At 49.7% G+C, this 1,024,439-nt stretch overlaps 331 protein-coding genes and 5 non-coding genes across 365 annotated transcripts in view; 160 read left to right on the top strand and 176 right to left on the bottom strand.

Annotated features, from left to right (window-relative positions):
• TrAFT101_000933 (uncharacterized protein) overlaps positions 1-2,560 on the bottom strand; it is a 6,122-nt gene extending 3,562 nt beyond the window's left edge. Inside the window, exons 1-4 of one of the 2 annotated variants that reach the window (XM_066126195.1) lie at positions 1,606-2,560; positions 1,067-1,443; positions 766-982; positions 1-673 (exon numbers count right to left, since the gene is read on the bottom strand). The exon at positions 1-673 is cut by the window's left edge and continues 73 nt beyond it. In XM_066126195.1, the coding sequence (XP_065982293.1) occupies positions 1-673; positions 766-982; positions 1,067-1,443; positions 1,606-1,654 (1,316 nt within the window). In that variant the 5' untranslated portion in view covers positions 1,655-2,560. Of the gene's footprint in view, positions 674-765; positions 983-1,066 lie in introns of both variants that reach the window. The other variant, XM_066126194.1, reaches the window with a different exon arrangement.
• Positions 2,561-3,251: 691 nt separating this feature from the next.
• On the bottom strand, positions 3,252-4,032 carry TrAFT101_000932 (uncharacterized protein). The gene is made up of 3 exons (XM_024904926.2): positions 3,841-4,032; positions 3,626-3,693; positions 3,252-3,544 (listed from the first exon to the last, which is right to left on the bottom strand). Exons 1-3 carry the CDS (start codon positions 3,935-3,937, stop codon positions 3,401-3,403), a joined length of 309 nt encoding a protein of 102 aa, XP_024765166.1. The 5' UTR covers positions 3,938-4,032; the 3' UTR covers positions 3,252-3,400.
• Positions 4,033-4,312: 280 nt separating this feature from the next.
• END3 (endocytosis defective- protein) lies at positions 4,313-6,117 on the bottom strand. The gene is made up of 3 exons (XM_024901708.2): positions 5,636-6,117; positions 5,315-5,549; positions 4,313-5,254 (listed from the first exon to the last, which is right to left on the bottom strand). Exons 1-3 carry the CDS (start codon positions 5,870-5,872, stop codon positions 4,533-4,535), a joined length of 1,194 nt encoding a protein of 397 aa, XP_024765165.1. The 5' UTR covers positions 5,873-6,117; the 3' UTR covers positions 4,313-4,532.
• Positions 6,118-6,591: 474 nt separating this feature from the next.
• Positions 6,592-8,088, top strand: IDI1 (isopentenyl-diphosphate delta-isomerase idi1). The gene is made up of 3 exons (XM_024907493.2): positions 6,592-7,070; positions 7,162-7,500; positions 7,567-8,088. The coding sequence occupies exons 1-3, from the start codon at positions 6,878-6,880 to the stop codon at positions 7,800-7,802; spliced, it is 768 nt and encodes a 255-aa protein (XP_024765164.1). The 5' UTR covers positions 6,592-6,877; the 3' UTR covers positions 7,803-8,088.
• Positions 8,089-11,261: 3,173 nt separating this feature from the next.
• TrAFT101_000929 (uncharacterized protein) lies at positions 11,262-12,222 on the top strand (the record flags this gene model as incomplete). The annotated part of the gene is made up of 3 exons (XM_024903316.1): positions 11,262-11,611; positions 11,670-11,916; positions 12,007-12,222. The coding sequence occupies 3 exons, from the start codon at positions 11,262-11,264 to the stop codon at positions 12,220-12,222; spliced, it is 813 nt and encodes a 270-aa protein (XP_024765162.1).
• TrAFT101_000928 (uncharacterized protein) lies at positions 12,206-13,839 on the bottom strand. Its single transcript, XM_066126193.1, has 3 exons — positions 13,533-13,839; positions 13,360-13,475; positions 12,206-13,278 (listed from the first exon to the last, which is right to left on the bottom strand). Exons 1-3 carry the CDS (start codon positions 13,534-13,536, stop codon positions 12,571-12,573), a joined length of 828 nt encoding a protein of 275 aa, XP_065982292.1. The 5' UTR covers positions 13,537-13,839; the 3' UTR covers positions 12,206-12,570.
• Positions 13,840-14,100: 261 nt separating this feature from the next.
• Positions 14,101-18,072, top strand: TrAFT101_000926 (uncharacterized protein). The gene is made up of 4 exons (XM_024907492.2): positions 14,101-15,040; positions 15,129-17,215; positions 17,364-17,533; positions 17,715-18,072. The coding sequence occupies exons 1-4, from the start codon at positions 14,572-14,574 to the stop codon at positions 17,800-17,802; spliced, it is 2,814 nt and encodes a 937-aa protein (XP_024765160.1). The 5' UTR covers positions 14,101-14,571; the 3' UTR covers positions 17,803-18,072.
• On the bottom strand, positions 14,132-14,619 carry TrAFT101_000927 (uncharacterized protein; the record flags this gene model as incomplete). The annotated part of the gene is made up of 1 exon (XM_066126192.1): positions 14,132-14,619. Exon 1 carries the CDS (start codon positions 14,564-14,566, stop codon positions 14,132-14,134), a length of 435 nt encoding a protein of 144 aa, XP_065982291.1. The 5' UTR covers positions 14,567-14,619.
• A 4,317-nt stretch (positions 18,073-22,389) lies between the features above and the next one.
• Positions 22,390-22,669, top strand: TrAFT101_000925 (uncharacterized protein; the record flags this gene model as incomplete). Its single annotated transcript, XM_066126191.1, has 2 exons — positions 22,390-22,555; positions 22,629-22,669. The coding sequence occupies 2 exons, from the start codon at positions 22,390-22,392 to the stop codon at positions 22,667-22,669; spliced, it is 207 nt and encodes a 68-aa protein (XP_065982290.1).
• Positions 22,670-28,664: 5,995 nt separating this feature from the next.
• On the top strand, positions 28,665-32,881 carry TrAFT101_000924 (uncharacterized protein). Its single transcript, XM_024903314.2, has 3 exons — positions 28,665-30,377; positions 30,460-30,467; positions 30,697-32,881. Exons 1-3 carry the CDS (start codon positions 29,764-29,766, stop codon positions 31,995-31,997), a joined length of 1,923 nt encoding a protein of 640 aa, XP_024765158.1. The 5' UTR covers positions 28,665-29,763; the 3' UTR covers positions 31,998-32,881.
• Positions 32,882-33,242: 361 nt separating this feature from the next.
• TrAFT101_000923 (uncharacterized protein) lies at positions 33,243-36,022 on the top strand. The gene is made up of 3 exons (XM_024899208.2): positions 33,243-33,558; positions 33,671-33,850; positions 33,921-36,022. Exons 1-3 carry the CDS (start codon positions 33,454-33,456, stop codon positions 35,865-35,867), a joined length of 2,232 nt encoding a protein of 743 aa, XP_024765157.2. The 5' UTR covers positions 33,243-33,453; the 3' UTR covers positions 35,868-36,022.
• TrAFT101_000922 (uncharacterized protein) lies at positions 35,827-38,257 on the bottom strand. The gene is made up of 2 exons (XM_024910887.2): positions 37,761-38,257; positions 35,827-37,698 (listed from the first exon to the last, which is right to left on the bottom strand). Exons 1-2 carry the CDS (start codon positions 38,148-38,150, stop codon positions 36,034-36,036), a joined length of 2,055 nt encoding a protein of 684 aa, XP_024765156.1. The 5' UTR covers positions 38,151-38,257; the 3' UTR covers positions 35,827-36,033.
• Positions 38,258-38,682: 425 nt separating this feature from the next.
• On the top strand, positions 38,683-41,511 carry TrAFT101_000921 (uncharacterized protein). Its single transcript, XM_024903313.2, has 5 exons — positions 38,683-39,656; positions 39,739-39,807; positions 39,874-40,059; positions 40,124-40,498; positions 40,552-41,511. Exons 1-5 carry the CDS (start codon positions 38,966-38,968, stop codon positions 41,316-41,318), a joined length of 2,088 nt encoding a protein of 695 aa, XP_024765155.1. The 5' UTR covers positions 38,683-38,965; the 3' UTR covers positions 41,319-41,511.
• TrAFT101_000920 (uncharacterized protein) lies at positions 40,827-42,583 on the bottom strand. The gene is made up of 5 exons (XM_024909406.2): positions 42,354-42,583; positions 42,134-42,243; positions 41,853-42,032; positions 41,713-41,774; positions 40,827-41,652 (listed from the first exon to the last, which is right to left on the bottom strand). Exons 1-5 carry the CDS (start codon positions 42,434-42,436, stop codon positions 41,575-41,577), a joined length of 513 nt encoding a protein of 170 aa, XP_024765154.1. The 5' UTR covers positions 42,437-42,583; the 3' UTR covers positions 40,827-41,574.
• A 185-nt stretch (positions 42,584-42,768) lies between these two features.
• TrAFT101_000919 (uncharacterized protein) lies at positions 42,769-45,129 on the bottom strand. The gene has a single exon (XM_024907491.2). It carries the CDS (start codon positions 44,911-44,913, stop codon positions 42,952-42,954), a length of 1,962 nt encoding a protein of 653 aa, XP_024765153.1. The 5' UTR covers positions 44,914-45,129; the 3' UTR covers positions 42,769-42,951.
• Positions 45,130-45,361: 232 nt separating this feature from the next.
• Positions 45,362-46,385, top strand: TrAFT101_000918 (uncharacterized protein). The gene is made up of 2 exons (XM_024909405.2): positions 45,362-45,580; positions 45,656-46,385. Exons 1-2 carry the CDS (start codon positions 45,578-45,580, stop codon positions 46,103-46,105), a joined length of 453 nt encoding a protein of 150 aa, XP_024765152.1. The 5' UTR covers positions 45,362-45,577; the 3' UTR covers positions 46,106-46,385.
• Positions 46,386-46,973: 588 nt separating this feature from the next.
• Positions 46,974-48,006, bottom strand: TrAFT101_000917 (uncharacterized protein; the record flags this gene model as incomplete). The annotated part of the gene is made up of 2 exons (XM_024909404.2): positions 46,974-47,131; positions 47,262-48,006. 2 exons carry the CDS (start codon positions 48,004-48,006, stop codon positions 46,974-46,976), a joined length of 903 nt encoding a protein of 300 aa, XP_024765151.2.
• Positions 48,007-51,585: 3,579 nt separating this feature from the next.
• TrAFT101_000916 (uncharacterized protein) lies at positions 51,586-55,493 on the bottom strand. 2 transcript variants are annotated; one of them, XM_066126190.1, is made up of 5 exons: positions 54,540-55,493; positions 53,929-54,113; positions 53,785-53,860; positions 53,354-53,718; positions 51,586-53,289 (listed from the first exon to the last, which is right to left on the bottom strand). In XM_066126190.1, exons 1-5 carry the CDS (start codon positions 54,582-54,584, stop codon positions 51,819-51,821), a joined length of 2,142 nt encoding a protein of 713 aa, XP_065982289.1. In that variant the 5' UTR covers positions 54,585-55,493; the 3' UTR covers positions 51,586-51,818. The 2 variants fall into 2 exon arrangements, with proteins under 2 accessions (XP_065982289.1, XP_024765150.2); XM_024903311.2 differs by lacking the exon at positions 54,540-55,493 and having other exon boundaries at positions 53,929-54,499.
• A 68-nt stretch (positions 55,494-55,561) lies between these two features.
• Positions 55,562-56,296, top strand: TrAFT101_000915 (uncharacterized protein; the record flags this gene model as incomplete). Its single annotated transcript, XM_024905947.1, has 3 exons — positions 55,562-55,693; positions 55,801-56,153; positions 56,224-56,296. 3 exons carry the CDS (start codon positions 55,562-55,564, stop codon positions 56,294-56,296), a joined length of 558 nt encoding a protein of 185 aa, XP_024765148.1.
• Positions 56,297-56,549: 253 nt separating this feature from the next.
• Positions 56,550-58,196, bottom strand: TrAFT101_000914 (uncharacterized protein; the record flags this gene model as incomplete). Its single annotated transcript, XM_024909403.2, has 1 exon — positions 56,550-58,196. The coding sequence occupies one exon, from the start codon at positions 58,194-58,196 to the stop codon at positions 56,550-56,552; it is 1,647 nt and encodes a 548-aa protein (XP_024765147.2).
• A 987-nt stretch (positions 58,197-59,183) lies between these two features.
• On the bottom strand, positions 59,184-59,518 carry TrAFT101_000913 (uncharacterized protein; the record flags this gene model as incomplete). The annotated part of the gene is made up of 2 exons (XM_066126189.1): positions 59,184-59,382; positions 59,433-59,518. The coding sequence occupies 2 exons, from the start codon at positions 59,516-59,518 to the stop codon at positions 59,184-59,186; spliced, it is 285 nt and encodes a 94-aa protein (XP_065982288.1).
• A 230-nt stretch (positions 59,519-59,748) lies between these two features.
• Positions 59,749-61,148, top strand: TrAFT101_000912 (uncharacterized protein). Of its 2 annotated transcripts, XM_024901707.2 has the most exons (3): positions 59,749-59,967; positions 60,028-60,701; positions 60,794-61,148. In XM_024901707.2, exons 1-3 carry the CDS (start codon positions 59,821-59,823, stop codon positions 61,032-61,034), a joined length of 1,062 nt encoding a protein of 353 aa, XP_024765146.1. In that variant the 5' UTR covers positions 59,749-59,820; the 3' UTR covers positions 61,035-61,148. The 2 variants fall into 2 exon arrangements, with proteins under 2 accessions (XP_024765146.1, XP_065982287.1); XM_066126188.1 differs by having other exon boundaries at positions 59,945-60,701.
• A 1,104-nt stretch (positions 61,149-62,252) lies between these two features.
• TrAFT101_000911 (uncharacterized protein) lies at positions 62,253-62,740 on the top strand (the record flags this gene model as incomplete). Its single annotated transcript, XM_066126187.1, has 2 exons — positions 62,253-62,282; positions 62,465-62,740. 2 exons carry the CDS (start codon positions 62,253-62,255, stop codon positions 62,738-62,740), a joined length of 306 nt encoding a protein of 101 aa, XP_065982286.1.
• A 224-nt stretch (positions 62,741-62,964) lies between these two features.
• On the top strand, positions 62,965-64,709 carry TrAFT101_000910 (uncharacterized protein; the record flags this gene model as incomplete). Its single annotated transcript, XM_024899276.2, has 3 exons — positions 62,965-63,174; positions 63,379-63,438; positions 63,639-64,709. The coding sequence occupies 3 exons, from the start codon at positions 62,965-62,967 to the stop codon at positions 64,707-64,709; spliced, it is 1,341 nt and encodes a 446-aa protein (XP_024765145.2).
• Positions 64,710-67,626: 2,917 nt separating this feature from the next.
• On the bottom strand, positions 67,627-70,045 carry TrAFT101_000909 (uncharacterized protein). Its single transcript, XM_024899240.2, has one exon. It carries the CDS (start codon positions 69,458-69,460, stop codon positions 67,943-67,945), a length of 1,518 nt encoding a protein of 505 aa, XP_024765144.2. The 5' UTR covers positions 69,461-70,045; the 3' UTR covers positions 67,627-67,942.
• A 971-nt stretch (positions 70,046-71,016) lies between these two features.
• TrAFT101_000908 (uncharacterized protein) lies at positions 71,017-73,371 on the bottom strand. The gene is made up of 2 exons (XM_066126186.1): positions 71,400-73,371; positions 71,017-71,333 (listed from the first exon to the last, which is right to left on the bottom strand). Exons 1-2 carry the CDS (start codon positions 73,261-73,263, stop codon positions 71,293-71,295), a joined length of 1,905 nt encoding a protein of 634 aa, XP_065982285.1. The 5' UTR covers positions 73,264-73,371; the 3' UTR covers positions 71,017-71,292.
• Positions 73,372-77,012: 3,641 nt separating this feature from the next.
• TrAFT101_000907 (uncharacterized protein) lies at positions 77,013-77,755 on the top strand (the record flags this gene model as incomplete). Its single annotated transcript, XM_024904605.2, has 5 exons — positions 77,013-77,032; positions 77,114-77,185; positions 77,331-77,389; positions 77,453-77,521; positions 77,583-77,755. The coding sequence occupies 5 exons, from the start codon at positions 77,013-77,015 to the stop codon at positions 77,753-77,755; spliced, it is 393 nt and encodes a 130-aa protein (XP_024765142.1).
• Positions 77,756-78,019: 264 nt separating this feature from the next.
• TrAFT101_000906 (uncharacterized protein) lies at positions 78,020-78,662 on the bottom strand. The gene has a single exon (XM_024899266.2). The coding sequence runs from the start codon at positions 78,494-78,496 to the stop codon at positions 78,209-78,211; it is 288 nt and encodes a 95-aa protein (XP_024765141.1). The 5' UTR covers positions 78,497-78,662; the 3' UTR covers positions 78,020-78,208.
• A 338-nt stretch (positions 78,663-79,000) lies between these two features.
• TrAFT101_000905 (uncharacterized protein) lies at positions 79,001-81,731 on the bottom strand. The gene is made up of 2 exons (XM_024899241.2): positions 79,924-81,731; positions 79,001-79,844 (listed from the first exon to the last, which is right to left on the bottom strand). Exons 1-2 carry the CDS (start codon positions 81,501-81,503, stop codon positions 79,718-79,720), a joined length of 1,707 nt encoding a protein of 568 aa, XP_024765140.1. The 5' UTR covers positions 81,504-81,731; the 3' UTR covers positions 79,001-79,717.
• Positions 81,732-81,937: 206 nt separating this feature from the next.
• On the bottom strand, positions 81,938-84,448 carry DBP7 (ATP-dependent RNA helicase dbp7). Its single transcript, XM_024907490.2, has one exon. It carries the CDS (start codon positions 84,399-84,401, stop codon positions 82,095-82,097), a length of 2,307 nt encoding a protein of 768 aa, XP_024765139.1. The 5' UTR covers positions 84,402-84,448; the 3' UTR covers positions 81,938-82,094.
• Positions 84,449-87,907: 3,459 nt separating this feature from the next.
• On the top strand, positions 87,908-92,596 carry TrAFT101_000903 (uncharacterized protein). The gene is made up of 2 exons (XM_024904602.2): positions 87,908-88,121; positions 88,363-92,596. Exon 2 carries the CDS (start codon positions 88,384-88,386, stop codon positions 91,906-91,908), a length of 3,525 nt encoding a protein of 1,174 aa, XP_024765136.2. The 5' UTR covers positions 87,908-88,121; positions 88,363-88,383; the 3' UTR covers positions 91,909-92,596.
• On the top strand, positions 92,583-95,354 carry TrAFT101_000902 (uncharacterized protein). Its single transcript, XM_024907488.2, has 2 exons — positions 92,583-93,394; positions 93,852-95,354. Exons 1-2 carry the CDS (start codon positions 93,126-93,128, stop codon positions 94,915-94,917), a joined length of 1,335 nt encoding a protein of 444 aa, XP_024765135.1. The 5' UTR covers positions 92,583-93,125; the 3' UTR covers positions 94,918-95,354.
• Positions 95,355-95,801: 447 nt separating this feature from the next.
• TrAFT101_000901 (uncharacterized protein) lies at positions 95,802-96,347 on the bottom strand (the record flags this gene model as incomplete). Its single annotated transcript, XM_024909401.1, has 3 exons — positions 95,802-95,967; positions 96,044-96,102; positions 96,165-96,347. The coding sequence occupies 3 exons, from the start codon at positions 96,345-96,347 to the stop codon at positions 95,802-95,804; spliced, it is 408 nt and encodes a 135-aa protein (XP_024765133.1).
• A 1,506-nt stretch (positions 96,348-97,853) lies between these two features.
• TrAFT101_000900 (uncharacterized protein) lies at positions 97,854-99,481 on the bottom strand (the record flags this gene model as incomplete). The annotated part of the gene is made up of 3 exons (XM_024909400.2): positions 97,854-97,967; positions 98,119-99,003; positions 99,077-99,481. The coding sequence occupies 3 exons, from the start codon at positions 99,479-99,481 to the stop codon at positions 97,854-97,856; spliced, it is 1,404 nt and encodes a 467-aa protein (XP_024765132.1).
• A 690-nt stretch (positions 99,482-100,171) lies between these two features.
• On the top strand, positions 100,172-101,193 carry ESF2 (RNA-binding ATPase activator esf2). The gene has a single exon (XM_024907487.2). It carries the CDS (start codon positions 100,226-100,228, stop codon positions 101,183-101,185), a length of 960 nt encoding a protein of 319 aa, XP_024765131.2. The 5' UTR covers positions 100,172-100,225; the 3' UTR covers positions 101,186-101,193.
• Positions 101,194-101,715: 522 nt separating this feature from the next.
• NMD3 (ribosome-binding protein) lies at positions 101,716-103,511 on the top strand. Its single transcript, XM_024907486.2, has 2 exons — positions 101,716-101,842; positions 101,960-103,511. The coding sequence occupies exons 1-2, from the start codon at positions 101,778-101,780 to the stop codon at positions 103,437-103,439; spliced, it is 1,545 nt and encodes a 514-aa protein (XP_024765130.1). The 5' UTR covers positions 101,716-101,777; the 3' UTR covers positions 103,440-103,511.
• TrAFT101_000897 (uncharacterized protein) lies at positions 103,244-104,827 on the bottom strand. Its single transcript, XM_024902293.2, has 4 exons — positions 104,645-104,827; positions 104,534-104,585; positions 103,462-104,420; positions 103,244-103,380 (listed from the first exon to the last, which is right to left on the bottom strand). The coding sequence occupies exons 1-3, from the start codon at positions 104,823-104,825 to the stop codon at positions 103,601-103,603; spliced, it is 1,053 nt and encodes a 350-aa protein (XP_024765129.2). The 5' UTR covers positions 104,826-104,827; the 3' UTR covers positions 103,244-103,380; positions 103,462-103,600.
• A 1,110-nt stretch (positions 104,828-105,937) lies between these two features.
• Positions 105,938-106,429, bottom strand: TrAFT101_000896 (uncharacterized protein; the record flags this gene model as incomplete). Its single annotated transcript, XM_024899078.2, has 1 exon — positions 105,938-106,429. One exon carries the CDS (start codon positions 106,427-106,429, stop codon positions 105,938-105,940), a length of 492 nt encoding a protein of 163 aa, XP_024765128.2.
• A 946-nt stretch (positions 106,430-107,375) lies between these two features.
• Positions 107,376-111,634, top strand: TrAFT101_000895 (uncharacterized protein). Its single transcript, XM_024903310.2, has 3 exons — positions 107,376-107,726; positions 107,782-107,842; positions 107,893-111,634. The coding sequence occupies exons 1-3, from the start codon at positions 107,535-107,537 to the stop codon at positions 110,121-110,123; spliced, it is 2,484 nt and encodes an 827-aa protein (XP_024765127.1). The 5' UTR covers positions 107,376-107,534; the 3' UTR covers positions 110,124-111,634.
• Positions 111,635-112,034: 400 nt separating this feature from the next.
• Positions 112,035-114,989, top strand: TrAFT101_000894 (uncharacterized protein). The gene is made up of 3 exons (XM_024904598.2): positions 112,035-112,810; positions 112,874-113,106; positions 113,163-114,989. The coding sequence occupies exons 1-3, from the start codon at positions 112,454-112,456 to the stop codon at positions 114,049-114,051; spliced, it is 1,479 nt and encodes a 492-aa protein (XP_024765125.2). The 5' UTR covers positions 112,035-112,453; the 3' UTR covers positions 114,052-114,989.
• A 97-nt stretch (positions 114,990-115,086) lies between these two features.
• TrAFT101_000893 (uncharacterized protein) lies at positions 115,087-117,161 on the bottom strand. The gene is made up of 3 exons (XM_024910500.2): positions 116,752-117,161; positions 116,341-116,644; positions 115,087-116,272 (listed from the first exon to the last, which is right to left on the bottom strand). Exons 1-3 carry the CDS (start codon positions 117,078-117,080, stop codon positions 115,505-115,507), a joined length of 1,401 nt encoding a protein of 466 aa, XP_024765124.2. The 5' UTR covers positions 117,081-117,161; the 3' UTR covers positions 115,087-115,504.
• Positions 117,162-117,409: 248 nt separating this feature from the next.
• Positions 117,410-119,141, bottom strand: TrAFT101_000892 (uncharacterized protein). Its single transcript, XM_024901706.2, has 2 exons — positions 118,788-119,141; positions 117,410-118,716 (listed from the first exon to the last, which is right to left on the bottom strand). Exons 1-2 carry the CDS (start codon positions 118,935-118,937, stop codon positions 117,574-117,576), a joined length of 1,293 nt encoding a protein of 430 aa, XP_024765123.2. The 5' UTR covers positions 118,938-119,141; the 3' UTR covers positions 117,410-117,573.
• An 856-nt stretch (positions 119,142-119,997) lies between these two features.
• Positions 119,998-120,709, top strand: UBC2 (Ubiquitin-conjugating enzyme E2 2; the record flags this gene model as incomplete). The annotated part of the gene is made up of 4 exons (XM_024909399.1): positions 119,998-120,039; positions 120,107-120,171; positions 120,260-120,484; positions 120,586-120,709. 4 exons carry the CDS (start codon positions 119,998-120,000, stop codon positions 120,707-120,709), a joined length of 456 nt encoding a protein of 151 aa, XP_024765122.1.
• Positions 120,710-121,673: 964 nt separating this feature from the next.
• KLP1 (Kinesin heavy chain) lies at positions 121,674-126,014 on the top strand. The gene is made up of 4 exons (XM_024904924.2): positions 121,674-121,745; positions 121,796-122,401; positions 122,494-124,907; positions 125,031-126,014. The coding sequence occupies exons 2-4, from the start codon at positions 122,285-122,287 to the stop codon at positions 125,251-125,253; spliced, it is 2,754 nt and encodes a 917-aa protein (XP_024765121.1). The 5' UTR covers positions 121,674-121,745; positions 121,796-122,284; the 3' UTR covers positions 125,254-126,014.
• On the bottom strand, positions 125,992-127,499 carry TrAFT101_000889 (uncharacterized protein). Its single transcript, XM_024905944.2, has 2 exons — positions 127,150-127,499; positions 125,992-127,075 (listed from the first exon to the last, which is right to left on the bottom strand). The coding sequence occupies exons 1-2, from the start codon at positions 127,261-127,263 to the stop codon at positions 126,149-126,151; spliced, it is 1,041 nt and encodes a 346-aa protein (XP_024765120.1). The 5' UTR covers positions 127,264-127,499; the 3' UTR covers positions 125,992-126,148.
• A 911-nt stretch (positions 127,500-128,410) lies between these two features.
• Positions 128,411-129,926, top strand: TrAFT101_000888 (uncharacterized protein). Its single transcript, XM_024899219.2, has 2 exons — positions 128,411-128,942; positions 129,040-129,926. Exons 1-2 carry the CDS (start codon positions 128,660-128,662, stop codon positions 129,864-129,866), a joined length of 1,110 nt encoding a protein of 369 aa, XP_024765119.1. The 5' UTR covers positions 128,411-128,659; the 3' UTR covers positions 129,867-129,926.
• Positions 129,927-130,183: 257 nt separating this feature from the next.
• On the top strand, positions 130,184-132,859 carry TrAFT101_000887 (uncharacterized protein). The gene is made up of 3 exons (XM_024907485.2): positions 130,184-130,744; positions 131,398-131,487; positions 131,560-132,859. The coding sequence occupies exons 1-3, from the start codon at positions 130,691-130,693 to the stop codon at positions 132,385-132,387; spliced, it is 972 nt and encodes a 323-aa protein (XP_024765118.1). The 5' UTR covers positions 130,184-130,690; the 3' UTR covers positions 132,388-132,859.
• On the bottom strand, positions 132,777-137,306 carry TrAFT101_000886 (uncharacterized protein). Its single transcript, XM_024899207.2, has 2 exons — positions 134,391-137,306; positions 132,777-134,328 (listed from the first exon to the last, which is right to left on the bottom strand). Exons 1-2 carry the CDS (start codon positions 136,849-136,851, stop codon positions 133,067-133,069), a joined length of 3,723 nt encoding a protein of 1,240 aa, XP_024765117.2. The 5' UTR covers positions 136,852-137,306; the 3' UTR covers positions 132,777-133,066.
• Positions 137,307-138,662: 1,356 nt separating this feature from the next.
• APS2 (AP-2 complex subunit sigma) lies at positions 138,663-139,733 on the top strand. The gene is made up of 2 exons (XM_024907484.2): positions 138,663-138,765; positions 138,856-139,733. Exons 1-2 carry the CDS (start codon positions 138,734-138,736, stop codon positions 139,253-139,255), a joined length of 432 nt encoding a protein of 143 aa, XP_024765116.1. The 5' UTR covers positions 138,663-138,733; the 3' UTR covers positions 139,256-139,733.
• A 396-nt stretch (positions 139,734-140,129) lies between these two features.
• TrAFT101_000884 (uncharacterized protein) lies at positions 140,130-140,501 on the bottom strand (the record flags this gene model as incomplete). The annotated part of the gene is made up of 1 exon (XM_066126185.1): positions 140,130-140,501. The coding sequence occupies one exon, from the start codon at positions 140,499-140,501 to the stop codon at positions 140,130-140,132; it is 372 nt and encodes a 123-aa protein (XP_065982284.1).
• A 260-nt stretch (positions 140,502-140,761) lies between these two features.
• Positions 140,762-142,441, bottom strand: TrAFT101_000883 (uncharacterized protein; the record flags this gene model as incomplete). The annotated part of the gene is made up of 2 exons (XM_066126184.1): positions 140,762-141,198; positions 141,322-142,441. 2 exons carry the CDS (start codon positions 142,439-142,441, stop codon positions 140,762-140,764), a joined length of 1,557 nt encoding a protein of 518 aa, XP_065982283.1.
• Positions 142,442-143,367: 926 nt separating this feature from the next.
• TrAFT101_000882 (uncharacterized protein) lies at positions 143,368-144,380 on the bottom strand (the record flags this gene model as incomplete). The annotated part of the gene is made up of 2 exons (XM_024905942.1): positions 143,368-144,270; positions 144,357-144,380. 2 exons carry the CDS (start codon positions 144,378-144,380, stop codon positions 143,368-143,370), a joined length of 927 nt encoding a protein of 308 aa, XP_024765114.1.
• A 1,317-nt stretch (positions 144,381-145,697) lies between these two features.
• On the bottom strand, positions 145,698-150,281 carry TrAFT101_000881 (uncharacterized protein). The gene is made up of 4 exons (XM_024909398.2): positions 149,374-150,281; positions 149,068-149,264; positions 146,696-148,993; positions 145,698-146,618 (listed from the first exon to the last, which is right to left on the bottom strand). Exons 1-4 carry the CDS (start codon positions 149,730-149,732, stop codon positions 146,410-146,412), a joined length of 3,063 nt encoding a protein of 1,020 aa, XP_024765113.1. The 5' UTR covers positions 149,733-150,281; the 3' UTR covers positions 145,698-146,409.
• A 1,632-nt stretch (positions 150,282-151,913) lies between these two features.
• TrAFT101_000880 (uncharacterized protein) lies at positions 151,914-152,584 on the bottom strand (the record flags this gene model as incomplete). The annotated part of the gene is made up of 4 exons (XM_024903306.1): positions 151,914-152,017; positions 152,092-152,190; positions 152,279-152,468; positions 152,531-152,584. 4 exons carry the CDS (start codon positions 152,582-152,584, stop codon positions 151,914-151,916), a joined length of 447 nt encoding a protein of 148 aa, XP_024765112.1.
• An 853-nt stretch (positions 152,585-153,437) lies between these two features.
• On the bottom strand, positions 153,438-156,422 carry TrAFT101_000879 (uncharacterized protein; the record flags this gene model as incomplete). The annotated part of the gene is made up of 4 exons (XM_066126183.1): positions 153,438-154,767; positions 155,104-155,152; positions 155,215-156,261; positions 156,335-156,422. 4 exons carry the CDS (start codon positions 156,420-156,422, stop codon positions 153,438-153,440), a joined length of 2,514 nt encoding a protein of 837 aa, XP_065982282.1.
• A 269-nt stretch (positions 156,423-156,691) lies between these two features.
• On the bottom strand, positions 156,692-157,507 carry TrAFT101_000878 (uncharacterized protein; the record flags this gene model as incomplete). Its single annotated transcript, XM_066126182.1, has 4 exons — positions 156,692-156,735; positions 156,847-156,884; positions 156,940-157,131; positions 157,413-157,507. 4 exons carry the CDS (start codon positions 157,505-157,507, stop codon positions 156,692-156,694), a joined length of 369 nt encoding a protein of 122 aa, XP_065982281.1.
• Positions 157,508-158,389: 882 nt separating this feature from the next.
• Positions 158,390-159,694, bottom strand: TrAFT101_000877 (uncharacterized protein). Its single transcript, XM_024907483.2, has 2 exons — positions 159,133-159,694; positions 158,390-159,059 (listed from the first exon to the last, which is right to left on the bottom strand). Exons 1-2 carry the CDS (start codon positions 159,403-159,405, stop codon positions 158,727-158,729), a joined length of 606 nt encoding a protein of 201 aa, XP_024765110.1. The 5' UTR covers positions 159,406-159,694; the 3' UTR covers positions 158,390-158,726.
• Positions 159,695-159,947: 253 nt separating this feature from the next.
• TrAFT101_000876 (uncharacterized protein) lies at positions 159,948-163,127 on the bottom strand. The gene is made up of 8 exons (XM_066126181.1): positions 162,985-163,127; positions 162,476-162,580; positions 162,229-162,373; positions 161,435-161,883; positions 161,021-161,360; positions 160,736-160,945; positions 160,538-160,679; positions 159,948-160,465 (listed from the first exon to the last, which is right to left on the bottom strand). The coding sequence occupies exons 1-8, from the start codon at positions 162,995-162,997 to the stop codon at positions 160,397-160,399; spliced, it is 1,473 nt and encodes a 490-aa protein (XP_065982280.1). The 5' UTR covers positions 162,998-163,127; the 3' UTR covers positions 159,948-160,396.
• A 205-nt stretch (positions 163,128-163,332) lies between these two features.
• TrAFT101_000875 (uncharacterized protein) lies at positions 163,333-165,003 on the bottom strand. Its single transcript, XM_066126180.1, has 6 exons — positions 164,748-165,003; positions 164,602-164,685; positions 164,520-164,531; positions 164,356-164,452; positions 163,798-164,296; positions 163,333-163,733 (listed from the first exon to the last, which is right to left on the bottom strand). The coding sequence occupies exons 1-6, from the start codon at positions 164,851-164,853 to the stop codon at positions 163,410-163,412; spliced, it is 1,122 nt and encodes a 373-aa protein (XP_065982279.1). The 5' UTR covers positions 164,854-165,003; the 3' UTR covers positions 163,333-163,409.
• Positions 165,004-165,222: 219 nt separating this feature from the next.
• TrAFT101_000874 (uncharacterized protein) lies at positions 165,223-167,945 on the top strand. The gene is made up of 2 exons (XM_024905940.2): positions 165,223-165,557; positions 165,642-167,945. Exons 1-2 carry the CDS (start codon positions 165,342-165,344, stop codon positions 166,989-166,991), a joined length of 1,566 nt encoding a protein of 521 aa, XP_024765108.1. The 5' UTR covers positions 165,223-165,341; the 3' UTR covers positions 166,992-167,945.
• On the bottom strand, positions 167,880-170,314 carry TrAFT101_000873 (uncharacterized protein; the record flags this gene model as incomplete). Its single annotated transcript, XM_024904588.2, has 5 exons — positions 167,880-168,093; positions 168,232-169,031; positions 169,094-169,845; positions 169,913-169,940; positions 170,000-170,314. 5 exons carry the CDS (start codon positions 170,312-170,314, stop codon positions 167,880-167,882), a joined length of 2,109 nt encoding a protein of 702 aa, XP_024765107.2.
• Positions 170,315-173,230: 2,916 nt separating this feature from the next.
• Positions 173,231-173,710, bottom strand: TrAFT101_000872 (uncharacterized protein; the record flags this gene model as incomplete). The annotated part of the gene is made up of 1 exon (XM_024904589.2): positions 173,231-173,710. One exon carries the CDS (start codon positions 173,708-173,710, stop codon positions 173,231-173,233), a length of 480 nt encoding a protein of 159 aa, XP_024765106.2.
• Positions 173,711-175,746: 2,036 nt separating this feature from the next.
• On the bottom strand, positions 175,747-176,234 carry TrAFT101_000871 (uncharacterized protein; the record flags this gene model as incomplete). The annotated part of the gene is made up of 2 exons (XM_066126179.1): positions 175,747-175,876; positions 176,203-176,234. 2 exons carry the CDS (start codon positions 176,232-176,234, stop codon positions 175,747-175,749), a joined length of 162 nt encoding a protein of 53 aa, XP_065982278.1.
• Positions 176,235-177,404: 1,170 nt separating this feature from the next.
• TrAFT101_000870 (uncharacterized protein) lies at positions 177,405-178,058 on the top strand (the record flags this gene model as incomplete). The annotated part of the gene is made up of 4 exons (XM_066126178.1): positions 177,405-177,441; positions 177,535-177,710; positions 177,913-177,957; positions 178,038-178,058. 4 exons carry the CDS (start codon positions 177,405-177,407, stop codon positions 178,056-178,058), a joined length of 279 nt encoding a protein of 92 aa, XP_065982277.1.
• Positions 178,059-179,005: 947 nt separating this feature from the next.
• Positions 179,006-180,837, top strand: TrAFT101_000869 (uncharacterized protein; the record flags this gene model as incomplete). Its single annotated transcript, XM_024907482.2, has 4 exons — positions 179,006-179,905; positions 179,983-180,094; positions 180,209-180,329; positions 180,606-180,837. The coding sequence occupies 4 exons, from the start codon at positions 179,006-179,008 to the stop codon at positions 180,835-180,837; spliced, it is 1,365 nt and encodes a 454-aa protein (XP_024765104.2).
• Positions 180,838-180,979: 142 nt separating this feature from the next.
• On the bottom strand, positions 180,980-185,128 carry TrAFT101_000868 (uncharacterized protein). Its single transcript, XM_066126177.1, has 5 exons — positions 185,041-185,128; positions 184,942-184,982; positions 184,771-184,891; positions 181,625-184,713; positions 180,980-181,553 (listed from the first exon to the last, which is right to left on the bottom strand). Exons 1-5 carry the CDS (start codon positions 185,065-185,067, stop codon positions 181,289-181,291), a joined length of 3,543 nt encoding a protein of 1,180 aa, XP_065982276.1. The 5' UTR covers positions 185,068-185,128; the 3' UTR covers positions 180,980-181,288.
• A 225-nt stretch (positions 185,129-185,353) lies between these two features.
• On the top strand, positions 185,354-189,818 carry TrAFT101_000867 (uncharacterized protein). The gene is made up of 4 exons (XM_024902292.2): positions 185,354-185,711; positions 185,778-185,868; positions 185,927-188,797; positions 188,858-189,818. Exons 1-4 carry the CDS (start codon positions 185,536-185,538, stop codon positions 189,479-189,481), a joined length of 3,762 nt encoding a protein of 1,253 aa, XP_024765103.2. The 5' UTR covers positions 185,354-185,535; the 3' UTR covers positions 189,482-189,818.
• Positions 189,819-190,143: 325 nt separating this feature from the next.
• Positions 190,144-192,668, top strand: TrAFT101_000866 (uncharacterized protein). Its single transcript, XM_024899237.2, has 2 exons — positions 190,144-190,649; positions 190,707-192,668. Exons 1-2 carry the CDS (start codon positions 190,291-190,293, stop codon positions 192,280-192,282), a joined length of 1,935 nt encoding a protein of 644 aa, XP_024765102.1. The 5' UTR covers positions 190,144-190,290; the 3' UTR covers positions 192,283-192,668.
• Positions 192,573-194,336, bottom strand: TrAFT101_000865 (uncharacterized protein). The gene is made up of 3 exons (XM_024899172.2): positions 193,920-194,336; positions 193,622-193,847; positions 192,573-193,547 (listed from the first exon to the last, which is right to left on the bottom strand). Exons 1-3 carry the CDS (start codon positions 194,090-194,092, stop codon positions 192,897-192,899), a joined length of 1,050 nt encoding a protein of 349 aa, XP_024765101.1. The 5' UTR covers positions 194,093-194,336; the 3' UTR covers positions 192,573-192,896.
• Positions 194,337-194,974: 638 nt separating this feature from the next.
• Positions 194,975-196,371, top strand: TrAFT101_000864 (uncharacterized protein). Its single transcript, XM_024904920.2, has 2 exons — positions 194,975-195,483; positions 195,548-196,371. The coding sequence occupies exons 1-2, from the start codon at positions 195,007-195,009 to the stop codon at positions 196,250-196,252; spliced, it is 1,182 nt and encodes a 393-aa protein (XP_024765100.2). The 5' UTR covers positions 194,975-195,006; the 3' UTR covers positions 196,253-196,371.
• Positions 196,372-196,772: 401 nt separating this feature from the next.
• Positions 196,773-197,582, top strand: TrAFT101_000863 (uncharacterized protein; the record flags this gene model as incomplete). Its single annotated transcript, XM_024902291.2, has 1 exon — positions 196,773-197,582. One exon carries the CDS (start codon positions 196,773-196,775, stop codon positions 197,580-197,582), a length of 810 nt encoding a protein of 269 aa, XP_024765099.1.
• An 849-nt stretch (positions 197,583-198,431) lies between these two features.
• On the top strand, positions 198,432-199,385 carry TrAFT101_000862 (uncharacterized protein; the record flags this gene model as incomplete). Its single annotated transcript, XM_024905939.2, has 1 exon — positions 198,432-199,385. One exon carries the CDS (start codon positions 198,432-198,434, stop codon positions 199,383-199,385), a length of 954 nt encoding a protein of 317 aa, XP_024765097.1.
• Positions 199,386-199,601: 216 nt separating this feature from the next.
• On the bottom strand, positions 199,602-200,477 carry TrAFT101_000861 (uncharacterized protein; the record flags this gene model as incomplete). The annotated part of the gene is made up of 1 exon (XM_024899152.2): positions 199,602-200,477. One exon carries the CDS (start codon positions 200,475-200,477, stop codon positions 199,602-199,604), a length of 876 nt encoding a protein of 291 aa, XP_024765096.2.
• Positions 200,478-202,146: 1,669 nt separating this feature from the next.
• On the bottom strand, positions 202,147-203,908 carry TrAFT101_000860 (uncharacterized protein). The gene is made up of 4 exons (XM_024907481.2): positions 203,699-203,908; positions 203,504-203,598; positions 202,610-203,382; positions 202,147-202,535 (listed from the first exon to the last, which is right to left on the bottom strand). Exons 1-4 carry the CDS (start codon positions 203,758-203,760, stop codon positions 202,455-202,457), a joined length of 1,011 nt encoding a protein of 336 aa, XP_024765094.1. The 5' UTR covers positions 203,761-203,908; the 3' UTR covers positions 202,147-202,454.
• Positions 203,909-204,011: 103 nt separating this feature from the next.
• TrAFT101_000859 (uncharacterized protein) lies at positions 204,012-205,725 on the bottom strand. 2 transcript variants are annotated; one of them, XM_024899232.2, is made up of 2 exons: positions 204,987-205,725; positions 204,012-204,813 (listed from the first exon to the last, which is right to left on the bottom strand). In XM_024899232.2, exons 1-2 carry the CDS (start codon positions 205,139-205,141, stop codon positions 204,306-204,308), a joined length of 663 nt encoding a protein of 220 aa, XP_024765093.1. In that variant the 5' UTR covers positions 205,142-205,725; the 3' UTR covers positions 204,012-204,305. The 2 variants fall into 2 exon arrangements, with proteins under 2 accessions (XP_024765093.1, XP_065982275.1); XM_066126176.1 differs by having other exon boundaries at positions 204,012-205,008.
• Positions 205,726-208,693: 2,968 nt separating this feature from the next.
• Positions 208,694-209,170, bottom strand: TrAFT101_000858 (uncharacterized protein; the record flags this gene model as incomplete). The annotated part of the gene is made up of 1 exon (XM_024904581.2): positions 208,694-209,170. One exon carries the CDS (start codon positions 209,168-209,170, stop codon positions 208,694-208,696), a length of 477 nt encoding a protein of 158 aa, XP_024765091.1.
• A 2,538-nt stretch (positions 209,171-211,708) lies between these two features.
• On the bottom strand, positions 211,709-212,137 carry TrAFT101_000857 (uncharacterized protein; the record flags this gene model as incomplete). Its single annotated transcript, XM_066126175.1, has 2 exons — positions 211,709-211,944; positions 211,996-212,137. 2 exons carry the CDS (start codon positions 212,135-212,137, stop codon positions 211,709-211,711), a joined length of 378 nt encoding a protein of 125 aa, XP_065982274.1.
• Positions 212,138-212,579: 442 nt separating this feature from the next.
• TrAFT101_000856 (uncharacterized protein) lies at positions 212,580-212,882 on the top strand (the record flags this gene model as incomplete). Its single annotated transcript, XM_066126174.1, has 1 exon — positions 212,580-212,882. The coding sequence occupies one exon, from the start codon at positions 212,580-212,582 to the stop codon at positions 212,880-212,882; it is 303 nt and encodes a 100-aa protein (XP_065982273.1).
• A 6,652-nt stretch (positions 212,883-219,534) lies between these two features.
• TrAFT101_000855 (uncharacterized protein) lies at positions 219,535-223,611 on the top strand. Its single transcript, XM_066126173.1, has 6 exons — positions 219,535-220,751; positions 220,818-221,127; positions 221,187-221,245; positions 221,312-221,351; positions 221,422-221,958; positions 222,024-223,611. Exons 1-6 carry the CDS (start codon positions 220,649-220,651, stop codon positions 222,646-222,648), a joined length of 1,674 nt encoding a protein of 557 aa, XP_065982272.1. The 5' UTR covers positions 219,535-220,648; the 3' UTR covers positions 222,649-223,611.
• A 3,733-nt stretch (positions 223,612-227,344) lies between these two features.
• Positions 227,345-232,192, top strand: TrAFT101_000854 (uncharacterized protein). Its single transcript, XM_024905938.2, has 4 exons — positions 227,345-228,107; positions 228,219-229,097; positions 229,246-231,088; positions 231,171-232,192. The coding sequence occupies exons 2-4, from the start codon at positions 228,553-228,555 to the stop codon at positions 232,092-232,094; spliced, it is 3,312 nt and encodes a 1,103-aa protein (XP_024765088.2). The 5' UTR covers positions 227,345-228,107; positions 228,219-228,552; the 3' UTR covers positions 232,095-232,192.
• A 554-nt stretch (positions 232,193-232,746) lies between these two features.
• Positions 232,747-233,502, bottom strand: TrAFT101_000853 (uncharacterized protein; the record flags this gene model as incomplete). The annotated part of the gene is made up of 1 exon (XM_024899100.1): positions 232,747-233,502. The coding sequence occupies one exon, from the start codon at positions 233,500-233,502 to the stop codon at positions 232,747-232,749; it is 756 nt and encodes a 251-aa protein (XP_024765086.1).
• Positions 233,503-236,068: 2,566 nt separating this feature from the next.
• TrAFT101_000852 (uncharacterized protein) lies at positions 236,069-238,804 on the top strand. The gene is made up of 4 exons (XM_024909397.2): positions 236,069-236,437; positions 236,489-237,237; positions 237,309-237,704; positions 237,767-238,804. The coding sequence occupies exons 1-4, from the start codon at positions 236,248-236,250 to the stop codon at positions 238,343-238,345; spliced, it is 1,914 nt and encodes a 637-aa protein (XP_024765085.2). The 5' UTR covers positions 236,069-236,247; the 3' UTR covers positions 238,346-238,804.
• On the bottom strand, positions 238,392-240,667 carry TrAFT101_000851 (uncharacterized protein). The gene is made up of 2 exons (XM_024907480.2): positions 240,618-240,667; positions 238,392-240,558 (listed from the first exon to the last, which is right to left on the bottom strand). The coding sequence occupies exon 2, from the start codon at positions 240,529-240,531 to the stop codon at positions 238,483-238,485; it is 2,049 nt and encodes a 682-aa protein (XP_024765084.1). The 5' UTR covers positions 240,532-240,558; positions 240,618-240,667; the 3' UTR covers positions 238,392-238,482.
• Positions 240,668-240,893: 226 nt separating this feature from the next.
• Positions 240,894-242,389, bottom strand: TrAFT101_000850 (uncharacterized protein). 2 transcript variants are annotated; one of them, XM_024907479.2, is made up of 4 exons: positions 241,970-242,389; positions 241,730-241,905; positions 241,329-241,653; positions 240,984-241,243 (listed from the first exon to the last, which is right to left on the bottom strand). In XM_024907479.2, the coding sequence occupies exons 1-4, from the start codon at positions 242,326-242,328 to the stop codon at positions 241,075-241,077; spliced, it is 1,029 nt and encodes a 342-aa protein (XP_024765083.2). In that variant the 5' UTR covers positions 242,329-242,389; the 3' UTR covers positions 240,984-241,074. The 2 variants fall into 2 exon arrangements, with proteins under 2 accessions (XP_065982271.1, XP_024765083.2); XM_066126172.1 differs by having other exon boundaries at positions 240,894-241,653.
• A 2,622-nt stretch (positions 242,390-245,011) lies between these two features.
• On the top strand, positions 245,012-245,355 carry TrAFT101_000849 (uncharacterized protein; the record flags this gene model as incomplete). Its single annotated transcript, XM_024903305.1, has 2 exons — positions 245,012-245,087; positions 245,138-245,355. 2 exons carry the CDS (start codon positions 245,012-245,014, stop codon positions 245,353-245,355), a joined length of 294 nt encoding a protein of 97 aa, XP_024765082.1.
• A 2,112-nt stretch (positions 245,356-247,467) lies between these two features.
• On the top strand, positions 247,468-248,662 carry TrAFT101_000848 (uncharacterized protein; the record flags this gene model as incomplete). The annotated part of the gene is made up of 2 exons (XM_024909396.2): positions 247,468-247,851; positions 247,906-248,662. The coding sequence occupies 2 exons, from the start codon at positions 247,468-247,470 to the stop codon at positions 248,593-248,595; spliced, it is 1,074 nt and encodes a 357-aa protein (XP_024765081.1). The 3' UTR covers positions 248,596-248,662.
• Positions 248,663-250,775: 2,113 nt separating this feature from the next.
• TrAFT101_000847 (uncharacterized protein) lies at positions 250,776-252,316 on the top strand. Of its 2 annotated transcripts, XM_024910498.2 has the most exons (5): positions 250,776-250,908; positions 250,965-251,006; positions 251,062-251,197; positions 251,249-251,807; positions 251,857-252,316. In XM_024910498.2, exons 1-5 carry the CDS (start codon positions 250,849-250,851, stop codon positions 252,053-252,055), a joined length of 996 nt encoding a protein of 331 aa, XP_024765080.1. In that variant the 5' UTR covers positions 250,776-250,848; the 3' UTR covers positions 252,056-252,316. The 2 variants fall into 2 exon arrangements, with proteins under 2 accessions (XP_024765080.1, XP_065982270.1); XM_066126171.1 differs by having other exon boundaries at positions 250,776-251,006.
• A 5,008-nt stretch (positions 252,317-257,324) lies between these two features.
• On the top strand, positions 257,325-257,424 carry TrAFT101_000846. The gene has a single exon. It is a non-coding gene; the product is annotated as a tRNA-Ile (tRNA).
• A 516-nt stretch (positions 257,425-257,940) lies between these two features.
• On the bottom strand, positions 257,941-261,800 carry TrAFT101_000845 (uncharacterized protein). The gene has a single exon (XM_024899076.2). The coding sequence runs from the start codon at positions 261,153-261,155 to the stop codon at positions 258,447-258,449; it is 2,709 nt and encodes a 902-aa protein (XP_024765078.2). The 5' UTR covers positions 261,156-261,800; the 3' UTR covers positions 257,941-258,446.
• A 5,289-nt stretch (positions 261,801-267,089) lies between these two features.
• TrAFT101_000844 (uncharacterized protein) lies at positions 267,090-268,319 on the top strand. Its single transcript, XM_066126170.1, has 2 exons — positions 267,090-267,677; positions 267,822-268,319. Exons 1-2 carry the CDS (start codon positions 267,619-267,621, stop codon positions 268,216-268,218), a joined length of 456 nt encoding a protein of 151 aa, XP_065982269.1. The 5' UTR covers positions 267,090-267,618; the 3' UTR covers positions 268,219-268,319.
• Positions 268,320-268,957: 638 nt separating this feature from the next.
• On the top strand, positions 268,958-271,060 carry TrAFT101_000843 (uncharacterized protein). 2 transcript variants are annotated; one of them, XM_024907477.2, is made up of 4 exons: positions 268,958-269,657; positions 269,804-270,057; positions 270,128-270,551; positions 270,655-271,060. In XM_024907477.2, the coding sequence occupies exons 1-4, from the start codon at positions 269,531-269,533 to the stop codon at positions 270,774-270,776; spliced, it is 927 nt and encodes a 308-aa protein (XP_024765074.1). In that variant the 5' UTR covers positions 268,958-269,530; the 3' UTR covers positions 270,777-271,060. The 2 variants fall into 2 exon arrangements, with proteins under 2 accessions (XP_024765074.1, XP_065982268.1); XM_066126169.1 differs by having other exon boundaries at positions 269,136-269,657; positions 269,817-270,057.
• A 392-nt stretch (positions 271,061-271,452) lies between these two features.
• Positions 271,453-273,361, top strand: TrAFT101_000842 (uncharacterized protein). The gene is made up of 2 exons (XM_024899069.2): positions 271,453-271,643; positions 271,769-273,361. Exons 1-2 carry the CDS (start codon positions 271,536-271,538, stop codon positions 272,963-272,965), a joined length of 1,305 nt encoding a protein of 434 aa, XP_024765073.2. The 5' UTR covers positions 271,453-271,535; the 3' UTR covers positions 272,966-273,361.
• On the bottom strand, positions 272,988-276,994 carry TrAFT101_000841 (uncharacterized protein). Its single transcript, XM_066126168.1, has 4 exons — positions 275,699-276,994; positions 275,568-275,636; positions 273,731-275,491; positions 272,988-273,619 (listed from the first exon to the last, which is right to left on the bottom strand). The coding sequence occupies exons 1-4, from the start codon at positions 275,755-275,757 to the stop codon at positions 273,535-273,537; spliced, it is 1,974 nt and encodes a 657-aa protein (XP_065982267.1). The 5' UTR covers positions 275,758-276,994; the 3' UTR covers positions 272,988-273,534.
• Positions 276,995-277,104: 110 nt separating this feature from the next.
• TrAFT101_000840 (uncharacterized protein) lies at positions 277,105-280,528 on the top strand. The gene is made up of 3 exons (XM_024905937.2): positions 277,105-277,794; positions 277,867-278,071; positions 278,181-280,528. The coding sequence occupies exons 1-3, from the start codon at positions 277,768-277,770 to the stop codon at positions 279,983-279,985; spliced, it is 2,037 nt and encodes a 678-aa protein (XP_024765070.1). The 5' UTR covers positions 277,105-277,767; the 3' UTR covers positions 279,986-280,528.
• Positions 280,529-280,531: 3 nt separating this feature from the next.
• On the bottom strand, positions 280,532-280,954 carry TrAFT101_000839 (uncharacterized protein; the record flags this gene model as incomplete). The annotated part of the gene is made up of 1 exon (XM_024909395.1): positions 280,532-280,954. One exon carries the CDS (start codon positions 280,952-280,954, stop codon positions 280,532-280,534), a length of 423 nt encoding a protein of 140 aa, XP_024765069.1.
• A 460-nt stretch (positions 280,955-281,414) lies between these two features.
• TrAFT101_000838 (uncharacterized protein) lies at positions 281,415-283,430 on the bottom strand (the record flags this gene model as incomplete). Its single annotated transcript, XM_024899151.1, has 3 exons — positions 281,415-281,925; positions 282,014-283,159; positions 283,240-283,430. 3 exons carry the CDS (start codon positions 283,428-283,430, stop codon positions 281,415-281,417), a joined length of 1,848 nt encoding a protein of 615 aa, XP_024765068.1.
• A 2,775-nt stretch (positions 283,431-286,205) lies between these two features.
• TrAFT101_000837 (uncharacterized protein) lies at positions 286,206-291,526 on the top strand. Its single transcript, XM_024905936.2, has 3 exons — positions 286,206-287,116; positions 287,322-287,912; positions 287,986-291,526. Exons 1-3 carry the CDS (start codon positions 287,104-287,106, stop codon positions 290,826-290,828), a joined length of 3,447 nt encoding a protein of 1,148 aa, XP_024765066.2. The 5' UTR covers positions 286,206-287,103; the 3' UTR covers positions 290,829-291,526.
• TrAFT101_000836 (uncharacterized protein) lies at positions 291,132-295,158 on the bottom strand. The gene is made up of 3 exons (XM_024905935.2): positions 294,452-295,158; positions 292,368-294,328; positions 291,132-292,305 (listed from the first exon to the last, which is right to left on the bottom strand). The coding sequence occupies exons 1-3, from the start codon at positions 294,882-294,884 to the stop codon at positions 291,892-291,894; spliced, it is 2,808 nt and encodes a 935-aa protein (XP_024765065.1). The 5' UTR covers positions 294,885-295,158; the 3' UTR covers positions 291,132-291,891.
• Positions 295,159-295,413: 255 nt separating this feature from the next.
• PUP2 (proteasome component pup2) lies at positions 295,414-296,676 on the top strand. Its single transcript, XM_024907475.2, has 3 exons — positions 295,414-295,599; positions 295,780-296,318; positions 296,384-296,676. Exons 1-3 carry the CDS (start codon positions 295,575-295,577, stop codon positions 296,555-296,557), a joined length of 738 nt encoding a protein of 245 aa, XP_024765063.1. The 5' UTR covers positions 295,414-295,574; the 3' UTR covers positions 296,558-296,676.
• Positions 296,665-301,854, bottom strand: TrAFT101_000834 (uncharacterized protein). Of its 2 annotated transcripts, XM_066126166.1 has the most exons (8): positions 301,427-301,854; positions 300,924-301,364; positions 300,241-300,695; positions 299,198-300,142; positions 298,501-299,137; positions 298,378-298,440; positions 297,638-298,286; positions 296,665-297,571 (listed from the first exon to the last, which is right to left on the bottom strand). In XM_066126166.1, the coding sequence occupies exons 3-8, from the start codon at positions 300,398-300,400 to the stop codon at positions 297,227-297,229; spliced, it is 2,799 nt and encodes a 932-aa protein (XP_065982266.1). In that variant the 5' UTR covers positions 300,401-300,695; positions 300,924-301,364; positions 301,427-301,854; the 3' UTR covers positions 296,665-297,226. The 2 variants fall into 2 exon arrangements, with proteins under 2 accessions (XP_065982266.1, XP_065982265.1); XM_066126167.1 differs by lacking the exon at positions 301,427-301,854 and having other exon boundaries at positions 296,665-297,264; positions 297,327-297,571; positions 300,241-301,216.
• A 1,671-nt stretch (positions 301,855-303,525) lies between these two features.
• TrAFT101_000833 (uncharacterized protein) lies at positions 303,526-303,930 on the top strand (the record flags this gene model as incomplete). The annotated part of the gene is made up of 1 exon (XM_024909394.1): positions 303,526-303,930. One exon carries the CDS (start codon positions 303,526-303,528, stop codon positions 303,928-303,930), a length of 405 nt encoding a protein of 134 aa, XP_024765061.1.
• A 2,685-nt stretch (positions 303,931-306,615) lies between these two features.
• Positions 306,616-307,459, bottom strand: TrAFT101_000832 (uncharacterized protein; the record flags this gene model as incomplete). The annotated part of the gene is made up of 3 exons (XM_024903303.2): positions 306,616-306,630; positions 306,721-306,828; positions 306,884-307,459. The coding sequence occupies 3 exons, from the start codon at positions 307,457-307,459 to the stop codon at positions 306,616-306,618; spliced, it is 699 nt and encodes a 232-aa protein (XP_024765060.2).
• A 2,838-nt stretch (positions 307,460-310,297) lies between these two features.
• Positions 310,298-312,122, top strand: TrAFT101_000831 (uncharacterized protein). The gene has a single exon (XM_024902290.2). It carries the CDS (start codon positions 310,400-310,402, stop codon positions 311,921-311,923), a length of 1,524 nt encoding a protein of 507 aa, XP_024765059.2. The 5' UTR covers positions 310,298-310,399; the 3' UTR covers positions 311,924-312,122.
• On the bottom strand, positions 312,045-315,060 carry DDI1 (DNA damage-inducible protein 1). Its single transcript, XM_066126165.1, has 3 exons — positions 313,845-315,060; positions 313,157-313,782; positions 312,045-313,085 (listed from the first exon to the last, which is right to left on the bottom strand). Coding segments are annotated over exons 1-3 (1,353 nt in total). The 5' UTR covers positions 313,847-315,060; the 3' UTR covers positions 312,045-312,360.
• Positions 315,061-316,940: 1,880 nt separating this feature from the next.
• Positions 316,941-317,358, top strand: TrAFT101_000829 (uncharacterized protein; the record flags this gene model as incomplete). The annotated part of the gene is made up of 2 exons (XM_024910497.2): positions 316,941-316,985; positions 317,050-317,358. 2 exons carry the CDS (start codon positions 316,941-316,943, stop codon positions 317,356-317,358), a joined length of 354 nt encoding a protein of 117 aa, XP_024765057.2.
• A 1,480-nt stretch (positions 317,359-318,838) lies between these two features.
• Positions 318,839-319,938, top strand: TrAFT101_000828 (uncharacterized protein; the record flags this gene model as incomplete). The annotated part of the gene is made up of 3 exons (XM_024899257.2): positions 318,839-319,198; positions 319,286-319,795; positions 319,867-319,938. 3 exons carry the CDS (start codon positions 318,839-318,841, stop codon positions 319,936-319,938), a joined length of 942 nt encoding a protein of 313 aa, XP_024765056.2.
• Positions 319,939-320,468: 530 nt separating this feature from the next.
• Positions 320,469-321,728, bottom strand: URA5 (orotate phosphoribosyltransferase). Its single transcript, XM_024901704.2, has 2 exons — positions 321,619-321,728; positions 320,469-321,559 (listed from the first exon to the last, which is right to left on the bottom strand). The coding sequence occupies exon 2, from the start codon at positions 321,430-321,432 to the stop codon at positions 320,728-320,730; it is 705 nt and encodes a 234-aa protein (XP_024765055.1). The 5' UTR covers positions 321,433-321,559; positions 321,619-321,728; the 3' UTR covers positions 320,469-320,727.
• Positions 321,729-322,372: 644 nt separating this feature from the next.
• NOG1 (Nucleolar GTP-binding protein 1) lies at positions 322,373-325,157 on the top strand. The gene is made up of 4 exons (XM_024899088.2): positions 322,373-322,591; positions 322,661-323,246; positions 323,314-324,532; positions 324,604-325,157. Exons 1-4 carry the CDS (start codon positions 322,462-322,464, stop codon positions 324,643-324,645), a joined length of 1,977 nt encoding a protein of 658 aa, XP_024765054.1. The 5' UTR covers positions 322,373-322,461; the 3' UTR covers positions 324,646-325,157.
• TrAFT101_000825 (uncharacterized protein) lies at positions 325,120-327,739 on the bottom strand. 2 transcript variants are annotated; one of them, XM_024904563.2, is made up of 8 exons: positions 327,494-327,739; positions 327,267-327,291; positions 327,129-327,188; positions 327,015-327,042; positions 326,561-326,906; positions 325,962-326,501; positions 325,736-325,890; positions 325,120-325,659 (listed from the first exon to the last, which is right to left on the bottom strand). In XM_024904563.2, the coding sequence occupies exons 1-8, from the start codon at positions 327,537-327,539 to the stop codon at positions 325,468-325,470; spliced, it is 1,392 nt and encodes a 463-aa protein (XP_024765053.1). In that variant the 5' UTR covers positions 327,540-327,739; the 3' UTR covers positions 325,120-325,467. The 2 variants fall into 2 exon arrangements, with proteins under 2 accessions (XP_024765053.1, XP_065982263.1); XM_066126164.1 differs by lacking the exon at positions 327,494-327,739 and having other exon boundaries at positions 327,129-327,289.
• Positions 327,740-328,786: 1,047 nt separating this feature from the next.
• TrAFT101_000824 (mitochondrial 54S ribosomal protein uL29m) lies at positions 328,787-330,313 on the bottom strand. The gene is made up of 2 exons (XM_024899125.2): positions 329,359-330,313; positions 328,787-329,267 (listed from the first exon to the last, which is right to left on the bottom strand). The coding sequence occupies exons 1-2, from the start codon at positions 329,890-329,892 to the stop codon at positions 329,034-329,036; spliced, it is 768 nt and encodes a 255-aa protein (XP_024765052.2). The 5' UTR covers positions 329,893-330,313; the 3' UTR covers positions 328,787-329,033.
• A 7,348-nt stretch (positions 330,314-337,661) lies between these two features.
• On the bottom strand, positions 337,662-338,688 carry TrAFT101_000823 (uncharacterized protein; the record flags this gene model as incomplete). Its single annotated transcript, XM_066126163.1, has 2 exons — positions 337,662-337,756; positions 338,550-338,688. The coding sequence occupies 2 exons, from the start codon at positions 338,686-338,688 to the stop codon at positions 337,662-337,664; spliced, it is 234 nt and encodes a 77-aa protein (XP_065982262.1).
• Positions 338,689-342,707: 4,019 nt separating this feature from the next.
• Positions 342,708-346,256, top strand: TrAFT101_000822 (uncharacterized protein). Of its 2 annotated transcripts, XM_066126162.1 has the most exons (4): positions 342,708-342,919; positions 343,569-344,643; positions 344,710-345,249; positions 345,309-346,256. In XM_066126162.1, exons 2-4 carry the CDS (start codon positions 343,935-343,937, stop codon positions 345,329-345,331), a joined length of 1,272 nt encoding a protein of 423 aa, XP_065982261.1. In that variant the 5' UTR covers positions 342,708-342,919; positions 343,569-343,934; the 3' UTR covers positions 345,332-346,256. The 2 variants fall into 2 exon arrangements, with proteins under 2 accessions (XP_065982261.1, XP_024765047.1); XM_024909393.2 differs by having other exon boundaries at positions 344,710-346,256.
• Positions 346,248-347,007, bottom strand: TrAFT101_000821 (uncharacterized protein). Its single transcript, XM_024907473.2, has 2 exons — positions 346,820-347,007; positions 346,248-346,738 (listed from the first exon to the last, which is right to left on the bottom strand). The coding sequence occupies exons 1-2, from the start codon at positions 346,825-346,827 to the stop codon at positions 346,546-346,548; spliced, it is 201 nt and encodes a 66-aa protein (XP_024765045.1). The 5' UTR covers positions 346,828-347,007; the 3' UTR covers positions 346,248-346,545.
• Positions 347,008-349,120: 2,113 nt separating this feature from the next.
• TrAFT101_000820 (uncharacterized protein) lies at positions 349,121-349,444 on the bottom strand (the record flags this gene model as incomplete). The annotated part of the gene is made up of 1 exon (XM_066126161.1): positions 349,121-349,444. One exon carries the CDS (start codon positions 349,442-349,444, stop codon positions 349,121-349,123), a length of 324 nt encoding a protein of 107 aa, XP_065982260.1.
• Positions 349,445-350,479: 1,035 nt separating this feature from the next.
• On the top strand, positions 350,480-354,233 carry TrAFT101_000819 (uncharacterized protein). The gene is made up of 2 exons (XM_024898594.2): positions 350,480-351,190; positions 351,304-354,233. The coding sequence occupies exons 1-2, from the start codon at positions 350,956-350,958 to the stop codon at positions 353,556-353,558; spliced, it is 2,490 nt and encodes an 829-aa protein (XP_024765044.2). The 5' UTR covers positions 350,480-350,955; the 3' UTR covers positions 353,559-354,233.
• Positions 354,234-354,945: 712 nt separating this feature from the next.
• TrAFT101_000818 (uncharacterized protein) lies at positions 354,946-358,042 on the top strand. Its single transcript, XM_024909392.2, has 3 exons — positions 354,946-355,443; positions 355,555-357,577; positions 357,666-358,042. Exons 1-3 carry the CDS (start codon positions 355,182-355,184, stop codon positions 357,709-357,711), a joined length of 2,331 nt encoding a protein of 776 aa, XP_024765042.1. The 5' UTR covers positions 354,946-355,181; the 3' UTR covers positions 357,712-358,042.
• Positions 357,896-361,164, bottom strand: TrAFT101_000817 (uncharacterized protein). Its single transcript, XM_024899092.2, has 4 exons — positions 359,855-361,164; positions 358,995-359,782; positions 358,608-358,936; positions 357,896-358,516 (listed from the first exon to the last, which is right to left on the bottom strand). Exons 1-4 carry the CDS (start codon positions 360,561-360,563, stop codon positions 358,429-358,431), a joined length of 1,914 nt encoding a protein of 637 aa, XP_024765041.2. The 5' UTR covers positions 360,564-361,164; the 3' UTR covers positions 357,896-358,428.
• Positions 361,165-363,428: 2,264 nt separating this feature from the next.
• On the bottom strand, positions 363,429-365,609 carry TrAFT101_000816 (uncharacterized protein). Its single transcript, XM_066126160.1, has 3 exons — positions 364,441-365,609; positions 364,079-364,388; positions 363,429-364,026 (listed from the first exon to the last, which is right to left on the bottom strand). The coding sequence occupies exons 1-3, from the start codon at positions 365,594-365,596 to the stop codon at positions 363,495-363,497; spliced, it is 1,998 nt and encodes a 665-aa protein (XP_065982259.1). The 5' UTR covers positions 365,597-365,609; the 3' UTR covers positions 363,429-363,494.
• A 1,137-nt stretch (positions 365,610-366,746) lies between these two features.
• Positions 366,747-368,969, bottom strand: TrAFT101_000815 (uncharacterized protein). Its single transcript, XM_066126159.1, has 3 exons — positions 368,452-368,969; positions 367,536-368,304; positions 366,747-367,378 (listed from the first exon to the last, which is right to left on the bottom strand). Exons 1-3 carry the CDS (start codon positions 368,923-368,925, stop codon positions 366,930-366,932), a joined length of 1,692 nt encoding a protein of 563 aa, XP_065982258.1. The 5' UTR covers positions 368,926-368,969; the 3' UTR covers positions 366,747-366,929.
• Positions 368,970-369,222: 253 nt separating this feature from the next.
• On the top strand, positions 369,223-372,233 carry TrAFT101_000814 (uncharacterized protein). Its single transcript, XM_024902289.2, has 3 exons — positions 369,223-369,733; positions 369,811-371,278; positions 371,374-372,233. Exons 1-3 carry the CDS (start codon positions 369,531-369,533, stop codon positions 371,716-371,718), a joined length of 2,016 nt encoding a protein of 671 aa, XP_024765040.1. The 5' UTR covers positions 369,223-369,530; the 3' UTR covers positions 371,719-372,233.
• On the bottom strand, positions 372,034-376,481 carry TrAFT101_000813 (uncharacterized protein). The gene is made up of 9 exons (XM_024910496.2): positions 375,191-376,481; positions 374,948-375,132; positions 374,581-374,842; positions 374,495-374,518; positions 374,323-374,442; positions 374,167-374,266; positions 373,758-374,111; positions 373,600-373,702; positions 372,034-373,542 (listed from the first exon to the last, which is right to left on the bottom strand). Exons 1-9 carry the CDS (start codon positions 375,399-375,401, stop codon positions 372,253-372,255), a joined length of 2,649 nt encoding a protein of 882 aa, XP_024765039.2. The 5' UTR covers positions 375,402-376,481; the 3' UTR covers positions 372,034-372,252.
• A 1,246-nt stretch (positions 376,482-377,727) lies between these two features.
• Positions 377,728-379,372, top strand: TrAFT101_000812 (uncharacterized protein). Its single transcript, XM_024899175.2, has 3 exons — positions 377,728-377,907; positions 378,082-378,721; positions 378,829-379,372. Exons 2-3 carry the CDS (start codon positions 378,305-378,307, stop codon positions 378,973-378,975), a joined length of 564 nt encoding a protein of 187 aa, XP_024765038.1. The 5' UTR covers positions 377,728-377,907; positions 378,082-378,304; the 3' UTR covers positions 378,976-379,372.
• Positions 379,373-379,461: 89 nt separating this feature from the next.
• On the top strand, positions 379,462-381,544 carry TrAFT101_000811 (uncharacterized protein). Its single transcript, XM_024909391.2, has 6 exons — positions 379,462-380,175; positions 380,242-380,324; positions 380,403-380,496; positions 380,556-380,595; positions 380,672-380,909; positions 380,972-381,544. The coding sequence occupies exons 1-6, from the start codon at positions 380,079-380,081 to the stop codon at positions 381,386-381,388; spliced, it is 969 nt and encodes a 322-aa protein (XP_024765037.2). The 5' UTR covers positions 379,462-380,078; the 3' UTR covers positions 381,389-381,544.
• TrAFT101_000810 (uncharacterized protein) lies at positions 381,470-383,183 on the bottom strand. Its single transcript, XM_024899082.2, has 3 exons — positions 382,555-383,183; positions 381,934-382,484; positions 381,470-381,872 (listed from the first exon to the last, which is right to left on the bottom strand). The coding sequence occupies exons 1-3, from the start codon at positions 383,015-383,017 to the stop codon at positions 381,684-381,686; spliced, it is 1,203 nt and encodes a 400-aa protein (XP_024765036.2). The 5' UTR covers positions 383,018-383,183; the 3' UTR covers positions 381,470-381,683.
• A 190-nt stretch (positions 383,184-383,373) lies between these two features.
• On the top strand, positions 383,374-384,101 carry TrAFT101_000809 (uncharacterized protein). The gene is made up of 3 exons (XM_024907472.2): positions 383,374-383,462; positions 383,529-383,640; positions 383,702-384,101. The coding sequence occupies exons 1-3, from the start codon at positions 383,421-383,423 to the stop codon at positions 383,959-383,961; spliced, it is 414 nt and encodes a 137-aa protein (XP_024765035.1). The 5' UTR covers positions 383,374-383,420; the 3' UTR covers positions 383,962-384,101.
• A 23-nt stretch (positions 384,102-384,124) lies between these two features.
• On the bottom strand, positions 384,125-385,388 carry TrAFT101_000808 (uncharacterized protein). Its single transcript, XM_024899265.2, has 4 exons — positions 385,109-385,388; positions 385,023-385,051; positions 384,501-384,962; positions 384,125-384,423 (listed from the first exon to the last, which is right to left on the bottom strand). Exons 1-4 carry the CDS (start codon positions 385,309-385,311, stop codon positions 384,248-384,250), a joined length of 870 nt encoding a protein of 289 aa, XP_024765034.2. The 5' UTR covers positions 385,312-385,388; the 3' UTR covers positions 384,125-384,247.
• Positions 385,389-386,508: 1,120 nt separating this feature from the next.
• On the top strand, positions 386,509-389,802 carry TrAFT101_000807 (uncharacterized protein). Its single transcript, XM_024907471.2, has one exon. The coding sequence runs from the start codon at positions 386,719-386,721 to the stop codon at positions 389,329-389,331; it is 2,613 nt and encodes an 870-aa protein (XP_024765033.1). The 5' UTR covers positions 386,509-386,718; the 3' UTR covers positions 389,332-389,802.
• Positions 389,803-391,381: 1,579 nt separating this feature from the next.
• Positions 391,382-392,433, bottom strand: TrAFT101_000806 (uncharacterized protein). Of its 2 annotated transcripts, none has more exons than XM_066126157.1 (2): positions 391,886-392,433; positions 391,382-391,760 (listed from the first exon to the last, which is right to left on the bottom strand). In XM_066126157.1, exons 1-2 carry the CDS (start codon positions 392,129-392,131, stop codon positions 391,635-391,637), a joined length of 372 nt encoding a protein of 123 aa, XP_065982256.1. In that variant the 5' UTR covers positions 392,132-392,433; the 3' UTR covers positions 391,382-391,634. The 2 variants fall into 2 exon arrangements, with proteins under 2 accessions (XP_065982256.1, XP_065982257.1); XM_066126158.1 differs by having other exon boundaries at positions 391,903-392,433.
• A 2,285-nt stretch (positions 392,434-394,718) lies between these two features.
• Positions 394,719-399,068, top strand: TrAFT101_000805 (uncharacterized protein). Its single transcript, XM_024909390.2, has 6 exons — positions 394,719-395,500; positions 395,575-395,844; positions 395,911-396,685; positions 396,762-397,004; positions 397,068-397,189; positions 397,250-399,068. The coding sequence occupies exons 1-6, from the start codon at positions 395,000-395,002 to the stop codon at positions 398,270-398,272; spliced, it is 2,934 nt and encodes a 977-aa protein (XP_024765030.1). The 5' UTR covers positions 394,719-394,999; the 3' UTR covers positions 398,273-399,068.
• TrAFT101_000804 (uncharacterized protein) lies at positions 399,069-401,526 on the bottom strand. The gene is made up of 2 exons (XM_024910495.2): positions 401,252-401,526; positions 399,069-401,182 (listed from the first exon to the last, which is right to left on the bottom strand). Exons 1-2 carry the CDS (start codon positions 401,477-401,479, stop codon positions 399,443-399,445), a joined length of 1,968 nt encoding a protein of 655 aa, XP_024765029.1. The 5' UTR covers positions 401,480-401,526; the 3' UTR covers positions 399,069-399,442.
• A 178-nt stretch (positions 401,527-401,704) lies between these two features.
• On the top strand, positions 401,705-403,833 carry TrAFT101_011984 (uncharacterized protein). The gene has a single exon (XM_024899196.2). The coding sequence runs from the start codon at positions 401,844-401,846 to the stop codon at positions 403,761-403,763; it is 1,920 nt and encodes a 639-aa protein (XP_024765028.2). The 5' UTR covers positions 401,705-401,843; the 3' UTR covers positions 403,764-403,833.
• Positions 403,818-405,106, bottom strand: TrAFT101_000803 (uncharacterized protein). Its single transcript, XM_024909389.2, has 2 exons — positions 404,702-405,106; positions 403,818-404,633 (listed from the first exon to the last, which is right to left on the bottom strand). Exons 1-2 carry the CDS (start codon positions 404,919-404,921, stop codon positions 403,960-403,962), a joined length of 894 nt encoding a protein of 297 aa, XP_024765027.1. The 5' UTR covers positions 404,922-405,106; the 3' UTR covers positions 403,818-403,959.
• Positions 405,107-405,255: 149 nt separating this feature from the next.
• Positions 405,256-408,541, top strand: TrAFT101_000802 (uncharacterized protein). Its single transcript, XM_024901703.2, has 2 exons — positions 405,256-405,521; positions 405,602-408,541. Exons 1-2 carry the CDS (start codon positions 405,401-405,403, stop codon positions 408,439-408,441), a joined length of 2,961 nt encoding a protein of 986 aa, XP_024765026.2. The 5' UTR covers positions 405,256-405,400; the 3' UTR covers positions 408,442-408,541.
• Positions 408,542-408,924: 383 nt separating this feature from the next.
• Positions 408,925-410,422, top strand: TrAFT101_000801 (uncharacterized protein; the record flags this gene model as incomplete). The annotated part of the gene is made up of 4 exons (XM_024899077.1): positions 408,925-409,012; positions 409,066-409,172; positions 409,247-410,213; positions 410,298-410,422. The coding sequence occupies 4 exons, from the start codon at positions 408,925-408,927 to the stop codon at positions 410,420-410,422; spliced, it is 1,287 nt and encodes a 428-aa protein (XP_024765025.1).
• Positions 410,423-411,064: 642 nt separating this feature from the next.
• On the top strand, positions 411,065-412,348 carry TrAFT101_000800 (uncharacterized protein; the record flags this gene model as incomplete). Its single annotated transcript, XM_024899111.2, has 2 exons — positions 411,065-411,649; positions 411,719-412,348. 2 exons carry the CDS (start codon positions 411,065-411,067, stop codon positions 412,346-412,348), a joined length of 1,215 nt encoding a protein of 404 aa, XP_024765024.2.
• Positions 412,349-414,607: 2,259 nt separating this feature from the next.
• TrAFT101_000799 (uncharacterized protein) lies at positions 414,608-415,828 on the bottom strand. The gene is made up of 2 exons (XM_024907470.2): positions 415,304-415,828; positions 414,608-415,242 (listed from the first exon to the last, which is right to left on the bottom strand). Exons 1-2 carry the CDS (start codon positions 415,513-415,515, stop codon positions 414,834-414,836), a joined length of 621 nt encoding a protein of 206 aa, XP_024765023.2. The 5' UTR covers positions 415,516-415,828; the 3' UTR covers positions 414,608-414,833.
• Positions 415,829-416,455: 627 nt separating this feature from the next.
• Positions 416,456-416,869, top strand: TrAFT101_000798 (uncharacterized protein). The gene has a single exon (XM_066126156.1). It carries the CDS (start codon positions 416,492-416,494, stop codon positions 416,834-416,836), a length of 345 nt encoding a protein of 114 aa, XP_065982255.1. The 5' UTR covers positions 416,456-416,491; the 3' UTR covers positions 416,837-416,869.
• Positions 416,870-418,157: 1,288 nt separating this feature from the next.
• TrAFT101_000797 (uncharacterized protein) lies at positions 418,158-420,436 on the top strand (the record flags this gene model as incomplete). Its single annotated transcript, XM_024907469.2, has 3 exons — positions 418,158-418,218; positions 418,300-418,370; positions 418,466-420,436. The coding sequence occupies 3 exons, from the start codon at positions 418,158-418,160 to the stop codon at positions 420,434-420,436; spliced, it is 2,103 nt and encodes a 700-aa protein (XP_024765022.2).
• Positions 420,437-420,522: 86 nt separating this feature from the next.
• Positions 420,523-421,776, top strand: BMS1 (Glycoside hydrolase 2 (Mannanase, beta-galactosidase); the record flags this gene model as incomplete). Its single annotated transcript, XM_066126155.1, has 1 exon — positions 420,523-421,776. The coding sequence occupies one exon, from the start codon at positions 420,523-420,525 to the stop codon at positions 421,774-421,776; it is 1,254 nt and encodes a 417-aa protein (XP_065982254.1).
• Positions 421,777-423,729: 1,953 nt separating this feature from the next.
• On the top strand, positions 423,730-426,056 carry TrAFT101_000795 (uncharacterized protein). Its single transcript, XM_024904545.2, has 4 exons — positions 423,730-424,060; positions 424,313-424,393; positions 424,564-424,865; positions 424,929-426,056. The coding sequence occupies exons 1-4, from the start codon at positions 424,024-424,026 to the stop codon at positions 425,316-425,318; spliced, it is 810 nt and encodes a 269-aa protein (XP_024765020.1). The 5' UTR covers positions 423,730-424,023; the 3' UTR covers positions 425,319-426,056.
• On the bottom strand, positions 425,903-431,160 carry TrAFT101_000794 (uncharacterized protein). Its single transcript, XM_066126154.1, has 3 exons — positions 429,544-431,160; positions 428,858-429,465; positions 425,903-428,684 (listed from the first exon to the last, which is right to left on the bottom strand). The coding sequence occupies exons 1-3, from the start codon at positions 429,988-429,990 to the stop codon at positions 426,677-426,679; spliced, it is 3,063 nt and encodes a 1,020-aa protein (XP_065982253.1). The 5' UTR covers positions 429,991-431,160; the 3' UTR covers positions 425,903-426,676.
• On the top strand, positions 430,394-430,982 carry TrAFT101_000793 (uncharacterized protein; the record flags this gene model as incomplete). The annotated part of the gene is made up of 2 exons (XM_066126153.1): positions 430,394-430,471; positions 430,881-430,982. 2 exons carry the CDS (start codon positions 430,394-430,396, stop codon positions 430,980-430,982), a joined length of 180 nt encoding a protein of 59 aa, XP_065982252.1.
• Positions 431,161-434,116: 2,956 nt separating the features above from the next.
• TrAFT101_000792 (uncharacterized protein) lies at positions 434,117-435,833 on the top strand. 4 transcript variants are annotated; one of them, XM_024899117.2, is made up of 3 exons: positions 434,117-434,625; positions 434,821-435,113; positions 435,208-435,833. In XM_024899117.2, the coding sequence occupies exons 1-3, from the start codon at positions 434,259-434,261 to the stop codon at positions 435,685-435,687; spliced, it is 1,140 nt and encodes a 379-aa protein (XP_024765016.1). In that variant the 5' UTR covers positions 434,117-434,258; the 3' UTR covers positions 435,688-435,833. The 4 variants fall into 4 exon arrangements, with proteins under 4 accessions (XP_024765016.1, XP_065982249.1, XP_065982251.1 ...); XM_066126151.1 differs by having other exon boundaries at positions 434,117-434,743; positions 435,202-435,833; XM_066126152.1 differs by having other exon boundaries at positions 434,821-435,833.
• Positions 435,834-437,712: 1,879 nt separating this feature from the next.
• On the top strand, positions 437,713-443,941 carry TrAFT101_000791 (uncharacterized protein). Its single transcript, XM_024903299.2, has 5 exons — positions 437,713-438,736; positions 438,838-440,134; positions 440,215-440,286; positions 440,340-440,408; positions 440,478-443,941. Exons 1-5 carry the CDS (start codon positions 438,232-438,234, stop codon positions 442,261-442,263), a joined length of 3,729 nt encoding a protein of 1,242 aa, XP_024765015.2. The 5' UTR covers positions 437,713-438,231; the 3' UTR covers positions 442,264-443,941.
• TrAFT101_000790 (uncharacterized protein) lies at positions 442,500-443,629 on the bottom strand. The gene has a single exon (XM_024899144.2). The coding sequence runs from the start codon at positions 443,589-443,591 to the stop codon at positions 442,797-442,799; it is 795 nt and encodes a 264-aa protein (XP_024765014.2). The 5' UTR covers positions 443,592-443,629; the 3' UTR covers positions 442,500-442,796.
• Positions 443,942-444,997: 1,056 nt separating the features above from the next.
• Positions 444,998-446,429, top strand: TIF11 (Translation initiation factor 1A). The gene is made up of 3 exons (XM_024899119.2): positions 444,998-445,085; positions 445,352-445,510; positions 445,579-446,429. Exons 1-3 carry the CDS (start codon positions 445,065-445,067, stop codon positions 445,864-445,866), a joined length of 468 nt encoding a protein of 155 aa, XP_024765013.2. The 5' UTR covers positions 444,998-445,064; the 3' UTR covers positions 445,867-446,429.
• On the bottom strand, positions 446,361-449,827 carry TrAFT101_000788 (uncharacterized protein). The gene is made up of 3 exons (XM_024906310.2): positions 449,135-449,827; positions 447,152-448,985; positions 446,361-447,056 (listed from the first exon to the last, which is right to left on the bottom strand). Exons 1-3 carry the CDS (start codon positions 449,342-449,344, stop codon positions 447,025-447,027), a joined length of 2,076 nt encoding a protein of 691 aa, XP_024765012.2. The 5' UTR covers positions 449,345-449,827; the 3' UTR covers positions 446,361-447,024.
• Positions 449,828-450,422: 595 nt separating this feature from the next.
• Positions 450,423-451,128, bottom strand: TrAFT101_000787 (uncharacterized protein). The gene is made up of 3 exons (XM_024903298.2): positions 451,055-451,128; positions 450,722-450,993; positions 450,423-450,655 (listed from the first exon to the last, which is right to left on the bottom strand). The coding sequence occupies exons 2-3, from the start codon at positions 450,857-450,859 to the stop codon at positions 450,491-450,493; spliced, it is 303 nt and encodes a 100-aa protein (XP_024765011.2). The 5' UTR covers positions 450,860-450,993; positions 451,055-451,128; the 3' UTR covers positions 450,423-450,490.
• A 445-nt stretch (positions 451,129-451,573) lies between these two features.
• TrAFT101_000786 (uncharacterized protein) lies at positions 451,574-454,799 on the top strand. The gene is made up of 2 exons (XM_066126149.1): positions 451,574-451,689; positions 451,743-454,799. The coding sequence occupies exons 1-2, from the start codon at positions 451,630-451,632 to the stop codon at positions 454,548-454,550; spliced, it is 2,868 nt and encodes a 955-aa protein (XP_065982248.1). The 5' UTR covers positions 451,574-451,629; the 3' UTR covers positions 454,551-454,799.
• Positions 454,651-455,835, bottom strand: TrAFT101_000785 (uncharacterized protein). Its single transcript, XM_024911128.2, has 2 exons — positions 455,339-455,835; positions 454,651-455,268 (listed from the first exon to the last, which is right to left on the bottom strand). Exons 1-2 carry the CDS (start codon positions 455,357-455,359, stop codon positions 455,068-455,070), a joined length of 222 nt encoding a protein of 73 aa, XP_024765009.2. The 5' UTR covers positions 455,360-455,835; the 3' UTR covers positions 454,651-455,067.
• A 1,265-nt stretch (positions 455,836-457,100) lies between these two features.
• Positions 457,101-457,469, bottom strand: TrAFT101_000784 (uncharacterized protein; the record flags this gene model as incomplete). Its single annotated transcript, XM_066126148.1, has 1 exon — positions 457,101-457,469. The coding sequence occupies one exon, from the start codon at positions 457,467-457,469 to the stop codon at positions 457,101-457,103; it is 369 nt and encodes a 122-aa protein (XP_065982247.1).
• A 270-nt stretch (positions 457,470-457,739) lies between these two features.
• MRS2 (magnesium ion transporter) lies at positions 457,740-459,527 on the bottom strand (the record flags this gene model as incomplete). Its single annotated transcript, XM_024909387.1, has 3 exons — positions 457,740-458,139; positions 458,234-458,862; positions 458,946-459,527. 3 exons carry the CDS (start codon positions 459,525-459,527, stop codon positions 457,740-457,742), a joined length of 1,611 nt encoding a protein of 536 aa, XP_024765006.1.
• A 590-nt stretch (positions 459,528-460,117) lies between these two features.
• Positions 460,118-460,432, top strand: TrAFT101_000782 (uncharacterized protein; the record flags this gene model as incomplete). Its single annotated transcript, XM_066126147.1, has 1 exon — positions 460,118-460,432. The coding sequence occupies one exon, from the start codon at positions 460,118-460,120 to the stop codon at positions 460,430-460,432; it is 315 nt and encodes a 104-aa protein (XP_065982246.1).
• Positions 460,433-460,552: 120 nt separating this feature from the next.
• Positions 460,553-461,737, top strand: TrAFT101_000781 (uncharacterized protein; the record flags this gene model as incomplete). The annotated part of the gene is made up of 2 exons (XM_024909386.1): positions 460,553-460,960; positions 461,078-461,737. The coding sequence occupies 2 exons, from the start codon at positions 460,553-460,555 to the stop codon at positions 461,735-461,737; spliced, it is 1,068 nt and encodes a 355-aa protein (XP_024765005.1).
• A 2,376-nt stretch (positions 461,738-464,113) lies between these two features.
• Positions 464,114-468,696, bottom strand: TrAFT101_000780 (uncharacterized protein). Its single transcript, XM_024903297.2, has 2 exons — positions 466,741-468,696; positions 464,114-466,672 (listed from the first exon to the last, which is right to left on the bottom strand). Exons 1-2 carry the CDS (start codon positions 467,144-467,146, stop codon positions 464,994-464,996), a joined length of 2,085 nt encoding a protein of 694 aa, XP_024765004.1. The 5' UTR covers positions 467,147-468,696; the 3' UTR covers positions 464,114-464,993.
• Positions 468,697-475,414: 6,718 nt separating this feature from the next.
• TrAFT101_000779 (uncharacterized protein) lies at positions 475,415-475,771 on the bottom strand (the record flags this gene model as incomplete). Its single annotated transcript, XM_066126146.1, has 1 exon — positions 475,415-475,771. The coding sequence occupies one exon, from the start codon at positions 475,769-475,771 to the stop codon at positions 475,415-475,417; it is 357 nt and encodes a 118-aa protein (XP_065982245.1).
• Positions 475,772-476,142: 371 nt separating this feature from the next.
• SUB2 (Suppressor of the cold-sensitive snRNP biogenesis mutant brr1-1) lies at positions 476,143-478,360 on the bottom strand (the record flags this gene model as incomplete). Its single annotated transcript, XM_024906309.2, has 5 exons — positions 476,143-476,191; positions 476,273-476,530; positions 476,604-476,964; positions 477,022-477,432; positions 478,129-478,360. 5 exons carry the CDS (start codon positions 478,358-478,360, stop codon positions 476,143-476,145), a joined length of 1,311 nt encoding a protein of 436 aa, XP_024765000.1.
• A 517-nt stretch (positions 478,361-478,877) lies between these two features.
• TrAFT101_000777 (uncharacterized protein) lies at positions 478,878-480,100 on the top strand. The gene has a single exon (XM_024899253.2). The coding sequence runs from the start codon at positions 478,976-478,978 to the stop codon at positions 479,537-479,539; it is 564 nt and encodes a 187-aa protein (XP_024764999.1). The 5' UTR covers positions 478,878-478,975; the 3' UTR covers positions 479,540-480,100.
• On the bottom strand, positions 480,061-480,884 carry TrAFT101_000776 (uncharacterized protein). Its single transcript, XM_024899204.2, has 3 exons — positions 480,675-480,884; positions 480,357-480,478; positions 480,061-480,293 (listed from the first exon to the last, which is right to left on the bottom strand). The coding sequence occupies exons 1-3, from the start codon at positions 480,762-480,764 to the stop codon at positions 480,236-480,238; spliced, it is 270 nt and encodes an 89-aa protein (XP_024764998.1). The 5' UTR covers positions 480,765-480,884; the 3' UTR covers positions 480,061-480,235.
• Positions 480,885-481,078: 194 nt separating this feature from the next.
• On the bottom strand, positions 481,079-486,494 carry TrAFT101_000775 (uncharacterized protein). 3 transcript variants are annotated; one of them, XM_066126145.1, is made up of 7 exons: positions 485,833-486,494; positions 485,017-485,500; positions 484,576-484,696; positions 484,471-484,511; positions 483,958-484,390; positions 482,399-483,884; positions 481,079-482,333 (listed from the first exon to the last, which is right to left on the bottom strand). In XM_066126145.1, exons 2-7 carry the CDS (start codon positions 485,051-485,053, stop codon positions 482,325-482,327), a joined length of 2,127 nt encoding a protein of 708 aa, XP_065982243.1. In that variant the 5' UTR covers positions 485,054-485,500; positions 485,833-486,494; the 3' UTR covers positions 481,079-482,324. The 3 variants fall into 3 exon arrangements, with proteins under 3 accessions (XP_065982243.1, XP_065982244.1, XP_024764996.1); XM_066126144.1 differs by lacking the exons at positions 485,017-485,500; positions 485,833-486,494 and having other exon boundaries at positions 481,079-482,339; positions 484,576-485,007; XM_024899221.2 differs by lacking the exons at positions 485,017-485,500; positions 485,833-486,494 and having other exon boundaries at positions 481,079-483,884; positions 484,576-485,007.
• Positions 485,486-488,098, bottom strand: TrAFT101_000774 (uncharacterized protein; the record flags this gene model as incomplete). Its single annotated transcript, XM_066126143.1, has 3 exons — positions 485,486-485,500; positions 486,816-487,036; positions 488,092-488,098. 3 exons carry the CDS (start codon positions 488,096-488,098, stop codon positions 485,486-485,488), a joined length of 243 nt encoding a protein of 80 aa, XP_065982242.1.
• Positions 488,099-494,718: 6,620 nt separating this feature from the next.
• TrAFT101_000773 (uncharacterized protein) lies at positions 494,719-496,509 on the top strand. Its single transcript, XM_024909385.2, has 3 exons — positions 494,719-495,117; positions 495,220-495,494; positions 495,560-496,509. The coding sequence occupies exons 1-3, from the start codon at positions 494,920-494,922 to the stop codon at positions 495,894-495,896; spliced, it is 810 nt and encodes a 269-aa protein (XP_024764994.2). The 5' UTR covers positions 494,719-494,919; the 3' UTR covers positions 495,897-496,509.
• A 2,136-nt stretch (positions 496,510-498,645) lies between these two features.
• Positions 498,646-502,167, top strand: TrAFT101_000772 (uncharacterized protein). Its single transcript, XM_024901702.2, has 4 exons — positions 498,646-499,171; positions 499,313-499,606; positions 499,689-500,586; positions 500,670-502,167. Exons 1-4 carry the CDS (start codon positions 498,920-498,922, stop codon positions 501,620-501,622), a joined length of 2,397 nt encoding a protein of 798 aa, XP_024764992.1. The 5' UTR covers positions 498,646-498,919; the 3' UTR covers positions 501,623-502,167.
• A 211-nt stretch (positions 502,168-502,378) lies between these two features.
• On the top strand, positions 502,379-503,983 carry RPL37 (60S ribosomal protein eL37). Its single transcript, XM_024909384.2, has 4 exons — positions 502,379-502,551; positions 502,763-502,825; positions 503,068-503,139; positions 503,247-503,983. Exons 1-4 carry the CDS (start codon positions 502,548-502,550, stop codon positions 503,396-503,398), a joined length of 291 nt encoding a protein of 96 aa, XP_024764991.1. The 5' UTR covers positions 502,379-502,547; the 3' UTR covers positions 503,399-503,983.
• TrAFT101_000770 (uncharacterized protein) lies at positions 503,899-505,317 on the bottom strand. Its single transcript, XM_024899143.2, has 3 exons — positions 504,913-505,317; positions 504,490-504,777; positions 503,899-504,409 (listed from the first exon to the last, which is right to left on the bottom strand). The coding sequence occupies exons 1-3, from the start codon at positions 505,156-505,158 to the stop codon at positions 504,137-504,139; spliced, it is 807 nt and encodes a 268-aa protein (XP_024764989.1). The 5' UTR covers positions 505,159-505,317; the 3' UTR covers positions 503,899-504,136.
• A 2,341-nt stretch (positions 505,318-507,658) lies between these two features.
• Positions 507,659-510,999, top strand: TrAFT101_000769 (uncharacterized protein). Its single transcript, XM_024909383.2, has 3 exons — positions 507,659-508,429; positions 508,501-509,257; positions 509,341-510,999. The coding sequence occupies exons 1-3, from the start codon at positions 508,285-508,287 to the stop codon at positions 510,689-510,691; spliced, it is 2,253 nt and encodes a 750-aa protein (XP_024764988.1). The 5' UTR covers positions 507,659-508,284; the 3' UTR covers positions 510,692-510,999.
• A 980-nt stretch (positions 511,000-511,979) lies between these two features.
• TrAFT101_000768 (uncharacterized protein) lies at positions 511,980-513,797 on the top strand (the record flags this gene model as incomplete). Its single annotated transcript, XM_024899252.2, has 1 exon — positions 511,980-513,797. The coding sequence occupies one exon, from the start codon at positions 511,980-511,982 to the stop codon at positions 513,795-513,797; it is 1,818 nt and encodes a 605-aa protein (XP_024764987.2).
• A 419-nt stretch (positions 513,798-514,216) lies between these two features.
• Positions 514,217-515,231, top strand: TrAFT101_000767 (uncharacterized protein). Of its 2 annotated transcripts, none has more exons than XM_024909382.2 (2): positions 514,217-514,358; positions 514,554-515,231. In XM_024909382.2, the coding sequence occupies exons 1-2, from the start codon at positions 514,252-514,254 to the stop codon at positions 514,975-514,977; spliced, it is 531 nt and encodes a 176-aa protein (XP_024764986.1). In that variant the 5' UTR covers positions 514,217-514,251; the 3' UTR covers positions 514,978-515,231. The 2 variants fall into 2 exon arrangements, with proteins under 2 accessions (XP_024764986.1, XP_065982241.1); XM_066126142.1 differs by having other exon boundaries at positions 514,217-514,483.
• Positions 515,232-515,626: 395 nt separating this feature from the next.
• TrAFT101_000766 lies at positions 515,627-515,721 on the bottom strand. Its single transcript has one exon. It is a non-coding gene; the product is annotated as a tRNA-Phe (tRNA).
• Positions 515,722-516,160: 439 nt separating this feature from the next.
• Positions 516,161-521,148, top strand: TrAFT101_000765 (uncharacterized protein). The gene is made up of 4 exons (XM_024899181.2): positions 516,161-516,562; positions 516,618-518,226; positions 518,337-520,583; positions 520,688-521,148. Exons 2-4 carry the CDS (start codon positions 517,833-517,835, stop codon positions 520,813-520,815), a joined length of 2,769 nt encoding a protein of 922 aa, XP_024764984.2. The 5' UTR covers positions 516,161-516,562; positions 516,618-517,832; the 3' UTR covers positions 520,816-521,148.
• A 693-nt stretch (positions 521,149-521,841) lies between these two features.
• On the top strand, positions 521,842-522,348 carry CBP4 (assembly factor cbp4; the record flags this gene model as incomplete). Its single annotated transcript, XM_024899079.2, has 3 exons — positions 521,842-521,894; positions 521,956-522,140; positions 522,221-522,348. 3 exons carry the CDS (start codon positions 521,842-521,844, stop codon positions 522,346-522,348), a joined length of 366 nt encoding a protein of 121 aa, XP_024764983.1.
• Positions 522,349-525,857: 3,509 nt separating this feature from the next.
• Positions 525,858-526,178, top strand: TrAFT101_000763 (uncharacterized protein; the record flags this gene model as incomplete). The annotated part of the gene is made up of 1 exon (XM_024904531.2): positions 525,858-526,178. One exon carries the CDS (start codon positions 525,858-525,860, stop codon positions 526,176-526,178), a length of 321 nt encoding a protein of 106 aa, XP_024764982.1.
• A 1,555-nt stretch (positions 526,179-527,733) lies between these two features.
• Positions 527,734-530,494, top strand: TrAFT101_000762 (uncharacterized protein; the record flags this gene model as incomplete). Its single annotated transcript, XM_024899236.2, has 5 exons — positions 527,734-527,997; positions 528,159-528,316; positions 528,386-529,915; positions 529,991-530,217; positions 530,286-530,494. 5 exons carry the CDS (start codon positions 527,734-527,736, stop codon positions 530,492-530,494), a joined length of 2,388 nt encoding a protein of 795 aa, XP_024764981.1.
• A 1,275-nt stretch (positions 530,495-531,769) lies between these two features.
• Positions 531,770-533,136, bottom strand: RPL24 (60S ribosomal protein eL24). The gene is made up of 3 exons (XM_024899112.2): positions 532,990-533,136; positions 532,555-532,698; positions 531,770-532,355 (listed from the first exon to the last, which is right to left on the bottom strand). The coding sequence occupies exons 1-3, from the start codon at positions 533,038-533,040 to the stop codon at positions 532,068-532,070; spliced, it is 483 nt and encodes a 160-aa protein (XP_024764980.1). The 5' UTR covers positions 533,041-533,136; the 3' UTR covers positions 531,770-532,067.
• A 267-nt stretch (positions 533,137-533,403) lies between these two features.
• TrAFT101_000760 (uncharacterized protein) lies at positions 533,404-535,255 on the top strand. The gene is made up of 3 exons (XM_024901701.2): positions 533,404-533,677; positions 533,734-533,990; positions 534,113-535,255. Exons 1-3 carry the CDS (start codon positions 533,514-533,516, stop codon positions 534,934-534,936), a joined length of 1,245 nt encoding a protein of 414 aa, XP_024764979.2. The 5' UTR covers positions 533,404-533,513; the 3' UTR covers positions 534,937-535,255.
• Positions 535,256-535,584: 329 nt separating this feature from the next.
• Positions 535,585-536,809, bottom strand: TrAFT101_000759 (uncharacterized protein; the record flags this gene model as incomplete). The annotated part of the gene is made up of 4 exons (XM_066126141.1): positions 535,585-535,817; positions 535,931-536,103; positions 536,340-536,458; positions 536,591-536,809. The coding sequence occupies 4 exons, from the start codon at positions 536,807-536,809 to the stop codon at positions 535,585-535,587; spliced, it is 744 nt and encodes a 247-aa protein (XP_065982240.1).
• A 550-nt stretch (positions 536,810-537,359) lies between these two features.
• On the bottom strand, positions 537,360-538,580 carry TrAFT101_000758 (uncharacterized protein). The gene is made up of 3 exons (XM_024899246.2): positions 538,228-538,580; positions 537,935-538,137; positions 537,360-537,749 (listed from the first exon to the last, which is right to left on the bottom strand). The coding sequence occupies exons 1-3, from the start codon at positions 538,349-538,351 to the stop codon at positions 537,576-537,578; spliced, it is 501 nt and encodes a 166-aa protein (XP_024764977.1). The 5' UTR covers positions 538,352-538,580; the 3' UTR covers positions 537,360-537,575.
• A 1,658-nt stretch (positions 538,581-540,238) lies between these two features.
• Positions 540,239-545,606, top strand: TrAFT101_000757 (uncharacterized protein). Its single transcript, XM_024907465.2, has 6 exons — positions 540,239-541,571; positions 541,637-542,039; positions 542,117-542,335; positions 542,399-542,797; positions 542,915-543,942; positions 544,341-545,606. The coding sequence occupies exons 1-5, from the start codon at positions 541,065-541,067 to the stop codon at positions 543,316-543,318; spliced, it is 1,932 nt and encodes a 643-aa protein (XP_024764976.2). The 5' UTR covers positions 540,239-541,064; the 3' UTR covers positions 543,319-543,942; positions 544,341-545,606.
• On the top strand, positions 544,222-548,344 carry TrAFT101_000756 (uncharacterized protein). The gene is made up of 2 exons (XM_024906308.2): positions 544,222-547,250; positions 547,319-548,344. Exons 1-2 carry the CDS (start codon positions 544,370-544,372, stop codon positions 548,242-548,244), a joined length of 3,807 nt encoding a protein of 1,268 aa, XP_024764975.2. The 5' UTR covers positions 544,222-544,369; the 3' UTR covers positions 548,245-548,344.
• On the bottom strand, positions 547,397-549,755 carry TrAFT101_000755 (uncharacterized protein). Its single transcript, XM_024909381.2, has 4 exons — positions 549,176-549,755; positions 549,028-549,104; positions 548,737-548,945; positions 547,397-548,668 (listed from the first exon to the last, which is right to left on the bottom strand). Exons 1-4 carry the CDS (start codon positions 549,535-549,537, stop codon positions 548,600-548,602), a joined length of 717 nt encoding a protein of 238 aa, XP_024764974.2. The 5' UTR covers positions 549,538-549,755; the 3' UTR covers positions 547,397-548,599.
• A 309-nt stretch (positions 549,756-550,064) lies between these two features.
• On the top strand, positions 550,065-550,616 carry TrAFT101_000754 (uncharacterized protein; the record flags this gene model as incomplete). The annotated part of the gene is made up of 1 exon (XM_024904907.1): positions 550,065-550,616. The coding sequence occupies one exon, from the start codon at positions 550,065-550,067 to the stop codon at positions 550,614-550,616; it is 552 nt and encodes a 183-aa protein (XP_024764973.1).
• A 414-nt stretch (positions 550,617-551,030) lies between these two features.
• On the bottom strand, positions 551,031-553,780 carry TrAFT101_000753 (uncharacterized protein). Its single transcript, XM_024899107.2, has 3 exons — positions 552,767-553,780; positions 552,347-552,629; positions 551,031-552,279 (listed from the first exon to the last, which is right to left on the bottom strand). The coding sequence occupies exons 1-3, from the start codon at positions 553,115-553,117 to the stop codon at positions 551,456-551,458; spliced, it is 1,458 nt and encodes a 485-aa protein (XP_024764972.2). The 5' UTR covers positions 553,118-553,780; the 3' UTR covers positions 551,031-551,455.
• Positions 553,781-555,986: 2,206 nt separating this feature from the next.
• Positions 555,987-558,329, top strand: TrAFT101_000752 (uncharacterized protein). The gene is made up of 3 exons (XM_024910493.2): positions 555,987-556,915; positions 556,968-557,307; positions 557,401-558,329. The coding sequence occupies exons 2-3, from the start codon at positions 557,194-557,196 to the stop codon at positions 558,319-558,321; spliced, it is 1,035 nt and encodes a 344-aa protein (XP_024764970.1). The 5' UTR covers positions 555,987-556,915; positions 556,968-557,193; the 3' UTR covers positions 558,322-558,329.
• Positions 558,330-558,626: 297 nt separating this feature from the next.
• TrAFT101_000751 (uncharacterized protein) lies at positions 558,627-560,094 on the bottom strand (the record flags this gene model as incomplete). The annotated part of the gene is made up of 3 exons (XM_024899212.2): positions 558,627-559,342; positions 559,409-559,856; positions 559,912-560,094. The coding sequence occupies 3 exons, from the start codon at positions 560,092-560,094 to the stop codon at positions 558,627-558,629; spliced, it is 1,347 nt and encodes a 448-aa protein (XP_024764969.1).
• Positions 560,095-564,812: 4,718 nt separating this feature from the next.
• On the bottom strand, positions 564,813-566,066 carry TrAFT101_000750 (uncharacterized protein; the record flags this gene model as incomplete). Its single annotated transcript, XM_024899166.1, has 3 exons — positions 564,813-565,272; positions 565,351-565,792; positions 565,859-566,066. 3 exons carry the CDS (start codon positions 566,064-566,066, stop codon positions 564,813-564,815), a joined length of 1,110 nt encoding a protein of 369 aa, XP_024764968.1.
• Positions 566,067-566,453: 387 nt separating this feature from the next.
• On the top strand, positions 566,454-569,570 carry TrAFT101_000749 (uncharacterized protein). Its single transcript, XM_024905930.2, has 3 exons — positions 566,454-566,757; positions 566,812-567,666; positions 567,763-569,570. The coding sequence occupies exons 2-3, from the start codon at positions 567,448-567,450 to the stop codon at positions 569,356-569,358; spliced, it is 1,815 nt and encodes a 604-aa protein (XP_024764967.2). The 5' UTR covers positions 566,454-566,757; positions 566,812-567,447; the 3' UTR covers positions 569,359-569,570.
• Positions 569,571-572,170: 2,600 nt separating this feature from the next.
• On the bottom strand, positions 572,171-573,429 carry TrAFT101_000748 (uncharacterized protein; the record flags this gene model as incomplete). The annotated part of the gene is made up of 5 exons (XM_066126140.1): positions 572,171-572,188; positions 572,238-572,300; positions 572,988-573,079; positions 573,124-573,259; positions 573,325-573,429. 5 exons carry the CDS (start codon positions 573,427-573,429, stop codon positions 572,171-572,173), a joined length of 414 nt encoding a protein of 137 aa, XP_065982239.1.
• Positions 573,430-574,668: 1,239 nt separating this feature from the next.
• On the bottom strand, positions 574,669-576,718 carry TrAFT101_000747 (uncharacterized protein). Its single transcript, XM_066126139.1, has 2 exons — positions 574,949-576,718; positions 574,669-574,900 (listed from the first exon to the last, which is right to left on the bottom strand). The coding sequence occupies exon 1, from the start codon at positions 576,507-576,509 to the stop codon at positions 574,995-574,997; it is 1,515 nt and encodes a 504-aa protein (XP_065982238.1). The 5' UTR covers positions 576,510-576,718; the 3' UTR covers positions 574,669-574,900; positions 574,949-574,994.
• Positions 576,719-578,851: 2,133 nt separating this feature from the next.
• On the bottom strand, positions 578,852-581,670 carry TrAFT101_000746 (uncharacterized protein). Its single transcript, XM_024905928.2, has 3 exons — positions 580,494-581,670; positions 579,956-580,302; positions 578,852-579,594 (listed from the first exon to the last, which is right to left on the bottom strand). The coding sequence occupies exons 1-3, from the start codon at positions 580,617-580,619 to the stop codon at positions 579,081-579,083; spliced, it is 987 nt and encodes a 328-aa protein (XP_024764964.2). The 5' UTR covers positions 580,620-581,670; the 3' UTR covers positions 578,852-579,080.
• A 1,239-nt stretch (positions 581,671-582,909) lies between these two features.
• TrAFT101_000745 lies at positions 582,910-582,992 on the top strand. Its single transcript has one exon. It is a non-coding gene; the product is annotated as a tRNA-Glu (tRNA).
• Positions 582,993-583,313: 321 nt separating this feature from the next.
• On the bottom strand, positions 583,314-585,758 carry TrAFT101_000744 (uncharacterized protein). The gene is made up of 3 exons (XM_024909380.2): positions 585,099-585,758; positions 584,848-584,990; positions 583,314-584,714 (listed from the first exon to the last, which is right to left on the bottom strand). The coding sequence occupies exons 1-3, from the start codon at positions 585,404-585,406 to the stop codon at positions 583,924-583,926; spliced, it is 1,242 nt and encodes a 413-aa protein (XP_024764962.1). The 5' UTR covers positions 585,407-585,758; the 3' UTR covers positions 583,314-583,923.
• Positions 585,759-586,400: 642 nt separating this feature from the next.
• On the bottom strand, positions 586,401-587,505 carry TrAFT101_000743 (uncharacterized protein). Its single transcript, XM_024899073.2, has 2 exons — positions 587,130-587,505; positions 586,401-586,974 (listed from the first exon to the last, which is right to left on the bottom strand). Exons 1-2 carry the CDS (start codon positions 587,236-587,238, stop codon positions 586,694-586,696), a joined length of 390 nt encoding a protein of 129 aa, XP_024764961.1. The 5' UTR covers positions 587,239-587,505; the 3' UTR covers positions 586,401-586,693.
• Positions 587,506-588,423: 918 nt separating this feature from the next.
• On the bottom strand, positions 588,424-591,048 carry TrAFT101_000742 (uncharacterized protein; the record flags this gene model as incomplete). The annotated part of the gene is made up of 2 exons (XM_024906306.2): positions 588,424-590,355; positions 590,971-591,048. 2 exons carry the CDS (start codon positions 591,046-591,048, stop codon positions 588,424-588,426), a joined length of 2,010 nt encoding a protein of 669 aa, XP_024764960.2.
• A 451-nt stretch (positions 591,049-591,499) lies between these two features.
• On the bottom strand, positions 591,500-595,373 carry TrAFT101_000741 (uncharacterized protein). The gene is made up of 3 exons (XM_024899163.2): positions 594,581-595,373; positions 593,010-594,474; positions 591,500-592,952 (listed from the first exon to the last, which is right to left on the bottom strand). Exons 1-3 carry the CDS (start codon positions 594,765-594,767, stop codon positions 592,433-592,435), a joined length of 2,172 nt encoding a protein of 723 aa, XP_024764958.2. The 5' UTR covers positions 594,768-595,373; the 3' UTR covers positions 591,500-592,432.
• Positions 595,374-596,657: 1,284 nt separating this feature from the next.
• On the bottom strand, positions 596,658-597,005 carry TrAFT101_000740 (uncharacterized protein; the record flags this gene model as incomplete). The annotated part of the gene is made up of 1 exon (XM_066126138.1): positions 596,658-597,005. One exon carries the CDS (start codon positions 597,003-597,005, stop codon positions 596,658-596,660), a length of 348 nt encoding a protein of 115 aa, XP_065982237.1.
• Positions 597,006-597,951: 946 nt separating this feature from the next.
• Positions 597,952-600,651, top strand: TrAFT101_000739 (uncharacterized protein). Its single transcript, XM_024907464.2, has 2 exons — positions 597,952-599,083; positions 599,160-600,651. Exons 1-2 carry the CDS (start codon positions 598,335-598,337, stop codon positions 600,364-600,366), a joined length of 1,956 nt encoding a protein of 651 aa, XP_024764957.2. The 5' UTR covers positions 597,952-598,334; the 3' UTR covers positions 600,367-600,651.
• Positions 600,652-602,172: 1,521 nt separating this feature from the next.
• On the top strand, positions 602,173-603,384 carry TrAFT101_000738 (uncharacterized protein; the record flags this gene model as incomplete). Its single annotated transcript, XM_024909379.2, has 2 exons — positions 602,173-602,414; positions 603,246-603,384. The coding sequence occupies 2 exons, from the start codon at positions 602,173-602,175 to the stop codon at positions 603,382-603,384; spliced, it is 381 nt and encodes a 126-aa protein (XP_024764956.2).
• A 353-nt stretch (positions 603,385-603,737) lies between these two features.
• On the top strand, positions 603,738-605,335 carry TrAFT101_000737 (uncharacterized protein; the record flags this gene model as incomplete). The annotated part of the gene is made up of 2 exons (XM_024909378.2): positions 603,738-604,204; positions 604,285-605,335. 2 exons carry the CDS (start codon positions 603,738-603,740, stop codon positions 605,333-605,335), a joined length of 1,518 nt encoding a protein of 505 aa, XP_024764955.1.
• Positions 605,336-606,051: 716 nt separating this feature from the next.
• TrAFT101_000736 (uncharacterized protein) lies at positions 606,052-610,511 on the bottom strand. The gene is made up of 3 exons (XM_024910883.2): positions 610,196-610,511; positions 607,802-610,110; positions 606,052-607,679 (listed from the first exon to the last, which is right to left on the bottom strand). Exons 2-3 carry the CDS (start codon positions 609,724-609,726, stop codon positions 606,875-606,877), a joined length of 2,730 nt encoding a protein of 909 aa, XP_024764954.2. The 5' UTR covers positions 609,727-610,110; positions 610,196-610,511; the 3' UTR covers positions 606,052-606,874.
• Positions 610,512-612,437: 1,926 nt separating this feature from the next.
• On the top strand, positions 612,438-614,981 carry TrAFT101_000735 (uncharacterized protein). Its single transcript, XM_024901700.2, has 2 exons — positions 612,438-613,024; positions 613,079-614,981. The coding sequence occupies exons 1-2, from the start codon at positions 612,695-612,697 to the stop codon at positions 614,573-614,575; spliced, it is 1,827 nt and encodes a 608-aa protein (XP_024764953.2). The 5' UTR covers positions 612,438-612,694; the 3' UTR covers positions 614,576-614,981.
• A 584-nt stretch (positions 614,982-615,565) lies between these two features.
• Positions 615,566-616,562, bottom strand: TrAFT101_000734 (uncharacterized protein; the record flags this gene model as incomplete). Its single annotated transcript, XM_024904520.2, has 3 exons — positions 615,566-615,670; positions 615,858-616,176; positions 616,501-616,562. The coding sequence occupies 3 exons, from the start codon at positions 616,560-616,562 to the stop codon at positions 615,566-615,568; spliced, it is 486 nt and encodes a 161-aa protein (XP_024764952.2).
• Positions 616,563-617,363: 801 nt separating this feature from the next.
• Positions 617,364-620,981, top strand: TrAFT101_000733 (uncharacterized protein). Its single transcript, XM_066126137.1, has one exon. It carries the CDS (start codon positions 618,561-618,563, stop codon positions 620,532-620,534), a length of 1,974 nt encoding a protein of 657 aa, XP_065982236.1. The 5' UTR covers positions 617,364-618,560; the 3' UTR covers positions 620,535-620,981.
• A 215-nt stretch (positions 620,982-621,196) lies between these two features.
• Positions 621,197-622,988, top strand: RPS4A (40S ribosomal protein eS4). Its single transcript, XM_024907463.2, has 3 exons — positions 621,197-621,346; positions 621,603-622,025; positions 622,379-622,988. The coding sequence occupies exons 1-3, from the start codon at positions 621,333-621,335 to the stop codon at positions 622,719-622,721; spliced, it is 780 nt and encodes a 259-aa protein (XP_024764948.1). The 5' UTR covers positions 621,197-621,332; the 3' UTR covers positions 622,722-622,988.
• A 230-nt stretch (positions 622,989-623,218) lies between these two features.
• Positions 623,219-625,811, bottom strand: TrAFT101_000731 (uncharacterized protein). The gene is made up of 2 exons (XM_024899179.2): positions 625,010-625,811; positions 623,219-624,940 (listed from the first exon to the last, which is right to left on the bottom strand). Exons 1-2 carry the CDS (start codon positions 625,286-625,288, stop codon positions 623,375-623,377), a joined length of 1,845 nt encoding a protein of 614 aa, XP_024764947.2. The 5' UTR covers positions 625,289-625,811; the 3' UTR covers positions 623,219-623,374.
• Positions 625,812-626,131: 320 nt separating this feature from the next.
• TrAFT101_000730 (uncharacterized protein) lies at positions 626,132-626,996 on the top strand (the record flags this gene model as incomplete). The annotated part of the gene is made up of 2 exons (XM_066126136.1): positions 626,132-626,187; positions 626,822-626,996. 2 exons carry the CDS (start codon positions 626,132-626,134, stop codon positions 626,994-626,996), a joined length of 231 nt encoding a protein of 76 aa, XP_065982235.1.
• Positions 626,997-629,499: 2,503 nt separating this feature from the next.
• Positions 629,500-629,855, top strand: TrAFT101_000729 (uncharacterized protein; the record flags this gene model as incomplete). The annotated part of the gene is made up of 2 exons (XM_066126135.1): positions 629,500-629,623; positions 629,734-629,855. 2 exons carry the CDS (start codon positions 629,500-629,502, stop codon positions 629,853-629,855), a joined length of 246 nt encoding a protein of 81 aa, XP_065982234.1.
• Positions 629,856-633,598: 3,743 nt separating this feature from the next.
• Positions 633,599-634,139, bottom strand: TrAFT101_000728 (uncharacterized protein; the record flags this gene model as incomplete). The annotated part of the gene is made up of 4 exons (XM_024899162.2): positions 633,599-633,725; positions 633,792-633,845; positions 633,907-634,001; positions 634,083-634,139. 4 exons carry the CDS (start codon positions 634,137-634,139, stop codon positions 633,599-633,601), a joined length of 333 nt encoding a protein of 110 aa, XP_024764944.2.
• A 3,395-nt stretch (positions 634,140-637,534) lies between these two features.
• Positions 637,535-642,420, top strand: TrAFT101_000727 (uncharacterized protein). The gene is made up of 3 exons (XM_024899216.2): positions 637,535-638,227; positions 638,295-640,247; positions 640,300-642,420. The coding sequence occupies exons 1-3, from the start codon at positions 637,637-637,639 to the stop codon at positions 642,313-642,315; spliced, it is 4,560 nt and encodes a 1,519-aa protein (XP_024764941.2). The 5' UTR covers positions 637,535-637,636; the 3' UTR covers positions 642,316-642,420.
• A 412-nt stretch (positions 642,421-642,832) lies between these two features.
• On the top strand, positions 642,833-642,928 carry TrAFT101_000726. Its single transcript has one exon. It is a non-coding gene; the product is annotated as a tRNA-Lys (tRNA).
• A 1,308-nt stretch (positions 642,929-644,236) lies between these two features.
• Positions 644,237-644,328, bottom strand: TrAFT101_000725. Its single transcript has one exon. It is a non-coding gene; the product is annotated as a tRNA-Lys (tRNA).
• A 374-nt stretch (positions 644,329-644,702) lies between these two features.
• TrAFT101_000724 (uncharacterized protein) lies at positions 644,703-644,953 on the bottom strand (the record flags this gene model as incomplete). The annotated part of the gene is made up of 2 exons (XM_066126134.1): positions 644,703-644,846; positions 644,909-644,953. 2 exons carry the CDS (start codon positions 644,951-644,953, stop codon positions 644,703-644,705), a joined length of 189 nt encoding a protein of 62 aa, XP_065982233.1.
• A 950-nt stretch (positions 644,954-645,903) lies between these two features.
• Positions 645,904-648,439, bottom strand: TrAFT101_000723 (uncharacterized protein). Its single transcript, XM_066126133.1, has 4 exons — positions 647,874-648,439; positions 647,319-647,798; positions 646,842-647,263; positions 645,904-646,773 (listed from the first exon to the last, which is right to left on the bottom strand). The coding sequence occupies exons 1-4, from the start codon at positions 647,955-647,957 to the stop codon at positions 646,194-646,196; spliced, it is 1,566 nt and encodes a 521-aa protein (XP_065982232.1). The 5' UTR covers positions 647,958-648,439; the 3' UTR covers positions 645,904-646,193.
• Positions 648,440-648,857: 418 nt separating this feature from the next.
• Positions 648,858-650,166, bottom strand: TrAFT101_000722 (uncharacterized protein). Its single transcript, XM_066126132.1, has 2 exons — positions 649,630-650,166; positions 648,858-649,581 (listed from the first exon to the last, which is right to left on the bottom strand). Exons 1-2 carry the CDS (start codon positions 650,101-650,103, stop codon positions 649,000-649,002), a joined length of 1,056 nt encoding a protein of 351 aa, XP_065982231.1. The 5' UTR covers positions 650,104-650,166; the 3' UTR covers positions 648,858-648,999.
• A 595-nt stretch (positions 650,167-650,761) lies between these two features.
• TrAFT101_000721 (uncharacterized protein) lies at positions 650,762-654,271 on the bottom strand. The gene is made up of 5 exons (XM_024903291.2): positions 654,116-654,271; positions 653,945-654,063; positions 652,764-653,879; positions 651,953-652,695; positions 650,762-651,879 (listed from the first exon to the last, which is right to left on the bottom strand). The coding sequence occupies exons 3-5, from the start codon at positions 653,871-653,873 to the stop codon at positions 651,306-651,308; spliced, it is 2,427 nt and encodes an 808-aa protein (XP_024764938.2). The 5' UTR covers positions 653,874-653,879; positions 653,945-654,063; positions 654,116-654,271; the 3' UTR covers positions 650,762-651,305.
• Positions 654,272-654,728: 457 nt separating this feature from the next.
• TrAFT101_000720 (uncharacterized protein) lies at positions 654,729-656,800 on the top strand. Its single transcript, XM_066126131.1, has 3 exons — positions 654,729-655,067; positions 655,140-655,347; positions 655,427-656,800. The coding sequence occupies exons 2-3, from the start codon at positions 655,325-655,327 to the stop codon at positions 655,611-655,613; spliced, it is 210 nt and encodes a 69-aa protein (XP_065982230.1). The 5' UTR covers positions 654,729-655,067; positions 655,140-655,324; the 3' UTR covers positions 655,614-656,800.
• Positions 656,801-662,549: 5,749 nt separating this feature from the next.
• On the top strand, positions 662,550-664,637 carry TrAFT101_000719 (uncharacterized protein; the record flags this gene model as incomplete). Its single annotated transcript, XM_066126130.1, has 1 exon — positions 662,550-664,637. The coding sequence occupies one exon, from the start codon at positions 662,550-662,552 to the stop codon at positions 664,635-664,637; it is 2,088 nt and encodes a 695-aa protein (XP_065982229.1).
• Positions 664,638-665,512: 875 nt separating this feature from the next.
• Positions 665,513-667,341, top strand: TrAFT101_000718 (uncharacterized protein; the record flags this gene model as incomplete). The annotated part of the gene is made up of 3 exons (XM_066126129.1): positions 665,513-666,118; positions 666,191-666,892; positions 666,985-667,341. One exon carries the CDS (start codon positions 665,513-665,515, stop codon positions 665,927-665,929), a length of 417 nt encoding a protein of 138 aa, XP_065982228.1. The 3' UTR covers positions 665,930-666,118; positions 666,191-666,892; positions 666,985-667,341.
• Positions 667,072-669,333, bottom strand: TrAFT101_000717 (uncharacterized protein). Its single transcript, XM_024903288.2, has 3 exons — positions 668,838-669,333; positions 668,396-668,759; positions 667,072-668,316 (listed from the first exon to the last, which is right to left on the bottom strand). Exons 1-3 carry the CDS (start codon positions 669,245-669,247, stop codon positions 667,696-667,698), a joined length of 1,395 nt encoding a protein of 464 aa, XP_024764936.2. The 5' UTR covers positions 669,248-669,333; the 3' UTR covers positions 667,072-667,695.
• A 1,286-nt stretch (positions 669,334-670,619) lies between these two features.
• Positions 670,620-672,555, bottom strand: ATG3 (E2-like enzyme). Its single transcript, XM_024902288.2, has 3 exons — positions 671,668-672,555; positions 671,097-671,568; positions 670,620-670,996 (listed from the first exon to the last, which is right to left on the bottom strand). Exons 1-3 carry the CDS (start codon positions 672,186-672,188, stop codon positions 670,943-670,945), a joined length of 1,047 nt encoding a protein of 348 aa, XP_024764935.1. The 5' UTR covers positions 672,189-672,555; the 3' UTR covers positions 670,620-670,942.
• Positions 672,556-672,824: 269 nt separating this feature from the next.
• On the bottom strand, positions 672,825-674,162 carry TrAFT101_000715 (uncharacterized protein). The gene has a single exon (XM_024899075.2). The coding sequence runs from the start codon at positions 674,022-674,024 to the stop codon at positions 673,011-673,013; it is 1,014 nt and encodes a 337-aa protein (XP_024764934.1). The 5' UTR covers positions 674,025-674,162; the 3' UTR covers positions 672,825-673,010.
• Positions 674,163-674,668: 506 nt separating this feature from the next.
• On the bottom strand, positions 674,669-675,338 carry TrAFT101_000714 (uncharacterized protein). The gene is made up of 3 exons (XM_024907461.2): positions 675,130-675,338; positions 674,992-675,080; positions 674,669-674,918 (listed from the first exon to the last, which is right to left on the bottom strand). The coding sequence occupies exons 1-3, from the start codon at positions 675,260-675,262 to the stop codon at positions 674,871-674,873; spliced, it is 270 nt and encodes an 89-aa protein (XP_024764933.2). The 5' UTR covers positions 675,263-675,338; the 3' UTR covers positions 674,669-674,870.
• A 3,932-nt stretch (positions 675,339-679,270) lies between these two features.
• Positions 679,271-688,057, top strand: TrAFT101_000713 (uncharacterized protein). The gene is made up of 3 exons (XM_024904512.2): positions 679,271-681,366; positions 681,604-686,680; positions 686,736-688,057. Exons 1-3 carry the CDS (start codon positions 680,902-680,904, stop codon positions 686,870-686,872), a joined length of 5,679 nt encoding a protein of 1,892 aa, XP_024764932.1. The 5' UTR covers positions 679,271-680,901; the 3' UTR covers positions 686,873-688,057.
• A 280-nt stretch (positions 688,058-688,337) lies between these two features.
• TrAFT101_000712 (uncharacterized protein) lies at positions 688,338-690,170 on the top strand (the record flags this gene model as incomplete). The annotated part of the gene is made up of 3 exons (XM_024909377.1): positions 688,338-688,426; positions 689,022-689,698; positions 689,794-690,170. 3 exons carry the CDS (start codon positions 688,338-688,340, stop codon positions 690,168-690,170), a joined length of 1,143 nt encoding a protein of 380 aa, XP_024764931.1.
• Positions 690,171-690,630: 460 nt separating this feature from the next.
• TrAFT101_000711 (uncharacterized protein) lies at positions 690,631-691,185 on the bottom strand (the record flags this gene model as incomplete). The annotated part of the gene is made up of 1 exon (XM_066126128.1): positions 690,631-691,185. The coding sequence occupies one exon, from the start codon at positions 691,183-691,185 to the stop codon at positions 690,631-690,633; it is 555 nt and encodes a 184-aa protein (XP_065982227.1).
• A 225-nt stretch (positions 691,186-691,410) lies between these two features.
• TrAFT101_000710 (uncharacterized protein) lies at positions 691,411-691,998 on the bottom strand (the record flags this gene model as incomplete). The annotated part of the gene is made up of 1 exon (XM_024909376.2): positions 691,411-691,998. One exon carries the CDS (start codon positions 691,996-691,998, stop codon positions 691,411-691,413), a length of 588 nt encoding a protein of 195 aa, XP_024764930.2.
• Positions 691,999-694,991: 2,993 nt separating this feature from the next.
• Positions 694,992-697,501, top strand: TrAFT101_000709 (uncharacterized protein). The gene is made up of 3 exons (XM_066126127.1): positions 694,992-695,206; positions 695,753-696,546; positions 696,693-697,501. The coding sequence occupies exons 1-3, from the start codon at positions 695,136-695,138 to the stop codon at positions 697,091-697,093; spliced, it is 1,266 nt and encodes a 421-aa protein (XP_065982226.1). The 5' UTR covers positions 694,992-695,135; the 3' UTR covers positions 697,094-697,501.
• Positions 697,483-698,220, top strand: TrAFT101_000708 (uncharacterized protein). Its single transcript, XM_024904510.2, has one exon. The coding sequence runs from the start codon at positions 697,741-697,743 to the stop codon at positions 698,182-698,184; it is 444 nt and encodes a 147-aa protein (XP_024764928.2). The 5' UTR covers positions 697,483-697,740; the 3' UTR covers positions 698,185-698,220.
• A 1,926-nt stretch (positions 698,221-700,146) lies between these two features.
• Positions 700,147-708,332, top strand: TrAFT101_000707 (uncharacterized protein). The gene is made up of 5 exons (XM_024903287.2): positions 700,147-700,572; positions 700,641-701,205; positions 701,271-701,607; positions 701,660-705,835; positions 705,907-708,332. Exons 1-4 carry the CDS (start codon positions 700,235-700,237, stop codon positions 704,776-704,778), a joined length of 4,359 nt encoding a protein of 1,452 aa, XP_024764927.1. The 5' UTR covers positions 700,147-700,234; the 3' UTR covers positions 704,779-705,835; positions 705,907-708,332.
• Positions 708,273-709,458, bottom strand: TrAFT101_000705 (uncharacterized protein; the record flags this gene model as incomplete). Its single annotated transcript, XM_024901697.2, has 2 exons — positions 708,273-708,286; positions 708,450-709,458. 2 exons carry the CDS (start codon positions 709,456-709,458, stop codon positions 708,273-708,275), a joined length of 1,023 nt encoding a protein of 340 aa, XP_024764926.2.
• A 667-nt stretch (positions 709,459-710,125) lies between these two features.
• Positions 710,126-711,998, top strand: TrAFT101_000704 (uncharacterized protein). Its single transcript, XM_024902287.2, has 2 exons — positions 710,126-711,421; positions 711,493-711,998. The coding sequence occupies exons 1-2, from the start codon at positions 710,557-710,559 to the stop codon at positions 711,900-711,902; spliced, it is 1,275 nt and encodes a 424-aa protein (XP_024764925.1). The 5' UTR covers positions 710,126-710,556; the 3' UTR covers positions 711,903-711,998.
• Positions 711,999-712,801: 803 nt separating this feature from the next.
• TrAFT101_000703 (uncharacterized protein) lies at positions 712,802-714,578 on the top strand (the record flags this gene model as incomplete). The annotated part of the gene is made up of 4 exons (XM_024909375.2): positions 712,802-712,861; positions 712,927-713,442; positions 713,519-713,662; positions 713,781-714,578. 4 exons carry the CDS (start codon positions 712,802-712,804, stop codon positions 714,576-714,578), a joined length of 1,518 nt encoding a protein of 505 aa, XP_024764924.2.
• Positions 714,579-715,176: 598 nt separating this feature from the next.
• Positions 715,177-717,081, top strand: TrAFT101_000702 (uncharacterized protein; the record flags this gene model as incomplete). Its single annotated transcript, XM_024904507.2, has 4 exons — positions 715,177-715,487; positions 715,562-715,850; positions 715,936-716,127; positions 716,203-717,081. The coding sequence occupies 4 exons, from the start codon at positions 715,177-715,179 to the stop codon at positions 717,079-717,081; spliced, it is 1,671 nt and encodes a 556-aa protein (XP_024764923.2).
• Positions 717,082-718,031: 950 nt separating this feature from the next.
• Positions 718,032-719,960, top strand: TrAFT101_000701 (uncharacterized protein). Its single transcript, XM_024899280.2, has 3 exons — positions 718,032-718,418; positions 718,506-718,639; positions 718,700-719,960. The coding sequence occupies exons 1-3, from the start codon at positions 718,318-718,320 to the stop codon at positions 719,683-719,685; spliced, it is 1,221 nt and encodes a 406-aa protein (XP_024764922.2). The 5' UTR covers positions 718,032-718,317; the 3' UTR covers positions 719,686-719,960.
• A 1,561-nt stretch (positions 719,961-721,521) lies between these two features.
• On the top strand, positions 721,522-722,132 carry TrAFT101_000700 (uncharacterized protein; the record flags this gene model as incomplete). Its single annotated transcript, XM_066126126.1, has 2 exons — positions 721,522-721,548; positions 721,635-722,132. The coding sequence occupies 2 exons, from the start codon at positions 721,522-721,524 to the stop codon at positions 722,130-722,132; spliced, it is 525 nt and encodes a 174-aa protein (XP_065982225.1).
• A 363-nt stretch (positions 722,133-722,495) lies between these two features.
• On the top strand, positions 722,496-723,135 carry TrAFT101_000699 (uncharacterized protein; the record flags this gene model as incomplete). The annotated part of the gene is made up of 1 exon (XM_024904904.2): positions 722,496-723,135. Exon 1 carries the CDS (start codon positions 722,698-722,700, stop codon positions 723,133-723,135), a length of 438 nt encoding a protein of 145 aa, XP_024764920.1. The 5' UTR covers positions 722,496-722,697.
• Positions 723,136-723,403: 268 nt separating this feature from the next.
• TrAFT101_000698 (uncharacterized protein) lies at positions 723,404-728,533 on the bottom strand (the record flags this gene model as incomplete). The annotated part of the gene is made up of 12 exons (XM_066126125.1): positions 723,404-724,440; positions 725,069-726,146; positions 726,212-726,282; positions 726,342-726,585; positions 726,671-726,858; positions 726,932-727,022; positions 727,093-727,222; positions 727,292-727,534; positions 727,602-727,661; positions 727,720-727,753; positions 727,815-727,947; positions 728,486-728,533. The coding sequence occupies 12 exons, from the start codon at positions 728,531-728,533 to the stop codon at positions 723,404-723,406; spliced, it is 3,357 nt and encodes a 1,118-aa protein (XP_065982224.1).
• On the bottom strand, positions 728,309-729,961 carry TrAFT101_000697 (uncharacterized protein). Its single transcript, XM_024907460.2, has 2 exons — positions 729,590-729,961; positions 728,309-729,436 (listed from the first exon to the last, which is right to left on the bottom strand). Exons 1-2 carry the CDS (start codon positions 729,858-729,860, stop codon positions 728,745-728,747), a joined length of 963 nt encoding a protein of 320 aa, XP_024764917.1. The 5' UTR covers positions 729,861-729,961; the 3' UTR covers positions 728,309-728,744.
• A 910-nt stretch (positions 729,962-730,871) lies between these two features.
• Positions 730,872-731,231, top strand: CIA30 (putative complex I intermediate associated protein; the record flags this gene model as incomplete). Its single annotated transcript, XM_024899164.2, has 1 exon — positions 730,872-731,231. One exon carries the CDS (start codon positions 730,872-730,874, stop codon positions 731,229-731,231), a length of 360 nt encoding a protein of 119 aa, XP_024764916.2.
• Positions 731,232-731,348: 117 nt separating this feature from the next.
• On the bottom strand, positions 731,349-732,323 carry TrAFT101_000695 (uncharacterized protein; the record flags this gene model as incomplete). The annotated part of the gene is made up of 2 exons (XM_024901696.2): positions 731,349-731,656; positions 731,708-732,323. 2 exons carry the CDS (start codon positions 732,321-732,323, stop codon positions 731,595-731,597), a joined length of 678 nt encoding a protein of 225 aa, XP_024764915.2. The 3' UTR covers positions 731,349-731,594.
• A 1,036-nt stretch (positions 732,324-733,359) lies between these two features.
• On the bottom strand, positions 733,360-734,880 carry TrAFT101_000694 (uncharacterized protein; the record flags this gene model as incomplete). Its single annotated transcript, XM_024909374.1, has 5 exons — positions 733,360-733,500; positions 733,564-733,617; positions 733,672-733,779; positions 733,835-734,676; positions 734,730-734,880. 5 exons carry the CDS (start codon positions 734,878-734,880, stop codon positions 733,360-733,362), a joined length of 1,296 nt encoding a protein of 431 aa, XP_024764914.1.
• Positions 734,881-735,187: 307 nt separating this feature from the next.
• On the top strand, positions 735,188-736,161 carry TrAFT101_000693 (uncharacterized protein; the record flags this gene model as incomplete). Its single annotated transcript, XM_066126124.1, has 5 exons — positions 735,188-735,339; positions 735,389-735,513; positions 735,577-735,735; positions 735,792-735,910; positions 736,156-736,161. The coding sequence occupies 5 exons, from the start codon at positions 735,188-735,190 to the stop codon at positions 736,159-736,161; spliced, it is 561 nt and encodes a 186-aa protein (XP_065982223.1).
• Positions 735,825-739,181, bottom strand: TrAFT101_000692 (uncharacterized protein). 2 transcript variants are annotated; one of them, XM_066126122.1, is made up of 5 exons: positions 738,860-739,181; positions 738,683-738,806; positions 738,484-738,616; positions 736,703-738,427; positions 735,825-736,439 (listed from the first exon to the last, which is right to left on the bottom strand). In XM_066126122.1, exons 2-5 carry the CDS (start codon positions 738,767-738,769, stop codon positions 736,321-736,323), a joined length of 2,064 nt encoding a protein of 687 aa, XP_065982221.1. In that variant the 5' UTR covers positions 738,770-738,806; positions 738,860-739,181; the 3' UTR covers positions 735,825-736,320. The 2 variants fall into 2 exon arrangements, with proteins under 2 accessions (XP_065982221.1, XP_065982222.1); XM_066126123.1 differs by having other exon boundaries at positions 736,098-738,427.
• Positions 739,182-739,395: 214 nt separating this feature from the next.
• On the top strand, positions 739,396-740,133 carry TrAFT101_000691 (uncharacterized protein; the record flags this gene model as incomplete). Its single annotated transcript, XM_024901695.2, has 5 exons — positions 739,396-739,543; positions 739,607-739,631; positions 739,758-739,917; positions 739,973-739,980; positions 740,088-740,133. 5 exons carry the CDS (start codon positions 739,396-739,398, stop codon positions 740,131-740,133), a joined length of 387 nt encoding a protein of 128 aa, XP_024764911.1.
• Positions 740,134-740,691: 558 nt separating this feature from the next.
• TrAFT101_000690 (uncharacterized protein) lies at positions 740,692-743,771 on the top strand. Its single transcript, XM_024910492.2, has 4 exons — positions 740,692-740,722; positions 740,775-741,828; positions 741,903-741,996; positions 742,057-743,771. Exons 2-4 carry the CDS (start codon positions 741,072-741,074, stop codon positions 743,645-743,647), a joined length of 2,442 nt encoding a protein of 813 aa, XP_024764910.2. The 5' UTR covers positions 740,692-740,722; positions 740,775-741,071; the 3' UTR covers positions 743,648-743,771.
• Positions 743,695-747,749, bottom strand: TrAFT101_000689 (uncharacterized protein). The gene is made up of 5 exons (XM_024907458.2): positions 747,488-747,749; positions 747,266-747,406; positions 746,712-747,193; positions 744,230-746,643; positions 743,695-744,162 (listed from the first exon to the last, which is right to left on the bottom strand). Exons 1-5 carry the CDS (start codon positions 747,517-747,519, stop codon positions 744,076-744,078), a joined length of 3,156 nt encoding a protein of 1,051 aa, XP_024764909.1. The 5' UTR covers positions 747,520-747,749; the 3' UTR covers positions 743,695-744,075.
• Positions 747,750-748,892: 1,143 nt separating this feature from the next.
• On the bottom strand, positions 748,893-749,559 carry TrAFT101_000688 (60S ribosomal protein eL21; the record flags this gene model as incomplete). The annotated part of the gene is made up of 4 exons (XM_024904903.2): positions 748,893-749,223; positions 749,286-749,333; positions 749,400-749,467; positions 749,524-749,559. The coding sequence occupies 4 exons, from the start codon at positions 749,557-749,559 to the stop codon at positions 748,893-748,895; spliced, it is 483 nt and encodes a 160-aa protein (XP_024764908.1).
• Positions 749,560-749,839: 280 nt separating this feature from the next.
• On the top strand, positions 749,840-751,294 carry RPS9. Of its 2 annotated transcripts, XM_066126121.1 has the most exons (4): positions 749,840-749,885; positions 749,943-750,008; positions 750,093-750,191; positions 750,260-751,294. In XM_066126121.1, exons 2-4 carry the CDS (start codon positions 749,944-749,946, stop codon positions 750,669-750,671), a joined length of 576 nt encoding a protein of 191 aa, XP_065982220.1. In that variant the 5' UTR covers positions 749,840-749,885; position 749,943; the 3' UTR covers positions 750,672-751,294. The 2 variants fall into 2 exon arrangements, with proteins under 2 accessions (XP_065982220.1, XP_024764907.1); XM_024907457.2 differs by having other exon boundaries at positions 749,878-750,008; positions 750,260-750,836.
• Positions 750,846-752,536, bottom strand: SLU7 (mRNA splicing protein). Its single transcript, XM_024907456.2, has one exon. The coding sequence runs from the start codon at positions 752,403-752,405 to the stop codon at positions 751,005-751,007; it is 1,401 nt and encodes a 466-aa protein (XP_024764906.1). The 5' UTR covers positions 752,406-752,536; the 3' UTR covers positions 750,846-751,004.
• A 169-nt stretch (positions 752,537-752,705) lies between these two features.
• TrAFT101_000685 (uncharacterized protein) lies at positions 752,706-758,073 on the top strand. Its single transcript, XM_024899182.2, has 3 exons — positions 752,706-753,002; positions 753,067-757,718; positions 757,797-758,073. Exons 1-2 carry the CDS (start codon positions 752,768-752,770, stop codon positions 757,617-757,619), a joined length of 4,788 nt encoding a protein of 1,595 aa, XP_024764905.1. The 5' UTR covers positions 752,706-752,767; the 3' UTR covers positions 757,620-757,718; positions 757,797-758,073.
• TrAFT101_000684 (uncharacterized protein) lies at positions 755,198-761,004 on the bottom strand. Its single transcript, XM_024903286.2, has 2 exons — positions 760,361-761,004; positions 755,198-760,305 (listed from the first exon to the last, which is right to left on the bottom strand). Exons 1-2 carry the CDS (start codon positions 760,840-760,842, stop codon positions 757,962-757,964), a joined length of 2,826 nt encoding a protein of 941 aa, XP_024764904.1. The 5' UTR covers positions 760,843-761,004; the 3' UTR covers positions 755,198-757,961.
• Positions 761,005-761,528: 524 nt separating this feature from the next.
• Positions 761,529-764,665, top strand: TrAFT101_000683 (uncharacterized protein). 2 transcript variants are annotated; one of them, XM_024907455.2, is made up of 5 exons: positions 761,529-761,799; positions 761,888-761,967; positions 762,071-762,103; positions 762,804-763,148; positions 763,231-764,549. In XM_024907455.2, exons 1-5 carry the CDS (start codon positions 761,738-761,740, stop codon positions 764,274-764,276), a joined length of 1,566 nt encoding a protein of 521 aa, XP_024764903.1. In that variant the 5' UTR covers positions 761,529-761,737; the 3' UTR covers positions 764,277-764,549. The 2 variants fall into 2 exon arrangements, with proteins under 2 accessions (XP_024764903.1, XP_065982219.1); XM_066126120.1 differs by having other exon boundaries at positions 762,071-763,148; positions 763,231-764,665.
• Positions 764,666-765,502: 837 nt separating this feature from the next.
• TrAFT101_000682 (uncharacterized protein) lies at positions 765,503-767,721 on the top strand. 2 transcript variants are annotated; one of them, XM_024907454.2, is made up of 4 exons: positions 765,503-766,383; positions 766,466-766,521; positions 766,625-766,772; positions 766,899-767,721. In XM_024907454.2, the coding sequence occupies exons 1-4, from the start codon at positions 765,697-765,699 to the stop codon at positions 767,142-767,144; spliced, it is 1,137 nt and encodes a 378-aa protein (XP_024764902.1). In that variant the 5' UTR covers positions 765,503-765,696; the 3' UTR covers positions 767,145-767,721. The 2 variants fall into 2 exon arrangements, with proteins under 2 accessions (XP_024764902.1, XP_065982218.1); XM_066126119.1 differs by having other exon boundaries at positions 766,466-766,772.
• Positions 767,722-768,393: 672 nt separating this feature from the next.
• Positions 768,394-769,154, bottom strand: TrAFT101_000681 (uncharacterized protein; the record flags this gene model as incomplete). The annotated part of the gene is made up of 4 exons (XM_024907453.2): positions 768,394-768,542; positions 768,608-768,700; positions 768,856-768,930; positions 769,127-769,154. 4 exons carry the CDS (start codon positions 769,152-769,154, stop codon positions 768,394-768,396), a joined length of 345 nt encoding a protein of 114 aa, XP_024764901.1.
• A 2,086-nt stretch (positions 769,155-771,240) lies between these two features.
• Positions 771,241-773,602, top strand: TrAFT101_000679 (uncharacterized protein). The gene is made up of 4 exons (XM_024910491.2): positions 771,241-771,355; positions 771,416-771,506; positions 771,707-772,917; positions 773,018-773,602. Exons 3-4 carry the CDS (start codon positions 772,307-772,309, stop codon positions 773,280-773,282), a joined length of 876 nt encoding a protein of 291 aa, XP_024764900.2. The 5' UTR covers positions 771,241-771,355; positions 771,416-771,506; positions 771,707-772,306; the 3' UTR covers positions 773,283-773,602.
• TrAFT101_000680 (uncharacterized protein) lies at positions 771,821-772,174 on the bottom strand (the record flags this gene model as incomplete). Its single annotated transcript, XM_066126118.1, has 2 exons — positions 771,821-772,102; positions 772,157-772,174. 2 exons carry the CDS (start codon positions 772,172-772,174, stop codon positions 771,821-771,823), a joined length of 300 nt encoding a protein of 99 aa, XP_065982217.1.
• Positions 773,562-777,621, bottom strand: TrAFT101_000678 (uncharacterized protein). 2 transcript variants are annotated; one of them, XM_066126117.1, is made up of 3 exons: positions 777,393-777,558; positions 777,213-777,243; positions 773,562-777,153 (listed from the first exon to the last, which is right to left on the bottom strand). In XM_066126117.1, the coding sequence occupies exon 3, from the start codon at positions 777,099-777,101 to the stop codon at positions 774,702-774,704; it is 2,400 nt and encodes a 799-aa protein (XP_065982216.1). In that variant the 5' UTR covers positions 777,102-777,153; positions 777,213-777,243; positions 777,393-777,558; the 3' UTR covers positions 773,562-774,701. The 2 variants fall into 2 exon arrangements, with proteins under 2 accessions (XP_065982216.1, XP_024764899.2); XM_024907452.2 differs by having other exon boundaries at positions 777,213-777,621.
• A 1,354-nt stretch (positions 777,622-778,975) lies between these two features.
• TrAFT101_000677 (uncharacterized protein) lies at positions 778,976-781,212 on the top strand. Of its 2 annotated transcripts, XM_024899211.2 has the most exons (3): positions 778,976-779,687; positions 780,108-780,589; positions 780,799-781,212. In XM_024899211.2, exons 1-3 carry the CDS (start codon positions 779,427-779,429, stop codon positions 781,067-781,069), a joined length of 1,014 nt encoding a protein of 337 aa, XP_024764898.1. In that variant the 5' UTR covers positions 778,976-779,426; the 3' UTR covers positions 781,070-781,212. The 2 variants fall into 2 exon arrangements, with proteins under 2 accessions (XP_024764898.1, XP_065982215.1); XM_066126116.1 differs by having other exon boundaries at positions 780,108-781,212.
• A 94-nt stretch (positions 781,213-781,306) lies between these two features.
• TrAFT101_000676 (uncharacterized protein) lies at positions 781,307-783,031 on the bottom strand (the record flags this gene model as incomplete). Its single annotated transcript, XM_066126115.1, has 1 exon — positions 781,307-783,031. The coding sequence occupies one exon, from the start codon at positions 783,029-783,031 to the stop codon at positions 781,307-781,309; it is 1,725 nt and encodes a 574-aa protein (XP_065982214.1).
• A 1,286-nt stretch (positions 783,032-784,317) lies between these two features.
• TrAFT101_000675 (uncharacterized protein) lies at positions 784,318-784,767 on the bottom strand (the record flags this gene model as incomplete). Its single annotated transcript, XM_066126114.1, has 1 exon — positions 784,318-784,767. One exon carries the CDS (start codon positions 784,765-784,767, stop codon positions 784,318-784,320), a length of 450 nt encoding a protein of 149 aa, XP_065982213.1.
• Positions 784,768-786,741: 1,974 nt separating this feature from the next.
• On the bottom strand, positions 786,742-787,540 carry TrAFT101_000674 (uncharacterized protein; the record flags this gene model as incomplete). Its single annotated transcript, XM_024909373.2, has 2 exons — positions 786,742-787,398; positions 787,472-787,540. 2 exons carry the CDS (start codon positions 787,538-787,540, stop codon positions 786,742-786,744), a joined length of 726 nt encoding a protein of 241 aa, XP_024764896.2.
• A 2,488-nt stretch (positions 787,541-790,028) lies between these two features.
• Positions 790,029-792,368, bottom strand: TrAFT101_000673 (uncharacterized protein; the record flags this gene model as incomplete). Its single annotated transcript, XM_024899222.2, has 2 exons — positions 790,029-790,059; positions 790,138-792,368. The coding sequence occupies 2 exons, from the start codon at positions 792,366-792,368 to the stop codon at positions 790,029-790,031; spliced, it is 2,262 nt and encodes a 753-aa protein (XP_024764895.2).
• A 1,025-nt stretch (positions 792,369-793,393) lies between these two features.
• TrAFT101_000672 (uncharacterized protein) lies at positions 793,394-793,678 on the bottom strand (the record flags this gene model as incomplete). Its single annotated transcript, XM_066126113.1, has 2 exons — positions 793,394-793,409; positions 793,470-793,678. 2 exons carry the CDS (start codon positions 793,676-793,678, stop codon positions 793,394-793,396), a joined length of 225 nt encoding a protein of 74 aa, XP_065982212.1.
• Positions 793,679-795,467: 1,789 nt separating this feature from the next.
• On the bottom strand, positions 795,468-795,965 carry TrAFT101_000671 (uncharacterized protein; the record flags this gene model as incomplete). The annotated part of the gene is made up of 2 exons (XM_024907451.2): positions 795,468-795,874; positions 795,950-795,965. 2 exons carry the CDS (start codon positions 795,963-795,965, stop codon positions 795,468-795,470), a joined length of 423 nt encoding a protein of 140 aa, XP_024764894.1.
• A 3,319-nt stretch (positions 795,966-799,284) lies between these two features.
• Positions 799,285-799,975, top strand: TrAFT101_000670 (uncharacterized protein; the record flags this gene model as incomplete). The annotated part of the gene is made up of 2 exons (XM_066126112.1): positions 799,285-799,489; positions 799,812-799,975. 2 exons carry the CDS (start codon positions 799,285-799,287, stop codon positions 799,973-799,975), a joined length of 369 nt encoding a protein of 122 aa, XP_065982211.1.
• Positions 799,976-803,615: 3,640 nt separating this feature from the next.
• Positions 803,616-804,203, bottom strand: TrAFT101_000669 (uncharacterized protein; the record flags this gene model as incomplete). The annotated part of the gene is made up of 1 exon (XM_024899200.1): positions 803,616-804,203. One exon carries the CDS (start codon positions 804,201-804,203, stop codon positions 803,616-803,618), a length of 588 nt encoding a protein of 195 aa, XP_024764891.1.
• A 416-nt stretch (positions 804,204-804,619) lies between these two features.
• TrAFT101_000668 (uncharacterized protein) lies at positions 804,620-807,563 on the bottom strand (the record flags this gene model as incomplete). Its single annotated transcript, XM_066126111.1, has 5 exons — positions 807,155-807,563; positions 806,839-807,073; positions 805,644-806,700; positions 804,886-805,566; positions 804,620-804,829 (listed from the first exon to the last, which is right to left on the bottom strand). Exons 3-5 carry the CDS (start codon positions 806,490-806,492, stop codon positions 804,620-804,622), a joined length of 1,740 nt encoding a protein of 579 aa, XP_065982210.1. The 5' UTR covers positions 806,493-806,700; positions 806,839-807,073; positions 807,155-807,563.
• Positions 807,564-809,152: 1,589 nt separating this feature from the next.
• TrAFT101_000667 (uncharacterized protein) lies at positions 809,153-811,108 on the bottom strand (the record flags this gene model as incomplete). The annotated part of the gene is made up of 4 exons (XM_024907450.2): positions 809,153-809,266; positions 809,339-810,312; positions 810,421-810,916; positions 811,064-811,108. The coding sequence occupies 4 exons, from the start codon at positions 811,106-811,108 to the stop codon at positions 809,153-809,155; spliced, it is 1,629 nt and encodes a 542-aa protein (XP_024764888.1).
• A 276-nt stretch (positions 811,109-811,384) lies between these two features.
• Positions 811,385-811,771, bottom strand: TrAFT101_000666 (uncharacterized protein; the record flags this gene model as incomplete). Its single annotated transcript, XM_024903284.1, has 1 exon — positions 811,385-811,771. The coding sequence occupies one exon, from the start codon at positions 811,769-811,771 to the stop codon at positions 811,385-811,387; it is 387 nt and encodes a 128-aa protein (XP_024764887.1).
• A 1,837-nt stretch (positions 811,772-813,608) lies between these two features.
• Positions 813,609-814,907, bottom strand: TrAFT101_000665 (uncharacterized protein; the record flags this gene model as incomplete). The annotated part of the gene is made up of 4 exons (XM_024909372.2): positions 813,609-813,742; positions 813,878-813,991; positions 814,071-814,260; positions 814,368-814,907. 4 exons carry the CDS (start codon positions 814,905-814,907, stop codon positions 813,609-813,611), a joined length of 978 nt encoding a protein of 325 aa, XP_024764886.2.
• Positions 814,908-815,574: 667 nt separating this feature from the next.
• TrAFT101_000664 (uncharacterized protein) lies at positions 815,575-820,208 on the bottom strand. The gene has a single exon (XM_024899205.2). The coding sequence runs from the start codon at positions 819,346-819,348 to the stop codon at positions 817,009-817,011; it is 2,340 nt and encodes a 779-aa protein (XP_024764885.1). The 5' UTR covers positions 819,349-820,208; the 3' UTR covers positions 815,575-817,008.
• A 2,351-nt stretch (positions 820,209-822,559) lies between these two features.
• MET3 (Sulfate adenylyltransferase) lies at positions 822,560-824,683 on the bottom strand (the record flags this gene model as incomplete). The annotated part of the gene is made up of 4 exons (XM_024904484.2): positions 822,560-823,755; positions 823,835-823,983; positions 824,080-824,290; positions 824,515-824,683. The coding sequence occupies 4 exons, from the start codon at positions 824,681-824,683 to the stop codon at positions 822,560-822,562; spliced, it is 1,725 nt and encodes a 574-aa protein (XP_024764884.1).
• A 557-nt stretch (positions 824,684-825,240) lies between these two features.
• Positions 825,241-825,696, bottom strand: TrAFT101_000662 (uncharacterized protein; the record flags this gene model as incomplete). Its single annotated transcript, XM_066126110.1, has 2 exons — positions 825,241-825,547; positions 825,674-825,696. 2 exons carry the CDS (start codon positions 825,694-825,696, stop codon positions 825,241-825,243), a joined length of 330 nt encoding a protein of 109 aa, XP_065982209.1.
• A 224-nt stretch (positions 825,697-825,920) lies between these two features.
• TrAFT101_000661 (uncharacterized protein) lies at positions 825,921-827,610 on the bottom strand (the record flags this gene model as incomplete). Its single annotated transcript, XM_024909371.2, has 3 exons — positions 825,921-826,139; positions 826,865-827,022; positions 827,097-827,610. The coding sequence occupies 3 exons, from the start codon at positions 827,608-827,610 to the stop codon at positions 825,921-825,923; spliced, it is 891 nt and encodes a 296-aa protein (XP_024764882.2).
• A 1,175-nt stretch (positions 827,611-828,785) lies between these two features.
• Positions 828,786-829,460, bottom strand: TrAFT101_000660 (uncharacterized protein; the record flags this gene model as incomplete). Its single annotated transcript, XM_024903283.2, has 1 exon — positions 828,786-829,460. One exon carries the CDS (start codon positions 829,458-829,460, stop codon positions 828,786-828,788), a length of 675 nt encoding a protein of 224 aa, XP_024764881.1.
• Positions 829,461-830,605: 1,145 nt separating this feature from the next.
• Positions 830,606-831,283, bottom strand: TrAFT101_000659 (uncharacterized protein; the record flags this gene model as incomplete). Its single annotated transcript, XM_024903282.1, has 1 exon — positions 830,606-831,283. The coding sequence occupies one exon, from the start codon at positions 831,281-831,283 to the stop codon at positions 830,606-830,608; it is 678 nt and encodes a 225-aa protein (XP_024764880.1).
• Positions 831,284-832,028: 745 nt separating this feature from the next.
• On the top strand, positions 832,029-833,582 carry TrAFT101_000658 (uncharacterized protein; the record flags this gene model as incomplete). Its single annotated transcript, XM_024902286.2, has 1 exon — positions 832,029-833,582. The coding sequence occupies one exon, from the start codon at positions 832,029-832,031 to the stop codon at positions 833,580-833,582; it is 1,554 nt and encodes a 517-aa protein (XP_024764879.2).
• A 531-nt stretch (positions 833,583-834,113) lies between these two features.
• TrAFT101_000657 (uncharacterized protein) lies at positions 834,114-835,140 on the bottom strand (the record flags this gene model as incomplete). Its single annotated transcript, XM_066126109.1, has 5 exons — positions 834,114-834,179; positions 834,236-834,254; positions 834,317-834,343; positions 834,973-835,067; positions 835,129-835,140. 5 exons carry the CDS (start codon positions 835,138-835,140, stop codon positions 834,114-834,116), a joined length of 219 nt encoding a protein of 72 aa, XP_065982208.1.
• A 1,291-nt stretch (positions 835,141-836,431) lies between these two features.
• TrAFT101_000656 (uncharacterized protein) lies at positions 836,432-839,502 on the bottom strand. The gene is made up of 3 exons (XM_024909370.2): positions 838,266-839,502; positions 837,232-838,117; positions 836,432-837,134 (listed from the first exon to the last, which is right to left on the bottom strand). Exons 1-3 carry the CDS (start codon positions 838,902-838,904, stop codon positions 837,064-837,066), a joined length of 1,596 nt encoding a protein of 531 aa, XP_024764878.1. The 5' UTR covers positions 838,905-839,502; the 3' UTR covers positions 836,432-837,063.
• Positions 839,503-840,892: 1,390 nt separating this feature from the next.
• On the bottom strand, positions 840,893-842,775 carry TrAFT101_000655 (uncharacterized protein). Of its 2 annotated transcripts, XM_024903281.2 has the most exons (3): positions 842,412-842,775; positions 842,256-842,353; positions 840,893-842,185 (listed from the first exon to the last, which is right to left on the bottom strand). In XM_024903281.2, the coding sequence occupies exons 1-3, from the start codon at positions 842,605-842,607 to the stop codon at positions 841,103-841,105; spliced, it is 1,377 nt and encodes a 458-aa protein (XP_024764876.1). In that variant the 5' UTR covers positions 842,608-842,775; the 3' UTR covers positions 840,893-841,102. The 2 variants fall into 2 exon arrangements, with proteins under 2 accessions (XP_024764876.1, XP_065982207.1); XM_066126108.1 differs by having other exon boundaries at positions 842,256-842,433.
• A 525-nt stretch (positions 842,776-843,300) lies between these two features.
• Positions 843,301-845,857, bottom strand: TrAFT101_000654 (uncharacterized protein; the record flags this gene model as incomplete). Its single annotated transcript, XM_024910490.2, has 6 exons — positions 843,301-843,567; positions 843,677-843,842; positions 843,940-844,227; positions 844,323-844,614; positions 844,791-844,869; positions 845,710-845,857. The coding sequence occupies 6 exons, from the start codon at positions 845,855-845,857 to the stop codon at positions 843,554-843,556; spliced, it is 987 nt and encodes a 328-aa protein (XP_024764875.2). The 3' UTR covers positions 843,301-843,553.
• A 1,037-nt stretch (positions 845,858-846,894) lies between these two features.
• On the top strand, positions 846,895-848,870 carry COQ4 (Ubiquinone biosynthesis protein). The gene is made up of 3 exons (XM_024907449.2): positions 846,895-847,131; positions 847,193-847,621; positions 848,044-848,870. The coding sequence occupies exons 2-3, from the start codon at positions 847,348-847,350 to the stop codon at positions 848,688-848,690; spliced, it is 921 nt and encodes a 306-aa protein (XP_024764874.1). The 5' UTR covers positions 846,895-847,131; positions 847,193-847,347; the 3' UTR covers positions 848,691-848,870.
• TrAFT101_000652 (uncharacterized protein) lies at positions 848,688-849,677 on the bottom strand. Its single transcript, XM_024904902.2, has 3 exons — positions 849,601-849,677; positions 849,422-849,528; positions 848,688-849,316 (listed from the first exon to the last, which is right to left on the bottom strand). Exons 1-3 carry the CDS (start codon positions 849,622-849,624, stop codon positions 849,037-849,039), a joined length of 411 nt encoding a protein of 136 aa, XP_024764873.1. The 5' UTR covers positions 849,625-849,677; the 3' UTR covers positions 848,688-849,036.
• Positions 849,678-850,444: 767 nt separating this feature from the next.
• On the bottom strand, positions 850,445-852,632 carry TrAFT101_000651 (uncharacterized protein). Of its 2 annotated transcripts, XM_066126107.1 has the most exons (3): positions 851,012-852,632; positions 850,847-850,938; positions 850,445-850,789 (listed from the first exon to the last, which is right to left on the bottom strand). In XM_066126107.1, the coding sequence occupies exons 1-2, from the start codon at positions 852,496-852,498 to the stop codon at positions 850,935-850,937; spliced, it is 1,491 nt and encodes a 496-aa protein (XP_065982206.1). In that variant the 5' UTR covers positions 852,499-852,632; the 3' UTR covers positions 850,445-850,789; positions 850,847-850,934. The 2 variants fall into 2 exon arrangements, with proteins under 2 accessions (XP_065982206.1, XP_024764872.1); XM_024904901.2 differs by having other exon boundaries at positions 850,847-852,632.
• A 2,557-nt stretch (positions 852,633-855,189) lies between these two features.
• TrAFT101_000650 (uncharacterized protein) lies at positions 855,190-857,376 on the bottom strand. Its single transcript, XM_024907448.2, has 4 exons — positions 857,122-857,376; positions 856,560-856,945; positions 856,316-856,427; positions 855,190-856,223 (listed from the first exon to the last, which is right to left on the bottom strand). The coding sequence occupies exons 1-4, from the start codon at positions 857,142-857,144 to the stop codon at positions 855,686-855,688; spliced, it is 1,059 nt and encodes a 352-aa protein (XP_024764871.1). The 5' UTR covers positions 857,145-857,376; the 3' UTR covers positions 855,190-855,685.
• Positions 857,377-859,024: 1,648 nt separating this feature from the next.
• TrAFT101_000649 (uncharacterized protein) lies at positions 859,025-859,289 on the bottom strand (the record flags this gene model as incomplete). Its single annotated transcript, XM_066126106.1, has 2 exons — positions 859,025-859,043; positions 859,153-859,289. The coding sequence occupies 2 exons, from the start codon at positions 859,287-859,289 to the stop codon at positions 859,025-859,027; spliced, it is 156 nt and encodes a 51-aa protein (XP_065982205.1).
• A 919-nt stretch (positions 859,290-860,208) lies between these two features.
• On the top strand, positions 860,209-863,187 carry TrAFT101_000648 (uncharacterized protein; the record flags this gene model as incomplete). Its single annotated transcript, XM_024904480.2, has 3 exons — positions 860,209-861,868; positions 861,942-862,751; positions 862,878-863,187. Exons 1-3 carry the CDS (start codon positions 860,889-860,891, stop codon positions 863,185-863,187), a joined length of 2,100 nt encoding a protein of 699 aa, XP_024764869.2. The 5' UTR covers positions 860,209-860,888.
• A 27-nt stretch (positions 863,188-863,214) lies between these two features.
• TrAFT101_000647 (uncharacterized protein) lies at positions 863,215-864,921 on the bottom strand. Its single transcript, XM_024909369.2, has 4 exons — positions 864,612-864,921; positions 863,963-864,472; positions 863,562-863,667; positions 863,215-863,395 (listed from the first exon to the last, which is right to left on the bottom strand). The coding sequence occupies exons 1-4, from the start codon at positions 864,883-864,885 to the stop codon at positions 863,296-863,298; spliced, it is 990 nt and encodes a 329-aa protein (XP_024764868.2). The 5' UTR covers positions 864,886-864,921; the 3' UTR covers positions 863,215-863,295.
• Positions 864,922-865,212: 291 nt separating this feature from the next.
• On the top strand, positions 865,213-868,393 carry TrAFT101_000646 (uncharacterized protein). The gene is made up of 4 exons (XM_066126105.1): positions 865,213-866,358; positions 866,420-866,472; positions 866,601-867,896; positions 868,001-868,393. Exons 1-4 carry the CDS (start codon positions 866,280-866,282, stop codon positions 868,037-868,039), a joined length of 1,467 nt encoding a protein of 488 aa, XP_065982204.1. The 5' UTR covers positions 865,213-866,279; the 3' UTR covers positions 868,040-868,393.
• Positions 868,127-869,289, bottom strand: TrAFT101_000645 (uncharacterized protein). Its single transcript, XM_024905920.2, has 2 exons — positions 868,950-869,289; positions 868,127-868,784 (listed from the first exon to the last, which is right to left on the bottom strand). The coding sequence occupies exons 1-2, from the start codon at positions 869,138-869,140 to the stop codon at positions 868,541-868,543; spliced, it is 435 nt and encodes a 144-aa protein (XP_024764866.1). The 5' UTR covers positions 869,141-869,289; the 3' UTR covers positions 868,127-868,540.
• TrAFT101_000644 (uncharacterized protein) lies at positions 869,290-870,632 on the bottom strand. Its single transcript, XM_024899170.2, has 3 exons — positions 870,352-870,632; positions 870,123-870,289; positions 869,290-870,055 (listed from the first exon to the last, which is right to left on the bottom strand). Exons 1-3 carry the CDS (start codon positions 870,530-870,532, stop codon positions 869,858-869,860), a joined length of 546 nt encoding a protein of 181 aa, XP_024764865.1. The 5' UTR covers positions 870,533-870,632; the 3' UTR covers positions 869,290-869,857.
• Positions 870,633-870,836: 204 nt separating this feature from the next.
• Positions 870,837-872,950, top strand: TrAFT101_000643 (uncharacterized protein). Its single transcript, XM_024899269.2, has one exon. The coding sequence runs from the start codon at positions 871,545-871,547 to the stop codon at positions 872,598-872,600; it is 1,056 nt and encodes a 351-aa protein (XP_024764864.2). The 5' UTR covers positions 870,837-871,544; the 3' UTR covers positions 872,601-872,950.
• Positions 872,951-873,563: 613 nt separating this feature from the next.
• TrAFT101_000642 (uncharacterized protein) lies at positions 873,564-875,773 on the top strand. The gene is made up of 3 exons (XM_024904477.2): positions 873,564-873,822; positions 873,906-875,464; positions 875,566-875,773. Exon 2 carries the CDS (start codon positions 873,977-873,979, stop codon positions 874,850-874,852), a length of 876 nt encoding a protein of 291 aa, XP_024764863.1. The 5' UTR covers positions 873,564-873,822; positions 873,906-873,976; the 3' UTR covers positions 874,853-875,464; positions 875,566-875,773.
• Positions 875,774-876,000: 227 nt separating this feature from the next.
• TrAFT101_000641 (uncharacterized protein) lies at positions 876,001-879,152 on the top strand. 2 transcript variants are annotated; one of them, XM_066126104.1, is made up of 6 exons: positions 876,001-876,488; positions 876,564-876,599; positions 876,673-876,804; positions 876,905-877,176; positions 877,408-878,536; positions 878,660-879,152. In XM_066126104.1, exons 1-6 carry the CDS (start codon positions 876,299-876,301, stop codon positions 878,821-878,823), a joined length of 1,923 nt encoding a protein of 640 aa, XP_065982203.1. In that variant the 5' UTR covers positions 876,001-876,298; the 3' UTR covers positions 878,824-879,152. The 2 variants fall into 2 exon arrangements, with proteins under 2 accessions (XP_065982203.1, XP_024764861.1); XM_024904479.2 differs by having other exon boundaries at positions 876,564-877,176.
• A 497-nt stretch (positions 879,153-879,649) lies between these two features.
• TrAFT101_000640 (uncharacterized protein) lies at positions 879,650-883,658 on the top strand. The gene is made up of 5 exons (XM_024903280.2): positions 879,650-879,890; positions 880,209-880,754; positions 880,946-881,442; positions 881,552-882,111; positions 883,039-883,658. The coding sequence occupies exons 3-5, from the start codon at positions 881,024-881,026 to the stop codon at positions 883,170-883,172; spliced, it is 1,113 nt and encodes a 370-aa protein (XP_024764860.2). The 5' UTR covers positions 879,650-879,890; positions 880,209-880,754; positions 880,946-881,023; the 3' UTR covers positions 883,173-883,658.
• Positions 883,659-883,779: 121 nt separating this feature from the next.
• Positions 883,780-885,065, bottom strand: TrAFT101_000639 (uncharacterized protein; the record flags this gene model as incomplete). The annotated part of the gene is made up of 2 exons (XM_024904474.2): positions 884,912-885,065; positions 883,780-884,784 (listed from the first exon to the last, which is right to left on the bottom strand). The coding sequence occupies exons 1-2, from the start codon at positions 885,032-885,034 to the stop codon at positions 883,780-883,782; spliced, it is 1,128 nt and encodes a 375-aa protein (XP_024764858.1). The 5' UTR covers positions 885,035-885,065.
• A 2,780-nt stretch (positions 885,066-887,845) lies between these two features.
• TrAFT101_000638 (uncharacterized protein) lies at positions 887,846-890,546 on the top strand. Its single transcript, XM_024901694.2, has 4 exons — positions 887,846-888,398; positions 888,473-888,503; positions 888,596-889,020; positions 889,090-890,546. Exons 1-4 carry the CDS (start codon positions 888,177-888,179, stop codon positions 890,305-890,307), a joined length of 1,896 nt encoding a protein of 631 aa, XP_024764857.1. The 5' UTR covers positions 887,846-888,176; the 3' UTR covers positions 890,308-890,546.
• A 1,425-nt stretch (positions 890,547-891,971) lies between these two features.
• TrAFT101_000637 (uncharacterized protein) lies at positions 891,972-892,154 on the bottom strand (the record flags this gene model as incomplete). Its single annotated transcript, XM_066126103.1, has 1 exon — positions 891,972-892,154. The coding sequence occupies one exon, from the start codon at positions 892,152-892,154 to the stop codon at positions 891,972-891,974; it is 183 nt and encodes a 60-aa protein (XP_065982202.1).
• Positions 892,155-892,197: 43 nt separating this feature from the next.
• On the top strand, positions 892,198-893,350 carry TrAFT101_000636 (uncharacterized protein; the record flags this gene model as incomplete). Its single annotated transcript, XM_066126102.1, has 3 exons — positions 892,198-892,230; positions 892,289-893,235; positions 893,290-893,350. The coding sequence occupies 3 exons, from the start codon at positions 892,198-892,200 to the stop codon at positions 893,348-893,350; spliced, it is 1,041 nt and encodes a 346-aa protein (XP_065982201.1).
• Positions 893,351-896,479: 3,129 nt separating this feature from the next.
• On the top strand, positions 896,480-897,359 carry TrAFT101_000635 (uncharacterized protein; the record flags this gene model as incomplete). The annotated part of the gene is made up of 3 exons (XM_066126101.1): positions 896,480-896,628; positions 897,014-897,140; positions 897,354-897,359. The coding sequence occupies 3 exons, from the start codon at positions 896,480-896,482 to the stop codon at positions 897,357-897,359; spliced, it is 282 nt and encodes a 93-aa protein (XP_065982200.1).
• Positions 897,360-897,672: 313 nt separating this feature from the next.
• Positions 897,673-898,748, top strand: RAC1C (Rho- protein rac1C; the record flags this gene model as incomplete). Its single annotated transcript, XM_024899096.1, has 6 exons — positions 897,673-897,702; positions 897,773-897,805; positions 897,873-897,931; positions 898,006-898,186; positions 898,279-898,526; positions 898,685-898,748. 6 exons carry the CDS (start codon positions 897,673-897,675, stop codon positions 898,746-898,748), a joined length of 615 nt encoding a protein of 204 aa, XP_024764854.1.
• A 575-nt stretch (positions 898,749-899,323) lies between these two features.
• On the bottom strand, positions 899,324-901,080 carry TrAFT101_000633 (uncharacterized protein). Its single transcript, XM_024901693.2, has 2 exons — positions 900,161-901,080; positions 899,324-900,055 (listed from the first exon to the last, which is right to left on the bottom strand). Exons 1-2 carry the CDS (start codon positions 900,943-900,945, stop codon positions 899,863-899,865), a joined length of 978 nt encoding a protein of 325 aa, XP_024764853.1. The 5' UTR covers positions 900,946-901,080; the 3' UTR covers positions 899,324-899,862.
• Positions 901,081-902,538: 1,458 nt separating this feature from the next.
• On the top strand, positions 902,539-905,840 carry TrAFT101_000632 (uncharacterized protein). Its single transcript, XM_024903279.2, has 7 exons — positions 902,539-903,727; positions 903,793-903,850; positions 903,934-904,220; positions 904,321-904,743; positions 904,893-905,104; positions 905,166-905,337; positions 905,393-905,840. The coding sequence occupies exons 1-7, from the start codon at positions 903,575-903,577 to the stop codon at positions 905,627-905,629; spliced, it is 1,542 nt and encodes a 513-aa protein (XP_024764852.1). The 5' UTR covers positions 902,539-903,574; the 3' UTR covers positions 905,630-905,840.
• A 50-nt stretch (positions 905,841-905,890) lies between these two features.
• Positions 905,891-908,239, bottom strand: TrAFT101_000631 (uncharacterized protein; the record flags this gene model as incomplete). Its single annotated transcript, XM_066126100.1, has 3 exons — positions 905,891-907,921; positions 907,996-908,084; positions 908,161-908,239. 3 exons carry the CDS (start codon positions 908,237-908,239, stop codon positions 905,891-905,893), a joined length of 2,199 nt encoding a protein of 732 aa, XP_065982199.1.
• A 410-nt stretch (positions 908,240-908,649) lies between these two features.
• Positions 908,650-909,991, bottom strand: TrAFT101_000630 (uncharacterized protein). The gene is made up of 5 exons (XM_024903278.2): positions 909,709-909,991; positions 909,429-909,606; positions 909,293-909,338; positions 909,105-909,210; positions 908,650-908,998 (listed from the first exon to the last, which is right to left on the bottom strand). Exons 1-5 carry the CDS (start codon positions 909,956-909,958, stop codon positions 908,817-908,819), a joined length of 762 nt encoding a protein of 253 aa, XP_024764850.2. The 5' UTR covers positions 909,959-909,991; the 3' UTR covers positions 908,650-908,816.
• Positions 909,992-910,341: 350 nt separating this feature from the next.
• TrAFT101_000629 (uncharacterized protein) lies at positions 910,342-911,719 on the bottom strand. The gene is made up of 2 exons (XM_024904900.2): positions 911,427-911,719; positions 910,342-911,343 (listed from the first exon to the last, which is right to left on the bottom strand). Exons 1-2 carry the CDS (start codon positions 911,478-911,480, stop codon positions 910,621-910,623), a joined length of 777 nt encoding a protein of 258 aa, XP_024764849.1. The 5' UTR covers positions 911,481-911,719; the 3' UTR covers positions 910,342-910,620.
• Positions 911,720-912,420: 701 nt separating this feature from the next.
• PDH1 (ATP-binding cassette transporter CGR1) lies at positions 912,421-914,673 on the bottom strand. Of its 2 annotated transcripts, XM_024909367.2 has the most exons (3): positions 914,238-914,673; positions 913,266-914,043; positions 912,421-913,196 (listed from the first exon to the last, which is right to left on the bottom strand). In XM_024909367.2, the coding sequence occupies exons 1-3, from the start codon at positions 914,511-914,513 to the stop codon at positions 912,580-912,582; spliced, it is 1,671 nt and encodes a 556-aa protein (XP_024764848.1). In that variant the 5' UTR covers positions 914,514-914,673; the 3' UTR covers positions 912,421-912,579. The 2 variants fall into 2 exon arrangements, with proteins under 2 accessions (XP_024764848.1, XP_065982198.1); XM_066126099.1 differs by lacking the exon at positions 914,238-914,673 and having other exon boundaries at positions 912,469-913,196; positions 913,266-914,166.
• Positions 914,674-922,651: 7,978 nt separating this feature from the next.
• On the top strand, positions 922,652-925,316 carry TrAFT101_000627 (uncharacterized protein; the record flags this gene model as incomplete). Its single annotated transcript, XM_024905916.2, has 2 exons — positions 922,652-923,160; positions 923,237-925,316. 2 exons carry the CDS (start codon positions 922,652-922,654, stop codon positions 925,314-925,316), a joined length of 2,589 nt encoding a protein of 862 aa, XP_024764845.2.
• A 281-nt stretch (positions 925,317-925,597) lies between these two features.
• Positions 925,598-925,951, top strand: TrAFT101_000626 (uncharacterized protein; the record flags this gene model as incomplete). Its single annotated transcript, XM_024904465.2, has 1 exon — positions 925,598-925,951. The coding sequence occupies one exon, from the start codon at positions 925,598-925,600 to the stop codon at positions 925,949-925,951; it is 354 nt and encodes a 117-aa protein (XP_024764844.1).
• A 184-nt stretch (positions 925,952-926,135) lies between these two features.
• Positions 926,136-926,540, top strand: TrAFT101_000625 (uncharacterized protein; the record flags this gene model as incomplete). Its single annotated transcript, XM_024903277.2, has 1 exon — positions 926,136-926,540. The coding sequence occupies one exon, from the start codon at positions 926,136-926,138 to the stop codon at positions 926,538-926,540; it is 405 nt and encodes a 134-aa protein (XP_024764843.2).
• A 1,817-nt stretch (positions 926,541-928,357) lies between these two features.
• On the top strand, positions 928,358-932,322 carry TrAFT101_000624 (uncharacterized protein). The gene is made up of 2 exons (XM_066126098.1): positions 928,358-928,545; positions 928,647-932,322. Exon 2 carries the CDS (start codon positions 929,050-929,052, stop codon positions 931,561-931,563), a length of 2,514 nt encoding a protein of 837 aa, XP_065982197.1. The 5' UTR covers positions 928,358-928,545; positions 928,647-929,049; the 3' UTR covers positions 931,564-932,322.
• Positions 931,917-934,750, bottom strand: TrAFT101_000623 (uncharacterized protein). The gene is made up of 4 exons (XM_024909366.2): positions 933,481-934,750; positions 932,881-933,387; positions 932,647-932,788; positions 931,917-932,571 (listed from the first exon to the last, which is right to left on the bottom strand). The coding sequence occupies exons 1-4, from the start codon at positions 933,882-933,884 to the stop codon at positions 932,179-932,181; spliced, it is 1,446 nt and encodes a 481-aa protein (XP_024764841.1). The 5' UTR covers positions 933,885-934,750; the 3' UTR covers positions 931,917-932,178.
• A 163-nt stretch (positions 934,751-934,913) lies between these two features.
• Positions 934,914-938,260, bottom strand: TrAFT101_000621 (uncharacterized protein). The gene is made up of 5 exons (XM_024903276.2): positions 937,601-938,260; positions 936,579-937,532; positions 936,428-936,518; positions 936,197-936,360; positions 934,914-936,140 (listed from the first exon to the last, which is right to left on the bottom strand). The coding sequence occupies exons 1-5, from the start codon at positions 938,081-938,083 to the stop codon at positions 935,733-935,735; spliced, it is 2,100 nt and encodes a 699-aa protein (XP_024764839.2). The 5' UTR covers positions 938,084-938,260; the 3' UTR covers positions 934,914-935,732.
• On the top strand, positions 934,938-935,708 carry TrAFT101_000622 (uncharacterized protein). Its single transcript, XM_024910881.2, has 2 exons — positions 934,938-935,223; positions 935,285-935,708. The coding sequence occupies exons 1-2, from the start codon at positions 935,046-935,048 to the stop codon at positions 935,452-935,454; spliced, it is 348 nt and encodes a 115-aa protein (XP_024764840.1). The 5' UTR covers positions 934,938-935,045; the 3' UTR covers positions 935,455-935,708.
• A 2,640-nt stretch (positions 938,261-940,900) lies between the features above and the next one.
• Positions 940,901-942,555, bottom strand: TrAFT101_000620 (uncharacterized protein; the record flags this gene model as incomplete). Its single annotated transcript, XM_024903275.2, has 2 exons — positions 940,901-941,677; positions 941,785-942,555. 2 exons carry the CDS (start codon positions 942,553-942,555, stop codon positions 940,901-940,903), a joined length of 1,548 nt encoding a protein of 515 aa, XP_024764837.2.
• A 963-nt stretch (positions 942,556-943,518) lies between these two features.
• TrAFT101_000619 (uncharacterized protein) lies at positions 943,519-943,704 on the bottom strand (the record flags this gene model as incomplete). Its single annotated transcript, XM_066126097.1, has 1 exon — positions 943,519-943,704. One exon carries the CDS (start codon positions 943,702-943,704, stop codon positions 943,519-943,521), a length of 186 nt encoding a protein of 61 aa, XP_065982196.1.
• A 4,225-nt stretch (positions 943,705-947,929) lies between these two features.
• On the bottom strand, positions 947,930-950,849 carry TrAFT101_000618 (uncharacterized protein). Its single transcript, XM_024902285.2, has 2 exons — positions 950,161-950,849; positions 947,930-950,021 (listed from the first exon to the last, which is right to left on the bottom strand). The coding sequence occupies exons 1-2, from the start codon at positions 950,204-950,206 to the stop codon at positions 948,142-948,144; spliced, it is 1,926 nt and encodes a 641-aa protein (XP_024764836.2). The 5' UTR covers positions 950,207-950,849; the 3' UTR covers positions 947,930-948,141.
• Positions 950,850-951,848: 999 nt separating this feature from the next.
• TrAFT101_000617 (uncharacterized protein) lies at positions 951,849-954,258 on the top strand. Of its 2 annotated transcripts, XM_024903274.2 has the most exons (4): positions 951,849-952,235; positions 952,382-952,415; positions 952,474-952,764; positions 952,840-954,258. In XM_024903274.2, exons 1-4 carry the CDS (start codon positions 952,059-952,061, stop codon positions 953,898-953,900), a joined length of 1,563 nt encoding a protein of 520 aa, XP_024764835.2. In that variant the 5' UTR covers positions 951,849-952,058; the 3' UTR covers positions 953,901-954,258. The 2 variants fall into 2 exon arrangements, with proteins under 2 accessions (XP_024764835.2, XP_065982195.1); XM_066126096.1 differs by lacking the exon at positions 951,849-952,235 and having other exon boundaries at positions 952,263-952,415.
• A 1,632-nt stretch (positions 954,259-955,890) lies between these two features.
• On the top strand, positions 955,891-957,825 carry TrAFT101_000616 (uncharacterized protein; the record flags this gene model as incomplete). The annotated part of the gene is made up of 4 exons (XM_024899231.2): positions 955,891-956,053; positions 956,143-957,165; positions 957,238-957,551; positions 957,622-957,825. 4 exons carry the CDS (start codon positions 955,891-955,893, stop codon positions 957,823-957,825), a joined length of 1,704 nt encoding a protein of 567 aa, XP_024764834.2.
• A 107-nt stretch (positions 957,826-957,932) lies between these two features.
• TrAFT101_000615 (uncharacterized protein) lies at positions 957,933-963,198 on the top strand (the record flags this gene model as incomplete). Its single annotated transcript, XM_066126095.1, has 7 exons — positions 957,933-958,026; positions 958,432-959,035; positions 959,381-959,661; positions 959,764-961,053; positions 961,115-961,603; positions 961,785-962,014; positions 962,135-963,198. The coding sequence occupies exons 3-7, from the start codon at positions 959,423-959,425 to the stop codon at positions 963,196-963,198; spliced, it is 3,312 nt and encodes a 1,103-aa protein (XP_065982194.1). The 5' UTR covers positions 957,933-958,026; positions 958,432-959,035; positions 959,381-959,422.
• Positions 963,199-963,609: 411 nt separating this feature from the next.
• TrAFT101_000614 (uncharacterized protein) lies at positions 963,610-964,862 on the bottom strand (the record flags this gene model as incomplete). The annotated part of the gene is made up of 2 exons (XM_024898668.2): positions 963,610-964,415; positions 964,556-964,862. The coding sequence occupies 2 exons, from the start codon at positions 964,860-964,862 to the stop codon at positions 963,610-963,612; spliced, it is 1,113 nt and encodes a 370-aa protein (XP_024764832.2).
• A 1,115-nt stretch (positions 964,863-965,977) lies between these two features.
• On the top strand, positions 965,978-966,499 carry TrAFT101_011983 (uncharacterized protein). Its single transcript, XM_066129434.1, has one exon. It carries the CDS (start codon positions 966,023-966,025, stop codon positions 966,320-966,322), a length of 300 nt encoding a protein of 99 aa, XP_065982193.1. The 5' UTR covers positions 965,978-966,022; the 3' UTR covers positions 966,323-966,499.
• A 263-nt stretch (positions 966,500-966,762) lies between these two features.
• On the bottom strand, positions 966,763-967,419 carry TrAFT101_000613 (uncharacterized protein; the record flags this gene model as incomplete). The annotated part of the gene is made up of 3 exons (XM_024905915.2): positions 966,763-967,154; positions 967,295-967,364; positions 967,417-967,419. 3 exons carry the CDS (start codon positions 967,417-967,419, stop codon positions 966,763-966,765), a joined length of 465 nt encoding a protein of 154 aa, XP_024764831.2.
• Positions 967,420-967,864: 445 nt separating this feature from the next.
• Positions 967,865-970,763, top strand: TrAFT101_000612 (uncharacterized protein). The gene is made up of 3 exons (XM_024899137.2): positions 967,865-969,102; positions 969,194-969,427; positions 969,540-970,763. The coding sequence occupies exons 1-3, from the start codon at positions 968,221-968,223 to the stop codon at positions 969,654-969,656; spliced, it is 1,233 nt and encodes a 410-aa protein (XP_024764830.2). The 5' UTR covers positions 967,865-968,220; the 3' UTR covers positions 969,657-970,763.
• A 953-nt stretch (positions 970,764-971,716) lies between these two features.
• Positions 971,717-974,498, top strand: TrAFT101_000611 (uncharacterized protein). The gene is made up of 3 exons (XM_066126094.1): positions 971,717-972,581; positions 972,801-973,918; positions 974,018-974,498. The coding sequence occupies exons 1-3, from the start codon at positions 972,374-972,376 to the stop codon at positions 974,291-974,293; spliced, it is 1,602 nt and encodes a 533-aa protein (XP_065982192.1). The 5' UTR covers positions 971,717-972,373; the 3' UTR covers positions 974,294-974,498.
• Positions 974,499-975,838: 1,340 nt separating this feature from the next.
• TrAFT101_000610 (uncharacterized protein) lies at positions 975,839-977,944 on the top strand (the record flags this gene model as incomplete). The annotated part of the gene is made up of 5 exons (XM_024899064.1): positions 975,839-975,878; positions 975,970-976,208; positions 976,307-976,672; positions 976,790-977,545; positions 977,609-977,944. The coding sequence occupies 5 exons, from the start codon at positions 975,839-975,841 to the stop codon at positions 977,942-977,944; spliced, it is 1,737 nt and encodes a 578-aa protein (XP_024764828.1).
• A 156-nt stretch (positions 977,945-978,100) lies between these two features.
• On the top strand, positions 978,101-978,439 carry TrAFT101_000609 (uncharacterized protein; the record flags this gene model as incomplete). The annotated part of the gene is made up of 1 exon (XM_066126093.1): positions 978,101-978,439. The coding sequence occupies one exon, from the start codon at positions 978,101-978,103 to the stop codon at positions 978,437-978,439; it is 339 nt and encodes a 112-aa protein (XP_065982191.1).
• A 417-nt stretch (positions 978,440-978,856) lies between these two features.
• TrAFT101_000608 (uncharacterized protein) lies at positions 978,857-982,012 on the bottom strand. The gene is made up of 2 exons (XM_024905914.2): positions 981,723-982,012; positions 978,857-981,631 (listed from the first exon to the last, which is right to left on the bottom strand). Exons 1-2 carry the CDS (start codon positions 981,780-981,782, stop codon positions 979,562-979,564), a joined length of 2,130 nt encoding a protein of 709 aa, XP_024764827.1. The 5' UTR covers positions 981,783-982,012; the 3' UTR covers positions 978,857-979,561.
• Positions 982,013-983,474: 1,462 nt separating this feature from the next.
• Positions 983,475-984,361, top strand: TrAFT101_000607 (uncharacterized protein; the record flags this gene model as incomplete). Its single annotated transcript, XM_066126092.1, has 2 exons — positions 983,475-983,481; positions 984,114-984,361. The coding sequence occupies 2 exons, from the start codon at positions 983,475-983,477 to the stop codon at positions 984,359-984,361; spliced, it is 255 nt and encodes an 84-aa protein (XP_065982190.1).
• A 5,437-nt stretch (positions 984,362-989,798) lies between these two features.
• TrAFT101_000606 (uncharacterized protein) lies at positions 989,799-991,165 on the bottom strand. The gene is made up of 2 exons (XM_024899145.2): positions 990,164-991,165; positions 989,799-990,086 (listed from the first exon to the last, which is right to left on the bottom strand). Exons 1-2 carry the CDS (start codon positions 990,873-990,875, stop codon positions 989,920-989,922), a joined length of 879 nt encoding a protein of 292 aa, XP_024764825.1. The 5' UTR covers positions 990,876-991,165; the 3' UTR covers positions 989,799-989,919.
• Positions 991,166-991,906: 741 nt separating this feature from the next.
• TrAFT101_000605 (uncharacterized protein) lies at positions 991,907-995,285 on the top strand. 2 transcript variants are annotated; one of them, XM_066126090.1, is made up of 3 exons: positions 991,907-992,233; positions 992,311-993,895; positions 993,956-995,285. In XM_066126090.1, the coding sequence occupies exons 1-3, from the start codon at positions 991,952-991,954 to the stop codon at positions 994,720-994,722; spliced, it is 2,634 nt and encodes an 877-aa protein (XP_065982188.1). In that variant the 5' UTR covers positions 991,907-991,951; the 3' UTR covers positions 994,723-995,285. The 2 variants fall into 2 exon arrangements, with proteins under 2 accessions (XP_065982188.1, XP_065982189.1); XM_066126091.1 differs by having other exon boundaries at positions 991,907-993,895.
• A 399-nt stretch (positions 995,286-995,684) lies between these two features.
• TrAFT101_000604 (uncharacterized protein) lies at positions 995,685-997,132 on the top strand (the record flags this gene model as incomplete). The annotated part of the gene is made up of 3 exons (XM_024909365.2): positions 995,685-996,734; positions 996,801-996,884; positions 996,959-997,132. 3 exons carry the CDS (start codon positions 995,685-995,687, stop codon positions 997,130-997,132), a joined length of 1,308 nt encoding a protein of 435 aa, XP_024764823.2.
• Positions 997,133-999,855: 2,723 nt separating this feature from the next.
• Positions 999,856-1,002,373, bottom strand: TrAFT101_000603 (uncharacterized protein; the record flags this gene model as incomplete). Its single annotated transcript, XM_066126089.1, has 5 exons — positions 999,856-1,000,423; positions 1,000,558-1,000,902; positions 1,000,985-1,001,298; positions 1,001,367-1,002,080; positions 1,002,170-1,002,373. 5 exons carry the CDS (start codon positions 1,002,371-1,002,373, stop codon positions 999,856-999,858), a joined length of 2,145 nt encoding a protein of 714 aa, XP_065982187.1.
• A 916-nt stretch (positions 1,002,374-1,003,289) lies between these two features.
• On the bottom strand, positions 1,003,290-1,004,854 carry TrAFT101_000602 (uncharacterized protein; the record flags this gene model as incomplete). The annotated part of the gene is made up of 5 exons (XM_066126088.1): positions 1,003,290-1,003,764; positions 1,003,857-1,003,881; positions 1,003,959-1,004,090; positions 1,004,148-1,004,691; positions 1,004,747-1,004,854. 5 exons carry the CDS (start codon positions 1,004,852-1,004,854, stop codon positions 1,003,290-1,003,292), a joined length of 1,284 nt encoding a protein of 427 aa, XP_065982186.1.
• Positions 1,004,855-1,008,168: 3,314 nt separating this feature from the next.
• Positions 1,008,169-1,011,714, top strand: TrAFT101_000601 (uncharacterized protein; the record flags this gene model as incomplete). Its single annotated transcript, XM_024907445.2, has 5 exons — positions 1,008,169-1,008,460; positions 1,008,554-1,008,864; positions 1,008,942-1,010,259; positions 1,010,366-1,011,184; positions 1,011,252-1,011,714. 5 exons carry the CDS (start codon positions 1,008,169-1,008,171, stop codon positions 1,011,482-1,011,484), a joined length of 2,973 nt encoding a protein of 990 aa, XP_024764819.2. The 3' UTR covers positions 1,011,485-1,011,714.
• Positions 1,011,715-1,014,029: 2,315 nt separating this feature from the next.
• TrAFT101_000600 (uncharacterized protein) lies at positions 1,014,030-1,017,173 on the top strand (the record flags this gene model as incomplete). The annotated part of the gene is made up of 1 exon (XM_024899121.2): positions 1,014,030-1,017,173. The coding sequence occupies one exon, from the start codon at positions 1,014,030-1,014,032 to the stop codon at positions 1,017,171-1,017,173; it is 3,144 nt and encodes a 1,047-aa protein (XP_024764818.2).
• Positions 1,017,174-1,018,860: 1,687 nt separating this feature from the next.
• TrAFT101_000599 (uncharacterized protein) lies at positions 1,018,861-1,021,002 on the top strand (the record flags this gene model as incomplete). The annotated part of the gene is made up of 4 exons (XM_066126087.1): positions 1,018,861-1,019,010; positions 1,019,061-1,019,350; positions 1,019,510-1,020,023; positions 1,020,086-1,021,002. The coding sequence occupies exon 4, from the start codon at positions 1,020,301-1,020,303 to the stop codon at positions 1,021,000-1,021,002; it is 702 nt and encodes a 233-aa protein (XP_065982185.1). The 5' UTR covers positions 1,018,861-1,019,010; positions 1,019,061-1,019,350; positions 1,019,510-1,020,023; positions 1,020,086-1,020,300.
• Positions 1,021,003-1,024,439: the final 3,437 nt, after the last annotated feature.

The following is a 1,024,439-nucleotide window of genomic DNA, read 5'->3' as shown; positions in this document are numbered from 1 at the left end:
ACTTCTCCCAGGATTCCTTTGAGTAATGTTGTCTTGCCAGATGCAACAGGGCCGATTAAAAGAGCAAGTTGACTGCGACTGAGGGAGAAGGAAACGTTGCTCAGAACAGGTCGATCTGGCGACCAGTTAAATGTAGCATTCTCAACGTCAATAACAGTCGCAAAGTTGCTCGGAGTACTTGACAAAGACATATGAGGAGTGAGAGGCCTTAGAGTCTGAAGCTCCATCAGGCCAGATTCCTCGCCAACCACTGCAGTTGAATCAGTAGTATTGGCCACTTCCATCATCCGATATTCATCTCGAGTAGACTTGATCAGGAACTTTTGGATACGATCAAATGCACCAAAGGCAGCACTCAGATCAAGTATCACCTCAAAAATCCAAAACAGAGGCTGTGCCAGTAGCGTAATAAGTGACAACGCAGCAAACATTCTTGTCGCGTCGAGCACCTGACCTGTCGCTGCTGTAATGCCCTGGAACATGGCGAACGCAAGGACTGGGGATAAGAGCAGTGGCACTTGCGCAACTGAAGATGTCACCGCTCCAACGACTCTGAAGGGCTTGGACGCGGTGATTTCTTGTACACGAAGAGCGGCAATGGTGTCGGATAGATGCTGAGAGAGACCAGACATCTTGATGCTCTTGATGTGGCCAATCATGGCAGAAGTGATTCCTGTAGGACATTAGAGATTCTATATACAAATAGGAAGTGCAGAAAGAAGGAATGACTATTAAAAAAAGCTTGATATTGCCTATGGAACTTACCAACTCGCTTTTGAGTCTTCTCAAGCCAACCAACTCGGTACTTCTTGGCAAGCGGCGAAACGAGCATAGTCGCTACCAACGAAATAACAGATACCACTATGGGGCCTGCGGCTGCATATCCAATCTGTTGACTCAGAAGCCAGGTTGCGACGGCAATTTGGATGATATTGGCCCAAAATTCGTGAATCTCTCTCATAGCACGACCAATGACATCGACCTTGTACATCATTAAAAAAAACTGTTATCAGCACGCCTCTCGAGAGGAAAAGGAAAGGCGAGTATTCACAAGCCGGAAACTTACATCAGAAGACATGAGAGTCAGCGCAGCAGAATCGTCAATCGCAACGACGCTCACTTCCGTAACCTTGGAGAACACCGCCGAGACGAGGATCCCGCGGAGCATCGTGACGCAGCGGCCATTCTGATGCCAGTACAGGGCCTGCGTGGCTGCAATGCCGATATACACCAGTCCATAGGCCCCAACGAGTCCGTAGCCAATGTTCACTGGCTGCGTCTCGTCATTGAGAAAACCGAGAAAGCGGGTCAAGACCAGGGGCTGGCAGATGGTGAATGCGAGAAGGGCAAGCCGTGGGACAATGACAGAGAAGAGAGCAGAGCGCAGCGTGACGATACAGCAAAGAATGAGGCGATGCTGGCTCGCCTGAGTGGAGGGAGATGCTGGATAAGGGGCGGATTTCCCTCGAGTTAGTAAAGGTAGGCTCGACAAAGCTTCAGCTCTATTGAGCTTCTACGGTTTTTAATTTAAATTGTTTATGATTTTGTATTGTATTGTTTTACGACTATCTAATGGAATTTGAGGGGGAAGGAGAAAGCACCAACCTTTTCGCCAGTGCCACCAAAATCTCTCACTCAAGCTCGAGATGCTCATCTCCTCGTCCAGCGGGAACAAGTCCGCCGGCCGCAGCAGACGCCGGAATCCAGTCCGGAGGAGTGGAGCCACCCACGCGAACACGGCCCGGCTATACAAACCAGAGGTCTCTTCCGGGGCGAGCGTCGGCCGGCCAACAACGTGGTTCGCCTTTTCTCTTGCCTCGAGCACCAGCAGCGTCGCCTTCAGAGCAAAAGACACTGTAAGAACGGCCTGGATGGATGTCGCGGAGAGGGAGAGCCACACGGTGCGCAGGACGGCAGCGTCAAGCAGCAGGGATACGAGCAAAAAGAGATTCAAGAGCGAGGACGGGTGGAGGGATCTGGCATGTTCATAATACGAGAGGGCACAGGACACGAGGCTGGAGATGAAACAGATGCTTGCCGCAGCAACAGACACGCTATTGAGACGCGCAGGTCCATGGTGAGTTGCCCAGAGTCCGATGAGGACCAGCTGGAGAGCAGCAAGGCAGCCCGTGACAGACTGGAGGGCAGAGAAGAGGGGGGACGAAATGAGTCTCTGTGGCTTCTTTCATGAGGGCGTCTCTGGCGGGAAAGCTACTTACCAGCTTCATCATACGCGATGCATGGTCGGCCACCTTGATTGGCAACTTACGCAGCTGACGGAGTCGCAGCGGCGCCACGAGAACGAGCATCGCAGCCGGGAGGAGCACAAGGATGGACTGCTCAAAGACGAGGGTGAAGTCGAAGCCATCGCGACAGGCGGCGTCGACGACAGGGCCGAACGCAGCGTCTGCGGTGGGAGCGCAGAGGGGAGTGGAGGATATATTCATGACAGGGCACAATCGATTTTTACTTGAATCCAGGAGAGTGAAGGCGAAGAAGAAGAAGAAATAACACGGTCGGCAGCAATCGAGGGGAAGGGGGGGCGAGCTGCATTTAAGCGCGTGTCGGGGATATGAAGGATTGCCGGTTAATATTGCATTATCAGCATCCACTGCTCTTTGGGCCAAGCAAATAGACCAAATTACTAGCGGTGCTACACCCAATTCAATTCGAAGTGGGAACAAAGATCTTTTGTCGAGACAAGGCCCGGCTTACCTGCCATTTCGGGCATTACCTAGATTCGACATCGTTCTGGAGATGGACGAGATGCTGCCAGTGCTGGGTATTCTGTTTATGCATACTTCTTAGTCTAGGTACGTGTAGGAAACAGTCAATACAGTACTACGATATATGGCACATGTAATTGGCGCCAAGGTTATATACTCTAAGAACATGGAACAAACACTCGGGAATTAGAATCAGCGAAACAAAGGCACGCGCTCTGGGGCAGAATATTATACAGCTAGTAGGGAATTTCTACTGATGTCTACATCTACATCGCTCCTTGCTCCTTGCAGCAGCCGAAATATTATGCAACTTGAGCACTGACCGTCTTAGTAGATCTACAAGCGCGTTTTCAGCTACATAGAACCAGCCTCACTCGTAGACTCTAGTCCGGCGCCAACCGTACCGAGGCAAACTGGCTCGTAGTAGCCACAATCAGAGGCTTGGAAACCAGATACGCAGCATCATCTGCAGCGAGTAGATGTCTACACCAAAACAAACAAGAGGAAAAGAGGACAATATTCATGCGTGTTTTTTAACAGATTTATTTCAAATTTCTTTATGCTCTAATGGCATTCTATCCCACAAGTGCTTTCTCTAGCAGCAACGTTGCGTCTTAATTCATGTAAAAACCCGCCATGATTCCTCTCTTTCGCAAGAGTTTGTAAAGAACAATTTACTCGGGAGTCTTGTTGGGGTCGAATTCGTACTTGACCTTGAGCTCCTCGACGAGCTCGACGTACTTCTTCTGGGCCTCGGCGGGGTCGGTGATGCCCTCCTCCTCGTAGGCGGCCTCCCAGGCCTTCCACTTGGCGCGGGCCTATGACAAGTAAAAGGGTTAGTATTTCATGGACGTTATCAAACTTGGGAGAGGAATTTCCCGCTCGTTCGCGCATCGTACCTCGAAGGAGAACCGAGAAGGCTCTTCAGACTTCTTGAACTCGAAGCCCTTGCCAATCTTGAAAAGAGCTATAAAAGAAAGAGATAAATTAGCACATCGTCCTCATTTGCGTATTCGTACATTTCCCCGTCTTCTCCTCGTAAACTAAAGCTCCCTCCTATTGCCTTTCCAACCAACACACTCCAGCTCTTCAGAGGGGGGGAATCATCGCATACCGTAGAGGCGCAAAAGGTCGTCGTTGTTAGGCTTCTTGGTCAACTGCTTGACCTCGATCAGGGCCTTGGAAAATTCGGGAGACTCAGGAGCCGACATGGTTAAAGACGTTTTCTTTCTTCGGTGTATGATAAAAGAAAGAAGAAAGGCATGGTACGATTCGCGAAAAAGAAAGCTCCCCTTGGTAGCTCAGCGGGGTAAGGCCAATGAAGCTAGCAGTCTAAAGGGGGGAACGCCAAAAGGAGGGGCAGATGACGAGCATGAACCTTTGTTGGGGCGATTGCCTTGTTGAGAACCAGAATCACATGCCGGGATGCATCAGCTGCAGCAGTCCTGTTCGACATTCATTGATGATGATGGCCCTTGCAACTCGCGTGGAATGCAGTATCTTGTAATGACAGAGCCGTGCAATGGTATGACCATGGCTAGAAAATACACAGCTGGACCAAGGGAAGCCGTAACTTGAGCAACGTCTAACGAACGAGTTTGAAACCAACTGCAACCAACAACTTGATTACCTACAACCCCGATCTATGCATGTACACTTCCAAACAGATATATACCTTACCTATCCTTACATCTGCAAACCATTATCAACCAATCTCGCTCACAAAGAAAAAAAAATAAACACCCAAAAATGATTTTCCTCCAGAATCTACCCGTATCTTATCTCCACATCACTTCCCCCCTTTCCTTAGCCTCTCTTCTCATCTTCAATCTCACTCTGCAGCTGCTCCAGGATTTGCTCTCGAGACCGCAAGTGGGCTTCCAGACCATCCACCTGCTCGCGCACCGTCTCTAGATCATCCGATATGCTCTTCAGGTTTCCACCCACGGCGCTCTTGCCCTTGCCCTCTTCCAGGTCTCTCAGCTCTCGTCGCTTATAGTCCAGAAGCTGGTCCAGCTCCCTCTTGACGAGCGCCGGCTTGGAATCGCGCTTCCCGCCCTTGCGTCTCTCTGCAATCTCTTCTACCTTTCGCATCTTCTCTTCCAAGTCTTGCAGCTGGCGCTTGAGTCTCACTTCCTCCCAGTCCTCCGTCTTCTCCGTCGAGAAGTCGGTGCCTGCTGTCTTGAAGCCGCTGCGTCCGAGTCTTGTCAGGTACTGGTCGCCGAACTTGGCCTTCCGACCCGTCGCTGTAGAATCATCTGCCTTTGTTGCCCACCGTGACGAGACTCCCGTCTTTTGGTTGTCAACCTGGTAGTCGATCTGGTTGCGCTCAAAGCTTGATCGTAGTGAGGCAGGTACTGTGCGAGGAATGCGGTATCCGTCGTGTCGATTGTTGAGAATGTGGAGGAACGCAAGACAAGCGTCCTTGTTGATGCTTGATGAAGCAGAGGGGTTGATCAGGTTCCAAGCAGATCGAATGTCTGTATCGGGGACGTCTAAAGACTCGTAAAGATCCTCAAGGGATGCGACTGCAATCGAGTTAATATCTGACGCGCTCATCTTGGCAAAAGTCAAGGGGATAATCTAACATGCTACTTCTCCTCGCATATCCCGACTCTCTTGGTAAATCTGCTCGTACTTGGCCTTGTCCTCTGGCTTCATGTACCACTCGAACCCATCCTTCAGGCCGGGAGTGTCATCCTCGTCTTCGACTTGCTCAAATTGTGGCTGCTTCCCCGTGATGGCTTTGGTTGCTTGCACCAGATGAGCTTTCGATTCCGGGATCATCCAGTCCGGGAGCGTCTTTGGTACGTCGGCATATTCCTGACAAACGCGGAAATGTCATTAGTTGTCTAGCCCTGACCATTGAGAACGCGTCTCAGGGTATGTCGGGGCCGTAGATAGCTTACTCCGTTTAGAATATCAAAGATGAGCCGCATAGCGACGCAAAACTCCTCAAAGTCCAGGTTACCATCGTTATCCACGTCCGCCAAATCCCACACTTTTTCTAGCTGGTCATCGCGAAGGCCACTGTTCTTGAGCACGGGCGCAGCCTGTTCGCCAGTAAGGAACTGTCCGCCGCCTGTCCTGTCTGAAAAGATATTCCAGTATGTCTCAATTTCCTTCTGCTCAATCTTGGGAGGCATCGTCTATGGAGCTCGGATCCGAGGAGTGCCGCTTTTGGGGGGGAGTTAGATTGGAATTGGCCCACGAAGCTTGGTCTGCAATCACCGGGCGCAACTAAAAGGCGCTGGGGAAAAGAGCACGACGCCAAACAGAGCACAAAGAAATCGCGAAAGCGCAAAGACAGCCGCAAGGGACGAGAGTGAGCGAACGGGTGCAAGAACAAGGAGTCGCAAGCAAGTGACGAAGCTACGGATGTTCCCTTTGGCGATGCCCAGTACGGAGAGACTACCTACCTAGTAGTACCTTATAGACCATGTACATGCGCTTTGTACCTGGACGCTACTTGGAATGGGACGGGGTACATGTGCCTGTGCCCGGATTGGCGGAGCCTAGGGCCTCACTTTACGGCTATGCGAATATGAATACAGGGGACCTGGGTGGCGCTACACTATTAACCTATGCTCATTCTGTGCTTCGCCAGTGCAGATAAGGCCAATCTGAGTAAGAAATTTTATATATTCCTAGCGCAGCAATCAGGTACCTACATATTCTGATCATCCAAAACGGCAAGTGAGGCTCATTCCTCACTATAGTCGGTAGACTTGGCTCTTGCGCCATGATACAATACATGTTTCATAAGCAAATAAACTGCCTAATTACATATTTCTACCAAAGACCGTCACGCCTCACAAGCCGATCATTTAAACCGGCCAATCACAGCTGCTTAATATTCTGTATGCCCCACGCGACAACCGAGAAGGGGGAAAAGGCCCAGGGTCCATCCAGTTAGAGGGGCGTCCATTTCTTTTCACATTGTCGGGGACATTGTCAGTCGGGGATTTGTTGGCTGGGGCATAATTTCATACAAGTATTTAAGCTTGATACCCATCGCCACGCAGGAGACCTGAGTGGCCATTCTTTTTTTCGGTTAAGAGGCGTCCTTTGATTTCTTTTCTTTTCTTTTCTTTTCTTTTCTTTTCTTTTCTTATAGACAAGATCGTTGCATCCCAAACAAACGAGCCGCAATGTCGACAACCATTACCACCACCACGGCGCAGCCGATTACGGCTGAGGCCATGCTTCGTCTTTTCCCAGACATCGATACCACCAGCGAGGCACTGACCGGCCACGATGAGGAGCAAATCCGACTGATGGACGAGGTCTGCATCGTCACTGACGAGAACGATATGCCCATTGGCACTGCGAGCAAGAAGATTTGTGCGAAACCTCTCCTTCCCCCTGGAATGTCCAATGTGGGCATAGCAATAGCAATTCTGTCGGCTAATACGATTTTCTTGAAAAATATTAGGCCACCTGATGACCAACATCGACAAGGGACTCTTGCACCGTGCCTTTTCCGTCTTCCTTTTCAACGACAAGAACGAGCTACTGCTTCAGCAGCGCGCCTCTGAGAAGATTACCTTCCCAGACATGTGGACCAACACCTGCTGCTCGCACCCGCTGAGCATTCCCACCGAGACTGGCGCAAACCTGGTCGACTCCATCGCTGGAGCGAAGCGTGCCGCTCAGCGCAAGCTGGAACACGAGCTCGGCATCAAGAAGGAGCAGGTCCCCTTTGAGGACTTCCGCTTCCTGACCCGAATCCACTACAAGGCTCCTAGCGATGGCAAATGGGGCGAGCACGAGAGTAAGAGATTGAACAGCTTCCCACCCCGAATCAGGACTCCAAGCTAACGGTGAAATCTTGCAACAGTTGACTACATCCTCTTCATCAAGGCCAACGTCGACCTCAACATCAACGAGAACGAGGTGCAGGCCGTTCAATACGTCACCCCCGAGAACCTCAAGAAGCAGTTTGAAGACCCCAGCCTCAAGTTCACCCCCTGGTTCAAGCTGATCTGCAACTCCATGCTCTTCCAGTGGTGGGAGAGCTTAGACTCTGGTCTGGACAAGTACACCAACGAGCAGGAGATCCGACGAATGCTGTAATGGGCTTTTACTTGGATACGAATACGATCTAGGGGGGGGGAGGGGGCGAGGAAACGTAATGTGGACGAGCGAGCGAATTTGGCACAATGTGTGTCTCTTCTTTTTCCTCTTCGAGGAAGATGACGATTCAAAGGAGGGTAAAAAGTACTGGGGTCAAATATGCGGTTAAATATGCTTGTGTTTGTGAGCTTGACAATCTCTATTAGATTATTCCTAGAGCAGAGTTAGATGCGGGACCGTAATAACCAAGATATCAATAAACGAATCAGTCTAGATGAAGTTAAAGCTGCCTTATACCGATAGTTTGCTGCAATTCCTCTGTTGAATATCCAAAGCCACCAACATCAGTCGGCGCTCGTACGGGATGGAGATAAGGCCACCGCCAAGGCTGCTCACTGTGTGAATTGAGGCGCCAGAACAGGTCACATGGCTCTCCTGCGTAGGATGAATCATATCACGTCAATGTAGCGACAGGGAATCTCTGGTTGTGAAACTTGAAGGGTTGAGAATCGCTACACAACAGCTGAGACGCTCTCGTATTCGTATCGGAATTCGTATAGGATAGGTGAGAATTGGTGCGAGTCGTGAGCTACCCTAAAGAGAGGTATGAAATTCGCATGCTTTGCCACAGAAAGCACAGTAATGCGTGAAATTCAATCAATTATAAATAAAGTTCAAGGCATACTATAACGGGAAGTCATGTAAAGCTACCTGGTCAAATCAGCTGCGATTTCTCCCATCAACTCAATGGTTTCGTCACATATGACAGTTTAACACTGAAACCAGCCAGGTATCACTCCCATGCTCCATGAGAAGAGCAATCCTTGAGCCTATAAACGCTTCTAATGGTATCCAATCCCATCAAGGTGCCAAATGTCATCCGTTTGCCTCCTTCACATGATTCCTATTCTATTTGCAGCAAGCAAGCACTAAATCCCAGGTCAGCATGCGTCAACACGACTTGACTGGTTGAGTTTCGTTTCACATGCGGAGATCCTGGCTCTACAGTACATGAGAAGCGCCATTCCCACAAACGCTATTATATAACAAGAACGCCAATGATTGCATGCCATTCTCGAGCTATCACGTACGATTCAAAACGTTAGCTCATAATTACCCCAGAGCCTCAATGAAGCCACCCTTTCTACTCTTCTTCCCCGCAAAATGAATGCCGAATCTGGTATCTCATCATCAGCAACACGCGCGGCACGAGACCCAGCACGCATGCCTGGCAAGTGCCTTATTCGTCCAATTGTGCATGTACTGCATGGTAATATTTATATATTTGGAGATAGGAGCAAAAAGAGAATCCAGATGCAACCAACCAGCTGTGGCTGCCTCGTATCGTCAGTGTCTTTTATCCCCCACGCTCTCAGCAGCGTACAAATACTTTACATAATGGTGGTATCTCGGGAGCGTATTGACTGATAGACGAAAGTTTAGGCTCACATCATATCTATTCTTTAGCCAATTATGTATCTTATCATGAGAATCTAGAACGAACAACAACAGCTACATGTGTTATTACTTCGGCCAATGTTTCATCCCTTAAACCTACACCCATATCGTCTGTCTTTCCATCTATCTACAGTGGGCTGGTGGATCGGTTTCCATTTCCCGGGGGAGGCTCCAGGCGGCCCCATCCCCTAGCTGCTAGCGCTGAGGCCCGCTGTAGGGCGCGCGGGGCCGCTGGTTTCCTCCACCAAATGCAGTATAAGTTCGCCGGCAGACTCCGCACCCCTTTGGTCGCCGGCCTAGCATCATTGATATGGGCGTCAACGGCGGAGAGTGCGAGATAGCAGCCTGTTGCGGTTAGGCGTGGAGGTAACAGCGAGAAGGGATCTAGATAACAGATCCGTCTTTGGGTGAAGGGAGCAGATACCGGCCGTCTCTACAGTATGTACGTCCCCGAGTTGGGTGATGTGATACCGATAATACAGGAATCAAGGCGTAGTTCCAGGTACATGTAGTCTCTCGTTGTGATGGGTAACGACACCCTCAATAAAAACAGTATCAGCAACAGCATCCAATTCCAACAACATTGAGCCCAAGGCTACACAGCCAAGCCCATTTCCCACGCAGCAGTCGTGATGCCACCCCGTCCGACCGAGGCGGCGCATCATCTGACCACAAGCCTGACCTCGGCGGTCCGCCAATCGTGGATCCCCTCAGTCAAGCTCGGCCAACCAAGCGTGGGGACCGGCCACACGCCATAGATCTCGCTGCCATTATTTGCTGCCCTTATCTCTTTTGCTTGGGCGACTTGCCGTGTCCCGGTGTCATCGGAGTTTCCCCCGTTTCATTGCACCGTAATGGCTTCGCTAGCGGCCGCAAGACGGATGACATGGTTGGTAGTGTTAGTCGTAGCATTCAGCTCTTCACGGTGGTTTGCGTGTGTGTTAGTCCGCCAGACGAGGATTCAGTAGGCGGGTGCAGATCCGTGTCGGACCCCTACAAAACCCCCCATCTTCGGTAGATAGGAACCCTTCTTCTTCTTCCTCTTCACCTCTGCTTCACCTGGGCATTTTTTCTCGATCTGATCTAAATCCGATCTGGTAAACAATCTGCCTGCACGACAGCGTCTCGCCAAGAATAGCAACGCTCTAACCCACCGCCGTATAGAAGGCTAACAAGGAAAACAAAAGAAAGGTTAAAGGAACGGGGAAGGGAAAAGAGAAAGACTCAAAACTGGGCCTAGGTCATCCATACTGAGGGCTTGGGAAAGAGGCTATCCTTTTTGTATTCCCCTCTTTGGATCTTGTGTTAGAAGTTGCCTGCTTCAACTACTGCTCTTGACACACTTTACTCTAACTATTGGTCATCGCCATCACTGCTATCACAATCTCTCGTCTCGTCCCATCTCATTGTGGTTTCCGTCTCCATTCTTCACCCTCTGCATAGACGATATCCTTCTGGGTCGTCGTCAGTGAAGTGATTGATTGTTTGACTGGTTATTCATAACAACCTCCGCCGTTGTCGCCCTCCATCTTTATTTAAAAAAAAAAACTTCAATACCTCCTTCATATCCTAGCCATACTTGTCCTGCATTACTTGCTCCTCAATTCATATCACTTCTCCCCCTTCTCGCTCCCATACTCCAAATCTCTTCAAAGTTTGACGGTCCTGGGGCCTTAAACACCACATTGATGTCGGTTGACCTACGCGACTGCCTCAACTGCCTGCAACACCCCTCCAGGTTTATGCCCATTTCGAGATCACAACTCTCAAGGGTCCATACCGGCGATAGTGCCCATAATATAATACGTGAGTCGAACTCGTTCAGAGTCTCCAGCCCAACCAATTCCATGATCATTACTAAACCAGGCGCCCTTTTTGTGCGGCTTCCACTTATACAGGAAGTATCGAGTGAATGGAAAGAGTGAAACCAATAACTCTAAAGAAAAGAACAAACAAACCAAATAAGAAAAATCAGTTACAAATCAACAACTTTTGCCCGCCATGGCGCACGTTATAAGCAAAACCGCCATTGATACCATCACGACCACCGCCTCCGCCGCTACCGCAACAGCCATTGTGGACCGCCGCCGCTCTCTTGTTCCTCAGTCCTGGGAGAAATCTGTTCGCAAGATTGGCCTGACTGAATGCGAACAGGCGGGAGTCTCTCTCGCCCACGCCTTTGCCGCCGATGCCTTGAGCATGTATCTCCTCGACGGCGACGAAACGGATCGGTACTCGGACGAGACCAAATGGAAGCTCCACGTCCGCATCATGACGTATCTGGTGTCTGCCCATTGCTACAGTGGCCTCGTCACAACCATTGGCCCAGATTATGACTGCGTAGCGTTGTGGTGAGTCCCATGTTATACTCTTCAATATAGAATGTGTGGTGTTGATCAAACCGTCTAGGATGCCTCCTGGGATGCACATGGACGACTGGTGGACCATCTTCCGAAGTGGCATGTGGCGCCTCTATTACCAACTTGGCTCAGAGGGCCGCAAGCGCTACTACGAAGATGTGCTGCCTCTCCTGCATGAGACAATGGACGAAGTCATGGGAGACCGCGAGTACTACTATCTTGCTTATATCGGTACCAAGCCCAGCGCTAGAGGCAAAGGCTATGCCAAGAAGCTCATCATGGACATGGCGGCAAAGGTAAGCCAACTCTTCTCCGCATAAAACGAAGAAGAAGCGAAAACAAAAGAGAGAAAGAAAGACGAGACTGACGAGTTAACCGCCATGTAGGCTGATGCTGAGAACCGTGCCATGTACCTTGAATCCAGCTCCAGCGACAACATCAGCTACTACGAGCGCTTCGGCTTCAAGTACCGCAAGGAAATCTCCTTCAAGAGAGGACCGGTGCCCGTGCCGCTCTACATCATGGTGCGCGAGCCAGTAGCCGCCAAAGCAGCCGAAGAAGCAGTGCCGACGCTGGACCAGATTGAGACTGTCAAAGTCTGATTTCTGCGACTGCAGTTGGCTGCTTCAGCCTCCTTTGGAGAATTTCAAGCTTGACAAGATTGTTGATAAGTTTGAACCCCTTCTACTTCGTTCTCTCCTTCCCATGACTCTTTGATCTTGAAAGTTGCGTGGCATATAAGTCGATTGGCCCAGCCTCTCATTAATCTTATCATAAACTTGACTTTGGACAAATTTTGTATTTTACCGTACGTTCGTTATCGTTTGTTGCTGTTTTGTTTTTCATCCTGTTCAGTGAGATACCTTTTTTCACTCACTTGACCAAATCCTGTCTCTACCGTACACTATTATATATCAAAAAAAGATTTTGCGTCAACGTCAAAACTGCCCTTAGTAATCTAAAATTGCCCATGTCTCGTCATCCACAGTTGTATATATCAGGCCCTGTCCCAAAAGCTCATCTGCCGCTGTAATCACTTCCCGCATGCCCAGCCCCGTTCCTCCCGTAATATTGCTCAGATGCATTCCGTCGTTGCCTCCGGGTGTGTTGTTCAAGTAGTTGTATACTTTCTTCGCAAAAGCGCTGCATCCAGAGAGCTTGCTGGGGAGCTGGGCGCCACCACCGCCGGCATTGAAGCCGTCGCCGCCGTCAACGAACATGCTATCCCCGTTTGCGTTTGCTGCCGCGCCGGCAGGGCCTCGGGTGTTGACTAGGTGCACGTAGGTTGCCTCCAGCAGGTGGTAGTTGACCTCGTTGAAATCTGTGACCGGCCGGATGACGTGGGCTCCAACGTGTCGCTTATTGGAAAATGATTTTAGGCGGCCCCATACGCGGATGTGTGAATCAATCTCGAAGCTGGGTTCTGCATCGCCTTGCTTGTCTGCGTCGATCCACTTCTTGACGTCAATCTGTCCTGTGCCATCGTCGACCCTGAATGTCAGGTTTGTCTGCTGTGGGTTTATGCTGCGGACTTGGCCGACGAATGTGATTTGTGTGATGGGAGTGCCGTCCACTTTGAACTCTGCACCGGAGTACGGTTCCTCTGCGTCGAGGATTTGCTTGATTGTCAAGGGCCGTAATGATTCATCTTGATATGACTGCGGGTTTTGGCATGCGTCAGCCAACAGCTATGGCATTCTGCATATATGCAGCATCAAACGTGAGATTGTTGAGCTTACCTTGCCGCCGCCACCACCTTGGCTGCCTTGCTGTGAACCCCCTCCAGCAAAGAAGCCTCCAGAATCATCGCCGCCTTGGGCGCCGTAGCCAGGTTTGGAGTATCCGTCGTATGCAGCTGTAAGCAGGAGATGAGCACAGAACAGTCCAAATTATGAACGGGGGGTTGCCTTACACATTATGGCGAGAGTGATGTGGTGAACGCTGGCTTTTCTCGAAAGTGGGAGACGCGTTTGAAGCGCGCCATGGGTTTAATGGATTTTGCCCCGCGACAAGCTAGGCCCAAGTACGAGTACGAGCAGTGGGCTGACTCAGCAGCTAGGCTCAGGTGTGCAGTACCTCAGTACGGAGTACCTGTAGTGCCTTTAGTCTACATGATATCACGATATTAGGCAGTTTCGAGTATTTGCTGTTCTTCACTTTTCACTTTACGATTGTTAAAAATTGGCCGTAAAATGCAGGTGGATTGCTGAAGAATACTCGTTTGTAGTCAGATACATGACTAAATCATGATGCGTAGAATAATCTCGAATTGGAAGTTGGAGACTTTTATCCTCGGTACGATGTATGTGTAGGGGCTCATAGCGCATGCATGGTGCTGTACATACATGTGGCTCACTGTAATAGGTACATGTAAGGCACTCACTGTGTCTTGTGCATCAACACCACATTCTATTCTACGATTCGATGGAATGCCGTATCCAATATCCATCTCACTACTCTCCTCATTCAACCAATTGAATTGAATTTTTCATTTTTTTTTTTCTTTTCAATTTAAATCTTGACATCTAAACATGACCTAGATAGAGACCCGACTTCAGTCGCCGCCGTCACGAGATTCCGCACGGCATCTCCATCACCAGCGCCGGCCAATAGGCGCTCCGCATATTCAGCCTCGGCAAGATTCCAGCCGGGGGTCGCATAATAGCCTGGAACTGGGTGGCCGGGACGCCAGTCAAACCACGGAGCATGATCGCATAAGCCGGGGTTGACATCAACAATAATTCGCCGCCTCTCTTGCTTCATACCCTTCCATCGCGTTCTACACAAGTCTTCCCACGGCGACCAGTCAATACCCGGGCCACTTTGCTTTTCTTTTCTTGTCCTCCTCTCATTCATGGCGATAGCGTTGCGTTGACTTGTTCCTGTGTTTCTGCGCTCATCAACTCCAACTCCAACATTAACACCAACATCATCACTAAATCGCATACGCCATGGGAAGATCCCAGACCGCGACCCTCCCGCTAATTCCTCTCCCTCGCGGGACCGTCCTGCTGCCCGGCCTTGCCTACCGCGTCACCGTCAACTCCAGCCGACCCGACTTGCCGGCTCTTCTCGCCTACGTCTACGAGCTCGCCGCATCAAAGGGCCCGGATGGCCGCATCGACTCTATCCCGATAGCATGCGTGCCGGTGTCTTCCCCGCTGGTCGGCCCGGACGGCCAGCTCCTCATCACCAATGGTGAGGACCCAGAGAGCGCCCGGGTCGACTCGATCAACCCGGGCACTGCAAAGAAGGACGATTTGTTTGGCTTTGGAGTCGCTGCCAAGATCGTCGGCATTGATGGACGCGGGTCTGGCGAGTTCGCGCTGCGGGTTGAGGGCACAAGCAGGATTAGATTGGACTCGATAATTCGCGAGCGTCCTTTTTTCGAGGCAAAAGCAACTTACTATGAAGACGAAGGTAGGTCATCTCACACCCATGTCTCCTCACTAGAATCCCTTTCTTTGATCTGAGCTTTTGGTTTCTAATCTCGGGTTGCCTTTACCAGTCGATGTCACCGATAAGCAGCTGCAAGACCTGTTCAGCCTGCTAAAAATGCGCTCAAGAGAGCTGGTCACGATTCTTCGCATCTCATCATTGCTTCCTCGCACAGGCGGCCCGGCCCTCTCCCCCGCAGTCACAAAACGATTAGAAATGCTCATAATCAGAAGGGAGCTGAAAGAGGCTGGCCTGCTGGCTGACTTCATGGCCAACCTTCTCGATGGCACTCATGAAGAAAAGCTCGGCATTCTAGCCGCCCTAGACACCAAGGTTAGGCTCACCAAGGTTATCGAGCTTCTGGAGCGCCAAGTTGGCGGCATCAAGAACAACTTCAAGATTACTACATTCACAACAGTTCCGGTCCAGATAATCGATCGGTTAAATGAGAACCCTACTAGAAGGCCAAATACAATGCCCCCAATGGCGGGGATGGGGCTTTTACCACCCCCAGGAGGGAATGATCAAAACGAAGACCAAGACGCCAACGAGCTTGATGAACTTAAGAAGAAGCTGTCGGCAGCAAAGCTACCACAGGAAGCCTCCAAGGCCGTGGATAGAGAGCTGCGCCGGCTGCAGAGAATGCCGCCTATGAATCAAGAATACCAGGTCACGAGAAACTGGCTGGAGACGATATCTGAAATCCCATGGACCGCGGCCACGAATGATCGACTAGGGGCCGATACGCTGACCAAAGCTCGACAGCAGCTTGACCTCGACCACTATGGCCTGGACAAGGTCAAGAGGAGGCTTATTGAGTACCTGGCTGTCTTAAGGTTGAAGCAGTCCATCAGTGATGATATGGAGGAGCAGATTCGCAAGGCAGAAGCTGATGCCGCCGTCGCTGAAAAGGCCATTACCGAGGGCAAGAGCAGTGACACCGCCAAAATTGCAGACGATGTTGCTCAAAACAACGCCAGTCGACAAGAGGCGTCCGAATCTGAACTCGCCAAGCTCCAGATGCTCAAGTCGAAGCGCACAGTCGACAAGTCACCGATCATGCTCCTGATCGGACCCCCTGGTGTAGGAAAGACCAGCTTGGCCAAGTCGGTTGCAACTGCTCTGGGCCGCAAGTTCCACCGCATCTCCTTAGGCGGTGTCAGAGACGAAGCTGAGATCCGTGGCCACAGGAGGACTTACGTGGCGGCCATGCCTGGGCTCATCGTGCAGGGCCTCAGAAAGGTCGGTGTGGCGAATCCAGTCTTTCTGCTCGACGAGATTGACAAGATTGGCACGGCGAGCGTACACGGCGATCCCTCAGCCGCCATGCTCGAGGTTCTAGACCCGGAGCAGAACCATAGCTTCCAGGATCACTACGTCGGCATGCCGGTCGATCTGTCCAAGGTCCTCTTCATCGCCACCGCCAACAGCCTGGACACCATCCCCGGTCCTCTGTTGGACCGCATGGAGATGATCTATCTTCCTGGCTACACCACGCTTGAGAAGCGCCACATTGCCATTCAGCATCTGATCCCCAAGCAGCTCCGGTCCAACGGATTGGCGGACGACCAGGTCGAGTTCAGCCAGGAGGTGGTGTCCAAAATCATCGAGTCGTACACCCGTGAGTCAGGGGTTCGCAATCTGGAACGTGAAATTGGCTCTGTATGTCGCGCCAAGGCTGTCGAGTACGCGGAGGCGAGAGACAATAGCGCCTTGGAGACGTACCGGCCGCAGCTCACGCTCGATGACATTGAACAGATTTTGGGTATTGAGAAGTTTGAAGAGGAAATCGCCGAGAAGACGAGTCGTCCGGGTATTGTAACGGGACTTGTAGCCTACAGCACCGGCGGCAACGGCAGCATTCTCTTTATTGAGGTTGCTGATATGCCCGGCAATGGACGAGTGCAGCTTACGGGCAAGCTAGGCGATGTTCTCAAGGAAAGTGTTGAAGTTGCTCTCACTTGGGTTAAAGCTCATGCCTATGAGCTGAGCCTAACCTCCGATCCACACGTCGATATCATGAAGGATCGCAGTATTCATGTCCACTGCCCCTCTGGAGCTATTCCCAAGGATGGGCCCAGCAGTGGTATCGGTCAGGCCATCGCCTTGATCTCCCTATTCTCTGGCAAGCCAGTGCCACCTACGATGGCTATGACGGTATGCTACCCTCCCCCTCTTTCCTTCAATAAAGTCCGACTCTACTTCCTGTTTAACAGCAGGCAAATTCAACACACCTCCTCTCCTCCTCCTATTTTCCTCAATACACCAACTTCGATTGACACAACTAACATGATATGTAACATAGGGCGAGATATCCCTCCGCGGCCGAGTCACCGCTGTCGGAGGTATCAAGGAAAAACTCATCGGGGCCCTCCGAGCGGGGGTTAAGACAGTGCTACTCCCAGCACAGAACCGTAAAGACGTCAAGGATCTTCCTCAGGAAGTCAAGGATGGTTTGGAGATCCTCCATGTAAAGTGAGTCATTGTTCTTTTCCTTCTCTGTGCTTCTCTCTCCCATTTCAGCCCTCACATCTTATTTCTCCCCATGATACTGGCATGCATCAAACGCCTTACGGTTATGCATGTTGCCTCCTCATACCATCAGAGAATCAAGAAACTATGAGAAGCAGTGTTACTAACTTCAATGCTAAAATAGCCACATTTGGGATGCGATCCGACTGGTCTGGCCTGATTCCCATTGGGCCGAGGACCACCAGTTCGCTGGCCTCGAGAGCCGTCTATAAGGGTTGTTCGTTTTGTCTGCTGGCGTCCCGGGAATTCGGTCCTTGTGTCTTGCATTTATAAGGTACCCTTGTTGTAACCCTAATCCAGCATCATGTACATAAAGGGAGATGGGAGCGTGGCATAAGCTGAAATGTATCAGATCTGAGACAAAATATCATCAGATTATACAGATGCTTAGTATTGTACGATGCTTCTCACTACTGCTGCTACCAGCAATAGCTGTTGATTTGATTTGCCTAAGACAATAATATACAATTACTTGTATCTCATCTGTGTCTACGCTGTTCTGGCAGTCCGCAATGTGGGATAAGAGTGTTCGAGTTTTCTTTTCCCTTTCCCATTTTCAAAAATGGTCAGTGTTCTTCACGTACACTTCCAAGCGGGTTTTTGTGCGATGCTGTCACCGCATACTCGCGCCACAGGAAGCGAGCTGCCTATGGAGCTCTGTTGTGAGGATATCCTTGTAAATCCGACCAGCTATACTAATAATTTTCTTCTGCATGGAAAAAACAAGATAATTGCACACCTAGGGGGGCGAGATTTCTACCGTGGCTGCAGCAGACTTGTATACATCTCCATGGACCATGTGCTGCGGCGCTAAAAACACATGGACGCAGTGGCGTCAGAGTAAGACATGCAGCACAAGGTAGCCTTCACTCCCACGTCTAGTGATTCATAGCGAGACAAGAGGGATAAAGGGCAAAGAGATGTAAGGAGGAAATAAAGACTAAGCTGAGGGATAGCAAGGGAATGGGATGAGTGCCTCTGGTTCATCCCTGAGACCCTCTTGAGAGCAAAGCAAGCGAGCGAAGCGCGTTCCTGGCTATATATTCATATCTTCAACCAACAAGAGCTGTAATGAGCTAACTGGTTCATACGCATGTCGAACTGTGCCAATGTTTTCCTTGCAGCTCAGCTCTTGAATGAGACACACACGCGAGACTGGCCCATGCCTGCAGCGTTAAACTTCCCTTGATGGCATAATGTGTGTACGTGCGCGATGTTTGTACACACCTGTGTCAGAAGTTCAGCTGGACATGGATGGAACATGATAAACAAATCAGCCATGCTGGCCTGACACGAGGGCTAAATTTGCTTTCTTGCAGAAAGATGGGCCGGCGGCGGAATATCCTTCGTATGCCTGCTCATCTTGAATTGGTTGCTTCTCTTTCGTCTCCAGCTTGCCTAGACTCCCCCCCCTTTTGTTTTAACGCATCTTTTTATACATGGCGATTTGTCGGCTCATATCTTGCCCACTAACTGCAATAGAGTACGCCGTATGCAGGCTGCGTCTTCGGGTGGCCAGCTAATGGCGGCGTATTCTAACCAGTCGTATGCTGGGCTCACCTCCTTGCATGCTTTTTGCTCCGATAGCTGAGTATCCGGTCCAATAATGTGAAAGTGAAGCTGAGATGGCCGCACAAACCACTCCTTTGCTAGTTTGCTTGTAGGGTGTCCTAGGAGCCAAAGGTCTCAAATTCATGCCTGTTGGCCTTTGTCTTGGCTGACGCCACACCACACACACACAGCTTGCTGCCTTTGTGTCATGAATCTTCGTGCTACTACTACAAACTTCAGGGAAGTACTGAATAAAATAGGTGAATACCCGACCTAGCAACTTGACACAACGTCGTCATCTTGCTTATTTAGCAAGAGACGACAGAGAATAGCAATATATTGGCTGCTCCGACAGGAGCCTTAGCCCGCAAACGTCAGAGGCGAGACATTGATCACAGTTTCTGCTGGCAGCAGGACTGGTCTAAAGCAACAGGGTTATCGTTCGTACATCGTAGCACTTATATAGCTACTGCTTAGAATCCCTGGTGTCTTGAAATGCCGCAGGGATATTGATTCACAGTATAGAGTAGCAGTATGGAATATAAGCAATGAGAAATGGAAAAGCTGTCGATCAGGGGCTATCCCAGCACGTGGTCTTGACGAGAGAGCGTCCTTCTATATCAGATATAGCCGTAGTGTAGTGTAATTCTCCAAACCAAGGGTGGCCATAAAGGGGGTTGTGCTCTCATAGTAAATACGATGCAGAGATTTCGAGTTCAACTCGCTTCGTTTAACTCGGGCTGACCTCTTGTAATGCATCTGCCTATCTTGTGGCGATATGATGCGCATAATGAATAAAGAATGGGACTATTCCTTAGCTTATGTGTAGTCGGATTTGTTTTTGAGGGACATATAATTCTGCCCAGACCTCTAGTGTTGGCGGCTGCCACACATCAGAGAAACTAACAGCTCAGTCCAGACCCTTCCAGTGTGGAATGCCCGTGTCAATTCCACCCCCCCCCCCGTCCCATCGGCGTGGCACATGCATGGTATGAAGTAGTACTTCATAGCTTCTCGGAGTACGAGCTGTGGTTTGGCACTACCAATATAGCTGGTGTGGGTGCCAAGGTAATTTAGGGAGAGAGGGTACTTTGATACCTCGATCCGATTGAGTGGCTAGGCTCCGAGAGCGACACACTCGTAAAAGCTTTTGATATACAATGAAATCATGATTGTCTGAACACGCTGGTGAGACGCTATCAACGGGACAGCACAGCAGAGCCAACCTAGTAGCTTGAGAAAAGAGTAGAGTACTTGAATATGAGCCAAAGCTGAGAAGAGGAGAAAAGCCCGTGACAAGACAATACACTTCGCCAAGCCTGCCTTTGGTACTTGGCGTAGGTTCGTTCGTTGCATGTATGTAAGATTGAGTAATGTAGGAGAATGTCACGGTGGGCTCGCCAGACGGGGCTACGCAGCCCCCTTCACTCAACCCCCACTCACATCGACGAGATGTGATGGAATAATAGACGCTTGTCAGAAAATTTCCGTCTGGTTTCCTTGCCGACTACGGATTAGTGGCAATGGCCGCTAGGGGCACTTCGCTTTGAGATTCCCGTTTCCGGCTGTTGCTTATCTCGGCCACTGTTTTGTTTTGGTGTGGTGAAAACAAGGAGCAGCTTCTTCAGCCATCGCGTTCATTGGCCACCGAACCTCCCCGGGATGATACTCGGAATAAGTGAAGATCGTACTATTTAGCCCCTCACAGATATACAAATATACCCACCAGATGGTAGGTGGTATTTCGTGCGGTAACTGCACCGTTCATCATTAACATATTGGGTATGAGCTGTTGGTGAGATGATTGCTTATTTTCTTCTGTGTGGCCTTGCTGTGTGGCCCTTGCTGTCGCATTGCGGATCCAAGAGATATTGCTAGGTGCTGAAGATGATATCCCACAGGCAAGATCAGTTTGTCGGTTGCCGGGGGCTTGATGAGAATATGCACATGCACTCTGTACTGAGTACCTACTACTACTTGCATGCAAGACCCATGGCCGGGAAACCAAATATCCCGCCCGGCACGGAGGAAATGAAACTGTACCATTTCGTACTTTGTAATTTGGTTCCATATGTATTCACAGCCTAAGGCTTGCTAGCCGAAATCTGCGCCTTCCTACCGGAACAAGTCTAGATGCATGAGACCCCTTGATGAGAACACAAGGCTTTGGCATCTCGTTGATAAATGGTTGGGACGTTTTTTTCTCTCCTGCTGCGTGGGGGGCCTGTATTTGCACCCCTTTGGTCGCCGTCCCTGTGGGAGATGCCACAGGTGTGAGCTCTTTTTCACTTCTGATATCGGCGAGAGAGTGCGTCTCTGGGAACCTTTGGTGCTATTCCCCCAGATTCACACGAGGACGCACCCCTGCCCCCTCCCCCCCGGAAATTTAGCTCCTCAATAGTCCTGCGGCCATCAGAATGAAATGGAGTCCCGGCGGGGGTGCGCCGTCAAGGCCATGGGAAAAACAGGTGGCCTGGGCCCTTCGAAGCACAGGTGCCCGTCTGAATCCCGGCAGCTTTCCGTTACTTTGGACGATGCATGATCAGTTCTGGATGACCGCTATCCTCAGATATTATACCGCGAAACAGCGAGCAGCAGGCTCTCTGAGAGCCCATGGTCTGACTAGCGGCCAAGTGCCCACCATGGCAGTGGGATGTCACCTACTAAATTTGGAGGAGGGCTCAAGCTGTTGGTTTGGCCTGTAATTTGTTCAGAAAACGACTGCTCCTCTTGAGAAATTCAGTGCTGCGTACGGGCACAGATGTAGACAAAGCCTCCCAGCTGGAGAGAGGACCGGTCCAGGATTCGGCGCTGATCTTTTTGCTTGCTCCTTGCGGAACGGCTGCCGAGCAAATGACAGGCATGCGACTGTGGTAAGTGTTGATTTCGGTTGCAAGTTTTTTATGCTCGTGCAGCGGGCGATATGGGGCGCTGCTCCATAATGCACGAAGCAGATGAGGGCATTACGGAGAATTTCGATTGGAACGTAGGAGGGGAAAGCCAAGCGCACGCCATCTGGTGGGTGGTAAATTAAGGTAGGCCGCAAAAGATGGCGACCTCTGCCGCGTGTCCGGAGTTGAGCACTGGTGCCAAATACCTTAGTACCTAGCAGTAGTGCTGCGCCGGTGGCAGTACCTTGTACCCACTTCGCACTTCGCACACTGCTTCCGAACGCCCAACGGCAGGAATGAAGGAAGCGATTGCCATCACCAGACCTTGCGCTCGGTTAAAATAATTTCCCGCGGCCAATGCTGCGTTTCCGGCGACATTCGACCTGCTTGGGCGACATAGGAGACTCATGCCATCAGCTTCGTCGCTGCCATTACGATCGCCATGCACAGCATGAGAGGAGAATGGGCTCTTGGCCGCTCAGGCCGCATTTTGCAATCTGTCTGGTAATCTGGCTCAGGGCATGTGAGTGAGGGCTAAGGCACTTATGCTTGCCACACTGAAGCCAAGGAAGCAATAACGTGCTGACAGAATGCAGCTAAAGGTCCACGGCGCCGCCACTTGTCATCACCAAAATAATATGTCCTAGCTGTCTGCGGCTAAGATTCGTGCCTTCAGATGGGCGAGACGCAAAGTACGAGTACCTAGACTACCTGCTCGGAGTAAAGAGCGCAGACAATCCGTACTCCGCCCCTGCACAAGGATTCTGTGTTAGCGAGGTGGTATTCCGTACAGGCACAGCCATTCCTTGAACCAGCGTGTGCTCGTACAGCACTTGGGTCGAGTGTGGTTCGTTATTAAGGGGGGTTCCTTGTTCGGGAATTTCTAGACCTTGCGCCATGTGCTCGTCCCAGGATTTGCATTACTGTCAGGTTTTGCGCTTCAAATGCTACATACTTTGAGATTCCTTGCACGGAGTACTCCGTACCTACTACATCAGGAACCACGACGTACAAATGCCAAAAATAGCCAAGCTTCTCTAATCTGCTACATACAAGGAAGCGCTCTGGTCTACGGAATACCATAGCCATACAGGTATGTAACTATGGAATACGGAGTACAGAGGGTAATACTACTCTCCTCACTGCACCGCGAGATTTTGCGTCAAAGTATCAACGACTACCTGGTATTATGGAGTTTACATGCAGGCGTCATCCTGCTAGCTTGGCAACTAAACAGCCTCTCGTTCTTGAACGTCGTAGGAGCTAGTCGTTATATGTCCTAGAGCTAATCTATCATGGCCCGGGTGAAAGAAGTGCTTATGCGATGCTATGGCGAGATTCTCGCGTCTTTATATTTATACCACACTACCGCGCAAGGGAGCACACGTTTGTTTGTACCAGCAAGAGTTCTGGTCGATAGTTTTGGGATATCAGTCACCAGGCATGCCATTTCTGGACTCGTTGGGAGGTGGTTTCGATCCCCACGACAGCTGTGTACCGGAAAAGAATCTTCGCTGCATGAAGTGAGGGATGAGGGGGAGACGTACATTATTGCAAATATGAGTTCACACTGAGAGAGTAAGGCAAAAGAAGAGGAGAACCCCAAGATATCTTCAACTATGCATCATGGCGCAGAGTATCCTCCTGAACTTGGGGCACAAACATCACTACCGATGGCTCAGAGATATCGTATCTCCGCGGCTTTCGACAGCCAAAGCAGAATGCTCGGTAGGATGATACTCTCGGTGGTATGCGTATTCCTATCACTCCAGCGTCGACTTTCTTTATCTCTGAAAGAAGCCATAGGGCTTTGTACTCTGTGACATTTTTACGCCGTTAGCGCATATATCAAAGCTGCTAGTCGTAGGCCGGGCTCTTAGGCCGCGCTGGCTAAATGGAAACCAGGGGCTAGGAAGCGAGAGCCGCGAACGGGGCGCCAGCTAATACTACTAGCAGTGCTACATAGTGCGTTGTAGCATGACTACTAGCAACTAACGCGTCGTCGGGTCGGGGGATTTAGCCATGCATAGATCATCGTTCCGTTTGGGTCGTCTTTCGCATAGATGACGCATCCGGAAAGGAAGCCGAGCAAGCAATGCGGAGCAATCAATGATGTCTTCATTATGTTACTGGTACAAGGTAAAAAGGGTTAAAACGAAGGAAAGGAAACCCAAGCATCTAAGCAAGAAGAAAAAAAAACTACAAGGAGCGAAGAAAAGAGACGGGTAACAGCGATACTGCAGGGCTGGCTATCAAAAGAGGGAAAAATGAAGAAAGCAAGAAAACAGCGTCAGTGCCAAGGGTGCTCCGATAGAATCGTCCTCACGTAACCCTAAGGTAGTACTGAGGACTGATTGGGAGATGTCGATTGAAAAGAGATAGAGCACAGATTTGGTACAGGGTACAAAAAGGCCGATACCAAAGCACTGGCTCGGAAGAATTCTACACGGCCTTTCTTCATTCTCCCGGTTCTTGTCTCAGATAAGAATAAAGCGGACGGCCTATCCTGGTGGGCGACTAGATCATATCGCGACTGGACGGAGCCGAGTCATTGGGTCAGATTGGGTCAATGACCGCGGTACTGGCAGGTTCCTGCAAGGGTTTATGCAGCTTGTGGTATTTTGGGAGGAATGGGCGCCTGACTGGCATTGAAGCATCAAAGACCGCGTCAAAGCGGGTCTCCTCCTCTGCAGTAAACTAACTAACTACTACTGTAGGTGGCTACCCTCAGAAACTGTCTCAAGGCCCCAGCTCTCTGATCTTTGCTGAAAAGGGAGATGATCCTCAAGATTCGAAGCTAGACAGAGGAAATATAGAGTGACTAAGCAGCATCCGGAAAAGATACTTGATATCTTCTGCTAACCTACGCACAGTGACGAGTAACCACAAGGGCCCTGGCATATATATTCAGGCGTGGATGCATCGACTTCAAGTAAGAGTACGGCGTGATACCTTTCCCCAACTGAGACACCACCAATAAGAGAAACTGAAATGATACTTGTACTTGTGTCCTCTTCGCTAATTGGAGGGGCGGGAACAAGGATCACTCCGTCGGGTGAATTATTAGTATCATGTGTCAATATCTGGTTTCGGGATAGCACGTCACACAGCTGCACGGGTACTATACGGGTAGTATACCTGCACGCTCCGGCTGCTTGTGCAGAGCACTCGTAGCCGTAATGCGATTTGCCAAGAGAAGGTCTTACCCTCTGTGCCAGGGGTTTCCCCCAATAGCGCTGAGATGTTTAGTCGGCGATGCTTGCAGAGCGCCAACCCGATATAGGAGAGAAGCCCGGCGCAAAGCTTGCGTCTTCGATAAATGATAGTTGATATGTGGCTGTTGGTCTAGGGCCTGTGCGCTTCTGCGACCCCAGAGTCGTTGTCTCTCGGGAATCTGGAGGATAGCGAGATGCCTCTTTGACTGGAGAAACCCGTACGATGGAAACGCCGCTTCACGTGTTCTTACTGCATGAAGTATTACCACATGTTTCTGACGAGGGCAGACCAGGGCTCTTGAGGCTCACCCTACGTACGGGGCAAGTGATGTCTTGCTGAGGCTCTGAAACCTGGTCGGGGCCAATTGTCTAGTGCTACCATCATCTCGACCCCCTTCAAGAGCTGCGTCAACCTGCAAATACGGGGATGTTTGTACAGTACATGTTTTGCACAGCAAGGTGCTGTATTGGTTTAGGGAAGCGAGCGACCTTGAATCAATCCCTGCTAATCCTAGGCTTGCTCACGAATCGGTTTTCCTTGCTTTTAGTAGGGAGCGATACGAAGTACCTGGCCGGAGCGACAGCAGCTTCTTACTTTTCGGTCTAGGAAGGCATCGGGAGACATTTTGGGTCTTTCACGCACGGCCGGTCGAATAATTGGTAAAGCAGAGCTGCAAGCTCAACAAAGACATTATAGTTGGATCTGTACTGGTACCCGCCGAGTACCAGTTGCGTTCCCAGGCACGAGCTCCTGTTTGACGTGATGGAGAAACTAATCTCGGAAATCTTGGGTCATACCAACCGGCAAGCTGCCACGCTTTGACAAGGGGAGGCGCCGCTCCAAACGCTAAATGGCACACACTCCCAAAATGCCCGCGGACCGCATGCTGGCCCGTTCATCTCCCATCTTATTCTGCAGCTTCGGAGCACTCAGTCGGATCTTAATACCACGGAGCTTTGAGAAAAAAAGCCGGGCTGAGCCTCGGGCTGGCTCTGATGAGGCCTGGTTTCATCTCCAGGATTCGACAAGAATATAAGGGCTGGACTGTCTTATATACCGGTGATCTCGTACGTTGCTGCAACTACGTCCTAGCTATTGCACAGTTACATTGCTACGCTGGAAGCCTAAAGGCACTATTGAGTGACACAGAAATGGATGAAAAAAGCGACCCACCTACCTAATGACAGGCCGCCACAAAACGTCATCCGAGTTGGAAGGCCTTCAGCTCACGTCTCAGCAAGGAGTGCAGCAATCTTTGTGCCTGAAGCTGCCTGGGGGCTAGCTTTTCTTTTCGTTCTTTTTTTCCCGTTGCGACAAGGTCTCCTCTCATGCTAGTCCAACTGCGGATCTTCAAGCATATTGGCACATCGGAACACAGTCGGTATATTCCTACTGCCGGCGGAGTGCATAGAATCCTCCAGCCGCACGGACGGACTCAGGGTGGGATCGGTGTCGCCGACCTTGTCTGGCCTCATGTGTCTGGTGCCTTGACAAAAGTGATGGGCTCACGCTTTGATTGTCTTGCTGTCAGACGACGACTAGCAAATCGTTGGCTAGTGTCAGGATAAGTAGGGGGATCTGTCTGTATGTTTTAGATCCCCCATGTTTCGAAACAACAAAGCTATGCTTTCTCTGCGCAATGCGACGGAGCTTGCTACTTTTATTGTTATTTTTCCTGCCCTGCCATATTGGGCACCTTGCAGTCGACGACCAGTCTATATTCACTTCCTCATGATACCCTTCTCCATGATGGTATTGTCAGGCGCCAGGTGTCTTGGGTGCAAAATATGGCTACTTCATTCTATCTTATCTCTACAAGTCCTTTTTTAGGTGGGAGCTTGCAAAGTCTTTAATTGACTACTAGCAAGCTATTTGTACAAGTACTTGTTCGACTTCCGGCCAGAATCCCGTCGTCGCGTGCCCCATGCCCATGCGCAAAGCACCTGGGTGATTGGATGAAGACCCTTTCGGAGGACCCATGCCGTATCCCAAAAATTGAGCCCAGCCTTGTCGACAAGTCGGGTCTAATCCACAGCTCTGGGGCACCAGCCAACTGGAAGATGGAGAGGGCGCTGGACTAAGTAGCCATGTTTGGCAAGCAGGGCCTAGGCGCAGGGTCCGGCACGGTCCCTAATTAAGCCTCCAGCTCGTGTCATCCCCACCACGGTCTCCTCCATGATGCCACTTTGATTGTTTAGCCGGATGGTGCTTCGTAGCAATCTAGCACTCAGCGCCGGCCCGCTTGAGTAGAGGCGCCCCATGGACACTCCTTCCGGTGACCAAGCCTCCCAAGGTTCGTGGACCTGATCCATGGCGGCCATTCTGTTGTCCATCTGTGATCCACGAAGCAAATCCTCCAACCCGCCATCGAGGCCTTGCTATTCAGCCAACTTCTACATCCTATTTGCAAAGCTTGCTAGGACTGCTAATCCCAGGACTGCTAGCTTCCCCTACTCCCATGCAAGCTCCTTGTCTCTCAAGGCAAACGCGAGTTACTCGTATGGATGTACGAGAACCAGTACGCCAACTTTGAAAGCTCTAGGGAGGACACAGCAGCATCTCCACTTCCACCATACACTCACTCGCAAGCCTTTACTTTTGCGTCTGACGCCAGTGCCAGGTACTCCATACCTGCGTGCATGGGCTGGCACCAAACATCGTCCAGGCCTTCTAGATATGCCGAGAGCACCAAAGCCTTTGTAGCCCTACCTTGTTCTGCCTATTGTCGCCGATTCGATCATCACCCTTGGCGGTTCGTCAACTTTTCAGGCATGGCAGAAGTCGCTCACCCCTGATCATTTTTGCTCCCAGTGGTATTTTACGAGCACCAAAGGTCGAACACTATGCGCACATACATGCTAGATGCATTTCTAGAACGCCAAGACTATCCCGGTATCTTAATTTTGGCTGGGGGATCAGAGTTAAATGACCAGCTTTGATACCACCCTCTACGCATCGTCCCCCCGGACCAACATGTACATGTGGTAGGGGAGAGATATCACCCAGCCAACTCCAGTTTGCCGTCTCCCGGCTGAGAGCTCCGGGTTTTAGTCTCGTTCAGCTGTATCACATCTTCTTACGCCCATGGTGCCTCTCCATCACCGTCTCTTTGCCATCTTTTCCTGTGGCTACCGTCTAAGCCTTCTTTGCCTACTTCGTGCCGTAGCAGCAATCCTTTGTTTTGCTGCCGAGCTCTCACCCCAGCCAGCACACCTCCACGAAACGGACAAGATACAATACACCCCCCCTCCCCACCCAACCTCCACAGCTTTCTTCTGGTTTCCCGCCTTTCCCATCCCAGTTTGCCCCAATCATAGCCGTCTCCAGTGTCTTATTGCGCTTGTGAAATCTCACACGCACGGCGGCCGCCTCTCCCCTCTCGAGACAAGCCAGCGGAGAATTGTCAGATAGGATTGACCGGGCAGGGATCGTCCTGGAACAAGCCATGTCCTGTCGCCTCTGATTTAACCCGCTGCAATAAGAACATTATTAGACCAGGAACTCGGTCCGTGGGCCCCCGATTTCTCAACACTACTTGACCACCTGCTTGGCTACCTACTTGCTCTGTACAAGTTGGTCTTTGTGCTTGCAGGCTTTTCGGCGAGTAACCCTATTTTCTCTGGCCCGACTGCCTTGCATCTGGCAACAGGGTCCCTTAGACTAGACCCAAGAGTCGCACAAAAACCGACTGTAAGCCGCCAATCAGCCATTTGAGGCTGATCCCCGTCGTGCTTTTGTTCTGACTCAGTCGTTTGAGCCAGCGACTTTGTCGGGTTCAGCAGCTTCAGCTTCGCCAGAATCCGTCGCTCAAGTCGTGAAACTTTGCGATTTTGCTGCGGGCTGCCGTTCCATCTCGATAACCACCGACGACACGGCCGCATGTTGTATCACAAAGCGTTCTAATACCTTTGGCTGCCAGGTATCACACTGTTCCAGCGGCGCCTGTTTCACATCGGTTGCTCTCCGCCTAGCTGGATCTTTGGCTCAATTTTGGTTTCGAGCTCGTTAGTTGGCCTCTCTGGCTCGTAACCATTCTCTGTGTTCGACCTTTTTTTTTATTTTTTATTTTTTTTATATTATTTATTTTTTGCTTTTTCATCCTTTGGAGGCCAGCCGCCACATTAAAAAATTTCCGCCCCATTTCTTCTTCGCTCAATAGAACGACGGGTACGCTCTCAGATCGACTTTTCCTGTATACACTCACTCGATTTCTTCCGGCTATCATTGAAAAGAGTACAAGAGTCTTTTTTTTCCCTCCAGTATCTAAGCTCAAACAGTGATTTACTGCGAATTTTTGCTTCCGATAACAAGCTACTCTTCATTCAACCGTCGAAAAACATATCCGAGATCAACTATTATTCATTTAAGAAGACGTGAATCATTAAATTATTTCAGGCCAGAGGGTTTACGGTTCGAATTAGACTCTTTGAACGATCAGAAGTTAAAATTCACATCCTTTGGAACTCGGTGCTGTTGGTGGCTACCAGGAAAAACTTCTCACGGAATATTCCATCCATGACATTTTTAACACATCCTTCTAATCCAACGCCGCCCCTCGTGCCTGGGCATCATCAAGCTTATCCTGACCCAACCCGCTGCGCCTTCGACGTCAATTGGGGCCGGAAAGAGGCCTACCCAAAGGAGTCGGCCGTGCGGAGTAGGGCATATCCCTCACCTCCTATGTCCGGCTCTCCACCCTTACCTCTGAGACCAGCTCAAGAGGCTGGTAGTCGAGGTAGTGAAGTTCCAGGCTATTTTACTGCCTCTAGAGTTCTGGATGGCCTTCGTGGAGGTCCGACACAACCGTCTCCCACAAATCTTCGCGAGCAGGCCGCATCAATGGCAAGGCCATATGCGCAAGAACCGGCAATAAGGTCTCCATATGCATACCCCAGACCCGAAGAATCAGGAAGGATTATCCCATATGTCTCTCAGCACCACCACGGAATGCCTCAAGCAGTTTCTCAAACAGTATATCCAAACTCGACGCCCTCGAACTCGGAGGGCTATCCTGTGCCCGATCGACCGCAAGCAACCGAGTCTCAGCCGTATACATCACCGAAATCTCAGAGAAAGGCGAAAGGCCATGTTGCTTCTGCTTGCGTACCTTGCAAAAAAGCTCATCTTCGGTAAGCATAGAGAATTTGAAATATGCGCCAATGAGCGTATTGTTTTGTGACTGTGTTGATCACTAACATTATTTTGTCTTAGATGCGATGGTACGTTGTCTTTTTTTTTTCTCCCTATACAAGAAAGAAGTTGTATAATTAGTATTAGAGCTACTTGGCGGCTTGCTTTGCAAACTATACAGGCCAATTGGAGTTCTCAATGGGCTCTCCTGGAAGAGATGTGCTTTGTTGCTCTACAACACATACTATTGAATCGGGAAAAGGCTCTGGATGGAAGGTGTAAAATGAAATGGAACTTCTGAACTAACTTTTTTTATAGCACAACGACCCTGCTCCAGGTGCCTTGGCAGCGGGAAAGAAGACGCTTGTGTCGATGTTCAGCATAAAAAGCGAGGACGGCCACGACTGCGAGACGAAAGGGATGGTAGATTCGATCCATCTAGATATTCGAATCCTCAAGATGCGACGTTGAGGAGGCCACTAAGTATATATCCCTCGACAACTCCTGGAACCTCCCCATACGAAGACTCCCTCCGACGAAATCAGTCCTACAGACCTCTCGATCCTCCATTGATCGAGAATGGCCCACGTGTAGTATACCAAGAGCGACCTCCTGCCCCAGATCCGAACCTTTACACCCCATCTTATGAAGGCGCACCACCGAATAATATGGAGCCTCTGGCATACTTGAGCATGGATTTTGACATCGTCAAGGCATCGCCAATGTTTATGGAAATGGTCCATGCATCGAACCCATTGGGAAATAAGCTGAGCGATATCGTTACGCCGCATCAGGCCGCTTTCCTCACCAACCTTCAAAATCAACTTTTTGAAGAGCAGCGAACGTTTGAGCCGAATTATCTGCCGCCTATTATGGGCAGATTGGATATTGCCATCAAGGACTATGGATTCATGACCGAAGATGTGTCAAGGTTTCGCCTCAATCATCTAGAGTATTTCGGCTTTGTTGGATATGACGGTTATACCAGGACATTCCCTCTCCGGTTTGGAATTGCAAAGGAAGGATCGTTCTATTTCATTGTATTTTTGTTGAGCCTCCGAGAGCTTCACCCACAGCTCCCGCCGCCAGGATCTTCGCAGCATTCACCGTATCCACAACACTCACATGCACAACATTCTCACCAATCGCAACACGCTCAGCACTCTCAACAGGTACAGCATACTCAACATACGCAACGCGCTCAGCGTCCGCAGCGTGCTCGAGAATCTGGCTTGTCATATCATCGGCCATCAGTATCGCATCAAGCGGCTTATGGTGATCAGTCAGCTTCTTCTTCGACCGAGCCTTACAGGCATCGCCATAGTGACGGTGCCATGCGATCGCCATATAATCCAGCTGTTTCGCATGCGAGTTCCAGCTCAGGGGCCCAATCTTATACTCCGCCACAATACTCTGCGTCAAGTTATCAGACATCCCAAAGCGAATACGTCCCTGCTAGCCAACCCCAAACCCAGCCGTCTTATCAGCTGCCTCCTATTCGGGCGGAGACAGATCACAGACCCTCTTCTCGAGAGGTTAATTGGCCAAATGCTGAACGACCAAGACGGGTTGATATTGGCGGCTTACTAGAGCAACCCGGCGATATAAACAGGCGTTAGCCCCATTTGACTTCTTCAACATATAAACCCAGCTTCTGGGAACAAGTCGGCTACCCTAATAGATTGGGGGAACTACATACACATCTAACAACGAGCGGCTTGCCCACTGAATATGGCTACCTTGGACATTTCTCTTGTCTGAGAAGTTGATTACTAGCGCCGGCGCTTCGAGCTAACTGTTTGTTTTCCATTTAAAAACATTCCGGAATGGAATTTTGGAAAGTCAATGAACTTAGCGATGCCATTGTCTTGATCTTCTCCTATATCACTAAATCATGGATGAAGCTAAATTTCTGCATCTTATAAACAAAATACGGGGCAGTTGCCTGCGAAAAGCTTAGTTCGACTGATTCTCCCTCTCCCCCTCTCTTTTTTTTTTTTTTGTCTTTCTTATTTCCTTTTTGCCGAAAATTTTTTCTCTATTTTCTTTATATCTCTTCTAGGCTCAATGACAAAAGGAGGGGATGGATAGGAAGCGGTCACTTTTGGGGAGGAACAACTGGACTGAATGATTAAGCGTAGCGCTATGTCTTTGATTTTTCTCGGGCTATGTGGAGTTCTGTTTACTCATGTAAGAGTTACTTGTTTCTTTTTTTGACATTGATTGCAATAGTATTTGGAAAGCTTTGCAAAAACCTTGGCTAGGGCAATAAAGAGAGGGATAGGCGGCATGAATAGTCATGGTCATGCCAGACGCGAGTATATTGGGCCTTCCGGGGCAGATTCGTTATTGTTATGCATTGAACAGGCATACTCTGTGGTAGGGAGGCTGATTTTGGTTTACAATTATAGCGTAGTGGTTAGATCTTAATACGACCAATGTATGGATTAGCGATTTTGCTGCTATACAAATTATGTGTCTCTTGTCGAAATTTCAAGATGTCTACTGGCGCCCATGAATTACAGAGCACGCTGCAGCACAGATACATGAGCTGCTTGGGCTAGTATCTGGGCTGGCCTGAGTCTGGTGTGTTGCAATGCAATGGAGAGATACAGATAAAACATCCACTAGGCTAGAAATGATCGGCATATAGCTTGATATACAAGATTTTCTCTATAATAGTCTAGGACACCGTATTTCCTATCAATTGTGGCTACTCATCGACCGCCTTAAAGCACAGACTAACGTTCGTTCGTGTACGGAGTACCAAATTCAGGTACCTCTCGCGAGTCACGTGCAAGCGTGGAAACTTCGCGTAGTAAGCCAAGTGGTCAACGTTCCTTCCACCGCCTTGCATTTTCCATTCAAGAAGAACTAATTCGAATGAGATGGGGCTCTCTCGACCTTCATCTCTCTTTTTTACTATTTATTGTTAAGAATCGTTTGCGTTGATATGGGCCGCTCTGCACAGGCTTCTCTCCTCTGATGCTGGCGTTATTTGCAATGGTTTATGCATGAAATGTTACGAAATTATTCGAATGTGATTTACTCATTTAATTGAAGGAAAGTTGTCAGATGAAAGCGGTTATGGATAAAATGGAAGTTGATAGTGCCCCGAGTGGGACCAAGAGAAAGGCGGAGGAAGAACATGAGGCTCAGAAGCCCGCACGAAGGATCAGGGTATAGTAGTCTCTTCGCCCTTCTTCGTCTTCTTTGACTAGATTTGAGAGTCAAGAGGATTCCATTGTTCCACAAGAATTTGTTGATTGACTGACATTTCTTTGCTGAGTAGGCTCTCGACCCTGATGTGGTCAACAAGATCGCTGCGGGAGAGATTATTGTGGCTCCGGTTCATGCGCTCAAAGAGTTGGTTGAAAATGCTGTGGACGCAGGCTCAACGTCCCTGGAGATTCTGGTCAAAGATGGGGGCTTGAAAATGCTTCAAATCACAGACAATGGTGGCGGAATTGAGGTACTTTAACCTTTGCCACCTACATGCTCGTTTTTACAGCGGCTGACTCCTTTTCCTTATTGCCCAACAGAAAGAAGACCTGGAAATTCTATGCGTACGGCATACAACGTCTAAAATTTCTACATTTGAAGACTTGTCATCTATCGCCACATATGGATTCCGCGGCGAAGCTTTGGCCAGTATTAGCCACATTGCCCATCTTACGGTAACGACGAAGACCAAAGAGTCATCTCTCGCTTGGCGTGCACATTACCTGGATGGGAAGCTAGTTCCTGCGAAGCCAGGGCAATCTGCTGAACCAAAGGGAGTTGCTGGGCGTCAGGGTACCCAAATCACGGTGGAAGACTTGTTCTTCAATGTGCCAACTCGTCGGAGAGCATTTCGATCCTATGCAGATGAATTCAACAAGATTATTGATATGGCCGGACGATATGCAATACATTGCAAGGGAGTCGGCTTTACTTGCAAAAAGGCAGGCGAGGCTTCTAACGCTCTTTCCGTACAAGCTCAAGCAACTGTGATAGACCGCATTCGTCAGATCCATGGCAGCAACGTCGCCAATGAGCTCATAGAACTATCTGTCTCCGACGACCGATGGGGTTTCTCTGCCAATGGCTATGTGACAAATGCCAATTATCACATCAAGAAGACGACATTGCTCTTATTTATCAACCACCGTTGCGTTGAATCAACCACCATGAAAAAGGCACTCGAACAGACATACTCTGTCTTCTTACCCAAGGGCGGCCATCCTTTCATCTATCTTAGCCTGGAAATTGATCCGGCTCGAGTAGATGTCAATGTTCATCCTACCAAGCGGGAGGTTCATTTTCTCAACGAAGAGGAGGTCATACAAGCTATTTGCAAGAAAATTGAATCGGAGCTCGCTACTGTAGACACGAGTCGAACGTTTATGACACAGACGTTACTGCCTGGAGCCAAACCTGTTGAGTCTTTGGATGAAGATGACAGCGATGCCACTCCAAAGTTTACTACACCCGCTCTTAGAAAGATACGGCGAAACTCGAACGATCTTGTCCGGACAGATAAATCTCAGGGTAAAATAACTGCTTTGTTTTCACCAGCGGGCACTATCGATAAAACAGGTTCTCCGGCTAGAGCTTTAGAAGATGAGGCATGGGCTGTTCCAGAGCCAGTGGAATACACAGCGACAGACCGTGAGCACGTCCAATGCCGCCTTAAGACCGTCAAGGAGCTACGCCAAGAAGTCCGAGATGAGATTCACCATGAGTTGACAGAGATCATCGCCTCACACACATTTGTCGGTGTAGTCGACGAAGGCCGGCGACTGGCCGCCATTCAGGGAGGCGTGAAGCTGTATTTAATAGACTATGGCCACACATGCTTTGAATACTTTTATCAGCTAGGACTCACCGATTTTGGCAACTTTGGTGTTATCAACTTCAGCCCACCTCTGGACCTCAGAGAAATTCTTAAAATCGGAGCCGAAGTCGAAAAGGAGGCTATGGGAGCCTCTGACAAGGAATTCAATGTCGACTTGATAGTCGCAAAGGTAGCAGATCGGCTCATTGAGCGAAGAGAGATGCTCCAAGAGTACTTCTCCCTCGAAATCACTCCTACGGGTGAGCTGGTTTCCATCCCTCTCCTCATTAAAGGCTATACGCCATCCCTTGGCAAGCTCCCCAGATTTCTTATCCGTCTCGGACCTCATGTCAACTGGGATGATGAGAAAGAGTGCTTTCAGACTTTTATCACAGAGTTGGCGACATTTTATGTCCCTGAGGCACTGCCCACGTCTGCAGAAGGGAAAGATGAAAGCGGAGACGTTAGTGAAGAGGGAAAATCAGAACAGGGAGACGAGGATGCGGCTCTTGAGGAAATGAGAACAAGAAGGCAGCACGTCAGGTGGGCTATCGAGCACATCTTCTTCCCGGCGTTTAGGTCACGGCTGGTAGCGACGAAGAAGCTCATGGACGGAGCTGTGTTGGAGGTGGCAAGTTTGAAGGGACTGTACAGGGTTTTTGAGCGGTGTTGATGAATGGGAACATTTAAAGGAAAGGCGCTAATTGAAGATTCAGATTGTTTCAGCTCTTCATGATATATTTATCTCATGGCGTATCTTTATACATTTTATTTTCCAATTTCCTTTGTTCACATCTATGCAAGATAAAATAAATATCTATTCCCCTACATTTCCCTCATTAGCTCCTTTCTCTTACTGTCATCTGCACAGGCTTGTGCTTCTTCTTATATGATAAGAATCTCGTCAAGTTCATGACGACTTCGTCTGCCCTGTCCCTCAGCTCTGGCTGTTGGCTCTTATTGACGCTCTTGGCCATGGCCTTTGCCTTTGATACCGTCCCATCAAGATGCTTCAAGAAATCGCTCTTCCAGAAAACCTCCGCATCGTAGACGTATTCCTCGTTTCCATAAATGTCGAAAATCTGATTAAACGCCTCGACAGCATCCGCAGCAGGAGTCTCAGGAAGGCCCGCAAGGAGAGTGACAAGGAAGGTTCCAATCTCGCGGTTAAGATCCGTAGGTGCCGGATTCAGCGCCAGCTGGCCAAGCACGCCGACGCACTTAACGCCGAGCGCCTGGAAGGGGTCTTCAGGGTCTTGCAGCGCGGGCGCACCCTTGGTGGCCTGGTAGAGGGAGACGAACTTGCGGTGCTCGTTGGGCTGGAGGGGCGTCTCGCCGTGGAGGGCACGGGCGACGGCCCAGGCGAGGCTGGTGACTTGCGTGGCGAGGTCGACGTCGGCGGTGTCGGAGGCTAGGATGGGGGAGACGACTTGTTGCCAGAGGGCGCGGGCGATGGGGGTCCAGGCGCCGAGCACGTCGTTGTTGGAGTCGTCAGAGAAGTCGATGAGGGAAACGGACCAGGCGATGTTGTTGAGGGCGGAGAGGGCGTGGCCTTGGACCTTGAGGGAGAGGTCGTCGGATGGCTGGAGGCTGGCGAGGCGGATGAGTTCGGGGATAGCAATCTGGATGAGAGATTTGAGGGTCGGGAGATCGTCAATGTTGTCGTCGCCGTGATCAACGCCAGTGACCATGTCCATGTCGGCTTCAATCTCATCTTCATTCATTTCATCGTCTTCATCGTCATCGTCATCTTCATCCTGGCCCTCAATGTCATCACCAGCGTCAGAGGCAGCCTCGTCCATATCTTCGTCATCATTCTCCTCATCGCCGCTTTCCTTCCCAGCCGCAGCCTCACCGCTTCCAAACTCTTTCTTTGTAAACAGCTGAGCAGAGCCTCCCATTTCAACGCCAAGGCTTGTGCCGATGGATGCAATTGTCTCCAGGGCCAGCTGCTGAAACTCTGAGGGGCTAGACCAGCCGCTGCTGTTGGCCTCGCCCTGGCCGGGGACAAAGCCAGCCATGGCCTTGGTGAGCGTCGGTATCAGATCTGAATCGTCAGCCACATCGATCTTTGGTGATAGATTCTTCACTTCGAGAAGAGAGGCGTAAATGTTGTGAAGGATGGTGCAAGCTAAGACACCATCTCCGCTAACATCGTCCTTTAGGGATATCAGCGTCTCATAGCAAGCGATGCTGCTGGGTGTGCTTGTGATGTATTTTGCTAGGTTCGTATTGTCCTCAGATAAGACCATTAGACAGGCCATGGAGTCTCCACGGATGGGTGATATAGGATCTTCATCGTCCTGAGAGGTATATGTGATGAGTGAGAAGAGGAGGCTAGTGATGATGGTGTTATTGGAAATTGACTCCAGAATCTCATCTTCTGCCTCGGCTAGAGCCATTAATAGCGAGACAAGGGACGCTGCAATGCTGGAAATAAATCCCTTCTCCGCTTTGGGTAGCTTTGCAAAGGGCGCCTCTTTTGAGAGGATCTTGTCTTGAATCTAACGGATAGCGCGTCAGGTTAAGGTAAGCTCTCACTTATATCATTGAGATTCCAACTCACCAACTTTGAAGCGAATTCAATCGCCGTCAATACATCTTGTCGGTAGAGGTGAACACAGAAATCGGCCTCCTCCTCCTGAGCCAGCACTTGCAAAATCCCCCATCCAGCAGCTCGGCTCTCAAGCGCGGCGTCTGTCAGAGTCTGAGTGAGAACGGTGTAGACGATCTGCTCTCGGAGCAACAGTTTGCGGCACTTGGTGTCCTGAATAATGCTTGAGATGACGGACGCAGCCGTGGAACGAGACTTGGGGTCGGCGCTTTTGAGATCGTTGATGATGGGCAGAATCTTGCTCTCTCTCAGAGCGGCCAGCTCAGGATCTGCAGGAGGCTTGACGGCTTTGGCAACGGGATCGCTGCGGTGGCCGGCCCTGGGCTTCTTTGATTTGCCCATGGTGTCTGTGCGGAAACGAATGAGATGATTGAGGAGCGAATATGCAAAGCCAATGAGTCGACAGACTGAGTAAATTGCTGCGGTGTATGAGGGTTGATATGAATTGTGATGATGAGGTTGGTGTTTACATGGATCAAGTCCCGTATCAAGTTTTTTTTTTTTTTCCTCTTCCAGTTGGCTACTCGTACCCCACCACGAGCAACGCTGCCCCTCCAGCTTGCAGATTGCAGATCTCTCAGGCAGGCCACAGCGCCTTCCAGCGGCCCATTCAGCAGTCTAGCGCCCCATAAGTTTAGGCAGTTCTAGAAGACGGCGCCCTGTATTCTGAGCGTCTTTGGTTTTCTCCAGCATTCCTGCGCACCATTGTCTGGCCGCATAAGGCATCGGCACCAGCGCCACGGCTAATATAACGGTTGGATGCTCCTTGGCTCCCTGCAGGTTCTCCACAGCGCGCAAAGTGTTATCTAATCAGCAGCGCTATCCAGACTCCGTATTAGACGACGAGAGCTCCCAAATTAGCCTTTTATGGAGCACCAAGCCATAAGCTGCCACAACACCCGTTTCGTTTCGTCTCGTCTCGTCTCGTCCATCCATCTCTGCCCAGCCCGGATCGCTGCAGAGCGCGCAATCCGGCAGCAAGAGCAGACGATCGGCGCCAGCATTGATACCGCCATGTAACCGCTGGTTCCGAATATCGCCCCCCTCTCACCCATTGTCTTGCCCCTAAACAGCCTTGTAAGCAAGCTGTTTGGCTTGCGCCGAGACATTCTGAACCAGCAATACTCGGTTAAGCTTGAGCTGCCAAAGGCAAGAATATGCCGCCTCCCGCAGCCCGCGGCGGCTGGTCCGTGTCGCAGCTCTGGCGCGACGACGAAGAAATGGCCAACAAAAAGGACGATGATCTCGGCCTGCCTCGACACACCAAGCACGCTGACCATTGGCAACCCGCCCCCAAGGCGTCCCTGGGCGTGGCCTCCGTGCTCCGGCTTGTTCTGTATGCCGTCGTTTTCTTCTTGACAGGTTATGGACTGTTCAGGGTCATCGGGCCAGCTGCTGGCGCCTCGTCTCTTGATCCGGCCAACTTGATGCCCATGTATGATAGGCCACGACCTCCTCCCAGATATGATACACCGCGGATGGAGGAGGACGCTCCTATAATCAAGACGCCCAAGACACCAAAGCCCCAGGCCAAACCCAATGATGGCGGAAGCAAAGCTGCAGCAGACCCGTCCAAGCCGTACAATGGACCACTAAAGCTCCCGCATTTGGGTCCTTCGTTGGAAGCCATCATGCTAGAAACACAGGGGAGGATGCAAAAGAATCGCAACGTCTTGTTCTCGGCAGCCAGTCTTAAAAGCGCTGCGCTTTTGCTCCCAATGGCATGCCAAATGGCCACAGAGCGTCAGAACTATGTACATTTTGCCCTAATGAGCAGGAGTGACATTTCCATCAAGGAGTTGCTGGCGATCAATGGCATTGATAAGTCGTGCCCCTTGGTTATGCATGGTACGGTGTCTTTGTTTTCATTCCTGGGCTTAACTCCAGACCATGTTGTGAAAAACGAAATACTGATAATCGATTTATGTAGATGCCCGTCCTGACCATTCTACAACGACAGCTGAGCCACGAATGACCTTTTCCGTAACTCGAGCTCTCTGTAAGTGCAAACCAGCGGACCTATTGTAATGTTTTTTACGTAGTAATGTTTCTAACGGAGATTCAGATTATATTAACCTCTATATGCACCCACAAGTGGTCATCATAGACTCTTCATCAACTGAAGAAAGTTATTTTCTCTCCGGCATCCGTGATAAGATCCGAGATACAGAAGCTACCTTAATTGAAGTCTCGGAGAAGACAGCTCAGCGATTCTCATGGTTGTCGAAGCTTGATTCTTCTGCTTTAGCAGGTAAGGCGACGCGCTAGGCATCTATCTTTAGATCAAGCATATTCTAATGCCTTCTTTGCTACAGCTTGGAATGAGGTCAACTTTGATATCATTATCCAGGCTCCTCGGCATGGCGCAGGTAATCTCAAACGGCTACTTCGGTCTCTGGCTCGAACGGATATGGCCGGGGTCTCTCCGCCCCATTTGACCATCGAACTTCCCTCAACGGTCGAAGAGGACCTAACTAGCTTCTTGAACGGGTATGAATGGCCGCCAAAGGCTCACGGCGTGGCTCCCAAGACAAAGCTGCTGTCGCTTCGTCGCCGCATTCCTCGACATAAAATGAGTGAAGAGGAGAGTTCTGTCAGATTCTTGGAATCATTTTGGCCAGCTAAACCATTTCACTCTCATGTCATAGTTTTGTCGCCTCATACTGAAGTTACATCTCAATTCTTTCACTGTAAGTTAGCTTGAACGGCTTCAATTAAATTTTCTCAAGCTAACTTTGGAAAGATGTCAAATATTCGATCCTGCAGCGACGATATTCAACCATTGCCAACCGGCAGCATTGGGAGAATAAGCTTTTCGGCATCAGTCTTTCGGCGCCCACGGCATATCTCGACGATACTACTCAGTTCACGCCACCAAAGCCCCTGGAAGAACAAGGGTCTAATATAGAGGGCACGCCTTTTCTTTGGCAGGTGCCCAGCAGCGATGCAATTCTCATTTTTGGCGACAAGTGGGTAGAGCTTCACGGCTACGTCTCTCAGCTTTTGGAGAAACAGCATGCCTCGTCCACAACGCCGGATCTTTTTGCAAAGAAGAAGATTAGTACAAAGCACCCTGCTTGGCTGGAATATATTCTGCAGCTGTCACGGCTTCGGGGATATTTCACCCTCTACCCTACCCGTCAGACCGCCAATACCATAGTCGGCATCCACACAGATCTCTATGATGTGCCGGAGGAATACGAACAAGGAAAAACTGCTGAGCAGGAACAGGACTTGATTAAGCTTGCCTCGGACGGATTTGACCCAGCATCGCATGTAGATGTGCTGGCAACGCTCCCACATGAGGGCGATTTGCCACTTCTTTACCACATGCCGTGGCTGACCTGGGATGGAAAAAACACGGATGACGGCGCCATCGAGAAGACTGCAGCCAAATATAAGCAAGCATTTCGTACACAAATTGGAGGATGTAAGGATGAGAGCGCGGGACCTGTTCCGGCAGTGGACCCGAATGCTAGAGATCTATTCTGTTTTACCAATGGTAGATGAACTTTCAGCTGGAGCATGGCGCATGGCGAATTATTTGTTGGGGAATGTTGGAGTTATTTTATGCTATCATGGCGGTATTGTTGTTTGTTGTTATATCAGGTGTACTATCATCCATCTTGTTTTGAATCAATGGACCAATATTTATGCATCTCTATTGAGAGCTTCGTAGTGAGCTCTGTGTTCTGAGAAAACCCCAAATTTAAAAAAGTGAAAAAATAAAAATAAAAAAATGAACCATCTCCAAATGCTGTCGATATCATTTTTGGCGTACTTTGTCTATGACAAGGAGTATAATGCACGTTCCGATAATAGAAAAGGCGATTCCACCCAAAACCTGCGGATATATGAGTCAACATAGTCCTGTGTATGTACATAAAGATGCACCGAAACTCACTACTTGTGTCTTCCAACCAGATTGCACAATGGCAGCTCTTTTGCCATACATATTGACAGTTCCTAAATAAATAAATAAATTAGGCTCCGACATCAAAAGAGGTTTCTTTGGGCGCTCTTAGGAGAGATCAGCTAGCTTACTTATATAGTTCCCCACGCCTAGAACCAACGTTATCACAGATAGTACCCAGAAGATGCCACCGAGCGGTTTCGCCACCCGGCGTTCAAGATCGCTAGGCGTGCCCTTGATGTGGAATGATACGGTGATGGCGACAGACACAATAGCCATGTATATAGACAGGCGAAGATACGAAAGGAAGGCTAGCCGTAATTAAAAAAAAAATTGCCAGTTAGTATTTAAGCTTGAAGCCGATCAAATGTTGGCAGAAGACAAGCAAAGTCAGTATCCAGGACGAGCTCACTTCTTTCGTTGGCACAGTGATCCCGCGCATCGCTAGACTCATTTACAAATAAGAGTGGGCTAGGAAACGGCCATTGGAAAAACGCGGAGGCGTCGGTGAAGCCGTCTGATCTATCAAGAAGCTGTCAGACCATAATTCGCCTCGAAAACTTTACGATACCCGTCCATCTATCAAGTACAGAGACGAATAGAGGGGGGGGGGGGGAGAAGAAGAAGGATACCTCAGTTCGCTGACTTCGATGGGTTCTGTAAGAGAGATGAATGGGAGGCAGTGGCTCGTCGTGAGCGTCTCTTCGTCGGACATGTTGTGTCTTGTTTCTTCTTTTGCTTCCCCCGATGTCACCAAATTAATAATAATATTATATCGGCATTCATAAAAAATGTATTGTCGTGTTTCTCTCAATGCAGGTGGATGCGACCGGCGAGTGCGAAATATGAAACTAGAATGTCGTTTGAATTTGGGGGGTGCGTGAGGTTTGGCTTGCTGGGATGACGTCGAGAAGGCGGCGCAGAGACTCACGTGCCGTTCTTGCCCGCAGGCGATCATATGGAGCCCAGCAATCAACATCACAAGACTCGTTTTACACCAGATTTTGTTCAAACAATCTTTATTTTCATAGAGATTGAAAGAAAAGCGGAATATTATTCTATTTTTCTGATTCATGTTGGAGAAGAGGGTGAAAAATGAAAGCTTCGGCGGCTTTGTAGTCTTGAGTGAAACATGCCGCCTCTTGCAGCCTTCACAACTTGTAATTCACATTAATGCATGGCTACATTTTATCCCTATCTCTACAGACATTCTTCCCTAACGCCAAGTTTTCAGAACCCCCAAATCTCATTCCATCTCTTCTCCTCCTCCCTCAACGCACCGTCCAGTCTCCCAAACCTCGCCGGCTGCTCCGTATTCGCCTCTGGCAGGCAAACCCACTCTCTCACGCAATCCGGCACCTCCTCTTTGATGTGTGCAATGCAGATAAGCGCCTGTTGGTCCGACAATCCCTCCACCTTGACGGTGCCATCCTTGGATTGCTGGCTCTGCACAATCTCCTCGCCCGCATAAGTCTTTGCTTCTCCGTCTGTGAGGAACAGCGTGCACTTGTCCCGGACGGCGTCGTCCATGCCGCTAAACGACTCGTCCAACACGACAATATCGGGTCCCTTAATCATAGACCGTATGAAGAGCGCCACGCGCTGAGCACTGAACGAAATCTCTCCAAACATGTAGTCGTCGGCCCATTCCAGGCCCTCGCTGCCAGTAGCGCTATTTGGCTTTAGCTCTGGCTCAAACCATCTGAGTGCTGCCTCAACTTTGGCCTTTGCCTCAGCGCCCAGCTTGGGCTTTGCGCCAAAGGTCTCTGCCCACGCGTTCTCAACCACTTGTCTGATGGTGTGGCTCCTCGGCATGTGTTGGTGGACTTCTGGGCTGGAATGGCCGATGCGAGATTGAATGTCCCAGAAAGTGAGTGGTCGCTGTCCAGAGCCTGGCTCAGGTAGACGGCTTCGCCCAAAGAGCTTTATAGGCAGTGAGTAGGTTTGTGGGTGGTCAGAGCCAAGAAGAGAGACAATGGTCGTCTTGCCCGAGCCATTGGGACCAAACACGCCCCAGCGTTCACCCCGTCGAACAGTCCAAATCAGGCCAGCCTTATCACCTTGAGGCGTCTTCTGTGACCAGTTTCCAAGAGCAATCTTGTCACCATAGCGGACCTGGCAGCCATCCATTTCAACCAGGGGCTCAGCATTTGGATTGACAGGTTGCTGTGAATGAAATGATGCTGAAGTCGAAGCAGACTCTGACTGGCTGTGGCTCTGAGCTGCAGAATCTTTAGATAACACCCTCCCTATATCAGCCAAAGTATGAATAGGCAACTTCTCGTCTTCTGCTAGCCCGCCCACTTTGACCCCTTGAATGTATTTTTTCAGGCCATCCAGCACAACCTCCTTCGGTCCCATTGACTCAACCTGGCAGTCCATTCTCAGATATACCAGGTGTGTAATCCATTCTGGGAGAGGGTCTTGCGGCCTAGCACTCAGCACCAGTCGCGGATTGGCCTTTTCGGCAAGAGACTCTAGTAGCGGACTCAGCCCCGTAACCGTCGGAGGATCCAATCCCATGAATGGCTCATCCAGGAGCAAAACTTCAGGTCTCGTCAGCAGCGCTCGAGCTATCCTTGCCCTCCTGCCCTGACCATTGCTCAGGAACGTCACAGGCAAATCAAGCAGGTAATCCAGCCGAAGGTCCTTGACGACGCGCTTCAGTAGCTCAGCCGATATCCCGCCCTCTTCTTGGCTCTCCTGATCCGGGGACTTGGCGGGGTTCAGCTCGGTATTGCCCAGCAGAAAGTCTCTGAGCGAGAAATCAGTAATCTCCCTGCGAGACTCATACCGTGCAGCAAGATACGCCGATGTCGTCGCTGCGCCGCCCAACCCTCCGGCCGCCTGCTCAGCATCAAATCCAACATACTGAATCGCCTTGTTGGGGGTTCTCAATCTCGAAGACACTGCATCTGATGACAGATATGGGTACGACCTCGCCGTGGGGGGCTCACAGAGCAACCTTCCTCTCAGAGCTTGCAAGAAGGTCGTCTTTCCGGACAAAGAAGGTCCCACGATGCACCAATTGTGCGGCTCTGGGGATGACGAAGGCAGCTCAAACTCGAGATTTTTGAACAGAGCGGGATTAGCGTGTGATGATGATTGCGAATTCGGGTGCTGCCTGTAGAAAGTGCCATTGGCGATGCGAACGATGGGCGATCGCGCCGATGGCGGGATATTCCTGATCATGGCTCTAATCTATAATGAGGACAAGATTGAATATTGAATCATGTAATTGAAGACGAGCTCAGATCAGACACGTCAAGCGAGAATAGGCAGGCAGGCAGGCAAGCAGGCACTTTACGAATCCAATTGAATGGCCATAAGACAGCCCAAATGGAGGTAAACAACACAAACAGATCACAAATCAGAAAAAAAAAAAGAAAAAGAGACAATCGTATTCCAACGACGCTGTCATGCAGTGAATTGATGTTGACACCGGCCGTCTCCGCGATCGGTCTAGGGTATTTGGCAGCGGATTGGATGGAGCATCTCGACTCCAGCAAGTGGGGCAGAGGCCGAAAAAGGTACGTACCCTCCTCCACAGCAAGCACCAGTACTGTATCAGCGCTTCAGTGGACGCGAGGCTGCTGGGAGCCTGTAGCTTGGGAGTTAGGTTAGGTAAGGCGCCTGGAGCCAAAGGCAGCTCTGCGTTCCGTCATCACCATCAACCTCAACGACAAGCTCTCCCTTTCAGTCTCTCTGCACCATCTCGTCGTCTTTTGGTGCAGATCAATCGCTGACGCAAGATTCGATCATCTCTTTCCTGTCCCGCACCAGCTACATCGAGCGCTCCCTCTCATCTCCAACCCCCACCCAGTGAGGCAGCCAATCCTCTGAGAACTCGCCCATCATGGTAGGAAACCAGCTTCCTCTCCAAGCTCCCTTCTTCATGTCTTCCAGCTAACCATTCTCCCCCCCTCGTTGTTAGTCTATGCGAATCGTCCCCGCCTCCCAGGCACCCACAACCTTCTCTCACGCCGCCTCCTCCTCGGCCCCCTCAGCGCCCGGAATCCACGACACTCTCCGCCACGGTGTCGGCATCTCGCCCTTTGACGCTGCCTCCAACAAGCCAGTCTCGGCACACCCATTGGAGGCTCGCCTCAAGAACTGGGAGGCCACCCAGGAGGCCGTCCGCATGGAGTCCCTCAAGCGCACCTTTGGCATCGCCGAGCCCATCCGCCGGGGCATGGAGCTTAAGATTGTCCGCGAAGGCGAGTGGCGGCCCATGGCTCTCGGAGGGGGCCTTCCCAGCGTCCACGAGGATATCTTGAGAGGGAGAGAGGACACGATTACCTGGGAGGACGTCTTTACTGGTGAAGAGTCGCGGGCGCTGCCAGGTATCCATGATGAGATGGAAAAGAAGCTGAAGATTAACTGAATGGGGAGGCGTGGCTAGCGATATAGGAGGGTAATAGAAAAGGAAATCAAGCTATTCAAGTCTTATGTGTATGCCCGGTCTGGAAAAGAGACAGGCATGACGGTTTGTGAGACTATATCAGGATTTTACATCCCGATTTGCATGGTATAAACGAGCAGTCCCCAGAAAGAACAAAGAAATACAGAATCAATAAAAAGATCAGCATCGCTACTATTCTTATAGCATCAATAATATCGATACCTGTGGTCGCATCTGCTTGGTGCCAAAATAGGAGTGTAATATGTGCTGCATTTCTATCCTGTAATGGCAACATCCCCATTCTGGGGACGGGGTCCTTCTGAAATTATGAAAGATATAAGGAGCGTAAAAAGAACCGAAACAGAGGCTACAATTGTACATGAATCAATAATGTAATGATACGCCGGTAATGATCCCCGATTTTCCCAAATTCTTCCGCGTCTTGAATTCCCATCGCGCTGCTTCCCAGAGTGGCTAAACGAAAACGAAAATGAAAGTAACAAAACACAAAACACATAGTAAAAGGGAAATACTCTCAAGACAGAATAATAATAATAAAAAAAAATCCTCTCCTCCAAAGCAGCTTGTAGAAACGGAATATTAATGTCAAAAAGACACACCGAGCTGTTCTTGCGCCCAGCTGTATCTGAACTAGTGAATGCTTTCGAGCAAGCCAGATTGCCATTCAGAAACCACTCAAGCATCGTAGTACGCCCATCTCAGCGGCGAAGGTCTATGCAAACACATCTTTGCAATTGTCCGATCATATGTATGGCCGTCGTAGGCTAATCAAGAAAATGGCACAGAGGGACGAGATGGCACGTGGGTTCGCACCACTGCTGGAATCGCTTTATAAAATGATGCAGCAACGTCCCTCCCTTGCGCCATCCCCATCTGTGGCGCCCGCAGGGAGGCTCTTGCTCCCGGACTTGGGTTCCTCCTCATCAAGATCCTGGGGCCGGATGCTCATGTGTACCACATTGGGGCTATCAGGGCTAAATTGATACTCTACATGCAGTGTGAGCGGCGGAACAGGAATAATCGACAAATCAAATAGAGAAGAGAGAAGAGCCTGTTGTGAAGAAGACAAACCGGAAAAAAGATAGGGAAAAAGGAATAGAATGGGGGCTATGCTTACTCTTTAGCTGCTCCTTATCATCTAATAATTTGCCAAAGTGAATCAGCCTTATGCTGCTGGGGCTGGCGGGCTTGGCCTCCCAGTCAGATCTCCATTCCCGCAAAATCAGTTCCTTCAAGGTGTAGATGCTGATGCTGAATGGATCAGGGTTGCCGCTCTCGTCCTTATCCGGCATGGCGACGTGTCTCCTGCTAAGATACTTGGCATCAATCTTGTACGGATGTCGGCCGCCAGACGCGAGCAACAGAGTAATGTTGCAAACAGGGCCATCGGCTCCGCCAGAACCAGCGGCCTTAATCTCTTCCTCTGCCGGACCAATAGCCATAGCTGACTCCTCGTGCTTGTCCTCCTTGGGTTTTTCTTCCTTGGGCTTCTCTTCTTTGGAGGACTCGTCCTTGGGAGCGTCTTGCTTAGGGGCGTCCTGCTTAGGAGTGTCTTCCTGAGTGACATCTTCCTTGGTCGTGGCTATCGGCTCAGGAGCGTCGGCTACTTCCTTGCCTTTTGACGATGAAGCCGCAGCAGGTGTTTCGCCATCGTCGGTAGATACAGGGTTGGTCGATGTCGTCGCGACAGCGGGAGCGTCCTTGGCCGCGTTGGTAGTCGCCACGTCGCTGGGTTTATCGCCTGCCTCAGGCGTCTGAGGGATATTCTTCATCTGCACAGCATCTGTAGGTTGTTCGAGGCCCGAGTCGTTGCCAGGAGCAGCGCTGCCACCGCTCATGGTAGAATCTGCAGCAGCCGACATGTTTCAGTTGGGGGAAAACGCTGTAGCAAAGCGATGTGAGGAATGCGGGATCGGTGCAGCAGCACCAAAGGGGTTGGCGAATCTCGACAAAGGAGCGTATCACACGGTTCAATTCATCCGCGGTAAGAAGAGCGCGTAAAAAAAGAGGCGGCGCTGGCTTGGTAACGAGCGTTTTCAATGCTGTAAAGTGGGTTCAACAGTCTCGGTTAGAGACTGGCTGCGTAGGGGAGATAATAGATAGATGGATGTCAAAGGGAAAAAGGATGGAAAAAAGGCACCGCTGGGACAAAACACCCAGTGAACCTTGGCAGATCAAATCAACGAACCGGCTCAGCGACCAGCCCAGATTTCAAGCTCCGGGGACACGGGGGTGTGGGGGGGAGGAAACGAAGAGCGGGACCTCCGACTAGAATGCAAAGCGAACGAGCGATGAATGCGCTAGCTAGACGAAATCAAAGCGCTGCTGAACATCAAGAGAAGTGCTGTTTTTGGGAAGCCTTGCCCGATGCAGACGAAAAAGCGCACGCCTCACGGGAGGATGGAGAGGCTGGTGTGGAAATGAAGCGCCCTGCTTCTTGTAAGCCTCATTCAATTTTTCTCTCCCTTTTTTCCCTTCAGCTGCGCCGGATGCCGAGACAAGGGTTAGGAAAAGAAGGGCAAAAAAAGTTCAAATAGAGCAAATGGGCACCAGCCGCGGTTACGAGAGCAAGCCAATGAGTACGGCACTTCGTGTTCCTAGGTAATCAGACCCCTGTTGGTGTAGCGCCAACAAGACACACCACTGGCCGCATGGAGACACACAGACGTATGCGGTGGCGCGGGGAACCAGGTAGTGGTCCGGTGCTCCGAGTGAGTAATGAATGATGGAGGCTGCTCTGAGGTGGTGATGCTGCTGTTGGAATGGAAGTCTGGAGAGCAATAAAAGATGAAGTGATTCTGCCGCCAAGTCGGTGAGAGGCTGAGGTTGATGAGACGACGAGGCAGGTACGGAGGAATATGCCTGAGATTTTCCCTTCCGAGGACCTGCAACATGCAGCGGATGGGCCCAATTAACAACAATGGCTACTTATCAAACAAGCAACAGAGTCCAACGGCTGAGGAACAGCCAGCGGGCGGCAGCAGATCCGAATCTGCAACTAACACGAGAACCGGTGGTCAGGGAGATATACCGAACCAGATCCGAGCTGCCAGGAATCCAGCACTTTTCGTTTGTTTGCCACCTATTCGCCTGCTCTCTGCTCTCTATTTTACCGGACACAAGTAGGATCGAGGCACAGACGGTACGATTAAGACCTGGAGCGGAGTTGAACCGGATTTCGGGATGCAGGTGGGTATCCTTATGTGCAAACTAGATGATGCTGGGACAATTTCTATTAGGTACCGAGTCCCACGGGAAATAGTAGTTGCACAACGTTCGAATCGCACCATACGGAGTATGCAAGCCCCTTAACAAATGTTGGCGGCGCACGAGACTCACACACCAAGTTGCTGCGATTGGGTAGTATTTCATACTTCATATACTAATACGTACCTGCTAGTACAGGCAAATGCCTGGCATACTTGTACAGACAGACAGATGATGATCAAACCTGCATCTGGACCGGCCGGCTCTCATCCGGCATTGCTAGTCTGGTGGATTTATGTACAACTATTGGCGGCTAGTGGCTCGTCTTGCAGCAACAACACTTCATACTGACGCACTCGCTTATACTGTAGTCGAGCTTTAGGCCCCAGACAAGCGCTCATATCCGCCTTGTCTTCCTGCATGAGCAGCTTCTTCCAGCGCCAGCCAACACAATTACTTTGACCTTGCTAAGCCGGGGAGGCCTTGCCGTCTCAGGCCAGCCTATCAAGCGATGCAAGGACGGCATTTGAACCTGGTCAATATAAATAAAGAATACGGATGCCTCTGGTTTAGAAATTAAGACTAAATACAACGAAACAGGGCGATATCACCTCAGCTCTTCTCATCGTTTGAGATGACGGGGGGTTTCATCTGTTTGATATCGACGAGATAAACCTAGCCTACATACGGAGTACGGAGTCACCGTAATACTCGACGCACTGCGTAGATGCCTGGCAGCAGCAATTCCGTAACGTGGGATGCACGGGGCAACGGGCACAATTCTGCTCTAGCCGAATAGCTACCAAGTCGGCTTTGCGACTGTTTACCAGCGCTTTCACCCAGGCAAATCGCCGACCAGGCGGCGATGGACATTGAAACACACCATGCCTAGTGCCTTGAAATCATCTTACCAGAGGCCGCGCTACGTTGGCGCCCTTGCTAGGCGCCAATTCTCCCGTTATCTACTCCGTACTCGGTCGATGCTACAGGCAGGTAATACAAGCTTCTTACCGATATGATCTCCAGCCGGCGCCACCTCAGCGCCAACGCCAACAAAGCATGCCCGTTCACACCATACCAGGAACATCTATTGCCAGGTCTAAGCTCATTCTAAGCCACCCTCAGCATCGCTTGTCTGACAGGCACATAAACTCTAAAAAGAAAATTCAGCTACGAGCACTCCGTGTGTCAAATCCTGATACTAATCGGCCCTCGGGATAGGGGCACCAAAAAAAGAGACGAAGAAAACGTCTATACTTGGTGCTTCGTACAACGTAGTATTGGTCAAACTGCCTGCAATCTCCGTTCAAAGAGCTTCAAAATGAGCCAGCTCCGCCCACTGCCGTCGCTCCCGAGTCACAATGTACCCACAAGGCTCAGGCCCCTGTGCCAAAAATACTACATTATACAGGCAAAGTCAGAATTGGGTGTTGATAAAAGGAAGGAAACCGGAACGTGAGAAGACGCCCCAGCTCGTCTGTGATGGTTAAGCGAGAAACTTTATGGATTTATTGAATCAAACTCGCGCAAGTCTGCCCATCTTCATTTCGAGCGAGGGAATATTAACAGCTGCTACTACGAGGGAAATTGCATTGTTGTTCTCGCTGAATCCTGCCACACTTTATTTCTCTGTGTAAGCTGACACGTACATTTGCCTATTAAATCTACCACGCAAAGTTGGCATCTTCCCCCTTTTGGGCCCCAGGGATTTTCTCCCAGCGAGTGATTCCCAAATTCAATCGTTCTAAAAAAAAATTAAGGTAAGTGACAGTCAAGAATGACAAGATACATCGTACAAAATACGAAGTACACGTAAATATGCACGCTCTAGCAGCCCTACAGCCCAAACCTCAACAAGCAGCATGGTATGCAGATGGATATGATACGAGTTTTGAGTCCCGCAAATGACCCATACAAATTGAATCGAATCGCCAAGCTTCTGCTACCTACTAGGCCTACTATTACATACTACTCAAGGGGCCCCTCTTCTTTCTCGCTCGCTTCCCCACACAGAACAGGAATGCTGTGCATCTTATTCCCTTTCTACTGCTCCACAAGGCGTGCAATAATAAACGCAGCCCGCTTGCCTGCGATATAAACGACCTTGATGGATGAGTGGATTTTCTAAGCCTGCTGATGGTACGATTTTCGGAGGATTTAGTCCACATCTCCCTGACCTGGTCGCACAGCAAATGTTATGGGTGTTGTGGTAATTCGTTCAGCATAAACCATTCGCAAGCATCAATATCATATTATATATATATTCATACTATTTGTGGTAAAAGATATTTAGAAAACGTAGGGATATTAAAAGTTACATCCTGGACCAAAATCATACAACGCTGCTCCTAACAAGCACGTACATGGTGATAAGTGACGAAACATCAAGCTTCATCTCATTCCCTCTCCAGTCTTCGTTCATTGCCTCATGTTCTTCCTGTCCGTCCACCTCGTCATGTTCTTCAGGTTACAAGGCCAGCAAGTCGCCGTTGCCATCGCCATGAGCCGGCTGCAGCACAGCCTGCGGCGCAAGGGCGTTCACCACATAGCCTGTTCCCCCGCCTCCTCCAAAGCCGTCGTCCCCGCCGTCTATTCTCATCGCCGCCATCTGCTGCGTTCCGATGCTAGAGAAGTATGCGTCCGCGTCGCTGACTGCCTGTGCCAAGTTGGGTGCTCCGTTTGTAGTAGGAGAAGCAACGGCGTTGCGCGTCCTGAGATCGATATTCGTGGGCTGGCTGCCGTTGCCGAACATGCTGATGCTCTTCTGGTTGTCAATGTTGTTGGCAAGATGCTGCTTCTGCAGTGCCGGGGAATCAATCAATTTTCGTGGCCTAGCAGAGCGGAACACGGACTGCACTGGCTTGAGATAGACTGTGGCCAGGGTGCCGACGTTGAGGCACATTTCTTCCAGCGTTGACGACTCCAGCCGTTCCGACTCGGCCGTAATTGGAGGCTTCTCTCCCATGACGATACTCTTTGCTACGTTCATGTCGGTTGATAGCAGTCGCCAGTACATGTAGGCTCGATCACGCAAATCGGGATTATCCGTTTCTTCTGTGGCCCACTTCAGGACCTTGGGTACCAGCTCCTGGCCCTTGGTTGGTCTCTGGATGAAAAGCTTGACTGTTGCGGTAAGAAGTGCCAGCTGAACCTCTACAGGCTCATCTTGGAATGAGTATAGGAAATCCTCCAGCAGGGCGTCGCTGTTTTCAATACGGTCCGCATACTGTCCAATGACCCAAATCATGGCAGCCTTGGCCTCTGGCTCATCAAGGGAATCCAGATGCTCGCAAAGCGTGCCGATAATTGATTCATACTGGTTTGGATATTTGCGGAAGATGTTTCGGATCACTACTGTAGCCTCCTGGACGATATATGTGACCTTGGTGGCAACTAGCTCCAAGAGCAGATCGATGCATCGTCGAGCGGCCGGCTCGATCTTGATGGCGAGCTTGCCGATTGCGCGAACAGCTTTCCGTACGAAATGCACGTCAATTTCCGTAGCATATTCTCTCAACTCAGTGAGAACCTCATCAATATTCTTCTCGTTGGCCAGCATGAAGATCAGTTCCAGCTTGGTGACCTTTACGTAAATGGGATCGTTGTATTTGCAGAAAAAGACTCGGATATCGTTTCGTAGCACCTCGGGCCGTTTTTGCAGAATGAGAAGAGCGTTTCTTAGGGCGAGGTATTGCACCTCGGAGCCCTTTGCTAACAGCGTAACGAGGGGCGGGGAAAGCTTCTTGCATAGTGCCGAAATCTGCTTCTGGTCGGCGATATAGTTCATCAAGTACAGAATCACACGAATGCAGGTCAGGACGACTGATGAGTTGGAGTGAGAAAGTCGTGGGGCGATTCGTTCGGCCAGCAGTGAGGCTTCGCCCGATTCTTGAGGAACATAGGACATGAGTGCCTCTAGGATATATGTCTGACCCCATCTGATGGACAGTTAGCAAAATCCATACAAGTATCAAGTGCTCTTCGCTAAAATAGTAGACTCACTCAGAACAGTCAGGCAGGATGGCAACCATTTTTGAGGCATTGGTGTAATCAATAGTCAGCTTAATAGCGTCACTCCTCTCCCAAATGTCCATCAAGCCTGCCAGTGCGCTGGCAACAACAGTGGGGTTGTCGTCCCTGAGGAGAGAGTTGAGACGATCGATGAGGTCTGATTGCTCGACCATGTGTCTGTCGTGATCATAGAGCTTCGCAACACAGAATGCGGCCGTCTTTCGAACGTATGGGTCGGAGTCTCTCAACATAAGTTTAACTAGAGGAACCGTGGCAGCGACGAACTCGCGCACGTGGATATATGATATCGTCCGTAGAGCGAGTGCTCGTACTAGCGGGTTGGGGTCTTCGATATCCTGAGTCCACCAGTTAGCTCACTGTTGTGATACATGATGAGCTTGAGATACTGTCGCTGAACTCACATGCTCCAATATAGGAATCGCATTAACTGCAATCTCTGGTCGAACTCGCGCATAGTTCACCAAGTATAGAAAGCACCTATCAAGGCAGGAGTGTTAATATCGACTTTCACGTTCCAACAGTATATGTTCTGACGTGGGCCATACATCTTCTTAATCTCCAAGCTCGAAATGTTCATACATCCGATAATGTCGGGAAACAGCGCAACCATATCGTTGTTGCTCATCGTCATGTTGGCGACAATGCGCTTGAGCGCAATCTTCTTGGTCGCATAGTTCTTGTCTTTCTTCCCACCGCTGTTCAGCTCGAGACGCAGCTCGGCGACTTTGCCCTGCCTTGATCTTAGCTTATCGAGAGTAATATTTGGCATGTAAATGAATCCGAGTGGGAGGGCCATCATGTTATGAATCGCGCAGCTGCGCAAAAGTAAATAGTCATTGCTGGGGCGAGCGAGGAAAGATTATCGTAGAGCGCAGCTATCGCAATCTCTTATGAAGAGCGAGATCGCGATAAAAGCATTCGTCACTGTCGTCGCTGCCGCTAGGTGGGTATTCTAGCAGCAGTAAAGCATAGAAATCATCCAAGACCCAAGTACAGGCGGCAAGTCACAGTAACGATGCGCATAGAGTCGCGCGCACGAGGGGGAGTGGGCTATATGGGCAAAATAAAAGAAAGCAAGGCGTAGATAGCAACAGTATCATGGAAAAGACGCAAGATGGAGACGGGAGAGAAAAGCAAAAGAGAGACGAGAGCTTACCCGAGCGAACAGCTTGGAGTCCCCTCCACCAACGTTGCCAGACATGGTGCCAGCAGCTACGAATCACGTCGTCCTCCTCCCCCGCAGAATCGATGCAGCGCGGCCTGGTCTAGTCTGCTTCAGACAATCTTGTAAGTAGTATCGCTGCTTCTGTAGCGGGAATGTCGTCACGCGCCGTTGGCACCCCTTGTTGAGATTTAGAGGGCCTCCCAGGTCCAGGCACAGGCAAGCAAAATGCGGGTTGGTGCTGCAGCCAAAGCGAGAAGCGCCCGAATTCCGTTTCGCTTTAGACAAAGCCTTGTCGATAAATGCGCTGGCCGAATCGCCTAAATTGCTCGTGAAACCAATGGCGCTCTGCAAGACGCTTCACACCCACCACCTGTTTCTTAAAACAACGCAAGGCTATGTATGTGTCCAGGGGAGAAACTCGCACGCCGTCACATGTATCTTCGTTTCCGTTTAAAAAAGAAGGCAAGGCTGACCAATCGATGCCGAAACGCGCCAGCTTCTTCGCTCCGGGATTTGCCTTGTGTGTCTGAGCGTCTCGCGGGTCGTGCGTCGAGGGGGGAACAGAATTGGAGGTCGGAGGCGTGAGGGAGAGGGTTTCCGGACCCGAAGACGGTCAAAAAGAAGAAAGAAAGACAAGGCCGAAACTCGCAGTCGCTATTCTTTTGCGGCTTCGAGAAGCTGCGGAAGATGCAATGTGGAAAAAGGGAAAAAAGGAGGACACGCGCCGCCGGCAGGGTCGGTATGCAGGAATAGGCCAGAGGCCCAGGCCTTGTATGGCGCACTCCGGGGCTATCGATAAGAGCTAATTAGGCGCTGTGGATGTTGGCGACCCACCAGCAATTCAGTGACAAAGTAGCAACACAACAGCTATTCCGGGACCTTGCCTTACGCAATATCAATTGCGGCGAATCCAGCCAACAACGAGAGTCGAACCGCGTTTCGCGCAGCCGAGGATCCTGCATTAAGTCGAGTACGGCCAGTTCATCAATCGATTTCATAGCAACACTGACGACATGGCTGCCGCTCAAGAGCCTCCCGTGCCTTACTGGGTCGCCCAGCTCGACTCCCCTCCCGCGGCAAAGTCCAAGGTCAACGGCATCATCGACCCTCCAGGCTTCTCTACGGCGCCCAGCAGCGCCCCCAAGGTTCGTTCATTTTGTTCACTGACACACACAAAACAACATGAAGCATATAAAACAAAGGAGCAAGGAAAAAGAAAAGAAGGAAAGAAAGCTGATGTCAGATCCCACAGAAAGGCAAAGACGTCAAAGCCCAGCCCCGAAAGCCTCCCTCCGCCGAGGAGAGAGACACGCTCAAAGTGAAGAAGGCCTGGGAGGTCGCCCTCGCCCCCGTCAAGGGCCTCCCCATGACCGCCATTATGATGTACATGTCCGGCAACTCGCTGCAGATCTTCAGCATCATGATGGTCTTCATGGCCTTCAAGAACCCCATCGTCGGCCTGATGAGCACGAACCAGGCCTTTGAGCGCTTCCAGACCGACAGCAACTCAGGCCAGATCCTGCAGACCAAGCTAGTGTATGTGGCGATGCAATTCTTGGCGTTGGCGGTGGGTGTGTGGAAGATTAACTCGATGGGTCTATTACCGTAAGTCGAAAAGGCTTTTTCTGCCACCCATGTTATTTTCTTTCTCTTTCTTCTTACTAACACGCAATAGCACGACACGGTCTGACTGGATGATGTGGGAGTCTCTGAGAGAGCCTGTAGAGCACGCAATTCTAGCTTTGTGAATTAATGGAATTATCTAAAATTAATAGTGTAGTACGATAATGACGACTTTGATGAGTATCATGTGCTATGGACGGATCTACTGTCCGGGAACAAACGCCGCTGCTATGCAATTGAAAAAGCGATATAACGCTATGCCTGTAAGCAGATGTATGTAGAGTGTGAAGGGGGAATTTAAAAAAAAAAAAAAAAAGAACAGAGCAAGAAAATATAAAAAGAGAAAACCATGTCATGTCATCGTAAAGGCCATTATTTTCATTTGGCCTCTGCCGGTCCCGACCTTCCCTGTCCGTTTTGAGTGCTGTTTTTCCTCTGCAACTTCTCTGCCCTCCAGCGAGGACCTTGCTTTTCAATGAATCTGAGCCAGGGCAAGCATGCGACCATGAGTAGTGCAAGAAACGTAAAGCACCAGCCTCGGCCCATGGCATCAATCATGTAATCTACGACGGCGGTGGCCGCAGCGCCAAATAAACAGCGGACAAGATTGTTTGCTGCTGCTGCCGTAGCTGTTGAACCGGGATATAGATCAACAATGAGTGTGTTGAGAATGCTGAAAGTGCTTGGGACTAGCATGCCAATCAAAAACACAAGGACGAGCGGAGCAGCTACGCTCGTTTCTGCCTGCAAGGCCCAGCCATAGCCAATGACAGCGGCGGCACCAAGCAACAATGAAGGGTAGATGGGCTGAATGCGTGCCGACTCGATGGGAAAGTCCCCAATCTCGTTCCGGCGCCCATGGCTTGGGTCTACCCCCAACTTCTTTGCGATGCGGCGGTAATTCCAATCCACTACATATCCTTGCAAAACAACTGTCAAACAGCACCCCAGACCGTATGGTAAGAAGCATAACCCAACTTCTAATTCTCCAAAGTTGTATATTGCAGCAAATTCAGTCGATAACGTGGCGGCAACCAGGATGAAATTGACGTAAATGACGGCCGCAATCAGCAGGACTTGGCTCATCTCTTTGTCAAACGCAATGGCCAGGGTACCTAGAGGATTGGGAAACCGCATTTTTTTCTTGGGCCCCGGTTCTGGCACATCTCCAGTCTTCCTTCTCCTCAGAAACTCCACCAAAGTAATGTTCCAAGACTGAGGAGTGATGGAGCCGTTTCCAACCACGTTTCGACACATTTCGGGCACGGTAGCAACCCATGGAACCAGCCACACCACGACAAAGATGGCACAGAACCAGAAGATGGACGGCCATCCCAAGTATTGACTTAAAAGACCTCCTATCACCGGGCCAATCGCGGGTCCAATATTGGCTCCAACGCTGACAAAGCCCATATACTTTCCCCTCTCAGCGGTCGGTGTGATGTCTGCAATCACGGCATACGAGAGCGCAAGCGTACCGCTGCTCCCTGCCGACTGAACACATCGCAGTACGAGCAGGGCAGCATAGTTGCGTTGCAAGGCGAGACCAATGTTGGCACAGAGATAGATGATGAAGGCAACGGTGAAAGCGGGTCGGCGGCCCGCCATGTCGCCGAAGTCACCAAATATCGTCGGTGAGAGCCCCTGGAATATCATGTAAGACGTCAGGGTGAAGTTGATGAGTGAAATGGAAACGTTGAGCTCCTCGGCCAAGGCGTCCAGTGCCGGAAAGTAGATGTGTGCTGTCATTGGCGAGACAACACTGGCCACAGTCGCCATGAAGGTGATCCATATCTTCATGCGGCGAGAAAAGATGCTGTATGGCTCGCCGGTCGCAGGTCCAGGGCCCTGTTCGACATCGTTCACGACAGGCTCGCCCCGAGATTGGGACGTCAGCAGCTCTATTGCAACGGTCTGGTCCGTGTTTTGGTCTCCTAGAGACTCAGAGTCCGACTCGCCCTTCACCGGCGATGAGATCTCGTCTGTCTCTTTGTCAACCCGGGTTGTCGTTTCATCCTGCTTCATGACGACGCATGCGCGTTGCCTACGAATTATAGCAAGGGAGCAGTCGTCGAGGCGAGTGGCGGATGTCGATGGTGAAGGGTCGAAAATCAAAAATCAAAAAACAAAAGGGAGCGAAGGAAGAGGAGCAGATGCTCCCAGCTTCGGATCGGGTAAGGTAGTAGCGGACGAACACGCCTGTGGACGATCGAACTGCGATTCCCCACAGATTCGGTCGATGCCCGTTATCTACCCCCCCAGAAATGCCGGCGTTGTCTCCCTGCTGTCGATTCTCTCTCGCCGCATGGAAGAGATTGAGCGAGGGATTGATCCTGGGTGTAATCTACTGTAGAGCCAGGAATAATGTATAAATGTTCCGTCAGGACTTTAAGACGCCCCTGCATTCATTCCAATATGGCAAAGAGACGGAAGAAAACCTCGGCTTTCGGGAGGGCCATGGCGTATTACCAGTGTCAGACTGCCAAGTGTCGATATGTACCGGCGTTCTGGACGCTTTATACCGAAGGCATTTAGTCTCTTTATTAATGGTAGCAGTACTGCCCGGCAAACAGTCAGCAAGGGAGGAAAAAACCATGCGGTTTAGTATCGATCCGGCACGCGCCCCTTCCTCCTCGGTCGATGTCCGAACAAAAAGGAAAAAAAAAAGAACGTATAAGATCTCGTTCCATCCGCGAATCACAGCTTTGTAGCCGTTAGTTCCCGCCCACACAACTCAAATGTTGCCTTGGCCTTAGCGTCGATATTCTCCGGTGGCGTGCACCACCGACACGGTTTTTCTCAGCTCAGCATCGCAAATCGCTGGTAACAGGCACGGGCATGGGCACAGGCACGGGCATAAGCTAACGAGGCAAAATCACGGTAATCGAACAAAGAATAGGAGGCTTCGGCTTATCCGTCTTGCCGCCCGTCTGCCTTAGTCTATCCGTCGGCTTTCCTGGAACATGAGGAAGCGCAAGCGAAGCGATATCCGGCAAATGCAAAATGCGGAGCTTAGGCGTTGTGCATATTGGCTGCATATGTCGGCTCAAGGCCGATCTGCAAGCGGCAGCCCAGGTTGCACAGGCGATCAGTGAAAACAGCCTTCTCATTGGGAGCCGTCAAGCCGTGTGTATGCGCTTGAGAGAAGCTGTGCTGCTGCTTGGTAGCCTTGGGCTTGCGTCTTGCCTGCAGTCGCATGAATGGCGCCAAGCTGGTGAGAATCCCTGTAACTGTAACTGCAACTGTAACTGCAACTCATACTCAACAATACCCTGAGCGGACGAGTTCGCGGCCCCAACGCCGCGCCTCGGTTGGCCAAACGGTTGGTCCCTGAGTCGTAAAATCATAGTCTATGAAGTCAAAAGTCGACGGAAATAGCCCGGGCCATGCAATGTTGTGGATACAGTTCTCGAGTAGATCAGAAACTAGCAGCGTTGGCAACTTGTGGCTTTGTGGAAGTATTTTGAGTCGGCAAGTGGATAGGAGGATGACTAAGCACCAGCGCAGCTGCCAGAAGCTAACACAATACGTAGCTCTAAAACCAGCGGACTGAGCTGGCCGGCCGAATGACGTGTGTGCAACAACTTATCTGGTCGCCATAAGATTTTACCAGCGGCGATTGAATATTGTCATATAAAAGACGGTAGAGATGGATAGGTCGAGCGTCCATGTATCGTCGGCGGTGAACATCACATCGCAGTTCAATGAACTTCTTGTGAAGCACAGCGCTCCACCAGTCGTGAACAAGGTCTCGCTGGATGATATTGATAGCTTCCTCAAGGAAGCATACCGCATCGTCCGTCTTCTTGGCCAATTACACATGCTTTTTGAGGAACCCATTCTAACTCTCTTGTAGAACTCGCACATTGTTAGCCTGCACCGACAGCTTCAAGATGTGCGGCAAGCATACCTATCCACGGCGCAGCCTCGCCGATCGCAGGCTCGATTCGCCCAGAACCAGCCGCGAGTATTGTCCGACCGAGAACGAGAGGAAATCGACGCCAACGCCAAGCAGATGATACGAGAGCTTAACGCCAGCATAAGGTCGCTGGATGAAGCCGAACAGCTTCGCCGAGATACGGAAGCGGCGATTATTCGCAAGAAATACACAAAAGGGCTTGGCGCACTCGGCTCATGGGCATCTGGCGGCATTGCCAGCAGCAAGTCTGCGGAGCATGCTGCGGCGGAAGATCAAGCCCAGCAGCTGGGCGGCTACCGAGACGGGGTGGTGTGGTTCCTACGCCAGCGGCTGGAGCTGTGCTGTCGGACGCAGCAAGACATGATGGAAACACGGTTGCGTCGAGAGCTGGAGAAGAGCCGCAGCATGCTGCCAATTGGAGACGTTGCAGAGTTTGTCCCGGCGGCTCACAAACCACATCGGCAGACTTCGGGTGGCGCCTTCGAGCCTGGAGCCGAAGAACCATCACCCGCTGCGTTTACGGAGGGCTTGACCGAGGAGCAAGTCCAAATGTTTGAGGAGGGCAACCAGAGCATGATGGAGCATTACGAGAGCACATTGGATAAAGTGAGGTAGGTTATGATTTTCCTTGCAAACACAGCAAAACGACCTGGATGGGGCAAGTTCAAAATTTCCAAATTGCTAACATAATGATGCATTATAGGACGGCGGAGAAGTCGCTATTGGAGATTTCAGAACTCCAGACACTGCTGGTTAACAACCTGTCGGCGCAATCCGAAAACATTGAGCTGCTCGTGTCTGATTCGGCGTCGATGGCGGATAATGTCGGCGGAGGAAACAGACAGCTGAAAAAGGCCACTCAACGGCCGAGCACGGCGCGGTATACGTTTTTTGCAGCAAGCGGTCTATGTGCGTTCTTGATTCTTTGGGACCTAATCATATGAAAACCGACCAAAATATCAAGATGGGACATTTATTTCATGATAGCGGAGCATCGAGTAATGAGTAGAATCACTGGTAGAGAGCATCGAGTAGAAATCATACAATGTAAACGCCACCTCTCGTACAATTCTGTCTGGCATGACAAAGAACCGTCTCGTGCCAGCACTACTGCACGCACAATGACCCATGGGGCTGAGTCTAGGGGAAGGACGGCGGCATGTGAAAAGACGGGGAAGAATCAGCGCGGGCCACTTTTCTGCGGGGATTCATGGGATTTTTTTCAGGCCACGAGGGTTAGGGGCCCGTTTGCAGCGACGGTACCTGACTCTCGGATTGACAGAGCCAAGAGCGCCAATGCTGTGGATAGCAGGCCACTTGGAATACCAGGTACTTATGTGTCATTGGATTCAAGGAGAAAGAAAAGGGAGAAATTTCGAATTCGAGCGTGTCCAATCGGGATCGAGCTGCGCCGTGCTAGACTTGGGGTTCGAAAAAGTATCGGCTTGGGATGCACATGAAAAGCGAGCTGATACTCCTTTGAGCGTCGACTTCCATGTGCCCTTGGTGTGATGTTGCGAGCATCGGCTTGTTTCGGGAGGAGGGGAGAAATCCTGCTCATAATCAAGATGCCTGATATTTCCCATAGCATCCATTGTTCCGAGAAATACTACTACTAGTAACTGTTTACCTTGCCTACATAGTATGTACCTATGGAAAGGGGGGCTCATGATGGACAGAGGGAGGTCCCATGACGAAGGCTTTTGGTCATACCTCTAGTATGAAATGTACTTGAGCTTCTGCGCAGGATATACTCGCATGCACCCCAGACGCACGTAGATCAGTCATGTCTCGATATCCAATTTAACGTGTACCGAGTGTGCTTGGACGCCGTAGCAGTCGGCTCTCAGCCCGCACAAGCCGAGGCCTCGGCCAAAAACCAGCCCCATAGCCTGGAACAAGCACATGGCATGGCGATAGATAAAAAGGCCATGAGGCAGTGAACAATTGTGTAAGCCGAGACCCATTTCAACCTTTCTTCCTCTTTATCAAGATACTGCTGTACCACTACCGTTGCCTACTACTACCTACCTAGTACCTACTGCTTATCCCAGCAGCAGTTATTGTTCTGATTGCGCTCTTTTCGCGGAGTTATTACGGGGTATTTACAGCATAGCACCCGACCTGTCTCCTTTGGATCCGGCCCGTCTTGGACGTATTACATGACCACTGCTGTCAAATTCGCAGACAAGGTGTGTATGATGCATGCATGCAAGTTGGCAGCGCTGCCTGTTGCTTCTCTTCCCATTGTCCGCTCCGCTTCCCCGAAGTCAATGGCTGTTCAGGGGGGGCTTTGACGGAACGAGCGCCGTTCTGCATTGCTATGAGTGAGCTAGGAGTTGGGACTGTTTGCTGACTGCATCGCGGCCCAAAGATTCCTTCAGCGCTGCTACAGTATTCGCCACAGGAAGAGACCATTAGAGTCAATATTGCCATTATTGCGAGCGGCGGCAAAGACACCTGCCAAGCCCCTGAAAACAGCTCTCCCCGGAATTCAGAGCTTCGAGCCCTTCCAGCTTTCTGCGCTGAGCCTCGCCCCCGGCCCCATCGGCTCCGTCTCGTCTCGCATTTTCGAGCTGCCCAAGGGATTTTTAGGTCTGGTGACGTGCATCGGCGGGTCACAGCAGGCGTTCGAATAGCAGGCAGCTAAAGCAGGCGTATAGCGGCCACAGCGGATCCTCCGGTTCCCTCCAGGCGCCTCTAGGCCCCAAGTCCCTCCCCCGCGACCCGTCACAGGCTCTCCGTAACGGAGCACGCTGCATTTAGCCGTCACCCCACCGGGACCGCATCAGGCCATTTGCGTGCTGCGTGTGGCATTTCGACAGCCTGAGAGCAGCGCATTTATCTACAATCGAACATCCCGCCGTCTGCGCCATGGCTCCTCCATCATCATCATCATCACCGCAACCCCCATCTTCTTCCGCCTCCCTCGCGCGCATCAACAACATTGCGAGCCACATCTCCCCCGCAATGGCCTTCACAACCAGCTTCCCGGCCGACACGGTGCCGCAGGCGCCAGAGGATCCTCTCTTTGGCCTTGCCCGCGCCTACAGGGCTGACAACAGCCCGCTCAAGGTTGACCTGGTATGTCTGCGACATTTCCCCCTCCCTCTGTGTTGCTTGGAGCGGTTTGCCATGCCCATTTGCCTCTGCCCGTCGCTGTGACTCGACGACTCTGCTCTGTTGTTGTAAGCACGGCTGCGACGTCGGAGGCCACCAGCCCACAAATCGCCCAATGCTTTACTAATAGATACGTACGAATGACTGACTGTTTGTTCTTGTTTGCAGGGAATTGGCGCCTACCGAGATGATAATGCCAAGCCTTGGGTTCTTCCCGTGGTCAAAAAGGTATGTTGTCTTTCTTTTCCCTGCCGTCGTCTCATGTACGGAGCTAGGCCCTGCGTTGCCAATGTTAGTTGGCTCGCTTGCGATGCTCCGAATAAGCTCAATTCCCGCAACCGCGATTGGTCCAGGCCAGCTTGCTGCATATCTGCACGAATCCTGTCAGCTACCAAGGCATTGACTGACCCCACTGCGTCATACAACAGGCTGATGAAATTCTCCGAAACAACCCCGAATTGAACCACGAATATGCCCCGATTGCTGGTATCGAGAGCTTCACCAGCAAGGCTGCGGAGCTGATGCTCGGCGCCGACTCCCCCGCGATCCAGGAGCGCCGCACCACGTCAGTGCAGACCATCTCGGGAACTGGTGCCGTCCACATGGGCGCGCTGTTCCTCTCCAAGTTCTACAAGGGTAGCCGGGTCGTATATGTGTCCAATCCCACATGGGCAAACCACCACCAGATCTTCAACAATGTCGGCATTCAAGTCGCCCAGTACCCCTACTGGAACAAGGAGACCCGAGGACTGGATTTTGATGGCATGAAGTCTACCATTGCCGCAGCCCCCGAGGGCTCCATCATCCTGCTCCACCCCTGCGCTCACAACCCAACCGGAGTCGACCCAACACTAGACCAGTGGAAGGAGTTGGCCGTTGTTATCCGAGAGAAGAAGCACTTCCCCTTCTTTGACTGCGCCTACCAAGGCTTTGCCTCTGGCGACCTTGCTCGAGACGCCGCCGCTGTGCGCTACTTTGTCCAGCAAGGATTCGAGCTCGTAGTTGCCCAGAGCTTCGCAAAGAACTTTGGCCTTTACGGAGAGCGAGCTGGCTGCTTCCACGTTGTGACCGCCCCTGCTGCCGACGCTACCACTACCATTACCCGCATTGCATCTCAGCTGGCCATTCTCCAGCGATCAGAAATCTCCAACCCTCCCTTGTATGGTGCCAGAATAGCCAGCACCGTTCTCAATGACGCCGCGCTCTTTGAGGAATGGGAAGGCAACTTGAAGACAATGTCAGGCCGCATCATCGATATGCGCAATGCTCTCCGATCCAAGCTTGAGGAGCTGGGAACCCCAGGAACCTGGAACCACATCACAGATCAGATTGGCATGTTCAGCTTCACCGGTTTATCAGAAGCCCAGGTTCTGAAGCTCCGCGAGGAGTACCACATCTACATGACCAAGAACGGCCGAATCAGCATGGCCGGCCTAAATACACACAACATTGACCACGTGGCCCAGGCCATCAGAAAAGTGGTTGGTGAGACACAATAAAGAAAGACTTGCATGATATTTGACATGGTAGATGGTGGTTCCAAGGACTTATGGCCTGTAATAATCGCGGCCGCTGGCTAGGAATTGGTTTTTGTTCGATTAGGGCTCTACTTTTTTTTCCCCCTCATTTTTTTTTTTTTTTTTTTTTTTTGGTTGGTCGCGTGGGTATAGATGCCGCTAGACAAATAGTATATATATGAGGCTTTCGAAGCCCTGGGCTTTGTCGTTTGTCAACGATCCAAAATTAACAAGACCGTCCTTGACTCGTGATAATTGAACGTCTACGCAAAGACCCGCTTCCCCGGATAGACATCTCCATAAATTCGATCTCAGTTGGGGCTATTCTTAGCTTGTACAATACCGAATCTCAACACTCTGTCCTACTAGAGAGTAATGTATTGTTAATTACTATTACTTAGTCTGAAGTATGAATTGTTTGATACATGATTGTAAGACACCGTAATGCCATTTAATATAGTTTCCCTTGGGTATTATACGCCTCAACGCAAAATTGTTTCATTACTTCATCGTGCTGCAATGGAGGAAGCGCTTGAGGGCTAGAGCAACTTGTTTGTAACCAAAGCCCATCCGCAGGCTTCATATTAGACAATTGTTATTGCCAAGCCTAGGCTTTATATGGCAATCAACTCTACCCTCGACTTCATGGAGTACTTTGGCGCCGATTTGGATTTGCGTTGACTAGTCCTAATTGCTCTCTTACATCAATTCTATCTACTTCTCCTGTGTATCCACGCCGTCTCTACTCTGTAACTACTGGCTGACCAAGCGGCTCGCTGATACATACAAAGTCAATCTTCTTATACTAACTACTATAATATCTTTCTTCTAGATGTATGTATTTCATCATACTGCTAAACTACCACAACTAAGAGGAGAGAAATGCAGTACAAAGATGTCAGTAACAGCCATCCTACCGCCAGTTCTTTAAGCCGCCTCCACAGCACAATAGTAGTGCAGATCCCACGTACCCCCGATTTTCACATGAAAATTAAGTGCTGTGCTCCAAGAAGTACAATATCCCCCCCCCCCCCCCCCCCCCATCAATGGCCAGCATTAACAACGCGTACCAGTGAATTATTTTTTCACACCCCGCTTCGGTGCCCAACAAGAGCCTTCAATGCTTCACAAAAGCAGCCAATACCAGCACAGAGATGTGCTTTTCACCCGGCTGCAGCCATAGACTCGGACACTATTTTGCGAACCTTCAACTTTGCCTGAAGCCTCCACTTTTTACACTGCATTGAACTGGACTGGACTGAGCCACGTTTGATCAAGGCAATCGCATCACACACTAATGCGTCGGCACTTTTTAAAAAAAACTAGCAAATACGACGGTAGTTGTGATTTGGTATTAGGCAGATGCACGAGGCAGATATGCTACTGGCTTGTCTGAGGTGTTTTAGTGACAGAGATGCAGGCTATTGCATGTGGTTGACGTGTTCCTGAAATCACGATTCTCTACGCAGCAACGACAATACTAATCGAACAAAACGAGGTAATCGGCAAAGACAAGGCAACACCCTATCCTTGCTTTATTACTCAGTCCATTTCTCCACGTAATATCAAAAGTCAGCCACATTTCAAGCAGTAGTCATATCAAGAGGGTACTGGCAGTAGTAATACAATACCCCCAGGGCAATATAATTACACAAACCACCGCCCACATGTCACAACCCCAGCATAAGAGAGGAAAAAAAAGAAAAGAGCATTGATTTCGTAAACCAAGACAAGCAATGTCACAGTGTAATCTCCACAAGTGTAATTCACTGTAGCACTACTGCTGCCAGCTCGGAACATGCATCCGCGCACAGCCTCGCTGTCTCCACAATCTCGGTGTGATGGAAAACCCTGGCTTGTGCATAAATCTAGATTCATCTCCAAAGACGCCCCCAGACATTGAATCAAGTCTAGAATAAAAAAGCAACGAGATCCTTGCTTAAGATAGCCCACGCACAAACTACTAGCCTAGCAGTATACCTAGCCGCAAGTAGGTACAAGCATGTATGCTGTCTGATGCTAATTCTCCCCAAATGCAACGCTCTTCCACACCATCCATGCTCAAAAATTTGTATCCTGATCAAGGATATATGCCACGACCCTCTAATCCAAACAAGGAATACATGGACGATAGGAAAGTCGCAAATATTAGGGGGGGAAGCTCTCCCCTGTAAGCTTCATACACGTATGTACCCCACGTGCGAAGCACTCTACAACACGGGAGTGGTTATTCGCCGAGATTACTTATTGTGCGGCTGAGAATCATTAGGGCCTAGACTAGAAAGCCATAAGCATAAGACTAGGCTTGCAATTACTGTTTCGCTTGGTGCTTAGAATAGCCCAGCCTGGTTTTCTCGAAACTATAGTACATGCATGCACCAACACACGGCCTACACCAACCAACCCCAACTCCTTATAAACGCCGCTCCGAATCCAAGGCAGCAACGCCACGTATCTCCAAGCGGTGAGAGTAAATCAAATTTATGCAAATAGTCTCATCCTGAATGAGAGAAAGAAGCACAAGAATTGGCTAAACGCTGCTCCCCTCCCCTCCATCGACGCCTGATGCTTCCGGTGGGAGAAAGGCTCGATCCCCGCGTGTATTTGGGGGCCATCGAAAGGCTTTGAGTATCGGCACGCCCAACAGGTGTATACGTATTGATGAGTTGGGATAGTTTCAAATCCCCAGATACAAAGATGCGAGAGGGAGTGTTCAGCTCGGAGAAGATGCCATTTCTGAGCCTCTATTGACCCTGAAGCCATTAGCTACTAGTATCTAGCCCGCGAAAGGTTGGGATTTTGGCATCAATTCTCTGAAGATTAAACAGAAATACCAATGTTATATATACTTAGCTGGGCGTACTAGACATCTGCAATAGACCATGAGTTACTTTAGAGATCTGAAAGTACTGCGCCACATCATCGAGGTCAGATACGATGCAACCACTACCATGTATTAGTTGCTACCCTATAATCCCACAATATAAATCCATTACCAAGTTGTCCTCCAATGCTAGTATGCCATATTACAAAATAAATACAAATGAAACTTTTAGATGCCACTGGAAAGCTAGATGCTGTAAAACAAAGAACAATAAGGCGCCATCTGTAGTCCCATATATCCAAACGCGAAAAAGCCATTATCGTAATAACCAATTTTCCCAGACCATCATATAACGTTCAAATTTCTAGTGCCAACCGCGTGATGCAAAGACTCAAACGAATTCGCGCTGGCCAATGTCCTTTCCGCAGGACCACCCTTCTGGTAGTTGATTGATGGCAGAGCAGATCCATTGAAACTGCGCCGGCATCCACACTTCATACATGTTTTTGGTGAAGCGGTACGCCGTCCATTTATCATACCTAGAATCGGTAAATATAAAGGAGGCGATAAGCTGTTGATAGTATTCTGTAGTCTCTCCTAGTATGACCGGATAATGGGCAACAATTTCCGCCTGGCGGTGGTCGTGTGAAATGGAAAAGGCCAGAATTTGGCGGTGTACCTCGGCTTCGCGCTTGACTCCGCGGAACAGGTCAACAACAGCACGCATACCGATTGTCATGTTGTGCACGTTCTGTCGTCGGGTGACCTCGAAGCACCCAATTTCGCACGAAAAGCACGGAAAGAACATATGAGATGTACCCATAATAGGTGACGTTTCGGAAGTGCATCTGTCTTCAAAGAACTCCGTGACCTTGGTGAACTGCAGCTCGGTAAACGCCAGAGCTTTGAAACCAACAGAATAAGAGGGCTGTGGCTGATACTGAAGCAATTGCTGAGAATATGTCCATATTTCGTTTGTAGACTCGCACAAAATGTCCAGCTGCTCATCACCGCGCAAGGCCATGAGTTCGGCCGATGGCGCAATCAAGGGAGTAATGTCGCGAAATATCATCGTCTCGTTTCTGCGCTGAACCCTTATACTAGTGTCGTGAATAACTTCGTCATCAAAGAGAGAGACTCTCGGGGGCAGCTGTTCCCTCTCAAGCAGCTCCTTGCAGAGACCTAAGCTTCCTTCAGCAAGACCCTCTGGGAATTCGCATATAAATGTTTTGTGCTTGTTATACACAAGGCTCCACGAGTGATCTCGGTATTGAACACTTTTGTGCTCCTTGGGCCACCTGTCTTTGGGCAACACAAAGAAGCTAATATCGGTCTCGGGGGCGGGAGACATGTGAGGTGCCCGATCAAATTCACTTGGTGGAGATGGCGAGGCTGAAGTGGATTGATAGGCGGATTCGCTATGAAGTATATCCTCGTCTGCTACATCTTCGTCGTCTGAGTCGAATACGGCATAGAAATTATCTAGAGGAGTTGCTATTTGTGTGGTTACCTCTTCAACGCTGGCTGCTCGAGGACCCGTTTCTTCGCGGTCTGCTTCCTCACGGCCCGCTTCTTCATGCACAGCTTCTACAAGGATAGCCTCTTCAGAGCTTCCTTCCACACGGTTAATCTCTTCGCCAGCAATCGGATCAGTATTGGCCTCGGTAACAGCGGTCTCGACAGTGTCGCGGGAGTCCGATATCTGCTGTCGTTTCCATCCACGATCATCCTCGGAGGTACCGTAAACGGTTGTTGGGCTCTCACGAACTCGCTTTCTGTTATGGGGAAGCTCGGCTGTGGACTCTTCGATGATTGGTGAAAGCGGACGCTTGGGGTAAGGGTGGTATTCTCGGAGAGTGTCGACACCCGTCTCACTGCTTGCCAGCAGTTCTTCTTGCAGAGATTCCATTGAGGCAGTGGGTTCAATATCAAAGCAACAGAAATATCGAAGGAATGGATAAACTTGAAAGCAGCGGTGCTTTGCTTTTAGCGGTAAAGACGATAACAAGAGCGAATAACCACGACATTTTAAGGAAAGGAAGGAACAACGGCCCAAGCAAGCGATTAAAAAGAGCGAAATGGATTCGGCAGCCGCATAGCTGCATGAGTAAGATGTCTCAGCCAAGCAGGAAGCGTAAGCCAACGGAAACTATTTGGTGACACAGACAGGCCGGTCTCTCATCTCTTCCCTTCACTCTTCTCGTCTGTCTTACCAGTCCTTCTTTTCTGTGCTCCGTGTCTCTCTCTTCCTCAAATTTCAGCCCCCTTGGTGAACACATACTAATTTACAGGCTCCGAGCTTGCTCCTTCCCAGTCATGCCGTCATCCATTGCCAGCAAGTACTGGCACCTGCCGCCCAGCAGCGAGCCAAAGCTGCGATACCAAGTACCGGGTACCAGGGAGGGACAAGCAGTAGGAAATACCGGAAATGTCGGTCTAGAGTATGTGCGGCTGGGCAAAAAAGCAAGAGCGGAAGGATTCTGAGCAGGGAAGGGAAAGCTGCTTTGGGCGCAAGAGCAAGCGTGGTTTCCGGTACTGATTGGTTGGGCGGGGCCGGATGCAAAGGCCACGGGCCGGGGGGATCCACTCCCGCACTTGCCGTGTTTTAGTCTGTCCTGCGAAGCACTGCACGGGACAGCGCGCCCCTCCCAACCACGAGTAGTATCTGGCAATGGCACATAAGTAGGTAGGTGTAGGTATATATCCCGTAATAATAGTAGCATCATGGCAAATGGAGCAGCAAGGACTTAGGCAGGCAGCACGGTGAGTGACACAACACCCTGTATCGACCTTGCTGGGGTGGGGGGGCAGAAGGAAGGCGCCGCAACTACATACTACCCAAGTCTAGTAGGGCAGCCACTTCTGAATCCGACTTGCCTCGCATCACGCTCGATCACACGACGAGAGCGCCGCAGGAAGCAATCACCCACCCAGCGGCAAATAGGCGACCTGCATTAGCCCGCCCCTCATGCGGAGTTTCCGGCGCTTTATCTGGGGTTCTGTGCAATATGTACGTACATCAGACCCTGGCTCGAGTTGAGCACCCAACCAACGTGCTTCCTTCCTTGGTCGTGCAGGATACAAGTACACGTTGGTACAGGTGCACTTGGATTCGCAGCGCTTTGACGAGCTCGCTACCTGAGCTGACGGCTGCGCCCCGCAATATCTCGCATGGGAGCCAATCTGATCGTGTTCCGTTGGCTTAGACGAAAGGATCCCAGGATATTTTTGCCTTTTCGCCTGCACTACCTACTAGTGCCCAAGTTCCCAGTCAAGGAGTCGTCTAGGCTTCGTCCTGAATCGATATTGTCTCTTTTCTCGTTCTGCTTAGATTAGCCAATCAGAGACCTGCTGTCTTTCCCTTTCTGGAAAGCCAGCAAGTTCTGTCAGGGTGTCAGTTCCGCTGCCTGCATTTCCGTCGGATACAAGGGTTCAGCACGCACGTCTGTTCACAACCACTTAAAAAGGCAAGCTTATCAGGTTAATGAAAGACACTAATCGTGGTTGGTAAGAATGACAAAACACACACTTTCAGGCAGCAGCAGACCACCTTTCCAAATTCAAATCCCAGCCCTGTTAGCCATCTGGGGAGCTCGCCGGCTCCCACCCATTTCCAATGCCAGAGTACGCAGTCGGCTGACTTTACTAACAATCTGAGCGCCATAGCCGGTATTCTTTCCATGTATAATTACACTCATGCATTTAGATACAAAAAAATAGTAGCACCATCAGCTCCTCTCTCTAAACTTCTCCAGCACCAACAACCGTCTCATCGTCCTCTTCTAGACGGTAATCATCGATCAGCCATGGTCAGTCGTAAACACATAGCGGGGAACAGAATTACTCACCACGATTCTCATTCCACTCTTTGACTCTCTCCATCAACAGCTCCGACAGGCGCATCATCCCTTTATTCCCGCGCTTTTTTGCCTTCTCAGCCTGTACGAAATGAGAATTTATATCGACCCAAGGGTGGGAGTAAATGTGCTTCCCAGACGCCTCCATCTCTGTAGCAGCCCATCGGAACATATCGCCAACGGCTCTTTGGCTCGCTGCGTGATCTGGCTCATAATTTGGGTCTACTGATTCTCTTCGGGGTGGTTGAATGACCGAATCTTCTTCAAAATCAGTCCAGGGTGTGGTCAATACACGAGGTTCATGGAGCAACGTAACATTGGTCCTTAGTACCCACGTGAATCCCTTGTACGTCCATTGATGTCTCGAGCATTCGAGATGCTTGCGTACCACGACTTCAAGCTCATTGCCATTGATGGAGCCAAAAGGGCGAAATGGAGTAGTTGGAAGATAACGAAAATGAGCGCCATCTTTCCAAGCATTGCAGCACTCGTGCCGAAGTCGCCACGCGTCAGCCCGTGAGATCTGGCTCCCTTGTAGGTAAGGCCCGGATCCAGTCAGATCCATGAATGACTGAGGTGAGTCGGTCCAAACCGCAACTTCGGGCATGAGCTTTGTAGGCACGCGAGTGTTGAGCGTCTTGAGGTAGGGAACAATAGCCAAGACGGTCTCTGTAGTGCCACAGGCAAGCAATCCGTACCATAGAGGGGCGACACCAGGCCTTCTAAGTGCTAGCATATGACCCACCATCTCAAGGTTCTCATCTTCAATCAAGGGCAGAAGGACATCGATTATTGGATCGAACCAGGGGGTGACCAAATTGCAGTCAACTTCGGGCTCCCAAAAGACGGACCAAAGAGCCGAAGCCACGAAAGTGGGATTGGAGCTGAGAGCCATATAGTAAGACAGGTTGCGAAACTCCTTATCAATGATGGATGTCAGAGAAACCGTACTTGGTTTGGCGAGATGTGGCTTTGGGATGTGTATAGTTGATGACATATTCTGATGAAGGGGCACAATCAGCGCCATCGCGAGGCCCAACACAGCCTGGCTTTCTAGATTGTACAAGGACGCAAATCGAGAAAGGAACTCAGCTGCTTCTTTGCTTGTCGGAGGCTTGATCTCTTCTATTTCCCCAGATGGTTTTGAAGCGCTGCGCTGGTATGTGATCTTGAATTTAACATTGCCAGTAAACGAAACAGCCCACACTGGATGCCCAAAGCGGGTAGCCTTCCATCCTTGGCCAGGAGAGAGAAGAGTAGACCACCAGCGGTATTCTTCATTGCTAGCGTCACCGAGGTCTACAATAAATTCATTGCTCGTGGGCGTTTCATCACCAGACGGGGCTGCTGCATCCTCATAGATAACAGGGATGCGCTGCTCTTCAAGCAAGAACACGCAGAGGATGTAAGACCAAGCCAAGAACATAAAAGCAAGACCATTAGACTCGCTGTCCGAAACTTGGAAGCTGCTGTGCCCGGATATCTCGCAGGAAGTGGGTTGCAGCTTCATCAGATTCCATCGTCGCTTGAGGCCGGTGCGAGGCCCGTGAGGCGAAACGCGAAGAGGATGGTTGAGCGACTGCGGCTCCTCAGTAATCTCCCAACTGGCGAATCCAGTAAGCTCAGTAGTCCCCTCCATATCATCCGGCATCTTGGGGCCATGTTTGATCAAGCTACCCAGATCGATGGTGTTGCGGCCAAACGATAAGGATCTCGCGGCCGCAGCGAGACCCTGCCACAGTTCCTTACTGAAACCGCGAACAAACTTACTTTGATCTGCGGTTGGGACTACTTTCTCGATCTGGGAGTTCATAGAGTCGATGCTGGTGAGGGGAGTGCTGTTGGAGGACGCCATCTTGCTTGTCGTAAGCTTGTAAGATTAAGTAAAGCTTGGTAATAATTTGTTTTATTATTATTCCAATCGTAGGCAAAGAAAAAAAAAAGACAGACTTGTTATAAAAAATGTCGAGAATGCGCAAAGTTAATGAACATGTAAAGTTGAAAAGATATCAAGGAGTGGAACCAGGTTCCGGTTCTTTAAATACTTTTGAGACTTCGCTGTATGTACTCCGTAAGTCGTATATTGTACACATGGACAGGGTTTCATTGCTCTCGTGCAGTTAAGCAATGTGTGCCACGAGTTTCATTGTACCAAGAGGACTGACGTGGCACAAATCACATGGCGCGATGCTCTATCTAAGAAGCCGGGCTGAAATGATCAGCATAGATAGCACGGTAACGAGAGTGGTCTAGGTCTTGCTTTCTGCATCCCAATCCTCCGCTCCGTCGTTGTCCAGGACTTGGCTCATAAGCAGCCCTGGTCCGGTCGCCTTCATTTTGCTCGTACTGTGTCTATCTCTATTACTTTCTTAGTAATGGTGAGATGACTCTGGAATCGTGGGGGAGGGGGGATTTGATCACGCATGTGATACATGCTTGATGACAGGGGGCTTGTCTAAACCGGGCTGTCAAAAAGCAACAGCCGTACTGCAAGCATCTGGCAATCCCTGTCCCGTCCAGCCCCATCCCGAAGCTTCACTCCCACGGAACTGAATTAATCAAACGGCGAATGTTTTCCTCTTTCCCCTCCCACTAGCTTACTAGTGTGCGTACTGTATCATATATTACTGTAGCAGGGATCAAGGGCCTGATTCCTACGCGAAGTGCAGCTTGCATGGATAGGGCACCGCACTATCGGCATAGAAAGCCTGCATTACTTGTACGTGTAATGGCACACTCTTAATACTTCTGTGTACGTAGTATTCATTGTTCCGTAGCCTGTACTCGTGCCTCATATTATGGCTCAGCTCTGATTCAACGTCGTACTGTGACCAGGATGGATACGAATCCGAGATGCTTTGTTTCGGTGTATACAAAACCCGAAATCAGCGAATCATAGGTATACTTGCGGCTGCTGAGGAGAAACGACATGGTATTGGCGCGTTGATAAGGTAGTGACAATCCCATCTCATAGGAGATTTATGCAGCCTTGGTGGAACGTGTATTAGCGTATATCCTCCCTTGGGTATATGCCCCTCCCAGGCTCCATGGCAGTGCCTGCCGAGTCATACTGCAGGTATTTGTTGCTACACAGACTTTGGCTGCATGCAGTTCCTCCCAATGACAATATAGTCGACTGTGCGCTTGCTTGGACTCGAATATGAACCTGTGAGAGCTGTATAGACAAGCCATAAGCGTTCCAATGTCTTAAAAGCTTCTCTTGCAGTGAATATTAACTTCACGACTAGCTCACCCCAGCATTTTCATAGAGTACCCACTGATCTGCCCACAAGGCGATCGGCCTAGTATTTCTTTCGAGATTTCCGGCATTAAGTGCCTCCACCACAAGGCTCGCTCATAACAACAACAAAAAAAAAAAACACCTAGTACCAAATGGGAACGACGAGCATAAAGCCATCAGGCGATGCCAAGCTAAGTTCACTGGAGCAAAGCGCAGGGAGGGCTTCCTCTCGCGAAAACTTGAAAATGCTGGGCACACCAGCGCCAAGCGTCCCGTAGCGATGCGACTGGGAACGTAGGCGACGGGGAGGGTGTGTGGTGAGGTAGCTAAACTCGTCTTCGGTTATCATCCCTGTCAGTCTTTCGGTAGCTTTCTTTGCCCTTTTTTCTCGTCTTGCGTATTGCGTCTTGCATCTTGCGCCTTCCTGAAGTACATGTACTTCGTATGATGCGTGGCTGAGAAATGTTGGGACGGCGTAAGCACTTTTGAGGGGTATTGGCAAATCACGACTCTAGAGCACCAAGGGCTCTCCAACTGGCTACGGAGGAATTCGTGGCCTCTCCGGGACACGTGTGATGCTGTCCATCGTCTGATTGAAGCAATGCGCATACCGCAAGCAGCTGCCAGTGAGCGTCGAATAGGTAGTTTCCCGCATGGCGACTGCCAGAGCTCCCGACTCACCGCTGTGCCGTTTGCAGCGGACTGAAATACCCATCCACGGCCGTTTCTCCGGGCTCATCTCCACTCCATGCATGCAGTTTCATGCAAGGCGTGTAGTAGGAGGATAAGTAGGCCATAAAGGTGGCTTCGTCAAACAGAATGGGACATGGACAAGGTGGTCGGCCATAAAGCAGGGAGAATCAAATACTATGCTCCAAAGAGCTATCGGGCACAGTGGCAGCTGGAAGACAACCATTGCTCGTATAGGTTCATGTACTTGATGCGTGAGTGAAACACCGATAGTATGCTTAGATGCTTTCCGTCGCCTCGCTCATGCGACTATTGCTGTTGCTAGACGTCGTAGCCCCTGTTCTCTGCCGTCCTACTTGCCTTTGCAGAGGACTAGTGCGCGTAGTGGCCATTTTCAGCCAGGCTTAGTCTTAATCAAATCCACCAGGCTGCGTCTTTCGCTCTGAAAGGTCCCGGCCCTATGGTTGTAAAATCATAACGAGGGGCATCTTGAATGTCTCCATGCGTAGGATAACTAACCCAACTTACTCATACCGCTTCCTTTCCCAGATGAAGAGATGGACCTATGTCGCAGGATGCGGCCAGACTCAGCATCAATCGGCTATCCGCGTCGCACCGCTTTCATCCATCTCAATTGTATTGTAAATTGGCATAATCATGGACTCGTTGTTTATACTCTTGGGAACAGCCATAGCTGTCCAGTAATAGATGTGCTTTGTTTGATGAATCATCTGCTTGTTCAAAGACTCTCGCATATTGTTGCCCCGGGACCTCGCGTTTAAGTGAGGGACTGGAGCGTCGACCTACTATATAGCTCTTGGCGACCTTTTTGGTCGCTGGCATATGGACAACAATGGCCTCCGGGATGGACTACTTAGTCTCTCGTGTCGCAGTAGACTCGTCCCCTCTCTTTGTGGGTTTACAATCTTTCCATGAGCGAGCAGCCTTGTTCTCTTTGGAGAGTAGCCTTGTTCTCTTAGCTCAACATCACCTTCTGCTCGTCAGTAACCTGGAGCGCCTTCTGTCGATCCCTAATTATCCAATCAGCTGTGCAACTCTTTATTAGAGACGAGGAAGTATTTCTTTACATGTCATATTATAATAAATTGATGCATTATTGACAGCGTGATTTTCACTTTTGCGGATGAGACACGCTTTGCAGCGTGGAGATGGAGTCTGCGCACCTTCTTGTATGCTCAGCTTACTGTAAGAGAAGCTGCGCCTTCCATGTAGAGGCGCCTGACCATTGTACCCGGTACCTCTCCTCCAGTTGTTCCGACATTTTGGCGATCTTTTGCCGCCGTGCCCGCCCCAGTAAATACGTCACCTCACAGCCACAGCCTTGTGCGCTTTCCAAGGGTAACAGCCAGCCACTCCGAGAGCTGCTTGAAAGCGATTGCGCAAGCCTCAAACATAGCCAGCTCATTCTCATCATCTGCTTCTCATGACACGCTCCTAACTGATTTTCCTTCGTCTTCCTACTTCTTTTGCTCCTCGTCTTCCTGCTCTTAGCCCCTGGATAGAGCTACTGCCTAGCTTCCACGTGCGACGATCCATCCCCCGCGACACTCAAAATCCACGCACTGCGACGCTTCCGTCTCCCTCGAAACCTCTTCCTGCTGTTCCGCCCTCTCGAGATCGAATTTTAACCTCGTTTCCATCTATTTGCAACCATGGAACTCTCCGATATCTTGTATGTCTTTGGACTATCCGCGTGATCCGCGCGGTGCAATTGAACCAGACTCGCTAACCTTTGCGCCTCGGTGCGCTGCAGCCGCATTGTTAACTTGGTTGTGGCGGGTGTCACGGTTCTTGGTGGTGTTTTCCACATCTTCCCTATTGGACTGTAGGTTCGCCCTCGAAAGAATACACGAATGTCATCTCTCCCGTGTTGAATGCGACTGGAATTACTGGTTACTGCAGCGCTTGCCGGAGCTTTGCCTTGCGGGGCTGGACATGAAATGGGCGGATGCTGACATTCGTCACTGTAGCCAGAACCTCATCATCGGCATTTACATGATTGTCTTTGGGCTTGCTATCGCTCTACTAGGTGTGTTCCACGATCTCTATCCTTTCGCACCAAGTCGCAAGGCCATACTGACCACAGCTGTAGAATTCCAAGTCCCTCCCCAAGTTTCGAGATACGCCAACTTCTTATTCTCCTTCATCGGTCGTGGTGTTTGTATGTTACAATATTTGGCTCTTATTCCTCCTACTGGACTGCCTGCTTACGAATTCAACAGTCTACATCCTCATCGGAGGCCTTCTCCTTGGCGACAAGCTCATTAGCAACATTGCTGGTGGCATCGTCGGTATTGCCGGAATTGGCTACATTGGCCTCGAGTTTGTCCCCCTGATTGAGCCCCCGAGCAGCATGCGAGAGGCCGATGCTGGCTGGGGCGCCGAGCAAGTCTAAATGGGCACAGTCTGCCACACACAACCAGCTAGGAATAGTTCAACGACACCTGGTGAATGGCGGATAAAACTCTCTCAGGTGCATGAGATATGACATGATATAAAGCGTCTGAGAGGGCTGTGTTGTTCTTTTCTGGGCGTTGAGGAAGATACGGAGTTGGGGGAAGAGATGTCACCATGTGATGCAATCTACGCGCGGAGAGGAAGACCAGGCGATATACAATATGTCATGGTGCGGCTCTAGAGGTTCGGTTTTAGCTAGGTCCAAGTATTTGCTATTACGGTGATTACCAGAATACACTACAATGCATATTATGAAAAGGCTTGGTTGAAACTCATTATGAATTCATTAGTTGACAAGAGTGCCGAGCTAAAGCCCCTTCCGCCCGTCTCCCATTCAGTCTCATTCGGTATCGTACAATATCATTAAACATCAAGCTTGCCAATTTTTTTTTTACTGCTTCTTCCACTGTCCAGCATCCTCCACCCCCTTAGAAACACTATTCAATCCTCCCTCCAGGCCCGTGCCAATATTGCCCACTGCATCCCCTACAGGCCGGCCAGCTTCGCCGGTAACGCTGGTGACGGTGCCACCCAAACCGCGAGTTGCTGCACCGGCGACTCCGCCGACAGTGCGGCCCAGACCGCCGACCGTGTTGCCAAGGAGACTGGTGGCGAATTGCGCGGTGCCGGTGACCTGGTCGGTCACGTTGCCAGTGTTGCCCTTTTCGTCTTTGTCCATTGTTGATTGTTGATGTTTTGTTTGATTTGTTATATGTGGTTGTATATTTATAAGGAGTATTTGAAAATTGTTCAAAGTTGTAGTTTGTAGTTGAGACGAAAAAGTCTCAGAAAGAAGAAGAGGGTAACACAGCTATTTATAGACGGGGAAATAGGTATACGTTGGGATATTATTTCTTGAAACCGCTTGGGACTTATATGAAGTCAGATTTGCTGATCGACATCGTGGCGCATGACGTCAAGGCCACGTTTGGAGGAGTGCTCCATTCCCGCCTCTGGTGTATGGCGTTTCTATATCTGCCATGACGTTTTAGCGTCCCCTAAGAACAAGATTTCTGGAGCTCTTTCATAACTGTATAATTGCTGGTTGGTTTGGTATGTCTGATGCTTAAAGCTAGGAAGCTATTTTGTTGGGGTGTTTGCCATTGGGGTTTTTGCCTAGGCTGATTGAGCTTGGAATGTCGTGGACTAGATTTATAACAGAATGAAAGGATTCTTGCTGTAAGAAGTCTTATATAAATATTGTATTTAGAATTCCTGCGATTCATAATTGTCCTGAAGATATGAAGACAGGTACTGGTATCACCTTCAACAGTTGACAAATCGTGCAAATAACTCTGCGCTTCAAGACAGCAGTTTATTCATTGATAAAATTCGAATTCAGTTATAACGGTAGCCGTAACAATTTTTGCATGGAATTACATACAATTCTTTCATGGAAGTGCCTGGCATGTGATTGTGGCGAATATCTCTGCATCTAGTATCATCAGCTAGACCAGCGCACTCTATGCAGCGTTAAGCTTTACCCCAACAGATCGATTTCAAGAGCTGTTCCCCGGGCCTCGTCTGTCACTTGACGAATCTTTTACTTTATATTGTCATTTTGTTTTCTTTTTTGGCATGTGATAGCTCAATTTTTGATGCTCACTCTCCGGTGTCCTGCATGTGAGCTTCATGCAACGCAACGATCGTCAAGGGGGGCCACCTGACGATCTTCTTCCATGAGGCAACAAATGCTAGGCTTGAAGAATCTCTCCATGTAACGTGGCTATCACCAGCATCAATACCTCTATACACCTTGGCTCTCATTCACATGCTATTTCTTTTGTTATTTTTTTTTATCCGCAAACAGAAGTATTCTGATAGCTGGCCCAAAAACGGCCTTTCTTTCATGTATTCTCGTAAAACAAACAAAACTTTCTAAAATCTTAATTTTATCTCTCTAAGGCTTGCAGCGGTGCATGTAACGAGGATACAAGCAGCAATCTCTAACAGTATGCTGCTTGCAAAGCCAAGCAAGGAAACGCTCCAGTCCCAGACCGTAGCCTCCGTGAGGAGAGCTGCCATACCTATTCAAGGGGGGAAAACGTAATCATTAGCAATTGAACTGGCAAATTTCTAGTAAATTGAAGAGATGATGCAACTTACTTTCTCTGGTCAGTGTACCAGTAATAGGCCTCGGGGTCAATGCCCTCGCGCTTGTAGGCGGCCATCAACTCCTCGTAGTCGTCCATTCTCATGGAACCACCAACAATCTCACCAACACCGGGCATCAAACAGTCAACACTCTCGGTAACGCGGGCATCTTCAGGAGCTTTTGACATGTAGAAAGACTTGATCTCAGCAGGGAAGTGGGTGAGGAAGATGGGCCTGTTGATGATGTCGGTCATACGGCGCTCCGCAGCCTCGGCGATGTCGTCGCCAAAGGCATGGGGCTTGCCCTCCTCGTTGGGGATATCGTGCTTGACAAGCCAATCGATGGCCTCGGAATACTTCATTCGCATAAATGGCCTCTCAGGCAGCTGGAACTCGGGGTTCATGGTCTTAATCTTTTCAGCAACGACGGGATCCGCCATAACCAGTTCGAGCACACGGCACATGATGTGCTCAATGTGTGATAGCAGGTCGTCAAACGTAATGAAGTCAAGCTCGGCCTCGACGTGTGTGAATTCTGACAAGTGTCGTCGAGTCAGAGACTTTTCGGCTCGGAAAGACTTCTCGATACAGTAGACATGGCCCATTGAGGGCAAGCAGGTCTCCAGGTAGAGCTGAGAAGACTGTGTGAGGAAGGCATCTTCGCCATAGTAATCAAACTTGAAAAGCGTCGCACCGCCTTCGACCTGAGTTTGGACGAGGGCTGGGGGGCTGACTTTGCGGAATCTGAGCTCCTTGTAGGCCTGGTTGAAGGCCCACTCGACAGCATCGCGTACAATCATGACGCCGGAAGCGACCTCGCCTCGAAGTGTAAGGTGTCGCTGGTCGAGAAGCATGGCCTGTTCGGCATCTGCTTGAACTCTGTTGGTAATGGCATCATCACCACCAGGGGCCTTCCAGTGCTTAGGAATCTTGAAGAAGTCGGCGTGCAGTTCGCGGTTGAGAGGAGCGCGAGCACCGGCGGGGACCTCCCGCATCTCTCCCAGAATCTCCATGGAAGTCTCACGAGTGAGGGTAACGGCGTCGTAAGTCTTTGCCAGTTGACCTGAAATAACCACCTGCATGAAGCCATAGCCGTCTCTCAGAGTGACAAACATGACATCCTTCTGCTTGCGCTCGCGATGCACGCGACCAAAGACGCGCACACGGGTTCCCTTGCTCTCAGAGTCGTCCAGCTTACGCAGTTTGATGTGGTCGCCAACCTCGTCTAGCCCAATTCGAACAGCAGCAGGAAGGCTAGGGTCCTCTGTGATAACGATGGCCCTGGCCGCTTCCAAAGCCTTGGCTCGCTCCTCCTCCTCCTTCTTTCGCCTGATCACCAGCTCCTGTTCCTTGGCCGCCTTCTTCTTCTGCACGTCAAAGTAGTTGACAGCCTTCTTCAAGGCCGCCTTTGCGACAGGCTTCCACTCTTTTGCTGCCTCATCTTCGGTGTTCTGGGACTTGCGAGTCAGATATTGGGCCTCTGCAGGGCGTTGCAGGTAGGCGAATTGCAGGGACTTGTAGGGCGATTCCTCAGTTCCGGTCTGGGAAACGTCGTCCTTGCCGATATCTTCGTCGATGTAAATGGTCGCCATCTTGAGCGAAGTGACCGTGAGTCTCTTTGGCAAAAGTTTCGTTTTGCAAGACTCAGGCGAGAGAGGATGCGGGGCAGCCTTTTGAAATCGCTGTTGAGTCACGAAGAAAATGGCCCTGGCGCCCTTATCTGCTTATCACCCCGCCGTCGGAAGTCGCCCTGTCGGCTGCTCTGTTATCTCGCCCGACGTTAACCCGGAGCACCTCTTGCCTGAAGAAGAAGGTTATTTAAGGGATATACTTTTCTCTATCTGGGAGGCGCTGTTGTTCCATAGGCTTAGTACTCTCTAGCTGCGAGGGTCCTTATTTATATTAGTAGCTGGTCCTACAAGTTTCAACAACGTTCAATTTGCAGGGCAGCGATCTCGGGCTCTTGTCCTGTCAGCCCCTACATACCGATGAATATAGGTTCCATGCTAGTACTAATGAAAGGTTTCAGTTCGCAGTCATATTAAAGCATTTATCTATTTTGGGTTTCAAAAGGTAGCAGTTGCAGCGCCGAGACTGCTCCGATAAAGCTTGTTCTCCGATTATGACTCTTACAGTAAAACAACGAAAATGAAAGAGAAAAAGATAAGCACATTATCCGCTGTCTATCCAATATTAAACTCGCTTGCTCCAGACATGAGCATCCTACTCTTACGCATGAGCGCGTCTCTCGCGGGCTTCTGATCAAGCTTAGCAGCGTCATCATCATCGCTGTCATCGTCCTTCTTGCCTCCCTTGACTGTTCTCCAATGTTCTTTCTTGCCCTTCTGCGCCTTTCTCTCTATACCAGCGCCAATGCCTCCCGGCGGGTCTCGTAATCCAAAAGCCTTTGCAACATGTCCCAAGTGCAGCTGAGTGATATCGAAATGAACGCGCTCCTCCTTGGTGTGTGTCGCATAGGCTCTGATATGAGACTTGAAACCATTTCTTGCTAATTCGAGTCGTTTACTGTCCAGGAGGAGGCGCTGCTCCAAGTGGAGTTGTAAAGTTTCGGCCTTATCATGATAAGTTTGTCCATCTTGAGGCTTAGCAGTCGTTTCAACCGGGAATTCTAGCTTGGTCATTAGGCCCTTCTGGAGCACAGACTCATAAGATAATGATGAAGGTGATCCAGAGGCTTTAAGCAGCTCGATGTAGCCTTCTTCCGCACCAGGAAGCAGGAATATAGTTGCGTCACCAGAGCGTCCGGCTCGTGCTGTTCGTCCAATTCGGTGGATGTGGTCATCAAAACTGAAAGCAGGATCATACTCGATGACCAAATCAACGGAAGGGATATCAAGACCGCGCGACGAGACATCAGTGGTGATGAGGAGGGAGGGCGATTTACAAGCTGAGAAGGATTTCAAGGTTGCTGTTCGAACTGGTTGTGATAGAGATCCGTGCATCCTGTGTAATACAACTTCAGGGCTTGCAGCAGACGTGATATAGGCTGCCTTGGCAACAGTCTTGGATACATTCTCAGAGTCTCTTGACTGTGCGTTTTTTGATGGAGTTTCTTTTGAGGGAGTCTCTTTTGATGGCGCTTCCTTTGATGCTGGTTGGGGTGCTTCGGCGTTTTCGGGAATCTTTAAGAGTTCGTAGTGAAAGTCGACAGTGTGGGCGCAAGACATGAAAATGATTGCTTTCATTGTGTGGCCACGGCGAGAAAACACAGACTTGAGATAGGCCATGAGCGTCACCAGTCTCAGCTTGGCGGGCACAATAATGTGTGATTGGTGGAGTTGCGCCGGGGCCTTGTGAACAGCCTGCTCTTCCTTCTTCTCATCCACCGTCTCAGCGCCCTTTTCCACGGCCAAGAAAGTAGCATCAGCAAGACTCATCTCGCCGAGCTTTTGTACATTCAGCTTCATTGTCGCAGAGCATAGAACGGTGACCCTTCGGTCCGGAAGCGGTTCGAGAGACACCCCAGAGGCGAGAGTATTCGACACCTTCACTTGCTTAAGTGCTTCTATAGCTTTCTTCAGATCTTCTTCGAATCCCAAATCCATTAGTCTATCACCCTCGTCAAGGATTAGCCACCTCACGGTGCCCAGGTTGAGAGCTTTTGTGTTATCGATATGATCCGCCAATCTTCCCGGGGTTGCAACTAAGAAGTTGATACCCTTTCGAAGTCGGGCCTTTTCTGCCTTTTTGGACTCTCCTCCGGTAATTGCAGTAGAGACGAGCCATGGGAATGGCCTGATGAGCTGTTCCAGCACAGTATGTGTTTGTTTTGCAAGTTCACGGGTCGGCGAGACGATGATGGCGAAAACACCCGAGTCTCTGTGAATCTTCTCGCCGCTCCCACTGAGCAGGAGAACCCGATGCAGTATGGGAAGCAGATATGAAAATGTCTTTCCTGAACCCGTCTCGGCCTGAACAAAGGCATCTGAGCTACTCGATAGCATGTGCGGAATTACTTTTTGCTGAATCGCCGTTGGACGCTCAAGATTCATCTTGGCAAGCGCCTCTACAAGCCGAGAAGAGATGGTCAACGATCCGAAATTCGCAACAGTCAGAAGCGGCGCATTTGTTGGTTCGGGTTCCTTCCATTCCTCCTCCTCATCGAAAGTTGTCTTCTGCTCTGGATTAAACGAAAATAGGCGGGAAACGACCTGCCGATTCCCTAGAGGGCCTGCATGTTTCTTCTGGCCCGGGGCGCCATGATCTGCCGTCTTCTTCCGCACAAGATCCGAGCGATGGGGCAATTCGCTTTCTGTTCGTCGTCCTGATCCAAACCCATCGATTTTCTGCCGTTTTGCTGATCGCTGCTCGTCGTCGGGGCCTCGTGCTGCACCTGCTGGGCGCGAGCCAAGCTTTGCGCTCTTCTCTGCTCGCTTCCTGTCCCTCCATGATCCACCCTTAAATTTGACCTGAGGCTTGAGCGGCCCGCCGCCCAGCTCAAAATTCATCAGCATTCCATCGTCAGCCATGATGAGAGCAATATCTCTGCTCTGGCAGTCGTCGGGTGAGGCCTTGACTTTGGGCCTGGAACGGTGATGTCCAAAAAAATGGGTTTTTCTCAACGAAAATTCTTATCGATAAGATAACGCCCTTAGACTATCAATAATTTTGCGGGTATCTGCGATCCGTTTTAACCTAGTGGAGCTAGCCGAGAGCGGTATCTATCATACCTATATGGTTGGCTGGCTCATAAGCCAAAACGTTGCATAGATGTAATCGACATGCAGACACCAAAGCTGGTGTTTTAACGAGTGTCCTGATCAAAGTGAAGCTGATTTAATTTTGGATCAGTCTTGGTTTACTACAGACTAAATAGTACGCATATGAAATTGATTCTAAATACGCTATCGGTTTGTATCATGAACACTACACTGAGTATCGCAGGTGGCCGATTGGTTCCTTCCTCATCAGCTATTATATGCACTACTCAAGGTTGCCATCGCCTAACCAAGAGGACTGTAACGCATTGCTCTTTATATCTAGGTTATTCTATTAAATCAGCCAAAAACCTCGTGGAAAATTATATTCGGTATTCTGTAGATTTAGAGCCCGAGGCTTTCTTTAGGAAGATATCGGCAACTCAAGCTGAATGCGACGTAGAGCCATACGGCGTATCAGCGGAATCGTCAATGTTCAAGGTGCGTGCAGCCACATCGTTTATGCGAATCTTGAGCTATATTACGCAGTTCAGTTTAGCCTTGACACTTTAGTACTTGTTAATATCATAGTCAACGCAACACCCTGAGTGTGTCCATTTGGATTCAACCTAGACGTTCTCCAATGCATAGCCAGAAAGCTTCATCTGCGTTTAGGCCGGTCGCGATGAGGATGACGATATTCCGCAGACCAGATTCGACTTTGACAAACGGCAACGGGCTCCGATAAGCCTCATCACTCTGATTAATCAGGCAGAAAAAAGAATTTAGATAAATCGTTCAGCTAATTGTCAATATCCTCACTTGGGCTATTATAGTGCTTAAGCAGCCAGGTATTGAAGTCCCAAGGCCAGCGTAGAGAAGAAACAGAGTGTAGCTGCTATCCCTGGCCTCGCATCCAGGCATCTTCACCCGCTCAACTGATAGGACTTTAGTTAAAGGCGCCATTAGATATATGTAGCCTTATGCTTCTGTAGGTTGTTGTTGGAGATGGCAGATGATTGGCTTGTTTAAGGTTAAACAAGCCACATTTGCATTTTCACGGTCGTTTGCACTGATGAGTATTGTTTTAGGATAGTTCGACGCCTACATTTGCATCATTACGTCTCTCTCGTAATATATAAATGCGAATATATCAAATTCAACTACAGTATCCTTTTCGTATATGTAACAAAATAGGACGCATACAGGTATATTCCTCGCCTGTACTCCGTACTTGTAGTTCAAGCTAGGCGCTCGTGGGGCCCGGGGCGCAAAAAAGCCCACCGAGCTGCTCGGAGATGTCAATCCTCGTCCGCTGCATCCGAGCTCCGGGTCGCTGATTAGTTCGGGGAATCCCCTAAAACTACTGCCCGTATACGGGAATTGACGGGACTCTCTCCCTCGAGTCCACCCTTGTGACGCACAATGTTATTAGCGCAGCTGAAGGATTGTCAGAAAGGCTTTCTGCTAGAGAAGCGGGTTCTTTTTTAGGGCCCTGTGGCACCGTCGAGGCGCAGACAAGCCACTGACATTGAACTTGATTGACGCCGAGCAGGCTGCTAGGACGGTTCTACGAGAGGACAGAGGTTTCTTCTAGAAACAGCTGGAGATGTCGAACGGACAGATTGTGCAAATAGCCTGCGGGTACACAAGCCGATGGCTACGACTGCGGTTCTAGACCAGATCAGAGCGAAATTGTAAAAGAAATTTGTGCGCAACCAAGGAGCATCCCGAAATATGGCTTACGAGAGAGGCCCATGGGCTGGTTTCGATGGCGCATCGCGGCAACTGCTAATACAGGTAGTAGGCCTAGGTAGTAGCAATATCTGTCCTCTCTGCATGTAAATTACCTGCAGCTTTGAGTTATGGCTGAGGCGGGAATAGACGCCTTTGTCGCTAATACCACCCACCCTCAGCGCTGGTGTCGGACTTGTCAACTGCCCGACAATGCGCTCGCTATGCGGGGCCTAATACTGATTGATATGTCGATGACCGTTCAAGGCGTCGCACCAGGTGGATAGTAATCACCGTTTTGCCTATCACGGACTTTGGGGATAATGCGACGCGCACGCATTCCAGGCAATGGTTGGAGACCGCGTAAGGCTGCTGGATGCGGACGCTGAGGGATTAAGTGCTGGCTGTCGGCTCCAAAGGCTTCTGCCGCCTGCAGATGATGCAGATGATGCAGATGATGCAGACGATGATGATATCAGATAATGGGCTGGCTACACAACTTACATGCGCAAAGCCCTGAACGGCAGCACCCTTCAGTTGCTGCAGCCTCTTTGGCTTATACTAGTGCCACTTTTCTTTTTTTCTCTTCTTTTTTTTTTTTTCCTGTCCCTTCCTGTTGCAGGGACCACCGATGGTTCCGGCTTCTCCCTCGATCTCCACGTCTCGCCAGGGAACGCTGGCGAATCGGCAGCCGGTTTGTTCTCGCCGTGGCCAATCAGGAGCAGTGCGAATCACGAAGGAGGATGAAAGGCTGCCAGACCGGGGGGCATGCCTGGTGGGACGCGCATGCCTTGCCGCCTTACTAGCGAGGAGAAATTTTAAATGTATGTGATGTATCGTCGTCTTTTTTTCCCCATGGCGCTCGGCACGAAGCAGTTTTGGGCAAGTGGCAGCTGAAGGTGTCGTGTGAGAGTTTTTTTAGAAGCCCCGGATTTGATGAAGCTGGGAGCATGTAACTTTTGGTCTATGACGCACACAATTACATGTACTTGTAGGTGGCGGCGACGTTAAGCGAAAGACGCGGCTAGCCGCCGCAGCATTCTGTTTGTGTACAGTACATGCATGCTTCGTGTTTTGTGCGAAATGTAAATCAAATGCTCGTTATGGTCAATGGGATTACGGAAATAGAATCGCCCGCAGATGTGCAGCACTAGTGGCATCATTGAAGACGGGCGGCTTGCATTATCAACAGGTTTGCATGGAGACAGAAGCCAAAAAATAATAATAATAATAAAGCTGAAGAGAAAAAAAAAATGGCACCTGGAGCCATAATTTCTGCAGCTTCTTCTTCAGTATCTGAGTCACCTCCACATGCTCGTGCCTCTTGCAGCTGTCCCGAGTCCACCCATTATTGGAGGGGCCCTTCTTCTGCTAGTGTCTGCCGTCTTCTACCGTCTTAGCACCTGTAGCCGTAGCGTCTTCCAGGCGGCTTTGGGGACTCCGTCCGCCCGTGCAATGCACTCCACACTCGCTCTCGCTCAGTTCTAGCGGCCTCCTTCAGCCACGGCACTTCAGGACAGGCCCTGGCCCGAGGAAATAAGGCCGGCACGGGCCCCCGCCATTTTTTCCAGGCCTTATTTCATCTCTTTTCTCGCATCTCAAGTCAGCGCACACACACGACACAATTAAAAAGAAGATAATCGAGGCCGGTCCCGTTCCTTTTCGTTCCGGCTCTTGATTTTGGTCGTCTTTTCTTTCTTTCTTCCCTTTACATCTCTCCCCCTCTTTACAATTTGGACCATTTACATAGCGCGTTTGTTTGACGGCTTCCGCGGCTGTCAAATGAACCTGCAATCGCCCACTATCATTTTCTCCCCCGTAAGTTTTCGGCCCCGATTTTTGCCTCCCAAGTTTGCCTGCTCGTGCGCGCAACCGGTGGCGTTGGTGACAAGACAGAAGAATGAACAAAAGATAACACTGCGCTGCATTGCAGTGGACTGTTCTTTGTCTTGCCCAGCGATCTCCAGCGTCATTAGACACCGAGCAGCATCGTGCCTTTGTTGGCAGCTCATTGTGTGAAACTTTGCGTCGCATGACTAACACATGTGCCATGATATAGTCTCCTCCTCCCGCTATCTAAATGCCCATCTACTCACAACTGTACTCGAATTTTATCCGTCAAGGATCTACATTCGCCAAATCCGTTACCGCCCACGGCTACGCACAATCCGTCGTAGCTGCCACTCACCCTCACGTCCTCAACTCTCAGAACCGCCCCGTCTTCAGACGACAGTCGAACCGGCCCAGTCGTGTCTCGAATTTCCCTCTCTATTCTGCCTTTCACAGCGAAAGACTATCGTCTGGATTACCAGCCGATCATCACCATGTCTCGAACCACGGAGGTCTAGATGCCTACTTTGAGGCTCTCCAGAAGAAGGAGGTCATTGGGGCGGAAGAGGACAAGGAATGGACGCAGTTTGATTTCCAGAAGCGCATTGAGTGGAAGCCCAATGCGTCATCAGTTCTTGCTGGTGAGAATGCCGCCGAGGCCGGCGTAGAGGCCGGGGCTGGTGAGCAGAGTGCTTCAGCTGAGGTCGCTCACGATGGTGCCGAACCGCAGCATCTAATGTCGGCGGAGGAGGAGGCGGCTCTTGCTCACATCGATGCGGCGCTCGAACAGGAAATCCAGGCTCGAAAACTTCAAGCAGCTGTCGAAAAAGCAGTTGCCGAAGGAGTCACCTCTGTGTCTGCACCTCAGTCTCGCGTGCGCACGCCTACACCTGTTGAAGCAATACAAGAAACTGGTACTTCTGCCCAGGGCCAATCTCAGTCCTATGCCGACCACCTTCTCAAGTTGTCGGAGGCTGCCCGGTATGCTGAGATCCCGGCTGTGTTCGAGGCCATGCTGGCCACGGGTGTGCAGCCCATTGCCAGTGCTTACAATGCTTTGCTGCTGGCCGCAATCCATATCCCTAGCCAGAGAACTGAGGTTGTCTCCAAGGCTCTGGATGTGTATGCTGATATGATGCGCCGCAGGGTGTCCCCTGACAGCGAAACATTCAACATTCTCGTCAGTCTGCTATCCACTCGCTCTTTGGAGGTTTCAGAAATGAAAGCTGTTCTTGAAGAGAAGCGCTTGCGATTTGGCGGAATGGATGAGCCCGGCAAGTTCATGTTCGCATCTCACGAGCTCGAGCATGCCATCCTTTGCGAGGATGAGCGCCTCGATCTGGCTGTTAAGCTGTTCGACATGTCCTTTGATGCTGGTAAGGCCTCTTACTCAGCCGAGACGTACCGACAGTTGATTTCAGCTTGCGCGCAAGTTGGTCGGGTGTCAGACATGCTGCGATTCTATGAGCATATGGAGCTCAGTGAGATCGTTCCCTCTGCCGATGTCTTCCCCACGATGATCACTGCTTATGCCAAGTCTGGTAACCTCATCAGCGCTGTTGAATGCTACAACGAGTACCGAAACCTAGCCATCTCTCATGATGCTGGGAGCTCAGCGCTCAACGACCGACTTGACGCTCAGGTGTACGCCTCTGTCCTCAATGCCTATGTCATTTCCGACAAGATTGAAGGCGCAATGAAGTTTTTCAAGAAGATTGTCAGCGAATACGGCACCTCTGTCGCAGATATGAAAGATGCCCTGGTCGATCTTGGATTCATTAAGGGGTTCATCACGCGAGGTGTCTTCCAAGAGGCCCTTCAGTGGGCTCAGTCTCTTGATGTTAGCGTTCGAGATCAGGCCATGATCCACATTGCCACCGTCGCTGCGGATGGCAACGATGCTACCACAGCAATCGAGGCATATGCCAACATCCACGTCGCTGATCTCCAGGACCTTGCTACGCCTTCAATTGCCCTTCTTGCCATGAGCGTGCGATTAGGCGACGTTGCTTCGGCCTCCAAGTATTGGTATGCCCTCTCCAACCCTGAGGTGCGTGCCACAGCTGCCTTTATCGAGCCGACTGCCATGTATGCGGTTTCTCTCATTGGCTCCGGCCAGGTCGCAGAGGGCTTGGCACAGTCCGAGATGATGTTCCAGAGAATCCGAGCTGCCGAGTCCGAGGCCCGTCCTCAACTGGCCGAAGAGATTGATGAGAGTGTTGACTTCATTGCCCGCTACATGGAATCTCGTGGCATCGTCGATCCCCGCGAGCTGGCCTCTCAGATGTCGACGATTCCCTCTCAGGTCCACAGCATTTCTCCGTTCCAATCTACGCCAACTGTTTCCAGCTATGAAGATAATTACGATCCCTATGCAAGCAACACCGACTTCAAGGGTTCCTCTTTGATCGCCGATGACTTGGAGGGCAACCATGGTCGCAAGGGTCCTCGTCTCCACGAAGCCCTCAACCGATTCAAGAACATTCGGCGTGCCGGAAGACACCCCCGATACATTACCTATGCTAAGCTGATTTCTGCCGCTGCTCGCGAGAACAAGATGGATCTTTGCCAGGAAATTCTTGCAATGGCACGTACTGATGTTCCCCCGGTAGCCCACAATGCCGTTGTTCGCTATGGCTGGTCTTCTATTCTGGATGCAATGGTTGGTGCTTGCCTCACCCTCGGTAACCGTGGACGAGCTGAGCAGTTCCACCAAGAGCTGCTTGAGATGGGCGCCACACCTTCTGCTAACACCTTTGGACTGTACATCACCACCTTGAAGGACTCCACCAAGACGTTCGACGAGGCCTCCGAGGCTGTCCGCATTTTCCTTCGCGCCAAGGCCGAGGGCGTCGAGCCGAGCTCTTTCCTGTACAACGCACTCATCGGTAAGCTGGGCAAGGCTCGTCGTATCGATGACTGCCTTTTCTACTTTGCTGAGATGAGGGCGCTTGGTATCAAGCCCACTTCGGTTACCTATGGCACCATTGTGAACGCTTTGTGCCGTGTTAGTGACGAGAAGTTTGCAGAGGAGCTCTTTGACGAGATGGAGGCCATGCCCAACTACAAGGCCAGACCGGCGCCGTACAACAGCATGATGCAATTCTTCCTAACGACGAAGCGTGACAAGTCCAAGGTTCTTGCTTACTACGACCGCATGACGACAAAGGGCATTGCCCCCACCTCTCACACCTATAAGCTACTTATCGACACTCATGCTACTCTGGAGACGGTCGATATGGAGGCTGCGGAACAGGTTCTGGAAACGATGCGCGCGGCTGGCCAGCGGCCCGAGTCGGTGCACTACGCTTCACTCATCCACGCCAGAGGTTGCGTCCTGCATGACATGGAAGGTGCGCGAAGAGTGTTTGACTCGGTCGTGGCGGATAACCTGGTCCCCATCAATGCCAGCATCTACCAAGCCTTGTTCGAGGCCATGGTTGCAAACCACCAGGTTGCCGAGACAGAGCCAATCCTAGCCGAGATGCGAAGCAGGCGGGTGGAGCTCACCCCCTACATTGCCAACACCTTGATTCACGGCTGGGCTGCAGAGAAGAAGATTGAGAAGGCCCAGGCGATTTACGACGCCGTGGTTCGTGAGAAGCGCGAGCCCAGCACGTATGAAGCCATGACCCGAGCTTTCCTTGCTGTTGAGCAGAGAGAGGAAGCAAAGGCAGTTGTGGGAGAGATGCTCACTCGCGGATACCCCAGTGCAGTTGTCAACAAGGTTCTAGAGCTGCTCGGCGGAGGCCAAGACACTGGCGCCGCAGAGTAATTCTTTTCATGCATATTGCATTCTATGCAAGACTTTTTCATGTTACCCGACTTTTGGTGGAGCGACGTCATTTGACTATCAATTTTCTCTTTTGGTTTTATCATTTTTAAGCCTCGACATGTTTTGATACCCCTTTGGCATGCAGGTTGGGACGGTGGTTCTATTGGGGTGTCGTCTTAATATCAGAGGCTATGCGTGGTGTTTTTCTTGTTTGAAGTTCTATACATTCGGTGTTTTCACACCCGACTTTCCTTTGTTTCTTTTTTTTTTTTACAAGATGGCCCGGCGTTATAAGGACGGATGGGAAATATGCTTGGCAAATGCAGAAAAAAAAAAGAGAAGACGTGCATTTTTGGATTTTTACATAATGGGTCTGGGGGGGCGATCTTCGAAAGAAAGGAATGGAAGGGTTTTGCGGACTCTGAGAGCCGCTGATAGACAAATCTCCACTCGGCATAGGCCTGCGGCCAAGGCCAAAAACAAACAAACGGTAGTAGCAGAACATTTCGGCGTTTTATTTCCATTTTTGGGAGTTTTGTTTGACGGTACATAAAGGATTGGAGGGAAACTTGGCCCTTTATTACTCTCTTACTGGACGGGATTTTCTGCTACCATGTATCATATTAAAGATGGTTTGAGCATATACAAATAAAGCGAAGAAGCGCTCAAGGCAGCGAGATAATGCCTATTCATATCTGTTCTTATTATTAATCTGTGACGCGATGTTGATGTCTTGATCAGAATGCTTGACTTGTATCTGATGTTGAGTCTAATACGGAGTAGGTGAATAGAGTACCCGATGAGGAGGAGGATTAGTTACAGTGTAAATACTGTGATTTTATGGAATTGCACACTGTAGTCTCTTTAGTCTCACCGCTCCACTTTTGACCTCCTACCAGGTAACCTCCCGGCTGGCCTCACTTGAGCATCAATGTTCATGATCTGATAGGTGAAGTCGTGGAGTACCTCCTGTTACCGCTATACTTAATAAAAGCGTCCTGATTTGGTCCCTTTTTCTCTCTCTTAATAATCTCATTTTTCATCCTTATACCATTCAATTGAGGCGCCTTTGATTAGACCTCAGCCAGATAGCTATCCACCACCCCTTTCTCTCCATTCACCTCAGCCCAGCTCCGCTCAACTCAACTCAACAAACTCAAGTATATAATAAAATCTCTATTCAAAATCATCCCACAGCTAACCTTCTACTCCCAGATATGCCCACAGCAAACGCCACCGTGGCCGTCTCCGCCCCCGGCAAGGTCCTGCTCGCCGGCGGCTTCCTGGTTCTGGAGCGCGCCTACACGGGCCTCGTCCTAGGCCTCAGCGCGCGCATCAACGTCATCGCCGGCGACATCACCAGCGAGCCCGGCGTCGAGCTGTATGAGATTGTCGTTACTAGCCCGCAGTTTCAGGACGCGCAGTGGCGTTACGGCTATCACCATGTGGAAGAGGGCGGAGGCGTCAAAGTTACGCAGCTGCAGGTGTGAGTAGTATTTTTTTTTTCTCAAGTTTTTCTCGAGCGTGTTGCTGCTATATTTATATTATCCGTTACGGGACGCCTTGTCTTGTTCTAGAAGACCCTTATTTTTGTTTATGCTTGTTTCTCGGGAAATGAAGAATCCATTTCGAAACGGCGCAAGGGAGGGAAAAAACAAAGAAAGACATGACGGGAGAGACACGATACCCTTATTCCTACGAGTAATAAGACAAAAAGTCTTTGAAATCAATTAAGAGGAATTTTTTTCTTTCTTTGCTTTCATCTCTTTACCACCAACAAAGAAAGAAGAAAAAGGAAAAAGAAGACCATCTCAGTGTCTCCAGGAATGCATTGTCTCCATCTTTTTCAATCCTCTAATTTTCCCATCATTCTATTTATCATTTCTTCTCAAAAGTCTTGTCATCAAACTAACATTCGACCCGTGTCTTTCTTTGTTCCGCAGCGGCTCCACCATCACGTCCAATCGCTTCGTCGAAACAACGCTCAGCTACGCCCTCACGTACATCGACGCCGTTGTCTCATCCACATCCTCATCAAAGCAACATAACAACATCACGTCCTCGCGCCTCGTCATCCTTGCTGACAACGACTACTATTCCCACTCCCACGAGGCCTCGTCGGGACGCTTCGCCAAATTCCCCGTCCCCATCAAGGGCGCTAACAAGACCGGCCTCGGGTCCTCCGCCGCGCTCGTCACCTCCCTGACGGCCTCCCTACTCACTCACTACTTGCCCAGCAGCGTCTTTGATCTGTCAACTAAGAAGGGCAAGCAGACGCTGCACAATCTCGCTCAGGCTGCGCACTGCGCCGCCCAGGGCAAGATTGGCTCTGGCTTTGATGTTGCCGCCGCCGTGTACGGATCCTGCACTTACAGGAGATTCTCCCCTGAGATTTTGAACGTGCTTCCTGAACCTGGCGCCCCTGGCTTCAGCGAGAAGCTCCTAGCCGTCGTCGATGGCCAGCAATGGGATGTTGACGTCCAGGAGGACAGCGTAAGCGTCCCCCCAGGTCTCGTCCTGCGCATGTGCGACGTCGACTGCGGCAGTGAGACCGTCGGACTAGTTCGAAGGATCCTCGCCTGGCGCAGCGAAAAGGCAGACGAGTCATCCACTCTCTGGAACGACCTCCAGTCCAAGAACGAAGGGCTCGCTGCCATCCTCAAGGCCGGCGATGTCGATCGGCTCCCCGAACAGCTCATCCAGGTGCGCGACCGCTTCCGCAAGATGGGCCACCTGGCCGACGTGCCCCTCGAGCCCGACACTCAGACCGTCCTGCTCGACGCCCTCACCGCCGTCGACGGCGTCTATGGCGGTGTCGTGCCCGGCGCCGGCGGCTTCGACGCCCTGGCCCTGCTGATGCGAGATGACGCTGAGACGCAGAGTCGCGTGCAAGATTTCCTAGCTGAATGGAGTCGCGAAAAAGGTGTAAAGGTAAAGCTCTTGGGGGTCAAGGGGGAAATGGAGGGCGTGCGCCAGGAAAGCTTGGACGTGTACGACAGGTGGCTATAGCTTTCACAGTGTAATGCATCAAAGCTCATCGTCTCTTTACCGAGATGAGGCATGCCTACCTATTTCGCCCCAGGGAGCTATAGCCCCCCTTCTTTGTATTTAATGCGGATACCTTCAGAAACGTGAAAATTTTGGAAAGAAAAAAAGAGAAGGAAAATTATATCACCTAATATAGACCTTTCATATTTACCCCGTATATAGCCAGGATGATTATTCGAGAACAGAATGGAGCAATAGAGCGATTGCCGGTTATGGTCTTTGTCATGCTGCAATGGCCACCGTTTCGTTACGCGAAGATTAGCACCCGCACGCGAGACAAAGCTGAGCGAAATGGCGCTAACATAGTAGAGAAACAATTGAACGCTGAGAACAAATGTCAAAAGTGAGCTCGGATTACTTATGTTGTGTAAAATTATTATGCCTTTCATCTTTCCTGCATTAAATCCGCGTGTCGCATTAACCGTGGCAGTTCGACATTTCCACGTTCGCCCCCTCCTTCCATCCATCATTACCAAATTATTTCCTGTATCCTGTTTTTGTCTTTGTTGCCCTGAGTAAACCGCTATTGTAATGTCTATTTTTCTTTTCAGCGTGCCCGCTGTCCTGCCCAATCTATCCTGAAATAACCCATGTCGAATGCCCATCCAGTCCCAAAACCCGAATCCACGCTTAGCCAATCTGTTTTATCCCAAAGTTTTGTGTCCATAGAAGAAAAAGAAACGACGTAGAAAGTAAAAGAGAAAGAAAAAAATAAAGAAAAAAAGCATCTCAGTCCCAAAAGTAATAATGATAGAGGTAGTGAGTGATAAAGGTACCCGTAATGTCCTCAATCATAGATACGATATTGATGTTCTGGTTCGTGAGTTTTGCATCCAGTCATTTAATCAGTTCGACTGCTGCTGAACAGAGACAATCGAATACGGCGAAGGGCTCCGATAAGGAGATCGGGAACGTATTGGCCGAGGTAGGCTTGACGACGGGTCCGGAAACATGGAGTCTTCTGCAACACCGATCTGACTAGCGGCAGCTTTTTCTCGAAGAATACAGAGTCTGCACCAAAATATGGATTAGTACAATCGACTGGGGAGTTGATCAATCTCGTGGCGCTTGTTTTGGGGTGCCTCACTCTTCTTGAGAAATGCCGGGGAGCAAAACGGGCTCCTTTTTAAGATCAAATGGCCCAGACTGGAGAACAAGGTTAGCCAAGAGCTCGATCAAATAATATAACATTTACCACATGTACATACAATTTCCAGCCCACGTTTCTGCTTCCGTCTGCCATGACGCAGAGCTGCTTGCATACGCTCATATAGAGTCCTGACGTTGCTCTTAAGACGCATTTCGGAAGCAGCGCTGGTTGTATTGGAACAGCCACCAACGCTCTCAGTCTCCAAGTTGACTGAAGAAGCTCCTCTCAACATATGAGCCATCGCTCAGGGCGAGGTAAATGATCGATTAATTAATGAATTAAAGAAGAAAAGGAAATAAGAAAGCCGAGAAGAGCTGAGGAGCAGGAAATAAAAAAGTAGCGAATGAGCTTGTAGTTCTAAGATGAGAAAAGAAATAAAAAAAGAGATGAGAATGATGGCGAAGCAGACAGCAGAAGTGCGGTCCACAATAGCGATGATAGCAATGATAACAAATGAATAAAAATAGGGCCCGCGTGGCTTCTAGATGCTTGTTGGGCGACGAGTGTTGGTGCGAAGTAAATTAGTGAAGATATCCGTACGAAGGGCTTGGACAAGGTGAGGATGAGCTTGGTTTTTTAAAAAGAAAGCGAAGAACACGATTAGAGATGAAAATGAATGAATGAAATGAACCCAAACGATGATGCACACTGCCGAAAACAAATTGCAAGACAAGACAATCAAGAAGAAAAAAAAAAGAATGAATGCCGACGGATAGTCTAGCAGGGGGGAAAGGAGTGTGTCAGCTGGCGCCGGTGAAGCTCCGCGTGTGCAGAATGAATGGTGGCGTCCGGCTTGAGATTCACAAGGCCAGCATGGTTCCGACGGATGCGTTGCTGCCGGGGCCTCGCATATATATACGAGTAGATGTGCGTGGAAATGGACGTACATAACTCACCAATATCGGCACCTATGCGTGTCTGAGCTTCTCATTATTCGGTAGCCCTTCGGTCGGTGCCGCATCTGGGCCTCTGACGACGGGGCCTCATCAGACAGTCCAACCGTACAGCGCAGAGTGCGACACTCGACACACTAGGAGAGGATGGCCGCCTGTGTCTGTGTCTCACATTACACCTAAATCCAAGCCCTATATATGTACTCCCGCACAAATGTGGAATGCGTGAAGAACCAAAATGGCATTCCTGTTGCTGCTGTTACCCTCATGTAAGACGCTGTACGCCGTTGCATTCGTCAGGGTAATGAGCTGCCGGTAGGCGATCAGGCCAACCGTTCACGGCCGGAGGGAGCAGCGGGCGGAGCATCGTGCGTGCACGGGCGCTGTTTGCTTCCTTTTTTCTTCTACATCAAGCGGGTTACAGAATGAATGGGGTCGACGACGGCTTGGCAGACTTGCCGTCTCCTTGCCTCGACGACGATTTCTTGTCTCATCTCATCACGGTTGCACTGGAGCCGGCTGCCTGCCTGCGCATTTAGGGTTGACTGAGGTGGATACGCCATTCATGCATAACGAAAATGTGAGATGCCGCGCGGTGATCCTTTAAACGCGAAAACAAACGATAATCGTGGAAACCCTTGTCCAATATAACTTCGCATCATTTGCCGCGTGGGCGAACCAATCACAAAGCCACATTGTTCGATGCTGAAAGGAAGCCAAAGGGAGATCTCTCGCTAATCTTTGGGGTTGGTGCGGAGGCACAGCTGGCACTAGGTCAATTGGGTGATAGTAATGATGCTCTTTTTTTCTTCTTTATTGTAATATGATATGTTCCACAAGCCGCGATCTGACGCTTATTTGGGATAGTCCTTGATGTGGAAGCTCTTGGACTTGACAAATGCTTCAAAGCCAAACTTTCCGAGCGTCTGGCCCTTACCTGAGTTCTTCCATCCAACCCATGCGAGATCCTATTATGTTGGTATTACGGTCAGCAATATGTTACGGGGCTGTGTTCATCAAAGCATTTCCTTGCTACCCTTATTGCCTTGGTCGGGTGCGATGCGACTGCGGCCGACAAGGGAGAGGGGCTCGGGCTTTAGGGTGCACGCGCAGACTTACCGGGCTAGGATAGTCACAGCGGTTGACAAAAACTGTGCCAGCGTCGACTTCCTCCAAGAGGGCGTAGCCCCGGTCAACATCCTTGGTCCAGATACTAGCCGAGAGGCCAAACTCGCTGTCGTTCATCAGCTTGACGGCCTCTGAGTCACCCTTTACCTTCATCACGGGAATCACAGGCCCAAATGTCTCTTCCGTCATGACTGTCATAGTGTGATCCACGTCCGTTAATAGGGTTGGTTTCACAAAGTTGCCCTTGGACGGGGGGTTTTGGAAACTTTCGTTTTCCGGCGTCACATCCTTGGCTCCCTTTTTCAAGGCATCTTGAATGTGTGACTCTATTGTTTCCTTGGAACGTTTGGAGATGACGGGTCCTACATGAGTGGACTTATCGAATGGATCTCCAAGCTTGTATCCCTTGAGCACCTTCTGAACGGCTGCGACGAAAGCATCGTGAATCTTTTCGTCCACGTAGATTCGCTCAACGGAGCAGCAGCTTTGACCAGAATTGAAGATGGCGCCATCTACAATCTCTTCAGCAACCCAATCAATGTCCACATCATCTCTGATGTATGCGGGATCTTTGCCGCCCAGTTCGAGGCCCACGTTGACAATCCGATCGGCGGCAGCCTTTTGCACGGCAAGACCGCCGGCAACGGATCCCGTGAAACAGATGAGCGCGATCTTGGGATCTCGAATGATGCTTTCCATGATACTAGGCGACCCGCAGTGGAAATACTGCAGAACGCCGTCGGGCAGACCAGCTGCCGCGAAAAGCTTGGCCACCTGTTCTACAACAGTAGGTGTTTGTGGGGATGGCTTTAGAATCACGCTGTTTCCAGCTAGGATTGCTGGAATCAGCACATTGACTAGAATCAAATATGGGTACTTGAGACACGGCATGTTAGCTAATAACGGCGCGTTGAACGGCGGCCAAGGAGTAGGCGTGTGGTTTGCTCACATTCCAAGGGAAGATGATGAGAACAGGCCCAACGGGTGCTCTCCGAATAAAACGCTTGAACCCTTTCTCAGGCTCACCCTCGACATCCCGTAAAACTTCGTCGCTAATTTTGAGGAGATACACGGCCCTCTTGATAGCCGTGGTGATTTCTTTCGCCGTATAAGCGATGGGCCGACCCATCTGGGTGGTCAGTTCCAGGGCGAGTTCATCCTGGTTTTTCTCCAGGCCGTCGAGGAATTTCCTGACAATGTCTTGCCTTTCCTTGAGAGTCGTCTTGCGAAAGCTCAGAAAAGAGTCTGTGGCGACCTGAGAGAGCAGCTCCAGATCGGCGGGATTCGGGCCATTGCGGGTGATGACAACCTCGTTGGTATTGGGGGAGATGGTATTGATCACCTCGACAGACATGGCTGCGTATTCCTCGCAAGGGTAGAATGAGATTGCAACTGACAACGATTTCACAGCGGAATATGCAAAAAGGTATATGAAGTCAAGTAATGGGAAATTTGAAATCGGCGATGGAAAGGATGGGGAGGGGAAATGATAATGCCAGACCGTCTGGAGAGCCGCGCCTGCCCGTCTGTCATTTGCCCCACGTCACCGATATCGTTGCCCCGCCATGACCATTTTCCACAGTAATATTGCCTCCAAAGTATGGAGTAGTAGCAAAACTAGCAATGCCTACAGTGGACAATTCTTCGAGTGCTAATTGTACCCTAGTACTACCTGGGCAAACAAAAGATGGGGGATTCAGGGCAGAGATTGGCAAACGAGTGTCTCTACGAGGGCTAAAATCACTAAAATCACGCGGCGCTCAGTATAATTTAGTTTTGGAAGTTGGAGTAGCCGCTTTTCGAAAGGAGGCTGCAAATCGCTACCTAAAATTTATTCTCCGGCTCTCTAACCTAATGCCTAAATTATACTGAGCGCGGTGCAGTAGTATTAGAGGATGCTTCAGGTACAGAGCACTTTAGTCAGGTAGCTGGGCACAGTGGCACCGTCTGATCTGATAATCCAATGCGCCCCGCTACTGTAATAAGCATATTTCTTATCGCGATAAGGAACTTTTTTTTGCCAGTGCAACTGCTAGGAGAGAACCGAGTTGCTTCTGTGATATTGGAGTGAAGCAGTACGCTTTGCAAAACACACAAAATGGCTGCTATAAAAGCCAATGATTTTTTGGGTGCCTCCGATAGCGAAGACGACCAGCTAAACGGATATGACTCCGAAGATGAAGTAACAAAGGGAGGACGCGGCCCAAAGCGACGAAAAATTAGCAGCGACGACGAGGACGACGACAATGACGATGGAGCAAGCGATCAGGACCAGGATGACGATGAGGAAGACAGGGAGGGCTTAGAGCCGACAAAAAAAGGCGATGAAAATAAAGGAGGCGAGGAAAAGACAAAAGCGAAAAAGCTAAAGTCGAAAGACCTACCGCGCGTTGCTCAACCAGCGACGAAGAAAAATCTTATTACGACAGACGAGGCCATTAAAAAATCCGGGGTCGTATACATTTCGCGCGTGCCGCCCTTTATGAAACCCAACAAATTACGCTCCCTTCTCACTCCATACGGCACCATCAACAGGATATTCCTCGCCCCCGAAGACCCAGTCGCAAGAGCGCGGCGCATCAAGGGAGGCGGCAACAAGAAGAAGACATTTACCGAGGGCTGGGTGGAGTTTGTCAAGAAGAAGGACGCAAAGGCTGCGTGCGAGCTCCTCAATGCACGGCCAATCGGCGGCAAGAAGGGGAGCTACTACCACGACGATATCTGGAACCTGCTGTACCTCAATGGTTTCAAATGGCACAATCTGACGGAGCAGATCGCCGCTGAGGACGCCGAGAGAACAAGTCGCATGAGGGCTGAGATTAGCAAGACAACGCGGGAGAACAAGCTGTTTGTTCGCAACGTGGAGAGGGCCAAGATGTTGGACGGCATGGAGGCCAAGGCCAAGGCGAAGAAGAGGAAAGCGAATGATGCTGCTGTGGCTGGCGAGGAGCCGAAGCAGAGCGTACGGACATTTAGGCAGATTGCCAAGATCAGCAAGGGTGATGATACCAACGAGCAGCCGGAGCGCGTCAACAGAGTATTGAGCAAAATCTTTTAATAGCTAACTTTGATATATATCTTAATTTTGGGTTTTTTTTCCTCTTTAGACTCAGCGCCGCTTTCTGGTCAGTGATACTATGTTCAAAGGGACGTAATATTAAGCATCCATTGCATTACAGGGTACCTACCTCAGTTTACTCGAGTACCTAGTACTATCTACCAAATTAACATGTAATAAAAACAGGCCACTGGTGTCCAAAGGACTTGAAAACAAACGCTTAATAATGTGTCCCTTTAAATACATTTCTTGCGAAGAGCCAAGCAGGGACAGCTGCAGGTGGAAACTGCCGTGATGTCTTGTGAAGTTGTTAACTCTTTTAGTGCATGTCCCCGCGGATGACTCGACCAATGACTCAATATTGCACATTCTTCCCTGGCACTGGCTCTTTGCCCCGGCCACTACTACTGGATAGGCAATAAATTTTCAGCGGCCAGATGCAGCGATAAGCCATAGAAAAACGCTTATCAAGCAGCGGGGCAAAATAATTTTTGAACTTTGGTGTATATTGTATTATCTACGGGCTCCAGCCGCGTAAAATCATCTACCACCATACACATCCCTTCGCAATACGTCGACCTCATCAAGCAAAATGTCCATGGACCTTGATGATGCCATCTCTATCGCGCCTGCTGCGCAGACGCATACGAGTGCAACGTAAGTAGCCATCCATCTCTCACGAGACCGGTATCCGATTCGGTCTTTCACTGCGGCTGCATCTCCGCAGTGTCCGTGAATGAAAAGGACCTTGGCTCACAATATTTTCCTCTTCAGAATCCTCTGTCACAACTGCGGTACTCCGATCGATGGAACGACGGCGACAGGCGCAACCTGCTACGACTGTATCAAGCTAACCAACGACATCACCAATGGAATCCAGCGAGAAGCTACCATCCAGCAGTGCAGAGACTGCGAGAGATGGATGTTGCCACCGGCCAGTTGGATCGTCGCCATGCCCGAATCTCGCGAGCTTTTAGCTCTCTGCCTCAAGAAGCTAAGAGGCCTGAACAAAGTGCGAATCGTCGATGCAAGCTTCATCTGGACTGAGCCTCACTCTCGAAGAGTCAAAGTCAAGCTGACAATCCAAGACTCTGTCCAACAAGGAGTGTTGCTGCAGCAGAGCTTTGAAGTTGTATATGTCGTGGCACATCAGCAGTGTCCCGACTGTCAAAAGAGTTTCACCCCAAACCACTGGAGGGCCTGCGTACAAGTCCGACAGAAAGTCTTGCACAAGAGAACATTCCACTTCTTGGAACAGCTGATCCTGAAACATGGTGCGCACAAAGAAACCCTCAACATCAAGGAAGCCAAAGACGGTATCGATTTTTTCTTTTCCGTTCGAAATCAGGCGGAGAAGTTTGTCGACTTCCTCAACTCAGTCGTTCCCGTCAAGGTCAAGGCCGCCCAAGAGTTGATCTCCATGGATACCCACACTTCTAAAAAATCATACAAATTCACTTTCTCTGCCGAAATTGTCCCCGTATGTAGAGATGACCTGGTTGCGCTGCCTATAAAGATGGCAAAACAGAGCGGCAACATCTCACCTCTCGTCCTCTGCCACAAGATTGGCACAGCAGTCTATCTCATGGATCCACAAACCCTTCAGACCGCAGAAGTGAGCGCATCTCTCTACTGGCGTGCTCCTTTCACAGCTCTCGCCGACGCTATGGAGTTGGTTGAGTTCATCATCATGGATATTGAGCCGACCCCCACTCGGAATGGCAGGTGGTTGCTCGCTGAGGCAACGGTCGCTCGTGCGTCCGATCTGGGCGTTAACGACAGGACGTACTTCACGCGAACACATCTGGGAGGCTTGCTGCAGCCAGGCGACTCAGCGATGGGTTACCTGCTGAATGGCACTAACTTCAACAACCCCGAGTACGATGCGATCGAGGAGTCCAACACATATTCATCAATAATCCCAGACGTTGTGCTAGTGAAGAAACACTACCCCAACCGCAGGAGGAATCGTCGCCGCAACTGGAAGCTCAAGCGTATGGCTAAGGACGAGGGCGAACTTCTACCAAAGAAGGCAGACCAAGAGCGTATGGATAAGGAGTACGAAATGTTCTTGCGAGACGTTGAGGAAGATGAGGAGCTTCGTGCTGCTTTGGCGGTATACAAGAACCCCAGAAAGGTAACTGATGAGGAGATGAGTATAGCAGAAACGGATATGGACGGTGATGACGGCGTGCCTACGGTGAACATGGACGAGCTGTTAGATGATTTTGATGAGCTCACCATGGAGGATTAGTATATGGTTTAATGAAACTTACTGCAATGAGATATTAACGAAGGTCATGTTTGATTCTCAATGGACCCCTGCCCATGTTCTTAAAAACATCCATATGAGTCTCCCGATGAAAGTTGTGACTTCCTTCGTAAATATTCCAGCCAGTGCCAAAAGAGCATATATTATAAGAAGGACGGTATGGAGCCCAAATCAATCGTCTTTGGTTCTTGTTTGGCTTCTTGTTTGACCTCTGGTCGTTTGAACTGTTCTCTTGACTTTTTTCTATTCATCATGCGCTTGTGCAGCCCAAAAAGATCATCATCCAACTCGTCAAGACCGTCAATAGATTGACGATCATCATTTTTACGATCTGAGTGAGGAATCTTTTTGTGAGCCGTTCCTGTAGAGGATGAGGATGTGGCCTGAGGGCTTGTATGGGGATTTGGTAAAACGGTTCTGCGCGACGTCGTACTTGGGCGTATATGAGAGGGCGGTTCAAACTTGATCCTTTTGGAGGATGATGGCATTGATGTTGGCGGTGATCTCGCACGGCTTCGATGATCCCGCTGTGGCGAGGATTTGCTCGAATAGCCCGCAGCCGCTCTCGTCCTACTCGATGACGATGAAGCACTTGCAGAAGGCATAATAATCCTGCCCTCCCGCCTCGGTGCCTCCATCAAGCCCCGCAGATTTGTTCTCGCCAGAGACGGCAGCACACTCTCATCGTCCCTTGCTTCTCCGTCACCCTCCAGTGTCTTACGCTGCTTCATGTCCCGCTGAGCCAAATCGCTTCTCTGCCTTGCTCTCATAGTTGGCACTGCGTCTACCACGACTGGCCACTCAATCTCGCGAATGGTAGCCGCATTTTGAGCCTTGGCTAGTGCTTTGAGGCGATCGTACTCTGCACGATGGAGATGCGCCGTGAAGCGCTGAGCGATGTGCAGAAACTCATCATCGACCATCCTGTACTTATCATCATTGAGTGGCCCTAGAATCATGAATCTAACAGGGGATAAGTCAGTAAGTCAACCTGATACGTGGAATGAAAGGGCGCGCATCCACAAAATGGGCGGTTTCACGCAGCATAAAATGAGATGGAGGTTTTGGACGCGTACTCTTCATGAGGCCGCTCTGGAGGAGGCGAAGTAGACGGACTTCGGATAGGATCTACAGACAATTCGCTGTATTAGCGCTTGGTTTAGAGAACATATGTTCTTTTTTCATACCTGAATCCAAAACGCGCTGGTATCTACGCGACACTGGCGTTCGCAAGATATCACGGCTGTCATCTTGCGCCGTCGATCTTAAGCCTGAAGGATGCTCCCTGGGGCTTTGAGCTGCTGTTCTTCCTGCCGTATTGCTTGTGGAGGACTCGGATGTCCTTTTCCATGGCAGTTTTCTTGCCATGACTGCGAGACGCTGCAATTCGTAGCATTGGAGACTCAGTTGAGCTGGCGCTTCGTTCGCAGTCGTAAGTTTTAGTGCATTTGTAGGTACGTACCACTTGCGCATAATGCAGTAGGTAAGCGGCGCTGGTTCAGTCACATTAATCAGAACAATTGAAAGAAATTACACAAAAAGAGTAAATAAATTTACATTGGTTCATGGTTGACGTTGGGACTTAGACAGTAATTATATCTCCGAGCTGGCATTTATCCCCATTTAGATATGGCAGATTATAGAGATATCTATCATCACGCCAGAATAAACGAGCAACTAATCAACATCCAACAACCTATTAGAAATAGGTTCTATGAATTCCTACAACTTCTTTCCATCATTCAATCGCAGAAGAACATGGACAGCCGTCACTTAAATAATCATTTGCTAGTTAAAAAAAAAAAAAACTTCCTCCCATGTACTTGTTAGAGCCAAGGGCCCAAATGTCCCATGACTTTAAAGCTCACGCTAATCGTATTTTCTTGTATTTTCACATTATTTTAGAAAACCGAGTCTCGCCGGCGGGTTGGGCCATAAGCCACCGGGCTACAAATAGCCCGTCCGGGGGCACAGTACCATCACTGCCAACCAGATTCAAAGGACGAGAGGCCCTGATATGAAGTATCGTATTCTCAAAATGAATATGGAGTATACGACAGCCTGTCTTATTAAAAGATATCATCAATAACTAAAAACAAAGGTTGATACGGTGTTAGTAAAGCTTCTTTGAGCGCTGGTAGAAGCACCTACGGGGAGAGTATAATGTTTCTGCCAAAACAGTTGTGCCAGACCCTCTCTCAATACCATAGCAGCAAATAGCACCTCACTCCTCAATAGGCGACTATCAGGAGGCGTGATCGTATCAGAAACAATCACTAATGCGTGAGATACTTCTGTATCTGCATGATAATCTGAACACCAGGAAGGCGGACGCACTAGCCAATCGTATAACGTGAATCGATGATAGTAGCTCTGGTGAATCTGCTCTTCATTGTATCTAGAGAAATTGGTCCTGAGTGGGGATCTAGGAAACTTTTAGCTGAGTCGCCCATCTAGTGTTCAAATGCCCTTGGATTGGCTCACAAAAATCTGATCCAAGGGCGATGCTCTGGTTGACTAGAGACTTCTATGTGGTCTCCATCTTCTCTTTCCCAATCCACCATCTTCAAACATCTGTCAATATTTTCAACGATATCGTCATATAGTGGTATGTTCGTCCGTATCGGGTAGTCTCTCCAATTTACAATGATATCTGGGTTATCCAGATCTAGTGGCGGCCACTTATTGACCTCATTCCACCTTTTCGCGCGTTGCGCCGCCACGTGAGGAGTGTCAGGACTGAAATATCGATGTTCGAAATCAATGGGATTTTCTTCGTCGATGATTAACTCTGGGCCGTGAACAACACCCAACTCCAAAAGACGCGTATCAGACAGCAGCGGCTTCTGCGTCAATCTCTCTAGCTGCCGCTTAAGAGTAGTGGCGGCATCATAGAGCCCAATGTGCCACTCAATATATGGATCCGGAAATGGCCGAGGTATCGATCTCACAAACTGATGAAACGTGGCCATTTTCTACCTCTTGCGCACTCGCGAGTTGTGCTCCGAAGCGTTTGTCCAGGCGTGAAGCTGAATATTGAGAGTGTACGGGCATCGCGTAAAGCCCAGGGTACGCCAGGGCATCTGAAAGGAAACCGTGGAAGAAACGACCAGCTCCAAGGAATGGATACCTTATAATCGACCAGAATATCGAGTGATTTACCAGATTACTGCTTCATAAGTAAGGATTCTTTCGAGAGATAGCCCTTGATGTCTCCTCCCCTGGTGAAGAAGAAAGAATAGCAGTGAGCACGTGTACATCATGTGATGGTCACTTCAATTACAGAAGCTGAAGGACGCATTTTTCAGCCAAGTACTTAATATGTTGGTAAATTTAGGTAGTACCAGGTACTAGGTAGATGTTGTACATCTTTTTTCGTCCAGTCATCCTTGCTTGTGCACTATTTATTAGTAGGAGCACTGGCAATCCCCCTCGTCTACACTCATAACCTAACCTAGAGCCGTAACTTTCGTGTGACTTTGCCTGTACTTTTCGATAGTAAAGATTCAATATGTAATAAGTAGCTGCAATACCTACCTAGTAATTATAAGTTTCCATGACGCTTATAAAACAAATTCAGATATATGTTAGTATACTTTGGTACTGGAGTATTGGACTATCCACGTATCACGCTCGATATTTCTCCATACATCTCCAGACAGATACAAGCAACCTGCTGTTTGATCAATAAAAAGATTCGGTAGGAACTAATAGACGTTCGAGAAGCATGCATGACTTAGTAGTGTATCAAATCGCTTCATATCCTCAACATGTATGCGAATTAAGCATAAGGTACCTACAGGTAGTACCTGTGTGTACTGCAAGCATGTCTGTAGTCGTCCGGGCAGGCGCCACCACCACCTACAGCCCCTCTACTCCGTAAGCCCCGCTAAACAAGATCTGCCACCTAGGATTTCAGGCCAAGCTTTGGAAGCTTAAAATTCCAATGCAAACAACTTCGGTGTTTTGTCCAGGACTCGCGCAATAGCCAATTGCGGAGAGTGCGGTCCTGATGCTGGTAGTGCAACCACCATCGCTGTCATTCCTTGCGATGCTAAACTCCAACATCAAATAATCATGATTGTCGTGGCGCTCTGTCGCCGAGCCTCAGTGAGGCAATGCGGCCTCTTCAGCACCTCAGTTTACAGGGCAGCGACTGAAGCACGTTCATCAAGGAGGCACTCTAGCAGGAATGTTGGCGGCACAAGAAATATAAGCTCGATGCTTGAAAATACCCGAAACATTGGTATTATTGCCCACGTTGACGCTGTAAGACTTGCAACCGCTCATCCCGTCTTGATTTTGCAGCTCATATACCGAGTAGGGCAAAACAACAACAACTGAGCGCATGCTCTACTATAGTGGCGTGACACAGAGAGTAGGAGGTGAGCGCAAGAATTTCCGATATTTAGATAAACCGAGCTGATAGCCTTAGATGTGGATTCGGGCAACACTGTGACCGACTTCCTTGAACTTGAACGGGAACGTGGAATCACTATCCAATCAGCCGCCATCACATTCAATTGGCCACTCCAGCGAGATTGCCTACCTGGAACAACTCCAAAGACTATCAATTTGATCGACACTCCCGGTCATCAAGACTTTAGATTTGAAGTTGATCGGTGCCTACCAATTCTTGACGGGGCTGTCTGCATTATTGATTCTGTCAAAGGCGTAGAAGCTCACACGGAGCGAGTATGGTCCTCTGCCCAAGAATTCAAGATTCCGCGGATTGTTTATTGCAACAAACTGGACCGAGAGGGCGCATCGTTTAGAAAATCCGTCTTGGAAATTGGCTCTCGACTCAAAGGATGGCCTTTAGTTTGCCAAATTCCATGGTGGGAGAAAGAGGACTTTGTTGGTGTAATAGATGTCGTCGACGGTGTGGGATATCGATGGAAGAGTGAAAGACAAAAAACTCGATATGGACCAACCGAGCTCAAAGAGATGCTTTCATCGTCAAACCAACCCTTATTGGCGGAAATTCAATTAGCACGGCAGCGTCTAATCGAGGGCCTGGCAGATTTTGACGAAGCTGTGATGGACGAGTTTTTAGCTGAGAACGAAAACATTCCTGCCTCTCTACTAAAGCAGGCTATACGAAAGAGTATTCAAAGTGGCGACGGTCGCGTCATACCTGTGTTTGCCGGTTCAAGCTTTCGTCACATTGGGGTTGAGCCTCTGATGGATGCCATTGCGGACTATCTTCCCAACCCGGCTGAGCGGCCGGACGCGGAGGTCCGTGTTGGGGGTACCAAGAGCGAGCTGCGCGAAGCACTTAAACAAAAAGGCAAGAATACTATTGACGCGAACGTCAGCTCAGTGGCTTCTGTCTTCAAAGTTTTTGATCACCCTAAAGAAGGTGTTATCAGTTTTGTGAGAGTTTATCACGGAACTTTGACCCGTAATGCGCCAAGCTTCAACACTCATATGCTTACCCAAGAACGACCCATGGGTATCTTACAGATATCAGCGTCCAAGACTCACGATATTCAAGAACTCTCTGTTGGCCAAATTGGAGCATTGAGAGGACTCAAGAAAGCACGCACTGGAGATACCCTGATCACCATGGCAGGTGGCAAAGCTGTTCCCGAGAATTTACGGCATATTCAAATCAGACCACCTGAAATCCCGCCACCTGTTGCTTTCCTACAAGTTGATCCATATGGAAATGTAGCGGCGCAGCAGCTAGAGATAGCACTGGAGAGTGCATCGCGAGAAGATCCAAGTCTGCGATGGAGTAAAAACTCAAAGACCGACCAGTTCACTATCCAAGGCATGGGTAAGCTTCATCTGGATGTATCTCTCTACAACATGAAGCAAAAATACAAGATAGACGCCGAGTTTGGTCCAATCGAGGTTGACTACAAAGAATGTGTCAACACCATGACTGATCCTCGAGAGGTTGTTTTTGACCGTCCAGTAGCCGGAAAATCAGGCAAAGTCACATGTTCCGTTGTTCTCAAGCCTATAGAGGCGGATGAACAGGACGTTCTGATGGAATCTGGCGTTGAAAAGGACGGTAATATTGTTCAAATCGAGATTCCTATGACGGGTGATGCCAGCGCCGTGCTAGTTGACACAGATGAAGCACGCCAACAACTCTTTAATGGGGCTATAGCTGGTTTAGCAAGAGGGCCTCGACGTGCGTCGCCGATGCACGGGTGTCACGTCCATGTTACACTTAATACAGCAAGCGATGCGCTGGAGACACCAACTGGTGGCCACTTCAGCAGTGCGGCCAAAACAGCGGTTCAAGCAGCTCTTCGGGATGCGTTCGACAAGAGCCAGATTGGCATTGTCGAACCCATCATGTTGACGCATATCACCTGCCCCGAGGCGGTTGCTGGAACAGTCCAACATGATATCACGGCTGGTGCAGGTGGTCATATCCTCGAAGTTAACGACCGTTCTGCAGAGTCAGCTAGTGAAGAGCTGATTGATATTTCCAAAATATATGCGCCACCGGATCCCTATGATTCAATCACTTCGTTGCGAGGGAAGAAGTCTATTGCTCGGATGGTTGAGATAATAGCGAAAGTTCCCTATAAGCAGATGCTTAATTACGATGAGCACTTACGAAGCAAAACGGCAGGTCGTCATTCAATGACCATGTCATTTGATTCTTTCGCAAAAGTGGTTGGCCATCGCGAAAAGGATATTTGAAAAGCTGATGAGGCGAACACGTAATTACACCCAACGCGGACGTAATTGCATTGCGTTACGCCAATGTAGTTTAAAAAAAAAACCAACTCGACTCTATGCTAGGATTGAGATGTAGCATTGTTGACCAAACACTAACCTGGACTCACACCCTATTGGAAGAGCATATGCGTTCTTTGGCAAAACACAGTCAACAGAGAGGACATTTCTAACAATATATGAGACAAGAGACGAAGTACAATGTACCGCTGGTAAAGCAAATTGAAAGCCTTGGTTTCTTGGCTCGCCGTATCGGGAACTCGATCCAAGAGATCTATACTGCTCTAATAGCTGCCGGAATATGTATCTCAACGCCAAGAAGCCAGGCAAATTGATCAAACCCAGGGGGCAGGAGGGGTAGACAAGCTTTCGCATGACGCCGCTTCTATTGGAGACTAGGGATAAAATGGAGTAGAAGAAATCACAATTCATTACTGTTCCTTATCCAGTCCAAATACCAGCAGCCACTGTGGGCGAAGCAGATGATATCACGATAACGAGCGAGATTTGAGAGATTTAACCGAGTATAACACAGAGCACGGGGCCTGGAGAATGAAAGTCTTGATAGCATGGCAGTCCCTTTACGGTATAACTCGACAGGCAGCTATTACTGCTTCTAGTGGTAGGTATTACACTACGGAGTACTCCGAGCCAATACTCACCGTCCTACTTCGCCCCAAAGACGACATAGGACCTCCTGGCTCTGCACAGGCATCTTTTCTGGGGTTGAGGCTGCTGAACTCTGGACTGGGTTTAGCTCTCTCTCGGTATGGAGAACTTGCCAACTTCGTCCAGCTTATAATGACAGTTTGTGGGCGTTCATGCTCGTGTTAAGTGGAGCACATCGTCTAAGCAAAATTTCTATCCCTGCAACCCCATGCCAAAAAAAAAGGAGAGGCCGTGTCTAAACGGAACTGGCTTGTTGATAACAGGGAGACTGAATTGACTTGGCTGCGGCAACAAGACACTGAAAATTCTGTTTCGTTTTAAGTCGTCTCAAACTGAAATTGGGACGAGTGCCACCAACATCTCCAAGCATGGGAGATGTTCGTCTCTGATAGGCAGTTAATAAGGACACCTCGTGGGGTAGCGCGGTCAGCCTTAATTGTCCTAATAACGGCGAAGCTGCTGGGGGATCAGCAAAGACGCAGCGACGATTCGGAGCGTTCCGCCAAATACTAGTATCGCCTTTCACGGCGCCGATCAACTACTTCTCCTTATCCGCCGCTGCTGATATCGCCGCGATGATGTGTTTGCATGCGCAGTATACCCGAGAAGAATGACTGTAACGGATACCCTTGTGGTGCGACAGTCGGCAGGCAGGTTGATACCGCGACGAAAAGTCCGGTCGTCAGGGGGCGGACGTTTGCTTTTGCTTTTGGCGCAGCGCGCCAATATACAGATCCCACTAAGGAAGACCGACGCTGCTATTGCTACCAAGTCGAGCACTGTTGCGTACTATTGACGATTAGCACGACAGCACTACATAATAGTCTTGGTAGCAATTTTGTTGGCTCATGGTTTCGCTGTCTGGCGGCGAGCCGCCTCGTCTACAGGTGTGCTGATGTTGCCCCCGACGCACACAGCAGCTCTCGCTAATCCTCTTAGACAATGGGGGAAAATGAAACCCCGTCTAGCTGGTGGATAATGGGACGTGCTCCCGTTGCAGTCAATGCAGCATTCGATACGTATCTCATACTAAGAGGGCCTTAATTTCCTTTGGCCCTGTCTTAGTGGCTGGTTTGGTGACCGGTTTCCCAGGGGAGAAGCAGGCCGCATGCTGATTGGCTCATGTGTTGTTTAATTTCGACGCGCTCATCCCACGGATCCACACAGCTGGACAGGCATCACAGCAAAAGCCCATCTTCAGCGAAGCGGCGGTCGAGGCATTATTAGCCACGAGCTTGTGGTAATACCACTAGGTATTATTCCGAACTAACCACAGTCAATCCCTTCCCTTTTGCCTGCCCACTGTTGCCCTGCTCACCAAGGGTCCCTCTGTCGCTCTTTTCATAGATCTTCTCGACCGTCACCGCTGTCTCTCTCTTTTTTCCGTTTTCCGCCGTGTCGTGTCGTGTCGTGTCGTGTTGTCGCTGTCGTATAGACGAGCTTTCTTTTGCCGTCGCTTCTGTCACTCTTTGGTTGATTGTTTGTATAACACAGCCTCTATTCGTTCTGTTTGTTCGAAATTTCGAATCCCGAGCGTCGTACTCGCCCCTGCCGAGCGACCTCTTGTCTCTCTTTCTCGCTAAACCCGCTATCACGACTTACACATTCGTTTTCCTCGCGACGCCATGAAGGTTACAGACGTTCAGGCCGCCTTCGCGTCGGCGGTTGTGCTTCTCTCGCTGCCCGCCAGTACAGTCGCCTCATCCCATCGCAGACTTCACCAACTTCCTAATAAGAAACACACCCATTTGCGCTCTCACACAGTAGAGGATGCCAACTCCATTGTCAAACGAGGACAATGCGCGTTCCCGACTGACGATCCTAACCTCGTTGCTGTCACACCCGATGCACAGAATGCTGGCTGGGCTATGAGTCCAGATCAGCCTTGTAAACCGGGTAGCTACTGTCCAATTGCTTGTAAGCCAGGCATGGTTATGGCACAATGGGATCCCGATTCTTCATACACCTATCCAGCTTCAATGGTAAGTTTTTACTACAACGCCGAGAGAGACAATCTTTTCATTCCTGACTGCTAACTGTATCAGAACGGAGGACTGTTTTGCGATAATAGTGGCACAATCCACAAGCCATTTCCTAACAAGCCTTACTGCGTTGAGGGTACCGGTGCTGTCGTAGCTGTCAATGATTGTGGTGAATCGATGTCTTGGTGCCAGACAGTTTTGCCTGGTAACGAGGCGATGCTTATCCCAACTGAGGTCTCATCTTCAGCAACCTTGGCTGTTCCCGATACTAGCTACTGGTGTTCAACCGCCGCTCAGTAAGACTGAAAAATCGTTTGCCGCATATACCACAAACTAACACGCAAATGTGTAGCTACTATATCAACCCTCCCGGAAGTACCGTTGCAGACTGTGTTTGGGGTACCTCAAGCAAGCCGGTTGGCAACTGGGCTCCCTACGTTGCCGGAGCTAACACCGATTCCAATGGCGAAACTTTTGTCAAGATTGGCTGGAACCCTATCTATACAGGTTCCTCTTTGATGAGCACCTTGCCCACCTTCGGCGTTAAGATTGAATGCCCTGACGGTGGCTGCAACGGGTTACCCTGTTCGATCTCACCCAATTCCTCCGGTAACGTCGACAGCAATGAGTCTGCTGTTGGCGCTGGTGGCGCTTCATTCTGTGTTGTCACTGTTCCAAAGGGCGGCACTGCTAACATCGTGACCTTCAACACGGATGGCAGCTCCGGCTCCGGCTCCGACTCTGGATCCTCCTCATCTGCCGAACCAAGCTCTACTGTTGCCGAGCTTAAGGCCGGTGGCTTTGCTGCCCAGGCAGAGAAGGCCACATCGACTACCGCTGCTGCATCATCTACTGAGGCATCCACCACCGCGCCAGCCTCAACAGAGGCATCAACAACCGCGGCAGCTTCTTCCACAGCTGCAGAGTCGACGACGGCACAGAGTTCCGCGGCCACTACCGGCGCTACCTCGGGTGCGAGCGAGACCGATGCTTCCACCACCACCAAGGCTTCGAAAACCGCGTCTTATGCTCACGCCCGTCCGTCTGTGAACCCCGGCATGTTCCACGAGAACGGCACATCATCACAGACCACAGCGGCGCCCTCTGGGCCTTCACAAACCCAGGGTGACTCTGCTCCGGTTACTACGACTACTAAGAAGGGTGAAGCTGGCCGCCAGCAAGGCAGCCCTGCTTTTGCAGGCCTGATTGTTGCCTTTGTTGCCGCTGCTTGTTTCTTTTAAAGAAGAGAAAGAAGAAAAAAAAAATAATTGATGGCAAAGTTGGCCTTGTTAATTGTATCTTTGGCAACCTTGTATTTTCACATCTAACTTCAGTGTCTATGTCACATTTTGTCAGCCGCAGCTTACATATTTTCTTTGTTCATATGCTGCTCTAGACTTTATATCACTTGACGCGATTTTTCTTCTTCACCTTTTCTCTTTCGCTTCGCATACTTGGGCTGTTTGATTCCCCCTTTCCTCCCTTGTCACACCAACATTGATATTTTTATGCTGTCATATCTGTATATGGCTCTATTTTCTTTTTATCTTACATACCGTTTATTATATGCTATACATATAAACTAACATGCCCTGTTGGGCGATAGTGTTTATTGTCTTTGCGAGATTGGGAGGGTTTTTGTGTCTGGTATAGGCCACACGCCTCGGGTCTAAATATTCTCCCTTTCCCCCACCTCTCTTCCTTTCTTATTATGATGCCAGAATATGGTGGGCATATATCTCTATACTTATTACGATTTTTTATTATTTTGTTTTTTTTTCTATTGCCTTCTTTGTCGTCGATACCCCTCTTCAGCAGTAAGAGAAAATAAAACCAGCTTTTACGAAAATTGGAGGACAAGGACACCAAAAAATAGGAGGGGGAAAGCGAGCGATTCTTTTTTTCTTCTTCTCTTACAATTCCTTTTTTTTTTTTTTTTTTTTTTGTCTCTTATCAACATTTCATGATCTATGTCTTAGGGGAGGGCTTGAAGTTGGTATTTTTATTTTTATTTTTATTTTGTTGTGGCTATTTTTTACTTTTCATCTTTATTTCTTTTTTTGTTTCACAAGACGAAAGTGAGCGATTGGGGGAATACTTAACAAACAAAGCTAGGAGGAAATAGAAGAAGAGAAAAGATAGAAATAGCGCAAATTAATGAAGTTTACGTTTTCTCGGATGTAGTCTGATCTCAATGGACCACGTGTAGATGAGTAATAGAAAGAACTAGGGGCACTTCTAAATGATGAGGCGAAGTGTACTTATATACCGTATGTCTCATTACTGTCGTAGTTAGCGACATTGACCGTTTAGGGGGGTATCATTTCGTTTTCTTCTATGGAGTAATTAGCTTTACAATAGACGATACTATGCTATGGAGTATTTAGCGCCGGGCGGTTAATAAACCAGCCTTATCCAGGACGCCCTTTTCTCTTCTTTCCCCCGATCTAGGAACTTTGTATTGCTCTAATTAGCCAGGCATCATGCGCACCCCTCCTCATAATGTCACCCAGCCGGGAACCTGATCCAGGTCGAAGTCATCGTCATATCTCCTCTCTTTTATCGTCTGCCACACATTTGGCCAACCGGCCAATACAGGGCTGCCCTTTGCCTTGGCGCCAATGATGGCGAACCGGCCCTGGCTGTGCGCGACGAAACCATGCATGAAGCCCTGCTGGACGAGCGTGGCGACTGTCATCTCCACGTCTTCGTAGGTGACCTGTGCGTTACCCCATATGAGCCCTCGTTAGGGCGCAGCTTTTGGGGGCCACTTGGGGGAGGCATTAGAGTGGTCTCGTGGGAAGATTGAATGTTGTTTTTGAGGGCTTTCATGAAGACGGGATTGGCCTGTGATGGGTGACCGCGTAGGGGCGGGTTGTAGGGCTGCCAGCCTTCGAGACGATGTTGGACGTAAGTTGCTACAGTAAGGAGATGAGAGAGCTCAAGAGTTGCTGCTTTGCGGGAGGAGGCGTCTGTTGGAGGGACGTATGTTAGGATAAACGTCTTGCGGGTGAGACTCCTCCAGAGGAGTGGGCGAAGGCGGTTAGAAAGTGGTAAGAGAAGGCCCTTTCCTAAGAGCCATGATTCGTGTGCCGCAAGATGAGATTGGAACTGCATGAAGTTGCCAGAGCGAACAGCCATACACAATGGAAGGAATATGGGTTTCAGTGATTGAGCCTCCGGTCGTGATGTTAGTGTATCTGAAGGGAATCGCCCGAGAAGAAGATTCGAAGGGATGAGATAAGTTAGAATGTTGGAACGATGAGAGACGAGTTGAGGAGGAGTCTGTAAGTAGGCCTCTTGGAGACATAGAGAAGCGCGGTGATAATGCTGATTGGAGAAGTTGAAGCGGCCAATGTAGTAGAGAAAAGTGACGCGCTGGGCGGCCGGATAGAGTGAGAGCGGAGGCGATATGCTCTCAATGTTGACAAATATCATCTTGGCTAATTGAGTTCTTCGACACTATTGGACATGGGAACTGAAATTAGAAGAGAGCATTCTTATATAGGAAAGGAAAAAACGAAGCATACCGCGAATAAAAGTTTGAGGACAAGATTGGCAAACATGTATATACCAACCCGCTTCCCTTCCGGCTTACTCGTGCGAGAGCCTGACCGGTCAGTCAGACAAGTCGTAAAGATCTTTTGAATGATCTCAGCAGAAGACTCGGCGACAGATTTGCGGTTGTCGTCGTCCACGACACGAAGTCGACGAGTTAGGTCAGGCCGGCGGTTGAGGTTCATGGTGAGACGAGCAAGAGTCTCAGACAAGGACATGCTAACTTGGAGCAGCATTGAGCCGTACGTAGGATGAGCGAACGCGGTGGAACAAGAGCTGTAGATAGAGTTTGTTAGTGGTAAGTGAGGATATTATCTTAGGAGTATTTTGGCAGCGCATTATGGTTGTCAATCTACAAGTAAACAATACAAACAGATACTTACTTGACCAACCCACTGAGAAGCTGATGCGCCCCTAGCAAATCTGAAAAATCGACATCTCGCCAGTACGTCAAATAGTCCTTCAAAAAAGCCAACAATCCCGGCCAAGACGTTGCCTGTCCCTCCGGCAGGTCGTCCTGCTGCGGAAGGCGGTCCTCGACGATCTTGTCAATAGCATCTTGACGACTAAAGTTGGAGCGCAGCTCAGCTGCCAGGTTGTGATACTGTTTTGGTGACTCGGGCTCTACTTGGAGCCATGATCGGAGGAGATCGCCTTGCTGGTTGCGGACTTGCTGCTGTATTTGGGAGAGGAACTGGGAGACTAAAGACATGATTTACTGTGAAAGAGAATGATAAACCACCATTTGGTGGTGAATTGGGATAACAGAGAAGAGTAAAAGTGAGAAATAGAGGGAAGAGGTAGATGGATCAGTACGTACTGAGTGGGTGAGAAGTCGCGTTTAGGCGAGGCTGGTGCTAGAGAACGGTCTGGTGTGGCGGTGGTGTAGTGTGGCGCATTACCCAGTACGTGTGCCTAGGTACTAAGCTAGCAAAGGCATGCCTTGAATTCATTCTTCTCCAACAACATGGCAAAATAGTTGAAGTCAGTGAGTGTTTCTATGTCTCGCAATAATATCTTGGCACTTTGGAAGTAATAAGTTTCAATGTCATAATAATATTTAAACATCATAATTCTAAAATTACATGGCCCTTGCTAACTGAATATCCCAGCACTTTCTTCCCTTTCCAATGCTATATACTATGTACTCTTTTTATCTTTTTTCCCTTTCTTTTTTTCTTTTACGTTAATGCTTTTGATTCTGTTTAGACAGAGTCGATTCTTTGCACAACCACGGCAGTGGCACCACCACCTCCGTTGCAGAGAGCGGCAACACCATACTCGCCAACCTTTAGCTGGTGGAGCAGGGTTGTGAGGATTCGGGATCCGGAGCTTCCCAAGGGGTGGCCAAAAGAGAGACCACCTCCCAGAGGGTTCACGCGAGCGTTTTCGAGGCCGAGGATCTTTTTGTTGGCCAGAACAACGGCGGCGAAAGCCTCGTTGAGCTCCCAGACGGCAACTTGATCCTTTGTGATTCCAGCGCGCTCCAGGGCAATGGGGATAGCCTTGGCAGGGGCGATGGGAAAATCAATGGGGTCCACCGCAGCATCGGCAGAAGAGACGAGCTTAGCCAAAACGCGGGAGCCAGATCCGTACTGCTGTGCGATGGCCTTGTTGCCCAGAACCAGAGCGCTAGCACCGTCGTTGAGAGTCGAGGAGTTGGCAGCGGTGACGGTGCCTGTTCCGTCACGGACAAAAGCTGGCTTCAGGAGGGGCACCTTCTCATACTTGATATCGAGGTAGCCCTCGTCCTCCTTGACAACGACCTCTCCCTTTCTGGTCTTGACAGTCACGGGGACGATCTCATCGGCAAAGGCATTCTCAGCCCAGGCCTTTTGCGCTCTCTTGTATGACTCGATGGCGAACGCATCCTGCTCCTCTCGTGTAATATTGTAAACCTTTGCTGTGTTCTCGGCGCAGTTGCCCATAGGAAATTTGTTGTAGACATCGGTCAGACCATCCTTGAGAAGACCGTCCTCGGCCACAGCATGGCCGTATACCGGCATGAGGCCGCCACGGGGAAGATTGAAAGGCACTCTGGACATGTTCTCCATACCACCGGCGATCTGAGCCTCGGCCAGGCCCAGCTGGATGTTTTGCGCGGCGAAAACTACGGACTTGAGACCAGAGGAGCACACCTTGTTGATGGTGATGGCCTCGACGTGTGTAGGGAAACCAGCGTGGATGGCAGCCTGGCGAGTGGGAGCTTGGCCCATGCCGGCCGCAAGCACGTTGCCCATGTAAATATCGGTAATCTTCTCCATAGGAACTTTGGATTTTTCGAAGGCGGCCTTGATGGCGGCACCGCCAAGCTCAGGAGCAGACACGGTCTGGAATGAGCCGTTGAACTGGACACAAAGAAGGTATGTTAGTATAAATTGGTATGCATGAAATACTTGAGAGCTTTTAATAAACGAACCTTGCCTGTCGGCGTTCTAGCAGCGCTGAGGATGTAGGCATCTTGGATTTCTTTCCTCATCGCAGAGCTGGTTGAGAACTGGCGAGCCGGGCTCACATGGCTGGCGATTTGGCCGAGGCGCCTGGCAGTTCTAAGCTGAGCGCTGGACATGGTTGGAAATTGGAAGTTCGGAGACGCAGGAGGAGGAGGAGTGCGCAATCAGCAACCAAAAAATCAAAATGAATTGGTTGAAGAAGAGGAAATGGAGAAGGTGGATTTAGAGTAAGATGCCGGCAAAATAAAAAAAAAAAAGCAGTTGAAAGTTGTTTTATACAGATTGTCGGCACAGGCGCATGAAGAGGAGCTTCTGGGCCGTTTCGGTATGTTTCGGCTTAGAGCGGGGGAAATCAGCCGAGCTCCGTTTAAGCCGGGGGGACGGCAGCAACTCAGAATTTGGCGGGAGCTGATCCGTGATTGCGGGGGATTAGAATTTGGGATGGGATTGACTGCAAGAGGCCGGGGAAGGGAATTTAGAATTATTCCGAGCTGTTTTGGTGTAAAAAGAGTATAAAGTACTTGTATCCTGGGATCCCGCCTATGACATGTGCTCTTATGGTCATATTCTGGGTCTCCGTTTTACAGACAGCCATCCATTGTGTGCTCTGTATCCGACTCGCACATACTGCCTAATACTGCATCCTCTCGGCACTTTCACGTCAGCAGCCCGAGGTTACAAACGGGAAGCTGTTTCCACGCACGGAATGGAATCACCACATAAACAGCCGCAAAAACCGCCACAGAGCCCAGCAAGTCGGAATTGCTGTGGCGTCGCTCCACCACGTTTGCCACAGCTCTTTCTCTCGTCGCCATCTCCAATCTATGTCTGTTCGCCTTTGTTCGCGATGCTGATGCGTTGTCACATGATCATGACTAATCTGCCCAATCGCTGACCTGCCATTGGCTCTGATTAGTCGCCTGTCAATTGCTGCCCATTATTAGTGCTGCAATCACGCTCTTGACTCGTGAGGCCTTCGCTCAACTTCTTCCAGCGCAAAAAGGACTTGCCAGCGTTTGGCCAAAAAACATTCGTATCTTTTCTTTACCTCCTTGAGGTCTTCAGTCATTTCGTTGATACTTGTCCGCTTGCAGAGGCCGAGGCATCCGAACCTCAAAGCTCGACACTGCTCAGCTCACTCAACTTCCGATTCCCAAATCAGATCCCTCCACAGCCATGTCAACGGCAGCCCGGCGTCGTTTGATGCGCGACTTCAAGGCATGTCCAGCACATCCTTGATATGCCCAACTTATGATTCTTTTACACTCTCTAACTATTATTTCAGCGCATGCAAACCGATCCTCCTGCTGGAGTTTCAGCCTCTCCCATTCCCGATAATGTGATGACCTGGTTGGTTTGCCCCTCATCTCTCCGCTGCCGGCAGAGAACTTGTCAAGACCCAGTTGCTAACCACCTTTCTTTTTTTTTTTCTCCCCAGGAACGCCGTAATCATCGGCCCGGCGGATACACCTTTTGAAGATGGCACATTCCGACTCGTCATGCAGTTCGAAGAGCAATACCCCAACAAGCCTCCCCAGGTCAAGTTCATCAGCCAGATGTTCCACCCCAACGTATACGCCACCGGCGAGCTATGCTTGGACATTCTGCAAAATCGATGGAGTCCGACATACGATGTTGCTGCTGTTTTGACCAGCATCCAGAGGTATGAGCATAGACTTATGTGATAGAGTGGATTATAAATTTTCCACTGTCTGCTCCTGCTATGATGCATATTTGGCTAACTTGGAACGAATTACTGTATAGTTTACTCAACGACCCCAACACCGGTTCACCGGCGAACGTCGAGGCTTCGAATCTCTACAAAGATAACCGAAAAGAGTATACTAAGCGTGTCCGAGCAACTGTCGAGAGCAGCTGGGAAGACTAGAAAGGACTGCATTAAGACGAAATGCTAAGGACATATTTGTGCCCGAGGCTTCTTACGGTGCCTGGGTCTACAATTCCTTCGCTTCCGGCATCTAAATTCGGACTGCGGACTTAGGTTGCCAGATCGTTTTGATATAATACGCTGTCCACGAGAGACTGGAGCTTGGTAGAAAGAAGGAGAAGATTCATTGCAGGCGTTTTGGTGCACGAGATTGAACTGGTTATACCAAGGGAAGGAGGATGAATGTTCGCTTTCTCACGATTTTTGGTTTCATTTTCTCCTACATTATTCGAGCGTTTGTTTTTGGCATCCTCACCATAATGGTGGAGATGACCCTAGCGAACGAGACATAGGTAGTTATTTAGCGGCGATGAAATTGCCAAAGCCTTTTTTTTTTTCTACTTCTTTTTCTCTTTCATAGTGCATGAAAATGAAGCGGCCTGTATTCTATAAGATGATGGCGGCACGTTCATTTGGCTGTTGCTTGCCTTGACAGCCATATCTACCTCCTTTTCCAACAGAGTCTACGGCTTGGATTGGATAGACCAACGTTTGCTATTGGCATGCCATCTAGCCATTTGTATCCATATGCATAGAATAGAATGGGCATCGAGGATGTCAGGCCTGCTTGTCACTACGATTCAGCCACTCACATGCGTCTGACGAAGTTGGGCCAGCGCCAATCCATAGCCTGTGTCAGCCACCGGCCACTAGCCACTCAGACAACGTTGGGAGAGCTTCTTCACGATGACACGCTAAGACAAAAGAGAACACGGTTGACTGCAATCCAGCCCCTGACAGACTCGATGGCGATTTTTTGGGTTCCCGCGGACGCTGCGAAGACGAAAAAGACATGGCATCGTGGTGCAAAGAGACATCAGACAGCACTGCTAAATGACAATTGCTATTATTAAACACAATCTCCATCTGTATCTTTCCGTGTTTATTTTATTTTTAGAATGCTCTTCTCAGTCGCTTTGGCATAAACACTCCTCTATTTACTACATGACTAAGGTCCAGGTCCGGTCAGGTACAAGTAAGTTGGCACTGCTACTACCATCACAGCGGCTGACCTCCAACAAACAGCCCCTCATCTTCAGGGCTTCTGACGGCACCTTCAACCACCACGCGGCGACCGTTTTTAGCGCGCTTGTCACCCTCTAAACAACCACATTGGCCCTGAACTTTTGGGCCCCTCCCCGCCAACCTTTCCCAGACCGCCGTTCCTATTGCATCCCTAGAACCTCTTTTTGTCTCTGTCTTGGGGGGTTTTTTTTTAACCTTTCTCTTTTTCCCTTATTCTTCTTGTTCTCTCCCCCTTTCCCCCTTTTGCACTGATCCTGCGGCGGGGTTTTTGTTTCTCGTCGTCGCTCGCAGCTTCGGTTAGCGATTGTTTTGTTTCTTCTTTTTGCGCCCCTCTCCTCTCTCCGTCTTTGGTGGAGCAGCTATCGGAGCCCGCCATTTGGGATCAAGAGGGAAGAGAGAGTCTCTCCTTGGAGATAGCGACTTCTCCTCTTCTCAAGATCGACGGCCTTGCTTGATTTCGATCCAACCGCCCACCGCCCACCGCCCATCATGTCAAACAACACCATCAAGGTCGTCGCCCGGTTCAGGCCCCAGAACCGGGTGGAAATCGAATCGGGCGGCAAGCCAATCGTCGCCTTCAGCTCGGAAGACACTTGCACACTTGACGTATGGCCCCTCTACCTGAAAGAACCAGGCTCGCTACAGAGCCGTGATGATGGGTGAAAGCTCTCCGCTAACCGTGGCCATGCTTCTTGTAGTCCAAAGAGGCGCAGGGTTCCTTCACCTTCGACCGAATCTTTGACATGTCAAGTAAACAACAAGACATATTCGACTACTCCATCCGCCCAACCGTCGACGATATTCTCAATGGCTACAACGGTACCGTCTTTGCCTACGGTCAGACTGGTGCTGGTAAATCATACACCATGATGGGCAACATGGATGATCCCGAGCAGAGGGGTGTTATTCCGCGCATTGTCGAGCAAATCTTTGCCAGCATCATGTCCAGCCCCAGCACTATCGAATACACCGTTCGCGTTAGCTACATGGAAATTTACATGGAAAAGATTCGTGATCTGCTGGCCCCTCAGAACGACAATCTCCCCATCCATGAAGAGAAGAACCGCGGTATCTACGTCAAGGGCCTACTAGAAATTTATGTCTCCAGCGTTCAAGAGGTATACGAGGTGATGAGGAGGGGAGGCAATGCCCGAGTGGTCTCTGCCACCAACATGAACGCAGAATCATCACGATCTCACTCCATCTTCGTCGTTACCATTACCCAGAAGAACGTTGAGACGGGTTCGGCCAAAAGCGGTCAGCTGTTCTTGGTTGATTTGGCCGGTAGTGAAAAGGTTGGCAAGACGGGTGCCAGTGGCCAGACGCTTGAAGAAGCCAAGAAGATCAACAAAAGTTTGAGTGCCTTGGGTATGGTCATCAACGCCTTGACCGATGGCAAATCTCACTTTGTGCCCTACCGAGACTCTAAATTGACCCGTATACTGCAAGAATCTCTGGGTGGTAACAGTCGAACTACTCTCATCATCAACTGCTCTCCTAGTAGTTACAACGACGCTGAAACTTTGGGAACGCTGAGATTCGGTACCAGAGCAAAGTCTATCAAGAACAAAGCCAAGGTCAACGCCGAGCTCAGCCCGGCAGAGCTCAAGGCTCTGCTCAAGAAGGCCCAAGGCCAAGTTACCAATTTCGAATCGTACATCTCTAATCTCGAGGGTGAAATTCAATTGTGGCGAGCTGGAGAGTCTGTGCCCAAAGAGAAGTGGGTTCAGCCCACCGCCGATGGTGTTACTGCAGCCAAGGCCGAAGCAAGAGCACCGCGGCCCTCAACTCCTTCACGGCTTACAGAAAGCCGTTCAGAGACCCCTATTGCCTCTGATCGCGCTGGCACCCCCAGTATAACGTTGGAGAAGGATGAACGGGAAGAGTTCCTGCGCCGCGAAAATGAGCTGCAAGATCAGCTTACAGAAAAAGAATCACTGGCTGCCACAGCCGAGAAGCAGCTTCGAGAAACTAAGGAGGAGCTCTCCTTCTTGAAGGAGCACGATAGCAAAATAGGCAAGGAAAATGAGAAGCTGATGACAGAGGTGAACGAATTCAAGATGCAGTTGGAGCGGCTAAATTTCGAGGGTAAAGAGGCTCAAATCACCATGGACGCCCTCAAAGAAGCCAATTCAGAACTCACCACTGAACTGGACGATATGAAGCAGCAGCTGTTGGACGCCAAGATGAGCGCTAAAGAGACAGGTGCTGCCCTCGATGAGAAGGAGAAGAAGAAGGCAGAGAAGATGGCCAAGATGATGGCTGGTTTCGAACTTGGAACCGATGTGTTCAGCGAGAATGAGCGATCCATTGCTGAAACTATTAAGCACATTGATTCTCTACTCGAACAGAGCACAATTGGCGATCACATTGCACCAGACGAGTTCAAGGCACTCCGAGCAAAGATGGTCGAGACTCAGGGCATTGTGAGACAAGCAGAGCTGTCTATGTATAGCGGATCATCCAATGATCTGGATGCCCGACGGAGGCAGGAGCTGGAGGCTAGGCTGGAGGCCTTGCAACAAGAATATGAGGATGTTTTGACACGCAATCTCAGCGAGTCCGATGTTGAAGAGGTTAAGGCACGACTGGAAGCCGTATACGCTAAACGCGAGAAGACTGAGACACAACTCGTCGAAGAACTCAAGGCTGACCTCGCCCAGAAGGCTTCTGAGAACGCAAGGATGAAGACTCTCATCGAGGAGCTTCAGCAGCGCGTCAAGGCTGGCGGCGCCGGTGCCATGGCCAACGGCAAGACTGTCCAGCAGCAGATTGCCGAGTTTGACGTGATGAAGAAGAGTCTCATGCGAGACTTGCAGAACCGCTGCGAGCGTGTCGTCGAGCTGGAGATTTCACTTGATGAGACCCGCGAGCAGTACAACAATGTGCTGCGGTCCTCCAACAACCGTGCTCAGCAGAAGAAGATGGCTTTCTTGGAAAGGAATTTGGAGCAGCTTACACAGGTTCAGCGCCAGCTGGTTGAACAAAACTCTTCCTTGAAGAAGGAGGTTGCCATTGCCGAGCGCAAGCTCATCGCGAGAAACGAGCGTATCCAGAGCCTGGAGAGTCTGCTGCAAGACAGCCAGGAGAAGATGGCGACTGCCAATCACAAGTATGTACCACCCGTTATCCCCCTTTTTTTTCCATTCTCTGTGACAGTAGTACATCAATGGACTGCTAGCAAAAGAAACATGATAAAACGCCTGGTGCTGACCTAGACTCCCCCCCTTTCTAGGTTCGAGGTCCAACTTGCTTCTGTCAAGGAGCGCCTCGAGGCTGCCAAAGCTGGCAGCACCCGCGGCCTTGGTGGTGCCGGCGGCTTCAGCTTCTCTGGCGCTGGTAGCCGCATCGCCAAGCCTCTGCGCGGCGGCGGCGGCGATGCCCCTTCGACCCCCACGATCCAAGGCGGCGATGGAACCAGCAGCAAGCGCGGTAGTTGGTTCTTCAACAAGTCGTAGATTTTTATTATAAACCTGCGTTCTTCCGGAGCGGCGTTATGAAATACACTAGATGCGAGGTTTTTTTTTAAACTACAAACGCTTAGAAACCACCATGCCAACAAAACTCTGAACCCCTTAACCCTCAACCCTCCTCGCTCTTTTCTTTGTCCACCCTTACCTTTTTTTTTTTTCTCTCACTCTTCATTCTCTACCATGCACATGCTCTGCTGACTTTGCTGGTTAAGGCTTTATCCGTTTTTGATTTCTTCTTTTGCCTTATATCTTTTGATATGTCTTGCTCTTACTTCTGCTCCCCCCTCTCTCTTATCTGCAATTTGAAAGTTTGGAACGAGAGATTGACGAAAGCGAGGGGTATGCGTATGCGTATGCGTGCCTCTTTCTCGAGATTTATATACATTGTTGTGTGGGTGAAGTCAGGGGAGTGATGATGAATGACGATTGTTGGATTCTGGGTCTTTTTTTCTTTACGAATTTTTTACCTGATGGTTACACGTTTGAATGAATTAAGACAGCTTGGTATGAATGAAATACAGCGAATGAGCAAAGAAAGACAGAGATGGAAATGAACCGAAGAGAGAAGAGAAAAACGGGCAGTGGGTGGGCTAGAGAGATTTCTACTGTTGGAGTTACGCGGTTGGGGGAGGGATATATTTATATATATGATAAAGACGTCACGCATGAAAGAATAAAGAATTAAAGAACACATGAGATATTAAAAGAGATTTTTTTTTGTAATTTATGACGAAGTATAAATATTGTGTGCATATATCATGAATGGTTTGCCAAGTTGGTTGTGCTGTGTGCGTGTGATGCGGCTCCAACCATGAGAGTCGCAGTACGAATAGTTAGTATAAGCATTGTTTGCCAGCAAGTGAGCAGGCAAGCAAGCGATTTAAGTGCTCTTTGCGCCGAACTTCATCAGGAGCAGGCCAGTAGGAATGAGAATGGCCCAAGAAAGGATCATTGTAGCCACAACGACGCCAAAAATCTTGGTGTAAAGGATGATCACGCGTCTCCAAGCAGCCTTGGAAAAGGTAGACCAGGCGTTGGCAACGGTGGCGTAGCCCAAGCCGCCCACCACTGCAGGCTCGACCTTGCCATCGAAAGAGCGGTCGAAGGGGATGATGGGATCTTCGTCTTCAGGGAGAAGCGAAGCCTGAACACGGACGAGAACGACGCGGGCGGGGATGATGACAACAACCCACAGCATTGTGCTCAGGAGAAAGTACACTCCTGCCTTGATCATATAAGAAATTTTGTGTTCGCTGAAGTCGTCAGGAAGGTTGCCAGAGCCCCAGCTGAAAGATGGCGCGTCAAAGCCGATCAGGCCGGACAGCAAGAGGGGAACCCATTGGTGCACTTGGGTGGCAACCCAGTAAATCACAACGGGCTTCCAAGTAGCAGTAAAGGCGCGCTTAAAGGTAGGCAGGCGGCGCCAAAATCTTCGAGGGGAAGGGTGCGAGATGACAATGTGAACCCAAGCAGTAGCGTATTGAACCATGACCAAGGATGCCAGCAGCTGGGCAAAAGGCCTAGCAGGGAACCAAGAGAAGAATGAGGCGACAACACTGCTGAGGATATTCTGGACTAGAAGACACATGAATCCACGGAAGTTGGCTCGGAAGCCGCCATACGAGGTGAGAAGGCGGTTGATGGAGCGAAGAGAAGAAGTCACAGTTCGAGGGGCGCCATCGGTAGGCTTGGGGGCGCCAGCGGTAGCCTCATCATCTCCGTTGCTAGGAAGGGGCTCATAGGCAGGGGGGTTCTCATCTTCAATGATGGTGAAGACGGGGTAGATGTAGAGTAGGGTATATTGAACCTATATGCTGGTGTTAGTGGAAACCAGCTTCACATGCACTCAAAAGGTGCAGGGAACGCAATGACGATACTCACCAGAAGCGAAATGGGGATAAGAATAATGGCGTCGGCAAGAATCAGAGGCCATCCCCAAGCGGGCATATGGAACTCGACAGGTTCTCCCGCTCCTCCTTGAACGGTCCAAGTCATGGTGGCGGAATGCTCGGGCAATGTACGAAATCAAAACTTCAGAGATGCTAATACCGATGCAGGTACAGTGACCCTAAAAGTGTCGCAATGAGCGCGCAATATGGATAAGTATTTCGTTCAGCTTTCCGGCTGCGAAACAAATACCGGAACCGATGGAAGAGAATGTGAAAAAGAGCAAGGCTAAAGAAGGAAAACAATTATTTGCGCTGATGGTTGGGAGAACCAGAGGCTTATAAGCCAGAGGAATCCCGGTGGGCTGTTTGGCAAAGGGACCACCCCAGTTCAAACGGCCTAGGCAGCACTGCCCTCCACCACGGCAAAAAGCTCGTGTATGAGCGCGTTAGTCTGTAGGCCCAGAAGACTAGCTGCCACAAAGCTCTCATTGCCCAGACTTATCGGCTATTTCTGCTTTGGGACGGCAACCTGATATATGAGGGGCGCCAACCCGGCCTTTGCCCAAAGCAGTGTTGTCGGGCTATTTTTTCTTCTCTTGGTGCAGCGAATTACATCAGCTGCGCAATGCATTGTTGACGCGTAGCTTGCATGAGCGCATCTATAAAGTTCGCAATGGTGTGTATCAGGCACATTCAACTACGCTGCTGTCTGCCTCACACCCTGGCTTTGCTGTCTTCTGCTCGATAGTTTGCTGCTGAATTGCCTTCACGGTGTATTGGCCTGTATATCCACAGAAATCTTGTCTTGACAACTGAACCATTGCGAGTCAGCTGTTATCGAAGTCCAGCAAGCGCTGCCGAAGTGGATAGAGCTCTAGAACCGGAAGAGAGAGGGTTCTAAAAAAAAATCAGTCGCAGCTTTCCGTCACGTAGTCAACCTGGTAAAAAGCCGAAAAGTCCGCATTATTAGAGAGGATGGGCGAAAAAAAGCTGAAAGGGCGTATATGAAGATGAAAAAGATAGAAGAGAAGAAGACGAAGACGAAAGGAAAGAAATGCAGACAAATGCAAGTGGCTTGTAAGTCCTGGCGACAAAAAAAACTGGCAAGATGCTCTCTGCGCGGTTCTTTCCACAGCGGCTGCTGGACGCGGCAGGCAGGCGAAAGCGCCCCGCAGCTTCCTTGAACACACAGCTGGAGTGGGGCAGCCTTTACTGTTCATTTGATGCAGAGACATTGACAGTTGACAGCGTACCCGTTTATTTCCAAGGTGTATTTTGTTCGGCACATTACCTTACTTATGGGTGTATATTCATCGTCTCACTGATTTAGGGGCCTTATCGTCGGATGAGGAAGCAAGAAGTACATTTTCCCTTTACTACGCGGGAGTCACATCACTTTGTATCGCATCGCATCGCATCGCGTCGCATCGTATCACTGATAGAGGCCAGTGATATCTCATTACAACATCCAAGGGCCCCGTGGTCCTTCAGCTGAGCCCAAAATGTCAGCTCCATCCATCCCCAACTTGCTCTCACTCCGGGGCAGAGGCGGGGGCCGGGGCCGAAGCCGTGGCCGGGGGCAAAGACTTGGAGGCTCTAGCGGCGGTGGTGGCTCCGAAGCTCGTGGCAAGGCTCATGATGCTACGATCCAAGGCACCGACACCGATGCGGCCGTATCGAGGCTGAGTGCTGTCGAAATGGGCTATCTGAGTGACCCATATGCGCGGTATTTCGTGTCCAGCTTGGGGGGGCCTCCGGCGAGACGGTTTCCCATTATCAATCGAGGTTAGTTATGACAACTATCCAACTTTTATCCCTTCTTTTTTTGGCCATTTCGTAATGTAAATATGTATACTACAACTCAACTCACACAATTCTATAGGAACATACACACGTACAGCAGCTATAGATCATCTAGTCCAGTCGTTCCTCTCCGGGTTTACTGAAAAGACAGGAGGACAAGCCCCGGCTACGACGCAAATTGTTTCTCTAGGTGCTGGCACCGATACAAGGCCATTTAGACTCTTTGGCCAGCAGCATCAGGGGCAGCCGAATCTTATCTACCACGAAATTGATTTCTCAGTCATTAGCGCTAAGAAGCTCAAGACAGTTGAAGCAGTGCCGTCATTGGCAAGCATCTTAACCAATCGGTCCACAGGCGACACGGGCAACTGGTCAAGCAAGCCATCAAATGGAGAGTATTACTGCCACGGGCTCGATATTCGGCAGTTATCACCCACCTCTACGGAGACGCTGCCAGGACTTCGCACTGATGTTCCCACTCTCATCTTATCAGAGTGTTGCCTCTGCTATCTTCCACGAGAACAATCCGATGGAGTGCTTGAATACCTTACTTCCCGAATACCCAATGCAGCAGTCGTCATCTACGAGCCAATCCATCTTGGGGATCCTTTTAGCGATACCATGGTGTCGAATTTGGCAGCAAGGAACATTCACATGCCCAGCCTTGAGCGGCGCAGGAACGAAGCAGACGAAGCAGCTCGGCTTAAGAGGATAGGATTTGAGACTACCCGTCAATTGACAATTGATCGCATATGGACTAAATGGGTGGGTGCTGAGGAGAAGGAGAGAGTTGACAGACTCGAAGGGCTCGATGAAGTTGAAGAGTGGCAGCTACTTGCGGGACATTACATGATTATTTGGAGTTTCAGGGGAGAAGGGTTTGAGGGATGGAGAGCCATTGAGTAGAAAAATAAATAAAAAGTTCAGCGCAGCATGCTGGTTTAATGCTCGCCATCACTACCGTAGCCTGCAATAGCCAAAGATTGCATCATAACCGCTACTGTTAGCAGTGATGATGTGCTTTTGTCCATATTATAAACCTCCAGTACTCTTATTCAGGGTGTCAGTCTCATGTACCGTCCGTCGCTGTTTGCTGGGCAGTGACAAGCCGATTCTCATCACGTGACTTGTCACGGCGTTTGGTGTGTGTTTAGCATTTCACCAGCACATTCAGAGGGGGTGCAACTAGCATACTTCGCTTCTAACGAATCAGACTCCGATTCTGTCGCGTTGGTGCCTCTTCATCTCAGCCTCGACTGTCTCCTACTCATCGTGGTTTTCTTCTCTTTGTCTAGCTTTGGGGATTCCATTATTGCTCGAACTCGGCTTACTAAAATCAGCTTCAATTCATCTGCCTCTCTCGCTCCTCTCTACGCTCTCTCTTCTCTTTTTTTGGATTCATAGAAGCGAATACTTCTTTGTAAGCGACTCGGACGGATTCCGACTTTGGAGGCCAAAACTGCGGCAGTCGCTGTTCACCAATTGCGGAAGCTCACCCCAACAATTCCCAGATCCTTCGCTTGGATACACAAAGACGCTAGTTTTCATACGACTTTTCGCTTGAAATACCGATTTTCGAGGGCGGCTGCTGGACTTTTACGGGGGAGGCGCACGACTGGCGCTGTTCTGAAGGGGGAAGCCACTGGACGCGCTTCGTCCTACTTACAGGCTTTGGGCCTGATTACTACAGAAAGAGAAGGAAATTCGTTACTTATTGGAAATCTGGAAGCATGGCGGAATCAACCGCTGTCAAGGCGTATAAATATCGCCAAGAAATCAGTCAGGTGAGATACTGCCTACTTTCACTTGTACCTGAGCATTTTCGAGCATCAATGGGGCTCAGAAGTCTGGGCATTCATCATGATGGTGGCGATAATGGTTGATATCGTCACGCTTATTATCAAGTTATTCAATCGCACATATCTCGTTTCACCACCTTTTTTCTAAGCTGGACCTTCTCTTATATGCTGAGCGCATTTAACGAGTGAGCCGTCGTGAGTAAAAAGAGTTGCGTTCTTCTCATCATTCACTCTGAGAGCAGCTCAGACGATCTCATTTGTCATGGCAGACTACTACTTAATAATAACTCTTGAGGAAAATGCATCAGCGACCTTCAAATTCTGATCCTACATGCAACGCATCCTTCAACACCAACGCCTGGCAATGCCGCGTTTACCAGCTGCATCTCAATTATAGCCAAGTGGCAAGCATCAACCAACTCCTATAAATTTTACACACGCTCAGTTTTACCCTAAACGAGCTTCATCTTCCTCTTCACCTTCTCTTTACTTGAAATTTGCTATAGGGCCCTCAGCCTTACTTTTACTCAATCATGAGTGATCGATACTTCTACGCCAATGGGCGGCGATATCGCATGCGACCTGGATTCTTGTTGCGCCTTTCCAGACGAGCTATAACAATTGACTCTTTCCAACAGATGATGTACGTTTCTGGCGAGACAACCGAACCGTCAATAGAAACAACCGGTATCATCGAAGACATCGTCCGGCAGCAAGTCATCGAACTAGTAGGCCACCAGCTTTTTCTTTTGTGTATCTCAAATCGTACAAATTTAACTAAATATCAAACAAATCTTTAGTTACGAAACTGCACTGAGCTCGCTGCCCGTCGTGGCTCAAAATCGATCAGCACTAACGACCTCATTTTTCAAATCCGTCACGACCAAGCCAAAGTATCTCGTCTGCGCACATTTCTCTCCTGGAAAGACGTCCGTAAAAACGTCAAGGACTCTGACGACAAAGGTGCAGACGCGGATATCGCTGCTGGCGACGATGCTGTCGGCGGTGTCGTCCCTGGAGGCCCCGTAGACGAGGCAGCCAAGAAGAACAAAAAGGCCAAAGTCGGTCTCCCCTGGGAACCTGCGTCTTTCTACTCTGTCGAGGTCCCAGAGCGCGACGACGAAGAAGATGAGGAGGAGGAAGAGATGAACTACATCACCCTCCAGCGTCTGCGCAAGGCCGACGAGCGCACCAAAGTCATGACCCGAGAAGAGTACGTGACGTGGTCCGAATATCGTCAGGCGTCCTTCACCTGGCGCAAGGGCAAGCGCTTCCGTGAATGGGCTGGTTTTGGTGTCGTCACTGACAGCAAACCTTCGGACGATATTGTCGATATCCTTGGTTTTCTCACCTTTGAAATGGTCCAGACCCTAACCGAAGTTGCCCTCAAGGTCAAGGAGCAAGAGGACATGGCCCGCGCTCAGACCGGCGCCCTGGTCGAGGGTGGCACGAGCAAGAAGCGCAAGCTCCAGCAGGGCCTCTTCGACCCCCCTAGTGAGGGTCGCACGCCCATCGAGCCAAGGCACGTTCAGGAGGCCTTCCGGCGGTTCCAGCAAAGGCACAAGAAAACGCGTGCTATGCTCAACATTACGAGACTGGCACAACACACGACTCTAAATATTATTTAGACTCTTTTTTGTGCCACGTTCTCTTTCTCTTTTCTCTGCTTCTTCCTTTTTTTTTTCTTCTCCTTTTTGCTCAAAGTATTCTTTTGGTTTGGGGGGTTCGCAATCACTTTTTTAGTCTTATCTGCTGCTCACTTGTTTGCTTTTCCCCCTTTTGCTTTTCCCCCCTCGTTTCGACTCGGAGTTTTGGGGCTACTCTGACCCGGTTCAATATGCGCTTGGAGAGGGTCTTGGGTCATCAGATACATGATCAAGAACAACGGATCTGAGAATCTGGTTATTTGACGATTGTATGATGGGTTAGTTGGTTTCTTTTGCAAAGTCAGTTGAAAGAGTTTAGCGCAATCGGTATTACTGTTGTCATGTCGTTTATCGGCGATGGGCGATGGGCAACGGTAAATAAAAGTGATTAAATGTATATAAACTCTATCAAGCGGTACATGTGAAATGTAAGCTCATGATTGCCATCGCGTAAAAATCAGTATACTTTCTTTCATACAGATCCAAACTCCTCATACTTCCTTTACAGGTGGGGTATATATCGTCTTTTTGCTTCATTAAAAATGACAAAAAAAAAATGATAAAATCTGGAACGCCAGATAATGAGTAGGAACACGCTCGCTTCGAAAACAGGAGAACAAAAAAAATCATGCTAGGAAAAGAATTATCCTTCCATTTTCCATTACCCTTTTCGAGGTCTAGCAGCTGAGTCAGGCCGCATACTAGTGATCGCGAATGACGCCCGTCTGACGGCTTCGTTTCCTTGCCAAAGCCGAGAGTTGACCCTCTGCAAGCTAGCAGGTATTTCTTCCAAATTCTCTCCGAAAAAGCTTCCTCTCCTATAAGAAGGCCGTCGCGCTCCAGCAACCCCTCGTCTTGGTCTCTGGTTGACATTATCTGTTTGAGCAGTAGCCAATGCAACCCGCCTCAAGACCGAATCTGGAAGTTCTCCTGGCTCCTCTGGAACGGCAATGCTACTGTGTTGAGTTGTTAATGAGCTGCTGGACTCGTTTGTGGAAGCCAGGGTTGCAGATTCCTGGCGAGAGTCTGCCATTTGTGCATAATGTTGATATTTTGGCTTTTCCAACAGTCCCGAGCGGAATGCATTTACTCCCACTAACATTTTGACCAGCTCGACTAATTCTTCCAAGTACTCAATAATTTCCATCTGACCGGCAGTACTGGCATTCCAGGAGAGAAAATTATGCTTGGTTATCAAACGTGCCATCCTTTCGCTTGTCTGATCATCGTACTCGCCCTCGGTTTTGCCATGGCTAGCATGACTTACCGTAGGTGTTACCGGAGCTGACGTTGATGTTTGTGACGTGATGATCTTACGGACTCTATGTATTAGCCGTAAATGCGCCAAGCGAGCTGATGGGATGAATTGTGGGAGCGGGAGCCAAGTTGTCAACGCCTCATTAACGGAGCACAGCATCAAGGTGCAACTTGCCACCATGCTCCGACGATACGTATAGACCTGCGGATTCAGGACTTCCAACACTGAGGAACCATACGCTGCTCGGAGCTGTACGACGTTGTCCATGCGGTCGATTACCTGGTGAAGCACGTATATGATTTCAGTATATATCGGCGCAAGCTTCTTAAAGCTGCCCTTCAGTCTTGGCTCAGTAGAACAGAACGGTAAAAAAGTCTCGGCCGCTGCAAGCGAAGCTTGGGCCCTTTCTCGCAATTGATCGAAATGGCGGTGCTGCTTTAGAGAGCGAGGATCAAAGAACTCAGGCTCATCGACGCCAACAGCTATGGCGCCCTGCATACCCTGGATATGACGCACACAGGCAGATAGGGATTCAACCAGGCGATCTCTGGCGCGCACAGGGGAGATAGACACCTCTACCAGAGTGGCGGTAACACCCCCTACCAAAAAAGCTATGAGGCGCTTGTAATAGACCTGTACCGCCAGTTCTGTACTATTCTCTGCCGCTAATAAAAATGGTCAGATATTGTCTTATGTCGGGCAGAAAGAAGAAAATCTAAAAGCTTACCTAGCGCAACCACATTGATTGATATAATGGCTGCTGCGCCAGCCTTGACATATTTCGTTGCAACATGGAAATAGGCCGCAGGTAGGATCGTAAAAGCGAGAACCACAACAGTAATAGCTCTACTCCCCCCTGCAATAACAAACGAGACGTATCCAGCTGTACAGCCAAGAACCAGCCCAATCATTCGGACAATAAAGGTGACCAAAGAAGTACCAATGGCCACTTCAAAGATAAATATCAGCTGAAGCGGAGCCCAAACGCCATGAACATCTCCGTACCACTGGTTCCAAGACGGTACAAAGGCCGGAAAGCTGACAAGAAAGACAGCAAAAGATAGCTTGAGTGCATACGCAAGATCGTCAGAGTCTTGAGCCCATTCTAAAGCATCTGCTGCTTTCCCTCGCAATTCTAAAATCCAGTTGTCAGGAGCATCTTTCTCTTCATGCCCATGTTTAGATCGCCGGTGATTATCGGCTGGCCCATTTTCTCTTCCTTTCTTCCCCCTTTTTTTGCTTCTTGTTTTTCTACTTTTCAAGACTTTCAGATATCTAGAAGTGGTTGTAGAGCCCGCTTCCTCATCGGTTATGCGCTCCCCCAGTTGTTGCTCATCACTCTCAAGAATGCCGCTAGATTCTTTCGATTGAGATTCAGATGGCCTTCCAGCCAAATCCCCGCGTCGTGCGGCCTGCCTCGCGCCTTCTGGAAGAACCATTGAATCACGTTCTCCAGCAGTACGAAGCCACTTTCGAAGACTTGAATAGTGAGGAATCCAGATGCGTGACTTATTATGGCGGCGCTGCCTCTGTTCCACCAAGTAGCGTGCATGGCGAAGCATATTCAAGACATGGGTTGAAGACTGGCGAAAGGCTAGAAGAAACGATGAAATGAGGAATGTCTCCATCCGGGGCATGAAATCAAGATATTGGCCTGTCTCTTGCATCGCAACCAGCTTAAGCTGTTGGATAGATTGCTGGTCAAACGCTGCTAGAGCATCGGCGAAAAGGTCGATGCGCAGATCAATCTCTTCTAAACGAATACCTCGAGGGGTAGGCGCGCCAGAGGGTAGGGTGGGAACATCATAGCAATATGCCAGACAGGATATAAGAAGAGCCACCGCTGCATTTGTAGAGGCTTGGAACTCTTGTACAGGAGCTTGAAGCCGCATAACAATTGATTCAAGAAGCTCGGCGCTGCTCAACTCAATTTGCCTATTCAGCGTGGCGTAGTCGGCTCTGCTATGGGGATCGATGGAGTTGCCTGCTTTCGATCTAGATCTTATATTAGAGTTGACTTTTAGGTAAGCTTCTGGGGCACCGGTCGACGGTGTGGTTGATTCAGGGCTGTGCGTGTTCTCTGTTGAGAGTTCTGGATCATCACTTGCCAAGCCGTTCTCTTCACGACCCTCATCATCAAGTACTATGAACTTGTTTTCGCAAGCACCAATTAGTGTAATAATGCTCTGGGACAGACTGCTCATGAGATCAACGCTAATGCGTTTCATATCACCAGGAGCAAGGGGTGAGATGGAAATCTCAAAATTAACTTCATTCTGTGCAGTCTTACACGCAGCAAGCTTAGATCGGATTGTAGGTTTCTTTTCCATTAGAGACGCAAGCGTGGTCGCATGTAGTGGTATTTTGGATACTGTAGCTATAGCCCTGGCAGATCGAAAGGGATTCGGGAAAGCGGAGAAGAATTTGCGCCAGTAACGGATGATGGATTGTTTCTTCTGGCTCATTTTCTGCTGCTGCTGCTGCTCAATATCCCTATCGTTGGTCACTGTGGTGCTGCGCACGCTATCCTGATCTCGAGTTTCAACACAGTCGCCCCCAGGGGTGGCGAACCAGTAGGTAGCTCGCTCCAATGTGTTGGCCATTTCGGAGAGGGCGTTGATGGTAGAAGTTCCCAGGTAACTACCAGAAAGCTCTGGGAATATGACAACGTTGGCGAAAAGCATAATGCCAACGCCAATAAGAATTGGTACGTAGATAGTTTCATATAAGAGTGGTGTAGCCTTGGTTGGTGCCGTGAGCGTGGTTATCGCGGGTAGCATGACGAACAAGACAAATAAAAAGAGTCGAGGACTAGAGGACCGTATATAGCCGTGAATCAAGATACACGCAAGGTAGAACAGAGCCCGAATAGTAAACGCAGCGGGCTTGTTGTCATCATAGACCAAGCTCGCGAGGTATAAACCCAGGATGCACCATGATAAGCCCAGGCCGGAGCCGAAAATGACCATGATGATGTTCTCAATGACAACGCCCAACCGCTGGCCTGGGTGTGCAAAGGCAACAGTCATTGGAATAAGAAATGTTGACCAGCTTCTGATCTGGGGGAGAATGGCAATCGTGGTTGCAATCACACAAGCTATGAAATCCTTGAGAATCCGCTGCCAGAGATCCTTGGTGCCGTGGTCGCCCCAGAGGGAGGCAACGATCCTGCGTAGGAGCTTTGCCATTGCCAAGTAGAGTAGGGATTCTTCTGTAACCACATCATCCCTTGAAATCAAAGATTCTAAGCTGTGATTTTTTAGAAGTGTTGAGTGTTTGTCGCAAAAAGCCGAGTCCGGGGGGCCGGAGAGGCGAGCGGGAGACTCTCGGGGAAAAGATAAGGAATGCGAGCTTGCGCTGGTTAATCTGACGATGGCTGCATGAAAGATGCCAGGATCAGACCCTTCGTCTGTGAGTTTTACTGCGTGGAGCGTTGAACTGGACTCCGAGGTCGTGAAAGGGAAGGGGAGGCGAAAGAGAAGAGAAGACTCAAGAAAGCGTAGAAATGGTGGAGGGAGGCGAAAGAATAGAAGAATGAATCAGGATTTGACAGACTGAACGATTCCAGAGCTGGTGAGATCGACGATCGGTGTGAGGTCACGTCTTTTTTTTTTTTTTTCCTTTTCCAGAGATGGAAGGAGTAGTCGGTCAAAAAAAAGGACAGCAACGAAGATCCATAGAGCTTATGGTGTGCTGGAGATGGGGAGCTCGAGGAGGGGCATGGAACAGGCCACTAAACCACTGGATGGGCCTGGGTTTTAGGCTAAGGGTCGCCCGGTGGCGCTCTCCAGGCCCACCCCGGTAGGCGTCTCAATCGCTAACAGTACTACTAATAAATCTGACATCTTCTGCAAAGGATTACATAGAGGACAGCCACAATGGCATCGGCACTACCAAGGTACGTAGCCCAGTTGAAGCAGTCTTCTATGATCGACCTTACAAATTGCACGCACTACGCATATGCCTAATAGATGGGAAAGCGCTATAGCATTGTTAGCTATAGGCCAGAGGCGCTATAATTGCGCTACAGCAGCACTCGAGCTTAAAGCGTAGCCTATAATTACATTACTATGGAGCAGTGATACACAAAGATAAACTCAACGGAGGTGATCAGCAGTCAAAAAGAACGGGTCAGGTAAAAACTGTTGCTTTCATTGTCGACGCTCGCCCACTGCTTAATAGGCAGACAGACCTATCTATTTGCAGCTACAGCGTAGGTGGGCGTTCCTCTCTAGCAAAGCGGATTGCAGACGACGAGTCAGCGGCAACGTTATCCGGACATGCATTGAAGCAGTGGGGAATTCCTTTGCCCGGTGGTATGATTTGATCTGATGTTTTCTTTTCGTTTTTGTCGTTCTCTCATATTCGGATTTTTTTCTCTGTTTTTTTGCTCTTCTCTCGGCATATGACGTACAACCACTCCATACTTGTGTGCTCAGTAGCGGCCATCGAGAGACACCAAATGACCACTCATCAGTGCGTCTTGGCCTCGTATCGTCTCTTGTATACGCCACCATTCCTATGATTCCTCATCAGTTGACACAAGGCAATGGTATCTCTCCCATTATTTGCTAATAGTCTCCGCTACACACATGATTCAATTTAGTTCTTCCCCAACACTCATCACAATCCTCTTGCTCTTTAAGCCGCATACATGTCAACCAACCCTTTTAACTACCTTAGCCTTTTATGATTTCCACTCATGCAATAACTTTTTTTTTTTTTTTTTTTTTTTTTTTCATTTTTTCCCCCAATTTCATCTCCTAAAAGAATCAAAAGTAATTGAACTATAATATTCTTCATCATCAGAATGAGCACATGTATCTGACTGTGATATATTGCTGTTATTGCTCTCTTCTTCTCAAGTCCCCACTGGCCCTTCTCTCGGCCCGGCCGCCAATGGCATCCGATCCGCATGCTCCGGCCCCACGGTTCCCTAGACGCGCGCTGTAATTGAGCAACGTCCAACTAAACCATCGACGTCTGTATTATTCATCCTCCATCCTGCTACTCTCCCTCAACTACACCAAAACTCGTCGCTCTCTCTTTCTCTCTCCTCCTCCAACAATCATGCTCTCCTTCATCCTCATCCAAAACAGACAGTAAGCCTGCCTCTTCTCCAACCCACGCGCGTCTTTTCCCCCCCAAAAAAAATAACCTTCGCAAAACTAACTCCTCCAATCAATCAATAGGGGCAAAACCCGCCTCGCCAAATGGTACGCCCCCTACAGCGACGACGAAAAGATCAAGCTCAAGGGCGAGGTCCACCGCCTCGTCGCCCCGCGCGACCAGAAATACCAGTCCAACTTTGTCGAGTTCCGCAACAACAAGATCGTCTACCGCCGCTACGCGGGCCTCTTCTTCTGCGCCTGCGTCGACACAAACGACAACGAGCTCGCCTTCCTCGAGGCCATCCACTTCTTCGTTGAGGTCCTCGACTCCTTCTTCGGCAACGTCTGCGAGCTCGACCTCGTCTTCAATTTTTACAAGGTCTACGCCATCCTCGATGAGGTCTTTCTGGCGGGCGAGATTGAGGAGACGAGCAAGCAGGTTGTGTTGACGCGGCTGGAACATCTGGATAAGCTGGAGTGATGTGTACAGGAATGGGGAAGACGCGTCTTTTTTCTTTCCTTCCTCTATTCCAAACTTCTCTTTTCTCCCTCTTTGCCTCCGAGGGAACTTTGAGAGAATAGGGGGCACAATTTATCGGTTTCTTTACATCTACGTATATATTCATTTCGCGACTCGGAGTTACCAGGAAGCCCAACAGGATTTTTTATTTTTTATGATTTTACACTTATCTTTTATTCGCCCTTTTCGCAATCTAGCAGAGGAGCGTGTTGATAATGCATTATTGGATGCAAAGGATATCATAGGCAAGGGTGTTTGGGCGTCTTGGGAAATAGCGGATTGCAAGATTGTGGTGGCCAGGATATGTAAGAAGCCTGCGGCGTGATTTTGTCGCTGTCTTCTTTATTCCTCAGCTCCAGGGGTAATTTGCTGCCATCAATGTATGTCTAGGTATTTAGTCAGATAATTAATTTATTAATTAAAACATGAGAAGGCATCGAATTATGATGAGAGAACCAATGTATCAAACGTTAGATATCAATGGCAATGGTAGCCTCAACTGATGGTACGGGCGATCCTCAGTCGCAAATTAGAAAAACACGGCTGTTCAAACAAGAAGATTGTCGCAAGAGACTTTTTTCTATCCTTACCGCAAATCAAGAGACTATATGTATACGGACTATATTGACGAACAAAGCAAATTCCTAATGTATTTCTCTCTTTCAATCTCAATCGTCCCTATAAAAACGCAAGCTTTGAACTAGATTCCATCGACTAAAGGAAAGAATGGAAAAGGAAGGAATATGATGAAGACATGAATAGCAGCCATTTGCCTTGCCGCAATATTCGTAAGTGAAGTCCCATTGCAGCACAATGAACTTTATCCCGTGGGCCCTTAGTATGGATCGTATTCAGATTCTGACGGCGATTGGTGGCATTCATCAAGATACATTGTATCCCACAAATCAAGTGCTGTTGGGCGGTTTGCCATCTGGATCCACGTATTGTCTTGGTTGTGGAATAACTCGTGAACGGCTGGGTCATACGGCGGACCTCTGCCAAGCGGCTTGTTGGTGACTCCAAGATAGATATCCGACTTGTCTTGCGGCTGCAATTGCGGCTGCGGTGTCTGAGTGCACGGCGCAAGCCCCGGTGCAAAGCATTCTCCCTCATCCATTCCCATGAGACTATCAAGAAGGAATGGTCCCTCATATTCTTCTTCCAGTTTCTGCTTTTTGCGTGCTTCTTCTTGACCTGGAATTATCATACTGCAGCCACCTTGTCTTTTCTCTTCTTCAACTGTTGTAAGGAAACGATCAGCTTCTGCCACGCAGCCATCACCACCATAATCATCATCGCTGTCAATACAGATCAAGTCATACGAAAAAACAAGGCTCTTCGTATCAACATATTCCTTCTCTTCTTTGCCGCCACGATCCTATATAGAGGAGAAGAATATTAGTTACAGTATTTTCCAACCGTTGTTTAGCGCAGCCAAATAGATAGGTCAAAGACACTTACAACTTCCTAAGGTGACAAACGGCCGTCAGTGTGTCGGACCCCTCTCAAAGTAGGGCCACTGCCAAATTCTTTGCCACCAACATCATTGAAACAAGTGAATTTGGCCTCTTCGATCTCAGAGCCGCTATTAAGCATGATTAAATCCGAAGACGATTTATCATCTGCTTCCAGCTGAGCAGATGGCACTTGCTTGGGCAGTAGCTCATCGGCATAATTGCTACCAGTCGCCATCCAGGCCGCGCGCTGGGGATCCATGTGCATTTTGTCATTCGATAAATCTGCCATCTCCTTAAAGCCTGGTTTATAGACGAAGTTGGCTGACTTGCTATTGACGGTGCAGAAATAATTATAGTGATCACCCTGTTGGCCACAATTTGGGCAAACATATTCAGGCCCAGGAACAAGTTGATTAAGGGCGGTTTTATTCTTTTTCTCTCGGGGGACTGCGGTAACCTCATTGAATAAGCCAAGAAGATCTACAGAATCTGATGCAGTAGGAGAAAGAGCAAGGAAAGTATCGGCAAGAGCAGCGCCGTCAGGGGGGGTCGCAACAAGGGGGAGCCAACCTGTGATACTGCACTGCTTACAAACACAGTCGTCACTTCGAGTCCTGCATTTTCCAGCCTGGTCAGGCGCGGAGCCCCAGGTGCTGGCTTGTCCGAGGTCATAGGGGGCACAGTCTTCGGGTTGATGTTCCTCATGCAGCGGAGCAGGCCCATCTTCGACCTTGACACTGTCGTGGTAATAGTGATGATTCTGGTGTCTGTGAAGTTTGCTGAAGCTTTCTTGCACATGCTTCTGATACTTTCCCTTTGGCATTGATTGGAGGTTGTGATTATAGGCAGGGTAAGTCTGGGGGAGAGGATCCTTAGCAGCAGCGAGAAGCGCAGCATGATCAGCAGCAGCTTGAGCATCTTCTACCCATCGGTGCCAGTGATCATAGATATAATCCACGATGGAGCGGAAGTCAGTCAGAGTTTCTCCAGAAACTCGCAGCGAAACTTGGCTGGCAAGGTGAGGGCGCAATCTGTGAAATGCTGTGTAGAAAATCTGGCAGCACATGTCTTGAGAGCAGCCTCTGCGTTGAAGGAAGACACATAGATCTTTAACGTTGGGCGAAGTACCAGCGAAGGAGTTGCGGCAGATCTTCTCCCGAAGCCAAATGGCACAGATGGAGACGATGTTGATAATCGAGAGCTGGTTGATGGCTCCGTCAATTCTCTTCTCAAGTGTATCTTGACGCATGAAGCCGACGTTGTAGAGGTCCCGAAGGCCATTGCATCCCATGGTGACTTGCACGTGAAAGAGCACCTGGTCATTGGAATCCATAGAGAACTTGGCATCCCCCATTGTGAAGGAGTGCTTGTGGTCGTGATTGTTGGAGGGCAACGGGGAAGAAGGTCCGTTCAGTTGTTGGTCAAGCTGGCTAAAATCCTTTTCATTGAGTTGTTGATGAAGAAAAAGATCTCGGCGTAGCTGGGCGTCATCCCCTTCGTCGGGGGTATCAAAGGGACTAAGCAAGATACGCACAATCTGCCGTTTGTATCTTTCAAGATGGGCCACAAAGAGTGAGGCGAGTGTGAAGATGGAGAGGCAGACAAGGCAGAAGAAAAGAGAAGCAGTCAGGGTGCCAAGCTTCTTCGGTTCTTCATGCCTCTCTGCTTGCACGAGCACGTGAGGCGACATGTTGGCAGCTGGCACCTGGGCAACCGCCAAAGCACGCAGCAGAAAAGCCAGCGACTGCGAACCAGCCAGTAAGACAAATTGAGAGCCAACCGTCAGTCTAGGGAATGAACAAGCCCTTATGGCAGTCGATGATGAGGCAAATACAGAGTCAATGTTGATGAAAGACAGATTGTCTCTCTATCTCTCGTATCAGTGAGAGCACATGAACGCGAACCTCTAAAGGAAAGAGACGAATGGAAAAGCCTCCGTCAGACTAACATGATAAAAAGTCCAGGGTCTGGGAGGGGAAGAGAGAAAGAAAGTAGGGTCTGAGAAAGAAGGAGGGGAGAGCAGCAACAGAAAATAAAATAAAATAAAAAAAGAGGAACGGAACCCGAGGCAGAGCTGCATGGCAACGCTGGCACCTTAAATAATGCCTGGCCAAATAGCTCATGCTGTGTAACAAGAGTCGGTGCTCGTGACTGGTCCAATTTGCGGCATGAAAAAGAGGCCAACCAGGCCAGGGGGATAAAAAAAAATATATGCAGTGCTTGGATGATGCGCGTGGGCGTATTTTCGTGGAGTCACGGCCACACGCATTTATTCATGGAACCCATGTGTACCTACACCCTACACAGGCATGGACAGGTACGTCAACGGGTGGTACTGCTACCGTAGCCACCCAAATATCGGCGATGGCACGGCAGTTGGAGGTAACGGCACAAGAAGTATAAGGTAGTAGGTATATACAAATACAGTACACCACCTAGGTGCGCCGCCCAGCTCGCGTAATAACAAGTGTCTGTATCTCGCCAGCATGTGCTTTGTACCGCTCTGATCCGCTCTGCCCTGCTTTCTCTGAAATGGTTTGCATCGCTCGCTCTCGCAGTAATATTCCATTTGTTCCATCCGGCCCATTATCACATCATAGCCATAGCATGTGCGCTTCACCTCTTCTTCAACGCCGCAAACCGTCTCTCTAAATCTCCGATATCCGGTACTGACCCTTCCGGCTCTGACTTCTTCCTCACCACCGGCACCTCGTCCTTCTTGCTCTTCAGTTCGATAGATCCCATCATCACCTTGGGATGCACGTTGTCCGTCGTCATCCGCGGCGGCGTCACCATTAGCGGGCTCTTGGGCTCGCCCAGCTTCGCGCTCGGCGGTGTTGCTCGATTCATCTGCTCTTCGCCCAGAGAGAGCTTCCTTTGCGCCTCAGTGAGGGGCTTGTCTAAATCGTTCCTCTGAGCCTGTCCGCCGCCTCCCGCTCCATCGCCATCCCCATCTCCCTTGCCTTCAAGGTCCTCATCCAGCAAATCCGGTGGAGGTGGCGAGGAAACCTCCCTTCTGGGCCAATCCACGCCGTATGCCTTGGCAATCTCTTCTAGATACCCCGTCACCAGCTCTCGTCGTGGCGCCTCTACGCTTAGCTTCTTGACCACCTTCTCGTTGACCTTGCCGTCTGTATTATCCATAGCCGCCAACACAAACTCCTTGCCGTACTTCTCCGCCAGCAGCGTCCGCACCGTCATCAACTCCTTGATCTCGGTCTTGGGTGCCGCGTACAGGATGCTCTTGACAGCCTCCTCCAATCCAGGGTCGCATACCGGGCCCTCTAGAAGCCCCGCGCGCGCAAGTAATAGCTCGCAGTAGAGCTCCAGCAGCTCATGTAGCTCGCTGGTGATGTCGGAGCGGATGATGTTCTCGACGCGGATCGTTGCTGAGTCGACTTTGCCAGCCTCGAGGAGCTGCGCCATTGCTCGGCGATGCGTCTTTCCAAGCTGCTCATCCCGCTGTTGCACCATGCGCAGGCGCGCAATGGCCAGCTTCAGCTGGACCTTGAGCTTGGTCTGTACAGCCACCGCGCATTAGTATCTTGCGAGATTCTATGGCTGGGTGCTGGCCAATTTCAAGGGAAGTCTTTGATTCAACTTACCTGCCAGGTAGCTGTGGGGGGCATCGCGGGGGAGGGGAATCAAGCAGCAGCAGTGCAATGAATATGAAGAGAAAGACGAAGAAGAAGAGACGAGATAATGCAGGCCCCAGGCTCTGGACTTTATGTAGGAATTGGCACACGAGGCAGCAAGATTCAACAAGGGCTACCTATGGCAGGCAGACATGAAAAGAAGCTTGACACCTGGTGAGCCGACAGAGAGAGCAACGTCACCGAGGTGCTCTGAGGTATCTTAGCGTTGAAGTAGACGGCACTTCCGGGCGCAGGCAGCGAGGTACACAGTAACCCCATATCTAGATAGCACGGTTATTGATACTGTGCACTATGAACTCTTGGTCCAAAAAGAAAGATAAACACAGTATCTTAGTAGTAGGTAGACAATGAGACAACTTGTATGGATCAAGGGGGGTGTTTGTATCTCGACAGAAATTCACTCTGAATAGAGCAAGCGGTGGACGGCAAAGAATACATGAGCTGGATCAGAAGAAAAGAGCAGGGTTTCAATAATCAGTGTTGCATTGGGAAGAGAAAAGCGGTTCCGCAGTTGATTTAATGTTCAAGGCAGCATCTGACGAAACAAAAGCGGTGTGAGAGAAACGAAAGGCAGAAAGAAGATGGAAGTCAACTTAGCCGTCGTTTTTACTACTCTTATATAAAGCGGTCGCGAATAGCTTCAACCCATCCAGCATCTACCACAAGGTACACAGTAACCCCCACCTCCAGATAGCACAGCCGAGTACCTTGTTCAATACCTACTAGTAGTTCTCGAACCAGAATGTGCCTTGTCTAACTTGTCCAACACTTATTAGTCTAGCTCGCCCACTAAGACATTCATCCGCCCACTGCGGGGCCGCTCAAGGCACCAGATTTGACCTCCCACCTCCCAGTTCTGAGACATCCCTACACCACCACACTTATACCGTAAACTACAACTCCAAGGTTCTCTCATGGCCGAGGTTCACTTTTGGCCGCAGAGAAGAGTACTCTAGAACGACTTCCGCCAGGCACAAGAATGCAAACCACAGAAACATTGAGATACCTTCCACCTTCGTAGTACCAGGTAGTACCTAACACGCCCCCTCCCTCATATTTCTTGTCCCACGCCAGCCACCAGGAACCAGCAGCAGCACCATTCTCCGTACAACGGGCCTCGATTCCGGTCAATGCATTCACTGGCTACAAGGAGCCCCCGGTAGGTGCAGTAACAACGTGGTAAGCCGTGATAGGAGGCAGTAAGTGCTATTTAGCTGCCGGCTCGTGCTGCATCTCGTGTACTTGCAGCAACTAGGTAGGCAGTGGCTGATCCGGTTGGTCAATGTAAAACGCATGTCTCATAAATCAGGCACCCAAGTTATACGGACAAGGAACAAACAGCATTTCTACATACAAATAGCATACTACAAAAATAAGAGCCACAAGTATCTGAAACAGTCTCTGTATCCATATTGTAAATCTCTCCGGTTGGTTGCCTTATCCACTCCCCAGTGAGCCCCAACCACTCCACTCTCCTACATATTCTACCAGTATGTAATCCAGTAATTAGTATAGTAGTAATGTGCCGACGCCGGCCTGCATTCCATTGAATCCTCGTCTATTGAATGTCTCCGTCGGGAGAATCCGGTGATGTATCAGTCCACCACACCCAACCACCTCTTCTATTCAAAATGCCACAGATAGATGCGGTGTTGTGTTTATAATATGAATAATATGAAGGGAGAGGAGGAAAACAAGTAAAGAAGGAGGGGAAAAAAAAAAAAGAAAAGAAAAAAACAGCTCAAGAAAACTCCAGTGTGAAATCCTTCATAGCCGTTTAACGCCCGTTGTTGTCCCATGTACCCATCCATGTGTGTTTGTTTTTTTGCAAATTCGTCGTCATGCATGTACACTGTCCTACTCTCGCCATCCTGTGGCCGTAAGCAAACGGATCGTCGTGTAGTAGTCCAGAAAGAGAAGTAAAAGAAAGAAGTAACAGTAACCATCACCGCCACCATTATAATCACCAACCGAGCTGCTGCAATGGACCGCGCCGTTATACCTATTCCATCTCAGAATTGCCGGCAACCGTTGGGATTCCGTCAATCGCCTCCCCCTGGAAGACCTGGCTGCCCTCGTACGTCACGCGTCGCCAGCCGCACGGCTCGTTGCTGTCCTTGATCCATTCCATAGTAGGGAAGTAATGGTCATTCTTCTTCATTGTGATCACCCACGGTACCGAGTCAAAAGTGACTGCTTTGATGCGGAAATCTAAGTTGCAAGTTACATTAGCTCTATTTTTGCATATAACGCGTGCAGCAAACGAGAGGGGAAAGGGGTGGTCTTACAAGAGTTGTCGGGGATTTTCCGGGTCGCCGCAATGAACGAGTCCAGATCCGGCGTTGACTCGCCATTGACATGGGTGATAAAATTGGTCGGGGCAAGCCCATACTGGTAGGCTGGGGAGCCTCGAATTCGGCTCGACACGTATACCTCGCTGTGAAGTTTGCTGATCTGCTGGCGAACGGCCAAGTGCGGGCGATGGAGGATGGCTCCGCAAAAGGACACGGCATGGTGTGTTTCCATGTCGTCGGCAAGTACCGTTGGAAGCTGGAGGTGCATCTCTTCACAGTTTCGCACAATAACAGCGTCCAGAACCTCGTTCGAGTACATCACGTCAAAGTCGGAGATGGTGGTGCAGATTTTGCCGTTGAGTGTCAGCACCACGTCGCCTTCGAGGAGCGATACCGGGTGATTAACCCGTTCAAATGTCCGCTTGCTGACCATGAACAGCTGGTGGTGAGACCGGTTTGCTTGTGTAACCTTCTTGATCCATTCGTCCGAGACTCCCATCACACGTGCCTGAGACATGTGGATGGATCGGAACTCAACCGAGAGCATATGGAGGCGCGGCGTTTCTCCCCGCTGAATGGCTGAAATAACGGGCAGCAGGGTCGGTGTGCCTAAGCCGAGATGGTACTCCTCATCTCTCTGATTGTTTGGGGAGCGCTCTCCGAGATACTGCAGCCACAGGGCCTGCACGGTTCCGTCCTCCGCTACGAGAACACCACTGCCGCACGACACTCCAAGGTTGCTGTCGATTGTGATGGCATCTACGTTGACGGCGCGGTATCGCGGTGCCCCCGAGTTTGCCGGGATAGCAACCGCTGTAATCTCCGTCACGGTGGTAGAGCCGTGCACGACTCTACTTATCCTGTTGTAGCCCAGGAAGTAGGTCTTTGCACCCTGGGTGAGGTGCTGATCGCTGAGCCGGGCGCTCACGACGGGAGCGTCCACTAAAGCGGGATCGTACTTGATGATGGCGTAGTTCTGCAGCGGATGTAGGAAAACAACCTTGCCCTCAACCATGATGGAATCAGCAATGGTGACGGTGATGTCGCACAGATCATACGGCACCACAGCTCGAGAAATGAGGACGAGACCTTTGTCGGCGTCGATGACAAGGCCCATTCCCCATCGTCGGTTTTTCGGGAAACCGTCTAGTTTGACGGGCATAGAGCAATTGACATGCACAAAGCTGCGGATCAAGGAGGCGATGCCAAGGTGCGGCATGTGATCCAACTCGATAAAGGAGGCAGATCGCCGAACAGGGGCGACCGGGGGTAGGGGCTCACCGAGGTCAGAAAAGTCCCATAGACCAGTTACATCGTTGCGAACGGCCAGTTTCATCTTAGCCGACCAGTGACGGTCGATATATACAATGGTCGTGTTGAGCGTGTGCAGATCGCGCAGGTGCTTATACTTGACCACCACCCGCGCCTTGTCAGGGATTTGCTTCAACACCTCGATAAACGTATCCAGATCGGGCACTGCCTTCTGGTCGACAGACTGCACGATGAAGCCGTTGTCCGTGTTGTCGAACCGGAAAGATCCTGCGGCCTCGCAGATGTACACTCCCTTGACAGCCACGCCATAAAGCCTGGCCTGCTGGTAGGAAATGTCGTGGAAGCTCGCCCCAGCGACGGTCACGAAGCGATCTGGCGTAATCTTGTGAAGATCGCCAACTTCGATATCGACCTCGATGTCCTCTCCTCCACGTTGCAAGTGAAACTTGATACTGTTGCCCACGTTTGAGTCTAGGATGTCGTCGAGGCGGATGAACTGGGTAAGCAGCTCGCCATTGACCTTGATGAGAACGTCACCCTCTTCAATCTTGCCATCGGAAGGCCCAGAGGGCAGGACAATTTCAGCAACCAGCATGTTGGTTTCCTCCGGGAAAGCCTTCCGCGTCGCCGACTCCCACTCAGGGGTAAGTCCTAGCCTGCGGCACTCGTCAAAAGGCTTCAGCAAAAATTGGCACTGAATATCACCACGCGTAACTGGTTTGCCCTGTTGGATGCACTGGAGTGCGCGTAGCGGTCGGTCAAGGGGCAGGAAATAGTCGGTAGAGGCGCCATCGGAGCGGCCACCGGCCTGGAGCGCAACGGCGTTGCCATCCTTATTCACGACGGGACTGCCAGAACTACCACCACTAGCAGCAGCGTTTGCCTGGTAGTAGCACGTATTAAAGTCGCTGTATCCATCGCCGTACTCGGGCGCGTTTCGATCCAGACGGCTGATGACACCGGAAAGGATACTCAGCTTTTCGCCTGCATCGTTACCGACGACGCGGATTTCGGTGCCAACTAAGATACGACACTCAAATTAGTCCTCTTATCCCCTCGCTCCCGCCGGTCAGCCTCGGTATTTATAAACGCACCTTTTGCCAGGTCTGGACTTAGCGTGAGTCCATCCACGTGCATGTACTTAATCGCCTTGGGGTCGTATCGAAGGATGCCAAAGTCGTGAATGGGGTCGCGGTACACAGGATAGCAGTCGACTTCTTCGTGATTGTCAAAGACGCAGTGCCCCCAGAACGGGCCAGAGCCGACAACATGGCGATTTGTCATGATGTAGCTAAAACAGTAACATGTTAGTATTGGCACATCAGATCTCCTACTGGCATCGATTGGCTGCCAATCCAAGTGGGCAGCTACAAAACTGGGCAAGGATGCGTCGCACGTACCCTCTCTCTGAATCAACGACAAAGCCGGTGGCCTCGCTTGTCAGTGCAGGATCCGTGTCGAAGGAGCATGTCTGGCAGAATCGAATGGCGACAACGTTGCGGACGACCTTCTGGATGGTGTCCTGCCACTCGCCGAAACTGCCGGGCGTGCCAACATACATGGCCACGGGGTGAATGTCGCTGGCAGCATCGGAGCGGTCGTCGTAGCTGACATCGTCGATGGTGATGTCGGGAGTCGTCATATCCGTGTCGATACTCGGCTTGTTGCTGCCGTTGACTGGCCTCTTTGCCGGAGGGCTGGTCTGAAGAGAGCCGTCGGCTTTCCTCTTACCACCCGTTGAAGCTGGTGTCCCGTTCATTGTTGCTCGTTTCCTGTTGATGCTCTTCTATCTCTCCTTTTATTCTTAATCGATTTATTTGCTGCTTTAACCCCTTAGCCTTAAACGGGGCTTGCCGAGTAGCTCGGGGGGCGGAAATAAGATTGATCTCGTTCCTTCTTTGATGGGTATTCTGTCGCCAGCTCTTCTTCTCTTATCTTAGAAGAGGACTGGCTATCCGTGGCGAGGCGCAGGAAGAGCGCGAAAAAAGCGATCCCGGTAAATCAAATCCTCCAAGTTGGCTCTCGTCTCCTCTTTATCTATACAGCCCAAGGTGGCAATCGGCGCATTCACGTTTGTACGCTCGGCCGCGGGGTGGAAAAGCGAGGGCGATTGGCGACTTGCGCGCAGTGTGTCGCGTAGGGTAGCAGCGCATCAAAGACGCGGCAAGATCCAGCGGAGCGCGTGATGCCCAAGGCTGAGGAAGGGAGAGGGAGAAAGGCGCAGAGAGAAAAGGATGGTGGTGGACGGACAATGGCAGTGAAGCAACGGCCCATGTGATGTCGGTCCTTTGGAAATCGGTTCTGGGTATGCACAAACTTGGAGTCGTGGAGAAAAAAAAGGTGGATCAGCAGGCAGGCTTCGCTGCGGGTACGTACTGCCGCTGCTTCTGCTGCTAGGTACTAAGGTACGGTACTGCTACCAGCGCCAGTGCTAGCACTTTGGTACCTGGTGCTACTTAGTATCGTACTGTGGATGGCGATAACCCATGCTCGCAAAAGGGTGCTAAACGTGCTAACAAAACGACTAAGACGCACAAGCAAACACGCCGAGGTGAGTGAATGTTTGTAGCCGTTGCTGAGCCTCAGGTCCATCCGGGTTCACCTACCGCTGCCAAGCCGGCTCTGTTATTGGTTTATAGAGGGACAGGGCGCGTTGATGCTCCGCAATAGTAGCTGCCCCCCCCTTGTCCTTCAGCTGCGCTTTATAGGCTATAGTAGGTAGTAGTAGTAGGTCATACGATGAAGATATCATAACAGAGGTGTTGCTATTCGCCGCTATACCATCGTACAGCAATTTTAGGCCTCGTAGCGCAGCAAAAACGCTGCCCTGGTGCCCGCATATGCAGCTCCAGGGTAAGCCCCCAACTCAACCCCAAGTGCCCCCTGGTCTGGCTTAGCAGTATTATGTCGTCGTTCAGCTTGGTATAATCATCCAACCAAGGCAGTTAGATTAATTAATCAATAAACCCAAGCCTGCAATTGCCCACACCCTCTTTTCTCTTCGCCTCCCCCCTTTCCGAACCACCCCATCCCCATCCCCGTCAAGTTCACGTCCACAGCCCATCTGCCGCTTCTAGGCTGCAGCATCATCAGCAGCACTCTCTCTGGCTGCTTGTCGTGGGGTAGTAGTACGAAGCAAGTGCCGGTATGTGATGGGCTTTTGCCAGTGTATGAAAGCCTCGTGTCTTACTACATACAGAGGAACCACTGAAGAGTGTTTGGTACGCCGGATCTCCGTCTTATTTCCCAGGCCTACACCCACACCCGCACAAAACGTATTCATATTCGCATCCTCATATCTCGCAACAAGTTAAGGCCTCTCTCTCTCTCTTTCGCACATAGGTACCTACCTACATACTGTAGTATATTGCGCTACCCACCTAGACGCTTCTCCGCCCTATCTGACCTCGGAGCCGGGTCACAACACCAAGCCTGCATATTGCCAGTCGAACCAGCCTGGGGATAGCGGCTCTATCATTCGCCCTCACCATCGCTTGCTGCGGGCACTGTAATGCGGAGACGTTGCTCCTAATGCCGCTGCGCGTAATCTCAGACCTATTGTCAACCTGGCCTGCTGATCTGCCTGAACCCGACGAAAGGGGGGCAAGAAAAGTGGAAGATCTTCACCTAGGTGCATCTGGACGCAGCACTAACACTAGCAGCGTTGTATTTACTAATAAACGAACGAAGACGTCGTGTCCATGTTAGCGGTGCTTGGCCCATGCTCAGCAAAAGACACTTTAGTAGTATCCCATTCCTCTCAAAGACAGTTGGCTCAACAGTTATGATAGCTCATTCAGATCTTCGTGTCCTCAGCCGACATTTCTCTCTGCGCCTTAGTCCATCACAACAATAATAAAGTCCCCACTACAGCCAGCTATGTGTATGACTTTGATACTATCAAAAGCCAAAAGCCTGACGACGTAAAAGACACCAGACATCAGTACTGTCTGTTATTTTCCTTCTTAACCCGAACGGTATCATTCGCTTCGGTCTTGACTTTGGCTCTCTTGAGAGCCGGGATGGGTTCTTCGTCATCTAGTTCTAGATAAAAGGGAACCATGTCGTGTCAGTAGACATATTGTACTCATCGCCTAAGATATCGACTAGATTCATACCTTCAGCACCACGCTTCTTGAAGAACTCCTGCTTGATATCGATATCGTCATCGACGGCACCGCCATCCATATCCACACCTTTGGAAGTCTTCTTCGTCGCTAACCCTCGTTAAAAAAAAAAAAAAACATTAGCCTCCTCATTGTAGTTCTTGGTCATTTCAAGCTATACAAGCGGCAAATCACTTACGCCGACCTCGCTTTCTTGGCGTTGGCTCGCCATTCTTATCTTGCGCCTCGAAATCTGCAATCTGCTTGTTGATTTTGGTCCACATGTTCTGCAGGGACTTGACAGTTCTTCCAGGGAGATTTATCTTGTCCCATTTGATGGAGCGACCATCTTCCTTGAGCTGCGCAACAATTCGCAAAAGGAATTGAAACTATGAAAATTGTATCTTCGTTAGCCTAGTCAGCCACATAGATGAAGGGTGGTGCTGCATACCTTGGCCTCATCTGTCCAGATGGCACTAGGCTTCTCAGGAGTTTCATGGTTCATGGTGCAATGGAAAGTAACTTTGCTTGATCAAATATCTTTAAAAAAGATCGCGAAGGTGAAGATTCTCTGTCACGAATCTATGAGCGTTGAAAACGGGATAGAATAATTCGTGTAGTAGGTAAAATATTAAACCTGCCAGGCGTATCCAAGCTGCCAAAATAAACTTGGAAAGAGGCTGAAGTGAATGGCTCCAAGCTCTCATTGGGCAAATCAAGACCAAGTGACTGCACAGTAACGAGCCAAGTAAAGCACTCTGCGAGGATGCCACCAACATGGCATGAAGTAAAACAAATCTGAAGAAGTAGCATCCTTTTGAGCCTACGATAAAGATAGGGTGGGGGGGCAAGGTGGGAGTGAATTCGAGTGCCCACTGTTGCATTAACCGAGAAATCTTCGTTGTATGGCCCTGACGCATTCCAATATACATCTCAGGCGTAAGCCTGTTTCTATTATACACATATTCCCACAGACAACTGAAGCGGGCCAATCCTAAATCTGCCCAGGAAACGAAAGCGACCATCTGATATCAAGTAACACCTCCCAAGTCTTTCCCAAAGAAACTTGAGAACGAAAATAAAGGCAGATAAAATAAGAAGGAAAAACAGTAGGAAGGAAAACAGAAGGGGGGAAAAAAACCTATGCTGAATTGCACACATACACGAGACATATATATAAGTGTGCGCATCAGCCGTGATATGGGTATCGAACTCTTTACCGGGAAAACCAAACTAAGCAAATGCCATGGACGTAATGGCTCTCAGCTATCGCATGTTACTCGTTGAAATCTATTGACCAAACGCCTACCCAGAAAAAAAGAAGAAGAAAGGTGGGAGAAAAATCCTCGTCGTCTCGTTTAAATCGGCATCTTCATCTTCTCTCTAAACGCCATGAATTCTCTGAATCGTGTCTCGTGCTCTTCGCAAGCTGCCAGCCATATTCGGCGGACTCCATTGTCCTGCTCAACCCAATTGTAATATTCTAAGACGTCAGTATCGCCTCGGACACCTAAGAATGAATAGCCTTTAGAAATCCTTGCGTTTGATATGTTGGCTTTTCGTGTGGCAAAATGATCAACCACTTGCGAATTAAAAATGTCCCAGCGACGTAGATAGCCTTCAAACTCCTCAAGATATTTGGTCCACACCGTAACGTTTGGCTTCACGCCATCAACCATCAATGGAAGCCCAGGAGCAGCTGGAGGGTCGGGTAGTTCAAGCTGTTGAGGCTGAGGAGGTACGTTGAGGTGTAGTTCTGCTGACGCCTGGCTCTCAAAAGGCAGATTGTCCTTGAGCTCAGTGAATGATTTAAGGCCAGGTTTGGGTGGCGCAAAAGGCGCAACATTCTTGAAGTCTTCAAAGGTTGCCCGGAATTCCTCGCTATCTTCAGAGCCCTTAAAATTGATCGGAATTTCTTTCCTTTCCTCAGGCTGCCTCTGTGCTTGGCCAAGACCAGTAACGTTTCCAGGTCGCCATTCCGGACGCGATGGCTCAACATGAATATTCCTTGCGACAGGGGAGTGATGCTGGTGGTGAGGATGCGATGGGATAATGGGGGGCGGAACGGGAGCTGGAGTAGAAGTCACAGAAGGAGTAGTTGGCACAAGAGGAGGTGGGGTAGAAATAGGAGTCGCGGAGGGAGAGGTAGCCGGCGGGGAGTCAATATCCATCGCTTGTGGACTGCTAACCGTTGCAGCTTTTGGTTGAGCGTTGCGGCCTCTCCAAGCATAGTGGCTATCGTCACTACTCGGAGTTCTTGGTGCCTTTTTAGCGTTCACTTGACTCGTCCGCGTGGGTGACCCTGACTTTTTGGGGGTGCTGGGTCGAGGGGGGGCAAACATCTGCGGCTCAAATTTGTATCGCTCTGGGTCAAAGACGGTTGAGTTCTGGGTAGCTTGAGTTCCAAAGTTGGGCGCCTTAGGCGTGGCGACTGGCCGACGTCTGACCGGGGAGTAACTATCCTTTTTGTTGGTTGACTGAGAACGGCTCTGGGTTTTGTTGGTTGACCGAGAACGGTTCTGAGGAAGAGAATCATTATCTCCACTTCCAGCACTAAAATACCAAGTAGCTGCGGTATTGTCCTTGACAAAGTTTGTGTTAATTCCATCAACGCTGCTACTTTTTCGAAATTGGGCGGTTCCTGGGGCATCCGGTACGAAAGTATCATCGTCTAGACTAAAATTGAAGCTGCTCGGTAAGCCATTGTTAGCATTCGATTCTTCTGCGGGAGATTCTTTAGGACTGAAAGTAGTGCGGTGATGTGGTTTATTGCTTCGAGCTGAAACAGCGCCATCTCGGTTTTGTATCAAGGATTTCAGAATGTCATATTGTTTCTGTTCGAAAGGGGAGAGATTGTGAGCTATATCGTGCATTCCACTAGGGACACGCATTTCAGTCTTTGACTTGGAGCCGACTTCGGCAATGTTGTGTTTTGGTGATGGAGTCATTTGGAGTTTATCAGTGAAGATAGTGCTGGCATGTAGTGAAGAGCCAGCTGGCTTGTCTTTTTGAGGTATTGCATACATTGATGGGTCTTTCACTCCGTTGACTGGAGTTGCAGGTTTATTGAAAGCTGGTGTAGAGGTGTCAGCAGACAGCTTATTCAAGTTAGTGACGGTGGATCAGATCACTCACGCATGTGATTAGAAGATGATTGGTTTGATTCGTTGGCAGTGAATGTATTAGATTGTTGATTGGCAGTGAATATATTGGTCGATTGATTGGCAGTGAATGCACTGCCATTTGGTGTTGCATCCGGCTCACTTGGAGCTCTGTACGAGGAAGTAGGCCGTGAATTGGGACGTGAACTAGGAGGAACAGGGACAACCCGAGGTCTCCCATCGGCCCCTGTCTCGTTTTGGCTCCTCTGGGCTCCGCCTCTCGACTCTCTCCGTGGTATACTAGAGCTGCGACGCTTGGGTGTTGGTGGACTCGCTGGTTCTGAGCGTTGCTCTTTGCGAGATGGATCCTTGGCACCCTTATCTTGGTTCAAGGGACTGCTGTCAGAAGGGCTGGCCTCTTCGCCCCCATCTTTAGTATATGGGGAGCTCTGTTGAGGGGCCATGAAACTTTCTTCGGTGCGAATTTTCTCCCTAAATTGGGCCAAGGGATCGGATACTGGTTCTGCTGCTCTCTCAGCGTTCATACGGGAGGAGGAGTAGTTGTTGTTGGTAACCGGTGGCTCATCGCCAGGGGTGTTTGACCGAGGATAGTATCCGGTCTTCTTGGCCCCGAAGGATGCCTCAGCTCGCTTTTTAGCCCCCTCAGTTCGAGGTGGTGGAGGAGGTGGAGGGACGGGGCGGTCTTGCTGCCCACTCTTGGCACCGCCTTTTCGCATGCTTTCGAAAGCTCGTGCAGCCGTTGCCGGTGTAGTTTGTTGTTTGGCGGTTGGGGGCACGCCGGCAGAGAACCTCTCATTCCATCTCTGCGCCCCTGAAGTGGCTGTTCGTGGCTGACCACGTCGAGGTGGAGTAGGGAACTGCTGGCTAACGTTTTGCCAAGGGTTTCCTCTCACGCCGGAAGAGGCAGGATATCTAGAGGCCGCAGATCGTGCAAAAGAGGCGTCGTATTTGGCCTTGGCCTCAGGATCGCTAAGTACTTCGTGGGCGGCTTGGATGATTTGAAACTGTGAGTTGACCTCTTGTTCTCGGCCGGGATTGCGATCAGGATGATATTTCAAAGCTATATCCGAAGAATTAGATAACAGCCCTTTTCAACGAAAGAATTTGTGTAATGGACTGGGGTCGTTGCACACCTAGCTTTCGGAACTGCTTTTTGATCTCTGTGACATCTGCCGTTGGAGGCAGTTCCAAGTCGGCGTAGTAGTTCCGTTGGGGCACCATCGTAGCACTGAATATCCTGCTTGATCAGGCTTCAGTTCCGAAACGGAGTATCTTTCTTTGTTGAGTGCTTGGGTCGCAATAATCATGTCAAACCGATCTCGGATTTCGCCAAACAAATATATCCAGTTGGAAATAGAGGCGAACGATAGTGGGCAGATGTAGTAGTATCAAGCAAAATATGCAATATACGGGCAAAATCGTAAGAGATTGGCAATGAGAAGAGCACAGGTCGGTAGACTGTGTTGGGGCTCGATTTCGTTGCACGCAGCCTAACGGAGGGCTGTTCCGTGATGTCTACCTTCGATGCTAATAGCTAGGCACCCTGGCAGTTAGCGAGAGAAATTGGAGCGGCAGACAAGGTTGTTGCTGCAAGACACCCCACACTCAAGATAATTAGAAAGAGGAAGAATGGAAAAGCGGCCACCTTTAGCAGAAATATTTATCTTGACGAGGGCCGCAGCACTGCCAGCTGTCAGCCTGATGCGCCCAGCAGATAAGGCAAAAAGCAGCCGCTCACTCGGGCAGTAAGCTCTCTCTCTGTGTGTGTCTATGCGTGCTGAAGCCCGCAATGAAACCGACAGGGGTCGTGCAGAAAAGGCAAAACGAGAAAAGCCAGTCCTTGATCGGGAGTTCGCAGCATGCAGAAGACGGCAATGAAAAACGGGACGACGCAAGGGAGAGCGGCAGCTTGCCTGAAATGACGCCTGTGCTGCGACTCACGAGGCAAAAAGCAAAGAGTGTGGACAAGAAGGGATGTTTTCCGCGATCCAAGGGCCAAACGACGCTCGAAACCCAAACAGGCGATGTCTGGCAGACAGCAAACGCGCTTCCCTACAAATATGCGTGCGTGCAGATTCTGGGAGGAAATAAATTCGAAATCAGAAGACAGGAAAATGCGTGGGTACAGAAAAGGCGGCAGAAGGAGAGAAATCTCGCAAGGAAAGGAAGAGCTCAAGTCCAAGCTTCGGCTTTCGTTTTGTTTGAATATACTTGGTCCCCGCGGTGACGCAGCGCTTTGTTGATGCTGGCGAGCGGCTGTGGCTGAGTAGCATCAGCTTTGCATGAGCCTCGAGCAGGTGGCGCATCGAGATGGATTCCTTTCCTTTCAGGGTCTGATCTCATGCCCCGCCAAAAAGAGCTGCTGCCCACCGCGCGCTAGTCCAGCTTACGGAGTACCTGTACCTGTAGTACCATCTCAGATACAGCAAACTTGTACTCGGGTTTTGAACTTCAGTCTTGATCCCGTCAGGGCCCGTAGTATCTAAGAATAAGGAATGATAAGAAGCATAGATATAAGTGGGAATATATATATATAGATATATACAGGTATACAGGTAGTGTATAATTGGAAGTAGGTAGGTAGATCCGGAACAGGCCCAAGTACCTACCTACCTAGGTACCTACTAGTAGTAGGTACCTGATTGAGAGAGACAAACAGGCACATGTCATTCATTCACGATGGGTAGAGACGGCCCGCCGACTTTTGACTGCGCTTATTTTCCATACGGCGGTGCTCTTCGTTAATCATACGTCAAAATTGCCAGCCCTCTTCATGCGAACGAAATCAGATCAGGCCAGTGAACCCAACCTGGACGTCAAGCTGCTGACCCTTGTTCGCACGTGAGAGCAGGCGCGGGGCTCTCTTTCACAGCAGAGACGTGACCGAGGCCTCCAGGCGCTTACTTGTGCCATCGAACACACTGTATTATCATGTTGATGCTGTTTGCGGCATTATTATTCCACCTCCCTTTATTTTGATCTACCTGTGTTTTTAAGTTTCATCATGCGACACCGCGTTCGTTTTATCTGTCATCTTGCTCTTCGCTGATTCTCCCACTAGCGGCTTATAGTAAAGTGAGACATACCACGAATGTATATACACTGATATGACGTTGTTTTAGACGAGCAGTCGTCTTCTGTAATCGTTGACTTTCTTTTGCACTTCCAAGACATGAAGATAATATCCCACATTTTTGAGACGTATATTGCAAACATGGCATCTATGATGGAAGCAAGACTTCTTCGCGTCCTGGTCACTGCTCACAATCTACAGAGCACATACAAAGCCAAGAAGCTTCATATTATCGCCATTATCATCACTCGACACTCCCACAGGGCATACTAAAGCATTCAAAAAGTCCTACACTACCTTCATCTACAATATTAAAACGCCAATGCTTGCAACCCCCACCACAAGTATGCACCCATATTAGACAGAGGGGAAGAAGAAAACTATATAAAAAAAAAGAGTGCCCCGAAATCAAATAATCATGCTGCTGTATGACCTTTGCCGTGCCATTCCCTTCAAGAAGATCCTTGGGCGGCCTTCTCCGCCGCAATCTTGGCCTCCATCTTCCGCCTCGCCGCCAGAATCATCTCTTCTCTTCTTCGTTGCAGAGCAGACTGTCGTTCTTCGCGATTGGAGCTCCATGCTTTGCCCTCCTTCTGTTCCTTCCTCTGCGCTCCCTCTTCCTCTCCTGCAACTGCAGTCGCTGCGTCGCCAATCTTGTCCTTGAGGTTGTAGCGTGTGATCAGATCCGGCTGACTCGGCTTCTCGGGCTGCTTCGCCGCTGGGCCGGAGCTTCCAGTCGGGGGAGATTGCGTTCGAAGCGGCGGAGGTTGGAATGTGACAGGAGGCTATCGTCAATTAATCCACATTAGCATGTTGCCGTCGAGAGTAGTTGTGAAACAAGGGGACAAGAAACTATACCGTTTCCAAGCGGCCTGCCAGAATCCGCTCTGTGGTGCTCTGGATATTCCCGCCGTTGCGCTGAAGGTCCCACAAGATGCTCCGTCTCTCAACTTGCGGAAACATCTGCTGTATCCTCTGTACTGCCACCTCTCTTGATCTGAGCATCTGCTCTGCCGTCCTTACCGGTGGTCGTTCTGGGTTCGGCCCCGAGAAGAAAAGATACCGCACTATCAGTCCCGACACAAGCAGGACAATGGCGAAGAATGGTAACGAGATTTGTTCGTCCGACATGGTGAGCTATCCGGGGCCGCGATTGCGGTGTCGCTTTGCTGGCAGTCGAGGGAGAATTCGCTGATGAAAGATGATGAAAGTCGACTCAGAGCTTGGGCTCTTGCTAGGACGAAGAGCAGTCGGTGACGGTCGAAGCTCGAATCGCGGCCAGGAATTTGGAGGACGTTTCAAAACAACGCGAAATCAGGTTTAACGGAGTTCAAGCATCAGATATGCGGGAGTCGCTAGTCGAATTCGATCCCTTATCGTGGGCCAGGCGATCTTAGCTCGTTGTTAGGTAGAGACAGTCATGCATGCGCTGCCAGGTTGCTTGTGCTCTGGAGCAAAAAGGTACCACGCCACTGGTCCCGCCATGGTGGAACCTCGGCTAATTCTATGTCAGTGCTTGTATGCACAAGATCGCCTCTTCCAAAAGAAGGAGCCTGCTCACGCGACAATTCTCATGTACTCGAAAGCTTGAAAAGCAACCATTGCGAAAAAGGCAAAAGCGAAAAGTATATAATTTTCTATATAGAGCTATTTCAATCATGAGTACTGAAAATGTTGTATTGCTATTATACTATCTAGCAGTATACGTACGATCTAGAAGGCGTCATCAATGTGTACAACTCAGTTCAAACAGACACACAAGACACACAAGACACAAAGCGCATGCAGACACAAGCTCACAGTTGAGGATATACCAGCCGGCAGTGCGTACTTTCCGGCCAGCCTTTTCTCATTGAATCATAATGCAACCCATGTTAACCATCGCAAGCTAATAATCTAGGCCTGCCTTTGAAAACCGACTCTGCATTCCAGGACCGTCATGTAACCGAACCCATTCCTATAAAAGCAACAATAATTCCTCGATCCTTGTCCTAATGGCTGAAACGCCAAAACGATTAAGCAGCTCGACCAAGCTTTCGCGTCCCTAATCAGCAAGCAAGCAAGCCTTCCTGGGGCTTAAAAAAAGAGGAGGCAGCCCCCCTGTTCATTTAATACTAGCTCTTTATGACAACACTGGTGGCGGTTGTCCTAAAGAGGTATCCAGATCTCCGTAGTGTAGCGTGAACTCTCTCTAAATCATGGAAGCGCAAACGGTCAGCTGCTGAATATATTATAGCGTTCGGCGTGTTTGCTGTTGACTTACCCGATCCTTTCGCCATGTGGCAGTATCCCATACAATGTAGTATCCTCGCTCGTGGTTGGGACTTAGGATCTGAGGAGTCATGTGCTCATCCTTGGTTAACCAAACCTGCAGCTTCTTATGCCACCTCCAGTTTCTGGAATGCCTTGTTCATGTTAGTTATACGTATTGATTAAAATAGGAGTTGTCCTTTTTACTTACAGCTCTACTGCTGCCATCTGCTGTTTGGCATCCAAGGGACAGCTATAAAAGATCCAAAACAGCGTTTCCTCGTTAAAACTCTGTATCTTGGTTTCTATCGGCTGCACATTCGTTACGCTGTAGCAGTCAGGTAATCGGAACTTGTTGGTGTTTACTGTCGGCTTTGGGGGAGTATCATCCAGTACTGAGTACATTTGGGTTGATATCAGACTGAAATGAAAATAAATCAGCTTTTTATGCCCCCACGCATTACAAACCTTGAGTTTTATCCTTCGGGTCACTCACTCTGGGGAAGATAAATCAAGACCGATCGTGCTGGGGTCCATCCCTATGATCATGGCGTGATAGTCGGGGTAGTTGTTCATTAGTGTTCGTAAACCTTTGATGCCCCATTTATCAACTGCCGCCATTCCTGCCAAGGGATCTACAACGTCTGCTGCTTGGCTATCCTTGCGTTCGGCCAATCTTCCGTTCGGGCCTTCGCTTCCAATTACACCAAGAGATCCTCGTCCTTCGGCAGTTGGCGAAGCCACCTCTGATGCCTTGCCCGAGCCATCTTCTCGGAACTTCTGTTTACCATCATGTTGTTGCTGCTGCTGCTGCTGCTGTTGCTGTCGACCAGGACCTGCATTTTGTTAGGCTGAGGCTCTAGCTAAATGTATACACAAGACAAAAGGAATAATTCAGACGTCTTCTTACCGTTTGGTGTGCCGATGGCGGGTGGTGATCGTACATCATTTGCCCGGCTTGTTGCTGTTAGAGCATTCAGCAAGCCATTTCCGCCACTGCTCTGCATTGGCCCTGAGGAGCCAGGGTTTTGCGGCCCGAATCCAATAGAAGACATGACGTTGCCACCACGCTCCGAGCCAATTTCTCCATTGGATGTCCGATTTAACGGAGGAAAGTCGTCGACGCTATTTGGCTGAACCTGGGACGGTTGGGCTCCAAACCGAAATGGCCCCTGATTTGGCTGCATCCGCGAGGATGGGGGCCCGAAGAGATCATCCTGTCCACCTTGCTGAGAGGATCCTTGTGGCGGCTGATTTCGCTGAATAGGTCCGCTGATATTTCTTGAGCCCGCCGTAGACCACATCGACCCTTGGGTTGTACTGGGGAGTTGAGAGTTATTCGAAAGCGATGGAAATTCCCTGTGCATGTCAGTTAGTGGAATTTGTGAAATGTTATGCCCCTGGGCACTCTGTGGAACAAATTCAGCGGGAAAAGGAGGTCGCAGAGTCGACTTGGAAGAACTCGAGTTTGCCTGTCCCTTAAGAACAGCAGAGTAGGCCAAGCCAGGGAAGGAATGCGATCCAGGTCCCATGTTCGAATGCGATTCTCCAATTTTAATTTTGACCAGTTTGTGTTTCTTCTCTGTCTGGCAACTCATGATGATGTTGACGTTGAAAATGAGAGAAAGCAGTCAAGGGATCGAGAGCGCAGTGAAGTGTTATAACGAAAAGGAATTTTGACAGAAGTGAATGGAGAAGACGTACGACAAGTCGAGTGGCGTTGCAGGTTGTGACCCGCTCAAGCTCTGCGCAAAGCTGACGTTTCCTCCCAGCTGGCGGGCCTGATTCTGAAAGGCACCACCTCCCATAGGAACAGCTGCATTGAATGCCCAACCTGAGGCGTTGTTCGCTATATCGTATCACGCCAGCTGTTAGCACTTGGCTTCTGAACCGAGCAATAGCTTCTCCTTTCACCCCAAATCCAATCCGCTTCAATACACAAGTAAAGTACCTAATTTACCATTTGGTAATCGAGTCGACACTGATCGGCCTTGTTGTGGTTGCTGTTGGCTTCCAAAGCCGCCGGGTATCCCCCGTAACGTCTGCGGCACCGCTCCTGTAGGAGAAAGAACACATGGCATTAGCATCTGTTTCCAAGTCCATCTGTGATATCGACATTTCAAGATTCTCGTCCGCTTCCCAAGATCCAAACAGAGCAAGTCCTTTGTTCAAAAGCCATATTCAAATCAGAGCTCGCCTGTGGCATCGTCGACGGTCCGTTGGAGGTGGGGCATTGACGACGACGGCTGCGTCTATTCGTTTCTGCAAGGACAGGCCGGACAGCAAGACGAGATATACGAAACGCCATGTCCCGACTCTTGCACGTATAGAAGATAGGCTTCGGACATAGCCCTATCGCCCATCCATCGAACCGATCGCACGTCGCTGGCTAATGGGGTGGGAACAAAGGCCCTTCTGGAGCCGAGGTGGTCGAGGGGGAGACATCTGGACATGTCCTACCTGGTCGATTCATGATTGCTCGTGGTTTCGCAGGCCACCGGGGTATGACACTGCCGATATGGTGTCGCGTATGTGTCTGGATCGTGTATCGAAGCCCAATTCGGCGATCCCTTATCGTACCGATTGTCTATCGTGATCTTGAATCTTTTTTATCTGGTGTCGTCCAGGAAGGCTGGGCTCTGGCGCGGAGCATGCTGGCCGGATTCAAGTGGGTCCGCGCCGAATTTTGCTCGGCAGCCAATCAGATCAGGCGGCAGACTACGAGGCTGGCTGATTACATGATGGATACGAGCACCAGTGGCTACAATTTTATTTTGACCTCGCCGGTTTCGTAAACATGGAGGAACTGTTTTGAGTAGATGACCAGGTCTCTATGATTGATATTGTACAATAAAACATGAAATAGTGTTGGGCATATCTTAATCTCAACTAATTGTTTGTCTAAAATTCGACTCAAAATCTATGTCCTGCACCCCTCTACCAATTAGGATGATCTTGCCTTCGGTTGAAGTAATTTCAGCGCCATTCGGAGCATCCATGATCTCGAATATTTCTCTAACGCCTTGTAGTAACTTCACATTGCCGTTCTTAACCACAAGACGGCCCTTTGACCGATGAATCTCGAATTCACTAGCGTTTTCTGCATCTGGAAGCTTATGGTCCCAGAGAACCGCGCGTAGCCATCGATCGACATCTTCCAGCTGCCCGGGGCGCAAAGCTGGCACTGGTATAGAAACTGTCGATATCGTCTAAGTTTTTAGTTAGCTCCTTTTCCCTCTAGCTTCTTTTTTTTCCCCTCCTCATGGCACTCACTGGATCGAGATGACTATGGCCCTTGTTCTTGGCTTCTTCCACATTAAACTGGTCATATGCATGGAGATCTAGCAAGAATCCCCCAAGCTCAGGCACTTCGCTTCTTTGCGTCACATGTATTCTCGCAGCTCCATTGATAGACTCAATCCGTTCCCTGACTCTTCTCAGCTCCTCTTCGCTGACTAAATCCGCCTTGTTAAGAACAATGACATCAGCATGCGAAATCTGCACATGAGCTGTTGTCATCAAAGGGCCGTGGTGGTCATGTTCGTTATGATCCTCGATTTTGCCTTTCGTGTCGTCAAGGCTGTATAAGATATTCTTTGCGTCCACCAGAGTCACCACTCCGTCAAGGTATATTGTGCTGCCAAGGCCATCATCAACCCAGAAAAGTGGTGCGATATTACCCGGATCTGCTAGCCCAGTTGTTTCCAGCAGAATATAATCGAAGGCTCCCTTCTTTTCCATTAGAGATTCGATTGCGTTTACACCGGTATCCCTTTATGATATTAGTACTTCTTGGAAGAAGAAGAGGATCTCGCAGCGGAGGTGACATACTTGACAGAGCAACATAGGCAGCCATTTCCAACTTCAAGCCACTCTTCTACTCTATTGTCGCCCTGGCTGACCGTGAGAGACTTTTCAATGTCCACAGCTATAGAGACAATCAACTGTTAAAAAGCTTGCCAGAGCGCGAACAGACTCCATAAGTAAATACATACAATCTCCAAATTCTAGTCATGATAATGCGTTAGTCGAAAATTCATGCATAGACGCAACATAAAAGCCAATACTGCTGCTTACCATTCATGATGACGGCAATCTTTTTACCATGTTGGGCCGTAAGTATGTAATTTAATAGCGTCGTCTTCCCAGCGCCGAGATATCCTAGCGATTCTGTTAGCCATGCGTATATATGTATATTTATATATATATATATGCAGTCTCACCTGTCACGATGGTTATAGGTACTTTTACGCTGACTTCCTCCCCAGAATCTTGGATCCCACCACTAACGTCAACCAACTCTGGAGGGGCATCGTCGTCAAAATTCATAATGCCTGACGTAAGTACTGAGAAGCAAACAGAGATATACAAACAAAAAAGGAAATAAAATCACAGGGGCTCTCAGTAATATCTAAAAGCGAAATGACAATCTCACGAGCTGAATATTACCATGGTGAGAGGTAATAATAGGTAGGCTCGGTTACATAAGGCTCAGCCAAAAGTGAGTGAAACTGCATGCACAATGATGTATTGGCCGCTAAAAGAGGATGCGCCCCGCTAAATAATGCTTTATCCGACTAAGACGAGTCCATATGCATGTATAAAGCTCACCAGATAATTATGCACCTAACCCATATGGCGTAGCTTCAAGCTCAAATCCACTCCCAATTGGACGCCAGCCAGGCTGGCAACAGACATCACGACACTGCTTGATATCGGAACCCCCCCCCCCCCCTTTTCTTCTCTTCTCTTCTCTTTCCCTCCTCTCGAGCCTCGACGCTCTCGATATCAGAGAGCTACGGCCGACCTCATCCATCATGTCTCTGGCGCCAAGCTCCCCTCGTCTACCCAGCCCGCCGCCGCCAGCAGAAATCCAGATAGGGCCAAATTCCCCGTCGGGAGGCCCCGCGGCGACGCTGGCGACGACCGAGATGGAGCAGTCGCATATAGACGCCAATTCATCCAGAAGGATACACCCGGGAACCAAATCTGCAGACATGGCCGTTGGCCCTCCATTGGTGCCACTGAGCGAGGTATGGCGCAATGCAAAGACGAGAAAAGCACCAGACACGCAAGACCCCCCAGAGGCTAATATGAAATCTTGATCGCGCGATCAGCTAGACTCGCCGTTCCAGCTACAGGAACACCTCGCTGCTCTGCACTACCACAGCACCGCGTCTGGCACTCAGCCTTTGACTCGCGCCTCGGCCCTCCAGCTCGCCCAGCCTCCGCAAGGCATCGATCGCACTCTCTGGCTCTATGAGCTCTGCCGCTTCCTTATCTCGCAGTGCAACTCCCTCATAGTCGGCTTCCTCTTCGATAGCCCGCCATGCAGCGCCAACACCTGTCCCGAGATGCGCGCCTCCGAATGGCAGTTTCTCTGTGCCGTACACGAGCAGCCTAAGAGCTGCTGTGCCATAGATTACTGCTGTCACACCCTAGACTGGGCTGCCAACGTCGTTTCAGACCAGAAGATCTTTCCAAGCCGCTTTGTCGTGGTCAACGACGTTCATAGCAAGAATGTCGGCGTCAAGAGCTTGGTCAATGTCTTCCGCAGACTGCATCGCATCTTCGCGCACGCCTGGTTCCAGCACCGCAGCGTTTTCTGGGCCGTCGAAGGACAAACCGGCCTCTATGTCTTCTTCAAGACTGTGTGTGACCTGTACGACCTGCTGCCAGCTGAGAATTACAAACTGCCACCAGAAGCCGAGGGCCTGGAAGCCCACCCAGAGTTTGACGTAAACGCTAGCAGAGCCCAGCCACCTCAAATCTTGAAGCCCTCAGCTTCGCAGACTGGGGGGAGCGAGGGCGATGATGATGGCCTGCACGGATCTGTTAATCGCACAAACACCCGCAGGCACATCAGGAGCAGCCCATCCACCGGAAGCTCTGTAACAACTGTCATGGAAGCTGAAGAAGAAGACGCTGACGGAGTGTCTCGAAGATTGAGAAGCATGCAACTAGCGGGTCCTGACCTTGTAGAAGAGGAGTCTGAGGCTGCTGAAGTTCCCGTCATTGTCGAGCAATCAGTAATCGCCGGCCCTCCACCTCCTCTCCTCTTCTCACTATCCTCAGAGCCTAGCCAAGATGAGACGGGCACTACCGTATTTGACATGTCTGACGCTGGCCAACAAACATCAGCGGTGTCAGAAAGCATTGTAGAGATCACAGAGGACGATGTCACCAGCGTCATTAATCCTTCTGATCACCATACCGCTGAAGAAACCAAGGAGGAAGAAAAGGCGGAAGAAACTGCTCCTGAGGCACCAAGTGATGGGCACACCGAGGGCGAAATCCCAATTTTAAGCGAAGAATCACATACGTCTGAGGCTCCCGCTGAAACCACCAAAGAAGAGGAAACATCAACAACTGAAGAAACTACCAAGAAGGAGGCCACACCCGAACCCGCAGCGGAAGGAGATGCGAATGCGGCAAAAGAAGAAAATGCTCAGCATGAGGAGAAATAGCGCTCCTCTGACTGGTTTTGGATGAATGAAAGGAGATATGATAAAACTCTCAGGGACTAATCGTCCTAATGAGCCCTACCTGATGGCTGAATTTCCACCCCCCAATCTTTATGACGAATAGTAAAAAGGCATTGAACACTTCTATAACTTCGAGTCATGAAGAACATGCATGTTTTATGGCAGCAGGCCTGACTAGCACAGCAATACGCCAACGAGCACTTAATATATGAATGAAGCACACAAAGAAAAAAAATGTATTATACTGTGCAGAGTGCACCAGACTCTATCTAAGTGTATCCAAGCGAATAGTGTCTCCGCCGATAATTAACCCTCACCACAAAAGACTCCTCCCAAAAACAGTCATTTTCTAAACAGCGCCGAATCCTTCAAACCTCCAAAAATCCATTATCGTGTACTGTGATCCAGAGGAGGCTTGCGTCTTGCTCATTTATTTTGTTTCCATATCGGGCAGGACAATAGTCTTCTCAAGCCGAGAAAAACTTTAAGTCCCTTGAAGCATTATCTTTCACACCTTGAGTGCCTCCTATTTCGCTGCTCATGGAAACTCGAAACCAAGCATCTAATTGTTCGTAACGATGTCCAACCATCTGCTTCCAAACTCCTTCATGGAAGTGAATTATCAATGCATCTCTCTAATATCAATAGGCCTCGACTATCAATGGGCGCCGAGGAGGTTTAAAATGTCAAAAAGAAGGGTGATGTGCTCGCCAAATATGATTTTCGTGCGCCCAAACAGTTCGTAATCTCGATTTATCCGCCATTTTCATTAATTCCATGATGAAGCCAATGTTTCCAAATCTATGGGTTCCTCTTTTCTTTTTTAAATCTTTTTTTCTTAAAAAAAATATCGCATTTGATTCTCGCTCGTCATCCAAGGATAAGTTTGTCGAAGAGGTGTTTCACTTCCCGGAGATTCACCTGCTGCGAATTCACCGCCCTAGCATTTCGTTCGTCTGCGAAGCTTCGTATACTTTGGAGGATCGGCGTAAAACCTTGATCGTTTGGTAGCCACCAATGGACACATGAAGGGTCTCCAAAGATCTCCGCCATCTTCGTACGGCGAGTGACAGGGTTGATGTGTCTAGGTCACTCAAAATTAGAATAACGTTGATTTTACAACAATAAGTACTAAAGAAGAAGGGAACAGGATAAGAGAATAAGAAAAGAGACGAAGAGATTATGGATGGTAAATCAGCGTTGCTAGGTCAGATATACATACCCCTGAGCTTCCAAAATCGCAAACTTCTGCCGCAGCCACATGTTGTGATTCGGTTGGTGCGGCAAAAAAAGGCCTGCAATTGCAAGACATGGCTGCATCGCTATTAATGTTCCCGCCGGCAGCTCCGGCCAATGCTCCATGCATTCGAAGAGCTCACACACTGTAAACGCATGCCCCCCCAATTCCGCGAACAGCTGTTCTGGAGACAAATCGGGCGATTGGCTTTTATGCATTATGACGATGCTGTGCCATTCCATCGTAATAATGGTGCTGTTGAATAATGGATGATCATAGAGTAGTCCTGGGCGGTAAGGATCGACGATATCGTTAGGGTCCAAGAGACGCCGCCAAGGAAAATCAGTAACGAGATGTTTTGGGTCACATAGAGCCGGATCCCAGCTTCCCTTCCATTCTTCAAGCTGTGCAGTCAAATAATTGTGCTCATATGCGTAATCCGTTGGCTCGATTTGTTGTCGACTTCCACGAGCATACAAGGTAGACATGTCGTAAGAGATGAGACGCAGACGAGCGGACCGATCTTCAATCTTCCAACGTAATTCGGTGGGATTTGATGTCATCTGGCTTTGATAAAACGCAACCATGGTGGTAAACCACTCCCGGGAAATCTCAGTAGGAAATCTGCCCATCAGGGCGATTATGTTATCAAATCGGGCGTACCAGCTGAGGCACATTCGGCCTATGGAGGATTGCATCGCTGTCTGCGGAGTATAAATGCGGGTGAGAATTTCAAAAGCGGCTTTCTGGTGCCCCATGAGGTTCACCCAGTCGCCCAGATACTCCTAAGGCATATGTTAACGGCATGAATCATAACATTTCCTCCCCTCCAATGTGCACCACCTACCTCAATTGTAGCGAGCTGCAGTATTGTTAACAGCACATGGACATTGTGCGTTTCTTTCCTTTTCAAGAGCCTTAGCAGTTGCGTCACGCTTCTATTATAATATTGGAGGAAATCTTGAAGTTTCCCATTTGGATTTCGCAGAGTAACATGATACGCGGCGAATCCAACCAACGCATTGAGCAACGGCTCAAACTGTATCGCAACATTGGGTAGCTCAGAGTTGAAAAAGTCGTCTTCATCAACCGCCAAGCCGTAATGATAGTTCGTCATATTCTTTTTAAAGAATTGGAGGTAATTCTGGAAATCTGGCGGCAAGTGTGTCTGGTCTGCAGTCCCGCTCGGCGGCAACGTCGCTTCCTGCCCCGTATGTCCAGCCAGCGTCAAGCTTCCCGTCGTGACGGTAGAATTTGAGTTTGAGGGCGAAACGCTCTTAGTACCGTCCTGTGACGGCGTTTCGGAATTCTGGCGGCCGCCCCCTGGGGCAGTATTAAGAGATACTGCACTTGCTCTTCGGACTTGTGGCAACACAGACATTGATTCTCTACGCAGTAATCCATCGGGTTCGTCGTCGTCAGGAATGGTCTCAAGCCTAGCGTCTTGCTCTGTATCGTCTTCTTCTCCCTCGTTAGAAGATGTGGGGCTTATACACTGAATAGATGAACCGTCTTTTGACTTGATAGCAGAGCGGCCAAAATTACCTTTTGATCCTGGTGGTTCAGGATAAGCACATTCTCGATTTCCTTTCCTGCAACCTGCCAACTATTAGTATACTGGGCTCAAGAAAATCAAGTCTTCCATCATTTGTGACTCATGGCTTACGATCACATATCGGCCGGGTCTCATCACACTGTGTGGTGTCAGTCACATTATTGAATTAGCTCTGCAGAGTTTTTCGATTTGTCCTACCTTTACTCGGCGGCTTCGACATGTATAACAGCCGGAACGCGTCCTCCGATGCTTCACTTGGTCCGGATTCCCTCCGCCTTGGTTTGCAGTCGATCGTCGCCGGCTTTTGCCCGCCTTGGGGGCATTAACAACAGCAGGTTCGGCATATGCAGCGAAATATTCAATAGTAGAGGGATACGGCGAAGGTATTGGTGGGGTCGACATAGGCAGCACAGCTCCAGGCATGAGGCCCGGGTTCAGTTCGTCGGGGCTCGTAGGCAAGTAGCCTTCCCCTCCTGTCATTGTAGAAAGGAATTGGCGGTAGTAGTCACCCATGGTGGCAATTATGTAGGAAACTCGAGGTATCCAATAGTGTCTAGCGGGTACGCCGTCAAGAGTTTGCTGAAGATGGTTGGCAAGTTTTCGACTATTCGCATGCTCAGCGGATAATTCAAATATAAAAGTCGGGCTTCTCGCATCGAAAGCCAAACAAAAGTGAAAGTTACAATGGGGTATATTGCCGAAATATGTTCGAAAAGATACCACAGTCGAATTCTTTCTTGGATAGAAGTAAAGTGACAAAGGAGAGGGGTTTCGAATTATTGAGGTAGCGTTGAGTGTCGCCGGTAGGAATGTATGGCGACTTGTTGATATTCTCCGGTTAAGAGAACAACTCTGGTGTTTATATAAAAGTCGTTGATATAAGCTCCAAAAAAGAGAGACTGAGGCCGACGGTAACGATGTACGATGAATAACATCGGCCCAAGAGATTGAAGAAAGCCGCGCAAGGGGGTAATTGGTCAATTTCACAGCTAGACAAGACGAATGATGAGAAAACACCACCGCGCAGCTCCGACTTCTAAACAAGTCTGCACGGCGCTTGCTGACAAGAGTTGAAGACCAGGCAAAATATAGCAGTGGTAATAAGCTGTAGTAGGCTCAGCCTTCGGATTCGGTTGGTAACGCTTCTTTTCTTGTTGTCCAGGAGAGATGCGGAGACAGATGCCGGAGTCGTTGACCCTTCGGGCAGTGAGTGGCAGATGTGGTGAGGAGTCCGCGGGCATACAGTAGCAGTCATGTAATATGCACAACTTGCCAGCCCCGAAATATCGGTTTGTCACTGCGTCTCGCTAGATCGGTCCCCGTTGGCTGCAGCAGTCAGGCGGCGTATGCAGCGGCAACGGCTGGAGAGCAGCAAAGGCAGCGCTGGCGCAGTAGATACGACCGTGGTATGTATAGCCCGCGCTGCGGGGAGCCGGTGGCGGTCCAATATGGACGCGCAGGTACTGCTTGGGAGTAGATGATGGATGGCTGCACGACGAGGACGTATCATGTGCTTTAACACGTAGACGGTAAGGACTGCGAAGGTAGCTGCAGCTCGGCAGCCCCCAGGCAGAGCCGGTCAGTGGGAAAAGAGAGAATTATGAATGGGGAGTCGCGTTTGGTGACAAGACTCCAGAAGTGGCTACCGTATCGAAACTCTCTTAGCCATGGAGGCAGTGGTAGTACCATTGACAAACTTATGGAGATGCTTGCCGCGGATCTCCTCGTGGTAAATACAGCGTCTGTAATGCAGATTACCCCCTTTTCTCCCTGGTCCCTCAAGGCAAGACGACCCGACGACGCTTAGGCTCGCAGTAGAATTGAAGCCGGAGAATATGAATTCAACAAGATTAGATCTTTGGGAGAGGATCAATCAAACTAATCACCTGCATCAATGCTCGGTCGATACTATTTGAGCTTCTGGCTTCCGAAAGGGAATCAAGTGTCTGGTCCACAGCGGAGTCGGCTGGTGGGAACTGGCCCAGCGCATTCCCACAGGGCACTCCGTCGTCGATGGAGTATCCCGCAAGGGTAGTGAAAATTGGGAACTGGGCAAGGAGAATGATGAAGCTCTAGCAACGGAGGGAAAGGCGCGGGGCAGAAGAGAAAGACGGTTAGAGGCCCCCCTGGGCGGCAATACACATGGGTCCTGCCAGGCGTATGGCTCCAGCTAGGATGCGAATCTATCAACAAGCACCCTCAGTCAGGGCGATCCAACCGTGAACAAGCCTGCTATGTACTTGCAGAGTAGAGGGAAAGCGGCTAGGGATTCAGCACATCAATGATCGAGGGTAGTAGTGGTGGTGCCGCTGGCAGTTGCTGGTAATTGTTGGTGGTTGCTGGTGGCAGGCTGGATCTAAGAGTGATAAGGTATTGGATGGGGTGACAAAGAAGCATAAGCTACTCGCACCGCCGCAGCAGTCTAGACCCAGGCCTGGAGAATCTTTTTTTTTTTTTCCCGAGCAGTTAGCTTAAGGGCATATAACAAAAAATATGCTGCTCGCAATGTATATTCAGGTCAACTGGGGAGTGAGCCTTTAGCAAGAGGCCGGGCGTTTGTTCCTTTTTGGGGACTGAGCATGTCACGGCGGTACTTTGGAGATAGAGCAAGCAAATACAACGCACCTGCTCTCCCATTCTTTGGTACAATGCTCCAAAACAAGCTGGTACGTCGTCAGGGCCAGGGAACGTATTCGATGATGCCAGTGGTGCCACTTCGTAGACAACAAATAACCTTTTGGGGGGGTGGCAGCAGGCATCAAGCAAGACCCGTGGGCAAAGCCAAGACCTCAAAGCTCCTCCCTACCCCTCGTAAACCGCACGTATGAATGCTCGTACAGCAGAACCAGAATCGAGCCTCTAAAAAAAGCATCCACAAGGCCTGAGCAGCCCGGGTCGCGGCCAGCCTAGCAAAATGACGGGGAGGAGAGCCAGGGTTAATGCACAGCGGGTTTGGAGCACCCCACGCCAACCTCCGGCCTCCTAGCTCTGCCAGGCCAGCACTACTACAAGTATGTACTAGATGGAGGCTCCCCCTCTGATCCCCAAGCTCGAGAAGGCGAGCGCGAATGTCCCAGCAGCGCCAGTGTGTACTGTGCGCCTGCAATGTCCATGGTGTTGGGTTGCGAGTGCAGTGTCCTTAGTAGAAGCCAAGAGGCCATGCATCAGAATCGAGACGGGCACAAGAGTCATGCTCGTAGTAGATAGATGGTACCGAAAATGCTCAGCAGCGCCGTCGCCCATATGGAACACGCTCATGTACGAGTACCTACTGTACGTCTGTAGTGGTCGGTACGTCGCGGGCCTGCACATACAAGTATCATATTTGGGGTGGTGGAGAGGCTCGTGGGCCCAGGATTGGCATGGCTGGGGGGTGAAAGCAGATACACACGGTGGTCTGCTCAACATGCTCAGCCATTTCACACGGTCCTATGTTGCCCATGGCTGAGGAAACGAATGCCCCGTTCTCATGTTCTCTGCCCTTTCAATGCTTTCCTCTCTGAGCCCCAGCTTGCCGGGACAAGCGCAGCTGGCACGTCGGATGCTCTCCGCTGCTGCTGTTGCTGATACTTCTCCAGTCGTCGCCCCCTTGCAAACCAGGTCGGCGATAGCATATTGTGCACCGTACCAACAGCACCGTAACGTACCGTGGGCGAAGCCATTGGGCGATCCGCGATCCATTCGGCCAGGTAGCTTCACAGCTAGCTGCAAAGCTTTGCACGGCGACCCGCGTCTTGTCGCCGTCCAGCCACTTTCGGAGTAGCTGTCGGGGCTTGGACCGGTCTGGTAGCGTGGGGTCGTAGCCTCCGGCCCGACCAAGTGTGCTCCGTACGGTGCGAAAGTCTCTTTGCGGCGCAGGCCAGAAATTGGCTTTGGGCGCCTTTGATATGATGGATGAATCGAAGCCATGATGGCGCTCAAAACGGCGAGCTGGCGATTGGCAGTTGGCCGCAAGGTCCGCACAGGCGCTGCCAGGGTGCAGCACCAGGTACAACCACGACGTGCTAACCTAGCAGCAGCAGCATGGAGTGCTAGCGGCTGGCCCTAACACTTGTAAGGCACAGGCGTTACTAGCTCAAGTATCGATGTGCAGGCGCGGATTGAGAGCTTGAAGATTCCGCGTTTCGTGGCTCGACATGGGCGCTCGGCACTAACTTCTGCAGCTACCTGCCCTTACCTGGCCGGCTGGGTGGTATTTCGTACCTTACCTACAGCCTTAGTCGCTCCCTCCCTACCTCAACCAGTCACTTGAGCTGCTCCTTCCTCCATGCTCTTCGTTGTCACGGCTTATGTAATACGTCCAGCTTACGGGGGCAACTCCTTTTTTATTCCTCTTCCTTCTTTCTCGACCAATACAAGTCTTCATGTGCACCCTCTTTGGCCAACGAACGCAAAACTACGGCCGTCACATTGCCATCCAATCCGTCCAGTCCATGCATCCCTCAGTCACAAGCCTAGCATCCCAAGATTGACATTTGCCTTCCACGGTGAGAAAGAGAACAGCATGTGGACCCTTGCTGGCAACAGGGTCCAGCGGCGCCACGCAATTTGCAGCACACCACAGAGCAGCAGTGCACAGACCATCAAAGTCCCAGAAGAAGCCGCGCACAGATGGGCTTGCAGCAAGAAGCATGAATCGCCAGGCCCGTGATGCAGCTAAGCTTGCGCTTTCAACCTATTGAGCTACGCGGTGCGAGTGGGCTGGATGCTGCGCGCTTGGTTGGGCCCTTTCCCCGGGCCACTTGCAAGGATGGGGAGTCGACCTGATCCGCAGTGACCCCCATCTCTCCAATCCTTTTTCGCCGACACAACAGGCATGCAGCACGAGCTACAGTTACGAGGTATTCGATGCTACCTATTCACCTGTACCTACAGCCGCACTCGTCGGGCACAGGCCAGCAAGGCCGCTGTGCTCCTGTCGACCAGCGGACGTTTGTAGGTGATGGCAGCACTTCCTCTTGAGCCGCGATGCGTCGGCAGCGCGGGAGCGGCACGGAAGAAGCATGGGTAGAGCGGTTTTGGCTTGGCGCGAGCCAAGAGCCAGGCCCTGGCATAATTCTCCATCCGGAAGACACTCTTATTTCAATACTAATACTCCGTATGCATCTGGTTATACACATGAAATACGCGTTTTGTCACCTCTTTTAGAGCGCATAAGTCGAGCCTGACAGAACTGCAAGCGCCGAGTAGCATCGATGCCATCCAGCAAGCTGCGCAGAGTCATTCAAATCATCTGGCGATCCAAGGTGCTGGGGCGGCTCTCGGCCCACGCACAAGCAATTCATGCGCCGATTGCCACGTCGGGGCCATCATCTGTCTTGGCCAATGCCCTGGCCTCTTGGCTATTCCGACTTTCTCGCAGAGCTAACCGCATATCTAGACAGCTCCGTGCAGGACTCGAACAAATTTACCAGCACTTTACGGTAGAGGAAACCAGTCCATGTCTCTTAATATACAAAGCCTGCAATTGGTAAATTTGCATGTACTGTTAAATAATGCCTCACAGACAAATTAGTATTGGCCAAAGCCCGCACCCTGCATTGAGCATTTACGGTACACCAATTCCTCATTTCGAATACTGCTCCGCCATACCAATCATACGCACCAGCGCGATCAATCCTGGGCACTTTTGGCATTCCCTCAGCTTGAAGAAGACAAGAGTATGTCAGTATGTATCTGAGAGTAGTCGTTTAAAACTCCAGATCCTCAAAATCTTCAACAGCTCCCAGAAGAACAAGAACAAGAAGAACACCTGTTACAGTAATTACAGCGGCTATACATATTTCTTGTGCTGCCGCGTGTTGCTGAACGAATACCTATCACGTCTGAGGCTGGCCGCAGTGTTAGCACTACCTAGCACGGAGGCTAGTGGTATTAGACTTTGCTTGTAAAACCTCCAGGCTTGTTGCCAGGGTTCTAGAAGGGATAAAGTGCATCCAGGGCGTTCAGGTCAACGCGAACTGTGATGGGCGGATGGGTCTCCAAGAGGAGCTTCGACGGGTATGTACTAGCTTGGCGCCACCTCTGCAGGCTTTGATTTCCGGGAAAGGATCCTCCAGTGCCTCTTCAGAGCAGCTAGAAGCCCACTTACGCAGTTTGGATCAGCCTGCAGCAATGGTAGGGAACAAGGGTGCCGCAGCTGGCTACTCAAATGCGACCAAAGGGACACCACGAGCTGTTTTGCCCCTAGTTGATGATTCGAAGGCTTTCAATCTCCAGCGAGGTTACATCAGCTAGAAAACCGCCAAGCGTGGCCCAAGCCTTGGAGCGAAAAGGAAAAGAAGATGAAGAAAGAAGAAAGGAAAAGGAAAAAAAAAAAAAAAGCACATTTACTTGACGTCCGCTGACGGTGGCGTCTCGGTTCAAGTCGCTGTGGAATAATAACTCTAAAATCCTCGTACCATTCAAAGTTCATCGCGGCAGGGCCGACCATTTGCGCTGTAAGGACCTCACTATACAAACATGATATACATGCTAATTGCTCCATCCTCCGGCCGGGCAGATAAGCGCGCACATGGGCATATTTTCCATGCTGAGGGATGGGATGGCTGGCCTTGCAGAAGGCCCTCCGTATGGATGGGGAAAAAGGGACCAACCACAATTCGTTGCATACAGCCAAAGTCCTACGACACACAACTCAAAGTACATCGTACAAAGTGTTGGCGCGGGACAAGTTTGTCACTAGAAAGTCGCATGGCAGCTGCAAATCTAATTCAACTGCCGGCACTTAAGGTTTCGATTGGAGCATCTGGTCTCGTGCCGTTCGCAGATATGCTTTTTTGCCAGGAGAATGATCAAACTACGTGTAACACTATATATTCGAAGCATCAGAAGAACGCTTCAGACGACTAACGACTATGTACTTCGATGTTGGCGCCATTTTTTATACAGAATTCCTCAGCGGAATAATGAGTGCGCGCAACCGCATCCAACCACGTCCAGCCAGGATTTAGTCATGCTGTTCTAGCCTAACGCTACGAAATTCCACATCATACTATTGCCAGGCTCCAACAATGAATACATTTATATGGAGTGTTATTGCGGAGAAACTCAGGCCGCTGAAAGTACGTTCGATTAGTGGACTTACTTGCACACTTGCTTCTACCATTCTACTGCACTCGAGTCGTGCGCAGACTAAGGAAAAGCCATCTTTGCCCCCCCTAATACTCGTGCGTACGGGAATAAGAACTCAGCAGCTCATTTTCCTCAGCCTCACTTTGTCTGTGGAAAGCATTATTTGCTTCATTACCGGCGACCAGCTAGTGCTCTTCTAGCAGAGATTAGAATCATGCGTGTCGCAAGCTCTATCGCTCTCGGCCATTTCCATACCTGACCGTCTTGTGCCTCGCTCTGGCCCGTGCCTCAGCTTGACGGCGTCTAATTTCTCCTCCTGTAAGCCAGGACTCTGGCGCATGCGAGTACAAAGGCACCGAGGCTCGCCCACTTTTAATCAACACTATCCGCTGGCCTACCTACTTGCACGTATAGGTGACGAATATCCGTTAGTGCCTGGTGCCAGCGCGGAATTTTTGAGAAGACGGCGGCTAGGCTGGTAGAGACGGAACCAATCCTGGCCAACAAGATCCCCGGGTCACATGTCACAATGCCGGAGGGGCGCACCGCATCATCGGGGGGTCAAGGTTCATGTTCAGTTACTGTATGATGGCAACAAATTGCCCGCTAGCTGCGTCTGCGGCACAGCTTCCAATGAATATTTCAGATTGGCCCTTCAGGACACGTTGATGCGAAGGCCAATGCCGGCCGCTGCAAGCTCACATCCCCGGTTCTCCATAAGGTCCATAAGGCGCTCGCGCTATTCTCCGAAGACGAAGAAAAGCTTCAACGGCGCCCTGCTAGCAACGGGCTAGTTTCCTCTATTAGCACCCCAGGCACGGAGCTAGTAGCGCTGGTATTGAGTTCTGATCCGTAGCACGTGCTTGCCGCTTTATTCCTATCGAACTGATGCTGCGCAGTAGTAATAGTAGCAATTCGCGATTTCTTATTGGATTCGATACGAAGCCCGAAGCGGTTTGGTGCTTCATCTCAACAGGGCTGCATATCTTGTACAGTAGGTGGAATCTACTGTATCCTTTCGCGCTCGTGCTATCTAGGTCCTAAGGCTTAAGGGGAGTCCTACTGCTAATACTGTATTACTTGTAAGCCCTCGATTCTAACTCATCTTTCAGTTAGGTTCGTTGTTCTAAATTGCTGACGTACACTTACTCTGAGGACACAGCCCAGACATGCAGAGTCTTGAAGAGAAAAATACAACTTGCTCGTTCCCATAATACCTACTACCAATCTATGCCCGGGCCACCTACTCGCACGAGCAACGCTCATTTCTCTGCCTCTGCAAAGATGGCTCTGACCCCTCAACACCCCTTTCCACCCCACTCTCGTGCCTCAGCTTCCGGTGCCACTCAAGTACGGCGGCTGGATGTTCGCCATAAACAGCCTTGAGGATCCACGAGTAATGCACCAAGCGTAAGAAATTTCTCCTGGCAGGGATTCTACTCCCGTCACATGCAAGGCTGCCGCTTCAGACTCCAGCCCTGGGCGCCGCAGCCAACCAAGTCGAATAATTTTACGTATGTCGGAAAGATTTCTGTTGAAAAACTAACGGCAGACCAGAACATCTGCGAGGATTCCCTGACGCGTTTCTGGCCCTTGCCCCCCCCCCCCCCCCCCCCCCCCAAGCTGTCATGTCTTCCAGCGTGTGATGAAACACAGACATGAAGCCTGGCTGATAAACCTTACCCTAGAGAGTGGGCGAGTTGAGGTGCTGTGAGAGTGTATGGTTGGCGACAGAGCCAGCCCCAGCTGCGATTACTCTGTTCAGGCAGTGCGAATAACACTAGGGGCTGGCGGGGTTTCGTTTTATCTGATCTCGACACATATTCCCAAACGCAGGTACCTTATGCTATTAGGTAGGTACGTACTACTGGTAGTAAGACGACCTGCTCACGTAATAAACAATCCACTAACGCTCCTTCGTGAGGACCTCATCACGGTCACAACTGCCAAACCTGCCGTGCTCTAGTCACCCAATCCGATCACCATATTTCGTGACGTTAAAGTAGGCACGGCTTTGCCGTCCAGAGCACTTGACACCATATCATTGGCGATTGCGCTGTTATTGCTGGCGAATTCATTCCATACCTTAGCTCTCAAGGCTGGTCCTTGAACAGGTTGTCGGTTGCCGCAATGCCGTCGACCTCCGAAGTCATTGCTTTGTTTGACTCTACCGCCATTGCCCTCTTTCTCACAACTGTGGTTGTTTTTGCCATTCCTGTATTTATACTATTCCCGCCGATACCAGTGGAGCACGGGGATGCTCTCCAACAAACGCACAGCAAAGTCGGCATACCAGCATCTGAGAGCAATCTCAGAAACCAGACATCGCCCGAGCATAACCACCAACCAGGCAAGGCAGGCAAGATACAGAGCTTATTGATTTACCCCGTCAAGTCATGTCGGGGCATAGAGGTTACGAACAGCAAAGTCCTTGCCAAGGGGTTTGAGTTTGATCGCCTTTTTACCTTTGCAAGGCAAAAGGCGAGTCGCACAACGCCTCTTGTGGCACCAGGAGAAGAAGCAGAACAGCCCAATCAGCCGAAGAAGCCGCAATGGGAAATCCTCACCTTGCGGCAGGTCCCGCTGCTGGCGAATGTCCAAGTCGATCTGTGGCTCCCAGATGCAAGCAAGGCTAGCCGCCAGCTCGGCAGAGTAGGCGGCCGATTCATTGTTGTTAGATTTCCTTGGAAGGATGCTGGCCTGAGGGGCATGATCCAGTGGGTATCTGCCAAACTGAGCCGCGGCTTCAGCGGCATCCCAGAAAAAGAGTTTATGCTATCAATTGATTTCCCACCCCCCAGCGAGATTAAAACCAGAGGCTACCAGTATGAAGATACGCGGTTCTTCGATAGCACTGTTCATGCCCTGAATTTGAGAAATGAGGTGCCCCTTGAGCTGGGTCACTATCTGGGAGTTAACGTGCCAATGACCATCTTCATGAGCGACCCAGCTCAACGGAGGGAAGTCTTCAGAAACGCACCTCGCAAAGAGGACCTTGGATACCAGCCCTTGGCCGACTTCCAGGATGTGGTACGTTTTGATTGGTTTACAATTCCCCTTTACCTTTTTCATGTGGGCTCTGAAGTAGAACTGATGACCTCCCGCAGTATCCACTGAATGTTCTTAGCCTGACGAGTGTCCGCGCTTTGGAGTCCAAAGTGCAGAAAGACGACGGGCTCAAGTTCCTGGACGCGCGCCGTTTTCGCCCGAATATTATTGGTATGTATACCGGTTGTATATTTGAGACTATGCGTTTCAAAAATATACCCCCGTATATCGAACTCTAGACCCCCACGCTTTAGATGTACATTTCAACTAACTTTATGTGACTAGTATCTGGTCTCAAAGAGTACGACGAGGACGACTGGAGACGGATTGAGTTCTCACAGCCTTCCCAAAGCGCCACGACTAAGGGTCTGAAGAGTCACTTTGACGTCTCAGGCCGCGCAGTTCGGTGAGTTTGTTGAATTAATTTTTCTCTATTTCTATTTTCGTTCCATTCTCAGGGGAGTTTAAGCTTTATTCTTACCCTTAACTTTTCCCTGTTTTTTTCGCCCTGACTTCACAAGCGCCCGCCGTCTTTTCCACCCAACAAGAAATCCCAATAATTCACAGCCATTGCCATCTATGGTGGAGAATTTTGCCATCAAAAGAGTTTCTCACATACACAAAGTATATACTACCCGTGTTACGTGGAGCTACGTGCTAAACAATTCATGACTCCATACAGGTGCAAATTGCCAAATGTCGATCCAGCCACCGGGATTCGACACAAAGTGGAGCCCGATAATTCGCTCAGGAAGTACCGCGAAATCGATGGAGGCGCTCCAGGGAAGGGTTGCTTCGGAATGCAGCTGTGTCCCATATTTTCAAGTACAGACAAGCCAGAGGACATGGAGTTGTCACTAGAGGTGGGTATGGAGATTAAGGTTCTGGAACGGGGCCAGCACTGGGCTTTGTAAGTTAGTAGTAAGAAGAGTTGTAGTAGCCTGAGTTGCGGTGGCAAAGATGGATCTCAACGAGAGGGGGGGACGGAATTGAGCTATTATAAACTTGAGTGACGAATGGAGTCGCTCGTAAAAAAAAAAAAATAGATAAATAAATAAAAGTCGTTCAACATGTACAGTATCAAGAAGTCTGTTATTTCCGTAGACAAAAGTGGAATAACAAAAGGTTAAAAAAGGCTCATTATAATCTCTCCTTTTTTACCCAATTCGTATTAGATCATATTCTGCCAGCTCATCAAAACCCATCCATGCGCCTCTCGTCATTTCATATCACATTGGTCCCAACATATGGAAAAAAAAAAAAAAAATATAGACGTATTTTTTTGGTCTTTCTTGCCTTTTTTTTTTTTTTTTTTTTTTTTTTTTTTTTTTTTTTTTCGTGTGTGTCATCTTTCCCTTGCTTCAGTTACTTCAAGTCCGCGGGCGTGAGTGCCTGAACCATACTCGTTCCTTCACTGAAGCGGGTACGGAAGATGCGGTTGGCGTTCTGGAACATGCCGTCCTTTAGACTCACAACAATGAATTGTGAGCCCTTGAAGCGCGTCTTGATGAGACGTCCAATGTTTTGTGTGTGAGAAAGATCGAGAGCGGCGTCAACCTCGTCAAGGATGTACATTGGCGCAGGCTTGAATTGTAATAGAGCCATGATGAGTGAAAGTGCGACAAGTGACCTGTGCCTCCGTGTAAGCTATGCGTGCTATACGAGATTGAAAAAAATAGAAATAAAAAGAAAGATGCTTACCTCTGGCCACCACTTAGTTCCGTCAGACTTTGCTTCCACACCTTGCCCAAGCAAACTTTCACTTCAAGACCATCACTGATCGTCTTACCCTCTGGAGGATCTAGCTTTGCGAAACTACCTCCAGGAAGAAGATCAGAGAAGATCTGGCCAAAATCGCCATTGACCTTCTCCCATGTCTCTTGTAGAGCCTTCTTTTTATACTCATCCAAACTGACAATGGTCTCCTCAATTTTCCTCTTGTCTCGAATGACAGTCTTTATCATTTGTTTGAGTGAGATTTCCTTCTTCTCAACACTGTCGATCATATTCATCACCTTGGGATTGATCTTCTTCTTCATTCCTTGGAATCTCTCTGTCAGATTCCGTAGTGTTGACTTGCACTCCGCTATATTATGCTGCTGGAAGTCGTAGGGCGTCCCGCCGCGGCCGAAATGGTCCTTCTCATCCTGAATCCATTCGTATTCGGCCTCGAGTCGAGCAACATTCTCTCCTGCAGATTGTTGCTCCTTGTGGAATTTCTCAATTTGGTGACCAAGCTTCTGCATCTCCAAGCCTTCTTCCGTAATACGAGCCTTCTTTGAGCGTGTGGCCTCCTCCAAGGCTCGAAGCTCATCGTCGAATTGATGTAGCTTGGCTCTTTCATCCTCAAGTTCGGCCTGCGCGGTGTCATGTGTCTCTGCTACTTTGGCCTGCTGTTTTGATAACTCTTCAATATCTTGCTGCTGAGCCTTGATGGCCACCTCTACCTCTTGAAGCTGCTCCCGTGCAGCAGATAAATCACCTCCCACTTGCTCCAAGTCCAGTTGAGCACCTTGTAGTTCTTTTTGCAAGGTCTTGACTGCGGCAGAATTCTTGTCGAGACTTCCCCTCAATTTATCCAGAGATTTTTGCAGTTCTACTAGTTTGGCATCCTTGTTATTGTCAAAATCTTTCATGTCTTTTTCAATGCGCTTGATATCCGCACTGGCCTCAGCCTGGCGGGTTCTGGCATCCGATATGCTCTCTTGCAGCTCAGCAATGGTGGCTTTCCAATTTTCAATTTCTTGAATGATTGACGAAGACGAGTTTCCGCCAATCTGATCCTCTGCCAGCTTGATCTCATGTTTCTTCAGGTCCAAACCTTGCTGGATCTGGCGGGCTTGATCTAGCTTGGATTTCTCCCTGGCAATCAAGATTTGGATGTCCTTTAATGATTTTTCAGCCTCATTCAGCTGTCGGGTAAGAGTGTTAAGCTTCTGTAAAGTCACCAAAACGCCACTGGAGTTTGGAGAGCTGCCGCCTGAAAGAGTTCCCGAAGGGTCATAGGAGTCTCCTTCGAGTGTAATACTTCGCATTCTCACATTAGGATGAAAGGTGACCCTTTTCGCTGTTTCGGCATCTGCGCAGATTAGCGTGTTGCCAAAAACGTATTCCATTGCAGAGGCCACCTCCTCATCGTAGCCAACCAGTGTGAGGGCGAGATCGACTTTTCCGGGCGCGAGATTCTGTGCAGTCGCGATGCTTTGAGCTGATGCTCTAAAAGCGGAGATTTTGTTAAGAGGAATAATTGTCACCCGCTTTCTCAGTCTGCCTTTTTGAAGCAGCTGCGTGCCTGTCACCTCCGAATCAACTACAACGTTGTATAGTCGTCCACCAGCACATATTTCTAAAGCTGTTCCAGCTCTTAGTTTATCTTGATCAATTGTGAACAATTGAGCAACGAGGCCTTTGACCTTTGATCTGTCAAAGTTGGGAACAGGGTCGGCATAGTTGAAATCAATGTTGGCAACTTTCCGTTTCAGGCTATCGCAGTCTTGCCGCAGACTTCGGACAGTTTGCTGCAGGCTAGACTCTTCCTTGTACATTGCCTCTTCCTGGCCAGGCTCAAGGCCGAGCTTATTCAGCTCTCTTTCCAGCTTCTGGCCCTGTAGCTTCAAACCATCTAGGTCGCGAAGGAGTTGTGCATTCTGCTCCTTGGCTTTTCGGGCTCGAGGTTCCTCCTCTCTGACTCGGCTTTGCAAGTGGGCAATCTTGATCTTTGCCTGCTCCTGAGTAGTTGCTGCAGTGGTAACGCGATTCTTTGCCTCTTGGAGTTGGCCCTGATATCCGTTTTCTTGCCCCTCCCTGGAAGCTACTCCTGTTTGTAGAGTTTGCAAAAGTTCTTCTTTAGACTCAACTTCCTTGACCTGCTTTGCCAAGCCATCCTTTGCTGCTTCGTATTTTGCTTTGACATTGTCGAACGTAGCTGTCTTATCTTGTAGAGAAGCCTCCAGTTCTGATACTGTTCTCATAACGGCTGCTTTTTTCTCTGTTTCCTCCCCCAAACTCGCCTTCTTTAGGTCCATGACCGTTGTAAGTCGAACTAACTCATTGGAGTATTTTTTGACCTTATCTTCGAGACCTTGTGCCTTACCACCCTTTTTGAGCTCCTTATCCCGCTGGGACCGTATTCTTTTGACATCTTCTTCTAGATGTGATATCTCATTACGGAGACGAACAGCAGAGTCTTCGAGGCTCTTATGTCGCAGCTTTTTAGCTTCAAGATCAGCCGCAGACTGCTTCAGCTTTTCTTGACATTTTGTGTAGTCGTATGCTACAACAACGCGAGAGAGCCGCTCTAGGTCATTCTGAGTTTGTTGGAAATCCAAGAACGCCCTCTTCTCTCCTCGAAGCTTCTCTAGCTTGGGCTCGATCTCGTCCCTTAGTAGCTCGCTTAGCTCTTGGAGCTTCGTTTCTTTCTTCGCCATTGTCTTCAAAGCTTTGTCTCGCCTGTCCTCAAACATTCTCGTACCCGCCGCCTCTTCAATCATGGCTAAAATTTCGACAGGCTTCATGTTGAGAACTTTGGTAATGCGGCCCTGCATGATAAGAAAATTTGGATTGTTGATATTCAGTTGGACAGATTGGAAGAGGTTCTGAACCGTCTGCTGCTGTGCACGGTGACCATTGATCAGATACTTGGACGTGCCGCCAAGTACGATCTGGCGAGTTACGCTGATCGTAGCATACTCTTCGAATCCTATGGGCGACTTCTTTTTATCTCTATTGTCGAAGACGATCGTAACGCTAGCTTTTGTGACACCCGCTTGACCTCTTTTATATATAAGATCCTTCGCAAGAGGTTAATATTGTATCGTTTATGCTGCAAATAATATGTAAAGGCGTACTTGGAGATTCTGCGCCCGCACCGTGGACATATTTGTGATTCCGAGAACGAAACATATTGAGTCGAGGATATTTGACTTCCCGCTACCGTTCAGGCCGGTAATAGAATTGAAGCTCTCGTCCCTGAACTCGTCAATATTGATGAAAGCTCCCACCGTGGGGTCGAATCTTACCATCCCGATATCACTGTTCGCACGGCATACGACTTGAAGCCCTATCAAAGAGGTTAGCAGAGACAGCTGCGAGAATTCAGGAGAGGATGCGACACTTACGTCGATAATCACTTCTATCACCCTCATTGTGGCAGATCCAGCGAACCCGCGACGCAGATATTGGATCGTAGAATCTTGTCCCTTTGCGCACGATCGTCTATCATAAAGGCCCACTCTGGCAAGGGACGCGACCCAAAGTAAACACAACCCCCCCGTGTTTGGTTTCTGATAAGCCCGTATCTCCACGTGATGGATGACGTTATCACGTGTGACTTCCTGGTTGTGCAGACGCGAGGAGACGCTGGAGAAGACGGCGGCGCTAGCCCAATTTGGAATCCATCAAAACATTGCGACCTTGGAATGGGTGAACAAATCCGGTTTATTTACTTTGTACTTTCACTGCTGTCATCAACAACGCCCTGCCGAACTTCACCAACACCGATTTTCACGTCGAACCCTGCAGTCACCGATGCTTTAACAACATTCAGGGACGACTTTCAGCAGCCGGCGCCACTGGAAACACAACACTGCAGCTGTTGTTCTCGGCGCGACACCATGACTGCAATGCGAGGCCCGCGTCTCCAGGTCGGGTCTGCGGCCTGGGTCGGCGAAGAACGAGCATCTGCGCTGCAGATTGTGCAATCTGAAGTAGAGGAATTCTCTTACTCTGCTCACAATGAAATTGAGTGGCTTAATGAGCACATGGCCGCAATTTTGAACGAGAACGAAGTGTATGCCGCACCGTTCCCTATTCATCATCCGCCATTGTGATGGCCCATGCTGATACCCTTGTCTAGTAATATCACAGAAGCATTTAAAACTCCAGGAAAGCTTAGGGGCAAACCCCCCCATACGGCTCGAAAAGTTAATGCAGTAGAATCCCGAATGGTGGGTTTGCTTGAACGTCCTTTTTTTTGTGAACGTTATTCTCATGCACAGCGACTAGCCTCTCTCCGACGTCTTTGCAGCAGCATCGCCAAGCATCTCGAAAAATCAAAACTCGGCTCAAACCAGCCGGTTCCATCCTACCCCCCAACTGCATCAAGTCGCGTCGAAGACGGTACCGATAGCCAAACCTGCCTCCCCACAACGACATGTATTCTCTCCTCAACGACCTCCCCCTACCCGAGGAATGCAGGACTCTGGTTATTATGGGAGCCAGGATTTTGCTGCCACGGATCCGAGTGACGACGCCGAACCCGAGGAACTCGAAGAAGCTGAAGACATTGCAAGTCCCTATAGCGATATTGTATTGCCGCCCGGTGGATCTTCAATAAGACGAAAACCAGCTCGAAACCCGGTTTCAATATCACATACAAAGTCCTTTCAAACGACAAGAGAAAATCTCCCAACGCGTGCTCTGCCAAACGTACCATCCGATGCTACTCAAGACGAGCCAGAGTCATCCAAAGAGTCAGATGTGGACGATCCGTATTCCGGGGCACCTATAACATCCCCAGCTCCGTCTCCCAGAAAGCTACCCATGCCCCCTAAGCAGCCTGATGAACCATCGGAAGATGATCATTCTGCATCTGAAGGATCAAGCCCAATCAGGCCTGTTGTTCGAAAGAGTAGCTTAAACTTTGCTTCTTTACCAGCTAGAGAGCCACTTAACTCGGGCAAGAGTTTGGGGGCGAGACAGTCCCGGAACAGTCATTTCGATACTGGCAATAGTAGCAGAACTAGCTACTACCAAAGACAAACTGGCGGCAAAAGCCTCGGAAATCTTGCCAAGCGCGACCTGGTTGAAGAAGAGAATCCTAGTGGTATGGAGGTAGACGGAAAAAACTTTCCACCTGTCCACGATGCTTCTGAAACAGAAAAACCAGGCATGAATCATACAAAGACATATACGCAAAGATTACAGGATCAAATCAGCATGTTAAGTAAACCTCAAGGCAGCTTTGGACAAACTAAGCAGACACCGAATGCGTCGGTAGCGCAGCAAACCACTACACAGGTACAACCCGTTGCGAGCCCAAAGCAGACTTCTGCTGAGAAAGAGCCGATCTCCACGACGCCACGAGCTTCTCCCGAAGACGACGATGACGATTGGATTGGGCCGCCGACCGCGGTCAAGGACAATACGGACATACGGCCACTGTTGACCAAAAGCCATACAGCTGACATTATGGAAGGCATTCAAGACAAGGCAGATGACTACTCACCCCAAGCTAATGATCAAATACCACATGGCTTTTTCCATCACTCAAAGACATCATCTGTCTCCAATGCACCTACTGCTTCCGCTGCCCTCATGAGAGAAACCGTCCCTCTTGCAAAGGCGATTTCAACTTCCAGTTTAGTAGCATCGCAAGATGATATGGCTGACACTCCCTCCAAATCACTCCCGCGAAACTTCCGCGATAGTCCTCTAAAGCAGGTCAAGAATAAGCTTTCGTCTATTTTGAAAGGCTCTCGCGGCCTTCTTGCTAGCAATGCGGAAGGAAAATCCTTAACGTCGCCTTCTCTTACCCGCTTAGCCTTCCATGCTGGGCAATCTTCTGAATCGGTTGTCATGAAGCACCAGGATATTGAATATCAATCAACTGAACCTGCGAGCCCAGCAAAACCGATTGCGCGTCGTACAAGGGCTTCTACAGAACGTGAAAAGGAACAAAAACGCCGCGAGAACGAAGTTAAACGCATGGAAGAGCAGATGGATAAGCTTGACAAGGCACGCGAAAAGGAGCGTGAAAAGGCTCGAGCATTTACCCAGGAGCAAGAGAAGGTTGCTACCATGGAAAAGGAAATTGCTTCCAGGAAACAAGACGAGCGACTGGCGATCAAGGCAACTCCTAACTCGATAAAGAGAAACCAACCCAGCCCTCGCAAGATGAGAATGGATGAAGAACCAGAATGGAGGCAGGCCGATCGAGATACTGACATGTCTGACGCTCAACCTCCCATGCCCCCGCCGTCCTCTACCAAGCCTACTCTTCCCGGCCAAGCAGCACGTGGCAAGGATAATAAGCGGCCAGTGAAACCTACTAAAGATTTGACCGCAAAAGCCAAAGGACCCCCTACTGTTATTAGGGTTAATACCGGCTCACAGCACTCACAATATGCCCCTGCTGGAAGCCGAGTATCTACCGCGTCTCACGATACCTTGAACTCTACTCATTCGACTGCGTCGTCGAAGACCAGCAAGTCATCTTACCAAGCCAAATCTGCGACACAAACCTTCAAAGCGCCTCCCTCTGCTAGCCGATCTAAAGCCGCGGAATTAGCCGCTAGAAAGAGAGAACAAGATGAGAAAGAATCTCAAAGACGACGCGATGCCAAGGCTGAAATGGAGAGAAAGAGAATTGCAGCACAAGAGGAACAACGAAAACAAGATCAACAGCGGCGCCTTGAAATGGAGCGACAAAGGCAACAGGAGGAAGAGAAAAAGTCTGTTCAACGTCAGGCTGCCATTGAAAAGGCCAAGCAGACAAGAGCGCCGCCTCCGGCGGTACGATCGCAGCCAAACGGTCCACCAGATGCAACTTTGGCTCAACAAAAACCGGTGTCCTCAAAAGCTGAGGGCCACCCTGCTCGGCCACCATCACGACTAGCCGGCATGCGTGATGAGTCTAGCAGGCCATTCAATTCCATCCTATCAAATGCCGCCAAGGCGGGCGCGAAACGGACTCTGGGGGCAGAGACGAGCGACAACAACTATTCAAGGCCCCCTCCCTCGCGAGGCGGACCGGCCTATCAGACTAAGGATTCTAAGAGACGCCGAACTAGCGAACACGATGATGATGAGCTGGGTGCGGAAAATCCCCCCAACATCAAAGGCCCGCCAGTGAGGCCGTCAACAGGATTTAAAAAGGTATGTATCCATTTCAACAAACTACTTCTACTATCCCCGGACCAAGGCTTACAATTATAGGATCTACCAACGAAGTCTGCCTTCCAAAATGGATACGGGGCTGCACCACATAGTGCCACTCGAGATCTATTCAAGGCCGCCGTCACAGCTCAACACAATAGTCACATGAAGGCCGCCCATCCTCTAGATATGGCGCAAATCTCAAAGGGACCGATCCCTTTTGCGCCTAGCTTGAACGCTGCTGGGTCTTCATTTAAAACTCCAGCTCGGCCTGGGCAGCTTGTGAATCCCAAGTCGAGCGTGAAGAGGTCTTCACCACGGCTTCAGACCGGCGATTCTATTGAGCTTCCAGAAATTCAGACGGATGACGAAGATGACGAAGACGAATCTCATGGAATGAATGTGGCTGCCTGGGCTGATTCTCCTGATTTGCGTCAGGCTCTCATGAGGCAAGAGACGATGGACCCATCTCAGATCTTTGGCCCGCCAGCACCCTTGATCATGGAAGAAGTTTTCAGCAAGAGCAAAGACAAGTGGCACAAATTCCGCCAAAGGACATCCAGTGCCAACTGGAGCGGTCTGGATCGTCTGACTGAGGACGATATTAGAAAGGACATGGTGGCTCGTAACAAGCTGCGGCGAGACGGAGGATGGTCTTATGAAATGAGCAAAGATATGCTATAGACCTGTTTTACGCTGTACATTATATTAATGAAGAGGAGATGGTTTCTTGCATGGTTTTGTGGGTTTTGCGGACTGTTAAGGACTTGGAACATGGAGTTGGGAATTAGTTATATAGCGAGGGGGGAACATTATATTGCATAATCCGAGCACGGATGACTATTCGGTAACGGCGGCTGGCGTCTAGGATGAGAATTATTTGTTGATAACAGAAGAAACTGTTAGACCGTCTATCTAGTATAAAAGTTGTTAAGAGAAAATCGTCGTGTTATATCAGTTGTCTTGAAATTGCCGGCGTGGTCTTTTTTAAATAGAGACGGTGAAAGGAAATCTAATCCACTAATTACTATTCAAATAGTTTGCCTCTAAACCTAGTAAGCAGCCTGAGCAGTGCCATGTCTACAACTCGCGAATTAGGCGGCCCTGTCTTGTACTCGAAGCTCTTATACTTGAAGCTCCACGTCCAATCTAATGACTGACATCATACTATGAAGTGAGAATAGAAGAAGGCTAGCACGATTGTAGACTAGTGGCTACAGTATGTCTCAAGTCTTATCGCTATCCTTTCCAAATTAGGAACAGCTGTTTTGGAGGGGTCGAACTTTTCTTGCCGCTAGTAGGTAGGATAAGAAAAAAAAATATCAGAGGAAATCTCATCGGCATTTGGAGGAAACACGCGACTTTCACGTATTCCTTTTTCATATTCATTTACCCAATAGGCACTTAATTGTGTCGTTGGTTTTTTTTTTTTTACACTTGGATTTGCCTACCATCAATCGTTTATTCTTTTTTGATTAAAGAAAGATTTAACCATGTTTCGGTACGGCATCCGACGATGCGGAAGCTTGGCCCGCACTGCGGCTTCAAGTACGATGCTGCTGAGTGCGCGAACAGCCTTTCCAGCGGCGCGATCGGCAGCATCAACATTGCCCCGACCAGTTGCATCTTTGAAGAGCTTTGCCAGCCTTAACAGATTGTATAGCAGCGAGTCTGCGGCGGCGGAGACTGTGGCTCCTGAAACCACAGCCGGAGAAGTCACATCATTTCAAGATTTGGAGGCCATTGGGGTGCATCGCAATCTGCTGGATGCCATCACCAAGGACATGCGATACGATTCAATGACTCCGGTCCAAGCCAAAGCGATTAACCCGGCTCTCAAGGGAACTGATATGTAAGCCTGGAAAGTGTTGTTGTGTAAAAAGTATCTACGAACTGACCCGCCTCAAAGTGTTGCTCAAGCTAAAACTGGTACCGGAAAGACCATTGCCTTCTTGCTACCTCTCCTCCAGCGCATGATCGAAGAAGACCCCACACTGGCCTCACGAAAAGCGTCTCGAAATGCTAGGTCTGACGATATCCGCGGCATCGTGCTGTCCCCAACCCGTGAGCTTGCCGAACAGATTGCCACGGAAGCGAAGCGGCTGTGCAGTCGCACTGGCCTGGTCGTCCAGTCGGCTGTCGGAGGCACTCAAAAGTCTGCCATGCTGCGTCAGACACGGCGGCAAGGATGCCACCTTCTGGTGGCTACTCCAGGTCGTCTGAACGATCTCCTCGAGGACCCCAACAGTGGTATCGATGCTCCTAATCTGGCGGCGCTTGTGCTAGACGAGGCGGATCGGATGCTTGATGTTGGTTTCGAGAAGGAACTCAACTCAATTCAGAGCTACCTACCTAGGGACAAAGTAAGACAGACAATTCTGGTCTCTGCAACCATTCCCGACAACGTTATTCAGCTTGCACGCAAGCTTGTTCGTCCCGACGACTTCGAGTTCGTCCAGACTATTCCTGAGCATGAGACTCTTACCCACGACAGAATTCCTCAGCACGTCGTCACTGTCTCCAGCTGGGCCAACGTATTCCCTTCCCTGTATGAATTAATCGACCGCGAGGTTGCGGCTGCAAAGGCGGATCATACCTTGCCCCCTTTCAAGGCAATCGTCTACTTTAACACAACTTCCATGGTTGAGCTCGCTGGTGAGATTGGCTTTCAGCGCAGAAAGAGCGGCCAGCTGAGAATTCCTACCTTTGCCATCCAATCACAGCTTTCTCAGTTCCAGCGAACAAAGGCCGCCGATATGTTTAGAAACTCCAAGTCTGGAATTCTCTTCTCGTCGGATGTTACCGCCCGTGGCATGGATTTCCCCAATGTTACTCACGTCATTCAGGTTGATGCTCCCCGAGAGCGTGAATCTTATATCCACAGATTAGGCCGTACCGGACGACAGAATAAGAGCGGCGAGGGCTGGTTGTTTGTACCTCCTATGTCTGCCAACACTGCCAGGAAACTGCTGCGAGGTCTTCCATTGAAGCCCAACAAATCTCTTGAAAGCTCCGAAGTCGACATCAACTCAGTGGAGGAATTGCCCGCATATCACGAAGAGGTGAAGAGCCTCATCCAGGAAATCCCCCGAAAGACCATGGCCTCTGCGTATACTTCACTATTTGGCGGCCAACTCTCGGACAGAGAAGACCTTGTTGATGATTTGAACGACTGGGCTATCAAAGGCTGGGGTTGGTCGGAGCCCCCCGCCGTTTCTTCCAGCTGGGCCAGAAACCAAGGCTTGATGAAATCCGGATTGAATATTCAGGACGGCCACAGCGATCGGATGCATCGGGACGACAGGCGGGGAGGTGACCGACGAGGAGGTGACCGACGAGACGACCGCCGTGGCGGAAGCCGGTTCGATCGCCGTGGACCCCCTGACCCATTTGCTGAGATGGGAAGAAATGCCCGACGTGATGGGCCGCCACCGATGCGTTCCAGGGGTGGCCGACGAAGTGGAGGTTTTGAGTCATCCTGGTAAAGCGACGAGCTTGTTCCATAATGACATTTGAGAGGGGGGACGACTAAAGGCAGCGGTCTCATGAAAACAGCGGAACTCATTATTCTATCGTATTGATGCTTGGCGTCTATCCAATGGGGGAGAGATGTTATGCTATATTGGTTAAGGGGTGGCAAGCTTTTACGGCTACGTGTTCATGCTTAGAACTTATTGATCTTATGGTGTTACTGGGATTTGCGATGTAAAAGATACAGGGCGGGACGGGAACCAAAAAAAGGAACAATCTCCAATTTCAAGACAAAAGCATCATGGCGCATGTAATGATATATATATTGTGTATAGTAAATAGTCATGAGTTGTATTTCAGAAACATTAAATATATATGAGCTATCAAGATTGAGAACGAGCTATGGCGGGTTCAACTAGGGAAATGTGTTGTATGAGACTCGGCCAAAAAACCGGCCTTGACAATGTTTCTGTGCAGAATCCTAAACCACATTGGCTCCGTAACAAGACAATCTAATCGCAAGAATATCACGTCCTTTCCTCCATTTAGATATGCCCTCTTGGTATCAAAAAGTTGTATGCCTTTCTTTCATCTTCTATTTGCGTGGAAACATCACCATTTTCTCTGCTCACCGCGGATGCATTAACAGGTTGGCATCCCACAGCAGGACTCTCTCGTCCCAGCCAGCAGAAGCCACCCAGCCGCCAGCGCCAAACAGGCACCAGTCAACGCCCGTTACGAACTCAGTGTGCCTGTTCATGACGCCCATCTGCGCACCCGGCCGGGCAGTGGGAACTGGGCCCTGCGGCTGGCTAGAGGCATCGTTCCACAACCGCACAGTCATGTCGTAACTGGCGCTGATCAAGACGTCGCTTGCGTGAGGGCTCCATGTCAGTCTCCGCACGGCGTACTCGTGCCCGTGCATGAGAGAGAGCGGTCCGCCACTCGGATTGCGTATGTCGAATGTTCGGATCATACGGTCGACGCCGCCAGTCGCGATGACGGTGTCTCGGTATTTGTTCCAGTCGTGAGTGAGGATTTCGGCGGGAGGGCCGCCGGCTGGAATGGGGCCGCCGGGATGACTGGGAGCCGCGTGGACGGGGACAGTGGCGACGAGGTGGTACTTGGCGGATGAGGGGGTTCGGAGATCGAATAATCGGAGGTGGGAGTCGGAAGAAGCTGCTGAGATTAGGGAAGGGTTGGAGGGACAGTAGGATGCGCTGTAGGTACAGCTTCCAATGGGCAGAGTCGTGATGGAGAATGGGCGAGTAGGCGACCACTGAGAGAAAGTATTAGACAAACGACGGAGAAAGAGACATTGGGGGAGTGTGTAAGTGTATATCAATCACGCACAATTTTGACCGTGCCATCCCATGAACTGGAAATGAAGTTGTCTTTAGTGACGGGATTCCAGGCGGTAGCAAAGGCCTCGCGTTTATGCTCGTGGAAGATCATGACTGGGAACTCCCTCAAGCCAATGTCGAAGAGCTTGAGCGATCCATCGCCGCAAGCAACCACGAGCTGGTTCTCGTTGATCTCCGACCAGGCCAAGTCGTATATCGCATCGTTTGTATCGAACCTGCATATTCGCCGCCATCAGTCTCGGCAAAGTTCCCTTTGCTGTTCTTCACAGGAGCTTGTATAAACGCACGTCTTCTCAACTTGGATGCCTTGCGCCGTCAGCGCAAGCGCGAAGAGCCGGCCGTTTCCAACGATGCCGAAGTTGGCGGCTGTACCGACGGCAATGCGAGAGTCGTGATATGGAGAGTATTTGACCGCGTAGGGATTGTACCCTTGGGTGCGGAACTCGAGCATCGCGGCCATTGTTTATAATTCGGTCTTGCCTGGCTGGAGAGGAAGGAGATGAGGAGAGAGGAGAGCGCCTAAAAGGCGCATTCGAGCTCGAAGGAAAGCGCAAACAAAGAATGCAATGCAAACAAAGTTATAAGACAGAAAAAGGAATAATAGAAGGATTGAATGTACGGCCTCAGCCCTTTGTCATGAGCTCTTGTTTGGCTTGGATTTGCATGCTGAGCTGGGCTGCAACCAAAGATCCGCTTAATCTGACATGTGCCTCGGTCCTGAGATCTGCCGCCGCAACCGTTTACCGTTACCCCATATTTTACACTATGAGCAGCCGTATTATGTAAGGTGGAGCTAAGTTGGATGTCTCAGTTTCTATAAATTACCTGCTAGAAACCAAACTGATGTCTAGCATTGCTGAGGAAAAGAAAAAAGAAGGGTCTATGAATCTCATCCAAAGAAAGTGTATGGATCAAAGATTTGAATAATCATATACCTTGCTAGATCGACGTGGGGTGATCTCGTAGACACCATCATGTCATAGGGCATTCAGGAATAATCAAGATAGTATGTATGAAGTAATCATTTTGCCATATTGGGAAATAAATGGTCACGTGATTCCGTGTTGCTCCGGATGTCACGCCTCGCGCCTACCGTGAATCAATCGTGGACTGATCATGCCTAGCGTTTGCCTTTTTTATTTCTTTCATTCATCTTCGTTGGAATTTCATTGGAATCTGCGTGGTCCTTTTGTTTGGAAGCGTCTTGGAGAATTATTTTGTAAATTTGTCTACGTGCCCAGCTCACGCTGTACAGCAGCTCTCATGGACTCTTTTCTTAGACGTCGAAAGCGAAAATCGATCCATGTTGATGCTACCGCAAAATCGGAACCAGCACTGGAAGACGTCGAGGAGTCGACAGAGATTAAACTTGCCATGCTATCCTCTCTACATCCCCTTGTTGAACAGGAAAGGCTTTTGGATGTCCTCTTAGCCCACGATGGCTCCGTTAGTCAGGCGTCGGCATCTCTCAAATCTTTTCGTCCCGGGATGAAGAAGAATGGTACTATAGGATTCCAGCAGTCTCTAAGACAGTACGCAAAACCTAGCCAAGATGCACCTCAGTCGTCACCTAAGAAGAAGACAAAAAAAGGTAGCACGCTACATCTGTACGATCCAAAGGATGTTGCAGAGAACACACCATGCACCATTATCCACAATTTCCTCCCAGCTGAATTAGCAGATGATCTCTTATACGAGTTATTGAACGAGGCGAAAACGTTTGCGCCAATCACATTCAAACTGTTTGAGAATGTCGTGACTAGCCCACACACATCGTGCCTATTTCTCGAATCCTATGAGAAAATCCAAGAGCAAAAACACGACTATTATTACAATGGGGGCATGCTTGATGTGAGCCATTTCTCCCCCTGTATCTCTTCATATCACAAAAGGCACTTGACTAATCTCCCAACAGGATGTGCGCCAGCTCACGCCAACACTTGCTAAAGTGAAGCCGATTGTCCAAGAGACTGTCAACGAACAAATTGAATCCCGCATAAAGACTTGTTACCCTGGAGGCAAAAAATTGAAACACCAACCATCCAAACCATGGGCGCCGAATGCTGCGTTCGTCAACTGCTACGACGGCGCACAGCAGAGCGTAGGGTGGCACAGTGACCATCTTACATACCTAGGTCCTCGTGCTGTCATCGGATCCATCTCCCTAGGTGTAGCACGGGAATTTCGTGTCCGTAAGATTTTACCTCGAGATGCAGAAACAAAGCGTCCAGACGATGCAGATGGCGAGGGTCAAATATCAATACACCTACCACATAACTCCCTCCTTGTGATGCACGCAGAGATGCAAGAAGACTGGAAGCATTCCATCTCACCTGCCCTGTCCATTGATCCACATCCAATGGCTGGGAACAAACGCATTAATATCACGTATCGAGATTATCGGGCAGAGATGCATCCGTCACTCACCCCGAGATGCCGCTGCAATGTCCCTTGCGTGCTCCGAGTGGTACAGCGAAAGAAAGACAACCACGGAAAATACTTTTGGATGTGCTATGCAAACGCTATTCCTGACAAAGAGGGGTGTACGTTCTTTGAATGGGCTGAATTTGATGACGAAGGAGTCCCTATTCGCAAAAAAGGAACGGCGAAGCCGCCTTAACACAGTCATTCCATCCCTTAAAAAATAATAATCGGCCAAATACTCGTACCACGTCCCAAGCCTTTTCGAAGTTATTGAATTTTCAGATGCAGTGCATTATTGTGTATTCAGAAATCCTCTCCAGGCAGACGGTGTCCCGACTGATGTTTCGGATGGTGATCATCAAGCATCTTCGCAATGAAAGACTCGGCTAGGGTCTTTTTTGATTCTACGAATCTATACGTACAAGAACAGAACATGGGGCGGCAAAGGTTGCCACTATCAGAATGATTATAACGTAGAGTCGAGCGTGAGAGTGTGGCCCCACTCCGCCCAACACATAATAACCAGCGCTGATATTTTGCATTGTTAGCTCAGCATTTGCAACCTGCCTCTATCATTCACTTCCCAAGCCACGAATCTACGCTCATAGCGTCTTGGAAAGCCTATTCTGTCACGATCCTCATATTTCATATCTAACTATATTGGGGGATTTAATTCAGCATCTTCCCCGATTTCAAGCTTTCTTGCACATCACATCATGTCTGAGGAACTCACCTTTCCCGCCGAGTCGGCAGCTCTTCTCGAGCCTCGTCTACCACCAAAGTCGGATGCCGAGGAGGCATTGAGATCGCGCCCCTTTGTTACCTTGACATTCGCAACTTCACTTGATTCCAGTCTCTCTCTATCGCCTGGAGTCCGCACCCGACTTTCTGGTCCAGGCTCAAAAGCTATGACCCATTATCTACGGACTCGACATTCAGCTATTTTGGTTGGTGTATCTACTGTGTTAGCAGATGATCCGGCTCTCAACTGCCGCATTGCAGGGACAGCTTCCCAACCCCGGCCGATCGTCATCGATGCCAATCTCCGCTGGACCCCGCGCCGTTCTGACAAGGTCTTTGAAGTGTGCCGAAATAGTGTTGGACTTGCACCCTTCATATTGACTGGTGTAGATGAATCAAGCTTGCCTCGAGAGAGTATTGAGTTGCTCCATGAGCACGGGGGTAAATATATCCGTATCCCCGCTACCCGCTCCGAATCAACTAGTCGGTTGCGATTCGACTGGAATGACATTCTCGCTGCCCTCCAAGCTGAAGGCTTGTCCAGCGTCATGGTTGAAGGCGGTGGCCAGATCATCAACTCGCTGCTTGACCCTGCCTACCAGGACCTGATTGACTCTGTCATTGTGACGATTGCACCGACATGGCTGGGACAAGGCGGCGTGGTGGTATCTCCAGACAGAGTTACTGACACGACAGGAGTCCCTCTGCCAGTCGCGAGGTTATCCCATGTATCGTGGCACCCATTTGGCGAAGATGTTGTCCTGTGCGGCACGCTCCGGGAGTAGGAATACAGACCGAATTCACCACATCATCATTTACACACTTTTTTTTTTTTTTTTTTTTTTTTTTGCGTCATTTCGTTGCTCGTCATATACCAAAAGAATTCTTTCCGCTTTGCATTTTACAGTTCTTTTTCTACTATTTATGATCTATGCCTTATGGCTACTTCATATCAATGCCCGGAATGAATGAGTACCATCGAAATGGCGACAACCAAACTTCACACCGCCAGCTAAAGTCGAATGCTCGGCTCTCTCCGGCCAGTCTCCTTCCCATACAGCTCCGCATTCGGATCCGGCCGTCGAAAAAAAAAAAAAATATTAGCTTGTGAGCGCCTAAGGTATACGATTTGGGCTTCTTAGGCTTACTTACAGTGGACACTCGAACTTGGACGCCAAGGAACCAGCTAGGTGAGAATAGGTTATCTAACCGCTCCCATAGAATTGGATAAGCCTTAGCAGATGAAAACCAGGGTGCCGCAGAGAGCTGCATGACTCGGCCGCTGCCGAAAACAGTTCTGGAAACTGGGGCCATCGAGGTGTGGAGGGGCAGCTTTTTGCAGGCGTCTTACCCCACCAACTGTCATCTGAAATACCAGCTATTTCGCAGTGCTTTCAAACAAAAGAGGGCCATATCGCGGGGATCCCTTCATCTCCCCCATTCGTGCGACATTCTATGTTCATACAACCATTGCAAGGCAGCTTCTCGTCGTTTTACGCTCAATGCTTTCTGGAGCTCATCAGGATTACTATTAACCGTTAAACTTTACTGGGATTGTCACATTGCCAACAGCGACATCCACGACGCCGACCGCAGAACCGCATCGCATTGCATCACATCACCCTCCAGCAGCCATGACTCGCCCTAGAATCACCGTTCTCGGTTCTCTGAACATTGACCTCGTCTCCTATGTCCCCCATCATCCTCTTCCCGGCGAGACCCTTACTGCCAACCATTTCAACACCTCTCCTGGTGGCAAAGGCGCCAACCAAGCCGTCGCCTGCGGCAAGCTTTCTCGCTCTTCAGATCTCTCTTCCTCTGCCGCCGATGTCTCCATGATTGGCGCTGTCGGCTCCGACACATATGGCCAGCAGCTCATCTCCAGCCTGACCTCCTACGGCGTCGACACCTCCGCCGTCGCTATCCGGGAAGATGGCAAGACCGGCATTGCCATCATTGTTGTCGACGAGCCCAGCGGCCAAAACCGCATCATCCTCTCCGCCGAGGCGAACCACACTCTCCTACCCGAACACTTCTCCACCCTGCCCGGCCCTCGCCCAGATCTGCTCATCATGCAGCTCGAGATCCCCTTCGACACCGTCTTGCAAGCCCTCCGCACCGCCAACGCCTCCAACATACCCGTCCTCCTCAACCCCGCACCCGCAAAGGCACTCCCCGACGAAGCCTACACCAACCTTGCCCACCTGGTCGTCAACGAGACGGAGGCGGCCATCCTTTCTGGCTGCCAAGAGTCCGACCTCGACGATGTCTCCGGTCTTGAGCGCGTCAGCGCAATCTTCATCCAGCGCGGCGTCAACAACGTCATCATCACACTCGGTGGCCGAGGAGTCTACTATGCCACCAAGGACGGCAAATCAGCACTGGTACCTGCCCTCAAGGCCAATGTCGTGGATACCACCGCTGCGGGCGATACCTTTGTCGGATCTTATGCCCTGGCCGTCGTGAGCGCCGGAACAGGCATCTTCGACATTGACACCGCTATCAGGGCTGCTAACCGGGCCGCGGCCATCACTGTATCTCGCAAGGGTGCCCAAATTTCCATCCCATGGAAAGATGAGTTAAATTAAGTGAACCATATAAGAAAAATCTACATCAAGGAAATATACCAAAAGGAACAAAGAAAAAAAAAATTAGAGAAATGAATGAATAATTTTACAACAAGTGAAGCTTCATGTTCTCTTCTCCTAACCTCGCCGAATTGTCGTTAAAATAAAGTCGCAATACTCTACACTTCACAGCCGTTGAACGTCTATCCCTGTGGAAAGAGAAGAGGAAAAATACAGCTAAAACCATGTTGCCCACGCCCAAATACCAGAATCTTTCTTTCCCTTAACATCTCCCGCAATTCCGTGTTTCTTATTTTTGCCCATATTGCTCTTATAATCTTCAACTTCATTGTGGTGACTGCGGCTGTTGTTCCTCAGGGCTGGCGTCAAAACTCTGAGAGTAGCATCAGGTGAAACGGACCATCTTCCACGTAAAGAAATGTCGTTTTCCTCTTTGCTGCATTTTCTAGCTTCAGAAACTTCTCTGCCGGATGCCCCTTTCATTCCAATTCCTGAGTCATACGAGACTCTGTTTTCCCGTACCGAATGCAGTGACGGACTCGATTTCAGTACCGTTGGCCGCTCCTCTTGTAAGCTCATGTACCTCAGAGGAATGGTTGGTAGATCAGAGTAATTCAGATGCTTTTCTGATAGTTTCTGCTCATGCCCCTTTGATCGTATTTTTTTAAGCTTTGGAGCTGGGATAGGATGTTGGGCTACGATCTGTTGCATTATTTCAGATGCTTTTTGGGGTCCCCAATGGCTCTCAATCACAGAGAATAGGCGATCTCTGGTCGGTATCGGGTGAGGAGACCACGGAGAAAGGACATTATGCAGCTTGATAGTTGCCTCTGCTTTTGTTACTAACCTGGTCTGCAATGTAAATACCTCAGTCGCCCCCGTCGCAGCACGTTGGAGAGGGAACGCGGAGTGTGAGTAGGACACATGAATGCTCACATACTCCATGATAGAGTCTCCTAGTTGCAGCTGGAGATCCTCCATCAATTCTTCTGAGGTTTGTCTGGAGTGTTTGTGCTGCCTTGGAGACGGCAATGCTGTCTTAGGCTGGAGTACGACTTGGACGAGGAGAAGAACGCTTGATCCGACAAACATGGTGCTATTCATCATCATGATTTTGGCTTATGTCAAACGAGAGTTCCATTTGCGGATGCATGCAAACTTACGCTGGGAAAGCTTGCCGACATCTCGTTTGAACAATTGATGATTGCGTTGTTGGTAACACGTCTATAGTGAGGTCATAGAGACAGCCGAATTTTAAAAATGTGTCTGTATTACTCATTAGAACTCCACATTTTCAGAGGTGTGTATATCCAAATTCTAGATTTGGAACAGCAAGATAAGAACGTAGACTACCAACCTTTGTTTGGACAAGGAACTCTATCATTCTCAGGCCTGGTATAGGCTGGGAATAGTCTGCCGCATACCTCGATCGCAGCCCAGAGATGCTGTTGACCTTCGTGCATGCTCATCGTCTCTGGTATCACATTAATATGCGGAGATAAAACAAGTACAGTCTCCTCTGCTAGCAGAGGTTTTGATAAAAAGGGTAACTCAGCCAGGCCTTGGGAGTTTCTCTGCTCATGATAGGTACATCTAGAGCTGGCTCGGGATACATCATCGAGCCATATATCACTGTGTTCTATGGGGAGCGTACATGTCGACGAGATGCGGTCTCCATCTTTATTTTCAAGGTTGTTTTTCAGACTAGAATTCTTGCGTCGGATTTTTCTCATCTTCAATGTTGGATATCGCAGAAAAGATGGGAGTTGAGGCGATTTGTCTTGCCCAGGAATGTCATCATTCTCACTTCTGCTCACGAAGCTGTGTTCAAAGGTCGATTCCTGTGAAGATTGTCTCTAACCAGTTGATTCCTCGCTCGCACGGCCGGCCCTCGTCTTAGACACAATTTTAGGCCGCCGTCTCGGAAGCTTCAAGACTCTTGGCGGCTCGCCATCTTCCCACGACCCATGAGGGCTATCATCTACACCCGTATCTGCACTGTTGTTTTTGAAAGTTCGTTGTCGGCTATAATGCCGACTTTTTTTGATGATTCGTAGCGGACTCGGTTTATCTTTCTCAAGGACCGACTCCCTCGACGTCGAGCGTTCAAAGCAAGGCGATAGCTTGTTCTCAAAGCACTCCATGCTGAATATAATAGCAACGATCAGCCCTGGACCGCCCAAAAAAGACAATTGTATAAATTTGCTGTGAAAAATAAAGTATCCTAGCGATCCTCAAGTTTCTGCTAGGGTAAGTTGGTCCCGAAGCTGTTGGTGCTGCGTAACACTAGAGCTTCGCGGTCGATCTCTCTTCTTCTGGCGAGTAGGATAGAATCTCAACGTCTTCAAGTCGAACAAGTATACTGGCAGACATGCATTGGAAACAAATGCTGCTGCAAGAATAACTATGGAGAAAATGATGGTAAGAAAAGCAATAGCAGATACAGGATGCTGCCAGACGACCCAGAGGCTGTCTTCGGCGGGGATAATTTCCGCTGCGGTAGAGCTGTTTTGCATTGTGCAAGAATGTGGGCGAGCTCCAGGCGTATTTATAAATTGAGAAGGCATAAGTGATGAAGAGAAAGCGGTATCAAGGTCTGTTTGAGAAGTTTATGGGAAAGGAAAGGGCAACAATGGAAACCTGGGATATGAGGAACCAAGAATGCCATAGAGAAGATATAAGGAAAGAGCAAGAGCTTGTTGCGGCTGCAGTTTGTAGGATAGCGCGACTCAGCATTTCTCGATTCGTAAGTAGTACTAATGCGCCATTTGAATTGACCATGCTAAAGAAGGAGATACGTGATGTAATAGATAAGATAGTAGATACTCATATGTCTAGAATAAGTGTAGATACATAATAAATTGTATGTCCTTGGCCTTTTACTTTTCTTCAAAAAGCGGACATAATCTCTTGATATCGACTACATAGGACCAGCCTGTTTCTAAATCCAGGTAAAGACGCTATAATGCGAGTAATTAAGGCTCATACTGAAAACTCAATGTTTGAAATTGCGTAAAGGGGCGTTGCTTTTTGGAAAACGAGGTGGAGGGGCTGGCAAAATCGAAGAGCTCATGCCGAGGCATCCAAGGTTCGACGCAGATTTCCCTTTACAGCCTCAATGGTTCCTTCTTCCAGTGCCAGGAAATGAATCTAAATGGATCTCTTGGTTAATACGAGGGTTCATTCAACAGCTAGACGCGGTGGAAGAGCGTTGCACAACATACCATATCGTCGGATATTCCCGATGCGCCATACAGGACCGACTCGGTCAAAGTAGAGGCTACTCCCTTCTTCACTCTATCCTCCCAAACACCATCCCAGTTCCATTCTCCAGGCTCGCGAACTGTCGTGGCCAGGGACGACGTTATACTCTTGGCATCAGATTCGGCCGCGTCTCCTCGATCACTGCCAGTCTCTCTGGTTGTGTCACCACTCAATATGCTGAGTCGACTCAATCTATATATCTTTTTGTCATCGACTTTCTCTTGTTTGCGCCGATGCGTGCGCCACGCATGCCAAGCTCCTGGATTTCCGGCAGCAGAAAGAGGTACCGCATCGAGAACCTCTGCTTTATCAAACGTGCTTCGAATGTACTTTAATAGGGAGTAAGTCGATATAGTCTTCCGGTCTGTTTGCATATACCGCGGCAAGTCCTTTTCGGGAGGCGGCGGTGGCTTGAGACTTTTGCGCTTCGACGATTTTGTTGACACTGCTGATGGCGATGTACTCCTTCGACCCTGGCCACTTCTAGCTTCTGATCGTTCGGGGCCGCCAAACCACTCTGGAAAGCCATGCTCCAGGCTAAAGCCGCCAGGGGGCAGCTTTGGTCTCTCTGTAGTGCTTTTATCGCTTTCAACGCTTGCAGCGTACATGTGCGTCGTCAAGGGAGTGATGAGCGGGTGGAAAATGTCCGTCGAGAACGTAACCAGAGGTGGAGCTCGAGGGTATGCATCGGGAAACATAATTTGGAATCGAAGAACAGCCGGAGCATACGGGCCTTGAACCAGAGCGGATTAACAAAGATAAGCAGGCAAAGGGACTGGTATAAGTCGACGAAGTGTGCCTCAACGGGCAAAGATCAACTTCAAGATGGAGAAAGCAAATGTCATTAATCTTACCATGGCGAACGAAAAGCACTGCTGACCAAAGTGACGGCTCTCCAGGAGTCAGGCTGACAAACACTCCTTCAGGGCAGGCTTGCTTCAATCCGGCGCTGCGATAAGGGGTAGCGGTTAGTTGACGTCAAAGTGGTTGTTTACTTCCAAACTGTCGGGGTCTTCCAATCAATTGCCTGTCATATACGCAACACTTACAATTCCGACAGCAAGTGCTGCCGCCACAGCGAGGGAAGATGCCCTAAAGAGAGAGAAGTCATGTTGGCCAGCAAGTATATCCTCAATTACTACCGCATGGATGCAATCAGGAGGTGTGTGTGCACGCTTCACTAGATGACATTCGCGACAGTTCTAGCGCAGGAGTTGGGACGACATCCCGGGTAGCCGGGTTGCGTAGGCGGTGAGAACAAGCGGTGAGGTATTCTGCCGGCAAAATGGTAAATATTTGGAAAACCCACCGCGGGGCTGAGAGACGTCACTGAGCGTTGAAGATTCGCATCGCGGGGCTGGGCGACAATGCAGCATTCTTGAGTCTCCAAGGACGATAAAGGGGCATAGTGTAGGAATAGGGCATAGGTACACACACAAGCGCAAAAAAAAAGAAAAGAAAAGAAAAATCATTCGTAGAGAGAAGATAAAATTGCCGTTTGTTTTCCAATTCCGGGCTGTCATACAAAAAATCCCGTCAACTGATCAACTTTTTGCCAAACCTATTCTATAATGGTATATCCAACGAGGGAAAAGTCGTTGATCTCTAGCTTTCCAACGGCAATCCAAGTAATAGCCGCAATATTTGCAATCATATCTAGTTTCCCAGTCTCTTCTCGATCTTGCTCGCTTCTTGGGCCTTGATTTGCTTGATATCGTCTCGAGAGGCGTTGTATGAGGCAGTGGCCTGGTTGAAAGGGTTTTCGGGGCTCTTGTCAAACTCCTTTCTGATTCTCTGCTTGCGTTGCTCCAATCTAAGACCTGTGCCGCTACCATCCGCCTTCATCTCGGCAAGCCTCCGCTCTTCGTATCGGTGGTAAGCGGCAGCGAATCGCCTTTCCGGGTGTTGATCAATCTTGGAATCGTCTCCACCGGTTGTCAAAGATAGGGCATCCAGGGCGTTGTCTATGCCGGAGGCGCTAAGGGCGCCGAGTTTGTTGTCGTCGTCCAGCTGAGATAGGTCCAGCCCCCGAGATTTCTTGACTGCTGTCTTGGACTTCTTAGGCTCTGCGCGAGCATTCAGACTAGCCTCCTCCTCCTTAGCCAATGCATCCTTTTCAGCTTTCTTCTTTGCGGCCTCGGCCTTCTTAGCGGCCTCTGCCTCCCTAGAGAGAACCGAAATGTTAGCCAAAGAGCACAAATTTCCCGCAGCGGTGCGCATAGTGGACCGTGTTGAACGCCCGAGGGAAAAGGGGGCGATAATCTTGACACGTAGCTATCTATGCGAGGCGACTTCGGACAGCAGAATACGCCATCGCGCCACCACTCACATACGTACTTTTTTGAGTTGTTCTTGGCTCCCTGCTGCCACTTGTCGTCCTCGACTTGCTCCCGCTGGGCCTCAACGGCAGCGTTCTTCTTGGCCGCGCTCTCCGCCTTACGCGCGTTGCCAGCGGCCTTCTTGCTGTTGTCCTGAGCCTTCTTGCCCGCCATTATGACGTCTGTTTTGGCCCCTTCCGGTCAGGGCTGAAGCGGGTCTCACGGCTCCTGGCCGGGCGGCGGTATCAAGGTGTTTTTTTTTTTTCGTCTGCATAATATCGTATGAGCCAGAGTCGGGGGCGGGATGGAAAACAGGGAAAGGAAATTAAAGGAAGAATCAATGGGAGAAAAGGAGGGGGCGTGTGCGTTCGTCACGGCCGATGGCGAGGGCTCTGTCGCCGTCTACTGGACCAGCGAAGCGTCTGTCCATCGAGCCTTGCAAGGTATCACTGACCGAATGGACCGGTGTGCGCCTGGCTGCAGTCTGTTTGCTGTGCAGCGCCTGGACGCAGTCTCCTGCAACGCCACTCGTCTGGCAGGGCTAGATCGGGGTCTGGCCGAGTTGCGATGGCGGCGCTGATCTGGTTCGCTGCGTCTCCGGTGCGCGCCCGGCTGCTGTTGCTAAGCTTATCCGGGGATGACTATCCGAGATGGCCTTCCAGGATGTCTGCGACAGTGTCTTTCTGTAGAAGCCTGTGCTGGGAGCTTGAGTCGATGAAGTTTGCTGCGAATTGCAGGTTGCAGGTCGAAGGTGGATGCGGCGCGGACGAGCCGACAAGTGCCTGCCGGCGGTCCCAGCCCCACTAGCGTGGCGTCCGTGCGATTCTAAGGCATCGGCGTAAGGCAAACAAACATCCCACGTCCTTGGCTTCGTTCAGCTTAGTTTGCATTCAATAGTATTACGAATCGAGTTGTGGCTTTTGAGATGGAGTTTTCATGAGCAACGTTTTAGTGCAGGATGGGCATATCATTGGCAGACGTATTGCCTGTATACCCGTTTTACACAGTTTATATGCATTCCAACAATTGCGTTGAAAGTTCAAGTACTAAAATTCATTCAATAAACGAAGTATAAATTAATCCATGAACTGTCATTCTGAAAGATATTGTCAAAAAAAAAAAAAAAAAAATCGCCTCTACAAGGAAAAAAAATTACATTATAGATTGGGTAATATCATGTACTGTATCAGCATTTATGTACCAAGTTCAACTCGATTAGGTAAGGTATAGTCTAGTTAGTTCCCGGGTAGGAAACAACTCCAGCCATTATACAGGTAGTAGCACGCTTGTTTCTCTTCTTTTCCCCTTTTCCATGTTTTACATCATTACATTTTGTCATGTCGTTGTGTAGCCCTCGCCAGCACAGAACTTGCCGGTCTCGACTGCTCATGGCCAGCTTCAGCTTCAGCTCCAGCTGCTAGCCCGTCGGAGATCCATGCCATTCCTTGGCAGCTACTTGTGCCTCTTAGTTTGGGCATGGCGCCGACCAGCTCCCTCTCGCATGGTCAGGCCTAGATCTCCCGCGCATCGAGCCAATCCAGCTACATGCTCGTATAGTAAACAAATGCGAGTGTAGGTAGGTGTTCGTGGTGGTAGCGAAACAGTAGCATCATGCTAGCAGAATTGACTACTGCTGCTTACCAACACTTCCAAGATGAACTGCCTACCACCAGTAGCATGATATCGCATACGGCTTGCTGCCCAGTTCGGCCCCCCATCCAGCGCATGAGATGAGACAAGATGTGGCCAAATCTGACCTGATCTGACCTAACCTGACAGCCCGATCCACAGAGGAGAGAAGTTTCAAAAGACAGAGGCCCAGGCTTAGCCTCGAGCCACCTCGCCCTCGCGTCCCAGGCTTTCCGGCTTTCAATCGCCCAGCGGCCACTTGCGCTCAGAGTCCCTCACGGCTTGATCGTCGAACTTGATCAGGGCGCCGTGGATCCCCCCGGCCGGGCCGCTAGTGGATCCCCCCCGGCAGCTCACCAAATCACGAATCATCAGCCCAGCCGCACAGCACCAGCCGCAGAGAAGCCCCTTGCCCGAAGTACGGTTCCTTTGGGCGTGCGGGAGCTATGAAACAATGAGATCTTGGTCGCCTGACGCCGCCTACGTCACGCCGGCGCCGCGGATATCCAGCCGCCCATCACTAAAAGGGCATCTTCAGATGGCCAGTAGGCGGACCCTAGCAGACCCCAAGTCTCGCATCCAAAATCTCACATGGCAGCACCGCCAAGTGGTCTGATTGGCTCCATGGCCACCAGCCGATATCATGGGGAAGCTGCTAGCAGTGCGTGGAGAAGCTGTGCAAGGCTGCCAGAAAGAAAGGCGCTTACAAGGTACCGCGCACCTGGACGGATGTGATGCTGGCTGGACCATGCCATTTGGTCGCGTTACACACCCGAGACTATTGAGAGCGAGTGCTACTCTGCCGTCGGAGCTTCTCTCCACGCGCAGCTCAAAGGGGGTCCCTGGACACGAGCTCTCCAGCTGATGGCCATCACTGCCGTTATCACACCAGGCCGGTGGCCGCTGTTAACAGGGGGGGTGTAGGCGTCCATGTACGGGGAGTACCTCCATGTAGTCGGTCTTGGAGTCAGCCCTGATTACTCGTGCCTCCAACCGTGGAACAGACACGCACGCGCGCACGACTCCCCGCCTCCCAACCGCCAGGCGCTCCGCACATCCGTTCCTCCACGAGCATCGTACTAGCTGTAAGAGTACTACCTCACAGCGGTTCCGTGGCTGTTCACTGATCCCATCTTTGATCCTGGCTCCAGCGCTATAATCCACGGCCCGATCCCACCAGTCGATGCCTACCACGCTGTCGGGTTCGGAGACGGTGCCAGACCAAAATTGAACCAAAAAAAAAGATAAAAAAAAAGGTATGAATAAAATAAAGGCGCAAAGAGAAGAAAGAGAAAAAGAAGGCCCCCCCCCCCCCCCCTGCGCTGCCGCGACTCATGTCTAATTCTACAAGTCGCCTATACCGTTCGTCACCCGGGCGTCGCCGTTTTACATTGGCCGAACTCAGTAAACGCTTGCACGCTGGCAATCAGGCTCGGGGAGACGGGTATCTTGACTCTTCCTCCTTGGAGAGAGAGGCTCCAAAATACCTCAAAGCACGGCTTGCTATAGCTTCCCAACAACATCACGTCGTGTGACGCAGGCAAGGCTAGCGTCTTACACCCGCAGCAAGCTCGCGTACATGATGTGTGAAAAGGAATGCTCTGCCACAGCCCACTCTCCAAATAAAGGAACAGGAGAGAGAAGGCAGAACGAGGAAGATAGAAAGTGGGCATCTTACCCAGGGTCCCCGTAGCAGTCCCTCATTGCAGCTCTTATCGATCCAAAAAAGGTCAAGGCCGCATCCATTCTTGTCGCAGCTTGTCTGTGGGTTAGGCAAGACGCCCGTCACGTCATGCAAGCAAGCCAACTTGGAACCTTTTCCGGTGTTTATGGAGCATCTCGTCTTCACATGAGCAGCTGACGGTTACCGCCAGCAAGGTACCAAGAGGGCTATATACAGCATCAGCCACAGGCTGGGCCTGCATCGTGCTCCTCTGACTCATCCCATCCATTGAGTTTTCCCAAGTACATGTACTTTGCTTGTATCAGTGCTTGGCTGCATGGGGAGCGGAGCTTGCTTGTACAAGATGCACATGTAGTCGACGGGTGAATCTTGGTACCCACCCCAACTACTGCTGCCAGCTGAACAGGGATATACTACTGCTGCTGCAAGACCCAATCAATCCCACGGCGAATCGCATCGTGCAGGGAGTTCTCTGTAGGGATCATGCGTTCCGGCATACCAAAACCAACAAGCGAAGCAGTGCGTTCGAGCTTTTGCTCCGTTTTGGGGCATCCTGCAGGGCTCAACACAGCCTGGCGACGCATGAGGTCGATCATCACCGTACTTATTGCAAAGAATCGCTGCAGCGCCCCCTCTTCTTCATGCAAGAGGGGCAAAGGGGAGATGGCCTTGCGAACAAGCATTATTTCTGGACACCCATTTGGCTCACTCACCAGTGAATAAGTGGTCAGCTTAGCGAGGCCCTCGAGCTGCGAACGGATGCAGAAGCTCCGCTGCATGCTTCCCATGTAGCCCATCATTGGGTGACTTGGACGGTTTCCAAGCCATTTGTGGTGTGTCGTCAAGCCCATAATTCCCATGTCCCTCTGTCTCACTGCTCTTTTGTGCATATACTGAGGGCTGAGTACATAGTGGTATGGCGGGCACGAGCCAGCAGATGCACGTCCAATCTGGTTGTGTTGCAGGGGACACGGAAACGGTGAGCCTGAAAGCCGCTGCGAACTGGTTCGGTGTACTCGATGCCTCGGAGACTACAAGAAATAGCCATAATTTTCTGTTCGGAAACAAGCAAAAATGCGCGTGGCCGGCCGTTCCGAGGCAATTATGTTTGATAATTGCGTTGACGAGTACATACACAGCAGGGCCAGAACCAGAACAATATACCTCTCGCTTTCGTATCGTATAGGCACCACCAGCCAGCTGACCATGAGTAATGCCCCTACGCAGAGCTGAACTCGCAGATGTTGCCAAGGCTAATAAGTATATTCCAAACTCAACTGGGCGTTCCTTGCCCCGTGTTCAAGCATACACCTCCTCTGTTCATGATTTGTATTGTTGCAGCCGTCACTTGTCGACTTTTTTGCGCAAAATGATAGATCATGCTCGCGAGGCTCGTCTCACTACTGGGTATTAGTAGTATGCCAATACTACCTAGAGCGTAACTTGAACCAAAATTAAGCACGGCTGACGGTCCATGCTGCAGTTGGCCGCCCGTCTCTGATGATTCGCTCGAATACGTGCTTACAAAACGCTTCGTTGATAATACTGAGCCGCCTCCGCGGAGAACACCGTAATACGGAGCATGCGTCTGTCTTCAATGCTTGTAGATGAACAGGACCCCCCAGAAACCACCATCCTCGTCACAGATCCAAGGGTTTTTTTGGGCGTGCTTTAGAACCAACAAGCACCGTACCGAGTGCTACTGCAGGTGTACATTGCCTACCTATAGTAGATGGGTTGTATGGTAGGCCCTAGTACTAGAACCCGCAGGCTGCTCTCCATGCGTTCATAGAGAACATACATGGGAACTAGGCTTGTGCAAGGTTGGCACATACTGGAGCAGTAACAGAGTACTTCCTGGTGCTATTGATACCGTGAATGCCTGCGCCGCGCCGTATGGTGTACAAAGCACATTCATCAAACTCGCGCCTGTACGAGCACCTATATCGTAGCCGTCGCCGTGCGGCTGGATCAATTCGGAGATCAATTGAGCTCTAGTTGGAGATCGCGGATACGGAACATTCGCCTCGTTCGCACATCAGCCCATTTTCGTCTTAACAGCAGATTCAAATATACTAATTTGGGATGTGATACCGATGGCAGTAACTCCACGCCTGTCTGAAAATCCTGCGAGCTCACAAGCAAACATCATTGTGCCTTGTCCTCAGCCGATGGCAGATCTCTCATAATGCGTATTTGAAGCAGGTTTCCGCGTCCAAGGCGGGGGGGAACAAAGAAAAAAAAGCCATATAGGGAGAACCGACAAGCCTTGTGACCGCTTGTGATCACGAGGCGAGGAGGTTTACAAGTAAGAGACTCCGTAATGGGACAAGGTGCAAGGGCCGGGATCACATCCCAGTTCGCTAACCTTTGTCTATTGCCTACCCCTGGCCCCCGTTGACAAGGGCTCTCTTCGTTTTTGCGCCCGCGACCAGTCATACAAGCAGAGTGCATTGGCGGTCGATCCCTCAACAACCGAGCGTTGCTGAAAGTGGTCTTTGCGAGCAGAGCTTGCAGGCGGCCAAGCACATTTACGAAGTACAGCCACAGAATTCTGTTCCTGTTTGTGCCCCATGTCCATGCAAAATCCTTCGCGGCTTTTTGGGAACAGGCATACTGATACAAGGGCCTCAGCAGCAGCACAATGAGCAAGTCGTTCGCTGTATAGCCTCCCATGATCAAGCTGGGCAGTTGTGGATCTCCAAACCTCGAGGATTAGAAACACGATTCTATCCCCGGATAAATAGTTCCTTCGATGTATACCGCTAGTAGCACACTATTGCTGATAGTATTCCGTGCGTGTTATCTGGTTGAGCACAGTTATAGCCCTTTTTTCTCTTTTACGCTGCAGCTGCGAAGTACCCGACTGCATCTCTTTTGCGCATTTGGGCAGCATTAGCAGTCTTCGCCTAGGTAAGGCAGTCTTGCGGCGTGAAGCCTAGACCTATGTACCGTCGCAACAACGCAGGTATGTGACACTATACCGATTATCAGCCCACCGCATGCATCGGCGTGTGTATTTCGAAATAGGACGTAATTTCAGACCGCCAGTATGATGCGCAGTAAACATAATTTCATATATTCACACCCTACAGCCATACCGGCCTACTTGGATATAGAGATCGGAGCGATTTGACCTGAGGTTCGCAGAACCCAGCAGCTCCTGTTGCTGCTGTTACTGCCACCGCTACCGTAACAAGTGTTGTAACCGAGGCCTTGCTCGACTATAAGGCTGATACATAGGTTATTAGAAATGCCGGATCGGATGCGGCTTGTCAAAACCTCTTGGAGTCAATCATGATCTTTGTCGCGACTTGTCGCCGAGCTTATCCCACCTATGCCGAGACTTTAATAGGAGTATGGATTTCTAATATATGTCGGCAGATATCAGACAAGCATCCTCTCCGGACTATTCTGGCAACGAAATGCTACTGTGCAACACAACGCATGCACATATGCCCAACAACCATGCCAGCGCACAGCTTCCCTTCCCGTAACGGAGGATTATAGTCTTGGCGGTTAGTGACCATGCATCTGGCCAACGAATGCCGCTTCATTACTGGCATGCCAATGCAACTTGCGTCTCCTGGTAGCACGAGGAAGGCCATGTGACGCACCCTCCTCTCTCGCATATCAAGTGTCAAGCACGGCATAAGCCAATGACCTTTCAAGATACCCATCAGATTTGACGATCAATTTCAAGCCACACACATACATATACACAGCCTGCTGCTATCGCAGCCGTATCGGCCGACGCCTAGCGCCAATAAAGGCAATCGCCTTGACAGCATCTCATTCGCCCGGAGCCCAACGGTATCGTTCCCCGGGGGTGGGTTCACACTGGAGCGCCTTCGCATCTTGCTAGCAGCTTTTTCAGCCCAAACGGAGCGCCGTATTTTGCGCCCTAGATCCAGTTCTAGTCAAGTGTGCCCACTCTTCGAAGGTTTCGAGAAGAAAAAGAAGAGAGAAGGACAGACCCACGGCTTCATTTGCTTCAATGGTGGCGAAGGGGTAGGTTTGAAGCTTAGCAGACTAAAAAGCTTGGAGTACCTACCCATCTCATGTGGCGGGGCTCTCTCGGTGTGGGCTAACGCAAATCGTACGTTTGAAGCCAGATCCATGCACTTGATACAAGTCGGAGATGGATTTCGCATTACGCAACCCAAGCAAAAAAAGACCACAAGCAGGTGAAGCGTCGCTCAGCCGCACCCGCAGATTGGTGCCTACCGTCTGGCACCCGGATATCCGCCCACGCAGCATAGCAATTTCTTGTCTCAGTGCGGAGTACCTCATGCGCGCATGGGCTGTCTTGCTCCCTACAGTCGGAAGAAGAGAGAGAGAGAAAGGCTCGTCTCCTTTACCGCCGCCCCCCTTTACCGGTTGGACGCTCGGCATTGCTCATTGTCCTTTAGACTGGAACTGGATGCCAGGATGTTGGTAATCAATCTGGGACTGGATAGCGCACAGCATGGGTATGAGCGCATGTACGAGAATGTACCTCGAAGAAAAATTTTCAACAACAAATTTGCCTTGGGCCAGTACCCCGGCGGTAGCGTGGCAACAAGGCCGCGCCGGTCATTAGAAGGGCTGGAGAAGCTCTGACAACAGGAGTAGCCCTAAGGGGGCGCCGCGACCCGGTCAACCGGTTTACTGGGCAAGCGATTCTGAAACGGCTGGAATTTGAGTGACATGCTAGGCAAAAGATTAAAAGAATCCGGTCGCCGGGTCGATGGATTCGTCTAGGTGTCCCCCTTTTCCTCCATCTCCCTCTCTTGCCAATCAGAGGCGTCAGCATCGAACCCACTGAGCTTTTGCCAACTTCCGCGGGAGGGGCACCCTGCCGCGCTACGGCTAAGTGATGGCATATATTTTTTTCTAAGTTTCTGCCGCCCCTTCTGAAGAAGCTCCTTTCCGATGGCGGTCGTCCGTTTACAACGCCGGCGGAGGCGGATTGGCTCAGCCGGACGTGTGGACAGTGTGCCGGCATGACGGGAAGGCTCCCCGAATTGCGATACCCTTGGCAACACTGATGTGCGTTGACTCATTGGGTAGCGGTCCCTGCACTAGCTGTTGGTCATGACGACACTGTGCTGAGCTGGACAGAAAGAAATCTGGCGGGAGGTTGCCTGGCCTAGGGTAGTCAGGGCCCAGTGATGGGATCTGCTAAATCAGTCGATGAGGGAGGATCACGAGGGGGAGTAAGTGTCAAAGGGCAAATCCATCTGGCGGTGAGCCCTAAGCGCTCGATCTTAGAAAGCAAAGACGTCAAGAGACGGGGGGGAGAGGGTGGTGCGAAGAGAGGGATCTTTGGCATGGCTCGTAGCTACCCAATGCCGACAGCAACACTATCAGCAGGAAGAGCTTTGATCCTGGGCAATGCAGTGCCTCTTGAGGTGACACAGAAGCGCAGTCGTGGCGATAGTCTCTTGATTGAGTGATTGCAGCAGTGCTGACACTCACCAAGCATGCTAGTACGGGTGTGTGTGAATTCGTAGTCCGCCGTCAGCTGTGGCAAGGATTCTGAGAGAGACAAGAGATTGATCCCGTGGCCCATGCGGCAAGCATTATTGTTGTGCGCGTATATTGCCGTAGAATCCATTTGCGCCATCTCTTGTTTCTCCTGCTTATTGTATTTTGTTTTTCTTTTCTTTTTCTTTTCTTTTTATTACGTTATGATTTCATGCCAGGCACGTTAATCTAGGCTTCCCAATGCTGCATGTCATACATGCGGCCACATGTGTAAAGTTGGTAGGGGAGACCCCCGTGGGTGGCTTACTCGGCCATGTCCTCCGTATAAGTGCACCAGTAATAGAGTACTTCGAAGTGGTTTTTCCCACCCAACAGTGCCCCGTATCTCAGGTCGCCAACAAGGCAATAAGGGGCGCATATCTGGACATCGGGTGCCCCCCTTAGATGTTAAAGGTCCAAGCTTGCGTGTAGCTCAGCAAAAAGACTTTCGCGGGAGGCCATGGCGACGCTGGGGAGGGTCGATAAACATGGTGATGCTGGTATTGTCGCCATCCAACGTAATGCCTGGAAAAAAGAACGAATCTCCACTGCTTCTTAGACGCTACATACTTCGTACCAGCGCCATATGTACAAGCACAACCCGTTTCTCGTATACTCCATAGACACCTTTGAATAGCTCCTTGTTTGCTTTGCTCGGTGAGGAAATAGAACTAAAACATACGTAGCCTTAGAGTAGCATTGGGCAAAGCAGAATACTCTTGACTGTAGCCAATCGTCATCAAGGATGGAGTTTACAGGGTATCACCAGTATGCACCCCGTGCAGCCGGTCAACCCTTTGGCGGATTTTTGATATTTAGATCAGCGCGCAATGCGCTTGAAACAAATTCCATGCTAAAACGGTCTCATCTCGTTCTCTTATCTCGCCGCGTTGGCGGAACCGTTGCCGCGCAAAGAACGGTGATACTATGTAGAACCGGCGGCTATAACGGCGGATGCTCGCCATGCCCCCGCCTACTAGCAATAGGTACAGGGAAGCCCAACCTTGTCTGTGTCTCCCACTGTCCCGGGCTGGCGCTCCGAAAGCCTAGCTGCGTTAGAAAAGAGGAAAGCTTGGGTGACTGTGTGTGCGTTCGGTGGAGGCTCGCCCAGGAGACTGGTAAAGTACACAGCAAGTACACAATTTAGAGCCTCTTCTTGTGGAGTCGGCAGCTACTGCTAGTATTACGGCACCTGTGCCGCTGGTGGCCTTTGGGTCCAGAGCATTGGACCAAAAGCTCTGTCGAAGCCAGGGGTGATTGATCCTGGAACGATGGTGGACGCTTCTTACCTACTAGCACCTGTGTTGGAAGAACACCCCCTCCTTCCTTGCTGTGGCGCTTATTGTCCATGGGTAGATATTCGGTTTGTTGCTATCTGTACTAGCATCCAACATTGCCTTTTGCGAAGCAGCAACTCGCCGATTGGGGGACCGATCAGCTTGCTATGACTTTGTTGTTTGATACTGCTTGATGCTTGTTGGTCATGCTATCGCTGCAGCCGTCTACGAGCTCTGATGAAATGTCACGGCCCGCAAAACACATCACCGCCGTTTCTTTTATTTTAGTTCCAATCACCCAAGCGGCCAAGAATACTAGCAGTGCTAGTAGTGTTCACCGGCATCAGGTCCCCGGACATGGGCCAAGCTGCCTAACAGCCCTGGTGGATTGAGCAACCTTGCCGCCCATCTGGCCAGTGCAATGCTGCGGTAGGTATTTGGTTGGCGTGCTTGAGCTTGTGCCAACAGCATGTATTAGCTGATTGGACGCAATTTCCAGATCCGCTGCCAGATTCTTCCTTCTTATCTCATCTCGACTACTCAAACCAATGTATTTCTTTGGGGTAGAATGGCCAAACAATCCAAGAGAAACTCCTTCGCCGCCTTCGTCCGCATTAAGTTCCTGGGTGCTCTCACCACATCCAGTGTAGCGCTAGAGCACCCCTCTGATGGAGCCATTAGATCCTCGTATAAATAATATAGGCTGTTCGAACTGGTAGTTTCAAGTGTAGCGGTATCACCATAGTTGAGAAAAGACTGAGACGGCAACGCAGGCAGTCTTGGCAATCACAATGGGGTGTGTGGAGAGAGAATGGGCCTCGTCTGAGACTTTGGGCGTAGTTGGGCAACGCAAAGCTGCTCCAAATAGTAGCATTTCTTTCCCCGGTCCTCTTTTGACACACAGGTTGGGGGGATTTTTTTTTTTTTAGATATCCCCACGCATTTCGGAACCTTCTCACCACGTGGCCTGCGCGTTTTTCGCAATGCCTAGCATATCGGAGTATTGGTCGTTGCTGATACCAAATTTTTTACCTGCGTCTCTTTGCCTCCTTCTTCATTCCTTCACCGTCTGTTGCTCACTGGGCTTCTACCAGGGACAAGAGGCGCTGCAAACCCTGAGCCTGAGTGCCCACAGAGCTGGCTCCAGGAGACCAAGTAACACAAGCCGCCCCTGGTAGGTGGGCTGGACACTATGGCACCACTCTTATGCGACAGTCTCAAACCTTCGCCTACATCATATTGCAGATTGAGACTGCTGTACTGTAAGTGTAGGACGGAAGTTGGGCACGGACACAGGCACGAAGCTGAAAATACAGGCGGACTTAAACGCAGCTTGTCGCAGTCTCGTCGGTTCAACAATGCTAGCTGCGCACGGCCATAGCAGCAACCCAGTAATTTCCACAATGACATCAGTTCCCTCCTTAGTCAAATTTGGAAAGCGGCGTGGCCGAACCACTCTCTCTCTCGCAATGATGCTGTGGAACCATTTCCCCTAGATAGGTTCCTGCGCGTACACTTGGGCCGCGCTGCGAGATGGCATACACCAGCCATGGCGCGCTTCCTTTCGCTGTGAACTGTTGTTGGTATTCTGCTGGCTGGATCAGCAGGCCTGTCAGCTGACCTCGGGCACTTTACTCTGGCAGGTCCAGGACGGTGCAACCTGGGAATGGATGCCACCCCCGATGTGATTAATAAATACGTGGGAGACAATGAGGGAATGTTGACCCCCTTCTGCCGTCGGATGCTTGCTTGGACGTTTCTCCGCCTGATTCCCCGATACCATGAAGCCGCAGCAGCGTTGTCAGAACATGAATTTGTTGTGTATCGAGGATACGGGCTGAAATGCCGTGTATACCAAACGAGGTCCACAACAAGACGGGTAGGGTAGCTTGGGGGGGAGGGGAGAAGAGAAGGCTGAAAAGAGTGCTTGACAGGCGTCTGTCTCTTTACTCTGCATATATGGTATGCACTGATACGCACCATGGCATCATGTGCTCTGTCTGCGGCCGGGCGTGTCAAGCTAAGCTGCGGTACATTGACCACTTAAAGTCGGTTTCCTTTCACAGATACGCGCGATATGCCTTGATGACCAGGAGGCGCCGTGCAGCATGAGAGACGGGACATGGCCGGTTGGTGAGATGCAATGGCCCCAGGCGCTCTTTGGCTGGCGCGGTAGCCCGCAAACAGCCGGCAGGCTGCATCTTGGTCGTCCTTTCTTTGAGATGACAGAATCCTTAATAGTGGCAGGGATCTGTCCTGTCTACAGCTCTCTCTCTCTCTTCTTTTTCCTTTTTCTTCCCCCCTTTCTTATTTTTCCCCTCTGTTCGCCTGTATATATCTGGCGAGACAGGATTGTGACGAGACATACAGCTTCACCGGCCCCACCCATGCCGTGGATGTTGGGCGAGTCTCGACCAGGCTGTGAAGCTCCTCCATACATCGTACTACAGCACCACCGGAGGCTGAAATGCTAATAAGAGAAACTATTAAGCGTGGGTAATTAGCATTGGCACCTTACCGCTGGTACGGAGCATATACTTGAGCTTGTACGTCACGCATCAGACATCCACCACCCACATTCCTAGGTCCTTGTACATATATGCAGCATGTCCACTTGCAACAACTCGACTTACATGCAGCGTGCCGCCACACCGGTCGCCATTAGTTAGTTAGTGGTCGATGGCACGAGCGGCTAGTATATAGTAGTGCTCGAGAATAAGATCGCTCTATACGGTGAGGTTGGGCAAATATTTGATGGTAATGCGTCCAACGGACCGAGCCAACGCATAGCGGCCTCGTCCCCTCGCGCATCTGCCAGTCATGTGGCTGAGCGACATAACCGTGACACCAACTATAAGGGCTAAGACATGTTAGCCGTATGATTCTGAGATATCACTGCGCTGATGGCACATTCTACGGCGTTAGGAACAAGAGGAGCTGCACCGCATTTTGCTGTCTCCCTGCAAGTATGCCATTCTACTTGTGTTTATGGAAGAAAAGAGTGCGACGGCGGTCCACTAACACTTAGCCGCCTGCTGGTAGACACGGCAAGAGAGGGACGCGGGTCTCTTCTAGGCGGCATCAGTCGTACTGCTAGGACTAGCTTGCAGCTCGAGGGTGCGCATACATAACTTTGCGCCTACTTTGTACTTACCTTGCATGAGACATGCGTGCTAGGCTGCAGGTAGGTAGCACATCAGATGCTGGCGCGCACCTGGATATACTGTACAGTAGATGCGGCAGGTCAAAGAGGCGCTTTCTGTAGCAGTCTACACAATAGTGGCACGGTGTAGAGATATTTCTGCATGTCTCTCGCCTCTGCCTGTTGATTAATACTGCAATATCGCGGCGTTAAAAACTGAAAAGGTTCAGTTGGTCCACTGGTAGACCATTGTAGAGCACAGACTATGTTCGAGTATACGTAGGGCCACTATAGGCATATGTTGTGCGAACTCCCGGACAAGAGATCTCAGGTGCTGTGGTGGTCCGCATCGGATCATGGGCGTATGGCGATGACGAGGGAGAGGCGTATCTTCTTGTGATTCCCCAGCTCAAATTGCACTCGGGACGATCAGGAATTCATTCCTAAACTATAGCACCAAATTTTGGCGCGCCTCTTAAGCTTGGCATAGTAACATGCTAATATACCTAGCAAGTAATGGCCACCAACAGCGGCCGGTACGACCTCTGCAGCCATCCGCTCAAGTTGTCACGAGAGAGTGATGGCCTGGTCGAACGACAACGACGCACATGAATCACTTGGCAGTGCGAAGTAAAAAAGTGCCTGCTCTACTTCGCACAATGAAGTTTCTGACCGCTGGCTCAGTCGAAAAAAGAAAAGGCCAAAGTTGCCTTGTCCAAGCACAGACGGCATCAGTAGAAAACGGTAGCGGTGACGGCAAGCCGCTACTGCCAGTCCAACGAACGAACGGTCAACCAGCTAGCCGCTGCTATTATTGTCGGGTCAGTGCTCGTACCTGATGAAAATTGTACTACACTCACTTTGTCTCCCTGCTGCTCCACCCCCTATTGCTAGGTAGTAGCCTTTTCACACCCCTCCGAACTTGGAGAGGGCTGTACTATTATCCAAGTAGGGCGCAGAAAAAAAAAAAAAAAAACAGCCAGCAACCGCGAGACCTGAGAAGTTCTCGCAACACTCGCTGCTGATAACGGGTTGCAGCAGAGTCGGGAAGTGCCGCTGGCGAGGAAATGGCCGTCACGATGGCATTTGAGTCTAAGAGTGAAGGTTGATTTTGATTTTGATTTATTTTGCGGTTTTGCCTTTGGGAAGTTACGTAGCTGTGGCCTGAAAAATACGGTGTGCAATTCGGCGAGCCGGCTGCAGCAGTTGCGTGCACCGCAGCTGCCTCAACGCTGAAAAAACAAAAAGAAAAGAAAAAAAAAAAAAAAAAAAAAATGAAGCGTCGTGTACTGTTGTCGCCAACGACGTCAGGCAAGAGATTTTTTTTTACCTCTCATTTCTTTTTTTCCCTTTCTCCCTTCTTCTCTCTGCCTCCCCTGGAGTGTTCCTTATCTCCTCTCTGTCTCAACATTGTGCGAATTCGTCGTTTTCCAGCAGAATCTCTCTTCTTCCTTCCTGTCCGAAGGATTTTTTTTCCTCCACCCCCTCTCACGGCACTCCTCGCATGCTGCTGATTTTTGTCGATTCCAGCATCATCATCGCCATCATCCTTCTCTCCACTATGCGGCCCCTGCCTGGTCTCTGCTTGGGTGTTAACCAGATCCTTGCCCTGGCTCTTTTCGCCTTGCTAGGCCATGCCTGTCACTTGAATGCCACACCCCGATCGCTCATCCATCTTTAGGCACACCCCTGCACCTCTTCCAAGGTACCAAGCTTGTACCTGTAGCCTTCGCGGCGCCGGCTGACTCGACTCGAGAGACAGCAGCCTCAAGCCGCACCCCGAGTCCACTCGAAAAATTGCACTTGTCGGGGCGATGGGTGCTTGTACAAGGCGGCGGTACCTAGCCTAGTTCTTCCAACTCTGTTTTAGGTCCTCGGCGCAGGTCACCGCTCAAGCTTGTTAGCGGGACACAATCATTTTGGAGCTTATAAGCCCCGGGATAGCCTCTGCATCTCCTGGTGGTGCTTGAAGCCTTCGTCTACTACTACATATATCTCCCACCTTCACCGGACATTCTCTCCTCCTTTCTCTCACAGGTTCTATTCACAAGTTTGCCTCTTGGATACCCATCTTGCCCTCTGATCTTTGATTTACTTTCGTCTGTTCTGCATTGTGGGGGGGCATTGCCATACATAGATATCCGCAACCTTCTTCCGTCGTCGTTGCCTACATACCTACTACCTACCTAGTCAACGTACTGGCTTGTAACAACAACACACAACCTTTCGTCTATCAACATTAATCAGCTTCACCCTGTACCTCGAAGCCGAAAACTCGTCATCGCCAACGCCACCAAGTCTCGTGTGCGTCTGTACACGCTAGATACGAGCCTCGTAAACTTTGTTGCTCGGCTGGTAGCTTTTAACAGCTTATTCCGTTTATCCCGGTCAAGCAATAATCTCACTTTCCAAAGACACCCGAGATAGAAAATCGGCCCAACATGCGGAGGTCAACTTCCGTGTCTCGCCCTCGGCGTCGTAGCTCTGCCGCTCGGCGCAAGGAGCAGTTGCCGCCTTTTCCTGTCCAGCAGATGTTTGTGCTTGGTAAGTATATTTCGCTTCGGGTCCTAATTTTTAGAGCATGTTGTGGTTAATTTGGTGATTATATAGCTTGCTGCAGATTATGTGAACCAATTGCGTTCATGTCCATCTTCCCTTACATTTACTACATGATTGAAGACTTTAAAATCACCGAAGATCCGAACAAAATCGCTGTCTACGCTGGCATGGTAACTTCCGCATTCACTCTGGCCGAATTCGCAACTGGTGTCATGTGGGGAAAGTTGAGCGACAAGATTGGACGAAAGCCTGTTCTTCTCAGTGGCCTTATTGGTACTGCTATTAGTGTACTCATCTTTGGATTCGCTCCCAGCCTGCCCGTCGCTCTCTTTGCGAGAGCAATGGGTGGCCTTCTCAACGGGTATGAGCTTCTGTTTCTCATGATATTTTATTTTGTCCGATTTCTGACCTTGCTCTTAGAAATATCGGCGTGTTGCAGACCACTGTGGCTGAGCTCGTGACTGTTAAAGAGCATCAACGTACGTGTATTCTAGTCTCCTTGATATGTTGCCGATGGAAGCCATGCTAACAAGAGTGCTCGATAGCTCGCGCTTATACTATCATGCCTATGGTTTGGTGTATTGGGTAAGTAGTTTCAAGTTAGAGAGTGCACTGAGACGTTCTATTCTTACTAACTCTCTTTTTCTCACTCCAGCTCTATCATAGGCCCCATGATTGGTGGTGCTCTGGCTCGACCCTGCATCAGCTATCCCGACTACTTTCCCCGCGGCTCAATCTGGGACCACTATCCATACCTCTTGCCTAACCTCTTCAGCGCGGCGACTGTTCTTTTTGGTGTTGTTGTGGGCATTCTATTTTTGGACGAGACTCATCTTGCCAAGAAGGGCGAGAAGGATCGCGGTCGTGAACTCGGTGATCGGATTGCTTCACTGTTTGGTATGTTCACTTACGGCCGAGCCGATAAGCATGAAAAGCAAAGCCTTCTAGGCAACAGCAAGATTGCTGGATACGATACCATTTCTGGCTCTGATGCGACCAAGATTTCTCGTGGCAGAGAACGACTACCAGATTACCGGAGCCGAGAGACGTCGCCCCGGGTTCCTTCTCAGGAGAATGTAGAGCGTCAGGCTCTCTCCACCACCGAATCACCCGAGATGCAGCCTGATCAGCCCACTAATGTTTTCACTAAGCCGGTCGTGATGAACATCATTTCATACGGCATTCTTGCATTGTAAGCCCATTCTGCACTACCTGACAAGGCTCACTCCACGCCAAGATGCTAATGTAGCTGGTTAGCCACACCATCACTTACGATCAGCTCTTCCCGGTTTTTCTGAGCACGGCTCCTCCTAAGGAGCCAATCCTCGAGCTCCCATTCAAGTTTGTAAACGGCTTCGGTCTTGACACCAAGGCCATTGGCGTTATCATCTCCGTCCAGGGCTTTTATTCACTTCTGTCTAATTATCTGATTGTGACGCCCATCACCCGTCGACTCGGACCTCTTCGCCTCTTCCGCCTCATTGCTTTCTCCTACTTTGCGCTCTACCTCGTCACTCCTTATGTGGTACTCCTCCCGGAGAGCCTGAGAATGCCCGCCATTTATTTCTTGGTCATCTGGAAATGCACATTTTCAACAATGGCGTACCCCAGCAACGCAATTCTCCTGGCCAACTCAGCCCCATCCAAGCAAGTTCTCGGCACGATCAATGGCGTCGCAGCGTCCACAGCAAGCTTGTGCAGAGCTCTTGGCCCTACTCTTTCCGGCTTTCTTTACGCCATGGGCCTGCAATCTGGTTATTCTGGCCTCGCTTGGTGGTTCAGCGGCCTGGTCACCATTGCTGGCGCCTATCTCAGCTCTCAAATCACCGAGAGCCCCCAAGCCCCTCTTATGCACGATTACGACGATGATGCAAGCGTTTAGAGTTTAACAGTTTTAGTTTTTGGGTTCCTCGACATTAGCCCCATTCTTTGAGATGGTCTCACAACTTCGAGAGGATATCCGTCATTTTGTTTTATTTTTCATAAACTGGGATAATCGATTTTTATGTTTTTTTCAGCAAGCAACTAAAACAAGCGCGTTTTGAGTTGACAAGCCATGGTTTTTATCGGATTTAGCGACGCCATGAGAGGCTCTACATCTCCCTCTCAACACATTCGCCTCCCTCGTTTGTCTTATATATATATATATACATATTTTTGAGATTTGATGTATGCATTACTTGGGCACACAATTTTGGACACATTAGAAGGATACCGGAGCTTTAGGATAAACAAGGAACGGAGCAACTTTTTTGGGACTTTCCCACATAGGGATTTCTTTTTCTATTTTCTTTTTCTTTTTTTCTTTCTCTCTCTCTCTCTCTTTTTTTTTTTTTTTTTTGGAACGATGTGGGACACAAGCTATGTGGCAGCCATTTTTCTGAGGATGGATGGATCGGGAGACTCGGATCAGGCTGGTGTGGAAATTGAAGACTAAGGACATGGATTAGGCTTATGGTTTTGTCGGGAATATGACACAAGGTATTAGGGTACTGGATATTGGACACTAGGCATTATGAACGGGGTATCGGACATGGAATATCAGGTTTTGGCAGCTGGAACCAGGCTCTTGAAAGCCGGCCCTACGGTTGGTTGGTTGGTTGGTTAGTCGGTTGGAGACGAATGGACCAGGACGAGGCACGACGTGGCAAGAATAGGATAGCATGGGACGGGATACGATAGGATAGGGGCAATGGAATGTTTTTGATTAGAGGTGTTTAATGATGGTAACTATGGGACCTTCGTTTGGAATATTGGGTACCGGCTAGGTAGCATGTATTTGCACACTAGGCGTACATTGGTTTTAGCCACAGACTTGAAAAATTCAAGAAAATTTCGTGGTGGCAATCTGACTAGTCTGTCCGTCTTTGCGGTGAAGGTGAGCTTTTCGGTATTTGGCAGCCCCATGGGTTCTGCAGTAGTTCCAGAGAAGGGCCTGATCCTGGTGCCTGACTAGGTGAGACGCGAGATGGACGATTTGAGGAGACTGCTAGTGGAGAAGAAAGAAGCCACACGGACGGGGAAATTGGGTTGAGTGAACATTGAGCCAATCGGGAGATGTAGACATGGCCAGAGCTACATACATGGAAGCTAGGTGACGACATAGGGTGGTAGGTTGGGCTGCTACCATGCACAGATGGGGGCGCCTTTTCCCCCAAGAATAGATGATGGTGTGAAAAAGAGGCGTGTGAGCGTGCGTTCTGTGTGCGCGCGCTAACGTGAGGCGTGGAACAGTACGGGACGGCATGGGATGGCACCACTTCATAGGTACTTTATGTGTGCGAGTGTACTGGCGTCTGGAAGGCACAGGCTGTGCTTGATAGGAGGCACTACCATATCATATTACCAGGTACTAAGGTATGGGGCTGGGTGCATAACACTCCTATTGCCACTAATATTCCGCGGAAGCTGGGTGATAATTTTAGTAACGGCAGTGCTGGTATCCTGTAAGCGGCACTTGAAGGGAAGTGCGTCAGTAGTTCTACGGATATTGGAGTGGTTTGTGGTATGATGTGAGAGAAGATGGATGGGGTCTGTTGGCTGAGGCGAGCGGAAGGAAGGGAAGGGAAGAGACCGGGGGGGGGGGGGGGGGGGTGAAGTTGGAGAAAAAAAAGGGGGGAGGGGACCAAGGAGAAGAGGAGTGAAGGCGACAAAGAGAGAGGAAGAGAGGAAGAGAGGAAGAGAGGAAAAGAGAGAGAGAGAGAGAGAGAGAGAGAGAGAGAGAGAGAGATGGGGATAGAATGTACGGGAGAAGGAGTACTACTGGGTAGTACCTGGTATGTGTATATGTTCGTGTGTCCATTTACCCCGGATTTGCTGAGTGGGTGGGTGGGTATTGGTTGCGGATTTGGTGGGAAAGATGTGAGGTAGAACAAACCTACTAGCCGTAGTATTCTCCGTGCTTTAGTGTCTGTATGAAGATGGGGCACTTCTTGGGTGCACAAGCAAAGCGATGGAGCCGTAGGTACATAGGAGGCGTGAGTGTGAGTGGCAGTACCTTGGCAAAGGTGCATGAGGAGTTGCAAGTAGATGCGAAATGAAACGGGCTTTAACGAGGAGAGAGACGAAGTGAGGTGGTGTGTGCATTGAGACCAAATAACAACTCACCTATATGTAGTACTTCTCCTTACATGTTTGCAGTGTCTTACCTAGTATGGGTACAAGTACCTACTCCGTACACTGGTACTAGGTACACTGGTACTACGTTATTACCAACTACTACCTACTATAGGTGTTTGAAATCCAAGCGAGAGAGAGAGAGAGAGAGAGAGAGAGAGAGAGAGAGAGAGAGAGAGAGAGAGAGAGAGAGAGAGAGAGAGAGAAAGGTAGGGCAGAGCTGGGCAAAGAGAACTACTAAACTACCTACAGAGGTATCTTACCACCTAGTGCTACTACTACTATAACAACCTGGCTTAACAACAAAGTCCGTGTGGTACTAAGTTAGCTTTGGAGTCTGCATAAACCTAAAGCGCGGAGACGATTCCGCACCTCTTGGTGTTACCTATTTTGGGGAAATCTGCAGCGGCTACTAAGCTGTTTTCCTTTTTTTCCTTCCTTCTTTAAATAGTCATAGTTACTGTGGCTTTGTCTGTGACGACTTTGGGTATTTGTGCGGGTGTGTGCGTGTAAGTACAGGTATCGACACAAAATTGCTTTATCTTCTCCTTTATTTTCTTTAAACCCTTTTTCTTTTTTCTTTTTTGGGGTAAATATCTCCGATTGGAAATTGTGGGGTTGTGGGTAGACAAGGGAAACGTCAGCTTTGTCGATGGGGATGGAGAAGTCGATTTGACAGGTGTTGATAAGGCATGGAGCGTACCGTACAAGTACACCTCGTACAGGCTGCACACTACATGTACCTACTACCTTATACTACCATACCTTGTATAATACGCAAGCTAGGCGTTTAGAGCACATTATACCTGCCTATGGTAGGCACCAGGGAGGCATGACATCTCGAGTGAAAAAAAAAAAAAAAAACGAAGATTATGCTGTGACATTCCACCCAGGCATGGGATGGATGAAAAGTTGGTCCGGCCAACTGCATTCACGTCGGTAGCAAAAAAGCAGACATGGGAGAAAAGTCAGAAAATAACCGTTGCCGCGGTTGCCTGTGCCTGGTGCCAGCTTCGGCCCCCAGCTCCAGGGGACTAACAGCAATGATGCTCAGCAAGGAGCGGCACGGTAGCACACAGGATGAGTACGCGACGTGCAGATGTCAGAAAAGGACAGGGTCTCCCCTAGTCCCTGGTCCGACTACCAGGCAGTAGCGCTGCCTGGATCAATTACTATACTCTATTTACAATGTATGGCATGTAGTGTAGGTACTCCGTACTCTGCACTTGATGGAAATGCCACTGTACGGGTAACGGGGGAGGAAGGCGGCATAACCGAGACACAGCAGACGGCGACGGCAGTGGGATTTGAGGGATTCGGAATCGCGAGATGTGCATTATGACATCAACTCAGTCCAAGTATAGCTGTAGGGGGCTGTACATACTCTGTGATCCACCGGGCCTTGTCTGGTATAGATAAGGATGAAGCTCAAGTCTCTCTTTGTAGGCGTATGTATAGCTATATTCGGAAATCCGGATACCTGGAGATGTAGTATAAAGAAAGAGAGAGAGAGAGTGAGAGAGAGAGAGAGAGACTTTCAAAAAGAGAGCACAACGGTGTATTGTATGCACGGTTCTTTGTAGGTTTAGTATTGAGCTCATCTATACAGCACTATGAATAGATACTACCTAACTGTGAAGACCCTCAACGTAGCAGCACTATCTACTCGGTAGCTGCTCAATAGCAATACCGTAGCAACACAAAGCACTAGAAACGCAGTGTTGACTAAGGCAGACATATGTGGAGACAACCTGGGTTATACACGCTCTGTGTCGTGCGTGAGCCGTTGGTTATCGAGTTATCTCTATCTACCCCGTAATATTACCAAGCGGGTATTTTTTTTTTTTTTTTTCTTTTTCTTTTTCACCGAGGCTCTCAGTAGAACTTACATCAGCATGCAGCAGCACTGCTCATCCCTCAGCCTATATAAAGAAGGGACTGCAATCACGAGCCTGGCAGCAAAATCCGGGGGCGAGGCTCTTGAGCGCTTGTGTTTCCAGAAACAAGGGATCCAGGCTATTGCTCGGCTAAATTAAAGAACCTAGAAATAGTCGGGGTGTGGCTGCGTGGCTGGCCGCTAAAGAGGACTTGAAGTAAGAGAAATAAGGAAATAGGGAAATAGAGAGGAGAGATGCAGTCTGAATGCGGGGACTTGGCTTGCGCCAGGCGGCTGGTTCAGCCCGAGGGAGGGGCCTCTCTATCGCTCTGCTCTGTGCTCTTATCAACTGCTAGGAACTCTGCTGCTAGCAGTACCATCTATTGCCTTATACTGGCACTGTTAGCACCGTTACCTGTGCTAGCAGCGCGCAGAAGGCGCTAAATAAGTAACAGAATCGACCAGTGTCAGTGCCACTTGAAGCCGCCGCTAAATGGTAGTGCTCAATTAGCAGGTACACGCGCGGTCGGCGTGGTCCCCCGCTATTCGTAAGTATACGATGCCGAGCTAGCTGGTGCCGTGGGGTTCGCTATCTGAAGGACGCTACTCGTGCTTTTATCGCCAACTCCAACTACCCACCATCTTTTTTCCCTCTCCCCCAAGCAACTACATGACATACCTGGTCTCTGGGCCCTTTCCTTCGATCCGACGGTGCTGAAGCTGCATCCCTACCCGACCTTGTTCTGACCCGGAAGGCCTGTCCTGTCCTATCGCTCGCGCAGACGACTGTGCCTTGATCTGCATTGCCGATTCCTGCGTCTATCAACTGCATATTTATCCCATCCGGGGAAGCTTCCCGAGCCATCTCTCCAGCCTCTGAGCTCGACGCGCCCGGGGCGTTTGTTCCGCGCCCTTTCGTCTTGCACGCTCAACGTCTTTCGGTTATGCGCCGCAACCAAAACGCCTCGATTCATGGATGGTTGATTTGATGCTTGTTGCCTACCGCTCAGCACTTTCTGCTCCGTCGACGTGCCGTCAAATCCGGCAGGACTAGGAATTTTGGCCTCGACAACCGCCTAGTTTTATACGTGGCCGATATTCGGCCTTTGTTTGAGTCTGGACGATGGGATAGCGGAGCCAGGGAAGCCGAGCATAGGATTGGCCAGCTGTTGAATATACATTAAAGAAGAAAACGAGGGAGGGAGAGAGAGCGCGAGAGAGAAGGCCGAGGACAGTAAGAAAAGAGAAGAGAGTGCAGAATACGGAGTAGAAGGCAAAGAGAAAGAGAAAGAAAACTTGTTTCATATAGACAGGAGCTTGTGCAACAGAAACTACAGAGAAGCCCAGAGGTGAGTCGAATCGAATCGAGTCTCTGTGTTCTGCATACGCGCTGTCCCACCTCCCCCGCTGGATAAGCTGCGATCTGACGTTGAGGTGTCCTGTCCGATTTGCCCATCTAGGCCGAGAACTGCTCCCCTTGTCATTATTACTGCCCGCCTGACTTGGTTGTCTGCGTGAGAGCACCAGAGAGACGGGAGGAAGAGGCAAGGGATAAGAGAAAAAAAAACGGAGACGGCATCTGTATCGGTTGTGTGTACTCGCATGCAAGCTGCTGCCGCCGCGACCCTCTCTTCTTCTCCTTTCCTAGACTCTGCACTGGGCTCTTCTTCTTTTCTCTTTCCCCCCCAGAGGATCTAACGCCGCACCCCCCGACCCCAAATCTCGCCAGCAGCTCGTCTCGTTGGGGGAACCGTCAGCCTAGCACAGCCAACCTTGCCTCATTGCTCCTAAACCATGCCCACGCATAGCCCGCCGTCTCCGATCCTCCAGCAAAGCGTCAAGCGTCAGCGGCAGGACTCGTACGACGGCACGTCATCGCGCAACGGATTCTCGAGCCCTGAGCAGCAAGCCGGCGATGCGAATCTAGGAGGGGCGGCGAGCAGCACCAGCAGCGGTCGCAGCGAGGCCAGTGCCTCGGCTGCTGTGCACCCCGGCCTCTCTGTCTCCTCTGCCTCTGTCTCTGCTGCGCCAGGCCCCGGTCCCGGTCCCGGTCCCGGTCTCGGTGCGGGCGCAACTGACGCTGCTGGTGCTGCGGCTGATGGTAGCACCGCCTCCACAACCACCACCGCGGCTGCTGTCGCTGCCGCTGCTGGCGACGGCCTTGCGCCGACTGGCAAGCCTGGGCAGAGCAGCAATTTTCGCAACGTGAGCGCGTGCAATCGCTGTCGACTTCGCAAAAATAGGTGCGATCAGAAGCTGCCTAGCTGCGCGAGCTGCAGCAAGGTCGGCGTCCCTTGCGTTGGCTATGACCCTATAACAAAGAAGGAGATTCCTAGAAGGTAAGTCGATGACCAGCAACAGAATTCACCAAATACACCATTTGTTGAAAATCGTTTCTTTATGTCTACGTCATGTCGTTGAATTTGTTTGCATCTTTGATATCAATGCCAATTGTTTGTATAACGTTGCTAATTGTGAAACCCGCAGCTATGTCTTCTATCTTGAAACCCGTGTCGAAGTGCTGGAGAAGCTCCTGGAATCTAAAAATATCCCGTTCCCGCCGGCGGAGGATCTCGACCTATGCTCCCGGCCCGGAGCAGACGGCAGCTTCCCGGCCGTACGCGATAACAGTTACTCTAGCCACTCGGAATACACAGATCACCGCACCCCGCGGCCTCATAGTCACCATAGCCAGAGACTGGATGGTGCGCTGCTTCCAGCAAAGAAGCAGGGCGATCAGAGCCCTGCTATGATGAATATTGTCAGCTCATCGAAGCCGCGATCGCTTGCCTCCACATCAGGCGTCTCGTTTGCCCGTGTTGTACTTGCAGCCGTCCAGTATTCGGTACCGGACCAAAATGGCGGCTCTGAGAAGCCTGTCTCTTCTCATCACCCGAACCCGACTGGGGCCGGCACTTCTATGCGCGACTCATTCTTCGGTTTACATACTCGACCCACCATCCAACCGGCCACCTTTCCGACCAGGGACGTGGCCATGCGTCTGGTGACGCTTTACTTTGAGCATGCAAATCCGCAGATTCCCATCCTGCACCGCGGGGAGTTTATGCGCACCTTTGAGCGGGCGTATGCTCCTGACGGCCCGGATCTTAGCGCGAGGGAATTATACATGCTCAACATGGTCTTTGCTATTGGTTGTGGTGTCATCGTCGGCGAGCCAATCAAAGCGGAGGCTTCTGGCGGTGGTGGACTGTCGTTTCAACGTAGCAGGAACCAATGCCAGCCGGAGGAATACCACGCAAGCGCAATCGTCCACCTTGAGGAGTGTCTCAGCAGCAGTGGAGGTGGGCTTGAGGTACTGCAGGCCGTCCTTTTGCTGGCCAACTTTGCACTTCTCCGACCTGTTCCGCCAGGCCTATGGTATATCACTGGCGTGGCAGTGCGCCTTGCAGTTGACCTTGGCCTCCATCACGAAGACGGAGGGGATATAGACAACGGTGGTGGGCAGAATTCCTCTGGCCATAATCCCTCTGATGGCTCTGTAAACGATCCGCGAGACCCTAGCGGTGGCGGCTCGGACCGAGCGAGACGTCTCTGGATCCGTGACATGAGGCGTCGACTGTGGTGGTGTACTTATTCGTTTGACCGGCTTGTAAGCACCTGCGTCGGTAGACCGTTTGGTATCAGCGACCATGTCATCACGACCGAGTTCCCTTCCATTCTTGACGATGATTTTATCACACCCAATAGCTTTGGTAGTCCACGCCCATCTAGCGAAGAGCCGAGCTATAAGCGCGTTGCTCACCATTATTTTAGGCTGCGCATACTGCAGTCGGAGATCCTTCAAGTCCTGCAATATAATCAGGCCCAAATCGCCAGGACTGGAGCCCACGCGAGGACACTCTATCCTGAGATGAACAGACAGTTGCCATCCCCGTATCTTGTCCAGTTTGACTCGTATAGATCATGGCGAATTGACATTGACCGGAGACTTCGTGAATGGAAGGACCAAGCGCCTTTAAAACATGAAACTGGGGTAGCCTTCTCGACGGAATTCCTAGACCTGAACTACTGGCAAGCCATTGTGCTGCTGTATAAGCAGAGCTTGAGTATCCCTACCATGTTTGAGGGAGAGTATAACCCTTCCAACGAGGTCAACAGCCCTACGGCCTTTACAGCCGAATTACGAGAAGACGAGGAGCGCATATACCTTAAAGTTGCCGAGGCAGGACAAAAGATTCTGCGTATATATAGACAGCTGCATCTGAGCAGCCTCGTAAGCTACACGTATCTGTCTACCCACCATTTGTTCATGGCAGGCATATCCTACCTTTACGCCATATGGCATTCTCCCACTGTGAGAAGCCGCCTGGTAAGTGCCCACGAATGTCATTTCTTTTATTCACAAAATTTAGAAAGGAGCTGGACGGTTGACTTTAAAAAATGTATAACAGACTATGGATGAAGTAGACTTTACAGTGCTGGCAGCAAAGTCAGTATTCACCGACATGATTGACAAATGCCCTCCGGCAGAGACTTGCCGCGACGCTTTTGACCGAACAGCCAAGGCCACCATCCAGATGGCCAACTCGAAAGGCGGTTTCGGTTCGCCCGTCATGCAATCACGGCGACCACCTACTCGAAGAGAGACTACCAACTGGGCTCCTACGCCTTCAGATATAACGCCTAAGAGGCCAGCAGCGCCTCGGCATCGACACCCACCCCAGCATCAGCATCAGCAGCCTGAGCAACATCAGCATCAGCAGCAGCAATTCCAGTTTGACTTGGCAATGGGCGACAGCCTTTCATCACCCAGCCTCTCAACCGGTGGAGATATGGCCACTCCACCAGTGGCAATGGCACACTCGCACAGCCATGGTCGGCCAAGCCCCTCACGGCGAACAGGCAGCTACGACGACGGAAGTTCTGTTGTGGATCAGTCAATGATTGCCTCGCCGTCTGTGCCTCGCCAGGCCACGCCCAGCAGCACCAGCGGCGGGAACCCGTTCCTGACTCCCCAACCGCAGCAGCAGCAACAGTTTGGGATGCAGGGGCATATGGAGTACCCCGATGCGCAAACAATGGATTTTTTGCAGACGCTGGGCACCGGGTCTAATGGCGGCGGCTTCGGAGGCGGCATGGACCAAGGCCAGATGGACTTTGGATTTGGCTTGAACTGGGAGGGCATACACAACGACTACGCTGAGGCGTCATCCTCGGCGATGAATCCCTTTGATTCCTTCTTCTTTGGCGGACCCCAAGGAGGGAACGCCGCCTTTGGTGGATCGAATGGCGCTGGCGGACACAATGACGGGAATGATATGGGGTCGACAGGAAGAGGAAGAGAAGGACCTGACGAGGGATCCATGACCCTGTAAGAAGGCGATGGATAATTTTTCAACATATACGTGCATACCCAATAATCTTTTTTCGTTTGGCTTCGTATTCTTTCCTTTGCTTTGTTTTTCCTTTTTCCTTTTTCCTTTTTTTTTTTTTTTTTTTTTTTTTTTTTTTTTTTGCACTGATGGTTTATCATATGCATGGGGGTCTTTTGTGTTGATCATATCTCGGGACTATCTTCACTTTTCTTAATTTTTTTTTTAATATTCTTACTCATGAATATGGATGGAAGAGCTATGAATGGTAGCATCTGGAAACGGATAATACCTGGTTTGAGTGTTTATATATACATATACGCACATATTTACGTAGGTATTTACCTATATATACGTATATACCTAGTGCATGAAAGTATAAATTGCATGGTGTATTTAGGTATGTAAATGGCTGAAAATTAAGATGCGCTTTCCATTATACTTGTTCGTCATCATCGTCAACATGCTAGCTATGCAGGTGAAAAGTATGTTTGTCTAAAGAAAGAAAAAACGCCAATAACTGCTCTTCCACCAAATTGATTTTAACAAGCGTCCAGCATAGCATCATCATTATACATTGCCTGCAACATAAGGAGAGGGAAAGAAGATTCTGAAAGGGGAATAATGAATAAGTTGCTAACTGCCAAGCGGCGGTTTAGCGGCGGTATCTCCTGTCATCGTCTTCACTGTAGCCAGACCTCCGGCTGCTTGATCGTCTCCCCTTGCCCGTGTCCCTGGAAGGACCAGCTTTACGGCTATGCCGTCTTGAAGACGGCGTAGTTTCCTCAATGACCACCACTTCGTTTTCCTCGTCGTAGTCGGAGGGCAGGTGGTCCCTCGGTGCTCGGCCGGGCGCGCCAGAGGATGAAGAAGTGATGGTGGTTAGTGGCGACGGCTCCCTCTTTCTTCTCATGGGCTCAACTATTTCGGGTGCTTTCCCTCTCCTCTCAGTCCTGCGCTTGGTCGTCCTTGTCGTGCGCTCTCGTCGGATCGACAGGATATCGGCGGCACGCATGGTGGGCACTTTCCTCCTGGGTTTCTTGGTCTTTGGGCGTGCCGAACTCAGCATACTGCGTGAGACGTATGATTTGGTCTCGACCACTTCCTTGGTGCGGAAGAGGCCGGAGAACGGGCCGAAGCCGAGAATGGTGTACAAGATCATCAGCAGCAGGATGAAGCCGGCGGCGGAGCCGATAACGACGCCGACGATGGCGCCGGTTGAGAGGGAGCTGTGAGTCGCATTGTACGTCTCGGGGATGACGACGAAGGTAGGCGTCTCTTGCTGGCGAGCGACGAGGGTGGCGGCGTCGCCATCGATGGCTCTTGTTGGAAGCGACGAAGAGGCGGCAAGGGCTGGGGTATTGGTAAGCTCACCAATCAGCCGCCGTGGAAAAGATGGCAGAGCAGGCATGTTTTTTTTCTCTCTCTTCTTTGTCTTGGCTTGTCTGTCTGTCTCTGTCCACCGAAACGCTGGTGGGTGCGCAAAGCACCGGTCTAGCTGACGGGATGTGTATATCACAGCTTAGCGCTGGAGACAACAAGACAGAGAGACACAAGCGGGGCGAGAGGAAGAGCCGAGAAGGAGATAGAAATGAGAGCTGAAGTGCTGTCGTAGGAGAGGGAAAAAAAGTCTCGAGAGCCCAAAGCGAGATCGGGTACGGTGAAGAAAGAAGATTGGCGAATCGGTACACGCTATGCAATGCAACGAGGGCCGTCTCAGTAGGATGACGATGACGATGACGATGGGCTGTATTTGTGCAGCAGCTGCATCATGTCGCTTTCAGGGGTCCGCTGCTTTCTTTTTGTATGTCTCGCTCAACGGGACATGATCTTGGGGCGTCGAGGATGGCCAGCCGAGTGAGTGAGCGGGTGGGTGCGTGCGTAAGCGAACAACAAAAGTTTGTCTTTGTTTCCCTGTCGTCGACTCGAGCTGGCGAATTTCTCTGCTTGCCGGGTCCGTCTGTTGGCTCGAACCTCGCGCAGAAGCCAAGCTCAGCCAAGGTCAGGCACAAGGTGGGATGGATGGGCGGCAACGAGCCGCGACTAGAGCAGAAAAAAGGCGCCCAGCCACCCGCCGCCCACCAAAAGGCGCCCCCAGCCACAGCATTTTCTCTGTTCGGCGGAGGTGGAGTTGAGGCCAAGCTGAGGTGGGACAAACGGAGCTGAATGCCGTGGCGCCTCTCAACCGAGACCGCGCGAATCAAGTCGAGTGTCGGCACATGCGGGACGGGACAGTACCTGGTTTTGGTTCCATCTTTGCAAACAAACAAAATGCGGCATGAGCGCGCTGTGCGTGCGATGATGGAGCTTTGAGGTTTGTTCAAGTTAAGCTACTACTAAGGTAGGTTTTATTCTAGGCTCAAGTGCGGGCTGGCCATAGATGCTCCCGGCGCCGGATTATAGTTTTGTCGGCTGGCACCTACCACGACTCGAAGAGCTCATGTTATCATTGGACGAGGCAGAATGCACTTTATTTAGGTATATAAAGCATGATGGGGAATTGCCATGTGCGTGCAGGTATAGAGTTGGCGAGATATGGTAAAGCTGTTGGGAGGCAATCTGCGAAGGCGCGTGCTCCAACAACATCTCACCTTGGAATATATCCGCCGATGATGATGGGCGGGTGTTTGATATAGAAAGCTATGTTTGGCTTGTTTGAACATTCATAGTGGAATGTATTTAAATACATTTGCGATAACGGACTTTGTGCGTAGAAATATCTGATTCGGATTGTTCGTGGTGCGCCCTCATTCTTGAATAGACGTGTACTTATAGGTCAGTAAGCGTAGTCAAGTCACTATGGAAATAAAAAGTTGCTACGCGAGGCCAGAGAAATTGGTCGTTTGGTTGTATAATCTGAGATATACTTTAAAAGATTAGAAAACCGAGGGTTACATGTACCCTATCTTATATTTTTACATTTGTATCCATCTTTGACATGACACTCAACCACGTAGCGCCCGAATTCAACCGTGTTCATCCGTATGAGAGGCTTTGAGCACACTTCCCTCCAATAGACTCAAACGACACTCCAACAGACTGGGTATCTTCGCAACGGTCAACATTGAGCACTACATGCCTTGTATCCGCGAGAAATGCATAGCCAGAAAGAAGCAGACGGCGCTTCGCATACGTGCAACCAAGGCTCAGCCGCGGCTATGAGTAATGGGTTGACACTGCAAAACTGGAAGAGACGGGCCAGCGGATCTGTACAAGGTAGATTCATATCCAAGACGAGGAGGAAAGAATTTGAGATGACCAGATGGACATGCAAGATGGTAGCCCACGCCGCAGCAATGCTTTAGGAGCGTGTCTACTACCTCATCTCTACCGTGAGATCAGTGACCGGGTTGCTAACATGTATTTCAGTACTCCGAGTTGGATCAAGCTAATGAGAGTTGGACAGCTTCCACGTCAACTTCCGCGACAAAAGCGGCGACACTACAGACGACAAGCATTCTCCTATATACGACGCAATTTCAGACAGCATTGCGCCGACTAGATCTACTCTGCTTTTGAATGATTTTTGAATAAACTCATAATTGTAAAAAAAAAAAAAAAAAAAGAAGAAGAAGAAGAAAAATCGGGTCGCCGTGTTAGTGAGGAGTTACCTAATTAGACGTAGTTGATACATACTTGAGAAGCAGCAAGGAGCCTCAAGCTTCCAGTTAAAATCACCAGTTATTATATGTAATTCTATGGAGTGGAGTGGATACAAGGCACGAGGCTGGTTCCACTTTCACCCGCGCAGTAGGTGGCAGTAGTGGTAGATGCTGCTGATCGATCTCTGGAAGTGGAACCAGCAAGTGCAGTATTAGTTAGTGCCTGTACACATTAGGCATTTGGAGACAGGTGCAGCAGCAGCGCGAAAGAAAACGCCACGGCCTGCCACTGCAAGTCTTTTATGACGATACGCAGCCTGATTTTTTTCTTCTTTTTGCTTCTTCTCTTTTTCAGCCCCCTTGCATCACAACAAGTCACCAAGGTCGTGTGGGGCGCAATGTAGATGTGCAATTCGCCAGCGAGGCTTTCAGCTCGTGCTGCCCAAGGGCGCCGCCGCACGAAATGACTTAAATACGCGCCTTTCCATCGTCTCGAGATACACGAGGTGTTGCTTCTTGGGTGCTGTATGTGACAAGCTCTGTATTGTTGTGTTATGTTATGCTATGTTATGTTATGCCCATTGCAGTGCGACGACAACCTGCGAACGAATATACGTGCCCTCGAAACCCTGCTTGATACCATGGAAGCCAAGAGTGATGAGAGACCACCACCGCACGTCTGCATCCATCCACAATGTGGCGCCTGTGGACAGCTATTTGTGCCTGGTGAGCGTACTGTCGCACGTAAGATGAGATGCTCTACATTCAGGAAGACGGTTAATCTGACGTTTGCAGTGCTCTTCACCGAGACTACGTCTACATGTCTGGTGTACAATGCGTACGAGTTTTCAGCTAGCGGTTATGCTCAGCAGTCGAAAACAGGCGACCATGTCTTCTACAAGATACCAGACCGTCCTCTCGACCTTGGCACGGAAGAAAGCATCACGATGCACACGGATTGCTTCCAGCTATGCCGCCAGGCCTTTAAAAGCTACAAGTATAGGCGCGACTCCCAATTCAACGGCGGCTACAGACGAGATTTCAGGCGCCTATGGCTCGCAGCAACGTGGAGATATCCTTGGAAAAGCATGGCGCCTCTCAAGCTGCCTAGCTACAGCGCTCTCGCAGATCCATCTCCCAGCGTTATAAGTAGACTCTGTGGCTTCAAGAAGGAGTTTCTTCCAGAAATCGCCACCCTCATCCAGACTTATTCGCAGTCTAGCATAATTTGGAGATTTGATGCCGCACTCCAACTTGTGGAGGAACTGAACTTTGCTACAGCGGATGAAGAAGAAGCCATTACCTGTGCGCTTTCTGAGGTGCTGTGCTGGTCTCGCAACGGTTCCCCCGATGGTTCTCTCAAGCTTGTGCAAGACGAGCTTGCCGACCCTTGTGTGTGTCTCATTATCGACTCTCGAGGCATCAAGTCGATAAACAGATTATCTGAACATTCAGCAACTTTAGCGGCCCAAATCTCCATTCACCCCAATGTATTGATAATAGAGCCGGTGGAGACTGTAAAATCAATGCATGTAGAATTCAGGGTATGTACTGCAACATGTCCACTTACGTTGCTATACATACCATTATTTATACTGACATTCATGTTCCCCAGCTCGGGAGGAGCCGCTTACACCTTCCCATGGCATCAAGTATCAACGTCTGGAGCGCACCAATACCTATGCCGAATTTTCTAGACATTAAAAATCATGGGAACGCTGCAGCTTCGTCTACGTCTATGTACTTGTCCTCCCATTTCGTCGCCACCAGTCTAGATCCCCGTCACTGCACGGGAATCTCCTTCTTCATCACAGGGATAACTGGCAGTAAGATAGTTGGTATATATGGACATGGCCATCGAGACTTGCGCCACTCAGAGACATTTGAATATATGAGTTCTTTCCACGGATGCCGTCTCATCTGGATATACATACCACTGGCCGCCAACGACAAGATTAACGCAATCGGTGTCAGGCGTAGCGCTCCACTGCGCGAGCCACACTCTATTACAGTAAGTACCTATAAAAGAATGGATTATAACGGGTCAAGGATTAAGCTAATATACCTATTCAGTTGCAGATGGCCTCTGGACAATACATGATTGGTATTCCGCCGACAAAAGCCCCAGTCTATGAAACATTATATACAGCAGCAGAACAGCAGCATGCTACACTCATCCACAGTAGTCCATGCAACAGCGGCGCCTCAGTCATCAAGGCTGACACGAATTATAAGATTATAGCTTGTGGCATCCAATCAGATGTACCGCCCCTGCCTGCTGCATGCTCGTCGTCAGCGTCACTGGAGAATGTATTAAGCATTTCTATCTTTACTGACAGGCTAACGAAATTATGCAAAGGCATAATGATTGAGTATAACAATGGCTTAAAGAGAGCCCTTGGACAGTGCCGTATAGGCATGGATTCTGTCCACAGGTATCAGAAGCCATCGAGCATATCGTATGCTAGCACCTATCAACCAACATGCGGAAAGCATAAATTATCATGCAAGGGTATACATGTTGTCTTTGACTTTCAAAATCAGCTACATGTTCAAGATAAGGAGTTGATATGGGAGCATTATGAAATGAAAGGCCAGCTGTACTTTTGGTTCACGACGCATGAGGTTTATTTAAAGGTTTCTCAAGATTAGGCACTTTTTTTAAGGCAATAGGCACATCTTTTGGGTTGATCTCCAGTCTACATGTACACTAAATATGCGTGGTTAGCGAGTAATTGGACCTTGCGACATATATTTGGGCTAGAACGACTCAGTACCATAAGTAAAGCCTAAATAAGATCAAAAGTTTGCACATTGTACCCTGCTTTTGTCAATGCCTTCATCTTTCCAAACTTTTCAAAACACTCCAAGGTCGGAAGACTCAAAATCTCTTTCTCCACCAGTCTAGCCAAGAAAGATTGCGTTCTTGGATCTTCCTCGCGCGCTATTTTCGTTTTTACGTCAATGTATCTCGCACTGCGATCAAACTTGAGCGCATTGAACTGACTGTGGACGTTATGGGGCAGATCTCCGAGGATGATCTCGCCGTCCATCATGCCATGGACGAAGCACTCGCCCACTACGCGGTACTGCGTATGCGATATTAAAGGGTCATGGCCAGATGATTGTGGATAGACGGCATTGGTAGCAGCAGAACGCACTACTATGGGCGCATTACATCCGAATAACATGACCACGTCATCGCCGACCGCAGTCGTTCCTGGCGCCAGACCGACGTATCCGTCTTGTGCTAGCAATAACGCGCGGGTTCTACAAGCGTCGCGGACGATATCGAGATATAGAGCGGCGACGGGATCAGAAAACGGCAGCGTGGGTATTTTGCCATGGCCAGGCCACTCGCCCACAATGGCAGCAGTCAGAGCAACGCAGTCCTCGAATGGCGGCCGGTGAGACGAAGCAGGGAACCATCGGTCGGCAAAATCGCCAAGCCAGAGAGCGCGAGCAAAGGCCGTCAGAAACCCCTCGTGGCTGCATTGAGCGGCAACGGCCTTGTACGCGTCGTGGAATACTCTCCGCATCTCCAGCATGACATCCGCAAGGCTGCTTCCTTTATCCGACAGCACCTCGCTGATTGGAATGACTCGGCTTACCGTTCCGCAGCGGATACCCCAAGCACGAATCAGGCGGCCATCGATTAGATCAAAGGCAGGCAAGTCGGATAGCAGCAGCGGTACAAAGGCGTGCATAATGGAAGACGACAACTCGGTCGACCAGTCGGGGACCCAGCTGGGCAGTTCAGGGAAACGTGGCCTTGCGCTGAGATCACACTGGCTGAAGAGCGTGAGCCCCCCCGTGTGCAGCATCTGCTTGCGCGCGGCGTCGGTATAGACCTCAGCAACTGTAAGCGTATAGTCGGGGACGATTCCGATGCCGCGCTCTACCTCGCGGAGGCTGCCCAGCACGCCGTATATCCGGTCTCGAGCGTCCGAACAGCGCGACCCTGCGATCTGTCTCCGAAGGTTCGCCAGCCGAAACCCGCGAACCGAATACAAGGCGACTGTATCGACCCTGCTGAGGCGGTCTCCGAAAGCTCGCCTCTGAGCTGCGTCCAAAACACCCATTAGTCCTTCATGGGTTAAAGGCTTGCGCCGGAGCGTGAAGACAGCGCGCGAAAAGTGCTGCCATGGGGTCTGTTTATTGCCGCACAGCAGCACTGCGCCACGGTAGCCCAGTCCAATTTCCTGTCGGATCCAGACTCGGTCAAACCATTCGCGATCAATCAGGTGGTAAATGGCGAGCATTGCGCGATGGCCGAATGGCGGAGGCTGCTGCATGTCCGCCCAGTGCAGCTCATCACCACCTGCAAGAGATGGACTCACATCGCCATTGGCAAAGTTGACTTGCACCATGGCGCCCACATGCTCCAGGGTGTCAAGGGCGTATGTGCTGTCGTCGCATTCGGGCCCAAGGAAAGCGATGACCCTGTTCGCACGGTGGTAGACATCCGCCATTAACAGGACCTGCCTGGACCGTTCGGCGTGGTCTTCCTGGTTAATGCAGATAGCATCTGCCCAGACAGTACGTGGCCGGTCTGGGTAACGTAGGTGTCTCAACGCCGTCGTTAGGTTCGGCGTGACCATCAACCTTGCGAGGTGAGCAACACCAGCAGCCGAATCCGCAAGCTGAACCTCGACCGCGACTCGATCGTCAGCAGAGCCCCATACGTACGACAGGGCTTCATAGTGAGGCGGGTTTTCTTGGCTTAGAATGCTGTGGTAGAGATGGACTCGTACTATATCGGACGTGTTTCCAGGAAAGATGTCAATGAGTCGAATCTCTCGCGCCTGTATAAGGGGCTGATATTTGAGTGTTGTCATAGCTGACACTTGCTTTTTGTTGAGTAACTACATTTGCGTGAGTAGATGGTACACGTAGCCATAGTTTATTAACTCCTATTACATACTTGAGAACGAGCTTTGTACTGTTATCAGCGTGCCTTAGAAGTAGGTCATGACCTGGCCGTCTTGATGTTCGCTGCATGTCAAGTGTCTGGCTGTTGTTGCCCAATTCCTCGTTTTGTGATTCTCACCGCCAAATCGCTAGCCAATCAGCACATCGGCGCATTCTGCGGGAGACCATCCAGCTCACAACCACCATTGTCAATATTATGATGATGAGTCAGATTATGCTATTGGACAGTCAGTGGTGTCTTGCACAAAAGTCGTCCACCTGCGAATATGCGGACATCAAGAAGCAAGAGGTTTCCCGGGAAGTTTGTAACATCATCACGTCACCTCTTGTTGGAAAATATTGTGCATGGAGTTGCGCGTGAAGACCCCCCCAGAGAATGAAGTGTGGCAGTTTGAAGAGGATTCATAACCCGAGTTGATATTTCTAGTCTATAATACAACCACCGCCTTTTATTTAGCTTCACCATTCGGCTTCTTATCAAGTGCGCCGATTAATTCTTTCGCGGTCTGGACCGAGGATTTTGTCAGGTTCGCAACGCTCCACACATCAAACATGACCATGATTCCTCGGTGGCCCGACTCTACCATCATGGGGATCATCTCAGGAGCCAGAGCGCCGCTATTTTTTTTTTTTTATCATGTTTTTAGCTCATGTAACAACAGCAACTTTATTGTTATCCTATACATTGGGGGGTTAAACTTACCCAAAGAGCGGAATATCATATTTCTTGCCGGCCTTTGACATGCTTTCCATGGCAGATGCCAAGACAGGATGGGGAGGGCCTCCAAGGGCCAGGGGCACTCTTGCATCTGCCATGAAGTCGCCAGGTCCGAACATGAGCGCTGAGACGCCGGGTATTGAAGCAATCTCGTCGACGTTTTCGATTCCCTTTACGCTTTCGATTTGGGGAATGATGGCGATGTGGTTGTTTGACGTCTTCATGTTGAAGGAATCCTCTGGGTATAGAGAGAGATCTGAGACGCCGGGAGTAAAGGTCCACGGGCTGAATGAACGGGCGCCCAGAGGGGCTGTTGTCCATGTGTAAGCTCGACTGGCTTCAAGTTTTTTCGTTTTGTTGTTTTACATTTGGCTGTTGATACTTACGGTAGTACATCTTTTTCATAAATTCCTCTACCTCTTCCTTACTTTCGCAGTGGGGGATGATGATGCCAGACGCACCAGCGTCCAAGGCCGTAGATAGTGCTATTTCATCTTCCTTTGGTACTCTCACAATGACTAGTGTCTCACCCTCGGAGTGATGCTGGGCGGCTTGAATGGCGCTGTTCCAAGCAGGTTAGCACTCTCACATCCCATCGAAATGTTCCTAGAGTCCTTGGTCATTACTCATTGAGGGTCAGGCGATCAAACATGCCATGCTCAACATCCATCCAGATAAAGTCTGGTCTGGCAGAAGCAAAGACCTTTGTCAAAAAGACACTGGGGATGCCCTGAGCGACGCCGAACAGGGTCTTTTTAGGATCCTTCTGGGCTTCTTTCAGAGCTTCTTTTAGGTTTCCAGGATAGGTCAAGAGCGCCGAACGCCATTTCGCGCGGGTGTGCAGGTTGGCTTGGTTGAGGTATCCTTCGCCAGACATGTTGAACAAGCAGTTGTGAAGATTTATCAAGTTTAGATATTTGATGAGATGGTTCAAACTTAAAGATGGAAGAAAAGGCTCGGGGGCACTTTGGTTTAATACTTTCATTCTCTCATTACAAAGAATTTGGTACTCTCCTACGTACTCCCTTATTGTCCGTGGAGATAGACTCCGCTGGGCATCTCCGATCTAACGCTTCCGCCTCATCAAGCGGCCGCTGAGAATATTATGTGAGATATGATACGTAGTTGGCTCAGGGCTAGTCGGATTTATAGGATTGGCGCTGTGCTATGTCCGGAGACATGGTATTAGACCGCTTCATGCATTGGGTTAGGCTTCCGGAACAGAGAGTGCCAAGAAAGAATAACTGACAGTGCAACACTACCTTATCAATCTCTGACCGAACATTGGAATAACGTAGATGCGTATCGTACGGGAGATACGCAATGGCAATGCATGGACTAACTACATTCTCTAGGCCACATCAAATGTTGCTATTTTGGAGTTGGATGCTGTCTAGTTGGTTCCACTTTTAGCAACTAACTTTGAAGCGTCGAGCTGATTACCCAAAGTGGAACGAACCGTGTGCACGAAACAAGTATAAGCTAACGAATGAACTATCAAATTAGTTCTCACATGCCAATGCTGAAGGAAGCTTGTTTGAAACGAGACTCTGCTGGTGCTTATTCAATATCCACCACATTCCAAATCTTAGCATTTTACCATGAATCCTCTGCTCCCCTATCAGCTACGTCCGCCGTATCGCGCGTATCTCTCAAGGATCCCTCTACCCAAAGTCCGAAATCTAGCGCTGAGTCACGGGGCTCCGTATTTCGCAAACCAATCAAAACTGCCAAGGTCGAGACATGTTGTTGTATTCGGTGTTGATACGACTCCGAGGCGGGACGGAGACTGCTTCGCTGTCCGGACTCGTACGAGATGCGTATATGCAGCTTGTTGCGTTAAGTAGTAGGCTTGAGTAGTATTTGAATTGTGATCAATGTGATGCATCATATGTTATGTAATCGAGATACAGCCTCAACTTTCGGTGGGTGCATGACGAGTTCAACAAATGATAGTTCGATCAAAAAGCCGCCATTGTGCGGAAATATATCCCTTTCGAGGCAATGTACGTCGCAGTAAACGGATACCGCCTTTTGGTAAAAAGAAAAGGGGCAACATGCTGCGGCCGCTGGATCTGGTGCCACCGTGGATGGCGCGTCAACTGTGTGTCGTAATGTATCCTCGATGCCGTGGTTAGGGGCACGTAGGATTGCAGATTGCCACGGTTGTAAAAATAGATTTTTTGTTCATTGTTTATCGTTTCCATTAAACTATACTTTGTTTTCGCTGACTGGATGAATATAATGAGTCTTCTTCAATCTGCTAACAAAACAGCATTCATCTTCCTCAACCTGCTAACGACTCTGTTAACTAAAGAATTGACTAGTGAAAGGAATTAGTAGAAGGAATTAGCTACTGTGCTGCGTCGATTCCTTAGTTACTGCTCCGTAATCATTTAGCTAGCAGGGCGTTTTTTTAGTTCTGAATTCAAACGCTCCAGATTGCACGCAGGATCTAGCTAAGAACCTTATTGTACCTATGTTGCGAAAGAGTGGGCCTTGGTGTTGACGAACGAGATTATCCTCATTGATCCAAATCTGATGTATCAGTATTCTAATATTGGCCATGAAGTCTTTAAAGTATATCTTCAGGTATACTTCTAGGTATTATACGACATGGCTTATCATCACAGAGACTTATAGAATCGCGTCACGGCTTCGTTTAGTCGAAATCGTATATGCAAATGGCATGGGATGTAAGGACTGTAACAGCAGTCTTGTGTGGCGATCGGCCCAGCTTCCGGAGAGCTCGAATAATTGTTTGCACTGTGGACTATATGACATGTATAACTGCAATGGCTCCAATAAGACTATCCTCTTTGGACGTATCCTTAATCTCCTTAGCTGAGATGTCGCACAGTTCTGGAACAATAGCACATTGATCGTTCTAAAGACTGTACTATTTATAGCCAGATGCACGATGTGTATTTGCCTACAAGTAAATACATTGAGAATCTTACTAATTATTATGGATTTATCAAGTGCCATTTATCATATATAGGATTATGTATTGGGTTATTTAGGGCCACTCTACCCATGCATTTTAGGTGAGCAATCTGGTATTTACACTGATGAAGTCATAGACCATCTGAAGTCACTATTGCAATATGCATTTCTGGAATTTGTGTGGAGATACAGTATGATGTTAAGCTTGTATGGTTGAGCTCCTATCGAAGTGGGAAATGCACCTTGAGAATATAATTGCGCGTATCGTCACTTGACAAGTCACTTAATATCGTTTTAATTTACAGCTGCTGATCACTATTAAGAAACTGGTCTCCAACTTGGCATAAATCATACGTGTCACGAGCGTCTTATATGCTTCAGTAGCTTCGTTAAGCCGCGTGGCCACTCTCCAAGAGCAAAGATACTAGTGAAACGGCCGGCTTACTTTTCCAACCTGCTGTCAACGAGCCCTTCTACTGTCCTAGAATCTCAATTGATTGACTAGGAATCTGTCTCGAGCAGTACTACTGTCTGCACGTTGGTCGCTCAACAACCCTGGCTATTTTCCATGTTTTGTGAGATGACCCTTTCTCTCAAAGAAGACCAATACCAACGGCAAGCCTGACTGTATAGACTCGTGCTTCAGCGTCCGAATTGATCGCGATCAGACACGACTCATCTTCCACAATAGCATCGGCGAGCCAAGCTAAGAAACTTCCAGCATGGAGTTCGACCTCTTTGATCAATATGGTCGGCTTAAACTTGCTTTCAAGAAGGCCTCGGCTCGATCCGGTTCCGGTATTTGGGCGATGAGCTGGACTGCGGTGACATTCTCCTGATCGACCAAGTGCGCATCGACAAGCGTTACAGGCGCCAAGGCATGGGCCGAGAGATGGTTCATGTCATCCTGCAGAAAGCTCTGGCCAAGTGCAATCCCCATGCATTCGTCGCCATCGCTCGTTCAGCGTCAGAGGTTAGAGACCGGTGTAAGGGCGAAAGCGAGGAAGAAGAAGATGCCATATATGACAGGAGAGGCGCACGCCGAAATGCTTCTCAATGTCTTTGAGGTTTTCGACGCATTGGCTACACTGAGTGGTTTACCTTCGCCGCGGGGAATGCGGAAACATGCGTGCCACTTCTGAAGCGCTGCCAACGAATAATTCGATCCACCTCAGCCAACATCAGGGCCACACGGCCAACGCCATCTTCAAAACGCTACTAGATGCATTTGATACCACCAAAAGCCAGATCGAGCACCCCGTCGATGACTGAGACTCCACCGGCTGACGATGATATTTGATGCCACAACCATCCTCAAGACTCCTGTGTAGGCAATTCCTGTCTCATATGTCCTTCATGCTCATGCCCCTGTCTTTCGATTGCTTGGTTATATGACTAAGTAGATTTTCTATCATATTAGGAAGTTGCCACTTCGTAATCCGAATGTAGAGTCGATGGTTGGCACACGGCCTCTTTCTTGGCTACCCAACGAGTAATTAGTAATGAGTAACGTTACGTATATGTACAAGATGGCGAGGGAAAAAATAAATAAAAAGAAAGAAAGGAAGTGATGATGTATTCAGTTTGAATGGTAGAACAGAGTGAATTTAAACATTACAATTCCAAAAGCCTTGATGTCGCACGAAGTCAGACTAAGCAATATACATGTAGTTTTTACCTCTCGCTATTGTTATAATACGTCCTCTATTGAGATGCTTTGAAAAACTTACTTAACGAAGTGATCTCACTTAGTCATCTTATAAGCATTATACGATATATACCAGAATGAAATTTAAGCAACTTGCTAGCTGTAGAACGTGAGGGAAGAGAAGTGTGGTTTTATCAGCAGCTGTCTGCGGTAGTCCTTGAGCTTGGCATATGTCTTGCGTGTTATACGTCAGTCGATAGATAAAGTAGACAGTAAAAATAATTAAATTCGCCAGCAAAACGTCTTGATACTGCGAAGAATGTGGCATTGAAGTCAGCGAAGGCAGTGATGCATTAGTTAAGAGCGCAAATAGCCAGTGAGGTCACATCACATGATCTCCTTCGAGTGCCCAAGTACTCCGTACACATATACAGACTTAGGTATTTAACTCAGAATAACTCTAACCTCAATCTTAGATGATTCATCGTCGGGCCTCATCCTACGTTACAATTCCTCCATGGTCGTGACACTACCAGACTATACCCCCGCTTGGTCCGCATAGTCCCCAGGAGCAGATGAAATCAACACTCAGCGATTCGGCATTAGCAACGATTCGGCATTAAACCATCAAGTTTCATTACGAAATAGGTTGACAGGGGAAGCCAAACGGGTCCCCTGTTAGCCATAGCCATCATGCCCAAGCGGGCTAGATTCCAAGGCAGCAGCGTTTTACCAAAGAGCCCCATATGTGTACCGTCATGCATCGGAAATATAATGGTTTCCTTGATACTACTGACTTGCTGCATCCGGCCATTGTTTCAATGGATCACAGCGACTTCAATTACCAGACAACCCAAAGGATATGAAGAAACACAAACCTACACCAGACCAGTCCAAAGACTACTTTGTCGCAGCATCAACAATCATTGAAATTTCCAAAATACCAACTCAAAGGATGAACTCAATTTAAAGATTCAACTTTGTCAACTTTGAAATTTTCAAGCAAATTAGATCAAGTTGTTGGAGTTGTTTCAATTCAGAATTCGTTCAGTTGGTGTATGGCGGGGTGTGTTCTCGCGTCTCGCGTCTCGCGGGTTTTCTCACACCGCACGACAACAAACATCCGTGACAGCTTTTAACAACTCTGCAACTCTACCTCGCTGTAACTATTAAGACCGAAGAGTAAACTAGCTCTGGCCCCTTAACATAGTGGCTTGGAGACCATTGGTCAAGTCTGGAATATGTCTCCCAAACAGGAAGTTCAAACATGGTCTGACCTCTCCTATTGGCGCGGAACATGCATCTTGATCCTTCTCATCGCCAAGTAGGCTAATGGCACCACTGCCGAGACTTGCCGCCATACAGATTGGGTACTGGTGCATCTTGACAACGTCATGCGGCTTTGTTCCCCCGATGGAAGGCCGAATGCGCTTTAAATAAATCATGGATATAAGGTCACCGTCTCCCTCGACGATGAGGCGTACAGCTGTACAAGCTATCGGCTTGAGATAGTCTGCTTGTATTTTCAAAATGAAGGGTTTCATCATCGCTTCGGCTCTTGGGATGGCTGCAGCTGCCCCCAATGCAGCTGTTCCTGTTCCCTATGCCAACACAGCTCCCTCTGCCAACATCACTCTCGAAAACATTCAAAAGATTGACATTAGCATGGCTGGGGCCAAACCTGGCAAGCGTACGCTTCACGGCCCTTTCATGGGCGACTTCCCCGATCCCTCGATTATCTGGGGCGATGGTTCTTGGAAGGCGTTTGCAACTTCGTCACAAGGGAAGAACATTCCTGTTGCTGTATCTAATGATGGCCTCACTGGCTGGACGTTGCAGTCACAAGACGCACTGCCCAACACCGGATGGGCTCGAGCTAGCGCCGGGATCTGGGCCCCGGATGTTCAAAAGAATGTAAGCAAGCATTTGGCTCCTAGAACTTACATGCAGATGCTAATGCTTTCACAGGACGCTGGCACCTATGTAATGTACTTTACCGGCACCAACAGCAACGGTGCTCATTGCATCGGTGTTGCGACATCAGGCGCTGCCGCCGGCCCCTATACTCCTACAGCAAGCCCTCTTATCTGCGACGATGCCAATGGCGGTGTCATTGACCCTTCGGGCTACGACGATGGAGTCAACCGCTGGATCTTGTGGAAGGTTGATGGCAACAGCCGTGGTGGTGCCACCACTTGTCAGGGCGGTAGACCTTCGGGATCTACTTATTTTCCAACGCCTATCAAGATCCAACGCATGGCTCGTGATGCTTTGACTCTGTTGGATAGCCCCAGCACTATCCTTGACAACTGGGGATCTTCCAACGACGGTGTTGTCGAGGCGCCTGCGCTCTACAAGATTGCCGACAACAACTATGTTCTCTTTTATAGCGCTCACTGCTACTCAAGCGATGACTATGACATTGAATATGCCTTTTCATCTACGATTAACGGAGCTTACACAAACCGCGGCATCTTGGCCAGGACAGTCTCCAACCTCGGCATCTACGGCCCCGGCGGTTTGGATCTCGACCCCAACGGCGTCAACGTTGTATTCCACGGCCGCACTGCTCCCAACACTCCTAACGCCGCAAGAAATTTGTACACCGCCAACCTTGCTATCAACCCTAACCATGCCATCACCGGTGCGAACTGGTAAGGCATTCAGGTTTGGGTGGATGGAACCACCTCGGTGGGGGGGACGATTTTGCTTCTTTCGCTCAAAGGGAGGCTTACGACCAACCAACGCACAATTCATGTGAATGATTCATTTCTGCTGTACATAAAACCACGTACTCAATTGTATATAGTAGTAATATGAGCTAGATGACGAGACTAGATGATGACAAATCTTGTATGCGAAAACGAAAGTTGAACACTGAATATATTCTTTTCATTATGTCAGAGCCACATTTTTAATCAGACCAATCTTGCTGTGGCTACACCAGGACTATGATGGCCATACAGTAATTCGATAGTCTGATCCATCCCGCCAAACCTCTGGGTAGTATAGAGAATACTACCGCCAATGTCTTTGTCTTCCGCTGTCTATAGCTTATTTCGCTGCTTGGTTATATTTATTATTGCTTCAATACACTTGGCTGTAGCTGTCTTGCATACACTGTAAAATACAAAAATACAGAAGCCCAAGTATATGATTTCGAGTAATTTGCTAGAAATTGCAATACAAGCAAACACATGTGGTAGCCTCAATAGCTGCTTGCCATGGATAAAACTTAAGAACCGCACATGTTTTGCATACTACATTGATATGACAGAGAAAAATAGACTGTAAAAGTAATTGAATTCTCTGGTCAAAGGCATCAAACTATTTGGGAGGGAGCGATACTGATGCATGGACTCATATCGATAAGTCGTCAATTAACTGGGCGCACACTTCTTAGGTTACTTCCAAATATAGCGTAATCAGATGGCTCACGTACGATCTTGTTTAATAAGCGAAGTCTGTTATATTTAGATGTCTAGGACAAAAAGATTAAAGGTATATGCTTTTATTTTTTTTTTAAAGATATAGCTTATAAAGCTAATCCTATAGCACCAACCTCTTTTTTTCTAGTTTATAATATTAAATAAAGCTAGTATTTTTTCTTAAATATATTTGTGTTAATCTTAGTTTTTTTTAATATATATTACTTAAGTGATATATTTGTACTTTAAATAATTTAATATTTTTGTTTATAGTTTTATATTTTATTTATAATTTTTAAATTATTAAAATTATTAAATTAATTAATTTTTTTTAATATTTTTAATACTTCGGCGCTAGCAAATAAACTACTGCACAGTGGCAGTAGGGTAAGGGGCGAAAGCCCATATACCTTTACACACCTTTAGATGTTAGATGGCAAGGCCTTCCTTTCAATAACCTTAACTTTATCGCATCAAAAGTAACAGGTTTCCATGACATCATCTACTCTTTCTAACTGTTAGCCTTGACATATTGAGTCCGCGAAAACAAGGCGACTTCATTGATTCACTAGCAATTAACTGTGTACCTCGCCACAGCGCACAAAGCTTGTGAATGGACAGTTCGTTGACCTTGAATGGGAACATGACACCCAGAGGCAATCAAGTACCGGGACTTGATGATCACATGAACCGTCACAGTCGAAGGCAAAGTAATAGATTTTCCCAACACAAGAGCCTTGAATCTATCCCCAGCCAGACATCCAGAGACACAAAACAAACCTTAGGAGGCGTGGCGCTGGCGGATAATAAATCCCGGCTTTAAGTACGACGAGTTGTTACTCAGAACGTCAGCCCCGGTTGCGAACTTACTCGGCCACTACAGAATGCACCCGACGCCTTACCATGTAGTCATTTATATCCCCTCGTATAGGACCCTTTATACTGCACAATAATAATACTGGCTCATTCATCTCTAGCAGCATCATCTGGCTTACTGAGAGGAAAATGGATATGTTACATTAAAATTTCCCAAGTTCACATATAAACCGCATGAAGTCCAAGATACCAGGCACGATGCACAAACGCGACGATTCAAATCAACCCCTTACCGTGTCTTTTGAAATTGTTATAAATAAGGCCTCATTTACTGTATGGTCAGAGTAGATGATCAGAACCTCCCCAATTTCTACACCCACTAATGTGCGGCAGCCTATTGGTCCGCGCTGGTTCGGAATGTGCCTACGTACTTGGGGCCATGTCAAGGAAGTACATGTAGGCCGTGACACAGACTGGTGACGTTGAGAATCGTCATCTTAGCATCACTGAATTCAAAGAGTTGAACGTAGGTTAGACTTGCTTTCATCATAACGCCATATCCCGGATAGTTCTTAACCGTGTCATCTGTGAGCTTGAGAGCTTACCTCTCTCTCTTCCCCCAACTCCTTGCTTCATCCTACTCCGTTAGTTGACTATATATCACAAAATGAGCATCTTCGAGGCGATCCATGCCATGGCAGACTATCTACTGTCGTGGGTAAAGCTAGTATGTCAGAGCTAGTTGATTGTTTTCGGTTGGCACAGCATAATGACTGATGTCAGGATCGGAACGCTGAAGTTGGCTGGCGTTCGTTCAACCGCAAGGTAAATAAGCGCGATAGGAACTATTACTAGTACTGAATAATCATGGCTTGGGCAGGAAGGCAAAATACAAAGAGAGCAGCAATCTTTATGGAAAAAACTAAAATTGCTTCTTCTATTCAATCCTCTTACGGAGTGGATTGACAACACACACCTCATGCGCCTGTACCTGCATGAAAAATCAGAACATGAAGGTTCGCTCTCACTTGCCTCCGTATGCGACAATCAAATTGACAATACCACAGGCAGAGAAGAGAGAGCACCAGCTTCTCGGAGACGGATCAAGTCGTTCGTTGACGCATATGGAATAGACATGCGTGAATTTGAGCCATCCGATACGGATAGTTATAATACATTTGAGGCCTTCTTTACTCGCAAACATAAATCGGGATCGCGCCCAATCTGCGACGTAAACGACCCGTCGCATGCCGTAGTAGTCGCAGACTCGAGAGTGGTGGTCTATGATTGTCTCGCTGATACGAAAACTCTATGGATTAAAGGCAAGAATTTTAGTATCGCTAACCTAGTTATGGATATCGGACTCGGCGAGAACTTTAACGATGCCGCTATTGCAAGCTTTCGTTTATCTCCCCAGGATTATCACCGGTACCACTCGCCGGTAGAAGGAGAGATAAAAAGCTTCCAAGGCTTACCAGGAGATTACTACCAAGTGGACCCAGTTGCATTACAAAGCGATGTGGATATATTGACACGTAATCGTCGAGATTACATTGTTATAAAAACAAAAGACTTTGGGGATGTTCTCTTCGTTGCAATAGGTGCCACAGACGTGGGAAGCGTGCAGTATGTGGCCCTATCTCCTGGGGATGAGTCTTATCGCTAACCGTTGCAGGATTCACAAAAGGTTCCACCAAGCTGGGGTGAAAATTGCAAAAGGCGAAGAATTGGGTGTTTTCCAGTTTGGCGGTTCGTCTATTATTGTGGCTTTCCAACATGGAAGCATCAAATTCGACGATGATTTGTCAAGATTGAGTCGAGAGAAGATTCAGACGTCGGTGGAGGTTGGTATGAGCCTAGGTTATGCGTCGTGAGAAGTATACAAACCTTCTCGAGAACGAGCGCAGATGAATGAAAATCTGTAGCAATGATTGAGGCTTGGAGGTCGTGAACATCTAGTAGTTTCCCTTAGGTTGTGGCATTGCCAATGGCAGTTAGGCCCGAGTTTTCTGGCTGAGACCTTCACAGAGCAGAGGCATGACACAGGTAGATGAAGGCACGATGGATTACAACAAAGGTCCTTCGTGTCAGTTTATGCTCAACGAACCTCCCTTGCAAAATTTGGCGATCGATCATTCATCATGTTTTCGAGTGACCAAGGAGCTCATGTTCCATGGAGTTGCATAGATAGCCTTGGCTAACTAGCCTCACCAAACTACTGAGTACAAAAGCTACTCTGTTGTACTTGGATGCTAAACTCTTGTCTTCCAATGATTGGAATATAGTTGGCTATGTGGATCAATCTCTACCTAAAGAAGCAGACTGGAAAGCATTGTTCTTGTTCATCATGAACGTCGTCCTTCTCTAGTGGGAGCTACACAGCCTCGAGGTGTTCCTCTAAGTGGAACCTAATTTATCCACCGCCTCAATTTTTCATACAGCAATCGGTTTGTATCACTTTTGACCTTTGGCAATTGAATATCTCCGTCGTCGTATATGAGGTTCATGATTTCGGCATCTTTGCTTGATAAGCATTTCGTCTGAATGGCCTCACCACTCGGAGCGGAATAGTCGGCCCGCGCTTGGGGCAACAAGTTACTTCTCACATGTTGCGCTACGGTGGGTTAGTTTTGCTGAGTTGGATCCCAGTAGCGATGATGGAGTTGCTTGCCAGAAGGAAGGAAACCCAATGCAAGTCTCGTCTTCTCGATTTCTCTTCCCGCAGTTTCGGCTTCAGATTATAGGTATGCTGTTACAGCTCCCTCTAGAATTCGGAATTGCCAGTCTTATTTTCTAGGACATAATCTGACCCGAGAAGTATCTTTACGAAATATTATATCAATTAATCTTCGCCGCAGATGTGGTTCGGTCGGGTTCTATGCTGAACTGTGCGATGGCTTGGGGATCAATTTAACTGCCACATAGCGCACTATATCTAAGACATTGAGTCGCACAGAAATTCCAAGGCGTCGTCGATTCGCCGTTTTCCAAATACCACGGCATCCAATGGAATAACTCCTATACGTCGCAGTTCGGGCCCCCGACGGTAAGTCGAGGAATGGCACGTGTCAGGCCAGGCACAACCAATAATGAGGGTGAGGAATGATGGCAACGATTTGACGATTTGAAATCCTATTCTTTTTAAGGCAGTAACTGGCTTTCATATGTTTCGATGCCGATGTAGGCACACAGTCCAAACGTTTTGTAAAGACATCGTTCGGGTCTTTTAGTTACTGCTGCATCTGGGCTGCTTGATATGTTTGGATGGACCTCCTGTGAGCTACTGAGTGCCGCACCCCCTTCTGATAAGTCCTTGGTAAATGCTCAAAATGGCCTGATTCCCCGTACCCATTGCCTCTTAGAGACCTGCGGAGAGCGTGGATTAGTTCACGTAATTGGCGAGCAGCAACCACAGCCAGACATCCTTGCTAGCAACTAAGTGAAGAAATTATGTGACGTTAGGGGGTTCGCCCCCCAGGCGTATTCGAGGCAGACAATATGGTTCTTCCGGTTGTCGCACTCTAACGTATAGGACCCGGGTCCCTCACAGAGCCGGAATAATTTTTGGGCATCTGTTGCAAGTATATAAAGAGGAAAAATTGAAAATGCAACTACGGCAATACCAGAATCCAAGTACTGTTTCTGGCGGCGGGCCTGTGGAGAGACCAAAACGACGCTCTTGTGGGGTGGGGGGACTAAGTGCACATAGCTTGAGAGGACATCTTGGTTGGCAGGGCATACGTCATAACTACATGAAATTCTCACGTCACCAAGGTGCCGCTCGACCATGTCACCAAGATTTTCCGTAGCCTGGGGGGCGACCCTCTGCAGGTGGGTTTTAGTTCCTTACTGGGATTTTGCTTGATATACGCGGACTGTGTCGTGTCCCTTGAAGCGACTCCATATAATGCCAAGTCGCCGCTTGGAAAGTTTAGCACAACTTATCAATCTACGCAGTAATCAAGTTGTGCGGGAGCGTTCTAAGTGCCTTTACCACGACTTAAATGGCTGACGCAGTCATGTTACAGTGAAATTTTCAGCTGTGATCCATGATTTACATATAGGACAGGTGTCGTGGCTAAAGAACCATTGACCAAAGCAACTGGAATGAAAGATATGGTCGCATTGTAAACGCAGAATTCGGTCCTCGTCCAAAAAGGATTCCAAACAAATTGCACTGGAGTGTGTTAGAAAATAATCTTGACTTATGTTCGACTCGTATGCCCACCAGATATCAAAACAGGATCCGATGCTCGTCAGTTCACTCGTTTCAACCCTCCACTGCTTGTATGTTCGTGTTGGGGCAACGCAGTCCAGACCCGGCTCTAAGTTACTATCGCTGTCGTCAGACGTATCGTCGTCAGATGTGGTCCCATAGCTCCCAATCACCGCATAAGAATTGGAATGCCCATGGAGCTGCATAAGCCAAGATCTCGATGTAGTTCAGCATATGTCTCCATACAACTGTATAGGATAAGGGGGATTAACATTACGTGAAATATTAGTGCCAGGAGGACGATAGCGAGGAGGATGAGGCCAAATGGCAAGTCCGTGTCTGGCGCAGGATGGTCGTGGGCTTTGTTTGATGTAGTTATAGGGGGAATGACTACCATGTTGATGATGGTTGACTCTAATTTACGTGTCGGAGTCGATATATATTATATAGGTAGGAAATCTAATAATGTAGATGCCCTACAGGCCTTTTATAACGTATCCGTACGTCTCATCCGCTAAGAGCTTCATTCACAAAGCAATGTCGACACAGAGCCAGAATCCCATTAGCGCGTATAGCAGGGCAAGGAGGTGCGCCACATGTCGATATTAGTGGTTTGTCTGAAGGTCTAAGAGCCACAAATAGGTCACAGCAAATTTCAACTTTGTATGTCCCCAAGTGTTCGCCATTGGTATTCCTGGTTGAGCATATGTTTGGCTAAATTCTAATCTCACTGATAGTATTGAGTGTATTGAGCACTCTCAGTATTGCCACAGTGTCTATAGCCCCAGGTGAAGTATTTGGAACTGCGCTCCAGTGTCCGTCAAGATATAGTGGTATGACAATTTAGAGGCAAAGACGGACACCACCATGTCCTGTGGTACAGCGAGTGCTAGTTACAAGTTCAACAAACGAAGCCAGACAGGTGCTTACACAAAGGCTCACCCCGCAACTAACTTAACCGCGAGCAATGTCTTGCGTGCAGACAGCATACTACCCCTGCAGCGAGTTTGCCAGTTGCAAAGATCAGTCTTGAAAAGCAGCTCGTCCTTTCCACTCGGAAGGTTATTCAAAATGTTGTAGGTATGTGGTCGCAATTATATCTTTACCTAGCAAACTAAAGTCATGATCCAGATATGTTCTGAACCTCGCCAGTTTCGGGAGAGGTCAACTTCTTGGCTTCACAGTCATCTGTTGAATGAAGGTAACTAGCCATACTAGAATTCAGCTCCAAGGGAGAAACAGAACCTGTGCATCCTGTGGTTGGAGTTTGGGGGCATGAGGCTGAGGCGTCTGTAATGGTCCTTCTGTAATCAAGGATGCCCTAAGCCACGCATCATTGGCAAACGACCCAATTTGCGGAATAGTGCATCGGTTGCACACCTGCACCGCGTGCTGAAGCCGGCTCTCGAGCACTCTGCACCCAACAGTATGTAATCCAAACTGAGTTGGCGGCCACAGAATATCGGTTTGGTCAGCATATTTGCGATCTCGTTTCCGGTGCCGCTGCTTAATACCACAGGATAGTACTTGCCACTTGGCAGCGAAATCTCGGAGTCTGGCCGAGGATATGACGTGATGGGCATGTTGAGACTTGCGGCGCTGAGAGAAGGGATCCCTTCAACAGATGGGTACTGCATAATACCCAAGGATTAGGCAGTCCGTGTAAGTTCGAGTGATGCACGGAACATATGAGTAATGCTCTGCAAGGACGTCGTGCGTTGGTTCATAGTCGAGGAAATTCATCTGACCAAGCAAAGGCGAAGGTTGGCACACTCGCAACTCTGCTTCGATCCGCCTCCGCTCGTAATGGCAAACGTGTGGCAGTCCCTTCTTACGCCCAGGGATGGCGCCAATTTCAACAAGTTCCAGTACCAGGTATACTTTCGCATGCTCGGCGTCGTCAATGACCTCTTGTAGAAAAATTACATTATCGTGGTGAATTGCTTTGAGAATGTCGATTTCCTCGAGTAACCCCGGCGTGGTGTACACATCCTAATGTTTCTCAAAACGGCGGGGGACGACCTTGATAGCGACTTTCTCACCTGTTTCGGCGTTACGAGCTAACTTCACTTTGCTGCGTCGTCCCCGGCCTAGCTCCTCCATTATTTCATATTGGTTGATGGTTTTGCGGCCAGGGAAAACATCACGCTTTATTTTTACCTTACTTGTACTAGTGGTGTCAGCAACCTTGTAAATTGCATCAGAATCTGCCACGGCGGAAAGACGGAGTGGAAGGTTCTTCTAGCTGGCAATAATGACTTACTTATGGATTGTACAGCAAGAAAGTTATAGTGGCGACCTATAAAAAAGATCACATATAATTTTACACAAATCCATCGCCCTTGTATATCTTAATCTAATTTATATATTATTCCATGACCATGGGTGGTTCATGGAGAATGTTCTTGTAATTAACAAATTTGTTTCAGGGAGAGAAGCAGCTTATGTCTCGTGCGTCATTACAGTGTGAATCCCCCAATCCGTGGGTGGCGACGCTGCTGCGGGCCACACGCACTTCAGCCCTTCGAACAGCTTGGTGGCAAGATCAGAACGATCCTCCTCATCGAAGCCAACAATGAAGCCACCACCATCAGTCAAGCCAAAGGGCAGTGTTGACTGCTCTGCGTGCTAATGGGAGTTGGGCTTTTTGCCAACAGATCACGCTTTGTGAATGAAGCGGAGCTAGGTTTGCGGAATTTAAGCGGAAAGAGCGAAAGGAAGCGATAAAAACATCAAAGCTTCAGCGACTGTAACATATTCACTATTAAAATTAAGTATATTAACAGCGAAATGGAAAACTATAGAGCGGACTATATTAGCAGCAAAGTGTAGGCCATTAACTACTGTTTAACTACCGTTCAAGACAGAGAGCGGGAATGAGATGGCTATAATGGCTAAATATCGGATGAGCCTCAACCCTAAGAGAAGCTCGCGTAGCTCAGTTGGTTAGAGCTTCGTACTAATACTTCAACCTCAGTTGAAATCTTGGTAATGCGGAGGCCGCAGGTTCAAGCCCTGCCGTGAGCATTCTATTTTTGCCTTTTTTTTATTGCTTGGTTGTTTTTCCTTTGCGTTTTCTTTCAGTTGGCTAGAACGATTTTCCTCAAACGAAATGTTAGAAAATGGGTAAGGGAAAAAAAAAAAAAAAAAGTGATACACGAGTGTTCGGAATATTGGTCGTGCAGTTCATCCGAGGGACCCAGCTTCTGGATGGCTTCGAGCCTTCTTGCACGAGTGCGATTTGGGGCTAGGTTATATTTATAGTTATTTGTGACAAACCATAAATGTGAATTTGTGAGGAAAGAGATTTCGCACTACGAAAGACGTCTTGATTCTTGTCATACATATCGATCTTGGATGAACAAGCATCGGTTCATTCGCCAAGATAAGTAATCTTGAAGCCAAAGTCCACGGCCCAGCAATGCAAACACGAAAGAGCATGTCTACATAGAGACTACGTGTAAGCGTGCAGCTTCATTCACATCGATATGTCGAGCAATATATAAATACAAAGATAAAATTAATATTTAGTTTTCAGATACATTCCGCGTATCGATGTACTACATAGCTTCAAACACAGGTCATATCCAAACACCTTTTTGTCTGTTCAAATCGCAAAAATCCAGACCTAACTATTTTTCCAAGGATTCATATTCATTAGAAACCTTGCTAGATCCATCAACAAATATCCATCCAAATGTATTTGCGTGCAAGTGACGTAATGCACCAAACAGGTATTTCCCAGCTCTTGACTTCTCCCGCACAAACGCTCCCAACTGCCTAAACAAAAAGAAGAAAAATACAAAAGGTATAAAAAAAAACATAAAGCAGAACAAGTAAAAACGACTTGTAAATACGCGTAAAGATATATCGGCTAGATACAACGCATATCTAGAATGCTCAACGCCAATCGCCAGTGCAAATGAAGTTGCCATGCACACAATGCGGATATGGTACACACCCGTATGAGGCTGACGGGGATAATGAAACAGACAAAGGGAACCAAAAAAGAAAAAAAAAAGTAGGAGCACAAGTTACTAGATCCCCCTTTACGCCTCAACCGCAGCCTTTGGTGGCAATGGCGGCAGGGCACATGTAGGTGGTGGTGCTGGCGGTGGCATAGCCATCCGCGGCAGGCTCTTTTTGCGCCCCATACTCTTGGAGTAATTGCTAGAAGAGGACGATGGCCTCGATGGAATTGCCGGAAGAGGTCCTGTTGGCGGCGGCGAAAGCTGGGGAAGCGACTCTGCAATACTTGCGATGGGATGCGCCTCCCCGGGAAACGACTTATCGGAAAAGGCAGACATGATGCTAGCTCGCTTAGCTGCCCAAGAAAAGCCCAGATTAAAGCCCCGCGAGAATTCATCTACATCGTCGACTGAGGATCGATTCTTCTTCGTCTTGTCAGTCCAAGAAGCCGAGAGGGGTGAAGGCAATGGCGAGTACGACCGGTCAGTGGCGGGCGATGCCAAGGGGCTAGCATCTCCAAGGGTCGATGATGAAGTTTTGGCCTCAAGCTGCTTTCGCAGTGCGTTGAGACTGGCGAGTCTCCGAGGGCTGTCATGTGCGTTCTCATCGAGGTAAAAGCCAGGTGGAGTGATGGGACTCGGACTGGGGCTCCGCGTTGTCAACTTGGGCACCAAGCTCAGGCGTCGTGAAGGCAGCGACAGCCGCCCCAGCACCTGCGGGACGTTTGGCATAGACACGAGTCTCTCTCGAGGCAGCTTGGGGACACTGGGGATATCCAAGGGCGGCCGAGTCTCCGCATTATGGCTCGTCACAGGTCTCTCTGGCATGACGTTCTCTTTGGGGGACGGCTGGTCTTCAACCGTGGATAAGGGCCGCCCTACACGGATATTCGATAGCTTACGTTGCGATCCCCGGGAGGTCGAAGCGACAGCATCTCTTGGTGACGGCGGAGAAAAGAAATTCTTTACATCTAAAGCAGAGGCCACCTTCATGTGAGAAGCCCGGCGGCCGGTGGATTGCGAGGTGGAGACTCCAAAAATGTGAGTGCCACGGGGCTCAGTAGGGGATGGGATCACATCATTTCCAGCGGCGTTGGCCCAGGGAAGTGGGCTGAGTTGATGATGCTCCAGCATACCATCTCCACCAAGACTGGCCTCCCCAATGAACGGTCCCATAGTCTGCAGTGAGACTCGCCGATTTGCAATGACGCTGGCGTTGGGTCTAGGCCGTGCCGTTTCCGGGATAATGGTAATGTCTGCTGATAGCGGGAACCTTTCGCGCACGGGCGAGCCCGCGGGCGAAGAAGTGGTCGATGTCAAGTTTGTCCGCTGGCCAGACGATAACTGCGATAATCGCTGCGAGCTGTCGCGAAGATTATCCAATTGGCGACCGTCATGGGATGCGATGCTGTTGGTTGCTGACTTATCGTCGTATGTCAAATCGTGGCTTATAGAATCAAAGTCAACCACAGGAATTGAGTAATCAGGAATCCTAGAACTTCGTTCTTGTTGGGGTGCCGTCGAGGGAGGAATGGAATTGGCTTGTGCAGAATGAGAGACATCTCTGACAGAAATGGATTTTAGGCTTGGCTTCTCACGAACACGCAAAGTAGGGGCATCTTCATTCAGCTTGGCCTCGGCTTCTCTGAGCAGGTCAGCCTCGGAGATGCTCCTTTTGCCTCCAAGCCGTTCAATCATGGACCGCAAGCAGGTCATCCAGCCGTCCATGTCCTCGGCGTTTTCAAAAACCATGATCATATTGGATGTGTTGCGCTTTTCTGGCGATCGGAAGGACAGCTTCGAGAGAAAGGATCGGGGGTCGGTTAATGGCGGTCTGTCGTTGTTCTCTGTGGTAGATGTAACCTGCAGCACAAAATGGCGACCCGGAATCATATCAGTGACAAATGCCGCCGAGGACGCACCCAAGCGCAGCACCTTTTCAGGCAGACGGTCAATAGCGCCTTCTCCAGCATACTGAAGCAAGTAGCCAGCGGTGACAAGAATGTAAATCTTGGTGGTCCACTGCAGATTACCGGCAGACAAGGAGTCTCCGCGGTTTCTTCTCCTGAACTTGTCACCGGTGCTAATGCCAGCGCTGCTCATCATGCTTGTGTCTGTTTCGGTGAGAGGTACGATCATGTCGGCCACACTAGACTTCTCACTGAGTTTCAGAACAGTCTCTGTCGGCATGGTAGTGGCAGACAGCGTTTGCTGTTTGTGCGCCTGTTGGTACGCCCGGATGAGAGGCGGTAACGTCCAGACGGTGAGAGTCGGACGAGGCTGCCTGGTTATTGACATGCCTGGCGCGCGCTTCCCAGAAGAAGCAGAAGAGCCGGTGGCAGGAGTATGTGGACGCGGATCATGGCTGTCGTCTGGTTGCTCGTGGGATGCATCCCACGGATAATCTGGCGTAGAAAGGGCAAGTTCAGACTTGGCTTGTTGCTGTCCATATGGCCAACCGCTGATATCCGCGAGAGACTGTCGAAAGCCGCCGCCAGACCGAGAAGGCGGCCGCCTGCCTAAGTTGCTGAGCATGTTGAGCGAGTTGAGCGAACTGGGTGATTTGAGAGAAATGGGTGATGGTAGGCTCTCTCCCGCCTTAGATAACTTGCGACCAAAGAGGTGTTTTAGGCCGAGCTTGGACCCTCGACGGCCTAGTTTGCTCTTTTTCAACGGAGCTGAAGCCGAGACATCAGAGTCAAGCGAGAATTCGGAAGCCGGTACATTTTTCCTTCGAGGAAATGTGTTGCTGCCCTGAATGGCCTCGAGTCCACTGCCAGGGGTGGCCATGGCGAAGCCAGTTAGATAGCCGATGACTCGCACTGGGGAAGACGCGGCACAACCAGGATAGGCCAAAAAAGATGAGAGTTGATTTGTGTAAGTGTGTACGTGAGTGGGAAGCTGGAGTTGTTTGTGACGACGCTCGGTGGACCCATGAAATGTCGGCGATTGTGAGAATGTCAGTTGTGGAGAAATGACTGTTTCAGAGACGGGCGAGGAAGAAAGAGAAAAGTGGAAATGAGTGTTGGAAGCAATGTTTTGTAACACTCGTCAATGGCTGGCGCTGTGTAGGTCTTTGATGGGAACTGCACAAAGGGGGACTCGCAGACGTTCTGAGCGATTGACGGAACAGAATTCGGTACAATGGACTGCAAGAATGTAAGACGTCGACGGGATATACGGCAATTATACAAACAACAGGCTGACGATGCTTGGCTATAGATGGGAAGAGAGCGTGGTGCGATTGCGATGAAGCAAAAGAGAGCACAGTGGCAAAGAAGAAAAAGGCAAAAAAAGGACTGCGTAAGGCAATTTGCGCTTCCTCTCAAGATTCCATTATCCCGAGGAAGATTGAGGTTCCCTGGAGATGCAGCAACCGTGAGAGGAAGAGAGGCGGACGAAGGTGGGACTTGGGGACTAGTAATACTTGGATGCGCCTGCCACCCAGACTGGCGTTTCCATTCATCCATTGCCTTAGTAGGGCTAGTGCTGGTACCGTAATCTAATATCTAAAGGAGGCTGCCTTGCTAACGGCAGTCGGTACATGCCGCCGAGGTATGAATCACGGACACTCACAGATCAAAGCTTTGTGGAGGGCCAAAAAAAAAAAAAAATGACCAGGACATGGGTCCTTTGAAGCCCTGTAGCGGATGTCAAAAAAAGTGCATGCGTCGGATCCACCCAGCAGGAAAAAGCTTTCATACTGGAAGTTTGTGCCAGGGGTCAGGGGTCCAGGGTCAAGGCGCCAACCAGAAGAGCCCCTGGTCAAGAGCCTGAGGCTTAGAAGAGTCAATTCAAAGAGGTGGGCCGGATGTGGTGCTGGACAGTGCGGTGACAGGCGGGGAGGGGCCCTGGAGCCCACTGAATCCATCGCTTGAAGTATATGCGTAACGAAGGCTTTGCCAGGGCTGCATCATGCCCGCAGAGGGCGGCATGTGTACAGCATGCAGCGCGAGATAGGCTGCCTCTACAGCTACAGAGGGCCAGGCTTTGGCTTCGGCCGGGCTGGGCTGAGCTGGGCTGCGTGTTACTGAAACTAAAAATAAGGACATGGAACCGAGAGCATGGATGGCGTGGCTTTGGATTCAACTTCAATAGTAATGCGGGTATTGTGGCGCCGCGAGTACCGTGACAAGTACCGTGGGCGCGACGAGCTAAACAGGCCCAGAGCCCACTAGAGAGGGCCAGCTGTGGATGGCCATGTCCGGCCATCCGTAGCAGGCTGAGGGGCAGGGCTGTTGCGCCTGACAGGCTATGGTGCGTACCGGTACTTGCACGACAAATGGGATGGCGTTCAGCTTCAGGTTCTACCCACGTAGTAGATATTAACTATAATTACTGCCACCGTGCTAGCTAGGGCCGAAGGCGCAAAAGGAAAGAAGAGAGAAGAAGAAAAAGAAGCAAAAAAAAATAATATGCATTAATAATAACGGACTAGCTGTGTAGCATTGGAAATTCGGTCTTTGGGCACCTTCTCCTCCTCGATGATATAATCTCTGACCATTTTTCCTTCCTAAAAGAAAACCTTGATGCAGCAAAATGCTGATAGCTTAATATAATTTACTTTTTCAGCAGAACGCAGCTAAAGACGTCTCGCCACCACCGTGTTTGCCGATAAACGTGGAAATCTCTCTCGCCAAGAGAAATAGCCGCATTGCATGTATGTGGTGAAAAGTGCGGGGGACCACCCAAACCTCCACGCAGGACAAAGAAATTGGTCACATTTGACTACCAAGACTAATAAGTATTGCCAGGATTTGATCATATTCTGATTTTTTTTTTCTCTGGTCCGCCTTGCTTTTTATTTTACTTTTTCTTAGCTCAAAAGCTGTGCCTCACGTTTATCTTGTTCTGTGCAGGTCGAAGGCAATAGCGGGTAAACCGGCGAGGGGGAAAAAAAAATCACAAAAGCATGATAAGGCTTAGCCGCCAATATTCGCAACAACAAACAGTGGCTTCCATCCTACTGGTCACTTTTGATGACCCAGCTCCCCTCGAGAATTCGCCAGACGGACAAATCAAGCTCTGAGCTTGTGCAAACGTGTTTTTTCTTCCTTACTGTACACCCGAGGTCTTTTGCTGCTTCGGCGAATTACAGAAGCTGTGTTGTGCCCTCTCCGCTGAGATAAGAGGGTAAAAAATACACATAAAGATAGGCACATCATATACCTATCTGAGCAGGGGTCTCTATAAGGAGATTTTAACAGAAAGTATTATTACCTATCGGTTTGCACCGACATGAGAGATGAGCCGAAATGAGATGAGAGTGAGAAGTGCAGTACATGCAGGCAATACTGCGGACAGAGTCATCGTCAATCTCGATGCCAGCAACACCAGCTCCCAGTTTCTCGGATCCCTTTCCCCCCCTTTAATTACCATCGTCACTGCTAGTAGTACTGCTTGTATTGCTGCCGCCTGGCTTATTACAGGATGTACTACTTTGCACAAGGGCAAATAGGGCATTGGCTCGACGTCTTTGTCTCCGGCGCTTTGGGATGGCCCTGCTAGTGGTCTTGGCCCGACTAGGGTTGCACAATCTTAAAAAGGCTGTTGACCCACGGTGCTCCGCAGTACGCCGACGGCGAAAGCGCGAAAACAAAACAAAGCAGAGCAAAGCAAAGCTCAGCTGGGATGGAAAACCTGCTTGGAAAGAGAAAACTATCGCGGTAGGGCCGAGGGGCCATCGCATGGCATCGCTTCGCGTCGCAGCATCTCGATTGTGCGCGGGGAAACAGACGGGATTGGCTGAAAAGACAAGATGAAGAAACCGGCCATACAAAACTCTCTCCCGCGGCAATGGCTGATCGATCCCGATTCGCCAGATGTTAGTCGAGAGAACTTGCGAGCGCCCTGCAGGGCCAGCGGTAGCGCAAACCTTTTCCCGTAGCATCGGCGCCTGTGGTGCGTGCAGGCAAGGCTCGCTTTAATGAAAGCACGAGCATAAACGCATGACATGCACGATAAGCATGTGCTATGTGCGTGTGTGTGTTGCTGCAGTAGTGCAGCCTGCCGTCAGTGCAGAGCAGGATAGTATCAGCAGCTTCAGGCAACATGGATGGAACATGAAGCTAGGCCGGGCAACCATCACGGCCACAGAGTTTCCGTCGGACCGTCCTCGAGCAGGGGTTCGCGCCCGAGCGACGATCGTGCAGCGCCCAGATTTCAGCTTCATTCTTCATCTTCATTCTACTCCATTCCATTGTTGCGTGGCCCTCATTAAATCAGACCCAGCGCTGCCAGGTTTTTGCACGAAATGCTGCCCCGTTGGGCCGTCATAATTACAGCCACCACCACTACTACTAGGTAGGCACCTATCTACTAGTAGTAGTAATAGGTACTAGACTGCTAATAATAACAAGTACTACCTACCTGAATGCTTCGAATGTGTATTAGCGTTGCTACTACGGAGTGCTCCGTAGTAGAGTATCCAACGATCTGCATTCTGCACAGTGCAGCAGCAAATAGTATAATCTGTCGTTAATTAACAGATACGAGTGTTACGAAATAGCAGTGCTTCGTGTCTGCGTCTGGCGGCTCCGGAGATGCAGCTTGTCGAGCCCGCAGGGGGATGGGCCGAGACGTGATTCGTCCGTAACTTCAGCTGGTCTTGAGGACTGCATGAGATGTGAGATCAACGGCCGCTAGGATCAAAGCAGCACTAGGAACCACCACGAGCATGAGCTGCGATGGATCAAACGCAGTTGACCCACTCTCGAGGCCACTCTCGAGGCCTACAGCATGCCTTTGTTACATAACTATCAGCCCATCTCGAGATGCTACAGCATGTAGACCATGACCCACGCAGCAACTGCAGCTCGACGGCCGCTTGGCCATGCACGTCTGACCCTCTCTAACCCAACTCTCATCATATCCCAAGTTGCTGCTAACAAGACTAACAAGACTAACACGGCAACCAACAACTCGTATATGGTTTATACAGAGTTTCGGCTTGTAATACCTGCTGCCGTTTCTCTCTCCTCCCCCAGATGCCACCTTTGTGTTTCCCCAGCAATGTTTACTCCCTGCACCAGCACAGAGCAGAGCTGTGCCCTGCCACGGTGGTTTTGCGAGGCAATACGAGCAACATATGGGGGAGGGGCAAATGTTCCTGCAGTAGCGCGTGATGCACAGTCTTTGCGCATGTCTGTGCAGCTGCAGGCCAGAATCTCGGCAGATGCTGTTTCACAGCCTGTTACGGGTAAGATTGAGTAAGCAGCAGGCATTGAAGCTTTCATGGACCCAGGCACTGCGATATTCCTTCCAGCTGCCAACTACCTACTACCTAGTACCTAATCCATACCTACATGTAGACATATTACCCGCCAGTCCCTTTTTTTTTCCAATTTTTTCTTCCCCAGATGAGACGAGGCCCGCATCGCGATAACAGCGAAATGCGACGATTGGCCAAAAAAACAAGTAATATCGGAACGGTCGCGGCATTCTTTCAAGTGCAAGCCGTCATGTGCCCATCAACAGTGGAGCATGAATGCAATCTTTTTTCTTTGTTTCCAGTACCAGAGCAATCAAGAGCCACGGCCGCGGATTTCCGAGCCACAGACATGTTTTTGCTGATTTGAAACTGTCGGTTTGGGCCGCGGGCGCCGTGCGGCTCTGGGGCCGATGAAGCCTGGGCCACTCTCTGGCACATACGGGTCAGTCCACGGTTCAATGTTCGCTCGCATTGACGAGACCAGAGAGATGCGGTGCCTCGTGACCCCAGATAATACCTATGCATGTAGGGTCCATGACAGAAAAACAACACAAATACTAGTACTGTACTGTAGTAGTACTGTAGTAAAAAGTTCAAGTAGCAGACATCAGTAATATGTCGTGTCCCTTGAAATCTATTTTTACCCGGCACAATATCGCGGACGGAGCATCCCGTGTCATGGGTAATTTACCCAAGGCAGGTAATTTCATTGCATATACGTATTGCCTCTTGCTGCCCCATGCTATGACGGCCACGGCGATTGATAAGTCAGGCATGTTAGTGACGATTTGACGTTGAGCATGGCATGGCCGATCACCAAACTTCACAGGCCGCACTTCTGAGCCGCCTTGATGGCTTTTCCCCATTTCATCTCATCTCATCAGCCGGATGCGGACCAAAGGCCCGGAGCGACGGTCATCAGAGCCATGCTCATTCACTGCAAGTCTCCCAGTCCAAGATTAGGTGAGGCTGGCACGGGCCGCAGAGGAAGCGGAAACCCTGATAGCCAGGATAGCCAGGCCCTGCTTGGCCATGTCGCTCCCATCCTGCTGGAATGCTCAGCGCCACTCTGTGATACAAGTGACAGGACGGTGTGAGATGCGGATAGAGTCCGATTTATTGCGGCTTACTCGGGCATGCCTCCCCAGCTCAGCCACGTTTTCTTATTCTTATTCTCTCGTCTTTGCCTTCTTTTTTTTTTCTTCGCCCGTTCTACCCTACAACTCGTCGATTTGGGACGAGTTCATACGAGGCCCGCCTCATTGCAGGCAAAATGCATATATACGTGTAATTTCGGCGAGTTTGACATGCGTTGAATATGCGTACGTAGACCTACTTGCGAGTTGGGATTAGTCATAAATGTTGAATACATGTATGCACGGCGACGAAGCCGGACTCTCAACGAGGAAAATCATAGAATGTTCTCTTCTTCTTTCCTTTCTTCGCGCGTCAGCAATAATTTTTTACGTCACCACACATGCATGTTATTTCTTCATTATACTGTACAGTACGACACAACTGGATTCTTGTAGATTATCTAAAAATGTTGAGCCAGAGACGGTGGCGGTTACGAATAGCCGGATAGCCTACCGACAATCAGCCAGTCCCAACACGGACACACTTGCACCACCACGGCCGAGGAATCTCATCCCCAAACGCCCCGAGAATGCATCTGGCTGGCATGTGCTAGGGTTTTCTATCCTAATCTGGAAAAAAGTGTTAGCATCTACGCCACCATCGGGGCTGGCGGAGGCTGAAAGGGCCTCGCAGGTAAGATTCACGTTGACCACAGCGGGTTGCCGTATGGGTTCCCGAAGAAGCAGATGAATGGCCAACAAAATCCGATGCTGCATCTCTAGTTGGGGAATTGGGTTTGGTAGATTTAAGGAATTCTAAACAAGTTAGATAGCCAGAAGTCAAGATATATAGCCTTGACGCCGGTGCCGTTTTCTTGACAGATGGATAGTATCATTGTTTAAACATCATTCACACACATCAGTTAATACACACCACCAATAAACACCATACCATCACATCATAACAATGTGCGACTCACACTCTGACAAATACCAAGTCGTCGACGACGTGCCATACCAGCTAGGGCAAGTTCTTATCCATCAACTTCCATCCCATCTCTCACTCTTCCCTTCCTTGCCCAGTTCTGTTCATTCCGTCACCTACCTATCCAGGCATGATTTTATAGGTACAAATAGCCAACCCACTAACATCACACGCATATAATGTAGCCGTCCTATGCCCGACGTCAACATCGTCTTCAACAACAAGCTGCCCAATTGCCCCGGAAAGTCAGCCGTCGGCCTCCTGGTTGACTTCCCGCCAAACTCATCAACACCGCCTCACACCCATGCCGGCGCCAGCGTCTCCGTCGTCGTCCTCAAGGGCACCGTGCTCAACAAGATGAACGACGGACCGACATATGTGATTCCCACGGGCGGCACTTTCTTCGAGGCTCCTGGATGCCATCACGTAACCAGCGACAACTTCAGCACCACGGAGCCGGCACAGATCCTCGCAACAATGGTTGTCGATACGAAAATTGTGGAAGAGGGCGGCGTGGCGGCGCTGGTGGTGATTGACCCCGAGTATGTCGAGGCCATGAAGGCCCAGGGATCCGGAAAATAGAAAATGAATTGGCAGAGGATCAATCATTTATGCTTTGGATTGCATGTGGCAACAAGTTATAGAGATGAATAAAAAAAACCCAACGAATGAATGGATTCCACAAATATAGCTGTCTAGAGCCCTGATTGCTCCTATCACAGCTCGAAATAGTGTGTTAATGTCAGTACTTGTAACTGTGCACTAATACCCCATATTAGTGGCGTCACGGTTACAAGCCTTGGGGCGCCAAGTAGGTATTTAGCAAAGACATGGCCGTAATCGGTATCAATGGATCGTGGAGCTTTGTGCATGCTCAATGTCAATAAATATACCTTGACTAGGGTCGCCAATTCTACAGAAATCCTTGGTCCGGTTGACGCATCAATTGGATGCACATACTAACCTATTGATGTTTACATGTACGTAGCAGGTACTTCCCGTGACCTTCCGAGAACATGAAATCGGTGCAGCTGAGCGCCAAAAGCGACAGCCACAGCGGGCTCTAGGCTTCCTCTACAGGGCTCGACTGCCTGCATGCAGTGCTTGATTGATCCTATGACTCCCAAAGTGACGGCGGTGGTTCGAGGTTCGAACCACCCGCCGTCAGCTTTTTCGCCTTCGCCCGCATATTCTCGAAGCGGCGATCAGCAGCACGTCACGCAGTTTTTTGGAGTTAGGCTTTTGTGCACCCAGTAATAAAACGCCAATGAGCCCCCATACTGTGCTGTTCGCCTGCATCTTGTTTGTATTTATTTCCAATTGCAGCACTTCATCCATTCACTACATTGGTCCCTCATCAATCAATCAACCAGCCAACAACCAATCGCAACGAAAAGACGAAGCTCTTCAAACATCACATGTGCTGTTACTCCATCCGCGAGTAAACGCATGCATCTACAGTTACCACTGCCTCTATAATCGCAAAAAAAAAAAAAAGGAAAAAAAAGAAAAAAAAAAGAAAGATATAAACAATAAAAAGCTTCGCCACCACGGGCGACGTTACTTTTACTTATACTTTCTATATACCTTGGCTTGTGTGGTGGCCGATCGATGCCTACATTGTGCCGCTGAGCCAAGCCTCGATACGGAATAACACAGCACAACCTTAAACTGACGGACAACGAACAAAGCAAGCAACGGACGAACCTTTTTCCTTGGATCAGCATCAATCAACCAAAATCAATTATCTACCTTACCCTTTTGATATAACTTTCCTCGCGTATCCAAGCCGCCTCGAATCTTCTTTCTTCCCCATCCCATTCCACCAGCAAACAACGAGCAAGTCGCAAACATTTTTTTCTGCAGCACAACATCACGCGCCGCTCAACAAATTATGGCGGCCAACGGTGACGTCTCCGTGCCCCGCTCCGAGTCCCCCACTGGGTCGCCTCGATCCGCTTCCATTTCCCTACAGGCGGCCGCGGCTATGAACGCCGGACTCCAACGAGAACCTTCACGCAGTACGTCGTATCCAGCGAGTCAGAGCGTGGCCTTGTGATATAGAGAGCTGCTGTTCCCGCACTTCTCTGTCTCTCTCTCTCTCTCTCTTCAATCTTCAATCTTCCATCCCTCATTACCTGTCTCTCTAATCATCCAAACATTTAAGGATCCTCCAACAGCTCCCTCCCACGCGGCTTCTCTTCTCCTTCCTCCGGACGGCGACGATCAACCATCCTCATGAACCTCCAGCTAAACGACCCGTCGGTGCCCGCGCCGGGCGAGATGTTTCAAGACCCCATACGAGCGAGCCCGCAGCCCATCGCCGGCGCTGCCCTGCCGCCAGACGCGAGCCGACACCACAGAACTCCAAGCTTGGGCGAGCTTCATCAGGAGCTTGAGGCAGAGCAGGAGGGCCACGTCGTAAGAAATCCTACTCGACTGATCGAAATTCCATTAGTGAACATGCAAGCTAATCTCCTGCGCTTCGCAGAACCGACTGCTAAACATGATCCGGCAACAACAACTGGAGCTTCAGCGCCTTCAAGCAAGCCACCCGCAAGCAGTAGCTGCAGACGAAGCTGCCGCAAGCTCCGAGAGAGCACCCCGATCGCTCCCCGTCCCCATCAACACCCAGTCTCCAACCGGCAACCACATCCCGTCAGCGTCCAGCTCCTCCTTTTCCCGATCGCCAATCTTCCCCCACCATCGAAACTCCATGGAGATGGCCCGCGCCGACATGCAGCGCCGGTCCAGGACGCCGAGCAGAAACGCCTCCCCTCGCTTGCGGGCGACTTCCATCAGCGCCGAGAGTGGGGATTGGTCTCTGTTCCGTGACGAGAGCGCCTTCTATCAGGCCGAGACGCAGATGTTGACCCGCGAGAACCAGATGCTCCGGCATCGGATTCGTGAATTGGGTAAGCTGTCTTTTTTTCCTCCTTGTTGCTGCCTAAATGAGAAAATGGCTGGGTATACGACTGTCATATGTACACATGCTAACTTGAGTTGCGTGTAATTTAGAAAAACAAGTCAACGACTTATCATCCAACTCTCCAGTACCAAACGAACCTTCGGTATCTTCTAATCTCACTCGATCATCAACCTCTGCTGAAGAGGTCGAGCCTGCACCCAGAGCAGCGTAGAAAAACGTTTGATCTTATGTATCTATTTTTCAGTTATGTGGCAATCACGGATTATGATTGATATGCGGGAACCTTTCTAGCTCTTTGAGATTGGCGGACTTCTTTTCCTTTTCTTTTCCTTTTCTTTTTCTTTTCCTTTCTTCCTTTTTGTCGACTTGAGAGCCACATATATTGTTACGCAGGTATTGTAGACACGATAGTCGCAATTTGCCATTTTAGCTGGCGTCTAGGACGAAGTAAATTGTTTTAAATACACAGGACTAGCACAAGAATAATCCCAAAAGAACAATGTGTTTCTAATCAAAATAACTTTCCTCTTCATGGTTGTCATTTTATGTAAAAGTTCCGTTGCCGGGGCCCGCAGGCCAGCCTAAATGCTGTAGATCCAAACTCCGAGAACGCAATGGGCCAACTCACCCATCGGAAACCTACGGGCGTTGGACAATCTCAACCTCGGCTTTGGTAAGAATCACATATAGAGATGAATTGATTAAAATACGAACATGTTCTATAAAACCACATTTTATTTTCTAGTTTTATTTATTGTCATCTGTGGTTTTTGGCAGCTTTATACTGCAACTACCGCAAGTACCGCAAGTAGTCCGGGGTTATATGTGGGGCCTCACATTACTTCCATCTTAAAGCTGCTCTCATGAAAGAAACTACCCTGAAACTAGCCCAGGCGACCTCAATTCATTCTGTTACTTGAGCATTTTCTATATAAAACAAAATTAATTTAACAAAAAAAAAATTAACAAGATGCTGGCAAGGAAAGCAGCGAGATTGGTCTGTTCATCTAGCCATAATCACATCCAAGCCTCACACTTTAGCTCAACAGCAGCTGTCAGAGCAGACTTTACTCACGCGGTAAGTTGAGCCTATGAGTTCACAACATCAAGTGAGAGCTTCATATACATACATCTCAAACGACTCAACGCTCCCCCCTAGCCACACTAGAAGAACAATAAAAAAGCTAATACATATATATACAGGTCATCGGCGGCGGCGTCGTCGGCCTCGCCATCGCCCGCCAACTCTCCCTCCGCAGCAACTCCTCCACCGTCCTCATCGAGCGCCACCCCGCCGTCGGCACCGAGACCTCGTCGCGCAACAGCGAGGTCATCCACGCGGGCATCTACTATGGCAGGTCCAGCCTCAAGACGAAGCTCTGCATCCGCGGGAAGAACCTCCTGTACGAGCTCTGCGAGGCGCACGGCATTGCGCATAGGAGGACGGGCAAGTGGCTCGTTGCGCAGAATGCGGTGCAGAGGGAGGGGTTGGAGAGCATCTATGCGCTGTGTCGGGATGAGATTGACGTGCCGGTGAGGTGGGTTGGGCGGAAGGAGGTAGAAGAGAGAGGAGAGGGCGTGAGGGCAGATGCTGGCGCGCTGGAGAGTCCTACGACGGGCATTGTTGATTCTCACGGCTTGATGCTTTGCCTTCAGGGCCTCTTTGAAGACGCCGGCGGTGTCGTCGCGCTCGGCTCCCCCGTCAAGGCTATACGCGCCTCATCTTCAGGATCATCATCATCATCATCATCATCATCATCACTCCCCGGCAGCTCAGGCTGGGAAATCGACGTCTCAGACGGCCCAGACGGCGACATCTCCACCATCACCGCCGAAACGCTCATCAACGCCGCCGGCCTCGGCGCCGTCTCCATCCACAACATGATTGTCCCGCCCTCGCAACACAAGCAGCTCTTCTACGCAAAGGGCAACTACTTCTCCTACTCGGCTTCGCAGCCCAAAATCTCCCGCCTTATATACCCCGCCCCTGAGCCCGGCGCAGGCGGACTCGGCACGCACCTCACCCTTGACCTGGCTGGGCGGATCCGTTTCGGCCCAGACGTCGAGTGGGTAGACGATCCGAGCGATTTGACGCCAAACGCCTCGCGGCTGGACCAAGCCATTGCTGAGATCAAAAAGTACCTCCCGCGAGTGGATGCCGGTGCTCTTGTGCCCGACTATGCCGGCATACGGCCTAAGCTTGCCCCCAAGGGCGCGGCGTTGGCTACGGATAAGAATTTTAATGACTTTATCGTTCGAAAAGAAGAAGGTTACCAAGGTTGGGTGAACCTCCTGGGCATTGAGAGTCCTGGATTGACAAGCAGCCTTGCCATTGCAGAAATGGTGGACCAGCTCTTATACGGTAGCCAAACAGGCACTGCGGACTCGGTACATGCATGATTACATCCGAAGAGATACACATACACAATCACAATATCATCTTATTTCATCAGCAAATAGTTGATAGACACAGAAAGAGAACAAATCTGCAATTTCCATAGAACCGGATATCATATACATTGAATAACCGAAACCCTGCAACAAGTCTGTATGCCAAAGAGGCTTAAAAAAATTGATATAAAAGAAGAGAAAAGCAAAGGGGGAAAAAAAAGGTGCAGAAAAGACACAATGATCAAAGTGTCCAACCGCCAGTGCGTTCCGTTTCATAGACCATCAATTTTAGAAACCATTAAAAAGAGTGATATGTAAGTAGAAGAAATGCAAAGAGAAGGGGAATGGTAAAGCAAAAAGAGCAGCCACGCGAGTGCAAAGAGAGTTCCTAAACTTTTTTTCCCAGTGTTGTCCAAATCGGCAGCTTGCTGCGCCTTAGACACAAAAATGAAGAATGCCAACGCCATCCAATTCCTGCTACATGTGCAAAAAAGAAGAAGAAAAAATGCATGTTCTGTGATGAGGTTATGATGCCCTTTCTGGCGGGTCTCAATGTGCCTCGACAAAACGACGTCGTATTAGCGCATTGAAATGCTGTTGTAGTACTGCCTGGCATAGAGGTCCACGCGTAACTGATAAATGCCATTTTGAGCACCAATGAAGCTATAAAGATGGCATTTGTTAGCGTTGGTAAGAGAACGTAGGTAAACATATTAGAATAGACAAGGATGGATGATGGCAAGAGTACCAAGAAAAAAAAAGAGTAAGACTCACAGTATGGTGCCGTCTGCGCTCCAGGACAAGCCTGAAGTATTATCTGGCGAGGGCGGAACCTCAAAGACACCATGATCGGGCGCTAGCGTTCCTCGCACGGCGCTTTCCTCCCAGCGACTTGCTAGTATTTGGCTGGGAATGCCCGGAATGGGACGGTCATCGACAGCACTTTCCGCCGAGGACCGCTCTCGAGCCTGAAGGATCTCAAGAACGGAGAGATACGACTGATCTTGCCTCTCTCGCTGCTCCCGCGAGGCGGCCATCATCTCGTTAATGCGTTCTATCCACCGCTGGTCGGCCCGCCCACTGCCACCTGAGCTGTTTTCCCGCATGAGCTGGCGAGCATTGCGCACACGCTCCTGAGCTCGTTCCCGATGGTCTCTGTAGACATTCATCAGATCGTTCGGACCAGAACTGGTGCCTTGGCGGGCCGCTCGAGTAGTGAACGATGATGTCGCGGGAAGCAGCCCGCTGCCTCGATCATCACTGAAAGGAGGGTTGCCTCTCTCTCGCCGTCGGCGTTCGCTCTGAATCGCCTCGAGGACCCTAGTTTCGGCAGGCGTCAGCGGCTGGTGCATCATCTGAGCCGTGAAGAAGCTCGTAGCCGTAAGAGGGGGGTTTAAAGGCTCTCCCCGTGTCATTCGAGTTTCCAACAGCCGCGGATCAATAGTCTGTGTGTCGAAAATGCTGATGTGCTCATATTCCTCTTCTTTATTGAGATCAATAATCTGCCGGACCATAAAATTGTGCCTCACATCGGCAATACCAATGCGGCCGCGATCTTCAGTCCATGCGAGCAGGTCATACGGGCCAGGGCAGAAAGCCATGTCCCGAACAGCTCCCGGCCCGCTATTGGGGCGGGAGGATTGGAATGTAGTGATGAGCGGTTCAACCGTCTCATCCTCCAATTGTGTTGCGTTGAATATCGAAATGGTGCCGTGCTGAGTTCCAACAGCAAGATAGGTGCCGGACGCAGAGAAGGACGCCGCAAAGCTTCCGCGGCTGTCCGTTTTGTCGTCTTTCTTCTGGCTTCTGAGCAGGATTCTCCGCCTAAGCTCCCATTGCGCTGGCTCAGCGGAAATCCCAACACGCCGGTGAATATATAGATATGGATCGTCCAGGATTGCGATTAGGAGGCGCCCATCAGGCGAAATGATGGCCCTATTAACAAAATCCGGGTACTGGACAATCTCCAGGGGCTCAATGTCCTCATGTTCCTCGAAATCATTCAGACTGACAATGGCTACAGTTCGATCATTGTTCGCCAGAACTGCCACGGGCTCATCGTAAGCATGTCTACTGAGGGGCAAACCTTGGCCCGGGGGAGGAGGAAACCACAGCGTGATGCAGTTAACTCGCTCTTTGGCGAGCTTCATGCTCTTTGCGGTGACTTTATGCGCCTGTTGAGCCGCGGTTGTGAGCATGTTGAGCGCAGCTTCCTCGGGCGAGGTTGTGGACTCATCGCTGGTCAGAGAGGGGCCGGCACCAGAAGCCGGGTCAAGAGTAGGGTTCTGGGAGGTGTCCGATGCTTGGCCGCCCTCTTCGTCGAGTCGTATAGCCACAAATTCGCCCGTCTCGCTGCCACAGCACAGCCATCCGTTCTCGCCCACAAGACACCGCGGTGCAAATGTAAGATGCTTGATCGTTTCGCAGCTGCGAGCCTGGGTATTAAGCCGCTGGATTTGGCGGCTCCCAACACCGCCGGGGTAAAAGAGGTTATAATTGTTCTCAGCACTTATGAGGGAGCGCAGCTGCCAATGCCTGAACGCGAGTGGAACCAATGGGTTAGTAAGTGAGATAAGCTGGAGCTGTGAGAAGAGCGAGCATATCGACGTACTGTGAGCGGACCGGAACCCGGAAGTGCGTGCGTTGTATTCTGGAGATGAGGCGGTCGGAGAAAACGAAACTATATAGCCGTTTAGAATTGATGTGCTTAATCAACTTGGCGAGGCGAGCGATAGGACTCACGATTCATCGTCTCTGCGAGCCATGCTTGCGTTGTCGGTGGATGATTCGTCGTATTGCATTAGATCCAGTCCAATGACCAAATGGGCTCAGCGGCGTGCGCTGCAGCACCCAAAGAAGGTGAAACCAGGCACAAGAAAGATGCACAGGCTATAACACCACTTTGGGTTCGGTGATGACGCTGTTATGGAAGTATGTTGCGTGCCTCCAAATAGAGGGTTTCGAGCCGGATGAAGGATGCCGCAGGACCAAGAAGCCAAGCCAATGCACCAGGCAAGGAACAAGGAGACAATCCTAGGATGGAAGCAAAGCACGGATGTGCTCGCGCGAGAGCATAGAGAAGTGTTGGAAAAGGGGGCGGAGGAGAGCAAGAGCAGGGAGATGGCGTGAGGAGAAGCGTCGTGATGCGATTGGGTTGGGTTGCAAAGCAAGCAGCAAAACACAGGCTTGGCGGGCTGAGATTGAGGTGGCGGGCTTATGCCAGAGCCTGGCCTTTAGTGAGGTCGCAGCGCTGCTGCAGTGCCGTACAGGGTACTTTCGCGCCTTATCGACGCCTTATCGCCCACTGGAGCGTCGCGCAAGTACCCTGAACCTTTTAGCTGGGGGGGAGACAGTCGTGCTAAGGCGCGCTACAGCGGCTCCCCGGATGGACGAACCGCGGATGGGTGAGAAGTGGATAAATGACGTCTGACAGTTTGAAGAGCGGCGAAAAGCTGCTTTACACCACCATCGGTGCTGTCACTGTTCGCTTTGCATGCTTCGCCTGGATCGAAGGGCTGGTGAGACGCGCCTTGCTGTAGTCGGTACAATGGGAATGCCTGCGTTGGTCGCTCAGAGCACATGCATTTGAATTTACAGCCTGCAGCTGAGTGATATGGGACACATGTATGCTGGCACGAGTAAGTTGGCATGCTTGCTGTGCGCAGTATGTGTGCAACGATGCATGGATGTCATCAAGCCCCAGTAAGGTCGCTTCGCTTAGGCGTCTGTCCACGAGCCTACTGCAATCAACGCCTTAGTACAGTCGCAGTGCCTTAGTCGTATGCTGCTACTGTAAGTAAACGATACCCCAGGAACTACAGGACAACTCCCCGGCAGTTGTAGCACAAGCTGTGGCAATGGTGCTAGCTTCAACTACGGAGCCATCTCGAAAGCAATAAAACATGCATTGACTTGGCCCCCAAGTGGTGCTTGGCTTGTTGACAGGGCATTGAGTACGGAGGTAGCTTCAAAAGCAAAGAGAATAACGACAGGGTTGTCGGGCACTGCAGTTGGTGGGGGCCATTGCTTGAGACATGGGGCAGCAGTGCATTGCATGTTTGCCTGCGTTTATGCGAAGCACTTCATACACGCAGTATGATTTGCGGTGGTTTGGGCTGGATTTTGATGCACAAAGGCTTCTCACCCATGCCGCACACCGGGCTGGGTAGACCAATAAGTTAGCAGCAATCGTCGATATTAGTACAGTGCTCTCTAGCAAATACTCATCATTGCTAGCATTCCCAGAGAGCAGACACAATCAACGGCGAAAGTCGACGCTTTTCGCACATTGAGCCGATCATAGCCTTGGCTAGAGCCATCATCGTGCCGATTCACCCCTGCCTAGCTCTCGCGCTCAGCTCTCTTTCTTCTCGCTTCTCCCGCGGCTCGCGTCTCGATAGATCCATCCATCCGTCCCCACCGGCGCTGCTATGCGTCAATCGAGGCATCAATCTCTTTCAACGGCTAGCCAAACGCCTGCTACGGAGTCCCTCGAGTGACCTCAATGCCGAGAACGCTGTCGGATCAATACTTGTTCCGCCCGCCTAGACCCGGGACTACGGGACGGGGCCCTTCGTTGCCTCTTTCTGTCGGCTTCTATGGCCGACCACTCACAGCACCAGTTGCGGCTTTTCCAAGGCTAGCGGAAAAAAAAAATTCGTCTCTCCACCATCTTCTTCTCAAGTATCCATTCAATTCTTCTCTCCATATCTTGACACCTCCATCTCCTCTTTCTCGGATCGCGTGTCCTTCCTTTTCCTCTTCTCTTTTTTTCTTCTCATCCATTGTATACCCCCCAATTCACATTCGTCATGTTGGCTGCGCGATTCTCCAGAGCTGTAAGTACCAAAACCACACGCCGAGTTAACAGCATCCCTCACTGAATGCCTGCTAACATGCCGTCTGAATAGCTTCCCCGAGCTTCTCCCCTCGCCGCTCGCTCGGCTGCCTTTGCCAGAGCTCCTTCAGTCGCCAAGTTTGCTCGCTATGAGTCAACAGCTGCTGAGGGCGACGGCAAGGTCCAGGGTGCCGTCATTGGTATCGATCTGGGAACCACCAACTCTGCCGTCGCCATCATGGAGGGCAAGACACCCCGCATCATTGAGAACGCAGAAGGTTAGTCACATTCGTGTTTTGCGCCGCTGATGATCGGCTCATTCGGTCATTGACTGCATCCCCATTCGCTTTTGCGCATTGCTAACAAGTAATCTCTCCCACACTCTAGGTGCCCGCACCACTCCCTCAGTAGTTGCCTTTGCTGAGGACGGTGAGCGTCTGGTCGGTGTTGCTGCCAAGCGACAGGCTGTTGTCAACCCTGAGAACACTCTCTTTGCCACCAAGCGATTGATCGGTCGCAAGTTCAAGGACGCTGAGGTCCAGCGAGACATCAAGGAGGTCCCCTATAAGATTGTCCAGCACTCCAACGGCGATGCCTGGGTCTCTGCCCGTGACCAGAAGTACTCTCCCTCTCAGATTGGTGGCTTCGTCCTCAACAAGATGAAGGAGACTGCCGAGGCCTACCTGTCTAAGCCCGTCAAGAACGCCGTTGTCACCGTCCCCGCTTACTTCAACGATGCTCAGCGCCAGAGCACCAAGGACGCCGGTCAGATCGCCGGTCTTAACGTTCTCCGTGTCGTCAACGAGCCTACTGCCGCTGCCCTGGCCTATGGTCTTGAGAAGGAGGCTGATCGCGTTGTCGCTGTCTACGATCTTGGTGGTGGTACCTTTGATATCTCCATCCTCGAGATCCAGAACGGTGTCTTCGAGGTCAAGTCCACCAACGGTGACACTCACCTTGGTGGTGAGGATTTCGATATCCACCTGGTTCGCCACATGGTTGGCGAGTTCAAGAAGACTTCTGGACTTGACCTCTCCGGTGACCGCATGGCTATCCAGCGTATCCGTGAGGCTGCTGAGAAGGCCAAGATTGAGCTGTCCTCTTCTCTTCAGACCGACATCAACCTGCCTTTCATCACTGCCGACGCTTCCGGCCCCAAGCACATCAACCTGAAGCTCACTCGTGCTCAGCTCGAGAAGATGGTCGACCCCCTCATTACCCGAACCATCGAGCCCGTTCGCAAGGCCCTGAAGGATGCCGGTCTCCAGGCCAAGGACATCCAGGAGGTCATCCTGGTTGGTGGTATGACCCGTATGCCCAAGGTTGCCGAGTCCGTCAAGTCCATCTTCGGCCGTGACCCAGCCAAGTCTGTCAACCCTGATGAGGCTGTCGCCATGGGTGCTGCTATCCAGGGTGCTGTCCTCTCTGGTGAGGTCAAGGACCTCCTTCTCCTCGACGTCACCCCTCTGTCTCTCGGTATTGAGACCCTGGGCGGTGTCTTCACCCGTCTGATCAACCGAAACACCACCATCCCCACCAAGAAGTCCCAGGTCTTCTCCACCGCCGCCGACTCTCAGACCGCTGTCGAGATCAAGGTCTTCCAGGGTGAGCGTGAGCTGGTCAAGGACAACAAGCTGCTCGGAAACTTCCAGCTTGTTGGCATCCCTCCTGCCCGCCGTGGTGTTCCCCAGATCGAGGTCACCTTCGACATTGACGCCGATTCCATCGTCCACGTCCACGCCAAGGACAAGTCCACCAACATGGACCAGTCCATCACCATTGCCTCTGGATCTGGTCTGTCCGACAACGAGATCCAGCAGATGGTTGAGGACTCCGAGAAGTACGCCGAGTCTGACAAGGAGCGCAAGTCTGCCATTGAGTCCAGCAACCGCGCCGACAGCGTCCTGAACGACACTGAGCGTGCTCTGGATGAGTATGCCGACAAGCTCGACAAGGCTGAGGCCGACGGTCTGCGCGAGAAGATTGCCTCTCTCCGCGAGTACATCACCAAGATCCAGTCTGGTGACAGCACTGCCACCGCCGCTGAGATCAAGGAGAAGACCGACGAGCTCCAGGTCGCCTCCCTGAACCTCTTCGACAAGATGCACAAGGCCCGCAACGAGGGTGCCTCTGAGCAGCAGTCAGGCGAGCAGTCCACCGAGGGCGAGAAGAAGGATGAGAACAAGCCTTAAATAGGTCTTGGGATCGAGAGCGAAGAAGAAAAAAAAACCCCAATTTAAAAAAGAAATTTCTCATGTATCAAAATCACATTTACTGTTCGGATATTCAAAAGAAGCACGGGGCGCGACATAGATCCCTCTTCTTGTTGTATTTATGATGTACTCATATCCCGCCTAAGCTGCTATGCAACTTGAACCTATTTCCTATTTTCTATCTCTTTTTTTTTTTACCAATGTCGTTAATACCTATTGGCTGGCGGAACAGGCGTTGGAGCATCAAAAAACCTGCGGGGGATTCTGTCTCCTGTTACTTTTATTTTTTATTTTCTTGTTAAGGCTGCTTATTGGAAGCATTGAATGAGTACGGTCACTAGGAAGTGGGTGGTATGGACAAAGGGACAAACTTGAGAAAAAAAGAGAGAGACCTTTGGGTGGATAGGTAGTTAGATGAATAATGATTTTCTCCCCTCTACTTTTTCTTGGAAGTGCTCCAATGGCTTTGTGATATGCTTGTGCATGTGTGATTCTTCTCATGTATGATGAATTGGTTTACAACCTTTATGCCATCCATGCCCATGGTGTGTTCAACGTATTTGTCCCATGCCAGTTGATTGAGTGCTTTCCATGCATATTTTCACCCTGTCCTGTAATAACCATATGAACTGAAGGGGGTTGCTCCAGCGGATTGTCGTATAATTCGCCCGAAAGCAGAGGCTGCGTATCACTCTCTTCGTCGCCAAGATAAACCCTTTCATCGCGGAGGAATATATCGCGAATATTGGTGATTCTCCTCTGAGGATTCTTGCGCGTGCCCAGGACGAGATGATCGTCGTCTATCACCGTCTCTGGGTCGCTGCTGGATACGCGCGGCGGCATGTCGTCATGCGCGGTGGCGCGGACCGTGAAGAAGACGAGGCAGAGGACTATGGACAAGCAGAGGAAAATGGGGAGAATTATGCAAATGGCGTTTGTGAAAGCCATGGCTGAAAGCATTAGGTACAGAACGACGAGAAGATGCACTTCATGAACGATGGAAAGAGAGGATGGTAGTGTCTTCTTTTTCCTTTCTTCCTTTTCCTTTATTTTTTTTTTATCAGGTGAATCTACTTCAAACACAACATTTCATGAGACAAAGTTTGGTTAGGAATTTTCATATTTTCCCTATTTGCTATAGGCGCAGAGTAGTATTAGCGTCATCCCCCCTTTTCATTCCAGACACGCGATTCCGTATCGTGACTCCCCATGAGACAGTCAAACATGGCAATCAACTAGTGAGACAAACTCCAACATACACTTGCACTGCAAGAAAGGCACAATGTTCATAAGGCATTTTGGGTCACCAGGTATATGATATTGGGATGTTAATATTGATATAGAAGGAATCGGAGAATATTTTGTCAAAAGTTTTGTAAGAGAGAAAACAGCTGCGTAGCTAAGCTTATCACCTCCCAAAGCCAAACCAGCCTCTCTTCTGAGCAGGTTTCTCAGCCTCAGCAGCAGGAGCAGCTTGATCGTCCACCTGAACCTCCTTTTGGGGATATTGAATGTAATTCCAGGCAACATCGAGGAAAATGGGCTTGACGGGCATTACCTCCAGCCTCGGAGGGAACTCGACAATGTTGTTGAGGTTGGCCCCACCGATGGGATATTCGTGCAGCTTCTCGACTAGAGGAGCGTGGCTTTGATACTCATCGCCTTGAGCCTGTTTCTTCCGCAGGTTGTCGACGTGGACGATAGCACGGTGGCGTTGCAGCTCGCCGTCAACCACTTGTTCTAAAAATTTGACGGAGGCGGGAGATATGTCAAGGCTCAAGGGGAGCTCGTCAGAAGGGGTCTCTGTGTTTGGAAGCTTGGCAACTGCCTTTAGGCTGAAGCTCAGAGCACGGTTGATAAGAGCCAAGGCGTTGGCAGAGTTGCCAATGATGGCGTGTGACCGGGCGACGGCGAGGTGTCTATGCGCCTTGGTTAGCAATTTGATTCAAAGTTATTTTTGTCTCCCTCATTGGTAATAAGGTGTTAGGGTAAAGAAACAGTACGTACTTTAACGCGATAAAGTATTGTTCGTAAGCTTCAATCCGCGCAGCAAGTTCTTCATCAGCAGCCACGCCAGGCAGCTCTCTAATGGACTCCAAGTTCTGAAGAATTCCATCGTAAAGAGCACCCTTCTCCTTGAGCTTGGCCAGCTTCTTGCCAGATGGCAATTCTCTCTCTTTCTTCGCATCCTCTGATGTTGCGTCCTTCTTCTTTCTCCTCCTCAGTGAGCCATATTCCTCTGTAGCTCCATCATGAGGACCCGTAAGAACGCGGTTACGACCGATTCTCCAGCTGATCATTTCATAGTTGACTGCCGTGCGTGTAATCTGTAACCGTTGCATTCTAGGGTCGCTTTGGCTGACGCCGTCTGCCTTGACATCATCAATTGCTTGTTTTGCGGCATCAACAGCATCTTGGGTTGCTATTAAGATTTCGTCATAAGCAGCAGCTACCTCGTGGAGACCCTTGTCCTGAGATTTGGCCACAGCCTGTGAAAGCCTCTCTTTGGCTTCACTAACAGTTGACCAAGCTGTGGCTATTTGGGCGTCCTCAATTTGGACTTGGTGACGGCGCCAATTGAGTGTCTGGGGAGCAGTTTCACTTCCTGCAATGTTATTTGTCGACTCTGGCTGCGCCTCGCCGAGAAGAGTGGCATCAATTCGGTTGATTTCCTGGACTAGAGTGTCGTCTGATCGCGGGAAGGCGTTCTTGGCAAGGGTTGCAACTGAGACTGTTCGAGGTGTCTTGAGCTGATACGCAGCAAACCGGATTGATGGCTCTACGGTCTCAGAGAGCAAATCCTTGTACAAGTCGCTTTTACTAGCGGTAGCCAGCGCATTGTAGATGACATATGTCGTAGCATAGCTCCTCAAACAAGCCTCCCAGCTGTTTTTTTCGAACTGCATGGCGCCCCGAATGAGGGACGCATATGCCTGAGCTTCGAGAACATCGGTGATGGTGGCACCACTGATGTCGATCTGCGAAAGGATGCGGACAACCTGCTCGGCACTTCGAGCTGCTTTCTCGAGCCGCGAGACGATGTGGGACCGAGCACGGCCAACAATTCCCCTCTGGTCAATCGAATGAGCGGCCTTGATGCTCATTGCCTGGGCCCAGGCACGTTCGCTGGTAAGGAGGAGCAGGTAGACATGCCTAGGAAGCGCAACGCGGCCAAGTCAGCTCCACTGCTGCCACAGACGGCGAATAAGTCACAGGGGTGAATGATATCATACTCATTGTTTGTCCTGACCTCCTCGGCGGTAGCTTGCTCGGCCTTGCGGAACTTGCCTCGATTCTTGGTGACGGTGCCCAGCTTCCTGCGCGAGTTGAGGAGGCGTTTGGACAGCTGGCCGTGGTAGGTGGAGTAATCGCCATAGAGCAGGGCCTTGTCGCGGCCCTGGATGATGAAGCTAGTGATGTCCATTGTCAGACGAGACTCTGGCCGCTTCCACGGCTGGGTGAATCAAGGAAAGCTGTCGGCGTGTGCTTGTTCGCAGCGGCCAGGCTGTTCTGCAACCAGCTAGCAGCAGGTTTCTTGGCCTGGGATTGGCGGGGATGGCGGGGCAGCCTCTTTTTTTTTTCCCAGAGAAGCACGAGACGAGGCTCGCAGATTCGTGGCACGGTGCTTACATAATGCTGCTTGGATGCTGATATAAAGTTTGCGGTTTAAGTTCACTAGCGGTACTTCCCCGTCGAGTGCATGTACCTTGGCCAGAGGCAGTTCGACAGCCTCAATGTCTGTACCGATACATCCATGCACGACTCGATATATCGTGTCGGCGCAAGCAGCATCGCTTATTGACAACGCAGCATTATTATGCGCGATTTGATTTAGAGTTTCTGGATGTCTTTTGTCGGCTTTAAGACGTGGCCTGGCACAGGCTCATCATTACCATTTGGAGCATTGCCTGCATCTGCGTGAAGTGCGTGAGTGAAACATAGAGCTCTTTGGGTCTGATAGAATCCTGCCTACTAGGTAGGTATACAGAATACTGCTAGTAGGGACTGATCCATGTTCCATAAATAGATTCAGGCCAACTATTGACACCGAAAAGGACCCCCACTGTAGATGAAGCAGGCGGCCGAGACAGCCTCTGAGACATCCATCCACTGCAATATTGGGCGATCTTGGGTCTTGGTGCGATGGACACCGATTTGTCCGACTTTGCCTTGATCGATTACGCTGCCGAGATAAATCTGGATCGGCTTCACTGTGGGTGCACAAAAGGTCTTACGATTATTGTCTTGAGCTCATACGACCCCCAGGACGAGCGTGGAACGATGCAGTTGTGGCAGCCGATGCTAGCAGTATGCATGTCTCGCCCGACAGACTCGGATCCATCTTGTAGAGTACTTGCATGTGCTCTGCAGCAGCAGCAGCAGCCATAGCAGGTGGGCGTAATACGCACATCGCCGACGTGTAGAATATTACCAATCCCGTCGTCGTCAGCACTCGTCCAAGGTGCGGTCTGATGCTGGGTGTGATCCGATGTGGTGGTCGGCTCTCTTCATGCAAGCACGGCTCAAATGCTCATTTTGCCGGGGTCTATGCGGCTCCATCGCCCTTCAGCTCGGATGATCCGAAGCTAGCAGCCTTGTGACGGTCCCTTCCCTCACCATGATGTTGAGCAATACCAATGCGCTACTGAGCAACCCGTGTCTTGCAGCCTTTTCTCAATAAGTCTTGGAGAAGAGTACTTGATATCGCCTCGCCTCACTGTCTTGCTTTCCCCGCTTCTCCCAGGCATCCGGTCCAAGAGATAGGGAGATGCGAATCGTCGATGGGAGCACATGCAAAATGCAAAAGCAGAGCGAGAACGCACATGTATCGCGTATGCAGCCCCGTCTGCATGTCTTATCCTTCAGCCCCCCATGAACGAATGGCATTTGGCAGCGGCAGCGATTGGTGTGGGTGGTGTATCCAATCCCTATTGTCCAGCGTCAAAGGTCGGTTACGACTCGTGTCAGCCATGCATATGTGCGGGCACGCTCTGGAAGACAAAACTTGCTGCGAGCAAACGAGACCAAGGAAGCCAGAAAACTGATATGATACAACCCAATATGCTTGGACGGAGGTCGGCAATCGTCGATAGTCGCTCGGGGGATTTTGGTGCGCATCGGTCAGGGATCACGACAGCAAGGGTGGTGACCTTGCAGGAGGAGATGCTGGACTTTTGCATCACGTGCCCCCATGCATCTTGCAGTGAGGCCATCTGCTGGGGCCACCCACAGGGCAGCTCTGCTGGCATCTAGGCGCTGGAGAAAGGTGGCTTCGGGCTTCTGGAGCACTGGAGCCTTCTGGGGACGCGCCACTGCAGTGGAGGGTGCACGGCCCACGGCGATCCCTGTCGCTGCAAACGGTGCTGTGCAGGTGACCTGCTTGGCTGCAGTAGCTGCTGGTTTTTATTTCTCTGGCTTGCTGCCACTCATATGGCGGGCTGGTGTGGCGGTAGCTGCGGCAGTGACAGGCAGGATTTGTCCTTGTTGACGTACAGTATGATGAAATCTGGGCCCGACATTTTTGTTTGGTTGTCGATGGAACAAGCAACCTAGAACGCAGGTTGCAAGGTAGGGTGGTATTATATAGTTGTATGCAGTCCGCAAGCCGGCAATGCTCCAACAACAGCGAGGACATGAATAATGTCAGCTGCCAAAGTTGAGAAAGAGGGTATGCCGTGGACTGTAGAGAGAGGACCCGTTTCTCCACTATGAAATCGTGATACTATCAAGTAGCCAAGCCTCTCTCCCTCTACGGCATCTCAAGGCTCTACTGCAAGCCAAGGGCTTTGCGGCAATGGTGCTAGTGGAATGGCTGCTGCATGTACTTTATCACAGACATTACAAAACCAAAAAGTTAAAACAAACAGCATGCATCACATCACCAGGCAATCGCACTTCCAGGCCAGTTTGCAGGCACGTTCGCCCCTTGTAGCAGCCTCAAGCAAGCCCCAAGCAAGCCCCAAGCAAGCACTACCAGCAAACACCAAGAGCCCACCTCCAGTTTTTTGCAGTCGATTTAGCGCCCCGCCTTCCAGACTATTTCCTCGCTGCTGCAGCCACTCAGCGTCCGCCGATACCAGCTGCACGCTCTGATCAGAGTCCCGCTACATGCCTGATGCTGGGCCCGCCGCCCACTAAATTCCCACTACCGCTGCGACCTGCCTGGCGACATGTTTCTGCATCCGCGAAGGGCTCTGCCGAATAGACTCACTCGCTCACGCCAATCCCATCGCCAGTAACGGGCTCTTTTCTTTTTCCTTTTCCTTTTCATTTTCTGTTTTCTCTCTTTCCCTGCTTCTCTCTGCTCCTCCGCTCCTCCTCCCTGATTTTCCACCGCCACTGGCTGTGTCTCTGCCGCTGTCTCAGCCGGCCTGAAGAGAAACGAAAAGGACGAGCGCGTTTGCGGCTGAGACAGAAATCATCGACAAACAACGTGCATTGCGGCCTCTCCACGGCCTCTGATGCCGCTGCGGCCACCAGCTGGAGCCTTGTGCTCTATCACCGTCAAGATCCCAGCCCCTTGTTGACGGCTGCCATTACTTCTTGTTTTTTGCCTCTTCTTCTCGAGCTGCTTCTCGGTGCCTCAGATTATTTATCTCGTGCTCTCCTCTTATTCTTATCCCGCATATTCGCCTCCCGCTATTTATCCCTCCCGCGCTCTATACCGAACATAAAATTTTCCCCAGCGCCTCCCTCTTCCTTCTTCTGTTCGTCTCAATTTCATCCTCGCAGAGCGTTTACTCCTTCGCATCGGTTCTTCATCAACTATCGTAGGGGAAGCTACGCTTTGATATCATCGTTTTGGCCGGCTACCACGGCGCATTCACGCTTTATTTGAACGATACCAAGCATTTATAATACGGCACTCCTCGCCTCACGCCACTGCGAGAAAAGGGAGAGAACGGTTCAGAGTGAATACATCTCCTTACTCTGATCACCCCCATCCAGCATTATTCTTGCATCAACTTCTGTGATGACGGATTAGGCCTCGTCACATATGCGGTAAAACGCCTTCTTCCCGACTCCTTGATTCTCACTTTTGCACTTGCAGGCGCTCTTTGTGTAGCCTTCAAGTGCCACATACTACTATACTGCAAATGGCCACAAACGGTAATACCTGCACCTTTTCTCAAATTCGTCTCCATGTCTCTTACTTTCTACCATGATCCTTGACCTGTTGTTCCACTGCTACCACTGGGACCCTTGCTCCAGCAGGACTGTGGGCGAATTCATATTTTCTTTTTCCTCTCTTCTATCATCACTGGCTTCTCCCAAGAAGAAATCATAGTCTTAGGTTATGCTGACTCTCACTTAGGAGGACCTTCGCAGCCCCCTGATCCCGGTCCAAATATTGCGCCGTCATGGAACCTTGATGCCTATCCTTTGTTGAATATTCCATTTCAAGACTTCAGCAGCTCGCAAATCACAGATAATGGGCCGGGTCAGCCCGTAATGCCGTGGCAACAGCTCCCCGTAGATGAACCAGGACCCGAATCTACTTCTTTCACGGCGCTGCTCAACAGCCCCTTTGATTCATTGACAACGAGCCCAGCCCCTACAGCGGATACACCAATGGCTGAGATGCCGGTCGCTCAAACTGCTGTACAGAATGGCGGCCACATCCCGGCTTCACAATACGGAATTGCCACTGGATATCATTCCCAAGCTGCTCATGGCGTCTTGATACGGCCGAAACCCGCACCCATTATCCCTCAGGCCGATTCAGATGATCGAGATGACGAGCCCATTCCCATTCCCAAGCGCAAGCGAGTGCAGCGTGAAGGACCACCTCGGCTTCCGCCTTTCTTGAGAGAAATGCAGGCTGATGCGAGGAAAAGACAAGCCGAGCTTTTGGCTGCACAGGCTCGGGCTGCTAACCCTCAGTCTACTGTTGACTTGACAAATGGTATGGATCGCCTCCTGCACTGCTTGCAGCCTCTTCTTCTTCTCTCTTTTGCTAACTTTGTGGAACTCGTCAGTTAACGACGATGCTTCTCCGCCCGCGCCAGTTGATCCCAAAGAAGAAGAAATTTGTTATGGCATGATCAAAACCCGCGCAAACTGCACCCGAGTTCCATCTCCAAAGCCTGGCGTACAGAGCATGTGGGGCGCTAATTATCAACCCAGCATCAAGGTTGTCCTCAAGAAGATCGTCAACGACCGGAGTTCGAAAATTCCTATTATTGATCACACAAGAGAAGTAATAGGCTTCGTCGATGCTTCTTCTGCCAATGCCCTAGGGCCTCTATTGGATTTGAACCTTCGTGTCAGGACCGACGCCCGTATTCCTCCACAACCTATTGCCCCTGGGCAAGAACCTGGCCAGCCCGTGTCACGTTCTTATATTCTCGACATCGTCTTGTATGGGCCTTTCAAATACGCCAGGAATGTTGGCGCTTTTATGACACGGTTCAATATTACTCTTCAGCAGCCCTATATCGTCCAGAGTGGCATCAAGTTGATAAACCCGCACCACCCAGAGCACTTGCAGTCCCTGAAGAGACCACCCAAGGCAAACACTAATCGTGATCTTGGTCGTTCTGGCACTGTCACTAATTTCACCCCAAGAACTGTCGAAGAAGTTCGCTCCGAGGTCATGGGAGTGTTCGATTCTCTTACTAGGAGTGACGAGTTACCCACCATGGACCCCCCGGCATCCATCTTAACCCCCTTGCTCACTCACCAAAGACAGGGTCTTTACTTCATGATGGCCAGAGAAAGGCCACGTGAACTACAGCTACAGGAGAAGGCCATGGTATCCTTTTGGCGGACAAAATCCAACATGAATGGGCATAAGGTGTTTCATAATGTCATCACTGGCGAAAACCAGGTTGCCGCCCCCTCGGATACTCGTGGTGGTATACTTGCTGATATGATGGGCCTTGGTAAAACGCTTAGCATCCTGTCGCTCATTTCAAGCACAGTCGAGGAAGCCCGGCAATTTCAGCATCTATCACCAGAGCAGCCGTCCGCCCCGGAAACTAAGCCGACAAAGGGCGATATGGATGCCTCACAGGCGCCGTTGGGCCTTACGCCGGTGGTCCGAAATACCAAGGCCACCTTAATTATATGCCCCCTCAGCACCATTACTAACTGGGATGAGCAAATCAAGCAGCACATAGCTCCCGGTGAGCTTTCTTATCATATTTACCATGGACCCAATCGTATCAAGGATATAGCGCGGCTCGCCTCATACGACATCGTTCTCACAACCTATGGATCTGTCTCAAACGAGCTCAGCGCTCGTCGCAAAGCAAAGAGTGGCACTTATCCGCTTGAGGAGCTTGGATGGTTTCGCATTGTTCTAGACGAGGCACACATGATTCGCGAGCAGTCTACCATGCAATTCAAGGCCATCGTTCGACTTCAAGCCCAGCGGCGATGGGCCGTAACCGGAACTCCCGTTCAAAACCGACTGGATGATTTTGCGGCTCTCTTGTCGTTTCTTCGCTTGGAGCCTTTTCATCACAGAGCGAAATTTGTACGCCACATTGTGGAGCCATTCAAAGCCTGCAATCCTGAAATTGTTCCCAAGCTCCGTATTCTCGTCGATACCATCACTCTTCGCCGACTAAAAGACAAGATCGATTTGCCCTCTCGAGAGGACCTCATTGTCAAACTTGATTTCAGCCCAGAAGAGCGAAGCGTATACGATCTCTTCTCACGGAATGCGCAGGACAGGGTCAAAGTCTTGGCCGGAAATCTCACTTCTGGGGCTCTTGGCGGGAATACCTATATTCATATTCTAAAAGCGATTCTTCGCCTCCGCCTGCTTTGTGCACACGGCAAGGATCTGCTTAATGAAGACGACCTGGCAACCCTGCGAGGTATGTCAGCGGAGATGGCAATCGACATTGACGAAGACGACGATAAGGTGGATGGTCTTTTACTTTCCCACCAGAAAGCACATGAAATGTTTACGTTGATGCAAGACACCAACAACGACACGTGCATCCAGTGCAACAAAAAGATCTCCTCTCAAGAGACACAGACGATAGACGCTGAGAATGAAAACGATACCCTGGGATACATGACGTCTTGCTTTCATGTTGTTTGTCGATCATGCATAAAAGCCTTTAAGCAGCGATCTAGGGCTGCTTATGCACCTGGCCAAACGTTCGCCCCTTGCATCGTTTGTAACGCTCAAGTCCCGTTTGGGTTCGTTGATATTTGCAGATCAGACGTGGAGGGTGAACATGAAGGTACTTTAAAACCTAAGAATAATAAAGCCAAGCAAAACGGAAAAGCACTCGATAGATATGACGGACCCCATACCAAAACAAAAGCTCTCCTCGAAGATCTTCTTAAATCCAGAGCTGCAAGCGAAGCTAACCCCCACGAACCACCCTTCAAGTCTGTTGTCTTTTCCGGTTGGACCTCACACTTGGATCTGATCGAGCTGGCGCTCAAAGAGGCCAATATCTCGTTTACAAGATTGGATGGTAGCATGACTCGGCAAGCACGCACAGCGGCCATGGACAGCTTCCGCGAAGACAACAGCATCCATGTCATACTTGTCTCCATCATGGCTGGTGGCCTGGGTCTGAATTTGACCGCTGCCAACAACGTGTACGTGATGGAGCCGCAATATAACCCGGCAGCCGAGGCACAGGCAGTCGATCGTGTACACCGCCTTGGCCAGAAACGACCTGTGCGCACCATCCGATACATTATGCGCAACAGCTTCGAAGAAAAGATGCTTGAGCTGCAGGAGAAGAAGGTGAAGCTAGCCAGCCTCAGCATGGATGGCCAGAATAAGGCGCTAGACAAAGCAGAGGCTGCGAGACAGAAGCTCATGGATCTTCGCAGTCTTTTTAAATGATGAGACTTTACTATTTATCATGAATATGATGACACACGACTCCCATAACGAAGTAATGAATATTAATATTGGTTGTTTTCTTCCTTTCTTCTTCGAGCTTCGATACATCGACACTTTTTTTCTAGCATTATAACCATTCATTTTTCTTCTTCCTATTTACAAGGCATACACACGCATATATGCTATAATCTATTTATTTCATTGATACGCTCACCATTCTATTCGACGACATATTCACGTTGGGAGAGCTTGGCGGATTTCTGGGAGGCTGAAGAGGAAATTTATCTCTACCTCCTTTTTTTTCTTCTATCTATATTATTATATCTCGTTATATCTCATCTCATCTCATCTCATCTCGGGTATGGCAAACACCCTGGATCCGTGGCATTTGTGGCATTTTATACATACCGAAGCTCTCACGAGCCATGCCAAATCTTAGCGGCGCCCGGGATCTGGTGACATTTGGCTTACATTTTCTTTTCCATTGATTCCCCCTTTTCTTTCCCTTTTCCCTTTCCCTTCTCTTTTTCTCTCTTTTATTTTGGGACGGATGAACGAGTGCATGAGTAACTCGTATACATATGGGAGGATTTAGTCCGCATCTATGATTGATATTTGCTTACCAAAATTACTATTTCTTTTTTTAATTCTCTTCGTGCACATTTATCATGTGAAATGCGGTCTAGCTTCAAAGGGGTATTACCTATGCCTTTTCTTTTCTTTTCTTTTTCTTTTTCTTTTCTTTTTTTTTTTTTTTTTACCCCTTCACATCAAAAAGTTTCCGTCGAATAGCGATTTGGCAGGAACTAATAAGTGATGTTCGACATGATAAGATCTTTGTTGCAAAAACATGTGACTACCTAGTAAATACTGGCGCTCATTGCCCGTCCCCTTGGACCCTTTTATGCGCTTGACATGTCTAACGCCATACACCAAAAGACCAACAGCTAACAGATTAACTTGTCTAATAAACGTTCAGTAAGCATTCGTTAAAAAAAGTAGATTGCACATTGACGTTTCCCCCCTTTCCTTATATTCAAAAGGGAAGAGGCAAGGAAGGACTCTATGCTTGATCATCCTCCTCAGCTCCAATAGCAGCCCACTCAGTGCCCTGATTCACAGAGCTCAATCTGGCACATAGACTCAGCAGCACCACAGTCTCCGTCGCAGCGTAGTGATTAAGCGAGTCTGAGAGAATCTTCATGTGACGGCCAAAATTGCTTTCCCACTTGCGGATAATGTCGGCAAGATTGTTGACCCGCGACTCAACGGTTTCTAGGGTCGAAGCATCATTCTGTGCGGACCCTGAGCGCGGGGCGCTGCTCCTGGAGGCCTGGAAACGCCGCCATTGGTCGTCGGTCATGGTGTCGGGCTTATTACCGCTAGACAAATCAGGATCAGACTTTTCAATTTCACGGGAGAGGAAGCTCGTATAGGCAGCGAAGATGCTGCAGGACTGCATAAGCTTTGAGTTGACCTAGAAGTAGTACGATGTTAGTAAGGCGTTGGCAAGGGGTGGAGAATGGGGGCTCATCATACTTTTAATAGCTTGCTATTGGTGAGCATACACTCTTTGAGGCATGTGTCTAAAAAGTCCACATGGTCTTGCATCAGCTCGTCTACCGTCCGGTTGACTCCAGATTTCCTGTCAAAAGTGTCGTCCTTGGCTTTCAGACGAGACATAAACTTTGTCCAGTTTGGTTCGATTACTTCGGCAGTGCAGAAATACAGGACTTGCTGTACATAGATGAGCATCCTTGCTCGCAGCGTCGAGGCTCGTCGCTTCCAGGTTTCGAGCTCTTGATTGACGCCTTTGTGGGCCCATGTCACGCCCTTCGTATGTGTCTGCCAGGTCGATGATAGTTGAGACTCTAGGGTGCGTAGAGAAAGCAGGAAGCGGAAGAGTGCTTGATAACGCCACACTGTCTTGCGGCTGATGACCAGAGAGACGGGGAAGGGAACAGAGTAGTCAAGCTGAAGGGATGTGAAGCCCGTCGCGTTCTTATCGGGCTCAATCGGTGGCTGGTTAGTAACAGGCTGCATCACTTGGCCCGACTCTATTCCTGTGATGTTTACAACCCGCTGGAGATTGTTGATGAGAGTGATCTCGTTCATCTCCACCTTGACATCCTCTTTGAAGGGGTCAAGCGAGGCCACAGTCCCAGGCTGGCGCAGAACTATATCCAGCAGAGACTGCAGCTTGCTTGTGTTAACAGACTTGACGGGCTTTCTCAATTCTGATGAGCCAAGCTCGAGGAAGTATGAAAATGAGTCTGATGGGTCGAGGAAGAAGTAATGTTTGAGCGAGCGTAGCCGTAGCGGGAGCTCATGTGTGGTAAGGAGCAGCTGCATGAGAGACTCGTTGGCATGAGCATAGGCGTTGTTGACGTTCTCAAGGAATCGTTTGTCGTCGAATGAGGTTGGTAGTTCTGTCACTATTTTACTTACGTCCACTCCGCCACATTCGCGAACGACGTTGAGGTATTTTCCAGCCAGCAGCACCTTTTCTTTGACACCTTCCAGTTGCGGAGGCACATCCTGGTCACGAATAGTATATCTCCTCTCCCAGTACTCATCGATGTAGTCTCGCTCGAGCCTCTCTCGTCCTATGCTCTTCTGTTCCCTAATCATAAACTCAGAGTGAGGATCATGGATACTGCCATGGTGCAACCATTCATTCAGCATCTTCATATATGGTCGACTCGCGTCCCGCAATAGTGACGTTAATAGTGATCGGGCAGCCGGGTCACCACCCATAGACTCCAACCTTGAGGCCAGCAAACCCAAAACCCCGCCGCCCTTGCAGACTTTCAGGGCTTTGGAACTTCCAGGAACGAGATCTCCGCCCTCAGCAAGCCTCTCAAGGACTTTCTCGTAGTCGTCTATTTCATCGTCATCTTCCTCATCGCTTTCATCATCCAGCAGCGCGTTCTTCTTTAGGAGCTCTTGTGCCATGGCGTAAAGGTGGGACAGCATCTGGCATGTAGGTAATGTATGTATGTGGAGGACATGGACGGTAAATGACTCGCTCGTCAGAAACTGTGTTTCGAGCTGGGCAATCATAACCAGGTAGTCCTGCAGGCACTTTCTCACGGAAGCACACAGCGCATGGTTGACTGCGCCGAACTCTTCGCGGCTCTGCACGTCGACAAAGGCTTCCAATGCTGAGTAGTAGGTGGCCATCTTCAGCATCGACTTGGTCAAGTCATGCAAGCTGGGGTCAAGGCCTGGCAAGATCCTAAATGGCGGCCCAGACAGTCGATCTCTCTCCTCGTGAGGAGTGTAGCCCCTAGCATATCGAATGTACTGCCCCTCATAGCCCATGAAAACATATAACAGATCTTCCACAATGGCTGCCTCCTGAGCCTCCAGCGTTAACTCGTTCAGAGGTTTCGGTTGTGGCGCAAACGGAATCGCGAACGCAATGGGAGGAATCGAGATTCGCGATGCCAGGGCGGCAGAAGTGTGCGGCAGAAGCGTCGCCTCGGGGTTCCAGGTAGCTGGTCGTTACAAGTGTTAGCTCTCCGTAGGAAAGAAGAGGAAATGGAAAAATGTAAAGTCCAGCATATAGATCATCTCGTCTCTCATTTCATTTCCATCAGAAAAAGAAAGGTAGACCGTACCTGGGGGCGTCTCTGCCCGCATCTCTCTCTGCCGCAGGTCGGTAGACGATTTTTGTCTGCGCATTTCCGGCGGCCTCTTCTCCGGAGGCTGCTGCTGCTGCAGCGTCGACCGTCTTTGTGGTTGCTGTTGCTGCTGCTGCTGCTTCGCAGGGCTATTTGTCCGCGAAATCACTCGCTCCACGTGAGCCTCAAAGGTCCTCTCCGTGACTTTGCGCTCCTCGTAGCGCCTCTCGTCCTTGGCCCTGCTCGCGGCCCTCGCATTGCCTGCTGGCGACGATCGCTTATGTGATTCGTTGTTGCCAAATGGGCCCGCCTCTGCATTCTTTGCATCCGCCGCGCTCCTTCGCAAATTTCCATTGGCTCCAGGAACCCGGGATCGCTCGTCAGCAAAGGCGCTGGCGCGGCTCGATGCCCTCGTTCTTACGCCAGACATCGCAGGTTTTAGCTACATCCGAAGCTTGTGTATAAACGGACGTGCCCGCCTGTGCTGTCACTTCGGGCAAGCCTCGATGGGGGAATGAAAAACGGAAAAATGAAACGCCCTTCACGCTCTCAGTATCATGGAGAATTGGTACTAAATTTTCTTCTTCTCTTTGTTTGTGGTGTTGTATCCGTCACAAGTTCTGGCCTATGCTGGGTATAAGTTGATTGTGGCTTGTATGTCACAAAGAGCAGGCAGCTTAAGCTTGCACCTGCCTTTCACTGCATTGCTCTCTCTATTGACCAGCCATAGTGGGGTGAAACACGGCCATCAGGCGCGTCGCGGTTGCCCGTCTATGCGCCGGATTAATATGAACCGCGCTTCCGGCTGCAGTTCTCCATCTGCTGTGGCGCCAGCTGTGGCGGTGCGCTCCAAGCCTCGTGCTTGCTGCCTCACCCCACCAGAAGGTACCTACTAATGTATTGCGTACCTGTGCTGGAGTTGCAGGGAAGCTGGATGCGTAGGCCCAGTGTTTGCCTGATAGCAGCAACACCAGTGCCAGCTTCGTCTTTCTCTCAGCCTTTCTCGCAGCCTCATCATCCCTCCTCTGCTCCCACTTTCTGCTCTTTTCTGCCATTCCTTCTTGCTGTTGATACATTCACTGGCACTTTAGGCCAACCCACATTCACACAATCCGCCAAGATGTTTATGGCAAGATCTGAATACGGCAAGCATCTCCCCGCGCCCTCATCTTCTCTCCCCTCCTCGTTCCTAGAGCTCTTGGTGAGAGCACACGAAGAGACAGGGGGGGTTTGTAACGAGAACAGACAAGCAGCCAGATAGATATACCAACAGACGGCCAAATAGTGCAAGAACCTCTGTGCTAACTGCATTCTGCCATCTCCAGATCGGGGTATCAATACCTTCTCCCCCGAAGGTCGTCTCTTCCAGGTCGAATACTCTCTCGAGGCAATCAAGCTCGGTTCCACCGCCATCGGTATCGCCACCTCCGAAGGCGTCGTTCTGGGTGTCGAAAAACGAGTCACCTCCTCCCTCCTTGAAACCTCCTCCGTCGAGAAGATCGTCGAGATCGACCGCCACATTGGCTGCGCCATGTCTGGCCTCCAGGCCGACGCCCGGTCCATGATCGAGCACGCCCGCGTCGAGTGCCAGAGCCACGCCTTCAACTACAACGAGTCACTGAGTGTCGAGAGCTGCACGCAGGCCATCTGTGACCTCGCTCTTCGCTTCGGCGAGGGTGCTGACGGAGAGGAGACCATCATGAGCCGGCCCTTTGGCGTTGCGCTTCTCATTGCGGGATTCGATGAGAACGGACCCCAGTTGTTCCACGCAGAGCCCAGTGGCACCTTTTATCGATTCGATGCCAAGGCCATAGGATCAGGCTCGGAGGGAGCCCAGGCAGAGCTGCAGAACGAATACCACAAGGTCAGTTTCCTCACTTATACGTCATACTATACCGAGACAACCCACTAACGAGGACATATTGGTAGTCTTTAACAATTACTGATGCAGAGACCCTGGTTCTCAAGACGCTGAAACAAGTAATGGAAGAGAAACTGGACTCAAAAAACGTGCAGCTAGCCAGTGTGACCAAAGACAAGGGCTTCAGAATATACACCGATGATGAGATGGCGGCCGTTGTCGATCGACTACCATCAAACTAATCAACTATCATATGCATAACGAGAATAGAAAATAATTGCATTGCAGACTCCTTCTGTTCCAGTCACTCGAATAACCAAATGAATAAGTGCGTGTATGCAATGCCACTCGAAAAGCCGCCAGGCATATGTATATCTATCTATATATATATATATATATCATTATTTCTACTTAGGTGGCCGTGACATCATGACATAGGATAACAGCATGAACTCTTAAAAGAAGAAGATGATGATGATTAGAATGCAGAACAAAAATATTGCAGTTTTGCTGATTTTCCTCATTATTAGATTCCCCATGCTAACAAAAACCCTCCTACTTTTTGCTTCTTTCATCGACTTATACCCTCCTTTTTCGCTCTGACGAACCCTCATTACTCCTTCATAAATACTGCAAAAATTCGTTTCAAAAATCCTTTTTAAAAAAAAAAAAAAAAAATGCTGCCTTATATCTCAACGTTGTGTGCTGAAAGCAGAGAGAAGTAAACAATAAAAATAACAGATAAAAAAAGGAAAGAATTCCCTGTGACTGTGAGCTTACATGTCTGCCAATCGATTACTTGAGCCTTTTTCCCCTTCCTTCTTTCTTTCCTTTCATGCTCTTCTTCTTCTCCCCTTCTCCCTGTATAATCTGCCTGTCTCTCTACAACATCACGCATTCTATACCGGTCGTTAGTTTAAATCGTCTCGTAATTCGAGTCTCGCGAGTTCTGTTTCGATTGCTAGTATCCCGATTGCGTAATGTGTTCTTTCAGCCTTGGCCAGTACTAACCGCCGTTCATCGTTTGACTCTAATTCGTCGATTTTCTTATCAATTCGGCGAGGGTTTTTCCATATGGAAGATGGGAAATCATTGATAATTGTTGGTCGCGAATATTCTGGCCCACCCATTGTGCTTGCTTTGATCCATGCAGATTCACATCCACAGGCAATTTGCATGGCGGACTGCCATCCTGTGAGGCGCGCGATGTCATGCATTCTCTGGATAACCCATTCTCTCTGCGCTGTTTCTTTATACTAAAAACTATGTCAGCATGCATTGAATGTAAACAGGATGGAAAGAGATTGGGAAACTGCACTCACTTGTATCCCTGCAACAAAGACACAAAAAGAGCTCTCAATAAGAGCAGCACCAAGATAGGTGTTTATCTCTGCATACTCAGAACAATCTGCTGCAAGTCCAAAGGCAATTTGTCCAATCTTGAGGGCAAATCCCGCCGTCTGCTTTGCCATTAGCCCTGCTGCCCTCATTGCCACTGGAGGCATCGAGGGGTGGCTTCGATACAGATGGATGAATCCCATGTAATAATTCATCCAGATGCCGGCGATGGAATATGTCTTGAAGTAAATGGCATTGCCAAAAGGCGTCCTTGTTCCTTTTTTATCACCGAATTCGTCATTGATAGGCTGAAATCCGGGGCCAAGATGACTCTTGAAAATCTCAAACGAGCGATAAATGCTATTCCACTCCTGGAGCGCAGCTTCGTAGCTTGCTTCGGGATCAATATCGTCTTGGGAATCGCTCTGTGGTGTGTCGTCTCGCGGAGGACTAAAGCCCATGGGCGCTTGTACTTTACCAAAGGTTGGAAACATGCCCGGAAACATAGTTGGGGATCCAGCTCCCGCTCCGCCACCTTGAGCCTCTATGGCTTTCTGCTTCCGAAATAAATCTTTCGAAACAAAGTCTGAAAGCCGCCCGAGCAACAAGATCAAATGATCATATGTTCCATACCTAACGATGTGTAAACTGTTAGCAGTCGTTTCATAGAAACCAACGAAAACGCGGGGGATTAGGGGTATAGTAGACTTTGTTTTTCACGTACGCCGCAGAATATGTTGAGAAGGGGGCTCTTGGAGGAATCTGTGTCCAGCATTCATATTCCATACTTTGTTTCAGTTAACATCACATTTTCTTTCGATCAAACAGTGGAATGGGAAGAGCTTACAATAACTTAGTGCCCCCTAGTATGCTTTGATATACGTCCATTTTACAGTACCACCAGAAGAGATCGCAAATAATGTCATATTTTTCAATCTCTTCATCGGTTGCTGGAGCATTCCTTTTGTCCGAAGGCTGTCTCTCTCCTTCGCCGTAATCTTCAGGAGTTACGGTGAGTCCTGTTATAGCATGTATAAAGTCGTAATCCAGAGAATTGAGTCCACCCTGTGGTGATACTGGCTGCTGATGAGAGCCATAAAATTGGGAGCTTATGTGGCCCAGTTGATATCCAGTGGCTTCTTGGCCTTGGCGCATACGCTTTACGGGGAAGCATAATCGAGTCATGTCCCCTAAGGACATCTCGCGGAACAAAATCCTAGCACCGAATAGATGATTGCACCACTTGGTATGATCAGACGACCAAACTTCAAAGTATCCCAGCAAGAGAGTGGCGGCAAGGGTTGCCGGCTGAGTTCTCTTAGACGGCGACTTTACACTCTTGGCTACACGGCGAATAGCGCAATGGTAATGCTTCAGTGCTGCTGTCGGAGGGCTGTCTCGAAGTTTGGCTAGCTGGAGACTTGCCAACGCGAGCATAGCATGAAAAAGCCCTAGATGCTGGAGTGCCAGGGTTGGAACGGCGTCTGTAGAGACAGTTAGCGACACACAACATTCTGGCCCTCAGGTCACAATGATCGACTCACAGCTCCACAAACTCTGTCCAGATCCTGCTGCTGTCCTGCTTTTACCTCTCTCTGACGCACAAGATATGTTTCCTTCAAAAATTGAGATTCCAGGCCCAGTGACATTGATAAAGTGCGTGAAGACCATGTTTAGGCCACTAGCCCAGTATTCAGCAGAATAGGGGGTTTCCATGTACGCCAATACATCATCATTCTGGGCAAGGGCTGAAAAGATGCTGGCGTCTTCAGCATTCAAAGTCCAGCGCTCTGATACCATGTTCTTTATGGGTGGCATATTTCTTCTAATATCCGGCATATCGTCATCAGAATCTGGTATAGAGGCTTCATCATCCAACATATCATGTTCCCACTGGTTATTCAGGGGCTGGGGAATAGCGGCGCCTGGGTAGGCACTGAGCCCATTATCACCATTTAAACTGCCGAAATTGGAAATCGCGTCATGAGTTGTAGCTCTATCTGGGACAGGGAAAAAAAGGGCCTCGGAAGGAGCAGTGGCAAAGTAGCCAGGTCCTCCATTGGCTTCCGTTGCAAGCAGTGGGTTAGGGAACTGTGCGCTATATGGAGCCTGAAAATATTGATTTGGACCCATATTGTAGCCTGGTGCGTTTTGTAACAATGTCCCTTGATGAAATGGATGCTGGTATGGTGCTACAGCCGATTGAAGAGGCACGACGTGTTGATGATGATCAAATGAAGGAGGTCTCGGCGCAATAGCCGGAAATAGCCCCCTTGATGGCTGCCTGCCGGGATGCGTGGACAGCGGATCACCTGCGATGCCCGATGGACCAGAGGAATAGATGCCTTGGCTGAAAGGGGACGAAAAAGAGCCAAGAGGTTCCTTAAATATGACTCTTTGACTATACCCTTCGCAATCGCGTCTGGACTTGATGCAGTTGTTGCAAACTGGCCTGCCTTCGTCGCATTTAATTCGCCTCCTACGACAAGCTAATGACGGCGTTCTATATTAGAGCGGGAAAATCAAAGTATAAGAGGAATGGAGAAGATCTGGTGTCAAGAAGGGGTAGATTCAAACAACGACTCACTGAGACAGCCGGTCTTGGTTCGCTTCCTGGTAGTGCCTGTCTTTTTGCGATTCGCCTCGTCCTTCTCTCCGTCATTTTGCAGCAAAGAGTTCCCTTGCTGCTCATGCGAGGGAGCCTTTGCTGATGCCATAGATTGTGCGATGGATTGCTTTTCCATCATGGTATAATTTGTTTTGAGGAGATGCTGGAGATTGAACTCTAGCCTCTCTTTCTCTTTGGTTTAAAGTTGACACCGATGCAAGAAAGTGTTTCGATAGTGCTGAAGGAGGATTCCAAGACAGCAACTTTATATATGGAAAAATATGGCTTTGAAGCAGGCAGAGAGATAATGTACCGTAGGCAACAAGGAGGGAAAATCACCATGTGAGGGGGCAAGACAGGAGTACGGCGGCCACGAAGCCCACAGCGGCACGGCAGAAGAAAAGAAAGACGACACCACTTGCTGCTGTGCTCAGCTGCTGGGAGAGAAGGACGGTATTAGCACGCCTTGCCGAAAGGATGAAAGCATCAAATAGCGGATGGACAGGAGGAGGATAGCAGCAAGTGGAACATGACTGGTGTAACACGAGAGCAGAGCAGATGCCAGGATGAAGCGTCGAGCGGTACGAAGATGAGGCCCGCTTGTGATCACGATCACGCAGCTGGGGACGATACCGGCGACGAGAAGATGGGGGACGACGCACAGAAAGGCTAAAATAAAGGAGACGTAGGATGATAGTGGAGAAGAGAGTAACAAAAGATCTGAAGGATGTGTGTAAAAGAGGAAAGTTATATCGTAGCAGAGAGTGTGTAGGAGAAGAGGAAAGAGAAGAGAAGCAGAGAAGAGAAGCAGAAAAGAGCAGAGCAGGCGCACATGCGAGTGACGAGAAGTCGTATCCCGGCAAATGCTTCTTTTCCTGTCGACAGCAAAGTACCGCTGAGTACAAGTACTAGAACATCTCGAGATTTTGCACGAGGTGTTGAAGAGGGCGTGGCGCTTTGAGAGGGGGGAGGGGTGGAGCAAAAAAGACGAGAAAATGCGATGTTGACGGCGGTTGCCCAAACCAGGGGAGGAACTCCCCACCAACTTACCTGTATTTCCGTTCCTGGAGCCAACTACTACCTTGTACTTGGCCGAGGGGTCGCTGTTGATGCCTGGAGTTAGTGACGGAAGTATCCTGCCAGCAGATTCGGTGGATGAAGATACTTTTGCAACGCCGTCGGATATGCCGTCAATAACAGTGGCAGCATAAACCGCGCGTACCTGAGAGCAAGGTGGTGATGGTGCAACTAGACTAGGTAGGCAAGTACCAGTGGCCAGAGGAAGATTCAGAGCACCCAAGTCTCGTACCTAGAACAGGACACAATCAGTCACCTTGGCTTGTGTAGATCCCACCTTTGTCGTTGGCGATGCCAGGGAGAATTCTCAAGCAAACGTTGAGCATCCGGTGCTGAGAGCAGTTGTTAGCTGGCACGGTACGGGTAGGGCAAACGGCAGACTGGAGATGCAGCCAGAAGGATTCAATGACGATGTACACAAGAAGACACATCGTCACGCCCGCAGCCAGTGGCACCAAGAGACGCAAACACCAACCTTGCCCTGTCTCAGGGCAGCTAGGACTAGAGAGCAGAGACAGAGGGCTTGATGCGCAGACACAGGAAATCAGGTTGTACCTACAGCGATAGTTGTACCCTGTTGCTTCAGACAGTCGACAGACACCCAAACTAGGTACGTTTTCCTTTCGATCGAGACCCAGCTAGAGGGGACCAATCAATGGTCCAGTTCGGCGCTGGTCCGGCAAACACAGGCGCAGTTCTTCAAATCTCTCTCGCTCGCCGCGGGAGTTCGCAGAAAGGTCGCGGCACAGATGGGGAGGGGCAGAGGCGTGGAGTGCAAGAGCATGAGGTGCTAGGATGCCGGGACGTCAAAGATGCCAGCTTGGCGGATGGAACCGTGCAGTTGGTAGACTCGGATATAAGGGAGAGGGGGGAGAAAAGGGGAACGAGTTGAAGGGAACCGAGACCAACTAATTGCTTACTCACTCATCTATTCACAGCGTGGCTGAATGAATTGACGGTTTTAAATCGACAGACACCGGCAAAGCAAGGTACCCAGAGGTAAGTAGAGGCAGAGACGCCGAAGTTCTTAGAGGACGGAGATGGTTGTTCTTTTGTTCCCCTCCTTTGCCTCCTCGCCTTATCTGCTCAGGTGGGTGGTATCACCGACGGAATTGGTCATCCAGATCTGCAAGAGGGGAACGAAGAAATATCTTTAACAATTCTTTTTCCCAGGCCCCTAGGCCCATGAGCGAGCGAGAAGAGCAACCTATATAATAAAGGAACACCATCCCTTGATTCGCATGGCAGACACCGAGGACGAATAGAACGACTCTCCTGCTGGACTGGCAACTCTAGCCGGCGATCAGCCCCGGCATTAGCCCACAAGGCTAGGTATGCATGTTAGATGTCCAAATTTTCTCTTTATTGTGCTATGCCAGCTTTACCCATGCACAGAGCTCAGTCCAGCGTCTCCTCCTTGGTGTTGATTCTGCGGCGGGCACAGGCCAGCTTGTGAACAGGAATGGGACGCTGCCTCAGGGCTGACAGCGCCGTCATGGATATGGGCCCATTGTCCGCTATCTATGTCCCTTGTTTTGAGGTGGGCTTTTTGGAGACATGCTTGCAGTCGTCAGTTGCTTTGGTGCCTGAACATATCCTATCTTTCTCCAAGAGAAAACACCTCGTAGGCCTGGAGAAAGGGCAACGACAAGAGAGGCCATAACGATGACTACCGCTGCCGCGGAAAATATTCCGATCCAAAAGAAGGGGGGGGGGAAACAGGCAATAGAAACAATTGGTCGAGAAAACGGCGAGGATGGGGGCGAGAAGAGAGAGCTGAGGCCAATTTCAAGTCTCCTTTGCTATCACACAGCTTGTCAGCAGCTACAGTAGGAAAAGCAGAACGAGGCTGGCCTGTTAGCAATCGACCGCTAGCCTGTACGCAATGAAAATATAGCTGCTGCATCGTTGCGTATCGTGTGGCGATAGATGGATAGTTGTCTAGCCAGGCTACTCGGCACTGTCAATCAACTGCTCGACTATTCATGCGAAAATCAAGGGCGTGGCCTTGATCTTGATGCCAGCCAAATACTATCCCAGCATCTTACTCAACCAAATAGGCTGCCAGCCTGTTCATACCGGCCTATGCTGGCCACGTCTCACGATACCACGCTTTCCATTCGCCAAACCTCAGTAGCTCCCCTCTCAGCTGCGCCATACCCCTAGCCAGCCTGGTATGATTCGAGGATGAGCTTCACACCAGTCCCAAAAACCCTTGTCCAGGCCTTCTTCTTCTTTCTTTTCGTTTTTCCGTTTGCAACACCAACGGTGAGGCGGCGGCGAAAGGCGCCAGAAAGGAAAACACTGTGTCGCACAACCAAAACGGGATGCTGTCCAAGGTTGCAAGTGTTTGTATATACGCCAGCCACCACCAACCAGACCAACACCAGAGGACAATTGCCGCCCAGACACTCGCCCGCGTCCTATGTGGACCTCTGCAATTATCTAATACAGCCGCTAGATACAGCCTTGCGGGCTTTGGTTGCGAATGTTTCGAAGCTGGGTGGAGACTCGGGATCTGAGATGGAGAGATGCCCGATGCTACCAGGCATTGATCACAATACCGTCCCTCAAAGTGCACCCAGTACTTGACTAGCAGATGCTGGTTATATTCTTAGTCGAAGAGTGTCTGCCCAGGTATCCTATTACCTGATGGAAAAGGGAAAGAGTGTAAGCTATACTAAGTACAGTGTCGGTTTTATATACAAGAGCATTCATCGCTGTTATTTCTATCATTCCCTGGCCTACCTCCTCTCTACATATTCTGCCTTTACCATCTTCTACCTATGAAGACTCCAATTACCCCTGATACATACATATACTCCCACTCACCGCCATCCATCCATCCATCCATCCATGATCCAGCTACAAACTCAACTTCTGGCTGTCTTGCGGAACATGGTTGCTCTAGATCATGCATCTCATCGCCCATCCGCCGCTTATGCCGGTCGAATTATGTTTCTGTGGTACACAAACCAGTCGCCACGTGCTACCTAAACTCTCTTGACTCCCATTTCCCATGGCATGATCCTTTACCGCTTTTGCTATTCAAGAGGCAAGCCGGCGGCGGCGGCAGCAGCAGCGTGCGAGTACAGCTGGGGTTGTGGTTGTGATTATATAGATGTCGTGGTGCATGGGCAGAGTTGTACCATGTCCTAGTTCACGGCTCCATGCCTCATCTCCAGAGTCACATACCGCCTACCTTGCATGGATGAGAAACTCAATAGGCGTGGAGTCTGCTGTGTAGGCTAGGGGATCAGCGCACACTGGCACAGACTTATCAGATCGTCAGCATTTTGGGGGGGGCCGGCGTTGGCTCGACTTCTATTTCGCATTAGCAGATCATGAAATATAATGGAAGAGCGCACATAACGATCTATGCCTTTCTCAGCTCCTGCGAGGGGCTATGGCCAGAGCGTTAGCAACCCCGGCTCGTCCTTCACTCCCCTCTTTTGTCCCCCATCATCGCCATATACACTGGCCTTGGACATGTCTGAGACTGCCGTTTCCGCAGGTTGCTGTTCCCTTGCCATCACCACAGGCTCCTCGCTCCATCTTTGTACGCGGCAGCACATGCAACGGCAAGGGACCGGGGCCCGACCAGATCTGCCGTCGTGGACCAAATCTCTGTAGTACCTTGCCGCTGTATCGGGAGCGGGTGAGAGATTATTCATGCCACCATGCGCCAAAATAGTGTGTTGTTGCCCCGTGGATCTGGCCAAAAGCGCGGTGCACGTTACGCTGCGCTCTCACTTCGCTTTTGGGGCCCGCAGCTCGCCATGCAAACACCCTCGCTGCCGTCTTGTCCCCTACCGCCTCGATCTATCTGTGTCTTGCCATCCTGGGTGTATCAATGTCTCTGACAAGCTTGGCCGGATGAACTCATTCATGAGGGAAAAGATCCGGTCTTGCCTTTGAGCCCCTCTTTTCATGTGTGCATCTATCATCTTGTCCTTTATTCGCACGCCCCCCTTTCTCTACGACACCACTAGCCACGGTTGATGTGAGAGCATTCATATGTAGCTTCTCTGAAATTGCAGTATTAACCCCCGCATATGAAGAATCAAGGTTCCGATGTTTTCGGGTACGTGCTTAACCCGAACCTACATTCGTTTCGCCCCTCCTTCAGTGGCTTGCTCTTGTCTACTGCCTCGTGTGTGGCTCTTTCGACGACGACAGTAGGCCCAAGCTTGCGAACGGCAGTGTAATCTTCAATTCAATCCAAATTCATCCCGCCAGCAGCTAACCATGGCTTAACCACTCATGCAAAAGCTCGCATCTCGCATCAATTTCCCGCAATAGTTCTGACTCAAGAGATGTATGCAAATGCCGCCTTGTATCCCAAGATGCTCTCTGGGATCCCTCCAACTCCGACTCTCCTCGCAGACTTCCATATGGACACATAGGAAGAAAACTGAGCACCCTCATCAGCATTGCAAATTTGTTGTCAGACATGGCTTTTAAGAGAGTGATCATGATGGTAGTGCTACAAGCATACTAACTTGTCCTAGACTCCATATTACCTTAAACTCTTCTTTGTCTTCTAGAAGCTTTTCGTGAATGTTGATTGAGCAACCTTGATGTTTTACTAGCTGAGCTATACTTCTTTCTATCTAGAATTCAATATACCCGTTTTCTAATCTAAAAGTGCCTTTTCTGCCCTTGTGAAGCCCTGGTATGTATGGAGTCTGATGTGGTCTACCACGATGTAATTAGAATCTCAAGTTCTCCTTGCTAACGGAGTTGTACAATGTTTTGGTCGTAATAATAGTATTTCCCCTAATTAGACAAGCCTCTCTATTATATCATATCCCCAACGCTCTCTATACCCATAGAGAAGGATGTTGGCGGTTATAAATCCTCCAATCAATGTTGCATACGTGGCTAAGCGTACACTGTAGTCCAGTGCCAACGACAGAGCGCAGGAAAGTCCGAAGAGGCTGTCTCTTTCTAAATATCTTACCCCGCTCTAGCATTTGTATTGAGCCACTTGATGGGAAGATATGTACCTTGAGTGACCAACTTGTATCTTATCTACTGCAACTTGGAATTGCAAGTATTTGCCGGACTGTCTCAATATACTATGGTGACAATCAAGACCACCTACCCTGTCCAGGGTATTCCTGTTAAAGTATAGTAATAGTTTAGTATAATCTTTATCTATCCAATCCAGTGAAAGTGACGCCCATTCCGCATTCTACAGTAACAGCAGCCTGAAAGTACATGTAGCATTATTATCAGTCTAAAGCCATCCCTATTAAATTGAAACATCCCAGCTTAACCATTTCTCCGCTATTTTTACTCAATTTCCAACTTTTTTTTTTTTTTTTTTTTAAAAAAAAAAAAAAAAGAAAAGAAAAAAACACATTCCTATCACTCTACCTTGCATAGCTTTGATGCCCCCCTATACTCTTGCAGCTCGAAGTCCATCGTTTCGCCGGAGCAAACTTCAATGTGGTCAACCTTTTCAGTAAAGCACCAGGTAACCAACTGCATATTTCTTAGTGTAAATTCACATCATTCCATTTACTAGGGGCACACTTACTGGCTGCTCCGAGCATGTATCGCAATCGAGTGTTTTTTCGGCTGGATGTGCGTTTTCTTGGATATCTTCGGGTTCCAGTTCTTCAGGCTCTGGTTGTTCTTGCACAAATTGCGGTGCTTGAACTACTTGCTGTCTTCGAGGACGGCTAGAATGTGCGACGATGTTAGACATGTAGTAAGAGGTCTCAGTGCCATTGTACAAATCCCTTTTGAAAGTCAGATGGAAGACTAGGCGATAAAGTTCCCCATCAATCTCAGAATCGTAAATAATCTCAGACGGTACGGTTAAAGAGCCATCCCAACGTCCAAGAGCCTCGATCGTCTCATCAGTATGATGGATCAATAATCCAGCAAAACGGAGGCCGAATTCGGGCTTTCCATCGACAACATGCGTTTTTTGAACGCTCAGCTGCTTTATTTGACTCAGCTTCGCTGTCGTTGCCCTTCCTTCATCACACCACCAGCTTTCAAACACTATCTGTGGCACCGCCGGTAGAGAGACTTGCCGCTCAGACAATGGCGTTATTTCCCCTGTTGTACCAGAGTTATCCCTGGGCTCGCAGTGAACTCCGAACATTGTAAAGCTTTCCTTTGCCATCAGCAGAGTATTCACTATCATGCCTGCAACGGTGCATCCCTGCTTCAAGCGATTAGGTGTCAAGGACAAGTATCTGGCACCTTCCTCTCGGAGCAGCAACGGAGGCCCGAAATATACAAGACGCTGTCGATTTGTTCTGAGCTAATTGGCCATTCATCAGTATAAACTGCTACGTATCTGGGGCTACGCGAAGTATTAAAAAAGAGGGAAATGCCTTACCAAAAGATACGGGCCATGCTGATCGAAAGTGTCGACAGCCATCAAACCTAGTGTTACAATCTCCTCGCCTTCTTGAAAATAAAAAGATGTCGGTAGCCCTTGTCGGCCAGATACTGAAATTGCCACGTCAGAGCTCCTCTTATGAACAATAATGCCGTTAGTGCCTTTGTCGCAAGCATACACTGTTATGCCCTTAACGCAACTGCCATTTTCTCGCAAAGGCAAGTAACTACACATCGCTTGCGGCGTAAAATCTTTTAGCACCTTGAAGTATGGTCCTTCGTACATGTCGCCGACAAATGATTCTCCCGAGCCAGGTAAGTCCCGGGCAACGTTCCAAAGGAGTGGTATTGGTAGCTCTTTTGAATCCCTCACGCGGCTGAAGTGACGATTATATATATCGGCTAGTTGCTTGAGAACACTCTTGTGGCCCTATAATACTCATGTGAGATTCAAGTAATTGGGGAAAGACACACTCTCTTCTCTTATATATGAGAAATCCTTTCACAATATTACTTACATTCTTTAAAAGACTGATGTCCTGGAGCGTGACATTGAGTGGTCCGCAGCGCCATCCCTGCGCTGTGCTTCCCAACCAAGAGGATTTGGATTCGTCAAGAAAATAGAATCTGACAGCCGATATGCCGATTAGGCCAAGGATGAATTCAATTTTGCAGATTTGGTTCGTGTTGGCTTCAATACAAGCACATCGACGGTTCAAAGCATCACAACCAACTGGCGCGTTGAGAATTTCGACATGGCACAAGTAGTCAACCCCGAATATATTGGTGAAAGAGGCACAGAGATGAGTAGCGTTTGTATTGGAATCGGGTACGAGGTCTGGGGCGCGGTCAGGATGCGGAATTACTGTGGAAGGTGAAAGACGACCAAGCGAACATGTCGTGACGCCTGTCAACAATGAAAATGCAGCTTTATCTACATTAGCGTAGTTTAAGATTTTCCCCTGTAGTTCGACGGGCAGCTGAGCACATTTCAAGAGCAATGATTTCCATTCTGAGTCGACAATATTGCTACCGCTTGCAAATGAGGCCAGGTGCCACGGATTTGGCGCCTTCAAGCAGTCCCTGGGCATGGTTTCACTTAGTTGCAGCCCAAGATTGTATAGGTCATCGCGTGAAGGCTTTTTCTCTACCATTTGGGCGAGTTTCCAGCACGCGGAATGTATGAAGAAAACAAGCCCAGCAGTGTTTGAAGATTTGAAAGGTTCGAAACCAATGGGTATATCCCGATCTGTTTGATAAACGGCATCTAGATAAACTATATCGATCTCGAAACAGAAGACATGAGGGAGGAGGTCCGGTTTCCGACTAATTCTAGCGTCCATGACTATGGTGAGATATAAAAGTGAGTAAAGAAAGAAAATTGAAGCGATTGGAAACATCACTCACAGCCTAAAGCCAGTACCGTCGTCTCCCATGGCAAGTATTTTGCAATGTCGTCTCTAATATCATATGCTCGGCACTCAACGTTACACATTGGGACCTTATTTCGGCAGAGGACACAATGTTGTTCCGCGACATAGGTTATCAGCTTCCTATCGCTCGACTCTACCTCTTGAGGATCCATATTTTTGAAGATGAGTTGTAGAATTCACAATTAAAGCTGAAGATGAGGGGAATAGAAAGTTTACCTGAGCTCTGGAAGCTGGACCTAGGGGATTCTTCTACAGCTTATAAGAACATTGCAGTAACGATAAATGTCGCCGAGTTTCGCGTCCCTGGACAAAGAGAACCTATTTAATCCTTGGACAGACACTATGGCAGCTCATAGAACGCTGAATTGGCACAATTGGAACTTCCAAAACATGCATTGAAAGAGGACAGTCAAACATTCAGGTGGCTTTTCCCCGAGGTTTCTTCCACGAATAACTGTGTTTTCCCATTTTGACGATTTAGGCATGTCTGTTCAAGTAGAAAAGACTCTTTCAGATTTGTACAGATATCTCCATGAATCTCAACTATCATTGTGGGATTCTTTGATGCTTTGATGCTTAATACAAGTTGCCTTTCAATCTCCTGGGCACACGCAGCATCTTGATCAACAAATATGTTATACAATTGTTAATATTAATATATGTATGCCTTTGCCTAATGCTAGCTCTCAATGACAAAAACAAAAAAAAAAGTCATGTTTTTATGACAACAAATAACAGTTACAAAGAATCTTCAAGCTAAGATAAACCACTTTACACACAAAGAGGAGAAAAACAAAGGTTCAGCCGTCTTTATTAATATAGCCGCCAAAGTCGGGTGCTCATACCATTGAGCTCTGCTACTTAATGACGTTCAACGTACATTAACACCCATATTATGCATTCCGTGTTCAATTCTCATAGCCCATCACGAGCTCTAAGAAAAGATTGAACAAGTCTGACAAGAGATGAATTATGGATTTACAGACATCGAAATTACCCAAAATGGTAATCCAGACTTACTTAGCATCGACCCACTGGCAGCATCGCCTCTCAAATCTCACGCTACAGTAGGCGGCGTCGCAGCGCATCCTTATCGATAAGACACCCGGCAAAAAAAGTTGGTGAGCAACCTCTCACCTAAAAGCCAAGCCAGACTTTTTAATCGCATCGCCAACCGCAGCTCCCAGCGTTCTCATCAGCACAGCGCAGTGTGCCTTAATCAAGAACAGAAAAAGAGACGAGAGGCTAAAAAAGAAGAAGAAGATATGTTCGCTGTTCCAGGGTGGTCGGTTTCGTCCGACGCTCTCAAGACTGAGAAGCCCACTGCCGCTGGAGGTGGTCCTGCAGGCGCCAAGACCAGGAAGCGAAAGAGGACGACCAAGGAGGAGCCTGTGACAGCCGCCAATGTCGCTGATCTGTATGAGTCTGTCGTCGAGGGGAAGAAGAAGCCCAGCGAAGAGAAGGCTTCCCAAGACTCAAAACGCCAAAAGAAGGGATCCAATGAGAAGAAGGATGGGGGATTGAAGCCACAGGGAAGCGATAAGAAGAGCAAAAAGGACAAGAAGAGGGAGAAGAAGGAGAAGAAGGATAAAGAAAATCCCAATCTACAGCCTCTATCAAATAAATCAGACAAGAAGAACAAGACGGAGAACCAGTCGAAATCTCAGGACGGTAGCGCTACAGTCGAATCCTCCGAGTCCAAATCAGACGCCGCCGCTGCCAAGCCTCAGCAAGCAGCAATTTTACCTCCTGCGCCGCCCAAATTGACACCCTTACAAGCCTCAATGAGGGAGAAGCTCATCTCTGCTCGATTCCGCCACCTAAACGAAACTCTCTACACAGCGCCCTCGGAGGAGTCCTTCAAGCTGTTCCAAGAATCCCCCGAGATGTTCGACGAGTACCACGAGGGCTTCCGGCGCCAAGTCAAGGTGTGGCCCGAAAACCCCGTCGACAGCTTCCTGAAAGACATTCGCACACGAGCCAAGATCCGACAGCCCCACGGCAAGGGAAGACCCAACGCGCCGCAGGTCAAGCTCATCGACAGCCCTCTGCCCAGGACCATGTCGACATGCACCATTGCCGACCTGGGCTGCGGTGACGCCCGCCTCGCAGAGTCTCTCCAGGCCGACAAGGACAAGCTCCGCCTCGACGTCAGGAGCTTCGACCTCCAGAGCCCCAGCCCGCTCGTCACAAAGGCCGACATCGCCAACGTCCCCATGGAGGACGGCTCCGTCAACGTGGCCATCTTCTGCCTCGCCCTCATGGGCACCAACTGGCTCGACTTCGTCGAGGAGGCCTACCGCCTGCTGCACTGGAAGGGCGAGCTCTGGGTCGCCGAAATCAAGAGCCGCTTCGGCCCCGTGCGCAACAAGCACGCCCCCGTCACCCACAGCGTCGGCAACCGCCGCAAGCTGCCCACCAAGAAGGAGGTCCAGGCCAAGGAGGCTCACGTCGCGGGCCTGCTCGAGAAGGACCTCGCTGTCGAGGTTGACGGGCAGGACGACCAGCGCCGCGAGACGGACGTGTCGGCCTTTGTCGAGGCGCTGAGGAAGAGGGGCTTTGTCCTGCAGGGCGATGGGCGCGAGGCTGTGGATCTGTCAAACAGGATGTTTGTCACGATGCGCTTCATCAAGGGCGCTGCTCCTACAAAGGGCAAAAACGTGAGGCCGGACGACGCCGCTCCCAAGAAGAAGAAGATGTTTGGCCGCATGCAGGACGAGGATGCAGACGACAAGAATGGAGAAAACGAAGGGGGTATTCTCAAGCCTTGTGTTTACAAGATTCGATGAGACTAACTAAGAGGGTTGTTCTCGCCTACTAAAAGCGGGAGAATCGATTTTATTCGTACTTTTTACTTCTTTTTATGTTTCACATTAATGGGCACACAAAAGTTTTAGAGGCTTGATAGAAGTCAGGAGTGTATATATGTATATGTCACCTAATGATCAGTCGAGGCAAAGTATAAGCATTTCAACATACATCATACGCAAAAGTCAACATGTTTCTTTTCTTTTTACTTTCTATTACATTCCACTACTAGCTTCCCCAAAACGCCTGTAGATGCTGCATGGATTCTTAGCCACAACTTTATGTAAAACGCTCCTCTTATTAGGTAACAAGCAGAGAAAGCAGACAAAACGCAAGAAAACAAAAACCAAAAGTTTCCCACGCTCTACCCTCGTTGCAGGGCAATGCTGATTATTCATAATCTCATTAGGTAAGTAATTTAGAAGAAGATTAAGCTAGCCGCCATATCAACGTTGTCCTCAGCAGCCTGAAGAGCCTGGATTGCCTGTTCCCTAGAAGCTCCCATAGACATGAGACTGTCGATGTGAGCTGGTGTTACGCCGGTTGCTGCGGTTGCCGCGGTTGCCGGAGCTGCCGGCTGAGCGGGTGCCGCCGCCGCCGGCTGTGGTGGCCGTGCTTGGGCTTGGGCTGCAGGCTGTGAAGAGGTTTGCGAGGGGGTATCTTGCACCGGCATGACAGCTCCAGATCGTTGGCCAATGGCAGTACCCGCCGGACCTGGTATGGTAGGCTCTTGAACGGCAGCTTCCTCCTCTTCCTTTGGAATCTCGGCTTCTCCAAGGAAGGAGATTTCTTGGCCTTGTATGATGAGCTTGTCCTTTGCCAGATCGATATGGGCTTGGTATCTCTTGAGCATATCCAGGCCAAGAAGCAGCTCAACCGACTTGCCCTCCATCACGGTAAAGCTGCAGGGCAGAAACAAGTTTCCAATCTTGATCTGGGCTGAGTGAACGCGACCAATGATAGTAGCCGTTCCAACACCCCGGGCTACACCAGCAAACCTCTTATCTACCAGGCGCATGATTCCGCAGGCCTCGGCGCACGAAGGTGACATGATAGTGGCCTGCGCACCCGAGTCGACCAGCGCCTTAACCTTGTGCCCGTTGACCTCCACATTGGCGTAAAGCAGGTGAACGCGGCCAAAGACTAGGTAGGAGTAAACGTGGCAGAGTCAGCCCCCGCACCTCACAGGGGTCATGGGACGTCATCGTACATACCTTCGGGGTTATGCTCCATGGCATTTTGCAGGTTCTCCATGACCCTTTCCTGACGGATCATCTCCTCGATCCTCCTCTGGTTTTCCACGTTGAAGGGGTCTTCGTTCAGCCTTTCAATCTCCCGCTGGCGCATCTCTCGCTCTCTGCGTTCTCGATCTTGGCTATCGAGGAATATTCTTCGAAACTGCGCGGGGTCTTCGACGGCGGCGGCGAGCTCCGGGTGCTGCCTGGACAGCTGCTGTCTGACGGCGGGGTCGCCCAGAATCTGAAGACGAAGCATCTCGGTATCATTTCCGGCTCCAGCTGCGGTAGAAGCAGCGCTTTGCTGTTGGCGAACCGCGGATTGAGCCTGCCCTGATGGCTCCGGGGGTCCGGTGCTGCCTCGCATATCTCGGACGTGGACGGCCAGCATGTCACCATCGCCGATCTGCAGCTGCTCCATGGTCTTGGTATCGTCCGAGATCAATCGGCCGTTGTGATAGATGTGCTGTGCCGCCGGAGGAATGCCCGCCTCGGCCTGGACAGACTCGCGCAGAGTAGAAACGGTCATGTCGGAGAAAACCTCGAGCGTCACCAGGCTGTCCTGGTCTCCTCCCTGAGGGTTGAAGACGTTGAGTGTGATGCGCCTAGTAAAACGCTCCACGTTAATTCCGCCCTCCAGTCAGCTTCGCGTTAAGGCAAGACTTACATTTTTGTGTAAGGACAGATCTTTCGTGACGCTCAAGTTTCGCAATGGGGAATACAGCAGAGACAAAAGGGAATGTGCGGGATGAGAGAAAAAAAAAAGACGCCTTGGTTTGAAAGTAAGATGGAAATGTACGGAAGCTCAACGAAGTGCGGTAGTATGGAGACAGCCCGGTGGCTTTAGTAAGAGGCTTCTGCTTCTGCTTCTGCTTCTGCTTCTGCTTCTGCTTCTGCTTCTGCTTCTGCTTCTGCTTCTGCTTCTGCTTCTGCTTCTGGTGCGCGTCTGCCGGAAGGAAAGGGGCTTCTCGAAGAGGAATTATAAATCAGGCGATGGCCAGCCTCAGCGTAGCATTCGTGGCAGGCAAGCAGGCAGGATTATACAGTAGCAGTGGCATGCGGTCGTTTGTGTGCGTGCAAACTGTAGCTTGATGGGATGCAGTAGATTCAAGATGCGGGAGCAGGACGGACCGGGGAGGGGCAGCGAGTTGGTGGAGGGGCAAAAAGCTTAACGGGCGCGGAAGCTCAGCTCATTTCAGGCTGTTCCGGGCCAGGACTAGGCACGCCACGGTGACGACAGCGGGTAATGGTAGCGCGTTCAGCGGTCGTGGGGAAGCCTTGGAGCCTGCGCCATAGCCCATGTTTGCAGGGACAGGGGAGCTTGGTAGCACTGAGCTCTTTTAGAGTGGCCAGGGATCAGGAAGCTTTTCAAGGCCTCAGCTACTACTTACCTACTGATTACCTGCAACTCCATGACATTTGTGTACAACCAAACCTACATGTAACCCAACTGAACACATCAATTGCAATCACTCCGTCTCTGAGGCATCTTTAGATGCCGAGATCGTCCTCAGAACAAAAAGAATACATGTACCTTGATACGAACCTAGTATCTACCTTATACGAGCGACTACCTTAGGCACGGGTCTCTAGAGCGTGTATTCCCCGAGTTACCCGCCAGGAGTGTGAATGTCGATCGTTAGATTCGTCAGGCCGAGCTTGGCATACACAATTCTGGCAGTAAAAGGTGGCCCAGGAACTATCAAGTTGCAAAATATTGGCTCTTCAGTCTACTTCGGATAGGATCTTGGTATCCCAGGATGCCTCGGCGAAGGGGTCAGAGCGATGAGGGTAAAGGTTAGATAGAAATGCGTTCCCAAAAGAGACTGCAGCCATATATATAAATCCAATCCCAACACGTGCGACCAATTGCTGTTTCAGGCACACTATCTTTCCAACGGGCTAATATCACCCACCCTGGCTGGAGGATCCTTCGCAGCGAGAGGTGGGAGATATATGAAGTAGCAGCCAGAAGCAAATATGGACAACACAGGATGGACAGCAGCGTGGACGGGGTTTGGGCAACAAAGGCGGGACCATTGGAGAGGGAATAAATGATAGAGAGAAAACCCGCAATTAAGTCTCCAGACCTGATGTTGCGTCTATTACTACTCGATCCTCGTATCCAAAGCCTGATGCGGCGACTGACCCTTGAAGAGATATTACACCATGCTTGTACATACCTGCCTAGTAGGTAGGTAGTAGATAGCCTTACCAGGTGTCTACAGGTACCTGCTGAAAGCGAGTAATGCGCGCTCACGCTAGTAGCAGAGCCTAAAGCTTACTTGTACCTACCTCGAACCTACTCTCTCCAATCTCATTTTTGTCGACATTGAACATCAATTGCTGCTACATAAGATACCTTACCTGCATACTCGTGGTAGTGCAGGCAGCACCGCATACAAGAGATTTGGCATCTAATCCATGTGACTGTGCGGGGAGGCAGCCCTAGAGTATCATCCGATGGCATCTAGGCTCTGAATCTTGTACGACGTGACGCTGGACGCATTCTGTTGAGGTATGTACCTATTCATGCATGCCAGCAGCATCCATCCATGCAATGCGCACATACATACGAATACGGAGCGAGCATCGTGCAGCGCCTTGCAATGGCTACTTTGCAGCATCCGGGTTCTGGCAATGTTGCGAGGCCATATCTCGCTTATACCCGTGGAAATCGTGGCTGCTCGACACGTTCGTACGCCTGTCGTCGAGGCTAGCTAGTGCAATGCAATGTGCAGGCGTGTTAGTGATGGGTAAGTACTAGAGACACGCATGTACGAGGTTCGATGTATCTACTAGATAGTATAGTAGGCGCCTACTAATCTTCCTTTCTTTTTCCCTTCGTGCGACATACCAGACCTAGTAGGTGCATGTGCAGTACTTTGTACTAACAGATAGGACTCGGGTGCAGCATGCAGCGCTACTCACTCATCATCGTCTCCCCGCCTTCGCTTTTTCATCTCTCTCTCTCCTAGCCGGCTCTCAGCTCTGCAGCCACCCACTTGCAAAGCCATCAGCCGGAGCTGCATCTGCCTTTGCCAATCAGAAGCAGCCGAGCTTCACCGGTGCGGATCCTGCTGCTGCGTGTCTCGCAGCGCTCGCAGCGCTAACAGGCAGATTGCTTTTTGCCGTGTCTCTGGCCAAGCACGTATTAGAGCCGTTTCGTTTCACTGGCCATGGAGACTCTTGTCGAAATCCAACGACGGCGCAGTGGCTCTGGCCTTCCGGGGAATGGGACCGAGTGCATACAGTAATGAATCATTGCTTCTGCTTTGCACTACTGTATCTGCTGTATGTGACGAGCTTGCATATGCATTGGTCCACCTACAAGACCAGATCATCTACCAGTTACCGGCTACCAGCGACCAACAATCAGCAGATGTTGGGTAGCATAGACTACGTGTTTGCAGCTCAGCCAGTACGGCATCATATGATATCTGTCAGAGGCCTATCGTTGGTCACTCTTGGCTTCTCGTTATCGACGCCGCATCCGTCATTACTTTGGGGGACACAGCAAGCAAGCAGTGCGAGATTCCGTGTCTTGGATGGAAGCCATACCTCCTCACCAAGGCTACTCCGTATAAGGAAGGGCTCGCGTTGTTCTCTCACCGAATTTGCAGTTGTCTACCCGAATTGGCATCAGAAACCCAGTTTCATTGGATGACTCGTATTGATTATTCTGTCTCTCTACCATTGATTTACAGCCAACTAAACTACTTCTACGCAGGTAACCGGGCATGGATCCTCTCTTGCAAACTTCATGCAGAGTCCGCCTCAACAAGCGTTGCTACTCTCTTTCCTTTTTGTAAGCGCTATCCTGACCCCTGGCCAGCTAGCCAGCACTAACCTCCAGGCATGCTGTTTGTCAGAGGAATATACATACTTGTGGTGCACGGGGAGGAGTCGCCGGCCATGCAGCACGAGAAGCAAAGCCGCTACATGTATTGGTGCCATCAGGTCTAGTCGGCGGCTCCAAACCACCACCCTGGATGTTGCAAGGCCAGCAGCGTACAGGACGGCATGCATATGATGCTGCAAGGAATATCGAATATGGTTCCATCGCCGGCCTCCTCAGCCTCATGCATTCACAACTGATGGGTGCAATATGGCAATATCGGCTTCACTGGCCTTTCTCTTTCTTGATTTGCGGTATAACAGTACCTGTCCTCAATAGCTGAGACACACACGCACACACACAGGGATGCTGCCTGGGATATAACTACTTAGTATGTATATGTATTCATCAGGATATCAGATGACAAGGCTACGTCATCAAGGCGCTACGCCCATAGTGCGTAGCGATATCGAAGGGCCTCTCCCTGCCTAGGAGCTGATGGTATGGGGGCTAGTCACCGCTTGTTTTATTACACAAAACACTTATATCAGTATGATCTTCTGAGCAAGCCATACTGGATGCACCGCCATGTGATTGGTAAACTGGTGCATTTCCCCGCCCGGCAGTGCTCCCCCTTACTCAGATTTTGATACAGATTGGCCGTCTTGAAAGCCTCCCTCGCTTTATAAGGTGGTATTGCTCTGGTGAGAAGGCGGATGCAAAGTTGAGCATCCTACTCATATCGCTAAACACGTGTGCTGCTTGATACCCACTACGCAGAACCGGCTTCTATCCCGCCTTTCGAGGAGGGGTGGATGCTGTTCTAGCTGGCTACTGATAGGGCTACGACGAGTACTGAGTACTCCGTACCATACCATACATTTCATCTTGGATAGGCTGAGCCTAGTAGGGCGTCTCTAAGGAATAGAAGTTTTATAACAATGCAAAGAACTGACTAGGTAACCACATTTGTGCTGGTCGAATCAGCCTTGGCTACCGCGGTCGGGACCAGGGGGGGCTGCCGTCGCCCATCTGAACGAATGAACGGTGTTGACGCTCAGTCGGAAGCGAAATGTTGTCGGAACCAATGCACCCATTCACTTGATGCTAACAGACAGGCATTATTAGATCGGCCGGGAAACAGGGATGGAAGAAACCGAGGTAGTAGTGGATTGGCGCCTCCTCTGTTTCTGTCTGTCGGTCTGTCTTTCTCTGTTCATCGCCGTGGAGGTGGAATCTAGAATATTCATGACGATTGCCAAGTGCTACGAGTGCCGTGGCAACCTCAATAACCGTCGTTCATTTCTCTATTGGTGAAACCAAAGGTCAGCTTATCATTGTGATGGATGTGCTAGAAAGTTTAGTGTGAGTGAGTGAGTCTATTTCATTTACAAATATTGTCTCTCTCAACAGGGATTCGTGGAGATTCAGCCCGAGCGGCTGTATCAAGCCGGCTGCAGCTGCAGCTTTCTCAGCGCAAATTATTGTTTTGCATTTGAGACTTGGTTTTTTTTTTTTTTTTTTTTTTTTTCTGGAGGCGTTCCTGCTACACGGCCCCATCCAGCATATCAATGTATGTCTTCAGCTCTGGCTATCCACCAATGATAAAAATATCACACCCTCGCATGACTAGCCGCCGTTAAGTTCGTCTGCCCGCACGAGTAATCAGGCCGTCTTTCTTATCCCTTATTTAGCTTTCTATCCCTTCATCAGTCACCATCTCAAACTACAAAGTAATCTGCCAAACACCTCTCTGCACCATCAACACAGAACAGTCAGAAGAAGCCGAGTTAGAGGAGGGGAGAGCCGAAATACTGAAGAAGATGCAGAGAACCATAAGATATCAGGCGTCAAAGACCATGGTTATCAGCACGCACAAGGAGCCTGCGATAACTGACTTCTCCAGCCCGGATATGTGTCTAGATTTCATCGCGGTTATGCCAATCAGCGCCAACGATGAGGTCGATCTGATCGATGACCAGGTGGAGCCTGACACTTCAGTCGACGACAGACTTTATCAATTTCAGTTCTTCAAGCCTTGTCTCTCGAGAGAGTTTCTCAAGGCTATGCCCTTTTGCTTCAATCCTAAGCTTGCCTTTCTTAAACCACAACACGTGGTCACCACAATCCATCTTGAGCAGTGCGCTTTTGAGCATTCACAACGAGGGTTCTCCAAACAACTGGTTAGTTTCTATGTCCGACGTCTTTCACCAACGCTTCTTCTGTGCTGCGGTCACGAGTTCTCTGCAAGTATTTCTAACCAAAGGTAGACCGAGTATCGCATCAGATTCTCCGGAACCCTCAGCTATGGTCTTTTCAACATTTGTGACGTAACTGAGCGAAAGGACTGGTTATTAATGATGAAGATGAGAGGCTGGAACATGCCCGACTGTCCTGAAGACGTGAGAAGATTCATGTTCGTCCACATGGTCGCTACAATGGGATGCGACCCCGTAGTAACGGATAAGGACATGGACTGCCCCAAGAACTGGAGAGAGGTCCTCCACGGACGACAAAGATATCCCAGCGAGCCTGTCGGCCATCGATCGCACGGGAGGACGGTCTGCCTTCACTCCATCGTCGTTTCCCCTTGGCTACAGGGCCTGGGCCTGGGCACCGCTGCCTTAAAGTCTTACGTTCAGCGCATCCACAGCCGTGGTCTCGCAGACCGCGTTGCTCTGCTCTGCCGCAAGCATGAGATCCGATTCTTTGCGAAGTGTGGATTTAAGAACATTGGCCGTAGCGATACTACCTCCCTCCCTGGGCAATACTATAACATGGTCCGTGATACAGTCTATTACTCATGTGTTTTCCATACCGGGCTAGTACTAACTCTAGGTCATGATTATAGGTTTTTGATCTCCCTGATCGTGAGACACATATCAACTGGAAAGCAATTCGTGAGAACGCCGAGAAATCGTAGATTGCTTGGCCTTTATACCATCCTTTCTGCATTTTGATTTAGCGTACATTTTTCCCTTTTTCTTATGTTCATCATGAAATACAAAACAAGCAACAGAAGAAGAAGAAAAACCTATATATTAAGGAAGTCGCAACCAGAAAAGAAAAGAAAAAGAAAAAAAAAACTGGAGGTTGAGGAAGGAAGGAAGAAATAAAGGAAGGAGGGAAAAGAGAGAGGAGGAAGAAAAATAAGAAGGTAAACCAGCCTAACATGCATTTGAAGTTGAGCTACGACACGACACATATGATTATACGACTTGCCCCATGGTTACTTTGCATTGGAGAGGAATATGTGCCACAACGGGCACGGCGTTGTAAGTACACTTTATTATAGTCCTGCTATGTTGCTAACTTCGATAAAGGGTAGAGGAAACGGTATAAAAGGCCCTGGTAGGGAAGATAAAATAATGGGAATAGATTAATGGCATATTAATGGGATAGGACAAGGAAAGAAGTGAAGCAAAAAAAGAAAAGAAAAAAAAAATTATGACATTCATGACGGATATCGGATCCATTCAGCTCTACGTAGATTAGACAGCTAGCAACTAACTATGATTTAGGGTATTATTTTTTCCAGGTATAGGAGGAATTTAATGAGACAATTTCCCGTTTACTTTTGTTCTTTTTCCGTCCTCTTCAGCCAAAACTCAAGACTCGAAATGGGTGAAGACATATTACTACAGTGAAGTAATGTTTTTACTTGTTTACTCGTCTACTTTGCTCAAACACCAAGAGCCCAGCCATATGCTTTTTAATCAGTCGCCTTATACTTAGCCCGGTACTCCTCCGTGTTCTTGATATCCTCAGCAGTAGCAAATCCCTTCATTCCATCGATAATGTCGTCCAGTGTCAGGATGGCAAAGATGGGAATGCCATACTCCTTCCTCAGCTCGCCAATAGCACTGGGGCCAGGCTTGGAATCATCGCCATCAGCAGCGGGGAGCTTCTCCATGCGGTCGAGAGCGACGACGATGCCGGCGACAATACCACCCTCCTTGGTGATCTTCTCAATGGCATCTCGCTTGGCCGTGCCGGCGGTAATGACGTCGTCCACAATGAGAACCTTCTTGCCCTTGAGGGGAGCGCCAACAATGTTGCCGCCCTCGCCATGGTCCTTGGCCTCCTTGCGGTCAAACGAGTACGAGATGGTGTCGAGGTTCTGGGGCGCCAGCTCGCCCAGCTTGATGGTGATGGCCGAGCACAGCGGGATGCCCTTGTAGGCGGGGCCGAAGACGAGGTCGAACTCGAGGCCGGACTCCTGCTGCGCCTGGATGATGGTCTTTGCGAACGCGGAGGCGATGGCGCCGGCAAGGCGCGCGGAGTGGAATTCTCCCGCGTTGAAGAAGTATGGTGATATTCTCTTGGACTTCAGCTCGAAGCTGCCGAACTTGAGGACGCCGCCGTCAATGGCGGATTTCAAGAACTCTTGCTTGTATGCGGGGAGCTGGGAGGCCATTGTTTCTTTTCTTTCTTTCTTTTTTTTTCTTTACTTAAGATCCACGTGAGAGGTTTGCTTTTGAGAGTTTTTATGAAAGTGATGTGAAGAGGAAAAAAAAGTGATGATTGTTGTATGAGCTCGAAAGCTAAAGCCGTCGTATGAGCTTTTTTTTGCCACTGACAAAGACGTGTTCTCTCAACCTACCTTGTTTGATATACTTTGATAGCAATGAGAAACAGAAACCAAATGATTTGTCACTCTTTTCAAAGGAGGTTCTGCTTGCTATGTGTTTCTTGTCGGTATATGAAAAGAGAATCTTGGGGATGGCGGGGCACAAGATAGATAGTGAGCGCAAAAAAAAAAAAAAGTAGCTACCAACCAACATATTTGCAATTCGCACTGTATGTTATTTTTTAGCGTCGCTACCATGTCGAATGCTCTCAACCAGTATCTCAGGTAACAAGCGTTTAGCTTTATTATTGCTATTATATGTTGTGTATTACCTAGTAAGTCCAATTCTAATCAATTCAATTTTACTCATTGTCTCTTATTCTTCTTACATTTGTAATGGAAAGTTATGGCTGCTATGTATGGAATTTGGGCATACACTGAGCATTAGATACTACTTTTTTTTTTTTTTACAACAATCACCATAAAGAGTGTTGCCCCATGGTTAGTTGTATATAACACTCATGATGCTACACATGCACTTAAATTCATCGCATAAAGACCATCAGACCCATCAAGGCAATGAGAATCACGAGCCAAACTCTCCGTCTTATCTGGACCCTCCATACTGTGCACACTGTATCGTTCAGCTGCATTAGCGGGGTTCCTAAACTAAACTCTTGCCATTAATTGGTTATCGATAAGACTTTTTCCTGCAGACTCCGCCCACAGAGAAAAAAAAAATTCACCGCCTAGCCTAGACCGGGCATTTCGCTAACCTGAAAGTCCTTCCCCGTCAAAAAATCCTGACAACGAGGACATCTCAAGCTGTAAACCTTCACCTTTTACAGCGTCCCTCGATCAGTCAAATTGCCCGCCATGAAGACCACGTGGAAGGACATTCCCCCGGTTCCTACTCAGCAGGAGTTCCTGGACATTGTGCTGAGCAGGACCCAGCGCAAACTGCCCACCCAGATCCGCGCTGGCTTCAAGATTAGCAGAATTCGAGGTTTGTCGCATTACGCACGACGAGTGTTTACCGAATGCAACTTCGTCCATTTGCTTACAAAATAAACAGCATTCTACACCCGAAAGGTCAAGTTCACCCAGGAGACCTTCTCCGACAAGTTCGCCGCCATCCTCGACAGCTTTCCCCGGCTTCAGGACATCCACCCCTTCCACAAGGATCTGCTCAACACTCTCTACGATGCGGACCACTTCAAGATTGCCCTTGGACAGATGTCCACTGCCAAGCACCTGGTCGAGACCATTTCCCGAGACTACGTCCGCCTCTTGAAATACGCACAGTCGCTCTACCAATGCAAGCAGCTCAAGAGAGCCGCTCTCGGTCGCATGGCCACGCTCGTCAAGCGATTGAAGGATCCTCTGCTGTATCTTGACCAGGTCCGCCAGCATCTCGGCCGTCTGCCTTCCATCGACCCCAACACCAGGACCCTGCTCATCTGCGGTTACCCCAACGTTGGAAAGTCCAGCTTCCTCCGAAGCATCACCCGCGCCGACGTGGATGTCCAGCCCTACGCTTTCACCACCAAGAGTCTGTTCGTCGGTCACTTTGACTACAAGTACCTGCGATTCCAGGCCATTGATACCCCCGGTATTCTCGACCACCCTCTCGAAGAGATGAACACTATTGAAATGCAGAGGTAGGTTGACGTTTTCTAAAACTTATTGTCAAAACATCAAATTCTAACCAGATTTTCTTGAAAACAGTATTACGGCTATTGCTCACTTGAGATCTGCCATCATGTACTTCATGGATCTGTCTGAGCAGTGCGGTTATACCGTCCAGGCCCAGATCCAGCTTTTCCGAAGCATCAAGCCCCTCTTCTCCAACAAGCTCGTTTTCCTCGTCGTCAACAAGATTGATGTCGCCCGACCCGAAGATTTGTCGCCCGAGCTACAGGCCGAGCTGCAGTCCATCCTCAAGTCTGGTGAAGTTGAGATGCTCCAGCTTTCTTGCAACACCCAGGAAGGTGTCCAGGAGGTCAAGAACGCCGCTTGCGAGCGGCTGATCGCTGAGCGTGTGAACCAGAAGCTCAAGGCTGGTACCACCAGCAGCGGAGCCATTGGCGGCCGACTGGCCGAGGTCATGGCCCGTATCCACGTTGCCCAGCCCATGGGTGGCCAAACCCTGGAGACTTTCATTCCTGAGGCTGCCAAGAACAAGAAGAAGTACGACAAGGAGGACCCTGACCGACCCAAGCTGGCCAAGGATGTCGAGGTGGAGAACGGCGGTGCTGGTGTCTACAACGTTGACATGCGCGCCGACTGGATGCTCAAGAACCCCGAGTGGAAGTACGACAAGATGCCTGAGGTCTTTGAGGGCAAGAACGTCTACGACTATGTCGACCCTGATATCGAGGCTAAGCTGGCCGCTCTGGAGGAGGAAGAGGAGAGACTCGAACAGGAGGGATACTACGAGTCAGACGAGGACATTGAGGACGACGAGGAGGCCGAGATCATGCGCAAGGCAGAGCTCATCCGAGAGAAGCAGCAGCTCATCAGAAACGAGGCCCGCATGAAGAAGAGACTCAAGAACCAGGCCATCATTCCTCGCAAGTTTGTCAAGAAGGGCCTCACGGAGATGGAAGATGCCCTCGACTCTCTGGGTGTGGACACCACCGAGATTACCGAGCGAGCCCGCGCCACTGCCATCCGAACTCGTGGCCGCTCATTATCTCGCGCCGCCACTGCGGATGCCGACTCCATGGATGTCGATACTCCCAAGACGGATCGCGAACGTCTGCGCTCTCTGAGCAGACCTGCCAGCAGAAACCCTGCTGTGAACCGCAGAACCGACGGCGTGCAGGACGAGGCCACCAGATCAAAGGCCGAGCGGATAGCCAAGCTCAACCAGAAGCGCATGAACAGAATGGCCCGACAGGGAGAGGCCGACAGACATACTTCCGCATCTCTGACAAAGCACTTGGTAAGTTGGGTTCTTGAATTAAGTTTTGCTTTATTTCATTATACTAATCTCTTTTCTTTTCTTTTCTTTAGATTGCCGGAAAGCGTGGTATTGGCAAGACCAACAAGCGATAAGCCTTTGTTCTTTTTTTCCCCAAAAAAAATGCTGGAGCAATGTTACCCCGTTTATACACATTCTTGCTGGGCTCCCTTTATATATATATATATGTATTTCACTGTTTTTTTTTTTTTTTTCTTAATTTGTCAGTGTTTCCATCTTCGCACCATTTTAAACGAAGAGAAATACATATTGCTCAGGAGTTGGGCGTTCTTGAAGGGTATTTGAAATCCAGAAAGAAAAAAGATGATGGAGATATTAGTGGAGAGATGGAAGGGGAGAATAAGATGAAAAAAAAAATGGCAGGCATATACAGTTCATTACTTTTCATCTTCATATTTTTTATGAATAGGATGATGGGGCATGCTGCATTCTTTGAGATGAGAGCGAAAGAGGAAAGGAGCATGGCAAAACTGCTGAGTTGCTTATGACAATGATGCAACATGAGCAAAACCAGATAGATGCATGAGCATGACACTATTTAGTAGTAATGGCTTTTTTCGAGTTTCAATTAAAAGTATAAATGCATTTAGCTTGAATTGAAATAACAAATGCCTCTGTGAACGAGTCTCCTATTCAACTCAGGACACAGTTATTAGAAGTATTTTTCGGGGAAAAAAAATCTCGATATTATATCCTTTGCCAGAGTTAAAGTGCCCCGGCCTGTTGATGTACTAATATTTTCTTCATGATTATTTAGTTGATATTTACCGAGCCAGAAACAAATAGGAAAAAAAACATGGTCGCTCTTCGCAAATGTTGAAGGGAACAAGTATCAACTCCAAAGATCTCGATAGCATGGTTTTAACAAGAACAAATTTGGCATACTATTTCGCTTCTTACTCCTCCGCAACGTTGATGCCCTCCCTTAGACCCTCAACCTTGAGCTCCTCACCGGTAGCACGCTGGTAAATGTCCTTGACATCATCTGTTGTTGTCTCAAAGTGGCTGGTGGCATCGTAGCTCTTGGAGATGAAGATGTTGTCCTTGGTTCCATCCTCAAGAGGCTCAGAAATGGGGATAGGAGCTCCCTATTAAGGCGTTTGTCAGTATCCTAGAATTTGGACTGTTTCAAGAGCAAAAGCATTCAAGCAGAGGAGCGCTTACCATAAACTGCTCCTCAATAGCACCAAGGCGGTCCAGACCGGGCTGGAGCTCGAGGTGGTGGTTGGCAGAAGTCTCGGCAATGGTGGAGACGATGGCAACCCAGTATCCCTTGGGGCACACGTTGTGGGCCGATGAGACGCAGGCAATGTAGATGTCTGTGAAGAACGAGTTAGAATGATTGATTTCTAAGATGTCAAGGGTTTTTGTTTGGGAGCCCAATTCTTACCGTTCTTTCGGCCGACCTGGGACTGGGGGATGATGATCTGGGCAGAGTCGCTGTCGCTGGTTCCAGCAAGGGGGTGCTTCAGGATGCAGATGGCCCTCAGCACGTGGCCGACAACCTTGGTCTTGCCGGGGAAGTATGAGGGGTCACCAAGGATCATCTTGGCCTTGGTCTCAAACTTCATCTCCTCGACACCCGTCATGGTGGCCTTGATGCCAACAGCCTTGTCACCCTCGTACAGAATCTCATCAATGTTGGTGTTGAGCATGTAGGTACCGCCGTAGATGGCGGACAGACGAGCGAAGCCCTGGGGAAGCTCGCCAAGACCATACAGGGGGTAGATGTAAGGAGACTTTCCGTATCGAGCAACAGAGTTACCGTACAGGCGGATACGCTCAATGGCATCAGGAGCCTGGCCAGGGGCGGTGATGTAGTCATCAGTGAGGTACAGAGCCATGGAGTGGCCAATAAAGTCCTTGGTAGCATCTTCGAGGCCGAACTTGTCATAAACATCCTTCATGGTGCAGGTGTTCATATCAAGACCTATCATGACGTGGGTTAGTCACTGCCGAATAGCGTGAAGTGAGCACTTGAGAACTAACCCTTGTGGGTGGCCGGGTCCTTGGCATCAAAAGTGCCAATCCACTCAATGAATGACTTCATGCGGCGCTTCTCAAAGAGACCCATGAGGGGCGACTTGAGGGCCTCTGCGGCATCTGAGGGGACCTTGGCAACGGTGGCCTTGGAGCCAGCGCCCTGCTGGACGTAGCTGCCAGCAACCTGCTTGAACTCCAGGTATCGGGTAACATCGGTAGAGACGAGGATGTTGGTCAGCTCGCCAGATGACATGAGGAGCTTGGGAACAAGATCAATGTTCCAGTCGTTGACACGGCCGTACTTCTCCCATGGCTTCTCACCAGCGGCAACACGGCCGTACTTCTTGAAGAGCTAAAAGGGGTGGGAAAAAAGGAGGTCAGATGCTGTAACAAACGTAGACTTATACACAAGCGTGCAATTGCACAGTATTGCGACTCGGGGGGTTGGAAATTGATTTACCGTCTCGATGTTTACGGAAGCAGCCTCTCTGCAGCAGGAATCGTCAGTAACAGTTGCGTTGAAGTGGTGATGCCACGTCGACGTAGTAGCAGCCAGGGGGGAGAAGAAGCATACCCTCCGTAGTGGTCGTTGCGGTCAATGTGCAGAACCTTTCGGCCCTTGACACTCAAGACACTTTAAGACAGGAAATATCAGTATAGGCTCGATTATGTATTGTCCATTCGATTTCGATCAAGTCGTCCGTCGCCTTACCCGGAAAGGATACACTCGGTGAGACCTGCAGAATAGGGGGGGTCCAAGTCAGCGAACCAGGAACCTTTGAAACAAAGCAATGGGGCAAGTGGCAAGTTAAACAGCAAGCAGAGCAGCTTTCTCGAGATGCCAGAGCCCGTCTCGTCACGATGCTGATGCTGGGAGCTGGAGTTGAAGCCGAAGCTCCAGGAGGCAAAAAGGGAACCACAGCTCTTTAGCTAACGTACCGGTGCCCAACACGATGACATCGTACTCCTTGGCGATTTCCTCCATGATGCTGGGTATATAGAACAAAAAGCGGTGATGACGTTACGAAGAGAATGGTATGGCCGGAAGTCGGGAGAAGGAAAAGAGAAGAGGGAGAAGCCGAAAGACTGGTGCAAGAAGATGGTTCCCTTTTGAAGGTTGGTTTGTTGTAAAAAGGTTAGTTGGTACGAAAGTACTTAGAGGGGTTGAGAGAAAAGGCGGCGGGGTTTTGGTTTTGGGATCGGTGAGGTGCGGAGAAAGCTTTAGGGGGCGCTGCCAATAGACTGGAGGCGCTGATTGGGAAGCTTTTGGCACTAGCTGTTAGCGGGCTGGCACTTCATCAGCGCGCTGCTTCTGGCTAAGGCAGGCCTAATAATAATATTAAAAATTAAGAATAATTAATACCCAGCAGACACGGCATGATGCTAATCTCGACATTGTTTGATTGTATTCTGCTTTGTATCTTTTCTTTTCTTCTTTTTTTTTCCCCTTCGTTCTGGAAATTGAGACCGGCCCGGCAGCTCAGCTCAGCTCAGTCTTGTCGAGCCATGGCCATTTCCTGCCATTGCCCCGCCGTCGCAGCACCGTCTCCAAATCTCATCTCAGCTCCCCTTCTTGCAGTATTGAACTACCTACCAAATTCCTTCCGTGAAAATCTGCATCCCATTGTCTCGGAAACACAGCTCAAAGCTAGATTCTACCACTCGTGGCCGCTCAGTTGAGTTGATCCAAGGATAGGTCGAAAATCAAGACCAGAGGAGCAGGCAGAGAGTTTGCCCCATCAAAACAAGCACCGCTGTCAGCTCCAATTAGGCGGTGGGCATCCCATTACCGTCCCCTGGTCTCACTTCATCTCAAATAGAACACCAAAGGAATATCCAAGAATACTCCACCGCCCCGTATCTTGCTAATAACCAACCCTGTCCGGGTACTTCCATTCGGCGCTGGAGCAAGCCCAGCGGCGCAGGTACCCTCTCCAGACCACAAGTTACGGAACCACTTTCCCGGCAAGAGTTACAAGAGCTACGGTCACCTCCTGATACCGCGCCCGTTGCAGATTCAACAATTACGAGTAACGTTGATGGGCAAACCCCCCTGTTCAATGACCGAATGAAACGGTCACGTTACGAGTAATACTGATACTAAAAGAAAGAAAAAAAAGAGGCCATAATGAAAGGAAGGGGTCTTAGCGAAATCGGGGTCCGAGAAAAATAGGGGGCTTCAAATGAGCATGTTCATTTCGTCTCCGGGCTCATATTCTGATTTTGTCTTGTGCACACGTCAAAGTCATCTCGATAAATTCGGTATACATCGTTCTAGTAGTAATATACATGCCAATTGCTTGTTTAGGTAGGAATACAGGTAGTACCATACATCACATCTCATACTCTTCCCCGTGATATCATATCAGATCATATCAAGCCCTCCCCCCTTTTAGCCTTACCCAGCTTTTCATTTCCATAATGACCATAGACTCTTTTTGTTTTTGGTTTCTTTTTGTTTTGTTTTCTGGCCCCCTCTTTACCGCACGGGTTCCTTCAGCTCTTTCTCTGATGCCACCCTTGACGCTTCATCTTCAATGGCCGCAACATCAACTTCATCGTACCCCTCTTCGTATGCGGATGGGTTGTACACCTGGCCCTCTCCTCCATCCAAGTTAATCTCAGGGTCCGACTTGGCGACCTCGACGGCATCCTGCCATGTGTAGAATCGCTCCGTAAGAGCATGCTTGATCGCTCTCATCGTCTTAGTGACCTGCCAATCGCATTAGTAAAAAAAAAATGGTAAAGAAATATATATCAAAGTGCAAGAGGTCGAAAATTTCAGACCTCTCTCTCGCACTCACCTCCTCATTCCGTGAATCAATCTCCCGCTCTCCAAACCCAAGCTTCCCCCTCAACAGCTCCTCCCTCGCCGTAGCAAGCATGTTCCTCTCCTTGCAGCACTTCCACCACAGCGCATGCAGATCCTCCCACGACTTCCTCCGCAGCTCCTCAACCATCCATGCGCGGCCGTGCTCCTCCGTCTCCTTGGGCGTCAGCAGGAGCTTTCCGGGGGCGGGGAAGAACCCCCACAGCCCGTGGTTCTCGTCGACCTGAATCTTGGGCTTGAAGTCGACGGGTTTCGGCAGCGGGATGTTGGACATGGACAGCGGCTCGCGGGGGCCCGATCCGTAAAGGCTGCTGACGCCTCGTCGCTTGTTGCTGTCCTTTGTCTTGCGCTTGCACTGGGGCGCCGTGGTTGAGAAATTGGCTACTTGTGCTGCTCGCATCGTCGTCGCTGGAAATCCTGAAGACTTCTGGAGGGACAAGCCCAGCCGCGATGCGCAGCCGGACGAGGCTCGCAGGGCATTGGGTGCTGCTGCTGCTGCGACTGGCATTGTGACGAATGTTTTGAGACTGAGGGCTTCCAATGGTTCAATCCGCCAGCATCAATCCAGTCTGCTTAGATAGATATCCGGCGAGGCACAAAATTTGGGAAATCGGCAGCCACCATCCCGCTCTCTGATTGGACAGCCTTGGTCACCCGTTGCGCCACCGCTTTGTCGTTGATTTTGACTGCTGAGTCAGCCATCAGCTAACCAAAATATATGGAGAGCTTACCCTAGACATCTCAGTGCAGTGTCGATGGAATCGCAGTTTCTTCTCCAACTGGTTCCTATATAGCTCTGTGATTGAATAAAGGAGCCCTGAAGGAAAAGTGATATCAAGGCAGGAATAATTCTGGATTAAACAGCTGTCCTTTATTGCTCCAGATGGGGCACCATAAATCAACAATAAGAACAATGTTAAGTTAAGACATGCCACACCAGAATCGTTTTATTTTATAAGATTTGATACAACATTGACAACTATTGAATTTTTCAGACGTAACATCTTACTTCGCCGCGTGTTAAAAACCTTTCCATAATATTTCAATCGCCCTCTGCCAAGACCTCCCCCAAAACCACCTTCAGCTTTTCATGCACACTCACTCACCTGCATATTCACATGCCTCGCAACAAACACGCCTCCTCCCCTCTCTTCCTGCATCTCCTCCCTACTCCCCCCTGCACTCTTATAGCTAAACACGTTTTGAACAGCCACCTTGATATAAGCCTCACCCACGGCAAATCACATTACGCCAGCACTTGCAGCAAACAACGAATAAATAGTCGGTACCGTCCCTCAGTATAAAGCCGAGCTCGTGCATTAAACCAAGCCTTCCTTCCAACATCTGGCCGCCCGCACGGTCGCCTTAGAGCTGCCGCAAGGCCGAAAGCCTGCATATTAGCGAGTGAGGGGCGTGAGAACATCAAATAGCAGCAGCAGCAGCAGCAGTAAATCCCCCGGATCGCGTCAAGTCAGACCCGGAGCACAACCTACGGTCAAGTATCAAGCTAATGCACTTTAAGTTTTGTTTACCTACGGTATGTAAATATGTAACAAACGGGCAAACAAGCCAAAGAATGGCACCGTTACTTTCGATAGCTTCCTTTCAATCCTCCTCAGGTGACCCCTATTGCCCATGCAGGGCGAGGAAAGCAACTACTATCACATAGAAGCAAACACTACTACTAACACGGCACAGCGCAAAATCCTAGTACTCGCCACCCTGCATCGCTGGCTCTGCACGGAGGATTGCTTTTTGAAAAAAGTGCCCCGTACAAGTACATGTCAAATCGAAATAAATATTCTCCGGACGGCCGCTCCCGTTGCCTGCTAGCTAGCAAGGCAAGGAGGTCAATACTAGGTAGTAGTAAGAGCAATTTCTGGTACCAGGTAGTAGTAGTACTACTACTAGGTAGTAGTAGCAGCAGCAACTGTACCCGTGTACCTGCACGAGTATGTAAGTCTCGCCCTACATATACGCGTCCACCACGTCCGGTACCAAGGTGGCATTCGTCCATGTACATGATTGGTGGTGATGCGTGCAAGCACATGCAGCAAGCCAGAGACCCTCTCGCAAACAATCAACACAACCGGATTACATAGCTTGGAGCCCGTCAAATTGGATCCCAGATGCCCACCGAAAGTGCCTGCTTTGGCCGAGTCCTCTCATGCTCCAACCCAGCTAACATCACAAGCAGGCAAGGAAAAGGAGGGAAGGATTGTAAAGTCATAAAGTGCAATGAAACCCTATTTGAAGCAAGGTCGGGAGAACTCTCTCCTCCCAGGCCGCTCGAACCCAAAGTTTCATGGCACGGACCAATGAGTTCAGAGTGACTTGTTTCATCTTGCGCCGATGTATGTCTCAGCTCCGGCTGAACACCTGGTCCTCGCCTGGTTACCGAGGAGGCTAAGATCTGGTCGTAAGCCTCCACTAACAGAAGAATAAAAAAGTAAAATAAAGTGAAACGAAGATGGGCAAATCGATAATGATTAACCATTGAAGCGAAACTATCAACCATCAGAGCACAATAAATCCGCATCACTAGATGCTGAAAACGTAGATAGAAAGAGCGAGAGAGGTAACAGGCACCGTACGCCTCGCTGCGCTCTCCCTTGGTAACCAGCTCACGGCTAGGCCAAGGCGAATAAGAATGGAACATACCGACCCATGCACTGACACGACGTGAATAGAAACATGGCGCCTCAGAACCACCTTTAGCCACTTGACCAGCCGGGATCCCGCGCTGCATGGCGTACGACAGCCGCACTCGCCGGGATCCACGTAGCACACTCGGCGCCGTCGAGTGCATCCGACTGGTGCACGTATCCATTGAGGCGTTTCCCCGTGCTTCGTGCGAAGTATATCGCTCCCACACAGAGGAGCTGCAGGGAAGCGCGTAAGAGAAAGGGAATCAAGGGATAGAGTATTCCCAAAAGGAAGAAACGGAAAGATAGAGCAAGAACTGTACAAGTTTTCCCTCAAGCACCGGAAGCAATTGTCCGCAGCAAGCCCTCTTCCTCCTTTATTGCTGCGCCGACGCTTGTTGCAACGGCTGTTGTTTGCTGCCTCTTCGCCATGCCTTGTCAACTGGCCAAGAAATGTTGAAGAATCAGTCATATTCTTCTGCAGTAGCAGGAGTAGCTAAGCACTTCCCTTGTTCTGATAATAGAACAAGAGTAGGTAGTGCTGTACCTAGTAGCAGTACTACTACTAGGTTACTATACCGCTAGTAATGGTCTTGTGTGCGTGGACCAAGGCCCGGCTCTCGGGGTTTTCAAGTCGCATTTGGGGTATCCGGGTTGGGCAGCTTTGCCTCTGGAGACTGACAGCTGGAGACAGGAATGCGGAGTAGCTCTGCCTCAAAAAGCAATGTGGACATATTCCCACAATTACCGGCACCTACCCATTTGGTGTTGTTCCCAACTCTGGTACTATACAAGCACATGCCAGGCGAGACTTCTTTTTTGTTTCTGTCGTTTTTCCTCTTTTATCCAAATAGCCCCATTCAGCCCTTCGTATGGAGTACATGGCGCAATGTCAGCGGACTGGGCCCGCAAGGAGGCGGCTGATACGGGTGGCATCACAAATGCCGGGGGTGGAGTATGCACTCGAAATAAAGGCTGCTCCGTACGAGTTTTTGAAGCTTGTACGAGTAGCATATCAGTGCAACTGCCTTGGCCATATTTTGTTGATGTCGTCTCATATAACGCCGCATATTACCTGTATTAGCCTAGGGATAACAATAACACACTGGACTCGTACAAGTGCGCCCAACAAACACATCGGAAATATGACCAGGGCCAATCTAGTACTATTAGTAGGTAGTTGAAGTAGTCGTAACAGCGGAATAAACCAACCTGACCTCCCCTCCTCCCATTGTGGCAGTGGGAATCAACGCTGAAAGATGACGTGTCTTACATCATCCTTCTGCTAAAATCGAGGGCAACGTGACATGAACTGATTGTCAAATGTAGAGAGGCTTTGTAAAATCGCAATCAATGGCTGAGCCAAAGTCTTTTCGCCTTCCCACCCCCCCATTTTGGGAGCAGCTCTTCCTGCATGGTATTGCCGCGGTGGGCTGCCTCGTTCTACTCGTGCAGCCCAATGCTGCTAATGGACAGCGCGGCAGACGAAATTGGATTCAGATGCATGGAATGGCGGCGGCTTTCGGCTACTGGATATTATGAGTGGTGCGCGTAGCCCGAATACTGCTGCTCCGTACTACTACCTCTTTCTTTCTTTCTTGCATGTGGCTGCCGCCGCCGCCCAGCACAAGCTCCGCTTTTTCCAGGGTTTGAACAAACCGCAAAAAAAGAGAAAGAAAACGAAAAGAAAAGACTAATAATAGCACTGACTTATTATGTAGGAGCTGGCGGAAGGGGAAAGAAGGAGACTTCGTTGAGGATTGGAATCGTCTTTCCGTACCATTCGACTCCATACTCCCTAGTAGTAGTATTATCCATTGTCGTGTACTTGGTCGGACAACGAACGGCCGCTACTCTACCTGGCGATGTTGACGTGTCTCGGCAATGTACTGTCCATGCATCGGTACCTAGCGCGCTGGTAGAGAGAGTTCCATTACGCCGCAGCTGCCGCTCCACGCCTGGTATCTGATCCAGCGTGGGGGTCTCTTCATCTGAGACCACTTGGTGGTACCAGAACGTTTCCTGCAAACCCGACTGGCCAGCATGGGCGTTGAGAGGGGGTTGGAGAGCTTGCCCCCCTTTTCCCCTTCGTGCTTTGCGCGTATGGAGAACCTGGTACGAATGGTTGGGTAGCAGGTAGGTATGTACTTGGGTACCTATAAAGCGGTCCGATGCTTTTCGATAATGGGAGGCACCCCATGTCGCTGCTGGGTAAGGGTGGTTGGGTTGTCCAAATGCCCAGCCATCCCAGCCATTCAACTCCATCCAAGAACAGCAACATACCTAATACAAGCACAAGCCCTGCCCTCTTCTCGGTGCCTGATTTGCATTTGCTAAACCAACATCGGTGTCAAGGGCTTGATGTTTGTCCATACTCATACCCGTGTACATACATAACTGGTGGCCATTATGGGCTGGAACAAGTCGCTTTTGTAGCCCCACAAAATGAGCTGTATACTGCTACTATACTTGTATGAGCAGTAGGTTGGTATTATTCTGGCGAGATGACACGAGCCGTGGCAGCTAGATGCCATCTCCTAGGCAGCAGTATTTTTTTTTTTTTTACTGCTCTCGTGACAATAGCATAGCAGTACTGATAACTACTCGTAGCACGTTTTGTATATTCCCCTTTTCGCCGGCGCTAGCTTGCCTATCCGTTGGACAAAGCGCTTCTCATGACCTTCACTCCTCTCCTCTGGGATTCGCTGCGCGTTATGTAATCTGAATGGATAGCCTGGCAATAGCCTGATATCAAGAGCGAGGACAAGTCGGCTCCATTCGGCAAACTTATGAGAAACTCCTCGGTTCCACTCGGCGCTTGTGCTAGCAAACGAAAACATGGATGCCGGAGCTAGATGGACAAGGGTCCCAGAGCGAACACTTGAGAGTGTTTAATCGGAGTTTAGGCCCGTCGGCAAAATGGGACTCGACAGGGAATTGATGCTCGTGGTGTACTCCGTACTCGTACGAGAGCACAAGGAATATGCTATTGTATCATGTACATGCTCCCTGCAACCTGATGGGTGGCTGTTGAGCAGGTATGCACGTTGATATCCCAGCAGCCACACCATTACGTTTTCTTGTAGTAATATGTGCGGTACACAGCGCAGCATATCATCAATGCCACTGCTAGGTACTACCTATCGCAGCCAGGGAGCAACAAATCCATCATCAGGTGATATGTCTGATTTTGAAACAACATGTTGGCCTCTTTCCTTGTCAACGCACCGGCGTGTCTGACATGATTGTGGCAGTGATGACCTATGGCTGTGTATTTCTTTTTTCTTTTTTCGCGTTGCATACGAGTGTGCGGGCGCGAAACAGTTCACTTTGGCTAGCCGCTTTTCTACCTTTGGATGCTCTGGCTAGTGGTCAGCATCATCAAAAAGGGTCGTTCTTTGGCATGACAATGAGCGCGCTTGGCCATTGGGTTGGCCCTTGTTATACCTGTACGACCTATTTCCATGGCTTGACACCGCAAAGAGCCTTTTTCCCGCTTAGCACTGCAAATCGAACGAAATGGTTGCATGGCGGAATTCTCCTCAACGGCTCTCCCACGTGGAAAGCCTCCAATAGTAGCCGGGTCAAGGTGTCCACAGCCCAGAGCTACGCGTGCTTTTGCTCTCCAGGCCTCTTTTTAGCTCGTCCATGGCCAATCTGCTACTCTGCTTCGTACTACTACCTAGTAGTATGTAGTAGCAGTATCATAGCGTGAGAGTCTTGTTGTCGTTAGCTTCAACTAACACTAGCTTATTGTCACCGCTCTTCATTGTACCCCCCAGCCGCCGGCGGGATTTGATCCCCTCGGGGAATGTAGGAAGTTCTATACAGAGAAGCAGCCATGCTCCCGTCATAATGTCTGAGCTCGTAATATATCTCGTCCGGAGTACATTTCACATTAGGATGAGCCAAGCAGCCAAGCTCTAGAAAAAAATGGCGCTAGCATGGCCAGTATCCCTGCAATTTCGGGGTTATTTGGCGGGCCAGAACGTTGAAAGTGACGTCGAAGCAACTGAGATGGTTTCCTGCACGCCAAAAACTGCGAGGATCGAATGGTAGTGGCTATTTTGGGGTTAGCCCGAGCCTGGGATCCGTCGCAGCCGGCGAGAAATTGGGGCGTATCTTGATGAGCGGGAAAGAAGTTCGGCAACACTGGAGACACCCTCAGGACCAGGGTCTCAGGTAGATGGTACTTATATAAGCGACCAAGTCCGTCACCAACCCAGCTGCACATTGCGGCGATGGCAGTACTGTAGTCGCGCAATCACAAATGCCTGTTGCAGCGCAGTGACCGAGTGGTGGGAAATGAAGGGAAATGAGACGAACTCATTATTAATTTATTCATCACATTTGCTTTTCCTCCTTTTCACTGTCGGGTTTGGTCTTTGTTGTGGCGATACAACGCTTGATAGAGGGCCCAGGCCACGTTTCCTGTATATTTCGACGTGGATTGGGTTGACTGAGCCATCAGTGCCGCTAGAGGCTTGCAAGTGTGAAGCAGATGCTCAATGTCTCGTACTTGCCGTTGTGAGGGGCAGGAGAAGAGTTCTAAACACGTTGATACATGGCCTACTTCGTAATCCCATCCTAAAATAGAAATTTGCTTCCTGGTTGTGCGTGCGTGTGTGTGTGTGTGAGTGCGTGTGGCAGTTGCATCAATGCATGAATAGCATATTGTCCCAGTCTTACTCGTAATATGGAGACCCGTCCTGGTGCGTGTCATTGTGCATAATATCGTCAACGGAAAAAAAAAACACATGTATGTATGTACGGAGAGATGTCCGCTGTGGTACTGCTCGGATGCGGGCGTTGGTAGGCTATCAGAGGTCCTCAATCTTGATTCCAACGGATCTGACAACGCAGTGGAAATGGAGCCGATGGAGAAGTTCGGAACGGGCAGCCAACGTGACAACTCTCCACTCGTGCCACCGGTCCCGCTGCATCGCCAGGAACGTCGACCCCAATGCCGAAGTGTGTGGACAGAATGGATACCAGACGGCCACCGTGGTTTTCACCAGCGTTACACAAAAGGCTTACATAGCATTCGCGCGTTGAGATTCTCCCTCGATCGATCGGATCCCAGAAAGTTGGAGTCGACGTTGGCGCGCCAGGACAAAGAGGAAATACTGTAACAGCAGCCGCCCAGCCCCTCCCTCCAAACCAAGGACGCACCATTGATTCGCCAACTCTAGCATTAAAGCGCACGTCACTTATATTCCCGCCAGCCACAAAAAGAATGTCAATGGTTGTCATTCGGATTCCCGCTTTGAGCAATTCCGGTTCCAGAAACACATAATAACGGGCAAGGATTTTCAACAGCTGATATGCGTGAATCGTGATCATGCTCTGGGATCGAGCGTTTAGCACCTCAGGTATAGAATACACCGTACGGCCATCCCTCATGCCCAAAACTGCGCGCGGGTATCAATGCGAATCTTCAGCACAAGCAAACTAAGCGGGCAGTTGTGTCACCAAACGCCGTCCCCTATACCGAAGCAGGACTCGCGCAGGGTGTGTGCCGTGTCGGGCCATCACATTGCATTTCTTACACCCGTTTTAATGCCTACAGGTGCTGGTAGTCATCTCAGGTAGCGAACAACTAGGCCGCCCAGACTTACTCGTATCTGACGACTCAGTGTATCTCGTTAGGGGCCACTTTGGGACCTGTCTTGTCTAGCCACCTGTCGCCGGCGATGGCTTGGATTTGGTCGCCGGCGGGCATGCTGCCTATTTAGGTCATGGCGTAAGAGAAATGGCATGCCAACTCTTCATTTGTCAGCCTAGCCGGGATGCCTCCATTGTCTGGATTTCAGGCCGCGCTAGTGGTGGGAATTGACTCGTTGCTGGAATAAGATGTGCATAGAGATGAGGCCAAAAAATCTGCACGTCAGGCGGTGAGGCGCAATGGTGTCGCAGCAGATTTGGCACTAGGCTGCTCGGGGAAAGCTCGGGAGGGGCACTATTGCAATCTTGGATATGTTACTTGTAAGTTGGAATAAAAAAAATCTAGGGAAAAAAACAGAGAGAGACAGAGAGGCAGCCGTGACGTAATTATGCGCGACCCTCATTAACCGCAAAACCAACGGGGCTTGAGCCACGGGCGCCACAACAATAATAGTTTTCGAAATTTGGCTCTAAACAATTTTTCTTCTCTGGTGGTTCTTCACACGGTTTCAGATCTGGCGAAGAGGCGAGCCAAACTAGCACTGGCCGAACGGAATCCGTGACCGATCCAACGCTTGTCGAATCTCTCTCTTACAATGTGTTGTATGTATACACCCTAGTCTCGTTAGTGCACAAATATAGTGTCTTCAAGCAAGTCTGTCCGTTTAGAGGAGCCCGCTACGGATAAGAGAACGGAAAAGGGAGCCAGAAACCCCCCTGTTGCCAGGCTGGCATGGGCTTGAAAGGCGCAGAAAAAAAAAAAAAAATAGAGCGAGACATAAAAACTTGACAAGCAGTAAAAAAAAAAAAAGGGAAAAAAGAAAAAAAAAAGAAAAAGAGGGAAGACGCTGTCTACTAGGGTTGCCTCCGCGGACAATTCTCGCAATGGCACGGCTGGTTCTCTCCTGAGCCCCTCGGCCGTTGTCCGACGAGGCGTTGGTCCTATCATATGGTAGGGAAGCTAGGGGCGCATCAGCCAAGGTCATCGTCTTCATGAGAAATCCGAGACTGGGTGAGTGCGATGCGGTCCGGTCGGCATTTAAGAGGCGCCACGGAGATGGGTATACCGCTTTTCGAAGCCCTCATACTTGTATGTATGTGCGATCGTGGATTCCAGTCAGGAGCCGCAAAAAGCTAAAGCGAGGCGTTGACACCCGGGCCAACGAATCTACACGAATCTACCTGGGGGCGAGAAACGGGGTCCTCCAAATCTGCGTCCCTCAGCGGGAAGACTCCACTACTCATGGGCTCCAGAGCTTCTGGAGTGCACGTCGAAGCTTTTTGGGCTCTCTGCCCAGCGGATCGCTACCGCTGAAGAGTGGACGCAAGTAATGGAGCGAGCATGGGCCTGAGGCCACTCGCGAGGGAACTGAAAAAGAGGGTGTGGCCTGGGTCCACCAAGATCTGTCCTCTGTGGATTCGATGTCAACTGCGAGGCCGTGGTTTATACATAACCATTGGCCGCTGCCACTTGGCAGAGCAGGGCAGGGGGTACTTTGGAAGGCGCTTGCACTTGTCGACGCATAACGGTAATGATTGGTGCATGTGTCATAGCCAAGTTGCGTTTCTGCCGCCTTGATCGGTCCGTATAGTAATAGGCCTCGTTTTGTAATCCGACAAGTGCTGAGATGGGACAGCTACACAGTACGCGGCGAGAGAAGCAAGAGATGACGTGATCTCCAGCGAATGAAGCCCGATGCAATATTTGGGATGAGCGAGCATTTCGGCTGGTGGGGGGGTAGCTGTTGATCCTTTTCTTGCAACACTACTACCTGGAATAGCACGTAGTACCAGTACTTCATCCTCGCACGAGCGGAATTTTTTCCCTAATTAGTAACTTCGTGCAGAACTCCCTTTTCAATGCTCCGAGGTCGATATCCCAGCAGTATCTCATATATCGGACCGGAATCAAAACTACAGGCGCACTAGGTACTGCTACTAGGTAGTAGTACTCATATTAGCATGTTCTTGCTTGACTCGTGCGCATAGCTGCTTATAATGCCAGCTGTACAGTAAGGGACGTTGTGCTCCGCGCTGCATACTCTGTCTGGTATATTGTAGCCCAAAGGTTTTGCAAGCGGAATGATAGGCCTTGCGCTTCGGCCCCAAGAAAGAGAAGCAGAAAGAAAAAAAGAAAGAAAGAAAGAAAGAAAGGGCTGATTTGGAGCCAAGATTGCGCTAGCAGGGTGTTGTAGAGTATTGCAGCTGATCTCCCTTTGTCAGAATCCTTTTGTGGTGAAGCGTATTAGTGACTTGGCCGTCTCCTTGTGAGTATTGCCCGACGTCCACCAATCAAACCCATGATACGCGTCTCATGGCGGGAAAATAGCACTCTTCCCTTGATCTAAACAGGCATTTTTGATAGTCATGTGATGCAGAAGAGGCTGATAAATTCGTACCACATTAGCGGTGATACCCTGCGCAGCTGTATTTTGACAACCCGCGTGATGCGGAATTCGAGCGCTGTTTCAAAGTGGCATTGGGCATTGCTTTGATGTCCATGGGAAGCAGTTGTTTCTATCCTAGTATGGAGTGCTGCATAGATACAAAGTATGGCTAGCACTTGCAGCTTTGAATGGCCACACATACACAGTATGCACCACGCTAGTACAGGTAGTAGGATTGCATTGACATTAGGCATGTAGGGTCTGCTGTGCCATGCCATGCACGGCTAAGGTAGTCGATTTTGATTAGCACGCTGTGAAGGATGTGTAGGTGCAGCATCGAGTCCAAAGTAGGTTGAGCAGAGCTGGCACTTGGTTGTATCCGACCAGGTTAGCAGTGGACGAGACAAAGGACGAAAGCAAGGGGAAGGAAACAGGCTAGTGTTGTGGCTAAGCCATCGCTATAGCTTGCATGTCACCGTACGAGAGCCCTGATCCCCTACTGGGTGGTAGACTCGTACGAGGGAATACGTTGCTCGGTAGCCGGGGATGAAGAAACGACTGGGCCGCTGAGAAGCAGATTGATAATAGGTATACAAGAGCAAACGCCGAGTAGGTTCGATACGGCACATAGCGACGTCGGCCATTTTGATTGACCGCCGGACCGCTGTCTATGAGGTAATTAGGGAGCAGAATGTGCTGCCGTGACTGAGAACGAAACGAGAAAGATGCAGCAGCATAAGAGAGTTGGCTCAAACGAGGTTGCAACAACGAACTTTTTGCGTGCCTCGGATTGAAAAGGATGCAGCCAGCAGGCCGTCTCTGCTATTGCCACGGAGGGAGGTAGATTCCAAAACAAGCACTCATTCATTGTAAGTTAAGGCATATCGCCGATGCCACTACCATGTTTGGGGAGTGTGTGCGTGCTATGATATGGTAATGGTGATGGTGATGGTGATAGTGACGATGATGACGATTGTGCTGCTGCTGCTGATGCCAATCCAGCTACTCGTATAGTCGTAGTAGGTATTGGCTGCAAAGAGGTTTGGGCCTGTTCGGTCTCTCGCTCTCTTTGGGTTCCCATGCGGCCCGTGGCTTGAGAGCAAGCATACTGTACATTGTCATTGTGCCATGCCATATTGGTACATGCCATGCTGTCCCATGGCATCCCAATACCCGGATGTGGTATGTCGTACAAAGTAAGATAGACGGGATAAACGAGCACGTCAGGCGCCGCACACGGTAGCATTGGGATGCCACTTGGCAGTGCCCTCACGACACAGCAGCTAAGAGAGATAGCGCGTCCTCGTACAAGTAGGGAGCAGGCTAGGGAGAGCGATATGGAAGACATGGGGATATTACCAGCGCAATCCGCGTCTATTTCTCAGACAGACAACTCACACCAATGACAATGGCCAGGGCCTTGGCCGCAAGCAGGGCCAGAAGAAATGATCGCTTCTCGCTGAGACGAGTCGTGTCATGAAAGACACCCCCCGAACATCGGCACCGTCTGCCGCCAACGTCCATTGACGACCAGAGATCCCTGTTCGTTACGCGAAAGAGCAAAAAGTGCCGCCCCCTGGTCGAGGCGCCGGGATCATTTGAACCCTGAGTAGCTTTTTGGAACCTGTCTTTGGCCAATTTGCCATCAGCGCAGTGCGCCGAGACAAGGCGGCTGGGAATTCGCTCGCGAAGAACGGCATCACATCACATCAAAATGACAATTGCGCCGTGTGTTGGGTGGAAATGAGCACTGGCGCTCGCCCTGCTTTTCAGTTGGCGCGAGTTGATAAACTTTGCTGGCGCTACGTAGGTGTCAATACCAAAAGATGATGCCCAAGGCATCGATGCTGCAGCGAGTATACATCGGAGGTACCTGCTGCCGCCTGCGATAACGGCTGGATGCGGCAGGTGTGCGGCAAGTACCAGTACTGGCCGTGCTGCTTAATTGATCATCCGGTGGCGGTAGGTCGCCAGACTAATCAAGAAACGAGAGGAAGGAAAGGTGCGTGCGAGCGACTAGCCCCGTGCGCAAAGGCCGCCGTAGCCCCGACGGGAGCTGTGTGTACGAAAAACTTCGGAAAGGGCGAAGGCGACGGCCACGGCGAGGCGGCAGAAGCGCTGCTATTTTGATGCCATGTACGAGTACGCGGCGTTGTGGCTGCTGGGATGAACTGTGGTGTGTCTGTGGCAAGTGATGCGCAAATGCAAAGGCTGCTGCAGCAGCGCCGTAAAAAGCAAATTCTTCCTAGCGGGAAACTTTATACGGCCCAGTGCTCAACTGGCGCTTTGTCTGGGACATGTTTTATTGCTGCAAGCAGGCAGATAGTAGGTAATACGTTGAGTATATGATGCTGATACTGCCGTTAGAAGTAGTATTACAAACTATTACCACATATGATACTGGGCTGCAGCAGCTATACGGCCGTAGAAGCTTGTTTTCATAAAACTATAGAGGTATATATATATTTTGTCTTTTTCGATCCAGTAATTGGCCGACGCGTCAAGCACAAAGTATCGGGTACCGCCAAGTCTACTGTATGGCGACTAGCGCCCTAATCCCTTCTCCCCTGCCCGTCTTTTCTCCGGCCATCTAGTCTTTTTTTTTTTTTTTTTTTGACGTGACGAACTCAAGCCTACAAGTACTCTTTCCTTTGAGACTGAGCTTTTGCCGACTTTTTTTCCCGGCTTTCTTCTTTCCTCCTTCATCCCTCTCAATCTTGCTGGGGCTGATTATCTGGCTATCTTTTTTGTCTTTCTCGCCCTTTGATCCCATCTCGATCTCATCTCGTGAGCAGAAGCTACAGCATATTGGAGTTCAGCCGCGGCATTGCTACGGACGGTGAGTGCACAAAAAGAGGGCCCCTCAATGGCCGTTCCGTCCCTTTTCTGCCTTCTCCAAAAAAGACCACAAAAAAAAAGAGCGAGAGGTCAATCCTCCTTGATGCTGGATCCCCTCCCACCTCCATTGCCCCAGAACCCGAACCCTTCCTTGCTCTGCTATTCCCGTCCCCATCCTGCTAGGCAGTACTCTACATGCCGCGATGCCTCACCCACATCCCAGCGCTGCATTCGCAATGTTTTCCCAACGTTCAACGCCCTCCTGTGTTTTTCTGCTTGCGGCCTTCGCGATGCCACCTGATAGCGATAGCGCTGCCCTTTGCTTTGCCCCACTCGCCACCGCCCGCTGAACGACCGCTACGGCACAGCAGCTGCGTCTGCCAACGTTCCGCTGCAGCGCACTGTACTCGCTGCGTTGTACCGGTACAAGCGCTGGCACCCTACTCGTACCCCACCCTGCGCTTTCGGCATCCTGGAAAGGTTCTTGTTGCCACTCCACCCTCCCCTTGCTAGCGCGTTGTTTTTTTTTTTCCCTTTCTCACACACCTCGCCCCACTTCGCGCTCGACCTTTTTGGCACTTTTTTTTTTCTCTCGCTTTTTCCTGATACAATACTTTTTCTTTGTACCTGACAGTTCTTGCGCTCTCCAGGGCAGATAAAATAGGAACGAGACCCAGTTTCTCCACCCCACTCGACTGTTCCCTACCTAACCAACTTTCTCAATTTGAGGGACCTGTTATACTGAGAGCCTCATCCAATTGACCTCCACCTTCCCCAGAGCCTTTCGCAACATCACGCGTGGGCCTCATTGAGAGTTGAGAAGAAGAATTGCAATCCTCGTCTTTTATACTCGTGACGAACACACTTCGTCGCCTTCCGAGTCGACCAACGCCAATTCCTACTTCGCGCACTCGCTGTCTCTCCCTCCCTTGAGGTAGTAAGAGGACAAGGACAAGAACAAGCACAAGAAGAAAAAAACACACGTCTTCCATCTCGACGCGTCTTCTCACAAGATTATGGACGGCCCTCAATACCCGACCAATGGTGTAAACACATCTGCGGCTCAAACATACCCATCACCCACGGCCATCTCGCCTCACCAGCTTCAAACTGGTTCTCCTCTGCCGCAGACGCTTCCGCCTCTGCAGCCCCATACCGTCGCCATGCAGCCTCTCTACGGCAGCCACCCGCATACACCGCGAACTCCGGGCACTCCAAACACTCCAAACCAGAACCTGCCCAGTTACCAGCAGCAGACCTCGCAGCCTGGCCACCGTCCTGGCATCTACTCCATGGCCCAGAACCCGTACCCTCACCAGGGCTATGCTACCTCTGCTGGTATGATGCCTCAAGCCACCACTGCCGTCTCGCATCCGCAGCCCATTGCTCCTGCGCCGTCTGGTGGCCGCGGACCTCCAGTCCTGCGCCCCATGCCCCCCGGTGGCATTATGCCCCAGCCCGGTGTAGCCTCTCCCTACGGCCCTGGTTCTCTCATGCAGCCCAATTCCATCCTCCAAGATGGTGAGCAGCCCACCCACGTTGTTGGATCTCAGGGTCGCCGAGGAATCCTGCCTAGTGCTCCTGGACGCCCTGCTGCTCAAGCCGCTGGAACTGGTGCGAAGAACACTGTTATTCCCGTCAAGGATGCTGATGGAAAATTCCCGTGCCCTCACTGCACCAAGACTTACCTCCATGCTAAGCACTTGAAGCGCCATCTCCTGCGTCGTAAGTCCTATATTTGCATCATCAATCTCGCGTGAATTCCTTGTGTATGCTGACTATACACTCTAGACACTGGTGACCGCCCCTACATGTGTGTACTCTGCCGGGATACATTCTCTCGAAGCGACATTCTCAAGCGTCACTTCCAGAAGTGCTCTATTCGCCGTGGCAACCCCACCGGCGCTAGCCATTTGTCCCACCCGCAGGCTCACGTCAAGAAGAATGCTCAGGCTCAGCAGAAGGCAGCTCTTGAGAACGGAGGAGATTTGAACCACTTGAATGGATTGGGTAACATGGGTGGAAACAACATTGTTCATCCCTTTGGTATTGTTCCCGTTCAGGATGGCATGAACGGCATGGCTGGCGACCAGAGTCAACTCTCCAGGTCTAGCAGCATGGGTAGACTTGATAATGATGCGGACCGGAGGAACATGACTGGGCCTGTAATGGGCGCCTCGCAGCAATATGCGGGCGACGTTTCTAGCACCATGACCAATCAACAGATGCCAAACTACAGTATGCCCCCTGGCCAGAATGGTATTCCCATGTACGGCGGTTCCAACCCGAACCAACAGCCTGGCCTTGATTGGTCTCAGGTCTTCCAGCCTGGTGCGCATCAACCTCAGATCCATCCTCCTAATTCAGCCCCTAATCATGGACAGACGCAGACCGAAATCAAGGCCGAGCCTAATCTGGCCGGTTAGAAGCCAGAGCCGAGTCCACATGATGATGACCCCCCCGCCAGCCGATCTGGAGTATGAATAATCTCTTAGCATTTTCAATCCAAGTCTGGATTGTGGCCCTTCATCTAGCCTCCATTCCGCAGCTGTATGAGAAGCACGGAAAACCGAAAACCTGGGCTGAGCGAGCTTTGAGAACAAAGAGATCCTTGTACCCATTTCGAAAGCGGGGATTTCTGGAATTCACCAAACTGCACTTTCAACTATGCTAGTTGTTTTAAGTCGTCTTCGTCTTTGTTGGAGAAAAAAAGGTTGCAAGACAAAAAAAATTTCCCCAAAAAATTCCCCAAAAAAAATCGAGGGTTGCATTGAGAGGCGTTTCGATTTGATTTTATGTTTTCTTTTACGGTTTGGTTTTTTCTAACGTCTTTTCTTTTTATTTTCTTTTTGGTGTGAGAACGCAACCGATGGAACCGCGCATATGGGCGACTCTATGAGCGACAAATCCATTCGGCTTGCTTTGCATACATGAGGGTTCGGCTTCGGTGGCGTCTTGTGTGCTGTAAATTGCATTTTCAGTACGGATAGATAGGGTGTGGAGTTGACTTTTATTAGACTTCGATCCGACATAGAAGGGAGGAATTTTGGCCGGCTGTGATAGTTTCCTGGTACGCCATTATGATCTCGTGGACTTGGTTATATAATGAGTATTGTTCCGTCTTGCGTTACCAACGCTAGATGGGCGACGTGGAGGATGGTGGAAAATTAAAAACAAAATGGGGGTGGAATTGGATGATGGGAGTGGAGGATGAAAGGTTGGCAAACTGTTAGAGACTATGTAAAAATGGAAGAGCCCCCTGATGGTCAAACAGGGCAGAACGAAACAGAACGATAGTCATCACAATAGAATCAGTTTTTTCACAACATGGCATCCAGCAATCCAGCATTTTTCTGACTTAGTTTTTTATGTGATTCGCTGACGCTGTATATACCTATTTACATGTGCTTCTATGAGCTTCAACTATTGTAAAATGCCACTTTGGTATCATTAACAAGGCTTGTATAGAGTCTTAACAGCGACTTAGCTGTAAGTATTTTGGGAGACTAGAGATAACACAGAAGTGCTGCTCATAATGACAACGGCTAGTGAGAGTGACTGAGAAAATACGAGACAATGCGTATGAGATGGTGAAATCAAGTATAGAAGGCTCCCATCTTTTGTCCTTCAACGCTCTTGACTTTTGTCCACGCTTGTGATTTTCGGCGCCATCTCACGCAGCGCAGATCTGTCCTCTTCCGTTGGCGTATATCCAAATTTCTCCTCGGCTTTGTCGGACAGGTAGAGCCCAGCACAGCCCCAGGCGATGATGGCAACACCGACGCCGAGACGGGTCTTGGGGGCCAGATTGGTGTAAGCCCTGTAAAAATTGGGAAGGGGTGTAAGTGAAGAGTTGATATGCTTTGGGGGGGGTAACTATTGCTATGATGATATGGCCCACTTGAACATTTTCTTTTTTTGAAATCTTTTTCCTTCTCGAAGATGTTGAGAATGGATAATGTGGCTGAATAAGACAATGTACTGAGTTTGAAACTCGGTTGGTATCTCGGCTAACCAAGTAACAGGCAATGAAGCCAAACAAATGGACAAGTGTGAATATTGGATATACAGTTTAAAATGACTGCATGGCGTTGGAAGTTCCGTAAAATGTACTTGGTGACGAGAAAGAAAACGATGTCGTTGAGAATGGAGCTGGTCACATGACATGTTTCTCCATGGCTCATAAGCTTGTATCCCTTAGCGCCAATGCTGAGAAGAATGGCTTATAGCCCGCTAAGTAGATACTTGAACTGAATCAGACTCAGAAGACAGACGTTGATGAGCCTAATTTCCTATTGTAATGCGGAAAAGCCGTGAATATCGACAGCTGGATGATGTTGTAGTATTGAAAGGGCCGAACTGAAACAAATGTAGGTGACTTGTGATGGTCCGACATCAAATCACGGTCATGAGATGAGAGTTTCCTCTGTGAGGTGAGGCTGTGAGACTTGTTCAATCTCGGCCTCATTATTGCGCAAGGTTTCGCCGATGATGATGGCAATGCGCTTCAAAATAAAAATAAAAATAAAAATAGATAAAGTGTTTAATATTGTGGGAAAATTCAGGGCGTTGGATACAACGGACTTTTTTTTTTTTTTTTTTTTTTTTTAGGTGCGCCTAGGCAGGTATGAAATTGGGTACAAGCAAATGGAGTACATAGACTTACTCTCCAAAAAGCCATGATATCGTCCTCTAGAGAGTCATTTAGACAATGTAGAAAGACATGTCATTTAAGAGGTGTAAACGTATGAATATTTGTCAGTTTCCTCGGAATGGAAGTTTAAAAATAAACAATTTCTGTTTAATATGCTTGGTCGTAGCCTCTGAATTAAGTTTAAGCCTCAACCGCGGCCCAGAAGGCTTTCTCGTATTTCCCAAAGATCAACGGAAACAAAAAAAATAAAAAGACAAGATGAACGTAAGTGGGAGGTAAGGGGCGTCAGCTACTGTAGCTACAGGCCACGAGGCCAAAGACGACGTCCCGGAAGGCAAAGGTGGCTGAGGCAACAAAAACAACTTTGATATACATGTATCTTTCTTATCAGAGGCGCAACGTGGAAAAGTAAAGCAATCGTATTTTAGAGTAGGATCGGAGGGGCTTATCATGGTTAGATTTGATAGTTTGGGATTCTGTCCTTTTCCATTGCATTTGTCTTGTTTTTTTTTTTTGTTGAGGACCCTGTCCAGCTGACTCGGCCACTGACTTTATTTTACTAGCTTAGATAGTGTAAGTTAGTATAAGATTCCCTGGTTCCTATAAAGAAATTAAACATCTGCAAGTTGCACTGCTACTAATCCGAATTCGACCATCGCCAGAAGGGAGAAGAGCACGGAGATACTTCAGTGTGAAAGCCTAACTGGAGAGGACAGATAAAGCCGGCAACTAGATCGCCTTTGGTGCGGCGATAGCTGCATAAAGCGCCTGGGCTATTGACTGCGCGAGGGAGGGGGGACTCATCCCTTCCAACATGGGTACTAGGTGGCAGTATTGTATATTAGCAGGAGAGGCTGCCTAATTTAAATTGAGTGGTAGCACAGAAGAGATTGCTTCTGTTTTACTGTTTACCATTAGGGGTATGCATGTTTCGTCACATTCTCTTGGCTTGGCAATTGTCGTAGGTAAAAAGGTATCAGAGTCGTACAAATTTGAAAAGAATAGAGGAGACGAACGCTTATTCTTGGGCTGGCGGCAGAGGCTTGATCCTCTGCAGATAGGCCCATGTCGCTATTTTACTTTGGAGAAGCAGTAGCGCCATTGCCTGTTGCTCCATAGGTACTACTTGTTTGTTGCCATCTCCCAACGAAGCGGCGGACTGATCTAGTCGTATCTGATCTCGGGAACGCGAGCGAGAATCCAGGGCTCGTTGGCGCAAGCGAATCTCATCGATCGGCCTCGTCTGTTGCTCTAACCACGACAATAGCGCACCAGGGCCCTCTTTTTGACTGTTTGACGGGTCCCCACGAGTTAGCAGCATTTTCGCGGACATGGATCCCAGGGCCATCTGTTTCTCGCTCTCGCTGTTGTTTCCCGCGCTCTAGCAGCCCTATTGCGCCCGTGCTGCACGCAAACGCCTTTGCTCAATTGCGCGTCCCATAATTAATTCTAGTTAAAATGGCTTCCGTAGCTATCTGGGTGGCGATCGGGGGTTTAACTGGATAGCTCGCCCTGCAATGCGACGTCAGTATCACCCGAATAGATGCGCTAATCGTTTGATATGCTGAACAGGGGAAGAAGGAGAGCGAAATGCATAGAAGTCTCCTGGCCCATTTTCTCCTTTTTAGAGAGCAAGAACAAGAGCAAGAGTGAGGGCAAGAGTGAAAGTGAGCGTGGTGATGAATGAGGCGAAGTGCATACAAAGGCCTGTGCTTTAATGAAGAGCTCATTCGAGTGGAGCCGCATGCGAATCACTCGTGTATGTATGTATGGATGTGCGTGCAAGCATGGCGAGTGGAGATGCACGCTTTTGGAGCTGAGGAGCTCAGAAGCTTTTCCTGTCCCGCCCCCAGGTTGCTTTCTGCCGGCCATTGTCTACTGCAGAGAAGCCGCCGGCCTGATGAATACGAACGTGTGACGACTCAGATCAGACCAGTTATTGCGACGATGGAGGAGGGGGGAATGAACGAAGGCCCCGCCGTTGATGGTGAATGCTGATCGGTTCTCAATGCCTTTAAGCAGCGTGCCGCATGTAGACGAGATTGGCGGAGGAAGACCAGCCCCTGTCTGAGGCTCGAGTCGGCTGCAGCCACGAAGGATTGATGAAGGGCCGTCGGTTTGGCAGCCTGCATTTTGTACGACGATGCTGCCGCGGTGGGAGACCACTTCTAGATTTTAGTACTAGGATTAGTAGCAGCAGCAGCAGCAGCAGTAACAGTAGCAGCACTTTTAGTACTCGCAAGCTGCAGGCAAAAATGCGGAGAAGAGATTGCTCTGCCGTACAAAGGAGCACTGCTGCGATGCACGAGCGCCGCGAGGCTGAAGTCGGAGATACTTGCTCCACGCAATCTTGTCTCAGTTTCCTGTGGTGGCTGTCTCAGTGACGCCACGTACCACCAGTCGGAGATTGAAAGGCGGAGAGGCGAGAAAAACAAACAAACAACACGCTTGTGTGTCTCTGAAACGAGAGGCATTCCGCTGTGCTTCTCATCGGCATCTGTCTGCCATTGTCCCATCGTATGCACGCAAGCTCACCATCGTCGTCATCATTACCAACGCTGCTTGCAAAATAGCAGCCCAGCCAGTGGAAGACTGTTACTGCTACTAGCTCTCTAGCCCCCCCTGTATCCTCGTCGTCCTCAGGCCTACTTTGCCTTAGTAGTCCGCTACTTTTGTCTCGTAGCGGCTTTCCAACCCCTGGGGCCTGGCGACGGCGAGCCACTGAACGCCAACCCAACTGGGCGCCTTGTGGCCGGGGCCTAGTCCCAGGCGGCCCAATCGCTGGGCTCAGCTACGCCTTGGTAATGGATGCGGCGCTGCAGCCGGCCATGCACTAGCAGGTTTTTTTTCTGTTCAATTTTTTTTTTCGTCCTGTGTTACGAGCCGGTAGCGTCACGACTAGGTGACGAGTAGAATTAGCGCGTGGGTTGACACCTCTGGAGCCAGATCCGGGCCCGCGCCCGGTGCCACCCAAAGAGCCTGGAGCCAGGGCCCGAGAGGCTCTGAGGGCTGGGCCTGCTTTAGTGTTCTAGTGAGGGAGCAGTGCATGTCAGCGCTGGGCCGTTTAGTGATAAAGGCTGGAGCGTGCCGGCTGGGAGCTTGGACTCCAGCGCCTGAGACCTTTTCCTCCCTACTTGATCTTGCTCGACTTGTGCTCGTCAATCCTCCAATCCACCCTCACCCATCGCCATCCGTCGGCTTCATCAGCGTCGACATCCACGGCTTGGCTGATGCTGTCCGCGTCGCCCGCTTTTTTTTTTCTTTTTTTCCCTCCTGGCGGTTCGCTTCCTTTCGCTTCACCATCTTCTGTTGCGGTGACGGCGCTTACGCCCTGAACGGCCGAGAGAGGCGGCCCCTCCAACCCCCTTTCGAGATTCACAGCCATGCAGCGCGTTTCTGCTTTCCTGCCCTCGTGGGAGAAGAGGAATTCCGGCAGCAACAAGACCGGGACCTTCTTTGGCCGGAGAGCGTCGCAGCCTCCGCCTCCCAATGGCCTGGCCAAGATCAACACCGAGACGGCGAATCTGGGGGCCAAGCGAGTTCAGCGAGAAGCCTTTTGGCCTGCGACGCTAGACCTCGAGTGCGATAAAGCTGCCCGTATTCTCAAATCGTTTTGTGGTATGTGTATATCCCCCCCCTTTCTTTACTGCTTCTACTTGGGATTTATTCGTTCATTCTACGTCTCGAAATTGAGTTTAGGAAGAAGAATGCTAATTGGATTGGATTGGCAGTGGATGGCTACTTTGCCCCTACCGAGAACGACGCGCCGGCGTCTCCGTCTTCCACTTCAACAGGCATCAAGACGCTGGACCAGATCCCCAAGAAGATCCCTAGACGAATCATACAAAATGCCGCTGGAATTGCTGTTTTTACATGTATGCGAAGCGGCCTGTGGATGACTGGTTCGGGCGGCTCAGGCATCCTGATAGCTAGAAAGTCCGACGGCACCTGGTCTCCGCCTTCTGGCATTATGCTCCACACCCCGACTCTCAGCTTCATCATCGGCGTCGACGTCTATGACTGCGTCCTGATCATCAGTAGTCATACTGCACTCGAGTCCGTCACTAGGCCACGCTTGACCCTGGGTGAAGATGTAGAACTCCGGGCTGGAGAGACGGTCTCGCTCGGCTCTGAGGAGATTGAGATCAATTGGAAAGAGCTGGGCAATACCGTGCTGACGTACATGAAAGCTCGCGGCCAACAGCAATCAGTCAATCTATATGGATGCATGTTATCCGAGCGCAGCAACGAAAATGAGCGCTTTTACGCTTCTGACGTCACCCACATGGATATCCTCGCTGGAAACGTTTCTCGAGATGTCGAAGAGACGACTGCTTTGAACGAGGTACTTAAGATGGCCGAGGGAAGAACTGACTACGACTCGTCCATCATCAACAAAGTTGCCGCAGAGCCGGCACCGAGTGATGCCTTGATCACATCAACCCCTCCGAAAACGGCATCCATTCCCTCGTCTCCTCACTCTTCGTTTGGAGTTCCTCAGGCTGATGATCCCGATCCCTTTGGTATTTTGGCGCTGGAAATGGCCGGTCTTGAAATCCGCGAGGCTGGCTCTCGCATCCGGCCGACTAGTAGCTTATTTGATATGAACCAGAACCCTATGAGCCCTGTTGCTTCGTCCAAGTTCAGCCGGCAGAGCATGGATACCTTTGTATCAAAAAGTAACCGAGGAAGCTATGTGTCAATGCGAACTATTAGGAGCCAGGTTACTGATGCCGGTACCCAGACTGATACGGGCATCACCCCAGAAACGTCCCCGAGCCCAGGTCCTAGTGGTGGCAGTGGACGAGCTTCTCCTGCTTACATTCCTGCGGTGAAGGAAGAGGACGAGGAAGAGGAGGAAGAAAAGATAGAAGAGCAGCAGCAACAGCAGGAGGAGGAGGAAGAAGAAGAAGAAGAAGAAGAAGAAGAAGAAGAAGAAGAAGAAGAAGAAGAAGAAGAAGAAGAAGAAGAAGAAGAAGAAGAAGAAGAAGAAGAAGAAGAAGAAGAAGAAGAAGAAGAAGAAGAAGTGGCTATCCCTCCTAAATCTGAGAATAGACTCTCTAAGGATGTAGCCGTTGGCCCTGACGCTGTTGATGAAGACGAGCTAAGCCAAGGTGATACCGAGTCTCTCTCAGAGAGCCTTCGCCGTGAAGAAGATGCATTGAGCCACGGCGAATCAAGTGAAGAGGAGGAGCTATACGAAGATGAAGACGAGGAAGACGACAGTGACGAGGAATTTCATGATGCTGATGATGAAGACGAGCCTGTGGTTTTCGAAGTCGCTGCGGTACAGCGTACTAGCACACAGATGCGCTCCTCCGGCATGATCCAAGCTCGAGGTAACGTGGTGACCATCGCCAAGAGGGTGCCTCCGCCACTGCCTACACGCAGCCCGGCCAGAATGTCACGCATTGCCAAAAAGGATGCTAGCGGCGAGGGAATCGATCTGCAAAGTCCCCTGAGCCAGACATTTAGCAGTGATGGCGATCTGGATAGCCAGGACGCTGATGCCGAGAATATCGAGGCTGTGATGGCGAAAGAGGAGCAACAGCCGGAGACTGAGCATTCTGAAAGCGAGAAAAGCGAGAAAAGCGATGCCGTAGAGAAGCCCCATCATCAGGCTGAAGCCCAAGAGGATGATGCGTCTGATGTTGACGAGCTAACTGCCGATGAGACCGAGTTGGAAGCGCACAAGGAGGAAGCCCTTTTGGGCGAGCCCCACAACGAGCAAGCCGATAACTCGGATGCGGCATCGAACAAGAAGAAGCACACCTCATCCATTTACACTGGTGTGACTGAGGATCGCTGGAGTTGTGACGGATCATCCGTCACCACGCCCACCTCTGAGCGACGATTCTCCATTACCGAAGACAAGATTACCGATGATACAACCAAGAAGACTATTCAAGAAGAAGTAGAAGAAATTAACGACTCCCCTTCTGCGCCCACCGAAGCTGCACGCACCCCCGTGGCTGTAGCAAATTAAAGAACGAACCAACTCGAACACGCGACACGACGTCATATGGCATTCATTACCCAGCAGCCAAGTAAACGGTTACATGACATTATCATTGCTATTTATTATCCGCACTCTCTTTTTACATGTTTCTTTACCACCTTCGTTTTTTTATGGATATCGACTAATAATTGGCATGGCGGATCTTTACTGGGATAAAGCTCTTTATATCATATCGAGATATATACGGGCGGCGCTGTCAGCTTCGAGAAAGGAGCACTTGCTTGGGACTATTTTGATGAAAGAAAAAGATGTTAGCGGCGTTTGTGGACTTGGGGAATGCGATTTTTTTTTTCCTTTCTAATATCATTATATATAGATACAATGCGTTCTTTATGCGATTGCATAGAGCGATGATGGGAGTTGCAAATTGCAGAGGTTTGCTGCTGGGAAACAACTTTTATTTTTCTTTTTGAATGTATGATTATGATGGGAGGGCCATCGACGGGGGTCAATTATGTCGCAAACAGGATACATACTGCATACGCGGCGACCATTAGCTTATTTCATTTGGAATCTCCAAATATCTTCTCTGTTGGTAATTCTAATCGAAGAGAATGACAAAAAGGGTTTGCTGTCTTATGAAATGCTTACCACATGATTGTGAGAAGTATTCGCCATGTGAATAAGTAAACTACTACGTACCTAGTTACCAGTATCAAGGCAACTTCCAACAACTACGCTTTCCTTGACGATATTTTTTTGGATTTCAAATTGACAAAGTAGGGCAAACGTGAATGCATGAAGCCGTAGATATGGAGCCCGATGACGGACAGCTGCTGGCCGTCTTGACGGGAGCTGGCAGCTGGCTGTGTGAATGGCGGCCATAAAAGTTCTGCTATTTTCTCTCTTCTTCTTTCACAAATTGACTCTATATTCATTTTCTCTCTTTCTCTCTCTCTCTCTTTTATCTCATGCTTTCTTAACCCTTCAATTTTGAATTTCTGTTCTCTAGATTTCCTCACTTGTTGCTTATTTCATGGCCAAATCGCTATATCACGACGGTATATAAGAGCTCCAAGAAGAGAAATAGACAACATAATGTCGAAAAACGCACAAAATGACAACACCAGAGTCAGAAATACAGGAAACTTCTGGCCCAGCAACAGGCGTCAAGGCCAAAGTATTTTCCGAACTCCCAGAAAGCAACGAAGCCAAGTCGTGACTGAGGCTGAAGAAGCTCGCCTCGAATCTCAGCAGGCAGATATCAAGCCTAGCCTTATTGGTAGCACCTGCCGCACCGCCACAGTCCCAATCACCGCCCACGAAAACGCCACTTCAACGCCACACCGCTACGGTTTGCGCGCGCGCAGAGCATCTCGAGGCTCGTTTCCGACTCCCTCGCGTTGTGGCCGCACAGCATCCCGGCAGAAGCTCCAGCAGCAGCTCCAGCAGCGCAACAACGTCAACGACGGCGGCGCGGCAGCAATTCGAATCGGCTTCCAGCTCGACTTTGGCATCGTTCCTCACAAGGGCGATTTTCTTAAAACGAGAGGCAACAGCAACAGCAACACCACCGCTGCCACTAACAACACCCACGACTACGCCAACAGTTACAACCAGAACCACAGCAATAGCAACAACCAATTCGCCATGGCCAGCGGCGGCAAATGGCGCGAGGAGCAGGTCCTCGTCATCTGCCCCGGCAGCAGGACCACCATGGCCCAGCTTGGCTGCGGCGAACTCTCGCCTCCACACCATCGCATCCCCACGAGGATGTTTAGAGACGAGGAGGATTCGAACCTGTGGCGGCCGTACTACACATATAAGAGGGTGACGACGATTGACGGCGTGGAGAATGAAGAGTGGGTGGAGGATGTGGACGAGGATAAGGGTGCCGTATGGCCAATCGAGGGTATGTTTTGTCCCCAGAATAAGACATGCGAACTGGAGGAAGCAGAAGAAAATTCTGTATCTATAGAGGGGGTGGCATAGCTAACGTCTGTTGTTTCTCTGTGTCGTATAGGTGGCCGCATCGTTCAGATGGATGCTTTTCTCGCCTTCCTGGACCACGTCCACGGCCTGCTCACCACGACATACCACAACACACCCATCATGCTGATGGCATCTCCGCAGTGGACGCGCCCCGACTGCGAGACCATTGCGCGGTATATCTTCGAGAAGACAAAGACGCCCGCGCTCTGTTTGATTCACAGCGGCATTGCCACGCAGTACGGTCTCAAGTGGCCCAACATGACCGTCATCGACATTGGCTACGAGAAGGTCGATGTCACGGCTATCCATGACGGACGGGTCATTAACCACATGGATCTTGGCCGACCACAGCCTGGACGACACATTAGTGGAGGAGAGGTCTTTACACAGAAACTGCAGCAGCTGCTGACGGACAAGGGCTTCAACCACGACATGGCTGAACAGCTGAAGAAGAGCGGTATCTGCGAAGTGCTGCCGTACGCTCCATCTCAGAAGAATCTCGTTGTGCTCCCCGTTGAGACTGCAGACGCAGCACGCTCAGCGGCAGCTCAAGGCAAGGCAGCGGAATCAGCCGCAGCGGAATCTACAACGGCAGACGGATCCGTGCAGGATGTCCCCAGGATCGAGGAGCCTACTAGGACGGAGGATGTCGCTATGGAGGACAACGACGGCCTAGACACCAATGTTGACGATGATGGTGTCCTGGACGTTGCCACCATCGTCACCAGCGGCCAAACCAAGGAGTTCCTGGCCAAGAAGGAAAAGGAGAAGGAGAAGGGCAGGCCTGGGCGAAAACCGAAAGCGGATAAGGAAGCGGAGGCAGCTGCTGCTGCAAGGCCTGTTCGACAGCCCAACTCCAAGAAGGTGCGCAACACGTTTTCATATGAGGAGATTATCATGGAAGAGGTCCCCAAGGAGGTGCCTGCGCCTATAGCTGAGCCAGAGCCCACGCCTATGCAAGGTGTGGAGAGCAACAGCGCCGCCGAAGGCGTTCCCGCAGCAGCCCCGGCCGTTGCCCCAACAGAATCGGCTGCAGAACCGGCAGCGGTGCCGGCAACAGAAGGATTGCAGAGCGAGAAGCCTGCTGAGCCCACGTCCGACGCAGCAGCGGTAGGAAGTGAGGCTGCTGTCGATGGCGCCAATAGCAGTGCAGACTCTAAGCCCCCTGCCCCTGAAGCAGCAGGAACCGACAACGAGCCTGTTATCAAGTCCGAAGTCAAGTCCGAAGAGGCAAAGGTCAACGGCAATGGCGATGCCACAACCTTGGCTACAGCCCCAGAGTCCAAGCCAACTGAAGCCGTCAACGGCAACAACGGCGACAAGCCCGATGCCGCCGCCGCTGACTCCAACGAACCCCCCGAGCTCAGACCGCGCAAGATCCGCCGCGAAATCGAAGTCGGCCTGGAGCGTTTCCTCTTCGCGGACCGCGACGAAATCGACCGCATCGTCACCACCATCTACCGCACCATCCAGGGCGTCGAGGACATGTACATGCGCCCGGCCTGCTGGGACAACCTCGTCTTCGTGGGCAACGGCTCGCGGCTGCGCGGCCTCAAGGACAACATTCTGCAGACCCTGCAAGCGCGCCACATCATCTCGCCGTCCACGGCCACCATGTTCACGTCCGAGCTGCCCTCCAACGTCGCCACGCCCGCCGGTACAGGGGCCCAGACACCCGTCGGCAACTTTGCCGGAGCGCCGCACCAGCTGTCCACCAGCAGCGTCAACCCGCTGCTCCAGGCCGCCACCACGGCCAGCACCTTTGGCATCCCCGGCAGGGACACCATTCAAGTCGCTACGGGATCGACGCCCATGGTCGGCTCCGAGGCTGCTGGCCCGGCGAGCGGCCACCACTTCCACAGCCAGACGCCCACCAGCATCAAGACCATTGCGCTGCCGACGTACCTCAGCGAGTGGAGCAAGAACGGCTTCGAGGAGGCCATGTTCCTGGGCGCGCAGGTGGCTTCGAGGATAGCGTTTTGCCTGCACTCCAACATGGATGCTCAGGCGATTGAGGCGCAGAAGTCGATGAGTTTGAGCAGAGTGGACTACAAGTGAGTACTATTTTGCCCGTATATATACACAATCATATGAGACACATTAGTTTACTAACCAACCTTTTTTTATTTTTTTTATTAATAGTGAACACGGCCCCAAAGGCATCCGAACACACTCCATGCTCAGCTAAAATCAGAGTCAACAACAATATCAAATGTAATAAAAAAAAGACAATAAATTCTTCCATGTTTAATCTGGAGTTTTAACGGACGACACGAAATGGGCGTGTCAGGGTGAAATTGTAACAAGTGATACAAAACCGGGAGACGGAGGATTTGATAATTCCGAGAGACCAAGGGGAGCCACGGGTAGATATAAGTGTTCAGATTCTTCTTCTTCTCCTTTTTCTACGAGTTATTCTTTTTTCTGCCGATAAGAGAATAAAAAGATACCATGAAATAAAATGCCCGAGCTGTAGAAAGATATTAAAAATTCCGAAATCATCTTTTGCTTTTTAACCCAAAAAGAAAAAAAAAAGAGAAAAAAAAGTATCTAACACACAAACTAACATATAAATACATGTATAAACATGAGAGGTATATCGTCTGCTTCCATACTCAAGACTTTTGCAAATGTTCCTTGGTAAACTCCCATTTTACCTCTCGCTTGCGAATGACTCCCACCAACTCTCTTTGATACGTCCCTCCTTTTCAGCCCTTTCTAAGGTCCTGTGGATAGTAAAACAAAAGCTCGCTTCGCTCAAGATATTACCCTTTGGTTGATTTTGAATCATGGACGTCATGGACATACTTTTGTCATCTTCTTCCTCATTAAAGACCTTGCATAATGTATGTATTTCCGCAAAGAGACATGGAATGAGTGAGCGTGCGCCACCAATCAACGGTTTCTAGCCCGCTGCATTTCTGACGGCAGCCTCTCGAGCTGCTTGTTTCCAGTCAGTCTTCAACAGGTAGGTATATTCGATTGTCGTAACCCTGTTTCAGATTAGTATCTAAAATCGTCTCAAATCAAGCTGTACGTCGAACGAAGAAAGGGAGGGGGAGGGGGGAAAAAGAATCAACATACAGGAATAAGCCCACGCTGACACCAGCCCATAGACCTTGCAGTTTCCAGCCAAGTCCAAAGGACAGTGCGAGCGAAATGGGCAACGATATAGCATAGTACGAAATCAGGTTCACTGGTCCGCCTATGCTCTGTTTGCCGATACCACGTAGCAATCCGTGGGCACCAGCACTCATGCAATCGAACACCTGCATGACGGCGACAACAGGCAAAATGCTGGCGACAATGGAAATAACCGTCTCATCGTCGGTGAAGAGCAGAGGTAAGTGAAATCGAAGGCTGCTGTAGAGTGTGAAATTGAGCAATCCAAGGATACAGTGAATGACAAAAGTCTGCGTAAAAAGTAAGTAAACCGAAGAATCGTGAAAAAGCAATATAACAGGAACATACCACTTTGCCAGTCACTCTGGCTGCGTCGACAAGGCCGGCTCCAATCAAGTTGGCAACACGGGTAGAGGCAGCAATCGACATGGGGAAAGGAATCTGGTATGAGATGGACGCAATCGTCGAGACAACGCTCTGGGCCGCCAAGTAGTCAGATCCGAAGCGGCTGGCCAATAGGGTCAGGATCTCGAAAGCGAGCCACTCGGCTTCGACCATGATCATACCCGGCAGCGCCAGCCGGATCATGACCCACCAATTGTTAAGCGCACGCCTGCTGAAGCCGCCCCAACATTCTCGGCCGTTGACAAAGCGCACATAGCAGAAGAGGAGAAGTGGCAAGATGTTCTCCGTGATGGCAACGGCCATGGGAGCGCCGACGAAGCCATACTCGAGCTTCCAGACGAGCAACCAAGTGAGGAAGACGTTGAAGGGAGCAGCGAACAGGAGGACATAGGTGGTGGCCTGGAAGAGGCCCTGCGCCTGAGTGAAGCGCTTGCCGCACTCGAAGAGAATGACGCCGGGAATCGCAAAGATCATGACTCTGAGGTAGAGGGCGGCAAGTCGAGCAGACTCGGGGTTGGGTACCATGCGCTGCAAAATGGGCTCGGCTCCAAACAGCCACAGCATAATTACGGGCACAGAGAGGGTAAGCAGGAAGCATGCCATGCGCTGGCACTGCAAGCCGACGAGATGCTTGTGGCCAGATCCATAAGCCTGGGCGCACAGAGTATCTAAACTGGTGGCCAAGCCTTGGAACGGGGCCAAGCAGGAGATGGCTTGCGACATGTTGGCCACTGATTCTGGTTAGTCTCTCCATTCTTTTCTTTATGTTTTACTCCCCATTCTGACTATTTGGAAGCACTTACATGATATGGCCCCCAGCTCGATGGTGCCAATTCGACCAACGGCAAAGATGCCCGCAACGTTGATCGAATATTGCAGGAAGAAGGTGACGATAAGAGGTCCACAGTAGGACAAAACCGTCTTTGCTTCACGCTGCCATGTGGTGCGAATCCGCCCGGCCGTTATGGCTTCCTCCCACTGCTCATCCACGTCTTCCTCTCCCTCCACTTCAGATCGCTGCCGTCTGGGCTGTGTGCCGTAGTCACGGTCTGGATCACGGGAGAGCAGCGGCTCGTCCTCGTCGGTCTCGTCGCTGGATTCTTCGACGGGAACCTTGGTACTGAACAGCTTTCGGTACATTCGAGCGGGCAACGACTGGCTCTTGTTGGCGTGTTTCGGGGGAAGGACATGGTTGTCTCGCAAAAGGCTGCGCTCAGCATCGCGAGACTGCTTTCGCTCCAGCGGTGTCAATATGGGCTCTTCCAGCCCACTGGGATTGAAGGCAGGCCGCGCTGCTCCGTAAGCCACGCCGCTTGGTCGGCGGTACATAAAGTGATGGGGCTGCTCGGGGTCAAGCAGGTCATCGGCGGGGTCAAAGTCATCGTCGGAGCACGCTGCGATGTCTTGGGCCAGAACCTGCTCGGCAAGAGGCGAGCCCGAGCGGAACGAGGACGAAAAGGCCGGGTGCTCATGGCCAGAAGGCCCAGAGTTACCATTGGTCGCGGGACTCATGGTGGCTATGGCTGGTCTCTTCTACGGAGAGACGAAGGAAGAGACGGAGAATGAATATTTCATATGATTGTTTTTTTTTTTTTTTTTTTTTTTTTTTTCAACGTTGTTGTTTCAGAGGAAAGGCTACTATCGGCTGGGGCTTCAAACTATACGAGCGATCTCCCAGCTCCCCTGCTCTGGATATTTCCAGGCCCCGTTGAGTCACGCAGCGTCTGCGGAATGTGCAACCAGGAGGAAATCCGGACAAATGTATGGAGACGAAACTGTTTGCACAAGAGAAATGGCGAGTCGTCGAGGCTTCAGTATTAAGCAGTGGGACGGGCACAGCGCCGCCGAGAGAAGCGAGAGACGGGAGGGCAAAAAAAAAAAAGCTTCTCGTAATCGGCGCTCTTCCACTTCGGTGTGCGCCCAACTGGCAGCACAGCACACCGATGGAGAGGGAAGAGTAGAAGGAGACGAGGATTCGAGACTGGCAAACGTCTTTTGGGGCGTGGCGGACCGGAAGAAACGAGGGATTTGACACAGGGAAGGAGAAGAGAGGCTGAGGCTGGATCGAGGAAAGGAAAGCGAAAAAGAATGACAAAGATGAGATGATGAGCCAGACGGAAGCGACGCTGCAGCCACACCGAGCACCATGTGCTAAGACCCGACTAGGCACTGCTAGCACGGCAAGGTGGTGGCACAGAGACAAAACTACGGCGCATCGGTGCTAACTGCAGCCGCTGCGAGGGGCCTTTGGCGGAAGAGTCGATGCAGAAATATTGGTGCTAGTACCGCTACGGCGTGCTAGCGGTGTTTCCCCGTAGAACTAAGGCACTCCATCCGGCCTGTTCAAGGTCGCATCGCCATGCGTTGATGGACAAGCCGAGTGGCTACCTACATAGTACTACTGCCTATACTCAACTACTGCACTGTACTATATATGGAGCTGTCTGTATGCGGCAGGAAAAACGAGACGAGCCCACTATTATTACCTAGTTTGGCTGCTACAGAAGACGGGGGCTTCGCCGGTGCGGTGCCGCAACGACGCAAGGACTCACCCATTTAATGCTTTACCAACAGGTAGTAATATGGTGTATATAGCTTTGGAGCAGGTAGGCAGATACCTAACCATGAACACGGCACGGAGCGTTGGCTCCAAGTTGCTAGCATTTTGGCACTATAAATGCATGTTTCAGACCAGCTGTGTCCCGTATAGGTACTACTTGTAGAATCAAACAAATTCACCATTGGTGGTACCAGCTGCGTGATCGCGCCCTTCACGCCATATTCCCGGTCCATCTGGCATAAAGATCGGCCGATGTTGATCCGATTAGGCGGGCGGCTAATCCGAGCGGAAGGAGCAAAAAACCGTGCCCCAGCACGTGCCCGCGGCCAACTTTTAGGCTCTCATAGCACTCTCTAGCTTCTCAGCCGTGTCTCGGGCCGGCTTAATTAGTGGAGGGGATGACGCTGAGACCCATCATCATCGGCACGGTACAGTGCACTGCTATACAGCGCTATGCCGCTCTTCATTATGAGTGTCTTACAACTCCCAACCATCATCTCGATACAGAGTCTAGTAGTAGTAGTAAGCCGGAGATGGTATTTGCAGCTGGATGAATAAGCGGAGCTTGATATTACGTCTTTGGCTCCAGAACGATTACTCATCCAAGTCTCTTGCATCAACAAATATACATGTACATGTAAACATTCACTGCTGATGGATATGCAGCACTTCTCTATTCAGATATAGCTGGCTGCATCTATATGTAGCAAATAGAGCATTCTCATTCTTCTTTAGTGCCCAAGCACCAACGCTGTGCACTATCCGGAGCATGATCCACGATCTGCATCCTGGCCAGCAGCCCCCAAACGAGGCAATAGATAGACAAGAGGAATGAAGAGGTCAAAGCAGCGAGCAAACGCCAAAGATGCAGTTGCGCAGAATCAGCCGTGCCACGTCAGCCGTCAGACCCGATCGTACATGCGCATGCTTGTGCATGAAGAATGCTACAGACAAATAAATCTGCGTGCTCGAGAGTGACGAATACATGTAGGTATGCACCTGTCCTGGTACTCCAGCCCCTGTTTCTGCCGGACATGTACTTCTGTTTTCCGACTGAGCAATCACGGGTCGGAGCAGCACACCTTTTGCCCTTTATTGGATGCAACGTAGTCTATTATATCAAAATGGAGCCGGGTTTAGCCAGACGCCCAATCGCGGCGATCATGGCGGCGACTCGATCTAATGGCGAGCCTCGCCGCAGCGCAGACCCCTGTTCACATCGCACTTTTTAAGGCACGTCAATCATCATTGGACGCACCAAGATGTCATTGCGCTGATGCTGAATTGTAGACTTCCATGGTCCGTTATCTTATATATGCTCATGTCTGTTCTATACTGTTCGACATATTATGAGACTCGTTTCGCTCTATAGAGTATCCTGTAGATATGTGCTTAAAGCAAAGACAATGTACTTACTACTTGAGTCTTGTGCACAAATGTCACCGCGCTCCTTGGTAGCAAGTGCGGCAACAAGCTTGGCTCGTCTATCATGATGAGAACGCAGTTTTGTTATTTTGAAATGATTTTTTGTTTTCCTTCTTTTTTTTCGTTTCCTTTATTCACTGTTGAATTCATGTAATTACGTGGATTCACCATTATCTATCAAGCCCAATTCCTTTGGCTTTTTGCATGGTTCAGAGCCTTGCCTGGTCGTCGCAAAAATAAAGTAACGGGAGCTGCTGCGGGAGCTGCCTAGCAGCCATCGCCCCCACTTGAGCACCACTAAGGCCGTCACTATGCGCGGTTCGCGATTCCCCAAGGCGGTGGATAGGGATATCCTCTTCCTTGGACGGGCCATTCTCTTGCATCTCCCATCACAACATAATAGCATATTACCGTTCAGACTATAGCCAAGCGGCCACTTAAATTATTAACTCATCCTATCAATTCGTATTCCCAATCGAGCCCTTCAATAGTTCAATAACTGCACATAGATGAGCGATGTCTTTACGCTCAACTTCGCAATCCTTTTCTTTCCTCAGAAGAGCCTCCTGTTTTGTTCGACAGAGCCTTTGTAGCTTCAACATCACGTCTTGATTCTCCAAAGTTCCACCATTCGACAATGATCCACTGTCTATCCTCGCCGCGGGGATGCTCTCTTGGTGTATTAGAGGTGCGCTTGTAATATCATCGGGCGTAGAGACGGCCATGGGTGGCGTACTTGCCGTGCTCTGGTTTGACGAAGTTGATGGCACCCAACCCTTGCATGAATTATTTTCATGTTTTTCTAACTTATCGCGTCTTTTGAATCCATGGCCCTTTTCAGATTTCTTACAGCCCAAGTTGGGACAAAGAAATTCTTCTACAACTTCGGTATGCATTTCGTTCCTATGACGTTTCAAACTATCTGATCTGGCAAATGTCTTGCCGCAGTCCGGACATTTGAATGGGCCCCGTTGGGTGCGCCTGCTGATTCTGCCATTTGTTAGCTACCAATAAACGTCTAATAAGACATAGTGATCCTGACCTATTTGTTGAGCTGGAGGCGCCTGTGGTTTGACTCGTAAGATTGACATTCATTTGAGACTCGTGGAGAGGTTTTGATGCAGAGAAAGAAACAGCGTTTGAAAATTCATTCGAAAGAGACTGATTAATGCAAACAATTTCGTTTCGACCAGGTGTCATCGCAAATATAGCTGCTTCGGTCTGAGTCGTCTCATAGCTAGCCCCCCAGTCAGGAATAGCAGCCCAATCCCAGGGAGATATCGGGATCGCAGTATTATCGGTTAGGGCCGTAATGGGCAAGTTTATGCCGGTATCATTTCCTAAATCACCGTCTTTCTCACCATTAGCCATCAGCCATATGATCTCTGATTTAACGGTACATACCTTGAAGATTCAATAATTGCCTCTGCTGATCAGAAGGAAAAAGAGATTCTCCTTCAGGTGCTTTGTTGGACCCTGATTCGGACCCTGATTCGGAATAAAACATCCAACATACGCCCCATAACACCACCAATGCTGGCCAAATTGTCCATGGCATCGTTGTACAGAGGTGTCTTATACTGTTTGGAAACTCATTAAAAAGACAGAAAAATATCAAGACGTAAATGAGAAATTGAGAATAAAAACGCCGAAAACGTTCGAACAGCTGGTCAGAAAGTAGTTCGATCTTTTTAAGCCACTCTAATAGCTCATCTCCGATCATGTCCAGTGGTATCTTGGCATCATCTAGCAAAGCCATTGTAGACGAGACCAAGTCGAAGAAATTCCTCATTTGTTCCAAATTGGATCGAATATTGTGTTTTAAAGATTTGAGGAAGCCTTGTATTTCATTTCTCTCCATTCTTGTGTGTACACTGGATGTTGACTTTTGTCCCCGTCTGCCCGAAAACTGACTCCGTGAACTGTGGGAGCTTGGCCAGGCTTTAGAGTGTCCATAATTGAACATACTGTACGGCGTATTCAGGGTCGTGTGCTGCCCTTCATGTGGCTTGGCCGGGCTTTCCAAGGCCTTCCAATACCAGCGCAGGGGGTCTTTGATGGCGTGTATTGAATGATAATCGAACGTCCATTTGCTTTCTGCCACGGCTGAGTCCTCGTAGAAGCCTTCGAGTTCGGTCAAAAGCTGCTCTTCTGTCTTGGGCTGCCCAATCTGGCAAGAGGTCTCATCCACCGAGCTCTGGGTAAAGTTGGACGCATAAGGATGGGAAGAGTGTGGACATTGATATCTTTGATGCATGCCTTGAGCAGATCCTGGATCGTTTGCAGAGAGAAAACCGCTGTCCTCGTGCTGGACCCTTGGTGGTATCGTTATATTATTACCAGATTGGACCCACGTAGTATGTTCAGCAAGTTCAGCCAAACGAGACCTGATTCCATTCAAGGCAAAAAGAGGGTCATTGAAGCCACCCTTGCTAGGAATGCCATCTGAGGTAGGCATAGCATTTTCTTCTAGGATTCTTCTGGGTAGGAACCTGTCCAACCAGAGCCGATGCTCTAGGTCCTTCCAACCGCCATTATAAATAAACAAATCGTCTGCCATTGGCAAAGTGAACGAGCGGCGTTATATGACAACCCGAGCGAGTGTCAATGCAATTAGCGAAATACAGTCCGCCAATTAAAAAGACAAAATCCCGGAGCTAGAGTCTGCCGTTCCGTAATATCATGAGCAGCGATGACTCTGCTAGGTATAGACCGCCTGAGAAGAAGATTTGCTTTGAACGGTTGGTCTACCGATTTGCATGAAATGCGTCACAACAGATGATTGACGAATTGTTATGTTCAATTATGAGTAGGATTGCAATTTTGAGTGATCTATGATCCAAATGGTAGATGAAGGTACGGAGTAAATATAGGCTACTTATAAGTACCTAAAGCAAGCTGCAGGGTGGCTCTGTTCGTAGGGCGGTGGCTATACTCCCCAAAAGGGTGGCGCAACCAGGGACAAGGGGCGGAGGGTGGGGGTTTTGTGCAGAAAGGCTGCCTCCAACGAGGTGGGCGTTTTTGTGATGGAAGTTGGGATCAAGTCTGTCCGCCTTAGCAGCCAGTCACCTGACGTAGGGCGGCAATGATAGTACATGCAGGAGTTGCTCGCTAGATAAAAAGAAAAGAAAAGACAGACAGAGAAGCGGTGTCCTGTTATCGCCCTTATTGTTCGTTATCCGCTCACAGCACGAAATTTGCCCCTTCAGGCCGACAGAAGGGCCATATTAGGTGCTACTCGCTATCAAAATCTTGGGGAAATGTCATCAAGTTCTATGCAAGCCATTGCCCATGAATGAGCCCAATGCCGTCGATCATACCTTGCGGGCATTTGCGGGCATTCTCATGATCTCGATATATTTAAATAGCCTTGAAGGAACACCGTATTTGGAGAGCTGAATAAGACCCATGAACTGTTTCTATAATCTTGTCTAATATCTAGAAAAGCTATCGATTTTTTTCCCCCTAAACGAAACCATCTTTTCAATTTTTACCTCGCCCTTCAAGCTGCCATCAATTATACCGCGTTTCGGTAGCTACCTGGTGTTATTCTTCCCAAAAGTCACTGTACTTGATAGGGAGAGCGCTAAGAGCAGGGCTGTCTTTCAATCCTGCGTCACTCGAAAACATCCCAGCCGTGAAGCTAACATAAGCGCAAACGTCGAAAGGCTGGCTAACATCATTGCAGGAAGGGGGAAGTTCAGGGTGAAGCTGCAGGCAATAAGCGCCCTAGCTAATAGCCTATTACATTGCTACAAGTAATATTTACATATACAATACTTGCGAGGCCATTTAATCCACGCAATGCACATCATAGTCCTCGTATCAAGGCTACAGGCTTGCCACTTACACGCAGTATTCCCGCTAAACTCCAATCTCAATCCCCACCCAGCTTAAGCGCTATTAGCATCGCTGCTCGCATATGTCCACATAAAGCCCTTCCAATCGGGCTCGGGGTGGGCCGCGGTCGCAGCCCAAGGCACTTCGTGCTTTCCATAGGCCTGCAGAGGCATGCTGTAAGGCATACGGAGGCCCACGATGGGTCTCTGTGCCTGAGAAAAAAACGACATGTCTGCGGTATCTGACTGAAACGAGCTTACCATGACCCCGTCTTCGCAGAGCAAGCCCGGCCACACCAGTACGCCAACTTCCCAGGAAGCGATCCGAACTTCCCCGGTAGTGAGCTTCAGGGTATCGCCCCACGCCTGCTTCGATATGTTGGCCGACGTTAGCATGGCCCAGTCAATTGTGTTGTTCTGGTTGAACCGGATGTATGTTTTGACGTGTGGAGCAGCACGATTTCGCCCGCTGTCGCCACGGATAAGCACCTCTTCATACTCTTCTATCCCAAGTGTCAGCTCAAGCTTAGAAGACGCATAAACAACACGTGCATGATCCCTTTCACAACTGACTACGCTATTTTACCTAAAACAAGACAATTGGCTCGACAGAATGGGGCAAAAATAAAACAAAAGGAAACAAACGTTGTCAGTACTCACCTGCTCCATCCTTACTGTCATTGGCCCAGTGATGCAGCATTGGTTGAAGATAGTGCAGCTGTCGAATGTGCTGCACTGAATTGATCTTGGTATGAATGGACTTCCCCGAGGCGTATCCGTCCAGTGAATTCCGGATCTCGTCTGCTGTGGGGAAAACAACTTTGAAATTGGGCCTCTTCACATTCGGGGTGAGAGATGTAGCTAGTGAATCAAACAGCGTGCGCTGCAGCCAATCATCCTTAGCACCAAGCGTCGCAATGGAGGATATTTGGGCGACGATTTCTGACTCTCCTGGTTCAACGGGCACCGCTCTCAAACACTTTTGCAGCCCAGCCCAGCCCCAAACAGGTCCAGAAGTATCGCGAAAGTCATGCTTGCCGGGAACACTGGCAATGAACGCTGCCCGTATGCTGGAAAAGTCAAAATTGACGAGATGATCTGCCAGTGGCTTACAAGTGACCCTATACGAGTCATACAGCATCAAATATGACAATAAATCCGCTTTGAATCTTACGCCACTGCCAACGGGAAGTACCTGTCCGTGTTGGAATATGACATCTGGCTCCGATAACAACGGGAGTTTTGGAGATTTCCACACTGCATTGGTCATATTGGTCCAATCCTTTGGGATCATGTTTGCTGTATGAATAATGATTTGGGCCGTGCTGTCGGAGCGAAACAATATCATCATCTTGGAATGGTGTGTTCCAAACATTTCGGGCATGGGTGCGCAATGCAAATGAACATTGGGATACTGGGCTGCGTCACCCTACATCATTTCAAAAACGAGAAAATAATAATGTCAGTCTTAGCCTACTTCAAATATAAATTCTTCGTTAAAAAGAAAAGAGAGAAATAGAGGAGAGAGTGTGTGTGTGAGTGTGTGTTTGCAGCGGCAGAGAGAAATGTGGCCTACCGAAAGAACAATTCGACTCAGGTCGCTTCTCCTCCAGAATCCATGGACTACATGGAGCATAACCAAGTGTTTAATGCTTTCGTCAAACGAATTCATGACAAAGGGGATGTCATGCAGAAAGTTGAATTGCCAGCATTCTCTAATCAGAGGATCGCCTAGAAGATCTTTGAGCGAAACGGTATCCTTGTTTACTTCATCTGGGAGATCTCGGACTCGAGTGAGCTGCCATGGTGATTTATGCATGTCCACTTGACGGATTTTCTTGCGCGGTGGGCTGATGGGTCGTGAAAGAGATTCTAAAGCTCCAAACCCATCGCTTCCATCGCCCTCACCAGCATTTCTTGAACGCTTGCGAGCGTAGTCCATGATCCCAGGGTAAGGCTTCCAGATTCGACAATGGTTCAAGCTGCTTATTATTCGATGACAGAAAGAGAATATTGGAAGAGGCTTGATTAAATGGAGACTATGAAGCATATAGAAAGAGGTGTAGAAACAATTGCTGCGGCTGTCAATGTTTTGTAGAAGTGGTGTTTTCACTGCTCGCCTTGCTTCACGGCAAGAGGTACCTCTTATTAAACCAAAGGCGGTACACGGTGACGCTGTAGCATGAGGTACAAGCACTTTGTATGTCCCCACCCCATCTCAGATTCCCAGTAGGCAGCCACAGGCTAGTTCCAAATCCGGCAGTCCAGCCACACCACTCGCCTCGCCATGCTGTGGCGCCAATTTTGTTGCAAACGCAACCACTTCGTCTCGTCTCAGGCTCCGTATTTCCAATCTCCCTTTCAGCGTCTAAGAGGCAATCATCACCAGCGTGGGCTCGCATCTCAGCACGCAGCCTCCATCTGGTCCCAACCGCCGAAACACGGGCTCTCCAGGCATCGCTGGGGCTGCTCCGTCTCCATCAGCATCGATCAATTCCGGCGACAATCCATTCCCGCGAATGGATCGATTTATCTAGATTTGATATCCCCATCATCGCGTTATCTACCAACTAGCTGCGCCCCGAATCTGCGCCCACTTTGCACATACTTCTTCGTCCTCCAGCGCCTTGACGACTGCTTTGCATTTAGCCCACCATGCGGCTGACATCTCTTACTCTGCTCTCTGGCCTTGCTGCCTTTGGGCTGTTTGGATCCTCTGTCGCCGCCGACGATGATTCAACGGCCCCGAAAGAGACCTACTTCGACTCTCTCCCAGTGCCTCCCTTGATGGAGCTGACCCCCAAAAACTTTGAAGAAGTAGCGAACAAAACGAAATGGCTATTTGTGAAGCACTATAGGTATAACATGGCCCCATCCCCCTCCATCGCGCATCGCTACCATCCAGGAGTTGGACCTGCTTGCTAACCTGCTCTAGCCCCTTTTGCCACCATTGCATTGCGTATGCCCCGATTTTCCAAACCGCATACGAATTCTACTATACATCTAAGCCGGAAGGGGCTGGCGAGACGGACTTCACCAAGTTCTATGACTTCAAATTCGCTTCTATCAACTGCATTGCTTTTAGCGACCTTTGTGTTCAACATGACATCAAATTATACCCCACCACAATTCTCTATGAAGAGGGCAAGGTGGTCCGAAGCGAGACGGGTGGCCAGAATATTACCTTCCTCTCTAGCATTATTGAAGAAACTTTGGAGAAGTCGAAGCCTGGTAGCCGACCGAAAACTCTCGATCTGCCCAAACCAGGGGATAAGAAGCGCCCAGCCGTCGATCCGAAACGAGCGAAAGAGGTTGAGGCTGGCAAGGTACCCAAGAAGCCAGTTGCCACGCCAAATGAAGAGGGAACGTCGGTACCCTTGACGGCTGAGAACTTCCAGCGTCTGGTGACAATGACCCAAGACCCCTGGTTCATCAAGTTTTATGCTCCTTGGTGCCCTCACTGTCAAGACATGGCGCCTACCTGGGAACAGCTAGCTAAGACTATGAAGGGTAAGCTGAATATCGGAGAAGTCAACTGTGACAAGGAGACGCGTTTGTGCAAGGATGTCGGTGCCCGAGCATACCCCACGATTCTCTTTTTCAAGGGTGGTGAGCGTTCTGAGTATGAGGGGCTTCGAGGCTTGGGTGACTTCATTCAGTATGCTGAAAAGGCCGTCGATCTCGCCAGCGGTGTTCCTGATGTCGACCTTGCGTCATTCAAAGCCATGGAGCAGAAAGAGGATGTCATCTTTGTCTACTTTTATGATCATGCCACCACCTCCGAAGACTTCCAGGCCATTGAGAGGCTGCCTCTCAGCCTCATCGGGCATGCCAAGCTTGTCAAGACCAAAGACCCCGCCATGTATGATCGCTTCAAGATCACCACCTGGCCACGGTTTATGGTTTCGAGAGAAGGGCGCCCCACCTACTACCCCCCTCTCACACCCAACGCTATGAGAGATACAAATCAAGTGTTGGACTGGATGAGATCGGTCTGGCTTCCTCTTGTCCCTGAACTGTTGGTGACAAACGCGCGCCAGATAATGGATCACAAGATTGTTGTGCTGGGTGTCTTGAACCGGGACGACCAGGAATCATTCCAGGGCGCCCTTCGAGAGATGAAGAGTGCGGCAAACGAATGGATGGATAGACAGATCCAAGAATTCCAACTGGAGAGGAAGAAGTTGCGAGATGCCAAGCAAATGAGAATCGAAGAAGCTGAAGATCGAGACGACCAGCGCGCCCTGCGAGCTGCCAAGGCCATCCATGTTGATATGAACAACTCTGGGCGGAGGGAAGTTGCTTTTGCCTGGGTTGACGGTGTTGCCTGGCAGCGCTGGATTCGCACCACCTATGGCATTGACGTCAAAGATGGAGAAAGAATCATTATTAATGACCAAGATGTAAGCCCACCCTCTTTTATAAATGCCTCTGATACAGACCTTGTATTCTCTTCTTGCGTTGAAACACAACTGATTACTAACAAACCTTTGCATAGAACCGAAAGTACTGGGACAATACCGTGACTGGCAACTACATTCTTGTCAGCCGCACATCTATCCTCGAGACCCTCGACAAGGTCGTTTACACCCCACAGGCCCTGAAGCCTAAGCTTACCATTTCTCCGTTTGAAAAGGTCTTCTTTGATATTCGCCTCTCTTTCACTGACCACCCCTATCTGTCACTTGGCTGCGTTGTTGGCATTGCCTTTGGTATCTTCTCCTGGCTGCGTGGCCGCTCTCGTCGTGGCCGTGGCCACTTCCGGCTGGAGGATTCTATCAGCATTAGGGACTTCAAGGAGGGGTTCCTTGGTGGTTCTAACGGCAACACCAAGGCTGACTGAGCGTATACTGTGAAAATATTAGGCCAAAATTAATTTTCTCTAATTCGGAGTTTTTTCCTGGTGGGAAGGGTAAATGGGTTCGGCTAAGGGATCAAAGAGGAGGGCGCGTGCGCATGGAGCTTTTGAGGAATCTTTGACAGAGGATCCCGAGGAAAGCTATGCCAGCCATTTAATGGATGAAATTATTAAAGCGGAACTCATAACCTTGGCGGGGTGAAATGTAGTCGACGACTGGCTCAAGACTCTGGTAGTAGACCAAAAGCCCTGTCGCAACTCATTTGGCCTCTTCTGTAATAGAGTCCGGCAAGCTATATGGGGGGGTGGGCATTTTCTTGTCTCTCTGTGTGTTATTGGTTGGTTTGTGCTTGCATATGCTATTTTTACATGTCATTGTAACTACTAGGTGGTTCTTATTCAAATCTTTTGTTACGGCATAATAATGTAAATAGTCTGTCGGATATATTCCTGCAGCTATCACTCTCGATCTAGCAACTTTAACTATGGCTTGCTAAGTGAACCAAATTCTATTTCCTTTTATGTGTAGAGCTCATCCGTCAGTCCGTTCAACGTCAGGCCCTCCTTGGCAATCTCCTCAACCTCAATCAAAAACTGCAGAGGCATCTGGATGAGGTTGCCACGGACGCGGCTGAGCCATTCCTTCAGCTCTTGCACGCCACCAGGGAATTCCTCGCGAACCACGTGTCCGTAAGGCACTTTGCCGTCGTTTTTGTCGTCGTCCTCCTTGTTGTCCTTGGCACTGGGGATAGTAAAGTACTTGGAGAAGAACTGATCGTAATCGTCCCAGTTGCGAACTTTGTCATCAGGAACGGGGTGGAACGCCCGGCTGAACACTTCGGTGTTAGTGGCGGCTGTATTTTCCCAGAGCTGCAGGAAGTCGGGGCTCAGGGGGTCCTCCACGAGCCGGTCGGCAGATGAGCCCCAGTCGTAGTCATTAGGTGCGTCGGTTACCGGCAGCCAGTTTCGGTTTGGCTGGTCCCATCTCTGGTCAGGGAGCAGGCCGAGATGCTTGCGGAAGATTTGTCTTCGGAGAGAGGCGGCAAATTCGCTTGCTGCGTACTGCTCGCCGTTCATGTAAGACTCAACGGAGTGGGGTCCCTCAATCACCACAGCAATCTCGGAGTCGTGGGTTCCAAGCTGCGAGCGATCGTTCAAGTTGGCAGAGCCACAGATAACCAGACGATCATCGGCAATGAGAAGCTTGGTGTGGATGTAGAGCTGCTCGCTGACAAAGGCGTCGAATTCGTCCTCGGGTTCGCCATCCCATGGAATATCGGCAATATTGGGGCCGTGTCTCATATAGGCGGCACTCACCGTGTCCAGAGTATCGTCCTTGACGGATTGAGCCTGGCGCTGATATCTATCATAATATTGAGAATCTTCATCGTCCTGGCCATAACGCTCTTCGTTGACATAGTCGTCGTGATACCGTCGGGCGTCTTCATATCTGACACCAGAGCGGGATTCCACCTGTCGCAGGGTGCGGGATATATTGATCCGATCATAGTTTCGAAGGTTGTAGAAACCAATATACTCCCTAGGATTTTGAATGCCGGCGGCAACAAGCTTTTGGATAATGGAATGTCCACCTCTGCTGATGGAGTTGTACTGGTATTCCATAATGGCCCTTGTCCCAAGAGCCTCCTTCGACTTCAGGTCTCCCGCAAAAGCTGGGACGGAGGGCATCACCACCCAGACCTTGAAGGGTTGACCTTCTTCATATGCTCGGACGATGCGGTCAACAATGGCAGCGCCGATCTTGTTAGATACAGGGCGCTGTTCATCACTTGTAGCTGTGATGAAGAACTGGTTGGATGTTAATATCCATCTCACGCTCTTTGTGACTGTTGCTCGTTTACTCACCTGATTTTCGATATAGACAAAGTGCCTAGCATTCGTTATGGCACTTATATATGCGTTTGCGATCGAATGCTCTGTTGGGTGGCCGGATGACCACTTGGTACAACTGAAATGAGGCTTAGCAGTCATCACTTTTACAAGTGTCAGCCATTTCTGCTTACCTTCTTGTAAGCTGAATGTGAGTAGCGCCTGACCCCCCACGCGCGTGAGCACTCCTGTCGTCATACTCATATCCATCAGGGCGATACTCTCGCTGGCCTTCTTGGGGACCTTCTCGACGGCTGTGTCGATGGCCTTCTGTGAGGCCAAGGTTTCCCATTTCCTCAGACAGGTGTTCAGCGAAACGATGGAGCATGCCACGGCTCCGCCCTTCGCCCTCCTGCTGCCCATATTCTTCTCGTCCAGTTTCCTGTTGTTCATATGTGTGGTGCGATGGACGGTGACCTCCGCCTAGGCTGAGCTTTTCATACTTTCCAGGGTCTTTGTCATTGTATTTTGCATCGAATATGTAATTCCTAGCTCTGTTAATCGCGGTCAAAACGATGAAGCTTAAGATATTATTTCTCATACCATCTGTCCACGAAGTGGGAAACAAGATCAGATACAATTGGACCATTCATAGAAAGGGCCACATCTGACCAACCCATTCTCGAGCTCTTGGTTCGATCCACTACATAAGCCATTAGTGCTTGGAACCCTTGTATGTGAAAATAAGGATGATCTCACATTTATTCTGATCCCAGTTGCCAACGTCAGCAAAGTCAAAGATTCGGGCGTTGTTATAATCTTGGCCTGGGAAGATGATGTTCTCCAAGTTTCCAGGATGAGCATCTGCGATAGGATGGGCTGGATGTATATGTTAGTTGAGGCCCTTATAGGTTGCGATACAAGTACCCACAGTTGGTATCCCATCGCCCGAAGCCTAAATATACAATTAGCAAATGAGATGCTCTTCGAACACTGAGAAACATAAGGAATGCATACATAGATCGAGGCCTCCCATAAATACAAGGTGACGGTCAATAACAAGGAGCTTTTCATGGTGAGCCCAGTAGAGGACAACATCGTCTGCCGCGCCATAAATCGCCTTAAGTGCGTCTTTGGATACAGTGGCCAAGTCAAAGTTGGTCAAGCTTTTGAACGAGTTGCCGATTTCCGAAGTCAGGTCATATCCAGTAGGAACATGGTCAGGGTGTCGGAAGACTTTGATATTGGGGTGTAGCTTCTCAAGAGCATGTTTGGTGTGCTATAGATGTTGCGAATGAGCCTCGGGAGAACATTTCGGATGGTGAAAAAAAAAAAAAAAAAAAAAAAAAAAAAAAAAAAAAAAGAGAGATATCGAATTGCATACCGCAGAATCAAGAGTGAGGGCAGCCTCGACTTCCTTGTACACAATGACATTGACTTGGACTCCACGTTCGGCGGCAGCTTGAAGCATAGCATCAAGGCGATACTGCTCGTTGTGAGAAGGGGGCCGACGAAGGTACAGCTCAGGGCTCAGCCACCAGTCGAGGATATATATACTCTCCTGGGCGCCTACGAAGAGAGATGTCAACATCAATGAAATTGGCAACAACCAGCTTGTAACACTCACGTTGAAGAGCTTCAGATACTGCCCAAAAGTAGGAGGCGCCATCAACGAACCACTTGATGTTGCCCGAAGAAGGGGCAGCAAAGGATTGAAACCGGTTAGCAGCGTGTTCAGCGTGAAGATCATCGCATTGATAGCCCGGGTGCGAATGAGAGTGTTTTTCAATGTTAGGTTCGCCTTCAAAGAAGGCTTCGACTCTATCAAGGAGACCCATGGTGCGGCTTTACGGATTGCTATGGCCCAGCGAATCAGATCCTGGCCAGGAAGACGTGGCTTTGGAGAAAAGTTGCGGACGGGGCCAGCCGTATTGAAGAGCAAAATTGATAACGGTGAAGGAGGGGGAAAAAAAAGCTACAAAGCACAGGTGCTATAAGTGGATTTGACAAATCTTGAATCACGAAAGGTGGCCAAGAGCATGTGCGTGATGGCACGAGGTTTACATAGCTTATGATGAGAGTGATGAGGGGTGAGAGACTGCATTGAATAGATGACAGCGGCCTAGCACGGAACTGTCAGAAATCAAGGGGGTGCAACCTAGTCAAGTTGCGTGTTCGTCTGAGGACTACATCGTATCACTGGTGGCCCAGAGCCTAAAGCCCCGTTTCTTATTGGGCTCAGTGGATCGAAGCACAATGCACGCACAGCCACTGACCCTCAGTTTGTGAGGGTGTTTGTGCTGGTAGCAGGCGTTTCTGAAAAGGAGGGCGCGGCATTAATAGAAACAAGGTGGCTCTGTGCAGAGCAGGCCGGAGGAAGGGCATTCGGTGATGAACTGATTGGTTGGGAGCCTAGAGAGAGCGGTCAATGCATCTAGACAGACAGAGCAATATGTTTCGAAGCAGAGCTGGCACGGCAGAGCTCCTCCGAAGATGAGCTGGAGCTCCGGCAATAGAACGAGTCAGATGTGCGGGGTTACACAATGGAGCAAGGGATCGATGATTTGCTCCATCCTTGGCTACCGTTGCTGCCAAGCTGATTCGTTGCTTCAACTACATGAGCCAGGTCCAAGCTGGCCCATGATGATTGATCCAGCAGCGATAGTGCATCGCTCTGCGTACAGGCAACAGGACTTGAAGGATCGTGGACCCTGGATGAGCGGCACTGCGATCTTGATGACGAGTGAAGCGCACAGTACGGAAAACGGAGTAATCTGTACATGTATCCATAGCTTAGCTGGCTTATTTCAGCACTATTAATTACCTAGCAGTACTTGGTTAGCTTGTGCATGAACAAACAACGCGATAAAGGCGTTACTGAATATATCTCCATTTGTTTTCACTTCGTTTCTCATCTATTAACCTTTACACTCGTTTCTCTTACCTAGAAGGCGGAATGTGTAAGTACAAGATATAGATGGAGATTGAAGTTGTAAAGAGGAGAAGATGGAAACCGCGGGCTGGACGACAGTGTCATCACGTGCGGCGCGACTGACCAACCTCAGCTGGATTCATGTCGTATGCCTGAGTGCCTACTTCATAGGTATCTTTAGCTGCCGGTCCTCAAAATTTCAGGATCTTTCTATAGCTCTATATCATATGCGCCATTAATCCACTAATTGGCCATTTTGGGCTAACACCCAGCGCGAGGTTCCAGATGCTTTACAAAAGCACTCATTGGGGTCAATTCCTTGCAATATCCAGAATAACTGCTACATCTCTCGGGGCTGCATAAAGTTAAGAGTTAGTCGATGTCTTATTTGATACGTTTGAGACGAATTATCAATTCAAATGAACAGAAAGGTGCCATTGATATCATCTTAACATCAAATATTTGTGGGCTCAGCTGGGATTGGTAAAATAACAGTTGCAAAGCATCATGGACAAAAGACGAGGGTTTGGCAGAGAGAAAAGCCCGACAACATTTGTGTTGAGACTCTGCAAAGATGAGAGTGCGGCAGAAAATGGCTGGTATCCGCTGGAGGATATGAGTGTTTCTCAGGCGCTGAAATCAAGAACAAGACTATTGAATATCAATTCATCAAATAGATTCTGATAGAATATTGACATGCCTAAAAGATGAATTGGCAGGGCGTTGACTGAAGCGGAATGAGAGAAAGGATGATGATGCATGTATGAAACTTTTATAGACCAATGAGAGAGACACGGGAATTCAATGCGTCGAATCTGGCTGGCTACATGTACTCATATTTGCAAGTTTTGACTTATTAAAGAAAGTAAACTTTACGTCATGCCTATTTCCCGCCGCTGGTGGTCAATAAACCAAGCCAACACAAGATGATGGTGATGATGGCACCAAGATCAGATGACACCTCGGATGAAGTTGCACAGCCGTGTAAATCACCGTTATAGCGGCTGCCAGGCCCTAGGCCCCTTAAGGCCAGTGGCATTAGCGCGCCATCAGGCCTCCAATTATGAGACCTCGGCGCTGCAGACGTTCGCTAATTAGCCTCAAGCCAGGTACCATCCCATGTAAGGTACAGGCACGATGACGATACTGCTGTGCACTGAAAATTCTCACTTGCCGGGGCTCGAAAATATTATTGCCTCCATCCAACAGAATAACGGGGACACGCCAAATCGCTCATTCATAGGCTAGTTTGAGCTTGAGAGACATTTATCGATATATTCTTGTACCTACTCCAAGACAGCATCTGTCATCCCACTTATTACTGCTGAGCTTTACAGGCAAAATTTCTATCAACTCGAAACATAAAAAAAAAAAAAAAAAGCTGAGCACTGAGACATCAGCGTTGGGTACATGTAGGTTCGCCCAATTTTCTCTGATATCTATATCCATATCCAAATCCATATTTATTCCTTGTTTGCTGTGGTTTCTTCTTTTAAGAGAAACATGTGAAGATGAAATCTTTTCAAGCGAAGAATGTGTAATCTTTATGTTTCACTGCATGAGTTTAAGGTTGACAAGATTGCTAGGAAAACTTTTTTCTGTTTTTAACCTTTTTTCACCGCCATACTTCTGCAGGGCGTTGAGTCCCATCTCTGTCATCTTCAAGAAGTGGAAAAAAAAAAAATACATAACCCACATATTCGTTTTCCACTGAGACGTCGAGCACTTTTATTGCTCACGCTCGCATATATTCTTTTCATAAAACCGCCCTTTCTTTAAGCGTCATATTCGGCATATCAGTTCTATAAAATGTCCACTACTCCTGGTATCATCATACCCTTTGACGTCTCAGCGCACTCTCATCTCGTTCCTTACCTCGCAGCCCTTCATGCTTCATGCATCACACATGATCACACAATCGCTACATTCTTGCTTCCGCTGTCACACGAGAAGCTGCTAGCGTGGTGGAAGGAGCGCATTGGGGAGACAAATGAAGAGAAGAGGGTGATGCTGCTTCTGGTGAGCGACCTGGATCCAAACGGCCCCATCAGGGGCCCGGAGATCAAAGGAGTCGTCATGCTATGGATGCCATATTCAGAGACGGGCTCATTCCGGGGCTTCGTAGAAAACCTCCTCGTGCACAAAACCCATCGAGGCAAGGGTGGTGCAAAGGCGCTGATGAGCGCAATAGAGGCAGAAGCCTTGAATCGTGGTCGAACGTTACTGGTAGGTCGCATCAGCTATATTGTGTTCGCATCTATATCATCACTTCCGTATGATGAGTTTGAAGAATATCATTGGTATGATAAAATAGCACTAACATGTCTTATTAGCTACTCGACACCGAGAGCGGCAGCCAGGCAGAAGCAGTTTTCAAGACACTCGGATACACTGAACTTGGAAAGGTTCCAGGATACGGCATGAGCCCAGCAGGAGGCTTGAGAGATGGCACATTTTTCTACAAGACGCTTCAGCTATGACAGGAAGACGTTGGCGCTAATCGACATTTTATGGAAGAAACTATTTTAGCGAATGGGCTGTAATAATAACGAATGAGACAAATTTGGCGTTTCTTAGAGACAGACTTGGCAAGCCCAGCGAATAGCAAGCATCCAAGGTCGCATTTACGATGCCACGTGGATGTAGGAATCTATGTAACCGCATATTATAGGCTAATGCGAGATTAACCTGTAGCTGGTTGATGAGAAGTTGGAACTGACAACGGCGGAGATCTCGTCCTGTTTTGGACAGTCGGTGAGAGAAAGGAGGAAGGTTGGCTTTTCATTCTGGAGATAGAATAAACCATTGAAGGCTTTGGTGATTCTTGTTTTTAAGCTTGAATTATTTTTAATATGATACAAACTGCCCATCGTTGATAGCCTGCACAGGCAGAATGGTAGATTTAGACCGATTACTATATCTACCATTAGTATTTATGTATGTCCCTATGGGATTCAGCTGCGAAACCACAAAGAGTTATCAAGTCCCTTGAGCATTATTACAATATAACCAACTGACTGCATGTACTAGGTAGTAGTGCCCTCACCTGCAAAGAGCAAGGCATCGATAGAGAGACAAATGTACACATGCTTCTCCAGTGGCGCATCAAGCTATCAAAAGTTCCGAGAAAAAAAAAGGCCCTCTTATCGGAGGACGCCGTCATTCAATTAATCCCTGTCGGCGCATACACAGAATCGCTCCCATTCGCCGCTCTTCGCCTTCTCAACTAGGGTCTCGGCACCGTGCCTTGTAGACAAGCGCGGACTTTGCTCAATGCGGCATGTCAAAAAGGGCATTTTGAAGTGCTCTTCTCTGTTTTTGTTCGCTTTCTGTATCGACTGACAAGGATGGCGGTGTGGGACGGCGTCAATTGTCGGCATGGTAGCTACACAAGCGCCGTGTATAATCTGGAGAAGTGTGTTGCCCCAAGGGAGTGCCTACATATAAAGCCAAGGGCGCGGCTGAGCTGCAGACGCTGATCTTCTTTTTCTTCTTTTCCCTCTTGTCTGCCTCGTATCAGTCCAGATCGTAGTTCTGGGATTGGCCCAAGGAATCGATAGTCGACATTTTACAGCTCGCAGCGATGCATCGCAACACCATCGCCGTGCTTGCTGGCGCCCAGCTTGCTGCTGCCGGCCTCTATCCCGGAATTACAGCGGACAATCACACTTGTGTGTTGTGTATGTTGTCACGAGTCCGATTGGCAAACAATTCATTGTTACGATGCTGAAGCTGACTACCCATAGCTGAACCGGTGTTGTCCTGCTCTAAAGGAGCTGTCCCCGAAAAGGTGGACACTTGCTGCGTCGAGACCTTTGGAGGATTGGTGGTGCGTATTACACTCCCTCCACCGCAACATTGATGCCGCGAAGCTGTTGTGAAGAATGTTGATTGACCGGAATTGCAGCTCCAAACCCAGTTCTGGGACACTCACTCCGGCTTCGAAAGCCAAGGACAGAAATATCCTCCCAACACGTGGACCATTCACGGTCTCTGGCCCGGTATGATTAGCTACTTCCCCTCCCCATTGTATAGCTTTGAAGACTAATAGCTCGATTAGATTTTTGCAATGGAAGCTATACCCAGTACTGCGACCTAAGGCATGCTCTCCCAACTCTTCTGTTCAATCAAACGGCCAGGCTGGTACATGTATTAATCGTGTGTTATTCATTATAGCCGCCAATATGACCCTCATCCTTCTCCCAATACAACCGACGGCACTCCCCATGGAACTCCCGTCCCTCCATACACCGGCCCATCGATCGACACCTTCTTCGAGCCGTACGGAAAGATGGATCTCCTCGCTTACATGAAAAAGTACTGGGTCAACCAGGGCGCTCCAAGCTGGGAGCTCTGGGCCCACGAATTCTCCAAGCACGCCACCTGCTACTCTACCTTTCAAAAGGAGTGCTACGTAAGACCCATCTTACAACTTGATTTATATCCACCCCCCAGCTCACAATTGGCATCATACAGGGACCCAAGGCCAGCGAATACGACGACCTCTTCCAATTCTATGAGACCGTAATCTCCTACTACAAGACTCTCCCCACCTGGCGCTGGCTCTCCGCCTCCAACATCCATCCTTCTAACAAAACCTCTTACTCTCTTTCCCACATCCAAGCCGCGCTGACCCACGGCTACGGCGTCATCCCCTACATCGGCTGCGGTGGTCCCAGATACAACGAGACAAAGGCCGGCAAAGGGTCTCATGACAACGGTGGCACGCAGCTGAACGAGGTGTGGTACTACTCCCACGTCTATGGCGCTCCCCAGCGAGACCAGGCCAAGCGAGTGCCTGCTGATATTGCCGGCGGTTCGCTGTCAAGCTGTGCCAAGACTCCGGGCGCCATCTGGTATTATGAGCGCGCTCCGGGCAGCGAGACGAAATAGGATTGGATTAGATGGAGAAAAAAACACACGTAAGGTGCAGAACGGAATGAAAACACAATGAAGACAAAAATAAACAAAAAAACAACCCTTTCCATAGATAAATCGTACAAACGCCGGCTCCATATAGGAGCGTCATGAAATAAACTCTAATCTGCCAATGAAATCCCTTTTTGCTATTTCTTCCAGCTTCTCTCTCACATCGCGAGCAGTTATACATATAATAAAGCTCCAATACACGCTCTCCAATGGGGGGCGACCCACTCCAGCCCTTTTCTTACAAATACATTTCCTGTCTTCATTCATCGTCTGCCAACTCCTCCACCTTGGGGGCCTCATAGGCCTTTTGCTGCTGGGGAGCGACGTCGACCTGTGTGTCGGTGCCTGTTGTCGTTGCAGTAGTCGGTGCGATTTGTCCAGTAGCCGCAGCCATAACAGAGTTAGTCGCAACAGACTTTGACTTCTTCTTCTTCTTCGGCTTCTCGGTCTAAAAGTTTGGTTAGATACTGCTATTTTGCGCAGATCAGAAAGAGAAGAGAGGAGCTTACCTCATGCCAAGCCCAAACTGGTCGGAAACTGTCCATGAAAGAAACGTCCTCCCAGAGGTTGGGGTACAGCCAGAGACCAGGGGGTACGACAAAGTATGTGATGCAGAACAGGATAACACGGAAAATAGCCATAGCGAAGAAGAGACCAAGAAGACCAAGCATGCCCCAGCTCAAGTAGTAAACACCTTGTCGCAGCTTCAGCGGCCAGAGAGGGTACAGCACGACGATGAAGATGATGACCAGGGCAAGGGCGGCATACAGCTGACGCTTGACCTGGCTACCTTCCCAAAGCCATACGTAGTACATTTCCTCCTTGGCCTCCTGCTGCTGCTCTATTCTGACATTCCACTGGCCCTTGACACGCTTGGGCTTCTTGCCGTTGGGGCCGGGCTGTGGCTCGAGCTTGGAAACTCGCAGCGCAAGCATGCTGAGGGGCAGCAGCTTAAAGGTGTTCTCTAGAGACGCCCGGTCGGTGATTTCTGGCAGCAGAGGATTCTTCTTTCGAGCCTTTTCATAAGCAGGGGACTGCAGCGCTCGCAGGGCACGCTTGACTGTGGATTCGGTCAGTTACATCCAAGTATGCATTTATACAAGTCAAATAGGGAAAACCTGTCTACACACCCTTGAACATGTCTTTGCGCTCGCCGTTCAGAATCGAGGTACGTGGCTTCAAGTCCTGGCTGCGCAAGAACTTGGCAACGGCCAGTCCCTTTGGATTCGGCGGGCCAGGGGTGATGGGCTGAGGCTGTCCCTGTTGAGGCTGGCCCTGCTGAGGGTGAGGGTGAGGGTGAGGGTGAGGGTGCGGGTGAGGATGGTTATGGCCCTCATGTCCTCCTTGCTGCTGCGCTTGCTGCTGCGCAGCGGCCTGTTGCATCGCGCGCATGCGCGCCATCTGCTGCTGCTTGATGTGCTCGATAAATTGAGGCACCGACATGCCAGCCTTTTGGGCATCTTCAGCAATCCTCTGTTGAATCTGCTGGATCTGCTCGGGCGTAGGCTGCTGTCCCATGAAACCTGGGCCAGGCATGGGCATTCCCATGGGCATTGCGCCTGGAGGCGGCCCTTGCGGCGGCGGCGCAGCCATAGCTATGCGTTCTTCTGGCGAATATTAAGAGAATGAAGGGAGGTAGGGCAGGAGCTCGATTCGTTGGGGGTAAAACGATGTGAGGTGAGAAAAAAAAATAAAAAAAAAATTGAGTGAAAAACGCACGACCGCAAGGTTGTCAAACGGGTCTGTACGCTGTATTATAAAGTGGCATCTCGAAGTCACTGGTGCTGCCAACTGGACAGATAGCAATGTGTTCACTTTCATCTGACTGGTTGCGCCGGATCGTTTATTCCCCGATTTCCGGCTTTTCTCCAGCGGGTGTGACTTACACAGTTTCCCGCACAGTATTTGTAGCTTCAATGGGGAACTCGATATCGCACCGCATCGCGCAACTACTTCAAGCAATCGTCAACTCCAACTTGTAATCTAATCAAACGGAATGGGGGACCGACTCACGCAGCTGCAAGATGCAGTTGATCAGGTATAACCATTTTTCAATGGCGATGCGCATTGCGAGCTTAGCTTACTGACGGTGTATCACCTCCAGTTTGCACAGCAGCTCGTTGCTGCTATGCACTTTGTCCACGTCCACCACGATCTCCAGACGCTAGGACCGAAAGACAAGATCCGCGAACCCAAGGAGCAAGTTCCAAGAGAAGGTACGGAATGTTGCATTCAACGGGAGCTTAGGCGATCCTGCTGCTGATAATGCTTCTGTAGTGGACGCGCTGCCTCCTCAAGACTTTCGAGCTGGCATGGTCGAGCTGTCGCGCGACTTGATTGTTAAGGAGCAGCAAATCGAAGTCCTCATCTCCACGCTTCCTGGACTCGACAATAGTCAACAAGATCAAGAGCGGCATATCAAGGATCTCGAGGAAGATCTAAAGACGGCCAAGACGCAGCGGGTGGAAGCGCTGAAGGAGAGGGACAACATATTAACCGAACTTGACGCTATCATCCGCACCTTACGGCGGCCATGAGCTGTGCGTACCTCCATTTGGCATGCGTAACAGCTCGCCAACCTGCTTTATTTGCATAGCGAGGCGTTTGGGTTATCGAATCGAATCGGATCTCCATCATCATCTTTGAAAGATTACAGAATAGATTTGGGAAATACATATACTAATAATATGACTTTTTTTTCTGCTAATTATAAGGTATCTATATGTATTGAATACGTCTATGTGGCTATCAATGAAGGTTCTAGTAATTGTAGGGTGTACGGTGCGCAGATCACCAGGTCTGAATAGACGCTGCTTGAGTTCCTCAAGATTCAGCAGAAGTGCTCTTGAAAAACTGGGGATAGACTTGTCGCAGCTCGCGTAGGTGGCGGATCTGATACTGCGACGCTTGAATCTTGGGAACTGGGATATCTTCCTCCACCAGGTGCGCTGCCGTCCAGCCCAGCTTCTTCGCAGCGGCGCAATTAGCGTAGCTATCGTCTACAAGCAGGATCAGTGATTTTTATTCTCGGTTTCGAACACCGGTGGGAGGCCCAAAGATGAAGAAATGAACTTACCAACGAAATAGCAGTCTTCCGCTTGATCCACTCCGGCATGCCTCATGGCCTTTTTATACATGTCTTCGTGAGGCTTGCAGATCAAGGGCATTTCGCCGTAATCGCAAAATGTGAGGCCTTCAAACTGATCCTCGATTCCGAGCAGTTTCACGACTCGCTTGCCGTGATTGACGTAGGCATTGGTGAGAAGCCACACTCTCACCTTGCTCCGGTCGATATCCTCGAGCAGCTGGCGCAGTTCTGGGTTGGGCTTGATGATGCCCTCCAAAGGCAGAGCGTCGTCGACCTTGGCGTTGTAGTCCAAGGGGTCAATCTGGTGGTGACGAACCAGCCCTTCAATAGCCAATCCATAGTTGGTGTAATATTCTTTGTGGAGTTTGACGGCCTCGTCAAAGGGCAGGCTGAGATGCTTTTCAAAGTACTTGTCAATCAGCTCAGCCATGAGATCGTGCACTTTGGTGCCTGAAGCCTGGTTAGAATCCGGGTTGAATCATGAGTCATGCTGTGCCGTTTGCTTCATACTTCTTGGGTAGAGACAGTTATCAATGTCACTAGAATTTTGTCAGAATTTTTTTTTTTACTTGATAGATCATGAATAATCTACTCACAAGAAGAGTACCGGCTTACCGGCCTTGGTGCCATTGGGAACAGTCATTGTGAGAGGTGGAGAATTGGGATATCCGTGCAGTGCTCGTAAGGCTATACCAAGAGATGGCTGCGGTCGAAAGTTGATATATGTCTTATTAAGTGTCTGACGAAGATTATTTGTGGACCGAAGAGTTAATGAGACGGGAAGCCTGTAAAAGCGCATGTGGTCGAGGGTGTGATGAATAAGGAAGCAGATATTTATCTGCCAAGCATGATGACTCCTACACCGGCATGTACTAAAGTGGTGCTAATTGTTACTAGTTGCTAACAATTCTGCCACTACACTAACTTCAGTGGCGGAGGTCGCCAAAGACCGCGAGTCTCAAACTGCTGGATAATTCTTCATATGCAAGAAAATGTGTCAAAGAAAGTGAACTTCTTCTAATATCGAATAATTGCAGCAAGCTAATGTGGTCAGCAAAGACGTCTGAATTCCCATCTTAATCAACTATCAACTTACTCTGTATGGTGGTGAAGATCGCTAACCGCCTTGCAATGTATAGGATATTGCAGAGTATAGCTTTCTCGCTTAGTCATTCAAAGAGATCGACTTCAGAATCGGAAAAGTGAAGCTCCTCGCTAGACATTAGGCCGAGGCGCTCATAAGAGTACATGTAGGAGGTATTAAGACTTTTGCTTTTTATGCAACATAAGTCGGCATGCCCGAAAACTTCCGCAGCGTGGATGCTCATTTATATGAGGAAGCTGGGAGCGTGATGTCACCACCAGAGATGGGTTATATGCTACCTGTGGACAAGCATTTCATGATTGAAGCATGTCAATACTAGGAAAATATATATATAGCGCCGACGGCGACCATAAGCAGGTGAGCGCTGTCTTCAACGTTATTTAGACAGGTGCTTTTGATCTGTATTTTTTGAACGGTCCATTTTGAGCATAATCTAGCTTATTTGAAGAATGTATAGCCCTTTCTCATGCCTACCTCCAAATTGAGTCACTATTAAAGAAAGAGCTGCATTGTCTAGTGCATATTGTAGCGGATTGAAGGAGGAGTTGGATCGGTGGGAAGTCTAGGTATGGAGCCACTCAGTACTAGTATAGAAAACAGTCTGTACTATTCATGATCACCAATATAAACTCTTTGAGAAATATTCCGCTTATATTTCTCTTCATTGCGGCAACGATGGCTGTATGATTGAGCTATGGCGTAGCGCTTAGAGCACAGCGTCATTGAGCCCTCGTCGGTGTTGGCCAGATATACTACCAGCCCATGTACAATGGTACATGGGGCCCACTTTTATGGATTCTGCCCAAACGAGCCCTGTCACCGCCCAAATTATCTAGCTAAAGTTGCCTCAAAAGGGCCTCCTGACCTAGATTTGATGCTATCGTTGCTACTCCAGACATCAGCACATATCGATCACCCACTATGAGCGGTGCATCGTGGAAGTAACCGCTGATTGTTTCTTCTGCCAAGACGCTTCTGTAGCTTCTACAGAGAGCCGATTATTCAACGACGCGCGCAACGCTTTTTCCCCTTCGCGTGTCTCACCGCGCACTGTTGACGCGGCATTCCCGTCAATGCTAACCCAGAAAGTCTTTGTTTGCCATGAATCCTAGAGAAAACGGCTTGGCCGTTGCCGCCCAGGCAAACTCCATTGCATCAACCAAGCTGACAGAGAAAGAAGCAAGCGAGATTGCAGAGTACGAAAAGATACTGCGATTTCGCGATGCTATCCTTTCTGGAGAGCACCCAACCATCAAGATTCAAGGGAACGTAGCTCTCTCATCCAATGCCATCCCCAGCGATACAAGAGCGCCATCAGAACCCGGTGAAGTAGACACAAGGTCACGCGCTCCAAAGCCGCCTTTTGCAAGTACCCAGAATCAGAACCCTACTTTCCCGCCGCACTTAGCGGATGCTGGTGCTAAACCAACTGATTCTAAACACCCAAGACCATTTGGGGCTGGGGCTGGGGCTGGGACGACGCAGATCAATCCCATTTTTCTTGAAAAATCTGACGAACTTGTTAGGGCTGAAATCCAGCTTCAGAGACAAAGGCTTGAACGTGCCCTAAGAGAAGAACTTGAGAACCATCGAAACACGAGGCACGCAGAGCCCGTCATCGAATTTGATCTATCTGATGTGCTCGCCAAGGCCTTGACCCTTGTTCAAGCCTCTGCTACATCTTTTGCGGCCAATAGAGGCTTGACTGCTAATTCTGCAAGTGATTCTTTCGACGATAGAACATACTACTCCTCGCAGCATGAAACGCCTGAATCTAATCTAACTTCACGTGTGCGCCGCTCAACCGATGAGGGGATGACGATGGTTGACGGCCGCAGGAGATCTCAATCAAGGCCTCGTGAAAGCTTGAACAGTGGTAGCCATGTGGCAGCTGCTGTGAGAGACTACCCGGCCGCAGGCCCTTCATCTCAGCCCTCGTACCAAGCTCCTGTTCCGACGGCGAACACTACTATCAGTAGGCCAGGAAAGCAGCAGGTTCCTGGCCTTCATCATTTGCATGTCGATAGTGGAAACCTACCAGTTGCCCACGCTCCAGCCATTGCTGCCATCGGCACTGGTACAGAGGCCAACCGGGCTGCAGAAACAGACCACCAGGGCCCTGAACACAGCGTACCTCAGTCTGATCAGAATCAACCTGGGCAGCCACTCCCCCCTTTGATTCGGAATCATAACTTGATACCTGTTGCCCCTCAGCCGGCAAAGATTGCACCCTTGACCGTAGTCAACGTGCAAACCCCCGTCGCTGAACCAGTATCCGCGCCTCTAGTTGCACCAGCACAAGCGCAGGTGGCAGCTCTTAGGAATGAGCCTGCTGCTGCTGCTGTCTCCGACAGCTCTTCCCAGGGTGCGAGAGATGGGGACCAGAGAAGAAAGAAGAAGAAGAGAAAGGCCGAACGGCAAGCGCCAGAGGCCGAGGCCAGCCCTCGCATCAAAGTTGAGCCTCGTTCACAATCGCCCGTGACAGCTCCAGCGTACATCAGGCCCAGCAAACGACAGAGACAATCTCAAGGACATGCTAATGAATCTGAACGATCTGAGCCGAGATTAACCCAGCCTCCATCAAATGCTTCCTATGAGCGGCAATCATCACAGGTATATCGAGGCGAGCGAGCTCCCGTAACCTACCAGGCTCCTGACCCTAGGCGAATTGTTCTTCGCCATGCTCCGGGCACAGAGCCCGCTACTGCTCTCAACTATGACAGAGATTTCATCGATGATCGTCATGTATCTGGCGAGGGCTTCATACGCGCGCCTCCTTCAGGCGAGCACTACGTACGCCGGGATTACGCACGTGAGACGGATGCTTTGAATAGACTAAGGCATGGGACGATTGTGAGAGAGCCATACGTCATCTCGGAAGGCCCATATCGAGAACCTACACGCGTCTATCACGAGCCTCTTGAAGCGCCACGAGCGAGCGTACATCCAGAGGGTGAGTCTTTCATAGTTCCTCCCCGGCCACCAACGCGGGTTATGGTAGATTCATATGGACGAGAGTACATCGAACCTGCACTTTCCTCTGCCCGGCAATCTGTTGCCCCCTTGCCCCGATCTGGAGAGCCAGAGGTAGTTTATGAGCGACTACCCACCCAGTCCTTGTCAGGCCACCCTGGGGCTGGAGTACCATACAATGAAAGCGGTGTGGTGTACGCCAGACCTCTATCTGTCTACGATCCCGCCAATAGAGTATATGTATCTCAGCCACCCGAGTATCCTTACGACCATAGGGATGGTCAGTATCGTGAACATCAGTTACAGCAAAGAGGCTATATTCAACTTGCGGGACCTCATGATCGCAGAATCGTCGAGGAACGGCCGATAGAGTATGCCTCGCGAGCGGTTGGCTACCAGCCACCCGATCGGGTGCGGCTCGAAACTACCGCCCAACCATATTATCGCATGCATAGCACACACCCCGAGGCTGGCGGGAGAGAACCCACCTCTGCTTCGACTCTCCGCTATGACAGTCGCCGCCCTGATGGCCCTCAGCCGTACATCAGGGAATATGTTGGCAGTCCTATGCAGCGACCACCAACTGTTCACAGAGAATACAGCGTGCGGCCCTCTGAGCGATACCAGGGGCCTCCAGCGCCTGCAAGGGGATCCAATGAGATTGCCTTCATTGAGCAGCCTCGGGCAGCAACACGGGAAATCGTGTACGTGGATGACGTCCGAAGAGAAGTTTATCGGTAAGGAGCGGCTACATAACCGACTCTTTTTTTCTTTTCTTTTCTATGTCGCGTTTGTATAAGATCTTGTATGACTACTTTTTCGGAAAAGGCACCTGGGACCTAGCAAAATGGAACAAGGATAAGGCATTTGGCATTTGGCAACTGGCTCAAAAAGGCTACTGGTATAAAAGCGTATAGGTGATTGAATTTTCAAACATTGGAGGACAGTGGATTTCTATGGCCCATACTGAGGCTGCAAATACGCAAATAACTTGAGCATGTACTCTTGAGCTATAATGAAGCTATCAAAGTATCGAAAACAAAATGGGAGTCCATAGGTAAACATTGCTATATCATGAAATATGCTCCAAAGAAAAAAAAAATGATTCACAGTATTGCGCCATAAACTACCTAGTTTAGCAAGCTAGAGGCGTCTACATTCATGCAAGAAATAGCCCAATGATGTACAAAGGGAGCGTTTGGTCAGAACTATCACTTTTCATGTTTTCTGATTTTCGTCCGGCTTGCTTTAGACAAGTTACAAGTTTTTTTTCTCCCTCATACGATGATTTAGTGTGGCGATCTTGTAGGTAGCTGCCCCTGACTTGGAATAGGAGTTGCCGTATTTTGTTTTTGTTTTGTTTAGCAAGACTACTGTACGTGTGGCTTTTGCGTGACATTGAGAAATCGAGGCGAGTCAGGCATCTGGGACATTGATTCTCAGGCGGCAGAGGTAGCAATACTTCCGTGTGGCTATCACAAGCCAAGACATGTCCTCCAAATTCACGCAAGCACGCGGCAGAGACAAACGGTGCACATTGGTGATACATACATATGTACTCCGTACCACCGGATCAGAACCCGAGGCCCCGAGGGGTGTTGGTAAGAACCGTTGGCCAGTATGTTACAAATTGAAATACGGTATGCGCCTATTGCATAGGGTCAGTTTTCTGGCGATTACTGCATCTGAAGGATGAGTTGGTTGGGGCTGGACTAGCTATGACGGAGATCAGAGCAAAGGACAACAAACGCCATGAGGTCATCAAGTAGCCAAGGGAAAAAAAAAGGAGCTTTGAGCTCTTCCCACTCGGCCCGTGTCGGCATGAAATCGTCCGCCGGCTACGTGCTTTTCACTAGATGAACGAACCCGCACAGGGCCTCACTTTCACTTTTTGTTTCCCCTTCTCCGCCGTCCCTGTGGTCTGTCTGCATTCTGTGGGGAAAATAGCCATTGGAGAGGGAGGGTTTCGGTAGATTGCGCGCTAGAGCATGTACGTAGGAGGTTATTTGCTTCTTAGCTGCAAGTATCCGGGCACCGGATAAGACGGGATACCTCTTTTTGTTTTTAAAGTCGCAGACGGCAGAGGCGGAAAGGTTGGAGGACGGGTCATGGCCTGGTCCCATTTGGAGTATCAGCGTGGGATGTAGATGTGAGGGACCTGATGGTTTTGTCTTGTCTCCTTTTGTGGTGTTGGACAAGTAAGATGAGATCCTTTGCAGACGGCAGTATGATAAGTGGTACTTGATACTACTCCCAGTGTGACAATTGAAGTACAGTACAGTACTGCCGTCTTCTTTCTGATCAAACAAGCGATGGTGTCCACTTCAAACACAACCCCCATACGTACCGGATTCGCGGAATGGAATGGAGGCTCCAAAGTCGGTGCTTTCGGCTGGCCTCTGCTGGCGCACAACCTAGCTGAGCTGAACTGACGGCGGAGTTGGGGCGACAGGATAGGGAAAAGCCGACGGGACTCGAGTGTTTCAGAAAAGCTTGAGATTTTTTTCCCTTTTCCCTTTTTTTTTTTTTTTTTTTTTTTGTTGGTAGCACCCGGCTTAGTGTGTACCGTACGTAGTACATATACTCCTCTAGGTAGGATGTGATGGACGATGGTACTACAGAGCACACGGCCCTTTCAAACGTAACCAATGACCTTATCTCCAGCCCGTCACGGCTCCAGGATACAGCCGTGGCAGACACTCACTATCTTGCGTGGTTGATTCGATTAAGCAGGCAGAGTAGTAACCGGCCAAATTAACAAAGAATTGCGACTAAACCACGGCAGACACCCGCAGTGCGTATCACAGTGGCGACAGTACTCATTTTGAGACACGGCATATTTCGAGTCGGCTAAGCCAGATGGAGGGAGAGGTGCAAGACACATGTGTCAGTTCCGCCAACCTCTGCTCGTTCATTAATTCATGGTAGCTGCTTGTAACAAACACCAGAAAATCACAGCTGCACCGCCTTGTTAGGTTCTTGTATGGCGGCTCTTAGAGCATCAAGTGCCTCAGCAAGTATGTAGTGTATCCTGGTAGCATGCCCTATGAGCCTTCACGACGGCCGGCTTTGGAATTGTAACCAGCAGCAGTGCTAGCAGGGTTTCCTCCTTCATCCATTTCGTCGAACACCGACCGGAACATGCCAATTCCCGGAGCGCCGACCCGAGCCTGCTCGTATAATTAGTACGAAAATATCGAAGCCTCGCTTTGAGTGAATGAGCCCTCGTTTCGTCGAGGAACAGGGAAAAAGCTTGGTTGATGGGCGCCCCTCTCTCGCACATGCTCGCACATACTGTACTCGTATACATACAGCAATCGTCATGATTTGCTATTTTCTGGAGGGCGGACCCACTGCATTCGTCGCTGAACCTGAAGATCTTGGTGTCGATCCTGGCATCACGGAGAGGTAGAATGCCAGTCAAATCTAGCTGGCAACGCCCCGGCAAGCCAAGGAGAAGGAGACGAAGAAAGCGTAAGCACTGAGACTCGGTTGTATGCGTGCTGTTGCACAAGCCGATATCAACACAAGTGCGCAGCATCCCCTACGCTGTCTCTCGGTGGATGATCTGGGTGATCCAAGGTGGCTCAGTGGGTGAGGGCTGCAGAGCTTGCGTGTGCCACGGAGAGCAGCATGGATAGTCCCGGCCAGGCGATGTAGGGAGTGGACACGACGGTGGAGTCCGGGATCGAGAGCCTTCGTGCCTTATTGTGTAGCGAGTGGGTTTAGCCCGGTGGCAGAGAATCTGATCTTCGCACTCACAAACGCTAGAAGGAAAGAAGCTAAGAGAATGCAAAAGACGGAAGCAAAAAAAAATTCAGAGAGTGAGGATTAAACTCTGCGTGCTGATGATCTCTTCGTATCCGGTGCAAGAGAGTCGAGGCCACTCTGTCGTCCTCATCGCGCTCGCAGGCTCTCTGATGAGCAGCAGACAACAGGTGCAGAAACAGGCTAGGGGTGCATAGGGCCAAGGTTTCGCAGCGAAGCCCATTCTGCTGACCACGGCATCTCGTTGGCTCTGCAGATTGGTGGTGCCGCAGTGGCCTCAGCCAGTAACGGCCGCGAGCTGCGATGTCTGCAGCAGCCTGTGGTGCTACGGCCCTTTGGATGCTAGCCCGCATGCCTTAGCATCCACTAACCCTGAGATATCTTAGCAGCAGCAGCGACATGTACACGCATGTACGGAGTACAAGCACGGGAAATAGCCAAATGCCCAAGATGGCCATGCTGTGAGCCGCTGTTCGGATGCGCAGAGGGAGCGTGCCGCATCTGCTGGTGGCCCCGAGCACAGACGATGCCTTGCCTTGTTGTTTTGTGCGGCGGCGAATGCCAGGACAAGACAAGGCATGGGTTCTGTCCAAGCTTTTGCATCTTCCATCTCACCAGGCAGGTAGGGTATCTGGAGGTAGGTATTCAGTACGTACCGCTGGTTGCGCGCACTAAGGTAAGTTCCATTGGTGGCTGCATCTAACCCCCCGGCCGCCATCAAAGTACCGAGACCTACAAGTAGACTACCGGTACAGCTGGCTGCTGCTTGCAGTACTGTAGGTAGTCTACTAAATGTGCTATGTGTTAGCCTTGACGGCAGCACATTGTTATTGTCCATCGTGTCCCATATTGGGACTGTCTCTCACACTCCAGAGACAGCCCGCCTTTGCTGATAAAGCGCGCAGCAATGTAAGCGTGCTCCGGCCATTTCGTACCAAGTACCTCACTGCCCCATACACAGAACGCATCAGCGGTACTTGTGCCCGACAGCCTGCACGACCCCCGGCCAGCGCTTGGCGTACCTGGCGCCAGCGACCCACCACAGGTCTTGCCCAGCAGGCTCTAGGAACGCAGCGCACCTGTCCGGAGAACGGAACTCGAGCACTAGCATCCCAAGCGTGCACGGAGCCCTGGTGAGGCTTTGCTTCCGTGGTGCTGGGCCTGTCATTGTCTCTGGATCTCTTGGGGTGGGACAAAGCACCCGTTCGTACCTGTACTTTGCCACGACCCCGGTACACCTGTGTACCGCACAAGCATGTAGCACTTGGAGCACAGAGAGTGCGGTGCACTGCATATTGATCTGTCGCACAAAGAATTAGCAGTGCTGCCGTTAGCATGTATCGTCAGTGCATGTAGCAGTAAGTAATACCTACCTAGTAGTCGTAGTAGCACTCGGGAGGGCTGCTGATGCGCACAAGAGTGTGCTCGTGCTTACTCGGGCCACGCTGCGACTCCGTAGCATTGCAGCAAAATGCCCGTGTGGGTGGCGCCGGTGCGGTGCCGGTGCGGTGCGATGCAGTGCAGCTCCATATGCAGCAACGCAGGTAGTTGCGGTCCTTGTTGGCCTGTCTTGTGTACCGCACAGGTGCAGGCGATGCGCTTGTCGCTGCGTCTCTTGTCTGCGTCGCCCGCCGTGTACATGTCGGTAGCGGCAGCATATCCCTTATTTGTGCGCCTGCAGCCTGCTGTGCAACGCTGTTCCTTGCTTTCCCGGACCTAGGCATGGAACTCGAGTTTGCACCATGTGGATTTCGTGAGCCTGGCCTGGCCCACGAGAAGAAGAAAGATGCTACTACGGAGCACATGGTAAACGATTGCGTTCTTATGCCAAAACGAACCCTACCTTGGTGCTTCCTCGCATCGTCTTACCACTTTTACAGTAGTACCTCAGTGCCTTGCCTTATCTTGATGGCACTGTACACAATACAAGCATGCTCGTTCAAGGAGACGGCACAGCCCTGTCTGAGCCAGCCCTTGGGCTCCCTCAATGCTCGTAGTGTCCGTAGTATCTGCACCTTTCGCAGTATGGCTTTGAGGTGTGGAATCGAGCTGAGTCGGGCTGATAGAGGGCACTATTCTGGGCTCTTTTTCGAGACTGGTCGGTCTAAAGAAAAGAAATGCAGTTGCTCCAATACAGTAGCAGCACTGCCTAAGCTGTAGGCTCTTGATCGGGTCAAGGTACAGTACTTGCCCATGTCCCGCCAGCTGGTACTTGTACCACGGGGGCTACTCAGCGCGGTCCAGGCCCCCGACAATCCCACAACTGACCACTGACCTCGCCTGACTAAAACATGCCTGGCCTCTCTCAGCGGCCACCCTCTTTTCTGCTCTGTTCCCTCTTCTCCAATCCGCTCTTCCCACCTCCCCTCTGGCTCTCCAACCTCTCTCGAGATACCTGGAAAAGGGCCTGTGTTTACCGGCTCTTGTTCCTTTTCTTTTCTTCTTCTTCATTTCTCCCAGCTGGATTCTTTTCTTTTTCTTTTTTTTATCTGTGCCCCGATCGATACCCCTTGCATTTTCAACCCCCCAGTCTCGTCCTGCTGATTCCCACCTCTGAGGCCGCCTTTTCCTCTCTTCCTCCCGCCATTGCGAATCACGTCGACTCGACCTCTTGCCCGGCCTTTGCTTCTTCTCGCACATCATGAATAAGCTGGCGAACATGCGCCACTGGTCCGAGAGGATGAGTCCAAACTTCGGCATGGGTCGACCCAGCGTGCCCATGAACAACCTGAACCAGCACTCGAAATCCGTCTCCCAGCCCGGCCTGCCTCTCACTTCTCCCGCCGCCGACGCTACGATACACTACTCGTTCAACATCCCGTTTGCCTCTGATCTGGCTGGTCCCAACACCGAAGACATTCTGCACGCTACCACCGATGCCGTTTTGAGATGGACGCACCCAGAGGACGCACCGGACGATGTCGACATCTTTGAGCTCCCTGCCCATGCCCAAAACCTGGCAAACCTGCGCAGGCTCTGCAGGGATTTGTCCAGCGGGCCTCTGCCCATCGAAGCTCAAGTCCTCGTCTCAGCCCCCAAGAATGGCAAGAGCCAGCAGATTACCACTGTCTGTCTGACGGGATCCCCGGAGCTCGTCAACAAGAGCCGGGAGACCATTTTGAACGAGATCCCCATCTCCATGGTATGCTCAATCCCTCCCCTCCAAGGGCCCTTGGGTGTAGTCGTAGTATGCTAACTCGCCATTTACAACTGCAGCGATGTATCACAATTGATATCGATGGAAACTTGGTCTGTGACCTGAGCGCTGGCGTACTCAAAAAGCCCGTCCTGGACAATCTGGATTACATTTCTAAATACTGCGGTGTCGACATCTTTCTGTTGGGGCCTAAATTGACCCCAATGGTCGATGGAATGCTGGGTGATTCCGAGATGCGAATGGATCAACGCTGGAGAGTTGCAATCTACGGCGATATCTTGTCGTCCGAGCACGCCAAGGCCCGAGTGCTTGTTCAAATCGATACTTTGGTTCGTGCTTCCTTCCCCGCAACATGCCTTTGCATACTACATATTCTGACATGACTATCGTTTTAGCTTGGCCGAATGGTGGATGGTTTGAAAATTGAATCGTCCCTTCACCAGCTTGTCTGTGGACGACATCGCAAGAATATCAAGCTCATCGAGTCTTCAACCGGAACTGCCATCTATTTCCCTCCTCTCTTCTCGCAAATGTATCGCTACTGCCCACCCAATGCGAATCGGCGTGAGCCTGCAGACGTCTACATCACAGGAGACTCCCATCAGGCCCTTGAGCTGGCCAAGCAGAAGCTTCTTGAGACAGTTTCTCGCATTCGGCTCTTTGTCAAGGATGTAAATATTCCTGCTGCCAAACTCGACAACATCCTTCTAGGCCGCCTGGATAAGGTCCGCAAGATTCTCGAGGCCAATGGAACGTACATTATGCTTCCTCAGTTGGCATGCCAGCGCACAGCCGTCCGAGTTCACGGAAGTGAGGGCCTGCCCGTTGAACGCACCGTCCGGGAGCTCATGTCACTGGCTGGCCAGTTTTATGGCGCCGGATGGTACCTTCAACAGCCTGAAAACAGGACTCTTCCCGCCCCCCACGAAATTCACTCCATGCTCGCGGATATCTGCGCCAACTCTGATGCGGAGGTGTCCTTTGATAAGGCATCCTTTACCGTCACCGGCGCCGATGACTCTGTCAAGTCTGCCCTGGCCGCCATCTCGGAGTTGAAATTTGCAACCATCGCTCCCTATCAAATTCGTGTTAAGATTGAGCTTGCAAATGAGCACAAGGAGTTTGTGAGTGGTAAGAAGAACGGCAAGATCAACAAAATTATGGGACAAAGTAGGTTTCCCCGGACCCTGCATCCAACTTTTTCGTCGTCCTTTCGAACTAACCAAATATTTTTCTCTTCTTCAAGGCAATGTGCAGATCATTTTTGACGGCTTTAACGAATACAACTTCAATATCGACGTCATGGCTGCTACTTATGAATCCATGAAGCAAGGTCTAACCCTGGTTGAGCAGGAGATGCCGGCATCTATCTCTTTCCATGTGCCGGATCAGTACCACAAGCGCATCATTGGCATCGGCGGCCAGCACATTCAACGTATCATGAAGAAGCATTCCGTCTTTGTCAAGTTTTCAAACGCCATGGACAGAGGTGAGCAGGACCATAATTCATCAGTCTATTCTAATGAGAACGTTACTAAACAGCAAATCTTAGGTGGCATGGGACGTGAGGATGACGACATCAAAGTTGACAATGTCATTTGCCGCACGCCGGCTCGCAACGCCCAAAACCTGGACGCTGTCAAGAACGAGATTCTTGAAATGGTTGACCGAGCTGTATGTACTTTGAAATAGCCCGCAGAGGCAATTGTTTGACTAATTTGGATGCTGCAATAGGACTCCGAGTATACTTCTCAGATTGTTAGCGTTGATCGATTGTACCACCGCGAACTGATTGCTCGTCTCTCAGAAATTGACGAGCTTGAGCAAAAGTACAACTGCAAGATCAACTTTCCTAGCACTGAGCAGGCGAGTGACGAAGTCACTGTTACTGGCCCCCAGTGGCAGGTGCCTCATTGCGTTGATGAGTTTCTCGGCATGGTCCCCGATAGGCATGAATTGGTGCTTGCTCGTAGCGCCAAGCTGGTCAAGTTCCTGGAGTCTCCTGAGTTTGCGCATGATCTTGTCCCCAAGTTGAAGAGTCAGTATGAGGTGGAAGTTACTGTTCATCAGAACCCTGACGAGACCACCGAGGATGGCTCCCCCACTGCTACTCTCCTCTGGGGCTTCACGCGCAACAACGCAGGAGGTCTCCGAGACGCAATCGACTTTTTGCTCGCCCAGTTTGCTACTGCGGGCGTCGAGGCTGATATCGTCAAGGGCTCCATCCCGCGTCCCAAGTCCGATTCGTTTGAAGATACGCTTCAGTATTTCGATTCTAAGCTTCTTCAGCACGCACCCGCTTCGGCAGCCAGCGACTCTCCCATCAAGAATGCCTTCAATGCAGACATTGCTCGAGAACGCAGCAGCATTCTTGATCGCCTCAGGCGCCCGGGGAGCATGACGTCCATCTCTTCTTTCTTGGACCGCAGAAAGAACAGCTCACACTCGGCCGCCGGCAGCTTCTTCAAGGGCTCTGCCAACGTCTCCAAGTCGTCGCTCATCTCGATCGAGTCAACGCGCAGCTTCAACGCCGATCGAAACCCTTGGAACGACAGTGGTGTCAACCTGGCTGATGATGAGAACCCCTGGGCTCGTCCTATGAGCAACCACCACTTCGAGAGCAAGTTAACCATCCCCCTTCCCAAAGACGCCATCACTCCACGCCACACTACCCGTGCGTCCGGTGATAGCGGGCGACCTTCTACTTCACACTCTATGAATTCAGGATACCCCGCCCCCATTGGGCCTTTCCGTTAGACTTTGCCGAATTAGACCCATTACATGCGAATACCCCCCCGGCTGGATATACCCCGGAGCGTCCAAAATTGCATCATTTTCTGGCCTTTCACTTTTGCTGGAGATGTTGGCGCGTTCCTCTTTTTTCTGCTTGTTGCTCTGTTCCGTCTGATTTTTGCGTTTTTCCTCTTTCTTTCTTTCTTTCTTTCTTTCTTTTTCCTTATTTCCGTTCCTATTCAATTTGCTTTTTCATCTTTGTGATTATGTTTGTGTTGTGTTTTTGTCCTCGATTACCGTCTGTTTACGAGTCATCTTTCGCTTACTGAATTTCGTGATGTCAATCTTGATGGTTGGCATTCACTTTTTTATACCCATTTGAACGTCCCAGACGTTGAAACATAAAAATTGCGAAGAAAATACCCATAGGCGCAGGAGCTGAAGAATTTGGTTTGCAAGATTGATGATTTTGATTCCCTCATGGGGTCTCGCCAAGTAGCAGCATTGATGAGAGATGGATGGTAGTGGTTCAGCCTGGAAGAAGAGAGACATGAAGAAGAAAGGGGGGAAGGGGGGTCCGGTATACGCATTGCTGATGGAAAGCGTTATGTGTGTGTGTGTGCATGCGTGCATGTGCGTCTTACATTCATGTGGAAGGAGACGATTGAATTTTACATCCTAGATGAAAGTTCTGATGGCCTCTGATTTATACATATCCTTTTTTTTTAAAGGGGGGACACAAAAGTGTCTTTTTTATTTGTTTGCCTACACCATGTACGGTTACGACCTGTCAAAATGGAAAGATCATGATACCCATGGCATTAAATTTATATATCTCGAACGATGCGTGAGGTGATTCTGATGATGCAAGTGCTGTGATTGCGAAGACGATATCGAAGAGCGATTGAATTTCATCCCCCCTTATATATGATTTATCCAGATGCTCAACAGCAAGCTGACCCATTTCATAATCGTTCCGTATACTAGAAGCCATCTATGCACATAACATTGAGAGTATCGGTTTCCACTCCATCTATCCTAATCATACACTGCGTTGCTCATATATGTATATATGTTGTATATCCCAATAATCAATCACCCAGCCCTCCCCCCCCCCCAAAAAAAAAACGCCTAAATAACGCCAGAAGTTGGAATATGCGCCCCTATCAATTCAAAAGAGTCCCTTTTTGTTCATCAAGCCGACAGCGGCCCAACCCTAACGTGCTCCCTATGCCGCCAACCGTCAAGCGTAGTCCTTGTCTTCTCCTTTCTTCGCTGCTCTGCTTCCATGCGTGCAAATAGGCCACGCGCCCCGTGCTTCAGCTTCGTGATCATATCGGCCGCTTTGCCCTTAGTCAGTCCCACAGTCGAAAGCGAGTTGCTGCTCTTTCCGCGGAGCTTGTTGATGAGATCAATCTGGCCCTGGGTCGGGGGCAGCCTCCTCCACGACTGGCGTCGCTCTATAAAGGTGTGTGGAAAGGCACCTGCGGCGTAACTGTCTGCGCCGTGGACTGCGTCGTCGAAGGTGGCGGCCTTGAGGATCTCGCGCGGAGCGCTGTAGGGCGACTTTGCGACGCCCAGGGGAAGGGCCCGGATCTCGACTGCGCGGTACGTAGGTGCTTCTGAGGAGCTGCCCTTTTGTTCGCCAGCGATTCTCTCGATGCGGATGTATGATCCACTGGGGGCGGAGAGGACGAAGCGCTCTGGGTCGACCTGGACCCAGGCGTATTGGCTGATGGAGCGGATGTGCCGCTCGCCGGAGGTGTCGGCGATCAGATCCAGGACCGAGGAGTAATCGGTGAAGGTAACGGCCGGAGAAGCGCTGGAGCTGGTACCGGAAGAATTTCCTTGTTGCTGCTGTTCTGCCTCTGCCGCCTTTCGGTCCTTGATCTTCCGCATGTCGTCGACCGAGGCTTTTTCAACTAATTCGTTGGGGTCAAGGCCAAACAGCGTCGGGGTAGTGACGATGCCCGTCTCAAGGCTAGAGACCATATCGATGATGTGGCAGTTCTTCTTGTCGGGGTGCAGTCTCATGCCGCGCCCAATCATCTGCACCAGCAGGTTGCGCGACCTCGTCGGCCTGCCCAGCACGATGCAGTCAATGTTGGGGATGTCGGTACCCTCGGTAAAGACGCCGCAGTTGACGAGCACGGGGAACTCGCGCTTCTTGAAAGCCTCGAGAGTGGCGCTCCTCTCCACCTTGGGCGTATCCCCCGTGACGAAGCGGGCGTCGAAGCCGAACTCGCGGAACTTCTTCGTCAGGCCTGAAACGTGTGCAAGGTCGACGCAGAAGACGAGCGTAGATTTTCGGTCGGGTGCCTTGGCGAGCCAGCTGCGGACGGTGATCTCGTTGATGGTGTCGGTGTTGACGGCTTTGGAGAGCTCGCCTGCTTGAAAGTCGCCGAACGCGCCGCTCTTGACTTTGGACAGATTGGCGGAGGATTCGACTGTGGTGAAGACGACGTCTGAGAGCCATTTGTCTGATATCATGTCGACGTAGTCCTTGTGGTAGACGATCTCGTCGATCGCGGCACCGAGCTTGACCCCGTCGAATCGAGAGAAGGTGGCAGACACTCCAATCAGGATTGGCGAATTATACCTCTTCTGATCGAGACCGAAGTGCTTCAAGGTCCTGAGATAGCCCGGAGCAACGATGTGATGAGCCTCATCAACGAGGACGAGCTTGAACTTTGCAGGATCGTACTTGTCCAGTCGGTCCCTGGACGTTATGCTCTGGACACTCGCAATGGTGATGTCTGCTGTGCCTGAGGCGTGGAGTGATCCCATTTCAATCTCGATCCTCTTATCAGGATACGCAAGCTGGCAGTGTCTGGCTGCTTGTTCTACCAGCTCACGGCGATGAGCCAGGATGAGAGTCTGGCTAGCATTTTTGACACGGTCGTAGACCTTGTCGATGAGCTGAGTGAAGATGACCTTTTGATGAGTTAATTAGCTTATTATTTACAACGCGGAAATGAAAATGAGACAAGGGAGGTTATTTACTGTTTTGCCACTACCGGTGGCCAAGGATATGCCAACCCTCTTATGCCCTCGTTCGAGAGACAGGACTACGGATTTGATGCATTCTTGTTGGTAATCCCGGAGCTTCAGCTTATTGCTGCGCAGAGGAGCGGCCGCAGCCGCATATTGCCTGGCCTGGCAGATCCAGGCTGCAGGGACGCCAGTCGCAGAATTAGGCCGGAAGAGACGTCTCACGACGGTTTGTAGCATTGCACATGGCGAGGTGTGCTCTCCAGATATCGAACCCGCCTCGAACGAAAAAAAGTTGGTGTAAGAGGAGTCTTCAGTAAATTTCAGCCACTGTGGCGCTAATCGGAGATGCTAGTGCTGCCGTGCTCAGGGAAGTGGCTGAGTCAGCTACTTACTCTAACTATGAGAAGCATGATTTTAGACTCCCGCAGCCAGCAGGGCTCAACTTGATATCTTTTTCTTTTTCCTTTTCTTTTATAATCGGAAATGACATCAAATTTGATGTTGATCTTTCCTCAACCATAATATTTGGTCCCAATTCGGTCGCTGCTACAATGTTTTCTCTCTCCATCGCAGTCTTTAGCGCCCCAGTGACCGAAGGACTATGGACCAAGATTCCGACTACTCATATGAGGAGCAAGAGGCGCCTGCCATCTCATCACCGCGGACCAAGATGAAGGAGGTTTCCAAGATACTTGCAGAAACTGAATTGAGCACTGGATATGAAAATAAGCTTGAACAGCCAGGCAGTAATGAAAGCGATTACGTTGGAGAAGATGAAGAAGGCGGTTATTCATCTGCTGCGGAAAGTGATAGCCAGGAGCTGCGATCGCAACTCAAGAGACCGCTAGATGATACGGAGCCGATATACAGGCCATTCAAACGGCAGAGAGGAGAACTGAATCTCGAATACTTGGAGCTTCTCAACAACGAAATCCAGGATGCTGCGCAGCAGAGCTCCTTTGGCGACCTAAAGGCACTCTCGGCGAGCCACATCGGCCTCACTCACTGGTCTACGGCAGAAAAGCAGAAATTTTTCGAAGTGGTAGCACGCCTCGGAAAATACGACCTCCCCGGCATTTCCACAAAGGTTGGAAGCAAGAGCGTGGCAGAGGTCAGCCACTACTTGGAGTTTCTCCAAGAAGCCTGCGAGTCAAGACGGCAGCAGCAAGGGTCTCGCACCATCTTGGAGCTTGCAGAGTATCCTGCTGCGGTAGAGATTAGCCAACAGTGCTGCCGTGCTGAAGAAGAGGCTGCAGATGAGATCTCGCTTAAACAAGAAGCGCGCGAGGAGATACGGGAGCGAAATCGATGGGGAGATGTATGGGACATTACGCCGAAAGTTGCCAGAAAACTCAGCAAAGCTATTCATAAGCAGGACGAAAACTTGGCCAGCATTCCCCAGTTTGCTCAGCTATTTCACTCTTCGACTTGGCTAGAACTTTCTGCGCGGATGTTTATGAACTCTTCAGTTCCGGGTAATAACTGGAACTCCATAGGCGGAGAACCTCCGTCAATGTGGGCAACTACTTTCGAAGACTTCCACTCATTAACTTTATCCATCACTCGCAGGCTTGTTCAAACAACCATCTTCATTGCAATGTCAAGGATCAGATCGAAGAACGCGACCAGAAAGAGGGTTAGAGACATGGTACAACTGCAGGATGTTGAAGCAGCCATTTCATCTCTGAATCTGACTTCTAAGCTGAATGAATCATGGGTTGGCAGCGCTCGAAGATTACGTCTGGATGTTTATGAAGATCCTACTGAAGGAGACGAGGAGTTTGATGAAGAGCGCATGACATATGAGGAGATAGAGAGAGCTTTATCCGGCGACAACACTAGTACGCCTGGAGAGCAAGCGCAGCCAGATACCCCCTTTTCCACCCAGCTGAGTGATGTTGAAGACGAAAACGATAATCTCTCGGATGTTCCAGCCGAATCAAGCAGATCACCTTCCCCTACAAATGAGGAAGAACGACAAATCGACATGGAGGCAGTGGAAGTCTTGGAATACTCGGTCATGGGAATCCGAAGTAATAATGCTACAAGAAAGGCTCTAAAGGCGTTCATAGCTACGGACCGGCAATTGGAGAGACAAGCTGAAGAAATCGATCAGTATGCCAGCTACAAGGCAGAGATTGAAATGTGGAGCTTGTTGCAGAAGAAGCCACCCATGGAATTGCCAAAGAAGCATGACCCCGGCCCAGTGAGGCGATCAAACCTAAGTCTAGATAGCTTTTATCCCAGCGGACGGGATTGGGCGCACAGGCTGGCGTATTATAGCGAGTGGGAGACTCTGCCACTGTCTGAGCCGGAGCTGAAGCCGGGGTCTACAGAAGAGGAGGTTGTAATCAAGGAAGAAGCTGGGGATGAGGGCGGAGATGAGGCTGAGGAGGGAGACCGGGAAGAAGCCGAAGCCGAAGGCAATGAAGCTGAGAGTGTAGATGACGATAATGATAATGAAGAGGAGGAGGAGGAGGGGGAAGATGAAGAGGAAAGTATTGATACGGAACAGGAATAGATAGAATCAAAGGACCCAATTCAAGGACACACAACGCATAGTGAGTGGAAAGAGGAGACAAGCAAGCCATCCTTCTAGTTATTATAAAAATATAATGTGTTTGAAAATCGGGTATCTTGACTTTTAATCCAAGGTGCTTTGCCAAGTCCATAAAGGAAAAACAAAGAAACGCCACCATGCAGCTCTATCCAACGCTTCAACCTCCCCTTCCTCTCCCTCTTCTGCCTCGTCCGCGACCTCTTCCACGACCTCTCCCCGGGCCTCCCCTCGCCTGTTTCGGCGCGGGAGTTCCGCTCTCTGCGCTTCCGCTATCACTCTCTTCTGAGCCAGACTCTTCTTCCTCCTCGGACTCCTCCTCTTCATCTTCAGAATTTTCCACCACCTTTTCTATTTCCACCTTGGGCTGACTCGTCGCTCTTTTGCGGCCTCGCGTGCCCTTTGCGGGCTTTGCTGCTGTTGCTGCTGGTGACGGCGCAGAGGAAGACGCAGCAACACTCTCAGTATTCTCGACAGATACGCCTCTCGTCTTCGATGCAGTACCAGCTCGAGAGCGCTTCTGCGGAATGGAAGAGGACGGCGGGGGCGAAAGCTCCAGCTGGCGAGGCGACGTGGGCGCTTCGCTGGGGTCGGCGATGGCCCGCTGCAGCATCAATTCGCCGAATTCGTGGAACGGCAGCGAGAACTCGATATACTTGTCCTCGGCCTCGTCGTCGTCAAAGTTTTCCCGCTCGTCGATCAGGTCGAGGTCGTAGTAGGTGCGAAGTTTTTCCCAGATGTAGGGGATGCGCGTGTGTCGGTGGATGTCGGGATCGATGCCGTGGTTGCGCAGGTGTTCTGAGATTGCAATCATGCGAAAGTGCTTGTGCATTCCTAGAATGGGCATGTCTGGTCAGTATGGGGTTTCACAATTGCTCCCTCTCCCGCGGGACGAGACCAACCAGCAGGTTTCCAGCGAATGACGCCTTTGAACAGCGAGGATATCTGGTCATCGGTCCAGAGGTTGTCATATGGGGTCACGGGTATTATTGGCTTGAATGCCGAGGATAGAAATCCCGGTGTCGCGCTTAATCGAGGCGTATCAACGTCCATGGCGCTGTCTTCTCTGATGGTGGTTGGCGTTGAGGACACCTGCAGGCGCGAGCGCTTCTTTGGAGGCATTGTGGCGCAGTTTCGAGCCTGTAAGGCAGTAGTACTATTATAATATGTGAAGGAGAGGCAGGTGTGATAGAAGTAACTTGATAAGTCTAATCGATGTGCGATTCGAGATGCATTGAGTAGACAGGCAATGCTGACGACGGATCAAAAAAAGAACCAGAAGAATGAGGGCAGAGCTCAAAGCGTAAAGTTTTGGTGTTTGTTGCAGAGAGCAAAAAAGCATGAGATCATTGCTAGCTCTGGAGCTATCAGCCACTAATTTTCGCTGACAGCTGATTGACTGTTAGCGGCTACCAGCACTGGCACGGAGAACTGCCCGCGAAACAAACAAGCCGACTTTGATGCTTCTCAACGCCACCACCAAAGCTCCTGGGCTATCTTTCTTATTGCTTCGACAACGCGGTCTGCGCTGATGGCCTCAGTTGGCGCTTCTGCCGCATCTTATCCTCTATGCATCAATTGCTGAAGCGCGCGTGGAAGCCATGGCCAACGATGGCTCCGACGAATATGTCTTTGCCATTCCCAACTTCTGGCAGCCATCGAAGCTGCTGCTAGACCTGGAGGCAGAGGCGCCCTCGAGCTTTTTCGCCAACGATCTCACAAGTATGCCATTGGCCATCCAACACACATATTTTGAGGTCTATGAGTTTTCTGAATGCTTACTTCTCTCCCCGCACGGCTAGACGCCTTGTCAAAGACAGACCCCGACCCCTTCGCGCTCGATCCCTTATCACCAACCCATGATGGTTTCTTCAAACTGATGCCGCTGCACGACACCCATAAAGAGCATGTTGAGACGGACAGCGAAAAGACTTCAGCCGCATCACCAGATTCAGAACCTATAGGACAACCAGAAAAGCCGCTGGACGACCCCCCAGCAGCGTTTAGCAGTGACGATAATGAAGATAGCGAAGAGAACGACATATGGCTGGAGCCGAGAATACCTGCCAAGCCGAAACCTCCGCATAGGACGTGGAATGGCTTCTTATCTGGCAATCCAGCCACAAAATTCCAGCCCATGATGGTCAGCGAGGCCGGTCCCGCTGCCTACGATGCCCTACTGCGTTCTCCAAACGACCCGATGAAGCTCAGGAATACCGATACCCCGGTTGTTGATACGAAAACATATTTGTCTTCTTTGCTGGCTTTGGCGCTCGGCGGGGAGTCTGTACTCTTTACCAGAAAGGACGGCACGCAGAGCCTCAGGCCTGCACTGCCCAAAATGAGAGCCTCAGGATATTCTAGCCATGTCCTCCAGGCACTTGAGAACAAGTGCTTGAGATGCGGAAACACCTTGATGGGTCTGCGCGCGTTTGTGGATTCCGCCTTCTTGGATCACCCAAGCCGATGCGGAGTAGCTCTCGCCAGTACTATCAACCAGGTCCTCCAAGTTGTCCAAGAATGGGTGGCTTTTCATGGGCGAAACCCTCGCTCGCTCTTGCAGCTCCAGGCTACCGTTAACTCAGTCGTGGCCATCCTTCGACCATTCAAGGCCCTCATGTCACATCTGCGCAACGGCATTACGGACGAGGACATCTTGAATCTCGTGTTTCACCAAGCATACTCTGTTGATAACAATGAGGAGTATCTCCGCCAGATCATGCGGGAGGTACTGCGGAGAGTTTCTGGGCCTTGGATTGAGTTTCTTGAAGAGTGGATAGGGACAAGGCGCGAGCAAGGGCTGCCATTTACCAAGTCTAACCTGGGAGAAAGCAAGGGTTTTGTCAAGGTTGAGGCACGAGTCTTTCGGGATGATTTCGGTCGAGAGCTCGCAGAGGTTGATTACGTCTTGGACCCAAGTAAGATGCCGCCTTTTATGCCTGAAGATGTGACAGAGACGATATTTGAGACTGGGCGCAACTTGCGATTCATCCGGTCGTTTCATGAAGACCACCCACTGGCTCAACAAGATGTCATTGCGTCTAGCGATCCTCCCCAAGCCAAATGGCTCTACGACTGGGATGCTATACTGCGCCTTGAAAGCCGTGCTGTTGCGTATCGCGACTCGCTGATTGATGCCATTCGATCGAGCCGTGATGGCTACTCTCTGGGCTCTATGGCGGGATCCATTCATTCGCTGGCTGATAAACCAGGTTCTATTCTTTCATTCTTTGGTTTGGACCAAGTCGGAATGGAGGAGCGCATTGCAGCATCTATTGAACAGTTTGCTCAGCCAGTAGCCACCCACGATGCAGGAGACACTCTAAGTAGGATCGTGCGCGATCGACTTTCTGGGACACATATATCGACAATTGAACTCTCAAACTCTACCCCTCACTGGACATTGCTTCCCGTCCTGTCGTTCGGCGTTATTGCTTCGGCGCAGGCCCAAGTAGTTAATAAAGAGACTCTCAAGCTCCTTTTTACTGAACACAACCTACGAGATCACTTGAGACTACAGCGAGAATGCCAACTTTTAGGGAATGGTCTTCTTTGTAGCCGCCTCTCTCACGCTCTGTTTGATCCTAGTATGGACACGGCGGAGAGACGTTCAGGGGTCGCGAGGAGGAGCAATGTCATGGGCTTGCGATTAGGAGGACGCGACAACTGGCCCCCAGCAAGTTCAGAGCTGCGACTGGCGCTGATGGGTATACTTTCTGAATGCTACATCGCTAACCAGAATGATGGGAATTCGGAGAGGAGTGGCCGCCTCTTTGACAAGGCGAAATCTGGCCTACCGGGTGATATGAGCTTTGCTATAAGGGATCTATCCGAAGAAGAAATCGTCAAATGCACCAACCCCGACAGCCTTGAAGCCTTGGACTTTCTCCGCCTATCCTATACAGCGCCGCCGCAACTAAGCCCTATTATCACGCCGATGAATTTGCTACAGTACGACGGCATCTTCAAGTTCCTGTTACGTGTCTTGCGAATGACCTTTGTTGTTAACCAGCTCTTCCGCGACACAAACAGCCTAGCTCGTGACTGGGAGGATCCTGGCGATGCAACGCTGCGATTCGTAAAAGAAGCCCAACATTTTGTGGCGAGCGTGTCTACGTATTTCCTTGATACAGGCATCGCTGTTCCCTGGAGGGTGTTCGAGAGGAAGTTGGACCAAATAGAGGTAGATCTCCGCCGGCCGACAACGAGCAGTTCATCAGAGGATGTCCAGAGCCCGGATAAATTGCAAGAATTTCATTCACTCGTCCTGGATCGAATCATGCTTGCCTTGTTCCTCAGAAAGAGGCAGCAGCCGGTACTGAAGCTTCTGGAGGACATCTTTAATACCATTTTACGATTTGCAAAGCACGTCAGGCTAAAGTGGCTAAGCAGGCAAGGAGAAGAGACAGATGCCCAGACAAAGGCAGAGGCAGACCCCTCAACTTTATACGCAGAGTTTAAGAGGAAAGTGCAAATTTTCATTACAGTGTGTCGTAGCCTGTCGGAGAAGGCTCGTCGCACAGATGGAAAGAGAGGGAGAGAAGATAGGATATTCAAGGAGCAGTACGGGACTGGCGATGATAGCATGGTTGCGCAGCTCTTGGTCAAGCTTGATATGTTTGATTATTATCTTAAGCGATAGATGGACTACCTAGTTTATACGGGCGAATGAGGCGTCAAGCACATTTAGTGGAAATTTCGAGAAGAAAAAAACAATAATAAATTCATGATTAAATTTTATATATTTGATTTGAAACCCCGATTGTTGACCATTTACAACTTCTACTCTTGATATTCTCTTTACCTACTGCATTTTCTGTATGTCGGCATATATAGGTAGATCTATACCTTAGTAGGTAGATATACCTAGGTGCAGGTGGTCTAGAGCGGCTCGCTGCCCCTCCATTGACCGCCCGCTAAAGCGTAGAGAGATGCCCCCAATTTTGGTGCCCCTCGGCGCGTCTCCACGCGACCAAGACCGAGACTGGCTGAGCTAAACAATGACAGTCAATCGCATCAAGCATAGCAGCGCAGGAAGCATTCCGCCCGTTTACAATCTTTTTCCATGCTCCGAATCCATTAATTATCTGCTTTTTACTTGCGCCTCTGATCCAATCACAGCAACATGGCTCAACAAAGCGCCGCTCCACGCAATCTAAGCTTGACAGAAGAGCTCGAGAAGCTAGAGCAGTCTATAACTCTAACTTTGCAAGGTAGCTGGAATTCGTCCTCCTTCAGGCGCACCAAGAAGCTAACTCTGCTCTAGAGATTGACCATAACTTCAGCAAAGCTCATCGGATCGTCACAACGGGCATTTTGCCGGTGGTAGAGCGATATGGAGAGCATTCGCGAGCTGTCTGGGAAGCCTCCAAGGTATGCCAACAGCCTAACCCAGCTCCCTGTTTCCTTATGCATAACAGCCAGCTCATTGACCTTTTCACCGTCAGTTTTGGAAACAATTCTTCGAATCCTCAGCGAATGTATCGCTATCCGGCTATGAAGACCAGGCTCACGACAACGAACACGACGTCAGTGCCGCAGAGAGCAGCGCCATGAGAGAAGACTTCACGATCGATGTGACTGCCGACCAAGACGAGGAGGCAGCGAAAGCGAATGCGTCAGAGCACCACTCAGCACTACATGGCGACGAAACGATGCTGGACGACGCTGAGCTAGCAGGGAGCACGCCACGACCTCCGTCGACAAAACCTATCAAAGCCGAAAACCAGGCCGAAGCATCTCAGCTTGAGTCCTCTTACGAAGCCATGAGGCGCGAAATGCAACAAGAGGAAGATGTCGAAATGGCCGAAAAGGAACAGGAATCTGAAGCAGAGGAAGATTCATCCATCGTGTTTGCCCAACATACAGCGCGATTGCCAGATATTTCAGGGACGCCAAAGGAGACGCCAAAGGGGCTACCTAACCTGTTCAACAAGGATGGGTCAGTCCAACGACACGGCCAAAAGGATCCCCTGCTTCATCGCGTCCTTGACAAATCATACCGCCTACAGGCCACGCCTCACAAGCCGGCCGTTCGCATCTCGCCATTGAAAGGCAAGCAACCAGAGCTACAGCCGCAGAGGAGCGCATGGCAAGACTCCTCCATGTCGTCTCCCGAAATTGCCATCCCAAAGCTAAGAAGCGAGGCTTTCATGTCCCCGTATAAAACCAACGCACGGCAGCGTTTGGTGGCGGCAACTCAGGGCCCGAGAACGCCCGGCGTCAGCGTGCAGACGCCAGCCACTGCGAAGAAGACGCGGGATGTGTTTGCGACAGAGGGTAGCACCGCCGCCGGTTCTAAGAGAAAGGCAGACGAGATTAATTGGGAGAGCGATGACGATGATAATCTCGGAATGAGTCCGCCCAAGACAATTCAGTTTGCGCTGCCGCCCTCGAAATTGCTTCAGACGCCAGGTTAGTGTTACTGACAATCTATATCAGCAAATCCTCCTTTATAAAAGTTATGCTAACCATCTTTGTCTTTCTTGTTTCACACAGCACGAGAAGCTAGCAAGAGGATTGTTGACGATATCCTACTCGATGCTGGGGCGGGAGCAGACTCCTCCGAATATAGTCCATCTATGGTCAAGATGAATGAAGACATTCTCAACGATAGCTTCTAAGCGAAAGAAATGGAAAGAAAATATCGTCGACCCAGCAGGCCCAACGAAATATGAAGAGTTTTCTCGTGAAAGTATATTTAACTTTACAGATATTACTCACCTACTTCGCCCGACTTGGCGTATTCGAAACCATCATGTGCGCTTTTGGAGTGTCTAAGAGAAGATTCTTTTTTGTTGGAGTCAGATTCTTCATAGAATGTAAAACTTTCGAGCCATCTCACTTTGCTTCTTCCACATTGAGACCGTCGGCCGTGTGTCAGAATAGCACATGGGATGTCTCACCGATATCCGACCCTCGCCAAGAGACAACATGTGAACCTTACCAATGTACCGGTACTCTTCATACAAAAAGGAAATAATCACGATGTCACGCAATACAAAAAAAGGCGCAAAACCCTCAGCCACGCGCAGACTAAAATGTTTAAGCCTGAAGTTCCCGATACCCAGCATCCGCACTAAACAGGAAGGGAAGAGGGGTTTTTTATGCAAGGGAGGGCAGCCTGGTGTTTCGTTTTTTCCTCTTTCAGCTGGGCAATGTCTAATTACCTCCTCGAAAGATGATGCAAGACTGAATCGCGAGCCCGTCGTTTTGTGGTGTTGCGAGCGTTAGGTGTGTGTGGTGACAATCATTCTGGGGTAGTCATGGCTATGGCAAGCCGCTGTCTCATCCAACGCCCCTATATTACTCAATTTCTCTCTTCTCTTATCGTTAATCTTCCTTGTCTTTTTATACTTATTGTGCTATTCTTCTCTTTCCATCTTGTCCTGTTGTTATTCCTCGCTTGTCTTCTTGTCTTCTATCTGCTCTATCTCTTCCTTGGTTCTTCTATCTCCCCCTTTCTCTCTCTCTCTCTCTCTCTCTCTCTCTCTCTCTCTCTCTCTCTCTCTCTCTCTCTCTCTCTCTCTCTCCTCTTCAATCATATCTTCCGTCTCTGTAAATGGACCCCTACCATGAACACAGCTACGATGGACAACAGCACAGAACCTTCGATGGACCGTATTGTGGCTGAACACATCCATGAAAGAGCAATGTCCACCATCTTTCTGAATGAAAAGCTCATGAAAGGACCACCTCGTTTCAGGGAGGCAGACCTAAAGGATCCACGTCTCCGTCACTGCGCCTTTGACCCGGAGACTATTGTTTTCGAAGCTCGAATCGGAGGCGGGAAAGATGGCTACGTCTGGAGGGTTAAATTTGGCGACGAGGGACCATTTGTCCTGAAGGTTGTGAGTAACGACTCAGTTTAAAGAATAGCTGTATTCGCTCACTAATTGTGGTGACGATATACCGAAAAGTTCTGGGATCAAGTACCTCCTATCAAGGCTGGGGACTATTATTCGATGCAGCGAGAGTGCCAGAATGCTGCTATCCTTCAGATGATGGAGGCAGCCGTAGCAACGAAGCCAGTGCTTGTAAACGCTCGCCCCGAGACAAAACAGGCTGCTATATGGAACTATCTGTCATTTTCCGAAGAGAACTGCTCTCCGAGATATACCAGGGATCTTAGCGAGGCAGTTGCAGGCCCAAGGACCAGACTCATCTCATCATTACCACGTATGACCAAATGCTATGGCTGGCTGAAGCTGCCTAACGAGATTTGGATCGATCTGCCACCCCATCTGCAAGCCGTGAATGAAGATCCCAGAAAGCTCAGAACGCTTTTTGAAAATCACATGGGCTGCGTTGCGGTTATCTACGAGCTAGTTGAAGAAGGCGAAAATGAGATAGACACGGTGGAAGATGTTGATACATTTCTATGGCATGCTGGTTTTGCCTATGCGGTTGATCCACATCCAAAGAATTGGAAAAGCGGCGTCTTGGTCGATCACTCCGAAATTGTTCATATTCGCGGATATAAATGGAACATGGAGGATTACATCGGAAGGACAGCGGAGCAGATACTAGAAGGTGATGGAGCTGAGTAACAAAGGATTCGACCAGACGCAGAGATCATCACCTGGACCCCCCCAATTTTTCAATAGAGATTATCGTATGGACGAATGGCACGGCATAAACTGGATGGGCAATGAGGGTCTAATGGATTATATGGCAACTGGATTAGACGGAATCATTTAGACCACGACACTGGCTGCTCAACCAGTTGGACTATGACTAGAATGGCGATGTGGAAGAAGTTGAAAGTTGATCTATGTGTTTATTTGTCTGGAAAGTACAGAATGATGATGTTCCATGTCATTTTGGAGAAGGAGAGCTGCCATCTCTGCCGCGCTTCCACCCCCAAGACGACTGACTCCCTCGTCCATCTATTCTCATGCCCCTTTTTGTTCAGCTCTACACAATTATTTGTGCGGCTGAATCTAGAAGCTGAATCTAGGAATGTCATTACTTTTTCGCATATAGAAGCACTATTCCCATATCAATGATACAGACTAAATAGGGAACCACTCAGAGCCCAAGACACGGCACAGTAGCGCCCCAACACGACGCAAGGGAGGCTGCTCCAGCTTTTCGCACCACATGAGCATGAAGACAACAACTGAAAAGATTTTGGGTGTCAGTTGTTTCGGTATCGCTGGTGCGGAGTAACCCCTGCAAATCAGTTTTGCGGCAATGAGAATGTCACCATCTCCATCATCCCTTGTGTGAAGTCGCGATGCTATTGGACGCCATGAGAGCTCTGGCTGTCTCGTGCTTGGGAAAAGAAGAGGGAAAACAAAAAGAGAAAGGAAAAAAAAGAAAAGAAAATCAGGCGCCACTAATGTTACGGCGACATGATATAAAGGGAGAAACTGAATGGAGACTAGCCGTTATAGAAGTATCAGTACTTTGTTGCAACGAGGAAATATGGCTAATGTTTTCACGATGCCAAACATGAAGCCAGCCCTAGCAGAAAAATGAGACTGGGAGCTTTCTTTTTCTTTCTTTCCCCTCTCTCTTTTTTGGGGGTACCGCTTGCAAGACATTCCTCCCTGCCGCTTATTCTAGCCACGAGGGCATGCAAGGCTTAGACACTTTTTCTTTTCTTTTTTCTTTTTCTTTTTTTAAAAAAAATTCTTTTCCCACAGACAAAGTCTCAGACCAATTTTTCTAGGCGCCCGGATATCCTACGCACCATGCTACCTTGTCCTGCCCCATTTGGAACTAGCCGGGGAAAGATGTCGGAAGCGTTGGAGGCCCCCAAGGTCGGAGCTGGAGCCGAGGGAATGAAGTGATAGGCGATATCCGATGGCTTGGGAGCAACCAGGTTGGCCGAGGATTGGGTGATGATGGGCTGACGTTGGCGGTCCCTGGTGATTTAGGTGGAATGACCAAGTTGGTGCTAGCATCTTGCAAGTCTCGAGGATATCAAGTATATTGTTCTTAGTCAGGCTGTGTAAAGTGATGCATGTCGAAATAGGAAGTTGGTAGTATATACTGCTTTCCATTACGATCTGCTACTAGGTACCATGATATCTGATGGCGATTTATTTTCAGCAAACTATATAGGTATATATATATTCTAGATTCTGTATGAAGAAATATTACTGGCTTGCAAATACATTGAGAGCCACATAATCCCGTGAACGCGTCTTCTCTTCTGTTCTAGAGACAAGTCATCATTTATTTCAATCACAAGATGAAGGCCAATCAAGTGGAATCTTGTTCAATTTCAACTTCTGAAAGAAAAAAAAAGAAGAAAAAAAACGGTATTTGGTAGACATATATGTAGTGTTTTAGATTGATGTAATCCTTCGCACTTTTCAGATATAGCTCTTGGGTACTTTACGCAAGCTTGGGCTAAAGGATAATATACACGTTGACTTGGCCATCTGACCATGGAGATCTGCGACCAACAATATCAAGATAATTATCCCTCATTTTTTTTTTCCTGGGCTATTAAGCCAGTTTGTAGCCTTTGCAGACAACTTGCGCAGCTTACGTATAGAAAGACAAGTTTATAGTCTAAGGCGTCACAATAGATAGTCGTAACCTATAGCGAGATTTCGATAATGTAATCTCCAAGGTCTAGGTCATGGCTATTTCAAGTGTAGTAGTATACCTATATTCTCGAGGAAGGCCATGTGACTCCATTGGAAGAGCTACTGTCTATAACCTGTTACATCTTGCACATCAGTGCGCAATTCAAGGAGATCCCCGCTTTGAAGAAGGAAGGCAATCATCCAGTAGTATAAATCTTTCAATGCTGATAAAGTGAAACCAGTCAACAGTCAGAATGGGAAATTGCTCGTTGGAATCAAATAGAAATAATATATGTCTATAATTCAATCAAGTTGTCTGTTTAATATGCCCGTAACTCATCATTAACATTCGCCCTGTCCCAATATCATACCATGCTCTTTCACTCGCTGTGCTGTACATCTTAAAAAGCTCTCTATTTCGCGATCAAACAACAAAAGAAAGAAAAGAAAAGAAAAGAATAGTCCAAAAAGAAGTTGAGTAGTGGTGTGCTTATCGGAATCCACCGCGAGGCACCGCGCTCTCGTTGATGTTGGGTAATCTTGGTTCTTTGCGAGATGAGGAGCTTTTTGATGGTGATGAGGTCTTGCTCTTTCCTCCTAATAGACCCCTCTTCTCAGTAGCAACAGACGACAGTGAAGCGGTTTCGCTGCTGTCGTCTGCTCTGAGGTACGCCTCATCCCGGCGCTGTCCGTGGAGGATGCCGTTGAGCATCTGGCCTAGGCCGCGACGCTCAAGGCTTGGAGAGCGAGAGCCAGAAGGAGAGGAGGTGGAGGAAGTGGGCTTCTCAGCCTTTTTGCCTAGAGAGGGTCCGGGGCGTTCAGCCTTGCCAATGGAGAGGCCGCCGTTGTGTCCAATGAGAGACATGTTGTTGGTGTTTTCAGAAGAGTTGCCTGAGTTGCTGTTCATTTCAGTTGGTTTGATGTTTATGATTGTTGATGGAGCAGAGGTAAGAGGCATACAGTTGAGAATCAATTGTGATTGATTGCTGGGATTGCTGCTGTTGGCAAATTGTGTAGAAGCTGCGAGGAAGCTGCTGCTTTATAGAAGTTGTGATGGTAGTAGTGGTAGTAGTAGTAGTAGTAGTAGTGGTTGTTGTTGTTGTTGTTGTTATTGTTGTTGATGTGATTGATGTGATTGATGTCTGCCTGAGATGGACCCAAGAACCAGGCATCCGCGAATCTATATATACTCGAATCTGGCCGTAAAGAAGCTTTAGAGCTCCCTCTGACCCCTACCAATGACATCCCCAATCATAGCTAAATTACTACATACTGCCACAACCACAACCACAGCCATGCGCCCTGGCCCACAGCCTACATCACGGCCACGAGGCTAGCGCGAACGGACAGACGCCAAGCCGATTGTTTCCAGAAAAATTTTGCTCTCGTCGTCTGCATCTGACAAGCCGGCAGACGCTAGACGATGGTCGAGGCTGCTTGTAAACGCACCACGACTCCATAAAACACAGTCACAGTCACCGCTAGCCAAGCCGCGCACACTCAGCCCGGCTTTGACTCATGGCGCGGGTCAGCCGTCGTTCCGGGTACAAGTCGCGCGCCAAATGGGTCGCGGAGCCAAGCGAAGCTTGTCTTGCGGGGATGGATGGAGACGCCAGCGAGTGACGAGCCCGCAGGGGATGACGAGTTTCTGCCTGAATGAGTGCAACGACGTTTTGCTTACAGCACGATGGCTACGCAGACGCCTACGCACACAGATGGGATAGATGCGACCAACATGCGTGAACATTCCTACCGTGGATTAGCAGGTGGCAGTCATACGCACATACACGTTGCATGTAGTCTACATGTATGTACCTACCATCTTCTACCACGGCGATGCCGATTGCAAGGCTGCGCATCATGCCTCAGCCTCTCCGACTGTACGCGAAACGCATTGCCAGCCCAAACAGGAAATGTACCTTGGTGGAGGGGGGTGAATCTCCTTCACGCTGTTTTGATGCGCGAGTGCATCTCATTCACGCCGTTTCACTTGCACCCAAAATTCGGGGCCACGATTGAAAGCTGGTGCCTGAGCTATATCAGGCCCGTCTACTCCAAGCTGCGGCCGTAGACACTCAATCCCGTAGGCGCTAGAATAATTAAAGAGCTGCCTACACATCATCCACCGTCTGGCCAAATGCATGTTACATGTGTCTTTTTCTTTGCCTTGCCTGGTTTTGCCTTGTTTTGCAAAGGAGGGCATCGCCATACGTCCAAAAGGATGCCTTGATCCCACCTGGAGGCCGCGCCGCCCAACTCGGGCAATCCATTGCCAAAACGAGTAGCCGTCTAACGACAAAACTGGTCAGTCAGTCATCTGCGGTGACGACAACCCAGCACGCAATGCTATCTGCAGGACATGGCAGCATCAATACGCGTGTGTTTACGCAACCCCTCATAGCGCTGAGGCTAGAGCCGCCTTGGGTAGGTGTTGAATCCGCCTCATCTCGGCACAAAGTCTCCTCTGCTCATCCCCTTCGTCCAAAGCCGTGATTCCCTCTGCTTGGGCAAACTCTATATCCCGACAACTTGCGAACCTCTACATAGACATCGTCGTGCTGCGCCGGGATAGACTCACTCATCTTGCAGGGCGAAGCAGCGGCTACAGCACGTCGTGACTCTTCATCGCGCCCTGCAATTTCCGTTATGACTCCTCCTCCCAGCTCCCCTGTCAGCCTTATCCCAAACCGGCACAGCAGATCCCAATCGGCTGCGCGGCATTTGATGCGATTTGCTGAGACGTAGCAATGGTGTCCACATTCAAGCTGTCCCGTGGCTCTGGGGGTTTTTTTTTTTTTTTTTTTTCTTTTTTTTTTTTTTTCATGGAGTCATCGCCGCTGGTCAATTGGGATGAAAGTGCAACTCTGTGTCCAGAAAGGGGTAGCGTGTGTGCTGGAGGGACATTCTATGCGTCAAAGGCATGTAAAATCATACATGAGCTTTCTTACAAGCCCGGCAGTTGGTTCCATGCAATCTCCGCCGTAAAATGCAATTGGATTCAAAGGTAAATCGGTGTTTGATTTTCAAAAGAATTTAAAAAACTTCATGAGAAATATGATTGCCTACCTAGCTGCGAAACCCACCTACATAAGCGTAAATATCGCTTACTGTAAGACACATTAATCAAAGTGGCTCCCAAAGCAATGACCATTGAGCAGAGCAGAGCAGACCATTGCCCCAAGATCCACGAGGCTTGGACGACGCTGATTATGGGGACTAGCAGCCAGATCTCTATACGAGGATCGCGTACACGTATTATGCCGCAAATGACATGAGATTTATGATCGATTCCCCTCTCCTGTTTCTGGGTACACACACTTTGTCATTAACGCAAATTTGCCTCATAAGTAGTAAGAACTTTATGTATATTAAAATAATAATAATAATAATAATAATAATAATAATAATAATAATAATAATAATAATAATAATAATTGACAAATTAAACGTATTCAGTATGTATCAATTCATATTCAGTTGATTGATCGTTTCAACAATGCATCTATACAAAGTGTTTAGCCCTTTGCAAAACAAAACAAAACCAAGCTAGTACTATATCCATTACCTTGATCTGTCATCTCGTCTTCTCCGCACTTATTGCTATGTGGAGCAGTCGCAGTATCCTGTACTCCACATGGCTGTATTCGGCCATACTGGTCACTGGTAGCTAGCACAATTTTGCTGAGCCACTCTTATCTCTTATCGATATGCACCACCTTATCGCTATCAGTAGAAAAATTTCCCAGTTGGAATCTCAAATTCTGCTGCTGAGCGGCGACGGCGAGCGCTTGACGGACGGCCACGACAAACCACCATGGAGGATCAAGTGCATAAGCCGCATCGCAAGAGCAAGGAGAAGAAGCAGCACTCGGGAGGTAAGTGTCGCGTTCAATTGGGCACTTGAGACCTGCACAAAAATCGCCATGCAGATCGGATGTTGATTGAACCTGTGGTAGATCGCAATCCCAAGGCTTTTGCCGTTGCTAGACCCGGCAAGCTTCAGCGACAGGCTGCCAGATCTTCCGATGTACGTTTCCCATCTCCAAATCTTCTCCAACGCCTTTAGAGTGCGTAAGGTATTCAATATTGTTGCATATACTGACAACTTCCATTTCCAATCAGATCAAAGAAAAGCGTCTCCATGTCCCTCTCGTCGACAGACTTCCAGATGAGGCGCCACCGCGTCTCGTCGCCATCGTTGGCCCCCCGGGCGTTGGCAAGACGACTCTGCTAAAATCTCTCGTTCGACGATATGCCAAGGAGACTCTTTCAGACCCTCAGGGCCCCATCACTGTCGTTACATCGAAGAAACAACGATTGACATTCATGGAATGCCCCAACGAGCTGGAAGCCATGGTGGACGTCGCCAAGGTTGCCGACATCATCCTTCTCATGATTGACGGCAACTATGGCTTCGAGATGGAGACTATGGAGTTTCTCAACATCTTGGCCGCCACTGGTATGCCTGGTAATGTCTTTGGTATCTTGACCCATTTGGATCTGTTTCGCAAACCGGCCGCTTTGAAGGATGCCAAGAAGCACCTTAAACGAAGACTGTGGACAGAGCTCTACCAGGGCGCTCATCTCTTCTACCTCTCTGGTGTCATGAATGGTAGATATCCCGATCGTGAGATCCACAACTTGTCTCGCTTCCTCTCCGTCATGAAGAACCCGCGACCTCTCGTCTGGCGAAACTCTCACCCGTACACCATCATTGATAGCTTCCGCGATATCACTCACCCCACCAAGATCGAAGAGGACCCCAAATGCGATCGATCAATCGTTCTATCAGGATACCTAAGAGGAACAAACTTTGCAACCCAGGGCCAGCGAGTGCATGTTGCCGGTCTGGGTGACTTCACCGTGTCTTCCATGGAAGTGCTGCCTGATCCTTGTCCTACTCCCGCCATGGAGCAGGCCTTGGCCAAAATCACTGGCAAAAAGGGGCGAAGAAGATTGGATGAAAAGGAAAAGAAGCTTTATGCTCCCATGTCTGATCGCAGCGGTCTGAAGATCGACGGCGATGCTATCTGGATTACCAGGGATAAAGGCTTCACATTTGACAAGGATGCGGGTTCCACTGAGCGTGGAGAGGGAGAGGAGATGATCATTGGCCTCCAGGCTGAGCGAAGATTACTCGGTCAGACAGAGGATGGAGTGCAACTGTTCAAGGGTGGCCGAGAAGTCAAGGAGCTAGCTGAGGAAGAAGATAGCGGCAGAAAGGAGCAGCGCAAAGCTAGAATTGCCGAGCGAGAAGACGGGGACGATGGAGAGAATGAAGACGACGAAGGCTTTGTCAGTGGCAGCGATGAGGAAGACCCAGACGAGGAAGAAGAGTTCAATGAGGGGAAACTGGGCAAAATGTTCCGCGGCAAAGCTGACAAGGAAGCCAATGGTGACGATGATCTTGCCTTTGCAGACAGCGATTCGGATCTTGGTTCCATTACAGACCTTGATGAGGATGCAGAGGATGACGAAGAATACGACTCTGATGAGGAGACTGCGGCCCTGAGATGGAAAGAAGGAATGGCCGACAGGGCTATGAAACTTCACTCCAGAAAACGTTCATACCACACCCCAGATCTAGCTCGTTATATATATGACGGCTCCATGACTGCCAGCGAGGCCCTGAAGAAGTGGAGGGGCGAGGAAGATGACTCGGAAGAGGAGGACATCGAAAATGACTCGGAAGATGAAGAATTTTTCAAAAAGAATTCACAGGAGAGCGAAGATCTGATCGAAGACCGATCAATACCAGATTACGACTACGAGGACCTGGCAGCCAAATGGGCCAATCAAGAGAACATTGAGGCTCTGAAGACAAAATTCACGTCGGGCAGGAAAGGTGGAGGCGGAGACGATGAAGATGAAGATGGCGAATTTGGCGGCTTTGATGACGATGACGAAGATGGCAATGGTGAAGGCGACGACGACAGCGAAGGTGACGGTGAATTCGAGGATTTGGAAGCTGATTCACAAAACCCCCTCAGCAACAGTCAGCCGAAGATATACAGGCCGAGCGTGAGAAGAACGCCAAGAGAAAAGAGGAGCTCAAAGCTAGATTCGAGGAGGAGGACCGAGATGGTTTCATGAACGACAAGTCCAAAGCCCGACGAGAAGGAGGAGGCGATGGAGAGGAGGAATTCGGCGAGGACGACTGGTACGATGCTCAAAAGGCCATGATCCAGAAGCAGCTCGACATCAACAAAGAGGAGTTTGAAAATCTGGACGAGCGCCAGAGGGCTGCCGTCGAGGGCTATCGAGCCGGTAAATACGCGAAGCTGGTTCTGGAGGGCGTGCCCGCCGAGTTCATCTCCCGCTTCGACTCCCGGCAGCCCATCGTCGTCGGTGGCCTCTCGGCGACAGAAGACCGCTGGGGCTTCGTCCAGGTGCGCATCAAGCGTCACCGCTGGCACAAGAAGATCCTCAAGACAAACGACCCGCTCATCTTCTCCCTGGGCTGGCGCCGCTTCCAGACGCTGCCCATCTACAGCATCTCCGACTCGCGAACGCGCAACCGCATGCTCAAGTACACGCCTGAACATATGCACTGCTTCGCCACCGTTTATGCGCCACTGATCGCACCCAACACGGGTTTCGTGTGCTTCAACTCGTTCTCATCGCCTGGCTTCCGCATTGCCGCCACAGGCACCGTCCTCTCCGTCGACGAGTCCACCGAGATTGTCAAGAAGCTCAAGCTGACCGGTTCCCCTTACAAGATTTTCAAGAACACTGCCTTCATCAAGGGCATGTTCAACTCTGCCCTCGAGATTGCCAAGTTCGAAGGCGCCTCCGTCAAGACCGTCTCCGGCGTGCGCGGTCAGATCAAGCGTGCTCTCTCCAAGCCCGAGGGCCACTTCCGTGCCACCTTTGAGGACAAGATCCTGGCCAGCGACATCGTCTTCCTGCGTGCCTGGTACCCCATCAAGCCGCACCGCTTCTACAACCCTGCTTCCAACCTCATCGGCTGGCAGCCAATGCGCCTGACCGGCGAGGTCCGCCGCGCAGAGAACGTCGCCACACCGCAGCTCAAGAACTCGCAGTACCGCAAGATTGAGCGCCAGACCCGCCACTTCAACGGCCTGCAGGTGCCGCGTGCCCTCGCCGCCAACTTGCCCTTCCGGTCGCAGATTGTCCAGATGAAACCCCAGAAGAAGAAGACGTACATGCAGAAGCGCGCCGTCGTCCTAGGCTCCGAGGAGAAGCAAACGCGCGCCTTTATGCAGAAGGTGCTGACCGTCCACAACGAACAGGTCGCCAAACGCCGCGCCAAGAAGGAGGAGAATCGCGCTTCCTTCAAGAAGAAGCTGGCCGAGGGTGATGAGAAGAGAGAGGCTCGGGAGAAGAGGGAGAGCAAAGAATACTGGCGCAAGAACGGCCGCAAGAGGAGCGGCGGCGATGAAGATGGCGGCGGCGGCAAGAGGAGAAGGTGAAAAGCGTCCGATTTAGAGATATATATATATATAATGGCGGGAGTTGCGTACTTGTTAAGCATCACAAGTTGTTTTTGGCATCGGGGATAGAATTGGTTACTGTATCTACTACTATTAACTTGACTTATATACGTACTTGTATAGCACCAAGGTTCTGCTACCATTGCACGCATACAAAAGTATGCCTGCTTGGCTACTTGATATCTTTATTTTTCTTTTCTCCATGTTCTTTTTCTCCGTCTTCTTTTCATATATATCCCCTTGTATCGTCTTTCTTCCATCACATGCTTGTAAGCGCTCTGTAGAATTGCATCTATGCCGGCGGTCAAAAATGTGTCTCTGCTTTTCTGTCTCCCTTACGTCAAAGAAGCTGCCAAGTCAAAGGTCGCATCGTCTGCCTCGGCACCAGCAAATTGGCCAATCAGCCAATGACGGCAATGGAGCACGTGCCCCCCTGGGTCGAAGCAGCAGCTGATGCTGTAATCTGCAACTTTTTCTTCCTCGTGCCTTGAGCTAGAAGGGTGGGAGAAGCACAGGCGAGCACTTTTAGGCAGCTGATCGAATGACCATTTTTGGTGCTGCTGTGCTGAATGCTTGAGATCCCATCAGGATGGTTCCTTGTTCTACAGTATAGGTTATAGGATAAAAATGGAGACCGCGGAGAAGGAAGCTAAAGGGAAAAAGGTTTTGCGGGCAGATGCCGCCACTCCTCAGCGTATGAGAAGCCGCCGAGTAAGCGGTATCACCTGTATCCTGTATGACACGGTATAGTTGTAGCGGTTCATTCTAGATACGTAGCAAGCGACGTCTCCGGCCGCATCCAAGTAGATTGCATGGGGAGGGGTTTCGCATCAGAGAGGGCCTAAGCCTGTCTTGGTACTAAATCAATCTCTAACCTCTGACTTGTAGCAGCTTCTCATGCATGCGCGCGCACGGAGTCGATGATGCAGAAGCCTAGCAGTACTTAGTAGTAGGTAGGCCCTGGGTATACAGTATCATGCGTCTGGGTTTTTGCATGGCTTGAGATGGCATTATTGTACCTCCAAGTACAGATACAAGCTCGCTGCTCTCTGATGGGCTGCAGACTCGCGTCGGTGTCTCTGATGCCTTGGGCTGTTTGACCGCGGAAGCTGCATCCTTATACGCATCGCACTTGCCCGGCAAAAACTGCGACGATAGCGGGTGCGTCATTCATTGGTGGGCAGGTGACGAGTTGCTCTTGCTGCTTCTGCAGCTCCAAGTCCCGACCCTCGCCTTAGCGCCATCGTGTTGCATCACATCATGCCCGCAGCAGTCGAGTGGGCTTGTACCTGTGCGAGCCAAGCCTTGTACCTTTTTGCGTGTCTTTTCTCCGCAGAGAGACTCCACCGACGGAGCTACGGTACTTGTCCAAGCAGCGTCAGGGAGCTGCGGCAAGGAGTAGCAGGTAACCCCACTAGCACATGTTAATTTTGATTATGGATATTATTGGAAGGCGTTTGTTTCTTTGGTGGATAAAAAAAAAACGTAGATGAGATAGAGGTTAAATAAAGGGAGTCAAGCTAAAGAAAGTATGGGGATATAATTTTAAAAGGGAAGCGACAGGAAGAAGAAATAATCCTCCAAACAGCACAAGATCAAGCAATTTCTAGAGCTGCAAGAAAACAGGGAGGCAGCATCAAGGAGGGGCGCACCGGAAAACAAATAAGGAAAAATAGAAAAAAAGTGCAGCGTCACAACCACGTCGACACCTGCCGCTAACAAGCTCGCCCGTAGCTTCCACCAGACTTGCTTCGGTACCATCACATCACCTGGAAAAGAGCCTGGACCCGGGTTTCCAGCTGCCTAGCTCTCTTTTCTGGTCCTCTAAAAAAAAGCATCCCACCTGCCTGCTGCAGCGCCCTTTTCTTCCCCTCTTCCGAGCTGCGACTCTCTTCTCTCTTCTCTCTTCCATCAGTGTCCATCGCCTGAAACACACAGAAAAAGGTACGCAGTAAGAATCAGCAGCAGCAGACGAGTTGGCTTTTGCTTCTGCCTTGATTTCACCCATCTTGGCTCTGCGAAGCTGGCTTTTCTTCTTCTTCCTTTTCTGCGCTTCTCCTTTTTATTTTCCTAGCTCTGATACTGACACGACAGCTTTGCAGCGCCTACGACTCCAGAACCCAGAGCTTCCGACGACCTCCTTTCCGCCGCCACCGTTGCGCGACCGACAAACCCCTCCAACCAAGCTTCTCGACGACATACCCAAAAAAAATTCCCATCATCACAATGGCCGATTCTGCTGGCGCGGTAAACGGCCCCTCCAGTAAGGTACGTGGAAACGCAACCACCACACTTTCCATTTCCCACTTCTCTACAGCTGCGCTGCGATCGATCTCGTACCTACATATATGGGAACAAAGAGGCTCTCTTTTTTCCTCCCCCTTGTCCGGTAATATCATTGGCAGTGACGGGATGCTGACGCGTGGGTTGGGCAGTTTTGCATGTGATGACTCTAAGGCCTAAAGTCGCTGCCTTTTTTGGCCCCCTCTGGACGCAACTGACGAGGAGCTCTTAGAAGCCGCCAACGGCAATGCTGGACAGACTCTGACGCCGTATCATTCGCTCTTCAGGCATCTGTTTTCCTGGGAGAAGCCCCGTGAGTAGCGCCCGACACAAGCGGACTTATTCTTTATTTACTTTTGTCTCTTCTTACCTCAACTGCCTCATCCCTCTCGACTGCGCCATTGTATCCCACTACAGCTTTCCGGCTACCTAGTAGCAAGTATGCCACGACCTCTTGTGCTAACATTTTATTGCTTACCAAAGGTGACTCGGCCATCGCATATGCTTCCGTTGTTACCACCATCGTCGCTGTGAGGTACCTAAACCTCCTTAGCTGGACTCTTGGATTGTCCTGGATGGTCTTGGCCACCACTGTCGCTGCTGAGGTTTCCGGCAAGCTGATCCTTAACAATGGCCTGGCTTCCCAGTTCCGCCCACGCGAGTATTTCACCATTTCACGGGACACCTTTGAAGCCATGGTTAGCGATGCCCACGGATTGATCAACTTCTTCCTCATCGAAGCTCAGCGCATCGTTTTTGTTGAGAACATTGGCGTTTCGGCTGCTGTGAGTCGCGCACTTATTTTCTGCTCTTTTCTAATTTGGAGTGCTAATATCTCCCTTGCCTAGGCTTGCGTCGCTGCCTTTATCTCAGGCTTCCTCATCAAGGTCGCTCCCTACTGGGTTCTTGCCATCATTGCAACCACCATTGCTTTCTTCGCTCCTCTCGTCTACTCCACCAACCAGGAGTTCATTGATGAGCAGCTCAAGACGGCCGCCGATGCCATCAACGCCCAAACCGCCCAAGTTCGAGATGCTGCTCAGAAGCAGGCCGACCACCTTGCTGCCGTTGGAAAGCAGTATGCCGAAGACTATACTGGCAAGGTTCAGGACATTCTGCGCACTCGCAACCTTTCTCCTTCGGCGGCAAAGAAGTCTCCCGTCGAATTCCCCTCTCCTCCTACTGAGGAGCCCAAGGTTGCCGAACCAGCTGTCCCCCAGGAGCCTATCCATGCCTAAATGGGGCTTTTAGATCCGTAGGTGTGTTTACAGTCGAAGAGAAACGAATGCGAGCTTGAGCTATCCCTATGGCTGCTCTGTTTTACGTTCTCTACGCTGTAAATCATAACCCTACCACTGAGGTGATGGATATTTCCAAGATTGAAATCAAGATGGAGAGGATGCATGGTTTTAGGAGACGACGGTGTATCACCGTATCAGAGCATGATGATATCCGCTCAATTGGCACGAAAAGTTAAACATTTGGTGAACAGCAACTTTTTGTGCTGAGAAAGGCACATTCAATGGGGGGTGAGCGTGGAGGACAACGGCGTTTGCTACGAGACCGATAGGTTTATTTTTTGCAAATTCTTTTTCCGCTTTTCTTGTTATCAGTTTGGGATGGTCTTCTTTTTTAAACTCTACCTATCTTTTATCCTTGCCCTATGATGACAGTCTCCTTTTTTCTATATGGACTTTGGGGGCTGAGCAGACCAACTGTTTGGAATCCTGTCTTAGTCTACGTAGTGTGAACCGGTTTTGCAGGTTAGGTTGCATATTACTATCATCTCTTTTTTACTTGGCCGAGAATGCCTGAATTGCTCCGTATGTGATCCTTTTCAATAGTATATGTGCGAAATCTATACATTATATGATGTCACGAGCATGATAGCCATCTATGATGCCCCTCATCAAATGCATCTCAACTTGTGTATGTTTGCTACTATTTGCGTCTGCTAATGTCTGTTCTGTTCTGTTCAAGCTATCTAGCAAGCTGAATGCTTGCGTAAATCGTCATTTGACTGACCCGATTCCTATACCGTCAAAGGAAAAAAACAAACGACAAATAGGAAAACTCCGTGCTAAACAGGATAAAAAAAAAGATAAACAAACCCGCTCCATGAAATATGGGCTTTGTTCCCTAATACATAGATGAAAGGAGAGATAAGAAAGGAAATATACGAGCAGTTTCTCGAACCGCCCCAGGGAGACAAGTTTCTCTCTGTCTATTTCGTAAGGTCATTTGTCAACCCCCATCTCATAACTTGTTTGTGCCATCAATTGCTATGCTGTGTGCCCCCTGGATGAATGCGGATATTGGGTGAATAAGCCACGCAAGAGGCTCGTTTCCACAAATCTGCGCATCTAGTATCAAGGTGCCCAGTAGCCAGCGACATATATATGTATATATGTATGTGTCTGTGTCTGTGTCTGTGTGTTTCTCTGTGTGGATGCGTATATATATATATATATATATATGTATATTTCTCAATCCAATTTCGCTTGCCCAGTGACGCAATGCTATTATCCCATCTCTTCCATTTATTCATCTCTGCACCTCTCTTGTCGCTTCTCTCTTTTTTGCCTTACATGTCTTCTCACCTGCGCCAGCCCCAGAAACCACCACCACCTGATCCAGGAGACGTAGCTGCGGTCGTCGCAACTTTGGCGTTAGTCGAGCCTGGGGATACAGGACCGTTGGGGGAGTCGGCCTGGGCCTGAGCCTGGGCTTGAAGCTGAGCTTGAGCGTGATTATACATCTTCTTCATCGCCTCCAGCTGCTGCTTCGCCTCTTCGGCCTCTTGCTTGGCAATAGCCTGCACCGTCTTTGCTTGCGCAAGTTCCATCAGCAGCGTATCGAGGTCATTCTGAGGCGATTTGCTCTCGTCTGACGCCAATGGTGTTGGGGGCATCGACGCCGGTAGCGGTGGCACCAGGTCGTTGTTCTGCATCACCGAGGACTTTCGTCTGTTATATGATGAGCCCTGGGAAGCCATGGACTTACTACGTCCAAGCTTAAACTCCCTCAGCCCAGCGGGGGGCTTGGGAGTCCACTCTGTTCCCGTATCGAGACCTCCCAGGCCCGGATCACTGGATGTTGGTCTGGCTCGCAAAGCTTGTATCTGCTTTTCAAGCCGCTGCTTGTCCTGGTGAAGGGTCCTAACGTGGCTGTGACTTTCCCGGATTTGCTCTTTCAGAGATGACATCTCCTGGTCCAAGTCGTGTATCTGCCGGCTGAAATTCTGGTTCTGCGACATGGCACTGGCAAGCTGGTCTTTGGCCTGCTGTAGCTCAATCTGCAATTCCGAGTTCGTGCCAGATGCTGATGGCTGAGATTTACTCTTGTTGCCATCGTCACTGTCAGTTCCATTTCCAAAGCGGCTTTCCACTCTATCAAGCAGCTCTTCCAAGTCTTCTGCAGATGGCGCATCTGATATATCGGCCAAGTCATCATCAGCCGATTTCTCTGCTTCGTCTTCTTCTTCCTTCTCTTCATCCTCTCCTTGTTCATCATCATTTCCAGTAGCCTCTTTAGAGCTCTTCAAACTATCTTTTCCATCCTCCTCCTCCGCCTCCTCTTCTTCTTCTTCCTCTTCTTCTTCCTCGTCTGATTCCTCATCCGCGAGGCTTACTCTCTTCCTGAGCCCGTCCAAGAGAGATCGAACAGCTTTTCGGTCCTCTTCTCTCTCCTCTCGTTCGCGTTTCAGTTCGCTCGACAGCAGCGCATGATTACGCTGCAGCTCGCTTAGCACGGTGAGGAGATCTTCAATTTGGCCATGCAAATGCTTATCGTCTGTGTTCTTGCTGCTGCTGGCAGCGACCTTGGGTGCTACCGGGGTTGATTCTCGGCTTGCAGAATCGTCCTCGGTAGTGTTTGAAGAGTCTCTTGACACAGTAGTGGCATCTGTCGAGGATGAACTCATAACACTGGCGGAGCTTGCCTCAACCGAGTTTAGGGTGGAGGCAAGGCTTTGTTTGGAGGTGCTCCGACGCAACATACTCAATGGCCTTGATGGTGCACTGAAACCTGGAGCCAAGCCTGAGCTTCTGGGGAATGCACCAGACGATGCCCAGATGCGACCTAGGAAACGGGCGGCAGCGGTTGCAATATCAGATGTGCGGGCGGTATTGGCGGTCGCAACTAGAGATTCACGGTATCCCTGCTCCAGCTGGGCGAGCTTCTCTCGAGTGACAATGCCAGTGAGGCTGGCGAAATCTTGCACAAACTCGTCGGCGTTGTAGTGGTAGCAATCCCATAAACCCCTGGACAAGAGGAGCTGCATCACATCTTCAAGCTCAGTGCAAGATAGCAACCTAGCCTCGTTCCTCCGCATTAGTGATAGTGCGACGCGCATTAGTGTCTCAGGTGCGCCCTCGGCGAAAATCACGTCGTAAATGCGGAATAGCATCGGCAGGGGGCAGGTGGTTGCAAAGAAACTTAGGAACCACTGCGAGACGTAGGCTGTTTCTACCTGCAGATCTTCCAGGTGGCTCCACAGCGCGGGGAGATTGGCTCTCAAGAGCTCTCGGAATTGGTATATTCGCACATGAAGTCCCGAAAGATCTGGTAGAAAGCAGCTTCTCAGGTCATAGCGCTCCATGAGCCTATACAAAAGGGAGAAAAGGTTAGTATTACGTGTGCCACATCACATCGGGTCGGGTCGGGTCGGTCGAAGGGCTAGAGTCGTGCCACCATTGACTCTAAATTGAGAGTTGCAGAGGCAGCAGGGAGATGAGCAGGGGAGAAAAGCAGAAGAAGAAAAACAAAAACTCCTTACCGAACCAAAATACAGAATGCCTGTTTGTCAGGCATGTGCATCAACAGAGGGCCAACAAGAAACGCGAGGCCTTGACAGTATCCGATCTTGGTATCATACAGACTAAATGTCTTCAACACGCGCCCAAGCATACGCTGGCCGTCTCCGTCAGGGTCGCGAAACATTTCAACACCAGGAAAACTCCGGCCGAGATCCTTGCCAATGAGACCCTCATACGGGCTAGATTCACCATTGAGTCGCTCGTACTGCTCCTCCAAGTCGTGGTCACGAGAGCCAGACATGCTCTGCCACACAACGCCTCTCAGCGGCGGGGGGATTCCCTTGCGAATCTTGTTGGACAGCAGCGTGGGGAGTCTGGCTGCGGTCTGCTGGTAGTCCTTGACGAGAGCCGCGTAGAATTCGAGATCTGTCATTGGCGGCGGAGGCAGCATCGAGTATCGTAACGCGGCGGGCGTGGGCCCTCGAACCATCTTACGGAGCATAGCCATTGATGGTGGGCGCGGCCTGTTTGGCGGAGGCTTCTCGACGAGCTGGACCTTGACGGTCTTTGGATTTGTCGCCAACTTGGCATTTTCCTGTTCTAAACGGGCCAGAAGCAGAGCGGTGGACTAGAATACACAAGGGTCACAGTCAGTGAGGAAACTTGGAGCACACGAATAATGGCCAGCATGTCTCAATACACGTACGTTATCAGTCTCTTCGTCTTTGGTCTGTTCGTCTTCCGTCTTTTCAAGCTTTTCCCAGTTGACCTCCTCTGAATCCGAGCCATCGCTATCGGCATCGTCATACTCTCCGAGTTCATCATGGAGGCTACGGTTTGCCTCTGCGGAGGCAGACAAGGTGGCGGTCGAGTTTCGAGCGGCGTCTGGCGCATCAGAGCTGGTGATTTCCTCGATCGGCTCGCTGGTCGCTGGCAGCGTAGGTACCTCGGGTATATCACTATTTCGAGCAGAGGCGGTTTCCAACGTCAGGGTTGGCGGCTCGGAAAGCCTTACGGTCACCAGTGAATCACGGGTCGTCTTTGGGGTTACAACTTCGGCTTCGTCGATGGGCTTTGGGACTGTGTCGGCGGCGGCCATGACTGGCGTGGACGGCTCACGGCCGCTCAGCTTCTCGCCCGAGTCCATTGCCATCGAGGAGGGCCCTCGTAGCTGGTTGACGAGAGCGGGTTTGGTAGGGTTTGGGTTTCGCTGTGTAGTGGGCTCTCGACTCTTGACAGTTGGCGATCAGTAACTCGCAGTGCCGGGCAGGCTGGGTCGCTCCAGCGCCTTTGTCCCTTTGTCCAGGGGAGGGCTTGAGAGCTCAGATAGCGGCTTGCTCCTCCTTTCTGACGCTGCAACGCAGACAACGCAGAGGTGGTTCGATTCAAGGCCTGGTATGCGAGCAGCAACACCTATTTCGTGCCAGGTAGCAGCAGCAGCAGCGCCTCGTAGGCAGGCAGATCAGATGCAGCAAGGCACTAGAGACTCCGAATCTGCGCCGGCAGTAACAGTGACAGTGAGCTTCGTTTGGCTGGGTCGGTTAGCGGTCTTCAGCATGCGTAATACGGCAAAGACTTTGGTGTTTCATCGAGGGGCTGCGGGCTGGTCGAGGCTAGTCGGTGCCAGGAAAGGAGTTCGTTTGACGCCGGGGGGGGGGGGGGGGCCGCAACCTCTGGGGGGTTTATTTTTGGCACGGGATTATTTTTCCCTGGGAGGGAGAGCAAAACAAGAGCGTCGAAAAGAGACAAAGGACAAGCAAGAGAAGAGAAGAGAAAAAAAAGGAAGAGAAAAACAAGCGTCGTGGGACAGGCCTGGACTGTGGGGAAGAAGCTGCCTGACGGATCGAATGTAATCAATCAGAAGGCACCAAGTAGTGCGCCGAGAAGCTATCGTGGAATCGACGGCGGAGCTGCCAGCCTTTGTTCTGGCTTCTGCGTTGCGTTTCTTTCTCTTGTTTCCGGCTTTTTTTTTTTTTTTTTTGAATGGCCTCGGAAGCGCCGTCAATCCGCGTCAATTGGCCCGGCAGGACTGAAAAATTGCAGCACGACGGGCTCATCGTCGAGTTTCGGGTGCTGGGCCTGCCAATGCCATGCCATGCGGGATGGGGTAGCATCAGGTCAGTTGATTGTGCTATTGGATGCTAAATGTCCGGGCGAAATGGGCTGTCGAAGCCGGACGTAGCGGGTACTCGCCTGGTGCAGTGGCCGGCGCGCAGCTCCAGGTTCCCAAGACTTCCCCGGCGCTTGGGATGGTGGTCAGGGCGGGTCGGCGAACCCCTGACGCTATATTTTATGCTCCAAGCACTACTGTGCATTCTGTCAGTAGGGACTACGGTACTGGATATACGTGTGAGTGGGCGCAAAGTTGACCGCTGGCCCGGGGTTCAATCAATGCATCTGCCTTCTGTAATCATCGCTAGCGTCATGCAGCGCCGTGCCTCTGGCGATGACCACATGCCATACAGAGTTGGTGGTGGCATACAAGTACTGTAAGACTAATATAAACATCGTCAACAGCCGTCATGCTTCAGCGCTCAACTTCCTGCATGAGAAACTCTCAACTTGGTCCCTGCGTCTTACCTCGTGCGTTTTTTGTCTCTTTTTTGTCTTATTTTCTTCTTTCAAAGGGGCGTCTGTAAATGATCATGTCCCTCGCCCTTCATCTGGTGTGTCTCTGCAAGATTTTCAAGCTTTGACTACGAGCCTGTCAAAATCCACCCCCACACACAATCTCAAAGTATCTACAGTACATACCATTGTATACCTAAACAGATCTTGTCAGCACGCTATATACCGGTACTGTATGCACAAAAGAGAATCCATAGAAATTTATCCGTCTTCTTAACCAATATCTACAATCATGGCTTCATTAGCCCTGCCCTTCGCCAAGTACATACATGGCCTGCTGCCAATCATGAAATTGCTGCTGGAAAGCAGAGGCCAAGTCCAATAACCGCCGGCGCTCTCTAGAGGGAAGATCCGCCCCACGCGGGACGACCAGGGTGGATCCTTGCCACCTCCTGTGGCGCGAGCTGGTGGGAGGACCGAGCTCCAGCCACCGCTATCCAGCGCCTAGATGCCTATCTAAGTAGGCAAAATCGGTGGTGGGATTTGAGAGCAACAGCCACCAATTTCGTGGCAGCGGCTGCCGCAGCAAATCAGAGAATGCCGTGGCTCAATCTCTGGACCTACTCGAGCTGTTGTGCTACTCGCAGTGAAATGAAATGCCCTTCAAGATGCCCTCCAAGATGCCCCTCCAAGATGGCCCTCATTGTTGGGCAGCAGGACTCGGGGCTTTTCATTCGCCATACTCGAATATGGAGACCGGCAGCTTTCCCCGGGTTGCCAACTCACGCCTGCTGTGCAGCACTCCATTCTGTAGGTCGCTAAACATGATCCATCCGTCATTCACAACTCTGGCGAACAAGATCACAGCCCACAAAGTCGATGGAAATACTGCTACTACCTACTAGGTATTCTACTAGCAGCACAAGCGCATATCAAGAATTGCCACCGTTAAAAGCTCGTTCAGCGTTCAGCACTGCATACCCCTAGCATCGAGAATAGGCACCTAGTACCTATTAGACTACCTACAGCAGTAGCAGGTATTAGCGAGCAGACGAGGTTTTTTTCCCCTCTCTTCTCTCATGCATCATCACACCGCTATTCTTCGGCCAGAAGCTAAGCACGGCTAGCATAGCGCTTCTGCAACAGGGATCAGAGCAGGCTTCATCGCTGCATCGAGCGGGTGGTGCAATTCTCTAAAATTCAAGTATCTACTTGATGTACTCGTAGGTTGTTACCGGTACTGCGGTATCTGCTACCTACATTGCAGTTTTATCTGCTAGGTAGCAATATCATTTCGTAGTACAAGTAAACCAACATACCGACTACTTGTAGACTGTATCAGACTAAATTAGGCCATTTCTGCATTGTTGTCCTGGAAAGGGAAAGATAAACAACAACGATTCTATCCTCGAGCCGAACGCTCCACAGTCCGGTTCTCGGTTAGGCAGCGGCGACGCTTCTAGCATGAATCTCGGTTGTTTCTACTCCGTACTTGGATGACCAACTGCTGAGCATCGTATCACGACGAAGATTTGCTTTTCGGGCATCATCATATTTGTAGATACTGCCCCCACGGCCATTGAGTTTACTTTTATTAAGTGGGACTCTCAGAAAAATCTCACTTGACACTATATCCGCGGCGCGGCGTACTTAACCCTGCTGACAATGACATTCCCGGCTTGCAAAATAGTAGGAGGAGGTTGACGTATAGTTTTAGTTTTGAACCCTCGAATTATATACTTGGCATAACTCACGAAACGACAAGAGAATACTTACAATTGCAATTGCACCATGTCAGCGTCCTTTCTCCAGGAATACACAACACTAAAGGAAACAAGAACGCCGGCCGATATAAGTACATGCATGTTTGTTGGCTGTGTTTGGTTCAATAAGATTAATGTTGCCCGAGGCTGAGATACCTGAATATAGACGATCTAGACTCTTCGCTAGTTAGCATTATAGCGTCTAACTCGCTGTAGTATATTATAGCATATCCTTCGCCATAGTATGGTACATGCAGTATGCCCTCAAACATGAGATATTCCGAGGCTGATGCTGACAACTCGGCACCAACGTCAATGTTGAGTATTTAGGCAAGCGGCCAGGATGATGGGCGTAACTAAACACTCATTAATGTGTAATAGCTTCTACTCGTAAGGAAGTAGCTGATGATTTATATCTTTTTTGCCAAGAAAGCGGAAAAGCAATCGGCAAAGACTACCATATACAATGGTGGTAGCGCCTCCAGTCCCAAACTCTTGTGAATAAGAGCAGCGGTACTGGCTGCAGCTGATTGTACAATGCGGATAGGTGCTTGGGAGGTAGGTTGGTGATAATTCTTTTGCTGTACCTCCCTAGTAGGTTATTTGATTCCTTGCATACCTTACATACCTTGTAGATTTCCAGCATTTCAAACATTAACACAGAGAAACACAAGCATGTAAACTGCCAAGGATATCCAGGACGACGCCGCAGGGCAGCTACGTAATGAATACTTACATCTACCATACTCTACTTGCCCTCAGACGCCAAACAGCAGATATTCCAGCAAATTCAGGCTGCGTGGCCTAAACTTGATGCAATGACGGCGTTTGGTGGCATTGTCCTTACGTCAGCTGCATTATGTACATGCGCCTGAGGGTAGTTGCCGGCCTCACGGCGCCGACTCGAGCAATCCCTCGCTCCTTCAATTTCACCACCAGACAACCGTGGCCAAAAAAGATCATCGCCTCCATCGGGTGGGAGCACAAAAAGTATCTTCATCTCTCTCCCGCCATCTCAGAAATATGCGTCCAATCCCCCAGGAATACACACGCTAGGCCCAGTACAAAGTGAAACAGACAAGAAGCAGAGATGGCGTCCGAGTCTCTCCAGCAGCACCAGCGATTCCTAGCGGCCGTGCTAAACACTGCGCACGAACCGCTGGATGCCGAGGAGAGGGCCATGGCAAGGATCAAGTTCTACCGCATCATTGATCGCTACAGTAAAAGGAAGCGTGACGGCTCGAAATATAAACGCCATCTGCTGATCCGCTACACTTATGAATACGCCCTCTCCGAGGAGTCGCGAATCCACTTCCTGCAGACCTTTTACCAGGCGCTGGAGCTCTCGATCGACGGTGAAGGCCGGGTCAATCTGGACGACAAGGAGCAGGCTGATAAGCTCTGGTTGAAGATCTCTGCCTTTGCAGACTTCTTGGTGGATAACTTTTACTTACCGCGTGCGACATGGTTTTGTTCTTTATTTTCAATTCATCCCGACACTCATTTACATGTCTGCGCACACACATATATGTTTATACGACGATATATACATACCTATTGCACATGCGCACTCATGTACCTATATATATACCTACCTACTTATACACTGCCTGTATATAACTATTACTAACATGTAGTGTCTCTCTTATTAGTCAAGGCCTCTGCGAGACGGGCACCCCTGCCTACTCTAATGTCCCAGCCCGCCGTGCCGGATCTGATCACTGATCCTCGCGAGGATTGTCTGATCCGAGATCGCCATCGCTGTGTCATCACACAGGCATTTGATTTCGATGAAGCAGTTTCACGGCACAAGCAATACGCCGATGAGGCCAAAGACGATGAGGAGAGGTCGCTGTTCAAAGGCGGCAACCATTTCCTCCATCTGGAGGCAGCGCCGGTTCTTCCCCACTCTCTCGCCGAGATTGGATCAAGCCCCTCTGAATTGGTAAGGCTTCAATTATGGGCTCGTTCTGACAGTTCCCGAGCAAAGTCTACAGACTTGGTAAACAGCAAGGCTAAATCACACATTCGAGACACAGAGTCGGACCAAGAAGCTCACGCTGGAGATCCTCAACATATTCGACAATGGTATTCAAAAGTTAATCAACGAGTGCGTTGGCAAACCGCGCAATGCCATGACCCTCACCAAAAATTACCATCACATGTTTGGCGAGTTCGAGTTCTACTTCACGCGGCTTGATGGGCCAAACGACCCGCCGCACACGTACAAGATTGACAACTTTCTCTCTTCGCCCATGAGAAAAGAATTACCCGTCACTCGAACATTCTATACAGAAGCAGATGGCAAAACCATTGACCCCCCGGAACCTCGATTTCTAGCTCTTCGCCGCTCTCTCGCTCATGTCCTTTACCTTTCTTCAGCAGGCCAGTATATCGATGAATTGCTTAAAAAGCTCAAGGAAAAACCCGCCGACGAGGATGGATCGACGGAACTGGGCCTATTTGCGCAATTGAGATTAGATGGGTGGTGTCCCGCTACGAATACTGAGCGCCAGTAAGACGGGCATTTTTTTTTTAATTCGATCTTTAGGTTTGAGGAGATGGGAATCGTCGTAATGTTTTGAGAGATTAGCCTTACCAATACTCTCATTTAGCGATTTATTTTAATTGTATTCTCTAATTAGTTTCCAAAAAACCTCACCACACTCCTTTGAAGCCAGCTCCTTGCTTAAGTATGGTTAACAAATACAGATTATCAAAGTAGATTAGCAGCTCTAGACACGTAATAAATCGAGCAAGTACAAATGGTCGTCATGAAACATGGCAGCAAATCCCCGTTCACCGATATGGCTCTCAAGACGGTCGTTTATTCTTCACAAATCCTCTACTCTTTATAACAAACATTCCCTATCAATGAGTATCAAATTCCCAAATCTTCTCATCATGAGACTATACATTGTAGAGCCTAATACCCAGTACAGAGCGACAGGCATCTCTACCTATTTGCGAGAGATTCTTTAGAGTATCCTCCTTACATGTTGAATTTTCCTTCAATACTATTCAACTCGTCCAAAAAAAGGCTTCGTAAAAGTTAGGCAAACTCGATGCAAAAAGGCTCCCAAGGTTTTGTCAAGCCTTATCATCGAAATCAGCCTAGTGTTTGTACGCATTTACAAAGTTGCCCGTGTTGTAACGCAACGATGTCTGTAGATGCAAAGTAGCAATTGACTGATGAACGAAGTTGGGTTTGGAGCAGTAGCTTGAAAGCTAAGCAAAGAATGCAACATCTCGTATAACCTTGGCCAGCTTAGAGATCGCTTCCGTAGTTGATGCTAGATAGTAACAGTAACAGAATCAATGCCCTTACTATTGCCTAGGTATGCCCTCAATCTTTTTTTCCCTCTCATCATCTTCTTCGTCTTCTTCATTCCAATCACAGCAGAGTCATGGGGGCTGAACTATTGCAAATAAACAACGAAGCTATACAACACTAAGCGTATCAGCCCGCAACGGCTTATCACAGCGTTGGAATCTAACTGCAAGCTACCTAGTCCTCCTTGCGCAGAGGCCATTTTCGCATCGAGCCGGCGATCTCTTTCGGCAGGGCGCAGAGAGCCTTGGTCACGACACCCCGAGAGTAAAGGATGGGCAAAAAATGTTACTGGTAGCAAAGGATTCGCCCCATCAGCCGGCCTAGGCTCAAGCCAGACCTAATAAGCCAAGAACTAACTCAAGCCACAGCGTCGACATCCAAAGACGACAGGTTATAGCTCGAATAGCGTCCCCTTCTCAGCAGCGTCTGCCCAAAAAGGCTCCCCAATGGGCAGCACTTGTCTGGCATGTGGGAGCCCACCTTGACGGGCTCGCTGGTGTCATGCGTCCTTCGTGTGTGGCTGGATCCAACCGGTGCGGTGCCGCCTCTTGTTGGCTGGCGCTGGCTGCACGGCATTTGTGGCCAGACGAGAGAGCACGAAAATCAATCAGCAGAGCCAAGGGTGCATTGCTCCATAGGGAGCCGTCAATCAAACAATCAATCATGTCGCCATGCAGGGACTTTTGTGCCACCCCAGAAAACGGCAATGCGTTGCTGATCTCATGATTTGCAGAGCAGTGCTGCTAATCTATGCACCTATGTCCATGCAGCAGCGTCATGCAAATATTTACATGGCAGACAGCAACGACGTCGTGAATCTCGACGAGATGGCGCTTTCAGAGAAGAGAAGATCCTCCAAGAAGAAGCAGCCTGGCCCGCCGCGGAATGGATCAGCGACCCCATTACCGCCCAAGCCTTGAGAATCCCGTGGCGGCCCTCCCTTGCGGGTCGGACTAAAGAAACGGTCAGGCTGGACGAGAAAAAAAAAGAAAAAAAAGTAAAAGTCAGAGCCAAACCGTGACCGATAATACGGAGCAGCAATGCAACGCCACTAGTAACGGCACGAGGCCAACGCAAAGCACGACAGCCGACGGTTTGATGTCATTGCAATCGATTTCCGGCTCATCGCACAGGCGACGCTGCGGCTCCCTCACGATCTCGCCAATGCGTCTTGCGTTCTGGTCTGTTGGTGATGAGGAGCTGCTGATGCTGATATGATATGGGTCAAAGCATGGATGATCAACCGTCGAGCGAGGGCCTTGGTGGGAGTCGGCGCCGCACAGCAGCTGGAGCTTGGACTGAGCTCATTCTAGTGGCTTTGGCCGTCCCGACCGCTACGAGCTAGCCACAAGCAGCTGGGGAAGACCCCTGTCTGCCGCTATCCAGCTCGTTATTGCAGGCCTGCTGAGCCCTCCTGCGCTCCGCTGTGGGCTAAGCTCCCAACCCAGTAGCATCGCAGTGGACGATAATAGTAGAAGGAGCAACAGCTGCCCTGCCCATCCTGGCGCTCGCGATCCCTCCTCTTCGCCTCTTGTTTCTCGCCTTCTTCTTTCCCCTCCACTCCAGCTCGCAAAGGCGAGAGCCGCTTGTCGCCTCCTCTCTCGAACCCTCCGCCGTCTCCCTTCCAGTCCTGATGGCGTGTCCGGCCAAGCTGTGCTGACAGTGACGGGTCTCTCCCAGCCGCAACTTCGACGACAAAGAGAGGACTCAGCTCAGGCAGGCCCCGACGATGTCCTCCATAGCCCTGCGTCGCCCTCGACCGGCTCCCCCTCGCCGTGTTTCTGCTCGGCATGACAGCATCTCGCCGTCTACCATCACTCCACTTCGACCATTCCCCGTCCACCGGGGCCATGCCACGGCAGACTTCACAGAAGCAGACGACGATGACGAGGATGAGGATGACGGTTTCAATCACAACAATAGCAATAGTTATAATACCAGAAATGATCCGAGCCGTTTCGACGATGGCAACAACAACAACAACAACAACAACAACAACAACAACAACAACAACAACAACAACAACAACAACAACAACAACAACAATAATAGCAACAGCAACAGCAATGGCAGTAACAATACTCGTCGCCGTCGTGCTTACACAACCGATATGCCTCCAGAAGGACTCCGAGGGCACGATGAAGACGACGATGATGACGATGGAGAAGAAGAACGCCAGCCTCGGAGACGCAATACTCTGCCTGTTCTTCCGCTCTTCTCCTCCTCGCACCTCGGTATGATATTCAGACTCGCCTCCAACTTTATGAGCCTTCAACAAAGTATACCCAAAGCCGACTAGCTGACTTATACGCCACTTTTCTTTTACGCTCTCTAGATGCTCTTCCCGTCTATAGCTTGACTCATGCTATCCGAATCATTGTGAGCTCTCGTACTGAGACGACGCTTACTTGGGACCAGCTACGGTCTCCTCAAGTCTCCCAATTCCTTGTCAAGCCGATGCAGCAGCAGATTCGAAGCCAGCACTTCTCCCGAGCAACGATTTACGCTCTCATGGCAAACTGTCTCCAGTTCACCAAAGAAGGCCAGCTCTATGCCGCCAATGCTGGCATCAGCAATACGAGAGCCAAGGTCTGTGAGCTGTTAGCCCTGAAGATGCTCAAAGAGTACTCCACTCGCGAGCTGATTGATGCATTGGCCTACGACTTTTATCCTCTCCAGGGCATGCCAGGAGCTCAACCACCTCCCATGACGGCAGGCAGTTCCAGCAGCAAGTCCAAAAACAATCCCCTCGTAGCGTCGCGGACATCGACTCTGGAGGTTGCCATTCGGGCCTCGGCCAAGCATTTCCTTGCCCATCCCGTTGTGGTCCAGCAGCTCGAGGCTATCTGGAATGGTGCCATTTCTTTCTATTCTTCTGCCGATAGCTTGCACCGGGAGTCGCCTTCAAGCCCCTATGCTCGCTACAATAGCCAGCCCAAAGTTGATGATAGGACTCCTCTCTTGGGCTCTCTGCCTCCCAAGCCGGGAAATTTTGCCGTCCCTCCAGGCAGGAGGACTGTGATGTTGTACGATCCTAGACAGGCATCCTTGCTGAAGCTATCTCGTCTCCGTGTGCCGCGATATAGATCTTTCTTGTCTACGCTGTCCCTTGGTGTCCTGATTGGGCTCTTCTTGGCCGTCTTGGCCAAACGATCTGCGCAAATCACTGGCTTAGAACTGGTCTTTTGGTTCTGGAGTGCCGGTTTCATGCTCGATGAGCTCGTGGGCTTCAATGAACAAGGCTTTGCCCTGTACCTCATGAGCTTTTGGAATATCTTTGACCTGGGCATCCTGGTGCTGCTTATTGCCTATTACTGTATGCGTGTCTATGGCGTCTTCCTCGCCGACCCCCATCACTGGAACGCAATGGCTTTTGACGTGTTAGCTGCAAACGCCATCCTGTTGCTGCCTCGCATCTTCAGCGTCCTGGACCACTATCAGTACTTTTCTCAGCTACTGATTGCGTTTCGGCTGATGGCTGTTGACTTGGCAGCCGTCTGTATCTTGATTCTTATTGTGTGTAGCGGCTTTTTTGTCTTCTTCACCTCTTCTACCACCTCTAGTAATGGTGCCGAGGTTGCCTACAAGATATTCCAGATCCTCATGGGTTTTACACCCGCCGCTTGGGATGTGTACGACGACCCCCTTCTTTTCTCTTTCTTTTGTTTTCGGCATGAAACGCCAAGTGCTTTCAAAACTAACGTCAAAATAGATGGCCGTCGTACAACTGGCTTGCGCGAGCATTGCTATGCTTTTTCCTCATCATTTGTCACTTCTTGATTGTGTATGTCTCTGAACTCCAGCCACAATATCGAGCCTTGTTGACCTTTTGCCCAGGACAATCCTCATCAGCGTTTTGACAAACTCATTTATGGCTATTGCGTCCAACGCCAACGAAGAGCATCAGTATGCATTCCCATCACTCTCGTAAAATCTACAAAAGGACTCGTGACTGATAATACTGCTTGCTTATAGGTTCCTCTTTGCTATCAACACTATTTCCATGGTGAAAAACGACGCGTTGTTCTCATATATTGCTCCTAGCAACATCTTTGCGTGGCTACTCATGCCTCTGCGCTATTGCATGCCCCTTCGCCATTTTGTCTTGCTCAACCGCATCATCATCAAAGTAACCCACTGCCCTGTGCTGTTCTGCATCTATTTGTATGAAAGATTCTGGTTGGCGCCGTCTATGTATGAGCCTACGGATCTGGTAGAGAATCCAGGAAGAAGTCGAGCTCGGACGATTTCTTTTGGAGACATGGCCAACAGGACGAACATTTTCAGCCCGAGCATGCGAGTGCGCGAAGAATCTGTGGCGGGGTATCAAAAGGACAGGGCTCTTGACGAGCTATTCTTGCGCATGCCCGATGCTACGAAAGCACAAAGACGGCACGAGAGACGCAAGACGAAAACTGCGATCCGAAATTGGATGGATCGCAATGATCAGGATGTAGGAGGTCCCAACTGGCCACCATCGGACGGTAGAGCCGTGCCCGATTGGCAGAGGAGAATGAGCATGGGCTGGGATCTGCGTTCAAACTCCAGACAGGTTTCTGATATCAGATCCATTGTCAGTGATCCAGCAGACCTAGCATCCAATGCTGGGGGAGCTTCGTACAGGGGCTACCGCATGATGGATCCTCGCTTCACGGATCCTCGCTTCGCCCACCTGACACCTGAGTATAAAGATCACACCGACGCTGATGGAGATGACGAGCTGGTCACAAACGATGAATATGAAGATGAACTTGGCACAAACACGGATCCTCGCGGTCCTAGGAGGGTTAATGCTCTCGCCAGTGAGACGGACGATTATTTCACAACGACTCCTACAGGGGCGCAGTCGGCGGCTATAACTTCGTCTCACAGCTCATCTGACAAAGGAAACTCTTCTAACAAGCCTAGGCGACGCGTAGCACACAATCGCACATTATCCACAAACACCATACTCTTCAATCCTGGCGAAATGGACCACCCACCCGAAAGCTCTGCATCAGCTTCGCCACCCAAAAGACCAGCCCCTACCACAAGCCGAGGTGGAAATGCTGGGGAGGTGACCCCTAGCATGCGCAGCCCCCCTCGACGATCGATGTTCTCACCGCCAACCCTCAATACGCGCTCTACAATGCCTTCACAGGGATTGGCGAGCACTAGCAATTTGAACAGATCGGCTGTTATGGGCCTTGACCCGAGGAACCGCGATCGTACTGTTCGAAGACTGTCGTCCGCCGATCTCAGCATTTTGTCTGACAATACGAATCTTCCTTTTGTCGGAGACATTAACGCTGGCTTAGCGGGCAGTTTCCAGACGCAGATGGCCCTGGCTCTGATGAAGGACAGCCGGCTGCGAGATGCTGGAGGAGCTGATACGGCAGATCGCGATAGGATGGGAAGGCTGGTTCTTGCTCGGATGAAGACTCTGGAAGAAAGTTTTGCAGATGTCGTTAAAGAGATGCGAGAAATGAAGAGTAGCTCCACGGCTCCGACGACGAGGCGAAATTCATCAGGCGAAGAGCTGAGGATAGGATCTCCCCTTGACGCTGCCAGATCAGACCGACCAAAGAGTCGCAAGGGCACAGCAACTCCAAAGAGGGCGGCTAACAAGCGGCCTGTCAGCCGACGGAGTATGAAGGAAAGCAAGCTTGGACTGACGATGACGGGAGATGTCAAGGGTAAAGGAAAATATGTCGCTTACTCGACAGAAGAAGAAGGTGAAGGAGCGGGCGACGCCTTTTTGGACAAGACAAGCTCTCTGTAGCATTTCCCACTAACCATTTCCTTATTCTTATTTCTTTCCATGTCAACTCTGTTCAACCCGTCTTCTTCTCACTCTGAGAGACTCGGGAAGAACGGCCAAGAGCATGCACCGGCGTTGGAGGAGAGCGTTTGATAGCTTTTTTGTGTCCAGTTTTTGCGAATGAGGTTCAAGATATCCTACTTTCGGCAGACGAGATATGTGGAGCTGAAAAGGAGGGTTAGTTTTTGTCACGGCTGGCAAAACGAGGTTGCGATTCGGTGGAGATGAGATGGAGAAGTCAAACTTCTCCGTGTTTTGGGCTTATTTTATTTCCATTTTATGTGAAATCGCTTATCATATGCGACTTGAGCTTGAGCTCAATGATATCATTTTTTGTAAGACGACAAACGTCGAAGATGATTACATATATACATGTATACAAATATCAAGAGAAACAGCGCAGCTGGCTGGTCTGTTTACGGAGTCTTCAAGGCTGTAGAAAGGAGATGCGCTAGAGTGATGAAACTGAGATGAAGGAATTGTCAAGACATCTGTCATCTCAAAGGCTGGGCACACCGACTCTTGAGAGCCCTCGCAATCGCTTCAGCAAAGGGCTCTGGCGGCAGCTTTGAAGCCTTGACGGGATCGTAAAGGGTGACCCAGACCGTGCCCCTGATCTCCTTGTGCTCTCCGATACCATTCGGAAGCCCGAGGTCTTCCAGGCAGCGGTAGATGGCACTCTTCAGCCGCCGCTGCGTCTGCACCCGCACCACCGTTGATGCCGCTCCAGCGCTCGTCACCATGATCCAGAGCGGCTCCTCGCGCGACTTGCGAAGGTACTTTTCGCGTCTCGCCGCAGCCAGTGGGTGTCCCCTGGGGTCGAAGAAACGCAGGTCATGCGGGTGGATGATGTGCCGCGGGCTAAAGGCTGTGACGGCGTGGTATGCCTTGCAGGCGTTCTGGATGGCGGGTCCCGCGGTGAACCTGCGGGCGGCGCCGTTGTCCGGCTCGATGTTGTGCTGGAGAAAGACGCTGGCGGTCTCGGGCGTGGTGCAGAGGGTGCCGTCTGGGCGGACGAATTTCTTGGCTTCTTCGGGGATGAAGCGGCGGATGGTGTCTCTGAGGATTGGTTTCTTGTTTTGGGTGAAGTTTGTTCTTGGGGTGGGTTTTGATTGCGTTTGGCGAGAGGGAGGCTGAGGAGACCTGGCTGTGGAAGAGGCAAAGAGGCGGATGTTTGGGATCTGAGAGGGGAGGTGTGCTTGTGTGGTGATGGTGAGTTGCTTGAGGGCGAGAGGCCTGAGATGTTGAGATGCTGTTTTCATGGCTGCGGGTGAGATTTTTGGAGTCATGAGAAAATGAAATGTTGCTTTTTTTTTTTTTTTGTTTTCTTTATAATCCTGTTGGGTTGGAAGTATTCATGTATTACATATGAGTTGACGAAAAATGAGGGGCTGAATTATGGCCTCTTTGTTTGTGAATGCTCTGGCGATGTTGTTCAACCGACTTGCATGTAAAAGTTGGTGATGCCAAAGAATGAGTTTCAGTAGGCAGAGCTTGAGTCTGCTTATGTAATTTATACGGGATCCCGCGTAGATTAAATATACGGACAGCTTCTCCAGTGGACTTGAGTTCCACCACAATTTTGTGTCTTTGTAGCTAGTAGGAATAGCGTTTGGCAATAAAAAATAATGATAATTCTTTACCTTAAAAATCATCGTAAGCAGATACATACTTTGGGCCCATTATGCCTTTCTTGCAGGAATGCTTGGGCAGCTACATATTCGATCGATATAGCGCAGATCCACCTGACGTTATAATTATTTAGATCAGACGCGGCTGTGCAGTATAGATCTTCTAACTCTTACTGAGGTGAGCCGTATCTTAGCTACAAGATCCAGTGTCTGGATGGCTGAGACAAAAATGACCTTCAGTCGGCAAAGCGCTGAATCTGCTTACGTAGTCCAACCATTACGCGGATAACGCAGATCAAAGTTTGTAAAATTTCGATAGTGGGCCACAGGCTTTTCCAAGTTCCACCTCTGCTTTTGCCTTTGCACGCCTCTTTACGCCACTCGATATCCCTATATTGGCCAAGTATAAAACACTTCATGTTATAGAACTGGCTCATACTCTTCCCTATCTCCGAAACGGTGATGCCTAATAATTTTTATCGCCCCTTTTAGTAATATTATTCCAAGCTTCTGTACTCAGCCGCAGCTAGTTCTTAGTATGCATGTACGCCCTTTGGAATACGCAAGATATGTGACATGTATTCATACCTATACTCTTTTATCGTTAAATGACTCAAAGTAACTAAGTTGTTCATGCTCTGTACCTATTTACATCATATTGTTGTTATCTACTAGTGGGACTAGTGGTCAGGACGATGGAGGACTGGTACCTGGATGGCTTAGGTACCTACTAGAGGTAGCTTTCTCCAACTCTACCAGCGTGGATGCGGCGTTACTATCTTGGCTGCATAAAATAGAAGGAAAAGAAATGAAAAAAAAAAAAAAAAAAAAAAAAAATATCAGCATAAAACATGCTTGCCTAACCTAATGGTAATAGTAATACAAGTTCAGAAATAGAAATAGGACCTTGCTGTTTCCTATTAGAGTCGATGAATCATGAGCTGACGCCGTCTGACTTTAGTAGTGACTCGCATCACGTGACATTGAGTCACCATGCCGCATCCAGTTGCGACGACTGCGCCTGAATGGCAATATTTTGCCCCTACTTAAGAATCCGAGAGGCTGCCGACTTTTTGACCTCCTGCATCCCCTGGTCACCGACACTCCAGATTTCTCGAGCCAACAGTCAAGATGCCCAAGAACAAGGGAAAGGTACGTTTTTCGCATTTATTTCGGCCGCCGAAGAAGACGAGCAGAAGAAAAAAAACCCAGCGACGAAAAAAAAAACAAGCAGAGGGCAGCTGAATTAAATTAAATTCAACCCCTCCCCCGCCAATTTTTTTGTGTTGATCTTTTTCTTCTTCTCGCCTCCGACGCGGCAGCCCAACAGCCACACAAATATCGAGATGGCTGTGCTAGATCCCGTCTTTTTTTTAGAATCCCGCAGCTGACCTTTTCTCTTCGTTGCGCAAACACAGGGCGGCAAGAACCGCAGACGAGGAACCAAGGAGAACGATGACCAGCGCCGAGAGCTGACCTTCAAGGAGGACGGCCAGGAGTATGCCCAGGTCGTGAAGATGCTGGGTAACGGCCGCCTCGAGGCTATGTGCTTTGACGGCAGCAAGCGACTTGCCAACGTACGTTGAGTTTCATCCACTCTTCCATGTCTATATCAATAAACAGCAGACTAACCATACACCCGCAGATCCGTGGCAAGATGCGCAAGAAGGTCTGGATCAACCAAGGCGACATCATCCTTCTCTCCCTCCGAGACTTCCAGGACAACAAGGGCGACGTCATCCTCAAGTACACCTCCGACGAGGCCCGTAACCTGAAGAACTTGGGCGAGCTTCCCGAGAACGCCAAGATCAACGAGACCGACTCCTACGGCCAGGACGGCGACGACAACGCCGGCTTCGAGTTCGGCGCCGACGAGTCCGAATCCGAGGAGTCCGATGGCGAGAAGAAGGAGCTCGACATTGACGACATTTGAGCGCCGCCCGCCGCTGGTCTGGCGGGGCATCAACATGTCGAGAGAAATGGACGATTTCGCCTTACCCCTCCTGCCTCTCACCAATATCAACTTCGCAAACCCCCCATTTATGCTCTTTTCCCTTTACCGTGCGCTCCAAATGAAGGAAAAGGAGAAAATGAAAAGGAAGCAGGGAGCCAACACTGTTGCGCACCCTTGGGGGATTTGGCACGCTGTCTTCTCTCTCAAACCCTCTGGACCGCAGCCCAAACATGGGGCGCAAGGCAGGAAAAATTTTAGAGCTTGCAATGTTCTTTTTTTTTTTTTTCCTCTTTGGACTTTACCTTGTTTCTCCTTGTTTGCTGCTGCTGCTCGCTGGGTCCCACGACAGTTTTTTCCGAGAGCAGGGGTTTTTAGATGGCCGCGGTGGGAGAGACGGCGCGGCTCGTCACTTGGTGTTTTTAAGTCGTTTCACACGTTCATGTTTTTTGCCGTCTTGATACTAGGATTGCTTACTACTGTTAACTTTTTCCCCTTGTTATATAGCAATGACTACTTTACTAAAAACTCATCATCTTGCGTGAACTTTTCTCTGTGCGACTTTTCTGTGCGACTTTTCTCATCAGTAACTCTTTTATGCAATCTTTGGTTTTATTTCTCCCCTACTCTCCTCCGATCCTAATTTCCTCCGCCTGTTCTTGAAAGCGGAGAAACCCCCTCAGTAACGTATCTGTATGCTACAAATAACTTGAAGCAAATCAATCTATCGAATAATGACATCAAAAAATCCTCCCCCCCCTAAACAAACAACTCCAGGACTCCACTGGCGCGGGCTTCCCACTCACTCATCCCATCTCCTTTCCACAAGAAAAAACAACAACAACAAAACCACCTTCAATCATATTTCTCTCTCTTTCTCCGTAGCCCGGGGTTTTTTTTGGCTATTCCTACTTCGTGGTAGCCGCTAATTGCAAGAATCTCGTCGTTGGAATTTTGTAATAAGCCAAATAGCTTCACATGTAGCCTTTACGATGCCTCGTATAATTGAGGTATGGTGGACTTGGTGACTTCAATTTCCTTCTCCTCTCCTTTTCCCTTCTTTTCATCTAGGCAACCCCGAGAATCATGATACTTGATAGCGTGGATATCTCTTCTTCTTCCCCAATGTATTCGAATTCTTTACCAGTCATCGTCATCTTCCTCTTCATCATCTATTACGAGAAACAGAAATTAGCACAAATGATACTTCCAACCATACAGAAACCTAGCAGTGATAAGTAGTAGTAGACTAATAAAGGGAACTTACCGCTCTTGCTGGCTTTGTCTTTAATCTTCTGTAAAGCTGCTGCCAGAGCATTTGGCACACCTCCCGGCCCTGCAGGGCTAGCAGCAGCTCCTGCACCTGAGCCAGAAGATCCACCAACGGCCGCTCCACTGCGGTCGTTGATCTTGCTCCTGTCCACCTTCTTGAGAGCCCCGATACCTCCTGCTCCGCGAATATCTCCCAGTAGAGACGCCCGTCCACCATCTGCCTTTGGAAGAGCAGCTGCAGGAGCCCCAGATGAGTAGCCAGAGTCCCGATTTGGCATCGCCGGCGGCGGAGGAGGGGGCGGGACCCCACCCGCGGACGGAGCTGGAGGTGGCGGCGGTGGTGGGGGAGGAGCAGCTCCAGCTCCTGGGATCGGAGGGGGACCAGGCGGCGGCGGAGGGGGGGGAGGAGCGGCGCTGGTCACGGGCATAGGAGGAGGCGGTGGAGGAGGTGCCGGCGGAGCGCTGCCAGCTCCAGGAATCGGCGGAGGACCAGGTGGAGGAGGAGGAGGAAGACTGGCAACTCCCGGTGATGGTAGCGGCGGCGGAGGCGGAACTGCTGGTGGAGCGCTGACCGTGGGCAGCGGAGGAGGCAATGAAGGCGCTTTTGGTGATGGCAAAGGTGGAGGGGGAGGGGGAGCTGGAATGCTGTTTGCTACCGGCAGAGGAGGAGGCGGCGGTGCATGGTTTGCCGCTGGTGGAGGTGGAACTGGCCGAGCACTTGGCGGCGGTAAGGGAGGAGCGCTCGCGGTCGGCACCTTTGGAGGCAGAGGAGGAGGGGCGGCGGCAGGAATCGATATGCCGGCATCGCTGCCTCGAGGAGGTGGTGGAGGAGGGACCGGTCCGCGGCTTGGTGGAGGGGGTGCACGTTGGCCTGTGAAGGGAGGTGGAACGTGGAACTTGTGGTCGTCGGCCTCGAGAGGAGTCTTGGCAGGTCGCGGGGGAGGAGGAGGGACAGATGAAGTAGCACCAGGTATTATTGATAATACGGACGACTTCTTCCTCTCGGTGGCTTGATGCGCAAACTTGCCTGCGTCTGGCAGGGGAGGCGGGGCATTGAATCTCGGCCGAGGAGGAGACGGTGCTCTCGGTGGGCTGGCATCTCTGGTAACCTGGCCGCCGGACCGCCGAGGTGCTGGAGGGGGAGGAGGGCCAGATCTCTTAGCAGAAGGAGAGCTGTTCAGGGCAGCGGCCGCTGCTGCTGCTGCGGCGGGTGGAGGTGGAGGTGGCGCCCTCACGGTTCTTGATTCGTGGCCGTTGGTAGAAGGTGAAGGTAGGGCTGGTGGTGGTGGTGGTGGTGGCGGCGCTGCCTCACTGGCCAGCTTGGCTTGCTCTTCACGGAGGAAATCGACGATGAACTCTTGATTGTCCTTGATAAAATCGTCATTCAAGCCCTTATCGCTAAGATCCTGGCCGAAATGCTCTCGCCAAAGGGGGTCGAAGGCGTCCAGCAGGGCAAATTCAGAGCCCTTGCTATCGTTCAAGCTGACAGAAGAGCCGGAGTTGTGAGAAAACCCAGACAAGTTGGAGGCTGCAGTGTCTGGTATCATGGATACGGTCGAATGTCGGTGGAAGATGTTTCCTAGCAGGCTGTGCTTTTGACCTCCTGAAGCGTGGCTGGATCCGCCAAAAGGAGCGGCTCTCGTGGCTCGGCTGGCGTTCTTTTCTCGCTCGTCCATCTTCTTCTTGAACTGCTTGGCCTCCTTCTCGTCGACGAAACTGAGCGCTGCGAGACATTCCTCCAATTCGAATGTGTGGAAAAAGGTTCGGTCTTGGTTATAGCTCCACGTATCGAAGATCTCTTGATCCCAAATGACCCCGCGGTTGGATGGCTGTTACAAATATACCAAAAGCTGTTAACACGGTGATTTCTTCTCTTCGTTTCTCTCTCTATCGGTCACTTGCTTCCACGGGTCTTGTTTACGAGCAAAGCCAGCAGTAGAGTAAGCTGAGAAAAGGGGATTCAAGGGGTCACACGCACCGAAATATCTACCAGTTTGAGCCAGTAGGTGTTGCCGACCAAATCGTTGGCCAGCACAATGGCGCCCTGCAGTCCCGTGTAGGTCCATTTCGAGCGATTGGGATACGCAACATAGAGCTTGGCGACGGCAACGGCCTGGATTTTGTTGGATTGCTTGGGCACGAAGCGCTTGACGGTATCCTTGTCGTCGTCGTTGAGGATAGAGGGCATGTTTGCGGCGGTGGAGGCCGCTCGGGAGCGGTCGCTGGGGCGAAGGCGAGACGGCGGCGGATGGTGGCGGGAAGAAAAAAAAGGAGAAGAATCCGATGAAGCAGCAAAGAGCTGTTCACGAGAGAGTGTTGTCGGGTGTCGGTTTGGCGGCGTGGAAAGAGGGGGCGCCTAATGGTAGTCGATGGTAGCTGGACTTGACCGTCTCCTCTTTTCGTCCAAAGTTGGCGCCCGCTGTCAAAAGGCAGCAGGATTTAATTCAAGGGCCGCAGCCTCCAGGCAGGCAATGCCCGCGGGCCGAGCAAACGCTAAGGATGGGATGGCGGTTTCGTGCAAGGGGCGAATCGAGTCGAACATGCGTCTCCAATGGAGGAGGCATCAAGGGAGCGATTTTTGGCGGACACGAAGAGGAGGGAGAAGAAGGCGAGGGCAAAGGCGAGGGAAGAGAGAAGTGCTGGCGTGAGGTTGCGCTCTACGGACAAAGGACCCGGGAATCCGCAGCAAGTTCCACTGGCAGTTTCGGTGCGCAGCTCCGCCCCGGGCGTTATGGAATCCGCAGCAGCGCAAATTACACAGTGTTCGCAGCCTCTCGCATCGCTGTAATTTTCGGGCTAGGCTGCTGGAAATTAGCGGGGAGGGCTGCTATAATAAGCCTAAGGGATCCAAGGATAGCTGTTCCCCTGCCTATTGCTTACTGGAGCTGGTTCATTAGCAGAAAGCCGCGCCAGTCGCTGTCGTCATCACGCAGAACAGGCACGAGACCTTCCAATGGCGGGTATCGATTCCAGAACCATGGCAGAAGCTACGGGGATTTTATGTGTTCATTAATTTTTGCGAGATGATGTACGATGTAGAGCATACGGGCGATTGCATGGGCAGTGTTAAGTGGTCCATGAAACGGGTTGCAGCGTACTGTACCGCCGCTTCTCCCCATCACACCCCGCCGTTACATTTTGCTGTGAACATCAGATGCTGCAACAGCCGGTCATCGTAGTACTCATACTGTAGCTGCTTCATACAAAGTCATACAAATTCATACAAAGAGAAAGCACTCAATCATCCTAAAAACACACAGATTCTGAAAAAAAAAAAAAAAAAAAAAAAATGATGTATTTACGGCCAAGGCTCTATTTCTGTATAGAATTCTCTTTATTTGTTCAGCTCCTCCTTTCTAGCCTGACGCTCCGCCTTGGTGCCCTGTACTGGTGGCATGTTCTTGGCCATAGCTGGGCCTGGATTGGCCTGGTGCGCAGCAAACTTGGGGTCGGGTGAGGTGTTGTCCTGGATGGGCTGGATGGAGAATTGCTTCTCGCCCTAGTAGAACTCCATGTTAGCGGCTTGGTTTGTCGAAGAAAAGTAATTGATGAAAATACAACATACCTCCTTCTTCTGCTGGTTGTTGCCGGAATCCATGTTGATATTCTTGGAGATGAGTGTTCTTTTGGTATATGGCTTTATGATATTGCGTGCAGAATAACGCAAACGTGCAATGATAGCTGTGTTACGAAGAATAGTCATGCAAATTTTATCGAGATTGAAGGAAAAAGAAGTCAAAGTTTCGGGCAGCAAACCCGCAAACTATATATATACCTAAGCGCCTTAGTTGAAGCCTACAGGCTGAGGTTCGTTCGATAAGGCGCCGCTTCTAGGCGCTGGTGGCGTTGGGTTAGATGTGGATGACGTTGACGGAAACGTCATGGGGAATGTTGGCACCTGTTTGGGAGCCAAGCAAGAAAGTAAAGTGCTTGGTGTGTAACCGTTGCGCAAGCAAAGTCTAATGTTGATGCGATACGTTTAGATACCAATCATGAATGGAAGCATCAATCAGCAAAAAGGCCATCTTGCATCTTTGCTTCTTTATGCACGTGCTTCTTTAATCTACTATACCTACTGACGCGGCCTTGTAAGTGATGGAATGATAGCATTACTTTAGGCATCAAATAATACCTACCTTACCATACACAGCATAGAGTAGGTTAGTATGTATGTGCTTGTGCTCCGTAGTATTATGCCCCAGATTTTAAACGGGAGGACGATTCAACGCTACTTCGTAGTCACGTGGATTGACGGAGCCCCGCCTGGGCAAAGCTGCTCCAAGCAGGCTTACCGTACGCTAAAAAACGGTACCCCATCAGTACACTAATCGGCCATACGGAGTACTAAACAGGCTTTCTGCAGGTACCTCGTAACGGAAGCTACCGAGCGCTCTGATTCGATCTCGATAGCTCCGGGGAAACTTCACGCTCTCCAGGCCATGAAGCATACCACCAACTCTCTCGGCGCCCCGCATGTCGACCAGCAATGCGCCGCAGCCAGTCAAGTTATCTCTGCCTCTGGTCAGTTCATCTGTTGGATCCTCTCTTCTTCAGCTTCCTGGCCAATGCTAATGGAGTGCATATAGGAATACCAGCAGCAGCTGTTTCAGGAGCTCCGAGCCGAAGATGAACTCGTGATTCTGGCCCGGGGGCTGGGCCAGATGCGCCTCGTCACAAACCTCCTCCACTCCTACGATGCCGCCGGGAGCAACCTCATCGTCCTCGTCGGCGCAGATGAGCGTGAGAACAACTGGATTGGCGAGGCACTGGCCGAGCATGCCGCCATCAGCGCATCTCCCAAAGCACGGGGATTGACCGTCGTCAACACCGATTCTCAGACAGTTGGCGCCAGAGAGAAAATGTATGCGAATGGAGGCATATTCAGCATCACCTCTCGTATTCTTGTCGTCGACCTCCTCACGGGACTGTTGAACCCCGAGCTCGTCACTGGCCTTGTTGTCCTTCACGCAGACAGAATTGTTGCTACTTCTCTAGAGGCCTTCATCCTGAGAGTGTATAGGCAGAAGAACAAGGTCGGCTTCCTCAAGGCCTTTTCAGACAACCCAGATCCTTTTACGACAGGCTTCTCACCATTGACCACCATGATGAGGAATCTGTTTCTCAAAAAAGCGTCTCTCTGGCCGAGATTCCATGTCACCGTAGCACAGTCCCTCGAAGGCAAGAAAAAGGCCGAGGTCATTGAGCTTGAGGTCCCCATGACGGACTCCATGACGGATATTCAGAATGCCATCATGGAATGCGTCGAAGTCAGTATTCACGAGCTCAAAAAGGGCAACTCGGGCCTGGAAATGGAAGATTGGAACCTTGATAGCGCTCTGCTCAAGAACTTTGACGTAATTGTCCGTCGCCAGCTCGATCCCAACTGGCATCGGGTCAGTTGGAAGACACGCCAAATCGTCAACGATTTAACCATCCTCCGTGGGCTGCTTAGCAACATCCTCGCCTACGATGCCGTATCTTTCCTGCAGCACCTCGATACCATTCATGCCGCACACTCCCCTCCTCCAGGGTCAACCCGACAATCCCAATCACCTTGGCTATTCTTAGATGCTGCCCAGACCATATTTGACACAGCCCGGAGGCGGGTCTACTCGGCCAGTCCCAAAAATGTATCGCAGAGCGGCGAAAACATCGATTCGCTACAGCCGGTTCTTGAGGAACTGCCAAAATGGGGCGTCCTGGCAGAAGTCCTTGAAGAGATTGATCGAGATCTGTTCTTTGAGCCCAAAGCTCGAGATGACTCTAACGGAGGCATATTAATTATGTGCTCAAATACAGATACCTGCCGACAGCTCCGTGACTATCTCCAAACTATGCATGTTAAGCCAAGGGTAGACAGGGATAAGCTCCCTGTCGTAGACGACCCCGAGTTCGAACGCGAACGTGCCGAGGAAGCCCGTCGGCCGTCTGCCAACTTCATGATGAGGCGAAAGCTTCGAAACTACCTACGGTGGAAACGACAGTTTGCGCAAGTCAGCGCCAGCTTGTTCTCCGAGAACCAAAAAGCTCTCAATGGTGCGGCGGACCCACGACCGGGACACAGCAGCCTGAGGGGAGGCAAAGCCCCAGCAAACAAGAGGCGGAGAATGCGAGGCGGGGCTAGCTCAATGGCCATGTATGGACGTGCTGATAATGGAAGCATTGCGCAATATTTCGAGAAGCCGGGCGAAGTGGCCGATCTAATGGCAGAAGTCCAGATTACGGAGGAGGAAGCGCAGCAGCAGAAGGAAGACATCATAGCCGATCCGCTGGAAGACATGGAAGACTACTATCAGCTATATGAGATGCAGGACCTGGTTGTTGTGCACGCCTACGACGGAGACCAGGATGAGCATGTGTTGGAGGAGGTCAAGCCGCGATACATCATCATGTACGAGCCAGACGCCTCCTTCATTCGCCGGGTGGAAGTATACCGTTCGTCTCACAACGACCGCAATGTACGAGTGTACTTTCTATATTACGGGGGCTCGGTCGAAGAGCAGCGCTATCTATCTTCCGTCAGACGGGAAAAGGATGCCTTCACCAAGCTAATCAAAGAGCGAGCGAGCATGTCGTTGGTCATGACAGTCGACCCGCACGGCATGGAAGACCCGCAGGAGGCCTTTCTGCGCACCGTCAACACCCGCATCGCCGGAGGCGGCAAGCTGGCGGCGACCGCCGAGCCGCCGCGGGTCGTCGTCGACGTGCGAGAATTCAGGTCCTCGCTGCCGTCGCTGCTGCACGGTCGCTCCATGGTCGTAGTGCCATGCATGCTGACGGTGGGCGATTACATCTTGTCACCCAACATTTGCGTAGAGCGAAAGTCCATCAGTGATCTGATCTCGTCCTTCAAGGACGGTAGACTGTATAGCCAGGCGGAGACCATGTTTCAGCACTACAAGAATCCCATGCTGCTGATTGAATTCGACCAGAATAAGTCGTTTACCCTGGAGCCCTTTGCCGACCTTTCGGGCAGCCTGAACAGCGTGGCCCCGACCAACGTCTCGTCAGATCTCCAGTCTAAGCTGGTGCTGCTGACGCTGGCCTTTCCTAAGCTACGCATCATCTGGTCCTCTTCACCGTACGAAACAGCAGAGATATTCGCCTCTTTGAAAACGCTGGAGCACGAGCCAGATCCGATTGCAGCAGTGCAAGCGGGCCTGGACAAGGACTCCAAGGTGGAAGACCAAGTCTTCAACCAAGAGCCGCAGGAAATGCTGTCCATTGTACCAGGCGTGACGCCACAAAATATCAAGAGTCTTGTCCTAGATACGGAGAACATACGGGAGGTGGCCAACATGGAGCCGAAGGAGCTGGAGCCGATCGTGGGCAGGGCATCGGCCAACAAAATTCACGGTTTCTTTAATAGGAATGTGATGGAGGAAGATGACTGATATCTCTCTCACCATCAATAATATTTAATGAGACGTTGTATACGATGTTTTTTTTTTTTTTTCACATAACAAGCAACGGATAAATTATGCCAATGATAGCGTGTGTATTCTTCAGAATTAAAACCAAAGCTAATATGTAATAATACATGTAATAAACAAGAGACACAAAAAAAAGAGGATATACCGCTTAGGTAGTGACTTGTGGGTCAAGGTATCTCAGAAAGACCAAACAATAGATGATAATCGTACAGCATAAGGAAAATCGACTGGTTTTTCGTATGCCCACTTCGCAGTTAAAAGAAAACAAAGAGAAACATCTTGTCTTTTTTTTTTTTTCGCTGCTCGTAGGAAATGTGTGGTAGTGCGTCCTTCTTTCATTCCGTCCATGGTCGTTAATCATAAAACCGCTCGAGAAAAAGGCCCTTTCCAGGAATCAAGCCAAACAGGGACAACGGCATCGGGCAGCAGTCTCATATCTCTGGCTTCTTTATTTCTCTTTTGTTTCTCTTTTTTCCCTTTATACTGTGCTCCTCATTCTGGAGCCTCGCATTCCTCTATGCCTGTACCGCCTGTTGCCGCCAGAGCGGCCGCATGTCAGGCAGGAAATAATGATGCCGAAGAAGGCAACAATGCCGTTAATGATCGCGGTGAGCATGTTGCCGATGCCGCTGATAATGGCCATTATGACGGAGCCGATGGTCCGGAAGATGGCTTCGAGCTGTTGGGCGTTGGTTAGATTTGGATTTTTTTTTGGGGGGGGACTATGGATGGATGAGACTTGGACTTACGCAAGATACGACGGCACCCATGATGAATGGTTTGTGTGTTGTTGTATGTGGTGTAGAGAGGGTGTTGTGGTAGATTTTGGTAGTAGTTTGTATGTTAATACTCTTTGTCAAGATCAAAGGTAGTTATGGCAGTATTCTCGTTGTATGTTGTAAGAGGAGATTCTCGTTTGTAGAAGGAATGGTCATGGAGAGAGAAGAGGAGGAATGATGGAAAGAGGTGGCGAGCTGCTTTCTCTTATACACACAAGAGCCCCAAATCTAAAAGATACATCGCACGAATCCCTGTAGCCATCTGACTTTGGGCCTCGTCCTCTCTCGCCTCACGCAATACATTGGAATACGAAACTAACGCGCGGTATGCATGTCTGGTCTGTGTAATGGACATCCACACCAAGGAAAGGGGGACTACTGCTAGTATGTAGGTAGTTGGTGTTACACGATAGGTACAGTAGGTAGCAACACTGACTAACCTTCTCTCTTCCAAGGCAGGGCCAAGTACACGCCGCATATACGCCACATACTCAAGGTACCATCAGCCATGGACAATCCACAACCCACACCCGGGCTCACTCACATACTGTACAAGCACATGAACACACAGAAGAGAGTTCCTTGACGGCATATCGTCCCTTTGGGGGCTCCATCCAGCTGCAGCTCCCGCCGTTCACCGGTTTCTCATCCACTGCACCCACCCACACCCGGCAAGGGGAGAGGGGCCCCATTGGGGGCTTCAGGTCTAGATTGCATCTTTGGCTGAGCAAGGCAGGCAAAGATTGGCGGGTAGATGCGCCTCTCCAGCGTCATAATTGCTGCTTCTTACAGCATTGGGTGACGCTAAAAAAGGGATATCTCCCATGTATGTAATTCGAGCACCCGAAAGCAGCAATTTGGCAGAAGCTTCTTCTCTCCCGGCACGCCGCCAAAAAAAGGGCCCGTTCAATGACGTCAACATGATTTTTTTCGCATGTCACCCGTATCCAGAGCATCTACCTAGTATTGCCATCGAAAGCGTCATATCGTCACCCTCAAAACAAACCAATGCGCGGGCTCCCTCCCTGAAAGCGTCAAACATTCATTGTTCCCCAATTCTCTGCCCTCCTCGGTGCTTCTGCTCCGCCGTGCCAGACATGCATCCCATTCTCTCACCTCTTCTTCTGCTTTGTTGCGGTAAGGCTGCTCTTCTGCTTCCTATACGCCAGCTTCGCGGCAGCCAGAGTGGGCCCCCCCTTGACGTATGCATGCACCAACCCTGGTCCCTGGAAATCTTGATTTTTGGGAGTACGTACAGCAGGTACTAGTAGTAGACGTTTTACTGGGTACCGCTGTGCTCGTTGGGATTCAGCTATGGAAGCATGTTCAAGGCCGCGTCCCATGCCATGCTTGAGTAACTCGTGCCAATTTGACTGAGATTTTTCTTCATTTATTTTAATCGATACGAGGCTGTACATGCAGAATCCAGATTCCTCGTGTTTCCGGTGCCTTGCATCTTTGCTACCCAAGACAGAGCGCTTGTGACGTCAACCAATCCAAAGCCGCTCTCTATCAAGACGCCTTTCCCACTGCTTCCAGAGTGCCTCACTCTCTCCCAACCCCGTGGCCAGTGCCAATATCTCATCACATGTCTGTCTCCTGTCATATTTCCACACTCCCGCCCTGCAATGTCGGTCACCGTCTCTCAGGCACATAATACTACTTAGGACTAGTACCTACTACCAGTAAAATGCTGCGTACTGGTAGGGCCACTCGTTGCATGCATGCCTGCTCACCGTTCTTCTATATGCCTTGCGCGCGCCCCCCCCCCAAGGGCCTCCAGCGCATACCGCCGCGATTGGCCGATGCCCAGCGGGTTTCCTGATGCTCGCAGAGGCGGTGTCGTATTAAATGAAGTGCATTTGCCGGCAATTCGTCCCTCCCAGAAGTCTTTGGGCGGTGTGTGCGCGCGCGCTGTACCGCAACTTTTGTAGGCTTGCTGTATGCTGTATGCGATGCTTGCTGCATGCATCTGGCTATCGTACATGGGGTGGCATCCAATCCTTCTGTAAGACAGGTGTGAAATGGCAGTAATGCCACCTCCGCCGATTCCAAAATCCGACCCAAAGGATATGTCCGCCCGATATCTCTCCATCACCATCCGAGAGCCACCATTCTTTTCTTTGTTCGCAGTATGTACCAGTAATAACAACAAATAAGAGAAGAGAGGGATAGAGAGAAAGATATTAAAAATAACTTATTCATACACGTAAATTCATTCCTAAATAACCCCCCGCAACGCCATCTATATGCCGTAGGTTGTTGTGGGAGATACTCCGTATAATAAGGGGGGATGGGTTAGTAAGCAATTACAATCGTCTTTTATATATGTATCCAGGAGTGACCACAGCATGTGTCGTGCACGCATCTCTCATCGTGAGAACCACCATTTCTTCCTGTTATTAATCGCCTTTTGCATGTGCGCCCGCAGCAGCAGCTCCCTGTTCCTCGAGTCCAGGATGCCAAGCGCAGCTCCGTCGTCGTAGTATGGTTGGCCCCGCGACAGCCGCGGCCGCTCGCCGCCTATCATCTTGATGCGCTGGATCTTACGCAGCCTAACCAGTCCGTACCAGCAGACTACGAGGGAAAAGACGGTCGATACAGCTGTAACCGCACCAAATCCCCAGTTCGTCTCTTCGATAAAGTTCTCCAGGTTGGCGCCGTAGAGCCCAGCAATAAATGTGCCCATTGCCAGCCCCAGTGTCCCGATGCTGAATTTGAGCTCCAGAAGCATGAGAGCGTTTCGATTGGCATCAAGAATAGCTCGAGAACTGTCAAGCAGATGATTAGAATAAACAGCAAAGAAATAAAGAAAGAAAAGAAAGAAAGAAAAAATAATGAGGGTCAAGAATCAGTCAAACTCACAGGTCCTCCGTGTTCCGGATGCCAGACACCAAATTGCTGGCCTCTTGTACGATTTCATCTGCAAGCTTGTGGTACGACTCAAGCAGCATCTCGACCTCCGTATGGTCGTCGGTGCTTCTGTACAAGTCATGTACTTTTTCTGTCAAGTACATGGCCGCCAAGTCATCGTCCGCCTCCAACAGCTCTTCAATGGCGTCCCGCACCAGCTTGGCCTTCTGTTCAAATGTGCTAACTCTCTTGGACAAGATTAAAAGCTGACGCAGCTTTTGCCGGTCAATGTCGTCTTCGAGCTCACTAAGAACGCGCATAACCGGCTCTCGCACAGATTCAAAGTCCGCTTCCAGCTCAGAGGTAACCGACGTCAGCACAGCTTCGAGAGCACGGAACTCGTAGGGCAGCCCCGCCACACCAGGCGGCGGTTTCTGCTGCAGCTTGCCCTGGAGGTCATACATAAAGGCAGACTGCGGGTAAGACGTCTTGGAGCCGTAGACGTCAAAGAGTAGCACGCGGTCACGCTTGATGAGGACTCTTAGGTGTAAAAGGTTCAGCAAGATAGCTGACGGGCGAACGAGGATGTGGGGGAGATTGGACGAGTCGATTTTGCGCAAATCGCGAGGCAGTAAACCATACTGTCGATATTACAACATGGTTAGCACAGCACAGCACAGAACTTCCGCTGATGGACCCAGAAACTCTCTCTAAGAAACCATACCTTTGCAATCAGTTCCGTCTTTTTAAACTCGCCATCCATTAGAATCACTTTGCCGTTCTCATCAACCTCCGTACATCGTAGTCGCGGCTCCAGCGCTGCCTTCGCAGACAGGATTCTGCGATTGTTGAACATGGATGAACCATGGTCTGCATCATCGCGCGAAGGTAAATCATCTGGTTTCAGAGACTTGGCACCTTTTCGGGCTCCAATCCCCCATAGTCTTTCTTGCCATGACGGGCCCGCATTCGCATTCGTCGTCTTCTGGTGCGCAGGCGTCGAGGTATAAAAGGATTCCCTTTTCAGCGTTCTCGCACAGCCTCTTTGCACCGCTCTCCCAATCTGTAGCTGCCCCAGGCTAAAAATCGACGACTCAAGCTCGGTATATAAAGTCGGCTCGCTGGAACTGGCGCCGAGATTGGTCGAATGCGCTCTCAAGGCTCGCTGGCCGGGGGCTCCGTTCGTCGCTCGGCTTCGACACACATTGCTGCAGTTGTAGTTGAAAAATGCGATCTCAGACTGCGAGCGCAAGAATCGCAAGAGGCTTCGCGAAGGGACTGGCGATCGCAATGCCGCAGATTGCATCGCTATAGAGTGGCGCGGCGATGAAATATCTTCAACATAGACGCAGTTGGACGGCCTGTCGAGTCCGAGCCAGCGATGGCCGATATGAACACGGAACAGCACCACTGCTTCTATTGGTTCAGTAGCAAAAAAGAGCCTCCTCTTCTATGAATGTCGCAAATAATAACAAAACAATCTGGTGATGTCTGCCGTTTCTTTTTTTTTTCTTTTTTCTTTCCCCCTTCAGCTCGTTAACACGCCATGTCGTATTGAGTTTGCCTTCTCAAAATTTACCTCGCTATCGCAATCGGGAGTGCACGGACCACTTGCCTTCCTACCCACCCGGTTCGTTCCTGCCAGCGCATCTGGAGAGAGGACACGGCAAGAACGCCTCAAGTGATAAAGTACAGGAATAATGGGGTACCTCGTACTTGTACAAACAATAATTCAACCTGTGCACAAAGCTTTCGATTCCAACTATTACCTCTAATTTCTTGCATCTTCAAGTCCTATATCCACGACACTGCCCGACTCTTTTGCCCCCCTCCCCCCCGTCCGCATATACCTACCGCCACTATTGCCCATTACTACTAAGGTACAGTAGTGCTTCGATGACTGATCAAAATGGGGCCAAGGTTCAGAAATTCAGCGGCCTGGGGTGGCTTGCAAAGCACCATCGATCGACTCGTCCCAAGCATTTATTGCTCCCGCCCAATTCTTCCTGGTGCAGCGTCCCCCAGCAAATCTGCACAATTCCAATTCCTGGCCCAGCAACCACCATCCTTCGGCTGAAGTCTATTCACCGCCGTCTTGGTTTCGACTTTACCGCAACAAGACAAGAAGCTGCCGGTAGTCGAGCCGCGAAGGCAGGCCGTCTCCACCATAAATTGCCTGCCGTCCGCCCCCCCAAAAGAGGATCCCCATAACGTCCTTCCAGCGGTCCCATCCGTTGCTGGAATTTCCTATCAGACGGCTGATTCTTGCAAACACCTATATACGATTGTGCAGAGGCCTTCATCGCTCTCCCCCTTCTCCGTGGACGCTTGATGGAACTTACCAAAATCCACGTCAAGGGCAAACGCAAGACGCCTGCCACGAGCCGTCCTCGGGCGCTATGCGAGCAGCAGCCACCGTTCAAGGCCCCAAGGACTAGGAAGTCATTGTCCTCCGTCATGGCCACTCGAAAGACACGCCACCGGAATACTCTGGACTCTCTCCCAGCCGAGATTCTCGAAAATATCCTCCTGTACAGCACCAATCTCGCTCTGCCCCGCGTCAGTAATTTCATTGGCGCGAAGCTATCCGGACGGGCTACTCTGCTGCGTCTCTTCATCCTGGCTTTTCATGAGACCTGGGAGCAGTGGTTTGGCATTCCCACAAACCCTGCGATTGTCCATGGACCTTGGTTCGACAACGCCCAGCATGTTCCTTGTCGTGGAGACCCTAAATTACAGGTTCGTTCTATCCCTTGCCTCCGAGATGGAAGTAGCAGACGCAGTCCTAGCATATATACTTGGACATGGCCGGTCACAGACGCGCCAGTGCTAATCTAGGCATGCGTACACATATAGTCTCAAGTGCTTGATCAGCCTTGGATCAGCATTGATTTAATCTTGCAAGCCCAGCAGACGTGGGCTGACAATCATGGACGGGGATGTCATTATCAACATGGTACCTTTTGGATCGATGATTCTGAGCAAGCCGGCCACGAGTATGACGGGGGTTTCTCTCACTTTAATGCGCGCGAGTGTTTCGAGGCCGACTATCAACAGGCCCTGAAGTGGCCCGCGTTTGCGGCCCGAGGCGTTCACTGGTTCTCACAAGATATCCATCCCTTGACCCGTATCCCATCTAGACTCATCGCCGGCCCGTGGGACGACGAGATGCAGCGCCAGCTGTTTTGGCTTTGCCGTGGAGGCTACATGACCTGTGGTAAACTCCTTGTCGAGCCTCCCTGGGAGGTCAAGATTGATCTGATCCGCAATTCCATCCTCAATGCTGAAGTGCCCAACATGTTAGCCATCAACTGCCTTTATCGCACCTGGGTCTTTGATGGGCTGCCTACAGAAGTAATAAGGGAAGAAATCATTAGGCTCGAACGTCGAATCCTATGGGGAGGTGACCCACTCGAAACACGAGAGTTGCTGCGGCGTATTCGAAGTGCCTTTTTCCTCTCGCTGCACGTCCCAGATTCCAGATCAAACTCCATAGTCAGGCGAGCCGACATCTAGCTGTGTTCTTCCTACTCATCCCTTCATCATCCCCTCCATCCCCTCCATCCCCCCCCCCTTCTCCTCTTTTTGTCCTCTTAATCCTCTACTCCTCCTCTTTCTCGGGTGTCTGGCTGTCACGAAGTCCAACATTTGTTAAAACACGCGCGGGCAGGGCACCAATGCGGGCTGTACACGTATGATGTCAAACTTCACGAAAGCATGACAATGTACCAAAGAGCGGGCATATCAATATTTTTTGCCCACTATTCATCTCTCAAGGCCAATCAGCGTCTCTCTCCTTCCTACGTACAGACTAGGTTTGAAGGGCGGGGTGGCCGTTATATCTCGGCCAAGTGTATAGGCTATATGAGATTCGAGAACTGACAGCTGTCACATTAGCCGGGGCTGCATGTTTGGAGGACCCAAACCAAGGCTATAGTCAGGTGAACACAAGAGGTGGTTGCACAACATCTCTTCGAGTCAAAAACGGATAAAGCAACTTCCAACGCAATTGAAATCTGCGCAATGAGAGCGAGCATGCCGTGAACGAACAGACGCATTTCCGTCAATCACGTATCCAATCATGCCCACGTTGAAATCGAGCTCTTTGCTGCCATTCAACCATTTCTCTCTCCGACGTTGGGTCTACCGAGTTTGCATTAATCGCTCCATACTCCAAATGCCTTAACTAGAATCGTATGATTTTGTCTAGCAAAAGCCGTACGGAGCATAGGGGTTCAATCTCCTCGCTGCACTCACTACCTTGCCGAACAATCACCAGCAGCGTGGCTGCCACGTCTCAATTGAACCTCTTCTGAGCTCCTCCACCATCCTTAATCCCCCCAAAACGCTTCACTCCATGGTCCTACGAGGCAATGCCTTGATGCAGAACACCCGGATGACGTCCTGAGCCATGTCCGCCCGGGCGCTGTTCAACTCAGTTTGATACAGCGCGTGCCTTGACTCTCTAGATAAGCCAGACACAAACAGACGAAACAGACGAATCGGCTATATGAAATGTTACAGCTTTGATGAGCTATGGTTGGTCCACGTCCGTCATTGCGGGAGGGAATTATGCAACAGCCCACATCTGCAGTACAACTTCAGCTACATGTGAAAAAAAAAAAAAAAAATGGGAAAAAGAGAAAAAAGAAGAAAAAAATACGAGTGCCACCAAAGGAAAATTGAATGGAGGAATTTCCAATTCGGCCTTGCTGGAGTTGGGAAGATGCTCCCAGGGTGGGCTGCTCAACAATAATGAGCATGTGAAAGGATCAAGTATGTCCTACTCACGTCATGTGTACTACTTCCTTTTCTTTTGATAATATGTAGCGGTCATAATATGATATATACCAGGGTCTATCTAATACAGATTATGTTATCACGTTCTTCTACCTTTCCTCATATTGGAGTGAGCCGAAGGAACCGTTGAGACGCGACAGGATACCAGCGAGACAGACCATTTATATAGCAACGCGTATGAGCCACCTTGCATCGTGTACGATATTTCTATCGAGATATCACGGGTGCAACTCCACCCACGCACGAGTCGCGGCATGAGCTCTTGATACGCGGCAGCCCCTCGTCCATATCATATTCACGCCCTTGGCGTCAGTTTGCCGACCCAGCCCCTACTACATGACTTCTCGCCGTGAATGAGGCCCGTGATATCTTACCCACTATCAGGCTCTCATTCTCGCGCAGGATCACGCCAGTCAGCCACAAGAAATGATGACTCCACCGTGAACAGGAAGGTGCCTCTTCGGCGAGATGGATCGGGTAGCCCATGGGATGAGACGTCCTACTAAGCATAACACCGAAGTTCAAATTACACACAAGCCACGCACTCGCAATCCAAGATAGACCCGGAGCAAACCGCCAACCCTCCCTCATTCGCCACCGCTTACCCAATCAGGCAAGCTCCCGGCCTCAATAGTAACGAATGCAAGAGAGGGAAGCGAAATTTTTTTAGTAACCACCCCCCCATGTTTTTTTTTGGTCTCTCCGGGGGTTTTGCAATGACTCACTCGGTGGGCGGCCGCGTATAGAGAGATGTCCCTTTTTTTATTCACGCAACGCGACGCAACAACGCAGCGCAGCGCACACCTGAAGGAAGCCGAAGTTAGGTTTATTAATCTCGCACACACACACACAAAAAAAAAAAAAAAGTAACATGTGCCTGGTCTTGAAACTTGTTTGTACATTGTGTACATGTGAAGAAGGGCATTACTTTACACCCCTTCTTTATCTGCTCCTTACTCGTCAGCTGTGGCTGATGGGAGTTTTGGGTACCAAATCAAGAAATACTTACTCGCTGAGGGCAGGCTAAATAGAGGCTTTAAATCTATAAACAGGAATCTTGGTGGTTTAGTACCGTAGTAGTCTTTATGCTAGTCCGTTTGATGGGCGGTTTATTGTATACTTGATAGCAATGTCACCTTCTAGCTTGTCTAATGAATCATGCGTCACGAATGGAGAAGAAGGCACAATCAATAGTCTCTGCTCATCATGTTGTTCGATTCCCCTCATTCGCTTTATCCCCAATGTTCTTTCGAAACAGGATTGGATCCAAAGCGAACGAGGCATCAGCTTCTGCCTAGAGCAAATAGAAAAAAAAGAAAAAAAAAAAAAAAAAAAGGTTGAAAAGTTAAATAGAAAAAACAAAACAGCTGCCTCTTCTTCTTCATCATCTACTAGTCGTACATGCAACAGCTTCTCGCTCCTCTCCTCTCCTCTCCATAACCTTCCCCTAAATCAACCATCATCACCTAAAATTGCTCTCTTCCACACTATACAGGATATCTTTCATCACCATTCGTTGTATACCATCCATGTGTAAATTTCCCTTTGTGTTCCTGGACGAGGAAACAGTAAAAAAAGATTAAACGCACTTTTTCCAAAGGCATCCCAATCCCTTGCCTTGGATACCATCTTTCCGGTGGTTTATGATCGTTTGCAGAAAAAAAAAAGTGCCCCTTTGCCCCCAGGCTGTGCGTTATCAAAAGCTCTGTTGTAAACGAGACATCCCTTGGTCTCTCTCTCCTTCGAGCGCCATCCGTGGAAAAAAAAGAATAATAAAATCGCGCAAGTCTTCTAACAAAGGGAAGAACAAAATTGCAGAATAATAAAAAGAGAATAAAAAGCGAGAGAAATGAGGACCAATAGTTACAGCCAGACCGATCCGTAGTAGTTAACAGCATTAGATTGTTGGCGAAAAAATAGTTCGCATTAAGCTTGACAGGTCATAAACAAACGAACGCCCCAGATGTAAATTTCAGTTAAGGATTTCCCAGAAGCTTGGCTCTCGGAGGCCATAGTTGTGGTTGCCCGTTGCTACTTGGTAGCCGGTTGCTGCTTCTGTGGAGCAACAGAGTCTCTTCCTCGTGTCTCCAGAGGTGGAGAGGGCAGGCTGCTGGAAGCGAGTAGTGCTTCCGTAGGGTGCGCCAAGCATCTCGCGGACATGGTCCTGGAGAGGCTGGTCCAGCGATGCGGTTCTGCTACGTTTAGTGCCGGTCTTGGGCGCCTCAGAAGCGTAGTAAACACTATGGATGCTCTGGTTATGTAGATCTTGCAGAGTGCGTGCAGCATCTGAAGCGGCTTCTCGCGACTGGCGCTCCAGCTCGCGCTCGTATCTTGCTGACAGGGAGGTTTCCGTCCGAAGTCCGCCAATCTTCGCAACCGGGCCGGTATACGATTCGGGGGAGGACGAAAAACCATACTCTTCACTGCTCTCCGAGACGGTGTGGATGGTCGTCTTCAGGCTTGCTCTCTCATTCATCGCCTTCATCAATCGGAATCGCGACTGAGCCATCAACGGATTGTTGAGGGTCGCGCTAGCCAGAGACGAGGCGGACGAAACGGAGGACGAGCGAGAAGTGTGAGACAAATCCGAGACCATCGATTCAGGAGAGGACATGGTCGAGATGGAGTTGGCAAGCGAAGATCGACGAGCGGGGCAGTAGTTCTGAGGAGAAGTAGACAGGGTCGTCGTGGGGAAGCGTTCCAGATGCTGGGCGGCGGCGCTGGTGACACCAGCCTGAGCCATAGCCAAACCCATTGCGCTGCTTCTTCCGAGGAGCTGGGATGCAGCACTCGCTGCAGGAGTGCACATACCGCTTGATTGCGGAGTGAGACGTGGCGTCGGGAGAAGACCCAATGTCGGGGCCATTCTGCCAGGAGTAGCTGAATAGGCCATCACAGGAGTTGGCTCCATAGCAGGCAGGTACTTTGTGGTCAACTTGGGATCACAAGTTTCTTCCTCGGCCAGGACCGAAGGAGTTCGTCGCTGCTGCTGTTCGACTGGAAGGTTGAGGATGCTACGAGGCGAGAGCGCGCAGAGATCACTAGATCGCGCAGCAGACAAGTGAGGCGTAGGCATGAGCCCCTCAATGTTGGTCAAGTCCGGATTCAGCTTGAGAATAGCCTGCTTCCATTTCAAGGTCTGTTGAGCCAGAGTTTGGGAGAATGCACCCGGCGATGGCGGGGGAGGAGGAGGTGTATGCTTCAGAACGATCTCAGTCCATCTCTGGAAGACTTCGTCTGTAATGTGCAGCTTCCAGTTGACAGCAAGGAGGAAAGCCACCTCGTTTTGGTTGATCTCCTGAACACCGAGGCCAGAAATCTTGCTCCAGGCACGCGCGGAGTAGTTTCGATCCTGAAGGTACTTGGATGCAAGAATCAGAGCCGCGAGGAACATGCGCCGACCGCACTGAAGAGCCCGGTCAGAGTAGCGGTCCTCGTACTGCTCGGCAGTAAAGCCACGCTTGGAAACGTGGGGCTTGATGAGGACCAGGTAGTACAGGGCGACTTGCAGCGTCGAGTAGCTCGTGCGCGAACGCCGGAGAGTCTCCTGGATGAATGTCCTCAGCGGGAGCACGGTTCTGTTGCCAGGTTCCGGGCGGCATGGAGCAGAAGAAAGCGGCCAGATGGCTTCGACAATCTGAGTCGATGAATCTATCGCAATGAAGGCTAAGTACGGGGACTCGGAGAGAATCATGTTCATGTCAGCGAGAGAAACGTACCAACGAGGCTGTCGACAAAGTTGACTTTGCGATCCGACTGCCGAACTAGCGAGGGGGGGTGACATCCCGAACTGCCGCTGGAGCTTGCGGTACGTCTAGGGTTTTGACGCAGTTCAGCGGGGACAGCAGGAATAGGAATGGGCGCAGACTGCTGCTGCTGGTTAAGAGCCTCAGGGTGACGACGAATCGCCTGGTTGGCGGTCGAGGATGCCTGGTAGAGGAAGACGGACTGCCAGGAGTCGTTGTCGGATGAAGTGGTGGAGACGGAGGCATCGTCCGAGGTCTGCGATGCGGTGTCGGAGCCAGACCACACTGAGGCTGAAGCCAAGGATGATGAGGCGGAGGAGCTATAGGAGTACTGACTCAAAGGGTCGTAGGCGGGGGAAATGGTGGTATCACACGGCATCTTGGAGGTGATATATAAGGAAATATGAAAAGAAAAAAAAAGGAAGAGGGTGAGGATTATGCTATAACGGGAGGATCAATGTATGGCGTGTGAAATGGATGAGATGTGTGTATATAACAATGTCAGCTTGATTCTTCAAGCTGGCGCGATGGTTCCAGTCGCCGTCAAGGCTATGTCAACCGGAATGCTATTGCAGTTTCGAGGTTACCGAGTCAAGCTTGCTGGTTCTACAGCATCAACAAGCAGTATGCGCTGCTGATAGAACCGTGTTCGAGATGTATAAAGATGGCTTTCTTTCTTAGATAAGAACGTGAGCCGGCTTTTCACGAACAAGCAGACCGGAGGACGAAACTGAGACGGCGACTGGAGAGATAAATCTGTAGATTGCAAGAGGCATCGCGATTCCAATGCTCTGGCGGGCTGGTTGATGAGGGGGTGATGAGACTCTAGAGCAAGTCTGTCATCGGTTGAGGTCGGTGCAGGGGCGGGAGGTAAGTCGAGGTGCGTGCGATGACGACGATGCGGCTGTGGTGACGAGGTCGCTGCGACCGTGTGGCTGTGAAGTTGTGGTGAGTTGCTGTTGGTGCTTTGTCGGCGCGCCTACAAGGATGTCGACGGTCCAGGGATCATCGATCTATGCAGGTACGGATAAAGACACAGACGAGGCTGTCAGGGCGGCGGCAGCGTATTTATCGCGACGGCGGTGACTCTTCCGAGCGTGGCCTTAGGGGCGGGTGCAAGGCGGCGACGGCGAGGTGACAGCCTGGAAGCGTGGCGTAATCGCTGAGCTTCAGGTAGCGAGTGGGTACAGACACTCGGTTGTGTGACTCTTCCCGCTGAGGTGGCGAGTGACAGGGCAGGCGGCCGCGCGCTGGCGATTTCGGAGCGCAGCGCCTGGGCAGCTAAGGCTAGGCAGTAACAGCAAAGGGAGACCGCCTGGGGGGGCCGGGGCCACAGCGCTGCTGGTCAACTGAGCGGGAAAAAATGCGGGTGGCGAGCGAGGCCTGGTGAGTGAGTCGATTTGCCCACTAGACAGGAAAAAAAAAACAAAGGGACTCGAAGGACGATGATGACACAGGAAAAAGGGCTGACTGAGAGAGCGTGTTGGGGTTAAATGAGCAAGCACAGGCAGCAGCGCGGTTGCTGTGATTCTTTGTCTGTAATTTTTTCGACGGTTCCCCTTGTTTCTGCGTCCAGGTGACTGATGAGCTGGCCTGAGATGCGATGGAGCCCTTTTTGATGCGTTGTTCTCAGTGTACAGGCGAATGCCGCTGCAAGCAGTGCAAAGCGCAAGAAAAGGGTTAGGAATAAGTGACGAGGAGGAGAAAAATGGAAATAGAAAAAAAAAGGCAAGTGAGGAGAGACGTTGTGTTCCCAAGATTAACAACAAAAACGAAATGCGCCGGAGAGTAGAGAGGCACCAGAGCAGACTTCGAGAGTCGCTGGCGAGCTTACAGGGCGGTACCGAACTTCATGGTGACGGTTCGTTGGGAAGAGAAGAATCGACGGCTGCCATGGGGGTCGTGGCATAGTTTTGAATGGAATCGCAGCGCCCAGGAAATGGCGCCGGGGCAAGCGGCAGACACCAGCGAGACACCAAGCGGGAGTACAGGGGGCCAAGGTACTATGGAGCAGCAGGGAGCGCGCATTTGGGCCTAGCCCGGTTTCGAGGTACCACCCAGCGCTCTTCCTTTTCGTCGTTGCGCCTCGACTGCGCTGCGCAGATAGACGCGCGCTGATTGGCCTCCCAAGGGGCTCCTCAGCCCCGCACATTCCCCTCCCGCGTCGACGAATCACTGCCAGGCTGGGACGCTCCAAAGTCAATCCAGCGCCATTCGTTGCTTTTGGGGAGGGGGTCGGTCCCCAAATCTCCACACGCTTTGCTGCGCTCATGCCATACAGTGGAAGCGTGTGCAGAAGGTACCTGTATATTATGCCTCTGTACAGAATGAATACGGTCCAGTATGCTGACTCTGCTGACCAGTTTTGATTAGGTCCTTTGCCTTTGGCTGAGCCTTTCTCTCCCGCGTTGGCAGCAAGATGCGAAATATTTTTATTTCGCCTCTGTGTCATGGATGTCACGCTGCTGAACCCCCAGCGCTTTTACTTCGTGCAGTGGGATGTTTGCTTTTTGTACTGCCCCAAAATGCTTGCGCTAATAACGGCCATTTTCTTGTAGGTGGCTTGGTTTTTTCGTTCTTTTCCTTTTTTTTTGGTGGCCTCATTGCCTTGCGCGGCCTAGCGTGTCTGACCTATGGCGGCGGCTTATCCCTGGCCGCAGCCGCAGCAGCAGCAGCACCGTTACACTTCTGGTTTCGTGCCCAGGCTGCTGTGCAGTTTTACAGTACAGTGTTGTGCGGCGCTGCTTGCTGCTCCTTATTGCAGTTGGGTATGTTTCTTTCTTTGCTGCTAACCAACGCTGCTCTGCTCTCCCAAGTCGCCATCAGGGTGCACGGGCCCCCTCCAAAATCGCATCAGGAGCATGACGAGAGCAGGAAGGTGGTGAGGCAATGAGGTAATGGATTCAACGACGGGAGTAGCCAGGCAGCGACTTTGCCTTTGCAGCTGGGCAGGCACTCGGTCGCAATGGCCCGTCTCGAGAGAAAGAGGCAATGAAAGGCGAGAAAGAGGTGAAAAAGGAGCTTCCCTGTGCCTCGTTCCTTCCGTTGAGCTGCCTTCATTCCCGTCGCCTCTACCATCTCTGCCTGGTACCCGTTGTACGTTGTAATACGCCACTGTAACTGGCTGTTCGTAATCGCTGTGGTGGCGGACAGCGGGCGGGGGAGGCGAGTTGCTTGAATCAGTGGCCCAGCTCTAGGTTTGCTTGTTCTTGCTTGCTGCTGCCTTCTGATACAGACAGGCAAAGATGATTACGAAATCCTTACTACAGACGCGGAAAAAATACGAGAGTACCCAGGCAGGCAGTTCTTGGAAGGATCGCACCAGATGCGATACGATACGCACGCCATGCTTGAAATGTAATGCGGTACGGGCGATGGAACTTTGGGTGCATGTTTCGAGCACCGAGAACCACTCACTGAATCTGGCATGACTGCGGCGTGGCATTCTCCGTACGTTAACAGGTACTATACATACATGATAATAGGTACCCTCAAGTAGCACTTGCCTTGAGAGCGGCCTCTTTTTACGCTTTTCCTCATCTCCGACAAAAGAAGAAGAGGAGAAAATTCCTCTCCTTTCCTCTTCTTCATCCTCATCTTGTTATATAATAGCCTCGGCACTTTCCTTCTTATACTTTGCAATCAATCTTCTATTCTTAAGCACACAAGGAACGCACAACTGAACAAAATCCATCCAGCCTCTTATAGCCAACAAAGCGGCCCGTTCGGGGCAAGGCGCTGCTGAAAGGTGTACTTTGTACGTTGGTGCCAAGCTTGCCTTGTAGCTTCAAGGTCTCTAATACGCGTTTGCAGTGACGCGCACATTGCTACACTCGTGTACCCTGTACCGCATGTATTCGGCGGATGCCTGATCTAGCTGTAAAGTCCCGGACTAAGCTTCGATTTCGATTTTCTCGATGCCCGCCTGGCACACTCAATTTCGGCCTCGTACAGCCCACGTTTCGCCAGCCCGCCTTCTCCGAGCCCACTCCAGTTTTCTCGTCGTTTGCAGCGTGGCCAACGGCGCCATCTTCACCGAAATCAGACAGTGCATTTACTGTACATATTATTTGCTGTGCTTCTCGCGAAATGCCTGCGCGCCTCGTCTAACCGGGGAACTGCATCGCGGAGCAGCCTCCTGCTATCCAGCTGTGCCGGTGCTGCATGTGTCCTCGTACAAGGATCCGGCTTGCCGTGATTGACTCTCGACGCCTCTTTCTGGGATGTTGGGGCAAAGGCGGTCTGGCCGCTGTCAGGGATATTCTGGGCTAGAGTCCTCAAAAGGCATCAGGCGCTACTGAAAGTGCCAGCTCCAACTAGCCACCTCCAAACCCTGGTCTGATACATACAGCGCATCTAGGAATGCTTCCGCGCCGTGCCATGCCATCCAAGTGCGTCGAACGAGCAAGGCTCTTTCTAGTTTGCTTCTCGCCAGGATTGCCTGTGCTGTCACACCACCAGCAGACACAGAAAAAGGTCTCAGGCTGTCACAAGCATGAGTTGATAGTAACAGCTGCAACGCATGAGGATGGGAGGGAGCAGCAGCAGCAACAGCAGCAGCAGGTCTCAAAAACTACCACTTCGCTCACAACGTGGTCCCTTAGAAAGGCCCCAGCTGCTGGGCAGTAGGATACTGCCAGCGTTTGAGTAGGTACCTGCTGGATGACCTTGGCAGAAGCGGCGCCACCATTTACTCTTGGTTAATTTGCAACGCTCTTCACAGGAAGTGGGCTAGAAGTCCAGCTGCATCGCTATAGGCCGCATGCTAGTACTAGGTGGTACTAGTGAGAGATTCATTGCAGGATGAAGCCATCAGCTCTTCGGATGCTTATTACGTGCTCGTCCAGATTACAAGCTGACAAGCAGCAGTGAGAGTAGGAGTCCTACGGCATTACTCATAGTTCCCGGCAGGAAGCAATTTCGTCCCCGTTCTATACTCCAGAAATGTCGTGCAGCTTTTTTTATAGAGGGACGATCCTCATCCGCCACGCGGGCCCAAAAGGGCCAAAAAGAGTCGTCAAATACGGATACAGCTCAACGCGTCTTTTCCTTTCATAGCACCGAGAGATGCAGAAGTAGCTTCGAACGCAATCTCTTCGGCATTTGATGCCTCTGTTGTGCGATTTCATCCAACTCCTGAAACAAGCCAGGTTGCTTAGAACGCTTCCTACCTAGCATCCAGCACGCAGTCGCTCTTTTTCCAGACGCTGAGCAGTTCTATGGCGGCAGAAGCATATGACAAATCGGTCGCGTTTGGTCACAACATGAGGAGAAAGCAATTGTAATAGAATTAATAAAAGCATGTGCTATCGGTTTGCCCAGCCATGCCTTGCATGTCTCACAAGTGAGGGAGAGAGAGAAGTAACAGCCAACAGGACTGACTTTTTGACGCGCTGACACAAAAACCGCTTGAACCTACAATCACATCTATAGGCGAGAGGAGTGGCCATTCTGAGTCATCCATCTAAAGTCACCGTTGGCGCCGCGCCGTCTTAGTTCCTGCAGCGCTTCCCAGGAGTTCCCAGGAGCAAAATGGAGGCGATGGCCATTCAAAAAGAAAGGAAAGACCTGGGGAATGAGGGTTATCTGGAGCGAGCCAGGGAGACTCAGCTCGCTGCGACCCTCCTTTACTTTTTGCTTCCTGCATTGTTCAGGGGAGCATGCCGTATCTCTCGAGGTACAGCGTCTGCTAAATTTCCAACATGCAGCCTGATGTCGCACCACTAAGATGACCCTTTTTTTCTCCAACCACAGGTCGCTATCAAGCTGCAGCAACTTCGCCCGAAATTGCGTGGCAGGTCAATTGGAATCTAGTCTCCCACCGTTCATCCGCACTTATCGAGGCGATGTCGCCTGGACTTGACTCCAATACGCCCCGGAGATCAGCGCCTATCCCCTCCGGCAGTGGCTCCAGAGCGCACTTAGCCAGGCCACAAATAGAAACACGCTGCATCGCCGCCTTCTGTCGCCTGTAGTGGGTGCCACACATCAGCCTAACGTCACTGCCCCTCCTCGCCAGTAGTTTACCAGAAGAGATGCTTATAGAACTTTGAGATCGAAATCAAGGGAATCAAGGGAATCGAAGGATGGGCTTTGGGAAACGCGCTTACACTATCAGGCAAACTAACCGCGAAAGTCTCAAGCGCTCGCTCTGCTAATAGGTTTATGCCAGGCAAGCTTTAGGCTCTGTCACACCGAGGCTATGCTAAAATGCAGGCCACCAAACATATGCCTGCGATTTGCAACACATCAGTGGAAAGGGTACCTATCAGGTACACAGCTAGAAATACTGCTACTACCGTAGTCATGTCTGGCAGACACAGGGAAAAGGTGTCTCAAACTGGGGCCTTATCTATTAACTCGAGCCTCCTATTAATGAATACTGTGCCTAGTACACAGAGAGTGTGCCCTCAGCGAGGTCGATGCTTAGGGTAGCCAGCCAAGTCATCAACGATGAGGGGTTCCGCTCACAACTCTCCCGGGCGAAGACTGTCACAATTCAGAATCCTACAGGCACATATGCGTCTAGCCGTCCACCAGGGAGTGACGGCGGTTATGACGGAAAAGGTACGCGGTTCGCATGGCTGCATATTCAACAAACATGCACCAGCGTCATGATTTCCACCCTTCTCATGTCATGCGGGTCTCCCCCACAATCTCTGCGTGTCTCTGCTCGTTTTGACTGCATACGCCTGCATGAGTGCGTGAGGGGAAGGCGAGGCGAGAAGCGGAGAGAGGATAGGAAGGCTCCGTCTGCTCTATCAAACTGCAGCTATCATTGTCCGCCTGCTCGTTGCAGAGCGCCTTGCCGCTGCATCTCTCCCACGTCAGACGAGAGCCCGGCCAAAGGGGACAGAGACTCGGGCCATGCCACAGCTCTGCAAAAGCAGCGGCAAACGTCTGCGTAAATCAAGCCCACATGCTAGCTATTACCGCCTTCTCTCTTTCAATCAGTCCCAGACACGTATCCCCAATGCCAGGTCACACATGCCCTCTACCGCTGACCGCGGAACATTGGCGGTGATGCCCTTCCCGGGTCACGATAGCTCGTTGATTGGGCATGGCCTTTACTAGCGACAAACTCACTGCTAGCATAGAGTCCTCTCCTACCTTGATTGCCAACCAGTGACAGCTCCGTCCAAGCCAGGCCAATGAGTAAACTCAGCCAGCCACAGCGCCGGAGAATGAGGCTAGCCAGTTAGAGACGAGACGAAGCCAAAGCAGGGATTCGGCTCGCGGATAGTGATTCAGCCAAGTACACACATCCGCCGCAGCGTTGCTCATTCTGACACTATACGTGGTAGGGAACTCTCATACTCGGCGGATGACTGATACCGAGCGTGCCTTGTCGGCATTTCCATCATACGCATTTGTCTCTATAGCGGCGTTATTGGCGCATTAGACCGATTCCATTGCTGGGACAACAAGCGGCATAGGTTGCCATCAAGGGAGAGTCCATGGGTGTGTCTTAGAAAATCCGAGAACCTGGCCATTGGAAGTTTCCACTTCTGCCGTCTCTGCCTGATTCATTGTAGGCATGATGTTACATGTTGTGCCTGGCGTTGGTCTGTCTCTGGCGGAGCTCTGACAAAGTGTCCACTGCGTTCAAGACACGGATACGATCATGGGAGTAGGACTATGGGTGCGGCCTCCTGCCATCATCTACTCGTTGCCATGTGGCTCGTCAAGTGCTTTACCACGGCGGTGAAAGCATTGCCTACCATATCAACGATGGCCCAGTTCCGAATAGCGAGTGAATAAGGATGAGCATACGTAGGTATCAGGGCTCCCCAGTGGGCGGATCTGCCTAGCAATTGGTTGCAGCCCAACTTCGTGACCTCCGGCTATCCTTGGCTAAAGCCTAAAGCTAAAGCGATAATAAGGCATGACTCAGCACGCCGTGTCTATTTCGAAACTGCTCAGCTATCGCACTACTGCCCGAATTCGGCATCGATTCGGATTCCTGCGTGAGTCTGTCTGGCTGCTGCTATGTATATGATCTTCTCATACTCGGTATATTATTGCCTTGCCGTGTTTTTTTCAAGAATACGGCGGTAACGATACCAGGAAATAGAGCAGCCCGGTGTAGCTTCGCACAAATCTGCTTAGATAGTGGAGCCCATAACAGCAAGGCATCGAAGACGACGTGTCAGTGACATTTGCTGACAGGGCTGGCAGTAAATGGAGAGAATATCGCTAGGTGGAAGAAAGGAGAGGAGACAGCTGGCTGCCTTTGCTTTCCCATTGGCCCATGGTGAGTTAATCGACGGCAATTCTGTGTGAAATCATATTTGGTGATTCGATACGCACTACTTGATACAGAGAGGTTCAATTGCAGCAAGACACGTAGAATGCAACGGCACTTCATTTTACTGCATACTGATGCCACCGCGACGCGAGGAATTTAGACGGAAGCATGGATATCGAGCGTGAATATCGCCGCGCCGAGGATTTCATTATTCTCCTCGTCCCCTTCGGTTCCGTTCATCTTCGTCTAGGGTAAGCTAAGAGGCTGCCTGGGTGGAATGGAAACTGTTACAGGCCACAAGTCGACTGATCCGTCGACTTCTCAGACGCTACGCCGCATGCCCTGCTAAATTTTAATACAAGGTATCTATCTTCGCTTCATACATATGTACATCTGAAATCATAAACAGTTCGCATGCTCACATGGCTGGATTTCTGCGGCGAGCGATGATCGGAGGCCCGACAAGAGGTGGCGAAGCATTGTGGCGCGTGAAACCAAACCGCCATTTTCTGCTCCATTTTGCTGCCCACTATCATCCACTACCGCAGGCAGCCATGGCAGCCATGTGATCGGATGACAGCCGAAATGCTCGACACCGCCGCCGCCGAACATGGATCGTGAGGAGCTGACCGAGACCAGGGAGATGACTCTTTGATGCTCTAGGTAACCTCCGAAAGAAAAAGAAGATTCTAGCATCCTAGATATGTACCAGGAACACCCTGGCTTGAAAGCGCGGCCTAAGACGAGATGATTCATCTCACGTAAACTAAGGCGCTATCATTCAGTCTATCGACTCCGTGTAACAGAACGGAATAGGCAGGACAAAGCAGTAAGAGGCAGAACTGGCCACATCAGCACCCTTTTTTTTTTTTTTTCAAGCGCAAATCCATTTAATTGACCTAGTAAACCACGGCGTTTCAGCCTACCATTTCCTTTGGCTCCTGATAAAATAAGCTACGTAACAGTATAAACGACTTCGATTATTCTCCCAAATTTTCTGATTCCGGCGACACAAGCTGAGAAAAGCCTCGTCACCTTTTCTCATGTCAACCCTTGACCGTAAACGCGCACAAACAAAATAGTACAGGAAGCGTCCGAGTGAATCGCGAAGCTGCTGTCTTGGCTGTCTAAGACGCCATGTAGGTGCTGGCATCGACACCCTCCTTGGGGAATTCGCTGTAAAGCAATAGAGTTAGTTGTCATTTTTCTTTAAAAAAATACATAATGCTTTAGACATTGGGAGGGGAGTTTGCTTACGGAAGAGCGACTTCGAATCGCTTCTCAATCTCCTTGAGGACCTCCTGATCTCCCTCGGTGCTCACAAAGGAAATAGCAAGACCCTTGGTACCGAATCGACCAGCACGTCCGACACGGTGGAGGTAGGAGCTGGCATCGCCAGGCAAGTCGTAGTTGATCGCCAGGTTGATTCGCTCAATGTCGATGCCACGTCCGAAGACGTCAGTGGCAACGCAGATACGCTTCTTGAACTCCTTGAACTCCTTGTAGCGGCGGATACTGTCCATATAGTTAGCAACTAGAATCCCTCAAACCTCGTCTGTCGCATCATAGGAGTCTTCTGAAAACTTACCGCTCCTCCTGGCTGACTCCAGAGTGGACAGCGATAGAAGGGAAGTTACACTCGCGGAGGAGCTTGTCCAGCTCGGTCGCGCGGACAGTGCTCTTGACAAAGATGATGACCTGGTTGAACTGAAGGTCGTCAAGAAGCTCATTCAGCTTTCGGTTCTTCTCGCGTTCCTCTAGCTTGATGTAGTACTGCTGGAGACCGTGGAGAGTGAGCTTGGTGTCTTCGTCGACATAGTGCTCTGTGGGATTCTGCATGAACTTGCGGCAGATGGGCTTGATGTTCTCGGCAAGCGTGGCGGAAAACATCATGACCTGCTTCTGCTGGGGGGTAGCGCGGAACACATCCTGCACGTCGGTACGCATATCTGTGTCGTGTTAAAACATAATTGTTACCTGGTAGTGAGATAGCACGTTGCGCTTACCGGGTTGGTCGAGCATCTTGTCACACTCGTCAAGAACGAAGATGCGGACGCTTCCGAGACGGAGAGCCTTGTCGCGGACCAGAGCCTTGAGACGACCGGGGGTACCGACAATGATGTGAGGGCAAGTGTCCTTGCCCTTGAGAGTCTCGACGTCGTTCTTGATGGGAGTACCGCCGTAGAAGACACCGGTCTTGATGTCAGGCATGTACTTGCTGAATCGGTTGTACTCGTCTCGGATCTGGTAGGCCAGCTCACGAGTGTGGCACATGACAACAACCGAGACCTCGCCATTAACGGGCTCGACTTGCTGAAGCGTGGCGAGGACAAAGACGGCAGTCTTTCCCAGACCAGACTTGGCCTGGCAGATGATGTCTCCACCAAGAAGAGCTTGGGGGATACATGTTTGTTGGACTGTCGATCGCGAGGAAGTTAGACTTTAGTGTACGTAACCAAGTGTAGCAACGAACGATGGGCAATATGCGTCAAGGTCCGTCCATCGTCGCAGCATAAACGTGATTTCTAGATGTATAAATTCGCAGCACAGGCTGGGATCTACTTTTCCTCAAGCCATCAAAGACAGAGAGGGGCTCTTACAGCCATTGTGATCCCAGCTGGCGATCGTCCGTCATGCCATAAGACACAAGGACTTGAATTTCTTGCTCTTCTGCTCCTCACAGCTTGGCTTGACTATCTCCAAAGCCTTATTTAGCAGCCCCCGTTCCCCGAGTGAATTCAAGGGACAGTTGAAATCTGTCCATGCAGTTCATACCGGCAAACTCGAGGAATCTGTACGAGCTGCCGCATTCGCCTTTCTTTTTCTTCACATTTTTTTTTGTGAATGCCACAAATTTCGGTCTTTGGAGAGTCTTTGTCATGCCAACTGCAGACGCCACATATACAACGATAGTGACCAGTTTAGTCGACTGCAGAGCCAACTATTATGATTCTTGGATCGATCATGCTTCCTTTTTTCTTCTCTTCCCCTCTCTCTCAACTATTTTGTGTGTCTTTGCTTGCGAGATGGACGGACGCTTGCTTTCAAGGAAAGGGGAACCATTTGTGATTGTATGGATTGACTTGGGATGGTGTTAGAATTTCAGGACTGACCCTCCGAAGGATGTTCGAAACCGCAATCTCCGATAGCACGCAGAAGCTCGGGCTTCAGCAAGAAATCGCGGAATCCAGTGGAGTGAATGCCGACGTAGCTGCCCTTCTTGTCGACAGCGCCGCTAGCAGCTGCCTCTCCCTTCTTTCCGTTAGAAGCGGCAGCGGCGGCGGTCTCGTTGGCGGCGCCAATCTCCTCATCGGAGTAGTCAATGAGATCCTCCTCGTGAGACATGTTGGAATTGATGGTCGGTGTGTAGAGGATCAAGCTGGTTTGCTCTGCGAGAGGCACTGACGAGTAGGGCGCGTCAGAAGCGATGGATGCGGCGAAAGAAAGAGAGAAAAAAGAAGGTAAAGAGAAGACCAAACAGGTAGACAAAGCCCAGGTTATCAGGCAGAGATAAGTCCGGGATGAAAGAAAAAACACAGACAATGGAAATTGGGTTGCAATGCCACAGGTACCGAAGAAACTCGTTCCGATGGCGGGTGTGAACGAGGGAAAGATGAGGCTGCTGTCAAAAAAGAGGGCGGAAGGGGAAGAAGCGAAGCGTGAGGCGCGATCTGAGTAAGCGGTGGTCCGTGCACGCAAAACAAGTAGCGGCACGTGATATGGACAAAGGCAAAGCAAAAAGCTAAATGAGTGTGAATTGTGCCGAGCACGGTAAAACTACACTGTATGACTGGGGATGAAAGCTTGAGAAGCTTGAATATTTCTGCTGTGTATATACGTGTGGAACTCTATAATACGACACCCTCTTCAGTGCTGCGCGTTTGTTGTCATGGCATGAGGTAATCATCTCCTTCTATACCTATAAAAAAAGATACACTTTCAAACATACCGGGGGAAAAGATGGCCAAGCAAAAGGGCAACGCTGGTATACAAAACCGGCACATTTACTCAAGGGCGTCATATCTTTATCAGGCGGCCAGTTATCTGGCAAACTGCGCTCACCAAACCAAGAAAACAACCAACACTGAAGATAGCCAGAATGACAAAAGAACAGACGAACTGTCTGGCGCGGCAGATGGCGATGGTTTCGCCCACAGCAACCAGGAACGCAAGGCAATAATAAACCTGTCCCACCAAGTCGTCTCAGACATGAGATCGGTGTCGCTGAAAGCTCAGATCCGGCAGAGCCCGGCCATCAAGCAGACCATCTGCAAATACTGTGACGCCGTTCAGATCGAGGGCAAGACGTGCCATTCTACTGTGGAGAATCTCAGCAAAGGCGGGAGAAAGCCCTGGGCGGATGTTCTCGTCACCCGGTGCGATACATGCGGAAACATGAAGCGGTATCCCATTGGCGCGCCGAGGCAGAAGAGAAAGTCGCTTCGAGCCCCTAGCACTCAAAAGAGAGCGAAAGGCAGTGCTGCTGCTTCAGAGCCTGTGTCTGCACCCGAGCTGCCAACTTGAAGAGACGACGGTGAAGTGATGGAGCACGCTTGTGTGATATCATGGCAATTTCTATGGAAACCTTTGCATAACCGCTGGGATGGACAAAAGCGGGCATAGCCCATATCTCATCTTCTAGGAAATACATAAAGACCAAGAAGAGACGCGCCCATAGCCTGTTTCCAAACTAAAGCCAAAGCTAGAAGCCAGAATCGGAAACTCATTGGATCTTAAGGCTTGGATGTTGCCTTGTGGACAAGGAGAATGAGATATCTGAAAAGATCCTAGGGGCGTCATGCTACTTGGCTTGGCGCAATGGGCGCTGAAGGACCATGGTAATATTTCTTCCTGGCTTCCCAAGCAAGGCAAACGGCATTCATGATGCTGAAAAGGCTGATTCAAGTTGGAGAAAACGGGCCTTCAGTCCTTAATACAAGACTGTCATTCCCGTCCCCTACGAGGTAGAAGAGTTCTTCGAATGTGAAGCGGACGCTCTTCTGTTATGAATGGTATACAGGGTCTCTAATGCTGCTGGAGAGTTAGATGAATGCATTTTGAATAAAAGATATATCATTAGTCGCTCAATAAATGCTAGCAGAACCCAAAATGTTTAAAAAGCATTGACCCGTTTAACTCGTAAATGCCATCCCGTAGCTCACAACCCTCTATAGTTCGTAACATGTTCTCTCACTGTTCCCTTTCGTAAAACAAACATCATCACTTCCCAGCCTCTTTCACACTTTCTTCTCCAAGTACTCTACTCGCAGCCATGAATCTGTTCACGGGTTAGCAACTCGCCTCTCAAATCTTTCTTAGTAAACAGCAAAAGAAAACTCACAGGCCGCCATGCCAGCTCCCCAGTCCCTTCATTGCTTCAGCCTGCACACTCGTCATCCTCAATAAATTCTCGGTATCTGATAGATTTTTTGACAACTGAGCCAACTGAGAGTGTAAATGCGTCTGCACACGTTTGATCAGTTAGCAGGAGAGGGCACGTTGACAATTATCGAGCTCTAGAAAAAAGAAGAAAAAAAAAAGAAGAAGAAGAAGAAGAAGAAGAAGAAGAAGAAGAAGAAGAAGAAGAAGAAGAAGAAGAAGAAGAAGAAGAAGAAGAAGAAGAAGAAGAAGAAGAAGAAGATTGCCAAATCAAACTCACCAGCTGTCTCGATTTCATCACGCTCCCACTTGTTGCGACGCTGCTCTGCCTGCTCAGACCCTGCGATCCGCCCGCATTTCGTGATGCCATTGCCTCTTCCCCTCTTCCCTCCTTTTCTGGCAAGGGTATTTTATGATGGAAATGCAAACCCACTTGCTCAAATAAAGACAGTTTGTCCTTTTCTTCTTTCGTATTTAATCTTTACGTTGGTCCAAATAGCTTCGTCTTGGACGCGTAGATGGAAAGATTGCAGCCAAGATGGATGTTGATGTTCCCGCCGCGCCAACTCACGTGATCAATTGAAGTGCTGCGATTCTATAAATCACCGTCTGCCTACTGTACAGCTCACGATCAAATAAAGCAATTCATACCATCACTTCACAGTTGGAAAGGACATTCTCTTTCAAAAAAATAAATAAAGACGTGTTTTGTATGAATCAACATGCCGTATTATATTTGGACTACCTTGAGAACAATGCCGCCCATATCTTTTCCCATCATTAAACGCTATTTGCCCTGCCAGTCTATATCTTTATTGTGTGTTCAACTATCAATTATTCAAGCATTCTGCCGCCGCTGGCATGACGATTTTCACATCATATCGAGTTCCAATCAATCCGTGGCTTGTCAAATGTCCGGCGTTGCACGGCATGACCAGCACCGCCCTCGATCCATCACCGTCTTGCGATGTTTAGGCTTTCCCGACTGACCGTGGCCGATTGGTTCCTCAAAAAGGATAAAGAAAAAGTGGCGGAGCGGTGCCGAAGTAAAAATAGAACAAAGAAAAAAAAAAAACAAAAGAAAAAACAAAACTCAACACCCAAAGAATCTAAAATGCTGTGTGATGCGCACCAAAAAAAGAAAAAGAAAAGAAAAAGGAATGCCGTGGTAGCTCAGCCCCTTTTCGCGAGGCTTTTTCCAAAACTCAGGCTGAGGCTGATTAAAAAAAAAAAGGTATATAACCCAGGGTCGTCAAAATGTGCGCCTGGGGCTGTTCGTGTTTCTTTTTTGAATGAATTAATATCGACGTAAAGAGCCAGTCTAGCGAGGACACTGATAATGTCATATGCATCCTAGCATGACCAATGGCTGTCTTTAGTTTCGTTTCCACATGTACATATATGTGACTTGATAGCCCACCCAAGTTCAAAAAGCGCCAGTATCGAACAATAGTCCAAAGTGATCCAAACAGTCGAATTTGCGATAGTTAGACTACGCTGCCGATATGTTGCTGTATGAGATAGAGAGGGTTGATTGCTTTCCGACAAGGAAGGATTGTAAGCCAAACAAACCCGTCGATTATTGCTTCTTTATACATTGTAAAATCGGTTGATGAGTGCATACAACGTAACAGATAACGTCCACAGAGACGCAGAATAACGCATCTTCATCGATGTCGTGCGAAGGATGATCTATAGAGAGGAAGAGTCGGAGAGAGAGAAATGAGATGGAAGGAGAGGAAGAAAAAGGAGAGATTAATGTGCCGTGTACGGATTTCATGTAAACGTTCCATGAGGCCGAGGCAATGAGTTGATGGTCATATCAGCCTGTTGCTTTTGCTTCATGGCCCCCCGTCATCGCCGCCGCTATCGTTGTTGTTGAAGACTCCCTTGGCTGCTGCGAGTCGATCGTTCGGAGCTCAAGTCACCACTACCCGCGCTAGCGCTTGCACTACCAGTCAGACTACGATCGTTTCTAGATTTGGGGGGATTGAAAGAGCTTACCCCGATTTGCTGTTCAACTTGCTGAGGTGCAATCCCATTGCCTGGTCCCGGGGGAAACCGAGGGCCTGGTTGCCGAGCGCCATTAGGTGGTGATGGCTGGCCATTTGCTGGTCCGAACCCATTTGGCGGCGAAGGCCTGCCGTTCCCACCTCGCATTGACGGGCTGTATTGATTTCCAGGCGAATGGCTAGTTCGACGAGGGTAGCCACCTGTCATAGTCATGGTGTGTCCACTCACAGGGCCGCCGAACTGCATCTCATCCATCCGAGAGGCAGTCAAAGAGTTGGCACGAGAGCTAGCGCCCATTGCACCACGATCAACAGCCCCGTATCGATTCGAAGTAAAGCTCAGCAGAGGATCGTCCAAGATGTTGTCATTCAGCGTGGGCATTTGGCTTATTTGACTCATTTGGCTCGAACGATGGCGACCAAAGGGTCGAAACCGACTGCCTTTGGATGACGGTCCGTCTCCTTCGGGGTTTCGTCGCATCTGGGACGGAGGTGGGCCAGGCATCTTGCGGTTTTTCTTGGAGGTGACGCTCATCATGTCGAAATTATCAGGGTCTATAACAGGAACGTTGGCGGCCATGGATGGATCGAAATAATCGTCGTCATCGTCGTCATCGTCAAATCCGCCCCTGGAAGGTGGTGGACCGCGACGAGAGGGGGGCGCAGAAGGCTGAGGAGGACCGCGCCTCATCCGCATCTCCTGCTCTCTCAAAGCCAACTCTCGTTGGCGTATTTGCAGTTCCCTCTCTCTGAGAGCCATATCTGAGTTGTCGGTCCCAAATGACGGCTCTTGGCCCTCTGGGATATCGTCGTACAGGACAAGATGGGAGAATTCTTCCAAATCATTGCCATCCATCGAGCCACGTCGAGATGCTGCACGAGAACCTCCGCCATTCATTTGAGGTGGTGGCCTTCCGTAGCCATTAGGTCCACCATTTGCCATAGGTGGAGGCCTACGCATTCCTCCCGCATTGCTGAAATTGGACGATGCCCTAGGCCGTGGTTGACGAGGTGGCATTCCGTTGCCATTGGGCATCATGGGGCGGAAGCCAGCTTGAGAAGGTCCCCGAGGAGGAAGCGGTGATACATTGTTAGGTGAGCCAGGTGCTGCGTCTTTCGGCCGGTTACGGTTGACAATGTTGAGGTTGTGGAGGATGGCGTAGAGGGTTTCAATTCGAGGAACGGGGACTCGGGCCTCGCGGGCGAGCCTTATCGGCGATCCGAGGTATGTTTCAACTTCCATGGGCCGCCTGGCAACATAATCCTGCCACATGATGCTTTCGGCCTGATTTGGCTTCAACATGTCATCCATGGTCAGTTGCTTGAAGTTGGGCGCAAACTTGCAGCCGTTAGCCTCAGCCAGGCGCAAGAGTTCGTCAATGACATCGGAGATCATATCCTTTACGCCCACTTTCTCCAAAAGCGCTACATGATTAGATGTTTCGAATATTACACTGACGGGGTGGAAAGCAATGGGCCTGTGCGCGTGTTACTCTGTCAGCCAACCCAAGGAAACCTCCAGCTGTCTCAAGAAAGCTGACGACGACTTACCCAATTACTCTCTCATATTGCTGTTGCCGAATGTTGGGGGATACTTGGCTATTCACCTGGCCGGAGCTAAGCGTCATGGATATAGCTTGGGCCATGTCTTCTTGGATAGACTGTGGAATGGTGGTATTCCGACTGGCCGCTCCGATCCAAACATCTGTTGAACCTTTGTGCTCAAACTCGCTCTGGCCAAGCTGGTTGAGCTCGGCTCCGGAGACAAGTGATAGGACGACATTGGTCGGGAAGCGTTCCTCAATTGCGCTCTCGATTCCAAGGGTGTGAGTGGTGTTGACAAGAATACAAGTGTGCTGAGGAGTCACAACGGAATCGATAACGGCGGCGAGATCGTACACGTCGGGAAGGGCCTTTACACAAAGGATGACGTAATCGAAGGGGCCGTCTCGGTTTCCAGCAGCATCTTCTGGGTTTCGGACAACTGAGGAAGAGGAACGGGCGTCAGTACGTTTGTTCATTATTCCACCTCGCGAGTGACGGGGGCGCATCATCATAGCTTACCATGCCGGGGTTTAAAACGCTCATTCCCAAAGGTTTGTGACCTGCAATGGCGGATGTTAGGAAGGAACAGGTAAGGATCGAGGGCCGTCCATAATGGCTACGTACTTGAAAGAGATGCCATACTGAGAGACGTGCTCAAAACCTGATTTCCATACCAGCGTGACGTCGCAGGCGTTGGTAGCCTGGAGTCTCCACGACAGGAAGGCCGAGACGGGATTGCCTCCAACTGAGCATACGCGCATTAGCTGATCACTCATAACGAATGGTAGGATCCAGGGCGCTGCATCTAACAGGCCGCTTTGTCTGCGAGGGAAGGACTCGAGGCTGAGGATCTGGGAGAGGACGGGCAGAAGGAAAAAAAAGAGGGACAAGAAGTTGGAATCAATGGGGAGGAATTGTTTGGGCCAAGCGAGGCTTAGGAAGAAAAGAATAAACTTGGAGAAAGGACACTAAAAGTTTGGGACGGGCAAAGTGCCAGGGTGGATATTTCAAGTACAGGAATCGGGGCGTGTCTGTGAGAAGCGGCATGGGGGTGGGATGACAAACCTGATAGAGTCTTGAGACGGGGCGTCTTGGGTGCCATTATTTTGTTGGAACCCAATGGGGATTAGTGAAGTGGCTAAGATCTGGGAAATGGGAGGGCAGCGGCCTCTCACGATGGCCGTGTGGCCGAAGTCCCACGACGCGCGAGCAGGCGGGAAGGGGTTATCCTTGTCAGCGGACCAGAACAGTTATATCCGTATGTATGTACGGTAAAAGAAGCGTAACCGTCTCTAGAGCGGGCTAACTGGCGCAATGTGCATATAGCAATTGGTCGATATCGCGGTCGCAAGCAAATGCTATGTCAACTCGCCTGTGGGATAGCTGGAGCTGACTCGGGAGACGAAGTGGACCGTTTCAAATCGTGTGCCGGCCTCAGTTCGATTTGAGGGCTCTGAATGCGGGATAGCGGTAGCTGAGTTGTGAAGAAGACGATATTGGGGGAAAAAGCGATAGAGGCAAAGCAAGCTCTAACTCAGAGGCAGCATAACTAGTGACTCAATGTTAGAAAAAAAAAAAAATCTTGTGAAGAGACTTTGAACAAGCATGCAGCTGGCTGATTGGGTATTCTTTTTTTTTTCTTCTCTCTTTTGGGGGCGTGGGATAGGGGCAGGTGGGTTGCTTACAGCAACGGGTGGCAGATAACGAAGGGCAACGAGCAACTCAGGCCTTGTTCACAAGGTGTGAAGGGCCCGGGGATGGTGGGACGAGAGGGCTGAAGAGATAAGTGGACGGATGGGAAATTATCTGGGGTTTTCTGTAGGACAGACGTGTGCGTGGGCGGAGTCGAGGCGAGTCGAGGCGAATAAGAATTAAGCATACATGGACAGCAGCCGCGCGCTGGTTTGGTTTGCTTCTCGAATAATGAACTCCAAAAAAAGAAAAGAAACAATTAGCCTCGGATGGGGCGTGTTATTCGGATAGCCGATCGGAATTATTTGCTGCGTAAGAGAGACTGGACGGCGATGCTCTTGTCTGGCTGCCTGTACGCGAAACGACCGACAGGGTGCATGAGCGAGCGTTGGATGGAGACGGCGCGCCAGGGAGAAAGCAAATGGCCCGGCTGGTGCGTTGTACGCGGCAGACCCCAGCCCAGCTGAAAGAGGAGATGGTATGTTCGTAGGAGCGGATTCGAATTAGTCGCGGATGGTAAATAGCTGAGGTGGCGGAGAAACCGGCAAGTTAGCAAGATGGAAGCTAAAAAAAAAAAAAAGAGAGAGCTCCAGGCAGGTCGATCAGCGGAAGGGGAGAGGGAGAGAGGCTTGGGCTGGCTGATGGCTGAGGCCTGGCCAGGCACTCGCTGGCCTTCAGCGCTCAATGGCTGCAGAGGCCCGCCGTTCCGTGCTCCCGGAGCTCCCTGCGGCGCCGTGGCCCCAACAATGGAGCCCTTAAAGTGGCCTGGACTGTCGATGCCGATGATACGTGGAAAGGGTTGTGGCGCAGACCAAGACAGAGTTTTTCTTTTCACTTGTTTTCAGGGGGGGATGTTTGAGGAGAAGAGGAAAAGGAAGGCAAGGGAAGGGCAAAGGAAAGAAAAATAAATCAGAGGAGGAGAGAAAGCCACTCTGCAGATGGCATGAAATAGTGATACTGGTATCAGGATTCAGTATCACTACCTGGAGGGAGAGAAGACGAGTGCATGCGAAGCCGGCCAAATGGTACGACTTGATGGCATGTACGTGCTCCATATCTATGTGCAGTGTGCAGTGTGCAGGTATGGTAGTACACTATGTATTCCTACATTTTACCTGCGATAGCACGCGGCACCCAGCACCTGGAGCTCCAGAGCGTTGTTGACCACTTACCTGGCAAAAGGGTCGAACAATGAGGCCAAGAACCCTCACTGTCTTTGCTGGATATTCCAAGACCGGGAATGCTTGCACAGGTCTCGTACGTTTGCGTGTTGCGGAGCCCTCGGCGGCGTAGAACTGGAGGCTAGCGCAAAGCGAGCATTCCAGCGTGCCTCGGGAGCGGCGGTGTCCAGGGGTGGCCAGGCGGATTCCCCTTGGCTTGGGATTGCGATCCCCTATTTCCTCTTATTTTAGTTCCCAATGCCCACTGGCAGCACCCAAACGCCAAGGCACCAAGCGAGTGCCACACAGAAACAAGAATATCGAGACAAGCTAATGAAACGTGAACTCCGCAGCGCGTACGTACGGATGTGCACCTATGTGGTGGTTGGTTGGTTGGTTGGTTTTGCGAAACTGGCTCGAGGGCTGTTAGGGCTGGCCCAAACCTCTGTAAGGTAGGGAGACAGGAGTACTTGTTTGTGTAGTAGTTCGTAGCACTACAGCAGAGGTACTGCAGGTACTAGACTGAGAAGTCGGATCCTCAAGTCACCACGGCGGTGGCTGTACCTTGCTACATATGCTGTGCCGGGCGTCGATAAGGCACTGAAACTGTGCAGAGGACATATTAGGCAATCAATCCATCCAAGGGTGGGGCATCGCCAACGCACAGCTGCTCCTGTGCTCGTTAAAGTATCTGTTTTAAGACGCTTTTCGTAAGGGCACATGAGTTCGATATCGCTCAGAGAGAGCCTGTCAGCGCGCAGTGACAAGAGCCCAGGCCGCGCGCGAGAGAGAGAGAGCCGCCCTTAGCACGTATCGTGACATCAGCCGCCCTCGGCAATGCGGACAATAGCGGCAGGCGCTAGAAAAGCCCTGCTGGGGAATGAATGAATGAATGAATGAGTGAGTGAACGAATGAGAGGGCGGGGAGCAGAGAGGGAGAAGGGCAAGAGGAGGTGATGACGACGAGGGAAAGGGAGAAGAGAGAGTACTTTTTTTTTTTTTTTTTTTTTTTTTTTTTTTTTTTTTTTTTTTTTTACGAGTGCGAAGATTGGGCTGGAAAGACAAAGCGAAAAAGCTAATAAGCGCATAGAAATGATGATTGAATACGAGCTTTGTTAGTGAGATTGATACGAGGTTCATGTGCATGGCTCCAAGCGCTGAAGATTTGCTGGCGCAAGCGCTCCTAACAGCGTTGCATAACGGGGTATCGTTGCTTGGCGTTGAGCGCCTTGTGAAAAAAAAAAAAAAAAAAAAGAAAAAAAAATTGAGTGATACACTGCATGCGAACATCTCATTATCTGATTGATAACTATCTGGTGACATTCATATAATAGCAACTGCTTATCATTGAAGCTCAATGGTGTGCCCTTAAGGTGGCTGTATAGACTCTGCTCTGGCATCTCCTTACATACAGGTACAAAGCCACTCGGCGCTGACCAATTACCGGCTTTCACAGCTGCCAAGTCGGGATGCAATGCAACCAACTGTTAAACGAGTGTATCTTACTCCATACATTTGCTCCTAATTTGCATCCCGTCCAATCCTACAAGCACTAGGTATGTTGATAAATAATACGCTGTGTGCGTATTGGCTACGAATTGACTTTTGCTAGCACCTGGCCGGGAGAGGTCACTATGGCGCAGCGGCCGCTAGCGCCATACCGCGCAGATGGCTGGTTATACTGCTTTTGGCTGTACTCCCGCCACACCACACGGGCTTGGTGACGACCATTCCAGCGACGGCCCGCTCACTCCAACGAGAGAGAGAGGGAGGAAAAAAAAAAAAAAAAAAAAAAAAAAAAAAAAAAATTCTAAGCCTGCCATACAAAGTCCGTTCAAAAATTACAGGTACAAGGCAAAGGTGCCGGGAGCCTAAAGCGGAGCACGCCTATTAGGTTGGTACGCTTGCTGTTACTAGCACTGAATACTACCACTTTAGGAGGTGTTGAGAGCTCTTAAGCACGCAAAACAGAACATGCTATTCGCATTCGTGTGCCATTTTACATGCCACAGGAGAGAATCTACTTGTATGCACGCGCTTGTATCAAATTTATTCCCTGCTCGACGAATTCGTCAGCAGTCTGCTTCGCAGTCTTGACAACCCCGGCGCTATTCATCAGGGCCTGCCTTGTCCGTAAGACGGGATAAACTCTCCAAGATTGCAATCTTCTTTCTTTTTTTCTTCGAGTCAGATTCTTGACGAATTGGAGCCTCATACATCCCTGTCCGTTGGGCGACCCCCCTTGTTCTCTGGAGCAGTTGCTTGTATGTATGTACATACAAGTAGGTATGTACTTGGCGTCAACAGAAGATGCTGGCTGGCAAGCCCTAATAGTAGAAGCTTTTCATAGTATGGAGCATGGATACTACCTAGTGCATTAGGGCGCTTCGTCCCTCGCTTTTCTCTCTTCCCTCTTCACTTTTCCATGGGTCTAAAAAGCTCCGAACCCCGTTTCTCATTGCGTTTTCTTCGGTACTACTAAGGCGGAGTGGGGGCCTTTCACGGAGCAGCCGGAAGAAGCTCCCACCATGTTGATTCACATGCCGCCTTCGGCCATCCCCAAGGAGAGGAAAGCAAAAGAGAAGAAAGAAATTTCATGTGCAAACATAATTGTGGTAGCAGTGCCGAAGCAGCAGTAACAGTTGGACAGCAGCGCAATATCACAGTCTTGACTTCTCCTGAGCTGATACCTATCACACTCCCATGTGAGCTGTATAACTACGGAAAAATGCTAAATGCCAATTTGCCAGTATATTCTTCTTCTTCTTCTTCTTCTTCTCATGCCTTTAAGCCATAACTTTAGGATATTGGCCAGCAAGTAAACCTACTTTAAACTACAAAATTCAAATTTTGTTTTCTTGCTGCTATTTCTGGACAAGTCAAGCGACAAGTTTCCATACAAGCTCCTCGGTGAACAGCCACGATGCATAACATGTTCCTGTACCTGGCACTATTGGCCATCCGCAGCGCTGCCCTGTCCCCGCACTAAACCTTGGCAGAGGAAATTGCCGTTGCAACAGACGTGCATTAGCCTGGAATTCGTCAGCTGTCTAGGTACAGAGCACGGCATCATACTGCGGACCACTCAAGTCAGAGTTTCCCATTAGTACTACCTTATCCATAGCTCTAGTACTTATCTTAGTAGGCACCTAGAGGCACCCTAGGTAAGACTGCTATAGGTACCTGCTGTATGCTGCAGGAGCTACGCCACCTGTGCCTGTGTCCTGTAGCCGTTTCATTAAACTGCAACAGCCGTGCGCAAGATGCTTCCGAGGCTGTTGATAAGGGGACAACTGTAACTGCACTGCAGCTGCACCCTTATCAGGCCTGATACAGGCCAATGGGATTTAACTGCTATAAAGTATATGCGGCAAAGAAACACGTCTCGTGCAAAACCTAAACTTTGAGTCGCTTGCTATAGCTCTATGATATCAAGAGGCATGGCAGATAAGAAGTGTTAAAAAAATAAGTCTATATAATATACTGTATGAACTTATCTTCGTGGTATTCAACAAAATGAGACCTGGTACCTATTTAGAAAAAAGAGTCTCTGGACGAGGATATAACGCCAGAGGTCGTAAACAAGCTACTTCCTGCCATCGACGATTATAACAAGAGTTTCTACATACTATCAAAGAGCTTGAAGCCGATAATTGTTCAAAAACTCAAGGACCAAGCCTGCATAGGCGACCAATAGCAATGTTCAAAGACGCTCTCGTACAACAATGCCACAACGTCAATGCGATGGTCCAGTCAACTTTTGTCTTTCTTTTACTCAATTGGAGGCATAGAGATATAAGTGTTTGTTGCTCATATCTATTATTGTCGTTGATAGCACCATAACTCGGTTTCACCGAGACTTTAAACCATTTACGTCTATTGCTGAGACGACTGCCCTCGGCGTACATGCATGCATAGCCACTCGAGTAGGTAGATGAGTTGAGAACATCACGACTGAGTCACTAATCCGCCGCCCTCTGAGCTTTCCTATGCTGGACTGTGGGCCGGGAATTACTAAGGTACATCTGCTTTTAATTAACATTTAAATATACCCAGATACTTAAATACCTGAGGTAGAAACACTTCGATGCTGCATTGTCAAATGTACGGCAAGTGCTCCCCGCCGCCACTGCTAGTGCTAGTAGCATTTGCTTAGATCGATTCGACCCGGCAACTGCTGTGCAAAACAGGCAAAGCCTTCCACGACACACGACACCCCCCCTTGAAATTTTCGACTTTGCACGCTTTTGACAGCACTCCTTGGACCAGTTTTTATGGAGCTTCCACTCAACCTGATACAGGCTACGGGAGCAAAGTCGCCGGCCGGCTGCCTCTTGTGTGTTTTCGGCTAAGTTATTTTTATCGCCATGACGTCGTCTTGACATACGTACTGAGCGGCGCAGGCAAATGCAGCACGAAATATGAGATGGGATTGTGGGAATGCACAGCCGCTTTCCCATCTCCTGTCGCTAGTGCGAGTCTTGGACAGGGGACGCAGCTGATGCGACTAGGCATCGTCCTTTGCTTGGAGTATTTCTCGTTCAAAATACGAATTACGGCATCCTACGCGTACCTCCGCTGCAGAGCAGCGGAGCAGCCACGGCACTTCGAGGACTCTGCCCTCGCTCATTGGCGGCTTGTGTGTATTGCAGAATACAGAGAGCTGTGGCCCTCGTATGGAAGAAGATGCATAATATTACTACTAGGTACTCCTAGTCCTCGGCATATCAGTCGGAAGTCTCCCGCCTCGTATACGCCAATACTGCCCCATGGGGGGCTGCTCGGGATGGACCGTTGGGTGAGGCTATTGGCAGGCGCTTGACGCCACAAAGAAACCTATGAAGAGCCTGTGCTGCGATATCACATAATGTTCTCTAGGGACAGTCAAGAGAGTAGGCAACACAAGGACTAAGAAGTGGCTCCCAATTGACAATCTCCAACCAATCATACATGTCCCTGTCAATTGCTGCTAACAATTTGGATAGATAGGATGGCTATGAGCTGTAGCTGCTATACTTGATGCTCCCCGGTAACACTACTTGGAAGATAGCGACACTGCCACGGGGTTGCAGTATCATACCTGGAGCAGAGCATTCTGTATGTCCCACACACGTGTGTGGATGTGCTCTTAATCTTGGTAATTGACCATCTTGGCCTCATGGCTCTCCCCCTGAAAGGACCCAATGAGAAAAGCGGCTCCCCCTGTCGATCATCTGGGGGCATGCACTTCGAGGGCCCAAGCCACCCTTTGTGACCCATCGACCTGTGTGTTGGCCCGTGTTCGATCTGATTCTGCGATTGGCCGATACCCAGGCGAGATACCTCCTCAGTGGTAGACCTTCAACACAATAGGTACTTTGTACTCTGTATAGAGTGTAGAACATCGTCTCGTTATCGACAGTACCTCCGAAAACCATTGTGACGCAGTTTATCTGAAGCCCGTTGCGAAGTTACGGCACACATGTAGCGTTCTCTAGTGGCATTGTTCCTGGACACACATCCTATTATCCTAGGACTGGCCTTTGCGAAAGACGTTGCTGTTGCATGCACGTAATGCTTCAGCTGGCTGAGTTCTCGCCTGGTATTGAAAGGTGCTATAGGGCAAAAGAGCCTTTTGTCTTGGAGAATCGCATCTCTAACGCCATCGATGGATATTCTCACTATTATGGAAGCTCTTATGGCCCCTATCAGCCTCTTTGAGTGATAACGCCATTTTCTATGTTTCTATCAACCTTTCTAATGACTAACAACAAATATTCATCTATCCATTGATGCCTAGCAGTCACTTTGAACTGGCAATACGTCTTGTTTTCTATTTTCAACTTTTTCTTCTAGTTTCCTACTTCCACAGCTCAAACATATCTTTGTTTAGGATGGCTGCTTTGTTTCTTGCTTACCCATGTGACACCCTGATATCGTCAGCTAACAATTTACTATTGGGGCAATGGTTGTATCAATTAAACCAGCTTGCTCGTACTGAAACATCCGGAACACTACCGATTGAGCCTTATATAATATTTCAAGGCGATCTCGCTGGCGGATTCATATCCGCAAACTTGGTCCAGATGCTCCAACGCCTGAGCCCGTCTGTAAATCATCTACAACGTCTATATTATACTCATTTTACAACCTTACAACTCTTTAAACCCTGACTTTCCACCGCATACATATAATGGAAAGGTTGTCATACTTTGCATAAAATCGTTCACTATTCTCTGAATCATGCTGCTTCCCCTAGATTAGTAGCCAAGATTGAGACATCGCCCATGTTTACCTCTTTGGATCTGACCTTTATATCTAGTTGAATAAAGTTTAAAGGGTGAATTGACGTCTTCATAGACCCTTCTAAAAAATTCCAACGGCAGCTTCAAGGATCACCACTTCCGATGGACAATCCTATCTCCATCGAGTCATATCAAAGCGCGTAGAGCCCACTACAGCTCAAGATCTTCGACTCATTTCTTGACTACTAATCATCACAGACCATCGGTAGGCTGCTTCTTACATTTCCCATATGGATTCGTAAAGACGAAATTTTTCTAAGCTGAATATTATTCTGGCCTCGTATACACTGATCATAAGACACGATTGGCTAATACTCTTACCTCTATCGCATTCAAGAATTTGATGTGGCTCACAAGCACCACAACAATTGCACGGATCTCGAAAGGCCAACAGATACAAATAGCTTGAATATCATGGAAGATGTTTCATATGTCACAGCTTGATCGACTTAGTTTATCCCCCCACGTGCTCATCTAAGAGATTTCCAGTTTTCCTCGATATATGTCTCAAAAAAGTGGGAGAAGTTTTCTATGAAGCTCAATTTTTTTTTTTTCCTTTTTGAAAGTACGTTGGTGTGAGGCCCGCAATGCCTCATATTAATGAATCCATCGACATTGTCCGATATTAAAGGGGCCATCTTCACCATGCGAGCGATTTGTTTCTTATTCTTTGAGACACTGCTGTCAAGAGATGTTTCTCTTCAATTGGTTCACGTTCTTTTGATCTTACTAAATTTCTCTTCTCTTAGTGTCTTCTTTCCAAGGGCTTAGCCTATGAACGCTATCGATTGGCCGTCTCAATGCTGATTGATATAACAATATACCTCCGGGTTGATTAAGAACAAGAAATTGACATGTACGAAATCAGTACCCTAATAGTGGATATAAGATCAAAATGCAACATCTGCCATCGACAATCCGATGAGGCTGAAGCTGCGAGAATTATTGAGGCAGCATTGCTGATCCTTACTCAACAAACTCGATCGGTGGGACCAATGCTATCATGGCCTGCAGATCGTGATCATATATTGGGGAAACCCTTACAACAGGTGGGTAGACCGCGATCAGGCTACTGGCGCTGTTTCTCGAGACCGTTTAAAATGTGCTTCAATGATTAGGGGCGGGGAGTCATTGTCTCGAAATGCGATGGAGCTCCAAGTTGAAATGCTGGGCAATTTGTGCTCGCCACGGGAATTTATTGATGCATTCTCTGATAGCTCCTAAACGTCTTTTCTCTCGTTCTTTCTGCCCTCAAAATTGTTAGATTATACCGTCACTGTCACTAGTAGTGATGCCAGGCAATGCCTTGTGTCGTCTATCTGGACGCGTGATTGCTGGCTAATTAACGAGGAACTGCTAGTGGAGAAAGAGAAAGCAAAGAAACTGGCCAAGTGGCTCCTGGAAACAGAGAAATCGTATGATGCAATTGCTCCAGATCTAGAGGACCTCTCGCCAAAGGTGCATTTCGTCATGGAGACCCAAGACATCTGCGGTTGGAAAAATCTCGGTGAGGCTGGGGCGTAGCGAGGCGCAGCCGAAGGAGCAGGGAGCGGTAGCTTAGCATCCGATCTTGAACGCGACGGCGAAGGCCGGAGCTCCACAAGCGCCAGGATTGACTCAACTCCATATCAGCGGCATCCGCTGGCATCGATGCGTTCATTCCAAGATATAAAGCGCTGGATCGCCGTTTGACTGCCGTTGATAGCAGACACGAATCGCAACTCAGTCTGGCCGAGTAATCTTTGTTGGAGTAACTATCGGCCATCGACTCTGAACTTTGCGGCACTTACCAGCCAAGTTGGTTCAGCGACAGCTAGGCACTACAAGACAACATGGCAACTGACAATGATGTTTATACTCTTCACTATTTCCCATTTTCACTATATTCGCTCATGGTACGGTTTGCCTTGGTAATAGGCAGAAGGCTGAATCCGGATACGGCGCCAAACGTTGAGATAAAACTGGTGAATCTGCATCGCGAGGAGAACTTTTCAGAGCAATATCTCACTTTGGTGAACTCGAAAGGCCAGGTTAGTCCGAAGGGGGGTTTCATTCTGAATATCTGATTATACTTCTTGGAAATGTATCATAAGAGAGAAGTGTAAAAACAGCGTTATACTGACATTGAAAAGGTCCCCGCACTGACATCGGCTGCATTCTCATCGCCACTCGCAGAAAGCTATGACATCTCGAAATGGCTGTGCGAGAAGCAGCCAGATCTGATTCCGGAGGAGCACCGAGAAGCGATTGAGAGCCTCATGGATAAACTGTACAGTTTCCATGCCAAGACCCTAACGATAGGGTCCGACCAAAAGAAGCACGGAATTCCAAACCGGGCTGCTGAGCTACTGGAGCAAAAGGATTTGTCCGAATCTCATCGCAGAGCGTTGGAGATTAAGAGCGTATTGTAAGTTACTGGCTCCAGGAAGTGGATTTGAGTGCTTGCCTATTAACAGCCATCTTCGTTTTAAGCCACGACCTACGTCACAACACAGTATTCACTCCCAGTGGCATTAAAGACGTTGAAGACAAGGCCCGCATCTTTATCCAAGAGTTGGATAAAACTCTTGACGAGGAGAGTCAGGGACAACGCTGGATCTTTGGCAAGCGGCCAACGATACTTGATGCACATGCTACGGTGATGATAGCAAGGTTGATGGAAGTGAAGCGTCAAGACCTGCTGACGGAGAGAGTGCAAGAGTATACGAGGCGAGTTCTTGCATCTGAAGAGTGGAACGAAGTTACGCATGGCAGGGCCACGCGCTGGAACGCCTCGATGGGAGACGTCGCCGATATGAACCCACTGTAGATTTTTTTTTTTTTTGTGTCTTATGGAGTGGCCCTTCTTCTTTTCTAGTTCTCTTCTTTTTGTATGTGTCTCAACGTTGCTTGGCACAGCTGGATGTACTTTATGATGCGCAGCCGAAAAATTTTTATACCCAGAATCTTTATCGGAAAAAAAAAAAAAAAAAAAAAAAACTCAAAAGATCCTTTATATAACCAAGAGGTAGTATTGCCAGACAAGAGAGCAGGGCCTCAGCCTTGGTATCATACCATTGTCTACAATCGGTTACAAATAAGCGTGATGCCTCTACCAGCATATCGTAGTATTCGGCTCGTTTTGAGTGACATCGCAGCTCTCCACTATGCGATCTTACTTGTACTGGATAATACATGTTGGGATAAAGCATCCCTGGGGCTTCGAGCTTTGTAGCCAGTCCGCAGATGTTGAGAAGTTATTCGCAAAGCTGCAGCAGGAGGAAGAAAAAGACTAGATAGTGTTGCGGCATGTAGAAGTTAGAGTGCACCGGATATTCATGGATTTTGAGGCAAGGGTTTCTGTTCGGACAAGTTTAGTTTCCGATGCACCTGGCATAGCGACGAAAATAGACATGAAGTATTAGCTGGAACGCAGATTGGAGGAGCGTTGGAAGTACTTCCAGCCTCATCGTATTATTCTTTCATTGGATTGATCATCGTCGGTCGCAACAAATAGTTTTTCAGTAGAACATGGCCTTGCCCGCTGTGAGGAGAAATCAATCAATAGGACATGAGAACCTGGATGGCTGGTAAGTAAACCAATCTTGGGTGGCAAAAATATCGTCGCCGTTCAAAGCCCATGAAAAATAGGCTTTGAAACAAAGTTGAAGGCAAGCCGAATCATGCAAAAGTCAGCCCGCTTCGCCGAAAGAAACACAAAAGTGCCCTGAATCAGCTTTCTTTTAGGGACACCGAGAGGCCCGTAGCCGTGGCCGCCCTTTTATGTAAGAAAGACAACGGCGCCGGGAAGAGACATGGAACTTCTGTTGTCTTGGCTGGTCCGAGTCAAAAGTTCCACACTGTCGGGTGGCGGAGCGGAGCACAGAAACACACACACACGCACACACAGAAGAGAAGGGCAGTGAGCAGTAAGCAGTTTAATCATACTGTGGCTGCTGAGAAGACACGGTAAGTGAAAGCATCGCCGGTTGATGATATATCCAGCATGTTCAGCTATCCAGCTCGGATAGGCAATGATGGTAAGTATGCTTGCCTTGTGGGGAGGCTTTGGGGGACCCAGGCAGAAGGTGCAGTATAGCAGCGACTAGACCTCTAGGCAGTGCCCAGGGTATCGGACTTTGCTTGGCAAATGCTATCAGGACACGCGGCTGAGATATTTCTGGCTGTAGCATCTGCACGAGCATGAATGTATGTACAGTAGTCCGCAAAAATGGCATGCGGAGCGTGCGTGGCTAGAGTGAAACGGGGTGTCGCCCTGTCTTTCCTCGTGGTTGGTGAGACGAGAGATCAAGGCGATAATAGTCGGCAGAAGCGATGATACCGTGTCGCTTGCTGGCACGCATACCGTACGCAGCCAAAAGTGGCTTTCCCAGAAGGCGCTCTCGCGCACACGACTTCGCGGAGAATTAAAAGAAATAAAATCTCTCAGAATCGCTGCCATCCCCATAGTGCGCGCATCTTGTTCCCCCAACAAGAATAAAATAAACGTCCGTCCCGAGATCGGATTTACCTTTGGCACGCTGGGCTAAGTGCCTCCGGCTATTTTCCATTCAGCTGCTCGCGATTACAAGTTCGAAATACGCCATGCGGGGGGCAAGAGATAAGGACGAAGGGCGCTCTTTGGTCTTTCTATCCTGACCTGCCTGGGCAGGCCATCCTTGGGAAGTGCGTTGAACTAAAAGGCGCCCCCTCTTGGCCTGTCCATCATTGGCTGGCCGACAAAACAGACTATTTTGCGCCTCGCAGCTAGGCACGGCAAGGGGGAGGAAAAAGAAAGAAAAAAGCACATGCTAACAGTTTAGTCGTGCGTTCGTACAGCTCGTATTGCAAAGTCCCTCGGACGCTGAACTCGTGGTGTTCGGCGCAGCAAATCAGCCTGTTTGGACAGGGTTTCGATAAGGGGAACATCAACAATATTGAGAGGCGATAACTATGTAAAAGAAGGTAAATCTGAGCGATACGGTCGCGCCGAACAAGTCTTTGGCCGATAAGTATGTACCAACCTGTGGGCGAAAGAACCTTTCTAGTCTCACAGGAATGTCGCACGCCGTGCTCCCGTCTGTTCTTCAGACTGTCCTGCAAAGCCCAGCCGAGGAGGCGCTCTATCCTGCATTAGGAAGGTCTGCGTTCCACACGCAGCTGATGGCCAGGACGAGCAGGTTATCTCTGAATTGGCACCAGCCTCTGCACCACCCTCCTCGACGCTGATTTGCCCACGCATCAGCCACTGGCCTTGGGAGCCGTTCCCGCACGCGTGTTTGGCACATGGTGGATGACAGGAACCAGCAAGGGACCGGCTCTCTTAGCTGCGCACTGTGCTGCGCCGTCTTGTCTCGGTCTGGGCTCGAGCGCCACACTGGCCGTGATTTGGCGGGGAATTTTATCAAGATGGAGCCGCGGACCTGGGGGGAGGCACCTTGGCTTGGGTCGGCTGGTCTTGTTGGAGCAGCCGCTAGAACGAGGCCATCCTGGATTGGCAGGGCGTAGTTGTGCTGTAGGTGCAGCCCATGGGGTTTGCTCGTTGTTAGCGTCCTAGGCGGTTATCTGCCTGTGCTGAGGTCGTCGCACTCACTCACTCTCTTCCTCCCACCTCTGTAATCCTTCCTCACCGAGAGAGAGAAAGAGAGAAAGAGTGCGAGTGAGCGAGTCACACAGACAGACCTCGCCCGGTTCCGAATCGACTGGATTCGAACTCGGCTCGTTCGATCTGTCGACGACCAGACGGGGCGACGGTGGCCTGCTTATAGCAACGACGACCAGGGCGAAAAAAAAAAACCATAAGACAGAGGCGACAACCACCACCACCACCCACTACTTCTCACGCAAGTCGACATGTTGCCGTCCATCTTCCGCCGGCGCCATGAGCCGGAGGAGATCACCCCGATTCCCGGTCCACTGGAGACTGACATGCCCGGCTTGCAACATCTTCAGCATCTCCAACAGTTTGAAAAGGCTCACAAGCTCGACCCTAACCTGCCTATCGACGACCTCAACGATGTCGACGCTGCTATTGCCACAGGCAATGCCGAGAAGGGTCTCGAGATCGAGCATGCCTTAATGGAAGACAACAGCCCTTACCCTGAGGTATGATCTTACTTCTTCTTTTTATCCTCTTCTTGTTGTGTGTATATGTAAATAGAGAAAGCTCAAGTAAAATGCGCTGTGCGAATGTAATGTTTTTGTTTTGTTTTGTGTAAAACTAACCGATGGTTGCCCTCTCTATAGGTGCGAGCGGTTGTCCGAAATTATGATGTCGACGTCCCTGCCAACACCATTCGCGCCTGGGTCATCGGCCTGATTCTCTGTACCGTCGGTTCTGGAGTCAACATGCTCTTCTCTCTTCGCAATCCTAGTGTCGCCATCACAACGTACGTTATTCAGCTGATTGCTTATCCTATCGGTCGCGGCTGGGACTTGATCATGCCGGACAAGGAATGGAATCTCTTTGGCCTCAAGTTCAATCTCCGCCCTGGCAAATTCAACCACAAGGAGCATGTTGTCATCGTGGCCATGTCTAACGTAAGTATTCAACTGACGATCGAAGAATGTTTCGATAAAATCCAGCCAAAGCTCATTTCCTAATCTTTTCTTTCTTCTCTAGGCTGCTTATGGTGGTGGTGTGTTGTATGCCACCGATGTCCTACTGGCTCAACGTCTCTTTTACAAGCAGGATTTTGGCTGGGCTTTCCAGCTTCTTTTCGGCATCACCACGCTGTGTACTGGATACGGCCTGGCCGGCCTCGCCCGTCGCTTCCTGGTCTGGCCTGCCGCCATGATCTGGCCTGCCGACTTGGTCAACGTCGCTCTCTTCTACAGCTTGCACGATCATTCGCCATCTGACCCGACAAAGACCAACGGCTGGTCCATTGGCCGCTACAAGCTGTTCCTCATTGTTGGCTTTGGTGCCTTTATCTGGTTCTGGTTCCCGGGATGGATCTTCAAGGGCCTGTCTTCCTTTGCCTGGGTTTGCTGGATTGCGCCCAACAACGTCGTTGTCAACAAGATTTTTGGTCCAGCTCACGGATATGGCCTTATGCCCACCTCATTCGATTGGTCTGTGTACAGCGGCTTCTTGGGTTCGCCTCTGATCCCCCCTTTCCACGCCATTGCCAACGTCCTCGGCGGCATCATCGTCTTCTTCGTTGTCATTTCCATGGGAATTCACTTTAGCGGCACCTGGTATTCTGATTATTTCCCGGTTCAGTCATCGGAGTCGTACGACAACCTTGGCCAAATTTACAACGTTTCGCGAATCCTCGGAAACGACTTGAACTTCAACGAAACAGCATACAAGGAGTACTCGCCTCTCTTTCTGCCAACCCAATTTGCTCTCGCCTACGGACTGTCGTTTGCCGCCGTTTCTGCCGTGCTCATTCATGTCGCTCTTTACCATGGGAAAGAGATTTGGAACCAGTTCAAGATGGCCCGTCACCAGGAGGACGACGTTCATATGCGACTGATGAAGAAATACCGTGATGCTGAAGAATGGTGGTATGCTGGTAAGTTATAGCTTTCTCTCAAAAATCATCCCCTCTAAGCCACTTGCTTGGAGTATAAATGCTAATCAGGGGTCGTCATATAGTCTTATTCATCAGCATGGTTGCCATCTCCTTTGGCGTGGTTGCTGGCTGGGATACTGGCTTTCCCGCCTGGGCATTCGTCGTCTGTCTACTGCTTCCAATTATATGGCTTATCCCCATCGGTATCGTTCAAGCCATCACCAACATCCAACTCGGTCTCAACGTTCTGACCGAGTTCATCATTGGTTATATGGTACCTGGTCGGCCCCTTGCCATGATGATGTTCAAGAATTATGGCTATATTTCCATGGCTCAGGCCTTGTACTTTGCTCAAGATCTGAAGCTCGGCCACTACATGAAAGTGCCCCCTCGTGTCATGTTCACCTCGCAGCTTCTCGCCTCTGTGTGGTCTGCAATCGTACAGATTGTTGTCATGAACTGGGCCCTTGGCCACATTCCTAACGTCTGTGCTGTGGATCAGGAGAACAGTTACACATGCCCAGGTGGCCGTGTCTTCTACACGGCCTCGATTATCTGGGGCGCTATCGGCCCCGCCCGAATCTTCAGCCATGGAGCTCTTTATTCTTCTCTGCAGTGGTTTTGGCTTGTTGGTGCCATCGCGCCCATTGCCACTTGGCTGTTGGCTCGTCGCTGGCCCAAGTCTTTCTGGCGCTATGTCAGCTCTCCAGTCATCTTTGGAGGAGTTGGCTTGCTTCCTCCTGCGACTGTCAACATCTACCTCTGCTGGGGTATCTGCGGCATTGTTTTCAACTATTTCATCCGAAGGAGATACACTGGCTGGTGGCTGCAATATAACTATATCACCTCAGCGGCGCTGGACTGCGGTCTTATCATATCCACGCTGCTGATATTCTTCACTCTGTACTTGACCAACATGAACAGCCCCAGTTGGTGGGGTAACGACGGAGCTGTGCAGACCATGGACTTTGCAGGTACTGCAATCTCTAGGCATGTACCTGCTGGCGAAATTATTGGACCGAAGCAATGGCCGTAAGAGATATGACAGCATTAAAAAAGACAGGGTTTTAGCTGGATGTACGGCGTTGAGAAAAGGGAGCAAATGCTGGACCCGGAAATTTTGTTTGATATACATCCTTCCATCCCTCTCTTTCTCTCACGTTTGATGTTTGGAAATTTGGGATATTTTCACATATAGTGTTTTTATGACCTGGGTTGGACAAGGACGGAGTTAAAAGGAGCCTCGACTTTGTTGGCTTTGTTTTTTTTTTTTGTCTTTGAATGTTTTGTTTTTTTTTTGTTTGTTTCATGAGATTGACTTTTGGCAACGAAGATACCTAATCGCGGAGTCGTGTTGATTCCTAGACGATATCGATTTCATAGCCACGGATGACATCTTTTCATATGATGTTGATGAGAAGACCAGAGGAATGATGTTTTTAGCGAGCCTGGTTATACTGTATATTAGTCTTTTTCCTGCTCAGCCAGTCGTTATCTTGACATTATGATAGTGTATAAGATTCATTGACATAGCCTCACTGGGTAACGATGTGAAATATCGGGGATTTCCATGTAGAAAAGCTGCGAAAGACGTATAGAATTGGTAGCGTTGGCTTACACGAAGTATTGCCCGCATTGGAGATAGATGGGCTCTCTAAGATCTTCAAGATCGGCTAAGCTGGTGCACCATTTGGACGGGTGGATATTGGCGGCGGAACCAAAAAAAAAACCAAAAAGATGACTAAGCGACCATTTGAGATAAGCAAAAAGTGGTATCACGTGCAGAGCCGAGAGGGTATCATCACGTGGTTTAGACGGGCGCCAGGCCCACGCCACTCCCACGCAAAATTAGGGCTGGCAATTCGACACTCCACCGCGAAAAAGGCGTTGCTCTCCCCCCAAATTAAACAATTCGTGAAATCGTCATCCAACTTCACGCCTAAGCACAACCGACCGCCAAGATGAGTACGTTTTGCTCCCATTATCCCCAATCGCCGTCTCCGAAGATCCCATTATTGCGAACCCCCGACTCGTGGCCTCTTTGCCGAGAGAGGCCGCGCGAGAAGAATACATATAGAGGACGAAATGATGGGATTTTTATCGAGACCTGAGACTGTTCGAGATTTGGGATGAGAGTTTCCGAGCATTTGAGGCTGACTGCTTTTTCTCCGTGTAGCGAAGGGTACCTCCAGCTTTGGTAAGCGTCACAACAAGACGCACACTCTCTGCCGACGATGCGGTTAGTTTTTATTCTTCCTCCAACCGGGATGCGGGCCTTCCATGATGCCTCCACGCAATAGCCGTCTATTCAGAATCGATCGAGAACACCTGTCGGAAAAAGGAGGAATGAACGAGCTTACGAGAACGGTTCTCACATCGACAGATCGACTTGGAAGGATGGCAATTGCGATTGGATGGCGGATTGGATTGAAAGTATCAATGGATAAATCAACAGACGTACTGATTATGGATGGATATTAGGCCGCCGTTCGCTGCACGTCCAGAAGCACGAGTGCGCCTCTTGCGGATACCCTGCCGCTAAGATGCGAAAGTGTATGTACACTCCCCTTTTTGGATTTGCCTACGTTTCGATATGGGAGACAACTGTGCTTCCATGCTGTACACTCTCGAGAATGTCGTCTAACTCTTTCCCTCTACAGACAACTGGAGCGAGAAGGCCAAGCGGAGAAGGACCGTCGGCACTGGCCGCACCCGCTACCTCAAGGACGTTTCCCGACGATTCAAGAACGGCTTCCAGACTGGCACCCCCAAGAACGCCAGACTCGGCAAGAAGGCTGAGGCCGAGGCTTAAGTGACCTGAAGCGTTTTTATGCTCTCTTCCTACCACTGTTTGTTTTCTTTCGTCGCTATTACCGAACTATGCATAAACAAGGGTAGAAAGAGGAGTAGGGGGAGAGAGGGAAACAAACCAAAAAATAGAAGACTTAAAAAAATAATCCGTCCATGAGGTTAATGAAATCCTGGCGAAATTCTTTTTTGCATTATTCGTTTTTTTTCTCCTCTTCTCTTATTTTTTTGCCAGCTACCGTGGAAAAACAAGTGATGAGCGACATTCTTGCGCCGGATGCAATTTTTTTTTTCGGTCTTCTTCTTTTTCCCTCTCTCTCTTCTTCTTATTTACATGGGATTCGAAGACGAGGGGAGTGCTGGGGCGGATGATGTACATTTTGGGCGATTGATCAAGGACAAAGAGGGCTTGGGAGCAAGGGACAAATGGTGTTTGTTTTCAAAAATGGGAACCCCAATTGCTTTTTATTTTCGCGCCAGAGATTCCGTAGGGATTCGGGTCAACGAAAGTCTGAAATGGCATCTTGATTCTTCACGTATTGCGTATTCTCGTTACCTTTGATATTTCTATTGTGTGTTTTGAGGAATCATTCTCCATGGCCTGTGGTTGCGAGCAACGTCCTCTCATCTCATCCATCTCGCTCGTAACCAGCATTCATGCCACCACTGGTGCCCGTAATTAAAACGCAAATGCTCATTCTTCAAAAAGACCAATATCCAAAAATCCCGCTTGATAACGCTATCAAGTACCCCTCTCAAAAACCTTGGCATTTCCATCTGCCCCAACGTGGTATAGATATTCGGCACTCGCCTCTGCTCTATCGCGCTCTGTGACTCTTACCACACCGCTCACATCCTTGGCTACGCCTGTGTCCAGCATCCTAAGGCTGAGAATCACATCTGCGGCATGTGCTTGAGCGAGCACCAGTGCCGCATGCGAACGCTCCAGCGATGTTCCCTGGCTGCGTAGAAGAGGGTCATCTACGGAGAAGGTAAGGACTGTTGCGTGAACACGCTGGTGATTATATGCGAGTTAGCTTTATGCAATTTCTTTCTGGGAGAAAGGGGGGCCGATATGCTTGTACGGAAACTCACCTCTCTCAAAGACAATAGCATTCCCTCTAAAGCCAGCCCGGTCACATCTTCCTCCCCAAATATCGCCAACAGCTCGTCCAGTTGGTCAACAATCAGGACTTTTGGGCCTGATCTCACATCCGTGATTGCCGCCTCGATGCCTCTCCTCATGTCATCCAGTTTTCCGCTCTTGAGCACTCTTCCTCTGTCAGCAGTAGACTCTGAGCCCTGGCCCCCAGAGAGCAATCCTGTCAGACCGTCCACAAAGCTGAATTTGCCGGCTCTGCTTAAGCTGTCCAAGTCCAAGCCCTGATGTTGAAAACAGAAATAAGCAGCCATTCAGAATAAATAATAATAAAAAAAAAAAAAACAGGCAGACCAAAAGCAAAGAAACTACTTAAAAAGAAGAAGAAGAAGAAGAAGAAGAAGAAGAAGAAAACTTACCAATCTACTTGCTCCCTCTCTCCAAAATGCCAAATCTCTCATGAAGCTGAGGAAAACAACTCCAGGACTCGCCTCTTTCTCACTCACCCCGGCATCTGCTCCTCGCCCAGACTGTAATATTGAATAGAGGAATCGTAGAACAAGCCAATTTGATGATGCGCCAAGGGTATTTGTTAGGATGGTCAAAGATGCCTCTTCGGGCAGTCCTAGATGCTGCTCTAGGAGAGACGGAATTTTGTTCGACATTGCTAGATAACCAATCTTTGCTGGCTTTGGGAGTTTGATTGATGGAAGTTTTAAGCAATAATAGAGAGTTGAAGTTGAGATATGATGATTTATAAGGAGATCAACTGTTTATGCGAAGAGAGGCCAAAATTTAATGAAAACAATATAAGAATACTACAAGTATTTCTTCATCCAGGTTAGTGAAAATCAAGACATTGCTCACAAAGACGCACGGAGGCAGGATAGTGGGGGCGGGGACTGTATGAATATGAAGATTGGCCGCATTCGCACGGTATAGAATCAACGAATCACTTGCAGCCAAACGTAGATTTAGGGTTGAGCATTTTAAGTTATGGTTCTATAACTCTAAAAATTGGAAGACAAGGCACACTGTATAGCAGTATACTTGGAGATGATATAGCCTGCCTCCGGTGTGCAAGAAAAGTTGCAATGTATTCAAGAAGGCTAGAATCATTCTTTACTTGCTCTACGTTGGTGGAGCATCACCTCGGTTAAAGAAGGCCAAAAAAAGATGAATATGGAAAATCGCAATCCAGGAGAAGAGCGTGTACGGCACTTATATTAGATGACTCAAGCATGATAGTATCACCTTCAACCATGAGGAACCTTTCATTGGCTACAACTAATATGAGAACATACACCACCTTCATTACCCAGCATAATGACCTCACAAGACTCATAGGAAGCGGATGAAGTGATGCGATGCAAAATACTGTTCACAGATATGTCTGCGTTCGATGCTGCTATCGACAATTTGATAGGTGATCCCAAAGGGCTTTGACCTGTTTCATATTGGTCTAAACGATGGGTACATGTAATGACCCGCGATTGGCCCTATGAGCGATGTTTTGAACTTGTCACTCGTCCGTCTATTGATGACATGTAAGACTCCAGCTCATAGATTAGTAAGTAGATAGAGACTGGGTGTAATATTGGGCGAACAAGGCCTTGCAAGATTGCTATGGAGGAATCACCATAGATGAGGAGGCTGCCTCTTCTGAATTTCTGATTGGCTCGTGTATTGCCTTGGCATAACTACTGCTAGCAGCTACTGATGGGTATCTTGACTCTATTATTACCTAATTTGTATACTATCTAGAGTGCGTCTCTTCTGTCATGCGGCTGAAGCTCGATAGCTTGGAATGGCGGTCTCTCGCTGCAAGACCCCCGCAGTAGGTGAAGAATCCAGAGCCCAAGCGGCTATGATTACAAGTATAAAATATACAGAGGGGTTTTTATGGCCTTTTTCTCTCACTCTCTCAATGTTTCCAAATGTAACCTGTTGGACAATAGGACCAATTGCAATTTGCTGCTGCGGCCACAAGAGACTTTTTGGCATAGCGCTGTGAATACTTTGTAGCAGTACCTGCACTCAGTACCACGATACAAGCTTAGTCGGCCGAGAAACTAAAATGTCGAGGTAAAATTCCATGCATTCTATTTCTTAATTTAAAACGAAAAAGAAAGAAAGAACGAAAGAAAACCGAACCCCTCGAATGTACCAACACACAGCGCTGGTCTGCACTGTATCCTTGCGCCATGTCCTCTTCACGTAAGTTTGATCGTTCGACCGTTTCACCAACTGGCGCCAATGAGAGCGGCGCTCCACACGCCTCCTTTCCAACCCTAAGCTGTGGATGGCACACCGTTGCCTTCTCGGTCTGGATTGTGGCAAACCTCCTTATCGTTCTCGCTCTGGGCGCCAGAATCGCAATCAAAACCCCCCGACAACTCCGCCTGTGACTGGAGAGGCATAAGTCGCCGCCTCAGCGTTTGCTGGGTGGAACCGCCTGTGCTGCAACTTGCTGCATCGCCCGCGTCAGCCGCTCGTCCCAACCACCCCCCACAGCCCAGGCCGTAAAAAAATAAGCTGTAGCGACTCTAAATTTCGGCTGGACCCTGCAACCGCCTGTCGTCATGGCGCGTTAGGCGTTGTTGGCAGCGGGGGATCGCTGCGTCGGCGGGGGCCTCTCAGCGCTGAGCCATCCACGCACGTTGACATGTGCAGCATCACGAATGCCTCAGCTGACTCGTCTGGCGGGCCCGGGCTCCAGCACCGTGGCACGTCTTGACGCAGCAGCGCGCTGCGACTTGCTGGAGCGTCATGTCACATATCAAAAGACGTCTGCCAGGATGAGAGCAAGAAAATTCGAAAATCAGCAGATGATCCTTGTATTATAATCCTAGGTGGACATACATAGTACGTAGTACATAGTACATAGTACATTAGTACCTACATGTAGTATTTGCCTCTGGCAAAAGAGAAGAGGAGAAACGACGACGCGAGTCAAGTTGCAGCCTTTGCTGGACATGATTTCCTTTGCTTTCACCTTGTCTCCCTCCCCCGTCGCGACGTATCAGCAGAGATACCGCCTACCTGCCTGCCTGCATCATGTACATGATGATCCTGGACCGCTTCTTTGTTTGTTGAGGGGGGGGTTGGGTGGGCCAAAAAGCCTATCCTGGCCAAGATCTCGCGCTAAATTTCAAGATCTGGGGGCCTCTGGTCTTCTGATAACGGTTATGTTATGGAGCAAGCACGCGCCAACCTCACTCCTCCTCTACCGCCAAGTCTCTCGTCACCGTGTATATTTCTTCCACTTCCCTCTCTTCCTCTGCATCTCCTCCATCCCATAACGCCCTTCCTCTACTCAACTCCGCCCCTTTTGGTTGATAGTATCGTTATCCTCGTCTTGTTTCCGGCTCTCGCCACTTCAACGGCATCCGGACCAAGCGGAAACGAAAGACAGAGAGGGAGAGCGCAAAGGATCATCTCTGCGGGCTAGAGTTGCGTCTCCTCGTTCTTTGCACTCCTCTTGGATACCATCACGCTCTAGACTCTTCTTCGGATTCTTCTCCCTGCAACCGCTGTCCGGATCAAGCTGTTTGAGTCATACTTGGCTGCCAGTGAGACAATTGAGCCATTCCTATTGACCCATCACCTCATTTTCTCCCCCTAAACATTCTCAGCTATTCAGAAACCTGTCTCTGCTTTTTTATTTTTGGAACACATATCAATATATCAATATCCACCTTGGCCTTCAGCCCATCTATCATCTGCCATTTTGCTTCCAGCTCTTCTTCTCCCATCCTGGAAGGCGGTACAAATCATCTCCATCTCTCATCATGGCCTCTGATGATGGGCCGCAGCGAGGCCGGCTGCGCCTTGGCCGTTTCTTCAGCGGCAACTCCGATTCCGACCTCGAAAAGGCAGGGCCTTCAAAATGGAATATGGGCATGTTAAACGACAGAGAGACTGTGGAGGTGCCAGGTAAGTGCACATGGCGACGCATCTACTTCTCCGCCTCAAAGCAACCCTCTCTAACAACGTGTGCTTTACAGGTTCCGTCTTGCTGCTTGCTAGTGATCGCAACGAGCCGCTCGGATTGCGCAATGTCCATGCTCGCACCTCCCATTCCTCTATTCCGGCCGGGTTTCCCGTCGAAACTCCCATGACCCCTGGTGGCACTCGACCGTTGCCGCCTTCACCGTCTCATGTGGTTGAAAAGCCAGATGATGAACCCTTGGGGAAAAAGAAGACAGGAGATGGTAAGATCATCCTGGATCCACAGCCAGAAGATTCGGCCAACGATCCTTTGAATTGGCCCACTTGGCGGCGCGATTGTGCTCTTCTATCCCTGGGCTTTTACTGTATGATTGGAGGCGGCATGACACCCGTCATTGCCGCCGGATTTACCAATGTTGCCCATGACTTCGACGTCTCCGTTGAGCGAGTTCCGCTGACTACAGGCCTCTACATGATGGGCTTGGGTGTGGGTTCCGTGATTGCGTCTCCCACCGCCATCCTCTTTGGGAAACGGCCAGTGTACCTCGCTGGCATGATTCTGCTCATCAGCACCAGCGTTTGGGCTGGATACGCCTCTAGCTTTTCTTCTCTAATAGCCGCCAGAGTGATTCAGGGCATTGCTGTTTCGCCGGTAGAGTGTCTGCCATCCGCCACCATTGCTGAAATTTTTTTCCTGCACGAGCGTGCATACCGTATTGGCATCTACACGCTTTTACTTTTGGGAGGCAAGAATCTTGTCCCCTTAATCAGTGCCGCCATCATTGGCCGCTTTGGCTGGCGATGGGTTTTCTTGTATGCTCAACCAACTCCCTTTTGCCCCCTTCTCAAAAACTCGTGACTTGTATACATATTAACCTATAATCTTTGCTCTCTAGTATTGTTGCAATGTTGGTGGGATTGGGATTCGTGCTGGTGTTTCTCTTCGTCCCAGAGAGTTTCTGGGATAGAACGCCCACTCGACAAATATCAAAGCGGCCGAGCTTCCTCCGTCGATTATCTTCCCGCCCCGGCCACAGATCCGCAGGTCCAATCAGCCCTCGAGGCAAATCGCCAGAACCCTCGCACTCTCCAGGGATTATTGAGCGCCGCAGAAGCATTCGCGTCCACGTCGGATTTTCGCCAGATGTAGAGCGGCAAGACCCGTTAGATGACGTCCAGATATCCTCACAGGCTGCGAGTCCTCAAGTGGGATTTGCCGGCCCGTCTTCAGATCACAAAGACAAGGAAGAGGGTGGTAGCCCGGAGAAGGCTCTCCGCCAGCCTTCCCCAATAACCTCTCCACGGCCGAGTCTCGCTCCTGACCGTGGCCGAAGCATAGCTGCGGCATCTCCGACTCGTAGCACCGCCGAGAGCATGGTCATTACCGAGTATTACTCAACAGCGCCCAATCTCGACCGCGAGCGCTTTCCCTCTTGGAAGCTCAGAGCTCCTCCTAAAATCAAGGCTTATACACACAACCTGCGCCACAAGCCTGCTCAAACCTTCGTCCAGCAGCTCAAGCCGTATCATGGTCGGCTCAATAACGACAATTGGTTCAAGGTCATGATCAGACCATTTGTCTTATATGCATATCCCGCAGTACTCTGGTCTGCAGCCATTTACTCGTGCTCTATCGGTTGGCTAATTGTAATCTCCGAAAATTTGGCCGTCATCTACCGAAATCCAGACACGTATAACTTTACGGCTCTTCAAGCTGGCCTCGTCTACGTATCACCCTTTGTGGGCGGCATCCTCGGCACTGGCGTAGCGGGCAAGATCAGCGATATCGTTGTTAGGGCCATGGCGCGCCGCAACGGGGGTATGTACGAGCCAGAATTTCGCCTCGTCATGGCTGCGCCCATCTTGCTCACAACCTGTGTTGGCCTTATGGGCTTTGGATGGTCGGCGCAAGAAAAAGATAGCTGGATCGTCCCAACAATCTTCTTTGGTATCACTTCCTTTGGCTGCTCTCTCGGCTCAACTACATCCATTACCTTTTGCGTCGACAGCTACCGCCAATACGCCGGCGAAGCGCTAGTGACGCTCAACTTTTCGAAAAATATCTTTCATGGCTTGGTTTTTAGTTTGTTCATTTCGCAGTGGCTTGCCGACGATGGCTCGAGGAACGTCTACATCTGGCTCGGCATCATCCAGCTTATCTTTTGCCTGATGGCGATACCCATGTACATCTTTGGCAAGAGGGCCCGAATGTGGACCGCGAGGATGAACATTATGGAAAGATTTTAGAATAATCAATCTACACCTGCTTCTCTTTGCTAGTGGCATCTTGTGGCGTTTTGGAAGGGTTACACATCGACTGCTGGGCAGTTTAGAATGCATTGAGTTTAAGGCGCATTTTTTTTTGGGAGGAGGAAACCCTGATATCAATCAGTACCCTTTTGCTTTTCTCTTTGGGTTCTGCAAGCTCGTACGGAGCAATCGCATGCAATAAAGATACACATACGTAGATGCACATTCATACATATCTGAACATATATTAGTAGGTATATAAATATACAAATACTATGATGTACTGTATCTCCACATACATCTCCAGGGTACTATCTTGTACTTGGCCGTCTATTATTCAGGTTCTCCTACCACACATGTTCCTGTAACGAGTCAGGATGTGAGACGAAGGTTCACTTCGGGGACCAGCGGGTAGTGCTGCGATGCTAACTCAGGCTAAGAAATGTTAACTTATATCTTGAATGCTATATTAGCCTACGAAACGCTAACATATGTCTCGGATGCTAATTTAGACCATAAAATAACTCCATGTAACTTAAAAGCCCGATATAGCTCCATTACAAAGTATCACTCGAACTCTTCTCACTTGGGTACGTATGAAGTGGGACTTGGCTATAGAGCAAATCGCATATAGAATGAAGCAAAAGTTATGTCCTATTCGTTCACTTGCAACCGTCTTCTTTTTTCTGCCCTATCTTCTATTGGAAATCTTGGGCGCCGAATCTTTGTTTTTTTATCCATATAGATACATAGCAAAGCAAACCCTGATCTGCCAATAATCATCCAAAGTCAGAACTTATTTCAAAACGTTTGTTGTTCGTCATGAATCCCGTAAATACACCTTTATCCTCCTCATCCATGGAGAATGTGCAACCCAGAACGACAAAAAATTATCAATCGGACATACCCTGTCGATACTTCCAAGAAGGAAGATGTTGGAACGGGAAGGAATGCTCGTTTTTGCATGAACCTGGCTTGCCGAAGGTTCAAGATCGGGTCCCACGAGAGGTAATATCTTTGCTTTCTTTGCTTAGAATCAGTCATATATAGGCAAAGACCTCTACTAACTATCGTGATGATATAGAATGAAGGGGCAGGTGAAACTTTAAACTCGCAAGAGACTAAACCGATCTGCAAGTACTTCAAGGAGGGAAGATGTTGGTATGGAGAAGGGTGTAGATATCGCCACGAACAGGGGGAAGAGGAGGAGGACGGAGAGGCGCCAATCCTTGTTTCGTTTCCGGAGCACGACAGACCCGTGGATCCTGAAGACAAACTGACCCGCATGTTTGATGGCGCGCTCGTTGAATTCGACGCAGGAGCCCGTGTGACCAAAGTCCGCTTTCAATCCGACTTTTCGGCTGTCCGAATCAGGGGGTTTCCGAAAAGCACCACCCAGCAGTTGGTTCGCGACATGCTTGAGGAAGTCGGATTCGGAGACTGCGTGGAAGAAATCCACATGACGGACGTGGGACACAACTGCGAAGCCACGGTGGTAGCGGACAGTCCTTCTTTTGCGAAGCAGCTCTGCGAGCGCATTGTGCCTAGCTTTACATGGAGAGGTATGTCGATAAAGGCATGGTCCATTGCTGCGCTCGTGCCTCGGGCATTCAAAAATCGACAAGTAGACTGCAGAAAAGTCACCGTTTCTTGGCCCAAGCCAGACAGGGAGGTCATTTTGAGCTTTGGTAATCTTACAATCGCCGAAAGAGTAATCAAAATGTTCAACGAGGGGCGTTGTAGAGTCTTGGGTCAAAGGGTCGCCGCAGCAATGGCCCCTGCACCTGGTCCTGACGAAGCACCACCGCCAGCACGACTTGCCTTCAAGGTCATGTTGACTGAGCTTCCACTTGGCGCAAGAGAGGTAGATTTCAAGCGAGCTGTGGAAAATGGGCCAAGACCTCGCCAAATAGTAACGAGACAGCATACGGCTTCTGCTGGAGAAATGTTCTCGGCAGTACACTCGCTCTTGACAGCTATTGGGCGTCTCGAGTCATTTGATACCATAGACGACCCGACTGACAATAAGCTGAAAGCAGTCGCATGCTTCCTAGGCCAATCGGACGCCTTGAGGGCTGTAAAGGAACTCGACAACGTAGCTCCCTCTTTTCATCCTAGGGGAAGGCTGAGCGTACGCGCCGCCTATACGGTCAGGTTTGCAGTCGACAAGCGAATCTACGATGTCTTGTGGAGGAAGTTGGTAACCGTTACTTCGAAGCAGAGCATTCTCAGGTTTGGATGCCACAGCGCAGACTCAGCGATCAAGGTCTTCCACATCGAAGGCGAATCGGCATCGGACGTTGCCGAAACCAAGAACAAGGTTGAGTCGATTTTGGCCGGTGTTGTTGTAGAGGAGGACGGCGTTGCCCTCTGGCATCCTTCGCTCCAAGCCGATGGTTTGCTTTACGAAACGATGACAGACCTAGAGGGGCAACTTGGAGTCGTCATCGCTCGGGATCAGGTCAGATGTAATCTGTGTGTGTTCGGAAGCGACCAGGCCTGCCATGAGGCAAAGGGAAAGCTGGTCGAATTGGTCCGCAAGGAGTCAGGCACGGATATTTCTCGCTCCATCGCTCTCAAGGATCGCAGGTGTTACTGGGGGACTAAAAAGGGCTTTCAAGAGCTCGTCAACGCGGTTGGCCCTGGCAAAATGTGGCTCAACTTGGCCTTCCCGTCCAAAGTGATTGAGATGAAGGGTACAATCCAAGAATACGATCTAACACGGGCCATTATAGCTGGAAAGTCCCATGTCTCGACGACTCTGCAGCATCCGGAGATGAAAAAGAGCGTTTCATTTGCTATTTTCCAAGCAAAGACCATGTCCATGTTACCCATCACGTGTTACAGCTTCAAAAGAGCCATGTTGATTGCTCAACTGCGCAAGCATCTTTCCTCAAAGATGCTCGAACAGGTACTCAAAGAACGCTTCTTGGATCACGTTAAGCATAACGTCAGCCAGTTTCGCCCCTGTCCCACACTAGACTGCAGTTACATCTATAGGATCACAGGCACCGAATGTCCGGAGTGGCATATCTGCTCCAACTGTCTCAAGACCACCTGCTCTGTCTGCCATGAACAGCATCTGGAAATGGAGAAGGTTTAAAAAAGAAAGAAGCAAAAAATGAATAGCAACCATAGCAACTATAGAGAGTACAGAAAGACAGAAATCAGTTCTATATCTTCTTATAATCGCTTTCTGAGGTACATGGTTGTTATATTTCATTCGCGAATTTGGTGATTTTTACTCAATCTAAGCAGTCTATTAGTGAATGCCTGAAGAGTGATAACGTATCAAACTAGTCGCGTAAAATTCAAATTGTCATTGTATCCAAGGCAATTTTCTATAAAAATTTCATTTTTAATTTCATCTCGAATAAAAGTGCGCATCATGGTAGTATTGGCCTGAAGAGTGATATCCTGAGAATAAAAGCGGGGGGCCTGCTCTGCGACACTTAGATAAGGCTACATGTAGCGTCCACCAAGAGAGAGACAAATTCAGTCAGTCATTTCTCATAAGCCGTCTTCCCACCAACGCACAACTCTGAGCATCGTCCATCATGCGCTGTGTCCTGACGGCCGTTGCCAAGCAACCATTTACATTGACGCAGAGGCGTCTTTTTAGCGCTTCTGCTGCCTGCTTGGCCAAAAACCAAGTCTTTGACTCGTAGGTCCCTCAGTCATGCATTCATCTTGATAGCCGCCCGAGCTGGGAAAAGAAATGGCCCTGTGTCCAGTCACATCCACACTGGCCGTCTGGATGTTTTCCTTATTTTTTCCTTCTACTTCAAAGTAAGAGATAAAATGAAGTAAAAAGGCCATGATGCTGACAGACGCTTGCCTTCCCTTTAAAAAAAAAAAGCATCCGCACACCAGCCTCATTCGACTCTCAGCTCTCTCTCTCAACCTCGCTCGGGATTCCTCTCCTCACCCTCTGGAGCACTGCTTGGTGTCCATCCTGCCGCACCATTGAGCCGCTTCTCCGCAGCCTCGTCTCTTCCGGCGTTGGCGAGCAAGAAGGCGGCGTGCTCTTTGCCCCAGTGCAATTTGACACTCCAGAAATGATGTCCACACCAATTCCGCTAGCTTCGCGGTACTCCATAACTTCCACGCCGACGCTGCTGAGCTTTGACGGCGGCGAGGCGCGGGCTAGTACAAAAGTAATGGATGCGAGGAAACTGGCGGATAGGCAGTTTCTGATTGACTGGATACGCAACGAGGCGAAACGACACGAGAGTGGAGGAGGAGGATCCGCTTCATTTGGAGGTTTGTTCAACAGCCGATGATTCTCAGAAGATGCAAGGATATAGATTTCCAAACATACCTCTCTATGCATAAAAAGGGATTTATAAGGGAAAGTGGAAAACGTATATACGATATAACTTTTACATATGAAAAATTCTCGTCAGGTGGTCAATGAAGACAGAGTAAATAAAGCGTGGAGGAAGGAAGGAACTCTGATGTACATTACCAACTCCCCCAATTTTAGCCGCCTGCCAATCTTCATCTAGCACTGCATCTGCCTACACTCAACTCACCCCTCTTCAATTCTTATATTGAACATCTATATTGTTTCAATGGTGTTAATTCTCACCCGCAAATTGACAGCCAATGCCCAAAATTCAGATCGTGAACGCTAAGTCGTTTGGATACGGAGTATTTTCAAGCCAGACAGACACTGCTTGAAAATACGGCCAACTAACTGCTCTCATCTTAGTAGGAGCCATAATACAATTATGCGCTCAATGTCGCCCTCGCAATAATCTACTGCGCTTCTCTTACGCTCAAATGCTTGCCTATCTATTTATGCGCTGATTGATGACAACGCTTTCGATACTCTGCACTGGAGACTCAGCAGACATGGGCAGCGTTATCTCATGGACTCATGCCCAAAGGGAAGAGAGAGAAAAAGGAGCCAGGCGGCACAAAAAAAACTGCGGTCTGTGTGGCTTGAACACACGACCTTCAGATAATTTGATGATTGAAGTTGATACTTCAGTCTGACGCTCTCCCAGCTGAGCTAAGACCGCTGAATGTGGATTCTGGCAAAGGCTATTCGCCCCATATTGCTTCAGGTGCTGAGCGAATTCAGCAGTGCCCAATGGAGCGATGGTCTGGGACGCTCAGTTGAGAATCACAGAAGATAAGGGAGGCGTCATGAAGAATTGATCCATTTCCCAAAGGTGAAACCCAAGGAAACCTCTTCAACAATGTGCTGGGTTTCGGTGAGGCTGTAACAGCATTATCCCAATGTCGCAATGTCAGAGACTGGCTCGCGCCTGAGAAATCTAAAAGCAAGTTTAGAACTAGCACTAGTTCTCGACCCTCCAGAAAGGCACAAGGGATCTCGGCCAATCGCCATGGGATCAACTCCTTGGCGCCAAACACACCGAGTTGTCTTACAGGAGCTTACAGGCACAGGTACGACAGCAAAATTGGTGTGGTGTCACACCCTCGTACGGCACAGGACCTGCAGGGGTCAAAGCCTCGAAACTCTGGTCCTCTCTTAGGTCCGAGAACCGACTGCACACGCTTGCTGACTAGGTAGGCGAGGAAACTAACACTAGGCCCAGCACGTTCATCCTCTCTAGAGAGAACGAGGGGGATCGACATTCATGCATATGGACAGGAAACGGTTTTATACCGTGGACCTGTCAGTCAGCATACCCGATGGAGAATGCAAAGGAAAGAATAGAACTTGCGCGGGCGCACATAGTGCGGAGCTCTGTAATACTATGGAGTTGGTCCTCTGCATTAAACTAGGCTCCAGGGTCAAAAGCGGCGTTTTAGAGCAGCACTAAATCCCTGCAAGACGCCGTTGCAGGATGAATGAGAGGGAATAGCTGCTTGACGAGCCCGAGAGCGAGCATGGTACGGAATATAGGTACTTGCAGATTTTTTTCAATGTCTAATGCGCTTCGTATAGGTGACCTGGAATGCACAAGACACGGCAACCACAATCACGGAAGTGAAGATGGCGCTATGCGAAAGAGGCCTCGCATCGGCCACCAGATCCATGGCTGCCACTAGCCCCCGTCACCACCGCCTGTCAGGCGACATCTGCGTATCTAATAATAAGCCAGGGTCAAAAAGTCCAAGTGCCAGGGTCACAGTGCTGCTGCTGCTGCGACTCGCATCGCATGCATACTACTTCGTCGCAGTAGTATTAATATTAGCAGTGCCGCCGGTCTCGAAAAGACGCTGCCGAGCAAAAAGAATATCAAAGGTCCTGTTGCGATTGAAGGGATCGAGCATATAACACTACTGCTGGTGGTAAAACACACCCCGTCGGCGTTGTGGCCAGGGTTATTGTGCCAGTGTGACTCCAAACTCCGCTTGTGGCTCGCCCACCCAAAACCACTGCGACGTTTCCACACCCGCGCTGCTTCTTTCGAACTCTCTCCGGCAATGAACAGTTCTTGACGCTCCTTTGACAGTCGTTTTCTTTGCGCTTTCTGCGTTGTGCGGCGATCAAGCAGGGCAGGGCTGCTGGGAGGTGCAGCAGCATCATCAGGGATCTCTTTTGATTTTTCCTCGCTCTAAAGACAAGCCCGTCTTACCCACTCATTCATTCCTTGACCTTGGGCGCTCGGCGGCTAATTGTTGCTTGTTGCTGCGACCCAACCCCTCGCACACACGCAAAGACACATACCCGAAATCTGGACGGCATCTGAGTCGCGAACGCACGCGCCCGTCCGAAACTACAAGACGAGACGACCACAGCAGCTGGCCGTGAACCTTCGCCATCCCTTGCGTAGCAAAAGCAGATCGGCCGCCACGGCGGTAAATCGCAAAGATCAACCACGGCTTTGCTTTGATTCATCCAGCGGCACCAAAGGCGCTGTACAACGGTGGGCAGGCACGGTGGGCATAAATCGCTTTCGTCGAGACATCTTGCTGCTACTCCCATATTCGCTCTCTTATCTATCTTTCTTTGGCTTTGACGGCCTTCACAATCAGCATTAATTTCTGATCTGGACATGCGCACGCCAGAGACTTCGCGAGACTGCAAGCTACAGCATTGACGTATTTTCTTCTTCTTCTTTATTTCTTCTCTTCTTCTCTTCCTTTGTGCCTTGGACCGATCGCGATTCGAATATTCTTCGATACCAGCTAGAAACCGAGAAATAAAGTAGTAGTAATGGCTTATGACGGGGGATACAATGGGGGTCAACAGCGGCCGTATGCTGGTTCAGCGGCACAGGCTCCGATGGCGAGAGGTTATGGAGGGCCTCCGCCGTCACAGCAGCAGTATAATGGGTATCAAGATGACGGCTATGGCGGTGATGGAGCATCAGGAGGAGGATACGGGCCAGAGTATGGAAACAACCAATATCAAGATGGCGGCTATGGCCAGAGAGGTCTTGGCCCGGCGAGAGGAGGTCGACCTCCGCAAGATGGTCGCCGAGGAGGCCCTCATATGCCTGAGGGCCAACGAGGGGCCAATTATCCTCCGAGAGGCGGTATGGGTCCTCCAGGAAATAGGGGCAGACCGAACATGCCACGAGGAGGAGGACCACCGGGCCATCCCGCAGGTAAGCCTCATTTTTCAAAGACTTATTAATAATATGGCCAATTCCGTAGAATGCGGTTTGGTCGTGAATCGAAACTCTCGACTCTAACTTTCTCCTCGTCTTTCCTCTAGGCGGTCGGCAACCGATGGATAACGGTATTAACCCACAAGGCGGCCCAGGGTTTGCCAATGGCAACTACCAGTCTGGCAATGGATATGAGCTTGCAAATCAGATGTCACAGATGGATATAAACGGACAAGACCCTAGGAGTCCACCCCGCCGACCACCTCCAGCTCGAAGCGGCTCCCAGAACTACGGGGACTCACGACAAGGACAGCCAAGGCCAGGACCTGATAGCTACGCAGGCTATGGTGACGGCGGATACGGCGCTCGGCAGCCACCTGGTCCACATGGAGCTCAGCGAAGCATGACGATGCCGTACAACAGCTCCGTAGGTCGTGGAGTACCGCAAAGGCCTGCTACGACAACAGGAAATCGGCCTCCGCCTCAAAGGACCTATCCTCAAGACAGCCAGCCGCCGCCACTGCCAGCACAGTATAACAATGTTCCTGCTCCCCATGGCGATAATGGATTCGACCCATCGTATGCCAACGCCATTGACGATGTATACGACTCTTACTATGACGAGCCGAGAGCGAGCATATCAAGCCACAACTCGTCGCACAACTCACATGCGCATAAAAGCAGCATTTCAAGCCTGCCAGACTTTGATGCTATTCCCGTACACAGCAAGCGGGATTCTTTTGAGCAGTCCATGCGACCAGGGGCTGAGCAGCCGCAGCAGGGAGCCCACCAAACTCCCAAGCTGGGCCATGCCCGCTCCATGGTAGAGATGCGCGAACCGCAGTCTGCAGTTTTTGAGATGGCCGCCGACATTCCTGAAGTTCCAGCCATTCCTCAGACGCATGCGTATCAGCCGGGATATAATCAAGGATACAATGGGCCTGCAGGATACGCGCAGCCGCCGATTTCACGAGGCCCAAGTGCGCCTCCAGGTGCAGCCGGGCAGCCGCATTCTGGATTCGGGAGCAATCGTCCGCCCATCGTCAGGCCGGGCACCGCTGCACCCACCAATCCAGACGGTCTACCTGCACATCCAACGCCTGTACGTCCGGGCTTGATGGAAAACTCGCTTGTGAACCCGAATGCCAAGCCTCCTCCTATCCGCAACTATGGAGGTGGTCCTCAGACAGGGCCGCCGCCGCAGCAGCAGCAACAGTACCAGCAGCAACAACAAGCACCAATGCAACAACAAATGCGTCAACCGCAACAGCAGCAGTACCCTCCTCAACAGCCACAGGGCCAAGGCATGCCAGCGCCCAGAGCGCCGCCGCCACAGCGGGAGACAGAGCCTCCAGTTACACCCGGCGAGCTAGAACATTTGAGGATGGTTGTTAAAGGCAACCCCAACGATCAGGCGACTGCACTGAAATTGGCGAAGCGTCTCATCGAAGCTTCAGACGTGCTTGTGCCAAATATCCCCGACGCGAGAGGCAAAGCGAAAGCTCGCGAACGATATACCATGGACGCCCAGAAGATCCTCAAGAAGCTGGTCAACTCCCAGAACCCAGACGCCATGTTTGTAATGGCAGATGGTGTGGGTAGGGGTTTGTTTGGCCCCGAGGGAGATTCCAAAGAGGCCTTTGCGCTGTACCAATCTGCCGCGAAACTGGGTCATGCTGCGGCTGCCTATCGTACAGCCGTATGCTGTGAAATTGGCCATGAGGAAGGGGGTGGCACTCGCAAGGATCCTATGAAAGCGATTCAGTGGTACAAACGCGCGGCCACTCTAGGAGACCCGCCAGCCATGTACAAGGTCGGCATGATCCTTCTCAAAGGCCTGCTGGGCCAACCTAAGAACCCTAGAGAGGCTGTGGGTTGGCTGAAACGGGCGGCGGAGAGGGCAGACACAGAGAACCCTCACGCTCTTCACGAACTTGGATTGCTATATGAATCGGCATCAGGTAACGATGTCATTATTCGAGATGAGCAGTACGCCTTGAGCCTGTTCCAGCAGGCGGCAGAGATTGGATACAAGTTCTCTCAGTTTAGACTGGGCTGCGCGTACGAATACGGATTGCTGGGATGTCCCATCGACCCGAGGCTCTCCATCGTCTGGTACTCGAAAGCAGCGCAGCAAGAAGAGCATCAGTCAGAACTCGCTCTTAGTGGCTGGTATCTGACAGGAAGTGAAGGCGTCCTAGGCCAGAGCGACACGGAGGCGTATCTGTGGGCGAGGAAGGCTGCAGTGGCAGGGCTGGCCAAGGCAGAGTACGCGATGGGCTATTTCACGGAGGTGGGCATCGGCGTCCCGGCAAACATGGAGGATGCCAAGCGATGGTATTGGAGAGCAGCTGGTAAGTTCTTTCATTTCTCTACATTGTGTTTTCTTTGCCTTTCTTTTCACATTTTCTTTGTGCTCAATTGGCGAATTGGATACTAACGTCGAGACTCGTTGCAGCACAAGATTTTCCCAAGGCCAGAGAACGATTAGAAGACTTGAAACGATCCGGCAAGGAAAAGGCCCGTCCGAGAGAGCGAATATCTCGAAGCCAGAAGCAACAGGAAGGAGACTGTGTAGTGATGTAGACATGATTTGTTACGATGGAAGGATGTTCAGAGATACCGAGGCGCGGAATTTCTGCTATTTTTTGAAAAATTAATGAGGGAAAACTAGCGCAGAAATGTTTTACTTTTACTTTTTTTTTTTTTTTTTACCTTTTTTTCTTTTCTTTTTCTCTTTCGTTTTATTTGGATCTGAAAGATACCATTGGGTAGAATTGAAAGGGGCTTATGGGAAGTTTTGACAAATTTGCTTGGATACTCCTTTGTTTTTCGTTCAAAAGTTGTATTATTAATATAGAGAGAATTTGATTAGATACGATCCTATCGTCTATGCTCCACAATGATGCTATTCCTTGCAATTGGAGAAATACTATCATGACTCTCGAAGATGATTTCCATCTGTAAATTATAGCAGCTTTGCTTTATCAGCGCATCATTCTGAACGATTGTTCCTTCACCGTAACAGCAAAGCAGCTTGGGCGAGTAACAATTAAGCGATGGGTTGTGCTCCCCTTATACAATACGATAGTTATTAGAAATTGTTACAACGGACGGGCTCAGGATCATTGAGAAAGGCATACATTATCTAAATAGAGGGGAAGAGATATCTTCCAAATCAACACGCACTGTATCTTTTGCTGTTTCTTGCAAACGAAGTTGTTCTTGCATGGGGTCCCGTGCACACTCACGTGCCACAAAGATTTATTACAACAGTACTACGATTTAACAATATTTAATAAATTTGTTTGCGCATTCATGAAAAATACAGGGTAGATAACACTCCATCAAGAAGGGCAATTCTTGATCCTGCCACTAATGCCTACCAACTATTCGTGGTTTAGCTGCGATTTTGCCTAGCTTCAATGGTAGCGCTCACCGCTTTCCTATTCAAGCAGCTTTTCCACGGCAATATCAGATTCCATGACGCCAGAGAGCTTCCTTCCTCAGGCAAGACCGAGCGATCGTAGCAAGAACTGAACGTCACGTCCTGCTCGTCCGTTGATCCTCAATTGCATCCACCACCAACTCTCTTCATACGGAATACACAAAATGCCTCCCAAGAAGCCTTTCAACTGGGGATTGTGGATAAAGGTCCTGGTGGGGTAAGTAGGCTCCGCGACTTTGACTCCAAGCATGACGCTGACAATCGTCTCTCGTCAAAAGAGGAGCGATCATCAGCGTTGGTGGCCCGGCGCTCACGTACTGGGTGGTGCCGACCGAGGAAGAACTGAGATCTAGGTACAACCCTGAACTCCTGAAGAGGAGCATAGAAGGCAGAGAGGAGAGACAACAAGAGTTTAACGACTTTGTCACGAAGCTCAAGGAGTATTCGAAATCTGATAAACCAAGTTGGTCCCATCCAAATAAAAAAAAAAAAATTCTTGTTTGACATCTTTCCGGGCAGATTGGGGCTAATATGATGCGATAGTCTGGGCCGTCATCAAGGAGGAAGAAGAAAGGAAAAAGAAAGCAGAGCTTGAAGCCAACAGGCTTCAGAAGCAAGAAGCTGCAGCTCGGAGAGAAGAAATGCGGCGAGAAGCCGGCCTCGGGAAATAGAGTGAACGAAATGCGATTTTATTTGAGCATGGGCGTAGGGCAACACAACGAAGACATCAAAGTCATCTCGTCGCCGTCGCCCACGCCACTGCCGTGTACATTATGAAAAGGGAGAGCGTGTGTAAGATTTGAATCATCACCATCGACATTAACAAGTTCCCAAAGTGCACAAGCTACCAATCTGTTCAACCTGAGGGACCAGGCTGCTACGATGAGAGAATATGGATATCTGTGAACCGAGTTGCCGATGTAAGAAAACAAGAAGAAAAAAAAGAGGGAAACTTCCTCCAAAAGAGAGAGACAGAGAGAGACAGAGAGAGAGAGAGAGAGAGAGAGAGAGAGAGAAAGGATGAAAGAAAAGAAAGAAGCATACCTCAACGTGGGGTATGAGGTAGGCGACTCATTGGATTGTTCCGAGCTGAGATTCGGACGTGGCGACAATACAAGAAGCAAAAGACTACAAAACTGAAAGCATGGGCAGGGACAAACTATTGGATCTACTAATGTACCTCGCACCCCAAAATGGTTCAAGGGATTTTGCCCTTGCTTTCCATTAGTATGGGCTGGGGCGGGCCATTTGCTGCCACCCCCATGAATCAGTCTTGTCAATATTGCAACACCCGCTATTCTTCAAGGGGCATGAGAGGGCAATGTTTGCCCATCACGAATGCGTGATCTGCCTGGATGAAATCAAAGAGTGGAGTTGAGGATTTAAACAAATGCCACTCTCCATCTTATCAGACCTACATGTGCTGTATCAAAAGTGGACGAGCGATAACGCGAGATTTTCAGACACTGGAGAGTAGTTACGTTGAAAGCTGCTCCGTATGATATCTGCACTTGCCATCGTCTATTTTATTCGATGTTCATGGCAATTTTAACCTCCCGGGCTCTCTTTTCGAACAAATTAGCTCCTCGTTCGCCCACTCCCACCGGCCGGCTGTTGAACCGCAGCGATGATCTATTAGCGAATATCCACGAATAGAGCCGGCCAAGTGCAGTGCACGGGTTATTAGAGGCAATTCTTGGCAGCAACAAAAGTGCGTTCTTTTTTTGGCCACCGTGTCGCTCAGCTGCTGTTGGGCGTAAGACATGGCATTACTACTCCTTCAATTGGCCAGCCACCCATCCAACATCATTTCTGCAACCGCGGTGTCCAATGACGCTAAAATCTACATGTACTCCATACTCCATTCTTTTTGCTTTTATTTATTTTTCCTACCTCGGCGTGTGCGACGACACGAAGGAATTCGAAGCCGTCCATTTCCAGCCAGTTGATCGAATCCCTCTTATTTCCTGCGGAAGAAAAATAGGATTTTGTTGGCTACGTCTACTGATATCTCGCACACGTCGTATAAGCGCGGTGACGGGTCCTCTCTTCACCCACATCGCCGAGAATGTAGCGAGAACGGCGGGCGATGATGGATCTATAAACTTGACTTAGTGTTCGACATCCACCCACAAGCCCAGCGCTCTCACATACCATTGGAGGCTGCTTCCATCAGGGATGGATACAGTTAGATATTATTTGATCTCCCTGCAAACTGAATGAGCATGATAATGTATCACCTATCTACTACTGGCCATTCTCTCCTCTAGCGAGAAGCCTGGATGCGAGGGATTACTATTACTCCGCGACCGTGGCAGCCATAAGCAGAAAAGAGGACAGGCGGATAGACGAAAGCCCTGGAGTGCCTCCAATCCTTTGTTTTGACAGAGCGCTGCAAATGCGTACCAAAGACTCTAGTGACAGCCACTTACAAGCAATACGCGAGGTCACTTTGTGGGAAGGTATCTCTTGTGGGTTACGCCCTTTGAACCCCATCAGCCAACGTAGCTTTCAGCATGCCTCGGACAAACTGGAAGCATTTGGCAGGTAACCAACGTCGCCTGGGCGCACTTCTGAGAAGGATGCTCCAGATCGCTTGGCAACTCGTGGATTTCGATTTGGAGAGCTGGGCATCTTGTGGCTTCAGCTTGGCGCATATTCCATCAGATGAGACCAGCGCCGCTGCAGACCACCGAAGATGAACTTTCGGCCACATGGAATTTCAATCTTACTTGTGTCTTGGGCAAGCAACTTCGGAGAAGGTAGTATCGATTTGGAAATACTACCGCCTCCACAATGCTTGGCGACAGCGGAGGCGTCAGCTAGATCACGCAAAAGGTCCTTACTGGTGCTAACGAAGATGAGGTGACATTGCCCTTGCCATGCTGCTGGCCCAGTGACTACTATTAATGGAAGTTGACCTCAAAAGAACCACAGGAGTGGATAGCATGCCAAGTTGCCAGTCGTCTCGGCAGCCTACCTAGCGGCCTCAATAAACGTAGGTTAAGGTTAATCTGGCAGCGAACGATTTCCTTGTACGGGGGGGCTGAGAAGGAGCTGCCGTATAAGGGAAGTTTGCATGTGTGATTGCATCTCTTATCACGACGGAATGCTACCATTTTCTACACCTAATGCTGATATACTCAGTGCATGGCTGGCATCGGAGAATGAAAATGTGGTGGAGAGTGGGAGAATAGAGATCTTTGTGATGGTTGCTATGTGGCTCCATACGTCTCCCAGACCCTCGATTTTGTTTTCTATCTCTTCTTTCGGCCCATGGGCAGGTTTACGGCGTACTATCAAAACAGGCTGTAGAGTACCCTACCACAACCGGAGCCTTGCAGAGTTCCTATACAGATATTACGGGCAATTATTGGCGATGCATTGTTTTAGACAAGACACTGACAGCAAATCTGGCCGAGCAAAAGTGCATCTAAAATAAAATGCAAGGATGGGTCACTGCCCTGGTCTAGCCTGAGCCACTCCGGCCGACCCTAGCCCTCTCCATGCAGGCCATGCGGGGAGCTGCTGGATGCCGGAGGATTTAAGAGCAAAATTTAAGGGTGGCTAAATCCAAAGGCAATGCCGGGACGAGAAAAATGGCGATCCATTAGTACTGGTCAGGTACTTATTTTCTCTTCTTGCAAGGGCCTTCGCCTAACGCCCTTGCATACACAATACTACTTGTATATGCACTATAATGGAGATGGATGGACAAGATTATATTATGAGCGACATTAATCAGTTCTCATGGCTGACGGTGCCAAGCCAAAAAGTCCTGCATTTAGGATTAAGAAGGCAAGTGATGTGGTTACGTTTGTTATCTCGTGGGAACAAGCGGCACATCGGGGAAGTGTACCGGCATGTCGCCAGGCCAGGTGACTGCGCAATTTGACTGCTCAGAATGATACTTGCTACGTTGATTTGACCAAAGCAATGACAGGCAGAGGGCAAACACCATTTGGACGAGGAGAAAGCAACAGAAGGCGAGCAATGCTACGTCCTAGATCATGTTGGTGACGAGAGGCTGTCGACTCCCAGCGAAATAATACTACACGTATGGCATTATTTCTCCGGACCTTGGATAATAAGCCAATTTCAAGCTCTCCAGTGGGTAAGCCATTGGTTTGCCGCCTCATACGGTATTAATCACTAGATACAGAGCAGGCATCAGGTGAGCATGGTACGAGTCTTGGCACGGATATGGATGGGTGTTGTTGGTGCCGCAGCTGCAGCGGTATCGGCCGAACCGGGCGGCATGATTCATGATTGTGCTCTGGACGGTACAAGTGGCGCCTGCTGTCTATGCAGCTATGGGCTGAAAGAATTATCTTCTACCAGAGTTGGTGAAGAAACTGTTGGCTGTGCTATCGCGATATTTTCCCTCCCTCATTTTGTGGTTGCCTCTAAGCGAAAGGTGCAAATCTCTTTGCAAAAGAAAAAGATTTGTCCAATTCAATTGGTTGAATCTCTTACTATGGATCCTGCTGCCAAATGCTGATCTAGTAGTGCGATTTTTCTTGTTGGGGTAATATGCCTGGGCATAAATCAACCGAAGAACTTGTTTGCGCTGAGCTTACTTGTGGCTGTTGTTGTGCCATAATTCATACTGCCAACACGTCTCTTCCGTTCTGGAGGTGTATATGTCGTTATTAAGGAGGCTTCTCCACGAGAAGTGGCTACGCGAACGAGGTCCTACTGCAAGCGATGTGTGCTCCTCGATCTTAGACATGGCTTGATACAATGACAAAACATGACCACCCATTCCCAGCTTTTTGGGCCCTATCCTAGGGTAGCTTTGCCACGGCCAATATCTATTTGATTTCTGAGGCCTACTTTCTCCCAAGCTCAAGTTGGATATATTTTCTTCCTCTTTTGCCTTAACTCTTCCTCTACTTGTCCATAGCGTCGGCCCTGGCGCCATCCGCAGTGGAAGTTTCCGACTAGCTGGCGTTTATTTGCTTTCTAAGTAGAGGCTGGCCGCTAGCAATATGAGCTTATCCACTAGCCGAGGATCCAAAAGCAAGCCGTATTGATACTAATCCTCGGTAACAGTAACCGCGCGATACCATTGCGTCCTCGCAAAAGGGCCTTTGGGGGGACCCTTCGACAAGAGACCGACCACAGCAACGGATATCTACGAGAGGCACTAGCTGAATTGTGAACCCTCGTCGCGTGGCGCAACGCCTGAAGAGTTACTACCAACGGAAACGGAGGGCTGCTTCTGGCAGGCGGCCCACACACTGTCTGAGACTATCGTTGAGCATGGGGGGGCAACCGCCACATGGGATCTTTTGAATCGCAAAAACCTTGGCATTGGCTTCTGCTTCTGCGACTAGTACGAACAGGGAACTAAATCCCAGTTGTCCAGGCGAGTCGAAGCAGCGATGCCCAGTTACCAGGGCCAGGCCACCTACGGAGCGTTGGTCCTGGCAGTGGTCCTAGCAGTGATACGGCCAGCAATTTTGCGAGTGCCCGCAATGCCAGAGCCCGTCACTGCCAAGACCAAACTTCCAGACACTACCAAAGTGCCCACGTCCAAAACCGAACTAGTCCCCGTGGTGCTGCTGTATACACATACTACAAGTAGTATGTAGGCGCAAGATAGGCCGGCTCCACCCTGGCCGGCGCTATCCTCGCTGCAAAGAGTCCCTGCAGCCAACGGCAGCTCGCTGCTTCACTCTTGAATGATGGGCAGCATATCGGGGGGAGAACAGTAAGATAATGAGAAAGCAGGGGATAAGAAAGAGCAAGAGAGGGATTTTCAGAGTGGCCACCGAGTCAACCCACAGTTGCCCCCCGCATGCAATTCAAGGAACTTGTGTTGCTCAATCTCTCAGCCGCACACGGACATGGCGTTCCCATGTTACAGCGTGTTAGTCTGGGGGTGATGACGGTCAAGGCGATGTGATATAATATAAAGATGGTAGATTTCCCACTTCTTGATGAACTCGCGTGTTCCTCTTCCTCCAGAGGCTATTCTGCTGTTCTCGCTTTTCAAGCTGCGTCAACACTACCATATCTTTTTGTAGTGGCAGTACATACAGAGATTCAAGATGGCCTTTGGGTTTGGTAAAAGCGACGCCCGCGTCGAGACCGAGGCCGTGTCCTCGGGTGTCGAAGTGCTTCCTGGGGATGCAGCCAACGTCGAGTCTGATCTCCGTAATTTCAGAAAGCAGCACCGATGGGATCCCTTCCTCGACATCGATAAGCTCGACAACATCGATGAGGCTCTGGCTTCGGGCAATATCGAGAAGGAGGCTGCCATTGATGAGTCTTTGATCCAGGAAGACTCACCCTACCCAGAAGTCCGCGCTTCGGTACGTTTAATTCAAATTGCTACCTTACTGGTCCAAAACCGTTTCAGCAATCATGACCCCGAGGGACTGCAATAACAACTATATTGGCCTTTTTTTTTTTTTTTTTTTTTTTGGATTTTTCCTTGCCTTCCTGTCTGACGTATTATCTTGTTTGCTTCTAGGTTCCCCCAACCGACGAAGATGTCCCAGTCAACACAATTCGTGCCTGGTCAATTGGTGCTGTCATGTGCACAATTGTAGCTGCTTGCAACATCCTGCTCACCCTCCGACGCGCTCCCATCGTTATTACATCTACGGTCGTGCAGTTGATATCTTACCCGTAAGTTTGCCGCCGTACAATTCCAATAGTTTGCAGTTGTCGTCATATGGCTAACTGGTAGCAATATAGTATTGGTTGCTTCTGGGCCCGCGTCGTCCCCAACTGGTCATTCACTGTCTTTGGACACAAGTTCGAGCTCAACCCTGGTCCCTTCAATGTTAAGGAGCACACTATCATCACGATGATGACGGCTGCCGGAACGGCTGCCTCCTATGCTATCGATATCTTGCTCGCCCAGGAAATCTTCTACCATCAAAAGCTGGGCTGGGGCTTCCAAATTCTCCTCATTCTCTCCACTCAGGCCATGGGCTTCGGTGCTGCTGGTGTTGCTCGACGATTCCTCGTCTGGCCTTCATCCATGGTGTGGCCTGCTGTGCTCATTACCACAACTGTCATGTACTCTCTACATAACCACGCTCCCGCCGATCCTGCCACGACCAATGGTTGGACGATTGGCCGATACAGCTTCTTCCTCATTGTTGCTGCCGGAACGTTCTTTTGGGAGTGGATTCCTCAAGTCATTGCCCAATTTCTCCAGTTCTTCATGTTCCCTGTCTGGATAGCGCCCAACAACGTCGTTGTCAATCAGATTTTTGGTGGAAATACTGGACTGGGTCTCCTGCCCATCTCCTTTGATTGGTCAATTATTTCTGGTTTCCTGCTTTCTCCCCTCCAGACGCCAGCCTTTGCCATTGCCAATGTCTCGGCTGGTATCTTCATCATGCTTCTCGGAATCATCGGTCTTGCCTATGCTGGCCCTGAGTTCTACCGCTATCTTCCTCTCAGTGCTAACCAGAACTTTGACCACTACGCTCAACCCTACAACACGAGCCGTATCCTCAACCCTGATTATACCGTTAACCTCACAGCCTATAAGGAGTACTCCCCTATCCTGTTGGGCCCTGCTTTTTCCCTGTCGTATGGCATGGGCTTTGCCGGCCTGATCTCAACACTTACCCATATTGCCTTGTTCTATGGCCCAGACGTCTGGCGTCGGTCTGTTGACTCTCGATCTGAAGAGCCCGATATTCATTTGAAGCTTATGCGCAAATATAAAGAGGCTCCCGAATGGTGGTTTCTCGCCGTGTTTCTGGTTTCGTTCGGATTTGGTTTGGCGGCATGTTTGGGCTGGCAAACGCATCTTCCCGCGTGGGCGTACATCCTGTGTATTATCATCGGTCTCTTCTTCTTTATTCCTGTTGGCATGGTTCAAGCCATCACCAATCAGCAAACTGGTCTCAACATCATCACCGAGATGATTTTCGGTTACATGCTTCCCGGCCGCCCCGTGGCTATGATGCTGTTCAAGTCTTGGGGTTACATGATGACTTTCAATGGCCTACAGTACGTATCTGACATGAAAGTCGGACACTACATGAAGATTCCTCCTCGTAGCATGTTTGGCGCTCAGGCCTTTGCCGTGATTTGGCTCTCTATTGTGCAGATTGCTTCGTACAATTTCTTGCGAGGCAACATCGAGGGTATCTGTACTCCACATCAAGCACAGGGTCTTACATGCCCTAACGCTCGGACTTTCTATAACGCCAGTGTCATTTGGGGTGTCATTGGCCCTAAGTTGGTGTTTGGTGCTGGTCAATTGTGAGTTTGTTCATGTTGCATCTATTTCCAGCTGCAAGTCAGTGTAATTCCTTACTAACCAAATCTCATCAATAGATACTCCTGGACCAACTACTTCTGGCTGATTGGCTTCCTGTGCCCCTTTATCCAGTGGCTCCTTGCCCGTCGTTACCCTCGCTCCCCGCTCCGATATGTTGTCTTCCCTGCCTTGTTTGGAGCTGCAGGAATGATTCCCCCGGCGACAACCTGGTACCTTGCCCAGTGGTGTATCATCGGCCTTGTCTTCAATTGGTGGATCCGAAGGCGTTGGCTCGGTTGGTGGAGTAAGTTTCTCTCCATTACTCTTTCTCGTTGTATAACGTGGTCAAAACTAACCCCCTATTTCTTGTAGCTCAATACAACTATGTCTTGTCTGGCGCCCTCGATATCGGCACTGCCCTCTGCACTGTCGTTATCGGTCTGGGTCTGGGTCTGGGCAATGCGGAATTCCCAGACTGGTGGGGTAACTCAGTTGTAGCTAATAACCTAGATTATAATGGTGCTGCTGTCTTGAAGGTTGCGCCAACCTCGGGTCCTGGCATTGGACCTTCGACTTGGTAAAGAAGGGGATGAGGTGGGTGTGCTATCGCATACAGTAGGATGTGAGAGGTCGAGGGGAATATGAAGGAAAACTATGTCATGATGTAATGAAATGTCTTTTGGTTGATGTATTATTTATCGCATATCTTTTTGATGTGCTGTCTCTAAATATACCCTATCTCTTCATGAAACTACACGTGATTGAGTGATACTTGTTCGTGGAAGCTGATGTTTTACTTTATAATTGTATATACGGACTTATACCAACGCAATAGTCGATTCTCGCGACACTTCGCAGGTAAAGGCAGGATTTCCGAATCTCCTGTCCTATACAATAAATGCTGTGTTTATGTAATGTTTATGCAGGAGATTCACTTTTGAATATATTAAATGGAAAAGAATATTTTTTTTTTTAATTCCCTCTGGGTACCTAAGCATGGAATGGTGGTAATAGCATAGTAGTTAGGTAGTGAAAATACTATATGCCTAGGTAGTAGTTGTATTAGAGGCCCACTAGGCCATTAAGCATAGCAACATGCCGACTTCGTATAAGCGTCCTACATTAGCGTCCTATGTTTTTGCTCAAGCTACCTACGAGTAACAAAGCTACTACATGTGCTAACCTACACTGACTATCGGTTTCATCCAGTCTGGATAGGTGTTGTAAGGATTTAAATGGTCATGGCATTGTAAAAAGGACATGAGAGTCCGCATATATTATTTATAGCATTGATTCCAGTCCATTCTAGAAAAATTGTAAGCGCGCTCTTAGACCCAAGTAACCAATTGTGGTCTAGATTCTGTAATCGTCCATAGTAAAACACACGTCTCTTGATATCGTTGTCAGCTAGGGGACATTGTTTAGCTATAAAACTACCTATTCTAATGTTTAGAAATGACAAATGAGACTTATCTGCTGTATAACTTGATAATATATGCAGATCAAGGAAGTTGATATATACGAAAGCAGCGTGTCTAGCTGGTATAGGGGACGCTCGGCTTATCTACTGGAAATATACCAACTTACCAAAATATGGAGCTGCAGTTTGTGGAACCCCCAATCGTTGGAAAATAACACCATTGTGTACTCATATATGTTCTGTCTCTCCATGTTCTCCCACCTTTCTTCGTAGATCGAATAGGAGCGTTTCATCCTTCGATAGGCCTGGTAAAATGGCAAGTGAGGGGATTGAAGAAGAAGAAAAAAAGGCAATAAAGTAAACGCCTTTAATCCCATGGCAAGGACGATGAAACACCGAGTCACACATTCACATTTCAACGGTGGAAGGAGATATTTCGGCGGGGCTTGAGATTAGCCAAGTATTCACAGCGCCAACAGTTTCCCATTTTTATAGTAACCATTGCACCGGTATGTCATTTGCTCAGCTACCAAATGCGCCATATGGCATTCCATGCACAACCCGATATTGTAGAAGAACCGGCCGGAAAGAGACAAGAACCACAGACTCCCATACTTTGTTTCACTTTGCTCATCCGCTGCGTTGCAGACATCTCTCCTGCCATCGTATCACCCAGATGAAACTCGCGTCTTTTATCGTACTTTCTTTTTAAACATTGTTTTATTTATACGTGTTTAGCGAGTTCGGGCAGCGACCTTCTGCTGAGCACCCTTGGCGCCCTGCTTGCTCACGTTTCGCTGGGTCTGGCCCTTGGCGGCGGTGGCAGCGTTCTTGGCCTTCTCGGCCTTCTTGGCGGCCTGAGCAGCAGCCTTCTTCTCCTTGTCCAGCTTGATGGCCTCGGCGCGAGCGGCAGATCGGGCCTCGGGGCGCATAGAGCGGCGCTCCTTGATGACCTCGAGGGAGGCACCAACGATGGCACGCTGGGACTTGACGGTGCGGCGGGTGCGCTTCTTGGCAACTTCCTGCAAAGGGGGGTCAGTCACATTATTCCGGCGTTTATTTCTGTTTCTTCAAATCTCTTCTTCTGTCCGTGTTGATGCATAGAAGGTAGATATGGACATGGAACAAAGCAATGCCATGTCATTTTCTATCATGGACGCGGGAGAGAGAAAAGAGAGATGGAAGAAAGCGGGTCGGAGTTCGTAGTTGCGTCGTGCGTACCTCAGAGATACCCTTGCGGTGCTGTCGTCGGAAGAGAACGGTCCAGGCAATGCGACGGGGGTTCTTGCGCTGGAGGAAAAGTGACTCCGACTTGCCGTTGACAAATCGGAACACCTTGCTGTCGCCACGGACATAGATCTTACCCTGTGAGGAGAAAAAGCAGTTAGCATCCATGAAGCATGAACAAACTTGATGATTTGTTTTGTTTGCTTGATCCCTCCAAATGCGACGGGGACTTTCGGCTCTCTTGTTCCTTCGTTCAATGCCTGAACAACTCTGCCACATTCCACCTTGATGATTCCATTCATGCTTCCAAACCGTGCCCTTGTCCCATGTCTTTCCGTCGTATCGTCCTCCATAGCCTCATCCCATGACGTCGCATCGCCGAGTATCAAAGTGCAAAGGGAATTGCAGGGAAAGAGAGCATCAGCATACCTTGCCAGGGTAGATCCTCTGTCCGGAGAAGCTGTCTTCGTAGGTACGCATCTTGCCGCGGTGTGTGGGTTATGGGCGACAAGGTGAAATTTGGCGTGAGTTTGGCGTTGACGAAAGATGAGCAGCCGTTCCGTTGGATAGGGTCAATTTCACGAATTGTGTGTTCGGAATGACTAAGCGGGCCTAGGGCAGGCGTTTGTGGGCGCCAAAAAAATTCGGCAGTGGGCTTTGGCGGGCAGTGCACGTGATTTCAGACCTGCAGCAGCTATTGGCGGGGAGCAAGGATGCTGGCACATTGCCTATTTGGGGTGTCTGCACTAGCAACAGCACTAGGCCGCCTGTAAAATATCAACTGAGTGGCTGATCTACAATGCGGCTGGGCCTCAGTTCATGCTCACGCTTACACGCAACCGATCCATTCATGGGCCTACCTATACATACTGTACACACTCTTCTTTCTCATACCGTCATGGTTTTATATGAAACGATAGCATAGTCATTCGCGGGCAACACAAGTCAGATAAATGACGTCTCGCGCGAATCTCATCGCCCGCGCCGTCATCAACCAATTCGAGAAGCTCCCGTCTAAGCGGAAGCCCTGCGTTCGAGATAATGGCCTCCACGAATGGGTGCCCCTGAGCGGGATCGTCGCTGAGAGAGATGGAATTTTAACTTGTTTGGCATTGGCGTAAGCTCCTCATCTTCATCTTGTCATTCTTGCTCTCTAAAACTGTGAAAGCGCAGAACGGGCATGAAATGTCTCCCGGCATCAAAACTTGCAGAGGCGAAAGGTGTGGCCATTCACGACTGGCATGCTGAAGTTTTGGCCATTCGGACTCTTAATCGTTTCCTACTGGATGAGTGTCAGAGCATCATTGATAGCAGCCCTGGTGACTCTGAAGCAATCTTGCAAAGGAATGACGAGAGAATTGAAGGGTATACGAGGCCCTTTCGAGTAAAGGATGATGTAAAACTTCACATGTATTGCTCCGAAGCTCCTTGTAAGCTGTTTCTCCCACTTCTTCTCTTCTTTCGTTCTTTTCATATTACCATCATCATACAACATAATGAACCGCTCTTTAGCGGGTATACAAAGATTACATCACTTACAAACTCATTCTAGGCGGAGATGCGAGCATGGAGCTCATCATGGCAGCTCAAGAAGACGACTCTCCATGGCAGCTCCCTTCTTCCACATCGGCTGATCCACAGCCTATCACTCAGGAAGCCGAAGCAGCACTACCAGGGCGTGCTTATTTCTCTGAGTTGGGCATCGTGCGTCGCAAACCTGCCCGTGGAGACGCTCCGCCAACGCTGTCGAAATCGTGCTCTGATAAGATTGCCCTGAAGCAATGCACGTCGCTGCTCGCATCTTTGACGTCGCTGCTAGTCAACCCGGCCAATGCTTACATCGACACGCTTGTTCTGCCAAAGTCCCAATACTCTACCATCGCATGTGAGCGAGCCTTTTCACCTGCGGGTCGAATGAGATCCCTTGTCGGCAAGCAGTGGGGTGAGGAATACGCTTTCAAACCATTCAAGGTTGAGGCTACGACGGTGGAGTTTGAGTTCTCGAAAAGGGCCGTTGCGGCTCGCTCGAGCACCATCTCGGCAAGCAACCTTGCAGCTACGTGGTCGGCTTCTGGGTTTGAAGAGACGATTCTGGGCGGTGTCCTTCAGGGGAGGAAGCAGTTTGACATTAGAGGCGCTAGCAAGACATCCAGAAGGCAGATGTGGTTTAAGGCAAAGGAACTGTCTGATACGCTGTCTGCCACTGATGCTGGAGAGCATTCAGCACTTCAAGAGCACTTCTCGTCAGCCGGCAGTTATCAAGACGTCAAAGATGGGCCGCTATTAGCTGAGCGAAGGCATGTCAAATCTCAAGTCCGGCAACTTTCTCTTAAAGGGTGGGTTCAAAATCAAGGAGACTCGGGCTTTGGGATATAGGCTTCGGAGATATTCGGGTTTTTAGGTGCAGAGGGGACTGGCTTTGCTTTACTGCGGGTGTGCGGTTTTGGATGGAAGCCTGACCTGGATCTCTTGGGCAAACAGTTCTGCCGGCGGGTGTGCCAACGAGAGCAATGCGGGGGGCACATGAGATTGAGACTTTGATAGATTTCCGGTTTCTCTCTTGTGGATGCACTTCATGTATTTCGTACAAACCCGCCCCTTATCTCTTGGTCGCATCCGTCACAACGCTCTTTTGACGTACGCCGCATTTCATTTCCCGCGCCGGGCAAATCTTTCATAAATGTGCACAAGCCGACGGGTATAAAGCGTACAAGTAATCGCAACAAAACAGAAATCATTGGCAAACTTGCAGAAATGTCTGCGGAAAGGGGGGGTTTTAAGAGAGTGTACATTATTATTCCTCTCCCATCCCAAAACGCAGTCTCTCAGCTCGTTAAAACCATGATTTTGTCGTCTTGCAAGCTCAGAAGCATAACGACAAAACCAAAGAAAGACCAGACGTGCCCACCTGCCAAAAAAAAAAAAAGAATCCTTTCAGCTCTTTTTGTATCCATTTACAAAATACATGCCTTTGTTTTTTTCTCTTTTTTCTTCTTCTTTCTTTTTAAGATTCAGTCAAGAACCTTACTCGACCTTGCTCTCAAAGTTCTCGCCCTCAACCAGGTCGGGAATATCGTCGTCATCCTCGCCCTTCTCACCAGCCTTCTGCATGTTCTGGTAGCTCTCGGCCAGCTTGCGGAGGGAGGCCAGGGAGTCGGGGCCGAGCTGGTTAAGGATGCCGGGGACAAGCTCGGTGAGCTCCTTATCCTCACCGTTACCGTAGATGGCGAAGGTGTTGGACTGGACGGCGGCGTGGACTGTAGTAGGTACTTTACGTTAGTGTGTGGTCTCATGATGTTTTGTTTCGGAGTGTTGTCGCAGCGGGCGCTGGCATATGACATATGGAAATATGATGAAAGTTGGGGCCTACCCTTGGGAGCGGCGAAGTGGATGACGTTGCCGTCGGACTTGAACATGTTGACCTCCTCGATGGCCTGGATGGGCTGAGTGTTGAGCTTCTTCAGCTGAGCCTGGAGCTTCTTGTCATCGGCGTTGGATCGAGCGGGAGCGCGCTTGGCGGGCCTTCGGGGGGTTCCCTTTCCACTGTGAGTCGCAAGCAGGGTTAGTTTCTCAAGTTGAATTGGGTGTCAATCCTTCAAACAGGGCGCTGAATGGTGGAATCCATTGCAAAAGGCGGCACGCATTGCTGAGATTTGGCAACATACCCTGTGCGAGAGAGAAAATATTAGTTGGATGACAAATGACAATTGGCGACATGGCGACAGCGCAGAACAGTCTTTTGCGTGCGGCAAAATAGCAGGAAGAGAGAAAGGACGTACCAGTTCGGCCAGGCTGGCCAAGCTTCTTGAGGCGCTCCTGGATGTCGGCCATGATGTGCGTGTGTGTGCGAAAGGCGAACTAGGGGTGGGAAATGCGGGGAGGGGTTCAAACTCGAGAGCTATGGAAAGGCGAAGTCAGTATCTGCTGCTGTCGGTTTGCAATCGCCTCGATTATGTGTGTTGAATGCGCGAAAAAAAAAAATAAAAAAATAGAGAGCTGGCAGTTCTCTTTCGGACCGGGACAAACATACCGAGGATCTCGAGAAATCGGGTTTCGGAGGGAGGAAGAGCTGGATCTTTTTTACTGCGTCGCCGTCGGCTTCGTCGATTATGAGCGATGATTGCGGCAAGAGTAGGTTTTGTGCGTGCCAAGACTTTTTCGCAGAGCGGAATTTCTGTTTAGCCGAGCGCTGCCGAATGGCTTGGCTGCCCTCATCCTGCAAGTCCGCCAGCCCTGGCTGAGGCTGCATGTCAGCGGTACCAAAGGTGCCTAACAACGTACTAAACACTAAACTGCCCGTACTCTAAAAAAAAAAAAATCTATGGAGCTTGAGCATGTGGTAATATAGACGCTCTTGGGTTATTCGTTCATGTATTTATTTCTTCTTTTCCTTATTTGTCTACTTTTTCTGAACATTTGAACAGACGGTGTTACAAAACTGAACTTTGCCTGTTGTTGTTACACACCAGTTCCCGCTGCCCCGAGTACCGGAGCAAGTGCATAAGGTACTACGCAGTTTACTCTGATGATGCAAAGTGGGACTGCAAGCTTGTGCGAAAGTCGCAACATGCAGCGCTTTTGAGCGTTGACAAGCATGGCATAGCACAGTTTGGCCCTCCATCCAGTGCCTGTTTCTGGGGGCTGTATCGACTATGCCAAGGCTCGTCTCGTTGCGAACAGTGAACCCCCAGGCGTCCATTGCTGCAGCTTGAATTTCAAATGCGGCCACGATGATTTCGACATAAACACTTCCAAAAACAAGCGTTTCACGATATACCATGGAGAAAAAAAGTGACCGAGTCCCAAGCAATCAGCGTTTGAATAATCAGGTACTCCTCGTTGGCGCTAATCTAGCCCATGATGCCATTGACCCCAAAAAAACACCTCAAACTCTCTCTTCAATACTGAGCTGCCTCCCTCTTTTTGTTTTGCGCTTCCTGTATTAAAACAAATGAAAAATCCCACAGCGCCAGCTCATTTGTGTGCGAACAAAGCCGAGTAGAGAGAAAGAGTTTTTACAACTTGGCCAGAACAGCGTCGGCACCAGAGACATCGACGCCGCGCTCAGTCTCCTTGGCAGCGTAAACCACCTTGCCGTGGTCGATGGCGATGGCATACCGGGCAGTTCGGTCGCCCATGGTCCAGCCAATAGCCTTGCTGAAGGCAAGCTCGGAATCCGAGGCGAAGATCTTTGATTATTTTTCCCAGTATTAGCTAATTTATCCCACCGAAAAAAGAACCCAAGCGGGGTGGAAGAAGGGAGAAGAAACAGCAAGAAGCAAAAGAGGAAAACGCTGTGAATGAGGGGTAAAAGCCAAGGATGGTTGTGCAAGCAAAGAAATAAGAAAGTTAAGACCAGGGGGGAAAAACTCACGATGAAGTCGTCCTTGGTGTAGTTGGCCTTGCCCCAGGCAGACATGACGAAGGGGTCGTTGGAGGCAATCACAACGACCTGCTCAACACCCTTGGCCTTGAGGGCCTCGATGTTCTGGATAAAGCCGGGCAGGTGGTTGGCCTGGCATGTGGGTGTGAAAGCGCCAGGGACGGCGACGAGGACGACCTTCTTGTTCTTGAAGGCTAAAGGTAAAAGAAGAATAGCGAATTAGTATATCATCTCTCTCACACAACAGGTCTATAGAATCAAGTAGAGAGAGAGAGAGTGTTTACTTTCGCTAGCATCGTACTTGGTGGGGATGCCGCAGCTGGTGATCTCCTCGCTCTCGGGAGTCAAGGGAATGTAGCCAAAGGACACATTGCCTGGGAAGTTATCTCCGACCTCAAGGACAGACATGTTGATTTTTATTTTTTGGACTTGATTGAATTTGTAGGTGGTGAAGTGAGGGAGAGAGAAGCTGAATATCGAAGATTGGAAATTAAAGGCGATTAGTACCTAGTAGTTATTGCGGATACTGGTGGAAAGTTGTGGAGGCACGCGGCGGAGGAGTAGGAATGAAAGTGGGAAGGGACAGAGGGGAATAAATAAACCGTCCTTTGGGGGAATAGAAAGACTTACCGCTTCTATTTTTTTTTTTTTTTTTCTATTTACCTTATTTTATATAGGTATGGTATTCTAGTGGGGGAAAAAGAAAAGAGAGCTGGCGAATCGGCACAGAGGATCAGAAGAGGGTGTGTATCTGGAAAGAAGGGAATCTGGTCTAGATGCTTCCTAGGTAGGCAATATATATGGCGGCAGGAGTTATCGATTTTCTGGCATGTACATGTATACTTATACCTCCTCCTCCCTTCCCCGTTACAGGAGCTCCCCGGTGAGAGAAGCACGCCAGCCAGTGATGTACTGGCATGCTATCTTTTGGTGGGAAATTTGGGAGTTTGGCATGTCATGGCGCGATGCGGAACCACTAGGCGGGGTGGATAAATCCTTGATCTACTACTGCCTGCTACTGCTACTGCTGCTGCTGCTGCTGCTGCTACTACCTACCAAGGTAGTGGGTATTACCACGATGAAAGAGAGACAGTGCCCCTTACATACAGCACGGAGTTAATACGTAACATTCGGGGGCTGAATATTGGCACATCCGTTCGCCACGAGAATTAGAGAGGGGGCATGAGGAGCGAGAGCCTTGCGTTCAGGCTACCTACCTGGTGTATTCGATTAACCTTGGTACTAAAGTAGGTACTTAGTACAGGTATTGGGAAGAGTACCTCGGAAGAGAACAGGGGGGCAAGAGCTGCACTTTTATATGTAGGTATACATGAATGTCTGAAACAAATAAATTGGTAAAAAAAAAGAAAAAAGAAAAAAGAAAAAAGAAAAAAGAAAAAAGAAAAAAGAATAAAGAATAAAGATGTTGATAAACACCCATCGCAAGGTACTGCATACTACTTTCTGGCCCCTCATACCGTAGGCGAAGCTGCAGGCTGCCGCACCAAAGACGAAGCCATCCCCGTGCATGCCACCTTTTTACACCTACCAACGCCCATATCTAACAAAATAAGAACAACGAAAAAGAGAACAAGTATCTACCTGGTATGTGACCTATCTATACTATTCGTATGAAAGCTCGTGCGGCGAGGGAATCTGGACCTGGATATAGCGGGGTGCCTTGCGGGCCTCCGAGTCTCGGCTGGAGGGGCGATGGAGGATGACCTGGCATCTTCTCGTTTTGCCCCTCTAGAAGTGCCCATGCTGGCATCTCACGCACGTATTGCTTGCATACATCTAAGTATATGCCTATCTTAAAGTAAAAAGGTTAATATATTATGTGAAGGATTTCTAGCGATTTTATCAACTAGCCAGAAAATCCAGGAAAAAAAAAAAAAAAAAAAAAAAAAAAGAGAGAGAGAGAGAGAGAGAGAGAGAGAGAGCCCATTTAATAGAGCTACACCAGCGTCCTCAAAGTGTTACCATGGCAAAGGTCAAGGCTGTCTCGATTGCAGGTACATTTTGCGAGGCTGAAGGGAACCCGGGCGGCAATCCCGAGCAAATTCATTAGCCGCCGCCACAGCCCCAGGAAACATTATATATTGTCTCAGCTGCCTTCTTGCGGCCCAAATTTAGCCCGATTCGATAGAGGTTTGGCGGCTGAAGTGCTGAAGCGGGCTGTGAAGTATTTTGTATTTTGCCAAATAATCGATAAATGCCCACTAACTACGGACGTGAGGACTACTGCGGCGTTTGTATATCCAAGAGAATATGCCTCTCACCAACGTTTCTTCTTTCTCTTTGAGCCTCATTTCCCTTCCCATTGTAATGTATAGTGGCTTTATCTCGAGTTGGAAAACGGCTGAAAGATCTCGGTAACGGAGAGAAAATCAATTCCCAGATCTAGTTCATGCTGTGTGACCACTACTCGTACCTAATACACCACTTCGCCCAACGCCCAAGTTCCTCTCTCCATCCTGCTGGGTTTACCTGGCATACGCCGCTATACATATCGGTCCTTTGGGTAACCTGGAGCTGAAAAGAAATACGTCCTGTTACGAAGTAAATGCATTGACTATCGGTACCATGGAGCACCCAAGCTTTGGCTTAATCCATTGGCCGAGCAGACACCGAGATACTGACGGGGATCACGTATGCATGTCTCAACGCAATCCCAGATAATAGCTCGGGTAACTTTGCTTCCGAATTTGGCTTCAAGTTTCTGGCAGGGCTTGTCTCAAACGCCCCCATTCTAAGGCGATGATAATTCCTACCGTGAAGTAGGTACTCCGAATTGTGCTACGCAGGTAGTCCGTTGAGACAGAGCGACAGAAGCCTGACGGCGGCTCCACGATGCTGGGGGGTGGATTAAAGTCTTGTGGTCCTAGTTCCATCTACAAAGTGCTAAAACTCCGTAATTGTATGGGGTATTAAGCAACAAGGTAGTCGGATTACAACAGCGGGGTTAGGGTACATGGATGCGTAATGCCTGTACGAGCTGCATTAAAATCTCATCCATTATCGATGATGCCATAGTGTCTTAGATGTCTTGCGGGAGAACAATTGTGGTACTGCAACCACAACCAAATTGTTAGGGCACAAAGAAGAAGAAAAAAAAAAAATGCCTGCGAGACCTCTGATACAGGCGCAGTCACTGCTACGTGGCGGCAGAGCGTCAAAGGTACATCTACCAGCGAGATCGGCCATAGCGTCTGCATCTGTACCTATACCGCTTGGAATTGCCTCTCGCCATTGCCGAGGCTATCACATCTCCTCTAGAGTGCTTGCCTCGTCTCCTTCTAATGGGGCAAAGAATACTCCAGATTCGCATTCTAGTACATCTTCCAACTCGGGGGCGTCTCAGAATGCATCGCCGTCACGCTGGTCCAGTGGCAGCGTTTTGGCTGTGGCAGCTGCCGCCGCTATAAGCGGCTGGGGCCTCTCGAGCTTTGTGCCTTTACGGAGCCGAGACACAAGGAGCAAAAGCAAGAACAAAGGCAAAAGCCATCAGGATGACAACGATCTTGGAGATGATAAAAACGTAAAGAACCGAAAAAAAGAGCCCGTTTTGCTGGCAGACAATGATGATGGGGAAGTGGGATTCGCTAATCGCAATGAAATGCAAGAGGTGAGTTGATACCTAGGCCAAGATCAGACTTTCAAACATTCTGACAGCTCATTTGCTCTTGCTAGGCCATCTCAGATATAGTATGGGAACTTGGGAATCAAAAAGACATCATCTCAACAGACCCTGAAGACTTACATGCGCACGGCTACTCCAGTTGGTCGACGGTCAATCCCGATGAGCTACCTGTTGCTGTGGCCTACCCTCGCACTACTGAGCATGTTGCTACCATAGTTCGAGTCTGCCATCGCCACCGCGTACCTGTCATCCCATATTCTGGAGGCACCAGTTTGGAGGGCAACTTCTCGGCACCCTATGGAGGCGTCAGCATCGACTTCGCCTACATGAATAACATCATCCAGATCAACAAGGACGACATGGATGTGATTGTACAGCCTAGCGTAGGATGGCGAGATTTGAACGATGAGCTTGCCAAGCTAGGGACAGGGCTATTTTTCCCGGTTGATCCTGGTTTGTTTGAACAACTCCATCTATCTCGACTCTGTGTTAGATTTAAGCCACTGACTTTTACTCTTGTTGATTTGTAGGCCCGACTGCTAGGATTGGGGGTATGATTGGCACCAACTGCTCCGGAACCAATGCTGTACGATATGGTACCATGAAGGACTGGGTGATCAATTTGACCGTTGTCTTGTCGGATGGACAAATCATCAAGACGCGCAGGCGACCTCGCAAGTCATCTGCAGGATACAATCTCAACAGCCTCTTTGTTGGCTCTGAGGGCACTCTCGGTATCGTTACAGAAGGCGAGTGACGAGTAAACAAGTCCTTTTCTGTGAACTCAAATTAACATATTTCAATCCTCATAGCAACGCTAAAACTCGCCGTCCTTCCGGAAGAGACGTCGGTAGCGGTTGTGACGTTCCCCAGCATCCGCCACGCGGCCTCGGCAGCTGCAAGCATCATGCAAGCCGCCATTCCCATGCAGTGTCTCGAGATCATGGACGAGGTGCAAATGCGAGTCGTCAACTTGAGCAAATTTACCGCACCTAGGGTCTGGATTGAAAAACCGACGCTATTCTTGAAATTCGCAGGCACCAAGGGCGGCGTCCAAGAGCAAATCCAGCTGGTGGAGAAGATTACGGCAACCCACAAGGGCGGCAACTTTGAATTTGCAAAAGACGAACAGGAGCAAAAGCTGCTCTGGTCCGCAAGAAAAGAGTCACTGTGGTCGATGCTGTCGCTGAGAAAGGAAGGTGAAGATGTTTGTGAGTTGACTTCTCATTGTTCTCTCTCTATTCCCTCAGTGCCGAAAATTATCAATTGCCTACCTACCTATCTTTCAGAAATCTCACCACCAAGCTAACGTCACATTTCTCTTATAGGGAGTACTGACGTAGCCGTGCCGCTTAGTCGACTTGCAGACATCATCGAAGTCAGCAAGAAGGAGATGGACGAGCTGGGCTTATTTGCTAGCATCCTCGGCCACATTGGCGACGGAAACTTCCATGAGAGTATCATGTACAACAAGGAGAATGAGAGCGAGCGAGCCAAGGTGGAGGCTTGCGTCAAGAATATGGTTCGTCTCGCAATCGAGATGGACGGCACCTGTACGGGAGAACATGGCGTTGGATGGGGGAAGAAAGAGAGCTTGCTGTGGGAAGTTGGCTCCGAGACCGTAGGTGTCATGGCCGCCATCAAGAAGTCGCTCGACCCACGCTGGATTCTGAACCCAGGCAAGATAATGGATGTGCCATGGGAGAGGCAAGACGATCACCCTGCTGCCTAGGTAGGCTTAAGCGAGCGTATCTCTCTTTTGTCGTCAATCATTGTTATTACAAGGAGGTGAAGGAGGGATGGAGAGCCTGTTGTATCGAGTCGAGTCGCTTAGAAGGTGGGCAGGAGAATGAGGAAGAGGAAGAGGACGAAGGAGGAAGGGGTCTGACCGCCATCTCGCAAGAGGTTGACGAATGGCCAACTGGTTAAGGATAAGACATATAGAGGATGCACTGGATGGAATCGTCTAGAGTACGTCATATTGCTCCATTAGGAAATACGCAGCCATCTATAGTGCCTTCCTTGATCTTTGAAGCTGGTAGTCTGCCTTTTTGGTGGGTGCCATGGATAGTAGGCTACCTATACAACCAGACGTGACACCTGCCAGAACACAACTCTCCTGGCCGCTGCTTCACCAGTTTTCCCTCTGCTTGGCTAAAGCTCCTGCACTCCTCTATCTCCCAAACTCTTTTCCCCTCCTGCTTCCTGCCTCACCACTAATCCAACCTCTCCCTCTCATCTCCCTCCCCTCCCCCTAGTACCAACCTTACCCTTCGCAGACCCGCATCTCTCTCATTTGCTGGATGAGATCCGTATGAGACGGATTATTCCAAACAGAAATTCTCTCAAAATCGAGGTGAGTCTTCTATGCAGCTACGCAGCCTGTAGCTAGAAGCCTCTCTCCAGGCTACATGGTGATGCAGCCTCCCATGATGCAGCTGGCCTCTCCGCCTTTGTGTTTCCTCTCACCCAAACCGTCCTCGCACTGCCATCTTTTCCCCACGCAGCTGCAAGAAGCCTTTCATCTGCTCGCCTTGCAATAAAATTCCCTTTCTTTGTTCATCCCTGTCTCTTCCCGCGTGCCCAACTCTCTTCCTTTGTTTCATTCTCTCGACTCTTTGTTCGTCCCGCAAAGACATCCAAGTGGCTTGCGCTTGTATTAGAAAAAGAGATCTTGTAGCTGCAATCTGCGTGATATGGTTACAGCTGAACCCAGTCTCATTTTCTTTCACATTCTCTAACTACACCTTCCAGAAAATCCTTGGGCGAACACGGCCGCCACCATGGCATTGGCAGACGGTAGTCCACGGCGAGCAGCCAAATCGTCTTCCTTGAACTGGCAGAGACACATCAGTGTATCAGTTAAAGTAGAAGGACTGCCGCTCGATGTAACCTCCGAAAATTTACTCCAGTGGTTTTCCAAACATGGTACTATTACCTTCTGCAACATTACCTCCGGTGCCGCCGACGAGACTCAAACTTTAGCATCCGCTATCGTTCACTTCGAGCCTGTGCCGAGTTACGCGTTCTGGGAAGCTGGTTCAATCGTTATACAGCATCCTGATACTGCCAAGTACCCCGAGGGACTTCGACTTCAGCTATCTGCTGAATCTCGCCCAGAGAGGTGGTTCAAAAGTCGTATTCATCCTGACGTCCGATATCCTGCAAGAATCACTGCCACTCTTAGTTCGTTGGGGTTTGGCTCCATGGTTGGCCCAACGGCCATCAACATCCGAAAATTGGTTACCTCATCCAGCAGTGCAGACGACTTCAGTCTTGAACTGGACGTGTTGGCAAAGCGCCTGATTATTCACTTTCCACTTGTCATCAAACAAGATGATGGCCATTATCAGACCAAACAGCTCAAACTTCTCGCTGAGCTGTCTCAATTACAGACTGTCTTCTATGTCCCGGAAAAGGGACACGAGGCATTCATTCTACCTTTTCCCTTTCCTCCTCAGTATTTCTGGAAGCACGATGAAGCAGAGCGGGCTGCCCTGACCTCGCGCCGCACTGGCTGGCGTTCTCAAGATGCCTGGAAGAGAGCCACAGACATTATGGAGGACAATACAAACTCGCTGGCTTTCCCCGTTTCTGCCAATCCCGTTTCATTCCGACCAACTTATCTAGATGTCGGTCGTTGGACGACTTTCCGTGCTGTTGTGAATGCCATGGATGGATCCGGCAAGCTGGCAATCCAGCACTTGAGATTGGCGCTGGAAGATTTAAATATTACGCTGCAGGTCTGTGATCAATTCCACGTTGGTAATTCCACAACGACAATGTGGGACTATCTTGATCAGCACCGGTTTGAAGGAGAGCAAGATGCCCTGGCCATCTTACAGCCATCGATTGCCCCATTTGTCCATCTGGACTTTGGAGTTCGGTATCAGCTGGAAGTATGCATTACCCGCCGTGTACTCAACGAGCATACAGTATCCTTAGAATTCTTGAAGAAGCTAGCTGCGCTTAATCCGCTCGATGCGAAGCAGCGGCTGGAATTTCTCGTGGATCAAGAGGAGGTTGTGCATGATCCTATGGATATATTTGCAAAGCGGACCATGACATCGTATAGACCGATGACAAGGATCCCACATTACTGTGTGTTGGCGCGGAAAGCCACTGTGACTCCTACTTCTATTCTACTGAGCTCGCCAACTGCTGAGACTTCGAATAGGGTTCTCCGCCATTTTAACCAAGCTCAGGACCGTTTCTTGAGAGTGCAGTTTGTGGATGAAACGGAGAGTGGTCGTATGACCATGAACTCCCACAACAAGGAAGAGATATGGAAGAAGTTGCTTAGAACCCTATACGAAGGCATCCAAATTGGCGATCGGCGATACGAGTTTTTGGCTTTTGGAAGCTCGCAGCTCAGACAGTCTGGAGCCTATTTCTTCTGCCCAACTGACCATATTTCATGTGAAGATATCCGTCGGTGGATGGGCCAAGTCAGTCATATCAGAATCGTAGCCAAGTATGCGGCTCGGCTAGGCCAATGTTTCTCTACAACAAGAGAGATGAAGGGTGTCCCCATCCCGGATGTACGACCCATTCCAGATATCGAGCGACATGGTTATTGTTTTACTGATGGAGTTGGCATGATATCTGGATTCATGGCTCGGATGATTGTTGAAGAGCTCGCATTGGAAATATACAATGACCCATCTGCATTCCAATTTCGCATGGGTGGTTGCAAAGGTATACTGGTAGTCTGGCCTCAGGCTAAAAAAAGCGAGGTTTATATCCGAGAATCTCAGGAGAAGTTCAAAGCTGACGCCAAAAACCTGGAGATTATCAAGTGCGCCAAATATACCTCTGCCACACTAAATCGACAAACAATTACTATTCTGGAGTATCTTGGCGTGCCTAAGAAGGCCTTTATGGATATCTTGGAGAAGCAGATTTCCCTCTACGAAGAAGCTGCCAAGGACAACAACGTGGCAATTGACGTCTTGAAGAAGTGCGTGGACGAGAACCAGTCTACTTTGGTCTTAGCTGAGCTCTTGCAGGGCGGCTTCAAGACTGACAAGTGCCAAGAGCCGTTTGTGGTTAACTTACTAAATCTTTGGAGGTCTTGGTCTTTGAAGTTACTCAAAGAAAAGGCTAGAATCGCTATTGAAAAGAGTGCCTTTGTTCTGGGTTGTGTAGATGAGACAGGTACATTGAGAGGCCACTCAAATGCGACCGAAGGCACCTCCGACAAAGATATCAATAAACTGCCCCAAATCTTCTTACAAGTGTCTGACTCTAAAGTATACAATACGGCCACAGTGGTTCAGGGCATCTGCGTTGTTGGGCGAAATCCGTCATTGCACCCAGGTGACATTCGTGTAGTTGAGGCAGTCGATATTCCCGAGCTACACCACCTTAAAGACGTCGTTGTCTTTCCTTCGACCGGAGATCGTCCGGTCCCCAACATGCTATCCGGCGGAGACCTCGATGGCGATGATTTTTTCGTCATTTGGGAGCCCAGCCTGATCCCCCAGAAGTGGAACCACCCGGCCATGAACTATTCTAGCCCATCGCCGGAGAAACTTGATCGAGATGTCAATGTTGACGATTTACGAGACTTCTTCGTGAATTACATGAAGAATGACGTGCTTCCGCTTATCGCAACGGCTCACTTGGCATTAGCCGACTCTGCTGGACCTGGATCACCCATATGTAAGTAGAGCAAATGTGTATTGAATTCTATTAACTTATCAAATGCTAACGAGTCCTATAACCCGCAGGCTTACAACTTGCTGAGCTTCACTCGCAAGCTGTCGACTATCCGAAGACTGGTGAGCCTGCGGAATGGAATCACGCTGCGCATAACCCGCAGAGTTGGCCACATTTCATGGAGAAGCGGCAATCTTACATTTCGAAAATGGCCCTCGGAGCAATATATGATAGGGTGATCAAGCAGTCTATCCGATTCCGGCCTGACTGGGACTTCGATTTTGATGAGCGGATCCTCAACCGATTTCAGCTTGATACTGCGATTCTCAAAAGCGCTAGACAGATCAAAGGCCAGTATGACGCTGCGGTGCGTCGTACCCTGTCGCATCATAATCTAGATACCGAGTTTGAGTTGTACACGTCCTGGGCTATGTCAAAACCAACAGTTGGAAGTGACTACAAGCGACAAGAAGAACTCGGTAGGGAATTCGACGCCATCAAAGAGAGATTTCGTGATTTGTGCTTTGAAGCCGCCGGCGGCCGCGATGAGAACAAAATTGACAAATTCGTGGCAGCCATGTATAAGATCACGGAACAGGAAATCAAAATTGCACGTTTTGAGCATCACCGTGGATCAACGAATGAGGCTAGCAATCTTATTCCAGCCCGAAAACTCGAAGCAAAGTCAATGCCTCTCATTAGTTTCCCTTGGATCTTTCCTTGGGTCATGATCCGTGTCGCATTAAATGGAAAGTGTAATCCCAAACGCTCTATACTCGCCGCGGCTCATCGATTTATGCCTGTTCCTGAGCTTCCCATCATTCGTCGCGCTTCCGCAGGCGTACCCGAATCCAACGCATCTCAAGCTCAACTACCCAAGAGCGCGGTCAATGGTGATGAAGAGAAGACATTCGTTGCTCCGGAAGAAGAGAAAAAGGAAGAAAAACTGCCACAGGGCATGGAGGCGATATCTCAATTTGAAGACTTTGACAATTAATTTCTGGTTCATGGTTTCCCTTGCTTAGTGTGTTGATTGAAGCTTGCTGTGGCTTTCCTCGAATGCCTTTGCTAACTTTAATTCGTTAATTGATTCGGAGAGATTTTCCCTCGTTCTTTTCTCATTTTCTTAAAGATGTTGTTCCCGCTCATACTCTGCCATTGGCACTGTTTGAACTTGATTTTGTTATTCAACAGCTGACACCTAGCGATCCCAGTGAATTCGTTTCCAGATTTGGATATCCAGTGATATCATTAACACGCATTGTATGCATGATAACCACACTCCCTCGCCCCGAGGGACGTATCCCAACAGCTTTTTATGCCTGTGGACCAAAGCATTTTTCCTCCTCCATTCATCGCCGAACACACAGATCGGTTCTTAACACCCACTTTTCTCCTTCTTGGACTTCTCTCCCTTCGTGCTACAATAATTATGTCTTATGCTTAGTATTATTGACCGACAGGCAAGCAGATAGGTAAGCTGACTTACCAGCAGACAATCGTCGCCATGCTTATGCAGAAGCAGCATCCCCGTTTCAAGCGACACAGCAATTTCTTCAGCTGCCGATTTGCGATCATGAGGATAAAACACTGTCTCGCCACCAATGCATCCCTCTGCAGCAGAAGTCAGATACAAAAGGAGCGTCCAGGTGGTCTTGACAGATACGGAGTCAAGCATTAGATTATTGGAGTCGTCATCTAGTGGCGGAGCAAATGGCCAGGGTCAGTCAATTAATGTTTCCCAAAGGAATACAATTGGGCATGGCAAAAAACTTCGTACAATGGCAGTCAAAATATTGGCCTTTGGAGTAGCGGTATACGCGGATATTGGGGTTGAGACCGACCGGTTCGCCACCCCTATAAAAATGTTGAGATGGGTCAGTTTATCAGTGCGCCGCCTCCTCTTGGAGATGCATATATTGACTTACCAAAGGCTTTTGATAGATTCATCCTCCAGAATCAACTCTTTTAGCCCCGTGGTGTCCCACAATCTGCGGGCAAAGCCTGGATCATTGATTTGGAATCTATCATTCACACGGACTGCCTCCCCCTTTTTTGGCTTTGAAGGGGTTGTCTGCATTGGTAACGTCCTTAGATATGCCACATAGTCGCGACACAGAGAACGAGGGAAGAAAGACGAGACAAGAATAATGTTAGATGTTGCAGGGTGAAGCTCTGGGTATAGCTGAACAACTGGCAAGGGAGGCTTGAACACAGGCCATGACGGTGCCGCTTGAGGTGCAGCTTGGGGAGCTGAGGCCGATGGCTTTGAAGATTTACCCTTTGGCATTTGGGGCAGATGGCTTTCAGCGTTACTGGTGAAGCTATACTGAGGGCATATGAGACGGTTAAGTAATGTCAGCCGATTAGTGTGAATGGGCGGACCAGCCAGCCAAACATGAAATATGGGACGCGGCAACTGCTTTCTCGGATCAATGGATGAGTTTCGATCTATATCTGGGAAGAACCGAACGGGATTACAGGCGCACTGCAATTGTACTTGTTTCGTTTTGAACTTGTGCACTGCCATTTGAGTCGAGCATTCAATTCGGGTTGTCGCACTGTCTGCGGGCGGGTATTCGATTAACGCATATATTGGTAAAAGTGGTAAGCATGCACTAAAATGCGGCTATTGCTTTTATCAAAATTGACTTCGAACGTACACTATTCTCATTCTCATGCAGCAAAACTACCATCATCGACAATAACTAGGCTTTTGCGGATGAAAAGAAACTGAGCACACTCGTAAAAACTACGAGAGGGGATAAAACACAAACTCAAATCTTTATTATGTCCTGCTAAGCCGGAATATCCATCATGTTTCGGGCACAACCACAAGCCATGTCTCAAGAGGGTTCAGCATCGTCACCCCCTCAATCAATTCGCCGCCAGCCAGACATCAATGCATACTCAGCCTCCTGGTCACGCCCTCTGAAGCAATTCGGCCTCTTCTTCCTAGGCGCTGCTTTTACCGCGGCGTCTGTTGGGGTGTCTCGCCGGTCTGTGGTGCGTCGCCAGCGCGATTCTTTCCCCAAGTTCTACACATCCAACCGCCCTGGTCCCGAGGATGGCAACAGCTCTGAAGGCGCTCTACTGGGAGTCCACGCTCTTGGGCTGGCAACACTCAATGTTGCAAGCTTTGCAGTGCTTCTAACTGGAGGGCTATCGTGGGCCTTTGATTTGAGCTCTGTTGATGAGTTGAGGACGAGGACAAAGGCTACCCTGCAGAGACCTGGGGGTGAAGTCAGTCCGGAAGACGAGAAAGAATTTGAACAGATGATTGACAATATGATGGCGAAGCTGGGAATGGACAAAGTATCAAGCAAAGACGGAGATGACGGAAATCAGAAAGACCCGGGAGAGAAGTGACGACTTGGCTTGGAAAAATTTATTACTCACTTTTCTTTTTCTCGCAAAGATCTTGCTATTCTAGAGCAGAAGGCATGACCAAAAAGGCGACAATCTGATGTGCCAAGATGACGAGAATCCAGATACCGAAGCTGCGGCGTTCGATATCTATGATCATGTACAATTACTGCATTACATGGCTTTGATGATGATTTGCACTGACTGAGGAGTGCCTGAGCGTTATTTGTACAATATTGGGACAATCATGGGAAACTACACATGAACAGATATCTACTATTACAACTCTTCTTGAACCTGAGTGGGTGCGATAGCGGAGCACGAACAGCAGCAGCTCTCTCTTCTCTCCACAATGCGAATACGAAACGAATACGCGCGGCTTTTCTTTCCAGTTACGGCACGGCACGATATTGAAGCTGAAGTGTGAAATTTTTTCTTTAATTTGGATTACCAGTTGCGACTATGGCGCATTCTATCAAATATACCCTGTGAAACTCCATATTATACAGGCTGTGAACTTATCTAACTGTCTCAGCAAAATGCATGTTCTTCGTGGCACTCGGCCGCAGCAGCTTGAAAGAAGAAATGAGCAAATAAATAAAAAAAGAAGAAGAAGAAGAAGAAGAAGAAGAAAGAAGAAGAAGAAAAGAAGAAGAAAGAGGAAGAAAGTATAACAAATCCTGCTGGAGAGTACAATGCCCCAAAGACTATATCATGCGCGCCTGCGGCGAAAATTCGAGCTCCTGAAAATGTGTGACAGACTAAAGCTCTTCAAAACTGAATGCCCTTCTTTTTCATCCTTCCATATTTTGTCTCTGCCGTTGAAAAATTTATTTGTGTTTTCATTTTGCTTTCACCTCTGATTCTGTCTTCAGAGCCTTTCGCCATTCTTGGATGTCGTCGAGGCCTTCGAGGCTTCCCCTACGGCCCCAGTTTGCGGGTTGCCTCTTGAGGAAAGCCCCCACGGCGCCTAGGTATCCTTCATGGCGTAAAAAATATGCCTGCTTTTCGCCTTTGCTCCAGAATTTGATGGCGTAGCTGAGCGTGTTCATGGTCTGGCGATGTCCTCTGATAAAGGAGCCGCCAAAGTAAATGTCAGAGAGGTTGTGGATTTGGGACTGCAGATAGGCGATTTGACCAATGTTGTTTGAAACAGCGTATAGCAGCGATCTTGATATGTCAGCTGAGGAAAACGGAGAGCTGTTTTCACCTTGCCCATCATGGCTCTCTCCATCGTGCAGTGGGCCGTCCGCAGCTTTTGCTTCTGCAGCCTCGGCTTGCAGCTTCATGCGGAACACTTTACCAAAGGAAGACGCAATGGCTGTGCTCTTAAGGCCGATTTTGCCATAGTCGGCGCCATAGATATCACCAATCATCATATCAACTTTAGTGTTATCGCCATGTTCAGCCTCGGCGAGCATGTCGTCGAACGACCGAGCCCCTGTCAAGAGAGAGAGGAGGCCCCAGAGGGTTCCACCACCGAGAGAAGTACCGCCGACACGCTGGAACGACCGAGGCCCAGTGACTTTGAGCATCGAGACGCCGGAGCCGATGTTGACAAGAAGATACGGGTAGATGATCTCGCGGGGGCTGACGAAATGCATGGGGTCTGTTTCGGAGTAGGTGAAGACTTCGCGGGGGATTTCGGTAATGAAGAAGTCGAGGCCTGGTTTGTCACAAACAGGTTAGCATCCAATTGCCTTTCCCTTTCCTTCTGGTCCTCTCTCTCTTACCAGCTATTAAGCATTCCATCTCGTCTTCGCGCAATACCTCAACCTCCAATGCGTCTCGAATTGTGTCATAGAATTTGTATGCGCCGCCGCCAGTAGCCATGACGCATAGCTGTTGCGACCGCGACCCGTTCAGCGCCTTGTGCTTGTCACGTAATAGCTTCATAAACTCAATGCAGTCGTCAATGCGATCGGTCTCGAAGTATTGGAAGTTGAGGCGACCACCGGGATCTGTTGAGTCGACCTCGCGAGAAAAGTAGACAAGTTTGACGAGAGATCCGCCAATCTACCAAACGGAACGGGAAAAAAAAAGTTAGACGGCGCAAAGACAAGCATTGAGAGCAAGCAACAGGAAGAGAGAGGACATCAAATAAATCAAAAAGACGGGGGAAGGTGCTGGATGATGCAAAGACTGCGACCTACATCTACTGCGATATGGCTGACGATGGCTGTGTGGTTTGGCAGGCGAATATCACTCGTCTCGTGATGCGATGGACTGACTCTGCCGTTATCGCTGCCGTTCTGCGCGGGCGTTGCCACATCCGGATCGACGATGAAGGCGCCCTGGACATTGATCTTGACGCTGCCGGGGCGTGTGATGGTGTTGTCAATCTCTTCCGTCGAGGTCATGGTGCGCGACCTCTTGGCTGCGCGCTTGTGCTGCTCGTCGGCGACATCGTCTCGGTGATCTTGATTGCGCTGTCGCTGCAGCTGGTGATGGTGGTTTGGCGGGGCTGCCGCGACGGGCTCGTCGGTCGCTACGAAGGGCGTCATGGTCGCCTCTTCTCTGGTCTTTTTTTTTCGGCTTCTTCTCCGGGCGTCTTGGAAGTGCGCTCAGACAAAGAAGTTGAAGATGCAACTCAGAAGATGATTGCAAAAGCGACGGACTCGTTCATTTAGGGGAATCCCGCAAACTCAAAGTACTGAATCTACGCCGCACAAACTGGTACGCCGCAACCAGTTGAGGTCGCGCCGGTTTAGTGGTACCAACGTTACCTGTGGTCCCTCAACAAAGGCCGCCGGTTCCTTGTACCACCTACCTGGGGGCGCACCACGGCCACTGCTCACAGGCAGGTACTGCTACTGCAATCACACGGGGTAGCACCGAGCAAGTATTCGTACTCGGCCTGTCGCATTGATCCAAACTGCCAAAAGCGCGGAGAAGCCCCTGTTTTTTGCGCTGCATTTCCAGCACCTTCTCAGCGCTAACTCTCGCTAAAGACGATGTCGATTACCTGGGGTAGTGGCCCCAGGGCCCGTAGCTTATCGATACTACCGGTCTGGGAAACAAGTGGCTGCAGATTTCCGATTTCTAATAGCCGTCGACTCCACTGCTGACCGAGGCAGCCCTCGGGCCGGGTTGTCCGTTATTTTGCCCTTCTTGTTCTCCCTTTGCCCCGGCTATTTTTGGTTATTTGTTTTGTTTTTGTTTGCCATTGTCAAGCGAGACGGGTGATTGAAGGCGAGGCAGCTGACCTGGTTGGTATGACTTTATGACTATTACGATGCGCACCTGAACAAGCCGGTCTTGACGCAGATGACGTCGTTGCATCTCTCCTCGCCCATGCAGGCGATTGCGTTACGCACGCAGAGGTCATGCACGCACCATACGTACGCAGAACAGAGCAGTATAATAGGTACTACGGAGCACTTGACGCACAAGAAGAGATGGGAAGAGAGACATGACTGGTATTACGCGCATACGCATCATCCTGTCTCATCGCACGTCTTTCGCCTCTACCTTTACGGAACACCAAACAAAGTACTGTAAGAGAGAGAAAGAGGGACCGGAAAACATATCACTATATGTTTCAGCTATCAATTGTGTCAACTACATATCGCATCGACGTCACCGGGCGAACGGCGCGCTTCCCCCGAATCTGGCCAGAATCTCCGACTGAAACCGGGAAAGCGGAGCCCCGGCATGGGACCCTCCCGAATATGTCTGATGTCTCCCTTGTCACCCAAAGGTTCCCCTCACGGGGTTCTAGATTCGGAGAGCTGAGGGGCTCTGCTCTTTATTTCTGGTAGCTGGGACCATAGCACTTGGCCCCGCGTTTTGCTTTAAGGCTGTTGCTTATACCTATCTTATACGGAGTATCCATCCATACAATCGCTGCGAGTGGCCTGCTGCAGCTCCAACACGCTGGCCGCATAGATTAATCTCATCAGTTGGTGTGCTCTAGCACCACCTTTTGGGCCTTTACAACTGTAACTTGATCAGCACCATAAACGAATTCTTCTACTAAGAATATTTGACGTTTAATGAAAAGCATCGGATATCTCAGTAGCCATCTGGGATGGTTTTGAGTGGTTTGCTACCATGGGAGCCATGCCGTACCGTCGGAAGTTGTGCCATGACGTCTTCAAATACCTACTAAACACGTCGATAACCCTGGCCACGTTAATGGATCATGAAGACGTAACCCTGTCTGATAATTGCTTGGGTACTGATGCCAGGCTATCTTCTGGGCTATCGCCCATAGCTCAACACCACGGGGAGATTGCACCTAAGAGTGTACTGAGTCTCTTATTCGCCTACTATTGCGATGGCAGATGCGGCTGATCAGCTGATCGTGACAGGGTTGGATCAACTGGACATCTCCCAAAAGCCACCACGGCTGATAGATAGGCTGCCTGCCATAACTGACAAGATGCGGAGAAAGGTGATGAGAGGTGAGCTCCTAACAGCGGTAACATGAGGCCAGCCCACATATCCTTGCTGCCTCACATCCGTCGTGTCCCGGCAGTCGGGCGTTCAGCTAGCGCCCGAGGGATGAAGCGTAAGCTTCTTAATCAACATGAGTGTATACCGGCGCCTCGTCCCGGAGTTTTAAGTGGATATGCCGGCGGCCGACGAAGAGTGGTGGATACCTTGACTCGGATCGAGGACGGGGAGACCGTCGGGGAGCTTTACCCAGCTCAGTGATCTCTTCGATGTTCTCATCCGCTGGTAAACGCCGCTAGATATACGAGATGCCACAAAAAACCAATGTATGCAGCTCCCCAGGTAATGTCAAACTCTCCAGAGTATCTTGCCAGTCAACATGCGGGTTCCAATCTGCAGCTGCCTATGCATCTATGCATGCAGATATGATGCTGCAGTCCTGTGCTTGGTGGGCTCAACCAACTAGCCCACTCTCCTGCAAGCCTCCTGCAAGCCACTAGTTAGGGCGTTTTGCGCCTCCCAATCGGCTTCGTCCGCTTAGCAGCGCCGGCTCATCAAGCGTGTGAGATGGCGGGTGAGCAAAACATTGGCCGTCCAAGTTTTAGCATCTTGGTGGCGCGGCACAAGAGAGCTACGCGCTTCATCTCTGGTGTTGCGAGTTATTAGCACGAAGTTGATTTAAGACCGGCTTCTAGACCACGCAATCGGGAAGCGAAGGGGACTCGTGACGCGAATTGGGCGAGAACCGTTGTCGTTGAAACCGCCACACGGCAAGAGAATGGGCGCGTGCGTCTTTGTTGTGTATACCCTCTGTCACTCTTTCCAAGAATCAAAAGAAGGAAAAGAAGGAAAAACAAAGAAGAAAAAAATGAGGCTGAAATGAGTACATCGGGTCAAAAGTAAATATGATGGCGTTCAAAAACTCTATCGTTTCTGTTCCTGGTCCATCTCGCCAAACCTTAGTTTGACGCAAGCTTTGTCATGGCTATGATCGGTTCAAAAAGCAACAAAATCTTAAACAAGATGCTTTGGCGAGATTACGCTGGCGAGCTAGGCCAACTCAAACATTTTCTTGTTCCTCTCTTCTGGTCAAGCCATCAATACTTGATCGTGTCTTGAACCGCCATGGCATACGGAGTACCTCACGCTACAGCCTTCATGGCGTGTGCGAAGTACCCAAGTACCTACTACTCCTCAACCGGGGCGAGCTCCTTCCTCGCACCAATCTCTCTCCTCTTCTCTCCTCTCCTCTCCTCTCCTTCCTTCGCTTACCACAAGGTGCATATACAAGGTTCGTTAAATTTTTCAGGCTCCACTTCGACAGATGCCAATTTCTTCTCCGTCCTCTCTCGTCGTTATCCTTCAATCCAATCATGGTCCCTCTTCGCTCTTCAGCGTTGCTCATAACACACCATTCTCGATCGCTATCGCTCAGCGAGCTCGACACTAAGAATGCAGCCCCTCACTCCACTGCAAGCTAAACCGCCAACCCCGCCAATAGCTCTCCCAGACAACTGCCGTCCCCTGTCAACTACTGCTTCGTCTTTCAGGTCCTCCCATGCAGCCTGGCTCTCTTGCAGCTAAGAAACTGCTGGTCTCGAAGAGAGGCACAGTCAACGCTCCAATGAGCGAGCATAGCGACCCCAATGGCTTGGGGTTCAAAGAGAGCAGCGCCACAAAACAACACGCTATGAACAATCGTTCCTCTATCCCAGTCATCCAACGGCAGGCAGACTAAACGCCAATTGACTGTGGGAAGGCTGCTTCATATATCTGCCTTTTTCTTCCCGTGATCCACCTTGCAAGTCTATTGACCAGGGCGACCCGGGCGAGCCGTTGCCCCTCTCCAGCAACAAGTGCTGGTATGGCACCAAGTTTCATCCCCTCTTTGTGTGAAGATTCAGGTAAGAAATGCGCCTTGCATACCGAGCTAGCACGTACTAACCTATCTCAAAGGCATATGTAGGGCTGTGACAATAATGATGCAAAAATGGCGTTGGCCACACGGTAGTGTCGGTATATTAACCACGTCCAACGTCTCCAGTATCGACCATTGCCAAGAGGAGCCCCTTATATATGCCTTCTTTGATGCCTTTCCAGGCGGCACACCTCTCTTGCAATTCCAGCTCAATCCCCCGTCAACCTCTATCCACTCAAGCATCTGCATTTACATTTACCTATCATGGATCGCATAAGGGAGATCGTCTTCACTCAAGTGGATAAAAGGCCCAAGGCCAAGAAAACGACACTTGTATCAAGATGTCTCTGTTCAAGTATTGCTGCTTTTTGGGCACATGTCAGTCTTCTCAATTTACCCCTTGATACTCCCTCTCGGTTTTCTTTTTTCTGCCATCCATGTCTGTCTATTTGCTAACAATCTCTGCTACAGGCTCAAATGCTCGCCCAGACAGACAAGTCGTGGATCTATGTAGCCAACATGCCACCGTTCCGCGTTACAAAACTATCAAGGAACACCAAAGGGCTATTTAGAGAATACAAAATACACAAAAAGGTTGACACGATATTCAAGGCAATGTCCAAGGAGTTAATTATATGCGGCCTCGACATTGATCTTCCGTTTGTCCCTGAATGCTCCAATTTCTATCCCAACATCTCGTCGTCGCCGTGCTCTGAAACCCTCAAGCATCTGAATGGTTTTCCAACAGACGCAAGCGGATATTTCATGGAGTATATCCGTCCCTTGAATGAACATCATACCAAATATCTCATCAAACGCTACTTGACCCGTAGCGCCCAGTGCCAAGCTCTCAGCACCGGTCAATCCAAGCACTTTCTCGCAAAGGTCTACCTGGGAGACACTAAGCCGCTGTCTGATCCCTGGAATACTAATATGCACGACCGCCCAGCATATCTAGATCATTTACTCGCAGAGCGCGTCGAAGTTTCCTATCTCGCTGCCTCCATGGGTGCAACTCTCGCAATACTTCATTGGAGCTGCGGTGTTGATGCTCGAGGCGTCGAGTTTGTCCTGGGGAGAGATGCTCGGGGCCACGTGCAGTTTTGGCTGATCGATTTTGCTGACTGCGCGGCATTTCCAAAAACCCCTGAAGCTGTCACCACGCAGCTTGTAGATGCAGTGATGGATAACGAGCCATTCTGGCCTCGTTTCATAAACATCCAAGCCTTAAGGGAACTGTGGGCGCATTTCAGAGACGCGTACCTTGCAATTAGCGATTTTATCATGACTGATGCCATGATTGCTTATGATAATGATGCTGTGAGAGCACTACCATGCTTATTCATGATGGAGTTGGAAAAGATAAGAGGTTCTGGCCAGCTTTTGGCATAAAAAAAAAAGGGGGGGGGGGGGGGGGGGGGGGGTCGGGCATACAGCGTTGTGCGTTACTCAACAACTTACGACAAGACAGCAAAGTGTATAATAACGGAAACCAGGCAAGTATCACGATAACAATACAATATTTACGGAGTACAGTAGTTGCGATTTCACGGAAACAGCAAGGGACAGCATGGAACAGCAAGGGCCAACAAAGGGCAACAGGCAACGGCGTTCAATGAGCGCAACCAAAGTTTTAATTGAAAATGAAACAAACCAGTCTATTGTTTGTGTTTTTAATATCAGATTAAGCAAATTCTCTAAAACAAGTGTCCACCGGGAACGGCGAGAAAAATCGCCATGAGAATAAGACCAATCACAAAGCCTGCAAACAGGGCTTGGTAGAAGATAGTATCTTGGATCTGCCTCAAAGCAGGTTCCTGAATCCATATCTCGCGGTCAAAGATTTTGCGAATAATGTTTCTCTTCTGATACTTGACTACCCATGGCTCATCTTCGTAACTGTTGTCAGAGCCGAAGGACTCCATGCTACGCGTCTTCATTTCCTCGGTATTCTCTTGGGCAAATAACTCCCAGGGGCGGATATGGCGGTGATGCAGGCCATGTAAAACGACGCACATGCCCTTGTATGCGGCAACTAGCGTGCTTATTCCCAAGACCCAGGCAATGAGCGGGAGGACTCTGTAGCATCGGCCAGCATCGCTAAGCGTTAAGAGTGTAGCAGCGACGAAGCCTACGAGGATGAGACCGACACCAAGGGAGCGAGCAAACCAGACACGAGGAAGATTGCCATTGCAAATGGACCAGCGAACGAAGTTGGGATGTGATTGCACTCGAAGTGCCGAATCGACGCTCTTGAATAGAAGTCGGAAAGCAGACGGATGAGTGGTATAGGTCAACGCCTGAATGGCCACCTTCTGCTCCCAATCAGACAGGTTAAGCTGTCGTGAGCCGCCATCCATGATGTAGCTGGTGATTATTCGAGTGACTTCCTCGTGGAAAGGCTGGATAGTGACTAGGGGGGGTGATCAGCGAAAGGCCTCCTAGCTGTGTCTGGATGATTGTATTTTCTGAGACTTACAAGGGACCATAGCACCGGCTGCCTGGAACGCCTCTGCAACTGGTGTGCATGAAGTGCAATGGGAAGCGGAGAGCATGTTGTTGGAGGCATTGTTAATGGTCACGCCATCCCATGCTGAATCGTTATCCGAGACGCCATTTGCAGAACGAGGTGGGGTATTGAACGGGTTGGATCTATTGGTCTCGGCATTCTTTTCAAAATCGGTTCCCTTGAAGATTGCAACAGCGACGGCAGGTTCCTTCTTCATTTTTTCGGCCTGCTCTCTGCGAACCTTGGCCATGGCTTCGTCCTCCATAGCCTGAGTCCACTGGGGAGACAGGTTAATGTCGCTTGTGTTTGCCTCGCCGAATCGTTTTTCGTAATTCCTATACCAGAGATAGAACTGCAGGTTTTCGGCAGCGTGCTCAACATATATGAGGTAGTTCATGAAGTCGCGGAGAGCCATGGGCTTCAACAAGCATTAGGAGAGGGTCATTCGAAAAGAGGGGACCATGTGCTCTTACCGGGCAGGTTCCGCCATTGATGATTCTATCAAAGCTCAAGGCTTCTGGAATACCAGACGAAGCGCCAGAGAGTCCAGATCTGACAGATCCCTCACTCTCTTCCATCGATTTTCGGGCCTGACGATAGGTCTCAGGGTCAACCTTCTTAGGTCGCCTATAGCGAAGAAAAGAGAATAGCTTCATGATGTTTAACTACTAGCTTTCTTCCTCTCTCTTCAAATGGAATAGAGAATGAGACAAGCTTGAGTTGTGGCTGAAGGATGTTGGAAGAGAGGCCGTCCGATATTTATACGAGCGGCTCAGCAGTTTGAAGATGCACAAGCATGCACGTAGCCGGCTCGGTGTTCCCAGGAGATTATAAATGGAAACGAGCTGCGGCTAGAAGCATGCTGTTAATGTTTCTTCGCGACTATGTGCATTTCGCAGCTTAGGAGGGATTTGATGCAGGGAAACAAATCCTTGTTCCACGCCACGCCCGGACGGTTAACAACGAGAAGTCGGCTGCCTCTCCGCATAGCGAAATTGAAAAATAAGACCTGCACCATAAATCTCATCCGAGAGAGGGGACAGCTAGTGGTCAGCTCAGTGATACAGTAAGGCATGGTGCGCTCGTGCTTGCAGGTCTGGACGTGATGGAGCCGGCCGCCACCTGCATCCAAAGATCCATGGAAGCGACGCCAGCGTTTGCCCTAGCTGGGCCGGGTGGAACATTGATCTCTCGATTTGCTGGCGATCACGGCGAAGGCCCAGCTAGCCTTACCATCGGGTGCCTGTGGGCCAATCCATTTCTCTCCACCCATTGACCCAACCAGAGCGCTATCATCGGAAGACCTGTGCCTGGCCCGGTTACTAGCTAGTCTCAGCTTGGGCTTCTTGCCAAAGACACACCTCGATCAATAAGGTCAAACCTTAATACCTTGTCCTCCAGCCTGTATCTGAGCGGGCCACCGCACGTGTGATGCATCAAAGCTCCATCTTTCCCGTCTTTTTAGGGCCGACTCAGTTGGCCTTTGCAAGTATGAGTGCGCCACCGCACTAATAGTCCCTTCCTTTACCAAGCCAACTCCATGATAGAGAGGCAGTGGTCCGTATTACGGTAACACCGAAGAAGAAGGAGAGCTTCAGCTGTACTATCGTGAAAAATACTGATAACAGGGACCTCGGGATATCGTAACGTAGAGCTGGAAACTCATCACCAACAGAATTTCGCTTCCTGCCGCTCATTGCCAACCCCTCTGCAGGTGGTCAGTTGCAATATGTCCATTCTGCTGGTAGCGTCGACAAGTTCTAGTGCCAGCAGCAGACCCAAGCAAAAGGACCTAGTGTCTCAGCCTCACAAGGCAAGGGGAGCTTGATCGGTTCTTTGTATTTCATATTTGCATCTTCTTTCTTCCATTACGTCCTCGCACAGCCCCGCTCCGATCTAAACATGCTGATCAGCGTGGTTGAGTGATGGCATAGCGATTCTCCTCAACTTGCCGAGTATCCAGCATCTGCAGGCTGGACGAATCGGATACAAAGCCCAACAGAACGCTTCTTCTCTTTTTCGAACGCTATCTTAGCCTCTGTGTGCAACACCAACGCACTATACCAATCAAATGCGGAAGGCCGCCCTCCATAGCGAGAGAACCACTCATGGTTGTTACGTCGAGATCACTAGAGCTAGCTACTGGTACTTGTCCAGCCAGTGGATTTAGCTAGTGCTCGCTCCAGCAAGAGTCGGTTAAACCTGGCTTTCTCGTGGCCTGTGAGATGAGCTGCGAAACCCGCTACTACAAAACTGTGGTGTAATCACCTCTACAAAGTGCATTTCCCTTGCATACGCCACGCCGCGCTAAAAAGAGACGCTGGCAGCAGCAGAAAAGAAAAGAAAAATGCAACTAGTCATCTCTCCATCAACTAGAATCCCGCCAAAAAGACCACTTGCTTGTGGTCGAAAATGACTGCATGCATATCTCTAGTTTAGCTCATGAAAAAAAGAAGGAATGAAACAAGAGGGTGGGATAGATACAGCTATGAATTGACACGATGGGCGAAGCAATGGATTTCCACATGAGCACGAACGAGTACGAGTACTGTGCTCATTTCTCGTATACCAATGGGAGATCGGCTGTGTCTAGGCACCCCAGTCGGGCTGGCATGGGCTTTATTCAGACGGAATTTCCAGCTGGGTTGAGCAATAGAGCCGTACACGGATCGCCTTTGACCCATGGTTGATTGGCATGCCAGAATCCCATTGATATTCCGTTTCCTGCTGCAGATATAGAGCACATGCTTGTACATTTCAGACAAAATATTGCGCAAAACAGTACGCACGGTATAAATAGGTAAGAATGGAAGAGCCACGTCTTCTAGACTGGTTCAGTTGGGCGATTACCATCTCTCCCCCTGGAAGATATTGTAACCCAGCTTCTGTGTCCTTTCGCAACTCAGCTTGATCATTCAGCCAACAGGGCCACTAGCAGCCCTTTGACAGAGAGTGGCTCCACTTGCAATGCCCTAAGACTCATCATAGTTTGACTCGTCTGAGATAGTCGCTTTTAGCTCGTACCGGATGATCCCCCCGCAAAGAGCTCCGAGATGTGGCTGCTTACTGGGGATACGATCGAAAGCCAGCTCAACTCTTGCCCTCTATGGATTGAAAAATGATCCGCGACAAAAGCCAGGCTGTGTCATGCATAGAGATGCCGTGTCATTCGACGCCGCCGCCGTAGTTGCCAATGATTTGATCTAGCGCCAAGACATTGCGATAAGGGGCAGCTCAGCTTGAAAGTGCGGTACTAGGAGAACCCCGTGCTTTTCAATAGCGTATGCAAGGGGGGGACTCAACCGTGCTTCACTCGCAGGTAGCGGCCATTCATTGGCGGTATTCACGGTTCATTCGAACCCCGCGAAACCTAGAAGATGGAAATCAGTCGTCGGGATGAGTGATGGTTGATCAGAATTCAGAAAGTCGCTTCCGTCACAACTGACAGATACAAAATGGACAGGCAGCTACCTGACTCAAGACGCTGCTGCAGGGATGATATCTCGCCTTGGCTACTGTATCCCGGCCACGACTGTCCACCCCAGAGCGTCTAAGAGCGCAAAGCCGCTTCTAAAGTATCACGAAGTTATCGGGTGAGCTATTGCTATGAGTCCATGAGTTGTCGTTGAGCAGTATGGTAGGTGCCAAGATGCGGCTCAGGGCACATGGGACTCAGGTCATATTCGGTTAAGGACCCTGCGAGAGCTCGTTCTTGCCTTTATCTTCCCACCTCTCATTTCCTGTTGGGTGCCAGAAAGAACTCTAGAATCCTTGTCTCAAAAGCAATAACTCGACAAGTACCCAATGCGTCCGATCCCAAGAGGTTTCAATCAGAACTGGAGTAACGTAACTGAGATGGGCTCCAGGTGGGAGGAAGAGGGAGATTCTCCTAAAACTGTACCAAATATTGCGTACCAGCAAAACAAGATTTTAAAGTGGCCGTAACATGTCCCCAAGAACACTAGTTCACCATACTATGTTGTTCTTAATATAGCCCTGCATTGGACGTGTATAATCCACATAAGAACTAGAGGCCACCAATGTACAACCAAAGAATTGTTGGCTTATTCAGAGCTGGTTTGATCAGTAGCAAAGTATTATGGGCTTTGTGAAAGGAGTGACTCGAGGTTTCTTGGCCGGTCTAGGATGGCACGCAAACTGTTACCGATGCTGCGATAATCACTTGAGCAAACCGTGGCTTCAGAATAGCTGGACCGCTCGAGTTGTATAAGAAACGTTCTCCACTGGACGTAGCCTCTATTTAAAGACTGTTCTTAGTCAACGCCAGACACAGCGGGAACATCTCAGCAGCAGGAGGCCGTAGGCCAGTTATATCCGTCTGAGGCTCAACCATGGGAAGCGACTAGGTCCCAGGGTCCTTGATATTATTACCTGAAGGGTTATCGGTGTTTTCGCTGTTTGGTATACCCCATTGATGGCATACTCGACTAGCGCTTGCGGTAAGCTATGGGGGATATCAATATTGGCTGCCCATGTTTCATGCATTTCCGCGCTTCTTCGGGGATAAAAACAGCTAAGATTACCAGATGGCATCTATTTCAACATAGCAAAGGGAGGCTCTGGAAAGCCTCTCGGAAAATATTCACGTCGTAAACTCCATCCATTCTCAGTATTCTCGGTGCTGCAAATCAGACCCCTGGTCGCATATCCTGACGCTAGGCACTGAGCGAACAATTCTAAACTGAGCACTAGCCATGAAGAGAATAGTTTGGCCATATCAATCATGATAGGAACAAGAAGCTGTCAGCAGAGCCAATGAACTCAGTACAGGTTCTTTACTTTTCACGTTTATTCCGTGCACTTGAGGGCAAAGCCTTGACACGGAGAGACGCTGAACTTGGCAAGATTGGAACAGTCGATTTGCTGGCCCACTTGTCGAAAAGGAATCCGCAAGAGAAGATGCCAAAGAAACGAAAACAGGGAAAGAGTCATAGTCAAGCAGTACATGGCCTATTAAACATATAAAGTAAACCTCCTTTTGGAAGTTGAAATGTCGCCGGCGACAGCAGGTCGATTTTTCGATAGCCTATTGACCAGATACACCAGAAAATCCCGAATTGCCGTAAAAGAAAAAAAAAATCGTCGAATATAACCAGCTTGAGTCTCGGGTATATATTTTTGAGGCTTTTGTCATCTATTCCATCCCAATCCAAAGAGAAAAACAAAAGAAACTCCTATTGCTCGCAACCTTCAAATGCTATGTTAACAGTAAATGTTTGTCGTCATGATATCTCGGTGGTCCGTTTCAACAAGTTGAACATCAAACTTCGTCACAGCAATCGTCCATTTTTGTGGATGGCTTCTTCGGAGTAATATGGCATCCAATGAACGGAACAATTAATGGAAGACTATCTCAAGAGCGCTTGATCTCCCACCTGCTTTCGACGATAATACGGTTTGCACCAACGCCGTCCAGCGCGGAAGATGCTTTTTGAGGATTTAGATTCGTCTCGCTTGCACTCGGGCTTTGTTCCTCTGGCACAAACGCAGTTGCGGTATGGCTTGTGTCGTCGGTATGGTCATATATTGAATGCAGGGCGATTGTGTCGGGACCTGGTTGCCTTTTTCGGCTGGAAAGCTTCGAACCAGACTGCCCTGATCGCTCAGACTGGTTATAATTGCCCAATTTGCTCGCCCCTCGCGTTTTATTCCATCTCGTAACAAAGGGGCCCAGCATGGGTAATGACACGCAGATGATACCAAGATTGACTTCCAGTGTCGAAAGGAAATCTACCCACACCATAGTGCCTGTTATATTCGCTAGTTCTAGGTGTGTTAGGGTGATGATTCGAGCAACGGCGACGGCGGAAACCCTGTCATATTTGCGATTAATCTCAATGGAAGCCACGTCAAAGGGAAGAGGAAAGAGAGAGAATGAAGGGAATGCATACAATAGACCAGCCATAAAGATCGCCGTGAGCGAAAGCTTCATCTGTTTTCTCGTGTTCAGCGTCCATATCGTTCGCAACGGAAGCGTGAGAACAACAAAGTCGCTTATAATATTATAGACGCCGACTGCGATGAATGCTGAGACTTGATTTCCGCATTTGCCTCCGGGTATGGCAGGATTATAACTCGCCGCAAAAGGATGACAGAGCAGGAAGAACATGAGGATGTTAGCCAACGCCCACACGCTGATGAACGCAATCACTATCTTTGTCGCAACTCGCATGTGTTTGTTTGGGAAAACTCGGAGATAGAAAAAGAGAACACTGAGTTTCACAGTGGTAATGCATAATGTGTATATCAGCGCATACGAGAGCGTCAACTGCAAGATGATGATTAGATTCGGCATCGTCTCGGTAAGCGGACGGCCAACTCCCATCGGCGAATCTATTCATGCTAGTCAATGTTTGTGTCATCGTAACTCGAGGCCGTTTCGGCAGAACAGAAGCCTACAAAGTCCTTGAATAACGAGCATGCCAACGCCCTGGGGCACCGAAAAGAGGATTAAATAATCATCCCACCAAAGCTTCGCGCCAGACATGAATCGTGCAAAGAGCCGAAGGCCAACTATGAAGAGGGCTATGAAGACGAGAACGCAGTTGATAATCAAGTGTATCTTGACTATCGACATCACTGGAAACGTTACCGTCTGCAGCGCCATGTTGCCGTTGCTGTTATCGCTGCTGCCGTAGTTGCTGCTGCTGTTTCTTCTTCAACCACCATCCATTTAAACACCTATTCAGCTTTAGAAGCAACAAAAGACTGAATAAGCGACGTAATATAGTAGTTGAGCATTGGCCAAAAGGTTGCTCGACACAGGAAGCCGAGTTGACTCTGGGCCGCCATCCCTTGTGGAAGGAATAAGCAGGATCGACAGCCTTGGACCAGCCTTGGCTTACATTTCCTCCCTGCAAGGATCGAATGAGCGCGTATAAGTGAGTGCGGATCATGAGAGTGCCGGGAACAATGGGCTGCACCCCTTTCAAACCTGACCAGGCCTGGGCGGGGAAGTGAGGTTCGTGATGTCTAGGAGGGTTTCGATACTACTTCACCCGAGAGACAGTAACAGTGCACGGCGTAGCAGGTATTATTACCTCTGCGTAAGCGGCCCCATTAGGCTGGCGATTTTTTGCGTTCCCGTTTCTGACAACCATCCCCGGCTCTTCATTTCTGCAAGAACCGAATCCGTGCAAATGCCCGCATGATAGAGTGGGGGAGCTTTCCCCCCTCTCGCCACATTTTCAACATGCCTGGTAAAAGTGAGAAATGATGCAGACACTGCTGGTAAAAGCGGAAACAGTGTGCCGCTGCTTAGATTGCAAAAACCGATGATATCCCGCTAGTGACGCTTGGTGAGTACAGGCCTCCCTCTAGTTGTTCTTGACCATCGACTCAAAGCAGGGCAGAAATTGTTGTTCCCAGCGGAGAATGCCAACCGATGGGCTCTGTACACTCCGGACCCCGTATTTGGGAAGGATCAAAATGGGACCCTTGTATCCAGAATCCCACTGGCATAATTATGTTGCAACAAATACGGGTCCCATGCTGTATCCAGAAGTAAAAACAAGGATAATATCTACTTCCCATCTAAAGTCGAGCCAGGATCTTTTTGAGCGGCAAGACTGGAATCCAACCAACACGCCTCAAATTGGGTATTGCGTACATGTACCGTGAGCAATTTATTTGTGCGCAATGCATACTGTAACCCTGATCAGATTGGCACCGTGTGTTGAACAGACAAGGTTCTAAATGGACTACTCAACCAGCTGCATGTTAGAGTTTTCCGCATCATGAGTTAGCGACTCTGGTCTCTCCACATAGGGCGATGGAGACTGCTCGTACGAGTGCTCGATAAAGCACCCAACAGCCTTGATGAATATCCCAGCTCATTCAGGGCCATTGGGACACATTTTAAGAAGCGGGAGTTCCCCAGCCGAGTCCCGTGAGGATTCTCCGTCATACTTGCATTACCTTAAAGGTTTTTCTAACAATCAGAGAACCGTCCTATCATTTTGCAGTCAATTTTTATCTAGAAACCAAATATGGATTCTACTCCAGGGAATTTCGACTACATTATTGTAGGAGGTGGCACTGCGGGCTTGACGGTCGCAAATCGTTTGAGTGAAGATGCGAGCATCAAGGTACTAGTGATAGAGGCGGGTCAAGACCATTCTCAAAACCCTCTTGTTCAGGTTCCAGGACTTGTTGCTGGGATGTATGGCAAGCCTGAGTTTGATTGGAATTTCAGCTCAACACCTCAGGTGAGTGATACGTTATGGTGTTTCAACTATATGCTGTCATTGTTGTTGTTGTTGTTGTTGTTGTCGTTGTTGTTAGACTAACGCCACGCTTTCCAGTCTGGGCTTAACAACCGGATTATCAACCAGGCTCGTGGCAAGCAATTGGGAGGATCATCTGCACTCAATTTCATGATGTTGCTCTATCCTCCCAAGGGCAGTCTGGACGCTTGGGGTGCGTTGGGAAACAAAGGCTGGGATTATGATTCCTTATCGCCATACTTACGCAAGTTCGCGACATTTCATGTACCTCCTCAAAGCGCCAAAGATGTTGTTGGCCTTAAGTATCACGACGATTCGGTAGTTGGTAATGGGCCCGTCCAAGTTTCCTATGGCGAAGGCTTCGGGAAACCAAATTCGTTCTGGATGGAGACTTTCGCTAAACTTGGCCTGGAGATGAAAACCGACCCAAGAACGGGCAAGGCTCTGGGGGCATTCCAGCAGGGTGCCAACATCGATCCCGCTACTCACACACGAAGCTATGCCGCCAACGCGCACTACACTCCTGAGATTGCGAGTAGGCCAAACCTGACAGTGCTCACGGAGACAATTGTCAAGAAAATTATCTTTGATATGTCAGGGGCCGAGCCTGTTGCGACTGGTGTGCTCGTTAGGACTAAAGAGGGCATCGAGCAGATATTGAGTGGTGATGAGATCATCCTGTCGGCGGGAGCCCTCATGTCACCCCAAATCCTTGAACTGTCTGGTGTTGGTGATAGGTCGCTCCTTGAACGTCTGAGCATTCCCGTCATTGTTGAAAATCCAAATGTCGGAGAGAATCTGCAAGACCACCCTATTTCAACCCAGGGATTCGAAGTTAAACCCGACACTCCCTCGAGTGATGTGCTCCGTGATCCAAACGTCCTCAACGCACTTATACAGCTGTTCCAGGATGGAGGCAAGGGTCCCCTGGGCCAGTCGATTATTAGCGTCGCATACTCCTCCCTCGCCGATGGAGAAGGTGTCTACTCTGAAGATGCTAGAAAGGCTTTGTTTGCCTCGCATGATCAGCACGCGCAGACCCAGGATGGCAAAATCCTCCGTGAGCTCCTTGAAGGGCCCAATGAGCCGGCCGTGGAGTATTTTCTATTCCCCGGACAAGTGCATACAGTTCTTGACAACCCAGCCAGCATGGCGGATTACCTCTTACCAACGAGCCCAGAGAATTATCTGACCGTCATGACAATGCTGAACCATCCCTTTTCCCGTGGCAGCGTCCACATCACCAGCGCAGATGTTGATAAGCTTCCAGCTTGGGACCCCAACTTCAACTCGAATCCCCTTGATTTGGAGATCTCTGCACGCCATATTCAGTTTGTGGAATTACTTCTCCGGACATCTCCGTTTAAGGACCTTTTTAAACCTAACGGCGCTCGTATCCCGCAAGTCAAGGGTGATACTCTTGAGAACGCTAGAGAAGTTGTTCGACAGAGTCAAGTTAGTGACTTCCATCCCGCATGTAGTTTAGCGATGAAGCCAAGAAACCAGGGCGGTGTCGTAGATGACAGGCTGAGGGTATATGGCACTAAGGGGCTGAGAGTTGTTGATGCCAGTGTCTTTCCTATCCAAACCGCAGGTAACATCCAGACCATGGTCTATGTCGTTGCAGAGAAAGCTGCGGACTTGATTAAGGAGGATAGGAAGTCAAAGGCTTAAACAAAATCAGAGCTGGTATAAGATTTGACAGATAGCAATCCGACTAGGAAGTTTACGGAATTCTACAGGAATTAGTCAATAGTCATACAAATGACAATGGCCCGGAAGGTGGGAAGGCTCATTGGAAATTGCGACTTGAAAAAATGTAATAGTAGTAGTAATTGCCATGGTAACCCTGGCCTCTTAGAAAAATCCCTTTTTTTTTTAACAGGGGCAACCTCTTTTTTTTTTTTTTTTTTTTTTTTTCATATGGGGGCCAAGTGTGAAGTGAAATGGTGGAACAAAGTGAAATACGACTTACTTTGTTCACAATAAGTACAAGGCACTGCTGATCCCTTAGGGTGGCTCTCTCTCAGCAGCCCTTTCGAGTGCATGCCTCCACTTGGTAATATATGTCGGCGTGTAAGGTACTTGCAAAGTACCCAATCAGCGACGATGAAACTGTTCCCAGTCCCAGGGTATTTATGCGAATGCGACGAATGCTTTCTTATTGTATACAGAGAGGCCTAGGGGCTTATTAGCCGGCTCCCGCTTCTCTCAGCCACAGAGGAGCATTAACTCCAAGCGAATACCATTCTCGGCCAGTTCAAGCGACGCAACATTTCAAAAGGGCAATGTTGCGCGGTTTTCTCCAGTTCATTGAAGACCAAATAGTAGCATAAATAGATGCTAGAATCTCTTTCTAAAGCCCTTCAGTAGATGATCCGTGTGCGAGAACTTGTGTCGGTGCGAGCTTCCATGTCGAAGGATCGGTGCTAGCGGGTGATCGACCAGAAAAGTCTTGGAAACGGTATAGTAAACCCGAACTCGTAGCCTTTTTTTCAGAATAACGCCGCGGCAATTGTCGGCCGGTGACGGTGACGGTGACGCTTGCCCAAAGCAGAAAGAAGTCATTGCGCATCCTGGCATATATCGTCTTGCTTAACTTCGCAGGCGTACATAACTCATGATAAGGCACTAAGCATCCATGTGGATATAACAACTGTTTCATCTTATTACCGACAGCAGCTTGTTGATGTGGTGGATCGCGTTCCGGTGTGCTAGCTTCGGCACAGAAAGGGACCAAAGACGGAGAGGGTTAGCCGATGTTTTTTGAGACAGCCTATCTTCTACCACTTTTGTCCGCCTGTGGCCTGTTGGATGCCATTATACGGATTGTTAGTTGTAGGCCTGTACTCCGTATGATGCAAGTAGGTATTAGACCCTCCATCGTCATGTTCTTATGCTCTGCTGCGAACTGCCACGAATTGTATGCTTTGGCTTGAAAAGGAAAGCAGGACGTGGAGACTATTTCTCTTGCGTATTCGTTTGCTGGGTTCATTCAATTTACAAGCTGGTAACATTTTATGTCCGTTGATGTTTCCCCCTCGCTGGGTATTTGACCAAGTTTGTTCTTAATCATATGCATCTGTTGCATTTTCCATCGTTTATCGGATTTATTGATTGCATGTCTTCCTTGATCATTCCATCGTACTTCAGCCCCATGTATTGTCAGTATTATTCGTTATATCGATCAGCCGGTCGTCTGTTCGTTGCTCCATGAGGTGCTCGTTGCTCGTTGCTTGCGATTCAATTCTCATACTTTGATTCTCTTACGGCTCTTATAATGCTGTTCGTTCACAACTCTTCATGGCTTGGTGCTTTATACGACTTGATTCTTGTAACTCGACCCTTGAACTCGCCGCTCACGAGGCATTCGGTTCGATTCTTCAGGTCGTTTACGCTTCTTGTAGCTCGATGCACGCTATTTTTTTTTTTTTTTTTTCCTTTTTTCATCTCGGTTCTTGCACGCCTCTTATTGCGTGGTTCGTATGTGGCTCTAAAACTTGATGCTCTCAGAGCGGTTCTTACATGACTCACTGTTTCGTGCTTGTGATTCGATTCTCGTAGCCCAACGCTTACAGCTCGATTCCTTCGCTCAGCCTTAGCCTCCACCCTCACCTCCAATCCCATATGTTTGTATATATATTCGATCGACCGGCCGCCCGCTCGTTGCCCCACGAGGTGCACGTACTTTGACTCTTATGGCTCGATGCTCACCATTCGTTTCTTGAACTCGCGTTTCGTACCGCTCTCATGCGTGGATTGTATACGACTCTTACGACTCGGTTCTTGTATTTCGGCTCTTTAGCGTTCGTATGCGGCTTGCGGTTCGATTCGTGTAGCTTTCTTCTTGTACTTCGACGCTCGATCTGTTTGTAGTGACTTGCTTCGTACTATTTGGTGGTTTTGACTTGATTCTGATCAACCTCCCACATCTCCGCCTCCGCCTTTGCCTTCATCCCCATATATATGTATATTATTATATCGATCGATCGGCCGCCCGCTCGTTGCCCCACGAGGTGCTTTAATCTTATTTAAAGAAGGCTCTTTCAATCATTCGCTATTTATTCTCTTGCGCGGTAGCAACCTTACTCTCGATCTGTTTATGATTAGTGTAAAGCTTCTTCTCTCCTTGCTGGTCGGCGGCAGCAGTACAAAGCGGCGATCGTACGTCGAGACCCTAATCGAAGAAAGATATGAATTAGCTCAGAAACGTAAGAAGATAGAACCTTCAGCCTCTTTTCTGAAAGTCAATACTGTCATGGGTTATATAAAATGTAGTATGCAAGGAGTTAGAGCATATGAACTCATGCCGATACTTATTCCTTCTCTGGCCTAGAATTGCCGTTATTAACAATGTGAAGTTAAAAGAAATGGTCTTGGATCCTAAGATACATATTTTTCGTCAGAGTGAGTAAAGAGTTGGTGGAAAGAGGCAAAACCAACCTTGGTACATGTATCATTCGGTCATAGCTGAAGACAGAGCTGCCTATTCTAGCAGATAAAACTGCACTATGTTAGTAACTCTGATGATGCCGATACAGGCGAGAACTAACCTGTGTACGTAAAATAGATTTTGAGAACTTGAAGAGAACTCGCGGTTTGATGAGGGAGTACTCCTGCAAGAGCGTCAGTAAAGCTGCGAGTATGATAGGGCTAACGAGCAGCCAACCTCGCAAAAGTTACCATCTAAGTCATTTATCTCTGTATTCAAGTACTAATAGACTAGAATTTGTTGCAGTTCTGATCATTTCAATGCAGCTGTTTGGTGTTGGAGCTGAGATAACGCACTTGCCTGAGCATATTGATATTTCTGCGCCAAAGGAGCGGTAACTTGATAGTCAGTACCCAATTTCTGGGGTAGAGCATGCAGGGGAACCAGAAGTTGTGATAAAGTAGGCGTGAGATTTTCCGAAAGAAATGTCGAGATGCAGGGACTAGCAGAGACTGTCTCTGCAGAGTGAGCCGTTATGCATGTCAGATTGCAAAATGCACGTCGTGACAGTTTTTAATGACCCAGAGACGATTATGTTAGCCTAGACATTCTATAAGTGGCATTATCTACCAAGATAGACTTACCAAGAGACATTGGAGAGATTGTTTGGCTTCTAGAGCTGTATTTGACTCAAAGATGTACTGGTATGACCAGCAACCCGATTTCATGCTCACAGCGGCGAGTGGAAGAGGTCAAAACACGCTCACGATGAAGCATTGTGTAGCTGGCAGCAAGTATCTAATGCCGAATTTTTTCCTCGGGTTGTTTGTCAGCAGCTAGTTGCTTTATTTTACTTGTTTTTGGCACTCACTCGTCGAGAGAGTAACAGCTTGGTCAAGCAACTATCATTGGTTGATTGCAATTCACGAGACTTGACGGTCTGAAGTTCTAAAGCGGATGCCTCTATTAAAAATGCTCAGTAGTTGTGTCAGTATCCATGATCTTACCGCAAATGGCTTTCTGAGGCTCAAAAGCGTCTTGATATCTTCCTGCAAGGTGACTGGGGACGATTGCGAATAGCAGGATTTGAACAAGCAGACGACTAGACTGACAAGCTTTCAGAGAGCTTTCCAACAGCGACGGCTATAGGAACTAGCAGCGTTTAGTCTATCTGCATTAGGCTCTAGGAACATTGAGGAGGCACTTACCTGGATATGCTGTTCCACCAGAATGAACGCACGATAAGGCTTTGAACGGTCAGTAACAGGGATTGCATCGATTGCTCTGATGCTCAGGAGCACCACGGACCCCATTGATGAAGTTGACGGGAGTGAATGAAAGATGGGATATATCATGTCATGGATTTAAGCCAGAAGTTTAAAAAAAGAGCGGGTTGCTCAGAATATGGATAGAATTTGTATTGCTGTATGGCGGTCAATCACGTGTGGCAGAATACTGCCGGCCCTCGCTCTTTTTGTCGAGGATGGTCGACGATATATGGCCAGCAAGTATCAAGAAAGCCACTGCGGAGTTTCTTAAAAGCATTAGGGTCATCCTTACAGGCTTAGAAACTTTTTGGAGGGTTGCACTGACTGATAGCTCGCAGTCTGAATGAATTGTGAGGCTGCAAAGGAGACTGTAGAAGACAGAGTTGAACAAAGGGCTGCTGTTCGAGGGGGGACAGCCACTAAATCTAGCTGAACGGCAACTAAACGGCGGCGAATAGCAGGTATACAGCTATAATTGACTACATAAGGCAACACTTTTAGGCCTATTCAATAGCCTAAACAACTATAGATGATCAAAATGCATGGACAATCTTCCTTTTTGGTCGTGGATTCAGCTGCGATTATCCTTCAATATAGACGCTAGATACCGTGTTGTTGAAGAAGTCAAAGTCAGCATTTATAAGAATTTGATTGTTTGTATGTGTAAAACACGGATATAATACTAAAATATGGAAAGAATTCGAGAGAGATCGATCCATGTCCAACACAGCACATGTCAGCTGTTATCTATCAGATATCAAAGCGCGTCGGCTGGCACCGTACATGTACTCTTGGACCGCCACATTACATCCAAGTCGGGGAATTGTATCAAAAACTCCGCAAAATGTACCAAGCAGAATCTCGCTAGGCAGAAAAAAGAGGCTTGAAAGGCATCCAAGCTTGAGCGAGATGGCATCCGTGAAGCGTAATGGAGAAATAAACGAGGTATATTATTGGCCAATAGCTTACGACTGACATCTAGAAATATCACGTTGACACTGAACCTGTCCCACGTATTAAATGAAAAAGGCGTAGACTCGAATAGAGAAAAAAGGAACTTAATTTCCGTAGGTATAACAGAGGAAATGACATAGCTAGAGTACATACATCCAAATGTCCCATTACTACAGAAACCTTAGAAACGATTGCGGATCCCAAAACAACCAAGGTAATTACCCATTTCCCGCCAAAGGAAACACAAAAAGGTATCAAGAACAAAAATAGGAAACAATATTGAGTACAGTCTAGAACAAGGGAAAAAAACGTGGGTGGAGAATGGTCTTGAAGAACGGTATTAAGAAGGGAAAGAGAAGAAGGGAAAAGAGCCCCCTGTAACCAACAAGCGCCTATAAGACAAACCCATGAAGAGAGGAGAAAGAAAAGACGACTGTATGGAAGTGCAGAAAACAATCTAAGCCGGTCCCCATGTTGGCCTCCCACCCACCCGCATTAGCCATGGGGACGGCAAGAACAGCCGCTCAAGCGCAGTGCCAAAGAATTATTTGGGCAATCGTTTCTATCACACGTCAGTATAAACAGGTTGTGGAACAAGAGAATCCCTTACCCGCCCAATTGCAGTTCCCCATGTACCATGGAAGAACAAATTTTTCTTAGTCTTCCAGCCGCGTAAGCGTCCGGTGCGTCACACTGCCATAGTCTACCACCTGCTGTGCCGGCTTCCAATCTTCGGGCACAAACTCGGCGCATTTGAAGATGGCATCAAAGGCCTGTGGGTTCGGCGGATTGGGTCTGGATCTAGAGGTAGAGGTAGAGGTAGAGGTAGAGGTAGAGGTAGAGGTAGAGGTAGAGGTAGAGGTAGAGGTAGAGGTAGAGGTAGAGGTAGATGAGCGCAAAGACAAAGACAGAGGTCCCTCTCTCGCAGCAAAAGAAGATGACAAAGGTCCCTCTCTCGCAGCAAAGGAGGAAGGAAAAGAGGATGACAAAGTAGGAGAAAAATTCTTGGCCATATCCTCACGGTGAAACATTTCAACCACGCACTTAGTCCCTATATCCTCAAACATAATATGGCAGCCGTCTTCGCTGAGATCTGACGCAAAGGGGCCATGCGGCTCAAACCAGACGACTCGATACCACAGCGAGTCCAGCGGGTGGTTGGCAGCTTTATCCTGTACAAAGTCGTACAGCTGGCCCATGCGGAGGCCTTTATCCGGATGATTGGCGTTGAAGATGCGGAACTCGAGCTTTTCATGCGATTTTGCATTATTCATGTTCTGCGACGAGAATTCCATGGCGATAAAGTCGGGGATAGGGGGCTGCGAGACGAGCATCTTGCGCCAACTTGCGCCGGCTCGCGTGAAGCGCTCTCTATCCAGTAATACCTGGAGAGCTTCGACCTTGGATATGTCGGGCTTAGTGGATTCATACTTGTTGTACCTGGTATTCAGTTTCCTCTTCATCTTGAGCCTATTGTGCTTGGAAGTCCATCGCTGCTCGTAGAAGGATTCAGACCGGCGTGGGTAGCCGTAGAATTTGCCGCCGACAGGGAAGAAGCTGCTGCGAAAATGCCTGACTAGCAGTGAATTCAAGACCGGATACATCTTGCGGTAATCTGAATCTTTCTCCCGTCTGGTCTGCGGATGGGGCTCGAGCGGCCGCGTCTCATCGGGGGTGAAGAAGAGCTTCCGCTGCAAGAGGACCGATCCATCAAAGACTTCCTTCCAGGTCTTGCTCACCCGCTGGACAGAGGTGAGGAGGGTAACGGCGTCGATTTTGGTGAATACTTGTTCCAGAATCTCTGTGGAAGACAGCGCTTTTTTTCTTGCGGTCCGATGCTGGTCTGGACGAGTCGAGTCTGGGCAAGACATATTGATGAGAGAGGCATCTTGGGTAAGCTTTACCAACACACCGAGGGGGCGTACACGAGCAGGCATTCTGAAGCCAATTGGGAGAGGCCGCCAGGCGGGGTAGTAAATGTCAGGTTCAGGAGCAAACCTGGCGGTATCAAGATGGGAGTTATTAGAGTGCAGGACGGTAAGGGGATGTTTAAAGGATCGAACATAAAAGGAAGGTTCGTCGCGAGACGGGGCATAGAGAAGGAGAGGTACAGGAGGGTCAGGCCCTCCGTGATGGTTTTCTTCATCAACCTCGTAGATTGTTTTCATCATGAGAGTTGGTGGTCAATATGGAATTCGATTAGTACCTAGATATAGGTAGTTGGTGGTGGGTGGTGGTTTGGTGAGCAGTCTATGACAAAGTGAATGGGCTCTATCAATGAGGGCAACGCTGAGAGACTCAGGCTAGAAATGAATAACGGAGATTCAAATGAAACAAGAAGATGGATTTAAAAGAGAATAGACAGATGGGAATTGTTCAGGGCCACCCTCTTATATACATGTATTCTTCGCTGGGGCCTCTACATGTCTTCCCAACCGGCTCGACCTTTTTCTTCCACGCCTTTCAATTTCTCGCTGTTCCGTGCTACTTTCAGAATATACCAAATGTATTTTTCTACCTTTTTTTTTTTTATTCCTTCTGCTAGTTTGAGACAATAATAGCCTGTTGTCGGCTGAAGGCGGAGCCATCCAATCCCAGCTACCCACCTCCATTGGTTTGAAAACCAGGCTGTATAAACGACTGGGCCTGAGCTACTGTGTGTCTACCATCCCAGTCGTATTCTGTGGCTTCCTTTGGCTTCTTTTGTCCCCGCATCGCTCTGTCTGTGCGTGGCTGCAAGCTACCAGTCTATCAGTTAGTCAAGAGAGGGTGGGAGAGAGCAAAAAGCCGGTAGAGACAGGGTGTTTTGATAGGCTCCCCTCATCCAGAGAGGCAAACATTTGCAGTAGTACTTGGTTGCTATCTTGCGAGGAATACGCCGCTGCATTACCACCACCCTCACTACTACACACCAGCTTGTAATTATTATCGTCACTTTGCCCCCTCTCCAATACGACATGGCGACCTGGCTGCTTGCTACTGGACCAAAACAACAATGAGAACATGCAAGCACGTTGGGATTGAGCCATTCAAGCATTGCATGAACATACCGGCGGCATCATAGATAGGCAAACTTGTTCCATGCTTGGGCCCTTTGGGCCTAGGCTCTTGGTTTTGCATTCAACCCGAATCGATTGCCTTAGCAAGGCAATAGAAGCAAGGCATGGACACGTGTCACGAGCAAAACCGCTGTCAATTATGCAGAGAAGGGCATATTTCTCCTTTTTGTATAGGATTTGCAAAAGAAAAAACAAAAGCAGGTGATTTTTGAGAATTGATTCAACTGCAATGCAAATGCAGATGCAGATGCAAAATGCAGACCGTAAATATTCCAAATGCAGCTAGATAACACGAATGCAACTAAATATTGCTTCCTACATGAAATGCAAACAAATATTATATGCGCAAGGACGGGGAAAGGCCCCCCAGACCAGAGCTTACCCTTCCAAAATGGAGACGCAGTCTTACTGGGGCAAACCTGATACATAGCAATACCTGGTACTGCTGCTGCCTCAGTGCCTGTCAGCCTGTCAGTCTGTCTGGTTATATGTTTATCCAACCAGATGCCTGCGCCTGTAGACACCCCGTGGATCACTCCATCCGTAACTCTGAACTTCAAAGGAGGAAATGTCACACACAAAAGCGGGTACGTTCAGGTGCGGCTGAAGGCGTCTTGTGCTTGTGCTACTCAAAACCCAACTTTTCTCCCATATTTTGTTTGCTCTTGATTATCCCTTGCTTCGTTTTTTGTGAGTTTTCGCTTGTTTCTTTGCTGTTTCGGTTCCTTTCCGCCCGAGACAGCAATTACGCCACCCCGGATGAGATGAGGGGGAAAAGCTGTTCAAAGCAGGCTGGGCAGGCAGACGTGGCAAACGCGCGTTGCTGCTGCTGCTGCTGCATTGCAGTGCTTGTTGTAAGTGAACCTGGTTGGATGGTTAATTTACCTTTCTCGTCCCGTAGGAGTAGTAAGAAGAAGAGACAGAGCAAAAAGCAGAAAAAAAAAAGGATTCAAGCCTGCATGCTGCATGGTAGCAGTACATGCTGCAACTTGGCGGCACTCCCTACATATATACAAAACATCATTCGTATCATGCAAGAGAGAGAGAGCAAAGAGAAAGGCATACAAATAATGCACTACAGTGCTTCATACATGAATGTGGAGTCAAAACCTGCCACTCAGCGCTCACAGCAGTAGGACAGCCATTCGCAAAGATATTGTGTAGGCGGTACGTGGGAGTAGGATCCGGGGCAGATCGTCCCACCCAGAACACGCTCCGAGTCGCCCACTCCTGAGACTCGTACCACATACATTAGCCATACGGATTAAAAGTATAAATTGTGATTGTGATTGTGGTTGCGTGTGCCTGAATCAACGAGTAAAAAAAAAACAAAGCAGTGAGTGCATTGAGACCCAAAGCAACCCCACAGATAGACGCCAAGTCGTAATGCAACATTAAAACAAATCAAGCACAATGTCATGACACCATTCGCTCTCGCTCTCTCTTTCGCCCCAATAAAACCAAAAGCAAAAAAAAAAAAAAAAAAAAAAAATCAGGCTTTCAACGCACACAATCTCCCCCTTCTCTTTCTCTCTCTTCTCCATCCCCAGCCCAAGCACACAAGCAGCTCCTCGTCTGCTGCATGTCTCAGATATATCATTCGCTCTGGCTCTGGCTCCGGGTTCCCCTCCACCCCCTCTCTCTGTTTGTCTCTTTTTTTTCTTTTTCTTTTTTCTTTTCTTCCTACAGGAGATCGTCGGAGCCACTGGCAACGCTCTGTTCAATAGCGTGGATAATGTCTCCCTCAGAGAAAACCGGCCCTTGTCCGTCGCATTTGGCCAGACGCTTCATGCGCTCGGCTACTTGGCTGACGTCAACCAGGCCTCGCTTGTACAGAGGGTGGGCCAGGATGAAATCCCAGGCGGCTCCTGCGGCGAGCAGCCGGTGGCCGTCGTCGGAGGTAACAATCCGGTGTGAGGGGAACTTGTTGTTGTGACCCTGGAGCACATTTGTGTAAAAGTCGGTAGGCGTGTATGTCATCGGCCCTGTTGTCAGAGGCTCCGGGGAGTGAGAGCCGTTATTCTGGTTCATGGCCGACGTAGCGCGGAGAATCTCATTCTCGGTCGACATCCTCTGCAGGTCTCGTCGGAGTCGCTCATTTTCGGTAGCGGCTTCTTTCTGAGCAGCCTCAAGGTTGGCCAGCTTGGACTCGAGATCCTTGACATGTCTTTCTTTTCGTTCGCGGAATGCTCTTTGGCTGTAAATCAAAATAATGTCAGTATTAGCTACAGCATAGACTCCCTCTTGAATAAAAGGGAGGAAGAAAAAGAGAGAAACAGCAAAAAAAAATGATGTAATCGACGCCTATCCAACATTGGTCTGCAAGTCTGGTTTTGTACCCAGACCTTTTTATAAACCCCCAATGAAGAAAAGTAATGGCAAATTAGGAAGGTAAGAGAAGGATTCAGCTACAAGCCCCAGAATTCACCATCCCATGAAGCAGATCGATCTACTTTGATAGGCCGATACAACTCAAGGAAACATTCCGGGGCTGCCACAAAGTAGAAGAGGGTAAAGATAAGGATTTTGGGACGATAACAATGGGGGGGAGCACCTACGCGGCACGGTTCTGAGCTTTTCTCCTCGATTGCGCTGGGGTCAGCATATCCTCATCCTCGCTGCCGCCGCGGCCTACGTCGTCGAGGTTGGCCTCGATCTTGGGTCCCGATCCGCCATTGATGCTGCCATTTGTTGACGGGGACTGCGCCAGGTGGTCCGAGACGTGCTGCTGTTGCTCTTGATTTGGCTGCTGCTGCTGCTGCTGTTGTTGCACGGCAGCTCTCGGATGCTGGCCGAAGACGGGAGGCGACGGCGGGCTTTGATGGAAGGTCGATTGGTGGTGCTGGTGATGGCCGCCAAAGGACCCCGTGTAGTCAAAAGTATTGAAGTGGTCTGCAAAGTTGTCCTGTAGAAATCAAACACAGTTCGATTGCGTCAGCATCAGTCAAGACCTCTACACGGCGATTAATCATTCAAAGCCAGACGTGTGGTGATTAGTCTTCTCTCTCGTAATGCTCAAGTAAGGAGCGCTAAGGCACACAATCTGCGCTTTCGGGAGACGAGGTGGGGGACGCTGGGGGTTCACAAAAAACTTACAGGCGGGGAGGTGTTGCTGAAATCGTCCGAGCCATTTGATTGGGAGTGCGAAGGCGTCAAAGGCATAAAAGACGCCGGGAACGCCTGATGAGGGCCGGCAAAGGCATACTGGGCTGCGAAATCCATGGTGTTGGTCTTTCTTTTGGAGAACGACGCTGTGATGAGAGTATCCTGAGTTGGGTAGGTTATAATGGAGCAAGCCCGCCTGGCTTTGTTTCTTTTGTCCTAGGCGTGTACGGGGTTATGTACGGAATATGGCCGTCGCCCGGAATGGAGGACGGGGGGGCTGAGGCGAGTTTTTGAGTTGGGCTTTGCCTTCGTCCACTCGTATATAATACCCTAGGGCTATGGGTATCCGGTGAGAAATAGGTAAATGACAGAGAGAACCTGGTTTTTTTTCTCCAAATCGGCGGTTTGGGCCTACGTGCTCGCGTTGTCCGGACCCTTTCCCAATGGCACAATCACGCGAGTATCATTAATAAGTGAGTCTTAGCCAAGCGACAATTCCCGACCCAGAAGAAGAGAAAAGTCAGTAGCAAGAAGACGGCGGAAGACGCGAGACAGCTGTGGCTACGCTGCCTAGCGCTCCCACCGGCGAATCAAACGTCTTGGCCGGAGGCTCGGCAGCTTCTTGAGGCCTGAGGGGGCCCTTGCCATGCCGCGAGGATGCTAGCACGCATCCCCAAATGAAGCCGTGGAGAGAGGTCCCTTTGTCCCCCATTGCTTAGGGATTACCGCGCGGTAGCAGCCACATTCCGACCCCCAACTACAGCATCTATTGCCTCATGGGTGGGCAACACAGTGTATGCTGCCAGGCATATGGTTCCCTCTCGGCCGTCGCGTTTGTGGCGCCAACGCCCAACGCCGCTTTGGTTCCAATTCTGCAGCGGCCAGACCGCCATTGTTTTGCTGCCTGTCTGCTTTGGCTCCAAGTTCCCTCCTCCCCCGACACAGCCGCCGACGCCGCTAAGAATGCTAAGAACGGCGAACAGCTCCAAGTGGCTAGCTATCGAGCGAAAGAACGTGAGCCCTGTGCTGCGATGGCGGCGAAGGGGGGCGTGGGCACAGGGGGGTCCCCTAGCGCTTTGAGACACGGCCTCAGAATACGGCAGTTGAGCCAAGCATGGCTGAATTTGACATAAGGGCTGCACTTGTCCTTTTGGTGCTGACTTCATGACTCCCACCCTCTGAGTTGTCGATTTTCGACGGTTTCCGCCCTTTTCTGGAAATAGAACATTGCCAGAAAGTTCTAGCTAGAAAGTCCAATTGCTCTGCCTTGGCTTCCAGAGCAATTTCTACTACTCTCTAGATCGAGTTCTGTCAAAGGGGAAGAAGATGGAGAGGCATGAAGAGACGGCAGAGGAACCAGGAGTGGGATGCATCAAAATCAAAGCCAAGACCCAAGACCCAAGGCCAGATTCAAAACAACCAGTCATCGCCGACTGGGCCAGATCCTTCCACATAGGTCTATGGATAATGCCAGCAGGATAGAACCCGAGGCCACAGCTCAAGCTTACTTTCCGGATGGTCCAGATGCCCGTGCAAATAGGCCGCGTATTACGGGAAATACTATTTCCATCGAATCACCACTCGCAAAACTCCTAAAACACCGCCCCTTGCGCCCTCCAAGGTGAGCAGTAGCCTATGCATTTGTAAGTTGGCGCAGGCCGTCTCCACGTGCTGATGATCGCTGAGGGCATCGCTCTCACCACATGCAGCATCCAAAGTTCCTTGCGCCTTCAAACGGTGACTATGCCCGACTGACACCTCAGCCATGTCCCCTGTGCGACTATAGCTCGCAGCAGTGGCAGGACCATCATATTAATAGTAGCACCGTAAAGCGAACAACCTCCTAGAGATCCATCGTCCCGGACTCCGGAAACCGTAGGGCTGAATGAAGCTTTTGAGGAGGGGCACTTGTGACTCTTTTTCTGTATTTGAGATTGCGGTTGATTGATTGAGGAGACCTCCTAGTAGGCCACAGTCAGCATTGACTAATAGTTGTCTATTTCAAGCTCCCACACTCCGCACAGCTGGGACAGACCAAGTCTTCACCAGGGCGGGGCCCAGCCTCTAGCAGGCAGATCAGCGCCAGGAACGGCATGATATGGATCACCCGGCCGCCTGCTGTAGGGCGCCTTTGAAGGAGATATCCGGCCTGTGCAGGGCGACTTTGTAGGGATATTCCAGCCAATGCGATCCTGCGTAGATTGACTTGCATAGTCGGCATTTTGCCTTCTTGAAGGAAGTGGACTACTCCGTAATACCACTCTCTCGCGCTTTTAGCCAAGGCAAGTTCGTCTGCCCCCATGCAAGGCCCGCCCAGACGATAGGCGAAGTTTGGACAATAGGCCGAGGATCTGCGAAGTTGAACTGTATGAAGAGATTTTGTCTGCAGATTTGTCAATACAAGATATCCGATATGGTGTAGTGGCTAACATCGCTCGCTCTCATTGTTCGAGTGCCGAGCAGCCCTGGGTTCGATTCCCAGTATCGGAGGCTTAATTTTTTGCTGGCGTATCATATACATATTCTTTTTTTTTTTTTTTCTAGTTGTGAAAGTGGCGACGATGTTGTAGTTGTTTATCGTAGTTGGAAAAACAGGGATAGAGGAAGTATTATTTGTGTTTTGGATTGCGTCTCCGTCAAAGGAAGGAGCTGAATCTCCTAGTGCCTGAAGGATCGAGGTCCCGCTTAGGGACTATCAACTTAGCTGGCTCCTGCCAGGGCATTTAAATTCAAAGAAGAGCAGCAAATGAAAAATGACGAGTTTAGATCATTTCATACACTATTATGTTAAGCATATATCACTCTCATATTCTGACGTACATATATGTATATATATATACCTAGGTATATGCATAATGTGTCCTTTGATCGTGATGATATCTCACGCAACAGATGCTGATAGTTCTCCATTCTCGCGTCTCAATTCAACTCAAGTGAGCAGCTTTACTCTCTGTAGCAATGTACAGGATAAAGCAAGCCTCTCATCTCTTCAGATTATTTTTCTACTATCAATTGCTCTATCTAAATGGCGTCTACCAAATAATAGTATCCACGAAACGCCCAAAAATTCTATATAAGCTCAGGCAGGCGCCCTAATATCACATAATACCAACTTCGTGCTGAAAGAAAATGGCCACCGTCTGTCGTCCCATCTAGGCCCTCGTTTGTTCAGTAAATAAATCCATCATCATATCACGTTACAAAGTATTGACTTTTTTTTCTTCTTCTTCTTCTTCTTCTTTTAGTTGTTCTCTATCCTTCCCCATCGAATCGCCCATTTCGTCATCAACACATGAGCTCTGTTTCTCTTTCATTTGTTTTTGCAAGAAAGAAAAAAAGATGGTGCCGCATTATACAACATATTCTAGTGGCGAATGTACTTGGAATATGTAAAAGTTTTCCCGTAATACGGTGTCTTCTTTTAGTGGCTCTTGATGCCATTAGGCTTCAAGACTGCCGCCTCGTGGTGAGGGTGCTTAATGGTCAAGCACCAAATGTCGAGGTAGTCACAGATAGTAACAATGACATCCACGACAAAGCTTCCGTAGACACCAAGCGCCGTGCCGAGCATCAGGAAAACAAAGGCAGTCTGGTACACGCCCTCGCCGAGAGAGCTGGGCCAGCCAACACCGTATTTGCTCAGCAGAACCGGGCCAATCGAATCAGCAACGCCAAAACCAATCAGCACGCCCAAGATGTTCCAGTAGGGGAAGGGCATCTTGGTAAGGTGCGCGGTAATCATCTGCCCGACGCTGTAGGCATTGACGAGGCCAGCGAACAGGGCAAAGGGAATCAGATGGTGGTGGAGGATGTTTGGCTGCAGGTAGAGATAGGTGACGATCAGGGCCCAGATGGCAAAGAAAGGCACAAGGCCAAGAAGGGCGCCGCGTGATCGGTCGCCGCGAGCACGTCGAGCACGGATAACGTTGACAGACGACTCCACAGTGTTGAGCACCAGGACAATTGTTCCCTGAACCATGTACCACTCGGTGAATGTAAGGTCGTAGATGAATTGGGGAATGCCTAGCGAGGCGGGAACGCCAATGGCGGCTAGAGCACTCTGCTGCCAGATGTGAGCGCCTCCCATGAAACCCGTCAGGGCAAAGACAGAGGCCACGATGAGCACGCCTTCAACGGGTCCATTGACGATGCCGAGAGTGAGAGTCTTGGTGTGGTATTCGTCCCAGGTCTGGACATAGAAGGTGAGAAGAGCTGGTAACTCCGATTAGTATTGCTAGTTTTCCTCTTCATCTTGTCTGCCATGCATGCATGATTCCCCATATAAGAGGCGGGTGGGACGATGGAGGGGGAAGTGGGGGAGAAGCAAAAACCGAGGAAGCCTTACAAGCAAACAGAGTAGCTACCGTCTTCCAGCCTTGGCCCATGTTCTGGGATGCGGCAAAAATGAGGACCTCCAGAGACGTGTTCAGGGCATCGACACCGTGATCGAAAAGCTCACCGAGGGGTCCGGACTGTTTGGTTCGTCGTCTGCAGAAATTCGCCTCAAAGTTAGCTCTCTTGATACCACTCGAGCTCCAAGCTCCTCAATCCACGGAAAACAACGCGTGGAGACACCGGAGAAGACAAGGGACTTACGCTTGGGCACCGTCAACAGCGTCAAACGTCTGGTAGAGCAGCAATCCGATGGCCCAGCTGTAGTACACCCAGCTTGGACAGTCCTGATCCAGCGTGGGGTTGTACCACAACATGGTCAAGAAATTGATGACGACGAACATGAATCCCGTCAGGGTGATTAGGTTCGGTGCCATGCTCATTGGGAAGCAATGGATGACGAAGTTGGTGTAGAAAGGCTTGAGGATGTATTTGGAAACCAGCGACCGATCCACGGCAGAGTACTTGTACTCTTTCAAGGCCGGGAGGTTGTGCTGCCGCACGTAGACCATCTTATCTTGCTTCTTCTTTCTCGTTGTGTGTGTCGATTTATTTTCGGGTTCGCAATGCCGCCGCAATGCCCGTCTAGGCGTTTTTGTAGGATCTCGTTTCGGTTGGGTGTCAAGATCGTATCGGCTTGGGTCAAAGAATGGGCGTCTGGTGTTTTCCCACGCCGCAAAAAGGAAAAAAAAAAAAAGACCAATCAACACAGAAAGCAAAAACAGGCCCAGCGCCGTCAATGGAAAGAAGCGAGCCGAGAGAGAGAGAAGCCGCTCGTGAGGACACAAAACAAGGCTAGGAATGACCTCCTTTGTTTGGTAGCGTGTGTTGTTATTAATTTAATTTAGTATGAAGTAATGGCTGCCACCAGATGGTTGTCACGAGGAATTTTCGGCCGCACAAAAGCGAAGGACTGACATCAACTACAGCCATTTGCGCCCTAGTCAGTTCTCGGAAGTCCAGAAGGGGATTAGTGCCGAGAGCAAGCTGGGGAGCTTACCTAACAATCAGTGAAACAACTTGCTACGCCAGCCTCTTTCGAACAATAAATATGTAAAATAAATCTAAAATACATTTGCAAATGTTATTTATTGACCAATCTGCTGGGAAATGGTTAAAATTTAATATTTAAACTTAACCCCACTGTTTTATACAATGAAGATGTTTACTACCTTGATTGTAGCAAATCCTTTTGCATAGGTAAATCTAGGTGTACTATTTTCCAGCAGCATGCAGCAATTCTCGTATACAAAACAACATGTACCTACATACACAACACTCGTTATAGAGGTACTAGGAAAGTAGTAGTCTTTTGCTACAATTCGTGTTTTACGCATATTTCAATAGCAGTGAAGCCACTCGTACAAAACATTTGTAACAAGGCATCGCTGACTCCTCGTCACTCACCAGGTCGTTGCTCACTGTCTCCATCCAATCGTGGCGAAGATGCAATCGACTGAATCCTCAGGAATGGAGAAACCAGCCAGCAGTAGAAATCGATGTAGAGGAGTGTTCAAATAACTATATTCGGACAGATCAAGTCTGCATGCATGTATGTATAAACCTGACTTACTTTGAGAGGCCTGGCAGTGTGAATACTATCTACTCCTAGGCAGTACTAGGTAGATTTCGCCTTTTAAAGCCCTGGAGATGCCATTCACAGCTTCTTCTCCAAGACGTAAATCCGATCAGCCATCTCTTCCCTTGGCTATCCCGTATTTCTCATGAATTAGTTTCTCCTTCTCCTTGCTGTTACCAGCAATTCTCGAAATTCTGCGCCTCCCTCTCCTTCAGCTGATTCACCCCTTCTGCGCAATATGGAAATAATCCTTCTGTTCCACAATCGAGCCGTCCCTCCAGCTCAGCAACGACACCCCCCTCATCACCACCTTATCTCCCCTCACAGTTCCCAGCGCCGTCGACGGCAGCCTCGCCGTCCATTTCACGTCGCATTCCCAAATCGTCAAATCAGGCGTCCCAGTCACACACCGAGTGACGAATTCCACGTTCTCGTTGTACTCGATCAAGTCAGAATAGAATGCTCGAATCCATGTCTTGTCGACTCCTACCAGCCCGAATACTTTTTTTCAGTAAAAAACGAGACATGGTTAGCCATAATAATCTTGTAGTGCATCAAGAACAAGGGCATCACTGCTTAACCGCTGGTCTCGCGTAAGACAGACAGACAGACAGACAGACAATAAGCGGGGGCAATCAACTCCCACCAAAACTCACAATGGGCTGAGAATCTGGCGTCGTCCGCATATAACTCCAGAATGGCTTCCAGATCCAGGCTATTATAAGTCGACTCTAGAATTGCCATGACGCCAGCAGCGGCGGCCATGATGCCTCTGCCACTACCACTATGCGGAGAGAGGGAGAGGATGCTCCGTTTTGGTTGTTTGTGTGTGTGTGTGTTTTGTACCAGCTTAGCTCCCTCGCCTCAAAGCGGGAAGTCGTGTATTCTTTATATCGCCCATAATTTTTACACGGGTGCCATCACCTCCATGCTCCATGCTCCATGCTCGTCACACAATCCCATGCGCGAAAAGCAAATGGCCATCTAGCCATATACACACGTACTCTGCTCCATAACCCCATCCTGACTTGCTCTTTTTCTGTCTATCCTAACGCCCAGGCCCTGTATCTTATCTTAGCCTCGATGCAACTATATAACATAATCGGGCGCACCTTTGGAATCAATCTGGACCACACAGCTCCCATTGGCTTGCTGCTGGCAAGCCCTATCCTAGACGCTGTGTTTTTGGACCCCCATTTCCTCCCGGGTTTCCGCGTCGCCTAGTTCACGCAGAGCTCTGTAACATGCGATATTAGCCTTGTCTTTTTGAAAGAGTTGCATGGCTACGTGAATTGCAATTGAGATGGTTTTTTTTTCTCCCTCCTTTATTTTAAGGCAACAAGGTACTAGGTAGATATTAGAGACATCCGTCGCTTGTGACATGCCTACGAAGCTACTAACATGCACACTACACCTGCACAAGTCTTCTTTAGCAGCAGCACCACCCATTTTTAAGATGCATGCGAAATGCAATACTATTTATTCCATTATTCTCAGTTTGTAATGCGTATACATTTATCTAAATTGGGAAGGTTAGAAATTAGTAGCAAAATGCGCCAGGAGCCAGTGTTTTGGTGCTGCTAGGCATCACGATCAACCTGTCAGCAGCTTTCCGGCTCCTCTCCTTAGCTGCCTACTTAGAAGCCTAGCAGCCATCGCCATAGTTTAGAAACAAGTGGACGGAGAAATAGGCCCAACCAAATATCACGAAATGCATGCGATATACCTATTACTAATTAGCCGTCCTATGTATTCATATTCCAGGATCTCTGATATATGCTAATCAAGTCCCCAGCAGGCGCCTCTTCTCTCATCTTCACAAGCCGATATTCCAGTCCTATTCTATTCATCCAACCGTTCACCTACCATTACCCACAAAGCTTTAAACTAATTCTCCTGCTCTCCATTATCAGATTAGCTATAAATATCCATATCTACTCCTCATTTTGATCAGTTCCATTTCTCGACCCTGTTTCCTCTTCGTGGGTTCAAATTAGCTCGGCCTAGAACTGTGTCCAAGAGTGCGAGTTCACTTTTAACCTGGTCCTTACTAGACTGCAACTGCATATTTTCTACAAATGCCTCATCACTTTCTCCAGAAGCAGAGCTTCCCTTCGAAGGGCGCCCATCGCCAACGGCACCATAAATATTCTTTGGCCTTGGTGGATAGGTGGGCTCCACGATAGGCTTTGGCAGTGGATAAGCATCTCCAAGCAAGCCAGTTGCCGCGTACCATTTGATATGCGTTTGTCGAGTTCGCTCCCGTATTTCAGCTTCGGTCAAGCAGGCTGGATGTCCCATGCACTGAGGAAACATAGGAGCAGTCGGCTCGCGGAGTTCTCTATTGTAGTAATTAGACCAAATATCAAATATGGCCTGTGGAGTGTAAGGGTCAATCGAGTTGAAGTAAGCCTCCCTTTGAGCATTGGAGTAGTATAACTCCTCTCCATCGCCATTACCATTGGCTTGGTAGGTCCACTTGGATGGCACTCTAGGGTACTGCAGCTCATCCGCATCGGGAGAATCTTCAAAGTCAGAATAGCCAGGATAATATTGCAGAGTCTCTCTGGGGAGAACTGAGTCTTCTGTAACGTTGTCGAATTCATTTTGAATAGGAGTTGGCATAGCCCCGAAAGCCTCTGTCGTCGACGATCTGAAGTATGGAATAAACTCTTCATCTTGTGCAATGTAATCTTGAGTAGTCATTGGAGTTTCAGTGAATTTGTACAAAGAATCAAGGGAAAGATGGTTATCATCTTCGCGGGCTTGGGCGAAGATACCTTGAGAATCTGTTGGCATGGTGCTGAGCGCCTTGAATGTCGATTCGAATGTCGAAGGGCGATATTGACGTTGGCCAGGCGGGCCCGCAGTCAATGGCTTAGGGGCGCCGGCGCTCGCAGCAAGGCTCATGGATGTTGAAAGATGAAGATCCGAGTTATCGCTATGGATAGATGGAGTCGAAAGCCGAGATGATGATGCGATGGTATTATTGTAATCACTATTTGCCGCGGTTTCGGATATTGTTACTCGAGCACTCTTCCGAGACTTTGGGAAGCGAAAGACGGCAGGATCCGAGAAAGCGTGGAGCCGCGATCTCATATGTGGCGGCAAATATTCACCTAGGGGAACGCTTCCTCCAATCGGGCTGGTATTACGATATGTAGAAGGCGTGTCCAGTCTGGATGGTACGCTCAACGTGCTGTTACCTCTTGGCTTTGTCCCCCGAAGAAGCGCCTTCTGAGCGCTCTTTTGGTTCGGATTCGGGTACGAGGCCAAGTTCTGGAGAGACTTGACAGTCATATTCATGAGGGCACTGGTTATGATGCCGTCCTCGTCATCACTGCTGCTCGCGTCGGCCGCGATGCCTTTGCCCTTTAGGTCAAACATAGGAGCAGACGACTGTACGCTTATGGACGACGACATTCTGGACGCTTGATCCTGAGTGCCCACGGGGCTGACAGCGCGATCATAGTTCTGCTGCAGAGGCTCGTAGGAGATTTGTCGATCCGGGGGAGCCTGGGTCTGGGCAAGATTTCCACTCATGTAGACTCTATGTAACGCATCTGGCTGGTGTCTAGGAAGAGGGGAGTTGGGGAATTTCAGGTTATCAAAATCCGATGTCGCCTTGAGCAAACGGCCACGGCGAGCAGGGGGCTGGAGCCGCTGAGAAGAGCTGGGGTTGTAGATAGTCCCCGCTGTTGTATAGGTTGTTTGCGAGGGTACAGAGCCAGACGAGCTAGACGCCACAGAAGATTGGAAAGGCAGAGTTGGGGGAGAAGATTCTTCGTCCATTGTTGGATATAGAGTGGTTCCTGTCTTGTTTCTCAGTCGGATGGCTGCCGCCTGGCGAGAAAGAATGTGAATTGCGATAAGAATGATAGTCTGCAGGAAGGTTCATGTCAGCTTAAAGCGAGTCAAGCGAAGAAGAAAGAGGGGAAGAAGAAAAAAACACAGGGCGGCTGTTTGCACATCACTTGGAAAATGAGAAACACGCAACGTTGAAGGAGAAGAGAAAACCGAGAGGGATGGTGTGGGATATTACAATTCAAAGCTGAGGCCAAAGAGGATAGTCAGATCCAAGCGGTGGCCAAATGAATTGATACGTCAAGCGGGCACGTGGATGCCAAAAGGGTCTTCTCCAAGATGCGGCTCTGCGATACTGAGATTTCCCAATGTATCAACAGCCGCGATCCAGTGATGCGAAGTGCAAGAAGAAACTGGTTTTATGTAGAAAAGGCGAAAGAGGGATGCCGATGGAAGAAAGAGAGAGAAGGGGTGAAGGCGATAGTGGGAATCTAACGAGTAGGTGAGGGCGGAGAAGGCGGAAAAGGCGGGCAAGAAAAGTGGCAGAACTATGATAGGAAGGCGTTGGGGCACAGATAGTTGGGGAGTGCCTTCCTCAGAAGCTGCCGTGGGTTATAAGATGGGAGAGAAGGAGCGAAGGGGGAGCGGGCGGGGGGTTGGGGGGGACAGGAATACTTGGTGAAGACTTCTTACCGTTCGAACGTCCAAGGAGACGAGGTTTAATAGCCAAACACTTAGGCAAGCGATGACGAAGAAAACGGTGGAAACCATCGTGAAGAATGAAAAAGGAAGCAGAGCAATGCGAAAACGGGGAGGGGTGCCTCCAAACACAAAGTGAGGCCGAAGTGAAGTGAGCAGGCCCAACAAACTACCAAAGGTCGTTGTAAGCAGCTACGTGAAAGCCAAACGAAAAAAGAGTAAAAGTACAAATTCTACAGCCAATGCCGGTACCTTCCGTCTATAGCTTGTATGGGTGTCAAGAGTTAAGTAAGCTGGCTCATTCAATATATTCTCTCTATAAAGGTATCGTCAGTGAATCGCCTTGTACTTCGAAACTAAAATCAGGGGGCGTTGGTAATGGCTGGGGAACTGTGTTGATTATAGCCGAAGATGATGATGGATGGCTGATGTCTATGGCGTTGAATATGTTCGATACGATAGCTTTAGTCTTCAAATTAGCAAACTTGGGCGGCAACGTTTCTCTACGCTTAGATGGACTATGACGGCTACTAAGTGGACATTTATTACTGCTCAGGTCTCCGAATTTGTCATCTTGTTCACTCATGCATCTCCAACTTCTTTGAGACAGCACTGCCTCTGTTGAGACTGACGTGTTGTTCACCCATTGTCTTTATCTCTTCGCTATCCTAATAGCTGCGTATACTATGCAACATATCCCTTACAAATAGTTAGTTGTTATCAAAGAACAAGAAAACAAAGGCTCAATAAAGTCTTGATACTTTTCAATTCATTCCTAGTATTCCTCCCTGGGTATGATCAAGATGCGTTTCCCGTATTGTCAGACTTTAAAAAAAAAAAAAAAAAAAAAAAAAAAAAAAAAGGAAAGAAACAAAGAATGAAAGCAAGAAAAGAAAGAAAAAGGGTTAAAAAAAGCAAAGGCCCCGCGTCAAAGATAGCCAAATCGTCCTCACAAAAGTAGAATCTATTAATCTCAAGCGTCGAATACTCCACGTCCCATAAAAGGCATCGTTCGTCGCAATGTCGTAAAGAAGAAGGATAGTGCATTCGTCAGTCACTCTCCAGACCGAGAGGGCTATCGCAGTGCGCAATATAGAAGTAAGACACGTAGTGAAATGAAAAAATTATGCCGAAAGCAGTGTATATCCTGAGGCGCAAGCGCCATGCAGTATGACAAGCTGTGGAAATTAGATCAAGGCCAAAAGTTGCTGTCGTAGGTTGAAGAAGAAAAGGTTCGACATTAAATTTCAGAAGGCCGATTTAAAATATGCGGAAGAAGGAAGAAGAGAATATGGAAAGGTTAAAAAGAGGAGACAAGAAGATACAACAGCAGTGGCCCATTAGCTCGACCCTTATAACCACGGCTAAGCACACAAGGATGGATTTTTCAAAGCAAGCAAAGATGTTTGGAGAAAGGGGATAGGCCATAGAGCAATAACATATGCCAGAACTACACCTAGCGGCCCGGATACGCGCTGTCAGGGGTCATGCCTGGTAATCTTCGTTTCCCTGCGGCCGTCGATCGGCCGCCGGGAAGCTTGAAGTCGGGATTGTCCAAAAGTATGTCTTGGCGCTGTTGCACTGGCCGGCGTGCCGGCATTGGGGGTGGATTCCATTGCGGGTTAATTCCACGCTGCGAGATGGACGTAAAGTTGGAATGTTCCGACTCTGCGGGACTGCGTGTTCCGCCACCAGCAGCTCGCATCTCCTCGTAGTCGACTTCTGTTGTTGGTTGGACTCGGAGCGGCGGAGGCGGTGTCCGACGACCCGGAGGAGTATGTGCGGACTGGTCAAACCGTGGGTCAACATCTTCGTAGTAGTTTCCGGCGCCCTTGGTGTCGGCTACCGGAGCAGCGGCGCCAGAGAGGTCAGGCGTAGGACCCCGGCGAGTCGTTGCGAGAGGTGCCAGAGGTGCCACATGAGGTGAGCTTCTCCCTGTTTCTTGATTCCATGCGGCGCGGGGTGCCATGTTTTGCCTAAGGCTCGTTAGTAAATCCGATGTAGTGTCAAGGGCATCAGGAGATGGCGCATACTCGTCTTGAGAATATCTGCTTCCGTCGCTGGCAAATGTCTCTCTCCGTGGGGATGAAGGCTTCTTGCCCTGCTGGAGATTCACCATCCCAGCAACGTCTGTGTCGCTATCCCTAAGATTGCCATACTGATCACCGCTATTGCTTGATGCGGCGGCTGGCGTTGCGTCCATCTCGATCGCCTGTGCTGATGAGGAAATAGCAGACTCAGTCGGTTCAGGGAGCGGTGGAGGGGATTCTGCCCTGGGCAATTCGAGATCCGGACGATATGGCATAAATCGGTTGCTACTGCTGTTATCGCTGGCGCTGGCGCTGCGACTCGGTGCTGGATAATTTACCATGGGGTCAGACTGTGCCTGTTGGGCCCCAGCATAAAGCCCTTGCTCGTCAACGTAGCCCTGCTGCTGTTGTGGCAGCCTGTTATATTGGCTAACCATGTTCTCGTTTGAGTAATTCATGGGCGGAGGACTACGTGTGCCTCCGCCTCTAGGCATGTTATAGTATGGGCCGTAGCCACCGCGAGATTGCGGTCCATATCCTCCTCCTCCTCCCCCTCCTCGACCACCACGGGGCCCGTATCCACCTCGGCCGGGAGGGCCATAACCACCGCCGCGTCCTCTCATGGGGGCGCCGTAGCCTCCACGGCCTCCACGGCCACCGCGATATCCATTAGAGGGGTCGGTGGCCTGTCTGGTGGGGCCGCGGTTCATACGGTCATAAGGCTGTCCAGCCGCTACTCCATAGGCATTATTGGGATAGTTGCCGTATGGGTCCTGCGATGCAGACCTCTGTGGTCCGTTGTATGGGCCGCCAATGTCACTGCCTGGAACTGCGGCCATATCGACGGCCATGGGCTGCATCCCATTGTTCGACCTCTCAGATGTAGTTCGCTGCGTCAGAGGAATGTGCTCGTCGCTGACCTGGTCGTCTCGCTGGGTCTCATACGTGGCGAATGCAGGCAGAGTGTCTTGCGTGCCACTTCCGCCGCTAACGATGGTCGGCACGGTGGGCTGGGATGACATGACAAAGGCAGATTTGGGCTCTTGCTCCTCTCGGTTATAGTAGTTTTGGGCATTCATCTCTGCATTCTCTGCAATTCTTCTCCTTTGGTCTTTTCGGCTGATCAGAGTGCGCCGCATAGCGCAGGAGACGAGGCAGCTTAGGAAAACCAAGGCCGTGGCAGCGATGACAATGTAGGTGCCCCATGCCAGGTGAGGAATGAAGAGCAAGACATCGATGACGAAAGCGGCAAGACAGACGAGGAAGGTGATGAGGTTGAAAATTAAAAAGGCGAGCAGATACTTTGACGAGTGAGAAGCAGAGCGGAAGTGGGCAGCAACGGCCATGAAAAACATGACCAGCGTCAGGAATGCGGCCACGGGGTGAAGAACTAGGATCGTAGAGAGCGTATGGCGAACACCGCTCGGCAGGTCGAAATCCTGAGACCTTTGATTGGCGATGACGCTACCTATAATGTCGTATGCCATTGTTAGCCGTTGTATCCAGTAAAGCATGCTGACGGTAGACGGGCAGATGGGAGAAGAGGTGAGAGGAGGAGGAAGTTTGATTCTCACCAATGTCGTAGCCGATGCCAACGCTGCTGCAGCCCGAGGGCTTGCAAAAGCCAAAGACGCCAAACTGAACATTATCGAAGCTGCCGAGTGGAATGGCCGAAATTATGGGTGCCGATATCACGGAGAGGAGCAGCAGAGCAAAGGCAATCCCAAGCAGCACTGACAAGGGCGTCGCCGGTCGCAGCATGCTGACGGTGGACAAGAAGTGCCCAGCAACAGCAGACGTCGATTAGGCGACGCGAAATAAGGACGGATCACGCTCTGGGAGCCAGCGAGAAGATGGAGGATGGTGAATCGAACTGAGCGGTGGAGAGCTTGTTATCAGGCTGAGGAAATCCAAAAGGGAGTGTAGCGCGGAGAATCAGAATAGTAGTAGATGTTATCGTCGATGTAGTCGTCGTCTGGGAGTCCCCTGCTGATCCTGGCTACCAGGTACGGAGAATTGTCGCATGTACTCGTATTGCGCACGCGAAGTAGTCGAACGAATGAATGGCGCCCAAATGCGTTACGGTGCTGCTATTCTCATTATCCTCCACATAGTTCAAAGCAACTTTGGGCGATAGCGAAGGGCGACGATTTTCGACGGATTGTAAACAGAGAAGCAAAGAAAGCCGCCCTACGTGAAAGAGTGAAACAGGGTTGCCGGCCGCAGCAACAAGGAAACGAGCTGGAGAGGGCAGAAAAAATGGCTACCCAGATATTGTTGTTTGCTCCAGGTGGGCCCGCCGTCTGGGTGAAATCTGAGGGTCTGCGGCAAACAACAACACAAAAAAAAAATAGAGCAGAGCAGAGCAGAGCAGAGCGTTGGAAGGGGGGGGAAGATGGAAATTTGGTGGTGATCCTGGAGGCGGGTGGAGAGAGCCGCTGCACCGTCTCGCTCTCTCTAACAGGCGCGTTGTAGGCTAAACGTTGTAGATGGATGCAGCGCTAAAGGTGCCTGTCTCATAGCGCAGTCTAGCGCATCTCAGCCAACCAGAGACCCCCACACGAAGCCCCGAACGGGGACAGAGGAGCGAATCCACAGTGCCGTTCGCGGGCTGCTAGGCCTCGGACAAGCATAGCGCTGACCCTCCATGGCGCAGGGCGGGCGAATGAGATGTAGCGAAGCACGCAATTTGGCAGACGCGGTACACTAATAATACACGTAAGTATGTCACAGGCACAGAGACAGGCACAGGCACAGACTCGCCACGGGCCAGAATCGATAAACCCAGCCAACATGCATGGACGGAAATGAAATTTTGAGTTTGCGAGGCTCGAATCTTGGATGCGCCCAATTGTGATACGAGCGCACATGATCCCGTATAACCAGAGACTTGTCAATGATGAGAATTTTAAATTTTCTTTTATTAGTGCCAATACGATTCAATACAATGCTGCGGTTGCACAAATTCGGTTGCATGAACATTTGCTGTAGCAGTAATATTACGCGTTTCTGGTTCCCTGTAATTTGCTGGCCTCGCCAGGTACACCGCATGTACCCATGTGCACTATTAAGCGTCGGGTAGCACAAACCCGCTCAAAGCTGCTGCTCGTTGCCTGAATGGGTTCTAAAAATGGCCTGGACCTCACTCATCCTCGTGCTGGAATCAATTGTCGGTACTGTAGCACCTCTGACCCGCATTTTGCCATACATACATGTGTGTGTGTACGGAGTATACAGGCCCATCATCATCAGCGCCACGCAGATTTTCCCCATAGCAGAGCTCCTTGCTACATACAGTAAGACATCGCCTGGTGGCTTTCGTTGGGGCCGCACTATCGAAATGATGCGCTGCAAGTCATCGGCTAATGCTAGCACTTGTGCTTCAACAGGTACGAGTGCGTCCAAGAGCAGGTTGAGCATCGCATCTTTGAGAGAAAGGGGAGAGGCGCCTTTGGATAAAGACGATGCAGTCTGCTCCAGCTTGCCCGCTTCGAGCAGGTCGGCTGGCCGTGGAAATGAGCAGCGCTGGCTCTTGGTGTGCTTCTGGGTCTATTGGAAGCGTTTTCCTCCGGCATGCGCTCCGAGCTTGGCCTAATCTACTCTGCACGCCTTCGTTTTTGCGCAGGGGGCATTTGCCGTCATAGACGAGCGTTATTGGGTCCTCGTTGCGACAATTGACGCACCAAACGCCATCGCCAGCAATGCCTCTCTTCCTCCTACGGCGTCTGTAGCGACTTGCGGCGTCAGCACCACACAGAGCGGTCGGGCAAGAGACTCTTCCCCAGCAATCACGCACTCAGGGTTTCGCCACTGCTCCAATGATGATGATGCAGCGTTTGGCGAAACGAGGCCCCCCTGCCGGGCTTTGTGCGGGTTCACTTGCTCGCTCGGATGGACCAGCTCCGTGCGGTGCTCCAGCGCTAGGGGAAGAAGCGAAGCTAGGCGGGCCCGCAAATGGCTAGAACAGATAGCAGAGCCATCAGTTTTCGCCGGCGGCATTGTCAACGAGTTAGTGTGCCGTATATTACTACAAGTTGTAATTCATCGCCTATACTGCAGTTGCACTCACTATTGGTAATGGTTTTAAGAGGAGTTGTTTAAGAGGAGTTGTTTAAGAGCTTGCATGATGATTTTGGCTGACGGGATGCAACTTGAAAGGTTTTCACTACCAATCATTCGTCAAAGCTTACATGCACTCGCATCTCCTGTTTCAACTACTCTCCCACCCGCTTCTCTACATCATCGCCCAGCTTCATTCAACTACTAGCTCATTGACTTGGGTGGTAAAGTAGTACCTATTCAGGCACTACATAACTCAAGCTCTTATAATACATACAGTTTTGTCCACGGACAGCATATACGAAGTCAGCTGCAAGTTGCTGCGTGCAATTCTCCATGCTTTTAGATAGGCCATCTGAGTGGCTCTTCACTGAGCTATGGAAGACACTCTCCGCATAGAAAGTCGTGCGATTACTGTAGACGTGCATACTCGGGCTAAAGTACTGGTAGTATTCATGACCAGAAAAGTGCACCTGCAGCTGAATCAGTCGATCTGATGCAGTGTTTTCGATACCGCTAGTGCTAGCTTCGAGAATAGCTGCACTGGAGCGGGCCACGCTTATGTATGCAGTCGCCAGCCATCTTATCTTATCTCATTCCCGCGTCTGTGAAATGTCGTCACATGCTGGAGCCTACCCTGAATCACTAATCGTTCTTTTCACGATGCAGGAATTTAAGGCAGCGATCTTGGTATCAACACGCCTCATGCGTGTCTCGATGACTATTAATGAATTTTTTGGTGTCATCTTACAGCTCTACTAAGCGTCATGGTCTATACGTAGCATGAGCTTTTGTTTTGTTTAACTGATAGTCCTCGTAGCATTTAGCATGTAAGCTTTATCTCTATAAACTCACTATAAATTCACTAGCAAGGATACGACTCAGTTGATAGGTGATAATACACTCCGTAGTCAATTATACTAGTAAACAGCTAAGGTACAGCTTTCATAAACGATGCAGCATGTAAATGAAGCCAAAAAACGAAGCAATATTTCAATCACACAAAGTGCCCACAATCAGCTCACGTTCATGGTTCTCTGTAATACCTGTCATCAAATGGACAAACCTCGGACCTACCGCAATACCGGCCCCGATGGCGGATCCGAGGAGCCACAAAATGCCGCGGCGGGAAATCCTTCAAAACTACCGCCACCATCTCACTCAGCAGCTCTCGACGACATTTTCCACCCCCCGCTTCCATTTATGACCTCCTCCTCCTCCTCCTCCTCCCGAATGACGCCGCGGTAGAGCTCATTGATCTTTTGACAAATGCCCAGCATGCTTTGCCGCAGCAGCGGCCTGGGCCTCTCGAGACAGGCTCTGCTGCGCAACCAAGCCTTCGTGCGGCGCATCCAGAGCTCGGGGCCATTCCAACCACTGCGGCCGCCATCACCCGCCGACCTGGGAGCACCACGAGCTGCCAAGCAGTACAAGCGCAGCCGGAAATGGGGACGTCGATTGCTCATCACAGCAGCCGTGGGCGGCGCCATCTACACCGTAGATTCACAGGTGTACGCTTCCAGCCTTGGTCGATCGCTTCGCACATTTGGCACGGCCATGATTGCTGCGCTGGACTATAAGATCAACTTCCGACCAGAACCATGGACGGGGGGCTCCGTGGCTGACCTCCACCTGCGTAACGCCGAAAGGCTTTGCGATCTGCTGCGGGCAAACGGTGGATTGTACCTCAAAATTGGCCAGGCAATTGCCATGCAGAGTGCGGTTCTGCCACCCGAATTCCAGAGAATGTTTGCCCGGATGTTTGATGATGCGCCACAAGACGACTGGAAAGCCGTCGAGGCGGTCATCCGAAAAGATTTTGGGAAGAGCGTAGAGGAAGTATTTGGGGTCAGCTTCACTGGCAAGGAGGGTTATGGAGTCATGGAGAGAAAGGCCCGCGCGAGTGCAAGTGTTGCTCAGGTCCACTGGGCAAGGCTTCCGGATGGCAGAGAAGTGGCCGTCAAGATTCAGAAACCAGAGATTGCAAAGCAAATTGCGTCGGATCTCTGGACTTTCAAGTATGTCGCCGCGTTCCCTCCTCCCCTCTGACGACTGGCCGCAGAAAAAGATACTAACATTGCATGATTCTGAAAGGACTGTAACGTGGATTCTTTCGAAGCAGTTCGACCTTCCCCTCTACACCCTAGTACCGTTCATCTCCGAGCGCATAGAGCTAGAGACAGATTTTTTGAGCGAGGCCAAGAATTCGGAAACGATGCGCCAGCTGGTCAACTCAGAGAGCCGTCTGAAGGGGCGGGTTTACATCCCCACTGTATATTCCGAACTTACCACGAAGCGAGTATTGACAACTGAGTGGATAGAGGGCATCAGGCTGTGGGACAAGACGGCCATGACTTCAAGATGGCTGGGCGGACGTGGAAAAGGCAGCCCAGGCGCAGGCACCCCTTTGCCGCCAATTGATATGGATCTTGCCCGTCGCCAACTGCGCATAGAAGCCCACCGAGACAAGATCAAGCCGGAGCGCCAGGAGTGGAAGGGCTTGCACGGAAGAGGAGGCCTTGGCTTGAGCACCAAGGAGGTCATGACCACCATGGTAGATCTCTTTTCTGCTCAAATCTTCAAATGGGGCGTTGTCCACTGTGACCCTCACCCAGGAAACATCTTCATTCGAAGGCTTCCTAACGGCCGTGCCGAATTGGTCTTGATTGACCATGGCCTCTATGTATATATGTCGCCGACGTTCCGCCATCAGTATGCCAGATTTTGGAAGGCTCTCATGACATTCGACAACAAGGCCATAGCTGACGTCACCGGGCAATGGGGCATCAAGGCGGCAGACTTGTTTGCCAGTGCTACGCTGATGAAGCCGTACGAAGGCGGCGAAAACGTCATGCAGAAAGATTTGAAGGAGCTACAGGGTCTGACCAGGGCGGAGAAACATTATGTCATGCAGCGCAAGATGAAGCAAGGGATTCGAGACATTCTCGCGGACGAAGACAAGTGGCCCAAGGAGCTTGTTTTCATTGGGCGCAACATGCGCATCGTCCAGGGCAACAACCAGTTCCTGGGCTCGCCGGTTAACCGCATCAAGATGATGGGCGAGTGGGCGAGCCGTAGCCTGTACGAGGACCCTAATCTTCCCTGGATACAGCGGGTGAACAACGTATGGCGACACATCATATTCAAGTCGGTCATGACTGTGACGGACATTGCGTTTTATTTCTTCAAGCTGCGGCAGCTACTCGGCCTGGGTGGCGGCATGGAAGATGAGATGGAGCGTCGCGTGAAGAGTATGACGCAGTACGGCATGGAGGAGGAGCCCGATATGTTCGAAGGGTAAAGAAATGGCTCTCTATAAAACATCGATGGGCGGTTGCTATTGTTATTGTTATTTTCCTTTCTCTCCTTTCATCCTTTTTTACTTCCCATGCCCCCCACAATGTTTGTAGAGAGAGGCGCTGGCTGGACCGCATTGCTTCTTTATAGACGGAAAAAGCAGAGGGAACAAGAGCGTTCGGCAGGCATTCGAATTATACTGGTCAGGTTTGACGATGATAAAATGTACTGTATGTATAGTATGTACGAGTATAGATGGACGATATATACCACTCATATTTGCGACGGCAGTCGGCTGCCTTGGATTATCATGGCACTGTTGCTGGTGATGTGATCGATCAGTCGTTGAAAACTATTGGTAATTGCAAGTTCTCGAACAGAGGCCTGTCGAGCACGAGTAATTCAAGACATTCTTGTACTCGCCGGCACATTGTTTTTCTTGTGCTATTGGAGCTAGCCTCAGCCTCGTCCATGTAGCCAAGGGTTGGGCGGCGGGTTTTTGTGGTCCTCATGGAAAAACAAAGCCGCAGTGGGCAGTTTCACGCTTTCACGCGAGAAGGGAGGACCCTCCATGGGAACCAGTGCCGATGCATGATTGGCAGCGTCTGGTTAGTGTGACGAAGTTGCATGGCGAACTGGAAGCGGAACCTGCAATTTTAACCACTTGCAGGGATTGGCAGGGGAGCGGGTTTGGAGTCGACGCCAAGATTTGGGCAAAGCTCCGCGATGGGAGGGGAATTTGGAGCCGGACCCTGAGATGGCAGATTGGATTGGCGTTGCCAATTTTTTTTTTTCTTTAGCCGGCCTTGTGTTCTTTGGAGGTCGCGCGGCTCAATCTGTGTCTCTTAGGCCCGATCCGAAATGATACAACTTCTGCCCTGAATTGGCCTCTGTCTCTCGGTTTCTGCCTTGTCTGGCGTCTCTCCATTTCCTTTCCTTTTCTTGTTGGGGAAAATCGTCGTTAGCCTGTTCCTTGTTGGCCCGGGTTTGTTTCATCAGCAACAAAGGAAAAAATCTCATTAGACGGGGGGATGCGAGGCGTGGAGGATGCAGGTGTTGCCCCCCCCTGCTTTGCGCACGAATATAAGTGCCATTATGCGAGCAAGCACCGCAATGCATGTAATAATTGGCTGTCAATCCAATCTGGGGAGCCAAGCCAGCGAAGAAGATTAAACGTCCTGCTTAATAAATGGCCAGCATCCAAGCATCCGCATCCCGGGCTGCGAGTATCTCCAGTAGTAACAATAGCAGCGGCAGTACCTGCTTGGGTTATCAGGCAGTAATTTCCTTGCTGGACGTACTCGTATTACTGCCGCTCGTATGCTTCATGCCTCAGGACCCGACCCGTGTTTCTCCAAGTGCCGTCTGGCGATAGTGCGGCGGAGCTTTTTCCCTGCAATCACCAGCTGATCAAGATCAAGACGGATCAGCAGCCGCAGGTGCCGCAGAGTTTCAACTCTATCACGTCCCGTCGCCGGCTGCCAAGATCTCGACGAGGTATCGTGTTGATTCAACCAGCTGCTTACTTACTGCACGCCGTCGTGCTACGGCCACAGCGCTAGTACCACTGCCAACTGGAGGTGCGTCGTGTTTCAAGCTCGCCAGGGGAGCATCATAGGCCCAGCAGGAGACCCCCAATCGCCATGACATGATTGCTGGCCAGGGCTGGTTAGATGGGATGCGCCTGTGGAGAGGCGAAACGGGGCCGGGGGGTCGCCTAGCATCACGAACCTGGACCTCGATTGGCGCCAGCTGCGAAGCTACTGAGTGGCTCCCCTGAAGCCCAGAAGCTGGAGCAGTGCCGGAGACAATGTCGAAGCCAAGAACGCGCTCATCTCTCCTCGCTTCCGCAAGCTCTTTTCCTCTCTCCTCCTCTTGGGAGTTTCCAAACTTCACTCGCTCGCTTCAACCAATTCCCTTGCTGTCATCGCCAACGGCTTCTTCTTCGTTCCCATCATTCAATTCGCCGGACTCTTCGGCGCTTGACGCTGCCGACAGTCCTTGTTTTTCTCCCTCCTCGCTCGTTGCTGCTGTGACATCCGTGCGAAAGCTGTAAGCCGTTACCCTGGCCCTGGTGATACCACGAGCTTTGGGCAACTTCACGAGGAGCTGATCAAAGCGGTGTCGAGCTCCAGCGAAAACCCCGGCTTTTGACGCCTCTCTTTTTTCCATTTTCCTTTCTCAATCTACCAAAGGCGAAGAACAGCCCAAAACTTGCGATTCCCTACGAACATCTTCCCCGCGTCTCGGCTGGACCAGAAAAAAAAAGACAAAAGTTACAATATACACCTCATAAAAGTCACAAATCTTTCAAAAGCAATATTGTGAGTAAATCAATTGCCATTCCTCTTTTACCATCTCTCTTTATTTCTCTTTCAATTCTTTTCCCTCGGCTTGTGCCATCGCCAAGCTCTCCACAGCGACTGTCGACGCCAATCGCCACAAACCCTCGAGCTACAAGATAAAAAATGAGCTTCAACAAACGGCGGCTTTTTTTTTTTTTTTAAATAATACTTTTGCTTCATGCGCAACTTCGTCTGAGCGATTCTGGCGTTGCGCCGCAACCAGCAATGTTTGCGCATCACAAGTAGCTCTGTCTTGCGCCTATACTTTCAATTCTCAGACCTCTGTGACAGTCAGTGCTGCACAGCAAACATGGCGGAATCCGAGTTGGGTCCACGGGCAAGCTCCCTGAACAAAATCGTGGAGATGCTCAGGCTTGAGCTTGGCGACAATCGCAAGAGTGTTGTTTATGGGGCTGCTGCTCCAACTACCCGCCATTCCCGGTCGCAGGCGCTTGACACCTCCAACGCGCGTCGACTAGAACACTGACATTTGTGCTTCTGAATGCGATGCTAATCACCTCCTTTTTTTATTCTCTAGTGACGTCTGCTATCGAATTGGAGTCGACTCCGCTGCACAAGCCCCGCCTCCCCGCCTCTTTGCCTACGTAGCTGGTGCATTAGACCTGCATCGGCAGCCTCTCCATCTGGTATATTTGGTATGGAAAATTCCCATTTGAAACGGCAACGGTATAGGCTCGTATTTGTTCGGGTGTGCACCTTTGTGAATTCTGCTTGGCGCGCATATTTAGTGTGGCAGAACCCGAGGCGCCAAATCCAGCGGCAAAGCAAGCCACTCCGTTTGCCTCACTACTTCTGTGTTGCTGACCTTTGAGAGTGAGCAGACCATCTTTTGCGAATCTTACCTGATCTAGCCTGGTTGTTTCAGGAACAAAACGCCACCCGACCAAAACTTCTGTCTTATCACTGCGACACAACAGCATATCCCTTTTCATCACAATCGAGAAGGCAAACAGCCGAATCGCTTTATTTTGGCTTATCATTCATCTGATAACCCGCCTCTGGAAAAATAATGAGTTCTCCGCCTCGTCGTTCAACCAGTTTCGGAATGTTGCTCAAACGGACAAAGAGTGGTGATCTGGGCAAGGGCAATAGAAAGACCCAAGCCGAGTTAGATCGCCAGTCTCAGCCCACTCCACGAGCAGCCCCCAAGCTCCCCGAATTTTTCAACAACTCCGAGCAGCTGTCCAAGTCTTTTGCGCCTGAGCTGCAGACCAATTCTACCACTACCGGCGTTAGCTCCATCATCCCAGGTGGTTATTCTGCTCGCGACTCGTCAAGTCGCTCCTCAGCAGAGGCCACGCGCGCCGCGGCCAGCAAAGTCCCGATCCCTCCCATCCCCAGCAACGCCTTTGATCCCTATGCCAGGTCGGAGAGTATGACAAATCGTGGCCGGTACAGCTATGCCAGTAGCAGTGCCATGAGCACCATCAACAACCCCAGGAGGATCCGCAGAAGAAAGGACCCTACCCCATTCAAGTAAGCTGCAGCTAAACTTTATTTCTTTCCCATTTGGACCGCATGCAAAACAAGAGGAAGCGAACTGACCATTCCACTAGCATTCTCATCCTGGGAAGCCAAAATGCCGGCAAAACCTCTTTCCTCGAGTTCCTCAAGACAGCCCTGGCACTTCCACCAAAGAAGCAGTCCAAGAAGCAGGAAGAAGACGCTTTCCAGATGCCAATCGCTCCCGTTGGCAACTTTATTCCGCACTATCTCGAAACCGAAATTGATGGCGAGCGAATTGGCTTGACCCTCTGGGACTCTGAGGGCTTGGAGAAGAATGTTGTCGATCTGCAACTGAGAGAAATGTCTGGTTTCTTGGAGAGCAAGTTTGAAGAGACATTTACAGAGGAAATGAAAGTCGTGCGTTCTCCAGGCGTCAAAGACACTCATATCCATGCAGCCTTCTATGTCATGGACCCTTCCCGCCTTGATCGCAACATTGCGACGGCGAAAAAGAACGCTGCGCGGAATGGCTATGGCAATGGAGGCTATGGCCAAGCTCAGAATTCTGGTGCTCTCGACGAGGAAGTTGATCTCCAAGTCCTCCGGACCCTGCAGCACAAGACAACAGTCATTCCTGTTATTTCCAAAGCAGATACCATCACTAGCAAGCACATGGGTATCCTCCGCAAGGCCGTCTGGGACAGCATCAAATCAGCGAACCTGGACCCCCTAGAAGCCCTAGGCCTGGATGAGGACAGCAGCAGTATCATCGAAGAGGAAGAAGATGACGAGAATGACGCAGGAGAAGACGAATCGGCTGAGCAAGCCGAAAAGGCGCCCGCGTCACCTGGCCACGCAAAGAGACTCTCTACCAACTCCATCCGCAGGCACAAGTCCCAAGAGGATGCCAAAGCAGAAGAACCGCCATTCCTCCCTCTGTCTATCATCAGCCCCGATCTTTATGAGCCCGAGGTCATTGGACGACAGTTCCCCTGGGGATTTGCCGACCCGTATAATGAGGAGCACTGTGACTTTGTGAGGCTGAAGGAGGCCGTCTTTACCGAGTGGCGTGCTGAGCTGCGTGAGGCAAGCAGGGAGCAGTGGTATGAAGGCTGGCGAACGAACAGACTCAAACGCCGCGAGCTCCCCCATGCGCGATAGAGCCAAGGTGGTGTCGAATGGCAGCGCTGGGTCGGAACACTGCATTTTTTTTTGTCATAATCTTGTCAAGCGCATCTAGCACTGGACCGTGTTGATCTCTCTTTGTTGCGATTTCTCTCATATACTATGCTCCTAGTCCCCATTTGCCTTAATTTCCGCTTTCAGTTAGCTCGCGAGCATCCCTTCCATGTCTCGGCTCTGCTGGTGAGACAGCTTTTGGCTTCCGAGATTGTGCAAGGGGGAGTTGTCGATATCAGACTCTTTTCGTTGCATTGCCGAAAATAAAAGGACCAGCAAGAATTGAGAAGCCTTGATCCGGAGATGTTACAATTTTCAAGGTCTGCATTGGATGATAGACGAGGTTAATTGTCATCCTCTACGCGATTCGGGGCCGTCTCTTGCTGTTGGTCTGCCCCTAATGCATGTTTTCTTCTCGCTTCTGGCTAAGAGCATTGCTGTCCTCGGTTGAGGAAAATTGGGTTAGCTGGCGCGATGGATTTTCTTTTGTTTCTTATCTTCTTTTTGATACGCAAATGACTTTTGATTCCCCCAATCCTTTTTTGACGTCTACTTTTTTCTCCTGTACGATGTCTCCTAAGATTGGACTCTCGAGACCAAGTTTTGGAACCACGGAAATGGCGACTATGACTTGTTTTTCTTCTTCTTCTTCTTCTCTTTTCATTCCGCAGCCTGGTGCAAAGCAGTATGAACGATGCCCGATGATGGGGGTCCTGTTATTGTGCATTGTTCTTTCTTTGTCCATATATTATTAGCTTGGGTTTTTTTTCCCTTTTTCTGCCAAAGAAGAAAATGAAAGAAAACCCTGAACAAAGAATAAGGCACAATGCCCTGGACAGGTAATCTATGAGTATGCGCGGAAGTTTGGCTTGGACAGATGTAGGATAGGAGGAAAGAGAAAGTTTCTTTTCCTTTTTTCTATTTTGAATTTGAACTTGACCATTTTTTTCTCTTGATCCCCCCCTTGTTCGTATGAATTGATGCTGTAGTCTCCCTGCCCTCTTCAAGGGGCAGTTGATAAGACGTGAAGATAGATGATCGCCAACTGTCCTGTTACACCCAGGATACGAGGTTTATTGACTTTGTGATTTGAGATATCAACAACATCAATATAAACCTGAAGAAGACGTAGACTTGATCGTTGCAGTCGATTCCATATCGAACATACACGATGAATCAAGCAACTAAATAAAGTAAGCAAGCAAAGTAGACGGACCAACCGGCCAAAACAAACCATGATATCTAGACCCAGACTACCAAATTTCCCTTTCCTAAACTCAAAACCGAATAACCATTTGGTTCACAACGCAGAATTGATGCTTTTCCCTTTCTCAAAACTCTAGTGCCTTTCCTAAATTCGCATTTGTTTCCCAGTATTTTTGATTCAAGTGATGAATCTTTTTGCAAAATCCTATCGTAAAGTTCAAATCAAAGCTAGCTATATCCTTGTTGGGTGCATAACAAAACCGTGTGTCATTGGCGCATCATTTGCCATCTTTCCGGCAACAATCATGACTTCATTTATTCTCCGCGTCCATAGAGCTCTTCTTCTAGAGGGAGGTATTCCGTATTTGTAGGCCTACCGTTCCTATCGACATCGGCTTCCGTTCTGGCAGGGTTTTTGCCAAGCTTCTGCAGGCGGTGGTTTTCCTTCTTACTAAGAGTGACTAAATCGAAACCGCGCGGCAGCACCGCGTCCGAGATGAGAAAGTCGACCTTCATGTTGCGAGCCCTGTCTCGGTAGGCCTGCGCGTTGCGGGGGAGCTCGAACCGGTGACGCTCTTCCTTTTCCATTTCAGCCCAGCCGGCAGCACGGCTGGCAACGAGTTCGATCAACGTGGTGGAGTCGCGCTCGCTCCAGATCTGACGGCGTTTGAGGAGACGTGGGTTGTTTAATCGTGCGTTGACACGAGCCTGTATCTTCATTCGCTCAATCTCGGCAAAATCTGGCATGGAGGATGATGGCGGTGCGGCTGAGCCGGGGGTTCCAGAAGCGGCGGCAGTAGCGATAGCTTCTTTATACTCCTTTCGTCGCTGGCGAGGTCCAGGCGTTGAAGAAGACGGGGCGTTGTTGGCCGTCTTGTTCCTTTTGAGAGGCCGCTGATCCGTTTCAAAGTCATCATCATGGTCGCTGTTGTCTCTCCTCTGACCCTCTTCCCCTTCGTAGTAGTTGCCGTTGATGTTCTGACGGAGGTTGCCGTGACGAGGCCGCGTACGTGACGGCTTTGAAGCAGGTAGCTTTTGCCTCGCATGATCTGAGAACGATGCCGAAAGAGAAGCATTACGAAGTAGACTGGCCACCTCGCCACGTTGAAATAAAGAATCCCTGGGGGGGTAAAGTTAGCACGATACACAAGTCGCAACCATGGTTTTATCTTCATACAAGGAGATCTAAGGAGAAATGACAGAACTGGAGGAAAGGGGTAGATTGGAATAGGTTAGTCTTACTCTGTGGACGGGTTATCTGCACCTCGTTGGATCTGTGGCCGCTGCGACTCTCCTTGGGAACTAGCCAGGCTCCTGGGAGAAGCATCAGAGGAGTCGGAGAGGAACAGATCATCTTCATCGGGCAGCGCTGGCCGTTTGCCCCCATCTCTTTCCTCCTGAGGCCTTGTTTCGTCAGACCGCCGCGCCCTGAGGAGTTTCTCCCTCTCCCAGGCCTGCCGCTCCTTTTCCAAGGCTTCTTCTCTGGCCCGAAGGCTCTGTTCTTCTCTGTTACGCCGCACGTCTTCTCTGATTCGCCGCTCCTCTTCTTGAGCTCGTTGTTCTCCATCCTGAGTTTGGCGTTCCTCTCGGATTCGAAGCCCCTCCTCGGCACGCCATTGCTCTAATAGTATTTGCTTCTCTTTGGCAATTTGTTCCTGCTCTGCTTTCTCCAACAAGTGTGAAACTGATGAATACCTATTCATAAGCCATTTCTTCAGAAGCTCGAGCGCATCGGGAAGAGGATACTTGGCCCGGACGGTGGGCATGTCAACGGGAGTTCTAATCCCTCTCTTGCCGCCTTCGGACATAATCTGCCATATGTCTTTGACCCTTTCTGAACAAACGTCCAGCAGCTCTTCATCAGCAAGCCCAGCCATAGGCTTATACGGACCGTAGGCAAAGAGAGCATTGTAGTTATTCGGAGCATTTGGGGCATTCATTGCACAAAAGGCATAACCCAGCATCCCGCGAAGGTCTATAGCCTGGGGAGATGCAGCAATACTCTCAATCGCTCGCTGCGTACGAATCTCCAAAGACAAGCGCAGAAAATGCTTGCTCTCGTCAGCAGCAAAAGACTGCGGAAAGTGGGTGTCTGTGGCCTCGAGAAAGGGGACAGGGTCGTATCCCTCGTCCTCAATGGCCCGGATTTGGAGGAGAGCCGTGGCGATATTTGCCATCTTGATGGCGAGTGGGACTGCCTTCTTGGCAACGTCTAAGATGTCCTCGTCTTCTATCTTGTTCACCCAGTCCCAGTTGAGGAAGGGAATTTCTGAGCGAGAGCCAGTACGAAGGCTGGGCTGAGGGCCAGTGAAGATGCTGCGAGACATCTCGAACGCTTTGATCTTCATTTGGAGCACCGGTTTGTATGCAAGCCGCGTGCTTTTATCCATGAGCAGACTGATGACATTTTTGGCGTCCCTGGCCAAAGCAGTGGTGGCCTCCAGCCATATCTCAACCTCTGTCTCCTCAATCTCTCGCTGTGCCATCTTCTCTGCCAGCAGCTCAGATGCTGACTTGGGAGTTGAGGTAGGGGTTTGCTCGTGGTCCTCGTCGTCAGTATAGTCCCTCTTAGGGGTCGAAAACAGACTACTGATACTGAGGTTCCGAGGAGCTCCTCGCCGTGGCTTCGGGTCCCAGATGATGGAGCCTTTGCGTGGCACAGACGTCAACCCTTTTGGGACTTGTAGGGCGAGCGGTGTAGGAGAAGAGTTGGGCCTTGGCAGCGAAGGCGTGAGTTGAAAAGGAGGAGGAGGGGGAGCATTAGCAGCAGCAGCAGAGGTTGTTGCTGTTCCTGAAGCCCGAGAAGATGAAGGGGCAATATGAGGAAGAGGAGAAGAAGAAGAAGAAGAGGAGGAGGAGGAGGAGGAGGAGGAGGAGGACGATGATGACGGGGATGAAGAGACGGGTAGAAGAACACGTGAAGGGGAGTTTATTGGCGAGCTTAGAAGAGAGCTGGGCCCAGAGGAGTTGGAATCGGAGTCAGAGTCAGAGTCAGAGTCAGAGCCGGAATCAGCGCCGACGCCAGATTTTCGGGCTCTGATGGCGATCCCAGTCGGTTGCTGCGTAGTTCCCCTGCGTGGATTTCTCCTGACTGTGGGCTGTGGAGGTGAAGGTGAAGGTGGCAGCGGCAGAGCAGCTCCGGCAGCTCTCTTGGACCTGGTCTGCATTTCTGAGCTAGCTACGCACGGCAGCTGCACGAAGAAGAAGCAGATACGGCGTTGGAGGTGGGACAATCAAACAGAAAAAAAAAAAAGAAGTGGGCGAAAGGGAAGTAGAGGCAGAAGCAGACGGATAGGATGACTGCGATTCGGACGTGATTCTCGAATCCTTTGCTGGGATCAACAGATCAACGGATCGCTGGGCGATGGCGGTTTGTTTTGGCTTGATGTCGATAATAGTCGGGGATCGAAGCGAATCTGCAGGCGGTCGTGAGTGCACGGCGGCGAATGAAAACGCAGCTGCCGGACCCCAAGCCTAACCCTGTTGGCAGCCTCTCGAGTTAAAAAAAGGGAGAAGTCAGGCGAGAGCGAGACGAGGAAAAGTGGCTGCGGCTGGGAATTTGACCTGATTAGCGCTAAGACAGCGCTAAGCTGCGACTCTGCCTGGGGCGGGCCTTGGTTGGGGTTATTTATTTACTTGTACGTGAGAATTGATGACGGCGGCGGTTGGGCAGGAAAGATGGAAAAGACGTGGAGCGTGGAGCGTGGAGCGTGGAGCGCGCTTTTGCAGCACAGATGAGTGAATCGGCCTATTGGAAACTGGGCAAGGCGCGGGCTTTGTTGGCTTTTGTGTTACAAGGACTTATTTCGTCGCCTGTCGCTGAGGGCACGGGTCTCGAAGCAGCGTTTTGATATTTGCTGGGCTCGAGGTCCTGGGCCAACTCGCGCCCGCAGCGGCAATCTACTCTGGCCTTGCTGTCCGGATACACGCATACTGTAGGCCTACAAGGCGGGTCATCCTGGTTACGCCTTATCAAATTGGCTCATCGCGGAGACAAAGAATGCGACAATGGCCCAGACACTGGACGGAGACGAGTACTCATCGACCCTGCCGCACGTTGTTTACTCAAGCAAGAGAAGCAATTCGCTGCCAAGCTCGGCTACCATGAAAATAGACACCCACAGGGACGTTGATAGGGCCGATCATGGTCAACCAGATTGATCGAGATTACCTCGCGAGAAGGAGGTCATAGATGGATTGAAGTCAGCTCCTCGAGATTGATCGGGTAGGTACTTGTACGGTTAATGCCTTAGCACCTAGACTACATGTAAATAGTATACGTACTTTTCATCGTGACGTAGTCAAACCGAGTAATGACAATTGGCTACAAGTCAGATTTTCCTCCCTCCTCTTTAACGGTTGTATCGGCGTTGGCATTCTATCGTGATGATTCAAGCTAGGCTGGGAGTTTAATTGACACTTTCGCGAATCTGCTTCGCGGCTTAGTAGAAATAATAAGTTCGAGAATACCGTTTCTGTTCGGAGCGCCTATGTCAATTAGTTGGAAACCCTGCCGGCTGAAAGCATACCTAGACAAGGTGGCCATATTTTTTGCCAAAACGATTAATATGTTTTCAGTCTCTGGTTGAAGTAGTGAAGGCCTCCACCAAGATTTTGAGAAGTGGTCACAAAAATATTATGCATGTACATGTAAAACCTGAGGCCCCTTCTTCATCACTTGTTTCTCCAAAGATGTACTGGTCATGATCATGTGGAAGTTGACAACCTCCCGTAGTTGGTTGGTAGGGACTGGCTTCATGTTCCTTTGCTTCGGCAGCATGTGAACGAAAAATTCGCGTTAATTTTACGGCTGATGGCATTGCGATGAAGTTGGTCAAGACCCAAATGAGCGATCGGTTCTTGAACCGAATCTCTGCGAAATATGTTTGCATCATTGGACAGCTGGCTCCAGAAGATGCATGTCACCATGCTCGGAGGGTTTATACCTGAGATAGGAGTTACGGATAGAGAGAAATAAGGTGAATTTGACGCCGGGAATCAAGGTTTCAATCCATTATTGTTATTATCCAGACGAATTTGGCCCGATTTGCTTCAAAAAGTCTCGGTCTCATCTGAAGTTCCTGGGTCGGTGGCTGATAAGTGGAGATTTTCGGAATTGAAGTTTAGCGCAGCTAGCTAACGTTATGCACGACATAAGTTAACATTGCATTGAAGAGCGGTCCACATACAAAAGGGAAGCCGGGCATAAGAGCTTTCTTTTCTTTTTATCATCCGTCCCTTTACAATTTATACCAGTTTAACCTACATGTGTTTTTGGGGAATCTATTACTCTATCAGACGCAGATGGTCTGTGCGGCTTCCGGCGATTGGGCTAAGAAACGGGAAGTGGTAGGTCTAAATCTTGGTGGCATTAGCTAGTTTCCGCCCCCTGTTAGTATTCGACAGCTCGACGTTCGAGTAAACAAGAACTGGAAGATGATATGGGGCCTGATGTGAAATCAACTTGTGAGAAAAAAATTTGATTACTAGACTAGAGATTTTAGACTAAAGTATTCAATTGATATTTTAAAATAAATTACCTTTTACATCCTTCCCATTAAAGATGCATTTCAGTATCAAACAAATACAAATAACTCATACAAATGAATACTGCGGCTCAGCTCAGCTGACCTACATCTCTACACTCCATCTACAAGAAATTCTTAGCCAATGGGCTCCTAGTAGATACTGTAGTAGTAGTAGTATTTGTATAAATCAGGTTAACTTTACGCCTCTGGGTGAGCGCCCAGGAGTGGGTCGGATAATGTTACGTATCATTTTTGAATCATACAGCACTGCAAGGAGCATCCCGAGGTCAAAATAGGATGGTCTGAAGGGAGAAGCAGGCCGGGACCTCCGTTCCTTCTCCACGCTTTCTCCATTCAACTGCATATCAAGTTCAATACATCACCACCTGAGAAACCAACAACCAACAACGCGCGCAGTATGGGTGTGATGATTTCGATTTTGATAGGCACATTTGAGCCTCGTATGATGCTCCATGCATCAGGCTTGCAGCGCCTCATTACTATATGTAAATCCTACCGCAAGAGGGTCATCTGCTTGGGCCGCATCTACATCTTTATATCCCGACCTGTTCCACTCAGTTGATTTCGTCCATGATAGCTGCCGTCCATGGCGCAGGCATCGAAACGAAAGCGGCCGCGAGCAGATGAACCCCTGCCAGACCATATTTCCAAGAGCTCAAAGTCTAGCGGCGCGGTTCATAGGCCATCGAATTTCCCTCCCGAATTTTATGACAGCTTATCAAAGATCTGGCTTACAGCTCGCGCACTGCGAGAGCTCGACCGGCGGAACGAGAATCTCCCCCAACCCAAGACCAAGTCTGCGGCAGGGTTTGTAAAACCTCGCGCCGCAAAGCTTGCTGCGCTTGCGAAACTTGGTACCAAGGAGCTTGCCCAGTTTGCGACAGCTGGGGGTCCAGATCTCAGCGATCTCAAAGGGGTATGCGCGCGTATTGCTTCATCGCTAAAGCTATGGACTAACCGACTTGCTCAGTATCCAGAGCCAACGAACATTACTCACTCGATGGCGTCGCCACTGCTTTCATTGAATCATGATCAAGCATCTCTCGTTTCCTCGAGCACCCGGCAAACACGGCTAACTAAAAAAGAGAAACAAAAGTCTGCCGCATCTAAAAGCAGACGAACATCAGCATACGATGGCAATTTTACGCAGTATTGTATTCAAAACTACATCTATCCTCCTGATTATGAGTTTCCTAATGGCGCCCTCTCACCAAAACCGAATAACTTTGAAGAGATTCGCAAAATTCTGAAAATACGGAGGCGTTCTCTTTCTCCTTCTGTTGTCCCTGAGACAGCTCACGACGACTTTCGAAGGAATATCACAAATTCGACTGAAAGTGATCTGATGTCTGATGTAATTCCGCTTATTGCTGGTGACACAAGAATCCGGAAGACTCAGAATCTTGCATTTACCAATTTAACCTCAATTACTAGGAACACTACGGCTATACCAAAACCCGATTTCTTCGACGGGGCTCATCCTGAAACTGTGAATAGGAAAGTAAGAAAAGACCTGGATGATATCATAATACCGTCCAAAAGAGCGGGGTTCCCAATAGCACCCAATTTCTTTCTAGAAGTCAAAAGTGATGAAGGAAAATTGAAGGTAGCGCAGGACCAATCAATCGTGAACGGGGCTTACGGAGCGCGTGCAATGCATGCCTTGAAAAACTATCTCGTGGACGGGGAACCTGAATACGATGGTAACGCCTATGCATATACGGCGATTTTAGCTCGTGCATTACTTGAGCTATACGCACACCATCTGACTGCCCCTACCAAACCCGGAGGGCAACCTGGTTGCCATGCCACTCTGCTTGGAAGTTATGGGCTACGAGATGAAGATAATTATTCGACAGGCCGGGGAGCGTTCAGGAATCTGAGGATGAGGGCTAAAGAAGACCGCGAACGCTTCATTGAGACTGCCAATGCGAGAGCGCGGCGTCGACGTAGAGTGGACGAAGACACGGAAGATGAAAGCACGGAAGACGGAAGCACGGAAAAGGGTGACAATTTCAGCATGGTCGAAGAAGAGCAGCAAGATGATGGCTCGAGCCCTCTCAACTTCTACGACGCCCACGCGTTTGTCGAACCGGGTGAGAACACCCAAGGCGCTACCCAGGATACCACCCAGCAGGAAACCCAAGAAACCCAATTGACAAATGCTGAGTTGGCCCTTGATTATGATACGGAGAATACCGAGGTCGGTGTTGAGGCGAGCCTTGCGTCTAGTTTCACGTCGGCCAGTCGCGAAGATTACCGGCGATCTCGGCGGCTGCTTAAAAGGAAGCGCAGCCCTACAGTATCTTCTTCTACTGGCCAAAAACCACGCAATCCTCCACCCTCTTCTACCAGCCAAAATCAACACGGTTCTCCACCCTCATCTAATACTCGAAAAAGGACACGCAGTTCTCCACGCCCTTCTTTAACTCGCCAACATAAGAGACGAGCTGGGCCAGCTGGATGAGCTACGTTTAGATACTTCACAAGAATATATTCTGAACCGTCACAAATATCTCAACATTGGTTTTTAATTACCAGGGATAGCCTCTAAGTATTATAGTGTTCCATTGGTAATAGTAGGCCTTGCTTGATGGCCCTGAAATTAAGTTCAAGTTGTTATGGCTGTCCTTGAAGTAAAGGGTAGAGAGAGTAGAGATACACTAGCGTAGCATGACCTCTTTCTCATAAAGTGCTAAAGAAAATGATTCCCCAAAGCCTCGTACGGGATTAGAAAGCAAAATCACAAGGCCATCTGGAGATTCTCCCAAAACGTGTAAATGAACGCTGGCTGGTATTTGCTGCAGAGTCTACGGAGTTCATCTTACAGACCCTTGAGATCCATCTACTCAATCTCTTTGCTCCGTCCAGAAAATGGTAAAAACATATAAAAAGCATAGTGTTAGATATGCTGCGGAAATGTATTACTTGATGCTTTACGGCGTAACTTTGCTTAGGTACCTATGCTATCAACAGTGCAACTATGTGGAGTGATTGACAGTACTTATATAAAACTTATATAACGTATACAATATATGGCTTTATTCTCTTTTGTTTGTACTTTTTGTGACAATGGGGCTCATTGGGCTTTTCAACGCGCTCTTTTGCTGCTGCATATGATTGACAGGATTGCTGACACAAGGATTGATGTATAGTTTAAACCCTAAACATTCAGAGGCGCGAACCTTATTACAAGTATTAGATGGTGCTAAGAATTAAACAGCAGCCCACCAGTATCGTTGGAAGCTCCAAACCGAGCTGAACTGCCGGAATAGGTGAGCTTCCTCTTTTAATGAAGCTCGGACTGGTAGTTTCCTGTTAATAAACTGGAGGAAGTGGTGAGCCCCTAGCAAGACTATCATCGTTTATCACCGATATTGGAGTCACAAGCTTGGATTGACTCGCAGTAGTAGCGACCTGTAGCTCTGCAGCCCATCAACAGCCCATCAACAGCCCATCAATTGGCCTTATTCTTCTTCTCGCTGGACTTGATGGCTGGACTGGCACTATCTGGGCCAAAGACGCCTGAAAGATAGGCAATTCGGGTAAAAGCAAGGAATAGCTGTGTTGATTGGACATGTGGTTAGCTCTAATGCCAACGAGTGCAGCAGCACAAATACAACTCTAGCTGTCTCTGTGCTCTGCTCGGGCTCGGCTCAGAGAGCCGTTGACGAATGGAGAGAAGAAGAGGAAGAGGGAGAAGAAGAAGGAAGGTAAATGCAAATGCAAATTGTTCAAAGCACACTTACGGTGGCTCCCAGGTTCCCCCAAGCCATGGCGTTCCACCCAGAGACGTCAAAGAAGCGCTCAGAACCCATGCCGTACCAGGTGAAGCCAACGTGGCCAGCATCAGCAATCAGCAGGGCGATGAGATAGCTGCGAATAACTTTGACCTCGGAGGTGGACCAGAACAGAGACAAGCCCACGATACACATTCCTAGGTACATGTTGCCTAGTTGATGGGCTAGCACGATGCTATTCTCCGAGGCCACGAGAGGCTTTTCCTGGGGGATCTGCTGTGCAACGAACCATGCCGGATCGTATACGGCACCAAGGAAGCCTGCCACGCTGTTATTGGTTTCCACTCAGACGAGAGGTTAGCTGTATGTACTAGGTAGTGGTGATTGCCGATTACGAGATACAAAGCACTGCTAATCGAGGAGATCACCGGTGATAATGGAGATTGGAGTCAAGCCCCCGAGCCGACTCTCATTGATTCATGAACGCAAGCATTTGAGGACCAAAGACAGCGGCTCAAAGTGGAGGAGTAAGAGATGCGAGATGAACAGAGAAAAGATGTTTGTATCTGGAATGGCAGGTTGCCTTGAATGCCGATTGGACTGGGTTGGGACTGAGAAAATAATAATGGACAAGGATTGTGGGCTTGCTTACAGCGACATGGGCTCAAGGATCGTAAAGACGATGCGGGGAAACTGTGGCAGCGAAGCAGCCATTATGGATGATGGATGATGGATGATGGATGTGCGTTGTGTGTAGTATGTTGGATGTATGGAGCAACGAGGGGCTACTTTATTGGAGCAAGGCGAGTAAGACGAGCAAGAATGAATGACTGGGATGCTGATAATAGTGCTCCGGAGCAAAGATGGGCGATGGAGATGGCGATGAAGGCGATGGTTGTGATGGAGACGCGGCGGTGTCGGAAAGGCGTCTCGGAATTTGAAGAAGGGCTGTGGAGACGGAGCAATTGCTCTCCGTGTAGTTGTGAGGTGCAATGAGGGATAATGTAATAATGCCTGGTAGTGCTCCGTAGTGGTAATACTTTAGCAGGCAGTAGTAATAGGACTCGGCAAAGCAAGTTTGTTGGTGACGATGCTCAAGCTTAGGCGCCTCTGGAGTGTTGGTGATGAGGATGATGCTGGACTTTGCTCAAAAAATATCGAATGGCGATTGGACGCCTTCCGCGGCGTTGGCTGGACGATCAACTCGACAATGAATGGCCGAAGCAACGCGGAGCAGCATCATTCGTTTCCATTGTTTTTTTCTGGGGGGGTCAAATTCCCCTTTTCGGCTCGAGGGGCAGCGGGGATAAGAAAACTTGGTGCTGCTGGGTGTTGATGAAATGGAATGGTGCCAGTGAGTGCTAGGCGGTGTTGGTGCTGGGGCGACATGATGGTTATTCCAGTTTACCCACGGCGCTTACATGCAGGCGCCTTGCCGCCGTCACTTTTTTTCTTTTCTTCGGCGAGTCTTTATTCGATCCGTTTCTTCCCTTTCTCTCTTTTGCACCCAACTGTCCTCTGCTGCTGCTTGACACGATGCGACTGCGTGTTGGTGCTGCTGCTGCGACTTTTGCAGCATGGAATTGAGCCTTTCGGGCGTTGACGGAGCGCTGAGGTGCACCAAGGCGGTACAAGGTACATACAGGCAAGTTCCAGCACCCGAGGAGATGGACTGACGGCTATTCCGGGCAAAGAGAGGCCGATGCGAAGATGGGATGGATATAAAGGCTGGATGGGAAGGCCTCTCGGATCAATCGCCAATAGCCGGGGCTCAACAAGACGCTGCACTGTTGAATCAGGACCGACATGCCTAGTTCCCATCTGTAACCCAGTCCCGGTGTGCTTTTCTCTTCGTTGCTTTTTATTTCCATCCCCTTTCCCTCAGTATAAGACGGAATATACTTGTAGCGCTCTTGTCTCAGGCGTCGTCCGCCCACTAAACCTCATTCTGGGCCTTCTCCATACCTCGTCCAGTGCTTCACGTGCTGCCACACGTCCAGCTTCGCCTCCCTTTCTTTTTGCCCGCCCCCTCGCCCGCGCTTCCAAAAGCAGATTCAGCCGCAGCGGTAGCGGCATCGCGTCGCCGGCGAGGAGAGAGTCATTTTGTTGCTGCTGCTTGTTGCTGCTTATTGCAGTTGCAGCTACAGTTGCAGTCGCTCCGGCTTTTACTGTGGCCACTGCTGGCGGGCCTGCTGTGCTGTGCTGTGCTGCGCTGTAGCCAAAACGCCCCCAGCGAGAGACCAGCCAGCTCCAGTCCTTTGTGGCGGCATACCAGCGTCAGCTCCAAGGCACATCCGAGCATCCGTCACCTCAGCTCCCTCAGCTCAGCTCCAGCTCCTCCCTCTCGATCCGTCCATCCCTCTCGCTTCTCACCCTCGCCCGCGCTACCACGCGCTGTCTCTCTATCCGCTTCTTTTCTTTTCTTCTTTCTTTTTTTCTTTTTCTCCTTTTTTCCCACACACTCTCACTTTCTCCTGCTTGATCGTCCTCGCATCCCTCATTCATTCATTCATTCACTCGCTCTCGCGCCCTCCCCGTCTTTCGTCACTCTTTGTGCTGCCGGCAAATCGAACCACGCCACTTCAGCCTCTTCACTCACGTGCGGCGTTTCATCATCCAACACCGGGACTGACATCGAAGCCAGCTTGACATCAACCAATCTTTTTGTATTCAATGCTTCGGCTCGGCGGCTAGGCTCGCGCAAGAACGACCATGGCTACCATCGAGCCGCGTCTAATCCATCTGTTGAATGATGAGCCAACAACGCCGGAGCCTCCCACTGCCGACTTACACCAACTGCCGTCGCTCCCGTCGCTGCAATTGCCCACCCTTGTCGGCACTCGTGATGGACCTCTGCCGCCGCTGCAGCTCGAAGGGCTCCGTGCAGACAGATTCTTTGGCAGCTCTGGCCGACATGCCGCCCTCCCGAGCATCAACGGAGGCCATGCCGCTCCACTGACATCCTCGCCTGCGGCAGACCAGACGACGACAGCCTCTCCGGACCACAGGAGAGATTCCGAGTATTCCAGGGAAGGCAAATATGCCGGGAGCTCGGGCGTCTTCCCACTGCGGCTGCTGTTGAGCGACGTGCCGCCCATGTCTGTATCTGCGCCGCCGGCTCCCTATCTCTCCTTCTCCAGCATCCTCAACGACGTACCGGACTTTCAGGATGACGCTCCTCTGCCTTCGTCGTCCTCTCTGTACGCCTCTGCCGCTGCCGCTGCCGCTGCCGCTGCCGCTGCCTCTGTCTCTGCCTCTACTGCGGCCATCTCTGCCTCTATTGCAGCCTCCACCTCCACCTCCACCTCTGCCTCTACTACTACTACTACTACTTCAGTCTTCGCCTCTACTTCTACTCCTTTAACTCCTCCTCCTGCCGCCGCCTCAATCTCCACCACTTCTCCGTCCACCACCTCAAATTCCAAGAAGCGGCCGGCTATCCATATCAAGGATGACTTCTTACAGCTTCCACAGCCTGCAAAGAAGCCCAAGGCACATCAGGCACCCTTCATGCCGCCCATCATCAACGGACTCTTCGAGCCGCCGCCCAACGTCGCTCTCTTTCCGCCCATAGCGTCCAGTGCTTTTGATGATACCGACGCTGGCCAGTCCAAGCTCCTCCACGAGCTCAGCTACAGCCCCCCGGGACCCCGCCTGTCGCCGGAGCCAGATCAACCTGTGGCCAAGCCAAGAGCCTCAAGAAAGCGTTCAAGCAAGCCTAGACGGAAATGGTCTGAAGAGGAGACGAACCATTTGCTCATGGGCGTTGATCGACATGGCGTGGGCAGATGGACCAATATCTTGGACGACCCGGATTTTTTATTTAATTCCCGGTCAGCGGGTGATCTCAAGGATCGCTTTCGCACCTGCTGTCCGGAGGAAATGAGGGTAACCGACGTTGACAAGACCAAAGCTCGCGCCAAAGGGCCGTTCGCAAACAAGTCATCGTCGCCCAACAAGTCGGAAAAGCCGGACGACGAGTCCGCCGATACTGTCATGGCCGACGCAGGCGACGTCCTGCCGATAAAGGACCAGCAAACCAGCTCCAGTCCGGCCGGGTCTGACAGCCGCCCTGCCAAGAAGAGCCGTGCTCATCGCATGAAAGTGTCGGACCTCGCGGGGCTCGGCATTACTGGACCCTTCAAGAAGGCTCGTCGGCGAGAGAGGACCACCTTTACTAGCCGGGACGACCAAGAGATTTTGCAGGGCCTCGAGACATATGGCCCGACTTGGTCCAAGATTCAGCGTGATAAGCGCTTTCACCTTGGCAGCCGGAAGCCTACGGATCTTCGGGACCGCGTGCGCAACAAGTACCCCTACATCTATCAACGCATCGAAAAGGGCGTCTTCCAGCCCAAAGACGTCAGCACCAATAATATCCTCGAGCCAATGGTCAACATGACCATCAGCCACTCTTTCAAGGCTGCTTCCACTACACTGCGTCCCCTAGCCCCCAAGCCTGGAAAGTCTGCCAAGCGTGGAGAGACTCCAAAGGAGCAGCAAAAGTGGTCTTTCCTAGTGACTGACTCGACGGAGCAGTCTCAGTCTCAGTCTCAGTCTCAGTCTCAGTCTCAGTCTCAGCAGCCGGCATCCGACCCTGAGAATCCCTCGGAGCCGCCAGCGATTGATGCCGATACCGCCTTAATCTACCGGTCACTTTTGGCCTCTGACACTCTTAAAGCATAAAGACCTAGATGGCGATTATATGGGTGCGACGAAAACTGATCGACCACACAGCAACAACAAAACAAGCATCATTACACTAATCATCAGAGCTCTTGTTCCATCTCTACTTCTTCTTACCTGCATCTACATTCTCTCTCTCTTTCTTTGTCTCTTTTAGTTGGGCATTTGTTTTAGGGACGGATAACTAGGAATCCCTTTTTATTTTATTTAGGAGCTTTAATACTTTTATGCTTCACTTAAAGTGTTGCCACCTTTGGAGCCCGCACATTGGGAGGGGACTGGCAAGGATCATAATACCCGTATTTACGTTACACATGATGGGATGGGATGGGAGGAGTTATAGCAATGCAATGGCCAATGAATTGATTTCTTCATCTACCAATCTATCCGTCTACCAGTTTCCTTAACCTACCTGTCTGATCTGTCTGCCTTCTGGTGTCCACGTTTAGCAGCAAGAAGCTAGGTATCACTGCACTCGTCTTCCAAGGTTAGTAATGATCTTGAAGGATTTGGGGTTTTATGGAGCCCTTTCTCCATAGCGTTGGAACGGAGTAAAATTGGAGCCTCGTTATGGAGACTGTCGGAAAAACAACGGCATTGGATGCGAGGCTATCTCACGTGATTGCTAGTTCGTTGGTTGCTAGCCAGCCTTAGGGCAAGGAAGCCCCCACATTTTGGCGCTCACGAAGCGAGAAGAGAAAAAAAAAAAAAGACGTGCCGCCAATTTCATTTTAGATCTTGATCCACGCTCAACCTTTTCGTCGTTCTCATCATCCGACAAATCAGCCAGTCGTCACCATGGCCCGAGGAATGTGAGTACCAGCAATCCAGAACAGTGTCGAGAAGCCTCTATCCATCATCATCATCATAATCTTCTATCTCGTGAAGAAGAAGAGGGAGAAAAATAGAGTATTGGGCTGTCGCAAATTTGACTTCGGCGAGCAACACTTTATTTTTTCTTCTTGAGGATGGATATAGCTTCGATTGCAAACAAGCAAAAAAGACATTGGAAGAATAAAAAGAACACCACAATGGAATCAATCAAGCTGACATCTTCTCCTCTCACAGCAAGAAGCACCAGAAGCGCCTTAGCGCCCCCTCCCACTGGCTCTTGGACAAGCTGTCCGGCCTGTACGCCCCCAAGCCCTCTGCCGGTCCTCACAAGCTCCGCGACTGCATGCCCCTGATCGTCTTCATCCGAAACCGTCTCAAGTATGCTCTCAACTACCGCGAGACCAAGGCCATCATGATGCAGCGCCTCGTCAAGGTCGACGGCAAGGTCCGCACCGACATCACCTACCCCGCCGGCTACATGGACGTCATCACCATTGAGAAGACTGGCGAGAACTTCCGTCTCATCTACGACACCAAGGGCCGCTTCACCGTCCACCGCATCCAGGCCGAGGAGGCCGAGTACAAGCTGGGCAAGGTCAAGCGCGTTCAGCTGGGCCGTGGTGGAATCCCATTCTTGGTCACGCACGATGCGAGAACGTGAGTTGTTCTGTCAGACATCATTCAGCCGTTGGATCAAGCTTTGGTCGATTCTTGGAGGGAAAAAGAGAAGGAGAAGGATACAGAAGAAGAAAACATAAGAAACTTTTTCTCCTCCCTTCCACCCACCTTTTTTTTTCATATATATTCGTTTTTGCTTGCTTTTCTTCTTTTTTTCTTCCCCCATTTCTCTTCTCTCGTCTTGAGAGACTAGAAGGAGAAAAATGGAAAAGCACAAAAAACGAATTGAAGGAAAAAAAAAAGAAAAGAGGAACGATGGAAGCTTTATTCTACGGCTGTATGTTCCCCAATTTCCCTCTGCGAGTGCTAATTTTTTTTCTTCTCCAAAACAGCATCCGTTACCCTGACCCCCTGATCAAGGTCAACGACACCGTCAAGATTGACCTTGCCACCGGCAAGATCACCGACTTCATCAAGTTCGACACTGGCGCCGTCGCCATGGTCACTGGTGGTCGTAACATGGGCCGTGTTGGTGTCATCACCCACCGTGAGCGCCACGACGGAGGCTTCAACATTGTCCACATCAAGGACGCCATTGACAACACCTTTGCCACCCGTGAGAGCAACGTCTTCGTCATTGGCCAGGAGAAGCCCTGGATCTCCCTGCCCAAGGGCAAGGGTGTCAAGCTCACCATTGCTGAGGAGCGTGACCGCCGCCGTGCTCTGGCTCACTAAGCAAAGAAGGAAAATATGTAGTAATTTTTTCTTTTTTCTTTTCGCTTAGTGGATAAATGATATCTAAAATCAATGGTTTAAAAAATGGCATATATGTGGACTGGAGTCTCGGATTTGATGTTTGCTTTTTAGTAAAGGGGAGGGATTTTCCTCAAGTGATTCCCCCCCTCATATTTCTTTCCCCCTCCTCTGGAGCGCGAGGATTAACGATCGGAAGAGAAACATTAAAAAGATTTTGAGCCCAAGCTGCTCTGTTCACGTGTGCAAAATCTCGTCCTTTTTTGGTGAAGAATTAATTGGCATGACCATGTCTCTGTGAAGTCAACTCACTGTTGCTGGTGGGTTAATATGATGCTTTTGCTCGGTCAATGCTCTCCTCTCCTTTTTCCCTTTTTTCTTTCTTCCTTCTCTCTCTCTCTCTCTCTCTCTCTCTATACGTCTTTTATTCTCGCTTAAGACTATTGCCATAATCACAACAAAGTTAAATCATGAAGAGAAGCCCAAACCAAAGATTAATATGTTACGATCAACTATCAAACACCCCCATACGTATACTGATACCATAATAATAGTTCTATCCAAGCATGTGTCTTGCGACTCAACAAAGATATCTATCCCATATTTTTTTTTTAAATCTGCCAACCAATGACAACTCAAGCCGCCTCCTCTGCCTCAAAAAAATGCACCACCTCCGCGGGGTGCGTGGCGTTACCGTTCACGTTCCCTCCGTACACCAAATACCCCGTCACGTCTGGATAATTGGCCCTCAGTAGATCGTGCGCATCGCCAAACACCCAGACCGTCTGCATCCCCATGATCATGTGTTGTAGCATATGGCAATGGATCATCCACACGCCGGTATCCTGCACTCTCACCCGCCAGGCTCGCCAGCCCCACGGCTGGTTTTGCTCCACTCTCCGCGTGTATCGAAACAGCATCGACGTGTCTCTCCGTATAGGATTCGTGCCCCTGAGCCGCTGCTCGGCGATCTCAGGACTGTATACGCCCGGCCCTCCTCCAATGTCGTATATATGGTTGCCGTGGGCATGCCAGGGATGAGTGTCGAGGCCTCCACGCCACTCGGGCTTGGTGTTGCGCTGACCCAATTGCTGGAAGACAATCTCGATGACTTCTCCGAGCTTGGCGGGGTATGTCTTGGTCCGTGGATCAAGGCCGTAATTGGCAATGGCCGCCTCATAGTTGGGTAGGTATTGAGACGTGTTCTTGTACAGCGACACGAGGTACGGCTCTCCTGGAGTGACCTGCGGAGGGAGGGGGTCGTCGTCTACCCACGAGACATCGTTGTTAGTCCACAGGACGTACTTATCCACCTGCTGCTGGGTATAGATGTGTACTCGGCGGGTGACCTCGGCGGCGGATGGAAAGTCGTTGGGGTACAGGGGCTCCAGTTTGTAATCCAGAAAGCCTTCAATCGTGGGAGGCAGATTGATGGGTCTCCTCCAGGGAACGGAAGTTGTCGAGACATGAGCATTGCCGCCAATGCCGCAGGTGTTGCGATAGCGCAAGACGGCGTAACTGACAATGTAGTTGGGCCGATCGCGAGGCTCTAGCTGCAGGTAAAAGTCCAGCTTGCCAAGGCGTTGGAGCTCAGCGCACGTCTTTGCTCTGAACAGCGTGCTGAACCGCTGGCCGGTGCCGATCTGCAGCAGAGGCGTGGAATAGGGCTTGGTATAGCCCCCGTCTACCTCGATCACCTTGAGATCGGGATGGTCCTCGAAAGCAAGCGCAACATACGACAGCGACATGGCGCCAATGAATCTAAACCGGTACGACTTGCCGGGCTCGACGTCGATGACGGTCAGCTTAGCGGACGCGGGATCAAGAACGTGGTAGCTGGAGATCGTGCCGCCGTTGACGAGGATGCCGCCCGCCTCTCCAGACCATTTGAACGGCGATTCCTTGAGGCCCGCGGAAACTTCATTGTCTGTTTCGTAGAAGAGCTCTGTTATGTGGATGATGCGGTCGCCGCCGTCGACGGGATACGGCACGCCTTGGCTGCTCGAATCATCGACAATCAGGGGCCCGTTTGCCGTGCTCGTCTGGAAATCGATGTGCGAGTGGTAAAAGTAGGTGCCGGCAGTGCCTGCAGGCGTTTTCAGCTCGTAGTCGAAGTAATGCTGCGGCGGAATGGGCCACTGGCTGGCCATGGGAGTGCCGTCCGAGAAGGGCGCGGCGGCTTGGGCGAGGCCATGCCAGTGCTGTTTTCATTTTTGCAGTCAGCTATCAATGTAAGTGAGTACGAACAATGAAGTCGACCGCTGTCTTACCATGGTGAGGTTGGCATCGTGCATGTCATTGTACACTCTGATCCACACCACCTTTTCCTCCGGGATGTGCAGCTCAGGACCCGGCAGCGAGTCGTTGACTAGGGTTGTGTATCTCCTGATGCCGCCGACGCCGAATTCCCTCCTTGAGACGCGGAGCACATGGTCGGGAGTGAATGTGTCGTCGTGTACTCGGGGCGCACCAGGTGTAAAGGCCGCTTTCGCAGAGGAGGCGACGGTGAAGATGCAAGACAAGCAACCAGAGAGTGCCAGCCAGTGCATTTTTGGGGGGTGGGATGTCGATCACACCGCATGAAGCACCTTCTTTCCTACCCAATTCGGCGCTCTGAAATGATTCGGAATGGAAGAAGCAGCACGATACGAGAGAGTTGTTGGGAATCCAACCCATCATGTTCACAGGAAGACGCCACATGTTTTATGTGTGTTGGGGTGCGGTCTTTGTATCTCCCTTCCACGTACCCGGTCTTGGATTTGTGGCTCCTTTTGGATTGGTCATTCGATGCTTGCGTAGACGGATCTCGATTCATTGACTGCGTTCGTACGTTTTTTTCAGGGGAATAATTTGACTTCCACAGAGTAGATGACTTCTAAAGAGAAGAAGAAGCTGTTTCCGGAGTTGACTTTTGTTGCTATGAAGCTCTCTCTGGTACTCCCGTTGCTTTGGATATAGGGAGAAGCGCAAGTAAACTTTGCAGGTACGGCGTAATACACGAAGATCAAAACACGGAAGCGAGGTTATCCGAATGAGGGCTTGCTTCTTAAAAGTTAATTCATCTTCTTTGCTAAAAAAAGAAAAGAAAAAAAAAGTTATCGTGGTGGATACAAAGCCCCATGGTATTAGGTGGGTAGAGGATATGGGTTACCGACATATTGGTACTCTAGGTACTCCGTATACGCGTCGTTGTTTATTATTATTATTATTTTCCTCTCCCTGGTTATTGGTTTGGGAATTGGAATGAAAGGGTGATTCTTTCTGGTACCTCTTGTACCGGAAAACGTCTTTGCTCAGCTAGTCTACATTTTTGAGACATGAAAGACTGTTTATCGCTTTACTGTTTACAATGCATTTCCATCTGGCCTCCCTTCTACGGGTTGGCCTACAAAATGCAGCTGAAAATAGTCGTTTCTACTGATTCAGAGCAACGTGCGCCTCAAGGTGTGTAAGAAAAACGCGATACACACCCCAAGACGAGCACAATCACCAAGAGCGCCTCTTTCAGTACAGCAAGGACCAAAATAAAAGAAGAAGAAAAAAAAAAAAAAAAAAAAAGGTTTTATGATTAAAAACTTGTGAAATATTTATCTAATGACCTTTTATTTGATCAAATTTGGTCGTTTATTGGCTTTTCATTCAATATTTATCTTAGTTATTCGCATTATATTGCGAGGTGTATAACGCATTTTTTTTCCACCGCATAACAATGCAGAGAGGCTCATCTGGCGATGCTTTAAAGAAGAGAGTCTAGAAATGTGTAAATCGGATTAAATGGTCCGGAGCCAATGGCACTTTGCAGAAAAGAAGAGAGAGCAGAGGGAAGCCAGAAAGCAGTAAAAGACCTGGGGCATCGCTGAAAGACACATAGAATGCATCTCACGCAGCATCGTGCTCTGTCCAATGGAGCGAGCCCGATCTCTCAAACGGTAGTTCCCACTTTTCTGCTTGTATGCTCTCATTTCCACCACTTCTCCGCATGACTTGTTCGCCTCAAACAGGTCCTCGAGGCTGTCCACTAGGATGCTTCCCATCAATCTCATACGCCCCTTGGAGCCTGACATTATCTGTCCCTCCTGCAGGAAATGGGTATACGTATGCTATTTTGATGTGGTGTCTCAGCTTGTGGGATCCTGGGCCCTGGGGGATGCATGTCGGACTTTGACGCTGGAGTGGACTGGGGCAAGAGTCTGGGTATCAGACATGAGAGAAATTGCAACCGGCGACTTGCATGTGCCCGTTAATTCAGGTCTATAAGCCACAACTGGACCGGTGTGCAAGGTTCACGAGAGTAACCGGGAAGTTTTGGGGTGATTACGTTCTTGGTAGGACGAGACATTAGGCATTAGGGCTGAAAGTATGAGACTGACGTGTTGACTCAGGTGAATCGTGAAATAGGTACTGGGCAGTAGCTGATGAACACATGGATGCACGTAAGTATAAAGTATTCAGAGCAGAGTATTTTTTATAGGGAGACATCTTTAAAATCTAGTAGGCATACATGTTTGTTTCTGAAAAAAAAAAAAAAATACACAAGATGAAAAACATAGAAAGGCTTATAGAGTATAGATGGAAGTATATACAACTGAATAGCAGCGTATTTCCGTCATTGACGCGGCGAGGGGCTATATCTGCAAGAGAGTTACAAAGTGCAACCTACATACACAGTGTTGTATTCTCTCTGCCCGGATATCAACCATCATGCTTAATTATGGTTTGTATGGACAAGGTTTTCGGCATTATGGCAGCCCGTCCTGGAGCCTTTGCTTCAGCCAGCACACTCATGTCATGCCACAATTGCCTCGTTTCCGTCGTCCAAAGTACGAACAAACAAATGAGAATACGCATGAACTCACATTTAGACTCTGATATGTTTATTTGTTTGTTTGTTTGCTTGCTTGCGGCTGAATCCAGCCTATCTGCCCGGGCAGCACGGTACAAGGATGGGACTAGTAGGCACTCAAACCTGATTCTAACTTTAAACATGGAGTACTATTGCAACGCACAGACAGACAGGAGTAAGGCTGAGTTTGGCGTTAGACTCTAGATCCCATGTATGTGGAGCGGCCGGGGAGGATTTCAGGCCTGGATTTTCGTGGGCTGTTAAAGCTTGTGCTGCACGCGTATCAGTAACAGCCACTACTACTACATTCGAGACAGTCTAATGAACAGAGGATGCATTTGGGCATTCACGCGCCAGGCCCGCATCTGAGGCATACTTTAGCGCGTGATGTATATGCAAGGTGCGTTGCAAGTGGTTTGGCCTGATTCGTATTGCAACACAGAATGCAACTTTGCAATTTCGGACAATAAGGATACCGAACCAAGACAAAGAGAGAGATAGAAAGCAACGAAAAAGGAAAGATGGCGCACAAGCGCGGTAATACAAGCCGATTATTGGATGTTGTATTGGCACATTGCGTTATGCGAGGGAGGTGTTCTGCCCCATGGGTTCCTCACCGAACTGCTGGGCTTGGCCAATAAAACCAAATGCCGTGAATTTTCGGGCACCCATGTCCTGGAGCTGTCTGTCTAGCGTCATCCTGCGAGCAGTGCAGTTTGGGTCTCGGCAAAGTGTGGTTCTGGCGTGAAACGTCATGGCGTTGGATGGATGAGGGGCGAGGTTGGCGAGAAGAAGGCGTATCCTTTGTACTCTGCCAATACAACGTGCAGAGATAGGTACTTGGCCATGTCTTTGGTAGAGTATTGGTAGTATTGAGGAGACTGCTGATGGGAATAAGGGGAGGGTTCAGTTGGATCCACGCGCACTCTGGCTCCGGAAGCGGCAGGGCAAAGCAGAGTGGAAAGCGAGAGAGGATCGAAAGGATCGAAAGGATCGAGAGGATCGAGATGAGATGCGACGTGTCGCACAAACCACTTGTAGTAATTTTACTGCTGCTGTGCTACGTTGCCCATTAGCAGTGCTGTACGAGACTTGACGTGAGGTTGTGATTAATATCCCATTAGAGTCGTGCTAAATATGGACCGAGCCGTCTTCCCGTTGGCCAGCGCTGCTTGTCCCAGGTACTCGGTACAGACGGACCTGAAGAATGCCAGACCACCATTCAGTGTCTTTGTTGTCCCAGAGTCTTCCCGAGAACAGAGCCGCAGAGGAGAGAGGATGCAGTGAGTGAGCTCTCTGTCTGTACCTGATATTTTCTTTCCTTTTTTTTTTTTTTTTTTTTTGCCCTTTTCAGCTCGCTTAAACGTGTATATTATTCTACTTGTTGGCCATTGCTCGAGTTGGGGGATTTGGGGCGTATGTGTGCAGGGGCGTGTACGCGCGCTGTAAAGTGTTTGTGTGGGGGATTCGATCCGTCGGTACAGGTACAGAGCAGAAGGAATGTGAGCAGCGAAGGCGCGAATGTACGGGTACATCAGCTTGGCATCTGCGCCCATGCAGCTAGCGGCACAGTAGCAACGGTGATTGGCGCAGACGCGGTATCCAGTGAGCTTTGGGGCAACAAGGCCATCTGAAAAAAGCAATCCAGGAACAGGCCAGGTACCGGTACTTGTTAAGAGCGCTGGAGCAGAGCAGAGCAGAGCAGAAGGAGCGTCGCAGGTGGCAGAGCTAGAAGCTCCCCAATGCAGGCCGCTGCTTGCTATAGCTTCTAACTCGACTCCCCCTCCACCACCATCATCATCCAATCCATCATATTCGTCTTCTCGTCGGATGCTCTCCGGGTTCCGACAATGCGACGCGGTGCAACCCGCCACCTTCAGCTCGCAGCCAACCGGATAAAGGCCCCGACTCCATTTGATGGAACCCGCTTGGCGTCACAAGGTCGAGCAGCAGAAAATCAAAGAAGGAAGAGAAGCCAGAATCGAGGGCAAGTCGGAGGGAAAGAAGGGAGACACAGCCTGGTCCGGAGCTGAAGACATGGGTTTGGCCTCCCCTGCCAAGGACACTGCATATTGTACACACAGTACATGTGTATCTTTGCCTACAAGCCTTCCTTCAGAATACTGTCACTAACCAGACGTCTGTCCTCAGATTCTCCCCAGGTTGACGAGCCCCGAGCTAGTCTCAACGTCTCCTTTTCTCGTCGCTCTTTGACGCTGCAAACCCAATGGCAGCATCCATTTCGCGGTATGGCTCGTGATGGCAAGCCTTAAGTCAGTTCTGCCATGTCTCTGGGGACTAGGTGGATTAAGAAGAACATTGGAGAAATCGCCCGAGATGCAAGGGGAGCCATGCAAGCTGAGCTGCCCAATTATAGCAGCATGGTTGTGTCCATCAAACCAGCTCTTTGCATGGGGGCTAGCTAGCGCGCCATTCCATCATTGAACCATGCAGCGAATGGCTTCAGTCAACCAGGCTTGGATGCTTGGGCAAACACAATCGTCCGGCAGCAGCCTTAGGCGTGGCCAAAGTTCACTTGACTTTCAGCTACTTTGAGTGATGGCATAGAGCACAATGCTCCTTTTTATGCATAGCTACTAAGTTGCATAGCTCCATCGATGCTTGGAGGGATACACAACCGCCGCAAATCAGCCTCCAGCTATTAATACACCCTCGCTGCATCCGCGTCAGGCCGACCTTATTCCCCTATCGCTTCCAACGGTTCTAAAGTTGATATACTCTGCACTCGATCTTCCACTTTCGTTTTTGTAACCAGCTTTTCAAAAGTACCAAGTTCACGTTCTCAGCCCTCAACTCTGACAACCGCTAACAACCACTCACAGCCACCCCGCTAACAACCACACAACACACGCACACACACACACACACACACACACACACACACACACACACACACACACACACACACACACACACACACACACACACACACACACACACACACACACACACACACACACACACACACACACACAAGACCTGACCTCATCTGCAATCTCTCCACATGACCCGAATGGTACGCTTGACAGCCTCCAGTCTCTCTCTCAAGGCTTATTGCTAACAACATCTTCTTTCACTAGATGCGCGGCCTCGCTGTGCCCCGCATCGTCAGGGGCCCCGATGCCTGCCTCACCTGTCGCCGTCATGGCTTCAGATGCAACTGGGGACTACCCACGTGCGTCACATGTGATAAAAACGGATACGAATGCATCCAGCCCATAAGTGCCATCGGTTATGAGGACTATATCCGCAATGACGATGCTAAGCAAGCAACAACCCTGCCCGAATCTGCCAGTAACGCCAACCAACGTAAGAGCAAGGCAAAGAAGAAGAAAAAGAACAAGAAAAAGGCCGAGCCCAAGACAGAAGCCAAGACCGAGATCAAAACCAAGTCTCGCTTTGATGATGGCATCATTGGCTACAGGATGGACCTTACCCCGATATTCCAGACAAGGGACCCGTCGATTCCAATCCCGGAGAAAACTGCTACCCATCAATGCACCCGTCAGCCCGCACCATTGTATGCTTCTGGGTTGGAGTCTGGGGTTGCGTCTGGGGTTGGCACTGAATCTACATCTTCATCTGGCCCCGTGGCTGTGTCCGAGCCTACATCCGAGTCTGCGCCTGATTCTGAGTCTGAACCTTGCTCTGCATCCGAGTCTACATCCACATCTGCATCCACAATTGTATCCGGGTCTGCTTTGTCCGATTCTACATTTGAATCTGAATTTGTGACACGCATAAAGCGCCACATGTACAAGTCTCAGCAGCGTGAATTAGAGCACACCCACCGCTATGTCAAGAGATCCGACCCCACTTCCTCTGATGATGCCGATAAAGATCATGACTATGCGGTGTATTACGACTATGATTATGACACTGATCCTGACGTTCTTCAAGATGAAGAAGACCTTGATCCTGATGACGGACCTACCGATTTGGCCTTTGGACCAATCACTCTATCCACATTAAAATCGCACCCTCAACTCTCTGACATCTACATGGTCAAGAATAGCTGGCAGGGTCCCGGCGAGCCTCCCCTGAAAACCCGCATCGACGACTACATCACCTACATGAAAGAAAATCATCTGACGCCAAGGGTACCCCTTCCATTGACCTTGCTGGCGTCATGCGATTACACCGCAAGTGACACTCTTTTTTACTACGAGAATCGCCCGGCTAACTGTTGCGTCGCCGAAATCCCCGACATCAACCCTGTCAACCCCAAGTTGGTTCGACTGGGCTACGCCAGCCCTTTGGCCTTGCAGCTCGTCATTGCTCAACGAGCCAATCACCGTGAGGTGTCTTCCGCCATCTTGCCTACGGGGGAGAGCGCTGAGCGCTTTTTGATTGATACTATTGCCCAATTTGGTCCCAAGATTGACAGCTATCTGGCCGGCAGTGAAGATGAAATGCCCTCCCTGTTTATTGCGAGCACCGTTATAGCTCTCGTCGAAGTTAGTCCCCCCTCCTTCTCTACCTTCCAAGTCCATTTTGCTAACTTATTCACAAAGAGGGCCCGAGTCGACAAGCTCTCTCAGGCATACAATCATCCTACAGCAGCCAAGGCCATCTTGAACAGACTTCACAGTCTCGATTCAGAAGAAATTTTCATCAACATGCCCGAATGCCTGATAGAGTACTACATGCACACCGTCTCTTTTGCCTGCATTGCTGCCAATCCCATTACGGCTGCTGGGGTTCCATTCATCACTGCACCACAGCTATTGTTTGTCGACAGCTTGGCAGCTAAAGGTTATCTAGGTAAACTATGCGGATCTTGGCTCGACATTTTGGCCACTATCCCACACATTTTTAGATTGGGAGCCATTATGTACCGCCGGAAACTTGGTACATCTACGTTTCAAGATGCATCGGGCGATTTCCTGAATTTTGGCGATATAGAAGACAGGCTCATGGCCTCTGCACCTTGCAGTAACGGAGATCCTATCCATACCATTGATAAAATTGCCTTTCTATTCAAGATCGCCGCCTTATTATACCTCTGGTCTCTATTGGATGAGCCTCTGTTACAGGATCAAGGCATCGAATGCTATGATGAAGACGCTGAGCTCCAAGATGAAGACTTTGAGTGCGACGATCAAAACGAATGGAGACAAAAGATGCACAAGGTGACCATGAAATCGATGCTTAAGCAGGCAGAACGCATCCTGCCCACTATTCCAGTGGAGGACAATTTGAATCTCGCCCTCTGCTGGCCTATGCTTATTATGGGATGCTTTACCAAGAACAAGGATACAGAAAAATTCATCGAACAACGCTTGATTGCCATAGTCAACCAATTTGGTGTTGGCAATCCGCTTGAGACTCTGTTCGTTTCAAAATACCTCTGGAATATCCCTGTGAACAGGCGTTCCCCCTGGATGATTTGGCACTATATCCAGAACTCCAGGTGCCGGGAGTGCACCTGTCCGAAATGCATACCCTTTCTCTTTTGAACAAGGAGCGGGGTCTCTTCTGGGTTATTTTCTTTACCTGTACCTACTTCTTTGCCCCCCCCCCCCTTGGATCGCGTCCCGGACTATTCGCCTTATGAGCTTCGCTATTTTCTTGCCATTAGCATTGTTTACGTGTTTCTGGCGATATATATAGGTACTTGGCGTTCTACTACCATCCTGAGAGTGCATTTATTAGCGAAACCGTCTGCAATTTTTCTTCTTCTTTTATTTTCTACGTATTTAGATTGGTTTAGTCGTCTCTTGTCCCCAGATTGGATTACTTGGATAGAGTACAATATATTACACATTTACCTATAAATTTTGTGAATGGTAGCATGGTTACACTTGGCGGCAAAAAATGAAGTCCTGTAGCAGCAATCGAAAGAATCATCATATCATTTCTCGTTATTCAACTTATTTACAGAGATGATGTGTCCTCAGCCTCTACATGCTTTTTTTCTTTTTCTTCTCTTTTATGTACATGAGTTAAGATGACGGCATTTCTCCTGCCGTTGCGATTGGCTTTATATAGATACTTAGTTGCCGCCGAAAGGACCGCCAGGGATGGAAACGGCGCAAGAGAAGGCGGAGAATGCGCCGTTGATAATGGTGTTGGCGGTATCGGACTGGTAAGCGGCGTAGGGGACATCGCAGGTGGCGGTGCTGAGGTAGGCCGTTTTAGTATTTTGGATAACAAAGCAGAGTGGAGGGATTATTGTCTAAACTTACTTGTATAGAACACAGGCGTGGCCTTCCTTTACCTTGATGGATTTGACATTGGGGCTGAAGAGTTGACAAGCGTTAGTTTCCAAGTTGGATCAAAAGGGAAAAGAGAGAAGCTTACAATCCGGTGACTGGGTTGCAGACACCAAGAGCATCGTCAGTGCCACTGATGTCGTAGGTGGAGCCCTTGAAGTCGGGCTCGGAGAAGAGAGTGGCCTGGTTCATTGTTGAGTGTGATTGTCAGTTCAGTTCATATTCTTCTTCAATGTTTCTTCTTAATTGAAAGAGCGGACTTACCACGTTCTGAGCGGCGGCGACGCTGGCAAAGATGAGGGAGAGGACACTGAACTGCATGTTTGCGGTTGGTTGGCGAAGAGGAATTGTGTTATTTTTTTTGTTTGTTGTATGTTGTTTGGATGGAAAGTTGGCTGTTGATCGATCACAGATCTTTATGGTTTAATGGCGGGTGCTTTCTCAGTCTTTATATGCACGTCCCATGAGTTTGCGTCCCCGACTTCCGAACCGCCTCTATACGCATAAAGGGAGATACTTGCACAACGTTCAGCGCATTATACACGTATTGTAGGTAGTAGTATATGCTTACATTATGGAATCTGGGCAAATTTCAGTCGCCCGTTCACGAAAGAATTGCTCAAGTAGGATAAACATGCCGACTTATTTTTGCCGGATTGGGTTGTCTAGGATGGTAATACGAAGTGCAGCGTGGCGTTATTGTACATCTTACGCCATGATGCTGTACTGTCATTCAAAACAGGAAGGATGAAATAGAACAATATGCGCGCGCTTCTTTTCCAATGGTTCCTACTTGATTGGGAAAACTATATGATGTAATGTTTATGCGAAGAGAAATAGAGGACATAGAGCCGCCAGCAAATCATATTGTTCTACATGAGAAGTATAACCCTCCTGTGTACGCTGATGATCGTACTATCGTCTCAAGCTAATAGCCAACTGCCGAATTAAACCGCTGCAAGGATGCGGGCTGATAGGCACCTACCGGAATAAGCTTGATTTGTTGTTCTGGGGGGGTTGTTTTTAGCACAAATCTAGTGTACTATACTCTGACCTCCTTAATACTACTACGTATAGCTTATTACTATACATGAACGGGCTCTGGCAATTCAATGATTAGTAGCCTATTACCAGGTATGACGCCGCATTTTTTATTTATTTTATTTTTGTTGAGGCAGCCGGGCCGATTAAGCTGAAAGGGGGACTTGAAAGCCAATTGAATGGTTGTGAAATGGAATCAGCTGCAGGAGAGGCATGGAATCTCACACCGCGGGACGAGAGACAGCGCATCACGATTCGGAATACCTACTATAGACAGAAAGAGAAGGAAGGTGGGGCCGCAATTGGTAACGAACTCTCTGGCTTCATCGTAATAATGTCTTGGTTGATGGCGTGAAAGCAGATGGTCATAGGCAGTAGTATAACCACTACATGTCGTTTATCCAATCTTCTTTTAAGTTTCTAGCTAAACAATAAAATATCCGTCGGTATCCTGGCTTTCTGAACGCCTATCTCGAACAATAGGCACCTCTGCGGGACTAAATCTCTCAACGATGGAGCCATCTTCGATCTCTCTGCTCTGTTACGGAGTAGAATCCAGAAGGATACGGGGGCTTGCAGATCACACAGTCAATCGAGGGCGTTGGATGGGGCCGTCCAACGTTGCTTTCGCAAATCCATCCCCATCCACAAAAAAAGAAAAGTTGGCAGGGGGTTAGCATTGATGTAAAACAACACGAATCGCATATAATGCCGATTCGACGTAGTATCCCGAGATATAGTCCGATAGTTTTTCCACCTGTCTGGTTCTTCGGCTTGCCCCAGAGATGCTTTGCGAACTCTTCCTCCGGCCTTTTTTTTTTCTTGGAAGACATGTTTTGTATACATGGTTCAATAACTAACTTAACACTTGCCCCTTTCGTGTAATTAATGGAGAACCTGAGCTGGAAATGGGAGATGTGGAAGACTATCGAGTGCCCCATCTCGAGTCTATGAATTGAATAGTACTACTGCTGTGTTGACAGGGGTTACCGCCTTCGCTCACGCTTACCAAAAAGGAAGAGAAATTATGCGAAACAACCAATACAGATTGAATCGTATCGTGTCACCTTTTCGCGTCTATAGACAGCGCAGTAGCTCTTCCTTTCCTTCTCCTTTTTTTTTCTGTTTTTTTTTTTTTTTCTCCCAGGTCGTCATCGTGTCGGCTAGCTTGATTGGCGAGGCTCCGCTGCAATACCGCGTTTTGCGTTCTGCCGTCCAAATTATAGGGCGGTCGAGCAACTTTTTTAGGCACTCGCTCACCGCCCGCCAAATCTTTCTGCCTACCCTCTATAAAACTTCGCCCGCCGCTCGTTCTTTTGGATTTTCTTTTTTTCTTTTCTTCTTCACGTCGACAATACTTCAGTATGTGCCACCCCTAGCTGCAGTGCTGCCTTGCCATAATCTTTCCAGAGCCTCCATCTAACCTTTCTGTTTCCTACAGGAGAATCATTTCTATAGTATTTGTCTCTTGCTTTGGTTCCCAAAAGAGCCATCGAATCCACCCTGGTTGATGATTGTATATCCTCGACACCCAAGAGTGAATTTTTTTCTGGTCCTCTCGCCCTGTCCGCAAGGATGGCGGCAGTCGCCTCGTGCTTCTGCTGTATAGAGAGTTGTTCTCTTGATGATCTCGACCCTGTTCGTGGTCTGCCTTCGGGCGCATGGGCAGGGTGGGTGTTGATGGACGTCTGACAGGCCTTTTCCCTTTTCATTGCACATTGGGGCTTGCCCTGGATGCGAAGAAGATTTTAAGATGCGACTGCCCTTGTCAGAACTGGTGCTGGTAGCACGGCTGAATGGAGTACATGGTGATTTTTTTTTTTTTTTTTTTTCCAAGATATTGGCTCAGACATTCAACCAGGGCTGATGTTGCACCGCAAAGTTTCTCATCACAGCACAATCAGAGACAAGCACCACATAGATAATTTCCACCAATATTTCCTAGCCCTCGTCTTAATTCCCCGGCCTAGACATCGAAGAGCTCATCCGCTCTCTCTTCAAAAGGATCGTGAACCTAGCCTTTTACACGACACTGCCGATGCGGCTTTGCGCGCAGTGGCCAGTTTATGACCATGAAATTGCATCGCACTGACTCACCAACGAACCAACGTCTTGCTTTGTCTGTTGGAGGGGCAATGTTTTGGCCTTTACCATCACATTGATCCAGCTGCTCCAATGCATCGATGCTGATGATTAATGTTCTGGCTAGATCTGACCCAGTCAACCACCACAGCCCATGAAACCAGTAATGGCTCGCCATAACGCCGCGCATCCTCAGTAAATTAGCCTTGGCATTGGAGTCTTGACATTGCGTGGCTGCGGCTGAAGGATACATGCATGAATGCGCGACGGGTGGGGCAACTCATTGATAAAACTGCTGGCGATGGTGATGATGGGTAGGATGTGCAAAAAATGCCCTGTCCTGAAGTGCACACACGAGTAAAATAGGGACCGCTAATGAAAATACGCGTGCAAAGAAGAAGAATATTTACAAAGTGGCTTATAGTAGAAGCAGCAGTAATTAGGCAGTGTGTGTAATGATAAAGGTGCAGGTGCTTGTAGTTGTAACAGGTATTCCTTCCTCAGGTGTTTTCTTGGCTCCCCGCTTGCCTGAAAGGTACACACGCGTGATGCGAATGCGCCCAGCTGTTGCCCAAAAGAACCCCCGCACAATCATTACATCTCCAGGTGCTAATCCTATTAATGGACCGACTTCATTTCTACCAAAATTGTTTATTTGGTTCTCGCAGCCATCTTTTGCACTCCTAGCAATTGCCATGCCTGTTAGGCAATGGATTCGCCGTCTGAAAGGAACGCCTCGTCCGAGTGGGCAGCTTGAAGGGATCGAGCACGGTGGCAACAATCAGGCAGACGCATCCACTCTGTCCAACGCCATACCAGCCTCTTCAACCAGCGTAGATGCATCTCCGGCTCCCATTTCATCTTTTATAGCGGTTAGCAACGCTCGGCCTGAGCTAGAACCAGCCTTGGTCATCGTGGACAGATCCTCAAGGTCACCAGAGCACCTTTGGGATCTAGCATATGACGAATTGAAAGTAAATGATGCTGCATTGGTTGACGCATACGAAAAGATTCTTTCTTGCCATCTCTGCGATCGAGATCCAGAGTCTGATGGCGACGTGGATGAGGAGAATATAATTGCACAAGGCGATCCAGGTGCTAGAAGGGCCCAAATGGAGCAGCTTGTCACGTCCGGTTTGGTCAAGATAAAACGAGAAGCGAAGATGAAAGAAAGCCTCGACAAAGGTATGCAAGTTGTTATGTCTGCCAAAGAGGTCATTCGTTCCGCAATCCAAACCATTCCACAAGCTGCTCTTGCTTGGACTGGCGTATGTGTGGCACTAGAGGTACGACTGTGTATCTATCAATGCAATAAGAGAGTCTATATTTGCTAATCTGTAGCGTGTTTCTTAGCTTTTTTGTAACTTGACGAGTGCAACTAAAGCCAATCGCGACGGTATAGAATACGTTGTTCGGAGAATGGGGTGGTATTGGGAGCTACCAGAAACTATTCTAACAGAGAATACCAATGCTTACAGCCATCTCTCCAATATGAAGGGAGGGCTCGAAGTCCAACTTATCGGCCTCTACAAAATTTTACTCCTATACCAGATGAAAAGCGTTTGTTCTTACTACAAGAGTCGCGGGTTTGTTTTCTTACGTGACCTTGCTAAACTGGACGATTGGGATGGTGATATCATAGCCATTGAAAAAGCCGAAACCATATTTTACAAAGATTCCGACGTGCATCGGAAAGAGAAAATGAATGCCAATCTTGAACAGCTTGCCAAGTATGTGGAAAAGAAAATGACCAAAGAGGATTTACAGTGCTTCAAAGACATGGGCATCACCGACCCGAGCTATGACAAGAAACGCATTGAGAAAACAAAAGGAGGTCTTCTGGAGCAGTCATACCGTTGGATTTTAGATAATCCTGATTTCCAACTATGGCGAGATGATACAGAGAGACGGCTGCTTTGGATTAGAGGAGATCCGGGAAAGGGTAAAACCATGCTTCTTTGCGGAATTGCCAATGAGTTGCGCAAGCCGTCGCCCTCCTCTGGCCTGGTATCTTATTTCTTCTGCCAAGCGACCGACCGACGCATTAACAATGCCAATGCTGTAGTGTGGGGTCTGATGTTCATGCTTGTCGGTCAGCAGCCGGCGCTTATGCATCATATTCGCAGCAGATTCGATGCATCTGGTAAAGAGCTTTTTACAGGAGTAAATTCTTGGTTTGCTCTGTCGGAAATATTTTCAGATATGCTGAGAGATCCGGCTCTGACATATGCCTATCTACTCATTGATGCTCTCGACGAGTGTATTTCTGATCGGGAAAAGCTGTTAGATCTTGTTGTCGAGAGTCTGTCAACTTCATCTCGTGTCAAGTGGCTTGTTTCAAGCCGGAACTGGCCAGAGATTGAGCGTCGGTTAGCTGGATCTGGAGGCCTTGAGAGAATCAGCCTCAGCCTCGAAGTAAACGCCGATTTAGTATCGCGCGCTGTTGATGCTTACATTGAGCATGAGATATCACAACTCAATCTTATAAAGCAATATCCCATGCTAAAAAACGAGATCCAGCATCAAATGCAGCAAAAAGCCAACGGTACCTTTCTTTGGGTCGCACTTGTTGTCAAAGACCTCCACGATAGGCAAGATGCCGAGTACGTGAATCCTTCACATATCTTAGATGTTCTTTTGGAGATGCCAAGCAATCTAACGGCCCTTTACTCCCGTATGGTGGATCATATTGTCAAGCTGAAAGGAGATTCTCCGGAATTATGTCAGAAGATTCTTTCGGTTGCGGCCCTAACATTTCGACCTCTCAGCTTGGTAGAGCTAAGAATTCTAGCTCGCTTTGACCGTGACCGGATCGATGATCGGATGCTGGAGAGATTAGTCAATAAATGCGGCTCATTTTTGACAATCCGTGATGGCACAGTCTATTTTGTTCATCAGTCGGCAAAGGACCATTTAGTCGGCAAATCAACAAAATCTATTATATTCCCATCTGGCTTGCACGAGGTTCATTCCACCGTCTTTCTTCATTCGCTTGAAGCTATGACTTTAGTCTTGCAAAAGAACATCTATCATCTTCCACATCCAGGCTCGCATATTGATGAGATTGAGACTCCAGATCCAGATCCCTTGGCTGCTATTCGGTACTCTTGTGCCCATTGGATTGATCATTTCTGCGACGGAATCTCGCATAATGACCGTGCCATATGTCAGAACTACCTCAATGACGACGGACCTGTCTCTGTGTTTCTTCACACGCACTTCCTCCATTGGCTCGAGGCTCTGAGCCTTCTGCGGAAGATATCAGACAATGTCATCTCAATAGCGAGACTCGAAAAGTTATTAAAGGTTAGTCTATACTTTATCAGCATTCGTGTCGTCCATAAACTCACCATTTTAGACACAATCATCTCAAACACAGTTGATTCGTTTTCTACACGACGGGTACCGATTTGTCCTGTATTTCTTAAGAGCTATCGAGATGGCACCACTTCAAATATACTCTTCTGCTCTTATATTTAGTCCGATACAAAGCTTAGTCCGGCAACTCTTCCACAACGATCTCCCGTCTTGGATTCATAATAGGCCTATTATGAACTACACTTGGAGTCCTTGCTTACAAACCCTTGAAGGCCATGGCTCCGAAGTTAATTGTGTTGTCCTTTTAGGAGATAGCAAGCTGGCCACCGGATCAAACGATGAAACAATCAAGATCTGGGATATAGCTACGGGCACATGCCTCCAGACGCTTGCACGTGATTCTTCTCTATCATTATTGTCTTTAAAAAATGAAAAGCTGGCCTCCGGATCTAGGGACGCTACGGTCAGAATCTGGGACATAGTTACGGGTGTATGCGTGCAAACACTCCAGGGCCACAGTCGACCAGTGACTTCTATAATTGCCTTGACAGAAAACAAGCTTGCCTCAGGGTCATTAGATAATACAGTCAGGATCTGGGATATGGCTGCTGGCATATGCATTCGGATACTCAAGGGCCATCGTTTTCCAGTGAAATCTATAACCGCATTGACAGATGATAAGCTGGCCTCAGGATCAAATGACCAGACAACCAAGATTTGGGATATAGATACGGGTGTATGTGTGCAAACACTCGAGGGCCATGGTGACTGGGTGGAATCTATAACTGCCTTGGCAGATAACAAGCTGGCATCAGGATCAAATGACGGGACAATCAAGGTTTGGGATATAGTCACGGGTGTATGTGTGCAAACACTCAAGGGCCACTGTCAATCAGTGAAATCTATAACCGCATTGACAGATGATAAGCTGGCCTCGGGATCAAGTGACGGGACAATTAAAATTTGGGACATGGTCACGGGTGTTTGTATGCAAACACTCGAGGGCCATGGTGACTGGGTGACATCTATCACTGTCTTGATAGATAATAAGATGGCCTCGGGATCAATTGACGGGACGATCAAAATTTGGGATATAGTTACAGGCATATATGGTCAGACACTTGACGATCATAAGGATTGGGTGTATCCAGTGGCTCTCTCAAAAAATGGATCAGAGGCAGTCCCAAGGTCAGATGATGCAACGGTTAATGTCTGGGATATAGCGCCTACGGTATACATCCAAACGCTCAAGGGTCATAGTAACTGGGTGTATTCAGTGGCTCTCTCAGCAGATGGAAGGCAGGTGGCTTCAGGGTCAAGAGATGAAAAAGTCAAGATTTGGGATGTAGCCACTGGGACATGCGTTCAGACGCTTGAGGGTCATAGTAATCGAGTGAAGTCAGTGGCCTTCTCAATAAATGGGAGGCAGGTGGCTTCAGGATCGTGTGATTCAACAGTCAAGATCTGGGATATAGCCACTGGGGCGTGCGTTCAGACACTCAAGGGGCATGAGGATTGGGTGAGGTCAGTGACTTTCTCAGGAGATGGTAGGCAGATTGCTTCAGGAGCAGAGGATAGAACTGTCAAGATCTGGGATACAGCCACAGGAGTATGCGTTCAGACACTTGAGGGTCATCGTGATTGGGTGAATTCGGTGGCTCTCTCAGCAGATGGGAGGCGGGTGGCTTCAGGATCAAGAGATGAAAAAGTCAAGATCTGGGATACAGTCACTGGCATATGCCTCCAAACACTCCCTGTTGGTGTAGTTACTCAACTTTTCTTTGATGAAGAGAAGGAGTCTCGCCTTCATACTAACTTGGGGATTCTAGATCTGGATTCAGGGCCAGTCGTCAATGGTCCAGTGTCTGAAGTTTCTGTAGATTCCGTTGGCTATGGAATCCATGAAGACGGTGTTTGGATTACAAGAGATAGTAAGCCATTACTTTGGCTTCCCTGGGAGTATCGACCAACGGCTTCAGTTGTAGTTGGATCAACGGTTGTTATAGGTAGTATTTTTGGTCGTGTCTTGATGTTCCAGTTTTCAGAAGAAGGCTAGGTTCGCATTAGAGATAACTCTGCCATTTTAAACTTATCTTGAGCACACATTATAATTCTGCCTAACGTATGAATAGATATAGCTCTTCTCTCTTGGGAATTTTAGACAGCAGATGCCAGGCATAACGTGACTATAATTATTGTTTATTGTATTTTGGCAGCTCCGGGGCGCTCACTGGATACACTTACCACACAATGCCACGTAAGGTAGCAAACGGCCTGTGATTTCTTCGTTAAGACAAACTGATTCTGAGGCTCCGGGATGGCCGCTTCTTTTCTTGGCAGTGCACACGTAGACGGCCACAATCTTGCTTCAACCGCCGTCACATACTAGCCGTGGTGATGGCTGTATTACAAACCCCTGAAGCCCCTGTGCCCTAGCAGGATAGAGACAGGTATTGCATACTATCTTGAAGCATCTGGCCGAGCTTCATTATTGCTAAAACCTGGGGGTTGGCATGAGTGCTTATAATAGTACATATGCAGTCGGCGTACAACAAAGACGGGCATTCGCCATTGCCCGGTTAGCTCAATCGGTAGAGCGTGAGACTCTTAAGAGGGACACACGTTCTGATGTAATCTCAAGGTTGCGGGTTCGACCCCCGCATTGGGCTTTTCCTATAACAAAAGATTGAAGCGGCGAATGCCATATTTTTTGTCCATGCTGCAAATTTTTTTAGTCCATTTTCCAGTGGCGTAGTCTATTATACTAGCTTGTTGCCGAGTTGTTGCGCTAGCCAGCAATCACGCTGGCTGCTGAGAACGAACGAAAGAGGTTGCAGCGTCAATCTAGGTCTGAGCTTCTATGTCCTAGGTCAAGTATGGCACTTGATATTACCTATTATACACATATATAGAAGTTACGAGCGTTATATATAAGGAAATGGCGATATATATCCGTCGAGCAATAAAGATGTACTTGGCCAGCCACTCATTGCCTAACTGCACTTTCTAATAGCTAATGTAATTTTTAGGTGAAGCTATATATATATTCAGCCTTTCATCTAGCTATATAATAAGACTAAGTATTCCCTGTGATGCTTGATGGAAATATTAGATGAGCTATATTATAAAGGTATATAAACTATAATTCTATCTAGCATTAATATTATATATACTTTACTTATGCCTATCTATACTACCCTAGAAAAGACCATTAGCATTTAAAGCTCCTAGAGTCCTTGCACTCTCCAACATGGTAAATATATATATAAATTACAGTTTTTTATCAAGGTCTATCTAGATCCTGTTTATTTAATTTACTGGCAGTCAGCCAGAGTCTGTCTCTATACTCTTAGGAAGACCAGCTCCTTAAAACTAGTGCTGGTAAGCATCCTAGATAGCATATTTATTTATAATCTTGCTTTTTCAGGTTAACTAGCTGGCGTTTTAAATAATATTGCTTTTTTCTGCTAATATACATGCTTGCAGTAGGCAGCTAGAAGTATAATATAACTCTATAGTCAACAGTTACTGGTTCTTAAAGGCAGTATAGTATCCCAGCATAAAGATAAAACCAGACATTTGCAGACTGTCGTTTACATTACTTACTACCAGCCGCTGTAATGATAGCAGGCCATCTCCACCAAAGGCGCTATAATTATAGCGAGTAAAATTTTTCTCTTCTTTTATTCTTAAAGGGTTTGCTTGAAGTTTATAAATGGGGAATTAACTTGGTTAGTTTGCTCAGTGACGTGCACTAAGAGAGCTAGCGGCTACCTTAGCCAAAGACGCTCCTAATGCGGCAGGAATGGATCTGCTGTAATTGGCTGCAGGACCCTTAGCGCGTTGGCTAGCGCAGCGGCTTAGAGAAGAGAATCCACACTAGAAAAAAAATAGAAGGAAAAAAAAAAAGACATGACACAGGAAGGAGCAAAAAAATTTGGCGTTCGCCGTCTCAATCTTCTGAATTGTATAGGAAAAGCCCAATGCGGGGGTCGAACCCGCAACCTTGAGATTACAGAACGTGTGTCCATTTAAGAGTCTCACGCTCTACCGATTGAGCTAACCGGGCGTAGACGAACGCCCTGTTCTTGTTGTGTTCCGTTGAGGCTAATCTCTCTTATACACCACATCATGGATGATTGTAACCGATTTATCCAGTATCTCTGCGTGGCAGTGCTGAATACAAGTAGAGTTACAGAAAATTGAAAAGCACATCATCTCCTATTAACACAAATTGTATTGCCTCGCTAGGTTTTCTACTGAGTCGTGGGCTCTTTCTTAATACCAAGATTTCACCCCTCCCCAATTCACTTTCTCCTTACTGGTGCATCTGGGCATATCAGAAACATCAACCCTCATCGATTTTAGCAATGACCACCGCCTGAACCATATAAAGTCATATGATTCTGTGTTGGGGACCATGGCGGACGTCACTGGGATCGCTTAACCCTGCTTTACCAAACAGCTGCCATATTCTCTGAGACAATCAACCACGGAGTTGCCGTCATTAATACAGTGTGCCCTCTTGGCAGTGCACTCATTGAGAGCCTCTTCCCAGCTGCCCGTGTTGCCTCTTTCCACGACGGCCTAGGAAAATTATGTGAGTGAAATTGGTAGAGATATGAATTTTTAGCGCTTTTGTAACTTACGGCAGCAGCCAGGGGAATAATAGCCAGGAGGATTGAGAAACGCATCTTGGAGGATTGTATTGGTTGTGGTGGACGATTGCTGTTTTCTTCTTCTTCTTTTTGGTTTTGTGGAGGATTGCTCTTGTGGATGTAGATGTGGAGGGTAAAATAGGGAGGAAGAGAGATGCATTTATAAGGGAGATGTAAATGAGATTTGTGAGGATTATTAGGATATTGGTCCTGGTACAGAGTGCATGAGTGAGAGTGTTTGCTGGATGAGTATGTGTGAATAGAGGTCTGTGTGTATTGTGGAATAAAGAGTGCGTATTGAAATGACTACATTGTGGTTGAAGCGTTTACAAATGAGGCATGTTAGCTAGGCGCATTGTTATTGCTAACTAAATTTATAAACAACCCTGACCTTTTATAGGATAATCCAGTTTTAAGTTGCGTTATAGTACTTACATATATGCCATGTAGTGGAAGGCGAAATTGGTATTAAAATAGCTACAGATACTTTGTATGCAATAGAGTAGCTTTCGCACAGTACTATATTATATATACTATATATACAATCTAGCCATATACAGTACGTACAATACTGTGCTCGAATTGAACTTGGCAATATTAACGCTATAATTTTAGCATAACCAACTCTTCCGAGCGCCTTCTGACCTTGGCGATCGAGGACAACGGGAGTCTTGTTGGGAAAACTCTACGAATTGAAAACGAGGCTTTAAGGATGCAGTACTATGTCGGCACATGCCAAGACAACTACATCACAAGGGTTGTACAGTCATTAAGTAGGCTGACAGAATATTATGCGTCTAGACAGGACTCGGTACTTTTTAAGAATTGGGACAAGTCACATCAATCTGCGTACCTACGCTTCGTGGAACGGGAATTTGATGACTGTAACGACTCTGAAGACTCTGAAGACCTTGGTAGAGCAATAAAAGCGGCAAGGCTATTTAAGAAACAGAAAGTTACCAAACGGAGCGCTGGATCTTGTTCGCTCTATAATTTGAGTCTTGGATTTGGAAAATAGGATACGCGAAACTGTATCAGCATTATTGGGACAAGCGGCTAATGTCAAGTTATTATCAAGAATTAGAAGAGAATTTTGCCAAAGATGAATTACAACCACAGACAGATTTCTGAGATAGATTGAGATCCGCAGTAATATACACTTGTGGTCCCGATATCGACTCTGCGGCTTGCTGAGCAGTCCATAGTATAATATCTGTACCATTAACTGGTAACTTGCTGTAGCAGTCACGCCGTTTGTCCCTTGGCACGTAAACTCTCACCACAACTTGAAGCCGCCAGGCACCTTGCGCTGGAATACTCCGGTCGGGTCATACTTCTTACTGACTTTGCGGAGGTAGTCCAGGTTGTCCGTCCCGTAAGAAGCCAGCGGTGCCTGGTGCGGGCCTGCATAGTTTAGATACTCAAACTTCCGCAGCATCCCTTTTCGCTCGGCGACCGCCTTGATAGCCGCAAATGTGTCTCGGCCTTTCCGGTAGACGGAGTCGTTGGAGCTCGAGTTCGGCCAGAGGGCAGACACGAGAAGGACTGTTGGTGTCAGAGTCAGACCCATGGGCAAGTATATAGTGAGTGCATGTACAACAAGTACATGGCGCGAGAAGATTCCAGGGCGGAGCAACTTACTGACACCATTGCCATCCTCGGGTTCCAACCCGAGAACGTTTCCCCCAGTGGCGGCGGAATGCGAAAGCATCACAGATGGAAGGGGCTCGAAGGCAAAGCTCCATGTGACACCACCGGCGGGATTGAAGTCGTACAAGGATCCGTTTAGAGCATTGAAGATGCCCAGCATGGTCTCGCTCGAGGTCCCGAACGTTAGCGTGGCAAAGAGCCAGTTCCTATCCACCAAGGTCTGCATTAGATATATCCATCCTCTTCACATAGCTTGGGGCGATGTCTAACTTACAGCGGTGGAGTGGGATTCTCCGCAGCCAGCGCTGCCACGGCCGTGATCTCGGAAGTGTTGGAGATGCTTGGCACGGCCTCGAGGCCGCTGAACACCTCTGGGTGAAGCACGGGCTTCGTGTAGCTGGCGGAGCTGGTCACCGACCATGCCTTGGCTGCTGGGACGTACAGCAGGTCCGTCTGGAGGGACACGTAGGGGTCGAAGTTTGGCGAGGCGGCGATGTCGGTGAAAGCGTCGAACACGGCACCGATCTGGGATACGTCGTACGAAATTGTGTTGACCGACATGTTTCCCTGCGGAAACGCCGTCAGCGTATAGCGCGTGACGACGCCAAAGTTGTTTCCACCGCCCTTGAGCGCGCGATACAGGTCGGGGTAGCTGGTCCCAGAGACGGTCACGAGGGTGCCGTTTGCGAGGACGATCTGGTTGGCAAGTTAGAAAGCACAGCAAACAGGAGGAAGCAACAAGTGCACATACTTCGTACTCAACAACAGTATCGCACGCCCATCCAACGCGCGGCGAAAAATGCGAGATGCCACCGCCCAGGAGCAGCCCACCAACACCGACGCCGCCGTTCCTCCCACCAGCGGCAGCGAGATTGAAATCGCCCAGGTAGCCGTATACATCGTTCCAGACGGCGCCTGCCCCGACGGCGACCGAGGTCTTATCCTCGCTCAGCACCGTCGCGTTCAGAAACTTCATGTCGATGGTCACGCCGCCCTGGATGTTGGCAGAGCCGCCGGCTGGTGTGTGGCCGCCGCCCTTGACGGCGAACTGGCAGCCCGGCACCCGCGACGTGGTGAGGATCGTCACCGCCTTGCTAACATGCTGTGCGGAGCGTGGCCGGACGATGCAGGCGGGCACGAGGGACGACTCCTGGATGGAGAAGTAGTCGGTCTCGGCGAAGGGCGTGGTGGTGACGATGTCGTCGCCGAGAGCGGCGGCGAGACGAGCGCACTGGGGTTGGTCAGTATCGTGTGTTTTCAGGATGGAGAAGTGATGAGAGGCAGAGGGAGACGGGCTGGCACTTACGCATGTGTCGTATGAAGATGAAGCCGCCGATACGGCCGCAGCCGCCGCCAGTGCAGTGGCTGTGGACGATTGTGCGAGTCTCATGGTGGGTGACCGGCGTCGACGCTCTCTCTATGCGAGGCTCGTGCAAGGCTCGCGGCAAAGAAGCGCCATTCCTGCTGCCCTCTCATTCCTGCTCGCACACTTAGGTAGGCACATATATATACCCATCCACATGTCTATACGGAACTGCCTGCCGTGCCATGCTCGCCATCTCGTCACCGCCCTCGATCCTGCGGATGGACCAGGGACATTCATTCGGCCCGCGACGTGCGATTAGCCCGAAATGACTTCGGCCTCTCTCCCTCGTTTCGGTGGTCCGCGTGGAGTTGACGTCTGGCTAGCTCCGGGGAACCGCCACACGGTCGATGGTGTCTGTCGAGGCCCCGCTTCGGCCAGATGCTGCGCAGAACTGCAAGGAAGATGGTAAGATGGTTGTGAACCTGCCTGTCGTACTACTGCATGTACGTTGCTCTTGGTGTTTCCGCCGTCCTGCAGTGAACCCAGTTGCGCGCTCAGCAGAGCATGTCCCCTAGACTTGCTGCTGTATGAGCATATGGATGCTAATCCAAGGCCTGCTGCCTTCACTGGCTGCGCAACTACGGCTGAACTATTTTAGAGCTTCCATCTACCCCACCACCCCCCGCGGGGCCAGCTGCAGGGCCGACCACAGCGCCGGATATAGGACGGATGGGTGCAGCGGACAGGGGCAAGAATCGAGGCGAACTAATCGATCGTCATGGCTGTTGATGCCTTGATTGAGCTGTTTTTTATTTTATTATTTTTTCTGTTCCTTTTCCACGCAGGCAGTCGAGCATGGGCAGTGTGTTGGGAAAGTGCCTATAGTGTAGCCAAAAGCTAAAAGAAGCATCAATTGCACCAGTTTGGCGCTGTTGCTCAACGCGAATTTCTCAAGCTCTAGCATTGTGAGAAATTAGTTCAACTTACGTACTACAACACTGAACCAATAGCATATAAAACGTTCTCGGGGCCATTATGGGTCTGATTCATGTTTACGTATGGCAAACGGGATCAAAGTCACAAAGCCAGCGTTTTTATCCATAAGCACACGCATCTTCAAATACCATCACAGCCCTATTGCCACAGCTCTCGCCTCAATAGCTTGCCAAATCTTTTCATGCTTGGCCGATAGTTTATCCCATGCCTCATCCCGTGCCAGCCTTTCCCTTTCGGAAGGCTCCTCGGCTATTCCATCAAAATCAGGATAGTACCAAGCTTCCCAGAAGTCGCTCTCGTCCTGGATGATCCCGTGTTCCTCCTCAGCTCGCCACTCATCGAATTCGTTCAAGTCGAGACAGAATTCGGTATCCATGAGCCACCATTCATGCAAAGCAGTATCAATTCCATCTTCCAATTCAGAAAAGAAATCAAAATCAACCATGTTTGAAGAATTACGTCCATACTTCTTTACCACTACTACACAACCATCTATCGGGACCTTTGTACTCACGCAGTCGAAGAATAGTTGGTGAGCAACCCAGTCGAGAGGGGCCCTGGCTCCGAATTTTTGTGCGAAAAGCGTCAAGCATATACCGACTCCCCAAGGGTCACGCCATGCTTGTTGAGGTAGAAGAGCCGCAGCAACGCGCTTTCGCAATTTCGAGGTAGATACAATCTTATCGTCGTCGTCACCCGATATAATCTCGTCGTCGTCGTCACCCGATACAATCTCGTCGTCGTCGTCACCCGATACAATCTCGTCGTCACCCGCGAAAACATACTTTTCCCAGTCGAGCCCACGATCCATCAGGGTCTGCAAAGAGACCTTATGTAATACGTATTTGCCGGGTATTACCCATTCGAAAATGTACTCGTAACGGAATATACCTGGTGTTTCGGGTTCGCATTCCTCTGCCAAGTGTTGTGCCGCATGGAGTGAAGTGGGAGACTCATGTCCAGTGGCCGGGGCCTTGATGAAAGCGATCCAGATATCTTCTGGCGACTCGTCGTATGCATAGTATTTCTTGAAAGCGCGCTGGATGGTATCGATGATCCGGCTACTCACCGAGATCAAAGCTGTCGGCTCTCTATTGTGCCGGTTCGCATGTTTTAGAAACTCGCCGAGGAGCTCAGCGTGGGTTAATGCATTGCTTGTGGGTTTCTTGCCGGAGCTGAGTTTACCGGCGCTCCTTTCTGAGTATACCCGTGTGTAGATTGTACCTTCAGCCATCGGGACTCGATTTTCAAGTGTTGGCTCACTAATAGGCAATCCACTGCAGTGCCAAAGAAGAGAAATGAAAATGAAGGCTTCATGTTCGTTCACCTACCCCGCCACCACTCCTGGCTTCGTCGTGGCAGTGCTTACCAGTGCCTGCGGGGTGCAGATGTATACATGTACATGCATCCAACGGTATAATCATGTCCATGAATAACCGTCACTTTGCTACTAAAACTAAATTGCATCGGCGCCTCGAAGTAGCAGTGCTTCAGAATTCATGGGAGTGATGAGTTGTCGGCTTGTCAACTGTTTAGTATGTTTGATAAACTTGTAGCAGTATAAAAGGCGACAACCGCCTTGGCTCTCATAACAACCATTCTATGCATGCTCTAAAGCCTCGAGATCTATGACAAGACCTTTTTTTTTTTTTTTTTTTAAAAAAAAAAAAAAAAAAAAAAAAATTTCCATTAACACGGGTTGCCAAGTCATTAACCACATGCTGCTTGAGGATTGCAGCAGCCAGCTAAATGTGTTACGCGCCGACCACATACAGTTACCCAGACATTAAAGCTAAGCGCTGAGCAGTTTGAGGTGATTGGTGCATGTATATGCAGGGTCCTAAATGTAGCTCGTATAAACCCTTTATAATCGATCATACCTAGCTATACAACGCCAACAAAGCTATACCACTCAAAAGCTACCATTACTAAATTACACGGAAATAAGATTTCATGAGATACTAATATTAGGTACATGTATTTGTGCTGCATCGTCCACGCTCGACCGAAATGATCAACATCCGCTTGTTAAATATCAAGATATCAAGTCACAAACTGAATCCACTGAATCCGTCAAATATGGCACGCTGTAAAGATTCATACTCCACATTTCAATCAAAGAAATTGATGTGCCAGTGCTAGAAATAAACAAGTAAAAGAGAGTGTGTGGATACCTTAAAAGAGAAAACGAACAACGCCAATTGCTGTAATGACCATCTACCTTACCATCCCACATGCTTTTCCTTTTTCCCCTTCATTTTGTCCCTGAATTGCGATTCTTACAGTCTAGTGTACATCAAAGAGTAGATGGCATCCCAAATTCCATCTCCGTTTCCCCAATCAGAAATTATGTAGTCTATTTAGAGCAGTTTGTAGGGCTTTAGTGGCCCTTTTCCCTCACGCTGGATCTTACTAGGGGGCCAGTTCATTCACAGATCAATCACGGCGCGCTCCAAGAGCGTTAAAGCGAACCAGAACATGATAAAACCTCCTCTTCAGCTTCCAGCCATATGAGCTACAGAGCTGACTGCTCGCATCCCGCATGATTTGTTCTGTCGAGCACCCGGGATAAAAGACACCACAGTCGCCGATCGTAGCCGGGCCGCCAAACTCAAGCCATTTGTCGCTACTTGTGGGGAAGAATGGAAATACATCTGCTTGAAATGGATCGCCGCCGGACATGTCATTTTCTGAAGAGGGGCCATACTTGACAAATGCAAGAATGGCGAGATATGCTGTGAAGATGCGCAGGTAGTCGACCGGCGTTACGAGTGGATTCTCTCTGGTAACTCTGAATATCTGCCCTGCGTTATAGACATACAGCCGAGCGTGATACGGGGCGTTGGCGAATTCTTGAATAAGCCGTTGTTGCATTAAAGGCAATTCTGTGTGATAGCTACACGGCGGGGACGAAATGGCTGCGAGAGTGATGAACCTTATCGTGTACAAGATGCGAGTGCACAGACCAAAGTGGTCAGAATGGCGAATCACTTTCAGTCTGGATGATAAGCTATGGATTGTGTGATTAGCGAGGACCCAGACGAGATGGAATGTTCAGTTGACGAAAGCTGAGAGAAACTTACCTAAAATCATCGGCGTCCCTCGTGATGTTAATGGCGGCGGGCGACTGGTGATATATAGAGGCCGACTTGCCCAAAAAGCTGATACTCCAAAGCAGCTGCATCTGAATGCTTGAGAGAGAAGAGGTGAAATGTAAGTTGATTTCTAGAGCACTCGCAATTGTGATGGTCCGTTGATAAGGATCTAGAAGACCTCTGAGGAGTCTTTCCAAGATATGCGCGCAAAGACGCTTGGTCCATGAAGACACTGCGTGAGGAAGTTTGAGTCTATCCAACGCAAGGGTTATGACATTGGATACCAAAGGCCCTTGGAGACTCGAGTCACTCAAAAGGAGTTCGGCCCAGGCATACGCGTTGGGGGCATTATAAAGTGCATCCTCGCAGGGAAATACCTTGGGTAAATGTCCCAGCGCTATAGCACAAGGACGACCAGTGAGGAGCGCAAGGCTGCAGTCGTACTCGAACACCATCCAAGCCACCCTGAGTTTTTGCTCGTGGTCTGCCCACGCGCGCCACTCCTTGTGTACCACATCAGGATCCAAAGAAGGCCGAGGTAATATATTGCCTGGGTTCAAGGCATTGGGTCCCAGCAGATTCTGATGTTGCAGACCCTGAATCATGTAACTGCGAACTCTATCTGCATGATGATGGATTTGATCGTGGCTTGATCCAATCAAGTATGTTTGGTGGATACACAGAGCAGCTATATACTCCGTATCTCGGTATTGCGGAAAAGGAGCTTTGGTCTGTTAGGTGTTAGTAGGCGATGCGGTACTTGTAAGAGGGAGTTGAGCCACGCGATGAAACGACTAACCAGACTGTTTATTTCCGAGGTACATCGTTCACTGATGTAACTCGCCTGTCGTATGACCTCACAGTCCTTCGAAAAGATCGAGCCAACACAAGCCATTGCGCTGACCAGCGCCATAGGGTACTCGATGAAACTCCACGTAGAAAAATGAAAGACGGGCTGGTTCTGTTGCCAGTGGACAAAGTAGTTGGCGCAAAGCTGGTTGAGCAGATTCATCGCAGGGAGGTATATAGTCTGCTCTTCAACCGCTTCGTATCTACGTGGAACGCCACCTGCATCAAATAGAAGCCTTAGACTTTCCAGTGATACAGCTAGCACATCTCCTGGAGAATTGTAGCCACTGAGATGCATATCAACCGGCCTCTGCCAAAAATGATCGGTTAACGGGGAAAAATTGGAGTCTTCAAACCCAGCATTTTCAACGCAAGGTTCGCGTCGCTCGACGGGAGCTAGAAAGTCAATCCAACTGACATCACCTGTCTGGATGGCATCTGATTCTGGAATAGGCGGCATATGAGCAACATATTGAGGACTGAACACAGTAGCAGCCAAACACGGGAGAGAGTTGGAGGGCTGGGCAGGACTGGTAGGCGATTGTTCCTGAGATGTAGACGATCCGGAAGCCGAACCAGGGCTCCAAGACAGCTCTAGGCTTGGTAGCGTATAGCCCTCAGATGTATCACTCATAACGCTTGACTGATAGGGAGGTGTGCAGTCACATTCAATGCTGTGGCGGTGACAGCGCTGACACGTGCCGGGCAAATTCTCATCCACAAAAGCCTTGATGTTGCTAAGATGGAACTGTTCGTTGTGCCTTCTCAGACTGCGAGGCGATTCCACCCGGGTATTACATGTAGAACAAAAGAAGAAACAGCGCGTAGTAACGGCTGGAGTAGCAACATCTTTCCCAGTGCAGGCTTGATCAACAGTGGTCAACTTGGCTTTGGATGTGTTGCAGGCGACTGAGACAGCAATACGACCGGGATCATTGTCAATGTCGTGAATTTGGCGGTGGTGGTCCAAGTCTGCTGGACTGGCGTAGGCCTCAGAACACATTTCACAGCTGAAGATGGCAGCCATCTGAAGGGATGGCCGAGAAACGCAAGAAGTCATGTTTGCCTAGCATATCATATTAGCAGAGTTCATGAATGCTGGTAGGCATGCCGCAAATGTATCATAGGTACCTTTAGAAGTAAAATACAAAACACAGAAAGAATTGTTTGATGATTTGCCCTTATCCTACCATAGCGAGGCCGATGAGGCCAAGGGTAGTGCTAGAGAAGGCTGCGAATATGACTGGATGCTTTGGAGAGAATGAGAATAGAGCTGGTGTATAGGAAAATATAGGCACCTACTATAGGTACTTACTAACCAACATCAACCACTACTAGGTAGGTATGATGCCGAGTACCATCGCAGGTAGTACAGATCTTTGGTCCAAGGCTAATAATCAAAGCCGGTTCAATAAAGCGAAAGAGATACTGGTCCTACCTGCTCTCACGCAATGGTTCGAGAATCAGCAAAGGAGCAAGTATCCAAGCTGCCTTGATACGGCCTGCCATGTCTTTTATAGCCTTTTATCTGGCCAGCAAGCAGCCGATCAATGAGAAAACGCCTTATACTGGGACACAGGTAGTACTTAGTGGTATCATGATAGGAGGTAGTAGTACCAGCTAATGTAAGTAGGACTAGGGTCAACGTGCTGCCGCCTGCCGCCGCCTACTACCAGGCTGAGACAGTCGGTGCTCCCCAGCGCTACACGTCCTCCTCTCAACTGCGGCGTATTTGCCTTGGTCTTCAATCCTTCCTGCATTGCCGGCACGCCATCCAACAGTCATGCTATTCCAATTGGGCGAGAGGCCCTGATTCATCAACTGCACAGTAGCATACATGCTGCAAGCGTGCCCTATGCTGGGTCGGCGAGGAAATGGGTGCCCCCATGCACGTGGGCCACCAGAGGGCCTCGAAAAAAAAAAAAAAGAAGCAGCAGCAGCAGCAGCACCGCAACTCTCCCTCTCCCCCCCTCTCTCCCTCTTCTTCATTTCCTTGCATCACGTACATGGTCAGGGCCTGATGCACCTTGACAGCTCTTAGGCCTCCAGCCTCTTGCAGCAGCATTAGCTTGGCTGCCGGCAACTTTCATTTTGCGAGCCACACTGTTACACAGGCCCCACTAGCGTGCTGACCGGTCGACGTGATGGAGGGGGAGCAGCCGTAACAGCAGTCGAGAATACAACAAAAAGAAAGGGGAGAGGCTCCATCTAACAAAGTACGTGCCCTGGAAGGCCAGTGGTATTCCTTGTATCAGTGAGTGAACACCCGGAACTGCGGCTCTGATGCCTTGTCTTGCACCCTCGAATTGACTTGTATATGCGGTAGGCAAAAGAACCCCGGCTCTCTGCCCTGTTAGCCTGCCAAATCCGAGAGCTGAACATCAGAGCAAGGGACTGGAGTCAATAAAAGCTCCTCGTCCGCTGGATCCTTCACACATCTGTCTCTGCAGAGACGCTGTACCGGTGCTAAACCTCCGTGGTACAGACTACATATATGTACAATGAACTGCTATGGCACCATCGGCTAGGTACATGTATGTACAGCAGATAGAGTAGCCTCCATCCCAAGTTGCTGTACTTACGGCCAAGATCGCTAATGACATGAGAAATTAGAACTCTCAGTGTGAGTGCTGGTAACCCCCACGCAGGTCAAGGGATTCTAGGAAATAAGCCAAGCACCTGCCTTCAATTTAAGCCAGTCGCTTTATCTACAGTGTCTTGGCTTTCCACAGTTTATGAGGTTCTTGCCCCTACCGCTACACCCTACTGCCATCACGCCAGGGCCCAAAGGAAAAAGTGAGAAAAAGAAAAACGCCGTGGCGTGGTAACGGCCAGCTACAACCCCACATTCCGGCATTCATCTACCAAGATTTGTCTACAAAATACTTCCTGCACGCTGTTAGTTTTCTCTTTGACTTCAGAGCCACCGCCTTCTTGCGGCCCCTGGTTCATGGAGGGTATTTACCACCGGCCGCTCTGTCTAATGTCCACGGGTGAAAAGCAAGCAGATGAGATACGCGAGCCACAGCAATCACACCAGTGGTTCGACTTGAAAACTCCGGGCACGGAATGGCCTATCCTTCTCTAGTGAGAAGACAATGCTCAAACAGAGTACAGCCTGCCATAATCGTATGTATAATACGAAATAATCTTGGCCGATGTAATGGTACAGCTAGGATTATGCCCCGGTTTGGCTGATCACTGCTCCTTTTGAGCAAGCTACCTCTATGTGATATTGAACGGCACTATGATTTGGGAAGCGGCAAATCATTGCCAACCAGATATGTCTGATGCTGGCCGAAGACTGCATGTTCTTGTTACACAGGCCATGGGCACACATATGCCTCTTTACGATATACTGGTGATAAATCGGCACTAATCATTCCTTCTCTACGAGCCCCGCCGCAACTTTTATGCCCGTTATCATTGCGGAGAAACGCTTCATGGCCTGAGCTCGATCTCCTCTTTGATAAAGCTTCTTAGTATCGTGGGAGCAAAGCGATCTTGCTCTTTGTACTCTGTGCCCGGGCATAAATCTTACTGTGGCATTCATGGCGAGCTGCTAGACTACAGCTAGCTCTTCTCTGCCCAACAAAAGTCCGAAAAACATACATTGTGAGCACAGGTGGTTTTCAAGCACATTGGGCTCGAACAAAGATCGATCCAAGGATCTCGATGATAGACTGCCTGACAGGTGTGCCCTCCGCCCTCCACCCTCTCTACCCGACAACTTCGAACACGGCATCATGGCATCATGCTCGAACTATCACCCATTACTTCTCCACGTACTTTATACGAAAGTGTATACAGGTGCAGTATCCCTGAGCGGCCGACTTGGCTAAGAAGTTTCTTTTCTGGGGATGCACCCCTAACATTGGAACTATCAGTCTTAATTTAGACTGCAGTGCTTGAGAGCGAATTATAACTTGACCGTTTGGGTGGTGGAAGTCAATACCATGTACTTCTACGAAGTCGTTCAACCCCCCCTTACATCAGGTTTGTATTGCTTTTGCTAGAAATCCATAGGATATCGAATCAGAAGTCTTGCATACCAAATGTCTCCCTATGAGCATCACGCCCCATGCTTGATACTTGGTCCGAAATTGCGGATGCTTAAGAAGTCTGCCGATTGGTTCATGCTTGGTTGATCATGGGGCAGCAACACCGTGTTCGGATAATGTTTGATTCGCGCCGGATGAGCCTAAGATGGGAAATTTATTGAGATCAACAGTGGTTTATACAGAGAACAACATGGGTATGGGGTACAACACTCTGGACTTTCGCAAGGATTCATGGCTCTATGCCGGCGAATTGAGTGGAAGTGGAACAATGTTCTACTGCTACTAGCTCTACGTCCACGCCTCGTGTTGCCACAGGCGGAGATTTTCAACCGCTACAAGAGGAGTCTTTTGTAACGGTACATACCGCTATCCGCTCTTCTTCTTTTTTTTTTTTTTTTTTTTTTTTTTTTTTTTTTTTTTGTTCATGAGACGGGATGCTGAGGTATTGTTCATCGCATGCAATGAGCTACCTATCAAACCATCTCTATTTCCACTTTTCCACTCGTCGAGAAGCCATGAGAGTACACTCCAGGTTACTTGCTTGCAACGGCTTTAACAGTGCTCTCCATACTTCTAGTTATTTTGCATAAGGATTCCTAAACATCTGGATGGACCATGGTTTTTCCCTGAAAATACTAATACTACCAAATTTCCTTTTCATCAAATCGGATGCCCTTGGGCCACTCGACCAGGGACGCCAAGACAAATAGCAAAGGACTAAGACTGCAGTTGTGGTGCTCTACAATTCCAAAATCTGGCCTGTCTAAATATGAGAACCATTCTTTAAACAATTATGCAACGGCCACTGGCGAATGAGGTTTGCGTGAGGTGCTTCCATCTCTCAGCAGAAGCAAATAGCATAGATTCAAAGCCCTCTGGCCAAAGACATCTCTAGTCTTCTGAAAAGAGTTGGCAGAAAGCCACACCGGATTTTGCGTAATCGATTACCGCTACTTGGATTTTGAAGCAGCCAACAGGACCCATCAGAAAATCAGGCGACAAATCAGCAAAGACAATCAGAGAGGAGAACAATGAAAGCTCAACGTACTTACATCACAGCTTGGGTCAAACTTGATGCTCCCTGCAGCTCCTCCAACTCCCCACCCTCCCCCCCGCCCCGTCAGTCATGTTCCAAGCATTCACAATGTCTCAGACACTGCTAGTGGGCAGCTGGTCCGGATACAGGTGCTTGGGCATGGGCATCAGAGCTGGGCACCGGGACACATTCAGCCAGAGCCTTGCGTTTCTCTGCGTCTCTGTCTCTCTTTTTCGGTGAGCAAGGATGTACGCCACAGCCGAAACCCATCACACTCAACTCCAAAAGTCAGACAGTTATCAAGCAGTGGGCGTAGTGCTGCTCGGCTTTATTATAGGGAAATTTGCTTGAGCAGTCCCAAAGCTCCTCAGCTTGAGAGACAAAGTTGTTGTTTTTTTTTTTTTTTTTTTTTTTTTTTTTTTTTTTTTTTGACAGTATAAGTGGGTGAGGCTCTAACGGGAGTGACGTGATGAGACAAGACGCGCTTCCAAGCGGCTGGCACGAGTACCAGTAGTCCTACTATTACTACTGGTACTACATAAATTAGCGAGGATACCCCAGTTAGTGAGATGTCGTTGGACAAGAATAGAAATGCTCCGTACGCAAGGCATCTTTTTGCCTCTGGCCCGGAAACGTGGCACCCCGAAGCGCCTCCACGGAGCAATGTGGGATGCGATTGGTCTGACACGAAATCTCCGTTCAAAGCCGCTTTACTGTATGTGTTTGTACGGCAAGCAGAAGATCAGCATGAGACATGTTGATTACGTTGAAAAGGGGAAGGAGAACTCAAGACAGCAAACGGCACTACAGAAGCAGAATGTTCACTATGCTATCCAGCGGCGTACTACCTACCACAGCTATGTAGTGCTACGGCGATTCCGTTTGGGTTAAGCACCATACAAAAAGAAAGAGAAGGATAGGGATAGAAAGAAAAGGCCTACAACGACAGGTGCCATCCAAGAAGGGTAGATCGGTGCTGGGTTCCTTGTCCACTACCGTCGTGGGATTGAGAAACCATCAGCATCCATCTTCTAAGAGTCCAACGAACCACAGGCACGGATAGCTACAGCAAACGAGTGCAGTAGATATTTTGCCATACGCGAACTAACACTCGGGAAGAGCGCTCGAACGGCCGATGGCAGTATTTTTCCCTCGGAGAGAGTGGACAGGGGCTACGGCTTAATCACCAGCCCCAACGACGCCGCTAGAGGCCACCAGGCGTAGTGTACGAGGTAGCAAGATACTCTGCGATGGCCGAAATGCGAATCGATCTCAGCATCCTTGTCTATTCACAGCCATCGGCATGGGGGTTACGGAGCGCTGGGATGATAGACGCGGCCATGATAGAGACACGCCACGGCGCCAGCACAACAGTGGGCACAATACAGACAGAGTACAGATTGATACCCATGGCAAAAAAAAAAAATGATGAAGTATACAAATTATTGATTGATGAGAGGAGGCGCATGCAGTGGACGAATGAATGCTGCAGCTGCTATCGCCGGAGTGACCGGTCAGCTGTTCTCACATGTAGGTTTAGTACTTGCTCTTATTCCCGCCGCTGGAAGCTGGGCGCTAAGCAAGCAAGCAGATGGATTGCCTTGTTGTTCCTAGCAGGACTCTGGAGTGTCAAGTACCTACTACTACATGGAGCGCTGTTCGTACCTACCACTCTGCACATGCAGCAAATGATGGCAGGAAAAGCAGGCTGGCGCTCATCAGATGTCACGTCGCGTCAGAAGTGCTTGGGGATGGTCGCCTGGTATCCCCGGCCGCAACGCCAATTGTTTGCAGGGCCTGAATTGTCCAGACAGCCAATGCAGCCCGGCTACTAACTAAGTACTAGGTAGCTCTGCAGACTGTTGTACAGTGCATGGTGCTGCAGCTCGCGGCTTAATGGCTGGATTACAACGTTTGTCACGAGCACGGAGCAGTACTGCTGCTACAGAGGTATCCGATGCTTGACCTGATCAGCAAGGGGCAGCGACCATGGATCTCGAGAAGTTTGCATCATTTAATGTCTTTTCCCCCGATGGTGTCTCGAGGCAAAAGACCTCCATGTCATACTCGTCGATATTGGACAAGGGAGGAGGCGAGCTACGAGGCAAAGGTGGCCGACCTATTGCTTGGCCAAAAGCACCTTGCCAGTGTACCTACTCGGGTATATGTAAGGAGGCATGTCCATGCTTTTGCGTTTCTTCCTTCTCTTCCTTCTTTTTCGTCGCACACCGCCACCACAGCGCAGCTACCTAGTTAGTGTACGCAGCAACATGGTGTGCCAGCACATCGGCGCATGCAGCTTTATTTAATGGTGACACTAGCGCAGAGAAGACCACCACAGCTGTTGGGCGTGCACGGGGGGAATGTTACACAAACGGGAAAAGAGCAAGGGGAAGGGGGAAAAGAAAGAAAGAAAAAAAGAAATAAAGAAAAAGGCTGAGGGCAGCCTGAGGGCAGCCTGTTGAAAGACGGTGAGATGAGGTGGTGTGATCTTATGTGTGGTGGTGATGGGCTCAAGTCTCGGCCGAGAGGAAATCACCAAGCTTGAAGACCCCCCTCTCTCTCTACATTGTAGGTATCTCTTCTGGCATCGACCAACGAGTACCCAGGCCGGCAATTTCACATCCACATACTATCAATCCATAACTCGCCACGCTGTGTGCACATGAGGTACAAGGAGCTCAATGGGCCGCTGAGCTCTCTCATTGCTCTGCTCGGTACCTGAATCTAGAGAAGCAGCGGGCCGAAAAAGTAGTTCTACTGCTAGAGCTTATTATTGCTGTGCCTATGAACATGCGGCTAGCGTTGGTGGGGGTTCTAAAACGAGGCTGAACCCTGATCACTACTGATTTAGTGAGAGGGGCTAGAGAAAAAAGAAAAAAGAAAAAAATGGGAAGAAAGAAGCCCAAGGGGTCAAGTGTGTCATATCAGCTATCAGTTACTGGATACGCCAATGGAGCGCTAAACTTGACGTGGGAGGAGAGTGGAAGAAAAGACGGAGAGTAGGAGAGTAGGAGAGGAGGAAGAAGAGGGAGATGGAGATGGAGAGATGGTATCATGAGTCTGATTGGCTGTGATGCTGATGCAATGGGAGAGGCGCTCATATTACTAGCATATGATGCATTCGAGCTGCACTGGACAAAACCATCGCATCACAGCAGCACTGATGCTAAAAACCTCCAATAGCTGCGCTGAGCGGCTCTGAGCGGCTCAATATTGATTCAAACGCCCATATCGATACCTGGTCCTGACTAACAGCGCTAGCACCTACTAGGTACCTACCTTGGTGCTAAGCGGGAGCTGTGTATTGGTTTCCTCCTCTCACCATCAACTTTCGCTTCCACTCTTCAACTCTCGCCTCTGTTTCTGCTTCCTTTTTCCCCTTCTGCCATCAGCTTACTAGCCGCACTCCTCTGCGCCGCAACCGCGGGCTAAACCGGCGTTTTATTTTCTCTTCTTTGTGCTCTTTTTTAAATTGCGCAGCGTCTTGCGTGTCGCCGGCCGCACCCCGTATTGCGACCTCTCTCACGTTAAAACTGGGGGAGTCATTAGACCCGGTCTGTCGCGTAAAACCACCCGGCATCGAGACCAACGAGCTCCCTGCATTGGTAGTCCTGGTTGCGCCGCCCCATGGAGCTGTCTGGTTCTTCTTTATACCGCTCTGGGCGACATTAGACACTGGGCATCAGACTCTGCGCGGCCAGCATACCATACAGTAGTTGGTGTCTCGGAATCCAGCCAGCCACCGGCCGCTTAAACTTACTCTCAGATCGAAACCACTTGGTCACAGTCTCTCGCACGGCGCATGATATAAGAATGCCTCGTCCGCCGGCATTGGTTGACTGAAATCCTTTCTTTGCTTGAATGCACCAGTGTCCTCTTTCTGTATTTCTATTCCTACTGCCTAGCATCCATCTATCAAAAAAGAAAAAGAAAAAAAGAAAAAACTCTGTTCCTACATCTCTCTGCCCATCCACAGCCTATGTGCCTTGGCCCTTTTCACCAGCAAGCAGCTGACTAAGGCTTGATCCATTCTTCCGCGCGTCGATCCACGAAACAGAAATCTGGGGCTTGCAGACAGACTCTCAGCCAACCACCGCCGGTTGAGCTCCCAACAACTTACAAGGCTGCATTTAACCTCTACTTCTAACTCTATCTCAGCCTCTGCCCACGGATATACCTATATACCTACCTATCGGCTCGCCTGCTTGCCTTTTCGGTTGCCTTGCTTCTCTCACAGTCTGCACCTTTTGATGCGCCTCTGCGTATATCATCTGCGTCATCGGCATATCTGCCATCCTCATCAGATTCTCGCCACATCTCTCTACTAAGCGCTCTCGCTCATTCGACTATCCCGCAGAAAGTGCTTTACGTGCTTGAGCACCTTGCACGCTTGGAAATTTCATAGTCTCGAACGCCTTCTGCAACAAGTACGTATCATACTGGCTCGCACTCACTCGCGCAAAAGACCTTGGATGACAACGTTTAGTCGCTGACTACTGCTGGCTTGTTCCTCGCAGATTTTTATATTCCTCTTCAAATTATCTGCTTCATTGTATCACCAACCATTCTCCATTTCATATCAAACCTCAGAAATCGCCCCCATCGCATCAGCCGTCGCACAGACGCCGCTATCAGCATGAGTGGTGACGAGAATCGTGACCGATTCGCATGCTGGGGCGGATACTGGCCTGGTATGGGCGCTGAAATGAGCACTGATGCAGGCACCGGCACTTCAGCAACCGCTCAGTATTCGCCTCCACCAATGCCAGTGTCGGTTTCATCGAGATCAGTGCCTGGTGCAGCCTCCGAGGGCACAAGATCATATGCTGCGTCTACTGCGCCTAGCCGCACAATCAAGCAAGAAGATGATGACCAGCCTTCTCCTATCCCTAACTCTAGCGGCACAAACTGTGATATTTGCCTCGGCTTGACTCGTTGTCAATGCCCTCCGTCAAATTGCCCCTGCCCCTATTGCGCTCAAGGAGAGCCAGAAAAGTGCATTGAGGCAGTCGTAACTTCCCACCGAGCTAATGTCGCCGCCGCTTTACAAAACGAGCACCTTTATATTCGGCAAAGTCTATTGAGAATAGAAAGTCTTGTTATTGAAAGCCACCAGTTCATACAAGACCATGAACGCCAATTATGGAAACTTGAACGAGACGCCAAGGACTACGAAATCGCAAACCTGAGACGGCATGCCGAACAAGTAGAGCAAGAAAATCGGCGACTCAACATCAGGATAAGCTCTTTGCAAGAGCAACACAGTCAGCCACGATCAACCTTTTATCACACCGGTCTGTCAGTCAATGAGCCGCCACCAGTCGTTCATCATGCCAGTCTTCCTGACAATTTATCTCTGCTCAATAGCGGCATTCCTCGGGGCATTCCTCGGTCCCTTTCTGACCAGCCAGCTGGCAGATCTTCAAGCGAGGTCGGCATCTACGATTTACCCCCGAGCCTGTCTGGTGAATATATGCCAATGTCTCCTGAGATTGGACATTTCGACCTTTTTTCATCACAAGGATTGGCACAAAACACTGCTCGCGCAGCCAGCCCGGAATATTCGCCCCCTTCGCCTACTTTAATGATGAAGAGCTTCCACTCAGATTCAAGCAGGAGCCCCAAGAGGCCAGCTTCGGTCATTGACGACGGCGAAGCTCATCTAGGGATTGAAGCCGTGGCGTCCAGAGCAAGCGCCCCTCAGGGCTCTATTTCGGCGCCAGCTCCTCAGCAAGAAGCTTGGTCACCTCCCAACAAGAGGCAACGTAGCATGTCCTATGATTATTACGTCGTCACCGGTGTCAATTCAGAGCCAGGAGCAAATGAAGAGGAGTTGCAACGGCTGACCATGCATGCTGGACACACTCCCAATCGTTCAATCTCTTCTCCGTCCGCCGCCGCCGCGGCTACTGCTCCCGCTGGGCCCAGCAGAGGTGATACAACGCCGACCGCCTCGTCTTTTCTCGGCGTCGAGGGCAATGCCAATACTAGGGCCAACACTACTTCCAACAAGCGCATAAAGACGCAGCTTGAACTAGAAGCTAAAGCCGAGGTCGAGGCAGGGGTCGAAACAGAGGAGACCAATACAGCAGAGATATATTCTTTCTATAAGAGCGTCATGGGAAATTCGCCACCGCTACCACAACGAAGCAGGCGTATGACCATCCCAGAGGCTATAGAGGGTTTTCGATCGCAAATCGACGAGACATTCAGGCGTCAAAGCCAACTCAATGGCGAGGGTTGTACCCCTCCCACAAACTCTGGCTCTTCCGTCGTCGGTTCTCCTGCCTCACAGCGAGCTCTCCTTGACGCCGTGGATGATAATCCTCTCACTGGCCCGTTGATGATCAGGAATATTCCCGCGCAAGATGAACTTTTCCTGGAAGTATTGAATGAAAAGCTAGGGCCCATTAGCCAAGGCCAAGATGCTCTCCCCAAAGTTGTGCAGGATCTTAAGCTGAATCCTGTTCCTGACGATACGGCGAGATTAGAGGCTCAGTCAGATTCTGGCGAGGAAGCCGACGGCGTTTTGATAAGGAGGGAGCCCGAATTCTTACCCAGACAATTGGGGCCAGAGCATGTTGGCGAGGACGAGGATGCCCCCGTGGAAGTCGAGCGGCCCGTTAGAAGAGAAGATTACGACTCGGACAGCGACTCGGGGCCTGAAGTTACCCTCAAGCTTAGACATACCAGCAATTTTGGGGCTCCCTTTGGAAGAATTTGACGGAGATCGCTCTCCAAGAGAAGCTACTGAAATTCAGCAGACTAGGCTGCCTATGCCACGGAGTCTACACCTTCTTGGGGAGCGGCTTTAGCTGCCAATTTATCACGCCAGTCTCTATTTGTTGATTCCCATTAGCGTTAGTGCCATGGAGCGATTTCCTTTTGGCCTTTTGTACATCGCTTATTTCCTTTTCTCTCCTCCTTTTTCGAGACATTTTTTACATTTGGGGAGGATAATATTCCACAGAGGCAAGAGTACGGCCGAAGCTTGGCATTTCTCGACCTCAAATTGGGTTACTGCCTTTGAGAAAGACGGGGATAAAGCGTGAATTTTGGTAAGTTAGCTGGTTATTATTTGACGGTATAAGAATTGGGCTCTAATTAATCATAGTAAAGGGTTTTGGGCTTGGAATACTTGTGGGGGGAAAATTATGCACACTAAGGAAGGCATGGGGCAGGAAATAATGGGTATTTTCTTTTATATATGAGATTTCCTTTGCCTTTTTTTTTTCTTGTTTTCTCTCTTGATTCTTGTTTCTATCTAGCTACTGTTTTCCTACGTCAAGTTTTTCTAATCTATACGCTTCCTATGTAAGGACAAGCTGTCGGTGATATTTTGTGCAGTCACATGTATTTACTACCTACCTACTTGTGTACATGCAGTTACGTGTGAAGTGCCGGATGGTCTCAGTCGGTCTATGCAGGGAACATGATGGATATAAGGTAGTGAAAACCGTCAATGACGCATCTTTCCCAGCACTGGCAAATTAGTCAAGGCTTTTGTATGTCTGTTCCGTTGGACCGGCCCATTCAGTTCGCCCATCAGCCCGCCTTTTCTGAGCTGGCCTTCATGTTTCGAATTGGTCTTAAGCAGGGATGGCGAAATACGGGGACACTGCTGCTTGTCTTGACCTGAAAGAAACCAAGCCAAGATGGTGCGTGGCAAAGAAGAAGAAATCATGCCAGGAAAAAAAGAAGAAGGGAGAAAGGAAAAGCAAAATGACAGTGCTTGGCGCGTTGTGGGCATCAGGTGAATTACAGCGTGACCTTTTGTGTGGCATTTCCACTCTTTTTTTTTTTTTTTTTTTTTTTTTTTCCTTTTCTCCTTTGCTTTTTTCTCAGCCGCAGCAAACTATTCCACTTACACGCACATCACGCACCGACTTTTGTTTTCCCCCCCTCACCTATCCAACAGAGACAGCGTCGGTCCACTTTACACCGGAAAAACAAAGTTTACTTTTCTACAAGGTTGATCATCGAACTGATCAGATCATCATCTCGATGAAAAATTAATCGTTCGGTTGCAGATAGTCGTGCTGCTAATGCAGGCTGGGGGGGCTGGGACGGGCCGGGAGAAGAAAAGGAAGCATCGTGAGCTACGGCAGTAACAAAAATAGGATCCAGTCAAATTGGCACGAGCGGCTCATAGCAACACGGAGAACTCCTACTAGTGCTACTTCGAGATACTACTACTAGTAGTAGGTGCTGCAAGTCTTGGAGCAATATCCTGCTCTCTCTCCGCCATGGTTTATGATGTGTCTCTAACTAAAACAGGATTGCAATGCTCTCTGTCGGCCTATGAGAGATGCGAGAAGCTCGTATTTAAATCTCATTTCGGACCATGGCTGAAAGAGACAACAAAAGAAAAAGAAAAGAGAGAGAACAATGCTAAATAATGCTAATACTAGAACTTACCAGCATCTTTTCAGTATAAACGATCCGAATAAGCGTACTTTCAAGGAGTAGGGCACATTGGTGCCCAACGCCCGGCCCTTGCATGACACCCCCTCTAGTTTTTCAGCCCAGCAGGGGATGGGTATCGACACTGCGCCTTTGTCATTGGGTCGTCCAACAAATGGTAGGGCAAAGACTTTTTTTTGATCAAGGGCGTGCCTCGACGTGTACCTATGTAAGGGAGAGAGATCTTTTGGTGGCGGCTTTGGCTTTGCGGGTAGGAGATAGCAGCTAGTACCTGGCATTATCCGATCCGCAAAGCTGGGCCATGATATCGGTATCGGGCGGGTGGAAGGCCGTATTGATGATGCTTGTCAGAATGCTGTTGATGAAACAAGAGAAGAAAGTCTCCGAGACTGGTGTTCTAACTAGCACCTGTTTGCTCATATACCTATACGCAAACTTGATTTTTATTTGTCCTCCCGGTCTGCGAGCAACAGCCTGTATGTCGCAAACCCAGCACTTCTTGCTTCTTGAGGGGCCACATCATCTCTTCATTGGGCAGATTAGAGACTATCGTGGGTCAGTCCTCCAGATTTTGCTCCAGATTTTGCTTTTTTACCAATCAGCAGATTGTAATGTGGCGATTGGTTTGCACAGCTGAGGTCGAATAGAGCTTTTGCGACAAAAACGCTTGGACGCCACACGATGAGCGAGGTCATTCATCTATAATGAGGGCAACTGAGACACCAATCAGCACGGCGGGGTTCGAGCAAGCGAGCGCGGGCTTTGGATACTTGCACAATTTTCTTGTTTTTTTGCCTCATAGTATTTGCTTGCTGTCTTTTCTTTTTTTTTCGGACCCCCTTGGATGCGTCATATCCAGCTGCTGAGGTTGGGCTGGAAAAGCCGGGGGTCAGAGTACGTGCCGTGCATAGGATCCTAGTCTAGCTTCTCAGCAGGGGAGCAATAGCGTGGGAGTAGTACCAGAAGAAACAGAGATGTCATATTGTGGTTAGCCAAAAGTGTGCCTAGGCGTGCTCAGCTTCTAACCTAGGTCGCCATTCTCTGGCAGGTGAGTGATGTAGGACAGATGGAAATGAAAGGGAGAAAAAGCAAACGACAAACTCCTTTTGATCCTCCAGAATATCCTTATCCATATCCGTATGCGCTAATATGCTCTATGCAATCTACCATTACCCTGTGTATCCAATAAATGCCCAATAGATGCCTACCCAAAATAATGTATACATGATGGAAAACTGATGTACTCGTCAGAGGAAGAGAGGTGGCAACCCTTCATGATCCCGTGAGTTTTTTTTTGTGAGTGCCCGTTGGAGAGAATCCAACGGCGTTGATAGCTGTTTAAAGTAATTTCCCAGCCCCTAGTATATCTGGTTCACGGGGGTGAGATATACCGAGGGGGGCCATCGCTGAGATGGTTGGTCGTGATGCTCATCTTCAAATTTGCGCTTCTGTCCGCCATTTTGATTGGCGCATGTTTGTTCGGTGGTTCCTTTGTCCATTGCTAGTTGAGCCATGGCGGCATGGTCAATGTTTGGCTGAACCATGGCTGTCTGTGTAATGGCTGCTGGCGGCGCTGCTAATGTTGCCACCATATTTTGTGTCATATTTTGTGCCATGGCCTCTTGTGCCATGACCCCATGCTCAAGTTCTACCATGGATTCTGTAGCGACATTATGCGCCACTGTTTGCCACACGGCTGTTTCCGATGCTGTTGCTTCTGCTGCCGCCGTTGCCCCTGCGTTTCCTGGCAGCATCAGCTCCAGTAGCCGGGCTCGGAGGGTAGCCAGCGGGTAGTAGTTGACTTTGGTGATGCGGATATCGATATAGGGGGTCTCTGGCGGTGCGATTTTGGGCTGTTCAAACATGTCAAGAAGCGTGGATGGGATATCGGCCTGATAGAGGTACAGCCAGCCCCAGTATGCCTCTTCACGCTTTTCTTTGCATCGGCCTCTGGAATTGAATGTATGAACAACTTGACACTAGCCGTTGAAAGAGAGAAAACGAGGTTAGCAGAAGGTATCTCGAAACGGCCATGTAAATCATAGTTTGGTAACATACAAAGAGCTTCCCCGTTCTAGCCTCTTCTGTGGATTCAATCTCGTGCAGATATCTCCGCTTCTTCTGCGCCAGTCCGATGAGGAGTGCAGTGATGAATGGGTCGTGCAACGGAATTGGTGGCGTGAGCTTCTTCCACTTCTTCTGGTAGAGACAGCACATGGGACGATTCCAGTAACACCATTGCTTGCATCGAGATAGGCCCAGGTACTCTTTTCGCAGCTCAACAATGCGGCCTTGGTCAACAAGAGCTGCAACGGGAAGTTTATGTACTTTGTGTCCTTTGATAGAATCTTTAAGGTAGAATGCCATGCAGTGCAGGCTTTTGACAATGGAGTCGCCAACAGCGAGTCTGAGAGGCTCTTCGCTAGAAAGAACAATTCATCTTGGTTAGGTATAATTACAATTGACAACCGGAATCTTGCAGTGAGGAGAAATGACAAACTAGATGACTAGAGGGCACGCATCAGTCGTGATGAGCAACCAAATACCCTGCTCGCGCATGACAGGCTTATAGTAAAAGTCAAAAAAGTCTTTCAAGTGTCGAGTGCCAGAACGCTCTTCAGAGTATTCTCCCTCTGTGCCTTCTGCAGACGCGGAGGTCGTTGGCTCGGGAAAAGGCCCGGTGAAGGAGAAATGCAGAAGCTCGACATGGCGGCCAGTCCATCGAACTGGACTTACAAAGAGTTCTTCTCTGCAGTGGCGGCGCGTGATTCCAAAGAGAGATAAGGGAGATTCAGGTTCGGGCCGGGTATTAGAAGCAGTAGAAGCAGTAGAAGAAGATGTCGAGCTGGTCTCAGTGGTGGTCGCCGTAGGGGAAGAAGAGATGGCGGGAGAGGGACTAATGGGCGCCATGGCTGCGCGTGCGGCAGCGGAGGCGATGTGAAAATGCGATGCACAATGGAAAAAATAGATTTGTTTCTTGTGTCTTGTTTTACAGAAGAAGAAGAAGAAGAAGAAGAAGAAGAAGAGTAAATGGGAGATGATGGAGAGAAAAGACAAACAAGGGGAAGGAGAGGATGAGGACGAAGAGAATGGAGTATAAGTTACTACCAGGTGGTATAAGTGAAGGGGGAGCAGGTACCAAGTTCCTTGGTAGCTGAGCACCTTGGCAGTGCTAAGGCACCTACTGTAAATAGGTAACGTACCTGGGCAGGTACCTGGATGCACGTACTGCTCTGGGACCTGCCTGTCGTCTCCATATACTAACCTACCTGACTTAGTACCTGCTATTCGGCATCTTGATATCACGAGCTAGTATATACACGGTTTAGATGCGTCGAGGCAGTGGCAGCGGTACTTGATACATGTGCCACCACTCCATGCTGGTGCCGGTCCCAGTGATACGGCTACCCGCTGCCAGATTCTGTCATCCAGCCAGTTCCAACCCCATGCAATGCAACGCACCCGCACCGCACTAAAACAGGCCGCTGTCTGTCCCACCAATCCTGTTGGCGCTAAGATCAAAGTCCCAGCCGCAGCTGCTGCTCCCCGCCCGCCAGATCGCCGCACCGCAGACCTGGAGCTAGAGCTAGTGCTAGTGCCCCCGTAGCCGGTGCCTGAAGACCCTGTAACTGTAACTGTAATTGCAAACGCTCTGTGTGAGACGGACTGGATATGCCCGTCACCCGCCTCTCTCTCTCTCTCTCTCTTTGCTTTGCCTGGTCTTTGTCCTCGTCTCGCTTCCACCTCGCCTCCAACTATTGCTTTGCCGCAGGTTGAAATGGGGAACATGTTTGCCAACACCCGGAATTGCTCGGTTATTTATTTATAGTACTGCTAGTAAGGTGTCATACAGTTAGTGCTTCTATTACTGCTGCTACTGCTGCTCCTGCTGTTGAGGTACCTCAAGATGCCCCGAGATGCGGGTAGGAGCATCAAGCCCCCTGGGGCCGATCTGGCTGGCCAGAGACAGTAGCCCGCATGGACCACCGATTAGAGTCCGCTGTCAAGCAGCTACTACTGCATCCTACTGCGCAGTGCCATCATCAACTGATACATTGTATTACATGGCATGAGTAGGTATAGTACATACTAGGCAGTGGGCGATATCGGTGTGAGTGCACACTTGACTTATACATGTCTCACATGACTGATCCCACATGCATGTTCACACGTCTTCGCAGACATGGGGTACAGCATAGTTGCATGCCCTGCCTGAGATAGGAACAAGTTTCCTATGCTCCAGCCAATGCCAGCCATTCAAGCTATCCATATGTCAAAAGGCGGCTCAGACATGTTGAAAAGTATGTTGTGCATTTCTATATCTGCCTTGCTACTCCCAACAAAAAACGACACCAGCATGAAAGCATGAAAAGGGAAATATCAGATAGAACTGAGAATAAATACATGCCACCACTCATCCGGGTAGAGGTAAAGCAGTATCCCCCCCATAAACGCCTGTCGCAAGACTCACGCATAGAAAATGAAAGAAGCGGCTTGAAGTTTTAAATTATAAGAATGATGAGCGTGTAGAATACAAAGCTTAAGATGAAGCAGGGATCGAAATTGTTTGCTTGATTTTATGCAGAGTCTCGTCCCTCTTCATACTCAGACACCCATGGTGAAATCGTGCTCGATTCCAGGCGTGACGCTGGCCATGAACTGTTCCATTTCAAACGAGTCAGCAATCAATAATCATAGAAAGAATGAAATGGGATGCTATCAAATAAAAGAATAAATCAAAGAAAATCCCAAAACTCACCTTTAAGAAGACGACCAGGTACTGATCTACTCGAATAGCCACCTCCTGGTCGTCCACCTCATTCTCCTGCACCTCTTCCCACTCATCTTTGTCGGCAGAATCTTGAGCGCCCTTGACGTCCAAGTTATCCAGCTCGCTCGTCAAGCCCTCCACGTCCTTTCCATCCCCAGACTGCTTCTTGCTCGCACGCAGCTTCTCTCGGCGGAGACGAAGCGCGGCGTCGGCACGGTCCAGCAGCGACTTCATCACGGGAGCGTGCTTGCAAGGGTGCACGCTGGCCATTCTGACGTGGTTGGCGAAGAAGGGGAACTCCTCAAGTGTCACCGTCTTGTCCTTGTAGTCGCCGACAATGTCTTCCATCATCTTCATGGGCGGCAGAGGGTGGCCACTGGCCTGGTAGCCAGAGAGGTAGAGGCGCGGCGTTCGGTAATACGGTGTGTACATGATGTAGAGGTTGTAAGTGCGGCGAGCGCTGTTCAACAAAGTCTTGTCAGCGGATAAGAAGCCTTCATTGTAGCGTAGAACGAGGGAAGGAGCAGAAACACAGCATGTGGAGCTTCTCAAAACTTACGTATTGCCAGGCTCGATACGAAGAACAGCATCGTCTTCCTCCTCGTCTTCCATATCCGGAATATCATCGTCTAGCCCATACAGATCGTCGTCACCAACGTTGCCCGCGTCGTCTACCGTCTTGACCTCACGCGCCTTGAGCGGCTGCGAGCTCGCCAACCCTCCCGTCCGAAGCCAGCCATCGTCGTCGACGCCAGAATCACCCTTGCTCTTGAAGTCGTCGCCGTCATTCACAACGGATTCTTCATGTCCAGCGTCGCCGGCAAAGTCGTCATTCAGCCGGCGGTGGCACGGCACGTTTCGGGTAACGAGGAACTGCTTTCCGGGAGGCAGGTAGCTGACGCGCAGGGCCTCGGAGTCGGCATCGCTCCAGGACCAGGTCGGGAACCTGTAGACGAGGTAGTCTCCCGCAGCGACGAACTCTTCGGGGGTAATTTGGCCTGTATTGCGAAAGGTCGACGTGTGCGTCACCGGCGTGTAGCGGTCACGCAGTGTGTTGACCGTGGAGTAGAGGTAATTCATGGTTGCTTGTTGCTTGCTTTTGGCGGCTTTTGCCGTTGCTCTAGACTAGGATTCTGGAAAGCCGAAGCTAAAAGTCTGGTCTGTTTTCTTTGTAGCAATCGATCGATATCGGTAGTTGGAAAAGGAGAAACAAAGTCTAAGAAGCTTTGACGTGAGAATGATGATGACAGAGGCAGAAGCTGAAGAGCGCAAAGGAACCAGGCCGTTGAGTCAAGTTCCCAGGCAGAAAGTCAGCAGTAGTGCATGTGACTTGAGCTAAAGATCAAAAGACAAAAGGTTAAAAAGGAAAGCTGCCTGCGCCCTTTGATCTGCTGGTTCGTGTCTAGTGACGGTGAGGATGAGGATGAGGATGAGGATGAGGATGAGTGACAGACAGGCTGAGGGGCGATGCGATCACATGGCGGGGCTGGAAGCTGGATCCGGCTTGGTTTGCCTCACATGTGGCTTATCTTATCAGTGACAGCATCGGCCTGCGGTATGCGGGTAGTGGCGTCAAAGGCGCCACTGCCGCCTAATACAGTGCTTTAGAAGCTTGACGTGGTTTCGCAACAAGCGAAGCCGTTTTGATCATGCAATGTAAGTATAGCAATTCACTAGGATAAGGACATCATTTTTATAGATAAGTATTATGTATTATACAGTTGCAGCGTTGTGCTTGTATCGAATTAACCGTGATGCCAGGAGGTAACAAGTAGCCGCCAGGCGAAATGCTCTGAGAGACCATACTCAAGTGTCTATCAACCAGAGAGTATTATGAGTACATCGTTCATGCCTTCGTTAAATCCACTTCCCATGCCCATAGATGCATGCTGACCCTTTTGCTCATTTCTCCTCGTCCTCCTCGTCACTCACTTCTTCACCCCTCTCAATCGCTTCCTGTCTTCTCCTCGCCATCCGCTGGCGCTTCTTTTCAAGCAGCTTCTTCAGCCTTGCTGCTGAATTAAACACTCCATTTGTCCCTGAACCGCACGCCGCACAAGATGGGTCCCTCTTGTATCTCTGAAGGGCACACGGTAAGCAGAAATAGTGTCCGCACCGCGTGACTATGGGCTCCTTGTAAGATTCCTCGCAGATGATGCAGGCAAACGGAATGGTCTCCAGAATTGCCCAATCGTCGTCGTCGTCTTCTTCTTCCTTTGCCCGGTCCCGGCTCGCGCTGGCCACTACGGTTCCGCCGAGATTCTTCTTGCCTTTGGTCACTTTTTCCCATTCAAGATCCAACTGCCAACCTTGTTTCATATCATCCCGCGAATGGAGGTAAATGCACCCGTCCCCGAAACCGCAGTGTCCCGTCTTTTGATAGTCTTTACAGATGCCAAGATTATACTCTACCGCCGTAACTGTACGGATGTTCGTGGGTGCCTTGATAGGACCGACCGTCTTCCGGGGAGCGTCTGGGTTTCTCTGTATAAACGACGTCTGGTTTGCCAGTCCCTTGTACGTGCCGTCGGGCTGGCCATCTTTAGACACTCTCGCTGCCGACCCGAGAAGATTCTTGGTTGACAGGGCATCCTTTGCATCCTCGTCGTACCAGTTACTATGTTTCGTCGCGTCGTTAGTGTCGGCTATGGGCACGCTCCTGTCAGCTGTGTAGATGACGGCAGATGTGTCTTTGTTTGTGGATGCAGCTCCTCTTGCTGCAGCGGTGACGACGGCTGTCTTCTTCCGTCTCTTCACCCGCTGTCCGGACTCGTCCTCTGAGGATGAATAGTCGCTGTCGCTATCGCTCGCGGCTGGGGGGGGCGTCGCTGGTCTCTTGCGAATATTCGCTTTGCCCTTTGCACCGCGTTTCTTGAAAATGGCAACAGGCGCGCTGCCGGCTTCGGTATCTGCCATTGTGTAGTCAAATCGAATGGAGAACAAGCAGGTTTAGCAATTGTAGATTGTTTAGTTGGGTAATTGTGGGTAATGCTCGATGGAAGTAAAGTCGACAAGAACAAGAGAAATAACTGGGGCGATTTGTCACCAGTGGCGCTTACCAATTCGGCAGGGCGTGGCAAAACCTTATCCATGTACTAATGCAATTTACAGGGTAGGCTTCACCGCATATGTAGGTACCCAAACTATTAATCAATCTACATGTACAGACTTTGAAACGGGGCTGTTAGTAAATTACAAGGTTAAGTGCCAACTCGTATTGGCTATTTTGGTTTTTAGAGAGCACACTGGAGCAATCTAGAAGCTATGAGAATGACAACCATCTTATATTAACGAACACAGGTATGTACGCTCAGTGGCGCGCAACCATGTTGGGATAGGAAGGCATTTGAATAACGCATGTGCACTAGGAAATTGAGTGGCTGTATGTCATACCTTTATAGTCTATTTCGTATACCACGTAGACTACCTTTTAACCCCAAACTTGAAGCACCCATTACACAATAGCCCAGTGAGGATGGAATTGATGCTTGACCCAAGTTTCCTGCTCCTCCCGGCTTAGACATTCACACTCACATAATACTTGCAAAAGAGCCAGTTACCGGTGAAGTGCCGTTATATTCCGTGCTACACTACGTACATCCATATCCCGCTCGCAAACATCCATTATAACAATCCTCCAGTATCCAATCTCACCCACATTGCATCCATATTCCTCCAACTTTGCGAGCCCCTCATACCAGTGACTGTAAACTCCACAGTGCGTTGCCTTCAGGTGGAATCAACCGTATGCCAGCCTCTGCCTTAGGAAGAGGTACCAACGGGGTCCACGCAAAGAAGGTCTTGGCCGGCCTATAGTTGCAGGGGAACATATCAGTAAATGTACCTTCTCTGCAGCGAAGAGAAGAATTGATGTGATACTCACAACGGGAATAGTGCAGCAAAGGGCCTCCTTGCCGCCCTCGGCAGAGCAGACGGCTTCGAAAATGGCGCCAGGCAAAACCGGAGCTCTCGCTATTCAAAGTGTTAAAAATATACACCAGTGGAATACGTCGGATCTTACGAGTATGGCAATTGAGAGCGGCGACGCCAAGGATGTTGGCACTACAGCACTGAGGGTTGGAATAAAGGCCAGTAGGGCAGACAGAGATGGCGAGAGCGCCGGTAGCGAAGATGGTAGCGATGAAGAACTTCATTTTGAAGGTGGTTGGAAGTGTTGGTATTTCAAAAAGTTGTTGGTGAGTGTGTAAGAGTGTAGTGATGGTTGCTGTGAATGAAGCTGATGAGGATGAGAAGAAACGACCTGATGCCGGGAGAGATGGTCAACTTTATACCTTTTTCCCGCCACTCTCGAATCTAGGGAAGGCCTCCTTTGCCTTTGTCATCTACTCCAGTTTCCTTCATTTTCTTCCGAGTTCATCGCCGTGCTCGGACAACTGTATGCAGGGAGAGAGAGAGAGAGTCCATCACAATCTCGCGCCCGATGCACAATGAAAGGGATAGGTAGGGAGACTGAATCCAGTAGCACCTAGGTGTCTTATGTCCCAGTCAATTATCGGTGTGTCTACGAATATTTCAAGGGATTCGTAGAATAATGAAGGCCAATTATACAATCTTGCATAGCACCACCATCGTAAATCATATTGAAGCTTTTCTCAACTAGAATGGTCTTTACGATTTGTATCAAATATTGACAACAAGGAAAGGAATACTAGCGTCAATCTGGGTTGCCAAATTTTGTGCTACTGTGCTCAGAATATCTCCGATGGAGCGCTTATTCCCCTGTCCTGCATCTCTTTGTCTCTAAATTTCAGCCGTTTCTGCGTTTAAACGCCCTTTTGATATGTGAGCTAGTTGGCAGGAGTTTAGGCCTAGTGGAGACTGTCTTACCCGCCCATCTCCCTTCGCCTGAACTCGACCTGATTCTCGCATTCACGACGTGATGGTCAGCGGTAGTCTGTCCAATAGAAACGATGATACATGTACTGAGCTGTGGTAGTTCTTTGCTGGAAGTAAGGTAAATAGATCCTCCTGAGACTTGCATGTAATTAGCCCACTAAGCTGGCTAGGTGACGAAGGCAGGTATTGCATGATAGTATCATGCAGCTAGCTCTTCACCGAGAAGTAGGTAAGAAACTCTGTCGTATGCAAGTAAGTAAGTATAGTAACTGGCTACATGTGTTGTGTTGGAAAAGAGTCCGCCTATATCTCCATTCATACGGCAGCAATTAGACGTTCGTTATCCTCGTGGGCGAAAATACTCAGTGCGGAAATGTTCGATTCGATCAATAGCCAAATTCTCGGGCAGAGCCTGGCTAACTACAGGGCAACCGACGTGCCGATCATGATCGGCCTTTGACACGCAGGCTGCACGACCACGTAGTCCTACTAGCGGGCCTACTGCTTGAAATAAGGGAGCACTTGCATGTATCCATAGACTACTGCATGCTAGGGGGTAGTGGCTGGACTCGTATATTGCGGTGATGGTCTCTTCTCCAGCCTCCGAAGCGGCAAACCGTGGAGGCTAGACCAAAGTGGCATAGATGGGGGCCATGTTAATATGTCGTGGCCGACTTCCGGCGGCTGTCAAAAATGATAGTCTAATTTCCTAGAATCAGTCTGGGACTAGATGCTCCGCCATCTAAAGCTGCATATACCTACTGCTCTATTATGGTACTGGTAGATGCAAAGCCACGTCTGATATGTCTTGTTGGACATGCTGCATCTTGGCGTCATCGAAATACAGCTGGCACCCGTGCATAAATAGGTACCTGGATGGTGTGCTAAACATAATCATTATGTCGACTTTTATACAGCAGATGTAGTAGAGATGCTTCCAAGGACACAGGTCAACGTGAGCGACAATACGGAATCCTCGTCTCCTTATTTCAAATGTCTCCGCTAGTACCGCCAGTGGCGCAAATCATGAATACTACACCATCTTTAGAATGAGTAGTTCCTACCTCGGAGTCTACCACCTATACTGGCACAGTCGTATAGGAACGTTGCCACTGGGAGCAGTTTTTACTTGCGTGTGTTTGTACGTGAACAACACTCAGCTCAACACAGGGCGCTTTCTAGAAGTGGCTGGCCGGACATGGATACGGGCCTCCTACCCGGGAACTTGAGTTACCCAGAAAAGAAGCATCTGGTGGTAATTTGGCGGTGTACTGTACAGCACGCAGTTTGCAGCACGGCATGTGATCCGTGAGCGGCTAATGCAGGGGAAGCGGTGCATGGCCCGTGTTGCTGGGGCCGTTGTTGGCAGAAACTCAAGCTGAACAGAACAATATCGTATCGCTCCAAGAAATGGTGATGGCGATGGTGTCGATGGCGTTGGTGGTTGATGGATTGATTGATTGATTGATTAAAGTAGTTGATTGTATCTCGAACAAAGCCCAGCTCATTCCAGAAACACCAGGGAACACGGAATAGAGACGCTAGGGTATGCTCCGTTAATATGAATCTTGCGTTAATTCGCAGTTTGGGAGCTCTATTTGGCGCCTGATAATCTGTTTGACACGCTGGGCATGCTCGCTAGTCCCAGGTGGACGCTGCCTAGCGAGGACTAGCAGCGGCGAGCGAACAGACGATTCGCCGGAAAACCTGGACTAGGGAAAAATAAAGCAATGGAAAGGTACCGGCCTAGTTTATGGCGGCGGGGAAGAGGCTTTTTGCTGGGTGCTGCTGCTAAGATGAGGCACTAAAAGCCAGACGATTGGCTGACGGAGAAGGGGCAGTCATTTCTCTGGGCTTGGGGGGGCGGAATCAGCCGGGGTGGCGGGTTGGTGGCTCTTGAGAAGAGAGAGAGAGAGAGAGAGAGAGAGAGAGAGATGAACTGTGAGGCAGACAGAGAGAGGACGCGATATGTGACAGTCAAGAATCCTGGCCAGATGATGGCGATGGGAGTGATTCTGGCGATGTTGAGGAAAAGTAGGAGGCGAGAGCGAGACCAGACCCGGAAGCAGACATATTCCGGGGTACGGAGAAGCGGTCTTTAATTGCTTGCATGCACATCAGAATTTCACGCTTCTCAATCGCACCACTGGATGTATGTATGTACATACTAGGTAAGGTATATGCTATGCGCATGTCACTATTCCCTGCTATCGCATCGTATCGCATCTCATCTATGAGGATGGAGTACGAAATGTGAGTGATGCAGGTGATGGATACTCCTATGCTCCATATCGGGGCATGGACGTGCAAAACCTCGACTTACTAACCTTGTATTATTTGCAGTGCAGTGCAGAGTAATACTAATGCCTACCACTACACTCGTTAGCACGAAGTATATTTCGCAGTTCATCCTCCATTTGGCGAGGAGAGTGGTGATGGGCGCCAGAAATTGGAGGAGATGCAGACGCTGAAACACGCACTGGGCTCGTTTTGGGGGACCAAAGTGCTGCTTTCCTGACACCACACCAAAAGCGTTTTCCCGCGGGTTCAGCTCTGTGCGTATTGCAGGTACTGGCTACTCCCGCGTCGCGACTGGGTACTCCGTAATAACGGCTGGTGCTCCCATGCTGGTATTAACTTTAGCTCTACAGAGGCGTAGTATATTACTGGTAATTGGCAATACTACTCCGAAACCTCTGCCGCCGGTGGCAGTCGCATGAAGTACTGATGCTATTTTTTGCTCCAAGGCATGACCCAGAGGAAATCGGCAAATCTCACGCAGGTGGGATCTGGAAATGAGGCCAGACTATGGACCCATCGAGCATTGGCGATTCATGCACATCATGATCATGCATGTTATGCGCTGCAGGCTGCTTGGCCAAACAAAACAAACAAATAACGGAAGAACAAAACAAGGCACACAAACAACTCTACCCGCGGAGCGGTTCTGATGGGGTGGATGGGCGGATGGATGTGCCCATGTCAGCTGCGTGCTTGTGTCTCCAAGACCTCTGGTTGTAGCAGAGACATGCGGGGATCACATTGCGGCACACATTTTGGTACCTACATTCTGTACTCACATTACACCAAAGGCTGCTCATTGTCGCCAATCGCACATGTTGTGCTGCGATGCCTCAGGTAGCCAGCCAGCGATCACCGCAGCTCCATCTACTTAACATGTGCCAGTTGCCACCAGATCCATACATCTAGCCACGTCGCGGCTACTGTTATTACGGCCAGCAGTAACTCTCGTCACTCAACACCAAGCTCCAGCTCCCGAATATTGTTCTCGGTCCCCCGGTCAGGTGCTCCACCAAAAAGGTGCAAGGCCCCTATGCTTAGCCTGGTCCTAGCTGTACGGAGTCGCAGCAGCGCAGTATTCTTGTTTCTCTCTCCTCGGCTTGCTGCAGCATCTTCTCTTCTTCTTCCTTACACCTTCTTCTTTTCTTCTTCTCACTAACCTCGTCACAAAACTCGGGTCCCGGCAAGTCCATGTGCTCCTCGCGGCTGGATCTCCGATTTGTTTTTTCATAATTGTGTTTTTTTTTTGCCCGTCCCCCCTCCGACTCGATTCACTCGTTACACAAACAACCTACCGCTAGAATAATAATAGAACGCCTCGTGTATTTTGGGCACAGGATTCGCAGCTCTACCTACGCGCGTCCGATCGACCCTATCCGCTCCTTTTTTCTTTGCAATCAACCCTCAAAAAACCACCCAAAAAAAAAAAGACAAAGTTCCGTCGTCGACAGAATCAATCTACCGTCGGCTTGAATTGTATTGCGACTTGTTATTTTTCTTGTTTGTTTCTCGATCTGCCGTCGAACTGCAGCGCTTGCGACTTTTCGCGCACCACCGCCCGACTCTCCTGAAGAAACACTCCCGAGTCGCCGTACAGTGCGCGCGCTGATCAGCAGCAAAAGAGACTCGCGCGTCAGCTCATTCCACTGCATTCCGTCTCGCAGAGCCGTGCCTAGCGCTCGATTCGACTGGATCCGGCCCTGAAATCCGGCTTGCCCACACGGCTCGAGCCACGTCTGCCGTCCGCCGGCGCTGAGGAACAACAAAACACCACCTAAAAAACAACAACAAATACTCCGTCTTTGATTTGCAAGCCTATTTGCTGGTTTTCCTGTTTCGCCTTGCTGGCTGCATGTCCTTGGCGCTGCTTACGTTTGTATTTACCAGTTTGCCTGGCCTCCACCTCGCGACAACAAACAACAGCAGCGGCCCGCAGGCTCAGCGCTTCTAATCTTATCCCGCCTTGTGCTATTTCGCATCTCCATTGCCTGGATCCCGGTTTCTTTTTCCTTTCTCATCCTTCTTCATTTTTGCACCGTTTGGCTCCCCAAATTGCTCGCCAATTTCGCCTACCTTTGCGCTTCAATTTTTTTATCCGCCCCGTGCGCGCGCAATCCACAGCGTCATTTCGGAGAGCCAAAACTCTCTTTTCTTTTCTCCAATCACTCGCTCTTGTGCTTACCTTGAGCGACCCCCCGGTTTTGTTGCAGCAGGGCCTGCGACGACACCTTTTTTTTTTTCCAGTATCCATTTTCCCCGTCCAGGCCACTCACCAATCGCCTGTTCAGCACCCCCCTGCAGCTTCCTTTTGCCGCAGCCGATTCGGGGCAACGCCAGGGGCGCGCGCCGGCGACTTGCAGAGCGCCAGCTCACTCAACCAAAAGCCTTCGTTTCTTTCGTCACCACCACTAAGGAACAGACGCAAGCCACGCAGCCGCATCTCTCCCCTCAATCTCCGTATCGCCTATTGTTTCCGTCATCGTTTTGGTGCAGCTGCCGCCACAAAGCCGCCGCCGCAGCACTTCCCCCAGCTGCCAATCTCCCCGGGACTTGGTAGCTGCGGATACAACCCCATCTTGATGGTCGTCCGCCGCTGATCGACAGACGGACGGACGCAGCGCTTTCTGCCATCAGAATGGCGTCGTCGTCAGTCACTTCCGACCGGCCTGATCTCTCTGCGCCTGCGGGAGATGGCACCAACGACCCCTTTGTCTCCGCCCCATCGACCGCCTCGGCCCATCTTCGCTTCTCCGACTTCGAACAAGAACTCAGGGCCGCCAACTCTGGATCCGACCCCCGACAGGCGAAGCGCACATTAGAGGCTCGCCTCGCAGAGACCGACCGTCGCCTAGATGAAGCCGCCAAGCTTGGAACCGCTCTGGTGTCGCAGCGAAAGACCCTAGCCGAGCAGCTACAAGAAATCGACAAGCTCCAGGCCGAAGAGGAGCTGGCGCCTGAGCTGCGCAAGAGGCTGGTCGACATCGAGAAGGACTACAATGACTTGGCGCGAGAGTCTGCGAGGGCCTTTTTGCCCAAGCAGAGAGTGACGAGCAGCGAGAACCCAGGTTCTCCTTTCATGCTGGACAGCCGATCAGGCAGGGTAAGAAACAATTCTATTCCCATTCTCAGATCCCGCCCCTTTCTCTTTTTCCCTTGTACTTCTCTCCTTGTCTAGTATGAAATCAACTACCTTTGCAGCCACAATCATGTACATATGTTAGCATTGCACACATTTCGCCAGCCTGGTCTTACACATGCAACTGAACCCACACGAATTCTATCTCAACATATTATTTGTTCAATTGCTAATCAAACCTCGCGTCGATTGTTTTTACAGCGTTCCGCTAGTCCCTCCAAGCTTGAGAGTCAAGCTACGGGCTCGCCGACCAAGGTCGGCGTACCGAACCGCAAAATGCGGAACCAACCGACCAACCGAGTCCACGACATCGAATTTGCCGCCGAAATCAGCACCTCTTTAATTGCCCAGGTCCGTAGCCTGCAAGCCATTCTCGGCGAACGCGATGAACAAGTCAAAGATCTCCGCAATGATGTTTCTCGGTTGGAGGGTGACTCTGAAGCTCTGCAGCAGCGTCTCAAGGTTCTCGACGAGAGTGAACATCGCTTCAAGGAAGAGAACTGGAACCTTCAGACACGCCTGCAAGAAATGAGTGGTCAGCAAAGAGAAGCTTCTGACCGTGAGAAGAAACTTGACAATGCGCTCCACGCCGCCAATGCTGCCAAGTCCACCACTCAAAAGGAGCTTGATGAAGTGAAGCTCTCTCTGTCTAAGCTGACTGAGGAGCACGCCGCTGCCACGAAGCACCACGACATTGAGCTCGGTACCGCAAAGCGCGCCATTGTCATGGCCGAGAGTGAGCGCGCTGCCATGCAGCGCAAGATTGACGAGCTGAGCAGCCAGAACCTGGAGCTCGCCAAGGCTGTTGCTGGCCAGAGGGCCAAGGCCCAGGAGCGAGAATCCTCTTCCGGTACTAGCGATGAAGATTTAGAAGCCTCTGCTATTGACATTACGCCCGAGCATTCGCCTCCGCAGTCTCCCATGAAGGGGCTTACCCCAAGACACTCCATGCTCGAGACAGAGACCCTCAAAACCTCGTTACAGCATGCCCAGAGAACTATCCAGAGTCAGCGAAGCCAGCTCCACCGTGAAAAGACTGAGAAGCTGGAATTCAGACGCATCATTCAAGACCTCCGTGATGACTTGGAAAAGGCCAGAAATGAGCTTGAAAAGGGCCCTTCTGTTCCCGCCCCCGTTCGCCGTGGTCGTCGGATTGAGCCCAAAGAAGTCAAAGTCAGGCAGCCCCGGTTGCTTGGTAGCTTCCGCTCCAGCCGTCAAGAAGTTGTCATGGAAGAAGAGCCCGTAGTCACAGAAGATCCAGAGTGGGAAGATGCACATGATGTCTCACCTCGCTCTTCTGGCGTCCGTGTCGGTGCTGGCAGTCGCTCTCCTCTGCGCCGTCTGCAGCGACTGCAGACACCTGGCGACGGAGAAGAGACGGTTCTCGAATCCATCGAGACTAGTGACCAGTTTGAGACTGCTGCCGAGGAGGAGGGTACCGAATCCGCCTTTGAGACGGCTGAGCCAGGAACCGAGACAGAGGACTTCCAGACTGGGCATGAGGACATGTCTGATGAGAGCGATGCCCATACCGAGGTTGGCCTTTCATCGTCATCGCGAGGCTTTGGAAAGATGAGGCGGCCTCCCAGCTTGCAGCCAACCATGTCAAGACACGCACAGCGAGATTCATTCGATAGCACTGCATCCACCTCGACCGATGAAGATGACTTTGCAGATTATCCAGAGTACCGGACTCCCACCGCTGCCGCCACCTTACGAAGAATGCGCATGAACAGGGGTACTCCATCCCGAAGAAGCTCACGACAAGAGAGCGAAGAGCCCCAGTTCCAGAGCCCCAGCGCGAGCTTCAGCAGTGGTGGCGGCGACCCATCAACGCCCGGCCAGAGTCTCTTTGCTGAGCTGCAAGACTTTGGTAGTGACGACGAATCTATCGTCTATACTCCTGGCCGCAGAAGCCTCCGTTCTGTCACGCCAGCTTCTACTCGCCGCGCAGTTACACCGCCTCCAGCCGTTCCCCCGCTGCCTCGTGTCATTATGGTGGACAGTGGTGTCATGACCGATCCCATCGAATTTGGTCCAAGCCTTGGTCAGCTAGGCCACAGAGTCTCCCGCAACTCGCTGCTGAGCGTCGGCGAGGCTGCCAGAAGACCGAAATCTATGGAATCCGTCCTTCCCAACACTGACTTCCGTGCTTCCACAGCATCATGGCGAAGCATTGGAGAAGAAGGACAGACGGGATCGGCTGTGTATTCCCGCCCGGCATCTACGGTTACCTACAGCGATGCCGGTGCGCAGTACGACGATATTAGTGAGAAGCTTGCACAATTTCCTCTGCCTCCTTCATCGCTACCTAGTGAGCCGGATCTTGCGTCTATTCCTGAGTCTGCTCCTGCACCGGCGCCTCCTCCTGTTGTTCTTAATCTCTCTGCGATTCAATCCGAGGATATCGAGCCTCGAGAGGAAGCAGAAGAAGAGCAGCAAGAGCCGGCACCTGTTCCTACTCTGAACCTGACGCCAATTTCCATCATGCAGAGTGTGGAACCCGTGCCTGAGCCAGAGGTCCCCGCTCCTGACCTGACCTTATCCGTCATAGTGGCCGAACACCTGGAGCCTAAAGCCGAGCCTGAGGCTCCACCACCTGATCTCACCTTGTCTGCCATTTTCGCTGAAGGGTTAGAGCCTAGAGCGGAGCCCGAGGTGGTCGTACCTGTAGCTGAATTAAGCCTGTCGGCAATCAAGGGTGAAATCCTGGAGCCAATGGCCGAGCCTGAAATTCCTCGGCCAGTCCTCACCTTATCTGCCATAGCCGCCCAAGGCTCAGAGCCAATCGCAGAGCCCGAGGTTCCTGTACCCGTGCTGAGTCTGTCAGACATTGTAGCAGAGGGATTGGAGCCCAAGGCCGAGCCTGAAGTTCCTCCACCGACGCTTACGATCGCCTCCATCTTATCTGAGGAGATTGAACCCGTCATCGAAGAGCAGGTAGAATTGCCCGAACTGACTGCATCTGCAAAGACCCCAGATACTCCAGCTTCTGCCGACCTGCGAGAGCTTAGCATCTCGCCAATCGTGTCAGAACAAGTCGAGCCCGTCTCCGAGCCTATCCCAGAGCCAGCAGCCATGGTGGTGCCTCTGTCACTTGCATCACTAACCTTTTCGTCGATCCAGGCTCAGCAGCTAGAGCCCAGAGAGGAGCCGCCTCTGCAGCCCGTGCAGCCGGCCCTGGCCTTTTCCACCATTGCTGCGGAAAACGTCCACCCAATCCCCGAACCTGCGCCCGTTCCTGCGGAATTGACGCTCTCTACCCTCTCCTTCCAGAACACAGTCCCTATTGAGGAACTGCCCATCGACGATGAAGAGCTGCTGCGGTCGACCCAGCTCCCACCTGCGGAACCCCCGCGCCCTACGCTTGGCCTATCTTCTATTGTAGCAGAAGGCATCAAACCTGAACCAGCCATCATCCCGCAGTTTGTCCTTTCTTCTATTTCGTCAGTTGACACTCGGCCAATCAGCCCCACCAAGAGGGACGGCTTCATTCTGCCAGAAGGCATCAAATCTCCCTTTGTCGATGATGGTGGCGATATATCAGACAAGAACCTCTTTGCATCCTATGTTGTCAACAGAAACACTGACATTCTTGATGCCTCTTCACCATCACCCATCATTGCCGAGGACGAGACAAGCCAGTCGCACTCGGCATCCCCACAGGCCAATACTCCCGAATCCCAGCGGCCGTTTAGAGAAATCTCTGCCAATGGAGTCTCTCATCAAACAAGTGACCAAGGCGCCCAGACATCTTTGACATCGGGAACCATTGACCAGCTGATGAAGACGGGAGCTCAAACCTCTAGTGGTGGAAGGAGAAGCTATTCATTTGGCAGCTCTATTGGCAGCCCTGACACCGTGGGGACCGTCAAGGTCAATCGTCCTTACCTGCAAGGGAATTTGGACAGCCCCTTCTCTGTCAACTCCAACAAGAGCAAGAGGGCCGACATGGTGGCAGCGGTTGCTTCGACCGAGTCTACGCCCACACGCAGACCTGGTAGTGCTACTAGTGCCAAATCTGCTCTCGTAGATGCTCCCCCTCTGCCAGCCAACCACCAGCAAATGATTCAGGCGGCCCGTACTGGCTCATCTGGTGAGACGAAAGCGCAAACCCAGAGCCAGGGCACTATGGGTCCTCCCCTGTGGCCTGCCTCTGCGACAAAGCCAACGCCGCGTACCCCTAGCCGCGACAGCAGGCCGTTGTCTCCTGCCTCTGGCCATGGCGGCACCCCTACTCCACGCGCTGTTGTCAACCGGGCCGGCTCGTCTTACGGCACTGCCGATATCCCACTACCACCGCCTATCAGATCTTCTACTGCCATGTCTTCCACTGGCATGTCTAGGCGGTCCTCCGTATCTTCGTTCGTATCAGAACTGGACACCAGATTTGGAATGCGAGCTGGAGAGATGGGCGTCATCGACCCTGCTACTGGCTTTGGACCCAACACCGACCCCAGGATGATCCAAGCCATAACGCAGACGATGATTGGAGAGTACATCTGGAAGTACACTCGTAAGACTGGCCGCGGCGAACTTTCGGAAAAGCGACACCGTCGCTATTTCTGGGTCCACCCTTACACAAGGACCATCTACTGGAGCGAGAAGGATCCATCAACAGCTGGGCGCACTGAGATGAAGGCGAAGAGTCTCCCCATTGAAGGCGTGCGAGTAGTCACAGACGATAATCCCATGCCGCCAGGTCTTCACCGCAAGAGCTTGATTATCATCTCTCCCGGCAGGACTATCAAGTTTACCTGCACCACTGGCCAGCGACATGAGACGTGGTTCAACGCGCTGTCATATCTTCTGCTGAGAACTAGCAATGGCCACGATGGTCATCTGGACGCGGAAGAGATGGCTGCTGACCTCACTCGAGAAGATGTGGACGAGTTTAATCCTCACTTTGGGGGTCGGCAATCTGCCAACGGCCTTTCTCGCCCATCGGCTCCGTCTTTGTCATCATACAACTCTCGCACCACTCGAAATGAATCACCAGGGCCAGATATGATTTTAGATATTCCCACGCTGACACCGGGGAAGAATTCAACCCCAGCCAAATCCGTGACCGGCAGCATTAGCAACCGAGTAGGCTCGTACTGGAAGGTAAGCGGATCTAAGCTCGCTGGAACGATCCGCAGCAGGACGGCTAGCGCCCAGAATGTTAGCATCTACGAAGCGAGCGAGGTGCACGATAGCGCCGAGGATCTCCGTGAGATGATTGAACAGCAAGACAGGGATGCGGACCGGCTCGAGAATGTGAGAGCCTGTTGCGATGGTAAGTTTGCATGAATTAGAGGCTGGCCGAGGCAAAATTAACAGTAAATGACTAGGCAAACACGATGTCGGAACGCTTCACCACCACGCAAAGAGAAGCCGCAGCCACAATCATCATAACCACTCCAGTGTTCACTCTAGTGGACAATCTGCATTGAATACCCCCCTGGCCTCTACGCGCTCTCGGGCATAAAGTTTCTTGTTCAATCGACTATGCATTATTAATCAACCTCTTGACTCTTTCTCCAAATCCTCTCGCCTGCCTCCCAAACGTGACGACCATACATTTAACGGAAGACTTTCTTTATGACTCTGAACGATTCTTCTTTTTTTTTTTTTTTTAAACTCTCGTTATTTCATTGTCTCTCTCGGATGATCTTTTGAAGCTTTGAGATCGATTTTCCAGGCTGTCATAGATGACTTTTTTGAAAAGCATAAAATTGTCACTGGCACAAGGAGCATTCCAGCTAATTCTCTGCATACTGTCTTTTATGCAAGCGTCATTCTTAAAGAATGCAGTCCTCTCTCTATCTATAATTTTTTTTTCTTATCCGTTTTTATAGTCAATTACTCATCAAGGCGCAAAGACTGCTTTTCACGCAAGCCATGTTATCATGCCAAAGGTCGCAGAAAAAGAAAAAAAGAAAGAAAAAAAAACAGATGAGCCTTACATATTCCATCTTTTCTTTTTAATTTTTGTTTATCAAGTGCTGTAGGAAAAGGAAACTTTATGAACAAACAATCATACACACACCAAAAAAAAGGAGGGATTTGTTTTGACGCAATTTTTTTGTATTTTATCTGCCTCTTTTTTTTTTTTTTTTTTTTTTTGTGGACATGCTTTCCTCTACCCGAAATAACGACGGAAGAGAAGAGAGCTGTGTCTGTAGGTATGGCATATCGGGCATTGCACAAATTCAGTTGACTTGTTAGTATCGTATGATTGTCGCTGTCCTTGTTTCATGAGTCTTTTGTCAATAATGGTGTGAAGAAATCTGGCTTGTAGCAGTTTGCTTGCGAATTCGAGAGTAGCCGTGCGGGATTGGAACGAGAGAGGCGTTTTTATAGAACAGAGAGAAGAGGATGAATGGCAATCGAAATAGACGACGATTGGTGTTTCAGATTATTTATAGGCAAATTACGGACACATACATGTACATAGCTTAGCCGCTGATATTGCTGGTGGATTCCACCCTCTCTGAAGTCCATCCATCATCTTACTTGCTGCTTCTGATATTAGTAGCTGGTGGTGGCACTGCCTGCTCTTTTGTGTAGCGAGACCAAGAAGCCGAATTTCTTTTCCGTGCCTGGAGCTGCGCGTAGCCTCTCGCTCCACTTTCAGCAGTTCGCAGTAATGGCGCTTGTATGTTGTATGACGCAGTTCTACTATGCAGTATAAACCGATGAGACGTTTGGCTGCGGTAAACCGAACGTGCGCGGCAACATTATGCCTGTGATTAGCCCGGCAGAAAAGGCGGGTGGTGCAGGGCCCTCACCGCCCCCCTGGAGAACAGAACAGACCAGAACTTCCCCCCCGTCTTCTCCCATCCCACTTTTTCCCACCCCATATTAAGACCAATACTATTAATACACATCCCTAATCACACGCAACGGCCCAGCCCCATTTGGGATCGATCAATCCGACTCTCAGCTTCGCCATGGCGCCGGATGGGCCGTACCATCATCTCGACAACGCCGGTATGGACGGAGACGACCCAACGCAGCAGTCTGTCATTATATCCGACAGGTTAGTGGAGTTTTTGATGCCCCTGTCGTGTCCTCTCTCGCCCGCTTCAATGCCATCTTGCCGAGGAAGAAGACGGGACTGCCCCCCAGAACATACGCAGAGCCGCAAGTCGGCTGTTGGTGTAGCTTGCTTTCCTGCGGCACTCTGTAAACTCGCCTTGTCTTGTCTTGTCTTGGCTGCCGCGCTCGCATTCATATCGGGTTGAATCTTGTTGAAAAGGGCAAGGTGTTGTTGGCCATGAACTCCACGTGGGGTGTAGCGCCAAAAGAGCCGCTCGCTAATACTGCCATTCTCGATGATGGTTCTGCGCCTGGTGCCGGCTGCTGTGCTTATATATATCCAAATCTCTCGCTGTGATTGTACCATCTCGTGCTGGATGGTGTCTTTTCTTCTTCCCCTGCTTCTTGTTTTCCCTTCCCATGAGCCTAAACCTTCTGCCACTGCTTTACACACTTTACACACTTTACATAATTTTACACGCTTTACACACAGTCTCGTGTAGATGGGATCGGCCAGTCGTGCCCGAGACACACTAGCCTAACTAAGAGCCGATCCGGTGCGGTATAACAGATGCTAATCATGACTACATCTGCAGCCTCGATATCCCCATCACAGATCCACCCTTGTATAGGTGTGCAGAGCAGGCGGAGCCGACGGGGGAGTCTGTCCAAATCGAAACTCAGATAAGAATCAACACGGTGACCTGGGAGCATGTCAACAACCAGGCACAAATCGAAAATGCCCTGCATCTCGACATCTTCTTGGACACCCCGGCTAGCATCGCCCTTTTCAGGCTACACGGCGACCTCCAGCTTACACATAAAAATGCCACCACCAGCATACAGCCTGTCTATTTGTTCATTTATCCCGAGGACATTGAGTGCATCGGTTTCGAGGCTGCCACGGAGACGTCTCCTTGTGATACATTGCGCTTCAAACTGCGGCGGAACCCGTATCTTGTGGCGCCAAGAGATAGCGTCCTGGAGCCGAATTCTAGAGACATAGCTTTGCATAGATCAATTCAAGCTCTCGCCACCGCGACCGAGATCAACGTCCAAGTCAACAGCTCGGGGACGAGCTCTCTATCGCAGACAGACCTGGAGAAGATCGCCTCTGTTTTCTCGCCCAATCACAAGATTCTCATAGATGCAAGGCGTGCCAACCTCGATGCGCTGTACGGCCACGAAAGTGGCGAGGTGCTCAACCTGGGTAAACCTGCCAAAAGCCTTGAAGCGAACTACTCTTTAGCTAACGACGCTGATTTGGCTGAAGGTGAGCGCATGATGTAGCAATGGACTTGTTTAAATATATCTTGTCTTGATATTCGTTTTTGACTGTTTGTCTTACGCTCACCTCTTCAATGCTAGATGCCACCACCACCACCCATGTCCGCATTCCATCTATACCTGAAGATATCATGACTCGCTTCGGCACTATAAACAATGGCCTAAATTCTTTATGCAAACTTTTGGACGGCATGAACACCAGACTAGAACGGCTTGAAAAAATGACTGCGGCTGCTCTGGAAGCTGACTACAACCCACTTCTCCACGGACCAGAAGAAACGGCGCAGATGCTAGCAGAGGTGAGCAGATTGGTTGATCAAGGCATTGTGGAGTTCAAGACGGAATGCGAAGACGTAGCCAAGGAAACGCTGAGCGAGCTTCGAAACGAGTTCAACCAGGTAGCGGAGCAAATACGGGGCGAGGCGACGAAGAAGAATGGAGAGCCATCTTGGTCGTAAGGGGGTAAAAAAGAAGGCGTGGGCGAAGAAGGGGTTGAGAAATGGAGCATTTGCATTTTCGACGCTACGTTTGGTCTATTTGACGTAAAAATGAAATTATGGGATTGGGATAGCGAGTATTATGTGGATACATGAGTTTGACAATTGATGGCACCCGGATCTGCCCATCCAGCTTCTGAAAATTCCAAAAGTTGCGCGATCGACGAGGGCGATGAAGAGCCTCTGAAGCAGATATCGTCACGTTTTGCACAGCGCACCTTCAGCTTTCCACCCAAGGTACCTGCCTAGGTAGGATGGCTATAGTACCTAGGCACTCTATCTACGTAGACATCACACAACACCAGCACCATCATCATCATCATCATCGATATAACACGGAATAAAGAACGGTTAATTTTCACAGCCAACTATTACAAAGGCATTTTTCCATCCCATGGGTCTACGCTTAAATAACACGCACTCAACCACGCACCATGATGGTTCCAATCAAGCTAGAGAGGTCTATTGACTCGTGAGGCCACTTGATCACTCGCACCGCGTTCCGGAAAATGGCTGCCTGCCGCGAAATCTCTACCAGCTTAAGCTGGAAATCTTGCCCGTTGTTGTCCTGTTCGTCGTCTTCCTCGCACTGCGGCAGGCACAAGAGATCCATCCACACATATTCAGTCTCGATCTCGATGCCGCCCTGAAGCTCATGCAAGTCTCTCACGAGCTCCCCGACCTTGAACTTGTCAATCGACGGCACGGGGTACTTCCAGCCGTTTGGGATGCTGTGGCGCCGGCCAGCTTCTCGGCGACGCCCGAGATGGCTGATGGCTGTATAGGCCGGCGGAGGGCTCCCGCGAACGAGGGCTGATGTCTTGACTAGCGTCGCGCTTGAACGGTTCCAGAGATACTGGGGGTAGTTGTCATAGATCTCGAGCCCATTATCCACGCCGTGCGGGATGGCGAGTAAATTTCGCACCTGGATCTCGGGCCATTCAAAGTTTGTCGCTTCTGACAGACAAATCTCCATGAAATCCGCCGTGGTTTTGGGCACCAGCCGATCAGATTCCGGTGGCCTAAGAAGATAGACCCTGCTGGCCCCGTTGCTTGGCTGGGACTCCGGCTCTTCGATTCGGGTATACCTACCCCGCTCGCTATTCCGCAGTACCAGAAACTCAGTGTCCTGATAATACTCCTCCCCGGCCGAAATATGCCACTGCCTTTGGGGTTCTCCACTCTCAATGCCGCAGAACTGCTATTGGAAAAGACGCCACATGGTCCGGTTATACGCAGATATCTCGTCAACAGGCATGCTGTCCTCTTCAAACTGCTGCCATCTCGGATCCATTACGGTTCTCGTAACTGTATCGTAGCGATGGCCCAGAAACTCGAGGAAATATGAGATGCATGCCTCGAGTTTTTCAATGGCGGGATGGGAGAATTTCTCTTCTTCCCAAAGCTCGAGGCAGAGATCGGCTTTTACAAGCTCTTTGAAGATAAAGTTGCCATTTTTCACCCTATACGACCATTGAAGCCGCAGATCATCATTCAACAAGATAATCCTGGATATTACTGGGGCCAGTTTGGAAAGGAGAAAATAGATACAAGCCTTGGGGTCACAGTATGTGCCACACCACCAATCCAGCAGCATGTGATGCGCCTGTCGTTGGGTCTTGTCAAGGAGATATCCTTGTCCACTGCCGACCAGATGCACAAGGCGGAACCAATTGAAATAGGCTCGAACGGAAACCTTGTCTTCATGTTCCATACTTTCCGGCATCTCCACAGCGCCATAGAATTGCTCTGAAAGAGCACCAAGGGCCAATCCTCTGCTAGTGCGCATGACACGAGCATCTTCGACTGTGCTGGAAATGATGTAAAAGGCCAATATTGCTGGGAAGTGAAATTCGAGTGGATGAGAAATATCAAAGAGGAAAATGCTCTTTTTTTGTGCACACGGTTACGGTGATAGTTGCGTGAGTCGGTACAGAATGAGCTTTAACCTGGCTTCCACAAAAACACTTGCAGATTTTGGGAGAAAAAAAGGCGCGTATTAATACTTCAATTTTCTTCCATATCCTGTTGACGACCGTTAGCAAAAACTCGGTTAAGCACAAGCACGACCTAATGTAAGTCGGTGATTGAATCCATCATGTGGCGACTAAATATTGGCTCGCAGAGCGTTGTGATACACGTCAACACCGAAAAGCTGCGGTCGCTAAAACGACTATCCTCTCTCTGCTTCAGCATCAGCTCTATTCTTGTGTTTTATTACACTAGAGAGGGCCCCTTGTTCTCGGGCAAAGGAGGAGAAAATGAAGCTTCTCTCCTATACAGATTGGCCTGGAAGATGCTTCTCTCCATCATGATACACTTGGTCCATCCATGACTACCTAGCAAGGCTACGCTAGAGCCTCGCTGTGCCCTCATACTTGATAATTCATTCACCGCTCTTCGCTGCTTTCACATCATGGCAGACTGCCTTGCGTCCTGGCATGCTCAGGTGCATTACATACCGCACCTAGCAGGACATGGCAACATGCAATTGCTGTTGACCGGTGAAGGGCTGCATATAGTTGGCTGAATTGATGGCCTCGCCGATTGGGTCTGCGCTACTTGTGGCGTAACAGGTTCCTCATCTTTCCAGAATGCTGAATGGGCGGGCACCAATGGCTAGTATTGGGGGCGGTCGTGAGGCTGAGGGCCCAGATTGTTCTTGAAACGCACACTAACGCTTGGTGTCTGTGTGACTATGTGAGTTTGTTTGCTTCTGTTTACCTGAGCGTCGTTATCTTGAATCCATTGCTAATAATGATGTGCTAATGTGGCAAGTTGGTATAAGGGGCTTGCTTTCTAATAGTGGTGAGTGGTGAGGCGAATGACGTGAAAGGATTCTTTGTCCAAGCCAATGGCCATCAGGTTGCACGAGGATTATTGCCCGCCAAGATTTGGGCACCTCTGCGTCTTTTTCTTTTCTTTTTCCTTTCCTTTTTTTTTTCTGTTACTCCTTTATCATGCTACGTCGAATTCTGATGAACTTGACAGGTTTTTGAAAAAGTAGTACAAAAGAGGTAGGGAAGAGGGGAGAGGGGAGAGGAAAGAGGAAGGAAGGAAAGAGAAAATGAAAGTAAAAGTGAGTAATTGATCCTACTGCTTCCAGTTATTGACTACCTACCTACCTGCATACATGTACTCTGTGACGCTCACTCCACTAAAGAGCAGGCTTTACTTTACTTCGACCCCGCCGGGGCAAAGGCCCCATCATCGCTGACTCATCTTGGGGCTTCTGTTGCGATTCAAAGCATGTTAGCATCCATACTTGGTAATTAGACTCCGCAACTGCGGTGGGTTCAGATCTCGAGATCTACCCGTCCTTTGGCGGAAGGAGAAAAAAAAAAAGAGAGTAAGAAAAATTTGAGCCTAGGCATCTTAGCAGTAAGCCTGGTGGACACAGATCAGATCTTGTCGGCTAGCTCCAACTTACTTTTGGGGGTGCGGCCCCGTTGAGTTTAGTTGGGGGGGTGCAATGAAAAAGGCCCCCATGCGCAGAGCGGCACTCACTCATTCCGTGGCAGGGTCTACTGGTCCTTGATCTCGTGCGAGGGCGGCATGTGCGTCGGCAGACTCGGGGGATCTGACCTGATTTCTCAATGGAACTGGGGAGCGCTCGCTTTGCCTTGATTTCTCATTTCCGTTGGACTCTCGCGCCTCTCGTCTCGCCTCTCGGCTGTTTTTCTAAAAGAGCACGAGATTCCACACCAGCGCAGTGTGTGCAGCTATGGATGGACACACTGGTGAAGCGAAGGAGGTGGAAGCTGAACCAGGAGCACGTCCAAGACAGCTGAAGACGACCCAAGAAGCGCCCAAGGCTTGGCCGGGCCAGACCGGACCGGACGACAACACAGACACGTCCCATTGCGAGCGAGCCCGGCCCATGTCTGTATGTATGCACGAGTAGCATGTAGACTACAAGCAAACAAACATTGAGAGCATGGGCCAGACTCGACTCGACCTGGCAATGCCGTGCGAGCCGTGGCTGCGGGCTTCTCTGCGCGGTGACGGGCGACGAGGAGGGAGAAACAATGAAATGCCGCCACGCCAAACTAGAGGCTCCGCCCTCCCTCGGCCCCGCCCGGCATGGCGCCGCGGCCCCAGCCATTGGCCCGGCGAGCACTTCCGCTGAGCCAATTACTCTCTGGTCCTAGTGCTCGTACTAGCAACTGCTGATTATTCTTTAGCACGGCCGCTCAGGGTCTAGTTGAGGGGATACCAAGGGCGCTGCTAAGATGGTACCTGGCCGGCGTTGCTGCACGCAGACTCGAGCAGAGCAGACGCCGCTTGCGGTTGTGCATCCTTGCCCGCTGCCGTCTAGTGAGATTGGCTATTGGCAGGTAAAACACTGGCTAGCAGGACGTGTTGAGCAGGCTAATCAAGATAGAGCCAAGGCATGACGCGCGGGCTGATACAGATGGGCATGGTAGACTGCCAAGTAGATAGTGGTAGGCATTGTTAGCGCTTGAGCTCCGTGTATCCCAAGGTTGACGAAATTAGTACCTACTTTACGGAGCAGAAGCAGTTTGATCCAACTACTACCACTACTGCTACATACATGGTACTATATTTGTGCTACCGGCCTAGGGATGTACGAGTAAGGGGTTTTCGTATACCAATGTCACGCGATGATCCCTGGCGAATGAAAAGGCTTGATGCCGTACGAGTGCAAGTAGGTATCTTCAGCAAGTATCGGCTAAACTAGGCATGTAGATATTATGTAAGATGCTGTAAGAACCAAGGATGTGACGATTGGCCAGCAGCAATTATGTGACCGTCTGGCTTCCCCTACAAGTAGGCACGAGCAGAGTCGGAGGCGACCAGAGCCGGGTAGCAGCATCTTCCCCCTTCAGCACTCTCCCGTATCATCATCCACTGCGTAATCTTCTCGACTCTTCCTCTCCACTGGCCCGTATTAGGTATTTCGCTATGGGTAACGGGACCGCTCCAGACGATGTTGGAAACAGTGACGAATTGATACCTTCTTCTCCCTCGCCCGGGTTAGTGATACTACGTCCTTGGACCAATTCCTTTGTCCTTTTTTTTCTTTTTCTTTTCTCTCTCTCTCTCTCTCTCTCTTTCTCTCTCTCTGTCTCTCTCAACTTACTTGCGAAGACGGTCCGTCCTGTTGTCTTGCGATGGTGTTTGCTCGGGCGATTGTTGCCCGTGAGGCACGACGGAGAAATGCCAAATGCCAATGCCTTGCTGCTGCTGCTGCTGCTGCTGCTGCCCAATCTCGTGCGCCACTCATGAGGAACCGAGTCGATTGGTAAAGCAAACAGGTCGGGATCATGTTGGGCGTGGATGGCGGGTAGGAAGCAAATTGACTTGTTGTGTCAAAACAAGACGGCGTGATAAGCGGTTTGTTTGCTACCCCTCTTGTCCATCTCCGTTGCCAGTATTGCAAATCACTCTGCAGCAATGCCCATCGTGTGATGAAGGGAGGATGTCGAGCGGACGAATATGACATGAAATGAAGCCAAAGCCTCGACTTTGTTTGCTACTGATTTACATGTGAAAATTGCTGACTGAGACTCTGATTGCAGGTTATTCTACCTCAACCAAGGCATTGACGATGACAGATTCAATTTCGGCAACCAACTTGAAGGCAGCAGCCTTCGGACAAGCGACGCCGAGATATCGGCTGCCCTGAGCAACTACGACAGCCTTGAAACCACGGCGATAGTCGATGTCTCTTACCGAAAGAACAGGGTCACATGGAGGGCTGCAAATGGCGAGACGAGGCAGATTTTCGACCTGTCGCTCGACTTGTACGCCAACACAGCGACCAACACCTCCATCTTCAAGCTGTACAGCTACATTATTCGCAAAGGCAGCAAAGGCCGGAGCAACAAGCAGGCCGTTTACCTGTTCATCCACCCGGAGAACGTCCGCTTCATCACCTGCGAGACGTCTCGCAACGCACGACGGCCAAAGTCAAAAGCCCACAAGCCGCAGACCTACTACGAACTGCACTTTTCCCTGGCGGAATGCCCCAACATCGTTGTGCCCAAGGACCGCGCCTTCGAATCCAAGGACAGGACCAGGGCGCAGCTGGATCTGATTCAAGAGCTGGCCAGCGCGACCGATTTTGTCGTCCACCTCAACAGCACAGGCATCAACGCGTCGAAACTGGACGACCTGAGACTGCTGGGATGCATGTTTTCGCCTACTTTTACCGAGCACCGCCCTACCACGGACTTTAGACGAGCGAACCTGGCGACGCTCTATGCCGGCAACGGAGGCGAGATTGTTGGGATGAACAGGGGAGTTGTGCAGTCGATCGAGGTAGATCCGCCTCCATATGTTGGCCCCGCGCCGGATTCTTGCATGGTATCCAGTAGGCAATTTCCTCCCCCCCCCCCCCCCCCCTCTCCCCCCTTCTCTAATCAATCTCTTGCTGGTTTTTTTTTTTTTTTTTTTTATAGCTTTTTTGCTACCTGGATTGATTGAATTTAGTTGAGACTGACTGATTCATTTCGCTAGATGAATACCATGGCTCCGATTCCGAAGGAGACTATAACGACGATGATGGCGACGACGAAGAAGAGGAAGAGGAGGACAACAGCGCCTTTGCGAACCACGTGCTGTTACTTTTGAACGATCTTCAGGCCCATTTCAACGTTGTCGAACGATATTTTGATGGCATGGAGCGGCGCCTTGACGGACTAGAGCGCTGCGTGCAGCAACGGCGGCATGAAATTACTTTTGCGTTGGCAATGGCCAATAGACACTACAACAACAAGAACAATAACAGCAACAACGGCAGCAACAGCAACAATAACGGCAGCAACGGCAACAGCACTGCGCAGAGCCCATACCAGAGTACGGTGGCGCAGAATACTACAGCGACGCAACGAGATGAAATGGTACCACAGGGCGTTTAGATGGACATTTCCCTTTTTTTGTTTATTTCATTTTTTTTTATCATTTTTTTTTTCTTTTTATCTGGTATAAATGGGTAGCGTTTACGAAATGCAAATGCAAGGGGAATGGGAAACTAAGCAGAGCAAAGCAGAGCAGAGCAAAGCAAGCAAGCAAGCGACTGGAAATGGATTTTTTTGTTATTGGTGATTTGATTTTGTTGGTGATTATTTTGGGACAGGCACGAGCTAGGGAGACTGTATTACGATTTGCCAGATGCATGTAAAGAGAGCGGTTGACGGAAAAAAACAACATGACAGCACATTGACAGGATGCAAACAAGCAAAATTGTGTGAATTATGTTTTTGTTTTTATTTCATTTTTATTTTTAAATACTCTTTTTGCCCTTTGAGTCGCCAATAAATACCCAGGCTTTGGAATTGCGCTCTGTCACTGGCGAAACAGCTAGCAGCTCTCCCGCTCTCCTTAGCGCAATCTCAAGTTGCATCTCGGACACGCAGAGCATCTCCCGTCCTCCAAATCACATGCTGCGTTCGTTGCGTTGTCCGACTCCTTTTTATCTTTGAGATTCCCCCAGTGCCTAGGCATCTTAGTTTCACGCTTTTGAAAGAGGCACTGACTGGAGCTAAACTATCGAGTCCTACCTTGAATGCTTCTCCTTGCGGTCTCTCTTTTCTCACCCTTTGCTCACCTCACCTCACTTTTCACCTTCATGGGGGGCCAAAACAAGGACCGCGACGCAATGCATACCCCTCACCCTCACCCTCTCGCTCGCCCTCACCCTTCCCCCTTCATCCCTCTTCTTTTCTCTTCTCTTCTCTCTCTCCTCGCCGTGACCCCCATTTATTTTGTACCACTACCTACTGCCTACTCTATGTACAAGCACTTGTGTGTACTTGTATGTTTCCCTCTCAGCAGCAACCCGCTTTTTTGCCACTTCATCAAAATGCTACCACGAATCCCATCTGACCCGCCCATTGGCCGGAATGCCCTCCCCGATAAGCACTTCCCGCGGAAGCACTTCCTGCTGCTCCAAACGGGCACAAACGCCGTTGCGACCAGGGGGGGGGCATGGCAAGGCATGGGCCTGTAAGGTAAGTTTTAACATAACGCGGTTGAATGGGGTGGCGGGCTTTTTGCTGCTCTGCGGTTTGCTTTGCTTTGCGTTGCTTGCAAGGTTTATTACCGTGTGCTCGTATGTACATACGTGGGTGTGTATGAAACGCCCCGTGGGTAGGTAGGCAGGCAACAGCAGTCAAGCCCCATGGCTGGCTTGTTGATGCATGCATGCAAGCAAGCAAGCAAGCAGCCTGAGCTCCACGGCGTATAACAAGGACAAGATGTAGCAGCACTACCTAGGTAGTACTAGGTAATAGTAGGTATACTTACATACATGCTTTACAAGCTGCAAAGCAACATGGAGCAATGCGAGAGAGACCCCTGCAACTGCAACAGGAAGGTGGGCGTGTGTGTGAGAGAGAATGTGTCTCTCTGAGTCTGCGTCTGCGTCTGTGTCTATGCCCAACGCAGCGTGGGCTGATGCTGCTATTTTCGATTCCAATCGGATGAGCGCGCGGCGCCGTTCTGGATATGGGGAGGCGGGGGGGGCAAGTTGGGAAAAGCTGCATGTCGACAGACGTGCAGCCTGTGCATACTGTAGTTGTGTAGTAGGCAGTACATTAATACTAGTATACGCCTCTCATCAAGCGAGCGCCTCTTTTATTTTTATTTTTCCTTTGTTTCCCTTCTCCACACACCGCTCCACCAGCCGACGGAGCCAAGCAGCAGAACAATTTGCTGTTGGTGCTACTGACGCATGGAGTTCCCCGTTTGGCTTGGTGCTTGACTCGGGTCTGGCTCGTTGTTCAGCTCCTCTGCCATGGGCTGGCGAGACTTGTCACATTTGCGTACGGAGTAGAGTTGTATACGATATGTAGGTAGTTGTATAGGTACTGGAGATACGGGCTTGAATCCGTACTCGAGGAAAACCGCTGAGGAGGAAGCGGGTGAGGCGCTGGGGAAACACGAATGCGAAATTGCAATGAAATTTGGTGGCGCTGTGTTACCACACCTGAGCGCTGTTTTTACAAAGTTAAGACGGCGACATATATTGGGTATCTACATCTACATTAGCCTATTGCCCACTAACGTACAGCGGCTGCTTTGCTAAATTATAGCGAGACAGCCCCTATGACATAGCGCATCGTTCTTCTTAACACCTCCTCGAGTTGTGGTGGACTTGAGCTGGTGTCGCCAAATATTCACTAATGGCACACTAGCATCTCCTCAGCACCATGGCTATTATACAATAAAATAATCCAAAAGAAGTAAAAAAGTCTCTCACTTGCTGTAATTTTCGTAGATTCTCTCTGTATTGGTCCTCTGTTGCGCGATTCTGGTTTGTGTCAAGGGCTCACATAGGTACCTTGGGTAGTTCAAATACACCACCAGTTGCTCTTATGGCAGCACCTGCATTTGATAAGAAACTATGGACATGTAATTGCCAACTACATGCAATAAAATAAAACGATCAAAACAACTTTGACAGACTCGAATCGTCATCAAATCAACATTAGCCGATTCACTTTCTTTGCTGAGGTAGAGGAAGACATCATGAGATTATGTCATGGATCCTGTTCCTTCCCAGTAATGGAATCCTGGTAACGGTTTCCATCCCCACTGTTCTTGCCGCCGATGGGATTCTCGGATAGAAACACAAGAGCGCAATTGTCAGTCCACGATGAGGAATTGTTGCATGTAACATTAATTCCAAGTTGACAATGTTATTTTACTCTCTCCATCGTTTCAGAGTCTTGATGATGGAGCGATCACAGCTCAAGTTGCTCACAGAGCTGTCAGGGTACGTGACACTGGGGCACACATATCCATCCTTCTGCCGTCGCCCCTCTCCCTAGAGATGAAATAGTAATAGTACGTGAGGGATTATACCAGATGCCGCGGGGCATCTACAGCGACCTATAACTGGACGGAAACCGCAGTCACATGGTCTATATTAGACGCTGGATCAGAGATTACTGGTGCCATCGTGCCACGGCAACTATGGCCAGCGTAGGTGAGGCGACGAGGCTCACAACTCGTCATTACCCGCTGCCACAATGATATAAGCAGCTTTTCAATGAGAAATGGCGCCTATAGAAAGCAAAGTCTACCGCTTACGAGGTATACCCGAGCACCTGGATCGCCTTGGTGTGGCACAGCTTGTCAGCACATTTATCCCCGGTGGCGACTTGCGAGATGTCATTGTAACATCTTTGGCTCTCAGCTGTGAAATATGGACCGTTTCGCGCTTCAAAGTGGCTACTCTGTCATTTCAGAAGCTTCCCGATGCTGTTAGTAAAGATCCAACAGCAGGAGAGTGGCCGCTACGGGTGCTTGCTTTGGCTAAACCACTGCTCCTGGATGATACCTTTTTTGGACTATCTCCTCTAAATGACGTTCCGGAACATCAACACAAGTATGAGTACGTCAAATACGGCAACTACTATACCTAATAATCACCTGTGCCACGACAAAACTAACCCGTTAAAGCTGCATTGTCATGTCGGGCCTTGCCAGCCATCCTATGGGCTCGTGGCAGCCTCATGGAGACGACAAATCGTTCATGTGGATTCGAGACACTCTGCCTCATCTAGTACCCAACGTTAAGTTTATTCTATATGGATACGATACAACGCTGGCTGGAAGCAAGTCATTTCAAACAGTGTCCGATATCGCATTAAGCTTCATTCATACTCTTCAGCAAGGAGGGTGGTCTTCAACAGGTCAAAGAGAACTGCTATTCTTCGCTCATAGCCTCGGAGGCATCGTTCTAAAGGAGGCTTTCCGCATGTTAGCTGACAGCGGAGTGATGGATGAATTAATCCTGACTCGCACAAAGGGAGTCATCTTCTTTGGAGTTCCGAGCCAGGGTCTAGATGTCTCCGATCTCGATATCATGTTGAAAGACCAACCAAACAGAGATGCACTTGTAAAAGAAATCTCGAATGAATCTCCATTCATCGACATATTAGAAGAGCAGTTTTCGGGTATCTCACATCTGCAAAAGATTAAACTTCTCTGGGCATATGAAACCAAGACAACTCCCACAGTAATGGTGCGTTTTCACCCTATCCTTGCTTATTACAGAAATAGCGCTTGACTGTTGAACGACGTCGACAGATGACTAGCGGGAAATACCAGAGATCCGGACCTGGAAAAGTATTCGTATCTCCTCAGTCCGCAACTGGCCAACGATATACAACTGAACCGTCTTCAACGATGCAAATAAACGCAAATCACTCTGACATGGTCAAGTTCTCTCAAGGAAATGAAGCAGTTGATCGTATTGCGTACAAGCTTCGAGACATGCTTGAAAGCGACGTTGCGAACGTTCAAGAGAGACTAAACAACTCAGCTCCGGGAAGAATAACAGCCTTGCATGAGCATAACCAAGGAGCTGAAAAAGTGATGAAACCTGTTGATAATTCCCTCGATCCAGAGTTTTGGGATATCTATTGTAAGAAAACGGTGCTTACTCTCATTCAATGAGTTATACTAATATTCTGCAGCTATTATTGAGTCGATTAATGCTCCAGAACGCGATCTTCGATTAGAACAAATCGACGTAGCAGTTAGACATTCTTTTCAGTGGGCATTTGAGAAGCCTTCGGTTGGGCTTACTCGCTGGCTTCAAAACGACGAGAAACTGTTTTGGATATCTGGGAAACCCGGATCTGGAAAGTCCACATTCATCAAGTACCTACACACAAATCCGCTTACCTTGAAATACCTGCGCAACTGGTACCGCAGTTCCAATTGTGTTCAAGCGACATTCTTCTTCCACCATCGTGGCACCGCAATCCAAAAGTCGCTCGAAGGCCTTTACCGCGGAATACTGAGCCAAGTTCTGGAGCAAGTTCCCCAGTCATTATTTATGATTCAGCCAAATCTTTCACAATCTTATGCAGAACTTGTTCGCACCTACAAACTTGGAACTCTTTTTACCGATTTGGAAGCTTTGGTCACTTCATGTGAGATTACTCAAGATGATGAAGTCTCGAGACAGCTACACAATATTTTGCTCTGTGAAATGCCCCGCAAGGCTTTTCGTACGATGGTTATAGAGCCAATGCAAGCCAGTGGTGCTATTGATGACGATACAAATGCTTTAGAACAAATATTTCAGCGCCGAGACCGCTTGCAGCGGACATTCAGCTATGCTTTCAACATAGCCAACGCCAATAACAAGGGAAAGAAAAACGCCTCTCCTAGCTTGGACCTTTACATTTCCAAAACTTTGGTATTCACCCAGGATTTGACCGATCAACAAAAGCGTGGCTTTGTGAGGGTTGACCTGTTAATATCCAAAAAATCTGCCTACTCTACAAATTTTACGCACACCACCAACAAACAAAACGTCTTTGCCACTTTGGACCTCTTCATCTCGCAAACGCGAGTTTACACCACCGACATAACCATACATGACATTGGTAATATGCTTGCTGAGGTGGAGGTTTTTGCTTCGAAAAGCCTACAATACTCTACGTTAGTCGGAAAGGATTACTTTTCCACTTCCAAATCCGAAGATCAATGGCCAAAGGGAAACCAAGTCGTCTCTATAATCCAAGACTGGCTGGTAGCTATTGACCCAATAGCACAATTCTCACTGCTTAAAAAACTACTAGAAGATCGCACAAAACAACATCAACAGCATCAAGTTGATAAGTTAGTGAAAGAAACCCTTGTTCGATTTCTAGATCGAAAAACACAACAGCAGCACATTGAAACAGCACATTGGAGTCTGAAACAACTCAACGACGCTATGGATAGAGTCGCTAGTCAACGCTTGATGGACTTGGATCTATGTCTACTCCTGGATGCTTTAGACGAGCATGATGGGCCGCCTGAAGTTATTTCTCAATTCATCAAGAGATTCACCACCGCTGAGGGAAGTCAAACAAGAATGAAGATGCTTTTCTCGAGTCGACCTTGGCAGCCATTTATTGATGCCTTTGGGCAAAATTCTGGTTTTCAAATACATGACTTTACCGAGAACGACATCCGCGAGCTTTGCCTGCAAAAGGCAATATCTGATAAACCAGGTTCGGCAGAAGTACTAGAGTTGACTGAGCAAATCGTTAAACAGGCTAGGGGTGTCTTTCTGTGGGTCAAGCTGGTGCTAAGTGATCTTTTGGAGAATGCTGCCAGGTTGGCTGTCTCTGGCTACAGTACAGAGCAACTCCATGCGGCGCTCATTGACATTTTGAACTCCTTGCCCAATGATTTAGAGCAATACTACAAGCTTATCATCACCAGAATACCCTCTTCATACCGCTGGGAAGCCTATTGTTTGCTCGAGGTCATCAGCAAATCAACGGAAGCAATATTTCTTTCCCAAGTCTCTGATATTCTAGCATGTGCCAAAGCAAATAGCGTGGACGATCTTTTTGCATTAAAAGCCAGGTCTGAGGATGCCGCTCACAGATATTCCAACGAAGAACTCCGGGCTCACTCAGGCGGTTTGGTTGAGGCTGTCCATTCAAACCAGCTCCAGTTGCTTCACCAGACCCTTATCGAATTCGTTCAGCTCCCCGAATTTAAAAACGTCGTTCTCCAAGACAGGTATCGAATTACGAAGGAGAATGGTTATTCAATACTTATGAAGTATGCGATTTTTAGAGAAAATCTGCTACGTAATGAACTTCACGATTCACATTCACCGGTGATGACAGTGAGCAGTAAAGTCATCCATTACGCACGGGAGGCAGAGTCTACTACAGGGAAAAGCGCATTTGCCTTGTTCAAAAATGTGATCTGGGAGCCGCCAGAAAAAGACAATTTTCTTCCGAAATTATCGAATCAGAAATACACAAACCTGGAGATCGCCCTAGCTTACGGGTTAAAATTACTTTTTCACGATGTCTTGAAGCATGATGCTCATGCTCATCCTGACAGAGCTCCGCTAATATTTCTTCTTTTGCGAAACATGATTCAATGTGGAAGAATCGACGGTGCTAGCGCTCTCAATGCGCTTCAAGACATGGTGGCTCAGGGATTCCAAATCCACAAAACACATGTAGGCTTCCTGACGATGATTAACCATCTACATTACAAAACATCTCGGGTGGCCATAGAAGGCGTTGTATCGGACATGGGGGTTATACCCGTGATAGACTTCAGTCAGGAGGTACTAGACACGTTCTTCGAACCAAAGTTCAGCTTTGCCATCCACATGGGCGGGTTTGCGATTAACGAGGTTGCCGATTTCAGGACGTCTATGAGAACTATTGGCATAAAAGATACTGCCCAAGCCATTCACATCTCTAGCCATTGTGAGATTACAAGATACCTTGTAGAGAACGGCGCAAATCCTAATGAAATGACTACGGAAAGACTAACACCAATCGACTGCTGGGTGAGAAACATTTCAGAGCATGGCTTCTCTCGTGGTTCTCGCAATATCGTGTCGGCCATTACGGTTCTAATCAAGCATGGAGGGCGCTTAAATGTGTGTACCCGACAGGAATGGGACAAGTTGGTACAATCTCTAAATGCGACGCACTTCAGCACTCCATCATTCCCAGGATGGCTTGACAAGGCACCCGATGCGGATCGAGGGATCGATGTCGACACAAAAGATGTCAAACGGCGTTCTGGGAACATTTCGAAATTATGGAAGCGCAAATGATGGATGAAAATGGCACACATTGAACCTTTTTCAGGGCTATTAGGAGGACAGGATGGAAGAAAAAAGAAGAAGGAAATAAACAGAAGAAACGGAAGAAACAAAAATGAGCAAAAAAATTAACCACCTTGATATCTTAACCAGGCAATTTGGTTGTATAGGAAAAGCCCAATGCGGGGGTCGAACCCGCAACCTTGAGATATCGCATCGCCATTTCAGAACGTGTGATTTAAGAGTCTCACGCTCTACCGATTGAGCTAACCGGGCTAAGCTGGTTAAGCTCCTTGGTGGATTGTTGAGATGGATGCGAGTTGAATCATGTTATTAGTCTTTGGCAAAGGCGGTCCTCTGTAAAGTTTTTTTCGTTTTTTCGTCGTGCAAATTTTGGCGCGGAAAATTTATGGTTATAGCGGGCTTATAGTGGGGTTAGGGGGGCTAAACATGGCCAAGGCGAAGCTATTGATGCGCTAGCGGCATCTGGGCCGCAGCTCTACCGCATGAACTCTCAACTGCTAGGCCTATATGCTCCACTGGAGTAAAATGCACGCGAGCAAATAGAGCCTACCCTATGATGCCGTATTGGTGGTGGTGTAACTATGTTATTTGACCGCGTTCTAAATTCTCTCTCTCTAGAAACAGGTGAGTAAAGAGCTCGAAGACGGTGTTGAAAACATGTAAGAATAGAAGGAGGAAGCGGCGAGGCCAGCATTGTAGTGTCGCCTTTGATGTATTGGATATTTCAATTATTCAAGTTTCAAATTGGCTAATAACCTCCATTTCAAACCCTTTCCTGTCCTTTCATTTTTTGTTTTCATAGCCCGTCGAACTCTTAATTATGGATCTGGACTTGGCTGGAGGCTGCAGCGCTCAAGCCGCTCAACCATAGCATTTTAACACCCTCCAAGAATAGCAATGGAACATCAAGGCCATATTGATTGCATTTAGCCCCGCTGCTTCTGTGCGTTTGCTGGTTATGATATTATCGGCGTCTCGGTGGAGCGTTCAGGCAGTTTGACATTGTATGTGGAGCCTCAGTGCCGAGCCTGCTATCCAGCATTTGGTAAGCGTCGCTCCTAGTTTCATTGTAGTCTGACATGATTTACCTACCTACCTACCCACCTCGAACTACAGAGCACAGACAACGGTAAGGCCATATGTAAGTGCCTGTTGAGTGAAGATGCTTAAGGCTCATGAGATATACGACTCGGACGAGATGAAAGGGATAGATGGGACTGATGAGAAAGTCAAATCCGCCCTAGCTTCAAGTCAGCCCCTCACGCACGATCCCAGGGCAAAGCCTCCACCCAGCACTGCGCCAGCTCTATGCAAGGAGCAACAAGACCTGGTCGATCTCATCGCAACAGGGAACAATGTCTTTTTCACCGGCTCAGCTGGCTGCGGAAAGTCTACTGCTCTGAAGGCCGCAGTGAAGATGCTGAGAGATCAGGGTAAAATAGTTCACATCGTTGCACCCACCGGCCGAGCAGCGCTCCAAGTCAACGGCATGTCCACATGGTCCTACATGGGCTGGACGCCAGACTATCACAAGCTCCCCATCGAAAAACTCGTCAGCAAAGGGTTTCGCAAGCATATTAAGAAACGCCTGAGGGATACAGACGTGCTCATCATTGACGAGATCAGCATGGTGGAAAATCATCACCTCGAGCGCATAAATCAGTGCATGAAAGCGGCCATTTGCTGGAACCGGTGGCAGAGCGGGGGAGACGGCCCGGCCTTTGAGGGAGACACTCCCATCTCTTACGGAGCCGCTCCAGCCTTTGGGGGAGTCCAAGTCATCGTCACCGGAGATTTTTGCCAATTGCCGCCCGTGAAGCCATTCGAGTTTTGCATCAAGTGCGGACAGAAGCTGATCTCCGACGAGGACGGAGCCGAGTTCAATTGCAACAACAACCATGGCCCGTTTTCCGAAACAGACAAATGGGCCTTTAAGAGCGCTGCTTGGAAGGAAGCCAATTTCTTCTACGTCAACTTGAAAGAAATTCACCGCCAAAAGGACGAGTCCTTTATCAGGATGCTCCAGAAATGTCGCCTTGGAATTCCGTTTCTGCCACAAGAGATGGCAATACTGATGGATCATCCTTGCGAAGTCCGAAAAGCTACGAGGCTACTCTGCACAAGACGTGAAGTCTCCAGGATAAACCAAGAAAGCTTCAATAAGCTAAAAACACCAAAATACCAGTACGACGCCTTTGATGGCTTTGAACCACATAACGAGGAGCATTTCGCTCTGCCCCAATACAGAGAGCGTCTACCTGACGGAACATTAGTAGCTTGTAGAGATCAACGCCTTGAATCACAGGTCATACTGCGGGGCGGCATGCTTGTTATACTTCAGGTAAATCTTGACCTGAGAGCAGGACTGGTCAATGGAAGTCAGGGTATTATATGCGGCTTTGAAGCGTTTAGTCATGGAAAGCTCCCTAGAGCTGCAACCGGCGACAATGCCGACCTTATTTCTCCGGAGCAACGCCTCAACGGAGAGCATGCACAGCTCAGGGAGAGGCAGATACAGAAATTTATGGAACGTCAACAGCAGCAGCAAGGGAAGCCATGGCTGGCCAAGGCTTGGCCTCGCGTGTTATTCCACAACGGCTTGAAGCGAACCATATACAACGTGTACAGTCAACTCTGTAGGCGACAAGGAGCCGTATTCTTTACTTCATCGTACTCAAGTGCCATTAATCGCCGGATGGGCTATGAGTGTTCACAGAAGTCAAGGCATGACGCTAGATCGCGTTATTGTTGATCTGTCTAATGCCTTTGAAGAAGGGCAGGTATATGTCGCGTTGTCTCGAGCGACGAGCCTCCAAGGCCTCAAGATTGAGGGTAGCTCAGACGGATTACTGGCAAAGGGGGGAAATGACGACGTTCGAGTTTTCTTAGAGGCAAAATTCGGTGACGGGCTATTTAAATCAATTCGAGAATTTTCTGGACACCTTGAGCAGAATGGACATGGAAGCAGACGGGAGCAAAGAAAGACCTTTGGTTATTGGTGAAGTAATTGAACAGCAGCCAGGGAAATACGCAGCGACAGTCTGGAAAAGGGAGAGACCGTCATCATCGGGGAATGACACTGAACGAGTCGGCGACACCACGTCTGCAACTAAACGCACAAAGATGGGGTAACTGAAAACTCTGCTCGCTTTTCCATCTTGATTCCACATTGATGATATATTGTTGCTATTATGCTCTTGTGGGACTCTCACATTTCCCTGAGGGCAGCTTTTTGAACGATTTCTTATGATCTATAGCTATTTACTATTGCTATATCTTGTTCTTGTTACTGATGGAAGCGAAGGCGTTGTGTTGTTGTTGTTGATATAGTCTGTTTGGATGTCCCCAAAGAGGGGGCGCAGAATTTGGGAATAAATAACCGCTGGATATAAGACACAAGAGTGGATACTATAAAGCTGCGTATGCATATTGGAAAGCAGAATTTTATTGACATATATTGTTGCTAAGCAAACGCTTCACTATCAGAGTGTAAAGTCTATGGAATGAAGATAATAAGCTGGAACAATCCATAATGTTATCGATGGGCCAGTATCCATCTGAATCTGAAGCTTTAATCCCCCACACACTGTTGTCCCCCCCCCCCCCCCCCCCCCCCCCACCCAAATGTCTGCTTCACCCAAATTCACATAGAAACTCACGCCAGTCGGCGCCGAGGTTGCTTTGCCATATAGTAGCAATTTCCTGTGCAACCTCGTCGCTCGCATCAACCCAGTCATTATCACCGGCAGTCTCTTCCTGGTGTCTGGCGAGCGTTGTGATATCGAAGCGGTGCCCTGCCCACACTCCTCTGCAGATATTCGTGGGATCCTCAATGCCAAAGGCGGGCGATGATGACCAGCAGATGCGCGATAGTAAGACTTCACCAAAGCCCAGAATATTAATATCCGGGCCGTGGATAAACTCTGGCTTCAATGCAATGGCTTCGGCACGGACAAGTTGCTTTTGCGTGAGGTTTCGAAGAATCCACGGCTCATTTGTGGGAAAGAATTCGCGATCGCTCCGGGGACGCAGGCCTATATTGATCATACCGGCGCTTGTGCACCACTGCCGCAAAGAGAGGTATTCTCTCAGACGGAAAATTTCACCACGCATACATGGCTCTTTCTGGATGTCTGAGACGCCGCTCCTCGTAAAGTCATGGAGAGTCGACGGCGTAATCCATATAGTCTCCTCCGTGTCTTCGGAATAGGCTTGATGTTCCCACTGGCTGATGTCTTGCAGCTCTTCGTCTGAGAATAATCCAGGGGGGTAATCATGTGCCTCAACATATTCCCCCACGCACACAATCTTATGATTAGCCCATCGTCCGAACAGCAGGCGAAAATGGTCCTGGAGTTGCCTTTGAGCCATGCCGCGCAAGGACGGATAAGCCAACCCGAGGCCGAGGACATCTTGAATGGTTCCAACATGCTGGAATATTCTCCAATGGAGTTCGCTTGGGAGGTCAAGAAGGGGAGGCGGCTGGTCAAGCTGTGCGTGGCCAAGGCCATCGACTGGTGGAGTCCAGATTGGCGCTGGCCTCACAGGGACGGCGAGCAGTCTGACGAGGGAACTGGCCGAGCCGTTGAAAAGAATCACCCCAAGCGTACCCTCGTATTGCTGGGTGAGCCTGGCTTGAGGGGCCAATGTCGTGAATGTCTCGAGCATGTTGTAAATAATAGATGGCTATAACATGATGTGGAAGAGATGCTTTAAACTCTTTGCGATCAAAACAAATCTCCAGCTACATGCAGTCTCTAGTCGGCAAGTGTGCACAAGGCAAGAGGCAGACAGCAGCAATGTACACTTGTATGGTCAATTACAGAGGCTCCTGACCACCAGGCTACAGAGAGAGTGCTATTTCGAATGATGGTTTTCTATTTGATTTTTTTTTTTCTTTTTGGGTTAAGTAAATATACCTCTGTATCTTGACCATGAACTTAGGCAGATGCTGCTGCTTGTGGTTGACTGGCGAGCTGCATCTTGTTAGTGATGGCGCCTTGAAAGTCTTAGCCCGCTGAAGTAATCCATCTCCCAGCCTCGCGCATTAATATTGTGAGCGCGAATACTGACTCCAAGGCCAGGCTCAGAATAATGAAAAACTACCATTTTCCCACTGCTTCAAACGGCCAAATAAATCATCACTTCGCAGCCTGAGCTGCAGTGACTTTGATGCGCCGAGTGGGTATACGCTAGTGCAGGTGAGTGAATGATTGGGTAAGCGTATCCTGTTTAAAAGTGGGCCTCATATCAGGTGACTTGCGCGTTCCTTTGCTCTAGCTCCTGGCTTCGTCTCCTCCCTCCAGCTCCACTGCTTACATCTTCTCCATCAAACGAACAACAAGCAACGAGATTGCCGCAGCTGTCTCTAGAGCGCTTTTGTTGTACTTGCTCACGGCTACGGCCACACGGACAGTTTGGCGACCGGCACCGGTTCTACAGGCTTCTACTCGCCGTCTACGGCCGGCGAAAGACCCTGGGTGTCGGCTTCAGGGCAGACTGGAGATCGTCGTGGTAGCGTGGCTGGGCAGGCGCACAAAGACACTCGACGACTGTGGCATCATCTCGACTGCATCTTCGTTCAAACTCTCTCTTCGTAATTCTTTTCGCGCTCCATGAGTCTGAGTCAAGGCTACTCTTGCTATCGCATACAAGCCTGGGCGGGCGGGAATCTCAAGCTGTTTCTTGAGGGCTTTTCCTCTTCACGTTCCGTCTGGCTTCACCACTACTGACATTATCATCTAGCTACCAGCTGTAATCGACAACATGACCAAACCTCCTTCCTCTCCGGTCGCCTCAACCGCCTCGGCAACTTCCACGAATCCGAATACTCCGCGCTCAAGTGAGCCACATGAAGGAAATTCGCAAGCAGATCAAGAAATTGTCGACACCGGCAATCAAGCGGTGATAGTTGATGTCGCGCCTTCATCGCCAGAGTCATCTAGTCAAAAGAATCATGATATTCAGCCGACATGGCCCAGTAAAATCGACCGGACAAAAATTCGCGCCGAGGCTTGCTGGCTTGACCAAAACTTGGATAATATCTTGCTAGATATACACTGGGCTGGACAACATAGCCGCGCATTCTTGAAACTTCACACAGCCTTGCACCTTGAGGGCGTACCTGGTGCCTCTCGGCATGGCCTCGTAAACGCCTATATCTTCATATACCCAGAGCGGATACGCCAGCTTTCATTCGCCTCGCAGCCCCAATATTCACCTTTCGGCCCACCTACTATAGCGCTCACCTTTGATCTTAGTAGACCACCGGCTCTCATTCTGCCCAAGACATACACCAGTTTGGGACCAGGAGCAAAAGACACGATGCTTTCTCTTCGTAGCCTTATTCAGCAGACATGTTTCACCGTCTTCGCATCTCTTCCGAGCAGAATGCTCTCATCATCCTGGCTGCAGCAATTTTGTCAAGATATTACAGAGCATAAACTCACAACCATTGCATCTCTCGCAAACCTGAAATCTCTGTACCAAGGCCATGGTGCTCAGGTGGTTGAAGGTGATGGTCCGTTTGAAGCCGTTAGTGACCAGGGCGATGCTGCTGCCCCTACTGCTCAAGAGCTCCAGCTCCCAGCGTATGAAGAGGCCAATCCACATTTTCCTCCTCCACGGTCTAGTAAGTATTCCATCTACGCAAATTAGCCAATCCCTTTGATATACTTATCAACGTGCTAACTGCTTGTCTAGCTAAGAGAAAAAGGTCCTATGATGAGAGCTCTGCGATTGGACATGACTCCAAGTCGATGGGAGTTGCAGCGATGCAAGCCCTCATTGGAGACATGCTCGAGGCAAAGCTCACCGCTCATGAGCGCAGGGTGGGAGCGATGCTATCCGATCACGAGCACAAAGTTCAGGAGATGCTATCTGCTCATCTATGCAAGGTGAATGAGCAATTAGCCATCAATAATTATCATATTGCAGATCAAATCGAATCTGTAGAAGACCGGGTAAGGAATGACATGGTGAATGAGTTCACGGACACGATCAACAATAGGATACTGGAAGAGATGGAGGGAGTGCAAGAATCTGTAATGGAGCAGATTACTTCAATGCCCTTGCAAGCTCACCTGACTTTTCCCAACCATCCATTCCTTTAAGATAGGGTCCACGATTATTGATGATAGCCAGCCTTGATTGAATATATAAGCTCCTGGAACGTTAATACGCTAATTGATATGATGATTACTTTTCCCATATATTTGATACATGGTGTCCTCCCTGCCACCTGGCCTGGTGTAATTTTTAGCAGTGCTAAACTTCAAATGCCTTAGCAGCTGACTCAGTAGGTACGTAGGCCTTCTCCCTTGCTGTAAATCTTCTCTCTCCTTCAAGCTTCCCTCCCTCTTTCCTCAAGCAGCATGCTGGCCCCGCGCCCACACCTTCCGGCGATATCCTCGCTCCGCCAATTCTTCTCTTCTACCACTACTAATACTACCTCCGTACACATGAATGAAGATTTGGACGACATGGAGGTGGTAGCACTGTGAGTTACAAGTATGACGACCCTATCGCGATTTATCTCACCGGCGGTATTTTTGTAGCAAACAGCAATTCTTCTTTCGCGGCAAAATGCCAAGGCCATTGCAGACATGCGCTATCATGACACGCCTCCTGCTTACTCACGTATGACACGACGCAGCTCAGTGCTTATCCTCTGACAGACTTATCCACTCGAGGCAAAAAGATACAGAGCTATTGGCGCGTCGACGCTCTCAAAACCTTGTACTAGTCTACTAGGTGAAGCGGCAGCAAAGCCTAAAATGATAGGGCTGCGTCTTCCCCCGTCTATTGCACTTGTTACACTATGCCATTTGGAGCCATTCAAGACTAGTACTAGGGATGACGGAGCCGTTACTTAGCTGCCGTCCCCCAGCACAAGACGAAATGAAATGAGATGAGATGAGATTCGCAGCATTGGCATTCCAACGACAGTTGAATCGCACAAACGAAATCACTTGAAACACGAAATTGATCGACCGATGCGAAGGTCGCCAAGATGGTGAATACGGGAAAGCCTAGCATGGCTTGTGCCACTTGCAAAACACGCAGGATTAAAGTAATGAATCCACCCAAGCTTCTTGGTCATTGTACCTCTGCACACTCATTCTAACTCGCAAATAGTGTGATCGGCTGCAGCCTGAATGTTCTCAGTGCATACGCTCTGGTTGGACGTGTCCGGGAATACCCTCTACCGCCGATGTCATGTTCCGGCACCACCGTACACGTCGAGCGCCTGGAGTCTCTCAGCACGCAAGTATTGGCCAGCCGCCAGAACCAAGAGAGAGACACAGGATTATCGACTTGTCACCTGCAGTTACAGACAGGGCCACGGCCTTCTTCCTGTATCAGTACGCATTTAGTCCCGAGCTCTGTTCCAGCACTGGCATCTCCCCAGGAGTCCATGAGCATCTGCCAGTCCTCCTTCAACATGAACCACCTACGGGAGCGCTTAATACCATCGTGGCAGCCGCGGGACTTGCCGCTTTGGCGAATGCTGGAGCTTCAGCGCCGTGGAAATTCGATGCCTATCGTTCATACGGGAAAGCTCTCGAGCAACTACGCGTCGATCTCAAAGATCCGGTTCGCATGAAATCCGATAGCACATTGGCGGCTGTCATGTTGATGGGTACTTTTGAGGTAAATCATCATTTTGCTACTCTCTTTCTTTTGCAAACCAATTGAGTATGTGTCAGAGCTGACTTTCCCGTCCTAGATGATCTCGGATGGTGACCTGGCTTCGATGGAATCTTTCGGCCGCCATATTGTAGCCGGCGCTCAATGCGTTCAGCTTCGTGGGCCAAGCCAGTTCCGTAATTTAGTATCTGTCATTTTATTTATTCAGCTGCGTCGTCTTATTGTACGTATTATTCCTCCTGTTTTTATTTATTAAAAAAAAAAAAAAAAAAAAGAAAGAAAGAAAAGAAAGGAAGAACAAATCATGAGCAATTAGTTTAGCGCATACTAATAACTAACAGATCATGACTTGCCATCAACTTCAGGAGCCCTTGCCTTACACTCTCAAGGTGTGGTCACGATGGACTGAGAACCCTAAAAAGAAAGATGAGGCTTCTCTGAATCGCTTTTCCGAATTAAATGAGGAACTCGCAGCCGTCCGAGCTGAGATCAAGCAGAGGGCCATACAAAGTCCTGCAGTTGTGGCTGCTATGCTGGAGCCAATCGACCACAAGGTCGAAGATTGGAGGTCGAAGCTTCCAGACTCGTGGAATTTTAAGTCGTACAGATCTCTAGGGCCAAGCGTCAATCCAGCGGCTGGAGGTCAAATGTTTCAATATGACGAGTATCCGGATTTCTGGGTTGCTTCCACTTGGAATAATTACCGCATGGTTCGTATTCTGATTCATGAGTCCATATTGATGACAACAATGAAATACGGCACAGATGAGGAGAAGAGCGGGCTCAAACACTCAGCCAAGGTACTGGCTGAAATGACAAACGGAGTTTGCTCCAGTGTGCCGTATATTATGGGCGACAGGTGCAGGAGACACTATTCGAGAGCCAGCTTCGAAACTCTAAGGCCAGACTTGAGACGAGCGAAACCGGGTGGATACACGCTGTTATGGCCATTGTTTCTAGCCGGATCGCTGAGCACTACTCCCAAAGACCAGCGAGACTGGATTGCCCTTGTCTTGCGAGAAATGGGCCTACGCATGGGCATGCAGCTAGCCATATCGATGGCGATAAAACTGGAGCAAACAACCTCGTCATTTTCGGACCCTGACCTGTGGCTTATTGGCGAGTTTTTCCCTAGGTAGCTGAGTTGACAGCGGAGCATTTGGTTTTTCTTCCTCGTCTTCTTTTTCTTTAGCCCAATTGCTATCGATTATTATTTATTACTATTCACCACTGTCCTCGAACTCCTATCGTGTGGGCCAAGGCGACTCATTAGCACTCCAAATTTCAAGAAATACGACGCAGCCGACGCTAAGCCTTGGTATAATTGAGTGCACTAAAGTATGACAACATGGCAGGCTGAGGCTGCGCTATGCCTTGCCCAGCTAGTTTTCCGAGCTGGCCAATCAGAGGTTTTGTTACTCCTCTGTTATGCCTATATTTGGCCTATATCCTTGCGAGCACGTTGGTTCAAGATTGCAAGTGCCGTGATAATCAAGATATTGACAACAATCCTACACCAGTTTTCAGAGTTGATTGGATTCAAGGCTTACATGTTCTACACAGGGGTTACTTGTCGAAACTCCTTATGGGTTCCATAAGTCACATGGGAGTTTTCTCTGGAGCTAAACGCCCATTCTCGTCAGGATTTAAGTAGCCCTTTGTTCCTTCCAACATGTCAATACACTCATTCTGAATCATCATTGTCTCTCCTTCAGCCCTTTTGTCTATACTGACAGGATGGGGCTGTTTTCTATTATTCTCGCTACTCTCCTAACGGCAGCGCCATGCTCCGCCAATGGGTGCCCAACTTCACTGCCGCCGTCGACGCCATCGGTCACAACCAAACATGGGGCACTGCTGGGTGGGAAATGTAACACAACAGATGTAAACTTCTTCTTATCTATTCCTTATGCAAATCCCCCAAAGAGATTCCACGCTCCTGTGCCGTACACTGGAGTATTCGACAAACGAAACGCGACGGTTCCCGCCCCAGCCTGTCCACAGTTTGGGACGACTTTCATTGAGACGGGGGCGCAGTCTGAGGACTGGTACGTATTTATTCAGCCATGTTCTGCATTATACGCATATTCTTTCCCGTCTCTTTCTAATGCTAACTATACAGCCTCTTCCTTGACATCTGGGTCCCGGAGCACAAGTCCCATGAGTCTAAGCTGCCGGTCAAGATATGGATCTTTGGTGGCAGCGACGAAGCTGGCGGCATCTCAAATGCAATGTACACAGGGTGCTACGCTGCTGAGAACGCTATCCAGGTTAATATCAACTATCGAGTTGGGCCTCTGGGGTTCCTGGCTGCTGAAGAAGCTGGAATCAGTGGTAATTTTGGCATACAAGATCAGCTCCTGGCGCTGAAATGGATCAAGGCTAACATTGAGTCCTTTGGTGGTGACCCTGTAAGTTCTTCTCTTAATAAGTCCGTTTAGATCGCCTTGTTTCAGCTGCTGACGTTGCGTTATTGTTCTTGGCAATGAAATATAGGACAAGATGCTTCTTTTCGGACAGTCAGCTGGCGCTTTCAACACCTTTGCCATTGCAACCATGGATGAGGCGCCTAGCCTGATTAGTGCTGCCATTATGGAATCGGGAGGCGGTGCCGATTTTGCTTCAGTTACGGAGGCGCAGCCTTGGAATGATCTTTTCCTTACTGGCTTGGGCTGCCAGCCTTCAAATGTAAGTGGTTCACATTTACACCCCCTTCGAATGTCTAACTGTGTCTGCCGGATCTGACCGCCGAGCTTTATTTAGTTCTCGTGCATCAATTCCAAAAGCGTAGCTGAAATGCAGACGGCCGTTTTGCAGATGCCCGCTGGAGTTGGACCGACAATTGGCAGCCCCATCTCCCATCTCGGCCGAGGCTTCAGCTGGGGCCCTCTTGTAGATGGCAAAGTAATCCCCAAGGCGCCTGCTTCAGCCGGCGTCAAGGTTCCATCTATTTTCGGCTCGACCGCTTCAGAAGGCATGCTCTTCGTTTTGGCAACTTACTCACAAAACTTGACAAAGCAAACTCAGGATACTTATGACGATTTCTTGAGTTATCAGTTTGGCCCGCTTGCGTCGCGTGTCAACTCCACCTATCCGCTCTCCAAGTTTCCACCAACCGCCTCTATTCCTAACTCTGCCGACGCTGCCATCGGTGCCATCTTTACTGATTATGCCTTCAAGTGTACGGCTTACAGAGGTCTTGAGAAGGGTATCGCCAACAGGGTGCCTGTTTTCGCCTATTCCTTTGCCCGCGTACCCTCATGCAACTGGATGACATCTGTTCCCAATATCCCATTTATTCACAGCTTTCTTGGTGCCACGCACACCGCAGAGCTTCCGTTTGTCTTTGGCGTGCTGGATGGACTGCCTGCACCTGGAGGGAACTGCTCCTCGACTGCAGATGAGTTGCAGGTCAGCAAGCAGATGATATCTTCGTGGGATAGTATGGCAGCTGTAGCAAGCCCTGGAGCCCATTGGCCACGCTACTTTGGAGGAAGCCAGGGAAGAAAGGGCATGGGAATGATGTATCTCGCGAATGAGACAGTTGTGGGAGAGATGGACTACAGCGTTTGTCCATTCTGGGACGAGATAAGAGAAGAGCTATTGACTCTGCAAGCTCAGGGGAAAGTGAGCGGGCCCTAAGGACGAGAGCAGCGGCATTATGGGGTTGGGTGATTTTCGTTCTAAATCTCCGGATCAGACTAATCCGATAGAATTTATTAATCCTTTCAATACACTGCCTCACGGCTACGATTTGACGTAGTGACTTTCTGATGAACGGATCCTGACTCAGTAGAACAGATGGGATCGAGTTTTTAATCATGTTTTTTAGTAGATAAAGTGTAGACTAGGCACTCGTAACGATACAAGGAGGCAGAGATTGGGAAACCGGCACAAGCAAGACTGAGTAACTGCTGCAGTTACACTAAGTTACGAATATCTCAACGACTGGCCACGAACTCAAAGATAAAGAAAGATGCTGCCACTGCCAACACACGCGAAGTCTACACCCCCCTTTGCTTACATGATGTACATAGTATGGAATACTCTTCAAGCCAACCAATCAAACTCGCTGATGGTTCTACAATGGGCAAAGGCTAATGGAGCTTGGAGCTTTAGACCGGGGGCGGATGATCATCTCCGCCCAGTCAGTTAGCCAGCTACAGCAGTAGTGGAATGCGGACTTGAGCATATGGAGCTAGTCAATTTGATGTCCTCTAATGAGTCAAACTGGGTGCGCGGAGTTGATGGCGGACTATAGAAGACAAGGTCGAGGAATTCGCTGGACCTGGGGCCTGGCAAGCCACCTGCGCACCACGGGCGAAAAAGAGCCCGGCTGTGGGCGCGACTGATGGAGAGTGGAGGAGCGGGTGGCTGGTCTGGCAATGCCATTCGCCGCACCCCGGTCAAGCCACACGGAGCAAAGAAGCTCCTCGATGGCGCTAATTGCAAGGGGCTATGCATGAGTCAGCCGATTCAGCCAATCCGAGACGCGGCGCTGGTCGAGGGCCTGTCGCTCGGGAGCTGCCGCCGAAACGCCACTCAAGCCACCATCTCGAGAATCTATCCGACTCGTATCAAACGACGGCTTCGTTGCTTCATCTTTCGTCGTTTTCTTCTCTTTTCCTCCTGAGTCACTGTTAGGAGGCCGCGTCAGGAGATGCGTGTCAAAATGACCAAGTATTTGGTCATGTCCGCAGCGGACTTTGGACTTTCATCCGTATATAATAACATAGATGAAATGACAATGCATTTCTTCTTCTTTCAGACTTCACACATATCAAATCACACTTACACCGGCGCAGCTGCGAATCTCCCCAATTCCTAATTTTTGAACATCAACACCACAAAGTTCACTTTATCAAGCCAAACTCCAACATGTCCATGATTGGTCGTCTCTGGGGCTGCTTCAACCCGCCCACCCCTCCAAAAAGCAGCGATGCCATCAAATTTGGCGTTTTGGGAGCTGCCGGCATTGCGTAAGTCGAGCCATGATGCTTCAATCCGCCTAGCCGAGGCCAATATTTGTTTACTGTAGCGCATGTGGCTAACATCAACACTGGTAGGCCCCTTGCCTTGTTCACTCCCGCCAAATCACATCCCGAAGTCGTGATCCAGGCCATTAGCGCTCGTGATCGCAGCAAAGCAGAAGCTTATGCAAAATCTTACGGTATTCCCGAGGTCAGAGATACTTATCAAGGTAAGGCTACAACCAGGCACATGTCGCAAAGAGCAACAAGGATTAACGCTTATGGCCTAGAAATCCTTGATGATCCCAACATTGATGCCATCTTCATCCCTCTACCAAACGGCCTGCATTTTGAGTGGGCGGTTCGAGCCATCCGCGCCGGGAAGCATGTGCTACTTGAGAAACCTTCCGTGTCCAACTCTACCGAAGCCGAAATCCTCTTCAACCTGCCCGAGCTGAACCAACCCAACGGGCCCGTGCTACTCGAAGCGTTCCATAGCCGCTTTTACCCTTCTTGGGCTCTGTTCAACTCATTAGTCGACCCCGCCGAAGTCGAGCACGTCGAGTCGCGCTCCATGATCCCCTGGTGGGCCAGCAATAAGGATCAGATTCACTTCAACTACAACCTGTCAGGCGGCACTATCATGGCCATGGGCACTTACAATTTTGCCGCGCTGCGTCTGCTCTTTGGCGAAAGCCCAGAGGAGTGCATCAGCTGCGACGTCAAGGCGTACACAGACGGCATACATGACAAGTGTGACTACGAGTTCAAGGCTACGTTCCGGTTCCCCAACGGCGGCACCGGCGTGGCCTCTAGCACGCTGATGGGCGAAACCGTGATGAAGCCATCGTGGGTTACAGTCAAGACCAGGGAGACGACGATTCCCAATAACAATTTGCCCGTTGGCCAGCAACAGTATCAAAAGCGTGAGCTGACGCTGCAAGGCCTCATCCACGGCGTCTTCTGGCATCGCATCGACATCAAGGAGATTAACGAAGTTCGAACAAAGGATGGCCAAGTTGTCAGGCAATGGGAGGAGACCACCTCCCGCAAGGCGTACACTTGGAAAGAAGCTGGTGGCGAGTTTTCTCATCTTCCTGGAGAGACTCACTGGATGTCCTACAGACACCAGCTCGAGCAGTTTGTCAACAAGGTCAAGGGGCGCAAGACGCAGTTCTGGGTCGAGAGGGAAGACTCGATTGCCCAGATGAAGATGGTCGACATGGCGTATGAGAGGAGCGGGCTGGGGCCTAGGCCGACCAGTTCGTTCAAGTGATGGAATTGCGATTGCTTGGCTTTTTTTTTTTTTTTTTTTTCAGCGATCTGTTTCTTTGAGATTATACCAATACCTGTTTAGATTTTTTTTCTCGCCTTTTTGGCACCCTGTAATACCATTTTTCTTTGAATCCAATTCGAATGCGTTGCATATGTTGGACTAATGTTTTTTTTTTTTTTTCCCAATCTCTTTATACAATATATTTAACACTCCAAAAAGCAGTATATGAAGAATTATTCACTAGCCTGTATGTACCTTTGAAGATGCCATGTGTCTGTAACGACTACTACTAAGTATACTTCCAAGAGAGATACGCAGCAGCAGCGGCACACAGTCCAAATGCGACTATCTAGGATACGACCAGTCCAAATTGTCACAATGCGCTACTTTGGCCCGCCTACTTGATAAAGATGCTTTGAGGTCGGGTCATGAGCCTGGCAGGCTTACTGACTGCATTAGAGACCTACATGTACTCAGAGCAGCCACTGCCCAACCAAATTTGCGGGCTCTACAGGCAGGGACAGCACCCCCATGCTACAAAATTGCAGGTTTACAGCACGATTCGCTTACAGCAGGGGCCCAAAGAAAGCATATGGAAGTTCACAGCACATGTTTTGCACGCAAGATTCGCCTTTGGGAATGATTCAATATCAAGCCGACCAAGTGTTTTTATTAGCAACATATCTCCCCATCTTCCCATCTCCAATATCACAAGCCTATTCCGCGCATCACAAGCCAATGCTGTCACTGAGGGAGTGCAACGTGACAGACCATCCCGACAAGCTGTATTACGACTTAACACGATGACGTGGTAAATCGCAATACTGCTTGCCGGCGTGGACCATCACGTCTCACTCCGCTGCCGTTGCCAGCTGGCTGCAGCTGGCGACGGTGGATGGTGAGATTACCGAAGCATGCCGCGAATAATACAGCCCTATACGATCTGAAGAACGGGCAGATGGCATAGTGCTGCACTATTTACGGCATGTTTCGGTAATCAACACCCACCGTCGCCACCTACAGCCCACCAAACCCACCAAAAGCCAGGAAGTTGTATGTATTCCGAGTCGAAGGGGGAGGGCAGGGAAAAGATGATGAAGAAGAAGAAGACGAAGAAGATGATGATGATGATGAAGTTGAATGTGAAGCTGAATGTGAAGAAGGAGATGAAGATGAAGCTGAAGGTGAAGTTGAAGATGAGTATGAAGAGAGGAGTGAAGTGACAGTGACGCTGATGATGATGAAGGAGCAGAGAATCGGGCTGCCAACGAGGGGCAAAAGAGGAGACAAATAGCAAAAATCCCGCTCGTACGCCCCTCGTCGAGAGCTGCCTGGGCCCCGTGACCGTGTCGGAATCAAAGAATCACCGATTGGTGCACATGCGAGGATACCGGGCCGCATCTCCCCGCGCCGGGCTGGGCCGCGCCGCACCGAAGTCGAGTCGAGTCAAAGCTGACATGGACAGAGGCAGAAGCAGAAGTAGAAATAGAAACAAAGGCAGAAACAGAAGCAGATGAAACAGCAGAGCTCCAGAGGCTGGTCCGGCTGGGGCGTATTAGTGCCGTGCCCGTCGCTTGGTCGGGAACAAACAGCCGCCATCAGCCCCTGCTCCGGGACTTTGCGTTATCAGTAGTAGATGCGCCTAGATCATGACTCAATCAGATGCTCAGATCATTGTTTGTTTGCCCTCGTTGCAGCGCCGTGGTTTCATGCCTTGGCCGGTGAGCATGGAGATGGAAACCAGCACATACCCAAACCACAAATACGGGCAACAATAATAGGCTTTGCGGCGTCAAGAGGCCCCAGTGACCTTTTTAGGCCCGTCTCGCTCTCAACATGAATGCCGTACAAAAGTATAACATGGTTTAGCTTCTACATTCTTCTGTTTTTCTTTTCTTTTCGTTCTTTTCTTCTTCTTCTTCTTCTTCTTCTTCTAAATGAGTCAATAGCAGTCAATATCAGGCAGTCTATTCAAAACACAAACTTGGTGGGAAACAACAACCCAGCTGCTCATCCGCCTCGATCGCATCTTCATCGCCAGCTTCACCATCATGGAGCAAATCGAACCCTCCTCACCACTTCGCCTCTCCGAATATTGGATGCTGGCAATCGTCATCCACGTCAACCTCGCCTGGTTGATATGTACCACCATCGTGTCCATCGCGCACGCGACTGAAGCCTCCTGGTTCCCGACAATTCCACTAGACGGTGACGGCAGCGGCTTTGCCCTCTTTTGGTCGGCCTCTAAAATCGTATTCCGGCTGTGGCTCCGTCTCTTTTTTCTGCTCATTTCCTTGGAGCTCATCGGCATGTTGGCCTGGAGCGTTGTCTGCCTGAGGTCCTTGTGGTACCGCGGGGTCCTAAACTTCCCTTTGCCATTGATATTTCAAATCTGCTCCGCCATGAGATTTGGTTTTATGTGGATTTTACGCATTTGCTATAGATAGGGATGGATGGAAGAGACCATGCCCCCCCTTTTCTGGGAATGGTGGTTGTTGGAGTGGTGATTTGGCTTTCTCCTCTACCTGTTTGCTATGTTGAGTCTTGCACTAGAGCATAAAGTCATGATGGAGGCGCGTATACCAAAGTCTGCATTGTGGACTTGTTGGTGCGGTTCTAGCTTTGTAAAGTGGGTTATAGATGGAGTGTAGCGGTTATATAAACGAATACACTATTATATTGAGTTTTGCGCTGGCTCAATGCTCTCTGCATCAATGCTCAAATGGCCGCGTAATGCAAACTTTACATATACTTCTAAGTCTTGTTTAGTCCAAATATACTTCCATTTCATTAACATGTTCATCTGTTTTGCCCATGCGGTTTGCATGCTACCTACATATGCATAACTGCTTTCGCCCCTTGTAATGCTCCAAAGACAGACACCACTTACATGCCTCTAACCCTACCATTCAAACATCTAAAGGAGAAAACACGCAGAAACAGATCCAACGATCCAGCGCACCTCATCTCTAACATCCATATACAAACACATTTGTGTCAACGGATTCCAATATGCCGTCTCAAAGAGACATCGCCAACCATGTCGCGGATCCAGTATTGCACATTTGCTCCGTCCTCGCCTTCTACCACCTCCACCTGGCCTTCATTATCAGCTACATCTTCTACGCCGCCAAAGCCGTCGTCCTCATCGCCGATCATGGCTACTACTCCAGTTACCACGACTTCAGCATCATCGAGGTTTGGGCATTCATCAAGCGCCTTGTAGGAACGTGGCTCTTGCTCTTCCACATTTCCTTCTTCACCGAAGTCGTTGCCTTTATGATCTGGGCTTATCCGTTTGTGCTTGGCTGGCGCCGCGAGGATCCTGATGAGATTGAGTATCTCCCGCTGGTGGTGCGGATGAACATGGCGACAAGTGGATGGATGGGGAGGAGGCTGAGGTGGCACATGGATGACTACTGGGGTGAATTCGCAGAGCCCTATTATTAGGTTGAATCAATAAGTGCATATGTGTCTGTCTGCCAGCGATAAGTCGTTGAGAACGCGTTGGGGTATCACGTGAAGATATATATATATATGTGTGTGTGTATGTATGTGTATATGTCAAATTGGGCACGGTACATGTCATGATACAACAAAAACTATGTCTTCATTAGTTGAGAAAGCTCGCTTCGCTTTGCAAAACTGCCATCAACAGCCTCAATAGAGGCATGAATGCGGCCACGCCACATAGCCTTAAATACAAGAATCAAAAATTTTAACCCCCAACTTTCCGTTCAACAGTGAACCAACTCGGCGATTGCCGCTCTCGTTCATTTCCCATCTCTCTCTCAGGTAATGCTGTGTCTATATGGGTATGATTGGGGTTGAATGCCATCGCCCTGGGCGTGGAGGGGTTGAATGTCGATCGGATACGCAGGGGCTGCCTCTCGGAAGAAAGGTCCATTTGAGCCACGCTTTCCAGCGGCACAGGCTTCTTGTCGTTTGCTTGCTCCTTTGTGCCGGAATACCCTCTGCCAGCAGTTGCGGCAGTCTCCTGATTCAACGACCCTGCGGTTTCTTCCATCTTATTTCCTTCGGCCTTCCCCGCGTCCTTCTTTCCTGAACGTACACCACGATCCGATCCCGCTTTGCCTTCCGTTGCAACTTCGCTAGCACGCCGTATTTGGCCAGTTGGGTCAGAGGCTCGTTTGGAGGCGTCGTGGGAAGAAGCAGAGTGCCGGCCATGGATGGGGCAACTAGGACAGCTGATGACTTCAACCCTCTCAAATTCCAACTCATCCGGAACGCTGTGGGCGTGTACATGCTCAGCATGAGACGGCCCGCCATTAGACTGAGACGGATTCCGTGTGTCTTTCTTTTGGCTAGGGTGGCGCTTCGCAACTCGTGTGTGCAGTATGCCATTCATGATTGAGTCAGCAGAGGTGGCCCTCTCAGTCGCTACATCTTCTGCCGCTGCATTTGTAGAAGTGTCTCGGCGCTTAGGCTGGCGGCCCCTGCTTATAGAACGACTAGATTTATCTTGTGCGTCCGGAGGAGAAACTGGCACCTGCGGTGTGCCACTAATAGATGCGTGCTGGTGATTGGTGTCATTATTCAATCCATCTAATCTGGGACTACCGTGATCAGGCCGTTGCTGCAAGCGTGCGTTCTGAGCGGATATTTGGGCAGTAGGTCGGCGGTAATAGTCAATGGCCACAGGTGTCGGAATGTTTGCTCGAGCCTCTTTTGCTCTCTCTCGCTTCCTTCGTCTCGGTCGCTGCAAGTGTTTTCCATTCCAATTTTCTCTTAATACTTTTAGTAGTTAGAAATTTGGTATCGAGTAACTGATTTTTAAACAAAAACTCTTGGTAGCAAATAATGTAACTTGAACTTGTTCAGAACTTCAAATTATTTTCTACACGAAGGTAGGGTAATAAACACATTTACATAAATTCATTGGCAAATTTGCGAGCGTCGTGAATTCACCAAGAGCAGCGAATAATGGTGCTAGGGATTATTTATAGTCTGAAATGTAAATACATGCGTGAACAGACAACCATGAAGGGCAGGATATCTGCCATGAGCAATAGAAAAAAATTGGAAATAGCTTAGATGCATTTGTAGCATTTTCTTTTCTTTTTTTTTTTTTTTGGAAAGGGGGGGGGGGGCGGATATTATAACTAAGAAAAAATGATTGAAAGAACTGCGATTATAGTAGCCGTACAAATGTTAAAAAAAGTAAAGAGAAGAAGGAAAAAAAAAAAAAAGAGGGGGGGAGGGTTGAAAGAAAAAAGTACAGAAGATATAGAGATATGAAACTAGTGCAGACTGAAAGGGTTGCAGTATGCAAATAAAAAGAGCAGTGTTAAGAGCATATGACAAGTCAGATCAACTGATTCGCACATATTTTAATGTGCTTCTTCTTTGTCTTCTCCCTCACTCTTCATGCTAGACTTAGGCGACTTGCCGTATAACTCCTGTTGAGATTCATTCCGTCCATTATCAATGATCTGGGACGACACGCGGAGACGGGTAGGTGTCTCTGATGGAGCGGCTGGATAATGCTGTATCATCGGATACATTGTATACATGTCAGAGTATGGTGCAGGAGAATAGTAAGTATGTCCAAAGGAATTGTATAAAGCAGCACCACCCTGAGCCGTCATGTGGTTTGCCATGAATGGCTGGATTGGATGAAACCCATAAGGAGAATAGGGATAAGGCGGAATAATGGGATAAAAGCAAGACGTCGTTGGTCCAGCACCCTGCTCACAAGGGGTTCTGGCACCAGGTTTCAATGGAGACCTGGTGGGAATTTCTGTACTCTTCTTGTTTTTAGCCTCCTCATTGATTGAGTGATTATCCTCGCGCTCATAAGAATGCTTGTTTTCTCTGCCTTGATTGTTGACGGCAGCATGTTGTTCTGACTTCTTTGGAGTGTGTACCATTGTGGAGCCGATTTGTAATTCTTCTCTCATATCTTTATGAATGGTATCGGGAATAAAATTGTGTCTTTCCATCGTGCCATCTTTCATGTTGTTGTCTCTCACTACTCCGTCAAACTTGATATCTTTTCCGTGACCAGAAACCGATGGCTGACGAGCAAAGCCACGAGAGGAGGACGTCGCCGGAAACACAGCTAGCGTCGCTGAGATTTCCTCACTGGTAGTTACGCTTGTAGCGGTGGAATGTAAACATTCCTTAGTGCTTGTTAAAAGAACTTGATGAGCTTCACTGCTCATTGCATTAAGGGGCGTCGCGACATTTTGTTGTTGCTCAGCTGTAGATGAGGCAGGAAGGTTTGCTGAAAGTGGTGAAACAGGTGGATTGAACACATCAGCATTCAAGATTCGGTTGGTATTGCTGCTGCGATTGTCGATTCTACCACCATGCCAAGTGGATGACATGCTAGCGGAGTATCCTCGCTGAGGATTATTAACAGCATAAGAGAATCCGTTGAATGTCCGAGTACGTTTCCTCTCAACCTTGACAACGTGCCCATTAATCGGTTTTCGGTGCTAGTCCATGATGTCAGTAAAATTTTTGTTTATCTTTGTAACTGAACTGCATAGATTTAACCCACGTAGCTCATAATAGCGTTGTCGACTGAATCGGGACGTGTAAACTCTACAAAACCAAAGCATGTTGTGATGACTGGATATCAACAACGGTTAAATCATGCTCATAGGAGGGGAGTGATGATGTCTGCTCACTTTTTCCTCCTGCTTGAGGAACTTCTTTCGTCGCTGTTTCAGCAGCAAGCACTTTACCACATGAGCTGGCGAGCGACTTCAAACCATCTGAAGTCATAGTCAAGGGTAGGTTGCCAAAATATGCTGAGCGGCGGTCTTTCTCATACTGAGCATAGTTTTGCTGATCGTCTCTTTTGTTCTGTTGACGAGTTCCAGTTTTGGGGTCGTACGCATCGACGCCAAAGATGGGGTGTCCTTCAAAAGTCTATGAAGTGGTTAATTGGCACGGTTCTCTCCGGCTTTCGACAAGTAAGAAAAAGAAGCTAGAAAGAATTTGGGGTATCATATACCTTGACTACTGATCTCAAGGAATCATAGCGCTTGTAATGGACTACCATGGCAGACGGAAACTTCTCCGTCTTCTGTTCGCGGGAGTCCAGAGGATACACCTTGGCTATTGTTCCCAATGTACTGAGTAGATCAAAAGCTTCTTGTCTGCCGATCTCTTCTCCAGAGAGTTTGTAAACAATAAAACAGGCTATGAATGATTGTGATTAGTTTGGCATACTTTAATGCCCGTAGAAAGAAAAAAAAAAAAAAAGGAAACTCACAGTGAGCTGTGGCCTTTTCAACACGACATGGGCGGCCCAGAATCATTGCTCCGCTTCCATATTTTTCAGCATTCTCAGCATCAGCATCGCTCTGGGATCTAGTCAGCAGATTTGCCCTCTCATATTTGTTCTTGGACTCTTCATCGATGGGCGCGGCCTACTGTGAATTGGCAAAAAGCAAAGGGCATCTGGCGGCCATCCCGTCGAATCTTGACGAAGACTGTTCCGAATTGCGAGAAATACTTTGTGACTTCGACTTCCAACCTTCCATCGTCAAAAGTTTGGCTAAGACTAGAGTACATTCGCGGTTAATGGATGCAAAGCGTTGGACTTTTAAAATCCTCCTGGTAAAGAACTTACTTGGCGACAAATACGCAGGCCGAAGATGGATAGATATTCTGTGCATCGGTTTGAAGCGGCTCACGGGGAATCAGAGCCCAGTTGGTGTCCTTGCGTGAGGCCTGTCTGCCGCTCTCAATCGGCGTCTCCTCAATACTGTCTCCAGTCTCTTTTGTAGTAGTATCTCCGCATCCTAACTCAGACGCCGGCCGATCAGTAAAAACGTCGTCTCCGCTGGCGTCGCCAATCTGGAATGCGAGTGAGCTGGATAAAATATGTTTAGTGAAGAGGACAGTAAGATGATGGACATGGAGATAAAATATACACGTACCTTTCACATTCAAGGTATCTCTTTGTTTGCAAAGCCAAGTTGTTAGACGAAGCAGGTCGCCTGGGGCTTGGAATTGTCAACTACCCGCAAAATAACTTCTTGTATGGAACTGGCTTACGCATTATTGTCCCGGCTCGACAAGGCACCTGTGCCTAGGTATGTGAAATTAGTAATCTCAAGCAGAGCAAAGAGCAGGCTTTGAGTTTTGCCCACCTTCAGCTGCAATCTCTTCGTTCGAAGACATTTGGCGAAGGACATCAAAAGACGAAGCTTTCATCAGCGTCTTCTTCGGGTAGCGGAGCGAGGAATAGGCAGGCATCGTTGCTTTATACTTGAGAAAAGTAGCCTTGCTAAGCCGAATTATTATCAGTGCTAGGCAATAGAAACGAATGTGGAACGAGTAAGAGAGATAACGGAAGAGAAGAGAGAGTGAGAGTGAACAGAGAGTGGGAGTAGAGAGAGAGAGTGGGAGTAGAGAGAGAGTGGGAGAAAAGGATATGAAGGAGAAATGAGAGTCAGCAAGTATGACTTACTTGCGTTGAACAAAAGAGAGATCGATGAGCACGTTGTCATCCGAAAGGCGTTGAGAGGCTGCTTCTTTTCTCACAGGAGTAACGAGGTTGGGAACGGATAATTGGAAAATTGAGGAATTTTGGAGAAAAAAACAAAAAGAAGAAGAAAAATAGATCAAGTTAATTCTTAGCTTTGGAAATCAACCCAGGCATGGCAGTGCCAGCAGCTGGCAGGGGAGGCTGGCTCAGGGGAGAAAATCATATAGGCGGCTGGCAGCAGCTGTGGTGGTGACATGTATATGTGCAAGCAGTGAATACCAAGTTGGAATAAAGCAATCTCCAACTGCAGAGCAATGAATGGACGATCAATACCAGAAACAGCTCGTTTGCTTCCTGTCGGCAAAGCTTGAGCCCGCCCATATTTATAGCACTATACACAAATCCCGCCCTCGCATTGCAGATCTATAGTATACATTGTCCTCTTTCCAGTTGCCTCATACTATACAATTTAATTTTCTCCTTCCCATCCCATACCAACCAAGGTTAACATCGTTACACATAAAACGCCAGCAGCACCTGATAGCCCCATTGTCAATGCAGGCCCCCTTTCACATAGCGAGTGGCACACAGCCTACTTAGACGCTGGCTTCCATCCGGCACGCCTGGCCTGCTCTTTATCGATGGCATCTTTCTCTTCTAGATACGCCTCCAAGGTCGTAGGGGCTGTCGTGCCCCACACCCTCCAAGAGTCCGGCTCAAAGGTCACGGCGCTGACCTGCCTTGAGAGCACCACGTATTCCACCTTGTCTTGGATCTTGACACTACCGGGAACGGTTTCTCCCGTCGATGCGTCATATCGGGATACTTGTTGCGTGGACGAAATGGCGACAACTGCTTGTTCGGTCATGAGATTCTTGTCGTACATGTTGATTTGGTGGATCTGATGGGCTATCCGCTTGGGATAGAAGAGTGGGCTATTGTATTTGGTCACTTCGAAGTGAACCCGCTCTCTAGGATTCCGACGGTCGATTGCGGCCATGAGCTTCTTTGCAAAATCACTGACGCAGATCCTCTCCAGCGTTGCTTTATCGCCCGCGGCAAAAGCCTCCAGAACTTCCTGGTATAGAGCCTTGGCAGTGGGCGCAATCTTGCCACGGCGAGCCTTCCAAAGTGGCCGGGTAGTCCAATTGGGCATAGACTTTAGCTTAAAGTTGAGCAGGGAGACGGTTTCGATAACCCAGTGTCTTAATCTGTTCCATTGATACTGCGCAAAGTCGGCGGGGTTTAGTGGAAGGCGAGATAGCGGCAGCGAGACGAATGTGCCTAATGGTCAAGATATACATGTTAGCCAAAGCTCATTATTGATTCTGCTCTTGGCTACTAAATACCGCCGCCAGCGGAGAACTAAATTGTGAGGCGTCTCCTCTACAGAGGAGCAGAAGGGAGACAAAGAAGAGTCTGAATGTATATGCGAACCTGGAAATAGTGGCCCCCCTCCATCTTTGAAGTATTCTGCGTTCGCCATTTTTTGCAGCTGTGAGATGCTCTGCTCTTTGGTCATTCTGCTAGAGCCTGCACGAGCTGCACGATCCATTTCCCTCATCGTCTTACTCCTCGAGGGCTGCGTCGCATATTGTCGGAATATCTGTGCAGCCAGTGGCCTCGCGGCGCATCTTAGCGAGGAGTTTGCGGTGCCATACGGCAACATTGGCGCCGCAATCGGACGCAATGAAGCAGCGCGAGACATTGTGATGCCCCAAATTTGTGACTGAGGAGAAGGCTAGGCTCCTCTTCTTCCTGGCTTCCCAAAGAATTATGGCTCAAGAATGGACAAGCACGCCGTCACTGGCCCACCACAACGCAGCCTCCTAAGAAAGCTGTGTTGAGTTGAACTTTCTGCGCCAGATCGAAAGTTGGCGGATTATTGATCCTCCGAAAGCCGGGGTGCCCTGTGTGAGATGTTAAAAGGCCGCCGCCACATGCTCTTCCCGCCGTTTTTCTTGTTCACACAGGGCTCGAGTATGTGCGAATCTCATGCCACCTTCTTCCCGCTTTTGATAACTCCCAGCGCCAAAGCCTGAGCATCGTCATTATCTCTGGGAATCGATGCGGAGCTGGAGACATTGAGCTGTCTTGTTTCTGCATGATCCGCAACAGAGATTTTCCCATGTCACTAAGCTCTAGTTGAGCCGATTGGCTCGTCCGCTAATACTCTACCGGCCTTGAGAAATTGTGTCCGCGCCTTTCGCTTTCCTCTGCTTGCAATCAATGATGAGAGTCACACAGTCATTTCTCGCCAAGAGCTTCCTGGCGCGGAGCTTGGACGAGCTCAAGAGACGCTCCAGCATAGGTAATTGACAGAATTCTCATGTCCCCAGATCCGCCATCTGTGCGCTTCGTTAACACTTGAATCACCAGCATGGAATTTAGACGCCGTCAAGGGCCCCTCAGGCCCCCGCGAACTTTACGACTTCTATAGCACCGATTCCGTAAACAATTGTATCCTTATGTCCGACGCGTTGATTGGCGGAACATCTTCAAGCCAGCTCGACTTTATCTCTACTTCATCCTCGCAATCCGTAAAGACTTCGACCTCGCCTACCTCATATGCACGCTTCCACGGGTGCATCTCGACATCACTCCCTTCAGATCGCTTGGCAATCCAGCGAACAGGTTACGCTGCGTTCCGAACACCAGACCAACCCCCACAGTTTTTGGTCGCTCTGTTTGGGATATTGATCCTTACACATATCTCGCCATGCGAGTCAAGTCTGATGGCCGAGCATACTACGTCAATGTACAAACAGAGAGTGTCGAGCCAACAGATCTACACCAACACAGGCTATTTGCAAAACGGCCTGGGCAATGGGAGACTATTCTAATCCGATGGAATGACTTTGTGCGCACAAACCATGGCTTTGTCGTGGAACCACAAACAGAGATCCTCAGGCAAAAGGTTCACAGCGTGGGTATTGGACTGACGGATCGCGTCGAAGGGCCTTTTGAGCTCTGCATTGAGAGAGTATGGGCGACAAATGGAGTGGAAGAGAGAGGAAAAGAACCAGAAAACCAGGAAGGAGAACTCAAGAATAAGAAGGGTGAGAAGATCCAGTGGTGAGAGCGAGCTGGGAAATGGTGAATTTTCAACATGCTTGGTTGTTTTAATTCAGCAGATATCCTTGGTAATACATGAGTCATCATTTCTCGTCTCTACTTGAAGTAGCTTCAAATGTCATCCGTGTGTATTGCATGTCCGGAATTTGTTGGGTATCATTATTCTCGAATCAAAACCTAGCACAAGGCTTGCTGCCGGTATCTCCAAGCTACGCCTATGAACCATTCCCCTTTGTCTCTGTTTTTTTCCTTAAGTAAAGTACAAGTTTGTAAATCTGGTATAAAGCAAATGCGACCGTTATGTTCTCTCGATTAGAAATGTTGCAGAATACAGGCTCCGAGCGTCAATATCATTAGAATAACCCGCTTAGAAAGTGTAAAAGAAATCATCATGGGGGTTATATTGAATATTGGAGGGCAGAGTAGTAGCTATTTGCAGTTAGCAAGATATCTAATGATCAGATTCATGAATACACATACCCCTATTACCTTCATTCTCGTTGTAGCCAAGCATTTTATCAATGTCCCAGGGATTATCGACATCAAGTGCATCGTCTTCGTTAATGGGGAAATATCCCATCTGTGGGATATCTGACTGATATTGCTGTGAAGTGATGGATGAGTAATTATAGAGTTGTCGCGGGTCGGGGTAGGTGAATTGCAGTGGTAAATGGGTTACTGAGTCGAGATCATCGGCCAGATGAGACTTCACTCCAAGCGCAGATACTTGTTTTTCTTCATACTGGGGACCCAGTAGTTCTCTAGCTGCTTGAAAAGGATCTGCTTCTATGACCTTCATGAAAGCCGCCTTTTCCTTTGTAGAAAGAACAGGTAAAGCATTTGATGCTGTTGCCATTATGCCATTGCTATTGGCGCTCATCCTCTCCAGGAGATTGACACTGTCATCAGGAAGATATCCGACATTTATTATCGCCGAAAGAAGGTCATTTTCTGTGTTGGGATAGTCATCAGGTTGGAGGGCGGCCTGGGAAATGTCCATAGCACATTCATTTTGGATGAGCTTCGGAGATCCAGCCTCGTCTTCAACTGACCATCCAAACGTAGAAAGGTACACAGAAGGCTCGGTGATTCTCATTATGGGGCATGCAACATTGAGAAAATATGAGAGAGAAACTTTGTCTCTGCCGATTTGATCCCTCACAAAAGAATAAACTTTAGCAACTAAAGCCCATTTGTTTCTGTGAGAGTCTTTATTCCAAAGAGTGGTGAGAAACCCGGACGCAGTCTTTTGCTGTACTTCTGGGAATATTCTTAAATAATAACCTGTTTGAGTCAAAGTTAGACAAGTTTCGCTAAAGAAGAGCTTTTGGTGTTGCATACTTCGAAAGGCCATGAATGCATTGAGAGGGCGTTTGGCTTTATCAGCGGAAGGTTGCCTTGACTGGTCTGCAAATGTAGATATTGTTGTATCTACAGAAGGAGATTGTTGGACTTGGTTTTGATTTGAATTCATTCCAATAGATGCGAAATATCTCTCCGCGATTTCCAAGAGTGTGTCGTCTCGAAGGAAACGCAGTAACTCCTCTGTTCGGAGAACTGACAAGTGTTTCTCCATTTCTTCTCTCGACATCATTTTGATGTATTGACTGGATCAATAAAGTATGTGAAGTCTTTGATGTCCGAAGTTCTTCTTGGGGAGTGATTTCAGTCTAAGATCCGAAGGAGAATGATAGGGTTTATAGGAGAGGGAGCTGAATGAGAGAAGAGGGAGTGCAATTATGATAGACGTACGGGTCTTGAAAGTAACCAACTACTCCGTAGCGGGTGTTGACATTTCTTGGCTAACAACAATATAGAAAGGTGGGCAGGGAAAATGTAAGCTAGCAAACAAGGAGGGGGGGGGCGTGTGTTTGGTGGCGCAGTGGAGTCAGCTTTAATTCACTCCCAGCTGAGGCTGAGATCAACTACTAGCACTAGCCCAGAGGCCCACCTAATTCATAAAACAAAATGATCGTTACCGGCTCATAATCGCGGGGAGAAGTTGCTATCTAACAGTACTCTGTTGGAGAGGCAACTAGTTATGGTTGTCTTGCAGATTTTTATTTTACTACATGCCTATCTTGGAGTATTAAATGCAGTGATTTGAGACTCGATCCGGAGACTCGAGGAGTTCAAAGTATGAACGGAAAAGTCATCATTAGGAGGTTCTGCTCAATTTCATCCGGATCTTCTTCAAATCTCAGGGCCCTAATTGCTGTTGTCAAGAAAGGAAGGGTCAAATTTCCACAGGAGTCGGCAATAGGCTTCTTGACCTGCGAATAAAGTTGTCATTAGATCTGCGCAATTTGGTGGTATTGATGGAATCTTTTATTTACCATTGGCAAATTATAGAGATATTCTTGGATTAAACTCTCTACTGAATTGGCTGTCTAAAATTGTGTCAGATTTTGGTTCAACTTGTTGGAGTTTCTACTAGCACCTACCTCTGGAGAAGGGTTGAAATACGGATATTCGCCGCCAGTTTGTGACGATAGGTCATGAAACTGCTTTTTATTCTCTTCGTCGTTCAATCGAGATCGTGGCCGACTTGCCTAATTATACAATGGTAAACAAGGCAAAATATTTCTGTAAAATATGTAAACATACCTGATCGAACTTTACTCGAAGGGTAGAGTAATATTCTCCAAACACGGAAGTTAATAGTGTTGCAGAACTAGGAAGTCTGAAAATGATCTGGACGTCTTGGAGATTTCTGTATGGCGATTTTGAGAAAATTGGACGACAAATATTTTTAATCCATTTATTCCAGGAAGAACCAGGAACTTTCCGACTGGGATGCCAGAAAGAAGCCCTGCCCCAGCCACCTCGCCCTACTTTGCTGAGAAGATCCTTTCCATTCTTAGAAAGCCTGATTTCGTCAATATGAGCGCCAAAATCTATACCAGGGGAGTGATCTCCAGTATCTACAGTTTGTTGAGCTAGTCGCCATGCCGATCTAAGAAAGGCTCGAATTCCTTCGTTATTAGGACATGCAGAGAGCGCAAAATCCCAAGATTCGTTAGTAGGCATACGAGAAGAGATCATGTAGGCCGCAAAAATAATCGTTGTAGCTGCGCAGGAAACAATTGATGCAACTTGTAGTTTGGGATCTTTGGGCGGCAGCCAAGTTTCCGTTGTCAAAAGCATAGCCATCAAGCCCAGATTACCCACATAGTGGCGCTCAGCAGCGTATTCCCTATTCCATGTAGCAATAATTGTTCCATCATCAGCTGTCGTAATTTCTTCTTCTGAAGACACGCCTTGGTGAATATCTCTTTCAAAGATAGACACAGAACTAGTGTACCAAAGAGCCATTGCTCCTTTAATGGCAATGATCGGCTCGTGCTTGGTTTGGACGGCAACGGTACGAAGTCTTGCGATAATCGGGTTATCACCCTTCCAGAAGCAAATAAGGTGATTGATGGCATCTAAGCATGTAACAATAACATCTAATTGTTTTTCGTATTAATACTGAATCCCAAAGTCCATTAAAAATACTTACAATCCAAACTGGGCGGCTGATGAACATCTGCTGAGTTGTTTTCACGAAGAAAATATTGCAGGGCCTTTATACGGATGTTTGTAATATGTTTTTGAGGTACCTCGGCCTCAAAGTCTTTCCATAAAGGCTCGAAACTGCATATATTCTCCATGGTGGATGAAACTTTGGAAAGGTTTGGGTTTAGGTAGTGGCAAAGTAATGGGGGTTGTGATACCTGTACCTAGTAAGATGCGCTGTTCAGTCAGTGGGTGGTCATGCACTGAAATGGGAAGTCGCCAAATTTTTAAAAGTGAGAGGTAAGTGAAACGCGAAGAGAGAGGCAAAAAAAAAAAAAGCACCTCTTCACTAAGGCCTATGAAATTTCCAAAACAATTTTCTCCGCAACAACGCCGGAAATTTTATGAGCAGTTTCATACTTCGATCAATTTTACCACTTTCCATCCAGCTTCGTTTACAAAATGCAGCCAAACTATCTAGATGGCCAAGTTGCAAATACTCTTCCAGATGTGCCTATCACATTTGTGAGATGCGAAGCTCAGCAAAATGTACATGTATTCGTCCCAGAAGCTTTCGATCTAAATTTGGTAACGACTGTCGCAGAAAACTTCAGGTAATACTCTTGATTTTCTTAAGGAAGGCCTAACACTCAGGTTGAATAGTCGCAAAGTCCAACAACCTGTTCGCGTATACCACGATGAGATTCTTCGGAAGTTTCGACTATGTCCATTCCCCGAAGGGTCCACTGGTAACACTGCCACCTACGGGATATTCCAATTCCTCTGCAGTAGGTGTGATTTTATAAAACAGACGATTGAAGCAGTTTTGCTAATTACTTGCCGCGTACTAGATAAAACAGAACCAAAGATCACGGCTGGGACTGTCCCGCGTGATAACGGACGCGAACCAAATCGCATCCCGCGTCCACGAAATAGCTGGATCTTATATCGCCAATACTTCTCAGGGGAATTTATAAAATCATATCCAGGAATTACCGCGTCGGAGCTCTGTAAGTGTGGCTTCCAATTCAAAAATCAACAGCGACTAACATTTGCATAAATACAGCGACTCTTATTGCTGCAAAGTGGAAGAATGAACCAGCCCATGAGAAAAATTATTGGCTCTGCCTAGCAGAGCAAGAGGAACGCAATCATAAACAGAAATATCCGGGCTATAAATTCAGAGTGAGGAAGCCTCAGGTGAAGAGAAAAAGGCAACAGCACGGAGCAGCCGCCACAGGCGTTGAGACGAGTTAGACGCCAGCGGTAAATTTCCATGATTATCCCAGCTTTTGTTCTATATGTTCCATAGCATATACTCGCAATTTTCACTCCCCCCACCGTCTCCTTTTTTTTTTTTTTTTTTTTTTTTGTGAAGAAAAAAAAGGGGGGTAGGGAAATGAAAATGCAGTAAGTTCGATCTGTAATAGGTATAATAACACCTACACGATTCGATGAATGTACAATTTTTAAGTGCCCAGCCATAGGTGCCGTTACTATCACTACTGCTACTCTACTACTACTACAAGATCCGCTGTCTTCTTTAGTTTAGAAATCGTAAGAAAGCAGTAGTCCAAGCTATGAATGGCGTTCTGTTACAATGGTGATCCGTTCCAATCACTACTCCAAATGAAAGTACCGCATCGCCACTCAGAACCTTTTTCTTTTTCGCCAGAGGGGCCTAGTGGTCGAGCACAGATATAGAATGACCTTCCTATAGCAATGTCAGCCAGCTAGCACTCACTACTAGCTTGTTTGCACACGTGGGATCAGAGCTGCTGTGATTTATGCTGTTGGTGCGCGCACAAAGTAAGAAAAGCGGATCGGTGGTGTGTCCTTATTACAAGCCAGGAGTAGGCTAACAGCCAACAGCATCTACTACTAGATGCAACATAGAGAAATGGTGGGGCAAACACGCTGGAGGCAACAGGAATAAGACGGGGGTTCTTCAATGGAGAAAAGAAAAGGTCAACACACCACAATTGACGCCTTGTTTCTTCGTGACGAGACTGATACAGGGCTCATTGTGCTCGCATCGGGGAAGCATCCGCTTTCCAAGCAGTTTTGACCAGGATTCTTTTGCCTGAATCGGATCAAATGTCTTGTCAGTTTCAATCAGGTGGGCGGGGGCTGCATGAGCTTGCTTCATTGAAAGCAATGCATTCGGCGAGTCACTTGGCGAACTACTGCATGTATTTGTTTCCGCTAATGGATATGCAGCTGGCGGAGCTAGCAGAGCTTGGTGTGACGAAGATGAGTGTGACGAGGACGGGCCCTCGTTGGATTGCGTCGTTGTTTGCTCTCTGCAGGAGAGCAAGGCGTTAGCGTTGGTGCTTATGTTGGCACCTGCGTCGCTAGCTCTTCTCCCTGACACCCGACCAGTGGCTGAGGGTTTAAAGAATCCCCTTAAAGTTTTTTGGCCTTTTATGATGGTGCCAGAGTTTTTAATGTTCTTTCTTCCCACGACGCCCGGGTTAGTGTTAACACTATTACGGTCGAATACTTTATTTCTTTTTGGAGATGGTGGGCAAGTATGATCGACAGACCCCGCAGCACGTTTTCCGAACGATGGCGCTTTTAGTCCCAACCCAGTTGGCGATTTCGATTCTGCGGAGAGACTAGCGTCGCTCATTCCGGGCCTATAATTAGTATTGACTTGTTTCTCGTTATCCTGATCTAAGCGCGGCACGCCGTCCATTGGCTCGTCTCCGGATGTGGATTCTTTGGCACTTTCTAGCGCCAGTGACGAAGGAACGCTTGACAGTTTGGCACCAGTGCTCTTCGTGAACATATCTCGGATATTTTGTCGGCGGTCGAACTCGGGGATCAATTTGGCCGATAAGGGCAAAACATCCTTCGTATTCCATTCCCGGAGGCGTTGACCGTTTCTGGCCACCATGCCGGTTGGATTCATAACGGCCAACAGTGGCACCCGCTCCGCGTCAGCCGTCACGAAATCAGCTACCATGGCAAACACCGGGCAGTGATCAGATCCCATTAAGCCCTCCTGAATGTCGGCTTCTGTAAACCAGTCTTTCAGCCCATTGCTGCATAGTATGTAGTCGATACGGCTACCGTTGTTGGCCGGTCGTGTGTTCCGTTTAGTGTCCCAGCATGTATTCATACCCTCGCGTGTGGGGTGGAATTCTCTGCATAGATCCCAAAGCACAGGCTGCTCCCGTCCTTCATCGCGATCTCCTTGCACCGTGCCTCCATAGATTAGGTGATTGAAGAGACGCCGCGAAGGTGCATTCATCCACTCCTCGATGCTCAGGCCCTCTTTCCGTAGGGTTTCGACAACGTTGGTTGAATCAGACTCGGAACGGCTCACATTGAGGTCCCCCACCAAAACTACTTGCTTGCCCTCTGAAATCAGATTTCGTACCCTAGCGTCAAGAGCCTGAAGAAATTCCATGCGAAATTCTACTCTTGACTCGTCACGATTGGCTGGGCTATAAACGCCTAGCAGTACGAATGCTGGAAATTCAATGATAACGCATCTTCCTTCGGAGTCCAACAGTAGTTCATCGATGTTTCCCGAGAGTTGCTCAGGTCTTGGATAGCCCCCAATTTGTTGATCTTTGGGCAGATTGCGAAACTGCGTTGACGACCTAGGCGGGCAGAGCACTCCTAAGATTCCTTCTTCAGCTCTGATGGGCGCACAAGTCGCATTTCGCGTGTAAATAGCAACACCAGAGTATCCTTAGCATGTTAGATCCGTTACTAGGCGGTAAAGCCATGGAACATTGAAGAGGTACCTTTCTTATGCTTAGGCAGGCTGAAATATACATCCCAACCGGGAACAAGAACCATATCATCAGTCAGGTCTTTTCGCTGTATCTTGGTCTCTTGCATAACGACAATATCGGCTTCGAGAATATCGAACATTGCCTAAACGAAGAGCGGGGAGTTGTTAGCAATGTGATCAGACTCATCCTGAGGTTCCCAGCCACCAACCTGGAAAGTGCGCTTCTCTCTCCATGGCTGATATCCAAATGGATTTCTAAAGCATCGTAAGATCGCAAGATATGCCAGATGGTCCATTCGCTCAAGAATAGGGAAACAAACCTAATGCCGTTTACTTTAGACTTCGTTAATAATTGCCATTCGCACGGGGCTCATAGGATAACATACCATTCCATGTCGTTATACGAAACCCCATCGTTTCTTTAAGAAATTCCCAATGCCGAATCTATAACAACCGAATAACGCTTCCTTTGCGTATTGCAGCGCAAACATCCCGGTTTACGGGGCAGAGAGCAGATGGCGAGAGTGGATAGTCGCAGAATGTTGCTAGCAAAAGAGTTTGACGGGCGAATTATGCTTGCGGGCAGGGTGCTCGAAAACAGGCATAACTATAGAGAAATGAATCGCGCTTGGCTTCAGTTAGAGAAGTTCGCATGCATTTTTGTGACACTGCACCGCAAGATAGAGGATCAAAGAAAGGATGCCGCCCCTCTGTGCATCGCGAGAGCACGCACCGAGGAGCACGCACTGAGAGCACTCGCGACTACGTCACGAGGTCACGTGATTGCTCAAGCAGATCTTAGCCTGGAGATTGAGGCATCCATGGCCTGCTCTAGCCGAGCTCTAATTCGAATATGACCTGATCTCATAATCTGCACCACATAGACTACCCAAACATTGAAGACGAATCCGGATCGCTCACGATGTTTGCTGCCCGACAACTTACCCGCACCGCCCCGCGCTTCGCTGCGCATCTGCGCACTCCTATGCAGCGTCGTTTTGCCAGCACCGCCGAAAACGAGTTCATCAGTGAGCGCCAGCACATCAAGGAACATGCTCGGGGCACCACTGGTGAGTATTCATGTCTCAACTCCTCCAATTGCGCCTTGGTTCAGCTTCTAATCGTATATTTAGAGCTCTGGAAGAAGATTTCTATCTAGTACGTCCACTGCCGGTTCTCGATTTCGCGAATTCCTATGCCATTTTAGCGCCAGATGAGGGAGAAAGCAGCCGATTGCGCCGGATTTGTTTGGATAGGGTTATAGAAGGCTGACAAAATCAAAAGCGCCGTGATTCCTGCTCTTGCTATCTCTGGAGCCAATGCTTACTGGCTGTGGACTGAGCACTGGGAGCACTGGAGCCACCTTCCTCCTCTGCCAGAGCGCGCCGAGTATCCCTACCAGAACATCCGCACCAAGAACTTCCAGTGGGGCGATGGTGACAAGGTGAGTCGATATTCTGTCAGCTATTCAACGGATCGTATGCTAACAAGTATCATAGACTCTCTTGTAAGTTCTGCTGGCCTTTATCTCGATAGAGCATTCGCTTCCTATGTTCAACAATCCACCTTTACCCTCCAAGGAGCGAGAATTGTCTGCTAACCACTATCAAAAAGCTGGAACGAGAGCGTCAACTACCACAACCATGACAAGACCAAATAAAGTTGGGGAGTGGAAATGAGCTGGAATACTGGTTCCCGGAGGAATGCTACTGGTAGTTGTAGACTACTCCTTTGGAGCTTGAATCAACTATCCCATAGCTTGAATGGCGACAACTGTATCCCTTCAAGTTGAGCTTAGAATTTGCAATGTATATCATCCTTCTTAGTCCCTGCCTCGTGTATCTCTCTGGATATCTTTATGGTGCAGGAAGTCATAGAGGCCGCCTACGAGCATATTTTAAGCCACTCAAAACGGGCGAATTGAGACGTAAGGTTTTCATAGCATGATATCTGTTCTTCCATTTTAGCATACTATCAGCATCAATTGTTGTGGACCTACAAAATACTATTCCGCATATCCCAATTTCCATCCACCTCATGCCATATATTTCTGAGGAGCAGTAATGCGTGGGCACAATGTTCGCCGAAGAAATTCCGACAACGAAGGGATTCTGCCGCATTGAGTGGGTGCGCTGTCCAAATCTGGTAGCAGTGACAATAATACCCTAGATGCAGTTGAAGTTACCTAAGCCACTAAGCCATTGAAAACGTAGCGAGTAGTACCTGGCTGATTCAGTCGCGTTAGGTAGGTACGTGATATCACCAGATTCATATACTGTACCTACTACTAATAGGACTAAGGTACTAAGGTACTATAACTTCTAGATTAGTACCTACCTAGTACCTATCTCTCAGCTATCAAGACCGCGGGAAAGATCTGACGTAGACAACTGCCTTGATCTATCCATCCTTGTGCTTCTTACCTACTTTCCAGCATCCACCCAAAGCCTCGTAAGCTAGGCAGCTGGCCAGCTGAAATATGGAGAAGCCTTGAGCTTTCCACACCGGAATCTGTATCGCTTGAGAGGCAGACAGTGCTCGTTGATTGCTGGCAGATTCTCGGCATTCGACGCCAGCTGGAGCTTTCTCAAGGTGAACATGGCGCGGTATCTTACGCCAGCCAAGATTGGCCTCCTCGTTCTGACCGAGCTATACGTGGAAGAGGCGATTCCTAGCGATGCAGTCGTGCCGGTCCTGTCCTTCATTGCATCTCATGCCATGGGCTACGATCCAAATGGGCCATCCACAAGCCAAGCGGCAAGATGGACAAAGGCGGAGCGTGCCGTTAGCCTAGTCGTCTCGATCAAGGACTTCGAGAAGCTGCTCAGCAGCTATCCATTTCTGATGGGCTTGCCTGGGAAGAGACTGTGGGATCAGTTCCTCAATAAGCTGTGGGGGATCGACTCGCTCCACGCTCTTGGAGAATTTTTCGAGCATCTCTCGTTGACACTATCCAAAACCAAAGAAGAGCTTCGCAAAGAAGGGCTGGATCCTGATGAGCCCGAACTAGGCGTCAAGCTCACTCACAACTCTCCTCTCGGCGCTTTTGTCCGCAGAGCCCGCCTCGAATACCAACGGTTGCGTTTTCATGACTGCGCCGAGCTGTGGAAAGACTTTGTCCGGTATCGACAGCCAACATCTCACTATCAGAAGCGGAAGAATCCAGAATTCGGCCGCTACAGTTTCGACCAGGTGCTGCAGCGTGGGGAACTTGAAGATTGGGATGTTGACAAAGTTGCGAGCCTGGCATCGGTGGCGTATGGCGATATGTTGACGGGGGACTGGACGGGAGGTCTCCCTGTCAGTATAGACGACGTTGAAAACCTACTCGACTTTCAGATTGAGCAGATGCAGAGTAAGTCATCTTTCGAGGAAGCTGTTTCACCAGCGCTACTATGAGGAGCACCAGCTGATAGTCAAATTCGAAAGAATACGGCAACAGGATACCGCTGGAGATTCGACACCAGTTTCACGACCTCCTTAATGACAGCTTCTTGATTCCTAGCCTAACGCATTATATCACGTAAGTACAAGTTTTACCTCTGCATCCTACAACTTGGTGCTGTACTGAAATTGGGGAAAGTTTTCTCGACGCTTGGAGAGCCGGGGATTATCCAACGGCATTCGATTTTCTGCATAGATACTTCGACTACACAATGCAGCATCGCGATCGCCTCTTTTACCAGTACGCTTTGATGAACTTGGCCGTTTTACAAGCCGACTTTGGCTGTTATAAAGAAGCTATAACAGCGATGCTTGAAACAGTGACCACAGCAAGGGAAAACAGAGATATGACCTGCCTTAATTTCTCCTTGAACTGGCTGTTTCATTTTGGACAAGCACACCCAGATCTCGTCCGTGATCTGCAGGCGGATAACCTCCTAGGTACAGGCAAAGAGACATTGGCCTTCCTCCGAGTGAAAGCTAGGGAAACCGGAATGTGGACTCTCTGGAGTTCTGTGCTCTTAAGCGAGGCCAAACTTTGTCTCATCAACGGCGACAGTGTAGCCACCGCGCTTGAATACATGGTACGAAGCTCGCAGATTATTGTGGACAAGAATATGAAGGGCATGTTTGGAGCACAACTCGGCTTATACTCGTCCCTCTGGAGCAGGCTTGGTCTTGGCCACCTCACCACTGTATCGTGTGAGATCTTCTTACGATGCCACGCATGCCATTCTATGTTTGATGATGAGCTCAAAATGATCAGTCGATTTTCTTTTACACTTTTAGACCAAGGGAAATATCGCGAGGCTTTGGAGATCTTAGACAAGGCAGATGAAAATTCACGACGATCGTGGAAGCCCAATCAGTACTGGTTCAAGTATAGGGGGATCATACAGCTCAAAAGAGATCTGCATCATAATAACTTGGATGGTGCAGAGCAGCTCTTGAGTCAGTTTCTCCAGTCCAAAGGTGATGACTTTGAGCCCGACCTCGCTTTAGTAATCGATACCGCCCACATAGATTACTTGACACGTCGTGGAGACCTATCGTCAGCCGCCGAGAAAGTCGATAAGATGATATCGGAACTTAGAGACGAGAATAGAGATGTCAATCTGCGAGTCAAGGCCCTTCTTATCAAGGCTTCACTCTTGGATAAATGCGGGCGACCCCAGCGTGCTTTTTCCATTGCCCTGCGTGCGGCAAACCTGTCTCTGCGGGCGCGGTTGATGTCTCTGCTCTGGGTTGCAATCGGCGCAATATCGAATATCTTAATCTCCATGAACGAATTCGAAGCCGCAGTGCAGCTGCTCACTGCCGTATTACCGCGGAGCCTAGAATGCGACTCTCCAACCGTCACGGCAAAACTATATTCATACTTTGCTGATGCCTATATGGGATTAGCCGGGCAATCTGAAAGTGATAGCATTGCTGGACAAGGAGAAGAAGCTCCAGAACAGGAACCGGAAACCAAAGAGACCGGGCCGCCCAAAACAGCCACTCAACGACGTGATGAATACCTAAAAAGGGCAGCAATGGCGGTCCAGAGTGCTTTTGATGAGTATTCTAGCATTGAAGATATCAATAGCCAATGCGAGATGATGGCAAAGAAAGCTGTAATTATGAAAGTACTGGGCGACATGGTCCTAGCTGCGGACTATGCCGCGGCATATGCTGAGCTGAAGAAGAAGGCTGAGTCTCTGAGTTTAAATGGAGGAGACACTACATAAATGGCGTTTCTTTGGAAGAGGTTTTTTTTTTTTTTTTTTTTTTTTTTGGTAAACAAGCACAGTATGGCAGAATACAACAAATACACTTTAATGGCTGCGCAGAGTGTAACATAGAATGTAAAATAAAATCCTTGGTATAAACAGAAGCCTCCTGTGGGCGAAATGCTCAGTCAGCTACCCACATGCCGCTTGAAGAAAGAATTATGATTACTGTAAAAGTCTGTTTGCGCTTTTCACCTTTGGTTTCAGCAAGACATTGAAACTACCAAAATAATACGAAACACGTTCTCCATAAGATAGGTTAGTGACATGCAGAATCAAATCTCCAAGATACATAACGACTAGATAGGTATTGGAAAAAAGTATAACGACGAGTAGACAATATTGAAATGTTGATAAAGCCCGCAAATGGAAGAACACGCCGTTTTCTATTCTTCTTGGTAGGAAATCTTCCGCATTTCGCCAAGCCGGTGTCTTGCAGAAGCAAGCGCATTTTCCAATTGTAGAATTTCAACCTAAACAGTGAATCGCTTTAGTTAGCTCGCATCCATCAATGTCAAAAAAAAAGAGTCGCCAATTTACCTGTTGCTCCATCTCGCGAACCTTGAACTCGTGGGCCCCAAGTTTGGAATAATCTACTTGATCCTCTTCTTGGCTTCGCTCACGTATCATGTCTTGAACTTGGCGAACAAGCGATCGGCATGCTGACCCAACGGCTTTGCTGGCTTGTTCCAAGCGATCCTGGCTCTTGGACATAAATCCGGCCTTGACACGACTGGCTGCCACCAACTGTGCCGTCGACGCTGCAACGTCGTTGGATGCCACAATCAGCTGTTCTGGGCTGTTACGGTTGGACAATACTCCATCCGCCGTTTCAATCAATGTATTGGTTGACGAAGCGACCGCTTTGGCCGCCGATATAAGACCTTCCGTCCACCGGTTGTTCTTTTTGTAGAAGGCTGTGCGTGATGACGAGCCTCGTCCGGCTTGCACAATCTCCTGCTGCGTTACTGTTGCAGCGCGAATGAGCTCTCCGATGGCCGTTGTGATGGCTGCCGCGGCATCCAAGATGGAGTCGTGCACCTTGACTTCGTATGTAGTGTACCCATCTCGAGGCTTGTTCTTCAGTTTAGCAAGTCGAGCCGCGGCCGCCGCAATGGCATCGGCTGCTTTACTCAACTCTGCATCGACCAAGTCTCCAAGATCTCCCTTGTTGTTCATCAGTTTGCCAAACCCAGGAGCAAGGCCCTCTACCAGCTTGTTGAGCTTCTGCAGCTTGATCTGTACATCATTATTGCTGTTGATGACAACATCCGTCTTCTGGAGTGGCTCCATCCCTTCAAGGCGGAAACTCTGCAGGCCCCTGAAAAACTGCACTGTAGATTGGGCAGACTGCCTTGCACCTTGCATCAGCAAGTCAGCCTTTTTCTCATCCGTCGCCAGGCGCACTACGCCCTTGGTATTGCTGCATACATCAGCAACCGCTCCGGCAAACACGTTGATGGCCTTGATTAGCTCCGAGTGTGTGCTGTTGGGTCCATCAGCAATGAAATTGTTGAAGGCAGTAGCAAACTCCATTGCGCTCCCAGATGCCTTCTCGATCTGGGATAGCACATATGACGGCGAGGCATTTTGGTTTCCTGCCTGCATAGATGAATCCAGCTCGTAGAGAGCATCGTCCACGCGCGAGACACCGGCCTGCAACACGGAATCAATGACGTCGTTAATCTTATCCAGGTTTGACAAGATCAGGGCATCGATTTGCCCGTCGAGTGCATGGTCCGTTTCTCCTTGATTCTGCTTTAGTTCGCTCAGCTCAATGAGTGTCTGGTCCATGCCCGCTTTATACACCTCAAGCTCTTCTTCTTTCTCGCGTAGGAGTTGCTCGAGATCAGAGTCGCCGTTTCGGATCTTACTCTGTGCCTCTTCCAACGCTCGCGACTTGTTCCGGAGTGCCTCTTCCAGATCGCTCATCTCCCGGTTATACTTGGAAAGCATCGTGGAGAGCTCATTGCCCTTGCTACGTTCAAGGTTGTCCGCTCGATCTTGCGCCATGCGTAACTCTCGCTTTAGCTTCTCTACTTCGTCTTTGCTGCTGCCACTAGCTCGATCCTTATCATGAAGGGCTCGATCGCGTTCCCGGATCATATCAGCTAGCTCAAGATTCTTCGTCTTGATCTCTCTCTCCAATTTTTCACGCTTCTCGATGGCTTCCTGGGCGCTTGCTGCCTTCAGCTGCACCGCCTTGAATTTTTGCAACAAATCCAGGTGTTCATGCCGAAGCTGAGAGTATAGCTTCGCGAGAGATTCGTATTTCGATCTCCATGTATTAACTTGTTCTTGCAGCGCTTTGATTTGATCATCTTTGCTGCCCATCTGCTGCCCATAGCTGTTTTGGATTTGCATCAGTTCACCCTCCAGGGCCTTGACACGCTGGTCATACTGCTGCAGCATCAGCTGGTCGCGCTCGTATTGGGCTCGCGCGTTGAGATTCTCCCGTTCAAGTTCGGCTAGACGGCCTTGAGTTTGCCACTGAGCTTGCTGTGCAAGGAGTGCCTCCTGCTCTCGTTGCTGTTGCTCCATCAAACGCCGTTGCTGCTCTTCAAAATCGCGCTGCGCCTGTTGTTGAGCTTGCTGCTGCGCCAAGAGAGCTGCCCGCTGTCGTTCTTCGAGAACCCGCTGCTGTTCTTCGTATTCACGGTTCTGGCGATCCAATTCGCTCTTCCAGAACTCAGAGATTTCGTCTGGTTCATCTGATTTTGGCGGAGGAGCAGGGGATGGCTGTCGCTCAATTTCCTGCTTCGGTCTGGCAGGCAGGGCTGGAGCTTCGTCATCCCCAGCAAGGAGGTTCGGCGGATCCTGCGGCAACTTGGGGATCGTAATGAGGCTTGTCAAGTATCGAAGATTAGAGCATTCGTAGTAGAATTTGACGAGTCGATAATGCTGGGCGTCGTATCGCTGACGAAGGGGCTGCAGTGCATCATCATCGCCGGTGACTATGCGTCTAGATCAGCGCCTGTTCTTTGCGAGTCGAAGGGGGGGTGGAGGTTCAAAGAGTACTTACTTGAGTGCATGGCGCGCAGCATGCTAGTAATGAATTTGTAAATTCCATAGCTCTCTTGGACCAACGGCACCAGGGCTGCGATTCGACACTCGTTATTTCCGACGTTTCTAAAATGCGAAAAGATCAATTTCTGGAATTGCTCTATCTTGTCTTGCAGCACCATCAGATCAGAGATGGTCTCGTATCCCTCGTTTGGGTCGTTAATGGCTTTGAGGCTGAGATACTCCTCATACTCGAAAGTACCATTAAACTCCGGGTGTTGATGGTGGAAAGACAGCTTCGCAAGAAGGTAGTATACGTATTCTCGGATCAGAGGCGCATAACCGCGAACTCCTTCTCCGCTCATTCCACGGTTCAGGGAATCAATCCACGAGCGATTGGCCATTGCTTCTTTCAAGGCTGAGGGATGACCTTCCTGCAGAACCTTGTGGACGGTGATCAGGGCTTTGAATGTCTGGACCTCATCGGCAAGAATGGGTTGGCTGCAATAAGTTGGAGACGGTCACATCAGTAGCTGAACTTGGAGAAATATAGGAGATTTCATGTCAACCTACACCTTCATGCCCGCCCAGAAGGCCTGTGAAGATCTATGGTCCCAGGTATATACGATACATGCTCGTACATGCTTGCGCTTGGGGGAGATTTCATCGGGATTGGTGGCCTTTTTGATGCTAACGGCAAGCTCCTGATCGGTTCTAATTGATTTGGTGTGCAAAGGTAAGCGGATGTCGCCATTGGTATGCTAATTTATGGTTCAACGGAGGGTTATGACAAACTTCGTATGCTCGGTCGTGCGTATGGAAGCCATGGTGGGCGAAATACAGCTCAGGTAGATCGACGAAGCTTGGATAGGAGGCACACGATAGCGCAGTCGCAGAGCGCGCACTCACGGCGCAAGAGGCTCGGTAACGACTCGCGGAGAGGTCGGATTGTGTAGAGTTTCAAGGTACAGGATGTGCTTCTTCGTCGAGAAGATGAGATTGCGGCCAAATATCCTCCGCACAGTTGGAGAGCACTTATTACCCGCCGGATGATAGGAAGGCGATGGCATAGAAGCTGTAGCCGGGAAACGGGCGAGCATCGTCACCATGTGGGGCGCAGCGGGCCCTTAATTACCTGGGCGTTGAAGCGGTGTTTAAATAATCCGCCCTTTCTTGCTGTAGAATTACATAATCCCTGGATGCCATCAAATGCTCCAGGGTAATGCAGGAGAGATGTCTAGATATGCAGGGATATTGTTCTTGGATGGTGGCTAGGATGTTGGAATTTGCTAAAATAAGCGAAATATGATTGTCTCTATATATTTATATATTGTTTTATGGGAGTAGTATCAAAGACCTAAACCTAGTACATATGCTGGCAGTGTAGACACGTTGCAGTGGTGCCAGCGCTGCTGGAAATTACACAGGTGTATTGATTTATAACGACACTTGTGATAACTCAATATAAAGTACAAAAGCCAGCGAAATTCAGCATCATACACAACCCAGTTTCACTAACAGAGTAATACTACCAACACTTTTGAGTGTTATTTCGCATATTCGTTCAATGCAATTGCTAATATTTATTAGTATATATATCGCTGTTAAAATGAGCCAAATTAGCAAGCAATGAGACCGTGCCCCCCTCCCTCCCTGCCTCCAAAAAAAAAAAAAAAAAAAAAAAAAGGCAAAATAGATCATCCTATAATCTGTCATTACTATATCATATTGTGCATGTACGAAATCAAACATTTCTTTGAGTGAACATCATATATTATCATTCAATCCTCAATACGACATGTAGACATGTGCCTGAATTGGGTTAACTCGAGACCTCAGCACAACAACTTGGTAGCGCGAATTTATTCTTAGTACAGGGAATTTTATGTCTGTCATGGAGAACGTCCAGTATATTTCGCCAAGGCTTTCAGTTTCGGCGCTCAATGTATCCGAAAATCAGACACCTAGGTATTATATATGGGAGACACCGCACAAGCCGTAGAAACTATGGGGATACTCTACTCCTCTGATCAGGAGTGGCCAATGAGTAAAAATGCACTTTTGTCGATGTCATATTTTCTCATTTCCTATGAACATCAAATAGAAAAAAAATGCAGACCTTGGTCACATGCTGAGTTCTTTCCCATCCGAACGCAACACCATAAGAAAAACCGAAGCGAGCACCACGCCAACCCTTCCCTTAGATTGTAGTTTCGTATGCCAGAGGGGTGACAGTCTCAGGAGGGTTGTCAGTCAGGGAGACCGTGAGGGCTTCCCGGGGGAGAGCGGGCTGTCGCTTGACCTGAACAGTAACACCATCGGCTCTGGCCTGCTTCTTGGCCTCGGCGTTGGCCTTGACTCGCTTGATGAAGTCCTCACGAGATCGGGAGGGCTGGATGTGCTCGATTCGGACGTTGATGCGCTTCTCGATGTAGCGGTGCTTGACCTTCTTGTAGACGATGACGCCGACAGAGCTCTTGGTGACGTTGTAGATGACACCAGTCTTGCCGTGGTAGACCTTGAAGGGCATGCTATTCGACAATGTTAGTTCCCTTGTGCTTTTCCACCTCTATATCCAACATCGATTCCTTACCCCTTCTGGACGGCACCGTTGACCTTGATGTCGACAATATCACCGACGCTGAATGAATGTTAGTCGATTCACAACTCCAAATCAAAATTTTCCTCTTGTCCGGATTCTACTCACTGGTACACCTTCAAGTAGGTGTTCAGGGCGATCATGCCCTTCTGGCGAAAGTCCCGGCTGAAGGCATACTGCGTTCTCGTTAGCAACGATTGGTTTCATATCATCGCAGGGAGGATAAACCAACTCGAGTGCCCGCTCGCTTTCCGTAAGAGTGACCCATCGCGCCTTAATTGCCGTCGATTTTTCGTTCGAGGATTGACGAAGATGGAGGTGAAGCTTTGCTAGTTTGGCGTGGTGAATTTGCGCACGGCGTGTGGGAGCGAATCTGCTTAGATAATCCACTATTTTTTTTTCCCTCCACCGTGGTGGTAGGGCAATTGTGGGAATTTGGCGGGCGTGTGCAGCGAAGCCCGCCTTAGGGTTTGCTGCTAGTGCATCACGTGCATTATTTTCAACGCCAAATTTCCTATCCACACAACCTTGCCGAGTTTCGAGATCACCTGCGGAAAAGTTCACCAGTAGCCACCATCTCGGGAAGCAAGTCAAGTGAGTGTTGGATGCTCAATTCTGGCAACTCGAGCCGTAATATCTGACCGCATACAGAATGGCCCCTCGTGCGCATTCCAAGACCTCGCGTGTCCCTCGCAGACCCTTCGAGTCTGCTCGTCTGTCAGTATCACCGGCCACTGAACTAGAGCATGGCTCTGTTTAAGTCGTATGTGACAAGGAAACTGACATATTATTTCTGATCAGGGACGCTGAGCTGAAGCTCGTCGGAGAGTATGGCCTGCGCAACAAGCGTGAGGTCTGGCGAGTCGGTTTGACTCTGTCCAAGATCCGTCGTGCTGCCCGGTATGTCAATGCTGCATAATCTGTACGGCACTTCTCCAGCTCAAAAACTAACTGTAAATCTCCTGCAGTCAACTTCTTACCCTCGACGAGAAGGACCCTAAGCGACTTTTCGAAGGCAATGCCCTGATTCGACGTCTTGTCCGTGTCGGTGTCCTCGACGAGTCTCGCATGAAGCTCGATTACGTCCTGGCCTTGAAGATTGAGGATTTCTTGGAGCGCCGCCTGCAGACCTGTGTCTACAAGCTCGGTCTTGCCAAGTCCATCCACCACGCCCGTGTTCTGATTCGCCAGCGCCACATCCGTGTTGGCAAGCAGATCGTCAATGTCCCCTCCTTCATTGTCCGTCTCGACTCCCAGAAGCACATCGACTTTGCCTTGACCTCACCATTCGGCAGCGGCCGTGCTGGCCGTGTCCGCAGAAAGAAGGCCAAGGCCGCCGAGAAGGGCGAGGGTGGCGAGGAGGAGGAGGATGACGAGTAAATGCATCATAACAGGTGTTAAATGACTCTTCCTGCATACAAGTTTGATGACCGAGGGATATCACAAGTAGGGAAAAAAGGTTTCTCTTCCTAGCTTTCGGCGTTGGCCAAAGGATAAAAATGGAATGATTTAAAAAAAAACATGAAACGTAATTGCAAATGGGATTTAAAGTGCCTACATGACCCGAAAATTGTGATGCTCATCGTGGGGAAGACATGAGAGAGCTGTCTCTCAGTATGCCTTGGCATAGAGTCGTATGCGTAAAAAAAAAGAAGGAAAAAAAGATCAGGAATTCATTTCATTAAATGTAGGTATGTAAGAAGTGGATATCTTTTAGCTTAAGAGCTCATCTTTACCCAGTAGATTTGCCATTGGATCTTGAGCAACAGTCCTCTTCCGGCGGTATTCATCCATCTCAGCCTCTGATACTCCGTTTAACATCTCTTCTTGCGTACGCTTCCTGCTTCCTGCATCTTGCAGAGCCGTTCTTGATTCAGTTTCTTCACGCTCTGCAGGTAATGACCCGGTCTCTTGTTCCGATACGGGGGCCCCAAATCGTTGGCGCTCAGCAGCCTCCCACGCTTCTTTACCTTCCTCGCCAGTACAGTAGCTGTTCTTGATGAAGGAGTGGCAGCACGCATAGCCCCATTTAAAATTTGACCACCAGCTACCCCAAACCGATGTATGGTTGTTGATAAGCACATCCTCTGCGTACTTCGATTTGGCGCCCTTTAGCGGCGCACCCTTGACGAGGCCTGCTTCGTCATACTCCACAAACGTCTCGGATTCTGACATGGCCATATTGCGCAGCGCAGCAGGCATTGCATTATGCGCATCGTCTCCGTATTTTTCCAACAATTCCCTTTCACGTTCAATACGTCTTTTCTCCGCCTCATCTGCTTGTTTCTTACGATAAAACGCACCGGCCGTCGGATTTGCCTGCAAATGCTGGGTGGTGTCTCCGCTCTTTTCCTGAGCTTCCCATGCGTATCTTTGCGCCTTCTCGAATTCGCCGGCATCGCCCGAGGACCGCATGAACCCTTCTTCCGCAAATAAATCGGCTGCTTTATCTGCTGTTGCGCCAGAGTTGACGAGTGCTCTGGTTTTGGGATCGTATTTCGCAGATTCAAGGTCAAGGTTCAAAAGATACTTGGCGGTATCTTCTCGTATCCGAAGCTGCCTTGTTGCTGTGCTTTGGTGCTTGCTCATGTCGTTTTCTTCAGCGTATTTATCACCGTCATCCTTTCCCTCTTCATCATCATCGTCATCGCCGGCTGCCGCATTTTTCGCTTGCTTCCGTAGCTCTTCCATTTCATTGAAGTCGTCAACCACTCTGCGATACTCTCTAGCGTCGTAGCCATTCCACCTGTCTCGTTTTGCATCCCATCCCAACTTGACATCTTGGACGACTTCGTCTGCCTGGATGTCCTTGCCTGTCCATTTCGCTCCTTTCGCTCTTGGCCGGCTCAGGCAATCTTTGGCTTTGTGTGTCATTGATCCGCAGTTCTCACACGCGCCTTTTCGGTATTTCGTTGCCGCTGGCCCAGCCTTCTTTCCGCGATCGTACCATTGTGCTTTTTCGTTTTTCTCTTCTCGACGCTGATGCTTGAGGTAATCATTGTCATCGTCACCTTCTTCCCCAGCATAAAATGGCCGTTTACTGATGAAGGATGGAATGTATATGTTTTCCTCTTTTGAGGCTGCGCCTGTTTGAGGCTTCCGAGGGGGCGGCATAGTTGTTTGTTTTGAATGCGACGAATGTTATAAGAGCGCGATATCTTTGCCTTTATGCCTGCAAGACAATGGTCTAGGAAGAATGCGCAATATATTGCTTCTTTGAAGGAGCGCGATGAAGTATGAGATGGCGATGACTGCGGACAGGCACTGCGCTACCTCCAAGCGCTAAAGGTGATTGATAGATTCCTGCAGTATGTCAATGATCCTTTATCTGCACGTGATCACGCGATGAAGAACCCCACCAATGACGCGACACAGACACGCCCTTCCACGTATTCATGCCATCTACTGCTGGCTTCTGTCTTTTGCCACCAAAGTTTGTCTCGAATGCAATCCCATGGCTCTAGGAACAGCGAATTATGGTCTTGTTTCGCGTGCGCTTGAACTGTATCGATCATTATCAAGCATTGCCCAGCCGCCATGACCCGCCACTTCGCACCGATGTTCAGGCGCCCCCGCCCTTGAAGGCTACAAAGGTGCCTGTTATTCGGATATTCGGCTCGACCGTGTTCGGCCAGAAAGTCTGTGCCCATGTCCACGGAGTCTTCCCTTACTTATATGTGGAATACGATGGGAGTTTGAACCGGGATGAAGGTGAGCTGTGCAGCAAAGCCTTAAGCTGTGGTATTGAATATCTTGTTAAAAGAGCCATCCATAGTTGGGTCATTTATATACCGCTTGCATCTCTCCATCGATCACGCTCTTGGTATAAGCTATCGACAAGATCAAAATGGAGATAAAACGAGGTTTGTGGCACGAATCACACTGGTGAAAGGAATACCGTTCTATGGGTACTCTGTTGGGTATAAATGCTTTCTCAAGATTTACATGTTCAATCCTGTGGTGATGACAAGGCTAGCAGATCTGCTGCAGCAAGGTGTCATCATGAAACGAAAATTTCAGCCGTATGAAGCCCATCTCCAGTACCTCCTTCAGTTCATGATTGATTACAATCTATATGGCTGTGATTTTGTCGAAGCATCCCAAACCCATTTTAGATCCCCGGTTCCCGCGAATGAAGTCGGCACGTCTTCGCAACTGTTTTGGAATATTCAAAATATTCCAAAGAATTCAATCACGGATGATCTCGCACTGCCCCGAGAAAGCTATTGTTCAATTGAAGTCGACATCGCTGCCCAGAACATCACCAATAGGAAAAAGGTTAAAGAGCGCTTGCTCCACCACGACTTTGCTGAGTTTCTAAAGCCTCCAACGGATGATATTAGACTAGTGTCTAGTATGGCCGGGCTTTGGAAAGCCGAGGCACGAAGGCGTCAACACCAAGCATTACCCGACCAAACACATCTCGAGCATCTGGCGTCCTCTTTTCCCCAAGACGCCCTTGTGTCGATGTCGGCTGACACTCGATCGTCCCAAAGTCAGGCATGGATTCATGAAGGAGAATATCGCCGAAAGGTGGAACGTCTAGTTGCTAAAGAAAAAGACCAATTCCATGGACCAGAAATTAACCTAAATACGTTTTTGCCTCCTTTGCACTCTGAAAATTCCATCAAAACCGCTTTGCAGTCTGTTGAAGATCTGCATCCGTCTACGCTCTTGCCCGCACTTGGGCTTTCATTAAACCCAGAGCAACTAGGCGAGGATCCTAATGGCAGTATTGTGGTCGATGAAATCAAACTGTCTCAAGTAGAGGAAAGTGACCTACTTGCAACATATTCGGATGATTTGGAGATACGTCAAGAGATTGCCCAAAATCACGATGATGTTTCAGTGGGGAGCACCAATCTCATGGGCAAAGACATCTTGTTTCAATCATCGAACCTTGAAATCATGAAATACGCGAGACGGATTATTGGGATCGGCCAAAGCGGTCTTGCAAGCGGCCTGCTTCCTCAAATTCCCGTATCGGCTAGGTTGGTTGAAGCTGCGCAACGCAACCGACTTACTTTCAAAAAAGGTCAAACGGCTGTGGGGGGCCAAAAGACTAAAATAATTCGTAAACGGACAGCATCGTGGTCTTTAGATAGCAAATTTGCTAAGAGGGCTAAGTATGATGCTTCATATGAAGATGAACCCCTCCCCCCTTTGACCGGTGCAAATGAGTCAATGTCCTATTACGAGTCTCAGTCCGATTTATTGGAACCAGTCGACTTTTCAGGATCGCCACCACGCATTGTCGAGGGACAAAAGACTAAAACCTCAGATCATGTCGTGACCTATGCTATTCGTCCACCCTCTGCGGCTGAAATTTCTCTGGGGAAGGATCACTACCTATCAACTATCATGTATCAGGATGCTTTCTACAGCAGAGAAGCTGACCTTCCGACGCAGCGGCGCGAATATGCAGGTAGAGAATTCCAATTAATCAGCGACACTCTTCCTTTTTTGAACGACTTCGACCCTACCGGAGTACTTTCGCAATTCAGAAACTACAATCTCGAAGCGAGTTTTTCTCATGGGCCTCATATGAAACAAGAGGATCAGCAATTGAAGAAAGCATGTTCGTGGAGAAGCTGGGAGATAGCACAACTTCCCCCTACTTATGAGGAGGTTAGTAAGTGGTCCAATCAGAGCGGCAATGTCGACACAACCAGCAGTACTACACTGCGGACCTCAAGCCGTCCACCGCTCTCTCAGATTGATGGCCCAACGCAAAAGGCCAAATATGATTTTAAATATAGCCAAAAGCAGCCCTCAACAGCTGTGCCACATGAAGCTCAATATATGAGCATAATGAGCCTTGAAGTTCATGTGAACACGAGGGGAAATTTTGTCCCCAATCCAGAAGAAGACGAAGTCCAATGTATTTTTTGGCATTGGAAAGATGACGAGGCAACAGCCAGCACTGATTTAGAAACACAAGCGCTATCCAAATCCGGAATCCTAGTCCTCTCAGTTGATGGTACTTTGGCTGATCGAATAAGACATTCAGTATCTGATGAGGTTATTCATGAGTCTTCGGAGCTGGATTTAATCAATCGCATGGTTGAGACAGTCAGAGTCCATGACCCAGATGTACTGACCGGCTATGAAGTCCATGGAAGTTCATGGGGCTATCTCATTGAACGAGCGAGGCTGAAATATGATTACGATCTTTGCAATGAATTTTCTCGGATGAAGGCACAATCCAAGGGTCGATTTGGGAAAGACAGTGACCAGTGGGGCTTCAACACAACATCAACCATTCGAATAACGGGAAGGCATATGATCAATATATGGAGGGCAATGCGTAGCGAAGTGAATCTTCTCCAATACACCATGGAAAACGTTGTATGGCATCTTTTGCATCGTCGAATACCACATTATTCGTGGAGATCTCTCACATCCTGGCTCCAAAGCGGCAAGGCACGGGATTTAAATAGAGTCTTAAGATACTATCGAACACGGTCTAGGCTAGACTTGGAAATTCTCGAGTCCAACGAGCTGATCTCGAGAACCAGCGAGCAAGCAAGGCTTCTTGGTGTCGACTTCTTTTCTGTATTCTCTCGCGGCTCACAATTCAAAGTTGAGTCCATTATGTTTAGGATTGCCAAACCGGAAAATTTCATGCTGGTCTCCCCTAGTCGGAAGCAGGTCGGACAACAAAATGCACTCGAGTGTCTACCACTAGTAATGGAGCCCCAGAGCTCGTTCTATAGCAGCCCTCTTATTGTGCTCGATTTCCAAAGTCTTTATCCTAGCATCATGATTGCCTATAATTATTGCTACTCGACCTTCTTGGGACGAATCACAGATTGGCGAGGCAAGAGCAAGATGGGCTTCACCGAGTATAAAAGACAAGACGGCTTGTTAGCTCTGCTAGAAAATCACATCAACATCGCGCCGAATGGCATGATGTATGTGAAGTCCGAGGTTCGGAAATCTCTGCTCGCTAAAATGCTAACAGAAATTTTGGAGACGAGAATAATGGTCAAGAGTGGCATGAAACAGGATCAAGATGACAAGACCCTTCAGCAGCTACTAAATAACAGACAGCTTGCTCTAAAATTGCTCGCCAATGTGACTTACGGTTATACTTCAGCTTCGTTCTCAGGTCGAATGCCTTGCTCGGAAATCGCAGACAGCATTGTACAGACTGGTCGCGAGACTCTGGAGAGAGCTACGGCTTATATCCACTCAGTGGAGCGATGGGGCGCAGAAGTTGTATATGGCGATACTGACAGTCTTTTCATCTGCCTCAAAGGGCGATCAAGGGATGAGGCATTCACTATCGGCCAAGAGATTGCTCAGGCTATTACGAAAATGAACCCAAAGCCAATCAAGCTCAAATTTGAGAAAGTCTACCACCCATGCGTTTTGCTTGCTAAAAAGCGCTATGTCGGTTACAAATACGAAACCAAGGATCAGCTCAAGCCTGAATTTGACGCCAAAGGCATAGAGACTGTCCGCCGCGATGGTACTCCCGCAGAACAGAAGATTGAAGAAAAAGCCCTGAAGTTGCTGTTTGAGACGGCAGATTTGAGCCAAGTCAAAAAGTACTTTCAGAAACAGTGTAAAAAAGTAATGCATGGCAAAGTATCAGTCCAAGACTTTTGTTTTGCCAAAGAAGTTCGCCTTGGCTCCTATTCTGGGCATGGCCCACCGCCAGCTGGAGCACTAATCAGCGCAAGAAAGATGCTGCAAGATGCCAGAGCAGAGCCACAATACGGCGAACGCGTCCCGTATGTGGTGATAACTGGAGCGCCAGGTGCTAGGCTTATCGATCGGTGCGTCTCGCCAGAGGAGCTTCTTCGTAATCCTCACTGGCAGCTGGATGCAGATTACTATATATCCAAAAACATCATCCCTCCCTTGGAGCGAATCTTCAATCTTGTTGGCGCTAATGTAAGGCAATGGTACGACGCCATGCCAAAAATACGGCGTGTTCACCAAACGAAAGGGCTTGGGAGCAAGAAACGGACATTGGAAGCATATATGCTGTCAGTACACTGTATGATTTGCAGAAGAAAAATTGCCGGCACTGCAGAGCTATCATTGTGCCGTTTCTGCTACGCCAGAATGCCAGCCTCTTTGCTAGCACTACAGTCGAAACTGACTGCGGCGGAACGCAAATATGATGAAACACTATGCATCTGCCAGTCTTGTGAGGGAATTGGCCCGCTGGAAGAAGTTGGGTGCGACAGCCATGATTGTCCTGTATTTTGGACCCGCACCAAATTGAAAAACAAGATGCTCTACGAGCAGGCGGTAATCAGCCCGGTAATTGATGGAATAAATGCCAAGATGAAGAGCTCTTCTTTGAACTGGTAATGGATAAGGGGCGATGACTCCTATTTTTTTGATATTGTTTTCTATCCCTTAGGATTTAGAAGCTTTATCGGTGTCACTAGCGAATAATTGAAATGACCGGTACGCGACGAGATGAATTTAAATACCACTTGATGCTTGCCTATTACCCAAACGCCAGCGCTAATCACAAATCAATAGTAATCCTTATCTGGCCTAAAAAGTTGCCCTGGGCCTTTGCGGCTAATAAGTGACCTTTCCGTTCTATTCTTCTTCTTGTACAAGTACATCTATTACAAGGTATGCTCGGCATCAAATCCTCGGTATCGTCAAGATCTGAGCGATCTAGGCACGGCCTACCAGATTCTAGTCGTCGTCCATCCATGCAGAGTAATCATCATCATTCAGTTCTGCAAAAGCTGATGGGGTGGTTGGAATTGGTCGGGCTGTGGTGGCGGAGACTCCTGTATCTAAATTTTTAGCCGTATTATCTGTGGGATTTGTAGTGGTAGAGTTAGTGCTGCTGGCACCATTGTCAGTTTGTTGCTGTGCATCTGGAAAGTCTCGATCCCAAAGTTCAGTCTGATGCGACTCGCCTTCCACGGCAGGGGTAGTAGGTTGCGAGTCATCTGGTGCGGCAACGACGAGGATGTTTGGACTATACTCCTCTTGTAGTTGACTATCTTGTCTTCTTCTCCACGCTGAGGATTGGTGCCGCCTAGTCTGGTCTTCTTCGGACACAAGGGCAGCCTGTTCCTCTAGTACTAAACTGGGAGATCTCCGCTTCGATGTGGGAACGGGCCCTATTTTAGTGCCCCCGTTTGTTGGCATTGGAAGTGGTGTCCCTGGCGGTGGAAGTGGTTGCCCTCGACCCATGGGCTGGCTCAAATCGACAGGAATGCTCTTTTCACTATTTCGCATGGCTTCTCTTTGTCTCTGGATAGCATTCCATCCCCACTGTCTTGCCTGTGCTGCCGCATTTGTGACTGCCGCTAGAGTGTTCCTCTTCTGAGCCAATGTGTCACTCTCGATAGAACTAGCCGTCATCATACTAGAGGGATCGCGTTTTTGAAAAAGACCACGGCTAAAAGAACCAGCCTGAGATTTCACCGAGTTAGATGTAGACGTACGGGAGAGATCCGGTTCAGAGCCGCCGACTGTTCCAGGGGGTAGAGATATATTCTGTTGTGGTAGCTGCGGCAAAAGCTTGGGATCAATATCGCCGTCCGCGCCATAGTTGCCATGAAAATCTTTAGAAGAAGAAGAAGATCGTCTAGATGTGATAGTGGACTGCGATAACTTCCTAGATATTGGCAAGGGCGAAGCGTCTTGAGACCTAGATCGCAAGGCCGCAATATGGTTCATGGCGTAGTCTGGCGGGGACGTCGAGGGCTTGAATATATCAGCATGGGTCGTTTCTGTTCCGACAATCGGCTCGGTAGAAGTTTTAAAACTCCTCGGAGAATGAACCGCAGTTGGAATAGCTATATCCACACTAGTTGATGACCCCAGAGTTGGTAGCATAGAATCTGCCTTTTCCAACTTGCTTTCAAGTGGGCTGGGTGCTGGTTCAAGCGAATCCATTGCCGGCATTGTTTGGCTCTTTTCAATGGCTTGGGTGCCATCAGAGTGGTTAACGCCAGAATCGAGGAGGTCTGGTATTTCAGCATCGCCGACTTGAGGCAAATGATCGGCTGGTAGTGCAGGAGATTTGACAGCATCGTCCCCTTCAAATATCCCGCCTCTCCATTGCTTGTGTTCCGTGTTGAAGAATGGTATATCATCCCAAAATGGCTGTACCAAGGTCTCAGCAAAGACTTCCTTGATGCGATTTTCTATCTGACGAGTGATAACAGTATAGGTAATTTGTCTTGAGCTCACGATGGGCTCAATGGTCATTTCCATCTTTGGCATTGTTTGAAAAGAGACCCATATCCTGTTACTTGGAGGCGGCTTGATTTTGAATAGAGTATGGCCCTCCAGTCTCCGGAGAACCACGGCAAGAATCAGATTCACCTCCCGAACTTTGAATCTTGCCCCTAAATCGATCCTTGCAGTGGCAGCAACCTCGATCCGAAAGCTGCCGGTATACTTCAGGTCCGCCTCTACAACGCACTCGCCCTCGACGTTAAGATCTCTGAGTTTCAGATTGGAAAGGTAAGGTGCAGCATCTCCGGTGTCTATTTGTTGAATCTTGATATTGGTGAGAAACGAAGGTCGTTTGACGCGTGATATCTTTTTGGTGATCTTGTCGTTGATGAAAGTTTCCAGATCCCGAGTTTTATACACCCCCAGGAAAACTCTGCCAATAAGTGCGTTGACCCACCGCGAGTGCACTTGGTCCTCGGATGAATGCAGCTTCTGGACTAATGAAATGATGGATTTGAGCTCAAATTGTTTGGGCTGTGGCGCAACGTCTTCGAAACCGAAGGTGTGCTGTTGATTTTTCAGCATGGCAAAGTAAAAGTCTTCTTTGGCTGAACAATTTTCCGAAAACAAGTAAAATGGCCTGGATCCCTGATTATCCGACGAGTGTTGTTCTGATTCATCGAGCTTTCGCGTTAGGGATATTGCATTTCGTTTGATGAATAACTCTCCCTCCGGTGTGATGTCGCCGCCCGAGTATATGCCTATTCTATGATGCGCCAGAGAAATCACATGTCGCACTTCGAGCTGCTCCTCATCGTCGAATAGCATTAGATGGCCATGTCTGCGCCTGGTTAGTGTATGAGCCATGTATGGAGAAGAAACATGCAGAAGCGCACCGAAGCACCACATAGAATACATTGCCTGCTTTCTTTGGCCTCTGACTAACGCTGCTACTGTTATCCATTGGGCTAGCAGCAGCTTTGCGGTCGAAAATACTCCTATACATTGTCTGATAGACGCTTGGGCTGGGGGGTGTCACTGTGGCTGAGCCGATAGGTGTCGAGCGCTCCACTGGCTTGGCATTGATTCCCATGGGAACATATTCACGGCAAACTGCGAAGTATCCCGCCGCGACATCGATATCGGTATTCGACCGCTTGGAATCGCTATTATTCCGCTGCCTCTTGGCTTCGTCGAGCGCTGTTGTGTCATCGCCGGGATGCACAATGGCGCCCTCATCTTCGTCGTATGGGATGCCGAGAACGCGTCGATAAGGCAAGTTATAGTACCCGTAGAGAAAAACAGATGCAAGGAGTAAAGGTATAAAGGTAATGCCGCCTATGAGGTAGGCCACCAGAATCGTCGTCCAAGCCGCCATGGCCAGAGAATGAACAGGCAACTCTAGGCTTCGCCCAGGATGATCGCGGCCCGCTATAAGACGGTCAAGGCGAAATAAACGCGATGAAAAAAGAAACAATCATTATGCTGCGCTGAAGAAGAGTTGTCAGAATGCTGAGTATGATAATAAGACAATTAGCCTAGGTCTGGTATGGGAAGGTGAGCTGGCCAGATGATTGATGCGAGGCTTGTCCGCTACGTCATGTGATGAATAGCGTCCCAAGAAACTAAGGTTCTTGGTACTAGGTACTAGCAAGCTTCGAGCAAGACACTACTTATCAGGTACTAAACTGCTGATGAAGTAGGTACATAGTACTACTAGCCAGAATACCTGCTTACCTAGGTACTAGGTAGGTACCCACGGGACTTCTGAGACATCTTCCAGTTTAGCACTAATGTATCAGATAGCTTCCATAGAACAATTACTTTTGGCACTGCTGTAAGTACCAGTAATGCTAAGGCGGTTAGGAGATAGCATTATATATGTATATACACATAAAATAAAATAAAATAAAACAATTCTTGGACATCAAGTGGACGTAATATATTACCTTGTAGCTACCTATCGGTAGGTGAGCGCCTACCTAGTAGCAGGTTAGTAGTCTAGTACTAAGGTGCCTGGTTGCCAGCTTTGGTAGCGCCGCACCAAGGGTGTCTCCCAGCGTGCAGAATTTTCCCTCGTCGGCAGCATTCCCACTACCCTTTCCAGCCATAAATTCCACATCTCTGCAGAGCGGGAGTACCAAACCGAATTCCGAGTCAGGCTGCAGGTTTTATATCTGCTTTTTTTTGTGTATATTTTTTTTTTCATTGCCCCAATATTTCAGGACAAATAGTACGCGCGTGCGCTTGAAAACAGCGAGAACCGGAATCAAATGGGCCAACCATCGTTTGCCGCGTCGAACGCGATCATCTACGTTACCTATGGCTTCTTCCTGTGCGTAAAAACCCCAAGCTTGCAGCTAGAATAGGAAGAAGGAAAAAAGTACAAAAATCCCGTGTAGTTTGGCTAACATGCATTCTAGAGTCATGGGCACAGGCATTGCCTGGAGGATGAGAAAGCAGCCCAACACGGACTTTCTGGCTGGCAACAGGACACAGACTGGTCAGAAACCAACAGATGACGCCTTGGCGCTCTTTTCCCTTTCCATGGCTCATATGGATCCATTGTTGTGCACGATCAACTAACTTGTCCATGTTTCCCGCAGCCTGGCCTCTGGCATTCAACTTCATCGCCTCGGGTGAGTCGTGCGCAAGAGCAATCTTGGCTCGGTGAATTGTCTCAGACAGACAGACAGAAGAGGATATCTGTGGAGCGGTAGCAGTAACGTTCAACTATGGCAATCGTTCAAGCGCTCCATCTTGCGTGCGCCTGCGCCTGGACGAGGCACGGATACACGCTCTTCTTTTCCAAGACAGGTCGCGGAAAGACGCATGCCTACCTCGATTAGTAGACTGAATAGGTTCGTACCCTTCAAAGCAATCTTCGTCCCTCTCCCCCTCTCTCCCCGGCGATATACATCTCGCTCTCTACCACTAACCGAAGGGTCTTTCATGCTCACTCTCGCCACTACGGGCACTGGAGGAGGAAGTATGAGAAGAGTAAAAGAGGAGGAAAAGAGAACCAGAGAATCCAAAAGATGTCCATCGTTGGGGACTAAGAGGGGGGGAGAGGATGCGGCTCACTACGGGCGCCGAGTTGAAGCAGCTTTGCGAGATCCAACCCTAGCTAGAAGAAGCAGCTCTCATTCTCCTTGGAGATGAGATGTCTATTTATTCTGTTCTTGCGGGAGATGTCGTGGCTGGGGCAACGAAGCTGAGATTGTACCGTGAATACTCGATCAAGTTAATGCTTGCGTGGGAAACGTGCTGCCGCTCCAGATCCCCTTTCCTTGTCCCTCTCCCTTTTTTTGTCGGGTTATGTTTTGCTGACCTGTATAGCTCTGGGATCTGGTATCCTGTTTTCGTACCCGCAACTCGCAACCATCGCGGGTGTTCAGGGCGTTGTTGTTTACGCCTTGGCTTCGGCGTTGCCTTTACTCATCTTTGCCGCTCTGGGTCCCATACTCCGCCGCAAGTGTCCGGATGGATTCGTCTTGACTGAGTGGACACGTGAACGGTATGGCACGGTTGCTATGCTGTATCTGAGTTTCATGACTCTGGTTACCTTGTTCCTTTACATGGTTGCCGAGCTTTCGGCCGTCGGACAAGTGGTCAATGCTCTAACTGGCCTTGACGGGCTCCCAGTTATCATTGTGGAATGTGTGGTCACGACGATTTATACCTGTAAGTTGAGAGCAGCAATTGTAATGTAAAACATTAGCATGCCGCGGAGATGGTTATGGCTAACATGAATGGCCTGTACAAGCTCTTGGTGGGTTCCGCATTTCCTTCTTGACAGACGTCGTTCAAGGAGCCATGGTCGTCGGACTCATCATTATCGCCACCATCACCATCGGAGTCAAGGCGGAAATTGACCGTGATCTCATCGATTCCTCGGGGCTCACCAAGGCCAGCCTCGTGGGATGGCAGCTGGTGTACATCCTCCCCGTGGCAGTCCTGACAAACGACTTCTTCTTGTCCAACTTTTGGTTGCGTACCTTTTCATCCAAGACGGACAAGGACCTGTGGGTCGGCGTTTCGGTTGCGACTGTGGCCGTGCTGTGCATCCTCACTTTGGTGGGTGCGACAGGTCTCATCGCGGCGTGGACGGGTGCCTGGCCTGGAGAATCGGACATTGATGGCTCGCTTGCGTTCTTTGCGTTGCTCGAGCAGCTACCAAACTGGGTGGTGGGAATCGTTTTGGTCATGGTGGTCAGCTTGAGCGTCTCCGCCTTCGACAGCTTGCAGTCAGCCATGATTTCATCCGCGTCCAACGATTTGTTCCGCAACCGCCTGAACATCTGGATCATCCGAGTACTGGTTGTGCTCGTCATCATTCCCACGGTGGTGATTGCCCTCAAGGCGCCGTCTATCCTCCAAATCTTCCTCATCAGCGATCTTGCATCGGCGGCAACCATCCCCCCACTCTGCCTCGGCTTGATCGACAGCTTTTACTGGTGGCGCGGGTTCGAAGTCGTGGTGGGAGGATTGGGCGGCATCCTGACCGTCTTCATTTACGGCACCATCTACTATGGCGATGCTAAGAGCGGTGGCGAACTCATCTTGCTCGAGCAGGGCCTCTACGAGGGAGATTGGGGCGCCTTCGGAGCCTTTGTGGCTGCCCCTGTGGGTGGTATCATCTGGGGCTTTATCGCTTTGGCGCTGAGGCTATCCGTGCAGTTTGGCCTGGCAAAATCGCGCGGCGAGCGATTCGATGCTCTTGATCGCCCAACTACCGATGCCGAGGCTGAGGAGGATGATGCTCAGCTCGTGACGGAGATTCATGCCTCGGCTGCCGGCAAGTTCTTTTGAACTGCCATACAAAAATACTGGTCGAACCCACAAGAGACAACACTATACCTCTCGGCATGGTGGTGAAAGATGAACGAGTTTGTATGGAGCATCTCGTCGATTCGACCTGTACAAGCGATACTCTGCAACTAAGGCATTATTGTGTTATTGCACAGATTAATAATATGCATACCTTGTTGGCGGCGCGCCATTCTTTGACACAGAGTGGGAAAGGGGATGAGTCGAGATAAAAATGAAGCATGGGATTTTGGTTGGTAGCACAATAAGAAACCTTGTCTTCTCTGCCTTCTTGTGAGGAAGCGTGCATGTTGAAAACAAACAGATTCGTTGTGAAATAAATTGATGCTTTCCTTGGATGGCTGGGCAAGCGGTACAAGAGGAGGCACGCGAGCAGGTGCAACTCCCTACATGTACCGCGTCGCTGAATTGTCAGGCATGTTGATGTAATACGTACAGTACTTAGGTAGGTAGGTACCTATTAGGTGCCCCTAATCATTGGCTGTGCCTGTGCCTGTGCCTGTGCCTGTGCCTTGCAGTTGCCGTTGCAGTTTACAGGCGCAATTGCCACTGCAACTAGGTACTGTTACATGCAGCAGAAAGAAGCAGGTGCTTTTGGCCTGTCTTGCCTAATCCAGCCCGCTAAAGAAGAAGAAGAAGAAGAAGAAGAAGAAAAAGAAGAAAAAAAAAAAAAAAAAAAAAAAAATTTCGGATTGAGAAGCCTCCTTTTTCAGCATCAGCCATGGCGTGCTCCAAAGTTGCCGCCAAGGGCAGTGGAAAGGCTATGGTACCTACTAGGCTACTCACTGTCTACATGCAAAGCAACGAATCTGCATGGCTGCGCTGTGCCTACTGTAAATATTCTAAGTTGGAGCTATTACAGCCAATTTCCGGCCCAGCTTGGAAGGCTAATGGCTGTTAGCATTAAGCAATCGCCAACCATTGAGCATCCTCCATGTCTCCCCTTGGCAATAACAAATGCCCATACAAAGAACTTACTGTCTCATCCTTATCAGTGCTAGGTGGAATTTATAGCTGTCTAAGCAGCCACAATTGCGTCAACCGAGCCGACCCTCGCCAGAACCCGCTCGCTCCACCACGTCCTATGGGGGGGAGGTTCTATTAATATTCCCAAGCTCTGGTCCATAATAGCTTCTCCTCCTGCATAGCACAAATTCTCGGGCTTTTTTTTTTATTTCACTTTTCCTTCCTTTTTTTTTTTCTTTCTTGGATTGCGAATCTTCCTTTCCATAATATTTAATTTTTCTCCAGTCCGCGAATTGACCACCAGCAACACAACTTTACTCTCCTCTCAACAGCTTTGCTTACGAAAAACAAAGGACTATACAGACTGAAACGGCTCGCCCAGAATTGTCGCCTTGGCTCCCGGCCCAGCCCATGGCATAAACCACAGCTCCTCCGAATGGCGACGGCGTCGAACCCTCCGCCCTACGAGGGCTCGTCCACCGCTCCAGCTGTCGCGCCGCTCTCCAGTTCTCTCTCCTCAGCTTCTCCTCATCCGCAGGCTCGCTCATCGTCAGCATTGTTGACAGGCAACCCATCACCATGCGCTCCTCCAGCCCGAACCCAGTCTCAGCCCCCTTCCATTATACGACGGCGCTTTCGCTCAACCTCCAGCCTCTCTGCCGAAAAGACGACGTCTTCGGCCTCGGCCGCTCCCGACTCTGCCGCCGCCGGTGATGCCGCCGCTACAGCAGCCTCGGCTTCAGCCTTATCCTCAGCCTCGCCCTCATCCACGCCCACACCTCCCATGCCGTCCATGCTACAACCCCGCGTCGCCGTCGTCCTAAACGTCCCGAAACCGTGGCATCCATGGCTCTTCGCCTTGCGCCTAGCCTCCATCCTACCGGCTCTGTGGTGGGGGCTGCCGTCGCTACTACGATTATTGATACACTTCTTGCCAGGACCGCCGGACCAGTTTCTGCTCGTGAGGCCGCCGGGCGGGAGCTGCGATCCCCGTGGCCATGACCCTCTACAGACCTCTGCTCTCTCGTCTTCGTGCGCTGGAGAACAACACGGCAGCGGCGCAGCAGCTATGATGGCGGCGGCTCCTTATGCTGTTACCGAGACGGCCTTGGCTACTATTTGGGTGCGTACTCGGACTATACACGAGGAGCAGGAAGGTCAATGGGATACAGAAAACTAATTGAAGATTTTTGGGGATATTCTAGTGTTTCGCCTGCGGCTACCTGGCCTTCTTCTTCACCGACTGCCTCATGTCTCGATGGTATATATACGCGGCTTCTAATTCTCCCCTCTTGGCCCCCCTTTCCCTTCACTCCTTGCATTTACCTGCCCAAGCCGGCTGACATTGAATCCAAACTCTCTAGGCTCATCAACTATACCCCTCAAGCCACAATAGTGCGCCTCCTATCCATAAACGCCGTCAATGCCTACCTCACCCTCACGGTGCTGTCCCTGACTGGCGGGTTCCAAGACCCACGACTGCTGCTCCCTGGCTGGGTCAGCATAGCCACAGTATGGACCCTCCTCCTGTCCCTATTCGGCGAGATGATGATGATTGCCTCCCCCTTTGAAGAAATCGGCGGACCCGAGGAAGATGAGCCCATCGAATGCACGACGTTGACCATTTGCCCCCCACAGACGCTTACCATATGCTATCACGTAACGCACCAAAAGATCAACATCCGAAAGGAGACATCGACATCAGTCAATGTCTTCTCAATAGCTAGTTATATTACCATGGTTGTGCTGCTGGCCCACATGCAGACCTACCAAAGCGATTATCCCATCATGCCTGTGGTGTCGAAAGGTAACCACCTCTGGGAAGAGGGCAAACATTTGGTAGCCCACGCAAAGACTCTGATTCACGAATACGCCGAGCGATGAAGGTCACAAGTGGCCGATATAAGATACCATGAGAAAAGGAGGCCTGCTTTATGTGAGCGGAAAGAAACATGAGAAAACAATAACAGAGACAATAGAAAGAGGGGGGAGGAGAATTGAGGGGAAAACGGAGAAGAGGGGACGAGAGGGGACGAGAGAACGAGAGGAAGAGAGGATGAGAGTGAAAGGATGAGCGCGGGGGGGGGGGGGGGCCAAAACGAACGATATGACACGAAATATTTGATTTTTGGACTTTGAGTCGGATATACCACCAGCTTGTTTCAACGGCCTTCAGTTGCTTTTTTGATAGAGGTGTGTTATTTCTCTTTTCCTTGGCTTGGATTTGGGCTATACAGGCGTCGGGTTTGTTGGAAGGCTTGTTCGTTGGTCAGACAGGGGGGGCTCTAATTGCTACAGCCACCTTGATTACCATGTTTCTGCTTTATCTGCTACGAGGCGTTACGGAAAAGCTGTTCTTCGGTTTGTCGCAGATGGGCGATTCTTTCTTCTTTCTTCTTTTGAACTTTTTTTTTCTCCTCTTATTCTTAGATATTCCTTTTGAATAGATGGTACGTTGGAAAACATTCACACCAGTGTATACATGTGAAGCAAAGTTTCGTCGCACCACGCGCGGTTGGCATTGTATTTTCTATATGCCCTACAACTACGGCTAGGCCCGTCCAACAATCAAGACTGTAATTGAAAAGGGAAATGCAAGGGCCAAGTAAAAAGATAGTAGCCTATTAACAGGAACCAGTCTTAAGGCCTGCATCCAGAATTCAGAATTCAGATTCAGCGCATCTTTCCCTCCCTAATCATCAGCATCAAACTTGATGTCAAACTGCAAAACGGAAAAAAAAAAAAAGATATTGATCAATCGTAAAGCTGCTGCGCTGCTGCACAGCAGGTCCGGGTGCATAAATAAAGCCAATAAGCTGATAAAAGCTCTCACTCCAACCCTATCCTCTATTGCATCCGACCGACCAGACCTTCCAAAGACACTGCTACCCGCACACCGGTGGATTATGCCCGGGGGGGTTGAGGTTTATCGTATGAGATCACTAGAGACCCAGAAGCAAATTGGGCACATGGCGATATCGGCTAGATAATGAAGGTAGTGGCAGCAAGCGAGCCCGCGCAAAATGTATGCACAGGCTGCTCGAACAGCCTCATTCCGACACACTCATCACCAGCATGCTGTGAAGCCAAGTCGCTGGAAGGGTGGCGGGGACGGCGGCGCCAAGAGGACGATTTAAGCACCGTGAACGGTGATGTTATCGGGGTTGAGACCGAGACCGGCCTTTTTGTCAACGAGGAAATCCATGACCTTCTTGCGTTGGTCACCCTGAAGCTGGATCACCTCGCCGGCCTTTTCGTCATTGACCTTGTTGCCATTGCAAGCTGCAGGGGGAAGAGCGAGTCAGTTGGAGATGATCAGACATGGTGTTGGGGGACTCTCGACATACCGAATTCCTTCCTGAAGAAGGTCAGAATCTTGCCGGGGTCGAACTTAGCAGGAAGACCAGTGACAGTGGTCAGAGACTTGCGACCATTGCGCTCTGTTGAAAAATATCAGTAAAGTGTTTTTTGAAAGATGGATCACAAAAGCTTTGGGTGAAATCGCTAGCCTATCGCAAGCGCGCGAGATGCGATGCGATACGATGCGATGGATATGAGATAAGGGTTTGGAGCGGGAGAAGAAAAAAATACCTACGTTGAATACGAATGTGGATGTGATTCTCGACCTTTTTGGTATCACCGGTGTCGTCGTCGGCTTCGGCGAAGGGGTCTGTGATGAAGCAAAGACGCATCGGTTAGTCAGATGTCAAAAGGGGCAACACGTCATAGTGAGAGAGTGAGTGTGAGATGCAAAGGCTCTGTCTGTTCAGACGTGGGGCACGCCCCATTCACGGGCGCGCCTCACACGACAAAAAAACAGCACCGGCTGCAGGAGAGGATGCAAAACATCAAGGGCGAACACGCACCGAAGGTCTTGAGATTTTCGATGGACATAAACTCGGATGTTCCGGGGTGTCTCGTGGGAAAAAGGTGTTTGGGTGAGAGGAGAGGGCTGGACCGGCGGCTGCGAAAAGACGGCGATCTCTTTGAGGTGTTTTGGCTGGTGAGAAAGACTCGGCGGGGCTTGGGGGACCGGTTAAGGCTTTTGTAGCTGTGGCCTGCGGCTCAAAGTCTTGGGAGGCGGTTGCGCAGAGCGTCTGAGTCGAGGGCTGGCGTGACGGATGATGAAAGAACGAAGATTCGCGTCAGGTGAGCTGAGACTGGAGATTGTTGAAGAGGCAAAAGGGGGGAGAGTCTGAAGGGAAAAGATTGGTTCAAGGTTTGAACGGGCAAGAAGGTGGGCGCAGAAAGGTGGGGGGCGAGAGAGGGAAGGGAGGAGAGGGACGCGGTACCTGCGGTTTTGCGGGTAGACGCGGCCAAGGGGCAGGTACCTCGAGAGCACGGAGCCAGCCACAGCCCCACTCCGCGAGCGATCAAGGCGGTGGGAAAGAAGGCTTTGGAAACGAGGCGCTGCGCTGCGCTGTACTGTGTGTTTGTGCTGTTGGCACTGTGGACACTGTAGGTACTGTGCGAGACAGGCTGATGGGCTCGGCAGGATACAGTGCTCATAAATCACACACTGTATTGCACTTGCCACCTCTCCCCACACACACGCATTCGACACATTCGACACACCGCCATACAACGTCTGTCGCACTGTCCAGCGCCGCCACCCTGCAGCTGCAGCAAAGGTGAATTGGGCTGGGCTGGTCGGGCCTCCCGCAACGGCTGTTTTTCTTGTCTCGCTTTCGCCCGACGTTGGGTTGAGTTGCACAGTACTGTACCATGGCCTGGGGAACGAAAAGGAGATTGCGCCATAGTAAATCATAAAACGCGATACTATGTAGTGTAGAAAGCATGGGTTGTTGGCTTCCAACAACGGGGATAAACAACGGGGATACAAATAACAAGTAGCAAGTAGACGGAGAAGCCATCGCTGGTGACGGACGTGCCTGGGCATGATTGATGATGATATCCAATAGCAGCCACTCAGCTCTCTTCTTCTGGCATGTACTATTTCACGAGCCGTAGCATCAAGTCGTCCTGTGTCACCAGTTCACGTGCATCTTTTCTCACACACGAAGCATGTGCATTTTTTCCTTTTCCCTCGCTAGTCAGTAGTGATGAATCACATGCACCATCGACAATAGCTCTCAAGCTGCGTCGAATTCGGGCTGTCACGAGCCGAGAGAGGAAAGAAAAAAAGGGGGAGGGTTCACTGGGCTGTGCAGGATAGCCAGTCTTACCAATAGATGACATGTAAAGGAGGAAATCATCTGGATGTGGGCCTTTTCTGCATTTCATATTTTGACCTCTTTATCGTGAACGGATCGATAGTCCGCAAGATGAATGTTGGTGATGAGTGACAATGGCTATGGCCTGCTGGAGGTGTTGGTTGGCCTGTGATGCCCTTCAAGTGGCTTAACACGTACGTAGAAGCGATAACTGGTTCATGTTGGTGCTTTCACCCGACAAATATTACAGTCACCAATAGTTATCTACATATACACAAACAACGACCTTAAAAAAAAAAAGGAAAAAGGAAAAAGAAACGGCCTTTTCAAAGTTCCTGCAAAATCTCTATCCTCTCAATTGGCTTCGATTTACCCTGCATCTCAGCCTTTATCCAGCTTACAGCCAGTTAGATGCCAGGCATTCAAAAGGCGAGTTCTCCACACGTACACACCGTCCTTCCAAGCAGCTGACTGAAGAGCTAGACACCAAAGATGTAGGCCTATATATAGCCTTGTTCAGAAACAGCCACCCCACCAACAGGCAAATGCGGTTGAATGGCGAGTCTCGGCAATATCAAAGTGTCATGCTGGAATGTACTCCTTACGTGGTAGAAAGTTGGTTGCTGGGCTGCTTGGTAAAAGCCTTCTATTAATACGCAGCGCCTCGTCCTTGGCAAGGATCCAATCCAAAATCCCCGCAAAGTGGGCTTCACATATGCCGGGCAGATGCGGGGGGATCGTTCCGCTTCGTTGCAGGGTTGCGATTCGTAACGAGTCCATGGCTGGTGCTAACAAGAAACAGCAGTACATACCTAGCTTCTCTCTCAGTAGCAAGCAATGGGTATATCAGATACAGCAAATCGCTGCATGAAAAAGCGTGCGCAAATGCTGCGTATTCGCGGGGTCAACGCCATTATCACTGTTCGTTTTTATCCTTGTTTATCCGTGTTTGCAAGGCCCGTAATTAACCCCGAGCCGCAGCTAGCATCAGCTTATATTCTCTAAACAATTTGCTTTGCTTATGGCATGTATTCAATCACCACCTACCATTATTAGTAGGTACTCTGTGCGTGTGAGTATGCAAATCGATACAAGTTGGATGCTCACCATTGCCTCTGCGTATTCCTTCCCATCATTTTACACAAGGAAATACTCGCAAAGCTCCAAGCAAGCAGAGGCATGTCAACGACTCTTGCTTGATTCCAATCGCTTGCGCCGTCTCTCACACACCCCGGACCTGTCAACGAACCTATACTAACCTTGAGTTGGAAGCTTGAAAGCAAGCCTGCTAGGTTAAGGGCCGAATCCAGATGCATACTTACTTTTGACAACTGCTCTTAATTTCCATCCTTCGCCATTAAAATGGCTGTGTGTCTACATGTAGTGTCAAAAACAGCTCGGAATGATATAAAAACGTTGATTGCGTATATGCAGCGTATCGGGGAGTCTCGGCCCTGGGAAACCAACACCATAAAAGGAATCGTAGATGCGAAGACCATACCGGCACGGCATGACCCATTTCATGAATTCTCGGCCCGATAGTATGACATGCGCTGCCGCCATTCTTGGGAGGGCCTGAGCCGTGGTTGGGTTGACAGCCTTGAGATTCTTCGCCATGGCCAGGATCACGGCCCGGTTATCGTAGTCGTCGGGGAGAACAGGGGCTGTCTTGTAACTTTCCTTGTTAGATACCATGAGCATTCAGCGGATATATAAGCCTACCATGGATCCAAGCTGCATCATTCGAAGCTCCTGCTCTCGTCTCAGCAGAGTTTCCCTGTCCCCTATCTCTTCTCGAATCGTCCATATAATCTCTCATTTGTCCCCTAATCCTTGTCTCTATTTTGTTTGGACTCCTGACAACTACACGCCATGGTCAGCAGATTTCTCATCGGTGCTGGTGCAGTGCTCTCGCCTCTTCTCGTGTCCGCCTCTCCCTCAGCAAAGCGCGGCCTCATCTTTATCCCCAACTCAACCACACTGCAGGACAACTCCATCTGGGTTCAGACAGGCTCGGATATTAGCTGGTACTACAACTATGGCAACCTGCCCAGCTCGGATTATGCGTCCATACCGCAGTCTCGCTTCGAATTTGTACCCATGATGTGGGGAGTTGGACCAAACCCTTCTCAGGACACTGCTTTCCACGACAGCATTGTCAATCTGATCAACACCGGCACGCCCATCTCACATGTCTTGGCTTTCAACGAGCCCGATGCCCCTTCTGCTTGGGGCGGCAGTGATGTAACGCCCGCCAACGCCGCTCTTGCTTGGATCGCCAATTTCGTTCCTCTACAAAATCTCGGTGTCAAACTGGGACTCCCGGCTGTAACCGGGGCTTCTTCTGGATTCGATTGGACGCAGCAGTTCCTGGCAAACTGTACCAACATCCTTAAAACGCAGTGCCCGTATGACTTCATCCCTCTGCATTGGTACGACAACTTGGGGGGGCTAGAGAGCCACATTGGCCAATATGCCGCGGCGTAAGTATAATTTTTTGCTTCCCTTGTGCTACTACAAGTCTATTTGTTAGAATAATGCTGGTGCTGGTATCATAAATGACTTATATCTTACCTGGTGTAGATTCCCTGGCAAGAAAATCTGGGTGACCGAATACGCCTATGCCAATCAGGATCTCCCCACCACGCAGCAATTCTTCAACCAGAGCGCAAGCTACATGGACGGCCTCAGCTATCTGGAGCGTTACAGCTACTTTGGCGCCTTCCGGTCCGACGTTAGCAACGTCGGGCCCAACGCCACCTTTTTGAACAACGCGGGACGCCTGACCGACATTGGATCTTTGTATCTTGGATTTGGCCTGACTGGCGTGATTCCTACATCTGGCTAGATGCTTGACTGGTGATGCTGGGGGGGGGGGGGGGAGGGGGGAAATAAAGCAATAATTAGTATAGTATAGACAAACAAAGAGAGCAGGTGTATGTATATAAATGAGATTGGCGGTACATAGTATCAAGAAGAGGAGGGACAGAGACTTGCCTCGCAATATATGTTAGGCTGTCAACTGAGAGAAAACGAGGGAAAAGGAAGATGTAAGAGGACCAAGAGAAGGATGATGGAGAAATATGGAGAGTGGAGTCTTCACTCTGACGGCTGAGAAGAAACAAATGTATATAGCAAGTGGGAAGAGGCTCTTTCCAAAATAGTTTGTGTGCCTTATCTATCTTGTAGATAGCTAGAGGTAGTCGCAAAATAAATATCGCTCTTGGTATCTTGGTATCCATTACTACTATATTAGTTGCATATTGGTGCACGACTCGTCGCAAAAAAACAAGCCAGTACCTTATCTTCCAGATACTCGATAAAGGAAACGAAAGCATAGAATATAGATTTAACTGAAACATTCATTTGTATTACAGGAAATGGATACCTGGAAAGCTACCAAGTACTAGCCTATATTCTATATGAACGAATGGAGTTGGTAAGAAGACCAGTTGAATCCGCCCAATTCACCGCAAAAGCTGGACAAGGCCAAAAAAGAGAATTTAGTCTTGGCCAACTTCTACGATGGATCGGGCGAATTCAACTGACCTTTTTGCCAACTCCTTTCATTCGCAAAAGCTTGTTCATGATGGCGACAAGTTATTAAGATGAATGGTTTTTTTTTTATTTTTTTTTTTGGTCGACTTGATATAATTATTGTTTATATTTTTTTTTTCCTTTTTTTTTTTTAATTAAAAAAAAAAGAAGAAGCCATGGGATACACCAAACGCCAACCCAAATGCATCTCCATTCCGACTGCTGGATGGGATGGATATGCTCAACTCCATACCAATGCCATAAATAATAGAATTATCTTCATCCTGACAAGCTGTCAAGATCCAGATATTTTATGAGTTTTAAATTTTTTTTCAAAGAGATTTTCCCCTCTCATTATGTTTGTCTACTTCATCCCCAGAAAAAGCTGAGGTAGGAAGAGAGCCATTTACGCTTTCCCCAACACGAGCAACCCGACATACTATTCAGCTCCGACTGAATTATATGGCATGACGTTTCGTGTTGCGGGAAGCGCAAATGGCTCCCATCCAACTCAGGGGTTTTTACTGGGGATGAAGTAGACAAGCATAATGAGAGCCCAACCAAACAAAAGAAACGTGAAAGAATCGACCAAATACGCCAGACGCCAGACGCCAGACGCCAACCCAGAAAGGAAAAAAAAAAAAAAAAACATACCTCCCCTGCCCAAACACCGTCTAACAACGCCCAACTCCTATTCAAGAAGCCTCACAATGGAGAAGGACCACCAAAACTACACCAAAGTAATAGTTTTGCGTTCACCACCTCCATGTATCGCCGCAGGAACGTTTCTGATGCAGCCGATTCTTTCAAAAGCTCCGGGATACCGCAATGAAGGGGTCAGCACCAGCCCCTCGAAATTGTGATGCTCATGGCGATCAGTATCGTAGTTGTATACCCCCCTCCACCCAAGACACAATACGTATGCAGCACCAAGGATCTTTTTCTGGTCATGCTTGAGCGACTTTTTGCGAAATTCGTAGTGGTTGCGCGTCAAGAACGTGACATTGCGCCAGGGGGTGCGCTCGGATTTCAGCTTACGCTTGTTGATCTTGCGACAGGCACGATTTGAATAAGCTTTCTTCCTCTTGCGAGATAGGCCTCGTATCGCTTTTCTATTCTTAACCATGACGAGCGAGCCGTCGGCAACAAAAGGAACCCGTTTGGTCTTGGGGGTATCGAGACCCTCTTCTTTTTCCTCCATGTCAAAGTGAGCAACGCTCAACTTGCCTTTTGCCCCGATGCCCGAGAGCGTCTGGCTGACTTCACATTTTATAAGGCGGCCTTCCAGTTTGATATAACCCCCGTCAACGTCACCAAAAGGGTCGTGAGGCTTGGACATGGAGCAAGCTTGAACTATCGTGGCATCGGGCATGAAGAACCCGTTCCACGGCTCCGTGTAATAAACCCCAGCGTCGACAGAGGCCCAGGAGAAGGTGGGCGCCTTTTGCTTCTTGAATGAGAACGTGATTCTGGTAGCGCTTGTCTGTCCCGGACGCAATCTGACCTCCCACAGCAGCCCTTCATGCAGGTTGCTCGTCCAGAGACCCGCAAAATACTGGAATTTCTGCGCCATCGAGGTCATGCTGGCCAGGCCAGCGATGCCCGAGAGCTTGTCTTTGGGGTGGACGGTCATGTCGCGCGCAGTGTATTGCATGACAGCCTGCAGCCACATGGCTGTGTCCTCTCGCCCTTTGCCCGTGTATAGCATGCCATCAAAAACATTGGTCCTAGAGTATTTGGCAAGGTATTTCTTATGAAGCGCCGGGTCTTCATATGCACACACCAAGCCTCCAAAGACATTGTTCCTCTTATACCGGGAAGTAAAGTCCCCTGTACACTGGTTATGCCGTCTGCAGTTTACGGTGATGGCCGCCGAGGTGAAGCTAATCACCCGGGTTCCCAGGAGGGCTTCCTGGTAGCAGCGTTGTTGACGGTAAAGTGGCCCGGTTCTCCTGAAGGATTTGAGCTGAGATTTGTAGGACGACTCATCGGTGGCGTCTAGAGGAGAGGTTGGGCGAGAATATCTTCTGCGCAAGGTGATGGTGGCAGTGCCGCCAGAAGGGGCTGTGAATTCAATCTGTTTGGTGACCCAATCCTCTCTACGAGGATACAAAAACGAGTCATTGGGCGAGGCTGAAGAGGCCGCGACAATGGTGATGACGGAGTCTCTGAAATAAGCACCAACGCACGGCTTTTGCAGCACACGATCCACCTCATCGTCTTGAATGACGCAGAGAGATTCTATCCAGAGATAGTGAACCTTGTTTGTGTAGGCGACTTGAGCGGCGTCCTGGATAGCTTGTGGCAAGTCGTCAAGGCAAATGCCGCCTAACCAATCCCGCATATTGGACTTGAGGAGCCTTGGGAAGTTTGGGTCGGTCTCTGACCAACAATGGCTCAGAGTCGCATACTCCATCATCTCTGGCGCCCCCGGCGCCCCCGGAGGGCCCGGCGGCAGCTGCTGTAGCTTGATCTCCTGGGCGTACCAATTGATATGCAGCAATCGATTGGGGGTGACATAACAATCGTCCATACGGTCGGGTGCACCCCCGCAGTTTCGCATGTTGAAATTCATAAAGTCTTCGCACTCTCGGTCTTCCAGCATTTCTTCCGTTTCTGGCAACTCCAGATACATGCTGGGAAAGTCACAGACTGATAACGCGCTCCGGTCGTGACAGAAGACTTCAATGTCCGCTCGTGGGTGGATCCATAACTTGTTGAATTCGATGACGTTTTGGCACTGGAGGACGAGCGGGAAACCTGTTCGGATATGGACCAAAAGGAGGCCATCCCAGCTCCCCGTGGCATCTTTGATCCAATTCATAGAGGGCTCTAAAAAGAAGAGGTTGAGGGCGTCATGCAGGAACTGGCAATACCGGCAGTCCCGGAGCTCCTGGTCATTTCTGGGCTCCCAGCCATCGCGGAGAAGGAATCGAGTAGGAATAGTGACGAAGTAATCGTCGGGCTCACCCTCGATTCTCGTTCTCTGGGAGGAGATGGACTGTCTTACGTGCAGCGCTTCAAAATTGGGGTCGAACTGCAGGTGATTGCAGAAGAAGCAATTTAGGTTTGCAACCACTGCGTGCTTTCTCTTGATGGGAGCCACGCGACCGTAGAAACTAGAAGACATCTCGGTTGTTTTGTTGGTGTTATGCTGTGGGTTGAATTGAAAAGGCTGATAACTAAGGCGAGTTTAGTACATGATACGTGAGGCAGGGGAAAGGCAGATGTAGTAACTAACTGAGCGGCTAAAGGACAGAGGAATACAGAGACTGTGCGTGGACTATCAGAAGAAGTCGACCAAGTAAAGAAAACTGGCAGAAAGAAAAAGAGGGGGAAGAATGGTATAAAAGAAGAATAAAAAAAAAAGAAGGAGGGGAAAAGTCAGTGGTGATGCAAATCACGTATAAGTGAGACCGACAGGCAATAACAGACTGAAAGTAAGTTCAAAATGCAGAGGAAAATGCAGAGGCAGGTGGAAGACGTAGATGCAAAGGCAGAGACAACGACGCTCTAAGAGCAAAGTAACTTGAAAAGAGTGCTGTTGAAGGGAAAGGCAAAGTCGTGAAGAGGAAGATAGTGGTCAAGTTTCTTGAAGAGTCGAGTTATTCATCAACACTTGTTCGGGAAGAAGCCAGGTTTTTATACTTGAATACATCGAAAGAGAGGGGGAGAGGGAGAAGAAAGCAAAAGGCAAGACCTACCCAGGGAGAAACAGCCATGGTCGGAGCCTTCAGACTGCTGTGAACGAGTGCCTGCATCTTCCTCCATCTTTCTCTTTGCAATAATCGCTCATTCGGTCACCCATTTCCACCCCCTCTCACCATCAGCCCATCAGAATAGCAGCTATACGCAAGGGAGAAGAGCGCCTCTTCCATGAATCAGGCTGAACCTCGCTGCTATTCCCCGTTCCTTGGCAAAATGCAACTTCTCTTTTCTCCGTCGTACTAGGCATCTCAGAAGGCATGCAGAGTGCAGTTGCAGCCACATGAAGCTGGAGTTGAGCAATCAGGGCATTTTCCGATAGGGCTAGGAAAGCAAGTCTTTGGCTAACCCTCAAACTCTCATGACAACGAGCATTGATTCGCCCGTTCGTGGATCAACAGTCGCCTCATACTTGCAGTGAGACTCCACCCCCCCACGACCTTGTATTGAAACCGGGATTTCGTCTCCTTGGCTCAGATATGTTCGCGGGCTGTAGCAGCCACGGCACAGGCAATGCGGGAGAGCTGAAGGCCAGGGGCTGTGGTCAAGGATTGAGACCGGGGTGGGTATCTCGCTTGCCCTGGTCCTCGTACAAAGTAGCGCCAACTCTCAGAGATTAGGGAAAGGAATGATGATCGGCCGGGAACAACCGCGCTTGAATCCACTCGGCGTGAGGAAGTGATTGTGTGGTTCGTGGGGAAAATGGCACATAAATGGCCTCTTTGATTTTGACCCTGATTATGCCCCAAGTTACGCCATCTCCCAGGCTTTTTTTCTTGCCGAGATACCTTTTGTCAAATAGATTTCTTTGCCCCTCTCTGGCTCAGCTCGCTTCCTTTTGTCTGTCTGTCTGATTCAAGAGGCAAACAACCGGGATAATGCATTACGCGTAAAGCCAGGGAAAGGGAAAAATTACTGCTCCATAAGAGAGCAAACAATAGCATATGGGTGCAGCCCATGCAGGGTGTGTATCAAATCCACATAGAGTTTAGCATAGTGCAACTCCTTTCAGTGCATCCCTCTCCTGGTCTTTGCTTTTTATTTTCTCCTTGTGCCGAAGCCCGATCTCCCCGGTTTGCCGCCGATTGAGCCTGGATGGGGCTATGCTGAGGCCGTGGAGGAGAAGCTGTGGTGCTAGTATTGCCTGATAGTCGCAGCAGTAATAGGAGTAGCATGTTCTCAGTACGCTGTATACTAGTCTATATGATAACCCATCTACTGATGCGGAGTAGTGCCCCATACCCCCCCTCATAACGCAGAACCTACTCCATATAAACTGGACTCCAGACGAACGATGAGCGTTTGGGGGTGGGGCTCGAGGCCACAATTTGGCTGCTGACACTGGAATGACAAACCAGCCGGTTTGGAGTCGGCAACTATGAGAGGCGAAGAGAGATGTGTATTAAGAACGGACTAATGCTTAGAATATCATGCTACTATTCTGTAGCACTGCTGCGTGTTCTGATTAAATGCTGAGAGCGAGCAATTATTTAAACAGCGTTGAGGAGCAGTCGTCAACCGTATTCGCAATTGCTGTGCTTCTTGTGTAATCTAATGCAACTTATTAGTTTTCACGTCAGTTCAATACCCAGGCATCACTGCTGCTCCGACGACGGCCACGACGACGACGACACATGCTGTACATACCCCGGCAATAGGTATACGACCAAGTAGTGCATAGTACAGTTGCAATCTCTCTGTCTGCTCCCTGTCTCTCACCGATTTCGTCTCGTTGCAATTACACGCAGCCATGGCACCCTCTCAGCCCGGTAACAACGAGGAGGCTGCTATCCCCACCCCTCCGCTGCTGGACCTTACCATTGACAACATTACCCAGAATGTGGTGCGAATCAACTCACAGAGCGGCGATGCACGCCTCAACTACCTGATGGAGCGGCTGGTGACCCATATTCACGACTTTGCGCGGGAGACACGCCTCAGCACACACGAATGGACGGCGGCCATCCAGTTCCTAACTCAGACGGGCCAGATTTGCAGCGAGGTTCGCCAGGTACGATTTGATGGCTGCTACTGTATCATTAGTCCTCGCTTCTGCTTGTCTTTTCTCTTCTCTCTTCTCTCCTTCCCTCCTGATTCCTTTTTTGCCCCCTTCTTTTTTTATCAATGACCAACATGGAATCCTACGCTATGCAGCCTGTTTACTGTCTGCGGGATCGGATTCTTGCTCATGCCCCTGTTTTCTCTTCTCGCTCTATTCCCATCCCCCCCCTCTCTGCTTTCCAAGGTTCCTACTCATTCTCTGCCCCCAACGACCATAGAACCCTACACTTAGCTTATCTTCTTTTCTTTTTTTTGTCAATGCCTGTACACTTTCGGTGACGAGCACGCCACGCATGCCTCAACGCTGTGCTTTCTCACCAGTAGCAAGAAGAAAAAAGGTGGTTGGCTGAGCTAACATGCTTCATCCAAGGAATTTATCCTGCTCTCTGATGTCTTAGGCCTGTCCATGCTGGTTGACTCCATTGACCATCCCAAGCCAACAAACTGCACAGAAGGCTCCGTACTGGGGCCTTTCCACACCCACGATGCACCGCATCTGCCCATAGGCTCGTCCATGAGCACAGACGCTGCGGGAGAGCCCATGCTCGTCTTATGCACTGTCCGCGACTCGTCAAATAGGCCAATTGAAGGCGTCAAGGTCGACATCTGGGAGACGGACTCCTCGGGCCACTATGACGTGCAGTATTCCACCAGAGAGGCGCCAAGCGAGCGGTGCATTATGACCAGCGACGTGGACGGCAGCTTCTGGTTCAAGGCCATCAAGCCTGTAAGCTATCCAATCCCGGATGATGGCCCGGTAGGCAAGCTGCTGGGGCAACTCAAGCGCCATCCATGGCGGCCAGCCCATGTGCACTTTATGTTTGAGAAGGCCGGCCTAGACCACTTGATAACGTAGGTACCGGTACTCTTCTGCGCGGGCATGATTTCGCGCCCCGTGTTCCTGTCCTAGCCCTGTCCTTGCTCCCGTCCTGGTTCCCCCACCACATCCATCTGATAAGTTTAATGCCAATTAAAGCAATGACAACCGAGCAAAGTGGGCTCGGCAAACTAGTGCCGGTACGAGTGCAGTAGCTAATATTGCATGCAATACGCTGTGATAGGACCCTGTTTATCCGCGGAGACAAGTACGAGACATCCGATGTCGTCTTTGGCGTCAAGTCGAGCCTGGTCGTCGATCTGGACAAGGTCGACAAGGATACGGCGATCAAATACGGAGTGCCCGAGGGAGCCTGGTTGCTCAGGCATAACTTTGTCTTGGCCAGCACAAGGGAGACGGAGGAGCTGAGAGACAAGAATGCCATGGAAGCAATGGAAAGATTGGGGCTGAAGAGCAAACTCATTGACCACCTGCCTGTACCTGATCTGGATTGAGCTGTGATAGACCACACGCATACTCTCTTGGAATTTCCATGTACTCTATATTAGATAGTACGTGGCACTTTGTGTGCGCTCGGAACTGCAAACTCATGCTTGATAGATACAGCTGGCAGTGAATATGACAGAAGAAGCATCAGTATAGACTATCAGTGGTCCTACAGGAAAAAGTTGAACACTGATGAATGTACCACAAACTGAGCATGACATTCTGTTAGAAGAGCACAGCCAAAATCAGTGGCCTCTCGGGCCTGACTTGATGAGCTTTGCAACATTCTCGTAGTAGCCACCCGTGCCGCCGTACTTGTCAACAAGCGCTGCCACATCTACCTGGGTTTCCAGCCCATCGCCCTCTCTTGTTCGTGTTCTCCCCAACAAACAGGTATTTCTCGTGCTGGGAATACGTAGCATCTCGGTCTCGACCTTCCAGCCGCAGTCCTCTGCAATCCTAGACACCCAATCGACCAGCGAGGCGTAGGTGGACTTGGCCTTGGACTTGTCCCTCGGAGGGGGTGCGCGAAACTTTTCGCCAGTCAAGTTGTGGCTGCAGCAGGGGATCATGATAAAGGGACACCTCGATGAAGCGGCCAGTATCGGCGTCCAGGGTGTCAGCTCGTCGGCATGATTGGAGATGATGAAGGTGCCCGGGGGGAAAACCCCGTCGTGTATGACGCCTTCGCGCAGCCGCAGGTCGGTTTCGGGTTCAGCCTCAGCCTGGTCGCTCGCTTGGGCCTGACCGCTTGTTGCTGTTGCCGTTGTCACGATGGATGGGAGCAGCAGCCGCTCTTCTAGAGAGAAACCAGAGGGTGAAGCATGCCCCCGCGTTCTATACTGAGCCCAGGACTTGCGTTCTCTCGCGTCAAATCCCCAGCCAGAGTAGCCCTCTCGCGTCAGCAGAGCCACCAGCAAGCCGTTTCCACAGCCGATATCGACGAATCCAGGAAAAGCAGTGGCGTCCTTGGGATACATGTCGTTCCATAGCTCGATGAGGAAGGCGGCTATTCCTAAATCCTCAAAGACGTGCTTGGAAGGATCCGTCTTTTCGGCCCACGAGTCAACCATCTGGCGAGCATACTTGCTCTTGAGAAGCGCGTATCGGTTCTGGAATCTGTCTTTGGGAATGACCAGGTCGTGATTGACTCTCTTGACATAGCCCTGAACAGCTCCGTGACCATGTTTGTCGAGAACCTCAAGGAGATGATACGCCGTTCGCTGCAACTTTGCATCGCTGAGGGGATGCTCTGGATAGGGGAGGAAGTGAACTGATATGGTGCCCCGGCCTTGTCCATCCCACTGGTGAAGATGTGCAATGCCGCGAACCTTGGGGTGATAGAAGGGGAGAGTGTCGGCCGAGGAGGCATGGGGCATATATATGACGAGAGTAGAACGAGCAGCAGCAGCAGGATCCTGTGCCTGTAAGCCGTCCTGTGCCGTGACCTGATCTGTGACCTGATCCGTGGTGTAGAAGGCGCAGGTCTGCTCCATGGGCTTGTCTCTGCGCTCGTTTCTGGGAATGAGTCTGCGGACGAGGGTGCGGACGAGGGCCATGCCGCGGATCGAGACGGCAACGGGGCTGACCGCGGGAGACTGCCGAGAGACGCCGTCAGGATCTTGATCGACGGCGGCATCAGCAGCGATAGAGTCACTGCTATTGCCATTGCCATTGCCATTGCTATTGGTTATAGCAGCTGCAGTTACCGTGGCACTACCACAACCGCAGTCACCGCTGCTGGCGCTACTCCCAGCCAGCTTCTTGTCGTCATGCAGAATATCGGCGCGGAACAGCCAGCTGGAGTTGAGATTCGGGTTCTTGATGAGATCCATCATCTTGTCCACAAACACAGCCGGCCCAAAGGTACAGGCATGGCTGTAGATGGGCACCCACGCACCGTTGGCGGCATCTTGCTCCTCGACCAGGGGCGGAGACCCCAGCGGGATCTCTTGCGGCTGAAACACCATGCGGGAATGGACGAGAAGGGCGAAGAAGGGTCTGGTTTTTCAACTCTTGCCTGATTGAGACGGGCCTGAGATTAGCTATGCTCGGGATCCTTTTTTTTTTTTTTGTCCTTCTTGTGTTATCGCACGAGCAAGCCTATAACGTGGCTGAAAATCTTCACTAGAGCTTGGTTTGATGAACCAGTTTTTTTTTTTTTTTTTTTTCTGAGCGGCCCCTCCTCCAAAACTAGGCACGCGCCAGTTGTTGTTTAGCCCCTCCACCCACTCGGACCGGCCCGGCGCCAGCTGGGATTCTTCTTCCATCAGGCAGAGAATGGCGCAAGAGCTTAGAGGTTCAGTTAGCAATACCACCTATAGACTATAGACTATACAAGCACGAGTATCATCAGCTTGGGCTTGTGAAATCTTGATCATATAGTACATGTACTTACCAGCCTCTACTGTTTTATTAGCATGGAGGCTGTCAACACAGATGGTACGGAGTAGTACCTAGTCGAGATCGCCGTCCTCTCCACTCCACTCCGGCGAAATGGCGTCCCGGGCCTCTGCAGAACAACGGAACGCCCCTCTTCAGCGCCGTAGCTCTGCTCCATCCAAACGGACAGGCAACAGTCGACGTTTCGGATGCAACGAGGCACTTCCCCGGAGAGGGCCCGTTGGCATGTAGATTCGCCTGAGCCAACGATGCGTTTCTTCATCGCCATCCCCAATAGAAGGCAATTCCGGCGCTTCGTCCAGCAAGAAAGACACAAAACGCGCAGATGCGGACGCAGCCCTGTATCTGATTTGCTACCGGTGCGTCAAAAGGCGGGTAGCTCAAGGGTCTGCTTTGAGACCGGGCAAAAGCAAAATCGAGGCTCGACAGTGTGCCCTTGCCGCTTTATGATGCAACCGTGGAGAGGCTCTCAGCAGATCCATCTGAATTGGGAGACACTTTGGCAATAACTGCATGCCTTCGCATACCTTTGCATACGCATGCAACCAGCTTTTCGCTTGCCCTTGCCATCCACGTCTGGCGTCGGTCTCTTTGCCTCTTAAAGATTGCATTGCATGGTGTTGCGTTTGCTTTCGCCAACCACAGCTAGAAGGCAACGCCTTGGCCATGGTGATGTTGCACCGTGTTGGAGCCCTTGACACGCCCTCCTGCAAGTCGAACAATGCACCCTCCATGTTTTTGTTAACGCCCCCTCTTCTCACTGGCGAAACTTGAACATGAGCTCACTTTCTTCAGAGCCTGGTGCCATCACCACCACGAGGCATTTATCTTCTTCCTGATAACAGCCTGTCTTCTAACTGGTGAATCTGAGGCATGTGATCATTTCCCCCCTCACGGCGGCTTCTCTTCTGACCGAGAGAGTTTGAAAGGAGGAGGGGAACGTACAAGTACCTACGTAGTAGGCAATGCATATTCCAAGGAGGTCGCTGCTCCTCTTCCAGCTCGAAAAAGCTGGTGAAAGTGGCAGAGGGATTTCTCTCCAACTTCGTTCTCTACAAAATTTCTTTCTTAGAAGATGAGTCCTCGTGGGCCCAGGAGGATTGTCTGTGCGTGCTTTTGTATCTTCATGAATAAGCAACTTCTCTAACTTGGCAATTATATAGCATAACCAACTCGCTCTTTCATCCAACAGAAAGGGGCAAACAAAGAGGGAGAGATGTGCCGAGTTGGCAAGACAACAGTTGCCTACTAATAACGGTACAGTAGCAACTACAAAAGCTTCTGTAGTCTCACGAGGACTCATCTTTTGACGGAATAAAATTGCAGACAATCCGTCTGTTCTTTCTTTCTGTAATTTTCTGTATTCTACTGCAACTTTATTCTCTGTTCGTTTTCTTCACAAGGGGAATCTTTATGATGCTGACGGAGCTAAGGTACGCCCTTAATGCCCTCGCTAGAAGTCAACTTCCTCTTCGATTCATCAGACATCCCTGTCTCATCCTGCTTCTCCCTTTATCTAGAGGGGGAAAGAGGTAGAAATGTCCGATGCCTCGTTGAAGATGTTCAATATTGATGAGGGCACGGAAGCGCGCACTTTAGCTGTGTCATCATCTTGAAGATTGCAATTCGGAAGGAATTTAACTGGCTGCACACAATATCCCTGTTCTCCTCTTCAACCTGTGCGCGCTAGAAAAGGAAATCGTCATAGGGCAAGGTGAATTTGTCTGGGAACTCAGTCTTGGTTAGTTATTGGATACAGGTATCGGTGAGCTGAGTGTATGCGGAGGCCGTGAGATTTGGCGATGATGGAAAGGAAATCTCACGGCCTCGGCATACTCTCAGCTCACCGACGCGTTGGTGCAAGTTGATGGCAGTTGATAGCAGTAATTCACAATTAATTCATGCAGAGGTTTTTCATGACTGTGACATGCAGGCCATTGTAAAATATTGGTGCCTCTGCCAAGCGTTAATTCTGCTTCAAAACATGCTGTGGCACATCGTCACTGGTTCAACGGTGCGGACAGATACTCTGCTCTGGTGTCAATGCCTTTAACAGGCGAACTGGATAGGTACCATACAACGACTCATCTCCTTGCCTAGGACGGCATGTGGCAGGCACTCCGAATCCTAATATAATATATTATGGTATGACCACCGCAGCTAGCAAAACACACCCGTTACACAATGTTTTACACTGGCCGTGATTCTCCTGACTACTGCAGGCGTCCATTTACACCCCAACGCCTAGACTAGGTCTTAGGCCACACACACAATTTCCGTATCTACCTATCAGCCATACATTAGTACATACGCTTTATTCGCAAACCATTTAGCCGAGCGTTGGCGTGAGAGGATATTTTTGTTTTATTACGCGGCAAATCACCCGGTTTTGTTTCGTAGTCGGGCCGCACAAGGTGATGCTGTGTAAGCGCCATAGGTAGCCATCATGCCAAGCGCTGGCACTCAATGAGGCTTCAGACACATGGTGTACTCCCACATCGTGTGCTAATAGCTAAACAACAATCCAAGCCCAATGGGCATCGTCGTATTCTCAACAAACTCTCCAGTAGCTGTCTAGCATCTTACCTTAAGAGTTGAACCAAGCCTACTACTGCTGGAAAGCTAGGCGCCGCCGCCGCGGGTGGATTCCGCAGAGATTGTTGGTTCTGCTTCCGAGATGTGGCGTGAAGAAATGGGCATGATTAGCGTCGATAGCTGGTGTGGATAACGTGGGGAAAAAGCTCCGAATCTGGCTGAGCACCAATCGATGGGGTTGACCTTGTCAGAAACAGACCGTGAATAGGATTTGTACCTGTCTTCGCTTCACATGCACACTGTCGTCGAGATGGACAACTTTTTGAAAAGGAGGAGAAGGATAATGATAATGATAATGATAACACGCCAAATATTGAGAGTGTGGTATTAACTATATGGCCTCTCATCTGTCGCTGGGAATGGCAGTATCATCTATAAGAACCCCCAACTCCCCCGCTAGTGCCAGCGCCAGTGGCAATGCTTTCCGAGTGCCATCCTCTCAACTGCACATCACGCCACTTGAAAACATTCTAAAGCACACCCAATAACAATTTTTTTTTGTCCCTGCTGGTTGCTTAGCAGCGTAACCAATGGGCACGAAGAGTAGCAGAAAGCTACTCAGACTTTGAAAACCAATTCCAAAAAAGAAAAAGAAAAAGAGAAAAAAGAAAAACCCATAGTCCAACCCCAACACCAAGCTAAAAGAAAGCAGCGCAAATGGAATGTGTCAGAAGTCTAGGTATTAGTCGTTGAACAGATCACTGGTATACCTATCCCTCATTTGTTGTTGGTAATTGGAGAAAATCGCCGTCATCTTCTGCACAAGAAAGCCGGTGATTGGTTCCAAGTTGTATCGGGGCGAAAAGACGCCCATTTGCTCCAAGTCGACAATGACTATCTTGTCACCCACAAGATGAAAGTTGTCCAGTCTCATGTCGTTCTGGTAGTAGCCCAAGGAAGCCACCGTAGAGATTGTGTGGCGAAACAGCTTCTCGACAGCGGGAGCAATCGACGCGTCGTCTCCATCAATGTCGGCCATGCAGATACCGCCAACATCTGACAACACATGGCTTTTAACGCCGTTGAACTCGGTGGCTCCGAGGTACTGTGGGATATAGATGCCTTGTAGTGGCTCCAGGGCTCGATAGAACTTGATTTCAGCGTGGAATTCATTCACCCAATTGGGCTTTTGCGTCTTCAGCACGATATTGCGAGGGAGGTACCACTCCGGAAACCATTTCTGTAGACGGGGCTGTGCGAACTTGGGACAGATGGACAAAGCTGCGGTGACGACTTTGTCGAACCACTTGGGTTGGATCGTCAAACGGCGAACATTGCGATGTTTGGAGTTGTAGACTTCCCCAACGCCTGTGATCGAACGCGTGCGAAGCCGGAAAGTCTGTTTCCAACACGCAGCATCGTTAGCAGAGTATAAAGCACATGCTTGCTTATACAGGCTCAGATGAACCTACGACAGTTTCCACAGGCCTGGGAGGCGAGGCTGCTCGCTCCCGATACAGTCCGGGTAGGATATCAGACATTGGGCTGGCAGCCTCCAAGATGCAGACAGGCAACGAGATGGCCAGATATAGGGGATGGAAAGCGAACAAGGTGAGAAGAGAATTGATAGCCAAACACCAAATTGTTAAGATGAAGAAAAGGATTGAAAGTAAGTAGGAGGAGAGGAAGAAAGCAGAGGAGGCAAGATTTAAAATTAACCTTCGGGTTTGTGTGACGGTAGGCGGGCAAGTTTATACTTGAGGAGGTGCAGGCGGCTTGCCAAGCCAATCACCCGCAACATCAGACGCTGGAGACTGTGACGGAACAACCAGCTTATCGATATGCAAGCTGCAGGAACAAGCAACTTAAATGCGCGGCCCAGAGCTTAGTGGTTCGCATCGTCATGGCTCTAAATATATGTTTGCTCGTTAGCCGTCCAGGAGTGCGCTAGCAGAAAAGTCAAAAAAGCCAGACGGCACAAGCCGAGCGAGCCAGGGCGTGATATCATAGATAGAGATAGAGTGTGTGCAATATGCAATATGCTGGTTGTTGATATCGCATGAGCTTTGAGTGATACGAGTCTCTACAATCTGCTTGATGTGATGTCGTTGAACTCTTTTTGGCTGCGTGGACGGCAGATCGAAGCCACAATAGAGAGAGATGTGGCGAGGCGAGGCTCGGGCCGAGATTGACGATTAGATATTCTCAAGGTTCGTCAAGCCCCCAAAAAAGCCCCGTAAGAAGGGTCGTATTTATGGTCGGGTCGGGCCGTAGAAGAGAAAACCGTGTCCATACAATCCAAACGCTTCGTGTTTTTTTTTTTTTTTGCCGAGCACCTATTAATTGCCTCTAAGGTCACGCTGATATGAGGTGGTCGATCTGTTGATTCGTTGAACGATCCGATGGGGCATGTATCGTCGATTGGTATCGTCTCGTCTCGTCTCGCCTCGTCTCGTCTTGTCTTACCGACGGTTGGCTATTTCGTTTTGAATATCCACCTTGGAAAGTTTCCAGCTTGTTTCGAATTTTTTAGCATAACCATGTACTCCTAGAAGCCACTGGAATCTATTAAAGGGATGGATCTCGATGGACAAAATCTCGTTAACAATATCAGGCGTTTCTGTCAAACAACCTACTATTATTTGGACAATCTTGATCATCAATGACAAGTGTACAAGAGCAGGCCGAGATGGGGCAAAGGAAGAGACGCATGTATTTTTCACAGAATCAAGATTAACATACTGTCATCCAGCACCCTCTCTCCCAGACGGATTGTGATGTGAAAAGCAATACTTACATTGGAACACAATTTCAAAACGTGATATTCAAATACTCAGTGAGCTTGTGGAATAGATTAACACAGATATGGTGCACTCATGCAATTCCAAATGTAGTTAGAAGTAGACTCGCAACGTCTTCAGCACTGATGGCAGCTAGACTGCAAGGTGGATGTCTCCCGCAACATGGGCCGCCGTGTTGAGTCCAATAGCTGCGACTGTCGTTTGTGCGTGCCTCATTCAGCAAGAAGGATAGGACTGAGACATCTGAGAATACAAGTATGCTCGAGCCGCGCGATACATTTCCAAGATTGTTTCGGCTTTGACGTTGCTGGCAACTTGTCACATTCTAGATAGATATCACGTGCTCTAGGCAGCTGCTCCTTCTCTGCCTCACAGCCTGCCACCTAAGCCTTCGTCCCTTTTAGTGGTGTTGAAGTTATACGTGAATTTAGGGAAAAAATGTCTAGAAACTGAAAGAAGCAAGTGGAAGGGGAGAGAGAGAAAGGAAAAGAAGAAGAAAAAAGAAGCCTCGTAAAATATTCATAAAATAAGAATAACCACTGATCAAAAGTCGCCATAACCAGAGACGGCAAACAGACAAGATGGCGAAGAAAGGAAACAGGCAGACAGATAAAAGAAGAAACAAAAATAATCACACAAAGAAAAGAAACCACTTGGAGCCGGCAAGACTGGAGCATCATTTTCAAATCTATCCAAGTTTGCACGCTCTATATATCCAGAACCCCAAAAACAAGGTCAGGTAAATAGTTGTAGCAGTATTTGTCATAACCATCGGTCTCTAAATGGCCGATTCGATCTCTCCAGCGAGACCCTATGTACATACATGAGAAAAAATAGGTAAGCGGCGTGCAATGTTTTTTTTATGTCTATGCTTTCGCTCGCTCTTTCAAACAGTACTCCTTCAAGTAGCCCAGACAACGACAAAGGTCAGCCTTCTTAATAAACGCCTTTACACGCATCGCATCGCATCGCATCGCCGAAAACAGAGCCAGTCCGTCGCTCTCCTACCACATATGACGAATGATTCAGGATATTGAGGACAGCCGGCACTCATATACACACTAGGCTGTTTGTGATATGCACGCGCATCAGGTGATGGCAATTGTCCCTCATGGGATTCGCGCGCGACTGATTATAAATAAAAAAAAAACAAGACTAAAGAAATGAGAGAGAAAAAAAAGAGATGTGCGTCATTGTAGGTCTATAGAACGGTCAAGGTCGGACTTGTTTAGTCGTAACCGGCACCACGCTGCCAGGGGCTATACACATTAGTCTATTAGTATTGCATATTCTTGTTGCGCGTAAGATGGCTGATATCAGGAGAGAAACAAACGTACCTTGCGTTGTTTTGTGCTCGGTAGCCACCGGGGCTCGTGTTGTGGTTGCTGCCATACGAAGGAACGCGCCCAATTGGCGCTGGTGATGAGCCGTGACCGTATGATGAATGGGACTGCTGGTCGTTGGCTGGGAAGAGTGGCACAGATGGGTTGACGGGGGATACCGAACGAGTCGGCTGGTAGAAGCCAGCTTGAGGGTTCATGGTCTGAGGAGCATAAGCCATGCTGGTAGTGGTTTCCGTAGGGTGGCGCATTTCGTCAGATGCAATCGATTCTTCGTCTCCGAGCTTGTAAGATGCCTTGTCGCCTCTAGCGGTAGCTGCCAATGCGTCTAATTCAGTGGCAGCGCCATTGTTGAGCTGGGTTTGTGACTTCATAAACGACGCCCGGTCATCTGCCATGAACTGGTACCGGGCATCGGGGTTCTTGCGCACGATGGAATAAATAGTTGAGGCGACAACCATGAGCAGAAGGACCGTGGAGAAGATGGCATTGAGGACGAATAAAATGACGCCAACAACACCAATAGCCAACAAAGGCGCGCCGAAAACGTTGGTAAAGATGAGCAAGAAGATGGAGTTCAAGAAGTTGATGACGTAAATGGCAATGTTGAACGAGTTGGTCTTCTTATCCATCCACGGGCGCAACACCGACGCGGCAATGAGCATGCCAATCTCGAGGATGATGAAGCCGACAGCTTGGGCGACGCCAGTCTTCTGCGCAAAAGCCACAAACATGGCTTTGACAAGGGTGTACAGCAGGATGGGTCCGATGAAGTAGTAGGCAGAGGCACGAAACTGCACGTACAAAAAGCCCCATTTGTTAAGAGCCTGGGGGTCTGAGAAGAGGATGTAGGCTGCGTTTCCGTGCATGTTGATGGATCGACGGGCAATCTGAATCACCTTGCTAGCTCCCCAGGCAAGGGCAATAAGTGGACAAAAGAAATAGAAGACGGCAAGCACAACTTCGGCAGGGGAGTCGCGTTGCGTGAATTCCCAGAGACATAGGATAGAAAGCTGCGGGAAACCGATGAGGGCGATACGGTAGAGGATACCCTTGAGAACGGTACGCCAACCGTTGCGGAACTCGAGGAACTTGTCTGATTTCATGACGCCCTGCTTGGCCAAGCCTTCCAAAGCAAACTTGAACAAGGTGATGCCAAGCATGGTCAAGATGGCAAAGAGCCAAAAGAAAGTCAGACCTGTGAGAAAGAGGTTGGTGGTTTCAACCTTGGCCTTGAAAGCCACACGCTGAATTCCGTAGACAACATAGCCTCCAGCCGGGGACAAGATGTTGCCGCTTCGTTTCAGAATATGCATGGCAGACGCAGGCATGAGAGCGAGACCGCGCCTCATCAGTTCCTTGCCAGCACCGAGACCAGCATCCAGACCACGCTTCTGGACAGAGACGGAAACAGATCCGAGCGAGCTAAAGAGAGTGGCCGGGGTGCCGCCCGTAGCACGCTGATACCAGGTGAAGATGGTCTGCATGAAGCCGACGTGGATGATGCCCATAGACCACTGGAAGTTTTGAGTCCAAGCCTGAGCGATGGGAGGCAGCTCTACGCCAGTCAAACCGAGCATGGCCTGGGCCTGGAAATAGCCAAAGAGGGAGAGCGAGAGGGCAGCAACGTGGGCAGCGGTGTTGGAGTGGCCGAGTCCGTTGAAGACGGCGGATGAAACCAAAGCAATACCGGCAATAATGGCTGTAGCCCATTTCACACCAACCAGATCAACTGTCAAGCCGTTGGAGATGTTGGCTTCGACGCAAGCAATACTTTCGTGGGTGCTTGTGAGGTTAACGCGTACCCTGACCATAGCATCCAGATCAGGAATGGTGTAGGCGATGGAGGGAATCGATTTGGCTGCATCTGCGGGGACATTGAGGCTGAACGGAAGATTCAACTTGGCAGCAGCCGTCATGGGACACATGCCAGCTAGCTTGATCTTGCACGGGTCGATAGTGGTCTTGAGAAAGGTGTATCCGTAAGCCGAAGCTTCGATATCGAACATGACGTAGCCTGTAACAGAGGAGGTGGCTACCAGATTGATGGTGGCCGAGTTGTTATTCGGGGTGTAGACGGCGTTGAAGAAACTGGCCTGAAGACCTGAGTTGTCCTGGCAGGTATTGAGAGAGGTGGAGGCAAGCATCTTTTCAGCAGCAGAGACTGGCGATAGCAGAGTAGCCATTGCGGCCAAGAAGAGCGGACCGCTCCTCGACGAGAACCACATGTTGCCGGTGATTTGTCGTTGTTGCTAGCTATTCTTCAATGACGTGATTTGTCTATGTTTGTTGGTAAATATTGGAGATGTAGCAGGAAGACACGAATTGTTGTCGGAAGAGGCAAGAAATGGTAGCGCAATTGAGGAGCCGTTATCGTCCTGCGGAACGTCTCTTTTGCTTTAGAAATTAAGTGAGATTGTACAACGAGTTGACATCCAACGACGAGGTCGGAAGATGATGGTCCGGCCAAAGGGGTTCTTTTCGGTGTCGCGGGGGGGGAATCAGTTCACGGTGCAGTGACTGGTGCGATTGTCTGGGTCGGGAACGATTGTAGGACCTTTTTGGTTTGTTTGCGGGAGTATCGTCGTCGATGTTGTCGTCGTCGTCGGGGTATGGCGATTTGGGGAAGCGATCGGAAGCACCGTTGTTTGTGTGGTAACACGGCAGCGAAAAAAGGAGATACGAAGAGAAAATAAAAAGGGTTAAAAAAAGAAGTTCGAGATAAGAATTGCGAGATTTAGAATAAGAGATCAAAGCGAGCGAACATGTTTATCATGAAGGTAAACCAATGGTTGGATCTGTCGCCAAATCGTCCACCCACACACAATGGAAAAGTCTGGGGGAAGGAGGAAGAACGGGACAGCGACAGAAATCCGGCGTAGGGTGGGAAAATGAGCGACTAGAGCGGAGAGAGAGCGTGCAGAGTGGAAAACGAGCGTCGAGCGTTGTGGTTGATGCAGATTGTGACGAGTACGCGTCCATGGGTGGTGGCTGAGTCCCCCGAAAGCGCCGTTTCAGGGCCGTATGAAAGTGGTATCCGCTCGCAGATCGAGCAAAGTGGACGGTCTTGACGGCATCGCACGCATAAACCGTCGAGGATACGAGGCCGCCGAGCACTGCTGGCGCGCCGCTCTCCGTGCTAGCAGATTAAAATAAAATACGGGGCGCTGGCTTCTCCTGAAAAGAGTAGGAAATGGCACGCTCATTCGACGAGGCGAAACGAGAACGGGGGACCCCTGGCCAGGCCAGTGCTTCACTGCTGCTCGTAACTGGTCGCTGCCAGTAAGCGTTGTTTAGTTTCCCGGTTCAGGGGGGCAGCAGATCCATACCGTGTGTGTGCCGTGGCCGTCTCACATTTCAAAGGCGGATCTTGCACCACTTTTTTTTCTTTTGCTGTATAAATAGCGCGGAGGATACGATGGAAAGACGAGATGGCCGGGGAGGGAATGCCGTGATGGGCATCTCCTAGTCGCATCCCCAGAGTGAGATGGAACGGGAGGAGAAGAAAGGCTTGAAGCTTGTTTGCCCTCTCTTCCATTCCTCTAGCCTGCCAAGCCTGCGTGCGCACATAAATTAGAAGAACGGACACTCACGCTCTGCGCTACACCTGCCTCTACCGTCCTAATTTCCCTTGCCAGAAACGCGCCAGGTACTGCCCTGACAGGCCCAGCTGTGGCCAATCATACGCCGGGATTTTCGTACTAATTACCCGCGCTTGCACCATTTATGCACTGCCGCAACTCCGTGACGTGCATCGCCTCGTTATTGATACTGTAGAGATGGAAGGTGCAGTCCCGGCAGCCCTTGGCAGCCCTTGGCAGGTGGCAGTGGAGGACTAGGGAAATACGGAAAGCAGTTCGTATCTGCACGTGCTGATTCGAATCCGCACACTACTGGGTACCTAGGTACTTCGTATCTACACACACTGCTAAGCCTACAGTATGTACACCTCTTGAAGAAGTGAGGGGGGGATAGTTATAAGAAAAAATAATGATAATAAGAGCAGGTTGATGAATGCTTATTTTATAATACCTATCGATAATCTATTGTTGGAGGGGCAGTAATATCCAAGTATTAGGTACCTGTTCTGCTGCTAGACAACCCTCCGCAATACTCCAAAGGTACCCGTTGATTTAATGTGCAGCCTTACAGTACTTAGTATCTACATAATCACTTTGCAATACTTGAGTGAGAGAGTTCGTTAGAGAAATATTTCATATACAGGAACTATCTGCTACCCTGTATTCGCTGTCAAATAATATATGCATAGTAAAAAAAATTCCGGGCTTCACATTGTATGATGGTTGGGCTTCTCAGCATCACCTTAATTAATAGCCTCTCGGGTAAGCATGCGACTGAGCGTTTTCCACGATATACTCGAAAAGAGAAAAAAAAAAAAAAAAAAAAAAAAATAGAGACGACACATGATACATACCAAAGCGATCATGTATCAAGCCTGTTGCTCCCGAAAGTTCACATCCTTCCAATGGTTTAATACCAGTAGTCTCCATATTGACAAAGGCTTTCAGCCTCTCACTTACGACATGGCGTCTTGAGGATCAGACACTGCCATGACAAGGCGACACCATGTCTCAAAAATTGGTCATGCCTTGCGCCCGAAAATTTGCGGCCTTCCAATCATTTAGCCACCAGACTCCATAAGGGCAGAGATGAGTGAAAGGTGGCACTGAGACATGCGTCCGAAAAATCACGGCCTTCCAATCATTTAGCCATCTGACTCAAGCCTGATCAGCCTCGCTTGCGATGAGGCTCGAAAGAAGGAAAAAGAAGAGGAGATCGGTTACGGAATTTCCTATTGTGCTCGATAGGATACCTGCATGTCTGGGAGAATGATCTCCCTTGCGCCCGAAAGTTCTCGGGCTTCCTATCATTTTGATACATGGGTTCTACATCTACTAGAATTTTTGAGCTATGAATGAGACCTTGCCTTAGCAAGCCAGGCAGCTGACCAGCCCGACATTTGTGCTGGCGCTTAATGCAATGCCTTGGAAAAGGAAGATTAGGTACAGATAGGCGCTTGGCTGCCTTAGTCCCACCGAGCGAGATTAATCTCACTCCAGTATCTTCCTTCATATAGCATCAAAGCATGTACCCCTCGGGCTCCCTTATCTTCGTTTTCAGGACCAGCAGCAGAGGTATACGCCCTTGGGATGCCTCTGTTCAAGCAGAGCTGAAGATGTAACACCTCCTCGTACGATCTTCTCTGATCTCGGTATTCCGTTGCGCACATCGCCACATTGTCTCTTCTTACCAGTGCGGTTATCGTGACTAAATCTTGTGGACTATAGACCGTTTATAATCTACCATCATGACGTAGCTAGTTCCTGTTTATAGGGCATGTTGCGAGTCTCGGCATCATAGTGCAGAATCTCAAGCTCTCGAATCTCTTGAAACACATTGGAGGCTTTCGCGATGAGGGTTTCCTTGGGCGGCGTCTGCGCACACTCATGTAAAGGATCGCCTCCACAGTTCATAAGCAAGGAGCAGTGATAGTCGCGACTACTATAGTGTACCGCTTGATCCAGGCGCAGGTAACCAGGGCATACAGGGAGGGATATGCGTGCCCTGAATTGAGTCGAGGCGGCGGTACACTCTGGGCTCACGCTTAGCCTTCTTGTAGTTTTATCCCCTATGGTTTTTACTACAAGTGTGTAGCCATGGACTGGCAGGGCATTGGTTGATGATGGACAGGTATCTTTTTGCAGTTTGGATGCTGTGACAGAACGAGTCCGAATTAGCCCGCGAGCGAAACAATACCGTTTGCGGAGGCATTAAGGAATAACTTTACCAATATTCGAAGACATGGTGAAGGAGAAGTGTTGCTCTGTGTCTTGTTTTGTCTCGAGTATAAGTTGTAAGTTATAAGCGATGATGCAAAGTAAGTAGAGTCTATTAAGACCTTATGTTTTGATGGCCGAGCTCACTGCCATAAAAGATAGCAAACACTTACCTGCTCCTTCCTCCCTAGTAATTAATTCAGCATAACGAAACATTATAACTGATATTTCTTCACATTACACATCTTGTGAAGCTCATCCCATCGGCAGGTAAAGACCAGAGGCGTAGCGACAAAGCAGCCATATCGGAACCAAGCAAACAAACATAGATGGGCTGCATAAATGCCAAATTTTCTGTAAAATCCCACCATAATAATGAAATTGTGAGAGGATACTTGACTGCACTCTGAAATTGACTGACTGATCGATTCATGGGGTTGGCCTCAATATCTCCCTGGCCTTTGCTGCTGCAATTTTAGGGCTTAACCCAATCGATCGCGGATCAGGATTCTTACAATAAACGCGTCTGGTCAAGGCCTACGCTGGAATAACGGGCTCTCCTTTGCATCTTGCCCACTTCTCGCCACTTGGTATCGGCACCGGCATCAGTACCAGTATCAAGTCTTGTACCTATACCTGTACTATCAGCAACTTCTATGTCAACTTGCTTCAAGCTGTGCCCATAAGAGACGAGAGACCCCCTTCGCTTTCCCCTTGCAAACGCTAACCTGTTTTGCGACATGCATCGCCTAGCTGCATGATTCCTCCACCGGGTACTCCACCAGGACCTGCAGTAGCCCAATGGAAGCGGAGCACTATGGGCGGCAACGTGGGAGGGGCAGCCTCGTCTGTGTTGAAGGCGTGGCTGCTTGATAGCAGTAGCTGTATAAGATGCTTGAAACCGTAGGAATCGTCCGGGGCATGGATAGAATGGAGGGGGCGTGTACGCCGTTGGAAAGTGTCTAGTATATGTTTGGACGAGTTAGTTGGTAATAGGAAGCAAAATAGACCCCTTGTCCTGGCAGAGTGGCATCGAGTAGTAGGTAGAGAGCACATAATCCTACCCTCGAAGTAAGCACATAAAAATTTAAAAAGGAAAGGGTAGGACTCGGAGACATTCTCTTGGACGCACGTCTCTGCTTCAGCCTCCAGTCGGGCATCAACTGCTCCGTACCAAGATAGGCAGGCAATGGCAAGCAGCGACGAGTACTGTAAGTAGTACTACTCCACAGTAGAAAACAATAATCCTTTCTTTTGCTTCAGGGTGGGCAGATTTGCGTCTCAGCCACTTGACCAGTACTTACTCGTATTATATGTACTTCCACACACGGCTCAACCTCCAAGTTGCCCCCAAATCAACAATCTGGCAACACTGAGTCTATCTCAAATGTCACGACTCTCGGCAGCCGATTCCGCTCCCCCACGATCCATCATGTGTCGTATGTGCTAGTGAAAGTGGCTACATGATTCAGCCGGCATATAGAGTGCTGATAGTAATACTACTTGAAGCAGTGTGATTGCCGCAAGTTGTAGTATCTGCGAGTTGACGTGTACAACCGTGTGCTTCTGCTTGTGATTAGCACCTACATCTATATGATACCTGCCTACATATGTGCTCTGCATGCGTGACCGAATTGCAGCTGCGGCTATAGCGAAATAAGGATTAGTCCTTGGCCCCCAAGACTGGCAGCAAGCATCAGCATGACAACCATATCCAAGCCGGGAAATAATGGGCTAACCGACTCCTCTCGGATCTCCCATGTTAGCAGCCGGAATACTAATATTAATACCTATTGCCCAGGTATACTCAATACTTGCTGCACAATGCATGTCGTCTTGCTTTGCGTTCACTCTCCAATATTCGTCATGATACTGTTCTGGCTCGCACGTAGTAGGCAGGCAGGTGGGTAGGTAGGTATTGTTGCGTGCCTATGGCCTATACCTCTTACAAGTAAGCAATATACACAACCAAGTAATATACCAAGCACGCCGTAAACACACATAACTCACCTCCTTTCTATGCATATTTCATAACAGCTTCTCATGCCCACATCTGCCCTAATGCAAAAGCCTGCAATCCATCGTAGCCATCGTGATTTCGTGATAAAAAGCCACAGCGCAGCGTGCAGCCATGTTTCGGCCAAGGAAAGCTACACGGCGCCAGCTCCTATCCTGCCATTGGCCATGCAATTAAGTCCTGCATCGCTTCAGCCATACAGGCATCATGTCACTTCAATGGTGATAAGTCATCTTTGCTCATAATACTACTAGAATAGTAGTAGCAGTTAGTACGGGGAATTATCAGTAGGATAGCATGCTCTCGCCTTGTCTCGACATGCGTTTTCTCTCTCTCGCATACGGACCCCTCCACTCTCGCATCATACTCGTTTCTTTTTCTCTCTTTCAGCTCTTGGCCACTGCTGCTATTGCCATGCCACTTTGATGCAGCCGGTGAGGGAATGCCAATAGGAACCCGTCCGACAATGGGCCCTTGGTCCAATAGTGCTGAGACAAGAATCTCATCTCCCCTATTTCCGGCATCACCAAATTGCATTTCCTAGCTTAACAAGGCTTTGTAGATGTCATGTAGGTCGGTGACTTACGCTAGATTCCACATATCATGCCTTGATTCGGCATTCAGTTGCCCATCTCTCATCCCATTGGGTTCTATGGCTTTCCATCCATGGGTGGGAATGAGTGCGGCGTTTCTAGTTCCAGAGAGAGAGAGAAAACGTCTATATAAGCGCGCCTCTTCTTTCCACTTGATTCAATTCTTCGTTCTCTTCATCTCCATCCTCAGCCCTGACTGGCATACTTTGTCGAGATTTTGACTTCCCCCCAAGTGATCTCTATCCCTGGGGGGCACCTCAAAGGTAAGTAGCAATGTGATCTGCTTCTCATGGGATGTTGCTAAAAATATCATGACAGGTTGCCTCCCAGGGGAAACATGCCCATATTGAGCCATTTTTGGCGTTTCCTTTTCGTTATCACAACATAGAATGCGAGTAAGTGAACAAGCCGCCATTTTTATGCTTTCAAAAGCAAGAGTTAACAATTCCATCATTGACAGACGGTCCATCTGATCGCAAAAACTCCCCCACTATCAGCATGATCATGGTAAAAAAGACTAAAAAAAATGACGCTCGAATTGTGAAAAGTTATGGTCGTGCTGAAAGGGGGGAGGACCGCAAAAAAATAGTAGCTCCAATGAGAGAGAAAAAAAAAAAACCCCCCACAAAACCTCTCCTTAAAAAAATATGAAAAGGAAAAACCCTTCCAAAAAAAGCAGCTCCAACTAAAGAAGAGGGTATTCCCTCTTGAAATACCTCGGTTGTATCTATCTGTAATGATAGACGGCCCCCAAGAGGTAAATGTTAGCCATGGCATCAATTTCCATGCTTTCTTGGGGGCTGGATTCCCGGCAAGTAATTATCTTGCCAATTATGCCTCGCCGAATGCTGGTCCAGATCATCAGGCTTTCAGCATTCTCACAATTCAAATCAGGCATCTCTGGTTTCATCTACCTGAAAAGGTAGACAGTCTTTCAAGAGGCAAGTACTTACCATGGCATGGCTCTTGGAAGGCCTGGGGGATTGTTTTATGTCCAAAGAATTGCTCCTATTGGGTCTTTTTCTTTTGATATGAATCTCTTCCGACTCTTGCCTGCTTCACCTTTTTATGAAGCAGTTTGTTTCAGGTTTCATCTATCGAAGACACCGGTTCAAAGTGGCCAGAAAGAGCAAAACTGTCTTCTGGTGATAAATATCTTCGATTCATACGTTTCCCTTTCATTGCTAGGTGGCTCTGCACAAGATTCTTTGTCATCTCTGCTACTCACTAGCTAATCTCATTAATTCTTATGAGTACCTGTAGGGCGAGGGGTATGCATGGAAATTGCTGTACAATCAGTTGGAGAGAGAAATCCGATTTCTCTTTTCCCTCTTGATCTGCCTTTCTTTCCGTACGACGTACCTCGGCTGCGTATCAATTACGATAGGCGACACAACCCAGCAATGAAAGAGAAATATTTTGCGTAACAACTGCTGCTCTAGCAACTGTACTTTTCTCTGGTACGCTTGTCTTTTGCTTTATGCGCGGTGTCGCGTAAATTGGGTATTTCATGATGGTTCTTCAGCGTCTTGGAGAGAAAGACTGGAGCACTTCTGATAGTCAAGGGGAACAGAGGTTGTTGAAACACCATGATAATGCCTTGTGGAGGGGAGGAAAGTCTCTTTCTTGGCCCCGAGGAAAAGGATAGCGACATAGGGGAGGGATATTGCCAAAGATCAATCTGCTATGTCAGCTATATTCATTCATTTTTATCGGTAGTGGGGTCTTCTGGAAGATCCTGATGACGGAAATTGGGTTAGATGATTGGAACTGGCTGGTCGGACGGGCACTGGGATAGGGTATTGGGACAGAGTATTGGGATGGAAAATTGGGGTGGACAATGGGATGAATGTGACTGTTTGGGGATGGATGATCTCTGGTATAAAGGGACTCTAGCAGGGTTCGGAATGCTGGAATAGGAGCGCTCTCTTTCGTAGATAGATAGGTAACTAGAAAATAGGAATGAAAATTTCGTTCCGTCCACCTTCCTCCCCCCTGTACCGTCACAATGGGCAGCTTGAGAGGAATCAACAACACAACACATTGTCTTCAGATTGAGGAGCCCCTTCCGTGTCATTTTTCGTAGTTAAGAAGCATAAGCCAGTATGATAATCCAAGCCCTCGACAAAAGATGAGCCGAAACACAAGGCTGCTCAACATATTGAAGATGAATCTCATTTTCATAAGCCCACAAAGAGAAATTTATGCAATGTTCTCTCTTATAAACACCAAACGCGAGCTATCACAAGGTTCTGCTGGACACGTGCCTTCTTCTCCGCCTCTTCATCATCTTTGCTTTCTGCAAACTGCAAGATATATAATTGTGTCTGTCTGATGAGTTTGGACACATGCGCTGCGTCGTACTCATGGAGAGAGACAATGGGCCACACAGCTCTCTTACACTGCAGTTCCTGGCGCACAGCGAGTGACTGAGAGTGAACAAGTGGGTTGTCCTGTACTGACCAGTATTAGCGTCGAAGTCTACGCCTCATCGAGGCTCGTGCAGCCTTCCCTACAGCTACAACACTTGTCGTAGCAGTATCCATTGACGATTACATCAGATGAAAACATCTCATCATAGTAGATATCTCATGTCATGCGCCCAGCTACTGTAACATCTCTAGTCTCGACATAACTTTCAGCCCGTGGCGGACACACGCAAGACGCAGAGAGAGGGCCTTTAGGCCTTTAATAACAAGCGCCACCAACAGCATTTGTTAGCACCGCTAATCAGGAGGAAGCTGGATGATGCGGATGAGCTAAAGCGACGCCGGCACTAGTGGATGCTGTGCTGCTTGCGGATACAGTAACACAAGCAAAGAGTGGAAGCTTCGTCCCGTTGTGTTTAACACCCATCTTTCTTTCATGTTTTATCTGTCCACTTCCCCTATGATACTGCACCGAAAACTCAACTTTCAACTTTGCTTTCAATAATCCCTGGTCTTTGAAAGATGTTGCTTCCACCTCTCTTCTCCACAATGCCCCGCGCTCCGTGCCGCATCGGCCGGTGGTTCAAAAGGAGTAAGAAACCCTGCGGATCATGGGTCGCTCGCCGGGGCACCTTTAAAATTGGAAGCTATTGGATCGGCGCCCAACAAGAGCTGATCGTCAGCCCTATAATTAAAGTGCAACGTAGCTGTAGTCGTAGCGTGCGCGGCGATATGCGGTGTGGTTGTGGCGTGTAAGTTGGATCGTGTGAGATAATGCATGCCGGAAGCTGTAGAAGCCGGCGTCCATCCATGTGTTGTTGGTCGACATATCAATCTCTTCAACTTGGTCTAATATTAGTTTTTCGTTCGGCTTCGCCGTAGGGTCGCAAACTCCTGCACCATCTAGAGCTTTCTTGGCTCTATGTCTTTTGTACGTTGCTATTTGTTTGTTGGTTCATCTCATAGTACTATTTCCTCTAAATAGAAACATGCTAAGCTTGTTAGCACTAATTTGTGGAAATGTCTATTCCATCCCCCGCATCTCCGCTCTATCTTTGTGGAAAACGCCTCAAGTGTTGCCCTCATTAGCAAGCTCTCCTAGTAAAGTGACATCATCTCCAGCCAACAGCAGCAAATGAAGAGAGCTTGTCGTAGCAGCAGCAGCAATAGCAGTGGTGGTGTGAACAACAGTAGTAGAATGCTTGAAGCATTTGTGGCATGTATAAGGGATAGGAGGATAAGCAGGAGCTTTAAACTCCCCTAAGCTACCACCTTTTAGTAATGGCCACGTACTTCTCTCTCCTTATCCTAGTTTTCTTGATCGCTTCTCTAATACGCTTCATAAACGTCCAATGACAGCTTTTGGAAGCCGCGCTTAGAATGCTTGAGAAGGGCATTCTTTCATTCTTTACAACGAAACTGGAAGGCTTCTTCCTGGTCAGAGGTTTGGCAAAGCACGCGCCATTTTGCCCAAATACAGGTACCCTGGATACATCGTCACACATGAGGCTTCTGTTTGAATGGCTTTGTTTATGCTCTCCTCAGCACGTGGTGTTGTTGGTGGCGTCGTTTTTTTCTTGAACAAAACAAGAGGAGACATCGAACTCTCTTCATTCTTTAGATTTCGAGCTTGATAAACCTAATAGCCTTCAGCTTGTGGCTTGTCCAAACCACGTGGAAAGGGCGGCTCTCCCGAGGGCGATCTCACGATGGTATGGCAGCTACCAATACGATCCGCTTTGTCATATCTCAATCTCACCCCTCCCCCTCCAGCTTCTCCAAATTCTCTAAAGCATCTAGAAGCTAGCAGGGAAACGAGCCCAACATGTGTTGGCTTTAAGGATGGAGACCTAAACTCTGTTTCTCAGCTAGAATTAGTCCGCGGCGTTACACTTAGGCTAACAGCAAACACGCCCGCCGTTTTCGGAGTAATTGCCCTTATAATGATACCCCATGTCGTGAAAACAAAAAAATCAGGGCGGACACCGTTGATATGCTGCAGTTTTCTCAGGATTCAGTGCTTCGTTAGCAGCAAAAGGTGGCTGAAGCAGCTTCGAAATCCATTGCATACTAAGACGGATAAAGGGCGGCTGAAACAAAAAGAACATGGTAAGTCAGGCACCAATATGTCAGCTAAGAGCTCTGAAAAAGTCCGTATACGAGCGAGCAAATGACTCCACGCAACTTCGTTTCTGCAACTCATACGCCTGCAGGCAAATGTGTGCTGTCAGTATGTCCTGCTTCGACTGAGCCAAAGTTAGCCAAGAGCGACTACTCATTTGAGAGGCCATGTGAGTAAGATCTTTTCAGAGCATAGATACGAAATAATTTGTTAGCAATGGTAATCCGTCATAGCAAGTGAACATGGTTCTCAGACACGTCAATGGATTGCTGAGCTTGTAGTGATATCTAATTAATAAAGCAAAACCCGCTTCTCTCTTTTCTCTTCTCTCTTCTCTCAATGTCTCTTGTAGATGACCATTAGGCTTGTGTGTCGCCTCAGCGTCGGTCTCAGCTTCGTTAGCCTTAGCTAGACTTTGTATTTGGACTTGTACTCTGTGGTCTTCATCATCGTGACCCCTTTTCAGCCTTCACGCTCCCTTTATTGATGTCATTCGTGATCATGCCCCCTCTTCGATCAAAATTGAGCAAATGTCAGAGTCGAATTTCGAAATGGAATCAGCGCCCCAATCACCGCTGGCACGTAGTATGCAGACCGATTGATTAAATCTCCAGTCAGCAGCCCTATTGATCCGCTGTGCTGCCTCGAGTTTTCGCTGCCAAACACCTGATCGCCTGCTGGTCCCAACTCCATGCCACTGCGCACTAGCCTCGCTACTTCTTCTGGCTGGAAGAATGCTGCTGTGCGAGCCCGGCCCATCCTCTCGGACTTGGTGGTAGATTCAGCTGCTGATTCGGATTGCTTGCCCAGCACAACAACCCAGGCAAATGTTTCCATGGCATCTCCACTGTCGTCTACACCGCCCTCGATGCCAACCCAGTAGTCGGCGTCTGGCTTTGCTTCGCGGGCGTTGCGAGCTCGATTCCTGGCTCCCTGCAGGGTTTCCGCGTCCGTCATAGGCTGGTCAGCAACGCCAGACGGCACGTTCAGCCCGGTGAAGGAGAATGGCTGAGAGGGAAACATGCCGCTGAAGCCCTCCCTTGCGGCTGAGATCTTGACGGGGTTGTGCGAAGCCACAACGACTTGGGTGGCCTGCTCTGCCATTTTCTCTCGTATCTCTTGGTTTCTTGCAAGCAGTAGAGAAATAATTGCGTCGTAGACTTGCACAAGAAAAAGTCGCTCGCTAATCGCAATCTTGGGGTGCTTGTTATTGCGCAGAGTTCACGATGTAACCGTTTTTTTTTATATAAATGTTCTAAGCACAATAGCTGCGTCGCCTTGGGGTTGTCGAGCGGGACTAACAATTGAGTGAGTCTTACGCCGCCATGTCCCCGCTATTTACCCAACTCGGGGGGAGAAGCCGGGAGTAAACCACCCCTGGCAAAGTGCATATAGCGTCTTGGCGCAAAATACTGCCGCAGAAAACGAGAGGCAAGAAAGATTGGATAGGGAGAAGAAGAGCAGTTTCTGCTTCAACACAGGGTCAAAATAGAGCGTCGGCCTTCAAAAGAAGAAAGAGTCTAAGGCGGTGGCTGTGGAGGCTGCGACAAAGCATCGGTCTCTGCAGTTGCCAGTGACAGATAATCCACTCCCATGGAACCGTCGTCGACGCTGTAGCTGCCAGCATCGTTATCCTCCTCTAGCAGAGGAATCTGCTGGCCCCAGGCTAACCCATCAACCTCCATGTTCCACGGCCAGTCTTGGTCCAGCATATCTACAATGTCCCAGTGCTGTAACCACTTGGAAGGATGGCATCGGCTCCTTCACTGCCCCAGAATCCGCTTACTTCGCCGCTTGGCCCCCCTCTTTGAAGAGAAGGATTGTGAGGGTCAGTTCCTGATGTTGCATTGGAGATCTGAGAACTGGCTTCCAGAAGACGGCTGACGACATCTCGACTACGGCGTGCCGTAAGTGACCAATCCTGCATTGCCTCAAACAGCTCAAGGATCGACTCGATTTGAGCGCGCCAATGGACAACAGATGGATTATCAGGTTGCCACAGAATAGCAACCAGCGGGATCATAGCAGCCTGATACAGAAACCATACGGCGTTCCATCCAGACATTTGCTGGCGCGTCCACCCCTTTGACACGCTGTCAATGATCTCCCGCGCAGCGTTCAGGCAATTCTCCACGGCAACCACGTCTTGCTCTTCAATGGGTAATTGAGCTTTGCAGGCCAAGGTTAGAAGTACTGGGCGGTAAAGCAGCATGCGTAGATTCCAATACCGCCATATCATGATGCAACGCGAAAGATGGAGCGGCTCTACACAGGGCTCCGTGGAACGAAGTAGCCAGGGAAGATTGTTGAACCACTCAACAAGAAGGCCGTCCAAATGACTGCGATCTTCTGTCTTAAGAAGAGGGGTAACTGCAAGCATGTCTTGGACCTTTGTTGCGATTTTACAGAATTTGATGTTTTCAAGCAGCGGCATGATGCCGGCATACTGTGCAGAGTCGCTTTCTTCCTGTTGAGTGATAATTGTTAGTCAGGATACAATATCAAATAGCGAAAGTAGGCAAAAAGTATAGGAGGCAGGCATACTTGCTCTGTGACAAGCTTAGGAGGCTGGACATTGATTGCTGGCCCCCATCGCCCAAAAGAAGGTCGGCCTAGAGTGGTTGTACCCCATGTATCGAGACAAAACAGTGTCCACCAGGTGCGTCTTCGTGTCTCAATTACCGCCGCGTCAAACTGCTCTTCTGGCGGTGGTTCTCGATGTAGACCGAGAGCGGTTGCCATTCGGAGTATGGCACCAATGATGGCATTGGCCATATTCGGACGGTTGATATAGTGGAGATAGTAGCCTCCAAGCAGTGCTAGGGCTTGAATGGTTTCGATGTGGCTACTCCCAAATGCACTGAGATGGACGTGCTCTATGGCTTGATTGTAGTATTTAATGTGGCTCAAGTTGCTTGACGGCGTAGACATGATGCTGCTTGTGGCAAAGACCATGTTGAGCAGGGAGAGCCAAGGCGCGTCGCATCGACGACCCTCATTGTAATATTTACGGAATGAGCTTTCGTCCAGCATAGGAGTCAAAATGTGAACACGTTTAAAATAAGCGTCGACAAGAGCTTGTCCCTTGTAAGTCCATGGGATGGGAGGTTTTGCCTTGGTGGATCTGGAAGCTGCGCGGAAGAGTGGAATTTTGTTGATGCGTGCATTCTCGTCGCTTGAAGCGTCAGGAGACGACTGTGCTGCAAGCAGAATCTGTAGCTGTGGCTGAATCTGAAGCATGACTGTCAAGGCCACTTTGACGGACGATGCACCGAGATACGAGGCAGCTTGTTTGCCCATGGAGAGCGACAGAGCATTGACATCGTCAGCTTCAACCGGCATCTGGTCCTTTTCTCTGCGCTCTTCGTCCCATTCGGACTTTGGAGCGGGCATATTTTCAAGCTCTTGAGGATGTTGAGCCTCATCGGCAGAAGGGGGGGTTATCGAAACGTCATCAGTCTCTTGCTGTACGGGTTGGTCCAGGAGATCTCGCAGCTCCTGGCGAGACAGCGACAAAAGTTGTGAGACTTCATGATTAGGGTATAGGCGCCGTAGCACAGAACGGCACTCTTCAAGACTCCGTGATATTTCCTCTAGCGATCTACGTAAAGGAAGTTAACAACTGAAGAGACAGTTTTAGATGCAAAGAAGAAACAAATGGCTACCAAGTTAAGTAAGATAGAGAGATGGGGGAGAAAAGGCGACTTGAACAAGAAAGATGCGAGAGCAGATTACTGACTTTCTGGATGGAACAAGACGCTGGCGATGCTGCTCATACACGCATCTTCTCCGTGATCGACTAGTCTGGCACCGATTGCAAGGCTGCTTCCCGTCGCAGCGGATCTTGCGGCGCTGGCACTCGAGACAGGCGTGGAGACTCTTACCAGCCTTGCCGCCGGCTGCGTCTTGTGACCGATTGCCGTCCGATGACGATTGAGGGGACCGATCCACGGTCTTGCCCTTGACACCCTGGACTGTATCATTTTGCTCTTGTTAGCTAGCCAACCCGGGATGGCGAAACTAGGAAAGAAAGAGAAAGAGGAAATGCAACTGACAGGTTAGGCATGGGAGACAAAGCGAGAGAGCAGGAAGTGTTTTCGGAATAGGGGCAGTCGTTGCATAATACTCCACTCACAAGTGTAAAACATGATGTCGGTCCCGGCTAGATATACTGGTTGGTATCCCCAATTACAGTAGCAGCAGAGGCGAATGGTAACACTGCGTCATATACAATCGATCACGTAAGGGGAACCAATAAGAGTGGGAGGCACATGGTGCTGTGCATCAAGACCATCAAGAACAGGAAACGAAAACGATCAAACTATGCGGCCTGACTGAGCGCGCGTGTGTATAAGAATTGGAAAAAAAAAAAAAAAAAGTATCCCGAGGAAAAAATACGAGGGGCTACGAAAAAAAGGTTCGCAAAAAATGCCCAAGTGGCAAGAGCGACGGGGGGGTAGTGAGTTTTGCTGACAGTCAATGAAGATGAGAAGGAGAGACTCACAAGCGGCTGACAAGTGGCAGGTACCGCACTCACATGTTAAGGCACAGGGATAAAAATAAAAATAGTGACAAGAATGTTTAGCTTATTCTTGGCAGTGAAACCCCGAAAAAAAAAAAAAAGCAGCTCTTTTGAACGTGCGGTATGCACGCGCTGAGAAGTGGAAACTCCTAGATAGCGTCTCTCTTCCTTCCGCCCCAGTCAAAGGGGAAGAAGACATCATACCCAAAAAAAATCCGGGGTAAAAAGAGGTAGGGAAGTGAATCCTACAGAAGGCACCACTAGCTGCCAGTACCGTACTAATTACTAAGTACTTGCTCCAAAGGTACTAGCAGCAGTGTGAAGGCAATAAAGGCAATTCTATTCAGACGGTTGCAGTGCATATGCAGAGCATATACCCGCAAAGCACATGAAAGGGAAAAAGAAAGGGCTAGCACTAGCATAGCAGCCCAAAAAAATGGGTGGAACAAACCGGAGCATCCCACTCAAAATCGCCTACCCCGTGGGCAGGTTGGACTGTGGTCTAGCCCCCTTGCGGGGTGTTAAGCCGCTGCAGAAAAAAACGCTTCTCCGAATGGAGGAGAGTGAGACGATGAGACTACAGACAAAAAAAAAAGAAGAAAACAAAAAGATCAGGAGAGTGGGGGCGGGGAGGGGAATTCGGTTAATATCGTGATTTCTGACTGGCACGGAGTTATTGGTGCTGTGTCTGAATGGGCGCCGGAGTAATAGAACAGCTGATGCACCGGGCAATATGAAGTATATCCCCATGTTTTTTTTTCCCTATATGGCTGCTAGTCTTAGAAGCTATTAATGTATGAGAACGTACTAAGCCTAGAAAATAAGAGTTTTGCGCAGATGGCATAAAGGGAGAGACAGTAGTAGCTTCGCGTAGGTATGGGGCTAAGGGAAGCTTGCTGGCCTCAATACTGCTGACCTTGGATCTAAGCCCACATGATGGCTAGAGGTCTCATAATACTCCGTATATTGCCGCTGGGATATTCGGCTTGTGGGGTGCAGCAGTGGCTAGATGCTGTTCATACATACCTAGATGGGCAACCATGTCCATATTAACTGCATTCGTCCACGCGGGATACCAGCATCTAGCTGATGCACGAGACACACACACACACACACACACACACACACACACACAAAAGCTATCCATACTAGGTAGGTAGGTAGCAGTCGGGATAAAGGCGAGATGGACCGACTGAGATTCACACTAGATAGATAGGTAGGTACGTGAACAAGCTTGGATAGCAGTTGAGATTCTGAATGCTGCAGAGTTGGGCTCCCCCCTCGATATCATTATTACGTTAAACAACGACTAATAAGATGGCAAAAAAGACGATTCTCTCCTTCTAGGAGGAAAGAGAGAGAAAAAAAAAAAAGAAAGAGCGTCTCGTACAAACGCAAGCAACCTTCAACATATCCAGCCCAACAACCCGACACACAGCTGCATAATAGGTATTTTTTTTTTAAATAGGCCGTAAAACAAATCAAAAAGTAATAATCCTTCGTGGCACGTATTTGTTCCGTACCCCCACGTTTAGACCTTCTCGATATTAATGATGCCACCGTGGTCGTCCACAGCAACGGCCTTCTTCGATGTCGATGCTTTGACTGGGTTGGGGGCCTCAAAGATTTCGTCGAGCTCTTCCAACTATAGCGGGGAGAGGAATGTTAGACAACAGAGAAAGATATCATCATTGAAGGTGGGGTAATTGGTACTTACAGTGCGTCCCTTAGTCTCGGGGATCAAAAAGTAGACGACAACGACTTGAACAGCATCCCAGATGGTAAAGACAATGTACGTCTTCCAGCCAATGTTCTTCATGGATACTGGCCAAGCGAACTGGTTCAGGAGACCAGCAGCGTTGGTGGCAAAACTGGAAAAGGCCATACCCTTGGCACGCTGCTCGAAGGAGAGCACCTCGACGGGGAACAAGGCCTGCAGGGGAGTGATTCCGACAGAGTAGACGGCGCCAAAGATGAAAATCATAGCCAGAGAAGCCTTGGATGCAGAGGGGTTGGTGAAGATGGGGTTGCCGCTGGAGTCGACGCCGTCCTGGGATGCTGCGAGCCGCGATGAAGCAACGGTCATGCCCAGCCAGACTACGGTACAGGCAGTGAAGGAGAAGAGCAGCAGAGGCCGACGGCCGACCTTGTCTACCAAGAAAGCACCCAGAATAGCCCATGCAAACTGCTGGCAGTTGTTGATGAGGGTAATGTTGGCTTGGGCAATGGTACTAGTGTAGCCGGCAGTATCGAGGACAGAGCCGAGGAAGTAGGACAAGACAGCGTTGCCAGCCCACTGACCGAAGATGGTCACAGCAAGGTTGCAGCAGAGACGGTAGACGGCAGGACGGTTGCGGAAAAGAGCCCGGTAATCCCACCAGCGCTTGTCAGCACCGTCCTGGTTGAGGAGCTGCTCGTACTCAAAGAGCTGAAGAGTGACCCAGGGAGAGTCGGGGTTGCCGTTGCCGTGGTACTTTGTGAGGATGGCCTTGGCCTGTTCCTTCTTGTTGTGAACGTAGAGCCATCGGGGGGATTCGGGAAGGAACATGACGAAGATGATGATGAGACCAGAGAAGAGGGCCTGGAGCCAGACAATGAGTCGCCAGGAGAAGTCGCCTCCAGTGTTGAGTCCGCCTCGAGCGGCGCCGGCAGCAAGAATGGCACCGGAGAACCAGAGGGTGTTGTACATGGCTAGCGAGAGAGAAAGAGATGACGATTAGTATATGATATCCGCCATATGCGAATTGCTTAGAGGAATAATGATGGAACGAGGAGAGAGAGTAGACAATAAAAACTTACCGCCAACACGGCCACGGTATGCAGGGTGGTTAATCTCAACCACGTACATGGGACCAGCAGCAGCAGCGAGAGAGACACCGAATCCAAGCAAGAATCGTCCGCCCATGAACTGGCCCTGCTGGTTGCCAACGCCCTGGATAATGGTGCCGACAATGATGAAAATGGCGCCAGATAGCATACCAATTCGACGACCGAAGCCATCAATGGTGGGACCGACAAAAGGAAGGGCGGCAACACCACCGATCTGGTACATGGAGGAGACGATACCAGCCCAGATGCCGTCGTTTTCGACATGGTACTTTGCCTTGAACCAGGGGTTCTGCAGGAGATTGTTGATGAGGGAACCATCGTAACCGTTCATGGTACTGCAGAAGAAGGCAATGAGGGAGAAGAAGTAGATGAAGAACTGAGCCTGGGTGTAAGCATTGGGCGGCTCCTTGATCATGGCCTCGGCAAAGGCCTCATTGCCGGTGACGACGGCGGTTCTAAGTTCGCCCTATCATACCGAAAAGCTGCGTTAGCAAAATTTTGTCTTTTTTTTTTTTTTTTTTTTTTTTTTTTTTTTTTTTTTTTTTTGGTATTTCCACTTCTCGCTGGTGACAGGGAAATGGGATGGATTATGGAATTGGGTGGTTTGTCATACATGGTCCGGCTCATCATGAACCTGAGTCTCGTTCTTTTCGCCCATTGCGACGGTTGTCTGCAGCCCTTTGGCCACACCAGCTTCTTCAGTGGGAGATTGTGGTTTTTCTTGAATTCCTCAACAACGCCCCGTTGTACGAGGGACTATCGAATAGAGATGAGAGGGATGAGGGGAAAGAAGAAGAAAAAGACTGAGGTAGCAATCAATTGTCAGGGGGGCGCTGTCGCTTTTATGTTTCTCTCTTCTCCCTTGCCACTGCGCTGTGCCGCTTCCCCAACCTTTCTTACCGTCTCCCACGAGCTTGGGTTGCCTTTGTTAGGATCAGGCAAATGGCCCCCCCTGGTCAGTAGGGCCGAACGAGAAAGAGCTGCTGCCGCGAGTGAGGTCCTGGCAGTATGAGTCTGTCACGTCCAGAGTAGGATTGAATTTCGCCGGCGGATTATCTAAAGCAGAGGACCAAGCAGCTGGGCATGCTGCACCGCTTATACGGCCATGTCCCCTTTTTGCCCACTCATACGACTGCGGTGGGACGAGGCTATTGGACAGAGGCGGCGAGGCGTGGCGTCGACATTCGGCCCTCGCAACGATGCGGGGAACGACTCCAATCCAGAAGAGGTTGCGGAGGGTTCCGCTCCGGATGAGACGGTACGTGCTTTGGGAATAGGCACAATTCGACCCCGGGTCGAGGCGACGGTTGTACGGCGACATGGATCCAATGAATAGACATTAGCCTAAGTGGTGCGGATCATCCGCTCTGGGGTATCTGGGCGTCTGCAGCCCGGCCATTGGACCGAGGCCACGCGACGCACGGAGAAATCCTGCCATTGGCGCTGCGAATTGGAAGCAAACGGCACAGATGGTGGTGATACGATGGCTATAGTGGTGGCTGCGAGCTCGTCAATATTGATTGCAGGCCAGGGCCGTGGTGGTGGTGGTGGTGGTGGTGATGTTCCTTATTTAGCACAAGCATGCACATGTCAGATGGCCATGATACCCTGTCAACAGGATGGCAAAGGTAAACAGCAATTAATAGAGGCCTGGACCGACTCGTGCAAGAACAAGTAAAGAAAATAGATTATATTGGGAGGAGAGAAGAATGTGCAAAGAGGCAAATTGTTGGTTCTTGATGCCCAAAGACCTGCAGCATCAAGCTGTTGGTTATGCCCATGCATGCACGGTTGCAATAGGCTGACCATGACATGACACGGCTGGTGTGATTGATTTGGGGAATCTCGAGATGTGAGAGCTCAACACAAGAGCCACAGGGGTTGGGCGCGCTTCATTCGTTCGTACAGTAAGTCGTACTGCCTAGTAGGTACAGTAGGATCGGCAAACAGGGCCGATGGTTAATCTATCGCTTCAATTCCTTGGGTAGCATTTACGACTGGGAGGCGGTTCTTGCCAAGACGAATAGCGTTGGCCTCATGTCGCCATATTTCCAATTTCGACTATAGAGCAATATTCTCAACAAACTTTTCACTTACGCCTTTGATATTCTGCTCTATGCACACTGTATTATTCGCAAAGAGACCAAAAATTGTAAAATAAAAAAAGAAAAAGCTAAAATTCAAAAGCCACGGCGCCAACTTAGGTTTGCGTCCGCGGCTAGAAAACGGGTCCCTGGTCAACGTATTATTACTCCGTCTCTCGTAATGGCTTAGTTCGCTGAACTCCAAGCCGCCATTATTTGTAATTTCTAGGGTAAGGAAAGCCGCACACCGAGGCAAGTGAAGAAAGCAGGATGCTATCTCGAAATAGAGAGTGGAAGTCACGGTGAGGTGAAGAGGGCTGCAATATGGCAGCAGCTGAGCCGGTGCGAGTTCGAATCGGGAAACTGGGAGTAGAGCTACTCGGTAAAGATGGCAACTGGGCACCATCCACGCGAGATAATCGCGATATCCTCGCGATATCCATATGACAGGTGCGACCAAGAACGCGGGGAAGCAGAGCAGCGGCCCATTGAGTGTGTCAGATGGCAGGGTGTGCCGCCTGTCGGTGCCTAAAATCTAATATCATCGTGATTTCTGATTGTCTCTCGCTTCATGCCACTCCATGCCACTCCATGCTATGGTTCACTATTTGTGCGTCTACTAGTCCTAGTTACTACACCGTATGCAAGTCCTCCGCATGCATTTCCAGGGCACCTAGGTATGGATGTATGTCCTAGGCATGTGCAACTGACATCTCCACGGGTCTCGACTGAAAATCCTTAGATCTTCTCGGCACTCGCCGCCGCCAAGTTGGAACGTTAGCGAGGTCCAAGCTACGGGGTATTGTATGGAGTATGGAGAACGGCCCGCCGTTTTCTGCCAAGTGCACGAGTTGGATATTGGATCCATGGATCTTGCGTGGGGCACATCACTGTGAGCATGAACGGGATAGGGAATATCAAGTGCCCAGGTATGGAGTAGCCTGGGGGCGGCTTATTACCAGGTACCTACCCAGCAGGCAAATCAAATCTTCAAGCTATCGTTTTTTTTTTTTTACTATAATTCGTTTCTATTTTCAGTTACCTAACCATGGACTAATCCTTTATTCATTTCTCCTACAGCCCAACAGCCTTTGCGCTCAGTGTCCACAGTTTTTCCGCCTCAATATCGCTAATGGCCGCGGGGCTAACCACATCGACATAGTAATCTGCCAGCCGAGCCCTTTGCTCCAGATACGCACCGTTGTGAGCTGAATGATGCGAGTCGTTAGTTACTACTAGTAGCCCTGCTGGCAGCTGAAAAAAAAAAGGATTCCGAGGTTGGTCAAGGAGAAGAGGAACCAAGGAGTAGGGAAGAAGAGGGAGATTGCTGAGAGACGGCATACCCTTGAGAACTGGATCGAAAGATGCAAATACGTGAGTTGATATTCCTCGCTCTGGCGATATCAACTCTGGCGTTTGCCAGCCATATGGTGCTCCACCCATTCGAGAAATTCTCCCTGCAGAGAGAAGAGAAACGCCTCCGAGTTAGCGGTCCGATAGCTCACGGCAAGCGGCGTAAACAATGGTTCAACTTACAACACTCATCTCCATCTCCTCCAGGCGAAAAGTCCAGATGACTGCCAAGATTGGTCATAACCGCTCCCGGGTTTACACTAAACGATAGAAGTCCATGATCTCCCAACCTCTTTGCAAGCTCTCTGGAGAAGAGAATGCTGGCCGTCTTGGATTGGGCATATGCACCCCATTTTTCGTACGTCTTTCCATCCTGTGTTGTTTGTTAGCAGACCAACCCTCTTTAATTTTGGATTTATAATGACCATGTGGCGACGAGGAAGTAGGACCAACCCGCTCCCAACTTGACGGTTGACTCACTTCATAGTTGATATCCGCATGACGAATGCCGCTAATGTAATGCGCACCGCTGCTGATATTAATCACTCGACCATCCTTTGCGGCAAGGACCTTGTCCAAGATCAGGTTGGTGAAGAGGAAATGGCTGAGATAATTAACCGTAAGATGCTTTTCGAACCCATCGACGCATTTCTCGTACGGCACCGCCATGATGCCCGCGTTGTTCACCAGCACGTCAATCACGGGGACGTCATCCCAAGAATTGACCTCCTCAGCCGCTTTTCGCACCGAAGCAAACGATGTTAAATCAAGGCCCAACACTTTGGTTTTGACCTCTTGGTGCGCCTTGGTTATCAGTTCAGCCGTTTGGCTAACCTTATCCAGGCTTCTTCCCACGAGGATGATCAACTCCGGTTGGCCTCCAGCGATCGTCTCAACATATTTTGCGCCGATGCTGTTGGGAGAAACTCCTGTGCAAAGGATAGTCTTGCCCTTGATGATGGGGGCGTATTCAGCGACCAACTTGGGGCCCGTAATGGTGTCTGGAAATGGGTAAGGCATGTTGGAGCTTTGAGTCTTGGCTCTTCGCTTCTCGCGACAGGTTTGAAACTAAGCAAGGCAAAAGAGTAAATAGGCCGTCACACTGACTAAAGAATCAAATAGAGAAGTTGTGTTTGAAAAGTACTGAGACGAGGGGACAAATCAGCTTCTTTATACACCTCTGACAACGCATAAAGAGCATAGCTTCTTTCAACTTCTGCTCCTTCTCCACCGGTCTCTACCTTGCATTTGCGTCTTCATTCTCTTTTGCCCCCATTCTAGCTCTTAGTCGATAACTCGCTAATTTCTCACATGTTTTTCGTATTTGTATGTCCTCTTCCATATCGGACAAGACGCGGCCTCTTTCTCATCTTGCTGTTCTTGATGTTTGGATCACAACCGCACATAGCGGGTGTTTTGGTGTTTGCTGGTTGGCTGTCTACATATTCCTGAAATGGAAATGAATGCGTCGCCCTAGGCTCGATCAAGTGGTTGGGTGGCGCTTGTAAGCGCTCATAGTGGCTGGGCCGATTCATCGTGGCTTGTTTTTTATGGAGCAAGAAAGCTGCTGGCAGCTTGACGGCCTTCTGCGAAGGGTAAAGTTTTCGTTGATTCTTAATCATACTCTCTGAAGGATTAATCATCTTGCCGCTGTGCAAGGCGGCGGTTTGACTGACTGTGGCTTTACAGGTCCTCGAATGGGCTTCCTTGAATGGGCAAGAGGTGGCTCTGAATAAGCTGCCGATGGTGCGCCATCGCGTTACACCTAGCCTCGGACGAGACTAAGGATGAATTCCGAGCCGAGACTGTCGAGCAATAGACCGATCTCGAGCGGAACGAGCCGATTCGATTCTGTTCTGCATCTGCAGAGTGCGGGTATCCCAACCCATGCCCAGTTTTGCTACTCAATAGGGTTCTTAACTAAACCTTGACCAGTACGGATACCCAAGATTCTCTCTTATTTAACGGACCTGTTGTTTATTGAAAACACTTGTTCTGTACGTCATAGTTGTTCTTTAGTTAATAAAACTTGTTCTTTATTGAATAAGCTTGTCTCTGATTTAATAGACTTGTTTATTGAAACTTGATTAGCGTTGATGCCCATGGTCATCCGTTTCCGAGTCATGGCATTATAGTAGACTGAAACTTCAAGAGTTTGTCACCATTGAGAAACAGAAGCTTACTTGAATGACCACTCCACAATTATAAGATGAGACCAAGCATCGTTGGCAAGACACCGCGTTAAACGACTCTCATCCATAATAAGCCTTGCTCTCCTCCGATGAATGAAATAGTTGATGAGATTATCTGTTCCCATGCTCACTCTGTAGAATAAATAGATACACAAGCATGCACGCACGCAACTTTCCTTCTCGAAAATCCCGAAATAGCTAGCAATCAATCAATCATGAGAAGAAAATGACACAACGATGACGATGACGATAATAAAGACAATCATAGGACCATGCAACACAATATTAAAAAACCATTTCAGAAAAAGAACAACAAAAAGAAAAAGAAAAAGAAAAAGAAAAAAAGAAAAAAAAAAGACCAAGGTGAAGAGACAGAAAAGGGAGAGCGCAAACGTCAAACATCGGCTCGCCAACAGCAGCATCCTAGCCGGACAAGATAAGACCAAACAAAACAAGACAAGACCAAAACAGTAACCGCAGCAAAAATCCCGTACAACAGATGTGGTATCCGACATGGTTACATTGTTAATATCAACTCCAATATGTGCCCCAACCTTTAAACCTCGTCTGCCCTGTTGGCAACGCGTAGCCAACTCTTCTTATTTTTTTTTTTCCCATGACAGTGAAATGTGTTCTCGAAATCTTCCCAATGCCACTTCCCTTTTCATCCGTTTCTTCCTTCATTCTTCCACACGCATACACGTGCCTCCTTTCCATCTTTCTCTTCCTTCCACCGTCGTCATTTTGCAAACGCAAGCGAAAATGGGTCATACTGCAAGTGCTTGCTTGTTTAATAAAGGAGGGAGAAAAAAACTTTGAAACTAAAATTCGCAGGCTTTCAATCGTGGCTCGTAGACAACTCGTATATCTTCCATATGCTTCTCTCCTTTATTCTCTGCCATTTCTCTATATCGATACTCATGTCGCCTCTATTCCTCTTCTTCTTCGATGGGGGCCGGAGTGCGACGTTCAACACGTCTCTTGGGCCGCCTGTGTCGGCTGCTGCTGATGTTGCTAGCCGAGTCATCAGGATAGAGATCATATTCCTCCATCTGCCAGTCCTCGTCGCTGGCGTTGCCAGCATCGCTCTCAGCCCACGCAGGTCGCTCGTAGGTCGAGTTTAGGGAGTTGCCCGAGCCGGGAATCGAGAGCACGTCGATGCGTTTTCGGCTCTGGAGGTTCTGCATGAGGCCGGCTCCGCGCTGTCGCAGGGCAGTTCGAACTGTCTCTGCCTGGTGGTGTAGCTTTTCAAAAGCATCCTCCAACGCTTCCATGCCCTGATAAATCTCTCGCTCAATCTCGGCAATGGCCGCCATCTCCATCTCCTCGTCGTTGGAAACCGGGGGGCGGCTCCCACCCATGCCGGAGGAAGTAAGGCTGATGAAAGACGCGGGAGTCGCACCGCGGGAATACGGAGAGAACGGGGTGCCATTTCGAGAACCCAGGGCCGAAGGACCACGGAATGGTGTCGGGCCCCTCGACTCTACACCGCCAAAGTCGTCACCGTCAGCGCCTGACCATAAGAACCCGTCAAATCGGCCTGATGTTAGAATCTCCCATTCCTGGCTATTAATGTTGGACAGAGTGATGAGAAGGTCGTGGGTATGGCGGTTCTTGATGAGATAGGTAACACTCTCCGCATCACGAGGAACCTGCTGAAGGCGGTATAGCCGCTGCAAGGAGAGACCAGTCTTGATGATGAAGTCGTTGCGTGGTCGGTTAAGCGGGGTTGGTGCACGCGTGGCAGGCCTCAGCTCCTTTGATCCGGATAGGAGGGCGTTGAAGAAGGGCCGGTCCTCGGCGTCGAGATTGGTCAGGATGGCGAAGCTCAGCGTCTCGTCATCGACCTCCTGAGGAGGCGGAACAGGCGTCTCGCCTGTGCTGTGGAGCCACTTGTCGACAGCAGACCGGACCTTCTTTGACTGTCGTAGATAGTGTTCTCTAAACTCCTCAGCGATATCAGGATCTAGCTGGATGGGAGAGTCTGGCCGCCGGGGGGTTTCTCCCGACACCTCGGCCGCCTTGGTGCCAATGTCTGCCAAGTCAAAGGGTGGCCATTGGGGGAGTTCAATACGGCCGCTGACCCATTCAAGCACATCGCCCCAGTTCAAGCCGCGGTGAGGTTCGTTGGACTTTTCGCATATGATGCAAGAGCAGCCGTGAGGTGGCAAGTCTCGAGAGAAGACGTTCTCTAGCCGGTCGAGCAGACGACGAGCGACTGATCGATGGCCGGTGGCCACGGCAACCGATCCTTGCTTTGAGAGGACGGTTTGATACTGGTCCAGGAGGCTAACAAAGGGCGTGAAAAGCGTCTCGGCACCAGTGAGGGGGGATTGTGAGGGCCTGGAGCTGCCGTTTTGGACGGGCAGAACAGACAAGAAATGCCTCGTGACGGGAGCTGAGAGACCGCCGTTTTGCAGTAGATAATCTACCCTGGGTATGTCGAGGACATCGACGGCAGGAGGTGGAGGAGGCGGCGGTGGCGGCGGAGGATGAGTGGGCGCCTTCATGGCAGGCGTGGCCGTACCCGAGGCAATGGTGGATGCATAGTCGTCGCCGTCAATGCCAGAGGCGGGAGTGCGAGATCGCTTCGAGTCGCCGTAGAGGTGGGAGGGGAATTGGTGAGCCTGGGTTGGCGTCTTGGGAGATGAGTCCTGGGCACTGGACGGGGAGGAGTCGACATGGAGCGGCTCAGGCTTGCTCTTCTTTGCGCTTCGAGTTGACGATGACCGCTTGGATGAGTGGCGTGAATGTGAGGCAGTACTGGACGAGCGAGATAGGACAGATGACCGAAGCTTGTCGTGGATCTTGTTTGTGGGTGAGCGTATTAAGGTCGCTGCGCTGGTCGACGAGCGGCGGCTAACCTTTGAGGATTTCTCTTCGGCAGCACGGGAGGCGGACCTGGAAAGCGTCGACCTGTTGCCGCGGTCCAGGAGTTCTTCGGCGCGTTTTCTGGCGGCCGAGACGTCTGTATCGGGAGGCGTGGGCGGCCGAGACCGAGACGACCTTTTAGAAGCTGATCGAGGTATGTCGTCAGGGGCGAGGGTGTTTTTGGATCGACGCTCCTGATCTCCACCACCCGAGGCAACGTCGGTAGGCTCAGGCGTCAGCGGGTTGGAAGCCTTGGCCTGAGAGGTGGAAGAGCCAATGTCTTCGCGGCTGTTGACGGCCTCTTTGCTGTGCGCCTTGTCAAAGGACGGGTAAGGCAGCGAGATGCGATCCTTTTCGATGGAGAGCTTGGACATTGCGTCGACGGTCAGGTCGGACATGGAGACTGGGCGCTGGGGCAGCAGGCGGTCCCTGTCTCTCTCTCGGTCTCGGTCTCGATCGCGATCTCTGTCTCGGTCCCGGTCAGGTTCCCTCTTGCGGTGTCGCCTGGTGGACGAGGTGAGCGAATGGGTGTCGCTGGAGCTGCGAGCGGATTTCGAGGAGCGGTGGGGCGGTCTCGGTCAGGCTTGCGCTCTGATTTGGACCGACGGGCCTTGTCGCGCAGGCGGTCGTCGTCGACATTGACGTCGGCGTCACGTTCCTTGGACGGCATTTCGAATCACCATCGGGGCAGTTGCGCTGCGTCTATTGGGGGGACGGACTCGTGGTGGTTGGACTTTGCGGAGGCTGCAGCGATTTTGAGCAGGGGTTCCTTTTTTGGGATTGGATTTTGTGTGGTGTTTGCCGTCTCTCTCGCTCTCTCTTTTTTTTTTTTTTTTTTGCAAGTGGGAAAGGAGGAGACCAAGAAGAGTCGGGATAGGACAGAAGAAGAATGAAGATGGAGCCGACGGGCAAACGAAAGCGGCGAGCTGCAGATGAAGAGAGGAGGAAAACACGAGAGCAGGGAAATGCAATATGCAAGCCGGACAAAGAGTGAGGGGACGGTGAGGAAGGGATCAGCCGAAATCGAAATCGAAATCGAAGTCGATGCCGGAAGCTCTTTCTTGGCTCACTCAGGCAGCGACGACCCCTACTAAAGAGCTGGAGGACTGGCACTAGGGGGCAGTACCGGTACGAGACAGGGTGGTACCTGCCAGGCGATACGAGCGCTGTGACGACGGGCTTCTAGGGGCATCGCAGCAGATGGGGCTGCAAAGGGCGGTACTGGAGGGAAAGGTACCTCTACTTTGCGAGCCGCGATGGGGTGGGTCGGCGGACGCAGCACATGCCTTCTGAGGTACCTACTGAGGAACATGCAGCTGGATGTGGGCAGATTTTAGCGGTCGTGTGGCCTGGAATCTGCCCTTTATTGAGTGCTGCGCGCTGCGCTGCTGCAGTGGCACGAGTCTGTGATGCCGCGTATGGCTGTCGCTAGAGCGCAGCTTAAGCCGCTGGCAGTGCAGGGCGGTGCATCAGACCAGCCGAGCAACGTGCCAGCAACAAGTCGGAATGACGAACTGCTACTCCATACATAGCTCGGCATTGTCGCTGTCTCCCTCTCCCGGTGCGACCCCGGATGAAATGGCGCTTTGGGGGCTGGTTGATGTCACAGGGCACCCGCTAAGAAATGTTTTGAAAGGCTATAAGAGAAATTAATGAGTACTATGTGATATGCTATTTGAATCATCATCAATGAGCTAAACTCGCAATGCTGGCGCCTGACGGTGCGTGAAAAAGATGACCTTGAACAACAAACAATGAAAGCTTCGTGGGCTGATGATGCCTTACGGCGGGTGCTCCAACGAGCCTAAAGCGCGGCCCGGCCACAACGGTGCGCCCAACCCGCGCCACTCAGGAGCCCATTCGCTGCGCTGTAGCACCTAAAATTGGCAGCCCAGCGCCTTTTCCGCACCAAAGCAGCTTCGAATGAGCGGCACATCAAACGTCGAGAGCCGGCGCCAATCACAGCCCAATGGAGGGGGGGGAAATGGCCGGAATGATTGGCTGCAGCGGGCTTTTTCTTTTTCCTCTTCTCTTTTTTCTCTGCTTGTCTTCTCTTGCGCCCCCTCCCCTGACGTGGCATCCGGCGCTTCACCCTTTTCTGATTTTGTGGCACTGGAGTTTTGGAATATTCTCATGGAACATATGCGAGGGGTAATTTTTTTTTTTGTGTATGTTTTGGTTGCGGTTGAATGCAGAAACATTGAGTGCCAAAAGATGGCGCAAGGGCAGTCCAAGAGAAGAGAATAGATGGAGAAGAAGAATCATCATACCAAGCAGTATTTACTATGTACTGCTCTCGTCAAAGATGCTCCAATATCGAAGCTTTGCATGACACACGCACACACACACACACACACACACACACATGCAGCATCATCTATACTTCTATACTTTACCCCTCAGCAAGATACAGTGCAGACACTCTTCGTATAAACGATGCAGCAATCGCAGCATCTTCCGCCAATCGCATCCATGCCGCATGTTCAGTAGCGGAGACATGCCACCGTTATGCAGTTGCAAATGCCACCACCTCCAAGCAAAGCAGATAAAAGGTGCCTTATCTTCTTCATCTGCAAGTGACCTGCATCATCACATCACAGGCAAATTATCAAATGAAAAATGCCATTCCATTGTGTGCGATGCATTAAAGAAACGAGAAATTCCTTTATTCTTTGTGCTTTTTGCCTGTGCTAACTAGGTAGTACTTGCAAGTTACTCCAATGTTCTGCCTGGCCCCGGTCATGTCTTGCATCTCAATTCTTTCCTCTGCCCGCTCATCCTCTTGTCCGATCCTTCAATCCTTGTTCTATTCCTTTCAAGTCCACCTCTTTTCATCCATCCATTTCCTTTCTCTTCCCATGCTCTGTCCATTGGTGAATATTGCAAATAATACTGGCGACCAAATACAGTGAATGGTTTTTTCTCTGTGGTGGATATTTCCGTCTGCAGTTGGAGAAACTATATATATATCGGTTGGTTGGCACCATGACGTATTCTAAAATTTCATCTCTTCTTTAATGCTCTAGAGCACTCCAGATAAATATATAGCTTCCAAAACCTTAGTTGTCAGTGTTGGTTGAGAGGCTTGCAAGGTACAAGCTAACATCTCATCTGCCCCCCCCACCCCTCCTTGGCTTGTGACCAACACTTAAAGCAATGCTTTGATCAGCAGGTTTCAAGGCATTGCTGCTTGTAATGTGTCACAAAAAAACAGAAACGTCAATGCAAATCAGCAAATGGTGGTATAATTGTTGTCATCAAGCCAGACACTTTCTTTATTGAACTAGTTCTCCTAAGCCGCCATATCTTGCTCTAATAGAGTCTTGTACGTCTTTTACTCCGTGCCACCTCTAGCTTGCAGATATTTCATCCATCGTATCTATCCATCTATGCAAAATAAGCCATTGAGCAAATGCTTTTGGGGACTTTTTTTTTCTCCTTTCCAAAGCACAAATCCATCACATATATGTATCCAAACGCCAACTCTATTGCCTCTCCTCCAAGTACATGTATATATGTCTATACTTATGCTCATGGGGAAGAAAAGCAAACAACAGTGTAAACAAAACTAAAACGATGATAAAGCAGAGACAAAAAAGCAACGCTCCTTTACAGACGATCCAAAAGGCCCCGGCTCTCGAGGAGCAGGATGATCTCATGCACAATAGAGCGGACGTTCTGCTTGGTCAGGTCAACAGTCAGATCGGCCTTCTGGGGCGTCTCATAGGGGTCGTCGACACCGGTGAAGCCCTTGATCTCGCCGGCGCGAGCTCTCTCGTAGACGCCCTTGCGATCAGTCTTCTCGCAGTGCTCGAGCGGCGTGGCAACGTGCACCAGGAAAAAGGGTCCAGACTTCTCGACAAGCTCTCGCGCGTGCTGGCGAGCATCCTCATATGGCGCAATGGGGGCAGCGATGACGGCAGCACCGGCCTTGGTCAGCTCCGAAGCAACAAAGGCGATGCGGCCAATGTTGAGGCTTCGGTCCTGGCGGCTGAAGCCCAGTTCGGATGAGAGCTCGGCACGCACCGTCTCGCCCAGTAGCATGGACACGGGTCGGCCACCACCCTGGTTCAGCGTTGCCTGGAGAGCACGCGCAATCTGGTCCTTGCCGCTGTTCTGGTAGCCCGTCAGGAAGACGGTGAAACCCTTCTCACGCGGCAGCGGGTTCTGCTCTCGCAACACCTTGACGACTTCGGGGTAGGAGAACCACTCGGGAATCTCCTTACCGGTTCTCAGGCGGTTTCGCAGCTCTGTGCCGGAGATGTTCATGGTGCGAGTGCCCTCGGGGATCTCGTTGGCAGGCATGTACTCGTCGCGGTCGGGGATGTAAATCATCTCCTGGAACTCGACCATCTTGATGCCGAGCTCCTCCTGGTGCTGCTGCACAAGGATCTGCGCATCGTAAGGGCCGTAGTGGTCCTTGCCGTTCTTGTTCTTGCCGGGGCCGGCGTGGTCACGGCCAACAATGAAGTGCGTGGAGCCGTGGTTCTTGCGGATGACGGCGTGCCACAGAGCCTCACGGGGGCCGCCCATTCGCATGGCCAGAGGCAGCAGAGCGAGGGCAGCCATGCCGTTGGGGTATCGGGGCAGCAGAGCGCGGTAGACGCGGACTCGGGTGAAGTGGTCGATGTCACCAGGCTTCGTCAGGCCGACGACGGGGTGGATGAGGACGTTGGCTTGCTGAGAGCGGGCGGCCCGGACCGTCAGCTCACGGTGAGCGCGGTGCATGGGGTTTCGGGTCTGGAAGGCGACCACCTTTTGCCAGCCGAGCTTGTTGAAGTGGGATCGCAGCTCAGCAGGGGTGACTGTGGAAAATCAAACTTGTAATTAGTTGCTTGCTCTTTGAACGTAGACATGCTTTCTGGAAACTGGAACATAACATACATCGCAGGTCGAGGAAGTCATAGTGCTCAAGGCGGCTGATGGCCTCGAGCTTTCCGCCGACGTAAAAGTCCTTTGCGACGCTGAAGAGGTGCTTGATGCCGGGATGGGTGTCGTCATCGCTGCCAAAGACCAGCTTGGCCTCCTGAACCCTGGATTGCGCGCGCCGTGTTAGTTCTGCAGGATACGCGCCAATGACCCGACCAAACGAGTCGCAAATCCCAATCGCATTGTGACGGCTTGCTTACTTGTCAGGTCTGTACACATCCTCGACGGTCAGGATGGCCAGATTCCGGTCATCTCTGAAGTCGCGCAGCGTAATCTTTGCGCCCGGCTTGATGGAGAGCTCATCAATCTGTGCCTGGTCGACGTCGAGGGTGATGGGCATGCTGAAGAGCAAGCCATTCTCGAGACGGTTCTCCTTGACGACTCTGTTGTAATCATTTTCGGTCATGAAACCTACATAGTAAAAACAGCAGCGTCAGTAATCGCGGCCGTATAAGTCGATTGCGCCTGTCCCTCTCGCCCCTGCTCTGCTTCGCTTCGCATCGCATCACATGCGCGAACGCGGGGCAAGTCGAATCCTTGCGATCCGATCCGCATTGCGCGCGGGCTGGGCTTGGAGGGGCTTTGCGACCAGCACTAATAAGAGTGCGGCTGCACACAAGCAAATCACGACATACCTTCTAGGGGCGAGAAGCCGCCATTGAGGATGAGCTCCAAGTCGCAGAGATGGCGCTCGGACAGCACAAGCGCGGGGAGAGTCTCGGACTGCGCAAGCAGCTCGGCCTGGCGAGGCAGATCGCGGGCAAAGAGGTCCTTGAGGACGCCGCCGTGGGGAGTGTTGGCCATTATGACGATGGTGGGGTGGTCAAGCTTGGGAGGGCAAAATGGTGTCAACGGCACGACCAGTCACGCAACAGGCTCTGGTGGAAGGGAGAAGACGGCGACGACGGAAGCAAGCAAGCCCAAGGATAGCAAAAGAACAGGGAGTGAGAACGACAAGACAAGATGGAAGAGTCACAGAGAAGGAGAGACAGAGGGAGAGAGAGAGAGAGGAAAGAGGAAGAAGAGTATGGATGGGGGCGGGCGTCTCAACGCCAGACTATAAATGCTTTTTCTCCTCTGGGGTCGTGCCGGAGATGCTAAAACGCCAACGATCCATGGCCCAGAAAAGGTACATTTGCAGTCCCAAGGGCAATCCGTAGAGACACGCCTGGCACATTGGTGATCCCGTAAGCAGCCTCGTAGGATGATGTGCCTGTCTCGCCTCGATATACACCACCACTCCCCACTAGCCAGGCTGCCCATGGGAAAACTGGCCCGTGGAGTCGCAATTCGCAGCAGCTATTACTCGGCAATGCTCCACAGAACAGAAAAAAAAGACTGGGAGCGGCCCACCGCAGCCATCAAATGGCGGCATTTGGCTCGAGATTCTGGCGATGACGTGCTCGAGAGCGATGCTCCGGGTCCCGCATGGCTTGACGGCCAGGCCCAATCAGCGTCGCGCAGATGTCCGCAAAGGCCAGTCCGAGTATGAGGGAAGCAAAAGCAAAAGACCTTTTCCTTCGACGAACGGGGGTAATTGTCTCCATTGAATAGGTTAGCCGCAATTGCGAAATCTCGGGCCATCGGCGGTGGATGTCGATGCCTCTTTCTCTGTCTTTTGTTTTTATCCCTCCCTGGGGCTGAGGAGATCGGCCTGCATACGTAAACCTGCTGCTGATCGTCACTACAGACACAGACGGCTTTATATGTGTAAACGACGGAACCCTAGCCGAACACAGATGATCGACAGGGTGAAGATTGGAGGATACTATACGGTTCCATATGACAACTCACCAGCCATACAGACGACCGACCATCCTATGCGCTCATGTCCCCAATCCCCCAATCCCCCAGCCCAGGATGATGACAAAACAGCTTCGACGATGGAGGGAATTAAACACAGAGAGGCCCCAGTCCGCCGACTAGCCACGGGCTAAGGAGCGTCTAGTGTCTCCACGTCTTCGGGCCATCGCTGCGTCTTTGATTCTTTCTTCGCCTTCTGCAACGTTCGGCCGCCTAAGCCCTGGGTGGGAGACTTGGTTCAGATTTCACCACCGGCCGCCTCGATTTCGCCATTTTCTTTTTTTGGCAAGGCCCCCTGGCTTGGTGCCGGTTCTGGGGCGTGTTCCGTAAATGCGCTTCTCCCAGCAGCTCTCCGTGTATGCGGCTCGCCAACGGCTCTCGGGCTCCCTGCGGGCTGTGCCTGTTCTTCGGGCTGTCGGCGGTCGTTGCAGAAAGCCATGATAACTGCGACAATCCCCTGCTATCGCTATCAGCATCTTTCCGTGGCGCGGCTTCATGTCTTGATCCATCCAGAAGTGCCGTCCGCACATGAACTGTTGCAAGCATACATACATGCCTTCTGTATACTTCCCTAGCATATGTCTATCAGCAATGCGTGTCTGCGTAAACAATCCCATGATGCATAGTAGCCAAACTGAAGTTGTGACAGATTTGGAGACTTAACATTGTTGAAATTTTTTTTTGTCGCCGCTATATTCTGGATTTCTTATCAGTCATGCCAAATGGTTTATCTACAGATGCCGTCTCAAGGCAGTTGCTGCTGGACAGTGGGGGGAGGATCCAATAGTGCTCATTTTTCACCAAGCAGTCAAGGTCAAATTATCAACAAAAAAAAAAGTCCGAGTTCTATTGTTCTCTAACCAAATCAAATAGAAGAAAGAAAGAAAATTTTAGTTTAGATCCCAAAAAAACAAAAGTAGCACCCAAAATCTGTAGAATACCTAGGTAGGCAAAATCAACAACAAAGCAACAAAGCAACAAAGTAGCAAAATCTCAGTGTCGCACGACCCGTTGGCCTTGGTTTTGAGTCATGTTTATCTTCATAAGAAAGCAACGAAACGAAACAAAACAAAAGAAAGAATCCGTGTGCACAGTTCGTGTCTCGTCTCATGGCTGACCTGTGTAAATTTCTCCAATAATAGCTGATATGGCGAGTGCCGATGCCAGGCTTGCAAATTTCACCCACATGATATGATTGCTAGTAGTTCTCTTATAGCCTCGAACGCCTCGGACCCTGAGACACGGTATCTGGTTTCTATAGCGGCCGCTGTTCAAATCCTTGCTGCAGCACATATAGTTGTTCATATATCCTGGCCATAATCGATAATCCGGGGGCAAGCCTATTTGTTGTATTAGCATCACATTCTCTCAGTAAATGTTTTAACGGGGGGGGGGGGGGCATCTTAAAACGTACGAATCTCTGGTTGCACGAGTCCATCGTTAATCTCTGGGTTTAACACAGCTAACTCTTCGATTGTTGCATCAATGTTAATTTCTCTCGTCGTTGATTTTGCTACAAAGCGGTCGATGGCATTCGCCAGTTTGGCTAAGGATGTCAAATTCTCTCTGGGAATGATTGTTGACAAGCGTGCAATCTGACTCTCATCGACGTCCGGTAGCTGCAACAAACAATGGCCAATAGGCGGAATTCCGTACGTATCCGAGTCACAAGTACCTCCAAAAAAGAGCACCTGTATGTGAAATCTTTCCCTCATGGCTGTACCCACCATGGCATGGTATTCCTGGGGAGCATTTACTAGGAAGACCTTTTTCCCAGCAATATAAGTTATTGCCCAGTCGAAATCATCCTCGTTTACGATTCCTTTATGTAGCGTGTAGTTGAGGTTGAAGATTGATGTAGCAAAATTAAACTCGGTGTCGTTGTTCACAATCCACCCAATGGGCCATTCCTCTGAAGAGTTCGCCATGATTAGTTTGTGGAAGTTTTGGTGGAGATTAGATCTCAGGGTTTGGCGCGTCAAGGTTCTGGGACAGCTGTGTTGGCACCTAGAGGTTTCTGCAAGAGTCTAATGGATGTCCGAGTGATTCAAAGCGTATTGGGTAGTGTTGTGGTAACTAGAAAGTTTGGTGTGTCTGGATTGCTTCGAGATGGTTACCAGAAGGGCTGGATCTGCCACTTATTATAGTTTTTCGCGGAGGTCTCAAGATGTATATTGCTATTGTGTTAACACTATCACAGCGAAAACCGATTCAAAACGGCCTTGATAGCCCTCGTGTTCAAAAAGTAAAGACAAACACCGAGTGCATGCTCTGAAAGGCGGCTCTTTGTAACACCACTTTCACAAATGTCTTTGAAGAGGCAAGGATTACATAAATTTCACATTGTAAAAGAAGCGTCTCTTTGTGCATCAGGTTGAAAAAAGACGTCAAATCATCAAGAATGATGAACGCTATGCCTTTGTCTTTGTCTGAAGCCGGTTGGACGCCGCTTGTATATAATTGTAACGAGATTGAATCCAAGAACAACGTTTGGAGAGTGTCGCAGGCATATAATGCAACCGCACAAAAGAAAAAGAAAAAGAGAAGAGATCATAGCCCGTTTTTGAACAACGATGAGGTCTCAAAGGGAACATGAGAATTCGGCTTTTGGAACTCAAAGAGACTACAAAGGATACAGGTCGAATAGAAAGCAAAACTGCCCCCTGAAGAGCAGGTGAATGCCTACCTGTACTACAATTCTATTTGGTATCTCCTCCTATTTACTGTGTCTTTAACCACCTTAACACAGTAGTGTGTAGATGATTTAATGTTTCCGGCCCTTTCACATCTATTTATAGGCATGTTCAAAGATTGGTGTTAATGACCGAGGGTAGTCTTTTAACTGGTGGTTCTCAGTAGTAAGTCAAGCATAACAATATTCTTTATTTCAAATAGCAAGGCCTTCATACCCTTTACACAATCTAGAATCCCGAAAACATTAAAAAAACGAACACTTGACTAAATAATGGTAGATACATCATCAAAAGTTTGAATGGTAAAAGGAAGGAAAGCCTCATTTAAACAAAACAGAGATCCATTAAAGAAAAACACCGATTGATCAGCGATTAGATCAACTAAAACACATCATTCCCATCTTTTCGACCTATGATAGCCGATTAATCTGTCTGATAATGCCTTTTATGACGGTTGCAGATACATCTCTCCCTAATGAAACCCATGGTTCGCCCTCCATGTAACCAGCAAAGCCGCGGACTGTCATACACGGCACCCTGGGGCCAGCTTCGGGTCCACAACACAACTCATCGGTTGAGCAGCCCACATACATTGCGTGGTACAAGATCTCCCCCTGCCCGAATTCATCTCCAGGTAAGTACAGCCCCGTAGGATAGCCATCTATGTGCTCCTGCACTGCAAGTAGTAAGAGGCTTGCGTTCCGCTCATCTATAGCCGTAATGCCATTGCCGCTAGGGTAAAAATCGACCTCCTGGGTGGTAGGAGTGTTAATGATGCAGTGCCCGATGCGTTCGTCACCTAATGCGAAATTGGACGTGTAGTCGACGCCGCCAAAGATGATCAGCCTTACGTGGCGAATATGGCTGTGCACGCATAAAATTGCCGACGACATATCCATCTCCTCAGCATAAACTACATTGACATTGTGTATTCCGATTGTACCCGGCGTAACGGTGATTGTAGTGGAATCGAGAGGGGAAACCCATTTCCCCTCGCTTTCCTTGCTATCCAGATACTGTAGAGCCTCGTCATATTCCTCTTGGAGGAAAACTATCCATGCAATGTTGCGGATGATTGATGCCATGGTGGTGACTTTGAAAGATTGGTCGTGTAATATTGATATGCAACTGACTGTTTGACTTATTTTACCATAGATACTATGAGAGCTAGGTAGCCATATATATATATCAACATACACGCCACAGAAAACGTATACTGTTTTTGCCGTTATCATTGAGCGTGTGTTGTGAAAAATCATCAGTAGACGAATCCTTTAACGGCAAGAAGCTTTCCCCTTCCCTTTCCGCGTCTTTGTTCTTTGCTTCTTTGCTAAATAAAGATGCTTTAATAACAATGATTTGGTTGTTTCCATCTCTTTCGTATTTATTCACAAGTCAAAACACCCTCTACCAATCCAAAATCCATCAACTTGAATGATAACAGTAATAAGATTTACATGATCAAACATGGTACCAAAAAATACTACCGAAAAGGAAGACGGAGAAAGGAGAGGCTGTTCAGTTTATATACAAGGGTTTTTTTGCTGAACGTGAAATGTATGATCTAAAAATAAAGGTGGTAGAAGGATACGAAAAACGGAGTTGATGAACACTGTCTTCTCTCTTTAAAAAGAAAAAGAAAAATTCCAGAACCCCCCTCCCCCCCAAAGTATCACATCTTAGGTTCCCAATGTCAACCGCGCTCTCTCTGACTTCTGGGGGTTAATGTAGCCAACACCTACGTTACGTGAAGAGAATGTTCTTTGCAAGTGTCACATTCATCCAAGGCATCTCAAGATTAAAACACCAGATCATGCCCTGCAAAAGTTTCCATAAATTAGAGAGATAGGCAGCTCTCATTTATACTATATATACACCGTCAATATCTATGCAATTTTATATAATCAATGTAGGCCTCTCAAAGGAAAATACAATGATACCTGTTTACTTAAAGTCTCATATAGCATTGTTCTGCTATAATGTTAGAAACGAAAACATCCCAATGAAACAAAAATATCGCTATTCATTTGAAATACAGCTAACAAAAAAAAATGAAGAGAAAAAAACCAATGACTCTTAATCAACTAATCGTTCTCCTAAAATACCTGATGAAAAACAACAGAAAGTAGTAGAACAAACATTTTTAGACAAAAACCCGCTCTCTCAATACACCGATATCCGGGCTTTCCAACAAAAGGCCGTCGCTACCGTCCTCTCACCTTCTCCTTGTTTACTCTAGCTTCTCCATTTGCTCAATAATTTTCATGATGGTCAGTGCAGATGCTGTAGATGCAAGCTCAAGCTGATCCAAGTCAACCTTGCATAGGCCGACGACTGTGATATACGGCAGCCCGGGTATGACACACATGCGACTCTCAATGTCTGCCTGGTTCTGGTCGTAAAGAGCGTGAGCGTAGCACGTGCGACCGCCAATAGTGTACCCCTGCTGATTATGTAGAAGGCTGCTTACCGCATCGAGAAGGCTCTTTGCGTTCTTTCGACTCTCTTCAGGAATACTTTCTCTTATATTCTGATAGTAGGCCTCAATTTCCTCATCAAAGACGGGAGTGCTTATGGCACAATCGCCAATGTTGAAATGGCCGGGTGTGTAGTTCGCCAAGTAGTCAAGGCCGCCAATGATGTAAACACTTATGTTCTTACCTTGGGCTTTTAGCTCTTCAGCCATTATCTCGGCTGCACGATTTACGTAACGCTCCTTTTCAGCATTCACTAGGTATACATCATGTTCTTTAATCGTGCCAGTGCAATAGTAGTATTCTATGGGATCTTCAGGGGAGGCGGGTGCGTGATCTTCCCAGGCTGTTGGCAGAGCGTCTCGATTAAGAAGGTTTTTGGCCGGTCCGTATTCCGTCCAGGACGGAATGATCCAAGCAATCACAGATGACATGATGCTATCTATTAGAGGGTGTCGCGTATTAGTGTTGAGATTTTGACGTTGGATTGTCTTGTGTCAGTGGAGAAGTAGGGAAGTAGAGAGCTGGCTTGATTACTTCAAGAGGGATACCAATTGACAGTATCAGGCTTCCCCTTTATACACATGGCAAGATTTCGAGCTGCTCACTATAGATGAATTGTTGCTATATTAACAATTATACGGGAGTAGAGTGAGCTGTGAAATAAACTTGTTGAGTTCATCTCAACAGCGAGATTACACTTGATGCTAACAAGACAGTCCTTTGAAACATGGACCTTTACAAGGGACAAGTCCGGATAAACAAGGAAGCCAATTTACTGTATAAAGAATAATGGAGAAAGAAGTACCAATTAAAGAACACAATAAACCGGGTTATACAGCCAAAGAATAACGGAGAATTAATTGAACAAGGGTTGAACAAGAGCCACCACACCTGTTCACGAAGAGTGTTGACCGGATAAGCTGTTCAAGGGATGCAAGAAAAATTGAACAGTGCTAGGCGGTATGCAAATTTTGTATCATAAATACATAAATTTCTTGTCGTCCAAGTTACGTGTTCTAAACTTGTAACTTTTTAGTACTCAAAGTTGAAGAGAGAAAATATCTATCTACTACATTGAAACACAAATTCTTTGCTCTTTAGTAAAAAAAAAAAAAAGAAACATCATTTCTTCTGCCAGACAAACAAAGCAAAGCAAAAAGCCCGATATTCCAAAGCATGGCACGACAACCATCGAATAGCGACAAGGGACAGCTCATCCTCGGCTTCGACGTACTTTACATGATTCTCATGGATTACTTGGAAAAAGATAAAGACGTTCTAAACTTCATGCTAGCAAGCAAACTCTACTACGAGCAGTTTCATAACGCTTGGCTCCTTCACAATGTGCTCCATCGCGGATGTACGGCTCTAGAGGGAGCCGGGAGAGGAGCCAACAGGGTCATGGTCGAGAGGATACTTGAAATCCCAGGTATAGAAGCGGCTGTACCTCGCGGTATGTGGCCAATGACGGTCGCGATCGCTAGAGCTTGTGGCTGCCTTGATATAATGAGATTGATACTGAAGGTCAATTGCGTCCGGACCAGTATCGACGAGGAAGCCCACGAGATTGCTATAAAGGGAACGGAGGCGTGGAAAGGGCGGGAGTTTGGTGATTCCTGGCTACAGATAATGTGGGATGCTGTCCGATCCGACCAAGCGGATGTGGTAGATCTGTTCCTTTCCCACGGCATGACGGTAGAGCTGTGCGGTCCATCCGGCATGACGGCTTTGCACATAGCGACTGGAGGCGCTGAGAAGGAGCATCTCGTAAGACTTTTGCTGGAAAAGTATAAAGCCGACCCGAACAACATGGCTGTGACATCCTTTCCCTGGTGGGACACACCTCTTCATTTGGCGGCCGCCAGAGGCAGTGCTACAGTTGTGAAGCTGCTACTCGAGCACAAGGCAGACCCTTGTTATGGCCATGAGGGGGGGCTCTGCCCGGCCTTAGGAACGGCGGCCGAGAGAGGTCATAAGGATGTTGTGGAAATCCTGTCACAAGATGAGCGAGTCGAACTCAGCGCACAGGATTGGATGGGTGTGACAGTCCTGAGCGATGCTGTCTGGGGAGGAAAAGCAGACGTAGTGCAGATGTTGCTTGAAAATGAGCGAATCGATCCAAACGCGCCGGCATCCCACGGCCGTTCCCCACTACTAATTGCCGCTCAATATGCTGCTCTCAACCCCGATGAAGACCCCGACGAAGACAAAGAGACTGACGCCAGCGGGCTAGCAATGACAAAGCTGCTTCTGTCCGACAAAAGGGTCGATATGTTCCTGCGGGATGACGGTGGGCGGAACGCCTTGTTTTGGGCCGCACGGAGCGGCAAACACAAAGTCCTAGAAATGTATCTCGCCGACGGCAGACTTGATCCTAACGAAACTGATAATGATCTAAGAACGCCAGTCTCAGCTACATCTTGTGAAAAGTGTATGGATCTCCTCATCAACGACACGAGGGTCGACCTGAATATGGCAGATAACAGAGGCATGACACCACTCATGCACAACACACTTGAGCGGAACAAAGCCAATATTGAGCGATTGATATCCTCGTGCCGTGTCGATGTGGGCAAGGTAAACATGGAGGGAAACACGGCGTTAAGATTGGCTCTTAGGACTCGCGGCTGCAACCGGATTGTAACCCTGCTGAGAATGGGCAAGCCGCGGGCTCCATTGGCAGGCCGAAGGCATTGGAGACTTATGGAACCAGGAGAAGACGTTGATTAAATACAGAATGCGATGGAGCAAGGATTGGAGTAGATTTAACTTTGGCTGATGGTATTCCGTAGATGTTGCGTAGGGTAAATGAAAACGCTTAATATCTTCATGCCTAGTATTCACTGTGAGTTAGATTGGCATCAACAGAGACGCTGACAATTACATCAACACACTGGCCAACTGCTTTACTCCATTGCCATTTTTAAAAATCCATTCTCGCCGACACATGATGAAACAAATTGACATACATCTGCGGGATGCAATAACTTTGTTTCTGCTTCATCCATATTATTAAACTGACAAAATGGCATGCGGCAATTGTGCGCAGGATCATCAGCCATTCCACATTCCACTTCATTAATTTCGCCCACCAATCTCTGACAACTTAGCAAACACACCAGGACCAAGTACACAGCTCCAGCACTCCAGCAACCAGCGTACCACGTCATCTCGTTAATTCATGATTCGAAATATACAGCACAATCCACAAACGTCGGCTCTAAGTCTTCATTAGAGACGACGAGAATGAACAGAGTAACTTCACTCCTTGTGCCGGACGGTGGGGCTGAGGCTGGTCTCTCGGGCGATGTCGATCGGTAACTGCTTCTAAAGGATATCGTTAGAAAATGATAAAGGGCTACATAAAAGTATGGAGTACTCACGACAAACAGGTCAAGCACTCTGAGACGGGAAGGGACTCTGAAATGAGCTCTCCACAGCCTGGGCAGTGAACGAGCTCACACATGCTCGAATTGTTGATGAGGATATGGCTAGAGTTGAAGGCAAAAGACCGCCAACTTCGATTTGAAACCTGGCCAAACTGAAAGCCTGCACAGTAAAGCTGATGGAAAGTCGTCTAGTAGTCCTTGATCGACAGCTTCAAATTAGTCTTTGCGTCCTAGACTACTATCCGAGCATTTGTCGTTCTGCTCTGCTTTCTTTATACTTGCTGCATGCCCACCTTCGCTTCACATTATGCCGAGCACTCTACAGGCTCCGAAGCGAAGCCTCGACAACGTTGCAGGCCTAGCATCAGCCAAAGACAAAGGACATCCGTACACATCCGTATGCTTAGAAAGGGGGGTGCCCAAAGGAAAGGAGGGAGAGAGACATTTCCAGAGAAGGAATAAGAAGGAACCTTCCAAGTCCTTCATCCTCCGACTCGTCTTCAACGGACTCGTGGCCCTAGTTCGCTTTCGACCGGCCTTGCGAGCCAACAACACTTATGAGCATGTTTCCCCTCTCCACTCGGCGCCCCCCTATATTGAGAGAGATGACACACGCTTCTCGAATCCCGTGATGGCCAAACTTTAATAGATGGCGGGAAATGTCACAGGCTGCAAGGTACAGCGGCAGGCGGCAAGGAATAGCGCCAAGATTCTCTCCAGGATCGAACTACTAGTAATAGGAGAGCATTCGAAATGGCCATCGGAAGCTAGCCGAGCGAGACATCGCAGGTTTGGTGGCGTTCTTCTTTCCACGGCTAATTTTACCCTGTTCAGAATGTCGTAAGCGACTAAAGTTGCTTTTTGATTCAACCTTCTGCGGTACGGACTTGGAACGGCATCTCCTTGTCCTCACCAACATGTACACGTTCTCGTGTGAACGTTTCGCGTGAGTCAGTTTCTGTGAATCAGGCAGGTTAGCCATCACAGTCGGATTTGAATGTGATTGTTTTCTTCACTGCCACATCACATGGATTCAATGACGAATACAGGCAGAAAATAAGGGCAAAAGCGGCTGGACACGGCATCAGACAGAGACGAGCAGAGAGCGTCTCTCGTATGCAGCTCGCTCGTCTCGAACAGAGACCAGACAGCCCAGACTCTAATCGTCACTGACGTTGCTGGCCAGTCAAAGCGCTCGATAGGCGAAGTTTAGTCACCATGGCCATGATCGCCTGTGACAGCGAGAATAAGTTGGATGGAGGGGGATGAAAAAAAAAGGGTAGGGTTGTATTAGGCTGCATCCTTTAAGGCGATGTGCGTATAGATCGGTGCTTGCCAATTTTTACGGGGGCGTGACTGCAGGTGTGATACTGGGGGAAGAAAACAATGAAATCAAGGAAGGAGCGAAGGAAGCAGATCTTGACGGCACTTCAGTCGCGCATCCGATTGGCTCGAGGTCAGATAGAGCGATAAATGGGACAAAAAAAAGGAAGAAACAAGACGTGGAAGTCCAGACGCCATGGGTTTCAAGCGCAACACCATCTCAGCATCACAGCCCCCTTGGTTGACGCCGTCGCTGCGACCCTCCTTGGCCAACACGATGCGCAGACAGGCAGCTGCAGGTAGCACGAGCCTCGCCCACAGGGCTGACCAACAGCAAAGAGCGAGCCAGGGCTATCCCGGCGTCGGTGGGCCGTGGATGAAAAATGAAAAGCAGAGATCCCGTCCCTAGTGAGACGATAGTAATGCTGTTATTCCTGACGAGGGAAGCAATATATTGATGATATTGATGCAGTAGCGCTTGTCAAGAGTCCTCGTCGGGCATACATATGCCGAAGACCACAGATAGTTGGAGATCTGCTGGCACTACCGGCACTTTTTTTTGTTAGAGCTCGGACACTTTTTTTGCTGGTGGCCTCCGTAGAAGCGCCGCAATATGAAACTACTACTACTACATGCTTAGCGAATATCATACAAAGGCGCCATCTCGAGATGCGCCGGGATCTGGAGAGAAATCAGGCCATAATTGCGTATCTGAGAACTAGTCTGAACGCTTTGGCGTTTTGATAGGCATAATGTATGTCTTTATGGAGTCGTCTTCGGTTAGGGTGTCTGACTTATGAAAACTAACAAGAATGCAAAGGCGGTCGGTCCTTGTATGAATGCATCATCTTCGATAAATGTAATATTGTGTGTATTTGATTCCCCTGTATCTCTCTATAATCCATTATCAAAAGACAGGCTTGAAGAAGAAAGAAAGAAAGAAAGAAAGAAAGTGGAAAGAAAGGATTGACTAGACAGTTGATACATGTCCCCTTTTGATGTTCCTCCCTTTCTTCTCCGTCTTTGCTACCAGAAACCATCGGCTCAATTTCCCAAAATGCAGCGCGCCGTATCAAACTCCTCTTCTCAAATACCACCCAATGTAGAGATAATCATCCGTCGTCCCATGTGTTTTAAAAAAAAAACTCCCCCCAAGCAACCCCATCCATCTATTTCCTTTGGGGTGCCGTATTCATCTTCAATGCTCATACCAAACGGTTTGATCCTTTTCTTTTTTTCCTTTTCCCCCCTCCTGCTCAAGCGGAAACGCACCAGCATAATCGCAGAAATTAAGACAACAAACGAGACAAAGACAAATTAATAACTAACAAGGTATTCATCATACAGTTTTCTAAACAGAGTTTCGCGCTTGCTGATATCCTGTTGAGAAGAAGAGAAGCAGAGAAGAAGAAAAAGAGGGGAGGAAACGATGGTAGTGCGGTCGGTATAATTAAGAGTCAAGTGAATATATCAATGATGTGTATGTGAGACCGCTAAGTCTAATAGTAGATGGCCTCGATGAGATAAAGTATGCCAAAGAATAAGAAGGCAACGGCACCGCCAACAGTCACTATATACACAGCCTTGGTTAGTGTCTTTTCTTTGTAAAAAAGATTGTGTTGTATGTGCATATAAGCAGTGAAAAAAATCTGGATTCCTCAACTTACCAACTTTCAGACTGACGCGTCCAGCAATAGCACGACCACCGATAACCGCAACACCGGTGCAAATGGAATGTCCAGCCAAAGCACCGAGCGTAACCCACCAATAGTCCTGTCCAGCAGCCATAGCAATGGTGGCAATCTGGCTTCGGTCTCCCCACTCGCCCAAGAAAGTCATGATAAAGGTCTGGACCCAGGCTGGGCTCAGGATGAGAGAGCAAAGGTTGCTGATGCCACTGCCGAAACTGCTGAGGCTGTTTGATTTGCGAGAAGGGGCACGAGAGGGAGATTCGGAGGGCGATCTCGGAGAGGGGAACCTGTTCTTGCGTGAAGACCTGCCACCGCCAAGGCCCATCTCAAGAGCGTCACCAGAGATGGAGCCACCTCTTCGCTCAAGCTCCTTCTCCTTCTCAGCCAGTTCTTGCTCAACCTCGTGCATCTCGGCTGTGACGCCTTCGTTGGGATCCATGTTCATTCCCTCTCGGAGGAGTCTGGCGCCAAAAACGAAGAACAGGCCGGCGGCGAGAAGACCAGTCAGACGCTTGGAAATCAGAGCCGGCACGGCATGTCCCAGGACGGCAGACAAGACAGTCATGACTGCAAGAGCTCCGAAAGCAGCAGAAAAGACAACCATGCGATCGTGTTTCATGGCCATGAGAGCGGCCACCAAAAAGGTCTTGTCTCCAACTTCGGAAACTAAGATCATGGTGAAGGACAGGATGAAAGAGTGGAAAGGCTGGTTGATGCCATCTTCGCCTTCAGAGGAGTCTGGTGCCGACGGTGATGAGCCTCCGGGCTTTGGCTTGGAGATGTCGAGATGGTCTTTCTTTGCGGAGTCTGGGACGGGCGGCGACAACTGTTCGCGAGGCGTGTCGGGGAGATAGCCGGGTTTCTATCCGCCAATGGGTGTTAGTGCATCGGATCATTGGATTCTCATCGCTCCATTACCGCATTGCTGCCGCATAGCTGCCGCATCGCATAGAGATGGGTACATGCATGCAGCGGCAAGGAAAAAGGGGAGGGAATAATCAAGGTCATACCTCCAGCCCGGTGTAACCAGTGTCTTCGGTATCCTTATCGGATGAAGACTTCGACTTTGACTTGTCCTTGTCCGAATCTGCTGGTTTGGTCTTGTCTTTGCCTTTGCCCTTTTCAATCTTCTTCTCCTCACTGTGAGGCAGCGGAGGGTGTTCCTTGGGCGCTTCCGGCTGGTTGACAAGCTTCTCGCCAGTCTTGCCCTCGTGGGCCTTGCGGGCCTTGTCCTTTTCGGAGACGCCGCCCTCGGTGCCCGTGGTGCCATCCTGAGGCTTCTCACGGTTCTTGTCGAACATGACGCCATCGTTGGACTCGGGAATCTTCTTGCCGTCGACCACGGTGGGATCCTTGGGGCGCCCCTTGAGCGTGGGCAGGTCGCTTTCGCCCTTTGTCTCGGTCGATACCTTGCCGTCGGTCTCGACAAAGGGTCCTAGGTGAGGCTTGCCGTCTTTGCCGTCTACGGGCGCGTCCTTGGTGGGCACGCCGAGACGGCCCTTGAGGATGGCGGCGTCGGCAACATCACCAGGGATGGTGTCTCGCTCGCTGTTGGCGACGGTGGCGGCAGCGGGATCTGTGGCAAGGGCGCTGGCGATGGAGGGCAGAAGGAGGAGGAGGAGAGGAGAATGCTTTGCTCGGAATTGCATTGCGGCGGGAGGGGCTGGAGTGGAACAGCAGCCTTGTTGACGTCGTCGAATCTCGGTAAGTCAAGGGTCAATGTTGCTCAATGCATCCGGATGCGATGCGGTCTTTGGTGAACACGAGGCCGTTTGCCACGCGCAAGGCGGAGGAGCAGGGCTACGCAGCAGGCAATTCGGGGCTGGAGAGCAGAGCGAAGAAAAAGGCGACGCTTCAATGGATGCGAGATGGGGAAAGGGGCGGGTTGCGAGATGGAATGGCCGATTGAAGACGCAAGCTCGCGTGTCTTGGCCGGTGGATGCACACAGGGCTCTCGGAGAGGATTAACTCTGACGGAATGGGTGTTCTTGGTGTCGCAGACGGACGAGCAGGATTGGCGACAGCCGACGAGAACAGTTGATAAAAAAAAAAAAAAAAAGTAATGAGGGAGCGAGACGAAGATGATAATAATAGTAAAAAAAAGAAAAAAAGTTGGAAACAGTGAAGCGAAGAAAAAGGAGACCAGAGAAAGAGACGCCTTGTTGAGGAGGCAGAAAAAAGAATCCAAGCAGGCGTTCGAGGCTCGCTGTCCTTTTTTTCCTGGCCCCTCTCAATGCCAATGCTGGAAAATGAAGTTCTGGGCTGCCGGCAGCACGGCGGGCGGTCCCTCCAGGTGCCTGGCGCTGGCTGTCGGCCGCTGCGCGAACGCTGGTTCCCCTTAAAAAGCACCTGTGCGGACTCCATCGTGTGCAATTTCGCGGCCTCTCGCTGGTCCAAAGCGGCGACCCCCTTGCAGCGAGGCGGTGGATCCTGCCCCACCTGCCGGCCACCCAGACGCCCCTTTGCGGACGAGTTTGGCGAGCAAAAGCGGGCTTTGGCTGCAAATGGAAGCGAATGAAGGCTTGCAGGTGAAAATACGATGGAGCGCACTGTAGCAGCAGTTCAGTGCTGTGCGCGTCTTCATCATCATCAGCCCAAGCCCAAGTCTAGGTACATGTATTTGGTACTCTTGAAGATGCACCAAACGACCACAAGCCGCGGGTGTATATAAATTCTGAATACTTATATTAACCGAGCAGCCGCTAGCAATAGAAGCAGTAGAAATAAAGTTATAGCAGCGAGGACTATCGAGGGTCACATGACGCACAGACCCTGGTTGGCTTGCTATATACATCCAGCCATCATCCCAAGTCTTTACATGTATTCTACAGAGAACACAAGCCTTTACGTTCCACCTCTAATACTGAATCGCATATTCGATGACATGAAACCAAATGGGCGATTACGTTTAAACCAAGTCGCCGAAGAATTGTGGTATCAAGTTTCACCAAACGGTGAGTTGGGGTTGGTGATATTCCTCTGCAGAGCTACAATCACCCATGATAATTTTCCATTGAATATATAAATAGTTTATTAATTGGTTAACTAGGTAATAGCATTTACGGGTTGTTTCTCTGAAATATCCTACAACGGACGTTAACTTTTATCATTATCTGAAAAGCAAAAAGAAGAATTCGGCCAATGTGAAATTGGCAAGAGAACTTGATGCCTACATATTTCCACTGCACACATGGAAAAAAAAAAATAAAGATTCAGTCGTTATCACGCCCTGAGCAATACCGCAATCAATTCTGTGGGAACTATCTTCCTATGGCCTCGACTCAAGCTCATAGGACTCCTATTTGCATATGGGACAACGATATTCCCTCTTACGTTGAACATCGCTGGCCAAACCCTCATGCTTCTTCTAGGCACATACCAACCAAGTATCAATCTGAATAGCGTGGGCCACGCTGTCTACACAAACTTACCTTCCTGAGTTCCGTTCTGTTACTAACGATATTCGCCCACAACCATCCTATGCGTCCGCTTTCTATACCAACAGCTACAACTTCTTGAGTCCTTTATTTGGAGTTGTCTCGTCTTACTGTGTAATAAGCTGTATGCGAATGCTACAATCACTCAAAGGTCCTAGATTTTTAACGAGATACCGAATTCCTATGCACTATAACTGTGTGATTAAAGCAATTCCTCTATAATTCTCATGCTCTTTCCCCCTCGTCTGTGCGTAGTATCGCATTATAGTCTCTATTCTTTGTCCTCTTGTTACGTGGGCTGCAAACCAATTTACATGGAACTTCATTCTACATGGACCGGCCACTTGAACAATATCTACTTCCATTATTGACCTGCTCTAGTACGCAGACTCGATCTATCTTTAGGAAAATCACATCCATCCAACACGCTTCCATAGAAAGGAGGCACCGCCAGCAATGGCAGTTATTCCAGTAAAAGCAATAACTGGGCCATAGCCGCTTCCATATCCACCAAAGGCCTGTCCTTGCCACGGGGCTCCCTTGACCAAAACCTCACTCAGAGGGCCTGATACAACATTTCCAATGCCCCGGCCGGCCGCGAGGTATCCAAAGATCATGAACGGGTCAAAAGCAGAGCCTCCGCTTGAGGTGCCTGCTTGACTTGGCTTGGAAACCACCGTGCGAATCACTGCTGTCCAAGCACTTGAATATGAACCTGCAAATATCCCGTATACGACGCAAAAGATGTAGAGGACGGCCAAGTTCGTCGCAAACCCCCACAGCAAGAAAGCACCCGCAGCCGCGCCCACCGCTGATATCATGAGGCACGTCGTAGCGTGAAACCGATCGGCAAGCATTCCCATAGCAATACACCCGAAAACGGATGCAACATTGACGGCCAAGACTGTCAATGCGGCAGGGAACGCCTCAGAGCCAAGAGCCGAGGTGGCATAGGACGGCAGATACAGGCCCGGCATGAAGAAGCCCAGCGCCTGGACTATGTTTGCCAACTGAAATACGATGAATGACCGGTCAAAGAGAAAGCCCAGCTTCGACAGCTGGAACCTGGCACCGGTCGTAACCGGCAGTCGCGGCTTGACAAAGTAGACCACGGGGATCGTCAGCACGAAGAGCGCCACCGCCCAGATGCGCAGCGTCGTCCGCAAGCCGTACCGCCCCAGCAGAAACTCGAGCAGCATTGGGATCGCGAACCCGCCGATACCTGTACCACTCCACATCAGGCCAAACGCCAGGCCTTTGCGCTTGACGAACCACTCGTCCATGTACAGGATGCAGGGTCCGTAGCAGATCGAGCCGCCCACGGCGAACAGGACGCCCTGGGTGAGGATCAGGTGCCAGACAGTCTGCGAGAAGGAGCTCAGCGCGAGGGCTATGCACATGATGAAGAGGCCGACGGTTGGGCCGTATCGGTTCTGCTTGGGATACATTCTCATGAGCGGAAAGACGAATGGGGCAGATAGGTACATGGTTCCCTATGGTGAGGACGGTTAATACGAGCGCCTGGGAGCAGAGGAGGACGGAGACGGGAGAAGAGCAGTCTACCATTGCAGTTGTGCCGATGGCAGCAATGTTCGGAGAGCCCATGAACGGTGCATGAGTGCTATAGTAGTTTTGAAAGATACCAAAGGCAAAGGGAAAGCCTGGCCGTTTGTTAGCCAACAGGGCGTTCCGTCGATAATGCCACATCTTGTTCCTCACCCCAAACTAGGCATTCGATGATGATGCAGGCTGCCAAGAACAGCATTGCATCTCGGCCTGTGTCGACAGGAGGGAGTGAGACTCCATGTTCGCTTTCCGAGCCAATATCTGGAGAGACGGAAGAGTCGCCGGGAGTGGTAGTGTCGAGCTGGATCGACTCTACTTGAGGGTAATCCTCCACGGACGCCCGCCCCATTGTGATACGCGGGGTCGATTGGACTGCTGGGCCGTATCTGAGAGCCTATTCCAAACGTCTCAGGTATGTAGTAAGAAGACCAGGATGGAAAAAAAAAAAAAAAAGAGATGGCGACAGTCCGTATTATAGAAAAGAGGAAACGGCAATTCGTATTTTTCAACAATTCGATGCTGCGACTTTCTCTTGTTTAATAATCCGAGGCCCAAGGAGGAGCTCCACAAAGCTCGAGGCGCGCCCTATAATTGATGCGTGGTGTACGGAGTACAAACCCCCACACTAGAAGCCAGTTCGTCGTCCAGATTACCGCGTCTACTTTTCAGAAAGCGCTGTTGCTGGGCGTTGAATAGCAAAATGGAAATACATCACTATTAAGGACGAGCTGGCCTAACCGAGATGACCCCAGAAGCACTGAGGATATGATTAAATCTATCTATGTTATAACTACCTATATATCATGTACCTTCAGGCCTGAAAACTGGCACTAGTTTCGGGTCTTAGCGGCTGCGTATACTGACCCCGTATTAACGGCTCCGAACTGTGGGTTTAGATGCGATGCCCACCCTTTGTCCATCTCGCTGCCCTCTGCAATGCTACTGTGTAGAGAGCTGTAGAAGTTACAGCACAGATACATACAAAGTCTAGATCAGAGACGACTTCAAGTATGGAAGCACACGGAGACAATTCACAGACACACGGGCAAAGAGTGCGAAATGTTGAATTTCTTTATTGCTTTCCACCAAATCCAAACACTTACGAATTCCTTAAAACCAAGGCTAGGTTCGATACCAATCTAAACTAGCTGCTTCCCACACCCATTATTGAAAACTTTCTCCAGACACCTACTTAATAGGCAATGAACAGTATTGCAGAATCGGCCGGTGACGAGAGGGGAGACGATGGTCAAAGGGCCGCAAAAAGAGGCTGTACTCTTGCAAATGTGCCGCGTCTAGCAATCCATTTCTACGCATTTCAGTATGGTGCTCCGGTAAGATGAGGGTGATGAATGCGGAGTTAATCCCTTAGAGGCGAAACTTCGCTCTACAGAGGATGTCGGAAACAGGATACATACGCATGGCAAGATATGTGTTGAGGCCAATCGTCTTCAACACAGTCTCGCAAGTGACATCGTCGCTTGATGGGAACTTGCACATGGAGATGTGATCACCGTAAACGGTAAAATGCTTCTCCCAGTACTCATGCCTAACATTACACATGGTATCTTCCTTTTCGACAAGCTTGAGGGGTAAAACAAACCTGTATGTTAGCTTCTGAAGCGCGAGAAGTGGTTTGTGTTGAATATAACGGCAACCGACGCGAGGGAAGGGGGCCTACAAGGTGTTTTCCGCGGTACCAGTTGCATGCATGGAAATTGATGACTAGTCGTCTGCGGTAAAGGCGTCCTCGTTGCTCAAGAGGCGCGAGACGCTCAACGTGCTCGTTGCAGGCCTTATCGAGCATATCCAAGACCTCGGGGGGAGTGGGACGCACAGCAGCACTGGCAATAGTGCGCACAGACTTGGCAACGTTATGATGGGGGGTGTTGAAGAAGACCAGTAGTCGAGTAAACTGATCGATGGAGATGATGGTGCCCGACTTATCCAAGTGAGCCTTGGCAAGCGCCTGCAACCGCCGATTCAGCCGTCCTCAAGGTTAGGCGGTCAAATTTCACAGTTGCAGCCAAACTGTCAAAAACAAATGGGGAATTGCGTGCTCACCTCCTTGACAATAAGTCCACCTACATCGTGGCAGATGAAAACAAGTGGTCTTGTTGGGTCTTCCTTTCTCTTCTCCATGAGAAGGCGGAGAAGGCGGTCGGCATGCTTTGTGAATTGCGTGTCTTCGTCATTAACAGAGAGACCGTCGTTGTAGGAGAAGAGCATGACTCGACAATGTTTGCCAAAGCAGCTAGGGAGGATATCTCTGGGCCAAACCTTGCCCTTGTAGGACCAAGTGTCTCTATGAACAAGATAGCGGGCCTCAATATTGAGGCCGTGGATGGCGACGACACTAAAGTTGAACAAAGAATGAACGAGTTAGTTGCATGTAGAGCTCTGGTACAAGAGAAAAATAAAGGACTATAGCACAGCACAAAGCTCGCGCCTAATTAAATGTGGTAGAAAGGTAGCTTCTGGGGAGAAAATGCCAAATATCGAGGCAGATTCAGACAGCATAGATAGACTTACTCAACGTCTGCGCTGTGCATCGTAGTAAAGGGTCCAGGCTGAGGAAACACGATTTCGAGATCGTACTGTTCCATGTGTTCTGAAAATATCATAGGCATGGTCAACTCTTTGCACAGACGCTGTAAATCATACGCAGGATTGGAGCAGTTTTTTTTTTTTTTTCTTCTCTTCGTTTAAGAGTGATATCAGAGGTAGGATAATAGAGAAATGAAGATGGAAAGGAAGATGAAAAGGAAGGGGGGGAAGGGGAAGGGGAAAGTAGAAGAAAGTATCCAGAAGTTGCGGTTGCTGTCTTAATGTTTTGTGTTCGTTCGCACTTGCGGCTGCAGCTGCAAATGCAGCCGCGTTTGCAGCTGTTCGTATTCGCGTTGGTGATTTGCTTTGATGCCCAAGATGCAATAATTGAATTGCTATCGCCAACGGCAGTCTTGCATCTCTGTTCAAGCGGCAGAAAACCGCCGAGAATTGAGATTCTATTTGTACTCTGTCTGTAAGCGGGTTTGAGGCAACCTTGAACAACACAAGGCTAATATTATGCTATCAGCCTCACAGTTGCACACCCTCGCACACCAATTATAGCTGTGGCTGGGAGAAGAGTTACACAAGGGCTGCACTTCACTAGGGGAGAGTGGAGAAGGAAAAAGAGGAGGAGACGAGACGAGACGAGAGGATGAGCGTGAGGACGAGACGCGTGCGATCTCGAAATGCAGGCTTCCGTGAATAGATGTCACCGCAAAGTCAAGGTATTCTCAAGATGATGTGAAGAACTGCAAAATAGAGAAGAGAGAGAGAGAGAATGATGGTGCGAGTAGACGCCAAGTAAGTTTGTTCGTTTCCTGTTGGGCTGCCACAGGAGTCTCAATCTAGTAGCCAAATTGGATCGAAAAGAGGACTAATACAACCAAGCAGGATATTAGACGTAGCCGCTCAGCCAAAAAGACTGGAGGAGATCTATGCACCAGGTCCAAATACCGAGCAACAAGCAGGAAGAACGACTTAGCTTCGTCGGTGCCTGTATCTGTGGATGTTACGACGACCACACTAGCGAGCAGCAAGCGCTCAGACATGTAACGGTATATTCCTGTTACCTTCTTCCACGTTGTGTATCAGCGGAGAGGTCGTCTTGCCGCTGCCTTTCTCCTTCTCTCAACGGTATGTATCTGATATGTTTAGGATAAGGCTCTCTGAGGACTAGGCAAAGATTCATAGACAGAGCTGAAATTATCAACGCAACACAGATGCTCTATTGTCCTACCTATCCAAGCGCCCAAATGAAGCCCCAACAGATACCTAACGACGCCGGTCCATGCAGATGCTGGAAAGTTATTCCCCCCTTTCGCCCGTTCGTCTGAGCAAGAGATACAAAGGCGCGTGAGCATGTCATTGCGTTACACAACTTATGCGCCCGGGGACCAAAAGACTCCTCTCAGAGTGGCAGGGTTAGATTTGTGCTCCCACATCTGTGGGGTGCTCCCCATCTATCTTGTCCAGTCCCCGTTGTTTCTCTTGGACATGAGAACTTTGGCCGCAAATCAATCTCCTCGGCGGGAGGAGACGTCTGTGCTAGTAGTCAGGGAAAAGCATGAGCCTTGTGCCATCACCCCGAGGGGCTTTTTTTGGGGCGCCTCGCGACGACAGCAAGAATTAAGGCAACATCACGTTTGTGTCGTCTCTACCCGAGTAACGTAGTAATACATGGTGCTTGTGTGAGTATTTTGCGAGCAGGCACGGAGTGGAATGCGCCAGACAAGAGCACAATGCTACCATACTTTATTTCTCAATAGGGCTCGGGGCACAAAGCACTAGAGCCCAATTTGCTTTGGTCCACGGCACTTGAAGTTCTTGACTGGCTGGCTACTGGCTAGGTACTTGACAGATACGATTCGTATGATACTGGTACATACGTAGTAGTGCTACTGCAGTATTTGGCTTATATGGTGTCTGTGGGGCCTGAGGATAGAATCACATGTATGAGCAGTAGCACACAGTGAGACAAGGACACAGGCACCTCCCGCCGATCATGTACAAGGGGAGATGAGATCAGGAGATGCACAGAGCAAGACAAAAATCAGAATGATGGAAGTGCTGGACAGGACAGGCCCAAGGATCTGGAGCTGGAGCTAGCTGGTGGCCCCCACAAAAGCTTCTGAGCTCTAAGCTGAGTCGGCCCATTTTGACTGTCACTAAACCGGCAGTCATCCGATCGGCCCAAAATCTTGGATCCTCGGAAACTAGTTTCTTTTCAACCTCAAGTCAAGCTCTTTCCCCCTTCTGATTCCCGCCCAGTATCCCAGCTATCGCAAGGTTGTGCCTTTTAATTGAAATTCAACGACTATACCAGGTTAGCAATGGGGAGAAAGAGGCATAAAACAGGGTGGTGTGCACGACTAATGACTTGACAGGGGAGAGATACAGCTTCGGAGCACACGCGGCAGCTTCCGCCATCAATCATCACATTTGCCATTCTTTTGCTTTTTGTTTGTCTCTGGTCCTATTTTCAGCTGCTCGCGGCCCACCGCATTCTTGACGCACTATCCCTGCACCAAGTAGACTGAAAATGGACGCGCCACTGATTAGAGTCGGACATGGGCTTCGGGCTACGGCTTCAGCACCAGGACTGGCTTCAAGATCAATATTGGGTGCCTCAAGACCTGCAATCTGCCATCCGTCTAGGGCCACAGCATTGACTGCAACTGCCGCAGTTCGCCATTTCTCTGCGCTCAACCGGCCACCGCCCAAGTATCCAGGCCATGTGCCTCTGACCAAGATAGAGCAGGCTGGCATGGCCATTGGATCCGGCATCATGTCGCTGTTCAATCCCTACCGCGCCGGTACGTCATGCCTTTTGATTTTATTTGTAATTCATTCTACTTGATTCTTCTTTTTTCTCCTGTAACGCCACATGAAGACGGCGCAATGCAATGCCGGGTTCCCGGTTTTCTCATTTCCCCTTGCCTCTCCTCTGGTGCCTGTCTATATCCCACACTAGCCGAGGAGAGCAAACAATATGGGCGTTTCGCTTTTTATGGGATTTGTATGACAAGATTTGACACCTTCCCTCCATAAAGAAAGACTAGTCCTAGGATTCCCATTAGGAACCAAGCTTGTGAGGAGAGGGGAGGGGGGTGGGCTGGAGTGCGGGAGCAAGTCACTTGAACAAAGCCCCAAGTGCCAGGAGAGGCACAGAGAGGGCGGCAGATGAAAATCAAACACATGATGGCTTCGAATCCTCAGCTGATGCGGAATCTTGCAGATCTCATAGCCACCCTTGGCGAAGCTACGGCAACCCCTTACTTTATCTACCGCCTTCGCGACGCCATGCTCGCACATCCCACCGGCCGCCGCATCCTTCGCCTGCGTCCTCGGATCAGCTCCAAGACTCTGTCCATCCCAGCCCTGCGCGCCCTGCCCGCCAACACTGTGGGCCGCGCCTACGTCGAGTGGCTGGACCGCGAGGGCGTGTCTCCAGATACTCGCTCGCAGGTAAAGTACATTGACGACGAGGAGTGCGCCTACGTGATGCAGCGGTACCGTGAGTGTCATGACTTTTACCACGCATTGACGGGTCTGCCCACGGTTCGAGAGGGAGAGGTGGCGCTCAAGGCCTTTGAATTCGCCAACACGCTGCTGCCCATGACGGGTCTCAGCATGCTGGCCGTGGCCACGCTGAAGCCGGCCGAGAGGCGACGCTTTTTCGGGGTGTACATGCCGTGGGCGGTTAAGAACGGCGTAAGGAGCAAGGACATAATCAATGTCTTTTGGGAGGAGGAGCTGGAGAGAGATGTAGAGGACCTGAGAAGAGAGCTGGGAATTGAGCAGCCGCCGGATCTGAGAGCGATTCGCAAGCGAGAGAAGGAGGAGAAGAGGCGGTTGAAGGAAATGAGAGCCAAGGGCTTCTGATGTTGATGGCTGATGCCACTGCCACAGGGGCTGTACAAGATTACTGCTGGCTTGTTATCTTTTTGTTTTATTATTTGGTGTGTTATACCGGCTGTCAGGGCGGCCTTCATGACACTGTGTACTTGTACTTTTTAAGTTTTTGTTAACACCATTCATCAGATCAACCCTCACGAAGCTGTATACACTTGATACCTCCTTTGTCTCCTTTGTCTCCCTCTCTCTTTCTAAATATGCATTATACAGCTCCACCCATTTGCGTGGTAGGAACTAGGAGAGAAATAGCTATTCGTGATCAACATCGTATGAGTAAAAGAAAAGACTCGAAAAAAAAAAAAGGCATGTCCGCTTATAGATCCAGCAAATCATCATCGTCATCGTCCCAACCCTTGCGCCTACTCACAACAATCTTCTCATGCTGCTCGTTGTCCGCCACCGCCGTCAACAGTTCCTTGAGCTGTTCTTCCGTCACTTTCTGCCGCAGCTGACCGGTCTGCGCCAGCGTAATCAGGCGGTTCTCGACGTCGGTTGCGCGCTGCTCCTTGACGAGGCGGATGCGTCCGAGGCGGTCCGCAGCTTCGGGGTGCAGGATCTGGTTGAGGATCTGCTGGCGGGCTTCTTCGGCTTGTCTATACGGGGAGGGAGTTGGCTGATTTAGCTTGAAATCTTCTTCTTCAACAACACGGTAATTCTTTTTTTTTTAACACAGGTGCTATATGGAGATAAAAACTTACTGTCTCTGCCTCTCTTCTTGGCCGGAACCGCCGCCAGAGCGAGCACCTCCGCCGCCGCCACCACCTCCTCCTTGCGCCTTGAGCTGCTCAAGACGAGCTTTTCGGATCTGCAGATGATGTTTGTTTAGCAAGACAACTTTTTGGACAATTCTAGAATGCTGCTGGTGGCACAGACTGACCTGTTCCAGCTCTGATTCGTCCATGTCGAGAGAGCTGCTAGCAATTTGTTTACTTTTCAAAAAGATTGCCTGACCAAGATCGTCATACCAGGCTGCGGGGCATTGGAGCATTTGCTTGGAGCTTTGGAGGGGCAGCTTTCAGGGCACGTGATCACCGCCTCTGTTCAATACATCTTCTGGGGTGTTAGTTGATGTAGCTGAAAGGTGGAAAGACGGTGTTCCGATTTTCAATTAAATAGGACAATCATTCATCTCATCTCGAGTATATCCCAGTCGTCTTCAATGGGATACTCACGATAGTCGTGGCACCAAGCAATGGCTGCTGATTGACTTTGGGCATGAGGTCAGCAGTATACATTGGATCTGGCTCCAGGTATTCCTGGCCAGACGTGATATTGTTGCTAAGGGATTGATTGGAAACGCTTTTTGATAATTGGAGATTGGCATTATTGGATAAATGAGTTAATATGTGCTGGTAGGCATCCATAGCCAAAGCTGGCAGGGTGGTCTTGCCTTTTAAAGCATAACCTATAGATGTGGCCAAGTGCTACAACGATGCGAAACCAACAAAGAACCTCGTAGCTTCCGTCAAGGCCAACTTTCCAGCTTTTTGCATATCATTTCCTTCGCGTATAATCACAAATATATCGTTGAGTCATTGCCCCTAGGTCAAATCCAAAAGAAGAAGAGGAAAATATCTTGCAGTCCTCTGCGTAAACTGGTGGGTGGAAAAGACTTCTACTCATCAGCCAAGACTTTCTACCCACCAACCCAATCACCGACTGCGTGCAGCTTCGTTACGATCAAGAGACAGTCACACATGCAAGACAATGTCTATTGCAACCTGCTATTCATTTATGTCAAGGACAATGGTTACAAACACTCAATTCAAATCCTCCTACCCTACAAAGGAGGTGAAATCACAGCCAATTCGCACGCCATCTTGCCGCATGTCAAGATATTCGTATACTCGCCCATAAATAATTGCTAACTAATCTCCGATAATTCCTAGCATCCCCGCCTTTACCTTTTGCTATGCATACAGTTAAACAACTGTACCATCTCTATCAAGCCAAAACTCGCGTTCATCAAAGTCAAGCAAAACTAGCCGGCCACACCACCCGAGACTTTTGTTGCCGAAAGAAAGAACCACTTTGATCGATACCGGGTTAACGGTGTACTCGTATCGCTTGTTCTAGATTAGCTACCATGCCCTAACAAGAGCAAATAGTCGGAACAAACGTACCAAGAAGCTCATTAACCTCGGTGTACCAAAAAGTCTGCCAGCTCAGTCCTCGGAGCGACGATTGGGCGGACCTTCTTACGCGCTTGGGTCAGCTGCTCAAAGGCGTAAGCTATCTTAAACAACTTCTCTTCCTGAAAGCTGGTCCCGATGAAAGAAATGCCATACGGTTTATTAGGGGCCGAGTCAATCGAGCCGTCATCGCTCGGAATGATGGGTCTTTCTGGGCCCAGCTTTGAAAACGGCACGGTGACAGCACAAATGCTACCCACCCGCGAGCACAGCGTGGCAGCTATGTGCGGCCATGTGGCAAGGGCGTCAAGCTCGAATTTCTCAAAGGCAGTCAAGAGGCCTAGTTCGTCCAAGTATCCCTGCTCATGCTCAGGCGGCTCTTGGCTTGCCGGCTTCTCGTCCTTGTTCATCTTGGGGTCTTCCTTGCAAGTGTTCGTTTGACAAGAAGGGTATTGTTCCTTTGGGATTCTTCGCGCAAATTCACGCAAGTCAACCGATGAATAAATATCAGGGGGAGTCTCTTTCAAATTGCAGAGGTGCCTGGGAAAATCGAGCGAGAAATCAAGGGCACAACGACGATGATGCGTGCCATCCAGGTCCGTATTGACAGCTCCGTTAAGCACGATGCCATCGACTATTGTGGCTTTCGCTCTGCGCATCACATCCAAGGCCTGGTTGAATTTTTCTATTGGCAAGTCGTAGGTACAGACTTGAAAAAACCACGCCAGCGATCGCAAGAAGCCGATTCTCATTCCTTGCAGGCCGTCTTCCCTGCATGCCGCTACATAGTTTGGATAAATATTAAAGGGAATTCGAGCAGTGTACGGATCTTTCCTATCTCGCCCCATGATGGCTTTCAACAAATACGCCGCGTCCTTCACGGTTCGGGTCATCGTGCCAACCGACTCGAGCCTCAACGTGTCGGCTGACTCTTGTCTCAACGCCTGAGGAATCGTCAGATGCCGCGACGTTAGTCCAACTGTCGGTTTGAAGCCAACGACGTTGCTATGGCTTGCTGGCATGATGATGGAACCGTCAGTGTCAGTGGCCAAAGATGCCCACGCAAGGCCAATTGAAGTTCCCACTGCGCAGCCGCCAGAAGAGCCCTTTGGGATCTGCCCCTCGAAATATGCGCCTTTCGTTTGGCTTCCATGTAGGGTCCATTTATCTATATGGCTGCCATAGCTGTCGTCACGGAGGGTAGACCACTGAGTCCTCGTTTTCCCAAGGATAATGGCTCCAGCGTCACGCAGCTTTTCCACTACCGTGCTGTCTTCAGGAACGCGGGCTCCCATTAAGCCGTACGAACTGGCTGTCGTTTGCAGATGGTCGGCTGTTGCAATACTATTCTTGAGCAAGATTGGAATGCCGTGAAGGGGCCCGAGATCGGAGATTCGCGCACAGTTTCTTATCTGATTCCTTTCATTATTAAGTCGAATAGCAATCACACAGGCGTCAGGATTGATTTGGGTGACGGCTTCCAATAGGGGGTTGACTTGCTGGATTCGACGAATATAAGCTTGAACAAGCTGAAGGCTGGTGAAGTGGCCAGCGTCTAGCCCGGTTCGCAACTCATCAAGTGTTGCGTCTAATAACGGCGGCAACACATAATCCGCGGTGGGGGTGCTGAAATCGTTATTCATGATTTGGTTGAACTGAACTGGCCTGAAAACAAGAGCGCTAAAGACTAATAAATGTTTAGGAAATCTCAGGTCGCATTGTTCAGAAGGTAATGGACGAGAGAGTGTAAAACAACAAAGAGACAGAAGCCACGGGGTGGCAGAATATAAACATTTAGAGTGGTTTGTAATTGTGAATTCAAGACCAAAAGTCAGGCAACACAGGGGGGGAGCAAACAATGACTACTTGATAATAACAGGCGTCACAAATTTAACAGTCTCAGTTCGAGACATCAAGCAGGGTACGCACGGGCATAAGATTCGATGACACCTCCGTGTATTACGATCGAAGCTGTCGTGACTATTCACTACGCAAGTCTAGGGACATTTGACGTGGTCACATTATTACATGGCTTTTGACATACTTGATGCCATACTTCTCCAGCACTTGTTTTGAGATGAACCGATATGGCTGAGAATTTGAATAGTTACAATACTTGCAAAGATGAGTGTCACTTCACTCTCTAGTAATTCAGCTACTAACTACTTTTTTGCACCTACTTGGTTACATGAGATGACGGTAGAAAAGAGATTCCCAAAAAAAAGATCAAGGGTATTAATAATACAGTCTTGCATCAGAGAGTTCTACAGCGTGGGCTTTCTCATCGAGGTTGCTCTGGTCCACCTGGACAGGGTATCTGGTACCTTGTACTAATAAGCCTGGTAACACTGCTGCGTATATGTACCTACATGCATGCTCTCGCTGATGGCACCTACACCCACGTTCTGGGGGTGGTATTGGACGCCACAAATTTACCTCGATGCAACCGGTCAATATTTATCACACCGGTTTATGCTTCCTGAATCCTCTCCTTCAGCCGACTTAGCCGCCGAGGGGAGGAGGGGGGAGGCTCTCTACACCATCTTGAATCGAAAGAGGCCGCGTGAATCAAGGAACTGGGATAAGCAAGTTCGGCATATTTGGACGAACTTGCGGGGCGCCACCAAACTTCCACGCTATTAGCTTGTCAAGTCCATATTTGGGAGAATGCACTGATCAGCCTGGACAGGTGTGGTATACACAGCCTGATCTCCTGGTTCAGGCATTCAGCAAGTAGGAGCCGAGTCTAGCCCTTCAAGAGGATTCGTCTTGGCATACGGATGTGGTTCCCTGGATCGGGCATGACTATTGGAGCAAACAAGCAAAAGGACAGCCAAGGCGTCAGTCGCCTCACTTTTCTGCCCCATGTCTGCCTAATTATCCAAGATAGAATGGAGTTTATGCTGGAGACAGGAGAGTGAGATGTCTTTCGGACGCAATGTTGCGCACTGAATGGCTCATCACTCGCTACGACGCCAGGTTTTGCCTTGGGTAGCCGACAGGTCGCAACTGAAATGTGCTAGAAAATTATGGAGCTTCTGATAGGAAATCAGGCAACTAATCACTGCCAATGGAGAGGCGACACAGGAAGCAGGTCCTTGCGTTCCATTAAGCATGTCTTACTGCGTCTCGGCCTTGACAGGGCGTATCAGCAAGGTGGGTATATAGCTATCTGGGAAACAATGCTACCCCCTACCTCTCCGTTCAGGTAGGCAGGCCTGCTTTTCACTACGTTGGCAGTGATTCTTGGTGGGAATCAATGAGCGAAATTATATACATGATCTGGAAAGTTTTAGATGTCAAAAGAGTTACAATATGATGGATAGGGAGCACATTGCTAATATTTGATCAACTAGGTGGTAGTATGGGAAATATCTAGGATAGCTTTGAAGGAGACATCTGCCTTGTTCCCTTCTTTCTCAAGCTCCTCTGAAGCTTCCTACTGGAACCAGTGGTTCTGTCTCTGTCTCTGTCACGGTACGGATACAACTGATTGAGCTCAACTCTAAAATTCATTAACCTTACGTAGAAAGTAACTCTATGTTCATATACTGACCACTCACTTGTCCTAGGTAGTATCTATTTCAGGTTCAAAAACTGAGACATTCATAAAAAAAGAAGTGTCCTAGGGGGAGGGGTGCCAATAACAGGATAAGGATACTATGCCATTGCCCAGTCTCAAATCGATGGTTCTAATCACCCGATATAGATGGATCCTGCGCTCTGAATAATACCCGTCAGCCCAGGGAGGGATAGGCTCATAGCCCCCACGATGGCAATTGTAAGTGTTTGACTTTGTAGCCTGAATTAAGTACGAGCTAACAGGCGCCAGGTCTCAGCTGAACCCGGTATCTGGCATACAATAGCAGTCAGCCAGACTGGGGGGGGGGGGGGGGGGGGGGGGGGCAGGAAACTGGAATTTCTCCCTCCTCCCCTCCCTTGGTCCGATTTTCTTTTCTTTTCTTTTCTTTTTCTTTCTGTCTCCAAAACAATACTAGATTGGGGTATTACAACGGTCACAGGTCAAAGGTAGCGTGTGCCAGGACGCCCATTCTTGCTACAAGGGTTTAGCTTTGTTCACGAGGCTCTGGATGAGGGTGGTGGCCTTGGGTTTCCCATGAGGAGCACTGCCATTGGCACAGATAGCCGTTCGTCGCATTTTTGATTACGCATTATGCCAAAGCTTCCTGTATCATGCAGCAGCCGATACTTTTGCCCAAGGATATACGCATACGAGTACGAGTGGTGGCAACAGCACAGAGCCAGTGGCATGATGGAGGATACCTGCCTGACTATCCATCGATATCTGCGGATGTCTTTACTTGAAGGTGGGTTTCCACTAGAAGGGCAACTGGCACAGACACATTGGCACACCGATCGACTTCTTGCGTGATATCAATGTAGTCATGTGCAATAACTTGTAGTATATTCGTATAGACGGTCTCTCTAAATCTAGCAATGTTCATTACGCAGTCAAGTCAAAGGGAATCAGAATTTGTCCCTCACTAGATGCTCCTCAGATAGTGTTCGAGGAGGCCATGGTTCTCATAATCATCATCACCTGAGAAACCTGGTTCTATGGTATCAGATCATCCTATCCACTGGCGATGTCTCAAAAATGGTGCGCCCCAGTTAGCTCTCTTCCTATTTCTTTCTTTTTCCATCACATTAGTCCCTCATACTCCCATTTCCGTCGGTTAGAGGGTCCACGAGGCCTATCGAATCGGGCCTGTAGTTTCCCGCTGTATGCTGCAGCGCAAAACACGCAATAAGTGGATCATCGGTCTGCAGCCGCAGTTGGATCCTTCTTCCCCTGGTCCTCGGATCCAATCAAGCTCCAGTGCTGAGACTCTGGATGTATCGGCCGCGCTCGATGTTGGCGTAGGAATAGGGCTTGGATTCCGGAGGGAAAGTGCCGTCGGCCGCCCAAAGGTCAATGAGGTACTGCATGGGCTCCAGCTCTGTGGGCTGCAGCATGTCGAGCGTCGTTGCGGTTAGGAGGAAATGGCTAAAGCAGCTGTTGAGCTGCTTCTCTAGGTTGAGGTGATAGAAAGGCTCGACGAAGTGATCCCAGTAGAGGTGAGCGTAGACGCGGAAGATCTGGCGGAAGATGAGCTGGCAGGTACTGGACATTTGCTTGGGGAAACCGCTTCTGCCTCCAAACCAGTCGTCGGCGCCGCTGAGTTGCTGGATGGCGGTGCTGGTGTAGTCTGGATGGGTAGCAAACGACACTGTATCTGGGTCGGTAGGGAATAGGGCAGGGTCGTCAATCTTGCCAGACATCCACCGCTGCATGAGACTCATGTACTCGAAGGCGGGCAGCTCCACCGGCTCGTGGTTTTTGTTGAGCCAGGTATAGGAGTGGTTCCTATATCCGCATGCGCGCATGCATTAGCCAAGGCACTCCACTTCCTTCTGGGGACAGCAAAGGGTTGTTGCAGAGGTAGCGACGACACTTACTTGCCGGCAGACATCTTGGGGCATGTCATGGGATTGCAAATGCTGGTGCCGTCGTCTTCCTTTTCGTGAACGACTCGGACAAAGTTCCATAGGTTACGATAGTGCTCGACCACTGTTATTATTAGGTGTTAGAATATAGCATTGCTTCTCGCTTTTTCGCACTCTCTCTCTCTCTCTCTCTTCCTCCCCATAGGTTCTCTTTCTCTCTCTCCTGCTTCTCAAAGGTTTGATATTAAAAGCGTACCCTGGTGTGCTACCCACTCGCCATGCTCAACCGTCTTTGGCCGAGCACTCAGCGTCATGAAATTTCCCTTGACAATGTGTTTGGCGCAGGCTGTGTTGAGCCATAGCGGTAGCGGCCGGGGGATGTCGAGGGGCGTTGGAACCACAGCGTCTATTGACTTTGCAAAGGACAGGGACTCGGGAAGAGACACTTTGGGCGCTGCTGAGCTGGACACAGAGCTGATTGACGGATGGTGGTCCGCGGCGGCTGCAGACCGGGAAGAGGCAGCAGCTTGTGCTTGAGCATGGGCTTGTGCTTGTGCTTGGGCGTGAGCTGAAGCCTCCGACGCGGTCGGGCTCTTGACGGGATTCCCTGCCTTGGCAGAGGTTCCCCGAATCTGGGCCTTTCTGGTTTCGGAACACGCGAGTTAGCAAACACACAAACAATCAATGCGGCTGAGAAAAAGAGCTGCTCTGCTCTGCAAGAGCCGAGACACGCAGTAGACTGCAGCCACAACGGGGAGGATCCAATAAAAGGCAGAAGCAGCGAAGCAGCGACAATCGGCGGCGCGGGCGTTGCTTACATTCCAGAGAAGAGGTTGGACATTGCGCGTGTGTGGTGGTGGTGTGGTGGTACAGCAGCAGCGCAACAAGGCAGCTTTTGGAGTAAAGTGTGAGCTTGTGATTATTGGCGGGGAGTTTTAGATGGGCAAGGGAAGAAGAAGGGCCATAGGCTGGATTCCCCCTGAGCACAGCAGCCGCTAGGATGCAGGGGGGATAGAAGGCTCTTAGATAAGCAGCGGCCCCGGGCTTGGGGAGGACTAGATTCAGCGGGACGATCCAACAGCAGCGGGACCTAGGACTATTGCGAGGTAGCATGGCATATCCGCTTTTAGAGCACGCTGCTACTAGTAACTAGATAGTAGCTGCAGTTGGCAGCTTGGTGATGGGCAACTCAAACTGGACTGACTCTGGAGCCAGAACGAGCTGCCTCCTGCAGGAGACAATCAGTGAGACAAGTTTGAATTCAGAATCAGGAGACGGCCGGCTATACCATGGAAAACCATGCCATGGGCAAACAGTAGGTATAACGGATCGATCGTGGCATTATGCTGGCTAGCACAGCTTCTCACCGGGCGTGTGTCACAGCATCGTTTCAAGGGACTGTCATTTTCCAAACTCATCCAAGCCTGCATTCTTAGTCAGTGTACGCAGTAATACTGGTGTGATACCGCTAGGAGCTGGCACCTCTTGTCGACGCCTACGTACACACGGAATATCGTGCTGCTACCTAGCACAGAGTAGGTGTTGCGCTGTTACTCAAGGGGAGCAAAGGCTGGGAAGTCGTCATCTACAGTGCGGTACGTACAGGAGGTGGTACGTACAGGAGGTTGAGATTCCTATCGTTACGCAATTAGGGCACGCACTATGATTTCTCCAAATATAGGCAGTATTGAATTTCTTGCGGCTTTGTCGTATAATATCAACAGCAGTGAGAGGAACGGCAGAGTAAGTCGGGATTGTTAGCCAATGGATATCTCAGAGAAGCCGGGTAAACCCCACAAATGAGGCATCTGGGCTTGCTACGACCTCACTCGCATGAGCATGGGAAACTGGTCTATCGAGTTGCCAGCATGTTTCGGGCATTCTCAATACGCCCTCACATGTAGGTACCAGCGTTAATCTGCCAAAAACCGGTGAGGGCAAAAAGGTCCATGCCATTGGGCAGCAGCTACAGGTACTACTGGTAATAGTGCTGTGCCACTCCAGCCACCAACAAGCTAAATAAAGAAAATGAATGTGACGAAGAGAATGCCGAGCGCCCTCGGGTGGGGGAAAGCTGCTGGCACATTGCATTCTCATGTCGATTTCAGTCATTGCAAAAATATCAAATCCCCTCCCTCCACGGTGTCTCTCTACAGCGGGTGCCTTTGTTGCCTCTATGGGAATTGACGTTGCGATACATTTCTGCGACCACGTCCATCAAATATTCCAATCGGGATGACTCTTGTTCCACGCTGTGCACCCACCACTCGGTGGAGTGGGTGGTCGGAGGGATTGAACCGGTGAGAGACGTACATATGCAGGTGGGAGAGGATGGATGCAGGTGAGCCTTGTCTGCGTCAAAGCGCCCATTGCCACACTAGACTTATATTGCTTGCTGTGGTGGTAACATGGCCTTGATCCTACTAGTGCGTAGCAGTAGTATTTGCCCATTGGGAGCAGCAGCGTTTACTACATACAACTTGAATTTGTAATGGGAGACTTGTCTATTCACCGGGTGCATGCACTTCGGGGCTTGCAATATGCCTATCACAATACATCACACAGTATTAGGTGATGCCTACTCGAATGGCTTCTGCATATTAGGCACCCCGTCTGGACTCATCCACGTTACATGCACACGATGCCAATCGTATGTAGGGTCCGGTTTGGAGCGTGGCGCACTAAGGTAGTCTCTGAAACATAGTTGCAGATAATACTACTTCACGCTTGAAATAGAGGTCTATTGCCCTGCGTCTGTAAATGGTTGCAGCACTACCAAGCAAGGGCAGACACAGAGGGCGGAGGGAAAAAAAAAAAAAAAAAAAAAAAAGTAAAAGCATGGCTCCCACGCATCCTCTTCTCGCTGCAGCATCTCTCCAGCTAGTGTCGGCCAACCCAACCCAGTCTCCCGTCTCGCATGTGCTCTCGCCTTCGTGACGTTATCCGGGCCCTCTCGTGTCCATTTCTCCTTGCGTCCGGCCTGCATCTGGGAAAGTTGGGCTGCATGGCGGGCTGCATGAGCCTGGCTGCTTGGCCCGAAGGGAATCCACTCTGGAGTCCACACCGGTCACGGACTGCATGGAACTAGGCCGCCGAGGAGGGTCAATTGGCTGGAGATGCTGGACTGGCAAGATAATGGGGTTTGAAAAAGTCTATCCGTAAACGGCACTGGATAGGGAGGAAGGGGAAGGCTGGTGGTTAGAGGAGAGGGGAAAGAGGAGAGATCTCGTCTTGTGCCTCATCGGGCTCGCTCGCTCGCACGCGGGTCTTTTTTTGGGGAGCGTTCTTGCACCGGGGGGCTTGCCTGCATGTAAGTGTGTACCTGGCTGCACAGTCTGCGAATACTGGGGCGCGGCACGGCTGATTGGTGCAAGGCAAAGCTGAGAAGTGACGAGAGGAAGAGAGCGAGATGATGCTGATGCTGATGATGCAGGCGGTGCTGGTGATGTTGGTGATGCTACTAAGAGAGAGAGGCTGATGAATGAGAGAATGCAGATCAAGGTCAGTGGCCATTTGCTACGACAGGACGCAACGAATGTCCCTTTGCTACTCATACGGCTATCAATATCAATCACTATCAAGTTATTCCACGCATCAATAGGCAGATACATGTAGATTTGAATTCATCCAAGCCACCATCTATTGCAGCACATGGCAACTTTAGTGCTACAAAACTACACGCGTATAGGTCTCAGGATAGATGGTACTAGTAGATAGTACTTATACACTCAGGTCACAGCCACGCTGCGTGTGCTATCAAGTACTAAAAACCAACTAAAACCAGACTGTTGACGGCCCCTCCCTTTTTCCCAACTTTGGCCCTTTTCGCCCTGCACAAGTTTCGAGCCAGGTACCCGCTACCAGACCCTCCCGGCCTACCTCAGATCCCTGACTAAGCGCCGCCAAGTACCGTCTACTTGCCGCTTGCCGCGTCCCACTTCACAGAAACATCGACGCGTGCAGCTTGTCACACTCCCAACTCTAAACTCAACATCATGGAATTGCATTTCACGGCACTGTGAGGATTGGCCTCTGTCCGCACGGCATACCGAGGTACAGCCCAGGGCCCAAGCCCAGCGTCCAGTCTCCCCCAACGGCCCGCATCTGGGGTTCAACAGCAGCTGTAAAACGTGCAGCTCTCACGGCCAATCCTCCGCCTCTCGATTGCATCTCGTGCTGTCCATTGCCGTCCATTGCTGTGCCTCTGTGCCTCTGTGCCTCTGTGCCTCTGTGCCTCTTTTACTTGCTGCTTTGACCGTCTGCGTCTGTGTCTGTGCTCAACATCTCGATAGTCGGCTCTTGTCCAATTGAACTCCCGGCTCAGCCAGTTTCTCTTACGCAGCTCGTGCTTCTCTCAGTCTCCAGGTCTCTCTAGCTTTTGGTGAGAGAGAGAGAGAACTGTATCGTCTATAAAAGGCGAGCCCCTGCTTCACAATCAAAAAGAAGGGAACCAAACCACATCTCTCAGGGCCGCGCTGCGAGTCCTGCTCTATCCTCTCTCCAGCAACATTATTTTGCTGTGGTAGAGACAGAAAATCTACTTCCTCTTGTACTTGCTTCACCGGTTTCACACAAACCCTCTTTCATGTCAACGTATCAGCTCAACTATCAACTCAACACCGATCCAGACGACTATCTTCTGGAGTTTCATCCTTCGGGGCCCAGCTTTAACCACTATCGCCGAGAATTTCGCCGAATTCAGAACGAGAACAAACCACCAGACGCAGAAACCGAGGACGGCATCTCAGAAGACGACTCTACTCCTGAGCCCTATTCCCCTCCCCCTTCCCCTTCTCCTCCCTCTAGCATTGTCACCATGGACCTCGAGATAATGGACATGGCCAGGGACGTGAACCAAACGCCGGTTCACACGCCGATACAGCGGCGGGCCAGGAGTCTTGAACCCTCCATCAGTCGCTTGTCCATGAACACGCCCAATGAGCGTTATCGCCAGAATCCCCATTACCCCCATTCCTCCATCAACACTCCAGCTCCTCCCACTCCTCATGCCATGGCCGCTCGCAGAGCCCTTGAAGACCGCCGCATAGCCATGTTTACGCCTGGTCGAACCCGTCGCCAGAGCCTCAGGGAGCAAAGGGAGACGCCTATGCTGATCCTGCGCAACCTTGGTCGAGCTCTGGCTCCCACCAGCAAAGTCATTGATTCTTCTTCTTCCCCTGAAAAGCCTTCTCCTAACGGCGTTGGCAATAGAGGAGCTGGCGGCAGTGGAAGAGGTGCAGGAAGACGCAATAGCGACGACGACGACGAGCTGCCCATCGATAGGCCGCGATTGTCCTTGCCCATTGACGAAGGCTCTTCAGATGATTTACAGCCTCCTCACTCTTCTATCTTGGAGGATCCTAACATGACTATTCAATCAGTCGAGCTACCTCGTCGAGCCATCAGCGAGGGTCCTCCAAGGCGCAGCTTTGGTTATCTGGGAGACAGCGATGCCACTCCGTGGGACGACATATATGGGAATGATGATACTAATCCTGATCCCTTTGCTTATCCTCTTGGCATTGCGCCTCATGCCCCCACAGACCCTGAGATTGCAGATTTACGGTAAGTACTTGATTCTTTCACTTGGTCAATCTTCCTCTTTATTGATGCATTTCTCTCTGACAATTTGATTTAGATTTCCCCCTGGTGTCGGTCGTGAAAGTGACTTCAGCCTTGACATGCCATCTGGTCTGAGCGACAATGAACAGACCACCTTTTATATGAGGTCTCCTGTCGTTGACACCGTTGAAGCTGTCCCTGAGGATGCTCCTACCCCCGGCAGTGATGACGTCCCGCTCATGGAGAGGCGGCAATCCGAAAGGGACAGGCTGCAACAGCAGGCGGATGAGGCAGATGAGCAGCAAGATGAGCAGCAAGATGAGCAGCAGGAGGAGCGGCAGGGGGGGCAGCAGGGGGGGGAGCCAAATAACTACCTAGACGATGAGTTCCCCGACATGGGCGACTTTGAGCACGTGCCAGATCTCGGCGACGCGGAGATGGACGCTCTCACTCGGTTTGACGCAGAGACTTTTGCGCAGGATCCCGTGAGGCCTGGGGACGAGTGGATTGGATACCCCCCCGGCCGACCCAGGAAGAAGAGAAGAGAGGACGATGAGGAGAGTGCCCGGGCCGAGGCAGCAGCAGAGGCTCAAGCAGAGGCTCAGGCCCAGGCCCGAGCCCGAGCCCGAGCACGAGCACAAATCAGAATCTCGGCGCACAATATCCAGTATCCTCCGGTGGCAAACACTTTTGTGCGACAGGTCGTTCAAAATGCTGCGCAGAATTCAGCCCTGGGCCACCAGAGACTGGCCGCAGATGCTCTAGAGACCTTTTCACGCGCCTCGGACTGGTTCTTCCGACAGCTCGGTGACGACCTCCGTGCGTATGCCGAACACGCCAGGCGTAGTGTGGTAGAGGAGCGTGACCTTATCGCTCTAATGCATAGGTGAGTACTTGCTTGGTTATTCTTCTTTCTTTATTTTTCATTGTACAATATCTCTATCTATATGTTGATTGGGGAATATTCCATAATGCCATTCCATGATGCTAACAATATAATGTACACTAATAGACAACGCGTCGTCAACGCTGAACAATCTCTTTTCCACCTGGCCAGCCACAACCTTCCGCGGGAGCTTCAGCAGCTGCTGAGAAGCAACAACCCCGGGTACCAGCCCGCTTATCCCGTCGCCCAACAGTCAGGCACTCATGCTCAGCAACCCCTTGCCAATGCCCAGCCAGACACCATCAATGGTCTTCGCTCGTTTGTTCCAAACCCCCCTTCTCCTTCTCACACGGGTTCGAAGCGCAAGCGAGATGAGGACGATGATGGTGAATCTGATGCCGAGTCCTTGGTGTTTCCTGAGGATGATGATTATTAGGGCCAAGACGGATGACGAAGATGACGAGTAGTAGCTCCCTTCTTCGTCCTCGTTTCCCTTTTTCCAATTTTCCCTTTCCCCTTTCTTTACACCTACATCGTCTCGCCATTACATGTGCCCGCTAGCTCGGACACGGCGTGCAACGTTGGACGGGGGCTTCTTGAGCACCATGTACAGCATGATTGACGTGGCAAAGCTCAGCCCATACCTATGAATTTTGATTGATTGAGTTAGCGGCGGAGGGCCCTGAAATTTTTTTGGCTTGCTTGCTTTTTTGGACTTTGGCTTGGGTTTTTATTTTTGCTTGCTTTATGTTGTGTTGCCTCTTTTTCAAATAGAGCACGATGGACCAAGATTATTGCGAGTCAACTTACCATGTAAAGATGTATTGGGCGTGGTTGTTCCTCAGGGTAACCTCAGCGGGTCGCCCGAAGGGGATTCCACGGGCTTCGTAGTCCATCATGCGTAAAAATTCGGGCTCTAAATGTATTTTCATTTTCATTGTTTAGCGACGGGTTATCAAGGATCTATGGATGTATGCACGGATGGATGGACTGATTGGTTACGATGAGGGATGGGAAATCTGGACAGCTTTGGGAAAAAAAAGCTTGGAGATCTTTTGGGACGTTTGCTTTTTATGGGATGAATACCTGGCATTTTGCTTTGCTTTGGAATTCCGGTGCTTTAGGGAAGGGAAATTGGTGCTGAATGTGATGGAGACGGGCACAGGATGGATCATGATGAAGATGGAGGATGGCTGGTTTGGCTCACTTACCCATAGTGGCTTCTACCCACACCGGCTGGCTGCCAGTCAAAGCAGCCATCTGGTAGACATCGGGGAAGTAGAACTCCCCCTTGTCGGGCCTATTTTCAGGAGTAAATCTGTTCTTTTTCCACGGCTCGCGCAGCAGGCCCTCTATCGTGACCTCTCCCTTGACCAAGCTGTCCGGCCTCGTCCTCTGGTCGCGATGCTTCTTGTTGATCCACCCGCGGTTGACGAGGATCGTAGAGCCGTCCTTGCGCTCCAGCGGCGTGATGACCATGTAGCCGTCCTCGCCGTTGCGCATGCGGGGGCCGACGAGCATCTCCTGGTCGTGTCGCAGCGTGCCGGTGGCGAGGACGCGGCGGAAGTCGAACTCGCTGATTACGGAAGGGTCGATGTGTGGAGGCAAGGGGAGGGGATCGCGGACGAGACGGTCTTCAGATTTGGCGATGAGGCGGGATTTCCAGCCGAGGCGCTGGACCTGCCATGTGCCGAGGATGAAGGCGGTGATGGGCATGAGGGCTGTTTATTTGGAACAAGAGACGTATCATTAGCAAATGTGCTTCTTTTGATCTATACATTCATTCACACATATACATCGACTTATACATGCGCTTCGAAGGCATCGGGGGGGGGGGGGTAGGATAGGGCTGCTGCGAACCGAGAAGAATGATTCCGGCGCCATGACGCTTCCCTGCGCGCACCGTCTGCGGTTGCAGATCGACAATCGATACGAAATTGGGGTCATCGGCCGACGGCATCTTGTTGGATCGCGGGACAGTCGAGGAGATGTGTCTGCGGTGGACTGCTCGGGGCACTGATGCCGGTCTCGTTCTGAAGCACTGAGATTGTGAAGCAGATTTGGCAAAGGCGCTGCGGCCGTTTGCCCGTAGGCCACGCAGGAGAAGCTGTGCGCAGTTCATTGCTTCTGGCATTGAGTGGACTGCTGCATGCAATTGGTTTAAAAAAAAGCCGTGAGCTGGTTGAGCTCCTCGTCGTTAATAGTTGAGAAGATTGTTTTTGACTTGATAGGATGATGGCACTGGATGCTTGATTGGGCGCTGACCGCCTGCCTAGACGGGCGATTTAGCGGGGGAAGAGGCTCGTTGCTAGTTGCTTTGGCCCGATACTCCGGCAGTAGCCTATTTTCCAGAAATCACATGTAGTAGCACATGTAGTCTACTGTATATTTTCGGATGACAGATGCCAATAATTGGGCCCGTTTGCCTGGATCGCCATGTGGTGCTATTCGAGGTTTTATTGGGCCAGAACGTGTTGAACAAGCGGCATCTGATTTTCTCACGCTTGTTTTCAGCTGCTCCGTAGCCCTGCCATTGTTCAAAGTATTGCATGTGTCTAATGTCTAATTGCTAGAATTGCCTGCCCTGGAATCTGACTTACACGCGCTGCTGGAATGATGCCACCGCATCAACGCCCAAAAAGTCACCACCACCACCAACCACCAACCACCAAACATCCGAGCCATCAAGTGAATCTGCATACTTGTACTCCGTACAGCAACAGCAACAGCAACAGCAACCGCTTTGCTTCGCTTCTCTCGCAGTGGAGAAGTCCATCGCCATAGAAACCGCCCAAGCGCACTCTTAGCATTGATTAGCATCGTGAACTAGTGCAGGTCCCTTCCCATCCGCCCCCTCCCAACAAAAAGTCGAGCAACGCGCAAATCGCAGCAGCAGAAAAGTTCCACAGCCTTGCCACAAACAGCTACGCCGCGTTGCTCAGTGGACGGCCTCGGCGGAACTCGAGCGCTGCCGGGCCAGCGTCCATTCGTGATTAGTGGAGTTGGCCTCTGGCCTCTCTCTGTTTGGGGGTTAGTCCGCCGTGGCCCTTTTCTTGCTGCTGTCCTTTCGTCATCGCTTCAAGCACTTGGTCTGCTTCCCCAATAAAAAGAAGCCAGCTAAGTACTATGTAAGTTGTCATTGACACGATTGCCGCAAAAGACCCCCAACAGAAACACACACAAAAGAAGAAGAAGAAAAAAAAAAAACCAAAGAAAGAGAAGAACGAAGAGGAAAATAATCTACTGTTTTTGAATCTCTCTCCTTTCTTTGGAGGGCTTTTCGTCTTTTGTTTTACCCTCTTTTCACAAGCTGCGGAGAGCGGCGGAATACCAGCCAATCCCGGCCTAAACCAACCCCAAGCTTGTCACCATCGATTCTCGGCAACCCGGCCATTTGCGATTCCCCTCCTCCATTTATCATCAACGCCGAACCGCCGCCGCTCCTGTTCTATTCTGCCTCAAGAGAAGAAGAAGACCAAATCATATCGATTGGAGCAACGACAACACGGAAAGCAAAACGCAACAGCAATGTTTTACCAGGGGAGCCTGCAGGAAGGCATTTCCACCGCCGTCGGGCAACAGAAGTTGGTGCTGTGTTTCGTCACTAGTACGTTTTGCGAATGTGTCTTGTTGCCTTTGCAGCTTTGCCTGACTGTTTGGTGTGCCAGATGAAAACGACGAGAGCAAGACATGGGAGAATGAATATCTGCAAGACAGCTCGGTGAGTCTATCCCGTGCAGGCACCTGCATACAAGGAACGACAGTAGCGTTTTGTCTGCTCGTAGCGCAGTCAGTCTCTCGTATAGTCTGGTATACGTTGCTAACCTTGACATGTTCACGAATCTATAGCTGTCAAAGCTGATTGAGACGCAAGCTGTCGCCCTGCGACTCCTCGCAGACTCGGACGAAGCTGGCTACCTCTCGCAAATCTTCCCGCTGCCCAAGACACCGACCGTCGTCATCATGAAGCACGGCGAGCTGAAAGAATACATCGCCGCCGGCACTAGCAAAGAAGACTTCATCCGCCGAGTCCTCGTCGCCTTCAACGCCGCTCCGCCAGCGCCAGCGCCAGCGTCATCGCTGCCTTCGCCCGCTGCCTCGCCGACCTCTTCACCGACAAGACTGTCTGCCCCTGTACCAGCCCCCGCCCCAGCGTCGCACTCAACCTCAAATTCACCTTCGCCGTCTCCGTCGCCCTCGTCCCAGGCCCAGATCCCACCCACGACAGCACAAGCCGCCGCGCAGTCAGAAATTGTCAGCCGCATCCTCGCCGAGCGGGCCGCCAAGCTCCAGGCGCAAAAGGAAGAGGCCGAGCGGAGAGCCAAAGAGGAGCGCATCAAGGCGCAGGAAAAGGCCAAGGCTGAGGCCCAGGCGGGGGCAGACACAAGTAGCGCCAGAGTACACAAACAAGCCGAGGAGCTCAAGAAGAAGCGACAGGCAGAACAAGAGGAGCGCCGGAGAATCCTGAAGCGGATCGAAGATGACCGAGAAGAGAGACGAATGCGGGCAGAGGCAAAGGAGAAGCAGAAGATTGACAATCAAAAGATTGGCGATGTGGCTGCCTCCCTGGTCAATTCCAAGCAGAGCAAGCTGCCCTCTACAACCAAGGTGTCTGAGATGGCATCAATACAAGTGCGGTTGTTCGACGGCTCAACCATACGGTCCCGATTCAAGACGGCTTCTCCTCTAAAGGAAGTGAGGCGGTGGGTCGATCAGAACAAGGGAGAGAACAAGGCCCCTTACACATTCAAGCAAGTCTTGACGCCGGCTCCCAACAAGAACATTGATTCGACAGAGGAGCATAAATCTCTCGGCGAACTTGGTCTCGTCCCATCTTCCACAATGGTCTTGATCCCCGTCCAAAACTATTCCACCGCCTACCCCGGAGAGAAACTGCAAGATTCCGTCTTCTCGAGGTTTCTGCGGACGATTCTGGGCTTCTTTGTATGGATCTTGAGCTTGGTTGGCCTGGCTGGTGGTGAGCAGCGCGAGGAAGCCCCAAGCAACAGAGAGGGGGGGAGCGAGCGGGAACGAGGATCGGATGCGACGGCGCGAGCGGCCTCTGAAGAGAGACGTCGTCGTGTTCGGGGATTACAGAATCTGGCGGACCGACAGCGCGATCACCAGCTTTACAATGGAAATTCGGTATGTATTGCTTTTGTCTCTCTTCCAACACCATTCTCCTTTAACTGCCTTTTTGTCGTTTGTTATATAAGTGACCAAACTAATTAATCATGTACCGTCCACAGTTGAACTTTGAGCCGCGGCCAGACGAAGACGATTCATGAAGGCGTGGGTGGAAACGAGTGTACGATAAATCTACGTGTCTAAGAGCTGCATGGCATATTTCTTCCAACTGAGAGTCACTTTCTTTTGGCTTGACTGGGATCTTTGTTATTGATTTCCTTGTTCCTATTGGGGATTGTGTATTATACAACTATAAGTTTCAAGAGCCGGGCGTTTCTATAGGGATTTTTTTAACTTTCTTTCTTTCTTCCTTATTACTTTGACTTTCAAAACAGCACCCTCTTTATGCGCCTTTCCTCGCAATTGTAAAATGCTTTCCTATGCCGCCGTGATGGTATTAGGCATCCAATGCCGACGTCATCATGGCAGATATTCTGCTTTGTGTCTGTACTATGTCCCAGCCCCATATGGACACATATGCGTCTTTGTATATACAAGCGTGCTCGTCTCGATATAGTCTTACATGGGTCTTCTCATTTGCTTCTTGGCATAAATCTTTCAGGCCATGCCGCTATGCCACACTGTCGTCCGCGTCCACTTGCTTAGTACTGGCTGGCGGCAGCCTGGCAGGCCTTGAGCTGCTCGAGGTACCAGTTGCAGATCTGCATGTTGCCGCCGTTCTCGTCGAGGCACTTTGTGAAGTTCTGGGCGGCACCAGCGCAGTTGTTGTACTGCTGCTGCTGCTGGGGAGCGGCCTGGGCCTGCACGGGAGCAGCGGGCTCGGAGGAGCCGCCGCTGAAGAGGCCGCCGATGGCGTGGCCGACAGATGAGCCAATGGCGACACCGCTGTGAGTGAGAAAGAGAGGTCAGCATATCAACATCTGCGTGCGGCAGCGTTTGCGACGATTATGGTATGGGCAGTCTTTTCAACCGAGGTCAAGTCTCGGGCGAGATGGATGACAAGCGGCCAGTGCCAATAGAATAAAGGCGAGGGAACGGAAAACAACGTACGCAGCAGTGCTGGCCATCTGGCCAAACAGTCCGGGGCCCTGGGAGACCTGCTGAGGAGGCGCCATGGCAGTGGGAGCGTGCTGCTGAGGAGGAGGAGCCGCCATGGTGGTCGCAGGACGGCGCTGCTGGGGCGCGGGAGCAGAGACGGTGGGGCGCGAAGGAGCGCGGGCGGAGGAGCGTTGACGAGGCATGGCGATGGAGCTTGCGGGGTGGTTTGTGGTGTTGAGGAGAAGAAAAAAAGGATGTGTGAGTCTTGGGATTTTGACGATGCGATGGAAGCTGGAAAAGCGAAGGCCGTAGTATAAATGCTGGGGCAGGATTTATCGGGCCAATTGGAGGGGCGATGATTGCGCTCGTGGCAGGCGTTAGTGCCCCGCTACACGGATTTTCTTGGGGTGGCGGACGGAGTGCCAAGAATTTCCAGCGGCGAGAAGATTCTAAAGCCGATGCAGCGATGGAGTCAATTGACCCCTAAAGCCGAGGTCCTGATGTGGTATAAGCTGGTATTTTATCGCCGCATGTACTCCGTATTATTCTTTTCAATTGCATTTTGTTAGGTGATATTTCCCCATCTGCTGTATCATATGAGGATAGATGTAAAGACAACGATGATGGTGTATTAGTCTTGTCTTCAGACTCTCACAGACCAATCTAATAGCGCCTCAAAGCCCAGTTTGGCCCTTTTGCCAGATTATTTCCCCCATTAATCTATCATCAATAGACACTCAGATACTCTTGATGGGATGCCTCCAAGTCATGACTGTAAATAAAACCCTCCAAAAATAATAGTCCTTGCCGTAACGCCCCTATATGTGCAGTTTTGTGCCATCTAAAAACCCAATCGCTAGCAAGAGAAAGAAAGAAAGAAAGAAAGAAACTCTTCTCTGACAGAGACAAAAATACCTCCCTCAGCTCCGGTTTCTGCCTTTGCCCTTTGTTTTGGGCTTCTTGTTCTTGGTTGATGATCCGCTAGCCTCAGAGCCAGTGGCTTGTGCAGTCTCATCTGCACCGCGCTTCTTGCTCTCTGCTGCTGATTTGAGAAGAGCCTTGGCGCGTTCTTCGGCAATCTTTTCGGCCAGCTTAGCGCTCAAAGTCTTGTTGTCACTCTATAAATTGGGGCATATCAGTTAGTCCCTGGTGCGAAATATCCAAGTGAAGCAGAGGAAAACATACCAAGTCAGCTTTCAGGATGCGCGCAGCAGCCTCCTGGTTGACGCTCAGCGTCCGTTTGGCATCAGGCTCTTCGGCGGCCTTGATCTTTGCAAAGTACTGCTGAACTCGCTTGAGTTCGTTATAAACTGCATGGTTCTGCGCGTCGGCCCCCTGGACCTTGATGGAAGCTGGATGAGATTCAAGTTAGCTCAATGTTAAAGCCAGATAACACGCGATGGTTGATTCGTACAGAACAGCAGAGATTCAAGAGCGTATGCCGTCAGCGAGTACAGCTTTGCTCGATCCAGTAAGGGTAGCTGGGACGCCATCTCGCTGAGATTGCCCAGCAAAGGCTCAAGCGCATCCTCCAATCTATCCAACTGGGAATCCAGTTTTTCCACGAGCGGCGCGATAGTAGGAATGTCCGACATGGTTAAAGAGGTAATAAAGAGAAGCAAACAGAATAAGAATAAGATGGAATGGCAAAATAGAGGCGAAGCAATGCTTTGATGCAGCTATTATTCCGAATGAATCTCACAACGTTTCTTTTTTTTTCTGTATGGACTGATGGCCTAGTCCAGTCGCGAAAGTCTCTTATCGATAAAGCAGCGGTTATCGGAATACTATGCAGCTATCGAGGTACTTTTCATCTATCGGGTCGCGATCCCGCGGTGGAACTCCTCCGGCGAGAAAAAAGAGCATCGCATTTGGCGGGCTCACATGGTACAGGATAACGACCCAAGCTCGATACCTACGTTTTCTTTTTTTTTTTTTAACTGTCTCTCTCACTTCTAGGCTTCCAAAGACAAAATTCGAATTTTCTACCAAGCAATCATCAAAGACCCTCCTACTCCTAGATACTCCAAGACCTACAGCGACCTACCGCTCAATTGATTCTCACTCGATACGAAGCGGCACATCGAAGGGGAATTCGGAGCTTCAGCGCGAATTAATCAGCACCGACAGCCCGGACTGAATTGAAATCGATACACCTAGTCCTTCTCTCGCCGAATTCTCTCGGCGGCCTTCAAGGTGGCCTCCTCAGTTCGACCGCGGCTATCCGCGCGGATATGTCAACGACAATCAGCATGGGCTGGCGATAGCATCTGCAGAGGCCCGGCCGCCGCAAGACGCTATGGCACCGTAGCATCAACATCGTCAACGTCTGACGGGAGCAACAGCCACGGCAAATCGCGCGATCCCTCATCCCCAGAAACTACCTCAAGATACTCGATACCTCGACCGTGGTCAGAAGCTCTGCGCCCTGAAACTGCGGCCGCCAAGCAATCCTCGTCCTCTACGCCGAAATTCTACGTGCCTTCGGTTCTGCTACCTCCCGACGCTGCCAAATCGCCATCGGTACACAAGATACACATACTGGGAGATGACGAGCGATCAAGATTCATTGCCCATGCCCTGTCTGGCGTCTACGACTCGGTTGAGATGCTTGGGTGGAAGAGAAGCTCATCGTCTTCGACACCTTCATTCTCATCAAAGTACCGCAACATTTACAAGTCCCGTCATGGTGACCAGCGCAAAATGAAACTGGAGCATGTATCAGTGACGCCCAGGGCCATCACCAGAGAAGACAATTCACACATCGACCAGCTGCTCGTAGCTGGACCAGGACACGGGGCGGTTGAGGCATTGCGGGCAGTCAAGCATCGTATCAACAAAGACACAACTGTGTGTCTAATGACGGATGGCTTGGGCGTCCTCGAGGAGGTGAGGGCACGGATTTTTCAAGGCACTGACGAGTCATCGAAGCCGAGCTTCCTCCTCGGCCACATGAGCCACCGATTGGCGTTCAACCGGCGCCATGACTCGGTCAAAGAGCTGCGGCACGGCGAGACGCAGCTGACATGGATGAATTCCTCTCGAATGACTCAAGAGGTGGAAAAGACGGAAACACGTATGAATTTTGTCCAGGCCCTGCAAGCAGTCGAGGATCTTCGCTCATCCCTTACGCCATTTGACAAGTGGCTCCATTTCAAACTCCCATCAGTTATCCTAGACTCCGTGGTGGAGCCTGTCTGCGTCCTATTGGAGATACCATATGCAGGACTCCTGCAGAATCCCGCTGCCCAGCGGATGATGCACCGGCTACTCACAGAGATTGTCTCGGTCGTAGACAACATGCCGGAAGTCGAGGGATCGGCCGCTATCCGGGACTTTATTCGTGGCAATCGTATCAGACAGCACATCTATAGCCGCATCATGGCGAGACGTGGCGCCTCGAGCAGCGAGCTAGCAAGACAGATTCGGAACGGCCTGCCGACCGATATTGATTATCTGAATGGCTTCTTCATCCGGCGTGGCCATCAACTAGGCCTGGACCTGCCCACCAATGCTTTGATAAGAGACATGGTGAAAGCGAAGCACTCACTAGCCATTGAGAAGCTCAACTCGTATATCCCTATCGAGGAGACTTCAATACCTAGCCACTTGTCGTTGCGGTATCGGACTATGCCCAAATCAAGCAATAGGAAGCTTGTATAAAAATTAGATTTTTTTTTTTTTTCTTTTTCTTTCTTTTTGCTATGTACTCTTTACTACGTAGCCAGGGGGGGAGCGGGACCGGAAAGCCGGGAAGCCATTTGGATATTTTTTTTGTAGAAATTTTGCATTGAGCATTGGCGTGGGAGGGGCTCCTTTTTTTTTCCTTTTTTCTTGTATGATACTACGTCCGAGGTACGATGTGACGTATGGATATTAGTAGCTAGAGGTATATACTACCGTGAATGAAAATATCTCAAGGTCGACTGTATTCTGGATATATTGTATGTTAAATCGGTAGTAGAGTATTGTCTTATTACAAGGTGTATGTATATGCATTGATTATTGGTTGGCATTACAAGCTGTATCTCTATATACCATGTTGAAGTGTTTTACATACATGTAGGTACCTACCTACCACCTCCCTAACATATACATGCATAGATAGGCTTATTACTTTGCACTCCTCAATTTATATTTAGAATTGCTCTTTTCTACTTCCTCCAACGGACTTGTAACTCGTTTGGGGTCCGGATATAAAAAAACCGACTGAGCCAATCGCACTTAGCCCGGACGGAGCTATTCCTATACGGCGTGTCATCGTGATTGCGGGAGCGGGCGCGAGCTCCAGCTCAGAGACGACGCAACAAACAAAGCCTGCCCCGCGTTTTTGCCCAAAGCTTCATGACCTCATGTCTCTCGGTCATTTCAAAGGGTTGCATGGGCTGCGGACCAGGGTTTCGCGCAACATGGAACACACGACCGGGCACGCAAAGTCCGCCACGCCCCCTCCCGGGTGCCAGTTGATAGTAGCAGCAGTAGCACCGCAGCTTGCGCATTCTATTCCCAAAACCTGTTGCGCCCACCTGCGCCTTGCATATGGCTTGCATGCTGTATAGGCCTCTGGTCACTATTGCATGGATAAGAGCAAGCGGGGTCGCTGTCGTGATAGGTTGAGAAAGGGCTGGGCTGAGCTGGTGGCCCCTTATACAAGTCAGGCGTTGGTGTTCCGGTCCCCTTTTCGCCCGCTGTGGTTGGTTTAAGACAGCGCGGTTCTCGTTCTCGTGGTTTTGTTACATTTCCCTTTTTTCTTCTTCCTCTTTTTTTTTCAACTTTTCATCAATTCTTTCTTCTAAATTTTTGAATCTGATTTACTCTTTTCGCTGCTCGTCCGTTTATACTAGCTACTGCTTCCTTGTCAGATTATCGCATATTGCTTCCTTCGGTAAGTAAGCTCACTTACACGGTCATCAATCCCCCGGATTTGGTAAAAACGCCCAATGCTAATGTTCAATTCTTCCACCTCAGGGTTCAGTAAACGCCCTGTTTTTTCATACAAAAAGAGTGCGGGAGAGCAATTACAATAGAATTACACCGCCATGGCATATTCAATACAGCACCGCGCATTCCATCTCTTCCCATGCCTTCCTGCTGAGCTGCGCCTGCAAATATGGCGTAAGACGCTGCCAGATCTCGATGGCGTCACACTGCATGGCTACAAGAAAGGATGCTGGGATCTCCGCGACCCTCTATCAGGCGAATCTGAGGGAGAGTCCGGCGCCCTTGGCAGAGCCGATAAGATACTGGACTTTCGTCACGAGAGGCTGGACGACGTTTACATCGACATGCCCATCGTCTTTGTCAATCGTGAAGCCCGAGGCACCGCTTTGTCCTGGGCTCGCGCGCAAGGCATCAAGATGGACTTCAATACCGACAAGGGCTGCCACGTCTTTGTGCTGCCCTTCAACCCATGGCAGGACGCACTCTTCATCAACTCGCACAAACTGGAGGAATTTTGCTTTGAGCCGACCGATCGGCTGGCGGGACTCCAACTCCGCGGGCAATCCGCCTACAGCAATCCCGAGGTCACCCAGGTCGCCTTGCCGCACACGGCGCTTACATCCGAAATGGCGGTCTTCTACGATCTGATCCATTGGTTCCCCCGTCTTCAGGTGATCTACATCATCGTAGACATTGAAATTGGCCCGACCCTGCCAAAGTTTTCCTCGACGGAAGAGCGCGCGAGGCACAAGGAGCGGATGAAGCACCAGCGGTGGAAGACCAGCCAGACACAGGGCCATTCGTATGTGTGGGACAACCAGGATCGCAAGTTTGTCCGCCACATCGGCACACCCATCGGCTTCAGGTCCATGTACAGGGAGATTGAAGACTACTTGGCTGTGGGGATAGCCAAGGCTTTTGCCAAGAGGGATGTTGAAAGATTTGAAATTCGACCTGTTTTGATGGTGTTGTGATGATGATGATGATGATGATGATGGAGATTTTCCCTTTTCTTTTTTTTTTTTTTTTTCTCTTCTTGTCTCTTCCTCTTTTCTGGGAGCGGGGTTCTGGAGTATTGGGTACTGTAAGGATTGATTCGGCAAAGCAAGCAACGATTTTAGGTGCCAGGATTTCGGGTTCTTCTATTTTGGGTGGATGGATGGATGGATTTTGAGTGCTTACACAAAGCGCAACTATTGGCTTTTGGATTTTATCAATGTACACCCTCTTCTCAATTCTCACTAATTTTTGGTATCGATTTCGAGTATCTTTGCTAGCACCTAACTACCGTTTGTCTTGATCCTGACGAGAAAACGCGGAGAAGCGGATGAATATCGAATCCCATCCTTGCCAGCCAACAAGGGTCAACTGACAGAATCTATGGAGCGACTAGCGCAGCGAGCTCAATTGAAGAATGAATGAGAGGAAATCTATACCGCAAACCATTAGGGTGGTGATTCAAACGCATTTGACATTGTGTTTGGCTGGCATGACCGAATATATTGAATGTTTGATTGATCTTGCCGGTTAGGCTTCAGGATCCAACACGCTGCCATTAATACCACTAATACCACCAATGTACCTAGGTATGCAAGGTATTCTCAACTCATGACTCCTATGATGCTATTAAATCAAAATAAAGTCTCTTGGATATTTAAATATGATGCTAACTTGATAATTCTAGCAGATATTCGCTTTGATGATGAATATGAGTGCAATTTGCTGAGTACTATGGAGTACAAGCGCTAACATTACTTTCACGTAGTAGGTACCAAGCTTAACCGCCGAAGCTTTCTTGAGTGGCGCCCAAATAAGAGCGTTTGTTGGACCTAGCCGTTGTGGTGGCATCCATGACTTGCACCTCCAGGCGCCTAACAGGGCAATTCTTGCTGTAATTTCCCTTATCTCCAGTCGCCATCTACCCATCTGTCTACATGCAGTACCCTCCTGTGCTAGCTATTGCTCAGTTCATTGACCTGCTCTCGCCACCGTCTTTCCCCGCCGTTGCAAGCTGCTGCTTTATGGCGTCACGCCGCTGCCTCTGAATTAGGCGGGTCGGCTTTAATCGTGTAATGCCCATACTCCATATCAGTGAATAGCTGCTGCCGTAATCAACCCTCTCCATACCTACCTAAACCCCGAATGTATCGCATCCTGACAAATATCACCTCCTGCTCCGTTACATTTTCTCTGCCGTAGTCGTCAGCCTTTTCTGCCAAGTCTCGATTGCTGCTACTCCGCCGCAGTCGTCCTTGGCTGTGCTTGCATCTGAGACTCGCTTCCGTAACTCCCGGGCGATTCTGTCGGCCGCTGTTGGCCGGTCGCCGGCTGCTCAAGCGTACATAGCCCGATATACCGGGTCGGTATCTGGTCACATCACATCACACCGTCTTTATTTTTGACAAGCAGTTACATCCGTCATGTCGTGGATACCGAGTGACGATGAGTTTAGCGGTGGAGAGCCGGTTGATTGGGATGCCCGAGACCGAGGATTCGCTCAAGGCGACGACGAGGGCCACGAGCACCATCAGGGGGACGGTGACGATGACGACGACGATGAAGACGACCCTGACTATCGTGATGAGCCTGATGAAGATGACGAGTTCCATGGTAATAACATGACTTTCCATCATACTCTGTTTGACCCCAAAAATGGTTGGCCATAGATTACTAATCCGGCTTCAGACGCATTTGATGAACAAGATGAGAATGACGGGGACGGTAAGTAGGACAGACATGGATTGCTGGGGGAGGTGGTAGACAAAAGATGTATCGATTCTCATTTCTAACATAGACGATGAGCACTACGCGTTTCTAGATGACCACTTGGAGTACGGCTTCGGAGACTTCCGATTTCAGATCGTTATTGAAGATGGAGAGGCCGAACAAGATGAGGCTGCTTTGAGGTTGATTTCATTATTAAGAGGTAACAGCATGCTTCTCTAACCAGCCGTGGCGTGCTGGCTCGCTCTACGCAGTTGCTATACGTTGTTTGCTAACCAACATGACCCGTTCCGTCATATAAGCCGGCCAAAGGTCAGGTCTCTTGACAAGGCAGCAGCTCATGACGCTCTTTCGCGGCACCGGCTTAGGGCGTGACTCGGGCGAGCCCAAGGACCCCAATCGATTTCCCAAGGTGCCCAGCGAAGAGGGCAGGAAGCTCATGCAATCCGGCGTCTTTGGCTCCAACGATTACGACATACGGCCCAAGAAGCAAATCGCCAGGCGCATTCTTGAACGAGAGATTGGCGTGGGAGACCGTATGCAGAGGAAGCGAGACAATGGCGTTTTGGCTCAGGTAAGAATGCAATCTATCAAACCTATTTTCTTTCTTTCTTTCTTTCTTTCTTTCTTTCTTTCTTTCTTTCTTTCTTTCTTTCTTTCTTTCTTTCTTTCTTTCTTTCTTTCTTTTTTTTTTTTTTTTTTTTTTTTTTTTTGTTTTGACTTTTTGGTGAAAATTGATGATGATACATATCATATTATTCTATCTTTACGCGTCATACTAATGCTAATATACCAATTCTGATAGAACTTCATTCCTGGAAGCAGGGCAGAAAAGATTATTCACTATGACCATCCCATCTATTCTGGTCAATTTTCAGACGACGGAAACTTCTTCTTCTCCTGCTGTCAAGACTTCAACGTACGCATGTACGACACTTCCAACCCTTACAACTGGAAACTCTACAAGACAGCCAACTTCCCCTTCGGCCAGTGGACATTGACGGATGCATCCCTCAGCCCAGACAACCGATGGTTGGCGTATACTTCCATCCAAAGCATTGTCTCAATAGCGCCTACAGATCCCAAGGACAAGGGTGAGCCGTATACTCTCGAGCTTGACGACGGAGATGGGCGCACCAGGCTCTCTTTTTGGCGCAGCCGCGGATCCTTTGGTATCTGGTCCGTTAGATTTTCGGGCGATGGACGAGAACTTGTCGCTGGCACCAGTGCCCACTCCCTAGTCGTCTATGACATCGAATCAAGGAGAGTTCTTCACCACATCGCCGGCCACCAAGACGATGTCAATGCGGTGTGCTTTGCGGACAAGGGATCTCCGCACATTATCTACTCTGGTTCTGACGATACAACCATCAAGGTTTGGGACAGGCGAAGCATGGGAGACAATCGAGAGGCTGGTGCCTTTGTGGGACACATTGAGGGCTTGACATACATCGATAGTAAGGGAGATGGCCGGTACATTCTTAGCAACGGCAAGGATCAGAGTATGAAACTGTGGGATATTCGCATGGCCATGTCTACAGACCGCTTCCGCGAAGTCACAAAGGACAATGACAACCGCGTCGATCGATTTGATTATAGACAGGACGAGTACGACGAAGATGACTGGGATGTACACCCTCACGACAACTCTCTCGTCACTTTCCGAGGCCACAAGGTGCTTCGTACGCTTATCCGATGTCACTTCTCACCGCCATCGTCCACCAACTCGCGATACGTCTACTCCGGGAGCGCAGATGGCAAGGTACATATCTGGAACATGGATGCCACGAAAGCAGGCGAGATTGATGTGCAGAGTGCGACCAACGCGACACGGAGACTTGATCGCCGCACCCGGGTCTATTTTGATGAGCCCGGTGGCTGGGGCACATGCGTGCGCGATGCTAGCTGGCATCCTAATGCACCAATCGTTGTTGGTGAGTATTCTATTCGTTTTCCTGTGAAGTCTCAGAGCTTTATATCTACCACTTTGCTCCATGGAACTTTTGTTTTCTTCTCCTCTTTGAAAAAGTTGTTGGATGCTAATTATCCCTTTGCAGCCTCTGCGTGGAACGGATACAGCATGGCAAGGGGCACTTGCACGGTCCATGCGTTCAACGGAACAAACGACGATGAAGGCGACCCTAAGCTGGGAGATAGCGTTAACGAGTCGCTAAGAGCAGATCCCGCGACATTCTTCCCGTCCAACTATCTTGTCAACTAAGGAGCATAGGACAAAAAAAAACGGAACAAAAAGTCAATCTCATGTTATCACTCCTAAAAGTGTGATGCGAAGAGCTCATTGGAACTTTTGCCACTATGATTAAAATTACGATGCTATGGGGCTGCAAATGTGTGTAGGTATACGTGTATCAAGAATGTTGTCATATATGTACCTGTACTAGAAGGATATGGGAGTTGGTCTTTACGCAATGCTATTTCAAGCAGCGATCCTTGATCGACAGCTGCTGTTCATTCTTTTCTTCATGATACTCTTTACAGAGTTTCAAAGTAATTAAAAGCGAGGCTTTCACTGTCCAAGTGCCATGTGCGTGCGTTCTGGTGCTTAGATGCATGTATTCCCCAACGTGTTTCTCCGATGGCAGGCTGTGACATAGGAATGGCTATAGAAAAAAAAAGGACTTGCAATACAACTGGGTTTATTCAGAATACAAAAAAGGTCTATTCATCAACAAAAGTAGCTGCTGGTCCTAGTGCTGGTTAGACTAGTATTCCCCCAAATCCTACCTGCAGTTACATCCATATATGCAGCGAGAAGGCCCTAAATATCGTTAGCAAAGGTCAGATTGATCGGCAGCGAGAATTAATATGGGGAGCTGCATCCCTGGTCCATCTCGTGACTGGCGAGGCTGCCAGCGACTTTTCGAATTGACGGCCTGTCATTGGCCAATGCTCTGGAAAATCAATGTTCCTCCTCGCCATTTCGAACCTCCAGCCTCTGGAAAGCGGTGGCGCATGGCCCGTGCACGCTGACCCAAGCCTCAGCCTCGCCCCCTTCCTTTCATTCTGCCCACCCGTAACGGGAACTTTTTTTGTTGGCCTTGGGCAGACTCTCAGCAAACCCAAACCCGACTCATCATCTCGCCAATCCACCCCCGAGGCTCCATCTTTTTTTCTCCTCCTCTGCTGTCCAACCAGCATTGCTGCCACCATCCCTTTCGACTCGGCCGCGGTTCCACTCGCAGCCTCGTAGCCGAGACGGTCACTGCTGCTCGTTCGATCCTCTCCAAGCTTCAGCGACGCAGGCAACTCGATTCGCGCAACCCTCCGGTAATCAATTCCCCTTTCTATTTTGCTTGTTTTTTTTTTTTTTTTTTTTTTTTTCCTGTTGTGCAATCCATCATCATATCCTCTCCCACTCTCAGCCAAGCAACTGTCGGGATTCGTTCTTCTTTCTTTGCTTTTTACGCCACTATTGTGGTTTTTCTCTTTTTCTTGTTTTTTTGGCTTTGCCCCTGTTCACTCTCCCGACCTCGGACAAAAGCTCGCAGGCTGCCGACTGGCCGCAGAGCCATCCAGCCATTGACTTGGTCCCACCAGACGGAAACGCGAACGGCTACCTGATCGTCTCTGCTGACGGCCAAGGAGGAAACGAGCTTCCTGCTGCCGAAATCGAGATTCCGAGCCGCAACCCACCGGAGCTCGCGCCAGCCCAAGCCAAGCTAGACTTGCAGATAACCGCATCCCCCAGAACATCCTCTCCCTTGCATCCTCTATCTGCCTTATCTCACCGTCACCCTGTTCCTCGACTTCGCTGCTGGCATCGCATTTTCCTCTGCCTTGGGTCCAACTTTTGCGTGTCCACGGTGCGTGATTGGTGTTGGGCCGCCGCCACCCACCGCAACCCGCTATCAGGAGCTTGCCATCGGCCGAGACACTCTGCACCACCAAGTCCCAGGAAGCTCCGGCTTGTGGAGATTCTGACGCAGCTGGGCTCTACAGGAGAGAAATAACAAGAGCGCCGGGGTTAGAGAGGAAAATCGTCTTGGCTTTCTCGCTTTCCTTTGTCTCGGAGAGTGCACGTATCAGCAAGTTGAAACGTTTTCACTTTCTACAAGGCAGTCCATTGTTCATTTTCTTTTCTGCACACGCTTGTTTATCCTCACCATACCGCCCCTCATCCTCTCTCTCTGTGTATGTATTTTCGTTGCTACTTTACCAAGCTCCTGTTCGTCCCGTGATCGTTTTTTTCTTCTCCTGGGGCGAGCACTTGGCAATCTCCAAGTTACAAAGCCCAAGTCTTTCATGCCCCAATTCGAACTGCAAACGAGCAGTGATTGTATCTTGCTTGAGCATTGTTTAATAACAACTTTTCGTTTAAATAGTGCTTTCACCGTCCGAATATAACTGCGATAACTTTCATGTAACTGTCCCCGCTAGGGATTTTGCAATAATACACGAAGATGGCCGACCCCGATTTCGATATCGACTTCTACGGCGATGCCGATGCCGATGCCAATGAACAGCCCCAGCAAGAAGAGCGGCGCCAAAGCGGCGATCATATGCGGGACGACTATGACTATCATGGCCAGGGCGAGAGACGGGGAGACAATGAACACGAAGACGATCGCCGCTATGACGGCAACCGAAGCGATAACGCCGAACACTCTTCACATCAACATGGCGTTAAGAGAAAGTCAGAGGAGCAAGAGGCAGATGACAGACCCATCGATAACGGTGCTACGGCAGCTATAATGATCTCAGAGCTTAGCTGGTGGACCACCGACGATGATATCAGAGGCTGGCTTCGAAGAGCTGGCTGCGAAAAGGAGATTAAAGAGCTCACTTTCAGCGAGCATAAAGTCAACGGAAAGAGCAAAGGGTGAGTTTTCAAATCCGCTGCTCTGCGATTTTCTATCATTCTTTGGAATCTTCATTCTAAAGCCTCTTTGGTACTGTGAATAAATCTAACCCAGTCTCTTCTCTCTCAGACAAGCCTATATCGAGTTTCAAACTCGCCAAGGATCCACCTCTGCGAAGCGCTACATCGATTCTGTCTCGGCAGACATAGTACAACCCGGCCAGAAACAAATAACTATTTCTTACTGGAACCCCGGCGTCAACCCCTTCAGAACGCTACCCAAAGATGCTCCAACCCGCGTCAAAGAGCAGCCTCGGGCCGCCCCCTCTGGATCCTACAATGATCGCGGCAGCTATGGAGGTTTCCGTGGTCGAGGTGGCATGGGCGGAAATCGAGGCGGCATGAACCCCGGTTTCAACCGCAACTACGGCGGAAACATGGGCTATAACAATAACAACATGGGAGGCAGCGGTTTTAACGGACCAATGGGCGGCGGCGGCGGCGGCGGCGGCGGCGGAGGTGGCTCTCACTACCTTTTCAGCGGTCGAGGTGGCCCTTCAGGGATGATGAGAGGCGGCCAGCCTGTAATGCGTGGCAGAGGCGGAGGAGGCGGCGGTATGATGGGTATGAACCCCATGGGAGGTATGGGCATGGGAATGCCCGGCAACATGGGCATGGGCATGATGCAAGGTATGAAAGCTGTCACTTTACGCCACCCCAATCCACAGATCACAATCCGTCAAACGGCATCGGTTACAGGCTAGGAACTGTCGCCGATGCCATTACCCACTACACAATCACCAACTCCTTCAAGCATGGTTATGGCCCGTCAAGAGTCAGAAGGGCAGTCGCTTGCACCAGTAGTGCAGCGAGAAGAACCCACACAAGAGGCAGAGGAGACATATCCAGATGCCGAGCCAGACGTGTTTTATGAAGATGGAGAAGACAGCGACAGCGATAGCTGTGCTCTAAGCTTCTGGGGAAGTGACGACTACAACGCTCAGGATACCCCGTGTACTAGCGAGTGTACTAGCGACACAAGCTCCATGGGTGACGATGATAGCAGCGACAGCGACGATAGCAGTGATGAGGATGACAGTAGCGAGGATGATAGCAGTGATGCCGACGATAGCAGCGATGACGATGAAAACGATGATGACGAAGAGGATGCCATGGATCTCGACGAGAACATGGAACTCGGAGAAGCGGACATGGATATCTCAGATGGCACGAGTATCTCAGATGTCATGGAGATAGAGCCGCGAGAAGAGAACCCTTTAATCCAGGCGGCGGGCTCAGGCCAAGCGGTAAATGCGAGTGCAACTACGCCCTCAGCGGCTCAGCTACAACAAAGCTACCACTATCCCCCCCAAGCTACTAATCGGCCACAATTTGCACCAAGCACTTGGGGCTGCCGTATTCACGGAACACAGACTCCTCGCTGCTTGATTTGTGACATTGAATTCTGGCGCGTTCAATGCCTCATTAGAGGCCAGGACTTTGGCCGCATTCCACCTCCGCCGCTACCCATCTATCCAACACCACTTCACCAGCCCGGCCCATCTTCTATTGCACATACTCGATTTGCCACTAGTAACGCTGCTAATTCACATATAGGTTTTCAGGGTATGCCTCCTAACTTCCCAGGCGGATTCGGCTTTGGGCAGCAAGGAGGAGGCGGAGGCGGCGGCGGAGGCAACAGTGGTGACTGGGGCAACCCTCATGGAGCAAAGCGACCGCGTCCCGAGTAATTGGCCAGCATCCGCCGAATCCATATCTCCTCAATTATTAGGATGAAGAATTTAAGCTAGGATTTGGAGTGCAATAATGCAAGGAATTGATTTTTAACTGTTATCAAGGGGGAAGGGAAGGAAATGCTACTCGACTTTACTTGAAAGGAGCTGCCGGAAAAATTTTTCAAATCTTCATTGCATTAAGAAGGGATTTTTTTTTTTTTACAAGCAGTGTATAATAGAACAAACGCTGGGTTTATTGTTATTGAGATGCTAGGAGTCAGAGCTTCTTTACTTTTTATTATGCGGAAGTTTTGTAACTTGTCTTTATTGGCTTTTGGCAAGGGAATTGGGCTCTTTTCATTTATCAGTGGTCTATCAGGGGAGACAACAGGCAAAATGGGCTGGATTTGTACAAGTTTCAAACAAAACAAAACAATTTGGCAATAAAGCAAACGGGAGAATGAACCGTGACTCCGTACATGCATAGAGGTGATCGTTAAGGTAGTAAATCAATAAAAAAAGAAAAAGAAAAAAATAAAGAGAGAGGAAGAGGTGTAGGAATGTCGACACATGAAGGCTAAGGAAGATTGAGGAGCGACAATAACAAGGTAGCTAGCGATTGCTAGCCTTGTAGTCGTGATATTGCTGCTGCCACCAGTTGCCTGATCTGGAGCCATCTGTCTGTGAGGCTTCCTCTCATTTCCTCCTCGCCAGCAGAGCTACTGCTCAGCAGCTCTAGAGAGTTGGTGATGTCGTTATCGTACTTTGTAAGTGCTTTTAAGAGCGCAGCATCTATAAGGTGACGATCCGTGTCTTCATCTCTTACGCCGTCCAGGACAGCTTGCCATTGTCGGAGGGGCAGACAGAGCATTCTCAATGCAACGTGCGTACGATAACATGCCGTCTGAGAGTCCAGCATATACTTCTCCCAAAAGCCCGCGTCTTCGAGATGCTCCCTCTGAGTGGGGTTTAATAAGGGGCAGATGTAAGGGTCAAGGCAAGTCTCGTCCCAAGGATTAATAGATGACGGTAGCGTGAAGCCATATTCTACGAGCAGCATGTCGTTTGCATGGGGCCCGTAGCGGATGAACACTTCCTCGCCAGGCTCGTGTGTGCGAGTGGTAGTGAAAGTGAAGAACTTGTCGTTGAAGGCAGCCATACAGTAGCCCTCGGGGGTGTGATTGAAAAGATCCGCCACGGGCTGGAGCGCCATGTGATCCTCCTTGGGTAGCTTCTCCGTCTTTCGATTTGTGTGGTAGAATGTTCGGGTATTTACCAGGAGCCAATTGTACAGATACTCATCCTTCTGAAGCTGCGGGTACGCCGCGGCCACAATCGCCCAGTCTTTGCCGAACTTTTCTTGCTGCGCTGCAAGTAAAGACTTGGATCCTGGAGGCAGTAACGCACGTAGCTTAGCTGGCCAGCATATGGGCAGACTGATGGCAATATCTCTCCGAGAAGGGAGGACGGGGCGCCATTTTTCCAAATCAGGGTTGGAATCAAGGCAGAGTGAAGCAGCAAGAATGGCGTGAACAGTGGCACCGCTGAGAGTCTTGGTGATGTCCTTGGGAGTGTTGCTGAGGGTACGCAAAGCAGATACAGGGACTTTGAGAATGACTTGGTTGGCCTAGTCATGATGTTAGCATATGATATATTTGTGTGTTTGACTCTATATAGGTCGGCTTGGTGCACTGAGAAATTGAACCAAGCTTAGTGGCTAGAGGAATATTCAAAGAGAAAGCAAAATACTGTACCTCGAGATGGCGGGTTGCAACAATACCAAGACCTCTCCCATGCAGAGCTTTTGGATGAATCCCGTTTAACTCAATACCTATGGAAGATGTCCACTCTAGAAGCTGGTCGATGGCCGCTTCCATTGCTGCGGCTTGCTCTATAAGTGAGTTGACCAGGTGAGTGGAAAAAAGTCATCCATGGACGGTAAAATTATGCGATATGGCGATACTATGGGGCGAGATGGTGAGTCATTAGCTCCTAAGCTATGGCGAAGTAGCGCTGTTGGCGTCGCCTACAGTGCCAAAGCACAGGCTGCTGGTCTACAGCGAAACGCCATGTCAGTAAACCATTTCTCCCCAGCCGTTGTTATTGAGCCACTTATCCAGTTTGCCAGTATGCTCAAGCGTGGTTTTTTATTCAGCGCCGTGGCATTTCAAGCCAAGTCATTTTCTACTGCTGGCAAAATTTAGATGTAGAGCTATTCTTGGATGGCGATAACGGCTCTATTATCGAATCGATTCTGCCGCCTTGAATGTCCACACGAGAACTGCCATGGGATAGGAATGCGAACGTTATTGCAGGCCTCAGAAACGATGGAACTAGTCATAGGTTGTTGTTAGCACCTGTGCGATAGTATTAACATTTATTGTTTTGATTTAGTCCTTGAAGCATCAATGGCTCGAGCACCAGCAATGGCTAAAAGGTATTACAAAATGGTCGCAATTCTGTTCCCAGGCTCCTGCGTCAAGTAATATGATGAAGATATATATAGGTTGAAACATGGGCCGTTGGCCTAGGATGGGGCCTTGGCAAAAGTTTTTTGCGTAGAGAGGCATTCGCATTCTATATGCCTTTTAGATGCAATACCTCAAGTACATATGAAAGAGATGATAAAGAGGCCATACCCAGTCTTGAAGCTATTATATCTCGGAACTGCTTTGAAGGAAGCACTGGGAATGATAGTAGATACCTATTAGGGAGCAGTATTAAGTTGTATGCTCCATCTTTGAGAGAAACGCAGTATCGTGTTGGCATCAACCAGTCCTCATGTCATGTTAGTACGTCAGCGGAGTGTGGGAAATATGTAGATAGAGCCGGGTTACCTTAAGTGGGCTACTATGCAGAAGGACTGTAGTTGAAGTATCTGGCATACTTATAACAACGCCACAGAATCCATAAGAGGGAAACTCTCGTGGTGTAGACCCCTTCTATTTAGCAAAGTAGGCGGAAATCTAGAAAATCCATGCCCTGATCTAACACGATTGCTTCAGATGGATTAAACTAGCTTTCAAACCCACAACACTTCGAGATTCTTAGCTGAATGCCCCAGAATATGTCCGTCACAAGTATTCCGAACTCTAATGCAGAATATTTATCTCTTGGGTGCCAGCGGCTGCGTGTTCATGGTATGCGAGGTCGCGTCTAACGATGCATGTCTCCGCTGATATACTCAAGTCTCGTAGGATTTTGGTCAGTAGGGTTCAGTAGAAAAATGCATCCAAGGAATATGAGGCTGGGAAATACTTTGCTTGATTGAATTAGAGACTCTATTGCTCCGGAATCTTTTTCATCTGGGGGGTAGAGGCAACACGATCGGGTTCCTTTGCTGGAGTTTCCAGCTTCAAAGCAACTCAAACAGCAAATGCTTCGAGAATACCTTCGCTTCCATATCCAGCTACTCGTAAGAAGTCAGATTTATACTGAAAAGAGGGTATTAGGATGAATGGCAAAAAACTATGATCGAAAAGAAAAGAATAGAGATTTCCTCTGCCCAAGAGAGGGAAGAGCAGCACCTTCCCAGAATGATTTTACGAATAGGCTATCAGACATCTTATCGAGTCACTTATCTATAGCGATATGGAGCACGTGCAGCATATTCAATCAGGAATAGACAAGCAAAAACACACACCCGAATATCATCATATTCTTTGCTCTTCTACTGCTCTTGAAGCTATCTATGCATTCATGTTATCGACCTTCTCCACCCGGGGTCGTACTACTGGCAAGCGACATGCAACTAGGATAGAAGGTTGCAATCCGAGGCAGTTATTCTGTCTATTAACTAACATTGCTCTCTTTCCAGGATTTGAAGAAGAAAGAAATTGCTCTCAACGGCAACGATAGTAAGAAGAGATTGTACAGGGTAGACTCTTGGTATACCTACTACGTCTCTAACAAGTCTTCTACCTGGGTCCTGCTATTCCACACATGTACTTTATAGTCTGATATGCTATATACTAATTGCGGCGAGATCATAGGAAGAAACTAACATAGCTCATATGTATCACGACGACGACGACGACGATGACGACGATGACATTGAGAAAGCTACAATCATCATCCCTTTCGACATTGGCGTTGATCAAGTCACGGGTCTGAGATATTGATGTTGGACTTTGTGGTAAGAGGCTTGAATAATGAAGCTTTTGCCGTCAAACAGGCCGGCATGTTCATCTGCAAAAGGACACAGCAGCTGATGCAGTCTTCCACTTAGTATGGTGGCAGCCGTTGGGAAGTTGGCCGCCGGTTTACCCGAGTTGATAGCTAGATCCACAGTGTTGAGCGTCCTGCCTCACTCAGGGTTCCAGACTACCACTCCAAAGTGCCTTTTCTTCACGCTTAATAAAAGCCGACGACATACTTTTCGCCGCACACCCTCAATATTTACAATCCGGGCCGGGCCGTGAGACAGAGATCCGCAGGCCCACAAATCCGGTGCCGTTGATACAGCCACGGTTCGATGCAGCTCTGATAAAATATGCTGGCTCTACCATTGCTCCAGTCTTCAGAACGAATCATCATCTAGCACCAAACTAACGAGGCTGGCCATCTTTACTGGTGCCACGCTGCACCAGAGCTGTAGACGTACCCAATCTAAGATTGACATCTCACAGGCTTTTGCGTCCTGAAAGCGGGTCGTTAGGAGCTTACATCTCTCTCTCTTCAGAGCCATCAGCCCGCCGTTTAGCGGCCGAGCATCTCGACGGCGCAAGGCAGGGTCCACACCTCCAACGGAAGAATATATCGCTAGTTAGGTCGTTAGAAGATTTTCTCCTTCTGAGATAGCACTAGGCCTAGTAGCCGGCGGAACGAACAGGGAAAGGGAGCACCCCTGAACGGATGCCCAACGGGCGATGAGCTCCATTTTGTGCACCCGCCACCTCGAGCTTTTTTCTTTCTTCTATTTCTCTGCCTTGTGAAGCTCTCAGCAGCCACAGACATTTGGTCCTTTTTCTAGAGCTTCCTACACGACAAAAGGGAGAGGGGCACACAGACTGCGTCAAAATGGAGGCATATGGCCCAGGTAGTGGCCGCCCAGGAAATAATGTATGTGTCATCGGCACTGGTGTGACGGGGCTGTTGGCGGTGAAAAATCTGGTCGAGCAAGGCTTAAACGTCAGAGCTCTGGAGCAAAGCGAGAATCTCGGCGGCAATTGGTACCATTCGATGGATACGGAGCAAGTGTCGGCGTTACCAGAGACGAGGGTGAACATGTCGAAAGAAACAGTGAGTGACAGCGACCCAAGAACCATGTTTGGATGTATAGCACGTGAGACTTACCAGCAGATGAAAACCGACAGAATTGTTTTACAGATTTCCCAATGCCAGATGGTAAGCTTTGGACAAGATGAGCTCCAGTAGCTGCTGAAAGCGGCACGCATATTTGAAGAAAATTTGCTGACAGGGTTGTTGTATGCGTACAGACTATCCGTCATTTCCTTCCGCGAAACAGATAGGCGAGTACTTGGAAGCATACGCAGATAAATTCGAATTGATCAAACATATCGAGCTATCGACAACTGTGACGAGTATCCGACGAGACGAAGAAGACGGCGTTTGGATCGTATCCACGAGGCACACAAAAACCGGCGAAGAAGAAGAGCGAGAGTACGACAGAGTAGTGATGGCGACGGGAGGTCTCAATGTCAGAAACATGCCCGAGATCAAGGGTATCGAAAAATTCGCTGGAGATGCCATACACTCTCGCGATTTTAAAGACCCAGCACAATATGCCGGAAAGAATGTCCTGGTCGTGGGCCTGGGTTCTACCGGAGCCGATACATTGAGCTTTCTGAAGCAGGCCGGTGCAAATAAGTTATATCTCAGCAGCAGAAGCCGATGTTCACTGGTGAATAATCCCGAACATGCTTTCTCGCCTTAGCACCATTCAAGAAAACGCTGACAAGTATGCATCTAGATCCCTAGAACAATTGGAGGACGGCCGTGGGACCATTATTTGACCCGCCGTGCCGATTCAATGATGCGACGCTCAATAGCATGGTCCCCTCAAGTCTCGAATTATGTTGCCGGTAAAGCAATTGGCCTCATACAAAGTTATACGTTTCCGACCCTGAGGGGACATCCTTGCTTCAGCGGTGCAGTCAGCGGTCCGCTGTACCGCAGTCCGTTTGTCTGCGATGAATTGCCAAGCCTCCTAGACAGCGGTGATGTAAAAGTTTATGGAGGTATTATGGGAGTTGCGGGTCCCCGTACTGTGGTGTTCAAGGACGGCAGCGAGATTACAGATGTAGACGCAATCATTTTTTGCTGCGGCTACTATCATGATCTCTCTCTAATCAAGGGAGAGGGGAACCCTGCGGATGTGGAATACACTACAGACTCATTTGAGCAGCTGAAGCAGGCAAAACACCACATCACCAATAGCCAATATCAAAGACTCTATCACGGTATTCTATCAGAACGATATCCGGAGTCGTTGGCCGTGCTGGGTGGCCTCACAACAGTGCGACCTACATTTGTGCTCTACGACCTTGCTACTATGGCACTCGCCAGCCTTTGGTCTGGGAGTTATCCACTGCCTTCGCCACGAGCAATGAAGAGAGAGATTGACTCTCATTACAATTTCGTGGTACGAGCGCTTGAAAACGGCCCGATGTCATTCCTTGGCCTCCGCATAGATGTGCGAGGGACCTACAAATGGCTAAATGCAACTGCTGGAACTGGAGTCATTGAACGACTTGAAGGGTGGGGCTGGGAAGCGTGGAAGTTCTGGTGGAAAAACAGGACACTGTTCAAGTACATCATGAATGGACCTAACGTTCCGGCTGTATACAGGCTCTTCGATATGGGTAGGGGGAGAAAGCCATGGGATGGGGCTCGAGCAGCTATTGAGAAGGTCAACGAGGAGCCCATAAAGAAGGCTGCTGAGATGCCTAAGGAGCAGACCAAAGAAGTGGCCAACGACGAGACAAAGGACGAGGCAAGAGATGAAGCAAGATATGAAACTGGAAGCGAGACTGAAAGTGAGGCCGAAGAGGAGGTTGAGCATATCACTGGAGAAGCCACCGAAGAGGCCCACGCTGCGGATATGATGAAAGTGGAAGCAATGGATTACATGGAGCCTGAGGACGAATCAACTCTTGCGATCCATACTCCATATCAAACAGATGAGTAAAGTGAGCCAAAGAAAGGAGAGAGTAAAGGCTGCCACAATGGCAGAAACAAAAGTTCAGAGACAGGGAACAAAGGACACAGGGCAGAGAGAGGAGAGAGACGAAAGCCCAAAGGGAAATTCGTCGGGGCATGGCGATAGGACACTAGAATAAGCATCCCACACAAGGCATTCAACGCATGATAATGAGATAATGATAATGAGACATGAATATAAAAATGGACGCAAATATTGAGTGCACGGTCGTTGGTGGCGCCTTATGCAGACTGCCTATAGCAATCTATCATGGTTGACGAAGGCTTTACCCGTTGTCAAGAGTCGCAACTACGGTGGACGCTTGCTTTCATCGGACTTTACGACTATCATCGCCGATCCTTTCTTGTGCACAATTTTTACTTTCCCCAGGTCATGTCTATCCCCTTCCCTCTCCCTCGATTATCCATGATTATGGTAGCATCACGCCAACAATTTTCACCTTTCGTTTCTTTCTTTTTTTTTTTCCCTCACCGATTTTGATCCTCTAGCGAGGAGTGAACCATACAAGAGTAGGGCTACAGCACACCCCACTCAGACAATCTAATTTCTTGGGGGAAACTAGGAGAGATCCGCGGCTTACGCAGCAGCCTGCATGTTTGCTATGTAGTACTCGTATAGGTATCATGGGCTGAGCCTTATACCGGACACATATGATAGTTCTGAAGCTGAAGAGGGCGTGAACGGAGAGAATCGGCTTAGCAAAGTGCCAGGGCCTCGAAAAGTGGCTGAAAATCCTTGGAGACAGGGTACGTACGGCTGATCCCGGGGGGGGGGGGGGGGGGGGGGGGCGTGTAAGTGATGTACTCATACTTGAAAGCTGTTCTTCAGAGAGTACAGTATCCGTAGCTGCCGGAGCAAGACCACCGCGGCGGGCAATGGACTTACAAAAGCTTCATTCTACCTAGCAAACGGTCCATGTCATGAAGTTTCAGCTTGTTTGCTATGCGTAGACGGACTGCATACGAGCAGTATGTATAGACGTTAGGCATCAAGCGAACAAAAGAAAGCTGCTGCATAAATTTCAGCAGAGCAAAAATCCTCCTTTGCATGTGTTGTGTGCAAGTACTCTAGTCAGGCAGTGAGCTCTTGAATGAGTTTCGCAACAGCGGGCTAAGAGTAAAGCACTTGGTAGTAATAACGTAGTGAGGGAGGATGAGACATTGAACTAAAGTGCTCCTCTTGGGATACCGGGTTACCGGTGCTGATTGTCGCCTCTCCCGCTGTCAGGCGGACAAAGAAATAATACATGGTTGCATAACTTAGAGACAACAGATGCAAGGGGCTCATCGACCCCACGATAGCCACCAGCTCTTGTTACTGGCTGCCGTATGAAAAAGAAGTCACGATAGAAACCCACCGTAGCAAACAAATGCAGACAGCAAACGCGGAAGGATGAAACGCTGACGGATTTCTTGGATAGGTGTCGTCTGCTCGCCTTGGCTTTTCATATTTATATCTTGGCAAATATTGTAAATTCTTTCTCTTATATATTGTGTAGACTGCTTCTTTTGCGAGTCTTATAAGTGTCTTTGTTTACTGATTTGGCAACTTCTTTCTCCATAGATCTTTCTCATTCCGATATTAAATCGTTTGCTCAATCATAGAGAAAGTTCCTGTTGGATGCCGTTTTTTCACTCCTTGTTTCTGCGTATGTGGTCGTCGAGAATGGACTGTCCAGACCGGCCACCTCCGCTTCCACCAAGGCCCACGATGTCTGAAAGTATCACGTCGACAAACAGAATGGCATCTTGCGAATTAAGCGGTACGCCAGACGCCCCTTCATATCTAGTGACAAGAGTATCTTCAAAGATCATGGTGAGCTCAGCCAAAGGGAAATCCCCAGAGGCACCGGCGAATATGTCCACGCCTTCGCCTACCTCTGAATCCAAGGTGATTTCTCCGTTGTTGCAGTCAAGTTATTAGTTTCGAGACCTAACACACCAAACAGAGCACGAAGAGAGTATCTTTTGTTCTTCCCGTCAAACCGACAGAGGAGCTTGAGCCTGAGTGTTGGCCGTTCGGTCGGAAATCCTGGGAGGTTAAAAATCGCCTCACTACGGAGGAGATTCGTCACCTCTTGCCTGCCTCGTATCGAATTGGCATAGCCTGGATTGGGATTCCAGAGAACCGTGTCGAGCAATTCTTGACGATCGATCTCAGTGTAGATCGCTTAATGAAAGCGTTCGATTGTTTTTTCATGCTTGGTAAGGAGTATATACCACCGCGCGCTCTCAGCTACCAGCAAGCTCTTGGTCTCGAAATCACCGTCATTGAGAAGATGGATATGCATTTGCTTTACTCCAAGGATAAGATCTTTATAAAGCCCTTCCCGCGGTATCTTCTTGAACCGAAATTTTGGGATGAATTTCTTGAATGCCCCAAGGAGTGTCCCTATCATAGTCCATTCACGACTCTTCGAAGAGAAGGGCGGTTGAATAGCGGCTTTGAACTCACAAAACTCAAACCATGCAATCACAGCATCATTTGGATGCGCGCCATGGGCTTCGCTTTCTCTTATGTTGGTCTTGTGCGTAATAGGAGCGACTTTGAGATTGCAAAGGGGAAAAACTTGATGCCAGATGGCCTCAACTTTGAAAACTGGAAGTACTTTGTCTCTCGGGTGCTCAGCGACAACGCCGGCGGCAAGATTCTCAGGCATATCGACAAGCGATTCACATTTGGCGAACTGAATCTGGAGCGCCTCAACCAAATTTTCATGATTCGTAGCCCTTTGATGTGGCTGTGCCAAGGGAATGAATACCGAGACTTTGTCCAGGGTCCCTTCTTTCTGCCACCCTTTTCTATTTATGTGGCTGTCGTTATGGGATACATGCTCGCTGGGACTGCGTACACAAAGTTCAAGAAAAACAAGATATTTTCATTTGCAATAGTGGTGTAAGTAGCAACTTTCTTTTCTTTGTGGCCCTCCTAATGCTAATGTTGACATAGTTTAGTTGGTTGCCTCTGGTCTGTCATTGGCTCGCTCTCTTTCGTCATAACTTGTGCTTAAGGGATCGAAGATGAGGCCAGGCCAGAGATGGACGGTCTTGAGATTAGTCTGCGCGGCTAGGGTGGGAAATGTGTGTTTCTGGAATTTGGCTTGTTTGATAGAGATGGATAACGATGCACTAAATTTGTGGATTATAACATTGATTGACCATTTGGGATATAGATAGTCTCTGCTAGGTAGTTAGCTTTAAACCATATAGAAGGAAACGGAAAAATTCATTCCTTTTTGTGCGAGAACAAGTCCATCTACTTAATATCCTTTCAATTAACACCTGGTAGATGAGCCGGCAGGTTTAAGACAAGATCTGAGAGAAGAGCGTGTGGTCCACAACGATGCCAAGCCGCGGTGCTACCCTGCGGTTCAATTTTCACCAAGGCGTAACTATAAGCAGTATCATCGTAAACCTGCCATTAGGTAGCCTTTATCTGTATTTATCATTTTCGCTATTTTTCAATTCTTTGCAGATGTAGCTAAGTGTGTTTGTCGGAAAAGAGTTGGCTATGCAGGGTATTGAAGCGCAAGGAATTGGTAGCATTAAAAGATCAAGAGACGAGTTAGCAAATGTATCTAGGCCAACACATGAGAGATACTTGGAGGATAGAGGATAATACTAAAAACGTTGACAGATAATCTATCACCGAGAAACTTGTCATGATCGAGCTTGTAATTGCGTGTTGTTTGTATTGTCGATCTGCGAAGGGCGAGGGCTAAGTGATGCCTCTTTATACAGGTTTTGCCAATCTGGAAAGAAACAAGCAGCAACAAGATTAGATCACGGTATTTTTGTTTTGAGAAATTAGAAGATGGTTAAGAATTCCCTAGAGGAACAGTATGCTTCTTTTTGCCGTTGGCGGTGTTCCAAGTGCGGCTCCGACAGCAGGTGCCATGGCCATCTTGCTGCTGCGTACTCCGTAATCCATGGCTCTCCGCCCCTAATTCAGCCTCGCTGTGCTCAGGCTCAGCCTTGCCATGTTGAGATTTGCTTTGCATCGGATTCGTTATTTTGGTATTGCAGTTCCTCGCCTTTCCCCTCCCAAGTATCGTGGCCCAGCACCCTTAGGGCCATGGCCGCTGCAAATTGACTGATTTAACGGACATGCAGCCTGCAGCAGGATGTCCTGGCAACAATTTACTGGCAGTCTCCCCGAATTGAGGAAGCCTCTACAGACATTATGTGATGTAGTATGATTCCGAGGGCTGTATTCGATATTCTGTTAAGCCTCTATCTCAATTACTAATGCTATGGATTATCAGAGGGACCGCAACTCCATGGCTCACGGCGCAATCACCCCAACTATATGTTCGTAGGAACGACCAATAACCCAAAAAGCTCAAGACATTACATTCTGGAATAACCTGGAGTCTTAAGATACTGGGCTGCCGTGATATATCATTACCGGAAAACTTAGCAAATGGTAGGCCGCCGTGGCTGATATCCACGATCATGGCCTTTCCTCGACGGAAGCTACATTGCTACTAGCAGGCGAGATTCTTTACTCTACGTTCGGCTCAAATTTAAGATTTTTTCCATGGTGAGGAAGTTGCATTTCTCAAAGAACCGTATGTCTCGTTGATGTACAACAAAAAGCTTGTTCTCTTGCCCTGACACTGGCGGCTGATGCATGGCAGGCTTTGAACCAGAATTGTTGCCCGCCATATCAACCGCCGATATATAAGAATACTGAGACCAAAGAGCAGACTGCGAAGCCTCGCGAAAGGAAAACAGTTGGGATAGAGGTTACTGCTATGGATAAGGATATCTCGGGGGAGGGCTGAGTCGATTCCCTAATGGAGGTGCTGCTGCTGGTACATATCTAGCGCAGGATCGCGCATGGAATCGCGGCACATGAGCTTGAAAGCAGCAGCCAATGCGTACGCGGTTATAAGCGCTCTCACAGTCTCGCCATACACATTCTATAATACTAATACTGCCTACTACTAGCACTATGGGTTCCATTTGGGAGAAGAGAAAAACGCGGCTACTGAGGCGGAACCGTGCAGACTTGCCCCCCTTTCGGGCGTAACGCCAAGCTACGTCAAAGTTTGGTGGGATGCGGCGATTTGTTTCAAGATGGCAACAAAGCCGTTACAGATGAGTCCTAGAGCAGCGGATGTCGCGCGAGAGTCGAAAGCTTTGCACCATGCGCTGAGTACACTGGTAAGCGCATGGGACAAGCAAGGTAGATTTTTATCTAGTGGTAGTAGAATTGAGTAAGAAACATGTTGTTGCTGCAGCTCGTGCGCAATGATCAAGGTCCGAGCATGTTTCCCTTCTCTCCCAAAGCGCCTACTAGTGGATGCTGTTTTACGACGACTCAGTAGAGGCACTTTTGTTAGTGAGCTTGTTTGTCGTTTGCCGGAACCTCATTTCCAAGGCGCCGTCAAACTCGGTGATGGGAGCAGGCTGCCGTCGTCGTCAAGCACTGTCATCCCTAAGAGGAGAAAGGGAGGACAGATGCAGCGGCTAGATGCAGCGCTGCTCTCCATCACCATGGCGGTGTCGCCACTTTGTGCACTCGCCCGCATGTTAGCAGCTACAGCACTTCGTATTGTCGGGAAGCTTGCTGCTGCTGAACCCTCCAGCAGGAGCTAGCACTGCTATGTAGCAAGCAATCAATCAATCCCATCTCCATCCGCCTATTATTAGGACCTTGAATGAGTCGAGCCGGCAAGTTGGCACAGAGCACCTTGACCAGTTTCGACACTAGGCAGACACACCGGGCTTTGTTCCAAGCTGGATGCCCGTCGCAAAGGCCAGCTACGTCTGTAATTAGCGAGTGGCAGGATCAATTGAATTCCAATCAACAATACAGAATCGTGGCAATCCTTCTAGAGCTCTTCTGCTGCCAATGACATCAATGCACAAACAAGACAAAGCCTCGAAACACTGCTGAGCCGGCCTTGGCAATCTAAACCCGATATCCATACTGTACAGCACAATACGGGGGCCCTTGCCCTTGCCAACTGCATCTCAGGTCAGGCGACTTGACCTGAATTGACTCGAGCCTGAGACTTTTGCCGTGAGGTGAGAAGTGAGCAGGGTACGTACCGTGCATGGGGTGGTGCTTTTTTCGGTCCTCGCCTCCTCCCTCGCCTTTCTCTCTCACCCCCACATCCAGCCACACACGCATGAACCTCGTCTTTTGTCACCAAAACCGAGCCAGCAAGAGTAAGCAGGCTTCCCGTCAGAGTCCCGGGAAATTCGCATCTTCCAGCCCAGTGCCCGATCCGATTCCTCAAAATCAATCAAACCGAGCTCAACCAGCTCCTGTTAGACGGTAAGCCCGTGTCGTCTCTCTTAACTCTGTTTCTCTCTATCTCTCTCCCCGTCTCTCTCAGCAATCAAAAGAAATCACTCCAAAATCTCCTTTGAACACCCAAACAAGGCGCGGGCGGTTCCTTGCGCCTCGCCTCACAGCTACACGGCTCAAGGACGCCTTGTTTCTGTTTCTCCTTCCCCTCCTCTCTTCCTTCTTCTGCTTGCTTCTTCATCTTCATCTTCCTCATTCATACTGCACTACTGCTATCTTGCACCGAATCTGCATCTACGGCCTCTGATTCGTTTCCCGCCATCCACACTCTCTCGTCCGGTTTCACAGCGCCTTACGAGCCTTCCCTTGCATCTCGTGTAGGTGCCGCCATCTGATTTGTGCTGCTTTAAAGCCCCCCAAAATTCCCTTGCAGACGAAACGCGTTCATCCATAGAGACGGGGCCTATCAACTCGTCGCCTCCCCCTCGATTCTGTCTCCACCAGCTCCAGTGGCGCTAGCAGATACAACAATCAACAGGGTACGTGTAACACAAGTGGCAGGTATCTTTTTATCTGTGCCTCCTAGCCTCTCCTAGCAAGCTCCTCCAGCACGGACTAGCACAGGATCGAGTTAGCCAGCGGGTGCTTCGTTTGCCTGCTGCGAAGCTGCTTGATATCGCCCTTTTGATTGCCCAGCCTCTTGCAGCTTCACCTCCTGCGGCTGAACCCCGTTTCCTCTGACGTTGATGCAGCCTTGAAACCCTCTCCAGACCGAGGCGCCACCATCACCATCTCCCATCTCCGATTCCCGCTTCTCATCTCTAGCCATTGATCCATCTCCCTTTCGTCGTCGTCTGATCCGTTTCTTCTCCCATCTCTCCGTCCTGTCGTTTCTACTCCCTAAATACCAAGCGCAAAGCCCCTCGTTCGATCCGTCCTCCACCGACTTGCCGCCTCTCGATTTCCAACCAACCCCTCCGCCGCATCAAACATCATACCATACCGCCGTCGCTAAACATTCAGGATTCATCAAGGACCGTTATCGAAACTACTGCTTGATCTTTGGACGCAATGGCGCAAGCTGGAGTTCAATCGTTGAAGGTAATGGCGGTTCTCCTTTTCCCCTCTGCTGTTTTTTTTTTCTGTTACTGACGTCTCCTATCTCCTTTAGTGTGTCGTGACTGGTGACGGTGCCGTTGGCAAGGTTTGTACCATCTCCGATTTCCCATTTCCCAAGCTGGGTCTTTATTAGCTAACCTTCGACTCCATAGACCTGTCTGCTCATCTCGTACACGACCAATGCGTTCCCCGGAGAGTACATCCCAACAGTGTCAGTCTCCACACCACGCGTATCAAAAAAACGATTTCTATGATGGCGACTGGTTGCTGACCTTTGGTCCTTAGGTTTGACAACTACTCTGCCAGCGTCATTGTTGATGGCAAGCCCATCAGTTTGGGACTTTGGGATACCGCAGGCCAGGAGGATTATGATAGACTCCGGCCCTTGTCCTACCCCCAGACTGATGTTTTCCTCATCTGCTTCTCCGTCGTGAGCCCGCCATCGTACGACAACGTTGCCGCAAAGGTACGAGACTCACTTTCCTCTGAATTACCCCTGCCTGGGGAAGGAAAAAAAAAAAAAAGAAAAGAAAAAAAAGCATCTGACTCTTTGAATAGTGGCTTCCCGAGATCACTCACCACTCCTCCGGAACCCCCATCATCCTGGTCGGCACCAAAATTGATCTTCGAGACGACCCTGGCACCCGCGCTGCCCTTACCAAGCAGCACATGGAGCCTGTCCGATACGAGAACGTGCTGAACTACGTCAAGGATGTCAACAAGACGAACAAGATTATCTACAAGTACATTGAGTGCTCTGCTCTGACGCAGCGGAATCTCAAGAGCGTCTTTGACGAGGCTATTCGGTAAGTCTTGCCCAACCCAGCCTTTTGTATCTTTTTTGTGTCTTTTTGGCATCCTTTTCTCTCTCTTCCGACTATTCTCTCTTTCGTTACTTTCCCACTGCATTTTTCTCTCGTCTCTTTTTGCCGGCTGCAGATTTCTGACCTCCTCTCTCGTGCAGTGCGGTCCTCAACCCCACCCCTCAAACCTCCAAGGCCAAGAAGTCCAAGTGCTCCATCCTTTGAATGAATTTGCGATGTCAGTTCGTTTGCCATCTTTAGCATCTCGTGCAGCGAAGACGTCTTAGAATTGGTTTCCAACCGACGATTTACAATCTCGAGCCGCCGCCGCCTCACGAATTTTTTTTGGGTCACCTAGAATGGTGTGCATTACAGAAGCTTCCTCACTGGGACATGTTTCGATGAATTTAGACCGAAAGTGCGATTAATGGAGGATGGAGGAGCAGATGACGAGGATGCAGAGGCCCGGGGCTCTAAAAAGAGATTTCTTTTTCTTTGTTTTTGTGTTTTTAATGAACATGGCTGTCCTGTGTCTTGAGATTCCCCCCATTTTCTCGGTACTGTTGATAGAGTTTGCAGCAAGCCAGAAAATGACATTTGTTAACAGGACGGCGACGATTCTGATGCCATCTTGATGGTCCTTGAAGCTGGAAGATGAAAACAGAAAGAAAAAAAAGCGAGAAAAAAAAGTACAAACCACATGGCGTCTGGTAATTTCAACGATTGTTTCTGTCTGCATTGCATCTGTCATTCCCTCCATAGACTTAAAAAGTGCAATCTAAGAAGCTTTGTTTTCGCCCCTTTAATTCCTTTGGCTCATTCCCACCATTTGGCCTGCTGTATCTACCATGGATAAACGACATACGGGTAAATGACGTGCATAAAATATTGTGTTGCTATGAGGAATGCCAGCATTTGAGAGTAGCCTTGGCGAATCACAAAGCACATACCTAGCTTACATAGTTAAGGAGGCATTGTGCATGTGAAGACCAAATTCCGTCCAATTCTATTATTGAGGGTATCTCTCTTCTTGCTAATTTTTGTTGTCTCCTTGCCACTCGGTAGTTATCCATCTTATATCCACATAATCGTCATATGCAAACAATTCTCATTTACCCGCTTTCTTCTCTATATGTAGGTAAACAGACAAAATTGACCAAGTAAAAGAGATTATTGACAGATAAAAAAGATTATATAAAAAAAATCCAATATCCCAAAGAAAAAGAAACAGAAAAAGGAAAAAGAAACACGTGAGAAAAAAGAAGAAAAACGCCTGGTGTAAGAACAGCGGCTTGAGGTCATGGTTAAAAATAGTTTTCCTTAATAAAAACCAGTTTTATTAATTTCGAAAACCAGGGAGACGGGCGAGACGGCTGGGATGAATGTCCATTCGGGAGTTGTTTCCATTGCCCTGGTTCTCTTCCTTGGTGACCTTCTCCTTTTCGATACGCTTGGCTCTATTCTCTTCGAGTTTCTTGTTCTTCTCCATGATCTTGCCCTGGCGGCCTTGGCTCTTTCCACCTCCTCCGGCACTATAAGTAAAAAAAACACGCTGTTAGCATTTTGTTTTGTTCTCCATTGGGTAAACAAACTGCTTCAGTAATCCGGTTTGTTCTTATTCGGTAAAAAAAACTCACGTCAACTCAACATTAATTCTTCTCGGCTCAGAGATGCCGTCCTCAAACATGGAGTGGTGGAACTTGTCCAAGCAGGTCCTCTGATGAGTGGGCGATGAAAACTCCACAAAGGCGATGCCTCGGCACATCTTGGGGTCCTCCTTCTTGGTCAAGCAGCGCACGGCAATGGGCTTCAGGGAGGCAAAGTGCGCGGTGATGGTTGCGGCGGTGGCAGTGTAGGGCAGGTTGCCGACGAAGACAATGTTGCGGCCCGGCTTGGCTGCTGTGGAGGCGTCGAGGTCGATGGCATCCTCGCCTTGTGGTACGTCCTTGGACGCAGAGGTCTCAGACTTGGGTTCCTTTTCAGCCTTTTTCTCCTTCTTATCCTTCTTCTTATCCTTCTTATCCTTCTTTTCCTTCTTGTCCTTGTTCGCATCACCGTTTGTCTTGGCTTCGGCCTGGGTCACGGAAGGCTCAGCAGCCTCAGAGCTTCCCTCGCTGTTCTCATCGACATCCATGTCCTCGGGAAGATCCTGCAGATTCTTGCGCTCATCCTTCTTCTCTTTTCGGGTCTTGCCGTTGTACTTGGACTTGTCCTTTTTAGACTTCTTCTCCTCTTTGTCTCCCTTCTCTTCTCTCTTCTTCTCCTTCTTCTTTTCTCTCTTCTCCTTGCTCTCCTCCTTGTGCTTCTTCAAGCTGCCCGAGGGCGCGGCATCATCGTCAGTGCGCTTGCGCTTCTTGTCCAGCGACACGTCGACGGGGTTGGGGTCCTCAGCTGAGGCAGCGGTGGCTCGCTTGGACTTCATTGCGATGCGGTTTCTGTTGATCCGTTTAAAATGAAGAGGGCAAATGAAACTGCGGAAAAGAATCGCGGTTTGTGATTATGCCGAATGGGTGAGAAACAGCAGCCAGAAATCTGCGTAATCTGGTAGATTGTGACGCTCAAACTGCCGCTGATAAGATTGGGAAAAAAAAAATCTCCAATGGCTCTTATCGCGCCTGGGCCAAGTTTCCTTTTTTTCCCTCTAAGGTGGGGCAAAAGGCACTTCGCGTTTGCATCGGCGCTAGCGCTAGCATCTTGTATTTTCCGCTTTGGCGTGCCGTCCGCCACAAAGGTTATTGCAAGTTTATACTGTAAAGCAGCATCGATTTGGTGAGAAGTTGGCTGTGCAGTGTAAGGTGAAGATAAGAAACGGTGGTGGCACAGGTCTTGGTTTAGATTAATGGTTACTACGGCATTTCTTGCATAGTATGTAAGTGGGAAAAGATGATTACTACCTACTAGGCAGATAGTAGCTGCCCGTTTGCTTTTTATTCGATGTACACTCCTAATAAGCGAGTCTGGTGCATTTGGTGCCTGGACATGAGCCGCATAACGCCTTCTCACCTCTCTGGTAATAACATGGACCTCACAGAAGTTCAGACCGCCCGAGATGCTATAATTAACCGCTAGCTTCGCTTCTTTGCTACGCACCATCGACTCAGCTCGCTTATATTATTCGTTTCTCTAGAAGCAGGAACAGCTTAACGCCATGCACGTTGGCTTCAGATAGCTGCTTCGAGAGTCATTGCTTGGAAAAAGGGACGAAAATATCGCGCAACTCATGATTCTCGTGGTGTCTCAGCCACTTTTCCAATTCAGCTATTCCCAGGTGCCCAGATATGGCTGTTGTTTGATTTTCTTTGGGTGTCATTGTGCTACTTTGTCCCAGCTTCAAGGCAAATCAATCAAGTCAATTCAGGCGTCCGCCTTCTGGATACGTAGTATCGGCATGTTACAGATCAACAGATAATGCCGATCGATGTCATGGAAAATACTACCTACATAGTGTACGTGGCAGAAGAAATACTACTGCAACTATCTTCTTCTCTGCAGCTGTTCTTGAGCCAGGGGCATACACTATGATGCGATTGGCACCAGACGCTTCGACAGAGGCCTATATACTTCCTGGCTCGGCAATGCGGATGAACCAGCTCCTGTATCGGCAGGAGCATCTCAGAGAAACGGTCACGCAGATACAGCCCCCATTAGCCATTGGCCGAATTGCCGAGCGTGGTCGGCATGTCATCATCGCCTTGCCCTCCACCCTTCATCAGAGAGAAGGGACGAGAACAAGACACGCTCGCTTCTTTCCGTCTTGACATGCGGGGAAATTGTCATCTTTCCACTTTTGGAGCAAGAGCAGGAGCAGGAGCTGGAGCGGAATCTAGACGGAACTTGCCATGTCAAGAGGCTGGCTGTGGCTTCCTTAGTTCTCGCTACGAGTAAGGAAGGCACGTCCAGCTCTTACCCCGCAAATTACAGGGAGGGGCGCCAAAACTTAATCCACTGCCCTGACTTGGGGGCGGCCTAGATTGAATTTAGAACCAAGATCCTCTTTGCTCACGCCATGTGATGGGCCAGCTTTCGTGTGGAGAAGATGGGGAAATGGGGAGATGGTTATCGCATTGTCTCTTCCTCTCTCCAGTCTGCGGCTATTCTGCGTTGATTCTTGTCCGTTGTACCGTCGGGTTAATTCTTGGCCATCGCTAGCATACCTTTTACTCGTCCAATCTCTCTTTGATTACGAGTCAGTTGCTGGACTAGCTAGTCATTCCATCGGTTCAATGGAGTGCCTTGATAGTCTCTTGAGGCTGTACTAACAACTAGCCTTATAGCTTCGAGCTCTCCAAACTTGGAGACATGATCGGCATCGTCGACGTTTCGCTCATTGGCCCTACAATTCCCGGTTGATAAGCTATTCCCGGCTCTCGTCGGCGCCAAAAGGAAGAGAAAGAGAGACGCTCCACTGAACAAAGAACAAACAAGAGGCTTGACGCCAGCAGATTGCAAATTGTTGAGCAATTACCGAGACGAAGTGCCAGGCAAACCAGGATTGTGTCCCTCCACGCACTCGTGGGCCAAGTAATACCTAGTACTCTGTAGGTATTACTGGCATGCCAAGTAATCTTACTTCTACATCCGTACTAACCCATCCATCTTGTGGAGAAGACTGTGAATAAAAATGCATCACCGTGGGTCTCCCCAGAGTAGCGAGATCCTCCCCCAGCTGTTGCTAGCGCAAGTATATGCGAGCCACAAGCATCGTCATTCATGGCAGAATGCAGCAAGGAGAGCCACGGCAACAACGCAACACAGGTGTCAGCTCGAAAAGCAGGGACCCTTGACCGGAAATTTCTTTTTTTCGAACCATGTACAGGTGCTACTCTGATCATTTATCATCCATCTTTCCCCTCCTCATCTGAGACAAGGTCTCGTTATCTTCCCTCGGATGTAACCCTTCTGGCCTACCACCACCATTCTACTTCTTTCTTCTTCTCCAAACTTTTTCTCAAAACGCAGCAACTGCGTTCTTGGCTAACATCCATTTGCATCCTTCAATCTTTTTTGTTCCCCTTTTGTCTTCAGGGTTATTCCTGGACGCGCAACGCGTAATGGATGCCAACAACCTTACCTCTGACAAAGTCGAGGTTGAACAGCTTCAAGATGTGGTAAAGAATAATCTTGAGGCCTCGGGAGCAGAAACAGGATCTGACCGTGCTCTCGGGTCATTTGTTGATGTTGACGAGAAGAGGGTTTTGCGCAAGGTACTCCTCATCTTCCATATGCTCAACATCAGGCACCAAGCTAAGCCAGATCTTGCTTTGTATAGATGGATATTAGACTCATCCCCATGCTCGCAGCGCTCTATCTCCTTTCATTCCTTGATCGTAAGTGTTCCTTCCCTACCAAGGTTCACATTCTCTTCTACAGTTGTGATTCAACCTGTACCATCTAACTGATTGCGCCTAAGGGGGAAACATTGGCAATGCCAAGATCGAGGGCCTTCAAGAAGATCTCAACATGACGCCGGGCCAGTACAATTGGTGTCTTACAGTCTTCTTTTTCACTTACGCAGCCTTTGAGGTTCCCAGCAATCTGCTCCTCAAAAAGCTACGCCCTAGCCGGTGGTTGCCACTGATAATGGTTTGCTGGGGAGTTGTAATGACGCTCATGGGCCTCGTTCAAAACTTTCGAGGCCTGCTTATAGCTCGTTTATTCTTAGGAGTAACAGAGGCCGGTTTGTTTCCAGGTGTCGCTGTAGGTTTCGTCCTCTCCTCTTCCGTTTTCCTCTCATTGCATACAGCATAAAGTAACATTCCCTTTTCTTCTTTCTGAGCTGACACACGTTCTCATGTAGTATTATCTTACCATGTGGTACTGTCGCCATGAGATCCAGCTTCGCCAGGCTCTCTTCTTCTCTGCTGCTTCCATTGCTGGCGCCTTCAGCGGCCTCCTCGCCTTTGGTATCAGCAAAATGGAAGGCGTTGGCGGTCTTGCCGGATGGCGCTGGATCTTTATTCTTGAAGGAATTGCAACTGTGCTTGTTGCCGCCTCGGCCTTTTTCTTACTACACGATTTCCCCGAGACAGCCAAGTTCCTCACCGAGGAAGAGCGTGCCTTTGTCATCCATCGGCTCAAGTACCAAGGCCAAGTCCAGCTATCGGCCGATGGTACGACGCATCATGGCCAAGTCGCACAGGCTGAAGAGTTTCAGTGGAAGTACGTTCGCCAGGCATTTACGGATTGGCAAATCTGGGTCAACATTTTTGTCTACTGGAGTGTAAGTCCATCCTTCCTAACCCCTCTTTCATGTCAACCCCTTATTCATCCACTGTTGAGCTTTATGGCCGCGTCTTCCCGTACCTTTACGCTGTATCCTTTCACTCTGAGTGCATGCTTTATACTGACAGCTTCGATTGCACAATCTAGATCGTCTGTCCCCTCTACGGAATCTCTCTTTTCCTCCCCACTATCATTAAATCCCTCCATTATACCTCGAGCACTGCCCAGTTAATGACTGTGCCCATCTATGTCGTCGCCGCCATTCTCGCTGTCATCAGCGCCTACTACTCTGATAAGGTCGGCAAGCGCAGCCCATTCATCATTGGCTTTTTGTTTATGATGATAATCGGCTATTCTATGTAGGTCTCCGTCTCTCTAATATTCACTATGGCTATTACCAAGCTAATATCATTGATCTAGGTGCATTGGTTCATCCAATCCCAAAGTCGTTTACGGAGGCATCTTTATTGCTGCTTGTGCCATTTACCCTTCATTCCCCGGTGTTATTGCGTGGCTGTCCAACAACTTAAGCGGAAGCTACAAGCGCAGCGCCGGCATGGCAATCCAAATTGGAGTCGGAAACCTTGGAGGAGTAAGTCAACACGCGCGAGATCCTCTGTATGCAATGCTAACTATTTTTCAACTAGGCTATGGCATCTAACTTCTACCGTCAGGTCGACAGCCCTCGATATAAATTGGGGCATGGCTTGGAGCTGGGTTTTATCTCCATGGGAATCATTGCCAGCGTCATCTTAATTGTTAGCTACCACACCATCAACAAGAAGCGCGAAAAGAAGCTTGCCAATGGAGAGGCGGCTCATATTTCACCAGAAGAGCTATCGGAGATGGGAGACAGGGCCGTCACATTCCGTTACATGTTTTAGTCTTTAACCAGAACACGTAGCGACAATTAGGCAGCTTAGACGGATAGAAAGGGATTGCAATAATCTATATCAGCTTTGTATTTTCTACCATGATCACTTCGATGAGTCTATCATGAGGACTAGAACTGTAAATGGCGAGCTACCAAACATGATAATGGCCACACTATTTCAATATCCCTGCAATAAAATAACAAATTAATATAGTGGCCCCTGCAAGTAATTGCCCACCTTTTTGTAAACTGCCTAATACCATGCCCAGAATTAGCTCATCAAAGCCCAGCTGGTGAGCATGGCAAGCAAAGTCATCATGTAAAGGTACGGTGTTGGCTTGGAATCACTGCTGGTTAATGCGACTCTAGGGGGCGATGGCGCCATTGCTGTACTATTGGGCTGTATAGAAGAGGCGATTGGCTTGGAATTTGGGGTGGCAAACCCTGTATGTGACAAAACATTGCTTGATCCGACGTGGTGATGCCCTGTATCAGCTGTAGATGTCGCTGTCGGGCTACTACCAATAACAAATTGAGTGGCGGAGGCATGGTCGACCTCCTTGCTCTGCATGCTCTCCACGATTCCCCTTGACAATGTGGTAGCTGGCGGGACATTCTCCCAGAGCGCTGTGAGCATCGTTTCCGCGCTACTATCATCAGATCGAATGATTTTGACCATGATAGAACCTAATGGCTCATTCTGTTGAGTGTCACCAGCTACCAATGCATCCTTCGCAATTCCAGCAAGGAATGGCAGATTAGATCTTGGTGGATGTACTGTAGTCTGTTTTCCATCAGATTTGCATGAGGTGGTTGGTGATCCGCCCCCTCTTGCTGAACCCGTTGTGCACGAAGTCTTGTTGCTTGTGGCAGTTGGCCAGAGTGTTACCTCAGAAGGCTCAGTCGTCTTGCCAGTAGGTTTTCCATCTGCAGTCTGCGCAGCTAGAGAGTCTGTTTGGCTAGCTGGTACTGGCACTGGTGCCGATGGTTCCTGACTATCGTGCCCGTATGATGATGTCGCGTCTACTTTTGTACCGTGAGTTTCCTGTGGAAGTGGCCCTGCATTTGGCTCAGGCGGGCTAAGTTCAGAATCGGAACTTTCGCCATCAGGGGCCTGCTCGCTCAATCCCGAAGGTGCATATTCCAGAGGAATATCACCCGAATTATCGGCACTTTGGTATGACGGAGGTGAAGGCATAGGTAGGGGTAAAGGCATAGGATGAATAGTGGTTAGAGGCTCTGGTACCGTCAAACTGGTGGATGCAGGGGAAGAAGAGGAACTAGGCAGAGGCGATGCCTGAGCATCAGGCGTAGGTTCCGCAGTCTGAGGTATCTGAGATCCCGGGATTGGATCGACTGAAATAGCTGCGCCGTTTGTGGTCGAGAAAGGGCTTGATGCGGGAGCCGGCGTTGGAGGTGCAGGCACAGGCGCAGGCGAAGGCATGCCTTCAACGTTGGAGGTTACCGAGACTTCAGGCTTGTCACCCTCGTCTGGTGGATCAGAAGCCTCTTGGGTAGGGCTGGGCGATGAGCCAATCCGGCTGGGATCTTCAGTATCTTCAGGATCCAAGCCTCCAGTAGTATCAGAAGCGGTGGAGCATGGGGTTTCAGACGGCAGAGATACTGGGTCATGTCCATTTGGAGGCATTGGCGAAGGCGCCGAGGTCTCTGCAGGACCGCCATGTTGCCCAAGTTCTGTCGATTGTGGAGGAGCCTGCTCATCGCCAGGGCCTTGAACGTTTGATGGTGCCGAGTCAGGCGGGCATGAAGTTGTAGCACTTGGGTCAGCAGGATCCGGCGTGGTCAGAGTCTCTTCAGCTGGAGAGGACGAAACGGTGGGTTTTCCATTGCCATTGCCACCTCCATTGCCATTGCTGCCATTGTCACTGCCATTCTCGCTCTCGCCTTCACCAATTTCAGGATCAGGGGTAGGGGGCGATGGCGGAACAGAAGGCGGAGATGGAGCAGGAGGAGATGGAGCAGGAGGAGATGGGGAAGACGGGGGAAGAGACACGGTGACGAGACCATCAGGCCCAGAATTGCATTTCAGATCGAGGGAAATGTCAAAGGAGAGAGTCACATGCTCAGTGTTTTGCTGAGAAGCGTCACTGGGCGTGTCGTACGTAGCAGGTAGAGACGGGGTTATAAGATATGGAGGCTTCTCCAGGTTAACGTGCTGGACTTCGACGGGATGCAATGGCCCAATGCTCAAGCCCAGATCGGAGCATGCCAGGACAACGTGGGCTACGGCCGGAGCGTAGGTATCTTGAGGGCATGAGCTGATGAGGCATTGAAAGAGAGACTGCGACGGACAAATGTCAGTTGGTCACGAGGCAAATGCGTAAGCAACTGGGCATTGAAACTGGGCAAACTGACATTGGTCATGAGCTTGTCTGCACAGATGACCTTGAGATCGAGAGATCCATTCGCGTTTCTGATGCTTGAAGCACAGTCGACGGCGCACTCTGCCCACCATCTCGAGTCAGTAAAGCGAACGTGTCAGAAAAAATCGAAGCGCTACAAGCATGAAGCATCACTGACGAGGTGCTCCATCATCAGCCGCTGCGATGCCAACAGAGAGGCAAGCGGCCGAGACAACGGCAACTGAGGAAGCTCGCATGTTGACAGATGAACAAATCAAGACGGCAAGCTGCGTGGAGGAGAAGAAAAATGGTTTGTCGTAATTAACGATAGTCACCAAAAATGGGGGATCCAAAAAAAGGGCTTGAGAATGCGTTCCAAAAAAGAGTGGTGGCGATGCTTTGGTAGCGAACGATGGGAGATGATGGAAAGAAGAAGAGAAGAGAAGAGAAGAGGGAGGGGAGCAAAGAAAAAGAAAAACAAGACAAGCAAATCGCTTGCTGGGAGACGAGCAACGATTGAAGGAAAGAGCATCGCTTGTTGGTGTTTTGATGACGCAACGGGGAGGAACCCGGGGAAGGGGCAGAGATGGCGGAGCAAGTTGATATCGCCTGCTTTTTTTTCTTTTTACTGCAATCACAGCCTAGATGAATGAGCGACAGAAATGATTGACGCCTCAACAAGGAATCCAATTGGCGAATGCAAATCCATTTGTCTAGATCTCTAAGTAAACTCCATTTACACCTGAGTCCAAAAGAAAGAAAGAAACATTAGATAGAAAATAGGGCGTGGTGCAGATAAAACCGAGCCGCGCTGATGCTGTCAGCTCGTCGCATTTAGTAGAACATCAAGTCAAGGGGCTTCTTCTCGTCGCCGTATCGGTCCTTGAACTCCTTCCTCGCAAGAAACCGTGCAAGCGGCATCATCGTGTCTTTCATGTCCATGACGCCTCGCTTCTTCTGGTTAATGTGCGAGGCATCGACGACCAAGCGCTGCAGCTTATCTAGCGACAATGAACCTGCCCCCGAATTGATGTCAATAAAATATTCTTGCACAGGCCAAGTTCTTTTTCACAAGCATTGTGTGCGAACAAGGAAATGGGTTTGGACGGATGGAAATCTCACCATTGTCAATAAGCTCCATGAGACGCGCCGGTGTGCCGACACCAACCCCAATCTTTTTGTTTTTAAGCAGCGTGACTTGTTCTTCGACTTTCATGTGCTTTGCAAACTGAATGAGTAGAAAAAAGGGGGGTTCAGTAAAAAAGTATGAAGAAAGGAGAAGATATCAAGAGAGGTTGCAAAAAACTCACCAGTTTCGCAACCAAGCTATCCTTGCCTGAGAATTTTCGTAGAGCTCTAAATCATTCATGTGAGTAAAAGGAAACATTTCATTGATCAAAACAAATAGAGAGAGAATCTTTTTGACAAGGATTTCTTCCCCCTTACCTGGTAAGATCCGCGGCTCTCAATCCCGCGCCAGCAACAACGATTGTGTGAGGCATGCCATTCTTCTTCTGCGCCCTGCTCAAGCTCTCGGGGTGCTCTGAAAACTCTTCCAGGAAACTTGGCAAATTGTCCAATGATCTAGTTTGCTGCCATGAGGTGGTGTCCTTGATAGCAGCGGCTACAGCCCAGCTCGGTTAGCACTCAGAGAATAAGATATGAATGAGAAACCTCTCATTTGTTTTCTTTTTAGGGGAGTATATGATAGATGGATAAGAAATACCTGACAAAGCCAAGTCTGATAACTCGACAGGGCTCAAATCAGTGCCGAATCTCGCCAGCTTTTGCACGTGGTAATCGGCCAGCAACTGGCTATCCATCTTAGCGAAGAGCATGTTGAGGCCAAGCTCAGCGTCGAGGTTTTCATCCTCAACGGCATGTTTGGATTTTCTCTTCTTGGTCTTTTTGGCTGGGGCCGGATCTTCTGCGGCTCTTTTCTTTGAATTCGACATTTTCGCTTTCTCCTCTGACATTTGTGGTAACAACGGAGCCGATGGAGCGCTGCTGCTCGTGATGTATCTTGTCCGAAACTTATAGTGGAACTTGACCAAGGTGAGAATTTTTGCAGGGCGGTTTGTACAGTGTTTTAGATGTGGCTAACACGGTAAAACTGCTGGCGGGGCCGCAATAAAACTACAGTGTACGTACTGTGCAGCGCCATCTCAAGTATCCGGGCGCCCATTACATTCAGCTGGTATGCCATTTTTTTGTAAATCAAATGGCATATCGTACAACTTTTTTATAAGTATTGAAAGCTACTAACTGCCTCACAAACAAGGCAAAGACAATACCTCCTTTCGTGATGAAACTGGGACAATTTGACACGCAAAGCATCCCAACAGGCGGTTCAAATTTACGCATGCTCTGTTTATAAAAATTCCATTCAGTCTTCTGAAATTATATAAACTAGCTAAAGAGAAGCCATATTGACACTCTCTATCACTAGGAATAGGCGAAGAATAATTTTGCCCATCTTCAAATACAGCGTAAAACCTCAACCCCAACCCGAACGCCATACATTACCAGTTGGATAAATTGAAAAGAAGCAGATGAAAAATGGCAAATAGCAAGATGGAAAAATCAAGGACCAATCACAATCTCTTGTGTCCCCCAAGTATAATCACATGCCTCTCCCTCAGAAGATGCTGTTGACGATGTTGCTACCGATCGAAGCACCTGCACCGAAGATGGCAGCATTACCAAGCTTCTTTCCAAACTTCTTTCCGTACTCCCCGGCCTTGCTGCCGCCGCCTTCTTGCTGAGAAGGCTGGCCGCCCTCAGCTATAGCCATAGGCGGGACGCTGGCATTGTACGGGTTCTGCTGCACGGGTGGTCCTGAGGGAGCCGGGTAGCCGTAGACGGGCTGCTGAGGATAGGCTACAGGAGCGGGAGCGGGAGCCTTCTGCTCTTGTTCCACAAACACGTAGTTCTGGGGGAAGATACCCTCCATGCCGGTGCGGTGGTTGCGACCCATCCACCAGTCCTGGTTCATGTACTCGTACACGTCGATCTTGTCGTCCTTCTCCAGGCTCAGGTCGCGAGCGTCGCTGGCATCGTAGCGGTACAGGGCTCTGGCATGGGCCAGAACGGGTTTGCCTGGCGAGCGGGTGGGGACACCAGGCGCGGGAGTGTCGTCGTATGATGGAGGCGCCGGGGAGGTGCCCTTGACGTTGAGGTTCTGGAAAGCTTGAACTGGAGGCGTCACAACAGCTGCAGCCGGGGCCGGTGTCGGGTTGGCAGAATGGCCAGCACTTCCAGAAGCAGCGCCTCGAAGAGGAGTTTCGGCAGGGAGAGCGGAGTGGATGGTGTCGAAGGCGGTTTCGTTGATGACACCTTTCTCGAGAAGGCTTTCGAGCTCCTGTCTCTTGGGTTAGCTAGCCAGCACTTTCCGACAAAGAAAAGAAGAGAAGAGAAGTATTTCATCGCTGTGGGCATGCTGACATTCTTGATGTTTCGAAGAGACCGATTGGTCTCCATGATGGTTTGGCGATCCATTATCTTGGTTGGCGGGAGGACGCTTTGTTAACGAGGATCGCAGAGTTGCAGATTCGAACAGCCGCTCCAACGTAATATTGGAAAGAGAAAAAGGCCGGTAGCACCTGTTTGTATATCAGAGTTCTACGAGAAACGAAAGCGTGGGTGTCAAAGATGACAAGAAATCCCGGAGCATCAAATAGTGGCCTGAGGACATGCAGATGCGAGATCTAGAATTCGTCGGGGAGCTGGAACGGTGCTGTTCTGGAAATGGCCGAGAGTCTTGGGGGAGTTTAGTGGGCTGTGCTGGTTCTTGGCCCCGCTACATTGCGTACATTGCGCGGGTTCCAGAAGGTGAGCCAATGTCCGGATATGGATTTCGGAGTCTGGTGGTTGGCCGAAATGACGAGCCTATAATACTGTAACAGCTTGGCCACAAAGAGAGATTCAAACATTTGAGCAAGCCGCACGGATTATAGTGTTGATAGTTGTGTATTACCGAAATTCCGAAAGAGACTGACTGATTCTGTGTATTCATATTCAATTCATGCTCCAAGTCGGGCTCAATGGGAGGGCACCACATGTCGCCCCGGTACTTGCAGCGTTCCAGTACTCGAGCTCCAGTAAAACCCGTGCTACGGATTGCGCGTCTAGCCGCTGTGGCTGGCTCCTGGTTGTCTTCCAGAGGTTCGTTATAGGTCATTATAGCTTGTTCTTGGCGAGATCGCACCTAAAGTCGCCACTGTCCGGAGGCAGCCCAGTGCCACATATTTTCAGCTCAGGTATCGATACACTCTGGTACAGACGCTGCTCTGGAATCTTCATGTGCTTCCTGTACAGAGGATAAGATGGCAGCCAAGCCATGGCTCACAGTGTATCTGAGCACGTAATACTGGTGATGGTTCTCCGTATTTCAGAATACCTTTATAAGAACAGTAGGAAATATCAGCGCTGGTATATGGTACGCATGATTTGGTTTGATTTTTTTTTTTTATGTGTGTTTTATTTTGGTATCATTATTATTTTGCTAGTCTTTTATTTTTTATCTATTTGGCCCTCAAAAGCCAATTCATCAATGTTTTCATTTGTATATACCCATTTTTGGCGCCACTCCCCAGGTTTAAACAACAAACTTGCTCTCCTTGACAGCATACTTGTCAACGTACTCATCCACAGTCATGGCCTCGAGCCTCTTGCTGTCCAAGCTCAGCTCGACAAGCTCGTTGACAGTGTTCTCGGGGAAGTGAGGGCCGAGGTGGCGCTTGTACTTGGCCAGGATGACGGGCTTGGCCTCCTCACGACGGAGACGGTGGCCCAGAGGAGCCTCGACGGCGACCTCGTCGAGGACGGTGCCGTCGTTGAGCTCGACGGTCAGGGCGTTGGAGATGGTTCGGAGAGCAGGGTCGTGGTAATCCTGAGTGTACTGAGGATCCTCGACACACTTGATCTTCTTGCGCAGAGACTCAACCAGCTCGGAGGTGGCGGCCTCAGAGCCATCAACGTAGTCGGTGGCCTCAAGGCGGCCGAAGACGAGCATGACGGAGCACATGTACTGGATGCAGTGGTCACGGTCGGCGAAGTTGTCCATGGGCTTGAACTGCTTGTCAATGATGCGGATGCAGGCCTCGTGGGTTCGGCAGGTGATGGCCTTGATGTCAGCGGCAGTCTTGCCCATGGCCTTGAGCTGGTGGTGGATCTTCTCAGAAGCCTCGACGGCGGTCTGGGAGTGGAACTCGGCTAAGGCGTGTGTTAGTCGTCTGGATAATGATTCTCTTCATGATACGACGCGGGGAAGCTTAAACTCACCAGGGTAGGAGACCTTGAACAGGACGTTCTCCATCACGTAGCTGCCGTAGGGGCGCTGGAACTCAAACTTCTTGCCCTTGAACAGGACATCGTAGAAACCCCAGGTGGGGGCAGACAGGACGGTGGGAATGCCACTCTCGCCCTTCATGACCTTGAGGGCCAGGTTGACGGCGCGCTGGCAGGCATCACCGGCAGCCCAGGACTTGCGGGACATGGTGTTGGGGCTGTGGCGGTAGGTTCGCAGGCTCTGGCCATCAACCCAAGCCTGGGTGACGGCGTCGGCGATCTGCTTCTCGCTGAGGCCGAGCATCTTGGAGACGACGGCGGTGGAGGCAACCTTGACCAGCACGACGTGGTCGAGGCCGACCTTGTTGTACGAGTTGAGCAGAGCCAGGCAGCCCTGGATCTCGTGGGCCTTGATCATGCCCTCGAGCACATCTCGGATGGTGAAGATCTTGCCGCCAGCCAGGTTACCGCCGGCCTTGTTGGTGCGGTTGATCCAGTCAGCAACGGCCAGGATGGCGCCCAGGTTGTCCGAGGGGTGGCCCCATTCAGCGGCCAGCCAGCAGTCGTTGAAGTCGAGCCATCGGATCATGGCACCAATGTTGAAGGCTCCGTTGATGGGGTCCAGCACAAAGGGGGTTCCGGGAACCTTGGTGCCGTTGGGCACGACAGTGCCAGGAACGGTAGGGCCGAGCAGCTTGGCGCACTCCTTGAAGCGGAGGCCCTCAAGACCGCAGCCCAGAGTGTCTAGGAGAATCCATCGAGCGGTGTCGAACTAGGCAGCGGCAGACAGTCAGTAAGTGATTCTCGCTCGAGCTCTGGTGAATTGGATTGGATTGGATTTGGATTTGAATTCATCCTCTTTGCTCCTCTTCTCTGCGTGGTGGTGATGGTGGGGTTTTCGTGTGATTTTTGTGTTTTGGGAAATGAGGGGCACGCCGGCATCAGCAGCCACGGCACAAAACTCACAGCTAGTTCGGAGTCAATTGTCTTGTTGGCGACATAGTCGGCAATGTCCTTGATCTCAGGATCGTACTCGCGCGAAGAGGTAGGCATGACGGGCGCTCCAGACAGTTTGAACGACGAGGTTGAGAAGTTACTGCGCGTGGCAGGAGTGGCAGTGGCAGCAGCAGCAAAGCCGGATGAAGCAAGACGACTGGCGCCGACGGAGGCCGAGCAGAGACCGCGGGACGACTGGACTCGCAGCTTAGACGCTGATCTGATGCTCCGTGAGATGGCGGACATTGTACTATTTCAAACACACACAGAGTAGCTATAGATATAACTCTTCTGCAGCGGTGGAAGAAAGAGGAAATACAAAGAGAGAAGGAAGACGGGGGAGAGACGAATAAAAAGAAAAAAAAAAAGCTTCAATGGCCGCTATCCCCCAGAAACTCTCAAAATCTTGGAGAGCCGAGCCAAATCTCTCCTCCCCCCTGCTAAGCTCCGCCGATTTTCTCCTCGTTCAGCCGCCGCATGCCGCCCGCGCCATCCTCGGCTAAACCAGGTGGAGCGAGTCGCTCTCCAGCAAAAGCTGCTAAAGCTGCTCGAGATGATAATAGCGACTGTAAGGAAGAAGCCCCGGCGCCGGAGCCATCGGCCGCTGTTCACCTCGGCCATGGCGCCAGCAGCCTCCGTCAGACGGAGCGCGTGTAGCTCGGATGCGGCTATCACCACCTGCGGAGATCGGCCATCTTGTCCGTTTGTTTCGGCCTGTGACAGGCGTTTGTAATACATGCAGTAGGAGGGACTACTTATTTGCCTGCATGTGGCGATATGCGTATTATTCGGTGTGCTGCAGGAGAGACATTGTACAGAACTTGATGCACATTCCCGCTGACACTCATTTTCTGGAAGAGAATCAAGATGCAACAGAGCTATCAATATAGTCCCACAAAGCATAATTTAGTAAACGAATCTTCAAAATTTCCCTCTTTTTCTATTCTCTATATTTGTATTAGATATTAGATGTATTATTACTTCTTATCCGTTGATGAACACGAATTGAACTTAATCAGCGTCCTTTCTTGCCTTTTTTTCTCAGCATCTCCAACATTTAAATGATGGCAAGTCTCACGCCTATTAGTACCATTATATCTTATATAACCCAGCAACACCAGCTTTTCAATCCATCAAATTCGCCATAGATAATAGACATACTCTCCATGCTTCCAACAATAGTATCCTTTTGCTTATAGGAATTAATGCGCCGTCCATGTTCTACCCTGGAACCACGCCGCAAAAGCCCGTCCATTCAGCAATTACATTGTATAGCAGCGACCGACCCATCCAACTCTACTCTGCTTCATAGGATTAAGTGAAGATTGAGCATTCCGCGCAAGAGAGACAATATTTTCAACAATCGCAATTCTTGTATCAATCAAATCAGACCAAGCGACGCTGATTATCTGTGTATATGTTTGTACTATGTCGGCCTCCGAACAGACCACCGTCAGACATATTGACTACAGAGAGAATCGAAAGAACAACAACTCAGGTTATTCCTATTCTAGGTTTCATCGCCATTGTGCTTACAATGTAGAGAAGATGCAGTTCCATTGTTCATTGCCCAATGCCCAATGCCCAATGCCCACCTCAAGCCCCCAATAGAGTAGTATCTAAATCTCTCATTTTCAAGGACCTCCAGTAGAACTAATCGTAGTTGGTTAGCGTTTTATGAACAGCATCATCAATATTCAGTAAAAAGAGTGGCTTTACCGTCTTTCTCGGCCCTCCCCTTCAAAGACAAATTTTCTCAGGCGAGAAAGAGTCCTCGCTCTTCGGCGAATCTGGAACTACAACGCATCTCCCGCGAATGACGATACTAAACTTCGGGCAGATAGGACATTTCCCGTCTTTCATGTGCTTTTCGAGAACGCCTTCAGGCTTTTTGACGGCCGGATGCGAGCAGACATCATTCGAATCCTCATGAAGGGGGCATCTCTTGAAGATGACACACCTCACCACGTGCGACGGGTTAGGCACACAATCTTCGTAGATTGCTTCGCCAATTGTGTAGTGGCACATGCTGGCGTTGGCAATAGCGGGAATGGGAAGTCGACAGTGAAATATCAAGTTGGGTTTTAGCCAAGGTAATGGATAGTAGACAGGTAAGAGAGAAAATGAATGAAGAAAAAAGGACCATGGACGCTATTGGGATGTCTTTATCTTTTAAATACGCAGATGAAAGAGATATACAAGCTTGACTGATGTTATTAAAGTGTGCAGATATTGTCTGCAGGCAGTACGCTGCTGCGTACTACCTTGAGAAAGAAAGATGCTAATTTCGGTACCTCTTACCCCAGACCGGTGCTCTGTTTTGGCTGACACATACCGTAATAGCAGTAGTTGTACGAGCACAAAGCCGTAGTCGAGTCCGTCTCGAGAGATTCAGAGAGAGCTTACCCCGGTAGCAGTGCCTTATGCTGACTAGCAATCAGATAATGTCTCATAAAAGACTGGTGAGAAGTGCACGTTATCTTAGTACTACTAGCAGTATAAAGCAGCATACTGGAAAATGACGAATCGTTTATTGCAATCTCAGCTTAGAACGAGGATGTCAGTTACCTCCCTTTGATTTTCAGTATCCCAGCCTGGCTGAAAGGAAGCAATCGGACATGGACACGGCAAGTGAATCCGCCCTATCAAGATCACTCCAACAGACGAGTTCTCCACACCATTCCCCTGGTATTGCTTCATGCTTGAGCACAGACAAAGATCGCCGGGGGGGTGTATGTATCCCAGACTTTCAGCAACCCATAACACGCACCACATTTGAGTAGGAAACCGGGGGCATTTACACGAGTATTCTTGCCAGCACACTCCGTAGGTTTTACGATACGGGGCGTATGCTTACATAGTCGCCGATCAGACCAGGCTCTGGCCAAAGAAACCGGGCCTTTGGCCTGTTATTGTCTTGAAAAGATCGAAATTGGCTATTATACGAGTGATAAAATAGCGTCTCGCTGTGGGATTAATTGGATCAAAGAGCTGTAATCTGGGACATCACAAGTTAGCGCTAGTATAATGGGGCACTCTGCTCTCAACTAGCCATCGCTTCGAGAGGCTTGATCGGGCCACCAGGGACAAGCCTGGTTGACTTAACTAGTTGGAAATATTGTCTGACAATTTCGCGGAAGATTCCGTGGACACATGGTTCACTTACGCTCTCCGGAACTATCCATCTACTGCTTATGCTAGGAGGACCTCATATTTTGAGATTCTAGTTTGCCAGTCTACTAGTATCTGTTGTGAAACAGCCCTGCATACGAAATGAAGTCGGAAACAAGGTGTTAGCGGATAAAGCAGGTCTCAGTCGAGTTGCTACGTGAGTGAAAATGAGAGGCGCGTGACAGCCAAGATGGCCAGTGCGGAGAGTGACAACCCGAATGAGAGAGCCTGAAAGTCTCTATAGCGGCGAATATGACTGGGAAAGTTGTAGTTGCTCGTTATGTAGGGAGAAGAAGGTGCAATATCGCATATGCGTCTTTCGGTTTGCTCTGGTGAAAGCAACGTCGGTGGTCAACAGAAAGGCTGTGTGACGTAAAATCAAGACAGGCCCTTTGACGAAGGCAGACAGTGGACTTCTCCACATAAAGAGAAAGAGTGTGTGTGTGAGAGAGATACAGCACCTTTTCTCTGCCTCTTTTTTTTTTTTTTTGATCCCTGTTTTCTTGCCAACCTTTTCCCTTCATATCTCTCCATCTACCTCCCACAACAGCATTGTGGTGCCTTGGGAAATCTGAGGCCCCGAAAAATAATAATAATAACGTATAAGTCCCAGAGGGAGGAGATGAAGGCTCTGATAAATCCTCTCAATACTGGTAGCGCTGTCTTCTGAATCCTCACCATGGCCTCAAGCTGCATTGTGCCCTTGCTTCGTGTATGCTTGTACAGCCACAACTGTCCAAGAGGCATGTTGTCCGCAGAAAGTGGAACCATTTCAGCCAGTACGTGGCATGGCTTGCGGCCTACCGCGGAGATAATGAGCAACTTCAAAAGAAGCTAGACAATTGAGAGCTGGCAGCCATAGCTGGTGTCAAAGTTCATAGGTATGGATCATTTCTTATCCTCAAATTGCGTCAACTGTAAGGTCGTGGCGAAGGATCCTTGCATGATTGCGCTACGTTGAGCAGAAAGAACCAGGACATGCCTTTGGGACAAGTCTCATAACATGAAGCTCGACTGCCGGCGTGCCACCAAGCGCTTGGCCAGCCCCACGATGGCCGGCTCCAGAAGTAAAAAGAAACGCAAAGTTCAAGCTAGCTGCGGCTGAAAAGCTACATGCGAAGAACTCCTTTATCTGTGCGTACGGTAATGTTCAGAGAACAGAAAAGACTCGGGCTTTGCCTGTTATCACGATTCTCCATAAACGGCATATACGCTTGAGGAGCAGTTTCGAGCCAACTATTCGGTAAGCTTGTAGTAGACCGTCGAGTTGGTTCACATGATGAGATCTGCCTCGGTGACTAATGTTGCACTTTGTCTTAAAGCTCGCAGATCTGTGCCCTCCCGTGCGGAGCATAGTCCACGTATGATACTGCGAGAATAATGGGCAGCGAGCAGGGGGGACAGATCAAGTTCGGTGAGGAGGAGGGGCGAGCGCTTGGAACATGATGGAGACTGGGAAGTTGGGCTGCCTTGCCTTGCCAGCTATCCATCCAATGCACGGGAGATGAGCTAATGGTGCAAGTAGCGGCATGAGTACGTACATAGAAGCAGCTGGCATAGCCTCACATCCCCCTGCCAGCCTCATTTGCTAGGGGGGAGGGTGTGAGGATGATTAGCCGAAGCATTTCGGACATTGACTATTTGGATTCTCGGGCGGTCGACTCGGATAGGACGAGAAAACAAAGCTTTCGCCTCTTATGGATTTATTGTGGTTCGGAGACCTGATAGGGAAGTAGTGTTAGCAACAGTAATATTTTACTAAGGAAGCCCGGGGAAAAGCTGCTCTATGATGTGGGGGAAACAGGCTCGCATCTCAATATTCCCTATCGGATCTTTTCCTCACTTACTTTCTTGATCATCTCCCACAAGTTCTTCCCATCTGCGAGGTCTCTAGTATTGAGAGTAAAAGAAGAGAAACCAGAGGAGAAAAGCCAAACCAGCGAGGCACAAAAATCAAAGCATTGACTTTTTCCTGATGGAAAATCTACTGGGAGAGAGAGAAAAGCGCGTTGCCTGTCTGACGTGGTGTTGAGAACAAAGCGAGCAGTATGAAGCAGGACCGACAAAACCGGCCGTAGACTGAGAATAAGCGATCTAATGCTGCAGCTCGAGGAAGGATGCATCGGCGAGGCTCTGGCTAGACTGCAGGCGCGCTGCTGGCTGGCATCAGGTACCGCTACAAGGCGCTGCGGGTGCGCTGCGGGGGAAGGGTGTGTGTCTTTGAGCCCGGCTTGGCACCGCTACCAGGTACCGGTACTCTGTACAAGTACTTTCCTGCACTCGCCTGCCTCGCGCCGGCTTGCCTCTCTTTCCCTGTCCAGCTGCACCTGCCCAGCGGCTCTGGTCTGCGCCTGCGCTAAAACGAGGGCGTGTGCTTGCCTTGGGAGTGCTGAAGTGCAAAATACATGCAAGCATGGAAGTGTCTAGCAATTGCCGAAGCGGTGAAGCTGGAGGGAGAGGCTCTGGGCGTATGATGGACGAGCTACAGCATGCCAAGTACCCCAAGCCTGATTTCCAGCACGCGTTACCCAGACCTTTTTCCATTCATGTTGACTACAGCAAGCAAATAGTGGATGTTTTTAAGCACTAAGGATGGAGTTTCTTTTTCTTTTTCTTTTTCTTCTCCCCCTTTATTGAAAATAATAGCACCACCAACAGTCCATCAGGGTGTTGCGTTAACTCTGATAGTGCTTCAGCTGAAGTACCGCCACCATCTTGCGCTAATTGCGGCAAGTGGGCGCGCCAGCCCGATCTCTCAAGGCGGGTTAGCGGGCGCTCCCGGCTGGACAGCAGGTACAAGCAAAGATTATGGTTCTTACTGCGGAGCGCAGGTACCCTCCGCTTATAGCAGAATGCTATCTATAACTGTTGGCCCTACCACACCACGTTGCAAGGAGCGCGAGATATAATGCTGTACAGCATCTGCCCAGTAACAGATAGGCGCAAAGAAGTAGCTGCTACATGCTAGTATTCCGCTCTCCACCCATCGACATCTGACGACGATCAGTTCTCGTTAGCCTTGGTAGCATTCTAGCTCGCACTACCTCGATATGGAATGCTGCTCCCTTCTGTCCACAAAGCTCGTTCCCGGTTTTCTTTTGCTGCTCCCACAACTGGTAGCTTAGTAGGCCTACACCCAAACCTACACCCTCACTCAAAGTTCGTACATATATTCCGATATTCCGAGGGAATTCCCGCCCATGCAGGAAAGAAACTGCCTAGTATGATCTAGTGAAACAGAAGCAGAAGCAGAAACACGTAAAAAAAAGTTGCTGGGCAAATCACTCTCGGGCGTGTGCGTCGAGACATCCCCCACCCATTTCCCATTTCCCGGGTTCCTAGCCAATTGGCATCTCTCGATCGAGATAACCCTCATGGGGTTTTTGAGATCGGAGCCGGGGGGACCTTCTGTGATTTGCTTGGGATATGAATATTGCTCGGCTACTTACTCACGCCTTTCGCCTTATCCTTTGAGCCGATGTTGCTTGGGCAGCCACACCGCAGCTGTGCCTTTTTTTTTCTGCCTAGTCAAAAAGACCAAAATACAGCTTTGATGCAAGGGAGAAGGCGGAGGAGAAATGTCGTAATAATCAGGCCACGCGGGGGGCAATTCACTTGGTGAAGGAAGCTTGGCCCAGTCAATTTATGATTAGCTCCTCCACTAGAGACACAAAAGCCTACTAGAGGTTTCTCTACCCGGCTACGACTAGCTAACTCTATGTAGGCGTTTTTATCTCCGTTCATCGATGATGCCCAGTGTTAGGTAAGTGGGCATTATCCTGACTGTACATGACAGAAAGTAGTAGGTGTCCTTCATATTATTACATACTCCGTATAAACACGACGAGCTGACCTTAGCCGCATGATGGCTTCGCGTTTCTGGTGTCTCGTCTCAGCTAGCGGCAAATAATTTGACACTTGAGCGCGTCCATGGCAGAGAGGACCAAGAATACCTGAAGTAATTATACTACCACAGGTCAAAAAGAGAGATAGGGAGATAAAGACGAAAAAGCACAGGGAAAGAACAAGAACAAGAAAACAAAAACAAAGACGAAGTGAGTCAAGAGAAAGAGAAACATGCGGCGCTCGAGTCTCTTAAATTGTCTGAGTAGTAGAGTAGAGGTTGGGTATCGTAAGTCTGCCTCTACCTATTACCTACTAGGTACGTAGGTAGGTACGTAAGTATACTGCATCTACTGCCTTAATGTATGTAGAAAGGATGTACTACCTGTTGGGTTTGGGCACATTTCTGGTTACACAGCAGCAACTACCTAGTACCTAGTATATCCATGCTTGTAGCTCGGCAAGATGATCATTGTCACACTCACTTGGCCTGGCTTGATATCAAACAATTGGAACTATATCAATCGCAAAGCCCTCAGAGCATTAACGATTTTGAAGCCCTGTGAATTCTGTGGACCATATGAAAGATACATTGTTGGTCATCTCTGACCCTAGTCCCCTCTTCTTCGGTTCTGACTCCTTGTTCGGAAGCCCTCACTGGTTTCAGCTCAACTGCCTGTCTGCCTGCTTACCCCATCTTATCTATATCCAAGGCTAAGGTAAAAGCATATTTACAAGCAGCTATATCCTTTTGGCTTGATTCCCTTCCTGTTGCATTTCTGGTTAGCTGGCTGCTGATAGATCTTGTAGTTATACCATCGGGAGTTAGCGGTCTCTAGCTGCTGCATCTCTGCCTTCTTCAAATAATTCCACAAGGCGATTGGATTCTATGACCACTCATCTATCATAATCTCCAGAGGCAAGCTATTGGCTTATATTTACTTTTGTCACCGGTCAGGGCATCACGTCTTTCTTCGGCTCTGTCACTCTTGTAATTGATACTGACCTCGTATTTACCACAGATATCATTGACCACACGAATTCGTTACCGAATCTTGTCCTTAGACCTCCCGAGTACTTTCTGTCAAGCTTGACGATATTCGATTATACACGATCCTAACTGCTAGACACACTTAGTCTAGACTACATCGGAACTTGACTGTACCGGGCCATAGCAGATTATATCTGATTGCCTCCAAACCATATTTGACCACGCCTGACTATACCTGATCTTGATTACTTTTGATCCGACCTACTCATCATCTTGGCTGTACCTGGTTGTACCTGACTGTCCTTTTTTCTTGCTTATAAGTAATTTTGATTGCACCCAGAATCACTGTTGTTTGAGCACTCATTGCATCACCGTCGCCATGTCTAGTGGAGCTACCCTAATTTATCTTATGAAGCGGGACCTTAGAGCCACCGACAACCCCATCTTGTACGGATTATCCACCACCGAGCATGGTTTCACCCACCTGCTGTCCGCTTATATCTTTCCATCCGATCATATCGAAGTTTCTGGTCTTGTCAAAGATGGGAACATAAGCCCATACCTACCCACTAGATATGGTCTCTCTCGGCGTTGGAGGTGCAGCCATCTCTGCGCAAAGTTCATCGCAGGGTCTCTGTGGGACCTAAAGAGAAATCTAGAGAATCTAGGCAGCGGATTTATCATCCTTGTTGGCACTTTTGACGCTGTCCTGAACGGCATGATCGGGCACTCCGTCGCCAACCAAGATGGCCCCCAGATTACGGCTGTGTGGATGATCGTGGACTATTCACCTGGTCAACAAAGGGAAGAAGAGACTATTTCTGCCATATGTGGCGCACACGGCATTAAATTCGATTGGCACTATGATGTGAAGTATTGCATGCATGAGTAAGTTTGCCAAACCACCAATAGAAAAATCGTTTGTTTTGTGATGGACGCTTCTGATTCAAGTTCATGGACATAGTCTCCACTTTTTCGAGGTCGAGTCTGGAATCGACTGCTTGCCTGTAAGTGGTAATCATCACGAGCTTCAACCCTATCTGGCTCTCGGGTGTATCACGACTTGGCAAGTCCATCAAGGGCTTCTGGAGCTCGAATGCGGCGCAGACCCTAACTTGGCTCAAACTCGAGCCTTCAGGAGAAGCTGCGGCGCCAGGACAGAAAGCATTCGATACCATATGCTAGTGGCGAACTTTATTCGCCTCAGTTTAACGAAACATGGTAGCGAGTTGTACAAGATTGAGGGCGCTGGGATGGGCAAAACCTCACTCAAGACGTGGAAATCATCCGCCATACAAGAGCTCGACAGGCCGGGTCAAGTAGTCGGCTCTGTAGTCAGCATGATCCAGCTGCTGATGGGCCTCACCGGCTTTAGCCTTGTCGATGCCAGTCAACTGTGTACTCGTGGAGAGGGGGTAGCGAGAGGTTTCTTCGCATGGTACGGCGCAGAGTACGTGTCATTACTGTCCACTGATCATGATCCTTTGTTGCACTTCTACAGGCAAAAGCGTGCGGGAGTTGGCCCCAGCTATGAGGCCCAGGGCTACAAAATCTCTCCTGCCAAAGTTTCCCGGAAGGTCAGCCTCGACGGGATCTTTTTTCGGAGGCGGATACCCGAGCTGCGAAACCTCCCCAGAAAGAAAAACGTTTTTCAAGTGAACGCCACTGCATCCTCGCAGTTACAGCAGTGTGGTCTGGCATCCAGCATCATGGTGACTCATGACGTGCCATGCACTATGGCTGTTGACCCTACAACGGAGACCACCAATGCTAATAGAGCTCAGGTGGAGGATACCGTGGCTTTAGCTCGAAGGGAAGGCGGATCTATTCATATTGCGGACATTCCCAAAGAAAGGGGAGCGGAGCTTGAAGCTTTCGGATCTGGATTTGGAATTGAAGTTCCAAGATTTCTTGAGGCGCCACTTGGGCTTCCAGAACCAACTGAACTGCCTCAGGGACCACCTCCTAGACCTCGGGGCGCATTTTTTCCCTTTCGTTCTGGCCGTGCTGAGGTTAAAGCGCAGGTGGCTTCGACGGCATGGACACCTACGCCACCAGCAGAAGCAACTGTGCTTTGGAACGGCATGATTCTTCAGCAGAGAAATACTTCAGGTCACCACCCAGGAGTAGCGTTGCCATCGCCATCTCATCAACAGACTAGTGACCCTCTCATTCGCCAATATATTAAACGTCTTTACCTACAACGTCCTCCAGCACAGCTTCCACAGCCACTCCCAGCTCAGCCTTCCATTTGTCAGATGGATATTCCGGCCTCCCAGCTGAGCAACAAGAGCTATCATGTGGCAGCATCTCTCCGTCCACAATCTCTGCCTCCTCCTCTGCCAGCCCCTGTGGATGCATATATTCCGCCACTTCAACAGCGGAACCTGAGTGGGAATCAGAATCCAACCCGTATATTACCTTATCGACCAGCAGCGCCATCGCCTCCTTCTCCTTCTCCTCCACCACCACCACCGCCGCCAACTCTATCCTCTGCAATTCCCCACCGGTTCCATGCGCCTCAGGTTTCACTTCCACGAGATGAGCCTCCGAGAGTTTCTTTGGAGGGAAATTTGCCTCCTGTAATTATGATCCCTCTTCGTCGAGGCCCTCGGAGACTTCGCCCAAGAATTGCTGTGATACCTCACCCAGCACTCGCGGGGTTTCTACCCGTTGTTGCTGAACTAGAAATTATACGCTATTATATAACACAGTTGAGACAAACAAGGTTTCGGGAGAGTTCATCCCATACGTTGATTGATCTTCCTTTTCTCGACAGCAGTCGGATGCATATTGTGCCCTGTCCTCGTGGAGTTGTGCCTCTCCGAGGCGACCCTGACTTTGACATCTTCCGCGAACCACCTCCTTCCGCTGCTCCGGAAGATGTTGACTTGGACGCCTTTGATGAGCTTATTGACGAAGTGGAAGATGATGAGGCTGCTTTTCAGGGTACCTGTATTCGGCATGGACGCAGAGACCCGAGACTTTTGCGCCCCTATCGTGGGCCACGTCACCCTTTCCGATTTAACTCTCGGTATCGTTGATTTTTGTTTGCGAATTGGGCCATTTGACTTTAAGTCGATAAAGTTCGCAAATTCGTCTAACTTCACAAGCCTTGGAGCCACTCTTGTCTCTGGATCTTTATAAACCTCTTCGGTCTCCTCTCGGAGTCTTCAATCTTCTCAGATTTCTCAACTTCTTCAGATTCTTCGGCTCCCTTTGATGCGTTCAAAGCCAGTGCTTTCTCGCTCTAACGCATCGCCACAAAATCCCATCCGACTACATAATTCGCTCTCTCATAATTCGCCCGAGACCCTCAACAACTATGCGGACTCCCAAGGTTTCTGGAGCTTCTCCTAGCTTACTAGGCTCTCAGACTACTAGCACTTATAGATCGCCTAGCCTTCCTAGCCGTCCTATATCCTCTAGACCCCTTACTCCTGCTAGCATTTCTGTGACTTCTCTAGCTACCTCAGAGAGACTAAGCACGCCTCAAATTGACGTTGCTGCTACTTCTTCTCTGTATTGGGAGCTAACAATACCGCCTCCATTCCGTGTCCCCCCAATCCGTCGGTCTGATAGACGAAGTTTAGCCCTGAGCGGTGATACATATTCTGAAATCCGCTACGACGGCCCTCTTCGGCTGACAGACGAGATGACGTACTATCTCGCCCTATAACACTACCACCAATGGCGCAACGCGCAAGACATATGTCCTTGGCTTCTTGGTACACGTCCGGCCACCCAAGAGGTAGTGAAATACGGCCTCATGCATAGATTCCTCGACAGCCTGAGTCCACCTCCGCCACGTTGGGTTTGTCCACCTCCTACCGCGACTACTCGTTGCCGTCGCTGTCGCCATAATGGTAAGGGAGAACTACCATCATAACGCCCAGACAATGAAACAGATACACCATCGACTTCATCGGATCGGTCAAACGAAAGCAGTTACCTGGCATACGCTAAAGGTAAAAAACTCATTTAACGATCACCAAGAACGCCTATGCATGGTCAAATGGGCAAAGCAGATGTCAGCTGAGATGAGTCTTGAAGACTGGTACCCGGACAATATTCGAGAGTTGATTATATTCGAGTTCCAGCGAGCTTATTTTCATCAACCCTTTAATAAGTATGCCTGGGTCCTTTTGCGAGACCGAGACCCAAGTGGGTTTAAATACTACGGAGCTCAGACCTTACGCCTTGGCTATGCCCTGACCTGTGTTGCGAAACTCTGCCTATCGGCAGATATAGAAAACCGAACATTCTAGCAGGATGCATCGGAAGACTTAGCCGAGGCCCTTGTTACCTTTTCTAGCACACATAGTGTGGATGATCTAGTCCAACTAACTATAAAGCCTGTTGAAGATCTTTATGATGCTTTAATTGATATTAAAGATCATGTTGAGAAGGCAAAAGAAAAAGCAAAGTCAGACCCAGATGTGAAGGAGAAGAAGAAGCGTGTGAAAGCTGGGGTAAAAAGCCGGAAGAAGGAAGATAAGTATAAGAGTGAAGAGCTTGTTTATGACTCGGACAGCGATTCCGATGAGGTTGTTAATGCAGTAAATGAAGACTGGTACCCTGACAACATACGAGAGCTTGTTATATTTGAGTTCCAGCAAGCCTACTTTCACTAGCCCTTCAACAGGTATGCTTGGATTCTTTTAAGAGACCGAGACCCAAGTGGGTTCCAATACTACGGCGCTCAGACCCTTCCGCTTGGCTATGCTCTCACCTGCGTCGCGAAGCTCTTGTTAGCGGGTTGAAAAATCTTCACGCATGGGTGTATTATAGTTACATTTAGCTAAAGAATTATAAATTTTTAAATTACTAACCGGATTTTGCTTTGGTCTACTGCCTCTACTGCCTCTACTGCCTCTACTGCCTCTGCTGTAATGTTCTATTGTATAGACTACTTTACAAGATGGTGGATACAATTTTAGCAGGAGATTTAGCCCTTTATATAGAAGAATTAAGCCTCTTACTGATACCTCTGTATTATTTCTCTTTCTTAAATTGGGCTGTGGTTAAATCATCCCAGACTCTACTATAAGCATTCTGGCGATTTAGGAGAATGAGGACGCGCTTAGAATGAAGTCAACCGAGCCGTATGTTGAATCAGATATGCCGCTCCTGAATGTTGATTGTTTTTAAGAAGCTTTCTTCTCTTGTCCAATCATACATCCATTCGATATTACCTGTACCCATGGTGATATAAACGCTGTAATAAATAACGTGGGGAAGCACCTCTTTCTCTATAACCGCCTGCTACTCCTGCTACCTACAAAGTACACAACCAGCCAAAATGACCCAGAGAACTCTCATAGCTCTGATAAATTTGCCTCCCTTCCAAAACAGTATTCCATATGTTCTTCAAACGATATGATCGAGATGGTATCATCAAAACAGCTTTTCCCCCATCTTGTATGCGACGGCATGGAAACTGGCTGGATCCGCAGCCTGGTCCTTTCTGCCGCTATCTTTTACAAGGCCCTTGTCCCACGGAAAGCTAAAACAAACAAAAAAATAATAATTAGATAAATAATTAAGCGAGAGAGCAGCTGAACGCAGGCTTGTCACGGCGACTTTTTTTCCCCTCCCTTTTCTATCGCATCAAGGTACATAATATGATATATCACATACCTAGGTATACAAGCTGAGTGAGCTCTAGTAGTACTACTCTGGGGGAGCTTTAGAAACACGCCCCCTCCGCTACGTCAAGACTTGGGCGTCTTTCGGCTGCAGAGACACTGGCAAAGTACCGATACTTCCATCGGATACGACATGGCCGAGGCAAGCATTTTAGACAAGCCATGGATGGGGTGTGAGAGCTTGTCTATGTCGTGTCTCATGCCGGCGTATCCATCATGGCTGCACAAGCATGATTATGCTTGCTTTTTGCTGGCAGCTTCGCGGTGCGGCCAACTGCAAGAGTGAGCACCTGCACCTGGTATTGTCCAATGACAACTGATGCTGTACCTCCCAAGCCATGGAATGGAATAATGCCGTATTATTGTATGTATAATAGTACTACCAGGTAGTAGGCCTTGCGCGCCTTACTAGAACATTGGGAGAGTGCATCTCTGTACACACCAAGATTCAGTACCTGGGATATCCCTGTATTTGCGACCCCCCTCCTCCAAGCTCCTTCAGGTCGAATGCAAGGGAGCAGTATTTCTACGCCGACGTCGTGCTTCGTGAGCCTTCATTCGCGAGCTTTCATTTTTTATACCGCTAGACGCATGAATGAAGCAGCACATATGCCTGCTAGCACTTGTATGGATCCCCCCTCCACGACAGCAAAGAGCGGTAGGGCGCTGGCAAGCAGTAGCTTCGGCAGTAGTAGTGCTTGTATGGTATACTAAGTGGCAATGTAGGGCTCGGGTAGAGAGAGAAGCTGGCAAGCACACGCAGCTTATGTCTCTGGGACCGGCGGGCACCTCCTCTGATTGCCAGCTGCTTTTTCAACATCTTGTTTCTTCTTCCCCCCTCACTTCTCTCCATCCGTTAATAACTATTTAATGCGTCATCATTCCCCAGAACCTGTTGCTTGCAATTTACTTCCATAAAAAAAAAAGGGCACCATTCTTTCGGCTTATATCCTTCTCCTCCAAGTCTCTTCTCTCTCTCTCTTTCTCTCTCTCCCTATTCTGCGTAGATATTTGGGCAATTTCTCTCTATATCGTCTTCCTTCTTTAGGTGAATTCTCCTTTATTTCTATACCATGCATACTCTTTGGCAAACTCCTCCCTAATAAAAATTCATAGCCAGTGGGTCAACATGCCTAGCAACATGTCAGATGCGCCGGCTCTGCGTGGCGCCAATGGCATTACCCAAGCTCATAGAGATGGAGATCGAGAAATGCAGGAAACCCCTCGTGCGATACAGCCCAGCATTAGCAGCAGGCAGAACAAAGACAACTACACTCCGACTCTTCAGACTTTGAAAGATTTCCTTGCAACATGTCACACCCTAAATCAAGCCACTAAAGCTTTTCTCGACACTCCTCCCCGACGGCAAGATACGCTGCCTTCACTTCAGGGCAAAGTATACCCGCAAAAGATTGTCAAATCCACAAATTTCATGGAGAAGCAAATGGAAGTCTGGCAGCTATTGCTGAGAGACGCAACATCTAGCCTGCAACAGACTATTTTCCCGTCCGCGGAACAAGTCCACGATAAATTCTTCGTCGTGGAGACTGTTGCCGGTGAAAAGAGGCTTTGCCCCTTTGATCGACTTGGTGTTTCGGCTACTGTCCTGACTCTCGTTCGCCAGGTGTTGGGTGACCAAGCACTTAGGGAGACTGTCGGCATAGGAGGAAAGGTTGGCTATACTTCAGCGGGAAGATGCTCTTTCTTGGGAGTTCCCACTGAACCACAGTATCATGACGATCCCTATGAGGACGAAAGATACCGTGGCCTCAGCATTTTCTCTAATATCAACAATGGCCGCCCTCTTTCTGTTGTGGCAATTGAATACAGGCCAAAAGATTTCTCTCTGGATTCAAGCATGCTTGCAGCCTTGGAGGATGGGGTTGTCCCGACATGGGGTAATAACGGCGATAGTTCTTCGCCGGCCGGAGTCATCACAACCATGATTGCTCATTTGTTCAACTACATGGTCGAATCGGGAGTGAACTACGGCTACCTTTACTCCATAGAAGGAATTATTTTCTTGGAAATCCAAAAAGACCCGTCCATCGTTCACTACTTTGTCAGCCTCCCCAGAGACGAGGTGGATAACCACATCGAATCAACGATGCCTTATTCGGCCGTTTCGCAAATTTGTGCCTTTGTCATTCGGGCTGTGCGTGCAAAATCAAGCTGTATGAAGCGAAATGATCAAGCCGATGGGCTTGCTGCTTGGAAGAACGAAATCGTAGGTCGAGAGAACAACATTGACAAGATAGCCATGCAGCTTCAGCAGTGGGGAAATCCAAACGTCTCATCCGTCGCAGGCCACGAGAATCAGGAGAAGATGGATACCGATGCTGACACCAACGAAGATGAAATTGATAACGAGTCATACGACAAGTTCGACGTTGAGATTAGCGAAGAGACCTCTATGAATATTGAAATCAAGATGGACTCTGATCTTATGGAAGAGGACCTACCAGCTGCTGGCGCTGCCCCATTGGATCAACAACAAGATCAAATGGAAGGTCTAACGTCACAGCACGAACATTCTATTCAAAATGACGAAGAGGAAGAAGACAAAGAAAACCAAAACGAGAACGGCCAAGATATTACGCCGGTCAACGATGACTATGATGATGAGATGCATGAAGGCAAAGATGTTGTTGACAATGTTGACCTTGAAAACAACAAAAACGACGACCAAATCTTATGCATCACAAAAGATCGTGTCAAATCTATTGATTCTAAAAAGCGCGAAGATACATACTGCACGCACAAATGCCTCTTGGGAGTAGCGAACGGTACGCCTTTGGACCAGGCATGCCCCAATTTCCGTTTTCACGGAACCAAGCACATCAGCAAGGACGAGTTTTTGGAGCGACTCAAAGATCAGCTTTCCCGAGCAGGAGAGGCAAATGCTCACTGCTCCCCCTTGGAACTATGGGGCTCTATCGGGACTTTGTTCAAGGTGACGCTTGTTGGCTATGGCTATACGTTTGTGACCAAAGCCACCCTGCGAGCGAACTGGGTTTATCTGCACCGCGAAGGCGAAATGTACGGCATGCTAAAGGATATCCAAGGTTCTTGCATACCGGTCTGTCTCGGAATCGTAAGAGTAGATCCGGAATTTTGGCATGAACACAGGCTCCTCAGCCAGTTCATGGTGCTTAGCTGGGCTGGGCTGCCAGTATATGAGAACTTCGACGAGGGGGAGAAGAGTTTGTTTGGTAACTCCGTCTTCAGAGCTTATAGTGAACTGCACAGGGCTGGGCTGCAGCACCGGGATGCGGATCTATCAAACATGCTGTACAATCCCCAGCTGGGCCGAATCATGATTGTGGATTTTCACGGGGCCCGCTTCCACCCTGATAGCTTAGCCGGTTTTGATGCGGACGGTAATGATATGGCTAAACAATCAGAAGATGATGGCGAAGATGATGACGAGGGAGTTCCGTATCAGGCTGATGGCAGCGTCAGCAAAAATGGCGCCAGCGGCGATGGCAGCAGTAACGCTAACGCGAGCGAAACCCTCCAACAAAGCGTCGACAAGGCTGAGTGCTTGCGCAAGGAGTTTGAAGAGGAGTGCAGGCGAGAACTCATACACGCAGTCAATCTCATGGACTACCTCGTTTGGGGCCTTCATGGTCGAAGAAGTTGACTAGGTGGCATTACATATGGCTTTTTCATGGAAACGGGATACCCAGAGTATGGAAATTCGTGCTTTGAGACGCGATCAATCTAGCAAAATAAAGGGTGGCTTTAAAAGAAAAATAAGAAAACGAAGAAAAAGAAAAAATTGAACAAAAGAAAATCTTGTGATAAAAATTTCAAAAAAGAAAAAAAAAAGAAGGAAAAAAGATTTAGGGAAACAAACCTTAGAGTTTGGGGGAAGATGGGAAGCATTATGGGACACACATTACGGGACGAAATTGGAACAATTTGGCGAAAACACGGACAAATGGTTTCTTTTGTCTTTTTGTCTTTTTCCTTTCTATTAAGTTGTATTTATATAACCACTTTTCACATTTGGGTTGGCCAATAAGCCTTGGGTATTGCTAGCAAACAATGCAGGAAAGCCATCATCGGCTCTTACCATTTAATCTTCTTCTTCTTTTGTTGATAGTGGTGGGCGTGAGGCAGGCTGTCTCGTGACTCTGCCAGGAGATACCAATATTCCACACTGTATTTCGGTATTTCGTAGACGCTTTCAAATATCACTGCCTCCACATGTTTTACTTCCCCTTTTCCCAGCTCGCCTTTCTTAATTTCACTTTTACGCAGTAGCATTCGTCTCCACACGTCCATTTTCTCTCTCAGCCGAGTGTCTCTCGTGGTTCTTAAAGACTGCCAGTATGCCCAGGTCGTACCCAACCTTGAGACAACCGGCCGTTACGAAAGCGACCCAGAACAAGCCATGATCTGCCAGTGTACCCGTCAGGAAGGGACCCAAGCTGGCGCCGACCGTCTTGCACACATTGATGACCCCCATGATTGCCGTCCGTTCGCTTGGCTTGATGACGGCAGCTAGGAAGGCCGCCCGGGGAGCGACATCCATGCTTGCGGTGGAGGAACGAAGCCACAGGAAAAGGAGGGAGAGGCGTACGTCGGGGAAGGCGGGAATGAGACTGAGGAATACAGACGAAGGAAGGTGGGTGAAGACCATGGTCTTGATTGGACGCATTAGCAGTTAGTCGGTGCAAGTATGCATATTACAGCATAGAAGATGCGGGTGCATTCGTACCTTGATATTGCCAAATCGTTTGGCCAGGGAAGAGGCGACCAGCATAGAGCAAGCTGAAGTGATGCTTGTCACGAAAAAGATGGACCCTAAGCTACCCTCCTTGATGCCATAGCGCCAGCGGAAGAAATAAGTCACCCAAGACCTACAAGTACGAGCATAGGTTAGCGCATGGCCATCGTAATGCTTTCAAGCGGTGGGGAATGCCGCACTACGTTTAGGAGAGGGAATACTAACATGCTAATAATACCGGAAGCCAAAGAGTCTATAGCAAAAAAGAAACATAGGCTTGTCATCATGGCATAGCCTTCTCTGCTGATATCGGGGAGAAGGCTCAAAAGCCGACTGCGGCCCGCTCGTTGCTCGGTTGCTCCATTGGCGTTGGCACTGCCTAAAAGTGGCGATGCCTCTGTGCTGCCAGCCTCGCTGGATATAGCCATCTTCTTTGTGGTAGAAGCCTTTGCATCGGCCTCGACAGCAGCGCTCAGGAGCAGAGTAAGCGTCAGCTTGATCAGGCCAACGGCAGCATATCCAAGGAAAGCAAGTCGGTAGGCGTCCACATGCTCCCACTGGAGGCTAGTGGAAACGTATTGAATAACCCATCCGCAAGTTATGAGCCCACAGGCCACTCCAGCCTGGCCAAGCAGGCTGTACCATGCATAGACATCGCTTCTGGAAGCAGACTCCGTTAGATGCGCAACCACGCTCTCTTCTATAGCCCGGAAGGGACCAATCTCATTGCCACTATGAAACACGCGTCTGGTTAATTTCAAATACTATTTTCGAATCAGGGAAAAAAGTTGGCTTCGGGGTTCACATGTATACACATGTACACACCTCGGACTGATAACGCCAAATATGGCTGCTGCAAGTAATATCCAATAGTTTTGGCAGAGCGCAAAGGTGACGCCGCTGCCCACCACCATCAAAGCGCCCATGGACAGAATGGCCTTTCTCCCCAGCCCATCTGCGACGATTGTGAGTATGAAGCTGATGCAGACATCGCCAACCAAGGTCAGGGTCATGAACAGGCCGATGTTGGTCTTGGAGATGCCCAGAGCCTGCAGATACGGCACCAAGACGAGTGTCGACCCTCCATAGGCAAAGAGGCGCACAAAACGCTGCAGGCAGAGCAGTTTGACGTCGAGAGGGCTGTGGAAGAGAGACACGAGGCCGAGCTCAGAGAGGACGCGGACAAGGATGCCAGGCTTGGCGGCGGATTCGAGAGACGAGCTCTCCATGGCGAATCTTCCCCCTCTTTGTCTTCTTCTCTTCTTCTCTATTCTTTTCTTGATTCTCGGCTTCCTCTGATTTTATCTTGTCATCATTCCTCTTCTTTTGCCAAATATGATGTTCTTTCTCTCTTTCCCTTCTCTTTCTTGAGTGAATCGAATCTGCTTGGACGGGCCAGCCTGTTCTACTTATAGTGATTCAACCTGGCAGACCGAATAGCCACCCCACTGAAACGAACGGATGGTACCTCGCCGACTCACCCAGTCGCGGTGCAAATGGAGGTACCTCGGTGATAACGGCCCTGCTCCGAGACCCATCCTCCTGCCAGTCCACAGCCACCAGGACATGACCGGCTTAGTGATCACAAATGGGAGGGTTAGGATGAGGAAATTTTCTGCAAAGAGGACAGAAAATGGAGCACGGATGCCTGGACGGTGATGCGTTTTCGGAATTACCACTTTGCAGGTTGAGAGTCTTGTATTCGGCAGTTGGATCGTAAAGGCACTTTCTGCGCGTATAATCTCGGTTTACGTAACCAAGGTATCGATAAGGTCGGTAGGTTGACATTCGAGAAGAGCGCAGCATTTGCTATCTAGTAGAATAAGTAGTTGTGTAGTAGAATGCGCAGCTGGTTTTCTCTTTGTCTTCGAGTGGCTGATAACCTTCTGGCACCCTAGTGTCCGGTAATGGTAACGGTATGGATGGTGCCAAACAAGTGTCCGCCGCTATAAATCCTAAATCCCCAACCACGACTTTCTATTAATATAGCTGAGTTTGCCAGGAGGACAAGCAGCTACTGAAAAACTGGAGAGTTGCAGTAGATGGGAGACTTTTCATTTTTTAGCAGCAAATAACAGCAACATTGGCAAGGTCGACGCAAATATGACTTTCAGAGTGTATGTAGAATGCTGTAATTAGTCTCACATTGGCGGTGGCAAGTCGCCAGCCGTTGGTTGTTAGTCTTGCATGTATGACGTCTGTCTGTGACGTGACGCCAATGTCCGGCTGCACGAACTTGATTTCAACTTGATTTCGTCCAATATTTATTTCACATTTTCCATCCATTTCTTCATACAAAACACTCTTAACGCATCTGTAAATCATCCTTTATTCTAGGGATTCATTGTCTACTACAGCCTCGTTCATACTAAACTATCTAAGGCGCCACCATGGACTTTGTGAATAAATTGACCGGCTCTGGGAATAACTCGGGAAACAGCGCTGGAGAGAGCCTCTCGGAGCAGCAGAGCGGCGGCGGCGGCGGCGGCGGCGGCTTCATGGGCAAAATGAACGACATGGCCGGTGGAGGTGCTCAAGGAGAAAAGGACGAAGATTTTCTTGATAAAGGTTGGTCTCTTAAGGCTAGTACAATCTCTACCTTTTCCATGTACTAATATGCGACTTTTAGGTGTGGACTTTGTTCAAGAGAATTTTCTGGGTCAAGGCGATCAGAGCAATGAATCAGCGGCTGAACAAGCGAAGGACGAGATGATTTCGGATGCTATTCGTGAAAGGTATAAGGATGCTACAGGGAGCGATTTCCCCATCAAAGATAAAGACAAGAAATACGGAACGTAGAAGGGTGGTGAGCATTCAGACTGTCTTTGTTGGTGCAGGGGATTTGAGTTGAAAAAACAATCCGCAAAAAGGAAGGGGGGTAAAAGACTGTGCCTTTTCGTCCACGACGACAAAAAACCAGGTAGTCCGACTCATATATCTATCTCTAAGGAGAGTAAAGAGAAGAATTCATGTCCGCAGCATCCATGCCATAGAACATGACACTTGAAGTTGCCGTTCAATTTTGAATGAGATCCCCAGAATATAAAGCAGCGATCAAGCCAAATGCCATATTGATACTAGAAGATGTCTTCTCTTTGAACGTCCTCTTCAACACACTTTTTCACCCAGTCCCAGACTACATTGTACCACATTACGATATTCTCTGGTTTGGTGACAACATTTCCTTCGTCTGGGAACGTCAAGAGCCGACTGGGAACACTCTGAGCTTGCAAACAATTGAATGCAGTTAGTGCCTCTGTAATTGAACATTGTTTGTCCTTCTCGCCGTGGATAATAAGCGTCGGCGGTGCATTCTTCCAGCCGTAAAAGAAAGTCGACCTAGCCATGTCATTCTCGTATATCGTCTCCGGCTCCGCGTAAGGGTAAGAAGCGTCGAGTTTGTCAAAGTTGTCAAAGACAGGCTCTTTCGGCAAAAAGGACACAGGAGGGTCGATTGTTCCGCTTTGGTAGACTGCACAGCAAAACTACATTTACAAGTCAGTTTCTGACCTGAAATCAGTGCGATGAATCCCATACTAACCTTCTTAGCAGCTTCGTGGCCTAGTACCTTGTTCACAAGATATGCTGAACTGCTGCTTCCCACAATGGTACCCTTTCCACTGTCTATATATGGAATACCTTCAAGGTAATCAATAAGAGCGAGGAGATCTTGAAAAGGCCCCTCTCCTCTCTTATTTTTGATTCCTGCAAATATGTCAGAAACACAACACGAAGCCAATGTCTTTGAGGGGGTTGATATCGACCGACGTACGCCTCACGAAATCTAGCCCATATCCGCTGCTGCCGGTGATATTTGGCAGTACAACAACGTATCCCTGGGTCGCCCAAGCAGCAAAATTGGACTGTTGTGTATAAATTTTAGCGCAATCTTACTTGTCAACATTTTATACGACTACACCTACCATCGTTGACCACTCGTTGTTCCAGGCCATAGCTGGGCTGCCGTGAGGCACCAGCACCCAAGGGTACTTGTGGTTTTCGTCAAAGTCTTTTGGTAGTATCAACCAGCTATGGATGAAATATCCATTGGCCCCTTCAAACCAAGAATCCATCACCATGCTAGAGGAAAGGTTAAACTTGGCTCCGTTCTTGGTTGCCGAAGATACGGTTCTCACAATGCTAGCATCTGAAACTCGAACAATCTGCCACAGGCTGCTGTCAATGAAGTTAGACGATGTTACCAAGAGATGATCCCAGTCCCCATGCCGCAGAGGGTAAAAAGCAGCACAGCTGCTGCCGGCAAAGAAGACTTTCGGCTCAGCTCCGTCTTCTAGCATGAGATGGGAGAGCGCCTGGTGGCCCAAATGGTGGCTCCTCAAGATCACAGAGTCAGAGCCACCGACAAATTCAAAGGCGTTTGGCGGATTCGGGTCATCATCATCAACACAGGTAACAAGGCTGAAGACGTCAAAAGCATCCAGCGACTCAACAGAGCCCAGGTATAGCCGAGTGTTGTAGGGGTCTTCGTATGCCGTGTAGAGGAAGCCAACGGCCGATTCATCTGGCGAAAATCTGACGTTTGTTATCGAAGCGGGCTCAAAGCTGGTGGGTATAAATATTTGCCTTGGCATCGCCTCCGCAGGTAGGGAGAAGGAATCCAGGTGGGCAAAATAGATGGACGTGGCAGGGCTTCCACCCGGCCCCCGCTCTCTCAGATTTCTGGAAGAGAAGACGATGCCATCGCCACAAATGTCAAACTCGTCGCAGGGGTTGTCGGTATACATGCGAGATGGGGCCTCCAAATCTATATCGTCAATCAAGTTATATAGTTGGCCTTGGAGTGCCCAGCAGCCTTCGTGTAGCACTAGCTCGTTGTACCAAAGACTGCACCTATTCGGTCTCCGAGATGCATTCCACTGCGTAGAGCAGTTAGAGTTGGAACACAAAAAGCAATAATTGAACGGGGTTGCAGTGGTAACTCAACTATAGGAATCTCCGTGTCATACAACCTTGCTGAGGATCCCTTCTGGGCAACTTCCTGATTATATAGCCCAGTATCGCCAACAAGGCCGGTGACTACAAACGCGACATTTCCATTGCTCAATTCCTTGAGCTTTAAATTCGACACAGGCGCGTCGATTTCGGCCGCCAGGTAGTGCTCTACAGACACATCTCCGGCATATGCCACCATGACCTGAGTCCGACCCTTGTCGACAAAGCGGAGGTAGATGACATCGAGCTCTGTGGTGGGAATCCACATGGCGTCGTGGACTCCAGCATCGTTGGAAATCTGCTTGGAGTTTCCCGTCTGGAGGTTGAAAACACGCAGCTCGTGGGTTGTCTTGTCGCCAAGGATATGCGTCGAGACGGTATAGAGAGCATGCGTGCCATCTCTGTTTGGAACCGCCGGGCTGCGCCTCGGGTCGCTCAACAGAGCCTCAGCAGTCAGCTTCTGAACTCGAACCATGGCGGATCAGAAGTGAAAAGGAAGTTAAAAAAAAAATCTCAAGTAAAAGATTCTGTTGGTTTAACCCGCGGCTGCAAATGCGAAAAGAGAGCTGAACTTGGCCAGCCAAGGAGTGCTCATTTCTCAAGACCACGCAGTGTTGCGTGCTTCGGCGAGGATTCTATGTCTACGAGATGATGAAACGCGGCGCTGGCCCAGGCAGCATTTTTTTTCCCGGGTGCATCCAATTCGCCGCTCGAGAGAGGGATTGCAGCAAATAGAATCGAGATGACAGACCCCCGCTCTGGGACGCGTTGGCACATGCGTGGCACGACAGAATGGACAGAGGCTTGTAGGGCACTCATGCATTTCTCCAAATACGGATGTAGGATTGCATGGATTCCGACGGGGAGAGAAGCCTCGGTCAGCTCTATTGGACATCAGCCATTGCCTTTCGCTTCCCTTTGTTTGGTTGTCTTGTGGCCATGATCATCCGACACTCACTATTTACTATGCACCTTGTTGCGGTTAGCCAATGGCCAAACGAACTGCTGCTCTTGCATCTTGGGTTGCTCGCAAGTACAAGAATCCAGAGGGCCACCTACATGAGGGCAGTCGGATGATTTTGGGGCTGAGGATGACTGGCAGTAGGTAGTCTTGAAAACGCAGAACAAGGCCCAAATTAGAGGCCGTGTGACGTTTGCCTCAGAGAATACTTCAAAAACACTGAATCAGAGAAGCGTTGCTTTCTCTTTGCGCGGATTGAATTCTCAAGAAACGATTGGGACGGAAAGCACATGGTACAAATTGGAGATACACAGGTACAAGAGGCACTTGCACACGGATAAGGTACCCTTCGCAAATAAGGCAATACTAGAAAGAAACTCTTGATTTAATATCGTATCTATTATTTTTATAAATGGAGAAGAGGGAGGGGGGAGCCAGTTATATGTATGCATTTTCAGTGCAATATTCTTAAGCATGAAGCCTTTGTAGAACGAGGAGCAGATAAAAGAACCTGAGAGCCGACAGAATAGCCCGTTGCTGCCTGCTGATTCTTTTAGAGTGTGTATTGCCTCAAGAACTAATCTCTGCTTCAACCGCCTGCAGCCCGTCTGCACGTATGCTTCTCTACTGCCGTAAAAACCACGGCTAGTGTTTAAATATAAATCATTTTCAAGCAATACAGTGTTCAATTTATTATGGGGATGCTGATAGGCTTATTAACAAACCCTTGAAGAATCTCAATTCTGACCGAGGCTAGCGTTACCATTCGCAGACTCCTGCCATCATCTTTCCGCCACCACCATTCAAAACAATCGCTTTGCTTCCAAAATTACACCAACGCCACTATCAAGTTAGTGGCCACCCAAATGCTCGCTGCTATGATATACCGAGGCACAGCTGCTACTAGGTACTCGGCCGAAAAAGACTCCCTAGTCTAGCCAATATGCCCTAAATTCAACGGGCGGTACAAACACCTCACTATCATTGGGAATAGACAGCCGGGTGCTAACAAAGACGAAACAGGGACCGTCATGACGTTACGCCCGCTCCGGCTTAGACCTCGACGCCATGGCGAGCTGAGAGTCGATCCCCGAGAAAGCACTTTTGCTTCAAACCTCTCGGCCAATTGCCGCGATCGTTGACAGCCCTAAAAGTTTCCGCACCCCATTTCTAGTCTCCGAACTGCCACTACCGGTAAAGAAGAGATTGTTTAATACAAGTATGCCACTAGGAAGCTGTTTCAGAGGCAGAGGGAATCTAGCGATGTTACGCCACTTCGAGCAGAAAGATACAGTATGCCGCCGGTGGTAAAGCTAGCTGGTCCGGTTTCGCTCACCGCGACCGTCGGCGTAGAGTCGACCGATTGCTCTCTCTCCGTCAATCTCCTCTCCCCCGTGGGGACAGTCCGATTGTACGAGAGCCCTTCTTGGCCAATGCCAATCCCAATCTTGAGATACGACAGGCCTGTTTCAAGTCGGCGATAAAAATATCCATCCGCAGCAATGGTAAAACGACAGCCATCATTACTCATGGCTCCTCGTATACAACGGCCAGATAGACGATTATGAGTGCCACTTCTTTTCTCCCTCCCCCCTCGCTCTCCACGCACTAGCAGCGGGCGAACATGAATCGTGTCAGCCGGCAGCTTAACCCTGTTGCTTTTTTGGAAACGGGGAAGAACAGCACTACTGGTACTAGCCATTAAACGCAATGGGACGATGGCGGGCCGATTTAATAATGGATTGGTCCTTTTGCAAGAAATCCACTGGAGCTTCAGGAGAGAAAGGGAAAAAAAAAAAAAGTTTATGCATGCAGGTACCAAGAAAGCTAGTGGTAAATAATGCGTCTACTATTTGACATATTGCTCCGCTTGAGGCTCTGCGGACGGCAGATGGGAGCTGAAGATAACGCTCGTCTATCTGAGCAGCCCTGATCGCGGTAGCAATTCTCCACGAACGGTCCGATTCCAAAAATTGCTAGTAATCAGATGACCAATTAACGTATTGAGAACATCACCATATAAACTAAGTTGTTTACTGAGAGAAGAGGTATTATACTAATATATCTGCTATTAAGAGGATGCGCTTATCAAAAGCCCCTCTGCTATCTCCATAAATCGCTATAATGTAGACAGAAATGAATGTAGAGATGCCAAAAAGAAAAAGAAAAAAAAGCTAACCAGTTGTAATATTACATTTCTCATCAAGGCTGTGCGGGTGCCAGCGCTGCATGCAAATCCCATACATATCCTGCCATATCCCCCCCCCCCCCCCCCAATGGACATAAGAAATTCTAAAAGCAATGGAGGAAAAAAAAAATAAACTTTTTCTTCTAGATGGCTCTTCTCGTGCTAACGGCGTCCCTTTCCGTGCTGTTGACCGAGGGGCTGCCGCTTGCGACTGGATCGGGGAATCTGATATCTCGGTCCTTGCCTTCTTCGACTTCCACCACCACAGTTGTAACCAGGTCCATTTGGATTCCAGGCCCTCGTAGGGACTCTTGGCTAGAACCTCGGGGTATTCTCCTTTTTTCTTGGTTCATGATATTGGAAGAGTGTTCAGCCAGGCGTTGCCATGACCACCATCCACCAGTAGTCTTGGGCTCCATCTTCCTCCTTCTTCTGCCTTCACCACCCTGGACCCAGATCATGTTGCCATAACGGCGAGCCTTGGGCGTTTGCAAAAAGGCAATTGTCCCAACGCCTGTATCGGCGGCGTCTAGATCGTACTTGGAGGCAAAGATGATGGAATGGCGAGTTGTTCCGAATAAGACGCAATCGAAAAAGCCGTTGAGGGAGATGAGTGCTCCCGCAAAACAAAAGTATCCCAGCGGGATGTCGGCTCCAGCCATGGACGCCACACGCTCTGTGGCCAGTGGTAACGTACACATGACGTAGATTACCGGGTAGATTAGAAATGCTGGATTGTGATCTGACTGGTGCCCAAGATCTGTGCTGCCATCTGGGTTGGCGGCACGGCGACGGCGGGCCTGTTTACGAAGCGAGATCCATATGCCAATGTAAAGTCCACTGGTCACGCCAAGAGAAATGAAGATCCATAGATAGTGGGTGAGCAAACGGAGACGTTCGTATTCAGAGTTGATCCAGCACTGAGTGAATATACACACGTTAGCAAATCAAAGATGCACAAAACAATGCTGGTCGTAGAGGAATGTTTATCAAAACATAAGGATACAGTAGAATGTTGGCAACATACCCAGGCACCGGCTCGAACAAATAGTCCGCCATGCTCACGTCCGTTGTTTGTAATAGCGATGGGCAGTGTCGAAATGAAATAGACAAACAGCCACACAAGACCGATAGACAAGTACAGCAATCTCTGTGATGGCCGATATCCCTTGACGACGGAAAAGAATGTGTGTATCGCGATGAGGGTGATGAACAGGCTTGATGACAAGTCCCCGGTCGACACGAAGAAGCCTTGAGCCCAGCACGTTTTCGTGTCCACCAAGATGGCATTTCGATTGATCCACGTCGAGTTGAGGGCAAAGGCAATCGATTGATGTAGATCGGCAATGAGCAGATTATAAATGAGAATAAGAAACTGATTTGGCGCGCCTTTCAGTGGCCGGATAGGCGGGCCTGGATCCTGGGGAAGGTTCGCGTCGCCCTTTACGGAGGCGTCTTGAGATTCCCTTGAAGGTGAGTTAAAAACGCCGTCGATTCCGAGGGTGAAATCTGCGGCATGTTGAGAAGCCGATGCCTCGTGGCCTGCTCGGTGAACGTCCTGTTGAGGCTGGTTTTCTTGTTCACCCTCGCCTCGGTGTGTGTATCGGAATCGGTCTTCATTTTCTTCCCGCACGAATAACTGCCAAGCAACAATCTTGTATGTGAGATATATGAAAAGAGTTGCTGCGGAAACGAATGAGATGCAAGATAGCACTGTGATGGCAGTAAGACCGCTGCGGAGTGATGAGGTCAGAGGGCCGAGCGATTGCCCTTCGATAGGCAGCTCCCCTTCCGGCATGGTAAAGGAATAAATAAATGAATCAAAGTCTGACTCCTTGGATAGTAACTAAGAAAAAAGGAGTCTATGATCTTGCTGTGTTGGTGGAAATCGTCGTCGCATATCGATCACCACAAGGAGTTGATGAAATAAATCGATCAGAAAGCAGCCGGGTTGCGAAATGCAGGATGAATGAAATCAGAGTTTAAAATTGGAAAATAAAGAAAGGGAAGAGAAAGCAACAAATGGTCGATAAAAGAGAACGATGACAGTGAAGAGAAGCAAGAAGAAACAAGTTGCTTCAGATCTTCACAGGGAAGAAAGAGTAAGAGATCTCTCCCTCCCTCTCTCTCTCTTTTCTGCTGGTAAGTAGATACCGAAAAATGAGTTGCAAAGTAACAAGAGTCGGTGGGTACTGGGGATTTAATAAGCCGTAGTAAGGATGGAGAAGGAATATAATGGACAACCACCACATGGAGATCTCCATAAATCCTACATAGCGTCGTGGGCTTTGTTAGGGGGGGGGGGATTGTTATACGTACCTGTAATACCGTACGGGCAAGTGCGTATTAGTATCATCTGTTGGCGACTTTCCCACTCTGCATTCCCGTCGAATGCCCATGTTATTCCCATCATCCAATGTCGGGACAAGTCTCTCGGCGAGGTGGGGAAGGCATGCCCAGGCTAAGCCTTGCAAAGCATGGTTGTAGGTAAAGACTTGAATCATATAGCCTGCAAAGCTAATCTGGCGCCTTCGGCTTGAAACAGAAGCGTCCAGGGGCGCTGAGACCGTCTGGCATCCACATCGCCAGCAGTAGTTTAAGCCGTGGTGGCCTGGGTCCGAGCTTTTTGTCTTGCTCTCATCTCATATTAGTAGCAGGTATCTGGGTGCAACCACACGAAGCGTTTGCTTTCCTCGGATCAGGTCTTGATAGCCCCGAACTCGCACAATGAATGACAAGGCACGGCTAGATTGTAGCATTGTTAGGTTGGGCCGGCAAGAGGGAGCTCCTCTTTGTAAGAGTTCGCATCCACGACTCCATAGGCCAACAGACGGACGGATAGCCAAGCCAACCCAGCTTCCCGCCACACCTCATAGTTTCCCGTGGCGCCTGAATGGCTCCAAGCACGATCTTTGCCTCGCACCGCGGCAAGCAGCGTCAAGCACATGACCGCAGAATACTGGATATATACTACCACAAACTAGTAGTAGTAAGTAGTTTCTCGTGCTGCTATTTTACGCCTGAACAGGCAAGTATCGTAGCATTGCTCCTGGGTAGCATGGCGTACTACATATGTATGGCATGCATGCGATTCCGCTACAAGGTAGCCTATACGAGCGCTCGTCCCTGTTGTTGTTGGCAGGGCCAGTGCTAAAATTCTTCGCCATGGTCCCAGCGCGGCCAATCCAAGCCCATTCTGGAACTCTCTGCAGGCCCAAAGCAGAGTTAGACGGCGTCTCGGCGTTGATTTGACAAGGCCCCGCGGCGCTGTCATTGGCTTCGCAGAGGCAGGGATGCAACCAAACTATGCATGAGAGCGATTCTCAGCGCCCCCGCTAGGATTACTAGACTGGGCAAGCAGCGAAGAGACCAGGGGAGAGACTGCTGCGGGAGCCGCTCTCGCTCACGTGGAAAATGGGAGGAGGCGGTTCTCGCTCTGGCCCACGCCAGGGAGGAACAGCAGCGGAGTCGACGCCAGTGGCGCCCTTCGTTCTCGGTAGGCGGCTCGGCTTTTGGTGTTTGGGAGCCTGTAGCTGTAGCCCGCCATCTGCAGCTTGGCTCGCCGTGCGGAAGAGCCATTAGCCTTTGGTTATGCTGTTATACGCCGTATAGTAGTAGCGTGTAACTCAACGTGCAGTTTCATGCTAGCAGACCAAGTACTAGATTAGTAGTCGCCGATGGGAGTGCAGACTAACACTGACGTCTGGCTTGCTGTCCCTGAGTTGGTTAGGACATACATACTTGTAGATGCTGTATGCACCTGCAGTTGGCTACCACCTAGTTGCAGCCTGCAGGATCGAGCTCGGCCGCACCGTTGACCGTGGCCCTTATTTCGTTAGTATGCAGCGTCCCGGAACGGATGACGAGGTTTGAGCAGGGACCGACTATGTCCGCCGCCTCTCCTCCCCTGGCAATACCTATACAAGTAGCAGCAGTACTGTACTGCTTCTCTGCTGCAGCATGAAGAGGAGCAGTATAGGTAGCCACCTACGCTGCAGATACAGGCGTTTAACCGGCGAGTCTCTCCAGATAAGCGCAATGCGGCGCCCGTAGCAGATGCTATAGCAGTAGTTGGTGGTGGTTAGCACAGCTAGACAACCAGAAGCCTAACGCCTTCCGGGAATCCGCACAACTGACGGCGAGACGAGAAGAAATTCGAGCAGGGGGGCCCGGATAAGCAACCGTGCATGCATTTGGAGTGCAGCTAACCGTGGCTGCGTTCGGAGCCTGTAATTGTGCGAGGGGATTCAGAAATTAGGTTGGCGGGACGTTGACTGAGTCTGGGTCACGAGATTATGCGTGTTGCCTCAGGTAGCAACCTTGTAATATTGAGCCTGCTAACCCAGACAAGACGACATTGCAGTAACAAACCGTGGAAGTGCCCAGGGTGATGGGTGATAGGTACCAGCTGGAACAACAATATCAATGGCGATGCAGGCGAGATTCCATATGAAGGCATCAGACTCCGGCCAATCAGACGGCAACGGCTCGCGATCTCGCTCCTATGGCTTGCTCTGTGGGCTGCCAATCTACGTGTGGCTTGACAGCACCGTCTCCGATCAGTCCAGAGGCGCTTAATGGAGGTTACAGTGGCAATTCTATCTGGTCAGGTCCCATCAATTTCATCCCATGATTCCCAGATACTACTACCTATGTACGACAGGACGGGCGCAGATCCAAGCTTCGTGCGTCGTATCGTCGCCTCCTCCATTTTAGCCTGACGGACACATTCAACGAACCTAGCACGGCGCTTTCTGCTGGTGATACGAAGCAGCAGTGCCTGAATACTACGCAATTTACGCCCGTACTCAACGGCTCAGGATGCTTCCACCCTATCATCAACCGAGGAAGACAAGATCTTCCCAGTCTGTGCGCAACGGTCGTTTCGTTAAGAGGGATTGGCCAAGATACGGCCTTGTACTGTACTACGGGAGGCATTGTGGCTTGGCGGCTGCAAAGGAAGCCTGAGCCAACATTTCTCTTTTTCTTTTTTTCTTTTTTTTCTCTCTCTTTTCACATAAGCAAGGCTACAAAGGCATCTTAGTGTACGATGCGATGCCCTACGCGTATAGCCAAAGGGCCGATATAAGAAGACCTGGATGTGCGGCTGGATGCGGAGCACTAAACTATCGATGAAGGACGGAGGGGACATGAAGCTCACCATGCATGGCATGGCAAACCTGGTCTACCTTATCGTCAACGTAGATATTATCGACCTGCTGGGTACGGGTTAGCAGCCTTGTAGCCTCGGCTCCAGCTTGTGTCGAGTTGGTTAGCAGTGCGACGCCGCATCCGATGGACAGTTGCATCGGCCGTCACAGCCATCGCCGCGAGAGCAAAGAAACAAATACGAAGGACAAATGCATGCTGCAAGTCCCCCCTTATTTCTTTTTCTGCCACTTGCATTGATCGGCCGCAATGCAACGGCACAGGGGGGTCTTATTTTGTCCCCGCAGTCCAGATCTAGGCTCGACTGGGTCAAGCTGACTGCTTTCGATGCAGCTGGTTGTGGAGTTTCGGATGGGTCGAAGGAAGACAGGGCTTACAACTGAGAGGAGCCGAAGACCCTGTCAGTGTCAGCGGCATCAATGGCGTGGAGAGAGAGAGTGTGTCAATACGGCTATGCCTACTCCGTACTCAGCTTGATGACGATGATAATTGATGGACGACCTGATGCTGGGGATGAGCGGCGGCCCTAACGAAGCAACACCGAAGCTCTGACAGAGAAGTCAGACAGGGGTAATGCAGTCGTGGACGGACAGGGCGATTAGATCGAGAGAGGACGAAATAGCCAACCAAGGGCCAACAGCGTTCAGGCACCGGGCCGTTGGATGACTCTGGTTTTGGTCCCATGAGCAAAGCACACACGGTTGCGGGTGATTGTAACGACCGTCCTCGCAAGGCCTTAATACAGTGTTACATCTGGTAACATGAACACCCTACCAACAACACTGTCAATAACAGCTCAAACAGTTTTGGTCCGCCTGTGGAATCATGCACCAACGTGAGCATTGACCCTTGATGCAGTCAGTCGCACAAATCACCAACTGCACGATGTTTGGCTCTGTTGGGGTCCGTTTCTACGGTTGCATGGACAAAGCTTCCAACTGAAGATTACGACACAGCACAGGCTTTCCCACGTCCAAACTACACGACTCTCGGTGACGTATATGCCTGTATCTGTCTATACCCAGGACGCCTATTAGTACCACCAGTGTTTTATTTGCTTTTTTTTTTCCCTCCCCGCTCAGGACACCCCACTCGACCGGGTCCGAATACATGTCCTCGGATTTGGGCCTGCATATTTATAGATCCCAGCCCCCTACCCTAGCGTTGGAGGATCTTAACCAGCAGATTGAATTGCATTCGCCTATCCCTGGGGCAGCCGTTGAACAGCAGCCTGGAATTTAAAAATAAAAGAAGGAAAAAGGGGCCACAAGGCTCGCTGTGGCGCTCGGTTGCGTAGTGACGGCGTCGAGAAGCTTGTATATTTGGCGCGTAAGACTTGTGAGGCGTTACCGTGAACCTTGTAATACTCGGATGGCTAATCCGATGCGGGATGATCTTGGCCGTTGGTATAGTATTTACAAGGTCTAACTACTAAATCGAATAGTAAACCATTCGCTAGATCCATCTAGACTCATTCGCAACAACTAGAGCTTGGCGGTTAGTCGAACGGATGCCCGATCTAATTGCCATTTTCCTCCAGTTCGAGGCAGGAAGAGCAGTCACGCGAACTCGATAGCGAAATTAGACGATAGATCGAGCCAACACCTAACCTATTCTATATGGTCGTAGCAACAACTCGTTTTAGACGCGTCTGTGCAGAAATGATACTACCAGCGCCACGGCGACGGGAAGCAGAAGACTGTTTAATTTCGGATGCAAGGATATTGAGACGATAAGGTCTTCCGGCGCAGTTAGTCTCAACGTTGGATCGATGTTTGTATACCTTCTTTGGGACAAGGACGCGAACAAGGAAAGCTCTCCATCTGGCTAGAGCGATGATTGCATTGCCATGATAGGAATGAACACAGTTGGTTGCCGTTGAGAGGTACCATGCCATTGGGATAAGGGGGACGGAAGAAATAGGAAAGAAAAAAAGAAAAGAGTGAGGACGTTTGTTGGCAACATCTTGAGCCCGTCAAGTGTTTTCAATAGTCCATTTGTTCCATTCTCGTAGTGAACTGTGTTCAAGTCGGAACCCAAATAATATCGCTTTTCTAATACTACAGAGTATGTTCAAGTTATGGCACATCTTGGCCCTTCATTATAATTACATAGCATGAAATTGCGTCCCTCTCTGCCTTTAAGTCTATCCCAATCCAAAAGCTTTCAACATTTCTTTCACTTTCGTAAATCCCACTTCTTCTTTTTTATTTCTTTAATTACCGCTTTGTAACCTCTTTATCCTCTCTTCCGCCGCACGCGCCCTCCTCTCTCTCTCCAGCCTCATCTTCATCTCGGGCGTCAATCCCCTAGCTTCCTCTTCCCTGCGCTCTTGCGGTGTCTTTGCAATTATAGATGCCATGCCGGCAGTCTTGTTCTTTGCCTTTGTATCTGAGACCTTTGGACCTTCAACGCGAAGTCTCTCCTCCTCGGCCTTCCGCCGATCTGACTCCTTCTTGTCCGCCTCCTGCTTTTCTCGCTCATCGCGACGATCGGCCTCGCTCTTCGTCATGGCTGGCGGCACTTTGGCACTGTCCCAATCCCACTTTGCTTCGCTCAGCTCGGCTCGTGCTACTCTAAAGGCATCGCGTGTAGGTCGGTCTCCAGCAAGCTCAAAGGCCGTTTTCCCATCTGCATTCTTATGTAGCGGATTTGCTCCAGCTCGTGTAAGAAGACCCAAAACTAACGGCGCAGAGTTCTGCGAAGCCGCATAGTGTAGGACACGTGGAGTGTGGTAGTTTTGCTCAGGAGGGTAGAATTCAAAGTCTGGGCTAAGATCATTCTTTGTGAGATATGATAAGAGTGCCGGTAACTTGGACCGCCGTACAAAGGCTTGTAGCTGTGACGTATGGAGAAGTGCTGTTTCTTCCTCCTCTGACAGGGCTGGTTTCACCGGCTTAGGGGAGGCCTTGTTTTGTGTCGCCTTGTCTAAGTCTTTCGGTTCGGCCTTTGTTGGGACGATCTCGCGTACTTTTAGTCGAGTCAACTCAATAAAGGATCGCATAAGCTCATTCTGAGTTGCTCTCCTGGTGCTAAAGGGGAATCCCCGCATTCTGGCATCGTTTGCCTGGAGAACCTGTCCTTCATACGGGCCAAACAATGTTCTTCTGTTTGTCGTTCCTGTTGCTCTAATGAATAGCAGCTCTGAAGTGTCCAAAAGGCCCTTCCAATCGCGGAGCAGAGCCCGAATATCCTCGACCAAGGCAGTCTCGTTATATCGACGCAATGAGGAGCCGACAGAGTGCGCCTTTCCCTTGGCATTGTCATTGGCCGACTGAGAGCCACCCTGTTTCCGTCGTGTTGTGTATCTGTGAAAGGTCTTGTGGGCGAGGACCGTGGCCTCCCTGTTCATCGTCGTGCTGCCTGCCTTTCCGGATCGCGGGGCCAGAGAGACGACCATGGCAGCAAAGTGTCCGCCTCCAATCATGCAAAGGAAGAAATGTGGTCCCTTGTATGCGACGGGCGGCAGAGTTCCGTCTTTGGCGGGCTTTGGCATCGCTATGGGCTCGAGCTGCTTCTTCCTGATGACGTCCACCAAATCCGGCTGTCTCTGCTCTTCGTCGGAGAATATGGCTCGATATATGCCAAAGTATGTATTCTCTGGAAGCAAAGGCGAGCTGAACCATATCAGCGGCGGCTTTCCTTTGCCCGGCCGGCCTGCAACTTCGTCGTCATCGCCGCCATCGTTGTTATTTCGCTTCTCTGTTAATCTTGCCTGCTTCTTGAGCAGCGCCGTCAGCGTAGACTCTTGGCGTCCTTCGTCCTCGTCCTCCTCCGTATCTTCCGAGTCGGAGCCTGAGAGCGACTCATCCAGGGTCTCTATCAGCTTTTCGAATTCGGCTTCCGTCACGAGGCTCTGCCCTCGCAGCTTCTGCTTGAGGTTGTAGTGGTGCAAATCGGACTTGATGTGGCTGCGCTGGTCGAGCACAGTAACAAAGGACAGCTTGCACAGAGAACACGTTTGTGAACCGGCGATACCATCGGGCGAGGCTTCCGAGGTCTGTCTGGGAGGCGTCGTGGCTTCGGCAGCGGCGATGGCATCTGCGTCTGGCTTGAGCGTCAAGCCTCCGAGGCTCTCGGGCGGCAGATCGTAGACTAAGCACGAGTCGCAGCTTTTAGCAGACAGTTCACAGAAAAGACGGCGTCGGTGAAGCAGAAACGGGCGTTGTGCGACGCGTTGCGAGCTGATGAATAGCTAAAGAAAAGCAGCGATGCAAAGCAGACTGAAGCTTACCATAGAGCGGCCGTCGCAAGAGCTCGTCTGTTGAGTTTTGCGCCATTGTGCAGTGCCCTGGCCCTGGGATTTTGCTGAGGCTATAAGTCGAAATACTATTTCCGAGTATCAAAGCCGGAGAAAATCAGACTGTAAAGAACGTGTTGATGTGCGATTAAGTATCGTCACGGACTCTGCGGATTGCAACTCCCGTAAAGAGTTGGAGGAATTGCCCCTCCATGACAAACATGGCTGAGTCAACCGGCGACAGAAAACCCCACTATTGAAAATGCGCCTTGCTCTTCTCCATATTATAAGGGAATTATGATTCAGCACCCCGGTTTTACTATCCAGCAACTTGGCCGTCACCTAGCAAAGCAATCAACCAAGTAGAAAAATATTTAATCGAAATATAGTGGACCTGAAAAAAGTACAAGTATAAATGTAGAAGTAGTAGAAGTAGTGGAAGTAGTAGAAGTAGTAGAAGTAGTAGAAGTAGTAGAAGTAGTAGAAGTAGTAGAAGTAGTAGAAGTAGAAGTTTTTAACTTTAGCTACCTAGTAAAAAGTCGGAGCCGATAGTAATAAAATTTTTAATTGAAACAGGCACCTCTTGGGCAGAATCATCGTATTGCCAGTTGAATTTCATTGTTATAGCCTTTTTAACCTATGGGCGTGTGCTCGGAGGAAGAGGAGGAAACTTTTCGAGTATGAGGTTTGTTCATGGTTAACTATGATCCGGCAATATTTTGTCAGTCTCTCGCAATACAGCGGATGTGAGAAGGAAGGTTCAATACTACGTGGGAGAAGATTGAAGGTGCGTAGGTACCTAGGTAGGTACCTACTTAGTACAGCTGGGGTGCTGGATCATAAAACTGGGGTATTGAGTAACAATTCCCTGCTATGTACGGAGTACTTTAAAGACGGCAGCCTAGTGCGTTGTGCCTGGATCCAGGGTAGTTGCAGTCTCCAATACAATTCTAGAAGCGCATCTCTTGAGTTGTTAGTCACAAAAATGCGCCTATGCGATTTCTTGTTTCTCTGTTCACCGCTTGTCGTATCTTTATTAGCTCTTCTTCTTTTTTTTTTTTTTTTTTTTTTTTTTCCTCTTTGAGCTTTGCTGAGCTAAGAATCGAGAGAAAGCATTAGTGTCCCAAACAAGTTGAGTCTCATCACTTGTGCGAATTGCACAAACAAGGAAATACCCGCCGGATTTAGTACACATATAGATAATAGATTGAAAGTAGGAACATCTAACAACTATAGTAGTTGCTGCAAGTCCCGGAGCACGTTGTCAAGCTATCAAGACTCTTCCAATTCGATAGACTAACATTATACTATGCAGATAGACCATGCCCATTAATGCTTACATGACTACCAGTATCCACAGCCTTTAGTACTATATAGGTATGCCGGCGCCATATACTACATACGACGATGGATCCTCTAGAGCTCTAACTCGGTAATGGCAGGTCCACGTGCGTAACAAATACATGTACTTCGGCCGCCTTTCACCGAATCCTTTTATTCATTCTAACAAACGTGAGGAGAGGCCCGTTTAGTCTATAGATCGGCATCCGACAGCCGGATTCTGCTCCACCTCGGTGGCACATGCACAAACAGATGCGCGGTATTGGCTCTTTACCCGCAACCGCGTTAGAAGAGGGGAGCGAAAACAAAAGTTCATGCTTCGTTTCGGTCAGAAGAAGCTAGGATAGATCCAAGAAGGGCAATGAAAACCCTGCTAGCAACGCTGCCATTACCACATCGTGTTGCTTCACCGTTGGACCAAAATGGGAGGTGAGCGGTCGAGGCATTGCTGCATGTGCCTTATATATCTATCTGTCTCGGAACCGTCCGCGGCACAGAAAATGCCACCTTGTGTGCCGCCTTTGGGATCATCGCGTCAATAAGCTTGCTGCATGCCCAATATGACTGCCGAGCTTGGCCAAGCTGAAAAGTCGCCCGTTGCGGTGCTAACGCAGGGAGGTAGCAACAGCCTCAAGGGTGCAGATGGAGATGGAGATGCTGCTGCTGTTGTTGCTGTCGCCGATGAGAGAATCAAGAAGCGCCAGTCGCTGTCTGCTATCTTTACCATTGTAGGTTATCACCATTCAACCAAGACTCATCCATCAGCTCCATACTCCGTATATGAAAGAACATTGCGTTGTATAATTCACAAAGAAAAAAAAAAAAAAAAAAGGCCGTTTAGTAGCAGTAATGCTAACAGTGTCATGGCCAATAGATCGCAGCCGGTGCTGCTCTAATCTCAGATGGATGTGGGTAAACAATTAGCTCCATGATTCTGCTCTCGCTAATAGAGACAACCATTCGCAGATCAAAACAACTTAATGACAATGAGTAATGTTCTTTTTAAGAAAGAATATCCTGCTCAGTATACATCTGTCGTTAGTACTCGCGTATCCAACAGTTTGCTCGTAGGGGCCATTTTGGGCCAACTCTGTATCGGCCTCACATGCGACTATCTTGGGCGAAAGACGGCAATCGTACTCACCACGCTATTGATTGTTCTCGGAGGCATCTTGGCCACTGCTGCTCACGGAGTCACTCCTTTGGGGATGTTCTGGATGCTGACAGTTGCACGAGGCATTGTGGGATTTGGTGTTGGTAAGATATCCACTTACACGCCGTGCAGAATGGGCGTAGACCATCGTGACTAACACGGAACTTACAAACAACAAGGCGGCGAGTATCCGGCTGCAAGCACATCATCCTCCGAAGCTGCAAACGAAAGAGTCCTGGAAAAGCGCGGCACAGTCTTTATACTTGTAACGAACCTACCTCTCAGCCTCGGCGGTCCCCTGGCTGTGTCCATCTTCCTGATTGTGCTTTCGGCCGCTGGCGAGGATCATCTGTCGACAGTATGGCGAGTATGCTTCGGCATTGGCATCCTGCTTCCGTTGTCCGTCTTCTACTTCCGAGTCAAGATGGTCACGTCCAAGCTGTACCGCAAGAGTGCCATCCGGCGCCGTGTGCCCTACGGCCTTGCCCTCCGCTACTACTGGAAGACGCTGATTGGCACTTGCGGTGCCTGGTTCCTCTACGACTTTGTCACTTTTCCCAACGGAGTCTTCTCCGGCACCATCATCTCGTCCGTGGTGGACACGCATGGAGACACGCTACGAAGCACGGCTGAGTGGCAGCTCTTGCTGGGGGCCATTGCTCTGCCCGGCGTCTTTCTCGGCGCGGTGCTTTGCGATAAAGTAGGGAGAAAAAACATCATGATGCTTGGCTTCTCCGGCTACCTCATCTTTGGCCTCATCATCGGCTGTGCCTACGACAAGATTACCAAGATCATTCCCCTCTTTGTGGTCTTTTACGGCCTAATGCAGAGCTCTGGAAACTTCGGGCCCGGAGATATGCTGGGCCTTTTGAGTTCGGAAAGTTATGCTACGAGTGTAAGAGGAACATTTTACGGCCTCAGCGCAGCTCTGGGAAAGACTGGTGCCGCCGTGGGAACGCAGGCCTTTACTCCTATCCAGAACAACTTGGGCAAGCGGTGGACCTTCATCATCGCCGCCATCTGTGGCGTTGTCGGCGTCTTGGTCACCTACTTCTTTGTGCCCAATGTCACTGGCGAAGACTTGGCCGTGCAAGACGAAAAGTTCAAGGCCTATCTGATCGAGCATGGGTGGGAGGGCGAGATGGGCGTGAATGACGATAAAGATGTAGCCGCTGTGGAGGAAGACGAGGAAGTGGCCGCCTCCTCACTCAACGTCGGCGAAAAAGGCGTCAGGGTATAGTAGACTGGACCAGTGGGAAACTGAGAGAGAGGTGTGGGAGGTCCCAGACTACCAGGTTTTTGCTGGCTGTCAGTAGAGTGAATACATGTACTTACAGAATACTGCATGGGCTTGTCTCAGCCGCTGTCTGAGGGCCACAACTCGTGCCGTAATTTTCAAGGCTGAGTCGGCAATTTGCTCGTTGTTTGCCCACATCCTCTTGTAGTATGGATAGAGTAACGGCACTAGACCGAGTATGAGATGGTCAGTTATGCGGTGCAACATAAAATAGTTAGCTCATAACAGAGAAATCTGTCTAGGCTGCGAGCGTATTGCAAGCGTACGCTGTACCGTGCTGATGCGGAGCTGTAGCTACCCGTTGTTTTCTCGTATATACATGTAGATACTGTACCTAGGTGCGGATTGGAACTTGAACGTACTTGTCGACCGATATGAACGCACGGTGGTCGTGATTCTGCAAACGAAGGCTCTTGTTAGACCTTCTGAGCCCGGCTTCAGCGTCGTATCAGAGGCCGCTTCGCTCGTGCCGCTTGTACGTAACAAAAGTGCTTGGCATAAAAAGAAGCAGGGTGGAGCTGGCAACCACCACCGCTGCTGTACTCCATAACAAGTACGTTGCAGCTTCAGCTGGTCGGATGAGTGGCTGCATAGGTACCTGATAGCAACACAGGTAGTCTAGTAAGGGCATGTATGTATGTAGTATCACCAGCAGCTGTCTAGATTGCATGATCTCATAGAGTGCCTACAGCCCCTCTCGCTCTCACAGCTGCAGGGGCTTTATCATTTGTGACACCTTTGCCCAGGGCCGGGTTGAGCCGTCGTTGATATGTAAGATCTTTATCTATAAACACAGGCAAAGATGAGCGCTTACACCTCTGCATTATTGGCCCAAAATCAAAATCGAGATAGCCAGCATGTCAGCATCTCCGTCCCAGAACTTAGTCCGACGCTTGATTTGCGCCGATGCGATCGATCAAGACCCGCATCCAACGTCCCCGCATCGAGGGCCGTGCCGCTTTTGGTGGTGCATGTATTGATTGCGCGATAGTGCCTAGGTATGCATTAGTCCTATGTGTCTATATTGCGGACCGAGCACTGCCTGTATGTACTGGCAGACAATATTAGGTACGAGCGCTGGATAGTATTAGTAGCTGCTTCATAGGAGAGTTTTCTAATGATGATACAGACGGCTTAGATGTTGCTGACAGCTCCTGCTGTCTCTGGCGGCGAGCTCATAGCTGCCAGGCAAGGATCAGCAAAGAGCAAGCTTATTAGGGCAATGAGGGACAACGACTGAAGATACGGCAATTGACGGCGGTGGAGTCGCCATCCGAGTCTCGTAGTGCTGTGCCGTGGTGTTCGGTGTGGAGCGGCACGCATGCGAGAGGACAAGACAGGTCACGATGCATGCTGAGAAGCACAGTCAGCGCCCACACATTTCTCCTTGAGTCCTTGTTTTCCCTCCTCGCCCTTGCCTCTCGCCCTAGCTATTCCCAAAGAGGTGAATTATTGCGGCCACACGCATGTAGCGAAAGAGCTGAGATGGTATCCATTTGCCTACCCAAAGAGTCCTTAGAAGCCATACCCATATGTGGGTGGCGGCAAAAATCCAGGCCGAGGCATAGCAAGAAGGCCGAGGGAGGGCGTTGGGGACTGGGGCGTGACAAGGGAGAGTAAAGAAAAGATGCAGGATGAATTCTCTCTTGTTCGCCCTGCCGTATGAGCAAGGGGTACGACGTTGATAGGTGGGAAAGAGAGACACCAGGACGGCAGATGTCTTGGTGTTCATGCCGGGGCTCGTATTTAATGCTTCGTGTGTGCCCTCGTTGCTCCTCTAGAGAGTTGAGCTATTATCATCATTAAAAATTAAAAGTCCGCAGACGAGTTGTTGTTGTATGTGTCTTCCCTTGGGAATATACAAGGCAGCCAGCTGTGTCTAGTTCTTTCCTGATTCCTCAGGACATCAGCTCCCTTGATCCAGCAGGCCAAGATGTCGGAAAAAGCCACATACAGCCAGTTCGCCTGTATTGGCACAGGATTCTCTGGCATAGCACTGGGGTGCACCATTAAGCGGTGGTATGGGATCACCGACATTCGCCTCTTCGAAAAGAAGAGCGATTTGGGAGGCACATGGCTTGCCAATCAGTATCCAGGTATGTTTATGCCACTGACCTATCTCAGCGGTGGAGTATGAATTGTTTTCCATGTATAATGACATTAATTCTTTTTTCCGTCTAATTAGGATGTGCCTGCGATGTTCCCAGCTTGCTCTACAGCTTCTCTTTTGCTCCTAATCCCAAGTGGAGTAAAATCCTGCCGTCCCACCAAGAGGTCTGGCAGTATCTCGACGATGTAGCGACGCAATATGGCCTCCGCGAGAAGATGAGCTTCAACTCTTGCGTAGAGAGGTGCGAATGGATCGAGCAGTCAGGACGATGGCGCATCACGGGCAGAAACACCATCTCCGACACTTCTTTTGTGCACGAGTGTCAGTTCCTCTTTAGCGGCTCGGGCCTCTTGGTATATCCTCGCAAGCCAGATCTCCCAAACATTGAAAACTTCGACGGCCCTGTATTCCACGCTGCCGAGTGGCGGCACGATGTTGACCTGACAAACAAGAAAGTCGCCCTCATCGGCAATGGCTGCTCAGCTTCACAAATTGTACCCAACATCAAGGATCAGGCAAAGCATGTGACGCAGTTTGTGCGCACCAAACACTGGATTATTCCTCCCGTCCAGGTACCCAACGTGAAGCTATTCCAGTGGATGTTTATGCATATACCAGGGTTTCTCAAACTCACTCGCTTCCTCTTCTTTGTGATTTTGGAAAACGAGATGAGGGGTTTCTACATGACCAAGGCGGCGGCTGCGGTTCGTCGTTCCAATACAGCCGAAGCCGTGCGATATATAAAGAAAAAGGCTCCCGAAAAGTACTACGATAAGCTGATTCCCGATTTCGAGATGGGTTGCAAGCGACGCATTTACGATCCAAACTATCTGACCAGCCTGCACTCGGAGAATGTCACCCTTCGGGACGACGCAATCGAGGAAGTGACACCAACGGGGATTCGCTCCAAGGATGGCTATACCGATATTGACGTTATCGTGTTCGCCAGTGGCTATGAAACAAACAGCTTTTGCACAAATATTGACATTGTCGGCCGGCAAGGCGTGACGGCAGAGGAGCACTGGAAATCTCTAGGCGGGCCAGGGGCGTACAACACTACGTCTCTCAGCGGCTTCCCAAATCTCTTTCTGATACTCGGTGAGGCTTGGATTTCTTTCATCTATTTCTGTTGCGTATATATTGTCTTCATCTAACCGAGATGCCTCACAGGACCAAACAGCGCCACAGGCCACACGTCGACAATCATGGCTGTTGAAAACTCCATCAACTACGCTCTCCGGCTGATCAAGCCCATCCTTCAAGGCAAAGCTATGGCTGTAGATGTCAGTCTCGACGCAGAGAAACAGTACATTGACCAGATCCAGACCGACCTCCAACAAACCGTCTGGCTTTCCGGCGGGTGCAACAACTGGTATAACAGGGCTCAGGATGGATCCAGGCATAATGGGATGTCATATCCCTACTCACAGCCCTACTTCTGGTACCGATGTCTATTCCCGATATACAAGGATTTTCAATACGATGTGAGCCTAGGCTTTCTCTCTTTTCTTTTTGTCCTCCACAAAGAGATAATCTTCTAACAAGTCGTGCCAGCCTCCGAAGAATAAGAGTCCACCTCGCGGAAACATTTGGAGGGAAGCGGTCCGATATTCAATCTTGGCCGCCGCGTCCCTGTCGGGCTTGAGCTTGATCATGTCTAGCACAAAGTCTGGCTGGGATTTTCCAAGGTCTGTGGAATTCCTGAAAGCCCAGGTAGGCGTGCTGCAAAATAGCCTCGTGGAATACGTCAAACAATAGGAAAAAAGGGGACGAAGCATAATTGGTAGTACTACAGGGGAGGGGAGGTACTTGGCGATTACTCGAGATTGATTCTAGCGTTGCAAATCATGACAACATTCACACAGATCCCTACATTGTTCGTACAACTACCTGCTCCGTACTCACTGTGGCATTGCCACACAGCTCATAGTATTATTGACTTGTAATACCACCATCAAGGTAGGTATCACAACCATCATCTCCGACAAGGCTCGCGGCGGCGGCTATCTGTACGTGCCCGCCTAATCCTTCGCACCTCACATAATATTGGCCCGAGAATTACGTACTCCATTGCTTTGTGCGGCTGCCAATAGGTAGTAGACGCGCCGGCAATGGTAGTATTACTGTTTGCTTGAATATCCGCCCGGCAGCCTACATGCACATACACATACACTTTGCTGTGAAACATTGCTTGTCCAGGCACCGGCGAATATCCAGTCGGCCGACAATCAGGGGAGAATTCGAGTGGCATCGTGAATGCGGTGACTCGGCAACCATTGGGCACCGCTTGGGTGCTTATCAGTTGTTTGCCATTTTCATTCCTTTTTTTCCCGGGTGAAACCTGGACTGACTAAACATGATCAGAAGAGAACTGAAAAGATACCACGTCAATCCCTACTAGTCGACTGCCTTGCCTACACTAGGCATGCATGTCTTAGTGGCTTCGGGCAGCCTTGGCCGGCTGAGTTGATGTTTGCTGCTGTTTGCTTTGCGGCTCGCCTGGCATTCAGCTTCAGCTTCAGCTCAGAGGATCACGGCAGCGCGGGTTTGGCCTACCGATGACGACGTCGCCCAGAGAGCAGACAGATCTCCTGGCCGGTAATAATCGGTTTTCAAGCCTCTTTTTTTTTTTGCCCCCTCGGGCTTGATTTACATCAATCAGCCATGTGCGTGACAAGAGCCAGGGGGACGGAGCCGCGAGGGGCCATGTCCAATCACCACGACGCCCAGCTCCAGTTTGCGTAACAATGGCTGTGAGTGATGGCGCTCACGAGGACGGCTACATGATGCTGTGGCCGTCCTGAGCCACCAAAAACTCCTGAGCTTCTGAGACACTGCCTTCTCCCCCCCACGATTAGCTGGCTGGCCTGTCGATGCTCCACTGTCTCTGTGTTGAGGCCTGCTGGATCTTGCAGAGAGAGCCGGGCCCTGGCTGGGCGATCGAGCAGGAGATGGGATGTTCTTTCTCGTCAGTGTTTTTCGCCTCGTTCTCCCCTTCTCTTTGTTTCCACCCCGTGAGCTTTTCAGGTATAAGTAGCAAACGTCTATTTGCGTTGCTTGTCACTCTTAACTTCAACTTCAACTCATCTCGACTTTGCACTTCCATTTTCCCTCTTCCAGACACGCTGCGCATCACTTTACCGTTTACCTCCTTCATACTGTCAAACAGCTACCTTTCGGCCCACCCTCTTTTCTTTCTACCCCAGATCTCTGCGTGTGCAGGTCCAATCCAATCCAAGGCTTTGTGCGTCACGATAAACGCAGAGTCACTAGCACTAACACGAACACTAACTAACCAGACACTGCAAGATAGTTTCCTCATAGTAGCGCTGGTAATTGATACACTTGTTGAGGCATGGTATCACATAGGAAGAGGTCAAAGACCGGCGGCCGCCAGAACCCCAATGCTGCTCGCAAAACTCCGCAAAAGCCCGAGCTGCAGCGGCTGCCCAAGCCTCCTCGTCTCACCTGTGTAAGTTGTCGCAGTATCGGAGTGCGGTGCAACGGCGATAGGCCATGCTCCCACTGTGAGGGATGGCTGAAGTCGGATTGTGTCTATGAAGACCCGATGACTAGTTATCCAACCATATACAAGTAAGTTTCGATCTCTGGCATCTCTGACACCATCAATGAGAGCATGCACAGGTGAGACTAAAAATAAAACAAAAGAAGCTGACAAAGTTTGTCATGATTCAGAGTGAAGGGGAAAAACGTACCTCAACAGTCCAATCAGCACAAGGTACATGGCAACGACGACACCAACAAAGCCATCGATCGGGCCTCTGGCCCGAACACACATAAATCTGGAGAGCCTGACGAACAAGGATTCAGAAAACAGCTGGACAAGTTGAACGAAGCACACTTTCTCCGTTCAAAGGCATCATGCCCTGGGGAGTTATGTTCGAGCCCTTTGAGCCAGAATGCTCCACCACCGACAGGTGTAGATGCTTGGGCATCGACAAACGCTACATGTACTCTTCAACCAGCCAGCACGGGTGTTTTGGAATCAATGGATCCTCTTCCGATGACAGACGATTCTTCGGAGCCGACAGTTACTTCGGCCATGATGCCACAACCGCCATCTGCTTTTCCCCCGAGTAATAATGATCCTTCTACTGTGGGCCTTGATTCTCCTCCTGCGTCTTTACCTCTTGCTTCTCTCCCTCCTCCTCTCCCTCCTCCTCCTCCTCTTATAAACAATGCCTGCCAGCCAAAGTTGCTTGGAGAAGTAAAGCAAACATGTTCTCGCCCGTCGTCTGTCGAAAGAGGGGAGGAAGAGATTCCCAATGTGCCAAAATATGCGTGTCATTTGATTGACAAGAACACTGGATCCCTCAAACAAGATCAAAAGGTTGCAGTTGTCGGCATGTTGAGACAACTTCGCTCGGCCCTCAAGGATGTCAAGGCAGCAGACAAAAAACCGCACAAGCCCATCATGCCCCCGTACGAGCTGAGTCTCTATCTTCTACGAGTCTACCACAGAGAAGTCTGCTACTTGTTTCCGTTTATCTGCTTCTCGACCTTTATGCGCGCTTATCGCAGCTTGAATAGTGATGATGGCGCCGCCACCGGGCATTTCACGTCCGCCTTGTTTGGCCTCGGAGGCTCAGGGGAGGAGTCGAGCACTCACCCACTCATGTTTCGCTGCGCCCTCTTTACGATGCTGTCCCATGCGGCCAGGTTCTCCCAGATGAAGGAAAAGGATAGAACGTTCCTTTCGCGCGCGTTTTGGGAATGCGCCTGTGCACATCTCACCCCGGCTCTTGTCAAGGAAAACAGCCTGGCTGCCGTGCAAACTTTTCTCATCATCGCCGTGTCCTTTAACAGCACTCGTTTCTCAGGGGATGAACGCAGGATTCCCATTGAAATCGCACATCGCCTTGCACAACACATGAGGCTGGATGATGTCAACGATGGGGTTATGAGGTCTCCTGAAGAAAAGGAGACACGCATGAAGGCATGGTACGGATGTGTTATGATGACTTCGTAAGAAAAGACCTTCTCCTCCTTCCTCTTGCTTCTTGAACTAACAATCGAACATTTCCAGGTTCGTTCAAACTGCCGTCAACTTTCGTTTACCGCTGTCTTCTAGGACTGGTACCAAGGCTCTTGAATCTGCAGATCAAACACCCCCTGACATTATACCCTTTAGCTTCTTCACCGGCTGTGTTGCTCGCTGTGAGGAGCTGGAGAAGATCCTCAAGAATATGCCCAAGGCCCGCAGCCACATCTTTCCCAAAGAATTCAGCAGTCGCTATTCCCATGGTCTTGCTGAGTTGCTCGAGATGTTTGCCAAGTTCCTGTCCGTGCTGCCGGTGGCACTCGATTGGACTACCATGGGAATACCCTCGTTAGAGGTTGACGCCATTGAGTCTGTCGACACGCAAAAGGTAAACTTGGAAGCGGCAGACTTGCAAATACCAGGTTTGGAAATCTTAGACTCCAACACTGCAGACTCTCAAACCATAGACTCACAGGCAGAAAACTCACAGGCCGCGGCTTGTAATACTAGGTCAGATTACCCCTATAGAACAAAGTATACTCCTCTTTTTTCCCCTCTTCTTCTTCTCCTTCTTCTTCTCCTTCTTCTTCTCCTTCTTCTTCTCCTTCTTCTTCTCCTTCTTCTTCTCCTTCTTCTTCTCCTTCTTCTTCTCCTTCCGCAAAAATGAACAGTCGCACAAAGGCAGTAATAACTAATCCTTGTGTGGTTAAAATAGCTTCATGTTCATTCGTTCCATGCTCTTTAGCCCAATCTTCATGGAGGCGGGCATACAAGAATGCCTTGCATCCGGTGAAGACATCTCTACGCTGAACACTGTAGCGGAGCAAAAGGCTAGATTTTGTGCTATACAGTGCCTTAAAAATGCGATCCATTTACTCAATTATATGCACAAAAGAAGTATGCCCAGGGCACGCAGTCGGGAGCCGTGGTGGTGGGATCCATACCGTGAGTTATTACTGGTCCTTGTCCACTCTTCTTCCATCCTCCTCCTGTTCCTCCTTTTCTGAAAAAATTTTTTTTTTTTCTCTTTTGACGTGTTGGCTAAAAAAAGAATACATCTGATAGACGTGGGCACTGTGGGCCTCATCATCATCATGGCCCAAACGTCCGAATCTCTGTGGACTTCCTTTGACGTGACTCTTCTCAAGCAGGCTTGGAAGTACTGCCAGGAACTGCTTATTTTTGACAGAACCAACAGCAGCTTCAAGCGAGACGTTGTTGAGTTCTTGTGGAAGGTCAATGGCGGCATTAGCAAGGGCCGCGTCTTGGCCAACGAGTACTTTATGATCCCAGAGCCTCCATCCGCGACAGAGAGAGGAGACAAGGCTGGTTTCAGGACCTGGACTTTTGACGTGGATCCTTCGCGCCTGGAAGCCGATGGCATCATCAGAATTCCATACTCCGTGGCCCAGAACTCCCAAACTCTGCCGGATGAGGATTACATGGACATAGAGATCAGTCCACGCACGAGGGTTGAGGATGTGCTCGTCATGCCCCAAGCATCAGCGGATTGGAGCAATCAGGCTGGTACGGCCCTTCGTGCGGAGACGGCGGCGATGAGCGTCTCCAATGCTTTCAATGGCCGGCCGTCTTTGACTGCCAGCGTGGATACGGACTTTTCGTTTACCCCGGGCGCGGATTTGGACTTTGCCTTCACTCCAGGCATGATGGACATGGATTTCGCCTTGGATCCAAACGCGGATAGCAGCTTTGCTCAGCCGAACTCGTCTTCCGGCACGCCCTTTAGCCCATCAAGATGGGATACAGGTAGGAGCTGCCATAGAACGGCGTCGGCATCGGCCCCCAGCTCCTTGATGCCCTTCTCCCAGGCCCAGTGGACTGCTTGCTATGATCCGACGACGGCACCAGCCTCAAGCATGCCGTTCAGCCGGCCGTCATGGACTGCTGGCATGGCATATAGCCAACCAAGACAGGCTCCTGGCATGCCCTCTGGCGCTCCTCCTTTGAAAGTTATGCATTTCAACCCGACCATGTCTTCCGATCAAAGACAGCCGACGTTTAGTAGGGACACTCCCAACACTCCCAGCCAACCACCTGTGGGCTACACCTCCTCTGCCAGTGCTGCTTTTCATGGCGGAAACATATTCCTGAATGGACTCACGAGATGAGAATAGATGGAGCCTAAGGGTGAGGATGCTGGCGTTGGTGTTGGTGCTGACATGTTTGGTAGGATTGGACATGGAATAATATCACGTACATGGTTGTATATATGAACATGAGTTTGGATATGTGAATAAGGTAGGTATGGTGACAAAAAGTTGAGTATCAGAATTATGGTTGTTTTTGTCGGATTTGTCTTCATACATATATGCATATATTTAGAAGTTTATAAGTCTATATTGCCTTTGTTGTTTGTTATTGTACATTTTCCGTCTTTAGCATGATGCGGCCGTTGCATCTTCTTGTCGTCCCGCATAGTCGTATGCTCATATCGTGCCTTGCCCTGTCGTGTCATACCATGCCATATGTCTATTTACTTCTCCTCTTTATGTGCTGTTCTCTTTTCCATTCCTTCTTATTTAGTAGCGCTGCTTGCCCGTGCCCGACACAAGGAGCACCACGCTGCCCAGCTGCCGAATCACATCCTCCTGGTTCACATCGTGCGTGTCTTCCACCTCTCCCCACTGCTCGGCCTGCCAGGCCACTTCCAGGCCCGTAGCCTCGGAGGCATCCTCGGCACCAAATTGTCCTGCTTGCACAACGCGGCCGGTGCCAACGGGACCCTCGCTCCACTCGGCGACGATTCTGGCGGCGGCAACGAAGCTCTTGCCAGCAAGCACAGCCCTCTCCAGGCCGGCAATCTCCCAGGCGTCGAGGCCCATGACCCATCCCTGCACCACCTCGCGGACGCCCTCGGCCTGCTGCTTGGGCATGATGGAGTGGCCGTCCAGCACGGGCTCAATGGTAATGCCCGGCCACACGTGCGTCGTCAGGAAGCCGACCGTCTCCTGGGCGGCCTTCTTCTGCACGTCTCGGAGGTCCTCGCCGGCATCGTTTCTCCTATCGTGGGGGCCGGCGGGAGGAGCCCAGCACAGCAGCGAGTCGGTGTCGAGATAGCGCAGGACGGTCTGCGTGATGCTGGAGCGGATCTTGGCGGCTTCGGGGACACTCGGTGCGGCGTCGTCGTCGAGGATGTCGAGCGCGCGGCAGATGAGGCTGGTGAGGGGGATAAGGTGCTGCTTGGTGGCTTGCTGGGCGGACGTCAAGATGTCCCATTCGAGGGCTAGGGCAGAGGCGAGATTCGGCTTGGAGAGCGGCACGCGGATGATGGCCTTTGTGTGAGGGTGTCGCAGGGGGCGGGCGTCGAGATGGACTTGCAGGGCGCCTGTTTTGGGAGGGGAAGAGTTAGCGGCCAAAGATCAAACCGGTCATGAGAAGATCTATGTGATCCGGGAGAGAAAAGAAAGAAGGAGAAAAGAACAAGAAAAAGAAAAAAAAAAAAAAAAAGGAAGATGTGCTACTCACCGTCGACTTCTCGCACGCTGACCTCCTTCCAGAACCTCCTGGCCGCCCCGGGATTCGCCTTGCCTTCCTGCGCGCTTCGGATCTCCTTTGCCGTCTTCAGCAGCTCGGCGTGCTTCCGGCGTCGCTCCAGGCGCTCGCTGGCATTCCGCGCAGCCGGCGTCGGCGGCTCTGGAGGAGGCCCCGTGCCGACGATGGGAGCAACGTTGGCGGTCCTGGCGATGCTCTGGTGAAGGGGCCGGATGTGCTGCGGCTGCGGACGGGGCAGCGCCCGAGGCACCGCGAGCGATATTCGGGAGGGAACTTTCATAGCCGTGGATTTGACGTTGAGTTGGTTCGGATTGAGCAGGATGCAAAGAAAAGGACAAAGGGGTGGAATTAGACGGAAGTTTTGAAAAGTGGTTGATCTATTCCATTCTACGCTGCAAAGGAGAGACGAAAAAACGGTAGTGCAAGTCGGCCATTGCATCATACGGTACGCATCGGCACAAGTTCGGCTCGTCCTTTTCTCTATTCTGCTCGCACGGAGAGGCGCCTTGCAATTGGCAACGCCCTGCCGCCCTGCTCATGCTAAAATTTATACAAAAATACACATGAGGACAAAATGTCGTAAATGCTTCGAATCTCAAGCCTCTATTTTGAATCCCTCTGTGAATGCTCGTCCAAATAACCTTGATAAGTGGGCGGGCGGCTTGGACTGCAAGGACAAAGAGGATTCCTTAGCGGCTACCAACCTAAGGGACCTGGTGACGTAGAGACGTTCAATGGGCACTAATGCAGCAAGCAATGGCTGCTTTCTCTAGGTACTTAATTGAGAGTGTTTCATTTATAATGGACATGCATCAGACAACGCTGCCAATGTCCTTTGGGCGGCCAAGGTGCATTCAGTGGCATGTATTGGTGGCTCAATGGCACTGAATAGGGCTTCTCTAGGCATCTGCTAGGGAGAGGTACCTGCCAAGCGCGGGCGAATAGAAGCCCGATAAAGAAGAAGCAACTGATGTTATTCTTCTCCGTCCTTCATAGTGCAGCATCGAATGCAAACATCCGTCTCCAACACGATCTCTCCAATTATTGCACCCAAGCTTGCCTTATTCTTAACTGACTTTTCTCTTGATCATTTGCACGGCAGAAAATCACACACTGCGTCTAGTCAAAATCTCGGCACATCGCTCTACGCCGCCGCTGCTCCTGAAAACTGCTCTCTTGGAAAGCTTGTCATGCCAGATAATCTGGTGGACCAATCATTCTACAGACGGATAACTTGTTGCGTAGATACATCTGAGCGTCACATTCAGCCTCGAAAAAGAATACGCGTAGCCAGGAGCAGTTGAACGAAATCATCGACGTCAATCCCGCTCCCAAAAGCAACAGTCGCCCCACTGGGCTATATCGAAGCATGGGCAGGCATAGGAAGCAACAGATATCGCCCGCCCAAGATGAGGGAGGCTATCGTTGAAGGACGGAGGAATGCTGAAAGGTGCCAGCAGAAAAGAGAGCATCCGTTGGACTCTTCGGAAACGACCCCGCCGCCTACAACACAGTCTTGAACCACTGCTTCATCCGGATGGTATCCTCACCAATATTTCCAAAGAATCCCTCCACCACCAGAAAATCATGGGCTGCCTTGGGATTGCTCTCGAGAGTCACCTCTACGCCTGTATTCGAGGCTGTCACTGTCTTTGCCATCAGCTTACCCTGATCAGCCAGAATCTCCCTATCACCGACCGTGATGTGAATCTTCCTGACAACGCTGCCGAGCTCATTTAGCCACTGTCCTTTGTATTCAAATGGCTCCGCCCAACTGTCTTGACCATCTGTATTTGTGTCCGTCTCCCCTCCACGGGCCCGAATATCGCTATCAAGAGAGCGCAAGACGGCGACTGAAACCATATCATACCGATCATTTTCCTGAAATGAGGCGGCAGACGTGTCCTTACCAAGCCACGGCGATATGAGAAAGGCGGCCGACAGAGGCTCTTGTAATGCGATGCGGGGGACCTCAGCATGGGGTTCGACAAGGTGATGGAGCAGCTGTACCGTCAGATTCCCACCAGCAGAGTCGCCCCCTACGACAATATCCTTGGCACTGAAGCCTGCGTTGATGAGTTCGGAGAGAGCGGCGGCGGCCTGACGGAGCTGCACGGGGGCTCTCCAAGTGGGAGCGAGTGAATACTGCAAAAACGCCACGGCTACTTCAGTCTCTAATTCTACCCCGAGAGCACGTATGAGTTCCAGACACATTCGAAATGGCCAGCTACGCTCGGCAACCTGAAACCTCCGCCGTGGAGGTACAGCACTATCTTGCGGGCCTTGTGGCGGTTTCCAACCCACAGGATGCTCGAATGGCCATCGTCAAGAGGCTGTATGTCGCACCGGAGCCGCTCTTTAAGCAATGGGTCCTTGGTAAGTCTCTCTTTTTGCTGGATCCATGCCCTATAAGCTTCTTCCGTAGACGGAAGTATTGTTTGAGCAAAACGGCCTTCAAGCGTGCTAAACAAGGTCCTGAACAAGGCGCAGCCTGCATAGTATCGAAGACTCAGTCCATTCTGGAAGGCGTATAATAGCAGGCGGGTGAGATCGAGCATGAGCGAATAGGGGCCTGTCAGTGGGGATAGTATTTCCCGTTAGCACTAGTGTTCGTCGGCAGTTCTGCATAGTCGTGATACTGCTCGCGGTTCTAGTATGCACTATCCACCGGCATTTGCAGCCCCTCTCCCCCTATTTCAAAGATCGACTCACTGACAAATAGCAAAATCCCCATCAACTGTATCTTTTCGCCAATGGAGAGGCGAGGTTTCACGGAGGCATCCTTGCATCCGGTTAGTTACCAACAAATATTATATATTTTCGATTCCTCTTACCATCTAACGCGGGTGGGTGGGCGAACTGACAGATCCTCCAAGGCTTTCAAGTCCAACACCAGCCGTATGGATGGTGATACTAATTTTGAGGAGGGAGAGGGTTCTATACAGGTCGAAGAGTGAGCCGTAAGTCGGCCATCTTATATTCTTCATGTGTCTTGCTTTTGTTGCAATCGCTGCTATAACTATTGGCCCTAGAAGCGCTTTGTCTCACTTGACTCGAGCAAACACCCTGCTGGCCAATGTCTTGCCAAGATGTCGAGTCTGCGTCTCCACTTCTCCCGTCTAGGTTGCTTTGCATGTACAAACTAGGCTTTTCATCTCGAAAGATAATTCCGCACGTTCCAGTCAGAAACCACACGCCTACCTCCTAGGTGTTCTCTGCTTTTGAGCTCTCGTGGAGATAGATGGGTGGAACACAGGTCTGATAGAGGCAACACAAGTTGCAACAACCCTGTCATATTGAGGATTTAACATTGCCAGCGGAGCGGCCTCAGCCCTTTCTGGCGGCCGGCATGGGGTCGGTCACTACCTCATGCACAAATCCCCTAGCGCACTCCATACTATGGATGGCATCTCGGGCAAGGGTTTATTTCCGACATGTCGCAGATCCGGAGACCATGTAAAGAGCGTTTACGGGGTGCTCAATGTACTGTACTACAGTATGTAGGTATATGCACCACTACCCTCGCTAACTTGTCATGGACGACGGAACCAATCCCCCTTCATCCTGGCATAATATGGTCCATGTCAGATTCCCTGCTTGATCATATCGTACGATTAATAGAAGACTACGAGCCGTAAATGCATAAATACTGCAGCTTTGGCGCAACATTCAATGCGAAGAGAGAAGATGCAGTGTTGCGCCGAGACAGTCGTATCCCCCCTCGCATAACAAGCCTCTTCTACCACGAATATCTATCTATACACAAAATCATGTTTTCGTCAAGGGAGGGAGTGACTATCGACTCCATAGCCGCTCCTCTGAGCCGCTTGCTACTCAATCCTATCCTCACAGTGCCCACAGCCCTGGCCCTGTCCTTGTCGAGCTCGAGCATCCACTCTTGGGTGTCGTCCAACCCCAGCGGGACTCGAATTCAGACGCTGACCTCTCTCTTCGCAGTAGCAAGCGTAGCGCTGTCCCTCAACTCATATCTAGACAGGCAGTTTGCCAACAACTGGGTATCAGACAAGACATGGAACTGGGACGAGGAGATTGTTGTTGTCACGGGAGGCAGCGGCGGCATTGGCGCCAGCATATGCAAGGGCCTTCTCGCTCGAAATTCTCGCACCCGAATCGTGGTCGTCGACTACGCTCCACTCGGCTGGAAACCTGAGCAGGAGGGCGTCCGACTGTCGTACTACCATTGCGACTTGAGTGACACAAGTGCCTTGAGAGCCACATGTGAGCGCATCCGAAACGAGGTCGGCCATCCGACGGTGTTATTCAACAACGCCGGCCTGGTCCGCGGGGCGAGCGTCATGGAAGGGTCGTACGGCGATGTCGAGGCAACAGTGAGGACGAATCTGATCGCGCCGATGCTGCTCGTCAAGGAGTTTATCCCAGAGATGGTTAAGCGTGACCATGGCCATATTCTGCACACGGGAAGTCTGAGCTGCGTAACACCGCCAGCCCTAGTTGCAGACTATTCAGCTACAAAGGCCGGATTGGTGGCCATGCATGAGGTGAGCGGGCTTGGCTACAATACCAATCCCAAAAGAAACAGCGCATGTGAGCTAACGTTCAGCTCATCAATCTCCGTTGTGAGCGCATTAGTCTCTGCAGTTGGAACTCAAAACGGTTTACAAGGCTCCACGTGTGCGCCTTACCATGGGAATCTTTTGCTTTATCCGCACGCCGCTCATCGCCGGAGACATGAACGTTCCAAACTTCCTGTTGCCACTGCTCCATGTTGACAGCGTCGGCGAGTCCTTGGTAAATGCCGCGTACAGCGGCTATGGATCCACCATCTACATGCCCAGCATTGTCAACAGACTCGCAGCAATATTGGTGAGTAGCTTTGGGCAGAGTTTGCACCCTTTCTACTATTCCGCAACCCGGTCTGGACAGGGCTTGATTACGACGATAAAGAGGCTAATCATTCTGTTTCTTCCAACTTTAGAGAGCTGGTCCCGAATGGATCTTCCGGCTTGTACGAGAAGGCACGGCCGCGTTCCGAATAGATTTCCGGGGCCGGCACCAAGTCGATGCAGTGACTGGCAAGCTCCTAAAGGCGTAAAGTAGCACGGGTACCTTTGTGATTCGAAATCGAGAAGACGATCATTTTTCTGCCCGAAGATCCATTGTAAAAGCCATCGAGAATTTCGTAGTTGGCATGAGCAAAACTGGGGGCTCTTCATGTAGCGTGATATACAATCAATGCCATTTGGTGGAATTGCAGGCATCCTATTCCCATCGAGATTCCACTCAGATCCAATCGAGATCCCATCAAGTCCCGCAGTATCCCAATACTACTACCTAGTAGGTACTTGTTGAGTAATACATAGTAGTAGTTAGTAGTTGAGAAGACAGAGCCTGGGGCCGCGCTACCCGTTCAGTCGCCACGCCGCGGTAAATGCCGGCCGGTTTTCCGAGTCTGGCATTTGGGCTGGGCTCCCCAGCAATCCGTCTGTTGCCATGCGGCCTGTCCCGGGTGGCTTCTGTGGAGTGCAGATGCTGGAGAAATCGTTGGTTCACCAGCGTGGTGTGAGAATGGAAATTTGCTTGACATTTACGTCAGATCTGTATTTTCTGTGTTTTCTTGTCAACCCACGTCTCTTGTTAAATGTTGAAGAACAGCACAAGTCCAGTTGTTCATCAGATGACCTGCAAATCGTTGATGGGGAGTGAATGCAAGTTAAAGTTCTTTCACTCCAGTCCATGCACCAATTCCATCTGATGGAACTTGTGGCTTGAGTTTGAAGAACAGGCAGTTGAGTTCGAATGGGCAGACTTCACGCACACCTTGGCGTACATATATAGCCGGGTGCCATCAAAGGTATGTTAGTAGAACCGCTCGTGAGAGTCCAAAGCACGCATACTATTTAGCATTTTAGCTGTTGAAAGGTTTCGAAAGATTTTCCAGGAATTTTTCATCCATCGGGAACGAAAGCTGTGAGACTGAAGATGATAGCTCGTCAACAGAGCATCCGACAAAGTTTGGCTTAAGATCGTCAGGTCTCAATGGCGTCGCCTTCTCTATCCAATCACGCATTTCCAGTCACTACCCCGTGTGCAAGTCATCAAATAGCAAACTCGTTTTGCGTCTTGCTCAGTAGCTTTGCTCGTATAAGCTGTATTACATACTTCGTAGACGGTAATACCTGCCGAAGGGGGGGCCTAATGGATCCACTATTCACAGATGCGGAAGAAGAATGGAATGTCAGAAATAAAATAAAATAAAAAGGCAACTCAAAGTAAGAAGCGAGGCCTCTCTGTAGTCGTGCCATGTGCGTCATCATGATTATTCATCAATTGTCGGATTCGGCTTGCGCGTCGCGGGCGCTCCTTGGTTCATACGAATTGAATTATTTTGTTATGTTGTTGCAAAAAGGAGCAATCTGCCTGGAAAAAGTAATCCGCATCTTTCGCAAACAAATACTTAATCCACCGCTTAAGCATTTCCTGGATCCGTGCGCGCAAGTGCAAAGCGGCCAGGCCGTCGCCACCGGGTTGCGATTCATTGAAATGTGACGAATGGAGAGCAACTTATTCTGACTCGTGGGCGCTCATATATCCATTTGATGGAGAGTAAATCTTGGCAATAGCAACAGCAGTGTGGTTATTATAAGATGGGAAAATAGCCAGCTGAAACGGCGCCAGCCGAACGGTCTCAGATTGACAATTGGCGTCCATCTTTCGCATCAGTTGATCCTCAACCGGTAAACAAGCGGACAGCGGCCAAGTGGAACACCTGTGGAGCTCATATTGCGGGCAACCTTGCAGTTCGGCTACAGCTTTGATAGCTCTTTCTGGCAGCAGCTGTCAAAGGTTGCCATAATCCGCGCCAGCTCCATGCATAAAGAAAATTGCCGTCTTAGTATGGCTGCTCATAGCTCGCGCCAATCATCTGCAAACTTCAGGGGAAAGGCTTAAGGACTAATCACCGCCGCCTGCCACTCTGTGCGAAGAGGGAGTTGGCAGCATGTCAAGATGACGCGAGAGGCTCCCCAGAAGCAAGCAGAGTGGACAGCGCCACCCCATCCCAAAGATCCGAAAACCCCGCCAAACCAGGCATCAGATGCTAAGTTTGGAGGCCCCATAATAGTATTACCAGCTCCAGCTCTGTTTCTCTGCTCCGTTCATAAGCGTAAAGAGCCTTTGGTACTTGAAAGCATTGCTAGAGAACCCAAGAATAAGGTGGGATCCCTCCCTTGGGTATGTGCTTGTGCCGAATGAATAGGAGAGTGGCCACAGCCGCTTGATCCGCCTGGCACTAGCAACTGGCTGATCCATGAGGCGGCCAAGCGCACCGGAGCAATAATGAGCAGAACTAGTGGCCATCCGAGTCTAGCGCTGAAGCCGCAAGCTGCGCCGCGTGGCTCCATCTCAGCTTGGCCATCAGCTCCTCCGGGAAGCTGCCAGGGCTTTTTCTGTATTTTTCCCTTGGTATGGAGCAAACCATGACAAGATGGCTTTCGCCGATAATGGCTAGGAGAAGGCAAACGAGGATGAGGCGGAAACTTATACAAAGAAGCAGTCCGAGCCTCTCTTGTCCTTGTCGTCCACCCTGGTCACTTCTCCCCCACTAGCAGTGAGATCGCGCCAAGATCTTTGTCAATCACTGTTGATTGATCGGCTTGCCTTCTTTGCCGGGATTTCAGCCTCTGCTTTTCCTCTTCTTTCTGCCTCTTTCTTTTCCTCCCCCCTCCTGTTCCCGCTGTCCATCGAAGCCAATATATTTCAGAAGAGAGCCAGAGAGAGGGCGGGAGACGACAGCAAAGCTCGCGTTGCATCATGAGGTCGACGACGACGCGCTCAGCTCTTGCGCTGCTGGTCGCAGCCCAGTATGCCGAAGCTGCCGATGCAATGTTCCCACGGGCAGAATCTGGCGATGGCTATTTGTCGATTCCCGTGGGAACCATCCAGCGGCCACACAAGGTTGGCAAGAGAAGCGCTATTGATGCGGTGCTGGAGAATATGGATTTCTTTTATGCCATTGAAAGTAAGTTCTGTTGCGAAAAAGAAAGAGAAAATAGAATATGTGATTTTGGGCATTAGCTGGGAAGCTGTTGTCACTGCGGCTCTGGAAGGGGGCAGTTTCTGCTTGCTTGAACATCATCAACCCTGTCTTAGATCCGACCTTTCTTCTCACTTATGCTTGCTGTCCTCCCTGCGCCTCTCTAAACGGCCCAGAATACTGACGTGAATTTCTAAATATCAGTTGGCCTGGGAACTCCTCCTCAGAACGTAACCGTTCTCGTCGATACTGGATCCAGCGAGCTCTGGGTCAACCCAGACTGTTCAAACGCACCATCCATGCAGCAAGAGCAGCAGTGTCGGACTCTGGGTCAATACAACCCCAGGAAATCGAAAACGCCGCCTGTTGGCCCGTTTGGGAGCGAGGAAATCAATTACGGCGATCCGTCAGACTCTTCCACCCAGACCTCCGTCGATATCACCTATTACGCCGACGTCATAAGCTTTGGCAAAAGCCAGGTCAAGAATCAAACCTTTGGCGTTGTCACATCCAGTCAGGGCCAGGCGCAGGGCATCATGGGCCTGGCCCCAGATGTTCAAGGAGGATTTCCTGGCGACGAGCCGTATAGCCTGTTGCTCAACACGATGGCTGACCAGGGAGTCATTGCAAGCCGTGTCTTTTCCCTCGATCTGCGACACGCGAGCTCTCAGACGGGGGCCATCATCTACGGCGGCCTAGATCGCAGCAAGTACATTGGATCTTTAGAGGCACGACCCATTGTGCCTGGTATCCAGGGCGAGACCCGCCTAGCCGTCAATCTCACTACACTGGGCGTTACCATTGATCAGTCGCAGAGCTTCAAGCTCGGGGCTTCCGACACAAATGTGATGCTAGACTCCGGAACGTCGCTCACCCGTATGCACTCGGCTGTTGCTTTACCCATACTTGACGCATTGGGTGCTCAAGACGATGGCGAAGGTTATTTCTATGTGCCGTGCTCGACTCGTAATGCCGGTGGCAGTGTTGATTTCGGGTTTGGCAACAAGACGGTCCGCGTCGACTTCAGCGACTTTATCCTTTCCTCGGGTGAAAGCTCAGGCGATGACTCAACTGACGATGACAACTCGCTGTGCTATGTCGGCCTTGTCCTTACTACTGACCAGCAGATTTTGGGAGACACCGTGTTGAGGGCCGGATACTTTGTTTTTGACTGGGACAATAAACAAGTCCACATTGCCCAGGCAGCCGACTGTGGAAGCAGTGATATTGTTGTAGTCGGCAAAGGAGCCAACGCTGTGCCCAACGTTGAAGGCAACTGTAACGCCAACGCCGCCACTTTTACAGGCACAGGCGGTCCTACGGTGAGTAGCAGCAGTGACCGGTCGCAAAAGCCATTTCCCCCTCTCTCCTGCTTTTCAGTCAGATAGCAAATAACTAATCACATCTTTTTGTTGTTCCAGGCCACAATAGCGACCACCCACAGTAGTCCAACCGGAACGATCACGACTGTATTTACTGTGACCTCGTGTCCAGTATTCGACATTGGATGCAAAACCGGAGTCGTCACAACCCAAACCATTGGGCAGGCCGAGGCCACGGCCGAACCTAGTGCCACCAGCACCGGGGGTGGCTCCGGCAGTGGTGGAGGCGATGAAGATGGTGGTGTGCGGCCGCAGGCTTTGACATGGGTATTTGTTGTGCTGGGAACTTTGGCTTTGGTTGTCAATATTGCATAGAGAGCCGTTCGCGGAGTCTTTTGTTTTGCCCCCACCCCTCCCCTGTTGCTGCTTATTTATATCCCCTCTGCTTTGCATATAGTTGTATATACGGACGGGCTGTGCGGCCGTTAATTTTTGGTTAGTGTCTGTATAGATGACTTGCATACCTACATACTGTATGCCTGTGCTCCATAGGCCAACGAAAAAAGGGAACTTATCTGGGCTTACTTGGAAGTGGTAACTACTGGTAGCAGCAGCACTGCCACTTTCGCCTGTTACCAGCTGCTTAACCATATGAATTGTTTCACGCAGACAATGCGAGCCCAACCACCAGCATTTTCCTCAATACTACCGCGTTGTAGAGGCATGATGTGTCACTGTCATGTTGGAAACCGTCGAATGAAGATTGAAGCGGGGCCATGAAGATAAAGTCCAGACTCGGGGGGGACAGTCCCACAGAAAAGCTGTCAGAAAGGCCGGAAAAGACTGTTGTCTTATCGGAACGGCTCCGTGTCAGCGGAGACCTATTTCGTCGGAACGAAGAGCACCTGTAGGAAAAGTTGCGGAACACTCACCATCCGTTGACGCTTCTTTCTACCCTCGGTTAAATCGCCTAGTTGAGGTCGTCAGTGATTGTCGTCGAGAATCCGAGCGTCCGAGTGATGCAGCTCGTTTCGGAGGCTCGGACTGGAGAAACGCCTGCGACGGCTTGCCAGGTCGGCAACGCAGTAGTGGACAGGCCCAGCCTGCACTTGGCGGAGTAATCTGGGGTAATAGTCTGGAGAGCACGTAGTCGAGAGTCCAGTTGCTAAACGCTAGTCCATCACTAGCATTGATTCTCCGCACCGTAGGGCCTGAACTGTTGGAGTAGCGTGGCTCTGCCGTTGCGGAGAAGCAACCGAAAACTGAATCGCGCCAGCCGCCTGGAAGAGACGCTCGGGTTCTCTTGTTGCTGATCAGAACTGGCGGAGAGGCGGTTTTATGGCAAGAAGAAGAAGAGCAAGAAGAAGAGGAGAAGGAGGAGAAAGAAACACAAGAAATGCCAAACCAGTATATGCACTTGTTTATGAAAGGCATATTTTCGATTGGGTGCTTGCAGGAGTAGTAATGTGCAATGGATTCGTGATACCGTCACAGCGGTCGAGGGGGAAAAGAAAAATCCGGGCGCTAATTAATTCCTGCCCAGAAGGCTCCGTTGGCGCGGGTGCTGCAGTTACAGCACGTTGTGGCGGCGTCAGGGGAGTACCCGCAATAGCCGATGTCGACTCCCGAGTGGAGATGCCGTCGATATAATTGACCTCGGATCAACGAGGTTAAACCAAAGCTGACGGCTTTGCCCCAGCCCGTCAGCGATGTCTCTTTTTCGTCTCGACTTGTGCAAGGAGTGAGCCATTCCCAGTTCTCAGTTCTCATATATTCTCGCCTCTTTCTGTCTTCTTTCTGTCCTTCTTGTTTCCCCTCCAGTCTCCCCGGCTAATTTCTGTTCATGCCCCTCTTCTGTTTTTCCCTTCACGTTTCTGCATAAACAGCTCTAGATAGAAGAAAAAGGACACATTAATCGCCATGGTCTTCACACCGCCATCATATGTCCCCCAATTGCCAGGTTTGTCTCTTTTTTTGCACACGCGCCAGAGCAGAAACTGCTGTCTCTGAACTCAACTCCACCCGGAAACAAGCTCACTCGTGGGGGACAGATATTCCGGATTCCATCACCATTGAAGAGTTCCTACGTGATGAGAAGCACGGCAGGCTCCTCCCGCTGGCCAAGTCCAGAAACCCGTACACATGTGGCCTCACGGGCAAGACCTACACCGCCGTCCAGGTAGCTGAGCGGACAGACCTGCTGGCGCGCGCGATTGGCAAGCGATTGGGCTTCAACCTTCACGAGGAAACCGAGTGGGAGAGAGTTGTCGCGATATACTCAGTCAACGCGGTACGCTAAAAGCCGAGCCCACATCTCCGAAACCAAGCCAAAGTGTTGGTCTTCAAGCTGCGAGTCTAACGAGACATATGGTTCTCTTCCTTTTCCAGATCGACTATCTTCCCTTTACCCACGCCATCCACCGCCTGTCCGGCATCGTCACGCCAGCCAGCGCCGCCTACTCTGCGCAAGAGCTCGAGCACCAGCTCCGTACATCGGGAGCCAAGGCCGTATTCACCTGCACCCCCCTGCTTGACAATGCGCTCAAGGCCGCCGACGCCGTGGGAATCCCCCGAGACCGCATCTTCATAGTGCCCGTTTCGGGCTTCGACAATCCCGCGCCATATGTGACCATTGACGATTTGGTTGCTGAAGGCAGCAAGCTGCCGCCGCTGAAGCCTCTTCATTGGATCAAGGGGCAGGGCGCAAGACAGACAGCCTATCTTTGCTATTCCAGCGGCACTTCTGGCATGCCGGTAAGTGGGAGTTGTTTTGTTGATCCCTACCCATGTAACAGAAAGCTCGCAAGCTTAAGAGTACTTGCTGGTTGTTTGGAACGTCGTATTTGAAGCTAACAAAAGGCCGCTGTCAAGAAAGCCGTCATGATTTCCCACGCCAACGTAATTGCCAACGTCCTCCAGGTCTTCCACTTTGAGAGCATCCCCCGCAAACAAATCAGCGTCGAGACGCAGAATTACCTTGGAGTGTTGCCGTTTTCACACATATACGCGCTTGTTCTCGTCTGTACCCTCGGCCAGTTCCGCGGCGATCAAGCCATTGTGCTGCCAAAGTACAACTTTGACGATCTACTCGGCGCCACCCAGCGCTTTGGCATTGAGCAGCTGTTCGTCGTCCCGCCGATGCTCATCCACGTCATCAGTAACCCTGACAAGGTCGCCAAGTACAATCTCAGCAGCGTGCGCTTCGTCTACTGCGGCGCAGCTCCGCTAGGTCCCGAAGTTGTCGACTCGTTGCTCAAGATGTTCCCGAAATGGCGTATTGGCCAAGGCTATGGCATGACGGAATGTTCGCCCACCGTCTGCACGACAAGCGAGCTGGACGTGCTTTCAGGTTCATCTGGCTCTCTGCTACCAGGGAAGCGGGCCAAGCTCATCGATCTCGAGGGCAAAGAAGTCACCACTTACGACACTCCGGGAGAGCTGTTGGTTCAATCGCCGGCCGTCGTCCTGGGATACTTGAACAATGAAAAGGCCAATGCCGAGACATTTCTCCATCACGAAGATGGCCGCTGGCTGCGAACAGGGGACGAAGTCATCATACGAAAGTCGGCACAGGGCCACGAGCACATTATTGTCGTCGATCGCATCAAGGAGCTGATCAAGACCAAGGTGCGTCGAACAAAGCAAATTAACCAAACTCTTCACTACCTAGGCATTACTAACATAATACAGGGCCATCAAGTTGCTCCAGCAGAACTAGAAGCCCACCTCCTCAGCCATCCCTATGTCTCCGACTGCGCCGTCATCCCCGTCCATGACACTTACGCCGGCGAGGTGCCCAAAGCCTACGTCGTCAAATCCGACACCGAATGCAGTGGCAAATCCGACAAGGACATTGAGGCCGCCGTCCAAAAGCACGTCAAGGAGCACAAGGCCAAGCACAAGTGGCTCGCTGGCGGCATCGAGTTCATTGACGCCATTCCCAAGAGCCCCAGCGGCAAGATTCTACGGCGCCTGCTGCGAGACAAGGAGAAGAAGGCAAGGCAGGCCAATGGAGCGAAACTATGATTGGAAGAGTTGGCAAAAAAAGATTTTTAGTGACTTAGGAGCTACAGCTGTCCATTCTATGTTACGTGCTGCCTATACTGATTGGATTAGTGTACTGGTTGATTGAATTAGTTTCGGATATCTGTGCCCTCAGTTCTGGGCAGAACGCAAAGATAGATGGCATGTAACTCGCGATTTACAGATTTTGGATACCCATCAACAAAATACACAAAAAGAAAACATTATAAAGGGGATGCTACTCATGTCCGAACTATACTAGACGAAGCACACAATAAGATTTATTTTTCAACAAACAAATATTCAAGCTCTACTACAAAGACACAGCACAAACAACACATGAAGCCAGAGGGGAAAAAGAGGCGATTCAATTCGTCTGTGGTAGAACTTTCATTAGAAGCAAAATCTTCATCCATTGGCGACTCTTCACCGGAAGTCATATCTTCATCCGAGCATGGGCTTTCACCAGAAGTAAAATCTTCATACGCCATCATCTGATTCTCATGGTTGTCGCACTCGTTGACATCAATATTGGATGCCATTTAAATGCATACATTGTTTGTTAGCAAATGAGGTAAAGGAAAGAATATGCACTTAGGTTTTGATAAACTATGGTAGTTTAGTGACGTCCTAGAAGAAGATAAATTATAATAGTTAAAAGCTTAAATAACTATAATTTAAAAAAAAAAAAGAAGAAAAAAGGGGAGAGAAAATATTTATAAAGTAGTAAAGAGTAAGAAAAAAAAAGATTCAAAAGGAGAGAAGATATATAAATGCGACAGAGAATAAACGCGGTGAACGCGGCTGGGCGCTTATCTTTATTCCGCGACGCTTTGCTTGTAACAATGATTTTAGATCAAATGCTGGTAAATCTTCAGGGAGTTCTGCAAAAGATAGGAGCACTTTCTTATCTAGCTTTAATGTTTTCTTTTTATTCAGTTTTATCGCCCACAGTATCGTTTTAAGTCGACACCTAATAAATATCATGGACCTTTTCAACTATTTGCGAAACCTCAACGATTTATTTATGAACACATGATTGAGTGAAGTAGAAAGAACATAACTAGACGAAGCACACAATAAGATATATTTTTCAACAAACAAATATTCAAGCTCTACTACAAAGACACAGCACAAAAAACACATGAAGCAGAGGGAAAAAAGAGACGAGTCAATGTTTCCAAAATGTTCATAGCCTTGGCAGCAGCCAAACGGCGAATGAATCTCATATCGATATTAATATTAAGTTGCCACAAACAGCCAGTCCAGCCAGGTGTACCAAATGTTTCTCCATGCATTGCCCTTTTTCATTGCGTTGCGCGTGACCAAAGTACCCCCCAGCTGTCCTGCCCGTATTGTGTTCGTAAGGATCGTAAGAATGATACTTGCCCTGCCGTATGAGGGTCTTTTTTTAACCGCTATAATCGAAAAGTCCTGTTCCGTATACACATACATTCCCCTCCATTCTACCACTTCAAGTGAATTAATACATACTGCACGCGCCCTCCCAGAGGCACTGGAAATTGAAAAAGCAACATAGTCCCAAAAACGATTCCAAAGGGAAAAAAAAAAAATTATTTATTTTAAAACCGGGAGAGCATCCTCTACCTGTACACTGTTTTACAAAGCAGCAACAGCGGCCATGATGGCGAAGCCCAGGCCCATACCGGCGCCGAGGCGGCCAGCTCCGTTGACAATGGGGATGCCAGTGCTAACGGGAGGGATGGGAATGCCAGTGCCGGTGCCGGTGGCGGCAGGGGGGGCCGCAACAGGAGGAGTAACCAGAGTTGGGGCAGCGCCAGGGGCACTCTCAACGGGGGCAGCAGGGGCACTGGCGGCGGGAGCACTCTCGACAGGAGCAGTGACTGCGGGGGCAGACTGCGCAGGAGGAACATAGCTGGGCTGAGGAGCGGCAGTGATGCTGACCTGGGGGACGGTGATGGCAGTTGAGACGTAGACAGTGGTGCTGCTGCCGGTGATGGTGCTGCCGGCAGAGACACAAGGCTCGGTGACAGTGGTGGCAACGGTAATAGTCGTGTAGTCGGTGGGGACAGCGTAGGGAGTGCCAGTCACGGTGATGATGGAGGTGATGGTCTCAGCGCCGGTAGCAACAGCAGGGTTGGAACTGGCGTAGCCAGCGCAGACACCCTGGAAGAAGACAATGGCGGCAGCGACATCGTCATCGTTCTGGCCGTTGGCGTAGATGCAGTCGAAGACCTTGGTGACGAGGTCCTTGCTGGGGCAGTAGCAAGAAGCATCGGCGTTGTTCTTGCAGTTGGGGACAAGAGGCAGCCAGGTGTTGATGCACTTGGGCAGGACATCGGGGCAAGGAAGGCCAGAGTCGGCAGGGGGGGAGCCAGAGCCAGTGCCAGAGGCAGGCTGAGTAGCGGCGGCGGCTCCGGAGGTCTGCTGAGGAGGAGCACCAGCGGTGATGGTAGCGGTGACGGGGCAGATGGTGGTGCTGACAGCAACAGTCACGGTGGTGACGACGGGCTTGTCGGTTCTGGCCGGGCAGTTGGTAATCTCGGGAGCACAGCTGGTGATGGTGTGGACGCTGGTAGTGAAGACGGTAGAGGTGCTCTGGAAGACGGTGGTGTAGACAGACTGGGTGGCGGGAGCAGTGGTTCCAGCAGGAGTAGTCTCGACAGCGGCAGTGGTGGTTCCAGCAGGAGTAGTCTCGACAGCAGCAGTGGTGGTTCCAGCGGGAGCAGTCTCGGTCTCAGTCTCGGTGCAATCAGTCTCGGTCTCAGTCTCGACGCTAGCAGGAGCAGTGGTGGTCTCGGCGCCAGCGGGAGCAGTAGTAGTTCCGCCGGGGATGATGGAGGTGCTCACAACAACGTCGGTGGTTCCAGTGGGAGGAGTGTTGCCATAGGGAGTGGTTGTGGCGGGAGCAGTCTCAGCAGGAGCAGTGGTAGTCTCAGCGCCAGCAGGGGCAGTGGTGGTTCCAGCAGGAGCAGTAGTCGTCTCGGCACCGGCGGGAGCAGTCGTTGTCTCGCCATAGGGAGGCAGAGAGTAGCCGGGCTTGGAGTGCGAGTGGTGGTGAGATCCTCCAGAGGGGGGAGTGTAGGCGGGCTGAGAGTGAGGGGGCTTGGAGTGGTGGGAGGGAGGAGTGTAGGCGGGCTGCGTGTAGGCAGGCTGCGAGTGGGATGGCGGAGGAGCATTGTTGCCGCAGTCCCAGCCGATGTGGTGGACCTTGGTCTTGCAAGACGACTTGCCGCTGTTGGGGTAGACAATGGTCACGGACTTGGCACCACCGCACTGGGTGTTCTTGACCGTGGTTCCCTGGGACGAGCACTGAGCAGAGTGCTTGCAGGTAGAGCCATCGGGCATGCCGTAGTGGAACTCGAGACGACAGTCAAACTCGGGGGAGATGGAGAAGGTGTCGACAGAGAAGTGTCCAGTGCCCTCGCCAGCGGTGATGCACGGAGAGGTCTCCTTCTCGGCAGTGCAGGAGCCGACGATGGAGCGGCCGGTAGAGCCAAAGGAGCGAGCACTCAGGAGGTTGTCACGCTTGCTGAAGTCGTTCTCGCAGGACCAGCCGCTGAAGTCGAATCCACCAAACTGTCCGAGTTGGCCGATGGGGAAGTTGCCAAAGTTCCAGCCACCCTGCATGTCGGGGTTGCACTGGTTGTTGGTGTTTCCGGGGCAGCTATAGGCCGCGGCCTGAGTCCAGGAGCTTCCAAGGTGGAACTAGATGATGAGATATAACAGTCAGCCATCTGCATAGGTATACGTAGGTGTAGGTATACATGAGACAGAAGAAGGACGTCGAGTATCTTACAGTGGCAGCAACTTGCTCCACGCCGGCCGCAGCCAGGAGAGCATAGGCAGCAGTCTTCATGGTGAAGTAGTAAACGACAGGAGATCGCGATCAAGCGTCTAGAAACCGAAAAACGATGGATGAAGAATATGAATATCGATATGAAATGCTCTTGTTGAGTAGTTGTAGTTGCGTGTAGCAGTGGTTTGAGGGATGCAAAGATAACGAATGACTTTGACCCAAAATGAGAGACTGGTGAGATTAGGAAAAAGGGACGAAGAAAAGAAAGGAAAATAACGACACAAGGACTGATGAAGCTTCAAAATCGAGCAAGCCGCAAAGGACGGGCCGAGGGCATATCTATATACCCATCGATATACTGCAGCAGAGCCCTCTGCCGGAGACGCTTTCATGCTTGGGCGCTTGACCAAGCAGGCGCAAAGCCTCGCCCCCCTGCAGCCCGGGAAAGGTCGAGGCAAGAGACCAGATCCCTGTCGCGCCCCATCGTGAAGCGCCGGGAAGCAGGTTGAGGCAATCTCGAGTCAGCGCGTGCGAGAAGCGGCCTTCAGGCACAGAGTGCTGTTCCTGCGCTGGATGGAGGTTCTGGGCGGGACTTTGGTGGCGGTGGTGGTGGTGGTGGCGCCCGTGACAGGCGGGACCTCGGCGGCGGGTACAGCGCAGGTACCAGCGCGGCGCGGCGCACTCGGATTGGGTACTGGGCAGCTACACGGGGGCGAGTCTCGCTCCAGAATCCGTGCCAAGACGTTCCAGGGGCGCATGGATGGCTCGCTGCCGAAACGGCTCCATGGCCCCAGGGGCTGCGCTACAGCGTTCTTGGCAGGCACGCGGCGCTCTTAGTGGTCGCTGAAGCAGCCCCTCGCAGGAGCCTTTTCAGGTACGGGTGGATGGGCTGGTAGCGGACGTTACAGGTTGCTGGACGCACGCAGAGCGGTACTGGCTGAGCATTGAAGCACCTGAGCAGTCGTAGTGCTAGCATTAGTGGACGTGCGGCTTCCCACTCACACGCAGCGCAATCAGTCCACCTATGGGCTCACATCCACGGCTATTACATGAGGATGCAAAATGCCAAGGACGCCAGAGATTGTGGGAGGATTTGCAAGGGAAAGAAAATTAGTAGTAGTGGATTGTAAGTAAATACATAGACAGACAGACAGTCAAGGTACTAGAGGTATCTACAAGCAGGGACTAAGAGAAGGGCACGAAATCGATAGGTCGTCAATGCAAGATTGTCTTCATTCGCTGCGTCTCTTTGCCGCATTAGCATTCGCGTGAGCATTGCCGTTTACGTGCCCGAGAGCCAATCAAGCCAAGGCTCGCTCTAGCGAACCGCCATGCTCCAATCTCCCCTAAAATAGCCAATATTCATGCACGAGCCCTCAAGCCTCACCTGCAGGGCCGGCCGCATCTGGGGCCACCGCACACAGCGCCTAAGCTTGCAGACAAGTCTAACCCGCGAGCCTAATGCCCAGCCGGGTTAAAGCAGCCTGGACCCCTGGATGGGCGCACTTGCACCTGCAGCAGCGCCTGATGCGCGGGAAAGGAAGATTTAGAATAAAATGAACGATGCAGGCGGTGTTTGATTATTTACCTAATACTAGCACTGCTGCAGTAGTACTAGCAGTAGCATTACGCCACCGTCACAAAGGGTTTGAGCAAAAGAAAATTTTTAAAAATAAAAATAAGCAAAAGGCTGGTAAAACACAAGTAGCACCTACTAAGGCAAACAATGAAACACGAGCAGCTGGCAGAATCATGGCCAGTAAACACACTGCGGCCAGCTAATATTAGACATCTTGCACGCACTTGCCTACATACCATCTTCTTTTTCTCTCACTGCTCCTGCTTCAGGTTGGCCGGCGCTTTTTCCTGCGCTAAACTCAATCAATGTCTCGCTACCGCGCCATTTGCGTGACTTCCCTGTGACACTCCTGCCGACCTTTTTTTTTTTCTTCTCTCTTTTCTTTTTTTTTTTTTTTTTTTTTTTTTTCCGGCTCTCGATTCTTTTCGATTCTTTTTTGGCAGCCCACCGTTTCATTTATTTTTATCTCCGTCATCCGTTCGTGAGACACGCCCAGACCGGCAAAGATCGCCGAGCCCGCACAGACACGATCTCTACTCTGGACCTCTCTGCTTTGCTTTGCTCTACTTTACTTTGCTTACACCCACCCTTGCATATATGCATGTGCCCTACTCTGTGATGCTTAGTACAGCACATGCTCCATACTTGTGCTTTGTGCTCTCATCCCAGCTTGGACCGGCAAACGACAAGCCGCTATAACGCAGATGGCGGCGCTTGGCAGGTCTGTAATATTGTCCGAGAGTTCATGTGCTGGTGCTGCAGATGGAATCGGTCCCCCCCCATCGTCTACCCCTGGCTAACAGAGGTGCCAGATTCCACGCTATCCACGAACCGCTATCCCAAACGCAGACGCCGTCCTATCTGCTCGTCCCCATTCTGTCCAGAGCCATCGCTTAATCAGTGCTCGTGCCTGGCCTTTATCGACCAGTTCATCCCGTGCCATGCTCCTCCTAGCCTTGCCACCGGAATATTCCCCATGGCCCAGCTAGCCTCTCGCAGTTGGTGGACGGAAGCCTCCTTCAACACTGCCCCCGCCACCAAACCCCTGCTGTCGAATTGACCAGACCACGGGAAAAGGCACTTCCCCCCTGTTTGTTAGCGGACGAAAATCTCCAAGCGATGTTTGGCGGTCCCGTTTGCACACGGCAGGCCTGTCTGCTTGCGAGCAATTCAACTTATACAACGTAGATACCCGCGCAAGATATCCATACCCAGCACTTCGGACTTCGGGTAGTGCTGTGCAACACTGGGGGAGCAGAACCACGAAATTCGCTAATATCCTGCTAGTGCTCGTCCACACGAAGTAGATCCAGTAGGGCTGGTACTACTTGTACACAGCTTCTGCCGCTGGTTACCACTCTATACTGCTTTGGTCGTCTTTCCCTGCCCTAATTCGGCTACTACATCCCTTAAGCCAAATCTCTCCTTTGCCGTTCTTGGCCAATATAATGCTTGCTACTCTGGGACAAGCGTGTATAATTTCCGTACAGTGCTCCGAATTGACAAACTAACACGAATGACATATGATAAGAGCGGTCACCCGAGCTTTGATAGTACAAAATGCAGATATGCCAAAAGCACGGAGCAATTACCTCTTCGCTTAAAGGAGGAAGTCGAAAAAAGAACTCCATCACCTGAAGCTCCCTCTGTTTACCGCAGCCAGGTCAGTAGGATAATTTCCTTTGATCCTTGCTGCATCTTGCTGGATCCCAGACGAGCTGAAAAGGCTGTCAAACTACGATACAAAGAGTCCCGTGTACGGTAGTTCAGCCAATCTTCAGCTCCAGTCAGTTTCAGCTTCCGGCGGGTGCCAGATGCATTGACTGTTGGTGACGTCTGACAGAAGAAAGAGAAAGCTAGCTCCAAGCTCTGGCCCCCGTGAGCTTACCCACTTGTCAATTTTCAAGTCATAGGACAATACTGTAGTCCTAAAGATGCTGTCAACGCAGAATATGTTTCCTTACTAGTTGAAGCACAACAGTTCCTACTTGTACTTGCTGCGGGTTGCGGAGAAGCAGTGAAATCAGTTTATGCCGGGTGACGCTCCACAATGCACGCTCAGGTCTAGAGTGCTCTCCAACACTTTGGCATATACAATATTCCACTGCTGCAAGTATTGTATTAATGGCGTCTACTTCATAAAAATTACTACTATTTCTCTCCTCTACAGTTTTGTTCAAGTTACGGATCGACAGTTGTCCATCATCGGCTCTCTCCGAGATAGTCGCTTTGTGAATCCACCAGAGAGGTCCGCACCCATGGCAGTGCTACTGGTGATCTTCCAGCAAAATTCCGTATACGGAGTAGCTATAACGAACTACTGACATAGAATTTATGTATGTACCATCGGTTACTAACAACGAGTAGGTACTTAAGATACCGTAACAGGCTATTTTATGCCATTGTCCCTACATAGTAATTCGTATGAGGTTTTCCGTCGCTCACCTCCGTGGTAGTACCGTCCTTGGATTCTGAGAATTCCCGCAGCATGGCCTGCCAAGATCATGTCGACCTAGTCCCGGCAGCAGAATATCCGCGACAAGGCCGGACCTCATGGATCCTAGTTGGGTCGCCAAGCAAGAAGCTCGTTTTTTTGACTGTGCTGCATACTATATAGCTGCTAGTAAGTACTAGCAAGCTCACTATTAACCGGCTATCGATTAACAGTGGAGATAGAACCAGGATGCCATGTTACTCTTCCAACTTTTTCTCTCTTGGAGTACACGGGGCTGCTCTTACAGGTAGTTGCTCCGTATGCTGCAAGTTCAAGTATGTATGCCAGCAGGACAGCGAGCTTTCGTGCTCACCATCTCAAAACGACACGCTGCGAACACGCAACCATCAAGCCCAAGCTCCGTCTGGCTACAATGGTGGCAATATCCGCTCCGAGTGCAATAATTGAAGTCTCTTTTCGCCTGCAGCCTGGCGAGTACTCTTTTCAAATGTATGAACTCGTACACTGATCGGTAATCTCGACATTGTGCCATTCGAAAAAGTGCGCATGGTGTGATGTCCGAATCACACGGCTCACTAATTAAGAATGATTCCATACTATGCATGCAACCTGCTGTCTAAATGCTTGTCTTCGCACGGCCGCCCGGTAGGACAGACTTCTATTTTGAGGCGCTAGTCGACTGGTGAGGTAGTTTGGCATCGACAAAGTGTGCTGTTTCAATTTTCAATACGAGGATAACCTGAAGCAGCCATCCGATCGAACGGAGGTGGCGAAGCCCAACCCCATCCATGCGTCGTTGCGTCCGGCCCCACAGGGTCGTTCTGCCGTTCTGATGGGTCGCATTCAGGCACGCACAGTTAGCTCAACCGGCTACCCTCTTGAGCCGCGGTGTCTTGCCAGCCTCATCAGGTGTGGTGGTCTTGACGAGGTGGTATATTTCGATGAAGCTAGAATAGCACGCCTCATGCCTACCCTAGGGCGCCAGTTAGGCGATACAAAAATCAATCAATCAATGAATCAATCAGGCACCACGGCAGATTTTCAGGGCTTTCGGCCGTTTCTGAAGAACAACCCGACCACTAGTATGGCCCTCGCAGTCGGCAAGCCTACTTCCATTAATTATTTGAGCTTGCATTGCAATGAAATTACAACACAAACTGGGAGGTGCGTCAGACATTGAATATCAGTGGGACTAATTGCTCCGCAAGGAGAGTGTTCTTTTTGTGTGACATCTTCTTTGCAACACACGGCAACCATGACAACCACAATAGATGGATGCATCGTGAAGGATTATCGGCTCTAATTGACAGCCAAGTCGTATGTGGTTTCGAGAGAATTGGCGTAGGCGCGACTGACTGGCCACCGCCCCTCACGCCGACAACGAGGCGACAGATCATCAGGCGACACAAATTTTTTGCAGATTGTGTAAAAGTCCAATGTCTCCCGTTATTTGCTGTGGCCAGTATAAATGCCGCAGATTGAAATGCCGTCTGGCCTGCCGGTGTTAATTACTCGTCGAGATCGCCGACCATGCATGTGCATAACTGCCTGGGAAGTCATCGAGCCGTTCTCAGCCTTGTGGAAGCATTTTCACTGTAAGGCTGAAAAGAGTGGGTTAGCTGATTGAGGTTTGATGACTATTGAATGTGTATTAACAGTTGTTTTTCCCCTGGGGTTTGCTCTCCTTCGAACATGTCTCTTGACTACGCTGAATTCATAGAAACAATCAGGAAGCAGGTGATCTCACAGTCACAATCTCACCAAACATGATGCCGGGCGTTCTCTGTATACAGTGTAACATCCATTCTGCCGATTCCTCCTGTTTCCCCGAGAGTATTCTGCGAACTCGAGACAATACCATCATTAACCTATGAAGCCCGTAAGTCCAAGTCAAGGCTGAACGCGTCTTTTATGAAGGGCACTGTAGCACAGCCCTCACGAAGCTTTTGGACCGCCAATTTTGCTCCATCATTCAACATTAGGCAGGCGGATAAAATACTGGCTTGCGTATCATCGTCATTTGTGTCTCTACCCAGTTTCTCTGATATCGCCAACGCTTCTTCTATGAGCTCTGAGTCGGTATCAATCTGGTCATGGAGGAGATGCTCCGAAACTGTCAAGTTGTTTGCAATCAGGATTACGAGTGCAGCTTGATGTGTGCAAGCAATACCCCTAAGTTCCCTCGGTCAGTCTGCAATTCAGATACACCATCCTATTCAAGTGGACCTACCACAATGTCGCCGCTTGATCATGACCGACACATTGGCAGAGGCTCAGACATGATCTCGCGGCCACTACAAAGCTGGACCAATTGGTCGGCAGCAGTCTTGTATTAGATTGTAGACTTGACATGACATTTGAGGCAGTGCCGTCTATCAGTCCGTCTCGAAACGCCATCAGGCGGTCTATCCAAGCTCCATTTCGAGCGTACAGTCGATGTGACATGAAGAGGCATAGATAATACGCGAGATGCAACGACACAAAATGCCTCAAAATGTTTTCTGGCATATGTGTAGAAAGATCTTCGACACGACAGCCTTGCGGCACAGAACTCCGCCATCCGTCAAGCAGTTGCGTTAGTCGGTCAGTAGCGGCTTCATGCTGGCTGGAAAAACGTGTATTACGCGCTCGCACCGAGTAGGTGAGGTCATACATCTGCCCTTGAATGCGAGCCAGCAGAATCCGAAGCCTGAATATGTTTGCAGCCTTGCTTCCGTCACCCTGCAAAGTCAAACCATCTGCTGTATAGCTGGGTAGTGCTGACGGGGGGATATCTACCTCCATGTCGTAATCTTGCAGTCCATAGGGTTCAGTCGTGCGCATAGAGATATCTCTATCGAGAATGTATGTAATCCACAGTAGCTTTTCCTTCTGGGCCGCCAATCCAGTGTCCATGTCGTTACGCCCCTCCCGAATGTGTAATTTAAGCCGATGTACTAATCTCACGGCTGTCCCAATCAGCACGCAGGCAGGATGAGGGCGAGGAGTGGCGAGGAAAAGAATTACAAGTGCTAACACAACTTGTAGACCTTGTATATCTTTATCTCTAATAACAAGATGGTTTAGTACGGATTGGGCGTTTTTAATGCATTCTGATGATAGTTGGTTACTGTGGGCTGTGGCCGCGTTTGGTGCCTGCTGAAGGCTTAAGGCGAGGACGACGTTTATCGACGCCCATGAAACATAATCTTGATTATTTTTCGATTGGTACCAACTTTCTAACATTTGCAGGAATGATTGCTGATGGAAGAGAGGCATCGCCGGGTTATAATTGGCAAAATAGCTATCTGCCAGAGCATACACCAAGTCTCTTCGTGGCAGGGCGAATTGACCTTGGCTCTCAGATCGAGACATCGAAGCCGTGAAGATAGTCGAGCCACTCGTCACAGTGTGCACTGGAGATGAAAGTTCTTGGATATTCTCGGGATGTTCTTGTCCGATACTTTCCCATAGTGAATCCGGGTGAGTTGAATTGTTGTGAAGAGAGCTTTCTATCGCCGCTAAACGACTCTCAATGTCAGCAAAGCGACGGTTGTGTGATCTGTACTCGACCACGTCAGGTACATTACAAAGCGTTATCTCACTGGCGTTACTTACACGTCCTGCGTCTTGGAAATCAGTTTCTTCGCAACAAGTCCCGGAGTCCGAGTACATGACAGGTCTCGGATGGCGCAAGTCGAACATGTTGGGATAGCGGCATCACATCGAATCTTTCTACGGATGCATGCATCGCACGCCTTAAATATAAGTAAGTACAAAGATCTAATTAGCGCTGAATGGCCAGGCTGTTTGTAACTTTACCTTTCTTCTGGTGTTCTGAGCGCCTGGCTGGCCCATGCCGGTCCGGAAAGCAGTCCAGCTTGCTAAGCCGGTGAAAGGAAAAGGACGAATATTCAAAACAGTAGTCTAAAAAGCTACCTTTAGCAAAAGCAAATGACGGAACACATGGGGAACGATGCATTCGGCGCCGGAGAAGAGCAGGACACACGGGGTTCCGCGCGGACTTTATCACGCCAGCCATGTGAGCGGATCCGAGCGGAGTTCCGGTTGACAAATCAAACTTTCAGACGGATTCTACAAATCTCATACAGCAGTGCGCTACTACTGTATAGAGAGAGAGAGCTATGTATATTATTATGCATGCCGTTTCTCTGCGTATTGCTTTACATGGCCACTCCAGCCAGACCGACCGTAAGTAACTTCAAGTCGCGAATCTCGTCAGCCCGCTGGAGTAGCTCAGGAACATCCCAATTAGCCCAAACAAACTTTCCTTTCAAGAATCTCGCCTCTTTTGAAGCGAGCCATACACAGAAATGCCCTGGTAATTCCACTATCAACGACAATATTAGTCCAAGGCAGCGTCTAAGGGTATCGGTATCGTCATGAAAGATCTTGTCTGCAACCTACCTTCATCCTGGCCCTTCACCTTGGAATCTGGGCCGAAAATTTCCGTCGCAATTATCCCAGGATGAATATTGACAACGTGTAACTCGGGGTTCTCTGCAGCAAAATACTCAACCATTTTAAGCTGCGCCGTCTTACTCGCCGCATATGCCGACATGCCAGGCATTGGCTGAGTGTGAGTAAGGCCGGCTGATATGTTAAGCAGGATCGGGTCGGCGCCTGCGAGGGGCATGAATGCCTGAATAGCATTAAGCGAGGTGAGGACATTCATCTCAAATGCCTTCATAAAGGTGGCTGCGTTGTATTTCGCCACCGGCTCTATTGGTGACAAGGCTCCTGCATTATTTACAAAGATGTCGATTTTGCCCACTGCCTCTGCAATTTCCGCAAGTGCATCATCCACCTGTTTACGATCCGATAGATCTGCTGCTCGATAGAGGATTTGGGTATGAGGCTGTGCTGCAGATGATATCGCAACGACGCTGCTTTTTAGCTTGTCCACCCGCCTTCCAAGAATGGTGATGCTCTCTGCTCCGGCTTCTGCGAATGCAATGGCAACGGCTTTCCCAATGCCCGTCCCGGCACCAGTGACGACGACATTCTTGCCAGTAGCGGAGAGATCGCTACGACTAGGGGCGATGTCTGAATATGGCCCTGTGTGCCATTTGGTGGAGGAGACCCATTTTGGGAGCTTGAGGTTACTGATGTCGTCCATGGCTGGCCTTTTGTGAAGAGTGTATTGGATGTTAATTATGAGATACTAGTAGTTAGACAAAGAAGTGAAGGCTTCTTTTGTAATGTTCACGACTGAATGGAGAGGGCAAGGTCTCAACTATTTATAACAACGCATCTTAGTGCTGCCTCCAAAGTGCCGCAAACTGTTGCCCCTGGGTTTGCAATTGTCTTGTTCACGAACGCGGAGCCAATTAGTATTCATGACAACCAAAGTCGTTGATGGCAAAAGGTACGCGAAGCCCCGACGGCCTTGCACGGAGTCCGGCGGATCTGATCAACGTCCAGACAGAGGTTCGGGCTCCGGCCGGACTACCAGGCATTGATGCTGAATAAATCTAAAAAGGGCAAAAAGGGCCTTCTCCACCCCCGCATGATCGCCGCCATACGCCCCATCTGCCATGGACCAACGCCGACCTGTGGTTGGTTGGCGCAAGACAAGGCTGGCAGGGACTGCCGTCCCCCACGCAGAACTAGCAAACCCGGGCCTTTACGAGTGCAACAACAAGCTTCAATATTAGTCGTCGGTCACGGTCCGATATGGATCGAATCTTCGGGCACCAATAGACTACCTGCTCCTTAAGGTGCGAGCATGGACTAGGCAACAGCAACACCACAAGGATTCGGTCCGATTTTCGTAAAGTAAGTGTGAGGAGAATATCTACCAGGAAGAAGATGGTGCAATCCGCTCAGATTCCATGGTTGGCCTGATGAGCAGCGGCAGACCAAGCACCAACTCCCCATGTCGTCTTCATTCATTCGCTTCTGCCCATCAAATGCCGCATACCATTCGAACCCGTCGTAAAAACTGTGGCTATTTAGACCGGTCCGAAAGGTAGGCAGCTCAGCTTTGTCCCATGGCCGTGCCCGCGACAAGTTGATCGTTACATGGGTTTGCGTCCAACATGCGGATCGCCACAGTGAAGGATCAAAACTTGACGTACCTATAAAGGGTCGCCTACGCGGGCACTTTCTGCCCTGTAGGCGATTCGAATCTGGCTTCCAATCAACCCCTATGTGGCTCTCAGTATAAGATAGATATTCCACTTACAAGCTACGATGCATACTTCGCATCTTATTGCGACACTTGCGACAGTGTTCAAGGTTGCCGCCGGTGACTACCTGGCAAATGTCAATGACACGACTGCTGTGAATTCGCAGAGCTCGTGCCCTGGTTACAAGGTTACCAGGATCCGCTCCAATTCACTTGGAGTCGAGGCAACCCTGACTCTCGCCGGAAGTGCGTGCAATTCTTACGGGACTGATATTGAGAAACTCAAGCTCTCCGTTGCCTACCAAGATGAACATCGTCTAGCTGTTAGCATCGAACCAGCGGAAATGGTCCGTAACAATTACGCCATATTTGACTCAACCGTGTGCTGCCGATTCCGCGCAGAGGTTAACATTGATGACATTAGGCCAACAGCCTGCCTGGCCAGTATGACCTGCCAGAATCTATCCTTTCCAAACCCTCGGGAAATGTCGAGAGCGGGGCATCAAACCTCCAGTTCGTCTGGGGGGACGAGCCTAGCTTCTGGTTTCAAGTCCGGCGCCGAGCAACTGGAGATGTGCTCATCAGCACCAAAGGGACTAAGCTAGTCTTTCAAAACCAGTTCATCGAGTTCGTAACCTCTCTTCCTACCAATCACAACATCACCGGCATGGGTGAGCAGGTTGCCCCCCTGCGTCACCTGCCCGGTTACGTTGCGACTTATTGGAACGTGGATCCAGCAAACCCCTGGTACCGTAACGAATATGGCAGCCACCCAATCTACCTCGACACAAGGTTCTATTCTCCCACGGATGCCGAGCAGACCAAGGGTTATACCCATGGGGTATTCTGGCGTAATGCCCACGGCCTGGAATCAATCTTGGGCACTCAGAATCTTACGTGGAGGGCTATCGGAGGAAGCATCGACCTGTACATCATGGATGGCCCTAAACCTACGGATGTCATATCACAATACCTTAACCACGTGGCGGGCCTTCCTGCCATGCAGCAATACTGGACTCTTGGTTACCATCAGAGCGCCTGGGGAATGCATGATTGGGGCGTCGTTCAGAACAGCATTGACGAGTTTGCTAAGAACAACATCCCATTGGAAACCATGTGGGTCGATATTGACTACATGCACAACAATCAAGACTTTAGTATGGACCCGGATAGGTTTTCTCCCGAGCAAGGCAAGGCAATACTTGGTCGGCTGCACGCCAACGGTCAACATTTTGTCCCCATCATCGACGCTGGCATCTACTACCCTCCGGCCAACGAATCCGAAAACACTCCCTATTCTCGTGGCCATGAGCGCGATGTGTTCATCAAGAACCCCGACGGTTCAGAATACGTTGGTCAACATTGGCCAGGCCCCGTAGTCTGGGCTGATTTCCATAACCCGGCAGCTACAGATTGGTGGGCTGGTGAATTCTCCCGTCTGCACGAGATGCTCGACTTTGACGGCATTTGGATAGACTTGAACGAGCCCGCGAGTCAATGTGATGGGAGCTGTGGCAACCCTCCGGCGAAGTCGACGACGGGTCAAGCCGACAGCAGGAACTTGGACAACCCCCCTTACAAGATATACAACGTAAAAGACGGTCTTGGCGAAGGGACAATGGCAATGAATGCTACGCACTCGGACGGTGTCGTCGCCTACGATGTGCACAATGCCTTTGGCCATTCCATCCTTCACGCCACCAACATTGCCCTGTCAAGACTCAGCCCCAAACGCCCGTTCATCATCGGACGGTCGACCTTTGCTGGCTCCGGGCAGTACGCCGGTCACTGGGGCGGCGACAATTTCGCCGCCTGGGACAACATGGCTGTCTCAATTCCCATGGGCATCAAAATGTCCATCTACGGCATTCCCATGTACGGTGTCGACACGTGTGGCTTTTTTTGGGATGTGAGCACCGAGCTATGCGGTCGATGGATGCAACTCTCCGCGTTTTTCCCCTTCTACCGAAACCACTACTCATCTGGCAGTCTCCCTCATGAGCCATGGAGTAAGTTACGCATCGCATACACTCTTGGATGCACAGGGACCTAATCAATTACATCTTTAGGATGGGCTGACGTCGCCCAATATTCGCGGGATGCAATCGCTATTCGGTATTCATTGCTCCCTTACATGTATACGTTGTTCCACCACGCTTCGACAGCAGGTGACACTGTCCTACGTGCGCTCTCCTGGGAGTTCCCCGATGACCCCTCCGTCGTCGCTGTTGACACACAAATGATGCTTGGTCCGGCTGTCATGGTGTTGCCCGTTCTCACTCAAGGCGCAACTTCTGTCAGTGGTGTCTTCCCAGGCAAGGAACCTTGGTATGACTGGTATGAGCGCAAGGCTGTCCCATCTGAGTGGCAAGGCTCTAGGGCTACCGTATCGGCCCCGCAAGGTCATATACCAGTGTACATTCGCGGAGGGAGCATCCTTCCGCTACAGCAGCCTGGTAATACCACGAGGGATAGCCGGCGGAACCCTTGGGATGTGCTCGTGGCCCTCGACCAGCATGGCGAGGCATCAGGAAATTTGTACTTGGATGACGGAGAGAGCGCCGATCAACCTGCAACGAAAAAGGTGCTCTTGGAAGCTGGGTCGCGCAGCCTCACCATTGATGTGAAGGGAAATTTTGAGGCCCAGGATGGCGTGACCCCGCTGGCCAGCATCAGTATCATGGGTGTTCCTTCGCTCCAAGCCAAACCCAAATTCAACGGCAAGGTCGCCAAGTCATACAGCTACGATTCTGACAAGAAAATGTTAAACGTCTTCAATTTGGAGCAGTCGACAACTGGTGGAGCTTGGCGGCGTGCCTGGACTTTAACATGGTAGGAAGGGCGCATCAAGCTCTCGTACATAGACATACATAGACAAGCCTATTCTGATCTCTATCGTTATGCTATGGTTCTCTTGGGGGCGATTGTGGATGCTGTGGCAAATTGCCTGGCTCGACGATCAAACTCACCAGAGCTGTACGGACCAGGCCGGTCAAAGACCCAGAATTCTATTGTCATGCCTTATGTGGTGAAGGCCTCATATTGTCGCGTTACGCGGTTCCAATTATCTAAAATTATCACACGAGGGAAGCAGCACTCAATGATTGAAAATCTTCTTGCCTCTCTTTATCCTTACTGTTTCACTGGCCCTTTATGTAACGGTCTAGCAAGTATATTGACAATTGACTAGATGATTCTAACGAATATCCAAAGCTGAAGAAGAAAGAGAAAGTAAAACAAGAAAAGGAGAGCTCGAGGAGGGCCAGGGAATGACCTGACAAGTGGTGCATAGATACAGAACAGTAGCTCCCTGGAGCAGATGGAGGAAGCAGTTCTGGCTGGAACAGTTTAATATCTAGAAGTGAAAGATAGAAGCATTTATGTGTTAGTGGAACACTGCATACTTGCCCTGGAGCGCCGCTGAATTGTGTATAGTATTACAAAGAATGTTCTCGATACTCGGAACGGAACTCCGGCTTGGGTAGATATGATATTAGTGCTTAATCATGCCAAGTGTAATGAGAATTTTCCAATGACTAATCACAAGTGTTCCGGAATTCCTATGGCCTTTCCTTCTTCCATATTTTGGAGTATTCTTATCCAATGCTTTCCAATGTTTGCGTCCTGGGCATGTCTAATCAATGGTCGTAGTCTTCCAATTGAAATTATTCACGCAGGTTGCTCTGCCTCGGACGGAGTATTTAAGACGGACCATTCCCAAAAGTGGTGTATAGAACTCACAGAAGATTGAGTCTTCGCTCATGGCACTATTAACCGCCGGGAAACAAAGCAGTCATCATGAAACTAATAATTTCCCCCCTATGCATCTCCCTCATGGTGCATTTCAGTCTAGCTATACCAGCAACTTTGACTGAGCACTCTTTGAACTTTATCGCAAACTTTTCTGATCAGCCTCAACCATTTACTGTGAAAGTGCACGACTCGTTCCTCCTTGAGACGAAGGCAAAGGCGGCGTTAACACGTATCACTTCTCAAGTCGATGGCATGGCATTTGCGGATGGCGTTCCTGCGAACAATGTCAGTGATTGGGCTCGCCACTGGTCGACAGTGTATGATTGGCGCAAAGTTGAGCATGAGCTGAATAGCAAATTCCGCCACTTCACCACCACTGTCCAAGCCGGTGACAACTACACGTACCCTGTGCCTTTGCATTTTATCCATCATCGATCCCCACGGCATGATGCTATTCCCCTACTGTTTCTCCATGGGTGGCCAGGAACATTTCACGAGGTTGGAAATATTGTGGATTTGCTGACGAATCCACCGAACACGTCTCTCCCGGCGTTCCATGTTGTCGCTCCCGATCTGCCAGGCTTTGGATTTTCTCCAGCACCTACACATGCTGGGTTGGGATTGCGGGAGATGGGTCAGAGCTTCAACAGCCTGATGATGCAACTGAATTACAGTCGGTACGTTGGTCAGGGAGGCGATATCGGCAGCCATATCTTACGACTTATGGCGGCCGACTTCCCAGTATCTTTGGTTTCGATGCTATCCAATCTCTTCAGTGTCTCCCCGAATGCCACTGATCTTGAGCGATACGCTAAGCATGAGACATCACCAGACGAGACCGCTCAGATCAGTCTCCTCAATAATCCGGATTTCTCTTGGACTAAAGCATATTGGGATATTGAAGCTTCCGCTCCGCTCCAAGTGTCTATCAGTCTCACAGATAGCCCTGTTGGGTGGATGGCTTGGCAGTACATGGGCATGAGAATGCTCAGCCCGGGGTATGACTGGGGAGTTGACGAGCTTATCACTTGGTCTATGCTGAACTACATCCAAGGTCCCTATGGGGGTATAAGGTCTTACAAGGAAGCAAAGCGGGTAACTCTACTTGTTCCAGTATTTTGAGAAATGTCTTAAGAGTTATACATGCTGACAACCGTTTAGGAAGGTGTCCTTGACGGCAACTTCCCATACGTCGCTCAACCAGTAGGAGTTGTCCAGTATTTTGGCGACGCCGCCTACTACACGGTATGTAGGCCTGGCAACCTATGTCTTGAATGACAGTTGTAGCATATGCCGACAGAGGTGCTAATAATAGACAGCCTTTAGAATGGACTCAGAGGCAAGGAAATGTTTCATTTTACAGCAGAAAGGCCCCTCAAGTTATCGGTGGTCACTTTCCAGCATACATCAACCCTCGTGCTCTTGCTGAGGACTGTTGGGCCTTCTGGGGGAACGAGTCTCGATCTGGATCCGGTATATTTAGTATGGAGTAATCCCTTCAATGGCACAGGCTAGCTTCAGAATGCTCCAAAGTGAGGGCGTTAGTTAGGCCTGGGACTGTTTTTACTTGGTAGAATTCAACTTCTGTCAAAATATGTCTTCCGGGGCACACGAGCGCACAACCACCAGTGATCATGGGCTAAAAATTGCATCAATGGATAGCCAATACTCAACTGTAATAGCTGCAGCAGTATTGTTACCAATTCCATTCGATGCAGCGATTTTTTTCTTAGTTGAAGACAAATTTAGGGTGTCAAATTCGCAAATGGGTTCGTCCATCACACCCCAGTTCGCGAGGCGCTTTTTAGCTCCCGCGTGGTTCCCGCAAGGCTCCAACGTCAGAGACCAGTAAGAGTCTGTTTAAACGACTTCAAATCCTTGTCAGTTATCCACCAAGCTACAAAGTAAGTCGATGCGACCCGGCAGTGCTAAAAATGAATGCTTAATTAAGAATTACCCTGTAACTGCTGCTTTTCAATACCCTATGAGTTACCGCTTCCAGTCAAACGCTGCGATGTTTCACTCGTTCTGCGTCCAGAGTCTTGTCCATCGCCAAATGGTCTAGCTGCGAAGAGTCTGCCTCGTGCATTTCCACCTCTGCCCTCAGTATTCCATGCCTTGTGAATAGAAAGCAAGGCATCGTTATTAGAAGGATACGATGTACCATAAACATGAACGTTTCCGCCACTGGCTTTTTGTGGTGTATTCTCCGGCAAGGTTACGTGACCTTTTTTACTCCCATTCTCCCTTGCTCCCAAATAGGTTGCAATTGATAGTAACGAAGATCAAGGTGTCATTTACTTTCCCAGCTAATCATGCGCCAGTCTTTAGAATTGCTGTTTGCTTCTCCAATAACCGTACCCGAAAATACATCCACGATAATTAGGTATGGTTACTCTAGGCTGGGCACTACCACCGCATCAACATTTTGTAGAGGGGGCGAAAGATTAACCATACAATTCTGACAATCAGGAACACGTGCATGCTTATTTGAATCTCTTCTTCGAGCGTAATTTTGTCAATACGCTCTAAAGAGACCGCTTGCAGTTTGAAAGAATTCACGTTTATTCCCCACGAGTATGTTGCCGTTTTAAGCTATCAAACAAGGTCGAACGGGCTATCCCATACGTCGACTAACCAGGATCAAAGATGGAATCATAACGAAGCTCTTAGCCGCAATTCTATTCCCGATTCTGCTGATATCTGCGCAGGTGAAGATTACTGCAATCCCCTTTGCCACCCAAGACCCATCGTCGTCGCCGACTCGCAAAGATATCCCAGCAAGCCCTAGATTACTCTAAGAGACGAAGAAATCAAACGAACGAGTCCATTCAGCACGAGCGGTATGCACCATGCTCGGACCTACAGAATATTCTTTTATCTCTTCAAATCATCTGACGACATTGCTCATTATAGGCGACGTCAGAACGAGCTATACCAGTCAGAGAATTGGCTATTACGCTACCGCCCCGGCTGTCACTATTTTGAATGCTGTCTCCCTGCTGACTATCTATTCTACTAAGAGGGCACGATCCCAGCATGCCGCCTATATCAGACTATTTCCTTGAATTATACACATTTTATTAGTTAAGTTGGCGTATCATACCGCAGAGAATTCATCGCCGCCCACTAGACAACTATCCATCGTATGAGGCAATAGAGAGGATAAATGAAACAGGAGATATAAACTAGAGAAGGGAAGAAAAAAAAAAAAGAGAATTGAAGCATCTTGCAGCAAAGCCCGGCGTACGACTGTGCACAACTTTCGATTTATTACAATGTTAGGCCTGCTGCGCATACTCCATTCGCAGACTCGTCGGCCATATATCCAAGCGCATTTCTCGATACCTCTAACGTGTATTCGTCGGATAAGAAATGGGAGGTATGAAATTTTCCAAAACGAAAAAAAAAAAAAAAAAAAAAAAAAAAAGGTAGGAAATGCTCAGCGGCGTTGAGCATTATGCAATGGTAGGTTACCATACTGAATTACAAGCCAATGGGGCTCCAATATTGTGATAATCCCAGTGTGCTAGGTAGCAGATCGCAGATTATAGCTATACAATGGTATTCTTTCAATTTGACAACGTCACTCACCTTGTGGTGCTGTGGTGCTGATCCATCTCGGATTAACGGGCCGTTCTGGAACTCAGACGATTTCTGGCATTCTCGATGGGCTGCATTCGACAACCAAGGAGCAAGTTTGCAACACAGCGCAGGAATCTTGGTTACGCTTATGCGAGGTTGTACGGCCATTTACCCAAGCCATTGGCCAGGCACTGGCCAACGCATCTTGCATTCGTTAGCAGTGCGTCTAATCATCGGTTTGATAATATTTTGCCAAATGTCTATCAACGCTAGCCCCTTGTCAGATGTGGCGCGGCCGTTGTTACCGTTTTCTGGGTTGGTAACGCAAGAGCTTGCAAGCGTTACCCAAGTGCTCTGCTGGATAGCATCTTGAACGGGTCTCGTGGGCCATATAAATAGGCTACTCATTCGAGAATCAACGCCTTGTTCGATGTCGTCAAGCTTCTGACAAGCCTCAGCAACAACAACAACTGCAACAACAACAACTGCAACAACAACAACTGCAACAACAACAACTGCAACAACAACAACTGCAACAACAACACGCTAGTCTCGTCAATATTGTGAACGCAAGGGTAGCAGTAAACTTCGCTGCACCACCAAATTGTACAAGCATGCCTTGGTCCAGCTATTATGGCCGAGGTGACTTGTCTTCCTCAAATCCAAGTTGATCATACTGCTTTACTAAATTTTCAAGCCGCGCGCCATCGGGATCTGCCTCTTTGCTTCCCATTGTCAGAGGATAATGAGATTGAGCGTATTGTACCAGTAGAGGCTCTTCAGGGGTAAGCGGGTCCCAATCTACATGATTCTGCAGGAGCTCCAAATCTTTGGGCTCAAGTCGGTCCCGCAACAGTCGGTAAATTACTGATGTAAGGTGGATGTGCTGGCCCTGGTCATACAGCCCTTTGAGACTCAAAATAATTGTCGATCTCAGAGACCTGGCAGTGCTCGTTTCATGGGCAGGGGTTGTTTTCAGCGCGTCCATGGCGGCGCCAGCTACGAATGATAGGTGAATCGTCAAGAAGGAGTCGCTGTATTCGAAGCTGTGGCGGATATAGTAAAGCCGCGTAATGGTCTCGAGACGGGCGGCTGCATGAGAAGCAGTACTATAGGCTGTTTCTTTCTTGATTGTTGACGGCTCGGAGATGCCAATTTGCTTTGAAGAAAACAGGATTGTGGCTAAATAAAGCTCCATACTTGACCAGTAATCATGTCAGCTTTCTCGACTGCAGTCACCGGCTTGATCTAAGCAAGCAAGAGAGGAAGGGGGAGGGATGGAGAGGGACGGAGAGAACTGTATCCTAAAAACGGAGAGCAAGAAAAAGCTTACTGCAATTTGAGCTGCCATGGGAAGACAATATTTTGAGGAGAGAGAGCGTCAGGCAGTTCCGAGAACCACTTCTCTAGCCTCGAAAATATAGCCAAGACTGGCTCTAGAGAATCTTCGGGATATGGAGTCTGGCTATAGCCAATTGTGGCCATGTCGTGGATGATTGCACGCAAACCAGATACTGCTTTGAAGTGTTGCCCGCATTGTGCCGGGACGAGCGTCGAACTTAGTGGGTACTTGAGCATGAAGTCTCCATACCAAAACGGATGCCTCTCTGGATCAGGCAGCGGTACGGCTGGCGGATCTGGAATCAGAGGAGCCCGATAGTAGTAGTACGACTGTATACTGTCGTTGAGATGCGAGGCAGCGTATTAGTGGGCGGCTAGGTAGGCATGATCGACGAGGGATATGACGAGACAAAACATACCACTGCCAGTCGAAAAGAGCCCATGCAGAAAAAACCCGGGCATGAAACATCCTTTCATTGTCTATTGTTGCATGATCACCAAACAGATCCAGTTGCTGGGCCTTTTGGAGAGCATGGTTTAGATAGACTTCGCCGATTTTATCCATGCCATTGTGGCTGTAGACGAGATTCAAGAGAGTGGCTGCCTGTACGGTAACCAGGTCTACTCTGATATTTTCCAACTCCCACAGGCGTATCGCTTCGGCCAAGAAGCGATATCTGAGGCTCTGAGGGACCCAAAATTGCTCACGGTTAGGTATGCCCATGTGGCAGTGCTGCAGACCAATCAGCTCATCTGCACTTTACCCGTCCAATCTTTCGGAGTTGGCCCCCATCTACTTACACAAGCCTCTGCTAACAAGGCATTGACGAGGAGTGATGAGCAAAATCGTTTGTCATTGTTGATCATGGCCTGTAAAAAGATGTCTTTGTGAAATACAGGAAAGGTCGGGTACTCGTGTAGAAAATAAGCACGCAATAGTGCTCGCATTAGGCGGTCGTCAGCGATTACTGCGGTCCATTTGGAGGGTTTAACAAGATCGATCAGAGGATCGATCACTTCAGCGGCATGGTATGGTCGCATGTACACATTGTGGTGTCGGCCCAGTTGCGTGTCTGCCGAGGATGAAGCAGAACCTCCATCGCTGCTTTCATCATCAGGCCGGAGGAACACAGTCTCGTATAGCACTGACTTGAGGTACTGGTTATCCGGCGTTTGAAGGCGGATTGGCATAGTGGGGAGATAGGGGAACTGATAGCGTCTCCGGGTCTCTGGAACAACGGCGAGCTGGAATACAAAGTCGCACTCTTTCATCTGCTTCAAGAGGTATTTGGGATCTACACCTTGGCGTACGAGGTTGAACATGTTCATCGCATCTTTATCCGAGCAGCTTTGAAGGGTGGAGAAGATCTCTTGAAAAGAAGTGGTTTTTTCATTTTCCTCCATGCATCTGCGCTTCAATGCGGCCGTGAAGTTTTCTCCACGATATGCCGAAGGGTACTGGCACATTAACTCACGGCTTTCGCAGCTTGAACAGCGCGGCCGAGTTCCATCGCACTTTCGAGAATTAGCATCTTCAACTAAACACCCGAAACCTGCGGCACGTGGCTGTAGCAAACCTTGCGGCGTGGGTTTGGTTGCCATACCTTAATTTTCCGCTTACGGCAAGACTCGCAGGCAACGTTGATGGTCTTTCTCATGGGCCGAATCGCCGCATCTGGTGGCCTAGAGCTGGGGGTGGGTATGGTCCCCGTCCCGGTCTCTGTCAGGAATGTGATATCGTTGACGATGGGCAGAGGCTTTGCAGCAAGCCGACGATATTTGTTCGGCGGCGAACCGCGGCCCGACATTGTCCAAGGGTGAGACAATTCCAATGCTACGGTACAGGCTCCGCTGATGGTTATGATTATATTCGGACAGCGAAGCAGAGGAAGGAGGAGGCTGAGGAGGAGGAAGAGGAGGAGGAGGAGGAGGAGGCGGAGAATATATCATATTGTGAACGAATTATATACGCCAATGATGCTCCTTGCTAGGCTTTGCCAGGACTCGGGGTCTTTCGCCGCTCTCTCCCTGATTTTGCGGCAGCGATGATCTGAGTGGGCTAGCCTGGAGGACGGAACCGCATCCGCCCGCGGCCCCTCTTAGGCGAAGTCTCTTATTGGCCCTGCCTGCAAGGAAAATCATAAGGTGTCTTAACTATCTCACTCTGACTTGTTGAGATGTGACGGTCATGCGTCGCCCGCAGCAACCAGGTAAAAATTGGTACGATAACTAGACAAAGAAGGAAAAGAGCAAATCATGCCCATTAGAGCATAAGAGGAAGGCCGTGCTTCTGTCGGTACCGAAGGATCCCAATCATCTGCTGTCTCCTGAGGTGGATGGACATCCAGCAGCAGCTGACTCCATATGGATGATGGACAGGTGCTGTCTAGCCTTGCTGCCTTGCCTTCTCGCAATGCGAGACATTTTACGCCTGAGCTTGGTTGCTGGCCGCCTTAGCCTTGGGGCTTAGCTAGTGTGCTCCATCTATGCTATATTGCTAGATTATGAACCGTGTGGGCCGCGGCGCTTTGACAACCATACTAGTGGATAGTCACCCATGGGGCTGGATTCGGTGTGCCAGAGGCGAATTTGATACGAGAGGGCCAGCAGAAAAGAAAAAGGAAAGGAAAATAAGGGGAAAAGGAAAAAATAAGAAACGAAACGAAACAAAAAGAAATGAAAAGTATTGATCACGTTGACACTTTTGGGCCACACTTTCCAGTTCTAGAACTTGCCCACATAGGCGTTGAAGTTGTAGGTCTGACACGAGTTGGTGATATCCTTGGCGCTCTGGCCGCCGAGGATCTGTTTGCCGCCGCGAGAGACGGAGAACGACTGTTTTCCAACGCCCATGGTGAAGTTGAAAACGTGTATTCCGGCATCAGCATTGACGGTGATGGGTGCCGCATTTCCACTTGTGACAGTCAGTTGCGCAGGTTGTGTGAGCAAAGTGCTGACAAAAACAAGATCATGCATCAACTCGGCTCCTCGAGGAATGCCCAATGAGTCGTTGCTACATTGGGTGCCGTGCGGAGTCGTACGGTACCAGTAGACAATTTCATCCGCGCTCACTGTTGGAGAAGACGCACCAGCTTTGTACGCAGCAATGTATGGCTTGTAAATATCGCGCCAGGCGTCATGAGGGAACCCTTTGGCCCATTGGGAGGACCCATCATCGCTATGATTGGGCTCTGAGCCGCTGTATAGAGCACTGTACATCAGTAATGCTCATTATGGATTGGGAAAGAAAAGAAGTGAGGGGGGCAAAGAGAATTCCCGGCGCTGGCTTACGAAATATAGTGGCTTTCGCCAAAGTCTGTAGTTATAAGTGGTTGTTAGCGAGTCTTGATAGAAAATACTATCCTTATGCTGAGCAGATGAGCGTATACTAACCATTCCACGTTATGATTTCAACGAGAGCGGGATTCATGTCAAGAATCTGTTGCCATCGACGGACTGGCTGCTCTTCACATATGAATACCCAATTCTTCGTATTGAAATGAGTTGAAAACCATGGCGAAACGGCTGTTGAAGGCGACATCAGTCCTTATTCTGAGGCTGGGAGATTTCTCTGCAACTTACGTGCCATGTAGGGTCGACCATTAAGGCCTTGTATGTATCTCAAGTCCCACACAGTCGTCATTGGCCCGTCAATTACGCTGTTTCCGCCATCTGTAGGCCAAGCATACCACGAAAAGGCCCCGTCAATGCCATATTGGGAGCTTACGCTTCCAACTGAAGCAGGGTCCTGCATATTAGGAATCACCGTCAGCTTCTGGCTGCCCAAAGCGCTCTTTACGGCATTCCAATTAAAGGAATCGCCCACAAAGGTGCTCACGAGAGCGCCTCCGTTGAATATTGCTTGAGCTGGATGAGCAGCGTATTTCCCGACAAAGCTCGTGATATTTCCAGTGTCGCCATTGGACCAATACGCAAAGTCAAAGGAAATGAACATCTTGAAATTGAGCTGCTGGGCCGCTGTATATGCATTATCCAGCTGCTTTGGCGTATAGCTATCCACCCAAGGAGGAGCACAGTTCAGAGCGAAACCATCAATACCAATAGCTTGGGCTTGCTGGATCTCGTTTACCCAGTCTTGAACAGTGAAATTCTCGACGATTCCAACCTTTGCATCACAGCGTCAACTTGCATGTCTCTCAACGAAAGAGAGGGAGTTGTACCATGAAATGAGCAAAGACTGGTTTGAAGCTCTGTTCGTCGGCAAAGGTCAGAGTATTTACCAATATCGCCGAAACGGCTGCAAGCCAGCCAGCCAACTTTGGTGCCATTGCGGTTAGGAGTATTTCTCTCGGGTGGCGTTTTAAATCAATCAATCTTGGTACCAGGCTAAGATACTTTTCAGCTCATAGAGTTTTTTTCAGTTTCCTCTAGTTGTAATGTTACGTCTATATATATAGTCAGTCTCATTGCATAGTCCGCCAGCCTTGGAGGCCGGCTTTTGTGCCAGGAGTACGCCCAAGTTTTGCTGCAAGTCGAAAATACTACATGCCTTTCTAGGATAGACTCATCACAGAAGCCGGATTTAGTTCTGCGGGGTTGTGGACAACGATGGCATCCAGTTGATCAAGCCTTGGTGTAGACACCCGGCGATTTCTCTGACTGGAAACGAGTTGCTGCATTGGCATAAGTGCAATGCACATCGCCCTCATCAAAATAAGCTTGATAAAAACCTTTGAAGGGTTAAGCCCATTGGAAAAGCCTATTCTTGTCGAATGGAGCTAGCATACTCATGTTGCTTTTACTAAGAACCAGGTGTCGAGTTTCTTCTCACGGACGAAACTGGCAGCCATCCGTCCACCAATGTAACACCACTTGTTGCTCATCGGCCCGATGAACTGCATTTTCGGCACAGGTATCATATTGGAACTCGGATTTGACTGTAACGCCAAGGGAAATGGAAATATCCGTCGTGTGATGAGAAGTGAGTAGTAGGGTATAGATGCTTCTCCCCGCGTAATAAAAAAACGAGGGCACCTGGAAGAATGCCGCCTCATAAAGCCTCTTCCCAAATGGATCATCGGCGGGGTCATAGCCAATCAGAAAATTCGGTTATGCAAGTCTGTCGTCTGTTGCTATACAATCAGTGCCACGCCGAGTGTAGTCGCCCAGCGACTGAAATGCGTTTAGTGTACGCCTGTGGTCGACGACTCACACGATTCACTCTGAATGGCTGTACCAATGAGCACAATAATGAACCAGACAGCAATGATTTGATAACGACGGATCATTTCGTCAGCATCGGCTTCTACCCTTCTGCAGCAGCAACTGATCGCCAAACGCTGCATGATAGCGTCAAGTGGTGAGGAGTTGGAGGAACGTCGCGCTAGTCTCGTATATCCGGGGATTAGTATACAATGCCTAGACCCGCGCCCTCCGCATGTAGCGTTGCTCTCACCCTACATGTACTCGTCAGCTCGAACTGAATATGTTGTTCCAGCGGCCTTGAAGTGCTTGGCGAAGGCAAAATTCACCACGGCTGGAGCATCTCGTGTAGGTCTTTTCAGGCAAGCGGTGCAATGAGCTCTTTACGAATCGATTCGCTCGCGCAAACCAGCCTTCTTCGATGTCCCTGGGATGTTCTCTGAACAAACAGTGGGTGGAGTTGCGAGTTGCTTCGATATCTCTTCATATTTCTTTATTAGCTTGTTTGTTCGACCTAATCAGGAGAGGCAGTCTCTTACAACAGCTTCGCAAGGCTAGTTGGATAAGCAATACATTCTTGATAGCTTCTTTCGGTCATCCATTCTGTGGCAATTCTCAGAAATTTGGTAACTAGGATCCGATCCTTATAGTCGGCTAAACGTATTCTTCAACAGGATCGGGCTTTCTGGGGAAAAGAAGTGTGCTCTGTTGTGATTTGGTTCCATTCAATCTCCCTCTCCATCACATTACGTATATGTGTAATTTCCCTTGTATTATCATTCATTCGGCCGTTCGGTTCGCTTTGGTTCGTTTCGGTCGCCCTACACTCCTCTCACGGCGAGATAGGCTCAGCCACGGCGATGTTAGATGATGAAGTAGTAAAGAAGAGAAAAGAAGAAGTGGGGGAAGTAAAGCAAAAAGAACCTCGTACAAAGTCTCTGGGCAAAATAATTGGAAATGTCAAGACGGCGAAAAGGCCAGCCGGGGGGCGGGGCGAAGGGGTGAAGTCGTTCCTTCCCAGCTGCTGCGCCCAGCTAATATTACTCGTAATTACGGAAGGTTGCCTCGTGGCAGCTGTTTGGAAGGGGCAATGATGAAACGGGCCTAGACAACGCAGGGCAGTCAAATTGCGTAGAAATCTGGTTCGGGGGAGGCAAGTGAACGCAGACGTTGGCAGAATGAGCCTCTTCCCCCGCCACCATCAAGAAAAAGCTGAGTCCGAGGATAAAAGATATTATAGGCTATATACGCCGTCATAATCCATTGTTCACCATAAAATTGTCTTTGGCAGCTGACAGCGTCTCATAACGCCGACGCTGGTCTTGATACATTGCCAGACATCTCGGAGGCAGAAGCAAGGCCTCAACAGCATGTCTACTCCAGAGAGCAACCTGTTCCCCACACGCAACGAGCTCGACACATCTGAGGTGCGGAGAGACTGAGTTACGATGTGAAGATATGGAGATAGAACTAGTGGTAGACTAGTATTTCGTGATGGATCTCGGGAGGCGCCGAGATAGCGTGTGGTCCAAGGGCCCCAGAGTCTAAAAGCCCACAGAACCAGAGACTTGAGTCAATCAACTACTTTGTAAATCCAAGGCTCCCTTTGACCTTTGCACAGAGTGATTGATGTATTCGTAACAAAGACCCATAAAGAAAGCATTGAGCTCAAGAAAAACCCTTGTTGGCGATGTAGTCAAAGATACATGTGCCAAGGCTTGAGCCAATTATCGAGTTGCATTTCAGAGGACTATGCTGTGGCTTGTGAAGGCATCATAACCAATGTAAACACAGCTTTTAGAGATGCTCATAACAAATTTCTACAGATTATGCTATATGGCTAATTCACACCTCAGGGTATAATTAACAGCATGTTACTGGTGTATAGTCAAGTCTACTTGAAGCCACGGTCACAGACGCAAACGCGAATAAAAAAAAAGTTCCGATGCTAATGGCCCACAGTATTTAGCAAGGAATGGTATATTTAGCGAACTGAAGATTGACTATAAAGCACGCGAAGCAAAAGATATGCTTTGCCAATTAGAAGATGTCAAGGGGGATAAGATGAATATTGAAGGAGATGCTATGCGAGAAGTAGCTATATATCGGCTTCTCTGAATGCGGCATCTGGGCAATATAAATTATGGTACAAAGCAATGGAATGCATGTATTCATACATGTTCCACGGTTTTCGCAACTCTTTCCACTCCCAGGACAGAAATTAGCAGCGGCCGTGTCTCTAATCTAAGATTGGCGGCGGAGATTTGGTGGGGAGGGGCAGTTGTGACTAGCAATGAAGCCCAAGAAAGCCAATGGCGATTAAGGCGTCTCCTAGCCATGTCACTCAGCCCACAACAACGAGAAGCATATGAAACAGCTATAAGTACTACCTAGATATGCAATGATAGATTGTTAATTAATTCTACCATCAACGCTATAAATGCCAATTGAAGCTCAACTCGCGGCAGCTTTTGGCATCAACCATCCAAGGCCGACGGGCCATCCTCGGCAAATCAGCCTTGGGTCACGTGACCGCATACAATGGCCTCCGCCGCTATCCCTGAGCCTAACGTGTCTACGTGGTGGTTCTGAGGGAAGTCGGCCAAACCGCCACGAGTCCAACCACGAATATCCTCCAGACCAAATCTCGCCCAGCATGAGTTACGGCAAAAAAGACGAGGATGCCGACCTGGGCCTGGTCAAGGTGGACCGCACACAAGTCTTCCAAGAAGGTACCAATTCGCCCGCAAACGCAGCTTCATCTCCATTCTCCTCACCCCACCGAGCAAGGTGGCCAGACTGATGCTAACTCGGCGGCGCAACAGCTCGATTGTTCAACAGCTCGCCAATCCAGCCCCGACGATGCCGCATCCTGTTAACCAAGATTGCCCTGCTCCTCTACAGGGGAGAGACCTTCCCCACGAAGGAGGCCACCACCCTCTTCTTCGGCATCTCGAAGCTCTTCCAGAACAAAGATGCTAGTCTGCGACAGATGGTGCTCCTGATCATCAAGGAGCTAGCCAATTCGGCCGAGGATATTATCATGGTTACCAGCACCGTAATGAAGGATACCGGAGGCGGCAGCGACGCAATCTACAGACCCAATGCCATTCGTGCTCTGTGCCGAATCATCGACGTAGGTGGAAATGTTGCGCCATTCGAGCTCCTGACCGCGAGTTGCTAACAACGAGGGGATGGAATTGGTGAATACAGGCTACGACCGTCCAAGCCATCGAACGAGTCATGAAGACCGCTATTGTCGACAAGAACCCTTCCGTGTCCTCGGCGGCGCTCGTTTCGTCCTACCATCTGCTACCGATTGCTAGGGACGTCGTTCGGCGATGGCAGAGCGAGACCCAGGAGGCGGCCGCTTCTTCCAAGTCCTCGGGTGGATTCTCTCTGGGTTTCTCTACCTCTAGCAGCTCCATGCCCATGAACAGCTCTACAATGGCACAGTACCATGCCATTGGCCTCTTGTACCAGATGCGCTCGCACGACCGCATGGCCCTGGTCAAGATGGTTCAGCAGTTTGGCGCTGCCGGGGCTGTCAAGAGCCCCGCCGCCACTGTGATGCTTGTTCGACTGGCTGCGCAGCTCGCAGAGGAGGACCCCTCTCTCCGACGACCCATGATGCAGCTTCTCGACGGCTGGCTGCGACACAAGAGCGAGATGGTCAACTTTGAGGCTGCCAAGGCCATCTGCGACATGCGCGATGTCACCGACGCCGAGGTCAACCAGGCTGTTCACGTCCTGCAGCTGTTCCTCACCTCGCCCCGCGCAGTCACCAAGTTTGCTGCTCTGCGAATCCTGCACAGCTTCGCCTCGTTCAACCCCACCGCTGTGAGCGTCTGCAACACCGACATTGAGCTCCTCATCTCCAACTCCAACCGGTCCATTGCTACCTTTGCCATCACCACACTGCTCAAGACCGGCAATGAGGCTAGCGTGGACAGATTGATGAAGCAGATTTCGGGCTTCATGTCTGAGATCACCGACGAGTTCAAGATCACCATTGTCGAAGCCATTCGTACATTGTGCTTGAAGTTCCCCAGCAAGCAGGCCGGTATGCTGACCTTCCTCAGCGGCATTCTCCGTGACGAAGGTGGCTTCGAGTTCAAGCGTGCTGTTGTGGAGAGCATGTTCGACCTGATCAAGTTCGTCCCCGATTCCAAGGAGGATGCACTTGCTCACCTCTGTGAGTTCATTGAGGATTGCGAGTTTACTAAGCTGGCCGTCCGTATCCTGCACCTCATCGGTCTCGAGGGCCCCAAGACAGCCCAGCCCACCAAGTACATTCGCTACATCTACAACCGTGTTGTGCTTGAGAATGCCATTGTCCGCGCTGCTGCTGTCACAGCCCTTGCCAAGTTTGGCGTCGGCCAGAAGGATCCAGACGTCAAGAGTAGCGTCAGGGTGTTGCTCACGCGTTGTCTAGACGATGTCGATGACGAGGTTCGAGATCGAGCCGCGTTGAACTTGAAGCTGATGGCTGAAGAGGATGATGAGATGGCTCGAAACTTTGTCAAGAATGGTGAGTTTTTTTTTTTTTTTTTTTTTTTTTTGGTTTTGTTTTTGTGTTCCAACTTGCCTTGTTATATGGCTATAATGCGTAGGTGCTAACATAGTGACGCCGCCAGACAACATGTTCTCGCTCCCCTTTTTCGAACATCAGCTCGTCATGTACGTCACATCTGACGACAAGTCTGCGTTTGATGTGCCATTCGACATCTCCAAGATTCCCGTGGTGACGCGAGAGCAGGCAGATGCTGAAGACAGGACCAAGAAGCTTACAGCTACGGCTCCCACGCTAAAGGCGCCAAAGGCTGGCCCAACCAAGACTTCAACAAGCGGTGCGGAGGCAGCCGCCACTGCCAGCGCCCAGGCACAGCGATATGCCCAGGAGCTAATGCAGATTCCCGAGATGAAGGAGTTTGGCAGCGTGCTCAAGTCATCGCCTGTTGTTGAGCTCACCGAGGCTGAGACTGAATACGTTGTCAGCGTTGTCAAGCATATCTTCAAGGAGCACATCGTCTTGCAATACGAGGTCAAGAATACACTTCCCGACACCGTTCTTGAAAACGTATCGGTCGTGGCATCACCTTCAGACGAAGAGGAATTAGAAGAGGTATTCATCATTCAGTCCGAGAAGCTGGCCACAAATGAGCCTGGCAAGGTCTACGTAGCGTTCAAGAAGCTGAATGGAGAGGCGTCGCTACCCATCTCAACCTTCTCCAACGTGCTCAAGTTTACAAGCAAGGAAATTGATCCCTCAACGGGTGAACCCGAAGAGACCGGCTACGACGACGAGTATGAGGTGTCAGAATTCGAGCTCAGCGGCAGCGATTATGTTATCCCCACTTACGCTGGCAACTTCAGCCATCTCTGGGAGCAGGTCGGCGCCGCAGGAGAAGAGGCAGAAGAGACGCTCCAGTTGAGCAGCATGAAGAGCATAGCCGGTAAGAAAGCCACCCTGGGACTCTCCCCTCCATCCTTTCACATACGCAGTACTAACAAAAATAACAGAGGCGACCGAGCAGCTGGCCAAGATTCTATCCCTGCAGCCGCTCGAAGGCACAGACGTCCCCGTCAACCAGAGCACACACACTCTTAAGCTGTTGGGCAAGACGGTCAACGGCGGCAGGGTGGTGGCGAATATTCGCATGGCATACTCGTCAAAATCAGGTGTTACGACAAAGATTACGGTCCGGGGCGAGGAGGAGGGCGTGGCGGCTCTTGTGATTGCATCTGTGGCATAAATGTAGGGAAGCAGGCGTTGAGGGTCATAATGTGTATCGGTGGTTAGACAAACGTCCTCTGTCAGACTCTTATTAGTGTTTTGTTTCGTTTCTCTTTCTTTTTTTTTTTTTTTACTCGCTCTGGAGTGGCAGACGGCAAGCAAAAAAAATATATATATTTGATATACACACATATATACCTACCTATGTATGTCTATATAGAAGAACGTCGTGATGCAGCATCGAGCATGATTTACATGTTCTACCTATCTATGACGTAGTACTAGGATCATTTATAGTCCTGGACACTTGTCATCAGGGGAGGTGCTTAGTCATCATGCCTTGTTTTCTTATTGCGAGTACCAAGTCCAGTTCCATCAGCTTGGATAGGTGCACTGATAGGACTGGTCGTCAAGTCGACTATTTTGTTCTACTACTACTAGTACTAGACAGCGGTGCTGAGAATGACGAGATCACTGTGCCGCTTTTGTCTATTTCGAGCACTTGTGTGGTGGCGATCTCACTCAGCTTGCTGCAGCTACCTTTAGCTCAGAGCATTGCTGCCAATACAGATTTGTCGATCACGATACATTGGTTGGTAGGTCTCCAAAGCTATGATGCATCCTTTGAGACAAGCACGAAATAGAGCCTTCTTCTTTTTGTTGGGGCTGTACGAAACGACATGATTACGTCACATGATGGCATCCTCAACCTTTTCTCTCTCAACTGCTACTTGAGGTATCACACGGAAGCTTGTAGGGTAAGTGAGCTGAAGGCGCATGACCCCGCGATATACTGTGTGGTTCGAGGGGAAAATATGGAGTCCGAACGGATATCTGGCATGATACGCGAAGCCAGTGCTAATACCTAATAACAGGTAGCTACACCTACACACCTACAACTACGAGTAATTGATCATTTTCTTCTCCTCCTTTGTCAGCTTATACCAATTCGCAGAATGTGGCTACAGCTAGGTACTACTAGCATTTAGTACGATAATACGCAGTATCTACTTTGTACTAGTAGTTAGACTAAAGACCCGGTACTGAAGATTGTGTCTCCAACGGTCAGCAGATTAGCGACGGATGCTGTGAGACAGCTTATGCTCCAGCACCGATAGCGTTAAATCCACTGACTGCTGTAGCCAATCCACCAGCCTGCTAAAAACACGCCACCGACGCTGGCGGCGCAACCTTCGCGTTCCCCTATGAATGTCTCAGCCAGCATGTGCCAGAACCGTTGGGGGGGGGGGGGGGGGCCACGAAAACAGGCTGCACTTGAAATAAAGCGAGGGAGAAGGAGGAACCAAAAGAAACAATGAGACAAGGAGACATGAATTATACAAAATAGCAATACCACGAGATGCATTGGGTCGTGATGATATGATGGCCAAGTGAAACACAAGGACAAGAGTACGCGTAAGGCGTCCGCATTAAGACTTTCACGTGCTGGTGCCTTTAATTTTCAATCAGCAATCAAGCCAGGGATCCGTCTTTCGCTGTGCCGGTGGGGCTCGACAGCAGCTTTAGCGGCTCCCTCTAGCGGCCTTGGGCAGGGTGACGGTGATCCTGGGGGGCTGACGGGCTGTTTGGGCTCCAGCGCTGTGATGAGATTGTCCAGAAGGGGGGGCAGCCCCAAGGAATTCAGGTACAGCGGGCGGGATGGGGCTGCATTCGGCCTTGTGTACTCCCTACAGCGCAGTACTTGCTGCTACGTACACTCGCGGCGCCCAGCTATCGGGCACTTGGCAGCGACACAGCCGGTCGCAGATAATTTGGCACCCAGATTGACCTCCGCCACGAGTGTTTCGCAGGTAGCTGTACCCCATCCCTCCAACGGAGTACTGCGGTATCCTCGTACCCTTTTCGGAGCACGGCGGCGAGGCCAATCTCCCATTTTCCTCCTATCGTGTCTTTTCCTGCTCTGCCAGCGCTTTTGTCAGCTTGAACTGGAACAAACAAAAAAACGAACATCTCGCCCTTTCCAACCACCTCCCTAGAGCCGTTCGTCTCGCCTCGCTCTTCCGTGAGCAGAGTGGACAACGAAACGACTCGACAAAGCCGCCGGCGTGATGAACGCCATACAGCAGAAATGCCGCCCGAAGCATCAGGTCCTGGTGCTCAAGTGCTACCCGCGAACCACCAAGGGAGCTGTTGATGTCAAGCCCAACAGCAGCGAGCTGAGCTATCTCCTCTACTACGCGACCAGCCGCCGGTCCAAGATCCAGAAGATTGGCGCTTTTCTGGAGAAGAAGACGGCCAGCGATGTCTGGCGAATGCGCATCGGGTACGTGCCTTTTTGCCTTGTGTAGTCCGGGGCATCCGCCTTGGTGGCGATGACGATGTTGAGGCTCGACATTGATGCTGGTGAACCGTGATGATGGGTGATGATTGCCATCGAGTGCTGAAGGCTGACTGCTGTGGCATTGCCTCGTGTGTGTAGCAACGTGCAGGTAACTCTCGGGATCCTCGCCGCGCTGGTCGAGAAGTCGCCCAAGGATGCGGTCCTCATCGCGCCGTGCATCCTCAAGATCCTCGACCTCATCCTCCGATCCAACGACATCACCATGATCGAATCCTCCCTCCCCACGTGGGAGGCCTTTTGTGAACACCACGATGCGTCCTCCCTCTTCGCCGACCAGGCATATCTCAGCCACTATGTGTCCGTTGTTCGATCCTACGCCCAGCTTGCCTCGACCCAGCACACGACGAAGCAGGGCGCCTCGAGCCGGCCAGTTCAGATGCGATGGCGGAACGCTGGGCTGGGCGCCATCAAATGCATAGCGACCAGCGATGCTCTGTCGTCCGTGAGCGGGCGCCAGATCGACGTCATCGTGCCCATGATATTGGAGAACCTGTGGACCCAAGATGAGACGCTGCTCGACATACTGTTGGATCGCGTGGAAGTGGAGGAAAAAGTTGACACGGAGAAGCTTCTGCGGCGCAGGACGAGCGTCGCTACGGTTCAAGCCCCAGAAGCCGGCGGCGACGCAAACCCACTTGCTATTTCAGGAACCGCCAATGATGTCGACAGAATGGCTGAGGAAGACACGGGCGTCTTGGCCATGCAGTGCCTTAAGAGCATATTTGTCGTGCCGTCTAGATCGCAGATCCATTCGGGTACGGCCGCCCTGCTTAGATTCATCCTGGAGCGCGTAAAGCAGGGAGAAAAAGTCATGACGAGCTCCGACGCCGAGAATGGCTATGACCAGGGTTGGGCAATCAACATCTTTAGCATCATTGCCCGCTGGGCTCCTGTACAGGACCGATATGTCATTCTGGTGATGGCGCTTGATACTCTCACTCACACTCCCCTGCGAGACGACAACCTGGACCAGCATATAGCCCTGACGGCCATGGTTGAGTCGCTTTTGAGATCCGATATCAATTTGATTGGCCTAAGCGTCATGGACGTTCTTTTTGGTCTCATCAAACAAATCAAGAAGCTTTTCGCGCTGTCAAACATCGGAAGCCGAGCGGAGACTCCCAGCGAGAAGATGGCGACCGATAGCGACGTGGACCAGAGCCCCCAACAAGTACAGCGCAGGGCGCTTCTCGGACGACTGGAGCAGTGCATTGGAGATCTTGCTAGCCACATCTACTACGCCGACCAGGTTTCGGACATGATTGCTGCCATGGTTGGCCGACTAAAGCCCAGCCGGTCATCAAGCGCTCCTTCGACACCACAAGGCGAGAAGACGGAGGGCAACGAGCAGAGCAGTAATGCTTCGCCACCCTCGGCAACCACCACTGCGGATCTGGTCGAGGGCCAGGTACCTAACTCGGCGGACGTCTACTTTTCCTACACGTCAGGTCGCATCTCGGCGCTCCGAATTGTCAAGATCATCCTTCACGTCGCTAATCCCAAGGTCAGGATCAGCACCAATGCCGATTTGGGCCGGAACCGAGTGCCGGCTCAGGTCTGGGAAGGTACCCAATGGCTGCTTCGCGATCCCTCGGGTCTGGTACGGAGAGCATATGTCGACGCCCTGCTCACATGGCTGGATCTAGAGACCACGCCCATGGATCTGCTAGCCAGAGACGAGGCGCTTGAGCCTCACAAGTCTACCGCCGCAGGCATTCTCGCCGCTGCCAAAAATGCCCGCGATCTCTCCAACAATACCCGACGCGTCGTATCTAGTGCCTCGAACAAGGACCGCCAGCCCAGAACTCGACGTTCGCAGTTCCTCGCGCAGCTTCACCTGGCCATCTACGATAACGCTCTTCATTTCGTCGAGTTTGACAACGATCTTGCCTTGCTTCACACGCTGCTGGCAAGGCTCGTGCTACGGCTTGGCGTCAATGCTGTTAGGTACGGCGTGCCTATGATTTACCGCTTGCAAGAAGAAATCCTGGCGGTCGAGCAACCCATCCACAAAGTGCGAATCGCCGCCGTGTGCCACGGCTATTTCTGGATCTTGACCGATAAATTCGAGTTTGAGGGGTCAGCAGTGGGCCGAGCGATTGGCAACGAGGTTGCCCGGCGCAAGAACAAAGGCTTTTGGGTGCCAGGCGTCCAGGTCCCGGCGCAGCCTATTGACCAAATTGGCCCGCTGGGACAGGCGGCGCCTCCCCCCGAGTGGGATCTCAGCGTCCTCGAGACAGAAGAACTTTTGCCGTTTGACGACAGAGCTTCCCTCATCCAATGTATCGCTGTGGGCTATGAAGAAAATACGTCATGGCCACCAAACAGCCCGTCCGCGTCTCCCGGCCGAATGCTTTCTGGTCCTATTCTCAACATCCCAATGAGCCCCGGAACCTCGTCCGCCCCCGTAACTCCCGAGAGGTCGCTAGAGCTCCCGGATACGTACCGCGAACAGATGATGACGGAGTGGTCCAGAGAGCAAGTAGCTGCCGCCTTGGCCGCTGAGGGTAAGACGGAGTCGATCAATGGCTCTCGTACGGGAACTGTGGCAACCACTGGTCTCAGGAACCTGACCGTCAGCACTGCTGGTGGCATCAATGGTAACAACGGCTATCTGCCATACTCGCCTTACGGTAGTCAGCACAACCTGCGACCACACTCCTCTCAGGCACAGATGATGCCGGATCAAAACCATCTCGGGACGTCTCCCAGGTTCCGGCAGGGCAGCATCCGAAGCGGCATCTCGCAGACGATATCGTCGTCGAGCAAGGCCGGTGTTGCATCTGTAGAACAGCTCAAGCGCGTGCTGTCTGGCAATGCTTCGCCTCATGCGTTTGGGTCCGAAGATGACAGCGCCGAGAGCATGGTGAGCTATGACTATAGTGCATCAGAAAAGAGTTTCAGCCCGACAGGCACGGATTCAGATCGGCCAACCACCTCGGCCGATGGATTCAGCAAGAGATCGAGATCTGGCAGCTCTGGCGCCCCGCTAAGCTCAGGCTCGATGCGTGAGAGTGTACCAAAGCTTCATGTGAATGGTGAACGAGAGGACGGCGGAGGACCTGGAACTGGAGTCCCGCCTGTGCCACCACTGCCCAACCTTAGTTCCCTTTCTGAAAAGGGCGGGATCATGAACGGAGGAGGCATTGCGGTGCAAGATTACGGAGCGAAGGCTTACAGCAAGCGTAATATCAGCAGCCGGGGTGGGGATAGCATTACCGGCCGGTCTATCCTGGGTGGCCACGAAGATGGCGGCAGAATGATGGATTTGCAAGAGCTTCTGAGGGGCATTGACAGTCGCCCTGGTGAGGGTAGCTTGGGCAACTTGACCAGGCCTCCATACTAGATTTCGGGCAGCACCTACAGGACATATGTCAATTTCTCAACCTGGAAGCGGCGGTAATAACAACAATAACAACTAATACTTTGTGATGGGGAAAGCTGGCGTGATGCCCAATGGGAAAAACAATCTACTAGGTGCCTCTCGGCCCCTATTCTCTTCAACATTGGATTCTCTTTCCTCTCCCCCATCTCTCTTCCAACTCACACACACGCATTCACCTCCTCTCTATATCTCTCGCATATCACACTCACATATACATACGACCATATATATATCAAATGGGTCCTCAACCCTTTGGACTTCTTCTCCTTTGTATCTGATTTACGTGGAAGGGGCATTTGGCAGCTGGAAGAGCGGGTGCAGCGGTAGAACTAGTTGGTGGATGACTGGATGGAGGAACGGTCTAATCGCATTAATTTTGTCATATCATGGGGCAAAACCAACTCGCGCAGACATACAGAAAACGACAGTGGACAGATTTGCATCAACGGAGTAAAGAAATTGACGAAACACGGATTTCTCCCTCCCTTTTTGTACCTTTTTTCCTTTTTCCTGTCTCCTCATTTTTTTTTGTTCTGGCTCTGTATCATCGCTGTAATCAGCTTCATATTTGTTTTCTTTTTTCTCTCCACATTATTCCCCTACTTGCCAGCAGCGGGTTTGCGTCTCAAAAACGTTCATTTTCCTTTTTTTTTTTTTGTGTGTTGCCCCTGTCTTTTGTTGTCTCTTAATATTACAATGTGTACCTACATACTAGAGGGGCGGATAAGCCGGTGTTTTAATTTAGAGTAGCGGGATTGAGCCTGCAAAAAAAAGTAATTGAGTCTTTTTTGCCGCGTTTTTGCATTTCAGTATCTTTTCCCTTTCTGTTTCTTCTTTTCTTTTCAATTTCACCTCCGTCTTGCTCATTGATGGACTGTATTATTATTATATGGCTCGTTCAAAGGATTTACAGGGAACCCTTTGCGTGTTAATTGATATAAGCGGCGCTTAAGACTGGCATTTGGCATTCAGCAACGCTCATGAAGTCTTTATATCTCTACCAGGCCCCTTGGCTACGATGCGGTTGCGCTGCTATTTTCTGCCGTTTCTTTCTGCTCAAATGCTTCTACATTCTTGTTACGCGAGTGGTCTGTTCCATACTCGCCCATCATCAATTCCATATGAGAGGGGCCTGGAATTTTCAACATCTATAGCTCTTTCAAGCATGAATATATTCTATGAGTGGATACTTTCCCAATGATTACTGTAACAGTTGCAGAGAGATATCAGGTACAGGTTGTAGGCTTTTGGTCTCTTACAGGTATTATCTAGGTACCTAGGTGGACAATAGACAGGCAGAGTTTACTATGTAGTACTAAGAGATATCTCTTCATCTTCCTCATTATGCTTCTCCTTTAAGCCATCCGTAGATTTAGGCGATTTGAGAAGCACAGAGAGCAATATGTCCATACCCAGCATTATTTCTTCCTGTTTCCTACATTGCCTGTGCGCCTAAAGTATCCCGTACATCTGAAAAAGCGCGCGTTGCTCTTGTTTGGGATGTACCTCTTACCACTTACAAGAATCTCGGACCCAAATCTCTTCCTCAGGCAACATTGGCTGCACCAAGCAAGTACGTACGTACTTCTTGACCTCTGCGCTCTTCCTTTTTCTTTCCCTTTTTTTTTTTTTTTTTTTTTTTTTTTTTTTTTCAAACCTCACCAGAGCCAAAAAAAAAAAAAAAAAATCCGTCGAATCAAAGGCCATTCTGTTTCGCCTCCCGTATGGGCGTATGTCTGACTTTTCCCGCAAACCACAGCTTTTGCTTTTTCTCTGCTGCACAGCAATGTCTAGACAGGTTGGCCAGTTTCACCTCGTGCGTTGGCGTGGAAACTAACCCCGTTACAGATCGCAATTTCTCTCGTCTTCTGACGGCCCCTTGCTCGGGGCCTCTTATTGGCCTGGAGCCGTCGCCGACCACCCCCTGGTTTGCCGGAGTCCGTCCTGAGGCCTCTTCCCTCTCTCTCAGAGCAATCAAGCGTGCTGCAGCGGCTGAAGCCAAACCCTGGTGGTCTAGATTTGATCACCGCCAGCACTAAGCGGGGGACGAGAGAGAAGCCTTCGGGCGCGGCAGAGTGCAGCTGTGAACGCACAATGCACAATGCAGAGCCATGCAGCACATACTGTACTACTAGTAGGTATTACAACCAATCCTGGCGCGCCACTGAGGGTGTTTCCACCACACGGCTGCTTGCCGCGGTGCTGCCTTCCAAAGGCTGGGCCCGGCTGGAGCTGAAGGGGACGCGGGCCGTGACAGCCTGCTTGGTGTGTTACTGCAAGTAGCTGAGTAGGCACAGCACATATTTGTAGGCGCTGGACCCGCGCCGTGTCGATCCGCTACCCCCGAGCACAGCCTCAGTCCTTGCTCTGGAACAGGAACGCTCCTCTGGCAGCCCGCTGTTTTTCTCCTCTGCAAACATCTCGCTCACTTTAGCCCCCTCGTTGGGCACCCATCCCACACCAGACATACTCGCAGCACCACGGTTCTCCAGTCGGCCTCTTCCATCCCGACATTCATTTACACCGCTGGACTGCCGCTGCGAGATTCTGGCTTCGAGGACAGTTTGCTGCGAGCGTTATCGACGGGCCCCAGCGACTTTGCCCGCCGTTCTGCGATCCACCCCCTTCTTTTTGGATATACTCTTTCTTACTCGCACTCCTTCAAGTACGGCACTGCGTGCTTAGTACACAAGACACACTTTCCTACGCAATTCCATCACATAGCCGCGCAAGACTTCACGCGCATGTTACACTATACTACTACTACTAATTAGCGGTACCATAAGTAGACCATCTGGCCATTCCATACATGTACGCCTTGCATCCATAGCCCCTGGCAGCTGCCGCTTACTTGTACTGATCAAAACCCGCAGTGTCGTGTGGGTAGTGTTTGTGGAGACCCCCAAGGCTTGCTTGCTTGCTTGCTTGCTTGCTTATTTGCTTGCCTGGCTTGGCTTCTATACTCTATCCTGCTTCGGATTTCGGGCTCCGCCAGTTCTTCTTATCCAGACGGAAAGATTGCACCTTGCTGGGCTGAATCGAACATCCGCCTTGATTGCCTTGTGCATCACACGACTCGGCTCGGGCCATGGCTTCATACGATGACGACCTCCATCGGCAGCAGTATCATCCTTCGAACTCGATCCCAGATGCCGCCTATCCAGATGATTCGCCATTCCGGCTCCAGCTTCAATCAACCTATGTCGGCGGGGGGTTTCCGACTGGTCCTTCGCATCCCATGCCCGGATTTACGTCTCTGGGTCCTCACGTAGGGAACCAGCCTGGATACCAGCCTCAGCATCAAGTCCAGCCTCAGCAACAGGGAGCTTGGCAGCCCTATGACATCCCCAGCAGCCCTCCTCCTCCGTATGACCCGAGTCAAGCTCCAAGCGCATACCCGTATCCACAGAACGATGCAACAACCACTGCCGCTCAGACTATACATCCACACGCGCACGCCGACGTACACGCCCAAACCGGGGGGATCGAGATGATGCCCTTGCAAACCGTACCGACGGCGACGGCGACAGCACCAACTCACATGGCGCCTGTGGCACCCGGGGCATCGACCTCGGCATTGACCCAAGCGAGCCATGCTGCGGAAGATCCCTATAAGCTAGATGCAGCAGCTATGGAGCGTAGACGTAAGCAGAGACGCCTCAGAATTTGCATCATCGTCATGGCTGTCGTATTTTTCTTCTGTGGCGCGTTGATCATTGGTTTAGCCTTGGGGGTTGTCAAAGGAGCGCTCAACCACCCACCGCCTAACCACGGCAACAATTCTTTCTAAGGCTAAAGAAGCGCTGGGGTTTCGTCTTTGCGTCGCCGTCGGGGCTGGGCAAAATCGTTCATTCCTTTTACGATCGTTGCTTTCCTTTTCATCACATTTTCTCCTTTTCTTTCCCCTTCTCGTTTTAGAGCTCTCTTTTTATTCTTTTTCTTTTCATACTTTTGCTGGGGCGAAGGAATTGTGCTATTCAGGAACAGGAAAGGATGGGCAATGGTTTAAGTGTTTAGGCATGCTACCCACATTATGAAATGTGCGAGCGAGGTGTCTTGGCGTCTGTCTGTTTTGGTTTATCCGGTATTGAGTGCTATGAGCGCATTAGTTTGGGATTTTGCGAAGAAGGCTGGGTGTATCAGCATATTCATGCGTGTTTAGATAGATCTTTTATTTTCTGGTTTGGCTGGGCGTATGGAAAGCGAGACATATGATTTGTCGTTGATTGTCATTGAGACTAGGCGGCACCAAAAATAGGGACGGCGACCCGGATATATACGATCTGTGTAATATTTCTTGGTGGGAGGAGATGGCTAACCCTATTTGTAGCTCCTGTCTGCTGGGCCTAAGGATGGCAAGTTGGATTATCATAGCCAGCGAGCATTTAATAGACAGGGCATTATGGCGTTTGTCCCTAATTTGCGTGATCAACCTTGTGCGCCTATCTCTGTCTTTTAGTGATGGATAATGTACTGCCTAGTATGACTTATTCATGCCGAGGGCGAAGGGCTTGAGCATTGTTGAGCTGATTTCCTGACTGTTGACGCCGTTTGAAGGATGATAGGGGTAATAACAACTGGTCTGCTTACGTTCAGTTTGCAACTCCTATTATATAGCACCTGGAGCTGCCCGGCAATAGCTATTTGTTAATCTTAATATTCCTGCAATCCAGATCAATCTTGCTTCAATATTCTTGGGCAACAGCAGTTCCATAGACAATAGATTCTCTAGTCAGTCAAAGATCTGCTGTGGAATGGGGACATATAAAAAAAATCTTTGTTGAGTACACTGTAGCCATGTGCATTGTTGTATAAAGCCAACGGAAAAGAAGAGGGGAAAAAATATGAGAAAAGAGAATCGCTCCCAATAAGGAAGCAGCTTTGAGTGTTACTTCTACCATGGAAAAAGGCGTGGCTACTAAACTCCACCCTTGTAGCCTCTTCTCTATACGAGATGCAACAGCAGGTATGGGACTTCATGGCCCAATTATCAAGTGCCACTGCACCACGATAGGCAGCTATGCCACGATAATAATTAAAAATAGTTCCTACAGCAATAGCGTATATCGATCGATAGTGGCAACGGCGCAGGGCCGGCCGCTTCTCGAGGCGAGCCGCTTATGTGGATTAGCGGCATCGCCGTTAACGTGCCGCGGCAATGGGTAAGCCAGGCAAGCTGACAAGAGTAAGTCGTGCTAGTACGACTCGTAGGGCTTCCGGCCGGGGTGTGAGCACCTGGATTTAAAGATATTACGCGCGGGTAGCCCGCATATTATTCAAATACTAGCACCTACTCGTGGCAGTAGTTTCTTCAAATAGCAGCACCGGCAATGCATAGGCACAGGGCCTGCATGAAGAACAAGCATGGAATTGGATACCCCTCGGGGCCCTGGCTACTCGATGCAGTACGCAGCTTGGCCCATGGACTCACTCTCGATTATGCAGGAATGGCTTCTTGCAGAAACAACGACCGATTGGACCAGAATATGGGCATTTCAAGTTCGGTGCTAGAAATGGATGACTCGGAGCTGTGGTACCGCATCTGGAGTTAGTTCGTTCCAGCTATATTACGAATCTGGCGATATATTTAGGAACGCTGCCCAAAAAGAGAGCAGCAATCTGCATGTGATTGATGGAATGGTCTGTAACCATACACACCCATACATACCCACACCCAAGGCTTTTTTATTCTTTCCATCTTACCGCGGGTGCAAATTGCATGCTATGGCTTCCTGCTGCAGTAAGAGAAGAAAGATGTGCCATGTAAAAGAAGCTCCGTTAGGAAGTTCAACCCTAGGAGCTCGAAGAGATCGACAGCCTAGCGGCAGCTTTCGGCGGGTTTTTGTGATCTTCAAGTGCTTGATTTGCGGTTCTGCGGAGGAAATACGAACGTTGGATGCTCCCGAAGAGGAGGCAGTTGCAAGGAGAAAGGAAGAGTCCCTATATACTGTACTTGTTTCGGTCTCCAGAAATATGATAAGAGCCCCTACTGTTGTCTTGACAGAGTCGGCTCCGAAGCGAACATGGAACATCCGGGGGATGCGATGTACATAGTATCGAGAAAAGACCAGGGTTCCAGACCAACTGGGTGGGAATTTCCCAAACTGGATGAAATAGCCGCGAAGGGTGGGTGCGAGCTGTTCAGCATGTCCCTTTCTTTTCTTTTCTTTTCTTTTCTTTTCTGTCTCTTCTTTCTTGCTTACTTTTTTTTTTTTTTTCTCTTACGGTGATATTTTCTCCTTTGAGAGATATGAAGAGCTTACTCAGATAGACTGCATGAGCTAATCGAGGCTGAGTCTCCAAGTTTGGGTCTGAATATGAGCATCGTATATGCAAGCTCTGGTTTTGTTTCTCTTGTCCCTTTTTCTCCACACGGCTCTCGCGGCTATGATCTGTGCGCAGATCGCAATCATTAGAAATAGGTTGCCTCTGATGGCCTCGTGACAAAAAGCTGTTAAATTGCTAAATAGTGGATTCGGCCTCGGTATCCCACAGTAGGTCAATGCCGTCTGGGCTATTCTGAGACACGGGCAGGGAGAGATGAGCTGGCCCACGAAACCTGTGGAGGACGGCAGGTTGCGATTGCTGCTGATGGTGGCAATAACAGTCAGTGATCTGGGCGTGCTTTCCATTTACAAAGTAGGCAGGGACTTTCTTTTTATGTGCATGGGGGCGATGCCAAGTAGTATTGTAAAGGGATAAGAGAAAAAGAAAATACTCAGCCTAGTGCATGTAACCTGTCATATACAAGGGGTCGATTATCTGTCATATGCTTTGAGAAGGGATGACAGAAACACGAGTGAGAAACAGTAGCTGGGACAAGAAGAAAGAAAAGATGTGTACCACAAGAAGAGAGATGGATCTCAAGAATGGGCGTGGCATCAGAGTAAGACCACCAGCGGCAGCATGTGATGATGGCATAAGACCCTGGCAGAGCTGAGCTCGCAGTAAGAGGCTGCACATTTTCTTTTCAGAACTTGGCTATGCCTAGAATAGCTGTTCGAATGAGAGACATTTTGCGTGAAAAAAAAAGAAGAAAGAAAACAGCTCCTGCCCGTAAGAGCCTTCTGAAAACTGCGGCTGCAATTTGGCAGCTGCTTCTACAATCAGGCGGCAACAACAACAACAATGGCCCCAAGAGTGGTACGTACTCCTCCACCAAGTTATCATTTCCCCTCTTCCTTTCCTCCTTCTTTTCGTCTTATTACTATGAACAAAAGGGCCGGA

Source organism: Trichoderma asperellum, chromosome 1, assembly GCF_020647865.1.
Source record: "Trichoderma asperellum chromosome 1, complete sequence".
NCBI lineage: Eukaryota > Fungi > Ascomycota > Sordariomycetes > Hypocreales > Hypocreaceae > Trichoderma > Trichoderma asperellum.
Note: the sequence above shows the minus strand (reverse complement) of the source record. Positions and strands in the feature narration are given on the sequence as shown.

Excerpts from the sequence above, each read along its gene's own strand:
- TrAFT101_000932 (XM_024904926.2), bottom strand. The coding sequence starts at position 3,937 with ATGTCGGCTCCTGAGTCTCCCGAATTTTCCAAGGCCCTGATCGAGGTC. Across the intron at positions 3,694-3,840 it reads CGACCTTTTGCGCCTCTACG|CTCTTTTCAAGATTGGCAAG; the intron begins GTATGCGATGAT and ends TTTCTTTTATAG. Across the intron at positions 3,545-3,625 it reads CTTCTCGGTTCTCCTTCGAG|GCCCGCGCCAAGTGGAAGGC; the intron begins GTACGATGCGCG and ends TACTTGTCATAG.
- END3 (XM_024901708.2), bottom strand. The coding sequence starts at position 5,872 with ATGCCTCCCAAGATTGAGCAGAAGGAAATTGAGACATACTGGAATATC. Across the intron at positions 5,550-5,635 it reads TCTTTGATATTCTAAACGGA|GAATATGCCGACGTACCAAA; the intron begins GTAAGCTATCTA and ends CGCGTTTGTCAG. Across the intron at positions 5,255-5,314 it reads TATGCGAGGAGAAGTAGCAT|TCGCATCCCTTGAGGATCTT; the intron begins GTTAGATTATCC and ends ACTCGATTGCAG.
- IDI1 (XM_024907493.2), top strand. The coding sequence starts at position 6,878 with ATGTCGACAACCATTACCACCACCACGGCGCAGCCGATTACGGCTGAG. Across the intron at positions 7,071-7,161 it reads CACTGCGAGCAAGAAGATTT|GCCACCTGATGACCAACATC; the intron begins GTGCGAAACCTC and ends GAAAAATATTAG. Across the intron at positions 7,501-7,566 it reads CAAATGGGGCGAGCACGAGA|TTGACTACATCCTCTTCATC; the intron begins GTAAGAGATTGA and ends ATCTTGCAACAG.
- TrAFT101_000928 (XM_066126193.1), bottom strand. Across the intron at positions 13,279-13,359 it reads AAGGTGGTGGCGGCGGCAAG|TCATATCAAGATGAATCATT; the intron begins GTAAGCTCAACA and ends CAAAACCCGCAG.
- TrAFT101_000926 (XM_024907492.2), top strand. The coding sequence starts at position 14,572 with ATGGGAAGATCCCAGACCGCGACCCTCCCGCTAATTCCTCTCCCTCGC. Across the intron at positions 17,216-17,363 it reads CACCTACGATGGCTATGACG|GGCGAGATATCCCTCCGCGG; the intron begins GTATGCTACCCT and ends TATGTAACATAG. Across the intron at positions 17,534-17,714 it reads TTGGAGATCCTCCATGTAAA|CCACATTTGGGATGCGATCC; the intron begins GTGAGTCATTGT and ends ATGCTAAAATAG.
- TrAFT101_000924 (XM_024903314.2), top strand. The coding sequence starts at position 29,764 with ATGACATTTTTAACACATCCTTCTAATCCAACGCCGCCCCTCGTGCCT.
- TrAFT101_000923 (XM_024899208.2), top strand. The coding sequence starts at position 33,454 with ATGAAAGCGGTTATGGATAAAATGGAAGTTGATAGTGCCCCGAGTGGG. Across the intron at positions 33,559-33,670 it reads AGCCCGCACGAAGGATCAGG|GCTCTCGACCCTGATGTGGT; the intron begins GTATAGTAGTCT and ends TTTGCTGAGTAG. Across the intron at positions 33,851-33,920 it reads ACAATGGTGGCGGAATTGAG|AAAGAAGACCTGGAAATTCT; the intron begins GTACTTTAACCT and ends ATTGCCCAACAG.
- TrAFT101_000922 (XM_024910887.2), bottom strand. The coding sequence starts at position 38,150 with ATGGGCAAATCAAAGAAGCCCAGGGCCGGCCACCGCAGCGATCCCGTT. Across the intron at positions 37,699-37,760 it reads TTGAATTCGCTTCAAAGTTG|ATTCAAGACAAGATCCTCTC; the intron begins GTGAGTTGGAAT and ends GCTATCCGTTAG.
- TrAFT101_000921 (XM_024903313.2), top strand. The coding sequence starts at position 38,966 with ATGCCGCCTCCCGCAGCCCGCGGCGGCTGGTCCGTGTCGCAGCTCTGG. Across the intron at positions 39,657-39,738 it reads GTGCCCCTTGGTTATGCATG|ATGCCCGTCCTGACCATTCT; the intron begins GTACGGTGTCTT and ends CGATTTATGTAG. Across the intron at positions 40,499-40,551 it reads TACATCTCAATTCTTTCACT|ATGTCAAATATTCGATCCTG; the intron begins GTAAGTTAGCTT and ends AACTTTGGAAAG.
- TrAFT101_000920 (XM_024909406.2), bottom strand. The coding sequence starts at position 42,436 with ATGTCCGACGAAGAGACGCTCACGACGAGCCACTGCCTCCCATTCATC. Across the intron at positions 41,775-41,852 it reads AGGCGTGGGGAACTATATAA|GAACTGTCAATATGTATGGC; the intron begins GTAAGCTAGCTG and ends TTATTTATTTAG. Across the intron at positions 41,653-41,712 it reads CTGGTTGGAAGACACAAGTA|GTTTTGGGTGGAATCGCCTT; the intron begins GTGAGTTTCGGT and ends ATATATCCGCAG.
- TrAFT101_000919 (XM_024907491.2), bottom strand. The coding sequence starts at position 44,913 with ATGATCAGGAATATCCCGCCATCGGCGCGATCGCCCATCGTTCGCATC.
- TrAFT101_000916 (XM_024903311.2), bottom strand. The coding sequence starts at position 54,182 with ATGATGGCCCTCCCACTCGGATTCATTTACATGCCAAATATTACTCTC. Across the intron at positions 53,861-53,928 it reads AGCTTGGAGATTAAGAAGAT|GTGCTTTCTATACTTGGTGA; the intron begins GTATGGCCCACG and ends CTGCCTTGATAG. Across the intron at positions 53,719-53,784 it reads CGATTCCTATATTGGAGCAT|GATATCGAAGACCCCAACCC; the intron begins GTGAGTTCAGCG and ends TGGTGGACTCAG.
- TrAFT101_000912 (XM_024901707.2), top strand. The coding sequence starts at position 59,821 with ATGGATAGGTCGAGCGTCCATGTATCGTCGGCGGTGAACATCACATCG. Across the intron at positions 59,968-60,027 it reads TCAAGGAAGCATACCGCATC|AACTCGCACATTGTTAGCCT; the intron begins GTCCGTCTTCTT and ends ACTCTCTTGTAG. Across the intron at positions 60,702-60,793 it reads AGCACATTGGATAAAGTGAG|GACGGCGGAGAAGTCGCTAT; the intron begins GTAGGTTATGAT and ends GATGCATTATAG.
- TrAFT101_000909 (XM_024899240.2), bottom strand. The coding sequence starts at position 69,460 with ATGGAATCTCTGCAAGAAGAACTGCTGGCAAGCAGTGAGACGGGTGTC.
- TrAFT101_000908 (XM_066126186.1), bottom strand. The coding sequence starts at position 73,263 with ATGGCGTCCTCCAACAGCACTCCCCTCACCAGCATCGACTCTATGAAC. Across the intron at positions 71,334-71,399 it reads AGAGTGGAATGAGAATCGTG|AAGAGGACGATGAGACGGTT; the intron begins GTGAGTAATTCT and ends ATTACCGTCTAG.
- TrAFT101_000906 (XM_024899266.2), bottom strand. The coding sequence starts at position 78,496 with ATGGACAAAGACGAAAAGGGCAACACTGGCAACGTGACCGACCAGGTC.
- TrAFT101_000905 (XM_024899241.2), bottom strand. The coding sequence starts at position 81,503 with ATGGCGACCATTTACATCGACGAAGATATCGGCAAGGACGACGTTTCC. Across the intron at positions 79,845-79,923 it reads TGGTACACTGACCAGAGAAA|GTATGGCAGCTCTCCTCACG; the intron begins GTAAGTTGCATC and ends CCCCTTGAATAG.
- DBP7 (XM_024907490.2), bottom strand. The coding sequence starts at position 84,401 with ATGGCTGACGATGGAATGCTGATGAATTTTGAGCTGGGCGGCGGGCCG.
- TrAFT101_000903 (XM_024904602.2), top strand. The coding sequence starts at position 88,384 with ATGCCCATCTACTCACAACTGTACTCGAATTTTATCCGTCAAGGATCT.
- TrAFT101_000902 (XM_024907488.2), top strand. The coding sequence starts at position 93,126 with ATGCCCACAGCAAACGCCACCGTGGCCGTCTCCGCCCCCGGCAAGGTC. Across the intron at positions 93,395-93,851 it reads AAAGTTACGCAGCTGCAGGT|CGGCTCCACCATCACGTCCA; the intron begins GTGAGTAGTATT and ends TTTGTTCCGCAG.
- ESF2 (XM_024907487.2), top strand. The coding sequence starts at position 100,226 with ATGGCTGCTATAAAAGCCAATGATTTTTTGGGTGCCTCCGATAGCGAA.
- NMD3 (XM_024907486.2), top strand. The coding sequence starts at position 101,778 with ATGTCCATGGACCTTGATGATGCCATCTCTATCGCGCCTGCTGCGCAG. Across the intron at positions 101,843-101,959 it reads CAGACGCATACGAGTGCAAC|AATCCTCTGTCACAACTGCG; the intron begins GTAAGTAGCCAT and ends TTTCCTCTTCAG.
- TrAFT101_000897 (XM_024902293.2), bottom strand. The coding sequence starts at position 104,825 with ATGGCAAGAAAACTGCCATGGAAAAGGACATCCGAGTCCTCCACAAGC. Across the intron at positions 104,586-104,644 it reads CCAGCGCGTTTTGGATTCAG|ATCCTATCCGAAGTCCGTCT; the intron begins GTATGAAAAAAG and ends AATTGTCTGTAG. Across the intron at positions 104,421-104,533 it reads CCAGAGCGGCCTCATGAAGA|ATTCATGATTCTAGGGCCAC; the intron begins GTACGCGTCCAA and ends ATCCCCTGTTAG.
- TrAFT101_000895 (XM_024903310.2), top strand. The coding sequence starts at position 107,535 with ATGATTGTCGTGGCGCTCTGTCGCCGAGCCTCAGTGAGGCAATGCGGC. Across the intron at positions 107,727-107,781 it reads TTATTGCCCACGTTGACGCT|GGCAAAACAACAACAACTGA; the intron begins GTAAGACTTGCA and ends TATACCGAGTAG. Across the intron at positions 107,843-107,892 it reads CGTGACACAGAGAGTAGGAG|ATGTGGATTCGGGCAACACT; the intron begins GTGAGCGCAAGA and ends TGATAGCCTTAG.
- TrAFT101_000894 (XM_024904598.2), top strand. The coding sequence starts at position 112,454 with ATGAAGGTTACAGACGTTCAGGCCGCCTTCGCGTCGGCGGTTGTGCTT. Across the intron at positions 112,811-112,873 it reads ACACCTATCCAGCTTCAATG|AACGGAGGACTGTTTTGCGA; the intron begins GTAAGTTTTTAC and ends TAACTGTATCAG. Across the intron at positions 113,107-113,162 it reads TGGTGTTCAACCGCCGCTCA|CTACTATATCAACCCTCCCG; the intron begins GTAAGACTGAAA and ends GCAAATGTGTAG.
- TrAFT101_000893 (XM_024910500.2), bottom strand. The coding sequence starts at position 117,080 with ATGTCTTTAGTCTCCCAGTTCCTCTCCCAAATACAGCAGCAAGTCCGC. Across the intron at positions 116,645-116,751 it reads CTTCTCAGTGGGTTGGTCAA|CTCTTGTTCCACCGCGTTCG; the intron begins GTAAGTATCTGT and ends CTCTATCTACAG. Across the intron at positions 116,273-116,340 it reads TCCTCAAACTTTTATTCGCG|TGTCGAAGAACTCAATTAGC; the intron begins GTATGCTTCGTT and ends CATGTCCAATAG.
- TrAFT101_000892 (XM_024901706.2), bottom strand. The coding sequence starts at position 118,937 with ATGTCCAGCGCTCAGCTTAGAACTGCCAGGCGCCTCGGCCAAATCGCC. Across the intron at positions 118,717-118,787 it reads CTAGAACGCCGACAGGCAAG|TTCAACGGCTCATTCCAGAC; the intron begins GTTCGTTTATTA and ends CTTTGTGTCCAG.
- KLP1 (XM_024904924.2), top strand. The coding sequence starts at position 122,285 with ATGTCAAACAACACCATCAAGGTCGTCGCCCGGTTCAGGCCCCAGAAC. Across the intron at positions 122,402-122,493 it reads AAGACACTTGCACACTTGAC|TCCAAAGAGGCGCAGGGTTC; the intron begins GTATGGCCCCTC and ends TGCTTCTTGTAG. Across the intron at positions 124,908-125,030 it reads ATGGCGACTGCCAATCACAA|GTTCGAGGTCCAACTTGCTT; the intron begins GTATGTACCACC and ends CCCCCTTTCTAG.
- TrAFT101_000889 (XM_024905944.2), bottom strand. The coding sequence starts at position 127,263 with ATGACTTGGACCGTTCAAGGAGGAGCGGGAGAACCTGTCGAGTTCCAT. Across the intron at positions 127,076-127,149 it reads TTATCCCCATTTCGCTTCTG|GTTCAATATACCCTACTCTA; the intron begins GTGAGTATCGTC and ends ACCAGCATATAG.
- TrAFT101_000888 (XM_024899219.2), top strand. The coding sequence starts at position 128,660 with ATGTCAGCTCCATCCATCCCCAACTTGCTCTCACTCCGGGGCAGAGGC. Across the intron at positions 128,943-129,039 it reads GTTTCCCATTATCAATCGAG|GAACATACACACGTACAGCA; the intron begins GTTAGTTATGAC and ends ACAATTCTATAG.
- TrAFT101_000887 (XM_024907485.2), top strand. The coding sequence starts at position 130,691 with ATGGCGGAATCAACCGCTGTCAAGGCGTATAAATATCGCCAAGAAATC. Across the intron at positions 130,745-131,397 it reads ATCGCCAAGAAATCAGTCAG|ATGATGTACGTTTCTGGCGA; the intron begins GTGAGATACTGC and ends TCTTTCCAACAG. Across the intron at positions 131,488-131,559 it reads GGCAGCAAGTCATCGAACTA|TTACGAAACTGCACTGAGCT; the intron begins GTAGGCCACCAG and ends ACAAATCTTTAG.
- TrAFT101_000886 (XM_024899207.2), bottom strand. The coding sequence starts at position 136,851 with ATGGCAAAGCTCCTACGCAGGATCGTTGCCTCCCTCTGGGGCGACCAC. Across the intron at positions 134,329-134,390 it reads AATCAATGTGGTTGCGCTAG|CGGCAGAGAATAGTACAGAA; the intron begins GTAAGCTTTTAG and ends CATTTTTATTAG.
- APS2 (XM_024907484.2), top strand. The coding sequence starts at position 138,734 with ATGCTCTCCTTCATCCTCATCCAAAACAGACA. Across the intron at positions 138,766-138,855 it reads ATCCTCATCCAAAACAGACA|GGGCAAAACCCGCCTCGCCA; the intron begins GTAAGCCTGCCT and ends ATCAATCAATAG.
- TrAFT101_000881 (XM_024909398.2), bottom strand. The coding sequence starts at position 149,732 with ATGAACGGGACACCAGCTTCAACGGGTGGTAAGAGGAAAGCCGACGGC. Across the intron at positions 148,994-149,067 it reads AAGTCCAGACCTGGCAAAAG|TTGGCACCGAAATCCGCGTC; the intron begins GTGCGTTTATAA and ends GTCGTATCTTAG. Across the intron at positions 146,619-146,695 it reads GAAAATCCCCGACAACTCTT|ATTTCCGCATCAAAGCAGTC; the intron begins GTAAGACCACCC and ends CTTGCAACTTAG.
- TrAFT101_000877 (XM_024907483.2), bottom strand. The coding sequence starts at position 159,405 with ATGTCGGACGAACAAATCTCGTTACCATTCTTCGCCATTGTCCTGCTT. Across the intron at positions 159,060-159,132 it reads TGGCAGGCCGCTTGGAAACG|CCTCCTGTCACATTCCAACC; the intron begins GTATAGTTTCTT and ends AATTGACGATAG.
- TrAFT101_000876 (XM_066126181.1), bottom strand. Across the intron at positions 161,361-161,434 it reads CGCCATCGGCACACCAAACG|GTCCTGGTCGACAGCAACAG; the intron begins GTAAGAAGACGT and ends AACAAAATGCAG. Across the intron at positions 160,680-160,735 it reads CAGATGGCAGCAGTAGAGCT|GCATTCCAGAAACTGGAGGT; the intron begins GTAAGTAAAAAG and ends AACATGAACAAG.
- TrAFT101_000875 (XM_066126180.1), bottom strand. The coding sequence starts at position 164,853 with ATGAATTTTGACGACGATGCCCCTCCAGAGTTGGTTGACGTTAGTGGT. Across the intron at positions 164,686-164,747 it reads ACCTATAACCATCGTGACAG|GATATCTCGGCGCTGGGAAG; the intron begins GTGAGACTGCAT and ends CAGAATCGCTAG. Across the intron at positions 163,734-163,797 it reads GCCATAGTCATCTCGATCCA|ACGATATCGACAGTTTCTAT; the intron begins GTGAGTGCCATG and ends CTAAAAACTTAG.
- TrAFT101_000874 (XM_024905940.2), top strand. The coding sequence starts at position 165,342 with ATGTCTCTGGCGCCAAGCTCCCCTCGTCTACCCAGCCCGCCGCCGCCA. Across the intron at positions 165,558-165,641 it reads CATTGGTGCCACTGAGCGAG|CTAGACTCGCCGTTCCAGCT; the intron begins GTATGGCGCAAT and ends TCGCGCGATCAG.
- TrAFT101_000868 (XM_066126177.1), bottom strand. The coding sequence starts at position 185,067 with ATGAGGGTGATAGAAGTGATTATCGAC. Across the intron at positions 184,983-185,040 it reads TGATAGAAGTGATTATCGAC|GGCTTCAAGTCGTATGCCGT; the intron begins GTAAGTGTCGCA and ends CCTCTTTGATAG. Across the intron at positions 181,554-181,624 it reads GAACTAAGTGGTGGCCAGAG|GTCACTTGTCGCACTTTCAC; the intron begins GTAAGCATCTTT and ends ACGGAGGCACAG.
- TrAFT101_000867 (XM_024902292.2), top strand. The coding sequence starts at position 185,536 with ATGACTGCAATGCGAGGCCCGCGTCTCCAGGTCGGGTCTGCGGCCTGG. Across the intron at positions 185,869-185,926 it reads ATGCAGTAGAATCCCGAATG|CCTCTCTCCGACGTCTTTGC; the intron begins GTGGGTTTGCTT and ends CACAGCGACTAG. Across the intron at positions 188,798-188,857 it reads CGTCAACAGGATTTAAAAAG|GATCTACCAACGAAGTCTGC; the intron begins GTATGTATCCAT and ends TTACAATTATAG.
- TrAFT101_000866 (XM_024899237.2), top strand. The coding sequence starts at position 190,291 with ATGTTTCGGTACGGCATCCGACGATGCGGAAGCTTGGCCCGCACTGCG. Across the intron at positions 190,650-190,706 it reads GCTCTCAAGGGAACTGATAT|TGTTGCTCAAGCTAAAACTG; the intron begins GTAAGCCTGGAA and ends CCCGCCTCAAAG.
- TrAFT101_000865 (XM_024899172.2), bottom strand. The coding sequence starts at position 194,092 with ATGGCCGCGATGCTCGAGTTCCGCACCCAAGGGTACAATCCCTACGCG. Across the intron at positions 193,848-193,919 it reads GGCATCCAAGTTGAGAAGAC|GTTCGATACAAACGATGCGA; the intron begins GTGCGTTTATAC and ends GCGAATATGCAG. Across the intron at positions 193,548-193,621 it reads GGGATGGCACGGTCAAAATT|TGGTCGCCTACTCGCCCATT; the intron begins GTGCGTGATTGA and ends ACTTTCTCTCAG.
- TrAFT101_000864 (XM_024904920.2), top strand. The coding sequence starts at position 195,007 with ATGCTATCCTCTCTACATCCCCTTGTTGAACAGGAAAGGCTTTTGGAT. Across the intron at positions 195,484-195,547 it reads ACAATGGGGGCATGCTTGAT|GATGTGCGCCAGCTCACGCC; the intron begins GTGAGCCATTTC and ends ATCTCCCAACAG.
- TrAFT101_000860 (XM_024907481.2), bottom strand. The coding sequence starts at position 203,760 with ATGACTTCTCTCTCTTTAGGGCATCTTCCCTCGCTGTGGCGGCAGCAC. Across the intron at positions 203,599-203,698 it reads CAGCACTTGCTGTCGGAATT|CGCCGGATTGAAGCAAGCCT; the intron begins GTAAGTGTTGCG and ends CCCTTATCGCAG. Across the intron at positions 203,383-203,503 it reads AGTGCTTTTCGTTCGCCATG|GCCCGTATGCTCCGGCTGTT; the intron begins GTAAGATTAATG and ends CTCTGGTTCAAG.
- TrAFT101_000859 (XM_024899232.2), bottom strand. The coding sequence starts at position 205,141 with ATGGCGGGCAAGAAGGCTCAGGACAACAGCAAGAAGGCCGCTGGCAAC. Across the intron at positions 204,814-204,986 it reads GCCAAGAACAACTCAAAAAA|GGAGGCAGAGGCCGCTAAGA; the intron begins GTACGTATGTGA and ends GGTTCTCTCTAG.
- TrAFT101_000855 (XM_066126173.1), top strand. The coding sequence starts at position 220,649 with ATGCGGAGGTCAACTTCCGTGTCTCGCCCTCGGCGTCGTAGCTCTGCC. Across the intron at positions 220,752-220,817 it reads CCAGCAGATGTTTGTGCTTG|CTTGCTGCAGATTATGTGAA; the intron begins GTAAGTATATTT and ends GTGATTATATAG. Across the intron at positions 221,959-222,023 it reads TCATACGGCATTCTTGCATT|CCACACCATCACTTACGATC; the intron begins GTAAGCCCATTC and ends GTAGCTGGTTAG.
- TrAFT101_000854 (XM_024905938.2), top strand. The coding sequence starts at position 228,553 with ATGCCCACGCATAGCCCGCCGTCTCCGATCCTCCAGCAAAGCGTCAAG. Across the intron at positions 229,098-229,245 it reads AAGAAGGAGATTCCTAGAAG|CTATGTCTTCTATCTTGAAA; the intron begins GTAAGTCGATGA and ends TGAAACCCGCAG. Across the intron at positions 231,089-231,170 it reads CCACTGTGAGAAGCCGCCTG|ACTATGGATGAAGTAGACTT; the intron begins GTAAGTGCCCAC and ends AATGTATAACAG.
- TrAFT101_000852 (XM_024909397.2), top strand. The coding sequence starts at position 236,248 with ATGTTATGCTATGTTATGTTATGCCCATTGCAGTGCGACGACAACCTG. Across the intron at positions 236,438-236,488 it reads TGGTGAGCGTACTGTCGCAC|TGCTCTTCACCGAGACTACG; the intron begins GTAAGATGAGAT and ends TGACGTTTGCAG. Across the intron at positions 237,238-237,308 it reads CAATGCATGTAGAATTCAGG|CTCGGGAGGAGCCGCTTACA; the intron begins GTATGTACTGCA and ends CATGTTCCCCAG.
- TrAFT101_000851 (XM_024907480.2), bottom strand. The coding sequence starts at position 240,531 with ATGACAACACTCAAATATCAGCCCCTTATACAGGCGCGAGAGATTCGA.
- TrAFT101_000850 (XM_024907479.2), bottom strand. The coding sequence starts at position 242,328 with ATGAAAGTATTAAACCAAAGTGCCCCCGAGCCTTTTCTTCCATCTTTA. Across the intron at positions 241,654-241,729 it reads TATGAAAAAGATGTACTACC|CCCCTCTGGGCGCCCGTTCA; the intron begins GTAAGTATCAAC and ends CATGGACAACAG. Across the intron at positions 241,244-241,328 it reads TATGATATTCCGCTCTTTGG|CGGCGCTCTGGCTCCTGAGA; the intron begins GTAAGTTTAACC and ends AAAAAAAAATAG.
- TrAFT101_000847 (XM_024910498.2), top strand. The coding sequence starts at position 250,849 with ATGAGCATCTTCGAGGCGATCCATGCCATGGCAGACTATCTACTGTCG. Across the intron at positions 251,007-251,061 it reads GGCGTTCGTTCAACCGCAAG|GAAGGCAAAATACAAAGAGA; the intron begins GTAAATAAGCGC and ends TGGCTTGGGCAG. Across the intron at positions 251,198-251,248 it reads TGAAAAATCAGAACATGAAG|GCAGAGAAGAGAGAGCACCA; the intron begins GTTCGCTCTCAC and ends ACAATACCACAG.
- TrAFT101_000845 (XM_024899076.2), bottom strand. The coding sequence starts at position 261,155 with ATGGCCACCCCTGGCAGTGGACTCGAGGCCATTCAGGGCAGCAACACA.
- TrAFT101_000844 (XM_066126170.1), top strand. The coding sequence starts at position 267,619 with ATGTGCGACTCACACTCTGACAAATACCAAGTCGTCGACGACGTGCCA. Across the intron at positions 267,678-267,821 it reads GACGTGCCATACCAGCTAGG|CCGTCCTATGCCCGACGTCA; the intron begins GCAAGTTCTTAT and ends CATATAATGTAG.
- TrAFT101_000843 (XM_024907477.2), top strand. The coding sequence starts at position 269,531 with ATGGCGGCCAACGGTGACGTCTCCGTGCCCCGCTCCGAGTCCCCCACT. Across the intron at positions 270,058-270,127 it reads CAGAGCAGGAGGGCCACGTC|AACCGACTGCTAAACATGAT; the intron begins GTAAGAAATCCT and ends TGCGCTTCGCAG. Across the intron at positions 270,552-270,654 it reads GCATCGGATTCGTGAATTGG|AAAAACAAGTCAACGACTTA; the intron begins GTAAGCTGTCTT and ends CGTGTAATTTAG.
- TrAFT101_000842 (XM_024899069.2), top strand. The coding sequence starts at position 271,536 with ATGCTGGCAAGGAAAGCAGCGAGATTGGTCTGTTCATCTAGCCATAAT. Across the intron at positions 271,644-271,768 it reads GAGCAGACTTTACTCACGCG|GTCATCGGCGGCGGCGTCGT; the intron begins GTAAGTTGAGCC and ends ATATATATACAG.
- TrAFT101_000841 (XM_066126168.1), bottom strand. The coding sequence starts at position 275,757 with ATGCAATACGACGAATCATCCACCGACAACGCAAGCATGGCTCGCAGA. Across the intron at positions 275,492-275,567 it reads CGGGTTCCGGTCCGCTCACA|GCATTGGCAGCTGCGCTCCC; the intron begins GTACGTCGATAT and ends ACTCGCGTTCAG. Across the intron at positions 273,620-273,730 it reads AGCGCAGACGGCACCATACT|CTTCATTGGTGCTCAAAATG; the intron begins GTGAGTCTTACT and ends CCATCTTTATAG.
- TrAFT101_000840 (XM_024905937.2), top strand. The coding sequence starts at position 277,768 with ATGTTGGCTGCGCGATTCTCCAGAGCT. Across the intron at positions 277,795-277,866 it reads CTGCGCGATTCTCCAGAGCT|CTTCCCCGAGCTTCTCCCCT; the intron begins GTAAGTACCAAA and ends CCGTCTGAATAG. Across the intron at positions 278,072-278,180 it reads CATCATTGAGAACGCAGAAG|GTGCCCGCACCACTCCCTCA; the intron begins GTTAGTCACATT and ends CCCACACTCTAG.
- TrAFT101_000837 (XM_024905936.2), top strand. Across the intron at positions 287,913-287,985 it reads TACTGTTGACTTGACAAATG|TTAACGACGATGCTTCTCCG; the intron begins GTATGGATCGCC and ends GGAACTCGTCAG.
- TrAFT101_000836 (XM_024905935.2), bottom strand. The coding sequence starts at position 294,884 with ATGTCTGGCGTAAGAACGAGGGCATCGAGCCGCGCCAGCGCCTTTGCT. Across the intron at positions 294,329-294,451 it reads GCGGGCAGAGACGCCCCCAG|CTACCTGGAACCCCGAGGCG; the intron begins GTACGGTCTACC and ends TGTAACGACCAG. Across the intron at positions 292,306-292,367 it reads CCAATAGCAAGCTATTAAAA|GTCAACTCAAAGCTTATGCA; the intron begins GTATGATGAGCC and ends TACTACTTCTAG.
- PUP2 (XM_024907475.2), top strand. The coding sequence starts at position 295,575 with ATGTTTATGGCAAGATCTGAATACG. Across the intron at positions 295,600-295,779 it reads TATGGCAAGATCTGAATACG|ATCGGGGTATCAATACCTTC; the intron begins GCAAGCATCTCC and ends TGCCATCTCCAG. Across the intron at positions 296,319-296,383 it reads TGCAGAACGAATACCACAAG|TCTTTAACAATTACTGATGC; the intron begins GTCAGTTTCCTC and ends ACATATTGGTAG.
- TrAFT101_000834 (XM_066126166.1), bottom strand. The coding sequence starts at position 300,400 with ATGATGGAAAAGCAATCCATCGCACAATCTATGGCATCAGCAAAGGCT. Across the intron at positions 300,143-300,240 it reads AACCAAGACCGGCTGTCTCA|CTTGTCGTAGGAGGCGAATT; the intron begins GTGAGTCGTTGT and ends CGCCGTCATTAG. Across the intron at positions 297,572-297,637 it reads TCTTTGTTGCAGGGATACAA|TATAAAGAAACAGCGCAGAG; the intron begins GTGAGTGCAGTT and ends CATAGTTTTTAG.
- TrAFT101_000831 (XM_024902290.2), top strand. The coding sequence starts at position 310,400 with ATGTTCGCTGTTCCAGGGTGGTCGGTTTCGTCCGACGCTCTCAAGACT.
- DDI1 (XM_066126165.1), bottom strand. Across the intron at positions 313,086-313,156 it reads CATGGAGCATAACCCCGAAG|TCTTTGGCCGCGTTCACCTG; the intron begins GTATGTACGATG and ends ACTCCTACCTAG.
- URA5 (XM_024901704.2), bottom strand. The coding sequence starts at position 321,432 with ATGGCCTCCCAGCTCCCCGCATACAAGCAAGAGTTCTTGAAATCCGCC.
- NOG1 (XM_024899088.2), top strand. The coding sequence starts at position 322,462 with ATGAAGACCACGTGGAAGGACATTCCCCCGGTTCCTACTCAGCAGGAG. Across the intron at positions 323,247-323,313 it reads AACACTATTGAAATGCAGAG|TATTACGGCTATTGCTCACT; the intron begins GTAGGTTGACGT and ends TCTTGAAAACAG. Across the intron at positions 324,533-324,603 it reads CATCTCTGACAAAGCACTTG|ATTGCCGGAAAGCGTGGTAT; the intron begins GTAAGTTGGGTT and ends TCTTTTCTTTAG.
- TrAFT101_000825 (XM_024904563.2), bottom strand. The coding sequence starts at position 327,539 with ATGGAGGAAATCGCCAAGGAGTACGATGTCATCGTGTTGGGCACCG. Across the intron at positions 327,189-327,266 it reads ACCGAGTGTATCCTTTCCGG|TGTCTTGAGTGTCAAGGGCC; the intron begins GTAAGGCGACGG and ends CCTGTCTTAAAG. Across the intron at positions 325,660-325,735 it reads CTATTGAGGAGCAGTTTATG|GGAGCTCCTATCCCCATTTC; the intron begins GTAAGCGCTCCT and ends ACGCCTTAATAG.
- TrAFT101_000824 (XM_024899125.2), bottom strand. The coding sequence starts at position 329,892 with ATGCCAGTCGCAGCAGCAGCAGCACCCAATGCCCTGCGAGCCTCGTCC. Across the intron at positions 329,268-329,358 it reads TTGATTCACGGAATGAGGAG|GTCACTAAGACGATGAGAGC; the intron begins GTGAGTGCGAGA and ends TGCGATTGGCAG.
- TrAFT101_000822 (XM_024909393.2), top strand. The coding sequence starts at position 343,935 with ATGGACGGCCCTCAATACCCGACCAATGGTGTAAACACATCTGCGGCT. Across the intron at positions 344,644-344,709 it reads GAAGCGCCATCTCCTGCGTC|ACACTGGTGACCGCCCCTAC; the intron begins GTAAGTCCTATA and ends TATACACTCTAG.
- TrAFT101_000819 (XM_024898594.2), top strand. The coding sequence starts at position 350,956 with ATGCAGCGCGTTTCTGCTTTCCTGCCCTCGTGGGAGAAGAGGAATTCC. Across the intron at positions 351,191-351,303 it reads TATTCTCAAATCGTTTTGTG|TGGATGGCTACTTTGCCCCT; the intron begins GTATGTGTATAT and ends TTGGATTGGCAG.
- TrAFT101_000818 (XM_024909392.2), top strand. The coding sequence starts at position 355,182 with ATGGCCAGCGGCGGCAAATGGCGCGAGGAGCAGGTCCTCGTCATCTGC. Across the intron at positions 355,444-355,554 it reads TGCCGTATGGCCAATCGAGG|GTGGCCGCATCGTTCAGATG; the intron begins GTATGTTTTGTC and ends TGTGTCGTATAG. Across the intron at positions 357,578-357,665 it reads TTGAGCAGAGTGGACTACAA|TGAACACGGCCCCAAAGGCA; the intron begins GTGAGTACTATT and ends TTTTATTAATAG.
- TrAFT101_000817 (XM_024899092.2), bottom strand. The coding sequence starts at position 360,563 with ATGAGTCCCGCGACCAATGGTAACTCTGGGCCTTCTGGCCATGAGCAC. Across the intron at positions 359,783-359,854 it reads CGAGCTGGGGGCCATATCAT|TGGCCAACATGTCGCAAGCC; the intron begins GTAAGTGCTTCC and ends AACCAGAATCAG. Across the intron at positions 358,937-358,994 it reads CCAGAGTGACTGGCAAAGTG|ACTTTTGTCATTCACTGTAT; the intron begins GTATGTTCCTGT and ends CTTTTTACGCAG.
- TrAFT101_000816 (XM_066126160.1), bottom strand. The coding sequence starts at position 365,596 with ATGGCAGACGATTTGTTTATTTATAATGGCGGTTGGAAGGACCTAGAG. Across the intron at positions 364,389-364,440 it reads GCAATTATTGAATCTTCAAG|ACGGTGATTTAGGAAATGAT; the intron begins GTATGTACCGTT and ends ATGGTGAGAAAG. Across the intron at positions 364,027-364,078 it reads GCCTCCAGCTCAACAAATAG|AATCAGCAGGCGCACCCAAC; the intron begins GTCAGGATCACT and ends AACAAATGGCAG.
- TrAFT101_000815 (XM_066126159.1), bottom strand. The coding sequence starts at position 368,925 with ATGCTTCATAGTCTCCATTTAATCAAGCCTCTTCCAATATTCTCTTTC. Across the intron at positions 368,305-368,451 it reads TGAGTCGAATTGTTCTTTCG|GGTGACGCAGCCCAGTATCC; the intron begins GTAGGCCACATT and ends GAAATGATGTAG. Across the intron at positions 367,379-367,535 it reads TGACAGTAAGGATGGAGCAG|AAGAGTATGAAGAGGTGCTT; the intron begins GTGAGTACTGAC and ends CACTTGGGATAG.
- TrAFT101_000814 (XM_024902289.2), top strand. The coding sequence starts at position 369,531 with ATGCGGCTGACATCTCTTACTCTGCTCTCTGGCCTTGCTGCCTTTGGG. Across the intron at positions 369,734-369,810 it reads CTATTTGTGAAGCACTATAG|CCCCTTTTGCCACCATTGCA; the intron begins GTATAACATGGC and ends AACCTGCTCTAG. Across the intron at positions 371,279-371,373 it reads TCATTATTAATGACCAAGAT|AACCGAAAGTACTGGGACAA; the intron begins GTAAGCCCACCC and ends ACCTTTGCATAG.
- TrAFT101_000813 (XM_024910496.2), bottom strand. The coding sequence starts at position 375,401 with ATGGGTCTCCTTGATAGAGTCGAAGCCTTCTTTGAAGGCGAACCTAAC. Across the intron at positions 375,133-375,190 it reads AGTATCTGAAGCTCTTCAAC|GCGCCCAGGAGAGTATATAT; the intron begins GTGAGTGTTACA and ends CTCTCTTCGTAG. Across the intron at positions 374,519-374,580 it reads TATGGGAGGCCTCGATCTAT|GCTTCGGGCGATGGGATACC; the intron begins GTATGCATTCCT and ends TTGTATATTTAG.
- TrAFT101_000812 (XM_024899175.2), top strand. The coding sequence starts at position 378,305 with ATGTCCACTACTCCTGGTATCATCATACCCTTTGACGTCTCAGCGCAC. Across the intron at positions 378,722-378,828 it reads ATCGTGGTCGAACGTTACTG|CTACTCGACACCGAGAGCGG; the intron begins GTAGGTCGCATC and ends ATGTCTTATTAG.
- TrAFT101_000811 (XM_024909391.2), top strand. The coding sequence starts at position 380,079 with ATGCATCGCAACACCATCGCCGTGCTTGCTGGCGCCCAGCTTGCTGCT. Across the intron at positions 380,325-380,402 it reads AGACCTTTGGAGGATTGGTG|CTCCAAACCCAGTTCTGGGA; the intron begins GTGCGTATTACA and ends CCGGAATTGCAG. Across the intron at positions 380,497-380,555 it reads CATTCACGGTCTCTGGCCCG|ATTTTTGCAATGGAAGCTAT; the intron begins GTATGATTAGCT and ends TAGCTCGATTAG.
- TrAFT101_000810 (XM_024899082.2), bottom strand. The coding sequence starts at position 383,017 with ATGGCTGCGCCGCCGCCGCAAGGGCCGCCTCCAGGCGCAATGCCCATG. Across the intron at positions 382,485-382,554 it reads GCGCAAAGACATGTTCAAGG|TCAAGCGTGCCCTGCGAGCG; the intron begins GTGTGTAGACAG and ends CCGAATCCACAG. Across the intron at positions 381,873-381,933 it reads CAGTTTGGGCTTGGCATGAG|ACCGAGAAGCCGAAGAAGAA; the intron begins GTAAGCTCCTCT and ends CCAAACTTTTAG.
- TrAFT101_000809 (XM_024907472.2), top strand. The coding sequence starts at position 383,421 with ATGGGGGACCGACTCACGCAGCTGCAAGATGCAGTTGATCAG. Across the intron at positions 383,463-383,528 it reads TGCAAGATGCAGTTGATCAG|TTTGCACAGCAGCTCGTTGC; the intron begins GTATAACCATTT and ends TATCACCTCCAG. Across the intron at positions 383,641-383,701 it reads GGAGCAAGTTCCAAGAGAAG|TGGACGCGCTGCCTCCTCAA; the intron begins GTACGGAATGTT and ends ATGCTTCTGTAG.
- TrAFT101_000808 (XM_024899265.2), bottom strand. The coding sequence starts at position 385,311 with ATGCGCTTTTACAGGCTTCCCGTCTCATTAACTCTTCGGTCCACAAAT. Across the intron at positions 385,052-385,108 it reads GGTAAGCCGGTACTCTTCTT|TGACATTGATAACTGTCTCT; the intron begins GTGAGTAGATTA and ends ACAAAATTCTAG. Across the intron at positions 384,424-384,500 it reads GGAAGACTGCTATTTCGTTG|ACGATAGCTACGCTAATTGC; the intron begins GTAAGTTCATTT and ends TCCTGCTTGTAG.
- TrAFT101_000807 (XM_024907471.2), top strand. The coding sequence starts at position 386,719 with ATGAATCCTAGAGAAAACGGCTTGGCCGTTGCCGCCCAGGCAAACTCC.
- TrAFT101_000806 (XM_066126157.1), bottom strand. The coding sequence starts at position 392,131 with ATGCTGCGCACTTGTGTTGATATCGGCTTGTGCAACAGCACGCATACA. Across the intron at positions 391,761-391,885 it reads GCTGTATGTATACGAGTACA|GCTCGGGTCGGCGCTCCGGG; the intron begins GTATGTGCGAGC and ends TTATACGAGCAG.
- TrAFT101_000805 (XM_024909390.2), top strand. The coding sequence starts at position 395,000 with ATGAATAAGCTGGCGAACATGCGCCACTGGTCCGAGAGGATGAGTCCA. Across the intron at positions 395,501-395,574 it reads ACGAGATCCCCATCTCCATG|CGATGTATCACAATTGATAT; the intron begins GTATGCTCAATC and ends TTACAACTGCAG. Across the intron at positions 397,005-397,067 it reads TTCAAACGCCATGGACAGAG|GTGGCATGGGACGTGAGGAT; the intron begins GTGAGCAGGACC and ends AGCAAATCTTAG.
- TrAFT101_000804 (XM_024910495.2), bottom strand. The coding sequence starts at position 401,479 with ATGCTACAAACCGTCGTGAGACGTCTCTTCCGGCCTAATTCTGCGACT. Across the intron at positions 401,183-401,251 it reads CCACCGGTAGTGGCAAAACA|GTCATCTTCACTCAGCTCAT; the intron begins GTAAATAACCTC and ends ACTCATCAAAAG.
- TrAFT101_011984 (XM_024899196.2), top strand. The coding sequence starts at position 401,844 with ATGGACCAAGATTCCGACTACTCATATGAGGAGCAAGAGGCGCCTGCC.
- TrAFT101_000803 (XM_024909389.2), bottom strand. The coding sequence starts at position 404,921 with ATGCCTCCAAAGAAGCGCTCGCGCCTGCAGGTGTCCTCAACGCCAACC. Across the intron at positions 404,634-404,701 it reads CATTCGCTGGAAACCTGCTG|GAATGCACAAGCACTTTCGC; the intron begins GTTGGTCTCGTC and ends TGCCCATTCTAG.
- TrAFT101_000802 (XM_024901703.2), top strand. The coding sequence starts at position 405,401 with ATGGCCAACGATGGCTCCGACGAATATGTCTTTGCCATTCCCAACTTC. Across the intron at positions 405,522-405,601 it reads TTTCGCCAACGATCTCACAA|ACGCCTTGTCAAAGACAGAC; the intron begins GTATGCCATTGG and ends CCGCACGGCTAG.
- TrAFT101_000799 (XM_024907470.2), bottom strand. The coding sequence starts at position 415,515 with ATGCCTGGTTCTTGGGTCCATCTCAGGCAGACATCAATCACATCAATC. Across the intron at positions 415,243-415,303 it reads ATCACAATTGATTCTCAACT|CAACTCAGGCAACTCTTCTG; the intron begins GTATGCCTCTTA and ends TGAAATGAACAG.
- TrAFT101_000798 (XM_066126156.1), top strand. The coding sequence starts at position 416,492 with ATGTGTCTTTTTCTTTGCCTTGCCTGGTTTTGCCTTGTTTTGCAAAGG.
- TrAFT101_000795 (XM_024904545.2), top strand. The coding sequence starts at position 424,024 with ATGGCCGATTCTGCTGGCGCGGTAAACGGCCCCTCCA. Across the intron at positions 424,061-424,312 it reads CGCGGTAAACGGCCCCTCCA|AAGCCGCCAACGGCAATGCT; the intron begins GTAAGGTACGTG and ends AGGAGCTCTTAG. Across the intron at positions 424,866-424,928 it reads ACATTGGCGTTTCGGCTGCT|GCTTGCGTCGCTGCCTTTAT; the intron begins GTGAGTCGCGCA and ends TCCCTTGCCTAG.
- TrAFT101_000794 (XM_066126154.1), bottom strand. The coding sequence starts at position 429,990 with ATGGCAATGGACTCGGGCGAGAAGCTGAGCGGCCGTGAGCCGTCCACG. Across the intron at positions 429,466-429,543 it reads AAGACGAAGAGACTGATAAC|TCCACCGCTCTGCTTCTGGC; the intron begins GTACGTGTATTG and ends TGTGTATTCTAG. Across the intron at positions 428,685-428,857 it reads GCATTCTGTATTTTGGTTCG|GCTCATGGAGCGCTATGACC; the intron begins GTAAGGAGTTTT and ends CCTTTTGTATAG.
- TrAFT101_000792 (XM_024899117.2), top strand. The coding sequence starts at position 434,259 with ATGGCGTCCGAGTCTCTCCAGCAGCACCAGCGATTCCTAGCGGCCGTG. Across the intron at positions 434,626-434,820 it reads GGATAACTTTTACTTACCGC|TCAAGGCCTCTGCGAGACGG; the intron begins GTGCGACATGGT and ends CTCTCTTATTAG. Across the intron at positions 435,114-435,207 it reads GATCAAGCCCCTCTGAATTG|AGTCGGACCAAGAAGCTCAC; the intron begins GTAAGGCTTCAA and ends TTCGAGACACAG.
- TrAFT101_000791 (XM_024903299.2), top strand. The coding sequence starts at position 438,232 with ATGTCCTCCATAGCCCTGCGTCGCCCTCGACCGGCTCCCCCTCGCCGT. Across the intron at positions 438,737-438,837 it reads CTTCTCCTCCTCGCACCTCG|ATGCTCTTCCCGTCTATAGC; the intron begins GTATGATATTCA and ends TACGCTCTCTAG. Across the intron at positions 440,287-440,339 it reads ATTTGTCACTTCTTGATTGT|GACAATCCTCATCAGCGTTT; the intron begins GTATGTCTCTGA and ends CCTTTTGCCCAG.
- TrAFT101_000790 (XM_024899144.2), bottom strand. The coding sequence starts at position 443,591 with ATGACTCCAAAAATCTCACCCGCAGCCATGAAAACAGCATCTCAACAT.
- TIF11 (XM_024899119.2), top strand. The coding sequence starts at position 445,065 with ATGCCCAAGAACAAGGGAAAG. Across the intron at positions 445,086-445,351 it reads TGCCCAAGAACAAGGGAAAG|GGCGGCAAGAACCGCAGACG; the intron begins GTACGTTTTTCG and ends GCGCAAACACAG. Across the intron at positions 445,511-445,578 it reads GCAGCAAGCGACTTGCCAAC|ATCCGTGGCAAGATGCGCAA; the intron begins GTACGTTGAGTT and ends ATACACCCGCAG.
- TrAFT101_000788 (XM_024906310.2), bottom strand. The coding sequence starts at position 449,344 with ATGCCCTCTATCCTCAACGACGACGACAAGGATACCGTCAAGCGCTTC. Across the intron at positions 448,986-449,134 it reads TCAAACTGGTAGATATTTCG|CCATCCAACCGCGGGGTCAT; the intron begins GTGCGTGTGACC and ends TATTTGTAACAG. Across the intron at positions 447,057-447,151 it reads AGACAAAGCCAGCAAGAGCG|ATGATGAAGAGGAAGATGAC; the intron begins GTAAGTTCCCTT and ends TTCTCGTAATAG.
- TrAFT101_000787 (XM_024903298.2), bottom strand. The coding sequence starts at position 450,859 with ATGACTATTCTTCGTAACACAGCTATCATTGCACGTTTGCGTTATTCT. Across the intron at positions 450,656-450,721 it reads ACAACCAGCAGAAGAAGGAG|GGCGAGAAGCAATTCTCCAT; the intron begins GTATGTTGTATT and ends GAGTTCTACTAG.
- TrAFT101_000786 (XM_066126149.1), top strand. The coding sequence starts at position 451,630 with ATGTCGACCAGCAATGCGCCGCAGCCAGTCAAGTTATCTCTGCCTCTG. Across the intron at positions 451,690-451,742 it reads TGCCTCTGGTCAGTTCATCT|GAATACCAGCAGCAGCTGTT; the intron begins GTTGGATCCTCT and ends GAGTGCATATAG.
- TrAFT101_000785 (XM_024911128.2), bottom strand. The coding sequence starts at position 455,359 with ATGGGTGCCGTCGTATCTTGC. Across the intron at positions 455,269-455,338 it reads TGGGTGCCGTCGTATCTTGC|CTCGAAGCCATCTTCCGGAC; the intron begins GTAAGTCCAAGT and ends AACGCCCAACAG.
- TrAFT101_000780 (XM_024903297.2), bottom strand. The coding sequence starts at position 467,146 with ATGCCGTGTGATACCACCATTTCCCCCGCCTACGACCCTTTGAGTCAG. Across the intron at positions 466,673-466,740 it reads CTTTGTCGACAGCCTCGTTG|ATTCATCGACTCAGATTGTC; the intron begins GTACGTTTCTCT and ends TCATTGCGATAG.
- TrAFT101_000777 (XM_024899253.2), top strand. The coding sequence starts at position 478,976 with ATGGCCAAGCAAAAGGGCAACGCTGGTATACAAAACCGGCACATTTAC.
- TrAFT101_000776 (XM_024899204.2), bottom strand. The coding sequence starts at position 480,764 with ATGGCATCACGAAATGCGGGCGGATCGCAGGGTCTGAGCAGGCAGAGC. Across the intron at positions 480,479-480,674 it reads TGATGAAATCGAGACAGCTG|ACGCATTTACACTCTCAGTT; the intron begins GTGAGTTTGATT and ends AAACGTGTGCAG. Across the intron at positions 480,294-480,356 it reads GGGAGCTGGCATGGCGGCCT|ATTCATGGCTGCGAGTAGAG; the intron begins GTGAGTTTTCTT and ends ACCCGTGAACAG.
- TrAFT101_000775 (XM_024899221.2), bottom strand. The coding sequence starts at position 484,727 with ATGAGTGATCAGCTAATGCGCGTATGCTCAGTTGGAGGCAATCCCGTC. Across the intron at positions 484,512-484,575 it reads CAGTATGGCATCTCTTTCAA|GTCACAAACCTTTGGGAATG; the intron begins GTACGTAGCCAT and ends CCGCCATTGCAG. Across the intron at positions 484,391-484,470 it reads GCGTTTTAAACCCCGGCATG|TTGTCCGAAACCCAGAAGAT; the intron begins GTAAGCTATGAT and ends CCTCTTCCTCAG.
- TrAFT101_000773 (XM_024909385.2), top strand. The coding sequence starts at position 494,920 with ATGGCAACTGACAATGATGTTTATACTCTTCACTATTTCCCATTTTCA. Across the intron at positions 495,118-495,219 it reads TGGTGAACTCGAAAGGCCAG|GTCCCCGCACTGACATCGGC; the intron begins GTTAGTCCGAAG and ends GACATTGAAAAG. Across the intron at positions 495,495-495,559 it reads TTGGAGATTAAGAGCGTATT|CCACGACCTACGTCACAACA; the intron begins GTAAGTTACTGG and ends CTTCGTTTTAAG.
- TrAFT101_000772 (XM_024901702.2), top strand. The coding sequence starts at position 498,920 with ATGTTGCCGTCCATCTTCCGCCGGCGCCATGAGCCGGAGGAGATCACC. Across the intron at positions 499,172-499,312 it reads ACAACAGCCCTTACCCTGAG|GTGCGAGCGGTTGTCCGAAA; the intron begins GTATGATCTTAC and ends CCCTCTCTATAG. Across the intron at positions 499,607-499,688 it reads TCATCGTGGCCATGTCTAAC|GCTGCTTATGGTGGTGGTGT; the intron begins GTAAGTATTCAA and ends TTTCTTCTCTAG.
- RPL37 (XM_024909384.2), top strand. Across the intron at positions 502,826-503,067 it reads CACTCTCTGCCGACGATGCG|GCCGCCGTTCGCTGCACGTC; the intron begins GTTAGTTTTTAT and ends GATGGATATTAG. Across the intron at positions 503,140-503,246 it reads TGCCGCTAAGATGCGAAAGT|ACAACTGGAGCGAGAAGGCC; the intron begins GTATGTACACTC and ends TTCCCTCTACAG.
- TrAFT101_000770 (XM_024899143.2), bottom strand. The coding sequence starts at position 505,158 with ATGTCGAACAAAATTCCGTCTCTCCTAGAGCAGCATCTAGGACTGCCC. Across the intron at positions 504,778-504,912 it reads GAGAGGGAGCAAGTAGATTG|GGCTTGGACTTGGACAGCTT; the intron begins GTAAGTTTTCTT and ends TTTCAACATCAG. Across the intron at positions 504,410-504,489 it reads TGCTATTGTCTTTGAGAGAG|CGTGTTCACGCAACAGTCCT; the intron begins GTGAGTTTCCGT and ends TATAATCACCAG.
- TrAFT101_000769 (XM_024909383.2), top strand. The coding sequence starts at position 508,285 with ATGGCCTCTGATGATGGGCCGCAGCGAGGCCGGCTGCGCCTTGGCCGT. Across the intron at positions 508,430-508,500 it reads AGAGACTGTGGAGGTGCCAG|GTTCCGTCTTGCTGCTTGCT; the intron begins GTAAGTGCACAT and ends TGTGCTTTACAG. Across the intron at positions 509,258-509,340 it reads GGCTGGCGATGGGTTTTCTT|TATTGTTGCAATGTTGGTGG; the intron begins GTATGCTCAACC and ends TTTGCTCTCTAG.
- TrAFT101_000767 (XM_024909382.2), top strand. The coding sequence starts at position 514,252 with ATGCGCTGTGTCCTGACGGCCGTTGCCAAGCAACCATTTACATTGACG. Across the intron at positions 514,359-514,553 it reads AAAAACCAAGTCTTTGACTC|CATCCGCACACCAGCCTCAT; the intron begins GTAGGTCCCTCA and ends AAAAAAAAAAAG.
- TrAFT101_000765 (XM_024899181.2), top strand. The coding sequence starts at position 517,833 with ATGGCTTATGACGGGGGATACAATGGGGGTCAACAGCGGCCGTATGCT. Across the intron at positions 518,227-518,336 it reads ACCACCGGGCCATCCCGCAG|GCGGTCGGCAACCGATGGAT; the intron begins GTAAGCCTCATT and ends TCTTTCCTCTAG. Across the intron at positions 520,584-520,687 it reads ATGGTATTGGAGAGCAGCTG|CACAAGATTTTCCCAAGGCC; the intron begins GTAAGTTCTTTC and ends GACTCGTTGCAG.
- RPL24 (XM_024899112.2), bottom strand. The coding sequence starts at position 533,040 with ATGCGTACCTACGAAGACAGCTTCTCCGGACAGAGGATCTACCCTGGC. Across the intron at positions 532,699-532,989 it reads AGAGGATCTACCCTGGCAAG|GGTAAGATCTATGTCCGTGG; the intron begins GTATGCTGATGC and ends TTCTCCTCACAG. Across the intron at positions 532,356-532,554 it reads ACCGCAAGGGTATCTCTGAG|GAAGTTGCCAAGAAGCGCAC; the intron begins GTACGCACGACG and ends CCCCCTTTGCAG.
- TrAFT101_000760 (XM_024901701.2), top strand. The coding sequence starts at position 533,514 with ATGACGTCTCGCGCGAATCTCATCGCCCGCGCCGTCATCAACCAATTC. Across the intron at positions 533,678-533,733 it reads TTAACTTGTTTGGCATTGGC|AACGGGCATGAAATGTCTCC; the intron begins GTAAGCTCCTCA and ends GTGAAAGCGCAG. Across the intron at positions 533,991-534,112 it reads GTATTGCTCCGAAGCTCCTT|GCGGAGATGCGAGCATGGAG; the intron begins GTAAGCTGTTTC and ends AACTCATTCTAG.
- TrAFT101_000758 (XM_024899246.2), bottom strand. The coding sequence starts at position 538,351 with ATGTCTGTCCTTGAGGTCGGAGATAACTTCCCAGGCAATGTGTCCTTT. Across the intron at positions 538,138-538,227 it reads CAAGTACGATGCTAGCGAAA|CCTTCAAGAACAAGAAGGTC; the intron begins GTAAACACTCTC and ends TTTTACCTTTAG. Across the intron at positions 537,750-537,934 it reads ACACCAAGGACGACTTCATC|ATCTTCGCCTCGGATTCCGA; the intron begins GTGAGTTTTTCC and ends AAATAATCAAAG.
- TrAFT101_000757 (XM_024907465.2), top strand. The coding sequence starts at position 541,065 with ATGCCTGCGAGACCTCTGATACAGGCGCAGTCACTGCTACGTGGCGGC. Across the intron at positions 542,336-542,398 it reads TCTCGGTATCGTTACAGAAG|CAACGCTAAAACTCGCCGTC; the intron begins GCGAGTGACGAG and ends CAATCCTCATAG. Across the intron at positions 542,798-542,914 it reads AAAGGAAGGTGAAGATGTTT|GGAGTACTGACGTAGCCGTG; the intron begins GTGAGTTGACTT and ends TTTCTCTTATAG.
- TrAFT101_000756 (XM_024906308.2), top strand. The coding sequence starts at position 544,370 with ATGGCATTGGCAGACGGTAGTCCACGGCGAGCAGCCAAATCGTCTTCC. Across the intron at positions 547,251-547,318 it reads TGGACCTGGATCACCCATAT|GCTTACAACTTGCTGAGCTT; the intron begins GTAAGTAGAGCA and ends TATAACCCGCAG.
- TrAFT101_000755 (XM_024909381.2), bottom strand. The coding sequence starts at position 549,537 with ATGCCAAAGGGTAAATCTTCAAAGCCATCGGCCTCAGCTCCCCAAGCT. Across the intron at positions 549,105-549,175 it reads GAATCTATCAAAAGCCTTTG|GGGTGGCGAACCGGTCGGTC; the intron begins GTAAGTCAATAT and ends ACATTTTTATAG. Across the intron at positions 548,946-549,027 it reads CCAATATTTTGACTGCCATT|ATGACGACTCCAATAATCTA; the intron begins GTACGAAGTTTT and ends CTCCGCCACTAG.
- TrAFT101_000753 (XM_024899107.2), bottom strand. The coding sequence starts at position 553,117 with ATGACGCCCTTCGTAGCGACCGACGAGCCCGTCGCGGCAGCCCCGCCA. Across the intron at positions 552,630-552,766 it reads TCAGCCATATCGCAGTAGAT|ATTGGCGGATCTCTCGTCAA; the intron begins GTAGGTCGCAGT and ends TCCGTTTGGTAG. Across the intron at positions 552,280-552,346 it reads GATGGAATGCTTAATAGCTG|GCCTCGACTTCTTCATTACC; the intron begins GTAAGAGAGAGA and ends GTGACAAACCAG.
- TrAFT101_000752 (XM_024910493.2), top strand. The coding sequence starts at position 557,194 with ATGGATCGCATAAGGGAGATCGTCTTCACTCAAGTGGATAAAAGGCCC. Across the intron at positions 557,308-557,400 it reads TTGCTGCTTTTTGGGCACAT|GCTCAAATGCTCGCCCAGAC; the intron begins GTCAGTCTTCTC and ends TCTCTGCTACAG.
- TrAFT101_000749 (XM_024905930.2), top strand. The coding sequence starts at position 567,448 with ATGGATTCTACTCCAGGGAATTTCGACTACATTATTGTAGGAGGTGGC. Across the intron at positions 567,667-567,762 it reads ATTTCAGCTCAACACCTCAG|TCTGGGCTTAACAACCGGAT; the intron begins GTGAGTGATACG and ends CACGCTTTCCAG.
- TrAFT101_000747 (XM_066126139.1), bottom strand. The coding sequence starts at position 576,509 with ATGATGAAAACAATCTACGAGGTTGATGAAGAAAACCATCACGGAGGG.
- TrAFT101_000746 (XM_024905928.2), bottom strand. The coding sequence starts at position 580,619 with ATGGATTTCGCAGCCCAGTATGCCTTTGCCGGCCCTCATCAGGCGTTC. Across the intron at positions 580,303-580,493 it reads TCAGCAACACCTCCCCGCCT|GACAACTTTGCAGACCACTT; the intron begins GTAAGTTTTTTG and ends TGATTTCTACAG. Across the intron at positions 579,595-579,955 it reads AAAGCTCAGAACCGTGCCGC|CCAAAGAGCATTCCGCGAAC; the intron begins GTAGGTGCTCCC and ends TTTGATTTACAG.
- TrAFT101_000744 (XM_024909380.2), bottom strand. The coding sequence starts at position 585,406 with ATGGTCTACGTGCGGCAGCACAACCTCCCGGCCTTGAAAGAGTACAAG. Across the intron at positions 584,991-585,098 it reads GCTGTTGACGGTGCCCAAGC|ACGACGAACCAAACAGTCCG; the intron begins GTAAGTCCCTTG and ends GAATTTCTGCAG. Across the intron at positions 584,715-584,847 it reads GGTAGCTACTCTGTTTGCTT|CTCTTCTCACCTTCTATGTC; the intron begins GTAAGGCTTCCT and ends CGGAGTTACCAG.
- TrAFT101_000743 (XM_024899073.2), bottom strand. The coding sequence starts at position 587,238 with ATGGCCGCCGCTGCTGGCGTCATGGCAATTCTAGAGTCGACTTATAAT. Across the intron at positions 586,975-587,129 it reads CGCCAGATTCTCAGCCCATT|TATTCGGGCTGGTAGGAGTC; the intron begins GTGAGTTTTGGT and ends ACTGAAAAAAAG.
- TrAFT101_000741 (XM_024899163.2), bottom strand. The coding sequence starts at position 594,767 with ATGCTGCGACCGGCGACGCCCTTGTCAGTGCTGCTTGGGATTGCCTTT. Across the intron at positions 594,475-594,580 it reads TGGCATCGGCTACGACATTG|GTAGCGTCATCGCCAATCAA; the intron begins GTGAGAATCAAA and ends ACGACATTATAG. Across the intron at positions 592,953-593,009 it reads AGCAGATATTCTCAAGACGA|GCAAAACATGGCACCCCGCG; the intron begins GTATGCGCCATC and ends AACGAGCCTTAG.
- TrAFT101_000739 (XM_024907464.2), top strand. The coding sequence starts at position 598,335 with ATGCCCAGCATGCTTTGCCGCAGCAGCGGCCTGGGCCTCTCGAGACAG. Across the intron at positions 599,084-599,159 it reads TCGGATCTCTGGACTTTCAA|GACTGTAACGTGGATTCTTT; the intron begins GTATGTCGCCGC and ends TGATTCTGAAAG.
- TrAFT101_000736 (XM_024910883.2), bottom strand. The coding sequence starts at position 609,726 with ATGCAGACCAGGTCCAAGAGAGCTGCCGGAGCTGCTCTGCCGCTGCCA. Across the intron at positions 607,680-607,801 it reads GCAGATAACCCGTCCACAGA|GGATTCTTTATTTCAACGTG; the intron begins GTAAGACTAACC and ends TTACCCCCCCAG.
- TrAFT101_000735 (XM_024901700.2), top strand. The coding sequence starts at position 612,695 with ATGGCGCAGGCATCGAAACGAAAGCGGCCGCGAGCAGATGAACCCCTG. Across the intron at positions 613,025-613,078 it reads ATCTCAGCGATCTCAAAGGG|TATCCAGAGCCAACGAACAT; the intron begins GTATGCGCGCGT and ends CGACTTGCTCAG.
- TrAFT101_000733 (XM_066126137.1), top strand. The coding sequence starts at position 618,561 with ATGGCTACCATCGAGCCGCGTCTAATCCATCTGTTGAATGATGAGCCA.
- RPS4A (XM_024907463.2), top strand. Across the intron at positions 622,026-622,378 it reads GTCACGCACGATGCGAGAAC|CATCCGTTACCCTGACCCCC; the intron begins GTGAGTTGTTCT and ends TCTCCAAAACAG.
- TrAFT101_000731 (XM_024899179.2), bottom strand. The coding sequence starts at position 625,288 with ATGCACTGGCTGGCACTCTCTGGTTGCTTGTCTTGCATCTTCACCGTC. Across the intron at positions 624,941-625,009 it reads ACGATGCCAACCTCACCATG|CACTGGCATGGCCTCGCCCA; the intron begins GTAAGACAGCGG and ends AAATGAAAACAG.
- TrAFT101_000727 (XM_024899216.2), top strand. The coding sequence starts at position 637,637 with ATGCCTGTTAGGCAATGGATTCGCCGTCTGAAAGGAACGCCTCGTCCG. Across the intron at positions 638,228-638,294 it reads GCGTATGTGTGGCACTAGAG|CTTTTTTGTAACTTGACGAG; the intron begins GTACGACTGTGT and ends CGTGTTTCTTAG. Across the intron at positions 640,248-640,299 it reads GACTCGAAAAGTTATTAAAG|ACACAATCATCTCAAACACA; the intron begins GTTAGTCTATAC and ends TCACCATTTTAG.
- TrAFT101_000723 (XM_066126133.1), bottom strand. The coding sequence starts at position 647,957 with ATGAGACTCGCACAATCGTCCACAGCCACTGCACTGGCGGCGGCTGCG. Across the intron at positions 647,799-647,873 it reads CATCTTCATACGACACATGC|TGCGCTCGTCTCGCCGCCGC; the intron begins GTAAGTGCCAGC and ends GACCAACCCCAG. Across the intron at positions 646,774-646,841 it reads GAGAATCCCACTCCACCGCT|GAACTGGCTCTTTGCCACGC; the intron begins GTAAGTTAGACA and ends CTTGGTGGATAG.
- TrAFT101_000722 (XM_066126132.1), bottom strand. The coding sequence starts at position 650,103 with ATGGCTGAAGGTACAATCTACACACGGGTATACTCAGAAAGGAGCGCC. Across the intron at positions 649,582-649,629 it reads TTTTCGCGGGTGACGACGAG|GACGAGATTATATCGGGTGA; the intron begins ATTGTATCGGGT and ends GGTGACGACGAC.
- TrAFT101_000721 (XM_024903291.2), bottom strand. The coding sequence starts at position 653,873 with ATGACTTCTTGCGTTTCTCGGCCATCCCTTCAGATGGCTGCCATCTTC. Across the intron at positions 652,696-652,763 it reads CCTCGGAAATAAACAGTCTG|ACCAAAGCTCCTTTTCCGCA; the intron begins GTTAGTCGTTTC and ends AACACCTAACAG. Across the intron at positions 651,880-651,952 it reads AGGGACGCCGATGATTTTAG|CTTATCATCCAGACTGAAAG; the intron begins GTAAGTTTCTCT and ends CACAATCCATAG.
- TrAFT101_000720 (XM_066126131.1), top strand. The coding sequence starts at position 655,325 with ATGGCACCATCGGCTAGGTACAT. Across the intron at positions 655,348-655,426 it reads GCACCATCGGCTAGGTACAT|AACTCTCAGTGTGAGTGCTG; the intron begins GTATGTACAGCA and ends ATGAGAAATTAG.
- TrAFT101_000717 (XM_024903288.2), bottom strand. The coding sequence starts at position 669,247 with ATGGCGCCCATTAGTCCCTCTCCCGCCATCTCTTCTTCCCCTACGGCG. Across the intron at positions 668,760-668,837 it reads GCGTGCCCTCTAGTCATCTA|CGAAGAGCCTCTCAGACTCG; the intron begins GTTTGTCATTTC and ends TGTTCTTTCTAG. Across the intron at positions 668,317-668,395 it reads CTAGAACGGGGAAGCTCTTT|TGTCAAGTTGTTCATACATT; the intron begins GTATGTTACCAA and ends TTCAACGGCTAG.
- ATG3 (XM_024902288.2), bottom strand. The coding sequence starts at position 672,188 with ATGAATTACCTCTACTCCACGGTCAACACACTGCGTGACCGCTACACG. Across the intron at positions 671,569-671,667 it reads CGTATCGAGCCTGGCAATAC|CGCTCGCCGCACTTACAACC; the intron begins GTAAGTTTTGAG and ends TTTGTTGAACAG. Across the intron at positions 670,997-671,096 it reads ACCTGGTCGTCTTCTTAAAG|TTCATGGCCAGCGTCACGCC; the intron begins GTGAGTTTTGGG and ends GAAATGGAACAG.
- TrAFT101_000715 (XM_024899075.2), bottom strand. The coding sequence starts at position 674,024 with ATGGCAGATACCGAAGCCGGCAGCGCGCCTGTTGCCATTTTCAAGAAA.
- TrAFT101_000714 (XM_024907461.2), bottom strand. The coding sequence starts at position 675,262 with ATGAAGTTCTTCATCGCTACCATCTTCGCTACCGGCGCTCTCGCCATC. Across the intron at positions 675,081-675,129 it reads CGCTCTCAATTGCCATACTC|CGAGAGCTCCGGTTTTGCCT; the intron begins GTAAGATCCGAC and ends CACTTTGAATAG. Across the intron at positions 674,919-674,991 it reads TTTGCTGCACTATTCCCGTT|GCCGGCCAAGACCTTCTTTG; the intron begins GTGAGTATCACA and ends CTGCAACTATAG.
- TrAFT101_000713 (XM_024904512.2), top strand. The coding sequence starts at position 680,902 with ATGGCGTCGTCGTCAGTCACTTCCGACCGGCCTGATCTCTCTGCGCCT. Across the intron at positions 681,367-681,603 it reads TGGACAGCCGATCAGGCAGG|CGTTCCGCTAGTCCCTCCAA; the intron begins GTAAGAAACAAT and ends TTGTTTTTACAG. Across the intron at positions 686,681-686,735 it reads TGTGAGAGCCTGTTGCGATG|GCAAACACGATGTCGGAACG; the intron begins GTAAGTTTGCAT and ends GTAAATGACTAG.
- TrAFT101_000709 (XM_066126127.1), top strand. The coding sequence starts at position 695,136 with ATGGGTAACGGGACCGCTCCAGACGATGTTGGAAACAGTGACGAATTG. Across the intron at positions 695,207-695,752 it reads CCTTCTTCTCCCTCGCCCGG|GTTATTCTACCTCAACCAAG; the intron begins GTTAGTGATACT and ends CTCTGATTGCAG. Across the intron at positions 696,547-696,692 it reads GGATTCTTGCATGGTATCCA|ATGAATACCATGGCTCCGAT; the intron begins GTAGGCAATTTC and ends TCATTTCGCTAG.
- TrAFT101_000708 (XM_024904510.2), top strand. The coding sequence starts at position 697,741 with ATGCTTCTCCTTGCGGTCTCTCTTTTCTCACCCTTTGCTCACCTCACC.
- TrAFT101_000707 (XM_024903287.2), top strand. The coding sequence starts at position 700,235 with ATGGCGCCTATAGAAAGCAAAGTCTACCGCTTACGAGGTATACCCGAG. Across the intron at positions 701,206-701,270 it reads AGACAACTCCCACAGTAATG|ATGACTAGCGGGAAATACCA; the intron begins GTGCGTTTTCAC and ends CGACGTCGACAG. Across the intron at positions 701,608-701,659 it reads AGAGTTTTGGGATATCTATT|CTATTATTGAGTCGATTAAT; the intron begins GTAAGAAAACGG and ends AATATTCTGCAG.
- TrAFT101_000704 (XM_024902287.2), top strand. The coding sequence starts at position 710,557 with ATGACCAAACCTCCTTCCTCTCCGGTCGCCTCAACCGCCTCGGCAACT. Across the intron at positions 711,422-711,492 it reads TTTTCCTCCTCCACGGTCTA|CTAAGAGAAAAAGGTCCTAT; the intron begins GTAAGTATTCCA and ends CTGCTTGTCTAG.
- TrAFT101_000701 (XM_024899280.2), top strand. The coding sequence starts at position 718,318 with ATGTCCATGATTGGTCGTCTCTGGGGCTGCTTCAACCCGCCCACCCCT. Across the intron at positions 718,419-718,505 it reads TTGGGAGCTGCCGGCATTGC|GCCCCTTGCCTTGTTCACTC; the intron begins GTAAGTCGAGCC and ends CAACACTGGTAG. Across the intron at positions 718,640-718,699 it reads GGTCAGAGATACTTATCAAG|AAATCCTTGATGATCCCAAC; the intron begins GTAAGGCTACAA and ends CTTATGGCCTAG.
- TrAFT101_000697 (XM_024907460.2), bottom strand. The coding sequence starts at position 729,860 with ATGTCTCGCGCTGCTTCATTGCGTCCGATTGCGGCGCCAATGTTGCCG. Across the intron at positions 729,437-729,589 it reads AGGGGGGCCACTATTTCCAG|GCACATTCGTCTCGCTGCCG; the intron begins GTTCGCATATAC and ends CTTGACCATTAG.
- TrAFT101_000692 (XM_066126122.1), bottom strand. The coding sequence starts at position 738,769 with ATGGACCATCTGGCATATCTTGCGATCTTACGATGCTTTAGAAATCCA. Across the intron at positions 738,617-738,682 it reads GAGAGAAGCGCACTTTCCAG|GCAATGTTCGATATTCTCGA; the intron begins GTTGGTGGCTGG and ends CTCTTCGTTTAG. Across the intron at positions 736,440-736,702 it reads GAAACAAGGCGTCAATTGTG|GAAGGTCATTCTATATCTGT; the intron begins GTGTGTTGACCT and ends ACATTGCTATAG.
- TrAFT101_000690 (XM_024910492.2), top strand. The coding sequence starts at position 741,072 with ATGGCGCGGTATCTTACGCCAGCCAAGATTGGCCTCCTCGTTCTGACC. Across the intron at positions 741,829-741,902 it reads TCAGATTGAGCAGATGCAGA|AATACGGCAACAGGATACCG; the intron begins GTAAGTCATCTT and ends CAAATTCGAAAG. Across the intron at positions 741,997-742,056 it reads AGCCTAACGCATTATATCAC|TTTTCTCGACGCTTGGAGAG; the intron begins GTAAGTACAAGT and ends AATTGGGGAAAG.
- TrAFT101_000689 (XM_024907458.2), bottom strand. The coding sequence starts at position 747,519 with ATGGCTTCCATACGCACGACCGAGCATACGAA. Across the intron at positions 747,407-747,487 it reads CGCACGACCGAGCATACGAA|AACCGATCAGGAGCTTGCCG; the intron begins GTTTGTCATAAC and ends CAAATCAATTAG. Across the intron at positions 747,194-747,265 it reads TTCTGGGCGGGCATGAAGGT|CCAACCCATTCTTGCCGATG; the intron begins GTAGGTTGACAT and ends AACTTATTGCAG.
- RPS9 (XM_066126121.1), top strand. The coding sequence starts at position 749,944 with ATGGCCCCTCGTGCGCATTCCAAGACCTCGCGTGTCCCTCGCAGACCC. Across the intron at positions 750,009-750,092 it reads CCCTTCGAGTCTGCTCGTCT|GGACGCTGAGCTGAAGCTCG; the intron begins GTCAGTATCACC and ends ATTTCTGATCAG. Across the intron at positions 750,192-750,259 it reads AAGATCCGTCGTGCTGCCCG|TCAACTTCTTACCCTCGACG; the intron begins GTATGTCAATGC and ends AATCTCCTGCAG.
- SLU7 (XM_024907456.2), bottom strand. The coding sequence starts at position 752,405 with ATGCCGCCCCCTCGGAAGCCTCAAACAGGCGCAGCCTCAAAAGAGGAA.
- TrAFT101_000685 (XM_024899182.2), top strand. The coding sequence starts at position 752,768 with ATGGTCTTGTTTCGCGTGCGCTTGAACTGTATCGATCATTATCAAGCA. Across the intron at positions 753,003-753,066 it reads GAGTTTGAACCGGGATGAAG|TTGGGTCATTTATATACCGC; the intron begins GTGAGCTGTGCA and ends AGCCATCCATAG.
- TrAFT101_000684 (XM_024903286.2), bottom strand. The coding sequence starts at position 760,842 with ATGGCGGCTTGGACGACGATTCTGGTGGCCTACCTCATAGGCGGCATT. Across the intron at positions 760,306-760,360 it reads GTATTCTATGTGGTGCTTCG|ACATGGCCATCTAATGCTAT; the intron begins GTGCGCTTCTGC and ends AACCAGGCGCAG.
- TrAFT101_000683 (XM_024907455.2), top strand. The coding sequence starts at position 761,738 with ATGGGCCAACCATCGTTTGCCGCGTCGAACGCGATCATCTACGTTACC. Across the intron at positions 761,800-761,887 it reads GTTACCTATGGCTTCTTCCT|AGTCATGGGCACAGGCATTG; the intron begins GTGCGTAAAAAC and ends CATGCATTCTAG. Across the intron at positions 761,968-762,070 it reads TGGCAACAGGACACAGACTG|CCTGGCCTCTGGCATTCAAC; the intron begins GTCAGAAACCAA and ends TGTTTCCCGCAG.
- TrAFT101_000682 (XM_024907454.2), top strand. The coding sequence starts at position 765,697 with ATGGCGACGGCGTCGAACCCTCCGCCCTACGAGGGCTCGTCCACCGCT. Across the intron at positions 766,384-766,465 it reads CGGCCTTGGCTACTATTTGG|TGTTTCGCCTGCGGCTACCT; the intron begins GTGCGTACTCGG and ends GGGATATTCTAG. Across the intron at positions 766,522-766,624 it reads GACTGCCTCATGTCTCGATG|GCTCATCAACTATACCCCTC; the intron begins GTATATATACGC and ends CAAACTCTCTAG.
- TrAFT101_000679 (XM_024910491.2), top strand. The coding sequence starts at position 772,307 with ATGGTCAGCAGATTTCTCATCGGTGCTGGTGCAGTGCTCTCGCCTCTT. Across the intron at positions 772,918-773,017 it reads ATTGGCCAATATGCCGCGGC|ATTCCCTGGCAAGAAAATCT; the intron begins GTAAGTATAATT and ends TACCTGGTGTAG.
- TrAFT101_000678 (XM_024907452.2), bottom strand. The coding sequence starts at position 777,101 with ATGTCTTCTAGTTTCTACGGTCGCGTGGCTCCCATCAAGAGAAAGCAC.
- TrAFT101_000677 (XM_024899211.2), top strand. The coding sequence starts at position 779,427 with ATGGCACCCTCTCAGCCCGGTAACAACGAGGAGGCTGCTATCCCCACC. Across the intron at positions 779,688-780,107 it reads TTTGCAGCGAGGTTCGCCAG|GAATTTATCCTGCTCTCTGA; the intron begins GTACGATTTGAT and ends GCTTCATCCAAG. Across the intron at positions 780,590-780,798 it reads GGCCTAGACCACTTGATAAC|GACCCTGTTTATCCGCGGAG; the intron begins GTAGGTACCGGT and ends ACGCTGTGATAG.
- TrAFT101_000664 (XM_024899205.2), bottom strand. The coding sequence starts at position 819,348 with ATGTCCGACCTGACCGTCGACGCAATGTCCAAGCTCTCCATCGAAAAG.
- TrAFT101_000656 (XM_024909370.2), bottom strand. The coding sequence starts at position 838,904 with ATGCAATTCCGAGCAAAGCATTCTCCTCTCCTCCTCCTCCTTCTGCCC. Across the intron at positions 838,118-838,265 it reads CTGGTTACACCGGGCTGGAG|AAACCCGGCTATCTCCCCGA; the intron begins GTATGACCTTGA and ends ATTGGCGGATAG. Across the intron at positions 837,135-837,231 it reads ACGCGTCAGTCTGAAAGTTG|TGACTGTTGGCGGTGCCGTT; the intron begins GTAAGTTGAGGA and ends CTGTGTATATAG.
- TrAFT101_000655 (XM_024903281.2), bottom strand. The coding sequence starts at position 842,607 with ATGGGGCGGGCGTCCGTGGAGGATTACCCTCAAGTAGAGTCGATCCAG. Across the intron at positions 842,354-842,411 it reads CATCGAATGCCTAGTTTGGG|GCTTTCCCTTTGCCTTTGGT; the intron begins GTGAGGAACAAG and ends ACAAACGGCCAG. Across the intron at positions 842,186-842,255 it reads CCATCGGCACAACTGCAATG|GGAACCATGTACCTATCTGC; the intron begins GTAGACTGCTCT and ends TCCTCACCATAG.
- COQ4 (XM_024907449.2), top strand. The coding sequence starts at position 847,348 with ATGGACGCGCCACTGATTAGAGTCGGACATGGGCTTCGGGCTACGGCT. Across the intron at positions 847,622-848,043 it reads GTTCAATCCCTACCGCGCCG|ATCTCATAGCCACCCTTGGC; the intron begins GTACGTCATGCC and ends GGAATCTTGCAG.
- TrAFT101_000652 (XM_024904902.2), bottom strand. The coding sequence starts at position 849,624 with ATGGACGAATCAGAGCTGGAACAG. Across the intron at positions 849,529-849,600 it reads ACGAATCAGAGCTGGAACAG|ATCCGAAAAGCTCGTCTTGA; the intron begins GTCAGTCTGTGC and ends CATCATCTGCAG. Across the intron at positions 849,317-849,421 it reads CAAGAAGAGAGGCAGAGACA|ACAAGCCGAAGAAGCCCGCC; the intron begins GTAAGTTTTTAT and ends CTCCCCGTATAG.
- TrAFT101_000651 (XM_024904901.2), bottom strand. The coding sequence starts at position 852,498 with ATGAATAACGATTTCAGCACCCCCACCGCGGATTATGTGTTGCCGCCG.
- TrAFT101_000650 (XM_024907448.2), bottom strand. The coding sequence starts at position 857,144 with ATGTCCAACCTCTTCTCTGGAAT. Across the intron at positions 856,428-856,559 it reads CGAGTGGGTAGCACACCAGG|TGGTCGAGCACTATCGTAAC; the intron begins GTACGCTTTTAA and ends TAATAATAACAG. Across the intron at positions 856,224-856,315 it reads CCCAAGATGTCTGCCGGCAA|GAACCACTCCTATACCTGGC; the intron begins GTAAGTGTCGTC and ends ATGCGGATATAG.
- TrAFT101_000647 (XM_024909369.2), bottom strand. The coding sequence starts at position 864,885 with ATGCCAGAAGCAATGAACTGCGCACAGCTTCTCCTGCGTGGCCTACGG. Across the intron at positions 864,473-864,611 it reads CGCCGGAATCATTCTTCTCG|CCCTCATGCCCATCACCGCC; the intron begins GTTCGCAGCAGC and ends CCAAATAAACAG. Across the intron at positions 863,396-863,561 it reads GCCCAATACATCTTTACATG|GTATGGGCTGAGCTTTGCCA; the intron begins GTAAGTTGACTC and ends CAAAATTCATAG.
- TrAFT101_000646 (XM_066126105.1), top strand. The coding sequence starts at position 866,280 with ATGTTTTACCAGGGGAGCCTGCAGGAAGGCATTTCCACCGCCGTCGGG. Across the intron at positions 866,473-866,600 it reads AATATCTGCAAGACAGCTCG|CTGTCAAAGCTGATTGAGAC; the intron begins GTGAGTCTATCC and ends ACGAATCTATAG. Across the intron at positions 867,897-868,000 it reads AGCTTTACAATGGAAATTCG|TTGAACTTTGAGCCGCGGCC; the intron begins GTATGTATTGCT and ends TACCGTCCACAG.
- TrAFT101_000645 (XM_024905920.2), bottom strand. The coding sequence starts at position 869,140 with ATGCCTCGTCAACGCTCCTCCGCCCGCGCTCCTTCGCGCCCCACCGTC. Across the intron at positions 868,785-868,949 it reads CAGATGGCCAGCACTGCTGC|CGGTGTCGCCATTGGCTCAT; the intron begins GTACGTTGTTTT and ends TCTCACTCACAG.
- TrAFT101_000644 (XM_024899170.2), bottom strand. The coding sequence starts at position 870,532 with ATGTCGGACATTCCTACTATCGCGCCGCTCGTGGAAAAACTGGATTCC. Across the intron at positions 870,290-870,351 it reads TCTTGAATCTCTGCTGTTCT|CTTCCATCAAGGTCCAGGGG; the intron begins GTACGAATCAAC and ends AATCTCATCCAG. Across the intron at positions 870,056-870,122 it reads GCATCCTGAAAGCTGACTTG|AGTGACAACAAGACTTTGAG; the intron begins GTATGTTTTCCT and ends CCCAATTTATAG.
- TrAFT101_000643 (XM_024899269.2), top strand. The coding sequence starts at position 871,545 with ATGCTTGGGTGGAAGAGAAGCTCATCGTCTTCGACACCTTCATTCTCA.
- TrAFT101_000642 (XM_024904477.2), top strand. The coding sequence starts at position 873,977 with ATGGCATATTCAATACAGCACCGCGCATTCCATCTCTTCCCATGCCTT.
- TrAFT101_000641 (XM_066126104.1), top strand. The coding sequence starts at position 876,299 with ATGTCGTGGATACCGAGTGACGATGAGTTTAGCGGTGGAGAGCCGGTT. Across the intron at positions 876,489-876,563 it reads TGAAGATGACGAGTTCCATG|ACGCATTTGATGAACAAGAT; the intron begins GTAATAACATGA and ends ATCCGGCTTCAG. Across the intron at positions 878,537-878,659 it reads TAATGCACCAATCGTTGTTG|CCTCTGCGTGGAACGGATAC; the intron begins GTGAGTATTCTA and ends ATCCCTTTGCAG.
- TrAFT101_000640 (XM_024903280.2), top strand. The coding sequence starts at position 881,024 with ATGGCCGACCCCGATTTCGATATCGACTTCTACGGCGATGCCGATGCC. Across the intron at positions 881,443-881,551 it reads GTCAACGGAAAGAGCAAAGG|ACAAGCCTATATCGAGTTTC; the intron begins GTGAGTTTTCAA and ends CTTCTCTCTCAG. Across the intron at positions 882,112-883,038 it reads GGGCATGGGCATGATGCAAG|GTTTTCAGGGTATGCCTCCT; the intron begins GTATGAAAGCTG and ends ATTCACATATAG.
- TrAFT101_000638 (XM_024901694.2), top strand. The coding sequence starts at position 888,177 with ATGGAGGCATATGGCCCAGGTAGTGGCCGCCCAGGAAATAATGTATGT. Across the intron at positions 888,399-888,472 it reads TGAACATGTCGAAAGAAACA|AATTGTTTTACAGATTTCCC; the intron begins GTGAGTGACAGC and ends GAAAACCGACAG. Across the intron at positions 889,021-889,089 it reads GCAGAAGCCGATGTTCACTG|ATCCCTAGAACAATTGGAGG; the intron begins GTGAATAATCCC and ends GTATGCATCTAG.
- TrAFT101_000633 (XM_024901693.2), bottom strand. The coding sequence starts at position 900,945 with ATGAAGTCCAAGCGAGCCACCGCTGCCTCAGCTGAGGACCCCAACCCC. Across the intron at positions 900,056-900,160 it reads AGAATTAATGTTGAGTTGAC|TGCCGGAGGAGGTGGAAAGA; the intron begins GTGAGTTTTTTT and ends TTTTACTTATAG.
- TrAFT101_000632 (XM_024903279.2), top strand. The coding sequence starts at position 903,575 with ATGGATGCCAACAACCTTACCTCTGACAAAGTCGAGGTTGAACAGCTT. Across the intron at positions 903,851-903,933 it reads TCTCCTTTCATTCCTTGATC|GGGGAAACATTGGCAATGCC; the intron begins GTAAGTGTTCCT and ends ATTGCGCCTAAG. Across the intron at positions 905,338-905,392 it reads GAGTCGGAAACCTTGGAGGA|GCTATGGCATCTAACTTCTA; the intron begins GTAAGTCAACAC and ends TTTTTCAACTAG.
- TrAFT101_000630 (XM_024903278.2), bottom strand. The coding sequence starts at position 909,958 with ATGTCAGAGGAGAAAGCGAAAATGTCGAATTCAAAGAAAAGAGCCGCA. Across the intron at positions 909,607-909,708 it reads ATCAGACTTGGCTTTGTCAG|CCGCTGCTATCAAGGACACC; the intron begins GTATTTCTTATC and ends GCTGGGCTGTAG. Across the intron at positions 909,339-909,428 it reads AGAGCCGCGGATCTTACCAG|AGCTCTACGAAAATTCTCAG; the intron begins GTAAGGGGGAAG and ends TGAATGATTTAG.
- TrAFT101_000629 (XM_024904900.2), bottom strand. The coding sequence starts at position 911,480 with ATGGATCGCCAAACCATCATGGAGACCAATCGGTCTCTTCGAAACATC. Across the intron at positions 911,344-911,426 it reads CTCTTCGAAACATCAAGAAT|GAGCTCGAAAGCCTTCTCGA; the intron begins GTCAGCATGCCC and ends CCCAAGAGACAG.
- PDH1 (XM_024909367.2), bottom strand. The coding sequence starts at position 914,513 with ATGTCCGCCATCTCACGGAGCATCAGATCAGCGTCTAAGCTGCGAGTC. Across the intron at positions 914,044-914,237 it reads CAATTGACTCCGAACTAGCT|TTCGACACCGCTCGATGGAT; the intron begins GTGAGTTTTGTG and ends GCCGCTGCCTAG. Across the intron at positions 913,197-913,265 it reads GTTCAAGGTCTCCTACCCTG|CCGAGTTCCACTCCCAGACC; the intron begins GTGAGTTTAAGC and ends CACACGCCTTAG.
- TrAFT101_000624 (XM_066126098.1), top strand. The coding sequence starts at position 929,050 with ATGCCTAGCAACATGTCAGATGCGCCGGCTCTGCGTGGCGCCAATGGC.
- TrAFT101_000623 (XM_024909366.2), bottom strand. The coding sequence starts at position 933,884 with ATGGAGAGCTCGTCTCTCGAATCCGCCGCCAAGCCTGGCATCCTTGTC. Across the intron at positions 932,789-932,880 it reads GCTTCCGGTATTATTAGCAT|GTCTTGGGTGACTTATTTCT; the intron begins GTTAGTATTCCC and ends TCGTACTTGTAG. Across the intron at positions 932,572-932,646 it reads AACGATTTGGCAATATCAAG|ACCATGGTCTTCACCCACCT; the intron begins GTACGAATGCAC and ends CGTCCAATCAAG.
- TrAFT101_000622 (XM_024910881.2), top strand. The coding sequence starts at position 935,046 with ATGGACTTTGTGAATAAATTGACCGGCTCTGGGAATAACTCGGGAAAC. Across the intron at positions 935,224-935,284 it reads CGAAGATTTTCTTGATAAAG|GTGTGGACTTTGTTCAAGAG; the intron begins GTTGGTCTCTTA and ends TGCGACTTTTAG.
- TrAFT101_000621 (XM_024903276.2), bottom strand. The coding sequence starts at position 938,083 with ATGGTTCGAGTTCAGAAGCTGACTGCTGAGGCTCTGTTGAGCGACCCG. Across the intron at positions 937,533-937,600 it reads ATGACACGGAGATTCCTATA|TGGAATGCATCTCGGAGACC; the intron begins GTTGAGTTACCA and ends TGCTCTACGCAG. Across the intron at positions 936,519-936,578 it reads ACAACGAGTGGTCAACGATG|TCCAATTTTGCTGCTTGGGC; the intron begins GTAGGTGTAGTC and ends TATACACAACAG.
- TrAFT101_000618 (XM_024902285.2), bottom strand. The coding sequence starts at position 950,206 with ATGGCGCAAAACTCAACAGACGAGCTCTTGCGACGGCCGCTCTATG. Across the intron at positions 950,022-950,160 it reads CTTGCGACGGCCGCTCTATG|TCTACGATCTGCCGCCCGAG; the intron begins GTAAGCTTCAGT and ends ACTCGTGCTTAG.
- TrAFT101_000617 (XM_024903274.2), top strand. The coding sequence starts at position 952,059 with ATGCCCAATATGACTGCCGAGCTTGGCCAAGCTGAAAAGTCGCCCGTT. Across the intron at positions 952,416-952,473 it reads TGCTCTAATCTCAGATGGAT|ATCAAAACAACTTAATGACA; the intron begins GTGGGTAAACAA and ends AACCATTCGCAG. Across the intron at positions 952,765-952,839 it reads CATTGTGGGATTTGGTGTTG|GCGGCGAGTATCCGGCTGCA; the intron begins GTAAGATATCCA and ends ACAAACAACAAG.
- TrAFT101_011983 (XM_066129434.1), top strand. The coding sequence starts at position 966,023 with ATGCTGAAAGGTGCCAGCAGAAAAGAGAGCATCCGTTGGACTCTTCGG.
- TrAFT101_000612 (XM_024899137.2), top strand. The coding sequence starts at position 968,221 with ATGCATAAATACTGCAGCTTTGGCGCAACATTCAATGCGAAGAGAGAA. Across the intron at positions 969,103-969,193 it reads GATTGGTGGCCATGCATGAG|TCTCTGCAGTTGGAACTCAA; the intron begins GTGAGCGGGCTT and ends TGAGCGCATTAG. Across the intron at positions 969,428-969,539 it reads ACAGACTCGCAGCAATATTG|AGAGCTGGTCCCGAATGGAT; the intron begins GTGAGTAGCTTT and ends TTCCAACTTTAG.
- TrAFT101_000611 (XM_066126094.1), top strand. The coding sequence starts at position 972,374 with ATGAGGTCGACGACGACGCGCTCAGCTCTTGCGCTGCTGGTCGCAGCC. Across the intron at positions 972,582-972,800 it reads TTTCTTTTATGCCATTGAAA|TTGGCCTGGGAACTCCTCCT; the intron begins GTAAGTTCTGTT and ends TCTAAATATCAG. Across the intron at positions 973,919-974,017 it reads CAGGCACAGGCGGTCCTACG|GCCACAATAGCGACCACCCA; the intron begins GTGAGTAGCAGC and ends TTGTTGTTCCAG.
- TrAFT101_000608 (XM_024905914.2), bottom strand. The coding sequence starts at position 981,782 with ATGAAGACTGCTGCCTATGCTCTCCTGGCTGCGGCCGGCGTGGAGCAA. Across the intron at positions 981,632-981,722 it reads TGGAGCAAGTTGCTGCCACT|TTCCACCTTGGAAGCTCCTG; the intron begins GTAAGATACTCG and ends CTCATCATCTAG.
- TrAFT101_000606 (XM_024899145.2), bottom strand. The coding sequence starts at position 990,875 with ATGGACGACATCAGTAACCTCAAGCTCCCAAAATGGGTCTCCTCCACC. Across the intron at positions 990,087-990,163 it reads GGTGAAGGGCCAGGATGAAG|TGGAATTACCAGGGCATTTC; the intron begins GTAGGTTGCAGA and ends TGTCGTTGATAG.
- TrAFT101_000605 (XM_066126090.1), top strand. The coding sequence starts at position 991,952 with ATGCATACTTCGCATCTTATTGCGACACTTGCGACAGTGTTCAAGGTT. Across the intron at positions 992,234-992,310 it reads GCATCGAACCAGCGGAAATG|GCCAACAGCCTGCCTGGCCA; the intron begins GTCCGTAACAAT and ends TGATGACATTAG. Across the intron at positions 993,896-993,955 it reads TCTCCCTCATGAGCCATGGA|GATGGGCTGACGTCGCCCAA; the intron begins GTAAGTTACGCA and ends TTACATCTTTAG.